We start from the raw sequence: 1123419 nt of genomic DNA on the forward strand, positions 1-1123419 counted from the left end.
ACTAATAACAACGAGTACTCATTCAGTCGTTGTCTACTACGTTTTAAACCGCAGCAATTAATTTTATTAAAAAGTTAGGATTAATTTGTACGATTGTTGCAGAGATTTAATCTTGAAGAAATTATGGTACCAGATTTTTTATATATTTAATTTTATTAAATAACTATATTTCTCCTTATAAGTAAAATTTAAAATTATATAGATTAAAGCGACAACGTGCAAAGAAGCCATTCAAAGATGGGAGGAAAAAACAGGACTGGTCGCGAGCGAACAAAAGGAGATAATTTTATCCTTTCAGTGGCCTCCAATCGAGAGAATGGATAACAGTTTAGCAGCGTTAATCAATGTCGAGTTCGTTTTCCTTTGACATATTAAAAATAACCATTTATTAAAATCCTATATAGATTAAATTATTTCTCTAAAATATTCCCAGAAAATTATCTTTATCGACAAATGTAATAGAAAAGATCAGCGGTATTAATTCTTTGAAATATCTGAGGATCTTATCTCTGAGCAGAAACAATATTAAAACGTTCTCGGGGTTAGAAGCAGTTGGGGATCATTTGGAGGAATTATGGATATCTTATAACTTGATTGAAAAGATCAAAGGTGTCAGTGCTCTCAAAACGCTCAAGGTCTTATATATGGGCAACAATTTGGTGAAAGATTGGGCGGAATTTAACCGACTGCAAGAAATACCTAATCTTCAAGAATTGTTATTCATTAACAATCCTCTATGCGAGAACATGGACGCGGAATCGTGGCGTGCGCAAGTCATAAGGCGGCTACCTATGTTGAGGAAACTTGACGCGATACCGATTGTGTATACTATACGTTCTCTAATATATTTTTTAAATTTATAGCTACGCTACTTTAAGTGAGTTACTTAACGAAAAATTTTCTCCCCTTTTCTAGACGCGCAAACGAAGATTAAACTATTAAAAGACTATTAAAACCAGATTATTTCAACGTCGGATTTGCGTATTAAAATATAAAATTTATATTCACAAGATAAGAGTATTTCAACAATACAATTGTTACGAAAACAACGATTTGTTATTTCAACAATAAAAGTGATACAAAAACAATGATCTAGAATGTTTTGTTAATTATAGCTATTTTTAGTTATTTTTACATATGATGACATTTGTGCAACAATGTTTGTTTCTCCATTATGGTGACACCTAATAATTTTCGACTTTTATGTCGTTAAGACCGAGCTCTTCGTTTTGCTCGAAGCTCCTGTCGTACTTTGTGATCTTTAATCTATCGTCAGGTCCGTTGTCAGAAAGACTTTGCACGTAGCTATTTCCAGCTGGATCATTCAAAACCAAGGTCACTTTTCTTTGACCATTCAAAATTTCCTCTAACTGTCCAATAAACCGATTCATCCTGTTCACGGTTTCCGAATCACCACTGTCACCAGTGAAAGCTGTAGAGGAAGACAACTGTTCTTTCATTGCCGATATAATTCCTTCGACGGTCGTGAATCGGCCACCCAAAATAGCTGGACCGACTTCCAGCTCCAGCTCAGGTATCTCCATGTTGCAAGTGTCAGATTTCAGCAGATCTCGACTGAAATCTTCTCTGCCTGTTACCGTCACTTCAATTTTAACTCCTTGAGATTCGATTCCACCGCCACTTTTCACCTCGTTAGTTCTGTGACCACAAGATTCACATAGTGTTGCCATTATAACAACCTCTTTAAAGTGTGGTATGTCTTAATATTTTATTAAGGAAAAAAATTCGTATGTAATATTTTTATAATTATATAAAAATATTTCTAATTACTATTTAGCAATAAATCATAAAATATTTATTTTAATAACATAATATATTAAATAGATAATTAAAAAATAGACTGATGAAAGCATAACCAATTAAAAGGTGAATAAAATCACACAACTAAATATCAGCACTCTGTTAGTTGTAATATATTAAGATTAATTTTTTATCCTAGTTTTGATGTGTTTTTAATATTTTACTTAAAAAAATATTGTTAATATTATAATAAAATTACAAATATTAACAATATTATAAATATTATTCAAAATTATTAAAAAATATAATCTGATTATGTGTAATTAAAGGATACTTGTCAGTTTCATATTAGTCTCGCAAGGACTGTTGCAATCTGGACAATTGGTAGGAAAGGACAAAACTTCGCCTTCAATTTGTTCCAAAGGATACTCTTCTGCCTGTACGGGTTTAAGCAAAACATCTTCATTGTCAGAATAAATCCCTAACATGTGATTCTGTTCTTCCGTTCGTTTGAAATATGTTATAGCGCACTGGCTATCTTTGATAGGTGCTTTTGGATTCTCCACATGTGTGTTTCCTGAAACATCCTGAAAGACAATAGTAAATGGTTCATCCAATATCTTCAATGCATGTAATTTACTGATAAACAGATCTATTTCAGCTGCGGTATCCGGGAATTCTTCTCGACGCCTAGACTGATCTTGCTCCAACGCGCTGATGCTCCTGTCGATTATCCCTTCCACAGTCGTAATCTCTCCCTTTTGGGACTGTGAAGGAATCTCGAAATCTAAGTGGGGTATGTGAACGCTGGTGTAATCAGATTTGACTACTTGGCGATTTAGATCCTGCGACGTTGCCACTCGCAGAGTTATCTTGATACCCTTATCCGCTATCTTCCCACCGCTCTGTATCTCGTTGTTCTGATAGCCACAGTGCTCGCACTCGAAGGACATGAGCACCACATCCTTGTAGTGTGGGATTTTCGTCAACAGCAATCGGGTAATCCCCTTGCAGGAATAAATCATACATATTTATATAACAATTTAATAAATTTATATATAAAACAAATAAATAAATGAATAAATGTAAAATAAATATTCAGAGAATGTGTATTTCTAATAGTGACCGTTTCTAGGTTTAATATTAACGTAAAGTTAGCTCACGTTCTTGCCGCACTCCATGCAAAGACTTTCGATCTCCGTAATCTCCGACTCCAAGTCGCTAATGGTTAGCTCGCAAAAAACCGGCTTGTTTTTCCCATTTTCCGTCAGTTTTTCGGCAGCTGCCATGTCTCACTTTGAGGTTATGTGTCGCAGCCATGCGACGGAGGATATCAGCTCGCAGCTGACGGTTGTCGCGTTATCGACCAGAGGTACTGCGAGAGTTCGATAATCGTTATTATCGATTCGCGGTCACCTATGTAATTTGCAGTTTCTCGCGTGTGAAATTGTCACCTGTCGTCACCGTGGCACACGCGAACAACGCGGATGATAGACGACCTTAGCTGGACAAAGCGGGCGAAATTGTTTTCTTTTCTTTTTCGCGTTCATGGCGCGTTATCGTCGCCGCCGACGCATCGACGATGAGCGTCGATAAGCTCGAATAAAATCTCGTCGTCGAAGGTAGCGTGAAGGTTGCTCCGACTGTCCGACTTGTCACATCGCGCTGGAGGTAGTGCATCTCGGCGACCTCGGCGTGCCGTTACAGCTGAGAACTGGATCGTGAGATCGTTAACCCGCCTAACGTTCCCGTCTTGAGGCGAGGAGTCAGATCCTCTTGATGCGGATCGAGTCGCCCGCCGGGATGGAGCAGAGGTGAGTCACGCTTTTTTTTCTCTGTTCGTTCGCTCGAGGGGTTATGTTTTGGTTGTAAACAACAAGACGGCTGACGTGCAGGTTGCCAATGAACCCGTCGAGACCGCCGCATCAGACGCCGCCGAGTCACTCGAGGAAGCACAAGAGACGATCCGGCCGTAGGACCAATCCGTTGGAGACGGTACTGGACGACACATGGTCGAACATGGTTCCGCCGAGCGGCAACCAGGACGGTGGCCTAGTGGCCGGTGTTGAGTACTCGCCGCAGATGCTGTGGCAGCCGACGGACGTGCAGCCGCAGAGCGTGCCGGGTAACGGGCAACGTCTGTTTACCGCGATGTCGGATCCGAGCGTCTGTGGTTACTCGCCGATGCCGATGACGTACACTATGCAGCCAGTCTCACTGCCAACGATGTACAGGATGTACCAGCCGATGCCGGTGCCAAATGTCAGAACTGTCCACAGTAGACACAGGCATCACTATAACAAGCATCTGGCGAACGTTCGTCCTAACAATGCTAACAGTAATGTTAATGGTTACGGAAGTCCACAAGAGAACGGAGCTGTGGAACCTGCTGTACATATCGCTCTTCAAAATGGAGATTTTGCCAGTCTACCGCCTACCGCCAACAAAGACAGCGGAGTGAACGGCGACGAGCTTAACTCGGAGCATAGAAGATACTCTGATCCTGGACTGGGCCCTGCTGGGAACTCTGGCTGCATGGACAGTGATGATTCTGAGTCAAGTGTCGAGAGTGGAAGTTCCATTACAACAATTAGCCGTAGCAATAAACTTGTCCTGTCGCTTATTGAACAGGTTTGTATACTTATTTAAGTTTTATTTGGAAGTATATTAGATTAAACATAAATATAATTAATAAGTGCATTAGATTAAACATATTCTATTATTATGATTGTTTGAAGTGACCTTTCTTAGTACTTTAGACACAAAATGTATTTTATTATTTATATTTATTAATATATCTCTTTAAAATATTATATTGCAGATGACAGAGTTAAAAAAGTGTAATGGCCAATTGTTTAAAGAGCTTAGTGAAACTAAGTCGAATTTAGAGAATGTAAAAGCAAAATTGGCACAGTGTAAACATAGTACTCCTGCGGATTATCAACCTGGAATGTTATCAGGTAAAGGGAATAATTCTAAAATATCATTCTAAAACATTCATAATTTTTGTGTTATTTGTTTCATACAATTTTATATAGAGCTATAGTTACATTAATGGATAATTGTTTTATTTGTTTTAGAACTTATACGTGAAGTTAGAGAAGCTAATAGGAATTGTGAAGAAAGTTTAGTTACAAAAGTTAAATCTATGTTGGAACAGAGATGTAATCGACAAACAAAAGAGGTGGACGAGCTGAAGGTATGTATATAAAATTTATTACTTTATTTTTTATATTCTTTTTGTACTAATACATTTTTTGTATATACTTTATATATTATTATATATTTTTCATGTACTAATTTATACATTTAATATTTATTTCTAACACATTTAAATATTATAATAATTATTTAAGATTTTCCAAATTTTGTAACTTTTATCTATGAATACATAACTTGTTGAAATAAGAAATAATTAAAAAAATATATAAATTTTTATTGTATTTAATAATTATCTTATATATTGGTTAAATAATTTACCATTTTATCTCGAATATTAATTGAGATTGTCTTTGAGACTCTATGTAACACTAAATATTATTGTCGGTTTAATTTTCTTGAGCAAATTGTATTATTGTTAGCCTGATTTTTTAATATCATTATGTTTAATATCATTAGTTTATAAAAGACAATGGATCGATTTTGGATCCTGGAGGAACAAGTAAAAAAAGTAGGGTAAAACGTTTTTTCTTTTTTAATTGGTGAATCAGATTGTGATCTTCAAAATATTTTAGTTTGTTGAAGAAATATTAAAATCAGGATATACAGCTATTAGTATCATAATTACAATTTACCTTGTACTATAAATTATAATTTGAGCTTTTTGAACATTTCGAAATTTATTCGTGTTTTTTTTGCAAGTAAAACATGATGATCTATTTCTCTCTATTAGATTATATCCTGTGCTTCATAAAAAAAGATATTATTCTAGAAACAAAGGCATTATCATTGGAAACTATATCAAGTCTTAACTACATATTTTCATCAGTACTATTTATTTTATTAATTTTACGCTTTTATTATACTTTTCTTATAAAAGAATTGCTTCTTATATATTTAATTTTAATAAAACTTTACTATATATTTCGAAAAAAAATGGTTTTTATATTCAAAGACTAGACTTGATGGATATATAATATTTTGATTTGGCAGGTTCACAAATTATCCTATAGAAGTTTTTCATCTACTCTTGCACAAAACCTTCGATAATGCAATTAAAAATTTTGAACAAAACAAAAATTTTTAATTTTACGCTTTTATCATACTTTTCTTATAAAAGAATTGCTTCTTATATATTTAATTTTAATAAAACTTTATTATATATTTCGAAAAAAATGTTTTTTATATTCAAAGACTAGACTTGATGGATATATAATATTTTGATTTGGCAGGTTCACAAATTATCCTATAGAAGTTTTTCATCTACTCTTGCACAAAACCTTCGATAATGCAATTAAAATTTTTGAACAAAACAAAAATTTTTGAAAGACTGAAATTAAAAAAAAATATATACATATATATGCGCGCGCGCGTGTGTGTGTGTGTGTGTGTGTGTGTGTAAGTTCATATATGGAAGAATATGGGAATAGAAAACAAAAGTAGTAGACCCCTTTTTTCTCGTGCCACTCGTGTCGTTATGCGATTGAGATACGGTAATATGAGCACTCCGTTCAATATTTTCGGCATTCGCTCCTTCCGGGTCACGATCATGGATGTAATGTTTGCGCAGACATTCCTACGTTCTATTTGATTAGGACAGCCAGGTGATCGTGGTACCTATCGGTCTTTTTTCAACTTTCTCTTCTTCTCTCTCGGCTACCGTATATATGCGAAATCCTATACAATTGATTTTGCTTCCTCTCGTTCATGCACTTCTACTTATTCATTTATTTCGTTAATAATTTTCTCAGAGAGCAAATTATTGGCTGCTAGTAAATTGTCGAACGTGGATTTTGCTCTGTTTCTGCCATCAATCTGTAGCAAGTGTGTCAACTGAATTGAATTCTGTCATCACGACAGCAATAAATAAATATGAAATTGAAAGAGAGAGAGAAAGAGAAAGAGAGTCAGTCAATAAACAAATTTAAACAACTAAATATAATTACATTTTAAAATAAAAAGTATTTTAATGAAATCTGTATGAAAATTAGATCTAAAAAATATCAATTAATATGCTAGATCAAATTTGTAGCCTTTGTGCTCTTGAGATTTATAGAAAACACTTTACAAAATTTATTTTATTTAAATTAATCTTACATTGATTTAGCACTAAAATTGTCAATTTGATAATCTTATATTATTAGAATAATTTATATTATGTATCTTAAATTCAAATAAATTCATATACTTTAAAAATATTCTGTATAATACAACTTTTTTAAAAATTAAAATAATTTGCCGAGTTAAAAGCAATTTCAACAATTTTAATATTAAACTATTTTTGTTTTTTTATACCATATTTTTTCAGTTGCTAAAAAATGGACAATAATCGTAAAATTGATTAATTTTCATTATTAAATAATAATATGTTGTTTTGATGACACGAAATTGCGATACGCGTTATGAATAGTATACATTAGTACAAATATGTAAATATGTTATTATTACATACTTTCGTATATGCGTATTGATTAACAACATAGAAGGAAAGATGTTGCATTATCCAATACAATTTGTATCTCTCTTGCATTGACAAGTTACAACTCCAAACTTATAATCATGCATTATAGAGTTTAATTTTTGATCATACATATCATTACTAACAGCATTGTGATGAATATAAAACTAAATGTGAAAATATAATACTTGAATATATATACAATCACATTGTTAAAAAAATATAATAAAAAAACGATCAAAGACGAGCAAATATAAAATAAGTATCATATTATTATTATACATATTTTATTCTCTAACAGTGCTCTAAACATTTTCTATGGATAAAAGCATTTAAGAAACATTTAATGAGCCTTATATTTATTTTTTATAAAAAACATTTGAAATTAAAGAGATCACAAGCGTTTTTCGATGCTTCTCGAAAAAAATTGGCTCCACGATCTATTCTTGAGAAACGCATCAACCGATTAGGGCTTGCTGCACGCGCGACTCGACTCCGTGAAGGATGGGCACAAGGGGCGACGAGGGGAGAGGATCGAACCATAGAGAGACGGCTGATAAAGTCGGCCGATACCGGAGAACGCAATGTAGACATAATACGAAATATCCGTGACGCGCTAAAAGTGATTAGGTTTCACATAAGGGCATCCGCGCAGCGGGCAGAGTGTTGCAGAGGCGAGAGAGAACACAGGGCTGGGACCGAAGGGACGGGAATGGAAGTGGGAGGGAGGGGGATTGGGGAAGGGTGGAGAAGGACGGAGCGCACTTAGTGGCTGTCAGGGGCCTCTCCCTTGGCCTCTTTTTCCTCTTTGCCGTTCTTCTCAGGTTTCAACCATCCATTAGCCTCATCAGCCGAAGCGATGGCCGCCACCGCCATGTCGCTTGCATATTGGCAATCTCGTAATTGAACCTCCGGGACCCTCCATCTCCACGTCCATGTAAATTTTGCTGCACGTGAGAGTCGATCAAGGTTGCCTCACTCCTTTCTCTCTCTTTTTTTTAATATACATTTTCCAGCGTGCTGCGTTTACCTTTAAACATCGAGATAAAATGGTTAAAACGGATAAGAAAAAAATTCAATTACATTCAGTTTAAGCTAATTTTGTGTAAAAAACGGAGAAATTTGGAAATAATTTAGAAAATATTGAAATAATTCCCTCGAGAATAATTCGTACTCCGTTTGCTCATACATTTTTATAGAACAAATATTTATTATAGCAATTTTTTAACACAAGTATAAAATAAAAATGTCCAGTCAAAGGTCCAGTCAAAGTTTGTGATAAAATAAAATAAATATATTACAATTTCATAAAAACAAAAGGATTCTAAGATCTTATTTGCTTTGTTAAAAAATTTCTCCAAATATATGTGAACTTACTTAATCTGATATTTCAATAGAATATAAATATTGTTTTATGATTTTTTTTCTAACAATAAGGCTTTTTCGCAAGGCTTTGGTCGATGGTGAGTTTGTAGTTCTAGTTCCAGTAATACCAATATCTGTTAATTTTTATCTTACTTGAAGATTAATGTTTCTCTCTGTTTTTCTGTTGCAGAATCAATTGGCAAAGCTTATAAAAGAGAAAGAAGAAAGTGACCAGCGTGTCGCGAAACTGGAGGAGGAAATGACGGTGTTGAAGCTGAGCGCAACGTAAGTAAGCTTTTTAGCATTTGTAAATATTTAGAAGCTTACTTTAGGTTCTAGTATTTGTTTTGTTTTTTTCCAACACCGCTCTGGCGGTATGTAATTTGAAAAGGCGCGATAAAATACGATAGAGTATCTGATAAAGCTCGGAAAGTTGATTCCAATTATGCATTATTTCTTCGATATAATCGGCCATGATTTGTCACAACAATTTGTTCCTATTTTTAGTTCTATTTTCCGCTCATAACTTCCCTACGCATAGGGATACACGCATCAATTTTTTTTCACACGTATATTTGTGACAAAAAGGAACATTGTTGCCCAATAAATCGCGTATATTTTGATGTCGTCTCTGTAGTTCCGTTTATGATTATTAAACGTTGCTTAGACTCGAACTCCACGATCAAACTCTGTCATCTGGAGTCCGGCAGTAGCTTCAGAATAGTCCAACGCTTTCTACGATAAAGTCACGTGGCTAAAATAGAAGGCAAGTGAAAGCCGTCACGAATGATGGAATCAGCATTTGAATCGGCACTTTTGGATGAACAGTCCAGATATCATTTCATGTCACAATGATCTTCTTTCGTTCTATTTTTAACTGTATGTCATTTCAATCATCTTACGCTTCATTTCTCGATGAACGCGATTCTCGAAAGTACTTTACGTTATGCAATGCATCGGTTCGCCTGTTTTCCTGCAACCAACGTCTAAGCTCGCTTTTGACGAAAAATAAAGAAAAGAAACGGAAAGAAAAATCAATTCTATTCGCACTAGCAACGAGGGCCGCGAGATCGCAGTCTTCGAGGAGGAGAATTTGGCGCTGCGACGGGAGCTCCAGGAGGCGCGGGCATCCAGGACCCTGGCCGAGAATCACGCGGCAAAGTGCGTAAACTTGGCGATATCCAGATCTGTCACGCCTGTAACTTTTGATACGCCCTGTGTAACCAGCACCCCCGTGCGTACCGCTCTTGCCAGTTGCTTCCTGCTCCCCGCTATCCCACCCGCATCGCACACATTCTCCTCCGATTCTTCCACTTCACGTCCCCGTTCCGCGGAGGTGACTCTTCGACTCATCTCCGATGCGTCGAATCGATGTGAAAATTCCGCGACGGATTCCGGACCCGTGTCCCGCGAGGACTCGCCGACGGACGAGAACGCGCGGTCAGAAATGTCTTCGGCGTCCCGTCAAACCGTCGCTGTAACTTGCACGAACGACGATGCCGCGAATACGGTTGACATCGGACTTTGGAACAAAATGGAAACCCAGAGTTCGGGATTCGTCGATACTAAGGCTATTTGCGAAATTATGTCCATGTTGGAATTGAACGATTACTTTGTGCCGTTCGATCAGGAGGAAGCGCGCAACGTTGGCACTACGAACGATAGTAAAGTGAAAACCGAGGAGAAAACCGAGGAGGAACCAAGAACTAAGAAGCATTTGATATCGACTGATGGCCTGGAACCTGGCAATCAGGTATTGGTATCGCGCGAAATGAAGATGTCATCGATAATGGAAAAGGATGAGGCCAAGGATCTCGAATCATCTAAAGTCCTCGAGGAACAGAACGATTTGCCGGACAAGCTGAACGATGCTGCGAGCAAAGCGGAGAAATTCATCAGTCACTCGGATAATCACAGCTTCTGGCAGAAATTGCGCAAGTTTAACAATCAGCGTGGAAGCTTTAAGAAATCCCGACGAAAGAAGGCAAGCTTGAGGAGGCTGTTCAGCGAGGGCGACAAAGATTTGCGCGAGGACACTAAGAACCCGGTCGGCACGGTCTCACCGTGCTCCTCCGAGAGCAATCGCGACACGGCGAACGAGGACGAGGACGATTGTTTTTCTAATGACAGTCGCACGGATCGAACCATCACCGACGTGCCGGACGTCGTAGTGATCAACGGCGGCTCCATCGTTCCGAATAACCTCTGCTCAACGAGAACCCTGACTTCCAGAACCCAAACAGCACCTTCACGTGCCACCTACACCACCGCCTATATCTAGGTTGCGCGCGTACGCGCGGGGCCCCGAGTAAAAAGACAAAAAGAACGCCATATACACCACGCTGCTCGTCGCCAATATCCGCGAAAGGGGGCTTCAAGGGGCTTTTTACTAGAGGCTACTACTATGTACATATCGAATAGCACGTAGGTCTATTATTCACTCGTCATGCATGCTTTTTCGTACACGCTCGTCGCACACTCGTGCCCCCGGCACTTCGGGGGAATTACGTCATTCCTGCTGTCTAAAGGAGATTCGTATTTTTGAACATGTATACATAAATTGTATGCATCAGCTGAAAATGTTTGTGTAAGTTAAGAAAAAAAAATTGGCCTTTTTTAAAAAAGAAATTTTGTTTTCGATGAATTACATATATGTGTATAGTTGATTAATATCGAGTTCTCCTTTTATAATATAACTTGTTATAACTTGTTAACATAAGGATTTAAACTTTAGAGCAATATATAGTTATTTATGATGTCTTACGATATAACTCTTTCCTACTGGAATAACGTAATTCATCTGCGCCATATTCGCGACATTTCGCAGCACTGTTTCTGTAGCGTTGCATCTTAAAAGGAAATTGGAGAAAGACGGCTTCTTGCTAACCAGAAGTAAAAATCTTTAATTTAATGATTTATATATTCGTATTTTCATTTTTTTTTTTACATAAGCGAGGTGTTTTCTATCATTGTAAGGAACTTTTCATGGAAAGGAAGGTAAAGAGTAGTAATTGATTAGCATTAATGACCAAAGGGGTTTGCATAAATCGACGTGGCAATTACTCCAGTTGCTATTTAAGTATGCAGACACTTTAATACATTATCATTATTCGCTACGCTTATAGAAATGTTGTATATTGTTATTTTATAATGAATATCTGTTTCTTTCATGTAGAGATATTCGCGTAAATATATATCATATGTATGTAAAATGCCAAATATGCACAATAAATACATTTTTTTCGTAAATTCTTATATTTTATGATGTAATATATGTATTAATTAAATGTTTGTTTATTTATTCGTGGTATGCATCAGCTTTACTAGCATGCTTTAATTTGTACTTTTTTACTACATGTTGCATATATATTTTTTACACACCTGTTATTGTACTTGTATTGTTGCATTATGTTTTAGTTACATTGCATATTCCTATTACATGCTATTCCTATTAATATATAATTTAAAAAATTTAATGAAATAATTGTTATCATATTTTTCGCATGATTCAGAAATTTTATGAAATTTTATTGAAGGTTTTAATATAATTCTCTAAAAAGTAAAGATTGTAAATGTTTAAAGTAAATGTTGTAAAAGTTTAATCCGAATATATTTTTGCCCAAAAGTAAGCTTTCTTTTCTCACTTATGCTTTTTAAATTCGATTTAATAAAATGCTTTGTAACATTGAATAATATAATAATTTACATTTTCGCAGAAATATTTTTTTCCAAAATAATTTTTCAAAATATAAACTGTCGTGAATGCAATCCTGCTTGCATGATTCTCTCTTTTGACGATCTGTTGATTTTTTTTCTCTCCCTCGGAGAAATCTCCTAGTGCATGCTTCGTCTGGACGGCAAGCACCGAATCGCACCGTTTTCTTCTGTTTTCTAGCCGGCAGCATGGCTTTCCGCTGAAACTTTCGCTTTACTCTCTGCTAAAGAATTTGTTGGGCAAGTCTTTGGATGCATTAGTGAATGTTTGGATGCATTAACGGTGGCAAAACGGCACGTTCTCAAGCGGGCACGAATGAATGTAACGTGACACGAAACGTAATTTGTCAGACTGGAGAAGCTGGTGGAGATACTACATAAAAAGGTGAACGATGCCACGGCCATGGAAACCATAAGCAGGATTTGCGACGTCTTGACTTCCGGCATGTGTGCCGTTCCCGAGGGCCAAGCCAAGGAGCCGACGAATCAGGTACCGCTGTCATCCTTATCGTCGGAAGGCGAGCAGAACGAGGGAGGGAATGATGGCGACGATGACACTGACGATAACAGACCGGACACGTCTAGAAGTGACAAGAATTCGTCGATTGCGAGCGATTCCAAAATTACCCTCGTATTAGACAATAGCGTAAATTTATCTGGACCCGTGACCGATCTCTGAGCACGTGCATGTGTTGGAAGTACGATTTGTTGCCTTATAGATTATAGATAGATACTACGATGAGAGCATTTGATTCGAAGACTACTTCATGAAATTCCAGGCGATCATGTGGAATACGCTCTGGCTAATAAATTGGATGAACATAAGCGATTTGTAATGTCTTTCGAAATATTTCTTGTTTTGTAGAGTCACCGCGATGATTTTATAAAAAGAAACACATTATACTCTTGGTTTTATAAAATCGTCGCATTAATTATTTGGATTTTATAGTATGTACTTAATTTTGAATTGTTTCAGCACATGATTTGACAAGAATACCGAATTATTTTCACCATAATATATTAATTATACATCGCTTTTCAACAACTCATTCCCGCGCGTTATTTAAATACTAGAGCATACTCGTAAATATATTATTGATAAAAGCTTTATGCACATCATCAGTCTTCATATAAAATCGTTTTATTCGATCGTTGTTCATAAACGGTTGTTATGCACCTTCGTTAAAGAAAGAGCAATCATTAGTAGATCGCCGACTGTTATTAAGACTTGTTCATAATTCGTATGCATTTTCGAAATAATTATTTATTACTATTAAGCTATATATTCTAATTAAGCGCGTGTAATTTTGTTGGATATATTGTTACGCGAAATATTTCTGCATAATTAACAATATTGAAATCGACTAGAATGAGATTGCAGGTTAAAATGATATTTGCTTTGCATTTTGATGCGGTTAGAATCATTGAAACGCATGATTGAATATATAATAATTTTTCAAGATATATGACTTTAAAAAATATTGTTTTTTTAGATTATTTTGCGCAGCTGCGTATGTGACGCTTCAATTTGCTTGTTACATGACAAATGTTATACTTTCAATCTATAACACTGTCTTTTTTTGGCTACACAGCTTTTTCCTTTCTTGCACTTTCCCTTTTCTTTGTTGTTTGCTAGTTTAAATCTTTAGTAGTTCCATAGCTCGACATAGTGCTTTGTCAATTTGAACAATCTCCAGAAATAGTTTTCTCAACGTTCGCATGTACGATTACAATTTGCAAATTATATTTTTATATTATCCATTTTTTCAAGTAATATAAATAATATAAATTCCATCAAGTAAGTTAAGCCAAGTGTTAATCTCTTGAGTTATATTATTCGATTAACACTTGGAAACGAGGCAGGGAACGGTGATGACGACACTGACGATAACAAACCGAACACGTGAAGAAGTGACAAGAACTCGTCGAGTGCGATTCCAAAATTATTCCTGCGATAGACTGAAGCGTAAATTTATCTGGATCCGTGACCGATCTCTGAGCACGTGCAAATGTTGTCGGAAGTGCAATTTGTTGCCTTATAGATTATAGATATTATAATGGAAACGTTTGATTCGAAGAATGAACAATTTGCTTATTACATGACAAATGTTATTTTCCACTTAAAACACTATTTTTTTTATCGCCTTTTCCTTTCTTGCACTTTTCATTTTTCTCTTTTCTCTGTTTTTGGCTTAGTTTAATTCTTCGTAGTTCTATAGTCGATCAATAATTCATTAATCGACTTGTGACAATTTCCAGAAATTGAATAGTTTTTCCAACATTCGCATGTACGATTACAATTTGCAAATAATATTATTATATTATTAAGTGTTAAATTAAACTCATCATTCTGAGAAATATTTGAGATCGCGAAGGGTTAACATTAATTTCTCTCATATACACCTCATATGTTATCTTACCACAATGCATCTTATCTTATCCACTGGTCATTAGTACAGATAAGCTGGTACGACAATCATCGTTGTGTGAAAATATCATTTTCGGGGCAAAACTTGAAAAGCATAACGTGAGTCTAGAATTATTTTCCGTTTATGCTTTATAATTAAACAAAGTTCAACGCGTAGATATATAAGTTTTAGGATAATTATTAATTGATTACATGTCGACATGAAAATATTTCTTTTAATATTTTTTCTTATAGCTTTTCACATATATCTTTAATTATGTATATGTATTAATATATTATTTTAATCATTTATTTTAAAAATATGCTCGATATTTTATAAATTAAACGTAAACTAAAATATTCTATTAATATAAATATATAAATATATATATATATATATATATAAATATATATATATATATATATATATATATATATATATATATATATATTATCTCTGTGTAGATCTATTTTGCATTTAATAGCAACTACATTATTTTTTCTTAATCGTCTTTGTATATTTATTATAAATTATATGTCTTTTGACGATTTTGCGTCCAAAATCCCCACAAATTTTTAAAGGTGTTTATAAATTTTATTATCATCAATGTGCGAGAGAGATAAGGTTATGCTATAAATGACTAACGATTGGCATAATTATCTCATTACTGTACGATTTTACCAAAATATGAGTTTCGTACCTCAAAGAGCAATAAAACGATGCGCTATGAAAACGCAAGAATTAAAATCTTGGGCGAGACTGCCGAGATATCAAGAATTATACGAATTTTATTAGTCTGGTTAGAAGAGTCTATTCTGCAATGTTTTATCTTTGAATCACACTTAGACTATCACACACAGTTGCAAGTTTGTACATGCAAGTTTATTTATTCACCTATATCGTGTCTTCGCCGGTACTATTTACACATAGATATTTTTATGGATATTCTGCAGTTTATTATGGCAGAGATATCTCCCTACCAATATATCTCCCAGCTGGCAATAAATACGTAGATGTATAATAGTTTTACGAGTGACGCACTCTAAACGCATATCGTAAGCAGATATCGTGTCATATTTTGTACAACTTTTTGTAGAAGTCGATCGAGTAAATTTTGCAATATTCTTCGTGGGCTGATTGAGATTTTACGTCGTAACGGAGTAAGGTTTAGACTGTATAAGATATAGCATTATGGCTCCATAATCCACTCGTTATCCGTTTTATTTCACGCAAAATATTAGTTAAATTGTGCTAAACTTGCTCCGAACTTGAGATAATAAGTTATTATGCGATAAGGTAAATCTATACGAACTTGTTCGGTAAGTATCAGATCGTATCGCAAGTTTCACATGTGCCTCCATGTAAGATGTAATAATGTCCATTTGTAATCTCGCCGCCGATACGTTTGTTGAAATATTACTGCGATCTTTTAAAAATAATTGGATAATAAGGAAGGATTGATAACTTATGCTGTCATATTTTATCTTTATAGTCGAGGATAACATTGAAATATACTGAGATTGCATCCAAACTTTCTTTTTATTCTGTAATAACATAATTTAGTTTCTTTTTAATGTGGGATTAAACATTCATTGTGTAATCTATTTTAATTAAAAGAAAAAAATTTTAATTTATTAATATTGGGAAAAGTAAAAAAAAAAGAAAGAAATAAACAAAATTTTAAACCTTTGAAGATCGATATCGAAGAAAATTAATTTTACAGCATAAATTCCTATCAATTCTTTTCAATTTATCAAAAATGATTTACAGGGTAAATTTATTGAAAATCTTTAAAAATCATGTAAAATTTCATATAAACCTCGATTATTTTATCAATCAATTTACTTATATTACGTGAGAAAGGGGAAAAAGCGTTTTTCATCCTAAGCGACTTATTAATCGAGGCATTAATCTAAAACATTCGCAATACTATGTAACGTATACGATTTAACATTCCTTAGCGAACTCGAAGTGCCATTAGAATCGAGCGTAGCTCAAGTTGTTCTATTTTCGATTATATTGCGAACAGCGTTGTAGAGCAGCGTGGAATGTATCAAAATAATCTGAATAAAATTACATATTTATGAAACGATTCCATTAGTTCAATCGTTTATGAGAATCCTGATTATTAATAATATTGATAAAATAATTTTATTAGCGCTAACTTCTGAAAATACTTCATGAAATAAACAATTTTACTGCGGTACCTAAAAGCTAGATACAGATTAGAAAATAATTTTACGTTGAATCATCGAAATAATTATGTAAGACATTCAAGTAGAATAATATTGCCACAAAGTTTTTTTACTATGCATTTTAGCAAGCAGTTCACACACACACAAATGTATAATATAATTTTTTAATAATTCCACACTTATTTTTAGATCTATATTTCAGCAAAATGTTTTTTTTTATGTATACATTTGGCAATTTTTTATAATTGTTTTCAATATAATTATTTATCTAGTTAATAATAAGAAGTTGCTCTACTCTTCTTTCTTTATATTTATTTTCCCTTACTAATGTTTAATTATTATACCGTACAATTTTACGAAAATCACCTAATTTATTCTTATTAGATTTTTCACAAGAAAAAATTTTATTTAATTTTCAAATAATGCCCGCATTTCTTATTTTATTTTCCGAAAGTTACGAATTGCTCACCGATTGTTATATGCGCGATACAGTTTTCTCTGTTATCGCGAATAATGACCTTGATGAATTGCCAGGCTGCTCTCTCATTTTTCCGATGGCTCTATCAAAAGTGTTTTCATACCCGTGTTCTTCGCTTATGTACGGGGTATCCTTCGAGTGTTGTGATTAGAGGGATCTGGAAGATGTTATTCTTGCGTATGGATGTTTATCTTTACGCGCTGCACAGCCTCCCACGAAGATCGAACTGGAACAATAAAAGGTCCAATATATCGATAGTGTCGATGTCGCTTAGATCCGGTCTGAGGATAAACGGACGAAGGTAAATAATGCGGAAACGTGTTGCAATTCCTTTTCGTAATTTTTTTCTCATCTATTTCAAGGTTTAGTCCTTTTCAAATCTTAATATTGAGAGCTTTTAATAGAGAAATTCTTAATTTTATTAAGAATTACTAGATGTTAAAATGTTAGATATTAAAAGAATACATGATAAAGAGTAGATTTCCGTTCATTCAAATTTCAGAATGTATTTCCCATCTCTAAAATATTACCAAAAATTAAAAAATTTTATTAATTAAATTGTTTTATTATTACGTTTGAATATCTGTAAATTGAATCTAATTATCGTTTAATAGCAAAAAAATAAACCTAAGAAGCCTGTAATTTTCAAATTTTAAATTTTTAATTGTATTATTAAGCTAAAATAACTTTAAGAACTCATTTATTGGAGAAAGAAAATTAAAGTGTCAATAATTCAAGTTTTTTTATTATTTCTGTTGCTTTCTTTTTTAAAGAGAAGCTTATAAATTAATTATACCTGCCGTTTTTATTTTATTGACTCATATAAAATTTAAATAACGCATTACGAATTTATTGTGTTTTCAGTGCAGTTTAATAAAATTGAATCGGCACAACAGAATGTAAAATTAGAGCAGATGGTAAAATTAGACAGATTTAGTTTCGAAAAAAATTTGCAACTATTTTTGAATTTTTTAAATTATGTTTTATGCTTTTATTATCGTTGCATTATGTTACATTATAATACTTAATTGCACGGCAGGATTTTGCGTCTTTCCTCAGAATAATTTAGAACCCTTGAAATTTTAGAGAAGGAACCCAGCAAAAAGCACCGCCCTTATAAATCGATTATGATTTTACAACCACACTCTTTTCACGGTTTTTTCTTTCTTTCAGCCGACCGATTGAGGTTTTCCGCAAAGGGTATATTAGCGAGTGCCTGGCAGTTCGTATATACTCGGTTTTACTGCGCATTATTCGTGTCGATGTAATTTTTTTTTTGGTCTTTGGTTCTCTAAAGAATTCACACAACTTTGTGTCGTGGAATGACGTAGAATGAACTCTTTGTTAAGAAATAGAGATACGTTGAAGCAAATTGTGTGTGCAAATTTAAAGTCTATTAAAACAAAGTATATTCGAAATTAATAGCATAATACGGAAAAAATGTAGATGTTTTTCAAAAACCTCTTTATATTCAATCATTAACATGTCAAGAATTATAGCTTATCGTTAAGCTTATCGTCAAGACATTATCATCAGAGACAAATTCTTCGTGAGGAAGACTCCCGTGTACGCGATAATTTAAGGACACCCCATGTAATAGTCATCCAATTAACTGACGGGCGACTCGGACATTTTTTCAAAGCACGACGTAAGACTCGTAATTGCGGGCAACGATAACGCGCCTTCTCGTTACTACAACTCGTAATTTCTCGTTACGCCCACTTCCGGTACGGGTGCCTACGCCCGCTAACGCGACGATTTCCTAGAAGGGGAGAGAAAGAGAGAAAATGACGAGCGATCGATATTTCGTGAAGCAGCGTTCGCTCGTGGGAGTGCGGGTCCTCGGATAATTGAAAGCTGCCGGAAAAATCGTGCGAGTCATCGCGGTACGAAGGTGAATCGTGAGTGGGGAGGGAAGGGGTGGAATTATTAAAATTGACTCGACGGAAGTGGCGACTGACCGACGAAAGGGAGGAAGGGAGGGGGAGTTGGCCGCGGCCGCTGGTCGAGAAATCGCTGCCAATTCGAGGCATTTGATCGGCCGCGACTCATCCACCACCTGCCTGTCTTTCAATGCCCTCTCATCGATCGACTTTGACCAGTACGCCGCGCGGCACGGCTCGTTAAAAATGACCGAGGCTCGTGTCCATTTCCCCGCACTTAACGCTAAATGCGCTTATTGAATTCTCGGCTCGCAACAACATTCTATGTACATGAGGGAAATAAAGCTGTAAATCATACGAACGCTAGGTTCGCTCCTTTCAGGATCTATATGCCGAGAATTGTCACGTTTTTCTTGTAGCTAGGATTATTACTTTCTGTACCTGAAACCTAAATATTATTCGAAGATATAACGAAAAGAAACATTAGATTCATTTGTTTCGATTATCTTTATTGTATGGTTTCAAAAAGATATATAATGATGTAAATATAATATGACAAAGCAGCTTGTTTTTCCTTTTTTTCAAAACTAAATATTGTACTGTATTAATAGTAGTGAAAACATGATCGGTTTAAATAATTGAAAAAAATACAAACTCATATAATTCATACATTCATGTTGCATCTTGCAGAAGAGCATAAGGCATTTGCATAATCGACAAAAAATACTTCATATTGAAGTAAAAGACTCTTAGGAATCTTCACATTAACTTGTAAATATTTTGTACAAATGACTCATGTTGAAGGAAAGGAAAATGTAGCCTATGCTAATTTTGGGGCCCAATTTATGATACATTGATTTTTTATTCTTTGTAAGGAAAAGATTATTACACAATATGAAACTGCATATGGTAAAAGGCACTTCCTAATTTACGTTTATGTTTTTAAAGTTTTATTTTTAGCTTTTGTTTAAGAAAAACTATCCAAAAACAACGTGGTACTTTGATGATTATACTCAATGCTTCTAAAAATAATACATGCAGTTAGCGATTCTCTGATTTCAGAAGTTTCATAGAATTATACTGTAAGTAGTGTAAATACTACGGTAATTTGATGATAAACGTAGTAAAAATTTTCACAATTATTTCCTTAATTCGCGCTTATTCTTTACCACAGTAATTTTTACTGTAAATTTTTTTCCGTGTATACAAAAACATCTCGCTTTCATAACCTCGCCATTTTATTGAAATTGCATATATCTTATAGACATGTTTCCCAGAACTCAAACTTAAAAAAATGTAAAAATAAATGAAAATTTCGTTTAACACCAGAATTTACCTCTTTAATATAACATAAAATTTAATTATCATAATATTTCACAGTCAACATTATCGAGATATCTAAAGTCGAATACCTTTAATAATCGTAAAAAATGGTACCCTTTAAATTTTACTAGAAAAAAATTTTTTCAAGTTTCAATATGAGATATCACCTTGTACATCGAATATCCCGATAGGTGAAAATATTGAACAATGTACAAATAGAGACCTATTTGCATTTATTATACGTTATTAATAAGTTAGGCGCGTCGAGCAAATAGAGCAAAACTTCTCGGATTGGCCTGATGGCCTGCTTGCAACTTTTATATCATGCAACGTTTGCATTGAAACGGTGAAACAGAAATTTAACGAGAGGACGATAGACGGGGGCGCTTTTGTTTGCACAATCGATTCGCCACATACGTGCTTTTACGCGCGCGCTGCAGGAACGTCCTATACCCGCTTGGAAAATATCAAAAATCTTTCCGGGTTCGCTTCTCAGACAATTATCAAAATGTTGTGTATTCTTTCTAATGTTTTATATTCATTGTTTTAACTGGAATGTTCAAAATAAGTAAAAATCTGGGAGAAAGTAGAAAATACGAAGTATCTCTTTCTGCATTGTTTCGAGCTATTCTCTCGAGTTCATTAACAGACAGAAGGATACAGTGTTATGAACATTTGGTTGTCTTCTTCGACTTTACGCCACAGGATGGCATTGAACTCTAAACCGTTTTACGTTTACTGCCAAAGTTCAGAACACAAAAACAAATGGCGATATTGAAAATCTCAGCATTCCGTTTATGCTTCTAAAGAACCATTTTGTGTTATATTACAAAACTGTTGTCGTAGATAAACGCGTAGGTTTTATAACTAACAGGCCTCTAATCAAAAGAATTCCCATGTCAAAATAAGCGTCTTTAATAATTGACTAAGAATTAAAAGAATGATCTAATTTTACTTTTCTATCGAGTCACAAACTGACACTAGAGATCAATACGGTTCGTTTAACAATTTAACGACAGATCATTGCAATGTTTTTGGATACAGAATAGAATATTCGTCTCTTAATACCGTGAAAGGAGTCTAATAGATAAACAACATATTATTTATATAAATAATTATTTAAATGCAAATATATATAAGTAAGAATAAAAGTAGCATAACAAATATATAAGCAGTGTAATATAAAAATAATATCGGTGGATAAAAATGTAGGATTGATCGATGGCGGCAGATTTGAGCCAGGATGCCGTCGCCGTCGTCTTTGCGCAAAGATGTTTAGAGTAGCTTTCGCGTGGAATTTTCGTGATTACGCCTATCCCCGAAGAGCTTTCCCGTAGGATAAGGGCGCAGTCGATAGCGGCCGCCGTCACGCCGCCCGGTCGGGAGGGGTGGAATGAAAACGTGCGACGAGTCTATTATTTTTGCCTTGGGCCGATCGAGGGTGCGCCGCGGTGCCCGGGTTTTCGTCGGAGATAGGACGGCCGGCGAGATTCGGGGATCGCAAATCTGGGAAATCTACGGCGAGGCACGTACAGCACGTGACTATCCGGTCTGCGCCACGTTCGTGCCCGATAAAGCACACACATCGAAAATATCGTTTTTTAAGTGGCTCAATATGCCCCGCGGCGCTCCTGCGGATCTTTCCCCCCCTCCCTCCGCCCGCAATTCGCCCACTCAATCCTTTCGGTAGCCAAAATTCGTAACCTTAAGATTTTTCCGCTTAATCTCGCGCGCGGTCAGTCGCGAAATGTAAAGTTAAAAGCGACGTTCTGCTTCGTTTTAATAAGCTTTTACGAAGTTCGCCTCTTTCACCTTCGTTCAGATCTAAATGCATTATCTAAACCTGTTTATTTTAATCTTGAAGTGGAGACGTTAAATATTATATAATTATATATAATTATAAATAGTTTCGTAATAATGCGAGATAAAAGATAAGACTTTTTCTCAAATATTGATTGTTTTGCCATAACGATTTTATAACAATGTTCAATTTTTTTGTGCGTAATAGAGCACAATATGAAACATATAAGATAAGAGCGAAAATGATCGAAAACTACAACACGTTATTGTACTTTGCTTTTAACGGGATATTTTATCGGCACGATTTATCATATTTTTATTAAATATAACAAATAAGACAATTACGTAAATACCCTTTTTTTCCGAAAACGCATCCTAAAAATATCCGATAAATCTTGAAGCGTTTATGATATCTAATATACACTTTTCTACTGATTTGTACATTTGAATTTGCAAATATTACTCTTTGCAGATGAATATCCTATTTTCGAATGCAAATTATATTGTTCACAATACGAATGGATCGCAAATATCCAACGGCTATTATCGGATAATTGCCGTTTAGAATTAATTAACATTTAGAAGCTATCGATGCTTTACTATTTGCCGACTTTTCAAACAATATGATATACCTATATATATTGATATGCAATTCGCTTCACGTCATTCCTCGTTATTTTCATATTAATTGATATGCAAGTATTATGTTCGAACGTATGTGTGTGGTCTTATAAAATTTATTGTATTTACAGTGCAAGAATAAATAATAAATTAAAAATTGTCCAAGTACTTATTTGTTTATGTTCATTTTTTTTTCATTTAAACTGACTTTGAAAACTTGACTTTTTATTTATTATTTTGTTTTTTCCTTGCCGGACGTACGCGTGCTTACACTTAGCATTGGAAGGGATAAAGGATTACCATAACCGTAAAAAGATTTTTTGCAATAATTTATGATAATAAATTCTGCTCCATTTTTCATTTTTAAAAAGTATACTTAAAAAAGGTGAGATTAAGTATGAACGTTAGGATCAAGACTAAAAAAAAAACTATACTCGTGTTAATTCGAAATTTCTTATGTTTTTTTCCATAAATCGTTATCACAACATTCGCCTGTTCAAAATCTGTAAGTTTATTTGACGACTTAAGTCTTTACTTTAGACTAGTCACATTTGTTCGAATTCTTGACGTTATGGATTAACTGAGAGAAATATTTTTGTTAAATTAACAAGACAGAAGCTACTGTAGCAAATGATTTGTTGATGTGGGGCAGCAAATAACTCTGTTGTAAGAACAAATAATTTGTTACGTTTGATTTGCTGTTATAGCCATTGAACTCTAAGTGATTAAATGTGATTTGTAACCATTGAACTCTAAGTGAACAAATGTGATTTGTATTTCAGACAATATGTTTCTTAAAATAACAAATAATTTGCAATAATAACTGTTTTCTTTTAACTATCCCTTCTTTTGTTTTAGCAACAAAAAGTTTTTCCTCGGTGAGATTGATCCTAATTTATTTCGATATCTAAAAGGAAATTTTATTACATTATTTAATAAAAAAGTATGTATAAAAACAAAGTTTCCCGTTTCTTAGCCATTAAATATAATTCAGTTTTCTAAATTGTTCTGCCACGTCAATTCGGAGATTTATGATTGAAAATGTAAGAAAGATATTTTAGTAAATTTTGATATTGTAACTATATGCGACGTGTTTTATTGCAATGTTTTTAGTAAACTTTTATATCTTACAAGAAATTTGTTGTGTCGATTATAATTAAAAAGATATACCTATATTTATGAATAATATGAATAATGTAATATGAATGGCATGAGCTAAAAATTCTAATTTACTTTTGTCTGGATTATTCTCTAGTGAGATTATCTTTTTTATATAAAAAAATCATTATTGTTATGTGCGTATAAGTGAATTAAACAAAATAATCGATATTCAAGTTCTAACTGATAAACAATGTCTTAATTAACATGAAATGATAATCACCTTTGAGACTTATTTGTCACTTTATGCCTTTACATGCTCTCTTTTTTATACTTCCTCGATTAAAAATTTTCCAGTCGAAAAATTGACCTACATCATACTACGTTATGTTTTGAGGACGTGATAGATGATCTCGAAGATAGATGCAACTGTTTTTCTTCTCACTATATAAGGTGCTGTGTGATTTCTTGACACAGTCACCAGACACCACATCTGACTTTCCCTTTTTTTTGCGCGAAATATCGTATCCTCGAGCACAAGTGAATGCTTAGAACAACAAATCCGTTGATGTTATGCTTTCCGCAATCAAGCACGACAGGTACTGCGTACAATCTTCTGTCCATCCAAAATGTCCTCCAGAAATATTTTTCTAGGGCAAACGAGAATTTGCCATATTCCTCAAGGAAATGCAGAGTCAGATAAAATTGGAAACATCCGGTGTATCCTAAATTTAAAAGGACTTTGTCCCGTAAACACTAGTGCAAAATACTGATAGATTTTTGTTCAAAATTCTCTAAATATTCATTTCTAGAATTAAAAACTTTTATTGTTCAAAGTTGTTTATAAATTCGACAAATTATTGTTAAATAAAAATAAAAAAAATTAAATTTTACTATTAAATAATTATCGGATAAGGTTAATATTATCCTCCATATGTAAACAGAAAGATATACAGATACATTACCGTAGAAATGAAAATAAAATTTATCTTCTAATGTCGAAAAATAATTTGGTGTTGAAAAGCATTAATAAAAATGAATGGATAAGTAAATAGATACAGAAGAATGAAATCTAACGTGAAAGATCTTCGTCTCTATGAATACATAATCGTCCTTTTCGCGGATGTATGAGGCGAGCGTCATTCAGCCAGCAATATAACACATACAGAAAAAAAAAAAAAGTAGAAACGAACGAAGGTCCGAGAGAAGGAAGGGCGGTATAACGTCCTTGTGTGCCTACGAGTTATCACTGGTGTTAATAATACGAGAAGGGCGAGAGAGAAAGAGAGAGAGGTGAAAGAGGACCACCCACGTGGATCCAGGTAGGATCCTTTAGGAACTCCACAAAGTCGCGTCAGTCCAGCCGGCCGTTCTGTCACCCTCTTTGTCCTCCTTATAAAAATGACAAAACACTTTTTATTAAGCTGCCCCGAGACCCCGGACTTGCACCTTTTCCGGCTCACCAAAGTTAAACAATCCCAGGCACACATCAACTCGATCGTCAAATAATATACTCCAATGATTGAGCACAAGTACATTATGTGGTTTACATTAATGTTTAATGCGTCACGAGATTCGATCGTCTAAAATTTAAGCTTCTCGGTTTATTTAGCTATTTCACGCTTCTCCAGTTTGAAAAGTACGAAAAACGAAAGAACCATTTATTTGTAGATAATAATTACCTATCGTTCTTTGAATTACGTAAGAGAGAGTAAACTGTTATAATTATTTGATATCTGCAGAGATACGTGCATATTTAAAATTAGAATTGGAAGATTTTTTTACTCTTATTATTTAAAAATAATTTTTAATTAAATCAATAAAATATGGGTTAACAATTTTTTAAATTAATTGTTGATATATCGAATTTACTTTACAAATATATTTAAGTTTAATTCTCAATATTAGTTATTGTCTACATGAAAGTTTAAAAAAAATGTTTTCTGAAATTGATTCAATTCTCTATTTGAAAAATTGTTAAATATTCTCTTATACGAATTTATTGTTTATTACTGATAATGAACTGAAAAACTAGTATCCTTATTAGTTACTAATTCTAAAAAGAATTCTTTCAATTTGAGACATAAAGATCTTAAACTGACTCAGATTAATAATATAACAATATTAATTGATGATCAAATTTAACAATACTATTATTACATATGCACGCATGAGCGGAAATTGTGTACAAATAATTTCAAAAACAAAAAGAGCAATTATTAAATACAATACAAGAGAGTAATTATTAAATTCGTTTTTATGAAAAAAAATAACACCATTAAAAAAATAATGATAATTGCGTTACTTCCCAATTCTTAAAATAAAGGTAGCTTGTCAATTTGTCACGTAGCAATAAAACAAATAATTATTTTTTATTTTACGCAATATGTTCTTCTATTTCCATGTTATTAGCATCGATTATCCACATTTTAAAATGTTATCGAGTATAAAATGTAATACTTGATTGATATAATATTGCTGAATGAGCACTAACATATTTGCGACATACGATTACGTTATAATCCATTCGTGAATAATAAATGAATCTTTAATCAACCGCTGCAAGTAAAAATTAAACGGGATAATTTCAAGCAGATAAAATTTTGAAATAAATCGCTCTAGGGGTGATGCACCACGAGTTTACGTAATCACGCAATATAACACATTTGCCCTATTGGGATAGTAATGGAAACGCAGTTAAAAAATTTTACCTCGATTGTGCCGATCACCTCGCAATAAAAATTATATAAATAATATTAAACCATTTTTTTAATAGTTATGAATTTATTTCAAAAAACATCTCTTTCAAAACTTTCATGTAGATTGGGCATTGAGAATTAAATTTAAGTAATAATAAATCCGATATCAAATAATTAAAAAATTAATTCACATTTCATTAGTTCAAGTTATGATAATTAAATTATTTTAAAACAATATTTAAATTTAAATACCTCGTGCAACGCGTGGATTCAATCTTAATTCAAAATTTTTAATTGAAGAACTCGTGCGGTAAAATTCTATAATTAATCATTCGTTTGAATTGTCGCAGAGAAAAAAATATTCTCGAAATATTGCCTTTATCTGTGCAAAATTATCTACTTGTTTTTATCTATAAAATATATCTGTGCATTCAATTAATCGCTGCGTTTACGCACAATCGTTGAGTACTCGATTGGGCCGATGAAGACCTGCGATACGTGATAATCTAGGTCAAATAGCAAATCGTTGTTTAATCGTAGATTAAGGATTTGTACTAACCGAAACAAACAGCTCTCTCTCTCTCTCTCTCTCTCTCTTCCTCTCTCCCTCCCTCCCTCCCTCTCTCAATTGCGTGTGCTTGTGTTCCAAGGGGCCAAGCGGCGCGGAGGGAGCGATTTGTTATAACGAAGAGAACGGCGCGCCCGGCACAATGTAGTCACTTGTTTACAGGGACAATATTTTCATTCCGCAAACAATTCGTGGCTCGATAAAGACACGGTGTACAGGTGGGTGCTCGGCGAGGATCTAACGTTGTAACGAACGCGCCGCTGCTCGTTTGTGAACGCGCCTGTATGTACGTATATACACACACTGTGTATACGTGTGTGTTTACGAATCTCTCAAGTAAAGTATTAGCCGTCTCTAAACGCTTGAATCATCGAGTTGTATGCCGTCGATTCCACGACGTCGCGGCGTCGACGGAACGATATCCCGCGATTTTCTTTTCGCGCTTCGGGCCGGATCAGATCGTAAAACTATATGAACGAGCCGCGGCTGCTCACGGGATTTCGCTTTTTACGCAAACTCACGTGAAAGTTATTTAAACAGCATTCCCCGTGAATAAATAAAGAGCACACAAGGCGAGGAAAGCCTCCAAATCATGGTTATCACGCTTGTGAGATATGATTTATAGCTCCGAAACTACTATGTATATGATTTTATGAGACATTCAAAGTAAGTTTCTCATATTGTTTAAATTATATTATATATAAAAAGTTTCGGATTATTTTGAAACACAATCTGATGCACATTTTTAGAAATCAAGTTATCGCGGAGATAGTATTTCGGAAATTGTAGAGTGTATTTAAATTGAAAAAATATTATAAATTTATTAAATGAAATGTTTGCTTGTTATGCTTTAAATAGCCGAATTTAATAAAAGCTATGTAGCTATACAAATAATTTTAAGAGCGCGAAAAACATTGCGTAATATAAAGTATGTATCTTTTAGAGCTATGTTTGTTCTATCTTTATATAGTTATTTTTCCTTCTCTCTCTTTACAATTGTCTTTTCAGAAGTTATCAGGTTACAATAGGAAAAAGGAAACGTAGTCGGGAACACGTCCCGTGAGATAGTCTTACATTTACAACATTTACGATCGACCGCAAGAATGGACGACGACGTTTTCGGATGTTTGTAGGTAATAATATGAAGTAGTAATAAAAGGTATTGCTACCTGCTGATTCATACTTGCTGTGTGTTGAAATCGAATTACGGAATTAGTAAATTAATGCTCTCATTAGATTTCATTAAAACTATTGACACAAAATTATGATTTTTTGATGACATTTTTAAAAGGGCGTTTTTTTCTATAATTTATATAAATAACTGAATACATTAAAGATACGTTATATGCTCTCTAAATTTCCTAGATTGAAAATACTGTTACTACAATTTTTCGAGTAATTTTCCACTCCATAAGAGTTAAAATTCGCTCTAATAGATTAAATTTTCCACCCCAATAAAAGTTAAAAATTCACTCTATTTTAACTTTTATTGAGTGGAAAATTACTCGAAAAATTGTAGTGGCAGTATTTTCACTCCAAGAAATTTAGAGAGTGCTAATGCGAAAAAGATGGTCCGTAATGAAGAGTTTACATTGAGATCATCGATAAAGATTTCGCTGGCAGTGGTTTCATTGACACTATCTCATCGTGTTTGGCTGGTAGTCTGTACATTCATTGATACAAACATTGACCCACATACACATACCAATCACGATGTGTATCGCTAACATTGTTAACATAGCATACACAAAGTGGCTTTAATATTTTTCAAATATTTCTATTCAATAAACGTAAGTATTATTTACTATCTACACGTAATTGTATCTTCGTTGCACATTCAATTAGGCGCGCAATCAATTTTCATCCCTTTTACGATGATAGAAGCTCACCTGTTTTGCAAAAATTTTGTTCTCAATAACCAATCGAGAATGTCCGATAGAAACAAAATGCACGCGTCGATAAATACATATTGCCACTCAAATTCGGTATTAAAGTGGTTTCGACGAGCATATTGTCGGCAATTCTTTGTCGGTACCTTTAATGTAACGGGTTTATTCAGAAAAAAAGCAGACAGGTATACGCATAAGGTATAGATACCGTCAGGTATACGATCGTAAAACCCGAAAGTTATCGAGATCCATTAAGATAATTTTCCAAACTATTATATTTGGAGGAAAACATAATTAGTTCTATAAAAATTTTCTACAGTATTGTATTCCATCTTGAGAATGAATGAATTTTCGCATTTTTCTCATCTTAATTTAAATTCTCTTCCGAAACATTGTAAGTTAACATCGACTCAATTCTGTAATGTATCGAAATTATTTTTCATGCGTACTGCAGTTTTTACAATTGTAACAATTGTAGGAACACGGACAGTAAAAACAAATGTGTACGTTGTCTAACGCGGTCGTTGCGTGCTGTCGGCTACTCCCCGTCGGCTAATGGACGCCATGTCGGAGGACGCCGACGGGATCGATCAGCAAAATGACGCGACTGTTCAGTATATTGTCATAAACGTTTTTAGCAGCTCTTAATATGATGTATGCAGTATAAATTTTTGACGTTTCTGTGTCCTTTTACAAGAGATGGATACACACATCGTTATAAAATTCTGTCATTTTCCCTTCTTTTTATACTTACAGAAGATAGACAAAATAATATATTAATACTTGGGAAATACATTAATTATTTCATTAATAAAAAAATTGTTTATTATTTGTCTTTTATAAATATAAATTCTTAATATAGATATAAATTTTACCCTGGAAAAAATAAGTATGATCATAATTTACTTTGGCACGATTAAGTGGTAATAAAACCCTATTGTGGGAACACTTAAGTAGAAATTATCTTTGCGTAACTAGATATTGATGGAACTAATTGAGAGATTTGATTAGTATAAGTTAAAAATCTTTGAAATAGATAGAATACCTAATTGCAATTTTGTTAGTTACACAGAATTAATTTGAAAAAATAAACGTAAAATTAGAGTTAGGGTTAATTGTAGGCCCAAAAATGAATTATAACCGTACTTATTTTTCCCAGAGTATCCTTGTGATAAAGAGAATATTTAAGCATTGTATGTTCTCTTTATCCTTTGGGATAAAGAGAACATACAATGTTTAAATATTCAACAGTGCGATGTTATATTAATTTTTTAACAGAACCTTATAAAAGATTGGAGGATGCTTAAAAAATATTAAAAGAGAAAATCAGTTTTTCTTCTGCCCTTTAAAATTATTCTTCAACTCACAATGATTTGATTATATTTAAGTTAAGAAGTTACGGGAAATAAAATACAAACCGGGAGAAATGTTGGGGTTTTGAAAAACAGCAATTTTACAAAATAATGTGAGAAGCACATTTCTTCTTCTAACATCACTTGTATAATCAAATAATTAAAAGATATTCTGTTAAAAGAAGTACAATATTCTATTGGTATGTGTGATTATTCCAGCATTGTATAACTTTATTCTACCAAGAATCCTTATTAATAGAATTTCGATTAAAAACAAATGATAGATTAATCTCTTTTTAAAAAAGTAATATATTTTTTATATGGGTACTTAGATTATTTTATCAATACTCTATATAACTACAATTCATTGACATCGATTTTTCATTTGTTTAATAGCGAAAAACAAATGATAGATTAATCTCTTTTTAAAAAAGTAATATATTTTTTATACGGATATTTAGATTATTTTATCAATATCCTATATAACTACAATTCATTGACATTGATTTTTTATTTGTTTAATAGCGAATTTATCAAGAATCTTTCTCTCTCTTTCTCTCTTTTTAGAATTTCGATATTAGAATTAGCTACATTAAGAAAAAGATGAATGGACTCTTGACAAGCACTTTTATCTTTTGTGTTTTGTTTGAACTGATGTAAATTCAACAATAGTAAGATTCGTAGTGGAACTCTTAAACCTGATAAGTTTTAAAACTAACACTTAAAAGAATAAATATAGTTTTTAAATACTGATTGTATTTAATTTTATCAAAAGCATTGAAATTATACTTTTACGACGTAACGTATTTTTTAATTTACTTTCTAAATAGCATATGTAGCATTGGTAGGTTTTATATATATGTTTCTAAATTATAAAATACATTTTGTCGTATTCACTTTAAGGATTTAGAAATTTTTAATCATTAGATAATCTTAATGATAAACTTCATGATTAATGAATTTTAGTTTTCTGTCAAATAAAATAAAGTTTTAGTTAGAGAGAGTATAATGTAGAATTTACGTCTTTGTAAATTATTTTTAAAGATCTGTTACTTATCAAGGTATACCTATATAATAGTGTCATAATAATTATAGAATTATTATGATACTATTCATATCGATTGACGTAATCTTTATTTATGGGAAAAGGGCAGGGAAATACTCACGGAAAATTACATAAAACAGCTGCCACGTCTAATTAGTTTCTAGTGCTTCAAAATATTGGTTGTGGACAAAAAATCATTGGATCAATAAATGACACGCGACAGCATTTACGCAAAGTAAAAGGTACCTCGAATAATGCACGAAGAAAATTTCAATATTTTCAATGACGTCAATGAGAATTCAAATGAGATCGTGGGTGGAGAACGTGGGCAGATATATGTATAGCTTAGTATAGCGCTTTTTTGTTTCACTATCTTATAAAAAACTTGGACATCTTGTAGTTTTTGTCTATAAGAAAATATATGCAGTATGCTTCACAAAACATGACAGAGAAATTGAAAGCGTCCTCTCGAAATAAACGCAGGTAAAATTTCAAACTTATATAATATTAATTGGCAAAAAGGCCTTTTATATGCAAAAGAAACATTTGACAATAATGTCAAATGGCGTAAACGAATGAACGAACTTAGAGTAAGCGAGTAAAGCAAGTCATAATGTGTGTAATGCATTTAAGTTTCTAGATTGAGAATCATTATTCCAACTAGTATATAATCTGCGTGAATGATACATTCAATTTTAGAGATTCACTTACGAAGGCTTATGGTTTACTATACACTTATCACAGTGCGCAATCGAATAAGCGAGCAAGCAAGAGAGTGAGCGAGTGAGTGAGTGAGTGAGTAAGTGAGTGAGTGAATGAGTAAGAGAGAGAGAGAGAGAGAGAGAGAGAGAGAGGGGGGGGGGGAGGGGGGGGAAAGAGAGAGAGAGAGAGATTTAGTTATTATTAAATGAGATGAAAATGGAGAACGATCAAAGTTTTAATTTATGAACTTTACACGCGCGAACAAAGAATAAATTTGCATACTATTTTTTAATATAATATATGAATAATGATTACTTATGCGAGTCATTGATGCAAAATGCGAAAAGCTTTATAGTTAATGTATATAAATATTTATATTGGAAAAATTTTGATTATATTATTATTAAGAAAGGTATTCAAATACCAAAATTTTTCTTACGTACCTTCTGAAATTTGTTATATCTCTTCTAATTATATATATAGGGTATTTAGTAAAGATTTATGAAATCTTTATAAACAGGTAGAGCGCATTAAACTGAAAAAAAAGTCCTTTACCATTTTGCAATTTTCGCAATAGTTAATAAGTTGTTGATTACACAGACGCACAAAAAAGTGGTTGGTTTGGCGGATTAAACTAATTAATCCTTATGTATTTTGACTGGCTGAATTCATATCCAAGATCAGAATTGCTAAATTGGCTTATTTTTTCCTAATTAAAAAAAAAACACCCCTTTTTCTGTGTACCTGTGTAATCGATAACTCGTTAACTATTGCGAGAATGGAAAAACAGTAAAGGACTTTTCTGTTCAGTTTAATGCGCTCTACCTGTTTATAAAGATTGCATAAATCTTTACCAAACACCCTGTATATATATATATATATATATATATATATATATAAGATATTCAAAGATGTCGGATAGTATTTGATTACTTGATATATAATACATAAAGTCCATAAGTATATAAATAAATGCGATGACATAAAATTAATAATATAAGAACATAGTCAAAGATCCGAATAAACAAGAATACGTAAAGCAATTTTCAATAGCAATATGCAATTCATATAGTATTTATGTCCTTACATTGTATTCCAAACTTTTGAACGTGATTTACTTACTGGCGATTCATGTGGATTAACATATGTCTTCTTCGCGGTTTCCATTTGACACTGTCGCGAATAGTTCACCTAATTCACGTCGGATTCACTTGTGGGTTAAATGAAACAATATTAGAGGGTTATTCGATTCGGGCTCCAATTCGTGCATTGTTATAAGATAATCCCAATTCGATAAGTCGGAAGAAAGAGGACAGAACGCGATTGATCGGACGCAGTGAAAGCACGCGTCGGCGAAAATCGTTGACGAGATCGTTCGCGAGAGGAGACGCATAAGGGCGCGTCACGTACGCACGCACGGACGGAGATGCCGGTTATCAAACGCGTGGCAGACGATAACATGACATGGGAGAGAAGCTGGCCGAGCCATACCGCGGCGCGGCGGCGCGGCTGTCGCGGCGATCGGCTTGATTCAGCACGGCGCGCGGCGTGGCGCGCCACGGCACGACACGGCAACGTCGTGGAGCCGGGCGTCTCGCGTGGAATTGCGCAAGCCGGTTTCGTTTCGTGGGCTCGATCTCACGCGCGCGGGCCACGGTGCATGCGCGTATCACGCTTCGCTCCGCAGTGCGCGTACGGCGAACGGAGGGTCGGAGGGGAAGTGGCTGCGGCGCGCCACGCACGATCTGACGATGTGCGATTCATAGAATGATCGGGAGGCCTGTCGGCCGCGTTGAACCCAACGTCAGATTGGTCAGACGAGATACGAGCGGAGGTAGGGCCGCGCCGCGATTGGCCGGCGCGGCGATGTCGGGCGCGGCTCTCACGCGGCTGGTGGTGGGGTGTATTTGAACAAGAGCCGCCGACTCAAGAGTAGCGGAGTACACTCGCTAACCGGCCTCCATCCACAACACGGCACACAGAGAGAGGAGAGAGAGACCCGTCGGTACGCGAGGCGGAGTGTGTGGTGAGAGGTGGTGAGGCGGCTCAAACAGCGGCCCCGCTCGATCAAATAATCGACCGCGCGCGCGACCGACGAGCGCGGCCGTCACCGTATAGTGGTTCGTGTTGTTTCGCGCACTCGTCCACGTCTCGTACAACACGCGAACGAGAGCTTGGGCTCTTTCCCTGTCATCGGCTTTGCATTCGCCGTGCCCTCCATGGTGTTGGGGTAACAATTACCCCCTATCTCTCCCGCGGGGGTATTCACTTTCGCGCTCGCGTCCGCTCCTGTCTGCTTCGTGCGCATCAAATGCGCATCTTTCCGTGAACAAACTGGACTGTTGCATTGTGTTTCTAGGAAGAACAGGAACAAGGAGTGAACAAATTATCCAGTTATCCTCATCGCTCCGCTGACGCGCCCTTCGGAGGTAAAGATACGCTCGTAATTTTTTCTTCTCGCGCGGAAAGAAATAGCGTACTCGCGATTCTGCTCCGGTTGTGACAGAAGAGAGTTCCGACGATACAGTGTACCGTTCAGTGGATTCTTGCTCTGAGGAAGAATATTTGGTGAAATTCTTCTTTTTGGTGAAGTTCTTTGAGCGTGAGGCGATTCCTCCCAGGCAGTCGTCGCGCGTCTCCAGGCGTACTCTGTGCGTATGACTTGAGGATCACTTCTTGTGACTTGTGACTCAGCAACAATAGAAGACTTAGAATTAGGGAGAGAGAAAGAGAGAGAGAGAAACTCTCGATTATAGCGAGTTGAACTCGTGGATTGACTTCGGATTCATCCGGTAAAAAAATTAAGGGAATACCCGACTGCCAGCAGCCGTGGTACCGCGGATTTCATGATTCCCGCTTGACAACGACAACGCGACAGCAGGCCACCCCTGCATCGGTGAGCTCTATGACCATGCTTCAGTCGCAAAAGCTGTACGGCGATGCGGGTGCCATGACCAGCGCCACGATGTCCAGTATGGGCAGCATGGCGCCCACGTACAGCTCGATAAACTCGATGAGCTGCGTGCCGATGGGCATGTCGATGGGAGTCGGAGTCGGGCCCAGCTGTAGTCCCCAGGGCGCTGGCGGCTTTAACATGAGTACCATGAGCTCGGCGATGGGAATGGCATCAATGGGTGGCGGCGGTATGACCGGTTACAGCGGCGCTTCCATGGGCGCCGGCGGCGCCTGCATGAGCGCCGTCGGATACGGTCCGCTAACTCCCGGCGGGGGTACAGGCGTCAGTCGGGATCCCCTCGCCCTGACGGAACCAGATTCGCCGAATTCCGCACTCCAGCGCGCCCGCAACGAGAAATCCTATCGACGCAGTTACACTCATGCGAAGCCGCCGTACTCCTACATCAGCCTGATCACTATGGCGATACAAAATGCACCTCACAAGATGTTGACCCTCTCGGAGATCTATCAGTTCATCATGGATCTGTTCCCATTTTACAGACAGAACCAGCAACGTTGGCAAAATTCTATCAGGCATTCTCTGAGCTTTAATGATTGTTTTGTCAAGGTGCCGCGTACGCCGGACAAGCCCGGCAAAGGATCATTTTGGACGCTACATCCTGACAGCGGTAATATGTTTGAAAATGGTTGTTATCTGCGACGCCAAAAGAGGTTCAAGGACGAAAAAAAGGAAATGACCAGACAGACCAACAAACATCAGCAACATCAGCAGCATCCGACAGCAACTGCGGTAGCAGTGGCGGCTGGCGCGACCATCGCCGGTCAGCACAGTCCACCCACTCATGAAGTCGCGCCCGGTTCTAAGAAGACCGGATCGTCCATTCATCATGGCGGTCCTCAGCAGCAGGACGACAAGGACTTACACTCCCTTGTGTCTTCGCACCATCATCATCACACGAGTCTGCATCAGCATCATGCTTTGAAGAGCGACAGTACGGATCTCGGCGGTCTTCTTGGGCCTGATCTCAGCGCTGCGCACGACGAACTCACCGCAATGGTCAGCCGCACCATCCATCCAAATGCACTGTTGTCCGAAACCGCGAGCTTGCACCACGGCATGGCGGGCAGCTTGAAGCAAGAGCCTCTTTATGGAACGGCGGCCAATCATCCGTTTAGCATCAACAGGTTATTGCCGCGCGACACGACCGGCACTTCTCCCGGCGCTCAGGACACCAAACCGCCCGAGATGAAGATGTATGAGCAGTTGCATCAGAGCTACGCCAACTTTGGCTCGCCGCATCATCCGCACGCGCACTCGGCGCCACCCAGTCATCATCATCACAATGGCATGCACGCTGGCACGAACGCTGCCGGACCAATGCACATGACGAATCATCATCACCAGGAATACTATCAGAGCCCGCTTTATCATCACGCGACGAGTGTGGCCACCACGAGCGCTCCCCCGCCGCCCGCTGTCGCTACCGCGGCGCCGGGCTTGTGACATCACGCTACCCACCCTTACGCTTTGGCCTGAGTCGCTGCTGCCGCGGCTTACGTCGCGTCCGCTGCCGCACCGATGCCATCACCGATGCCGGATCTGCCCGCGATCACGGCGCCAGCGACGAACGCGGCGCCGACGTCGCCTGCAACCTCGTCGACCTTTTCATCGTCGCCACGAGCACAGCCACGTCGACGTGCGCGTCGTCTCGACAACAATGATGACGACGTCGTCGACGCCGTCGTCTGTTGGCCGCCCGACGAGGACGACGAGTACGACGACGAGAACGAGGACGAGGAAGAGGAGAACGTCGTCTACAGACGGTAAACGTCGAGAGGTTGTCGGGAGGTAGGCTTCGGAGTATTTCGTTTCGCTGAGAATTACGGTTCATCGTCGCGAGGATCAATTTTCCTTTTATGTTACGTTATTGCGCGATGCTGGGCAAACACGAATATTATTCTAGAGATTATTCTCTCTAATATATTGCTATTATATATACAATATATGTAATGTAATAGCGCTATTACTTTGACGTATACACATTGTGTATATCGTTTATCAGAATCTTAAAATATTTTTTAAATTATTCTCGTTATGAACTTTTTTATATTCAATTATTCCATTGCTTTATATTCTGTTCTACGCACCTTTTTCCTCTTTATGTGTATTCTCCGTTTATAGCTCGACTTTCAATGTTCCGATTATTGTTTATAATACATTGTTTATAATACATACGAATAAACTCTCACATAAAATTACAGTATTAACGGTAACAAAAGTTTAAGAGGCGATAGGGAATAGAATAATGTATTTATTATTTTGCCTTTCATAAAAAGAGAAAATTATATTCTCTATGTTATAGAATAACTGACGAATATAGGTTCTTTATAAAAATTAATTTCTTTACATAAATATGTATAGATATGTGAGAGAAAATAAATTTGCATTTTACGTAAACTCATATTTTTATACATTTATATTGACTAATGTGTTATTCATAAAATAAGATTTATTATTATTTATTCAAGTTCATCATTTTTTAAATTGCATTCTCTAAAAAGTTACTTTTGAAATTAATTTAATAATAAAAGAAAATATGTGAATCGCGAGTTTAAATAAATATTTGTAATAATAGGAACAATGTTCTCTTAGATATACTCGAAACTTTAAGGAGGTCGTATACGTGTGTTATGTTGAGAAAGAAAAGGAAACAGATAGGAAAATAATATTTACATGCGTACGATCTATTACACTTGCTCATCTTAAACTTATGTCCGTTAACTGTATGTTGTACTTAAACTGACAATCAGTTCGTAAGCATCGTTTCAAGTACAATTGCAAACAACAGTCGTGATAGAGGAGATTAAAACCCACTTTAGACGGCATCTTTAATTCGTATGATAGAGTTTCATTCATCATTTTTTAACATACAATATGAGAACGTTTGTGAGATCGAAATGCATGACGTAAAAAATTGTAAGTTAAATTTCACTATTTGCTGGAGCATTCCATGAGTACGTGGGAAAGCAATTTGATTTTTATCTCTTATTTATGAATATCCTTTCGTTTCTTCGTTTCGTCAGAACTTATTCGTTGAATTTGTCTATTGAGGAAGTATAGGTGTACGGAAAGTATTTGGTAGAAATATTTGAATGATCGAGGAGACAAGATGAATCATCTTTTACATTCCGTATTCCCGTCTTTATCATAGCAGTTTGATAAAATCGTGTGATTTCGCTGTATCGCGTGAGACTTTTTCATGATATGCTCGAGTGACATCGACATACTCTTATGCGATGTACGCCGCAGTGCATATCTCGTCAGTATGCTTTATTTCTTATATATCATCATACTGAAAGATTTACGCAATAATCTGGTATACATACTATACATATAGTATACACATAAATATTACGGATGATCGTCTTTGAGTTAAATTCGCAATATATCTCGTTCAATAAAATTAATAAAAAGAAAACAAAAGAATGAAAAAAGCACGTCAAAAGAAGATATAAGATATCTTCAAAGAAGATATCTTATAAAATTACATTAATTAAAATTTTATTGCCTTTTAATTTTATTTGGTTGTCTCTATTACAATGTCTATTACAATCGTTCCATTATGACCCGAAGTAATAGTTTTAAAATTCATATTTGTTTTTTCTTCTCACACGTGCGCGCTTTCTTATTCCTTATAAATAATTTTATTAAAATTTTTTAATATAGAATTATATATATCTAAATATATATAAATCAGGCTCTCCCTTTTCAAAGAGATTATATACATATACCTCTAATACATATATCCGTACATATTTGTATTAAATTAACGATGTGTGTGTGTATATATGTATGGCAGCTCATATAAGAAAAGTGAGATTTTATATGTGCAAGGTAAGAAGACGTGAAGTGTGAAAAGAAACAAACAAGTCTTTTAATTAACACAATGACACAATCAATAATTTGCAATATAGCGTTATATAAACATTAATATTTCGTGTTGCCGAATTAAAATGCAAATTAAAACACATTTTCTGCGCTCACGTTGAATTTTTTTTTCGTCTTTATCTTTTATTCCAAGTTTATTCAATCATTAATTTCTGTAATGAATAATTTTGAATTTTTGCTATAAATAATACAAATTTTTGCATGATTCTTAAAATATATATTTTAGAAAATATAAAATATATCGCATACAAAGCTGTGACTCCAGTATCATTTATCGTTAACGACATTTAGTAGCTCTTATATAAACACACATTTCCAAATGAAATTAATAAGTCTATATCTGCAAATTATTTATTTTTCTTCGTACAATTATTAATATAACTGGATAGACTATAAATAACGTTAATTTTTTGTTATTAGCTGTCATTTGTTTTTCTTTACTACGAAAGATATTTTATATCTCAATGAATCATGAAATCGCTGATAATTATTATCAACTATCAGTTACGAAATAGCATTAATTTATAAATTTACAAATTTGTTATACCATTACGTCGGCATATCTATTTCAAAACGAAGATAATACATAATATATGTATTATGGATTTCTCCAAAATTATTATTTATATTGATATGATATTTTTAGTAAATCAGTTAATGATTTTGATTCTTTTGTACTTAATACTCTGTAATTATTTTCATATTTCGTACAGCATGTACAGTTCAAATGATCGATAATATCGAGATCTTATCTCTCTCGCGAGATATAAATAAAATTATAAAATAAAATAATTTTTTAAAAATCAATGATAAGCTTGATTATCAGCTTATAAAAATCTCACGTGTTACACGGTTATTTATCAATCTATTAGATCTGTCTTATAATCTTTTCTTTTTAATTTCACATTTTTTATGAAATTTTAAACAATCAAATTAAATAAAGAAATACTTTGCATAAGAGAATAATAAAGTGATAATATCGTGTATAAATAACGATGTTCTCCCTGAAATTTGGTTCAAATGTAGAAAGAGTTTTCGATATATTTAGCACTGACGTGGATCTTGTATTTAATAATATCAAGAGAATCGTCAAGGGTAATAAACAATCGCAAGCGATTCACTGCGATGCTCGTTACGGATGCACGAACTCCGCGACGATGAACCGATCAGTACTTGAAAATCCTCGATTAATATTAAAGGCAAGCGCGCCCCTTTGAAAGGGGCGTGTTGTTGCGGCAACGGAGCGGCATAAGCTTCGAAAAGCAGTGCCAGCGAAAAAGTGGGAGCGGTGTCGAATGAGCAAAACTTGTGATACTATAAGTGAAAATAAATATAAATTAATGAAACGTACGCGTCGCGCATCGCGCGCAAAAAAGAAAGCATATATATAACATATTCGAGGACCCCTGCGCGTGGCCCACGCATTTTACGCATTCCCGATGTACAATCGTGCATATACACGAACACGGGCATGCATTTATTCACAGGAGGTATACGAACGCGCGTGTGCATCGCAAGCTGAACGTTGATAAATAGTTAATTCCCGAGAGCGGAGAGGAAAAAAATGCCCCGGGTTTTTTGTATAATATCTGTAGATATCCGTATATATCGTAATGCGCACGATGTACAATATTACATGTTAAAGAGAGGTATATATATACATATAATTATGTATAGGTATATATAAATGGAATCTTTATCAGTACACTATATTAAGTTCACTTTGGGCGATCTATTTAATACAAGTGACAAAGTTCGAGACAGGATTTCCTATTCTATAATTGCATTTAATGTGCCATGCGTTCCGATATGTATTCTTTACACGTGTATATTTTGACTCTTCAAACATATTTTCTGTATTGCACGGCACGAAAAGCTTTCTGTCTTAAATTTTGTCACAAGATGTAGATCGCTTAAGGAGCGCTTTAAGTATATATATAAAATAGAGCGTAAGGGAGTGAATGAGAGAGAAGTGACCGAAGAGATCGAGAGAGAACGGAAAGAGAGAGAGAGAGAGAGAGAGAGAGAGAGAGAGAGAGAGAGAGAGAGAGAGAGAGAGAGAGAGAGAAAGAAAAGAAAAGCAAACTAGGCAAACGTGATATTTCGCATTACGTATTTCGAAAGCATACTTTTATACTGTCGCATACGTATTCGCTTTGCACAGGCGATAAAGGACTGCTCATAAAATATTCTGCTTTCCCGCGAAGGGATTTATTTAGGTTTGCGGCTACGATGATACGATATTGCATTATTTGTAAAAGGGTGTAATCATTCTCGAAAGTATAATGCAATCTAAAGTTGGATAATTTTGTTCAGAGTTGTATTAATTTTTGACACAAATATTTCGAATATCTTGAACGCATTATAATTCTAGAACAAAATATAATTATCCATCCATAGTGTGATTTTCGAATTCATCATCTATATTGAAGTAATTGAAATGCTTATTAGATCATTAAATCGAATAATGAATTTGAAATCTTCTATATGATTGTATAGATGATCTACATATTCTAATAACAAACAAAATTGATTTTAATAGAAATTATATATTTATTGCCAGTCCAAAGAAGATCGGCACAATTTTACGCTTACTGTTCTATTATGTCAGTATGCAAAAATAGAGCAAATCAATTGCTTCCTTACTCACAATGTAACAGCTGAAATACAGAATAAGCGACACAGAATTCGCTCAGTAATGTTGAACATACGAGTATGTGTCGGTGCAATTTCTGCAAATCAACATTCAAGTACAAAGGGCTAAGACAGTCGAGCAGTTCAAGTTGTTGAATGAAAAAAGACTCCATAATTAACGCAATGTGTGAACACAAGCAAGCGTGTGTGACAGGAATCTTGCGACGACTCCATGTGAAACGGCGTATTTTATTGGTCACGTAATTCACTAGGACATTTGCAGCGCTACTTCAGCTATGAATATGAAATTCACGAAAGACTTTTACCGTCGTTGTCGCGGTATAGTCTTACTAATGTCCTGATCGAAGAGAGAAAGTGAGATCTTGTCCGCTTTCATTGGCGGATCATTGAAAATCGAATGTCACTTTGGAAATTTAGATAATAGTCAATAATTTCGCTGATCTTCTTACGTGCTAATCTATCTAACTTTCTTTTTACGAATTTTTATTGAATTGGTATCGAGCAGATATCGCTTAGAAGTATGCGCTGCAAGATCAAAAGAAAAAATAACGGAAAGAATGGTTTTGTTAAATTATCTAAAACTTTAGCTTTAGAGATACAGATGTAGAAAATAATTTTGTTAGATCAAAATGATTGTACAGGACTGGCACTAAAGTATAACTACTAGAATATCAAAACTTTTTGCAACGCCAACTTTTTACTCATTATTATCCTATGGAATTATTTTGAAAGTCCAATAACATTATTTTCAATATCTGCACCTAGTTAAATTTTTAGATACTTTAGCAACCATTTCCATATACATATTACGATGCATCTGTAACAAAACGTTGACCAAAGAACGTCGTCATTTTTTGCAAAAGCAATGAGATTAGAATTAAAAAATTTTTAATAAAACTAAAAATTGATGGATGCTTTTGAAATACGCACCTATACCTATGTAAATCTGTAAATAATGAATTGCGCGTCACGGAAGATCGCTAATTATTGTTATCATTATATTACTGTCATCGCTGCGATTATATTACGAATTTATTAGGTTAATTTCATGCTGTAATTTTTTCGTTCTTTATTTGATATTCAAATTCTGTATTATTTTATGTATATGATATTTAGTGGAGAAAATTACTCTTTTTGTTTAAAATTAATTTTTTTCGTTCTTCTTTCATAAATATCGAATCAATAATTTCATAAGAAAATCACAATAAAATAAAGTTCAAATTTACAATCGAATTCTCTTCGTTAATCATGTTTTTGTGCACAGAAATCTGGGTTCGATTGTAATGAAAAATGACAACATTCGCAAGAGAATGTTTCAAATATAATAAGATTTAAATTTTTTGTAAAGTAATGCGAGTTGAATCTCTCACAAAGATATCAAGATCTCAATATGATTGGGTGACGTATTAAATATTCGGAATTTTTTAATGAAATCGTTATGATCGATCCCAGGCTTTTCTATTGTTGAGAGTGCGTCGATTAAAGAAGAAACGAGATAAGAGACGAACCTCTCAAAAAGGTGAGGCAGCGCGCGAAATGCAAATCACAAAATTATGAAATCTCATATTTAACACGTTTTCACTATGTTTTGAGTCGCTCTGTCGCCTTTCTGAGAGAGAGAGAGAGAGAAAGAAAGAGAGAGAGAGAGAGAGAGAGAGAGAGAGAGAGAGAGAGAGAGAGAGAGAGAGAGAGAGAGAGAGAGAGAGAGAGAGAGAGAGAGAGAGAGTGTGTGTGTGTGTGTGTGTGTATCTTTTATCCATTGTTGCGACATATATCCTATTGAGACAAAAATTGAAATTTATAATTAATTAGTAATTTCAATAAGTTCAGGCTTCAATGATACAGATACATAAAAATAATGATCTCTATATTATCCGCGAAAACTGGCGCGTGATAGATTTCTCGAAAATTGTGTTATGAATTATGCCGATTTCAATTTTTAATTGTACTTTCGATCTTTTGGTGTCTTTCTCAATCAAATCTGTCCATGTCTGATAAATATACATCGCCCATCTCGAGAGATTAAATGAAAAGGGAGTGAATGGACGAATGAAAGAAATAAATGTGAAAGGAAAGAATGCGCTGTGTTAGAGGGAAAGGCGGAGAGATACATATTATATGTGTATATGAAAAAGAGTGAAAAGAGCGACGAATCGATGAGAAGGCTGTAAATGTTTCAATAAATTTACGTATTTCTACGAAAACTGAACTACTACTGTCTTTTTTAGTAAATTATTTTTCCTCTGCGAATTTATAACAATTTTCCTCCATCTCCTTTTCCCTCTTCTTACATTTATCTTCTTATACTTATTATATTTGGTCATAATTTAAAGCAGAGAGAGAAAATATTGTATATAGAGAAAGAGAGAGAATCGCATAATTATATTTTTATCCAACATTGATCTTGCGGTGAAATTAATTAAAATACATTGAATACCGAATGTTCCATATGCAAATGATATGTAAACAGTTGTATTAATTGTTACTTTTGTCAAAACAAACGATATTACACTGTTTATACTGTATATTCAATTCATTAAATTCATTTCTTCAAATGACGAATATCTCGGCATTCCGGTCGGATAATCCGGCGAGTAAATTGCGATCATTATAATATTTATTTGCGATTAGCAATGGCATGTCTTTGGCTGTCTTTATCATACTATATATCCAGTGAAATATGTTCAATATAATTTACGATGTCGCATTAAATTAAAAATTCTTATCGTAATTTGCTCCTGTGTTACACGTAATTTTCATTTGATTATTTTACATTTTACAAAACGTTTATTTCACGTTTTTCGTGGGCATTGCAGCTTCGGAATAAATAAAACAAAGGGAAAATAGCAAACTTTTGAGTTTACCTCATCTCTTCAATATATTATAACTTTTTAAACACTACGTCCAATCTTGGAATTAAAAATCTTTAAGTTTTTGAATTATATTAAACTAAATAATACCGATTAGTTACGTTAGCTAATCAATTAACTATTATATTGATTATCCTTTATCTCTAATTTCTGTTGTATCATTTCTTACACGGAGAAAATTTTATAGTGAAAATTACTATGTACGATGCTAGTCACATGGACCATAGGAAGAAATTTCAGAGAATTATACCATAAAATCCATAAATAGTGTAAATACTATGATAATTTGATGAAAAACATAATAAAATTTTTTGAATTACTTCCTTGGTCCGCACTTACGATTTATCATGTAGTAATTTTTACTATAAAATTTTCTCCGTGTACGTATGCCTACCTCACAGTTCATTCAAGATAACAATAGCTACTGCAAAAAGCAACATCGAGAAGCTTTGGACAACGTCGTGCCAACGGCAAACAAACCTTCAGCTAGGTTATCAACAGCGATCGATGGATTTTGGGCGTGATAACGCGAAGACATGTATGTGGAAGGCTCGAAGAGGATAAGTGGACAGATTAAAAACGAGATAGGCGCGCCGGCACGTGTACCGGCGGCATCTTTTCTGGCCAAGCAAGTGACAAAAATCTGTTACGATAACTGGACTAATAACTGTCTTTATTCACGAAATCTTTAACGAATAGTGAATGAATTAGACGAGATATAATACTGAGCAGTATTAAATTGACCTTATAAAAATATAATACTGAAGAGTATTAAATTGATCAGCAATTAATACTTATTTTAAGTAATAAAAGCATTGCTGTTAGTACTTTTTAATACTCAAAATAAGTAATATTACTCTCTAAATTTCCTAGAGTGAAACATTACTCTAAAAGAGTGAAAATCGAACATCTCTAAGTTTGATTGATTTGTCACTCTAATTAGAGTGAAAATGCATTCTATAAGAGTAAATTTTTACTCTAATTAGAAGAAAAATCACTCTTATAACATGTATTTTCACTCTTATTAGAGTGACAAATCACTCGAACTTAGATATGTTCGATTTTCACTCTTTTAGAGTTATGTTTCACTCTAGGAAATTTAGAGAGTATAATTGCTAATTTAATATTGTCCAGTGTTATATTTCTATAAAAGAAAGAAAAGACCTGTACGTCAAATAAATTTAAAGACGCTCCCATGTTTTAATTTATATTTTATTGAACGAAAAGTTAATGTAGAGTAGACATAATTTTCAAAGAGTGACTAATGTAAATTTTAAAGAAAAAATTTGGTAATCTTTAATAATTCACAAATAGTTTGCAGAGAAAGTTTTCATTACAGTTATTCGGATGAGATGAGCAAGCTGGGATGGGAGCTCTGTTCTGACGTACAGAAAACTTAGATTAATCCTTCGGTCATCTTTTTCCGCAAGTATCAATATTATCCAGATTCACGCATTTATTAAAGCGCCGCGGTGCGTTTCGCCGTCAGTGTAATAATATTTAACTACGATTCTGGGACATTTGCGTGTGAGCACATTCAATTCGTATTCATTGACCTTAAGCTTTTTGTTGGCCAAGTGCGATCGAGTATCTTGTGTAAATTTTCTAATCTGTATATGCAGCTCATTCAATGCCGATTTACCGCGCGGCTCGACAAGCTGTAATCCGGAGTGAAAGCCGGAAATGCTGATCCGGCGTTTGAGGAGATTAATTGATTGCCGAGCGATCAAGAAATACGTTTGAAAAGAATTAAAAACTTTGAATTTTATTAAATCTTTAATATTTCCTGCGTAATACTTTGAAATCAGACTTTATTACGGAAATTAAAATATTAAAATTAAATAAAATTTCACTCAATAAGTATTGATAAAAACTAGCTTTATTTTTATACGAAGAAAATTGTTTTTTATGTACGAATTTATTTAAGACAAAATTAAATAAATACTTATTGGTAAAATTAAACAAATAACATGCAAGGAAGAGTAAATATTAATATGCTTTCTTTTTGTGTATTTTCAAATCGATATTGGCAAAATTAGTTATATAAATTTACCAGTGTACGTATCTCTTTTATTCTTATATTTACGATCGATTAATATAACATCTATTTGTATAATAAATTATTAACTTTAATCTCGATTTAACTTATTCTTTATCTTTTTCAATTTTTTTCTTAAAATTGGAGAAAAAGATAAAAGTTAAACCAAAGTTAATAAAAAAAAGATTGCCAATATTGATGTAGATGTTTTAAAGTAATCCTTTATTTTTTGGAAACTAAACATTGCACTATAAATGATAAAAACATGATCTATTTGAATAATTAAAAAAATAAAAATTTATAATTTATACATTTATAGTTTTCTTTTTTATATAAAATTTGCTAAAAATGAATTCTTTGAAAGTGAGAATGAAAGAACTCCGCACGGTTCTTATGGAAAAGTGAAATAAAAGTAGAAATAAAATTGGAGTATAAACCAATACCTTTCTGAGAACAGATAGAATATGTGTGGTCTATTCTTTTCTCAACATAATTTTATTTCACATAAATTGTTCATTTCTTATATAAATTGTTTATTTTCATTTTTTAGTTCTTAATAGCTTTTATTTTTAAAATGTTCAATTCTAGTCTTTTTATTTAATGAACTTTGTAGTTTAATGCATAGAAATATATTTTATTACTTATACAGTTCATCAATTTATTTTCTAATTAACTCTTCCACTACGGAACCGTATTTGAATTCTACTTTTAGCTTTTGTTTAAGAAACTATCCGAAAACAAAGTAAATGATAATATTAATAACCTTCTTTTATTAACCTACATTGGTGAAAATAAATATAAAATAAAAAATTGCTCATTTTTAACAAAGAACTCCGCATAAAGAACATAAAAATGAAAGTATTGCATAAAAAATAGGCTATGTTTTTGACGTCCTGAATATAAATTTCCTTTATATTACGGCAAAGATCTTTTTAAATGGATTATTTTTTACTAGATGTGTTCGAAGAAAGCAATAGGTCTACGTACAATGGAACTTTTTCTTCATGTGTTTTGTGCAGTGTTCTCTACCTTGACATAAAATATGAATACGTTTTTTGATTAAAAATTATTTTATTACACATTCTAGTGATTGATTTATTGTATTTCTTTTTACTTTTTGGATTCAAAAGGGATTGATGTTTAAAATTAAACTATTTAAGATATTTTTTCTTTACCTTTTTTTAAATAAGAGATCGAAACACGTGGATTTTTTCTCAAAATACTTTTGATTCGTAGATAAATAAATCTTCCAAAATGACATTTCTTGAATTACTTCCGTTCGATTTTGCTTTCTATAAAAGGTAATCGAATTTCGAGGTGTCGTCATTATCTTATCTTTAACTCATTCCGTGCGTCACTCGACGAAAATTTCAATTCATTTTAAAGCAAGCCATTTTATTTATTCCAGCAAGCCCTTAAAAATAACGCGTCTAATGTAAAGTTCTATATATTGTAGCGGTGTTAAAAATCTTTTAAATTTCGAAAACCTTTCTTTGTGTGTGTGTGTAATATTTATATCGCTAATAAATGTATAGTTATAGCGTATAAAATAATATTTCAATAAATATATTTTCTGATATTTATTTATTCTCTTATTTTTTTGGATTCAAAATCGATTGATATTCAAAACATTCAAGATATACATTTGAATGAATGAGTGATATCCTTAATTTCTCTTCTCTTTCTAAATAAAGGTAGAACGGAACGCGAAACTCCTCAATTTCTCTTAGTTTAGATATATAAGTTATAGATCCCGATCTAGGAAAGGAAAATACTGTTCTGAGAGATCGTCAGCTATGCATCTCATGGCCGCGGCAACCATATGTGCGTTCATGCTAATATCGTCCGAGCACAGCCGCGGGAACGCATGTAATGCGTTAGCGAGCGTTAGGATTATCGTGGGCGATAAGGTGACGCTGCGGCGATCGTGCCCACCTATATCTCCCGGTCCTGTGTCCCGAGCGTTATCGCGCTCGCGTATGAGCACCGTAAACGAGTCTTAGTTAACGGGCGGCTATGCGGAGGTGCAATCTCCCGCGGATTATTCGACATGATACATGGGCAGATATACACGGAGAGGCACTACAAACCTGTGTATCCGGCCAATATTTGACTAAATCATGAACAATGTTTGTACACACGCGCGCACATGCGCTGGAGAACGCAGCGCGCGCGCGCGCACACACGGCGCATAACGAAAATGCCATGCTACGTCGCGTTAGTACAGCAACGCGTTGATTCGCAGCCTCGGGGATTATCGGCGACCATGTTATGCGCCGGAATATTGACGGCGAAGGTGTCCATTAGGAGCGGCACTTCGTCAGAGAAGTGTACATCGCATATTGCACTATTACAAAACAATATTAATAGCTTTCGAAACACTTTTCATGCGGAAAGGGAAAAGGCGCCTCAGAATATAATGTCATTGCGTAAGGAGCAACAATTTGCATCCCTTATTATTGTTATTTTTTGGAACTGATGAGTTTACCGAAAAATTCTCTAATCCTAATTAATGTTATTTAAGATTTTTAGAGTTGTTTTTTTGTTAGGACAGTTTAACTTGTGATGTTTAAAAGTAATTTTAAATACTGCGATTTATTGCTGTTCAATTACTTCCTTTATTTCTTTTATCAAAAAATAATTAAAACTGTGCAACATAAGTTTTATTTCTTCTTGGGGTTAAATCGAAAGAGGTTAAAATTTGAATATTTATGTTAAGTTTTATGCAAACTGACAAACATAGATGCTTGACAAATAGGCACACTTTGCTTTGTATGCGATTGCTCAGGATTTGCGAGAGACAATTTTTAGCTTATGTTATCTATATGTATATACATCGTACGTCTGATGCACCATCTGATGAACGAGAACATATTGACGTAAACACATCGTGCATATATTTTGGGCAGCTAATATAGCGGCAAAACATTATGCGAACACCCCGTTTGTATTATGTTTCAAGTCTCGGGGAATCAATGTGAAATGCAACGTAATCATTAGAGACTCTTAAAGCGGGAATTGAAGATATACCTATATATTCCCGGAAGGAACGGGTGTTTCTTCTTTGAGCTATCAAGCAGAAGCTCTTTGAAAATATTGACCTCGACTCGTTTCGATCTTCCATCAGTAAATTGAATATAGTTATATAGGAAGAAGCTGATTCCGCGAAAGGTAAAAAAAAAAAAATACTCGTACTTTCTCGTAGTACTGTGAACCATACTTGAACTATTCTTGAAAGCGAAGCTTTAAAGGCTAACGGATAGTGCGAATTTAATCTTCAGACAATCTCAAGTGACGGTTAACAACGAAACATCTAATGAAACCTTAGTTTAACATTTAACCTACCGAGATATCGTTAGCATTGCAGATTTGAAAATTTATCTTAATTCAATAAGTCAAAATTGAATCAACAACATTTCTTGAAAATCCTGTTCTGTACGTGGGCTTTATTTTTTCACCGGCGCATGAAACAGGTCCGGTATCACACGAGGCCCAAATGCACGAGAGGCTTAATGAACGGGAGGGTTAATTTCACTGCGCACGGGGTTGCATCGGCCGCGAGTGCATGTATGGCGACCGGCGCGCCATACGTTCGATATATTCTCGCGCTGAAAACCCGGGGTGAGCATAAAGGGGGTGCAGGGAAAGAGAGAGAGAGAGAGAGAGAGAGAGAGAGAGAGAGAGAGAGAGAGAGAGAGAGAGAGAGAGAGAGAGAGAGAGAGAGAGAGAGAGAGAGAGAGAGAGAGAGAGAGAGAGAGAAAGAGAGGAGGGGAGGAAGGGAGTGACAGACCATCATGGAGAGGGAGAGTGCAGGGAACTGCAGGGAAAGCTAGCTGGAGGGAAGAAGAGGATGCAAGAGTTGACTGAAAGCGGCTGGGAGCCAGTCAGGAGGGGCAAGGAGAAGAACACTCCGACGGCCCGCACTATCGACAAGGAGGAAAATCATCCGATCATGTGCGCGTGTTCTACCGTCATCTACTTACTCGGTGTTCTGCACCTGGTGATGTACAAAGCGAGCGAACATTAATCGAAAATTCAGAAGTAAAAGTTGATTATGCCCGCGTGCAAAAAGTTCAAGTAAATGACTTAATCTTTTCGATTCGCGTTTTACTGCATCAAAAGAAAAATACATTTTTCAGGCTAACGTATCTATTTGCCGTTTGTCGCGCATCACGATTGCGATGCAGTGCCCTACATAGCACAAAAATTACAGTTACATTACAGCAATGTTGCAACAACATTGTAATCTTGCAGCAATTAATATTGCTACAATGTAATTGCAATTTTTGTGTTATGTGCGCGCAGTTGGAAGTTTTAACCTACAATAGACCGCAAGTGTTAAAAATGTAAACTTCCGGAATAGCTCTTTTAAATAAAATTTACACACTCGCAAATATTTGCGAATTATAAATTTTCTAAAAAAATAGCAATCGTATTTTTTTATGGTACTGCTGTTTCACTGAGAAAAAATGTGATATTTGTAATTATAATTGACTAATAAACTAATTATAGCAAGGAATATCATTTTTCTAGTAATTATTACTATAATATTGTGATAATAATTATGATATATAGTGATTTTGTTTTATGGTACAACTTATTATATTAAAATTTTTATTTTGGTTACGGCAATCACATCATAAATTATATAGACTAATATTACGACTCTAAGAACTTGAATACAGTTTAAACAAACTATAATTTATATTGTTAAACATCTATAAAAATACAGTTGGGTCCAAAAATTATATGACTATAAATTATAGTGATATTATGGTTACTGCATCTATTTTTTTCTCTATAGCTGAGTGAAAAATAACTGTTTTAATGTTGTTTTCGTAGTAAATTGTTAATTTTAATTAATTGCTACGTTGACGTCAGTTTCATGAAACAAGATCCTAAACAGTAGAACTGTGCTTATGAATGCGATTATTTTCTTAGCGGTTCTTGTTATAAACGTTTATGTTTCGTCACGAGTAAAGGTGAACTTTCTAGTAGCCTTCGTTCGGCTTTCCTTCACGAATCTGGGAAATCCTGTACGCGATCAGAGGATTTATTCTTGCGCGACGATTAATTCACCGCCGCAATAATTCCAGTATGAATTTCGGCGAAAGACAAAGTCTGACCGTCGTTTGCACTTTCGGCACGTGATCGTCGAGCTACGGTACGGACGACGAGGAATCGTTGCGGCTTAAGGACGGGATCTGGTTTACTTAGGTGCGCCGGCGAGAAATTGAAATTTTCGTAAACGGATTAGGGGAGCGGTCACACGACAAACTCCTTGTTAATTAGAATATAATCCTGGTCTTAATGGGACACCTGCTACGTAATAAAATCAGGTGCAGCACAGGTCGATCGTTAAGTTACATGTGTGCCGCGGCCGTTGTACGTGCCGACGTAAGGTTGGACGAATGATTTTGCATTTAACAGACACGAACAATATTTCTATAAATAACGCCGACATCGTTACATGCGATGCTGACACAAATACGTAGTGCGTTAATTTATTTAACATTGCAATTTTTGTATCGTATTGTTATACTAGACGCGAATTAAATTTCTCTCTGAAAATAATTAAAATACACGTGGTGATAAATTGTATGTTTTTAGAAATCTTCATAAGTACGTGTTCCTGGAAAACACACGTGTACACATTGATTTTTTAAGACCATCTTAGATATCATTTTACATTGACTAACGTGTGTTGTGAAACGAAACAGTAACGGGCGACAAGTATCGGGGAAAAAACATTTCGCAAACATTGAATGGTTAAATCGATTAAAGTTACGGTCAACCAATTCAATTCCACTCTCTATACTCATACTATTGATACGACGATTAAAGTGCATACATTATTAGCGAATTTTATAGGACATACCAAGGAAATAAAACGTGAAGCGTTTTTGCGCTGGAATGGTTGCTTGAATAAAACTTTATTTGAATAACGCTCCGCTCTGGTTTTAACTCAACCATTTTGTCCTTAATTTCGATCAGCTTGTCCGTTATCTGGCCCCTCGCCCGTCCTTCCTCTTTTCTTTCTCGTCGTTTTACCCTCCCTTTCCCATCACAGAAGGGCAGACCTTATTGCCAGGGGCGTACTCGAATCGACGAAATCTGATCGTTGATGTTACGCGATGTAGTATCGGATTTTTGCCGGAAATCAAGCGAAACGTTAACAGCTATTTTTACTTATTCCCATATTTTTAAATAGAAATTGTTAAACAAGTAAATATTTTAAAAACAATTTATTCAATAAATAAAAATTCAAAATTTATTAACATTATTATGATATTAAATATATTATTTGTATTTGTATAATGGACAGTGCAGCATTCTAAACTCAGTAAAAGACAAAAGTGGGCGATGACGTAATTCTTTTTTTTATCGAAAATTAAATTATTTTCAAAGATATAATTCTCTTTCTTTCCCTACATTTTCACATTCTTTTCACACATTTTTTATACATATTATTAATTTAATAAGTAATATTTGATATGTTCGTAAATAATATTAACTATTTCCACATAATTATAATATCTTTGAAATAGATAAAAGTATTTCAAAAACATAACAAGAATTAAACATAAATTTACCACCTTCGATAAATCAATGCGTTGTTTTTTCGTTACTTATTTAATCTGTAACTTCAGTCTCGTCATCGAACAACTCTCTTTTCTCCGCCAAAGTCGTTTCGCCTTCTTTCTGTTTTACGATAGGCAGGGGGAGGGACTTATTACCGTTGGTAATAATCGGAACGACAATATTTGGTTATCGCGACGATGGAGTCGTTTCGCCGAGGGTATCAGCTTCGAGTTGTGTTAACATTCGAGAAAGAAACACTATGTATATAGGAAGCCATTTGCCCTCGCATTATGTAATTCCCACTCGAATCTTTTTAAACAGATGCTCATTTGACGATTAATTTAGGACGATGGTTTGTTTTAATGAAATTTGACATCGATAAGGATGCTATAAATATCAGGACAAATAATTATACTTTCGAATTTTTCACATTAATTGCGAAAGTGATTACATGTTCAACTTTTACAGGGCTACTTTTAGAGAATACATTTTTTTTTTAATTAGTTAGCTGTACCTTTTTTAAAATTATGCCAAATAATAATTATTACCAATGGAAATCATTAATATTTGTATTGACGATAGTTTTTTTGCGTATTAATTTTTATACACCAGAAAATTTGCAATTCCTTATTTAACAATTGTAATAATATTAATTTTTTATTTCTCATTTTTAAAGCATTAGAATATAATTTTCAGAGCATTTACTTTTTCGAAAAGTTTATATTATAAAAAATTATATAAAAAATATTATTCAGAAAATTTCTAAAATTTTGAACACGTATTTCACATGTATAGTTTGCAAAGGAAGGATATTTTATAACTAACAGCGGGTGTATTCAATGTAACGGAGAATTAGATGTAATTATGCAAGCTGAAATCAAATATTAAATTAAGGCGCAAAGTCCTTTTTCACACGATTTTCATTTTCTTCTTAAAAATCTTTCATTTTAAAAGTAAATTTAAATTAAAAACACAAATATAATACGTTCCTATAATTACGTCGTAACAAATAATTATGAAATCAAATACATGTTAAGACTTTTAAATTGTGACTACGCTCTCAAGACAATAATCTGGCGTCTCCGTCTGAAATAAATGCGCCTGGTTAATTTTTTCGGTCGCAATCCGGCCTTCATGACGCCTCTTCCATCGTCGTCGTCGCCAGCCACGTCATCGACTATCTGGCCGGCTCTTCTTCTTTTGCCGGTGCTTTTTCGTCGTTTTCCTCCTTTTCTTCGTCGTCGCGTCGGCGGGAAGCCTCGTTGTCGACGAGCGCGCCACGTAACGTTGCCATCGCTACAGCGGGGTATCAGCTTGCCTTCTGGTTGGCTGAAAGCGAAGGCTGCCCTCCTGAGAGCGGTGCGGAGTGCAGGGTACCCTGGGTCGAGGTATTGACGCGCCGCGGTTCGACCGAGAGAGGGAGAGAGAGAGAGAGAGAAGGAGAGAACGAGACAGAATAAGAGAGAAAGAGAGAGAGAGAGAGAGAGAGAGCTGGTGAACTGGTGTGTCTGTGTGAGAGAGACGTTGGTAGAGAGGCAAAGAGGGCGGATGGTGGAAAAGGGAGGGAGGCAAAGAGAGAGGGAGAGGCAACGCTGGAGAACTCAACACGCAAGCTCGTGCAACATGGCCGACGCACATCGCACCCACACGCTTCCTCTCGCTCGCTGATAACTGGACTATCTCGCTCCATTCCCTCGTCTCCTCTCTTCTCTCCCCCTTAGCGCACTGCACGTACGCTCTCTTCTCCACGAGTTTCCCCCCGGCGATCCGCGCGATCTCGTCTACCCTCCTCGTCCGACTCGTTGAGTCCTCCTCCCAGGCATCTTTCTCACTTGCACGTGGTCTCCCGTCATCGTCCTGCTTCTTGTACTCTGCTTCCGCTTCGTATACATATAACGTGGTGGTATCCTGTGGCATCCTTCGTTTGTGTCTCTCTCTTTCTAGCTTTCTATCTTTTCCCCGCACACTCTACTTCATACACTTGCGCCCGTAATCCCTGTACGTTTTCTCTCTCTGTCTCGCACATTTGTATCCGTAAGCTTCCCGTCAGTGGGAAGCCTCGTTGTCGACGAGCGCGTTTCTTCGTCTCCCTTGCTCTTGGCCGCTTCCACCATAGATTCACGCGGATGCACTTTGTCCCGGTTCCTCTTCTCTTCTCCGAGTCTTTCTTCTTCGCGCGCACGAAGAGATAAGGCATCATACTCTTTTCATCGAGGACTTCGTTTCGGTTCGCTTTTTATTCCTGTATCTGTACACCGTCCTCGTTTGTCTCATTACGCGAAACCATGGTGTATCGAAGTGTAAAAAAACAACGTCTGCTATTGACTTTCATCTATCCAGCAAACACCGAATATAACGTATTGTAGATGTAATGTCATATATCTATTATGTATATAGCATTATATCACAAGAGAAATTATATTTTTCTCTTATTATAGCATAAAGAGAAAAACGATATACAACGCTGATGATTGAATTCGATTACTGAACATTATGAGCCATTTTGTACTGATTATTCATACAAAATTAAATTCACTTATTTTGAAAATATTCCACAACAATTTGACGGCAAGTCTATTCAGAAACTATTTATGAATTTATAAATTTCAAATTCTTTAAACAGAAAAATTTCAATTATATATTTAAGTACAAGCCCATCAATATAATAATCGATAGTTGAATAATAGAATATATACATTAAAGACACGCAATAAATCGGACCATCCACTTGTTTATTTTCTTAGATTCTACATAATTTAATATGAAATTTAATTAAACTTTAATTATTTTTTACTTAATAGTAGTAATTGTAGACATTATGATGCACCAGTATCACAATCCTTACGGTATAGTAAGTCAAATAATAGAAATTGACAATAGAAAGGTGACGCACAATCGAAGTTTTATTATATTTACAAATAATTGTCATTCATTTTTATAGATTCTCTATTTGTAAATCGAACGGCAAACTGACTGTCGCGCTTACACACAAGAATGCATATGGATATTCATCGTTTATCCGTACACCTTGCTCGCGATGGCCGATTGTGCTGCAATCGTCACATAAAATATCTAATCGAGTCTGCCAAATACGGAATGTTAAAGCGAGACTCCCAAATTCGCGTCCAATATTACGCGCGTTCGTGCCATATTTTTAAAATGAATTCGACACACGTAGAACCTAATTTAGACGGGACGCGGATTTATTGCGAGCAGCCTGTCGCGCGCCAGAGCGCTCAAAAATCCTGTCGGCCCGATAACACGCAGATAAATCTCAATATCCCCCGATCCCGTCATTAATGCCGTTTTAATGGCGCCGCGTTTTCAATTTCACGCACGGCCGGCGTACCGCCACCACCATGCCTGCCTTCCCGCGCTTTTCCGCACGATTCCAATTGTTATTCGGTCGTTGGTTAATTTCGCGAGGCGGGCCTCATTCGTTTTCATCCGACGCCGAACGGAAAAACCAGTTGCGAATGCGCTGCTTCCGCTGCCGATGAATGCCGTTTGTATTTAAAACGCGTATTTTACTTTACAAATATCTATATTACAAATATCTATATCTGTACAAATATATATGTATATCTTTATGGCTTTAAACTTTTTTATTGAAAGAAGACTCATAAAGATAAAGAGATTTTTGATATATTAACGCATACAGAATACAATTCTATATATTTCTAAAAGAAAGCAAATTCTTAAAAATATGTATAACAGTATACATGTTTTTAATACAGATTTATTATAGTGCAACTTCTTCTTCATGTGTTTTTTTTTTAGAACATTCACAATCGAAAGAGCTGCACTTTTTCTACAGCTTTCCATAAAGATGTTTTATTTTGTCCAACCCATTTTTTGTTGCCACAGGTAATAGAGTGATCCGGACCACGTTTTCCTTCAATCTTCCTTTGAGTAAAAATTTGTAAATTCTTACAAGTAATCTTCGTCAAGTGACAAACGTTGATTGTTTTCTTTAGGGATCTGATTCAGCAACTCAAAAGAAAATAATTTATGAAAAAAAATAGTTCACTTTTGTTTACGTCACTCATACAAAATGTTTAATTTGAAGTGATATAAAAAAGATAAAATATCTCGTAAATAATGCGTTTTTGGCCGATTTACGTGTTCTTTGAAACTATAAGTAACTTTTATTTTAAAAGTTTTTTTTTCAAAGATTATTTACGAGATATTAGTTGTTATTATAATGTAACATATGAACTTTGACAGTGGTGATAAATTAGTTCTTCCTATTTTAAGGACACGTTAAGCCTCTACGGTTGTATTTTAACTTCGTTGATGGCTAATTTTTTCTCTGCGCGTATGCTGAACATCGCAATAGTATTCTTAGGAAAACTTTCAAGCATCTGGTGGTGAATATTTTCTGTATTTTTCTTCTGGCTATTTAATTCTTATCTTTTATATCACACTCCATTTTTCATTGATTTATTTGCTAAGATGGTTATAAAATCTCTTAATGTTTACGTTTACAACTTTTATTGGAGGTATGTTTGGAGTTTATGGGGAAGATAATTAGATAACCAATTATTTTGGTTTCTTGATATTTAATTGTAAATTTATTAATTTACTTTGATCTGTTACTGAGTTTATGCAAATCTTTCAGACTTGTAGTTTTAGCAGTACGATATATCACTTGTGAATCTTATAAATTATTATTACGTATAATATATCTAGTCTTTCTATTAAACAATCTAATTTTTTTTATTATCAAAAATTTGGCGAGTTATTTGATACATCGGGCTGTTTGTATACTTAATTTTATATATTTATTAAATGCTTTTTATTTAAAAAAAAGTTACTTCAATATTTTTGATAATTAAGTAATTTTTAGATAAAAGATAAACAGCTCTTTTATCAAAGAAAAAAATTTATATTTTTTATATTCAGTGTAATTCTATCAATGACTTTTCCATTTTGTCTAATTTGTACCTTTGTATGTGTGTGTGTGTGCGTGTGTGTGTGCAACAAATTATTAAAATGATTTTGAGATTAATCTGAAATTGCCGTGAATGCAATGCGGCTTTCGACGGGCTTGTAGTTGGGGAATCGCCGGTTTTGATCCTATTAGGGAAATAATAGCGTATAATTAAGGCCGGTGCACCACCATGCAGGTTTTATCGTTAGGGTCCGTTAGGCGTCAAACTTGGGGTTCGTCGCGCGAGAATGCAACATGTGCGGTTGCTTTTGATCCGTCACACCTGATTTCACCCTCCCGCTGATTTTTACGCCTAACGAATTGAAGTTGTCTGTTTAACCTGCATTTAATCGGGAGGGCCGTGAAAGGCGCCAGCTTAAAAATAATCTCGTTGCTGGCGAACGTGTTTATGCGCCATATGTGCATTAGCGATGATCGACAAGTGCATTACGGCAACGGTTTCAAGCGAAAATCGCATCATGCTTTATCACGAGTGAGTTCTGATAGGAATTTATTTTATGGCACCAACATTCTGACTCGTTTTTGTTCTCTCTTCAAGATAGAATGTGTTTTACATTGTGATTGTATCAACAACAGCATCGGTTGCATTTATAAATTACACTTAAATTGTTACATCATCATAATTATTGTTTTATAAATGTTGTAAAATCAGAACAAAAATTATATCTTGTAAAGACTCGAGGAGCTGAATCTTTTTCAATAACTCTATAAATTCGACTGAAAAGTAAAGAGAACATTTTTACTACTTATTAAAATCCTATTTCGTGAAAGTGAAGAAAAAGTTAATATATTTACAGCAATTTGCAAAAATTATTTAACTCGTAAAATCAGAGATAAAGGTCGAAATGTTCGTGCAAATTCCATAACATTGCATCAGCTTGATCTTGCCAAGGCATCGAGTTAGTGGGTAAGTTATTCTCATTCCGCGCAATCCTACAGATTCTTGCCGATTAATTCGCGCTATCCCTTACTGTGATTTTCTAGAGCGAGTATCCGTGCGCATGGTCGTCCCTATGGCTGGTCATTGTCCAGCAAATCCACTGACCGTACAGATCGGCACGTCGCCGAAGGCTGCGGTTAAACTAGAAGCGCATTAGTACGGCTAAATAATCGCGCGCACTTGTGCTATTGGCCCTACGTCTGTGGATTAGATGCATTATGCTCTGAGTATTCCGTACCACGGAGCGTCGCCAATTTCGTCGACGATCGGGAAACCCGCCATTTCCAGATAACGTTATGCATCGGGTTATTACGCATCGTTGGCCTTGCTCGCGGAGGATTTCTGTGAAAATTCTGCAGAATTTCGCGTTTAACGGAAGGCTCGATAACTCGGTGCCGCGGGAGCGAGAAACCGGTGATTTTCGATGATTGATACGACCGTTCGCCATCGATCTCTCGCACGGCTGATAACTCAGTGAATTTAAAATTCATTTAAAATCCAGCGCGGTTATTTCGCGATTTGTAAATTAATTCGGTAGGATTTGGCTCTCGACGCCAATAAATAATCGTTTTCAACGTGTACGCCGCGTTGATTTTAAATGAGAAACATGCATGTTAAAATCGTAAAACTGAAAGTAGAATAATAAAGTAAATGGCATTAAGGGATGACCCACTGCATCAGAAAATAAATAATCAAGTTTATTACTGTATATATGTAACAGAACTATATAAACGTTAATTTGTACAATAATTACAAGTATTGCAATTAAATTTCTAAAAAAAATTGATTATTTTATATAAGCTTCCTTTTTAATTAAGAGTTCCAAATAAAAAATTAGTTCTCGCTTTTCTATTCCATTTTATACTACATAAGTTTAACTTTTGTTCTTATTTTTCTCATTATTTTTATATTAAAGGTTGTCTTGCTTTTTTTTTTCAAATGTTTATTACACTATCTCACAAAATCAACTGTACATGAAGTAAATGTATATATTGAGTTTAGATTTGTGGATTTGTAAAATCAAAACGATTGTGCGAATAAGCCATTTCTGCGGAAATTTTATATGAACAGAGAAATAAATATTATCGCGGCATTTCTACCTCAAACATAATAATCGTATAAGATTCGAATAATTTGCCGAATTGATGATCTTGTTAATGAAACTTTGGTATTCTTGCGAGAGAAGAAGAGAGAAGGACAGGGATGCAGTTTCCCTGAAACGCTGCGCGTCGCAACGTGGACGGCTACTCTGGGAAATTAATATGTCAAGCTCGCTCGGCCAGCCGGACGGACGCCACTGACGGGAAACTCGAAGAAGAGCCATGCTGGACGAGAAAGCGGCGTGGATCGTAACCACGTCGTGTATTTACCGATAGGGAGGCCGTGAGTTGGGAAGAGGGGGGGGGGGGGTGGACACCGTATAATTAATCACCGCTCATCCATCACGTGCTTCTGACGCACTCCCCGGTCATTCCTTAGATAATAATACATTCGGTCGCGCTGGATAAGCTCCTCCTCGAGCATAGCCGAGTTTATATATATTTTAAACGGGCTTTAAAAAATGTCGGAATTGTCTGCTGAAGGCATGATTAGGTGAAGAGTAACGATTTCATGACCGAATGCGAAAAACGTGATAAAACAGAACACTGAATACTTAAGCGAAATCTCCTTTCCGAAATGAAATATAAAGAGAAGAAATATTACACATGCTTTAATTAGTGGTCGAATTGATAAAATACCAGCACGGAATGTAAGTCCAAGTGCGAATCCTTGACTGATTGAGGTATTATCTTTCACAATAAATTGTTTAAAGTTTTTCCGAGAAATGGGGTTCTTATAAAAATACTTCTTATAGTATTAATACTATTAAATTGTCCGTCAATTTAATTTATGACATTATTTATTGTGGCTTTATTTTGTAAGAATTGTGTTTTAAGACAAAATTTTATTGATACATTTCATCTTCTTGTTTGAAGAAATATTAGTTTTGTTATTTTCATTAATTTCTATTAATCTCTATTAATATATATTACACATGTTAATCTCTAAATATATTAATCTTGAGAAGAATTGTGATATTTTTCATTTTCTTTTAAGAAATATGACATTAAGAATGTATGTTTAAGTATGCACTGAGAAAAAAAGTTGTTAACTTGCTTACATCTTTCAATTTAATTAAATTTCTTCAGTTAAAATATTTATGTATTTCAATTGAATATATAAATACTTGAATTTATTTTTCAAGTTCAACTACCTTATGTATTTAAATTAAATACATAAATGGTTCAACTGAAAGAAATTTAATCAAGTTGAAAAATTTATTTATATTAACTAGATATTTTTTCTGTGTGTTAAAAATAGAATATATAAATATTTCATAGTTTTAGATTTTTCTTCATGAATGATATAATCAAGTACGATATTAAATATTTATTCAATAATAATACTGCTATTGTCGACGACACGATAAAGATCTGGCAATATATTTTTCATGAAATTCACAAATTACTGTAAAATCATATGCAAGTTTAAAACGAGCTTTGAGCTCATCGGTCATCGACATGTCTCATGTATTTTAATTTTATTAAAAATAAACCCGATATTTCGACGATTATAATCGAGGAATTTTAATCTCGCGTACGCGAGGCACATAAATATAGAGATCCGAAAGAAAGAAGTTAAAAGGTTTAACGCTATTGGATTCGAATAGGCCGCACGAGCGATGTCGATCGATGACAATTAATTCAAAAGTCGTACTTACTAATTATCGCACGCGGGCACAATGTGATTCATTTCGTCAAATTTGCGGCCGATACGTCAAATCTGAATAAAGCAACTGGAATTTACTTGCGCTCGATAATTTGTGTGCACGGAGTAAATACCGACTCTACATTTTGGTCGGTTAAAATAATCGCGATGCGAAATGCACGATGATTATTTTGAGGCACATAACGCGCGATCGCCGATTTCAAATTCATCGAGATCGACGAAATCAACGTCGCCCGCTCACACTTGTTAAAAATATTCATTGTTTACGTTTAATAACAATTATTTCCATATTTCCGTTTCCGGCTTTTAATCCGACGCCGATGCGATAATTATTCCTATTTACTGAAAGGCTAGATGATCGAACGAACCGCGACGCTCTCGCGGAATTTGCATTCTTCATTATACACCGTTGTATTTGTACGGCAAACAGAAAATATTTCTGCATTAATTACATAGCACTTACATGTCTGGATAAGATAAATTCTTGTGTTTCTAAAATTGTACAAGAAAAATTAAAATCTAAAATGTTTCCCGACATTTCCTATGTTAGCTCAGTAATAAAAACTAATGTCTGCCACAAGACTGTGCCATTAACTACATATATATCTACGTATATTTTGAAAATAGAAATTTTCAAAAAGAAATTTTTTTTCCTAATTCCACCGATATTTACATGTAAATTTACGTGCAGAGGTTGAACCCGTTCGCACGCAAAATAGAATATTATATGCGGCACATGTCCGATTCATCGATTCACCAGAGCCTAAAGAGACTACACATCCTTCCTGCCGAGGAAACAAACAGCGAGATCATCGCTCGTGTGGAAAAACGCCTGCGTATGGCCCGACAAACGACGGCCGGTCGGCCGGTAGATTCAACCGGCGCGTTCGCTCAGTTAAATGCTGCTATATTCCTGCTAATTCTTCGGACAATCCTCACCGATCCCTTCTGTCGTGTACCTTTCATCCCCTTCTTTTTCACCGCACCCCATCTCATTCGATTCGGCAACGTCTGCTATGCGACGGTTCAAATGCATTTCAATTATTTTGAGGTTCCCATAACATCAAATCAATATTTATCGCAAATCGGAGAATGTTTCTTAACGTATACTACACAAGGAAAAAGAGAAAGAGAGAGAGAGAGAGAGAGAGAGAGAGAGAGAGAGAGAGAGAGAGAGAGAGAGAGAGATATTATTAATAATTATTAAGAGGGAAAAGAGAGAATAGAAACATGTTGATATAAATCTTATGTTACATGAGAGAAAAGAACACGTATAAATCTTTAATATTTAAATAATATTTTATATCATTAATATTAAAACAAAGTTTTTATATTATGTAAATTATAAATTATATGTATTGAAAAAAATTTGATTTTAAGGTATTGAGGATCGCACATTCAAACTAATCTAATTAACACTAACATGTTTTAATAATAATTTCATGAAGGAAAAGTAATAAATAAAAAGTAAAGAGAAAATAATTCAGAGAAAATTGAGAATGAGAGAAAGGTTAATATTAATATTAATATTTCTGCTGATATAATTTTAAATAATTTTTTATAATTATATATATATAAGAAATTAAAAAAAATATTAAAACTTTTTATTCTGTTGTTGAAATTGCCGATATACTTAATTGTTATTTTAATTAAATTCACATTAATATTAAATACATTTTATTTTATATTATTTAGGGTAATACTTTCTGGAAACTCTAAGTATATAACATGTGGAGGGGTAGGGTGCAGCCGCGGCGCTTGCAGTTGGGGTTTTATGGGGTGTTTTATACGCTTGTGTGTCGAGGATCATTCTATGCTAACCCTGTCGGTGTTAAACGGTATGATCTTAAGCCTTGAATGCTCAGAATCGACCATGGGGGTGCTTCGTGACGTGACAAACAGCTATATTAGTTCCTATTGTCCCGCGGCACTTTTCATAGCTCAATTATTTCACAGAAACAACTGCTGCAACCATAACATATAAATATTGCGTACATAAAATATAATTTTTGCGTACAAGATATTATGAGTTTTTCCTTAGCGATAGGTTGTAAGTATTGTGCAATCTCTTTCAATTAACCAAACTGTTATACAATGTAATTTGTATTCTAACGGCAAAGCTTAAAAAATATCATTTACGTTACTGTTTCATATTTAATTGTCAATTCTCAAAAATTAATTGTCGATTCTCTCTTTCTCTTTTTATTTGTATGACCTAACTTTAATAATTTTTTATTAAAATAAAAATAATTTGTACCTGTAGATAAGTATTATTAATAATTAAAAATAACGATTTAATAAAGTATATCGATTTAACAATCTATTAAGCATAAAAATAATATTTGCTATAATGTATTTAAATCTTATTCTAGAATTTTTAAATATATCCTTAGATGTATCGAAGGAGACAAAGGAGATTTTATTCGAATCGTAAGAAATGCGACACTATATATCGAACACGCGCTTAGAGTTGCAAGGGAATACAAGAATTATTTTTCTCCGCGAGTAATGGTACGTTATCACACAACTTGATAACGATTTCTCACGGTATGAAGTTTTTATCTTCTTCGAATTGAACGTCGAGTCGATGAATTGCATCTTTTGTTACTTTTTAGAAATACAACATAAAAATCTTCCAAATATCTTATTTTTTAACAATTTTATTTCCCTAAACGGGAAGAAGAGAGATGTAAAGCTTTATGTTTCTCACATAATATAAAATGACTGTACACAAAGCATGATTTACAACTCTATAAAAAATATGTAATCCCTTTGAGATAAGAACGCTCGTGTATCTGTTTCGATAAAAAAGATATTTCAGCTTAAAACAGGAATATTTCAGGAAAATTTGATAAAGTTTCTATTTGTACATTTAATAAAATAAATAAATCTCTCCTCCTTTTCTCTGTATCTTCCTATCTCCTTACTTCTTTCCGTTCTCATTCCATAACGATACAGGACCGAGTTTGCATCACGATAACGTATGTTTGCACAGTGATAACTTGCCTGGAACCTGGCGCCCGTCTTCTGAGACATTCCGCCGTATGTCTGCATCAGAAATAATGCACTCATTGTTTTTTTGCTAATGAAGGACATCCGCCGGATGACGATGTTGCCGATAAACTCCGTTGTTTCGACAGCTATAATAACTATGTTGTCTTAAGATATAATTGCGTTAAAATCAATTAAAGGTTTTGTCACAAACATTGACCATGGCCATTAAGCTATGACAATTTCGTTGTATTATATTATAGCTTCGCAATTTCGTACGGTTGTCTCAAAATTAGCGTTTCGTACGGTGTGTGCACATCTCGATAGATTTAAGTAGCGGGCGATAAAAGAAATCGGTAAGTTCTCGTCGGATGTCTTTGTTGAAGCCGCTCGCTCCTTGCGCCGTAATATTTTCAGGTAAACGGCTGAAGTCGCAAGAGAGTGCGGGCGTATCCTCCTGATCCGGGTACCTCGCCTCAGGTACGCTGAAGTACCTCCGGGAACGACGAAATGGGCACGATCCGGTGTTTGATCTTCATTGCTGGGCAAATAGCGGCACGTTCGGCGTTTCGTCGAAAGGGCCCGATATGCGCGCGGCCTTTCGAGTGGGGCCCACTTCTGTCGACTCTTCGTCGCGCCGCGCGCCGCTTCGCTACGCCACCCCGCGCTTTCACGTCTTTCCATTTCTTCGAAAATACATCCGTGACCGTGTAAAACGCGTTCTCGCGTCGGAAAAACAGATCCAGAAAGTCTTTTTCGTAATTTCAAGATACCAAAGGTCGCTTGGTTTCCTTCGAGAAGATATTAAAAGAAATCACCAATACTAACTTTGTCTTTGATTAATAATTCCTAAATAAGAGCAAGATGAAACTTTGAAAACATGAATGTAAAGCATCTCTTATAAGTGTAGCAGTTTTTATAATGCTGTTCTATATTTTGTGATAATAAATATTTTCACAATCAAAAATAAACGTCTCAGAAATTGGACATAAAACTGGCATAGGCAATGAGAATAGAATTCTGGCATGATTCCATTGGAGGAGTAATTATAAAATAAATTGCTGAACTATTAAATCATAAAGTTTATAAAAACTTGCATTGGTTTATACTTCACGACGATTTTATGTTCATACTCAATTATGAGAAAAATACGAAAGAAAGAAATAATTAAAACAATTTTAGAAAGTTATATTAGGTAAAATGATTTAATATATTATCAACAGTATAACTTACTATTGTTTAAACAACGCAAAAAATCATGCAAATTTTATTTTCGCTTTTAAAGAATTCCCTTTTAGCAGATTTTATATTGAAAAAGTCGTAATTGAACTATGGGTTTTTATTTCTTTAATTACCTGAACAAATCATGTTTTATGCAGTATATACGATGTTTCCAAGAAATAAGGAAATACTGTTTTAGAAGGTCTACTCTTGGCGACTTTTTTCTGTTTAAATATATGAATTTCTTTGAATATTCTTTAAACAATGCCACATCACATTTGATTAATACAGTTAAGTTTAATATTATTTTCATTTAATATACATATACATTCATTTCCCCAAATTTTTTAAATGTAAATCGTAATTGATTTTATGTACGGCAAAATGTTTTTCGCCGATAAATGTTTGCGTATTCTAATCCTAATTATCCGTGTGCTCGGACAATCCTAACGGACTTAGGTGTGCGATAATATTGAACAAATAGCGGTTTAATCGCGTCGGTGAGAATGCTGTTTGTATAACCGATAGTAGATCATTGACCGCGTTAATAATAAACTACTATTAACTTGTTATTCAATGAATCGATAATGTCTGATATTCATGTTGTTTAACGTAATTAGTTGGCCTTTGTCAAGATCATTTCGCGCATTGATCTAAAATGTTTACCCGGTAGACATAGATATATTTGAACTTGGCGTAACCTACAGATACGTATCCCAGGCTACAGAGTAATTCGATTTACGTTGCGCTATGTAATTTGCAGTCCTGCGCCATAAATTCCAAGTATTGACTTTCAAAGCAATCCTCCATATTTCATGTAAACATAATTTATGCGAATAACCAGAAATGCGTTTTACTTATTCGTGTTCACATGTCCCACTAAATATTGTTAATTAGCAGCGATTTTAATTATTTAATGCGGAACGCGCCGCAATTCAATGAGAAATTTCGCATTATCATCCCACGTCGACACACACATTTGAGGAGTACATTGTTATAATTCACATTTACTGTAACACTTTGTTATAAATCATCATTACATATTTACAGTGCATCAGATTTCCCGATAGTTCAATTCCATTGTTATTACGTCGATTAACCTTTTACTTTTTTTCTCACTAAATTTCTTTCCATATATTTTTCTCACCATTAACTTATCTAACATTCAAATATCCTTAAAAATAAATGAGAAACGGTTATTTGATTAATTTTTCCTTCAACGGAAAGGATTGTTTGATCGAAGAACGGTACGTGCGTGCGAACAAGGGTCGCAACATCCCGGATCTTCTTTCCCGTTGTCGAAGAGATCGATCGGCAGATTTGTCGAAAGACGTATAGTTCCGGCATTCCTGCTTCCTTTCGTTTTATGTAATTTCCGTGCCAATATTAACACGCTACGTTCCATCGCGCCGTCGCGTTCCACTCTCGACTCGGCTCCGTGTATTGGCTTGTATGTCCTTCGCAAACAGACCAATCAATACCAATCTCTTAAGTTCCCGTGGCTGCACCGGGACGTTCCATTTTAAATGAGACGGGCGTCCGTCGTGCTTGACGATTAAAAAGGAAAAGGCAGAATTATCGCGCGATAACACATACCGCGATGAGCAAATGTTCATGCGTAACACATGCGCGTCAACTTTTTTCCACTCTCCAATTAATAGCGGAATTTCCCGATCTATTTTGCGCTATCTATTTTTATCTGCCGTGACAATCAATGTCCGTGACGCATTTTTTGCATTGTGATTTTTAAAAAGGCGAGACTTTGAATTATTTTAATAATTTTAATAAAGTTAATAGGATTAGATTGTAAAAATATTTGTTTAAGTTGCGCAAATAAAACTTGAAAAAAAGTTTACAAATGTAGGATATATCATTACGTAAACATGTATTAAGTGTAATATATATAGGACATTCTACATGTTGATATGGAACGACGAGCACGTGGCTAAATAGAAGTACATTGATAGTAACAATGGCGCGGGAAGCTAAGAGGATCACGCAAGACAATGTTTCGACCGAGAGTTGATGGCCTAAGAAAAGAGGGTTGATGACAAAATGAAAGCACCCTTGTTCCACACATTCGTTCGTCTAATCGATCATAACGACAAAAGGGGATACACAATAGAATAACAATCAAGGATAATAACAATATAATCTAATATGATAATACTCTTCCGGTAAATGAAAATGAGTATCATACTAGCTTTTTATAATAGATAAAATTTAAATGTTTCAATATAATTTTCTAATATCCTTTAAAAACTTTATCGAGGACTGCAAATGTATGCCGAGATGCTTTATCCTGGCTGCACGGACGACGGTATTAACGATAAATGAGATCTTGCGAAATGGCGGCAGTCGAGAAGACGCGGTAAAGAAGAGGAAGATGCGAGGAAAGGGAGAGTGAACGAAAGAGGAAGACGAGAGTGCGCAAGCCACCCACAGTGCCCGGCGGTGTCCGACAAAGGCACCACCGCGCCACTTGTCCGATCTCTCCGATCTACGCAAATAGACACCCCCGCGGCTGGCTTTTAACGGTCTCTCCAGTTTCTGTGCTCTCCGTTTCTTTCCGACTTGTGTTTGCTACCCCCCTTTTCTCTCCTTCCTCCGTTTCACCCTCTTTGCTTATCCGCTGCCGATACACCTGCGCCAACGACGATGCAGCATCGTCATCGTCGTCGTCGTCGTTTCCAAAGCTGCGGAAACCGCAAAACTCAACGTCATTGTTTATCCCGACGCTAACGTACCCTCTCCCGTCTCTCCTATTCTCGTTCAGGAGGGAGATGCATCCGTCGCTTGCGTGTTTGATTCGAGCTCGAATCAAGTTCGTTCTATCTGGCGAAAGTTCATCGGATCGCTGTCCGTCAATATCCGTGAGGACTACTTTTTTTTTTCCTCTGGCACAGAGACGCCGGAGATGAAGAAAAGAGGTATTCGCTCGCAAACGTTTACGTGTGCCTGTGCAGTGCAGTCAAGTCGAGTCGAGAGCAGCCGGTATTGTCTCAGCTTGCTCTCGCGTAAATCGATATCGAGAGTTTTTCCCGATTATTGGCACGGACTCCGCAAGTAAGGACGGACTTCGTTCATTCAGGACGATCACGATGTTGGCACCGCTGATACTCGGGTATATTTAGAAAGGATTCAGTTTTATTTGTCGGTATTAAAGTCGCGGCTCTCTCGCGAGAAGGAAGCATCTCATTTGCAGATTTGTCTGACTATCGAAATGATTTTCTCGCGCAACAGTTTCCAGACGTCCATATGCGAGAGTTTATTCGCGATGTTTGATACACGTGATATTAATTTTGTACACGGAGAAAATTTTATTGCAAAAATTACCATGTACAGTAGTACACACGAACCATAAGAAAAAAATTCTGAGAATTATATCATAAGTAGTGTAAATACTAGAGTAATTTAAATAATAAAAATTGTTATAATTTTTTTCTTGATCCGCGCTTACTATTTAGTAATTTTTATATAAAATTTTCTTCGTGTATATGCATCAATTAACGCACAATGTGATTTTAGAACGTATAACATGTAAAAAAAGCTTTGAAAATTTTGAGATAGCACGCCGAGAGAATTTATAGTCACTTTTTGATCCAACCATATTTTTCTAGTGTTTTGATATAAATTATAGTTTGTATAAGCTATATTAAAATTGTCAATATATCATTGTATAAACCAATCATAATATTGGTCTATACATCTTGTTATTGGAATAACCAAAATTTTAATATAGTAAGTTGTACCCTAAAACAATCATTATAAGAATTCGAGAGAATAATTTATTAGTTATTATTACCAATATTATAGTACTAATTACTATAAAAATAATATTTCTGACTATAATTATTTTACTATCCAATTATACGCACAAATATCACACATTTTTTCTTAGTGCAGATATGTATTTTTGTTGCTGATTCAAAGTATAGTTTTTAATGGAAATTGATGATAATAACGTTATCACAATGATATTAGAATAATTCCTCGGATATGTGTAATAGAAAATATAAGCAGAAAATATAAAAATTATATTTTACATAAAAACAAAAAATAAAATCTAATAAAATGCAAAATGTTATTATTTCTACAAAATTATTAAAGAAATATTGTTATTTACGTAACAATTTGGAAACATTCCAAATAGTGCAAAATATTTTATCAAATTATTCACAATAATTGCCAATTGTTAGATTAATCCTATTAACGAATGAAAACGGGCAAAGTAGTGAAGGTATAGTTATAAACGCGAATATGCTGCATAACAAAAATTGGTTTGTATTTTTGTCACACGTCCGGTATTTTACCGCAGAAACTCACAGAAAGAACGTAATCCTTTTCAGAGTAAAAAGCAAATTTAAATTAGGAATAATATTTTGACTGTATATAGCGTATGATGTGAATATGCACATATATTTCTTTTTAGGTTAATTCATCGTTTACAAAGTGAAATTGTTGTCGGGTATTGAAAAGCACGAACGCGTGTGTTGGTATGAAAGACAAAAAATGCAGATGGGAAAGAGAGGTCGCGATTTTCGACACTAATCTATTTTAATAACGTCCTATGTGTGTTCCTGCGCCATGGAAACGTAGTCGTAGCGAACTGCAAACTTCCTTGAGCGGACGTAGAGAGTCGATATTTACGTACCAACGAAAGCGTATGGAATCCAGGAAGCGAGGCGAAAATTTCCGGGGAAACACTCGCAAATCGTCGAACGCGTTTATTCGCCGTTCCGGAAACGTGATTTCGCCAGTAATCGTGATGTATGTGTTATCGCGGGGCACGTATACGCGCGGTTCCAAGCCGCGCCTCCTCGCCATTTCAGCTTCGTAGAGGCGTTCCCGACTTTATTGGAAGTCCTTGGATTAAATGTAAGTTATTAATTTCGCGCCGCTTCGTACCGCCGGACAGCGTTTGTAGTTAAAATTTCATCATGTTTAAATTATCTGCACGTCTTTACGGTGTTTCAATTACGTACTCGTATTATCGTTTTTTTATTCTTTTTTTCATATGTTTTTTTTAACTATAAAATTTACCTGCAAGTATAAAAAGTATAGAAAAGATAAAGCGTTTCTGTTCTCTTCAACGAAGCGTGAGATCCGTTTAATTGGTATCAGTTCGCGTCGCCTGCGTTTGCGATTTGAAAAGTCCACTACATGCTGCTGTATTTACGGATTTTCCCAGACATGCAGATAATGGGTTTCCGACCCCTTTTAGATAAAAACGTTGACGACACCGTTGCTTGTTCGCACACCGGGACGCAGTCACCGTCGAGCGAGACGAACGGTTTTATGGCGCCTTGGGGGTAATCGGCGAGATTACCGCCTTGTACAGTCTTCATTGATAATTAATCGATAAACAGAGTTTTGTTTGCGCCCGACCTACATTACTTTGCGATAATATCATTATACTATATACTAGTGATTACTTTCTCCGATTAGGTCGACGTGCGTAGCCGTCTCATCCAATAATCGGTAGCCATACGACAAAATATTTAAGATAAATTCATAATGTACATGCATATAGATATCGGCTTATGTTATGCCTTTTGTACCTGCGGAATTATCACGATATCACAATGTCAACAGGTGTAACATTGTCTCTTAATTCAATATTGCAAACATTTTCCACGGAATAAAATTTTTTTGTAGAGCACTACTACATACTTTAAGTCCACATGCTCTGTGTATTGACATGCTGACGGTGATTAAAAATAAATATTTCTTATCGTTACGTGAAGATACTGCCAGAAATGATTTAAATAAATAAATTAATTTGAACGCATAAACAATAGAAGGATTAATATTCAGGCACTTCTGTATTCTTCGTTACAATTCGTATTGGACCACCAAAATTTATTTCGCAATCAGCGATTGGCGATTTTCTGATAAAATTGAAGAGAAACCCAGCTGATTTGCTGATGGAGCGCGGAAACATATGTAGCGTCGCAGTGATTGAGAGATACTCCCGGCGTATGTCAAGCAGCCGAAGTTACAATATCGCCAAACAAAATTCAATAAACCCTTCGGCAGAACGAAGCGTCACTCCAAATATTTCCAACTCAAACAGCCGTTCCAGTAATTCCCTCCACTTATACCGCTTCGTATCAAAGGTAAAGATTGGTTCAGCCAAATAATGGTATAGCAGTGAACTGCAGCCGGTAACGCGATCAAAACGTATATATATAGATATATATATATCGAGGATTTCCGAGTCCGGGAAAGACGCGGAGAAAAGTAAATGGCCGGAATATCGTATACCCGTTGTTGATTAATATATATATATATATATATATACATACACACACACGTTTAATTGCAAATATAGTATATACATTTTGCAGCATTGTTGCCAATGCGATGATTGTCTGTTTGCATCAATTAGAATTTTCATACTTATTTCGCGACACATGTCTGCCAGTAGATGACAAGATAAAAAAACGTGGAAAACTGTCGGCTAATACATTTTTTGACTATATATATATATATATATATATATATATATATATATATATATATAATATATTCTAAACTATGATTTCATTAATGTTATGTTCTATAAAAGCCGACTGTTAATATTTTTTCAAATAAAACATAAATACTCTTATTTTTAAATCTCTTCTTTGTTTTAATGTTGCAATTATTTCGTTAAAAACTATAACTGTACAAACTCGAGCTAAATCCTCCTACTGTGTACGTCGTTCTATGACATTCGATATAAAGTAACATTTTTCTTATAAAGTAACACTGTACTGAATATGGTTTAATATAGCCTACTTATTATTTTAACGCAGCAGTGACAGGCCGAAAAACAGTTATGATTTCAAGATTTTATTGTGGGTGTATAAAAAAATATATTGAAGCTTCAAATAACTGTTTTGTGTTTTTTTTGCGATTGTCTCAAGCTAAATTACCTGTAGCATATCATTTTTAAAGATTTAAACTATAATTTAAGTAAAAAAATTTTTTTTCGATGTCCCAATTTCACAGTGGCGTTATTCCTTAAAAAAATTACATGGTGAATCTAGTCTTTTATTTTTCAATTTTAGACTCAACAAAAAAAGAAGAAATATCGTAAAGATAGACCATGTACAGACCAGGATACAACTATCTTAATTCTAAAATTGGTAAATCTACCTGTCTGGCCACTCTAAAAAAAGTAGGCACTAAAGAAAAAAAGTGTACAGTAAAGTAGGTAATAAAAGAATAAAAATGTACAATAAAAACACTAAGTTCTTTATTATTCTCATATAATTTTGTAACTCTTTAGATCTTGCAATTTTTGAAATATAAAAAGTTCAAGTATTATTTTTTTAAGTACTTTTATTGAGAAATAAAATACTTTAGAAATAAGATTTAAATTTATATTTAAAAGGGGATTACATTTGGCAATTTTCAACAACGTTTCAGCTATTTCAGTAACTTTTTGGTTACTTACTGTGAAAGGTTGTAAATTTTAAAAAACTTGCTATATAGAATGTTTTGAACCTAAACGAGGATATATTAATACGTTTGAGAAACATAAAATATGAATAATTGCTGCCTATATAGGTAGATTTCTTTTGAAAAAGACAAAAAATAAAGAAGAGTTTTTGTTTAGGCGACCTTCAATACTGAGACAAATTGGTTCAAATAATGAGATGGCCCGCCAGAGGAAAATTCTCACGTGCTGAGAACACAGTATCTCTCACGTGTGTGATTGGGGGCGACAGGTAAGTACGATATGAGTGCGATAAGTGCGATAAGTGGCCGCGGGCGGCTGCCAATTAGTCGCGCGCGCGTTGCGGCGGGTCGACGAAATTTGCGAGGGAAATCTGAATGAACGTGCCTCGAATCGCGCGCTACGCGGTTAATACAAATGTGTATTACCGAGCAAATAAATAAATATTTGGTCATGAGCGGAGCAACTCAAATATGTTCAAGCAATGTCAGCAGCATCTCTGCCGTTTCTCTCTTTCCAGTCTTCCTCGCTCTCCCGGGATATCTCCCTTCTCTCGCCCGCGCTTTCTCTCTCTCTCTCTCTCTCTCTTTCTCTCCTTTCCACTTCTTCCCTCTTTACAGAGTATTGCTGTCTCTTTCTTTTCTCCTGCCTTCTTCTCACTCTTACAACTCTCTCTTTCTCTTTCTCTCTTTCACTGCTCTCACCATTAAGAACGTCCCTTCTGCCTCCCTGCCGTTCCCTCTTATTCTCTCTCTTTCTCCGTTTCCCTCTTGGGGTGGTGTATATGTGTAACTACTATTATGTCGTCGTCATACACGCGACGCTGCGCCACGTACAAACTCACTTGGCTCGTGTAGGCAAGATGGTAGTATTCGAGTACAATATGTACCCAGTCTACCCCACGGGTTGACTCTCGGTATTTGATTCTTGAATCATTCTGTGTACGGGAGGAGCGGTTAATCGCAGGTTAAATATTTTGGCCGATCGCGGTGTTTTCGACGCCTGACGTTCCGACGACGATCGTTCACCCGTACGTGAGTGTCAAGAATGAGGAGAAATCACGTTTGAGATAATCGTAGGCTTAAGGGTTGCGCGATGATGTAATGACAGATGAATACTTTTACATCGTAATTTGAAATGTCATGACACAAGTCTTCTCTTATATTTTTTTCTATTTTTATTGTTATTGATCTTGTCCAAGTCTTACATTGTCTAAAAGATTATGGCATTTTGTAGTTAAGTGTTATTTATAATTACATATAAAATATTTACATATAAAACGAGAGAATTATTATAGAGAATAGATTAAAAGAGTTAAACTTTTTTACGTTGGATGTTACTGCTAGAGCAATTGCGTGGCAATTGGTGAAACGGTTGAAATAAATTTTATCGGTTTTGACTCTTGAAATCGAAGACCAATTAATGCCATGCGAGACACTTGTGTAAATTCAACGCCGCTGGCATGCACTTGATCCCGTGACGACGCGTGGACAAAGCTACCCGAATTTGAATTTTTGGTCGTACCGCGCGACTGTATAAATAATTTTGATGTAAAGCCACGGGCTGCCCCACTTTTTAAAGCGCGAATGGCTATGTCGTAAACGTCGCACTTGTAAAAAATCGGTTTCTTCTTAGTAATCTCTCGATTACTCATCATCATACACGAATAAGTCTTTATTTTCTCAAATATATAAGTGATTGATTGACGATACCGCAATATATATACTATATATTTCTACATTCTAGAAGCCTTCGAAATAAAGACTTGTTCATATAAAGCAATAAGCAATTAAACAAAAAAATTATTTTTATGTGTGCTGTTAGATTTATAGAAATATACAAGCTATTAGAGATGTGCGAATAGTTTGAATTGAATCGAATCACAATAGAGATTCGATTTGATTCGTTTTCGAATTTTGATTTATTTATCTAGGAAATTTGGTTTTAGTATATTTTATTTGACAAATTTAGTTTGCGCGTTGGATTAGGTTCAAATACAGGTTTTAGAGTATGTCGGATTCGGCATACTAAATTCAATATTTTGAGCCCTTTTCATATGAAGAATAAAAACAAAAAAAAATTAATTGTAAAGAATAAAAACTAAATTTTATAAGTTAATGAATTTTATAAAAAGTATAAATATAAAGATACAATATATATTTTTATTTTTTAGACAGTATATAACTTTTTATTTATATCCTAAATTAGTACCGAATTTAATTTACTTGGCAAGCGTAGATCCAGATTTAATACAGCTGACTCTGATCCGGTAAATACCCAAAAGTTAGCACTAAAAGATGTAACGCATTTTACAGATTTCGCCCAAATCATGTATGAATTGTATGTCATATCTGATATTGATTATTATTCAATCAAGTTTTATTTGACATACAAAAGAAAGTCGAATAATTACTGGATCTGACTAATAAGAACAAAATTTGCCATATAATTTATTGTAATATAAAAATTATTTATATTATTTTTAATTAAAATTTCAATATTAAAATTAAAATTATGTATATATTTCTAAATTTAAATGTTTAAAATTGTATAACATAAACTGAAAGAAAAATTTACTAGATTGAAAAAATATTTATTTCAATCTAGTAAATTTTTCTTTCAGTTTATGTTATACAATTTTAAACATTTAAATTTAGAAATATATACATAATTTTAATTTTAATATTGAAATTTTAATTAAAAATAATATAAATAATTTTTATATTACAATAAATTATATGGCAAATTTTGTTCTTATTAGTCAGATCCAGTAATTATTCGACTTTCTTTTGTATGTCAAATAAAACTTGATTGAATAATAATCAATATCAGATATGACATACAATTCATACATGATTTGAGCGAAATCTGTAAAATGCGTTACATCTTTTAGTGCTAACTTTTGGGTATTTACCGGATCAGAGTCAGCTCATGCTCATTTATCAGAATAATACCTTCATTTATTATCTTGTATCTATAAATAAATTTTTATCTAGAGCATTTTACTTTTTTTATAATAATTTTCTAAAATTTCTTTTTTTTTCGTATATTAAAAAAATCTGCAAGGTCATTAAAAACACTTTATTTTTAAATTAGCATGTAAATTCAGAAAAATTTGATTCGAATTAAATTCGTATTAAAAAAAAAATCGATTTGATTCAATCTCACAAATGCTTCGCACACTTCTACAAGTTATTTTTCTTAAAACACGTCGTATGAAAAATAACTCGTAGGATACACTTAAAATATCAAATTATACTAATCTGTTACTAATACTTTCGTTACTCAATTCTTTTATGAGTCTTTTTTACCATTATGTACTTATCCTCATTTATTACGTCTGTCCATAAATACCTTCCTTCGGGAGACAGATATTTTTTCGTATATTTGTCAACAGATTATTCATCATATCGCCATGTGAATTACAGCGTAATAAAACATTACGTAAGCACGTACATTTGGTAAGGTACTTCTCTGTGTGTGCTGTTTTATATCTCTAACACGTTTAACACTACCTTGTTACAGAACATGAAGTCGGCATAACGTCATCTCAATGTTCTTAAAAGGGCGTAGCTTTCGTTTCCATAAATAACATACGTATAACGTGCAATGATATTACGCTTATCCCGTAGATTTCATTATCGTACATACAGAGTACTCATAAAGTACGAAATATTTAATATTAGAAGATATAAAATTTAATATTAGAAATTGTCAAATAAAATTGCTACAAGAAATAAGAGAAGTGCCATTTCTCAAAGCAATTTTTAATATCTAATAATTTTTACGTGAATTTCTACAATCTCCAGCTCATGTAAAAACTGCATGCGTCGATCTTAAAACATAATCTTTACACATACGAAGCCGGAATAATTAATTCATAAATTAAATTAAATTGACGAGGTATTTAATAGTTTTGATGCCAACCTCTCTCCCCCCCAAAAATTGTATTGCATTATATAATTCTACGAGAAGAGGTGTCGTTATCAGACATATTTGCTCGTATCTGCGATTGACTATCTGCATTTAAATAAAAACAGTGTTCGCTACCGAATCTACTTGCGCAATTTGTTTAATGTAGATTGGAGGGAATGATGAAGATCCACACCGCGAGCAAAGAATTTAAAAGAAACCGCTGTTTTCGCTCCAAATAAATTACCGTCGACGCTGCTCATTTTCAGTCCACCCTGTACACTTTGTCGGCGCGTACAACGCCGTTGTCGCTAAACGTATCAGCCTTACGAACTCATGATATCTATCCTCTAGGTTCATATCCCACCCCATAAATACGTTACCTGATAACGCACGTTGCGCCGCGCCGACGATAAGATATCCAGCGACGAAACGTTCGTGCCGTTCCGTTCCGAAGTGCCGTTTCACGGCGAGAGGCCACGAATTTACATCGCGGCGGCGGCGTTGCGCTCGAGTGGCGCGGACGCGCCCGGGATTTATTACTTCGCGAGATTGTTTTTCTTCTTTCCATAATAACAGCGCGCGACGCTTCGCGCAGGATTTCGTTGTCGGACGAGAATTTATACTGTCACGATAGATCCCTCTACGCGCGGAATTTATTACTTCGGAAAACAATCCCTGGGACTTTTTGTTTTTTTGCACTTCCTACTGGCCCCCGAAGGACAGTGTGCATTGCACTTTGCAAGGGATTTCCCGCTATCGCGATCGAACTTTATTTCAGAGAGCGAAATTGATTTTTGGAGAATCCCCATAATTCGGCCGTCCGAATGTTCTCAATAAAACTCGGATTAACGAACAGTGGACTTTTGTAATCCTGAATTAAATTTGGATATGGAGTAAATTTAATCCCGTCCTATTCATTTTATACCAAATATATAATCATCCCCTTTGTATGCTGTAGTGCATATAAAAAAATATAAATATATGAATTATTTTCCATTTACTTACTCTTAATCGGTGTAAAGCATCATGTTTAATCAACATCAGCAAATAATAGGAAATTAAGAAGTAAACCGAGTGTAAATCAATTCTAATTAAATAATCAGGAATAAGAACCAATGGATGCGGAAAAGCGGCTAATAGAAAAGACGAGGAGACATTAAAAGAGGGGATTGGAAGTTCACGGTTTCAGAGAGAGCCGGGGTAGTTTCTTCGTTAATTTAAGAATTTGCCTCGTTAGTCAAATCACATCCACCTCGTTGCCTCGACGGCAGTTGATACAATTAATTAAAAGCAGCCTCTCGGTGGGCGCCAGTAGAAGAGTCTTGCAAAATTGGATTAGAGAACAGCTCGAAAACTTCTTTTCACCCGTGGACATCGTTTCTTCCGGATATCGATGACAATTAATTAGCGTGGTGATTACCGGACATTTAATTGAGACCTTACAAATTTATTCCGATTTTGTTTAATTTATACGTGAAGTTAGAAAAATGTGCAACACACACGATAGGGTAAAGATTCTTATTATAAAACACTTTTTTTAAAAGCCTTTATATTTTGGAATAGTAATGTGTAACTTAGTTTTATGCAGTTTTATAGCTAATACATTTAAGTTTTATTACTAAAATATATTAATAGCTTAAATGTGTATTTTATTCGTTATGATTTATTTTAGACTTGAAATATTCGTCCGTTTTAAAGAAATAATCTAATATTAAGAAATTAAAAGAATATATTTTTAAAATTGAAAACCTCTTTTATTATAATTACGTTAATGTAACAAATTATAAATAGTTTTAGATATCCAGCGACGAAACGTTTGTGCTGTTCCGTTCCAAAGTGAAATCCGTTTCACGGCAAGAGGCCATGAATTTATATCTAATTATATAGATAGATCAATAAAACATAAAAAATGAAAAATAAATATTAAAAAATAAGATCTTTGGATTTTGTAAAAATATTAACTTGTATGAACAATCATCCCTCCCAATAAAGAATGCACAAAAACTTCTCCAGATTTTCTATCCTCGTATTGTACTTCATATTAGGAACTTTCTACTATCTCATATTAGGATCTACACAAATCAAAATGTTGAAATTATGTGTTTATCTAAAATATTTAAGTTATTAACTAAATACCAAAACACAATGGTTATACTTGTTAGTATTATGTTAAAAATAAATATCAATCCGTATTGCATTGAATTACATTATTTACAGACCTTAAAAAGCACATTGAAAAATTTTGCTAACGACGGAAACAAAATCTCTGTACACATGGCCATACAAATGCGCTATACTTACATGGTTACAACGAAATTTCATGTTATTAGTTATATGAGACAGTAATATTTATAAACAAAGTGTTCACGTTTGTAAAATAATTGAGTGTTTTAGGCATTCTTACCCCATTTTCTAAACCCTTATGTCGTTTGAAAAAGTAAAATGTTTCCATTTACATGTAAAGAATTTCCCAGATATTAAAAACTATTTAACAGTTTTATTTTTTTATATTATTATGAGATAGCATTCACATAACATTCTCATCAACTACGATATTTAAGGCATTTCTCGTATAACTTGAAATTCTTGGAAATCAGGTGATAAATAATATAAAAGTTGATTCAATTATGAGAACAAGATCTGTGAGCAAAAATTTAATGTCTTTATTAATTTCACGAGAAGATATTTTTATTTGTAAAATAAAGTGTTTTCAAAATTAAACGATAATTTGATCTCTTTGATTTTTCCGTAACGGATGATAACGGCAGTATGTGAAATATACTTAGGTTTTAGATGAGAAACTGATAGGCAAGGAGCTGCGTAGTGATATTACAATCTCTCGTCATGGCGTAATCTGTTGTGAATCACTCTGGAGAATCGTGGCACGATGATTCTCTTTTTTCTTGTGCACACAAACCGTGCAATAACACTTTCAAAGTTTTTTTTTCAAAAAAGCTATTTAACTGCGAACATTTAACGTATCTGCTTGCACGTTCGCATAATAATTCGAAATATACATTATACATACATTACATATATGCACATTCATAGTTGATATGAAAATTATCTGGATGCAAGCAGTTAATAGAACAAATAGGATTGGAAAATCCAATACAGCTTGCGAAAAAATTGATATATTTTCCGATTTTTTTTTTTTTTGTTTCCGTCGACACTGCGCGTTCTCGTGTTTCGCAGGCACACCAACATGCACACATTTCTCATACGAATTACGAGCTGAAGGGTATAAATCGTGGAACGCACTGCAAAATTAACGATTTGTTCCGGATTGAAATAATGGCAGCAGCATATTCGAGAATGCACATTCCTGATGTAAAACGTGCCTCGTGCGGGTTGTCAGACCTTCGACCTTTCCGCCTCCATCCCCATTTAAATGTCAATATATTGAAATATATTCCGCTAATTTAATAATCAATGATAATAAACAAAAGAAATAAAAAGCTTAGACAGATAGACGCTTCTCTAATAATTTTTAAATAACAAAATTTGCGATAATTAAAGTAAAATTAAGCTTATTAATTAAATATGAAAGCAAGAAATTAATATAACTGCACTTTATAAATTGGAATCAATGTATTATTTACAATGTGCAAAGAGACAATGTCTAATGATAATAGCCTGTTTTCAGATATTCTTAAAATTATATTAATAAGTAATATATGCATCGTCTTTCAGTAATAATATATTGAGTGAAAGTACTTCCTTCTTTTTAAATCGGAATCATTGAAACTCAATAAACAATCACTGATGATGACGACTGATGCAGCAAATGAGATTTCACTGTTTCAGATTTAGAGAGCTTATCGCTGCTAATGATTTCATTAATTCAGCAAATTTATTCATTAAGTTTTTGTTTAACTGAATTTCCTTTATCAAGTTCGTGCAATCGCTTTTTTTTTTGTTGCACGTTAGCCGACTATACAACGTGGACGAAGACAGAGGAGCCCGATCGCGCCTCGTTGTCGACTTTTTTTCACGTTCTCATTACGTCCGGTCTTCGAGGGAGCGGGCGCGTGGTATGGTGTAAAGAGCACGTAATTACACGGGGCTCGGGGATCGATTCCTCGGATGGGTAATGAATTTTTTACGACGTTACCCTCCGCAATACAGAGGAAGATTCATCCGTCCGTTCATCCGCGGACGATGAGGGCCGTAGCCGATCGGGCAAAGTATCGGTCCGAATTGAAACGACGTTACATACGTGAATCCACCTCTCGTCCAAAGCAACGAGAACGTTTCTCCTGCTCGCCGGTCTTCTTCGTTCGCCCGTTTGAAACGAATTCACGTTTCGTTCTTAAGAGACACGTAAAGTGAAATGTCTGTCAAAGACTGGTTAAGGAAGGAATAGCAGAATCTTTAATAAAGTGTGTACGAAATGCAACACACGTGATTAATTTGCAGGGAAATAATCTGTTTTCCCTAATATGAATAAATCTTTCAATTGGAATATATTTTAAATAATCTAATTTTAAACATATTATCTAATTTAAAAACATATTAATGTTTTATCTGCCATAACTTTTCCAACTAGATATTCCATTCCCTTCTTCATTGCTTTATTAGAATTATTCATTCAGACATCTTATGTAATAAAATTAAATAAATAAGAAGGATTTTTCACTATAAAAATAGCGTTTGCACAATTTTATAAAAATTATTTGAATTATTCAAATGATGGAATATTTTTCTTGTTTTTCTGTAAATCTTATTTTCATTCTATATGATTAATATAATTAACCGCAAAATCGCAGAATCATAATAATCTCGTTAACAGTTAATCAAAATAAAATTAAGGGGGAGGAGACCGAGCAGGAATCTTTTCAAGCGTAATGGAACCGTTTGTAGGTGTACGCGTCTAATTTTACAACCATTAGAATCTTACGCTTCTTCACATAGGCCCGTGCGAAAACGATGCTCATCGGCAAGCAATCGATAACCTAGCTGATGTACTCGATAATCGAGAAGACTCTTTCTCTCTCTTTCAAGTACCGCATCGCTGCTTGCCGCCACGATCGGTTCGTGTCGAGGAAATTCAGAGGAGTCCCTTCTACGCTATAAACGCGCTGTTTGCTCAATCTATACCACCTACCTACCTACCCCTTACTCGGTCTTATTCGCCCTTATACAGGGTGAACCAATCGAACGAAGAGGGACGGAGCGACGAGGGGTGATTTGAACGGAGAGACGGAGAGTAAGTAAGAGGGAGACATCTTATGTATATATGTGTATATATATATATATATATATATATATATATATGTACGTATATAATATATGTATATGCTCGACCAACCAACCAGTCAGTCATCCAGCCAACCGAGCGACTATTATCGATTGGACCTTATCGAGCTATCGGTCTACTCTAATATGCGTTCATCGTTTCGTCGACGAGCGGCCAAGGAGAGTTTGGTCCGGAAGAAGAATCAAGAAGGAAAAACGAAACTCCGCACTTGATATATTCTTTCCGAAATATTAGAAGGCTCTTTTGTTTGTAACAAAAGTAATATTTTCTCTAATAAGTATCTTAGTTTTCGAAATAAAAGTTATTCCTCATATTTATACGTATAAAAATAAATTGTTATAAATTTTTTAGAATTTGAATAGTTCACGTATTAAACAAAAACTAAGATTTAATAACATTGTTTCATAAAATTTTCGTATAAAAAATACAAAATTTTTCACCCAAAAAATTCGAATAGAACAATAAGTAATTTTTGTAGAAGAAAAAAATAAATTTAATGAATAAGCTCTTTTGTCATTGCGGCCCTTAGAACCGGCATTCTTACTTATTTATGTATAATCTTTGATTTTTTTATTATACATATTATAATACTCAAAATATGCAAAGTTAACAAAATAAATATTGCTTTTATTTCTTACATATACTAAATAGATAAATATTTCTTATACTCTCCGTAATACACCATTTAAAAATAAAGATAACTGTAATATAATTTGTAAATTAAGTATTCTGTTATTCTAAAAATATTATGCATGATAGTTAAAAAATATAAAAATAGTTAAATAGTTAAAAGTTATACTAAACTTACAGAAAATTTTACTAATAAAATTTTCTGTTTGAGTACATATCATAAATGACGAAAAATTGATTTACATTTTTTATTTTGTGTATAACAGATTAAAGATGAAATAAAATATTTAAGTTTTATTTACTTTGAGAATTAATTCTCTCTCTTCATTTTTTAAATAATAAAACTAAAAAAAATATTTGTTAAAACATATCGATTTTTAAAATGGTATAATATTTACTTATAATAATAAATATTATTTATTATTACTATTCACAATGGTATGGTAATAAATACATAAAATCGCAACTATATCATTATCTTAAAATTTTGTTTAGATTTTTAAAACAATAATCTTTCTCTGTAAAGTGTAAAAAAAATTTTTTAACTATAAAATAATAAAATTTGTTAATTATTTTATAAAAATTAAAATATTCTGCTTCATATATAATCTCCTAAAAAATAACTTTTTCAGATTTTGTAAGTTACGTGCTTATTCTTAATTATTAAAATATTTTTGAAATTTAATTTTAAGCGTTACGTTAATAAGAGCGCTCAAAGAAAAGTTGCTTCCTTTAATATTAAGAATCTTGTACTGCGCATGTGGGAATTTTTACATACACGCTATATATATATAGATATATATTTGAATATTTATAACATATTATTAAAGCCTTTTTGTGTTTGCCTTTTATGTATTTGCCATTACATTTTTATTGCAACAAGTCCTACGTTAAAAGATCTCTATAAAAACATCTTGTTTTTCATTACTGTTAATTTGATCTTACTTTCGTCATTATTTTGTGATTTTCGCAAGCTATGTACTAACTCCTTCGTATCTTGAGCGTCTAGATGTAAATGCAAGTATATTTGACAATTAATCGATCACATATTAAATGCTAGAGGAGCAACAAGAGCATGAACGGCAGTTCTCAGAAGCGCTCGCTGTTTTATAATGTAAACTCCGATGTCGTTTCGTGACCCGTTTCAACCCTTCACTTTGTTGGCATCTCGTTTGTGTACCCGCGTTACATACGGCGCTGTCCTGCACCCTACGAATAATCAAAACGCGGACAGCTCTCAGATTGGTGCACCTCGCCTCGCGGGCTACTAAAAGCGAGGCATATGGTGCGACGCGATGTTGGCGTTCGCCAAGTTGACACGCCAAGGTGTGTACCTGTCAGCTTTTTTTACGACCTTACGTGGCGCACGAAAGCTCGTCACGTTGTGCATACGTTAGGTAGGCGTCCACGACGACGGGACACGCCGGATTATTTAACCCCGTGGACGGCATATGTTGTTACAACCCCTCCACCGACAGGCCAGGTTATCGCAATTAACCCACGTCGGAATCGAGCCCGCGCGATACCGATCGCGTATGAAAGGCCCATTTTATTTGTCTCTATCCGGCCGAATTATATCGGCGAGCTGCCGGCGTCGAGGCGTCGAGCGTAACCCGTTGTGTTCCGTGAAAGCAGTAATTTCCGGCTGCAGCGCGAAATATTTGTTATAAACAAAAACGCGTTGGCTCGAAATATCCGGTCTCGAGCAGCGCGTTGGTGATCGCGGATGGAAAAAAAAAAAGAACCCACGGTTTCACGTGAATCGTTAATGTTCGATTGTTCGCGTTTTGATCGACCTGATTTGCCAATATTCGGCGATAACAAACAAACGCGTGAAGCGCAAAAATACTTGGTTAAAAAAAAGTTTAACAACGATATCGAGCATTGAATAATTATTCGTGCGAAGTAGTTCAAGGCACGTAACTCCCGCTTAAATAGCACGTTTAACGGCAAAGCAGAGAATGTTTGTTAAAATGTTTGTACGCGGTACGGAGCTCGATCAATTCGGAGCTCTTGATGTAATATTGACCATCGCTCCTGGCGCAAGTAACAAAAAACCGTATTTGCGCACGCGGTACTTACATACCTCCTCTTGCGGAAGGTATCGATTTACGTTCATTAAGCCAACTGCACTGGCAATCGTTGAAATAAGACGGCAAAGATTTCGTTGACTCAATCCTTTTGCCCCGAATTCTCCTTTAATACGCTACATTTTTTTTTTGCGAATTTACTCGCGAAACATTGGACAACACGCTTGTCGTTTTATTTTTTGTGAGACAAGGTGCAAAAAAGCGTGGTTGTATATTCGAAGAAACTTTACCTTCCAGATCAATGTTTTCTTGAACGTTATCTTTCAATATCTTTCAATATTAATCAATAAACGATAACATTTCGATCTCGTCGGATCAAAACTGCTTAAAAGAGAAAAATAATTTATTAAACGAGGATTTATTAAATAAAATTTAACACTATCGATCCCTAGTCACGCCAGTTTATCTTGTCTAGTTAGGGTTGTTATGCTAACAGCATGCACTTACTAAACGAGCACCTTCATCTTGTTCCGGATAAACTTCAAAGTTCGTTCATTTCTGCCGTGGCTCAGCTCGAAGTTCATATCATAAAACTTGGTTAAAACGATACTGTGCTTATGTTATATACGCTATCATGTTATATATTTGCATAATCAATAAATTACAACAATTATAATGTATAATAAAAAGAAAACATAAGTTGGAAAGTGCTGAAGGATAAAATTTTCGTATATTTAAAGATTCGATATCTAAAAGTTCTAAATTTATAAGGTTACTTGCGATGATAAGATGAACGTAAGAAGAGAACGTAAAAGAAGAGAAGCACAGATGTATTTTATTGAAATTGAAAGAGAAATCTCTCGTTTGTTAACACAAATAAAAATTCAAATACCATTAACCGAGAGATTTCTCTTTTATTCGTATTTATACCATTTACCTAACTAAATCTCGCGTACTTGGTCCATTCGCCCACGTCGCTATTACCTTCCTAATACCGAAGAATTGATTCACACCCGGGGCTCGCGCGTATATTCGCGTCGCCTTCGCAAATGGTCCTCCCCCGTGAGGAAGAACGGAAAATCCCGTAGCTCGGTAGCCTGGCGTTGCACGCAAGTTTCAGTGCTTACGAGCAGTTATGGAGGGCGCATGCCTGCATATTTCATGAGCAAACAGACTTCAGTCCCCGTGGCATGCGCTGCAACCAACCCCGTTCGCCGTGACTAGCCAAGCTTGCGCGAGTACCTGGGACCGGCTACGAAAAAGATTTTGCCGTCACGCGGATATTCCGCGAGTAACGCCATTTATTCCCGAAGCAATAAATTATGCAAAAAAATTTCTGATCGTTTGAGAAAATGATAGCTTTTAATAGATTGCTTTTCAACAGTTCATATATCTTTTGCAGCACGTTCTACATGTGTGTGTGTGTGTGTGTGTGTGTGTATAATTAATTCATATGGGGAGATTACAGGAAAATATAAAATATTTTGGATTCATGTATAAAACGTATGTAGTATACGTAGACCACAAAATGATAACATTAGAATTTGAAGGCATAGATTTTCTCTTCTTGCGAGTTTTCTCTTCCTACAAATTTTCTCTTTCTTCGAACTCTATTTTTTATTTGATAAAGAGATGATAAGAGAGAAAGGAACTTTCCATCATGCAGAGGAATTTACTTCCAGTTAGAGCAATGAGCAATTATTTGCTTTATAATGTTGGTCCATTATCATCGAGATTGCACGCAGGAATGACCGATAACATTACGATTTGCCGATTAAACATTACGATATTTAGGTTATATATGCAGACGTTTTATTTCTGTATTTTTTAAATAAATTTTTTCAGCACTTTCTTCACTTTCCCGATGGCATTTAGTAAAAAGTTATTACCGAAAAATTCACGTTATTAGAAACTCTAATCAATTAATTGTTCATAAGTAAAATAATGCAAAATAAAAGCAATTTTCCTTAAAAATAATTTTTCCAAATAAATTTTTGATTCGTGTTCTCATCCGGAAATCGGTAGCCATAATATTTTGAATGCAATCACAAGGAAGTATATATACATCGGTAAAAAATCTACACGAATAATTTTTCAATAACGGATTTATGTACATATGGACGTATTTTTTTACAGTAGATGATTTATTAACTGAATATTACGTCAATATGCCTAGTGTATATTTTATGGACGATAAATTTGCGCGACTTCGGTGGATTTTGCGTAGATCCGGCAGCGGATATTCGTAGATTGGAGATAAAATAAAATTTGATTCACATTTGTGAATATTCCCTTACGGGAAAAGGTTATATTGGCAAACATTAACGAATAAATGCCGCTAATATTCCTCAAATGTTCCTATAAAGCTGTCGATAAAGCCATCAACGTTTATGATCGATTGTAAACTAACGATACCTCCTTATAATTTAATCCCTTTTTTTTTCTCTTTTTTCCAATAATAATAATAATAATTTATTATTATGTTTAATTCTAAATATTATTTTTCCATTTTTTAAATAAATATAAATAATTTTCTTTGCGTGCAAAATCTGATAAGTAATCTTCATGTGCTATATGTAAAATGTAAAGTTAATACAAATAATCAATAATGCAACAACGTGATGATATAATCGAATATGTAGCATAATAAAATAAAACTTTAACATTAATATAATATTCTTTCTTGTAGTTACAGTTGTGGAACATGTAGCTTTGGTATGTCTTTAAAGATATACAACATAAATGTCCAAAGTTTTATATACAATCCAAGAAAAACTTGTGATTTGATAATAGGAATTATCTCGTGTAAATATATTCCTCAAACATTTTTATTGTAACAGATCTTTCGGTTCCTACCCGAGCAGAAAAAAAATCATGATATCCAAATAGCGTCAATATAACTTCAAAAAGATTATTGAAATGCCGATCGTTTCGATCAATAATTTATTTTAACGTCATTATTGCGATCTATTATTCTGCTTGGGTAGTTTACACCGTGATTGGAATTCGAAGTCGATGAATGTATTTCTCATTCTCGTTTCCTATTGAAATTATCGGCTAATTGTCGTCGCAAGACTCTTGCACGGTGCTCGCGGTGAGCCGCGCGGCAATTCCTTGTTTGCCTATTTGTCTCGTGTAAATAAGCGCTCCGCGGGTCCCTACTTTCGTTGCGCAAACAATACGGACGCATAGCCGTCACGTTTTCGCGTTTCCACCCTGTCGGGGGACACCATCTACCCTCCTCCTCGCGTGACGATTCGCGATACCCCCGTGAGCGACGTATACCGTGGACCACGAAAATTACCACTTCGGCTCGCGCAAATAATAAATCGCGCGCTGATTACGCGTCGCGAGCGTTATCATCCCGTTTACAGGATCCTGAAATTCGCGACGTTGTCCTGCTGCTTTGTGCGAGTGATAACATTTCGTATCGCTTCTTTTTTTTTGTAGAAGACGAGATAACATAAAATGTATTTTACCAACGCATGTATCAGTTTATTTTATACAAACATCAATCTGGAAACTAATTGTTAAAAATGAAAAATTCAGTGTAAATTGATAACAAGTTTAATTATATTATACAAAAAAAAATCTGCATTTTGAAGATTTAGTTTTTCTTCCGTATCAAAATTTGAATACAATGCGTAGAACGAAAATTGTCTCTCATCTAAAATTCTCGAAAATCTGCGTTTAAAATCGCAAAATCTATTGGACATCGTTGCGCCGATCGAGATTTAAGACGTCAGGTATTATCTCGATTTAACTGCGTGGATTTCGCTAATTTTATTCCTGCAATTACGTCAGTTGCATACCGGCCGATCTGCAGCCTCTAACCCTCGTGACGGGACACGGGGAGGGTGGAGTTATCATTGCCGTCTCGGTTACCGGGGGGGATTTATTTTCAATTAGATTATCGCGGACGCGGGATACAGGGAAATCACGACGGCGCCTCGCTTCGCCGACAATGCCCACCCCTACGCCCACCCCTCGTATAACATCGCCGCCCTTTCTCCTCGGCAATCGAGCCGCGACAATGCGAACAATGGCCGAGGCGGTCCGGCGTGACCCACGCGCCGCTTAATATCGTCGCCGATAAAGGAGCCGGCGATGTTTTACAAACAGCTATGCGCCACGCGCCGCACACCCACCCCCCTGTCAAAACATTCCGAACGGCCGCGCTGCGCCGGTGTTCCGCCGATGATGGGGTAAGTCACGTGCCGCCCTTCGTCTTCCCCGAGACGGCACTGGGAAATTACGAAGTGTGCAACCAGACGCAGTTTTTTGGGAACGAAGGATCGACGGGGTTACTCGGTTTCGCGGGATATTACGGAAATTGCGGGGAATTTAATCGGACATCGTGCAAGCCTACCACTCGTATTTTTGAAATATTCCTCTCTTTCTGATATGTACTCATGACAATTTCATCTAGATAAATTTTCATTTAACAATTGTACATGACAGATGGAAGATGGATCTGTGAAATGTTACATTAATCTTATGTGCAGTGAAATTTCATATACGCATTTGTGAATCCTTTATATTTACATATTCATTTTTCTGTATTTTTCAACAGATTCATCTCTTTCAATTAAAAAAAAAAAGTATTTGTTACTCACAGAGACGATGTGTAGCGACGGATTTGTGTCTACGTTGAAATTACGTTAAGCTGTAAAATATAAATATATTCATATTATATGGTAATGTTCCAAATAATTGAGTATTTTAGAAAAAAAATATACAAATATATCTCCAAGTTATAATAATGTCCAAAATAATAAGTATTTCAGAAAACAGATTAATTTTTAATTAATAGATAAAATAATAAATAATGCTCACCTCAGGATTATTCCGATGTCTTCCAGGCTTCTTCCTTCTTTCAAATTGAGTTCCTTTTGCAAGCACATACATATGTACACACCTACGAATAATACCACGGCAGAAGAACGATGCGAAATAGATTGGTGCGAAGCTTTGATATTAATTAATATAACACAGGGAGAATTTCGAATAGCGAAAGATTACAGCAAATCTACATACACGAATGTCAAATTCACGCGGTTATGCACACAGGGGATCGATTACGACTGTTGCCCGTTCAATTAAAGTCTCATATTATTTGCAAAAAAATAATACCTGGCCAAATAGAAAAGAGTTACTGAATGCGTACTGGTCATTAAATAATATTTCATCAATATTTTAAATTTTTACTTAATATAAGCAATATTTAGAGCTAGTTGTTCTTTTTAGTAAACTTATCTATCAAGTAAATATGTGTGTTTTATCTATTTAGAAAAAAATGAAGATAGACACATGTTTACCTGATAGGTAAGTTTACGAAAAAGTTGAAACAACCGGACCTTGGTGACAATATTAAAAAAATGAGAAATGAGTAATATAGATAACATGAGTAATATAGAAAAATTTAATAAATTACATTTTGTTGTGCTAACAATATTTTAAAAAAAGCAGGTACAACTAATGTTAATTTTTCATCACTTTATGTAGCTGATGATATAAAATAATCATGCAATTTTTTATACTAAATTTTACGTTTTCATAAAAAGAATATTAAATATAATATTTTATATTTATTGCATATAATGTAAAATTACATGTAAACTATATAGATATATATATAAATTAAATATATCTGTAAAATCTATTTTTTTTCTAAATCGCACAACAATTAGATTACAACAATAAGAAATTGATAAGATATAATAAAGTGTAAAACTAATAATTAAAATGAAAAAAATGTTAGTTGCAAAAATAAATACAAGTTACTTTTATTTCAACATTTTCACTTTCATTATTGTCATCTTTTAATAATTAAATCCTTTTTCGATAAGTTAATAAAATAAATATATATCAATTAATCATTTCTTATATTTTTTTATTATTTAAAAATTTGATATTCGCGAAGATGATTTTTAACAAACTCACAGGTACGATTTAGGTAAACTAATTTTAAAAATCGTATTTTTTTTACAAAATATTGTAAAAAGATTTATAACAAATAAATTTGTTGTTACAATATTAAATCATTATAATAGATACTTGCAATATCAAGCTATCATTTCAAATGTTTATTTGCAATTACAAATTAGTACCAAGTGGGAAATATAATAAAAACAATTTGTGTGTGTACGTGTGTGTAGCGCATTCGGCAACTTTCTTTTCTACCATACCATGAGAGAATAATAAATAACATACTCGCGTATGTACCTCTCGTCTCGTCTCGTCGTCTCGTCTCCTCTTGTCCTGTCTCCTGCTCTAAATATTAATCGTGCAGGATATCTAAAGTAGTCGCCTCGATGCTGCCAACTCGCGGGAGTCATACAACCGCTAGGGAACGCGTCTTTTTCGCGCATATTTGTCGCGAACGTACATCTCGAGACTTTAGGTTAGGACGACGTCGTCGTCCGTCCGCGTCCACCTGTAGACTCGTCGCGCGATCGACAAGGCTCGTGTTAAACAATATGCCCTGTTGTACGCCGCGAGAAAGGAAACAAACATCAGCCGATAGCCAGCCGAACGAAATATCCTGTCACAGTAAAATATTCGGCCTACTGTGGCGCGCGACGCACTCATTAGGACGCACCAGATGCCTCGCTCCAATCTATCGATGAATATATCGTTCGATCAGTTGTTCGATATGGCGTTTCGCTCCTCACTTCACGTTCTCGAGTCGCGCTCACGTACTCGCGATGTCCGATCGCGTTCGAGTGTTCGGGGGACAGTTTTCTCAAGTGATACGAAGTATAATATGTATACATATACAATTATTTACAATCTCCATCGCTTTCTTTCGTCGTTCGACGTCTGCAACGAGGCATCGAGCGAATCAGCCAAACGAGACGAGATATCTGTCGCGACAAGTATTCGTACAGTCTCGCGGACCGTGATTGTCGTGCAAGTCGAGGTGTCGCACGGGAAGTGTAAGTCGCAATAGTAATTAATTGCTCGTAGAAAACCGTCGCCCTTCCTCGGTACCCGGCCGCGATCGCGTCTCTAGTAATAATGCGACACCACAACAGTCGGAGCGTACGTCCGAGTCACGGTCGCGCGGCATAACAAGGTGACGCGCACGTACACACACATACACACGTTGCGAGCGACGAAAGACGGGCGCCGCGAGTGACGATGCCAGCGAAATATGATGTGATGCGATTTAAAATGGACGCTCGCCGAATGTGTTCCCTCAACTTAATTCCGGTGAGTGTTACCGTGTACCTCTACACGTACATATTCAGGGTGAGTTAATATTTTGCTTAAACCGAACTAGAACATAACACTGCGCGAGCTACTTAACCTTAAAATTGTTAAATCTAATATTATAATAGATATACTTCAACACACATAAACCCCGCGTGAAATAAGTTTACATTTCTTTTACGCAAGAAGCTGAATATAAATATAATGCGCTGTGATGCACATTAAAACCATAATGTGCTCGACATAAAAAAAATGTGTTTAATTTTTAGAATGCCGAAAATCGGACGTCGGCATTTTATTCATAAAGTTCTAACGTGTTGTTTTTCCATCTACATAAGAATTAAAAAAGAACATGATAATTTTCTACTTTTAATTTTGTGTTAAATTATTAGAAATAATTATTCTTTATGTTGAAATTGTTATTTAGTCTTTATAAATCTTTTTCTGTCTCAATGAAAGGATTGATATGAATATTAAATGGAATAAACCGCGAAATTTTCGATGTAACTTTATATTGCGCTATTTGACAAAATATGTATTTTATTATTCGAGGTATTTGTAATACATTTACATTTAGATTAGATCAGTATATGACAGCTTTAATGTGAACCAGTGCGCACTAATGCGCTCCAATCAAATTCGCTATAAAACAATCGTTCATTCATGATCAAACAAAATGTTAACAGTATACTAGCAGTTCGCCAACAGATTCAAACAATACTGTGGCAGATTGACATCAATTGTGCCCGTATTAACCCTTTCATTGTCTCATGTTTTACATGTAATACACTGATATAACATGTACATCTATACATCATGTGTGATATGATCACATATGTGATACACATGTGAGTTCTATTTTTAGGTCGCAAGTGCATCAGGTGTGACGCATTGATCCTGTGTTTTTATATATTTAAGACTTTTTTAAGTATTTTGTATCATTTTAAAATCTTTTAGGAAATACTGACGTTACAAAGCCAATATTTATTTCAACGTAAATTTATTGTTTAAGAAATGTTTGAATTTTATCTTCAAATTTTATCTAGCAAAAAAAAAACAGTGGACAACGAATTCAGCTGGACAATAAGAAAAAATGAACACATATTCTTCTACGATTTGATGACAATGACAATATATTGCTAATAAAAAAGCGGAATGGTAGATTTTGTTCAACTTCTCTATCAATCTGTTATATTTTGTTAAAAAATTCGATTAAATTTCTAGCAATATTTTGTTAATGAAATTTGTAAGAGACACTGTAAAAAAAATCTGTTTTTGACATATTTGATTTACTTTAGATATTTTATAACGCAGTTTAAATTACATAACATTTACTAAAGCAATGATATATATATATATATATATATATATATATATATATATATACACATTTAAATATATCTTTTAGTCTTAAATTACAATTTTAAAATATACTAAAAAAACATTAAATTCTATAAAGCTATAAAAATCTTGTTTAAAATAACTTATATATAATATTGTAAACAAATAAAAAAATATTTTATTTATTTATTTATGAATAAATTTGAATAAGATTTAGTTGAATTTTTCTGATCCGCGATAAGAGAAAAGATGCGCAGGGAATAAATGCGTAATTGATTTGCGGGCAAGAACCGCAAGCTCAAGATATAATTTTATCGATCACCGTGTTCCATTCCAACCCCAGAGAGAACCCCCATGAAGGACCGCGCCGGCATAAAGCGTATGGGAAATTGTGGGAATGATGGGGGACAGGTCGGTCGCCTCGGGGAATTGATTCGCAATATCGCAGGACTTAGAGAAGTATCATCGAAGGATAGTTTACATCGGCTAGTGCCGTGTCGCGATTAACTTTGCTCTACTCGACGGCGATTGCTTTTTCGGGCATGAGCGATACGTGAGAGTGACTTGTTTAAGCGCACGGATTGCGCGTGGGAACATTTCCTGCTCCTAAATGCATTGCGCGAGCTCTCAAAGTGTGATATCATTTTATTTTAAAATTGCACATTGAGCTAAAAGTAAAATTAATTAGATCTTCTTTAGGGCGTTATTATGATAATCATCAGAATTAACACATTTGTACGGTGTAATTGCTGTAGATGTTTCTCCTTATGTTTGCGCGTTTATTAAGAAAGTTGCAATTAAAGTAACCCCCATGTCAATATTCGAATGTAGGTATGTTCCATTCAACAGGCGCGTAAAACATCATCTTATATTTATAATGATTTTATGTTTTTGACTTTTTATGACAATTTTCATGTTTTGTGAATCGATAGCGAAAAGTTGACGGTCGGTTTATTGAACGTCGTTTTTCTGTTACGCCGTCGCTATGACGTAGAACATTGTTGTTTGCAGGATAATAGTTGATAAACGATCAACATTTCGGTGATCACAAGATTTGTTAAGTACACAGGCTGACTCGCCGCAACGCGTCGCCAAACAAATGTGGCGCCATGTCAAAACGACATCACCCGATTCTGATAATGCCGATTTACGATGCGCTTAACGGCCGCTAATTATCTGATTTATCGTGCAACGTTGCACTAATGCGATTAACGTTGTAGCCGGGCGTCACCTATTTCGCGGCGGTATCGATTTGAAATCTTTTAAAGGTACGATTATCGGTGATTGCGCTAATGCGAAATGGCGTTTAGAGTATGGTACAGGTGCGATTCATAATCATACATTTAACACCGCAAACTCGGCATTACGTAACGAGAACATTTACAAAATATTTATCTTAGATCTCGCTTTTTCTGTATTTCTATTGCTCATAAATTGAATTTTTTTTTCAAATAATGTTCGAATTTTCGATAACTTTTGCAATATGAAAGAATTGAAGAACTGTTGCATAGTCTTTTTAACAAATGATATATAACACTAATAGAACAGAGATAGAATATTCTTCGTCTAAATTATACGATGCAAGGTTAACTTTAATGTAAATCAACATATTAAGAGAATGAGAAATGTACGATGAAAGATTATATTTAAAGTGGTAAAGAAATGAAAACTTCAAAATAAATAGGATTAAATAGTGTAAGACAATATTTTATTTTTATCCGCAACACTTTTTCATTGAAAAATGTTGCGCTAAGAAAACTTTAAATTTGCTGCAACACACATGCAGTATAAATATTTGCACGGTATCCTCTTTATTTGCATGTGCGCAAATAAATTCATAATACTTTCAGGGAATATTCCCAGGAACTAAAAAATTCTCAGTTCCATAATACATGTAAATGCGTAAATAAATTCGTAAATATTAATCCAGGCAACAGCATTATCAAACAGAGGGACACATATCGAAAAGGTTAATCTCGCGATCAACTTTTAATCCGACGTTACGTCCCGATTATATTGATAATTTTCCAACTACATGTTTCTCGGTATTTCTATGGCAATATTACATTTAACCTTGCACACCGCAAGTACACACGTAAGCACGCCATTATCGTTCTACATTGTGTATATTTGCATGTGCGTCGACTACGATTTCGCACATCCACGCTCTGTTGATTCAAAATATTGTCGCTATATGTGTTCAACAATCTTCATTTAACAGTTCGAATTATTAAGATTGCACTGCATTACGCACAATGATTTATCAGCATTTGCCCGGCAAATATTCTTTTAATGTTTAAAGACCCCTCCTCGCGCCCGGCGGCCGCCCAGCGTGGTGAGTAATTACAATGTAAATGTGTAAATATGTACAAAACATGTATCTACAGAGAGAGAGAGAGCGTGGAAATGCGAAACAATTACACAGTTTCCGAAAATATATACCGCGCAAATAATATCGCGCGTGTTTGCACATTGCGTACATTCAGATTTAAATTGCGGGTCAGGCAAAAGACGATTGCAGCATCAAAAGTGACGCCCCGATCTTTGACAGTCAAATATTTTATGTAACTTTATCCCACGATATACTGATATTTACCTGAATAATATCCGTAATCTTCTCTCTAAAGTTTAAGATTAATTATCGCGCATTGTACGGTACATATATATAAACAAAAATATTTTTTATCGTACATATAGATAAATGTTTTGTTCTAGTAATTGATATTTTGTTAATAACATTATATATTATTCGTGATTCCTACATACTTCGATATATCACGTTATTTGGTAGAGAACAATTTTCCCGAAAATTAACTCGTATTCTTTCTGTAATCAGATCTTCAAATAACCATGAGACGTCAACTGCCCAGCACACCTCAGGCCGGTAACACCATGGAGCCCCATAAACCCTAGCCAGCGCGTCAAGATCCCACAAAGGCCTTCCGGCAGCATCCCGAGGCCGTGCACGCCGCGGGGGTTGCGTGTCTTTTTTTCGAGTGTGCCCATACAGGGGATGCAGTTGAGAAGCCTCGAAGGGTGAGTAACCGAGCATTTACACGGTGCCCAGCTGTGGCCCCATAGTGCCCCGGTGGTGTGTGTACGCCGCGGTTCTCTTAGAGGGGTCACGGCTTTGGGCGCGTGCTTACCCCACGCTGCGCGCTTGCCACCTGTTCCTCGGCGGAGCCGCCGCGGGTGGCAAAGGGGGTAGATTTGCCCCGTTGTTCCTATTATCTAATATACACCCGCCGATAGACAGATAGGACAATAGAGACGATCTGATAAACTGAGTTGCCGGACGAGGGTGACGGCAATCAGACGTGTTACTTCCGGTCCCAAAATCGATGTCAATATGCAAGTTTATATAAGATGTCTCTATCAAGATACGTAGAAGATTGAAATGATAGATTAATTGGAGTGTGTATGATTGATTTTAAAAGAATGGACAAAAGTGACGGAATAAAAATGTATAGGTATAATAAATTAATTCTTGAAGATACGACTGTAGGGAATCTTTTTTTAATATTTTTTAAAATACATATTTTTTAAATATTCTAATATCTAAGAAAAAATACACTAATTACGTTTATGTTTTTATTTTTTATCATTCTAATTATAATTATTGTTTGAAAAATTAAATAAAAAAGTTATTTAAGCTTAAATGAATTAGAGTTTTTTATATAGAGAGAGAAAGAGGGAAAAAGGAAGAGAAAAATGAAGAGGAAAATTAAAAATAAATTTAAAAAATGTAAACGTGTGTCCGCTTAATGATAAGAGGTGATGAGAGCGTAATATCGTTTATCGTTTCATTAACTGTTTGACATATTTTGAGGGTTAAAATGACCCTATTCGCAATCGGATATTTTATCATGCATGTAACCCGAGAGAGAGAGAGAGAGAGAGAGAGAGAAAAGAGTCATTACGTTATTAAGATTTTTATTTTACTCAACATTTAAATAAAATTACACCTCACAAAATATAAACATAGTTAATGTGATATATAAAGCTGGATTTAATTTTTTTAGGTCAAAAATAAAAATGTACATTTCAACTATAAATTAATTATAATTGCAGAATTATGTAACTAAAGTAGCTAATTAAATTTTGATACAATAAACAGGACAATAAAACCATAAAACATAGATGTGAACAATAAAAAGATGTAACCAAAAAGATCTGACAAATTAAAACTTTTATATTTAGAAATATTTATGGTGGACATTATTACTTAATGTGGACTAAAAGGAGGAAGTATATAAAATTGAAGAGTTTATCAGGCGGTCGGTCAATAATGCTCTCTAGAATTACACATGTGCGATAACGTCGTTATTCAAATTAAAAAAAAAAAAAAAATTATCCGACACATCCCACGATGCGTCAATTATAATTTTAGTATTACTTCGACCGTTTTCGCGCTTGTTCCTACTTCAAGCCGACTTCAAAGCGACACAGGCCTCGTTCCAAAGTCACGCTCCGCGCCATCTTCCGCGACGTCGCGGACATTTTATTCCCGTTCGGTGGAATTTTTCGTCACGGCGACACCTCGATCAATATTTGCGCAGCCGGGACTGGGGATCACGTCACTCGACCTTCCGCGACCATATGCGAACGCGACCACGTACGCCACAGCAGGCTCACGCGTGTTCGCGCGCACAATGTTGGAGATACTCGAGACCCAGGGTCTGGCCTATGTGGCACATGATTTTTGTTCTGCCTGTGATTGTCAGTTCTGCATTCGACAAGAAAGATAGACGGAATTAGCGTTAATCATAATTCTGTCAATTATGAAAACCTCAATGATAATCATAATCCTTTCTTTTCCAATTTGCGAATATATAAGTTCATTATTATGTAATTATTTATTAACAAATTGTTTTAAATGGATCTCTTTTAGGTTTAGAACACAATGTTTACTGACGTTATCAATTTTCATTGTTAAGACAATTAATATGGTGTATTTGCTATTACAATATTATTAATATAACTTGATCGAAAATAGAACTAGGTAGACTAAAAATAGATTGAACTCATTAGTATCTTTAGAGCTTTCTGAAGTACACATTTTTTAATAATATATTTTTAATAAATAGATAACATTAAAAAAAAATTTTATCAGAAATTTTAAATTTAATCTTTTAATATATTAAGTAATATTACATTGAAAAATTGATTAAGAAATACTTTCTTTATTTTTTGTTAATATTTACAAAAATCATAAGTTTATGAATGAGTAAATAAAATAATTATTGTAGGGAATATAAAAGGCTTAATTATTATTTTACGATACATAAATATAGACAAATAATAAAATATAGAATATAATAAAATACCTGTGCTTTTCTACTTTTTATTTAACATATATCCCACCTGTTTGGGATATATCATGATGTAAGAATGCTTTGTGTAAAATTCCAGTGGAATCGTTCAAAGTAATGGCCGTTCTTGAACTAATAAAAAATTTGCCCCAAATTTTAAAGACCCATATGCAGCTATCATTATGCACAATGTTACATCTTACATCTTGCATCTTACGTTATAAAATATACGGCATTTTTAGCAATTAAGATTTATACCATAGTATAGATGCACTTTTTCAAATATAAAAACATAAATATTTTTAATTGTTTTGTAGCAGTAGATTATATAGTAGTTTTATAGTAGTAGAACAAAGTTTTTATTGGTACAGTTTATTTCTCTTAAACATCATAAATAGTACTTGATAAATTAAGTTTTCGATAGGTGTGGCGTATATACCAGATAGTTACGCTATATAATTATTTAAAATTGAATTTTTTTTATCTAATATATTTCAACAGAAGGAACAATTATTTTACAGTCTTCGTTTAGCTGTTTCGATCATGTAGTAGCACGTCTTTCTCTCGATTCACCGATGATTCAATCGAGAGTGAACGATAATTCGACTGATTGCTCTGTAGTCTCGCAATTTCCAGCATTACGTCCTAATTTTTAAAGTTCGTTTGCGCTTGATAGGCGATTACGCGAAATCGATAGTACGACATCAAATATACGATTGAAATACGCGATAGATTTAACGAGTTGTTAATGATCACCGTAGATAATCCCGTCGAACAATTAATAACGGATCAATAGGGCTTAACGACGTGGCGGCCGAGCGTTGCGTTTAGATGTTTGACTGATACAGATTTGCAAATGTTTATCAATGTATGAAGATCGTATTTGTCTATTTTTTTTATTGTAAATCCCTTTGAAGGGATATATTCAAACGCTTAGATCAGGACAGAGTAATAAGTCTTTTACTTATAAGACTAAGCAAGTTTTAAATAAATAAAACGAGGATTACGAAATTAGATTCCTTTTAATTTCTTTAATACTTGTGTAATCAAAATTCGCGATAGTTTAAAAAGATATTTCCATCTTTTTAATAAAATGATATGAAAATTCAGGACTAAATAATATACTAATAGAAGATTATTTGATTCAAATAAATATGTTATTAGTACTATTTGAATAACTTATTTACATCAAACAAAAATTACTTGTTTGAAGTGAATATTACTAATTTGATATAAAATAGTTATTTAAATAGTGTTAATATTTATTTAAATTGAATACTCTTTTTTTGTATATAAAGTATATTATTTCTTTTATAATTCTTTCTTTGTGGATCCTCGTAAATTTTAAGTGGTGTAAGAAAAGATAACGTTAATTATTTTAATTACGTTAATTTCATAGGTCTTTGCTTATTCATGTGAGCACGCTGTTAATTAGTAATTAGTAATTAGGCAAGACATAGCATGCGATTCCCTATCTCTACATGTATTAAGTAAATAGATAGACATCCATGGACAAATTTGACGTAATAGCTGAGCAATACTGCAAGAAATATTGCCACCAATTAGATCGTTGATAAATCATTAATCGTCTTTAAATCAAGTTTTAGTTTTGTTTGAATGAAACAAGGATACTTAAAATATTTTTTCTTAAAGTTCCAACAGCAATTGTCAAATTGTGAAGAAATTATAGCTGATATATCTAGAATTTTTAATTTAATAATTTTATTATAACAATGTTTTAATGAAATTAAAAGTACCGCTAGGAGCCAACACAATCGTGTGTGCATACAAATTTATTATATTAAAAGAAATAAAAAATGGGGATAAACGTTTTAATTCTAATTTTGTCATCTTTAAGAAAGATATAAATATTAATATTGAAGTTTAGATCTATTGTTAGAAACAATAAAAACTGAAAATAATTATGTATCAAGGATATTAGATATCCGCAACACAAAACGACAGACTTGAAATTACCATTATCGAATAAAAGAAAGTTAATTTATGTGTATTAAATACTTTATTAATTATTATTATTATTATTATTTTTGATACCTCTTTTTTTCACCAAAACGAAACGTTTTACCGCAAATCGTCACAGTTTGTAGTACCACTTTGATCTCACTGATTCTCTTCCGTATGGAATGTACGGGGATTCATGATGGAAGAGCAGATGCAATTTCCTCCTTGACGCGAAAAAGGAAAGAACGAAATAGATCGCGGTACTAACCAGAACGACCGTTCGCGTGTTTGCGGTACGCGTTACTTCCACGTTACCGGCGACCAATGGGAAAACCAGCCGTGCCAAGATCGGCGACGCTAGACCTCGGTACCCGGCCATGCTAAACGCTCGTAATGAGTGATTATCTCGGTTAGCCTGGTTAACACGTGGTACCAAGGTAGCGGTAAGTGCACACCGTCTATTTGCTCGCGACGACACGTGCCCGCGTACGGATAGGACGCACTTACGCAATTGCGCGACGGCGAGTTATCTTCGTTTTCGCAATAACATCGCGCCATTAGGCTATGTCGAAAATATTATCTGGCGAAATCGACTGTTTTGCTATTTTAGACCATTGTGAGGACTTGAGGGAATTTTACTGTGTGTCCTACGCATTTGTTTTTTTTTTTTTTTCCGTTGAAAAGAGGAACGTAATTGTGCAAAATATATTTTTTTTAAGGAAAAAAAGAACGCGATTTTGATACGTTAAGACTCCAATATAATCTCAAGTAACGATCGTTACGTAACGATCTTGTGACGGGTTAATATCTGAGCGTTGGAAGCGAGCTATATATATATATATATATATATATATATATATATATATATATATACAGTTAAAACGGCGCGAAGATAAGGCGAGAGGAGGAAAATCATAAATGGATTTGAACAGATTGTTTGAGAGAAGGAATATCAAAATTATGTGTTCATTGAAAACTTGAATGGATTAATAATAATTTTCGAAAGAATAATATCGGCAATAAGAATAATATCGGTAATAAGAATAACGGTAGAACATGTGGAGAACAAAATATTTTTCCATCGGAAAAACGGAGGTAATGAGAAAGACGCGAGTGTATACGTAGAATGTGAATTAGGCGTTTCAGAATGACGGGCGTTTCTGCGCGCTTTATCTTAAATGCCAGTTAATGATATGCTATGTCGCGCTTTAAATTAAAAGCAGTTGTGTCGTCTGGTGTCGTCAACGTTTTACACACTTCTCGTCATACAATAATCTCTCCTGCGCTATACCGTCACGAATATCCCAAGTTCTTTATGGTGCCGTTTTCCGAATACATTCCGGTTCGATGTTTACCTTTCGCGTGCGACATAATGCCACACTATATTTGCAACAAATCCATTTGCAAAAGCTGCTAAAAATTATTTGCATCTTAACATTTCTCTGGCGAAAGAATCTTTAAATTGGCAAAAGAGTTTCAGTAAGTACGGAATATGTTTGCGAATTTACGGCTGCTCTATAAATGTTCGGCAAATTGTTGAGAACCTTACGCCAATCGTCAGGTACAAGCACTCTGGGCTCACACTTTGGTGAAATCGCCGCGCGGTTTCAATCTCCGGGTATCAAGTCAGGGGCGGCGGCGTTGCGTTTAATTTCGCGGCATTGTTGTCATTCGCGTTGTGGAGAGAGTGAGAGAGAGAGAGAGTGATGAGGAAAGGGGGGCAAAGGGGGGGATACTTGCCGAAATCCGCGTCGCGGCGCTGAATGTAGCATAGGGGACTTCCAGGACCCGGGTGCTGTTTGAACGACAAATATTTTGTCGTCAAACTTCTGTCGCGCGGAATGAACGTGTCTATATGTGCAGGGCTAATACAAAGCGTTTCGCGGGCGTCTGCTAAAACCAGATTACATGCTCGACCTCCGGATAAGCGATCTCGATCTTCCGTACGAATCGCGCGAACAGTCGGGCTGCGCTGCGCCACCGAGGTCTCGCGCCGTCTCGAACTCCTTTAACTCTCTGATGCTTGTCTCTCGTGATTTTTATGCAAAATCCAAGCCTCTCGTCCACGATGCTGGGAAATTGTCAGGATAGTCTTACCGACAAGGAAAAGGGTTTCTGTGGTAGTCGTTGATCTTCTTCTCTTCAGTTTTTGGTACTTGATATTCAGAATAACTTGAAAGTTGTTGAACGAGAAATATGAATGTTTCTGCAAATGAGATGCCTTTGAGGAAAAGTGGGATAGTAATATTTTAGATAAAGCCGATAATTTTGTCCATTTTCTAAATAACTTATCTCGTAGGCGGCTTATTGTTTGTCACTTTTGCTGAATTTCCCGCGGACGCATCGACGTTCGTTTGATTATGCATGAATATGTAGGTTGAGAGAACGCTAGTTTGCACGTGGATCGTGTGCGTACGCCATGTATCGTCGACTATCTCAGCGACGCAGGAGAAAAAAAAGCTGAAGTGATAAATAAAGACACGCTGCTAATTTCAAAGCCGAGAAAACGGTAAATCAATTCACATCTAGTCTCGCGCCGCGCAAGATCTACAAAACCGTCGTCGATGCCATAAAATCGACGTGCATCGCCGGATTCTTTTTAACAATCTTATGTTTTACATTTTTGTTCTTTACTTTACATATTGCAGTTATTTAATATATCGTAATAAAATAATTAATATAAATTAATATAAATTAAACTAATATTATAATTAAATATAATTTAATACAATTTAATATTTCTATTTATTATATTAAATATAATTTAATATAATAATTAAAAAATAATGTTATAAACATTAATTATTTAAAAGTGTTTATTAAAATCATATCCTAAGAAAAATAAGTTGTTGATTTAATTAAATTCTACAACTTGATTAAGTTTATTTAATTCAAATATTTATGAACTTCAGTCAAATATAAAGATTTGATTTATTATTCAAATATTTTATGTATTTAAGTTAAATGAATAAATACTTAAACTAAAGAAATTTAATTGAGTTGAAAAATTTAATTAAATTAACAACATTTTTTTCTCAGTAGAAGGGCGAGGGCAATGATCCTCTCAGCAGCTGCGAATTTTGTAGCTGCAATTTAAAGTTATTTTGTGAATGAAAGTTTTATTTTACGTGAAGATAGAAAGCGACTACTAGCAACATCTCAGTTATCAAGAACTTTATAAATTTCTTGGCCGTTTTACGTAGCCGTTAGTTGACAATACAAACGAAACAAAATCTGCTACCGCTACAGTACTATCGGGCAATACGTTGTCGCGTGCAAGTTACGTGTGATATTAATGTTCGCAAATCGCGCGCTATAATGATACAAATAGTGACGCTAGTGCAAGTACGCATCGTAACGCATTACAAATACGAATTAGCTCGGCTGGCATTGTTAGCGCCAAAATGTAATCCGTATTTGCGGTGTTATGGCCGTCACCGATTTATGTTATCACAGCCAACAGTCGTATTCCTCCAGTTTTGTCGGGAATGAAGAACGCCTGTATGTACGTCCTGTCAACAAAGAGCTGGCGAGTGTCTATATAAGTAAAATTTCGAAGCTGTTGACACGCGCCGTTTTGTTTATTGCTAATTACGCGTGATATCTTGCGAAAACAATGTATTTGTTGATAATACATACGAGCCGCTGTGAATCATTACACTATTCGCCGTTATATGCGCTTCACGGAAAGAGACGTATTTAATTATTGAGGTAGTTATTGATTCTGCGTTTACATGTAGCCAATCAAATGAGATTAATAAGAAGCCATCGAAACAGAATTTATTTAAATATACACACAGCGAGACGAAAATAAATGGGAAGAGAGGTTTCGCGCGAATAATTTCCATCTTTCTTTTTTATTACACCGAACGCGATTAGATTGCGGGACGAAGATGAGTACTATACTAACAAATCCATTTAACTATTTCATTATCGCGTCACCTTCAAAATACCTGCACCAACTACGTCATTTACTATTCTTCGGAATATTTTTATCTCGCATTCTAGTACGCAAAGACCCACAATTCTACTCTGTTCGACGATACCATGCACGTGTCTTTTTTTTCCTCTATTTTTCGCGTCGGCACTAATGGCGCGAAGTGTCGACATTAATATTTCATTAATATTTCTCTGGCATTCCTGGAAAAGCGCGACTCGGTACTGCGTTTTATTGATGCTGCGCCGTGTGCGTAGGATGTTTTTTTTCGAGGCTCGTCACTCGAGTGACGAGGAGTACGAGCGAGAGGAAATTTCTCGTCTCATCTCCGGAGACTGGTCAGGCCGGTGGTAAGTTAATTAAGTGCTAACAAGGAGAGAACCACGCAGTCCTCGCCAAGACGGAGTAAAATCGTATGGCAGACTGGCTAAAAACTCGGACGCGCTGTATTCATTCGATCGTCGTCGCCTCGTTTTAATCCTCGAAAGGTGTCTTCGCCTCGCGAGACTCTCGTAACGCTTTTATTCTCGTAAAATCATCCTCTAAAATAACGCTTGCCGATTCTGAAGTAATTTTTATCGTATATATTTCTATATAGCATTTTAACGCCTATCATTATATCTTGTAAGGTAAAATCTTATATGTATAGTAGTATCATAGGTATAATAAGTTTATTTATGAAGATTATTTGTCTGCTTTGACGTATTTAATTTTTCTGTAACAGTAGACATTATTTTCGTTTTATACACATATGATAATTGACTTTATGCGCCGCCTGGCCTTCTGCAAATGTAGCGAAACTAATTCATCAAATGAGCACACTCTTGTAGTTGTATAATGATAAATAAGACAACACGTACGTGTCAACCGCGAGTTTACACAGATCTATTTTCTTGTATGCGCGGACGTATCAGATTCTAGTAGGTACATGAACCATCTCGAGATAGCGATGATTATTTTACTCGAGATTCCGCCAATATTTATTATTTATCTAAGATCCAACGCCGGGCACGTACGGAGAAAAAGAGGCGGAGAGTAACGCCGTTCTCTTCGTTGAACGACACTCGACCTCTCATGGCCTCCCATCTCGTACCTGTCTGCGAGATTTCACGAATACCTCGAGTGCACGAGTTCCGGTCTCATCGGTCCTCGAAAGCAGTTCACGCTGTTTTACAGTAATATAATTGGCGAGGGATATATACTCCCTTAATTATAACGCGGTTGCAATTACAGAAAATGAAAAGTGCTCTCTTCCGTCAGTCGCGAAAGAGATAGCCTTAATATTAGAAGAAGTACCAACACTTTTTACCCCCTGAAAGAACCAGCGCGAATAAATTATTATGAAAATAAAGAAAGTGAGGAAAAATCAAATATTTTATTAGAATAATGGAAATAATTTTATGAAAAGTAAGAAAATTTCAGAATCATATCTTTTACACAAAAATATTAATTTAAAAAATACAAGCGGTCAGTAATGATTACTCAGTGCTTTTAGCGTTAAAAAAGCTCAAGAAAGACTGGCCACGTGTAGAATATCCATAATGATATTAGTTTAATTAAATAAGGTTTAAAAAAGATTGAGGTACTTTAATTGCAAGTGTAAAAATTTATCTAGATTTATTTTAGGTATGTATGAAGAATTATTCTTCTCCAGTAAAAATTACATAAAAGCGGCACATAAAGTCTCTCCACTAATTGGAACGTTTCAGGACTTTTATCTTGATAAAAGAATGATTTTAATAACTATTTGTATAATTTTTATACGAAGAATGTTTTATTCAATATGAATCCATGTGAAAAGGTAACCTAAAGACAATAGTAAGTTAAGCAATGGCACTTAATTAATGGTGAACACGACAGACGGAAGCACTTTGAGCTGTTCCTTGGCGATAGCAGTAGCGAGGTACCGTAGGCCACGGCATAGATCGAGCTAACCGGTTTTCGGATGGTAATGAAGTGGCCTCTGGACCAGAGAGCCTCGTGTTCTCATGCGCAAGACAGCACAATTCTCGTCTGGTAGGTCATTCAAGGATCAAGCCAAGTCGTTGTTCACGGACCGAGTGGGCGAAGAGAGGATTTTCGAAATGATAAGACACTAGGATGTAGGAGAACGACAAGAAAAGCAGACCAAAGGTAAAACGAAAGTTAGATGCGGGACATAAAAGGTTTTATTACATAAGCTTCCCGCACGTATGGGAAGCCATGAGCGGACGGAGCCAATGGAAAGAAAGTCAGTTCGCGACCGCGAAGCTCTCTCTCTCCGTGAATGACTCGCGAGTACGCGTATCTAACCCGACTCGCGCGCGCACGCCTTTGTTTTCGAGGGGCCGGCGATAATTCCGCCATGAATTTTAATTCGACGCCGCTCGAAGCGTTCATGAATTTTAATTTCCTCTTTGCTCTCGGATTCTCCACCGACTATTTTCACCGACTAGCTCTTACCTTTTACGGAACGACGTACGACGTTCTTTTTCCTTCTTTTCCTCGCATTTTTCCGGTGCGCCTTTTTCCCGGCTATCGTAAATCGTGTGAGAGGGAAAGAAAGATCGAGCTAGAGGGCCTAGCTGAAGATGTCTTTTCAAAAATGTGTAAATGTTGTTGACAACTTCTGGAGTTTCGAAATGAATTGGCTGTGATAATTTCGCGACAACGATTTAGGTGTTCGCTCAATTATTATTAAAAAATAGGTAATTGTAAACAAATTAAATTGTACAAAATAGAATACAAAAATAAATTGTTAATAAATTGTGAAAAGATCGAATCTGATTGAAGAATGAAAAGTTATAGTGCTAACATTAGAAATGAGTAATCACATTCTAGAGATACCCGTCAACCGTTCTACCGGTTGTTATTGAGTTTTATCTTCTTTATTCGCTCACTTCCCTCGAAACAAAGTTCAATCCCCTGGCAATGAAGATCGTACCAAGCGAATGAAAAAAAAACGCCTATCACGATTGCCTGTCCGCGGGAAAACAATCGTCCAGATTGGCGGTCTTCGAGACGGGTCGCGTGCTGTCCCCGGGGGCCGCAGCGGTTTCGGGGGTCTCGGTTGGCAGAGGCAACGCGAACTCGCCACGATATTCGACGAGCAAATCAGAGCCGGTAATCCTGAGCGACAGCGAGGCTTAGCACCCCTCCTGGAAATGGTACCGTCGTGGAAGAGGGGACGAAACGGAGGGTGGCGGAGGGCGGGGTGATGGACGAACGCGTTAAATGCACACCGACGACGTAGGGTGCTTCATACCCCGTTGTATCTCTCATTGTACTCGCTTCGGTACCGAATCATTGTGGTGAGAAAGAGAACGAGACATCCCGTAGAGGAGGGTAAGTTGGTTATTCCATCCTCGGCGTCGGTACCCCCGATGCCGATCAAGGGTCACGAATAATGCCAGCTAAACGCTACATATTGCTCGGTTTACCCCCAATTTATCCGAGGATTTGAATAACGATTTGTCGTCGGTTTCCCTCAGCACGATATAGATACCCAGATGTAGGCGTTCTGGCATGGATATATGACCGATAAACGATTGATTATTAAACGCATATAAATAATTTGATATGGTTTCTGCAAGATTTCTGAGGTAAAAGAGAGCTGCAAGTTATAGCAAAAATATTACGCATCGTTTTTTATTTTAAACGTATTTTATATTTGTATATTTTTATTAAATTCAACAACTCTTACCGTCGCTAATTAATATGAGATTGATATCAATGCCGGAAACTTTACGGCATGTTGAATACTGTCAGTCATTTTTTTAAACGTATAAATGCAATTTTTTTCATTATATCAGAAAATAAAACAGTTAGGTACATTTATTTACATTAGATTTTCCGATTATTATAAAGTTACGTATTGTTACGTGCACATATACATATCCATCGCGCATACATACAAGCCGTAATTAAATTAAAATATTCGTCGTTTTTACAAAATTACGATATACGAGATGTGTGGTAGGTAATACACGGGTGCAGGAGTAGTATTAATATTGCAAAGTACGTGGAATTGCGTGCAACGGCGGAAGATGCAGGAACGCTCGTCGCGCGGCATAATGACGGCCGAAGTGTATCAATGGGACACTCCAGTTTCGATGTAAAACCGCAGCTTGGCGTGACACCGAATTACTTCCAGGGCTCTCGAGTGCCGAACTCCGGCGGGTCGTGTATGCGCGCGTTGTGCGTGACCTAGAGTGCAGTGAAGAACGGAAGGAGGCGGACGTCCCACGTGGCGGGTTGAGGACCCTCGACGTCATCGCTACAGAGGCGTTACTTCGTTTTTCGATCACTCGAAACATTTCGAAAAGAGAGACGCGAATCTCACACCTAAGCGTCAATGAACGATTTTCGGAAGAGGGTGGTTTTACCGAGCGTCTTCACAGATCTTTCTAACAAAACGGTTGTAAGTCGATTTCTATATTCGTTGTACCTTTGACTTGCCAGCTCTCTAAAGCCGAATTATTCACAAAATGTGGTAAATAATCTTTCTTTAGAGAAATTATATATATATATATATATATATATATATATATATATATATATAATATATTAAAAAATTTTATATATAATATATATATATAAAATATTAAAAAATTTTATAGATTGTTCCATTATCACATTTAATTATCTGTAAAAAATTTGAGCATGATTATTTTATTGATTTAAACATTATTTGATTTTTTGTTTGCTTTTAATTTTTACGTATAATCCCGTATTATAATACTTATTTGCAAATTTAATGAACATAGCATTATAAATTAAAAATTTTATATACACTAATAAAACTAAATATTCGTGCAAAAATTTACTTAAATTCATTGATTTATTTAAAAATTATGTATCTAAAACTGCAAAATAGAAGCGTTTTCGCTGGATAAACCGTTATAAGTTAAATTTTTTATTATTGTGGGTTTCAGAGTTTTAAAATTTAGATATTTATTTATCAAAATTTTGTGCTACTGAGTAAAAAAAATCCAAAAAGCGCGCAATTCTTACATTTCGGTAACTTTTAACTGATTTTATAGAATTAAAACATTCTTAAAGTTATTTCTTTATATCAAGATTTATTTTACTCGTAAATTGATAGTACAATTTAGTTTTGTTTCCCAAAATTATTAAAGAAAAAGCTTTGTTTATTTATAATGTAGTTTTCTCTTTAAATAGAATTTTCAATAACGCAGGCAGGCTTTCGATAATATTAAACTCACTTAATATGATAATTTTTAGAATACATAATGGCTACTTTGATATACATACATTTTTTAAAGTGGCCCGAGTCCAAAAGTATTTTACCATCTTGACTGGGATGTAGTATAGCAAATAACAAGATTCCATAATTCTGATGCAAGCACACCTCGAAAACTTCTTTTCCAAAGAGATTCATGGGGAGAGTCGCATTAGACTGGTAAATTCTGAATCTGCCTGCTCCTCTTTTTCACGTTCTTCGCGGATCCTCCCCTTTCAGTCAAAAGGATCCCCACTAACTCCCGTGAAATTTCCAGCCGTCCCTTTAACCTACCCTTTACGTTCATCCTTCCCTCCGGAGCAGCCCCTTCGCCAATCTTCTTCCGTCGTTCTCTACGGTTTCTTCCTTGAACCCTCCGCTCTAAGGATGTCGGTTTTACTTCCAAGAGTAATATAACAGGAGCGTCTAAGGGCAGGGTGGGTAGAACGGAGCACAGACGAAGTTTTATTAATTTCGAAAGTTCCCAAACTGATAATTAGATCCCCGTGGACTCGGGCGCCAAAGGCGAAGGAACTTAATTTCCGAAACGACCGGCGGGGCCGTTTTCTGTTTGGCTTTTACGGCGTTCCAGCGAAACGATCTTGTCATCGGAGCAAGAATTATCATATTGTTGATTGAATCAAATTAGTGATATTTACTTTTTTTTTAAACAAATTGTTATTGGTCGTTTTTATTAGTTTTTTTTTTCCTGAGGATTATCAATTATGTTCACGAATCATTTTTCAAATAATTGGAATAAAGAAATATATAAATATAATGATGGATTTTTAGAGATTTTAAAGGCAAAATTTGATTTTTTATATTAATTTATTGATTAATAGCTTCGGATTTAAATGGTCTGTATATAAAATTATTTTATACATTATTCTCATGTGGAGAGAGAAAAGGAAGCTAAATAATTATCTGTAAATAAGACAAAATATTATTTGTTCAAATAATTGTTCTAAAAAGTTAAAATTGAAATTTATATATTAAGATAAATAATCAACGACGTGAAAATACAACAGTTTGTTGTACCAGAGGAAATTACAATTATTGCAAGTACGAAGTATTAAAAAGCTCTAATAAATATAAAAAATTGAAAAATAATTTAGAAAATTAACATTTAATTTTATCTCTTAATTTGGACGGGAATCTCGTCGCCTCTAATTCTCATTACACACACTCTTTGAGCTGAGACATCCGTCGTTGTCGCGGATTCGACGACGCGCGGCGGACGAGCATAATGCCGCGCGAGCACACGACGGGGCGTCTGTCTTTCTTTCACCCCCGTCCCGGCAGAGAACACAATCAGACGTAGCTGTATTTGGTACTGTGAATGTTGACTCGAAGCATATTTGTCTAGCAATGGAGGAGCGTAGCCTGCAGGGGGTCGGGGACGGGACGCGCGCGCGCGCGCGCTCGCTGACGGGGTGGTTCAAATATTGTGTCGTTTCATTGAGCACACCGTGGCGATCAGAGTCGCATTATTTTGACTCCGTAAAAAAAGAGAAAAATAGCGGCGGTATCGATGTCAAAATGAATTGTCCTTTTAACTCTCCCCTACCCCCTCACCCGCTTCGTCGCTTTCCGCTTGCATTCGTTTGCGGTTTTCGACGTTATTAGCATCGAATCTTCGCTCTCTCCCGGACGATTTTTTCCCCCGGTATTGTCCACGAGGCGAATTTATTTTGTTATTTCCAACATTTACATTTTTCCAGAAAAATAATATGGGAAAAATATAACTATCGCGCCGCGATAATCGTGGCGAATAACACCGACGGCATGAACCAATCACGTGAGTAAATTACTTGCAGAAAAATGAATGTGTACAAATATTTAAGCGGGATGTGTATATAAAATGAAACCTATTGCAGTCGCGTTCGTAAATACATTTGATAAAAATAATCGCGTGATGTTATATGTATCGTGCGAAAAGTTATCGTCTGATGGCTTGGAAAATTGTGATTTCAAAATTGCGACGCGACGTAATTTAAGTCAAGCGCATTTTTAACTCATGATGCGTAAGTAATGTGCGAGCTACGTTAATCCCTACGGGAAGTAACAAATCGAACAGTAAACTGGATTTCGTTTACATTAGATTTTGACCGTAAACTTAATAAAAGTATTTTTTTACTCTGAATAAATTAAAATTAAATTAAAAGTTTAATATCTCTGACTTGTTCTCCAAAGTCAATAAAATTTTTATATATTAGAAAAATATGTCTTCTTATATCTAAAAATTAGAATCTGAACTATTTTGATAGTAGATCTGAACTCAGCGTTGAAAATTATTTTTCATACACTGAGAAAAATGGTTTGATTTTCAATAGAACATATGTGATTGATGCGTTTATGTGAAATTAAGCAGAATTTCTGGTTATTAAAATAAGATTTTATTATTAGAATGTTTGATAGATTTTGTTATATTCAATCATTTTTACAAGATCTGATTCGTCCGTTTTTAAACAGACATACTGGTTGAATTAAAATTTCCAATTAATACAACGAGACTCTTATTTCAGTGTATGCATTTGCATAAAATCTTGTCAACTATTGTAATTAATTATAATATTTATGTACAATTTTTTAAACAAGTATTTGCTACATATATTAAGGTGCAAATCACTTCATTATTCTTAAAAGTGATGAAAATTAATAATGGTCATGAATTGTGTATGTCATAAAGACTTGGAAAACAAAAAAGTATATACGTTAAACGTTCAATTTTAATTGTATTTAATACTTTTTTTCATTTCTATGTCTCTTGCCAACTCTGATATGTTAGTCGTTATTGAATTTATAGAAGGATTAAAAGCCATAGATGTCCGAGATTTTTCGCGGTCCGTGGATTCAAGATAGAGTCGTTAGACTCCGTTGTAGAGCCACAGCCGAAGCTCGAATTAAGTCCCGCGAATAGGTACATACCGATTCGTTTCGGGTCCTCGGCCGCGTGTAATCCTGGCGTTACGAACTTACGAGACGCGGATTACACACCGCTACGCAAACCCATAACGCAAACCTGAATTCCGGGGGCGCTACCAAAACGGCGAAGAGGACGACGCCGCGGGAGAAAGGGGGAGTGGGGGGATGGGAGGGGGAACCCCCGGCTATAATAGGGTCCCGCGATTCTCAGCGACAGTAACATGCCGCTAGTAGGTATACGTATCTGCTTAAACACCACGTAGAGCGTAACACACGTAGTTCGTCCCGGGGAAAGGCGGAGCCAGACCTAGCCAACCAGCGACGAGAATTTCCATTTTAGCTCCTCTCGCAGGACCAAATGCACGCCGGGCACGCTTCCTGTGCTCTCCTCTCTGTAAAAGTCCTGCAGCTACCATAAATCCGTCACGGCTGCTTGCGCATTACGCCGCATTTCCCTGGATGCCGCGAGAGAATTTAGCCGGCAACTTTAAAGAAGAAGCATAGCTCTCCGCGAAGTATGTATATGAATTTTGATCGATAGTTTAGAAAAATAATTGTGTCTCCCTTTGTGCGAAATATCCTCTCGTTTTAGAGTGAGCGTTTTAAATTAAATGAAGTAAATTATAGCTGTGTACCAATGAACTGCGTACTTGTATAAACTATTTTATGTAAATTACGTATACACGTTAATATTATAATTTACGTTACTCATAATTTATCGTTACATATAATCAGATTTAAAATTATAAACATTCTAGTATATGCAATATTGTTTAAAACGTTTTTTTAATTTATTTTTAATTTTTAAAGCACTTACAGTACCGTTAACTTATGCTAAAAGCATTTATACTAAAGATTTATACTAAATAGCAATACAGCTTCACTCAAATGATTTCAGTTCGTACTGTGCGCAAAACGTCCACGTGGAAAATAAAATTCGCGATGACATCGAATTTTCGCAATTATGTAATGTTTGAAGGCTATGTCGCAAATTTACGCTCGATGAAGCAAACGCTTGCCTTCGCTTTCTGGAATCCACTTCTTGGAATTTACTTGCGCTACCTTTTCCGATAAGAATCACTGACACAGATCTGATAATTTGCTTGATGCGTTGATACTGAGTTTTTGCACTTTCCGAGACTTCTGACATTTTATGCAACTATGAGTGAGATGCAAGAAAAAAAGTATTTTCATAGAATCGATCTTTTCATAAATTAAATATGGCAAATGACAGAAAATTTCAAAGGAAGCAGTAAAACGTTAATTAGTTAAATAATTACTTTAAATTTGATAATAAATTAATTAATATTTATTTATTTATTTAGAAGAATCAATATTAATATATTAAATATTTTAAATAGGGTGAACTCGGGTAAGATGGCCATAGTTTTTTTTAATGCAAAGACATACTTTTATTTTTATTATTTTTTTAATAGCGTTTGGTATACGAGTATTACTTTACTGAAGCTTTAAGTATTTAAAACTATCAATATTAAAGAGAAAATACTTAATAAAACTTTTTTATTATCAAAATATTGAAATATGAACATTGGCCATCTTTCACAACTTTTAGGGAAAAGATGGCCATAGTATTATAGAACAGTCGGCTATATATTTTTTATGTACATTTATAGAATAATAAAAAAAACTAATAATTTTATATATTTAGTAATTTTATTGCCACATATTATCACATATTTAATTTTATTTTTAAACATTTTTAATATTAAGTGTTCACACATACAAGTTTAGAATCAATTTAACTCATTGTCATTACTAAAAAAACATATATAATGGCAAATTAAAATATTGGGTGCACAACTTAATTCTTGTCTCCTTTAATAAAATATATACATAAACACTTATCTCGAAATGTCATGGGCTATCTTGCCCAAACTACGAGAGAAAGATAATAATAATATTTATTTAAAAAACAGAAAAGGAATTAAAAAATATAATTACACATTACAATTTACATACTTTTGTTACGTGGGTAATGTTCATTGCGATAGCACAACTGTAATTTATTCGACAGTGTGGCAATTTCTAATGAACACGTGAAAAACTTTGCAGGCAGTCAAAAGTAAAAACGTAATATGACATCCACAATATCGTTATTTCGAATAGTATGAATCGAATAGTAGAATGTATACGCACATAAACTACAGTAAATATTAATTATTTGAAAATAATTACGAGAATTATTTAGCAATTATTGGAGAAATTATAGCCGTTGGCCATCTTTTCCGTATGGTTATTATACCCTAACTTACCCTAATTCTTTCTTAATCTGTGTTTACGACAAAAAAATTTATAATATTTATGGAGAATTTTAATCTTTATTTTTTCAGCAAAATTAAAATTTATATATTTTCTTTACCTTTCATATTCTTATGTCATTGCACGTAAATATTTTCCTGCATTTTTCTTTATGTTAAATTTTTTATTATATTTCAATTTACGACACAATTTATAAAAATTCGTGAAACATAAATAAAAATATTAATAAAAACTAAAATACCTCAAAAGTAAAATACAGACTGTTGTAATGAGAATTGTTTTAAAAAAATGATGCTTACGACGTCTAATATATATTTGAATAAAATTTACAATTGTGTGTGCCAAAATTTCTGTTCTAACAAGGAGGAAATAAATTAGTAAACAATCGACACAAATTTCCTAAATGTTAAAAATGGAATCACACATCCAAAATTTTCTTTCCTTATATTTAATATGGCTACAATTTTTTATTGTTTCGTGTGTTTGAGTTAATTCCTGTTTTATTGAGTCCGAGCTATTAATATACCGGATATTTTCGAGAAAAATCCAATTGTGTGCGTTTTCCGAAAGGCATACGACTGCATTATCACCCGGCACACAGACCCGGAGTTCTTAACATTAGGATTCGTGGATGAGAGGGGGGGGGGACCCAATCTCGCGCAAAAACCCACCGGCAGCTGAGTGTACACAGGGGCCCGTCGTGGCGTTCTGCCTCCCTTTTGCTCCCCGGACGATTCGGGTTCTAACCCGGACTCGTCGTCGGCGTCGTTCTCGTATCCCTGTACATATGTCGGCGTACACCTCGGACCTATGCAAACAGTCGGTATTCATCGGCCAGCACGTATATATCTGATGCGCATGGTCGTCGTGCCGAGAGCACGCGATTTAATGGAAGACACTGAAGCTGCGCTGTGAATAATCGCCGCCGCGTCTTTTGTACCGATTGTCTTCCGCGAGAGCCTCCTTTCAAGCCTGGCGTATTCTGTTCTCTACTAGATCGACATCAACACAATGTTTTGTTTACTGAATAGTTTGATTTCAATGCTATACTTATAAATGTATTAATTAGTGATATGCACTTTTTCAGTGACAGTACACTGATTCCATTTAACACATTTCCTTCTTAATTGGGATTTGAAAGACTGCGAATGATGATCACAGTTATAAGTACAGCACTGCAAATCAGTAAGATTTCGTTGATTTAAATTTAAAATAGACATATCAGATAACTTGGAGCCCTAACATATTAATAATGCATATAGAAATCTAGATTAGAAGTTAATTATATGGCGTATTTAATTATGTTATTAATAACATAAAGTTATATAAAAAAATTGCCCGTAAAAAGTCAACTTTTGTGTTGTGATATTTAGTTAAGTTTCTTTAAATTAATTTATAGTAAAGATTTTTTAAGTTATCATTGAGATACACTATACAGCAGCTACAAGATGTGAAATGTACAGCTAGTTATATCTCTTGTAATAGGATAAAGCAAAATGTTAAATGAAATTTAACACGTCTCTCGATTTAAATTAATTTAAATAATTTTCTTACTAAAAATATCTTTCATACACTTATCAAATTAATCCCTAAAATGCATCATTTTCACTGCAGTACGCTGATCTATACAAGCTCTAATAAACCGAAGCACAAAAATTGTTGGAAGTGAGCACGTTATAAACCTACATTCTGATCAACCCTCTCACGAACGCGCGGAGCGGACGTAAATTTCGGTTGGGAACTCAACAGCAATATTTCATGGCGCTTTGCTGCGATGCGGGATAAAGCTCCGCTTTTCGGGGTTGTAGGGACAGAGGAGCGTGGAGTGGAGCCGGGATATGGGAGGGTGACGGGGAACCCTGCGCGCGGCTATAGCTTGTAAGTGAATTTTATTGCGCGATTATATTGAATCCCTCCGAGCCACCAGCCACTGTCAGGCCACCCCCTCACTTTTGCAACCCCTGGAGAGGTTCCTGGTACGGTGCTCAAACATCCAGCACGTTAATTCGAAATTCGTCTGCGTCACTTCCTCGCACCGCCGTAAGACGATGTTTTACTTCTTCCCTGTGTTACGCGGTCGCTCGAAGATGCGTTTCGTAGACTTCGCCGGGCTGAAGTGGAGATAAAGTGATGACGCGTCGAAGGAGAACGCGAAGTTAGTTAATTAAATCGTCAGATATTAGTTGACGGAATGGAGTCGTAGTAATATTGCAGTGTTACATTAACATTATTGCCATACAAGATTGCACTAGTGCTTGTTATTGTTATATTATTTTGTTCTACTTGTTAAAAAGAATTCGATATTTAAATTTCTTCCTGAAGTACATTAGCGATATGGCTTTCATCAATATTTTTATTTAAAAAATAAAAATATCGAAAGAACTGTTATATCGACTGCAGAATGATATTTGTTGTTATGTAACCGTTTTAGAAAAATATACAATAATTTCGGCGAAAACGTAAACTATAGCCGAAAACACCGTTATGAAAGCAACTGCGGCATGTTGTTTTGAGCATCATACCTCGGGACTTTATTTCGATGGTGAGCAGTGCTTTTGCGCCTCGGGGGACGTACGGTAGTCGACATCAGTGGATACCAAAATCGAAATCTCTGCCCATAGGGTTGTTTGCACGTTGGATCACGACCTCCATGGCAAAATTCACCATGGCCAAACCCCCGGCATTCCCAGCGGCACATGGCTCCTTATCGTCACAGAGATTTCTCCTTCACGACCGAGCGCACTTCTTGCGATTCGCCTTACCACCCGGCAAACACGCCGCACAATTTCCGCGCACGTTGTAATTTAGTAAAGAAGCAGGCTATGTAATATACTGTGTACACATCTAATATTAATACTTCAGCGGATGCAGAGTGAATCAAAATTTGTACGAACTTTGTACGGAATTCTTCGATCAGTTTGGAATCTATTTCAATGAAATTTTTTTAGCAAGCATTTTTTCTCGTAATTTTCTAACTCTTAATATTCGATATCTTAATTTTAATTAATTTCAAAATTCAAGTTTCTCCGTAAATTTTACTTACAATAAATGGAGAAATAAATTTTTATTATTTTCTGGTAACTATATAAATTAATAGAAAAAGCTTTCCTTAATGCTTTGACATTTTTGACAAGGAAAAATTATTTTTCTTTCGACACGTGAAAAATATTCATGTAAAAGATGAAATCGCGTTATATTGTGATTATCTCGAAGGCTGGATTTGTCATATCGAAATTAAAACTCGGGAAGGGGTAGTCAGAGAATTAGCTCATCCCGGCTGTCTCCCGTTTCGCTTTGTGCTATCCCATCTTTCTAGGCAGTAACCGGCTGCTGGTGCTGCCTCTTTCAAGAAAGACCAATGAAATTGTCGCAGATAAAACTTGTTTCTTCCATACTTCGAAAGGAAGCGACATTTCTTGCTGAATTTTTAGCCCTCTTGTCGGATAGCTCCACCAAAGTGAAGTGATATATCTCGTTTGTCATTCGTGATTAGCTTTTTGTTTTATTTTATGTTTATGACATTTACGTATTCATTTTCTCGTATCGCAATTGTTAGATAAACTATCGCCCGCCATTTGTTTTAAGTGTGCGTGGTTGTGGTTTATATCTTTTTTATGTTGATTTATGTAGACTAAATCTTTAGTAAAAACAATTTTTTACTGAATTTTTGCAAGTTACAATTTTCAACTTTCTCTCTCTTTCTCTCAGTATTTCTTTTCGTACATTTTTAAATAAAATTTACAGTTTAATGTTGTTAGTATTGGCAGCAATGATTATTAATAAAAATTCATTTTGTATGATGTATGTGTGTGTGTGCGCGCACCGTATGCATTTATCGCAATACTTGCGTTCTTGACGTCAAGTTCGCATTCTCCGTACCGTGGAGATTGACGGCTGTATTTTAAACGCAGTAGATCGGATGTACGGGCGATTATAGTTCCGTATGATTTTTAATAAACACCGATCAGACAGCCAGATGTATCGTACGGTGCTTGACTCGACCCGATACGAAGGACCACTCGTTCGGCTTATAACGGTGCCACTCGTGACGCACAAAACTGACGGATGGACAGACGTGCACTGTGCGTCGAACACATATTACGCGCGGGAGCGCACCGAACAAAGCTACGCCATTGTTTCGTGCCGTCAATAATCCACTTGCCGTGACTTGGAGGACCCGGGCGCACGGTACGGGGGCGGCACAATTGGAAAAAGGCGCGGAGGAACCCGGGAAACCGGGAGGCCCACCCTCCGCGAAGAAGAAAAGGGAAGACAAATCGTCGGGGTTTTGCAGCCAACCGTTCGTTTAAGGATCGAGTTACTCCTCGAATATCGTTGTCGCATTTTTATCGCCGACCTAGTCTGTAATATACTTTTGAATGAATGTCAAAGCAGTTCCACATCATGCCAATTACTGATGTAAAACGATTCAAGATGAAATACTCAAAACATAAATATATATTATTAATTTATTGCGTTTACTTTTGTAACTGAGCCTTATTTTTACTTGTATTATGCATATAAGACCTTTCTTTTTTAATAACAAAAAGTAATAATTACATTTTTTAAGGACCAGTGAGCATGCGTTTATTTTTATTTTTTTTCTAAATAAATAAACACATATTTATCTGATAAGTAAGTTTACCAAGAAGTTGAACAATCGGCCCTTAGATAAATAAGTTTTTATGATAGAGAGATTTGTAATTGAAACAATAATGTGCATGATGTGGAATAAAAATTAAAATTGAGCTACATATTTTACAAATTTTTTGATTTTACATTCTCTAAAGTATTTTCTAGACGCTTTAAAAAATTCAAGTTACTTCGCTTGACACTGCCAGCGTTCGTAATTATGAAAATAGAGTGTAGTTATAGTACTCTTTTAAAGGAGTCGATGTTTCCGCACCAATTTTCTTGGAAAGAACTTCTCGGAAAAATTGAGAGAAATCCTCGATCTTCCAGTTCCATGCAGAAAACTTCACGGACTACTCAACGGGACGGAAAGTAGTAATTTAGACCTAATATTTAACAATCTGCGCAAATATATTTTACTAGTTCTGTTAATACAATAAGGTCATCGTTTCCTTTTGTTCTCAATGCTGCTATGTAACATTCAGTCGACAGAACTAAAGAACGAAAATTGGAAACAGTGATCTTTGGCACAGAAAAATGTTTTTATATCTTATAATTGTTTTTTATAATTATTTGCAATTAGGAGTAGAGGAGAGTTGCCGATTTACGATAATGATAAGTTTAATGATAAAAATATTAAATAAATGAGAAATGAATAATATAGGAAAAATTTAACAGATTACGTCTTGTTGTGCGTGCTAACATTACGTACTTTAAAAGTCAAGTGTAACTGATATTAATTTTTAATCAATTTATGTAACTATAATATTAAGTGATATTTTTATCAAGTTTATCGAGTTTTTTAAATTGAATCTTTTGCAGTATCTTTTGCAAAACAGTTTATAATAATTTATTATTGATAAAAGGTTAAATAAAAATTTAAACATTATATTAATATAGATACCTTGAATTAACGTTTGTCATACAAATTAGTACCAAATAAAAAATATAACAAAAAATAAGTTAAGTGGTACACATTCAGAACACTCTCCTCTCTCTCTCTCCACACTTTACATCTAGTCTTATTTGCGATTTATATTATACACTTAATCATAATATTAACTATTCGTTAAGTAAAAATACACATAGGAAAAAAACCGCTACTAAGCTTCTTACTAAGCTTGTAGAATCTGTAACTCGAAGTTATATTCGACTAATTTGGAATACTCTCTGTAGAAATCACCAGGTACCGTAGATAATTGGCTCACTGATAACGGGAGATCTCTGCTTTCACGGCAAAACGCCGCGAATTAATCCGTCGTTTGTTTTTCGAGACGTCCAATCGTCAAAATGATAAGCAAACAGCCAGAGCGCGCGTCGGAACCCGCCGCATCCTGGGATATCGGCATCGCCACCGCGGCAGGAAGCAGGATCTCGGAGCGTTGGCAATCGAATGATTAAAGGCGGCTCCGCTTCGGTTACTTCGCCTCAGTGTAGGGCGAAACTCCCGACGGAAATCAGAATCGTTGGCCATCCAGGCGGATTCCCTCTTTCTAGATACCAAGGCTTCACTTCGTTTTCATCCATCTCTCCTCTCGTGCCTCTTCTTTCCCGCTCCGACTTAAGCCTCAACTCCCCCCTTATCCTAGAATTACCCCTCGAAGTCGTCCAGCCATCCAACCCCGAGCTCCTTCTAAACTCTCTGCATTCCTCTCGACAAACAGCGGGTTGCTCCAAGTATCGGAACAGAGCTTTGGAACACGTTTCTCTCTCTATTTCTCTCTCTCTCTCTCTCTCTCTCTCTCTCTCTCTTTTTGTTGTGTAATATATGTATATAGAAAAAACACACACACACATATATATATATATATATTTTTTTAAATATAAAACATGTGTGAGTATGTTGGGGATGAGCGCTACGACGAAAGGGAATATCGATTTATATATAAAAGCTCACTAGCAAGAGTATGCAAATCGTTACATTCTCTCATCTCTTGGATATTACGTACGCGACCGAGATGGTAATGATAATTAATAGCAATTATATATATATATATACATCACCAATGATATGCGACGCTTAATGTGAGGTCTTTTAATTTAGCATAGAATTTCAAAGATCAACCGTAATATTATGGAACAATGAAAGGTGAAATGTTCTCTCGGAAAATTAAACGTCGTTTGTATAATTTTAAATATTATTTTATATAACATTGCGCTTTTCGCGTATATGCACAAAAGAAACAGTTTTGTTGAAATATTTAAAAATTTAGCTACAGGACTGGAAAAAATAATTTTGTCGGACCATCAAAATAATTGTAAAAGAAGTGCAAGCATGATGAGTGACGCTGCAAAAAATTTTTGACGTTCTAGCAATCAATTTGACTTTGATGGTTCAACAAAATTATATTCAGATCTCTGTCCAGGTTAAATTAAAAAATTTTTTAGCATAGTCGTACTTTCTGTGTGTGTGTATGTGGATATATACGAAGCTTGCCACTTGTGATAGATACGTCAAACTTCAGCGAGCTTTGGCATTTCACATTTGTTGGCATTATGAATGATACGTCCAGTAACAACGAATATCTCGTAATAATTTTCGTAACAAATCAAAAATAATGGTACGCCGATCCACCCTCGTTTACGACCTGCTCCGTACTGAGCAGCCACCCGATGGCTTTTCCAAGAATGAGATACTGACGCACATCAGTGACAAATATGACATTGCGGTCAGTAAAACTCTTCGGAGAGACGTCGCCGTTGCTTTGCGTCGCGGTCTGGACTTCGGTATACTCGCTAAGAAGAGAAACAAATTCAGGTGCCTTTTCCTCGGAAAGCTCTTTTAGCAAATAACACACTTAAGATTCTTGAGAAAAATCTCCGGGCAAAACTTAGATAACTGCGTCTGCGAAAGGAACTCTTTTTCAATAACTTCCCTCTTGATAAATTCTCAACAGTTTTTATTTATTTTAATAAGCTACATTTTCTAATGTTGCAAAAAAATATTGTATCATTATGACTTACACTAAAAATGATTAGAAATTATTAAAAAAAAATAATTTAAGGAAAATAATGTATAAAGTGTCGTTGTAAACGCATTACTAAAATTCTTGTTGTACGTAAATTATTACAAATAGGCATTTTGTTTAACAGATATCTTAATATCTATAGAAGTTTATTATTCTAATGATTTATCTTCACTTTCCAGTATTTCATACATACATATATTATTTTGACAGGTATAATCCTGACTTTTTTTCAACTACAAGTTCGAGAGGCAATGTCACCAGAAGGAATACAAAGCCACGGAAGAGAGAGAGGAGCAGCAAGAAAAAGACAACCGGCAGATCGAATGCAAGTAAGGGACGACGACGGCAACGGAAACGATCTCCGACTCCCAGCAAAGGTAGAGATCGCAAACAATCGAGCTCGGTACCACCTAAATTGCCCAGACCGCCTTCGTGGTCGCCGAAAAGACGGCTCCTCATCGACGAGCCTATACCGAAAGTTAAACATTCCTAAATTGGAACACGATCTCTTCATTTATAATTTTTACCAAATTATTTAATATCCGTTATAAGACAAATATGAATCTCACAATCATAAAATGAAACATAAAAAGTATATTGATATAATTGTATTAAATATTATATATTGTATAACACAACATTTTATATACTATTTTTATTTGTAACGCTATGTATTTGTGAGTACATTTACACGCGTTGTAAATCGTGTGAAAATTATATCTTTTGATATAAATAAATTCTCTTTCTGTCTATATTCTTATAGATCTCTGTTAAAAAAAAAAAAAAAAAAAAAAAAAAAAAAATATATATATATATATATATATATATCACTTTTATTATCGTTAGCTTTGAATTTCTTTATATCGATGCATGGAAGATAAAGGAAGAATGAAGACGAATGAAAAAAAATGCAGTTGAGACATAACGATGCGGTAACACCTGCATTACGAAATAGCTTTTAGTCCCACGTAATTAGTCACGCCGACTTTGTAGCCTTTGGTGAATTCGGTAAGGTATTGCGAAAGTGACCAGATCGAAGACGTCGGTGTGAACAACCCCGTGAATCCTGCCGAGGGGGCTTCGGCCAGTTTGCGTCTTTTAAAGGCGGTTCGATGCACCGGCCGTGACTAATCAACGGACAAATCGGTCCACCATAGCTCTGAAGAACTTCGCGGTACGCGGGTGCAGTTTTTCCCCCGGATCATCCCACGAGATTATGAGAATCCGGGATCTTGGATTAGTCGCATCGTTTGAAGCAGTCTCGCTTAACAGGATCGCGATCTCGACCGACGGAAGGTTAATTTCATGGGAAACAGATTTGTCGACCTCGAAAGTATCGTGATATATGATTTCCCGTTAATTGTATCAAACATTTCGAGATCGTTTGCGGAAAGCCCGACAAGATTTTCTGCCAACATCCGGTCGGTCATCGATTTCTCGTTCCGGTTACGTGTCTGGTATAAGAAATTTACAATAATACGCGAGGATCATTTGTCTTCGTTAATTGTTATTTTAAATAATATAGCTCGATAATATCGATAACATCGCATAATTATAGTCTTACGATTCCTAGCAACTAGAGGTCTCATTTTCTGGATTAGCGGCGTTCTTAATTATTCCAGAAAGCTTCATATTGATTGTTTCCAATGTAACCGGCTCACGCTTCGATTTCTGTTTGTTTCAGCACACCCGTGAATGCAGCCCGCTCGTTTATGGTGTCCGCGACTTGTGAGTAAGTAATCAGCCACTGTAATTTCTCGCGTTCGCCTAATGCCGTCGGCTCATAGTATAGCAACCCCCCCGATGGCGATGAATATTTCACCTAGCGCACACCGGTTTCTACCTCGTAAAGAGCCGCCGCATTGTTGTGGCGCAACAATGAACGGGTATCGTAAGCATCGACAGCAACGCGCTCTTTTGTCCCCAAATTACACGTTGCGTAATATACACAACGGTAGGCGCGGGCCACTCGGGCCTCCTCCACCGTTCGGACCCCTGTCGGATTAACGGCGGCCGGGCTCGTAGAATCGTAAAGATGACCAACATATGTTCGACGACTGTCCTAACTAATCAATTAGCGACCGGATAATCACACGGTCCGACGTGCGTCGCTCTCGGTCAGGCGGTATCGGCGGAAAGGAAACGGTTTTCCGATCTGTTCCGTCGCGTCGTTCTGGCCTTACGTGTGGTTCTGATTTTTCCCAGGATTAATTTCGTAATCTTTTATGAGGATTACGAGACTCTCCGAGAATTAAATTGAATTCTGAGCGAATTATTAACACCTTTCGCTTAAGAGGAAATGTAATCCGCGCCTTTTCATTTTAGCGAAAAGGGAACAGCGTGAAGAATACGCTTGAAATAATTAATTTACAATAATTATTTGCAATAATAAATTTATAGTAATTAAGTTCAATAAGTAACACATTACAGATTTGATTCTTACATCAGAAGTTTTCGTAGCACTGCATTGTTCGAGGGTGCCGTCCATAAGTTCCTAACGTTGCACGTACTACCTATACAAATAGGCAAATAAAATTCAATAGCGGAAATATGAGATGGAAATAAACAGAATTCGATGCGACAATGAGGTCCGAGGTTAACAACCCCGTATCTCATAATCTCGCGATCGATGTGAGGAAAGGTGTCCACACAGTTAGGCACAAAGAACGTCGAAGCCTCGCGTCACATCTGCTTTCTATTATTTCTCTCACCGTCGGCCTGTTATAAATATTTCAATGAACAAGTGCATCTTGAATGCGGAGGAGCGGTGAGGGGGAGGGGAGGGGAGGGATCGAACACGAGAAACGATGGAATGCGGTCTCTACATCGCGGTTGTACATTGTCCACCAATCAGTCGTCATTTAGTCCACTTTCCGCCGTTCTCTCTGGAGACAGGCCCGTGTCATGCGAGACCTCCCTCGTGCGTAGGAATAATCGTCGTTGTCCTCCTTCGGCGTTCGCGTTGCATTTTCAACCTCGTTACAGCTCGGAGGAATGGTGCACGCACTGAGGTGCGTTTCGTGTGTCCGGGCGCGTGCCGCAGGTGTTCTCGATTCTTATCGAGGTACTTGCGGCTGTTCTTCATCGCGGCACTCGCGTAGGACGACTTCCGACACGTGTCACGAAACAGTGTCCATTTCCGGTGTGCACGATGACGAGCGATCATCGCGAGAGCCCGTTATTTTTAGCTACTTTTTATTTTATTACGTTTAACATTGAAATGAAGTGATTATAGTGAAACAGGAAAAGAGACATGTAAAGTTTGAAAAAAAAAAGAGGAATTATATTGATTTCAAGTAGTATTGCCTAATAAACTAATTTGTGAAAATTTTAATTTAACATTTTCACAAATTAGTTTATTAGGCAATACTAGTGAAAGAATGTTTTTACTAAAGTCTTAAAAAATTTAACTGGATACAGATCTAAAAATATTTCCTGTCAGATTGTAAAATAATTCATGTAGAACTTTCAGGCTGGTTGTTGTTAAAATATAAAAATTTTTTTGCAGCATGCTTGAGTATTCTATACATGATTATTTAACAAAGTTATTTTTAGATTTAGCTCAAAAGATTTTTAGATACTTCAGCAAAAATATTTTTTACGTGCAGTTAAGTAAAATAAAAAAAGATTTAAGTAGAGGGTTAATTTAAGATTTACACGCATCGCAAAGTTATCGTAAAATTCTTAAAATTCTTCTATCGTTCCACGTTAACACCTATTTAATGGGAAACAACGGATAAAAAAGGTTGTCGATCGTGAAGGCTGATAATTGCCGTACTAAAGTTCTTATACACTATACGTGTCGCAGTAGGTCAGTCGAGGGTGGAATGAACGTTGGGTCGCGCAACAAAGAACAGGCCCATGTCGTTTCAAACGTCGTACCAATTAGGAGGTCCATTGTTACGTGGGGCCGGTTTCAACCTATTGGCGTCAACACGTGATATATATCGCGAGATATATATTGCCGCCCTCGTTTTTGGGACCTATGTGCACGCGCGTGTCACGTCCCGTGTGAGTCATCTCACGGCTTTTAATCGGGCCTCGTTAACGTGAATAAACGCCACGCGGATCTACGCAAACCCATCGGCATCGTTAGCATCCACGACGGGTAAATATCGAAGCGCCAGCCTGAAATCGGAATCAGAATGTGCGAATCGCTGCCCGCGAGTTAAGAGCTCCGGCGTACGTTACAAATTCTGACGGTTGATATCTTGAAACCGATGTACAATCGGTTATTCAATGAATGATCATTAAGCTTGTGCTAATTTTTCATATAACAGGGTGAGGCAACGGAAGAATTGAAATATTATTATTATTTATAGTGGGAAATGGATATAACTGATAGTTATGTTTTAGCATTGAAAGGAAAGTTGGAAATTGTATGAGATTTCTGAAGCTTTTATAATCATGGGAAAAAATATAGTATAATCGAAAACTGTATAAATGAAGGCAATAAAATTGTTTGATATCTTTTCAATAGAAAGATACGTTGACATAGCTGCGATAACTGTCATATTTATTAATGTTTGTCTGATGGTCAATATAATTTTGGTAACAACGTGTTTTTTGTGGCATGTTTCTTTCAAAGTCTTATCTTTGCATTTTTGTACCCAAGATTTATAGCTTTGATATCCGCTGTTTGTTTTCCATGTGCACCATGGTACATTCTTCTCTTCACTTTCTCCTCAATTTCCTATTTTTTCTTTCCTTGAAGAACTTTCACAATAATTTCTCGTGGAAACATGAAACGCGAAAAGCTATACGCTAGACTATACGCTAGACAATTTTTTATCTTTAACTCTTATATATTTCACTAATATTTTTGTAACAAATTCTTGCGCTAATTGTTTATTAGAATCAAAGGAATTAAAAGAAATTTTTATTTTTTGATTTGTTTTTATTTATGAGAAATGCGATCAAAAGGATATAAGCACATTGTTTAACAAAATTATTTGCAATTTAAATAACAGCATTTAATAATAATATTTAAATATTTAAATTGTACTTTCTTGTCGATAAATATCAGATAGTCTTGATAAATTGTTGTTGGAGACACTATAGAGTACTATAATATTGTTAGAGCTATTGTTAAAGACCGACTGAAGTGTGAGGAGATGTATAATAGAAGAGAGACCACAATGTTGCGTAGCTGTAACCGAAACCAAGGCTGAAGAAGGTTATCTAGAAGATTTCTCAGTGCTGAGAAGGCGATAACGTGGGCCTGAATAAACAGTAACGCCTTTACTTACCTTAGGATGTGGTATAACACCAATTGGTGGTGAGTGGAACATATATCTCTGGGATATTAGCTACGTGTTAGCAATATTAACCGCTTCAATAAATCATGTATTCAGCCAGTTATACACGGTGGCAGGCGTTATATAATGTACCATTCAATGATAACTATATAATTAGGGGTTTATATAATTATGTTATTACATGAGGGTGTGTTAAGGAATTTTTTAATAATATCAATGAATAAAAAAATAGTTTTATTTTTTACTTTTAATTTAAAAATTTCGAAGAATAGAGCAATATAAATACAATAATGTTCTATATTGTTTCTCTAAAAAAGACATCCGAGATTTGAATATCGGTGGGCAGACTGAAGGGCAGACTTTATGAATTTTTTCTTTATTATGTACATTTCTATTTTTTTCCTTCCATGTCAGAATTAATTAGGTTGCTGACATACAATTCTCCACCTTTCCAATTAGAGATAAATAATCGTCCCTGTTAAAGAAGGGATGTTTTCGTGTAACTGTGTAAAACTATGAAGCGCGTGGAGCAGGGTCGCGGAATGATGGTATTTGGCTGGCGTCTCATTCTCAGTTATATTGGCGAGAATGATACGCGGTGTGCGCGATGGAAGATGGTGAAGTATCCAATGTTGGAGTGTGAGAGAAAGAGAATGTACGCGCGCCCAGAAGAGCGAGATGACAAGGAGGTGTAGAGAAAGAGAAAGAGCGACACGGATCAAGGATAGTCTTTGCCAAATACCAATATTTGCGACCGCCCTGTTGGTACCCCTGCTCGACTCGACCTAACCCGACTTAACTCAACCGATCCGGCCGCAACTCACCTCCCGTTTACCCCCTTCTGCCACCCCCTCTTCTTCCCTCCTCCACCTCCTCCTCATCGCCTGTTCACAAGCCGCCTGTGGAATTGGGAACCGCCTGATGCGCCGCGACCTTCAAAAATTGCTCAGTCTTTGTGACTATGAGGCTAACTCAAGAGTACTAAAACGGTCACAACGTTTTTATGAAGAACTTGCCTTTAACCCTCCCTTGTTCTCGTATGAGGCTAACGCTCAGTTTGCATTTGATTTTCTTAATTGCACAAATATAAGGTAAAAGTTGAATTCGATACTTCCAAACTTTTCAGAAAACTTTTAAAATCAACTTTTATATCACATTTGTGCAATAAATAAATCAAATGTAAATTGAACATTTGCCTCATACGAGCGCAATGGAGGATTAATAATTTTATTTTTTATACTTTATTCATTTATTTCGTATTCTCTTTTAGTTCTTCAGCCATTGTTCTTTTTAATTCATGCAACTCAAACTTAATGCTATGATCTCGAACAGGTGAGACATAGAAATTTAAAAATTCGAACAATTATTAGAAGTATTACACCTACTTAATAATGTGGACTGAAAAGAACTGACGTTCTCTTTGCTGCTACGGTTATATAATGATGATGTTTTTCGACTCGAATCAGAAAAAAGTACCCAGCGGATGGATAAGTTAGAGGTATATAAATAAGTCGTCATATGATCGCGCGTATTTATCCCAATCGGTTTTCCATCTAAACATCATATGGCGTCTACTAACTGCAAAATTGTCCGCTCGTTCGACGGTGACAACCCAGATTGATTTCGGGCGTGTGCCGAATCGTACCCTGGCCTCGATTGGCTTTTTGCCCGCGGGCAACCAGGCGGAGAGTAGTGCCGGTCATATTACGTGGTGTGTCGCGACGGTCGGCGGTGCGGGCATTGAGCGCGGGTCGCGTCCGATGCAATAAATAATAATTAGGCGCTAATTAGCGGCGGCCATGTTGGCCGCCGGCAGTTGTTGGCGAGCCGTGGCAAGCGAAGCGCCGCCGGGAGGGATAGGAGGAGGTTGGGGCGAGAGGAAGGCAGAGAGGAAACGGGACGGCTGATGCGGTGAGGGTGGGCGAGGGTGGTTGCTCCCTGCGAGCGGAGGTAGGAAGGGCGGGAAGGGGGTTGGAAACGGGCGGTTTAATCACGTCACACACCGACGCGGTACATTGCCGGGGCGATAGCGCTCTCGCGTACCCCGAAGCACACGCCGACATTCATGCGCGCCTGTGTCCGCGCGCGTACGTTGGGGGTGTGTGCGTGTGAGGGTGTGCGCGAGCGCGCTTGCTTGTTCCGGACATGTTGACGATGTAGGGGCTAGCCTGTGCGGCCGTACGATAATACAACGAGCACGAGGGCGGATAGTGGAATTGGGGGTAGCGGCAGAAGGGAAGCGAAAAAGAGAGAGAGAGAGAGAGAGAGAGAGAGAGAGAGAGAGAGAGAGAGGGAGGGAGGGAGGGAGGGAGGAAGAGCGAAAGGGAGGGAGGGAATCTCGTAGGACGGTGGTATGCGGAGGAAGAGAGAGCGACGGGAGAGTGAACGGGTGGAGGAGTAGTGCGAGGTGGTCGATTTCACGCGGTCGATTGCTGGACCTGCAGCTCCACCCCCATGGAGGCCGCTTTTGGCCATTCGCCGGCATACGCTTCCAGCATCGTCTTGCCGCCTCGCAAAGATTGTCCGACGAACCTATGCGCGCGCGCGATGCCGATGCACTTACAAGGTAAGATAGACATATGTATACACTAATAAAAAGGTACATTAATCCAGCTATGGAGGTGCAAAAAATCATAATTTCTAAGTGTCAATTTTGAGATACTAGTTTGTAGTTGGTAAAAAAAAGTAAAACATTTGAAGTTTAAGAAATATAAAACTTAATACAAGAGTAGAAATATAAGACATAAATGTATACATATATGTTAAGTATAAAAGCTACTATCACGATTAACAAATCTGAAGCTTCAATTTAAGATTAAACATGAATGTAAAATAAGAAATCTCTTTCCTGCACACTTCTTTGCAAAAAAAAAACAACTTCAAAGAATTGAACGGATCTTCTCAATAAGAAATCCGTGGCAATTAGAAATCTGAGGATTCAGATTTATTACCATCTTTATATTGTTCTTGTAAACAAAGCATTACGCCAACAAGATGATTGAATGTTAGGCATTGTTTGTCACTTGCTACGCGCGGTGCCTATCCTCATGCAACGCTGAAAGAATTGTTAAACCAACGCGGACGTTTCTGCTTTTACCTGTGAATCGTGTGAAACTTTCGTCTCGCCAGAGTTTCTGCAAATATTGAAATTGGCCGCGGTACCCGATGCGTGCTGCATTCCCCTTGGAGGAAAGACTCGAGGTCTCACGTACGACGCCATTTGCGCGAATCCGTTTCCTTGCCATTTGCGTCATCGCCGTGAAACGCCGACAACTCTGCAGAACTACATAAAAATCACGAAACCCTAAAATCAATTGTCGATATATATATATATATATTTATATGGTTGATAAAAAATTACTATTAATATTAGCAATAATATATGATGGCATGTAACATGATTAGTCAATTAAATATTGATAAAATCTCATACATTTTTGAAGAAATTATTATCTCTCATGCGTTATCGCATATAAAGTGATTACTCGTCGTAAATCTAACTTCAAATAACCAAGCTCATTATGAATTTAAAACTCATCACACGCGCCGAAAGCCGACAGGCGAGTTTACATTTTTACGGGCGGAAAACGTTTGTTAACGCGTCGACGATGAGAAAGGAAGAGGGGAGCGAAGAGAGGTGGCGAGTGAATCGGTGGACTGAAAGGGACCCGGGAGTGGCTATGGCCGCGTATCGTAATTCCGTCGCACATTACCATTTAGATTAGTTAGATTTGCAGGTAAACAGGACGCGCGCGGCGATCGCGGAGCACAAACACGAGCGCGCTTGCCGCCCCCGTTGACATTTTAATTTCATCGCGATAATTACTTTCAAACGGATGGCTTTTTAAGTAGATTAAAATATTCCCGTACCGCGCGCACGTCCACATTCGTATAATTAATGCACTTTTGGGCCGCGAGCGCGGGGCGGCGGGGTGCGGATTGGCCGACAGAGGTTGAGGAAGCGGGGGCGGCGGATGGGGATTCGGGGTCAAACCAGGACCGGACGATATATTCGTCTGGCGATATATCACCATTTGTTGGACGAGTTTTAACGGGCGCCACGTTCATACGCGCGAGTGATTTTAACTCGATTTTAATTCGGCGTCATACAGCCAGTTGCGCGAATTTCATTATCGTCGTTGCACTCGCGAAATAAAGTTGTCGGAGCACACCGATGAAACAATGACACCTCCATCGTCCGTTATCATTGGCAGATCTTATTTGCGAATTTCCGAATCTTAATTCGACGCGAAGATTAGTAGAATGTCATTCATGTTAGATTGTAAATATATAAAAATATTAATTTTTTTAAAATAAAATTATATATTATTATGTTGCATATATATAGGAAAAAATTTTACTAATATAATTTATAATTAAGTTATCCTAAATAACTGTAAAAAAATGTACAGTTTAAATTTCTTTTGGTGTAGTATTTTTTGTTCTTTTGAAACTAGCAAAAAGAGAGATCCTTTAAGCTTTTGTTAATAAATATTTTGTTTTTATAAAGTACTTGGTTAAAGTAGTACTCGTAGCGGATATTAGACACCGAATCATGCGTGAAAAGGCCGATAGAAAATATGAGACAATTATTGCGTTTACCAATAAACAGTTTTGTTTATCCAATCGGTGCTGTTTCTGCACTCCAACGATCTCCATGCTCATCCACCGGGATTTGTATCTCCGATTTTTTCATCACTACTTTTTTTTGCTTCGATAACCATGCGATAAAACGAGCTATTGGAAGCGAAAAAGGGAGAAGGGCAGGGAGAGAGAGAGGAAAGGAGGGAGGGTTATAGGGGAAGGGAGAGACGGAGGGAAAGAGTTTTGTTTGATAAATATTTGTTTTTGTCATATTATTCTGTTAAAGAAGATCATTCAGTCAGCATTGCGGAAAACTATTTAGATTTCTATTGTATTTTAAAAGATGAATAATATTTCTTTTAATTTATTAATATCGACCATCAATTATAAATATTATACCATTAATAATTATTTTGAGTCATACCATTTTTAACATTTTGATTATTAATAGAAAATCGAAAGATGGATAAACGTATAGATATTATATTAATTAATATTCTAGTAATCTAATTGATATGAAGCGATTTAGTTTATCGCGAAAAATGGTTTGCATACAGCCTTGACAATTATTATTGTCGGCAATCAATTCTTATGATTCAAATCCAACAAATTGATGTCGTCGGTCGTGTGGCGGTCGTTGTAGGGGGATGGTTTAAAGCCAGGACCCTTTTCCTAAGGGATATGGCGGAAGAGGTTTTGCGACAGACGGGCTGCAGCTCGTGTAAACAATGGCACCACCTTCTTCGGGGAGGCTAGGCGTAGGTGGACGGGCACGCGTGTGCACGTACGCGCGCCTGTGTGCGTGAGGTGCTTATTGGGTCCGTCGGGGGTGGGGTGTGCAGAAACAACCCTCTGGCCAAACATCGCAACATCAATCAGCACCAGTCACTCGAGCGCGGACCATTGGCGCCAACATTGCGATATTGCCTGCATTTACATTCGACGAGGAAAAAGATAATGGCAGACGCGATAGTATTGCACGACGGTTGACCGACGAGCGGCCAGATTAGATTTAAAGTTGTGCAGGAAGCTGGAACCTATCGGTGCCGACCGCGGAAGCTAATTATCGCTATGTTACCAGCCCGTCTGATTGCGTACGCGTAACGCGGTGGCAGAATACGCGGGGAAATTTCATTAAAAAATTCGCGCAATTACGAATTCTGTAATCGATTTTGCAAAATCGCGGAAAACGCGACAAACTTGCGTGCGGGAATGTAATTGTGCAATTTTCCGTTCCGCTTAATCGTTACGGGAGGATAAATTGAAATACGATGAGGAATGTAAATAATGTATATTTATCAAACGCTGGGAAAATCATATAACAACTAATTACGAGTCGCCTGACGTAAAGGATATGTCGTTGTATATAACGGCAACAAATTGATATTACGCGACACGTCTGTGTTGAATTGACATTTACGAGTGGAGACGTACTAACCGCGCCCCAGTTACGCCACTGGCATTTCAAATAGCCTAAGGACATCCTCTGGGTGCCGTACAGATATCCTCTGAGGAATATCCCCGGAACATTAAAAGAGCGAACAATAGCGCGTATCCTCTACGCTCTCGGGTAAACTAAATGAGATGTCTTAGAATTGCTCTTAATATTTTGGAGCACTTTATATTGAGAAGATATTACAAATGTTGGAAGACTAAAAGCTTTATAAATATTTCTACGAATTTCGAAAAAATTTATTATTTTTTATAAGAAAAGTGTATAATTATATATACAATATATATATAATTGCATTATTTGTCGGTGTTTTTTAAATTAAAGGATCTATGATAGCTCGTATCGGGTGGGAAGTAACCGGCATTGTTTTGCATAGCATTAGCCCATATTATTGTAAGCCGACACACTTAATTCTCACCCTAACACGCGCCCTAACGATTTAAGCTCCTGCGCGCCCCTTCGCTTCGAGGATTTAACATGCCACTCGATATATGACACATTCTACGATCTTTGGAGAATCTTTAAGACGCTTTGGACCATGCGGAAATATTACTAAAAATTTTGTCATTAAGAACGCTGATTTAAAAAACAAATGGCTAGAAAATATTTATTTATAAATAAATCGTCAATGATATACCGTTATCCCGTTATTTATGTTACACGGCACTATCATTTGATTATTTAAAAAATAATCGGTATAGAAAATAACACGTACGTGATGCATCAGTCGATGCATCGCTTCACCCCGCACGTGACACTAAACAACTGACTGCTTCGTCCCCACGGGTGATACCAGGCAATCAGCTGAGCTTTCGAGCCCCTGCTCGCCGTTATGACGTAGATGAAGATGGTAGATCCACTGTTGTCATAGTGAGTCAGTATTTGGACAAGAGCCCCATGTTCCTTGCCAACGTGCGATTCAACTTTCAACAGCTTACACCCCAGGATGTTTCATTTTTGCAAGCAGCGCGCGCTAGGGAATGCCTGCTGCATACATCAGTTATATTCAGCTGAAGATGCTGGTAATACTGTAGAAATACTCATAATACGGAGAGCAATTGACACAAATACGTGATGAGGGTTCAAAGCGACGAACCTCTAAGTCGCATGATGGAGAACACCCTGAGACTCTTGGTAGACGTTTATTCACATGTGATTGCAATCAAAAGCTCTTCTACCAGACAGAGGGTATAAAAGAGATAAATAGGAAAGGATCGCTTGTCATTTGCAGTTTATTTAAATTGAAACAAACTCGATGAAAGATGGTGAAATCTCTTTACTCTTTGAGAGGACGCGTCGAGGAGACTACATGGGATAAGAATTGCAAAAGTCTGATCCCAAGTTAATGCACCATCCACTTATTATGCTATGTTACGGACGATCGAGACGCGTCGAACGAGTTAACTCTACTCCTATGCAGCTACTTCCTCGCAAACTTACATCCAATGCGCGCCGGCGGTCTCCTTCGACCTCTCACTCCCGGCCGGGTTGGATATCCCCTTCTCAGCAAAACCCCTCGGGCCCTCCGGTGTAGACGTTGCAAGCCGTGAGTGAGCTCACGCGCGCGCAACGATGCACACTCACACGGATGTGCGCAGACAGAGAGAGAGAGAGAGAGAGATGCAGCGCACATCCACCGTCTCGCCATATACCTGCCGGGAATAGATTAGGCGTGTGTTGGCGCATTGTCGTAGGGATACATGTAGGCTCTAAGTAGGTTGCGTGTGTTAGTTGCGCAAACATGTCTGCAGCGTTGTCAGGCGGGCAGGAAATTACGTCCGCCTTTAGCCGCTCTCTATATTACGCCACCCCCCCGAGTACACCCGCTCTCTCACGTGCGCGCACACACGCACACATACACACGTGGTCGCACACAGACGCACACGTGTTCCTAACTCTTACACTGTCGAGGTTTACGTGTTATATGTGCATGGGTCCCCATGCGCGCGCGCGCGTGTGTGTGTGTGTGTGTGAGTGAGTGCACAATCCACCCGATCTCAGGACGAGGCGGCTTCGTACATGGGTACCTACCTATCTACCTGCCTGAACCGGAGATACGTATGTACACAGGCGGCGTGTGTACCGCGCGCGCGGTATGGCAGAGATACCTCGGGCTAACAATAATGCGACTAGTTGCAAATGGGACGGATACCCGTATACCTGCCGACGTGACGACGTGTAAGATGGCAGTGGCACATGACGCCGCATCAAGATCCCGCGAGATCGGCGCGTGGACGTGGAGCGTCATTAGTGTTCAGAAATGCCGCGATACAGCTCGCCGTCATGACATCGGCGCGACGTGTAATCGCAAGAAAGATGAATAATGGGAAAATTAATGGTATTGCACTATTACACATATTATAGTGTAGCCCTCTGAGATATTTTTGATCAATATTCGGATTCGTGTTTAAAATTTATGATATTAATGATATTTATTTATGATATTTTTATATGATAGTTTATTCGTTATTATGAATCAGGTAAAAAATTATAATAACATAAACGTATGAATAATAATAAAAAAGTGTAATATTCAAATTTAGAATTATCAGCAAAAGTATTATCATTATAAATTATTTAAAAAATGAGTGTAAAGTAATAAAAAAGTTTTAATTAAATATTGTCGATTTTTATATAAAAGCTGCAAGTTTTCGCAACTTTTGTAATTTGCAAATTAAACTACACTGCACAAAAAATTTTATAGATACAAGTTAAAAGATTTCTCTAAGGAAACATTTGACGGTATAGTAAATATATTAATAGTAACAGTTCGATTTAAATAGCTCAAGTCAATCAATATGTATATATAAATTTAATTTTTGACCAAGTTTTTCTGAGATTCCTACACTGTTGTGATGACTACAAGCATTCATTATTAAGCAGAAAGCAAATGGAGAACGCAGTAATATGTAGAACGTGTTCAGTTTGTGAACAATGTATGAGATAGTGTAAAAAAATTGCGTTATTTTTTGTATACATCCAATTTGATATCAAGATTTACTTTTTTTATTTCTTCAAATTACATTACGATTCCGAGCATTTAACTCTCTCTACGAAGTTAATCCTTCATATGACTGCAGATCTCCATTTGATGCATACTCATGCATGTTGCATGCATGGTGACTGTGTTGGCAAAGGTACTCTCGGTGGTTTGCCTTTCAGTGATGATCAATTAAAAATCTGATTGTTTTGGATGGATATGCAGGTGGATTTTTGATACAGAGAACGGACGCACAATTCTTAGGGTAATGCACAAAATGCATAGTATAGTATAAGTATAGCATAAGATCACTGGATTAACGAATCTCTTATCTAAATCAATACGATTTATGTTTTTTATGTTTTTGGATGCTCATTGTTTTAGTCGTCTTATGCTTACGTATTTTGTGTGTTTAGGTTATGTCACGATTCATACATCATATGTTTATTAGATAATAATGTCGAAAAATAAAAATGTCAATATTAGTTGTTTGAAGTAATCAATATGAGGAATGACAATTTTGTAATGCTGTTAAATATCGTAAGAAAATGTCTCTGTGATTATTGGTTTTAATTGCCGCGATATCGATTTACAACCTTTTTTTAAGACGATCGATTGATTCGGAGTCTGGTTACATACATACACTTCGGTCAGGACATCGAACCAGTTCACAGTTCGCGTTGGCGGCGACGAATCACGACAGATTTCCGCAGGTGCTCTAAAAAGATGAACGTTCTTCTTGTGATCCTTTATCCGCGCCGACTTTGGTGTCTACCATTGAATCATTGAACACTTATGCGGGCACGCATGGGCCCGTCCAAACATTTTGGACAGCCTAAGGAAACACATTTGCCTGCGGGCAAACACGGCGCGGCGCGGTTGCGTCTTGTCGCGCAGCCTCTGGCTCCAAAGTGGAACGCAGAATGTGTCTGGGACTGTTTGCACTGCAGGACAATATTCCGAGTCTTTTAAAGGACGGGCAGAGAGAGAGAGAGAGAAAGAGAGAGAACGCTGTTATTGCGTTTCTCTACGCGCACGACCCCCTTTCTTCCTTCCATCGTATTATCACTATCTTCCACTTTGCAGATCTAAATGCGTTAGATGACTCTTCTCTTGGTATATATACATGCGGAGTGCCAAATTAGACGCTGTTATTTTTCATCTACAATTTAGAGGCGATATCTCTTGCAACTTGAAAATAGAAGAAAGACAACTCTATCGAACATTTCTTCTCTTTTGATGTAAAGTCACGAAGTAAAATTGGTTTTTTTTTTTTTTTTGATAATTAAAGAAAGAATTATTTGTCAATCTTCTGTTGTATTACATAGGTCAAGTTGTCGATGTTTGACGCTTCAGAAGGTTGAAGATTTCGTAATGCCTTATCAACAGTATCTTAATGTCCTGCGAAGTGGCGTGCGTTTCCATTATCTAATTTATTCTCGTACAACGTGTGTGTATTGTTTAGGCGGTAAGTGCGAGGTGAAGAGAAGAAGTGAAAGAAGAAACGTATGCAAAATTAAAGAGGCAGAGAGAGAGAAAGAGAGAGAGAGAGAGAGAGAGAGAGAGAGAGAGAGAGAGGCGAGGGGCACCGACGACGAGTTAACGTGACCTCTCTTCGTGCTCGCCGGGGATTCCCCTTCTGTTCCCCGTTGGTTCACCGGCGACACCGAAATCCTCTGGTGCGGCGGGAAGTCGTTAGGCGTTTTCCGACGCGAGATAAAATTCCGGGAAGCACGTCGGAACGACTCTCCGCGCGCGCTCTACGGGGCTACGGGTATTGTTTTAACGTGTTTGAGTCAAATATTGACGTAAGTTGGGCTCGCGAGGCGGCCCGGAACGAAACGCTCGCGGAACAAGATGAGACGGAACGACCCACATAGCGTCCACGTCTCGGAGAACTGAGAACGGGGAACGTCGTGCCGTGCCGCCTTCTTCGTGGTAACGAAGGAGAGGCGGAGACGTAACGAGGGAAAGAAAAATAGTCCTTTGCATCTTCCTTTCTTTTCTCTCTTTTTTTTTTCCTCGTCTTTCTCTTTCGCTTTCTTCAGGCGTTTTCTACTCCATCACCGTTGCCTGCTATCGGAGTGTGGCGTAACGCACAGGTTTTCTCGATATCGCTTACAATCGTGTTTGACTTTCTACAAGAGGGTAGGGTTAAAGCCGGAGACTTGAGAAAAGAGAGATTATTTTTAGCTCTTATCGACGTCGCTGGCTTCGTCTCGTTATACCGAAGGCACCATGCTCGATCACGTTCGATTATCGTGTTCCATGAAAAGGCGCTTTGGATCACTCAATTATTTCACATCCTTCCTCGCTCATATCCTGTCAAACAATCGTGACCGAGAACGCGCTGGACGGGAAATTACCACGCCTAGATCATTAAATCCCATGTACGTACGTTGCACAATGTAGAAATTCCAACTGCAAGTTGAATAGTGAGATCTTTGACGATTTCCTAAATTGTGCGACTTGATTTTAATTAATTGGAATCTTAAATTAGTAGAATATAACAATTATATATATATATTTTTTTTCCTTATATTTTCATCGAAGAATTATTTTTAATTACACTTCTACACACGCGCGTTTCTTAGTATTAGTATTCACAGTCTCGAAATGTTAAGACTGTTTTGTAAAGTACTGTTATTACATTCACACCCTCTTTCAAAGCGAACCTCTGAATTGACGTCGCGACGTTATTGCTATTTGAAGTCGCGCGAGTACTCGTGCGGCAGCCATTGCCGTTGGAACACGAGAAGAGAAAAGCAGATCGGAGGAGATCCAGGGCGCGTAAACCGCTTTGGCTCTCATAAAATCTCATAACCCCGGGGCGAGCGGCGGCATGTAGCTTCGGATTCGAAATAGAAGAGGGGTCGATAGATACGATGGGGTATCTTCCTGAGAAGAAAGCGAGAGACGGCGAAAGAGGACTTCTATGGCGACGAAAGGGCAGCAGTGCCGACATTGCTGTAGCCTGCGGTGAATCTTCAATGGGGCACCGTAGGACCCCCATTGATGGCGAGAGGGGAGAGGGGACGAAACATTTGTTTGGACTTCGGATTGCGTCTTTTTGTCGGGATTCGCGTGTACACTTGCATATAACTGTACGCTGTTGGCGGGGGTGTGCTCCTGCGACGTCTCGTTCGCATTATAATTATGTAACAAAAAATAATTAATAAGAAAAAAGATTACACGAAAAAGAGTATTTTAATTTAATGCTGTAATTTGATGAATTTTAAAACATTTCGTGATGTGTCCGAAAATTAGAAGTTAGATCGATTTCCATTCAGATAGGAAAGCAAAATATTTTTTTATCAAATAATATTCTGTATTTAAGATTTACTTATTATATTATTTTAAATTGTAATATGTAATGTTTTTATGATATAATGAATCGCAACGTGTGATAAGGCTGATATCTGCTTTTTTCCTTATTTTTTTTCTTTATTTAACGATTAACTCTACAATAATGTTGCGACACAGTCAGTATCGCCGTACCTTTATATTCTTCTAAAAAATGAGCAGTTTTATAATCTCTGTGCCACGAGTGGCACGACAGAAAACTTTTGTGAATGAGATCCGTCCATAAAGAATCCGGGCGCCAACGAAATTTCGATTCACCGGGCAAAGAGTGTGACACCAGTCACAGTGGTCATTCTCCTCGACTATTTCTTGACCATTGCACGGCATTTAGGCACCGTTTACTCCGAACGTTTTCCGGGGTTTGAATGCCCGTGTAACGCACTGTAAACATTTTGCCGTTGGCGGCACACAGCCGAACACAACGAAGAGGGGAAAGGGGAAGGGGCAAAGGTACAAGCGGGTACCAGGGGTGGTGAGACTTTCGATGCAATTCTAAACCGGTGGAGGATATTGTGTCTAATGTTTGGACATGTGTTCCGCCTCGGTCACGCCTTTTGTTATCATTTTCCATGCACGTTTGTCCGCTTAAAATGTTGTTTTAGCGCTCGCGCCATCGTAGTCATCAGGGTTGCTCGCAAACGGCTTGACACGAGCCGACGTCATCAATGGGAATTCCTGTCTTGTTACTTCTTACATCAAAAGATGTCTTATCTGACTTTGACTTTCTTACAAAATTTATTTCGGAATATAGAGATTTTTTTTATGATACGATTCTGCTTACACAAGATTCTGTTAAACATTTTTTTTAATTTGTTTTTTTTTTCCAGAAAAATGACAAAATTTAATTGAATATGTTACAAATTATAATAGTAATATATGTATATATAATACTGTTATTTGTATAAGTATTTTATATAGATAAAAAGTAACGCGCTATTACTTGATATTATCGTTATAGTTGTTTTTTTTATTAGTGATAGATTAATAATAGTGTTACTTTTTCTTAGTAATTATAGCGTTAACATAGTTATATTTTTCTCCAGTAACAGTAAATAAATTTAACAATTATTTTAATTATTATCTTTCATCTATTTGACATAACTCTATAAGTATTCAGTCGTCAATTGATATTTATAATCCGTTGTTACATTTAAGGCTGTCTTTAATAGAATTTTATTATTTAATGGAAAAGTAACAAATAGTTATTTTTTAAATAATGATAACGGTAACGTTATTTTTCAGAATCGGTAATGGTAATGTTTTTTTTCTACTTGGTAACGAATAACTTTGCAAAAGTAATTTTTCCAATTTTGATTTTTTAAATATATCATTCTGAATTAGCTGATGCTAATCTAAAAACATTTTTTGAATGAAATTAAATTGAAACATTTTTGCAGTTGCTTAGTTAAAAAGAAATCTAGAAAGCTAATTTAAAGTTTTACTTTCTGACATAGCTTTTAGGTGTATTAAACTTTCTTCGATGATCGGAAGTGGCGGACAGAATTCTCACAGGTTTGCTCATTTTCTGCGTGCCATTGCCGTCTGACGTCGATATATCATTCTGTAACGTATACATCCTTTCAGGCACCACGCCCCAACGATATACGATCGACATTAGTCTTGTAAGAGCGCTAGCGACGAAATTGCACGATCAGAGGGGCTGGTAGAGGCGTTATGCTTTGAATACTGACATTTCCTAGGGGCGGTTTGGGCGGCGTAGGGGTATTCACTGAATAACAGACAACCTCGACAGATTGGCTGGGGAAGACTTTATAAATTGATTTTCGGTAACGTAATTTTTTTATCGGACAACAAAGCCTTTTTATTTGAGTTATAGATAATTTTATGTCGAAATACTTTAGTAATCTTTTAATCAATTGTAAATTACTCTAATTTGTTCTCTGATGATATTGATAAACGTTAAAATTAGAATGTGAATATGTTTTATTATTAATTACTAAAGTGACATTCATTAATTATAATTTAATATAATTAATTTTTTTGAACAAAAATGTATATTCTTTAGATAAGGGCTTATTAATTTAATTTGTAAATCTTATGATTTTTAACAATTGTTATTATCACATTTGAAATGATGTCCGATCTTTTGCGGAAGGGAATTACTTTTTATGTATTTTTTGTACTTAACGCCCTCTTTCGTCACGAGAATTCTAATTGCCGGTTAAATTTGTTTAGGGGATGCTTTCGTAGTCTCAAGTCCCTTAGATAAGCCGCGGCATTCTTTGCTGGAAATAAATATTTTCAGCGCAGGTACGAACACGTGGTTTCTCACAATCGATCACCGATCCATTACAAATCTCGTATAAGACCTCGTTGTCATCCCCCTCCTCGTCAAAAGACACCTTCCTGCTTCGCTACCGTTTATCTCGCGAAGAAGATCCGAGTCCGAGGAGGCGCGTCTGGCCACGTTTATTGAAAGAAAATATGTCAAAGAAATCTACGATAAAGGCAGAACTGAATTTCACGATAGTTCAGTCGTGGACAATACGGTCCTGCATCCGGACATTTGACTTTTGTCCAGGTTTTGACTATTAGGGTTTTCTCCTCTTTTCTCGTAGATCTTATGTTCAGGATGTTCACATCACTGGACGTTTGTAATTCTGATCCCAAAGACGCTTCCTCTTGTCACTCATGACGCAAAATTGACCGTAAAATTTAACGTGTTTTATGAACTTTATGAACTTTGTAAATGTAACTGTTATCAAGTGGCGTGTGATTAAGACAATTACACATGACCGGGTTTTTAAAATAAATAATTTTCACAATTAAGATTTCATAATTTATATTGTTGAATATTATTTGGGATACTAAGTGTACAATTTTATTACAATGTAATAATTTAAAATGAACATTGTATTTTAATTATATTTTAATTTTGAATTTTTTATGACGATTTTAGCAAAACGGATTAATAACTAACATTTAATTTTACATGTACACGTAAATAAAAACACAATTTAATTAGTTATTATTATATATTTATATATAGTATATGCATGAGATAAATTGTATAGTATGAAACAGCGAAATATTGACTGCATTACTAATATGTAATATCGTTATATTCAGAATTATATGTTAAGACACGTTATTTTGTAAAAGTAATGTGTTACTTCTCCTTGAATTCTTTTGAATGCGTTTGATCGCATCTGAGTTGTATGTATAGATGAATAATTCTAACGTTTAGTTCAGACATAGTTAAAGGGTTAATCTTTAATTGAAATATATCGTAACATAATCTTGTGGAAATTTAATATTTTTTTTAATTCTCGGAAGGTAAATATTAAAAAATATGATAAATAATATAATAAATAAATTTATATTTCTTAATTTATTAGAGATGTATATTATCTATCTAATATACATTAGATTTAACGTGCAAAATTAGTTTAAAGTTTTAATGTATTTTATAAACCATGCAAGGATTCAAAAAGTTTGACGTGTGATTATTTTACAGTATCTTAACTCTATTATTCTAGTTCGACAAACGAATATTTTTTCAAAAGTTTTAATAAAAAATGTGCGAAATAAAATTAAGAAAACAACGATACAAATATACTCTAGAAGTTGTAAATGAAAAATCAGAAATTTCAGAATCAACTTTCATATGACTTATGTTTGTGCAATAAAAATTAAATATGAACTGAACGTTCATCTCATCACGAGAGCAATAAAGGGTTAAATATTTCGAGATGATAATAATTTGGGTGGTGTTTTTTATTATGACATGCAAAGTATCGTTATGTACGCAAGATCACCGCTATCAACCATACGGTGATACTCGAGCAAACAGGTAATACGAGATTTACTCCATGCTCATTTTGTTATCAATTTTCGAAACTTTATTATACTCTATGAACCATTAACAACTATCAGTTTGATAATTTAATTTATATTAACGATTTCTGAGGACCATCAATTGTTCATTAGACTTACTCGCGTGATTTATTCTTTCTTAAAATTAATTTTAAACCGATTACGTGTTCTAATATTACTACTTTTAATATTTATAAAAATATTAATATATTTATTTTATTATATCACATTTTTTTGGAAAAAATGTAAAAATTCAGCAGTAATAATAATATAATAATATATAAAAGTACTTTTCTGATTGAAGCAAAGGGAATTTACATTTTACAAAAATTTGTCAAATATTATTTGCGAAAATGGCTCTTTTAATTGATGTTAAAAAAACACAGTATTCTAAATAAATTTCTCTCATAAAGTATTAAATATTCAAAGTAATGGGGAAACAAGTTTGCTAGTATGTGTAGACCTTCATTTATGTAATGCGTGATGTTTCATATTCAAGGCCGCATTGTTATTCGAGCGAAGAGACTCGAGCAGACAGGTATTACACATTATTAGACATTACGCCTCGGTATGTCGTCGCGGCAAATACTAGGAAATGTCACACGTGATTGTTCTCTAATTAATGATTATCAGTAGAAATTATAAAACAATTCTTACAATTGATAATCCGTAACAATGTTATCGAGACAAGTGCTACTTCTATTAGCAGATGTTATCTATTAGTCTCGCGTGTCTTACTTATTTGAAGTATTGTACAATTCAAGACATCAGCGACTAAAAATTATAATTTTATTATGACATGAGCGATGATTTATTTAATCAATGATTATTCAAATTTGATTACATGTCATGAACTTTTTACAATTAAATTTGTTTATATATCTTTGATAGCACAACATGAGCACGGAATATATCTGTATATTAATCGCCTGATCGATGATTAAGTAAAATTGATACATGTTAATTTATTATTTATTACATATACAAAAACATATTAAATTTGTTGAATATACGCGATCGAATTTTGCGTATAACACTCAACTTTCTGTTGTGTATTTTCGGACAATTTCGCGTTTAATTATCTATTCAATTTTATCAATCGTATCATGCGATCGTTCTGCTGAAGCTATCAATTTTATTTTCCAAATTTCTGATTATTAATGGCACGTTATTGGTAAGGAATGAATTGACTTTAAATTTAAATTAATAACATGTTTAATTAGTAAGTTGTTAATTAACTTCGTAATTTTATATTTTAATCGCGTGGCATACATCGATAATTGCTCTGTTCGAGATTCGCTGTTGTTGACTGATAAGATATGATGAGTCAGCGAACAATAGTTTCACTTGAACTTATTTTTTCGCATTATTCTTTCGTCGCAATACAATAAAGTGCGTGTCGCGTCGGGAATGATGCTCAAGGTATATCATGCGTGTAATTAATGTCAGTAGTGTAAACTTTACACTGTAAAGTATCGCGTCTTTCGTGATTAATACACAAGTGGTCGTAATTAACTGTGTTTTTGTGAATAATTGTTTGAGTAGCATGTGAAGGAACAAAGGAGAAGGTCTATGCAATAACACCGCTGCACGTCAGTATCCGTGAGTAACAGATTATATTTTATTTTAATTTAAGGAAATAAATCTATGAAGTTTTTATGTTTGATGTACATAAGATACATAAATGTACAGATATATATTAATGTATACACAGACAAAAAGTAATATAGTCAAGAACATATGTATATGCGGGCTGCCAACTACAGATATATTCAATATAATAATATATGCTATTGCAGCATCAACATATGTTGACTACATATCTTATTGGATATATAATTTTTTTTTTTAGTGTATTAATACTTAGAAATATGTATAATATATGAATTATAGATATAGATAAAAATGAATAAGAATGAAATATATAGATAAGTATAATATCTCATGGTATTTTAAATGTATAGGCAAAAGAAGGATAACTTGCGAGTAAAAAGAAACAAATAAACTAAAAAAAGGAAACAGAATTTTTAAACATAGAGAGAAGCTTGAATATAAAGAGATAAATAATAGAATCATGTTTACAAAATTGTGTCACATAATATATTTTTATATCTAATAAAGAAAGAGATAAAGTGGGTTGAAAGAATAGATGTTATAGTTAAGCTTGCAAACCATATAAATTCTACTTCTGAATATTTTTCAAAATTTGCTTTTCGAGGCTTCTCTACTGAATTGCGTGATTGTGGTCAAACTTGCGGGATGTGAGTAAGTCGATCTAGTGCACAAGAATCTCGATTTCTAATCCTATCGTTAAATGTACCCCATAGCCTTAAGTTCGTTTGTGCCTGTACGTGTATCGAGATGTACGAGCGTTTTCACCCTAAAGTTTTTGGCTCCGCCAGAAAGGGCAGAAAAGGGGCCGCTTGCCTTGGAGCACGGATTGGATTGGATCAGCTTAACGTTGATTTAAGCCAATCAGCAAACAACCGGTCACCAGTGCCGAATCTCAGCATTGATCTCGTTAGCTCTTACAACTTCAATGTTGCGTTCAACGCAACGATAGACATCGCCATTCAGTTCACACGCTGCGCACCGGTTCTCCTCGGTCCTTTAATCGTTTCCTCCGAACGGTTATACTTTAATTGTACAGGATTTAGAACTATCAATCCTTTATACTCGAAGTTACTTTTGCAAAATTGAAAAGTGTAGAAAATTAGTAGTCGAACAAAACTTCTTTTTTTTTAACGATACGAAATTTATGAATAATTATAAATTGACATAACGCTCAAGTAATTTTATAAATTAAGAAATATGATAAAAATAGTTTTTTTCTATAACCAGACAATAATTAGAGCGAGTAACAATAACGAGTAATCTTAAAAATTAAGTATTTTATTTAATTACGTTAAAAATTGAAATTATTTCTATTTATATGACAGATATTTTTGAAACAAAGCTACACATAGATTTATATTTGTATCGATTTATTTAAATGTGTGTTACTATTCTTTGATCGGACGAAACTGGCTGTATAACCGACTAAGTGGTCGCATTATTCGGGAAAGCATTTCCGCGCCGGCGACATAACGACATGGCTAAACGCACTTCTATAAAGTCGCACACATCGCGCGCGGATAATTCACACAGCGGCGGAGGACGCGAGGTGGATGTTAGTATTTTAAGCCTATTTAAGTGTGTTTGTCGTATAATATTGACATCGTACACACAAGCAAAGAGAGCACGCGTACACCCTTGTTCGCGCGCGAGCGCTGTTTCTATCCGTCTTTCTCTCTCTCTCTGTGTGCGTCTGTTCTCTCACCCTCCCTTCTCTCTCTCTCTCTCTCTCTCTCTCTCTCTCTCTCTCTCTCTCTCTTTCTTCTTTCGTATGCTTGTGACACTATGATCTGTACCACCTTCTTTCCCTCAATATACCGGTAGATGTGTATGCGTAGAGTTCCGTACATATACACTCACGCAAAAAACGGAAAGAAGCCGAGGAAGCAAGTGAATCAAGTCGCGTTGTGTGCTCGGCAAACGACGCTCGGCGTCGCGACGATTTTCTTTCAGGAACGAAGAATGAACGCGAAAGTTTCTTACTCGTGGACTCCCTGACTCCTTGACTGACATATCGTGATTGCGGATTTACATGCAACACTATTTTACTAGGCAATGCGAATACTAAAAAAAAAGTTTTCTAAAAATAAAAATTATTATAACTTCTACTGCAATACGGGTTACATAATATATTATATGTTCAAGTTTGTAAACAATATATGGTTTAGATTTATTTTTTTATATTTCTTATTTTTAACAATATAAATTTTAGATTTAACAATTTATTTTTTTACAAAAATGATTAGTATATGTATAATAAGATAACGTTAATGTAATTTATAAACATATTCAAAAAATGTGTATCTTTTATGTTTAAATTATGTATATTATACAAATTATTTGAATGTTTATTGCAAGTATAAATTATTAGCTAATACATCATTTTTTAAATCTAACTAATCACTAAATTTTGAATCTTATTAATAGCACATTTTAAAATTAAAATAATCTATCGAACAGTGCATGACTTGCATTGCATATTCCTAACGAAAAGCTATTAATATTAGTTTTTTAAATTAATAACTAGTTAAAATCCAATAGTTTGGAATATAATTACAAAATTCAAGACGATTATTTTTCTTCTTTTAAATAATTTTTTTAAATTTACCAGGATTTTAGATGTAATAAATGTAATCTGTTGTTTGTTAAGCTTACTAATTAAAATGTGAGTTATTGAATACATTCAATCCCTTGATCTTTCGCGATGACTTTCGAGTTTCCAGTTCTTCGTCGTCTCGCGATGAGAGATGATCGGTATGACATTTCTTTAATCCGTCGCATGATCATGATTCTTCTTAGGAGGGAGGAGCAACAGTCCCGCGCGTGTAAACGGTAGCCGAAAGGTTGTCAGCGAGACCGATAATCTCCTGGTAGTCATGACAAATTGCGGATGAAATTATGGGCCCGGCACGGTTCTGCGTCAGGACTCGCCAGGATAAATGAGCGACCTGGTGCCAGGTGGGGCGTGCCAGTCCCATGCTGTGAGGCGAACAATTACGTAACACCATAAAACGTACCACGAACGCAGCGGGGATTCCCTTGGAAGAGCCTCGAATCGATTCGCACGGGGGGATTCTCTGCTGTCGACATGTCGCGATCGTTTTGTACACGTACAATCGTAGGTACAATTGTATGTCAAGAATTATTATATGAGAATAAAAACAAAGGCAACTGGAAACTCAAGGGACACAATTTGTTTAATTTTTGTTAGTAACTGAACGCAGTTTTTGATGGTATCGTGTTGCTGGTATTTTTGTAACCGAAGAAGGTTACAAAAATACAATACAAACGAATTCATGAAAGCATGACGACATTTTTATTTTTTTCTTTATAACAATGCATACATTTACATACAATGACAATAATAAAATCGGAATTAAAGTTTCGTTTTATTCGGCCGAGTGGCGTACACGCATACATACTTCGCGTAATGTTTTAAATAAATTCCTGAGTGAAATTTTTGAACCATGCTGATGCGATTTGATACGTCGAACTTGTTTTTGTTTGTCACAAATATTTGCGCGTTGCAAAATCACACGGGGAAAAATCGGGGACCGATTTCTCCAGTACGATCGGATCGGCCGGTGCATTCAGAAATCGGATTCGTTTGCGCTCGGGGTCTGTAGTTAAGCGCGGCGGTCGCAAACTACCGCCGCCCGTCGCCGTGCCGATGTTTAGGTAAGATATTCGTCCTCGCAAATATTTGGAGATTGTCTACAGCCTCTAACCACCACTCCATCGGCTCTTACATTTAATTAATGACGTGCACTAACGTCCGGGGCGTTAATGCGCCTTAACGCAAATGTCACTTTATCCTCACTGTTTGCGCCCCACGGGCATCGCTGACTTTATTACTATTATTATTCAAATTATTCGCGAAGCAAAACGTCGATTTGTCCTACATAAATCGCATGGTTCAATATTGTGACAATCTGTGGTTTGCACGTTGCACGGAAAATTATTATTAAATTGCTGATAAAGTAGAAACATCAGATATGTATTATAAATAGGTAAATTTATTATTGAAATTTTTTGGAGACAAAATGTTGAAATATATATGATATTGAGAACGAAAAATACTTTATAAATCTACTGGTACACTGACTCATGTTAAAACATGAAAATAAAATAGCATGTAACCACAATGCAAGTAACACTTTTATATATTAAAAATGTGTTAAACTATTGCTAAAAAACATATAAACACAATATCGAGTTTAATAAATATTTCTTTGTTATTTTAATAATATCCTTTATTAATTTTTGTAAAACTAACAAATAGTGATTTTTTTCAATGAATAACATTGATATATCAAGAATGTTATAATTTCAATTTTATGGTTAAAAACAACAGCGGATGTTCTAAAATTTTTCGATAGATATATATATATATATATGTGTGTGTGTAGAACAACAAATGTGGAAAGGAGATTTAGTGTTCGGGTTAATCATGCGTGATCGTAAACCGCAATCCTTCGGGGTGGATAGAGGTTTCGTAAAAAACCGCAAGTCCTTCTGAATAATGTGGTTGACCATTAATCGGTTGTTAGGGCTGTCGAGGGCTGCTGTAATATACTTCAACGCCGGTTATCTGTAATCTAATTACGTAATAGCGCAGGCACACAATATATTAATTAATTTTAGTGCGTGTAGCCAGTGATATTTAATTAATTAATTATTAGAAACCCATCGGCGACAAAATCAACAGAAAGGAATGTATAATTAAAAAAAAGAGAGAAATTGAGAGAAGGAAAAAAAAAGCAGTGCACACGTCGACTCTCCAATCCATCGGGGTTGTTTTGATTTATCCTTCCAATATTCCGTAGCCAATTCCGCTACGAGCCGTTCCTTTCATTTATAAAATGGTTTTTGGCCACGCACACATACGTATATTCGGATTTCCACTGCGGGATATCGCAGTCGACCGATTTCGGTCATAGCTCTTTGAGACATATGTGGGAATTGGTACGCGTCCGCGAAATCGCGATTAATCCGAATTCACGCGCGGTCGCACGGCACGTCGCGAAACGCAAATCGAAATCGCGGCGTGTAGGTGGATATATACGGTTTTTCATTTCGGCGCGACTGCTCACGGTTTTTGCTGGAATCGTTGGATGGAGATAGACGATTGCACAAAGGTAAACGCGATGCATGGCAAATGAACACGGTAGGGAAGCGGAATCAGTTACGTGTTAATCCTTAGCTGTTATTAACATAGTAACGAAGAGGGGAAAGGCAGAAACATGATGTAGAAAGTCGCAAACAAATAATTCCTTAACTTTGAAAAACAGGAAGAGAAAATAGAAAAATTATCATTTTTTGATACAAGATAGACATGAAATGCGCATTCAACTTGGATGCTTTATGCACGTGACGAAATTAAAGGGCAAGTCGTTGGTTAAAACAGATTTTTTGTTTTCACTTGTTTTCGGTGGTGTCTGCGCATTGGGCCGTTATTGCAATCGAGCGACTGCGCCAAGAGGCAACGACAGAAATGAATAGTTGATTAGCACGCTATGTAGTACGTGGTCGCGAGAGCGCCGAGCGGACCGCGGTCGCTCCGCCGCGCCGGTATCTGGCCGCTTATAATGTATGGCCTAGTCAGTTCGCGGCGCGGTCCAGCAGGGGTGGTTCGGTTGACAAATCATTAACTATGCATCGAGCCGGCCTGCAAATACACGTTACTAGTGCTTCTCCGTACTGGTACCCGGCCCCTACCTCGCACCCTCCATGGTGCACCCTCACCTATTCCTGCCCACGTCAACCTCTTGTTTCCTCTGGCCGTTTCGCGTTCGCCACCATCATTGACCTCCGGGTGCAATACTCGGCCTCTGCGTCTCCGAAATTCGGCAACCCTAATCTAGGTTGAGCATTATGTGTGACGTCGCGAAAAATGTGTGAAAGAATCGTTTAGCCGTTTCTTTCACGGTAAAGTCATTTCTTATCTAAACCATTAATCATAGATTGTACGTGATGATAAGAGAAGAGTTATAAAAATAATATGTTCTGTATCTGAAAGACTATATACAAGAAATTCTCTTTTATGCATGTGTATATCAACTTATTTATTTTCTAGAAAAATGCAAATTAATGTTTAACAATTATCATAATTATGAATCTTTCTATAATTAACTTAAAGTTGAATATGTTAAAAAATTTGTAGATATATAATTTGTAAATAATAGATAAATGATGCATCCTGATTATGGAACTAATTTTACAGACTTTAAGGTGTATTAAAATTCTTTTTTATTTATTAAGAAAGAACTCAGCTGAAATCTTTTGTACATGTATACGAAGTGTTTTCCTTTCTTTCACTTTTCAAATTAGTTCATGCATCATACGTGAGCGGAAAATTAGCGTCGCGACGGTTACGATTAATGGGGATGCACCGCGGGCTTTCATCTCGCTAATGATTCGCTGCAATTTGTCGGCCAAAAGCACAATCGCGGTCGGGCCTCGCGAAAAAAATTCGTTAAAAGCACGCTGTTTGACTGCGATCGGCATAGGTCGGTCAACGCGGCGGGGATAAACGCGGGGATAAACAGGGATAAAATAGAATCCGCGAGATGCGACGGGGGTGGGAAGCGAAGCCGCGGGGGTTGCACGGGGCTGGCTGATGATGCGGTTTGAAGCCACGCGTACACGGGAATTTGTTGTACGTTATGCGGCCTTCCAGGTACGCGACGGCCTGGGGGGTTAAAGAGCCGGGGTGGTGGAAGGAAGAATCGGTGGAGGACCAGATCGGACCGGGGTTAGGGTCGGTATCAGGGTTGCTCTGCACGCTCGGAGGGAGCACCGCGGGGACGAGGGTGGCGAACCCTCTCGGCGAGGGTGAGAGCGAATTCGTGGCATTAAACATGGTGGACTCGCGCATTGGTTGCGCAGTAGCTGGGCGTTACGGACCGCACCATCGACCAGCACGGCGCACTATACCGATCCGCTGTATACCAACCATCTAGCAGCGTGTTCATCCCCTCTCATTGAAGAGAGAGAGGGAGGGAGGGAGGGAGAGGGAGAGAGAAAGAAAGGGAGAGAGAGAGAGAGAGAGAGAGCAGGAGAGAGAGAAGTAGAAAGTGAGAGAGTCACAGTTCCCTCGCTTTCTCTGTAACTTCTAAGGCGAATTTGCATGGTACACTTTTAATGATCAGCCAGGATGCATGTTTGAGAGATACAGCGTAATGCGATAAAGTGCACGTATAGATTTTATTTTTTAGACAAAGCAAGGTTACATTTAAAATTGTAAGAATACTTACAAATTAGGTTATAAAAAAGTAATTATGTGTCAGAAGTATATGTAAACTATGTTACATATAATATATTGCAAATTAAATTGAATGTATATTGAGGATCATTTTTTATTTTTAAAAAGGAATTTATAAAAAAGTACATAACATGTATTAATCATATAATTTTTATTTTTACTTTTTAATTTCTATCGTTATATAAACTTAACTTTTAATCTACTTTCTATCACTATTTAAATTTTTAGTAAGTAATATATTATTAATATAAATATTACACATAAGTAGCATTTATAAATATTATTATTGAATTGGCACATTATCTGTTTTATATTTAATTTTTTAAATAGCTATTGAAATGTATTTAATAATTGATTTAATCTGATACCGAAAACACAAGTAATTGCTTGAATCAAATATAGAAGGCATTTTGTGCGAATAATATTTTGTGTCATTCGTGCTTGAACGAATGTGTATAAATCTTCCCTCAGATGTGTCTCTTGACAAATTTGCCTGAGTCTCATCAACCCAGCCTAGAAACATCGATCGTGTAACTTAACTTGATTCGATAATGTTCGGGATCGATTGTAATCGGTTCTGGAGGACGCTTGATTGTACGATACATATTAATGCGATTGCGTGCTTGGAATAGGGCAAACCGTACAGTTATTGGCCACTTAAGTATTCATTTACTGTTAAAAAATAATTGCTAAACATTCAATGGAAAATAATGTACGCGTACGTAATTCTCTTCTATCATTAACTTTATAGGAGTAATAAACGAGGCTTACCCAATTACTGAAATTGGAATTTATGTATGTATGTGAGCGTGTATTTCCTCGTCAAAAGGCGTCGTAGGCAACGCCCGTGTTGCAGTACGTTTTAAACGTAATTCAAACAATATTCGCATACAATTGATATAGCCAAGTGCGATATTCAATAAAACGCGTAACCGGAAATATTTATTTTAAAAAGAGTTAGGAAATCGAATAAACGGCCAAAAATTAACTTGCAAATTTGCTTTAGAGTCTAGATATCCGCACCGTAGATATTCGCGTATTACTAATTAAAAAGACATCATTACAGAATGTAATATTTAAAAAGATGCGATCACAGTAAAAAGTAAGTTTATTATTTAATTTTAGCGATATCCAATTTTAATGTTAGTTTAATAAAAAAAAAAATAGATTAAGTATTATTACATATGCATATTTGTTATATGTATATATTATTTCAATTTTATATTTAAATTAATAAAAATATGAGCAAAATAGTTTGCTCCTTTTATAAATTTAATTTATTAAAAGAAAGTTAAAACATTTTGTATCTAAAAAATATTAGCTTACAAGGTTTGGCCATCTGAAAAAATTTTTTTACAGATGCAGCTTTAGTAATAAAAGGATTGTGATAACAAAATACACCATGGTTTATTTTTACACGTGAAAAATATTATTTACATTATAAAAACTATGAACGGAAAAGAAATGAAATATGCGTATAAAAAAATTATTTTAAGTGCGAGAGAGAGAGAGAGAGAGAGAGAGAGAGAGAGAGAGAGAGAGAGAGAGAGAGATTGATTGATTGATTGAAGTTTATTTAGCTTTCTCAGCTATTATGTTTTACATAGATTTACATACATGCTTCTTTAACATCCGTTTAAATACATCAATTCTTTCACAACTTCTAATTTCTGCTGGCAAGGTATTGTATAATTTTACGCCCTCCTAACACACGCTTTTTTGCGCACCTTTAGTTCTAACGAATTTTATTGCGATAGTCTCTTCCTGTCTTGTTTTTCTTCCATTTTCATTATTAATTACTTCTAGTCTATCCCTTAAGTAATTTGGCGCCAAGTTATGTAAAATCTTAAACATAAATATACATACATTATAGTGTAGTCTCTGTTTTATAGACATAAATTGCAACGCTTGTAACGTATGTTCTATTTTGGTGTATCTATTACATTGTAATATTACTCGCATAGCCCGATTCTGTGTGCTACTTGTAATTTATTCAATTGCGTTTCTCCCATATCTACCAATAGAGATCAGGAGAGACCGGGAGAGACCGGGAGAGACCGGGAGAGACGGGGAGAGATCGGGAGAGACGGGGAGAGACGGCAGAGACGGGGAAAGACCGGGAGAAACCGGGAGAGACGGGGAGAGACCGGGAGAGACGGGAGAGACCGGGAGAGACCGGGAGAGACGGGGAGAGACCGGGAGAGATGGGGAGGGACGGAAGAGAGCGGGAGAGACCGGGAGAGACCGGGAGAGACGGGGAGAGACGAGGAGAGACGGGGAGAGACGGGGAGAGACCGGGAGAGACGGGAGAGACCGGGAGAGACGCGGAGAGACGGGGAGAGACGGGGAGAGTTCGGGAGAGACCAGGAGAGACCGGGAGAGACCGGAATTGATTGATTGAAGTTTATTTAGCTTTCTCAGCTATTGTGTTTTACATAGACTTACATACATGCTTCTTTAACATCCGTTTAAATACATCAATTCTTTCACAATTTCTAATTTCTGCTGGCAAGGTATTGTACTATATAATTTTACGCCCTCGTAACACATGCTTTTTTCCGCACTTTTAGTTCTAACGAATTTTATTGCGATAATACTTTCTTGTCTTGTTTTTCTTCCATTTTTATTACTAATTACTTCTAGTCTATCCCTTAAGTAATTTGGCGCCAAGTTATGTAGAATCTTAAATATAAATATGCATACATTATAGTGTAGTCTCTGTTTTATAGACATAAATTGCAACGCTTGTAACATTATGTTCTATTTTGGTGTATCTATTACATTGTAATTGTAATATTACTCGCATAGCCCGATTCTGTGCCTCTTGCAATTTATTCAATTGCGTTTCTCCCATATCTATCAGTAATGTTGCAATATTGAAAATGGGGTGCTATTATCGACTTATATATAATACACCTCGTGTATGCCGATATGTAATTTCCTATCCTATTTAAGAAACCCGTTTTTTCTCCAATTTTCTTTAACATATAATCACAGTGGTCCTTAAATCTAATCTTATCATCAATAATTATACTTAAATACTTTATTACGTCTACATATTTCCGTTCCGTCTAGGCATTTCAGTACAATATTTCTCTTTAATTCCTTTCTTATACTTCTCAAAACCATTATGAGGGTTTTGAGAAGTATAAGTCTCTTTCACCAGAGAGAGAGAGAGAGAGAGAGAGGGGGGGGAGAGGGGGAGGAAGGGAGGAAAAAAGGGAGGTAGGAAGCAGCAAAGATAATTTGGTAGGTCTGATAGCTCGATAGAAGAGAACGAAGAGAGAGAAGAGCGAGGACTAAGAGAGAAGATGCGCGAGTATAATAAAGGGTAAACACATTCACCGGAGCGGCGGAGGGTCCTTCGCGATTTCGTGAGATTTTCAGTTAATTTTCTGGTTCCTCTCACGGACCACTCCATCAGGCGCTCCTTCCAGGTTCCCTGGGCTATCTCCCGTTCACCATTTGGGTCCTCGGCCCTACCCTTCCGTAAGAGTTTCCAACCCTTCCAGCGAGGTAGCCTGGTATAATATTCAATTACATAGCTGCAAGTAAAGTCAAACAAGCCCACAGGGCCTGCAAATCTTTCTCTCTCTTGCTCTTTCTCTTTCTGTCTCCTTCCCTCGTCCTCCCTCGCCCTCTTTCCGGGTTGGACGAGTGAGCCCGCGGGGAGTGGGAGGAAGTATACACCCACCCGGTGTATATACACACCGCGTTACTCCACGTTACTTTATCGCAGCGTTCGCGCAGTTTGCAGAGACGCCTGGCCATCGTAACGAAGAGAGTGCAAATTCTTGTTTGGAAAAGGAGGGACTGCAGGCTACTCTAAAACGTAAACGCTCATCTCATCCAGCCGCGGAGGAGAGACGTATGTCGCTTGTGAGGGTTGGCCGTCTTGAATTCCTCTTTGTTATGCTATGCAGAAATGATATACTTCTTTCCTTATATGCGTGACTAGATAATATTTGGTGTAATTAGATAACAATTAACGTGAAAAAACTAGTTGGGAGAACCGAAACTATAGTTTACATTATCTAACATCACGTAAGCGTAATTGTTATAAACGTTGAAACACATATAACTATTTTTTTATTCTTTAGAAATAGTAGTTGTTATTTTTGCAAATTTGTACATCATGTATTGATTAAACTATTCTTCAATAGCTATAAATTTAACTTCAGTGGTGCCATCTGTAGAAATCTTGTGGAATGAACAAATCCTAAATTTATCTAGATTATCTAAGACTAGGTAAAAAAATATTGTTATATTTTTGAAATAATTAAAAATAAATTAGTTTTAAATGCATTGATGCTCTGATGGCATTTGATAAAATTAAAGTTTTTTTGTTTAAAATGATTAGTTCATTAATTTTTGTTTATGTTATTATTTAATAAAAATTGTTTAACATTATTAAAATAAATTACACATAAAAAACTGAATTTTAATAAGAAACCGAAGAGAAATTATTATAGAAGTAAAAATTTAAAAATCAACAAGATTAAATAAAAGTGACACATTTAAACGAAATGTGAACTAACACGATTAAATAATAGCACGTTTTGAATAATATTAATTCGCAAACGAGGAGGGATGATTTACTTCTCTTCTGCCCCTCAATTATCGACGATGATGCGTCGACAATAGACCCAAGTCGTCCGGAAGTCGCGGTACAATCTCACGTTTAACCGTGGCGAACCCCTACGATCTATGCTCGTAACTACCCCTTGACATACCGGGTGAATTAAATATGAATAAGCAGAATGCCGATCAACCGAGCAGTTCTCATGGCTCGCTCAGTCGATGAAACAAATGGTTATTTAATAGCGCTCGTATATTAGGGTAATTGAAAGAGTGGGTTATGGGATCCGAATTATTCCTCGGCATAATGTATTTTCGCAAAATCTAGTCAAGGTTGTAATTTAATCTTGCGATTAAATGGATACAACAACTGTTTGTCGACCAATACGTAATACGTTAAATAGAAATATATAAATATATTTTATGTACATACTTGTAAAATCTATTTAAAAACGCTGGTTGATATTACATAATATTTTCTTTATAGATAGGTGCATATCGCTATAAAGTTATAAAGATGAAAACATATGTCACATACACTTGTCTTTATTAATTATCAATGTGTAATAGTATAATAGTTAATTTTTGCTCAAACAAAATAAAGTCATTTTGGTGGAAATTTTATGCGCGCTTTTTAGTAATCCTCTATCGCACATTCTTATTCTGTCTCGACAAACCGAATCGCAATTATATTGAGGATTACATCGAGACGGTCGATTAGTCGGTCTGAGATTATCAGCGAGGAATAAAGGTTGTCTCCCATCTCGATTTCTTGCTTTTGCGTTCCTCCTCCCTCCTTCTTTCGCCTTGATGAGGAATTCTCGCCGGCTCTCACGAACATCGGGCCAGCCGCCGCTTAATTCCAGCTAATTAATAAACTTTTACCATCTTCGTGTTTGTACTCATCCCCCGCGTACTCGTTCACCTTCCTCCTCGTCCCCTTTTGTATACTCCTTTCTAAAGAGAGAGAGAGAGAGAGAGAGAGAAAGAGAGAAAGAGAGGGGAGAAGGAGAGGCAAAATGATAGAGGGAGAGAGAAAGAAAGGGGAGAGAGAAAGAGAGAGAGAGAGGGGGAGAGAGAGCATTCGAATTCATCTACTAACCAGTTCGCTTCAAAGGGTGGCTTTACTCGTTCGCTCGGCCCTTTCTCTCACCGTTCTACCATCCTTTCCTCTCTCTTCCTCCCCTTCTCCGCCTGCTCCTTTTACTCCGCTTCCCCCTCAACTTTACCCTTTCGAGAGCGAATTCAATCCGCTTCAAAGACACCGTACAATCATCCGCCTTCTGGTATCCGACGTTCCACCTCGAGATTTTCCACTGCTTCCTCTCTTCCACTCCCTCCCGCGCTCTCCGCCACCCCGTGAAAGAACCGGCCATTGTAGCCGCAACATTTCCAACCCGTTCGTCGAATGTTTCTAACTACACGTGGATGATCTTGCACAGACGCACACAATATATGTACATCCGTAATACAATGTAATTATTTTCTGATATGGTGAGATAGGCTGTAAGATTGTAAGAAATATTGTTTGCGAAAACAAGCATAAATATTACATCATTCAAATTTGGAATTGTAATTAAAATTTTTTTTCAAATATTAAAATGTTATTTTGCTACTTGAACGATTTGTAAATTTCTTAATTAAAATTTGAAACATTTATGACTTTTATTTCATTATTCATACAAGTATTTTAATGCAGAAAGCAAATCGACATTATTTATTTAACATATAAAAACTGTGATTTTATCTTAAATGAATTATCTTTAAAGAAAACTGTGAGCTTTGAGCTAATTTCATTAGTTTTGGCAATAGAAGTAAGACTAATCGAAAATAAAATAAAACGGGGATGAAACGTATTCGCGTGCAGATTCGCGGTGTCTTTCATCGGCACTCATTAGGCGGAGAGCGAGCGGGCGAATCCTGTGGTAAACGTGCTTTATCTGTCGACGGAGCACAACGAGGACCCCCGCCCTCCTTCCGAGGCCTTTATTGGGGCATAATTCCGCTTAACACACAGCGCAATAGTTATTGCGGACGGGACTTTCAGGGGTGGAGGGGATAAAAGATCTTTAAGCCGCCGTTTCCGCCATGTGCTCTCCTTTCCCCTCCTCCTTCATACATCGTTCTATTGTAGAACAAACATTGCTAGTCGCCGTGTCGCTAATAAACCCGGCTTCGGGGGACGTGATTTACACCGCCGTTGTCGCTGCGAGAGAGAGAGAGAGAGAGAGAGAGAGAGAGAGAGAGAAAGACCGAGAAAGGGGGTTGAGGGAAAAAGAGAAGATTGCGCACGGTTTACACGCGCGTGTATATTTACGATCAGCTCCGACTACCGCCATGTATGCACGTCCGTATGTACGTATGTCATATGTAGATACGCAGATATGCCTCGCGGTTGCGCGCGCGGAGAGAGCGGCTCGAAAAAGTGCTGCGCAGCCGCTATTTGTTTTTCGGTTCACTCGAGCCGCCGGTTATGATCATCGGCGCGATGTAATTATCCGCGCGTTAGCTTTGAGCTTGTGTACCGGGTTCCATCCTGCACAGATGATAAAGATCGTCTGTGATATCGCGCGCAAGTTTGCAATGTGAGTACGAGATACGATCAACGGTTCTCTTAGTTGATTATTTAGATAATCTAATAGTATATAATTTAATTTTTTGCTTATACATGTACGAAAGTAGTCCTTTTTGTGGCTTTCTACCAGCCGCAAAGTCGTTAATTGTACACAAACACTTTTTTCGCACAAGTAACTCATTCCTCCACTAATCAAGTCGTGCAGAAGTCATTTCCGCACGAATATTCTCTCAAATTCCGCATGTTTAATTACTTTTTTATACCTTCCTCTTTATTCTGACACTAGCGTCGTATCACAGACACGTCACCTCGAGTTGACGTTCGTTGCTATCACGAACTTTATTCTAGTAATAATTTGTCAATTCACACTCAAAGACCACATTGCAGCGCGTAGGTAACAAAATATATTGTGTGTTACACGTCAGATCGGTTATTCCTCACTTGGAACACAAATATCTATTGTATGTTTCCAATCGAGGCAAGTTCTAATTGAAATATTTCAGTAGAAGCTTAATTTCAGATCTGATAAATCCTAAGTTTCGCACAATTTGCGTTATTTATTCATAAACGGAAGAAATATTGTAGTCGCCGACTACCCTTTCGTGACTATTATCTTCCTCACCTCTCGTTCACTTGGCAGCGCATCGTCTGATACGATTAATTGTTATTACACAGCGTTGGCGTGTGTCGTTACACGTGAATGTTAGAACGATGTTCTCGATGTTTCGTCGTTCCGCTTCCGGTCGCGTGGCCATCACGGGGGAAAAAAAAGAGGGTCAACTGTGAAGGGCCACCCTCATTAGGCACCGTATATCAGGACATTGGCGCGTGGCGGTGACGCGTAATTGCGCGTCCTCACCTGAAGCCAACCCGTGTGGCGTGTCACCCGTGTGTTACACATTCGTTACATGTCGGCCGCGCGTACTTACGCGAACGTGCTGGTGAACATTAATTGCATAGAACCGGCCGTCTAATTTATTTGCTTCTTCGTTGTCCCTCCTCCCAAACGTGTGTAAACCACCCTCGCGACGGAATCTTTTGAGTTCCCACGCGACACGAGCACCTCGGTCCTGTTTCATTTGCCCAGCACAAATATTTTGCTCGGTCGGCATCTCCCAGGTTACGCCGCGACGCCCTTATGAGAATACGCCGTGGAAAAAAAGAGTAAAAGCCACCGAGGGGGTGGAAGCGCGAAAGCTCCGGATTGTTGGCCCGTGCGGTAAATGTAATTTTCCATTTTCTCTTTCTCGCTCGATCAAATTATGAATTTCATAATATTAATTTGTAATGTATAAATTATGATAGTTTATAAATGAAATATTATATATCATTTAAATAGAAAGCAAAAATTGAAATAGAGATACATCTCACTCACAATGACTTAATAACTATAAGTGCCTATAACGATAAGCGTTAACAAAATTTTCCTTCTAACAGGAAACACATTTTTTTTTACCTAGCTATATCCTTAATGTCTTTCGCGATGTCTATATATTGAGTGCCGCAAACTACGGTCTCATAGTTATCGTCGTCGTTCTGGCAAATGCCAGGAGTCTTTTTCCTGGAAAATTTGCCAACTTTATCGGCCGATACATTATTCACAATCCCATCCCCAAACACTACAATTAACCAGAGTATCTTTGCGGAGTAACGATGACGGAGGGGCACTGGGGGAGGGTCGGACTGGTTACAAGCGGAAAAACGACGAGCGGAAAGTGGAGCTCGCTCGCTCGCCGGTGTCTCGCTTTAAATCGACACGCGGATGTCTATGTATCTAACGCGAACAACTATGTATATTTGCCAGACATAAACGGAATGGCACAGTGGAGGCACCATGGGGTTGCTGCGCCGGGTATCTATGCCGCGCCACTACCCTGTAATAATAGGCACTCAAATATTTCCCGATTAAATATTTGATCTCGTTTTTATGCCATTTATTAAAAGCCACAAGTGAAAACGCGAGTGCGCGCGCGGGCGCGATTGAAATTCGCAACTGTGACAATTCTTTTTTCGTTAAATGATATCTGGCTGTTGGAATTTAGATCGGCGCCGTCATTGGCATAACGTTTAGGGGGTGTCTAGAGATTTAATATCAAATAATTTTATTCTTCATTTCGTCACGATTCCATCCTGCGCATTGCGTCTCCCGATATTTCATCGTAATCACTGTAAAGCGTAGAACGTATGCGCTCGGAACGGTGAATCGAACGTGAAAAATTATATATATGCACGATTAATACGTAGTCAAATTCTATTTGCCGAACTTTAAAAACTGCCGCTGGTAGAGGACGCGATTGGCATCTCCCGTCAGCGTAATTTCTTTTGCGACAAAGTCAAACGTTTCTATCGTGTCTCTCATCTCTCTTTTTACCCTCACTTTCTTCCTCTGCGCCCCGCCTCGTCCGTTTCTCTTTACAGCTTTTTGCCGTCGACGGCGTATACCGTCCAATATCAACATTTTCATCATCGATGCGCATTTTGCATATATCCCGATAATTTGTGATTAATAAAAATTACGATCGGTTAACCGTCGTTTTTTTTTTCTCTCTCCTTTTCTTCCGTGCTATTCCGCGTGCGGAGATTCTTTATGGTCAGAGTCAGTCAATATATTCGGGACGACGAGGAAGGGAATGCGGGATTCTTCGAGAGCAGAGGGGCGGCAGAGAGGGTGCAAAACGTTCGCAAGGGGAACGGACGGGCGAAGGGAATAGAAAGTGGCGGCTAGAGACACGAAGGTGGAGAAGTAGGAAGAACAGGAGAGAGAGATGGGTTGTACGATCGAGGGGGAGTGGCGCAAACATTTGCCTGCCGCCCGGTAAATTAAAAGCACACAGAGAGGAGAGAGAATAGAAACGAGAGAGGAGAGTGAGTAAGTGAATGAACGGGCGAGCGAGGAACGGATCGTAGGTGGCCATCGTTTTCTCTGTCCTCCCTCCTTCCCATCCCTGCTCCACCCAACATCCTCTCTTTCCTTTCTCTTTCTCTCTCTCTCTCTCTCTCTCTCTCTCTCTCGCTCCCTTCGTCCGTGTCATTCGCTCTTCTCTTTGCCCAAAAAGGTCTACGTGAATGAAGAGACTCGCTTCCTACGCGGATACTTTCCTTTCTCTCCAAACCAAAGCGTGAGCGCGCGGTTGTTTTCGGAAACCGAGTTTGTACCTTCGCCGAAGAATCCTTCCGTGTTATTATAATTTTTACATTAATAGCGAGACATGACAATCGTTGACAAGCAGTAGTATAAACAAGGTAGCGTCACTTAACACGTCGTAAATTTCTGCAGGTATTTCTGGACAAGATAAAAATAAAAGGCTAATGAGTGCGAATTAATTGAAGAGCGTACACAAAAATACAATACACGGAAAGAATTTTCTCTTAAAATTTTACTAAAAGTATAGTAAATTTTACTAAAAAGTATAGTAAAATTCCTCAAAGTCACACATTGTCCCACAATTAGCAGATTTTGAGGGGAAATTCTCTCCGTGTAATGCGATATTTTTGTTAATATAAATTTTTAAGTGATTTGAAGGATATCTTTGATAATTATGATTATTCACTCATTTTTCCCATTTATATTCTACGGAATTGTATTATTCTAACGGTACATGACGATTGCATTCGTAACAATGCAAACTTTCGTATTCTTTCAGCGACGTTCAGTTCTTGCCACTCAGCAGCAGCGTGCAAACACCTTCGATCATTATCCCGTTCATCGCGGCGCGTTAGTATGCTGACAAACTGTCATGATCGGGTCGGAATCGAGTTCTCCGTGTTCTTATCGCGCATCGTTACCCACCTCGTTCCACTTTGTCTCTCAATCGGGCCCTTTTATGATTCGTTTGGCTGGCGTCCTCCTGCACCTCCCGTCAAACGTTCCTCCCTCGGCTATGCATGTCGTTTGCGGCGCGCATAGGGATAGAACAGGATGGTAGCGCGAGCCTCTCTGTGTTGACAGGCAAATATTTGTCACGGCATACACCACCACCGTCAACCACCTCCGCCGCCGCCGTCGCCGATGGCTCCGTCTTCGTCTCGTCAACGCGTCCATCGCATTTGCCAACCCTTTTCCGCTCGTCCCGCCTCAAGTCGCGTTTTCGCGCGACGAACCTGAGGACGTTACGCTTTGAAAGACGCGCTGAAAATTCCCCGGTAATGCAATGATGACGTTCCGCTTCGAGAACCCTGCCTTCGTCCTCAGCCCCTTCGTACAGTCGGGTCGCACCACGTATTTCAGAACTTGCATATCTCGGGACCTACATACTTTGAGACTTCCAAAAGGAAAAGGAAGCTCCATAAAATGAGTCCTTTGCTGAAAACGTTGATAATAAAAGTATAAAGATGTTTTATACTATTTTTTCATTTAATTTTTTAAACATTGAAAAATTAGATATTTATTATTCACAGAAATAAAATCTTTATATACAAATAAAAGTTTAATTATAAGATTAATATCTTTAGTGTCTATTTTTATACAGAAAATTATTTGCAAATCTGAAATATGTCGAAGCAATTTAAAAATGATGTCTATTCGCACGAGACGTGTAGCATAATGAATATTGAGTATACGGAACCTTCCTCACAATGAAATACAATGAATAAGGTCAGAGTGACCAGGCGTAACCACTTTAAGCAGAAGGTTAAGCATCATTTTAAGTTTCCAGGTGCGCTCGTATGCTTACATCTACCTATACTTGAAGTAAGAAAGACTGGCGCCACTTGTGTAAATTCCGTCGCATTATAAGATATTTTTTGTCGAAAAATATTTTTATGATAAGTCAGTATGTAAAGATAATAACGGTTTAAATTTTCACGTTACAAAGAATATCTAAACATGAAAAATTACTTTGTGTATTTTTACTTTTGCAAAAAATTTTATAACAAAAACTTAAAGAATATGAAAAGAGAGAGGCTAGGCAGACAAAGAGATCCAATTTTCGTATGTATTTAGTAATGTTTTAGAAGTGTAATTATGTTTTTATTAGAAAACTTTTTCTAACGGTTTTTACAAAGAATTTCTCCGTCTTATGTGACTATTATAAAAAAATGATGAAGATTTTAATATAAGATCGTTATATGTACTATTCTATTATTTTATTTAATTTTATCTAATATTTCGCAGAATGTTGTATGATTTACAAAGTATTTTAGGACAACATGTACAACGTTGATCGAGATGAGAAATCGAGTGTTTGAGATCCATTATGATACTCCCGCGCAGCCGATAACAATATTGTGACAACGTGAAGCATGTTTGACGAAAGGGTAAGCAATCGAATTAAGAACCAACAGAATGACTTTTCGATAATCGCCTATTGAAGTCTCTTTTTGTTTCTTCTTTTCTCTATAATTATATATAAATAACTAATTATTTAATGAAACAAAGAAATTGCAAATCTTAATAGAGCTGACAGCTAAAACAGCTAACATTGTGAACGAGCACTGTATAATTTAATGATTTTATTTTTAATAAAATGTAAGAATAAAGTATTTTCTTAAGTAAATTTTTATTAGAATTGTATGTGTATAGTGCATAAAATAAACATTAACATATTAAATTAACAAAATTACTTTGTTTATTATGTGAACATATTTATGTGATGTTTAATGTCGGAATCAAGTTATCAATTCAGAATCTGATCTAATTTTTCATGGCACACACATCTCACACAGATCTTCGAGATTCGGAAACTGAATTCGGTTTGATCGGTCGGCGACGTTCGACGGCGCTTTATCATTCGATTAGCGACCGTGTGACGGAAAGTGGGGTAGAAAAAAGAGAATTCTACGGGTGGGAACGAAATGCAATTGAGTCTTTGTTGCGCTTTTGACCCCGAAGTCGACTAAACCGGCTAGTGTCTGCCGGTGTTTGTCCCGCGCAAACTTTGTTTTTGCAAATAGAACCACGTGTTCCTCCGTTCACCCTCTATCCCTCCCTGCTCTCTGTGCACTTCTACCCCTCTTCGCTTCGTTCTCTGTGTCTCTCTTCTCTCTTTTCTCTCTCTCTCTCTCTCTCTTTCCTTCTTCTCTTTCTCCCTCTCTCTCTCTCTCTCTCTTCTTCCCTTTCACATCCTCCATCTCTGAATCCACACCCCTTTGCGCACACATGCGACAGGTGCCCGACTGGTAAACTATAACAAAAAAGCAAGCTCATTCAGACGATTTGCGCACGATTGGCTTCGCTGTTTGATTAAGGAGTTTATCCGGCATCGGAATCCACGGCGATTTCGCCGCCTCGATGTTCGTTCTCGTTCCCGGGCTATTCTCGCGTGCGAAGCGGCTAATAAAATTCTCTCCTAATGTACACAGTGCTGACTATTAATTTATGAATGTTTATAAAGGATCAAGTTGTCGGTAAAAAGATATCACTGTAACTAGCGCGATCGATCTTTGCATACCCAAAATTGCGGTAACGTTATTAGTGCACGTGTTTGCGGTAAAATTGCAAATGCAATAAAACTTACTTTCTAAATAATTATAAAACGATAAAGCATTAAGATAATCAGTACGATTCAATAAAATTTAATAGATATGACAAAATTTTGAGTTTACCGGAAGTGTTGTGTATTTTTCGAACAAACGGATATTTTGTTCCCTCAAAATTCATTGTGAGCAACGTGTCCGATCAGACCGAGACGCTACATTCGAAACATGTGTGGCACATACTAATTGAAGGGCCGGTCAGAAGCAACACGGTAGCGAGCCAGGCGATTAACACTTCCCGAAGACCACACGCATTTCGGGTTCCACGTATTAGAAAGCCGTTTTTGTTTGAGAGGAAGAGTTGGAATTCGAGTGTACAAATTGAATGAAACATGATATACGGTATATTATTAGATAATCATTTATTAATGAGATCATGTGCGCACGGAACGCGACACAAATGATGTAACGATGATATACAGCTAAAGTAATATATTCAAAGTTTTATTTTTTTTAAGTCACAGCTCACAGACGTATGACTTTGTCATTAATTTTTTATTTCAAAAATTTTGAAAAACTATTTTGTTCGAGAATTTCTTGAATTAAATTACAACCTCGGCTGTAAGGTCCCTTCGTTTACTGCCCACGCGAATTTATAAACTTCGGTTAGTATTGTTATTTGTACAAACTATACACACCTCGCGAGCGCGCAAAAGAATCATGCCGAGGATGGCAACGACAGGGAAGATGTGAAAAAGCGACGACTTTCGGAAGTTCATGAAAGTTCGTTTACACAACTCTTTCCCTCGCTGCAATGCATTATGCTCTCGAGACGTAGTGACCTGAAATCTTCGACCTCTGCCGCTCTTCTCGAAGGAACAGCAACGCGTCTCGTTATTCAGGTGTGCTGTCTGTGGGTTTGCGTTATACAACGTGTTTCAAAAATCGTGTATAGAGAACGGCGGGATTTTCTACGTTCCCGAAGATTTCAGAAAGCGTTTCTGTTCCTCGGCGAAAATATCGCTTTCGACGCACTAAAAGATTTGTACTTATTTATCGACTATCGTAGCAATTGCCCGAATTTAGCATGAATTTAATGTTCCGTAATTATCATTATTATGACAATATATCTATAATAATAGCATCTATAATAATAATAATAATAATAACAATAATATTGAAACTTAGACGCAGAATATTTAAAATATACTAAGATACTAGATTGCATACAAAGAAAGAAACTGTATATTTCAATGTCGAAAGTTTTTGAAATATAAGTAAAAATTTCTTTAAAAATTATATCAAACTAATGTGAGGTACGTAAATAGAAAAGCTTATGCAATTTAATTATAACTTAGATATAAGAAAACCAATTTACACATTTACTTTTTTTACCACTGTACTATAATATTTATTTTTTTAAAGAACTTATTTCCAAATAATTTTAGCGTGCTTGCTCATTGTCTGTTTTATCATGAATTGTATTGTAAATAGAATCTTTGCCTAAAAAGTAGGTAAAAGAAGCAAACTTTGTTCGTGAAATTCGTGTTGCTATATATTCGGTCGTTTTCCAATTTCGCGAAAACGCGAAAAGAGAAAATGCTGTTTGAGAGTTCGATTTGACTGTGATACGAAACTTGCATCTCGAGACTGGTGTCATTTTCTACCCGGTATGCTGTCCGGCCGACTACTTCTTCTGATGGAGTGCTTCGTCCGCGCGCGCAATCCCGAAGTGCACTCGAGGCCGAGTCGAGAGAGACCTCTCTACATGGGTGGTCCATTCTTCTTACGCATGCATTATATAAGTCTTGTAAAGTTCACACTAAGGACAACAGAAGCCGGCCAGACGATAGGATTTTCGTTAATTGTACCCGGTGACCGACCCGGGAAGAATGCGGGAATGAGTTCGATCCAGAAATGTAGTAAAAATTGAGGTCTTGTTGCTCCGTTTTGCATACTGCGTCTGTGATACATCAAATGTCACATACGATGTATTTAATGAAGAAGGAAAATGATTAAAGAATTGTTTTGCTTTGAAATAAATTGCTATAATTATATTTAAAAAAATCTAAATTGCAAATATAAGAAATTGTTTCAAGAAAATATGATTAATTTCCTTTAACAATAAAATAAAAATTAATACTTTTGGAACACTCTATATATAGCGCATTTGGACGAATATAGAATCCGTTAGTTGTGATCGTAACTGATGCTCTAAAGCATGATTTGAAAATATAAAACATATATATGTTCAAGAATCGATTATTGTGCAGGTTTGTCACGTTGCTACTGATAAGGTAAGGTTTTCATCTTTTCACGTTGAGGTCATTATAATTACATACATACACATATATTTTACAAATCTGTTTCTCCTTCTTTTCCATAATTTTTGCGAAAAAAAAAGTTAAAAAAGATACGTTAACCGCGACAATTTATAATAAGATCAACACTTATAATTAATCTTTCTTAAATTTTATTTTAAATTTTATTTATATACAAGCTGTTGACAGTTTATTTTATTTCGTAAATTGACATTTTTAGAAAAAAACATTTATTATGTATATAAAATTTAATTTATAAAGAAAAAAATAAGTTTAAAAATTACCTGAAGAATTATAATATCTCAAATTTTCTCATATTATGCTACAAAAATAAAAAAAGATTACATTTATGTAATATTTAGCTACATTTTAAAAAATTTATATTTTCCATAGTTTCTAATTTACTATGCGAAAATCTGTGACTAGAGGTGAAACAATTGATAAGTAGGATTAATCCTCTTTCAAGAGTAATCCAGAACAATATGGCCGATTCATCATGGTGTGTCCTGTTCACTTTCCTCTTCTGGACTTTGGACAATGTACACTTGGGACTAGAATATTATGAGAGAGTGGGGCGGTATTGCCTGTATTTTGCAGATAAGAACAGACCCTATATCGTAACGCTGACAACCCCGACCCTTTCGGTACGATCAGATTTGTCCCACTTCACCTTTCGCTTCGTCTTTGCCCTTCCGTTGGAACTTCACACGGCCACAGTCCATTCCTGTACAAATGTGAAATATGAAACTCTTATGTGATCGAAAATAAATCTTAATTTAATTATTAGATAATTTAGAATTTACCTTAGAAAATTTTAGGAATTGATTTTATTTTTAATTTTATATATGATGTATTTTGACATATAACATATATTCTATTATGATATATTTTGATTATTTAAACATTTTATACATATATATATATATATATATTATAGAATACATAAAATTATAAAAATAGAACTTTGATTTAAATCGTAAAACAAGATTTTATTTATAACATATTTGATTAATTCAAAATCCATAATTAATTTTGAAAAATGTGGCCATCATATATTGATTATTAATTTGCAAATAAGAGCAATTAATACTTTGATCAATAAATTGATATAAAAATTAATTTTTCTAAATATTTACCTAAAATTAAAAAATTTTAAATTAAAATAAAATATTTAATGTACAAATATCAGCTTATATGGATTGATTTTGATCAAAATTTGGATTTATTATAATTGTTTATAAACTAACAATTATTGTAATACATAAAATAGTATACAACACATGCAATGAATACTCCATCTCATTTATTAAACAGTAGAGCCATCTGGTTGATTTTATGAAGAATAGTTGATCATACAGCGTATAAATTTGTGCACCAAAGTTAACAATTAATGATAATTATAAAATAAAGGAATTTTTCTCAATTAATTAATATATTGCGAATATGTAGAAATTATATAATATATAAAAATTTAGTTTATAACAAGAAATGTCGATAAAACAGACGACTTTAGAATCCCCGTAAACGTACGTGTTCCAGACGACACAATTTTCAAAATCAGGACACAAGACGTCTCAAAGATGAATTTAAGATGTCTTTTAATCATCTTTTTAAAAAATGTCTAAAAGACGTTTTTTGCCCCGATTTTAGACATTGTGTGCTGTTTGAGGTGTGTCTATCTCTAATATGAGATAAATTATCGACTGCCACATATAAGGGAGTAAATCTTTGAAATCTCAAAAAATTGGAAACAAAAAATTATGTATTTTTATTTTAATATATTTTAAAAAAGATTGCATTAATTCGGAATAGTTATGACAAGTTTTTTGTAAATCGATTTGATGTGCAATAGATAATTTATCTCGTAAGGTAATAAAAAGCTATTAGTTTCTCAACCTACCTAATTCACTTATTGTGTTACAATAAAAGACTTATACATCAAAGACTCAAAATATCAGGGATATAATCAGATATCTTTGTGCTTACAATTTTAAATCAATTTTAAGATATCTTATTGTCAGATATTTATAAAATTCTGCAGGGTGTCATTATTTGATATTACGTATTGCTTGTAAAATTTTTATAAAACTGTAATACTGGTAGTACTAAATTGACCAGTAATTATTTTGAGTATTAAAAGTACTAATTGCAATGCTCTTAATACTTAAAATAAGTTTTAATTTTTGACCAATTTAATACTACATAGTATTACATTTTTATAAGGGCTATCTTAAATATGAGAATCAAAGATAAGAATAAACATAAAAATTAAATGTCACATTTGAGATAAAATTATCATGATTTTTTTTAGTATCTTGGAGATATCTCAGAAACATTCTTAAGATATCTTGACAGTACTATTATGCAATAGATCAATATTCTGACATATAGATAACTTTAAAATATCTAGGTGATATATTTTACTGTGGGTAAATAATGATTTTTCAATGAAATTTATCAATTACTTATTTTATTTAAATCTCAATGAGTAAATATTGTCATTACAATTTTTTGTAAAGCTAGATTTTCTTTAATTTTCTTCTTTTTTTATTTTTCCCGTCCAGTATGCCAATATTTCCAAGCAAGAAATGTTACAGAGAGTAATATTGTTAAGAAATATCAATTAACGCAGAAGCAGTCGTTAAAAAATTGTTGTTCTATATATTCATGTGTTCGCGGATATCTTAGAGAATACGGAGACTTTCTGGATCACTATTGTTAATAAATTATTTTTTTCTCGAAAATCATTTGTCTGAGATGTTGTTCTCGCACTTGTATATTTTGACATAAAACGCGTGAACAATCGTTAGAAATCTTTCATTTTATATATCAGTTTGCGTTGTACTTTGGAGTAAGCAGATTTCCCGAGCATCGCGCTGTTATTATTCCTATGTCATTGATTTCAGGAATTGTCCTCGTCTTTGTATATTTTAAGACAGAACTCAGAACACTCGTTAGAAATATTTGATCTTACATATTTGATAAAGGACGACGCAAAGATGCTTTCGAAATATTTTTAAGTACTATTATGAATATAATTACAACGGCAGACTTATACTAATAGATATCGAGAACCGTTATATGAGAGACGTTATCGGGCATATTGAATTTCAATTATTGTCACAATTAATCTCTATTATCTGTTAGCTATTAATTTGCTTTTTTTCGCATTTCCTATCCGCATGCATCGTTATACAATTTTTTGCGTGCAGGATAATGATGTATTGCATATATGACATTATAGCGTCGTTAGCCCTTATAAAAATGTAGTAGGCAGTATTATATTGGCCAGTAATTAATACTTATTGTAAAGTATTAAAAGCTGTTAATACTTTCAATACTCAAAATAATTACTGACTAATTTAATATTGTACTTTTGTAGTATTTTTGTAAGTGCTAACGACACTACAATGTCCAGTATTATATTATTTTTATAAAGGAGTATTATCGATCAACGCTAAGTATATAAAAAAACATTTTATGTGTTTGATTAACATTTGCCAACACTTGAATTTCATCGGACTATCGATGAAATGAGTTTTATTGCTAGTCGACAAATTCATTATGTTTGAACACTGACGAGCTAAAGACTATCAACCGTTGGCAAAGAGGGATATGAAAAATCGACGATTTGCCGACCGCAAGGTGAATGCAAAATTTCCATGTTTTCTAGTATATTTTTTCCTTATCGAATTCGAACATAACTCTTAAAATTATGCTAAGTAAAAGGAATAAAAAGTTGCTTAAGGGATATAAAGCTAGTTAAACTCTGGCTACACATTTTTATTGATACTAACGTGCTTTTATCAATTCCTATCAACTCCTATAACCAGCTATCAACTCCCTCTCTATCGAAGCCAGGATCAGAACGGGGACGTAGAGAGGAATCGGTTTCATTCTTTGTCTTTTTATTTTTTTACTTTTTTAAAAATTTTTACATTAATTTTATATTTTAAAAATTAGTTTTTGTTTTTATTATACTTTTTAAGGAATTTTTATGGATGAATGTTTTAATTAGTCTTTATTTTCTTCATCACTTTCTTCTATCGATAATCCGTTAGTTAAATAAGGCTTTGCAATCGCTAAGTATTATAAGTTAAATTTTTTAAGTACCACTTCTACTACATGCCTATACAATTTTTTACTTTAGTCACAATTCTGTCAGACCGATCACTTTCTTCTGTTTGATTTTTCAAAATATAATTTTTGAATAAAAGAATCTTAATTTTTTAAAATTTTAGTGTTTGATTTTTTAATTTTTAAAAGAAACATAGAAATTTTGCGCTTATCTCACGGTTGGGAAAATCGTCGATTTTTCACATCTCCCTTTTCGTCCTTATTCAAGGGGCGCCGAGGGCGCGAAGATAACTGAAGAGTGGTGACGTTATCGACTATGAATAGTGATTGTTAAATTAATATAAATATTTAAATAATACAATATTAAATTAATAACTTTTTAATATGTAAATGCTTTGTATAAACACGTATACATACTTATAAGGCTATAACTTAAAAAATATTACTGTAAACTTTATTACTATTTTTCTTGTACATACAGTTATCATCTCTGTGGATAATCAAACTTAGATGATAATATTAAAATTATAGTTTTTAATAAAAATCGAGTATTATTTCTAATTCGAGTATTACTTAATTCTAGATGTATATATATATATACGAAAATCAGGCTAATAATAAATAGTATTACATTATCAATGTCTTACTCTTAATCATTTAAATTTTAATAGAAACGTGAACTTGCGTGAGGCTGTCAGTCTTAACTATAATATAGTATCTCGTCGATGGTTTGAATTACTATATGTATTTTATTATAGATATAAATATATATAGTGTATTTTTAAATTTTATTTTTTGTACCTTGAACCAGTAATAGATGCGTTGTTAACGTTGTTATCCTTCGTCGATCACTTATCCATCTTCATGATTGATAATTCTTTTTTCGTTTTATAATTATAAAGTTGATAAGATAATTGATAATTATAACCTGCAAATGAAACAAAATTGTTAAAGAACTTTATTTAGCCATAATTTAATTTGCAAATCCATTATAAGATTATACGTAGTAAATATTGCATAATATTTTAATAAGTTTTAATTTACTTTTTACAAATTTAAAGTTATTATAAACTTGTTGATAATTAATTCAACACAATGCGTTTCATTTCATACTTTAATAGGTGCGGCGTATAATTATGTCATGCATTACACTTTGTGTTTGATACTTTATGTGTCATACGTTTTAATAAACATTTTTGCATTTTAACATATACGATTTTAACTGTAAACAGAAAATTTCTTTTTAAATAATTTTTAAAATAATGTATAAATGTAAATGAAGACTATGGGAGCTTTCCAGCAAGTGACACAAATTGACACAGCAGTATTTCTGTCTTTGTTTGATATTCAGTGAGAGACAAGGACTGCTGTGGAAATTACTGCTGTGTCAATTTGTGTCTTTTGCTGGAAAAAAAAATGTTTTTAAACTGTGTATTTCTTCCAACTATGTTTTAACAAAAGCAACTGATTCGCCAATTCAATCAATAAACGTTGAGATAAAACGTTCAACCGTACTTTGTGAAAGCAATAAATTAAATATGATTTAAGCTACATCAAGATTTCATGTGGCTAAGCCATAATTGATAGCTTGCTGATATTGTACTGTATGTGATAGAAAGCTACAGTTTTACATAAAAGAGATAGTACACGACTTCATGTATAAGATATGCATTTTAAAACTGATGTCTATGTGAAAACATTGTGAAAACATTTGGCGTGGGAATGTAAAATTACAAGTTCTACGTTACGATAATAACATAGTTATTGAATGCATAGACAGAAATTGCAGATGAAAAATTAAATTATGAACCTATAGACTCTTTTATCATTGTTAAATCTTCTTTTCGTCGTGTTGCAAGGAACGTCATATAAAAGAATATTTGTTATATTATTGCAGTGTTTAATATGTGTATTTTTTAACGAGTAAGGGGCGCTGAATTGAAAACAATTACTGTTTTTTATTTTATTTTTAATCAGTTTCTTTTTAACAAAAATCTAGTTACACATAATTACTTAATATAAACATATAATTTATGAAGCACTAATTTTTTATTTGTAAATTATAATAAATGTTAAAGTAAAATAATTAGTTTTTCTACAATACAAAAGTCACATTTATAAAAAAAACAAAAATTATAAAATTTAAATAATACAAAACACATTATTTTGTATAATAAAATTTTGTATTACAACGTTACGGGAAACAATAAATAAAAAAGAAATGAGCATTTTGATATTTACGTTTCAAATTCTTACTATTTGTGGGTGTTGGCCACCGAATTCATGGACGTCGCGATATAAACGTATCATATATGATGTATATACAATTATCATAGTTTTGTTAATACATACATTTACATTGTCACAACTAATGGATTTAATTCTGACTGTGGATAATGCCGATGACTTCGCTGAGAATTTTTATGTGACTCTGGCCAATTTTGTAGCATGTTGTAAAATGTTTAGTTTATTGAGAAATCGTAACAACATTGCGATGCTGATTGACATTCTGATGAAGAAGCCATGCAAGCCTACTGAACACGATGAAATAGAGGTTCGAAAAAAGTTCGACAAACTCGTACAGCAAGTATCATAAAATAATTATCTAGTAATTATAAAAAGTAATAATTACATAATGTAAAGAATTGAACTTTATCATTATATTACAAATATTATAAAAAGATAGAAACATTTATATTGTCCACACAATATATGTTATATTAGGTGCGATATAGTGGATAAATATTTTCTTTTTAAAAAAAGTTTATTCGGATATTAATTTTACATGACGTTAAATTCAAGTATTGCGATTGAATGGTAAGGTGTCTGATGAAATATTAAGAGAAACTCAAAAATTATACTTTACAGAACAAATACGCTTTGTTATGCAATTTTGATCGAAATGACATGTGCATTTGCATTAGCAACATCTGTGTTTAAAGACTACAGGAAACATAGATTAGCTTTTCGAGCGTGGTTACCATTCAACTATACTTCTCCGGCGTTATTTCGAATCGCTTATGTTCATCAATCGATAAGCTTAACAATGGGATCAATCCTTCATATCGCATGCGACAGCCTTATTTGCGGATTATTGATGCACGTTTGTTCTCAGCTGGAAATATTGGAGTGTCATTTGAAAAAGATTATAGACAAGCCATACTTTCTTCGTGAATGCGTCGTACAGCATGCATCCATTTTCCAGTTAGTTTTTTAAATTATTATTGTTTTATAAATATAATAACTTTTTAAAATTCACAATTTAATATTTAAAAGATGAAATTTGACTTATTTTAGATTTGCATTCATGGTGAATGAAAAGTTTAGATTAACAATTACCATCCAGTTCTTAGTGAGTATGCTAGTAGTGTGCTTCAATTTGTATCAACTGGTACAAACAAGTGCGTCAAGTGCGAAATTTATTCAAATAATATTATATATGTTTTGTATGCTGACACAAATCTCATTTTATTGCTGGTATGGAAATGAAGTTAAGTTAAAGGTGCGTTAAAATAAAGATATATTTTATACTTAATTTTTTATTTTTTTGTGTTTTTCTCTGTTTTATTTTATAATTACAATTAAAAAATTAATAAATAAAAACTTTTTGCATATATTTTTTAATATAGAGTCGGCAACTGATCAGTGATGTGTTTCAAACGAAATGGTTTGGGTTGGATTATCACTTGCAAAAAAGTTTATTAATAATCATGACACGTTGTACAATACCTATCGAGTTTACCAGTGCCTACGTTATCTCTATGAATCTTGAATCGTTTGTCAGTGTCAGTATAAAAAGTTATTTTTGATCTAAAATTAATAATCGATTTTAAATTAGTAATCAAATTTATAAATAATTTTGTGTTTAATTGTATTTTAACATTCTTATTTCTTTATTATATCTAATAAATTATTTAAACTAGAATCTATAATTAAATTAAAATTAACTTTTTTAAACAACTTCATATCTTTTTATATTTATATTTTTTGTAATTTTATAAAGGTTATTTAAAAATAATTTATAAAATAAAAAATGATTTTTTATATGTTGTGTGTATTAGAAAAAATTAGTTCTTAATTTATAAATACAAAGCAATAACTTTATTTATTACAGTTGCTCAAGACATCGTATTCTGCTTACAATATACTTCAAAAAATGTGATAATGAAATTAGGTATATGAAAGTAGAAGAAAATTAATATTTATATTTTTTATTTATATAAAAATGTTAATTTTTATGAGATAAATGTGTAAGTAAAAATAAAGCATTAAGTTTAATTGTTGTGATCAACAATGTTTGTGTGTTAAGTAAGATTACTAGATAAAGAGATATTTCAAATGTGCAATACTTTCTTCTGTGGATATCACTTATAGGTAACATTTTTATTTTTTAAATTTACATTTAATTAGTCATTAGTATGATTATCTTAAGATACGTCTTAAGTTTATATATAAAAACTGTTAAAGTTTCCAAAAAATTAATAGTTTACGAGATATTTCATATATTATATTTTGGCATATTTTTCTACTTAAATTATATAACAACTTGTGAAATGTTTATTTTTTAAAACTTACAACTTATTTTTATATACGAAATTATAATTTTATGTATATAAAATAATAAGATAATTAACTGCTGTAAAAAAAACGAAATAGTTGCTTTTCTCAAATAAAGCATTTATTTCCGTTTTAAAGTTGAATAATTTTTTAAAATAATAATTATGTGTTTTTTTATTTTAATTGATTAACCACAGCCATGATTACACAAAGACTGCGGTTCACGTGACACTACAAACGCTTCAAAGCATTTTATTGACCAATCGGTACAAAAATTTTACGAATTGACCAATCAAAAAATGCTTCAAAGCAATTGTAGCGATAGCTTCAAGACCAAAATAAAGAATAGAACTGGATAGATCAAATTCTTTAAATTTCATCACTATGCAGGTAATATGCAGAAATATGTCTACTTGGATCTTTTTTTACAACTGTTATGAATAAGTAAATAAACATTATTGATAATTATCATCTTATTACAATTCTTTTATTATAATTATTATATAATTTAATAGGAAATGAGCTTTATGTTTTAATTATTTTTCTATTTTTTTTATTATCAAAATTGGAAAATTGCAGAAGATGATGAATCGGACTATTGACACGACCCGTTTATTATGAAAATGTGATACAGAAAAGGTGCTTGTTTTGTAAGTAACTACAAAGTGCTTATGAACATAACGAAAGCACACGTAGATCATATAAGTTATACGTGAAAGATTGCACATTGTGCAGTTTCTATATGCGTATTTGACTATTGACTAATGATGTCTCCAATAATTATTTTTGCACGTTTTTGCACATTAATAAATTATAAAGAGAGTATAATGTTTTAAGCAATTGAAAAAAAAACAATTGAGATTATTATAAACATTAAAAAATTTAATATTTGTAAAAAATGTATCAATGATAATGAAACATTAATGATTTACATAAGCAAAGAGTAACGGCAAGTATATGGAGTATGATTTAAGAAAATTAGGGATTAATGTGTAAATGTTTCTTTACTGACTGCTGCAAAGGAATCTAAATTCACAGTGATAATATATGCTGTGGTAATTTCAATAGGTGGCTTTGCTCGTTTCATAATTATTAATAAATTCTTCTCGACATCATTTTCCACGACTAGCCAGTTCATATGAAAGATGTTATCAGTTAATTGGAGACTCTATAAAATAATATGCATACACACAAAATCATATTTCTAACTTCTACTAGTCTATTTTATTGTATACCTTTACTTTGACTTTGTTTCCAAACCAACAATAAACAAATATTTGCACTAATATGCAGGATGTATACATAATTAACCAAATATTATCTGTAGTCAAAGTTGATATAGTCATAGAACTTATTTGATACAAATTGCAGTAAATTATTATTGCACTTGCTACAAATTGAAGTTCAATTATTTTTGTAAATACTACATTTATTATTTGTACAAACCTGCAATCAAAATTTTACTTGTAGAAAACAGTTATCCCTTAACATACATACTGAGGTGTGCGACAGAAGTACTTCAATACAATTCTTCCATCATAGTTTCGTCAAATAACACATAATAATAATGCTCAATTATACATAATCTTTCAGCGTTAAAATTATAACTTACTAAAAAATTTGATTATGATGGCGTATGCAGTAACCCACACTAAATTCTTTACATAGCATTTTCTTGAAACGATATTCTAATATTTCAATCTGACAACATATGTGCATTAAGAATTTACACATGAGATTATCTGTTGCAACGGTTACAATAACGCAATGCCATGCGCTTAACATTTGTCGAACAAATACAAAACAAAATCTTATATCAGATGAATAATCAAATGGTAACCATTCTCTAAATTTTAGCTTTTTGTACCTAAAGTCAGTCAGTATTGCAAACAAAGTGCCGCATAAACCCGATATTATCATTAACGTTGTGTATTGTTTCTGTTTTATCGGGGTGGTGAAATTACTCCTCACTCCGTGGTTTCGCGTCGGTATATGATAGTTTATTTGAGTTTATTAATACACCTCTTTTATATACACTTGTTCGCATTTGGGGGCGCGTTTGCTTCCCAATTAAATGTTTTGAAATAATCGGTTGAGTGCGTCGCCCTTATGGCCACGTGGTGACGGAGCCTGTGAAATCCGGATCACTTATACACAGGCACTGCGCGTTCTCGACTATCGTAAGCTGCACGTGGAGCTCACCGTACGATACTTTGGTGCTACCTGCTCGAATATTTCGACGGAATAGGACGATTGGCCCAACAGTCGCCCTTTATTACTTTTAAGAAGGGTTTCTAGAAAATTTTGGTATATTCTCGTGACCGGAACTTTCTTCTTTTTTGTGTTAAAATCAAATTTTTACGTTTGCTATTAGATAATATTTTAGCTCAATGTTTCAAATTTATTCATATTTTTTGGTCAAAATAATGAAAATTGTCAATATGGCAAGTAAAAACGTGGTCTGGAGTTTGATATATCCCAATGTGACTAGCATGGAATTTTTCGGAAGTGTGACGAATTAATAGTAATAATGTTTAAAGCATAATTTATTACTATTAATACGCTCTTCTATATTTTTGCTTTCTTAACTCCAATCTTACACCTGGGATAAAATAAACCTCACTGGTTTTTGACTTTAGTTTTAGACTTAGTTTTCTGTTTAGCTTCATGATTTTTTTTTTAATTGTAATTTAAAACTTAAATTATGTTAAAATAAATTTTAAATGTTATTTTTAGAAGTTTGGAAAATGTTAAAAAATTTGTTGAGCCAAAATGTTTGATAATATACGAGTAATTATTTATAAAAGTTGGGGTGTATTACATCCCTTGTGTGTAGAATACTGAATTATTTGATAGTGTGTAGGATTAGGGTTAATCAGGTTATAATATATTATGTTCGCTCTTGCAGATTTGCAAGAGGGACAACAGGATTAATAGAAGTATTAATTCTATTATTAATTTTAAACACAACATTTTTGTCATACTTATATATTTTATACTTACAAAAATGATTTAAACTATATGAAGTTATTGCTTCAACTATATTTTTTCTACAGCACTTTTACTTACAATATATGTTCATATTTTTCTACATTATTTTATATTATACACTGCACACACTTATACACATAGGATTGTGTTTATAATGTAACAGAATGTTAAAGCATTTGACTGGAATACAACTGATACGATACATCTCTAAATTTTATATTTTTTAATATAATTTAATAAAGAACATGTATTATAATTTTTATAATCATTCGTAATTTTCAAGAATTTCTGTTTCTTATTTTTCGATTTATATCTCTTAACAAATTCTTTTTCTTATGAAATATTATTATGTCGTGATATCATATGCAATATTAGATGTCTGTTTAATGATTGAATTGTGTTTGCATGAAAATATTATTACGCATAGAGCATATTCACAGTTTAAATAATAAAAGTCCTTGTGCATATGTAGAGGAAAGTTGAACATCGTATTATTACCTGAAGATTGCCAGAGACTATAGACATTTAAATGATCGTCAGTCTCTTAATATTTCGGTCTTCAATGTCTGCATCGTTATAAAGTTCTATCGCTATCAATTCTATCAGTACTAAACTACAGCTATGTTACAGTGTATCTATTTCTAACAATTATTTTGAAAAATAATATTGGACAAATAATTTTTCTGATAAATTAATTAATAATAAATAATTGCATAACTACAATCTTGAAGTTGTTGGAAATCAGAAACAAAGAATGCAACACGTTTGTTAAGTTACTTTTCAACATGAGAGATAATTCAAATTTTTGATGTGAAAAGATGGGTGGAATTAAAGTTAAAATGTGCTTACTAGGATTTACATTTAAAATTTTATCAAGTTGCGGTTGCTGGATACCGGATTCCTGCACATCTCCACAGAGACGTTTAATGTATCATGTATATACTATTTTTATACTTTTACTGATAAATACGTTTATGTTGTCGCAATTGCTGGATATAATTTTGATTGTCGACAATTCGGATGATTTCACGGATAATTTTTACATGCTGCTTGCCATGATTGTTTCTTGCTTCAAAATGTTTAGCTTATTAATAAATCGTAGTAATATTGCCATGCTAACAGACATTCTCATGAATAAACCATGTAGAGCGTGTAATCCGATTGAAGTTGAAATACAACAGAAATACGATAAGCTAATTGAGTAAGTATAAATTGCGGGATAATTATCTCTAAATTATATTTTACTTTTAATAATATTTAAGAATTTATATTCTTTTAAGAGAAAAATTAAGATGTATGAAATTTTATTAGAATTTGTAATAACTTTTGAATTTTTTATGTTAAAATTTTTTAATTAATTATTTAATTTTTTGAATAGTATTACTTTTCAAATTTGGTTAGAAATTATATAATATACTTTTTTGTTTACTATGTTATGTAACATACCATTCTTCTTTGAACAGAAAGTTGATATTAATATACATTGTTTCTTATTTATTATTCATGTATTAAAATTATGTATAATTAAAATAATTAAAATTTTGTGTTACTAATTTTCTAACTCTGTAATACACATAAATTTGATTAGTAATACAAATTAAATGAAATAAGTTTATTAATTTTTTAATTTGGAAAAGAGGAAGTTAATGTTAAAGAAGGTATGAGTAAAATGCATGCAGCCACTTTACAGGACAAACACTCTGTATTACATGATCCTGGTTGAATTATCATGTGCATTTACGGCAGTTGTATCATTGCTCACGGATTATAGGAACGAAAAATTAACATTCAGAGCGTGGCTGCCATTCGATTACTCCTCTTCGTCAACGCTTTTCCAGTTTACGTATTTTCATCAATTAATAAGTCTGACAGTTGGATCTGTCCTACATATAGCTTGTGACAGTCTTATTTGTGGATTATTATTGCATATATGCTGTCAACTAGAGATATTAAGTTGTCGTTTGAAAAATATCGTACATAATCCAAAAATACTTCGCGACTGCGTTATTCAACATAATCTTCTATTTAAGTTCGTTTAATAATTAATATCATAATAAAATTTATCTTCTTTTATAATTTTCTTATTTTGCATTATAGTTTTTTAATCTTTTACGTAAACATATAACAAATATTTTTTTGTCTAAAAAAGATATTTGTATTTAATATACTTTGTACTTCTTTTTAACTTTTAATTTATATATGCAATTCAAAGATATTTATTACGTCATAACTTTTTTACTATTTTATAGTATATGGGTTATTATTAAAATACGTTAAAATATATTCAATTAATTTCAGGTTTGCTTTTCTACTGAATAAAAAATTCAGATTTACTATTGTCTTTCAATTTATAGTAAGTACATTAGTGGTGTGCTTTACTTTATATCAAATAACCAAAACAAACAGTGGAAAATTCATTGAATTAGTAATGTACATGTCGTGCATGTTAATACAAATTTTTTTATATTGCTGGTACGGAAATGAAGTCAAATTGAAGGTATGGGCTGTTTAAGAATTAGTACCTCTATGCTGTTCGATCTAATTTAGTAATTTTTTATTTTTCTACATTCACCAAATAAAATATTGATAAATGTGTACATTTCATATTTATACTGAAACACAAATTTTATAATGTGCAGAAAAATAATACATATGTAACGTTAATATCATTAATCTCTTTGTGGGCACTCGCAATTTCACTATTTGTACCTATCTGGGCAAGAAAAAGTCAAAAGAGATTATATTCGAATGACTGACTAGGGGTTATTCAAGTTGCTAAATACAAATTTGAAATAAAAAATATGAATGGTGAATCTTACCATATGGCAGCCTTCACGTGGCATTCTCTGGAGGACATGAATATAAATTCACCAGCGAATGCCGGCGGAATAGAAGAATTGCTAATGTATATTTTTCTTATTCTTTTTCTTTTATTTAAAGAAGAAACTAAATCGAAAAGTTAATGCTTATATCTTTTAAAATATAAATTTAAAACGTCCCTAAAAACTACAAATAAAAAAATGTTATTAATAAAGTTTTTATCTGTTGCCTGCTATATTAAGTTTTAAATTTTACAATTTTGATTCCGAATTCATGTTCAGAAAAAGGATTCTTAGATACTATGTTTTATAATAATCCAATAATTTTGAAACTTAATATTTTATCATATTGGAGTTCATCATTTTGAATTTTTTCCATAATACGTATTTAGCAAAAAAACTATATGCAACAAGTTTTATCAAAATCAAATCAGCTAATCAACAAATAAACGACGTCAAATGACGTCAATGCCTGCTGGGAAATAAAGATTTTTTGCGCCATATGGCGTTAATGCCCACGAAGAGGTTAATATTATTCAGTTATTTTATTTTATAATTAAAATCTCGAGTGATAAACAAATGTCTCACTCAAAACAGAGTCTACAAATAATTAGTGATTTGTTTGAAATGGAATGGTTTACGTTAGACCAAAATACAAGAAAGGACTTATTAATAATTGCACTACGCGGTAGAATGCCAATCGAATTTAGTAGTGCCTATGTTATACCTATGAATCTGAATTCGTTTGTGGGTGTAAGTATAATTTCTTTTAAGTTTAATCTTTTTATATCACGATATTATTTTACGTTAATTAAAGTGTGTCTTTTAATTTGCTTCTGAAGTATAAGGGTAAAGTTCCATGGAGCGGATTATGCGAAAGAGGAACGTGCGGATCACCAATCACAGGACCGTTTCGACGGAATCTTTGAAAGAGTTCTATTAGAATGATCCGCGTGATTGATGATCCGCTCGTTCCGCGTCCGCATAATTCTCTCTGGGAGACTCCACCCTCAGTCTTCAATTATCTAATAAATTTTAAACTTATTGAAACAAAATAACTTTGCATGTTGTAGTTACTTAAGACATCGTATTCGACTTATAACATACTTCAACAAACTCAGAATGACAAAGTGAACTAAGAAAACAATATTGTTATATATTATAATTTTAATTATATCATGTTATACTGATTTTTTCTAAATATGTATTAAGTTATGAATTAAAATAAATTGTTTCATTCAATAATGATAATTTATTTACATATAATTAATTTTGGGATATTAATATTATTATATGAAACAAAAACGAGTTAAATTTTGTATTATTATTCATATTATATACATATATTTTTTAATAAGTATATTGCACACTAATTATTTTTTACTTACGATTTGCATTGCACATTTTTTATACGTATAATTTATACATAATAGTACACGTATGTGGTACTATTATATATAAATAATACTATATGGTTGCAAGGTACATAATGTTTCGATTGGTAACTGATGCTATCGCAAAGATCAATACAAAGCAATAAAATTTATTATCACTCATATTCCGATTTAGAAATAAATTAAATATCTTCTGCTATACAATATTGGATTATTTAGAAACTTTTAAACATTAGTTTTTTGTAGCTTTACTTCCTAATATTTTATTTCTCAGGAAGTATATTAGTATGTTAAAATGAAATATTGAATCTATATTTATCAACTAGAAAAAATTGTGTATAGGGGAACTGCGATGCATGAAAATATTATTATCTGAAGGACGTAGCAATCTGAATAATAAAAATTGTCGCATATGAAGGGGAAGTTGAGCAAAGCATATTATTATTGGGAAGATCGTAAGGCTATAGACGTTCTATGATCGTTAGTCTCCTTCAAGAGCTTACTGTGTATCACAATATTTTCTAAGAAAATATTTTTAATATAATATTATTTGAAATTGTAAATGGTGAAAATTGTTAAACAAGTTATAATTCTTATTTATCACTTCATTGTTATATGTATATTTTTGTGCATATTTCTAAGTATTTCTTATATATTATAAGATAGATATTTGAGATTTTATAATTTAAAATAAAAAATAATATTATAATCTTTAAAAAATGATTTACGTGCTTTATTTGGAAAACGAACATTGAAATTTTCGACAGAAGTAAATTAGAAATTAACGATGCAAATATTAGATCTTACATTTAGAATATTAATGATTTGTGGATGCTGGATGCCAGATACTTGGACGACACCGTATAAACGGTTAGTTTATTATGTATACACTATTTTCATAATGCTGCTTGTACATTCGTTTATGCTATCACAATTGATGGATCTAATTTTGACCGTGGATAATACCGACGATTTTACTGATAATTTCTATATGCTACTTGCAATGTTTGTTTCTTGCTGTAAGATGCTCACTCTGTTGATAAATCGCAGTAACATTGCGATGTTAATTGATATTCTTGTAAGAAAACCATGTAAACCGGTTCAGTCTGACGAAATTGAAATTCAGCAGAAATTTGATAAACATGTGCAGTGAGTATTATAATATAATAATTCTTGACATATTAAATGTATGATAACTATATGTACAATAACGTTTAAATTATTATACTTATGTTTAAGTTTTAAATATTAAATTTGCACATTTTGGTTGAGCCATAACAAATTAATCTTTTAAATTAAATAAAAAATTTTTTTAACATTTGAATATTTAACAAAAAATCTGTATTACGATTTTTTATTTAATCCCAACTGGTAATTTATTATAATAAGTTTAAACGTGTATTTACAATGTTTTGACTTATCAGGTCGATATATTAGGTTCTTTTCGAGTAAAGCTGATAGTATTAAAAAATACATAATAATAATACAATTAATAAGAATTCTTTGTTAGTTCTCATTGGCGACTAAAAGAATGTTTTTTGTTGTTGAATATTTAAGTTATTTAAATAATTTACACGTTATGCATGCATAAGATTATAATTGTTTCCATATAATAATTATATAGAACTTTTTATTAAGATTATATGGTTATGACTTTAAAATTATTATAATCATAATAATTTTTTACTAAATAATTATGTTTATTTGGCTTCTAAATATGATATTATATTATATGATCTTATGTTATATATAAATACATATTAATCTAAAATAAATTATTTATTAAAACTATGATGGCTAGCCACATTATGGCTAGCTTTTATATATAAAACAAATATATTATTGAATCGAAATATTATAAATTGCAAAATTAACAAGTAAAAGTTGGATTAAAAGTGAAACAAAAAACTCTCTACAGTCATCTTATAGGACAAACACGCTTTGGTACGCCTTTTTTGTTGAAACAACGTGTCTATGCATTGCCGTAACGTCATTACTGACAGAATTCAGAAAAAAAAGATTAACATTTAGGGCATGGTTGCCATTTGACTATTCCTCATCGTCATTGTTTCGCATTGTATACGTGCATCAATTAATAAGTCTGACAGCCGGATCTATTCTCCATATTGCTTGTGACGGTCTCATATGTGGATTCTTAGTGCACATTTGCTGTCAGATAGAAATAATCGAATGCCGTTTGCGAAAAGTCGCACACGATCGGAATATTCTTCGCCAATCCGTTTTGCAACATGATAATATATTCAAGTTGGTATTATACAATTAAATTTTTTTACGTAAACTTTAATTATAATTTGATTTTTTTACACACATTATAAATTAAACAAAAATAATTCTTATAGTTCTAGAAATTTTTATGTTATATTTAATTATTTAAGAAAGTGAAATATTTAATTTGAATTTTAGATTTGCCAATTTAGTAAATGAAAAATTTAGATTTACTATTATTATACAGTTTATTGTGAGTACATTGGTAGTATGTTTTAATCTTTTCCAATTTACTAAGTCAACCGGATTAAAAGCACAGTACATGCAATTAATAATGTATACGGGTTGCATGTTAACACAAATTTTTTTTTATTGCTGGTATGGTAACGAAGTTATGTTGAAGGTATGTATATTTCTCCATTATTTAAACATTAAGGGGATCCTAAAGTCGTTTGTTTTACTGATATTCTATAAACTAATCTTTATAGAATCGCAAAATTGTTGTATAGAATTAAAATACGCACCAAAATCTAGAGGAATACGGTCGATTTAATATCAAAAACGAAAAAAATTTCATTTTTGATACGTAGAGCTGTCACTTGATGACAATATTTGCTTAGTATACAAAATCTACGATATAATATATGAGCAAAATAAAACCGTATTTCTTTAGGGATAACATATACGAACAATATCGTACAATTCAAACTAAGATTAAAAGTCTAGAAAAAAATATTAGTGTTATGAACTCTTTATAACTGCAAATTTAGATATAGGTTAGAAAAAGAGCAGTCTGAAAAACATTTTGTTTATTTTCGGTATAAAATTCATGTGATGATATTAATACGCATACTTTAATTGTGGAAAAGAATTTCCGAATCTGTAAAAAAAATACATACGAAATCTTGTTAATGGTACGTATGAATGACTCTACATTATCGATCCCGATCGAATTTGACGTGACGGGCACTTTAAGATCTCCTTAATATTGAATAGTATTCATAAACTAAATAAATAATACTTTAAATTTTTTAATACAGAGCCGTTATCTGGTTAATTGCATATTTGAAATGGAGTGGTTTGGATTAAATAAACATACTAAACAATCTTTATTAATGATTATGAGACGAAGTTCAAAACCAATCGAACTTACCAGTGCTTACGTTATCTCGATGAATCTTGATTCATTTGTGGGTGTTAGTATCAAAACTTATTCTATAAATAGATAAAATTATAAGTAAATGGTTTAATGTAAAATTTATTTAAATTAATTCCTTTTATTAAAATGTTATTTAATCAAAAATGTAATTAAATATTATACTCATATAAAAAACTATTTTAATTTAAAGAGGAAAATCGCTAATACTGTGACATCACTATGTTTTTTAATTATATTTTTTAAATAAAAACTAAATAAATAATACTTTAACAGTTTTTATTACTATTATAGTTTTAATGTGGTTTCATATTTTGCAATAATAAATTTTTTCTTAAATTAATTAAAAATGAGTTTTTGAAAAATTGGCTTTCAAAATTGACATAGGCAGTAATGGCAAAATTTAGAACGTGGTTCTGTGGAAAAATTAATTGATTTAAATTAATAAGCTATGTAGTAATAGTATATTGTGTTACAAGTGCGGTGAGCTATTATTTGTAAGTGCGGGAAATACATACACGAGCCAAAGGCGAGTAACAGTTTATGTTGCATAATGAGTTTATGTTTAAAATTACACTGACAATAAGAAAAAAATAGAAAAGAAATATCTAAAGAAACTAGTTTTAGGAAACTATAAAATAATCTAATATTTGAAATAATATACTTACTATTGTTTAAAATATTCAATTTGCAATATTATTCTAGCTTTTTGGAGAATTTATTTTTATAGATTTTACACAAAAATAGACTATGGATATATAAACTATAGATTTTAAATTATTTTTTTATTTAAGCAAATAACATTTTTGTCAGTATTAATATAATGTTTGACTTTTGAAAAAATAAGGGAATGTTGTTTTAGGAAGCCTATGCTAATATTAACGATTTTCCTCTACTCCTAACATATAACTATATTTAAAATAATCGTGCTAATTGAAAGACGAAACATAAAAAGTCATTTTACAGATATTTGGATTTGTAAACTAATTTTGAGTATATGAGCTAATGTCATATCCATATTTATTTTGGTTTAATAATCTTAATTACAGTTACTCAAAACGTCATATTCAGCTTACAACATATTGAAGCAAATATAAGAACGGCAGAAATACAGAGAAAGTAAAAGAAAAAATATTTTTTATTTGAAATTTATTAAAATAATTGCAGTAATATGGGTTTGTATGATTAGTATATACGTATTCAGAAATATTAAACAATTGTAGTAGATAATTTTGTTCAATAATTATACATGATTCTTGTAATATTATTATAACAAATGAATAGATTTTAAAGAAAAATTACAAAATTATATTATTGATTATAGAATCTTAAAACCTGTATTTTTACTACAATTAATTATTAAGATTATTAATTTTTAAATAACATTTTTAAAATTTTTATTTATACACTAAAAAAATGAAAAATATATTTGTATGGATTTGAATATTACTTTACCATATGTTACCATATGAACATACATATGTCAAATCATATAGACTATCAGAAACCAGAAAGCAACAGAGAAATCAATATAAGGAAGAAAATTTTGTCATCCATATTGCAATATGACAAATTTACGTGTTTATGAATTAAATATCTTTTGGTTGAAGCATACGAATGAAGTATGAATATTTTATGAAGAGTAAGTATACAGAGCTCAGTTCGATATTCGAGAGTTATTATTTTTTATTCCTCGCTGTTTTCTAGTATGTAATATTACAAAACGCAATTCTCATAAAGTATTATTATGTCATAATAACGTAATATTGTAAAGTATGTATTTGGTTGACTGTATGAAAACGGTATTATGTGAAGAGCGCGAGTGCAATCTGAATAATAAAAGTTGTCGAAGGGACGTTGGATAAACTGTGTTATCGCCGAAACAGCGTAAAGCTATAGACCGATATTTGATACTTGACAGTTTATCGTAAGCTTTTATTGCGTGGATCAAATTTTATTACGATAATTTTTCTTATAATATAAACATTCTCATGTTATTATATAATATCACATAATACAAAAATTATCGTACAAAATGTAATTCAGTTATAAATTTACGTATAATTTTGTGTATGTATAATAGATTTGTGGGCGGTTATGCTTTGGAACGGTTAACATTTTTGATTAATTAGAATAAAAAATTATTCTATATATCTAAATTTTTCAAGAGTTTGAGAATACTGAAAAGTATATGTGTTCTGTATATTTGTGTAAAAAGATAAAGAGTAAATAATTTACCATATTTCTTCTTGTAAAGGAAGGATATTAATAGATAATACATCGAAAAAAAATTATATTAAAGATGTTTATACTGACATTTACGTTTAAAATATTAACGTTTTGCGGTTGCGGACGAATGGATTCCTGGCCAGTCTCGTCTAAACGGTTAGTTTATCATGTGTATACTATTATCATAATGTTATTAATACATTCGTTTATGCTGTCGCAATTGTTGGATCTTATTATGGTCGTGGATAATTCTGATGATTTCACGGATAATTTCTATGTGCTACTTGCTATGATCGTTTCTTGCTGTAAGATGATCGCTCTATTGATAAATCGCAGTAACATTGAGAAATTAATCAAGACTCTTACGAATAAACCGTTTCGACCAGTTGAACCTGACGAGGTGAAGATTCAGCAGAAATTTGAAAAACTCATACAGTAAGTATTATGAGCTAGTATTATCTATTATTATACTGTAGGAACATACAGCAATATATAAAATGTAATTAAAAGGATCACTTGCATTTTCTCATAATAATCTTGGAGTGCAACTTATATATTTTCCATTAATACTATTCCAAGTGAAAATTTATTGACAGAATCAATATTTTTTTTAAACTTTTAAGATTTCTTTTTTACCTCATGTTATAAGATGTTCGAGTAACTAACACTATTCTAATATAAATACAATATTAAATATTTTATTAAATACATTATTTAGAACATTTTTAAGGATTTTAAAGATGCTTCTCAGCATCGACTAGCTACTAACCGTCTTTCAAGACTGACGAAATTATCGATTTATATGGTTTAAGATTATTAAATTAAGAGATAGAAAAAAATTATATTTAGCATCAAAAGATTCGTTATAGACTGAATAGGCAATTTTAACTTTATCTTTATGTTTAAAATATTTACTAATGGAAGCATTAACTTATTAATATCATTAAATTTTACTTTAAGATATCAAAATCATAACAGAAACTGTACCAACTTGAATTAACACTTGAATAAAGAATTCTTTCAGTAGCACACACTCTCTCTTTCTCTTTCTCTCTCTTTCTCTCTCTAATCGCAAAGTTTCTTGTTTCTTATTTAAATGAACAAATTCAAAATCAAATTCAACGCTTTAGCAATTGAAGAAAATATTGAATGAAAAGTGAAACGCGAAAACGTCTATAGTCGTTTTTCAGGTCTAACACGCTTCATTATACCATTCTGGTCGAGACAACGTGTCTGTCCGTTGCTGTCACATCATTACTAACGGAATTCAGAAAAGGAAATCTGACGTTTCGAGGATGGCTACCATTCAATTATTCATCGCCGCTACTTTTTCCAATTGTATACGCTCATCAATTGATAAGTTTTACAATGGGATCTGTACACCATGTGGCTTGTGACAGTCTCATATGCGGATTTCTGGTGCACATTTGCTGTCAGATAGAGATACTGGAACACCGTCTGAGAAAAAGTGCACATAATCCTAAATCTCTTCGCGAATGTGTTCTTCAACACAACCACATATTCAAGTTTGTTTGCAATTATGCTATAAACATATGCATTGTTATTATTTATCAAGTAATCAAGATTATCACGATAAAGTCAAGAAGACGTCAACATGATTAAAACTTGATGTCAAGACTCAAATTGATATCATCTCGACTTTATTATGTCAATTATGTATTATTTGAGTGCAGAGAAAGATGATTTTGGATACTTTAGATTTCTTTAAGACTTTTTTTTCTTGAATAAAAATTAAGTATACACAATAGGAAATAATATTTTTATGTCAAAACACTAATCTTTACGTCTTAGAAACTTAAGACATAAAATAGCATAACTTTTATTAATATTTTTACAAAAAATTAAAAAGATAGTTTGACCTTGTTCTAGCATTAAGAAGATAACGGAAAAAGTAGTAAATTAATTTGTTGTAATTGAATTATTTTTTAGGTAACAATAACGTTAACAACTTTTAGAATGACTTTTAGCGGTAACGAGTTACTTTTAAAAAGAAACTTTCCTAATCATAATGTTTTCTACACTAATTAAAATTTTGTAATTTTTTCATAATTTTATATTTGTGTCTACTTTTTTTGTTTAGATCTATAATAATTAAAAGTTACTTATTAATTTTAGGTTTGCTAGTAGAGTAAATCAAAAATTTAGAATAACAATATTTATTCAGTTTGTTGTGAGTACATTGGTCATGTGTTTTAATTTGTATCAATTTACTAAACCAACAGCATTAAAAACAAAGTATATGCAATTAATATTATACACATGCTCCATGTTGTCACAAATCTTCTTCTATTGCTGGTATGGAAACGAAGTTAAATTGAAAGTATGTGGATTTGCAAAATAGATATAACTCTTTCTGTTCAAATTATTTAGTATAAGCTACAGAAATAAAATAATACATTTTTGTTGCATATAGAGTCGACATTTGATAAATAATGTTTTCGAAATGGAATGGTTTAACTTTAGTGAAAACGACCAGAAAACTTTATTAATGATTGTGAGACGTGCTGCAATACCAATAGAATTTACTAGTGCCTGTGTTATTTCTATGAATTTGGATTCATTCGTAGGCGTCAGTATCAAAATTTGTCATTTCACAATTATAAAGCTTTTAAATAAAGTTTCGATATCAAACACATTTCCTTCTCTTTTAATGAAAAATATTAATAAACTAAATTTTGATTAATGTTAGTAGTAATTTAAATTTTAGTTTAATATATTTGATTGAGAAATTCACGTAATAATTAATAATTTGTTATACAAATGTGCTCTAAAAAGTGGTTAAATATTTTCATACATGTCAATTTCTTTAAATGATGTTAGTAATAATTGTGTTGTAGTTGCTGAAGATGTCGTATTCAGCTTATAATATACTTAAGCAAACGTAAGGATTATAATGTCGGACGCATTCAGTAGCAAAAATATCACATTGGACATTTGTAGGAACAAAAATATTGATGACATATTATGCAATGTAAATCTATGTCACAATCACAAATATGTGTATACAAATATCTTATATATAAAAAATATATTGATTACCGATAATTAATTCTTGCATTGTTGAAATCATAAATGAAAAAATTATAATATTTATATTATAATTTTTATAACAATTAATTTTAACACGTGTTTTATTTACATGACCACAGTTATATTTTTTGAGGTTGTATATACATGTGTTAATGTAGAAATTATATTGTAGATTAATATATATAAATATATGTAGAAAACAAATAGGAAACAAATAAAGAATGAAAATCTCTCTGTGGATTTAATGCAATTAAAATTTTTATTATTTTTGTGCTTATAATTTTATTTATTTGCAATTTGGTTATAATTTTATTATTTATAATTTTATTGCTAATTTTTTTGCTTATAATTTTATTATTTATAATTTCATCTACCTTTATTGCTCTTTAATTATACTACAGTTTTTTAACCTAACAATTTATTTTATATAAATATATAATTTTGTAACAAAATATTGTGACTTTTTTAAACAAAACTATTTTTTAATTTTTATTTTTGTGATAGCCATAGAGATGTCACTTGTTGACAATATTTGCTTAGTATACAAAATCTACGATATATATGTGCAAAATGAAACCGTATTCCTTTAGGGATAACATATACGAATAATATCGTGCAATTCAAACTAAGATTAAAAGTTAAAAAAAAAAGATTAATTTAATGAACTCTTTATAACTGCAAATTTAGATATAGGTTAGAAAAAGAGAAGTCTGAAAAACATTTCGTTTATTATCGGTATAAAATCCAGTTTATATGATGATATTAATACGTATACTTTAATTATGGAAAAGGATTTCCGAAAGAAATGTTCTGTAAAAGAAATATAAAATCTTGTTAATGATATGTACGAATGACTCTATATTATCGACCCCGATCAAGTTTGACGGCCACTTTAGGATCTCCTTAATATTGAATAGTATTCATAAACTAAATAAATAATACTCTAAATTTTTTAATACAGAGCCGATATCTGGTTAATTGCATATTTGAAATGGAGTAGTTTGGATTAAATAAACAGACTAAACAATTTTTATTAATGATTATGAGAAGAAACCAATTAAACTTATCAGTGCTTACGTTATCTCGATGAATCTTGATTCATTTGTGGGTGTTAGTACCAAAACTTATTCTATAAATAGATAAAATTATAAGTAAATGGTTTAATGTAAAATTTATTTAAATTAATTCCTTTTATTAAAATGTTATTTAATCACAAATGTAATTAAATGTTATACTCATATAAAAAACTATTTTAATTTAAAGAGGAAAATCGCTAATACTGTGACATCACTATGTTTTTTAATTATATTTTTTAAATAAAAACTAAAACTTTGAAAATATAAATACACAAATTGGAAAGTGCCTTTTATGAGAAGGTATAACAGTTTTTATTACTATTATAGTTTTAATGTTGTTTCATATTTTGCAATAATAAATTTTTTTGTAAGTTAATTAAAAATGAGTTTTTGAAAAATTGGCCCTCAGAACTGACATAGGCAGTAATGGTAGAATTTAGACGTGGTTCTGTGGAAGAATTAATTGAATTAAATTAATAAGTTATGTAGTAATAGTATATTGTGTCACGAGTGCGGTGAGCTATTATTCGTAAGTGCGGGAAATACATGCACGAGCCAAAGGCGAGTAACGGTTTATGTTGCATGATGAGTTTATGTTTAAAATTACACTGATAATAAGAAAAAAGTAGAAAAGAAATATCTAAAGAAACTAGTTTTAAAGAAACTATAAAATAATCTAATATTTTAAATAATATACTTACTATTGTTTAAAATATTCAATTTGCAATTTGCAAATATTATTCTAGCTTTTTGGAGAATTTATTTTTATAGATTTTACAAAAAAAAAAAAAAACTATGGATGTATAAACTATAGATTTTAATTTATTTTATTATTTAAGCAAATAACATTTTTGACAGTATTAATATAATGTTTGACTCTTGAAAAATAAGGGAATGTTGTTTTAGAAGCCTGTGCTAATATTAACGACTTTCCTCTACTCCTAACATATAACTATATATAAAATAATCGTGCTAATTGAAAGACGAAACGTAAAAAGTCATTTTACAGATATTTGGATGTAAACTAATTTTGAGTATATGAGCTAATGTCGTATCCATATTTATTTTGGTTTAATAATCTTACAGTTACTTAAAACGTCATATTCAGCTTACAACATACTGAAGCAAATATAAGAATGGCAAAAAGACAGAGAAAGTAAAAGAAAAATTATTTTTTATTCGAAATTTATTAAAATAATTGCAGTAATGTGGGTTTGTATATGATAAGTATATACGTATTCAGAAATATTAAACAATTGTAGCAGATAATTTTGTTTAATAATTATACATGATTTTTGTAACATTATTATAACAAATGAATAGATATTTTAAAGAAAAATTACAAAATTATATTATTGATTATAGAATCTTAAAACCTGTATTTTTACTACAATTAATTATTAAGATTATTAATTTTTAAATAACATTTCTAAAATTTTTATTTATGCACTAAAAAAATGAAAAATATATTTGTATGGATTTGAATATTACTTTACCATATGTTACCATATGAACATACATATGTCAAATCATACAGACTATCAGAAACCAGAAAACAACAGAGAAATCAATATAAGGAAGAACATTTTGTCATCCGTATTGCAATATGACAAATTTACATGTTTATTTTATTTAATATTAAATTAATATCTTATAATATTAAATAAATATCTTTTGGTTGAAGTATACGAATGAAGTATGAATATTTTATGGAGAGTAAGTATGCAGAGCTCAGTTCGATATTCGAGAGTTATTTTTTATTTCTTGCTCTGTTTTCTAGTATGTAATATTACAAAACGCAATTCTCATAAAGTATTATTATGTGATAATAACGTAATATTGTAAAGTCTGTATTTGGCTGACAGTATGAAAACTGTATTATGCGAAGAGCGCGAGTGCAATCTGAATAATAAAAGTTGTCGAAGGGACGTTGAATAAACTGTATTATGGCCGAAACAGCGTAAAGCTATAGACCGATATTTTATACTTGACAGTTTGTCGTAAGCTTTTATTGCGTGGATCAAATTTTATTACGATAATTTTTCTTATAATATAAACTTTCTCATGTTATTATATAATATTACATAATACAAAAAATTATCGTACAAAATGTGATTCAGTTATAAATTTACGTATAATTTTGTGTATGTATAATAGATTTGTGGGCGGTTATGCTTTGGAACGGTTAAAATTTCTGACTAATTAGAATAAAAAATTATTCTATATATCTAAATTTTTCAAAATTTTAAAATACTGAAAGATATATGTGTTCTGTATATTTGTGTAAAAAGATAAAGAGTAAATAATTTACTATATTCCTTCTTGTAAAGGAAGGATATTAATAGATAATACATCGAAAAAAAATTATATTAAAGATGTTTATACTGACATTTACGTTTAAAATATTAACGTTTTGCGGTTGCGGACGAATGGATTCCTGGCCAGCCTCGTCTAAACGGTTAGTTTATCATGTGTATACTATTATCATAATGTTATTAATACATTCGTTTATGCTGTCGCAATTGTTGGATCTTATTATGGTCGTCGATAATTCTGATGATTTCACGGATAATTTCTATGTGCTACTTGCTATGATCGTTTCTTGCTGTAAGATGATCGCTCTATTGATAAATCGCAGTAACATTGAGAAATTAATCAAGACTCTTACGAGTAAACCGTTTCGACCAGTTGAACCTGACGAGGTGAAGATTCAACAGAAATTTGAAAAACTCATACAGTAAGTATTATAAGCTAGTATTATCTATTATTATACTGTAGGAACATATAGCAATATATAAAATCTAATTAAAAGGATCATTTGCATTTTCTCATAATAATCTTGGAGTGCTACTCATGTATTTTCCATTAATACTACTCCAAGTGAAAATTTATTGACAAAATCAATATTTTTTTTAAACTTTTAAGATTTCTTTTTTACCTCATATGTTATAAGATGTTCGAATAACTAACACTATTCTAATATAAACACAATATTAAATATTTTATTAAATACATTATTTACAACATTTTTAAGGATTTTAAAGATGCTTCTCAGCATCGACATCTAGCTACTAACCGTCTTTCAAGACTGACGAAATTGTCGATTTATATGGTTTAAGATTATTAAATTAAGAGATAGAAAAAAATTATATTTAGCATCAAAAGATTTGTTATAGACTGAATAGGCAATTTTAACTTTATCTTTATGTTTAAAACATTTATTAATGGAAGCATTAACTGTTAATATCATTAAATTTTATTTTAAGACATCAAAATCAACAGAAACTATACCAACTTGAATTAGCACTTGAATAAAAAATTCCTTTAGTAGCTCTCTCTCTCTCTCTCTCTCTCTCTCTCTCTCTCTCTCTCTCTCTCTCTCTCTCTCTCTCTCTCTCTCTCTCTCTTTCTCTCTCTCTCTCTCTCTAATCGCAAAGTCTCTTGTTTCTTATTTAAATGAACAAATTCAAAATCAAATTCAACGCTTCAGCAATTGAAGAAAATATTGAATGAAAAGTGAAACGCGAAAACATCTATAGTCGTTTTTCAGGTCAAACACGCTTCATTATACCATCCTGGTCGAGACATCGTGTCTGTCCGTTACTGTCACATCATTACTAACGGAATTCAGAAAAGGAAATCTGACGTTTCGAGGATGGCTACCATTCAATTATTCTTCGCCGCTACTTTTTCCAATTGTATACGCTCATCAATTGATAAGTTTTACAATGGGATCTGTACACCATGTGGCTTGTGACAGTCTCATATGCGGATTTCTGGTGCACATTTGCTGTCAGATAGAGATACTGGAACACCGTCTGAGAAAAAGTGCACATAATCCTAAATCTCTTCGCGAATGTGTTCTTCAACACAACCACATATTCAAGTTTGTTTGCAATTATGCTATAAACATATGCATTGTTATTATTTATCAAGTAATCAAGATTATCACGATAAAGTCAAGAAGACGTCAACATGATTAAAACTTGATGTCGAGACTCAAATTGATATCATCTCGACTTTATTATGTCAATTATGTATTACTTGAGTGCAGAGAAAGATGATTTTGGATACTTTAGATTTCTTTAAGACTTTTTTTTCTTGAATAAAAATTAAGTATACACAATAGGAAATAATATTTTTATGTCAAAACACTAATCTTTACGTCTTAGAAATTTAAGACATAAAATAGCATAATTTTTATTAATATTTTTACAAAAAATTAAAAAGATAGTTTGACCTTGTTTTAGCATTAAGAAGATAACGGAAAAAGTAGTAAATTAATTTGTTGTAAGTGAATTATTTTTTAAGTAACAATAACGTTAACAACTTTTAGAATGACTTTTAGCGGTAACGAGTTACTTTTAAAAAGAAACTTTCCTAATCATAATGTTTTCTACACTAATTAAAATTTTGTAATTTTTTCATAATTCTTTATTTGTGTCTACTTTTTTTGTTTAGATCTATAATAATTAAAAGTTACTTATTAATTTTAGGTTTGCTAGTAGAGTAAATAAAAAATTTAGGATAACAATATTTATTCAGTTTGTTGTGAGTACATTGGTCATGTGTTTTAATTTGTATCAATTTACTAAACCAACAGCATTAAAAACAAGGTATATGCATTTAATATTATACACATGCTCCATGTTGTCACAAATCTTCTTGTACTGCTGGTATGGAAACGAAGTTGAATTGAAAGTACGTGAATTTGCAAAATAGATAACTCTTTCTATTCAAATTATTTATTATAAGTTATAGAAATAAAATAATACATTTTTGTTGCATATAGAGTCGACATTTGATAAATAATGTTTTCGAAATGGAATGGTTTAACTTTAGTGAAAACGACCAGAAAACTTTATTAATGATTGTGAGACGTGCTGCAATACCAATAGAATTTACTAGTGCCTGTGTTATTTCTATGAATTTGGATTCATTCGTAGGCGTCAGTATCAAAATTTGTCATTTCATAATTATTAAGCTTTTAAATAAAGTTTCGATATCAAACACATTTCCTTCTCTTTTAATGAAAAATATTATTAAACTAAATTTTGATTAATGTTACTAGTAATTTAAATTTTAGTTTAGTATATTTGATTGAGAAATTTATGTAATAATTAATAATCTGTTATACACATGCGTTCTAAAAAATGGTTAAATATTTTATACATGTCAATTTCTTTAAATGATGTTTGTAACAATTGTGTTGTAGTTGCTCAAGATGTCGTATTCAGCTTATAATATACTTAAGCAAACGTAAGGATCATGATGTCGGACGCATTCAGTAGCAAAAATATCACATTCGACATTTGTAGGAACAAAAATATTGATGACATATTATGCAATGTAAATCTATGTCACAATCACAAATATGTGCATACAAATATATAAAAAATATTGATTACCGATAATTAATTCTTGCATTGTTGAAATCATAAGTGAAAAAATTGTAATATTTATATTATAATTTTTATGACAATTAATTTTAACACGTGTTTTATTTACATGACCACAGTTATATTTTTTGAGGTTGTATATGCTTGTGTTAATGTAGAAATTATAGGTTTATATATATATATAGAGAAAACAAATAGGAAACAAATAAAAAAAGAAAATCTCTCTGTAAATTTGATGCGATTAAAATTTTTATTATTTTTATGCTTATAATTTTATTTATTTGCAATTTGGTTATAATTTTATTATTTATAATTTTATTGTTAATTTTTTTGTTTATAATTTTATTATTTATAATTTTATTTACCTTTATCGCTCTTCAATTATACTACAGTTTTTTAACCTAACAATTTCTTTTATATAAATATATAATTTTGTAACAAAATATTGTGACTTTTTTAAACAAAACTATTTTTTAATTTTTATTTTTGTGCTGGCCATATTATCATTCCTCTTTTTCTTCGATTCATTACGCAGTGTCGCTACATTTTTATGAATAACATGTAACATAGTAAGTAGTTTATAACTTTAATTTTAAAATTGAATAAACAACATTTTGAAAAATATAATCGTTAAATTTTAAATTAAAATACTGTTTATTAACAAGATTATTGTGTAAAATGTATATGGATGGCGATATTACACTTTGTCTTTATAAATGTGTAATCTACTATGCGAACATTCTTCATGCTTGTGTTAATAAATATGTTTATCAGTTATTGAATGTTCTTACCATAGGTAGTACGGCAACAGATGACTTTATTATTAATTTTCGCATATTACTTGTAATGATTGTTTCTTGTTACAAAATGGTTAATATGTTAATAAATTACAAAAATATTGCAACGTTAATTAATCTTTTTACAAAAAGATGGTGTAGACCATTGAAGAAAGTAAAAACTTATCACAAATTTCATAAGAAAGTGCAGTATCCTGAAAATGCAAAAAATTGTACAATAATTATTAAAATTAACTGTTTAATTACATAAAAAATATAGAATAATTTTAAAATAAATTTTGAGATTGAAATATTTGACAGTTCGTACTTTTTGAAATTATTATGTACTAAAATGATAGTATATAACATTATATGACATATTATTACTTATTAATATTATACTAATAAGTAATATTATATTATTATAATTATTATTAAAAACGCATATGAAAAAAATATCAAATAAATATAAAGTAAAAAATGAAACTGAATTACAAATAAAATGTGACAATATTAATTATTTTACAGACCAAACACGATGTTATGCAATTTTGATTCAGACAACTTGCGCATGCATTACGGGGATGCTAGAGTGACCGTCAAACTTTATTGGAGTCGATAATGTAGAATCATTAGGGCATATTCTTAAGAAGGTTTTGTATAGATTTCTTTTCGTTGTCGGTGTGTGTGTGTGTGTGTGTGTGTGTGTGTGTGTGTGTGTGTGTGTGTGTGTGTGTGTGTGTGTGTGTGTAAACTTTAGATTCCAGATTAATAATAATACGTAAATTTTTCTGGAAAAGAATTTGTAAATCTATAAAAGACATACGTACAAAATTGCGTTACAAAATTTTCGTAACGCAATTTGTGAGTGGTCCAGTTCATATAAAAAATAAAAAAACTTATTTTTAGTACGTTACGATTGCTATCACTTTACGATAATATTTGCTTACTATTAATAAAAAATCTACAACATGTATGTACAAAATGATATTAAGCGTATCCCCCGTAGGGATAATATATACAAACAATATCGTACATCTAGAACTTAAAAATCTAAAAAAAGGATATTCTTCTTCAAAAAGCAAATTTTTTATTATAAAATATCTTTGAAATAGTTTTACAGAATTAAAATTTTTTTATATATAATTGAAGCGCACAAAAATAAATGAAACAAAGAATGATGTTATGTTTAATAACAAAAAAAATTTTAACACTTTTTTAAAAATTAATAAAAATTTTTCCATTATTAACATAATATTGCTTTTTGCTTTCTTCATTTTTGTGCATATTTTAATTGTACAAAAGAATTTGGAATTTTGTAAACCTAATTTAAAGATAAATTTTAATAAAAAATGTTGGTGATTGGCTTTAGAATGTCCTTAACATCGTTATTTATTTTGGAAGAAGGATTTTGACATTTAGAGATTGATTACCACATTATTCATCACCAGTGATATTCTTTATAAACGCATTCTGTAATATAATCGTGTTGTTAAGTTGTGTGTTGTGTGTGTGTGTGTGTGTGTGAATGAGACATTGCAATGGATTTTATTATAAGTAAAATAAAATAAATAAAAGGAACAAACATTTGAATGCACTGCAAGTATATCTTAATCATATCAATAACGTTTTCCATAATTACAAAAAAAGATAAGATTTTCAAAAAATTTGAATGCAGCATGAAATTAAATATTCTAGATTTTCTAGAAGTATAATACGTCAACACTAGTATTTCGTGCAGATAGCTTATAACTAATCAATATTTAGCTATGTGACTTGCATCGTATTTTCCCCACCTTGGAAATGTGGACACTGGAAAGCATTAGATATTGCTTAGGAAATTCGATCAGGAAAGCTATAGACAGTTGACATTTGTCAGTCACCATAAAGATTTTGTAGCGTGCTGTATTTATCAGTTAAAATGTTTGAATGTTCCTTTGTTATAATTTTATTCTTGTCTTGTTGCATAAATATATAATTATTCTATGTCGTCGTGTATAGTGCATGTTATTTTATTATTGTGTACATGCGTGTGGATTCATGAAATAATTATTTAACGAGGGTTACATTGTGAGGGGCAGGTTATAAAGTGAATAATTAAATTAAATTATGTGGTGGAAAAGTTATCCGGATAGTAATATCTTCACTGGATAGTAAGAAATTCCGCAATACTATAGACAGTCAATATTCGTCAGTTACCCTAAAGTTTTGTTGCGTGCTATATTTATCAGTTATGATCGTTTAAAATATTTCATTGTTGTAATTTTATTTTTTAAATTTGAATCTTTTATGGTAAACGTATAATATTTATAATTGTTAAGGAGCTTCTTTAGTTTTAAGTATTTACAATATACATATATAAATAACATTTGCAAATAATAAAAAATAAAATAGCTAACAAATTTCTGTATTAATAAAAATATAAACTTTTTTAATTGATAAAATTACAATTTATTTTTAAGATTTATATTTGATATAATTAATAATTTTGTAATTATAAGTCAAAACTTTGCAGTAATTATTGTGTTGTGTGTTTGTAGATTGTAATATTAAGGGACACAATTAAAAACAAGATGTACATTCTTAAATATACTTTTAATGTTTTAACGATATCTGGGTGCTGGCGTCCAAATTCTTGGTCGTCGCTACATAAACGCATAGCGTACTACATATATACAAGTATAACAATTTTTTTAGTATATACTTTTACGTTATCTCAATTAATTGATGTAATTCTGACCATTGGTAATGTTGATGCTTTCTTTGATAATATCTTTATTCTAATTTCCTTCTTTAATATTTGTTCTAAAATATTTATTTTACTTATAAATCGTAAAAATATTCTCATCCTTAATGACATATTGATGGAGAAAGCATGTAGACCGTCAAGATCAACTGAAATGAAGATTAAATCTAAATTCGAAAAAAATTTGCAGTAAGTATTAAGAGAAATCATAATTTTGTTGTTTCTTACACACACACACACACACACACACACACACACACACACACACACACACACACACACACACACACACACACACACACACACACACACACACACACACACACACACACACACACATTTTTATATTATTTAAATTTTTATTATTTAAACAGACTTAATTTCTTTGCATTTTTTTATCATGCAAATAATAGAAAATTGAAAAAAAGATTGTAACAACAGAATATGTTTAAAAAGGATAAAATATAAATTGTTTTTTGACATATGATAATTATAAATATAAATAAATATAAAAAAATATGATAATTATAAATGTAAATAAATATTAAAAAAACAAAAAAATTATAATAAGTTTTGCAAGATTATTTTACTTTTCAGAATTATTCTATACTCATTTCAGAAATAATACTAAATATAGTCTATATATGGGAACGATAATAATCCTGTATATTGCATTATCTTCTTTATCAATAAACTTCAGAAATAGAAAATTAATATACAGAGCATGGATGCCATTTGATTATACGTCAACGGTATCTTTTTGTCTAACGTATATTTATCAATTCATAAGCCTGATTGTTGCAACTTTTGTTACCATTGGTTGCGATACACTCATCTGTGGATTGTTGATCCATATCTGTTGTCAATTTGAGATCTTGACTTATCGTTTGAGAGAAATTATATCTTATTCAGACGTTCTTCGCGATTGTATACTTCAACATTATCATATCTTCAGGTTACCTTATAATTTTGCAAATTCTGTCTTTTATACATATGTTATGTAACATTTATATATTGGTTATTTTATAATTTGTGGCATAACTTCAGAAATGTATTCAGGACATAAAAATAAGACAAAATATTCATATACACTGTAAGTCAATTCAGTTTAATTATTAAGAAATAGTATTTGATTTTGTTAATATTTCAACAAGCATTAATATCAAATATTTATTTTTTTTGTTAATTTATTACATTATAGTTTAATTAAATGAATATTATTTTCTGAAAGAAGCAACTTTTAATAAGAAATTTGTGTCTTCCGACGCAGTTTTGTGAAGCTATGCATTTGATTGCACATGATATCTGACAATAATAATCCCCTTTTTGCTGTTTTCATTATTTTTTACATGAAAAAATGAAATAAAAAAACGTAAAGTAGTATTGTCAAACGCTACACGTGATCAGACGCATAGGTTTCTAAAAATGTATTAAAAGATACAAAAGTCACTTTTTTATAAAAATGCATTTATAAATTTTTATTTTTAACAAGTTTATTTTAATAAAATATATTTTTATTCAAACAAAAATTATTAAATTATAGATTTGCTTTTATCATAAAAACGAAGTTAAGTGTGATTATTGCTAATCAATTTATAATGACTACAGTGATACTATCCTTCAGTCTTTATCAAATAGATAAAACGACAACAATAGCTAAATATTTTGAAATGATATTATGTATATTATTCATATTAACGGAAATCTTTCTCTATTGCTGGTGTGGCAACGAAGTAAAGATAAAGGTATGTAAAGAAAGGCAATTTACCGTATAAGTGCAAAAAAAGTAATATGAAAAAGGATGTGAAATTTAAATATCCATGCTTTTGTTTTATTAAGAAATATAATAATTCTAGTACTAATAGTTATATTTTTTAATATAAATAATATAATCAATCTATTTTTAATTTCAACATGTTAACACTACATATTGTTAAGGTATATCACTAAGTAAGGTATGAATAACGTAAGTATCTTTTGTTTTGTATTACAAATATAATCCATATATATATTTTAGTAGAGTTATCAAATGGTAGATAATATTTTTCAAATGGAATGGATGACATTAGATAAAAATAGAAAAAAATCTTTAATGATAATAATGACGCGAGCACTTGTGCCTATTCAGATTACCTGTGCTTACCTTATTCCTGTAAATCTTAATTCCTTTATGGGTGTAAGTAGTTATTATTAAAATTAATATTGCAATAAATTTTATTTTAAATGACAAATAATTTGTGTTATATTGATTTATTCTTTTAAAGATTATAAATATATATTTACATACTAATTTTAGTTTCTTAAAATGTCGTATTCTACTTATAATTTATTTCAACAAATGCGGCAATAATTGAGTAAAGGCTGATGGAATTAATGTTACCGATATCAAATCTGAGCAGAGAGTAGAAAAAAGAAGAAAGATGATATTAGTTATTATAATTAGTATTTATATTACCTACTATTATAAAAAAGTAATGTAGATTATTTAAATACATAATGTATTCTATTATATATCTTATTATTTTATATTCACTGATATCTATTTGTGTATCTTTGTCTACGTTACTTTTTGTTACTATGTTACTTTTTGTTACATTACTTTTTGAGTAATGTAATCAAAGGTCAACACGGACATTTACTATAATATATTAATATAAAATATTAAATTAACGTTGAATAAGTGTTTTAATAAATATAGTGAAGTCAGGACTCACGCGATAAATAAACAAAGTAAAATAATGAAATTAAAAGCTTTAGGAGTTGATATAACAAGTCAATTGATCATGAAATAAAAACTAATGATTCAAATTACAACATACAATTATAAATCGTTCTTTTTACAAAAAACATTTTCAATTGAATTTGAGCTATCTTTAACGGTCAAAGTAATTTAAGTGTCCATTTATTTTATATTCATGTGTACATTGCTACGACAAAACTGAATGAGAAATGAAATAACTCTATTCATCTTATTCCACACATAGTTGTATAGTTAGAAGTGGAAATATGTAGATAGCTTGCCTTTCACTAGTTGTAAAAAAAGAAATTTTTTCTTTAAATCTATAGGTATTATTCATTATTATTTCTATCAATTAAATTGTGTGTGTTAAAACGATTGTGCAAGGTGATACTCACCTTATGTCCAAACAATAAGTGTATAATACCGTGACTATACAGAAAAGCAGAATTATTGCAGCGTCTAAGTTGTAATTAGTATCTTTTTAGCACGCTGCTCTATTCTAGAGTTATAAAAATGCGTTCAACTCATGTCATACGTTTTTATATACATATAGAGTATCTATAAGAAAAAAGTTTTTATTACGTCCTTTCCTCTGCTCCATTCTTCCTCCTCCCCCCCTCTCTCTCTCTCTCTAAATCTTGAAACAAAGATTTTCTCAAAGATGTGCAATTAATCTTTATAATTAACACTCAAATCACGTATTATTATAACAAAATATATGTAGATATTTAAATGTACATATATATAATTTATATTTTTATATATTTTCCTTATTTTATGTTTATTAAGGGAGTTTCTCTGCTCAGGTCCGGCACAAAAAGTGGCACAGATGTCCAAATAAAAAAAACCCAATTAACCATTTTGTTACCTTTTTTGCTGTATATGGTCTAAAGTTGATATTAGTGAATATGAGAAAAAAATCGCCTATAAAATATTACTTTTAGTACTGAAATAATTTTTTTTAAATTGAGAGTAAACATTTTTCACTATCAATAATAGTGTTTTTAATATTAAAAATAAATAATTAATAAGTGACAAATAAAAGTAAATAATAATTATTGCCAAATTGAATACTGTCCAGTATAACATTTTTATAAGGGATTATTAGTTCCTATATATGTTGAAAATAGTTTAAATTGCTAAAAAAACCCACGAAATTTGTGTTCAATTACTTTGAACTATTCTACTGTTCAACCTTCTTAACATTTAAGCATATAAGGATTAAATATAACAAAAGAATATGAGAAACCTATACTAACATTACATAAAGATAGATATATAATTATCTGTTCAATATTTAACTCTATCTTCTTATATAACCATCTTATTTTGTATTCCCTCTCTATCCCGTTTTAAACCTTTGCATTTAAAGATTAATTATCCTATGTTGTCGCTCATACTGTATGTAATTTTGTTATTGTGTATGTGCATGTAAAGTCATAAAAAAATTATTTCACGAAAGATACATTGCAAGGGATACGTTGGAAAATGAATAATTAAGTAACCGATTGTTGTGGGGTGGAAGTGTAGATACTAGGTACCTAGACATCTAAGAAATTCGATCTACAGATATAGACAGTCGACGTTCGTCAGTCATTCAAACTTTTTTATTTTGGACTATTTTTACCAGTTACGATTATTTAAAATATGTTCATATTATAAGGCCGGTATTCATAGCCGAATCTGATATTTAAAACCTTTTTAAATACTGTCTTACAATGTTACCAATCAATCACAAAGCCGTATTAGTATTTTAAGACATTGTTTAAGACAATCTTGAAATAAGTATCGACTATGAGTACCTTAAGATTTTTATTTGAATCATTTGTGGCAAAAGTTATAATAAGTTATAAAAAGTTATAATTATATTATATTTAACTTATAACAGTTAGGAAGTTTTCTTAATTATAAATATAATATAGACATAATATTTGTGAATATTAAAAAATAAAATATTTGTGAAATTTTTGCAATAATAAAAATAGAAACAAATTTTTTATTGACAATATTGCAAATTATATTTTAGACATTTTATATAATTAATAATATTGTAAGTTACATAAAGTTTGAAAGAATTGATTATATGTGTTGTGTATCTTCCTAGATAATATCAAAAAATATAATTTAAAACAATGTGCATCCTTAAGTTTAATTTTAAACTTTTAACAATATTTGGTTGCTGGCGTCCGGATTCTTGGTCATCGTTATATAAATGCATAGCATATCACATATATACAAGTATAATAATTTTCTTAGTAAATACCTTTATGTTATCGCAATTGATTGATGTAATCCTGAGCATGAACAATGTCGATGATTTTTTCGATAACATCTTTATGCTAATTGCCGTGTTTAACGCCTGTTGTAAATTATTTATGTTGCTTATAAATCGTAAAAGTATTCTTAACCTTCTCAATATATTAATGGAAAAACCGTGTAGACCGTTGAGATTGACTGAAACTAAAATTCTGTATAAATTTGATAAAAATATACAGTAAGTATTATAAGAAACAATGTATTCTTGTTTTGTTATTGCACTTAATATTGTTTAAAATATTTAACTTTATTTAATGTGTCACTTTTTATAATCCTTTTTATAATATTTTTTATGTAATTTATAAATTTTTTCTTTATTATTTAAATAGAAAATTATTATCTTTGCATTTTTAATGCATTGTTTAAATACGTTTTTTATCATGTATAGAAATGTGAAACAAATTATATTCAAAAATTATTATAAATTTTTTTTTTAGTTAAGTATAAACATAGAAATTAGTATAAAATCTCGCAAGATTTTATAATTAAAAATTATTTTGCACTTATTTCAGGATTTTAACTAAGTGTTATGCATATCTAGGAATGATCACAATCTCATGTATCATACTATCTTCTTTATCTATAAACTTCAGGAATAGAAGATTAACATATAGAGCTTGGTTGCCATTTAATTATTCGTCGACAGCACTTTTTTGTGTAATGTACACACATCAACTGATAGGCTTTGCTATCGCAGGATTCGTACATGTTGGCTGTGATGCCATCATTTGTGGCTTATTGGTCCATATTTGTTGTCAAATTGAAATCTTGACTTATCGTTTAAAAAATATTGCATGTTATTCAAATCTCCGCGATTGCGTACATCAACATTACCATATCTTCAGGTTAAATCTTATAATTATGCACATTTTGGAAATTTTGCAAATTATAACATTTTATTAGATATAAAATTTTTCGTTAAATTTTGTATATGGATATATACTTTTATGTACACAGAATTATTAAATTCATTAAAATTTTTAACTTTAGATTTGCCTTTATTGTAAATACAAGATTTCGAATAACTATTGCTATTCAATTCATGATTAGTATAATGATAATATCCTTCTGCCTTTATCAATTAAATAGGACAACAACAAAATCTAATTATTTTGAAATGGCATTATATATATCTTGCATGTTAACACAAATCTTTTTATATTGTTGGTATGGAAACGAAGTAAAAGTAAAGGTATGGTATACATGCTATAAATGCATATATAATATATAAACACAGGTATGAAATGTCTAAATTAAAATATCTAAGCTTTGATTAAGAAGTACATTAATTATAATTAAATAGTTATAGTTTTAAATAATATGTCAAATATAATTAGTCTATCTTTATCGCAAAATGTTAACATTTTATATTGTTAAGTTAAAGTTTATTATTAATTAGAATGTTATACATTGATAATGTAAGTATTTAAGTATTTTTTATTTAAATGCTGTTTGTACAGATATATTTTATAATTTTCAATAGAGTTCTGAAATGGTTGACAACATTTTCAAAATGGAGTGGATGACATTGGATGAAAATAGAAAGAAATCTTTGATGATAATAATGAGGCGATCACTTGTACCTATTCAAATTAGTTGTGCTTATATTATTCCTATGAATCTTGAATCCTTCATGAGCGTTAGTATTGATAACATTAAAACTAATTTCGTTTAATTTTATTATTAGATTTTTTCATTTGAGTTAAATTTTACATATATAATATGTTGATATTACATTACTAATATGTATAACAAATTTTAAATAATTTTGATTTAATTAATTAAAGTTAGTGTACATTATTTATGAAATAAATTTAAAAATTAATATACTATAAATAAATCAAATTGTGTGTGTGTGTATGTGTGTGTGTGTGTTTGTTTGTTTGTGCGTGCGTGTGTGTGTGTGTGTAACATTTAATTCAAATCTAGAGGAAGGTCGTCAATATTATCTCTCTTATTTCTCGAAAGTTAAATATTGCCCTGTATTAATACTGATGTGTATGAAAACTCTGTATGAAAACATATTTAGATGATAATTAACCAATAAAGGATGGGGGGGGGTTTAAATAAAAATTCCTGAAATTTTAGTTACAAGGATTTTGGGTCACTGATTATCTACTATCAGAATTCCAAAATTTAAAACGGCGAGTCCAATATAGCAAAAATGATAAATTGTGATATATTTTAATAAGTGTGAAATTTTATTCATAACTTTTTTATTTAGGTCGTATGATTCAAATTTGCAATTATTATTTTAAAATTCAAAATTAAGAAATAAAAAAAAAACAAAAATAGAATCAAATATTGCCACGTTTTTTTGTTACGAAATGATGAAGGCCCATTTCTACCAATGTAGATTAACTTTAATCTCGGTTCAACTTGACCTTTATCTTTTTTTAATTTTTGGAACTAGAATGAGATAACAAGTAAGTTAAATCGAGATTAAAGTTAATCTACGTTGGTGGAAACGAGCTAAAAGCGCGTGGAAAGATGTAGTTTTTTAATTTACTATTTTTATTTGCAACATTAAATCTGAAATTATGTAAAATTTTGAAATTATAATTTTAGATTTGTAATGAACAATCTCAAAAACCCATAAGGACAATGTTTTAAAAGCAATTAAAAAAAATCAACGTTTTTCCATTTTTCTCCCCCACATTAAGTCTGCCGTTTTGAACATGTGACAACAAATTTACAATCAGCGGCCTAAAAACTAAAAAAACAACGTTTTAAAAGTAATTAATTAAAAAACATACAGTATTCTACTTTTATCGATCATATTGGATCCGCTATTATGTATTCAAAAAATCCACTAGATTTGTGACCTTAAAAACTCCTGGATGGTATTCGCTGTTAACTTTTAATGGTTTTCTTCTCAAATAGCAAAAAGTTTATGTTAAATAAAAAAAAATATAGTCTAATATATCAATTTGATGTCCAATTTCTCGTTTATTTTTTTTATGTTATAAAAACATTAATTATTACAAGACATAAAACAGTTATACATATTATACATTACGAAAACTGTTATACATATTATACATGTTAAACATTTATAGAAGACATTTTTTTTTAGTTTACATTATGTTCTTAAAGTTTTATTTTTAGATTTTAGAAGTATTATTCAGAAATAAAATGGGTTGCCATTATTGATGACTTTCGTTTAATATTATTATTGACAAAATAAGCTCTAAATTTATTAATTACTAAACATATTTAAATCAAGATTAAGTTTGTATATTAATTTTAGATTCTTAAGATATCGTATTCTACATATAACTTACTTCAACAAATATAGGAATGATTTTGTAGAGCGTCAATAGTAGCCTCGTCCTGTTTATGTCACGAGATCAAATCTGAAAAGAGACTAAAAGAAAAGGGAAATGATATATTTGTAATTAGACATTATAATTAACATTCGCATAATTATATACATTTATTATAAATAATAAATGTAGATTATTGAAACGCATAATTTAATGTAATGTACATTTTTTATTATTTTATGCTCATTATTATCCATTTTAAAATCAAGAAATGGTCGACAATGGTCACAACAAAATCTTAGTATTTAAATAATATTTCTTATATACATTTTCTGATTCTTTGAACTGCATGCCGTTACTTTTGATTTTAACTATGTTGCCTCGCATTTATTGTTAATAAATATCGATTCATTTATTTAAAAAATAATAAACACAACAATTACAACTATGAGCAACAATTACGTTATTGTTATCTTTGTAATGTTGGCTTATGCATATGCCCGTTTTGAAAATTTTACATTGAACTTTATTGTAAAATAATTTCAAAAATTTAAACTTTACATATGTGTATTACTTTAAATTTATATTTACTAAACACCATAGATGCGCGCTTCGTGCGCGCTATTTATCTTTTAATTTTTTACTTTTTAAAATTAAACTACAATGATAATTGTATAGATAACTATCTATATAAATTTGACAGCTATCAAAATTCATTTGCAATGACAATTACTCTCGTTATTAATTGACAAATTTATTAAATTAATTAAAAAAATAGTTATTTAAACACAAGTGTAAAAATACTTTTTATTCTATTGTATTTTTTATTTTACTATTATTATATTTTACTGTTTAGTTGTACCGATTTTTCTTCTTATCTATAAAAATATCTTTGTAGAATGAATATTATGATTTCGACAATATGAGTTTATATAAATATAGAAAGACTAAAAAAGCGAGGTAAAAGTACTACTAAAAGTATCAGCGATGTCTATAGTTAGAGAAAGATCTAAGTCACACACATGAAAAATTTAAATATCTAGAGTTTATTACAGGACATGTTCACATTAATATTACATAACGCTAGATATCATATAATTATCCGTTAAATATTTTACTATTATGTGTCGTATTTTTTTATTCCTCTGGAATACATTGTTGCATTTAAAGATGAAATTATATGTGAATTTTGTTACTATGTATATACATATCAACCTATGAAAGAATTATTTCACGGGGGATATATTGCAAGGGATACGTTGGAAAATAAATAATGGAGTTGCCAACTACGAAGAATGGGAAGGTATTCAATCTATATTTAAGAGATTCGATTAGTAAAGCTATAGACTGTCGATGTTTATCAGTCATTCTACAGATTTTGTTGTATTCAATACTTACAGTTTTAATCGTTTAAAGTATTTTTTTCTTATCAATGATTTCAATTATCTTTCACTCAGATATACAATGTTTACTTTTAATTGTTAAATTAATTAGAACGTTTATTTATAAATATATACTTACAAATGTTATTAGATAAGAATAACATTTGTAAATATTAAATATAAAATATTATCTCTTATTAATCTGTCATAATAATAAAAGTAGAAGAATTCTTAATTGATAAAATTTTAAATTATTTTAATGTAAAATTACTAATATTGTAAGTTGGATAAAATTTGTAGTAATTAATTACATGTATACTTCACAGATGACATCAAAGGATATAATCTTTTAAAATGTACATTCTCAAGATCACTTTTAATCTTTTAACGATATTTGGATGCTGGCGACCATATTCTTGGTCATCGTTATATAAACGCTTAGTCTACGACATATATACAGGCATAATATTTTTAATACTAAATACTTTTATGCTATCGCAATTGATAGATATAATCATAACTTTGAGTAATGCTGAAGATATTTCTGATAATTTTTTTGTTCTAATTGCTATGTGCATTACTTGCTGTAAATTATTTATTTTGTTGATAAATCGTAAAAATATTATTATGCTAATTAACATATTGATGGAAAAGCCATGTAGGCCATCAAGATCAATTGAAATGAAGATTTTACATAAATTCGATAACAGCATACAGTGAGTATTAAGAGACGATATCATAATAACATAATAATGTGTTTTTGCAATTAATAATACTATAACTATAATTGTAACTTAATTTATATTATTTTGTATATCTCTAGATTTTTATTTAATTTTTTTTTTAGTCAAACAGTTTAGATAAATAAATTTTTTATTGCAAATAAAAATATGAAATAGAATACAGCCTTTGTTATTGCCTACGTTATTGAAAGTTAATAATTAAACTTTCAAGATTTTAAATAAATAAAATTATATTAAATTTTTTATTTGCATTTTTGTTTTTATTAATTTATATATACATACATATATATATATATATATATAAAATATATTTTATTTTAGAATTAATACTTGGCGCTATGTACAGCTGGGAATAGGAACAATATTATGTGTTTCATTGGCTTCTTTTCATATAAACTTCAGAAATAAAAAATTAATATACAAAACATGGGTGCCATTTGATTATTCATCGACAGTACTTTTTCGTATAACATATATTCATCAAGTAATAAGTTTTATTGCTGCAATGTTTGTAAATATTGGTTGTGATACTCTCATATGTGGATTATTGGTCCATATTTGTTGCCAACTAGAGATTTTAACTTATCGCTTGAGAAAAATGATATTATATTCAAATGTTATTCGTGATTGCGTGTATCAACATTATTATATTTTCAGGTTAAATCTTATAAGTTTTGTAAATTTCTATATAAAGTTATTGAAATTATTAACGTTTATTATAACATAATATTTTGTTTTTAATAAATTTATTCTGTTAAAAATATATTTCTCTAACAAAAATTGTTACATTTTAGGTTTGCTGTTATTGTAAATGCAAAGTTTAAGTGGACTATTGCTATACAATTTATAATGAGTACAATGATGATATGTTTTAGTCTTTATCATTTAAGTAAAACAACATCAAAATTTAAATATATTGAAACAACACTATATATGTCTTGCATGTTAACGCAAATCTTTTTATACTGTTGGTACGGGAATGAAGTACGAGTAAAGGTATGATAATTTGTATACTTATAAATGTGTAATATAACATAAAACAGAAATATCTAAGTTTTTTAAATCAAGGAATACAAAATTCGAACATACTAATATATTCAAATGTAAAACTTGCACATTTTAAATGGAGCATGTTATTATTTTTTGATGGCGTAGCAGGATTTGCGGTTTTTTCTCAAATTCTACTGTCAATCTATCGTAAAGGTTATCGGCGCAGATCCTGCACCATTTCTATCATCAATTTGCTGGCATAGCATATTAGCAAGTTTTTGTTGACAGACTGTTGACATTATATCAGTAATGATAAAGCAAACTGATCAAACAAATAACTATAAATTGAAAATATGATCGATTTATTGCCAATCTGCTAGTGAATTGCCAACAGTTTGTTATTTGGGATATAACAGATAGTTATAATTTTATATATACTGTATTAGATTTAATCAATTTTTAGTTACAAGATATTATTTATACAAAATGGTTTCAAAACATTATAAATTGATAAAAATTTTAAAATATATTATAATAGATCCTATTGATCGCTCTTACTCTTTTGAATGGATTTCCATGAGCATTATTACACTTTAATCCGGAAATTTATTGATGCTATATTATACAATAAAAGTATATAAATAATTAAGATATATTAACACACACACACACATTTATGTACCCATTTTTTTCATACAAATATTGTGTATTTTATATTTCAGTAGAGTTATGAGATAATTGATAAAATTTTTGAAATGGAGTGGCTAACATTGAACAAAAATAATAAGAAATCTCTAATTATGATAATGAGGCGAGCACTTGTGCCTATTCAGATTAACTGTGCTTATATTATTCCTATAAATCTTAATTCTTTCATGAATGTTAGTATAGGTGTTATTGAATTTTGTCAATAAATTTTATTGTGAGATATACTTAAATTTATTTTGTACCGTTAAGCAAAGATTTATATATAATACATTTTGATATATTATATTAGTCTAAAATACTTCGAATAAAATTTAAATAAATTTTGAATTATTAGTAAAGTATGTTGATTATTAAATAAATTGAAAATAGTACAAATAAATTTAGTATTATATGTTGTTTTATATGTAATTATGTAATGTTAATATCATTATTGACCAATAATGAGTTGTAAATTTATTAATTACTAAATTTATTTAAAGACAGATTATAATGTCCATACATTAATTTTAGATACTTAAGATGTCATATTCTACTTTCAACTTACTTCAACAAATGAGCAAATGATCGTATGAAGAGACGAATAAAATTAATGTGTTACTACTCGTATATATATATATATATATATATGAGATCATATGAAATCAATTTTATGAAGAAGAAAAATAAAAAAAGGATATATTGATAATTAATAATTAATAATTCAGAGTTAACATAAAAATACATAAAAATTCAGTCTTAACATTATGTTGTTATTGAAAATATAAATATATAGATTTTCAAAATGCATAATTTATTCTATTGCATGTCTTTTTTATTGTTTTACGCAAATTAATATCTATTTTGTAATTTTTCTGTTATGGATGCTACATGTGAATAATGTGCTGATGATTTTAAAAATAATTTTTTGGTATTGTTATGTTTATTTCGTATTTATTGTTATGTTTATTTTTTCTAAATTTATTATTTTGCTGCTGAATCGCAGATATTCTGGGCAAATCATGAAGAAATCATATAGATGACTAAAGTGAAGGTTTTATACAAATTCAATAAAGACATAGAGTAAGTAGCATTAATAAATAGCATTTTAACATCTATAGGTTAGTACATGTTTCTTTTGTTTTTTGCATAAATATTTTTGATTACATTTTTCATTTTTTTTATCATTAATTAATAATATTTTTGAAATAATGTGATTAACATTATATGAAAATATATGAAGTCTTTAATGATAGTACGATGATGCTTATTTAGATTATTTATGGCACATATGCTTATATTACTTCTATGAATTTTAATTCATGTGTGTTAATATTAATATTATTAAAACTTATTAAACTAAACTTATTTTCAGTTATACTTAAATATATTTTGTACTTAAGAAAGAATTCATAACATATTTAACACACTATATTTAAATAATAAAAGACACCGTGCAAAACTTATGAAAAAACAGGATCTGTCAATTTCACTTATCTTGCAATATAATATTCCTTAGATCATGCCGATCAAAAGTGTCAATGTGTACAAGTCCCAAAAACCAAAAGTTTTTGAGATACAGAACGTCGACTATATCCGAATATAGCCATGTGCAGACTCCGCTTATTTTACTGCATGTTTTACTTATTCTACGTTTAACATCTATTTCGTGTCTACATGTTGTATTTTACTTTCTTATTTATTTCTTCTCTATGACATACTCCGCAAATGTAATATAATTTAAAATTTTTCATTCTGTAACAAGTCTGCTATTAGGGTGCCTGAAATCAATACGCAGATAGAATGTATGGTACTATTCAATAACATATAAAATGAATTTGCTAATGAATAAATTATTTTTAGGCTGAAGAAACGTAATATAGTTGAATTACCTACATTAAAATTCATAATAAAATAGTCGACTATTTATATATTCTTTTTTTCTTATATAGTGTATTTGTAATTAACAATAATATTATTTAGAAAATGTTAGCATATGAAAGTTGTGTTTCAGAGATCAATAATATCAATACAGCAGAAATGTATTTATAGAATCAATAATTCAAAACCGACATTATGATAATAGTGTAATAATATAGGCTATAGAATCTCTTAGAAGAAATATAGTATGGCATAAATATTCCGTGCGTGTCAGTCGTTTAAAAAATGTTTTACTTGTCGTTTCTCAGATTATTTTAAAGATGGTTGTAGCTCTAGGAGGATTGATATAAATAAAACTTTTGGGCAAATTATTTTGTAAATAATTTTACAAGCATTTTGCAAATAATTTTATCTGTACTATTAATTGTACAAATACAGAGAAAAAATTTAGGTGAAGTTCAGATATAAATAAGAGATATAACGTGAAATTAACGATGCACGTCTTGCAATTAACTTTTAAGATTTTAACAATTGTTGGATGTTGGCGACCAAAATCATGCTCGTCATTTTATTTACGTTTCATGTATGATGCATATACAGTTTTTATGATTATATTATTATACACATTTTTGGTATCGCAATTTTTGGACATTATTTGGAATGTCGACAATGCTGAAGATTTTACGGAAAATTTCTACGCCACCTTGGCATCGGTTGTTTCGTGCTCTAAAATGCTTAGCTTATTAGTAAATCGAAAGAATATTAATAAGTTAACCAACGTATTTCTCGAGAGGCCGTACAGACCGTCGGAGACGGACGAAATGAAGATTCGATATAAATTTGATAGACACACGTAGTAAGTTTTATAACATAATAATAAAAAAGATTATTTTTCAAAGAATTAGTTACTAAAAAAATTTTAAAGTATTATAAGACTTTTATTTTGTTTTTTTTATATAAAAATGTCAAATATGTATTATTAATACTGATATCTAATTATTATAAGTACATGTTAATGTAATGCATCATTAAATTATTAGAAGATGAATTGTACAAACAAGCGTAACTGTCTCCCCTTACAGAAATTGAATACTGGCAGTATTAAATTGAATAATAATTGATTACTTATTTTAATAATAAAAGGCACTAATAATAGCGCATTTAATACTTAAAATAAGTAATTACTAATCAATTTAATATCGTCAGTTTCAAATTTCTGTAAGGATCTGCAGCCATTTTGCAGTATCAACACGCTCTATTACACGATTTTGGTGGAAACAACTTGCGCGTGTATTACCGTAACGTCTTTATTCACGGTGTTCAGAAAAGGAAATCTAACATATAGAGCATGGCTGCCGTATAACTATTATTCGTCCACTATCGTGTATTGTCTTACGTATGCTCATCAACTTATTAGCCTGACGGCTGGATCGCTGGTCAATGTGGCTTGTGACAGTCTTATTTGCGGACTGTTGGCACACATTTGCTGTCAGATCGAGATTTTAGAATGCCGACTGAGTAAAATATCGAATCATGATACTCTTCGCGACTGTGTACGTCACCACAACAGTATATTGGAGTTAGTTGTTTATCTGAAAATATTTTATATATTCATTGAAAAAGTAAAAAATAACTGAATACACATCAATAAAAAATAATTTTTTTACACACACATACATTGCATATACCGCTTTGATTCGAAGTATTTTTGATATAACGTTTGTCTACATATTTTCGTCGAGACTAACAAAGACAAATAACAATTTTACAATTTCACATTTAACAATGTAAATGCCAATAATATAACATCTTCTGATATCATAATTGTTATATTATAACAGTTACATTGTTAAGTAAACTTATGACATTGATGTTAAGTTATTATTAATTGGTGTTTACTAGATTGTTTTTTCAAGAATTAAAAAAAACGATTAATATTGTTTGTGTGACATATATAGGTATGCACTTCGATTAAACAATAAATTCAAAATGACTATCGCTATGCAATTTGTAGTGAGTACGTTAGTGGTATGTTCTAATTTGTATCAAATGACTAAATCAACGAATATAAATGCAAGTTATCTTCCCTTATTATTATATATGTCCTGTATGTTGACACAAATTTTTATCTATTGTTGGTACGGAAATGAAGTGAAGTTAAAGGTGCGCGTAAACAAGTTGATTTATACTTTTTTATTTTTGAAAACAAAATGTACATAATTTTATATAGTAAAATTTATGTATTTATTTAATAAGGCATGATTTTTATAATTAAATTTGTTAAACCTGAAAGATTAATAATATCTTTTATGGTTCGAAATATAGAGTACTCAACTGCTCAACAACGTTTTTGCAATGGATTGGGTAACAATGAATAAAAATTTTAAAAAAAGTTTAATAATAATTATGAATCGTGCAATAGTACCTATAGAATTTACCAGCGCTTATGTTCTGTCAATGAATCTCGATTCTTTTGTTGGGGTTAGTAAAAAAATTAATCTGCAAAAGAAGAATTAATTTCTTAATTTATTATTGACGCAAGTGATAATCAATTTTTATTTCTGATTGAAGTACATTGTGTTTAATTCTAAAAAATAATAAAAACTATTTATAAAGAAATTAATTTAAAAATAATAGAAAATAGCACTAACTATTATATAATATAATAGTAACGTTTAGCAAATATGTTTGACAAATTCCATACAGCATCGAAAGATTGCAACAAATATTTCACTGCAAGATTGCAATATTGCAAATGCATTGCAAAATCTTGCAATGCAAAACAACAATATTATATTATAATATGTTTGGCAATTTTATAAATATTTGAGATTCTATTATGTTAATACATTTTGGTACATTTTAGTACATATTACAACAAAAATGTTCTAAATTAACAAATATGTTCTTAAATGAATTTTTACATAGTAAGATTAAGAAAATTATTCTTAAAATATTTATTATATGTATATGTATACATACATAACAGATATGTATGTACATATATGTGTATATACTTTTGTCTTTAAAATCAATTGTAAAAACTTGCGGCTTGAAATAATTTTTTTATTTAAAGTGACTGAAAGATTTTACAATATCTGGTGTGGTATCTTTTCTCTTTTATGTGATACTTTAATCACAACAAGTAAAATTTTGCCGCATTTATCTGATGGCGTGTAATGCTGGCTTGCGACGGGAGAAACATAAGATGCAACATTGGATTGTAGTATACAGTATTTGAAGATTGTTGTAATTGTCTGTGCTGTATAGAATGTAAAAGATAAGAGAGTATTTTAAAATAAATTATAAAATTTAAATATATATATTTGTTGCAGTTACTTAAGACATCGTATTCAGCTTATAACATACTAAAACAAGTGTAGGAGTCATGAGTAAAAAATAGAAATAAAATTGACATTATTAAAATGTTTTCCAGCATACAATTTTATTGATAGATATTTGTAGAAATTTGCATTATAGCTAATGTTATATGTCTGTGGACAAATAAATGGCAATTACTTATAATATGTGTTATTATAATATATTTAATAAATTGTTATCTAATATATTGGGAAAAGTAGAGATTTAAAAATAGGCATATTTTAACACATAAGATGACAGTTTTAATTATTTATTACTTATTAAAATAATTTTTATTAATTTATGTAAATTTAACAAACATTTTAAAAAGTTATTAATGTCAATGTAAGGAGTAAATAGTATAATTTTAAAGAGAAATTATTGTATATTTAATAAATCAATTGTGAATTTTGAAAGAAAAAAAAAGTTTATGTATAAATTCCAATTATGGAACTTATACATTATAATTAAATGTAGATGAATCTATATTAATATTTTTTTTGTTAATTTATATTTAATATGAGTTATTATATGTGTTTATTGTTATTAAATATAATTTATAAAGAATATTATTCAATCAAAATTATTTTTTTAAAAAGGCAAGGAAAGAGCAAGTGTGTGTGCTCCTCTAAAAAAACAACATATAAATCTGAGATAAAATTTTCATCTAATTCAACCTAAGCGATATATATCAAGGGCCTTCTTATTCCAACCGAAATGTAACTTTAATTATTAAAATAACAATTATTTTAAATAAAGAATTACTCTTCGCTATACTGGCAACGTAAATGGTGATGCATAAATAGTGGAGCGGTGAATGGAGAGAGAGTAAGGCGAGAGAGAGAGAGAGAGAGAGAGAGAGAGAGAGAGAGAGAGAGAGAGAGAGAGAGAGAGAGAGAGAGAGAGAGAGAGAGGGACTCTTGTGTATTTGTTTTAATTAACATTTAATAACAACAATAAATATGTTCATACTTTAAATATTTTTATGATAAATATACTTAAATATTAATATCACACACATATATCTCGTCGGTGACGTATTTTATAAATAAACGGTGCACTATCGGATCATGAAATGCAATGCATCATAAGATTTGTTTCTTTTTTTTTTGTTGCACTGTTATACTGAAGTAATAGAAATAATAAGTTAGATTGGTATTCGCAGTAAAATCTTATTTTTAAGATTATTGCAAGTACTGTTTTAAGATGCCATCAACCAATCACAGAACCATATTAGTATCTTAACACGTTTATGCCCACGTAGGTCACAATTAATTTTAAATTTTTGGATAAATAATTTTTAATTTTGAAATGACGGTATCCTGTAGCTTTTAAGTCTGTTTTTTTCCAAATCTAATGTCAGTTTTTTTCTTTAACGAATCAAAATGTTATTATAATTACTTTTTTTAGAAAAAAAATTTTGAAAAAAATTAAAATTTTGTTTTGTTTAAATCTTATTTTCTTTTATGAAGTTGCTGTACAAAGTGGGGAGACAGGAGGCAATGCATATGTAACAAAAGAAATACACATTTACAATTAGTATAAATAATTAGTAATTTTTTAATTATTATTTTTAAGTAATAATGTATTGTTATAAAAGAATTTTAAAAAATTATCAAAATGCGTCACTTATCTTATTGTATGTTTTACTTATTATTCTACTTTTAACATCTGTTTTGTGTCTATATATTATATTCTTCTTTCTTGTTTATTCTTTCTTCTATAAAATACTTCGCACATGTAATTTAAACATTCAATCTGTAACAAAAATCAACTATTAGTGGTGGCTAAAATCAATACGGAGAAAGAGAGTATAGCAACTGTTCAATAACACGCACAATGACTCTATGATGAATAAATTATTTTTAGGCTAAAGAAACGTAATACAGATGAATCACCTACATTAAAATTTATGATAAAACAGTCGACCGTTCATATATATTTTTTCTTTATATAGTGTTTGTAACTAATAATAATATTATGTAGAAAATGTTAGCATATAAAATTTGTATTTCAAAGATCAATAATGTCAATACAACAGAAATGTATTTATATGATCAATAATTCAAGTCCGACATTATGATAATAATATGGTATCTTTTAGAAGAAATATAGTATAGCATAAACGTTTCATATTGTCAATCGTTTAAAATATGTCTTATTTGTCGTTCGTCAGTTTATTTTAAAGATGTTGCAGCTCTAGAAGTATTGCAAAAAATAAAACATTTGGGCAAATTATTTTGCAAATAATTTTATCTGTACAGTTAATTGTGCACATACAGTGAAAAAATTTTAGTAAAGTTGATATAAATAAGAGATATAACGTGAAATAAACAATGCACGTCTTGCAATTAACTTTTAAGATTCTAACAATCGTTGGATGTTGGCGACCGAAATCATGCTCGTCATTTTATTTACGCTTAATATATGATGCATATACAGTTTTTATGATTATATTATTATACACATTTTTGGTGTCGCAATTTTTGGACATTATTTGGAATGTTGACAATGCCAAAGACTTTACGGAAAATTTCTACGCCACCCTGGCATCGGTTGTTTCGTGCTCTAAAATGCTTAGTTTGTTAATAAATCGAAAAAATATTAATAAGTTAACCAACGTATTTCTTGAGAGGCCGTACAGACCGTCAGAGATGGACGAAATGAAGATTCGATATAAATTTGATAGACACATATAGTAAGTTTTATAACACATAATAATGAAAAGATTATTTTTAAGAATTAATTACTCAATAATTGAAAAAAAGATATAACTTTTGTTTTGTCTTTTTTAAATATATATAAAAATGGCAAACATGTATTATTACTAATAATTATTAATATCTAATTATTATAAGTAAATGTTGTTAATGTAATGTATCATTGAATTATTAAAAGCTGTATTATACAAATAAGTGTAACTGTCTCTCCTTACAGAAATTGAATACTGACAGTATTAAATTGAATAATAATTAATTACTTATTTGATAAATAAAAGGCACTAATTATGGCGCCTTTAATATTCAAGATAAGTAATTCACGATCAATTTAATATCGTTAGTTCAAATTTTTGTAAGGATTTGCTGTTATTTTGCAGTATCAACACGCTCTATTACACGATTTTGGTGCAAACAACTGGCGCGTGTTATATCATAACATCCTTATTGACGGTGTTCAGAAAAGGAAATCTAACATATAGAGCATGGCTACCGTATGACTATTATTCGTCTACTATTGTATATTGTCTTACGTATGCTCATCAACTTATTAGCCTGGCGATTGGATCGCTGGTCAATGTGGCTTGTGACAGTCTGATTTGCGGACTGTTGGTGCACGTTTGCTGTCAGATCGAGATTTTAGAATGCCGACTAAGCAAAATATCGAACAATTATGATACTCTTTGCGATTGTATACGTCATCACATCAGTATATTGGAGTTAGTTGTTTATCTGAAAATATTTTATATATTTATTAAAAAAGTACAATGTAACTGAACGCACATTAATAAGAAAATAGTTTTTTCTTTTGTGTGTGTGTGTGTGTGTGTGTGTGTGTGTGTGTGTGTGTGTGTGTGTGTGTGTGTGTGTGTGTGCGTGTGTGTGTGCGTGCGCGCGCGCGCGCGCGCGCGTGCATGCGTATGTTGCATGTACCGTTTTGATTTGAAGTATTTTTGATATAACGTTCGTCTACATATTTTTATTCAAATTAAGTAATGACATAACAATCTTATAACTTAACACTTCACATCGTAAATTCCGATAATGTAACATGTATATTTTCTGATATTGCAACTATTATATTATAACAATTACATTGTTAAGTAAAATGATAACATTAATATTAAATTACTGTTAGTTAGTGTTTATTAGATTGTTACATATCTTTTATTTTATATTGCAATTTTTTTTGAAAAATTTTAAAATTATAATTAATATTGTTTATGTAACATATATTTTATAGGTATGCACTGAAATTAAACAATAATTTCAAAATGACTATCGCTATGCAATTTGTAGTAAGTACATTGGTGGTATGTTCTAATTTGTATCAAATGACTAAATCAAAGAATATAAATGCAAGCTATCTTCCCTTACTTTTGTATATGTCTTGTATGTTGACACAAATTTTTATCTATTGTTGGTACGGAAACGAAGTAAAGTTAAAGGTACGCGTAATCAAATTTATTCGAATTTTTTATTTTTAAAAATATGAAATATATATATAATCTTTTATATATTAAAGTTTGTATATTTATTTAATAATACCTGATTTTTATAATAAAATTTGTTAAATCTAAAAATTTAATATCTTTTATGGTTCAAATTATAGAGTACTCAATTGCTCAGCAACGTTTTTGCAATGGATTGGGTAACAATGAATAAAAGTCTTAAAGAAAGTTTATTAATGATTATGAATCGTGCAGTAGTACCTATAGAATTTACCAGCGCTTATGTTCTGTCAATGAATCTTGACTCCTTTGTTGGGGTTAGTAGAAAAATTAATTTGCGAGGAAAAATTAATTTTATAATATATTATTGACGCAAGTGATAATAGATTTTTAATTCTGATTAAGAGACATTTCATTTAATTCCAAAAAATAAGAAATAAAACAATTTATAAAGAACAGTATTAAATAGTTTATCAAATATTTTAGATAAATTTCATACAGCATCGAAAGATTTCAGCAAATATTTCACTCCGAGGCAATATTGTAAAAGCATTCCAAAATATTGTAATACAATGCAATATTGTTATTATTGCAATACAATTACAACAATGTTATATTAAAATATGTTTTGGCATTTCTAGAAATATTTCAGATATTATATCAACACATTTTGGTACATATAGCTTTTAATATACATATTACGACTAACATGTCCTAAATTAACAAACATGTTTTAAAGTTTTATATAATAAAACTAAGAAAATTATTTTAATAATTTTTATTATATATTTTTTTTGTTTTTGAAATCAATTGTAAGAACTTATATCTTGAAAGAATTATTTTATTAAAAATGAGTGAAAAATTTCATAATGTCTGGTTTTGTATCTTCTATCCTATTTTATGTGACTTTAATCCCGACAAATAAAATTTGGTCGTATTTATCTGATGGCATATAGTGCCGGCACGCGACGGGAAAAGCATAAGACATTTTTTAAAAATATTATATTTTTTTTAAAACGTGGCTGCAACACTGCTGAAGCAATACTACAAGGTTTTTTACAACGTTCTCGTAACATTGTATTACAATATATATTTCAATGTTGCAACTATGTTGTTGTAATTTTCTGTGTTGTATAGAAATGTAAAAAATAGGAGCGTATTTTAAAATGAATTATAAAATTTGAATATATATATTTGTTGCAGTTACTTAAGACATCATATTCAGCTTATAACATACTAAAACGAATGTAGGAGTTATGAGTAAAAGATAGAAATAAAATTGAGATTATTAAATTTCCTAACATATTATTTTGATTTCTGATCCCAAAAATCCTTCCTCGTGTCAGAATTTTGTTGATCGATATTTGTAGAAGTTTACATCATAATTAGTATTGTAGGAACTGTTGAAAATTATGTCTCTTCCCGCGATCTAGCTTATTTTGTAAGCTGCGCCCATGCTACAAGGACGCTTTGTTCCTAGCTCGCGTCAGGGATCTCCCGAGAGATGGAGATGGCAATTGGTTTGATCTTTTTCGCTGCACTGCTGCACAGGTTAAAGTAAGATAAAAATATTTTTTCTCACTCTAACTTATTGCACCAGTGCAGCAGTGTAGCGAAAAAGAACAGGCCAAATACGTGCCGGATGGCTGAGGGACGAGCGAGAATGAAAGAAGAAGGTGTGTGTGCAACGCTGTATGAGTTTGGCGCGAGAAGATCCTTGGCGCAAAGAGACAACGGAGAGTTCCTCCCTCGTGCTATTCGTTTTATAATATTCAGTGTATTTCGCTTTATCAACAAATAAACCAACATCTGTTTTATTATCCTATAGTATTATATCTGAACAAATAAATGGCAATTGCTTATATTAATATATTTAATGAATTGTTATCTAATATAATAAAAAGAATGATACAATCGAATATTAAATTAAATTGTATGTATGTAACAAGATAAGTTTAAAATGTACACATAGATGTATGTATTCCTATAAAGAATTCTTTTATATTTTGTCCGAGTTTATGGCTATTTAAATCAATATCAGAAACGGAATTGGATTAAAATTTGAAAAAAAAAAAAGTAAATGCATATTACTAGCGACAGTAATAAATATTTACTAAGTAAATTGATGGGATATTTATATTAAAATTTTATAAAGAGAAAATGCACTTTATAGTCTATTAAATTTCTATGATTTTCTTACATGGTCTTTTACATTTTCCCCATATTTTAATGTAGTATTATATTACATGTTATATAGAGTTTTCAAATGCGACTGTGCACGCAAACCGTAGCGGGAAAGTAGGGAGTGATATTGCGAGTTTAGTATTACGATAATTATATAGTTGCCGAACACGGAGGGGAAGCTAGAAAAGCAGTATTGTCATTGAAAACTTTTATCGTATAGCTATAGACGTTCTGAGGTTTACCATATGGAATTTCGCGAGTTGATTTGTGGTGCTGTTGATAGAGAAGAAGACGTTTGTATTTTACATATGTGAAGAAACTTTGAACTTTTTAATCTTCGTATTCGGCTTATCGGGGGATTGAGCAAAATTAAATATATTCATATATGTACAACAGGCGTAGAATTTTATCTATATACTGTAGTATTATTTATATATTAAACAAATATCTACATTGAAAAGAAACGTGCTATGTATAATAAACAGTTAATAATTAATATTTTGTGAGACCAGTTTAACTTATTTGCATTATATTAATTAATGTTATTAATTAAGAAAAGAAATGTTATATAGACTTAATATATTTTATTATACAATATATTTACAATAACAAGAATATTTTAATATATTAACGTGTTGGTATATCTTCAAGAGTGATATTAAAAATAGAACATGCAGGTTCTTGAATTAACATTAAATATTCTTACGGTTGTGGGATGTTGGCCACCGAATTCTTGGACGTCACTGTGTAAACGTACCATATATAACATATATACGGTTTCCTTAATATTACTGCTGTTTCCCTACTCGCTATCTCAATTCATGGATGTCATTCTGAACGTCGACAATACCGATGATTTTACAGATACTTTCTACGTCATGCTCGCAACGATTATTTCTTGTTGCAAAATGATTAGTATTTTGATAAATCGCAAGAATATAGGAATATTTACCAATATTCTTACTCAGAAACCATTTATCCCATTGGAGGCTGACGAAATAGAAATTCGCCACAAATTCGACAAAACAATACAGTGAGTATAACAAATTCTTTCTCTTTCTCTTTCTCTAAAAATGTATAAAAATATCTAAAAAAGTCTGTAAAAGTAATTAAGTTATACAGTAAGTATAATTAAGTAACTGTATTATACAATAGTGTAAAAAAAGAATATTTAAAGTGCAAAATATAAATGTTGAAAAATATGAAGACTAAACCGCTTAGTTATTTTATAGAACTAATACTTTATGGTACACAATTTTGGTTGAGTCGACATGTGCATGCATCGTGTTGACATCATTATTTACGAATTTTCGGAAAGGTAATTTAACGTACAGAGAGTGGACACCGTATAACTACACATCCGAAGTACTATTCTGTTTCATATATTCTCGTCAGTTAATAAGCGCGACTGTTGGTTCTATAGTGAACATAGGGTGTGACAGTTTAATTTGCGGCTTATTATTGCACATATGTTGTCAGATCGAAATACTGGAGTGTCGATTGAAAAAAATCTCCAATGACCAAAATAATCTGCGTGAATGTGTACGTCAACACAACTGTATATTTAAGTTAGTTTCTTTGACAAATTTTTGGAGATCATGAATTGGAAAAATAATATTGGAAAAATTAAAATTCAGCTATTGTTTTCTTTAATTTTGCTTATGAGCATTTAGCGTTAATAAAAGTTATATTATTTATATTTATATATTTTTTAAATAGTTATATAAAACATTAAAAAATATTTTTAAAATAAAATTTATACAAGCATTTTTAGATACATTTTTTAAATAATATTCTATTTTGTAGATTTGCAATAATGGTGAACGAAAAATTCAAGATAATTATCGTTATTCAGTTTGTAGTGAGCACATTAGTAGTATGCTCCAACTTATATCAATTGACGAGAATAACATTGAATGCACAATGCTTTCCACTGATATTATACACATGCTCCATGTTAGCACAGATTCTTATATATTGCTGGTTTGGAAATGAAGTGAAACTAAAGGTATGAAATATTACATTGTATATTAAATGCAAATATTTTGGAAACCTCAAACATGCAGTATTACGTAATTTATTAAATACTTACGCAATATTAAATACTTACTGGATATAATTTTTGTCTATTACAAATAGTTATAACTCAGCAACAAATTATATACAATGAAAATAGAAAAACATAAGTGAAAAGGTTCTTATAAAACTAAACAAATTCAGACGTTATTATTTTTTTAAAATAAATTCTCCAAAATATTAATTAAAACATAAACACGATCTTTGTTCTTATATTTATTATATGTTTATTATATGTATAGGAGAAAAATTGTCACATTTATACAATCAACAGTTTAAAAATAAGAAATTTTGTGAAAATTTTTATTCTTTTAAATTTGTTTTATTTTTGTAATTAAAGCTCTTCAATTGCAATTTTTTTTAGAAATTTATTTTAATTTATATGCATGTTATACTTTTTATACAGAGTGTTCAACTCACCACAAATATCTTTGGAATGGAATGGCTGATGATGAAACAAAGCAGAAAGAAGAATTTATTAATAATTATGAATCGTTCATTAACACCCATTGAATTTTCTAGCGCATACATTCTCACACTAAATCTCGATTCTTTCGTGAGTGTGAGTATAGTTATTATTACTAAAAAAATATTAATATTATTTTATTATAAATAGCATACATTGACTTTTGTAATTTATATATTAAAAAGTTGATGATTATTATAAATATTATATATTTTTAAATTCATCTTATGTATGTAGAAAAAATTGCATTTTCATATAAATTCTTTAGAGATTGTATATTAATATTATCGCAGTAATAATGAATTACATACATTTTTTAATTATCAGTTATATTATTTAATATTTTATGAAATTAATAATTATAAAATAAATTTTAAAAAATTTATATTTTGTTACAGTTACTTAAAACATCATACTCGGCTTATAACATATTACAACAAATGCAAACGTAATTTAAATGGAAGATAATATAGAAATTAGGAAGCCAAAATATTTTCCATTAAGCTATCTGTATCTTTAATATCAGTAATTAAAATTTCCTGTTACAGCGTTAATAGGTTCTCGATAAATAAATAATAATTAATTACTACAAGTTTTTTTTTCTTATATGCACAATCTTTACTTTAAATTTTTTGTAAATAATTCAAACATGTCAACTTCTAAGAAAATCTTATTTCATTAACAATACGCAATACACTCTAATAAATAATAATCAGTTTATTATTACTGATTTGCAGTAGTACTTATAAATGTAATAATTTGTGAGTATTCACTGCATATCTTTTAGTAATTTTGATTTTAGAATTAGTGTATTATTATTAAAATATTAGTATTTTTTACTATTTAATAAGTTACAAGTATACCAATAAAAATTAATGGATTTTTATTTATTTTACTAATTTTTCACTGATTATAATTTAGAAAGTGCTTTTTAAAAAATGTTTGATGTTTTATTTAAGAATTCCAACATTTTTTTTGCGTATATATAATTTAAATGTTATCTGAAGTCAAACTGCAGTTCTGCACAATATGTTAGATATTTCACTAGCTCACTAGCAACCAAATGTATTAAAATGTTAAAGTGTATATTTGTATATATGTACATATAATGAGCTCTTTGAATCACTTGTAACTTGCCAGAATTATAAACAAATCAATATAAGTAGTAAAAATATTGACAACAGCTGAATGTAATACGGAGATGACAACAATAACGAATTTCATATTCTTCGTAAGTAACTGTAGATCATGTGCATTAAAATTTCATGGCAATACACCATAATTTATGATCTAAGACTTTGTTGTCTATAAGGTCTTTTTAAATTATTTCCCTTTATTTTACTTCAGTATAAGATCAGTATAAGATCACATACATAAGCGGTCATATGAAGCTGTTTTTTTTTACAGTTAGACATATTATTTTACAAAAGTATTATTACCGATCGAAATATATTACAAATTTAAAAGGATATACATATAATTATTATAATGACATATGTAGTTCTCCAAAGATCTAGAAAGAGAAGAACACGAACGCAATGTATTCATAGAAAGTAATGTTGCGTGTCTATTCGTAAGATTCGTCGAAGTAATGTAAAATTGCTTTAAACAATCAATGTGAAAAACTTATATAAAACTGCTTCATATTTTTTATTTAAGTAAGTTATTTACATTAAATTTAAACATTATTCTTTAAATTTAATAGATAAAATACATGTTGTTTGTATATTTAACTTACTAAATATGATTGAATACATTAGCTTATTGTAGAGGTAACTGAACACCTTGTTGTTGCTAATTTAATATTATGGTTTATATTATAAAACATCTTAGGATTATTGACACTATTTATTTAAAAAAAATTTTATTAAAAATAAATGCAAAAGTAAATTCTTAAAAATAATACTAGAAAATCTAAATTGTACATTACAGTAATTTTTCTATATAAGATAACACTGATATTTACGTCGACATTATAAAAAAAAAATAAAGTAAAAAGAATGATAATAGTTTAAACGTAACCATTCTGTGCATATTACATTAGTTGTTTGTGTTATAATTTCAGTTATAATTGTGTTATAACTTCAGTTTTGTATTGTTAATATTAATGAAATCTGAGTCAAATCGATTTTTCAATGTAGTAATTAAGTTGCGCGATCATATACAATTTATGTAAAATGTTTACTATGGCAAAAATGCAAAAATCTTTCTGTAAAGTCTTTTTTTAAATAAAAAAAAACTTTTTTTTAGTTTATTATAATTGTAAGTATTATGAAGTTTTTATTTGTAGAGTTCTTTTTTCTTAAATAATAATAGTAAATATACATAAATTATTTGAGAAATTAAATTTTATTAAGTGAGACGTATACATTAAAGTTGTCCTATGTTTGAAACTATAATTAGAAACATAAATTTTTATCGTAATTTTGTATTATACAATTGTTTCATATATAAATTATAAGAAATATACAATAATGAATAATAGTGTAAAATTTAATAACTGTTTTATTTTAAGCTGGAGTGTAAAAAATATTTCTCAAAATGCAAGTTATGCAATTTCCACTAAAAATTCTCACGGTGGCGGGATGCCGGCCACCAATTTCTTGGTCCTCATTATGCAAACGGACGGTGTATAATGCATACACAATTTTGATGTGTTTACTAATGCTTACCTTATTGCTCCCGCAACTTATCGATATTATCGTAAATGTCGATAATGCTGAAGATTTCGCGGAAACTTTTTATGTAATGATAGCCCTGATCAACGCTTGTAACAAGATGATCAGTCTATTATTGAATCGTAAAAATATCGAAATATTAACCAAAGCGTTGGTTGAGAAGCCGTTTAGACCTTTGGAACCAGATGAAATTGACATTCGAGAAAAATACAATAATATGGTGCGGTAAGGAGTGGGATATAAGAAATAAAATAATTTTTTTTATTTGATTTCTCAGTGACTCTCTCTATATTAGTTTCATAGTATTATCTTTACATGTTGAGTAACTATTTCAAATTACAGTATATTTAAACTTAAGTGATAAAAATGATATTGCTGTTATTAAAAATAAATAAAAATTTTTCGGCAACCGAAAATAGAAAATACACATTCTTTTTTTCTAATTAAAAGAAAGAAACACAAAATAAAAATCGTCGTGAATTAGTTCAGCCTGCATAGTCATTTTACAGGACCTTTTCAATATTCTATACAATTTTGATTGTGACGACAATTGGATACATGAGTTTGACATCATTGTTAACGGACTTTCGGAGAGGAGATTTAGCATATAGAGAATGGGTACCCTATGCATGGTCTGATACGATGTATTATATTACGTATTTTCGTCAATTAATAAGCTCGGTAGTTGGATCTATTTTGAATCTTGCTGGTGATGTATTAATTTGTGGATTGTTGCTCCATATTTATTGTCAAATCGAGATCTTAGAATGTCGTCTGAAGAAATCGTTGCGCAATCAAAACGACTTGGGAGAATGTGTACGTCTACACGATCATATCTATAAGTTAGTCTTTGTACAAAATTTAATGCGTTAAAAAATTATTTTAAATTACAAAATAAGCATAAAAAGTTTTTTATATTTTGTAAACATGTACTTGTCAAATTTTTTGTATATTATTTAGATAAAAATGGTTTAATTCAATCGAGTTTTTGTTAATATTCAATAATACTAATAGTAATTCAAAATTTAAACTAACTTTGGGTTGTTCTTTTCTAGGTACGCACGCACAATGAATGAAAATTTTAAAATTACAATTGGCGTTCAATTCATAGCAAGCATGTTAGTAGTATGCTTCAACCTTTATCGATTAGCAAAAACTACATTGAGTGTTAAATATATTCCGCTGATATCGTACACAATTTGCATGTGTATGGAAATTCTTATCTATTGTTGGCATGGAAACGAAGTAAAATTAAAGGTAGTAATTAGATGCATAATTATATATACATTGAGCAGTCAATAACATTAAAGATGACAGTAAAGTTCCAACATTAATAAATTAATAAATCAATAGAATATTATTAACTAATAAATTATATATATATGTATAATTTATTATAGTAAATACAATAAAACAAAATAGTTTTTTAATTTAATTTTAATATTGAAACGTGATACATTTAAAAGGATGTTGAAGACGTCTGTTTTACCGACAAAAGAACAATAATTTTTTATTACATGCAATAACACAAAAGTGGTTTTTTTTCGTGTTACTTTTTCATGTATAAAGTCGTCGATTTTAATACTTTAACATTATTATACAGTTTTTCTCCTCTAATGGATAGTACAAATTGTGACGAAAAACTAGCACTTTTTCTACAATTTTTCTAATGTTTAATCATTTTTCATATATTTGTCTTTGTTATCACACTCGAATGTTCATTATCTTGTGATACACATTTAATAACTTTTATAGAATTATCGACACTTTGTCACTTTCGCAAAAATAACCTCGGCTACCTGAATTATGTTATTCAAGAATCATTTTTAAAGTCCTTTTCTTTTATGGAATAAATACTCTAAATTATTTGGAGTAAAATATGTTACTCTTTGCTACAATAAATAGCATATCACTCCAAATAGAGTGATTTTTCACTCTTATGGAGTGAACAAACTCACTCCTACTGTAAGAGTGATTTAGATGGCCTATCAACATTTACTTCTAAAAAGTGACATTTCAGTCTAATAAAGGCCATCACACAATGCCAGGCAACAGGCAATAGGAATAGGAAATAAAGAAAGAGAGAAAGAGAGAAGAAGATCCTTTCTCTTTTTTTCTCTTTCCTTATTTCTGTTCCTATTGCCTGTTGCCTGGCATTGTGTTTAGGCCTTTAGAGTGACTGATCCCGCGTAAAAGACTCGGGAAACAACGGCAGGGGCGCTCTTCGCGGTCTGTTTCCATTGATTCTTCATCACCACGTAACATCGGCATCAATTTGTGGTGTTATATTTGAGATCTTAAACGGACTTTTCTCTCGTGTTTCTCTATATAGCTTTTCTATGTACGAACCATCAATACGAGGTTTCGATTTTATACGAAACAGTTGTACATCATACATTTGTTGTAACTGCATTTGTATGGAAGTATGAATTTTCCAGATAAATACAATTTACCAGCGGTAAGTATATATCTATATCGCATTTAAGCTGGGTTCGAGAAGACGCTATTAGCGCTAAAAGTATCATTCTATTCTTGTTGCTCAGTGAATGTCGAAAAAAGATAGAGCACGCTCATAGCGCCAAAAGCGTGCTCTCCGAACCCATCCTTAGTATGCAGTGGGTTTTAATTGTATTGTTTTTTTACAGAAAAATCGATCAAAGTAGAACATTTAGATAGCAAAAGAATATGTTGTATTTTATATACAACATAATTTTATATACAACATACTTATATACAACCTATAAATCTATTGAATAAAATTTATATATTTTTAAGGGGATGCTGGACTGCCTCAAACTTGATTGGGGTTATAATGTAGAGTCATTCGTGCACATTATTAATGAGATTTTGTATATATTTCTTTTATAGATTTCGGAATTCTTTTTCAGAGTTAAAGTACACATATTAATATCAATCTGTGAATTAGATTTTATATCGACAATGAAAAAAATTTTTTTTATATTACTCTACTTATCGACTTTTTCTAAATCCGCGCATATAAGCAATAAAAAGGTTTGGCGTTATAAACATTGTCTTTTATCGGTAAAATAGACGTCTCCAGTATCTTTTTTAAACTGCAATAAAAATGTTCAAATAATGTAATTATCTGTCTTTTATTACAGAGTATTCAATTTTGTGATGAAATATTTGCGATGGATTGGGTAATAGCAGACAATAAAGCAAGAAAGAATCTTATATTAATTATGAATCGCTCTCTAATTCCCATTGAATTTTCTAGTGCACATATTGTTACAGTAAATCTAGATTCCTTTGTGAAGGTTAGAGATATATGTATTAGATTTTCATAACTGTAACAATAATTAAGTTAAAAAATGTTATTTACATGAATTAATGTATTCTTCAGTTACTTCAGATGTCATATTCAATATTTAATTTACTTAAACAAACAAGAGAAGAATAGTAATAGTGGTGGTGCTAAAAGAAGAAGAGCAAATGGCATGTCAAACGAGCGCGTTGATCAACAGGTCTAAAAGTATTTGCGATGGTAATCGTAATATAATTGTATATCGCATATATAATATTACATATATCAATAAAAAATTATTATTTATTTGTATATTTTATACGTTACGCCCTTTTCTAATATTTATCAAATAAAAGTCAAAGATTAAATAAAATCAACATGTACTTAATACAACTAGATATTATTAGTATTTACAAAAATTAATACGCATATATCAAAAATTGTATTAAACATTTAAATAATGACAATCTCACCTTTATCAAAATTGCACAAATTATCAGTGGCAGTCTATACGTGTAGTGAAGAGCTCGCATCTATCTTAATATATGGATTTTTTGCACGAAATCAATGTCGACACATCCACAAAAGTTTTCTGGACCTAATACTATTATTCTCCGATCTATCATAAAATAAAATCGATAGAGCGCCAATCATATTTATTATCAAAGTAGGAATATTTTATTCTTAAATGGAAAGTTTTTGAATCTAGAATAAAATTATTTTTGATACTATCTTATTAATTTTCTTAGAATGATTTAGGAAATTTGTGATAGTCTTACGACATTCTAGATTTAAGAATAGACCGATTTGAAGATTAAAATGTCTAATATAATCTTAATCCCATTTTAATTTTTATACTGCATTATTTTTTATACTGCATTTGGAATCATTGATGAATCATGCTGTATATGTATATAGTTCAAATGGAAGATAGATATATGTATAAAGATAGATATAAACTTAAAAATTACAATACTTTTTAATTAAATTGTGGAATTAATTTTAGGCACTTAAATTTATTTTTATCTACACAGTGTTAAAAAATAAATAAATAATAATTGATTAATATACTTATAAGCATTCTTTTTTTTATTAAATCGAATTTATAATTTTTATTTAAAATCTTCCGTAAATACTTTAACATAATAATCAAATAAAAAGGCTAATTTTTTTGAATATCTAAATGTAGATTTAAAATAAACTAGATTTAGGTCTAATATTACATATATAATTTATTCAATATGAATGGAAAGAACAATATATGAATATACGAAACTTTTTTCATTTATATTAAATAAATTATATTTTAAATATTAGACCCAAATCAAACTCGTTTTAAACTTATATTTATATATTTATTACTTTGCATATTCGAGCTTATAAAACTATTATTTTTTAAATTAATTTAGACTAACTTTAATTACCTAAAACAATCTTTCCAAGATATATCAATTTTTATTTGGGAATACCGATACTTTTCTCACTTTATATATATAGTACATAACACTTGAATGTTGTCCTTTGAAGTTAATGAATAAAATGCATTTCTGGATAAAATGATTCTACTAGTTCAGCAGCGTGTATTAAAATGTTAAAGTGTACATTTGCGTCCTCTATATATGTATATATAATGAGTTCTTTGAATCAATTGTACTTTGTAAGAATTATAAACAAATCAATATGAGCAATAGAAATAATGATGACATCTAAATGTGGAAACGGAGATGACAATAACGAATTTTATATTTCTTGTATGTAACTATAGATTACGTGCATTAAAATTTCATGTTCATACACCATAATTTATGATCTAAGACTTTTGTTGTCTACAGGGTTTTTAAAAATATTATTTTCCTTTATTTTACTTCAGTATAAGACCCCATGCATAAGCTGTTAGATAAACCTTTTTTTTTACGATAGCTATGCATACTATTTTATAAAAGTATTATTACCGATCGGAATATATTACAAATTTAAAAGGATATACATATAATTATTATAATGACATACGTAGTTCTCCAAAGATGTAGAAAGAGGAGAACACGAACGCAATGTATTCATAGAAAGTAATGTTGCGTGTCTATTCGTAAGATTCGTCGAAGTAATGTAAAATTGCTTTAAACAATCAATGAGAAAAACTTATATAAAATTGCTTCATATTTTTTATTTAAGTAAGTTATTTACATTAAATTTAAACATTATTCTTTAAATTTAATAGGTAAAATACCTGCTGCTTGTATATTTAACTTACTAAATATGATTGAATATATTAGCTTATTGTAGAGGTAATTGAATACTTTGTTGTTACTAATTTAATATTATGGCTTATATTATAAATCTTAGGATTACTGACACTATTTATTTAAAAAAATATTTTATTAAAAATAAATATAAAAGTAAATTCCTAAAAATAATACTAGAAAATCTAAATTGTACGTTATTGTAATTTTTCTATATAGGATAACAGTGATATTTACGATATTTATAAAAAGAAAAAAAGTAGAAAATATGAAAATAGTTTAAACGTAATCATTCTGTGCATATCATATTATTTGTTTGTGTTATAATTTCAATTTGGTATTGTTAATATTACTGAAATCTAAGTCAAATCGATTTTTCAATGTAGTAAGTAGCGCGATCATATACAATTTATGTAAAATGTTTACTATGGCAAAAATGCAAAATTCCTTCTGTAAAATCTGTTTTTAAATAAGAAAAATTTTTTGTAATTTATTATAATAGTAAGTATTATGAAGTTCTTATTTATAGAGTTTTTTTTTTCTTAAATAATAATAGTAAATATACATAAAATATTTGAGAAATTTAATTTTATTAAATGAGATGTTTACACTAAAGTTGTCCTATGTTTGAAACTATAACTAGAAACATAAATTTTTATCGTAATTTTGTATCATACAATGGTTTCGTATATAAAATATAAGAAATATACAATAGTGAATAAAAGTGTAAAATTTAATAACTGTTTTATCTTAAGCTGGAGTGTAAAAAATATTTCCCAAAATGCAAGTTATGCAATTTCCATTAAAAATTCTCACGGTGGCAGGATGCCGGCCACCAATCTCTTGGTCCTCATTATGCAAACGGACGGTGTATAATGCATACACAATTTTGATGTGTTTACTAATGTTTACCTTCTTGCTCCCGCAACTTATCGATATTATCATAAATGTCGATAATGCTGATGATTTCGCGGATACCTTTTATCTAATGATTGCCATGGTCAACTCTTGTTACAAGATGATCAGTCTATTATTGAATCGTAAAAATATCGAAATGTTAACCGAAGCGTTGGTTGAGAAGCCGTTTAGACCTTTGGAACCAGATGAAATTAAGATTCGAGAAAAATATAATAATATTGTGCGGTAAGGAGTGGAACATAAGAAATAAAATAATTGTTTTGATTTGATTTCTCAATGACTCTCTCTATATTAGTTTCACAGTATTATCTTTACATGTTGAATAACTATTTCAAATTACAGTATATTTAAACTTAAATGATAAAAATGATAAATACTACTCTTAGTAAAAATAAATAAATAAAAATTTTTTTGGCAACCGAAAATAGAAAATACACATTCTTTTTTTTTTAATTAAAGGAAAGAAACACAAAGTAAAAGTCGTCGTGAATTAGTTCAGCCTTCATAGTCATTTTACAGGACCTATTCAATATTCTATACAATTTTGGTTGAGATGACATGCGGATGCATGAATTTGACTTCATTGTTAACGGACTTTCGGAGAGGAGATTTAGCATATAGAGAATGGGTACCCTATGCATGGTCCGATACGATGTATTATTTTACGTATTTTCGCCAATTAATAAGCTCGACGTTTGGATCTATTATAAATGTCGCTTGTGATATATTAATTTGTGGATTGCTGCTCCATATTTATTGTCAGATCGAGATTTTAGAGTGTCGTCTGAAGAAATCCTTGCGCAATCAAAACGACTTGGGAGAATGTGTACGTCTGCACGATCATATCTATAAGTTAGTCTTTGTACAAAATTTAATGCGTTAAAAAAATATTTTTAATTACAAAACAAGCATAAAAAGTTTTTTATATTTTGTAAACATGTACGCGTCAAATTTTTTGTATATTATTAAGATAAAAATGGTTTAATTCAATCGTTTTTGTTAATATTTAATAATAATAATAGTAATTTAAAATTTATACTAACAGTGTGTTCTTCTTTTCCAGGTACGCACGCACAATGAATGAAAATTTCAAGATTACGATTGGCGTTCAATTCACAGCGAGCATGTTAGTGGTATGTTCCAACCTTTATCGATTAGCAAAAACTACATTGAGTGCTAAATATATTCCGCTGATGTCGTACACAATTTGCATGTGTATGCAAATTCTTATCTATTGTTGGCATGGAAACGAAGTAAAATTAAAGGTAGTAATTAGATGCATAATTATACATACATTGAGCAGTCAATAACATATTAAAGATAACAGTAAAGTTCCAACATTAATAAATTAATAAATCAATAGAATATTATTAACTAATTATACATATATGTATAAATTATTATAGTTAATATAATAAATCAAAATAGTCTTTTAATTTAATTTTAATATTGAAACGTGATACATTGAAGAGGATGCTTAAGACATCTGTTTTACCGATAAAATAACAATATTTTATATTAAAATTATAATGTTTTTTTACATGCAGTAACACGACAGTTTTTTTTTGTGTTACTTTTTCATGTACAGTCGTCGATTTTAATACTTTAACATTATTATATAGTTTTTGTCCTCTAATATATAGCGCAAATTGTGACGAAAAACTTTTTAACACTTTTTCTACATGTTTAATCATTTTTCATATATTTGCTTTTATTATCACATTTGAATGTACATTATCTTGTGACACGTATTCAATAACTCTTATAGAATTATCGATCCTTCGTCACAAATATAACCTTGGCTACCTCAATTATATTATTCAAGAATCATTTCAAAGCCCTTTCCTTTTATGGAATTAAAGCATATGTATTACTACCAATCTCTGATAGATTATGGAGTTTATATCGAAAACATTGTTAAATCGCGGTATTTTTATTGTTACGACGTGATAGCTTTCAAACATCACTCTCGACTAAAGATATTATAAATCAATAACTTTTTATAGTTTTTGATATGAGCTTCATGATCTAGATTAGTAATAACGCGTATGCTTTAACTCTACATTTTATATAGATTAAAAAAAAAATTAAATTTATATAAGAAATAAAAAAGTTTGCCGTTATAAACATTGTCTTTTTATTGGTAAAATAGACGTCTCCAGTATCTTCTTTAAACTGCAATAAAAATGTTCAAATATTATAATTGTCTGTCTTTTATTACAGAGTATTAAATTTTGCGATGAAATATTTGCGATGGATTGGGTAACAGCAGACAAGAAAGCAAGAAAGAATCTTATATTAATTATGAATCGCTCTCTGATTCCCATTGAATTTTCTAGTGCACATATTGTTACAGTAAATCTAGATTCCTTCGTGAAGGTTAGAGATATATTTATTAGATTTCATAACTGTAAAAATAATTAAGTGAAAAAAATGTTATTTACATGAATTAATGTATTCTTCAGTTACTTAAGATGTCATATTCAATATTTAACTTACTTAAACAAACAAGGGAAGAATAGTAATAGTGGTAGTGCTAAAAGAAGAAGAGCAAATGGCATGTCAAACGAGACGCGTTGATCAACAGGTCAAAAATATTTGCGATGGTAATCGTAATATAATTGTATATCGCATATATAATATTACGTATATCAATAAAAAATTATTATTTATTTGTATATTTTACGTTACGCCCTTTTCTAATATTTATCAAATAAAAGTCAAAGACTAAATAAAGTCAACATGTACTTAATTAGATATTATTAGTATTTACAAAAATTAATACGCATATATAAAAAATTGCATTAAACATTTAAATAATGACAATCTCACTTTTATCAAAATTGCATAAATCATCAATGGCAGTCTATACGTGTAGTGAAGATCTCGCATCTATCTCAATATCTAGATTTTTTGCACGAAATCAATGTCGACACAACCACAAAAGTTTTCTGAACCTAATACTATTACTCTTCGATCTATCATCAAATAAAATCGATATAGCGCCAATCATATTTATTATCAAAGAAGGAATATTTTATTCTTAAATTATTTTTGATACTATCTTATTAGTTTTCTTAGAATGATTTAGTAAATTTGTGACAGTCTTATGACATTCTAGATTTAAGAATAGACCGATTTGAAGATAGAAATGTTTAATTTAATCTTAATCTCATTTTAATTTTTATACTGCATTAATTTTTATATTGCATTCAGAATCATTGATGAATCATGTTGCATTTATACATATACATGGACTGATTCCATATCTTTCATCAGATTTCTGATGATGTGGCTTAGATATTTTAAAGATTTAAAATCAAGTGTTGCATATACATATATACAGACTGTATTGCAATCATAGAATTTATATTTGAAAAAATTCCCGCCGATAATTCTACTGAAATAAAAATATCTGTTAATGTAACATCCCTTATTTAAATATTATATTATAACACTTATGATAAATTTCGAATAAGGATTAAAAAATGGAAAATATATTCTGTTGAAAAGTTTATAAAATTCTAAAGTTGCTAATATTATATATTTCTCTCTCTCTCTCTCTCTCATAAAAAATATTGCTCGTTATTATCCACTATGCGATTAGAATTGTTACCCTATTCTACTGAGTTCTTACAAATTTATTTTAAGTTTAATATAAATTTTTATTTCTTACAATAAAAATTTATTTTTTAATCTTAAAATTTATATTATTTAACTTTATGTTATTCTGATGCAAATAGAGAATGTTTTTTTTTTTAATTTTTTTCTCGTTTTGTGCCGTTATCAAAGTTTAATAATTACTATAAGGAAATGTTAATTTCTGAAAATTCTGGAAACATTTGAAAGTATCATATTTGGCATGATAAAACGGAAGACAAAGCGGGCATGTTAAAGACACGCATTAATGGTTGTGAAGATAGAAAGATAGATATATAAAGATGGATATAAACTTAAAAATTGAAATAATTTTGAATTAAATTATGGAATTCATTTTAGGCACTTAAATTTATTCTTATCTACACAGTGTTAAAAAATAAATAAATAATAATTGATTAATATACTTACAAGCATTCTTTTTTTTTATTAGATACAATTTACAATTTTTATTTAAAATCTTCCGTAAATACTTTAACATAATAGTCAAATAAAAAAAGCTAATTTATTTGTGTAGGTTTAGAATAAACTGGATTTAGGTCTAATATTACAAAATATAATTTATTCAATATGAATGAAAAGAACAATATATGAATATACGAAATTTTTTTCATTTATATTGAATAAATTATATTTTTAAATGTTAAACCCAAATCAAACTCGTTTTAAACCTATATTTACATATTTATTATTTTGCATATTTGAGCTTAGAAACTATTATTTTTTAAATTAATTTAGACTAACTTTGATTACTTAAAACAATGTTTCTAAAATATATCATTTTTTATTTGGGAATATCGATACTTTTCTCACTTTATATATATAGTACAACACTTGAGTGTTGGCCTTTGAAGTTAATGAATAAAATGCAATTCTGGATAATATGGTTCTACTAGTTCAACAGCGACTAAATGTATTAAAATGTTAAAGTGTATATCTGCATCCTCTATATACTATATGTGTATGTATAATGAGTTCTTTGAATCAGTTGTACTCTGCCAGAATTATAAACAAATCAATATGAGCAATAGAAATAATGATGACACTTGAATGTAGGACGGAGATGACGGCAATAACGAATTTCATATTTCTTGTATGTAACTATAGACCGCGTGTATTAAAATTTCATGGTTATACACCACTTATGATCTAAGACTTTTGTTGTCTACAGGGTTTTTAAAAATATTATTTTCCTTTATTTTACTTCAGTATAAGACCCCATGCATAAGCTGTTAGATAAACCTTTTTTTTACGATAGCTATGCATACTATTTTATAAAAGTATTATTACCGATCGGAATATATTACAAATTTAGAAGGATATACATATAATTATTATGATGACATATGTGCAGTTCTTCAAAGATCTAGAAAGAGGAGAACACGAATGCAATGTATTCATAGAAAGTAATGTTGCGTGTCTATAGACATTCGTACGATCCGTCGAAGTTATGTAAAATTGTTTTAAAAAATCAATGTGCAAAATTTATATAAAATTGCTTAATATTTTTTATTTGAGTAAGTTATTAAATTTAAATATTATTCTTTAAATTATAAGGATAAAATACAATGTAGCATGTATATTTCACTTATTAAGTATTGATTGAATATACCGGCTCATTGTAACTGAAAACTTAGTTGTTATTAACCTATAATATTATAGTTTACATTATAACGTATTAGGATTACTAATACTATTTATTAAAAAATGTTTTACTAAAAATAAAAGTAAAAATAATTTCCTAAAAATAATAGTAAGAATCTAAATTATGTTACTGCAATTTTTTTCTATAGGATAACTCTGATATTTACGCCGACATTTAAAAAAGTAGAAAAAAATGAGAATAGTTCATATGTAACCATTCTGTGGATGTCATGTTAGTTTTTTGTGTTACAATTTCAGTTTTGTATTGTTAATATTAATGAAATCTGAGTCAAATCGATTTCTCAATGTAGTAAGTTGCTCGATCATGTACAATTTACGTAAAAATGTTTACTGTGGGATATATAGTACACAAAAGTGTAAAAATTTTTTCGCAGACTTTAAAAAAAAAATTAGTAAATGTTATAAAGTTTTTATGCGTAGAGTTCTATTTTCTTAAATAATAATAAATAAATTACTTGATAAATTAAATTTTTGTTAGGTGAGGTATATACATATACTAGAGTTATCCTAGGTTTAAAACTATAATTAAAAACATAAATTTTTTAGTAAAAATATGTTAATGCATATCTAGAAGCTTTGTTTTTTATGTTAAAGTTTTCTGCATAGTTTTTATCACAATTTTTAATTTTTATTGTAATTTTGTACTATACTATCATGTTTCTTATATAAATTATAAGAAGTATTCAATGGTGAATAATAGTATGGAATTTATTAATTGTTTTATCTTAAACTAGAAAGTAAAAAATATTTCTCAAAATGCAAGTTATGCAATTTCCATTAAAAATTCTCACGGTGGCGGGATGCCGACCACCAATCTCCTGGTCCTCATTATGCAAACGGACGGTGTATAATGCATATACAATTTTTATGTGTTTACTAATGTTTACCTTCATGTTGCCACAACTTATGGATATTATCTTGAATGTTAATAATGCCGATGACTTCACGGACACCTTTTATGTAATGGTAGCCATGGTTATCGGTTCCTATAAGATGATCAGTCTATTATTGAACCGTAAAAATATCGAAAAGTTAACTGAAGCGTTGGTTGAAAAACCATTTAGACCTTTGGAACCAGATGAAATTAAGATTCGAGAAAAATATAATAATATAGTGCGGTAAGGAGTGGAACATATATAAGATGTAAAATAATTGTTTTCAATTAGATTTCTCAGTGATTCCCCTTGTATGAGTCTTATAATAATATCTTTACATATAAAATAATTATTTTAAATTACAGCATTTTTTAATTTAACTGATAAAAATGGTAAATACTGTTATTAATAAAAGAATAAATACAAATTCATTGACAACAGAAAATAGAGGATGCATTTTTTTCAAATTATAAGAAAGAAATACAACAAAAGTCGTCGTGAATTAGTTCAGTCTGCATAGTCATTTTACAGGACCAATTCAATATTCTATACAATTATGGTTGAGATGACATGCGGATGCATGAATTTGACATCTTTGTTAACGGATTTTCGAAGGGGAGATTTAACATATAGAGAATGGATACCCTATGCATGGTCCGATACAGTGTATTATTTTACGTACTTTCGCCAATTAATATGCTTGACGATTGGATCTATTTTGAATGTTGCTTGCGATATATTAATTTGTGGATTGCTGCTACATATTTATTGTCAGATCGAGATTTTAGAGTGTCGTCTGAAGAAATCCTTGCGCAATCAAAACGACTTGGGAGAATGTGTACGTCTGCACGATCATATCTATAAGTTAGTTTTGTACAAAATTTAAAAGTTGTTTTAAATTACAAAACACGCATAAAATTTTTATTTTTTTTAAATATGTACACGTCAAATTTTTTATATAATATTAAAATAAAGATGGTTTAATTCGATCATTGTATATTCAATAATAATGTATTGTATATTCAATAATAATAATAATAATAATTTAAAATTTAAACTGACAGTGCGTTGTTCTTTTTTAGATACGCACGCACGATGAATAAAAATTTCAGGTATACAATTGCCGTTCAATTCACAGGAAGTATGTTAGTGGTATGCTCCAATCTTTATCGACTAGCAAAAACTTCATTGAGTGCGAAATATATTCCTTTGATGTCGTACACAATTTGCATGTGTATACAAATTCTTATCTATTGTTGGCATGGGAACGAAGTAAAATTAAAGGTAGTAATTATATTATGCATAATTATATTATGCATAATTATATACATATTCAGTAGTCAATATCATTAAAAATGACAGTAAAATTCCAAAATTAATAAAATCAGAGCATTAAATATTCTTAATTAATAAATTATACACACACATATATGTATATGTATTATTAGTTAAAATAAAATTTCTACAAAATAATTTCTAAAACAAGACAGTTTATAAATTCAATTTTAATACTATTGACATATAATATATTTAAGAAGATGATAGAGACTTTTAATTTACGGACAAAAAGACAATAATTTTTGTTACATGTGCGTCGAAAGTGGTCTTGTGTTTTTTTCTCATGCGTAGAATTACTGATTTTAATACTTTAATTCTTTAATATTATTACACAGTTTTTATCCTCTAATAGACGGCGTAAATCATGTTGAAAAACTTTTTGTTAACTTTGTCACTTTCGCAAATCTAACCTTGGCTACCTCAATTTGTATCACTTAAAGATTATTTTCAACAAAATTCAGCACTTGTAACGAAAAATATGAGGTGCGACACGTGCGGATCGGCTTTTTCCAACTCATTCTACTTTTCTCGGCTCGCGTGTGCATTCCCTGCACTTGTGTTGAAAAAGCTAACTTTCCGTCCATGTTACACGCTCTACTACTGTATTGTGATATCTTATTATTTCTTTTATAGTTTTGAAAATTCTTTTATGGAATTAAAGCGTATGCATTACTAGATTATGGAGTTTATATAAAAAAAATTGTTATATCGCGATATTTTTATTTTTACAACATGATAGCTTCAGACATTACACTCGATTAAAATTATTATAGATTAACAATGTTTTAACGTTTTTAATATGAACTCTATAATCTAAATTATTAATAACGCGTATGCTTTAATTCTAGAAAGGAATTTTTTAACTTATACAAAAGATAAAAAGGTTTGATGTAATAAAAATATTGTCTTTTTGTCGGTAAAATAGACTCCAACATCCTTTTAAAACTGCAATAAAAATGTTGAATTATTGTAATTATGTGTGTTTATTACAGAGTATTCAATTTTGTGATGAAATATTTGCGATGGATTGGGTAATAGCAGACAAGAAAGCAAGAAAGAATCTTATACTAATTATGAATCGCTCTCTGATTCCTATTGAATTTTCTAGTGCACATATTGTTACAGTAAATCTAGATTCTTTCGTAAAGGTTAGAGATATATTTATTATATTTTTTTATTAACTGTAATAATAATTAAGTGAAAAAATGTTATTTATATGAATTAATATATTCTTTAGTTACTTAAAATGTCATATTCAATATATAATATACTTAAACAAACAAGGGAAGAATAGTGATAATGATAATGGTAAAAGAAGAAGAACAAATGGCATTTCAAATTTGGACAGTTAATGGCATGTCAAGCTATTGAACAACAGGTGTGAAAGTACCTGCGATGGTAATTTTAATATAATTGTATATCGCATATATTACGTATATAAATAAAAAAATTATTATTTATTTGTATATTTTATACGTTAACCCTCTTTTCTCATATTTTTCAAATAAAAGTCAAAGACTGCGTATGTACTTAATACAGTTAAATTTTATTAGCATTAAAAAAAAATAACATGCATATATAAAAAATTGCATTTTCTAAACACATTTAAATGATGACAATTTTACCTTCACCAAAATTACACAAAACATTAATGGCAGTCTATAAATATGTACCGAAGATTTTGCATCATATCTCAATATTTTGATTTTTTGCATGAAATCAATGTCGACATGTATACTGTGCTATTGTTGCGCCAAATTATATTCGAAGAAATTCCTGCCGGTAACTCTATTAAAATAAAAATATCCGTTAATGTAACATTACTAATTTAAATTATAACACTTATAAAATTATTTTGATCATTGTTTTGAATATTATTAATCCTCCCAGGGGGAAATGGCAAGTCGGATCGACATTGATCAGACGTCGATGGTGTCTACAGCTTTCCCAGGTAGAAATAGTAAATCAGATCGACGTCGATTAGACGTCGATCAAGAGGCACGGTAGTGCCTCGCGCCAAGTGTACGCGCAGCGAGGCACCACCGCTGCTTCTTTTACGCGAGACGCCGTTTGCGATTTTCTGTAATTATCGGATTTTCAATAATACCATTTACGTGGCTCCATGAAATAGAGATAGAGGGTGTATCGATATATGTGGTGCAACTATATATGTTTCTGCATAATGGGCCGAAGAGAAATAGGGAGGGTAATATAACCACTACAAAAATAAATTTAGAAAATTGGTTTTGTTTAAAAAGGTCACAGTATTTTGTTAGAAATATATATATTTATATAATATAAGTTGTTATATCAAAAAGATGATTTTTATTTACATTTAATTGAAGTTAAATAAAAATAACCTTAAATCTAAAGAACCTTATTCATTTAAAAAATTTAAAAAAATTAACAGTCTTAAATTAAGCTTTTCGATTTATCGAGGAATTTTGTCGATATGGAGATCTCGAAAGTGATCATATTACTAGCACACGTAGATGGCTATATTGACAACATCCTTTATCATCGTTTAATTTTGTATAACTCGAAATATATACGGCCGAATAAAGAGTTAAATAATAAGAAAGTACTCAAGTGTACATACAGTTGGGTGATAATGCGGTTAAGTTATAAAAAAATGAGGAAGTATGTGTAATTAAATCTTAAAATGTACCTTAAAAAATTTTCGAAATTCTTAAAAGTAAAAATGCCTTATAACAAATATTGACTGTTGTGTTTTGTTATATTAGCATCATTATATAACAGTAGGCTACTAAACAAATGATATCATAAATAATTACTAGAATTTGTTAGCTATAATAACGGAGATAATATGGGTGGCCTTATTATCCGCACTGGCCATATTACCACCTTCTCCTCTATATACATATATATATAGTATAATACTGTTCTTTGAATGCTGAATGTTGTCCTCTAAAGTTAATAAATAAAATGCAATTCTTGACAATATGATTTCACTAGCTTAGTAGCGACTGAACGTATTACATTCATAACTCATATACTTGCTTCATTTGTATATTTTATGAGTTCTTTGAACCGCTTGCATCCTGCCAGAATTACTGACAGAGATCAATACGAATAGAAAAATTAACGATGGCAGTCGGATATGAGACGGATGTGGCAATAATAACAAATTCCATATTTTTTGTATGTAAGTATAGATCATGTGCATTAAAATTTCATGGTGACACATCATAATTTATAGTCTAAGGTTTTCGTTGTCCACAGGTTTTTCCTATATTATTTCCTTTTATTTCGTTTCGTTTAGTTTTGTACTATATTTATACGCTATTGTGTAAAAGTCACAAAAAGACATAGCTATGCATATTATAAATTTACAAAAGTATTATTATCGATCAAAGTATTGTATAACACACACATATACACACACATATACACACACAACACACATGCACAAGAAGAGGTATACACATAATTTATGGTGATGATATATGTATGTTCTTCTAAGGTCTACAAAGAGTCGAACACGAGTGCAGAATGTATGTTACGTGTGTATAGACATTGTACGATTCGTCAAAGTTTTGTAAAAGTGTAAAATAAACATGAAATTGCTTGATATCTTTTATTTGAATAAGTTATTTATATTATTAATCATTATTTTCTAAATTTCATAAAATACAATTTTTTGCAATATATATTTTACTTGTTAAATATCAATCGAATATTAGCTAGTATAAATAAATAGAAATTTTTGTCATTATTAATCTAACATTGTTGCGTACAACATAAAACATTTTAAACGTTCATTAAAAATCAAAGTAAAAATAAAATCAAAGAAATAGTAAAATCTAAATTGCTCGGTGTTATTGAAATCTTTCTATGTACATTTGAAATTGCAATTATAAAACTTTTTAAATAAAAGTAAGTTTATATCTAAAAACTTTATCTTTTATATATAATGTTTTCTGGATAATTTTTAAATATCATGCAAAATTTTTTTTACTTTTATTGTTATTGTTACATTATACAATTATGCTTTTTGTGTATGAATTATGCAATAGTAAATAACAGAGTGCGATATAATAAGTGTTTTACCTTAAATTAGAGATCGACGAAAAGATATTTCGCGATATGCAAGTTATGCAATTTTCACTCAAAATCCTTACGGTGGCAGGATGTCGGCCACCAACTTCCTGGTCTTCACTATGTAAACGAACAGTGTACAATGTATATACAATCTTGATGTGCTCACTATTGTTTAGTTTTATGTTTCCACAAGTTATGGATATTATCTTGAATGTCAATAACGCCGACGATTTTACAAATACTTTTTATATAATGCTTGCTATGATTATCGGTTGCTGTAAGATTCTCGGTCTATTACTAAATCGCAAGAATATCGAGATGTTAATCAAAGTGTTGATTGAGAAACCGTTTAAACCTTTGGAACCAGATGAAATTAAAATTCGAGAAAAATATAATAAAATAATTAGGTAAGAATTGGCATTATTTGAGATATAAGGAGATCTGTATACATCAGTTTTAATGTCCCATGATTCTCTCTACATTAATTTTATAATAACATTTAACATATTTAATAAATATTTTGTATTATTACATTTTTTAATTTTTTAATATCATCTTTAATATTACATAAAGAATAATTTAATTATTTTATATATTACAGTATTTTTTTTAATTTTATTGATAAAATTTTATTAATAATAAACAATATAACATTTTTATTAATAAAAAATAATAAAATAAATGTTTTTTTGCTATCTGAAAGTAAGAAATATATACATTTTCTTTTTTTTTTTAATTAAAGGAGAAAAATACAAAACATTAAGTCATCGCGAATTATTCCAGCCTGCATAGTCATTTTGCAGGACCAATTCTATATTCTACACGGTTTTGATTGAGACGGTATGCGGATTCATGAACTTGATGTCTTTGTTAACGGACTTTCGGAGAGGAAATTTAGCGTACAGGGAATGGATACCCTATGCATGGTCCGATACAGTGTATTATTTCACGTATTTTCGCCAATTAATAAGCTTGACTGTTGCATCCATCGTGAATGTTGCTTGTGATATACTGATTTGGGGTTTGCTAATGCATATTTATTGCCAAATCGAGATCTTAGAGTGCCGTGTGAAAAAATCTTTGCGCGACGATCGACGCGACTTGGGTGAATGTGTACGTCAACACAATGATATCTATAAGTTAGTTTTTGTACAAAATTTTGTATGTTTAAATGTTACTTAATTAATCTAAAAAAAATGCAAAGCATGCAATTTTAGTTAGTTTTATATTTTTTTTTAATAATAATTTTGCATACAAAAACGACAAATTTCATTTATTAATTCACTGAGTTCCAGGAAAACTGAGTTCCATCTCCATGTCTTTTTCTGTTTTGAATTCTGGATATAATCCATGTTCTATCTGGATTTTAATAAAATTTAAAAATCAGTTAGTATTTAGAGGAAAAAATTATTCTTTCCAAAAATCTAATCAATAAAGCGTTAGAATATTTGAAAAAAAAGATGTAAAGATAAAAGCGGATGTAAAAAAAGAGAACTCTATCCTCTTACAAATATATAATGTGGCCTGTCTTTTTTTTCAATACACGGAGAGAATTTTCTTAAAATTTACCCTCAAAATCTGATAATTGTAAGATAATGTGTGACTTTGAGAAATTTTACTATACTTTTTAGTAAAATTTACTAAAAGTATAGTGAAATTTACTATGTTTTTAGTACAATTTACTGAAAGTATAGTAAATTTTACTAAAAAGTATAGTAAAATTCCTCGAGGTCATACATTATCTCACAGTTACCAGATTTTGAGAGTAAATTTTAAGAGAAAATTCTCTCCGTGTAGAATAATTTAGTAAAACTAAATTTAGTAAACTAAAAAAAAAGTAATATATTCAATAAGATATGTTATTGCGGGCTGCCAATTACAGATATACTTAATACAATAACATATGCTATTGCAGTATCAACATTGTACTTGCATTAATAGCAAATATTATTGTATTGAGTATTTTATGTAGTTGGCAGCCCGCAATCACATATGTTATTAGCTATATTACATTTTTTTTCTGTGTATAATTATAATTTGAGACATATATTACAAAAATTATGAATTCAAACAGGTAAAATCTTAAATTTTTTTGTTTCTATATTTATTTTCATGTTACTTTAATAAAGAATTTAATGTCAAATTTGTACAGTTATTTAAAGTACAGAAATTGAAAGAAATAAAATACAAAATTATCCACTTTTTCCCTCTCTCTTTCTCTCCAGATTTTTAATTATTAAAACGCAATAATAATTCTACTCAAAATAAAGGGCGATAATAAAAAGTAATAAGCAAAATCATTTTTCGTTAAATATTTGTCAGAAAAGAGTTATACTTATTTTACCTTTACTTTCAATTTTTATATCTACCTTTTTTAGATATTTTTTTTTATTACTTTGATTGTAAAAGAAAGAGTAATTCTTTTTACCTCTTATCTATTAATTACAAGCTAATAATTTTGATTAGAGCTTATATGCAAGAATTTGAAGTAAAAAAACGCATAGGAGTCTTTTAAGACATAATGGGTTAATTAAGTAAAGTTTAATTCAATTTATTATGTTAAAATAACAAATAATTTAATAATATGTAATAATTATAAAAGAAAACTGAGAATATTATTCTTTTCTAGATACGCGCGTAGAATAAATGAAAAATTCAAGATTATTATTACTGTTCAATTCATAGCTAGCATGCTAGTGATATGCTCCGGTTTGTATCGACTAGCAAAAACTACATTTAGTCCGAAATATATTCCACTTATGCTATATACAATTTGTATGTGTTTGCAAATTCTTATTTATTGTTGGTTTGGAAACGAAGTAAAGTTAAAGGTAATTAAATGTATAATTATATATACAGATGTATATGTATATGTATATATATATATATATATATATATATATATATATATATATATCAAATATCTTTTATCAATATTTAAAAAAATAGTGATAGTAAAATTACAGTTAATAATAAGCCAAAACAAAATAATATTTTAATTTAAGCCTAATGTTGTATTGACGTAATACACTCATACACTACGACAATCTCTATTACAGAGTATCCAATTTTCTGATAACATTTTTGGGATGGATTGGGTAACAACAGACAAGAAAACAACGCAGAATCTTATACTAATTATGAATCGCTCTCTGGTTCCTATCGAATTTTCTAGTGCACACATTATTACAGTGAATCTAGATTCTTTTGTGAAGGTTAGAAGTAAATTTATTATACTTTTATAAGGGTATATAAGTTAAAAAATATTATATATATACATATATTGATACTCTTATATATAAATTAATTTTCTTTAGTTGCTTAAGATGTCGTATTCAGTATATAATATACTTAAACAAACAAGGGAAGAATAATAATAGTGATAATGCCACTAAAAAAAGAACACATAGTATACGTATGTTTAAGATATGAGCAGTCATGCGTGTCAATGTTGAACAACAAGTATGAAAGTATTTGCAATTGTAATGTTTTGCGCAATTGCATATCGCTAATATTACATACATGTATAAATAAAGTGTTATTTATCTGTATATTTTGTATTATGCTTTTTACTTATATTCTTCACTAAATATTTGTTATAAAAGTCAAAGACTAAATGTATTCAAATATGTAAATAGATTTTATATAGACAGATATTATTAGTATTTAGAAAAATAAAATACCAAGAGTCATATCAAAACTTGTAAAATTAAAACAAAAATTATCAGATGAATTAAGATAACATTCATGCACCAGAAATAATTTTTCACGTGACGAAAAAGATAAAAGAAAAGTACTTTTAGTACAAGTAATCAGCACAGTGCATAAATTTATCTAAAGATTGATTATATTTGACAATAATGTACTAACAATAGGTGTAAATAGACATAATTCCATTTACACTTATCTTCATTCAGGACATGCAAATGTGGAAATCGATAAGCGGAACAATAGACTTACAACTGGGAGCAACACGAGACGATATAATACAGAACAAATTATTGATAGAATAAAGAAACTAAAGAAACATTTAGGTTGATAACTTTACCTTCATTAAAATTGCATAGGAAAAAAATTATCGATGGCAGTCTATAAACGAACAACGGAGTCCTCACACATTCATTATTTATTTCAATATTTCAATTTTTCATTTTATTGTCGCATAAAGTTTACATTTGAAAACATTCCTACCGGCAATTCAACCTGAAATAAAAATATCTTGTCAGTAAATACAACGTCGCTAATTTCAATATGATGATATTGACATAAATATTGAATAGAAGTTCATAGAACGGGAAACATATGTTTTATAGACAAGTCTACAGATATTCTAAGATTGTCTCAGTTTTGTAGAAAATCGTGCCTATTATTGTCCATTACGCGATTGAACCTTATTATCTTATTTTCTTAGAATATTTATGAAATTCTTTTAAAAAATTTAATACAATTTTCAGCTTTTCACAAATTACAATAGAAAGTTTTATTCAGTATTCCTTCAGCTTTTAAAATTATATTATTCAAATTTATATTAGTGATGTGAACAGAGAATTAAATTCTTGTAACTTTAAAGAAAGCTTTCTATTTATTGTAATTAAATTGAGTAATAATTATTGTAGAAATATGTTAATTTCCGATGATTCCAGTGTTCAGGAAAATCACGTTCGGCATGATAAAAAGAAAGATAAATTAGCTCTGTTTAAGCATACATTCACGACAATGACGGTTGTTGGATGCTGGCAACCGTTGTCGTGGTTGTCCCCAATCAAATATAAACTTTACAGCATTTACACGTTATTTCTGACTCTCATGTTGCTTATTTTCGCAATTTCTCAATTTATGATCATCGTTTTGAATGCCGCTAATCCTGAGGACTTTACTAGCGTTTTGTACATGATGACAGCCATGTGCATGGGAATCTTTAAGATATCTAATATGTGGCTAAATCGTAAAAATTATGCAGATATTATTAATACTCTTATTGATGAACCATTTAGACCAGTGATAGCCGATGAAATCAAGATCCGTCAAAATTTTGACAGAATGATATGGTAAATATTATATTGAATATTATATTTTATTAAACATATTTTCTATGAATTTCTATGAATTTCTATAAATTAGAAGCAAAAGGTATTTTATTAGTGGAAATAATGTAAAGAGCAAAGCAGCAATAATAGTATTTGAATAAAATTCATAGGGACTAACAATGTCGGAGCTAGTGGCTTAAACTACCGAAATAAATATTAATTACATAGATTAGAATATGAATAACAAAAGATGAAGAAGAGATTTTGTAATAAATTTAAATTAAAATTATTTTGCAGGAACAATACGTTATTTTGCTTAGTCTTGGTTGGATCGACGTGCGGTATCATCGTCTTAACTTCTTTATTCACGAACTTCAGAACGGGAGAGCTAACATATAAAGCTTGGTTACCATTTAATTACTCATCTCCAGCGTTATTCTTTTTCGTGTACACTCATCAGTTAATAAGTATAATAACTGGTGCCCTAGTCAATCTTGCCTGTGATTGCTTCATCTGTGGTCTTTTGTTACACATTTGTTGTCAGATCGAAATATTAGACTATCGGCTTAACAAATCACATACCTGGGAAAATTTGCGTAACTGCGTACGTCACCATGATCTTATATTTAAGTTAGTCTCGTAAACGATTCTATTATTGCAATTCTCGTCGGATTTATGAAAAATTTAATCTGCAGTTTTTCATCTTTAAAATTTTTTCATAGTAATTATTACGTACTAATATATTATTCAACTAATCAACTAATATAAATTCAATTTTTTAATGCACATTATTTAATGCAGTTGTGTAAATGTAATTAATATTTGCATAATTGTTACTCAAAATTAATTCCTTTGGAATTGAAACTGTTTATTATCGTATCGGAAAGATCATAATCTAACAGAAATGAACAATATCATAATCCATCGATTAAATATAAATTTTTTAAATAAAAAAAATATAATTATCTGAAAATAATTAAATATAAACTATTTCTTTAATTATAAAATTATATATTAAATTGCAGTTTTGCTTCCGTAGTGAATAAAAGTTTCACACAGATAATTGCTGTTCAATTTATAAGTAGCATGTTAGTGGTGTGTTCCAATTTGTATCAACTAGCCCAAACAACATTAAATGCAGAATATTTTTCATTAATATTATATACATTTTGCATGTTGATAGAAATTTTTATTTACTGTTGGTTTGGAAATGAAGTCAAATTGAAGGTAAGCGCAATTCATATTTTAATAAAATTTAACATTTTATTATTTTGAGCATTATTATATAGTACACAATAACAATTTTAATATTTTATCATCTATTTATAGAGCCTTCAAGTGATCGATCGTGTTTTTGAAATGGATTGGACGGAATTAAACAACAGCTTTAAAAAAGCTTTTCTAATGATGACGAATAGAGCAACAATACCTATTGAATTTAGTAGTGCATATATCTTTTCCATGAATCTTGAATCTTTTGTAGGGGTTAATATTAATAAATTTATTATTATATATTTATAACATATTTCCTCAATAAAATGGCATCCAGCATGTATTCTTTTTTTCCTTTAACTTTACACTTTTAGAAACTCATTGCACATATACCTGCACCTAACAATAATAATTTAATTTAGCATAAAAAGTAAATAAAAAATTTTTATCATTGCACTATTGTTAAATTATTTATTGTTACTTCTTTTTAAATTATTAATTGTATTTTTTTTAATGTTAATTACTTCTACATATTTTGCAGGTACTTAGATTGTCATATTCAGCATACACTTTACTACAACGATTATAAAATCAATGTAAAGAAAATAGCGTATGTGGAATGCATTAATTTTATAAGTAATATTCAAAATATAATTGGCAAGTTAAAATGTATAATAATGTACTTTAAAAGAATTAATAATTCATTGTAAGAATGTACAGAAAATAATCATTTATATTAGAAATGATAACGTTTTTCCAAATATTATTTATATTACTACAATACATTATAAGATTAGAAAATCTCACAGAAATGGTGAGTGGGTTTCAGTTGCCTACATTCCTAGTTGCCTACAGCTTCGTTTGCACACACGAAAATAAGGCACAAAAGTACGATTGCACACATGATATTATTTCACGCATACATATTAATTGCACACATGATATTAATACGTTTATACACATTGCACGCATGACATTATTGTACACATAAGCTAAAGAAACAATATTAACATATTGCACACATGATATTATTACGCTCATACACATTGTACACATGACATTATTGCGCATATGCACATTGTACACATGACATTATTACACTCATACACATTGCACACATGATATTATTGCGCTCATACACATTGCACACATGATATTATTTCGCACATGCACAAAATTTGTGTGCAAACGAAGTTGTAGGCAACTGGGAATGTTATAAGCAAATGAGATTCCCCCAAAATGGTTAGCCTACAAAATACCATTACTCCAATTATCATCCCTATCCAAACATTATTTGTTGTGAGATGCTCACATTAGAAAAATAATAAAGCAAAAGTATTTTGCTTTCCACGTTTGTACTTAATAAAAAACGCATATACATTATTCAAAAAAAGATAGGGAATAGCAGACTGAGAAAAACTGAAGTCGCAAACAGCGACAATAATGAATATTTTATAATGAATGTGTAACGTATCAAGATTTCAAACATCTGTATCCCTGTCGACTATTTACATATTATACAGACATGAGATTGGAATTCTTGTGAAATCATTATTTCACGAGAAAGCTTCAGGTTTGTTATTACAATAATAATGTTACCTGTATTCAAAGGGAAAATTCAGTAGAAAGCAGTTGCACAAGCAAGCTATAGACTTCATAAAACTATAAACCCTTCCCTCGGCTGAATTATGATTACTACATGACAGCAAAATTATCACGCAACGTATATCAACAACAAAAAAGCACTTCAAATTGTTACAATACAAATTACATAGTTAATCATGTTGATGTATTCGATTAATATAATTGTTAAAACTTTTTTGAATAAGAAAAAGACGTTATCAGTTACTAAGGAATTTAAAGAATTTTATTTAGAGAACATAAGTGTATTAAAATTTACACTCGTAATTCTCGCAACTGCTGTATGCTGGCAACCGTTTTTGTAGACATCACTAATCAAACATATGTTATATAATGCCTATACTTTATTAATAATTAGTCTAATGTTTTACATTGACGCATTTTAGAAACCTTTTCTTGAACGTTGATAATCTGGATGACTTCACCGACATTGGATACATCATGTTTAACTATGTTCGCTGCGTGCTACAAAATATTGAATCTGTGGGTGAATCTGTGGGTGAATCACGAGAATTTTGCACAGTTAATTCAAAATCTTATGGAAGGAACTTCTGCTTAAACTACTAGCATCCATTGAAATCAAAATTCGACGTAAATTTGACAAAATGATACAGTAAGTATAGAATTATATTTTGATTGATTTGTAAAAATCATGTAAATAATAATTCAGTTCTTAATTTAAAAAAAACTTATTATTCTATTTAGTCTTGCAAATATAATAATTATGATATTAATTTAAATGTGGAATTTAAATTAAAAAATAAGAAATATTTAAAATATCATCAAAGCATTTTTGCCGAAAATTTTTTTTGTAAGTTGCATTCTTCATATTATTAACGAAACATTAATAATATTATATTATACACACTTAAATTATTTATATTCTATTATTATGTGTTTTAGTTTGTATATTTTTAATTAATTTTATCGGTTTAGAGATTAGAGAATATTTTTGTACTATAATAAAAATTCTATTTTGCGAGAAAAAGGCAAAATTATTTTTAGTGTCTTTTTCTAGAAATAATTCAATGGGTTACATTGTGGGATATGCACTAGTGCAGGCCACGTCTTAGTATTATTATTATTGACAGATTTTAGAAAGAGATAGTTAACATTCAAAGGATAGGTACTATATTACTCGTTGTTCATGCTTTTTTGTCTCACGTACACTCATCATTACTTAGCGTGTCTCATTAATATTGCTTGTGACAGTCTCATTGTCGGTCTGTTATTGCATTTGTGTTGCAAATTACGATCTTATAATATTGTTTAAAAGGTCTCATTAATGGCCAGAACAGTGTGCATGATTGAGTCAACATCGTTACATAATCAAGTTAGTTATGAAAAAATCTTGTTAAACTTAATCTTAGAATTGATTATCCTATTTTTAAAAGACAGAATCTTTATTCGCTTCAGCGTTACATTGTCAAAAAGAGGACTTGGGTCATAATCTCTCCTAGCAAAGTCATTCCTCCATCCATCCGTTTAGCTATCCTTCTATTCTAACCGGCCTGTCGCATAGCTTTATTTAGTATCATATAATATAACATATCTTATTGCTTCGCTATAATTGCAAAAATCCTACATATAATAATAATAATAATCTTTAGTCTCTTCAGCATGCAATAGTCAAGAAAGAATCCTACATAGAATACAATAATCTTATCTAAACATTTTTCTCGCTACTATCTTTCAGTTCTTACTCTGTTTACAATCCTTTTTTTAACTTATAACTATATTCCCTTACTATATCGTCTAACCTTTTTATATTTAAATCTTTCCCTTTACTTTCTATTACTTCTACTCTTCCTCTCTTTCCTCTCTCCTTTCTTTCTCTAATCTTTTCTTCCATCTTTCCCTAAAATTATTTTTACCCATTTTTTCTCTTAGACCCCATTCCTTGTTAGGTGCCACTTTTTCTTTTTCCTAGCTCCTTTATGTGCTCTTTATAATCTTCTATCTTACTAACGTAACGCCAAGATAATTGAATCTCTTTACCTCTTCTATCCCCTTATCTTCCTATTTCGATTTTCCTAACTTTTCTTCCTATTCCTATTAAATACGTCACCTTTACTTTCTTTCTCCATATTTACTTTTAACTCTTTTCTCTTTTTCTTCGCGCGCATATGTTATATATAATATTCTGGCAATTGATAATAATTGTTTTATTTTAATATCTTATTTTAAATTATAATATATTAAAAATGTAAAAATAATACACTCACTATGCAATTTATTTTCAAAATTTTATATAGAAAAAAGTCATGGATATATGAATCGTAGATGCTTACTTTTGCACTTATATTAGATCATATTTTTATCAACGTTAGTAAAATTTAATAAGTATTTAGAATTTTTATTCCTTTACGTAATTTTATTGTATTTTGATGTAACTGAGAAAATATTATATTTTCTGTATAGTATAAATTTCATATAGAATAAATAATTTATTTATCAAATTATTTACGTAAATATCCGTCAATTATGAAAAAATTATAATTAAAATAACTTCTCTTTTAGACTGGCAATGACATCTTTGTTGCTTATTTTGACTTATTTTGACATAATAAAATATGTTTATGAAATATAATAAATATGTACATTAATGTGAGAAATGTTTAACAAGATATCGTCAAGATTAGTACTTTATTGATAAATCTTTGAAAAACTTTCTCTTTTTTTTTTGCAATATATTATTTTGTTCTTTACCTTGACGTAGCAATGGAAAATGTTACACCTTTTTTTACATAATTAAAACTGTGTGTTTGACTATCTCGCGCAAATCTTTAATATGATCCTTTCGCTGCATTATATATTGCGCTTAGAAATCAATAGTAGAACGTTGCAAACCATTTTCTTATAAGAATAGAAGATAATATAATGTCGTACATTGATGTAAAAGTATATCATACAGGTATTGTCGAGGTTTGTATGTTATATTTTATTAATGCAACCCCTGAAGAATTTTTTCTTTTCTTTTCTGATATGTTATTTTATTCTCTACCTTGATGTAGCAAATATTACATCTGCTATATAATAAAAATTGCATGTAGAAACAGTTTATCTGATTATCTTGAGGAAACATGTACTGAAGACAATTATTGTAAATTAGATATTATGCAGGCACAGCTAATAAATATGTAGAAGCTAGTAGGAAATATCGACGATGGAAAATATTGTTGCCATCGAGATATAGCTTTGAATAGTCAGTAAGTGAGTTAGTAAGAGAAGTTTATAGACATTCTCTACAGTGTACTTTTCAAAAATTATGTTTTCTAATTTCTTTTCGCACAATAAAGATTCTGTCAGACTAAAATAATTTTGCAAGCAACAAAAACTGATTATAAATAGCTCCATAATTACTAACAAACTTAATAATTGTATTATATACCCGATTTCTGTTGTACATATTTTCTTCATTTTCTTTTTTTTCACAAAATTAAACTAGCTCTGATACAATGCAGCATGTTCTTAAATTGCCACGTACAATTTTTATGGTATCTGGATGTTTTCGACCACAGTCATGGACATCTTTATTTAAACGAACAATTTATAATATCTACAAATTATACATAATTACCATGTTATACACGTTTACAATATTGCAAATTATGGACATTGTTCTGTATGTCGATAATACCGATGACTTTACAAGTAATTTGAATGTAATGATAAATGCATTAGTTGCATGCTATAAAATGTTTGTTATGTCTGTAAATTATGAGAACATTATAGCGTTAATTAAATGCCTAACCGAAGAGCCATTTAAACCATTAGATTCGGAAGAGATAAAAATTCGACGACAATTTGACAGAATAATACGGTAAATATGATTTTTAAATTAAATAATTTCCAAACCATTAATAAACATTATTTTCTTTTAATGTTTATTTCTTTTATAAGATATTTTACACGTGTAAATGTATTTTTGTTTGATATAGTTGAGAGAAATCTAGATTTTTTGAAAATTTATTGTTAATAAGTAGAATTATTTAAATTGTAAATAAAAATTTATAAATTATTTAAATATTAAATAATTTAATAACAATTTGTATTTTAACTTATAATAAAATAAGATTTAATTAACATTTTTATTACAAAATAAAAAATATTTTTATTACAAAATATTAATATATTCTAGAAATTAAATAAATGTAACTTATTAATCACTTTTTAGGAACAACACGTTACTGTATACCGTTTCGGTAGTGATATCCGTCACATTCGTCATTTTATCTTCACTATTTACTGACTTTAGATACAAAAAGTTAAAATTTAGAGAATGGATACCATACGATTATTCATCTACTACAATGTATTGTTTTACCTACTTTCAACAAATGTTAGGTGCATGTCATAGTGTTGTTGTAACCATTGCAACAGATAATCTTATGTGTGGATTCTTAATGCACATATGTTGTCAAATTGAGATCTTGGAATATCGCCTGAAAAAAATTTTGAACAATCGACTTACTCTGGGTTACTGCATACGCCATCATAATCAAATTTTTGAGTTAGTTATTATTTTAACGTCGGAAAATTATGTATCATTCAACATTGCTACTCTGTGTGAGTTATTTAGCAAAACTGCGGTAAAATATTTATTTTTATATATTTTCTTTAATTATAAAGAATAAAATATAAATTCTATGCAATATCGAAATTATTAAACGTATTGAAAAATTTTCAAAATCAAGTATTTTTATATTAATTTTTATAAATATAATTATTAATTATTTAAATATTTCTAATTCTATTTTTAATATCTCTTATTTTACTATTATTGTTCAAATATAATTGTCTATAATATGCTAACTTTTACTACAAGTTTCTATCTATTATTAAAGTATAATATTTACTAAAAATATTTTTGCTAGTGTTTAATTATTGTACTAGTGCGTTAATCTATTAAGTTTTAATATAATCAAATCATAAATTTTTTCACAATTTTGGTATTATACATATATAAAAATAATTCTTATTTATAAGCTAATTAGCTCATATTATTACTTTTTAAGAGCAAAATCTTGATTGCAGGTTTGCACAGATAATAAATTTAAAATTTACAAAAATAATTGGATTTCAGTTTTTGGCAAGTACAATGGTAATGTGCTGCAATTTGTATCAAGTGACTAAATCAAGTTTGAACGCAAATAATTTGTGGCTAATCATGTTCACAAACTGCATATTAACGCAGATATTTATTTATTGCTGGTTTGGGAATAAAGTAAAATTAAAGGTATATCTAATAAAACAAGCTAGTAGAAATAATAAATATAACGATTATGAATATAAATATAACAATTATATATATAATTGCATATTATTCTGTAGAGTCTCCAATTGATAGACAGCATTTTTCAAATGAATTGGCCAATTCTGGACAATAGTGTTAAGAAGAGCTTAGTGATAATTATGAAACGTGCAATGATACCAATTGAAATATCTACTATATTTATCCTCACATTAAATTTGGATTCCTTTGTAGCGGTTAATATAAAAACATTTTTAAATAAAAAAGCATTTATAATAAAATTTTATAATAAATAAATACCTAATAAACTTTATTATTTCTGACATTCCAAAAATATTAAGTATATTTAATTGTCTATACACTGCTGATTAAAAATTTCAGGACATATTAATATCCGACTTTAATTATCTTAACTTCGCAAATTTATACAAATATTTTATATATTTTTTTTATATTTTTATTTTTATATTTTTACATTTTTTATATTTTTAAAGTTTTATCTTAAGTATTATTATTAAAAAATTGTGCTAAAAAGAGAAGAAAATATTCGGAGAAATTAAAATTATATAATGACCATTATAATCTTCTGACTTGTATATCTGATACTTGTATATGTTAAATTAATATGGGAAAAAGTGAATTGCCAAGTAAGCTAACACCAATTAATGTTAGATGCATATTTATGGAAAACGTTAGAAACAGTTTAAAAATGATAATTCTAACTAAAGTTGGAAAAAAAACGTAGAGAGAAGATACAATTTGGAATGTAGTGCCATTAAAAAAAGGAGAAGTTAAATCTTATAAAAAAACGTCACTGATTAAATGTATTTTATAACAAAAGATAATTTTTTCACGAGAAAAAGCCCAAGTTTGACCAATAAATTAACTGTTATTTTATTAATTTTTATTAGAATTACTAGATTAAGATTTTTTAAATTTGTATTTTTTAAAGTTAATTGTCTATTTTACTTAATATAGATATTGAATTAGTAATTTTGATGATGACCAGAAACTTTGAACTAGCAGTGTAAATAAATTTAAAATTTTTGTAAATTTGCTTATCATTGATTCATTTCTAAATATTATTATGTTTATAATAATTTTAAGTATCTTTATTTTTTCAGTTGCTTAAAACATCATACTCAATTTATAATTTATTAGTGAGAGTGCAAGAGTAATTATTACATCATTTGGCAATGGTACGTAAAAACAGCGTTATGGCGCCTCCAGTCTTTCATTTAATCTACGATGCTTTTATTTTTATCTCACAAATCGCCATTATATTCAAGATTCTTTTCTGTATAGTATTTGCATAATAAACGTGTCGTATTAATAGTCCGGTATATTGTTTTGTTATTTACTTCTTTCAACTCTGACTTTTTCTGAATTTTTTCTGGGGGTCTCATTTGCCTACATTTCCAGTTGCCTACAGCTTCGTTTGCACACAAATTTTTCAGAGGTGCCCCGATTGCCTACGTGCCCGATTGCCCACATCTCGACTACCTACAGCTTCGTTTGCACACACGAAAATAATTAATGTACAAAAGTACGATTGCACACATGATATTATTTTTCTCATACACATTGCACATATGATATTATTACGCTCATACACATTGTACACATGACATTATTGCGCATATGCACATTGCACACATGATATTAATACGTTTATATACATACATTGCACACATGACATTATTGCACAATACACATTGCACTTATGACATTATTGCGCATATGCACATTGCATACGTGATATCATTGCGCTCATACACTCTGTAAGCAAGAGCAAGGGAGTAAATCCCAGATGCGCACAGTGTAAAACGGACATCACCAATCAAATTCTATAAATTTATCTTAACATTAACTAAAACAGTAATCTGATTGAAACGACGTCCACGCTTGTACTATGCCATATGGGTTTGTAACTTTCCAGGGCACCTCTACCGACGGGGTGGGGCACGAAAGAAGGGGGCAAAGGCCCCCCCTTGGACCGTATGTGTGTGTGTGTGTGTGCGTGCGTGTGTGTGTGGTCACAGCAAAGAAGTGTCCACGCTTCATACTGTTCCACATGAGTTTGCAACTTTCCATGCAAAGCGAGGTCTACCTACTTTTCTTCTTATTTTTAATCTACTTTTACTTTTATTTTTAAAATGGTGTATCTCAAAAACTAAACTAACAGTTAGCCCTATAAGATCTATACAATTTTTTGTTTAACATAAAAAATATTATCAGAAATCATCGTCAAATTAAGGCGCCCAAGTTATTGGAATTGTGCCTCCAGAATGTATGAGCGCAATAATATCATGTGTGCAATGTGTATAAGCGTAATAATATCATGTGTGCAATGTGTATAAATGTAATAATGTAATGTGTGCAATGTGTATAAGCGAAATAATATCATGTGTGAAATCGTATTTTTGTACCTTAATTATTTTCGTGTGAGCAAACGAAGCTGTAGGCAATCGAGATGTAGGCAATCGGGCACGTAAGCAATCGGGCACCTTTGCAAAATTTGTGTGCAAACGAAGCTGTAGGCAACTGGGAATGTAGGCAACTGAAACCCACTCTTTTCAATACAATACGTCATTTTATTCTCCATCCTGATATAACAATAAAAATAATAAATCTTTTATTTTATACAATTAAGATTGTATGTGACTATAGTCTTATAAATGCATACTTTTAACATAATCTCGTCTCCTGATTATATGTTGCGCGTAGAAATCAATATTAGAACGTCTCGAACTCTCTTCTCGTAAGAATAAAAAATAATATAATGAAATGTTGCGTATCAATGTGAGAGACGTATATCAAGATATTGTCGTCTACATCTTATACTTTATTCAATAATCTGTATAGACAATTTTTTCTGGTATGTTATTTTGTTCTCTATCTTGATACAGTAATTAAATATTATCAATGTTACTATTAAGAAGTACCGTTAGTACATAAGTTAGTATGTCGATAGACATTCTACAGTATACGCTTTTGAAATTATATTTTCTCATCATATTTTTTGTACATATACGTACACATACGTAAAAAAGATACTTTAGGTTTAAATTATCTTGAAAGCAATGAGTATTGCTGATCAAAGATCTTTATAATTATTAACAAAGTTAATAAATTGAATCGCATAACTAACTTCTCTTACATATTTTACCTTCGTTTTCTTCTTTTTTTTACACAATTAAATTAGTCTTGATATAATGCATATTCTGAAATTGACCTATACAATAGTTATAATATCTGGATGTTTTCGACCGCAATCGTGGACATCTTTATTTAAACGGACAGTTTATAATATCTACAGATTATATATAATTACTATGATATGCACGTTCACAATATTGCAAGTTATGGATATCATCTTATACGCCAACGATATTGATGACGTTACAAATAATTTGTATATGATATTGAACGTAGCATCTTCATGTTACAAAATAATTATAATGACTTTAAATTATGAGAAAATTGTAGCATTAATTAGCTATCTAATCGAAGAACCATTTAAACCATTAGATTCGGATGAAATAAAAATTCGACAACAATATGATCAAACTATACGGTAAATATGTTTCTTAAAGTTAAGAAAATTTTTATTTTTTGATTAATATTATTTTCTTCTAAAAATGTGATAAATATTATTATTTAAATATACACGTATACATATATATGTATATACGTGTGTATGTGTCTGAAAATATATTTAAGATCTAATTTGATTGCAAAATTCATTTTTATGAAAAGAATTATTGAAAAAACTGAAAATAAAAATGTAAAAATAATGATTTAACATATATAATATATTTTTTTAAATAAAATAAGATTTAATTAGAAATCATATTACTAAATAACATCATACTTGTTATAATATATAAGTATATAATTTTCTCAAGTATTTTGTTTTATAACTTCTATTAGAAATAACATAAACATAATACGTTACTTTTAGGAACAACACATTACGGTACACAACCTTAGTGGTAGCAGCAACCATATTCGGCGTTTTGTTTTCGCTATTCACTGATTTTAGACACAAACAGCTCAAATTTAAAGAATGGGAACCATTTAATTCTTCTTCTTACATGATATTTTGTTTTCAATATGTTCGACAAATATTGAGTGGATGTCATAGCGTTGTTGTAAGCGTTGCAACAGATAACCTCATTTGTGGATTTTTAATGCACATATGTTGTCAAATTGAAATATTGGAATATCGTTTGAAGAAAATTTTGAGCAATCAAGTTACTGTGGGTTACTGCGTAGATCATCATAATCGAATTTTTGAGTAAGTTATTATCATAATGTTAAAAAATTATATGTTGCGTATAGAAATCGTATATATATATATAAAATCAATAATATTAAAGCATTATAGATGCATTTGGCATTGTGTTAGTGCTCGAGATCGTGGCGTGACGTCGGCATACATACATGACCATATTTGGAGTTGTTTAAAGGCCGTCGTCAACGATCGTTCTTTTGTCTAAAATAACGCAAATGAAAATTATAAAAAAAGGGGAATTGAAAGTCGGAAAATAGTATGTCTTTTGGGAAAAGGATCTTCACTTTTGGTTCGGCCCCCGAATAATAAAGACGGTTTCTCTCTCTCTCCCGGTCACGCAGTTATCGCTACGATCTCGAAGTCGCGACGCACTGCCATTAGTGATTGTGAGATCCACGGATCTTCAACGAATTATTAATACGGTCGTTACGCATCATATTGATATTTGCAGCGACTCAGTTCGCGTGTGCTCCTAGGCGTTGTCGCCGCCTAATCACAATCATAATCCGGCGACTCAGGGCATACGTGTTCCTAGGCGTTGTCGCTGTGAAATAGTGCGTGCGCGATCGAAAGCTTCTATAATATAAAATAAAACTGTCAAATAAAAACGATCGATATCGCGGAGTGTTTTTCAATAAACTCACCATATAAAGTGACTATAAATTAATAAGAGACTTTTTCTTTATAATCCTAAACGTGGTGTGGATGGCAAAACATTCATTCTGTTATACGCAAAAACATTATATGTCATATTATTATTTGTAAATTATTTGGAAAAGATATTTTGAAAATCATACTTTATTTCTATACATATTTCTTTTATTAAAGAAAAGGATAAGAAAGGACAAAACAGTTCTGTATAACTGAAAGTTATTGTACAATCTACAAAATCAAATATTTTACCAATATTATTTAAATATAATTATCAGAATGCAATTTATATTTATATATATAAATATATATGTACATGTATACATGTATACAATATTTTATTACTTAGTTTGTAATTAACTATAAAGCTATGTAGAAATTCTGCCATACTAGCCATTGAGCCATTCTATAGTATGTGGAGCGAGCCTTTCCTAAACTGCAGTCCACCGTTGTAAAGATTTGATTGGGTCTCTAACTCTTTTCTGTGTACTAATATTTTAGCTAAAATGGACACACTATAGAGTGGGTTATACACCAGTTGTAAAAGTATATGTTTTGTGCTTGCGTGCGTGCATGCGTGCGTACGTGTATGCGTGTGTGCGTACGTGCGTGCGTGCGCGTGCACAATAGCATTAACCAATTAGAGAACTGCTGACAAAAAAGTGAGGGAAATGTATGTCAATAGCTCCCCATTTATGGCTTGCTGTAGTTATACTACTTATACTATAAATCTCAATGGTACTACTACCTACTATGCCAGTTTTAGAGACCAATTTTTCCGACGTTTATTTTTGGTTATATTAAGAAAAAATAAATTATTACGAAATGAGAAACAATATTACAAAAATTTCTATACCATCTGATAAAAGATGCTTTTTAGTTTATAATTACGTTTTCGAAATTTTAATTTTAGGTTCGTTTAAGAAATATTATCCCCAAAAAGTATTTAAAGTAGCAAGTCAGTATTAATGACTTTTTTTAACTTATTAATTAATTATTAGAAATTTTACTTTTTTAAATTAATTATTAGTAAAATAAGTATTAGTTAATAATTTTAATTATTTTAATTTGTAATATTTTTAAAGACGATTGTTTAAGAGATTCACAGATACACGATCAGTTGCTTAAATCATAATCATAAATCAGCTTGTTGTAGCATCTTATAGAAAGCTTTATAATAAGTTAATTTGTTATTAAAAAGTTGGAAATTGTTACAATAGCTATTTGAATCATCACGCTACAATTTCCAATATTTATTTTTAAAAAATCAAAATAAGAAACATATCAAAATATAGCTTAGATGATACAAATTTGGTAACTCCTTTTTATGTCAAAAGTTACCTCCTTTCTTTAACATATAACTTGTACAAATAGTCGACTTCCTAAATGCAAATCTCATTTACAGGTTTGCACAGATAATGAATGTAGAATTTACAAAAGTAATCGGATTTCAATTTGTGGCAAGTGCAATAGTAATTTGCTGCAATTTGTATAAACTGAGTGTTATGTCAACTTTAAATGCAGATAATATTTGGTTAATTATGTATACAAGTTGCATATTAACTCAGATATTTATTTATTGCTGGTTTGGAAACAAAGTCAAATTAAAAGTATATAATGAAACAAATTAGTAGAAGTTATAAACATAATACGATAAATATAATTGCATGTTATTTTACAGAGCCTTCAATTAATTGACAGCATTTTTCATATGGAATGGCCAATGGACAATAGTGTTAAGAAGAACTTATTAATGATTATGAAACGTGTAATGACACCTATTGAAATTTCTACCGTATATATTATTAACATGAACTTGAATTCTTTTGTAACGGTAGGTATAGAAACATTTAAAATACATATAAAAATTTAATATAATTTAAAGAAATATCTAATAAAACCTTATTGCTGCTTACTCCAGAATTATATTCAATTATCAATAAAATATCTATCATTTATGTATGTGTAAATTTGCTTATATAAATATATATTTCATTAATTCAATATATATATTTTATTAATTTATTCATATGTGTTGTTATGTTTATAATAATTTTAATCTGTCTTTTATCTTTTTAGTTGCTTAAAACATCATACTCTGTTTATAATTTATTAGTAAGTACAAATGGATAAAAGTAATTATTGGGCATCAATTATTGTTACTTCATTGCTATATGAGCAATTCGCTTGTATATGAAAAGTGTAATGCGCCCATAAATCCTTCACTTATATGATCTACGTTGTTTTGTCTCACAAGTGTCATTGCATTCAGTTACAAAATACTTTTCCTGTATCGCTTTTGAATAATACATGTGTCGTGTCAAGTTTGATGCATTATTTCGTTATTTCAATGTCTCAACTCTGACAGTGATAAAAAAGAGTAAAAAGATTTTCTTCCATCATTATCTAAAAAGAAAATGGAATAACCAATTAAAAATTGTAACATTTGTGTTTCTCTCTAAATCTAGAATATTAGAATGAATGACTTTGCATTTCACAATTGCTTGCGATCGTAGCCTTAAAACACCAAATAAAAAAGATAATTTTTATCTCTTTTTTTTAAATATGCTTAACTGTAGTTATGTAAACGGTTACCTTTAGTATCCTTTCATCTATATATGTTGCATACTTGAGAATCAAGACTAAACGAAACACCGACTTCTAAGTAAAGATAATATAAAATAAAGTATTTTCGATGTGTCGATATATTGAGGTATATTGATTCAAACATTATTTTTGTCTAATATTTTATTAATATACTATTATTCTCTTTTCTTCGCTAGAAAATTTTATTCCTGTATTGAGAGAGAAATATAATATATAGTTAATTCTTTGCATAAAAAAAATTACTTATAGGAATAATTCTCTTTACTACTATGCGTAAATATCACTTTGAAAAAGAGAATTGTTATACTACAAATTTAGTTTACGGAGATACAGTTATCAAATATGCAAGACGATAGAAGATATCACATATTGTCGCGTCATAAATCTACAAACATTCTTTAGGTACGATATCTTGTGTTTTTGTCTTTACTCCCTGTATAATAGCGCATACGTCAGGTGGAAGTTATTTTAAAAATGATAAATATAATTTAAAAATTTTCAAAGTTACTAAAACAATATAATATTAGAGTTTATAACATACGTCAAGCAAATGCAGTCAATTTTTTTTAATTTAAACAAAATATAAAAATGCATGTTTTAAAGTTTACATTTTTAATTGTTACGTTTGTTGGGTGTTTTCGACCGTTATCGTGGACGTCGCTATTCAAACGTGTTATTTACAATCTCTACAGAATATTTATAATTATCATTTTATATATTTTTGCCTTTTTACAATTTATGGACATTACGTTGAATGTTGATAATCCCGATGATTTTACGAATATTTTATATATGGCTTTAAATGTGTCCGTCTCCGGTTATAAACTACTCATAATGTGGTTAAATTATAAGAGTGTTACAACATTAATTATCAAGCTTAATGAAGAACCATTTAAACCAATGAATACAGATGAGTTAAAAATTCGCCAAAAATTTGATAAAATAATACGGTAAGTATATATATATATATATATATATATATATATATATATATATATATAAATACGCACACGTGCGCGCGCGCGCGTATATATAATTTTATTTAATAATGATTCCTTTTTAAATATTAATGTCTAGGTGTAACACATTACGCTACTCGATTTTAATTGCATCATCATGGACGTTTATGAGTTTGATGTCGTTACTCACTGACTTTAAAAACAGAAAGTTAACATACAGAGAATGGGTACCATACGATTATTCGTCCTACATGGTGTTTTGCATTACATATGCTCACCAGTTTCTGAGCACGTTTTATTGTGCTAGTGTAAACGTCGCTTGCGATACCCTTATATGTGGATTCCTAATGCACGTGTATTGTCAGATCGAGATTTTGGAATACCGGTTGAAAAAGATTTTAGATGATGAAAATATTCTAGCCTACTGTATACATCATCATAATAGTATCTTTAAGTTAGTTATCCTAATAATGTCAATAAAAATGTTATAATTTATGACTTTAATAATATATATTTGTATATATGATAGACATTTTTCGCAATAGTTAATGGGTTATTAATTACACAGGTACACAAAAAAGTGGTGTTTCTTTTTGAAATTAGGAAAAAATGAGTCAATTCAGCAATTCTGACCTTGGATTTGAATTCAGAGAGTCAAAATACTAGGATTGACTAATCTGGTCCGCCAGACCAACTACTTTATTTACCTGTGTAATCGACAACTCATTAATTATTACAAAAATTGCAAAACGGTAAAGGACTTTTCTGTTCAGTTTAATGCGCTGTACCTGCTTGTAAACGGAAGGTTTACACTACATCCTGTATAATTTATTATTAGCTTTTCTGTCGTACCTAAACGATATTTATTTTTTTATTATTGTGCGTTTATAATCAATTATTTATTTAAATTCTAATTATTATTATCATTAAATTAAACTTTCAAAATAATATCTCATACTTTTGAATTGATATGTAATTACATCAGCATATGATAAAATTAAAAATTTAATTCCAGATTTGCATGTTCAATAAATGCAAAATTCTCGCAAATAATCGGATTACAATTTATAACAAGTACATTAATAATATGTTCTAATCTGTATCAATTGAGCCAATCGTCACTGAATACAGACAGTATTGGGTTAATTGGATTCACATGTTGTATGTTAACAGAAATATTTATTTATTGTTGGTTCGGGCACAAAATCAAATCAAAGGTATGCATAAATTATCAAATATAAATTTTGATACAATTCTATGTAATTTAAAACATTTTAAAACTCGAATCTGAAACTGAATCTGAATATCATATTTTAAATTAACAAGTAATTTAATAATTTTGATGTTAATGTGCCTCTTAGAGAGAATAATGTCAAAATGTATTTCCTCTATGTTTGATATTCAATTTTTAATTAGTTTACATTAGAAAGATTTTACAAAAAATATTTTGCATAAAAAATTTGAAATTAATTATCTTATGTAAGAGGTCATTGTTATGCATACAAAATTATATTAAATTGTACATTATTAGTTATGTCTAATATAATATTATAAACAGTAACATATTTATCTTTAAATATATTTAATAATAGTATCATAAAATAATTCTCAAAAAAATATTATTTTGTATATTAATTTACAGAGCATTCAACTAGTTGACAGTATTTTTCAAATAAAGTGGCCAATGTTAAATAACAGCGTCAAAAAAAGTCTATTAATAATTATGAAACGCACATTAGTGCCTATCGAATTTACTACTGCACACATCATCAGTTTGAATTTGGATTCTTTTGTGACGGTTAGTATTGTAAATTTCATAATTGTATAATATTGATTATCGATATTTGAATACAATGTTACTTTGTTACTCTTCTTCATTTCAGCTGCTTAAAACCTCATACTCTGCTTATAATTTATTAGTAAGAGTGCAAGAAAAGTAATATAAATGTAATGTGTTCTGTTTTACAATAAAGATAATTGCAAATAGTAATAAAAATAAATTATTATATTGATAGCAGTCTGCTATCCAATATCAGACAAATATCCAGTATTCTAGTTATATTTAGTATTTATAAATTTAGTATTTTAAATTTCATGTCTCCATATAAAACATATATTCGTTAATCTCATAATATTAAATCATAATCTTTATTAGTGTCACTTTAAATATAATACAATGTAATAAAAAATATTATCATTAATTCAATCACTAATTAATTCAATAATTATAAGAACATTAACATTTATAAAAAATATCATTTTTATAATAAAGTTAATATCTACTTATAAATAATAATTACAAAAAAATAAATTTAATCTTTGTTAAACTTTTTTGTCGTATTTTTATATTACTGAAAATTAAATATAAAAGTATTAATTAACTCAAACAGACTTAATATCAGACAGACAAAAAACCCTACCCTGATGTATGTATATGTACACAAATACTTGCTTGACACTATAGATTTACAGATGCATATATTATATGCATTTAGCAAAACAATATTATTACAACTTTTTCTTTAATTTTCGTTATCATTAGTATTTTTAAAATAATTACCATTATAATATAATTATTTCCTTTTATCTGTTATCTGCATAAGACATTATTTATGGAAGCCAATGTAAAATAAATTAATATAATGATATTTTAAAAAAGTTTTTCTTATTGACTTGCAAATATTTAACTTCGCAAATTAATCTTTAAAAATAGAGATATAGATAGATAATTTGTAGCAAAAATTTGTATTTTTCAAGAATTACATTTATGTAAGTATTATAACAGCCTGATTAAAGAAAAAAATGTTTACCTAACATTGTAAAGTTTTATAGCAGTTTTCTCGAAAAATCAATGTATTTCTCATGAATTAAAATAATATCTATTGAAATACATAAGCAAATATACATATTTTAAAATCAATTAAAAATATTTCTAAATTAAATGTAAATTATATATCAAAATATTTTGTTTTATAATATATCACAAGAGTATATATATATATACATATTATTGCAATAAAGTAATTGTAATAAAATTTAATACACTTTTATTGTTACAGTGTTTTACACATTCATAGTAATTTTTGATGTCATAAATAAATTATTTTTTATCAAACTTTATTACCTATTCCTTAAAACAATAAGAATATTAATAATCCTCCCAAAAAGTATTAAGTATTACTTGAAATTATTATTATATTGTACGTTTTAATATTTATAACATTTTTTCAAATTATATTACAAATTATATTTACTGTATAAAATTTGTATAACAATTTTTAAAAAATAATTGATGTATTTTTAATATGTTCCTTATATTTAAAAAATAGTAAAATCAAAAAATTTATCCCAAAGATTTTATATATCATAAAATATTATAAATAGTATGGTAGAAAATAGGATGATAACTGTTTGTATTTAGGTCTGTGGATGGACCATCCAGGATGATATACCTTTCATACAAGTAAGCTATAGTCGTTGCTTGACTAATATTTGAAGAATTTATTTTTTCGTATATCTCTATTCTACTGTATAACAATGTTGCCGATAATTATAAATAAAATATTTTATAATAGAGACGTATGACAGAAAAATTGTATCAAGTATTTTCGAGATAGTTCACGGAGCTACTATTCTATTGATGAATTTGAAGTATTTATTTTTCTATATATCTGCCTGGATGCCTGGTTTTTTTCATCTTACAATCGTCTCTGCGAAAATAACGGTATATTACGCAATTTTGTAATAAAAGTATTATTTTAAAAGAATCCCACTTCTCAATTTACGAGAATACCATTTCACGAAAGAAATATCGTTGCCAGTCTGTTATTATGATAATAACATAGATATTTTATGCAAAGAAGGAAGATAGGCCAAACATTGTTATTGAATTGAGAGGCTATAGATATTATGGAAGTCTTGTTCCCTTGCAACATTATTTAACTCGTCCTACACAACGTAGAGCGCATATTCGATTGAAACTTTTGAAGTATTCTGCAAACTGTTCAAACAATTCGGTTGAAATTTTCGTAAGTTTAATATGTATAAAAAATTGAATATTTTAAATAAATGTTATAATACCGTTCTATAATACAAATATGCTTTAGCACTTTTTAGTCTTATTATTTTTATTCTTATTACTGTAAATTGTCACACACATACACACATACACAGACACACTTACGTGTGATTATTAACATGTATAAAAACAGTTAGAAATTATTTAAAAAGATAAACGCTCAAACGTCTTTAATCTACTGTATGTAGTAATTTAATACATTCATAAGCATCATGAAATTGGAAAGATTAGTCTTAGTCTATATTATTGCTGTATCAGTACATTTTCATAATAAATGAAACATGTAGTAAATAAGTGCATGCATTAATCAAAACAGTGATTGATGTTGGACAAGTGGATGTTGAAAAGTGATGTTGAGAAGAAAAGCGAAACACCCGTCTTGAAATTTACACTCACGGTTTTAGCGGTCGCAGGATGTTGGCGACCAATTTCGTGGACGTCGCTGTTTAAATACATAATATATGACGCTTATACAGCGTTAATAATTCTAATATTATACACATTTGCAATAACCCAAGTTATGGGGCTGATCTTGAATCCTGACTCTGAAACATTTGGCGACGCCTTGTTCAACAGTGTGATTTCGCTCCTGGCGTGCTACAAGGCAATTATTTTACGGAGAAATCACGATAGTATTACAATATTAATTGATAATCTTGTCGAGAAGCCATTCAAACCAATAGATCTAAATGAAAGCATAATTCGAGAGAAATTTGACAAGAGAATAACGTAAGTTATTTTTAACATTTATAATTTAAATTAATTAAATTATATTGAAACTAATAAGTTAATTATTAAATTATATTACAAATTTCATGTGCAATTAATTTTATAGGAACAATACGTTATGTTATCTAGTCCTCGTTTTTGTAACTGCGTTGTACATGATTATAATATCATTATTCACGGATTTCAAAAATGGAATTTTAATGTACAAAGCATGGTTACCATTCGATTACTCAATATCTGTTTTATTTTATTTCGCATACATTCATCAGATATTAACTTTAATATGTATCGGTCTTGTCCATCCAACATGTGACAACTTAATTTGCGGATTATTGCTCCACATTTGCTGCCAGATCGAGATTTTGGAGTATCGTTTGTCAAACATCGCGAATGGTCAACAAAATCTGCGTGACTGTGTACGTCACCATATACGTATATACGAGTAAGCTTTTTAAATCTTAAATACTATGTGTTTATTTAAAGCAAAATATGTCATTATTAAAATTGTTCGTTCCTCCGATAACAACACAAAAAACTTTTCATTTTCACTTTCCTATAATTCAAATTTCGATTAATATAAAGATCAATATAAAGAGCTATAACTTATTTATAAATTTAAATTAAGTAGTAAATTTATGTTTTATATATTTTTCGCAACTTCTTTTCATTCTTAGATATATATTATCACTGAAAAGTTTTAGCGCACCTTATGCTTTTGCTAATAATTATATTTTTTACATAAATATATAATAAAATATATAATAAAGTAATAATATACTCTTACTTTCAATCATAGAAACATTTAATAAAAATGCCAACTGCCGCAAAAATGATTATAAACAAAAATTTTAAGTAAATTTTTTAAGTAAACGAATATCATTTGTATCAGTTGAAACAATCGTTATTTATATTAGTTTTAACTACAATTAGCACATTCTGCACTTCTAATGTTAATTAAAGATGCGTATTAAATTCGGTACTTGATTTCTTTAAAAATATTGTTCATATATCGTTCTTTTACTATCTTATTATTATCTATATGTTATGATATTCAACTTGTTCTTTTTCTAATCCATATACATAATGTTGTCTATTTAATAAATTTACTTATAAATTTTGCTTATAATTATTTATTTACTTTATTAAATATTTTTGTAATAGAAAGTAATAAAATGTATTATAACTTTATATTTTATGTATAAAAAATAGATATTTTTAAAAATTTATAAAATTTTTTTTAAGTTATAAATTTTTAAATATACATTTTATTGTTAAAAATTTAAAAAATAAAGAAATATAGAAAAAAACCTTATTGTTATACATAGTGTGTTTCCAAATTCCAAACAATTTTATTATGTATTACGCAAATATAATATATTATATTATAATATATTATAATATATTATGCAATTATAATATGTTACGCAAAAATATGTTAGAAATGAATGTAAAAACTTTATAAACTTATTTCATCGTCTATGATAAAAATAATGAAAAATATGATTACTATCCGCGCGGACTAATCCTTTTTGAGAATTATAAAAGACAACAGTTCTAAAATATTTATTAAACAATAAAGTAGAAAATATTTTTTATGTTCGGATATTAAATTCGTTAATGTCAAATTAATTAAACATCTTAGAAAAAATCGAAAAATAAATTTAAAATGTTCTCTGTGTAATTTTAGATATGCATATATACTAAACGATACTTTTTCCAAAATAGTTCCTAGTGAGTTTGCAATGATTGTAATAGTAATGAGCTACAATTTAATTAATATGGCTTTTAAATCATCCAGTACTGCTTCATACATACAGGATGTTATGGTTGTGGCTAGCACACTGTTTCCAATTTTTTATTACTGCTGGTTCGGTAACGAAATAAAACTAAAGGTATTTTTACTGACTAATTTTAATTTTAGTTATTAATCAGTTATTTGAAAATAAATTGCAAAATCATTATATTACTATACAAAGAAAAAAGTGTATACACGAACACATCATGTCATACATAATGTAACAGGGGATAAAATATATATTATATTTTATTATACAATTTTTTATAGAGTCTCCAATTATCAGACAGTATTTATAACATAGAATGGACAATATTCAACAATAATATAAAAAAGGGTCTCTTAATGATTATGAATCGTGCTACGATACCAATCGAATTTACCAGCGCAGATATTATATCGGTGAATCTCGATTCTTTTGTAAAGGTTTGTATTCTTTTATAACTTATTTTTTCCATGTAATAAATAAATTATTTATTTAATAAACATATCATTAATTTAAAAATTATTTAGGTGCTCAAAACGTCATATTCGCTTTTTAATGTATTGATACGTTCGCAGAAAATAAAATAGTACAATATAAAAAATTATTATTTATAACTTATACACTTTTTCAATTTATATTACTAATACATTTACTAATACATTTACATATTACTAATACTCGAGAACAATAGCAATTAATTAATTAATGTTGTTAACAAGTTTTCAATGAAAAATATCATAAAATTATCTAGATACGTTAAATAATAATTAGTAAGCTAGTAGAAACAAACATACGTGCCTAATCAAATAAGCCAAAATATAGATAAATTACGAAAAATGATTATCCACAATAAAAATACAATTATAATATTTTTATGTGTGTATGTGTGTATGATAATTTATTTTTATCTTGTGTTATGCATAATTGATCAATGTGTAGCGTAATGCCATATTAATTACTATTATTTTATTTAATTATTTATTGTGAAAAAAATAGTTCGGGTGGAATCATAAAATATTTCTTTTAATATAAACTATCTGCAATATTTATTTCCAATTCTTATTAAAATTAGACAAATATTACAGCTAAAAGAAAAAAAACTGATGAAAACAGTCGAGTTAAGTTTTAGACGTCTCAAAATTTTCTCTTAACATTTTATATTGCAAATAAATGAATTAAGTAATGTAATATTAGTTAGAATGAAGTTTTTTTGCAGATATGTGATACGTTGTTTTGTATAAAAGTAAACTCTATTCTTAAAATTATTAAAATCCCAGAAATAAATAGATGGGATAGAATTGCTCATTTTTCTCTGATAACATTGATAAACTGGTGCGCATTTTACGTTACTCAATATTAAATTATTCTCACCGCATTTTATTAATGGATTTTTCAATAGAAATCATTAATTTGAACAAATATGCATATAAATTATATTTACTTTAATTGCAATGTTTAAATGCAAATGTTTCGTTTTTATATCGAATGATTTATATGTATATAACTTAAACAGATTCGTGCTTAAGGAAATAATATTTTGTCTCATATTCTTATTTATGTGAGACATAATAGATAAATATAACAAGGTACTTAAAGACGTTTCAAGACTGCAAATAAATGATAGAATAATAAAAGTACATTGTCTAATACAAGAGTAAAATTCCATACAAGTACACCTGATTAATTAGTAAACCTGATACACTCATATTACATAAAGAACTTTTTGTACAATAATAAATAAAATATTTAATAAAAGTTAATGCATATAATGAGCAGTATGTAAGTATTTATAATTAGAAGAATAAATCGTAGCATATTGCTTTGCTAATAAGAATATAAAGATTTAATTTGTGTTTCTTCTCGTTACCCCTATTCTGCGCAATTGTTTTACATTACGCAGTTTTATATAAAATTATGTATTCACAAAAATGACGGTATGTATAGAAATTATAAAGAAATATTATTGCGCAGAAAACGCGCCAACGCAATATATTCTAAAAATAAATACATTATGAATAAGATAAAGAAGAAGATTGATTGATTGATTGATTGAAGTCTATTTAGCTTTCTCAGCTATTATGTTTTACATAGATTTACATACATGCTTCTTTAACATCCGTTTAAATTGTACATCAATTCTTTCACAACTTCTAATTTCTGTTGGCAAGGTATTGTATAATTTTACGCCCTCGTAATACACGCTTTTTTGCGCACTTTTAGTTCTAACGAATTTTATTGCGATAGTCCCTTCTTGTCTTGTTTTTCTTCCATTTTCATTACTAATTACTTCTAGTCTATCCCTTAAGTAATTTGGCGCCAAGTTATGTAAAATCTTAAATATAAATATACATACATTATAGTGTAGTCTCTATTTTATAGACATAAATTGCAACGCTTGTAACGTATGTTCTATTTTGGTGTATCTATTACATTGTAATATTACTCGCATAGCCCGATTCTGTGCTACTTGCAATTTATACAATTGCGTTTCTCCCATATCATCACGACCGGCAGAGACGGGGAGAGACGGGGAGAGATGGGGAGAGACCGGGAAAGACGGGGAGAGACGGGGAGAGATGGGAGAGACGGGGAGAGACCGGGAGAGACGGGGAGAGACGGGGAAAGACCGGGAGAGATGGGGAGAGACAGAGAGAGACCGGGAGAGACCGGGAGAGAGGAAGAAAGAGAGGAAGAAAGAGAGAAAGAGAGAGAGAGAGAGAGAAAAAATTCATTAAAAAGTGAACATGTTTGAAGGTAAAATAATGCAAAATTTTTAAGCTACATTAAACACAAGGCCTACACATAGATTAGAATCTATAGTATAAACAATTTTATTAAAGTAAAGTAGTTTAGTAAAAAATAATCTTATTATTTCAGTATTCATAAAACAAAAATTTATTCAAGTAAATCAATATTTTCAGTAAATCATAATCATATAAATTGGAACACTTCTTCTCATTCCGTGATTACCGAACATAAATCATGAACATAAATTTGACTAAACAACATTGAGATTTTGGATACTGAAAAAGATCTTAACAAGACTAATATAAAAATAATAAAATTATATACATATCAAAAGACATATTTAATTTATAATTTTGACCATGTTTTATTTTTCACAGTTAATTAGTTTTTTATTTATCAAGTATTTAATTTATTTATTAACTATTTTAACATCAAAACTTATAGTCGGTATTACTTGGAAACCTAATGGTAAGTCAATTAATTTTTTAAATTGAAAACACAAAAAAATAATATAATAAAATTAAGGATAGACATGACAGTAGATATCGGTTGTAAACCAGTTTGTAACTGCATGGATTTCCTTATATCTTGGACTTGAATCTTACCACGTCAAAATAAAACGGATACAATTGTTATCAATGTTTGAAAAAAAATTCATATTTGTTCGTTTTTTTTTCGGAGGGTGACTAATAATGGTAAAATCTTGAACCGAAACGTTTTATTTTACAAATTGAAAGAATCATGATTTAATAAATTATTATGTGCACTTATAACAGCTCTTAATTGCCTTTATACTTATTACTTAATTGATTGCACTACTAATGTTATTTGCTGTCAATATATCTACAAATTAAATTTGTTGCAAATATTAGTGCCTTGTAAAATTAGAAAAGGAAGTGTTTTCCTCAGTGCATCTTTTTATTATGGTTATCATTGTTTCTTGTGTAAAATAGCATGTAAATAGCAAATAAAATTTACATAATTTACGTATTTTTAAATAGTTTTTCTGATATTGCTGGATAAATTCATAAAAAATTGCATTTAATGCTCGGCATATAACAATACTTACGCTTTTTTGCACGTAAATTAACAAAAATCTTTGTATAATATTGTTTTTATCGTTACAATAAAACTATAAACATATAACTATAAACACAATGTAGAAAAAGCTTGACTTGGTATCAAATATAGAATAGTATAAAAAAATTTATATCATCGCTAGACTAGTTTCTTCGATTCATTTTTCCCCTATATTTATGTTATACCGGTAATCGCAAATAGAAATCGATATGTAAAACGTAGTACGTGATGACATGTCAAGCACTAGGTAGTAATAAAGAAAACATTTTTTGATCAATGTATGTATAACTAATTTGTATGAATACTTCATATATAGGGGTAACTGACACTTGGCTATTCTATATTGATAAAACTTTGAAAGTACATCCACCTTTTGTCTTCTACTTATTATGAAAATGTTATTTACCCCATTGCGACTAAATCATATTCGTGCGTCAAATAACAATGGAAAAATTTTACAAAACAGTGAGTTACATCTAGAATACCTATAGCCTCGCAGACACGACTTTCTGACAATGCAGTATCCATTTGCCGAACCTCTTCTTATCTGTCTCTATTATTATTGTAATACTGATCTTGCGTCGGCGCGGAATATTACATCTATATGTTGACTTATAAAAATAATATTCCGCGCCGACGCAAGATCGGTATTACAATAATAATAGAGACAGATAAGAAGGAGTTTGGCAAACGGATACTGCATTGTCAGAAAGTGGTATTTACGAGGTTATAGACATTCTAGATGTATCTCACTACTTTGTAAAATTTTTCCATTGCTATTTGACGTACGAATATGATTTAGTCGCAATTTTTCCACGAAATGTTCAAATATAAATTACTTTTTAAGATATTTGTGACAGATTGTCACTTTTAATGTAAAATTAAGTAATTAACTCTGGCAATTAATTATTTTGTAAGTACAACAAATATATTTAAAGTTTTATGTATTAAAAAATAGAATTATATGATTATTTTAAAATCACGATTCTCTTGTATTTTATATAACAAGATTTTTTAGTATATATATTTAGAGACAATTTATCAAAGTTTTTATATTTGTCTAATATTAAAAGTTTTAATCACTCAATTTAAAGTAATTTTAATTAAAGTTTAAAATCTATTAAAATTAAGCTTTATATTATAAATATGTAATATATTGTAAAAAAACTTTCTTATTTAATATACATATAATATTTTTTGCTATTACAAAATGTTTATTTACTTTTCTCTACTTTATGACATAAGATATATGATATAAGTAGATGTAATATGAGTAATTCATGCGTAGGCAAGATTAAATTAGAAAGAACTAGAATGATTGTACTACAGTTTACACTTATACTCTGCGCGGCCGGCGGATGCTGGCAGCCGCTTACATGGACATCAATATCTAAACGTATAATGTATAACAGTTATAGAATAATGTTAATTTACTTAATAAGTGTATGTATGATATCGCAAATTATGAATATTGCACTGAACATTAACAATTTGAACGAAATGAGTGACAATATATATATGACATTGACGGTATTCATTGGAACCTATAAAATAATTACTATGTGGACAATGAAGGAACATGTCAGAATGATAATCAATTTTCTTACAAAAGAGCCTTTTAAACCATTGGAATCAGCTGAAGTAACCATTCGACAAAAATATGACAAAATGATAAGGCAAGTAACATTTTCGTGTAACACTAGTAAGTACATCAAGTCATGATTCAATAATTAATTTCTTAATATTTAAAACGGAATATGTTGGCGCTATCATTTTTCAGAATGTAACCATACCTTATGTTTTATTTATTTAGTTTAACATCACACACATAGTATATTGTGTTTGGCACAATTTGATAATTTTCTGAATATAATTATTTTACATTTATCCATGCTTGTAAATCATCAATATCTCACAAACAACATACATGCAAATAGAATTACATAATTCGGAAAAAATATACAATGTGAGTAATATACAAGCAAACACTGTAAAAACAAATAGATATAACAATCTTTTATAGTTTTCAAAATATTTTCATAAGAAACATATTTTTTTAGGAAGTACGCGTTTTTGTATTACAGTCTTGTCCAAATAACGATTATATGTGTATTTATAAACTCCATCTTTACGGATTTTATGAAAGGAAACTTGACATACAAAGCGTGGGTACCATTTGATTACACACCAACCATTATATTTTATTTCGTTTACACTCACCAAATGGTAGGTGTGTCGATGACTGGGGTTGTAAACGTTGCCTGTGACAGCCTGATATGTGGACTCCTACAGGAGATTTGCTGTCAGCTCGAGATTCTAGAATACCGATTGACGAAAATCTCTCACGATCAACATGTTCTCCATGATTGTATACGTCACCACGACCATATATATGAGTTAGTTTCTAAAACAATTTTGTTATTTTAAAAATTTGAAATGTAATCACTATGTGTAAAATTATTTATTTAAAACACGAAAAGAAAAATAAACATTTGCTGAGGTATCTAAAAATTTTAGCAAAATAATTACATTTAAGGATATTTAAACGTGATAAAAATACTGCAAAAAATTTCAATATTCTAGCAATCAATTTAAATGTTGTACATAATTATTTTGATAGTCCAACAAAAAATTATTTCCAGATCTGTATCTAATTAATTTTTTTAATACTTTAATAAAAATTATTCTTTCGTATACGCGCGTTTTCTTCTTTGTTTAAAATTCTTACTTTAACATAATTCGAAAATTATTAAATTGTCTGTCTAAAAAAATGTTATAAAAAATGCTGGATAAAATTAATAAATTATTTTATAAGTTATGCACAAAAAACTAAAATCCTTTATTTAATCGTAGGTACGCGAGAATAGTAAATCGCAAATTTGCAAAGATAATTGCTCTTCAATTCGCAGTGAGCATGTTAGTAGTGTGTGCTAACTTATACAAACTGGCTTCTATCTCTCTGACGATCAATGGAGACCTTATTACATTGTTGATGTATACGGTTTGCATGTTATCACAGATCTTCCTCTATTGCTGGTTTGGAAATGAACTCAAATTAAAAGTACATAATATATCTACGTACATATTGTTTTCTCGCAAAAAATGACACAAGTCAAAAATACAAAATTGTTCAGAAGAGAAAAGACAAAATTATGTATATTTTAAAATTAATTAAAATATTAAAACGTAAGTTAACTGACAACTAATAAAAAATTATTTGTTTTAAGTTTTCTAAATGTAGTGTAGATGTGATGTAAATAACTATTTTATTATACTGGTGTTAGATCTTTAACAAACTATTATCCCTATTTTAATTTGCGTCATTTTATTTTTTTCTTATTTGAATTTAGTTCATAAATTTTTTATTGAAAACTAGTGTATGTACAATACAATCCAGATAATACAAAATTGCGACTTGTGTCACTTTACTTATAAGAATGCGAGTTTATGTTTAAGTCAAAAATAAATTAAATTTTTCTTGTGTTTACTAAAATTAAAAAATAAAAAGAAAAAAGTATCACACAATATATATTTTTTAAATAACGCATTATTATATTAAATATTTACTTACAGAGCGTTGGAGTAACAAATAGCATATATAATATGCAGTGGCAGATGCTTGATAATAAAAGCAAAAAAGATCTTCTGTTACTCATGAAGCGATCAATGGTTCCCATTGAATTTAATAGTGCGGTGATTATCACATTGAATCTTGATTCATTTGTGTCTGTCAGTATTATTCGATTATAAAAATACGTTTACTTTTTCCTATAAATGTTCAGCAATATTAAATGCATCTTAAACTTTTCCTTTACAGTTACTTAAAGCATCATATTCAGCCTACAATCTATTAAAACGCTCGCAAGAGGAACGTAATTAATAAATAAAAATTGTTAGATACACACACACATAAATGATAAACTTAAATTATATATATATATATATATATATATATATATATATACATATATACACATACATATTGTATATCATTTATGTCACAAAGCGATATACAAGGTGGGTATATTAAAGAGTAAAAATAAATACATTAACGTTCATTGATGCTAGCTTATTTTTAAATAATATGTAAAATGTTTGTGGAAGTCTTATATTAAAACTTGTTTCAAATTTATGTAAGAAGAGATATCAAGTATGTGTTTATGAGAATTACACAAAATTACACAAAATTACAAATTAAGATAATATTGTAAGAAATTTTCATTAACAGACATATTCCAAGTAAAATTGTTATAAAAACATTTCCGATATATTTCTATTATTTCTCTTTAAGTTAGAAATATTTATGGTCCGCGCTAAAACGCGTTAATAAAAAAATCAATACAAAGAAAAACGCGTATAACTAAATATTATAATACAAAAATTTTTATTATAACTGCTGTGAATATCTACTAATATCTTAAATTCTTCAACAAAGAGTTACAGCTATTTCTTACCCACATTTATTTGTTAAATAAAGAATAAACGTAAAAATCAATATTTAACAAAATACATGCTTTGACAAGTGACAGCGGATGTTAGAGCGGATAAACAATACGCTACAATAAAAGTGTGTTATACCTAACCGATCTATAGTATCTAACCGAGCAGAACTTACAGACTATCAACATTAATATTTCATTACTATCGAATCATAGATAACAATTTCCTACGCAATGACCAAGGTAATAATTTTGCAAACAGGCATAGAGAATATTTTGTAATATATCAAAAGTGAAGGAAACGTAATCGAGGAAATAGAGTACAAATAATACATCTCATTGAACAATTCAAAAAAATTATTTTCCCATATATCAGTCTGTCTCTTGATTGTCCCGTTGTCTTCATAAAAATAATCGTAGATATACATTATATATAATTTTCTAATAAAATAAACATCTTAAAACAATCTTGTGCAATCTTCATTTATAAAAATATTATTTCTCAAGAACGTTGTTCCGTAGTATAACAATAAGGATATGAATACGTGGGACGAATAGAAATATCACAATTAGAAAATTGAAAGATACAAAACATATCTTTTCCATTCTCACTTGAGAAGATGGAAAACAAAGATTTAATCAAATTTGAGTAATTTAAATTAATTTTGAGTATGTGATAGACTGAAACAGACATTAGACAAATAAAGCAAACGGAACATCTTTGTAAGTGCATTATAAATAAAAAAATCAACATTATAAAGAATTAAAATTAGTTTTAAATTAAGGTATGCTTTATATATCTCTTACATAATAAAATTCTTTAATTAATTAACAAATTTTTACAATTTTTCAGTTAGTAATATTAAATATTTAAATTACATTTTTATAAATAAAAAAATACTACGTAAATAAATTTTTTTAATTGCATAAAAGATATATATAGTTCAAAAATAGATTTTTGGAAAAGTACACTATCTTTTCTTTAAATTACTATAATCCTCATTAACACATTTTCTTCGTTCTTAAAAGAGAAGTATTTCAAATCACGATAAACAATAATGTAATGTTAATAGTATATTATATAAGCTAATTTGCATAAAAAAAGCTCAAATGCACTTGATGAAATTTACACTCATAATTTGCGCGCTTGCTGGATGTTGGCAGCCGCTTATGTGGACATCGCTGTTTAAACATATAATTTATAAGGCTTATGCAATGTTTTTAATCTCCTCATTATATATATTTCTGTTTTCTCAATTTGTACATGTCATATTAAACGTCGGCAGTTCTGATGAATTTACCGATGCCTTGTATATGATGTTGACAGTATTCGTAGCAGGTTACAAACAGATTTATTTGTGGGTAGATCACAAGAATATCATGGCAACAATAAATGTCCTTCTTGAGAAACCTTTTGCACCATATGAAGCACACGAACTAATGATTCAGGAAAAATTTGAAAAAAGGATACGGTAAGTGTCATTATTATATTGTGCAATTAAATGCATTAGTTACTCCTTGATAATAAATGTTTTAAGCTTAATAAAATGCTATAGTTTTTAAATATTTTATAATAATTATAAATACTTTGTTAACAATGTATCAATTATAACTTAATATAAATAGTAAATTATATTTTATCCTATTCAATATTTTCGAAACTTCTGCACTTTTTTTTATTTATTGTAAATTTTTTGTGGAACTGTGAATATTTTTATAAATATTTACAGTTCCATATTCATACAAAAAAGAAATTAAAAACTATTGTAAATAATAGTAAAAAATGTTAATAAAGATTTCTCGCAAAAAAAACTAGTAAATTTTATAATTATTTTTTAGGAACAATACGCGTAGATATTTAATCATCGTTATGATATCGATCATATCGATAATATCAATGTCTATCTCCATAGATTTTATGAGAAGAAACTTGACATATAAAGCATGGATACCATTTGACTACTCGTCTCCTGCTATCTATTTTGTTGTATACATTCACCAATTAATAGCTATGTCAACCTCTGGTATAGTAAATGTAGCTTGCGAGAGCTTACTTTGTGGATTCATGCTACACATTTGCTGCCAATTTGAAATTCTGGGGTATCGATTGACAAAACTCACGCATGACCAAAATAATATACGCAACTATGTTTGTCATCACAACCGCATTTTTGAGTTAGTCTATTTGAGTAGTTTTGTATTTAAGACAAAATTCTTAATTTTTTCTTCCAATTAATAAACAAAAACATTGCGCGCAAAAAATATATTTTAATTGTTACATATTTCCCTCCCAAAAGGAACAAAACAATAAACAAATATAAGTCCTGAACTCTAATTTTTCTATAACAGTTGTAAAAAAAAGTAAAATAGCAAGTTTTTGATTTATAAGAAATTTAAAAATTTTTTGCTTAGAAATAAAATAAATATATAAATACAACGAAAACAGCTTTTTATAATCTTTACTAAATTTTAAATTGAATTATGTAGCGTATATAATAAACAATAAAAATATAATAATGTAATATAGAGCGCTAATATCTTTATAAGAGCGTTGGGAACCAGCTTTGATGACTTTAATTTTGATATATATTATAAAATGTTATGTTTTCAATATGTAAATATATAATATACTATCTTGAAATAAGTAAAAACAAATAAATAAGTTTAATAATGCGTAAAAAACATGTAAAGATATAAATTAAGAATTTTTAATTTCTAATCGCAGATACGCATATACAGTGAATAATATGTTCGCGAAGATAATTGCTATCCAGTTTGCTGTGAGCATGTTAGTAGTGTGTTCGAATTTATATAAATTAGCTATGACGACCGATTACATGAATTTTATTCCACTGATGATGTATACGAGTGCTATATTAATGCAAATTTTCATTTTATGCTGGTTTGGAAATGAAGTTAAATTAAAAGTACATCTTATTTAAACATTTGATGTTATTTATATATTAAACATATTTTAAAATGGAATTAATTGCATATTGTTACATAAAAACTAAAAGAATGTATTACATATAGAGTAACTTCGGTATTTACTCCGCGCGTGAATTTACGTCGCAGAAGATAAAAAAGAAAGAGTGAAGGCAATTTGCAATCTCTCTGTTATATATTTTAATGTTATAGTATTGTACTGTAATTTCAATTTTTACTGTTAATATTATTGTTAAAATCAATTTAATTTAAATCTATTTGTCAATGTTGTGAGTAATGCGAACATGTGTATTGTGATCTAAAATGATTATTAAAGAATTCAAACAACTCAATGGTTATTTCATTATATAAAAGTGCAATATATAAGTACTAAGGATAGAATGTAAACTAGTAAAATAAATATATAACAAAATACAAGTGCTTAATACTTGTATTCTTTATTCAGCTTGATTTTTTCACTAGAAATAACCAAATCTCACTTCTTTTATGTGGCAAAAAATGCAAGAGTGGTAAAAAATTTATTTAAATATAAAAATCATTATTTGTTCTTACATTTTTTTATTATAGTAGTAGATGGTATAAAGTTTCTACTTTACTTATCTTAAATATATACTAGTGTAAGGGAGAGTAATATTTGAAAATTGAGAGAATACATTAAATTGATAAATTAACTTTTTGATAGATGCGGCGCATATACTGGAGTTACTCTAATCAAGAGAAATATAATATTTTTTTACCAATCATGTATAAAACATATGATATTTCTATTTGTAGAGTCTTCAATTGATGAATAACATTTTTGACATAGAATGGTCGGCGCTTAGTAGTAGCAACAAGAAACATCTCTTATTAATTATGAAGCGTACGATGATCCCCGTTGAATTTACTAGTGCGCACATAGTTTCGATGAATCTTGAATCATTCGTAGCTGTCAGTATCAATTAAGATAAATATCATTACTAAATATTACAATTATTTTAAATAACTTTTAATGTATCTCTAATTTTTTACAGTTGCTTAAGATGTCATATTCGATTTTCAATTTGTTACATCAAACAAATGAAAAATAGAATTAACTGATAAAAATTGTCGTTCACATTTACTTCATTTCAACATTTAAAAGAAATGTTAAAATGTAGAAATAAATATTAATATCTCTCATATCAACAAAATAATCTTCAAATTTGTAACATTTTTCTAAGAGTTTTTACTTAAGCATTTTAAAAACTTAGCATATAAAGTTTTATGTATTTTTATAGAGAATAAAAATATTAATTAAAGTGTTTCACAAGTACTTAAAAAATTTGTGTTAATACTGATTTTATAAATAAAATAATTATAAACATACATTTTAGTACATATGTGCGTATAATACATGTGGTATTTTTTATTCGGTATTTTTTTACATTATAAATGTATTTTATATTAAAACTATTATTTACTTTGAATTATTATATTAAATTCAAAATTCGATTTCACAATAATAAATAATATAACACGTGTATATAAATTATGTACACATGCAAATACATTAATAAAAAAAATTTTAATTCACTTTATATTATTTATCTGTGTATGTACGTGTACATGTAACAGATTTATATTCAAAAGTTAAATTTTTTTCTTACCTTATTTACATATGTTTGTGATACGAAAGACAGAAAAAAGTAAATGTATGAATCAATATGGAAATAACATGCTCCGATATATATCAAGCCACATGCGACAAGATAACAAAACGGAATGTATAAGTTACCGGCATTAAGATTTTATAGAAAGAAAATAATGCTTCATTATCTAACATTCAAAAACATACGTCTGATAAAATTGTGAACAATGCAACAGAATATAACTAATATAATATTTTGACATATAATGACAACAAAAAACTCATATTTTTAAAGTATTCTGCAAATAAATGATGACCAATAATTTATCGAGAATTCAAAGAACTTGCCATATGTCTGTCTACTTTCTGTCCTACTGTCATTATAAAAATAATAGTACATTATATAACTTTTTAATAGAGCATATATACTAAAACAATTTTGCATTTTATTTTGTAAAGATATTCTGAGAGAATGTCATTGTAAGTTCCGTATGGATATTAAAATAACAGAGGTAGATATAAAGAGTATGTAGCGAATAGTATCATTATCAGAAAGTTCTGATATATTCTGAAGATATTCAGTCTTCCTTCAAATCTTCATCATTTTCACTTGAGACGCGACAAGAGTTCAAACAATACTTTTAAAAATTTTATGAACAATTTAATTTAAAAGTGACAGTAGATTAGAAGTTAAATGTAGATCTAAGTAATGCAAAGAGATCAGAAGTGCTTTGTGAGTGCATTGTACAAGTATTATTTGCAAATAAAAAGCTTAACATCAAAAAATATAATCTCATAAAGTAATTTCGAAATTAATACTTTCAACTTATTCACATAATAAGTTATATCCGTAAATATAAATTTATTTCAACGTAATTTTAGTTAACTTTGAAAATTCAATAATACAATTTAATAATATATATTAAACATAATTATTTGATATTCAATATTTATAGTTATAAAGTTATATTGTATTCTACAAAGGAAAAAAATATTTATAAAATATCTTAATAAAACATTAAAATTGTAAAAAATATTTATAAAATAAATAAAATGTATTTCACGTTTTAATGGCAAACAGGATTTTATTAAACAAATTAAGAAGTAGAATTTTAATTTCTATAACACATCTTTTTATAATGTTTTTTCAGTAAATTTATTTTATTTTATTTCTAAAATATGATCTTTATTTTTAAACAAAATGTTTTTATAAAATGTTAAAAAAATAATATTAATAAATATTAATAATAATTGTGTATAGTATATACTCGCAAAATTAAAAAGGATTAAATGGGAGTGCTAAAATTTACGCTTCAAGTATGCACATTTGCTGGATGCTGGCAACCGAATTCATGGACATCGTTATTTAAACATTTAATATATAAAACATATGCAATGTTTCTTCTTTCTGCATTATTTATATTTTCGATATCTCAATTTATGAACATCATAATAAATGTCGAAAATTCTGATGAATTCACCGATTCTTTATATATGATGTTGACCGTATCCGTCGCAGGCTATAAACAATTTTATGTGTGGATAAAGCGTAAAAATGTTATGATGATAATCAATATTCTTAACAAAAAACCTTTTGCAGTACGTGAATCACACGAACTAATGATTCGACAAAAATTTGACAGAATAGCACAGTAAGTATCATTAATTTCACGCATAAATAAATTTTTTATTTTTTAAATATTTTAAAGTAATACTATAATACAACGTATATGTATTTTGCATAGCAATTTATACAAATAGATATGCAACATATAAATTTAATTTTCTTACTTAAGGAAATTAACTACTCTACTATATTTCTCTTTAGAATAAACGAGATGTTTTTTAAGTAAAAATATACTTAAAAGAAAATATTATAATTTAATAAAATAAAAATAAAGTTTAATAAACTGTATAATTAAAAAGAATTAATTAAAATAATTTTTTAAATTATTTTATAGGAATAACACGTTGCGATATTTAAGTCTTATTACGGTGACAGTCATAATAGTAGTTGTGACGTCTGTTTTTACAGTATTCACGAATAGAAATTTGACATATAAGGCATGGGTGCCGTTTAACTATTCGTATCCTGCTTTATACGTTCTTGTTTATACTCATCAATTGATAGGCATGGGAACCTCCGGTTTTGTAAACGTTGCTTGCGACAGCATAATTTGCGGTCTTTTATTACACATTTGCTGCCAGCTTGAAATTTTGGAGTATCGATTGACAAAAGTAGTACATGGTGAAGATATTTTGCGTGACTGTATTTGTCATCACAACCGTATCTTTGAGTTGGTTCCTTATGTAATTTTGTTACTTTAATAAAAATAAATTACGTAAGAAAACATGGGGACATTTGATCGTTTTCCTTTTAATTTGATAAAATAATTAAAATAAATCACCAAATGCCCCTTCTGGGAGATTCAAAGTTGAAGACTTGATAAATTTACGTCCCCTTATGTTCTAATTTGTACAATAAAAGATATAAAATAATCAAACTATATTAAAAATTTTTTATAAAATAAAACAAGTTACAAAATATAACTTTAAACATTAATCATAAATTATATTTATCTTGATAATACTTATCAGAGTCAAAAGGATTATACAATAAATAATTAAATAAATAGGTAACATTGCATACACATAATCAACTTGAATATTTTATTGTATAATTTTAATCTAATTTAAACATTTTTGTAAAATTTTTTTTAATTTTTAATTTCTTACAAACATAAATAAATAATGAAACTAATTACATTCATTAAGAAAATAACATTGTATGTATAATTTTACAATCTTAATAAAATTAAACTTTTAACAAAGATTTTAATTATCTTAAGAATATACAGGGTGTCCCAAAACATGCAGGTCAACACTCGTAAAAAGGTAGAAGGGATCGAGATGAACATAAAAGTCCAATATTGTCTTGGGTTAAGTCTTGGGTTAGGTCCACTAACAATCGAGGTATTAATTTTTCAAATTATGCGAATGAGAGCGCGCCGAGGGAAAAGCTCGAGCCATAACACAGAAGAAAAAATCTATCGTGAATGTAGATAAGCTTTCATTAATTTACTATTCACAATTACGATAGAAATTAATTAGATTATTTGCAGATTCCATACGTCAATATCTCGATTATTGGTGGACCTAACCCAAAACAATATTGGACTTTTATGTTCATCTCAATCCCTTCTACCTTTTTACGAGCGTTGATCCACATGTTTTTGGACACCCTGATCAAATATAATCAAAATAATTACAGAATAATTATGTGTATGTAATGATGTTTCCAAAATCAAATTAATAAAAATTAAGATCAAGTAGACCTTAATTTCTTATCACATTTTAGTCTTCCGTAAAGAATTCTTAAATTCGAAACAACTAATATTTTGTACGTTTAACTAATTAATTTAAAAATTGTAGGTGAAATAATTTTCTAAAGATAGTATAGCAGGCATATTATAACTTACAAGAAACACTTATAAGTAATACGCAAATCTAGAATTGATGAATAAAAAAGAAAAGAAATATGTGTGACAAGAAACAATTATTGATAAAATAGTGCAGAAAAAGGCAATAAGCAATAGGCAAAAAATAAGAAATATAAAGCAAAAAGCATATTGTAGCATAGCCTTTAAAAATAAAAGTAATTTGTTCAAAAATTACTTTTTTATAAAGTTACTATTTATCAAAATTTGGATTTATTTTGCTATAGACAAAAATTTAAGTTCTGCATTGCTGATCATGTGTTTTCTTTGAAAAAAATTCTTAAAAATAATCTTGAAAACAGCTTTCGGCAAACAACTCTCCCTTTGAAGAATAATCCTCGAAAGTAAAATACATCCACACAAATTCTATTGTTGTTGGTACTCAACCGTTAAAATAATATTTAAAGTTATCTGCCATTAAAAATAAATATCGTTAGCAACGTAAAAAAATACAATCCTTCTATTGTTAAAATAACAAATATACAGATCAAGTCTCCCAAAAGATCAAGTGTTTCCAGGTTTCCACAAAGTTTTTAGCAATTGTCCTTTAAGTAATTCAAAAGTGATTAAAATATATGTATAATAAGTTTCATCTTAATTTTTATTTACAAATTTTTTTCAATTTTAAACTAATTCTTTATTTACTAAAAATTTCAAGAAATATAAAAAATTATTTTATTGTTTAATTTTGTAACAAAAACCCAATTTACGTATAAATTTAAAAGTCAGTCACAGAATACTGAGCCTATCTTATTTTTCATCGTAGATATGCGTACATGGTGAATAATATGTTCACGAAAATAATTGGTATACAATTCTCTGCAAGCATGTTGGTGATATGCTCGAATTTATATCGAATAGCAATGGCGAAGGATTCTGTGATTTTTATTTCATTGGTGATGTATACAGGATGTATATTAGCGCAAATTTTTATCTATTGTTGGTTCGGAAACGAAGTCAGAGTAAAAGTATACTTTCTTACGATAAATTTTGTAATATAATAATGTTTTATATATACATATGCATGTATAAATGCGCGTCATTAAACATAAATAATAAAAATAATATGTTGTTAAAAGCACTGAGATAAATATTTCGATTTTATAATGCAATATTTCTTTTTATCTCGTAGAGTCTTCAATTTATGAATAATATTTATTATGATATAGAGTGGTCGGTACTTAGCAATAGCAACAAAAAAGGTCTCTTAATAATTATGAAGCGCGCAATGATTCCTATCGAATTCAGTAGCGCGTACATAATTACGATGAATCTCGACTCATTCGTAGCTGTTAGTATCAAACAATTAAGATCGATATTATTATTAAATATAATAATTAATAAAAATCAATCTTAATCTGCAATTTTTTACAGTTACTTAAGATGTCATACTCGGCTTTCAACTTGTTGCATCAAACGCAAGAATAATAATGTGATTAATAAAACACAAGTCATTATTTATATTTAATATGTTATAAAATATAACGTATAATCTATATTAGAACATAAGATCCGGGTTTCATTAGTATCAACTAGATAATTTTCACATAACTTGTATAATATTTATAAAAATTTTCATTGACATTAATTTCAGCATTTACAAAGCACCATGTTAATACTTAAAACTTTCTTTTACTAATACTAAAAATAAAATTCTTACGAGCATTTTATGATTTTTTTTTCAGTAATTCTTTGTATTCCTAACGTAATGTTACATTATTTACATTAGCATTAAAATTATTTAATTTTTATTTAAACAGTAAGTAATAAAATTCGATCTATTATCTGGTATCTTGAATAAACATTATGGATTAGGCCAAATGTTAAACACGAAAAAGTTACATATAAACAAAAACATTAAAAAATGTTTTGTAATAAATAATTATAGTATTTTTCTTACCTCATTTATCTTCGTTGAAAAACAAGCTGCAAATTACAAAGTATAGTTTTATAACATAATAATTATATGTTTCTTTTATTTGCATCTCATCTCGATGCATAATTATGTAAATATTATAAGATAATAGTATATAACCATCAATAAAAAATATATTATCATATATTCGAGTGTTTGGTTCATATTAAATATTCATAAAACTCTTTCATTAATCAATATAATTATTATAAATTCCTTGATATACATATAGCTAATATGTATGTTTATATATATATATATATATATATATATATATAAATGTATATTTTTTGTATTAAAAACAAAATTTAGAAAATATATGTGTCAAAATTTAATATCAAATTTACTTTTCATAACCACAAATTTATTTTTCGTCAGTTCACAACAATTCTCGATCATTTCATCAAATACATATAGCATGATGTACAAAAGATAAAGTTTTTTTTAATATTACATTATTTCAGTAATCCTTTGAGGTATTCTAGATTCACATTTATAAATCTTAATCTAAGTAAGTTAAAAGTCTTTATTTATTTCCGCAAACTTCTTTCACATTAAAAGACAACCGCACTAGCAGACACATGCACACATAAATACACACATTATGTTTAAACAAATACTGAGCCTCCACGTAATACAAAAGTGAGCGTTAATTAACGAGCCATAAAATATTGGTCCATTATGTAGTCCGTACATATATCATATTTTAATGATATAATCATTATAATATCTTTATTATAAAAAATTATATAACTATTAATAATAAGTATACTTGTACTTTTAATTCTTCTTTTTAAATAAAATTGTAATTGTCATACTAGGATAATTCCAGCTCGTCAATTAAAATTTTTCTGTTCATACTTTGCAAAAATTACATCTTTTTTGCTTGTATGTTAAAGTGTGTTTAATTCTTGAATTTATTATTTATCAGAATAATTTTACTTATTAACTGTTAAATTAATAGAAAATAAAATTTATATATAATGGTTCGTATTTTTTTACATATTTATAATTAATTGATCACAATGATACGGAAGTGATCATTATACAAAAGATATTGATAGATCACAAGAAAATGGAAGCGTTTTAATTATTATAACATATGCGAATGTCATCGTTCCTCTAGGTTCAATTTGTAGATTGGTCTACTGTTGAATTTATTATTCATGGAAATGGTATTGGTCCTGACCTTCGTGTACTTTGGTCTCTTGTATCGCGTGCTCCAATGGAGATAGCTATACCATCCCGCTACCAAAACGCCTAATCCATTGCAAGTACAAGAAAAGATGAGGAGGATCGTCAGAATGCTTTCTACTTCGGGGCAATTAAGGTCCATATACCTAAAATGTACAGAATATCACTTTTACATATATTGCACATCACGCGATGCATAACTACATTCATTACGTCTGTAACGCTGCGTAATACAGATTTGAAAAAAGTACAACTAAAATGCTTTTTTCAAAAGTTCCCTAAAAAATGTAATATACATATACACATTTAAACTTCTACAATTTTTTAGGTAAATTTTAAAACATATAGTGTAATTTTACCAATCCGTGCACAATTTTTTGGCATACCTGACTGCACCTTCGAGCGAATCAGACGGTTCGCCGCGTGGTCTGCATACGCACGTGGCATTTAATACTCGCGCCGGAGTGCATTCCAGTCCCATGAGACGTGACAAGTGTATCGCAGAGAATATGCATGCGCTCACACATGCGATGGTGGCTAGAACTGCCAAAAATACACTGACTACCTGTTCGTCGTAAAGAAAATGACAAAAATTATAAAGATTAAGAAATATTAAGAAATATTAAGAACAAAATTATACAATATTTTTATAGGTAAGTTTATATTAATTATTTTATTTATATCAATAGTAAGACAAAATATTCACACACACACACACACACACACACACACACACACACACACACACACACACACACACACACACACACACACACACACACACACACACACACACACACAAACACACACACAAACACACAAATAAATAAATAAATAAATAAAAAATATATAAATAAATAAAAATAAAATTTCAATTTCTTAATCAAATTTTCTAATCTAATATTCTTTTGTATTAAAATATTTTTAATTAATTGTCAATGCAGGAATATGTACTATTATAATACGATGTATGATATATTATATAAATAAAATACAAATATTGCATTACTTTAATAAAGCAAAAAATTATCGTTGAGGAGTTGAATAATAACCAGTATAGCCTTGAGAGTTTTTCTGAAAAATCTATAATTAATTACAATGAGTCAGAATTCTTACGAACCTTCGTGGCGGAAAGACAAAATCCAGAAGTCAAAGCCGGATATTCCTTTTTAAAACAGCATAGAAGGCAAATTCCGAAGCTTCCAGACATCAAGAGCTGAAGAGATTAAAATAAAAAATGATAAATAATTAAACGCAAAAAATATTGTAAAGAAATATAATAAAGTGATAATATGCATACTTACGCGTTAGAAATTATGTACATAATTTTAGTGGTTATTATAAATGATATTGTGAATAATATAAATAATAAAAAATATTGTTAGTATAATATTCTTATTAAAAAGATAATAGAATATTAATTTTTATTCCATACTTACCTTTAGTTAGTTAAGGGTTAAGCTTTATATAAGCATATGTTAATTTATATTAAAAATGTACGAAAAAATATCCAAAACTATTAAACTCTGATGCAGTCGCCAAAAACCATAAATAACCATCCACTCCATAAAATCACTTTGACTTAAAATTATTATGTACGAGTGTATCAAAAGCGATAATACCCACATCCTTCTTGTTTAAAAGCATGATTACATTATTTTAAAATACATATATAAATCTAATTACATATCCTGCCAGTGCGCCTATTCTAGCAAACTCAGCTTGTTAAATAAGCGAAGATTGTCATTCCGTATTATTCTTACATCATCATGGTAATAAAATACAAATCTAATCGTCGTATAAAATTATTGCACTTACAGGCATGCCGCTCCAATACGGATTGTCCGTGACCGGCAGGTGTCGTGCCCAAAGCAACAACCATAATGACAGGGAAATTACTGCGACGCCGATGATAGTCTGCAATGCCGCCAGGCATCGAGCTAATCGTCGATGGTAGATCAAAGGAGGTAAAATCTTCTCTGGGCCTAAAAATACAAACCTACTTTTTAACTCTCGTACTACGTACCGTATCGTTTTCGTAATACCGCGGATACGATTAGAATAATGATCGCTAATTTATTATAAATTTATTAAAAAATCGTTTCGTGGATGATTACATTTTAAATAATTTTTAATAGTCACCGTATTGTGTACTTAAATTTATTCATTCTAAAAATATGAGGTAATATCTAAAATAGTCATTTTCTAAAAAAAATAGATTAAATTAAATTAAATTAGATTAAGTTAGATAAAACTGAATTTAAACATAAAGGGAATAAACCGTCGTATCGCTGTCTTCTATCGTGATTCATATCCTTTCTTAGTCATCGTAGGATTATTCCGCGGAGGAAAAGTCGGTAATTTGGTAATATAATTCGCCACATTGCATTCGTTACAAATGTATGCTCACGTAGATCTCTTAGAGAGTCAAAATATACAGTCACCTATTAGGTTATTAGGTAATTAGACGTTGCGAAGACAGGCCATTTTTATCTTTCACTGTGACACACATTTCCTCACAGTGTAAACGTAAACGGCTGATTGTCGACCGATATCTCATGGTACCGAGAAACTTAAGTGTGCGAAAGAAAGGAGAATTCCTGACACAGGGTAGCCTCGCCGCCGTCCCTCCTTACAAGGTATCCCAACCGGTTGATGAACGATCGAACGTAGCGTCCTTGCCATATCGAATTGCCAGGAAACTCGCCTACTACCATCGTTTACGCAAGATTTGTGAGCGTTTCTCACCAGGATATCGAATAAAAACGGGATCGATTGCCTACCACATTATTTCGCAACGGTATATGAATGGCAATTCTTCGTCAAATTTCGTAGGAATAAACATTTTAAATTAGGCTATTGATTTAAGAAAAACTTCTCAAAAAGAGAAAAACAATTTTATTACAAACTATAATGCTACTAAATAAGCAAAATTTGTTTGCTATGTTTCTTGATATAAATTTTTTTTATTCTTAAAAGGAAAATTTATATATTATATATATATATATATATACACACACACACACACACAATAAAAAGATATATACATATAATATGTATGTTTTATTTTAGATAATTTAGAAAACTTATGTACAGCAATATAATCATTAAAAAAATGCTTTATAATTATAAAATAAATAATTTTTTTCTGAACATTTTCTGCAAAATGCTTAAGAATAATAATATAATTAAAAATAAGCAAAAAATACATGAATGTAAAAAATAGTTAAACGAGTTACTTTCAATTTTTTAATCGTTATACAACTATTAAATGAAATTACTCAAGATATTATTTTTTCTTTTCAAATCATAGAACTTGTAATATAAAAAATATCTAGGATTAACTAACTCAAAATTACAATCAAAACAGATTGAAGAATTAGTATTTATGAGTTTCATTAAACATTATAAATTCTCTATCATAATGAAAGCAGATTTCTCTTAAACTTTAAGACTTAAAGTATAACTCTGTTAATATTTACAGATCAAGCAAGAGAGACAGCGATTAACGTAATGTATTTACACCAATAGGAAAATGGATTATTAAACGATGGTATAAGGAAGAAGTGAGTACTTTGACCGCCTTGAAAAACCGCAAGAGTGAAGGGACGAATGCACCATGTTTGTTGAATGTGCTGCGTTGAAGAAGCACAGTATGCAAACTTGTACCTCGGTCAGACATAAACTGATTAACATTTTGCTCGAAACAAAATTGCAGCAATTCGGTAAAAATAAAAAAAGAAGAAAAAATGATTGATTCTGTCAAAAATTAAAAAAAATGTCGTTAACTTTGTTGTTAGGACTTTTCTTATTGTTATTATTCCGTTTAATAATTTATAACTAAATAAGAATAGATAATAAAATAACAAATATAAATAATATTAAATAAACAATTTTTTTTGAAAGTTTACTAACGTATATTCAAATACATTATACGTATCTGAGATAATCACTGTCTATAATCTCAGTGTTTCTCAACTATTTTGGTGTCGGTGGCATACTTTGAAATAAGAAAGGTAATGACAAAGGGGATTGGTAAACCGCGACGCGCGGGCGACATATCTATATAGCATGATTGTTTAATAGAAATCCAAATCTTATTTTTTACGTTTAAAAAACAAATTTTTATGGATTTTCAAAAGATAAAAATTAATTTTAATAACCCTAGTAACATTTATTAATTGCCATATTTATTAAAAAATTTATGCTCTAATAATAATAGATAATAATATTTTGTATCCTGACTGAGTGTAATCATTTTTTTACAATTTTTAAGAGGAAGGAGGGGGATTTTTATAGATGCTTGTTAGTATCAAAACTATTAAATTATCTGTCAATTTAATTTGTGAATTGATTATTCCGGCTTTATGTAAGAATTTCCAAAGCACAAAATCGAGTCATAAGACGTCTTGAAAATTCACTCTTAGACTTCTATTAGACATTTTTTATAAACTGACTAAAACATGACTAAAAGACATCTTAAAGACGTCTTATGTCCTAATTTTAAACATTCTGTGCTGTCTGAATTGTTCTTCAAGATTGTCAAATATGCGGCGCACAGTTTGCGTTAGAGGTGTGCATTAGTTAATATTAAACATTTAAAACTACCGAAAAATAGCACTTCTTGAGTTAATTACATATTAATCCAATATTCAAATTATTATTACTACAAATACCTTGTCGTTATCGTAATATTGCAACAATTTGTTATATAATTGTACAGTGTTTTATTTCAAAAATTTGATGTAAATTTTCATTTGTTATTACAATATCAATTGTTTCAAGCTCCTCAAAAGTTGTAATATAATAAAAAATATATTGAAGGATGGAAGAATGTATAAAAAATTTAAATTATCACACACACACACACACACACACACACACACACACACACACACACACACACACACACACACACACACACACACACACACACACACACTCAAAAGAGACTACATAAACCTACTAGCCTTTATAATTATTAAATTAAAACAATTTCTATTATTGTAATTCAAAGTTTGTCAAACTTTTGTCTATTAATTTATCTTGCAGAAAAGAAACTGATTGCATTTGACGTATATTATAGAAAAGACATTTCTTTGCAGCGTGACACCCATATGGAATTTTAATATCTCTGTATTATCGCGAGAGGCCAATTCGTAGAAGATACGTGCTTTCTATGTCGGAAGAGAAAAACAATTTTCACTCGCGGAAATGCAATGCGCGCACCTGCCACGTGAGGATTACGTTTCTAACTGTATCGCAGGTACGCACTGTAACTGACAAGCTGCAATTGCAGAATGTGAATGTCCGCACACAATTAAAACAAATCGCAAATCAATAAAAATGAAAGTCAAAGATAATTCTAATTCGCACACATAGTTATCTTGAGGTAAGATAAAATTTCATACTTTTTCTCCCGTAAAAAACCTCATCGGTCCGTTTTCGACGTAACGGGCAACCACCGCAGCCGTTGATAGCGGATATTGTTACTCCTTTGAGAAACGATTCGCATGGTGCGGGAATGCAGGACATGAATACGTGTTGTTCGTATTGTATTACCTCGCCATATGTACGCCGCATTTATTGCACAGTGCGAGGTGCGGACATAAAGGTAGAAAGGACCGTACCGAGAGGTCAAACAGTGACAACAATGAGACGAGGTACTTATTATCTTTAATTTAATATCAATTTGTCGTTGACATATCGCCAGTGCAAAAATACAATCAGCAGCTCAGATGAGATTCGCATATGTCTTGATATAATCTACAGTACCAATAGATAAACGTGCGTTGTGAAAATAAATTATCAAACTTACAAGTTAAAAGTATGCATTAAAATTATAAAAGTTAAGAATTAGAATTTACTGTATTATAAAAGAAATTAAAGAAAATAATCTAAACTTGATATTATTTAATCAACTCGTATGCTGCATTTGCTGTGTAAATTCTCAACTACCTGTAATTTGTCTTCGTCGCATTGGGCACGTCGACAACGCAAATGGTTTATGTGAATGTAATATAAACGTACGTTATATATACGAGATAACAATGAGCAAGTTGGTCCTCGTTTATACGTCACATCGTCACGGCCGGTAAATTCGCCGCAAAATGTGCGGCCCACGTACACGCATACATACGCGTACCGGGTGGTACGTTTTCATCATCCGTTGTCCCCGATGCATGAATAATGCTAACGACGTAGCTTGCGTAAGAAGGAACAACCGCAGGTTAATTGAGTAATTGCACTGTAATTTGGATAGCTAACAGCTGTTCGTAACTCAAGCAATTTACTTTCAGTGTAACGAAAAAAATAGCGTGATCGTTTGACTGTACAATGCTTCTAGATGAAAATTAAACGCGGATTACGCGTGTAAGGGCACCGAAATTGAACGTGGAAGAAAAGTGAGTCGGTTTGTAAGTCTGCCCGCCGGTCCCGAAATAGAATTAGGACCAAGTATACTGAGCCCTTGAACAGAGCAGAACGGAATCATGGTACGTGTGCACTTCATCAATTTCGACCCTTCGCCACTCGCACGTGTCGCTATCTCACAAAGGCACGGAAACGGTACTTATTGTTCACGTAACAAACCATTTCTTCGCTTTAATTAATATTTAAATATTATTCAATGCAAGATTGAATAATATTGGTACATAAATTAGCAGTTTATATTTGTTAAGATTTTTAAAATAACGGAAATTTGTAGATTTTATCTAATATACTTTTTTATAAAAAAAAAAAAAAAAAAAGGTTTAGCTTTTTATTTTATTTCAAAATTGTATCTCGGGTAAGCAGAAATAATTTTTATCTGCTCAAAATCAAAATCAAGAAGTTGTAAAATGTTGCAATTTTGCAATTATAATAAAATTATGTTACGGTAATTAATTGCGGTGCGTACAAAGTGAGACGATTAAAAAGTACAATGAAATTCTTTGCATTCGCTTGGCAAGATGAGACTGCGTATTTCAAACGCGCACCAAAAAGATCACGCGATATATTTCCGGCCCAGTACTTCCGCTATCTGCGCGAAGAACCATGTGCATCCATTTTAAAATGCGTTCTGTGGCCAGCGGAGCAAGACACGTTTAAGACTCAGTGAAATACTTACGCAAGAATAATTGAAGAAGGAAAGAATGAATCTTTTCCTAAATGAATGAGACGATATACGAATAGTTAGCAAGATATATAATAAAGTCTAACATTCCGTGTTTCTTCAACCGTGTCTCTTCAAAGAAATCGTATTTCCTTCATTAATTTCTCTTTTGAACTAAAATTGCACAGCGCTACAATAATTTCAATAGACTAATTTTATATATCTTCTCTCAAAATTGTATGTAAAATTTTACTTAAAGTTTTAACATGCAAACAGCAATATACATACATGTACGTACTTATACATACGTAATATAATTTTATTTTTTATTTATTCTAAAAAAGGGTTATACAAGAATTATGTTTCTAATATAGTATATTCAGTAAATATTGAAAATCTATAACATACTTGAATTGTAAGATTTTCATTATAGGGTAAGTTTGAGGATCCCATGTATTGGGTAAAATGCCACTTTTTTATCATTTCCACGTTTATGCATTAATCCGTAAGTACTCGCGCGGTTTTTTAATTTGAATTAATTTGAAACGATTTTCATAAGTATTGCATTTTGCAACAGACTATCCTTCTGACGTGAAATATTAGCACATAAAGCAATTACGGTCGAGATTCCATTTTCAGTTTTTTTCCATTTTTTTATCGTTAATTATTTTATGATTATTGAATAAGTGTACGTTTGTTCTTGTTGACTAGAGATCACGATAAAGTTTAATATAATCACTTAAATTTTTAACCTTATTTATTTTTTATTACAATAATGCGCTAAACTCAATTATAAAGTTATATCGTAATATTATTACTTTCGCATAGTATTATAAGATGTGCATTACTGAACATTTTATATGAACTATAAAACACACAGAGAGAAATATTCGACAAAAGTCGAAGAAAGATATGTTAATATATTCTAAAACGTAAATATAAGTAAAATATAAATCAAAATAATCTAATAGTTAAATTATACTTCAAACAAAGATTGTTTGGCATCTTTCACATGTATTCTCGAAACTATTCTTAGCAATGGGAAAGATTATCTTGCAGAAAATAATGATATTATAGAAAGAAGTAAAACGTTTTATAATATTAATAACTACTAAGCACTTACGTCATTTTGCATTTAAACTTTGTTAAAAAAAAAGAGAACTATATGATTCCATTCAATATATTAAATGCTCTATTTTATACCTTAAATATTCTTCTCATGTTATAAATAAATTTTATCCAAAATTTTATGTCCATTGTCTTTAAAAGTTGCTATTCATTCGCGAGTTACACTTTCATCACTTTAACTCCTTCCATTAACTACCGTTTTCCCTGTGCATTTTACTCTATCTAATTACCACGGCGATAAAAAGCCACTGCACTTTCCTGCAGTTTGCGGCGACGCTAATTATAATCTTCCTGCCTACCTTGGCATCAACCTCGATCCAGCTGGCCGACCGACGACGATAGACATTGAGAGCGACAGTCGCGTGTTCGTTAGCGCGGAATTATATGATAGCATTAATGTGTCGCGCAAAGCAACTAGACGGTTATCGAAAAAAATCGACAAAATCGATTAATACCGGACTGGTCGCATTCCGCGACCAAAGAAGCGATTCGCGAGCGTGCTATTTCACCTTCGGGAGAAATCAATCGCATCAGCCACCGATCGTAAGAAGCTGATAATCGTACACGCATGATTTCATCGGGTCAATCGAGAAGAGCGCCGAGAATGCCACTGCCTCTCCTTGCTTTGCGGTACTTCGCTGATTGCACGCGTGTTCTTCAATACGAAATATTTCAAAACGCTCGCCTAAGATTTTTAAATTCTTATAAAAATCTTTCACCCTTGTATTCGTAATAATAAACGGGTAAATTACCGCGTTGTTCTAATTAACCGGTGAACATTCGCGTGATTTTTTGACGTGTTTTATTTTTCTTTATAAGTAATTATAACCTGAGATATGTTTCAAATATTATTATAAATATAGAAATAATAATTTTCAAACATTTGAAATTAAAATAAATCCATATTTTTCAAAATACTTCACGTAACATTTAATTAGTGCATTTATAGCTTGTGTGTGAGTCAGTAAGCATTTACGAATTAAAACCTGCTACTAAATCACTTGGTGCATAGGTGCACAAAAACATGTATAAATTACTCGTAACATCAATTATTCATAGTATTTTTTAAAGAACGTTTAAAAAAAAGAAATCGGTTGTTATGCAAGAAGTAGAAATAAAAATATGAGTTTAAAAAGTTAAAAATATATTTCTGACGTATTATGTGGACACGTAGAAAAATATGACACGCTTAATTAAGAAGTTATTGTATACTCACGGTGGCCCGATCGATGCATCACGATCATCCGGCTATGCCTCAAAGAATTTCTCGTGGGCGTATGTCGACCGGCTATCTGTGAAGCTGCCAAATTGACGGGAACCGTAGTTGATAAGCAGTTGGCCATCGATGGGGCCCTACCGAGTTCTTTCTCTTTGTCGCCACGGCAAATACGCCCGATGTTTCCGGTTGACACCGCACCTGTTGACAGTGAAACATTCAGTAAAATTGCCAGGTGCAAGTATCTTTTCCGCACCTTTCTCCATCAAGTTTCGACGTTAATATTTCAGAGATATACTTCAATGTAGGCAGGAAGGTATTTCGCAAGCAAAATGAATCAGTTCCTGCACGTGGCAATTATATATGATATCATAAAACTCGACTTTGCTTTCACATTTCAAATCCGGGATTACTTAATTATTATTTACGCGCGTGTATTACGTTTTTTTTTTCCCCCCAGAAAACTACAATATTCCAGTAAAAAGTTTAAAGAAATACAGTGGCCATGGACTGCATTTGCAGAATTTTTAATATGTAATGCTTTTTTTTAATATTAAAAAAAACTTGTAAAAGTTCATGCAATTTTATTGCATATTCACTGTTCTATTTCAAAATACATAATTTTCTTAGTACGCACTATCTTGGCACGATCTTAGTTACGAACATAGCTGTCGAGAAAAACAACTACCGCGACGCATATGAGAATTCAGGACGATAAGATTTCGCGCACTGGTAACATCTGAAGTAGAACAAACAGGTCAAGCTGGCAAAGATTAGCACACGGTACATTATGCGAATGTTGTAATTTAGTCCCAGTTATCATTATCGCTTTCTATTTTATGATTTTTTAAATTTTATTACTTTCAGATTAATTGAGTTTATAAATTCAAAGTTTATTTATATTATTATTCCCATTGTTCTAATTCTAAAAAATAAAGCCTGATTAATTTCTCAACTACATCTATAGATTTTCCGACACGAAAAAAATTTAATTCGTTGACATTTCTGCTAGTTTTAGAAGATTTTTAATTAGAAATAAAATTGCTTTAAACTTTTCTTTATTAATCGCCGTATAACGATTGTTTAATTTCACTATATGTTCAAATAAAACGTTTAAAAATTTAGTTTAAATCATTGGGATCTGGACACACAATTGAATTCTATTACACAGTTTAATGTTTCGTTAAAAAAATAATTCATTAAAATCGGATAAAAAGAAACAGTCAAAAAGAAAAAGTCTCGGATAAAAATATAAAGTATATTGAGTTAATTTTTCATAAATATAGTTGAATGTTAAACAAATATAATTAATTAAATGTTAAGTAACAAAAAAGCTTTCGTAAAATGTAAGCGAAAGTGCTTGACGCGAATCACTTTACATTCACAAGAATTATAAATTATAAATCGATCATCTTGCGTTTAAAAAGTAGATACATATGTTTTACATGTATGCATCGGCATTGTAGCGATATCGCAGAAAGTACATTCAACTTACCCGTCACTTTGGCAGTGTGAATCTTTGATACGTTGCCCGCACTAACGGCATTACTGACCCTGTTGTTGTTATTATTGTTACTACTGTTAATGCTGTTATTGTTGTTGCTCTGAGATACGGTAGTTGTGTCATTGCCATCACGAACCTGGCTCAAATTGCCCACACTCATGGCGGAAGTGACGCACGGCGGCATCACCGACACGTCCTGCGAGATCAAAAAACCAATCGTGTTAATTTTGACAAATGATACTTGCTACTTTACTTAAGAAAAAGCTGAATTTCTACGAGGTAATTATTCAAAAAAGTACTTAATAGTTGAAAGAAACAGTAATAAAATGTAATATTTAATATTAAAATTACTATATGTGAGATTTTTTGAAATAGTAAATTGTGCGCTCTCTCTTCAGTTTAGAATTAGAATTACTTATTTCAAGTTGAAAATAATTGGTCACAGTAATTGTAATACAAGTTTGTTTCAAATTTTTAATCACAATTAACTACAGATAAAATAAATTATACACTATAAATTATAGAACAAATAAATTAGAAGCTTTCTTATTATAAAAACTTCATTTTTAGATAGAAAAAAAAAGTCATATCTCTGCAAAAATGCAAAATAACATATAAAATACATTGTACGGAAAACAGATAGCATCAATGTTATAGAACGTAAATTCATGATAATTTGCATATAGCAAGCATACCTAACTAATTAACATTAATCAAAAACTTAATTATACTAAAACGTTACGGTTATAAAACTCTGGTATTTTTAACACATTTTCCTTACATGTTTTCTAGATATTTTGTAGCAAGATATTTAGTTTATAGATTTATAAGGAGCAAAATAAATATTTGTTAATTTTACGTATGTAACAATTTTGTTCTTTATTAAGTAATTAAGTAGTGTATTTTCACTCGCATTTATAATCGTAAAATTTGTTAAAATTTTTATTTACAAAAGAATCGATAACCGATTAATTACAGAATATAAAGATATGACAATTCTATGACATTTTATATGTTCTTATTTCCCATTTATAGAGAATATCCGTGTATGATTTTCGCTACTTCACAAGATACGAAAGTCATCGAATCAACGATTAATGCCAGTCACGTTGTAGTGGTAGCACGCAAAGCTTTTTTTATAATACACGTGTAAAACAATGACTCACCTTATAATTATCATAAAAGCTCACCGGCCGGCTCCTGGGCGCGTACTGAATCTCTTCTTCGGTCTGCATCGTACGTATGCCGTGTGACAATATTCCTAAGGGATGCGCGCGCAACTTGTAGGACGTCCTCCGTAGGTCACTCTCCCTTCTTCCTCCACTTCCGGCGGATCTGCTAAGGTGAACACAGACAGTATGACGACACGTAAAGAGACCGCGGTTAAGTATAGCACGGTAATTAACGCGGTAATGCGCAGTTACGTGATAATCTCACGTAAAACAGAATTGTAAATAATAATTATATCACGCGTTGCCTAACAATAATAATGAAAGATGATTACTAAACCGCCGCAATATAAAAATATTGTGCTACTTTAACTTTATTTTTGTTATCAAGGCAACATCTGATTCATTGGAAGAATACCTATTTTTTAAACAAATTCATATAGTTTATATTGATTTCAGAGAATCATACACGGAGAGAATTTTCTCTTAAAATTTACTCTCAAAATCTGGTAATTGTAAGATAATGTGTGACTTCGAAGAATTTTACTATACTTTTTAGTAAAATTTACTAAAAGTACAGTAAAACATACTATACCTTCAATAAAATTTACTAAAAATATAGTAAATTTTACTAAAAAGTGTGTGTATAATAAAATTTCTCGAGGTCACACATTGTCCCACAATTACCAGATTTTAAGGGTAAATTTTAAGAGAAAATTCTCTCCGTAATTTCTTTTATAATTCCTTATTAAAATATATATGCTAATGTATATACAGCTCTGGTCTATTTTTTACCAACCATGGAAAAAAAATTTTCTTCGACTTTTTATCTTAATGTATGGCGACAAAAGCTGTTAGTTCACCAACATTTACTTTGTGGAAAAATTATACGGATTATATACGCAAAAAGCAGGTGTAAAATCATTAAATAAATTATATTAAAAATCGTTAGAATTAAATTTAGAAGCCTAATTTAAAAGAAAATAATATTGTGTACATGTATATGTAAGAGAGGAAGGCAAAAAGAGATAGAGAGAGAGAGAGAGAGAGAGAGAGAGAGAGAGAGATCTTGATGTAGTAGAATGTAGAGATCTCTCGATATATCTCAGAAATCATATGTGTATAAGTGATGTTTAATCGATAAAACTGATGTTAACATTTTCTTAATCATTTTTCTTAATCAATTTATTATTAGTTTATTTTTTCTATTATTAATCCATTTATTATTCTAATCTATTTATTATTAATTAATCTGTTAAATGTCAAATGAAAATCATCATTTATAGTAATTCTTAAAATATTGTTAAAAATTTTCTTTAGTCATATATGTAAATATATACATATATATGTAGATTAATAACAAAAATAAAAGTATCAATACTTATATTTCGTGATTTAAACAATAAAAATAGCTTTCGAAATTATAAAACATCATTTGTTATACACAAATGTTTATATTCAAATAATTTTATTAGCAAAAAGATGGTTTGTGACGAATATTATTTTCCTATTACGTTCAAATCTTTCAATTCTTTCGCAAAAGCGGATCTGAATTTAGTATATCCTTCACATCAGATGTGATCGATGACTCATAAATTACCAATTGCAAGTAATTTCGGAAAGGAACTTTCTTCTAATCCGGCCCGACACATCATAAGTCACGCGCCAGTGTCGCAAAAGATGTGCTTGTGCATAAAACAGAGATGATCAGACATCTGAGAAATATCTATAGAGTCTACGATTTTCTCCGCTCCCGTCCACGTGCCGTAACACGTGCGTGGCGCATCCAGCACTCTATAAATGTCCGGAAAATTGAAAAAGATTACTCGCGTGAGAGTAGCTTTGATGGGTGCTGTTTGTTTGAATAGATAGTTTAGCTGAAGAATGACAACTCTAAAAATATCTAAAGATTTTCTTTGAAGATACGTGTAATTCTGTAATAAGCCGATTTAAATGCTAATTCTAAAACATAGAACTATTTTATTTAATAAAAATGATAATATTTTGCAAAAATTCATTTATTTAGTTGTAAATAAGAGGTTAGTCATTTAATTGTAAGAAATAAACTGTTCCATATTTTGAAACTGTTTCTCAGGAATCAGAAAACATGACTCATATCTTATTTTTCCTATTCTTAATTACTGGCATATTTGTTATCTTACGATAAATATATAAAACATAAAGAAATAGACATAAAAACAAAATGACATGAAATTTAACATGATGAAATTTATAAGAATTAAACGTCTTTTTGTAAATAATTTTCCAAGGCGTTACACTCGATGGCGTAGAGGCTCTCAATCTTATATGGAAGTTACTTTACTTTTGTTATTCCATGAGCAATGCTGCTGCTAACAAAAAAAGACGATATTTCTTCTGGGAATTCCGACGCAAATTATGTTAAGGCAGTCTCGACGTTATAGCTTCTTCGGTCTCACGAGACCTTTAAGTGCTGATGAAACTTTGATTCCAACTTTAGCCGCATGATTTCCCCAAGCCATTAGCGCGAGTAACACTTCATATCTGGTTAATGCACTTCTGAAGACTATCGTTTGAATTTAAGAACTTGCTTCTTGGACAATTATATGTAGAAAAAGCGTGTCCACAAATTTTTTGATAAATATAATAGAAGGTCCCGAGTGAGCGAAAACTATTTTAGAATTTGTTTCATGTTCATTCTTTAAGATATTTAAACCTTTAAACAATATTTAACATACTTTATTTATTTACTGAAAATTAATAAGAAAAAAACAACTTCCATTATCAATTATATCGCGATAAATCTGAATATATTTTTTACAAGAATATTTTTAAAAAGTAAAATGATAATAATATTAGTTATTAGTAAATAATAATAAAACATTTTTTTCCTAGAAATATTAAGTTTGCAACTAATAAATATGAAAATTGATATTTTAATTTTTATAATTATTTTGATAAACACACAGCATAAAATATTACATTCACTCAATGTAAAATCTTTAATTCCATATATGATTGTGAAAAACAAATAAGTACAAAAAAATTACTTGTTATATCACTTTCACGAATTTTACGTTTCTATAGATCACGAGAAACTTTTAACATTTTCCAAATGTTACACGTCGTCGTGAAAGTAAAAAAGCAAAGGTATGATGCTCTTAAACCTCTTATGAACAAACTCTAGATTATGGTGCGACGCATTTTAGAATGCAACTCATCGACACTCGATTATGTTCTACGTCTGTTCCAAGTCCACTCGACACGTTTTCTTATAATTATATGCGAAGCATAACCTTTGAGGGAAACAGTAAAAGTAACGCTCAATAAAAGTCTAAGGTTTTATTTTTGTGCAAAGGAAATTGAAAGTAAAGAAATCCCGCAATCACATCGAAAACTTAGTATTCTGGCGTAACTCTTTGTTATGCAGTTAAAGAAAGAAGACGTTAATTATTTCCAGTACAAAGTAAATTATTCTTACCATTGTAGATTTACATGAGAATGTATAAATAGATGAGCGAAGTAATGCGATGTCTCTATGTTTTTTAATGTGTTACCCTCGGTACTTATCGAGTCAGCCGAAGCTTATTACGGTGCAAAAATAATGTATTTACATTTTTACGCATTTGCTGGTATTCTTTTATGCATACAGTCAGAGCAAAAGAGATACAATTCAAGATTGTCTTAAGAAATACATGTCTAATTAGTTACAAGTGGGATAAAGATTATTCTACATAAAAAAAAGTAAATGGAAAACGTAGAATAAATTTTTTAACACAACGCGTCATTTCTGAGACAATTGTCTTCAAAAATTGTCATTTTTTTACATAACATACAAAATATCTCGTAAACTATTCATATTTTGATAACTATACCTTAATATTTTCATGCACATAACAAGATGATTCAATTAATGTAAGAAAAAAAAATATAATCGTCTTTTTAAAAAATATGTACCTTTTTAAAAAGCAGCTATATGTCTATTGTACCAATTGATTTTTTCATTATTCTGTGCATAAAAATATTATAATTATAAAAAAATTGTTTTTGCGTGTTCTATAAACATATATAGAAATATAAAAGAAATTTTTAACACATTCCTTCAAAATCAAAAATTCGAAAAAATAATTGTCTAATTTATTAATAAATTAATTATTTCTTTTATTACTTAATATTAGTTATTTACTTCTTATTTACTATTTCTGTAAAAAATTATATTGTTTTTTGATCGTATTGTATATAAATTATAAAAGAATTATAAAGAAGAGAATTATAAAATCTGATTATCAATATTTTGTTTCAAAAGAAAGAACTTGTAAAGTATGTTAATTGTAGCCACAAAGAAATAGAAGAGAAGAAACTAGATTAAAGGACAAAAAGCAGGGAGTATCGTATAAGCGAAGCTTAATGAAGAAATGACTTATTTTTAGCTGTATAATCCTAACGCACACATGTCTGTCGTAGATAGATCGTACTATTGAACAGGGACCTAGAGAATCTCTCGTGCTGCTAGTAATTATCGTCGACATATCTAGTCATGATCTGTTGCCGTATTGTACGGATTTTATTGACGATACAAAAAATTGACGCTGATGACAGTATTTACACGGTTCTTAATAGCGATCATGCGAGAGCTCAGTAACCTCCGCGGCTTTATTGCCTTGCGTATATTACGCAATAGCGCAATAGCTTGGGATCTTACGTTGTGAAAGTAAAATCCTGTGCTAGCAGAGCTTCGATAAGTACGACACAATGTCGCACTCTAATGAGCAAAGTAGAAAAAAAGACTTGATCACCTGTTGCCATGTTTTGAGTGTCACTTGTCTATTGTGATGTGTAAAAATATAATACAAAAGTATAACCATTATAATAATAAATCTAATCATAAAGCTCATGTTAAAAACAATGCATATAAATGGTAAATAATTATTATTAATAATACTATAAATTCTAATAAGACAAGTTAAAATTAAAATCCAGTTTCATATAAAAAGAAAATGGAGATTTTCTCTTTAATGGAAACTTAATTTTTTCATATAACCTTTTATAAAAAATAAGAAAGAATAAGTTATAGTAACATATTACATTTTACGAAAAAAAAGTAGTTTTTAATTTAATTTTTAATTATATATGTAAATTATATATTAAAATTTTTTTCCGCGTATATAAAAATTTATTTATTTACATTGATAATTGTTTTGCTGCACATGTCGGTTTTATATTTTAAGACTCTATTTTCGTATTACCTTGGTACCATAAATCTCAGTGCCAAAAACACAAAATTTATCACAATATCAAATTCGGAAAATTATATAACAAAGTTTCGTTTTTTTTTTATTTTAAAGATAGCAAAAAATCCAGTAAATATCAAGTAAAATATAAAAATGTATAATTCATTTTAATATATACGCAACTTTTTAGAAGACTTATATATTAAAAATTCATAATTCTATCGACTGTCTTAATTTTTATTTTTAAATATGTGTTTATTTGTGTGTTGGTAATTTTATTTTACTTAGGGTTATAAAAAGAAAAATTTTGTATTATTTCCATAAAATTATCTTTCTTTATATTTTTATCGCATTTAAAACGGAATTATGAATTAATCATTTTCTAACGCTTCAAGCTTTAAAAGTATTCAATGCCTTATGATTCCTATGTAAAGTAGGTATGTAGGCGCCTGACGTAATGACAGCGATAGCATGCGATTGCTACAAACGCAAGTTTCCCATGACGAGAGACTCGTAAAGAAAATGATTATGCAAAAACCTTAAATAATCGAACTAAACAAACGAACAAAAAGGATGCTCTTCTTCATGCACGAGAATAATGATCAATAATACGTGATCATGTTAACAACAGTCATTAAGGCGATTGATTATCATTTTCTTCTGAAGAATGATATTCTTTATATATGTACAAATTCTAAAGACGTGTATGTAATAAAACTATTATGTTTTCAACATCATTAATTTAACAATTACATATACCTCGTGACTTTATTATTAATTTTGCTTCCAGAAAACAAGAGACTTGTAATTAATACAATTTCATTGATACAAATTGATCACATGCGACTATAATACAAATATTTAGTTGATGGAATAAAATTAATTTTTTACTTTAAGAAACAAGAGAGAAAGAAACAGTTATTTAAATTTCAACTATTTTAATTTCTCACTCTTATAGGTTTACAAGAAATTTACAATTTTTATGCTAAGATAAAAGGATTAAAATTTAATTACAATTTACTTTACATTTAAATATATTTTAGTTTCTTTTGTACTCTCTATTTGTTTATTTTTATTGCTTCCTCTAAATAGCTTGTATATATCTTTCTCTCATTTTTTTATAATATTGAATCAACACGTGGCGTCAATAAATTGCAGGAAGTATGGCCCTGAAATCATTTGCCTCCAGTCTTACTTATAATTTACATTTATATGCAAATATTAATAATTTACATTAACATTTTGTATTTGTCAAAGTAATTTGTATGTGAAACAACTTATAATACCCGGAAGCATCGCGATAAGATTTATTGAAAGCCATTTGAAATATTGGTCTCATTGCATCGAGTATAGAAATTAATAATGTAAAATCTAGAAAATGCAATCACATTGATTTGAATCGGTCCATATAATGCAGTTTATGTGTGTTTCTTTTAATCATTTTAAATATTAAATTTTGATTATAAATATTTGCAATCAAAACCAAAAAATTGAATTAAAATTAATATTTCTCTCTCTCTCTCTCTTTCTCTATCTCCCTCTCTCCGTCTTTGTTTTTTTATATAATAATATATAGTATATAATATATATTAATTTATGAAAACATTATTAGATTAATGTAAACACATGCAACTGCAAATAATTAAAAAATATTTTGTTAACTAAATTTATATGTATCTCTTGTCAATTATTTATAAACATGATGTGTTAAAACTGTAATATTTAAAAACAGATGTTTCAGGAAAATTTTATTTTATCAATGACACTTTAAATATGTTTTATCTCTGGACACATATTAACGATAAACCAACTACAATTAACAACTGTGCAGAAGTGATTATGAAATCTAGAAAATATTATATCGCAAAAGTTTCTTTTTCATTGGTAATAAAGAAATTACTTGACATGGATGCCACAGTTACACCTTTTGGTCTTATAAGCAACTCATTTTGTTATCACGCTATCACATTGTAAATACATAATTGTTATCTGCCTTATTATACATTTCACTAAGCTTCGCTAATTTGTTTACTTTGAAAATAACACTTGAAACAGCAAGTACGGACGAGTAACTTCAATTTTTATAAAATTCGATTCGTTTATGTCACAAAACTTTTTATGCAGATGCGATCTGCTAGTAATAAAGATTAATATATCATAATCGTGTTTTTTATGTGGCCCGTAATCATGTTTATAAACAACAGTATTACACATATACATTAATTATAAAAAAGAATTAAAAAGTTTAAACTATATCTAAGAGTTAATCAAATAAAAATAAGTGCATTTTCTTAAAGTTTAAATAAAAAATATACAGTAATTGTTGCAATATTTGTTTACGGAAAGATATTCATTCTAATAATTTTTTTCATATAATTATATCTTCACATGTTTTAGTTAAGTTCGATTTTTAACACAATGTAATTCTTTTATATCATAGACAACAATGAATTAATACTTGCAAATATTAAAAAATAAAGTATTATAATACCATAATCATTATAATAACATAAATTATGTGTAGCGTCACACTAGTTTTCATCATGTTATCACTGTTTTTCGAAATCCTGTCACATCCGTTCAAAATCGTTTAGTTTCAAGATATGAAATGAAGTTATGAAGGCAAACTAACTTACGACAGCATTTTAAAATATATTCAAAATATTTCAAAATTGATCAACGTACATGTGCACCGATCGATCCTGAACAAAAGTGGTACCACATGAGACCAAAATTAGATTTCAGGCTGATGCAGTTTTAGTTTTAAGACACATTCCTCCCACTATTTTCATTGAGACACGTTTTGGCTGGACACAAATATTCTCGCGAATCGAATCAGCACCACTACTATAATAATAATCAGTTTTCCCGATCGTAAGTTTTCCCGGTAGAGCCGGCCAAACGGGAAGCGTGACGCACAATGCGACTCCGTCGATGTCGCGGTGACAACTGAATGCCCACGTATATAATACACCGAGGAGAAGCTGAAGAGGCCCCACCAGACTATGTCCAAGTCGAAGTTAGGAACGCCAGGTGTGTCAGAGCGTCTCAAACTGGGGGGAATCCTACCGCCAGGTGAGAACAACCATCTGATCTCTGGCCAAGGATGATCATTCGACCGGCAAGGGTAGCCGGTATGGATCTGTTTGCATTTCTCACTCGAATAAACACTTATTGTAAAAACAAAAAAATAGGCAAAACCGACAATTGTTCGAATATATTTACCTGTAAGACTGAGTTTAAATTAAAAAAAAAGATAGAAAGCTACTTTTTAAAATGTTTGTTCATTTTAAATAAGTATAAACAATACTTTTCAAGTTCAGATATTACAATTGCTTTTTTATACGAACAGTACTTTTAACATTTACGCTCCTCTTTTTAATAAGAATTATTTATAAATATATAATGCTAACAGTCCTTTCTTATCATCAGATCTTATAAATGTGTATTTTCAAAGTAAAATAAAATTGTTTCTTAAGAAGACAATAAACAAAGGTTTGGAATTCTTGACAATTTAAATGATTTGCTCTGAAAATTTAAATCTATAATCTGCACAATAATACTATACATTTAAACGTGTTTAAGCGTAATATATATTTTTGTGACCCTTTGTGTGACCCCTCCCTCTTCATAGAATTTTAATAAAAATTTTAATTGAATTTTTAATAAAAATTTTTTTAGAACTGAGCACCACTGTTGGTACTTTCACGTCACTTGACGACTCAAGTCTGATGAAAGAACTTATGAAAAGTAGTAAAAAGGTCAAGAAAAAAAGGAGGGGATATATCCACTGATTCCTGTCTACCTTGAGCAGTGCTCCATCATTCTATCTTGTCTTTTTCCAAATATATTTTGCTCTACTGTTGCTCAATCTTTCACTTGTAACCATTTTCATATCCTTATAAATATAATATCAGTAAAGATATTAATCAATGTATACAAGATTCTCTCCATACATATTTTTTTCTCTATTACTTTTTTGTTCAATTTAGAATTTAGAATTTAGAATTTAGAATTTAATTTATCTTTTAGTGTATACAGTCGGTAAATTTATGTTAAATTTAAGATATATAGGGCAACTCCGGTATATATGCCGCACCTATAAAAAATTTAACTTATCAGACATTATTTACTATATTTAGAATAAATTATAGATAAAGGAAGATCGCAAACACATGTCTTCTAAAGTGGCATCCTCTTATTTCTCATAAACTAAAAGCATTATATTGTATTAATACAAACATCTACTTACATTATAATTAAATATATAAAAAGCTATAGCTTACACATTCTTAACTTTTTTTCTCTATAAACTAAAATCTACTACGAATGTAGTAGATATCTGATGTAGCCTAATTTAATATCTTTATATATTGTATAATAATTTGTTAAATATCAAGTTGATGCTAAAGTAATAAAAATTTTTGCTATTTTTGAAATAATCATTGTAAAAAAATGTTAATATTTATTTATTATTTACTAAATTACAATAATAAATCACAATAATGAACGCGTTCAGTAAACGGAGCGGATAATGCCTTTTTATTAGGATTCGAACCTGAATGTAAAGAAATCCAGGTTTGAATCCTGATTAAGGTATTATTTTTCGTAATAAATTATTTACAGTTTCCTAGAAAAATCAATATTCAGGATAAAGATTCATTGCAGACTAATAACAATCTTCCCACACAGCACACACCTTTTAGCAAGCTATCTGAAAGATACTTAAAATATAACTTCTGCCAAATATTTTTTAGAAAGCTTTCTGAAAGATGTTGTGCTATATGGGTTATCTTTATTATGTTTAACATTTTAAATATTTATCATTTATAATCTTTTTTTTTCACGATATTGCTGTAAAATAATTTTTTTCTTTTCCCTTTTTGTTTTTTTTTTGCACTAAATGCATAATATGACAGAGCTTTGTCGTATATCGTGCAGTTTTCCCATGCAGTGTTATTTCGCAATGAGAGGTCACTGACAAGAGCAAGAATTTTTTTGCGCGCCTCATTAGCGTAGGGAATTAGTAACTCCGGTTCAATGAGCTTTCTGGGACAAATAGATAACTCGAGATGCGGAACAAAAAGAATATGAGTCAAATAAGCACGCGCAGACAGGAAGATTTCTTTATGTTATTCGTACAAATAATAGACTTTTCTGTATCTTTTGTTTTATTATTAATTTAAATTATTTATTTAAATATACATTATATGTATTTGTTTTTATATATTCTCTCTCTCTCTCTCTCTCTCTCTCTCTCTCTCTCTCTCTCTCTCTCTCTCTCTCTCTCTCTCTCTCCTTTTATATGAAAAAGAATAATGGAGATTATATAAATCAAAAATAATAATTTGTTTTGAAGTTATTATTATATAAAAGATTATAATAATTAAATTAGATACAAAAAGAAAATAAATTGTGATAATAAAAACAATTTTATATATATTTTTATACAATCCCTACAATAAAAATATTCTAACAATAAAATATTTTAATCGTTTTTAAACAGTTGAATATAAACTATTATACGCTTTTGCGAAAAAGATGTATAAAGGATTAAAAAATATTAATATAAATATAGTAACATTAATCTAAGAAAATTAGAAAACGACAAAATATTAGGCCTGTTCTTTTTCGCTGTACTGCTGCACTGGTGCAATAAGTTAAAATAAGAAAAAAATATATTTGTCTTACTCTACCCTATTGCACTAGTGCAGCAGTGTAGCGAAAAAGAACAAGCCATTTGTATCTAGAGAAGCAGATACATATTTTGTTGGTAGCATTGTAAAATACATAGGAATATAGGATACCATGAAGATTGATGAAAATGTGTGGCCGGATTTGTTGGTAAATAGTTTTATCACTATTTTGTTATTAATTATCTTAATTACTGCGTGATATACTTATAATCGATGAACAATGAATATTTTGTAACATTAAAAAAAATTATCTTTTGCTTGATATGTCTTTGTTTCGTAACCAATTTTTCCTGTAATTTTAAATTATATTGTTTTGTTACTGAAAGTAATCACTTTTTATAAAGGAGAGATATGAATAAAAAATATTTTAGTTATATATGTATACACACCCGCGCGTATAACAATAATATATATTATATTTTAATGAGAAGTGTTTATTCACTAATAAAAATGTTATTTAGTAATAAAAAATATAATAATAAGAAAGACATGTATCATTCGTATGTTCTATTAATAGAAATTCATTAATATTACTGTAGACTGTATTTGTTTCATATAGAACCTAATAATTTTATTTTTATAACAATAAGTTTAATAATTCATGAAATGTCATTTATATTAGATTTATATTAGATGAAAGATAAGACTTAATTTTACACGATTTTGCTTATATGCATTTAAGAATGTTATACAACTTAATGTAAGAGTAATGTAAATGTACTTTATTTTGTTGGTTTTAGTTTATTAAATTTAAAATTAAATTTTTTGAATTTACTAGAGCTTGTCTACTGATATTGATCTCAAAGGTTTTTCAAATTATATCTTACATAAATATCTTATATTAAATATGATTTATAGCTCATTAAATGCAGACACTTTGTGTTGTGCATGTGGCTATAAGGATGCTAGTGGCAAACAACGTAAATTGACATGGGTTAAAACAGAATTAAAATATGATCCGTCATATAATATGTGTCCACGAGATGTTCTACCTTGTATAGCATCAGGTTTACATTTTGAAGGAGAAAAAGAGGAACGAGTACTTTGTGCCATGACATGGGGAGTGATTCCACCTTGGTATCAAGTGAGTTGCAGCAACAAAGCAATAAATATATGACATTTGTCATTTGCAAGCTTATTTGACATTTAAGTAGGATTAAAATTAATTGTAAGAAAAAACTGTCAGTATTATACATATATTGAAAGATCCTAAAGTATTTAAATTATTTTTATATTAATTAATTCTGCAGGGGGATTATAAAAAATGTTCAAATAAGATATCTACCCACAACAGCCGTTTGGAAAGCATACAGACCTCAACAATATATTCTCCATCATTGCAAAAGCAACAGAGATGTATTGTAGTTTGTGAAGGTTTCTATGAGTGGAAGCCCAATACAAATAGCAAACTTCAAAAGCAACCATACTATATATATGCGACTCAGGACAAAGATGTAAAAGCAGATGATCCAACAACATGGGTTAATGAATTTTGTGAAACGGATGGATGGAAAGGTTTCAAGGTATTGAAACTGGCTGGAATATTTGGAACACACAAAACTGAGGAGGTAAATAAGCTTCTCTTCTGTTTTATCACTATAATGATTTTATCAGAACATAGAAGATATTTATCAAATATTATTTTAGGGAAATATTATACATAGTTGTTCCATTATTACAAGAGAGAGTAATCAGGTATTGTCTTGGTTGCATCATCGTATGCCAATATGTCTGAGCAATGAGGAAGAATGCCAAGTAAGTGATTATGTAATATATGTCATTAGGAGCAGTATTCAGAGTCCAGTTTTAAAACTAGTCTCTTTCAAGACTGTCTTAGGTACAAGATAATGTTAAAAAATATAAGAGTAAACTATGAATATCGGTCTACATTTTCAAATTTATTGTAAGAGATTAAAAATTTTTTTATTATATTATGATTTTGGAAACAATTCTGTTGTAACATTTTATAAGATTTTTTGCAGAATTTTTTTTAGAAATATAAGAGATTGAAAATTTTCTAAAAACTTTCGTGACAATCAATGCTGTATGAGTAGTTTGTGAAAAGGCATAAATTTATTATTAATATTTGTATAAATTTTTCTAGATATGGTTAAGTAAAGCTTTATCGACAGATGTGGCTGTTAAAACGTTGAATGATATTATATTAAAAGAAACTGTTCTAAATTGGCATCCAGTATCTACGGTTGTCAATAATGGATTCAACAAAGCTGTTGATTGTAGAAAAAAGATAAAATCAAAGTAAGTAGAAACTTAATTAAAAATAAATAAATTATTGTTTTGTAAAATTATATATCATTAAATCCTATTGTATAGTTCTATTGTAATATATATTAAATAAATTATTGATTTATTATAATTAAACAGAGAGATCAGTCAAGCATCTTTTATGACTTCTTGGCTGCAAAAAGGATCAACTACTTCAAATAAAAGAAAAAGTGATGATAAAGATACAATTACCAATGAGGACAAAAATATTTCAAAACTTCAGAAAAATTAAGATTTTGCAAAAAACCACCGATTAGATATTTACATATATGTAACAATTTGTTTTTCTTTCAATATCCAAAATTCATAAGATGTACGTATAAGGTGTACTATAAATAGTATATCTTATAAAATTTGTACATATTGATTAATTTATCTAATTTTAATAAATTGATTTAATATATTATCATAGAAACTCAGAAAACAAAACTACCTCTTAGAATTACATTTTTTATAGCATATATTTTTATAATTGTATTTCAATAATAAAATATCTCATTCTTAATAAAACATTCCATTTAAAAGCATATTTGCATAATGTGTCGTTATTTTTTTCTTTATTCTGAATTTTCAAAAAACAGCTATAGCATTGTATTTCCTGATAAAAATATAAATTAGAGCGTAAGTTGAATATAAGGTGAGGATAGTAGAAGTGTGAATGAAACTTCTAAGAAGCATAAATTGGAAGAATAGCACATAAAAAGTTTCATAAAAGCTAAATGTTTCTCTTATATATCACTGTTCTAACTTACTTTTTGTAGAAGTTTTGCTTCCTACATTTCCATCACCTTTTCTTTATATTCGTATTATGTTTTGATTTTTATTTTCACCAAAGTGTGATTTATCTAGAATTTAATAGAAGATCTAATATAGATTACAATGTCTTATAGATTTATATAAGTCTTTATATTCTACTAAATATTAGCATGAGAAACATTTAGTTCCAGTAAGTATTTTTTACATCAAATAATTTTAGTTTTGTTTTTTACTTTTAAAACTAAAAATTTTCAATTCTTTGCAACAATAACAGTAGAAAATGTTGCTCCCACCTTTGATCTGCTATATGAAACCAGGAATCTTTCAAATCGTTCATTCACAAACAAATGTTTAATTATGAACTTATACCATTACTCTTCTTACATTATTTTATGTACGTAAATAATACAAATAATATTAATAAATTAATGAAGTCAATTTGGAGTCTGGCCGAAATCACCTCTAATAAGTAACACGCAAAGCAGCAAAGTAAAATGAATGGTTCGCGGGCTCACCGAGAAGCACCGAGAAGTGATGTCGTCCAATATCGTCGTCCAATGGTAACAATTTCCAAGCTAGGGATGGCAGCCAGGACCCGGTTGGCAGCTCGAGAAGACCAGAGATCTGCAGATGAACGACGAAAGGGGAAGGAAAGTCTTCGCCATAGACCTTATAGATATGGACTGGCAATTGCTTACAGTTTGTGTATAGAAAACGGTGTCGAGAAGAGGTGCGAAGGATGACGCGACGCGTAACGTGCTCAGTGGGGACGCACCTTAATACTTAAGGGTGCGTTCGGGGAGACGCTATTAGCGCTACCAGCATCAGTCCATCTTCATTACGCATTAAAAGTAGAACAAGGATAAACTGATGCTGATAGCGCTAATAGCGTCTCCCCGAACGCACCCTAAATATACTTCCCCATCTTCCACTTTTACTACTACTCACCATTCACTCTTCTCATACACACTCACACATACACTTCGTAGCCCCAAAATGGCGTTCATGCGAAGACCTTCCTTCCTCTTCCCGCTACCGTCATTTATGAACAGACCTTGTGGGTTCCATGCCATGCGCGCGCGCTGCCGCTGCCGCCGCCATCCGCCGCGAGTTCGCGCTGTGTGCGCGTCTGGCTGGCCGCACAAGTGAAAACCATAGGTTACGTGCGTAAGTGCGTGCCTCTTGCGGAATCGTGTTTGCGCGTTGCGTCGTGTTGCGTTTCGCCGTCGTCTCCGTGGTGCGACCGCGAAGGCCGCTTTTACTCGCCGACGAGGGACAGAATCGTCACATGGCACGTTAATTCCCCCAGGTGACGGGGGAGCCGAGCGGCAAGAAAGAGATTCGGAAGATACGCGCGCGATCCTGCTCGCGAGTGCGTGCAAGTGCGTGCGTGCATTCGTTCGTCCGTCCGTCTGTCCGTTCGTTCGTTTACTCGCTCGCTTTCTCGCGTCGTGCGCGTATCTCTATTTCTGAGTCTCTATCTCTAGGACTCTTACGAGATCGGCGAGCCAACGACGCCAGGATGACTAGCGGCGAGGAGACGAGCAATAACGTGATGAACGTCGAGACTGTCTATCACGAGGTCAACTCCAGGAACGGTTGGGCGTCCTTCTATCAGGTGAGAAAGAACGAGTGTGAAGGAAGGAAGAAAAATAATACGAAAAGAAAGAGAGAAAGAGAGACGGTTCGCTCTCTTCCGCTCGATGATGGCTCTTTCGTTCGCCGCGTTTCCGTAATTTTAACGTGTCGGTGTACCTGCACGGCTGACACGTCGTGTGCCGGCTCCTCGTCTCTCGCGTGCTTTTTCTCATTCTCTCTCTCGCGCCTCGAAGCCTCGCATCCCGCGTTTATCACTTCCCCGAGATCGGTCTTTTCCGCGGCCGCCGCGTCCTCTCGTGAAACGCGGCGTCGCCGCGTGTCGACGTCTGTCATGGATCTGTCAAGAAAGGGTCTCTGCTGAAAAATTGAGCGTCGCCGAGGATCTGTTCGACACAGTTCACGTTTTTCCTCTTTTACGTGAAAAAAGGGGGATAAGATGAATCGCGCGAGAGGCTGAAAGAGGAACCGGCCTCGAAATCCGACGAGCATCGGCGCACCGGATTCTTTATTTACGCACGAGCGATGATAACGCCCGATAACATCGGGAACGCCGTGCGCGCACGCAGGGATACGCATAACAATTTTTTTCATAACAAATTCAATTCAGATTCGCGAACCGTCTCTTTCTCTCTTTCTCTCGAGGACATGTCTGAAGCATTTCTTTCTTTATGCGTCTGCGGTCGATAGCGGCCTATGGATGTTCATGCGTCGAACACGAACAATAGACGGTAATAATACCGTTCGATGCCGACACGCGGATTCGCAGAACGTGATACGGCTTCCGCGTTACTTGCGCTCTCTGATGCTGTCGGAAGATTTGCCTTGAGAGACTCGCACGCGGATTTAAGCTGGCGACACCGCTCGATTAAAAAAAAAAAAAAAATAAAAGTAAAACCACGAAAGGGAACAGTGATATTTCGCGCAACCCGGGCCGCCGAGAATCACGGACGATGTAACGTGCGATTGTACTCGTCAAGGTCATAGGTTTCCAACTTGGAAATACGTATTTAATGATCACATAATTTCTCCGAAGCGCAACACGAGAAACTCGACGACTCGAACGTTAAAATTTTTTTCTGATAAGATCTCGTATCCTTGTTAATTGATGCCTCTTCGCGCTACTTGGATCAAATTCTATTTTATATATATATACAATTTTTTATGTAAACACTGCTAATCATGTACTTGAATATAGCAAAAATGCAACAATATGCAAAATGTAACAAAATGTAAAATGTAAAAAGAGCTACAAAAATGTTAATGTTTATAAAGTAAATATCATTTATTTCCTACTGGTAAAAGAAATTGACTTTTGAGTTTATTGAATCTTTCTCAATTGTATTATAATATAATTAATAAGTAATAATATAATTAATATGTAATAAGTAATAAATAAATAAGTTTTGTAAATCAGAAATAAATATATAAAACATACAAATAAGTGGATTACAGAAAATCTACAAAATTTTTGGCAATTGTTGCTCACTTAAAAAATACAATAAATAACTAATTTATGTAATCTTTACATTAAGGTCTTATTTACAAATGTACAGGGTGTCTGGAAAGATCAGAACCAATTTTATACAACATTAATAATAGTTGATTAAGTGAAAAAAGTTCATAAACTTATGTCCAAAAATATCTTATTAATAAGTTATAAATGTTTGAAGATTTTTATCAATTGTCATAATAATTGTAATAAATGTTTGAGGAATATTTGAAGGAATTTGACAATTATTAGTTTCATTAGTAAGTTAACTTTTCAGATCTCTGTACAAATAAGGATTGTATTGTGAATTTACATTAGTCTTGATTTGTAACTGTACACATTCTAAAGCAACAACAAAATTTGAAATTAAAATATATAACTTCTATTTTAATTTACATGAATCTATTATATGTGCTCTGGATATATTCTTTAACTGTAAGATAATGTTCCTCTTTTTGTATTCTTACAATTCTATCATTAATTTTACAGGACATACGTAGCGAGTGCGAATCTTTTCAGTATACATGCAATGAATCAAAAAAACCACAGAATAAAAACTTGAATCGCTACAGAGATGTGGCACCTTACGATCACACTAGGATTATACTTAAGAGAGGTGTATGTGATTATATTCATGCTAATCTTATACGGGTAAATATGTTATAAATAATGTGCATGATATGAGTAACTGATGATGGTAATTCAAATATATTGTATCACATTTGTATATGTATATTAGGTGGATCATGCTGAGAGGCAATATATCCTGACGCAAGGACCCTTGCCAAATACTATTAGTCACTTTTGGCTAATGATATGGGAGCAAAATAGTAGAGCTATATTGATGTTAAACAAGATAATCGAGAAAAACCAAATCAAATGCCATCAATATTTTCCACAGGACGATATAAAACCTAATTTGACATTCGAAGATGTCAGTATAAAGGTAGATTATATCAGCAAGAAAGAATCGTCAGATTATACTATTAGAACATTACGGTAAGAAAATACATGTATTATTTTAACTATGTTATACATGCTTATCAAGATTTGTTTTATAATTGGCAATTTTTTATAACTTGCTTGTAAATATTATTATAATAGATATGTTTTTAACTTATCTACAGTATAACGGACTTGGAAAGTAACGATAGTAGGGAAATATTACATTTTCATTATACTACTTGGCCAGACTTTGGAGTACCACAACGTCCAACAGCTTTTTTACGTTTCTTGGCAGATGTTAGGAAATCAGGAGCATTAGATCAAAATGTTGGCCCATCTGTAGTACATTGTTCTGCAGGAATAGGAAGATCGGGAACATTTTGCTTGGTCGATGTGTGCCTAGTATTGGTACGTAGAAAGCAATAAATAATTTCTGTAGAAAACCACTTTAGTAATTATTAATTATTTACTACATTGATTACAGATTGAAAAATATGGTTTAAACGCTTTAGATGTGCGGCATGAATTGTTGGAAATGAGACGATCTCGTATGGGTCTTATACAAACGCCCGAACAACTTTGTTTTTCATATGCTGCTATCATTCAAGGAGCAAAACAATTGCCACTTGATAACATGGTAGGTAATTAATAGTCGCATAGTGGTATTGTCTATCGAGTAGATTATAATAATTAGTTTTTTCTTAAATCTTTTTAATAGCCTTCGATAATTGTTTTTTTATATCTATACACAATATTTTAATTAGCCTTTTCTTTTAAGTCTTTTCAATAATTTTCAACAATTTTTTTTATTTTTGTATACACAATATTTTTATATTCACATAATATCTTTGTGTTCTTTCTGTGCAAAGCATAGCTGATTTATTAAATTTTTTTTTGAAAATTTTATAAACAATTTTAGTAGCAATAAATTACTTTAATCAAGTTAAATAAACAGATTAATTGTATTTTATAATTTATTTTACAGGATATTAATAACGAAACAACTCATGATGAAATAATAATGACTTATGATGAGATGAATAATAAGAGTAACCATCCATTAGAAAAGGACGACGAACCTCCTCCTCTGCCACCTCCAAGAGGAGAATCCTTAACGCGTAGTATGATGGCAGATCTAAGCCCAGATGATTCGAGTTCGACCGATAATGGTACTATTTTTCTATCATAAAAAAATCGTTTTATAATGTGTTTAATATCAGAAGAAAACCTGTAATTTTCAGAGAATTAATGTTTTACTCTTGAAAATTATAAATTTTTATAAGATATTACTCAAGAAAAATTTTTTGTAATTTTTTAAGTTTAAAATCTATTTTTTTGAAAGAAATGTTTTATTGATTATTTTTTCTTAATAATTTTTTCTTAAAAATGTCGCCAATCGATTATAAGTAATAAATATGGCATATATATTCATGTACAATATAATTCAAGTTTTTATTAAAAAATTAATGACGGTAGAAAACAATACATCGTTTGAAATTGGCGTACAACTAAATAAAAAGTTGAAATAATTTTTTATTTCTGGTTGTACGAATAAAGAATATTAAAAGGTAAGACGAATTTATCTTAGCTGTATTTAAAAATTTTCTTAGTTTGTCTGAAATTTTGAATAAAATATTGGAAATTCTATTTTTTAATAAAATTTGAATGAACTGTTGTATTAAAACAAAGTGATTTTGTTTGATATAATAGAAGACATTAATAAATAATATATTTAATGTTAGTTACAGATGAATATGGTGGACCTCCTGATAAACCATTGCCAAGTGAACCACCGAATCATATAGATTTATCTACAGATACAATTCTGTCTACATCTAATACAAATTGTATAGGTGAACAAAATTCAGACGATGGTGTGATACTAGACGAGGCTCTCTGTAATGATGCTGAAAACTCTGTTCTACTAAACAACTCTCCGTCCCATTCAGACGCGTGAGTAACGCTTCTTAGTAAAAAGTGTGAATTTAATATTTATGTTCATAATTTATAAACATTGTTCTCTTAAAACAGGAAAGAGGAAGTACGTCGACGCAAGATGGAAAAGAATGAGCGACTAGCGACACAAGTACGCGAGATGAAACGCAAGCAGAAGAAGACTGAAGAATGGCAGAATTTCAAGAGGTCATTATTTAACCCCATTACAATAAGCTTAGGCATTGGGCTCGGTGGGGGTATCATAGCGATCTGTTACTACCTGTACATGCGTAGTTAGATCTATCGCAATAAGGATTTCGTACGTACGTATATATACGCGCATCACCTTTTATATTGTCAACATAATAATTCAGGAAAGTTACTCTTAATATGAGATAATTTTCTATTGTGAGGTTTTAATAACCTTAATTTTGGCTGAAACATTGTCGTGAAAGTAACTAAACAAAAGGTTTTGTATCACATGATCGGTAGTAAAATTACATCGTCAACGATACCGCAAACGATACTGTCTCCATTACAAAAAGAAATAAGCAAAGGGAGAGAAAAAAGAAACAGTAGAAGAGAATGAAACAATGCTAGAAAAGTATAGTACATTCTTGGACTGTTATAAGATCTAGTAATAAGAATGAGAATGAAAACACTGATAAAGGAAGACGGACTTTCAATTTGTATTTTTATATTGTGATTTATTCTACGAATATCTAGAATGTTAGAATAAGTTCTTTTCACAATTCTTTTATTGCTATCAAGAAACAAGTAGTCTATTCCGCGTATGTGCTTACGAAAACGTTAATGAAGAAAAGTAAATTTTATTATACAATTCTTGTGGATAAAATATAAACGTGTTATCTACAAGAATTAATTAGCCAGGCAAATTACTCTTATAGATAAAGTATTTACACAAGACTACTTACGCAATACTATATCACAACATAATCATATAACTTTATAAATATATGATTGTGTGAATTTGCGTAAATTTTGGTTATCTGATCTTTCTACTTACTTACAGCGTTGATGACACGCTCATATAGTGATATGTGTAAACACAGAACAAAAATCATGGATATATAAAGCTTTAAGTTAAAAGCTCACCGTTAAGTAGCTTTAACTTTGTCAAGCATTTCTGTACAGATCCACATTTCTGTTTCACAGATTTTGATTTTGTTATTCAGTTAATATAAACAAAAAACTTATATTTCTGTGATTTTCGACTGTTTCTAAATAAATTAAACTTAATGTTAATATTTCATCAAAATATTTGAATGAAAAGTCCAGATGAAAGACTTATTTCCAAATCACTTTCGTAATTTATAATTTAAATTCATATTTTCAAATAATGCAGTTTATGTGTTTACAAAACTAACAAAGTTTAGAGTGTTGAGCACATGAGCACATAATTTTCATTTTATATGAAAATATGAATTTGATGATCTGGAAATAATCTGTTTAATTTCTTTAGCATTAAATGGGTTAAACACTAGTAATAGATCTAGAAAGAACTTGTTAAACAATTTTATTATATTTTCATAGGTAAATGTTTTTTAAAAATTGCTGATTAGAGTAGATTCTACTGTCTTCTGTCAAAATCATTCATAAAAATTTAGTTTATGTGCATATTGTATACATTAATATTTCACAAAACAATTTAAAAGTGTTTTTTTATTTATGATAATTTTGTTTACATTTTTTATTATTTGGCTACGAGTAAGATATACTTTTTTCTTATTTGCTTTATCTTTTTTTTTGCTATAATGGAATGTTATATTTCATGCAAATCGTCATCTAGAATAATACTTGCAGTTATCGATAAACTCGTACAATTTGCTATTGTTTATTATGAATCTTGTTAATTTTTACGATAGATCGTAGAATCATTTATTTTACTTTACAACAAGACATTCCCGATGTACGGATATTATCTTCAAATTTCTTACATAAAAATAAAATTATCTTAGATACGATCATACAAAAAGATTGAATTCGCCACATTTATCACAAGAAAATTTTTAATAACACATTTTTTCTTTCCGTTATTAAATAATTTATTTTAAAAATGTCATAAGTTTTTAATTTGATACGGAAATTATTGATAAAAAAAAAAACACAAGAATATACTATAAAGTAAGGTGTTGTTTCCAAGAGTTACTAGTGATCTCTTCGCGATAATTTCTCACTTTTAATCTTTCTTAAAATTGAATCTTATTTGTGCATTTATGTCAATATCTTTATTAAACTTTGGAAATTTAGTAATAAAGTTACGTTAATCGTTAGAGAGAAGTTGGAAAAAGGTTTAAAAACGAAATTTTAGAAAATTTGAATTCCAGCTCATTGCTCAACAGCGTATGTATGTTGCAAATTGTGCATTGAGCATTGCGGACAAAGACTGAGTATGTCTAATGAGAAGAACGGAGTGAGAGGGAGAAAGAGATAAACGAGCGATAAAATAACGAAAGTTAAGCCCGCGTGTATTTCTTAAGTCGAGCTTTTATATAAGCCACTTTGAGAGAAAGACTTGTCAGATCGTGTTCCAATCCAAAGATATGAAACGTGATGAAGAATATGTGTCGTAACAAGATGCGTTTTGAGAAGATGCGTGGAATCACTAAAGCATATTTTTTACTCTTGTATCATTAATCACCGCTGGAGCACGATCTCCCAATGAGATGTTTTCAGACACGTCGTACTTGCGCATGTCGACGTGTTCGTTTTCGCGTGATTTGTTTCGCGCGATTATATACACGTTAGAACACATTGCAAAAAATTAATTAGAAGAATGGAAAGGGAGGCAAGAGCACTCCCCATGCAAAGCACGATGTCAAGGGGATATGCAGTATTCTATTGTCAACAACACGTTTTAACTTTACGCACTAATATACTATTGTTATCTAATTTTTATCAAGATATTATTTATGTAAGTATAAAACCGCAGTCTGCGACAATTCGATTAAAAGGAGAACGAAGCGATTAATCTCGTGACGATCGTTATATATCATTGGCGAAAACATACTATGGTGGCGTGGAGATTCTTCAATTATTCCATGCGTATTGAAAATTAACCCGAAAAACGTGTTGAAGTTTCGAGGACGGCATATGGTTAAAAAAATAATTTTTGCAGTTATTCATTTGTCGTTTTACGCACGAGACAAACGATCGCAGACGCTCATCTCTCCTGTTGTTGGCGATCGCGCGAAGCTTCCGGAAGTGAGACATACGCTCATGAAAGTTCATAGGTCACGAGGACACGGTGCTAATTAAAAGTTCCGAAAACCGATGTGCGCTCCGACGTGCGTACGTTCATGCGTGCATGTGTAGACACGAGACGCGCGTGTATGAAAGAGTAAATGCGAAGGAATAATGAGAACGATTACCGATGTTGATCGTGCAACTCGCTCATCGAAATACTGTTCAGAAAAAAGCGCACACGGTTTGCAATGCCACTAGAAAAATTAAGTTCTCCACACTATGATATATAAAATAATATCTTTCATTTTTATTGTAACATTTTACATTAAAAAAAATTTGTTTCTCTTATCGATTGTATTAGTTGTGGCAATTTCTTTTTATACGTGATATAATTATAAGCTTTCGAAAAAAAGCATCTATGGACTTCACATTCAACATCGGAAGGCACGAAAAAGCAGAGATTCGGCGACGCATTCTTTTATACTACTCGTGTGTGCATACAATAGATATAACGTTATACAAACAGAAACACAGAAACATAGCTAAGTGCCTATTCGTACAAACAAGGGGAGGGAAGGGAAACCACAGCGATCGATGAATAGTATAACTGTAGCGACTTCTCCCCTTTTTGGAAGAGTATAGTCACCGTGGAAGCGAGCCATTTTTATTACCCGACAATATATAAATAGATAGTTATCTAGTAAATCTCTAACATTGATTTACTCGAAATGGCACTTTCGAAGGTACTCCCACCGTATTTAAGATAATAGTAGATATCGCTTTTCTCTTTGTTTTTTTTTTTTTTTTTGTGCATAAAGTTTTTGTGAATGACGCATAGTCTTTAATCAAGATTTTCTTCAATAAAATCGTCTTTTAATCATAATAATTAAAATAACACGTTTTGACATGGAATAAATGTAATGAAAATTCAGATCTTGCTAGACTGCAATTTCTCTCATCTGTCTTATAACAATTTTTCTTGAGATAAAGATCCTATAGAGAAAGGCCATTTCGAATCAATCGATTATAATCTCCGGATTGCCGAGCGATCGTACATCAGGGTACCGACGGAACGTGAGCGATAATGTTGAGCTTATTCTCGAGTAGAAATCTCGATTTTATATCATTAACTAGGCGCACTTGATCTTGCGCAAGGAAATTTTGAGCTGCCGCAGGAACTTGCGTCTTCAATTCTAAAGCAATATACGTGGATTTTCATCGCGATATCGAACGTTTTACGATTCGATCGATACGCTTGGCACCGGATTAATAATCATAAGAATCGAGTGTACGAATTAGGCAGATGTAAGAATGGTGAGATCGAATGAGATCGAAAAAAATTGACGATTCTTGATTCTTAGAAGCGCACCAGCTAGAACATACATTTTATAAATCACGATGTCACATTTAATCACATAATGCATTTTTTATATACGACGGGGCCTTTTTACAATTAATGACGATTATTCAATCGTTGATTGTCGACGTGAAAAAAATGAATTTATTTCAATACGAAAGAAAATAGATAATTGTGAGCGTGCTTTTCAAAGGATTAAGACAAAGATATGTGAAGGTAGAAGAAACTGTATGCTTGTCCGATTAATCGATTATAAATTATAATTATAAATGGATGTATTACAAGATAAATAATTGTTTTTTTTTAAATTTTTTTTTTTACTTTTATAAACTATATGTAATAGAAGAGATTTTTGTAGAAAACAATTACAAAAAGAAAAATCTAAAGAATAAAACTCGCTAATAGATTAAAAATTCTGGTCTTTTATGCTTAGATAATTATGTATAATTATATAGAACATTTTTTCCATTTTACAACACAAGAACAATTTTATATAGTTTTTATTGATGTTTATATAAATATTACATTCGTGTACATTAAAAGTTTATTATTAAAATTTTGAAAGAAATTTTGAAGACATGAAAAAATTAATCGATTAATCGCACAGCGTCAATAAGGATAATATCTCTCCCTAATCCATTCTGCATCCTGCACAACTCTCGAACTGTAATTAATTACATTTATATATGATGTATCGTTGTAGAACTAGCGTCGAATGGTATTTTAATGTATAGAAAAGTGAATGCACAGTAAAAGAAGGGAAACTGAAATTGGAAGCGTGTGTGAAAGAAAAAATTGGATAAAGAAAAAATTAGGTGAAGAGAGGAGCGAAACGCGTAACGGGGGATTGTTTCAATTTACCGCGAAAATTATCAGCAAAATTTTACAAATTATTTAAACTATTAATTATTAAATTTTTCTTTATCTTATTAATTTCTTGAACAATACATAATTTTTTTATAAAAATGTTTCTTTGGTTATAGAAAATCATTTTTTATTATTTATTATAAGCGAATTGTATATCAAGATCTAATTATCGGATATATCAGAGATTAGATATTAACTATTTATTTACATACCGTTAGTTAATACGATCGCAATGTTAAATTGTTCTGGTTCCTCTCCTCTACCTGAATTTCATGACTGGACAAATTACACGGAGATTACTGGAAGACACGTGAAATATTTGCATACAATAAAATTATTTATACGAAAGTAATGAAACGGCAAGATCAATGGTCTTGCATCGTATATCAGGCCGATTCATTTGAAAAAGTTCTCTTATGAGAACACTCTCATAGAGGCTGCATGTTGGCAGATATTTTACACAACTAAGGAAGAGTAGTGTGAGAGTAGAATCTTTCGCATTGTAGGTTTCGTACACCATGAATTTAAAACGCGTAATTCTTACAATTGTGCATTTTTTACCGCGAATTTATTTTCGCAAAATACATTTCTGTGGAGAATCCGGATTCATGTACTATGGATTCAGGTAATACAGATGTTTTTTTACGAATCATCAGCAAGATGTAGTAGATCCCAGACAATCATGATGAAGGCATCTCAAATTGTTTAACCTTTTGTTTATATTTTTGTATTAGAAAGACTTGATTAGGATTAGTGCAGTAGATTATTAGTTACTCGTTAAATTGGATAGAAACATTTTGTTCAATACGTTTCGTTCATTCCCGTAGTGCCCTTCAAAAAATTCGGTCTCTACCAGGAGTTTCGTAAGATCTTAATAAAAATCAAATCCTTCGCTTCTATTTACATCTATATTTATTTATAATTAGCATATTTAATTTTGATTTGTAAGTAATGTTGAAAATTGATGACTCTTGATACGTATACTTTCCTATTAGATTAGTTTTTTGGCAATAATAACGGCTGTACTAGTATCAGTGTAATTAATTGAACATGTTCAAATATGTCATGAGTTTTATTTTTGAAAATGTGTGTATACGAATTGTCGACAGCTAATGATAATAGTACATCAGTTATTGATATGTTTTTTTACCCTAGAGTTGATTAAATCGTTTATTTCGAAAATTGTATAAATATAACGTTAAAAATTGCATTACATAATAATCTCGATAACTTTTTAATATTGCGGAATTCACAATATTTTTGAAATAAACGACTTGAATTACTACTTCGACATTCCGTCTTGTCTTGAAATCTGAATTCGAGATTTTCAAATTATATAAACTTCGAGATATTTACTTGTATATTCGTGAGCAATGCGAATACAGACCCTCCCTCGTGTTATTACCTAGCGCAAATTATTTTATCTTCGTTTGCCGTCTCATACTTAGTCTTTCACATCTAACTCAAGCTCGTAGAGATCCTTATCTAATGATTTCTTTCAGATCAAAAAGCGAAACTACCGAAAGCAGCGAATCTGTGGAGGAGGCTGAGTCCACCATCTAAATTGAATGAAAAAAAAAAACCGTCCTTCCATAGAATAATTCTCCGTTGTGTGCCTTGCCACATTTTCAAGGGATTCAATAGAATCATGAGAATCTGTTTTAGTACAATAAAAATATTTGATAAAAAATAAATCACAATTTTTTGCTACACAAAAACACGGTGTATGCATATTTGCTTTCGTGAGTTCTCGAGTCCAGTAGACCTCTTTTGTAACTCTTAATGACGATTCGATATCGTTAATAGTGCACATATTATATATGACAAAAAGCTGCACAATGACAATGTAACGATACCAAAGGCTTTGTCGTTAAAAGTTATAGAACAGGCCTAATGGATTATATTTGGACGAACCGCTCGCGATTTTCGTCCTCTTCTAGTTTTTGATGACTTTGCAGGCAGAAAGAAACAAGAATTTTTAATTCACTATTTATCTCCTACGGATATATTAAATATTAAATGTACTGTAAAAGGAGCACAAAATATAAACGAAATAAAAATTAATTAAGCAACAGCTGAAATTTGATATAACTTGGTTATTTTCTCTATTTAATTTGTCGATAATTTATTTCTCAAACAAATTTATTTTATCGTGAAATAAGAGATTTGATAAAAATGTATAAATTAAAATTTTTACATCGTTATTCTATCAAGGGTCCAAAACTTGCATTTTTATTATATATTAACGAATAAAAAGAGAATGTTTTTCCAACTATGAATTATGCAATATTGATAAAAACAAGATCAAATTGTCACATTCTGTGATGTAACAATGTGTAACATTGTGGCGTCCTAGAGACGGCTCTCTCTTATGTCATACATCACGTGAAAGCTTAATGACTGCATCTTAGATAATAAAACACAAATATTCTGTGTAACACATTAAAAATAAAATTATATTATAAAATTTATTTTAATATTTTGATTATGAAATTGATATTAAAATCGGCAATAAGTGTTATATTTAATATTGCGATATTTTGACATGGAAGCAATCACATCAGTATATTAGATATATTTTATAATTATTTTCAATAATTTTTTTATGTATATAAAAAGTATGTAACTAACAAAATCTAATTAAAACATTTTTTAAGAATGTATTATTTTTAATATTAAACTTGATAAAACATTTATAATTATATTGTAATAAAAGATATAAAGAAAAAGTAATACAATTTGCGATAATATTTAAATATTTTAGTCTATATTATAGATATTAGATATATAGATTTTAAGAACATGGAAAAAACTACATTAAACTTAAAAATCATATTTTATTAGTTGGAAAATGTATCTAGGATACACAAGCAAGAAACTATTATTTAAATAATAAAGTTATATTTTGCGCACACAGAACATAGTAGCAATTACTGCAAAATGCTTTAAATTTTGTCGCCTTGTTTTGATAGGCGTATATTTGCTTCCTTAATTTTGGGAGATCTCAAGTACATGCGCGAATCAACGTATTAAATTATCAATATTTTACGCGTAAACAGCCAAGCATCGAGGGGGACGTTCCCTTGTAGCTAAGTTAACACCTGCGAGGCCGACAAAACAAGAAGCAGCGTAGTATATCCAGGATAGATCAGCGGTGTGTCATGTCTACCTAGTTTACCAGGTCAGTTATCACTCGCCGTAGAACGTCATTGTATAATTAGCGTGCTCTGGTTTGACGTCATTGTTTCATATAAATACCGAATACCCGATCCTGATCACCATAAACTCGCGAGAGAGCTGACTGGGACGTGCTATTACACTCTTAACAAACGTTTTGTATTGAAACGTTACTTCCTCTTTTGAATAACATAATCTTGAACGTGCGAGAGCGATCATTATTTTCTTGCAAAGTATCATCAACACAATTCGATATTTTTAAACACGTAATGGTAAGTATACCTTTCTTGAATTTAATCAGATTATGCGTTATTGTTATTAAACGGCGAATAATTTTTGTATTAAAAATTCAAAAATCTTTTGTACAATTCATGAAAAAAGTTTCTTAAAACATTTTTTGTAAATAATTGAAATAGAAATTTAATTCCAGAATTTATTTGCACTATTTATGAAAATTGGAAGCAAGATTTCTTTTTAAAAACAATCACTTTCCCATTTTATTTTAACGAGAATACATTTCTCGAGATATCTCATATTTGTGTATTGAGATTAAAAAAAAATACCTTAAATTTTATTTACAATTTGATATTATATTCTTCAAATTATTGATTATTCACAAATCTTTAAATCTTTTAATGTCTATCAATGTAGAAACTATAAATGCGTAATCTCTTTTTTTCTAGATGGCTGTCACATTCATTGCCTTTGCATTGCTGTTCGTTGCCTGTTCTTATGCATCACCTCTTAGAATGACGAGCATATACGGTTCTCCCTTACTTATTCTGCCTGTAGTCGTTCAAGAACTCGACGATCCTCAAACTTCAATGAACGAGGAATCAATGTACACGTTAAACAGTGATTCTAAGGTTGCTGATGGTGTCACAAATTTCAACATCGAAAAACGAAGCGCAGAAGAAACAGATAATGACGATCTCGAGACTGCAGCCGGTACCAATGTTCTTCGACCTCTCTTCGTCTATCGTCAGCAGGTTGCATATCGACAACGTGCCAGAGATGCGGTTCGAAGAGGTAGGCGAATATAAGTGGAGGAAGGAAAAAAATTTGGAGATTTCAACAATTGCAACTGATTGTTATCTCATTTTTGTATTATTGGGAAGATAATACATTTGAGATACTTGGAGACCTCCATATAAATAGCCTCAATGACTCTAAATATCTTCAAAATCCTAAAAAAGGATTGAAAAAGAATCGAGCTTGTGTAATGAGAAAAAAATCTTTATCAAATTCAAACAAAGGTCAAAGAAGAATGGGCGAATTAAAGGGAAACAAAGATGGCTTTGCATAAAGACGATTCGATTAAACGAAGTACAAATATCCGTTTTAAAAAAATATTTGATAATGATAAGATGGCTTTTTTATAGCGAAATATCGGAAGCTTTCTCGGGAGCTTGAAATGAGCTACGAAATAAAGTTTACCGCTCGCTGATATTTATAGAATTGTTTATGAGCGCAGAAGTGCAATAAGAACTTATGGTATAAACAGTGAAGCGGAAGACTCGCGCCAGGGTGAAAATTTCGAGCGCAAATAAAACCGTTCTCTTGTCGACGCAGCTTACTGCTGAGATGAAAAAATGTAAGATGTAGAAAGAGAAAGAGAGAGTCGGTAAAGCGAAAGAAGACGAAGCTTTGTTAAGAAATGAGCAAACTTCGAACAACAGCAAGAGGGTACTGAACTCGTATAATATAATTACTCTAAAAGGTTGTGAACCTCGTTATTTCAACGAAGATTAACGGTGCTTATTAACAAGCACGGACTAAGCTTGCTGATTCAGGAAGATCTTTCTTTTAACGGCCAACGGGATTACAGGAGCGACCGAATAACTTGGAAAAGCATTTAGTTATTTTACGATCACGTATGATCTCTTACAAAAATCCTGTAGGTTTAAGTTTAATTAAGTCTATAAGATTAAAAGATTAGTAAAAAGCTGATTAAAATTATAAATAGAATAACAGAAGAGAATTAGGAGAAGCGCACAGTATATGTATTTCTTTATTATGTAATTAAATAGCAATAACTACTGTTTCCTTCTAATTGTAAGTTAATAGTTAAAAATAGCATTACTCGAAAGCTATTTACCAAAGTTGCGTTATGCAAGCAAACAGATTAATGAATATTGTGGATACTCAAGTGTATATGAGAGCGTTATATTGTGATACGATTTCTTCGAGGAAATATTGCGTGTGTAATAAATTAAACATATATAACATTTTATATAAATAAATGTTAAATATTAATCAATTATAGGTTTACTTTTTACTCCTTCATTCATAATTTACAAATAATGTATAAATGCGTTTAATATATGTAACAATGTATTAATACGATAGATACATTTTTTATTGTTTAACTGATACTTGCTTCCAGCATAAATTTCTTATTAATACAAAGCAAAAAATATTTATTAGAACAAAAATTAATAAAATATCGCAATAATTTATTATTTAATTTTAAAAATATTATAATTATTATTTAATAATAAATATATTATTATTTATTTTAAAATATAAGACTTAAACTATCAGCTTTATTGACGTAAAAGCAATTACAGAGCATTGCTAAAATTATTTTAGGAACAATCTTAAAAAATACACTCTGGAATTTAATCACATTCACTTCAAAATTATTTATTTATATTTATTAAAATATTATATAACAATATATATTTCTCTATTTTTTTCGAGAATATATTTTATCATTACTATTTTCTAAGATCTACTTACAGAAATCTGGCTATGCAAAACTAATTTCCTTTTTAAAACGGAAAGAAAGAAAAAGCTTTCAGAAACGTTTCCAGATTTATTTTCCCGGAAATACAGGATATCTCCAATAGTTATGATAAGGCTCCCTCCGGTCGTTTATTCGATATCTTTGATTTGGAAACTGTCTTTGGTAATACGGATTCCAATACGGATATGGAGGCGGATACCTATCTTCAGCTACACCGAGATCATCCTCGAAATTCGAACTCCGTTTCAATGGAACGACATTTTTCCTACTTTCGTCGTGATTGTTAGGCTCAATGCCGCTAGAGATGTTCTCGATCGATGCAAGATTCGAGTAATCCACATCAATCTTTTCAGCTTGGCGACTTAGACGAGCTGGTATCAAACTAGGATCCAATAAAATATCGTGTGATGATAAGATTCCTGCAGGTCCTTCTTTGTGATATGCATCGTCTTTGTGATCTTCGTTGTGTTTTGAGTGTTGCGTATCCTTGGCATAGCTGTTTGAAAAGTCGCTACTTAAAGTTGTCGATACATTTGCTGCCTTTAAGTGTGACGAATCCTTCGCATATTCCCCAATCTCGGTAGTGTTCCTCACGGGATCTTCATCAATCAAAAACTGCTTAGTACTGTTTTGCACGTTCTGCGATTTCAGCAGGACTGCTTCATGATTCTCGGCATCGCTTACGTTACGTGTGTTGTCCCACAAAGTTTCAATCGTTGACAACCCTGCGGGTGTTGAGCCTGCTTGGATTGCGAGAGAGCAGAGGGTAAAGAGAATGACGCTGAAGCGTTCCATTTGGATTTTTCGAATGATGCAAAGAGTATAGTTTCCAATTGACGACTAATGGCTCAGAAAGTTGAAGCAAGTCTTTTATAGCTTGTTACTCAGGATTTGTTGCTAAGTCACTTGTTAAACACCATCGAGTCTCGATATCGTCAAGAGCGCGTTAATGATAAGTACAATATTTCTTCATGTTAGGTCAAACATTCGAAACGTTTTCGTATTACATTATTTTATATCGTTTTATAAATTCACAAAATAAAAAGTTATATTTAAAACGTTAAATAAAATGAACATTCAATCTTGTGCAATTTTTTCTTTAGTTTTAAACTTTTATTTAAGTTAAAATGTAAGAAATAAAATATTGCACACGTGTGTATTAATAAAAACAGAAAAAAACAGTATTTTGTGCAATATAAAAATATGAAAGATGCAAGATTATAATCAGTCAGAAGTAATTATTATATTATGATTGGCGTTTGTGATCTGTTTGTATGCAATGCATGATCTTTCTGATGCAGCATCCGCACAACGAAGTTTACCGCAAGGTTGGTACTCACGTTTATTAACAGAGTAATGATAATTCTTTCAGCACGTCGTATAAAACCAGTACGATCCGTTATACCTTGACAGAGCTGGAAAATCCTTGGCGCTTAAGCAGTCTTGTCGAAGCAACAAGAAGAACATCGCACAATTTCGTCATTGTGATGAAAAACGACTCACTGGTACGTTCTTAGATCAATCGTTTGAAAAGTCCAATTTTCACATAGCAATTAACACACCATATATAAATGTACGAAGAGTATACACTAAATTTTGCGTCATAGACAATCAATACAATAAAATCTTCTATTTTAAAAAGATTATAAAGTTGTATGAAATACGAAAAATATGTTAATTTATTAAATTGAAATTATTTAATCATTTCAATTATTAAATTCAAATTAACATCTAATAATATGATGAGAAACATTTAGTTTTAGTTTTTAATAACAAATTTATTAATATTTACATTAGATATTCTCACTTATTAAATGTATCAAATTAAAAGTTTTTTAAGAAAATAAAGTCTACTTAAACTTTAATAAATCATAAAGCTATTGCTTTTTAATTGTATTTACATCGTAGATTAGAATTTAAACATTTTATTTAAAAGACTTTATTAATTGCATTTTATAGCTTGGAAGTATCATGTATTTTGCGATCTTTCTATTATTCGTGGGGATATCAAATGCGAAACCCCTTGATTATAAAGACGTTGAAAATCTTTTACCAACGGAACCTCAAACCACAAATGATACTTTAGCCGCCATTGTACGGGATCCAGTAGTACAAGATGCTGTGCAAAACGCGGTTGGCAATGGATCCTTAGAAGGCTTAGTAGTAAAGAAGAAAGTACTTGTTATGCCTGCCACTGAACCTACTAAGGTTTCCTTACACTTTATATTTTTATATATACAATTATAAATATTTATTCAATTCATATTATTTTTAAACAGATTAAAAGATTTTGATTTTTGATAGCATATACCTCCTTAAAATATTGTTATTAATGATACTTGTTAATTACTAGTGTGATTATGACTGTTAGCTTTTATTAACAGGTCACTTTAAAGCATGACTAATCTTTTATATAACAGTTCTTTGGAAATAATTAATTAAAAGAAATTGTGTAATTTTGCTATTGCAACATTAATTCTTACTTTATTCAAATTAATTCGTCGATTTGTTTTCAGTGTAAAGATAAATAATTTTTGTTTAAGAAAATAGAAAAAATTTGACACATGATATATATTTTCAGATTTACTACGTTGATATTAAAAAATATAATTTCTTTAAGGTGGTGTCACAGCGTGAGCAGATTCTTGTGGTTCCTATGACGCATTTAGAGGATGTACGAAAAAATATCACAGAAACAGTGAATGCAGCAACTGACGTTGACGGTTTGACATCTACAGATGTCCAATCTTTCACCGAAAATGATGAGGATGGATACACGAACTCGGTAAAATGTCGTAATATCTTATCATCGTAATATATATTTTTTAATATGTATGTACATATATTTATACATATTACCTTTGTGGTTTTCATAACAGTTTGTTTTGTTTTACTTTTTATGTAATTATTATAATTAGTTCTTATAATCTCTAATTATCTTATATTTAATTATATTTTTTAATTATATTTTATAATTACATTTTACAAATTTATTAACGTTAATTTTATGCATTTGTTATCCTAATTATATTTTTTATTTATCGAATTTTTAATTTTTTAATTATAACTGATATTTAAAAAAAAGTATTATAAACTATATTTACATTTATAATATTAGTTTATTTTAAAAATACATAAAAACTTTTTCTTCCTCTTTTAAGGTGCAATATCACGTAACATTTTTGTATAAACAAACAATTTATTCTTGTTAATTCTTAACGAGTTAATATTGTAATATATTGAATTGATAACACGGAAAATTTATCGCAGTGTTCCATATAATTTACGAAGATGTAATCAAAGAACATGTGGATCGATCGTAATATTATCGAACATATAATCTTCTAGGAAGGAAAAGATATTTCGTCTTATACATCGCAGCGTGATGATTTTTACGAAGTATTAACTGAGACATTTAAAACTACGCAGAAGCCATTCGGTATCGATAACATACCGCAAGAAATTCCATATCTTATGCCAAACCCGAGCCAGGGAATAGCATCCCCGGAACATTCACCATCCACAATATCGGTACCAATCATTGCGTTCTTCGATCCCGCAAAAATTTCTGATGATAAAATTGACGTGCCGATCGCGGCAGCATTATCAAGACAAGATGAAGTTTTAAAAAATCACTTAGAGAATGGACGTGACGTGATTCAACGAAATGTTCAAAATTACGTCGATGAAAGCTCGTGGACAATGAATCCAAATAATTGGCAACTTCCGTCTTCTTCGGAGGTAAATCATTTTTTTTCCAATATTTAAGACAATTATTCTTTAAGTTTTTCATTTTTTAGGAACTATGACATTTCGGTTAATTGGTGGAGTGGCAAAAATGTAACGGTAGAAAAATATTGTTACTGTAGTTTTTACACTTTAATAATACATACGTAGCATTACGTTATGTATTACTAGGCGTTCAGAAATAGGCTGCAGAAAAAATTAAATCAAAATAAATTAAACTATAAAAAGATATCAGCTAGAATATCTTTTACGTAACATCTCAAAACTACAGTAAATCATAATTGTTAGCGTTGAATTTTTACAACTGATTCAATTAATATTAGTTAAAATAGTTTAGATTTAAAGATGTACAAACAAGAGAAGATTAAAAGATGTTTCTTTATCATAGATGGAAGTATCATCTTCGCTGTACGAGCCGAGTACGAAACAAACCAAGTACATAAATGATATTAATACTGAAAATTCGTTGCCAGTTACAATATCTCGTGTTGATATTGTACGACCACTCTTTTGGACTTCGGATGCGGACATTAACTATTCCACAGATCCACACGACATGGAAGTCGCCGCAGATATTGTCTTCCGGCCACTTTTCAGATACCGACAAGAGGTACAGCGGAGAACTTACAGAAAACCGACTTATCAAAGATATAATCGTTATAATTCTTACCCGAGACGTAATTATCGATATAGACCTCGATATTCCGACGATTATTATTAATATTTATAATAAAAATAAATGAATGTTGTCATTAAAAAAATATAATAAAAATAAATATTTATCTTTTATAATATTGATAACAATATAAAACATAAAACTACAAATTATTAATAAATTTACCGTTTATAACAATTTTTATATTTCTAATAAAATTGTTATAGAGCTGTTAAACTTAAATGTTAAAAATAAAATGTGTCAATGTTTGAGTTAATAAATAATTATATAATGGTATATTTACGTATAACTATAATTAAGCAATTGTCAGATAAAAAATTTACGAAAACAAACTATTTAATTTTAAGCTTTGGTTAATCCTATTTTTTTTCCAAATACCTTTATAATGAACGGTACGATATTTAAATAACCAATCGCATATAATTATCTGTTATCATTGATTTTAATTGACTCGTAACTAGCAAGTTATGCGTCATAGTCAGAGTTAAACTTGACAGCCTCGAAGAATATTCCCAGTCTTCCGATAAACACGTTTTCTCACATTACATATGGATTCCTTAGGATAGAAAGTGTTTATAGTTATAAATTTATCGCTAAAAACAGAAGATTTGGAATTAATTTAACATTTACCGGATCGTATCTCGAAATATTTAGAGATCATTTATCTCCGGAGCGTCTACATATATGAAGCGTGTGTTTGTATACGTATATATACAAAGGCGTAAGCTGCGTACAGAAAATACTGTCATGAGAAAAATATATGAATTCGTGAATGCAGGTTAACATCTTTCAACTGTTTTCATAAGAAAAATGAAGAAAGCTGGTATATGTGCTCTTTTTGAAAGTAGCACTGTATATAAAATGTAGGACATGTGTGTATAATTATAACATTTTGATCTTTCTAGATAGCAAGTTGATGACATTTTGGCGTCACAAGCTATTTAATAAACAATTTTAACTTATTAAAGCCTTTTATTATTTATAACTGTTGGAATTAATTTAATAATAAATAAAATGTTGCTTTACACACACACACATATGATAATAACAAGTTATTATTGTTATAAAAGTATTTATAATTAGTTATAACTCCATTAAATTAAAGAAATTTGTTATTTATTTATCATTTATTCCGTTTAATGGACTATTTAATATAAAATAAATGATGTCAAAGGAAATATTTGAAACAGGAAAATTATGTGTGTGCAATATATATCAGTAAGTTTCTAACATTAGATAACAATAAAATTGCCAGCATTAGTTTGCTCATCTGTCTCGGTCTCATTAGGTGAATCGTTTAAACAATAATTAGCGTACTTACTAGGAATACGGTAGGAATTACTGTAGTCTATAGTAAACGTGTCATAGTTAATGGCCTCGGGGCGAACAGTTAGTCACTTGCTCTTTCATCTATCCATTCATGCAACGTAAGACAGCGGTTGTCCGTCTTTTCGTGACGTTCTTAATTACTGGATTAGCGTAATAAATGTAAATATCTGGTAAATAGTCCGATAATAATTTTAATTAAAATTTTTTACGAATTCACCGATTTATTAACGTTTCTCTAATGATTATTTTAATGTATTACTCAAATTCTTCTACTTGATAAAGACCAAAAGCACTGATCGAAACGTGATAATTATATGTAAATAAAGAGATCTGATTTGTGAAAAATTAATCTTCCTTAAATTTACAATTTAAAACAACACTTTAACTTTCTGATAGCGAAAAGTTCAAAAAAGATTTAATTATTTTTATCTTGAAAAAGAGAACATTTATACAAAATTAAGTATTTATAAATATTTTTTAGTCTTTTATTAAATAGTTTGCAATAAATTAAAATTCTAATATTTAACAATAATTAAAATAAAAAATATATTATACATTTTTGTATTTTTTTAAGTACAATTTTTATATCTTTTTATTTGAATTTTAATGATTTTCAAATGAGAAACACTGTCACTAAAAGAGTGGGAAAACCGTCTGCATGTGCAACACGTGTGAGTCGTACGTGCAAATGTTTAGCGGTCAATGAATAGGTGTTTAACACCAGTAGAATTCATTGTGACCCATCAAGGACAGAAATGTAAAATTCTAAATTTACGTTAAGATTAGTAATAGTTCCGGTATCACTACAAATGATTAATCAAATTTCTGGCAATAATTAATTTAATTTAGTAATTTATTTTTTATTCAAATTTATTAATTACTCGTAACAAATTAAAGACATGTCTTGAGTTTCAAATAATATAACATCTAATAGTTTAAATAAAAAACTTAAAAATCTAAGGGTAATTCTAATACAGTATCGCATACAGCACATATGTTTCAGAAAGCTTTCTAAAATATATCTGAAAGATATCTTCTGCCAGATATCTTTCAGAAAGCTTTTTGAAAGATGTGCTGTACGGGATATAATATAATATGGTAATATACTAATTTGTAGTATAAGGTTATTGTTTTCTTTGTTCATTGTTATTATTATTACCACATATATAATTTACAATATACAATTTATTGAATTATTTTGAATTCAATGGAGTCACACTAACTATAAATATTATTATAAAAGAATACAATAATAAATTGATATTATTACGTGTATAAAGCAACGTTGTATTTATTACAAAATTAATTGCAATAATTATAATTAATAAAAAAAAAATACTTTAATGAATTAAAATTTTTTGTCAAGTAGTTTATGACGCCAAAATATCATTAGCTTGTTTTATAGAAAGATTTAAATATTATAATTATACAAACGTATAATTTATTAAATAACTTTTCAAAAACGTAATTTAATTAAGATATAAAATAACACCTAAATAAATTACGTATTAGCAATACTATACAGTGCACCAGTTTTCCTTATCTATGTAATTCCCATAAAATATACAACATTTTGAAACTGTTACTTTGCAGGAATAACCGAAAGTCTGCTCTCCTTTCTTCTTACTTCAATACTTTTTTTTCATCGAGACCTTTTACCCATCTCCATCTCGGTTTGTAAAAGAAGCATTATACATTTTTGAGTCTCTTCACCCGTTCGAGTTCGTTTACGAAGATGACTCACTGCAGTCCCGTAGTGGTGGGATTTTTACCGAGAACAAGACTGCTCTCGCTCTACAACGAATCTGCATATCGCAGACTTCTGTATGTGAGACTAACTTAATTGCGTTCTTCGCAGACAGCTTACCGATAGTATATAACCGATGCGCGGTCGATCTTTCTCTTCAAACGTTGATTAAGAGAGCGAGCAAGAACTGGAAAGCCAGCTGCAATCAGGACATTCGCGTGACAGGAAGAAAAGAACTGCTATACGATGAGATTGACATTGACGGTAAGAAACAAAAAGGATCATTTATTTGATAATTAATTTAATTTTTAAAACTCTGTTAATATTAAAAAAAATTTTTTTGCATATTATTCAGAAACATTTATGATTTTGTATATAGTACATTAGGTGTAATTATTCTAACATTCAGTTTTTTACTTTATCGCTTAACACAATATAATTTAAATAATTACTTACTATGTCAAAAGATAAAATTAAATTATAATAAAAATACAATAAATATATAATAAAACTTAAAATAATAATATAATAATATATAAAAATCAGTTATATAAAACTTTTTAAAAGAACTATTATTTGAAAAAATAACTATAATGTTGTCTTTTAAAAATATAATAAATTTATGTAATGTGATCAATTGTTTTAATTTAAATATATAATAATTACATAAAATATATGAAAATATAATAATATAATGAGAAATGTGATATTAATTTTAATATTTTTTAACAATATCTTTTTTTGTATTTAACTTATTTAATTATTTATGTTAAATTACTTTTATTAAAGCTTGATTTTAATTTCTTGTTTGCTTAAGCGTGTAACATTTTTTTTTATTCGCTTTAATTGATAACACTAACTAACTTTAAGAAATATTATTGTTAATTACAATTAAAAATGGATATTGCAAAAATTGATAAAATTTTATTTTCCTATCTTCATTATTAACAGATATAAAAACATGGAATAATAAAACTAGGAAAATTATGATTGAATCTCATTAATGAGATTTTCTCTGAGCTCATATAAATGACTTTTTTCATTCAAATTGTACTAAATGACATTGGAACATATCCGCTTAAGGAAATATGTGTTTTTTTTTTAAGCGTAATTAAAACCATCGTAAATGACCGCAGAATATAACATTTGTATGTTTCGTTCATCTAGCCGAGATTATGTCAAGTTCGAGGAAATTGACAAAAGTTTTACTTTTTAATTTAACATATATGTATTTTTCATACAAATACACAACAAAAACTTTATATTGAAAATTACTATGATATAATAGTAAGTGGGTATCAAGTAGAAGAAATTTTAAGCATTTTTATTAAATTTTTCAAATTGCCATAATAGATACACTACTTATTGTATATATAATTCTCTGAAATTTTCATACATATTTAAAAGCAACTTATGTGTGTGTAAATATGTAACTCTAATATTAACTATCTATCTTTTAGCTTGTTTTATTGGCTGCCTTGCTGAGTTTGAGCAACGCGCGAGCTCGACAGCACGCAAATGTTATATTAAATTCCACCGTTCAACCAATTAATCAACCTGATTACACGCAATCGCACAAATCCCCGGATAACGAGTGGGACATCAAGCGAGTGCAGATTCACAATCAAATTGGATTAGATGGTAAAGTGCGAAAAATTCAGCTGGATTCCGGTGAGGAGGATAAACCGGGCATTCGGGCATACGGTTTACCGAAAAAAAATCTGCAAGACAATGGTGCTATCGAGAGATTGCATCTCGGAGAGGATCACATTGATGACACTTTGAAAAGTGGTCGATTGGTAAATATTATCCTTGATTCATTAATGCAATATATTTCTTAGAATGTAGTTCAAAATTTTCAAAGCTTTATCTTAATATTACATTAGTATTTAAAATATAAATTTATAACAATATAAGAAATATAAATTTTATAAAACAATTATTAATTATTACAATAATATTTTATTTAATAAAATAATAAAAGAGTGGAATTTAAGTTAAATAATTTCCATAATTATTTTATTATTATTATGTGTATTATAATAATATATAATTACAATTACGTTACATTGTTAATTTACATCATCAAATAAGTTTTATGTTTATAAAAAAATTATAAAATAACGTATCCTAATCTATATACAATATATATGTATAATATATATTACGTATAAGTATGAACATAAAATTCTAAAGACATAGGATAAAAACTGTATTATTTGTAGGTGGAAGCCTACGGAATACCGAAAAACAATATGGAGACCAACGGCTTTATAGAAAGACTGCCATTGTCAAACACACGTCGCCAATCGGCTAAGTTAGGATCAGAAAATGAAAGTATTAGGATAAATAGATCTGTTCGTATGGGTTCCGAAAACAAAGTCGAAGAGAAGGTTGCTAGCGAGGCAGAAGATATGGTGGCACAAGATTCCAAAGTCTTCAGACCACTCTTCGTTTACAGACAGCAAGTAGCTGCCAGGGAAAGACGGAAGCATGCGAGAAACATAGCACATAGAAATCACCGACAAGCAACACAACGACCTTGTTATCATCGACAAGTGACCTACTGATTTTATTGAGGAAAACGTGAATATTGACATATTCTTCATTCTCTGCTAAAGCAAAATTGATTAGATTCATAGATTTAAACAACACATTCTTATTTCTTAGACAATACGTAAAAAATATCTTAAAAATATTTAAAAAAATTTTATTTTTTTAGATTTCCTTAAACTGTCTTTATACTCTTTTAGACGTTTTATTTTTATATAAAATAAAATTTTGGTTTTATAAGAAATTTATATTTTACAAAATCTATTATGAATTGTTTAAATTTGATTTTATGTATTGTTGAATTTTTTATATCCTCAATTATGCTTAAATAATTGCATTTAACTATAAATGTAGTAATATAACCCAACGCTTATTACACATTACTAGAAGTAAAATTGCATTAGACACGATAAATTTTAGAAGTAATATTTCGCATTTATGTAGAATAAAATTATGACCTTTTGCACTAAGCCAAAAAGTATTATATAAATAAGTATATATATTTTTTAATAGTTGATAATATTCTAAACTTGCGTTAAATTAATTATTGTGTTATTTTAAACTTTGTATATTTGCATGTATTAAATGTTACTGCATTTAAAGTGCTATTAAATAAATTTTGAATATTATGTAACCATTTTCTTATTTATGGATATATCATTTTTATAATTACGTAAAAATTATCAAGTAAATGTTTCATTTAATTAGAGTAAAGACACAGATTATATAATTTGTTAGAAAAGATCAATAAATGTTATTAAAATCAATGGTCAATTAAAACCATGTGAAGTTGTAAGTTATGATGTTTAACCTTTAACCATTAATGATAAGTTTGGTAATTGACACAGCTGCAAATAGACTATAAATTACACGTGATATAATTTTTGTTTAATAATACACGGAATAATATTCGTTTTGATAAAAAATTTAGAGTAGATAAAAATTAATTACGCCATTAAAAAAAAAAACAAAATGTTTTAAGAAATTACATCTAATATTTTGAACATTATTTGACACAATATAGGCTAGATTCTATAAATCATATATAAACTCAAAAAGCAAACATCTTGAGTATAAAAGTAGTAGACAATTTATAATTTAAGAGATGTAAAATTAAGAAAGCATTAATCACGTAAGTAAAACATTTGTTTAATTATTCGTTTAATTCCTGTATTAACTTCTTTCTGTGCTTTTATGTATATAAAGCGCAAATGTAAATTCAACCTACATATTTACTAAACTAAAACATTAACTTGTTAAACTTGTTGCTAGCTATTAAGCTTAAATATTAACATTATCTTATTTCATACATACATTATTTTTTACATAAGGTATAATTAACTTATAAATTTTATCAGCATGTATAAAAGGTTATGGACTGTGCCTGAACTAAGCAAAATTGTTACTGTAATTGTTGTACAAGTACTTGATCTGTTATTATTTCTCATATTATTGCCATTTATGATTTGGGAATGGTTCTCTGAAAGGCCATATATAATAAAAATCTTGAGAACAATTATTGAGGTAAGATAATAAATATTTAATATTTTAAACCTAAAAGTATACCTAATTTGTTTATTTAAATTTTTTTTCAATTATTTATTTATATCTATTACGTATATGTTTTCTATTTTAATTGAAACTTACTATGTATGTTTTCTGCAGGTCACGTTAGAGCTGTTTATGTTAATTATTTTTGCTGGTGTATCAATACTTACGACTGTGATTTTTATATTTGGCGATGGATCTTGCAGTAAAACGCAAAGTGACGATCAGAAAAAAAATTTATTTCCGTTATACAATAATGATAAAAGCTCTCATATCATAAAGTCTTCAAATTTTACAAAAGAAAAACGTTAAAATATGTTAAATAAAAATCTAAATTATTTTAATTTTGAATAAAAATAAAGATCTTCATTTAAAGATGGAAATTTCCTTTTTGAATGCAGTTTTAGTTATCGCTTTCTACTATTAAACAATTGTGGTAATCTTTTCAATAATCAATTTATACCAGGTTATTAAATATAAGTGAATTGTTTTACACACACACACACACACACACACACACACACACACACACACACACAATTTTTTGATCAGCTAAGATTAGGTGCACTGGCGTATTTTAGGGAGGGCAGAGGATTAACCGCTCTCCAAATTAAAAAAATTAGTCTTACTAGATTTGTTTAAAAAATTTAAGTAAAATGACGCAGGCCGATTAACGTGGGCGTCTGTAGATCAAATTTCTTATGCATAAGATTCACTGTGTTCAAACTGTCCGATATCTGATATGTAATGTTCAGCGAAAAATTTTATTGACCTTCCCCACCCATTATCGACGTCAGAATCCCCTAGTGATTAGGTGTATTAGGTGTGTTAAGTGGTATTAGATGTTATACATTGTAAGATAAGACCATATGTACTCTCAATTTTTTCCGATAATCTATCTGATATGATCTATTTTTAGGAACTTTCTAAAAAGATAAGATATCTTTTTCCAGCTTTATAAAAAGAGAGCATTCAGACTGCAACGGCAGTTCTTTAAAATCTCAGTGTTATGCACACAATATTCGGTCAGTTTTAAGTTTGAAAAATGAAGAATCAATAATTGTTAGTGTATATGTATAAGAATATATGTATGTATACATATATAATATATATGTATACTAATACCTTGATTTATGCGGAGTATTCGTTCAAAGGTTTCTTACACGATTAAGACTTAAATAAGTTGAGTAGGCCAATATAAAAAAGTAATTAAGAAGAAAAATCATATATGTTGTAAAAATATTTATTTTACATATTTACGCGTAAATAATAATAATAGTAATAATTAAGAAAAACAAAAGACTTCGCACAAAATCTAGGTAAAATGGCTTTCGATGGATTTAATTCTAATTTTGCTATCGTGTAGTTCAAGTAGTGCTGATCGATAGTTATCATTGTCGCATCAATTCTATAAGCCGTTCTTTTTTGCAGAAAAGGTTAAAGGTTGATATAATAATGCCCTGCGCTAAGTACAACTCGGTTAATTCAAACAATTCATAATTTTTTAAGCAATGAGTTTATAAGTAAGGCCGATCTAACCAATAAAGGTAAAATTGTAATAATAAAATAATATTTTTTTAAAATAAGTTATTATTATTTAACGGAAACAAATTATTTTTATTAGTTGGACAAAAATTATTTCTGGACGCAAATAAATTTCTTTTTTCTTTTTTTTTAGAATAATAGCTCTCACAAATGGTAAAAAGTGTGAAAATTTGAAAGTATTAAAATATTCTAACTTTGAAATAATCAAAAGAAAAACTGGAAAGTCCTTAAAAAAACTATAAAACTTCTACCAAACTTCAGTAAATCACATTGTACAATACAAATTATATACAGAAATAACAAAAATTATCTCCGATACCGCTACTGAATCACAAATAGATATTAATATCTTAGAATCCGAAATTTTGTAACTTTTCCAATGTCAAGCATACAAGGCTTTTCTCGGGAACAAACACCCGTTCTGAGAACATTAACAGAAACACTCTCTCAATTGACGGAAGAGATACGAGACTTGAGTTACCATATGAACCAACTTCAGTATACGATATCAAATATTGAACACAAATGTTCAATAGATTTTACGTTTGATAAGGCATTACTTTTAATTCCGGAATTTGACGGATCTACTGATGTCGAAGTCTTTATTAAACATATCAAAGTAGCAGAAAATCAGCTGGATATAGATAATTGCGATTTACTTCTTTATGCCATAATCGCACAAAAACTCAAAGAAAGAGCAAAGAATATAGTAAAAATCGATGATGAGACAAAGTTTCCACAGTTTTATGAAAAATTGAGATCTTTGTTTGAACAATCCTAAAATTGCTTTAAAAAGTTAAATTGGAAATCCAGAAAGGTATTCACATTCAATGAAATTGCTGCAATCATAAATCGTTTTCTTCAAATTAATTGACGAGATCATCATTGTAACTCGCAAAGCACTATAGGATTATACAATTTACATTCAAGAGAAATTTTATCAACAAAAAATGAGATTTTCCATTGCAACGTAAAATTAATAATTGAAGATTACCTTTACTTTTTTAAGCGTAGACCTATTAAATTAAACATTCGCCAAAGCGAGAATATTCGAAAAAAAACTCCAATTAAAAAGATGTGAACATAACGCAACGAAACATTACACATTCGGGTATTTGTATATGTTTTCTCTACGCTGATTATTATTTTTTTGTAATTGTTATTGCAAATTAGATATGTAAGTTAAAATAATTAAGATTTGTAAAATACGTATTGTAAATATGTAACAAAAAATTGTCTATGTATTGCCAAGTACATGGGGCCGCCTCGTGTATTTATGTGGGACCAGCCAACAACGAGAATTCGATATTACAGAATATCTTATTATAAAAAATGGCTGAATTAATTGAACTGTTAATAATCGATAACTTAAGTTTTATTTTATGTAACAAAATTATAATTGTTTTTGTAACTCTAAGATCAATCAATAAAGATTTCACAATTTAAATTCTAATTTGGCAAAATTTTCATTAAAAAATAGCAACGTCGTCACATTTTACTTTTCTCTCTTTTTTACATGTCACTGTTTTTCATTAAACCATATCAGTTATTATGAACGATAATGGTTTCCATATGTCACATCACTCGTAAAATTATATTTCGCCAACATTATTAATATAATAATATACAATTAATATACAAATGATTGGCAACAATAATTTTCTAATATTTAGTTATGTCGTTCGTAATCTAATTTTTTAAAATTACTCTAGCAGAAGAAACTACTTATTGCGATAATGACATCGAGGTTTAATAATAAATAGAACAAATATAATTCAAATTAACATTATAATTTTATTTATATTGTGTGATAACAGGTAACCGTTTAAACAGGAATAGAATATTTTTAAAGAGTTCTGCATCTTTACAACATTTTCTCGTAAATTAAAATTGTTATCCACGATTATGACATCCTTGACGGTTCATCAAAGGATAGTCACAAGTGCCTATAGACGGATTAAATTCTGTTCCTTTACCGCAGCTCATGATATGACAACCACCCGCACGGCAATGTAGGTACTTGCTGCAATCGCCCGCGTACTCACGCAACTCCTGTAAGTAAAAATAAAATATTTAATTTTATTTCTCAATTAATAGATAAAGAGGAAAGAATACATAGGTCATGTAAAAAAAGGAAAAATTTTTTTTATAAAATGCTATGGTAAAAATTATGAAAATAGAAAAAATGTAAATATATAAATAAATACGTATTATTTTCAATAAATTTTCTGTTAATTTTATATATAATCACAAATATAATTTATTATACATGTATTATATGTATATCTTCATTTATTTTGTAATCTATTATACATGTATAATCTATTTTATATACTATATAAAGTCTATGAAAAACACTACGAATTATATTTAATAATTAATTTTATGCATGATTACGTAATTAGTTATTATTTAAATATGACTGTTAATATTTTTCACAGTAACAATAAAATTAGAAACATTTATATTAATACTTTAAAATATAAATTTACCGTAACATAAAAAAATTTGAATAAATATGTATAAAATGCACAAGCTAATTTGTACATATTTTAAATCAAAAGTTTATTACTTTCTCTAAAAGACATTTGTTCTCTAAAAGACATTTGAATAAAACTTTTGTTTTGTTCTTATTTATATGATTAATTAATTCACTGAGATTAAATTTTCAGAACTTTATATTTGCAACTGTTTACATATAATACTTACTTGTGATTGTGTCACTGAAAACAGTGCTATACACAGTACCAGACATAATAAAACTGCACAAGATTTCATCTTGAAGACCTTTCTTTGATCGCGTTAATCGTCGTTTGATTTAACTCAATTTTGTCTTGTTTGGCCAAGAAATCGGTCTTATATACAAAATGTTCGATAGATAAAATAAGGAAAGAAATGTTACTATTACATCGCAAATACGGTTTTCCCTAATACGTTTTTTAATTTTGTTTTCTATTACATTTCGTATGTTCTTATCTTTAGTTCATGCAGAAAGTAACAAATATAACAAATAATCTAGTTATGTCACTTTTTTCATGAACTAAATAAAGATAAGAACATTTGAAACGTAATAGAAAACAAAAATAAGAAACGTATTAAAGAAAACTGCTGCATTTGCAATGTGATAGTAACATTTTTTTTAATATCAAACACATCAACAGCAATATTTAAAAGAAAGAAATGCACAATACCTGCTGTAGCAATAAAATTATTTTTATTTTGATAAAAAAGTATAAATTTAAATAAGAAATACAGTAAAAACTGTTCATTTTTAATAAAAAGTGAAAGTTCTTTTTAATCATTTAATTTAAATGTAATATTAATAGCTATCGCTGAGAGAGAGAGGTGCGAGAAGAGAGAGAAAGAGAGGAGAGAGAGAGAGAGAGAGAGAGAGAGAGAGAGAGAGAGAGAGAGAGAGAGAGAAGAGAGAGAGAAGAGAGAGAGGAGAGAGAGAGGAGAGAGAGAGAGAGAGAGAGAGAGAGCGAGAGAGAGAGACTAGGTCTCTCTCTCTCGTATCGCTCTCTCTCCTCGCTACCTCTCTCTCTCTCTCTCTCTAGCTCTCTCTCCTCTCTCTCTCTCTTCTCGAGAGATCTCTTTCTCGTCTCTCTCTCTCTTCTCTTCTCCTCTCTCTCCTCTCTCTCTCTCTCCTCTCCTCTCTCTCGCTCTCCTCTCTCTCTCTCTCTCTCTCCTCTCTCTCTCTCTCTCTCTTCCCCTCTGCTTTCTTCCTGTCTCTCTCGTAGATCCTTCCTTTCTCCTTGTCTTTGTTATTCTTTTTCCTCCTACTCTTACTAGCTATTGGCCCTGTAAATAATTTCTAACATTTTAAGACTGCTTAACTCTTCTTATATATATAGCATTTTTATTTAAATTCAAAATAGAAAGTAAAAAAATAAGAACAATTTTGGAAGAGGAAAATTTTAGACCAAATAAGACTTCTCTGGTAAAAGTATTATTTGTTGCAATATTACTATTAAGAATCTAATATTTAGTACATAATTATTTCAAGCAATTAATACAATAAACTATAAACTATTGAATTTTATATATCCCGTCTCTCCCCGTCTCTCCCCGTCTCTCCTGGTCTCTCCCTATCTCTCCTGGTCTCTCCCCGTCTCTCCCGGTCTCTTCCCGTCTCTCCCGGTCTCTACCCGTTTCTCCCTGTCTCTCCCCGTCTCTCCCCGTCTCTCCCGGTCTCTCCCCGTCTCTCCCCATCTCTACCCGTCTGAGCAGACGGATAGAGATGGGGAGAAACGGGGAGAGATGGGGAGAGACCGGGAGAGACGAGGAGTGACGGGGAGAGACTGGGAGAGACGGAGAGAGACCGGGAGAGACCGAGAGAGACGGGGAGAGACCGGGAGAGACGGGGAGAGACTGGGAGAGACCGGGAGAGACGGGGAGAGACTAGGAGAGACGGGGAGAGACGGGAGAGACCGGAGAGGCGAAGAATGTTTCTATTGTGTTTAAATTAAGGTAATAAGAAAAATAAAGATGGCTGTTATTTTATTGGAAAAAAAAAAGAACTTATTTAAAACAGTCTTTTGAATGGATTTCTAAATCAATGGCAGCTTTAAAAAAAAAGTTAGAAGTACGTGAATAAATGAATATTAGATTTATTAAAGATAGATAAATGCTTATTTAAAAATAAAATGAAAAGAGCAACAGTAAAGCAAGGCTCTTGAAAGTTAAACAACGAAAGTAAAGAAAATTTGAAAGAAACGTAGCATAAAAATAGAGAGCCACAGCAACGCGTGGCAGGGAATAGCTAGTTTTATATAATAATTAAAATAAAATATAAAAACTTTTTTGTTTCAAAAAATTTGAAGACTTTTGTTTTATCTTAGTTGTAGTTTTATAGTTTTTGTTATTTCAGTATTGTGTAAATATTTCATCTTTGCTGTTTTTATTTCTAATATAAAAATTTTTGGATATTTCGTTTGACAAAAATGTAATTTTAGCGTAATTTTGATATTATTGAAAATTCCTCTTTTGATAATAAACATATAATACATATGTATAATGAAATACAATATCATTGTTTATATTATGTTTATAATTTTTTTAATTATCTATTTTTTCAAAATTTTTTTAAACAAATAAGATTATTTTATTTGTAGCAATTTATAGCAATTTTGGAGAAATTATTCAAATATTCTTACCATTTTTCCTACACTTATTCTACAAGTTATCTGCTAGAATATAAAATTAGAATTACATGAATATCTGAAATATAATTAATTTTTTAAATTTGTTAGTAATATTCATAAATCATTTAAAAATTGTATTAAAAACTTACTTCTATGATAACTAAATAAGCTAATAGTTCTAGAAAATATAAACAAATCTACAATAATTAAATTAAACATAACAAAATCAATTAATTCCCGACAATCATCTGATGGAACAAATATATGAGATAATTAATCTTTTTTATTTTATTCAAATATTGTATATTATTTTCATATACTATTTTCATATATTGTATTAAATGCAATTACCATTATATACTATTTTTCATTATAAAAACATTTTATGTAGATATAATACGAAAATACGGTTTTTCCTATTACATTTGTTGTATTTTCATTATCATTGGTTTACGCAAAAGAGTAAAGGTGATTTAAATTAAAATTTCTCAACCACATTAATGAGATAACATTTAAACGAAGAAAATCTACATTAGACATAATAATCAAATTTTATTTATTGCATTACTAAAAACATTACCCTTTAACATACATACTGGGGTGTGCAAAATTTCATTTAATTTTATTTTCTACAATTAGGCGTAGTTTTAGACTGTCCAAAGAATACACATAAATTGTTCTAGATCTCCAGATACAATGCTTTAAACGCAAAAACCGTTTTAAGTGGTTAGGGTATCGTTTACCCTGTTTGTGTGTGTATGTTATGTAATTTTTTCATTGTGTGTATGTTAAAGGTTAAAATATTTATTAGTCAAAAGAATATCATTCTAAGAAGTTTATATTAAGTAATAATTTAGATTTTGTTATAAGGAATATAAATACAAAATCAATATAAATTTAGCTTTATTTAATTAATAAAGTTACAATTAGTTCCGAACTCGATCCGTCGCATGTCACCGATCCGTTGCAATGTCACATTAATAATAACAAAATATTCAAAGATGCAGGTAACTTTCGCTCTACTATTCGCGATATTTATAATATTACGCGAATCAAGTGGGTAACTAGAGAATGAGAATATATAATCTGTGAACCATAAAATACGTTATAATTTAATATTATTCTAAGTAAAAAAGTATGTTCATAATCCGCGATTAAGATCAAATTATTTGGACTGTAATCTTAATTTTACGTTTACTTTTTCAAATTAATCCTACATAATTAAAAATTGCAATTAGCTATTTTAGCTATTTAAAACATTTTTATACTAGTCAAATTATACTAATCAATAAATTATATTAGTGAAATTTCAATTACTTCCGTCTAGTTGCGCAAAGATAATTTTTACTTAAGTGATAATTACTAACCAAAATATTAAATTGCTTATAAGCAATTTAATATTTGTAGCTATAACTACAAAAAAATCATCTAAATTTTTCCCATATTATACATATAATAACAGTCGAACACATTAACTTCGAGAAAACATATTATATAAAACTATTATTAATAAATAATTAACATATATCTGTCTTTTATTTCATTTACTTTTGCAAATTGCATTTTATTGTCCTTAATATTAACTTTTAAATTGTAAATATTTAAGAAAATTGATACAAAGGTAAAAGATAAAATTTTTTATATTTATTTTTATCATTTAAATACTGTTTTTATTATTGTTCATTGCAAAAATTTTTTTAATTTCCGCAAAAATCCTAGAATTTCTTGTAAAATACTAAAACTTTTGCAAATTGCGCATATTTGACTTTACATTCGAAATTTTTTGATAAAAACAGGAAAATCAATATTAATTAGTATTATAAAGTAAAAAGATCATTGAGTTATCATTAAGTAAAGCAATATGTTTATAGAAATGTATATCAAAATAAGACTCGGGCACTTTAAGTTTGTATGCGCAATTTGTTGCTTGATTTTATAATCAATTTTTGAATGCACTGTCAATTTACATGTGAATGTGAACGCAAATGAATGAGGGAATGTGCGAACGTGCATGTGTTCTCGTTCTCTCGCTCGTTCACTTTTCTCACTTTCTCTTTTTCTCCATATCTTCCTCTTTCTCTTCCTTTCCCTTTCTCTCCCTTTCTTTCAGTCTGTTTCGTTTATATCATCAAAAATTATCACGCGCGCACGTATGCGTGTGTGTGTGTGTGCGCGCGTGTGCGCGTGCGTGCGTGTTAATGTTTTCTTACTTTACCTAATTTTAATAATATTGCATCTAGACATTGAGAAAGTTTGTCACGAAAGTTTCTTTACAAACAAAATTGCTGTAAAAATATATGGAAGGCGGGGCTCGTTGGTACAATTTTTACAATTTTGGTATTCAAAATTTTTTAATTTTAAATAATCTTTAAATTTTAAATAATTAATTATTATCATTATATTAATGTGATAAAATCTTTTTCTATATTTTCATGTTTGGAATAATTCTGTTTGATATAGTTTTCTTGAATAATTCTTTTTTTCTAAAATATACGAAATGTGTGCATGTGGCAAACTTGTTTTAATAGCAGAATTAATTAATATATAATATATTACAATGTAAGATACCTATACAACAAACTCCATATTAAATTAATGAAAACCTAATAGAAATAAAAAGACGGATTGCACAGATACGTACTTCTTGTAAAGACTATAACTTTTAAAATTATTTTATGTTGATTAATAATAGCAAAATGTTGTTTGACAGAAAAATAAATGTATACTATTTTAAATGTACATAGCTCGCTTTTTAATATAAAAATATTAAATATAGAGCGTTTCGTTAAAGTTAAGGTGTAATTGAATTCACACTTTTCTCACTTGCGCATGAGCAACGTCTTAAAGAAACAACGTTCCTAATCTCTATATACATTGATTGTATAAATTATTTTATTATAACAAATTACTTATTATTAATCAAAATAACACACACAATTGTAAGAACTTTTCCATTGTTTCATTTGTTATAAATACGTCAATGAAACGTATTGTCAACTTGCTTCTTGTGCTATCGAGCCTCGGTCTTTTTTTTCTATGTATGACAGAAAATATTATTTCTTGCATAATATATCTTAAGATCTCGGAATTGGTTACATTTATTTTATTCGTACTAATCATAAAATCAAAAGTTTATAAACATTGTACAAGAAAAGTGTTCTTAGATTTTTCAATGGAAATTTAATTCGTTAAATATTTTACTTAAAAACTCACTTGACATAAAAATTTCAGACAAGCTTGGTAATGTCACATTTATATGTAACATAGCAGTGGCTATTTTTATATACTTAACCGCTGATAATAACTACCTATTTTATTATTTTATCATTCAAAATATCAAGTCCAATACTTTCCTTATCTTATTGCATATTAATCTTAATATATATATAGTTCGTGATAAAAAAATAATATAGATAAAATTTTATTATGTTATTCAGAAGCATCTTGTTTAAAATTATCAAACAATCAAACAAAAATTAAAAATAAGATATTACATAATCATGAATAAAATCTTCAAAATTTCTTAAATTTTGTGCACACAAAAAGTATTCTGAATTTATTCCGTCAATTATAGGTAACATTCATGTGACATAATGTATCATTTTACATCTCTCGTGCGAATGACAGACATGCGATGATTAAAGCTCAAGTAATCAAATAACAAATTAAACTCGTTACTGCGTAGATAATATTTTTAAATGAAAACGCAATAGCTATTAGTACTGTCATAAAATGTCACTGGTTCTCATATCTTCTTTCAAATTTTTCTTCTATTTCAAAACAAATTTTCAGCGTTTGTTTTTAAATGTCACTGCTGATCATTCAAAGTGAGTTAAAACGTTTGCACTAATACTGTATTATTTTTAATATAATTTGTTAATTCCAATAGTGTATCTTATTAATTGCAGCGTATCTCACTAGCCAGATTATTTTATTTCGTTTTTAAATATGTTTAAAATAATCAGAATTATTCTTAGATTTAAAATTAATTCTACAAAAAGATTTTATTATTATTTAAAACTACAAATAAAATTAAAAATAAAGATTGTGCAAAATATATAGCGAGTTTTAGATATTAAGTGCAGTTATACTTTCCCAATTTCAGATTAATTATTTCAATATAGAAAAAACTGTATAAAATGAAGTTTGTAAGAAATATTTTTAAATGTCGTTTAATTATAGAATAGCTTTCTTTGAGTGATACATTCTTCGTGACTGTAACGAATACTATGGCTGCAATACCTGTGGCTCTACAATACCTCTACAGTAATCAGATTATTGATTAGATTCACGTGGAAGAGAACATTAGCAAGTAAATGAATTTAAAGACATTCTAACAGCGTGTTTCAGCCATAATGAGCAAGAAGCAAACCCGATGCGGTACACTCGTTCCGATAATCTGTTATGTGCCCCACTCGCTCTGCACTGCCGGCGAGTACGAGCCGGGAGTTCATCGCATCATATTGTATGACGCGCCATGTAGTGCCGATAAAACTTCCTACCAGGCCACGCGTGGAAACAGCCAAGTCACGATAAGCAAACAAGCAAGCCTCGATTTAAGTCGATTAATAGTCAAATAATTAATTTTTTCTTATTGCACGTAGCGTATTCTTCTCCTTCTTCTTGTAACACTTAAGGTAAAAGTTGCATAGCGAACGTTGATCGATACCAGTCGGTACTAGGCGCCACAATCCAACAGTTCAAGATCACAATCAGGTTGAGTGCGAATGTGTGTGAATGCGTAAATAAATCAACGTAGAATTTTCTAATTTATTTAGAGAAGAGCAAAGTGTTATCATGAAATATGTTGCTGCACTCGATGTTGGTACTACTACGGTGCGTTTTCATATCCTGAATGAAAAGGCGGTCACAGTAGCTTCTTCAATTGAGAAGGTTTGTTGCGACACCTGTAAAAAAATCGATCAGTTCCTATTAATTTCCTATAATAATTTAATTAATAACTTATAAGTTAAATTGGAATTGGAGTTAGCATTTAAATTTAAAATTTAAATATTATTCAATTGAAATTAAATTTGATATTAATATATTTCAATCTTATGAAAGATTAAGAAAGATAAGAAAAAAGATATATAGGAGATATTACTAAAAAAATCTGATATCACATTTATTAACTGTATTTCACGTTTACTGTTTCAAGTAACATACTTTGTAAAATATAATATTTTATATTGACGAAATAAATTAACAAATAATTATATCTCACTGTTTTAGTAACACACTTATAAATAAGATAAATTAGAAATAAGTATTATTAAATACTTATGTTAACATATTATTTTTTGTTTAATTAATTCTGTAATTTTTTAAGTAGTAAAAAATAAACAAGTATACTTTATTTTTATCTTTTTATCTTTAATCTCTATTTTTGTATTACACATTTAAGTTGCTTAATAAATAACTAATCTTACAAAAAATTACACACATGTTTCTTTTTAATCACAGAATAATAACAATGTCTTTTGTGATGAGTTTGCAAAAAATTATGTAATGGCGTGAACTCAAGTAATAACAGAATTCATTTCCTTGCCAGAGAAGTCTTGTTATTTATGTTTAAATTATCATGAGGTGTGATAATTCAGAGATAATTCCATACAATGTAAATATAAATATCAGAAAGATGGATATATATCGGAAAAAAGATATACTTTTTTTGGAGTAAACTGATTACAATTTCTCTCGAGAAACGCGAAAAATATTACTTAACATAAGCAGGTACAGAAAGAAGCGGAAAGAGATATAATACTTTTCAAGGCTATACATTTACTATACACAGCATAAAGATTTTCTGCGGAACTCTTTAATTCCACGAATTAATAAAGTCAGATATAACAGAACTACAGTACATAGTAGAACTTCATAGCAGACTGTACTTGCTTATAAATGCTAAACATCGATTTCAGCATCAACGAGACGAAGGTTACCATTGAGAATAGAATACTTTCTATTTCACACTCAAGGAACCCCTTCAGAATCTTTAATCATAATTATTCAAACATAGTACATTTACAAATAACTATTTTTATTATTAAAAAGTAAAAAATAATAATTTGCAGCAGTGTGCCTTTGTGAAAAAATATTAAACACATATATTAATATACATGCAACATTATAATATGCATGCAACTGTTTAATACTCTTCTGCGAGTGCACATATATGCACAATACATATTAATTTTATATAATTAATAATTCAGTGTGGTAGCATATATATATATACTTTGATTAGTGGAAAATTTATATTTTTTTATTTAAGATTAATAAAAGATATCACATTATTTACGCTTTTTTGAAAATAACATGATGGAATTAAAGTATAATAAATTAACTTTTTTTTTAATACAAATAATGTAATTAAAATTACGATATTTTTGGAAAAAAAATAGTTAAGTTCTACAAAATTGATATTCTTAATATAAGTACATAAGTAGGACTACTTTTTTTTAGAAAAGATTCTCCAAGCATTTAAATAGCATAACGTAATAGAAGTTGCATATTTTGATAAAACATAAATCGGTAATTTCAGAAGCAATTTCTTATATACTTTTATAAAACTAAATAGCATTTCAAATTTGAAATGGTTAGAATTAAATATATAAAGTTCTTAAAATTTAAATTTATAATATCATTTTAATAAAAAAATTAAAAAACTATGTCATCTATAAACTGTAATCTTATACCTAAATTAGAAGAAGATATTGTATAATAGTTTGTACATATATATAATAATAATTTTACAAAATATAATCTATACCAACCATGTGATTGCCATGAAACATGATTTAAAAATGTATAACGGTTATTCTACTATTTTAAAATAGGCATCAAATTGCAGCTCTTAGCTATTACAATATTATAAAGAACATATTTCAAATCTCAGTCAATCTTTATTAATGTCAGATTTTCTTTTAATAGCTACAGCTTCTTAATAATAAGTGCACAGTTGCGCAATCAAAACAGCTTCTTCTAATTTATGAAAAAATTATAATCAAAGTGGCTTCTTCTCCAACCAACGGCTTCTTTCCCGACTCATTTTATTATTATTTTGTTTTTGATGTGTGCAGCGTACAATAATATTTCTTCATTTACTTATTTGAAAATAATGACATATAAATCAATTTTTTAATGTTTCCTAAAAAACCGACAGTTAATTTTTTTGTTAACTTTTTCAAACTTCGTACGGAATGTTTTATTATTTTATGATATAATGATATTTATAATTCAAAATTTAAAGGAAACATTTACAATAAAAAATTGTTCCTGATATTTTTCTCCAAAAAAATACGAATCGAAATAAATATTACTTTGCAATTTTAAAATTATTAAATTAAAACAATGATTAAACAAAATAAATAAAATAAGAACATACAAAGTAAAATGAAAATAAAACTTGTTCCAATTTAGGTAAATCTTATTTATCCAGAGCCTGGCTTTGTAGAGATAGATCCCGATCATCTATGGCAGATTATAGTAAAAGTAATCAAGGATACATTGAATCGTAAGTTACTAATAGCATCATCTTTCGAGAATTAAATTGATAAACACATTCTTAATCATTTTTTCAATAGAAAGCAAAGCTTATAGCTTCCACGCGCACGTATTTATTTTGTGATATATTTTTCTCCCAATGAAGGTGATATAATAAAAAGAGATATAAAAAACTTGAAAATATAAATGGTATTTAAAACGCTGATCTTCTCGAAACTCTACGAACCATAATCTGGAATAGATGAACACAGAAAAGTTTGGTTTCACGCATTTTCAGTAGATGCATAAAGCTTCAATTTAAGCCGTGATTGATTTTAATTTCTTATTAATTATAAATAAATAGGATAAAGCTCATAAAAGACGACATACTGTTTGTCATTTTCAAATTTTTAGATTTAGTAAAAAATTACATACAATATTATTTTTTTATAGTTAATTAAAAATAAGATTATAAATAATCATTATATGCATATTGATTAATATTTATTAATTTTTACATAATAGCATCAACTGTAATTAGCGTCGGCTTGAGTTGAATCTTTGGCTACACATCGAAAGTGTGGCAAACCTGATTTCTGTATTTCGATCTGTTCTAGAGATATCCACCGTAAACCGAGATGACGCCAATCGGATCGCATTGAAAGTAAGAAATAATGAATGCTTGACATTCATATACGACTTCGCTATCAATATTTTTACGTTTTATTGAAGTCACACCTCTTTTGAGTTTATGTCACATCAAATACCAAAAAAATTGTACTCTCAACTTAAGAATTTTTTTATTTTTAAAGTACTTTTAAAAAGATAAGCACATTCTAAAGAAAAATTTAAAAGAATTTTTTTGAAATAACTTTTAAACAATATATTAATATCAAATATTCTTAATTTTTGTAAAAATTTATAATTAAAAGATAAAATATTATAGACTGTACTATATATATATATTTTATAATTATTTTTTCATTAATACAAAAGAAAACATACATTTAAAATATAAAATCTTATTAAAACATGTACACTATTTTCTGCTGATCATAAAAATTAACTATTAGAAGTAAAAAATTAATAAATACAAATCTTTAAAGCATATACGTTGTTTAGATAATTAAATTACATTCTTTGAGTAATTTTTTATTACAATACTATCTTACTTATTATTTAAATATCACGACATTCAAGGTTATGCTCCAAAATGTATTGTGTGTAATGCATTGATACAGATTAAATTATAAATTATAAATTATAAATTATAACAATATAAACAGTTGCAAAAACTAATAAATAGACTGTATAAAATTGTTTAAAAGTTCCATAAAAAGAAATATATTCTTACAGTTTGAAATAATATTTAAAAAAAAAAAGAATATATTTTCATCTATTAAGTATTTGTTAAAAGGATTTGTAAAGTATATATAAGTAATCTTCTTACTTCGAGAATGCAATTTTTTTGGTTAACTAAAATAAACAATCTTTTCTGAAAAATATCGACCTAATAAATAATGGATTAGTTTTTCTTCTTTTTAAATTAAAATTCATGTAAGTATCCCTCTATAGGTACCTCATATTCCAAATATTTAGTTATATTATCTTTAATTTCTCATTTTTATTTGTAAAGAGAAAGAATAGATCTAAAGAAAAAATTAGAAATATCTTTAGCCTTGGTTTTTGTCTCCGTAATCAACGAAATATTCTTCACATATTTAGCTTGTTTTTTGTTTTATCATACGTTTTATATATATGTATATATATATATGTATATATTATTTGCAGCAGTAATTATAATAGATTAGTTCATTTTATTTGTGATTGCAGATAGCGGAATCGATCCGAAAAATATTGCTTGCATTGGAATTTCATCGCAACGTGCTAGTTTTATTACTTGGAACTTAAAAACTGGAAAATATTATCACAGGTAAAAATGCCAAACGTTTCGACAGTCAAATCTGAAGAGACAGATTATGCGCAAAATCTGATGCCAGGAAGACAACAAATTTCAAATAGATTTAGTAATATCTGACGATGTTAACAAACTGCTGTCAGAAATGATTGACTTTCTATACGGCAGACTGATAGCCGAAATCGAGTAAAACCTGCTGATAGAATCTGACGTAAGCAGGATCGTAAGCAGGATCTATGCACAATAGTAATCTGTCAGAATTAGCAGCAGAAAATCAGCAGGTTGTTTTGTAACAAAGTTTGCTTTCTGCAGATGTAAAATTTCTGCTGATGTAAAATGTCAACAAGTTCTGTTAACGGAATGAGACCTCAGATGAGTTAAGTCTGCTAACATTTTTTGATATTCTGCTGCTAGTCTGCTGACATTCTGTTATTCTGATTAAACGCGCGACGACGAATGTCTCAGAAAAATTTCACTTTGAATAAAATTTCACAATTATACTAGTTTACAAAATTATTTTGAACTAGACAAAGTGTTTCTCAAAGATTCTTAGATAATAAAAACAATGCTGTAAATCAAATTTCTATACACATATAAAAAACATTGTTGTTTAAAATAGTTTTAAAAGATACTTTTTATGCACTATCATTGTTTCAGGTTTATAACATGGAAGGATCAACGAGCGGCCGCCTTAGTCGACGAATGGAATCGATCATTAACAATGAAAGGTTTAAGAATAGGCGCAAGTTTCTTGTACACAATTACAAGGAAAAAACGATTTCTAGCTGGCAGCGTGCTGAAATTTATGAATATGCAGGTTAAAATGATTTACCAATTGATTTTCTTGTTCTTATTTTATCAAATTTAAATTAAAACTTTAGATCGTCTTATTTCATTAAATTTTAACAATTATTAATATAATTTGCAACAGAACACTCTTAGATTTTTATAATAATTATTAATCTAAAATGATTATTAATCTTAATTTACTTTACTTTAATTTGAAGGTTACTTTAAAATTAGTATGGGTTCTCGAGAATATACCAGGTCTCCGAGAAGCTGCGCAAGCTGATGAGGTGGCATATGGAGGTGTAGATTGTTGGTTGTTATATAAATTGACAGGTAAAATATTCTATACTTATGGCTTTTAAATTTATACTTATTAATTTATTATAATATTTCATATTTTTTTATAATACTGTAGTATATAATTTCTCTCATAAAATGAAAAAAAATTTCCCAACTCTACTGCATAGTGATATTAGTGATAATTGCTTAATCCGATTAATAATCAGAAGTTTATTGTAGGAAATCATATAATGGATGTTTCAAGTGCCTCAGCTACTGGTATTTTCGATCCATTTATGATGGAATGGGCAGACTGGGCGTTAAATATTTTAAAACTACCACGAAATATTTTTCCGAAGGTGACTGATACAGCAGGCAATTTCGGAGTTATGCCCGAAAACATATTCGGAGCTGAAATTCCCATTTGTTGCTTAGTAAGGAATTCAATATAAGCCATAAAATTTTTTAATATTTTTAAAAAATTAATTTTAAATCTTTGTTGAATTCAATTAGTTAATTATTGAATATGTTACCTTTTAATATATTAAATATATGTACGATGCCTCCCAATTTAGGACTTAACGAGTTCCTTTAATTTTATTCATATCGATAAAATTAGATGGCCGACCAAGCAGCATCTTTATTTGGTTCAGGATGCTTTAAGCCTGGCGATCTCAAGGTTACTATGGGGACAGGCACTTTTGTAAATGTTAATACAGGACAAGAACCACACGCATCTGTCGCTGGTAATTTGGCAAATTTGTATTACACATCACTAACAATATATTCATTAATTGAAAGAAAAACATAAAGTTAAAATAAAAACTATTTATAGGACTTTATCCAGTTGTCGGGTGGAAAATCGGAAAAGAATTAATATATATTGCAGAAGGATCTTCAAGTGACACCGGTATACTAATTGAATGGGCTAAATCAATAGGTATTATTCACTTTTATACAATTATGAAAAATTTATATAATTATAATATCATATATTAAATTATATATCAAATTTGTAAATTTACATATTAAATTAAATCATGTATTAATTAACATTTCAAATTTTCAATAATTAACCAAATATAATATCAATATTCTTATTATACAACATAATGTTTGGATGAATATTTTATATGTCTGTTTTATATGTCTACAAAATACTGTACACGCAAATTTTTTAAGCAAAAAGTAATATTTTAGTTATCTGGGAGTATTATATATATATACTGTTATATATTGCTTTTTATCTACATTTGCAGGAATTATAGATAATATTTCGGAAACATCTAATGCAGCAAATTCGGTTAATAATACTGATGGAGTTTATTTCGTTCCAGCATTCAGTGGATTGCAAGTATGTAAATATATTATTATAGTAAATTATATTTTCTGATATCAATTTATATATCAAAATCTTTTTTCAAAAAAATTAACGTTTTTTAAGAGTTAAATTAAGAAAATTGTTTTTTAAATTTTCTTAATATACACAAATAATTTATATCTGTATATTTTATATATACTATACATATATGTGTGTGTGTGTGTGTGTGTGTGTGTGTGTGTGTGTGTGTACATATATATTTATTTATTACGTTTATTTCATAAAATTCAGATAAAAAAGACCATTGATATATATGAAAATATAATAAAGCTGAAAATGGCAATGCATCCGCACGAAAAATCTCACTATACTACTAATTTTACTGCTTTAGGCGCCTATAAATGATTATACAGCTGCAACTGGTTTCTTTGGATTGAAGCCAACCACAAAGAAAGAGCATATTATTCGATCTTTATTAGAAAGTCTCGTTTTCAGAATACAGCTACTTTACGAATGCTTATGCAAGGAAACTTCTTTCACGTTTCGAAGAATAAAGTAAAAATCATATTATAATATAATTAAAAATGTATATTCATAATTTGTTCAGTTAATAATGGTGAAAAATTTATTACGTATAATATTATAAAAGTTATGCTTTTTTTACGTAAACACAACGTTTATGTGTGTACATATATATGTATATATGTATATACATATATAACGCACTTATTCATACTAATATGTCATTTTCTAGAGTTGACGGTGGAGTTTCCCAGAATGATTTTGTTATGCAATCGTTGGCTGATTCGACGGGGTTGGAAGTCGAACGCCCAATATCTGTCGAGATGGCCATTTTAGGGGTAGCTTTCTTGGCTGGTTTACAACGTGGTACAAAAAATCTTATTCATTATTAAGTTTAATTTATTAATATAATATTACATAAAATTTATATTTGTAAATTTTATTTTTTATCGCTTTATAACTTTTAATTACTTTTATTTGAAAACTAATTGCAATTTTATCATAGAAGAAAACATTGCTTCTTCTGACACAAAGAATCACATTGTACATTTCACGCAAATTCTTGGATGCCCTGTATACGCTTAAATAGACAAAAAAAATTTATAAGAATCAATTACTTATTAATATATTTTTTTATTATTTATGCTTTATTTAATTTAATATTAAGATATACAATGAAATATAGAAAAATCGTTTATTAATTACTACAAAGAAAATTATTTATTACTTGTTATATAATAATCAAACGTTAAAAATTACACAATCAAACACGTATAAATGCATTTTTATAATAATCTTTAATGCGTTATTTAATTTTAGGAGTATGGAAAAACAGAGAAGAACTGTTAGAACTTCGTCAAACAGACAAGATATTCAAACCAAATAAAGAATCGCAAAAATCTTATCAACATGAGTTAAGACAATGGAAACGTGCAGTAGAGCGCTTTAAAAATTGGTACTGACGACAATGTTCAGTTAACAATTTTTTAACAATTATATATATGTAAAAAATTACTAATTGATATGTATGCAAAAAATATATTTTTGATATTATATGAATAAATATAAGGAAACATGGGGCAAGACGAAGTACAACTTTTATTTTTGTCACGAAATAATAAAATATACAGAAATTTCTTTTAATTAAGTCACTGTCATATATTATTATATATTATTATATAACATAACCATTTGTACACAGAAATTATTTACAAGTAAAATTGTTTTTACTTACATGAGATGAGAAATATCAATTATTGTAAAAACGCAACAAATGACTGTGTAATACTGAAATAATATACAGAAAGGCATATCAGTCATTTATCATGCTTTCAATACACATATAATATTATTTAGGCAGCCTGCGCGAAGGTAGGTGCACAAAAATTAAAAATAAATAAGATATTTACAGTCACCAGATCTTTCATCAGATTTCTGATAAAATGAGTTTACGGGGTACGTATCAGACTTCTGATGAAACTGACCCTTCTATCAAAAATCTGATAAAACTCATTTTTAACAGTATATAGAAATATGAAAAATATTGTTTACAGCATGCGAGACGAAAGTATTTATATTTGATGTGCCATAAATCAAATAAAATTTATAATTTGTTATAGTTAATTATAGACAAATAAATAAAAAATATATTGAACTAAAAAATGTAACGACAATTAAATGTAAGTGGCAACTAGTGTATTATCCATGATTTACAGTGCTACATTTATAATTGTGACAATTACTGAGTATTCACTTTTAATAATTTCGGTTTCGACATTAGAGTATTATCATTGAAAGATTAATATATTTTATTGATTGATAAGTTACAAGTCTATCACGGGGAAATCAATGTATTTTTACTGACTTTATTAATTTTTCACTAATCGTACTTTAGAAAGTAAAGACATATAATAGTGATTTTTTGTTAATAAATTTTTATTTTAAAAGTCAAACTTCTTGTTACTCATTTAAAGACGAATTAATTCTCGCACTGTAACAAATGTAAGAGTTTTTTCAGACTTTTTTTAAATATAAAGAATAAGTATTATGTATTTCTAATTTTTCAAAGTTGTAAATATTGTAGTATGAAATTATTTCTTATTAATATAATTTGTTTAAATATTAAAATCTTTGTTCATTTAGTTAAAATTAAAGGCACAGGATCATATAATTATAGATTTTATCCCAAGAAATAATTACAACAAAGTGTCGAGGTAGAGATGATTTTAGATTACAATTACTGCACCTATATAGTTAAATATGCTTCTCAGTAGCAAGATAAAGCAATTAGAATATTAGATTAACTAAACCAAGTAATCGAAAACATTGTACCTTACTGATATAAAATTAACGTTTAATAATAAAATAGCGTACACTACGTAAGCTGCTTGTATCATATCAACACGCGAGATCGTTTATTAACTGTTAATTACATGCCAGTAACGTTTACTAAAGATAAAAAGCTAGACAAGTATTCAAGTCAAAATTTTTTAGTTCTTACAAACGTAAAGTAGATAAAACACGTATTTTATCTGCACTTTAAAATTAAAACAATTTGGTCACGCTCGCAATTGCAATAAGTGACATTAAGTTATTAAAGACTTATTTTTTAAACAATTTATCGTTCAAACAATTTTCTGCATATAATATTTCAAAATCCAACACAAATTTATTTACAATAAGTTAATTTAGTAGAACTTAGCACAAATATATACTTATTGTTCATAGGTTGATAGTAAATTTAAAAAGATGTCGAGTATAAAAAGTTTGAAGCAAGCTTTTATGCCTATCATATGGCTCAACTGTATATTTTGCATGGGAGTATTTGAAATACCAATAAATCGTCCACGATTTTTTCTAAGTGCTTTTTATGTTATCATTATGCTGGCAGGATATTTAATTTTGTTTTACAAAGGAATTTTCAGTTTCCAAAAAATTTTCTATGATTTTGCGACATTTGAGTTGACTGTCATGGCAATTAATATCTTAATTGCAGTCTTGGCTATAATTTTGTTTTGGAGAAAATCACAGGTATGTAACAATATCTTTGTAAAATGAGATCTAGCAAATGGTTAATTATGTAAAATTGCATTAATAGATTACAGAAACATTTAAGTTCAACTAATTTTAAAATATGTACAATAATCCTTTTCTCTTTTTCAAATATTCTTCTTGTGATGTAAAGTATTGCAGCAATATTACGTATTGCGTGTGTGTATTTTTTTGTATATTTGCGTTTATTTATAACGTTTTATGTCCCTAAATAATTCAATAATAGAATAAATTTAATAATTTATTAATAAATTTCAATGTTTAAGGCTATAAATAGTATAATAAAGAGGAATGATATAGTGGACAATACTTTGGAGGTATTGGGAATAAAAAAAGAATACGAGAAAATCTATCACAATATTTTGTTTCATATGGCTATCTGGATAGTAACCATAATAATAATGTTGACTACGTTTACGCTATGGGGATATAGCAATACTAACTATAGACTCTGGTTTTCTCTTTACCAAACCATATGCTTTTGTTTTCCGGTTATAATAAGTTCTGTAGTAGACTTCACTTTCGCCTCATTTGTCAGGCAAGTAATATATTAAAAAAAAAAAATAATACTTAAATAATATTTTGTAAGAAGCTTGTCCAAAGAATTAAAATTGTTAAAATTTTTTTGAATCCTAAAATATTTATCAGAGTAATGTCTCTTTAAAAATTGTTTACAATAAACAAGTAAAAGTATAATGCCTATGTTTATGTACTCGAATACTGATTGAGTTTAAAATGTGGCAGATGTGTTCGTCAAAAATTTCAGAAAACAAACAATTTAATTAAAAATAAAGTACTCTGTGTAAATAAATTAAATGACGAGATTGTTAATCAACACTATGATACATCTGATGCACTTATCATAGCAAATTATAAAAATTACAAAAGCAAGATGGTGCATGACGTTCAGACTCTAAGGTAAGATAAATACTATTACTTAAGTACTGTTAATATTATCCAAACAGTTGAGTATTTGAACAAGCTACAGAATCCTGGACGTGTGTTGTATGTGTGTAATTGTGTATAAATTAAATTAATTTATTTCTCACGTATAACAGACATTAGGAAAATATAAAACCATTTCTTAATGTAGTCGTACAATTTTAGAAAAAATGAATAACGATTGAAACAAGTTTTCAAATTCGGTCTGTAAAAAAGATTTTGGGCTATGAATCCTTGAATCTATGTATACATTGTTCTTTATTTCGTCACGTATCTCTGCATACTGATCCCGTACAGTTTTACGATTCAAACAAATTAAAAAGAACAAAGTCACATAAGAACATAATCACTACAAGCTAGTTGTGGAAGAAGTTGTAATTATCATAAAGTTTCAACCGTTACTATATACTACCGGAAATAGATGAATATTATCGCTAAGTAATGCGCTAATATGTACAGGGTGTTGCACTTGAATACAGTGCAGTCTAACGGGTTGCCTATCCGTGCGGGTTGTTATTCCGTCGATAAAAACGCGTGCCGATTTTATCGATGAATGCGTGCGCGGAGAGAGCAGGCTAAGCAGGCATGCTGTATATGACCCGCAGCCTGCACTTCGTCAACGCGCTTGTGCTAAATCCCTTTTTTAATGTAGTAATGACGAGTTGAGAGAATAGCGCTTGAAAGTGTTTTGAATCTGGCACAGTTTGAAAGAAAATAATACCACATGCAAATAAGATAATCAATTTGAATACTCGCCGCAGCAATATAATTGAATGATAATGTCAGAAGCGAGAAGTTACATGGATTTTTCTTCTTATTTTGTACGCCTGCAGAGATTAATTAATTTTTTCATAGGTCAAACTGCACTTAAGTAATAACAAAATAGATAGCATAATAAGTATTAGCAAAATACCAGAGTTCAATTATTATATTTTTTTAACTAAATAAAATTAAAATTAATGGTTTATAAAATTAATTTAGTTAAGTTAATAGTTACATGAATAAAAACTTGGTTAAAGTTACTCAGTTAAAATTGAATTAACTCAAGTTAAATTAAAAGTTAATTTTGAAAAGCATCATTAATATTAAATTAAATAGTTATAATTTATTTAAATTAAAATTTCAAAACAATTATTGCAGAGTCAAAAAGTAAAAAGTATAAAATGTAAAAAAGTATAAAATTTAGTCACATTGAGAACTGAATTAATAAATATTAAGAAATATAAATAAATATAATAAATATAATACACATGATCTTGATCGTCAAAAAAATAAAACAAAACCAAGAACGTTACATTCGATATGACAAAGTCGTAAGATAAAAACAATTAAATATGCATGTCAATTACAAATCTTTTATTGCTCTCAAGTTTTTACAAATCGTCCTAAAGAAGAAGATAAAATTTTACAAAGAGAAATAGATTTATGGATTTCATTTACAGATTAAATATATTTAATAATCTATATTATAATTGTAATAATGTTTTAATTTAAATAACTTATAACCATTTAATTTAATATTAATGATGCTTTTTAAAATTAACTTTTAATTTAACTTGAGTTAATTCACTCTTAATTGAATAACTTTAACTGAGTTTCTGTTTATGTAACTATTAACTTAACTAAATTAATTTTATAAACCATTAATTTTAATTTTATTTAAAAAGTTAAAAAAATATAATAATTGAACCCTGGTATTTTGCTAATACTTATTATGCTATCTATTTTGTTATTACTTACGTGCAGTTTGACCTATGAAAAAATTAATTAATCTCTGCAGGCGTACAAAATAAGAAGAAAAATTCATGTAACTTCTCGCTTCTGACATTATCATTCAATATTGCTGCGGCGAGTATTCAAATTGATTATCTTATTTGCATGTGGTATTATTTTCTTTCAAACTGTGCCAGATTCAAAACACTTTCAAGCGCTATTCTCTCAACTCGTCATTATTACATTAAAAAAGGGATTTAGCACAAGCGCGTTGACGAAGTGCAGGCTGCGGGTCGTATACAGCATGTCTGCTTAACCTGCTCTCTCCGTGCACGCATTCATCGATAAAATCGGCACGCGTTTTTATCGACGGAATAGCAACCCGCACGGATAGGCAACCCGTTAGACTGCACTGTATTCAAGTGCAACACCCTGTACATGTCAATAATTCTGATTCTCCAAATAAATATGTGTATTGCACATAGATATTATACGATTTATTCATAATTTTACAGATTACAATAGATATTAATTATTTCGGGCATAAAAGCGGTGAAATTATTCAATCTTTTAAAAAATCTGTTATTGACGATTCGAAAAAAAAGTAAGTTCTTTCACATACTATTAATAATTGTACCAGTCATGTTAGAGCTTTCTCCATAATTTAAAACATTAATAAAAAATGAATTCTTTTAACACATTTATATACTTTTACTATCACACTACACATAAAATGAATTCTATAGCTTATTCATATAATTAGATATTGAGGAAAATTTTAATATTACTTAAACACAGAATAATTAATATTTTTTTGTTAAAGACATGTGCATTTGGAAATTACAAAAATAGCACGACAAATTAATTGTGTTTATTCCATGCAACTTCTACTGCAATTGGTAGTCCATTTTACGATAATAACATCGATTATTTATTATCTTTATGGTGTAATTTTTGGCAACTTACGCATAATTATCAACGATAAAGATATTGTTGCGATGGTATTATGGGCAAGCATTTATTCGTTTAAAACTGTATTAGTAAATTGGCTTTGCACGAGTGTATCAACCGAGGTATAAATGATTACTTTTCAAACATATTTTCTTATTATATTATTCACTTTTGGACCGATTAAAACCAAACTACAACAAATAATCTAAAGTCTTTAATGAGTTCAATATCGAGTCAAAATTTGTTATTAGCTTAGAAAAATTATTCGTCATCTTACCCACTTCGTCATCTTACCCATCTTTCTCCTATATAAATTTTATTTTTCTATCTATTTAGATTATCTTTTAAATTATATGTGTGCTAGTATATAATAATTTTAATTCTTTACACATGAATGTATGCACTGAAAAAAAAGGAACAAAAATCCATTCAAAAAGTAACAACAAACTTTATCAATCTCTTTAATCGAAAGGGAAAAAAAAAGATAAGGGCTTAAATGACCGATCAAAAACATTCGAACAGAAAGTTTCAGTTAGAAAATATCCGATCGAAACTTTCTAATCGAATAACTTTTAATCGGTCATTTTGGTTTTTATCCGTTTTTTCCGATTAAAGAGATCAGTATTCGTATTAGAAAATATGTCCGTTTGTTACTTTTTGAACGAATTACTTTTCTCAGTGTGCGTATTGCTTATGTGTATTATGCAATTCATTTGTAAAAAATTCCAATATTTATTAACAATTATTTTAGGCATATAAAACGGGTGAAATTATACAATCTTTTAAAGGATCTGTTATTGATGATAATTTGAAAGAAGAAGTAAGTTCCTTTCTGTATTATTCCTATAAAATTCTCTCAAAATACTATAAAAAACTAGTTGCAAAAAATTTAATTTATAAATACGCACACACACACACACACACACACACACACATGTACTAAATAGAAAGTTCATGTCTATTTACATATATAAGAATATAAATGTGTTTACAGATTCATCAGTTTACACAACAAATAATTCTTCAATCATTAAATTTCACTGCTTTTGGTTTCTTTTCAATTAATGATTCCCTCACTGGCAAGGTACGTTACTTATTTATTTGCTTAACTCAAATAAATAAAATTTTGAAGAATTTTTTATAAAAACCAAACAAGTCGAAAATATAAATTTTAAAATTTAAATTTTTGAGAAACAAAAATATTTTTATCTTTAAACCGTTTATATTATGCAAGTGGTAATTTTTATCTGCACATATAATAGGCGTAAGCACAAAAATTAAATTCTAATTAATATTTTAACTCTTAAAGAAATCACATGTCGGCAAAATTTCATAAAACATAGGGTGGAATACACTCTAATGTTTTTAAATGCTTATTGTGACAGTATTTAATTTTTAATGCAAAAAAATTATTAAGTAAAATTCAAATACTTAAAAATAAGGCTAAGTTTTATTATAAAATTATAATTTGCAAATAATAAAAAGATAGAAGAAGCAAAACAATTAAAAAATGACATTTTTTGCTTAAAAACGTTTAATTGGGATCCTAAAGCTTATTTTACTGATATTTTTTATTTTAACTACAATTTTTAATTAGCTTTATAGAATGTAAAATTCTTTTATAAAATTAAAATATAAAAAATGTAGGGATAAATGATCAAGTTATGTTTTTAATCATATTTTTATGTACAAAAGAAAATTAAACTATAAAATAACATTATTTAAAATAATTGTATGCATTGATTTTTTTCAGTTTTTTGCCACAATCACAACGTACATTGTTATTCTAATACAGATGAATGTACAGGTGTTAAAAACGTAAGATAAGAAATTAAACATACCATAAATAAATGTTTTATTATTAATACACGGAAAGAATTTTCTCTTAAAATTTATCCTCAAAATCTGATAATTGTGGGATAATGTGTGATCTCGAGAAATTTTATTATACTTTTTAGTAAAATTGACTACATTTTTAGTAAATTTTACTAAAAGTCTAGTAAATTTTATTATACCTTTAGTAATTTTACTAAAAAATATACTAAAATTCCTCCAGGTTACGCATTATCCCAGATTTTAAGGGTAAATTTTAAGAGAAAATTTTCTCCGTGTATTATAGATAACTGTTTTTCTCAAGAAACAAGTTTTTACAGAGAGGTTTAATAAGAACTTAAATTAGAGAAACAGTTTCACGACACAAATTTATCTTTAGTAAAGAATATTTTAATAAACAATTGCTTCCCGATGAATTTAATCGACAAGGTCGTAAACAAACGTACTAAAGAAATAAAAAGCCGCACCACTGACGAAATTAACAATATGACAACGAAAAACGTTGGTTTTGATACCAGAAGATGTATAACTTTGCCGTATACTAAAGGCATTAGTGATGGTATCAGTCATCATTTTAACAAGTTTGACCCTAATACATTATTTACTGTATCAAAAAAATTGAACTGCATTATTAAAAAAGGCAAAGATAGAACGAATCGTTCAAAAAGAACGGAAGTAGTTTACAGCATAAAATGCACAACATGTAATGCTTCCTACATTGGGCAAACGAAACGTCATCTCGAAACGCGTTTAAAAGAGCATAGGAATGATGTGAAAAAACACGAGAGTTATCATTCAGTGGTGAGCAAACACAGGTTGATAAAAAATCACGAATTTGATTGGCAATCACCTTGTATTTTACATTACGAAAAGAATAAAAGAAAACGCGAGATTGCCGAAATGTTCTTCATAAAAAAAAAATCCGAATACCGTCAACCTAATGAAAGACACCGAGAATTTAAACGTTATTTATAACCGAGTAATAAAAGCCACTTAATGTTTACTCTCTCGCACACGTATTGTTCTCGCGACAAAAATATATTTAGTCTCCTTGTGGCTCTTACATGTACTTGACGGAAGATTTAAATGTTTTTGTGACGTCTCCGGTTTAAACCATTCTGACTAAGACATTATTTCGAATTCTTGATTGATAATGAGACACGTAAGTCTATACCCATGTGGAAATTGTGTTAGGGCTTTGACAAGACCCCTGTTAATTTTCTCTAACTTTGAGTTCTAATGTGGAAGCCCAATAAGAATCCTTTAAGGCCGGTCACACTTTTTTACTGAGGGCCCTTAGAGGCTAAATAATCAAGGCTCTTAGAGCCCAAATAATCAAGGCCTTGATAATTGTCTTATGAAATCCCTGGAAAAGCCAGGAAAACAAACACTGATGTATTTACTTATCCGACACAGTCACGTAAAGTTCATGTATGGAAAATTGATACAAAAACTTTCGTGGATGTTGTTTGCCCAATAATAAATATCTAACAAAAAATTAATTGCATTAAAACTCTCAAATCAACCTAATGGAAGAGTTTACACATACGTACTGGCATTACTTCATGTATAGTAGAATATAATAATAATGTTATATCAAATCAGTGTATTATCAATAATTTGCAGTGTTATACTCATAACTATGACAATTAGTAAGTATTCCATTGTCTTTTAGTGATTTCGATTTCAATATTAATGTACTTTGGAAGTACAATGTAGTTGGAAGTAAGATATCAATAAACTTGAATTTCTTCGTATATACTTTAAGTTGGTATATTTTAGGTGTACAAAATATTGAGCTCAGAATAATAATCGGTTATAATATAAAATGTGTTACTGCAGTATGAAGGATCGAGACGGAATTGTACTATATGTTCTGTGTGATATCGCATGCGTATATCCCCTTCCTTACTGTTTCTCGTAGCTCCCTCTTACACTATCGATATTATAGATTATCGACGTATGAACATTGTTCTCAGATTTCGACTTCGACATTAGAGTACTATCATTAAAAGATCAATGTATTTTACTGATTGATAAGTTATAAGTCTATATAAGTATTTTCATTGACATTATTAATTTTTCACTAATCGTACTTTAGAAAGTAATGACATATAATGGCAATTTTTTTGTTAATAAACTTTTATTTTAAAGACCAAACTTCTTCTTACTCAATTAAAGATGAATAATTCTCGCATTGTAACAAATGTAAGAGCTTCTTCAGACTTTTTTCAAATATAAAAAATAAGTATTATGTATTTCAAAGTTGTAAATAGTATAAAATTATTTTTTATTGGTATAATTTGTTTAAACATTAAAATCTTCGTTTATTTAATAAAAATTAAAAACACAGGATCACATAGTTATAGAATTTATAAGAAATAATTACAACGAAGTATCGAGACAGAGATGATTTTAAATTATAATTATTTACTGCACCTATTAAATATGCTTCTAAGTAGCAAAATAAAGCAATTAGATTAACCAAATCAAGTAATCGAAAACATCATATCCTACTGATATAAAATTGATGTTTAATAGTGAAATAGCGTGACCTACATAAGCTGCTGGTATCAAATCAACACGCGAGATCGTTCGTTAACTGTTAATTACTTGCCATGTGTAATGTTCATTAAAGATAAAACGCTAGACAAGTATTCAGATCAAACATTTTAATTCTTACAAACGTGGAGTAGATAAAAGACGTCTTTTTTTCACACTTTAAAACAATTTGGTGACGCTCGCAATTGCAGTAGGTGACATTGAGTTATCAAAAACTTATTTTATAATTTATCAAAATTAAAAAATATTTCTGCATATAATATTTTAAAATCCAACACATATTTATTTACAATAAGTTAATTTAGTACAACTTAGCACAAATATGTACTTATTTTTCATAGGTTGATAATAAATGGTTTAAAAAGATGTCGAGTATAAAAAGTTTGAAGCAAGCTTTTATGCCTATCATATGGCTCAACTGTATATTTTGCATGGGAGTATTTGAAATACCAATAAATCGTCCACGATTTTTTCTAAGTGTTTTTTATGTTATCATTATGCTGATAGGATATTTCATTCTGTTTTACCAAGGAATGTTCATCTTCCAGAAAATTTCCTATGACTTTTCGACGTTTGATTTGATTGTCAATGCAATTAACATCTTTGTTGCAGTCTTGGCTATAATTTTGTTTTGGAGGAAATCACAGGTATGTAACAATATTTTCTGTAAAACGAGATCTAGCAAATAGTTAATTATATTATGTAAAACTGCATTAATAAATTACAGAAACATTATGTTTAACTAATTTTAAAATATGTACAATAATCTTTTCTTCCTTTTTTAAATATTTTTCTTGTGATGTAAAATATTGCGTGTGTGTATTTCTTTGATATAACGTTTTGTGTCTCTAAATAATTCAATGACAAAAAAAATTTACTAATCTATTAATAAATTTCAATGTTTAAGGCTATAAATAGTATAATAAAGAAAAGTAGTATAGTGGACAATACTTTGGAGGTATTGGGAATAAAAAAAAAGTACGAGAAAACCTATCACAATATTTTGTTTCATATGGTTATTTGGATAGTAAGCATAATAATAATGTGGACCACGTTTATGCTATTGGGATGTTACAATATTGGTTATGGATACTGGTTTTCTCTTTACCGAACCATATGCTTTTGTTTTCCGGTTATAATAAATTCTGTAGTAGACCTCACTTTCGCCTCATTTGTCAGGCAAGTAATATATTTAAAAAAAAAAAAAAAAAATACTCAAATAATATCTCGTAAAAAGATTGCCCAAAGAATTGAAATTGTTAAAATTTTTTTGAATCCTAAAATATTTATCAGAGTAATGTCTCTTTAAAAATTGTTTATAATGGACAAATAAACGTATAATGCCTATGTTTATGTACTCAAATACTGATTTAATTTAAAATGCGGCAGATGTGTTCGTCAAAAATTTCAAAAGACAAACAATTTAATTAAAAAAATAGTACTCTGCGTAAATGAATTAAATGACAAAATTGTTAATCAACACTATGATACATCTGTTGCACTTATCATGGCAGATTATAAAAACTACAAAAATAAGATAACACATGACGTTCAGACTCTAAGGTAAGATAAATACTATTACTTAAGTACTATTAATATTATCCAAACACTTGAGTATTTGAACAAGCTATAGAATCCTGGACGTGTGTTATATGTGTGTAATTGTGTGTAAATTAAATTTATTTATTTCTCACGTATAACAGATTAGGAAAATATAAAACCATTTCTTAATGTAGTCGTACAATTTTAGAAAGAATAAATAACGATTGAAACAAGTTTTCAAATTCGGTCTGTAAAAAAGATTTTGGGCTATGAATCCTTGAATCTGTGTATACATTGTTCTTTATTTTATCACGTATCTCTGCATACTGATCCCGTAGTTTTACAATTCAAACAAATTAAAAAGAACAAAGTCTCATAAAAACATAGTCACTATAGGCTAGTTGTGTAAGAAGTTGTAGTTATCATAAAGTTTCAACCGTTACTATATACTACCGGAAATAGATGAATATTATCGCTTAGAAGCGCGCTAATATGTACACATGTTAATAATTCTGATTCTCCACAAATAAGTATGTGTATTGCACATAGATGCTACACGATTTATTCATAATTTTACAAATTACAATAGACATTAATTATTTCAGGCATAAAACCGGTGAAATTATTCAATTTTTTAAAAAGTCAGTTTTTGACGATTCAAAAGAAAAAATAAGTTCTTTCACGTATTATTAAAATAATTGTACCGTCATGTTTTGTACATGTTAGAGCTTTCTCCATAATTTAAAACATTAATAAGAAATGAATTTATTTTACACATTTATACATTTGTACTATCACACCACACACAAAATGAATTCTGTAGCTTATTCAAATAGTTAGATATTGAGGAAAATTTTAATATTACTTAAATTCAGATTAATTAATATTTTTCTGTTAAAGACATGTTCATTTGGAAATTACAAAAATAGCACGACAAATTAATTGTGTTTATTCTGTGCAACTTCTACTAGAATTGGTAGTCCATTTTACGATCGTAACATCGACTGTTTATTATCTGTATTACATATTTTTTGGCAATTTACGCATAATTATCGACGATAAAAATATTATTGGGATGGCATTATGGGCAGGCATTTATTCAATTAAAATTATATTAGTAAATTGGCTTTGCACGAGTGTGTCAACCGAGGTATAAATAATTACTTTTCAAACACATTTCTTATTATATTATCCACTTTTCCACACTAATTTAAACCAAATTACAACAGATAATCTAATATTAATAAAACTTTTTAATGAGTTTAATATCGAGTATTATCTGTTATTAGCTTAGAAAAATTAACGATTTGTCATCTTACCCACTTCGTCATCTTACCGACCTTTTTCCTATATAAACTTTATTTTTTTGTCTATTTAGATTATTTTGTAAATGCTCATATGTGTGCTAGTATATAATAATTTTAATTTTTTACACATAAATATATGTGTATTGCTTGTATGTATTATGCAATTTATTTGTGACAAATTCCAATATTTAATAACAATTATTTTAGGCATATAAAACGGGTGAAATTATACAATCTTTTAAGGGATCTGTTATTGATGAAAATTTGAAAGAAGAAGTAAGTTTCTTTCTGTATTATTCCTATAAAATTCTCTCAAAATACTATAAAAAACTAGTTGCAAAAAATTTAATTTATAAATACGCACACACACACACATATACTAAATAGAAAGTTTATGTCTATTTACATACATAAGAATATAAATGTGTTTACAGATTCATCAGTTTACACAACAAATAATTCTTCAGTCATTAAATTTCACCGCTTTTGGTTTCTTTTCAATTAATAATTCCCTCACTGGCAAGGTATGTTACTTATTTATTTGCTTAATTCAAATAAATAAAATTTTGAAGGATTTTTTATAAAAACTAAATAAGTCAAAAATATAAATTTTAAAATTCAAATTTTTGAGAAACAAAAATATTTTTATCTTTAAACCGTTTATATTGTACAAGTGGTAATTTTTATCCGAAGATATAATAGGCGTAAGCACAAAGATTATATTCTAATTAATATTTTAACTGTTAAAGGGGTCACAGAATTTCATGACATTTTTTACTTTATTTATTTTACTGACATTTTTTATTTTAACTATATTTTTAATTAGCCTTATGTAAAATTCTTTTACAAAATTAAAGTACAAAAAATGTAGGGATAAATAGTTAATTTATATTTTTAATCATGTATTTTTAGCATGTACAAAAGAAAATTAAATTATAAAATTACATTATTTAAAATAATTGTATGCATTGATTTTTTCAGTTTTTTGCCACAGTCACAACGTACATTGTTATTCTAATACAAATGAACGTACATGTGTAAAACACGTAACATGAGAAATTAAACACTATAGATAAATGTTTTTTTATTAATACACGGAGAGAATTTTCTCTTAGCATTCATCCTCAAAATCTGATAATTGTGGTTAATGTGTGACCTCGAGGAATTGTATTATACTTTTTAGTAAAATTGATTATATATTTAGTAAATTTTACTAAAAAGTATGGTAAATTCTATTATACTCTTAGTAAATTTTACTAAAAAGTATAATAAAATTCTTCGAAGTCGCACTATATCCCACAATTATCAGATTTTGAGGGTAAATTTTAAGAGAAAATTCTCTCCGTGTATTATAGATAATTGTTTTTTCAAGAAACACATTTTCATAGAGAAGTTTAGTAAGAACTTAAATTATGTTTGTGAAAGTCATGTAATTAATAATTAAAGGGATCCTAAGGTCGTCTGTTTTATCAACATTTTTTAATTAAATTAATTTTTTAATTGGTTTGGCTTTATAGAATCGCAAAACTCTTTTACAGAATTCCGATTCTTCACTTCCCGATAAAGTTATCCGGAGGATAAATCTCAAGTTTAACCAATCACGTATACATGGATCTGGTAGTTTATCTCCTGGATAATTTTAACTGCAAGATAACTCGACATGAAGAAATCGGACATTAAAGTACGAACCAAAATCTAGGAGAATACGGTCGATTTAATATCAAAAACGAAAACAAATTTCATTTTTGGTACGTGGAACTATCACTTGACGACAATATTTTCTTATTTTCGGTATAAAATCCAATTCGTATAATGATATTATTATGTATACTTTAATTCTGGAAAAGAATTTTCGAATCTATAAAAGAAATACATACGAAATCTTGTTAATCTTATGAATAAATGGCTCTACATTATCGACTCCAATCAACTTTGACGGGCACTTTAGGATTCCCTTAAGTTAAAATTTTTTTAATATATTGATATGTATATACATTAAATTAATTTAAAGAATGTTTAATATTATACTAATTTAATGAATAAAATTTTGTTAATTTTATTAATTTTATTATTTTCTATAATTTTGTCCTCTTTTATAAGTTGAAAATTTTGTACACTAGCAATTGATCAAAAAGGTAAGCTTAGCAGTACAATAATAAGTTAACGAGTAATTATATTCTCATGGAAATAATATAAATTATTTGTGAATATAATTTTAATTTAAAAAATTGGCATAATAAATACATTCAACAGACTCAACAGCTAAATAGTAATCAAACATAATTGGCTATAATTTTTAATACCATCAAATCAACATTATTTAGCGGAAAATCTAGTAACGTTGCTCAACTGTTGCTCAACTGAGCCTGCTGACTGCAGTTAATGTTATTCAAGGAAAATAATAGAAAAATATGCTTTGTTTATAATTCAGTGAATATAACTGCTGTACAATTGAAAAAATGTTCGCTGAACGCACTTGATCAGTGAGAGAATTCTCTACATGTTTAGTGAGCAAAAATACCATTTTACTAAGTAAAATTTTAATACGTTTAGTGATCATAATGTGTTATAAAGACCCGAAGAATATAAGATGAAAAATATTTGGACTAACAATAAATTATAAGAGTAAAAAATTTTGTTACATATATTTTTGATTTTTTGTGTGACACTATATACATATTGATACTTTTGTAATACTGATGGACAAAATCCGACAAAAAGCGCTAATTTTTCATTCTTTAGAAATAAAAATAATTTTGAGAATATTTGTTGGTAATGTTCTATATCCTCTTACAGGTCACGAAAATTAAATACCCTCTAAATGTCAATCAGTATATTATCACTCATTTGCAGTGCTATATTCATAACTATGACAATTAATGAGTATTTCACTTTTAGTGATTTCGATTTCACTATTAGTGTATTATCACTAAAAGATCAGTATATTTTTCTAATTGATGAGTTATAAATCTAATTACTGGAAATCAATATATTTTTACTGACTTTATTAATTTTTTATTAATTATACTTTAAAAAGTAATAGCAATGTTTTTGTTAATAAATTTCTATTCTGAAGGCCAAACTTCTTACTACTCATTTAAAGATCAATTAATTCTCGCATTGTAACAAATGTAAGAGCTTTTTAAGACTTTTTCAAATATAAAGAATAAGTATTTTATATTTCTAATTTTCTATATAACAGTAAATAGTATAACATTATTTTTCATTGGTATAATTTACTTTTTTTAAACATAGTAAATAATACTTAATAAAAAATAGAAATCAAATAATAAAACTTATTAAAAATGCATGGAATTAAAAAGCAAATAATGAGCAATGAGAAATCCGTGCTGTAAACCTTATGCAAAAAAAGGAATCCTTTTTTTTTATCTAAAAATAATCAATGTTTATTAATTATACGTTTCAATTTACATTATCTTAACTATACTTCTCGTAATCGCAATGTCACAAAGTAGAAAGTTTATTGTTTGTTGCCCATCCCACAATCAGTAGTCTTAACAGTTCCCCACAATTAATACAACACCCCACAAACAATACAAAAAATAGCATATTTAACATTTCTACAATACAGTAATACGAGTCACACACAAATGTAATCATTCTATAAAATTAAATAAATTAATTAGAAATGTTGTCAGAGTGATAAAAAGAATTATATTTTCTAAAATCTAAATAATAAAGGAAAGGTTAAATAATCAATCTACTTACACATAATCAATTTATATTTGCATCGCTTGTCATGTTATTTTTAATTTATACTTGTGTACACAGAGAATCAATAAAAATTTAGTACATATAAAATAATTTAAATAGTAATATTAAAGTATTTGTTCATTTAGTTAAAATTAAAAACGCAAGGTCATAGTTATAGATTTTATCAGAAATAATGACAACAAAGTACCGGGACAGAAATGATTCTAGATTACAATTATTTACTGCACTTATAACGTTAAATACGCTTCTCAGTAGCAAGATAAAAAAAGATTAGATTAACAAAACCAAGTAATCGAAAACATTATACCTTACTGAAATAAAATTGTCGTTTAATAGTGAAATAGCATGACCTACGTAAGCTGCTGGTATTATATCAACACGCGAGATCGTTTATTAACTGTTAGTTACTTGCCAGATATAACGTTCATTAAAGATAAAACGCAAGATAAGTATTCAAGTTAAAGGTTTTTAGTACTTACAAACGTTGAGGAGACGAAACACATCTTTTTCCGCATTTTAAAACAATTTGGTCACATTCGCAATTGTAATAGGTGATTTTAAGTTATCAAAGACTTATTTTTTATATAATTTATCGTTTCAATAAAATATAATATTTCTGCTCATAATATTTCAAAATTAAACGCAAGTTTATTTACAATATGTTAATTTAGCATAAATATGTACTTATTGTTCATAGGTTGATAGTAATCAAAAAAATGTCGAGTATAAAAAATTTGAAGCAAGTGTTTATGCCCATCATATGGCTCAACTGTATATTTTGCATGGGAGTATTTGAAATACCAATAAATCGCCCACGATTTTTTCTGAGTGCTTTTTATGTTATCATTATGCTGATAGGATATTTCATTTTCTTTTACAAAGGAATTTTCATCTTTCCGAATTTTTTTTATGACTTTTCGACGCTCGATTTGATTGTCATGGCAATTAACATCTTAGTTGCAGTCTTGGCTATAATTTTGTTTTGGAGGAAATCCCGGGTATGTAACAATATTTTTTGTAAAATGAAATCTAGCAAATGGTTAATTATGTAAAACTGTATTAATAAATTACAGAAACATTTATATGTTTAGCTAATTTTAAAATATATACAATAATCTTTTTTCCCTTTTTTTTAATATTCTTCTTGCAATGTTAAGTATTGCAACAATATTAAGTATTGCGTGCATGCAATTTTTTTATATGACGTATTTTATGTCTCCAAATAATTCTATAACAGAAAAAGTTTACTAATTTATTAATTAAATGTTTAAAGTGTATCAATAGTATAATTAAGAGACACAGTATAGTGGACAGTACTTTGGAGGTATTGGGAATAAAAAAACAGTACGAGAAAACCTATCACAATATTTTGTTTCATACGGCTATCTGGATAGTAAGCGTAATAATAATGTTGATTACATATACGCTATGGGGATATTTCACTAATGAATACTGGTTTTGTCTTTACCGAAGCATATGCTATTGTTTTCCGGTTATAATAAATTCTGTAGTAGATCTCACTTTTATTTCATTTGTCAGGCAAGTTATATAATCCTTAAAAAATGATACTAAAGTAATATATCGTAAGGAGCTTGTCCAAAGAGAATTAAAATTGTTAAAATTTCTTTAAATCCTAAAATATTTATTATAATAATGTTTCTTTAAAAATTGTTCATAATGGACAAGTAAACGTATAGTATAATATGCCTATGTTTATGTACTCAAATATTGATTAAGTTTGAAATGCGACAGATGTGTTCGTCGAGAATTTCAGAAGACAAATACTTTAATTAAAAATATAGTACTCCATGTAAATAAATTAAGTGACAAAATTCTTAATCAGCACTATGATACATCTGTTGCATTTGTAATGGCAGACAAAAACTACAAAAGCAAGATAATGCATCTCATTCAGACTTTAAGGTAAGTAAATAGTGCTATTACTAAGTACTATTAATAATATTCAATCACTTAATTATTCGAACAAGATACAGAATCCTGGACGTGTGTGAGTGTGTGTAAATTGAATTAATTTATTTTTTACATATAACACACGTTAGCAAAATATAAAATTATTTAAAAAATAGTCGTTCAGTTTCAGAAAAAATTTTAACGATCAAGACAAGTTTTCTAATTCTGTCTGTAAAAAAAATTTTTGGCTATTCTTGAATTTATGTATACATCTTTCCTTATTTCATCACGTACCTTAGCAAAGTTTCAACCGTTGCTATATACTGCCAAATATAGATAAAGATTATCGCTAAGTAACGCGCTATTACGTACATGTTATTAATTTTAATTCTTCACACATAAATATGTATATATTGCACAAAGATATTATACAATTTATTTATAATTTTACAGATATAACAATAAACATTAATAATTATTTCAGGTATAAACTATGGTGTATGTCTGAAAAGGTATAAATGTGTAAAATAAATTCATTTTACACATTTATACATTTTTACTATCACACCACACACAAAATGAATTTTGTAGCTTATTCAAATAGTTAGATATTGAGAAAAATATTAATATTACTTACATTCAGATTAATTAATATTTTTCTGTTTAAGACATGTGCATTTGGAAATTACAAAAATAGCAAGACATATTAATTGTGTTTATTCTGTGCAACTTTTACTAGAATTGGTAGTCCATTTTACGATGGTAACATTGAGTGTTTATTATCTATATGGTATAATTTTTGGCAACTTACGCGTAATTGTCCATAACGAAAATATTGTTGGAACGGTACTATGGGCAAGCATTTATTTGATTAAAATTATATTAGTAAATTGGCTTTGCACAAGTGTATCAACCGAGGTATAAATAATCATTTTTCTTGTTAAATAAAATACACAATAAAAAATTAGATTTGAGTTAAAATTGAATATATAAAGCTTATATTAGAAATATGATAAAATTTTGTTTATTATACGATATAAACTTTGTTTATTTTATTTATTTAGATTATCTTTTAAATAATTATATGTGTGCTAGTATATAATTATTTTAATTTTTTACACATGAGTATATGTGTATTGCTCATATGTATTATGCGATTTATTCATAATTTTACAGATAACGATAGGCATTTAATTATTTCAGGCATATAAAACCGGTGGAATTATACAATCTTTTGATAGATCTGTTTTTGATGATAATTTAAAAGAAGAGGTAAGTTTCTTTCTGTATTATTGATAATTGTATATAATTGTGTATAATTGATATTGTATTATTAATAAATAAATAAATATATATATATTAATAATACAATATCAATTATACACAATTATATATATATATATATATATATATATATATATATATATAAACATGTTTACAGATTCATCAGTTTACACAACAAATAATTCTTCAATCATTAAATTTCACTGCTTGTGGTTTCTTTTCAATTGATAATTCTCTCACTGGCAAGGTATGTTATTTATTTATTTGCTTACTTCAATCAAAGAAATAAAATTTTGAAGGATTTTTTACAAAAACCAAACAAGTCTAAAACTAAATTTTAAAATTTAACTTTTTGGAAAACAAAAAAATATTTATAAAATCCTAAAGTTTATTTTACTGATATTTTTTATTATAACTATATTTTTAATTAGCTTTATAGAATGTATTTTTAATTAGCTTTATAGAATTAGCTTTCTAGAATTAAAATATAAAAAATTTAGGGATGAGTAATTGAATCTGTATAAAAAATAAAAAAATTTTGTTTTAGTACGTCAGGTTTGATAATTATTGTCACTTTATAATAATATTTGCTTAAAATACAAAATTTACAATATATATACATATGTGCATATATGTACAAAATAAGAACAGGCCTTCCTAGGAATAACAAATACAAACAATATCGTATAAGTGGAACTAAGAATAACAATCTAGAAGAAAATAATATTTCTTTTTAAAAAGCAAAATTTTTATTATAAAATATTTTTGAAATAACATTATAGAATTAAAAATTCTTGTACACAATTAAAGTTTGCATAAAAATAAAGAAAGCAAAAAGTGATTTCATATCAATAACAAAAAGTTTCTTACATTTAAAAATTAATAAACATAATTGTAAAATTTGAGAATGAAGAAAATAAGAGTTGTATGCATTGATTTTTTCAGTTTTTTGTGACAGTTACAACGTACATTGTTATTCTAATACAAATGAATGTATCTGTGTTAAACACATAAGATAAAAAATTAAACATGTTATAGATAAAGGCTTTTTTTATTAATATTATAGATAACTGTTTTTTCAAAAAACAAGTTTTTACAGAGAAGTTTAGTAAGAATGTACTTATTTAAATTATTCCGATAAATGTCATGTAATTAATATTTAAATTAAAAAATTTTTAAATATATTAAAATGTATATACATTAGATCAATTTAAAGAATGTTTAATAGTATACAAATTTGATTAATAAAATTTTGTTAACTTTATTAATTTTTTTTATAATTTTGTCCTCTCTTGCAATTTAAAAGTTCTAAATACGTACAATTGCAATTAAACAAAAAGGTAACCTTAGCAGTATAATAATAAATTAACGAATAATTATGTGCTTCTGAAAGTGTAAATTATTTGTTAGATAAAAATCAACTTCTTGTAAATATAATTTTAATTAAAAAATTGACATAACGGGCGCATTCAGCAGATTCAACGGTTAAATAGCAATCGTATATGACTGGCTCTAATTTTTAAACAAAAAAAAAAACAAATCAACATTATTTAGCAGAAAATCTCGTAATGTTGCTTAACTGTTGAGCCTGCTGAATGCAGTCCATATTATTTGAGGAAGATGATAAAAAAAAGTCGCTTTAATTATAATTCAGCAAATATAACTGTTGTATAATTGTTGGAAAAATATTCGGTGAACGCACTTGATCAGCGGATTCTCAACATATTTAGTAAGTAAACGCCAATTTACTGAGCAAATTTCTAATATGCTCAGTGATCATAATGTGTTGTAAAGACCCATAGAATATAAAATGGAAGAATATTTTAACAATAAGTCGAAAGAACCAAATATTTTTTATTTTTTTACGTGACACCATGTACAAAATATTAATACTTTTGTGTAATGCAAGATCCGCCAAAGAGCGCTAATTTTTCATTCTTCAGAAATAATAACAATTATGAGAATATTTACTGGTAATGTTCCATATTCCCCTATAAGTTTCATAACTGCAATTCTTTTCCCTCTTCAATAAATGTTAATTATGCTCGTTATGTATATTCAAAAAAATACTTCTGCTTATAACATGATTGGTAGAATTCCATGGATAATAAACTTATACCAACAAGAATTGTGTCATAAATATTTACCAAGTTGTTTTTAAAAAATGATAGTTTATAACTCCCTTTTCTTCTTTATAATGTATAAATATTGTATAAATGTATAAATGTATAAATAAAAATGAATAATGTATATAAATGTATAAATAAAAAACGTAATAATAATATTAAACATAATATATTTCGTCGTATATTCTATCCTTATATGCGTTGTATAGAAATATAAAAGTTTTACAAGGTTTTTTAAATATAAAAAATTAGTATTTAATATTTCTGATTTTTCTAATAGTAGTAAATAGTATAAATTTTTTATTGGTATAATTAATTTTCCTTAAACATAGTAAATAATATTTAATAGATTAAGTTTTTGTTAGGTGCAATATATTTATTGGAGTTACCATTTACGATCCAATGCTTTATATAGATAGTATCATCTACGACAAAATGTGCAGACATATCTATTTATCTGAGTAATGTAAGTATTGTGACTGTACACTGTTTAAGTTAAAATTGCGTAGACAATTTTCCTTTATAAAACTTAGCATGATATTTAAATAGATTAAACAGAAATGCATCATGTAATTATATGTGTTGAATATGTTTTTTACACATACATTTTTTTACACAACAATTATATTAGCTCTTCTACATCTAAATAACTAAACATCTAAATAAAAAAAAAAAGAAAGATTATAATCAATTTACTGCACGTCGTTAATTTGTATTTTTATTGCCTATAAAATAATTCAAACAATAATCTCAAAATCTTTATACTTTATATAGTTAAAATTAAGATGCAAAGTCATAATATATAGTCATAATATAATAATAGATTTTATCAGAAATAATGTTACAACGAAGTATCAAGACCGAGATGATTCTAGATTACAATTATGTCTCCAGCTCAAATATATTTCTTAGTAGTAAGGTCAAGCAAGATTAAATTAATCAAACCAAGTAATCGAAAGCATTGTACCCTACTGATACAAAATTGATATTTAATAGTGAAATTGCGTGACCTACATAAATTGCTAATAATGTATCATACCAACACGCGAGATAGTTTATGAGTCGTTAGTTGCTAGAACACCAGGTGTAGTGTTCGTTAAAGACGCAGAACAAGTATTCAAGTCAAAGTTTTTAGTTCTTACAACTTTGAACAAGTGAAAAACATCTTCTTCCCACACTTTGAGATAATTTGATCACATTTGCAATAAGTAACTTTTAGTTATCAAACACTTATTTTTTATATGATTTACCATTTCAACGAAAAAATTGCATATTATATTTTAAAAATTCAACGTTAAGTTTATTTATAATTTAGCATAATTTAACAGCAAATATATATTTATTTATTGTCCATAGGTTGATGGTAAATAATTTAAAAAGATGTCAAGTGTAAAAAATTTGAAGCAGGCGTTTATGCCTATCATATGGCTCAATTGTATATTTTGCGTCGGAGTATTTGAAATACCTATAAATCGTCCACGATTTTTCCTAAGTGTTTTTTATGTCATCGTAATATTAACAGGATATTCTATTTTCTTTTACAAAGGAATATTCATCTCTCAGAAAATAACTCAGCATGAGTTTCTGATGCTTGACATTGTATTGGCAATCAACATCTTAGTTGCAATCTTGGCTATAATTCTGTTTTGGAGGAAATCAGAGGTACGTAGCAATATTTCTTGTGTTATTATAGTAAATGAGATGTAGCAAATGACAGTTATGAAAAACTACATTAATAAGTTACAGAAACATTAATGTTCAGTTAATTTTAAAATATATATATAAAAAATCTTTTTCCTTCTTTTACATTCTTTTTGAGACGGTAATATTAAATATTACGTGCGTGTATATTTTTTCCTTGGACATGATGTTTTGTGTTTTTCTAAAATGACTCTATCTCTTCACTGATCTAAAAATTTACTGATCTATTAATAAATTTCATTGTTTGAAGTGTACGAATACTATAATTAAGAGGAATAATATAACGGACAATACTTTGGAAGCATTGGGAATAAAAAAAGAATACGAGAAAATCTATCGCAATGTTTGGTTTCTTGTGACTATTTGGACAGTATGCATAATAATAATAATGATCACATGTATGTTATGGGGATATCACGAGATTGGATACTGGTATGCTTTTTGCCGCGCCATATGCATCTGTTTTCCGGTGACAGTAAATTCTATAATAGATCTCACTTTCGTCTCGTTTATCAGGCAAGTAATATGTGTGTTTGTGTGTGTGTGTGTGTGTGTGTGTGTGTGTGTGTTTCTAAAAGAAATAATTCTTAAATAATATCTTGTAAAAAACATGTCCAAAGAATTAAAATTGTTAGAATTTCTTTAAATCTTAAAATATTTTGTTGAAAATATTGTTTCTTTAGAAACTATTTATAATGGACAAATAATATGTAACACGCTTGTTTATGTTGATTAAATTTGACTGATTAAGTTTGAAATGCGGCAGATGTGTTCATGGAAAATTTCAAAAGACAAATACTTTAATCAACAATATAGTACTCTGTGTAAACGAATCAAAGAGCAAGATTCTTAAGCGCGATGATATGTTTATTACACTTGTCATGGCAGACTATAAAAATTACAAAAGCAAGATAATACACCTAATTCGGACTCTAAGGTAAGATTAACAATAATTATCACTTCTGTCAAAAATCTAAATTAAATTGTTATATTTATTAACTATCAAAGAGAACCTTGTAATAATAAAATAATATATAATACTTTAAACAATATTTATTTTTTATCTTACGCATTTTTTAACAATAATGTATTAAATTAATGTAAAGTATATAACGATTTTTATTAAAATTAAATCTATTTTATACAGAAGAGAAAATTAGAAAGTGAAGTAAATTGACTTAATTTTCTTCACGTATAATAGACGTCAGCAAAATGTATATAAAAGTCTTTCTCAAGTCTTTCTCATTGTCGCCCAACTTTGGAAAAAATTTTGTGTAACGTTCCATATATTTTTTAATTCCATCTGTAAAAAAGATTTTTGGCTGTTCTCAAATCTATGCATATCCTTCTTTAATTCGCCACGTAGGTATGTCTGCATATTGGCCACAGCTTCTTTTATGGTTCAAACAAATTAAAAGAAATAAAATACATAGAAACATAGTTATTATAGGCTTGATGTAGGTAAAGTGAAAATTTAATTTGTCATAAAGTTTGAATCTCTATTACTGCCAAATATTGCGTTATTGTGACGCACTGATATGTACTGTACATGAGGAATACATAAATTAATTCTATACACACTTGTAAACTTATACACTTATACAACATACGCACTAAATTCTGCAGTTTGTTCAAATAATTAAGTATTTAAAAGATATTAATATTATTTGAACTATCACTAAAATACTAAATAATTCATATTTTTCTGTTAAAGACATGTGCATTTGGAAATTACGAAAACGGCACGACAAATTAATTGTGTTTATTGTTTGCAACTTCTACTCGAATTAGCAGTCCATTTTACAATAGTAGCATCGTCCATTTATTGTTTATATGGTGTACTTTTTGGCAAGTTACGCTTAATTGTCGACGACAAAAAAATTGTTGCGTTAATATTATGGGCATGCATTTATTCAACTAAAATTATATTAGTAAATTGGCTTTGCACGTGTGTATCAACTGAGGTATAAACAATTATTTTTTTATTATAAAAGTAAAATACATAATAAAAATTTAGAATTAAAAGGTTTAAAGTTTAATTATATAAAGCTTATATCAGGAACATTATATAACTTAATTAATTATTATATGTATAAATTACATAAATTCGGACTATTTTTTAAATATGTATGATAATAATTTTAATTCTCTATATACTCACAAATATATGTATTGCACATATGTATTATGCGATTTATTCATAATTTTACATATTACATAGGCATAAATAATTATTTCAGGCATGTAAAACCGGTGAAATTATACAATCCTTCGAAGGATCTGTTATTGATGATGATTTGAGAGAAGAAGTAAGTTTCTTTATGTGTTATTAATAATTATATTTCTATTAATCAAAATATTTCTATCAATCATATTGGAACTTTCTCGATAATATAAAACACTAATCAAGAGACACGATAATATCTAGTACCAAGTAAATATGATGCGCAGACCGTCTTGTATATACATATACATATACGTGATAATATTCACAGCACTTAACTTCTTCAAACTATAAATTAAAAATTGATCCATTAATCAGTATGTCTTTTGTCAAAGTTTGAGCCAATTCCTATGAAACTCATTTTTTCCCACAAAAACTGCGGGGTCCTTTAATGATTAAATTATACTGATTAATGGATCAATTTTTAATTTATAGTTTGAAGAAGTTAAGTGCTGTATTTAATATTGTATGTATTTAATATTTATATATTTAACTTAAAAGTATATAAAATTTATAAACAATAACACAGATCAATATTGAATGCAATATGGACAAGATGTGTTTAAATTGACACTTTATTTATTAAATATATAAACTGCAATATATTGTAAAATTTGCAATATAACATAATTAAAATAAAAAAATAACAACAGTCACAGCAATTTTTAGTGTTCAAATAAATATTTCACATGTAATTTCATATACATTTTCCAAAATTCTTTTACGCTCCATTACTTTCAATCTTAACATGTATGATAATATCATATTATAATATCACAATGTTAAACCAATATCTTTACATTGATTATCAAGTGATAATATTAATGCTAACAAATATCTATAAGAACTTCAGTCTTAAAATATAAAATACTATAAAAAATTCGTTGCAAAAAATTATAAAAATATAATTTATAAATATAACTATGAATGCCAAATATAAACTGTGTATGTTTGTATTTATCTGTATAAAAATATATAAATGTGTTTACAGATTCTTCAGTTTACACAACAAATAATACTTCAACCATTAAACTTTACTGCTTTTGATTTCTTTTCAATTGATAATTCTCTTACTGGCAAGGTATGTTAATACTTACTTATTTGCTTAATATAATCAAATAAACAAAATTTTAAAGAATTTTTTACGAAAACCAAACAAGTCCAAAAGTGTATTTCTTAAAATTAAATTGTCAAGAAACCAAAAAATTTATCTTTAAACTGTTTAAACTGTATAAACATTGTAATTTTTATCTGAACATATAATTATAATAGATATAAGCACAAGAGTGCTTATATTTTGATTAATATTAAAAAAACCCATTTATAAAAAAACTCTAAATTTTTTATTCTTAGGAAAAAATTTTACACTATTTATTCTATAATATTTTATATTCAACACTTATAACATCAACAATAATATAAGTAAAAAAGAAAACATTATTTAAAAGTACAAAACAGTATTCTTTATTCTTTATTAACTTAATTCTATAAATTTAATAAAAACATTTTATATTTCTCTTTGTGTTAAAATGGAAATTTTTCTTTGAACATATAAAAAGTATAAGCATAAGTTTTAATTAATATTTTGCGAATTTTATTTAGAAGTTAATTAAAAACCTTCTAAATTCTTGTTTAATTCTTGTAAAAATTTTATATTTATTACCAATTTATGTTTATCTTTATTTCCTATTTTCTGTTTTATTCTTATTAGAACAAAATAATCACAATGTGATAATTCTCTATAAAGAATGATTTAACGTTATAATCTAGATTTTTTGTTAAATGACTTACTTAGTATCTATTTATAGAAAACTTCTCAGTTGTTTATTTATTTCTCAGTTATTTATTTTTTAGTAATAATGTTTTTAGCTAATTGTATACAAAAAACTAAAATGTAAAATTTAAAATAATTGTACAATAAAATATTTAAAATAAATGTAGAATTTAGAAATAAAGAGAATATAAACTAAGTTTTTTTTTTCAGTTTTTTGCTACGGTTACGACGTATGTTGTTATTCTAATACAAATGAATGTACCTGCATAACATGTAAGATGAGAAATAAAATATATAAAGAATTCCTCTACTAATACTATTTTTCCAAAAAATAGTATCGAGAGCGAGAGAGCAAGAAAGAGAGAAAAAGAGGAGAGAGAGAGAGAGGAGAGAGAAAGAGAGAGAGAGAGAGAGAGAGAGAGTTTACAAAGAAATTTAACAAGAAAAACTCATTTAAAAAACCTTGATAAATGTCATGTAATAAATAATTGAATTAATAACATTTCTAAAATATAATATACATAAAATTAATTTAACAAATGTTTCATATAAACTTAATTATTTAATTAAATTTTGCTAATTTTGCTTTTTAATAATTTTGTTCTCTCTTGCAATTAAAAAATTTTGAATCTGTATAATTACAAAGGCGACGAGCGTTGATCAATTCTGCGAGAATTACCATATGCGTATTGCGAGATAACGCGCATGCGAGTGCTACAATGATCAAACGTGCTGAAATATTTTTTGCCATGATTGACGTCATCTGTTAGAAAACGGAACTGTGCAACAATATTAAAATTAGCGATTTTACTCACAGAAAGTAGCACAAAAGGATCATTTTTAACGTACATGTAACAAAAAATACTTTTTACAATTACATGTAAATAATAAGTTTTTTTTAATATTTACATATTATATTTATATTAAACTCTGTAAATAAAAAAAAATTTCAATAAATCTATTTACATGTAGCCAATTTGTACTACTTTTTATTGCTTATCATGTTATTCACTTTATACTCGTATAGTAAAATCAATAGAAGTTCTGTGTATATATCACAAACAATAATAGCCTTATTTGTACTTTATTTAATCAAAATTAAATTTAAAGAGTGTACAATCATAGATTTTATTAGAAATAACGTTACAATAAAATGTCGAAACAAAAATAAGCCTAGATTACAATTATTTAGTAAAATTAGTTAAATGTACGTGTTTCTTGGTATCAAGGTCAGATAAGAACCAAAACAATTAATCGAAAGTGTTCTGCCCTGGTATAAAATTGACGTTTAATAAGTGAAATTGCGTGACTTGAACTGCCGACAATGTATCATACCAGCGAGATCGTTTATCAGCTGTTACAGTTACTCGCCAAGTATAGAGTTTAATAAAGATAATAGGCAAGACTAGTATCCAAGTCAATTTTACCTCTTACAAACATTAAGCAGGTAAAAAACATTTTCTTCTCACACTTTACAACAATTTGATCATGCACGCAATTGTAATAGATAATTTTTAGTTGTCGAAAACTTACTATTCCTATGATTTATGGTTTCAACCAAGAAACTGCATATAATATTTAGAAAATGCCATATAAATTTATTTACAATGCGTTAATTTTAATATAATTTAACTCAAGTATGTATTTATTGTCCATAGGTTGATAGTGAATAATTTAAAAAGATGTCGAGTGTGAAAAATTTGAAACAGGCTCTTATGCCTGTCATTTGGCTCAACTGTATATTTTGCATTGGAATATTCGAAATACCCAAAAATCGTCCACGATATTATCTAAGTGCTTTCTATGTCATCGCAATATTAATTGGATATTCCATTTTCTTTTACAATGGATCTGACATTTTACAGAAAACACTTGTATTTAACCATGTGATGTTTTATGTTATTTTGGGAATCAATGCCTTAGTTGCCGTCTTAGCTATAATTTTATTTTGGAAGAAATCAGAGGTATGTAACAATGTTTCTTGTAAAATTAGTAGATTTAATAAGTATTAGTTATGAAAAAACTTCATTAATGAATTGCAGATACATTAATGTTTAGCTAATTCAAAAAAAATGTGCAACAAATTTTTTTCTTTTTATATATGTGTTTGAATATACAGCAACACATGTATAAATCTGCGTGCGTGTACATTTTCTGACATTTTGTATCTCTACTATAACTTTGTACTGTGTGTGTGTGTGTGTGTGTGTGTGTGCGTGCGTGCGTGCGCGTGTGCGCAAAAGTTTATTGCTATATTAATAAATTTCAATGTTTAAAGGGTATGAATAGTATAATTAAGAAGAATGAAATAGTGGATGATACTTTGGAGGCATTGGGAATAAAAAAAGAATATGAGAAAATCTTTCGAAATATTTTGTTTCTTGTGGCTATCTGGACAGTAACCATAATAGTAATATTCAACATGAGTATATTATGGACATATCGTGAGATTGGATATTGGTATTCCTTTTACGGTGCTGTATGTGTTGGTTTTCCACTTACAATTAATTTTGTAATAGACCTCACTTTCGCTTCGCTTATCAGGCAAGTAAATATATTCTCAAGGAAATACTCAAATAATAAAAAAGTTTATCCAAAGAATTATAATTGTTAAGATTTCTTTGTATCCTAAAATATTTGTCGATCATAGTAATGGCTCTTTATAAATTGTATAGTTTTCAATGTATAAATATTATAAGTAAATGTATAATACGTCTGTGTTTATATGCACTTGAATACTGATTAAGATTGTGATGTGGCAGATGTGTTTATCTAAAATTTCAGAAAATAAATATTTTAATCAAGAATATAGTGCTTTGTGCAAATGAATTAAAAGACAAGATTCATAATCAATACAATAATACATCTATTGTCATGACAGACTATAAAAATCATAAAAACAACATAATACATAGCATTCAAACGCTGAGGTAAGATCAGTAATAATTTCTATTTCTATTAAAGTTTCATACTGATTCCGTCTGTAAAGAAATTTTTGGCTTTTCTCGAATCTGCGTGTAAAAGGAGCATAGCAAATTGAAAAAAATTTGTGGTACAAAATTATTTCTCACGAAACTTGACATAGACGTAGTATGAAGTTAAGTATAAAGAAACCAAAATTGACTAATTAAATTCTGGTCAAAATAAATCCTGGTCAAAAATTAGAAAACAGTTCCGGCGAGTTGTGCGATGGCAATACCTATTTACTCATTTATACAATCATATTTTAGCATATAATCAGTTTCCTCAGTGTCTTTGCACTTTTTATCGCTCTCCAAGACCTTCTCAGAACTAACTAAGTTACAAGAGTTGCTAAAATAGACACCGCCATCACATGACCCGCCGGATTTATTTTCTAATTTTTGACCAGAATCTATTTATTTAGCCGGTTAATTTTGGTTAGATTTCTTTATATTTCACCTCATACTATATCTATATCAAGTTAAATGACAATAAAATTTTGCACATATCACAACATTTACTCTTTAATTTTTTCATCACTCGCGTATCACTGACCACGTAAAATACTAACCACCTTTTATAGTTCTACAAATAAAATAATAAATAAAAATTGAAAGAAGCAGAGTCAGGTTCATTATCTGTTGAGTGACTAAATTCCATAATAATTTAACGTTCCTTCGGCAATGGCGAGAATGGTGAATGGCAATGATTAAAAGATTTTTTGTTATAAACAACTGAAATTTGAATATTTCCCACATTCAGTATACAGACCTATATATATACATATACATAATACATATACGTATACATATACATATATATGTATACACACAATTATATAATGTATATATATTGTATATTTATATTGTATAATTGTGTATATGGTATCCAGATTGTAAAATGTATTATTAATGTTTTTTAATAAAACGTCTAGTCGTTTTATAATGACTTCGGATATAATAACAAATTTTATTCGTAGATGGAATCGAAAGATTTAAACACAAGATTTGAACACAAAATTTTTTGCAAAATTAAGCTATAATATTGAGAAATAATATTATATATATTTTGTTAACGTGTAAGAAATTAATTCAATTTGCACGCATTCACACGTACACAACACACATCCAGGATTTTGTAGCATATTTAAACAATCAAGTTTGAAAGATATTATGTTCCTTACATATCAATAATTAATTTTATTTTTCTGTTAAAGGCATTTGCATTTGAATGTTACGAAAATAGCACGACAAATTAATTGCGCTTATTATCTGCAACTTCTGCTCGAACTAGTAGTCCAGTTTACATTAGTAACAATAAATATTTATTATCTATATGGTATATTTTTGGGGCCTAGACCCTTGGACCTAGACAACGAAAAAATTATATCGATAATAATATGGACATGCGTTCATTCAATAAAAGTCATATTAATAAATTGGCTTTGCACAAATATCACAACCGAGGTACAATTATTATTTGTGATAAAAATAAAATATATAATTATATATGTAATTAATATCACAGTCTGGGGGCAAGGCCATAAGTTTTAAAAAAATTTTTTAATAGTGATCTTTTTGGAAAAAAGTTCAATACTATAAAGTAACTAAAAATAGCTAAAAATATTACCTTAACAGGACCTAATAACAAAATAAGGTTACTATAGGGCCACTGGAAAAATTTTTAGTCAAGTATATATTCAGTGTCTTTTAAATACTTATATGTATATGTAATAATAATTTAAATTCTGTACTAACACAAATACTTATACAATAATTAAGTATTGAATACATATTATGCGATATATAATTTTACAGACTTTACAAATCGCATTGCATGCATTAATATTTATTTCAGGCATATAAAACCGGCGAAATTGTACAATCTTTTGAATGGTCTGTTATTAATAATGATTTGAGAGAAGAAGTAAGTCTTTTTATGTATTATAGATAATTATATTAATCAAAATCTTTCTTTATAACATACAACATTAATCAAAAGTATGGCAGTATTTTCTGTAAATGTGTAACACAAAACCGTAAGATTGTAAGGTGCGTCATTTTAATTGTCTCAAGCAAATATTTTGAAAAAAAATAAAAGATACAAAAATATGTTTCAGATATAATGTAATTGTAAGGTTTCAAGGGAGATATAAAATGCCCTTTTTTTGTTTAATGTTGGATAATCAATGGATTTGAAAGTCATAAAGCCACCTTTAATTTCTTAAATGAAACAAATAATAATCTTCTATTTTTCATTTCATTTTTGGCTGAATTCTGTATTCGATTCTTTTCCGGTTTTAGTGAAACTTTACAGGTACGTAGTATTTATTAAATGCAATTGAATGCCATAAGAGTAAATTTACAAAAACGTTTAAGTTTTCAAGATATTTAACTTTTAATTATATGCTGTTTGTATTTTTTCACGCAAAGTGAAGTTCATTTCTTTTTGCTTTAACAGTGAAATAATGTTGTATGGTGTATCATTTGTTTATTTTGATATTTTCAATGACATACGCACGCGGACAAATGTTAGAAAATATTGCAACATTGTCAGTCAGTCAGTTCGCGAAGCAAACTTCACTCCACACTCCTCGGTGCTTATGGCAGGTGACATTGTCAATAATTTCTCTGTTCCATATGAGTTTTCGTTTTTTCATGCAAAACGAAGTTTACCTCATACTACCACACAATAAACAATAGTTGCCGAGTAAAAATTTTGAAAGTTATTCAAAGTATCTTGATAAGATATATCTAAGTTAAAATTATAAGAAATATTTATCAATTAAAATAAGAATATTTTTAAATTATAAGTATATCTCAAAAACTATACATATGTACGAGACCGCCGATTAATTTATTAGGTATATGTATAACAATAAAATAAAATAATTCAATAAAATAGTCATTAATTTTAGTTCTTTGTACAAAAAATTCAAAAATTATTAACATAAGTTAAATAATAAATAGTTAAACTAGACGTTTTCATACGTTCGCTTTTATGGTATTTGACTACATTTATTGTAGTAAATACTACCTGTCTGTAAAAGTTTATTAAAATCGGAGGAGGAATGGATACAAAAATCATACCATATTTTCTTACAACTTATTTTAAAACCTTTCCAAATTATAATAAAATTTAAATAATTATAATAAAATATTTTTTATTAAATATTTTTTGAGCTATAAGAATTGACAATTATAATACCACCGTTATTATTCAAGGTATACGCGAAGCTTACCTGGTAAAATTTGTCCCTTTTCTGTTACTTTTGTTGTATGTATTATGGGTCCGTGCAGTTTTTTTAAATAGAAACTGTTCGAAAAATTGATTAGAGTCAATAATATTAATGCAACAAGTATTTAGAAAATACTCTCTATCTCTAAAATATTAAAAAAATTTTTATGAAAAATTATGTAAACATAGTTTATAAATATATAAACATATATATTATTTATACGTACATACTTATTTATATAGCAATATAAATATGTTCACAGATTCATCAATTTACACAACAAATAATGCTTAATTCATTACATATCACTGCTTTTGGGTTTTTTTCAATTGATAATTCTCTTACAGGCAAGGTATGTTACTTACGTTTTTGCTTAACGTTTAATCAAATAAGTAAAATTTAAAAGAATTTTTTACATAAACCAATATCTTAAATTTTATGTTAAATGGACTTATTTGATGTTTGTAAAAAACCTTGCAATTACTTACGTATTTTTTTAAATTAAATATGTATAACTAATATTTTTAGCACATAGTTGTATGTAAAATAATTAAAGTGTACATTTGCATTATTTATTTACATAATTATAAGATTTGAGAATGAAAAAATAAGAACCAAATTTATTAATTTTTTTCAGTTTTTTGCCACGGTGACGACGTACGTTGTTATTTTAATACAAATGAACATACCTACATAATATGTAAAATAAATTAAATATTTTATAGATAAACAATTTTTCAATTAATATTGCTTTTTCAAGAAATAAGAGCAAAATTTAAAAGTTTATTTAAATTACTTTGACGTTACGTAATTAATAATTAATATAAATTTTTTGAAAGATGTACATTAAAGCGTATATACGTTAAATTAATTTAAAAAATGTTTAATATTATGCAATCTCAATAAAATTTTGTTAGTTTTATTAATTTTATTTCTTTATTACACAATTTTGCTTGCCAAAAAAAATTTTGTTCAACCAGTTGTGAATTTATTATAATAATAAGAATTAAAGTTTCTATAAAATTAATTTAACTTAAATTTAATAAAATTGTACAAAACATTTAATTAAATATCAGAAATTTTATTGCATATGTATAATGCGTATCTTGTTATTGAAAAAAGGCCCGTTTTTCATTTTTGTCACTTACGTATCTTGTGCTTAAGTAAGCAAAATTTAGCCATTGCAATTAATATATTTAATTGTTTGTAATTTGGAAACTATTATAATCTTGTCATTTCAGAAATATGTTTTCAAGAAAAATTAAACAGTAGAACACAGCCTGTATATTACGCATATATGTGACAACGCAGTTTAAAAATTACTAATGCTTCGTAGAAATATTAATTCTCTTAACTACGTATACATATGCTACCGTTTAATGATTTAACGACTTTACAATGAGTTGATCTAATCAAATATTATCTCATCATCGTGATGAATGTGTCGGCCGCATAGTACTTGACTCTCAACTCGGGATCTAATAGTTAGTACATGAAATTGTAACAGTTACGATCATGGTTAATACTATAGAAAAAGCTTTAAGACCTCTCTCTTTAGTTGCTTTTTTCTTTGGTTTCGGAATTCTCAAACATTCTCTTAATTATTGGGAATTTCGTTTGAGTATCATTTACATATTAATTGTATGGAGTTTCTATGCCTGTGCGTTTCATTCTATGATATACATCTTTAACCCAAGACGTATATTCAATAACTATTTGGTTTTTATGACAGTAAATATGAATATATGTATAACAATAATATCTGTAACTCTCACCATTCTCAAATATCAGGTATATATTTTCTTTATAATTGTAGATATGTTTTTCTTTATAAATATTATTTGATCTATTATTTATAGTAAACCAGATATTATAGATATAATTATATTACCTGTGCCATTTTGAAATTATCTTATTTTTACTTATTTCAAAGTATTAAATTAAATTTAATTTAGACGAAGTCTATTTCTATATTGCACAACGGAGATTTTTCTACATGTAGAATAAATTCTTTTTAAATATTAAAAAAAAAATATTTATTTTAAAACATTGATTTCTTTATCTAAAACAGTTTCACAAAATGTTAAGTTAGAAATTGATGTTTAATCTATTTCATGATAGACAAATATGAATATTTCAACAAAATATTTATCAAAAGATATTGTTTTATTTAATGTACCGTAGTTACATATATGTTTTTTGTACATTTTTCCAAAAATAATACATAATTTATATAATTATTGATGTTATTCTCAGAAAATTCGCACATGTATAAAAAAACTTGGTCTTGTGGATGATACATTGGAAAAGCTTGGTACGCCCAAAGAATACTGTAGACTTCAAAACTCAATATTACGGATATTAATTATATATTTTGTAACAATTCTCATATTGTTTGGTGCTGATTCTATTTGGAATATAGAAAAGTTTAACACTTTAAAAGCCATAATAATTCCTCTTGTTTTGGCGTATCCTTTTCATGTTAACACTCTGGGAGATATAATGTTTGCATGTGTTATAAGGTTTGCAAAATGTATTTTATAAAATTATTATTTTATTAAAATTTAATTATAAAAATTATTGTCAAAATCTGATTAAAGCCAGCTAATTTAAATCTATACAAATTTCTAAATTTTAAGGTTAAGAATATTACATTAAATATTATGTCATAAATTAATAAGTTGCTATTTTATTAAAATACATTTTTTTAATTTATTATGTAAATTTGAAACTTTATGATTATTTTTACATATTTTTTAAATATAAATTTGTAAAATTTAAATTAAAAAAGTAATAAAAATAATTTACTTATTTTTAATTCTACTGCATATGTAAAAATATTTTTTTAAATGTTTTAAAACATATTTAAACAAAAAATTGTAGATATATTGGTAATAGATTGGATAAAATAAATAATTATATGGAACAACTATCAGATACTGAAGAATATGGACTCAGATGCAAGTGGGAAAAGTTTCCAGTCATTCGCTTCTATGTCCAAAGTGCAGAGAACCGCAAGCATGTATTATGGACCATAATGTAATTCAATGCTAAAGTAATATAAAAATACTGAAGAAAATATTTTGTTAAAAAAAAGAAGGAAATGACGTTATACTAACCAAACATATAAGTATACATTGATATAAAGTATTATCATTTAATGAATTGCAATTTTATGTACACAAACAGCATTTATTTAATTTTGTAAAATAATTAAAATCACAAACAAGGGAAGAATATTAAATTAGAAGTCCAGTATTGTTCAAATATTAAATAAACAACTTAATTTTCGGCCTTTCTAAAAAAATTATACTGTTTATTTTTAAACAAATAATCTTTTAACTTTAAAATAGTCTCCGTTACTTTCTACACACTTCTGCTAATTTTCGGGTAACTGACAAATCCGCTTTTGAAAAAGGATGGTAATTTCAAATTGATAAATTCATTAATGCTTTTGTCAAAAGACTTGATGTGGGAATCAACGAGGATGATGTTGTAGAGAAATGATAGTAATTTGAAGGGACGAGGTTTGGAGAATACGCCACGTAAAAGAGAATTTCTCAGCTAATGTCGAAAATGACTTCTAATGTTGTTTTCATGTGTACAATCGCATATTGATAGTAAAATCAGATCTTTCCTCCTTCCAGTGCTAATTAAAAGATCTTTTTTTCAAGTATGTTATTTAATTTAATTAATTATTGCTAGTAACGGTCAAAATTGACAGTTTCATCGAGTTTGAGCAACTTATAATAAATTATGTCTTGTTAGATCCATCAAATAGGATATCAAGGCATTCTTCATTTTGAACATTAAAATTGCCATCACAAAGCTACTTTTTACATATGCTATAAAATACAGTATCTTCAATTAAAGCCAAGCAAATCATTTTTTTAGTCTGTGAGACTTTTCTCAGTTAGAATGAAAAAAGGAAGTAGTGTCTTTCTCTCTCTCTCTCTCTCTCTCTCTCTCTCTCTCTCTCTCTCTCTCTCTCTCTCTCTCTCTCTCTCTCTCTCTCTCAAATTTCAATCAATCAATCCCGGTCTCTCCCCGTCTCTCCCGGTCTCTCCCGTCTCTCCCCGTCTCTCCCCGTCACTCCCCATCTCTCCCGGTCTCTCCCTGTCTCTCCCCGTCTCTCCCGTCTCTCCCGGTCTCTCTCCGTCTCTCCCGGTCTCTCCCCGTCTCTCCCCAATTCTCCCGGTCTCTCCCCGTCTCTCCCGGTCTCTCCCCGTCTCTCCCGGTCTCTCCCGTCTCTCCCCGTCACTCCCCATCTCTCCCGGTCTCTCCCTGTCTCTCCCCGTCTCTCCCGTCTCTCCCGGTCTCTCTCCGTCTCTCCCGGTCTCTCCCCGTCTCTCCCCGTCTCTCCCGGTCTCTATCCGTCTCTTCCCGTCTTTCCCAGTTTCTCCCGTCTCTCCCCGTCACTCCCGGTCTCTCCCCGTCTCTCCCGGTCTCTCTCCGTTTCTTCCGTCTCTCCCTAACTCTCCCGGTCTTTCCCGGTCTCTCTCAGTCTCTCCCGGTCTTTCCCCGTCTCTCTCAGTCTCTCCCGGTCTTTCCCCGTCTCTCCCGGTCTCTCCCGTCTCTCTCGGTTTCTCCCCGTCTCTCCCCGTCTCTCCCAATCTCTATCCATCTCTCCCCGTCTCTTCTGGTCTCTCCCGTCTCTCCCCGTCTCTCCCCGTCTCTCCCGTCTCTCTCCGTCTCTTCCCGTCTCTCCCGGTCTCTCCCCATCTCTCCCCATCTCTCCCCGTCTTTCCCTGTCTCTCTCCGTCTCTCCCGGTCTCTCCCGGTCTCTCCTGGTCTCTACTGGTAGATATGGAAGAAACGCAATTGAATAAATTACAAGTAGCACAGAATTGGGCTATGCGAGTAATATTACAATGTAATAGATACACCAAAATAGAACATATGTTACAAGCGTTGCAATTTATGTCTATAAAACAGAGACTACACTATAATGTATGTATATTTAAGATTTTACATAACTTGGCGCCAAATTATTTAAATAGACTAGAAGTAATTAGTAATGAAAATGGAAAAAAAACAAGACAGAAAGGGACTATCGCAATAAAATTCGTTAGAACTAAAAGTGCCCAAAAAAGCGTGTGTTACAAGGACATAAAATTATACAATACCTTGTCAACAGAAATTAGAAGTTGTGAAAGAATTGATGTATTTAAACGGATGTTAAAGAAGCATGTATGTAAGTCTATGTAAAACATAATAGTTGAGAAAGCTAAATAAACTTCAATCAATTCAAATTCTCTCTCTCTCTCTCTCTCTCTCTCTCTCTCTCTCTCTCTCTCTCTCTCTTTCTCTCAGATGTTTTTTGACATCGCTTTCATTACTGTTTCTTGAAATTATATCAGTCTATTAGCTATTATGTCTTGTTTTAAACTTACACTAAAAAAAAAATTTATTAGATTAAAATAAATATTTTTTCAAATAGTACCAAGCAGAAGTTTTATAAAAAATAAATAATATTTATTACAAATAAATTAATATTTTTTATAATTTATAAGATAGATTATACATTTTTTGAATTATAGAAAATATTATCTTATTTGAAATAAATATTATTTAGTTTTTACAAAACTTCTGCTTGGTACTATTTGAAAAAATATTTATTTCAATCTAGTAAATTTTTTTTAGTGTAAGGCGCATTAAAACAACTAACAATTGCGGAAAAAATTTAGATTTAAATAGGTGCTGTAATTGATTAAATTATAGAAATTGAGAATTAAGTTGTATATATAATATTAACAAAATTTTAATTTCATATAATATGTATATTACATATTTTTGCATTAATAATTCAAATCTAATTTGTTATTATTTATGTAAAAATTATCGATCTAACAAGTGAAAGAGCAGAAGTAAAAACGCACTTTTGAAATATGGTTTATTGCACAAAAGATATTGGTGCCTATATAAATTTCAAGTTTTAGCTTCAGATACATTTTAGTTTGCTTTTAAAATTAACAATAAATGTAAAATTTTTTAAATCATTGCCATTGATTAATCACTTGACTTTGATTCATCAGATCTCAAAAAGAAGAGAAAAAAGTTACATACTGCAATATTCCAGACTCAATCGACTTTCCTGATACATATAAATACAATTTGGATTCATTGACCGAGGCTGCTAAAAATTAATTAACGTTATTGTCCACTGAACTAATAAGGTAATATTAAAAATATTTTATTTTATTCGCATCAAGAAAAGCCATCTGAAATAAATCTGACATATTGTAATATTTAATTTTTTCTTTCTTCCTTGAGATTTATCATCCCCCAAGTAGGTAATTGAGAGCTCTGACGATTTTAAAATGTTTCTATTTATTATTAATTTCTGGAAAAAACTAAGAAGTGTTCCAAGTTAGAATTATTTTTTATACATATAAACACAAAGGACTATCTTTTGCAATAAATCACACTTTTGTTTAAAAAAGTTTTTTCACTTTTGCTCTTCACTTTGTAAATTAGAACTTTTGTAATTATATAATAATAATAATATATCTTTATATAATCAATATAAAGTTTATATCAATTTATAATACATATGTTTTTTAATTATGTTTCATTTTTCTCTTATCTATTCATCTTTTATATCTGGAACTATAATCACACAAGACAAATAATTACTAATTTGTTCTAAATAAAAGTTTAATATAAGACTAATATAATTCTTTACACGCGTATAATATACAGAATATACAATGTATATAAAAATAATAAGTTAATAAAAGTATATTGTAATTTTATAATAGATATATTTATTTGTTAATGTAATGTTTTAGGCATCTTCATTCGGAGCTTTGTCGAATAGCTCGTGATATAAATGACTTATTCGGGACGCAAGTGACATTACAAATAGTTTCTTATTTCATTATTTTTATCACATCATTTTATGTACAGTATCATATGTTATTATGCCTAAAACAAATGCATGGGAGCGATTCAGCTAAACTAAAACTTATATTTGTCACCGACTTGTGGTGCATACTGTTTTTGATAAAATTCATATCATTAAATTATATTTGCGAAAGTGTTAGTTCTAAGGTAAGTTGATTTTCATAAATTAAAAAATTGTTCTCACTATTAAAAAAGAATTGTTTTCATGAGTAAAAAGTTACATGACATACTTTTCAATTTCTCTGCAAGCTGCAATTATAATCTTTTTAGTAAAACTAAATAATAATTATGATAGTAATAAGAATACAAGAATAATCTTTATTCGCAAGAAAATATTAAGTAAATCCCTCCTTCATAAAGATTGTAATATTGTTTAATCTTATAAATATGTCTGTTTATAATTAAAAATCATACAATATATATTATATATTATTATAATCAAAATCGTAAATAACTTTATAATTAAACGTAATTAACTTTATACCATTTCAGGTGCAAAAAACGAAAGACTTGACACATAAATTAACAAATCTTTTACGTTTTACCGAAACGTATAGAGAGGTAAAATCAATTTTCTAATACTTTTTAAGTTTAGATAATTTTTAAGTATTTTTAAATGAGATATTTATCCTTAGATATAATATAATTATATTATAATATAGATTTATCAGTTTCTTTTGCAAATATCACTTCGGCCATTGGAGTTTATCGGAATGGGCATGATTCATTTTGGTTATAAGTTTATTCATAAGGTTAGTCTTATTCAATTGTATATGTATATGTATATATATGTATGTGTGTGTGTGTAAAATTTTAATTTAAATTAATATTTAAGTGTAATAATAATAATAATCTAGAATTTAAAAATCAATAGATATCTAAGAAAAATAAATATCGATATTTTTATTCATACATAATTGAGTTTTCTTTTTCTTTCTAGTTCTTTATCTGGATACTTACTGTTATTATTCTTATAATACAAATGGATACTTATCCAATTTTTCGAACGTCTAGGACTAATGAAACATGTTTCGATAGAGATGTGTAGAAAAAAAAAGAAATTATAATACTTCTGAATCATCTTTGCAATTTATTATTTAAGAAACCAATTATATAAAAATTAAATATAGATGTATAAATGTCGCAATATTTATTTATTCAAATTAATAAAAATTGGTCTCGGATATATTGAATCAGAAATACATATATGAAATCATTATTCAATATTTATTTTTTATTTATTTATTTAGTTTATCTATTCATTATTTGAATATTAATTGTTATTTACTTTAATTTATTTTGTAAATATACATATTCACTAATTATTCATATACATTTTAAATAAAAAAAGCACTTTTAATAACTATAAATAACGTTTTTATTAATCATGGAAAGATTTAAATGCTATAAAGCAAGATTTTGTTAAATAAAAAATTTAATTTCTTTTAACATGATTCGCAAAAATAAAAAAAAGTATTTTATACTCTAAATTTACAAGACTATAAAGAATGTAAACAGAAAAACTTTCAAATGCTCAAAATAAATAAAAAAATAATTTTATTAAATTTATAAGTAAAATTTTTATTTTTTTGCACTCACTGTCTTGTGTTTAAAAATTTTAACAATTTAAATTCAATATTATTCTTAAAATGTATGCGGCAATATGATATTTTCATGATATTTTCAAACTATACTTAAGCTAATTTAAACATAACATACTATACGTCAGTGAACAAAAAATGGAGATAAAACAAACATATACGCAACTAAAAATTATGTCACAAAAGAGATGAAAATGTAAAAAATAATAATAAATGTAACTATTAAATTTGTGATCATTATTAAAAAATGTATTGTCACAGTTGCAAAAAAAGAAAAGTAATGTTATCTGGTTTGTTATAAAAAAAATGATTGTTACGAGTAGAGGTGTTACAAATAACGCGTTATACCTCAACCCTGACAATGTCTATCTAATGTTTATCGATTATGTCATTACGTTTTTATAAAGGACGTTATACGTTTATTGATTTTATATAATTCATTATATTAATGCATTAAACCATTGTTATATCACTTTATTACTTCTACTTTATTATTTAATAAGTAAATTACGTGGATGCTAAATGAGGCTTATGTCAGTTTCAAATTGATATTTGACAAACGTTAGTTTACGATAGAAATTAAGATAGTGATAAATATGGAGTCTACCATAGAAGAGGCCATATATTCGCTAATCTTGACTTCTTCCTTTCTCGGTTTAGGCGCATTCTATAAAGAAACCTTACTTATATATAAGTGTTTTCTATAATATTACATTATGGATCATTTATATTTTATTATATTTACTTACTTAATATTTATTATATTATATTTATATTATGCTATATTTACCTTTTTCTACACTATATCGTGACTACACTTAAGGTGGACATATAATTTCAGACGGACTATGCTGTAGCCGATACGTATTTTGGTATTTTTACTATCATTACTTCTGTTAAATGTATGTCTGAACAAGATACGTATGTTCAATATTAAGATTAACTTCATACTCAGATTAAATAATTTAATACCACAAAGGTCAAAATATAACTACATATTCTGCTATAAATATAATAAAATTATTATACTTTAAATACTTTTTACGTTGTTAAATACTTTTTATGTTATTGAAAAATACACATATTAAATTATTGCCTTTCGGATATTAATGAAAAAACTTACTATTGTGGCTAAAACGTTAGAAAAATTAGATACACCAAAACAGTATCATAAGTTATATATATGTGCAAAATGGCTGTTAACTGAATGGTTAATGTGTCAAGTTGAAAATATGTGTGACATGATAATTTGGTTCCATACCAGAGAATCGTCAACATTTACTTATACTTACACCGCAAACTATTATTATCACGTTAATATATTCATAAATGTATTATTTTTAATTATTCTATTTGTTTGTATATTACTCAGATTATTCAAGTAATTTCTATAAGAAAGATTAAAGCTAATTAGACTAACTTTTCAGTTTTGAATTTACATTTTTACTAAGCAATTTATCAAGAATGTTATATCATTTATTAGGCGTATTAGGTTAATATTATATCTTAATAATAAATAAAAAATAATAATTAGTGCTAAAAATTATTTTTTAAATGTTTCTTAACATATATATGTATCAAATACCTTCAGTAAGTATCAAAATAAGTTTTACAACATTGTCGACTTAAAAAAAATTTATAATATATTAAAGTAATTTATTAATATATTTCTATTTACTTTAATATAATTTAATATAAATTTAAAATACAAATTATATACTCATATTTTATAACAATCAGTCTGTCAGTCAATCTATCAGTCAGTTAGTCAGTCAGTCATTCTGTCGGTCAGTCAGTCTGTCAGTTTATCGGTCGCGTGTGTCAAGCTAGTTTCCGTTCAATGAAACGGGAACTCATGTCAGAACTGTCAAATTTTAATAGGTCTGTTTTTTATTCCTGCACTGCTGCACTGATCATGCAATAAGTTAGAATAAGACAAATATATTTTTTCTCGTTCTAACTTATTGCACTAGTGCAGCAGTGCAGGAATAAAAAACAAACCTACTGTGTGGAGGCTAACTTAAACACACGCTAAGATATAAAGTAATATTTCTCATTTCTTAATTATCGTTCTTCTTTAAACATTACAAACTAAAATATTAATATATTAACATATACTATCTTTTTCAATTTTATATTAAATATTGTGATAAAAATATTATTTTTCAAATTGATAATAAAAATAGAGAAATGCATAAAAATTACTCATCATTAATGTTTTAATTTCTCAGTATATATTTAGTGACGAGTCACCTTCATTCATCAAGCCGAATCGATCATTTTAATATTTTCTTAAGTGCTCTACCGAACATTGCAATTATAAAGAAAAAACACATTCTTTTTAATGTAATTAACATAATTAACAATGAATAATATGATAAATAAGTTTAACACTCAATGTTAATTTATGTAATAGTCACGATCATAACTTGTACCATGATTCGACAAGCCTTCCTCTTTCTTTACATATTTTATTATAAATTTATGTGTCTATTAATGATTAAATAAATAAAAACGTGGCGTAAAATAAATCGTATATATGAACATTTTATATTCTGTTACAGTTTGTTTATCTCTTTTATTACAAGCTATTTTTTTCATTGACAGTAGCATTTTTTGCTACCATCTTATTAATTGTTGAAGATCTTTTTGTACATAAAAATTTTTTTATTTATAAATAAAAATTTTTTAATTTAGAAAAATGACGAAATTAATAATCTTACATTTAAAAAATCTTAAATTAAAAAATTTTAATATTAATTTTAAATTTAATATTGTTTTTAAAAACAGAAATTTGATTGGCTCATGATATTTTAAAGTTTAAAGATATATATCTAAAAATGATTTAAATTCAATGAACTACGATCAATCAAAGACCAGAGATAGAATATACATACACACAAACGCAACTATGTTACAAATAAGTTCAAAATATAAAAAATAACGATAAGAGTAACTATAATTAAATTCATTATTAAAGAAATAGAATTACGTTATTTTTACAGTTCTAAAAAAAGAAAAGTAATGCCGTTATCACAAATGGCTTACAGAAAATGTACTCTTACATGAAAGTGTGTTATATTTCTTAACGTCTAATTACATTTATCGATTATGTCATTATGTATGTTTATAAAGAATACATTTTGTAAAACCATTGTATAATTTTTTAGATTAATGTATTAAACCATTATTCCATCATTTTATTAACACAAGCAAATTACGCAGTGGCTAAATGAGGCTTATGACAGTTTTGAATTGATATTCGACATCAGTTTATATAGGAACAACAGTAGTGATAAATATGGCTTCTACCACTATAGAACAGGCCATATATCCCCTAATTTTAACTTCTTGCTTGCTTGGTTTAAGCGTATATCCCTCAAAAAAATTTTACTTTAGTGTTTTTTATAACATGACATTATGGACTTTTTATATTTGGCTTATTTATTATACTGTGACCGCGCTTAAGGTAGATACATGGTTTCAAACAGGTTATGCCATAGCCGATATGCATATTGGTATTTTTACAAGCATTATGTCTGTTATTATAAATATGTGTTCGAATAAGGTATAATGCATGCGCATTTTATATTAAAATTAATTTTATGTTGAAATTAATTCCATGTTAAAATTAATTGATTTAACAAAATAAAAATCAAAATGAAGCATTCTATATAAAAATATTACATTTTAAATAATTCTCATGTAATTATGTTATAAAAAAATACACGTATTAAATTATTAATGTGTTCAGAGATTGCAGATATTAACGAAAAGGCTCATTGTTGTGGATGATACTTTAGAAGAATTGGGTACACCAAAACTGTATCATAAGTTGCACATATGTGCAAAATGGTTGTTAATTGGATGGTCAATATTTTGTCAAATCGGAAATATGTGTGACGCGATATCTTGGATTTACATATCAGAGGATCGTCGGTGTTTACTTCTACCCTTCATCGCAAACTACTATTATCATGTTAATATATTTATGGACATATTATTTCTAATTATTCTGTGGTTTGTATATTACTCAAATTGTTTAAGTAATTTTTATTTAAAAATTGGGGATAATTTCTTTTTATACATAGCTCTCCAGTTTTTTATGACAATTTTTAAAAATGCATTTCTTACACCAAAAATAGGCCCTTATCTTAATTTTGCGAAGTTAGCACAATACTTCTAAAGTATTAAAACGTTATAAATATTACCACTTTTAACATCAGTGATAGTTAGTACTACTCAAGTTCTATTATGTATAATATAAACAAATTTTTAATAGTTTTACACTTTTAATTTTAAACACGGAACGATACACACACACACACACACATACAGAGAGAGGGGGGCTCTCTCTCTCTCTCTCTCTCTTTCTCTCTTGCTCGGAGAAAATGTGATGATTGCAATTTTAACAAGTTTTTACTAGGTTTAGCAGCTAGTCTAGCTTACTCAACGATATAACTGTTACGTACATATTACATATGTTATATTATTTTAAGTGGATCTATGAGAATTATAATATTAATGTTATAATATATGTTATTAATTATAAAAATGTTACTATTAATTACTAGGCAACAGTTATTTCTTTGAACAATATATTTTTATATTTTTTAGTATAAATAACGTAGAAAAGGACAGAAAAAAGAGAGAGAGAGAGAAAGAGAGAGAAATTATATAATTCATAAATTAAAACATGCCCTAAATTGCTATAAATACAGCAGAAGTGAAATATGTATAAGCTTAATTATTATGTATGTATTTATTACTTATTTATTACTTTATTGTTGTAGCTCCATAAATTTGAAAACTATAATTGATTTTTAATAAACAGGTATATTGGCACTAGGTTTGACAAAATAAACGAACACTTGAAATATCTGTTAATGAAAGAAGAACATAGTTTGAAACATATACAAAGAAAAACCGTGTTGACTGTGCATCAATATACGTATACAAACAGCTATAAGCACGTACTGTGGACTTTAATGTAAATCGAAACACGAACATTTTTTAACAAATTGATCATTAATTTGGATCTGATTTATTATTAAAAATAGTGCATTTAAGATTAGTAGAAATTAAAAATTTAATTACATAAAAAACAGAACTTTTTTTATTCACATGTTTATTATGCCCTCGGTAACAAATTATTTCTTAATAGGCATCTCCATTTAGAATTGTGTCAAATTGCTCGCCAATTAAATGTAATATTTGGAATACAAATAACTATGACACTAGGTGCCTATATGATTGTAATGATAAGAATATGTAACTATATTTTTATACATATAAAAACAAAAAGTCGTTTCATGGTCACATCGTTGAATTGGTTCAACCTTCCTTATTGGATATTCTTACATGTGGCAAAAATCTTTTTCTTAAATTATATCTGTGAAACTGTTAGTGTTAAGGTAAATTTCCATAGATTTTCCATAAATATTCCATATAATATTATGCATAATATGTAGACTGTATACACATTTTATTCAGATTTGATTATCAGGCTTATTAATAACAATAAAATAATTAATTTTAGTCTAAAATGGAAGGAATAATTCACCAGTTCACAAATCTTCGTCAATATGCTGATATTCGTGATGAGGTAAAATAAATTTCAGTAAAAAAAGCACCTCAAGTAAAGTTATTAAAATTTTGACAACTTTGCAGATTTATCAGTTTGTATTACATATGATGTATAATCCATTGAGATTCACAGGACTGGGCTTCTTTTATCTTGGCAATTGCTTTTTACGAAAAGTAAATACTATTAATTTTTTTAATAAGAAAACCCTAAAGGCATAATGAAAACTCTAAGCTTTAAACAAGTTTTCCACATATTAAAAATAAATAAATAGATTATATTTACCATTAAAATGTTCTTATCTAGATATACTTTTTATGCGAAGCATAATGGTATTATTTCACAACTTTGACACAATTATTTTTCTTTTTTTAAACATATTGGTCTAAAGTCATTTTGAGAACAAATTCAAATTTAATAGAAGTTGTATGATAACCCAGTTTTTCTCTCAACAACTACATATACCCAGCACTATTCTATTATACAGTATTATCTATTCTTTTTTCTAACTCTGCCTCTCGCTTTTTATGTATAATCTCAACATCTGTAAAAAATAATAGTATTCTAATATCAATTAATACAGTAAAAATCATATTATGCACCAATTGCAATATATTTTATTACATCTCTGTAAAGAGATTTTATTATGTTCCCATTATTTGGGCACTTCTTTTACTTTTTAAATTTTTATACATATTGTAAGTAGTAAATTATACAATAATAACATTAAACTATAGTATGATTTAATAAATTTTATAACATATTTTTATTGTCACATTTCGTATATAAAAATTATATTTTCACATTAAAAAATAGTAATTTAAAATATTTTTTATTTTTTATTAAAATCTTAACAAAAATTTAATTTGTATATTTTCTTTCAGATTGTTATGACAATTACAACATTTGTTATTATTATAATGCAGATGTCTTCCATTCCACATAAAGAATACTATGGTTTTTAAAAAAATCAAATTTTAGTAAAGAGATAGAATCATAGTAAACATTATAATTGTTATTTTTAAAAAAATATATAAAATATATACTCTGTTTCTATTAATAAATATTGTATAAACTGTAATAAATTAATTACTATTTTTTCTGTTCTAATTCTTTTCTTTATTTTTCTAGCAAATATTTAAACAATTTAGACATGTTTTGGTAATTCGTAATCATAAATAAATATTTATCATGAATTTAACAACAAGAAAAAATATATAATACTTTTAAATATAATTAAAGTAGTTTAATTATTAAATTATAAATAACAAAAATATTATCTTTATATTTTTTAATATTATATAATCTGAATATTATAATAAGGCTATTGTTCTTTAAATCAACGAAAAGAATAAGTAAAATTAAATTAATATAAATCAATATAAATTTTTTTAATGTAAGTGAAATTAAAAAAAAACAGTATTATTATTTATGTCTTATATGATATTTTGTTACATTAGGGTTATTTAACAAGCTTAATAATCCAATAATCGTATAAGAAATTTCTTTTACATATACATATATACGTATATGTATATACATATAGTATATGTAATACACATATATGTACATATATACAAAATCTTGTTAGATCATATATAATATTAAAACGTAATAATAAAAAATACATTATATAAAAAGTGTAAATAAAAATAAAAATAAATATCTATTTTACGTAAAAAAATATATCAATAATTAGTAAGCATTATTAATGTTTTAATAATTTTTAGCATATATAGTGACAAGTCATTATTTTTAATTCAAATTTAATCTATCTTTTCACATTTTCTTAAGTGCTATCGAACGTCGCAATTATCAAAGAAAAAAACACATTATTTTTAACATAATTGATAAGAAATGATATGCCAAATAAGTTCACAACTCAGTGTTAAGTCAGTAGTAAGAATCATGACTTATACCACGATTCAACAGGCCTTTCGACCTCTTTTCTTTACGTGTTTTATTATCGGTTTATGTATTTATCCATTAAATAAACCAACAACTCGGGAAAAATGGGTCCTATATTTAAGCATTTTATATTCTGTGACATTATGGTCTATTTATGGTTATATTTTTTATTGCATGGTGAGCTCTCTTTCATTGGCAGGAATATTTCCTGCTACTATTTCAATAGTTGTTTTGGAAAACAACATCATTATCACAATGACATCCACAATCTTTAATCTTTATTATAACAAGGTACAATTAACGTGTTTAATTATTTAACAAGCTATCTACATATATTTATCTACACTTAACATTATATTAAGCATGTAATCTAATTGTAACATTAAAATAATTAGATACATATAATAATATTTACACCAATGGCTAACACATAATGCTCTTAATATACATATATTAAAATAATACGTTTAAAAATATTGTTTAGAACAATTAGTAAACAATATTTTTAAAGCAATTTGTATATTTTTTATTATATGAAAATAGTCATATTTTTGTAATTTTATTTTTTAATAATATTTTAGAGACTTCAAATGTGTATAAAGAAACTTTCTATTGTGGATGATACTTTGAAGGAACTAGGTAGTTTAAAAATGTATCAAAAAATACATATGTGGTCAAGACGAGTGATAGCTGGATGGGTTGTATGCAGTTTTGGTCTGAATTTTCACGACACTTTATCATGGCAAAAATATCTAACAATAATAAGAAAAGAAACTACTTTCTGGAGATTCATTATAGCTCATATATATAATTATAGTTTTCACATTAATGCACTCGTGGATTTAGTATTTATGTTTTTCTTATGGTTAGTCTTTAATTTGTGTTTGTTTATTTATTAAACTAATTCTATTAATATAATCAAAAATATTTTCTATTTTAAAATAGTATTTTTTATAATTTTGATAATTATTAAAGTGCAATTATATCATATATAAATAGTTTTTGTATATTTGTAAAGATATTTTAAAGTAAAAAAATTCTATTTAATTGTCAAATTATTTAAAAGTTATTAAATCAAAGTTGTCGTATACTATACTATTTTGTAAGTCCTGCTAAATATTATAATTACATTAACAAAAAATTACTTGTACATATTTTTTAAAACTTAACTTTAAAACTTATCAAAAAATGGTGGTCAATAATTCTATCATGGATGTTATAATTTTTAAAACATTATAAAACAGGTACATTGGCACTAGATTTGATGAAATAAATAAGCATATACGAAATCTATTAATAAAAAAAGAGCATTGGTTAAAAAATACATGGAAGAAACCTCCAGTGACTGTACATCAATATACTTTGGATATTGATAATTACAAGCGAGTCTTGTGGAGTTTAATGTAAATCAATACACATTTATGTAGAATATTATTTTAACAGTCTAGTAAAAAGATACAAGACATTAATTTATGAAAATTATTTTCCATAAATTAAGTTTTTATTATTTTTTTGTACCTTACGGTATTGAAAAATTGTTTTTGACAGGCATCTTTATTTAGAACTATGTCGGATTGCTCGTGAATGGAATATGATATTTAGAATGCAGATGACTTTTGAAATGGTGTCCTATCCATTAACTGTAACATCAATATGCTACTATTTATACAAGTTGTTAATGAATAAATATGGATTGTTTATACCAACAATTGTATGGTGTCGAGTAGTTTCCTGGTTGTTTGTATTTGTAGGAAAATTTTACATTATAAATTACATCTGCGAAAATGTCAGTGTTAAGGTAAAATATTAAACAATATGTTTTCAATTTAGAATATACATATCGTCAATTAATTTTGTTAATAAATTCTAATTTTTAGGCTTATACAATTGAAAAAACAATTAATGAATTAACAAATATTCTTCGATACGCTGACGTTTGGAAAGAGGTAAAAAATGTTATAATAGCAAAATGTAAGTTAAAACAAATTATGATAAATAATCCTGTATGTTTAGATATATCAGTTCACTTTGCATGCAAGACAGTATCCATTGAAGTTTACTGGAATGGGACTTTTTAATTTTGGCAACAAATTCCTCATAAAGGTTTATTTTGTTATTTATTCTTAATAGAGGAAAGTCACTAATATTGAGATAAGCATCCTAAAATGACACCTTCTTAATATTTCTCAGAAACTAAACGTTACACTGATAAAAACATGAGCTGCTCTGATAGTTACAGAAATAAAAAACCAATAGTTTATACATTCATGGCTTTCTTACTTAAAATCTACTAAAAAACACAATTTTCAAAAATAAGAATTAAATTTGCATAATTTTCTTTTGCGTAATTTTTTTAAAATTAAATAATTTATTTAGAATATTAGAATATTTTACATGTTCGTAGATTTCTAAACTGTTTTGTTTATAATTTTCTCTTTCGTATTTTTTTCCTAATGTATAAAATATAAAATTATCATAGAATCTAAACCGATGTATTTCTATTATTCAGAACAAATTATAAATATTATACGTCATATTTTTTTTTTTATAACGTAAGTTTAAATTATAATATAAATTTCTATTTCTTTAATAAATTATTAATTTTTATTTTTTAATTCTTTTAAATTACTCTTGTTTTTAAAATTTTAATATTTTTATTTTATTTGTTATTTAATAAGATAAGTTTTGTACTCCTTTTACAATAGTCATAATACATCACATTACTTACTACGTTGATAAACCAATTCAATTCCCTATAGTGTGTCATTTATATATGTATGTACATGTATATATGTACATATATATTTACACTAAAATTTATAGTTTTATTTTTAGCTTTTGTTTAACAAATATTATTTAAAAACAGAATAATATGCCAATATTGGTGACTACCTCTATTTTTTTTTTGTATATTGCATTTTATATAAAACGTTACAGAAATTTATAATTACTTTTAAATTTATCATTAAAATTTTTATTAGTATTTCTTCTTACATATATAGGGTATCTCAAAACATGTGGGTCAACGCTCATAAAAAGGTAGAAGAGATCGAGATGAACATAAAAATATTGTCTTGGGTTAGGTCTAATAATCGAGATATTAACGTATAGAATCGGCAAATAATCTAATTAATTTCTATCGTAATTGTGAACAGTAAATTAATGAAAGCTATTCATACATTCACGATAGATTTTTTCTTCTGTGTTATGACTCGAGCGAATCGAGCTCTTCCCTCGGCGCGCTCTCATTGGCATAATTTAAAAAATTAATATCTCGATTATTGGTGAATCTAATCCAAGACCTAACCCAAGGCCTAATCCAAGACAATATTGGATTTTTATGTTTATTTCGACCCCCCTTCTACCTTTTTACGATCGTTGACCCACATGTTTTGGCACACCCTGCATATACATATACATATATGTATAATAGTTAGTATAATATATATATATATGTATGTATATTATACTATTTTTACTTTAAAATCTTTATCTTTATATTTAACCAAAATGCTATTTTTACAAGCAATGAGAATTAATTGAAAATTAATGCATTTTTTCCATAGTTCTGCATAACAATTTCAACATACGTGATCATCATGATACAAATGTCGGATGGTTGAAGAATTCCAGAAAAGGATTATCATTTTTAACACTTTATAAATTGTGTATCTTGTTTTTAATAATCTGCTAGTTTGACCAACATAAGAAACGTCACAGTTATTGAATTAGTATTTAATTAATAACAAAAAGTATGACAATACTATATGTAGCTCAAACAATAATTGTTTATTGGTTTTCTACTCCTTACATATCATTTTTTAATGATAAACTTGGGAATATTCTGACAGATACAAATTTAAGACTATTGTTTTTCAGTTTGAATAAGCTCAACAAATTTATTAAAATATACAAAGATTTACTGCCTAATTAAAAAAAAAGTTAAATATATAAATTAAATTGCAAAAATTGTGATGCTTCTTATGTTTGTCAAACTAGCAATTTATTAAAAACGAGAATTAATAAACACAAAAGTCACATAAGAACAAATACAACTGCTTTTTATTCTAGAATTTGTTTTAATTATAATTTTGATTGGGAGAATGCGAAAGTTTTGAATGTTGAAAAAAATTATAATAGATTAATTTCAGAAACGTTATTTATTAAAAAACATCAAGATAGCTCAACCAAAAGGATACAGAATTTCTATGAAATCTATTTATTTTTTGTTAAACATAAATTGTGATTATGTCTATCTGATGTTTAGCTCATTTCAAGTTTGAACACATGCTTGATATATTCAAATATTAAATCGTTTATAACAATATCTTTTACTTCTATGACATTAATATCGAATTGCGTACCAAAATTTATTATTTTATTGTTTAACCAACCTTTGCGATAATCCCGTTGCGAAGTATAACTCGTTGTCTTCGAAGTATATTTTATGCTATATTTAATTAATGGTTTATTACTACTGTTAACAATGATTATTTGTATACAGTCCCTCGATACGACTTGTAAACCATTGATAATTAGCGACTAACATTTTTCAGGATCATGATTCTCGAGATCAGGACTCCAACATACTCGACATACTCATAAAATAATTTTCATAAAATAATATTACACTAATGGTTTAAAGTAAGCCAAAACGTTTATAATTACTACTATCATTGTAATTATTTTAAATGTACACAGTAAATAACTGTTATATTTTAGTTGTACAAATAAATTTGTACAATAAGTAAATTTACACAATAAGTACCGTGCTGACACCTGTAGCCCTTTTTTATCATTTTGTTTTAGTCTTTAATAATTGGAATAAAACATTTTTCTTTTTTTCACGAAAAAAGTTACATTACAAGAACAATAGTAAACATATTTGCTTCAAAATAAAAAAGAAAACATAAAAAATTATTAGAATCAACCATCTTATATATTAGAAACCATTGGTTTTTAATATATAAAATTAGACTATCAATCATTTCTTTCGATTCAAAGTGAATCCGTAATTTTAATATGCTTAAGTGCTGTAAGGAACATATACTGCGATTACAAAGACGCGCTATAGTTCCAAGTAGGCACAATAGCATCACTTGATAAACAAGTTTGAACGGACAGTCAATGCAATAAACTTGCAATAGTGATGACCATCACAGTCCAACAAGCTTTGCGTCCTTTCTTTGTTATGTGCTTCATTGTGGGTTTAGGTTTTTATCCCACAAAACAAACAACAAGAATTTGGTGGACGTATTTAAATATTTTATATTTTTTGATAATATGGTTTACTTATGCTTATTTATTTTATTACATAATAAAACTCTTTACAATTAAAGTATTATTTACGACTCCAGTCGCCACAACTGTTACGTCAATTAATATCTTTACTTTAATTGTGTCCGTGATTATGAGCTTCTACCATCAAAAGGTATAATTAAACTATATTGTTATATAATACTATATATTTATCAGTAAATACTATATATTTATCAGATTAAATAACATTAAAATTATTTATTAAATTATATTTTTTATGTTTCTATGGTAGCTGTGTTTAAATGAAAAGTTCTTTATAAAACCTTTTTTTTTTAATTTTGTTTTTGTAATTGTATTTTTATTAAATAATTTAATTGTTTTATATACAACGCATGGAATTGTTTCAGAGATTTTCTACATGTTTAAAGAAACTTACTATTGTAGATGATACCTTAAAAGATTTAGGTAACATAAAAACACATGGAAAAGTGCAAATGTGGTCAAAAAGAATAGTAATTTTTTGGATTATATACAGTATTACTATAAATTGTTATGAATCATTACTATGGCAAAGCATAAAAAAAATTGTTCTTTGGGGTTTATGTTTACCTTACATATTAAATCATTCTCTTCATATTAGTATGCTCGTGGACTTGTTATTTATCTTTCTCTTATGGTTGGTATAATTGACAGTATTTATACTTATTTATTTAATAAAATTAATGTATAAAAGTAATAGGAATATATAAACTTTATTATATTACTATTAAAAACATTACCGATTGACATAAGCCTTCAAAAGCGGTACTTATTCTTTTATTTATCGAAAACTAAACATTGCATTATACATATCAAATACCGATAAAAACATAATCTACTAAGATAATTAAAGAAATAAAAATTCATAGTTTATACATTTACAATTTTTTTATTTAAAATCTACTAAAAACAAATTCTTCAAAATCAATAATTGTTTTGTAATCTATAACTTTTTTTTCACGATATTATTTCTCGCATTAAATTATTCAGTTTTCGGGAAAGGGAAGATCTTAAAGATACTTGTGAGCATAAATGTTTAGTTAGTAACTAGTTTTAAGATTGACTAAATCGTGCAGTTTATATCTCCTATAAAAATAGAATACTGGACGGTATTAAATCGCTTACAATACCAAATGTTTTAATTTTCCAAATATTTGACATTTTCTAAAATTTTTTTATACAGGTATATTGGCACCAGGTTTGATAAGATAAACGAGTACATACGGTATTTACTAGTAAAGAAAGAGCATAAGTTAAAATGTATGCAAAAGAAGCCTGTGATCCATTTTCATCATTACGCCTTCTATACTGATAACTACAAACGAATATTGTGGATTTCAATGTAAGTTAGTTACACATTCATACAGGATTGTTCTATTTTTTGCCGCAAGCAAATCACGAAAAATATAGAAGATATTAATATGACAATAAGTTATAAATTTTTACTAAAAAAATAATAACAGTAAAATTTACATATTATTTGGATTTTTAAGATTATATTATTATAATTTGTCATAATATATACATTTTTATCATAACAGAATATATTTTTTAACAGGCATCTTCATTTAGAATTATGTCACCTTGCTCGTGAACTGAATATGATATTTGGACCACAAATGACTTTCGAAATGGCATCTTATCTTTTATATTTAACAGCATTATGCTATTATTTGTGCATAAGGCTAATAAAAAGTTATTCAGAATTGTACACCGAAATGCACTTCTTGTTGAATATTGGTTTATGGATTTTCTTAATGTCATTTAAACTCTATATTATAAATTACATTTGTGAAACAGTTACGGTTAAGGTAAAATCACGCAATCTATGGATATACAAAGTGTTTCCTAAAATAAGAAAATAAATATAAATCCTTTATTAGACAATCGTTTCACTACTGAGCTACATTTTTTTATTGATATTTTCGTACTTTAGTTAAATATCCCATAAAAACAAGACAATTTGATAAAATATGTTTTACAGAAAAATTTTATAGTCTGTATCTGTGAAAGAGAACAAGTAATAAAATCAATTTTCGAAAATTTAGTTTTTTAAGGTTACGAGAAAATTATCACCATTAAAAAATAAAGTTATATTACTTTTACATGATTTTAATAATGATTCTTCTAATTATTTTCTGCATATAGAGGAGTTGTCATGTTGTAGAGTTATCAAAAAATCAAAATAAAAGATATTGTTTATATTATTTTCTTATATTTTGAATACAAAATATTTCATCAACTATTCATTCTTTGACTGTATGCAACTATATTTTAATATCTTTATGCACCGAAAAAATAATGAGATAAGTCGATTAATTTGTAAAAAAAAGTCTTAAGTCGGTCTTTTATAATTCAAAATTGTGATATCTTTTTGATGCGTGCTAATGCATTCTCCATGGTAACTGTTTTGGCAGAAATACTGTCAGCAATTTGCCATTGCACTTTTGAGAAGTGATTATTTAATGCAATTTGTAATATGCAGTTACATACAAATACAAAAATTTTTGTCTAAAACATTGATTTATAAAATTCTTTTACATTTTAAAATATTGATATTTATTTGCTTATTTGGGACATCCTGTATATTTTATATCAATAAATTTTATATTTCAGGCTAACAAAAATGATACAGTAATTCATCAGTTAACAAATGTACGTCAATATTTTGATATTTCGGAAGAGGTAAAAAGCATTTTAACATAAAAAGTAAATAAAATATATTGAGTAAAATTAAAGATCAAGAATAATGATTATTTTCGCAGATTTATCAATTTACTTTGCAAAGAATGCAGCATCCTTTGAAATTTACAGGAATGGGTCTTTTCTATTTTGGCAATGCATTTCTCCGAAAGGTTTATTTTTATGTTTACTTATCCTATTATTTTATTTTATTTTTTATACATTATTTTCGAAAATTAGTTATCGTTAAGATTGTTATTGTAAATATATAATATTTTTACTGAGACATTTATATACAATTTGTGATCTCCAATATACTGGAATTTTAATTGATATTTTTTTATATCGAAAGTGAGGAAGTTAATTGTGATTTTTCCTTCCAGTTTTATACGACGGTTATAATGTTTGTAATCATTATGATGCAATTAAAAATATCTTAACACCTTGTAAGTATGTTAATTGTTTTCAAAATACAAGAAGGAAAGACGAGAAGTGGGCAAAGAAAGTTAATCTAACCTGAGATGTTTTCTAGGAGACTCATTAGCAAAGAAACTATTGCGACAAGTCAGATTCTAGTAGTCACATTTAGAAATTGGGCACGTGAAAAATAGTATTCATGCTATTACAATCAAGAAAGTAACCAATTCGCAGAACAACAACAAATTATAGTCACTAATTGTTAACACTGTACCTTATATTGGAGTTTAAAGATAAAATTCGAAGAAAGAGTCTTATACCAAAGAAGGGGTCGACAGCATCACAGCGATATTACACCGGTTAAGTAAGGGCCATCACACAATACCAGGCAACAGGAACACAATAGAAACAAAAATAATGAAAGAGAGAAAGAGAGAAAGGATCTTCTTCTTTCTTTCTCTCTTTCTTTATTTCCTGTATTTATCGACATACAATCCTTAAATATAGTAATGCAAGTGTAATTTATATTTGAATCGTCTATTTAATTAGGCTCTATTAAATTAATTAACCAATCCATGACATTTGAATATCATTTTACATTCTATTTTCTATTTCTGTTTCTATTTTATATACTATCCGGCAACTATCCGAAACAATCGACCTATCCGGTCGTTTTTAAATTCCGGTCGGATTAACTGTAAAAAAGTTTTTTCATAATTCAATAGATAATAGTAACATTTAAACTTTGAATTTTGGAATATAATAAGTAATTAAGTTAATAACTTATATTATACGTTTAAATATACTAATAAAAATATTTAATTGAGTTAGTCAAATGTTTAATGAAATATAGATCCTCAAGATTTTATCGAATGTCTGACAAATTTAACTGTCAATGTCTTATTTAATTTAAAATTTGATTATATTGACAAACATATACAAGTATGTTAAAAGAGACAGAGAGAGAGAGAGAGAGAGAGAGAGAGATGTAATGTGTTAGAAAATATTTAGAATTTTTAAATACCCTAAATATTATATTTTAAATACAAATTTTATTCTAAGACACGCAATACTATATTTTTAAATGTTATTTTTATTTTAATGTGTTAAAAATATGCTTACAAAATTGAATAACAACACTATTCTATATTGCATCACAACATTTTAAAATAAATTCATATAAAAAATAATAGCATTAATTATGAAAATGATAAAAAAATTATTCTTTTCTATCGTCTTTGTTTTTTCTTTTTCATATACCTTTTTCTTTTTTATATATTTTACACTTCAGTTAATTAAAGTTTGGCATAAAATTTGAATTCAAAACGTTTTGCACAGTACTTTTTTTATGCTGCTTGGCTTTAGTAAATAACTACTAAGCATTTTAAAAAATTTAAATTTAATATATATTAAATATAGATATTATTAGGTTGTAATAAATTTTATAAAATATAATTTTATTACATTTAGTTTCAGTAGTAGTTGTATTACAAGTTAAAAAAATATTACAAAATTGTTCAATAATTACTAGTTATTAAAAATATTTATAGCATATTTATTATATAACGTATTTATAGTATTAGTTCATTTTATTTGAAAATTAGATCGATTACTTATTCATCAAAAATTTAAAAGAGTAAAGTAAAGATTACAATTTGATTAATTAGATTTTAATCCTAATCTATTTTATTGAAATTAGTCAAATTCTAATCTTTAATTCTCTACTTGATATTGTAAAAACAGTCAAATTTTTACACTTTAAATTTTTTTACTTGATTGCCGGATAATATCCGATTATTCGGTTATCTGGTAACAACCCAAGATTATCTGGCATCTGGTTATTCGGTATTTACTATTCGGCACATCCCACATATTATAATATAATAACAAGAACACTTATGCGATACAATAAACAATAGTGAACGATATAATGAAACAGTATTTGACAAGTCTAACATTATTTCGTAAAACAATTTTCTTGTTAATATTAAAAAAGTACGTCAAGTAGATGCAGCTGTTATAAAAAATAATATCCGCGTGTACTAGGCATCTTCTTTCAGTTATTAAATATCAGTTTATATTATAATATTTTAAAAAATAAATCTAGTATTATCATATTTCTTTTCAATTAATACAATTTATTTGTAACATGGAACATTAACACAAGAGATTCTAATATAAAAACCCCGAGAAGTCGTAACGTTGTAGAAAGTCATATAATTTTATTAAAAATTGTAATATAAAATTAACCATTTTAATTAAATAGCATCTGTAAATTAAAAATTATCTGTCATTATCTGTCAATATCTGTTATTAACATTAATGATGGTTGGAAGTCACAGATCGACTACATCATTGCGTATGTTTATAAAGAAATTAGAATAGAAAGATTAAAACGCATAACGCTAATGCATTGATCTATATATTATTCGTTTTTATGAACAAGTCATTTGTCGATGAGCGCAGTCCATCAGACATACGATCAGTTTATAATAGAAATTTTTACGATTGTGATAAACATGGTGATTACACTACAACAAGCTCTACATCCTTTCTTCCTGACCTTCCGCATTCTCGGTTTAGGCATTCAGAATCCAGAAAAACCTTATTTAAGTATTTTTTATAATATGATATTATGGATCGTTTATAGTTATCTTTTTTACTATGCTGTATTCGGATTTAAAGTAGAAAAGTGGTTTCAAGCAATTTTTACTCTAATTCATATTGAAATGAATTTACTCGTCAGCATTATATCTATTGTTTTGAGTTTTCGATACAAGGTATACATACATGTTCAAGTCAGAATCATTTAAAAAATATAACCATTATAAATTTTTAAGCATTATAATTTTTTTAACAAAAATACAATATCGAAATAATTTTTAAATAAATAAAAATACGATTTGCGCAAAATAAAGTATCTTATTTTTGTATTTTTATCTCATATTGTTTAGAGAATGAAGATGTTTATTACAAAACTTGCTACTGTAGATAATACATTGGAAGAATTGGGCACCTCTAAAATATATCAAAAGTTACACATATATGTAAAAAGAATATTAATTGTATGGTTAATATGTAGTCAAATAGCTAATATAAATGATATGATATGGTGGTTTTACACAACTGAGAATTATTGGTGCATGATTATACCTTACATTACAAACCATTATTTACATGTCAACATGCTTGTGGATTTATTATTTATAACTTTTCTATGGTTTGTATATTATTTCTATTAATATCTAAGAAATTTTTATTAATTTTTTAAAATATGTTTATTAATTTATTTATATATATTTAGTTTATACATATTTTAACTATCATAATCTATTTTATACAATATATTGCTACAATAAAAATTAATATTGTGTAACAAAATTCAATGTCTTTTTTTGTTATCAGTGCGTCGAAAGTGGTCTCCTTCATGTTATTTTTTCATGCGCAAAATCGTCGATTTCAACACTTTAATATTATTATACAGTTTTTTTCTAAAAAATGGCGTAAGTCGTAGTAAAAAAGACTTTCCAACATGACTTTTTCTACACGTTTAATCATTTTTCATACCTTTGCTTTTGTTACTACTTACATAACTTGCATGCACTTCACGACACGCATACAGTAATTTTCGCAAAATTACTGACGTCACTTTTGGGTACCTAATTTAATCTTGGCTAGCTTGTCAATTTGTAAAGCACTCAAAGCACTCAAGGACCATCTTCGATGTACTGATAAAAAATACGATGTGCAATACATACAGATCGGCTTTTTCTAACTTGTGCGGGTAAACGCACTCGTGCTTAAAAAACCAACTTTCTGCCCTTATTACACAATGTACTATTATAAAATTAGTTTAACAATATAATTAATAAAAATAATTTAATTTAATTTAAAACTAAGTCAGTATTTAATTTTTATAATTAAATAAAATAATTATAATAAATAGTTTAGACAAGACATATAGCTACGTACTGTTTAGTACATAAAGCTCTTCATAAATTGCAGATTTCAATTCTTCTTTTGCAGGTACATTGGTACCAGATTTGATGAATTAAATAAAAATATGGAATGTTTTCTACTGAAAGAGAAACCCGATGAACAATTTTCATGGAAAAAAGAAATACGGCTTACTCGTCAATATATCATGTATATTAACAATTACAAGCGCGTATTGTGGATTACAATAAATCGGTACATGAACGTATTTAAATAGATTACTGATTTTGGATAGATTCTAATCTAGTATGTGTAAATGTGTTTTGTTTGGACTTTAATAGAAATATGTAAGAACAAAAAAAATCTGAATTTATTCACAGTGGCGTAGCACAGTGTACAGTTAAGTGAATCAATACCTCAGACTTTTAAATGTCAAGCTGCCACGTAACATTGAGCTTTGCACATTAAAATATTTGCTACGCGCAATTTTATAATATTCTATATTAATATCGTACTGCGATTCAAAAACAGAACAAACAGCGAACATAAAATTTTACGTTTAACTTAAGAAATCTATCACAGAAAAATTTTTGAAATGTTTCGGGAAGCCTAATAAAGTCATAAGCCGATGATCAGTACAAATAAGTTGTCAAAGTTTTTTCAATATTTACTGAGAGTAAGCTGGTGTCCAAATTTTTCATTATCCTTTAACATCTGGTCGTTTTTATAACAAAAATTTCACTCAAAACGATCTTTCTCTCTCTCTCTCTCTCTCTCTCTCAAAGCAATTATCCCTGAAGATGGTCACTTAATATATATTTATGTGTGTTTCATGGAGTAAATTGACAAAAATACTCTCGACAGTTTTTCATTATCTTCTAAAGTAAATTATTATAAAAATTCAATATTTTGAGAATTTGGATTTAAAATCTTTGGCACAGAAAGTAGACACGTAATTCTTAACATCGCGATTATCATGAAACCACAGACCTCTTAAAGCATTTCAGTGATAAAATTCGGTTTCTTTTTTATTAGTCTATGTATAAGATTTATTGAGCTAATGTAGGACATTGAGCTAATGTAGTTACCAAAATCGAATCAGTTCTTAAATCACACCACCTTATCTAAAAATTTAATTACTAGTTTACACTTTAATTATAGTTTCTACAGAATTATTTGAGAACTATATAGTATTATTATGATTAATGCTTTAGTATAATAGATAGTTTATTTTACTCAAAATCTAGGCACAGTTAAATTTTATTATTAACATTAAAATAAAAATAGTAATATTATAGTTAATTTCCATTTTGTAGCTAAATTGAACGAGGAAAGATAAAATTAATAGCCTAGGTTTTAATAAGTTGTAATAATCTTATAATATTATAAAAATTAAATCAATAGGGTAAAAGTTTTCTTTTCACTCTTGTCCATAGATTAGATAAACAAAGTTTTACAAAATGTTCCAATTTTGTAAATCCACGATATTGTTTAGATTGCAATATAGAATGCATTATAAAGTAAGTAATTATTTCTTTTATAACGGAAAATAATCAGAGAATATGGAAAAATATTAGTATTCCAGAATCGTACTCCCAAAAAGTATAAGGACTAAAATAATATTAAATAAAATACGTAAAATATTGCATTTCTTAAAAAAAAATTTTGCGGCAGAACAAAGGTTTACGTAAAATGAAATGAGTTAGTGTAATATATAGACTCCGCGAATAGAAAATTACTGCGATTTTTATATAACCTGTACGATTTAAGAGATTCGTTTTCAAGAGATTTATGTCACTTGATGGAGAGTTACTAAAATTCCTTTTATATAAAATTATAATAATGCCAAGAAATTATTAAAAAAATTACTTTAAAAATTGTACTTTACTGTATATTATGTATGTATGTATGTATGTATATATATATATATATATATATATATATATATATATAATATAAGAACTTAAAAACATTCTTCATAATTTATGAGTTTTACATAAGCCTTTATATGTATAAAACGTGGTGCGATTTTTGCAACCTTTCCTATATTTTATTCAGATAAAAAATGTCTTTCTTATTTCATTACTTTTTCATGTTTTTATTGACAATTTATATGTTTTGACAGGCACCTCCATTTGGAATTGTGTCAAATTGCCCGTGAATTAAACTCCATGTTTCAAATACAGATAACTGTAGAAATGATAACTTATTTGGCATGCCTAATAAGACTACTTCGTTATATTTTCTTACATATAATGAAAGGAGATAATCTTTTATCGTCATTATGGAAATGCATTAATATCGTTTTCTGGATACTCTTATACGTGACAAGGCTCTTCTGTGTAAATTACGTTTGCGAAAGCGTTAGTGATAAAGTAAATCCACACATAATTTAAATATAACAGTATATAAAATATATAATATATAATATATAAAAATATATAATATACAAAGTATTCTGCAACAAGAACAAGAAATATTTAAAAAATGATATAATAAAATTAAAATCAAGAACAAAATAGCGATTAAATCTTTGTTCTTTAATAATATATAAATAGATAATAATATACAATATGTTTTATTATTTACGTTAAAATTACAAAAAAATGTATATTTAGACATTATAATTAGAAGTTAAATCCTTAATCGCAATTTTATTATTCTTGGTTTTCTTATATTATTATTCAGTATTGCTGTATAAATTTTTACTATCTAGGTATCACCCAATATTCTGTACATAGTATATATATATATATATATATATATATATATATATATATATATGTATATATTATTATGATAAACTATTGATTTTAGTCTAACAAAATGAATGCGATAATTCATCGAATAGATCCTCTTCAATATGCCGACCTTCGTGATGAGGTAAAATAATTACTAATATTATAAAACAACTAATGTAAATTATTCATTTAGAATTAAATAATAACATCATTTTATGCAGATTTACCAATTTACATCGCAAATAATACATCATCCACTTAAGTTTACTGGACTAGGCCTCTTCTATTTTGGCACTGGCTTTCTGCGAAAGGTTTTGTTTTTATGTAAATCATTTTATTTTTATGCACTAAATTATAAGATATCCATCACCAACTTTTATTATTTTTATTCATAACATTACTATTATTATTTTATAGTATAAAGTACAAATCATTATACAAAGAAGTAGTATATAATATTGTTTTTGTTTATTTTTTATTAAATTTTTTTCTATATTAATTCCTATATTAAAACTTAACCAAACACAATTTTTCTTCTAGTTCTTTATGACAATCGTGACATATGTTATTATTATAGTCCAAATGACTAAAATATCCAAGGATTCTATAATCTATTAAGAAGAGGTAATCAACGTACGATGATTCCGAAGGAATATAATATGATTCAATACACAAAACAAATTATATTTTTCTTTTCTGTCAATACTTTGCAAATAATACATTAATTACATTATAATGTTACTATTAATACATTAATACTGTTAATACTATTAATGTTATTAATACATATAATTGTAATTTATTAATTGTTTATTCCGTTCTTGAAGACGGATTATTTAGAAGATGGATTGATTATTTTACTGTATAAGTACTCTAAAAGAAATATATATTGTTGTTATAAAGATCTACTGTTGTTAAAATTAACGCAATTGGAATTCATAAATAAACCATCTAAACTTTCAATATTGTTAATCATAGTGATCCAACGCTATTACTTTACTTATAATTAATCAAAATTCAAGATACATCATTACCCCCATTTTTAACATAACTCTGTATATTATAAAATTATCCTTGATACTTAAATAATGTATCAAGGATAATTTCAAAACTAATTTAAATAGGTTTTAAACATTAAGTAAAAAATAGGTAATTAAATTTTAAAAAGATTACAATTAATTAAACAGATATTTGATACGTGTTTTACATTAACTGAAAACTAACTAAAATTGCATTAACTGAATTTGTAAAATTTACTTGAATCACATTAGTTTATAGTTAAAGGTCATTTAAAATTAAATAAAATATTCTCTTCAAATTTTTGAAATCTATAAGAAAAAAAAAGAATTTTAAAGAAATATTCAAATATTACATAAAATATTACATATAATCTTTTTTATACATTTAAACCTCAATTATTTCAGAAACTTGATGATGAGTATTAATTTGCATCAGTTTCATTTGTTGTTGTTTTTAGCATCCAGAATATTAAAAAATACTTTGTTTAATTTATAAAAAGTATCTATTTTAAAATAATTAAAAAAAAATATTTTGCTATAAACTATAAACTATAATATTATTACACTAAGATACACCAAGATACACCTTGACAAAAAATAACATTCTTTTTTATACATTTAATATTTTTTTTTAATACTTTTTTAACATTTTTATTGGTCAATTTTCATTTATTACGATATAAATATAATACATATAGGAAATATACAAAATGCAATTTGAAAGTAAGTGCAAACACTTGTGTATAGATCGATTATCTCAACTATCTTTTAATGATTTAATGAACTTTTACGGCGATATAATCAAATGTCATTTTATTTATTTTAGTGGTGAACATGACTTGCACAATGTAAATTTCTTTACTAAGAAATTCTAACAGTTTGCACGTGAAATTGCAAGAATCGTCACCATGGTCGATACTGTAGAAAAAGTTCTTAATCCTGTTCTTTTAACGACTTTTTTTTTAGGTTTCGGAATTCTTAGATATCCCTCAAACATATCAAGATATCGCTTGAGCATTTTCTATATATTAACTGTATGGAGTGTTTATGCTTACGCATTATATTATATAACGTCTTCCATAAAAAATGTATTCAATAGTCCATTAGTTTTCTTTATAATGATAGTAAATTTATTTGTGGCTATGATATCAATAATTATCGCCATTTGCGAACACAAGGTATATATTTTATTGATAAATATTATCACTTTAACATAGTGTAATATCTAAAAAATGTGTCATATTTAACATAATTAATTTATGTTAATTAATTTTAAATTTATTATTATTTATTTGAAAGTGTAATAAATTTCATATTATTTAAATTACATTTTGTATGTATATACATTAATTCCTATTTGCAGAATATAAAGTTTGTAATTAGATCATAAACCTTGTTCTAATTTTTATTGCATTAGTGTGTGCACACAATTTTGTGCGTGCGTGCGTGCGTGTGTGTGGGATTTAATACATGTATTATTACATATCTATAAATCTTATTTATATTGATTTAAGAAATAATCTCATAGTCTTATTCTTACTACATTATTCTTACTACTATGTTATTTTTAGAAACATCGACAGTGTATGAAAAAACTCAGCCTTGTAGATGATACATTGGAAAAACTTGGGACAGCAAAAGAATATCATAGAATGCAAAATTTGACAAGACAGATCTTAATTATGTGGTTTTTAATAACCTGCATATCATCGATTTTCGATTCTTTCCTATGCATGACAGTGCATGATGATATAAAAGCCATACTTATCCCTTACATTCTGAATTATTCTGTATACGCTAACACACTTACAGATATAAAGTTTGTACTTCTTCTACGGTTCGTAAAATTTATTATATTATTATAATATCATTTTATAGTGAATGTTATCAAAACTTATAAGATAATTTAGTTTAATAAATTTTTAATATTTTTTAATCAGTACATTAAACTATACAAAATAGATTATTTTATTTTAATATGATATTGTTAACATTATATTGTGTATATAAACATATATACAATAAACAACCATTTATCTACTACGACATATTAAATTATTTAAACCGTATTATATGTAAAAATTCAAAAATATTATATAGTATATGTATAATACGTTGTAATATCATGTATAATATTTTGTAAGAAACTTTAAGAGAAAAAAAATAGAAAAAAAGATTTTTGTATAGGTATAAAAATTTAATTACATTGTTCTAGATATTTTTTATATTGCAGATATATTGGTATTAGACTGGACAATATAAATGATCATATTCAACAATTATCAGAAACGGAAAATTTAAAATGCAAAAATCTAAAAACTGCTAAAAATCGTAAACATGTTTTATGGATCGCAATGTAAGTTACAAATTTTCTACATAATACAAAAACAAATATACTTTTATTTGTTTTATGAAATAATAAACTTTCTAATAGAGTTCATCGTGTTAATCTGATTAACTTACAATACAAATACGATGCACATAATACAGGGTAAAAACACGTAATAAAGAAAACTTGATTTTAAGATTGCTAAAAATAAAGATTTTTTTTTTTAATATATAAAACAAATGTCAAATTATGACAAAATTACTATTATATAATAATTATCATCAAAGGAAACTCATAAGTGTTCACGTTGAACTCGATATCTTCGGACATGTAAATTAATATTTACTTAAATTTTATTTTTTGACATGTAAACATGTAAATTGTATAATTTAGTTTTTTTGACGTAATTATGACGTAAAAGATTCCAGTTAATTTTAATAATTGGACTTACTACTTAGACTTCAAGCATTATGAAAATTGATTAATTCATATTTAGCTTGATTCTACTTACTTAAAATTGTAGTGAAGATGGTTTAAACATAGGACCAAAACACCTATATACATATATAGAGCACACGCGCGCGCGCGCGTGTGTAAATGTGTGTATTATATACGTGCCTTTACCCTCTGGATATATTCTAGAAGAAAGTAACAAATTAATAAATATATATGTAATAATTATATTTATTTGACATAATATGTTTCTAGACATCTTCATTTAGAAATATGCCGAATAGCTCGCAATGTAAATGGCTTTTTCGAAATTCAAATGACTCTGCAGATGATGTCCTATTTCATGATTTTAATTGGAATGTTTTATTTACAATACTACACAATGTTCAACAAAGAAGTATATAATGATGATACAGAATTAAAATTACTGCTTTCTAGTGACATGTGGTTAATTGTATTTTTAATTAAACTCATATTACTGAATCATATGTGCGATAGCGTTAGCATTAAGGTAAATACTTTTGGGAAAAATTTCAGGGAATTGGGAAAAATTATTTTTACAAACACAACGTTACATATTTAATGACGGAAAATCTTCAATTCTTCTAAAATAATTAATAATTACTAATAATCGTAAAACAAATATTAATAGAAAATGATAAATATCCCTTCAATCATAAAATTTTTTAAATTATAATTTTTTTGTTATATAAAAATGCGAATAACTTATTATTGAAATTACATATAATAATTATATGTAAAATAATTAATAATTTCAGGCACAAAAGACCATAAGCATTATTCATAAATTGACAAATCTTATTTATTTTGCCGAAATACGCGAAGAGGTAAGCTAAATATATCTTATACAATCAATTTCTATTATAATAATTTTTATTTAAGTATATTTATATTATTATTCATATATTATATGTATAATGTAGATTTTCCAGTTTGTTTTGCAAATATCACTACGGCCGTTGAAGTTTAGCGGATTGGGTCTATTTTATTTTGGATACGACTTTATTCGTAAGGTTAATTTTTAATATCATTCATATCTTTCTGTAATAACTTAACTTACTTGGTTAAAAAATTTTAACTACAATAATGGTTCTGTTTTATATTATTCTTCAGTTCTTCGTCTGGATCGTCACTACTATTATTTTCTTGACGCAAATAAATTTTACTCCTATATGGATCGATACTCGTAATAAAGACAATGTAACATATTACAATAAGTAATAAGAAACATAAAGAATTGTAAAATATCTTTTTAAAACATTTATTTTATATCTATTCACTTTTATTAATTTTACCATATTTTTTTAAAGTTATACATATACAAGACGTGTTAAAAAATAAAGATAACCATTAGTAGAACGCATTCTACAGATATTTTTTAATGTCATGTTGATGTATTCTATTCTTTACATCGCAAATTTTAGCTGTATATATTTATTACGTTTCTTTTTTAACTGCACTGTTTTGGTTGTTCAACAATTTTATGATGTCTAAGTTTCTAAAACATGCAACAAAGTATCAAACTTAACAAAATATGTTCCCCAAAATGATCAAAATGATGTGTGTAGCTTATGGAGATACTTGTCAAATTTACGAATGATTTAATCAGTTTAAAAGCAATCACGAGTAAACAAACATGACCAAATTTCTGATTGTCCCCCTCCATCCCTCCCCATAGACAAGAATTATCAAAATTTGCACACATTATTTTAATTATCTTGAATTATTTTTTGCTAAAATTGTGTATATTTGTCATATAATATTAATAAGAATTTTAATATAAAGTTATACAAATATTTGAATAAGAATGTATGATAAGGTTGAATGCCCGGAAATTAAAACCATTTCGTTCTTATTGACACTAATGTTAGAAGATATAGATCGATTGTCGTTGAGTATGTTTATAGAGAAATTAAATAGTGTTTAGTGCTAATGCATTCATTAATAAATTATTATGTCGCCTTGCTAAGATAGGAGTGTAATATGTCGTTTCAATAAAGTTTAACAGACATACGTTGTCAGTTTGTAGTAAGAACTATAATAATGATGAACACAGTTACTACCATGGAACAAGCTATACATCCTTTAGTCTTGACCTTTAATATTCTCGGTTTAGGTGTTCACATTCCAGAAAAACTTTATATAAGTATTTTCTATAATGTGACATTGTGGAGTGCTTACAGTTACCTTTTATATTATATAATAATTACATTTGAATTAGAAATGTTGTTTCTAGCAACTTTTACGGCAATTAATAATGTGATTAGTTTTCTAATCAGTATTATATCCATGATTATGAATTTATATCAACATAAGGTATATGTGTAATACATATTTGTGCAATACAATATTTGGATTTATAAAAGTCGGTTAAGTTGTCATAATTCTTTATAAAACACAATATTTAAATAATTTTACATAAATGCGATTACATTAAACAGATTGTATGTTTGTGTAATATTGTTCAGAGATTCCAGATGTTCAAGAAAAGACTTGCTGCTGTAGACGATACATTGGAAGAATTAGGCACTTGTAAAATATATCAAAAATTGCATATATTTATAAAAAGGGTATTAATTGGATGGCTAGTGTGTACCCAAATAATGAATATAAATGATATGATGTGGTGGTTACGTACACAGGATCACTGGTATTCAATTATACCTTACATTGTGAACCACTATATACATGTCAATATGCTTGTAGCTTTATTATTTATAACTTTTTTATGGTTTGTATTTTTATGTATATAATCTTATATGTGTTTCATATTTTATTATATATATACATATATATAAAATAAGTATATATATATAAAATATAATATTTTTAAAGAATATAATATTTCTCTATAAAAGCAATTTATTGATAGATGTAATTAACATAATTTAAAATAATGTTCAGTATGGTCTTTTTATAAATTTAAATTAATTATTTTTATATAAAAACTAGATAGACATAATAAATTTATGTATGCTCTTTTAAAATTATATGTAGCTTATTTTCTATAAATTTTAAAATTAAACAGGTTTTTTCTTTACAGGTATATTGGTACCAGATTTGACAAATTAAATGAACACATAAGAAATTTATTGTTGGGAAAGGAACACAATGTAAGATACACATGGAGGAAAGCAGTATGGACCAGTAATCAATACATTATGTGTATTAACAATTATAAGCATGTTTTGTGGACAACAATGTAAATTATTATACAAATATACTTAGATAGATTATTGATTTTTAGCTAGTTCGGTAGCATTGTATAAAAGTGCTGCATTTAAAATATATTTAGCAAAAATTTGAAATTAACTTATTAAATAACATGACCTATATATATACATATACATATATAATACATAGGGAGTAAAACTTTTTTAATAGTCAATTTTTTATACACATTATCAATTTATGTGTTTTAACAGGCATCTTCATTTGGAATTATGTCAACTCGTTCGTGAATTAAATGCTATGTTTGAAATACAGATGACTATGGAGATGGTAGCTCATTTGATATTTCTGACAAGATTATTTCGTTTCTTTATCGTACATATAACAATGGACGTTTTTATATTATCGCTAGCAGATTGGATTGATGTTTATTTATGGGTGTTTTTATATATAGCTAAGCTTTTCTGCTTAAATTATATTTGCGAAAGTGTTAGCGCTAAGGTAAATACATATGTAATTTATAATACTTATATAAGATATTTCAGTAATAGATCACCAAACTTTAAAAGCATATTTTACTCACTGTTAAAATAAAAAAAATTATAATATAAATATTGTGCTTAATTCTTTTCAAATTATAAACACTTCATTTATAACAGATATTTATAACAGATTTTGATTAAAAGCATTTCATAAAAAAAAATTTTATTAAAACTAATTTTGTCTTATCTATGCAAGCTTTGCATTGATAAATATTTTACTGTTGAAGATATTTTTGAAAACATTTTGTCACACAAAATAATAATATAATTTCGAAGTATTTCTATATACAACCATAGGAATATAAAACGATTAGAATTTTAAAACCTGTCTTTTTATAAGTAAAAATCGCAAGAACATGCAAAACATCCCATTTGCTTCGGCGATCGATATATCTATTGCTAAGAAATTTTTCTACAAAATTTATAGCTTAAAAAAAATGTATATTGTATATTGTATTACTCAGTAGCGTATTATAGCGTAAATAACAATTTTAATATAAAATTTCCGACTTTTATTAATTATTATAAAAGATAATTCTTTCTTTTTTCATGTTTTCGATATATTTGCATTATCTTATTATTATATATAAAATTGACATTAAAAAACGGGTTTTTTTTATTATTATCATTATTTATCATATTTTATAGTTCATACATGTGTATATGTAATTATAAATTTTCGGATCAATTTATATCTTTTTTTTATCCTTAGAATAGAATATGTTTTTAGAGTTCGGCAACCTATTTTTTAAAAACTTTATACATATATATGTATACATATATTTATATATACATATTTATTTACTTATTTATAGCAAATTATTAATTTTAGTCTAATGAAATGAATACAATAATTCAACGATTGACAGATTTCCTTCAATATGCCGACGTTCGTGACGAGGTAAAATAAGTTTCAGTAATTAGAGAAAATTAAAGTAAATCAGTTTAAATGTAAAGATTATTTTGTACAGATTTATCAATTTACGTTGCAAATAAGACGTCATCCATTGAAATTATCTGGACTGGGTCTCTTCTATTTTGGCAATGGTTTTCTTCGAAAAGTTTGTTAAACTTACACTTTATTAAATCTATCTGTTTTCATAACTTACATTAAATTATAAAACATAAATATTATAAATTTTACAAATATTATTATTTAAATAAAATTTGATTACCGTTTTACGTAATAAAAGAATAAATCAAACGTTAAAAAGTGTATACAAAATATTATTTTTATTTATGTTTTGTAAAAACTATGTATTACTCTAAAATTTAATCAACAAAATTTTTTTCAGTTTGTCATGTCAGTTTTGACATTTGTGATTATCATAATTCAAACACCTGGCGCATTTAAAGTATTTACATACATGGGATTTTAAGAATCTGTTCAACTTGATATTCCTCGAAGGTATGATATATTACAATATGATAAATTATATGGAAGCTGTTGTTTGCAAAAATGTATATTCTCATTATATTTATATTTCATCAACATTGTCTAAATTGAAATTTTATGATATCAATGCCCAAATGTCTCATGTTTTATTATGTAACGACTTCAAGATATGTATTTCTTTAACAACGGTAACATGAAAATAGAATCAAAACTTTGTTGAAATTAAAAAATTATATACACAGATAAAAATCATGGTAAATTATTTACTTCTTTATGCTCCACCTTAAAAATTTTGGTATTAAATAATCCAAATTTTAATAAATTTATATTCTAGTAATAATTTATAGTTTATATAAAAAATTATACAATATTGGACATATTACTTTGATCATTTCGGAGAATATTTTTTGTTAACTTTGATTTACGCTTTCTACTCTAAGAAGTCAAACATCGCAAATAAAACAATTAAAACAACATGTTAATAAACAAATGTTATAAACAAAGTATTAAACCATTATAAAGTTTAAAAGAAATAAATGAATTTATATATATAGAAAAAAGTATACTAATACGATATATAAGTTAATATTATCAAATAAAAAATCAAATATATTTGCAATATACAATATGTACGTAAATTATGAATATCGATTGAATTATTCACCGCATGCAATAATGATTCATCTCTTTTGAAAATGGATCGATCAATTTTAATATAAGTAAGTGGTGAATGAAGTATATTGCATTTACGAAGATCTGCTATTATTAAATTTTAATACAATCGTAATACTCTAAATGAACTTAACAGACAGTATGTACAGACAGTTAGTATGAACTTTCTATAGTGAATAGTCATGATGATTACTATCCAATAAGTATTGCATTTTTTTAAAATTATATGTTACATTATTGATTTAGACTTTTATCCAAAAACGCAGTCAAAAATTAGATAAAATATAAATGGACGTCTTTTGTATTGTTTGATGATTTGATTTTTTTACCCTCTTTATTATATAATAACTCTTATTACAATCAGAGTACTTTACGAACACAATCTTTGTATATACTCAGGAAATTAACATGCTTACGTCGATTATATCTGCATTATAAGTCATTATCATCGAAACGTATATTTGTATAATTCAGTGTATTTATCTAGAGTATCCCCCATAGATTTAAAAACACTGTTTTTAAAGTTGCAAAAAGAATTCATCTTACAACAAGACAATGTCTCAAAACATACATTACACCTTTCCAAAAATTATTTGCAATTATCAAAAATTTTACAAAATAAAGAATAACCCGCTCTATCCCTATATTATAATCCAAATAGAATTATTACGTGCTGAATTAAATAGGAAGAGAAATGATTATAGCCAAGATCATAACCCAATTTAATTATTAAGAATTCAATCAGAGAGGCAAATCACAAGTAAACTACAGAAGTTCTCCAGCAAGGACGAAAACGTATCCAAACTGAATTCTTGCAAAACTAAATTCTTGATCCGTCGTAGAATACACAAAGCAGTGATTAAGGCAAAAGACAGTTACTTCTCAGAAACATAAAAATTGATGAAAGTTCTTTCTTCTAAGAAATCATTCGAGAATGTATATAGAGTAAATACTTATTATGAAACACTTTTTATATTTCCGTGAATAGTAAATTTTAACTTCAAATTTGTACGCGTTTTTTATAGTTAGTATATTTAAATTTTAACACTAAAATGTAATAACGGTTTACAGGAATACTAGAGATTTCGAGATTTACGACAATAAATTTTGTAAAACAAAATCTTTTTATTCTTTTATAGATTTGAAAATTCTTTTCTAGAATTAAAGTATGCGCATTACTATCAGTTTAGATTATGGAGTTTAGCTTATTCGAAAACAAACAATTCAATTTAAAACTAAAAATTACTCTTCCTAATCAAAGACATATAAAAACTGATCAGATTTTGATATTCATTTTTAAGACAATAACATTTATTTAAAAAAATAGCGTTTATTAAATAATTGAATGTCTTTTATTAAGCACATGTCTTATTAGGCATCCTTACCCTATATGTAGCAATAAATGTAGCAAATTAAATGAACCTAAATAATGAACATTTTAATCATAGATTCACCAGTTTACTTTGCAAATAATGTATCTGTTTGCGGGAGTTTGATTTGCGCGGCTAAAGTATGGGAGTCGAGACTAGGGAATAGGTATCGAGACTAGGTAGTAGGAGTCGAAGTAGATATAACGGGAGAAAATGTAATAGCAGAAAAAAGGGGTAAGTGTACAATAAAAAAAATTTCACTGTGAGCATTGGAACATTGATTACCCAACGGTATCATTAATTAAAATTTACTAGAATAGATTTCTTCTACTTTGGGGCAATTCAATTTTTCAAAAAGTTAAATGCATTTTTAATCTTTTTTTTATTATTTGATGTTAAATCGTATTTATAATAGGGGTTTTAAAAACAATCAAATCATTGTTAATATTCCTTTCTTTACAAATTATTTATAACTTATATTTCAACATTTTACTCTTTTGAATATAATTTTTACACAATATAAACTACTTAATATTTTTTATTTTAGTTTTGCGTTTTGTTGTAACTTTTGTAATTATTTAAAGACAAATAAATATACCTTAACAATTTGTAAGTATAAGATAATTTTTCCTCAAGGAAATAGCAAAGTTGATATCTTGTTAAACCGAATATCTGACTTGTGAATTAATCAAAATTATTTTTCACAATTGTTTAAATAACACTCTTAAACTAATGTACGAATAATAATTAAACAGTATTATAAAACTTTATGAAAAAATCCGGCAAATACGCACACATAATTAGTGTTATATATGGGTATATACCTGTACATAAATTAAAAATTAAAAAATTAATCGCCTGGTATCTTCTATGCTTCATAATTTTTAACAAATAAAAATTATAAATATTCATAATAATATTAATAAATTACATTTTGTAATTACTTATAATAAATAAGTTTTCAATTTTTCTTATTTGTAGGTAATCCATATCATTGATCACAGAAGCTTATTAGTTCATAAATTAATTCTTCAAACAAAACATATATTGTTACTTAATTTTTGTATGTCATAAAATTTTAATAAAAATTTCAATAGAATATTAAATACTTTAATTTAGAAAAAAGACTATGTTTATATCGATAGTTGTTAGTGTAAGATAATTCAAATGGATGTCGTCTGGTATATTTACAAAAAAAAAAAAATAATATACAACGCTAATGTACTGACCTATATTATACTGTTGGCTTAATAAACTAGCTGTGTCGGCTGAATTAAATCCAATAAGCATACAATGTCAGTTTTCAATAAGAACTACGATAGTGATGACTGTGGTGACTACCATAGAACAGGCTATGCGTCCATTACTTTTGACATCTAACATTCTTGGTTTAGGGGTTTACACTCCGGAGAAACCTTATTTAAGTGTTCTCTATAATGTGATATTGTGGACCGCTTACAGTTATCTTTATTATTATATAATGATCACATTTCACATCAGAGTAGAAAAATGGTTTCTAGCAACCTCTACTGTAATCAACAATGCGATTAACTTTCTCATTAGCATTACATCCATGCTTATGAGTTTATATCATCATAAGGTACATGTGCATACATATTCAATGTACAGTTTAATTAATGAAAACTGGTTAAGCTATTAAAATTGTTTATATTAAAAACATAACTATCTGTATAAGAATAAGTTTTACATAAATACAATTACATTAAACAAATTATATTCCTGCCAAAAATTATCCAGAGATTCCGAATGTTTATAAAAAGACTTGCTGCTGTAGATGATACGTTGGAAGAGTTAGGTACTTTTAAAATGTATCAAAAATTACACGTATGTATAAAAAGAGTATTAATGGTATGGTTAATGTGTTGCCAAATGTTGAATACAAGTGATATGATGTGGTGGTTTCGGTTCACAAAGAATCGTTGGTGCATGATTGTACCTTATTTTGCAAACGTTTTCCAACATGTCAACATGTTTGTGGATTTCATATTTATAACTTACTTATGGTTTGTATATTATTTTTTAAATCTTTATCTAAACTATAATTTAATGTTTTAATTAATATCTATTTCAGAAATAGAGTTGCTTTATTGTATAGAAAATATTTTTTAGAGAATTTAATATTTCTGAAATAAAAGTAATTTAATTCAACAATAGAGCTATAATCCACACACACACACACACACACACACACACACACACACAATTCTGAAATTAAAATGTCGTGTAATAGGTATAATAATAAATATAAATTAATTATTCTCGTTTAAAAATAAGATACAAAATAAAATAACAAGATCATATATATATATATAGTATATATATAAGTAAAGAACTGTGTGTCGCTTTAGTTCTGTAACTGTAACTTAATTTTTTAGTAACTAGTAATTACATTAATAATTATTTTTATAATTATTTTATATATTTTAATTGTGTGTTGCGTCATCACGTTAGTCTGCGCCATAAACTCAGTTAAAATAATTTCTGTATCAACAATATGTGTTTCTTATATATTTTATTGAAGCTTTCAGAATAAAAAACTCTCACTAACTAATAAGCTTCAATAAACAGCGTCTCTATAAAAATATGTTCCATCATAATAAATAATTTGCAAATAAAATGGTTTAGTAAATTAGAAATATAAGATTCTAACTATTTGTAATAATAATGCATAAATATAGCAAAAAATTAACAAGAACTGAAAAGTAATAATTCGTTACTTTTGGGTAGCAGTAACTGTAACGAGTAACTTTTTAGTATCAGTAACTAGTAACAGTAACTACTTTTTAAGATACAAAAATTTTAACTTCAATTAGTTATTTCAACAAAGTAACTTTTCCACACAATTATAACTTATTTTCTGTAAATTGGTATGAGTTTTTCTTTGCAGGTACATTGGTACCAGATTTGACAAAATAAATAAACACATGAGATGTTTATTGTTGAGAGAAGAACAAAATGTAAGGTATAAAAATAGAAAAACAGTATGGATCACTCATCGACATATTATATGTATTAACAATTACAAACACGTGTTGTGGATTGCAATGTAAATTGTAACACAAATGTATTTAAATTGATTACTGATTTTGTAGTATAGCATTATATATATAAAAGTGCTGTAATTAGAAATTTAAGATTTCTTAAATAATAAAAACAGATTAAAAAAAAGAAAGTCATCAAATCGGCACACAATTTTAAACTATACTTCTTAAAAGTTAAAAATAAAAAACAAACATTGACTTTGTTTCGCCAATGGATGATTAACTATAACTTTCGGTTATTAAATGACGACCAAACTGGCAATATGTATGAAATTCCTTTATTGCAACGTTTCAGCCATGGGTTTTGGCCCTTATCAAGCAAAATCTGTAATATTTTAGATTTTTCTTGGTAAGGGTCAAAACCCATGGCCGAAACGTTGCAATAAAGGAATTTCATACAAATTGCCAGTTTGGTCGTCATTTAATAACTAAAAATAAAAACATAAAGTGTCAGCAATATTATAATAAATGTAAATTAAATAGTGTCTTCTATATTAGATGGTCATCTGATGGATATCTTTAGATAGCAGTTTTTATAATACTATTTCATATTTTGTAATAATTAATGTTTCTACAACATAACAAAAAATAAACATCTAAGAAATTAGGCCTCAAAACTAGCGTTGTTGGCTGCTTTTTTCTTTTTTTTTTAACATGAGTATTTGTACAAAATATTTATAAATTAATGTATATGATTTTTAAAAGCCTTTTACTTTGATGTAAAACGTCGATTTTTTGTTGATTACTTATATATTTTAAGCTGTTTCGCAAAATAAAACATGTAGCGCAACTATTATAAAGATTAGATTAGATTAGATTTGTTTTTGATGGATTTTATATAGAAAAGCATATTAAGAAATGTATAGAAATGTAAGGATAATGCATATAAAGAAATGTAAGAACTATAAATTTTTATTTCTTTCACGATCTAAATAGATCATATTTTTATCAATATTAATACAATGCAATGTTAGTTCTCAAGAAATAAAAAAGTGCCGCTTTTGGAGACTCTTTCCTAATCTGTTTATTAAAAAAATTCTTTTTTTATTGTTATTTTTAATGCTCTTATTAATAATTTATATGTTTCAATAGGCATCTCCATTTAGAATTGTGTCAACTTGCTCGCGAATTAAACACAATGTTTGATACACAGATGACTATGGAAATAGTAGCCTATTTAGTATTTCTAATAAGACTGTTTCGATATACTTTCATACATGTAACGAATGACAGATTTGTATCACCGCTAATAGAGTTGCTACATGTTTATTTATTTGTATTCCTTTATGCGGCTAGAATTTTTTGCTTAAATTACATTTGCGAAAATGTTAGTTCTAAGGTAAATTTCTATGTAATTTATTTTAAATATGTACATATATATATACATATAAGCATGTATTTATTTATTTATTTATAGCATGTTATTAATTTTAGTCTAATGAAATGAATACAATAATTAATCGATTAACAAATTTTCTTCGACATGTTGAGATTCGTAATGAGGTAAATAGATAATAAATTTTAATAATAAAAGGTAACAAAATAAATATTTTAAATTTAAATAACATAACTTTGTGCAGATTTACCAGTTTACATTACAAATAAAGCATCATCCATTGAAATTGTCTGGATTAGGTTTCTTCTACTTTGGCAATGACTTTCTTCGAAAAGTTTGTTTCTATAAACACTTTTTAAATTTTTCTATTTTAATATCTTGCACTAAAAGACATACGTTTCACAAGATTTTATTATTACCGTTCACATATAATTTTTTATTATTTTACTACGTAATGAAAATAACAAATCTGCAAAATCAAGGGTAGAATATCAGCTTTAATATGTTTGTCAAAATGTAGTCTGCATTAAAATTTAATAAATTCTTCCAGATTATTATAACAATTGTGACATTTGTGATTATCATAATTCAAATGCCTGGCGCACCTCACTATGGATTTTAAGAATGTGCATATGATCAAATTGATCCCGATGCAGGATTACAGAAAAACTATATTGTTTACAAATCAAAAACATTCTTCTATTCTGTCAATATCATGTAAACAATATACAATAAATTGCAATGTTATGATAACTTAAGACGTACTATTTCTTTAGCAATGATAACATAAAAAGTGAATTAAAACTTTATTGATATTTCTCTTTAAAATTATTTTTACTTCTCTTCATCTGAATCACCAAAGCTATTACTTTCACGTAAACAAATTTTACTTTTAGAAGTATGGAAACTCAAAATAAAGATAATATATGTGCTATGACAAGTAATAAAAAATAAGTACGAAAATGTGAAACAATTCATATTTTTTCTAACTTTTTATTTAATCCTAATTTATTTTATTTATTACCGTAAATTTTCTTTAATTATATAAAATATATTAATTGCTAAAGTTTCTGATAGTAAGTAAATAATAATTTAATTTTTATTATTTTTGTGTTAGGATACGCATAATTATATTCTACAATAAAAAATTTATTAATTTATGTCATTTATATATTGTACATATTTATATTAAAGTAAATTTCTGTAATATTTATAAAATATATCTCAATTTATTAATCCAATAATTAATTTTTGTATAACAATTTTTTTAATAATTACAATAACATATATGTTATTTGTTATTAAGATCCTTCTTGAGTATAATTTTATAAAAGATTTTAACTATCACTCGTTGTTTCTTAAAAAGTTATAAACAAAACAAATTTGAAAATTATATTATTTAAATTTAATATTTACTTTACATGTGATGGGGAATTAAAAATTTACGTCAAATATTATTTTTAAAATACTGAAAAGAAAACGCGTGGCCGAGATGCAGAAAGACAACAGAACCCCTCCTTCTACATGCCGCTCAAAAGATTATAACATACTTCAACTCCTCACGTCTGACAATATGGAAACAATATGGTGGGCCACGTCTATATTTTTAATTAAAAAATAATTAATTACATATCTCGACATACATACCTCTGTGGACAATTTTCGGCGTCTTGTGGAGTCATAAGCATGGGGCGATGTGAATGGATCTCGCATTGTGTGGAAAGTCAAAAACCCCTGCAGAACAGAAATTAGACTTTTCTTCATATACGTATTAAATACGGAATGAAATGGGCGGGAGGGAAGAAGTCGCTTCGCGTGGAAAACACAGGATCTATGCATAATTGTTTTGTTTCATATGGGTTTTCAACTTTCTACTTGAAGCGAAGTCTATCCTATCTCTCCATCTCTTACGACCCAAAACCAGATTTAATTATTTTGTTCAACATAAGTTTACGATTCTACTCTACATATATTTCATTCTAAAATATACTTTTATTTCTATTTATAAACTATTCTTCCTGTTTATGTAAATTATTTTTGTTAATATTTTTTAACAAACAACGAGCAAATAAAACCTTTAACATATTGTTCACAATCATGAACTTAAATCATTAATCTTGACATATCAAGATCAAAGTCAATGATTCGACATCATAATTAAGGCCAATTCCTCCATCGGAATATTTACCCTAGTTTCTTTTTGTTACAGTTCCGATATCGCATAATTAAAATTGTTTGTATAATATTTTTATTAATAAATTTTTAATAAACAATGGACGACAACTAAAATTTTTCTAAGGTTTTTCAGGAAGAGTTAATAAAAACTATGTTATTATTATTACCACTAATAGTGTTAGATGACACAAATCGATTAAGATAAAGCACTAATGTATTAATCTATGAATTATTCTGTCATTTTAACGAATAGCTATTTCGACTGAATAAAGATCAACATGCTGTCAGTTTGCAATAGAAACTACAATAATAATGAGTATAGTGACTACAATAGAACAAGCTATACGTCCATTATTTCTGACTTCTAATATTCTCGGTCTAGGTGTTTATACACCGGAAAAACTTTATTTAAGTATTTTTTATAATGTGACATTGTGGACCACTTGCAGTTATTTTTTCTATCATGTAGTAATTATATTTCAACTAGAATACTGGTATCTAGTAATTACTACTGTAATCAACAATGGAATTAACTATCTCGTTACTATTATATCCATGGTTATAAGTTTATGTCAACACAAGGTACATGTGTACACATATACGTTGCGCGAATTAATTTATAAAATTCAAATAATTTATTATAATACCTTCTAACAAAAATATAATTATCCGAATAATGTTTGCACAAATACAATTGCATTAAACAAACTGTATTTTTGTCGAATATCCAGAAATTGCAAATGTTCATAAAAAGACTTGCTGCAGTGGACGATACATTGGAAGACTTAGGTACTCCTAAAATATATCAAAAATTACATGTATGTATAAAAAGAATATTAATCGGATGGTTAGTATATAGTCTAATAATCAATATAAGTGATATAATGTGGTGGTTTCGTACAACAAATAATTTTTGGTGCATAATTATACCTTATGTTACGAATTGTTTTCCACATGCCAACTTGTTTGTGGATTTAATGTTTGCTACTTATCTATGGTTTGTATATTATTTAAGATACTTACATGTATTGCACAACATTTAAATCAATATATATTTAAAAAAATTTGTTAATGTGTGCAGCACATAATAATTTTTAGAGAATTTCATACTTTTTTTATCAAAATAATTTAGAAAAAGATTACCGATACTTACATACATACCGCTTTGTTTTCAAATAATATTTTTTAAATAAATGTTAAAAATATAACTTTGAAAACAAATTAAAAAATATCAAATAACAGTTTTTATAATAATGTTTCATATTTTCTAATAATTAATGCTTCCGCAACATAATTAAAATTTATGTCTGAGAACTTAGATCCTAAAACTAATATAATAATTTGCACTTTCTTTTTCTTTTCTTTTAACATGAGTCAAAATATTTGTACTAAATATTTACAAGTTAATGTTTAAAAATTTCTAGAAGAATTTTACTTCAATGTAAAGTGTTTTTTATGGATTATACGAAAACTTTAAGGCTTATGCTGTTCCGCAGTGTAGTACGATTATATACAATTTTCTATTTAAAAAACTTAAATGTAAAATCTATGAGTTTGTATTTCCTTAAGTATGTAACTCTTATTTAATATTGCAGAGCAGTAATCTGAAATTTAATTGGCTAATAATTAATATTTATTTTAAGTATTAAAATAACTGCTGTTAGTACCCTTAATGCTCAAAATAATTACTAGTAATAATTACTAGTCAATTTAATACTGCCCAGTATTATATTTTTATAAAAAAAAATAGATCATGTTTTTGTCAATACATTAAAAAATAGATGCAGCAACAAGAATTTTTGTATGTAGCAAAATTTCGGTATACAACAATATTTAACTATTGCATATAAATTGTTCCTGTTGCAACTAACTGCAACTAATATTTTTCGTGTATTAATATAGTGCAATATTCAGTTTCCAAAAAATAAGAGAATTGCAATAAAAGGCCTATGCTAGTAGCAAACTTGTTCTAACGATAAATGTTTCAGATAGTCAAATCTGTTGAGAGCATGCAAAGTGTCTGCTATCAATTGTTGTCAGCAAAAAGACTACAAATTGCACATATAGAATCTGTAAATATCAAAAATATGGCAATCATGTTAAATATTGATAATTATGTCATGATAACCAATTGACAGCAGTAATCGAGTAAAATTTACGATTTTCTGCTCGATTTTTGCTATCAATCTGCTATCAAATTTTGTGAGCAGATCCTGCAAGTAAACTGAAATTGCTGAAATAACAGATGTCAATTTGCTATCAAGTTTCGAGAAAATCCATTACTAATCTGCTAACATTGCGTGCGCATTTTGCTTGTTTCAGTACTCCATTTATAATAATTTTAAAACTATATAGTTGGTGTTTAATATAGCATTTTGACAAATGTTAATAAATCATTTTTGTTTAAAATTGAGATAACAAGATTATATAAGTTTTTAAAGTTCTATCTCTAGCTTATTCTTCTTTCCAGGTACATTGGCACCAGGTTTGACAAATTAAATAAACACATGAGAAGTTTATCGTTGAGAGAAGAATGCAATATAAGATATACACAAAGAAAAGCAGTATGGACCACTCGTCGATACATCATGTGTATTAACAATTATAAGCATATTTGGTGGACCACAATGTAAATTGTTGCACAAATGTATTTAAATAGATTACTAATTTTAGTCTTATCTAACAACGTCTATTAAGCTGGTACAGCCACTTTAGCACAATCGAATTAAACTTACAGAAAAATTTAGAGCTCTTTAACTTGTTACTCAAGTACCGATTTTTTTGCTCCAGCCAGGAGAAAATAGTGACTGTGCTAACTCAAAATTAAAGTTAGCATAGTCATAAAAAAAAATTTAACATGAAAGTTTTGCATTTAGAATTTGACATAAAATTTATTTTTTTACATAAAAATAGATATAAATCTATATTCATTAGATTTAATAAATTTAAAAATAATGTTTTTCATAAGTTTTTAAGTTCTTATTACCAGTTTTTATTTTTCAATAGGCACCTCTATTTAGAATTGTGTAAACTTGCTCGCGAATTAAATGCAATGTATGAAACGCAAATGACTATAGAAATGTTGGCTTGTTTGATATATTTAACAAGAATATTTCATTTCATTTTTATACGTATAACAGATAACTTAATGTTATCGCTAATAGAATGGATCAATATTTATTTATGGTTATCTGTATATGTAATTAAACTTTTTTGCTTAAATTACATTTGCGAGAGTATTAGTGCTAAGGTAAATTCCCACAAAATTTATTATATACACATACACACTCGCGCGTATGTACACACACACATACACACAAAATTAATTTTTTTATTTACTTATTTACACTTATTGGAAATAATTTATTTTAGAGTAACGAAATGAAAACAATAATTCAACGATTAACAAATTCTCTTCGATATACTGATATTCGTGACGAGGTAAAATAAATTTCAATAATTAAAAAAAGCTAAAGTAAATTGTTCAAATATAACGTTATTTAGATGTATCTAAATCATTTTGTGCAGATTTACCAGTTTACATTATATATAATACATCATCCATTGAAGTTTTCTGGATTAGGTCTCTTCTATTTTGGCTATAGCTTCCTTCGAAATGTACGTATCCATATAGAGTAACGGTCAAACTTGATCGAGATAATGTAGAATCATTAGTACACATTGTTGACAAGATTTTGTATATATTTCTTTTATACATTTGGAAATCCTTTTCCACAATTAAGGTATATGTTTTAATATCAGTTTGTAAATCGGACTTTATATCAAGAACGAAAAAACTTCTTGTTCTACTTATCATCTTTTCACGCGTACATACGCCTAAAATTTTATACAATTTCGTCTCAATTAGGCATCAAAGTCTAACTTTAAGACCTCCACATTATTTGTTCCTGTCATCTACTTGTCTAGAATTTCAAATTTTGTGAGTATAAATTGCAAATCTTTTACATTAAGCAAATATTGTTATGACGTGATTCATATATGATTCATTCATGACTAACAATAAGTATAAAAATACAGTAAATTATAAAATTTTTCTTGTTTTTCTGGATTTCAACAAATTCCACAATCTGGTAGTAATGCATATACTTTCATTCTGGAGAAGAATTTTAATTTCTAAAAACAATAACACGTAATCATTTTTTTACAAAAATTATTTCGTTTTATTGGTAAAACAGACCTGCCTTTAGCATCTCCTTAAATATAGCTACTAAATATTTTTAAATCTTACATTAAATTATAAAATATATGTTATCAAATTTTATTACCTATTTAATTAAAATATTGATAAATCAATATACAAAAAACCGAGCTAAAATATTATTTTTGTTTATGCATTGTCGAAACTATATCTATATTAAAATTTAATCAATTTTAATTCTTTCAGTCCGTCATGGCAATTTTAACTTTTGTGATTATTACAATGCAAATACCTCGCACATCTGAAGTATTTACTTACGTAGGGTTTTAGAAATATAACTAAATTGATTTTCCGAACAGATACAATAATATGAAGCACATATTTGATGTTGATGTTGTAAATCAACCAACTGCTAAATTAAAATTGTTATTTACATTACTTACATTTTATCGATATTTTGCAGCGAATATTGTGTAAATTGCAATGTTATAATATTATTAATGCACAAATTTCTCAAGTTTTCTGAAGTGTGCCTACATGGCATTTATGCATTATGTCTTCAACAATGGCAAATAAAAATGTATAAAATAAAACTTTATTAATAAAATTAAATAATAACATACATTAAAATAATTTTAATTCTCAGGACTATTTAAAGTCTTATTTTAAAGTCTTATTGTGAATTTTTAGCGAATTTTCGCGTTCTGTTTTATATATTCAATAATATATTCACTAATATAATTATTAAATCTATTCAACTAATATATTTAAATATAGCACAAAGAATAAACAAACTTAGTATTTCTTATGTGTATATATTTTCCAATTTATTTAAACTACGCATTATTATTTTTGGACTTTAAATGCGGTCACTTAAAGTGAGACAAGATTAGTAATACCATAATATTAAATTTATTATCAATTTAACTAACGATAAGATAACTCTTACCATTTAAAAATATTAAAGAATTTTTGCGAAAAATATTACCTCAGCCAACATACTAAATATAATTTTATAAAGGTTTAATATACTTTTTGCAAAAAGATAAAAAAAAATTATATTTCTTCCGTTAAGATGATTCATAGAATATAAAGATTAATATGTTCAGAGTGATATTTGTTACTTTATTGAACCTACAGAATGTGTAACCTTGCGCTCGTCATAATAAATAGCTATTGCGGCCATATTTTTTGCGACTATCTTCAACACTACTCAACGCTATACATTAATTTCTTTATTAGAAAGGGCCAGTCGCCACATGTCAATGGCTAACATATGTATAATGAATGAATGCTGGCAATTAAATAAAAAAATTAAATATAATATTCTAGTACTTTAGTAATCAAAACACCATATTTTTCCACTCTTCTTGCTATTATCACATTGTCATAAAAATTTTATATTATGATTAAAACGTAACACTATTACTTATGTCATTTTTACTGTACTCGTTTTTACTATACATACATATACATACATATATATATATATATATATAAATTGTATAGTTTATTACATTATTTATTTCCTATTTTATATGTGTTGTGCACAAGTACGATATTGTGGCGTAATAAAAGTTATACGAAATAGAACAATCGACAAAATGAGTTAACAACACCAGTTCAATTTCCGTAGAATAAAAAATTCAATGCTGAGTCATATTTTCTGTCCATCAAATAGAATCTATTATTTTAATAAACTTAAGTGCGAATACAAAGATATAATAAAGAACATAGTGTGTGAAAATCCACTATCATTACAAGTCCGCGTCGTATGACTAACGAGCAAATTTAAAATTGTTAAAAGTAAATAGTTACATAGTTTGTGATATTTATAATTATGGTGGACACACTTGAACAAACGTTGCATCCTTTCTTCTTTACGTGCTTTATTGTGGGTTTAGGCTTTTATTCCAGAAATAGCTCAAATATTCGATGGATCAAACACTTAAATATTTTATATTCTTTAATGATCTGGTTCGCTTATGCATATCTTTTTCTTAACCTGATAATTTATTTTAAAGAGCAAATATTTTACAATTCGGTCGTTCTGAAAATTGTTGAAATAACAAATTTTTTACTTGCAATTACGTTCACGATTATAAGTTTCTATTATCAAAAGGTATTTCTCTAATATAATCTGTATAAAATTCAAATCCTTTAACACCCTTTAAATCTCTTATTTCTTTCTGTAGTTATTTGTTGTAAAAACATAGTAGTTTCAAATCTGTTTTTAAATGTTGTTTTAGAGATTCGCGATAAGTATAAAAAAGCTTGCTGCTGTGGATGATACTTTGGAGAAGTTGGGTACCCCCAAGATGTATAAAAAGCTACATATGAAGACAAAACTAATAATAATTTGTTGGATTTTGTACAGTTTTATAGCAAATATTTTAGACGAAATATTGTGGTTGAGCAAGTTTGAAGAAATTACTCTTTATAATATATATATAACTTATATAATGAATCATTGTATTCATCTCAATGAGTTTATAGATATGTTATTTATCTTCTTCTTATGGTTTGTATAATATAATATCATATAGTAATGACAGAACAGTGCATATGTGCAACAAAAGTTAGCTCACACACATACTTATTTTATAATATATTCAAATATTCTTATATTTTTAAATTCAATTAAAACTGCAGTTTTCTCTCTCTCTCTCTCTCTCTCTCCCTCTCTCCCTTTCTTTTTCTCTTTCTTTATTTCTCTTTCTTTCTCATAATTAATAAAATACGTCAATCGTTAAATTGTTAGTTTTCTCTGTTTTTAGTAAATTTTTTAAAAATCTATTTCAAAAATTGATATTATTAAAGCATATAAAAATATTACATAATTTTTTTATATAAAGAAATCTATTATAATTTATATTTATTCAACAATATGTGATTTTCATATATAAATAAGAAATTCTAACATTATATCTTTTAAGTTTCTAAAAGATAATTTATATAGGTATATTGGCACCAGATTTGATAAAGTAAATGAATATATGCAATGGTTATTAGTGTTAAAAAATCATGAAATAATATGTGCATGGAAGAAGAAATCTGTAATCGTTCTTCATCAACGCATGACTTTACATACTGATTACAAGCAAACATTATGGACCTCAATGTAAATTTATATACACATATTTGATTAAATTATCAACTCGATGTTATTTGTAATAATAAAATTTAATAAACAGATATAAATATTTAATAATTATAAAAATAATAAATAATAATTATATTAATTTTGAAATCTCTGATTTGTCAGTACTTAATGTTTAATGTAATTTCTCTAAAAAAAATTCTTTTGGCAGGCATCTTCATTTAGAATTATGTCGACTTTCTCGAGAGTTAAACTTAATGTTTGCAATAAAAATAACTTTTGAAAGTGCATGTTATCTTTCACATATAACATCAATGCTCTATTATGTTTATTGTATAACAGTACAGAAACAAGAAAAAATGTATTTCTCTGATAATGGGTTTAGTACAATCATATGGCTTTCTATATTATTGATAAGAATCTACGTTGTAAACTATATCTGCGAGAATGTTATGCAGAAGGTAAGGTAAAATTCTCTATAAAGTTTAAATTTAGTATTCAGGTATATATCTTACAATAATAAGTTTTGACTTTCAGGCAAACAAAATTGATAAATTATTTCCTCAACTAACAAATATCCATCAATATGCAGTTGTTTGGAAAGAGGTAAAAATATTTTCTGCAGAAGCAGTAAAAAAATGTATGATTAAAACTACATACTTTTCATGCACAGATTTATCAGCAATTCACTTTGCAAAGAATACATCATCCGTTGAAGTTCACAGGAATGGGTCTTTTTAATTTTGGTTACGAACTTCTTCGACAGGTTAAAATCTTTTGCATTCATTATTTTTATACAAACTTGATAATTTAATGTCATGCTTATCCCAGAAATGCAATTGCTATCCAATAGCACTCTGTGTTATATCACATTTATATTGTGATTCGCAGGATTAATCGCATATGTATTTAAAAATTTAGAAAATTGCTTTTAAAAATATCAAAACTGTTGTAACATCACTCTCTTCAAGTACCGTGCATCCGATTTCATACTTATTTTTATTAAAACAGTTGCATTAAAACAAAATGCAATTTTTGTTCAAGAAGAAAATAAAATTAAACTGAATAAAAAAATTAACTAAACAAAAATTTTTTTTTCCCAGTTTTGCAGTACAGTTGTAATGTACGTAATCATCATGGTGCAGTTCAACATATCTATCTGGCAAGTTGAAGATTAGTTATTGTATACATACAACAAATTATACTTAATATACATATCTCTAAGATAAAATATGGTAACAATATGAGTTAAAGTATATAATATTTTTTTTGAATTATCAGTAATTTAGTATTTGTTTGTGGAATGTGCATTACACACACACTCACACACACACACACACACACACACACACACACACACACACACACACAATATGTATATTTATATACATATAAATAATATAAAATTCATAATATAAATTAAACACTATATGTATATATAAAATACATTAAAATTGTTGTAACATCTTTTTCATCACGTGTCGTGCATTTGATTTCAAACTTATTTTGCATAAAAACAAATGCATTTTTTTCTTATAAAAATAAAATTATGTTTATTCAAAAAAATAATTAATATTTTTTCCAGTTTTGCAGTGCAATTGTAATGTACATGATCATGGTGTAGTTCAAAATATCTATTTAAAATAATTGATAGTTATCACATAAGAGAAAAGCAAATCGTTATACTTTATATGTTTTTAGAACAAATATGACAATGCGATATAAAGAATATGATATTGTCTTGGAAATATTACACCAGCAATTCCGCAATTGTTTTTTGAATGTTGAATATATTATTCAAGATAATTAATATTTGTTATTTTCTATAGTAAAAAACAAAACAAAATATATTTTCTTTCATATTTCTAAATTTATCCGTTATACGTTACAATTTGTAATGTCTTTTAGAATTTTTATTTTATATTTTTTTTAACATACAAATTAATTGTTACAAGTGAGTTATTTCACTTATTGTTGATATCTTAAAATTTCTTAAAGGCCGTTACGCCGTGTTGCATGCCATATTTATTGTTACTTGTGCGTCGATGTGTGATCCTTTGAGTAGCTTAGATTCTCGCAAATTGACAGGTTAGCCAAAATTAGGTTCATAAAAGCGACAAGACGTCGATAAATTTTGCAAGAATTACAATATGCATATCGCAAGATGACACGTACGCAAGTGCTAATATAAACAAACATGCTGAAAAAGTCGTCCTGGAATGTTCTTCACTACGATTCACGTCATCTATATTAGAAGACAAGAACTGTACAATAATGTTAAATCCTAAAATCGGTGACTTTATCCACAAAAAAGTGACACAAAAGGAACTACTTTCAACGCACAAAAAAATTAATAATATTAAATGTCAATAAAAAGATTTGTTATATTTTTTAATCATATATATTGTACTTTTGATCTATTTTATATAGTATCGTTACAATATAATATTACTATTATATTCAATAAGAGATTGTGCAATTAATACTTTTTACAAATTATGTGAAAAATTGAATATTATTATATTATTCATATAATTTATTTACATAATATTAAATGTATATACGATTTCGTGATTTAATAAGAGCTATATGTTAAATAAAATAATTAATAAAATAAATTAATAATATCGATTAAATAATCCATAATATAAAAAACGCAATGCTAAGTCATGTCTTCATAAAATAGAATTCGTTATTTTAATAAGCGTAAGTGCTAAGCTCATACATATAAACACGTAATGAGTATATATATTTTCTACAGATCTACTGTCACATAAGACAACACAATCGCGATGTGTCTAGTTTATGAATGTCAACTTACTAGAAATAAGTGTGAATAGCTTGTGATACTAATAATTATGGTGAACACATTTCAACAAACCTTACGTCCTCTTTTTTTTATGTGCTTTGTTATGGGTTTAATCTTTTATCCTAGAAAACGACCAAAAATTCGGTGGATTACATATTTAAATATCCTATATACTTTAACAATCTGGTTCGCTTATACCTATATTTTTTTCTATGTACATATCCGTTTTACAAGCAAAACACTATTTGATTCAGTCGCTATTGAAGTCTGTATAAAGTCCAACTTTTTGCTCTCAATTATGTCTGCGATTATGAGTTTCTACCATCAAAAGGTATTTCTAATATAAAAACAATTGTAAAACAAATTTTTATAACTCAAATACCTTTTAAACGTTTTTTAAATGTCTGTTCCTTTAATTTTATCTTTATTATAAAAAATATAAAATTACGTTTGAAATATGCGTTTTAAATTATCGATTAATGTTGTTAGAGATTTGAGATAAGCATAAAGAAGCTTGATATTGTCGATAATACTTTGGAAAAATTGGGTACTCCAAAAATATATAAAAAACTACGTATAAAGATAAACCAAATGATAATTGGATGGATCATATACTATCTTGCAATAAATCTTTTTGACGCAATAGGATGGTTGAACTTTGAAGAAACTGCTTCTTGGGAATTATATTTGTCTTTCATATTAAATCATTGTATTCATATTAATGTGTTTGTGAATTTGTTATTTATCTTCTTCTTATGGTTTGTATAACATACTATAATATAATATATGTAGATACAGAGAGAATAATTATTATAAATATTTTTTCTATATTTGTGTGAATTTATTTATTTTATTCAATTAACATAATGTATGTTATATAATATAAAACATTATCTGTATTGAATAAAAAAAGTACTGTTTTATTGTATCAAACAGTATTATTAATAATCGTAGTTGTTTCTTTAAATAAATTTTGTCTATTCCAAAACATTTGTTTGTTTTTAATATATTTTGTTAAATCTAAAGAAAAATTTTCTCTCTGTGTATACATAAACACACACGCACACATGCTATATTTGCTTCGTGTTTTTTGTATTTTAATTCTTATATAAATCAAAAATAATTAGAATTATATTATGATAAAGTACTTTTATTGTAAAAATGCCAACTTTTAGCATTTCTAACAAATTTTTAACAAATTTTTAAAAAATTCTATCACAGACTGAAGTTATACTATTCAATAATCGTAATATAATGTTCCAATAAAGAAAACAAATTTTGTACATAAAGATTTATAACTTATATTTATTATACAAAATCTGCATTCACATATACAAATCAATAATGCTACCATATAATTTACAATTCTTAAAAAATTATTTAAACAGGTACATTGGCACTAGATTTGATCAAGTAAATGAACACATGCAATGCTTACTAGTGAGAAGAAATTATGGACTAAGATGTACATGGGAAAAATCTATACTCGACGTTCCTCAATATACTTTATTTATTAATTATAAGAAAACATTATGGACTTCAATGTAAATTAATACTTGTATATGTATACATGTTAAATAGGATTATTTATTCGATACTTTTTTAAATAATACATTTAATTAATAAATTCATATTTATATAATCCTTTGAGTACATACTTCCCGCCCGTATAATGAGAAAAATATTTGGTGAGATTAACCAGAATTCTGATTACACAATTATTCACTATACGGTTTAATAACCTGAATCTGAATTCTGGAGATTATCCAGAATTCTGTCTACACTAAAAAAAAAATCTGGTAAGATTAACCAGAAATTTAATTATACGATTATTCACCAGAATTCTAGTTAATTCCATCATATACCTTTTTCAATGTAACATTCAGTATATATAAGATCAAATTGACCCCAACTAATTGAGAAAGTACCGTAGCGATGCTATTGGTTCTTTTGGTTAAAAAAAATTCTGGTGCAAAGTTTACATATAAAAAAATGACATCTGAAAAAGAGAAAATTGTTATACGTAATCAGAAAAAATTGAAACGATGATGCTTTGGAACGTAACTTCAGCAATTGTTCGATAGTAAAGTAGAAATCTTAAATGAATAACAAATGCATAATCGAAATTTGCTTTAATATTCTAAGTTACAGATATTTCAAGACCAACTTTTATTGGAGTCATATTGATTTTTAGTGTACTCAAAGGGATAAAAATTGTAAAATAATTATAACAATTATGAAAACTAAAAATTATAATTTAGTCATAATTTCGATATGTTTTTCTAAAAATATATTTTTTTGCAGGCACCTTTATTTAGAATTATGTCGCCTAACTCGCGAGTTAAACTTAACATTTACAGTACAAATAACGCTTGAAATGGCGTGTTGTCTTCCATATTTAACATCAATGTTCTATTATTTGTATTGGATCACAACAGCACAATATCGAGGAAGAATTTACACATTATATGATTGGAGTTGTACTATCATATGGATTTTTACTTTTTCAATGAGGCTTTACGTCATAAATTATATTTGTGAAAATGTCACGCAAAAGGTAAAGAAAAATCTGTTATAAAATTTAAATTTTTATTAACATATTTAAATATCATGATATATATTTTATACTAATAATTCTGCTATATATATATTTTTTATAATAAGATTCAAATTTCAGGCAAACAAAGTTAGTAAATTATTTCATCAATTGACATATATCCACCGATATGCTAATGTGTGGAAAGAGGTAAAAAATATTTTAGCACAACAAAAATCAACAAAAAAATTTTTAAGACTAAATGACAGATTTATATACAGATTTATTGCTTCATCCTACAAACAATGCATCATCCGTTAAAATTCAGTGCAATGGGTTTCTTCTATCTTGGTTATGAGTGTTTTTGGCAGGTTAACAATTTCTGCATTTTTGCATTTATTTATTTTTCTATAAACATGTCAGTTAATTCGTACTTGGTACAATATTTGTATAATATACAAAAGTCTAGATATAATTTGTAAAATCATTTTCAATAACAAAATTATTACATTTTTTCTATATGTATTGCGTTGTGTATTCGATTTCATTCTTATTTCAGTAGGTACAATTTTTGTATTTAATAAAAAATTGATTAAATTTCTTTTCAGTTTTGCATGACGATTTTAATGTATGTAATTATTATGGCACAGTTCAAAGTGTTAATTGAATATTAAACATATTCAATTCTTGCCAATGGAAGTAATACAAGGAGCATCTGTAACAACTTGCCGTGTCAAGAATGCATTAAAGTTATTCTTCACATTATTCATAAACAATTTAACATAATATTAATTGTAATGTAAAATATTGCATAATAACCATATATTATTGCATATACATAAATTGATGAATTAAAAATTTTCGCGATAATTGCATTAGGATAATAGTCTAAAATGCTGCATTCTGCATATTATTATAGTGTATCATCTTAGCGCAGTTATTTTATTGTCGGAATGAAATTTCTATATAATGTAAAAAATTAGACAAATCTAAGTTTGAGGTATCAGTATTTTACAAGTATTTAAAAAACTTTTTAATTATTTATTTAAAATGTTGCTGTGCTAAATATATTATATTTTATGCAATATTTACATTATATTTCTAAAATAATGCAATTTTATAAACACGTATATGAATTAGTTATAAAATATTCATAAATATTTTATATATAATACAGTTAAAATATTTCTTCAAGTATTGAATAATTTCTTTATAAACTTAATTTTGCAAATACAATATACATATACAACCAAGATGATTTGCTATACACATTATAAGTCTGCTGAAAAACTTTCAAAATTAATTGCGTAAACAGTTATCAATATATATTTTACAAAAAATTTTTACACATCTATTTTTGTAAAGATATCTACATAATTGTAGATTATATTGATGCAAGATTTCGTAATATTTAATAAATGTTTTCTTATCGAGATATATGTATACTTCCAACAGCCAAACCTGAAAAGACAGACTATACGCATAGTTTGTTAAGATCTTATGTCAGAGAGACAATAGATTTCAATCAGACTTCGTAATATCAGGCAATGTAAGCAAATTACTGCAAAAAATATTACAGAACCTGCTAACGTTCTACATAGCAGAAATCGAATGGAATCCGTTGACAAGATATCACTGACGACAGAAAATTAGCAGAACCTGCGTGATAATAATATGACAACAGATTGGCAACAAAAATGCAGCAGACTTCGATCGATTTTTGTTGATGTAAAATATGTATGTTAACAAGTTTTATCAATAGAATGTTAGCAGGATAGGACTTCAGATGAGTTCAGTTTGCTAACACTTTCTGATATTCTATTGTCAGTCTGTTAATATTCTGTCAACATTTTTTCTAACCGAATAGAGATATCATTAAATTTTATATACGAAAAACAAAACCATTTAGCGGCAGTCTTGTAATTATTGTATTCAGTGAACATACCCGGTTCGATTTTAGAGTAAGAATTATGTTAAATAAAATAATTAATAAAATGAACTAATAACACCAAGTCAATAACCGTTTTGTAAAAAATTCAATGCTAAGACGTGTCTCTTGTTCATCAAATAGAGTCCATTATTTTAATAAGCGTGAGTGCAAATATCAAACGCATTGATACATAATAAGACATACGTTTTACTAAAATTTACTATCACAATTAGAAGACACAATTGCGATATGTGTAGCATATGAATTTCAACTTGCCACAAAGTGTGAATAGTTAGTTTGTTAGTTTTATTCATAATTATGGTGGATACACTTCAACGTATTTTGCATCCTCTTCTTTTTATGTGTTTTGTTGTGGGCTTAACCTTTTATCCAAAAAAGCGATTAAAGATTCAAGTTACATGTTTAAATATTCTATATTCTTTGACAATCTGGTTTGCTTATACCTGTATTTTTTCCTACATATATATTAATTTTACAAGAGAAATATTATTTGAGTCAATCGCTATGGAAATCGGTGTAGCATCAAACTTCTTGCTCTCAATTATATCTGTGATTATGAGTTTCTATCATCAAAAGGTACTTTTACAATAAGTATAAACTTCAAATTCTTTACAATAAAGTGACAGCTTTAAATTTTTTAAATGTCCTTTTCCATAGTTATACATATCGTACAAGCATAATTATTTTAAATGCTTGTTTTAAATTATTTAATGTTATTTTAGAGATTTGAAATAGGCATAAAAAAACTTGCTGCTGTGGATGACACTTTGGAGAAATTAGGTACTCCAAAAATGTATCAAAAGCTACATGTGAAGATTAAACAAATAATAATTGGATGGATTGTGTACTATCTGGCAATAAGTGTTTTTGATTCAATATGGTGGTTCAACTTCTATGATAGTACTTGGGGATTATATTTGCCTTACATATTAAATCATTGTATTCATATCAATGTGCTTGTGGATTTGTTATTTATCTTCTTCTTATGGTTTGTACAACACAATATAATAATACTAGCTCTTTTGCCCGCGCTTCGCGCGGGCTCGAAAGCTCTTGCTTCACACACAACACACACACACATAAAATACATTAATTTGCGCATTGTAATTTGGCAACCATTCCTGAAAAATTTAAATAATTTTTAGATTATTTGCAAGAAAATTAATCCACAAATGAGTAGTTCACACTGAAAATAGTTCATTTAAACATATCTTTCCAGATATGTATTATACATTTTTTTTTACTTTATAAAACTTGTCTATATATGATATTTTTTGTATAACATTTTTTACTTCTTTCAATAAGATGTCCTTGTTTGCTGGATTCATCAATCTTAATTTTTACATTTTCTCTTTTTTTGTTCCTCTAGAGAATGCTACATAAAGTTGACCATGAGCAAATACTGGTACAATAAAATGCTCTTATTATTAAAATGCCAATTTTTTGTATTTTTAACAAATTAAAAGAATTTATTACACAGACCGCCTACTTTCGGTACTCAAAATATAACGTTCCAATAAAAAAAATTTGTACATAAAGATTTTAAATTTATATTTATTATCTGTACACAGAATTCAATAATTTGCATTTATATTATAAATCAGAAATGCTATTATATGTTTTAAATTTATTAAAAGATTATTTTGCACAGGTATGTTGGTACCAGATTTGATAAAGTAAATGAGCATATACGATGTTTAATAATGAGAAGAAATTATGGGCTAAGATGTACATGGGAACCTCAACACACTTTACATAATAATTATAAGAAAACTTTATGGACTACAATGTAATATTTGTATATGTTTAAACTGCTCTATTAATTCGATATTAATTAAATAATAAAATTTAATTCTTCGATTGTATCTATAGATTCGACACGTCCAAGCTAAAATAATATTTATTCATAAAATATAAAATTTCAAGTCTGTTTGCTTTCTCTCTCAAAGAAAAGATTATGGAAAACAACTACAAAATTTGTCAACTATAATGTTGACAGATATTTTGTAAATTTTTCAGAATATTTTAAATAAAGAAAATGGTATTCAGCGCAATAAATCTATATGATACAATCAAAAAAGCTAATATACAATTGTTAATTAACAAATTGTTATGAAAACCGTGTGTATGTTGTGTGTATGTATGTGTGTGTCTGTATGTGCGTGTAAAAATAAATTATAAAAATTATTTTTATTTAAAAAATTAAAATGTAGTTTAATTGTAATTGCAATTTCTCTATGTTTCTTAAAATATATGTTCTTAAAATACATTTTTTGGCAGGCATCTTCATTTAGAATTATGTCATCTAACTCGCGAGATAAACTTGATATTTACAGTGCAAATGACTATTGAAATGGCATCTCTTCTTCCATATTTAACATCACTGTTTTATTATTTATATTGGATGATAATACAACAATATCGAGGAAGAATTTATACATTATTTGACTGGATTGGTATTTTTGTACGGGTTTTAATTTTTTTAATAAGGCTTTATGCCGTAAATTACATCTGTGAAAACGTCACGCAAAAGGTAAAGAAAAATCCGTTTGAAATCCATCATGATATAAATTATGATATTAAAATATTGTGATATATATTTTATAATAATAATTTAGCTACATATTGTATAATAATAAGTTCCGAATTTCAGGCGAACAAAGTTAGTAAATTATTTTATCAACTGACGTATATTCATCAATATGCTGATGTTTGGAAAGAGGTAAAAAATATTTAAATACATCAAAGAAAAAAGCTTTTAAAACTAATTGATATTTTCTATACAGATTTATTACTTTATTCTGCAAACAATGCATCATCCCTTGAAATTCAATGGAATGGGTCTCTTTTATTTTGGCTATGAGTGTCTCCGGCAGGTTAAATTTTTTTCATTTACTTATTTTTGTATAAAGAAAATAATGTAATGCTTAGTTCCATTTAAAATACATAAAATTTTAGTAACCGCTTTAAACATTTTCTTCAATATCAAAGTTATAACATTTTTTTCATATTATACTGTGTATTTCATTCGCTTTCAAAATTTATTTTGAAATTATTTAAGAAGCAATTTCTTTAATTAATAAAAAATTGATTAAATTTTTTCCAGTTTTGCATGACGGTTTTAATGTACTTAATTATTATGGTACAGTTTAAAGTATTAATTGAATATTAAACGCATTTAATCCCTGCCAATGGAAATAATACAAGAAGCATTTCACTCAACTTCACGTGACAAGACTGTATCAAGGTTTTTCTTTGTGATTATATTTACTTGTGATTGTATCACTCAGAAACAATTTAACATAATAAAGGAAAATCGATTAATATAAACTTTCTAAAGCGACATCTTCTTATTTCACAAAAACTCAACACTGCATAGTATTAGTATTGATAAAAACATTATTTGCTTAATTAATTAAAAAAGTAAAAACTTATGTAGTTCATAAATTTATAGTTTTTCTATATAAAATTAGTTAAAAACAAATTCTTCAAAAATAAGAATAGGATTTGTATAATTTTCTTTTGCAAATTGAATAGTTCAAACATTTGATAATATTCCTAAATAAGATTCATGTATTTTATATTAATTTTGCATACACCTTCATTGTGCGATGTGTCATAATAGTGTATAATAATAATATAAATTGGAGTACTTTGAATTGTCAAATTTAATTGCTAAATACTTATCATTTTAAAACTGTTGTAATTTAATTTGCTAAATTTATGTCTTTAAAAACTATTATAATTTGGACATTTTGGTAATTTAAATTTTTGTATAATTTCAGGAATCACCCTTTTAGCATATTGCAATTGTTAAGTATCTTTAAGAATCACCCTATTATATGTAATTTTAAACAATGCAATGAACGAAAACAATTGCATAAAAATCAATTATCTCAATTGTGTACATCTGTGTTACTGTTTAGCAATTTAACGACGCTAATAAAGTGATATTTGATTATTTAATGAAGTATAATCTAATTATCGCGATGAACATGATGTTTCTACAGACCATAAATTTTCAGTTGAAAACAATAGTTACGCGTGTGCATTCGGCAAATTTCAATTATAATAAACACTGAGTAGAACAAGTTATACAACGTTTTTTCATAATTATATTTATATTCGGTTTCGGAATTCTTAAATATCCCTTTGATTATCCAAAAATCCGCTTCAACATTTTTTATGTGTTAGCTATGTGGAGTGTTTATAAATATTATTTTAAAAAAAAGAGAGAAGGAGAAGAGAAAGAGAGAGAGAGAAAAAAGGAGAGAGTGAAATGGAGAGAGAGAAAGAGAGAGGAAAGGAGAGAGAGAAAGAGAGAGAGAGAGAGAGAGAGAGAGAGAGAAAGAGAGACCATATATAATTAATTTAATAATTATTTATTTTCTATATTTTTTAAATTATAGTTCCATAGGTACTAGATTAGATAAAATAAATGATCACATTAAAGAATTGTCAGAAATTGAACAATATAGGATAAGATGTACATGGAAAAAGTCTCTCATCGTCATTCGACCTTTTATGTGTAGCAAAAGATATCGCAAACGTGTATTGTGGACTGCAATGTAAATAAATATATGCTAAGATGACATAGAAAGTAAAGATTTTCTGTAATAAAAAAAGATAAATTTAAAAAATCAAATATTGTATTATAATTATAATTAATCATTGATTCTCGAAAATTTCGTTGCTTATGAATGTTGTATTTCTTCATCAAACTTATCTAATTCATAAATTTACAATGGTTGTACTTTATATTTTACATGGATAAACACTAATTAATTCTATACTGTTTTATAACAACACAAGTTTCCTTGTATTAAATAAATGTGTTTAATTTCATAGTTAATTTTGACTAAACACGAGATAAATGTTGCATGCATTTAGCTTACGTGTTGTTAGAAATAACAAGTTTATAATTATATATTATATATTATATATTATAACTTCTCTTGGTGCATATAACATCTCTTGGTTCTCTTATGCATATAAGCTTATACATATATCTATTAATATGTTGTATTTCTAGGCACCTCCATTCAGAACTTTGCCGGATAGCTTCTAATTTACATAGTTTTTTTGAAATACATATAACTCTGTAGAAGATATCTTCTTTCATTGTTCTAATTGCTATTTTTTACTTTGAATATCACAGTATGCTATGCTTAATACATTAGTAATTCAACGCAGCTAAAATTATTCCTTTGCTATGATATATGTATAGTTTGTTATATGTTTAATAAAAATCGTTTGTCTTAATCACATTTGTGAAAGCGTTAGCACTAAGGTAAGATAATTCTCGACAATATCTAAATTAAGAAATCTTTCTTCAAGAAGAAATTCTATGTAACATATAATTTTGTGTAACATACTGTGCAGTGCAAATGAAAATAACAGTTGAGTCAGAAAATAATTAATAATAGCAAAAATTATTTTTTTAAGAAACCACATATATTTTTAAAAATTATTTTGTTATCTAAATAACAAATGTTATACATATATATATTTGATTGTTTAAAATATGCAAATATATCAAGCAAGATATAATAATTTCATACTGTTTCAGGCAAAGAAAACTCAAAATGTAATCTATAAATTTTATCTGTTTTCGCGGAAACACGCGAGGAGGTGAAATAACATTTCCATTTATTTTACAATTTTAAAAATTTATATTAAGTTTTAAATAATTTTTTATGTATAACGCCGATTTTACAGTTTGTTTTACAAATATCAGTTCGCCCATTAAAGTTTAGTGCATTAGGTTTATTTTACTTTGGTTATAAATTTTTTTGTAAGGTTGATATTAAATGTTATTCATTATCTATATAAAAAATATAGCTTAATGAACAACTTCAAAATGCAATATTTATATTTTCAGTTTTTTGGTTAGATTCTTACTGCTATTGTCTTCTTGTTGCAAGTATAAGATACTTCTTCCCTATCTCAAATATTAATGCCTGATAGAAATAATATAACATGTTAAAAATAAAAGAAAGAACAAAAAATAGAAAAGACAAAATATGCAAACTGTGAAATTCTTTATGTTACTTCATTATTAATCATGTTAACTTATTTAATATATTGTTACGCGTATTTTTATAGCAAATATTTTTAAAAGAAGTCCACTTAAAAAATGTCATTACTTAAACTTCATCTGCTATGGAATTTTAATACTAAATATTTTGACAGCTGCCCGAAAGTAAAACTGTTTATCAATCATTGTTAGAGAAGCACGTATGATATATAGTACTTACATATTATGACTATTCATAATGTGATTGTTATTAGAATAGAGAAAGATAAATAAGAAAAATAAATGTACCAAATAGAATTTCTATTCGATGACCTTAATCTTGATATATATTATTATAACTCTGAACAATGTAGGTGAATTTATCCGTTGCTCGTTATTTGTTAAAATATTATAAATTGAATTTATTAACAAAGAATGGCTTAAAACGTATTCTCATGTTTTACGATTCAAAAGGTACAATTGTTACAATTTTACATAGGTTTTCAAATTTTCATTTATTCTTTATCTTACGCATGTATTTTTTTTTGTTAATAATTTTTTAACAACGCACACGCATGAACGCACATTGGCGAATAAAAATTTTCAATTTAAACTATTAACTATTAATAAAGTTATTGTACAAAATGGAGAGTCATAATATCACTTTCTCCTATATACAAATTTTGTTTGGCAATATCGATCGACTTTTTGTGTATGTTTATGAGAATTAAATGACGTTAATGTATTGACTTAATGACATATTATGTCACCCTGAAAAAATGCGCTACATATTAATAATATATATATTGATAAACGCGTTCTAATAGCAAGTGAAATTAGTTTGCAGAAACCGCGAGTGTAATAACTATGATAACCACGGTTCAACAAGCTGTGTATCCCTTACTTATAGTTTGTTCTGTTTTCGGCTTGGGTATTTACTCTCCAGAAAAATTTTATTTAAATATTCTCTATAATCTGACAATATGGATCAGTTACAGTTATCTTTATTATTATGTGGTAACCGCACTTAAGGTAGAAATATGGTTTCAATCAATAACTAATATAGTCCATACACGGATTGGCGCTCTCACTACCATTACTTCTATTATCATAAGTATATATCGAGATAAGGTATATATCTATTCCAAATTTATGTTAAAATGTAATGTTAAAAAAAGTATTTTATTTTTCTTTAAATTTACTTTTACGTAACTTTTATACATTATGTATTATAGAAAAAATATATTTTACTTTTATTCTATACTTTTAATTGTTGTCCAATATTTTTCAGAAATTTAAATTATTTATGAAAAGACTTGCTGCTGTAGACGACACGTTGGAAAAACTAGGCACTTCAAAGATTTATCAGAAAATGCACATGTATGCAAAAAGTGCTTTAATTGGATGGTTAATATGTGCCTACATAGGCAATGTATTTGATATGATATGGTGGTTTTACGCAATGAAGGATCATCGTTGTATGATTTTACCTTATATTACAAATCATTTTCATAACATCAACATATTGACGGATTTATTACTTATAACTTTTTTATGGTTTGTATGATATTTACAATATGTAAGTATAGTTTTCAATTTATCAAGTTGTATTTAATAAGAAAGAGAAAGGAAGAGAGAGAGAGAGAAAGAAAAAAAGAGGAAAAGTGCGCGCGGTGTGTGTGTGTGTGTGTGTGTGTGTGTGTGTGTGTGTGTGTGTGTGTGTGTGTGTGTGTGTGTGTGTGTGTGTGTGTGTGTGTGATAAAAATATGATAATAAATGTTCTACGGATTTACTAACAAATTACTTTACTATTTAAATAATTTTGTAAATATTAATAAAATAATTTTTATAAGTTTTGATAATTATTAATAATAATTATTAACTCTATGTATATGTATACTTTATATACACTTTATCACTGTACAATTATTATTTCTTTACAATATAGGTACATTGGTACCAGATTTGATAAAGTAAACGAATACATGACATATTTAATAATAAAAGAAGAATATGGATTAAGATATTTGTGGAAGAAAACACCAAATATTCGGCGATGTATCATATACACTGATCACAAACTAGTTCTGTGGATCTCAATGTAACTCAGTACATCAATTTGAATCATTAAATTTGATTTAATAATTAAAGTAGTTTATATGAGATTTGAAAAATTCGATTTATAAAATAAGTAATACAAAATAATTTCTTTCTTTCCCCTCGTATTTCCGATTCTTTCATTAATAAATTTTAATTTTTAAAAGGCATCTCCATTTAGAATTATGTCAAATTGCTCGTGAATTAAACACAATCTTTGGACCTCAAATGACTATGGAAATGGCAGCCTATCTGGTATACGTAGCAAGACTATGTGATTACATTTTTCAGCATATACAAACGAAAGGCCGGTATATGCCTTCATCGTTGGTTTGGTTTGGTATGTTTTTCTGGGTTTCCGTGCATTTGGTCAGACTCTTCAGCTTAAATTACATGTGCGAAAAAATAAGCGCTAAGGTAAATATCCATACAAATTTTCATGTTTGTAAGATTCGTGAACCGAGTAAGGCTCCACATTAAATAAGATCAATTTTTTAATTAAGTATTTGAAAAACTGTTTTACGCTTACAGTATATATTAAATTAAAGTATATATTAAAAACGGGTCAAAGAAAATACGTAAAAAGACTTAGAATTATACTACAAAGAAGAAATTAAAACACGTCTATTTAGTGCAACAGAAATTTGTGATAAAGTGAGTGTATAAACCGATTTTATAAAAATTTTTATCTCAAATTTATATTATTAAACAAAACGTAACTAAATAAAAAATATTTTATTGTTGATTACTAATAATTGACTAAAAATACATTACATACTTTTTTAAATATTAATTTTCATGCACAAATATAAGTAAATATGGTATACAGCATCAGGATTCAAATTTGGATCAACGGATTAATAAACAAATGTTTTATGATGTTACACACCGCTTCAACAGTCTTATTGCATTATTTTATAATATATAGTAAATTTTTTGTTAATTATTGTTAAATAGCTAGCTATATACACTTAATATTTTACGTATATACTCGGGAGATCTCTCTTCATCTACAAACTTTTAAAATTTGATTATTATTTGTATTTCCTATTTAGCAATTCTTGTTAATTTATTTCAAAATATCTCCATAAATAGGATTTTTTAAATAAAATTAATTAAATGTGTCTTATTCGGTTCAAGTATCTTATGTACATAAGTATATCCATACATTATAAATATGTATCAAAATTACAATAAATATGAAATATATTATACAGAAGACGTATATGTGTGTGTGTGTGTGTGTGTGTGTGTGTCTAACAATACGACACCACTCATAAAGAAATCGAATTAATCTGAATAAAAAAATATATTTTTTTATATTGTCACAATAATTACTAAAAAATTATTTTTAAAAACTCTGCACATATACGTACGTTAGCATTCAGCAGCCAGTGAAAGCACACTGTGAAGAAAAGAGAGATCAGTCTTACAATAATTGTGATACACACTGTGAGACAATGGCAAAAGAATGTTTATAATCATGATGCATTTATAATAATGGCTGTCCTTTATGATCACTAAATTACACGAATACACGCTAATAAAATTAATTTATTCAGTCTACTACTTATAAGCGAGATACTATATTTAAATAAGATACCCTATATTTTTATTAATTATATATTATAATATATTTATTAATAGTGCTATATTATTATATAATAATAAAATCAATTATAAATTTTAGGCTAATAAAATGGAAAAAATAATTCATCAAATAATAGATTCTCTTCGATATGCTGACGTTCGTGATGAGGTAAAAAGAAACACAGTAGAGAAACTGTGTGTGTGTGTGTGTGTGTGTGTGTGTGTGTGTGTGTGTGTGTGTGTGTGTGTGTGTGTGTGTGTGTGTGTGTGTGTGTGTGTGTGTTTAAAGAAAGATGTGAATAATGACAAATAAGTCATATAAATTATTTTAATTCGTAAATAGCAGTTCATAAATAACAATTCGTAACTAATAATTTGATATATGTATATGCAGATTTTTCAATTCTCATTGCAATTAATGCATCATCCACTTAAATTTACTGGAATGGGTCTTTTCAATTTTGGCAATGGCCTTATACGAAAGGTTGGTATTTACATTTATTTTTTATATTCTACTATTTGTACACATATCATACTATAAAATCAGAGACTATAATTTTTTTTAATAATATTAGTTTTATTTAGAATGTGTATTCTTATATATATTCGTATAATTTTTTAATCATTTTTATTTTAAGTCGAGATGAGTTAGCCAGTAAGGATTATAATGGAACTTAGTGTTTCTTGTGTAATTTACACTTTTTTCTAATACAATTAAACTGTGCACTTATTTCCGGGCTTAAAAAGCTATATAATATAAATCAAAACAGTTATGTTAAAACATTAAATCGATTATTAATTTAATAATACTAATGCTAACTAACATCTATATAACGTATTCTCAATCTTAAGACAGATTAATAATTTTTTACATTATTCTTAAAACTAAAAAAATGTATAAATTACACAAAAAGCACTAAATTTTATTATGACTGTAATTGGTCTATCTTAATTTAATAAGTACAAATAATTTAAAAAATTTCTCAAATTAAAATTAAAATTATTGCCACATAGGCATAACAGTCTGCCTTGTGGTATCGACAATTGGAATTCTGGATTATCATAATCAAATTTTAAATTTTTATAACTAGAATGTTTGATAGATTTAACAATAGTTGATTAGTACTTTTCTAGTTTTTATTAGTACTTTTCTAGTTTTTATTAGTACTTTTCTAGTTTTTCAATTTATACAACCAGATTCTTTTTTCCTTAGTATTTTTTAATTATTATTATATTCATTTGTATATGTGTTAAAAATAGATTATTGTACAGAAAAATTAATATTTAAAATAGTCAAGCTTATTTGATTATATTCTTTTTTCTAAATAAAAGGTTAATTTATATGCTTTCTTACAGTTTGTCGTTACAATTACGTCATTTATGATTATTTTAATACAGATGTCTATCACACCAAAAACGGCAGTGGATTTTTAAGAAAGAATAAATAAATTAGGACTTTTATAATAAATATTTATTATAAAATTTATAATAACATCATACATATTATATAATTTTTGTTTGTAACATAAAAAAATATTTTAAATGTACAAAACTGTAAATGCCTAATTTATTATTAAGTCTTATTTACTATAATTTTTCTTTTCGTTTTTCTTCAGATTACTAAAATAATCTAAGAAAATATATAAGAATAATGCATCAGTGCTTTTAAACTTTTAAAATTAATATAACTATTAGTATAGCATCATTTTTTTAAAATTAATTTAACTTCTAAATATAAAATATAAATGTTTATGTGAACTGTTTTTACTTCAAATAAGTAGATTAATTAACTAAATGAACGGTAAAATGTAATGAATCATCATATTAAAAATTACAAATACGAGAATGTATTCTATATTCTTAATAAAACTGATTTAAAATAATTTACACTTAAGAATCTAAGTTATACACTTTATCTTGTCTATAGCCTTAAATGTGTTTATTTTATTTTCTTAATTATTGGCGATTTTACCCACGCCTCATAAAACTTTAAATTGATGTCCTTGTTTAAAGTTAACACAATTAAACAAATTTTTAATTTCAAGGTTAAAATACAAGAAATAAGATGTAACTTAAAATTATATAAAATTTTTAAAATTTTTTAATTACTCCAGATAAGTTCTTTTCTGTTTAGTAAATTCAGATACTTATAGTTACTTATTAATTCTACTATTATCACACTTGGCTTTAATTTTATTTGTTGCACACATAAACCGTATAAATATATATACAGAACACTGCCAACAAATATTCTCAAAATTATCTTAATTTCTAAAAAATAAAAAATTAACGCAGATTTTGTTCATAATATCACAAAAAAGTATCAGAAATATGTACAAAGATCTTTGGCTCTTGCGACTTTCCGTATTGTAAAAGTATTATAACAAATGATATATTAGCTTATAAGTAAAATAAAAGTATAACCAAATTACATTCGAAGGGATTATGGGACATAGACTCGCGACACTCACAAATGGTCTATAACTCTAAAAGCAAATAATAGAACTTTACATGTTAAATGCGTGTACACATTACGTCAAACATTAAATTAAATTATATCATTTGAAAGTTATATTGAAAACCTTTAAATTACACTAAAATAAAAAAAAATTAATACTCGACATATTTCTCAAACTGACATAAAAAATATTCATGTAAAAATCTTTCAACTACTTATAATACTAAAATGCAGCTTTTATGACAACATAATAAACATTTGTATGTGACCATGTTATAACACCTAAACACTAAGTAAAAAAGTAATTTAGACAATTATCCTTAAAATTTAACACAAAGTATACGAAATATTGTGAATTTTATGACCTCACGTCTAATCCGCCATAACCGCCTTCTCTCCTGTATAATATTATAATTGACAAATGTTCTAAAAACAATTTGCCAGTCATTGTCACCAATTCCGTTTGAAAACATCGATTGACTTACTGTGTATGTTTATAAAAATTAAATAATATATGGTGTTAATACACTTATCTAGCGATCCAATATTATATCCCCTTGATAATTGGGCTATATGTTGATGGGATGGATTCAAATAGTAAGTGATATTAGTTTGTAAGAGGAATCGCGAGAATAATGACAATGATAACAACCGTACAACAGGCTTTATATCCTTTATTACTAATCTGTTGTATTTTTGGCTTAGGGATCTATTCTCCAAAAAAATTTTATTTAAATATTCTATATAATCTGGCAATATGGACTAGTTACAGTTGTCTTTGTTATTACGTGGTGACCACACTTGAGGCAGGAATATGGTATCGATCAATTTCTAATACAGCTCACATACGAATTGGCGCTCTCACTACCATTATTTCTATTATCATGAGTGTATATCGAGACAGGGTATATATTCCAAGTTTAATATAATAAAGCAAAAATATAGTTTTAAACTAAACAATTTTTTTTATAAATAGCTTTATTACACGATTATTTAAAAAATGAGTACATTTGAAGATACTCTTATTTAATACTTTGTTTTGTTGCTTATCTAATACTACTCAGAAATTTAGATTGTTTATGAAAAGACTTGCTGCTGTGGATGATACGTTAGAAGAGTTAGGTACTCCAAAAATATATCAAAAACTGCACGCATATATAAAAAGAATGTTATTTGGATGGTTAGTGTGTAGCTACGTGGGAAATGCATTTGATATGACGTGGTGGTTCTACACTGTGAAAAATCATTGGTGTGTGATTATTCCTTGCATCATAAATCATTTTCATCATATCAACTTGTTGATGGATTTATTACTTATGACATTTTTATGGTTTGTATAGTGTTTAGAGTATTTGTATGTATTATACTTTAAATCTCCTTTTTAGTTTTTATATAAAAGAAGAAAAGAGAGAAAAAGTAAATCTTTTAAAGAATGCGTGTCTTACGAAATGACAGTGTTATATTTTAAAAATATAATTTTTTTTAAAGTAAAAATTTATAGGTTTTTTAATAAAAATAATTTAGACAAAAATACAATATAAAAGTGTTATTTTCTCAGATCCACAATCTTACAAATTATTTTACTGTAATAAACAATTCCTATATAAACATACATGAAATATAAAACACTTATATATATATATATATATATAAGTCTTGAATATTAATGTTAATTAATAACTATATATTCTAAAATTGCTTATTTTTGTTTTGTTTCATAGGTACATTAACACTAGATTTGATAAGGTAAACGAACACATGAGGTATTTGATAGTGAAAAAAGAATATAATTTAAATTATTTTTCAAAAAAAACTATGCCAAGTACTCGCCAATATATCACGTGTATTAATTACAAACATCTTTTGTGGACAACAATGTAAATCTATATATCATTGTGTTAATAGATTACTAATTGGATCTGGTTTGCTAATAAATATAATGCAAGATATATAAAAAATTCGTTTATTAAAAAAAACATACAAAGTAATATCCTCCCATATCTCTGAGATTGTTTATGTCTTCATTAATAATTTTTTTATAGGCATCTTCATTTAGAATTATGTCAAATTGCTCGTGAATTGAACACAATATTTGGGCCGCAAATGACCATAGAAATGATAGCCTATATAGTATACGTGGCAAGATTATGCAATTATATTTACATGCATATACAAACAAAAGGTCGGTACATACGTTCGCTAATCTCTTGGTTCGGTATATCTTTTTGGGTCTCTATGCATTTAGCTAGGCTCTTCAGCTTAAACTACATATGTGAAAAAATTAGCGCTAAGGTAAATATGTAAGTTTTCTATGTAAACTTTCATATGTAACTATATGTGAACAAATAAATATTAAAATATTTCAATAAATATGTAATATGTATTATATAATATATATAATAATTACATATTTTATTATATATTTTTATGAATTGTGTGTATTATGTATAATATTTCTTATAAAATAATAAAATTAATTAAAAATCCACTGTAAATCAATTTTAGGCTAATGAAATAGAAAAAATAATTTATCAATTGACAAATTCTTTTCGATATACTGACTTTCGTGATGAGGTAAAAAAATTACACACACACACACACACACACACATTGTCAATAAAAATATAACCAAAATAAATTATTTTAATAAATAAGTAAAAGTAATTTGATATGTATTCAGATTTATCAATTTTCATTGCAAATAATACATCATCCGCTAAGATTCTCTGGACTGGGTCTCTTCTATTTTGGCAATAATTTCTTACGAAAAGTTAGTATTTAAATTTAATTTTTTATATATTTCATTATTTTACTTCATATACTCCTTCCTTCTTTTTTCCTGATATAAATTATAAGATACCCAATATTTTTAATACACCTTACACAAGACTTTCTTATTACATTTATTATTGTAAAATAGACATTTATATGTAATTATCTAAAAAATTATATTTAAAACAGTCATTTAAAACAGTATTTACCATACTAAACTTTTTTATTGACATACAAATTTAATTTATATGTTTTCTTACAGTTTGTCACTACAATTGCAGCATTCATGATTATCATAATACAGATATCTGACACAAATAAAACGGATAAAGAGTTTTAAAACAAAATAAACAAACTGCCAGGGTTGAAAAAGTTATTTTATAAAAATAACTAGTTACAATTACAGTTTTTGTCTTAAAAAGTAAGCTACCTTTACTAGCTATTTTAAGTTTACAATTGATTGAATAACATACTGACAAATGGAAATAGTAAGTTTCAATATAAAACGTTTATTATTAACGAAGTTTTTGTGCATAAATTTATGTAGTTTTTACAGATTTTTGTACAAAGTTTTCGCCTTTAGAATTTTTCTGCAGAATATTTTGTAGAACTTTATGTAATGTTTTTTGAAGCTTTTTGCCTTCAAAAAAAATTACATAAAATTCTGCAAAATTTTCTGCAGAAAAATTCTGAAGCTAAAAACTTTGTAAATCTATAAAATCTATAAAAATCTATAAAAACTGCAGAAATTAATGCACAAAAAGATGCAATTTTTTGTGCAGTAATTTTTGCATAATTTTTTCCTACGAAAATACTACCTTCTCCTCTATATAATAATTTCTTTTTCAATTTATTTTACAAGTTGCTGTTCAATAAAAAGTTGCTTTCATTTTTAATTAATTGATACATTTTTTGAGTAATAATTTTAACGTTTGTCATTATCATGGCGCAAACGGAAGTACATGTCGGTCCTAAAATGTCTAACAATTTGATGTCAAAATAAAAAGTAAACAATTAATCGACATTTTATTATAATATGAAAACCGCATCAAAAATATTATATTGATTAAATGTGATGTTAAAATTTGTAAAATAATAATAAAATGGCAAATTAAATAAATAAAACTGCAATAAGTCCTCAAGTCATAGTAAAGAAAGAGGTAACTATGTTTTAATAAAAGATTAAAAAATAAATATAGTAAATAAATTAAGTTTAAAAAAATAACATCTATTATCGATTCAACACTTTACTTTATAATGTACTATCCTTTAAAATTAATTGGAATTCTTCTTTCTTGACAATAAGTGTTTTCATTTATATTAAAATTCGTTTATATTAAAATTTATCATTTTTTATTATTTATATATCTTGTTTTAAATATTATATTAATTATATATACTATCACTAATAAAACTGCCAAAAACATTTTATATATTGTGTAAAATAAATTAATTAATGTTAATATTACTAACATTTATTAATTTTTATTCTTTAATATATTTTGCACGTCGTTTGAAATATAAATTAAAGTATAAAAGATAACAATTTTTATGCATCTACTGTGAGTGTTTCAAAAGATTGTAAGCCGTGTATGATGCTTTAAGTAACTGCAAAAAATGTTTGCATTTATTATTGCTGAAAATATTTATAGGCAAAAAAGCAAAAATATTTCATAATCAATCAATACTGACAGACATAAACGAATCAAGATTTAATGTGATGATCACCGCACTATTAAATTCAATGGGAATCATTGATCGTCTCATGATTAGCAAGAGATCTTTTTTGCTCTTGTTATCAAGCACCTGCCACTTCATATTGTATATACTATTTGCTATTCCTGTACTCTGCAAATAAACGTTTAATAAAATAGTACGTTATTTAAAAAATATGTGTTGTATAATAAAAATGTGTTTCTTTTCATTTTTTTATTTTTATAATTCTTTAAGTTTTAATAATTACACACACACACACACACACACACACACACACACACAGACACATACAGAAAAGAAATCTGATCTTTGACACTCAAATATAAGATCTTATCATATCCTACCTCCTCCAAAAATTGATACAAGCAAAATATTTTGTATTAAGAATTGAGTTGTAAATATATCACTTTTTCATTAAAAAATTAATAGAAGTCAAATTCAAATAAATGACACAAATCATAATAGGAAAAGTAGAAATTTAACATAACAATATAATAAAATAATGTTTTACATTACTTTTAGAGAACTTAAAACAAGCACTTTGCGAATAGCTTTAAATTAACTTATGTTTAATATTGACGTAAATAATCAAATAATTATAAAATACTTTTTTTTCTTCTGTCTTGAAACAATTTTATATTTTTGATTTGTGTAATTTTTTTACAAAGGCAGGATATGTACATATAATAAATATTACATACTTTTAACTTGAGTTCATTTCCAAACCAGCAGTAAAGGAAGATTTGTGACAACATGCAAGCTGTATACAACATCAGTGCAATAAGGTTTCCATTGATTACCAAAAGAGAAATAGAAACCAGTTTATATAAATTGGCACACACCACTAGCATGCTCACTGCAAACTGAAGAGCAATTATATTGGCAAATCTGCGATTTACCATGTATGCGTACCTGTGATTAAATGCAAGATTTCAATTCTCTATGTATAATGTTTAAATACATTTATCAGTCTTATTAAACAACTTCCACATTTTCAGCATTTTTAGATAGACGATTTAATAATTTTTGAATCACTTTGAGATAAAACTTTTTAGACAAAGAAAATAATGCTTGCACACAAAAGAACAATTTTGTTAAAGTATTTAAAAATTATTTTATTACATACATCAAAAAATAATTTTGTTAAACCATTAAAATAATTATAAGGAGCGGTCAAACTATTTGATAGAATATCAAGACTTTTACAGCATTATTATCATATATAAACGTCCAATGCAATTATTTTGCTAAACTTTTAGATGTTTTAGCAAAATTGTTCTTTTTGTATTGTATTTACCCAAACAAATATTTTGGCGTAATAATCATATTTTAAATTTTTTAAATAAAATTGTTTTAGAAACTAACTCATATATACGATCATGATGTCGTACACAATCATGGAGAACATTTTGATCATAAAAGATTTTTGTCAATCGATATTCTAGAATCTCGAGTTGACAGCAGATCTCTTGCAGGAGTCCAGATACCAGACTATCGCAGGCAACATTTACAGATGCAGTGATTGATATACCTATCATTTGGTGAGTGAAAACAAAACAAAATATAACGGGTAATTTGTAGTCAAATGGCATCCATGCTTTGTACGTCAACTTTTCTTTCATAAAATCCATAGTAATGGAGTTCAAAATTGTGCATATAACTGTTATCTGGACGAGGCCATAATACCATAATGCGTACTTCCTGTAAAATTTCTTATAATAAGTATTCTAATTATGCAAAATCTTATCTTTACTTATCTTTGAAGTGTTTGCTTCTATATTATTCACATTGCTATACTTTCTCGAATTATTTGACCCTATTTATCTCTATGTTTTGTAAGATATTGATCATTGACAAATATTAAATAAATGTGAAATAATTATGTTCAGAAAATGATTAAATTATGTCAAACACAATATACCACGTAATGTTAAATTAATTAAATAAAACATACAAGATACGGTTACATTGCTAAAATTGCTCCTTGAGAAAAGATAATGGAAATAATTTTATAGTTTTCTAATATAATTTTGTGAGTCGCTCTTTACGATTTTGGCATTAAAAATTTGAACTCTTACATTTATCATAACAAATTCAATACGGCGAACTATCCAAGTAACGCAATTTGCCTAAAACTTACTTTATATTGATTTTTAAAGTTACTGAATTTGAATATAACTTTAAAATTGTAAAATTCGAAATAGCAGATTTTACAATAAAATACTTCAATTTGTGTCGTATATACTCAAGCTAATACAAATAATATTAAAAATATTATTATACTTGCAATGTTGATTTGTACCTGAAACAATTGTTTTGTGTATGAAATTTATCATGCACAAACAAAAAACTACTAGCTTTTACCATTCGTACATTTTGTATAATTATTTGTATAAATTTTATATAAATATTTTGTACATATTGCATAAATATTTTTGTAAATATTTTGTGTATGTTTCATTCCGCTATGTTACTTAAATAAGTACCTAGTAAGTAAAGTATTTACCTAGTAAATTTTACTGATGATTCAAAAAAAGCAATAGTTTAAGTCTAATGTTTAAAAACCTAAGACATAATGTTTAAAAACCTTGCCCGCCAAATCAAATTAAAATTGGAATTAATTTGAATTATACAATTTTTAAAGTTATAACTGTAGCAATCATAAAAGTCTATATACATGTAATAAAAACATAATAAATTTTATGCAAATTATTTTATTTTTTAAAACTTCGATTCATCAAATTGACTTTGCATTTTGATTTTTAATAATTTGGTTTCAAATGCAAATATACCATAAAAACCTTTTTTGTATTAAATTTTATCAAAATCAATCCAATTTTCGAAATAAGTAGTCTGGTCCAAATTTGGATCAGCCCGTTCTTATTAAATTAATAACGCAATAATAAAGTTAAAATATTCCAATTATTAAAAAAATTGATTATTGAAGCATGACTTATTAGTATGCATTTATAATATTAGTATTGTCACTATACGAGAAAGATACTTGCCTTATTATTTTGTTATATTTTTGCCGAATCGTTACTTCAGCTGATTCTAACGGTTTAAAAGGTTCCTTCGTAAGAAAATTGATTATCATTTTAACATGTTTCTTAGTTATCCACATGGTAATTATTTTATAAGTAGCGATAAACACCGTCAACGTCATATATAAATTGTCACTTATTTCGCTAAAGTTGTTAATGTTCAATGCAATGTTCATAACTTGTGACATCATAAATGTACTTATTAAACAAATTAGCAATATTCTATAACTGTTATACATTATTTGTTTAGACATCGACGACCATGTAAGCGGCTGCCAGCATCCGCTGACCGCGCAAAGTATAAGCGTAAAATGCAATACAACCATTCAACCTTTTTTTAATTTTGCCTACGCATAAATTATTCACAATATTATATCTACTTATATATTAAATAGAATAAAAAATACAAATTTTTTAATAATATTAAAAAGTATTCTATATACATCAATTAAAAATTTTTTTATCTAATGTATTAGATATATTTATCTATGCATATATAATATAAAGCTTAACCTTAACAGTTTTTGAACTTTACTTAAAAAAAAATCAAAATTAGATAATCAAACACACTTAAGATAAATACAAAAAATTATATTAATAAATTAAATCTGAATATATCATAGAATCTTGTTATACAAAATATAAGATCTTTTTAAATTTAAATAAATGTAATTTTAAAATAAACATAACTGTATCATTGTATTTTTTATAAAACTTGTAAATTTACAATATCTATTATACTTACAAAATGATTAATTGTCACAGTCAATTACTTAACGTCATATTGTCATAAAAGTGTTTATCTTAAATATCTTGAAAAAATAATTTATACCATTTAAACAATTCGTGGAAAAATTGTACAATTAAATCACATATGTCAACGAAAAAATTTTATGAAAAAGTAACACAACCAGAGTGTCCAGAATCTCACGGACTTTCTTTTGTGACAACGCGGTACCCGTTTACCAAATCCCTTTGTCTCAATTATCGTAATACTGATCTTGCGACGACGCAGAATATTATTTTCATGAGTCCACATATATTAATAGATAAGCTACGATTTTTGTCACGCTATAAGATAAATAACCTTTCAACAACAGGTAATAGAAGGGAAAAGGTAGATGTACGTTAATGGTTCGTCAATATGAAACACCAGTTGTCCCTATGAAGTATTCAAGTTATACAGTAATCAAAGAATGTTTTTTTTATTACTGTCGCTCTTCAGTGCTTAACATGTCATCACGTACTACGTTTTACATATCGACTTCTATTCGCGATTGCCGATAGAATATAAACATAAAACAAAAAATAAATCGTAGACACTGGTCTAATAATAACATAAGAATTTCGACTTAATAAATTTTGCATACTTGTCCCACTTGACAGAGAACGTCCTATATATATACATGCACATAGTTTCAAAATCATATGTTTACATTATTACAATAAATTATGTTATTAAAAAAACTATATATATTTTACACATGTTAACTTATAAATAGCATTATATTGTATGCATTAACTTTTATGTATAAAATATTATCACCTTCAAACTGACGCGTTCAAAAATTATGTAAAGAAAAAGATTTATTTAGGTACGTTTTAATCTAGTAAAAACACAATATTGCAAGAATACGCGCATTTATAACCGTTTATGCTTTATAATACATATATAATTCTCTGAAAAGGGGAACAGAATAAGCATACAAATAATCTAATCAAGATTATCTGTATCTTTATTCACTCATTACTCGATAATTAAATTGCACTTTCATTTACTACTGTTCATGTATCTTACAATAGTATCATTCTAACAAAGCTTCAGAGAGAACCTGTAAAAAAGTATAAAACTGTTCTTCTAAACTGTTCTCTTTCTAGTAGAAAATATTCAAACAAAGTGTCTCACGCAAAACGTAATTGAAAAGTTTATAGTAAAGGACCCGCAAGTTATGATAAAGACAATTCAGACAGCACTAGCACCATTATTAATCATCGGCTCATTTTGCAGTTTGGGTTTGTTTGAATATCCTTTCGGACAACCAAGACCCATTGTAAACGGATCACAAATTTTGATTAAAGTTAAAATTGATTTATATGATAAAGACATTTCTTACTTAGAATTTTTTATGTGTATGTCATTGTTCAATTTAAACCATTACAGTTTAATTACAGGCACCTCCACTTACAATTATACCTCATATCGTGTGAATTAAACAAAGTATTTAGTGTACAAATGTCACTACAAATGACATCTTACTTTATATTTATCATAGAGACGAGAAATTTATACAATGTATACAAATAAAAATGCAAAAATAATGCTGGGACAGTTTGCAGATAATATATTTGATTATCTATGGGAAACTACACTCAGTCTAAAAAAAAGCGGTACACCTAAAATTTGTCAAAAAATCACTAAACTTCCAACAACGATAACTACGCGAGTAATAGAGATAGAAAGGTTTCTAAAAAAAGAAATTAAAGCTTCAAATGTCTACTTTAAGAATCGATTCATTAAAATTTTGCGTAATAATTTTTTTCAAAATGGCGTATGACAAAGCGAGAGCATGCGAAATTGAAAAATATTGGTCCGAGTTTGCGACGATCCATGGCGTGAGGCAAGTATCGCAACTTAATTGGATAAAAAGCATGCGATAGAACAGAGTTTCCCCTTCAAAATGCTTTTTTGCTCGTCTCGATGCGATGATTTTTCGCTGAGATATGCGCATTTAAAGTAAAAACTGCCTTTTTATTCAAATGCGCATATCTCAGCGAACATTATTATATTACATTATTATAACATTATTATTAGCAGCTCATTTATCTTTATTTTAAAAAATTGCTCTAGATATAAGGAAACAATAAAAACGTAATGGAAATTTAATATTAATTTAAAATAATAAATTTATATACGTCATTATGTTTAGCCATTTTATTATCACCTTCATTCAATTATAAATTAGTTTATATTTTTTTAATTCGTAAACATAATGCTTTCTAGCAAATCGATTCTTTTAATCCACATAAGTGTTCTGCACAATTATTGCTAAAATTATGGAGATTCTATCTCTTCAGTGTCAAGGTTATCTTCATCATCTTGCAGTGTCATAACAAACATTTAATACTTTAATACGGTGTCCCTACTTAAATCTTGCAAAGAAATATACAAACATGAATAATATTCAAATGGGAAGACCAGTTTCAATTGCATTCTGCTTATTCAGATATGGAATATTTAAATATCTTGAAGACCGATATCTCACTATCTTCTCTAATATTATAACTATCTTATATTTACATTATCTTCAAAATGTGAATACTTTTTTTTAAATTCAAGATTAACTTTTCTTTAGTTATTATATAGCTAATAATAACACTTTTGCTGTAATATACATATACATATACAAATTAATTTATATTGTTATAAAATACTAAAATTTTAAATAATGTTTCAAATATAAAAAATATAATACTTTTTATATACTATTGTTTATGTATTACTGCATGTTTATGTACTTTTGGCGTATCTTTTCTACTTTTGTAAAGTTTTTGATAAGTACAAGGACATTCATAAAAGTCTTGAATAATAAAAAGTATTATATTATGATGAATATAAAGAAATATATTAGAAAACGCTAATGTACTTTATATTTTATTCATTTCGTTTCTTTTCCTTTGTCATAATTTCATTCAAATTACTTTGCCTATTTCATTTGTAAAAAACGAGTTTTCTTTCTAATAGATCATTTTTTTAATTTGCATAATAATGCATTGTTGAAATTAGAGAAATTATTTTTTTCTAATCTTATTAGTATCAATGTAATTTTTATTAAGAGTAAAAAAACTGCAAACATAAAAATAAACAAATAAAATCGATTACCAATTATAGAAATATTTTTTCAAAGAATACTCCAATATTTGACTTTAAGCTACAATAAGTTAATCTTTATATATTATTAATGCAGACTATAATTTTAAACAAAATTCGGAGTTATCTGCCGCAACGCCGGACAATACCGAATCCCATATATTCATAATTATAACTTATATTTAATAATGTACTTGTACTTAATATTTTCAATACTGAGCCTTTAAGTACTATTTTATTTAGCTCTGTTCCTTCTGTTTAAGTGCTTCAATTTGTTTATTTGTTTAAAATTCCGAGCAATGCTTAGGCTTAAGACAAAAATGTTAACAATGTATTTGATAATTTAAACATTATTACTTACATTGATAATTGATTATAACTTTAATTTGATAACAATATAATTTTTGCACAGCAATTTTTGTAATTTGTAAATATACAAGTGTAAATATTTATAATTTTTTTTTTTAAACGTTGCAAAATTATGTAACGGAATTTATCTTTAACAGCGTGAGCATTTTACTGTCGTGTATAGTGAACCTATATTAGTTTAGCATACAAGAAATAAGAGAATATTACTATTCTAGCTTACTACCCAATAATATCGTTCGCATTAACTTAGTACTAGAAATTTTCCACTTACCTTTATGTCACATTATGTACAACACATTTAGAATGAGACATTTCATGTTCTGACAAAGTGAGAGTTCTTAAGTTAATCCTGCTGAAAGAAATCACCATGAAGAATATTCAAACGGCTATATCACCACTTTTGATTGTGTTGTGCTTATGCGGATTTAGAGTAGTTGAATACCCTCAAAATCAATCGAGATTATATCTCACCATTTTCTATATTCTGATATCGTGGTTATCTTATGGTTACATTGCCTTCAAAATGAGAATGTTTCTTCAGAAAAACAAACTTAACTTTCCTATGATTATTTATACTCATTTAATTTTTGCAGTAGTAAATATTTTGTCTACTTTATATTACCATAAGGTATGATAATTCAGCCTAATTTTGTAAGTATGGAAAAATTAAACTTTTCACATATCTTTGTACGTACATTAAAGACAAAATGTTCGAAAATTAAGTTATTACATTATATAAACTATTTATTTTAAAAACTATGCAAATTTATTCAAGAAAATTGAATAATAAATGCAATGTCTTCATAATTTTGCAGCACTTTCCATATAGAACATTCTAGCAATGTTGCAATAATTTCGCAATATTTCTGCAATATAAATAAAAATTTAAAAGTTATATAACATTTCTGAAACGTTATGTTGTATTTTGTGCTAAATTTATACGTGTAATAATAATAATAATAATATAATAAAATAAAATAGAATGCAAAATAACAAAAACATATATAGGTAAAGAAAGATTGCCGATACCGACAAGATAATTCGTTTTATAACAACATTATTTAAAGAAAAATAAAACTTAAAAATAAAACTTCTTAAATTAAAATAAAGCTTTGGAAATCTAAATACAAAGCAAAAAGTATTTTTTGTCAGATTAGCAGTTTTTATAATACTGTTTCATACTTTGAATTAATTAATCTGTTACAATATATGAAAATCGTAAATAAACGTCTAAAAAATTAATTCTTCTAACTCTGTAGGCAGTAATAAAAGAATTCAAATACAGCCTTATAATAGAAGAGTTAACTATAAAATAAGTTAATGAACTAAATAATAAAATACGTTTCCATCCATGTATTAAACAGTAAAGTTTATAAAATAAAAAACTAGAATAAAACATTTAAGAAATAAAAGCAATTTAAATACTAAAAGAAAAAGTAACAAATTATTTTTAAAAATTATTCAAGAAATAACAATTTATTTAAAATAAAATTATATTACCAAAAATAGACTACACATCTATGAAATCTGTTCTCAGTAACAAGAAATGTATCAATTTATATTCCACGATAATTCTATGTTTTATCCCACATTATAAAAAAATATGAAAGAGAAAAAGATACATAAAACAGTTTTAGTAAACTACAACGTATAAAATAATCTAATATTATCAATAACATACTCATTATTGTTTAAATTTATTGTTAGTAAATAGTATATTTATTATTATTTACTATGTAATTTGTAATTCACAAAAAAATCATGCAAATTTTATTTTGGCTTTTGGAGAATTCGTTTTTAACAGATTTTACATAGAAAAAAGCCATGCATGTATAAATTATCGGTTTTATTTCTTTAATTACTTAAATAGATTATATTTTATCAGTATTAATATGCAATATTTAATTTCCAAAAAATAAAAAATGTTTTAAAAGTCCTATGGTAGTGTATTGTCGACCTTTAATAATATATTCATTGTCATTTAAATTGTGCAATTTACAAAAGAAAAATTTGAGTTTTCGTAGAATTTATTTTAGCAAATTTTACATAGAAAAAAGATCACAGATGTATAAATTAGAAAATTTACTTCTTTAATCTAACCAGATGTATATTTTTATCAGTATTTATAAATTGCACTGTTCACTTTTTAATTTGATATCTTTCTCTTATAGATATATTCGTAATATAAATATTTGAGGGTGTTCTAATATTATCAATACATAAATATATTTTTATGTATCTTTTTAGACTTTAAAATATATACATCGCTTAATATACAATATTATAAATATATAATATTTTAATTCAATATAACATCTAATATTGTAACTATTCCTATTATTATTTTACAGCTTTTAAAATACATATTTCTTCATTTGTTTATAATATGTTTTCAGAAATTTAAAAAGTGTTTAGAGAAACTAAACATTGTAAATAACACATTAGAGAAGCTTGGAACGCCAAAAAATTATGCAAAATTGCGAATGCAAGTTATACGTTTAATTATTGGTTGGATTCTTTTGAAGTTTGTAATAGATATAACTGATTGTGTATGGTACAGTAAACATATTTCTAGATCTTATGTCATAATAGCTACATGCGTACCTTTTATTATAAACCATTCCGTTCATGTCAATACGCTAAATGATTTCACGTTCATGATGTTGATAAGGTTTGTATCAATAAATAATGTTGTAATGTAATAGATATTATATTTTAATATAGTAGTATTATGATAAATTAAATAGATTGTGTAGACAGATTTAATTAATTTATTCCGTAAATTAATTTTTTTGTGTCGCATTTAATATAGATACATAGGATCTCAATTTGAGTATGTTAACAAATATATTCAAAAGTTAGCAAAACAGAAGAAACAGAGAGTAAGATACGTAAGGGTAACTTCTATGTCGCTTTTAAATCATCGACACATAATTGATACTGAAACATCTCAACAAGATATATGGATCTTGATGTAAGAATAGCAGAAAGATATTATATAGTATAACGGTTCTTAAATAGTGTAGTTCTTTTACTAAAAAAAAATTAAATTATGTTATAAAAATTAAGAAAAGATTTGTTAATATGAAAAAAATATAATTTAGAATTTTTTTATTGTGTATATAAAAATAGATAAATATAATTATTTTTTATTTTAAGTAAACAAAAATTGATTTAAAAAATATATATGCTTTAAAACTTTTATAAAATTTGTTCTTATAACAAGGATTTTGCAATAAAAGTTTGAGAGCTGTGGAGGGACGTATAAAATAAATAAAATATTTATTGTGCTTTTTATATGATGCTCCAAAAAATTATCATTTATCAGTTACTTTTCACAGGCATATTCATCTCAAACTATGTTCAATATCACGTGAATTAAATACAATATTTGGATTGCAAATGGTAATGGAAGCAATTGCATTTTACGTTTTTACAGTGCAAATCATTTATGAATGTTACGCATTGATAAAAACGTTACATATTAAGTTCACGTATGAAAATCTGATTGATTCTTTTGGTATTTCCCTTTGGATTGTAGTTAACTCTATAAAGATGATTGTTCTTAATTCCATCTGCGAGAGAACTTGTATTAAGGTATATATACATTTACAAAAATGTATACAGATAAAAATGAAGATAAGGAGCAATCTCCAACAACTTTGACATTGATATATATAATCAAGATTAAGTCTCTGAGTGACATTAAAAAAATTTTAGCTCATTCTTTGTTAAAAAAATATAAACAAAAAAATTGCAAAGCCTCTTCTGCCTACGAAGTAAAATGAAATCTATACATATATTCCATATATGTATGATTTTCAACTATGTAAGCGAGCGTCTCCTTCTTTCTGCTTATAGAGCAAAACAAGGTCTGCAATTGTAATAATTATAGATTTACAACTTTACAACTTTTTACGCAAAGCAATTTTTGTTACAAGATTAGATCCAAAAAACTTTTGTCTCCTCCCCCACCTGTACCGCATTTATACATATCTTGACTATATATCAAGATCAAGATTATTGAAAATACTCCCTTCATTTTTATTTATATATTAACAATAAAGTTATATAATTTATTTATAATTGTTACGTGCATTAGTTATGTGCTATCATATATTTAAAAAGAAATGTCTTCTTTCATCTTTTCTATTTCTTTCATTATTTATATTTATATTAGATAAGATACTACAATATTATTAAAGATATTAAAATTCGTTACTTATACATTTGTCTAAATGTAGTTATTAATAAAATTTTGTTGACATTAGGCAAATAGAGCGAAGATGTTTTTGAATAGATTAACAAATCTTACTTTTGATGCGGAGACTCATAAAACTGTAAGCGATGATTTTTTTGTGTAAATATGTATTTATGCAAAATTAAGTGTTTTTACATAATTATTTACAGATTATGCAATTTCTGTTGCAAACATTACGAAATCCATTAAAAATGTCCGGGCTTGGATTATTTTATTTAGGTTTTCAATTTCTTCTTGAGGTTTGTAGCTACACGTATTTCTTTTAATAAATATACTAAATTTTAAATTTGTAAGTTAATTAAATTAAAACCAATGTATAAAAAAATTTAAACTATATAAAAAATATGATATTAATATTATATAATTTATTCATCACTCAAAATTTATAAAAATAAAAAATGGTAATTATTTAGTTTAGAGAACACCGCGCCGTGTGTGTGTGTGTGTGTGTGTGTGTGTGTGTGTGTGTGTGTGTGTGTGTGTGTGTGTGTGTGTGTGTGTGTGTGTGTGTGTGTGTGTGTGTGTGTGTGTGTGTGTGTGTGTGTGTGTGTGTGTGTGTGTGTGTGTGTGTGTGTAATATGTAGCTAATATATATAAGTGTCCCAAACATGTGGGTCAACGCTCGTAAAAAGGCAGAAGGAATCGAAATAAACAAAAAAATCCAATATTGTCTTAGGTTAGCTCCTCAAATAATTGAAGTATTAACGTATGGAATCTGCAAATAATCTAATTAATTTCTATCGTAATTGTGAACAGTAAATTAATGAAAACTTATTATACATTCACGATAGATTTTTTCTTCCATGTTTCGTGGCTCGAACGGATTGAGTTCTTCCCTCCGCGCGCTCTCATTCGCATAATTTGAAAAATGAATACCTCGATTATTGGTGAACCTAATCCAAGACCTAACCCAAGGCCTAACCCAAGACAATATTGGATTTTTATGTTTATTTCGATCCCTTCTACCTTTTTACGACCGTTGACCCACATGTTTTGGCACACCCTGCATATATATATTTTTTTTTCTAGTGTGCAAATTTCATTGCAATGATTATAATATTTATACTACAATCACCTCCACGAGAAAAGAGTTATATAGGCGCTGAAATAAACAAAATAATATAAATATAATTTGTATTAATTCATTAAACATTCATTAAAATTAAGTTATTGTCATTTTTAATGGATAAATCAACTCCCCGCAATTAATGTATGTAAGTAATGCAGCAAAAATTGTTAAAAAAACTTTGTTAAAAAATTTTATTAACCTAGACTTTTGACTCTTTTATAGTAAAAACTAATTTAATTCATATTTTATCTTGAAGAAGTCCTTAGATGTTTATTGATGGAAATAGAATTTAAAAACGGTAAGCTATTTCTGAGAAATCATTCAGACGGATTGATAACAAACAGATAAACGGACGACCAAATTAACATTGTTAAAAAATATTATATATATATTTATTTAATAGTTTACTACGCTGCACTACTTAATAAACGGAGAAATAATAGGTAATTTTTTTAATCTATACAATATTATTAATAGCAAATATTATTCATGTGAAAAATATAAGATAATAAAGATAAAAATATTAAGAATATATGTATAACATACATTTGTACTGTTTATTTTGTATAAAAACACAATGTGCATACACAAAACATATTTCTCAGGAATATCAATAAAAATGTTAAAAAAGATATCGAAAGTTTTGTCATAAATGCATTTACTTTACGCTGACAAATGTCATTAGGCCTTATCAGGTTTATACATACAGCTGGTGGCATATAAAATTTAACAGAGATCGATAATTCTAATATGCATAAGTGCTGCGATGACAATTATCGAAATCCATTGTAGTAGTCGTCTAATCAACAAAGAAACTATAGTTCGTAATTGCAACGATACCTGCCATGACCGAGAGCATTCAAAAGATTCTATTACCTCTTCTAATAATCAATTACATATTTGGTTTAAAAACTATCGAGTTTCCGGCAGGACATTCCAGACTATGGCTCAGTCTTTTATGCATACTACTATTGTGGTCAACTTATTATTATGTAACGTATTCTACTCTAATGTTTCATATAAAATTTTTTTATGTCCAGCATCATATTTGTCATTGGTTAAATCAATTCATAGCGTTACTATCAATTATAATTGGAATATATCATAACGAGGTAAAAAAATTAACACACTCTTTTATTATTAATTGTTATATATCTCGGCTATTATATATATTCGGGTGGTTTTAATATTTAATATTTAAGTAGTTTTAAAAATTGAAACAAGTTATTAGTATACATCAAATATGTGCATAAGTTCGTAAGGCTTTTTTTGATAAATTAAAACTCGTAGAAAATTAATAGTGCGAAATAAATTGCACAGCTGAGTTTTTGTCAAGCATGGTCTAAAGCTTTTCATCTCGTCGATTTTCTTCCGGAGTGACATGATTTCGGTCGATCATAAAAATCAAAATCATCGGTCCAGAAGCGTCTATATTATTTTTTATATAATATACTTACTGACACAACGTATTCTTCTGTCATGTATCGTACAAAATTCTTTGAGCGTCTGCTGCTATCTTTATTTTCGATTATAAAAGAAATATACAGTAACAAAAGTGAAACTTTGTCAGAATTTTTCTAAAAACAAGGATCAAATCATAAACAAAACTGAATTTTCCTGTACAGACTAAGTAAAGGTTGGATGAGTCACATTATACGTACAAATGCGCTCGCGTGTCGCGAAAGGAAAGCGTGTATAATTCTCCAAGTTATAGGTGCGCAAATTTGACTGTACAAACTTATGCACTTGATAAATAGTACTTATAATTTTTTGTAACATTAAATTATCCAGTAATAGTCAATAAAAATATTAGATATTAAAATAAATTATAAATTTTTTTCGATGATCTAATACAGTAACAATACTTTTTTAATAAAATAAGACATATATATTTTATAAAAAAATAATATTTATATGTACATATGCATTTTGTGCCAGAAATTTAGATACTGTTTGAAGAAAATTGCTATTGTGGACGTCACGTTAGAAAGATTGGGAACAACGATAAATAATCGACAGCTATGTACAAAAACAGTATGGCTTGTCTTAGGATGGTTTGCGTTAGTTGTATTAATAAATTGTGTGCATGCCCTACATGTACAATATACTTATCATTATAACATTTTAACCGGTATCTGTATTTCTATTATGATAAACTTTTGTTCTCATATTAATTTCATCGACGATTTGACTATTGCAAGTATTCTTGGGTTAGTATCTTATACATATATATATAAACATTACTATAAAAGAAAATAGTAGTAGAGAAAAATTATCAATACATACAATATGTATTTTCGAAAGAAACACTCCCTTTCGGAAACTAAACTAATTTATCCTTTATTAATACTGATAAAAACATAATCCACTAATTAAAAAAGTAAAAACTCATAATGCAGGTATTTATGTCTACTTCCTACAATCTGAAATTTGCAATAAACAAATTATTTAAAAGCAAAAATAAAATTTGCATGATTTTTTTGTAAATTACATAATTACATAAGTAGCATATTATTAATACGAGATTACTTTACATGTGTTTATAGAAACCTATAAATGTTTTATTTATATGTATTATTTTCTTTCGTTATTTTTCTCACATAATACGGTTTTAAATAATACAGTTTTAAAATTGGAGTACAACGTAAACTGATATATCTGTCAATAAGACAGACAATAAAAAATTATATAAATTGAAATAAAAACCACAATACAAGAAGATTTATTTATTTTATATAGTAACTTAATCTTTATATATTATCGTGTTGTATGTTGCGTCTTGCGAAGCAGCATAAAACACAAAAAACGTTTATATTATATGTACATGAATATAGGTAAATGATCGAGCAAGTTTTAGGTCTAATGTTACATGTGCTGATTTATTGTAAACAACAAAGAATAATTAATAAATTTATTCTTTGTTGTTTACAATAAATCAGCACATTAGACCTAAAATTTACTCGATCATTTACCTATATTCATGTACATATTGCTTTGCATAGTCGAGCTTTACACTGAACATTGTTTATATTATATATCGACGTAAAATAATTCACATCAAAGTAAAAAGCTTCTAAGAAACAATATCCTTATAAACAATATCTTTTAAGTCTTTTCTACAAATAATCACGTAAAAGAAAAAGAAAAAACGTAACATTATTGCCTGCTACAACAGTTTTGAGACTCATTTTATTAGACGCACATTTTTAATTCTGTTACAAAAAATTAAATTATTGCAAAATTCAAAATTAGAAACAATATCTAATATAAGAGCTATTACGTTATCTGATAAAAGACGTTTTCTAATTTGTATTTATGTTTTCAAAGTTTTATTTTTATTTAAAAAATGTAATTTAAAAACAAAGTAATATGTCTGTATTGGCAACTTTCCTCTATCTTACACACATAAACATTACATACAAACAAAATAATACATGTGTATATAAATTTTAGAAAATTATTATGTTATTATTTATCCAAAAGATTTAGAGATTTTGAAACTTTCTAAAGAAATTTTTCTACAAAGTATCTACATTCTACATATATATCAATAATTGTTTTATTACTTAATCTTTTTTATATAGATATATAGGATTAAAGTTCGACCAAATTAATATACATATTCAAAATTTACCTAGCAATAATAAGCAAGCAATAAAGCAAGCTTGGGATAATATCTTGTTGAATTCACCCCAATGCACACATTCAAAAACTCTTTGCAGTAAACGAGTAATATGGATTGTAATGTAAAAATAATTTTATAATTTTAATTTACATTAAAATCAAATAACAAAAACTAAAATGTCATCTTTATGCAGGCATCTTCATTTAGAATTATGTAAATTATCTCGTGAAATAAGTTCAATATTCGGAATACAAATGACTATCAAAATGGGATTATATTTTGGTTTTATGGCGATAAACCTGTCTGAACTTTTCAATGTAATATTTATTAAGAATTATGTTACAAGTCACAGCACTAAATTACAAACCATTGGATATATTTGTATTCAAATAACTTGGTTTTTTCATAATGTTTTAAAACTTTTTTTTATTAATTACGTATATGAAAAAATTAGCACAAAGGTATTTATTCTCCAAGTATCGATTCTTTTAATAAATGTTCAATAATGTTTAATTAAATAATATTTAAATAAATATTTAATGAAATAGTATTTAAATTTTACATCTTTAAATTTAAAAAAATTCTAATTTATTTTATCTTTTTAAGGCAAATGCAACAAAAATATTTGTGACAAGAATATTATATTCTACATGCGACGTCGAAATCAATAAACATGTAAGTGTTAATATAAACTTAATAAACATTTACTATATAAATTTAAATTTAAATTTAAAAATAAAAAATGTAATTATTAAATAATTTATCATGTATTCTTTCTAATGTATAACAGTTAACACAATTATTGCTACAAATAACTCAATCGCCACTTAAAATTTACGGACTTGGTTTATTTCAATTTGGCTACGAATTTCTTTACGGGGTATGTTAAATTTATTACATGTAAAATAATAATTCATTATAAATATCTAAACAAATTATTTTTCTTTCAGTTCATAACTTCTTTTACCACAGTTTTAGTTATATTAATACAGGCGCATACAGATAAATAAACATATATTAAGAAATAAAGTTAATGTACAGATGAAAATATATTTAATATAAGCACTAAGAAATAAATAATATATAATATATACATGATGCATCTTTTCTAAATACAATTTTGACTACTATACGTACTATTAACAATTGATACCTTTTTCAATAATTACAACAAAATAAAAGACTAAAACTTTTTACTTTTATATTAAATGTTTTATCAAACTCATCAACTCTATTCTCTTTTTATTCAATATTATACAAGTTTTGATACAAGTTATTCCTTTCATGAAACAATTATTTTTATTAACAATATAATTGTTTCATGTAACAATTGTTTCAATTATGTGTTACAACGAATAATGTTATTACTTCAATACTAGAGTAACATTTTGTAATAATTTTCTATAAATATATTTTTTTCATTTAGTATAACATTGTGCTAGAAACTAATTTTCCATTAATATTAATTAATATACATATACTTTCTCATAATTCTTGATAATATATTTTCAGGCGTGTATTATACATATATAGTATAAATGTTTTATGCGAACATAAAACATTAAAAATATAAGAAAATTATAAATAATATTAACATTTTTGTTATATATGTAAACAAAAATCGTCAATAGGTCTTTTAAATCGGCCCTTTATTTCTTGAAAACTAACATTACACTGTATTAATAATAATAAAAACATGATCTACTTAGAAAGTTAAAAAAATAAAACAATAAATAATAAAAAATGCTGTTTTTAGTCAAAGCAGATTTGGTGTTAATAATAATTTTACATAGGAAAGACACCAATACTGGCACACTACTTTGTTTTTTAATATTTCTTAGAAACTAAAAAATAAACTTTTAAAATATAAATGTAGACGAAAAAGTCTTATATAAGATTATATTAATAGTTTTTACACTGATTTATATTTTGTAATAATTAATATTTTTACAGCATAATAAAAAATGAACAAAGGAAAAATTAAAGCTGGCATAGTAGAAAATAATAATAGAATTCTAACATGGCTTTGTAGTAAAAAAGTTAAGTAAAAAATAACGAACTAACAGTAGGAAGTTAATTTCTTAAATATTTATTTTTGATTGTGTTTTTAATTAAATATTTATTAAACTGTATTATAAAATATTATTATAAAAACTATTATATCATTTGATAAGAGTCACTTACTAGTTTACATTTCTGTTTTCAAAATTTTATTTTTAATCTTTATTTAACAAATACTATCCAAAAACAAAGTGGCATGCCAATATTTGTGACCTTTTTCTATTTTTTTAGCAAAAATAAAGTATGTCAATTATCCGTCCGGTTTCAATTAATATTAACGCATAAATTATAGTGAATCAATTACTTTAATATCCATAAGAGCCAAATAGAAATTATAAAGATCCATTGTCGTTATCATTCTTGTATATATACATCAACTAGACAACAAAAGTACAGTTTGAAATAGAAATTGCATGTGCAATGACCAGAAGTATTAAAACGATTTTCAAACCATTTCTAATAACCAATTATGTGTTTGGCTTAAGAATTGCAAATTTATCTAGTCAATCAAAACTATGGTTTAACGTTTTGTATATGTTGCTAGTTTGGTCGGTTTATTATTTACTATGGACATCTTCATTAGTATCTTTTTATGATAAAATTTATCCTATTGAGGATCACATTTGCTACTGGTTAGAAAGTCTAGTGACTTTACTATCAATCATATTTGGTATATATTACAATAAGGTAAGAAAAACTATTATATTTATTTACACAAACATACATATAAATACAATATTGCAAATACATAAAATACGTATATAAAGTTAATAATTTATAGTTTATTTAATTGTACATCTATTTAGTAATAAAGACTGTTACAGAAGCACAGAATGGCATACAAATTGAAACGATAAACGTTGATAAATCTTTATATTTATCCTTATATTTAAATACCTAATAAAATAATAAAATTAATTCTATTATAAATAAAATGTAGAATAAAAATAGAAAAACGTTTTGCATTTTTTAAATAAAAACATACGCTATTACAAACACACACGCGCGCGCGCGCACACACACACACACACACACAACTTATTGAGCCTATTATGTATAGGCTCAACATTATTCTTGGATAAGTAATAATTACTTGTTTTTTTTTTGTTTACATTTTTATAATAGAAATTCCAGAACTGTCTGAAAAAGTTTAATTTTATCGACAACACACTACTTGAATTAGGAACAGTAACAAATTATAATAAGTTGTACAAGAAAACAGGATGGCTTGTTTTAGGATGGTTCATCATAGTTATACTAATAAATTGCAGTACAGCATTATTAATAAAAATTGAAAATAACTGTAATGTTGCAACAGCTATATATTACATCTTTATAAAAAATCATTGTTTTCATATTAACTTTCTCGGTGATTTAACTATTGCAAGTATTCTCAAGTTGGTACATTTTTTATGTATACTTATTAGTTTTATTAATACTAGTAAGTATTTTTTATGTATACTTACTAGTATAATTAATTGTATAAATTAATAAAACTTAATTATAATACATAAATATTATATAATGTAAAATATAAAAAATCTTTTTGAAAAGATTAAGATATAGCAGTATTGCGAGCAACTTCATTTTCTATTTTCTTTAAATTTAGATACATAGGATTAAAATTTGATCAAGTCAATGAACATCTTCAGAATTTGATAAAAAATAATAAACTCATAATAAGACAGGCTTGGAAAAATCCTATAATACATCCGTACCAATGCAAATTTTCAAAACCATTAAGCAAAAAGTGCATAATGTGGATCATTATGTAAGATAACTTAAATAAATTGTATTAATAATGACAATATATCAAAAATTATATATATACATATATTTACAACTAGAGAGTATAAATACTGATTAAAACTTTATATTTATGTCTATATTTATGTCCAGACATCTTCACTTGGAGTTGCGCAAAATATCCTGTGAAATAGACTCAATATTTGGAATACAAATGACTTTCAATATGGCATGCTACTTTGGTTGGATATCTAGTAACTTGCGCGAAATTCTTCGCATAATCCTTATCAACAATTATTCTAAATCTAGAATAATATCCACCATTCTTCATCTTATCTCGTTATTTCATAACATTTTTAAATTCCTACTCATTAATTATATGTGTGAATCAGTCACTATCAAGGTATTCATATTTAATTTTTAAAAAATATTATATTAATTTACAAATTAACTGCTAAATAATATCTAGTTTTAAAATAAATTTAGAAGTTTTAATTATGTATTATTTGCTTTAATTATATTGAATTATATTATATTAAATATATTATAATTTTAGGCAAGTGCAACAGGAGTTATATTAAATAAAATATTATATTTCACTTGTGACATTAAAATTCGTGAAATCGTAAGTTTTAAAATAAGAAACTTTATTAAAACGTTTAGTAAAAAATAATTAATAAACTACAAATATATAAATAAAAAAAACGCACATTAAAACTAATGCATTTTATAATACAAATTTTGTTAATACAGATTTCACAATTTTTATTACGAATAGTTTACGCACCACTTAGGTTCTGTGGAATCGGATTTTTCCAATTTGGCTATAAGTTTCTGCACAGGGTATGTTATATTTATTATACAATTACTACAAATAATTAAATTGTGACAAATATTTTAAAAAAAACTTACACATCTGCATTTTTTAGTTTATCATGTCTATAGCAACCGTCTTAGTTATATTAATTCAAGCTCAAGAAAATAAATAAGTACTATTATTAAATTATCATAAAATTAATAAAAAAAATAGTTTAAATTAAAAATCTATATATATTATATTTTACAAAATATATAATACGATATTGTCTAGATTTGGTTTAACATACACATGTATAAATATATTAGTATTGAGAAGAAAAATAACGTTTGACAAAAATTATTAAAAACACTTTATTCAATAAAAGATAAATGATAAATATCCTTTTTTATAATTTAATATCAATTTCAATAATACTCTATTTTTTTATTAAGTTAAATTAAAGTACCTTAAATTAAATATTTGTATAAATGTAGCAAACTTATAAAAAATTAATATCAATGTAAGCAATAAACGTTATAATTTAAAAAAGTATATTATAAACTTAAGAAAATGATTGTCGATTTTGCAGTCACGGTGAAGTTGGCACCGCAACTTTCTGCACCACAAGTTTTAATGACAATTCTACTTGCACCCCTAATAGTTCTAGAATTCCTGCTAAGTTTCAAAAATAGTTCCGATTGATTAGTTAAAAAAATGAAATTTGAAGGTATGAGGTGCTAATTTTTCCTGACACCTCACTACTAAAAAACAGAAGTTATATCAACAGTTCTACTTGAACCCGCAATAGTTCTACAGTTCCTGATAGATTTCAGCAATAGTTCCGTACATTAATATATTTAAATATATTTAAAATATATTTAAACAATTTTTTAATTTAACCACTAGCACCACAAAAGTAAACTACCACTTTTTATGACAAATTCCAACCGACTTTATGGCATTTTCTGCTAATTCTGCAATAATTCAAACGCTTTTTGTAAGTTTCGTCGACAATTCCGGCCTTTAAGCATTTTTTAACGATTTTTTAACTTGACCGCTGGCCACACCGTACCACAAGAGTAAACTACTACTTTATGGCGAGTTCCAGCCGTCTTTATGGTATTTTCTGATAGTTCCAACGCTTTTTGTACGTTTCGTCAACAGTTCCAGCCTTTAAGCATTTTTTAACAATTTTTTAATTTCACCGATGGCACCGCACCACGAGGGTAAACCACCACAATTTCTATAAATCAAAAAATTAAATCATAATACATTAATATTTCGATTTCTAAAGCGTTTTGCTGATATAATATAAACGTTATTTATATAAAACCCCACACTATTCTTATAATAAAATAAGGTAAATTAATTTGTTTAAATTTGTGATTAATTTTTAAAAAGTTAAGATTATAAAGTAAAAATTTTCGTATTTTTCAAAACAAAATAAAAAATTTTTATTATAAAAATAATTTCTTTAATTATTCTGCATATAAAATTATCCATTAAGATAGGGTTTAAAAAGTCGATAATTTATAAAATATTTACATTTTATGTCAAAATATGATAGTATAAAGTGCAAAATATCTCATAATAATACATTATGTAAAAAGACAGCTTTTTGTGCACGAATGGGGGAGTGAACACATGAGCTAAAGACAAGCCGAAGACACAAAAGAAACGTCTTTCAATGCGTAATTATTAAAAAATGGATTTTTTAATAGTATCTTAGTCCTTTAAAGCAGCAAGGTATGTTACGGATCGATTCTTAAATCGTAAAACTGTATTCTTTTGAGACTATTTTAAATATAAAATTAAAATTTTCAAATGCTTTTAATTCAATACATTATGGAAGAAATTTTTGCAAATAAAGATTTTTTTTCTCAAAAATATAAAAATTACAATATAATACAGATTTAAACAAATTTACTAACAACGGTTTTCCAATTCGCAAAATGTCATAAACTAAAATTGAAGTTCTTTTAATTATAATATGTGAAATATTTTAGATAAGTACAGTAACAAATTTATTAAAAAGATTATCATATTTCACTTATGTATAACATTGAAATTCGTGAAATCGTAAATTTTTAAATAAGTTCGTTGAAACATCGTTAAAATAAATATTTAATATTCGGACAGAATATTAAATATTCCAGCAATAATCCATGCTTTATATGCTCTGGATAATATGTAAATAAATATAAAAACTCAAAGAATTTAAAACCAATGCGTTTTATTAATACAGACTTTAATTCTTATTACGAACAATTCGTACATCTAGACTTTATAAAATCGGATTTCTCCAATTTGCTATAAAATTCTTCACAGAGTACGTTATATTTATTATATAGTATAACATTTTTGTAAAATTATAAAAGTTTATAAAAAATAATTTAAATTTATATCTAATATGTATTTTATAAAATCGATTACATATTATGTATCTTTTTAGTTTAACATACACGTATTAATATTGAGAGAAAAGTAATAATTGACAAAACGATTAAAAATGTTATGCAATAAAAGATAATAATAAAAAAGCTAATAAAAGTAACAAAAAGTAAATAATAAATATTTTTATTATTATTTCATATTGATTTAATCTGTTTACTGTTTTCGTCTAATTAAGAGAATTACTTTTTTGTTACATATGCGTCGTAAGTGATTTCTTTATTATTATTTAGTTTAGGGGAGGAAGCTCCGATGACCTCGATCTTAACATATGTTATCCAGGTCACCCTCCTGAGTGACCTTCAAAAGATTTTAGCCGTCGCTCATGATTCGTTAAAAAGTTATTAACAAAAAAAGTTTCATAAATACGACACATGATAATTATTCAGTATAGGAGTACGTCACATGGATTTCCACGCGTAGCAAGGTCTACCCGCGCTCTTCCCTCCCCCTGTTTACAAAGCAAAACGACGTCCACGCAATAAACAAATAAATTAATAGATTTTCTTATTTTAAAGCACGCAAAATTGCGTGGTTTATTTTAATAATACGTCACATAAATACAACACATGATAATTATTCAGTATAGGAGTACATGGGTTTGCGACTTTCCACGAGTAACGAGGTCCACCCATACCCCTCTCCTCCTGTTTACAGAGCGAAACAATGTCCACGCTTGTACTTTACCACAAGGGTTTGCGATTTTAGATTTGAAATTGTGACCAAATAACGACTTTAAAATGTTTGGGTTAGGTTAGGAAAAAATACAGAGGGAGTTACAGAGGGAGGGGCGGAGGGTCACTCAAGAGGGTGACTTGATAACATATGCCAAAGTCAAGGTCATCGGAGCTTCCCCTAAACTAAATAATTATCATTTCTTTTGTGCCACTTTTTTGTAGCTAAAGTCGCTGATTTCAGCACTTAAGCACAGTTCTTGTCCTTTTTCAGCACGTTTAATCTATTCACTACTTGCATGCGCATCATCTCGCGACATATGGTAACTTTTTCATAATTGACCGACGCTTTGGGTGCGTTCCACTTAACGCTCATGAGCGTTGCTTATCCTTGTTTAATATTTGATAACCAACAAGGATGAAATGATTCCACGGTTGTTGCGAGCTTTAAGTGGAACGCACCCTTTGTCGCTTTCGCGAACCTAACCTTGGCTAACCTGTCAATGAGCTAATTTACACCGCGCGACCAGATCTATGTCCTGACCTATACCCCGACTTAAGATAGGCTAATAACAAATTGTTTACACCGTGTAGACCTACATAAGTTTGGACTAATGTAAGTAAGTAGTTTATATGTGGACGCTATAAAGCAGATCCATCTATTAATATTTGCTAGTACACTTACACCGCTTTATAGTACCTTTTACACGCGTTACATTGTATGGCCTAAGATGAGTCAGGGTGAAAAAATGGCTTGACCAAACAAATTCGCGAGTGTTTACATCGTTGTGACCTATTGTGTTTGGATCGAATCTAGTGCATAGGTCGCGGACTAAACGTACGATGTAAACTAGTGTGAGTGAAACACACTGATATGTTCTTTCTCACACTAATGGACACTGTGTTACACTGTGTCTTGCTAGAAAGCACACTAGGTCAATGTGAAAAAACCTAAGACACTTAAGAGATCACACATCGACGCACGGGTAACAAAAGATATGCAACACGGTCTTTTATACTCGTGCACAAAAGACCGACTTTGTGCTCTCGTCACATAATGTACTATTGCATTGAGTTTTTCTATGTTTAATTATTCAAATCATATAATATCTACCAATAATAAGCAAAAACACTTCATAATTACATACAAATAATATTTTTATCTTATGTCTTTGTTACAGCTGTAATTATGAATAAAATGTATTTTTACTAAAAATTTTAATATATACTAAATATAAAAACCACGTTAAAAAATAAAAAATAGAACTAAATAGAAACATTATTCATATTTCAGTTATGTAAACTTCTGTTTGATATTAGAACATATTGGAATCGATCATGAGTCCCAATTTCATGAATTGTAGAGAATAAATTAGACTCATTACTTTAATAACAATAAGTACTTTAATTGAAATTACAAAAGTCCATTATTGTTATTACTCGAACTTATACAACTGGTCAATGAAAGTGCAGTTTGGAATAGAAACCCTGTGTGCAATGACCAAGAATATTCAAACGATTTTAACGCCGCTTCTAATAGTCAGTTATATATTTGGTTTAAGAATTGCATATTCATCTAGTCATGCAAAAATATGCTTCAATGTTTTATACATGCTATTAATTTGGTTGATTTATTATTTTCTTTTAACATCTCAATTAATATCTGCTTTTTATAAATTCTTTCCTATCGAACATCGCATGTGCTATTGGCTAGAATCATTTACAACTTTATTGACTATTGCATTTGGGATATATCATAATAAGGTAAAAAGAAGCGTTATAATACATGTAACAATTAACAATACTAATGTAAATAAAAGTAATAAATGATTTAAACAATTATGTAGATAAACGTATGGGAAAATTATATTATTATTAAATTATTAATAATTAAGTTTTAAGATCCGTTTAATACTAGAAACTATCAAAAATTACATAATACTGCACATATTACTACAATACGTTAATAAACTGTTTTTTCTAATTATTTAACAAAATAATTCAAAATAAGTAAATCAAATTCCGTGAAAATATATATATACAGATAACAAAATAAAGAATTCTTTCATATCCTCAAAATATAAAATAATTGCTAATAGACATACAAATTCAGTAAAAGCATCTACATAAATAATAAAAATATTTCTGTTTTATATTTATTTTGCTATTTTTCTATTTTTTATTTTTGCGACAGAAATATCAAAACTGTTTGAAGAAACTTGATATTATCGACAATACATTGTTTGAGTTAGGAACAATAACAGATTATGACAAACTACGTAAGAAAACCGTATGGCTTGTCATAGGATGGCTAATGCTATTTATGATAACAACATTCGGTTCAGCATTATACGCGAAAGATGAATATCACTGTAACATTGTAGTAGCTATATATTTCATGTTTCTACGAGACTACTCCTTCCATATTAACTTTATCGGTGACTTGATTACTGCAAGTATTCTCGAGTTAGTATATATTTTCTTACACATCATTATCTTATATATGTATATAGTTATTTGTACATAAATCAATAAAACTGAATTATAATATTGCTCATAAATATTTCTGAAAGACCTTTAATAATAATATAATATAGTTGCTGATAAAATATTTGCAAACAATTTCATTATATATTAACTTCTTTCCCATTTAGATACATAATATTAAAATTTAATCAAATCAATGAACATCTTCAGCACTTAATGAAAAATAATATACATAAAATAGAACGAGTTTGGGAAAATCCTATAATGCGTCCCTACCAACAAAGATTTTCAAATGCATTAAGCAAGAAATGCATAATGTGGATTGTTATGTAAGAAAATTGACATATATTTATTTTATTAACTGTGACAAGGAATAATTTCGTATTTATAAATAGTAGCATACCCTTAAGAAAAACTTTATTTATTTATATGTGGATGTTTAGACATCTTCATTTAGAATTGCGCAAAATATCTCATGAAATAGATTTAATATTTGGAACACAAATGACTTTCAAAATGGCATGCTATTTTAATTGGATAGTAATTGATTTGCGCAGAATTATGTACACAGTCTTAATTCAAAATTATGCGAGATCCAAAATAATAGTCATCATCATACACATTATCTGGTTCTTCCATAACGTTTTTAAATTTATATTAATTAATTATATGTGTGAAACACTCAATACTAAGGTATTTATAACTTTAATTTTTCATTAAAATTAAAAAAAAAACATCAATTAATAATTTGACATTTAACTATTAAATCTTTATCTAGTTTTTAAAATAAATTAAAAGTTGTTTTAATTATACTAAACATGTTACAATTTCAGGCAAGTGCAACTGCAGATTCATTACATAGATTACTGAATTATAATTGTGACGTTGAAATTCGTGAAATTGTAAGTTTTAAAATAAATGTGTTATAACATAATGTTAAAATTATTATTGAATAAGATATAAGAAATTCTAAAAAATCAGTAAAATACGCATTACATTGCTTTTTTTTATAGATTTTACAATTTGCTTTACGAATAACTTATGCACCACTTAGATTCTACGGAATCGGACTGTTCCAATTTGGTTACAAATTTCTTCACAAGGTACGTAACACTTACAATATAGTTACATACAGGATTGGGAAAGTTAATATATTTTTCAAATTAAATTAAACTAATAGCTAATAAAGTTAATTAAATTAAATTAATTGAATTAAAAATTACACAAACAAAAACGCTGATTAAAGTTACATTAAGATTAAATTAATTCAAATTAAAAGTTAATTTTGAAAAGCATTAATTATATGTATATAAAATTAGAAAATAATTTATTTATGTTACATTACCAAAACAATTATAAAAAAATATCATAAAATATATACAATATCTTATCTGTTAATTAAGTTTATATAAAATAACAATGAAAATTGTTTTTATGTGTTTCTTCTTTTATAATTTTTTTCTTTTGTACATATAAATTTTTAACTTAGAAAAAAAGTTAATATGTTAAAAATTACATATTAAAAAAATAACTAATTAAATTTAAAAATTTAATGAAAAATTTACTAAGTTTACGCACATACACACAGTTAAAAGTTAACTTTTTAATTTTTTATTAATTATATTACTAATTTTTTAACTAGTTACCCAACTCTGGTTACATGTAACAAATAAATAATTAAATTAGTGACAAGTATTTAAATAAAACTTACACGCTGCCTTTATTTTTAGTTTGTCATGTCTATTGCGACGGTTTTAGTTATACTAATCCAAGCGCACACAAATAAATAAACATTTCTATCAAGTTATGGTAGATTTTATAAAAAATAATTTTTTAAAAATCTATATTTGTTTAATATGTAATTAATTAATATGTAATTAATAAAATACATTAATATAATATTTCTTGATTTCGTTTTGATGTACCCTTAAATATTAGTATTCAGAAAAAGAATAACTGATTGAAGAAATAATTAAAATCTTTTAATGTAATATAAAGAATAAATAATGAATAGAGGAAAGATACCAAATTTGGAACAGTTTCCTAAATTAAAATTTCCTTTCTTGGAAATTAAACATCACACCGACAATACCGATAATACTGATAAAAATGATCTGCTTAGTTAATTAAAGAAATAAAAACCTATATTTCATATATTTATATCCTCTTCTATATAAAATCTGCTAAACACAAATTCGTCAAAAGTTATATTTGCACAATTATGTCTCTTAGGCAACCCTAACAGAATAACATTGAGTCTGCAGAAGTACATAATACATAATAAGATGTGTAAATCAATAAAATGTAACATTATATAATACTTCAATACAAATTTCAAATTATTAGGCGCCCATTTCATCAGATGCTCGTTTTGATATGTCTCACAAAAACATTAATTATTAAAAAAATACAAAACAGTATTATAAAAATTACTATACAATTTGATAAAAGATACTTTCTAATTTGTATTTATGTTCTTAATATTGTTTTTCTGACTATTATTTAAGAAATTTTATCCAAAAAGAAAGTGGTGTTCCAAATTCAGTGCCTTTCCCCTACTTTTTATTATCGTTCTGCATCAATTTCATCTGTCTACAATTATCATTATTGAGAGAATTGATTTCTCTATATAAGTTTTTTATAGAGTTATTAAAATATAATTTTTATCGTAATAGACAAAAATACTTCATTATGGCATATGTGTTTATGATATTTTTATGTACATACATTTATTATTAATATAATTTAGAATTAAAATTTATCTTGTTTAAAAAAACTTTCAAATATGTACTAACTATTCCATTAAATGTAATAAAACAAAACATAAAATAAAACATTACTCAAAAAAATAATCTTGCAGCTTTAACAAAAATTATATGTACGTAAAAATTAACTGAGATAAATAAATTATTAACAAATACTGTAATATGTGTATATATTGCACTTAATCTAATTGACAGAAACAAGATTTACAATTTCTATACATGACAGCCAAAATTCTAGCAAATACAAAAATTAGCGATACATTTTGGTTGTGACATCAAGAAATCTGTTCATATCAGTAAAAAAATTTTTTTAACAAAATTTTCAAGAACAACGTTCACATTTTTGTTATAAGAATATATCTGTTTTATATCAAAATGCAGACTTTATCATCAGATCTATTTCAAAAAATTGTATAGGATAAATTGAAGTAAGATAAATAGATTACTTTAATACCTTTAAGTGCTTGATAACTTTCAATATTGTTAATTGAAATTGCACATGTCTAGTGTCGTCACTCGATTCAACTTATAAGACCAACTAGTTAACAAAAGTGCTGTTTGGAACAGAAATCGTGTGTACAATGACTAAAAGTATAAATATGATTTTAATGCCGCTTCTAGTGGTCAGCTATATATTTGGTTTAAGAATTGTCAATTTATCTGGTCATACAAAACTATGGTTTAACATTTTATATATGTTATTAATTTGGTCGATTTATTATTTTTTCTCAACATCTGCATTAATGTTCTTTTTTGAAAAGTTTCATCCCATTGAAGACAAAATTTCCTTTCGACTGGAAATTGGTATAACTTTATTGACAATCGTATTTGGTGTATACTATGATAAGGTAAGAAAATACATATATGTATCATAATACATATACGTACCATAATAAGCAATTTCAGCAATCTTTATATTAAATAGTAAAAAATATATAAAGTGTATAAATTTTAATTTAATACATTCTACATCGCATTCCGTGTTAAATAATAAAAATTATCTAAAAACACTTTTGTGGAATCGTAAATTTGTTTTCGTATATCGCATGTATTGATTTAGTATAGGTGATGTTTTTCCTAAATATCTAATAAAATAATTTATTTAAAATTTTGTGAAAGTACATATAGTAATAAGAAAAAAATATACTTAAATCTTCTCTAAATATAAAATATGCACTGTTTTGTGTGCGTGTGTGTGTGTGTGTGTGTGCGTGTGTATGTGTGTGTATGTATACACATAAGTTCAATAAAATTGTTAAAGTTTGAATAAGCATTAACCTATTAAAATTATTTACTTATTTCGCATTCTATTTTTGTAACAGAAATTTCGGAACTGCTTACAAAAGCTCAATATTGTCGACAGCACCTTGCTTGAACTCGGAACAGTGACAGATTATAATAATTTACACATAAAAACATGGTGGATCGTCTTAGGATGGATCATGCTGATTTTATTTATGAATTTCAGTTCAACATTATATGTAAAAAATAAATATAACTGTAATGTTGAAATGGCCGTATTTTACATCTTTATACTAAATCATTGTTTTCATCTTAACTTTATTGGTGATTTGACTACTGCAAGTATTCTCAAGTTGGTAAAACTTTCTATATATTCTTACTATTGTCCTTTATAGATTATATATACATTTATTTTTATAAATAATTAAAATTAAACTATAATGCACTCTCTAAATTATAATCAGTGAAATCAATAGAAATACACTGGCTTCTCAAAATTAATTCAAATAAAATCAAAAATAATTTTAAAAATAAAAAATATAAAAAATTAAAAACAAAAAATTAAAAAAGCAAAAAATTTAAGAATTAGAAAAAAAGATTTGTAGTTAGTAAAAAAGTCTAAAAATTATTTTTACAAAAAAAGTAATATCTTTTCGTCTATCAGCTTTGTTATTTGAAACTTTGACTTCATATTCGTATTCACAAATTGAAAAAAACTGAATAATAATTTTTACAAAAATGAAAACATTTTTATTTTTAGTTTTCTCGTCCACCATATTGCAACCGCTTTTTTTATATTTAAAATTACCGTAGAAATTACTATATATAGTAGACCTCTAAAACATAATTTTTTATTTTATTTTATATAAAACATTTTCTTTTACACACACACGCGCGCGCGCGCTCACACACACAACACACACACATACACACGCACGCAAGTATGCACATGCACAAGTTTATGTCAAGTTACGTTTCTAAAATTGGAATCATTATTTTGAATATATATAAAATGTAAGATTTTTTTCAATATTTTCAATTTAAACAAAAGAGAAAGTAAAAGTTAAATACACAATTGGGTACATGACAACAATATATAAGCAGTTAGATATATACAAATAGTATCAAAGTATCAATTTTGAATTTAAATCGGCAATCTCAGGAAATCTCGTTGGCCTTTAAAATCTCTTGAATCATCGTTACAAAAACCAAGAGATACTTCGTAGAATCTCTGAAAAATGATTTCGCGGAGCACGTTCGACAACTCAGACAAAGTTAGATACAAACACCGCTCGCCACTGAATTTACAATAAACGATCGATAGTTAAAGTTAATCTTCAGCCTTTACTTTCGCGATTCATTATTTACCTACGTAGCAATCCAGCATAATCAACTGAGACTTGTGTCTCCATTCGCGTTTCCCGCGGAATTACTTTGGAATCTTTGGATAATCACGTGCAAATTCTCAATAAGATTAAAATTTAAATTTCTGATTTTTGGATTCAGCGTGTATTAATTATCAACAACCTAAGTAGCAAAGTGAGTTAAATGTCATCTTATTGACATCTTATTAATGTTAGAAATCTCATTAAAACGACATGTGATATCACTTAGGAGAATGACATTGTTGGTGCAATAGAACAAAGTTTTACATTTTTTATCAAATAATATGTCGCGCACTTCTAAATGTACGCCGTGCTTTAAAGAATTAATACTTTTATATTCAAAATAACTAAAGGAATATGTTATGTAAAAAAATCATGTAATTCCATTTTTTAAAACAATAACCTTGAATGGTTTTCAAAATTAATGAAAGAGATTCAGAAATGACTTCGAATACTTTTTTTCAAAAATTAATTTTTTGTTACATAAGAGTAACAAAAAATACATAACGGCTTTCGGCACTACATCAGTAACAAAAGGCCAATTTTACACCCTTATTACGTATACGTAATGTATTTTGTTATCAATGTTAAATAATCTCTTTCGTGTACTTTTTCGTACGCAGAGTCGCCAACTTCAGTATTTTAACATTATTACACAATTTTTGTCTTGTAACAGATGACGGAAGTCGTGAAAAACTTTCAAGCAATAACTTTTTCTACATGTTTAATCATTTTTTCACATCTTCGCCGTCGTTAACATACTCGCATGCATATCATCTCGCAACATGCATATGCTCTCGTATAGAATTTTCGATTTTGTTGCTTTCGCGAACCTAATTATATAAGCTAATCTGTCAATTTGTAAATATTCAAGACACTCAAGGAACTACACTTCGACGCACAAATTCCCCACGCTTTTTTTCCACGGAGTGTGAGTAAACGCACTCGTGTTAAAAACGCCGACCCTCCGCACTTGTTATACAATATATTATTATCCATCATTTATTTTATTCGGAAACATACAACTTTTGTGAAATATATTTTTCCAAATAAAAATAATTTAGAAAATAATTGTGTAGAGAAATTACATTAAACAATCTTTTATACTCTTATATTATGTGAAAATCGTATTTATTGATCTATGCAAGTACGAAAACATCTATGTAAGTAGATAAATGCAAATTCATATAAGCAAACATACAAATAGTTCTCATAAAAAAGATTTTCAAATGCTTTTGATTCGGAAATTAGAAGTTTTTGTAAATAAAAATTTTTGATAAAAGATATAAAAATTGCAATATATCAAAGATTTAAACAAATCAACTGACAACATTTTTATCATAAGAATTATGTAGGTACCTTATTATTTCACAATTCAATAACTTATTTCACATTTATTCTCAGTTACATAGGATTAAAGTTTGATCAAACCAATGAACATCTTCAGCATTTGATAAAAAATAATAAACATAAAAAAAAGCAGGATTGGAAAAATCCTATGATGTATCCAGATCAATGTAGATTTTCTAAAACACTAAACAGGAAATGCGTTATTTGGATCGTTATGTAAGAATATTTACACAAATTGTATAAACTGCTATATCAAGAAAAGATTTAATATTTCTAAATAATATTAACATATCAAATATATAAAATTTTAAATTTATATGTTTATATCCAGACATCTCCACTTAGAGTTGCGCAAAATATCAAATGAAATAGACTCAATATTTGGAACACAAATGACTTTTAAAATGGCTTGCTATTTTGGTTGGATGGTGACTGACTTGCGTGAAATTCTTTGTGCAATTCTTATCAACAATTATATACAACCCAGAATAATAGGTGTCATCATAAACATTATCTGGTTTTCTCATAACGTTTTTAAATTTCTGTTAATTAATTATATGTGTGAAACAATCAGTACTAAGGTATTTATAAATTTAATTTTACATTAAATTAAAAAAACATTAATTTTTAACTTAAATATTAAATCTTAGAACAACAATAATATAAGGTCAATGCAATGAAGATAATCTTAATATTGCGTGTTTCTTTTAAATCAAACAATTAATTTAATTCTTTCGTTCTGTGTTAAAAAATTATTACAATTAATACGTTTCAACCTAATTTTTCGGTCAATAAAATTATTACATTAAAGTTCATTAACAATGCGATTAAGTCGTGGATCAAAGTGTTCTTTTCTTCTCTTTTTCTTTTTTATTCTAATTTTTCTTTGTTTAAATCATTATTGCAGATCAAATATTCTTATTGTTAATAGTTAAAATGTAGATATTCAATTATTTTTTGTTTAAGAACGAGAAACAATTAAATAATATTATAAAATTTCGGTCAAAATTACCCAATAACAATTTAAAAAGTCATTACGTTAATGTCAATTTATGTCTTAAAATTAAAAAAATATTAGATTTTAACAACATTTTTAACTTACATACATAGATATCATTGGAAAAATATCAACTCTTTCTCACCTTACAATGAAAAATAATTGAATGTCTACGTTATAATTATTGATAAAAAAAATATTGAATTTACAATAAATGATAAAAATAAGAAAAAATCGGAATTTAAAAAAAAGAGAAAAGAACTTTGATCCATAACTCAACCGCGTTGTTAATTACCATATCGTTTTGGCGCTAATATTCAGTTTATCAATTATTTAACTTTATAACAATATAATAATTTTATTGACTGAAGATCATGATGAATCATAATGTATTACATAATTAAAATAATTTTTCGATATAGGACAAAAAAATTAAATAAATCGGTTGATTTAAAAGAATCCCCAATATTAAGTTCGTCATCATTGATCTTGTATTGTTATTATCCTATTAGAACAAGACGAGTTGTACATACTTGACTACCAAATCTTTATCTATTATTTAAAATAAATTAGAAGTTGCTTTAATTATATTCAATATGTTATAATTCAATATGTTCCAGGCAAGTGTAACAATAGATTCATTGAATAGATTACTTAATTTCAATTATGATGTTGAAATTCGTGAAATTGTAAGTTTAAAAATAAGTATATCAAAAAGTTAGTACAATTAATATTAAATAATGTGTAAGTATAAAAAAATATATATGCATTATATTTCATTTTTTTTACAGATATCACCATATTCTTTACGAATAACCTATGCACCACTTAGATTCTACGGAGTTGGATTGTTCCAATTTGGTTACAAATTTCTTCAGAAGGTACGTAATATTATATACTCATCATATACTTACATATAAGGTTGGGTAATTCATATATTTTTAAATTAAATTAAAGTTAATAGCTTAATAGCTTATAAAATTACTTAATTACACAAATTGAATTAAAAGTTACATGAATAAGGAACTCAGTTAAAAGTTACACGTTAAGATTACATTAACTAGAATTAAATTAAAACTTAATTTTGAAAAGCACATTATTTATATATAACATTAACTTTTTTTAAGTTTTACATTATCAAAATAATTATAATCATCATGATTATATATCATCATATATATATATATATATATATATATATATATATATATATATTTAATACTTTTTCTGTATTAAGTTTATATGAAATAACAAAGAAAATTATTTTTATGTGATAATATGTTTCTTCTTTTATGTATAATTTCTTTGAACATATAAATTTTCAACTTATGAAAAAAATTAATATATTATATTTAAAGAATAACAAATTAAACTTAACTCTCAGTACGCACACTGGATTATCGTAATCGGAACATTTTCGAAGTTGCGGCATTTCAATCAATCTACTTTTAGTTTTTGTAAAATACATTTTGTGCTATAACTTTTTTGGTCTTTTAATTAAAATATTGTTTTTCTTCAGAGTATCGATTTGAAAAAAGATTCAAAATTGGTGCATTTAAACCAGAAATTTACGCAAATAAAGATGCCGTATTAATAAAACGCGTGTATGTATAAATGGAAATTTTTTTAGGTGTGCATACTGATTAAAATATTTCAACAATTTAAAATTAAGTTTAGTTAAAAATCATTAACTCTTTAATTTTACTATTAACTTTATCTTCTTAACTAATTATTACCCAACCCTGGTTACATGTAAAAAATAAATAATTAAATAAGTGACAAATATTTAAATAAAACTTACACCTTGTCTTTATTTCTAGTTTATCATGTCTATTGCGACGGTTTTAGTTATAATAATACAAGCGCATGCAAATAAATAAACATTTCTATTAAGTTATAGTAGAATTTATAAAAAATAATTTAATAAAAAATCCTTATCTGTTTTATACGTATTTAATAAAATGCGTTACACAATATGTTTTTGATTTTGTTTTTATGTACCCATATACATCAGTATTAAAAACGGGAATTAATAATGATTGAAGAAATAATTATTAATTGAAGACCTTTTTATATAAGATAAGATTTTATATAAGAAAGAAACAATAAATACTTTTTATTATCATTATTTTATTATTTTGCATCAGTTCTATTTGTCTATAATCTTCATTATTAAGAGAATTAATTTTTCTTCTGATTTTGTGTAATTATTAAAATAATACAATTTCTATGGTAGACCTAAGCACTGACGGGTTCTAGGGGGAATGGGGTTGAACTTCCTTTCCAAATTAAAAAAAATCAGTCTAACTAGATCCGTTTAAAAAATTTAGGTAAAATGATACAGGCCGATTAACGCGGGCGTCCATGGATCAAGTACTTATGCATAAGATTCAATGTTTACAAACTGTCTGATGTCCAATATATAATGTTCAGCAAAATTTTATTACATCCCCCTCCTATTATCGACGTCAGGATCCATTAGTGGACCTAATCACTTAATAGTGGAACCACTTTAATCGCGTATACATATTTATGCTATTTTTATATTTTTATACATATACTTGTTACAACAGTAATTATGATTAAAACATCTCTTGTTTAATGAAACTTAAATATATTCAAATTATAACATTAAGTGAAGAAAACAAAATAAAAAATAAAATACAAATTTTTCAACAATAGTTTTCACATTTTTGTTATATAAATATTTCATATTAAAATGCAAAAAATTTTTCCTTAGGTGTTTTAAAATATTGTACTAAATAAACTGAATAGATATAGATTAGTTTAATATCTTTAAGTGCTTGATTACCTTAATTGAAATTGCGAAAGTCCAGTGTCCAGTGTTATTGAGTTCAACTTATAAAACCAACTAGTTGACAAAAGTAAAGTTTGAGATAGAAACCGTGTATACTATGACTAAAAATATTCGAACGATTTTAATGCCATTTCTAATGATCAGTTATATATTTGGTTTAAGAATTGTTAATTTATCTAATTATGCAAAACTATGGCTTAATATTTTATATATGCTATTTATTTGGTCGATTTATTATTATTTCTCAACATGTGCATTAATGTCTTCTTTTGAAAAGTTGCATCCCATTGAAGACTACATTTGCTTTCGACTAGAAATTTTTGTAACTTTGTTGTCAATCATATTTGGTATATACTACGATAAGGTAAGGAAATGTACATATAATATATAATAATAAGCAATTTCTACAAATTATTTATATTGAAATGTAAAAAGTACAAAATTCTATAAATTATAGTTAAATAAATTATATTGTTGTGTGTGTGTGTGTGTGTGTGTAAGTTAAATAAAATCGTTAAAACATTGAATAAATATTTATTTACCTATTTAGCATTCTATTTTTATAACAGAAATTCCGGAACTGCCTAGAAAAGCTCAATATTGTCGACAGCACTCTGCTTGAACTCGGAACAATAACTGATTATGACAATTTATGTATAAAAACACGGTGGGTCTTCTTCGGATGGATCATGATGATTTTATTTTTGAATTTCTGTACAGTAATATATGTAAAAAATGAATATAAATGCAGTGTTGCAATGGCTACATTTGTCATTTTTATACGGAACTACTGTTTTCATCTTAATTTTATTGGAGATTTGATTACTGCAAGTATTCTCAAGTTGGTAAATCTTTTTATATATTCTTTCTAATATTTTTTATAAATTATAGATTTATTTCTATAAATTAATAAAATTAAACTATAATACTCTCTAAATTACAATCAGTGAAATCAGTAGAAATAAGAAAAAATCAGTAAAATTACCCTAATTTTCAATATATTTATAACTTAATTATAGCAATCAATTGTTGAAATAAATATACTGATCTTTCAATAATAATACATTAGCTCTGAAGTCAGAATCACAAAAAGACAATGAACATTTACTAATTATCACAGTTAATTATATCACCTCAAATCAATAATAATACCTTAACTGTTTAAAAAAAATAAACATTTCACGATTTTTAAAGTATTTGTTATTGCAAATACAAAATAGGCATTGTTTACAATAAAATTTCAAACAATTCTTATGATAGGGCGTTATCAATTAATTTGTTTGAATTTGTAATTAATTATTAAAAATTAAAATCATTATACAAAGCTCCCACAGCATTTTTTAAAACAAAATTATAATTTTTTGCTATAATAATATAATTTCTTTAATTATTCTGCATGTAAAAGTATGCAATTAATAAAGTTACTGAAAAATGGATAATTTACAAAATATTTTGTGTCTCTTCTCTTCACTTCTCATACTTGTATATCAGATAGAAATTGTATTTATTAATCTGTGCAAGTACGAAAACATCTTAAATTATTAATGCACATTTAAATAGAAGAGCGAACTCATGTAACCTAACATATACAAATGATTCTTGTGAAAGAAACTTTCAAATGCTTTTAATTCAGAAATTATATACTATATAAAAGTTTTTTGCAAATAAAAATTATTAATCAAGGATATTAGAATTACAATATCACAGATTCAAATAAATCGATTAACAACATACCATATAACATACAACATAACACATAATTGACTTTACTATTTCACTATTCATTAACTTCCTTTACATTTACTGTTAGTTATATAGGATTGAAGTTTGATCAAACCAATGAACATCTTCAGAATTTAATAAAAAATAATGAACATACGATAAAGCAGGACCGGGAAAATTCTATGATGCTTCCATACCAGCGCAAATTTCCTAAAGCACTAAACAAGAAATACATAATGTGGATCGTTATGTAAAAAAATTAACACATATTATATAAACTACTCTGTATATACATAAAAAAATTAATATTTATAAATAATAATATATAGTAAATATATATAATTTTATATTGATATCCAGACATCTCCATTTAGAGTTGCGCAAAATATCAAATGAAGTAGATTCAATATTTGGAGCACAAATGACTTTCAAAATGGCATGCTACTTTGGTTGGATAGTGATTGATTTGCGTGAAATTCTTTACGCAATTCTTGTCAACAATTATGTGGAATTTACTATAATGTCCATTACATTCCACTTCTTCTGGTTTTTTTATAACGTCTTCAAATTTCTGCTGGTTAATTATATGTGTGAAACAATTAGTACTAAGGTAGTTATAAATTTAATTTTACATTAAATTTAAAAACCATTTATTTTAATTTAACTACTAAATCTTTATTTACCTTCACAGCATCGAAAATTGCAATAAGATTATAAATAAGTTACAATATTGTACATAATTACTAAATATATTGTTAGTATATCCCATTAATCTTATAATATAACTTTTCATCATAATATTGTTAATAAGTTAATAACATATTATTTTAATATTTTAGCAATCTTACCCGTAATTATATCATTTTTCTCGTATTTAATATGTAAATCTTTATATTTCTATAATGTCTTATTTATTACAAACGAAATTAAATTTAAATTAAGATATTAAATAAATATTTAACTATAATAAATATTAAGTACTAAAAATTAGTAAAAAAACATTAAATATAAAAAATATTGTTTTGTTATTCAGATAAATAGAATTCATCCATGTAAATATCGTTAAAGATGTACTTATAAAATATAATTTTGTGTGTGTGCGCGCGCGCGCGTGTATATAAATAAAAATATTAAAAACTATTAAAAGTTAATGATATTTCTCAAACAAACGAATAACTCAATATAATAGTAAATTATTCTGCATGCTATTTGTGCATATGTAAAAATCAATAAAAAATGTAAATTTATACTTATTTATTAAAAATATAATATAACTACATATATATTTCTGTTCTTTCTGACAACATCTACTGAGTTGGTCTATAACAAACACATCCATGAACATCAAATGTCCATGAATCATTACAAAGTATTAGTTTTCATTACAATTTTCGAAAAGTCGTACAAAATTATAACAGATAGATTGGTGACCGGTTTTCTAAGTACAGAAGTTTTATACAATGTTGTAATAAATGTGACTGAATCAGGTGACTACAAACGCACAGGGGAACAAATTTTTTTTAAACTTCTTAGCTTAGATACCTTATTACAAATAACATTCTCAGAATAACTCTCTAATAAATTATGTATTAATATTAATATCACTGACAAGATTGCTGTAATGTCAATGAAATGAGTTTAAACAAACAGTTTCATGTTATTGAGAAATTAGTAGCTAAATTAATTAATCTCTATAAAACATTACCATCTTACAATTTAAGATTATCATAAACTTATTGGAATGTTAATGTGCTGTGAAGGTAGTTTTTAAAATAAATTAGAAATTGTTCAAATTATATTCAACATGTTACAATTCTGCATGTTACAGGCAAGTATAACAGGAGATTCGTTAAACAGATTACTGAATTTCAATTATGGCGTTGAAATTCATAAAATGGTAAGTTTCAAAATAAGAATGTTAAAATGTTGTTAATATTGAATAATATACGAGTAACTGTAAGATATTAACAAGATACGCATCACATATAATGCATTTCTTTTATAGAATTCACAATTTTCTTTAAGAATAACTTATGCACCACTTAAATTCTACGGAATTGGATTGTTCCAATTTGGTTTTAAATTTCTTCACAAGGTACGTAACACTTATTATATGTATACTTATATACAGGGTTGAATAAGTTAATATATTTTTTAATTAAATTAAGTTAAAGAGTTAATAGCTTATAAAATTACTTGAATTAAATTAATTGAATTAAAACAAAGTTATACACATGGCTAAGAAAATTTAGACGTTACGTTAAGATTAAATTAAATCAAATTAAATTAAATGTTAATTTTGAAAAGTATTATTTATATATAAAATTCAAAAATAATAATTTATTTGTCACATTATCAGAACAATTATAATATAATATAGATAACACAAAAAAGTACCCTGTGCCGTAAACCAGACCAGGTTATTCCCTATATTTTATTTGTAAATTAAGTTTATATGAAATAACAATAAAAATTGTTTTTACGTAAAAAATGCATTTTTTTAAATTATTTTTTGTGCATATAAATTTTTAACTTAAAAAAAGTTAATATATTAAAAATTACATTAACTAAGTAGAGTTAAAAATTATTAGCTCTTAATTTTATTATTAACTTTGAACTAATTTTTAACTAGTTATTGTCTAACCCTAGTTACATATAATAAATAAATAGTTAAATAAATATTTTAATTAGTAATATATACAAATATTTAAAAAAAACTTACACGCTGCCTTTATTTCCAGTTTGTCATGTCCATTGTGACGGTTTTAGTTATAATAATACAAGCACATCCAAATAAATAAATTTATATCAAATCACAGTAGAATTAAAAAAATAATTTAAAAATTTAATTTATATAATAACCGACGTTTGTTTAACATTTGGTTTAATATAATACATTATCTTCTCGATTTTGTTTTCGTGTATCCTTAAATATTAATATTAAGGAAAAAAATTAAAAAAATAATTGAGAACTTTTTATGTAATATTAAAAATAAAAATTTAATAAATACTATCTATTATCGTTTTGCATCATTTCGTCTGTCTAAAATTATTATTATTGAGAAAATTAACTTAAGTTTTTATAGAATTATTAAAATATAATATTTATCGCAATAGCATAAACACTACATAATTGAAAATATATTTATGGTATTTATATATATATATATATATATTTATATAAATTTATAATAAATATAATTTAGAATTCATATCTATCATGTTTAAAAAAACTTTTAAATATGTGTTAACTATAACATTACATGCAGAAAACAACACATAAAATAAAATAGAAAATTTTCGGGAACAATATTCACGTTTCTATTACAAGAATATGTATTAATTTTATATCAAAATGTAGAATTTATTATCAGATCTCTTTAGAAAAAATGTACAGAATAAATTTAAGTAGATAGATTACTTTAATATTTTTAAGTGCTTGATAACGTTTAATATCTAAATGAAATTGTAAATGTCCAGTATCGTTATTCGATTCAACTTATAAAACCAACTAGATAATGAAAGTACAGTGTGAGACAGAAACCGTGTATACATTGCAATGACTAAAAACATTCAAACAATTTTAATGCCACTTCTAGTGGTCAGTTATATATTTGGCTTAAGAATTGTCAATTTATCTATTTATGCAAAACAATGGTTTAATATTTTATATATGCTATTAATTTGGTTAATTTATTATTTTCTCTCAACATGTGAATTAATGTCTTTTTTTGAAAAGTTTGGTGCCATTGAGGCATACATTTGCTTTCGATTAGAAATCGTTGTAACTTTATTATCAATCATATTTGGTGTATACTATGATAAGGTAAGAAAATGTATATTTAATATATAATAAACAATTTCTACAATCTGTTTATATTAAATAGCAAATACATAAAGTCTATAAATTATAGTTTATTACTTTCTACATCCTCGTTAAGTAATAAAAATTAGGCAAAAACACTTTTGTGGAATCGTAAAATTGTTTTCGTATATCGCTTGTATTGAACTAGTATGCATTGAACTATATGTGATGTATTTTTTTTAATATCTAATAAAGTAACTATTTTAAAATTTGATAAAAGTATATACATATATTAGTAAGAAAAATATGCACTGTTTTATATGTGCGTGTATGTGCGCGCGCGCGTGCGGGTGTGTAATTTCAATAAAAATCATCAAATTTTTGAATTTAATTATTTACCCATTTTATTTTTACAACAGAAATTTGGGAATTGCCTACAAAAGCTCAATATTGTTGACAGTACCTTACTTGAACTCGGAACAGTGACAGATTATAACAATTTGCGTATAAAAACATTATGGATTGTCTTAGGATGGATTATGATGATTTTATTTATAAATTTCAGTACAGCATTACATGTAAAAATGGAATATAACTGTAAAATTAAGATGGCCACATTTTTCATCTTTGTACTAAACCACTGTTGTCATGTTAACTTTATTGGTGATTTGACTACTGCAAGTATTCTCAAGTTGGTAAACCTTTCTATATATTCTTGCTATTCGACTTCTGTAGATTATAGATTTATTTCAACAAATCAATAAAATTAAATGCACTCCCTAAATTTAAACAATCATTGAAATAAGTTAAAATTCACTGACTTTTAATAACATAACAGTTATGTTATTACATATTATGTCATAACTTATAGCAATCAATCATTGAAGTAAATATTGTGGTCTTTCATCGATAATACATTTATGCTGAAGTCGAAATCACTAAAAGACCGTAAATACTCACCAATTATCACAGTTATAATTATACTACCTCAAATGAATAACATTACTGTAATTACCATTTAAAGAAATAAATATTTCACAATTTCTGAAGTATCTGTGATTTCAAATACACAATAGGCATTGTTTACAAAAAAATTCCGCACAATTCTTAGATGAAACGTTATAGATTAATTTGTTTGAATTTGTGATTAATTTTTAAAAATCATGATTATATAACGGAGTTATACTCAATTTTATAGCACTTTTTAGAACAAAATTATAATTTTTTATTGCAATAATATGATTCTCTCAATTCTACATATAAAAATATGCATTAATAAAGTTTCCAAAAAAATCAATCATTTACAAAGTATTTTACGTTTTATGTCAAAATATAATAGAATAAAGTATAAATATCTGGTAAAATTGATTTCTCGCCTGTGCCTCAATCCTTTGAAGCAGCAAAGTATGTATCGGACCTATTATTTTAAAAGTGTATTTAGAGATTCTTTTTGAGACGCTAATTACAAATTTGAAATCAAATTTTTTTAATTTAAAATAGCAAATCCAATATAATTTCTAAAAAATAAAAAATATAAAAAGTTAAAACGTAAAAAATAAAAAAACAGAAGACTTAAAATTAAAAATAAGATTTGTAGTCAACAAAAGTCTGAAAATGATTTTTACAACAATCATTGTTGTAAAAACACAATATTTTCTGTCCATATTATTTTCACCATTTTCGTCAAAATTAAAATTAAAAATCCTGACGTTAAATTCGGATTTAACGTATATTAATTACCTAATAATAACAGTTTAAATATCATGGTGACGTCAAATGTCATCTTAATGACATCTTATTGACGTTAAAAACATCATTAAAACGTCATTAAAATATTTGATGTCACCTTGCTATTTAACTATGTATTATAATTATATTTTTTATCAAATAATATGTCGCATATTTTCAGATGTACGCCATGCTTCAAAGAGTTAATACTTTTATATTCAGAATACTGCCACTACAACGTTTATTGGAATAAGAAATCACTCGAAAAATTGTAGTATAGCAATATTTTCACTTTATGAAATTTTGAGAGTAAAACTATCGTGTAATTTTATTTTTAAAAACAATAATAATCTTGAAAAGATTTCAAAATTAATAAGAGAGATTCGAAAATAACTTTAAAAATTTCTTTTTTTTTCAAAAATTAATTTTATCATCATTCATCTCCCTCTAAGACCATACAATTTTTGTCTAAAACGTTTTTCCAAATAACGAATAATTTAGAAAAAATATAATTTCATAAAAAGACATTGAACTACTTTTTATAATTATATCTCATGTAGAAATATTTATTAACCTGTGCAACTACGAAAACATCTATAATCATTATTGTACACATAAATAGATAAATGCAAACTCATGTAAACAAAGATACAAATGGTTCTCGTGAAAGAGACTTCCAAATGCTTTTAGTTCAAAAATTAGATATAAAAGTGTTTTGCAAATAATGATTATTGATTAAGGATATTCGAATTGTAATATCACAGATTCAAATAAATCGATTAACAACATACCATATAACATACAACATAACACATAATTGACCTTACTATTTCACTATTCATTAACTTCCTTTACATTTACTGTTAGTTATATAGGATTGAAGTTTGATCAAACCAATGAACATCTTCAGCATTTGATAAGAAATAATGAACATAAGATAAAGCAGGACCGGGAAAATTCTATGATGCTTCCATACCAGCGCAAATTTCCTAAAGCACTAAACAAGAAATACATAATGTGGATTCTTATGTAAAAAGATTTATACAAATTATATAAACTATTATATTGAGATAAAATTAAATATTAATAAATAATAATAATATATCAAATATATAAAATTTCATATTTACATGTTCATATCCAGACATCTCAACTTAGAATTGCGCAAAATATCAAATGAAATAGATTCAATATTTGGAACACAAATGACTTTCAAAATGGCATGCTACTTTGGTTGGATAGTGATTAATTTGCGTGAAATTCTTTACGCAATTCTTGTCAACAATTATGTGGAATTTAGTATAATGTCCATTACACTCCACTTCTTCTGGTTTTTTTATAACGTCTTCAAATTTTTGCTGATTAATTATATGTGTGAAATAATCAGTACCAAGGTACTTATAAATTTAATTTCACATTAAATTTAAAAAAACATTAATTTTTAATTTAATTGCTAAATCTTTATCTACCTTCACAGTACCGAAAATTGTAATAAGATTATAGATAGATTACAATCTTATTATGTTAATGAATGTATTTCTGGTATATTTTACCGCAAAATATAACTTTTCATTATAATATTGTCAAAAATTTAATAGAATATTATTTTAATATTTTAGCAATCTTACACGTAATTATATCATTTTTCTCGCATTTAATATGTACATATTTCTATAACGTTTTATCTATTAAAAATTAAATTAAACTTAAATTAAAATATTAAATAAACGGTAAACTAAATAAATATTAAATGTTAAATAAGTCAAAAATGTTACATAGAAAAAATATTTGTCTGTTATTCAAATAAATAAAATTAATCAATGTTTTGTAAATGTTGTTAAAGATGTATTTATAAAATGTAGTAATATCATATATGTATATACATATATATGTGTAATAAATGCATTATAAGTATAATAAATCAATTATAATAAATTAAAATATTAAAAGTTATGATAACTTTTAATATTTTAATTTATTATAATCGATAAAAACCTGATGATATTTCTCAAACAATCGAATATCTCAATATAATAGCTTGATTTTCAAAAACATACACACATTTTTTAATCATAAATGTTGCTTGTAATACAAATACTCTTAGAAATGTAATACTGGGCAGTATTAACTCTCTATCTGTACACTTATTTTCACTAACGGGGTCTGTACACTAGCCCCTTTTTGTCCTGTCCCTTTTTTTAAATGTTAAATACAAGCTAAAAATCTGAAAAAATTCCTAATTACTTTTGAGTGACTACATTTTAAATTTTAATAATTATTTTGATTATTTATTAAAGGGGAGCCAAGCTCCGTCTATCACCAGTCTTGTGGTTACACAAGTGAAAAATTTCACTTGTTTCCTTTTGGGGTCAGTGTACAGACGGAGAGTTAAATTGACCAAAAATTATTACTTATTTTGAACATTAAAAGTACTAACAACAGCGCTTTTAATACTTAAAATATGTATTAAAAATTTATAAATATTTTTACTTTTTCCCTAACAAAAATTAATCCATATGTTAATCCACATCCATATTTGTGTATATGTAAAAATCCATAAAATGTAAATTTATTCTAACAAGTTGGTGTAATGTTAATGAAATGAGTTGAGACGAATATTTTTATGTTATTGGTAAATTAATAAATGGTAGGTAATTAATCTGCGTAAAATATTATTATCTTACAATTTAACATCATCATAATCTTATTAGGATGTTAATATGCTGTGAGGGTAGTTTTTAAAATTAGAACTTGCTTTAAACATATTCAACATGTTACAATTCAGTATGTTACAGGCAAGTGTAACAGCAAATTCATTGAATAGATTACTAAATTTCAATTATGACGTTGAAATTCATGAAATCGTAAGTTTTAAAATAAGTATGTTAAAATGCTATTAAAATTAATATTGAATAATCAACAAGATGCGCATCGTATATAATACATTCTTTTTATAGATTTTACAATTTTCTTTACGAGTAACTTATACGCCACTTAAATTCTGCGGAATTGGTTTGTTTCAATTTGGTTTCAAATTTCTTCACAAGGTACGTAACACGTGTGTGTTATATATATATACTTACATACAGAGTTGGATAAATTAATAGATATATTAATTAATATATTAAATTAAATTGAATTAAATTAATATACATTTTCAACTTGTGAAAAAAGTTAATATGTTAAAACTTACATATTTAAAAAACTAGTTAAAATTAACAATTAAATCATTTAAGATGTTTCTTGCATTTAGGTCAAATGTAGATAGCTTAGAAAAAAAAGATATCGAATGAAAGGTTAACGTTCTTAGAGTGTGCAAAATTTCAGATTTTTTTTATTGTTTAGTTCCGGAGAAATATGTCCAAAAACTTTGCCAATTTTACATGGTAATAATAGGGAAAGGAGATTTAGATTACACATTTGTGGAATATGTGCATACTTCTTGACTATACTGATTTTTACATACTAAATCGTTCATCTTTTTTAATAATAACAATAGTTGCCTTTGTGACTTTAAAATACTGTAAGATCCACCTTAAAATTAACAGGTGCCCTTCCGAAAAGCCCATACCTCTGATTTTTTTTAAACTGTGTATACTCACGTATTTTGACGCGCTAATTACAAAAATAATAATAAAAATTGGCGCAAATTCGATTTTCATTGCGGAACCATAAAAAAACCATAAAAATCACGTTTTTTTTTGTTTTTTTTTTTTTTTTTTTTTTTCATTTATTTCTGTAAATAATAAAAATTTCTAAAAATACTTTAAATAAAAGTTATATATCTTATCAAAATACACATTTTATGTCTTATTGATTTTTACTATAAAGACAATAGTTTTTAAGAAATACGATGTTAAATGTTTAAAACCTCATATAATTCATCTAACACAATTTAAGTTTTATTCGGGCTTTTTGGAAGTTATTCAAATTAACTAAGCAAAGTTAAGTTATTAACTTTAAATTTTATTATTACCTTTTAACTTTTTAATTAGTTACTATCTAACTCTGGTTACATGTAATAAATAAGTAGTTAAATAAATAGTTAAATTAATAACAAATATTAAAAAAAAAACTTACACGTTGCTATTATTTCCAGTTTATCATGTCCATTGTAACCGTTTTAGTTATAATATTACAAGCGCACCCAAATAAATAAACATTCCTACGAAGTTATAACAAAACAAATATTTTAAAAATTAATTTATATAAAAATCTACATTTGTTTAATGTTTAATTTAATAAAACACATTATACAATATCTTCTCGATTTTGTTTTCATGTACCCTTAAATATTAATATTAAGAAAGAGAATTAATGGTTGAAGAAATTATAAAGAACTTTCTATGTAATATAAAAAATAAAAAATAAATACTCTTTCGTATTGCTTTAGATGAAATATACATAGTATATTGACATGACGCGTAAAAGTTCTATCTGTAACAAATAAGCATGTACACAGATACGACGCGTGTTCATCTCAACTCAGATTTTAGTTTCAAGACGAATTCAACTTAAAACAAATTCAGAAAGATTTCGTGAATTTCTGTGATCTCCACTATTATAATTTGAACGGATGCGATCTTGCTCGAGAATTTACACCGCTCACTCGCGCAAAGATAGTCGACTCAGTACGAAGCTCATCTGTCCGACCGATCTTAAATTTTGTTAAAATAAATTTCGAGATAATTACAAGTAAAACAACTTGATTATTTTCCTGTTCCGTGGTCAGCAATTGCTCTCAACATAAGTAACCTGAGATCAGTGCCTCTCATCGCGTCAACCGTGAAGCAATTACCCGGGACTTACACGCGAAAAAAGAAACAAATACTTTTTATTATTATATCGATAAAGTTGACCTATACGGTCTGCAAAAGATCTTAGTGCTGAATATAATTTTTCTATTAATTTTATATTCTCAGCTCATATAAATTGCGCGTTGACAATTTCATGCTTTTTCAGATAAGAGGGAATTTTAAGATGCTTCTGAGCATCAATATTTATGTACTTTTTTATAAATTTGAAAATCTTTTTTCAGAATTAAACTACGCGTATTAATATCTATAAATTAAACTTCATACAGAGAATTTAAAAAATTTTTTTAGATTGCTCTTCTTATCATCTTGTATCATCTTTGGATTTACTAATAACATCTGTTCAATCACTAATTCTTTTTTTTTTACTTTTAATCATAACTTGACAAATATAGTCTTATTCCTCAATCTATTCCCATGCCGGGGATACAATTCATTTGTATATATACATAACTTGTATATGAAACAAATATTTTCATAGACAAATATAATTTTAAAAGTTTTTTGTATTTTTGGTGTTGATCTAATTATCCCCGGCTCTATTTGTGAACGTATTTTAAACATGTAAAAGGATTTTCAATTCTGTAAATTTAATTCAAGAATTAATAATTGAACAGAATAGTGGGTAAAACAGACTACATTTTAGGATCCCCTTAAATGTAAAAAACAAAACATAAAATAAAATAAAAAATTTTCAAAAACAATATTCGCGTTACTGTTATAAGAATATACCTATTTTATATCAAAATGCAGAATTTATCATCAGACCTGTTTCAAAAAATTATACGGAATAAACTGAAATAGATAAATTACTTTAATATCTTTAAGTGCTTAATAACTTTTAATATCTTTAATTGAAATGGCGAATGTCCAGTGTCGTTACTCGATTCAACTTATAAAACCAACTAGTTAACAAAAGTGCAGTTTGGGACAAAAACCGTGTGTACAATGACTAAAAATATTGAAACGATTTTGATGCCACTTCTAGTGATCAGTTGTATATTTGGTTTAAGAATTGTCAATTTATCTAATCATGCAAAACTATGGCTTAATATTTTATATATGCTATTAATTTGGTCAATTTATTATTTTTTCGCAACATGTGGAGTAATGTCTTTTTTTGAAAATTTGGGTCCCATTGAAGACTACATTTGCTTTCGACTAGAAATCTTTGTAACTCTATTATCAATCATGTTTGGTGTATATTACGATAAGGTAAGAAAATGCATATATAAAACATAATAATAAGCAATTTCTGCAATGTGTGTGTACATTAAATAGTAAAAAATACATGGAGTATATAAATTATAGTTTATTGCTTTCCGCATTAAATAACACAAATTATCCGAAAAACTCTTTTGTGGAATTGTAAAATTATTTTCGTATATTGCATGCATTGATCTAATATATATGATACTTTTTTTTTCTTACACTGAGAAAAAAGTAATTGATTCAACAATATTTTATAGTTGCGGGCTGCCAACAAAAGATATATTCAATACAACAATATATGGTATTGCAATATAAATACATAGTCCAATCAACATTATTGCACTTGCGTTAACAGCAAATATTATTGTATTAAGTATATCTTTTGTTGGCAACTAAACGTTTTGTTAAATCAATTACTTTTTTTCTCAGTGTAATATCTAATAAAATATTTAATATAAATATTTAATATAAAATTCTGTGAAAGTACATTTGGTAATACAAAAAACAAAATATTCTTTAAAACGTTCTTTAAGTATAAAATATGCACTCTGTGTGAGTGTGTGTGTGTGTGTGTGTGTGTGTGTGTGTGTGTGTGTGTGTGTGTGTGTGTGTGTGTGTGTGTGTGTGTGTGTGTGTGTGTGTGTGTGTGTGTGTGTGTGTGTGTGTGTGTGTGTGTGTGTACATAATCCAATACAATTGTTAAAGTTTTGAATAAATATTAATTATTTACACATTTCACATTTTTTATAACAGAAATTCCGGAACTGCCTACATAAGCTCAATATTGTCGACAGCACCCTGCTTAAACTCGGAACAGTAACAGATTATGACAATTTATATATAAAAACTTGGTGGATTGTCTCAGGATGGATCATGATGTCTTTAAGTATAAATTGCAGTGCAGCATTATTTGTAAAAAATGAATATAACTGTAATATTGAAATAGCCACATTATACATCTTTACATTAAACTATTGTTATCATCTTAACTTTATTGGTGATCTGACTACTGCAAGTATTCTCAAGTTGGTAAATCTTTTTATATATCCTTGTTATTATCCTTTATAAATTATAAATTTATTTCTATAACTCAGTAAACTTAACCTATAATGCACTCTCTAAATCACAGTGAAATCAATGAAAATATGTTAGATTTCAATAACATCTACATATAACTTATCTTATAGCAATCAACCAGTGAAATAGATATACTGGTCTTTTAGTTATAATTATTGAGAATTTTATATTCAGCGCGCTTCATATTATATTCGTAACACGCGATACTAGAAGATTCTTTCTCTTTTATTATTCTAAGTTGGCTATACTGTCGCGCTTGCGGGTTACAGATGTGTGTGTCCCGCCGTTCAAGCGTGGCGTACTCGTTCTTTTGTTGCACCTTTATTATACACACACACTCGTCATATTTTGTACCACTACTACTCTTAATTGTTATTGTAACAATAAACTATTTGTTTGTGTACGCCAGTACGTAAATATATATTATTACTATCCATTCCGCTGGTGACACCACGAAACATAACCTCAACAGGTTATGGGCCCAGGCCCTGTGGGATAGTAATAACAAAGAAAAACGTACGTTGTTTTATTATTGTTGTTGACACAAAAAAAAAAAAAAAATTATACATCACGTCAACATGAGTGAAGTAGTGGATCTGAAGAACATTTCCAAGTTCAACGGCCAGAACTTTCAAGCATGGAAGTTTCAAATGAAGGCGATTTTAATCGCAAACGATATCTTGGGAATCGTCGATGGAACGGAACCGAAGCCAGAGCAAACGGATCAAGCTGCCATCAAATCATGGGTAAGACGCGATGCAAAAGCAATGTTCATACTATCGTCATCCATGGAGAGTGCGCAGCTAGAGTACCTGATAACATGTGAGTCATCAAAGGATATGTGGTCAAAGCTCAGTTCCATACACGAGCAACGCAGTGAGTCAAACTAATTCTTATGACAAAGTTCCATGACTATAAAATGTCACCAAGCGATTCAGTTGCACAGCATATCGCTAATGTAGAAAACATGGCTAGTAAGTTAAATGATCTTGGTGAAAAATTATCAGAAGTTACAATAATGGCAAAAATTTTAGGAAGTTTACCATCTAAATTCAATGCCTTGATCACCGCATGGGACAGCGTTGACTCAGACAAGCAAAAATTAGAAACGTTGACAGCAAGACTCATAAAAGAAGAAGGAAGAATGACAGCAGCAGATGAAACAGCCAGTGCACTAGCAGCAGTAAACATTAGCAAGTCACAACACAAGACGTCGCAAGAAAGAAAGAATCAAGACGCAAAGAAGCAAGTAGAATGTTTTTATTGTCACAAAAAGGGGCACGTTATTAAATATTGCCGCAAAAAGAAAAAGGAATCCATCGAAGACAAATCCAAGAGCAATGGAAATAATTCTACAAATGTCAGTGCTTTTTCAGCAGAAGTAAGGTCATCAGCTGAAGATCTTGAAGTCAATTCTAAGTACAAATGGTATTCTGACAGCGGTGCCACGAAACACATGTCACCGAATAAATCATGGTTTCATAATTTAATACCAGTCAGTAATGAATATGTCAAGATTGGAGATGGAACCCCCTGCGAAGTCAAAGGAAAAGGAACCATTTACATTAAAAGGAAAGTAAAAGATGAATGGCTCGATGGAAAGTTAGAAGAAGTCTTATATGTTCCCAAATTAAGTAAAAGTTTATTTTCAGTGGGAGCATGTGTTCAGAAGGACTACACCATTACTTTTGCATCCGACTCCATGGAAATAAAGAAGAAAAATATCTCAATGATAGTTGGAACCAAAGAACACAATAACTTGTTCAGAATGTTAATCCAAGTCGTCCAGAATCAAGAGGCGAACCTTACAACCACATCAAGCCTTCAGGTTATGCACGAACGTCTAGGTCACATCAGCCTGAAATCAATACGTGAAATGAACAAACAAGGTCTGATTCATGTAGATAACATTCCAGCAAAAGTTGAATTCGTATGCGAGGCATGCCAATATGGCAAACAGCATCGACTTCCCTTCAACAAAATCAGCACACCAAGGAATGCCAAGCCAGGTGAATTTATCCATACCGATGTTGGCGGTCCTATGGAACAGGAATCAATCGGCGGCTCAAAATTTTATGTGAACTTCATTGATGATGCGTCTGGTTATAGAAAAGTATACTTCATGAGACACAAATCCGATGTTTTTGAGAAACTCAAGGAATACCATGCTCTAGTTCAAAACAAGTTCCAGCGTTCAATAAAAGTAATGAGGATGGACAACGGAACGGAATACATAAACGAGAACATGAAGCGATTTTTCATAACACATGGAATCGAGGTAGAAAGGACGTCTCCCTATACACCAGAACAAAATGGGAAATCCGAAAGAGACAACAGAACGCTCATCGAAAGTGCAAGGTCAATGATATATGCAAAGAATCTTCCACTAGGCTTATGGGCCGAAGCCGTCAGCACTGCCGCATATATTCACAATCGGACACCAGCAAGCAAAAACAAAGGCACGACTCCATTTGAGATTTGGAATGGATATAAACCAGATTTAACACATCTGAGAATCTTTGGCTCTGAAGTTTTTGTACACATACCAAAACAACAAAGAAAGAAATGGGACAAAAAGTCAAGAAAATTGGTATTCGTGGGATACAACGATGAATCTTCCAATTATCGAGTCTACGATCCAAGAACTAACAAGATAACGGTATCCAGAGATGTGACTTTCACTGAAAGGGCTAACTATCAAGTCACATATACTGAAGAGAAAATAACTCTCCCCTTAAACGATGTCATGCAAGAAAACACCGATCAACATTCCGAAGATGACAACGTCAAAGAAACCGACAAGGACAAGGAAGTTCATGCAAAGCTCGAAAATGATGAGAATGACAAAGGCAAGTCAGACATGAAATTAAATACCAGTAAACGTGAATTGAGAGACAGGGCCTCTGTTAAGAAACCTGACAGATACGAAGCAAACCTAGCAGAATGGAGCGAACCTCAAACATATGAAGAGGCAATCTCAAGTCAAGAAGCTGAAAAATGGAAACAAGCTATACAAGAGGAATTAGAAGCTCATCAAAAGAATCGAACATGGACAATGGAACATCTACCACAAGGAAGAAAAACGATTGGCTATAAGTGGGTTTTTAAAATAAAAAATCCATCCGACAAAAATCCTAGATACAAGGCTCGCCTTTGCGCCAAAGGCTTCTCGCAGAAACCAGAGGTAGATTACGAAGAGATTTACGCCCCTGTAATCCGTTATGAGTCAATTCGGACGCTCTTGGGCATCGCAGCAGATCGAGATCTGGAGATGACACAATTCGACATCAAAACTGCGTTCCTACATGGTGAGCTGAACGAATCCATTTATATGGATGTACCTCTAGGTGTCGAAACAAAGCAGGGTAAGGTATGTAAATTAATGAAATCTTTGTATGGGCTTAAGCAAGCCTCTCGTCAATGGAATTCGAAATTTGATGAATTTTTAAAATCTTTTAATTTTACTCAAAGTACAGCCGATCCCTGTGTTTACAAGGGATATATTGACAATGTTAGTGTATTCTTAGGCCTCTATGTAGACGACGGTTTAGTATTAGCGGAAACAATGGAGGCGCTTAACAAAGTTCTTGCAGTACTCAGAAATTACTTTGAAATTACAGTAGGGCATCCAAGTTCATTTGTAGGCATACAAATAAGTCGTGATCGCCAAAACCATTCGATCTTCATTCACCAAGAAAACTATATAGAGCGTATTCTTGAGATTTTTAAAATGAAGGAAGCGAAATCTGTTAGCGTACCTGCAGATATAAACTCGATTAAGACATTAATGGAAAATAATTCTACTAATAACATTGATGTACCTTATCGTAGAGCGATAGGATGTCTCACATTCCTTTCACAAGTAACGCGTCCTGATATATCATATATTGTCAACTTTCTGAGTCGATATTTAACATGTTACACAGATCATCATTGGCGAGCTGTAAAAAGAGTAATTAGATATCTCGCAGGAACTCGGAAACTTGGCATTGTATACAAACGTAATGATAATGGCATAGCTTTAACAGGATATTCAGACGCAGATTATGCCGGTGACATTAACACTAGACGATCAACGAGTGGATATATATTTACGATCTCTGGTGGACCTGTGTCCTGGGCATCACAACGTCAAAAGATGGTATCACTAAGCACAACGGAGGCTGAGTATGTAGCAGCAAACTCAGCCACGAAAGAACTCGTGTGGCTTAGGCGATTGATCAGTGATCTCGAATATCAATGTGATAAACCAACGACCTTATACGTCGATAATCAAAGCACTATAAAGCTCATAAAGAATCCGGAATTTCATCAGAAGAGCAAGCACATTGATATTCGATTTCATTTTATAAGAGAAAAATATGCCGATGGAACTCTCAATATAGAGTATGTCGAATCAAAGAAACAATGTGCGGATTTTCTTACAAAAGCTCTTCCGAAACAGAATTTTGAAATACAATTGCGTCTACTTAATATGTATAACTATGACTGTAATATGAAAGCACTTGAACAGTGGGAGTATTGAGAATTTTATATTCAGCGCGCTTCATATTATATTCGTAACACGCGATACTAGAAGATTCTTTCTCTTTTATTATTCTAAGTTGGCTATACTGTCGCGCTTGCGGGTTACAGATGTGTGTGTCCCGCCGTTCAAGCGTGGCGTACTCGTTCTTTTGTTGCACCTTTATTATACACACACACTCGTCATATTTTGTACCACTACTACTCTTAATTGTTATTGTAACAATAAACTATTTGTTTGTGTACGCCAGTACGTAAATATATATTATTACTATCCATTCCGCTGGTGACACCACGAAACATAACCTCAACAATAATACGTACATTAATTCTGAAATCAAAATCACTGAAAAACAGTGAACGCACACTAATTATCAGAGTTATAATTACTACCTAAATTAAGTAATAATACTCTCATTATTATAGAAATAAATATAGAGATAAATATTATAGAGATAGATATGTCACGATTTCTATGTTTTGTAATAGATATAGAAGTGTTTTGTAAATAAAGAATATTGATCAAAGATTAAAATTACAATATCACAGATTTAAATAAATCGACTAACAATGTACTAACGGACCTTAAGGCCATTGCGCGTACATTTCCTTAATCGTAATCGTAAGAAATTGAGCAATACGATTGGTTAATTCGGTCGGTTACGACTAATTTGAGCAATATGATTAGTCAAAATCTTACAGTTACGATTAAGGAAATGTACGTGCAATGGCCTTTACTATTTCAATATCTACTAATATCTTTTACATTTATTGTTAGTTATATAGGATTAAAGTTTGATCAAACCAATGAACATCTTCAGCATTTGATAAAAAATAATAAACACAAAATAAAACAAGACTGGGAAAATTCTGTGATGCATCCATATCAACACAGATTTTCTAAAGCATTAAACAGAAAGTACATAATGTGGATCGTCATGTAAAAAAATTTACACATATTATATAAACTACTATATATGTCAAGAAAACGTAATATTTATAAATAATAATATACCAAATATATAAAATTTTATATTTATATGTTCATATCCAGACATCTCCACTTAGAATTGTGCAAAATATCAAATGAAGTAGACTCAATATTTGGAACACAAATAACTTTTAAAATGGCAAGCTATTTTGGTTGGATAATGGTTGATTTGCGTGAAATTCTTTACGCAATTCTTGTCAACAATTATGTGGAATTTAATATAACGTCTATTATATTGCACTTCTTCTGGTTTTGTTATAACGTTTTCAAATTTCTGCTGATCAATTATATGTGTGAAACAACTAGTACTAAGGTACTTATAAAATTTGATTTAAATATGTGTGTGTGTGTGTGTGTGTGTGTGTGTGTAATAAATGCATTATAAATATATAAAATCGAGTACAATAAATTAAAATACTCAAAACTTAAAAGCTAATAATATTTTTCAAACAATCCAATAACTCAATATAATAGCTTGATATCAAAAAACACATATGCACGCATTTTTATATAATAAATGTTGTTTATATTAAAAATGTACTTAAAAATGTAATACTAAGCAGTAATAAATTTAAAAAAATTATTATTTATTTTAAACATTGAAAGTATTAATAACAGTGCTTTTAATACTTAAAATATGTATTAATATTTATGAATTGTTTTACTCTTACCTCAGCAAAAATAAATCCATTTGTTAATTTACATTCATATTTGTGCATATGTAAAAATCAATTTAAAAAATTGTAAAATTAACAAAGTTGCTATAATGTTAATCAAATAAGTTTAGACAAACATTTTCATGTTATTAGTAAATTAATGGTAGATAATTAATTTCCATGAAATGTTACTATCTTACAATTTAACATTGTTATAACCATATTAAAATGTAAATGCGAGAGTAGTTTTTAAAATAAATTAAAAATTGCTTGAGTTATATTCAACATGTTACAGGCAAATGTAACAGCAGATTCATTGAATAAATTACTGAATTTCAAATATGATGTTGAAATTCGTGAAGTCGTAAGTTTTAAAATAAGTATGTTAAAATAAAATTAAAATTAATATTGATTAATATAGGAGTAAATATAAAAAATCAACAAGACATGCATCATATATAATGCATTCTTTTTATAGATTTTACAATTTTCTTTACGAGTAACTTATGCACCACTTAAATTCTGCGGAATTGGATTGTTCCAATTTGGTTTCAAATTCTTTTACAAGGTACGTAACACTTATATATATTTACATACAGAGTTGGATTACTTAATATATTTAATTAAGTTAAAGTTAATAGCTTATAAAAATACTTAAATTAAATTAATTGAATTAAAATTTGCATGAACAAGAAATTTAGTTAAAAGTTGCGTTATGATTGAATTAACTCAATTTTAATTAAAAGTAATTTTTTAAAAACTATTTTGTTTATATATAGAATTAGAAGATAATAATTTATTTATACCAGAATAATTAATATAGTATAGATCATTAAATATATTCTATATTTTATTTGTAAATTAAATTTATGTAAAATAACAACAAAAATTGGTTTTCATGTAAAAAATGATTTTTTCTTTTATAATTTTTTTCCTTTCGCATATAAATTTTTAACTTAGAAAATAATAATATGTTAAAAATTACGTATTTTAAAAACCAGTTAACAATTAAATCATTTAAAATTAACTAAGCGGAGTTGAAAGTTATTAACTTTTAATTTTATTAACTTTTAACTTTTTAACTAATTACTGCCTAATCCTGATTACATGTAATATATAGTAGTTAAATAAATATCTAAATTAGTACCTTTTTTTTAAATCTTACGTGCTACATTAATTTCTAGGTTATCATGTCCATTGTGACCGTTTTAGTTATAATAATACAAGCACACCCAAATAAATGAATATTTCTATCAAATCATAGTAAAATTTTAAAAATAATTTTTAAAATTAATTTATATAAAAATCCACATTTGTTTAACATTTAATTTAATAAAATGCGTTCTACAATATCTTTTTGATTTTGTTTTTATGTACCCATAAATATTAGATAATATACTAATTAATAGAAGATTACAGAAAAGATAGCGATTATAGACTTACAATTAGATATAGGGTTATAGTATTTACAATGTTTCGTGTACTTTGTATAAAATTTTGGGAATAACCGTCTAAGTTACTTCTTTATGTACTATTTAAACAATGACCATTGATCGTATTTATTGTGTTATCATAAGATCGAGCTGCATTTCAGTATTGCAGGTATCTGAAAGTTTCATAGATATGTATTCTTTATGTCATTTTGACAAATATATTGAGTATTAATTTTTTAACTTTAGTGTAACTTAAAAGACTTGAATATAGCTTTTAAATGACGTAATTAAATTTAACGTTTGCTGTAATGCATACATGCATTGGACGTGTAAAGTTATGTTTGTTAAAAATAGACTCAATATTCTAAGGCCGAATCAATAACTTTATTGTATTTCTCACATTTAAATAATGACAATCTTGATTACAAAAATGTTCCTTTTATACACAAAAGAAATATTTAAACAAACATCATTTCTTTATAAACTGAATTATAAGAGACGTTACATAGGGGAGATCAGAGATCGGCCATCGTAAAGGAAGGAGAATTAGTCGCGACATCGACACACCGAATTGACGAGAGATAAATCGATCTAATCGATAGATTAGCGCGTTGCGAAGGAGCACAAGTACGCCATCTTAGCCGTGAAATATAAATTTTTACATTATATCCAACAATATTGCTTGCATTCAATGTTATAAACCGTTTACAAATGTCGCGGAAGTCCGCCAACTGTCAGTCACTAATTCGAACCTGGTTATATACTTTTATTTTACTTATTAGTTAATATAATGTTTGTTATAATATTTTTATAAGTCACAAAAACCGAAGATTTTTTTACATACATTTTTTAAAATCTTCTGTTATACTATGTATACGATACTGATACTTATGTGCAAAATCTGCCAAAGAAAGTTTATTTTTTATCTTTTAAAAATAAAAATAATTTTGAAAATATTTGTTAATAGTATTCCATGTCCTCTTACAAATTCCATAACCGCAATCTTTTTTCTCTCTTCAAAAAATTGTTAATTATGTATATCCAAAGAACTTTTACTTATAAAATAAATTGGTAGGACTTCATGAGTAACAAACTTGTATGGACAAGAATTGATCACATAAACATTTACTGAGTTATTTAAATAAAACAAAATAGTGGTTCATAATCCTCTTATCTCCGCTAAGTTTTATGCAACATAAAAAATAAATAAAAAATACTTTTTATTATTGTATTGCATGAATTTCATATGTCTATAATCTTGCTTATTAAGAAAATTGCTTTTTTATAAAAAGTTATTCAAATAATACAATTTCTATAAGTAATAGACATAAGCACTTCATAATCACATATATTTATAATATTTTTATATTTTTATACATATACGTGTTACAACAGTAATTAAAATATAACTTGCTTAATAAAACTTTTAAATGTGTATAAACTCATTAAATGAAAAAAACAAAAAATAAAATATAAAATTTTCAACAATAATACTTACATTTCTGTTATATGAATATTTCATATCAAAATGCAGAAAATTTATCATCAGTTCTATGTTCCAATAAATTATAGAAACTGAATTATAGAAACTTTAATACTTTTAAAAGCTTAATTGTTTACTTTAATATCTTTAATTGAAATTGCAAAAGTTATCGTCGTTACTCGATTCAATTTACACAACCAAATGGTCAACGAAAGTGCAGTTTGGAATAAAAACCATGTGTGCAATGATCAAAAGTATTCGAACGATTTTAATGCCACTTTTAATAACGAGTTATGTATTCGGGTTAAGAATTGCCAATTTATCTAGTCATTCCAGACAATGGTTTAATATTTTATACGTGTTGCTAATTTGGTTAGTTGTCTATGTCTTATCGGTATTTATGGTACTATTTTCTTTTTACAATAAATATCCGGTCGAAAGACATATTTGCTTTTGTTTAGAAAACTTAACGACTTTATCGTCAATTCTGTTTAGTATATACTATGATAAGGTAAGAAAATATTACAATATAATATATGTAATTATAAATATAATAAATTATTGCTGCTATATACAGAATATTTCTAAATGCTATATATATAATAGATATATAATACGTACATAAAAATTAATTCATCGTTTATTTAATTTTATATCTACTTGTTAATAAAAGATAAAAACTATCTCGAAAATATAAACCTCGCACATATTTTAATATGCATTAATTAAATTTTTTTTCTAAATATTCTATAAAAATAAATAATTTCAATTCTGTAAATGTATGCTTAAAAAGTATTAAAAAAACTTTTATACTATATCTTCATATTTATATTATATTTTTAAAATATACAATATGTGCGTTATTAGATATTAGAGGTCAGTATAATCATTAAATTCTTTGATAAGTTATAATTATTTGTTTATTGTCATTCTGTATATTTTCAACAGAAATTTCAAAACTGTCTTAAAAAACTCGATTTTGTCGACACTACACTACTTGAACTAGGAACAGTGACAGATTATAACAAACTACGTAAGAAAACGAAATGGTTTATCTTAGGATGGTTCGTGATTGTTATATCAACGGATTGCATTTCAGTATTATTGCTAAGAGATGAATATGGTCATAATTATGCAACAGCTATGTTATTCAGTTTTATCAAAAACTATTGCTCTCATATTAACTTCATCAGTGATTTGACTACTATAATCATTCTCAAGTTGGTATATTTCACTGTGTGCTTATCATTACATTATATAGTCACATAAACTAATATACTTTGGTAAAAATTTATACAATTTAATTAATCCTCAGCCCGTTACTATCTAACATTACTGATTTTTCTATATACACAAAAATACTAGCAGTAACTTACAAATAACGTGGTATTGTTTAAACTACAAAGTTTTGTCTTTTTATAGTTAAATAACTAAATTTAGATATTATACAGTTTTGCATTATATTAACTGTGAGAAAAGCGTTACTTCTTGATTGGAATCCTAAAGAGTTACTGGTCAATTACGACACAAAAACCATTAATTAATCAAAAGCTACACTAAAGAATGACCCAAAATTCATCTGTTTTTCCCTTAATTTTTTAAGTAAACCGTATGTTTAATATTATCTTAGAATGAAATATGAATCCTCGCAAATTTTTATCTTGACTTCATCAGCTTGTTATTCAAACCACAGTGTTTTTGACACTTAAAAAATTCAAGATAACGTATTCTAAGATTTATTTTGTCGCTAATTACGAATTTAAAATCAAAGTAAAATTCAAAATGGCTGATCCAATATGGCACACTATTCGTAAAAAAATGGTTTTCTTATCTCGAGTGTAAAAGTTTCTTTTGTTAGTTTCTTTTATGTAAAAAAAAACTATATTGAATCAGCCATTTTTAATTTCTCTTTAAAAAAATATGACTTTAAATTCGTAACTAGCGACCCAAAAAATCTTAAGATACGTTATCTTGAGTTTTCAAGTGTTATAAACACTGTGCTTTGAAGAACATAACCTTTATCACTTGTAAACTTTGATCCTTTGTATCTTACAAGGGAGATTAGGCCGGAAATTCTGAAAATTCTGAAAATTTGTATGCAAATAGTATAGTTCATTTCTAACGCAAAACTATTTTTTATTTTTGCAAAGTTACACTTTAAGAGGATGCTAAAGCCATGTGTTTTACCGACATTCTGTATTTATCACTTAATTTCGAATTGAATTTACAGAATTGATAATCCTTTTACACTTTTAAAGTACGTACACAAATGAACCCGGGGACGATTAGATAAAGACCAAAAATGCAAAAAATTTTTTAAAGTTTATTTGTTCATAAAAATATTTGCTTCAAAATACAAGTTATGTAGCTTATACGTACAAATGAATGGTGTTCCCGGGTTTGGAATAGATTGAGGAATAAGATTATAATCGTCAAATTACGATTACAAGCCGTACAAAAAAGATATTTTAAAAATAAAAGCGCTTAAATGAATAAAATTTTTGATCACATAAATATGTTTTTTTACGGCTTGTAAACGTAATTTGACAAATATAGTCTTATTCCTTCTATTCCAAACTGCGAGACACCATTTATTTGTAAGTATAAGCTATATAACTTGTATTTTAAAGCAAATTTTTTCACGAACAAGGATAAATAATGACTCTGCATTATCGATCTCAATCAAGTTTGATGGGCAGTTTAGCATCCTCTTAAAGGGGGTAAACACTTCTGCGAAACAAATCGGTTCTTTCTTTTCCAGACAAACATCTTCGAAACTATAAAAAATTAAAAAAATTTTTTCAACAAAAGTCAAACGTTTTTAAAAGTACTTTAAAGTTATAGAGAAAACGTAATTTTTTTTGTTTAACAAAATATTGTTCCCTTTATTCCATTTTTTATAAGATTACTTTGAAGTAATCTTATTTTAAGATTACTTAATATTTTTTAAGATTACTTTGAAGTAATCTTAAAATCATTCAACTTGTGTTCAAAATTTTTTTCTATCTTTTATAGTTTCAAAAATATTTGCCTAAAAAGGAAAAAACTAATTTTTTCAAAAAAGTGTTTTACTCCCTCAAAATGTAGTTTTACAAAAATAAAAAATAGTTTCGTGTTAGAAAAAAACTACTCTACCTACACACAATTTTTCAGAATTTTCTAAATTTTCGAGATTTGCCTAATCTCCTTTGTTAGAAACCAATTTATTAATATTTGGTATATAATTTGCTTAAAAAATTGAGAGACCAAAAACGGGTTAAAAAGGTGGCTTTTTGGGATCATACCAAAGTAAAACTAAATTAAACGTACATCAAACTATAACTTTTTTAATAGTTTCTTAAATATTTTTAAAAGTATAGATGTAAACAGTATAATTATTTTACAAATAACAATTTCATTTTTTATTTTTTATTTTTATAAATAGATATACAGGAATGAAATTTGGTCAAGTCAATAAACATCTTCAGAACTTAATAAAAAATAATAAACTTGTAACAAGACGTGCTTTGAAAGATCCTGTGATATATCCCAAACACAAATTTTCCAAATCATTAAGCAATAAATATATGTGGATCATTATGTAAGAAAATTTACATAAGTTTTTATTAACTGCAGTAATATTAAAGAAAAGGCATCGAATTTGGAACACCACTTCATTTTTGGACTATATTTCTTAAATAATGGTCAGAAAAACATTTTTGAAAATACTGATTTAAATTAGAAAGTATTTTCTATCAAATAATATAGTAATTTTTATAATACTGTTTCGTATTTTTTAAATAATTATTATTTTTGTGATACATGTCAAAAAGGCATCTGACAAAATGGGCGCCTAATTTGAAAGCCGTATACGATCGAAGTATTAATGTTACATTTTATTTATACATTTTACCTAAATTACGTAGTTCTATAGACTCTATGTTACTCCGTTAGATTCCCTTAAGAAGCATTTTTAACAGGCACGCTTTTCTCAACTCGTCTATTGTCTTTCATAAAATCTCGTCTAAAAACATTTAGGTTATTATACATATAGATTATATATCAAAGTTACGGTCACGGCATAGTAACAGTTATCATTACTAGACTTCTGATCTCACGAAGTGTTCCAATTTACAACTTTATGTTTACAACTGCACTACAAAATAAATATAAAAGAAAAAAATAAAAAAAAATTTTTAGGAAACTACAAACATATGAAATAATGGTAATGTTATTGATAATACTCACTATTGTTTAAACTGTGCAATTTACAAGAGACAATTGTGCAAATAAAATTCTCGCTTCTGATGAATTCATTTGTAGCAGATTTTATGTAAAAAAGAGCATGAATGTATGAAATATGAGTTTTTATCTCTTTAATTGACAAAACGGATCATGTTTTTATCGGTATTCGTACGGTGCAATGTTTAGTTTTCGAGATATAAGGGGGTTCCAATTTAGAAAATTGTTCTAAATTTGATGCTTTTTCTCTATTAAAAAATTTAACTTATAGAAATAGAAACTCTTAATTGTCTATTACTTATACTTAATTATTAAGATTCTTAAATTGTAGTTAAGTAATTAAATTTGGAAAAAATCTTGAATATTTTTATTTACATTTTAAAAATATATAAAACTTCACGTTTAATATGTATATCTCTAGACATCTTCATTTAGAATTACGCAAAATATTTTGTGAAATAGACACAATATTTGGAAAACAAATGACTTTCAACATGGCATGCTATTTTGCTTGGACAGCAATTGATTTGCGCGAAATTCTTTATGCAATTCTTATAAATAATTATGTGAAATCCAGATTAATATACGCTATTCATTATTTTCTCTGGGTATCTCATAACATATTCAAATTCTTACTCATTAATTGCATGTGCGAAACAGTCACCACCAAGGTATTTTATTATCTATACTTTATTTTCAAAAATACTAATTTAAAATGTAACTATTAAGTAATATTAATTCTAAAATTATTTTAAAAGTTTTCAATTATATTCGATATATTATGATTTCAGGCAAATGCAACAGCAGATTTATTAAACAGATTATCGTATTTTACTTACGATGTTGAAATTCTTGAAATCGTAAGATTTAATATAAGTTCATTGAAATATGTTCATGTTATGTAAAAAATAAAAAATAATCTATAAATATATAAAATAAGTATGATATACATTAAAATTAAATTCTGTTAATATAGATTTCACAATTTTCATTACAAACAATCTATGCACCACTTAAATTCTACGGAATCGGATTTTTCCAATTTGGTTACAAATTTCTTTACGGAGTACGTAATATTTAGTATAATTTCATAATAACTATAATTAAATTTTTGACAAATATCTAGAAGAAAAACTTACACATTGTCTTTATTTTTAGATTGTTACGTCTATTGCGACTGTTTTAGTGATAATAATACAAGCATACACAAATAAATAAATACCTTTATCAAAAAGAGAGACTTCATACAATTAAATACGCAAGTTCATACACGAGTTAAATAAAAATCCATATATATGTTTCTTATAAAATGCAATACACATTGTTTTCTAGATTTAATGTTATATACATATTAATATTAAAAAAAAACAATCGACAAAAATTACTAAGTAGGTTTTATGCAATAAAATATAAATAATAAATGTTTCTTTATTGTAATTCTATGTCAATTTCACTTGTCTTTTTTATCTTCATTATTTTTTATATGTAATTTTTTAATTACGATACAAATTATAAAAAGTAATCGAAATATGTTATATATTAATGTTCTGATATAATAGTTTAATATACCTACAAATATTAAATATAGTAAATATAATTAAATATACATTCAGATCATTTTCATATTTTCATGATTAATTTTATTTTTAGAAAAATAATCTTTATATATATTTTTACATAATTAATCAAATATTATAATATCTCTGTCATAAAAAATGCTTTATAATTACATATATTTATAGAATATGTATATTATTATATTTATATTTACAGCTGTTATTGTGTAGTTACAAATATATCATATGCTGTTTAAAAATTTATTTATGTACTATACTACTGTATAAATATCCTGATCAAGAAAACAAAAAGATTAAGAATTTATTTTTTTTATACGAACATGTTTGCCACGTGTAAGATAAGATCGAAGTACTTATCATTTGTTCCATTTTGATAGATCAGGTAATATAAATTTTGTAAATGGCTTAATATCCATAAGTGTCCCATAATAACTTAAAAAGATAAATTAAAAAGACATATTACCATTTACAACCTATGCAATATCAAGTCAATAAAAGAAAAACAGTTTGAAACAGAAATGATGTGCGGGATGGCTCAAAGTATTCAAACAATTTTAACGCCACTCCTAATAATCAGTTATATTTCTGGTTTGAGAATCGTTAATTTACCCATAAGTCAAGCAAGGCTATTCAGTTTTTTATATATATTAATAATCTGGGCAGTTTATTATTTTCTATTGACGTCAGCAGTAACATCTTATTTTTTTATATTTTATAATATTAGCCATTACATTTGCTATTTATTAGAATTTTTTGCAACTTTATTAGCAGTCATGTTTGGGATATATCATGATAAGGTAAGAAGATATTAATATCTTTAATTAGTAATAATAAACAATTGCGTAAATGCATTTGAGTAATTATTACATTCAAAATAATTGTAAACTTTATTTTATAATTTTTGTTTTATATATTATCATAATTTAAAAATTGCATAAAATTATCAAATTACTACATTTAGCATATTTTTGCATCAAATTCTTTTCTGTATATACGTATTAATATAATTATACATTAATATTATATAAATTTTTTTATAGAGAATGTTCTGAAATTAAATGTCCAGAGTGTAGAGAATCAAAAATTGAAATAAAAAGGTTTTTAAAATTATTCGATCGATTTAGTTTCGTTTGTGATAAAATTACAAAAACAAAAAATTCTTTTAAAATTAAATTTTTTCTGAGCCATATTTTTCATCCAAAAAAGTTCAATAAAAGTTAATAAGGGTACTAAACATGACATGTTACGGTGACAGGTATCACTTAAAAAGTTTCAATAAACAATTCACGATTAAAGTAATAAATAAGTAAAAAAATACAACTTTTAATATATATTGCACTACTTTCAAATAAAAAATATTGCTCAGCTAAAAAATTTCAGATAAAAACACTCAATATTTTTTTGTTTCTTTATTTTCTCCAAAAAAAAACAAAAATAAATAAATCTTAAAAAACTTTTTGCCTTATATTAATTTCTTGATTCGCTACTTGCTTTTGAAACCTTTAATTTCAGGATGTATACATATACACATGCGCGTGCACGCGCACGCGCCCGCACACAACACAAACACAACACACAATATTATACAAAAGTAAATTGCATATAAGTGTGTAATAATTCAAAACTCAAATAAGCTATCAGATGCATGCTTCAATAAAATCATCAATTTTTAAGTACATATGTTTATATATTTGTTTCAATTTTATTTATTCATCTATATGTACATACATTCCCCAGAAATTCCAAAATTGCTTGAAAAAACTCGAAATTGTCGATAATACACTTCATAATCTCGGAACAGTGACAGAATATGGCAAGTTACGTACGAAAATGATATGGATTGTGTTAGGATGGTTCATAACAGTAATATTAATGAATTTAGGTTCAGCACTATTCCTGAAAGCTGAATTTGATTGTAACATTTTATCAACTATATTTTTCATCTTTCATATGAATTATATTTCTCACCTTAATGTTATCGATGATTTAATTTATGCAAATACCCTTGGGTTAGTATCCTTTTATGTATATACACAAATATTATACTTTATAGTCATGTGTATTAATTAATAAGATTTAATAAGATTATTATTAACAAATATCTTACAACACTAATAAGTTACACTTATTTAAATATTTTTTTATGTCACTACAATAACTCCTATTTACAAATAACGATTTTATATCCATCCCTCAATAATTTCTTTTAGATATATAAATTTAAAATTTGATCAAATCAATAAATTGCTTCAAAACTTAATCAAATATGACAAAAATCAAATTAAAGAAGTTTGGGAAAATCACATGATACATTTCTACCAATGTAAATTTTTAAAAAATGTAGAAAGTAAATACATCATATGGATAGTTATGTAAGAAAAATTACGTAAATTCTATTAATCGTCAATTTTACCTTAAAAAATTTAATAATAAAGTTCATTATTACAGACACCTTCATTTGGAATTACATAAAGTATCCCGAACTATAGATTCAATATTTGGAGCACAAATGACTTTTAAAATGGTATGTCATTTTAGTTGGATAGTGATTGATTTACATGTAATTTTCTTCACAATATTTATTGATGACTACATGAAGTCTTATAAAATAATGTGTTTTATCATATTTTGTCTCTGGTTTTCTCATAACGTTTCCAAATTTCTGCTCATTAATTATATGTGCGAAACAACCACCGTTAAGGTACTTATTTTGACAAAAAATTTTTTTAATTACTCTTAATATCACTACTAGTGAATGCTATCTAATTATCATACAAAATTATAAATAACTCTATTACATTCAACATATTCCAATTTCATAGGCAAAAATAACAGGAGATTTAATAAATAAATTATCATACTTCACTGTAGACATTGAAGTTCGTGAAATTGTAAGTTTTAAAATAAGGTAGTTAGAGATATAGTATGTGTGTGTGTGTATATATACACATCTATTATATATATAAAATATTTAAAATAATTTTTTAAATAAACATCAATAATCAACAACATACAAATTAATAGTAATTCATTGTATATATAGATTTCACAATTTTCATTACAAATGACTTATGCACCGCTGAAATTTTGTGGAATAGGATTGTTCCAATTTGGCTTCAAATTTCTTTATAGAGTACGTCAGATTGACAATTTAATTATATATTATAAGTAATTTATTAAGTTTTACATACCATCAGTGCTTCATAATAAATTTCACGATAGATATTTATAAGAAGAACTAATACACTATCTTTGTTTTTAGTTTGTCGCGTCTATTGCGACCGTCTTGATTATTATAATACAAACACACCTAAATAAATAAATAATTTTATAAAATTATAAAAAAACTAACAAATAAATTTAATTATAACTGTCCAGTTCATGAACCGTTATACGGTATCTTCTGGATATTTCAAGATTACAAGAAAAAATTAATTTTAAATTTAAAAAAATAACATTTTTTTACCAAAAAAATTATGTTAACAGAACAATAGTATTCAATAAAATGTATCGTAAGTAATTATGTATACTTAACTTTATATATGTATACATATCTAGACATCTTCATTTAGAATTATGAAAAATGTGAAATAGACTCAATATTTGGAAAACAAAGAACTTTTTAAATAGCAAACTATTTTATCTAGTTAGCGATGGACTTGCGTGAAATTCTATGCGCAAACAGTATTGTGATCATTTATCATTGTAATTATTTTTTCTTCAATTCAGCTACAAAATATATCCAAAAATAGCAACTTTACATTTTTTGTATAAATACAACAAAATTCCTACTATGTCTAATGTGTAATAAAGCAGTATGATGGTACTATAATTCTCAAATAATTCCATAGCTACTATATAATGGTTAAATTTTTAAGAGTAGTACAATTTGGAAACTACAATTTTTTGGTCACTTTCTTCTAATTATTACAATTTTATATAATTTAATTATTATAACTAAAAATCTATTGTAATCTTTTCAAAATATTTTAAAATCTACGTTACAACACCATAGAAATGTTTACATCAATAAATAAAAATGTTAAAAACAATATTTTGTTTTTAACAATATTTTTATTACATAAATATATCTATTTTATATAAGAACATGTAGCTGTACTGTGTAGTACTCACCATCAATCCTGTTTTGATCGATTGTGTCGCGTAAACCTTAGTAGTTTGATTCAATATCCATAAGTGCTATAACAAAAATTAAAAAGATCTACTATTACCATTATTATTCGAGGCTACATATAGATCTAGTCATCAGAAATGCACAGTGCGAAATAGAAACAATATGTGCAAAACTAAAAGTATTCGAACAATTTTAATACCATTCTTGATAACTAGTTATGTATTTGGTTTAAGAATTGCTGATTTATCTAAAAGTTACTTAAAACTTTGGTTTAGTCTTTTATACATATTGCTAGTTTGGTTGGTTTATTATTTTCTCTTGACTTCAGCATTAATATCTTCATTTAATAAATATTTTTCTATGGCATACTATATTTGCCATTCGCTGGAGGTGTTTGTAACTTTATTATCAATCGTGTTTGGTGTATATCATAATAAGGTAAGAAGATAGTAATATATATAATTATTAATAATAAACATTTTTTAATTTATCTAATTACAATAATCAAAATAATTATAAAATTTTCCACTCATTACTTTGTTTATTTATAATAGTAATAAAATCTTATATATACAGTAAAATTTCCATACGTTGACGTAATATACATTAATGATTTCTTTTTCTACATATATTTATAAATTCATTTATATCAAATAAAATAATGTATAAGAATAATTCTAAAAAACTGATATATGTTTTAAAAAAATAAGATGTCTTTAGATATATTCAAGTATTAGACATAAACTATTCTAAATAACAATCAGTGTATTTATTATTAATCTTTTAGTGATTTTACTTCAGAATTAGTTATAATCACTGAAAGATCAGTGCATTTATTTCACTGATTAAAAAGTTATAAGTATGCCACTAAAATACCACTAAAAATTAGTGTAATTTCATGGATTTTATTGATTTTTTATTAATTGTAATTTAGAAAATGTATATAAACCCTTATGGAGAATTATTATTGAACTTGCCAAAAAATTATTGGTATTAATAGTGAACAATATTGGGCAAATGGTTTTCCAATAATTTTCAATAGTTTTCTCACAAGTCCAATAGTATTTTTCCATAAGAAAAAAGCAATTAACTATTAATAATTTGTTCACTATGCATGATATTTCAACAGAAATTTTTAAAATGTCTAAAAAAGTTTGATATCATGGACGATACATTACTTAAACTTGGAATAATAACAGATTATGATAAGCTACATAAAAAAGCAATATGGGTTGTCTTGGGATGGTCTGTAACAATGATATCAATGAATTGCAGTACAGCATTATTCGTAAAACGTGAATATAATTGTGATATTTTAACAGCCATGCTTCTGGTCTTTATACGAAACTACTCTTTTCATGTTAATGCTATCGGTGACTTGACCACTGCAAGCATTCTTGCGTAAGTATATCTTTTTATAAATATAATCCTTAATTCAAAACAATTATATGCAATTAAATTACCAAAACTAAATTATTAAGCAAAAAAACATACATAGAGTAATCCGAGACGAATCAGATCACAACTAGAGCAAATCGAATCAAAATAAAAATTAAGATCATATTTGTTATATTCCAGTCAAAACTTATTATTTTAGCGCGCGAATTACTTCTCTCTCTCTCTCTCTCTCTCCCTCTCCCCCCTTTCTCTCTCTCCCCTCATGCCCAAAATAAATCTAAAATTGTGCTCATCAATTAATCTTTTGTTAATCTAATTTGCCCTGATCTACCTTAACCTTTTATACAAAATATTTTTTAATATATATATATTGTGTGTGTGTGTGTGTGTGTGTGTGTGTGTGTGCGCGCGCGTGCGTGCGCGTACGTGTGCGTATGTGTGTGTGTGTGTGTGTGTGTATAAAAGCACCTCTTTTGCTAATAATGATGTTATTATTCCTCATTTTAGATATATAAGATTAAAATTTGATCAAATCAATAACTACATCCAGGATTTGATAGAAAGTGGCACATATGACACACAACTAATTCCGAAAAATTCTGTCATACTTTCGGATCGACGCAAATTTTCGAAAGCTCTAAGCAATCAATGTACAATATGGACTATTGTGTAAGAAAATTTGCATAAATTTCGTTAAATAAAGCAATTTTATTTAATAAAATTTAATATTACATATATGCTAGACATCTTCATTTGGAGTTACGAAAAATATCTCACGAAATAGATATATTACTCGGAACGCAAATGTCTTTTAAAATGGCATGCTATTTTGGTTGGATAACGATTGATTTGCGCATAATTTTCTCTGCAATACTTCCCAACAGTTATCATATGAAATCTGATAAATATATCTGTATTCTCTTGCATTTCATCTGGTTTGCTCATAACTTTTTAAAATTTTTGCTTATTAATTACGTATGCGAAACTGTCAGCACCAAGGTATTTTAATATCTTAACATTTTTTAATCAAACTTTTATTTAAAATATGCTTTTTTAAAAAGTCTTAACTATTAAATCTTTTATTATTAAGTCAGAAACAATTTCAATTTTATTTAACATATTTTAATTTTAGGCAAATGCAACAGGAGATTTATTAAATAGATTATCTTATACTATTTGTGATGTTAAAGTTCGTGAAATTGTAAGTTTGAAAATAAACTTGTTAAATGTTGTTAAAATATTAAATTAATTTTACATAAAAAAATTAACAAGATGTATTTCAAAACTGATTCATTGTATTTATAGATTTCACAATTTTCATTGTATATAGTTTATGTTCCACTTAGATTTTGTGGGATTGGATTTTTCCAATTTGGCTTAAAATTTCTTCACAGAGTAAGTAATTTAACTGTAATTACAAACTAAAATAGTTAATCTCGTAGCAAATATTTAAAATAAAAAATTACACTGTTCTTATTTTTAGTTTATTGTGTCTGTTGCAACCGTTTCAATCATATTAATACAAGTAATACACAAATAAATAAATATTTAAAAGATATTATAAGAATTTATAAGAATAATTTTAATACCAATCGGTACGTAACAAATATGTTACATTATATATTACATAATATTTTCATATAATATTGTATAAGATTAATAATAAGATAATAATAAGATATAAATATAAACATATAAGTCATATTGATATCTTATGTATTACACTTTTAATTGTATTGATTAAAATCAACACTATCGTCATTTTATAACGTTTTTAGGTATAGCTATAAAGTCTTGTCAATCAAACAATAAAAGACAGAAGTGTCAAGAACAACATTAATATTTCCCTCTTATATATTTGTTCTGAATAAAAACAGACATATTCATCATCAATCCTATTTCAATATACTGCGAAATAAACTTAAATAAATTGATTATTCCAATATCTATAAGAGTGCTTCAATTGAAATTACACGCGCGCGCACGAAGATGTACTATTCTTATTTAGTGCAACTGATGCAACCATCCAAGTCAGTAAAAAAGTATAGTTCTTGGAAAGAAAAAATTACAAAAATCACAAGAGTATACGCAATGACAAAATATTCGAAAAATATTCTATCAGTTTTATCGCCGCTCTTGATAGTCAGTTATGTGTCCGGTTTAAAAATTATTGAGTTATCTTTATATCATCAAAATTATTTCAATTTCTTGTATATGCTGCTCTTCTGGTCGGTTTATTTTTTTGCCCTTGGATATACAATAGTGCCTTACCTTAATACTATTTACACCATTGTATATTGTATTTGTCTTTATATGGAGATTTTTATAGTATTATTATCAATTGTAATTGGAATTTATTATAATAAAGTAAGAAAAATTCATTGATTACACTTCTGTGTATGTGTGTACGTGTGTATATGTGTAAAATAAGGGTTTACGATTACGATTTAGTTGGTACCACTTTATCTGTATGCATTCTCTCTGTCAATACAGAAGTAGCAATAAAATTTTTTTATTTACAGCTTTTACATTATATGTATATATATATATATGTATGTATCTTATAATTTATCATTCTAAGTAATCATTAAAATTTATTATTTCTTATCTTATTTATTATATTTATGTGTAACAAATTTTTTATTTAAAAATATAACATTTTGGTATATAATAAAAAGTAAATTAATAAATATCTTTTTTCAATCAATTTATATATACAATATATATAATAACAAACTATTTACTTCATGCATAAAAGAAATGCCATCATTTGTATTCTATTACACCTCTATAAAGTTAAGATTAATATACATTATATGTACTTATTTTATATGTTATTAAATATATATAGTTAAGTTTTTAAGCATTAATTCTTTGTGCATCATCTATGTGTTCCTTTTTACATTAGAAATTTAAGGACTGTCTAAAAAAACTTACTAATGTGGATGACACGTTGAAAAACCTCGGAATAACAACAAATTATCACAAGTTATATATGAAGATAATATGGATTATCTTAAGTTGGATCGTGATTGTCATACTAACAACTTACATGGAAATATTATGGTTGCAAAATGAGTATGATTATGACGTTACAACAACTACCTATGTTGTCTGTATGATAAATTATTGCAGTCATATTAATTTTATTAGTAATCTTACTTTTACGAGTACTCTTGGGTTGGTATATAAAAAAATTACCTCAACAGCATTATATGTATATACAAATAATAAAGCTATAATAGTAATATACATGTACAAAAATTATATCTTTTTTAAACCTTTATCTAAATATTACTAACAGTAGTAAACAGTAACTGTCTAATAATCTTTTTTCTCTTTACCTGTTTTAGGTATATAAAATTGAAATTTGATCAAGTTAATGAATTTCTTTGGAATTTAACAGAAGAAAATAAATGCCAAATAATAATTTCGAACAATCCTATCTCACATTCGCATCAACGCAGATTTTCAAAAGTTGTAAACAATGAATGGCTAACTTATGTTTTAATGTAAAATAATTAATGTACATTTTTAAAATGACAGTAAATTTATATAATTTTTATAATCAAATTATATAATTAATTAAAAAATTTACATTTTTTATATAGGCATCTTCATTTAGAATTATGTAAAATATCTCGAGAAATGGACTTGATATTCGGAGTAGAAATGACTATGTCCATAGGATGTTATTTCTGCTGGTTAGCACAAACCTTCTGCGAAATACTCAACGTGATACTTATCAACGATTATGTGAAGAATAGAATATTATATGCAATTTTAGTTTCAACTTGGTGTCTCTACTATATCTTCAAACTCTTATTCATTAATTATGTATGTGAGAAGATCAGTGCTAAGGTATTATTCTATACATTCAATTTCAAAATTATTCATTTAGAAATTATTTTTAATAATATATTAGTGATAACTCTTGATAATAATTATTAATTAATAAATTATTAATGATAATGAAATAACAACCGTCTTTATTTTAAACATATAAATTTTAGGCAAATGCGACAGGAGATTTAATAAATAGAATACCTTATTGTAATGTTAACCATGAAAATGTAAGTCAACCTTTTAATCTTAAATTGAGTATGTTAAATATTGCTAAAATAAATACATGGTTTTAACCTTCAATACATGCACTGGATTAGCATAACTCGGATGAATTTTCGATGTTGTAGCACTTCAACCAATCTACTTTTAATTTGTGCAAAATATCTCTAATACTATTACGTTTATTGGCTTTTTAATCGGAATATTCTTTATCTTCGAACTTCAAGCTATAAATTTAAAAAAATGATTTAAAATTGGTACATTTGAACCAGAGATACATGCAAATAAAAACGCCGGGAAAAATCCGAGTATACGTAAATCGAGATTTTTATGTATGCGTATTGAAGATTTTATGTTGAATTAAAAATAGGGAACTAAAAATATGTATATTATGTAAATATAGATTTCACAGTTTTTACTGCAAATAGCTCAAGCACCTCTCAAATTCTGCGGACTTGGACTTTTCCAATTTGGTTATAAAGTTTTTCATGAGGTATGTTGTACTCTGCCATTTTTCTATAACTATAAAAGTGCTTATAATAAATATATAAAATATAATTTTTTTAGTTCTCCAAATACACTGCAACCATTTTAGTTATATTAGTGCAAATGCATATAAATAAGTAAGCAAACTCAACAATCATGAATAAAATAATGTATAAATGATTAACTTTAAATTATTTAAATATTAATAAATAAAATATTAAACGTTCAACAAAATGTTTTCTAAATATATATTGATTATTTATACGCTGCAAACTAATTTTTCGTTCCTCGTAAAACTAATATTTTGTATTTCATATGTAAAAAAACCTGTTCTTCCTACACTTATTTTCTATGTTTGTACATTTTTTAAAAATATATATTTCTATCATTATTTTAAAACGCAACAATTGTAAAGATTGTTTAACTCTTTAAAGCGTCATATACACGTACATAATACATATACATATATGTAATATACGTATACATATGTAATATATCTTATAAAAGTTAAAAGATATTATTTTTTTATTTACTCTAATGTTTTTGAATTTCGAATTGCTAAATCACAATCTAAATTAAGTCAAAAATTCAAAATTTACAACGGTTGATTTAATACGCGACTCAAAATCTAACAAATTTTGATTTTATATAATACTAGACCACAACATTGCGCGCGCTTCGCGCGCGCCACTTAGCATTTTTATATTGAACATTGCACTTTTTTTTCTTCTGTAATATTACTCTCACACACTTTATCATATTTAATGCCCTTCTCTATCTCACGCTCTTTCTCCCACTCTCTAAATTATTAATTATAATATTAATGATATTAATTATATTATTTTCATATTGTTCAATATTACTCTTACACTTTACTTTCTTATTTAATCCTCTTCTTTATCTCTCACGCTCTCCCACTCTCCTCCCTCCACCCCTCTCTCACTCACTAAACACAAATTAGTGATTATATTATATTTTCATGTTTCTTAATATCACTCTTACATACTTTATCTCCATACTTAATCCCCTTTAAATAAATTAAAAATTATAATATATTATATGTAATGTTACCTGTTAATTTTCAATCAATTTTCAAAACTTTCACTTTCTGGCGAACTCTTTAGAAAATTATTGTACACGTCCGGAACTATAGGCAAACTGTGTTAAAATAAATAGAATTCTCGATATTCGATTAGCATTTCCCGTCAACCCTCAAAATTCAAGTTTTCCGGAAAATATAATTGTTTACAAAATGTTTTAATTAATTATATCACCTGAATTCTATAGCAAATTATTGTACGCGTCCGGAACTATGTGAAAATTACGTTAAAATAAATAGATCAGTCGATATTTGATTAGCATTTTAAGTCTAGCTTTAAAAATTCAAGTTTTCCGGGCAAAATAATTGTTTAAAAAATGTTTTTATTAATTATAACACCGTAACTTTCCAAAAACTATTGTACGCGTCCAGAACTATATGAAAACTGCGTTAAAATAAATAGAACTGTTGATATTCGATTTGCATTTCACGTCTAGCCCTCAAAATTCAAGTTTTTCGGGCAAAATAATTGTTTAAAAGATGTTTTAATTAATTATATTACCAAAACTCTTTAGAAAATTATTGTACGCGTCTGAAACTATATGAGAACTGCGTTAAAATAAATAAAACTGTCGATATTCGATTAGCATTTCACGTCTAGTCTTCAAAAATCAAGTTTTCCGGGAAAAATAACTGTTTAAACAATGTTTTAATTAATTAAAACACCGTATCTTTTTAAAAAACTATTGTACGCGTCCAAAACTATATGAAAAATGCGTTTAAATAAATAGAACTGTTGATGTTCGATTAGCATTTCACGTCTAGCTCTCAAAATTCAAGTTTTTCGGGTGAAATAATTGTTTAAAAAATGTTTTAATTAATTACATTACCGGAACTCTTTAGAAACTTATTGTACGCGTCCGGAACTATATGAGAATTGCGTTAAAATAAATAGAACTGTCGATATTTGAACAGCATCTCACCTTTAGCCCTCAAAAGTCAAGTTTTTCGGGCAAAATAATTGTTTAAAAAATGTTCTAATTAATTATTTCACCTGAACTTTATAAAAACATATTGTACGCGTCCCGAACTATATGAGAATTACGTTCAAATAAATAGATCTGTCGATATTCGATTAGCACTTGTCGTGTAGCCTTAGAAATTCAAGTTTTTCGGTCAAAATAATTGTTTAAAAAATGTTTTAATTAATTATATTATCTGAACTTTATAGAAACATATTGTACGCGTCCCGAACTATATGAGAATTACGTTAAAATAAATAGATCTGTCGATATTCAAATAGCACTTGACGTGTAGCCTTAGAAATTCAAGTTTTCGGGCAAAATAATTGTTTAAAAAATGTTTTAATTAATTATATTATCTGAACTTTATAGAAACATATTGTACGCGTCCCGAACTATATGAGAATTACGTTAAAATAATTAGATCTGTCGATATTCGATTAGCACTTGTCGTGTAGCCTTAGAAATTCAAGTTTTTCAAGCAAAATAATTGTTTAAAAAATGTTTTAATTAATTATATCAACTGAACTTTATAGAAACATATTGTACTCGTCCCGAACTATATGAGAATTACGTTAAAATACATAGATCAGTCAATATTCGATTAACACTTGTCGTGTAGCCTCAAAAATTCAAGTTTTTTGGGCAAAATAATTGTTTAAAAAATGTTCTAATTAATTATAACACCTGAACTTTATAGAAACATATTGTACGCGTCCCGAACTATATAAGAATTACGTTAAAATAATTAGATCTGTCGATATTCGATTAGCACTTGTCGTGTAGCCTTAGAAATTCAAGTTTTTCAAGCATAATAATTGTTTAAAAAATGTTCTAATTAATTATATCACCGGAACTTTATAGAAACATATTGTACGCGTCCCGAACTATATGAGAATTACGTTAAAATAATTAGATCTGTCGATATTCGATTAGCACTTGTCGTGTAGCCTTAGAAATTCAAGTTTTTCAAGCATAATAATTGTTTAAAAAATGTTCTAATTAATTATATCACCGGAACTTTATAGAAACATATTGTACGCGTCCCGAACTATATGAGAATTACGTTAAAATAATTAGATCTGTCGATATTCGATTAGCACTTGTCGTGTAGCCTTAGAAATTCAAGTTTTTCAAGCAAAATAATTGTTTAAATAATGTTCTAATTAATTATATCACCGGAACTTTACAGAAACATATTGTACGCGTCCCGAACTATATGAGAATTACGTTCAAATAAATAGATCTGTCGATATTCAAATAGCACTTGACGTGTAGCCTTAGAAATTCAAGTTTTTCGGGCAAAATAATTGTTTAAAAAATGTTTTAATTAATTATATCACCTAAACTTTATAGAAACATATTGTACGCGTCCCGAACTATATGAGAATTACGTTAAAATACATAGATCTGTCGATATTCGATTAGCACTTGTCGTGTAGCCTCAAAAATTCAAGTTTTTTGGGCAAAATAATTGTTTAAAAAATGTTTTAATTAATTATATCAACTGAACTTTATAGAAACATATTGTACTCGTCCCGAACTATATGAGAATTACGTTAAAATACATAGATCAGTCAATATTCGATTAACACTTGTCGTGTAGCCTCAAAAATTCAAGTTTTTTGGGCAAAATAATTGTTTAAAAAATGTTCTAATTAATTATAACACCTGAACTTTATAGAAACATATTGTACGCGTCCCGAACTATATAAGAATTACGTTAAAATAATTAGATCTGTCGATATTCGATTAGCACTTGTCGTGTAGCCTTAGAAATTCAAGTTTTTCAAGCATAATAATTGTTTAAAAAATGTTCTAATTAATTATATCACCGGAACTTTATAGAAACATATTGTACGCGTCCCGAACTATATGAGAATTACGTTAAAATAATTAGATCTGTCGATATTCGATTAGCACTTGTCGTGTAGCCTTAGAAATTCAAGTTTTTCAAGCAAAATAATTGTTTAAATAATGTTCTAATTAATTATATCACCGGAACTTTACAGAAACATATTGTACGCGTCCCGAACTATATGAGAATTACGTTCAAATAAATAGATCTGTCGATATTCAAATAGCACTTGACGTGTAGCCTTAGAAATTCAAGTTTTTCGGGCAAAATAATTGTTTAAAAAATGTTTTAATTAATTATATCACCTAAACTTTATAGAAACATATTGTACGCGTCCCGAACTATATGAGAATTACGTTAAAATACATAGATCTGTCGATATTCGATTAGCACTTGTCGTGTAGCCTCAAAAATTCAAGTTTTTTGGGCAAAATAATTGTTTAAAAAATGTTTTAATTAATTATATCACCTGAACTTTATAGAAACATATTGTAAGCGTCCCGAACTATATGAGAATTACGTTAAAATAAATAGATCTGTCAATATTCGATTAGCACTTGTCGTGTAGCCTCAAAAATTCAAGTTTTTCAAGCATAATAATTGTTTAAAATATGTTCTAATTAATTATATCACCGGAACTTTACAGAAACATATTGTACGCGTCCCGAACTATATGAGAATTACGTTAAAATAAATGGATCTGTCGATATTCAAATAGCACTTGACGTGTAGCCTTAGAAATTCAAGTTTTTCGGGCAAAATAATTGTTTAAAAAATGTTTTAATTAATTATATCACCTAAACTTTATAGAAACATATTGTACGCGTCCCGAACTATATGAGAATTACGTTAAAATACATAGATCTGTCGATATTCGATTAGCACTTGTCGTGTAGCCTCAAAAATTCAAGTTTTTTGGGCAAAATAATTGTTTAAAAAATGTTTTAATTAATTATATCACCTGAACTTTATAGAAACATATTGTAAGCGTCCCGAACTATATGAGAATTACGTTAAAATAAATAGATCTGTCAATATTCGATTAGCACTTGTCGTGTAGCCTCAAAAATTCAAGTTTTTCAAGCATAATAATTGTTTAAAATATGTTCTAATTAATTATATCACCGGAACTTTACAGAAACATATTGTACGCGTCCCGAACTATATGAGAATTACGTTAAAATAAATGGATCTGTCGATATTCAAATAGCACTTGACGTGTAGCCTTAGAAATTCAAGTTTTTCGGGCAAAATAATTGTTTAAAAAATGTTCTAATTAATTATATCACCGGAACTTTATAGAAACATATTGTACGCGTCCCGAACTATGTGAGAATTACGTTAAAATAATTAGATCTGTCGATATTCGATTAGCACTTGTCGTGTAGCCTTAGAAATTCAAGTTTTTCGGGCAAAATAATTGTTTAAAAAATGTTCTAATTAATTATATCACCTGAACTTTATAGAAACATATTGTACGCGTCCCGAACTATATGAGAATTACGTTAAAATAATTAGATCTGTCGATATTTGAACAGCATCTCACCTTTAGCCCTCAAAAGTCAAGTTTTTCGGACAAAATAATTGTTAAAAAAATGTTTTAATTAATTATATCATTGGAACTCTTTAGAAAATTATTGGACGCGTCCGGAACTATATGAAAACTGCGTTAAAATAAATAAATCTGTCGATATTCAATTAGCACTTCACGTCCAGCTTTCAAAATTCAAGTTTTCCGGGCAAAATAATTTTTAAAAAAATGTTTTTATTAATTACAACACCATAACTTTTTTAAAAATTATTGACACACGTTTAATCGGCATCGCGGAAAAGCGACAACAATACTTCGAGAGATGCGAGTATTGATGCCATGCCCTTTTTTAGAAAGGATTCTTACTTCTCCCCCCCCCTTTCTCTCTTTCTCTCTCTCTCTCTTTCTCTTCCTCTCGTATATTTTTTATTTGGCTCTTTTTTCTTTTTCCCTGATTTCTTTTTTTCTGATTTTTTTCCTTTTTTAGATAGGATATTATAAAAAAATATTTACTTAAACATTAAATATTAAAACTTAATATCCAAAATGGATTCGTTGATTTCGAAATCCAAAAGAAATGTTTAAAATTTAAAATAATAGACAAAATTGTAAAAAAATGAATAGATTTTAAAGAACAATGTTAAAAATGCCGTTTTTTATCTAATAAAGAAATAGAAAAAAACCTATTTAATATATGTTTTTGTAATCCCCATGAATGATCAAAACATAGATTAAATCGTGGAAAATAGTGGAAAAAATATATGAGGCCCTGTCAAACGTTAAATAAGAGTAAATAAAATACAGTAATTTATACTTTTAGATATACGTTTGCATCAAGTAAGTATATACTAGTAAAGCGGCTGTAAATTTGGATTTCTTACTGGTTTAAAAATCTATCGTCAGACTTCAAAGATAAAGAATCCTTTAGATCAAAAGTTCAATTAAATGTTAGATTACGGTTCAATAATCCAGTTTTTGAAAGTGATGAAAATGTTTAAGACTCGTTCAACAGTTATTTTGATTACGCAAAACGACGTAAAGATCCTAAAGACTAAGACCGGGATATAGGGACTGTGTTTTTTTATCGACCATATTACGACGGAAACCTTTTATATTTCTAATTCGATATTTTGACGACATTAAAAATTAGTGACGTAAAAAACCCTATATAATATCTTCAATTTTATTTACTTTAGTATAATGTTTAATATGGACTCAAACATTTTTGCTATTGTTTTCCATGGTCTAAATGATCTTTTCATCATCTATGAACATCACGAACACATTATCCGTTTCTTTTCGTTTCCGTTATAAATAAAAAACTACGTTTTTAACATTATATTTTTTGGAGGATAACTAAATTTGAATACAAAGTAAAAGAAATAGATTAATTTGCATGAAAAATGGTAAGCTCGTAAGTTTTTGGAATTGCTGACTTTTGGAATCTAAACTTATCAAAATTAAAGTAACAGAATCAAAATACTATTGTATATCCAAAAGTCTCACTGAATAGAAGATTTTAGATTCATAGTTAGTACGTTTTAAAAAAACTTCTGAGAACTCTCTCTCTCAGTTTCATGTAACTAGATCTTTTTTATATATATTTAATACACTATATTGGATACGCTATTTTAAATTTTCCAAATTTCCAAAATGTTTATATTTGTAATCAGCGATCCCAAACAAAATTTTCGGAAATTCGTATGTGAGAAAAAAATATATGCCTCAAAGAGTTAAATTTATATATTGTTTTATCATTAAATTATCATTGAAACTAATTTTTACTGTCACGTTACGTATTATTAAGAAAAACATTCTTGCATACTTTAAAATTAGATTTCATAATTTTTTTAAACGTACATAATAGTATTATACATGTGTAAAAATAAAAAAAATAAACGTGTTAAGAATATAATCAATGTTGTGTAAATGTATTTGTTTCATATGACAACACAACGAATTCCAGTTCTATTTCGAAGATAGTATGTCATATATAAAATTCAGCATATCGATTATTTCATCACACTAACTTAAATAGATACAAGTATAATTACAAAGATGCGCCATCATTATCAGTCAGCAGAATTCATCAACAAAATTGTCGGCGAAGAAAGTGCAGTTCGTAATTGTAAAGGCATACGCTATGACAAAAAGCATTCAAGAAGTTTTATCGCCGTTACTAATCATCAGCTATATATGCGGTCTAAGAATAATCAAGTTTCCCGAAAATAACATAAGACAATGGTTCAGTTTTTTATATATATTGGTATTGTGGTCGTTTTGGACTTTTATTGCAATAAGTTCATTATCTTATATGAGGCAATATTCCATCGAATACTTTGTTTGCATTGGAATGCATACTATTACAGTGATGACATCAATTGCTCTTGGAATGTATTATGATAAGGTAAGAAACATATCAGGATAAACATTTATTTGACCACTTCAAATAAATTGTAAAACAAAAGTTGAGCAACTTACAATTCATTACGATAATACTTTTTTATCTAACAAAAAGAAGTTATTATAGTATGTAAAGTGTGTTTAGCATAATAATAAATAAGATGTCAGAAACAAAATTGTTAATTTTTGGCTACGCATTTGATAAAATTATTTACTTAAAAAATTAAAAAAATTAATTTAGAAAAATAATATTCGTATATCTTATAGATATTTTATTAAAATCGTCGATGAGTATAAATTATTTGTCTATTAAATCTTGTCTTTTTATGTCAGGTATTTAGAAATTGTATAAAGAACCTCATTATTGTGGATGATACATTAGAAGAACTTGGAACAACAACAAATTATTACAAGTTTAAAATGAAAGTAATATGGTACATTTTAGGATGTTTTGTGACAATCCTATTGTTATCTTCTTTGGAGACTTACTTTTTAAAAGCAAATATGAATACTACAGCAGCTGTATTGATTCCTTTTACGCGCAATTATTACGCTTACATTAATTTTATTGGTGATCTATTAAATGTAATTATTCTTAGGTTAGTTTATACTTTCGTTGAAACAAATATAATATTTGCTAATCTTCATGTTCAGACATTTCTTATATATTCAGATACATAGGATTAAAATTCAATCAAATTAACGAATACATTGAGGCATTGTTAAAAAGTAATAAACATAGAATAAAATTGACTTGGAAACATTCGTGTAAGTCCAGATTTCCAAAAGTCTTGAGAAACAAATGTCTAACAAAATTTAATGAAATATTGATTATAATGTAAGTGTATTTAAATAAAATTTATTTAATCGCAGTTTCATACGCGAACCAAAATAAATATCATACTTTTATACAGGCATCTTCATTTGGAATTATGTAAAATATCACGCAAAATAGATTCGATATTTGGCATACAAATGACTCTTGAAATAGGATGTTATTTCACTCTCATATTGTCAATTTCTAAAGAGATTTTTATTATAATATTTGATAAAAATCATGCAAACAATAATCAAATGCTTTACATCACCCTACTTTTAATTTGGCTTTTTATATATATCATAAGACTTTATTCTTTTATTTATGTATGTGAGAACATCAGCAACAAGGTATTAATACTATGAAAAAAATTTTTAGTGTACTTATTTAGAATTTAATAGTTTGGCTTATAAATAATAAATAATAATTTTAATAGATTTTAATTTTAATATTAATGCTTAAATTATAAACTGCAATTATATTTTGTAAATTATAATTTTAGGCAAATACAACAGGAAATTTTATAAATAGATTTTCATATATTACTTGCAATGTTGAAATTCGTGAAAACGTAAGTTAGTTTATATTTGAAAAATTTAGATTATTTTATTTGGATTATAATAAAAACAAGGAACATAATTGTAAAATTAAATAATTTCTTGCATTAATATAGATTTTACAGTCTATACTGCAAATAGCTCAATCGCCACTTAAATTCTACGGACTTGGACTTTTCCAGTTTGACTTTAAATTCCTTTATGGGGTATGTTTCAAATGTTACGTAACACTTAAAAATATCTAAAGTATAAACATCTTACAAATACTTAAAAAATAAATTTATTATCTTTTTTAGTTCTTCGCTTCTGTTTTGACCGTATTAGTAATATATACACAAGCGTTTACAAACAATAAACATTTAAATTAATAACTAATGTACAAACAACATTTAAATATCTCATAAACGGGAATATTCTATATATAATTTATAAACTTTTAATAAACATTTTTTAAACTTTTGACGATTATATACTGTACTTCAAATTAATTTTTAATTTTTTCAAACACATTGTTACATAAAAATTAACATTGTTATCTTTTTTAAATATATTAAGTTTTATCAGTCACTGTTACATTTTTTTATTAATAATATTTTCTATATATTTAATAATATTAATAATTATTTTCTCATAAATTTACTTTCGTACATTCAAGAAAATACTTTAATTGTTACCTGTGAAAAATACAGTAATTTGAATGTACATACGTATATAGTATCAAAAAAATATTATCCAAAATTATATTTAAATTTAATAAAACAATTTATTTAACAAAAATAAAACAGAATATTTTAAATATGTCTTATATTATTTTATATCATGCATTTCACTTATTACTTGATAACTGTTTATAAATATGCGTAATATCACTGTAAAATTTTAAAAATAAAAGAGTATAAATATATTTATAATAATAATACATAATAATAATAAGGTAATTTTTAATCAAATCAATTTTTTGTTATCAGCTTATTTATATATTTTTTATAAAAACAGTCAAAAAGCTTATTAACAATCGTTCTGTTCGCTTACAATGTAAAATTTAGTGGATCGATTACTCCAATTTACGTGAGTGCAGCAATTACATTTACGGAGATCGCTATCATCATCTGGCCAGTCGGTTAGTTGGCAAGAAAAAGTATAGTTTGTAATCCGCCATGGCAAAAAGCATTCGATCTATTTTATCGCCACTCCTGTTAATCAGTTCGGTTTGCGGTTTGAGGATTATCGAATTTTCTACAGGGCATCCAAAACTATGGTTCAGTTTTCTCTATATTCCACTATTGTGGTCGGTTTACTGTTTTTTCGTCATGTATAAAACAATATTTTATATACCTGAAGACTCCGCTGAGTACACTATTTACGTTTTATTGAATGTTTTTACAGTTTTATTATCAATATTTTTTGGAATATATCATGATAAGGTAAGAAAATGTTTAATGTAAATATGTACACTAATATACCCATCTTAATGTACCCAATTATTTTAATTGTATTATACTATTTTATGTAAATTGTTCTTATATCATGCAAATAATGTAATAAATATTAGTTTATATTTATACATTTTATAATACATTACATTATTAATTTTTAACAAGAGATTTTATAATAAAACACTATTGTACAAATAAATATATAGAAATTATTAATAAATTTCTTTTCGCAATATGCTCAAAATTATTACCTTTATTAACTTAATTTAATAACTTATATTAATGCATTTAATTTATTGCAGCTATTTTTTAAATAAAATGTAATTATATTAAAATTGTTGCGTTTCTCTAAAATGTAATAGAAATATGTATAATCATTTAAGCACATCAAATTTTTGAATAAATAATATTTATGAATTTGACTTTTTGTATAAGAAATTTAGAAAATGTCTACAGAAGCTTGTTGTTATCGATGACACATTAAAGATACTTGGAATAACGACAAATTACCAGAAATTAAGTAAAAGAACAATATGGATTATTTTTGGATGGTTTGTAATAGTTTCGTTATTAAACTATTGTGAATATGTACGGTGGCGAGATAGGGATGATGCTCTAAAGTCTATTTGTGCAACACTTATGTTCAATTATTGCGTCGATATCAACATTATTGACGACTTGATATTTGCAATTATTCTTGGGTTAGTACATTCTTTTGCAAATACAAAAATTATTATATATAAAAATTATTTTGACAATCTATACCTACAAATATTAATATTTTTAAAAATTAACTTTTTTAACCAGTAAACTATGAGAAGCTTTTTTTAATAAAAATCCATAAAATTTTGGTTTCAAGAGTTAATTTTAAAATCCTGATAGAAGATTCGTAATCAGCAACTCCCAAAACTCATAAAGACAAGATTTTGAAAGCAATTAAAAAATATCAATGCCACTTTTATACGCCACATTAATATTGGTATCGATCCTAAAAACTCTTAGAAAAACTTTAAAGATTTTGATGTAATTAATTACGAAAAATAAGTACGCTACTTTTGTCCGCCATTATTAAATCCGCCATTTTGTATTTAAAAAATTTGATAGCAGTTTCATGACTGATTAGCGATCTTAAAACCCTTTGAATAGTATTTACTGTTAATGTTTAATAGTTTCTTTCTCAAATAATGGCGCCATAAGAGGTCGCCCGTCTTTTACTGATTAAAAATTAGAACATATATTTGTATATATTTCTACACCGTTTACTAATCTCTTTTCGATTAGATATTTAGGATTGAAATTTGATCAAATCAACGAATATCTTCACAAATTAACAACAGAGAATGTGCATGGAATAAAGCGAGCTTGGGAAAGTCCTATACAACAATGCAAATTTTCGGTTGTTTCAAATAGTAAACATATGATATGGATAATAATGTAAGTATAACCGTGACCATAAATATAATACATCCTCTATTTATTGCATTCTCTTCAAAAAATAATAAAATTTTTAAAAAGATATTAAAATTGTTATTAAAAAATTATTATAAAATTATTTTTCAATAAAACAGTTTTCTAATATATTTCTATTACATATATAGAGAGAAGAGATTGTTTTTTATCATGAGGGTCAATTTGTCAATTTGTAAAGGTGCCTTAGATAGTGTTTTGCAAAAAAAACTGACAAACTCTTAAAGCGCGCATATTCTAGAGATTGTATTAAATATGAAAATTTATATACATTATAAAGCAATGTTTAGTTCAGTTATCAAAATATAAACAATATTATATTAATATTCTAACATACAAAAACTGAGATTTATAATTTATTACATAATTTTATTATTTTATTATTTCATTCAGTAAATATTATTCTCCTAATTGTATTATTTATTCAAAATATCTTCTATTTGCAAACATATTACTGCTTGTTGTACCCCATATAGAATAAAACTATCTTTTCTATCTATTTATTTAGAAATTTTGAACAAGTAATGAGTAATACAATGATGAGGAAAATAATAGATAATTATGCACAATAAGGGAGATCTCACCAATTTCAATGACCTTGATGTATGTCGTTAGAGATATTATTCTGAACAACTTTTCCCTATACATACATGTTACCGCTCGGCCTTAATTTCTGAGTTGTACACACTTATTAACAAAAACTTATTAACAAAAAAAGTTTAATAAATACGATATGACAAACGCTGTGGTCACACATACACACACACACACGGGGGAGAGGGCAAGAGGGCCTTCCCCCCTCCCGTCGGTAGAAGTGCCCTGGATAGAAGTACGCAAAAGTACGGTGCGCATATACATATAAACAATCCAATTATATAGTATAGAGAACGTGTGGGCAAGGGAGGGCCCCACCACCCCTCCGGCTGCACTCCCTCCCCGTAATTTTTCGTAACTCTACCCAACCAATTTTATGTTGCTATTTGATTAATGCGAAAACATTGGAAACGAACAGCGTGGATCTTGTTTGACGTAGAAAGTCGCAAACCCTTGTGGTACTGTACAAGCGTACTATACTGTAAAACCTATAAAGCAAGGTCTACCCTATTTGATTAAAGTTTCATAAATACGATACATAATATCGGTGCTTTACGTAAAGTAAATGACATCCACGCTTGCACAGTTATACCACATAGGTTTGCGACTTTCCATGCCAAACAAAATCCACGCTGTCCGTTTCCAATGTTTTTGCATTAACCAAATAATGACATAAAATTGGTTAGGTTAGAATTAGGAAAAATTACAGGGAGGGGGTGTAGGGAGAGAGGCTGCGCTTCTCCCCCGCCCACGCGTTCTCTATACCATATAACTTCACGAGTTTTCACAAATTTCATTCCATATTATTAATCAGAAAACAGTGGTACATTTTAAAATCTTTCTTATTCCTTTTTTACACTTCTCCCTTACTTACAGAGCAAAGCAGAGGAACGAAGCCTCTCCCCTGCACCCCGCCCACGCATTTTCTGCATCCTACTCTCCTCTCTGTTTCAAAACTAATAAAATCAAAGCAAGAAATTAAAAAAAAACTTTTGTGTATAACTCGGAAACTAAGGCCAAGCGGCGGTAACATGTATAGGGAAAAGTTATTCAGAATAATGACCCTGACAACATGTATCAAGATCATTAAAATCGGTAAAGTCGCCCTTATTGTACATAATTACCAAATAATATTTACTTAATTAAATTATAAAATAAAAAATTCATCTAACAAAAATTACGTGATATTTTTCTCCTGTTACAATTTAGTAAAATTATATCTAACTGGCAAGGGAACCTCGCGAACCCGAAAATTCTGATTTTAATGAAATTTGGCATAAATATAGAGGGGATTAATATATAAATTAAGAAATTTTTCGTTTGGGCTTATAAATGTTTTAAAGAGTTGGAATCACCCTTCAAAAGTTGAGTTTTTGATTTTTCTCGATGTAAATTCTGATTTATCTCGTAAACTAAACAAAATATCAAAAAATATTTTATACAAAAATTTTACAGCATAAATACCTTTATTTAACTATGCTATTTATTATTTGAAAAAAAAAATTTTTTTTTTCAAAAATAAATAGCGTAGTTAAATAAATTTATACTGTAAAACTTTTGTATAAAATATTTTTTAATATCTCGTTTGATTTACGAGATATGTCGAGAAAAAGCAAAAATGTCTTTACCTTTGAAGGGTGGTTGCAATCCTTTAAACTGTTTATAAGCCCAAACAAAAAATTTCTAAATTCATGTATTTATCTCCTCTACATTTATGCCAAGTTTCATTAAAATCAGAATTTTCGCGAGATTCCCTTATGAGTTAAAAATTGATCCAATATTATCCAAAGTTAAGTAATATATAGTATAAACTTCTTTGCTTAAAATGATCTCTAGAACATATTTTAAAAGTTTGCCGGTTTCATCGCGGAACACTCCGTATAAAGATTTTGCATAGTAAAGTTTATCATATTTACACAGGCATCTTCATCTAGAATTACAAAAAATATCTCACGAAATAAACTCAGCATTCGAAATACAAATGGCTTGGAAGATGATATGTTATTTCGGTTTTATAGCCGAGTTCTTCCGTGAACTTTTCACTGCGATATTCATCAGAAATTACGTCATTAATAAAAAAATCTTATTCATCTTTATAATAACATTATGGCTCCTTTGGTATATCATTAGAGTTTTTCTGATTAATTATATGTGCGAGAGAGTTAGTGCAAAGGTATCGAATTTGCATTTAAACTTAAAGTAAAGCTATTTTAATTTGCTTTCAATGATTGTATGACTGCTAATTGATGTTAAATTTTACAATATTCAAAATAAGACTAATTCGATGGTTTCCTATTTTAGGCAAATGCAACAGGCAAAATTATAAGTAAAATATTAAATTTCTCTCACGATGCAGAAATACGTGAAAATGTAAGTCTCAATATAAAATTAATAACATTAATATCTAAAGTGAACTTTAATTTTAAAGTAACAATGTATTATATTAAATTATGTTTATCTTATGCAGATCTTACAATGTTTATTGCGAGTAACACAAGCGCCACTCAGATTTTATGGACTTAGATTTTTTCAATTTGGATATAAATTCCTTTACAGGGTGCGTTTATTAATTAATTATTATCCACGAAATAGCTACATACACAATGACTATTTAAAACCCGATTATTAATCTTTTTTTTAGTACACCGAAGCTATTCTGACATTTATAATTATATTAATACAAGCAGACAGATTCAATTAAAAAGTTATAACTAATTATAATGTGTAAACAATTTTTGCAATGGACTATTAATGCATTAATTTAACATTCAATATATAATATACTTCTTTTAGATAATATTTTGATAATTTAAATAATTTTTCGATGTCTCCATGTTCTTATTACAAATTAATATTCCTTTATAAACATTGCAAAATAAGTACCTTCTACCTTATTTTATCTTTTTCATTTATTTTATCTTATTTATTCTTTCTTGCAATAGTTATTTTTTTCTTTATAAAAACAGTTTTATATATATTTTATTATATACGAAGGAAGTCTGTTACTGAAAAATAATGTCAGTAATAAAAAGAAAAACTCGCAATGTCTCTCATTAACATTGCAATAATTATTACCTGATATAATTTTATGCTAATTGGATGTTGAAACTGACAAAAGAAACAAACAGACGTAATTGACAAATTAATGAATGGATTGTGCATAGTCTGATGAGCTCATTAATGTACGCGTTTATGCGTGTTTATTATGTAATAAATATAATTATTGTTGTATCTATCTCTCAAAAACGTATTGTTCAAGAAAACATCGTTAACTCGCTTAAATTCAATTCGAATGTTACATAGTAATAATTATTACCTGAACATTGCATCAATTCACATAATAGTATGTAAATAAAAATTTTATAAATTTGGTTATGAATTTGTATCAAATAATATTATTGATAAAATTAATGTAAAAATATGAATATAAACTTATAATAAATATTAGTATAAACTTACAATAAAACTATTTTTAAAATTTCATAATATAAATTAAATTTTACGGAAATTTTATGTCATTATGAATAATAAAAAACGTAAGAAATCCCGTCATGTGCACGTTGTACCAAAAATCGATAACAAACCTCCGCATCTCGACGTATCTATTTATTTGAAAGCTCACGATTTACAACAAGATGCCATACGAGTTAAACAAATAGATAAAGAAAATATAAAACTATTGAAGAAGATAAACATAATTCATCGATTAGGGGTTAGTATGTTATATATGTTATTTTATTAAAAATAACATAATTTTATATGTATATAATATATATACATACATATATATGTGTATTATATATACATATATATACACATATTGTGTAAAAACTTAAAATTTATTTATTACATACTTCTTAATATTTTTTGCAATTAATTTTATTCACATTAAGATAATGTTAATTCAGATGTAATAAACACAAATAGAACATGGCAATAATACGTATAATTTTTTTAGGGAACTGTAAATTGCTGGGCACCGGATATCAAATATAAATCAAAATTTCAGGATCAAGATTATAAAAATAATATAATTATGCAGAAAAACAGAGTTATGTTAAAGAAAATCCATCAAGCAAAAAGTCAATATCCCGCTCGTAAATTTTTGGAAAAGTGGAAAAGTATGCATGAAACGGTAGAGCATCATGCAAGGTTGTCTAATTAATCTTTAGAAATAAAATTTCATAATAACTTCAGTCTACTTATTTATTTATAAAATTCGCAATATGCAATTAAACTTCAACGTTTTGATCTTTATTATACAGATACATTTCAGTGATAGAAAAAAGATCTGTTGCATTAGATGTAGTAAAACAATTATCAGAGAAAAGTCGGACAAGGTGTTTCTTCGACATTGGACTTAAAGAAGAAAATCAAAACTTAGGGCGTATAGTGTTCGAACTCTACGACTGTTTCGTACCACGCACATGCAAGAACTTTGCAGCTTTCTGCCGTGGAGTAAACGGATTGTCGTACAAGTGCATAAATTATGTGATATTACATTACGTGTAAAAAATCAATATAAAAATTTATACATAATATGCTTGAGATTGTTCCAAAGTTCAAATTCATTAAAAGTTTGTGTAAGAATGTATTATTAAGTCCATAGCTTTCCAAAATATTTCGTGTAAAATTTATAATTCGTAGGAACACTCCATTTCATCGTATTGTCTCTGGTTACTGGTGTCAAGGAGGGGATGTTACGAAGTTTGATGGGACCGGTGGCACCTCCATATATGGTGATTCATTCGATAAAGAAAAGTCTAATTTACGTCATACAGGACCCGGTATCCTTTCAACATGCGACAACGATGACGGAAAAAATGACTCCAAATTCAATCTTACATTTAAATGTTTGAGAACTATAGATGGAGATAAGACCGTTTTTGGCCGAGTAACAAGCGGAATGAACAATATCTATAAGGTAACATTAAACTTTGTTATAATAATTTTAACTTTACTTGAATAACATTTCCTATGTCGTAATGCAATATCACTAACCAGCATTAATTGCTCGATTATGTAGACCGACTTGCTGACAGAAAAGGCAATTGTTTGTCTCTTATTGTTCTTTTAGTACATATAAAATAACTTTAGTATTTATAATAAACTTTAGTATAAATAGTATTCTGTGTACTAGAAAAATTATATTTTAATAAAATTATACATATATTAAGTATCACATAACATATTCTGTTTTCTTTTTATTTCAGCTTTGTCGAAAGAACCTCCGCAAAAAGAGTGAATTTTTCGTCCGTTTTTTGATCCTTGATTTTAGAAATGATTTTTATGCCAAGAGACAGCTTATGCTAAGACATTAATTACAGAAAAGTTTTGTGTTGCATACGATTGGTTTCAGAGAAAGTTCAACAAAAATTCGTGCTATAAAGCATTGTTAGTGTTACTTTCTCAGTAGGTGTTAATTACTTTGACCCTCTACATTTCTGAAACTTCCCCAACTGTATAGTCAAGGTAAAACTTTTCTGTAAATATCTCATCATAAGCTATTATATAACGTAAAATTTCATTAAAAAATCGGGGATTAAAAACGGGCATTTTTTGCAGACTTTCTTTAAACAATTTACTCAATGTATTTTAAATCGAAAAATACATAAACAATTCTAAAATTGATATAAGTAATAATTTAATTTAATTGGTGAACTAACATGAAAAACTGCACATGAATCGAATTGAGAACTTGTTCTTTTTTTCTGAATTTGATTAATTATATTTCCTGTTAAATAAAAAAAGATAAAAAAGGTAAAAAGTGAGTTTTAATGTATAACTCCAATCTATATAAATATCAAAAAATAAATTTATTCAAATCTGTAAAAATCTTTCTACGTATAGTTATTTCAATTTCTATTATTAAATTTAACTAACAAAAATTGAGATCAATAAAATTAAAAAGATAACATTAAAAAGACATAAAACAATTTTAAGTGTTGAGTTTCTCCAATTCTACACTACTACCCCCAAAACTTTCCGCAGCATGTTAAACTCAAATTTTTTAAACTTAAATTACTTTGTGAAGTTAATCATTTCACAAAATAATTTATTTTTATTCTTTCTTAAACTTTACATATTTTAATATGTAACAATATGTATACTCTCTAAATCTTAATCAGTGGATATTCACTGATTCGCAGTAGCATACTTATAACTGTAATAATCAGTGAGTATTCACTGTCTTTCAGTAATTTTTACCTCAGAATTAGTATATATTGTCACTAAAAGATCAGTGTATTTATTTCACTTATTGATAATCAAGAAATAATTATAAGTATATCACTGAAAGTCAGTGTATTTCCACTGATTTTGTCAAGTTTTCACTAATTGTGATTTAGAGAGTACGACAGTAATGTAATCCAGCTTTAGTGATCAATTATACAATATATTTTTTAGAAATAAATACAAATTTTTTAAATTTTAAAATAAAAATACATAGCATAAAATTCTTATTTTCTTGAAGCATATAGATAAAAGATTTTTTATATTATTATTATTTAAATTATAAAATGTCTTTATTGATTAAATAATATCAGTGAAACATATGTCGCCATCTAACGAAGAACTTACAAGTTACATAGGAAGATAAGTTTGTTTTTTTCTTTTTCTTTTTTTTATAATATTCTACTACAAATTAAATTGTTTAAATTATTTTACTTTCTTGTATCATATTTAATGTAAAAAATATAATAAGATAATTATTTCGAATTGCGGCTTTATTTCCAAATGGGCTATAATTTTTTTTAAATAATTCCTATTAATTTTCTAATAACGTAACAATTAAGTATTGTTTACCTGGAGAAAGCTTTAAAAAAAGTTCAGTTATTTTTCATTGTTTTCTATGTAAAATAAGACTGTAACCATGTGGAATAGAACAATCATCGACCTCGTCGCGTATCATAAGCACCAGAGGGTGTGAGATGGATGTTGCTTCACATGAAAAGTCAAAAATCCATATGGTCATTAAGTCATTGTTCTGTTCCACATAATTTTTAATAAAATCTATATTTTCAAAAAAGAATTCACGTAAATAATAATATTAATATAAAAGAATGATATTATTGTAAATATAGATGTGTACAAATATAAGTAGGAGAGGGAGCGGAGCCATAGATTTGACCATAATTGACCACATTGCAATTTCAGATTTGAAATTGTGGCTAAATAGCGACTAAAATTGAATTGGTTAGTAACAATTTCAAAGTTAGGGTGCAGGAAGAAAGGTTCCTCTTCCGATCATATTCATACTTGTTTATGCAAAATAAAATTTATTTTTTTATTATTTTTTGTTTGTAATTTTTTTATGACTTTTTCTCTAAGTAAGTAATACTTATATCATTTTATTAGAAGACTGATAGAAATTGCTAAAAAAAATTTACAGCCTATTTAGAGATGATTCAGAATAATTACTTATAATAATTTGTATACAATTTATAATTTTATAATTTCTATCTATTACTTCGTGTAAGCTTAACTTGTACAGCAATAATAACCATACATAAAATTAAGAATTATTTTTAATGTTTATATAAAAAATTTGAGAATAAATTATCAAATTTATCTTTTTACATGTATTTTTCTATTTAAATATAATTTATCATATTTTACACTTTATAAAAGTTGCCAAATATCGAAAATATCTTGAATAGAATAAGAAAGAAATAATTATTCCGTACTTTACAGATAATGAAAAATTTCATGTCTAGCTTAATATAATTTTACGACAGTTTTAATTATCTATGCATTTAAATTTGACTGCAGATTAAGTGGTAAACTGATTTATGTCTGCCATGATTAAACAGATCGAGGAATTCGGTACGAAGACCGGAAAGCCAATAAAATCAGTGATTGTATTAAATTGCGGAGTTCTATCGTCGAAGTTGTCCAAGTTTCAAATATAAACAAATTGTATTAACTTCATACGTAAAAATATAAATTTAGTACAAATTCCAACTGTGTGTATGAATAATTATAACTTCAATATCGTTCTATCAGAAATCAGCAATTAGATAAATTTAAAAGATAATCTTATAAATTTTATAAAAACATATAAAGTAAAAAAAGCTACTGTGTCTCGTAGCGGATAATACCTAAAAAAAATTGTTTTTGCCCACTCTTCGCGATTATAACTAATCTAAATTTGAAATCTTACAAATAATATTAGTGTCCGGTATTAGATGCTGTCTGGACACTAAAAAAATTTCCTCTTTATTATTCCTCCTAATTATAAGTCTGCTCTGTTAAATACTATAATAGCGAATAATAAAGTAAAGATCAAATAAGACTTTTACTTAATTTATTTTTTATTTACACTAGATACCACAGATGCGCGTGCTAATAGCCTTTTTTACTTTTCCAAAATAAATTGTAATAATAATAGTATAGATAACTATTCATACAAATTATAATTTTTCTAACTCCGCGATGACATCTTCTCATGAAGTTAACACAACAGAAAACCAATCAGCGTTGCAAAAAAGCGGTGACAACGTTTCGACAGATTCGATTATCGATTTCATGTCTTATCATTAGCAAAACAAAATGTGAAGAAATTTCCTAAGATTAATATTAGAAAAAAAATTATTTTTTAACAATCAAAGCTCGGAAGCGCTCTGTTTAATCCAAAGTATTCAAACGCACATGAATAATTTGTAGTGATAACAAACACCTAGTATATATGAACATTTAATTAATTGTGAACAAACTTTGTTTGGAGGTTGTTGTTTGCTGGCTATTGGTTGGTAACGATTGGTTAATTAATGGTTATCGGTTAGTGGCGGTTAATTAATGGTTATCGGTTAGTGGCGGATGATTGGGTCCTGCTTTTTAAGAAAGTAAAATAAATAATTCTATCGGTGACTGCATCTGCAATTTGTTCCAAATTGTACAAATGCAACGATAATCAATAAAAGCAATGCCGTTAGAAAAGATATTATTTATAACAATCTAGGCGCACAAGCGCTTTGTTTACTTCAAAGTACAATCGCGTTCTTTAATTGTATATAACGAAAACCGTTAATAATTGACGTTAATAGTTGTCGGTTAGCGGTTGGTTGAAACCCGTTAGTGTTTGGGAAAGCAAAATGAATAATTCCTTCGGTAAATACTTCTGCGATTTATGTCAAAATGTACAAATGCGAAGACAATCCCAAAGTACTGCAATGACGTTAAAAAAGATATTGTAACAGGCGCGGAAACGCTTCGTTTACCACTCCAAAATACAATCGCGTTTTTTAATATATATATATATAGCTTGAAAATCATTAAATCTTAATATAATTGAACATAATCCCTACAATTTTAATCTTTTTTAATTTTTTTGTAATACAATCAATCACAGAAACTGTTAAAATTTAACCGTCAATTGTCAAATTTGATAGCAGCAGACTGCACAGAGTAGAACAATAAAACACAAACATGACAATCAATCAAGATCGCGGAAAAACAATGACAAAATCAATAATACACTTTTTTTCAATGTAAACTTATTTTGTATATTTATTTGTTTTAAAAATTGTATAGAGATATAAAATAAATTAAAAACAAAATTTTTATTTCAATTACTCATAAAAATAACATATATATTTTATAAAAAATATTTTTAACCCTCTGTAGTCACCTAAGTCCAGTAAACTCCCCAAATGGTCCAGTAGAATTAGACTTTTTTTGTAAAAAAAATTAATAACTCAGCTTTGACTTTGCGTAAAGTATAATTAATGTGCGTAAAGATAGGTACGTTTACCACTTGCAAAAAGTTGGGAGTCATTGCAAAATTACAAGTTGAAGTGAAGAAAAAGCAGTTTTTTGCTTACGACTCGTAAACTAAAAATGACCCCCAACTTTTTGCAAGTGGCAAACGTACCTATCTTTACGCACATTAATTGTGCTTTACGCAAAGTCAAACCTGAGTTATCAATTTTTTTACAAAACGACCCTTTTTGAAGCTAATTCTACTGGACTAAAAATTTAGCATTCTGTATCATTATTTAAACAAATTTCTTTTTCTCATAATAAAATCAACTAATCTTTTCATTTTTTGGAAACATTTAATAAAGTCTTAACTTCTCAAAGGTTAGCATTAAAAATCGACAATCTTCTAATGTAAATACATCTTATACATGACGAATAAATATACTGATGGTCATGACAATGATCATATAAATTGATTTCCTGCCTTATTTCCCGCCTTATCTTAAAAACGTTTGTAAATTGTAAAATTTAATTTATTTACTAAATATCAATCATTTAAATGCATTTTGTATGTATTCTATGCTTCATAAAAAAAATCGATTCGCAAACGCAATGAAATTCTATATAGTCATTATGAATGCACTCCCACGATCGTAATATAGAAATGCCTGTGATGAATGGCATTCATTTTAGTATTTGTTAATTAATTAAAATATTAGATAAAGAAATCTGAATAAAAAGCTTAATATTAAAATTATATTTTTATATATAAAACTTTCTACACATACCAATATTTTTCCAAATTTTTCTCCAGTTTTTAATCAAATATCTCTCATTAAAAGTTTCTCGCACTACGTTAAAGTATCCATTTTATAACACGGCCACGTACTCTACGGAAAACATAAAAATAAATAAAGTTGCGGAAACAAATATGCATTCAGTTAATAAAAAATATAAACAGACAAAAAACAAATAAACGAATATAAATTGAGACATAAATTAAATTGATAGTAGGTATATGCGCTGGTTGCTGCAATTTTAAAAACAGGTCATACGATTTAAAAATTGAGACTCGCGTTATAATCTGATCATAATCTTGATTGATAAACGGAATAGAATATTCATGAAAAAAACAAGTAAAAAAATCTTACGATTTCCGCTTTATTAAAATTTGCATTACAATTAAGATAAAAGTTTAGACAAGTTATCTGAGTTGTTCTAAAAATTTTGTATATATTTAAGAAAAAACTAAGTTTTTCTTAATTCATAATCCAATCACATTATTGCTATACATATATTAATTACACGTATTATGAAGGGTAAACAATGTGTACAACATAACGTGATATAATAAAACCACATACTTCTAAGCCACTTCGAGAGAGATTGACAAATATAAGTTTTATTCCATCTCATTTATTTCACGACTACTTGTAATAGAATCAGTGTAATCAACATAACAACAGAAGTTTTTCTTGGAGACATATTCAAGCTTATGTTTCTCGTTTTATGATCGCACGCGACCGTACTTGGTTTTTACGATTCCGAAAGATTTATCCGTTGTTTCCAACCGCAAGCGTATCGACCGCAGGATATTCCCGACATTCATTGAGATGTCAACTCCCCTCAGTTCCCCGGATGTTCCACATTCTGCGAAATGATGCATACCTCACATTCACACAATAATTTGACCATCATGCTTGTGAATATACCGTAATAATAGTAGATCATCCATCCTTCATTATTTATTCTCTTTCATTATTATATTTCTTTTTTCTTCTCTTACGATTATCATTATTTCTTAATTATGTCGCAATTACAAATACATTGAAAGTCAAGAAGAAATAAAATATAAAAGTTAAAATCTAAAGACAATAGAAAACATATTCTCACACGCGTAATTTCTTCTTTAACTAAAAATTACTTTTTTTCAATAATTACTACCTTTGTTTCCTTTTTTATCACAAAACATGTCGTTTTATACATCAATGATGTAATGTTTTATATTTATTATATATTCTATTAATTCTAATTTTATATATATTCTAATTCTCTTATTTAAAAACAAAATACTTGTACTGTGAAATACTTATACTTTACTATATTTTATCTTTGTTTCCCTTCCTTTTAATTTATATGTTTATTGAAATTTAACTGTGATACACACAGAATTATATCATAGTTATGAGACAAATTATTATTATCAATTTTTCCAACGTAATAATTAATTTCTCTTTGTATTTATTATGTTTCAGTTGCTATAATAATAATTATTGTAATATAGCAGTGATTATTTATTATCACGTAAATATTTACTTGGATTTATCGTCATTATTAAATTTACGATTGGTATTACGGAAAATGTGACTGCAATCGTCGTGACATTACGGTAGTTGCCTTGATAATTAATATCACAACCCTCTGATAATGACGATTATTATTACATTACGTAAAACAATTATTAGTGCAAAGATCAATGTTGCATGAAAATCTCTTCAACAGCTATAACAGTAATTACGACGCATTATTTATGGTCATTACCGATAGCGTTAATCATATTTATTTCAAGTTCAAAACAGTTTGTCTAATAAAATAATAATTTAGGAAATAATATGTTTTCCGCATCATTAAGCAAGAAGATGAAAAAATTATATAATGAATCAAAACTCTAAATAAAAAATTGAATTAACTAATTAGTGAGAATAAGATATAAGTATTATTGATCAAATTATACTTGTTATGTATAATATTGTTTTCTTTGCTTTCTTGTGTAGCAATCTTTTTATCGTTTCAATCATAATGCGATTATTTCTTTCGATCAAAAAGGTATTTTCCATTGATATGCTACAACATTAGAACACGAATAATAAACTCTTTCTTGTTAATTAATTAATTAGCAAAATTTTTTTTTTTACATTAAATTTGAGTAATCACATGTTATTACACATGTCTGAGACATTCAAAGATAATCATAATGTTATTGTCGTCGTATTCATTGCCATAAACTGTACTTTCTATCGAGCTTTTTGTTTAAATTTACACAAAACGTACATATCTATACTTCATCGCCATTGTGACATTTATATTTTTTATCATGTGTTAACTAGTCAATGCGTTATTGAAGTTTCAATTCTCATGCTTGTTTAAAGCACGTATCTTTTAACAAAGATATCTCCACGTGAATAAATAAGAAAACATTTTTACAATTCCCTGTTTTATGATCTTTTTTTATTGCTCCTCAATTATGCACGCGCTCTGATATTTATATGCAAAAGACGCTATTTATCGAGGGAAAGAGTTTTAATTCAATACTTTTCCGTACAAGCTCTCGTATCTATAGAACCTCATAAGATTCTGATTGCCGCAATTTTCAAGAAATGTTCAATTCTTTTGCATAAATTTTAAATTAATTTTTTAATACGATTTCTTATTCGATATACAGAGTTTTGAAATTGAAAAAGTATTAAAGAATTAATTCATATTAAATTTTAAACTAAAAAAATAATAATTTAAGCAAACATATATATATATACATATAATATATATTAAGTAAAAAAAATCTTTACCTATTTCTACAAAAACGGATAAGAAATAAATGAAAAATTTATCATTTTAATAATATGAATACTATTAATGTATGCATATTTATGTGTGTATATACATATATGTTTGTATGTATGCATAGCGTAAACCGTAACATTTTTTACACAATGTTTCATTGTATAATTTTATCAAGCATTGCAACGTCAAATAAAAGAAAAAAGATTGGCAAGCCGTATAACGTAATAAATCACTGCGTAAATGTCATGGCCTTACCAACCTTATTTAAGACTCATATGTCAAACGAACTTTCGATTGAAACATCAAAAACCATAATAAATTATCTAATATTTATATTTTTATAAATATTGTATATAAATCTTTTCATTAATTTTTACCATTAATTTCCATATTATAAAATATTGATAAATCATTGCGTTTTAATGCTATCTAGATAAGTTTGTGTGATAATCCTATTAGTCATTTTAATCACTTTAAATTCATTTTGTACATTTTTAGATTCGTTAAAATTTTGTTCCATATAATTTTTTAGTAATTACATTAATAATATATTCATTTAACACAAATAATTTTTAATATATTTTTATGTTTTCTAAGTTTCTTTTGTAATAATACATTAGATTAATTACACACACACACGCGCGCGCGCGCACACGCACACAAAGTTAAAAAAGTAAAAGCACAAACACACACATATATATATATATAATATAAGTTGTCACAATTAGATAAAAATTAATCTCAAAATGTAACAAATAGCAATAAAAATAAATTTTTATATATTTATTGCTAAAAAAATATAATGTTACAAAAAATTAATTTTTTTTTAAACTCAATTTTTTAAGATTATTTTTAAACACAACTATATAATTTTTTTATATAATTTCTTTGCTTACCCTGTATAAATATATTAAGGAAGAATTATCAAAAAATTAATTGTTTACGTTAAGATATTCTCAACTTTAGTCTGACATACTTAACATAAAGGATAAAATATCTCATAAACTATTCAGCTTTTCGCAATTGTACTTTAATATTTTTGGACATAGAATAAATCAATTAATGTAAAAATAACATATAGTTATTTTAAAAAGAAATATGTAATTGTATATTACAAATTGCATAATTTTTCTGTAAACCAGCTATCTTATAACTTTTACAATTAATTTATAACAAAGATATACATTATGCATCAAAGAAATACAAAATTGCTTTAAATTAGAGATTTGTTCTCATTCTGCAAAAATCATATTTAAGTATACAAATAATAAACCTACACTGACAAAAGAGTCGTTATCTAAATTATCCAGCAAAAATTCACAAAAGAATGAGAAAAAAGGTAAAAAAATGGATATGTCTCATACATTTAATTCGCCATTCAAAATTATCCCATCCAAATTGGCGCCGTCGGCCGTGGCGCCGGGAGGAAATTGAAATTGGTCTATCTACAATCAAGGAAAAAATGAGGAACTATTTGTTTGTCGCACACGAGTGATATTTTACAATTCTCGTTTAAAAAAAACTTAAAATTACACATAGATTTCGTGGAAATTTATTCACTCTTTATAAATGTTGCGAGAGATCCAATTGAATTGGATTCTATTATTTTGCAGTTTAACGAAACGTCAAGCACTATTATGGAATAGAAGAAAAATAATGTGTACAACGATATCATAATACTTAGAGCAGATGATAAAAACCAAAGTCTGAAGCAAAATTCTGAAACAGAGCGCTAAGAGATTTATTACACCCGCGATTATTATAAAGATCTCATTTATTACCTGATCTCGGTGCTTATAAGATAAAATAATTTTGAAATGAGTAAACATTTCGTAAATCCTATAAATAAACTGTTATATTCAAATAATTAAATAAGAAAGTATATAAAATAAACCAAAATAAAATAATTTAATAAAAAAAAATTATAAGAAATATATAATATTCCAAGGAAATTTTTGTTGAAAAAAAGAGAACTTAATGCTGGTCTAAAAAGTTTTCAATTTGTTGAAATGTTTTAGCACCCCGTACACGTTACTTAAAGCGTATCGGTCTACTGCGGTAATGAAGCGTGCACTGTTCAGTATTGACCGCTCATACCGCCAAATGAAATAATCGAAATACCTCTATGAGATTATCTAATCGCCGGATCCGTCGAAATGCGGTAAACTCCAAGCGGGCTCGCACGCTCGGAAAATTAGGTCGCTAATTCTATAGATTTCGCGTATTCGAATTGCTTCCGCGTGGAACGCAATTGGACGGCGCCGCGTTGGCTCGTTTTAATCATCGATTAAGCTCTTGGCGCGTTTCAATCTCGTCCCAAGAGCGCCTCTCTTAACTTTCGATTCGACAATATTAATCCGATCAACTTGATTATCGCTCAGCTGTGTGAGAGTTATTCTCTGCGAATTTCCTGTTACCGACGTTCGATGTTGAAAAGAAAAACGGCGAAAAAGCGAAATGCAGCTTTACCTACCTCTCGGACCTACAATACAATCCGCGTTGATTAATGAGCCTAGGCTTAGTACATACAATTAATCATTTGTATGCACTTCTACCACACATTGTGATACACTAGAGCGATGTGTAAGCAAGATAAACCAGTTTGTGCAAATGTATATAGTTCACAAAACCAAATGCATAAATTTCTTCATATATATTTATTTATATGTATTTAAATATTCTAATGAGAAATAGGGGACAGCTGCCAAATGCGTACTACTTAAATTATTTTTTATTATATTTTGTATTATTTATGATGCAAGTAATGGTTGAAAATTGCTTAATATTTAAGGCACCTATTATTATATATTAAGCTTTTCCCTAATAACAAATTAATGTTATAAACTTTTCTGTAACATGCTGTAAAAAGTATAATTTGGGAAATCAGTTACCTAAGTCGTATACCTCCTTTAAAAGTATTGAATTTATGAATAAAAAATAATAGAAATAATAGAAAAATATAAGATTAATAAAAGCATTAACTAATGCCTATTTTATTTATAATTTATCAAACAAAGGATTCAAATACTTAGCGCGACTCAATGACAGTTCTCTTGCCAAGAGGTTTGAGTTTTGATCATGTAAAATAAAGAATATAATATTGATTATGTCACGTAGCCTAAAAATAAGAGCATATAAATATATAACCATGTATTCCTAAATCATACCAGTACAACACAGGAATTCTTGTGGTGGTACGATTTAGAAAACTTGATAAATTTCATAAATTGATCTTTACATTATAATCTTTACATTAATCTTAAATTTATATGTACTATGTAAAATATTTTAAAATAACCGTCTTTTAGAATAACATTTAAAAATGTGACCTATTAATTGTTTGTTCATATTATTATTTATTTCTTACTAAATATTTTAATTACAAAATACTGCTTATATAAAGGCTTATTCTAAAACTGCTTATATTAAGTAAATATATAAAATATTGAAAAGATATTATGATCTAAGTATTCTAAGTGACTAGTACCCATTCAACAACTCTCCCCTATATGTAGTATGATATATAATTTTTAACAAAATTAGATATACATACAGAATAAAAGTCCGAAATTGAGTTCATTATAACAACCAATATAAATCATTTCAGCTACCATCATTCAATATTTTTGTTAAAAAAAGATAAATAAATTTTATACAAGACAAACTCTACGTAATCCTGTTTTGTCTGTACTGTCAGTGATGGGAGAATGGGAAAGCTTTTTAAATTGTTTAACGCTAATGTTTCAGAGAACTTTGCAGAATCAATTTTTCATTGACGGTTGTACTTTTCATGCAAATGCAAATATGTACTCGCGAATAATAGAAAGATATAGTTATTATATAAATATTTAATATCTAAATAAAGACAGCAAATTTCTGCTTTCATCTCTCTAAACTTCTGAATTTCTCTCGGGACATTTTCTCGTTTAACTTATTAAAGTTTTCTTTTCAAAAGGCGAAAAAAAGAAATGCTTTAAAAAGAAAGCATTGATGAGTTCTATATCATGTAAATATTATCTCGTTTTATTAACATAAACAAATTCATAAACAAGAACGAAGATAAACTGATTCCAAAATACCGACATAACAGGTGAAAAAAAACTCCACGCAATTCTCTTGCCATTATATTTATTTCTTTTAAGATCTTATCCTAATAAAAATTAGTACATCATTCTCTGAGCCTCACCAGAATACAATGTCTAAGTTAATTCAGAATTAAAGAGTTTAAGGAATTGTGTTGTCTTAAAAACACGAATTTTAATATACTTGTAAACACATTATGTCTTAACATATTGTCAACTGTAAAATATGTCTAAATTTAAAGATCTACGAAAACATTATTGATAATATTAACACTTTTATAATATAAATAAAAATTGCATTTATATACTATATATAAGAGTTTATTAAATTTACAATGTTTTAACTGGACTTTATTTGAAAGTTAAATTATCAATATTTATCAAACCAAAAAAATTACGTCGCACGCACATATTTAATAGAATATATTTATTAGTCATATATTTAATAGAAAAATTAGATAAAATTTACTCGTAAAATATATTGTGTTTCGAATTTATATTTGTAACCTGATATAACTTTTTCCAGTAATTGCTTCTAAGATTATTTAACTTTGAATGCTTTATTCATCGAGACGTAACGACTTTGGCCAATTCCACGTCGGAATGTATGCTTTGAACATGAAGAATGTATAACATTCGATGACACCGGCTGCGTAAAAGTTTAAAGGAGCAGCTTTGTATAGAAAGAGAAGCAAAAATCCACTCTGCAAATACATTCTACCAGAAGTAAAAAGGAAACAAAGAGTACCTCATACCTCATACCTTCATACCTTGCTCGCAAGAAAGAATGTCAATGAAAATTGAACCGATGTGAAAAGTGGTTGCAAAGCAACTATTTGTCGCATCTTTTGAATCGACACAAACGGGTAAAATAATCAAAAGCTCTTAAGAAAAATGTCACATCGCATAGCAGTGCGTTTGACAAATTATTTCTTTCAATCATAAATCTCCAATACATAACTTTTCTTTCAGTTTTATTGTCATATCAATTTTATTGTCATATCAATTTTATTTATATCACAATATAAATTTCAAATACTTCGTCACATTTATAAAAATAATTAATAAATATAATTATAAAATAAAATTAATTTTGAAATTTTAGATTAATTAACTAATCATATTCTGATTAATTCTAATTATCTCAATAAATATTGTAGATTACTGTAATCTCAATAAGTATTTAATATCTCTGTTTTTTATAATAAAAACTTATACACCAGAGAGAAAATAAGAAAAGATTTGAAATTTATAAAAATATATTTGTTATTTTATCCAGCATATCTATTGCAATAATATTAATTAATCTCACATAATAATAATTCATCAACTCTCTTCCAATCTTTTTTGTGTTTATGATTTTCTTAAAAAAATAGAATAACTACCGATTTGTGGAAAAACGTAATCGCAAAAACCTATTTCTAGAAATGTAGCTTAATTAAATAGTCAAATTTCTCTAATCTAAAGATACAGTAAGAACACTCAAAGAAGTTTCAGGATAAGCTTCAAACACTCCAGAGTATCATTACAGTCTCTATTTGCAAATGTCTCAAGTTTTAACTGTGAACTACGAACCTTAAACATCCTAGTACACAAAACTTTCCTTGATATATGCAACAATCTCATCATATCGTCCGTTTGCCAATTACATGTACTAGATAAAAAATATAAATAAATTTTCGATCTAAAATCTATATAAAATACATACACGTACATAAAAGAATATGGTACGTAAAAGAATAAAATTTTTATTATTTTTAAATATGTTAAATATTATTACCCATTCCCATTACCCATACCCATTCTTAATTTATATTTGTTGTATTATTTAAAAAAATAGAATAGAAAAAAACAAAAATAATAATTACAAGTTTTTAAACAAAATTTAAAAAATATTTTTTAAATTAAAAAAAATATAATTTACGACAAATTTAATTTTTGATTTAATAAAATTCAAAATAACCTTTCTATTTTCCCATATATGCGATAAATATATTGTTGCGCGCCTCCGCGCCGCCAGTTAGCTGTGGAATCGATCGATAATATCGATCGGCCGGTTACCGAGGAGTATTTATAAACAAAAATGTGATTGTCAGTTTTGTGCCGTAGAAAACGCTTTGTTTTGTTTCCGCTTTCGAAATAAAGTTGGTGTTCCTTCGAAATCTCGCCTAGCTTCCTTTCCGCGAGTAAATGCGCGTGTGAGTGTGACAAGAAGTGTCTCGACGCAACAATATTGAATCTTTATCTTATTTTACTATCTATGTTAATTAATAGGTATTTTAATAAACATATTAGAAAAGAGAATATGCGTGCATTTAATATATGTCGTCATTTTTATTTATAATTTTTATAAGAAGATACTTTTTAACTTATTCAGAAAATTATAAAAATATTTATCTTAATTTAATTTCATCGATTGTTTTAATATGTATAAATCTTTGTAATCAATATAATTGCCAATAAAGATAGATATAAAAGATTTCCTTAAAATCCTTAAAATATTTTATATAATAGTTTAATAAGAAATGGTTTACCTTTGTATGTTATTACCAAAATAATTATGCATATAAATTATTATGTAAATTCTGAAATATATACATAGTTAATTTTCTATCATAATAGCTTTTTAAATTAAATTAATCCTATCAAAATTTAAGTTTATATCCTACATGTCAATAACTTAATTTAAAAATCAATAGTTTAAAATCTAATTCTCTAAACTTTATATATTTCAAAGAAAAACTTTGAATACTATTAAGTAACATAATATATATTTAAAAATAGTTCAGAATTTTTAATTATAATTCAGACATAAATTAGAGATTACTTAATAAATACAGTTAATATGTATAATTTTTATTATAAAATATAAAGTTTTATTATTACTAATATTTCATAAATTTTAAAAATAAATTTTAAATTTTAAAATATTATAAATCTTTTTACATTCTTTTCAACTGCCAAATTGTCTTTCTATTCTTCCCTATTTCCACTTGCTTATCGATTCAATTCTTTCTTATCTACTTTTGTTACTCATCTTCCTATTCTATCTATTCTATTTATTTATCTATTCGTATTTCTACGTATCCGTATCTTTACCTAGTACATCAACCTATAGTTATAATTGCGATCATGAAATTAAAAAAGCATGCAATTTAAATTGCGTACGTGGATTTAAATTGTGAGCATTTGGAAATTTTATTAGGACTTTAATTTACGTGGAATTGAGATCTAATTCAAAATGGCATCTTTTCATCTCCAGTTATGTCTGATTGCATTAATATGCAAAAAAATTTTATTAATTTATCTTATTTTTTTATCTTGTCTCATGTTTTTATCCTCTTTATATATACATCCTTTTTGGCTAGATAATAGATTCACCTTTTTTGTTACTACTAGGTATCTGTTATGACTCTTTATAATCAGAAATAAGAAGAAGAAACATTATATCTATTGCTATTAGGTAACCACAGTCAGTAGAGAATAATAAAGATTTACGCTTTTTTATGAAACGCAATAGAGAAAGAGTCATTGGATTAATTAAATTAATTAATTATATTTGCAACAGCATGCTAATATAATAATTTTGCGTTTATTTTTTCGTACATATTTATTCTTAGTACTTTCAATTAAGAATTAAAATATATTTTAATTGGGAAAAGTTTCTTTAATTAATCATGTTTTATTTCGAAAAAATACTCGATAATTTCGCAAACGTTAACAATTTGGCATTAAAATTTACAATATAAATATGAAACTTTAATTTAGAAATAAATAAATAAAAATGACTAGACATAACGCAATAAAATTCACAGTCCACGGTATTTTTATCGATTTAAATGATCGTTATTCATTGCTGAATCTCATCTGAAAGGCATGCAGAGATGAGAAATTCAAAACGATATGAGATCTGAGAGGATTTTCAATAGATTTCCCTCACAATTAATCCATCGATAAAAGTATATCTTTATATTTTATTTATAAATCATAAAAATATAAAAGTCTAATATTTTTGACCAAGGCTACATTTTTTTGCTTTTATGTATTGATAAACATAAAATTATGTTATTATAATAAAATTGCATTTGGAAACATCACCTATTTCACATTTGACGAATAACAAAAATAAAATGATATATGTATGAGGGCTCGGGTGATGTTTCTGAACGCAACCTAAATAAAGGAAATAAAATAAAACCATGACATAAAATATAGCAACTCTTTTTTTTGTTGATTTATTACAAATCATGAATTTTATTTCTTTTAAAATGTAAAAATTTTTTTAAAAACAATCATAATAAATTATATAATTTCTATTTTTCTATTACACATGTGCAAGATAAAAAAGAAAAAAGGAGAAATAATAATTAATTGCAACACGCTTTTACAATACTAGAATTATTAACTGAAAATTTCTCTGGCACATGTGCCTTACGTATAATTATAGAAATAAATAATAAAACGGCTATAACATGAAAATAGAACATTTGAATTAAAGTTTAATAAAATCTTAAATAGACAATCATACAAGAATTTCTAAAATTTAATATTTAAAACTACGATTATAATACCTAATTAAAGTTTTTCAAAAAGAAATCAACTTACGTTAAAAGAGGAATATATATATAGAAAACAAATACATATATCTCCAAAATTCAGTATCTCCATCTAATTCGCTATCTAAAATGTGATATATATGTGTGTGTACCTACAATCACATAAATAACTCCGGATTACCGCTAAGCTTTCGCCAAACTTTCCTCTAGCTGCCACAAAACCTATTCAAAATTATTAACTAAATTTACAATAAACCTCAGGTCATGCCTCAAGCATTATAACAGATGCCTAAACCCTTCATGCTCTTCGGTATATTCGCCAAAATGTCAAGTTTAACTAGCTTTGCTGCGCGGATTAGTTTTGCAACAGTAGAAGTTCTCACGCGACTTTGCCTCCAATTAGTACAGAAGATTCTCAGTTAGAAATCTATCGCAAACAATAGACGGGTCTGCGTTCAGGAATTGATCGTAGATATTCTCGGAAGTTCTCACTACGTAAATTTCATTACTACCGATGTGGATATCACGTATCTGTATTATACTGTGGATATCATAGATTGTCATTCGCATCGGTATGGAAACAGTATTATCCGGTATTATTCGTAGGGAAATGAAATTGGAGCAAATTTCGTGACGGATAAATTGGCTGGGTTTCTAAAACGCTCTCGGAACATAACTCGCATAATATTGTCTTGCGCACAATACTACGAGCAAATATACAATAGCCGATGCATTGCACGAATTGATTATCACTTCTATGTCGATAGCAGTGCTAGTTTCTTAGAAAGAGAAAAACCAAATTGCATGACAGCAAATTCTATTACGCATTTCATCGTCTTAATAAAACTTTCCTTTTTTTTCCCCGAAAAATGGGAAAACTTTGAATCACAAAACTTTCCACAAACTAGATTTTCTAGACTGTATGTCGTCAATATGTTAATATTATTTTTATTAAACATACAAGAAAAATTTTAAGAACTTCCGAAATCAAATTTTAAAAGACAAAATATTCTATAAAAAGAAGTTTTATAGTATTTATTTTCTTTGAATTATCGCTTTTTCTAAGACCTAAATTGACATATTTTTCAAATTTTGTTAGATAAATTCGAAAAAAAATTATTCTTAAAAATTCAATATATAACTCTATAAGTTTAAAAAACAATTTAAAATAACACTGTTCGACAAAATTTGATTTTTTTTGTAACACGAATGCGAATAGTCATTTCCGGCGTATTTTTGCCTGCTGAACACGAATCCGTTGTCAAAAGTTGGCTATCGCGTCACAATGTTGAGAAAAATGGCGTAAAAACCCTCAAAATCGTCATTTTTAGCTCTGTAACGCCATTTTTTTTAATTGTAGCGCAATAGCCAACTTTTGACAACGGATTCGTGTTCAACAGGCAAAAATGACTATTCGCATTCGTGTTACAAAAAAAAATTAAATTTTGTCAGCGATTCGTCCGTAATCTTAATACACAAAAGTTCAGATATCTCGGCAATGAAAAATCATATTGAATCAAAGTGCATTCTAAAGCTAAAAGTTGATATTTTCAAAGGATATTAACAAAATTTGTTAAAAGAATTTAGTGCGGATATTGTAACTTCTTGAAAACTCTCGAAATCGTTATTTTTAGCTCCTTTGACTGCGTTTTTCTCAAAATTGTGACGGGATAGCCAACTTTTGACAACAAATTTGTGTTCAACAAGCAAAAATACGTCGGAAATAACTATTCGCATTTGTGTTACAAAAATAGTGTCGATGTAATTTAATGGCGAATTCGGTTGGGTACATCAGTGCGTACTAGTGCGCCCTCATTTAGTGTTTTGTATTTTGTTGGCTTGTATTCAGAATGAGAAAAACTAAACTGCACTAAACGAGGGCGCACTCAGTATGCATTAAAAGATATCTCTTAATTCTGTGTAATTTGATAATTAGGTGCATTGACAGGTGTCAACACATTTGTAAAAAGATTAGAGCAACACACAATATGATGATACATAGCTTTGTCACAGATTCCAGTGAGAAACTCACTTGTAAGATTCAATCACACTTAAGTATTTTTTTTTTTTTTTTTTTTTTGCTTAAGCTGTGCACAATCGAATAACCGATACGCTCGTTTGAGGAATGAAATAAAGCTACAGCTTAAATCCACCACCCAACATAATATTATTAGCTACTGCAATCCAACATGATCCTATCGTATTTAGAACCGCGGAATTCAGATTGGAATGTTAATCGATTATATACGATACTCGAATCACAATAAATGAAATATAGTATGTAAATTTATCTTGCTAATATTATTCATATGGCTAAAACTCTTTGCAGAGACACATTATGTAACAAATATTTCAAATTTAAAAATTTGGTGTGTTCACATTACGTACAAGCTTATTTCTTTATTTATAATTTTTGAAAATTTTTTATGTACAGATTAAATCAATATCACATCTTATGAGAGCAATAATTAACTACTTTTTGTAATTTATATATACTTTTTACCTATCATGATAATAATCATAGCATAATACAAAAATGTAATTATTTTTAATTCTAATATAATTGTGACTCACAAATATCATTTTAATAAAAGGAAAAGCGTTTCTTTATTTCAAAGAAGGTTAACAAGCAATTACGAATATTTTAATATTTCAATATAGTCACGAATCATTTGTTTTACGTAACAAAAAACAAAAAACACTATACATACCTATTGAAAGTTTATAAAACGCGTCTCTCTATTTTTAAATTTTTTGGTTGTACGATTTACATGCTTTTACATGAAAATACAATACATAAATGCTATGTACTTTAAATGCTTTCAACGATGAGAGATAGAAAGGGTTGCAACGTCAAACAAATTTTACAGAGTCAAGTCGAAAACAATTGACACGAACGGATCGTCTTGCACGCGATAAGATTGACATAAAAAAATTTTGGGGAAAATGGAACAAAAATACCTATTTTACGATTTGATGTCACTTTCCAGAAATTTTTTTCAAGTCTATTTCAATTAAGAACAAGAACAAAAAAGATATTGAAAAACATGATTTTCTCTGGACTAATCTATAACTACTTAATAAATCTTTTTTCAGATTTTTTCGTTCATTACGATAAACAAATTATCTATTATAATAAAAACCATATCTATCTATTATATATTTCAATGTGTAAATCCGTTTAATACTATTAGTTTAATAATACTAATATTATTAGTGTATTATTAATTTCTTTTTTATAAATAAATATATTATAAAACTACATGAATAAAATTGCTGCAGGAGAATTATTACAGAATTGCAATCAGTTGCTGAATGCGATATTATCATATGTGCATATCGTTTCAATGCAGGATTATTCGCATTACCTGTGTATAATTAGCATCACGAGTATCCGAGCTAAAGCCTTATTATTAACTAGATATCAAATGTGTATATATGCTGAGATATCCCTTCCTACTTTGTAGAGTACTCTCAACGAACAGCCGGTTTCATGATGAAAATCAATAGATGTAATTAAATTCTGCAGCAGCATTGAAAGGTTTGTTGAAATACGATTCCGCGGATCAAAAAATTAGATATCTCATTTAAAACTCATTTATTTTATTATAAATATAAAAAAATTCTTGTGATTAAAAAGCGCCGTATAAGAAAAGAAACAAAAAAATTAAGTGCAATGTTTGCTAATAAAAAACTAATTACGTAGTTAAAATGTGACATTTTATATTAGTATGTTACAGTAATATGGCAGACAGAAAAACTGTGTGACTAAAAAGTACAACCATCAAAAAGTAGGTATTCCACTAATAAAAAAATAATCAGTTACTTCATATTTACAGTAAATGGTAAAGTTAGCTTATAAATTATTTGAGGACGAACTCGGGAATTCAAGATGAGATAAAAGGCTCCTACGAAAGCGTAGTATAACACTTTTCTGACGAACTGAGAGAAAAACCGGCGCTCGCAACATAGTCTTTGATGTATTCGTGGTCTGATGCTCATCATGTAACAAACGACGCAAAGAGCGTAATGTTGCGTTTTATAAGGGTATAAAAGAGTCGTGAGGAGAGGGAGAAATGGAAAAATAAAAAAACGAAACTTTATGAGTTAAACATGCACATGCGCTAAATTTAAGTATTCGAATATACTTCTGTTAGCTTTAAATACATTATCCGTTAAAAAAATAAAGTACCATAATAAAACAATTTTACATTAATTAAGAGCTTGACAAAAGTACAAAATGTTCATAGGTTAATCGGCACTCCATAACAATAAAATATTTAAAACGCAAGTTATAGAAATTTAGAAGCTTTAGAAATTTTCAGTACATTTATTCCAACACATTTATCATCTGTTCATTGTTCATTTAAAAAAATGCGTGATAAATTTTTAAAAAGTTTAGTAATGTTACAATTATAATTATAATGTCAAACGACGCCAGGTACATAAAGAATCGTGCTGCATGATGCAAACTTTACTACGCAAATGTCACGCCACTATTAAGCTTTATCTGGAATTTAGCTGTTAAATTCACTTTCAGTTAAATATCTCAGAAACTAAAATCATAATCAAAAATCTAATGGCAATTTTATTATATAATATTGATGTGACCGGACTTTCGATTGCGACCAGTCCGATTAAAATTGGTACACTCAATTCTGAGATCTCGAGATCTTTTGCACAAAAAAGCTCACTTGAGTTATTTTCCACAGATTCACATGTACATGCACACACATACGCAAAGCCGGTTTGCCATTCAAGGGGCTTCACAATGGGCCTACATACAATTTTATAAAACTAAAATATATAAAAAATTATTTTGTAATGTAAGTGGTGAATATTAGTACGCGAAAAAGAGTCTAATAAGTTAATAAAAATGAAATAAATATATAACATAAACAAATACATGATATACGTGTAAACGTCAAAAATATTAATAATAAAATATTAAAAATTAAGTATGTATATAAACGCATTCAAAAATAATTCTATTCAAAAATTAATTGAAAAAATGAAAATATTAATAATAACAGATAATGAAGCAAAAACTGACAGATAGTAAAACAACACCCGAGTCACATTAATTGCATTCTTGTATATACATTTATCAATATATCAATAACATAGAGCCTTAGAAATTCAGAAAAAATATGAGCCCGGCACGTCAAGTTTTTGCTTCACTATAATCCCGTTGGTTGATTTTAATCATTTAATTATCAAGCCCGTTTAAACAATTTTTAAATACATGTTTAATAAATTTCTTTAAGTCTTTTTTAAAATATACTTAGCTAACCGTATTGATCTCAAATTTATTTTGGAAAGCACGCGTTTATGTACTTAGCGTATCTTTTTTACCTTTTTAAGGTTTTTTGATGAGATGCTTTTTTGTTCTAAATATTTTAAAGATTCACTAAATAATTTCAGCGGTTATCAAGAAGTAACTATAAAATTAAATGGTTTTTAAGCATTTTAAAATTTATTTTATAATTTAAAATTAGTTAAATATAAATAATTTTTTTTAATTTTTGGAAAAAGACGCTAAATTATATTAAAATAAATTTAAATATAATAATATATTGATATATTTCATTAATATATTTTTTTTCAACTCTTAGCAATATTATAGTCAACTTACTTTGATTCTATAGCTATTTAATACTTTAAAATGTATTTAAAAATCATTAATTTTTTATATTAAGTTATTAATTTTCACTTATTATTAAAATATTGTAAGATAATCTAACGTATCTAATAATTGACGCAGAATTTCTTTTTTAATCTTTCAATTTTAAGTATCTGTAAAAATATAAAAATTTTAAATTAAAAAGTTGGTCAACTAGCTCAGTTTTCCCTTATTTTATATTTTTATCATTAGTGATTTGTATTCAATAATGTGCAATGCTGTACAGCGCAATGGAAGCGCACGCGACTAGTATATTTAATAATAAGAAACAAATTAGTACAATTTAGGTGATCAGTAGTATTAAGCAACTCTTTCCTACATGATAACTACATCGCTACGCTGATGCCCTTCTATATTCTCTATGCAGTGTAATAATCGCATTAAACTGTCTACGTTAGTTTATGAGCTTTGCGTATTACAGTTTTAGACACGTATTTATAATTATAACGTTCTATACATCTCGGTATAATATTTTTTACTAATAAATTGAAAAGAAACATAAAAAGAACGTTTAAATATTTACATATATAAACATTAAAAATGAAAACGTCACAACTATATACATGTTTAATATAAAATAACCTCTCCTGAAAATTCGCTGCTCTTCAAATACCTCATCCAAATAAATCGTGTTCTCAGAAAACGTTTTCGTTGATACTTCAGCAAAAACTCGCCCACTATTCAAAATTTTGCTACTAATACTGATCATTTTTCTGTGTGATTGATATATTTAACATCGTAATAAGTTCAAAAATATATAATCAATATTAATATGTCACATGCAATGTTGCATTCTTTAAATAAATTTAAAATATGTATGTATTATTAATAATCACTATTTCACGTCTTTAAATTATTCTGACAACTCGTAAATTACTTCATGCAATGAATCCAAAAATAGAAGATAAATTACATTTAAATCATCAAAAGATTCAAAGCGATACCGACAGAATATCATTTGAAACTAAGCATTGTTGAAGAGATAATTATATTATACTTTTCATCCTCTATTATTGTAATTCCCTTTGAATAATTTATACAAAATATTTGCTTCAACAGAATTGTTACCTCAATGTACTAACGAATCGTTAATCGTTAATCATGAAAGTTAATTAATCGCGTTTTACAGCTATTAGCAATTTTATAATATTGTTGGTTATTCATAAGAAACCATTGTGATCGCGTTTCTAAAAATAATTATAAGGTAATTTTTCAAAGATATTAACGCGATAACTGACGAAGCGGCTCGCGTTACTGCTTATCAACTCAAGTACCACCGCGCGAACAACAAAGGAACAACGTGTATACAGTAACACGTTGTACGGTACAAAAAAACAAGTATCAAGTGCGGCTCTTTGTACTAGCTATTTCACACTCACAAAATATTTAATGTGTATACTGCGTATAAATTTTATTTTTTATTATGTAACATTAATATTGAAGCCTATTATCGCATATTAAATTTAAAACTAAAAAAAAAATCATATTATTCATATTACCTATATTAATATAAAAATAATTTATATCTATCAATTTATTATTAATTCTTTAAGTCGCTTTTTGTCTATAAAAAAAACAAAAAATATATATAATTCTAAAAATATGAATAACTACAAAAAATCTAACAATTTATTCTCTTGATTTAATAAAATTACACTATTTTATTATTTCATAATACATACAGAACTATAAAACGTAGGTAATAATAATAAATCAATCTTCCTTCCACATAAAATAAAAATAAATAATTAATCATTCAATCAACATTATTTAAAAAGATTGAATTATTTGTGTATTAAATTTTATCATTAGTAATCAATTTGCCAATATCAGTTGTAGAAATGTATAGAACCTACATATAAAAAATATATAAAATTCATAGAGTAAAAAATAAATATTATTTAAATTGTAAAAATCAATAACAAATGATAAAGTACTACAAAAGAGCAATTACTAAGCACCACATTAGTCTCAGATCGTTTATAATTTAAAAATCACCATGACTAGACGTCGGATTATATGCAAATTGCATATTTATTTTTTGCATATTCTATTAGAGCATTAGTAATGTGCACAAATTATATGTTTTTAACTAATTAACATTAATTAGTTAAAAACTTTATAATTTGTTCATATTATTAATGCTCTAATAGAACATGCAAAAAATAACAAACATGCAATTTGCATATAATCCGAAGTCTGACTTTAAAAACTTCGTATTAAAATTTTATCTATTGGTCTCAAAAATATTAAAATATTGCATAATGTTTATAGAACGTCTTGAACAAGCATCACTTATAAGTATTAAATACTTTGCAAAGTGACAACACGGATAGTCTTTCGGCACTAAAGTTCACTTTAGACTCTGGTACGTGTTGAAAGTCATTAAAATACGTACATATAGCTGGTAACCCACTCGCCGCAAGTTGCCACCTGTTCGAGAACTAATTAAACGAGCTACGCTCTCATAAAAGCAAATAACTGAAATTCATTCCTATGTACTAGTCTTTCCTGAAAACGATTGTAAACGAACGATAGAATTTGATTTTATTTCTGTTTAAAGAACATTTGACGGCTTAACTATTAATTAAATGTTAATTTTAGTAGCAAATAAAGATTTATTTGCCAAATTCCTCAAAAAAAAAAAGAGAAAAAAGAGAGAGAGAGAGAGAGAGAGAGAAAGAGGTATTTGCCTGTGGAAGACATATTTTACCATTATGTATTATATAAAATAAAAGTTTATCAATAAAAAATATTCAATTGTCATAATTACATATTTTGTGCAGATTATTGATTCTACATTAATATATATTTCGCTATATTAAGCAATCTCGCGAATATTGCTTAGATTACCATTTATCGATGTGGCAAATAATGTATCTTGAACAAGAAATCGATTCGACTACGTTATTTCGAGACATTTATTTCATTTCATTTAGGGCTTCAGTTTCATTGAAATTTCTCTTCTTTTCCTATTTTTAATTCTAACATGCCAAAGGCTCGTTAAATCAGACTTCTCTGGTTTCGTTTCACTTCTCTCACCTTTCTCACGAATGCCAGTATCAATTCACAGGAAATGAGCGCAGCGAGAGTTTCAATTTAAATGAAGAAACAGAAATGATGCAAAGATAAAATTGTATTAATGTAGAAAGATTAATCTTTTTTAGATAAATTATCTCTAATTTTAATTTTTATCATTTGTCTAAACTCTAAAACACCTACTTTTTGACATTTTATATTCAGATTTGAATTTTTGTCTCAAAGTTACAAACCTGTTCATTTACAACTATATTTTAAATTGTATTTTTAATTGTTCATTTACAATTAGACAGTTTGTTTTCTGTAATAGTCCATATAATTCTACAGATAACCTAATTTACATAAATGTAAAATTTTATTCAGACCTAAAGCTAGCTGCCCATGGGTGTAATATAGTAATAACACAAGGATCTTTTTCAACGCCATTCGAGGGCGTTGAAATTACTTGCTCGAGCGTTCGTGTACTTAATATGCGGAAAACTTGTGCGCGGTATTTCTGTCGCGAAAAATTCGCTGAAACAGCCGTAGCAGTCTCTGGAGAAAAAGAAAAAATTGCTTTCAATTCTACTCTCATTTAAATCGCAAGTCAAATGCAAATTACTGAGGAAGCTTGTGCGTGCATGGTTAAATGCAATCGTATTATCGCGTCTGAAAGTGCGTCAAATATTTCTCTTTAATTTGCGAATTTAAGCGAGCAAAATACGCGATGGAATCTCTAAACGCCTTGAACGGTTTAATAAAAATAAGAATATTATCGTAGAAGTAATAATTTTATTAAACGAATCATACAATTGAGATTAAAACAAAATTTATGATATTTTATATTTCAGATTTTTTAAAATATGCGCAAAAATTTAATCCTGCGAGTTAATAAATTTAATCAACTCAGCCAATGCTGCGTATAATGTTAATAATGAAATATAGATATATATAACGTACTCAAACCCGGATATATACGGAAGATAATACGGAATCAAACCCACATAAAAATTGTGTACTGTAATTTTCTCTTTTTTACTGTATTACATTACAATATATTTCATTGTATTATTAAAAAATTCCATTTAAATGCAATGCAATTATCGCTTACTTTATTTAAATATAATATAATATAAACTGTAATACAATAATCATAAAAAATTAATAACAATTTAAGTAAAAAACAATGAGTTTTAAATGTAAGCTAAAATAACATAGAAACAATTATTTAAAACAATTTTAAAATTCATGTAATTGAGCATTATAGCTATTTAGTAATATTTTTTATTAAATATATAAAAAAAATATTTTACTTAAAATATAATTACATTTATAAGAACGACAAAATTAACTTTAGTAATAAATAAAAGCACACAGTTTATTCTTAGACATTTTTCTAAGAAATCTGTGAAATTATTCTGCATCAATAACAAAGAAAAGAAACGAACGTACTAACGAGCAGCTCCGACTGATTGGCACCCTTTGATCCTGACAGATTGATAACTTGTAATTGGACCTTACGACCAAGTATGTACTTCGTGATAAACAAGGAACCACTTGCTTCGGAAACAACTCGAGTGTTACTTCATTTAAAATTTATCAAAAATGATGCAAAAATACTTAGATAGATAATAAATACTAACTACATAATATTTTGAACTTCTACACGTTCTATTTATAAATATTCAGGATGTCTTAAAATTCTTAACTTAAAAAATTATAGCAAGAAAATGATCGAAAAATTATTTATTCAATAAAAAATAATTATTTGCAAATTTTTATTTAAAATAGTAATTTTAAGATACAAGAGCTTAAAGCTGACCAATCACAAACTACGTTTAAACGATTACTTGTTCGTGAGTGGTGCAGGTAATATTAGTGCATGACAAGTAACAGACTAGAAACATAATCTGTGATTAACTAGCTTTAGGTTATCTTAAAAATTAAATATCCTAAAAACTGCTGTTAAAATTGATAAATAATTATTTTACTTAATTTTTCAACAACTTCTTGCTATATTATTTTGAGTCGCGAATTTAGGGACCTAATTTATACATATATTAATTATGTACTCGTAGAACATATACATTTGAAAATCTAATATAATTTATATATTATGTAAAATCTTTTTATACAATAAAGTAATGATTATAATAAATTTTTATGCTAATACTTTAAGAAATTAAAAGTGTAACAATTATTTATTATTGTATATTTGGAATATAATTTTAATTAGCATAGCATTTTTACAGTAACTCTGAGAATTGTAACAACCAGAAATTATTTAAAAAAAAAATTGTTGCTAAACAGTTTGAGAAAAATGCATAACAAAATTTAATTTGTTAAACAATGCATTGCTATTTCTCATTATTACTTCTGTTTAGTGTCATCCTTATATAGAAACCCATTATATTATTACGTATTATATGATATAACCTTGTGCAACACATCAATATTGTTAAATCACATCAGAGCCAGCAGTAATCTTAAGTCTTCGGTTTAATAATTAACTAGCTGGTCGGAGCACAAAGTCAAACGCTTAGTTTACGCTGCAGTTCTCAGTTTACTGTAGTTAAAGCACAAGGCTTCAATGTACGTTACACACAATATTATATATATATCGTAAATGCGCAACTTTCTACTTTCAATTTTTTTGTAACGTTTCACAATAAGGATTTATGGAACGATTCTGAAAAACGCACAATTTCTTATCCGCAAAACTGTCACCATCGTTTTTTTATGACAAAAATAACTCTTTTCTTGTTCCTTCATGCAACTCAATGGTATCGAAACATTTTATCTGTCGCACATTTTCCATCGCAAAATCGAAGTAACGGCACAATTGCTTGTCACTTTTAGCTCGTGATTCATCATTGATAAATTCTTTATCGCCATTGTTTCACTATTGTATATTTCAGATATAGATTTTTAAAAGTGCAACATCGCAATTAATATATAAAGTAAAATATATAAGTATACTCACATAGATATAATAATACACTATATTCACATAAGTAATTGCAACATAACTTAAAAAAAAATGTCTTATTGCTCAGTTTTAAAAAATTTGTCTTCTTTATGATTTAAATATGTGTATTTATCTTAGAGCTTAATATATAATTTTTTATTATATATGACACATGTAATGCAATACCTAATTAGTGCGGTTATTTCAAAATGTTTTATAATCCTAGAGATATCAAGTTCAATTTGACAATAATGTAAAACCAAAATTGCATGCGTCATATTTATTGCATAGCTTCATAACATGTCTGTGCACAAATAACATGTCTGTTTTCTCTTAATAACGTGGAAACGTGCGAGATAAACTTTATACATATATAGTGTAAAACTGTAAAACTAGTTCGTTTTACTTTGAACAATATAAATCAACAAGTTTCTGGATCATTAATTAATATAGCAGGACAAGTTTTAATAAAAAATAAAAATCTGCGAATACGATTTTGCAAACAAAGAAGATATACCTTCTATAAATCCTTAATACAACGCCATAATATATTTCATAAAAACTAAATTTTCTCTATTTATTTACCCTAATTTAAAAGAGAAGAACAATGAGTAAATTATGTCAAAAGCAAGATAAATCATTTAATTCAATTTGAAAACAAATTAGAGTAAAATTTAATATTATTATTATTATTATTATCGAGATATTTAAGCATTAAATGTAATTTTTAATTTTCAAAATTGATATCTATTTCCACTTATTCTTAAGGGTGAGAGAAAAAAAGAGAGGACAGAGAGAGTAAGAGGTGAGGAGAGTTAATAAAAAGTATGCGAGATTATCTTTTAAAGAAAACTTTCATGAAGATTATTACTTATATTTATATAAATAACACAGCCACACAAAAAAAGTGGTCTGGCCTGTAAACCAGACCCATGTATTCCTATGAATGCTTCGCTGTTTAGAGAAAAACATCAGCGAAAGTTCGTTTTGTGGATTTTCGAGCTTTTTTAAAATTTCCTCGAAACAGCAAACCAATCTACCAATTCTAACATCAGATTTGGATTCAGCAGGCCAAAATCCATAGGAATACATGGGTCTAGTACACAGGCCAGACCACTTTTTTGTGTGTGTGGCTATGTAATCGATAGTTGTCGTAAATCGTCAACTTTGTTATCATTTGGCATCAATTAAAAGTTGAAGAAATTCAAAGAAATTTATATTCTACTAACAAACTCATTTTATATAAATTAAAGTTTTCTTTCAAAGAATGCAGAACAACTTTTACACAATCTTATAAAAAATTATTAAAACAGTAAAAGATGTATGTAGTGTAATAAAAACAAGGTATAACTAAAATTTTAAATATTTTGATAAAGTTGTATCAAATTCAAAAATGCTTAATTATTAATGTTAATTAATGCTTTAAAAAAGCTAAATTAGTGATTAAAAATAAATGTACAACAATATACATGTATATACGTACATAAAACTTTGATGTTTATAAATATTAACAATAATATACTTTTTCTACGATATCACATATCGATGTTAAAAAATTAACACTTTACAAATTGCTTTTACTTCAAAGTCGACTTCTCAAAATAATTAACGTAAATTTTTTATTTTTTTGTTTAACATAAACAAAAGTTAAATTTTATTTATGCAATATATCAAGATTGATGCAGAGTAAATATACACAATGTTATTCGTCTTGTAAAATTTAAATGAAGGATTCTACGGTACTCTGTATAGATAGTTATTAATTCAGGAAAGTGATGCTGAATAATACGGCCATTTATAAATAAACATGTACCATGCAAACATTCAAACATACAAACGCCGTGCAAAACATTGATAACTCTTTCCAATATGTTATAAATCATTTACAGAAACAAGTTAAACATCACGAAAAGTTTCATCGTTCTGCAATTGCAGTTAGCAGTCTGCAATTACTGTTTCTGCTTAAAACATACATTTTCGGTGATTGGTCTGAGAAGAAAATCATCTGAAGGGAAACAAAAATAAAAGAAAAACATTAGAGATTCATGTCAAAAGGACGGTAAATAATTTCATTAAACATTAATCTTACGGCCAGAAAAGGAGAGTAAAAAATAAAAGTAGACCACAATACTACTTTTATTTTTCTTAAATTAACAAATAAATTTTATTTTGTATATAAATTTACATCATTCTTCTCTCTTATTTCTTCTCTCTCTCTCTCTCTCTCTCTCTCTCTCTCTCTCTCTCTCTCTCTCTCTCTCTCTCTCTCTCTCTCTCTCTCTCTCTCTCTCTCTCTCTCTCTCTCTCTCTCTCTCTCTCTCTCTCTCTCTCTCTCTCTCTCTCTCTCATTTTTCTATCCTTATATTTGAACCAGAATTGATCTTGCGTATTTTTCTCCGATGCGAATTTTAAAACGAAGCTCACTACGAAATGAAAATATTTCTCTCTCGTGAAATCTATCTGTGCGAATAACGAATAGGAAAACTTTCAGATAATGAAGACCTATATAGTAATTGCTTTGGCGGAATGAGAACTGTAATTCTTGATAATTATCAAACGCAAAGTATAACTTGCATACAACCACTGAAAATACTTCAATGATAATTATCAGTGAAATATTTTCAGTGGTTGTATGCAAGTTATACATTGTGTTTTATCTCAAATTAAACATTCCATAATAAAATTTTCTTCCTTAAAAAAAAGTCAAAGTTAAAGCGTATTCATATTGATTTAGTATCCTTCAATACATCGTACTTATTATTTTAGCATGAAAAAAGAACTTTTACACAACTTATTTCTCTTTACATTTTTCTTTTCAGATATATAAAATTTAATTCGTAGACATTATAGATTGAATTCACCAAGTCGTGACAATGATTAATGCGATCTTTCTATATTGTGTTGTCGTGTAGTGAATGGCATTAATGATAAAATATAATTAATTCATTAAATAACACGAAATTGCTCGTCAAATCTCTTTCGTCTTTCAATGCTACGGACGTGTCAGTAACGTTATACATGGTAGTAAAGGGGATTAAGAAATATTATTATACACGATCAATACAATACACGCACGTAAACTTTTATACTATATTCTAAAACTGCGTTTTAAATCTGATGTTATATTTAAAGAGATATCAAGAATAAAATATAACAATAAAATAAAAATCAAATTAATTTTAATGAGAAAAAAAAATAGCATCGGTAAAATTAAACTTTAAAACTTGTTTATATATTTAAAAATATATATTATAATTTTTTTATTTCAAAATAAAATATTCACTTATACTCACAAGGGAACCTCGCAAACTCGAAAATTCAGATTTTAATAAAACTTGGCATAAATGTAGAGGGGATGAATAAATTTAAAAATTTTTAGTTGAGGTGCCCAAAAACGGTTTGAAGGGGTGAAACCACCCTTCAAAGTTGAGACGATTTTTGCGGTTTTTTGATATATGTCGTAAATTAAACAAAATATAAAAAAATGTTTTATACGAAAGTTTTACAGTATAAATACCTTTATTTAACTATGCTATTTATTAAAAAAAATTTTTTTTATAACTTTTTTTTTGAAAAACGAATAACGTTTTTGGGCACCTAAAAATTTCTGAATTTATGTATTCACCCCCTCTACATTTATGCCAAGTTTTATTAAAATCTGAATCTTCGAGTTCGCGAGATTCCCTTGTCAGAAATGTTTTAATTTTCAAAACGTGGAAAGCCACTATAGTGATGTGGAACAGTATCGTATACTGGAACAGGAAATACAATAAACTATAAACCTTTTTCAAGAAAAAGCTGTAAAATATTTTAAAACTAGATCTTTTGTAACAAAACATAATTGCATATATTTAAATATTATATAATTATAATTTTATTGTCAATTTTAACTATTATTAATTTTTGAAATTGCCATATTTATTTTTTAGTCGCAAAACAAATCAAATTTTTACCAGTCGCATCATGTAACGGTATATTCAAGTTTAATATTCTAACAACTCATAACATTGTAGCTTTTAGCAGTCTACACCATTTGATTCCAGTATAATGTATTAAAAATGTTTAAGCTATTGTAGCTCTTACAATTTCGAGGTATAGCTAGAAGGATTGCATCTTTCAAAATACTTTTCAAAACACTCTAAACACAGAATCTATTTCCTTTTAAACCGATACTTTAATCTGTTAATAAATTATCACAGAATACCATCACTAAGTTTTTGATATCGTAGCTATTGTTCGTAAAAGTTACTAAATGGATTGTATCTCTCTCTAAAATCGTTATACATGGCAAATTTTAATAATGGAAGCAGTAACAAAAGAAGAGAAGCTTCTTTCATTATCTGAGTTATTATCTCGGGTATATACTTAATTTTTTAAATCAGGTTTTTTTCTACAAACACAAATCTGTTCTTTTTCTTGAAAAAGGTGCATTTTTAATCGTGCAAAATAATTTAATCTTAACCAAGTAATATATATATATATATATATATATATATATATATATATATATATATATATATATATATATATATAGAGAGAGAGAGAGAGAGAGAGAGAGAGAGAGAGAGAGAGAGAGAGAGAGAGAGAGAGAGAGAGAGAGAGAGAGAGATGTCACTAATTGTTGGTAAAAATGTGCATATTTAATATCTAAATATGGTATTTGTTTTTTAATCACATTTTATTCAAAATTAATGTAAATTAAATTCCACGTTATAACAATACTAGCCAAAAAAAAAAAAACAAATATAATAATTTAATAAATCAGATTATTATAGATTACTTAAAATTTTAAAATAAATTAAATCCAAATGGATTTAATTAAAAAACTTTTCCGGTTTTATCTAGTTAAATTTTTTAATTTAAATATCCTTTTAGTAAAGAGAAAGAGAATTATTCATTTTACTTTCTTCGATTTTTAAAGATTTCTGTCTTTATTTTTTAAAAACTCCATTTACAATTTTAAATTCTCCACACGAGAATCTATAGATTTAATTCGTGTTCTCACAGAAAGTGCTTCGTAAGCTTAATTTAGCAAGAAGAAGGTTAATTGAAATTTGCCCATTAAACAATAAACTGAGAGTTTTGTTGTACCCAATTCACTATTTAACCCCTATCTCCCACTTCTCTCATATTCGATTCACTCCTCACTACGCAACACTAGTAATTGGAAAACTTTCGTTGGATAAAGGACAGCTTTTCAAGGGAATTTTTTCCACCGATATCAATTGCAAAACTTTATTGAGTTCGGGAGCGAAGCAAAAAATGAATTCGTTTCAGCATTGTTTGAGCGCAAGCAAGCTTGAGTATCGCATTGCGTTATTTCTCTTTTTTTCGTATATGTGGCTGTGTATTTTAGGTCTCCATACTCTCCGTACTTTAGCGCTTGAATTTTGTTGACATTTACATATACCATTTTTAGTGGCTGCACGAGTACATTGCGCACGAAACGATCGAAAATAGCAGTTAGTATTGGAAACGCATTGAAACGCTTCATCAATTTCCTCTAAACATCTAATAAAATAAATGTGAAGACCATGTGCAAAAGCAGATTTTATCTCATATTTGAAAAGAAGAAAATGTTCTATTATAAACTTATATCTGTAACATAACTTAAATTTAAATGTTTATATTTGCTCAAAAAAATAATTATAAAATATTAAAGTGTTTTATTCGTTTCCGGTTTTTAATGCTTAACAATGTTTTAGTTTTAAACAATAATTAGCGTTATAACATTGAAACGTTTAAAACTAACATTTTTAACAGCTTTAAACGTTTAATGTTTTAAATTTAAACACCGTTAGAATTAAAATATTGTAAAATATTGTTAAAATTAAAAAATTGGAAACACACAGAAATAAAACGTTTTAAATTTTAAAATTAAATACTTCATCTAATTTTAATTTCTCTTTTAAGTGTAATTTTTTAATTAAAATGTTCATATACAATTTGTGTAATTTACAAATACATGTTTCACAAAATATGATTTTTTTGTATTTTTAAAGCAGGAAAAATATACTTTCTATTGACAAAATTTCTTAAGATATCTGTAATGAAATATTTTTTAAATAAACATAGTTTTAAAAGAAAATGTGTCCTAAACTAAATTTATGGTTTTTTGTTATATTTGATTCAATTGATCACTTTTAATCTTCAATAAATAATATATATCTCCAACTGTAGAACTGTATGCAATTAATAATAGAAGAATATTACATTTTGATTGAGATTTATAATAAGATATAACGCTTTGAAGTAAAAATGAAAGAGGACAAAAATGTCATAAAAACTATTATTTCATTAATATTTTAAATATAACACGGTTAACAAAACTAAGAATATAATTTTTCATAACATAATATAGTTGTATCGCGCTCGAAAAAAGGTATATAAAACACAAACTGTACTGGTCTTATTCCCGTGACTATCGGTTTTATTAATAAACAAAGAAATGAATTAATCGTGCAACCAAACAACGTACATATAGCTGTTTCCAAGCAATATTAGGCAGTCTAAATATATACGCCGACAATCTGTCATTTATTTATAACGGCATTTATTTTCAACTGCAGTGTTGATCAACAAAATTCGCAGCATATAGGGAATTATTTTCCCCAGTGGAAATTTATGCTGTTTGCAATAACCGCAGAAAGTAATATCTACACATCTTTTTCAAAACGCTCAATACTATTGAAGAAAATCCACTTTTGAGACTCAAATCCAAAATTTTTGACCAGCGATAAGCTGCGTGAAAAATTATGTTTCTAACAAGATACGTAAAAAATTTTCGCGATCCAGTCAACTCATCGGGTGCATAGAAATGAAATTCAATAAATGCACATATATCGCAGAACGAATTGTATTTTCACTGAAAGCGTTTGCACGTCACCGAAGGTTCTATCTCATGTTTCTACTCTCTCTATGACATTCCACATACTGCACAGCGTGTGGAAATTTCAGTGAAATGTCAGTAAACGATCAATAATAATCGTTACAAGAACTTAAATACGTATAAATATTTTATATTACGTCAGTAAATTCAAGTGTCTAATATCAAGAAAATATTAATGAATATACATATATTATACATATTAATAAATATATTATTATAGATGTTAATAAATATATTATACATTATTCTAACACCAAATTTTTTATTATTTTATACTTTTACATACTGAATAACTTCTAATAGAATAATAATGTTTTTCCAATATTAAATTAGAATAAGCAAACATGCATAAACACTACATGAACAGTACCTAGAGAGATTGAGTCGCGATGGAAAATTCAATCGGCGCAGCGTCGCGACGCAAGCATAAAACAATAATATTTATTTATTGATTGAATACATGCCATAATTAAAAATCGATAAGTATTTAAACAGTAGAGTAATAAGTAAATTATTCATTGCTCCAAAATGGAATATCAATACAAAATTACGATGCGCCGAGATATTTTCGACAACAACATAAATAGAAATTAATATGCAGTAATACGAATAGTTTTATCTATTGTAACTGCATTTCACTTTCCACTAACATCTTAAATAAACATTATACCCAAATCCTAGGCAAGAATGCAAAATTAAAACTTTTATTGCAAAAAGAGAAAAAAAGATATAAATAAAATATAACAAAATTAATGACGACAAAAACTAATTAAATAATTCATAATTTATTTTGTAAATTATTTTCTTGAAATATAACAGTTTACAATATCAAAAACATATATTAATAAATTAACAAAAATATAACTATATTTTTGATATTTTCTATCAAACAGTGATTGCAAGTAAATTTGAAAGAAAATGTGTCTCTTCGAGATTAATTTATTTCCTAGCAAGACGAAAAAAATAGTTATTTGCTGAAAAAGTTGTGAAGACAGATCTCACTCGTTAATCATAATCACGAACTCCGTATCTTTCTCTGCGCCAGTCAACTTGGTCAAAACATTTTATTAATACCCGTGTGCACCGTACCGCAACAACGTCTATCATACACGTCGCAAAGTTGCGAAAAGTTTAGTGAGAAAAAAAGCAGAAAAAATAAAATAAATTTTCATAAAAAATAGACTGTCCAAGTAAAACAAAATTTTGAGTTTCTATAAGAAGTCCGATTATCCAATATTTTCATATGAACACAACATCATAACTTTTATATATTAAGAACAAAAATTAATAAAAAACAAAAATTCTGTAAATAGTATAAACTTATATTCTACATATAATCACATTATTTAATTGCAAATTATTTTATAAAGTAATAAAAAATAATATACAATGTCAGGGTATCAGAAATATCCTACGTAAATCATGTAAGATTAATTAAAATAATTTTAAGAAAGAAAAAGTTTAAATTATTTTAAATTAATTTAATTAGCTCACAAACATAGAGAAACATAATAGTTTATAAATTATTTTTTCTAATGTTGATTAAGATATTACTTTATATTTGGATTAATTTATTATTTTATACATAATTAAAAACATTATTTTATAAAAAATGCTTATTATATATATATATTTATATAAATGTAATTTTGTTTTATCCAGTTTGTTATAGTAAAATAAGTCATACATATAATAAATCATATATCATAAAATAAATGTTCCAATGTTTTATCTTGCAGTCTCCAATCTACCTTTCTTACGAATCCATTTTCATGTTTTGTTTCAACAGAACGCGTTTACAGTTATTTAGCTTTCGTGGACTATAAATGTATACGAGCGGAAAACGCGTGTAGGCATTCGTTTTCTCGTATTTGCTTTCAGCGTCCTCGCGTTTACGATCAGCGGAAAGGTTTCCGCGGCAAAAAAAACCGATTGCTCCCGTGAGAAAATACTCGTGGGATTTTATCGATGGATCCATTTGCTAATAATTCCATGAAATATTGACCACGATTACATTTCGTTAAATGTTTACCAAATACTCGATTAATGTTTCCTAGGATCGTGTAAACAGATAGTTAGACACCCACAATTGATAAATCCTACAAACAGGAAACACGTTTATCGCCAGCTCAGAGAAATCGCTTCTCTCTTTCAATCTAACTCCGCCTACTCGAAACTGTATTATCCATTCAGGATGGTCAATAACATTTTTTCCGCGAATGTTTGGCTATTTAGACGAGTCTAAAAATAGCTAGTCTTTGGAGAGAGAGAGAGAGAAACTCGAAATAAAATGATAGATTTATATACTATATTTATATATAATGTATTAAGCGTTTCAAATCTCTCAATTATAATGTAACCAAGAGTACTTCAACAATTTATTTTTAAAAATCTTATTAAATACCTTTTTTAAAGTTTCTTATTTAATAATATATATAAAATACAATTTTTTCAACTAGTTCTATTATAACAATAATTTTATATGTTTCTACAACAATGTGTTATTGTTTTTGCAACAAATCTCGTTTTTAGTATATACTATATATTCTTGTAACAATATTTCTTTTATGACGGCATTTAATTCTGTATATTATTTCGAAACCATTACATTATAAGTAAAGTTATATTAGCATATTAAAAAATAATGTAAAATATTTTTTATTGTAGTTTATCACTTCTAAAAGTCATTTTATTATTACTTGGAAAAGAAGCAATTCTAAAATTAATATATTCCTAAAAATGTAGTGTAAGAGTATTATAATAAACTCCACTTCAAAGTTTACATAAAAATTCAAAGCATTTTACCTTTGCCTACATCACTCGTTTTATAGTTGAAGTAAAATATCATGCAAGTGACGTAAAATACACAGTTGCCAAAGACATTTGCTGTATTTGACTGCATGATAGCAGCGGGGCAGCCTAGATGCACTTACACAATCAACTGTAACTGCATGCGTCAATTGCATACTATGCGTAAGTATAGAAACTGTCTAGACCGCAATATATTTTATACATTACTATTAATTTTCTAAAAAGACAGTATATGATGAGTTTTACCATAAATAAAATAATTCAAACTATATATTTTTTCTTTAATTACAAACTTTCTAAAGAAATATAAAGTCAACTTCTTCTAATAAAAATTCTTAATAATATTATTTTCTATATTTTCACAGCTTTCAGCATTAATTATCAAATTATTAAATTATTAAATATTTAATAACAATATATTAAAATTTTATTTTAATTTAATACTTTATAATCTAAATATAATATTTATAATATTTACATTGGTTACATTATAAATATAAGGAATTTTTTTAAAACTTAATTTCATAACTTTTTTAAATTATTTTTAAAATTAATTTAAAAAAATACGTTTTAAAATACAATTAAACTATAAAGATTAAATATATAAACAATGATAATTATAAACATTCTGTAGTAAATTTGTGTGATAGCGTACAAAATGTATATAAATTTTGATTTTTAACAAATTCTTTATATCATTGTATTATTTAATGTCTATACAATATATTTATCACATTAAAGTTAAATTTAAATTTATTTATTATTTATAACAATTTTTCTAAAACTCGTGCATTTTTATTGAAATTTATAGATTTGTTTTTATTATATATTTTTCTTAATGTAAAAATATATTATATAATTAATAAATTTTTTTATTAATTATTAAAGTGCGTAATTTGTAAATAAGATACGTATATTTATTTATCAAAAAATGTTAAATTTTGTATATATTATTACAAAAATTATTTGGGATCTGGAATGCGCGCGAGTAATTACGTTATAAAAATCCACGCAAATACTTATGGTTTAATAATAATTAATGTGCTCAATATACACAAAATGCTAAAAATAAAAAATCCTATTTAAAAAATACATTTTTTAAGTATTATTTAAAAGTTTAAATATTATTTAAATTTTTTTTTATTAAAAAGCTATTTTCTGATTTTTGCATTTCAAAACAATTTCAACAATTTAACGTACGAAATGTACGAAGCAGCAAACTCATTTTTCCATTATAAAGGAATGTAAATTAATTTATCTTCATCATGTCGTGAATTTCAACAATATAAGCTCAATGCTGGAATTTGTTTTACAATTATATACTTTTCGTTTTGTTTCGAATGGATATCAAATATAGAAAGGAGTAATCAACGAACTATTCGTGATAAGTAGGTCGGTATCACAATATGTTTCTTTTTGAAGAATTACTTTTAGCTTAATGACAAAATCTTTAAAACGCTCTAAGTGGTACATGGATTATTTACAAAGAAGAGAGAGAGGAAGAGAGAAAGAGAGAGAGAGAGAGAGAGAGAGAGAGAGAGAGAGAGAGAGAGAAAGTGCTTAAGAGTTCTAAATTGAGATATAAACATGAATGCGGAGAGAATGTGAATAAAATTAGGTCAGAAAATCGCTACATAAAATATCTTTGTCAAAGAAAATTGAAACTTTATACTCGCTGTCAAACAATGTCAAACGGTGCACTAAACTAACGATAACTTAAAAAAGGTACCACGTCTATTGTAACTTAGACGGTAATAACGGTTGCGCCCAATTTATCATTTTAAAGTTTTATACCTTGTTGCACCGTGACAGTCTTTTAATAATTTTATAAGCATAGCCATGAAGCTCGATAGATTAAAAAAAGATTAATTAAAGTTCATTCATTTTTATGCCACGCTGTACAAAAAACAGTTTTTTAATGAAATTAAAAAATTATTACTCAAATACCACATTTTTATTTGATTGAAGTTATCTCTATATTTACTTATAGCATTAAAAAAATAAGACGTTACGTATGAAAGGTACTATTCAAAAATTAAATGCATGAAATAAATAGAAAATTGATCCCTGCGATAAAGTCTACAAAGATAATGACAAATTAGGTGTTACGTTACGCAATGATACTCTTGCATGACTAATAGAACATGGATCGCTACACGCGTGTCAATTCATCCCCTACGATCGATGATATCTATCGACCTCGAGTTGCTCATTATCGTCTCGTGAGTATCGATGCAATAACACGAGCGCACAAAGGAAACTATAATTGACGCTTGACTTACACTAAAATAAGGATAATACATACTAATTAAATGGACCCGCATAAACACTCTTTGTTGTGTTCAAATATTGTGTTAATGCTACATAAATTTTATGCAAGCTTCAAATGTACATATGTTACATCGTTAAAGTAATGTGTAAAAATACTTTTTATTTACTTTCCTTTCACATAATAAATTAACATTTACATAATAATATTTTGTTATCAGAATCGTTACTTCTCTGCTAAGACTAGTTAGCCACCAACATCTTGAACAAAAATCTAACGAATAAAAACATTAATCTAAAATATAGCTTTTAATGTAGCCACTCAATGTAGCGAATAAAACACACATACGTAACATACGTATATGTATAACGTAGCACTCGGTATGGCCTTAGAAATAAGGATAAAACATCCTAATTAAATGGACTCGCATAAGCAAACTTTCGTAAATGTTGCATTTATAGCGGTTACTGTAATGGATATAAACTATTGCAAACAAGTAATTTATATAACAAATAAATTTATGTTTTATGTTTTGTCCGAAAATTTTCACAACTTTCATTCGTATAAATTAAATTGTTTTTTACAAAAAAATGCAACACAAAATCAACATAATAGGTATAACGTTACGTGCAAAACAGATAATTTTAGTTATAATCTACGTATTTTAAAGAACAATTAAAATTAACAACCGTAGAATTTAACAAACACGTTTCGAGATTGTGAAATAAATACTGCTCTATCCTCTGATAAAGTGCGCGCGTCGCGTTTCCAGGATATATTGTATACAGATATATACAATATACACATACCCCCCTCCCCCCCCCCACACACACACACACGTAAGTACATATGTTTCTTCTTGAAAAGCGTGCTAGAATGTAAACTAAGCTTTCGTGACCGCAAGAGCTCAAATACTCGCAATAATTGTTTCCGTATCGTGACGATTCCCAGGATTTTGTACTGCAATGTCCATCGCAATAACAATCATGGTTCGTTCTCATACAGTAAATAGAACACATTGATCCAAAACTAATGTAAAACAAACATACGCCATTCTTCTAATTATATATACATATATATATATATATATATATAATGGTAAAATAACATATTTTACTCACATCGGAATGTATATATAAAAAAGCCTTTTATGTTGTTCAACAAACTTCTAAAAATCAAAATATGTAGTTTTTTTACATCTTTAACGTATCGGTAACATTTACATTAATTTGTAAATTTTTCTGATATTAAACATTTTCAAAATTTCTGTGCATAGAAAAACAATATCAAAAAAGTTACAATAAATATGTATTACTTTTATTATTGACACAATATGTTAACAATGTAAATTTATAAAATAAAAAAAAATATACGAGAGAATATTGGTTAATATGCAAAATTCAACTTTTCATGCTTGAAGAAATAAAAACGACCCAGTTAATAATAATATTATTCAAATTTTTAGTATTAATTATATTCCCTCCCCCCCCCTCTCTCTCTCTCTCTCTCTCTCTCTCTCTCTGTTAGTCATGATACCCTCCTACGATCTCACAGCTAATATTACAAATAAATAGATAGCCATTAATCGTAATTCGAGAAACCATCCTTATTATAGGGCATCTAATCAATAAAGCCTGTAATATTATGCCTCTAATACACAGAGTGATCTCCAATTTGTATTCGAGTGAAATGTCAAGCAATTGTTTGGAAATCAAGATATGGTAGAACCATTACGTTCCCTATCTACGAAAGGGAATGGCAATCAAATGCCTTCGACCTGACATTTCGGTCCTATTAGATCAGCCAAAGAGAGTAACGATGCGGATATCAAATTTCTACGCTACTATAAAAAAAACGAGTAACGACGAAACACGAGAGAAAAGAAGCCAATATGTCGAGTTTACGAGCGGCCAAACAAATTTTTAATGTAACGTACATTGTAACGCATATAGCTATTGAACATGACTGCCAATTACGTTGTTTTCTTTACATCCATTTTTTAATTTTCGCATGAGAGATTTTATTTTTTTTCTACAATAATTTTTTTTACACTATCCCTGTTATAATTCAATATCAAGGAAGTAAGAAAACAACAAATGTGAAATAAAAGAACTCAATTTTTAAAATAGCAGGATGAAATATTTAAAATAAATACAATACTAATAATAGTTTACTTCTATATTGAAGCAAGACATTATCCAGAGTAAAACAAATTTTTGCTACAATTTCATATAAATTAAATTTTAATAAATTTATCATTATAAAACATCATTATTATCATTAGTAAATATTTATCATTGTTAACACACTGTTAAAATTTGACGTATATCTTTATTAATCAAACTTTAACATATCTTGCGAATCCAGAAAAAAAGAAATAAAAAGAGAAGAAAAAAATCGAAAAATAGGAAAAAACTAAAGCAGATTAGATTACCCCAAGATACCTCAATAGATACCTTTCCCTCAACCAAAGTGTCCCCACGATACCTCGTATCAGTCCTTCTGATATATCGTACTTCTACATTGACTGATTGATAGTTCACCCTTGACGCACCCTTGGTAAAATAAATAAACATTTCTACGACATAAATTTTTATAAAGTTTTAAATAATCGTCTATATTACAGCATTATCGTTATTATCTTTACGTATATTATGTTATCTTTCCAAAATTTAGCAAATTGTATTACAGTGCAGAGCTTGTATACTAATAAAAAAAGTGTTGTATTTGTGACTACAATTGCATAATAAAATAATTATTGTCAAAAATATTATTTTTATAGTAATTAATACTATAATAATAAACATATGCTATATTTTAAAGCTGTATAATTTATAGTACAATTTTTTCATACTAACAATAGATATATGGATATTATTATTAATATTATAGTTACTATAAAAATAATATGCCTAATTATAATCGTCTATGTAAAGTTATAGCCACAAATATCACATATTTTTCTATCAATATACAAGTAGACTTCATTAAATAATATACTTGTTTCGGATTTTTAATAAAATCGCTGAAAATCTATTTTCGATATATTTTGTTATAGTTTCCATTGTGCAGATTAAATAAGATTTATTACCTATTAATAAATCAAGCAATAATTAATTTAAAAAATTATGGCATTCTTTTAGTCAGCATTAATTTTTATATTAAAAAACGTTCAATCAATCCGCAATTAATAAACTATTCCAATACATAATTTTGCTAATTATTTGGTTTGTATTTCTCATTATTCGTATCAACTTACTATTCCTTTAAATAATAGAAAATTCTGAAAGTTTTTGATATTTCAACTTGTTTCATTTTCTAATCCTTATTTTTTCGTCGCAACTCATCCAGCGTAACACATATTAAATACAATTTTACATTCTAATGTTATATCAAAGGGTTTACTGACTTCTCTTAAAATGGATTAGATTTACTTATTTTATCGGGCTCTAGATACTTGCGCGCGAGTTCAATTGACATTTACCGGCACTATTATCCTCTCGTTCGCAATTCACGACGATGTTGATGCAATTCACCATTATCCACGTTTCTGACGTCGTTTCCTCGAGACTAATTGTATCGAAGTCGATACACGAGCGATACAATTAAACGAACGACTTTTCTCGATAGCGCTATCGGTTTACACCTTTCTCTGTAATACGCATGATCGATAGATATAGCAATTAAAGAGGTAACTCAAATTAACCGCTGTGGACGAGAATCGTAATTACAGACACTCCTATCAAAGCCCGAAGATCTGTCGCAGGTTGAAATAAAAGACGCGATATAAATGGAACAGAATAGTCTCTGATTAACAACATCGTGCTAGAAAGTCATTAGCGGTTCTGGTAACATCGTTAGTCTTTTTGTATGATTTGAGAATTGGTCGATTAAGTCGTGTTGAACTTTAAAAAACGCATATGTTTATCATGCCAAAAATGCACTGCACATCCAAAAAGAACATTAAAAAAAATACTATAATAATAACAAGTACTAAACAAGGTTTATGCAAAAAGATCCCAAATTTTAACTCTATAATTTTTGGGGACTTATTTACAACTTATTTAGTCTAATCTTCTTTGAAGTACTTACTTCCTCAATTGATATACCTCTCTCAAAGTTGTTCTAACATTTTGAAGCAGCGCGATTTTTTAATCATAAGTCCGTCTGCAAATGTTTCTTGTAGTCTTCAATTTTTTAATTTTGGAAACAGTAAATCGATAGTATTACCTCAAAGTTTTGAAATGTTCGCGAGAAACAAGCCAGAATTGTAAAAACTTGTGGTTCCTCCCCTATATCACGACTCCACCAACGAGTCTCTCAACACAATTTGTCTAATCCAGATGACAAAAATATTTCTACTTATTTGTCGGTTGTATGCACACATTCATTACGTTTTAGTTTTATAATTATTTATGTCATACAATATACTTTGCGTTCAAAAATTCTTTTTTCTGCAACAATATAAACTTATATCTGTTATTAAACTATAATGACTCAAATTTTTTCGAATCTTCTTTAAATATTTAATACATTATTATAACAATTGATATATATCTTTAAACAATTATAACTTTTCAATACATAAAGCATTTTTTGGATATAATTTTATAAACATTTTTTTCATCTACTTGACCTCATACATTGTACAACTTGAACTCCAATTTTTTCAAATATCCTAAATGTTATATATAATAAATGTTATGTATTATTTTATAAATTTTTTTATATAAACATAAACGTTTTCCACAATTATATAAACATATGTACATTTACATATACAGGGTGTCCCAAAACACGTGGCTCAACGCTCGTAAAAAGGTAAAAGAGATCGAGATAAACATAAAAATTAAATATTATCTTGGGTTAGGTCCACCAATAATCAAGATATTAACGTATGGAATCTACAAATAATCTAATTGATTTCTATCATAATTGTGAACAGTAAATTAATAAAAGCTTATCGTACATTCACGATAGATTGTTTCTTTCGTGTTATGGTTCGAATGGATTAAACTCTTCCCTTGGCGTGCTCTCATTTGCATAATTTACAAAATTAATACCTTGATTATTAGTAGATCTAACCCAAGACCTAACCAAAGACCTAACCCAAGACAATATTAGACTTTTATGTTCATCTCGATTCTCCTTCTACCTTTTTACGAGCGTTGACCCACATGTTTTGGGACACCCTGTGTACACATATTCTACACATATTTAAAATCTACAGCTTAAATAACAATTAATATATATGTATGCTGATATAATCTTAAAACTAAATAACAATGCAAAATATTGGTATGCAACCAAGTGAAATACTTTTATCCCATCAGATTATTGATATGCGATAGATTTAAATACGAAATAAAACAAGGTTTCAATCATTTCTACATAAGCTTTTGTAAATGTAAAGATAAGAATTAATGATTTATTACAAAATAATAAAGTTTATTTTTTTTTAAACGAGAAATTTTAAAATTTATTTATAAATATTTGCTTATAAATATGAATTCACACATAAATTTTTATATTTTCTTATTATCCCCTAAATCTCTTTGTTTTTGTGTAAAAATGTTTTAAATACAAAAAATCAAAATAAAACTGCGTTATTCAGGTATTATAATAATAAACACAACTATTTTTAATATAATTATTAACAATTTTCTTTAGATAAAAATATGTATTTTTTACAAAATTATTCAAATTTGTATTTTAAAATACAAATAAGTAATTATAAATGTGAGAAATAATGCATAATATTTGAATATAACCAGTAATAAATAAAAATATTTTTGTCCAGCTGTGCAGAGGAAATAAAAAAGTGACTGTATCATTGATTCGTGATTTCCGCATAAAAACAAAATATGCTTACCTTTCTTGACCCTTTTCAGACTTTTTCTTTCCGAAATTAAATCTACGTTAAAAAAGTAAATATATTTACTATATATTTACTATTATATATTCACCACAATTAAAACTCAAGAAAAATTCAACTTACACACAATTTCAAAAAATAAATGCCAAAACTGTTTTCAGAAATAAAAACAACGTTGGAAGAGTATAAAACAAAAAGAAAATTGTAATTAATTCTAAAGTTATTTAACTTATGTTTAAAAAATAATGTTATAAATAATTAATTTTAAAATACGCAATCTTCCTTTTTCTCTCATTAATATTTTTAACTTCATTTTTCTTTCTTGCAAATAAAAAATGCACCAAAAAAAAGAGAAAAAGAGAGAGGAAGAACAAAAAAGATCGAATCAATAAAATATCTCAAAAATAAAACATTAGAATTATTTTTTTACATAATATGATTTCTCTCTAATTATTTTACGTATAAAAGTATTAAAGTACATTTATCGAAAAATAGATTTACGAGATATTTTATACTTTATATCGAGAATATATAAAGTATACCAGAATAAAGTACAAAATATCTCATAAAATATAGATCTTTTGATAATTGTACCTTAATGTGCTATGCAGAATAAAATAGCGAAATTATATTATTTAAAAAGGCATATAATTAAAAAGCATATAATTTTATTTTTTAGAATGGCAAACTTTTATAACTTTAAAAAACTAATATTTATCAAAAATTAATTTTACCATTATTTATCTTTTTTTGGACCATACAAATTTTCTATAAAACATTGTATAAAACATTTTTTAATATCATATTTTTGACATATTTTATTATATCTTTTCTTCTGTATATATATATATATATATATAGTATAATATTAAGTATCATAATAACAATAAGAAAAAGTAAACGCAACATTCAATGATAAAAAATATTGATTATTACGTAAGATGTCTGACAACACGCAAAATTGGTTCAAACACTTTATCCTCCCCTCAAGAGCGAAACGATCCTTAAACGCGTGAGTTGAATTTTGATTCTTAAACCTTAATAGAATGTAAAGAGAATCTCCACATTCTAAAAGAATATTAAGCTGACGCATCAATAGAAAATGTTAATATACGATTGACAATTTTTCATTGACATCCTAAGTTTAATTTCAAAAAATTTTCTAAATAAACTTGAAATTTACGTCATTTACGTTATTTATCATTATAAAATTTACAATTATGTTATAACGTCACTTTCTTTAAATTGTAATATAAAAGAATATATCTCATTTCTTTTCTAATGATCTCGAGACATTCTTAGCATTGTTGAGAAAAAATAAAAGTGAATACATATATAGGGCGTGCGAGCGGAAATAATAAGAAACAAAAGCTATTTCCGTATAAAGCAAAGTTTCAAAGCGTATGAAAGCTGCAAAGTGAGTAAGAATATGTCTAAAGAACACTCAAGAATTTTTCCCACGACTTTACGTTGACTATTTAACATTTAGGACGACGATACATCTTCTCATTGTTGGTCTTATGCAAAACGCTTCTAGGTGTTTGCCAACATGTTAACATAAGTACATAATCGGTTTAGTATATATATCATTAAATCAGTAGAACTGGTTTGCCCAACAATCAATAAATAAATATTTAATCCCCTTGAAACACGAGTCAAGTTCAAAAATGCAGCCAAACAATAATCAATCTCAATAAATTAGTATATAAGAAATTATTATAAATCTGTTAATTATGAACTTCATAAACAGCATAGATATTATACTGAATAATATAATAATTTAAAAGAGAACGCATAAGAATATATTATTACTAATTTATTACTATTTTACTAATACAATATAATTAATAAAAAAAAATATATGTTATAATTAGCGATTTTATCACAATTGTTAAAAAACGATAAAAGTTGTAATCAAAAGTTCAAAAAAATTGAAAAATTTACCATGTTTTATAATTGAGATTGATTTAACTGTAACTATTATTTGTTTAAGTATAAATATCATTCAAACAATTATTTAAACATTTAATAAAATCCTGTTTAATTAAATGTAGATGTATGTACGTATCCTATATATATACATGCTCATGTGTATCCGTGCATAGAAATACTAAACACAAATCGCAGCAAGAGAAGCCCTGCATTCTTTACGAAATCTATATTCAAAACCTATTTTAATATTGCTTTTATGTTCCTTTAAGGGAGACGTCTACATTAGAGGGTTAAAAAAATCGATTTTTTTTTATTCTTAAATCGATAGCATTTCATCCGTAGAACATGCTCCTGAAGTCCCAAGTATAGATTCACATTCATATCAGGCCGAAATAAGCACGTGCAGTGCGCATGTCCCGAGCGCTCCGAGTGGGACGGCAAGTAAGAATCCCTAACGATCTTTGAAAAGGTACATTGCCTGCTGGAAAATCTGTCGAGGAAAGAATTACTTGAGAGGTGTTTAGGTGAGTATACCCAAAATGTGCCAATGAAAGTTTTAATGCGACGATTTAGCGATTTGCCCCAAAACACCTCCATTGCGGCCGCAAAATCATTGAAATTGCCGTTTACATAGCTGCTGAAATTTTCAATGAAGGCTATTTGTCGGTTCTAAGAATCATGTCATGAATGGAAATACCGGACCAGAGATGTTGCGGATAGAATAATGAAAATCGCACGAGTAGCCAAAATTAAGTCATAGCAGATCTGTTGCACAGGAAACGCGTACTTATGACAAACAACGACTGTTGGAGAAGAATGAATTGTATGAGGACAGTGAGGACACTTTATATAGAGCAGGGATAGCAGATTAATCGGAAAGTATGGATAAACAATCATTAGCAAGCTTTTATCAAGCTTTTTCTTTGATCGAAAACTTTAAACGCGTTTTTCTCCTCTCGAAACCACTTTTTTCAAAACTGCATGCATGATTTAAAAAAAAACTAATCGACGGATCTACTTCTTTTTTTTTAATTAAAGGTTATTAAATTATCTTCTGTGTGAACCTAAAAAATATAAATTAAAAGTCATGTTTAAAAAAAGTTATTTTTAAAAAAATCTAAAATTTTTCACAAAAAACCGATTTTTTTTCAAAGCGCCATTTTATAAATTTTTTATAATAAATGTATGGCTTTCTTAGGTTTACTTAGAAGCTCATAAACTTTACAAAAAACTTTGGTTTTTTCTTTTCAGCCGATTCTACTAAATGTTATCATGCACGTAGTGTAGAAGGAATTTTTCAAGGCAGTTGTGCCTTTTTGCTTACAACTTATAATTAAATGAATAAAATTTTGTAATAAAAATTGTTTTAAGTACCTAAAGACATACACAATAAGTGATAAAAATCGCAAAAAGATCCACTGCTTAGTTTCATTAGAAAAAAATCATAAAAAAGTGTTTAATTTTGGCCTTTTAATGTAGACGCCCCGGTTAAAATTCCAAGATAAATTTGTGACAAAGGCAAAAAAGATATTCTTTTCATAAACATCATAAATGTCATAAACATTTTAAAAATTTAAAATATAAATTACACATTTTAATAAGACAAAAATAAAATATTTTTTATTACAATATAATAGAATTTGTATCATATATTAATGTTTATGGACATACAATGTTATCTTTCTACATGGCATCATTACCAATGGTATAAAATAGAACAGAGAATAAATGGAAAATGCATAACAATATATTAAGCTCGTATTTATTTTTGCCCGCGTCATGTTCATTAAATATAATCAATTATACTTAATAACTCATATGTTATCAAAAATTTTTCTGAGCAAGAAAAGAATGTTTCTTATGTAAATATATATTTGTTGACAAAACTGAAAAAAATATTTTACTTAGTAGTAGCAATGTATATCATTTTATATGTTTTTCATTTTTTAAATAATATTTTGTAGATAGATTTATCGTATAAATCTCTTATGTATCTCTTATTATATAAATCTCTTGCCTCTTTATCAATAGCATTATTCAACTACTTCAATCATTCACTACAATAGACAGATAAAATAACAAATACTGATTTCAAATCAACATTGTTATCTTTGACAAAACTTTAAGATCTAACACCATAAGCCAAAACAAAGAATATCTGTTTGCAGAACAAAATCCAAGAGAAAAAATCGCTCTAAGATTGCGACGAGATTGGATTTAACTTGCGTCAGACCAAAAGACTTGCTCCAAGATGAATATAAAAAAATGAATCGTCGGTTATATTCGCGTACTTGCATCATTAAACAAATCAAATAAAACGATTCCTTTAGTCGACACAATCAAATCAAAATGATAGCAGAGGAAAATGTAAAATCATTTTGATAAGAATTTATAAATGAAAAAGAGAGGAGAAAAAAAGAAATAAAAATTGCTGTCACAAAGAATGTCATAATTAAATTCTGTCAATTTCACATATTCCAACACAAAGATCCACCACAACAATACACAGTTAATTATAGTGGCAGTAATATTTTGGCATAAATATAATGCACCATAAAAGATACGTCTTATCTTGTTTCATTACATATGTACGAACTACAAATTAATTCCGTTTGATATATCGGTCCTAGAGACATCGATGCACTCATGCAGCAATTATTAGACCGTTTCGAGGATCATATTCGCATGATATCTGCAATATGTACAGAGTATGTATGAGACGTCATGAAACATCTGATATCGCCCATCAGGCATATCAGTCAACGAATGTCGGTTACCTGGGAGAGCAACCGAAAATGATACGGAAACATGACGTTTAGGTCCGGTTATCAAATATGAGACAGAATAATGTTTGCCATTAGGCTATCATTAGCGGCGTCAATTATCAGATCTCATTTCATCGAGTATCATCAATTTGTTGATTGTAATTGAAACATAATTTAATCAAAATTAATTGAATTTATTTACATTTGCAAATTTATTGTTTCGACATCAAAACATTATGCAAGTTGGTTAATTTAAAATTTAAGTTAAAATTAATAATTAGCAATTAGTTCAAATATACCTATTCATATTATTACATTTCTGTATGGTATTATTATTCGATATTAATAATAATTTTCTGTAATTAATATAACTTGTAGACAGATGTCGATCAACAAAGTCCGATATAATGTTAGTAAAATATGCTATTATTTATATATACCAAAGTTATACGCAGCATAAAATATCAGTAGACTCTATTATATTATTTTACTGTCTTAGATAAAATTATTTTATTAATTCAATTACGATTATTTTTAATTATTTTTTATTAATAATAATTACTTATTATTGCAATTAAAATTTAAAATAGTGAATTTTATATTAAAAAATGACAAATAAATATGGTGATTATTATAGTTATTTCAGTTCTTTATCGCATCGCATATGGATTTACGCAATCTTCTTTGATGAAATTTCGATTACTAACTTCATGCACGTGGAAAATTCTTATTAAGATGACAAATTCCTACAGTTGAGTCGATAAACCTCATTAAAAGAGAATGGCGAATTACGCAAGGACTTTTATAGCGCGGTATCGATCGATAAAATTGCGTAAGCATGTTAGACTTATAAATTGGCTTGGTAATATTAATAGACCTGCAGTAACACTATAAATACAATATTTATACAACCTGTACGTAAAATGTACATTTACGAAAAATTTTGATAAAATGTCATATATTACATTTTAAATACTTTAATGAGAAAAGTTTCTTTAAATAAAACAAGTACATTTAGTAATTTTAAATAAAACAAGTACTTAAAATTAATCAATTCTCAATACTCAATTGAGATCTATTTTTTATAATTACTACTTTTAGGCCATACATAAATTTTTTTTAATTTAGAACCTATATATTAACTTATATAAGTTAATTATTTATAAAACTAATCGACAAACATTCTAATTTCAAAAAATATGTGTGCAGTTAGTACCTTTGTATAATAGCAGAAACATTAAAAGAAAAATAAATATTTTAATGATAAATATTTGTCTCGTTGCTTTTATACGCATAATTAATCGCATTCAATATTACTTTTTTGACTACAACAAAATTGATGCAATGTTGTTCTAATTACAAATCGGTGAGCGAAAATAAGTAAAGACAACGTCGAAGCGCGTCGTACATTGCGCTGACAACCTCACATCGTTCTTTTCGCACAAGGGAAATTTTATTAGCTTCCACGAGACGCTCCCATTGGAACATAAAAGTGATTTATTCTTCAGACAAATGGTGAGAAGAAACTATGACGTCGACGATAGACAATGTACATATATATCAAGGTAAAGGAGACTCGCCGTTATATATGAGTTCAAGTGCATATACTTTGGTCTATTACCATTACCTCAGAGTATACATATAAAAATTTACAAATAGTATACAAATATACCGTTAATTCGTCATTCCCTTTCCGACTGTTTTTACATATTTTATTTTATAAAAGTAAAAAGAGTGCAAGTCAAATAAGAGAGAGAGAGAGAGAGAGAGAGAGAGAGAGAGAGAGAGAGAGAGGGAGAGAGAGAGAGAGAGAGAGAGAGAAAGAGAGAGAGAAAGAGAGTCAAAAAGCACAGTATACAAAAAAGTACTATTGTATTAATATATATTTTTTCTCTCAAGTCGGTCCTTCATAACTGAAGACAAGATCATATATACTTTCTATGCACCATAATAACTATCTTAACAAAAAATACTCTTGGTACTTTTCCATTTCCTTCTGAGAGATAGTGATCAATTAAAAATTTGATATGTTATGATGAAACTTACAAGGAACCCTACGAAGGTTCGCCGAAGGTTCTTTCTGTGCCCTCCAACTTTTGCGTTCAAAATTTTTTCCTAAAACCTCGAAATTTCTTCAAGATATTCTATTGTCCCGATACTTTTCGAACTTTCTGTATACATATACACACAGAAGGTGTATTCTATCCTTAAAAATGCACCATTAATTAATGGTATAAAAATGTACGTGTTTATATTATTTTTAATATCTTTATAAGTATAATGCAAAGTTCCATTAAGATCGGCGAATCACACCTCCGTAGCATTCCCCGTTGGATCTTTGACAAAGAAAGCAGATGTATAATTCCACGCCATAATCACCATATAATATATATCTTAATAAAGTAAAAATTAATTTTTCAAAAAATATTAAAATCTTTTTTATATTTTAGTTTTGTATTATTTTAAGGGATGTTCTAAAATATCGAAAATTATACATTTTTTTCAACTTTTTACATGGAAAGTATTTTTATATAACAGAATTTTGGAGCTGTGCACATCATGTCTGAAGAATTTTCGTAATTCTTTTTTCTTGTGATATATATAATATGTTTCTGCGGATGCAAGATCGCTGTACTATCACTCACGCGATACATTCAAGTAGACAGGCAATAACGCGAGTCGATCCGTGTATTATCTTGTGATTTTTCCTCAACGCTTTCTTTTTATTAACAGTTTGTAAATATTGATTCACCTAATGATTTAACTTTTACCATTCTCCATATACATTTTCCAAATCCTAAATATTTTACTATAATACAATATATTTTCTCACAGTCTTAAAGAATATTTTGTTTACCTTTATTACTAATAAATTCACAATTTACAAGAACTTTTATATTAAAAAATCTGATAACAAGTTGTGATAATTACCTCAAAACGTAATAAATTTCTTAATAGGAAAATTAGTAAAATGTCTTAGCATATTTTAAAATTTTATGAATAAAGAAAGCAAGATTAGATGCTATTTCCCTTGCCTAAATCATTTAAGGTATTTGCCATGTTATGCTGTGGTGACTGTCACAAAATTGCAAAAGGTAAGATGAGTTTATGCGTTGCTGTGGTTCCATTGAATCATAACCGGGGACACATCCAGGACATGGTGATGGGAATAAACTCTCAGAGGATTTTACGTATATATATCGCAATTGCACGAATGCAATAGACGACAACTGGCGTCGCCATGACGACCTCAATGTACAGACGAGATACTTCACCGTTTGTAATCCACCGAGATTAATCTGAATTTTTTGCTAGATGATCGCGCCCCGGATTGCAGTGCTCAACCATTTTTCACGGACCATTCGTTTGCACACTCCCAGATATGCTCCTCACCGCGATTTCGAAACACCGCGATTCATTAATAGGCGTCCCAATGCGCATGATTCGTCCACAATTCCCAGTTAGAATATTAACAAATCTACGATTGACCATAATTAAAAGAGATTAAAATTTAGGCACGATTGAAAAGAAACTTTTTATTATATAATAATGTAAGAAAATATTACAGAAGTCTTGATTTTATTTTTAATAACAAATGTTTTAATTAATTTTATAAGATTAGAAACTTTTAAACTAAAATATCAAAGAATATTATTGATCAAAACAAACAAAGATTAAATATTTTTTAATAAACAAATAATGTTTTTGTATTGTTGAACACCTAGGCACATACGCGCGCGCCACACATACACACACCCACACGAAACTTTTTCGAGTTATATTTCAAAAGTAAATATATGTAGAATATAGGTATTTCTCTCTCAACAGTTCTTGCACATTTACCGAACTGAATAAAAGCGCACAAAGGCGCATAGAAGCGTAACAAGTTCGAACGAACTTATACCAGTATACTCCGGACCGAAATTGCACATGTACTCGATTCAAGGTAAATATCCACAACCGCGATATTGCGACTATTTCTCGAACGCGCTTTTTCAGAAAAGATGACGATTCTAAGGATAACCAGCTATAATGATGTTCCTTTAGTTGAGCTCGCGCATAATTTTAGTTGCATATATAACAAAACATTGAGCGAAATTCAAAAATAACGTCAAGGAGGAGATTCCGTAACAAAGGAGTCTCCTTCCTAGTCTGTAAACTCCTTACAGCATAATATCAGAACAGTGGCCTCCTATGGAATTGCCACAAGGGTTCTTGATGAATACGCTTGTGTTTGTAACGCGTGTTTGTGGAACGTTATCGAGGAAACTGCTGCATTGCATGTCCGACGATCCCGTATGCTGCAGCAGATGCAAGTACTGTCACTTACAAAGCTCTCCGTTAACTGCTTTAAACTGCGATTCAGCACGTTCGCAAGTTGTATGCCGAGCTTTAAATCTCTCATCTCTTCTCGCAGGAAAAAAAAACGAAAGAAAGATAGGACACCCGAATAAAGAAATGCTTCTTTGGCGAGCGATCGCGTGCATTCTAATGGAAGTAAAAATTTCATTAATGCAACGAATTACTTCACTAGTTGTCGTTTTATTTTCTTTTTTGTTAGGACAAAAACTTTTATGTCATTACAGTTACAAGAACAGTACGATTTGAATGCAGTCCTTGATGCATCCGTTTAATTTCCTGATGTGCGAAGAGAAAGAAAGAAAAAAAAACATCAAGGTTTTATATTCTGAATATTGACAGCAGCTAATGCAGAGAATAATAAAACATCTAAAGATCAATGATAGAAATGTGTCTGACATTTTTTGCGTACTTTATCTCATTCATTCATTCTCTTCATTGTTCATTCATATTGCATTCATGTTTCATCAGCCGCCCCCTCTCGCGCCAACTCGTGTTTGTTATCTATATAGTTTAATTAAGCATTGCGACGCACTGTATTCACAGTTAGTTTTTCACGACTGCAGCTTCCATTTATCCCGCAATATATATTTTCATGCATATGCATGTACTCAAACACCTATGCAAATCCTTTCTGACCCTTAATATGGTCTGCCTTAGGGTGCAAATATGGTTACAGTATATGCATGATAAGTCACAATGTAGCATCGAGAAATAAACACTATTAATATTCCCTTTCATTAGCTCTATTATTATAAGAAATAGTACTTCTATCTATACACTTTATGTATATTGACATATGAGAGAATGATATATGAGAAAAACTTTACTATACTATATTCATTAATTTATAACATTTATAGTTAATACTCTTCTCCTATAATATATGAAATGCAAACCTCAGAAATCCTGACAATAAAATATAAATATATACAGGGTGTCCCAAAACATATGGGTCAACGCTTGTAAAAAGATAAAAGAGATCGAGATGAACATAAAAGTTCAATATATGTCTTGAGTTAGGTCTTGGGTTAGATCACCAATAATTGAGGTATTAATTTTTCAAATTATGCGAATGAGAGCGCGCCGAGGGAAGAGCTCGATTCGCTCGAGCCATAACACGGAAGAAAAAATCTATCATGAATGTATGATAAGCTTTCATTAATTTACTGTTCACAATTACGATAGAAATTAATTAGATTATTTGCAGATTCCATACGTTAATATCTCGATTATTGGTTGACCTAACCCAAGATAATAATTAACTTTTATGTTCATCTCAATCCTTCTACCTTTTTACGAGCGTTGACCCGCATGTTTTGGGACACCTTGTATAAAACACGATTTTTTTTATAAAAAATAATCTACATTTTATTGAGAAATAATGAAATATGGTATCCAAAGTAAGTAGCTGCTTAAATGTAAACAACTAAATGTAATAATAAATATGCAGTGAATATGCACATCGTTATTTTCATAAAACTGTTATATAACACAGGTACGAACTGTAAAGTTCATAATGTAACTTTATAATTCCAAAACTCGTACAAGCGAATATGTCAGTTGCGTTTTACGAGAAACTGTAATTTCATCGCGCGACAAAACGCAAATTTCGCAGATAGTGATATTCTGCAAATGTGTTATACACAAACAAATAAAATTCTTTAATATAATTTATGCTAGTTTTTTATTGTATGAGATTTTTTAATTCACACACACAAGTTAAATTATTATTGCAACTTTAATATTATGCATAAAATATTTTCATATTTGCATAAATAATTATATATGTTTAGAAATTTATTTTCTAAATTATAAATTTGTAAAAATTTGTTTTATTATTTGCGATGGCGTATTAATTGTAAACTGTAATATACTTACAGTTCAAATTTTACAGATATTCTAATACTCTTTATGTAATTTCTTTGCAATTATATGATAAAAATTTATATAATAAAAGTATAATTATTTTCTTCAGGTTTTTTAAACAAAAAAATCTCGGAGTTATCTGAATGCACAATTCAATTTTCGTATCCGATACAACAGAACCAACATCCCATTATGCTACAGCGTATTGTAAGGATAACGATATACAAACCTAGGGCTAACCAAATTGATGTTGAGAGAAATGAAGAGAAAAGATCGATTTCTCGTTTCCAATATCGAAACAAATTTCGAAACTAATAGAAGTTTGTGGTACTGATACTGTACAAGAGAATATTCGAGATAACTTTGAAAGTTTGCAATATTCACGTTTAATTTAAATATTACGAAAATTATGAAGTGCGTATACATACACACACACACACACACAGATACACACACACACACACACACACATATAAAATCATAAGAATATATATACTTACTCTCTAAATTGCAACCAGTGTATTTTCACTGATTTGCAGTGATATACTTATAACTGTGATAATTAATAATAATTCACTGACTTTTAGTAATTTTTACTCTAGAATTAGTGTATAATCACTAAAAGATCAGTGTATTTATTTTACTGATTGATAAGTTATAAGTATGCCATTTAAATCGGTATATTTTCACTGATTTCAATGATTTTTCACTGATTGTAATTTAGAGAGTACATAATAATATTATTTAAGTATGTTATAACGTAATCCGCAATTCATAACAGATGTTTATTAGCGTATAATTTACACTAATGTGATATATGTTAGCAAATGTGTATCAAAATAATAAAGTTATTGCCATATTAATTTGTAAACAGCATGGCACGTAATACATCGAAAATATAATAAATATTCTCTATTATGTGGGTAAAATAATTATTCTAATAATCTATATATTATCATCTGACAATGAGCTATTATGAGAAAAAAATAGAGAAAACGAGGGGTTTAATTATAATAACATAAAAAATATACTATAATCATGAAAATTAAAAATATTAAGACTCAATTCCACAATTTAGTTTATTGAAGTTTAGCTAACCATGTCCAATAGATCAATTTGTTTTATATATAACAAATTCGTCTATTGAATATGGTTAGCTAAACGTATATATAAAGTAATTGTTATATATAAAACAAATTGACCTATTGGACATGATTAGCTAAACCCCGGTTAAACTAACAAGAAACACTTCGCAATACGTACACTTTGATTTTGCCGAAACTTATATAATTGAAAATACTTGCAAAGTGATGAAAAGCAATGGCCCCATTTGAGCGGTAATCATGAACATCTGGAGTCTTAAAAAATTTTTCGGTGTTGATCCGAAGCGTGTTGATTTAAAGTACGTCACTCTCGTTCCGACATCGGTTATTTTCGACGCCTTGCTGAGCGATCTAAACGTTGATGACTGTCGATGAAATGGACATTGTTGTTCATCACTTCACAAGTATTTTATAATTTATAGTTTATATAGATTTAAGTTTCGTCAAAATTAGCGTGTACGTATTGAGTAGTTCCTTGTAAGTTATAAAACTGGGTCTAATCACTTTTTTAAGTCCACTTTTTAATGATTTATAATTCCTGTCAGAATTTAAAACAAATTCTTATTTATAATTTTATCATATAAAATAGTTAAAGAATCAGAATACATAAATAAAATATGTATATTAAAATACATTTACTTTTTATAAATACGCGTACATAATATATAAAATTATAGAATTCTATCCTCTTAAATTTTTTTAATACAATTTATAAATCGTCTAAAGTAGACGATTTTTAAATAGCCTTAAAACAAAATATGATTATATATTTCAAGAGATCAATAAAATTCACAAGAATAAAGTTTGCGACAGAATTCCGTTCCAAGTATTTTAAAAGTTTCAAGTAGGTTTAACTTCTAAAAGCTTCCAGTACTTATAATTTATTTAAACTAGGATACTTTCAAGTGTCTTGAAATTGAAAAATTGTCAAAATTATTTCCTAGAACCGATATGTTTTAATGGCAAAATACTAACAACTGTCTTCTTAAGCTTTCGGAACGATAAATTATCTAGCTTTTCAAAAATTTTAGACCTACAAGCTTTTAAGATACTTTAGTAGAATCGACAGTTTAATCAAGCACAGCTTAATAGAGTAATTAAAACGTCAAGACTTACAAAGATGCTCGAGACAGCGGAATAATCAGAATCTGCAAAGAGTAAGAAAAATTTGTAAATTAAAATTTATTAATTATCCTGTTAATATGATCTCAAGATATATTTAAATATCATATAATTTAAAAACTTGTAATTATGTAATATAAAAAAATCTAATTTAAAAAATCTAGGTAAACAAATTCATCAAATAACTAAATACTATTTTTTTTCTTTCTTTTAATATCTATGCAAATTAATTTAAAAGTTTATTATTAAACAAAGGGATAGTGAATATTAATTTTCTCTATGTAACGCTAAACAATACCGTATCATCCAGGATAAAAAAAAGTTCACGTCGTGCTGCAGCGCAAAAACGAGGTATTAATGAAACAAATTTATATAATATACAAATATATATATATATATATATATATATATATACAACAAATATTTTACAATTTTATCTCTCACACGCAATTTCTAATAAATTTCTAATAAAATATAATATTTTTTATTTAATTTTAAATATAAATATCATAATTTTATATATGCATAAACAAAAAATATTTTATCTTAAAAATATTATACCTACGGAATAATTTAAGCAAATAATATAAATCTGTTTCAAATTGCTGCAATTTTATATAATATCAATTCTTTAACCATCTGGTACAGAAGACACTCTTATCGTAAGATTATTATTGTTTGAAATCAAATATATACTTATTCTCTTATCTAACTTACTCTGAATTGATTTTTAATAATGAAAGTTAATTAATAAAGTTAATCGATGCTCGATAAATACAGGCGCAAAACTGAAAAAATCCAACTATATTTACATAGCGACAAGCCAAAGATTAAATTTCTTTAATCTCGACAATTGTTCTTTGCAATGAAACGCATTTAGTTGATCGATATTCGTTAATATAATTCGTTAGTATAATTCAAAGTATTTTATTTTCAAGAGCAATTATTATCGATGCTATGATTTCTCATTCTGTTAAAATTTATGCATCACGCTCATCAATAGTGAATGTAGATTTCATCCTAAATTATTTTAATCTCGCAAAACATATTAAAAATGATTTTGATTATGCTGTTAAATAAAGGTATCACAATTTAATTAATTCAATTTGTAAAAATGTGGGTACGATAAAATATGGCAAAAAACATCAGTTTCTAGTATAATTATTTTGTATTGCATTATTGAGAATTGTTTGATTTTATAATTTGATTATTCACCGAAAACATTTCTTCATAATTATAATAGAAAACGTTTAATAAAAAGTACGACTAATCCCTGCATACTTTTTCCTAATTTTTGAAGCACTATTTAAGAAACCTTTTATCTTTTATTAATTTTCCAACAAAAATATATATCTTTAAAAAATTCATCAAAGTTTCTGTTTCATTTTTTTTATTGTATTAATAAAGATACACATTGACTTGAAACCGTTTCTTTTAATATCTTGCATTTTGATTTAAAAAAGTCATAATAAAAGTTATTATAATAAAATTGTTTATTTCTTTAAAAGTTATAAACAACCAAAATTAAATTATGTGCCTAGTGTGTTGTTTCTGAGGCAAAGTAAAGAGAGTGTGTCTTCTAATAAAGTTAAAATACATTTGAAAAATTGAAATAAAAAATATAACATTTACATTCATTAGTTTCTTTTATATCTCCATATTAATGTACTTTTTTCATAAATTACGCCAAATAACTTATCATAAAATTCAATAATCGCCCTTCAATGAGAGAATATAATACTAACATATCGAAAATCAAAATACAGTTTTCTATTTTGGTTCAGCACGGAGAAATTCCTGAACAATTTATAACAATTTCGCGAACGTCAATCCATTATCTCAGCTAAGTCTCATATTATACCGTTTTCTTCGGACAAGTGAATAATTCATAGACGTATAATAGTCTAAGCATTTCCATTAAAATTCACATTAGTTAGAAAGGGTGATAGTTAGATATTCTTCTTGTTCAATTATACAGTTGATGAAATAAAAAAAAAGAAAAGAAACAAGCTTTCTTATTATTTTACCTCGCTCCTATCCAGTGCAATGTAACGCACACACCACGCATATTTCTGTCCTTTAATACTGTTGTCTTCAGTTGCCACATATAAATGTATAGTCTATTAAAACCATGTTTCGATATACATTTCCAGTAATAACTTATCACAGACCAACCTGGATCAGATCCACTCAGACAATTTTTTAATTTTAAATTATTCAATAAATGGAAATCGAAAGAGATCAGCTCCTTCCCTTAAAAAAGATTATTGATAGCGACAGCTTATCGGCCAAGTGATGCCGTCAGTCGTGTTTCGTACAACGACAGGTGAAAATCGAGCGTGTATCAATGACCCAATTGAGCTGATAAATTTTTCAAAATAAGTGAATCACGTCTTTAGGTTTTTTATTTCGGTATGTGAGTAAAAGGTTATTTTCATCATAAAAATTCATATTTAAGATAAAAAAAGCACTTTGCAGAAGAAGTTGTCCGTTCTTTACGCGAACAAATCGCAAGATTTATTTTACGGCAAACTTTCTGACAACAAAATTGACGATGAAGAGATCAAAGATGAATGAGATGACAAAAGAAAATGTCGACAAAAGTTTAACTCTTGCAAGTTCGTTTATATACGAGCAGTTTGCCTAAAATATTAAACTTGATCATGAAATCTTACAAGTAATTTGAAAAAAAAACTCGCATTAGATTAAAAAAAAGAAAATGTTTTCTGTAATTAAAAATACAATTAAAAAATTTTTGTTGCGTTTATATCAAAAGGCAATTTGTAAAATACATTTACGCATTTTTTGAAAAAAGTACATTATACATGTAATAACGTTATAAATATATTTATTTTTCAAATAACTTTTAAGTTATTTCTAAAATAAAAGTGTTGCACAAATTAATTTTTTCCTCTTTCTTACTATGTTTTTTGTTATTTTCTATAAAACTAAATTACTGAATTTCAAGTTATCAAATAATTATATTTTTTAAACAACCATTACTATTATATGCTATCTTTTCTCGTTATACAATATCTTTTGTGGTAAATATTAATCTTAGATTGTTAAAAAAAATTTTTTTTCTATGCATATAAAAAAGTTATAAATTTTTTATTGCAACAATGCAATTTGCTGATTCTGTCTTAAATTTCTATATGTACAAAAAAGTAAAAAACATTTTGAGTCATATAATTGCATAATCATATTCTTCAATGTTAAAAGAATATATCAAAAATTTTTTACATTTTTTAAAACTCAAAAATCCTTTGAAAAACAACTGTTCATCAATAATCCTATTGATCTAAAAAATAAAGTTAATCTGCAAAAAGCTAATTAAATGTATAATTTACATAACATGAACTATATAGATTTCCAGTATTGGCGGTATATCAACCTATACAAGTTTATGAAACCGCACCCCAAGTTTTTGGTGATTAGTCGCGAAGCAGCCGAGCATATAACACGTTATCGATCCCTAATAGAAGAGGAGGAGGCAATGCGACGTCACGGAAGTCGTCGACGAAGAGACACTATATAATATGAATAAACATAGTTGATTTATTTGCTTCCGTCGATCAAACGTCGACACGAAGTAGTGCCATTTTATGATCGCGTCAACCTCTATTCCGACTTGACATCTCAAGAATAGCTCTTCCACTTCAAAATAAAACACGAGAGTACATGGCAAAGTGTATATGTCATTTTCGCGATCAATCAGCTTCATCGAAAGTTTTCACACATTACGTTTCACTTTTTCTGCTATTCAAGAAAAAACATTTCAATTTCGACGTACTCTTATTGTCAATTATATTTTATCGTCATATTGACAGTTTTCGCTACTTTGAGAGCAAAAGAACATTTCATCGATGAATCGCGTTTGGAGTGCTTGATCCAACCGATATAATCATTAGGCAAAGACAAAATCGAATGCGCGTAAGATCCAAAAATCCTCTTCATCTCTCAAATTATTACAACTCCCGATTTCCTTGTTGTAGAATTTGATACAATCAAAAAAAAAAAACGGATGTGCGAAAACAAAATCGATTAAATGTATCAGCAACTTTTAAAAATTATTCAGGTTAAATCGCGACCGAACACAACCCGCGTTTACGCTGTTTAGACCAAGATGAAATGCGATTTCTATATATATATTTCGCTGGCATCCACATGTGCTAAACCAGTCAACGTTCTCGCATACATACAAAAATACTTGCTCCGACGAATGATCACGCCTCCTAAAGAAACTCCTAAAGAAATTTATAGATTGACGTTGTTGTTGCGACGCAAACATTCGATCATCGTGGCCTCGTCGTCAGAATTGGGCGTCAGATTCGATCACACCGACACGGTGTATTTGACAGCGACATGCTGAGTTAGAATAATCCGATGGCGGCGTCGCGAAATCGTTTCTCCAGGGATTTAAACATCTGACACCTCGTTCGAAGGGCGATACAACAGAATCTGTCCAATGTCACGATACTCGAGAACGTAGAACGTGATATCGTCGACCGTGACGGCAAACACGTCGTCTTTCAAATCGACGTGACGAAAGTCAACCAGTTGCGCTTAAAGTCAGACTGTTTTGTCGATTCTTCTGCGAATTCTGTCGCGAACCCACGACATCGTCATTTCAGATCGTTCTCGCTTTCATCCAGATCCACATGCGAAACGGAACGTTCTTCCGTCATGTGTCGTCGAGTATTTGTGACCAGAAGCACGTGATCTCGGTTTCGCGGTAACTAATGCGGTCTCACATGACAGTACGGTCGACGCTTGTGATCGCGGGTTCTAGCTTGCGATTGTACATACATGTCTCTCTCAGCACGTTCCTCGGAGATGGCTTGTGAAAACGATGTGTAATGTCGTCGGACCTTATCAGTTCGTGCAACTCGTCCCAATTTCCGCGACAGCATCTGCCACTACTTTGAATCCTTTGTTTATAACGTTCAACATGTCGCTATTAATTTGATCACTATTTTGTCGATTTCTGCATCTGTTCAATTTCGCGTTTTGTCGTTTCAGTTCCTCGATTTTGTATTGCTTCTTGTTTCTCTCCTCCACAATTAATTTAGCCAATTCAAGGTTTCTCTCATGCACTCGGGCCAACATTCGAACACTAATATCGGAGACGCGTTTTCACATCTTTTCGACAGCGTCGAACCCGCAAGTGGTCTCGTCGTGCTCGCCGACGGACGACGATCACGGATCGTCGACAGCTGCATCATTCAAGTTTTACAATCGCTTGATCGCCAATACGCCGCTCTCTAACAATCACTGTATTATTATTGATTTGCAATAATATACTTATATGTGATAATTTGAGAGTATTCACTATCCTTTAATGATTTTGACTTCAATATTAGTGTACTATCACTGAAGATTTAGTGTATTTATTTCACTGATTGATAAATTATAAGTCTATCTCTGAAAATCAGTGCATCACTGATTTTAATGATTTTTCACTGATTATACTTTAGAGAACGTCAATATGAAAACGGTATGTCATTTTGCGTCATCGTTATTCCCTCCGTGGCTGTCTACTCGTCATCGAATATTGTCCTCGATATTCATGGCGAGCAATCTCTTTCTCGAATATTGTTGTCCGTTCAGTACTTGTCGTAAATAGTGTGCAAATGGAATTGCTCATTCGTACAGCAAAGTTAGAATTTTATACCACACAAAGCAGTAAATACAAGGCTATCATGTTAACATATCGTCAAATTGAAAAGAAAAAAGCGATTAAGATTATACTTAAACGTTATTCTAATCCTAAGCTTTATTTGAGACTCTGCCTTTCCGGTTTTTTAATTGACCAGCTGATTAATTAAAACACTCTGATTAGTTATATACCTCCTTCCCCCATTCTTCATCCTATTATCAAAAAGGAATATTTAAGAATAATTCGAGAGATCTCAAAATTAAAGCTTTAAAGATGCAAAATGCAATGTTTGCGAAACGTCGGTATAACGCTATTCCAGTAATACGGTATCCATTCGACAACCTTTCCTGTTGATATCACTAGCTGTAAAAGTCTCAAAACTATAATATGACAAAGTCATAAAAAGTATAATTTACAGTTATATAAGTATATTTACAAAAATATAAGAAATATAAGTATTAACCTTTTATAAAATATTAATAATTGTTAATAATTGTTCTTTTGGCACAAATAGTGGTATATTTATTAAAATTAAATTTAGAAAAAAACTGTTCATTAATTAAAGATATTTTACTTGTATTTTAACTGTATAAAATATTTAGAAATATTTCTCTCCCCCCCCCTCCCTCTCTCTCTCTCTCTCTCTCTCTCGGTCTTCATGACTGGAGATCGTAATATCCATTTAATGCATAATGACTGTCTTGGCAAAGATACTCTTGGTTTGCCATTGCTTTCCGAGACATAGTGATCAATTATAAATGTAATATGTTCTAGATGGATTTTAATCTTTAATACGGAAAGCAGACGTCCAACTCTGACGCCTCATTATTTAGAAATTATATTATATAGAACAAATTATTTTAATGCAACTATTGTAAAATTTTCACCTATTTATGATGTGTCTATCAAACGCTCAAGATAAATAGTTAATCTAGTCTAACAATTACATATTCTATCAATTAATAATATAAGACAAAAATTTCAAACATTTTTTTATCGTATTGAAGTCTCGCCAATAGCAAAAACTAACATAATAAAGCAAATTGGCGATAAGAGTATTTCGAGCACCAAAACTTAAGTACTCTTTTTTTACTAATGAGAAAAACAGAAAAAGAGACACATGTATAATCAATAATAATGTTATTTCGTGTGCGTTTAAAAATATATGCCTACAAAAACTTTAATGAAGTTCACCGGCCGTGTACCCTCATGGAAATGATAGACATTACCATGACTCTCACGTCTTGTCTCTAAGTAAAAGCGTCAACCGTTCTTAAGATGCCAAGTCGGAATAGAAGGTGACACGATCACGAAATAGCACTGCTTCGCGTCGACGTTTGATCGACGGGAGCGCATAAATCAACCATGTTTATTCATACGAGGCTCTTCATCGACGACTTCCTCAAAGTCGCGTCGCACAACCTCCTTTTCTATAAGGGATCGATCGATAACTTGCTTCGGCTGCCTCTCGATTAATCACCAAAAATCCGCTATGCGGTTATTCGCTTGTCCAAAAGAAAAGATATAACGCGAGATTTCGCTGAAATGATGGATTGACACAAGCACGTTCGCAAGCACGATTGTTATGTGTACACTTTCTAGAAATCTCACATCTGGGGCAAAATGAAAAACTGTGCTTCGATTCTCAATGTGTCAATATTGTGTCCATCGATAATATTGACGGTGATATTGAAAGACAATTACCCAATTTTTTGAAAAATTTAGTATAATATACAATATACATCAATATAAATATACAAAAAACACATTAATAAATGTAAATAATTATATTATTCTGTTTTTCAAACGTACATTTTGTTGCAAATATTGCTCAATTGCTTTATTAATTTTTAATATTTTTATTACATATTTGTATGTTTATTTCTTTTGCTTAATTAATAATTATTATAAATTATATATTTTAAAAATAAATAAAATTTACTTTATATTTTTATATTACTGAAAAATAAAATTCAATTAAAATATTTAAATTAATAATACTTTCTATATGCTGCACATTATATCGCGATCATATTTAACGTAAAAAAAAACAAAAGTAAATTTTAAATGTAATCGATTAGTCATACATAAAAGTTCTTTGCACAAGAACGTCGACCTGGAACATCATCCACTCTTTCTCAAGAAAACTTTCTAATATATAAGGCGATATAAGCGTAAGTGTGTATTACATGTGTAAGTGAAACAACATATGTGTTTACATCCATGTGGGGTGAAGCAAAGTAAAACCTATAAAATCTAAATCACAGCGGAATGAAGGGATTCGGTTAGAAAGAGGGTACAGGATTATTTTGATCTTGGATTAAAGTAGATGCTCTCACGTTGCGCGAACGCTTATCACAGCGTATCAAAACTTTCTCGCCTGAATGGCATCTTGAAAAATTTCTTTTCGCATGCGGAATGTGCCACTAAGGATACACTTCTCCAGAAGTGCGATATCGGATATCTTCATTGAAATTTATTGAGCGTCTAATCCCTTCTTCGAAAAATATCACGTGACTGTTTAAACAAAAATTTCTCAATAAATGTATGTATTTGTAACATTATAAATTTACAATTATTTTTGTTTTGTACGTAGTGCACACTCTTCAATAACTTCATCAATATGACAAATCGATTACAGGCCCTGGCTATATTATTAAATGCATCACACTTTGTTACTGTCTTCCAATGATTAGATTTATATTAATGATCCCATCTACCATTATTGAAATTGAATAAAATGTATTTTAAAAAATTATCTATAAAATGGATATGTTTGTTTCTAAACACATCATTTATTTGTCATTTACAATGTTCATGAAAAAATATGAATTTGTTAGCAATTATTAACACAAAGCAAAGAAAGTGTGTATGTTTTTATTACAGAAATTTTATTTTATTTGTTCATTTGTTTTAGTGGTTTTTAATTTAAACATTTTATAACATTATTATTAGACTCTAAGGTTCATATTCTGAACTCACATTTATCGCTAAATGTACCTCTAAATGTGTCTAAGATGACATCTTATTGGCTGATTGACACATTTAGAAATGCATTTAACGATAAATGTGAGTTCAGAATATAAACCTATATTGCCAGTGGAATGTGTGTTTGTATAACTTAACCAAATATTTAAAAAATATGTATATATATCTTTTTATTTTACAAAAATAAATAAATATTTAATTAATACTACCAAAACTGCATTTTTTTATTCATTAAGAATGTTTAAACAAGAAAAAAATTTTACTTTCAACATGTTGCTATAAATAGTTGCATTTTCAGCCTCAAGACGAAGATATCAAAAAATTCGTACGTCCACTAACATGGCCAGGAATTGTAATTTACTTCTACAAGGATGACTGATCACAGTTATTTGAGCTTAATAAACTCACGGTTCCATATCCAATATTGCGTATACTCATGTATATTTACATAGTTTTGATAAATAAAATGAAATAACGATAGCTGATTTTTTATGAAATTATAATATTATTTTATTTATTTATTTTGCTTAATTTTTATTTAATTGTTCTGCATAACAAGCGCTCAAAGTGCCGGTTAGTTAACGAAATTTATAAGATAGCTAAATTGCACGAATTAGTTTCGTGAACAAATCCCAACCGAATAAATTTATTATTATACAAACTTAAAGGATAAGATTCTCTTATAAATTTTACTTTAAACAATAAATAATAAAAATTATCAAAAATCTACATCACCAATATTAACACTACCTTAAAACGTTTTGTAGCACACAGCATCGTAGCTTATTCGCTCTACGTTCTACGTATTATGTCACAAATTAGATACGTCTTTCCAACAAACAAAATTCCCGTGACAACATATCGCGCGAGATTAAAAGACATGAAGGATTAATTGAAAATCGTTTGTGACAAAGCGATCGTTAGGAAGCGACTACGTCCTGCGTGAAATAATGCCGCATCGTAAAAAGAATAGTGTCAGTTTCAAAACAACGAGACAAGCTATAGCGCATCCACGACGGGTACTTTAGTTCTCTTTTACGTTCTTTTAGCTTCTACTACCCGATATCAGTCGCCGTCATGGCGAGACGGAAAAGAGCTCTTTCCGAAGCAATATGGCAAACTATGGTTCAAGTGATGAAAAATTTTATACCAGTCACGGATATTTGCGATATTTTGTTTATACGGATATTAATGAACTTCTACCTATAACATATACTTAACAGCCTAATAATATTTAAATAGATCATTACTTTACAAGTAAATAAATTTAAAAACTATTAATAATAAGATATTAATCTTCTCTGATGTAGTCAAAATAATAACTTCACTTTCATTACAATTTCTTACACAATTTTTGTACAATTAAAGTGTCGCGTTCGTAAATTATTAATATTAATCTTAAAATTCATATATTACTTTAGAAAAAAATACGCCAAAATCTACATTTATAAAAATAAAAAAAATGTTAAAACATTTTTAATTGCCATTTAATAATGAAAATTAAAACATCTTATCAACAATAACTAAATATCCTACTTAACAATCATTAAAAGGTGCATCAATGCAATAAATCTGTTCCTATTAAATTTAACTCGCGATTACCTTGACCGACGTTAAAAATAAACGACCGTAACAAAGTGGAGCTTAACGAACTTACTCTTTTTTCTTTAAGCTAACATAATCCTTCAATGTACACAACGGTACATTCTGCACATATAGATGACATTCCAGAGTAAGCGCTTAATGCGATGTAGCTAACAGTCCGAACTACTGAATCCAATTATTGAGCAATCCGTTATCGCAAACTTTACTCAAAGACTTTTTCCCCAGATGCCGTTTTATCGTATACTCATTTAAACTTATCAAAGCCGTATGAAGTACAAGGCACATGTACACCCCCGTACGATGTTTACACGATAACTCGCACTATCTCGGCGCGGCTTTACAAGGCGTTATTCTTGAGAGGTTTTTTTCTTTCCGCGTCCGCAGAAATAAAGAGTAACTGTTTCCTGCATCTACCGAAAGTGCATCGCCGATGCAATTTAAACTTTTAACATTTTGCGTTAGAGCTTTATGCAGGAAAACTCGCTAGCAGTAACTTATTTCTCGCTATCCCGCGGGCACGACCTGCAAAGGGCGGGCGAACGTAATACGACGTAAGAAGTACGGAAGCTGTCGAACTTGCGACTCCGCCCTCACGCTTTCCTACTCACGAAAGATTTTTCAAAAATTCTCAGCAACAGATGCAAGCGATATTATAGTTTTATGACGGATATTGCCCGTGAAAAGTGTTGATGGATGTTTAAAAAATATATATTAATAACCTTTTCAGTAAGATGTCACGACTTAAATAATAAATTCTAAAAAATCAATCGCAATTTTTTAGGAAAAACCACCAAGTTATTCCTCACTCATGTCATATTTGAAATATCTACAGTGCAGCGCGTGATGTAGCTACCCGTGTATTAATGTTTCCATTAAATTACGGCTTTTACATTTACATCAGGGACCCGGACCGCACCGAAACCGAAACCGATAACCGGTTCATAACCGGTTTTTTAGCCGGACCGAAACCGTAAACCAGAACCAAATTCTGCTAAATTTACAGCACCGGAACCATAACTGGAACCGATTAAATATTTTTAGGTTTACGGTTTTTTCGGTATATTTTTCTGGTTTTTTAAATTTACTTTTACATAATATTTTTATATTTTTAATTTAAATTTTTTGTCGTTTCTATTATTTTTACTTAATACTACTTCGAGTCTAATTGAATATTACTGCTTCCTATATCTAATTGGTTCTTAATGTGACATCTTTGAACTGAGATTGCAATTATGAAATTGCAACAATCGTATGTGACATGAACATAATGTTTTTTTAAAACTTTTTTTAGTTTAAGATGTACATACTTTTTAAGATGTACATAGTTTTATTACCACTGCATTTAGTCTTATTACTACATAGTTGTATTTTTTATATATAGGGTATCCCGCATCAGATATGCAATATCTCATGGAAAGATAGACGGGATCAAAGTGAACATAAAAGTCCACTATAGTTTTTGGATATCTCCAATGATAGCCGAGATATAAATTTTTCAAATTGTACAAATGAGAACACGCCGAGGAAAGCGCTGAGTCGCTCGAACTGCCGCCGGCAGCTACTGATTGACACAGTAGTGCTATAGTTCGAGCGGCTCAGCACGCTCTCATTCGTACAATTTGAAAAATTAATATCTCGGCTATCATTGGAGATATCCAAAAACTATAGTGGACTTTTTATGTTCACCTTGATCCCGTCTATCTTTCCATAAAGTATTGCATACCTGATGTGGGACACCCTGTATATATTCTGAATTAAAAAAATTATTGTACACATTTTGCTTATTACTTTTTATTTGCAACTTTGCGGATTCTTGTCTATCTACTTATACTTTTTTTGCTTTTTCCTCTTATTTCTCTTATTTAATCTTTTTTTGAAGCAATAAATTTATTGGTAGCACAATTCAAATTGATTCCTTTTTTCATACGTAAATATTTTTTATAAATTATTATTAAACATTATTAAATGTTATTAAATATTATAATACTTAATAATATGTTAAATATTATATATTATTAAATATAAATAGGAATTATGTAATAATTACTATTACATAATAATTACTTCTTAAATAATAATATTAGAAGAACCGGAACCGTAACCGAAAAAAAACCGTAATTAAACGGTTTTGGGTTTTTGTATTTGCCAAGAAACCGAAACTGAAACCGTAACCGGTTTTCAAATCTTTTTATTAAACCGTAACCGTAACCGAACCTTAATTTCATTCGGTCCGGGTCCCTGATTTACATTAATTTAAACCGAACTTATTAAGCTTTTTAATTAAATTTTTAGTAAAAAAAAATTTAATTTTTCTTAAGTGTGATTTAAAAAATTAACATAATTAAATCAAAATAAAACAAAACAGTGATAGCTGGACCTTAGTGTTCAATAATATTTTTTAAGTACAAATTTTATTTTTTTTTAATTTATTAGTGTTTATTACCTATATATATTAACTGGCATATATGACAAAGTATTGACATATTTATTATATTAAAATTTATTAACTTTAAACACAATAAGTCACGTCCTTAAGAACAAACGTCGCACGTTGTGAGAAAACCGTGAAACGAGGCGTAGAAACGACTGGGACACATTTCAATTTCAAGTCCAAAACTAAAATCCTGGACAGCACTGACTTGAAATTAAAAAAAAAACACTGAATAATCCAGTAAAAAACATTTGACATATGGTAAAAATTCTTTTCGAGCTGTGTAACTTAAAACAGCGTTGATTATAACGCTGAAAAGCTACAGAGACAAAGGGGAAAAAAAAAGAAATAGGATACATGACATAACGATCAGATTGAAAAGTGGCAATGTCAAATGAAATAAGAATCCGGACACGCGCATTTCGGCATTCTCCATTTACAAATTTCTCTGGTGAATTAAACTTCTACCAACCAATTAAAGCCTGGATCTGCAACTGAAGCGACACCTAACTACAAATTACCGGAAATTAGATAAGGTTGCACGTGTTTGCTTTGCACCTGTGTGAGTGTTAATTAACACGTCGTCACGAAACTGATAGTTGTCGAAGTATTTCTAGATCACATCACGATATAGTGTTGCAATATGTCATTAAAATTAATATCAAAAGATTCTAGGTCACCATCTGGTATCGTGCAACTCCATTATTTCTCAAGGACGCCAATAATATTCATGTTGACATATATTTTTACTAATAATATCTGAGTACAGATCAGAAGATCAATATGGAAACTGCCGTAATTAAAAAAATTTGTTGATATCGCCGATACGCAACGGAAAAGACTTTGATAGAAAACAGCGAAAAGCTTTCAGCATGGAAAACGCGTTATGGTAACTGTATTAATAATCATCTCTAGGATTACTCTCCTTCTGTGCGGTTGTTTTAAGAGCTTCCGATAATTAATAAAACTTGGTGCAAATAAAAATCCTCGAAGTTAAGATAGCTAGTAACTACTTTCACGCTAATAGCAGTTTCAAAGCCATTCAAAACAAACGTGAACGCTTTTACTGAAATGTATAGTTATTTTACTTTTATCGAGAAAAATTAAAGTCTAATTGTATATGAAATAATTTTTGTAAATTTTGAGTTACATTTAACTCTAGACAAAGAACATGCATATGAGAGTATTGAGCAATTTTCCGAACAAAGAATAAAGAAATAAATTATGTTTAAACACCTTTTATAATTATTTTGATAATCCAACAAAATTATTTTCAGATCTGGATTCACAGTTAAGTTTTCAGATACTTTAGCAAAACCATCCATGCATTATTTACTCTATAACATTCTATCAAGTATTAAATTCGCAAAGAAATACGAAATACATAAAATATTTCATAAAATGTTTCATTAATGAAAAAAAAGTTTAACTCCTGTTATCGATTTCACCAGACACTCTAAAGTATGCTTCAACAAAATTTTCAAGCTAATTTTTATATGAATAAATTATAACATGATCACGTACTTTAAATATGTCCGCTTCTTCAATAAATTTTAGTCTACGGGTCTACAACTATGTGTTTCCTTTCTTTTATAATATAGAAAGTTATCGCAACACGTCCATGATAACATGAACAACTTTTTTAATAAAAGTAAAATGAAAATCATATAATATTACGTATCCTCTTATACCTTAAGCTTTTATCTATATATATATATATATATGTATGCATGTATATATGCGTGTAAAATAAAAATTAACTATATAATAAAAATACATGTATATATTGAGTCAGAACCATCTTATAAAACAAAATAAACATAAGATAAATGGAACGAAAGTTATCTTTTCTCATACGCGAGAAAGTGATCTTAATCTTCAAACAACACTGGTTGTTTTGTTTCAAACATTTTCTTGTCTTTCTTATTTTATTAATTGTAAAAAATCATAAAATACCTATTATAAAATATATAACAATGCGGACTGGCATAACATAGCATTAGAAATCACAACTAATTAGTAACGAAATATGGATGACGTAGAAATAAGAGCAATTTAAGCGCAAGTGCAGCTACGTTATCGGGAATTTATGCATCGTTTCGGTGTTGCGCGAAGCTCAGAGCGATGTTTCATAAATCTTCAATTCAGACCAGAGTTTCATGTTAAACGAGGTATTAAACAAACACCGCGTGAATTTCAAGTTTATATAAGACCCACGATGTATTGTACCAAGTATTCGAAGCGATGCTACGTGAAGTTTACATATTTAAACCTCCTTCGTTGTGGGATGTGTCTGTATAGCAGTCTATTCCGAGAAAGCAATTGATTGCTTCCTTCCCACGTTGTCATGCATTATTTCATCTATGTAATATTGAGAAAAGGACAGTACGGAAATAATCATATTTACTTTTGTATTTATACTGTATATATACTGTGTACGGCATCTGTAATTATACATATGTATATTCGGAAGCTTACAGTTAATATTTTTGGAACTATTTTTCATTTTCTTTATACTTATAATCTCTGCTATATTAAATAAGTTATGCTGTATTCGTTCATATATATTATATGTATATCAGTTTTTTTTACCAATATGAAGCGTTTACCTATAATATAAAAAAAATAAACCAAATAGCCAACAATAATAAATTTTCATAGCATTCACACAACGAAATTTCCAATAAATCCAATTTCCAATAATTGATCGATAAAACAATTTCTCTTAAACGGTTTAAGAACTGCTACTTTCGTGTCAACATTGCAGAATGCTATAATCTGAATAAAAAAAAAAATAAAAGCCGAAGAGTTAATTGAAAGTTCATAAAGATTTTGTGTAATCCATTTAAATCTCCGGGACTTACTTGAAAGTTTCTTTAAACCGTTGTTCGCTGTGGTTCGCTTTCATCACGTTATTTCTGTTCATTTTTATTTTCTCTCGAAACTTAAACTCGGTTTTATCGACAAATATCGATGTGTATCTTATTTCATCTATGAACAAAACGCGGTTTATTTTTGACAACAAAAACTTTTATAAATAAACTTAAAGTAATTAAAAGTTTCTTACTTTGCGAATTGGAGTTTGAACACTAAACTCTTAAAATTTTTTCTTTCAAAGAAAATTTCTTAAAGTAAATTCTCCGAGTTAAACCCGTAAGGTCAAGGGAGAAGACCAACGGACTAGAAATCATTAAAATAATCGAGCACATTTTGTTACTAAATTATTAAAACTCGCGTTTTTATCATTTTATCAAAAATAAACACAAAGATCATACTAATAAAGATTAATAAAATCAGTATTTTTTTATATAAACGCAAATTGTGTTATATTTACAGACACATATAACATAAAACTAAATAATAATTAGCATAATAATACAATTTAATAATGTAGTAATAATATAATATTATAATTAGCATAATTAAATTATAATCTTACGCGCGTGCACACACCTACACACGCACACACACGCACGCACGCACGCACGCACCTAACAAATTATAATTTACCATCAATATTAAATTATAAACCTCTTTATTTAGTATTTATAATTAATTCCAACCAAATTTATACATTTCATTCAATAAGTCAATATAAAAAAAGCTATAATAAATCGTACCTAATTTGTGATATTGTTTCTTCTAACATAACAGATGTAATTATTTAATGCTTGTTTAATACTTTCATTAATTAACTTCAGTTTCCTTCAAGTAAGATATATCGTTTACCGTACTAATAAAACTCAGAATAAATTTCGGTCGAATGCATCTAAAATCCCGTGAACGTATTAATTACCAGTAAGTTACATCAACGGTATTGCATTACACGCCAGTAGCTTGATAATTTTCTGTCCGCGCGAATGAAGATGACAATTATGAATTCGTCCGAAGGGTTGCATTAAGAGACCAACACGGCACTTCTAATTAATCACGGTAAGTTTCACCTAACGACTAACGAGCATTCTGCAATCTGACATCCGTTGTCTGCTTCTATATCTTCATGCGCCGATTTGTATCCCCAGAGGAAATTTCAAACAAAGGATTAATGCCATTAATTATCCTATGCGAAAACCCGTGCTTCCAAAACAGCTACTATTAACGGTAAAACATTCACCGAGTCTACATAATAGGGGCTTATAAAATAACAACTATTTGTAATAACTTTAGTAAAAAGTATTATAACACATATTCGAGCATGTACCATTTGGAACTTACACAATAATTTCAAGTTTAAATTTCTATAATACTAGACTATTATCACTCTATAAAGTATTATCACTAAAATAAAAATTAACGTCAAATTTTTATGTATTGTTTATCTTATAGAATCAATTAAAAAATTTTTTCAACTTCCAAAATTTAACAATTTTAACTACAATTTCTATATATATTTCTATTTAACAAACATAAATAAATTTGTTATTTATTTATGTTTGCTAAAATACATGTTAATTGATTGTTAGAAGAAATTAATTTATATTCAATTTATAAAATTTATTAATAAAAAATTGTTTAAAATCTAAAATATATTCAATGAAAAACCTAATTATTATATAATTATTATATCTCTCAACATATGATTAATCACTACATCACTACATTTTATTGTCAAATGTAATTACTATTCTTAATTTAATGTAATCTCTCGCAAACTGCTTACATGCTTTTCAGTTTTACTTGTTACATGCACAAACCGTGTTAAACAAGAAATCTAGTCTAAAAAAGTTGAATGCGTCACACTCATGATCGACACTAGCCACGTTTCTCCGCTAAACGTGGAATTTTTCTTCCATTATGGGTTGCACTTCCTCAGAATCGAAAACGTTGCACGACTTGTGAAGAATTTCAATTAGACACCGTACATATATTTCTAAAAAAGTCAGATTCATTTTGAAATCAAAAAAAGCTTCGTACATTCGACAAAGTACTTTCATACATATTTCAATTTATTATCCCTTTGCTGACATTTTTCTCATTAAGCTATCAAGCTTTCGTGTTCGGCATTTTTTATGTCACTAATATCTATTCTTCTCTCTCTCTCTCTCTCTCTCTCTCTCTCTCTCTCTCTCTCTCTCTCTCTCTCTCTCTCTCTCTCTCTCTATTCGTCTGTCTTAAAATTTTACACACGCATTTTGTTATTTAATAAAGTTGTTTTTGATTTTATACTAATTTTTCTCGGAACAAAAAGTTGTTAACATTAATAATTTAAATTTTTATTTGTACTTTAGTCCTAAACGTAATATATTAAATAAGATTTCACCATCAGCTCTGGTCAACTTAATTAGCTCGTCACATAATGCATCTCCGCGAAATTACGGTTTAAATAGAACCATCCATTAAGAGAGGCCGTCTCTTCGATCCAACCTCGGGGTGACATTTAATGACGACATAATTGATTTGTGTTACGATGGCTTATCAGGCGTGCCTCGATAGTGAGGTAGAACGATCCAGAGATTAGATGTAAAAGCACTCTCTCGGATCACTTTCTCAAGCGTCCTCGCGTAAGTGGAACCAGTACAACTGAATTACTCTCAGATTGTTTTATGAACCAACAAATAATTATTCTACAAACTTTGGATACCTTGCAAATAAATAGAAATTTTAAAATATTAAAATATAATACAATATATACAATAACACTTCATCAATTTATTGATGCATTATATGATCTTTTACAAAACAGTAAAGTTGCTACAATTCTTTGTCAAATTAATTCCTGTTTCTATCAATTGTCATTTTATTATGTAATTTGTAATTTAAACTATATGCACATTATAATTCTTGATTACATTTGCACAATTTGATTTAAAGAATAAATCACAAATATAATTCTTGAAAATAGATATAAACCCAACCCATACGCTGACAAGGTAAACGTTATTAAGAATGCATTTGATATTAATTATCGTTCGTCCATTCGAATACAATTGTAAAATTATACATTCGTATGAGTAATTACTTGTGACAAATGAAATTTTGCATCACAACGTAACGCTGACACTAATTCCATTTCAGATTACGATATTATCTGCCAGATGAAATTATGTCTTTCAGAAAAATTAACACAATTCAATTGTAACGCTCACATAATTTCCCAAACGCTACGTCGAAGGTCATGGAGGTCACGCTAATGAAGAAATTACGAGCCGATAATTACACGTGTCCATCGGAATCAATAGCACCCGTGTGTGCACCTCGGATATTTGCTACCGTCCACAAGGTATCGGTTAGCCATGTGTATTTATGTAAACCGTTGCTATTACAAATCGTTTCATCTCGCGAAACCTCAGGGCAGTATTATTTATCTCGATATCCTCTTTCAAAATCTGTTGTCGACAGAAACAAACAAAAATATGCCAATACAAATTCAGCTACACTCTGTGTGAATTTTTCCTAATCGACTCTGTTATTTCTCATGATATCATGCGTGTAGCGCGGCAAATGTCATTTACACAAAATATCTTCCATCGACTAAACGTGAAACATTAATTTTGTGTTGTTGACAATGTCATGTTTAATCCCTTCAAAAAAAAAAGTTTTTCGTCGATTGCATTACATGCGAGTAATATAAGAGAACGAAAATATATCGTAATATTAATATAAGTACATAATATATCAAGAAATATAATCAAAAAATTATTAAAAATATTTACTGCAAATTAAGTCACAACACTAAAACAAGCTATAAAAGCTAAAATTAGAACAGCCACATATGGTGTTTTTTTTTTTTTTTTTTTCATTTTTGTTTCTTAATTTAGAATAGAATTGAATACATATACATAGATGCGTCTTTTAATTTCAAAAATTATAATATAAAATTATAAAATCAGTATAAGTAATAATACCTAAAATAATTAATTCATCCGTTCACACATTTCTATTTTATAATGATATTCTTTCCTTAATATCAAGTTTGTAATGTATAAGAAAAGATATAACAGGAGTATATTAGAAATTTCAATAAAGAAATTTTATATTACATCCCTAGGTTGATTATATTCTATTATCGCCAATATCTTCCTAAGTCTGACACTTACTTCTAAATTGCAATTGAACTAAGTTCAACTCAAAGTCATATCATAACTGTTAAAGTAGTCGCTCTATTTCATTAACTAAATGAATAGTTCCTTCTTACTTTCGAGCTCGTTATTACGAGATTAACTTTTGCTGTAATTTTGACATTATATTAAGAGACAATTCTAGGAGATATTAACTACGTCGAGAGGATAATGATTAAAGAACTCGCACCTCTTTATAATAGAGGAAAATCATCTACACTGGCATAAACTTTATTAGCAGCACCTCCTTATTTCTTTATAGTAGAAACTAATTACTGTTGTACTCTATACTAATACTGATAAAAACTTTGATAAATAATTACCTACTTAGATAAATAAAAATAATTTATTCAGGGGCTTTTTCTATATAAAAACAAATCTAATCTAACTATTATATGTAGTTGCGCTAGTTCTTCTACTTTTACAATACTTTTTTCTTCATGTTGATAATAATCATATTCTTAACGACACTCTCAAGTTATTTAGAATATTAAAAATATTGACGAAATGCATTAAATCCTTTAAATTTTAAAATAATCTTGAATTGACTGTGTTAGAAAAAAAAAATTGCAAAAATATATACATATACATAAGAGTAATTCTTATTCAACTTTAAAATAGAAAACTTAAACATAATTATAAAAAATTTTCATATAATGCGATTATTAATTAGCGTCTCTCGTAACTTATTCTTTACGTCTGCCATCACAATATTTCAGATACCTAACGCAGAAAATATTAAATTAAAATAGAAATATTAAAGATTATTAAAATACCAATTAAATTTATACAATGCTCTTAGAAATACACCAACTGTACATTTTCTAAAAATTCTGCGGAATTTAAAATATATATCAACAATAGTATGTAAAGACAATTCGCTAAAATGAAAGAATAATCGTTTCTTGTATTATCAGAAAGATTCTGCACCAAAAATATTTTTTAATAAATTTTGAGTAATATATAAATTGTGCTTTAAAATCAATTTAAATAACTTTGCTTTTGTAAAGCTTCCTCCTTTAAGATGACAGTACTGCAAGAAGATGCACTTAATAACTGATACAAAATTCCTAAAAAACGACATTTTATTAGAGTTTTAAACGACACAAGCAAATTAATTTCAAAGCCAATATCGCAAAATTGCCTTGTTGTCGAATTCAGTTAACAATATATTAAAGGTTTTTGTCATTTTCTGGATCGTTAATTAAAAGCATTGTATAAGCCAATAATGCTAATTAATAAATAAAAGCCATAAATAAGATCCATAAATAAAGCCATTAATGCTAATCATAACAAAAGCCAATGCTAATCATAAATAAACCATTTTCCGACTATGCTATTAAAATATCAAATACAACGTTAATATATCAAATAAATTATTTTTATATAGGTAAGAATAAAGATTAATTGCTTATACATAATGTAAATTAAAAAGTTTTGCAAACATTTTACAAAAATAAAACAATTTTTTAACAATCTTTATAAATTAATATTGCATTTTTTCATAATTTCATAATTCTGCAATATTACAAAGTAAAATTAATAAAATGCTCTTGAGCATCGATATTTAGTTTAATAACTGTGTTGTAAATCTCACAAAACCTGTCGGCGCGCAGTTTAAATGAGCTAAGAATTTTAAATTAATAGAAAAATTATATTCATCACAAAGATCCGATGCAGACCGTTATAGACGATTTACTTAATTCATTCATATGTTTAAACATATACCGATCGGAAGAATTAATGTACTAATATTGTTATATAAAATTAATAAGTTAATTAACACAATCAGAAAAGAAAGTACCGTAATGATCACCATTAAATTTTAATACTTAATATTTTTTGTAAATTTATATACATTTTCTCATCTTTCAAACAACATACCACTTTTTTGAAACAGCTTTAAACTGAATCAATATAGTAGTAATGTCATAACATAATTAAATTGATGAATAACAATAATCAATTTAATACTATCTCTAACTGGAGCTCTAACTTATTTACATACTAATCTTATTTACTATTAAGTTAATCAAATGACAAAGATCTTATACTATTTTATACTTGTATATCGCTTTGCTCATAAATTAATGCAATATTTGTAATCTACCGACAATTAAATAACAAAATAATAATATGTAATTGTTTTAGTATCGATGCTACAGTTAATTATCGGCAAATTAACACTCACATCCAAAATATAAAGCTAGATATATGTAATTACTATTTTGCATTATGTGTAGCATAAGTCTGATATTCGTATGCACATTATACTTAAGCATCACAGAAATTAAATTATCTCACATGATTAAAAACTTTTTCGTAAAAAAATAAATTTTAAAAACAATAATTATTGATAAAACTGTCGAAAAACGATAAATGTTCGTCCAGTACTTACAACACAAAAATAAATTTTACTACCTACACACACACATAAACACACACACACACACACACACACACACACACACACACACACACACAAGCACGAGCGCGTGCGCACACACAAATATAAATATGCAAATATATGATCCACATTTATGTCTGAACATAAAGATGAAAGTCTGCAAATTTACTAAGTTTTTTAGTAAAAAGCATAACAAACAATATTGCGTGAAATATTATTTTGCGCTTGTGCTTCACTCAAGTTTTTATTAGATACTCGTGACAAACTTGTAAGATTCTGTGCGAGCGCCGCGTAAAATAGGCGTGTAAAATTTCTCTGCAATTTTCAGTCACGATAAACAAAATATTCCAACGTTCCGGAAATAATGTAGTAATGCCAGAAATGCGAAAAATTTGCGGGATTATCGCTCCATACATAAGCAATCTTCGTTATTAATCGTTCCTTTCTGGCATAGCACCTCGCTGTTTGTTTAAACAAAATTTTCAACGCGTTCAGAGAATACCTATCAAAGCAACGACACAATTGGCACAGCATGTGATTCACGAAATTGAAATTTTTTCATACAAGTTAAAAGCATGTTTTTTTAAAAATTGCCGATAAATTATAAGAGAGAGTTATCCATCGAGAGTGTATAATATTTATGCAAAAAAAATTGTATCGACATTTGGTCAAATTAATAACATACGTCATAATAATCACATTGTGAATGTAACTGTCATTATCAGTAAACAAACACATATATTTCTATTTCCACATATATAACTAAACGAGAAGTAACTTCTAATTAGAATGTAAATTTCGAGAGTAACGCTTTCCTTTGTGACGCTTTCTGTTAATTGTGTTACTCTTGTTTATCAATTTCACGTTATTCACAATGATCGTTAATGCAAAATTGTTAACATTAAATGTAATACGTACTTGCCACTAGCAGATAATTAAATGCAGTTTCTAGTTTAAAATTTTGTGATCATCACTATTAGCGGATGCAAAATATCCTTCATATATCTATTTCTAAAATTTGTTACATTTTCTTTAGTGTGTTAAATATTATATTTATCAGAATTCAATTATTTTTAATATTAAAAAAAAAATAAAATAAGAAAAAATGTTTGCGTAAATTTTGCGACATCAATAAATATTTCAATCGCATAATTGAAAGATGTTACTGATAATTATATCAATTAAGATAAGACATTATTCTCTCATTAAGTAAGTTTGTCTCTACTAGACGAAAGTTTTGGAACTGTTTCTCGGAAATCACTATAATTACATTTTATTACATTCCGTTAATTGAATTTTGGAAATGCGAATGATGCGTCATTGCAAATTACGCTCAAGACATTTTTTAATTAGACAAAATATCTGTTGTTAAAACTCAATAATTAAAAACTAAATTTTCAGGAATTCTTTATAATTATAAAATTTAATGCGCAAAAAATTGGGCCATGAGAAATTAACGGATATCGGTGCGCAAAAATAACGACAATTTAACGATTTCATGTTGTGCTTATTTAAAATTTAATTAAAATGAATACATATGTTAACCAACGTTTCAACCTTCCTTTAAGTTATCTTTAGTGCTTGACAACGAAATTGAGGTATAATATATAAATGTACGTCATTGTAAAATACAATTAGAGAGAGAAACATATAAGAAAAAAATGACTGTAATTCGGAGCAAAGCTGAATTCTCCTCAAGGATAATTAACTTTTTAATAATTTATATTTACAAATTTGTAAAACATTTAAATTTGTAATTATATTAAATTGTGATGCGATTTTTACTTTCTTTACAAAGCTACACAGTTTTTATATCTCTAATGTAACCTATACTTACAATGACTTACTATCATTCTTATAATCACGTACAGTCAATTACAATTCGCTTAGTGCATTTTTAACAACAGATCACTTGAATCAATTTTGTGTGCACTTACCTCCTTTCGCAGAGAGGCAAAAAGCGAAGCGTACAAAAGACTGGAACATATTGATCAATATAGTACGTGTGAGGTAAAACGAATACGCTGAGCTCGCAATCACATCCCACAATTTAACGGAGACTTCTGCACAGTTCCATTTTTCGACACATGTGCGACTTTACGATGATCTTCTATCTGCTTAGTGTAGAGGGAGAAGAAAATAATTTTAGAAAGATTTAAAGAAAATATTGGAAAAATATTTTACGCGTTTTTCTAAAATTTATATTACCATACGTGACATTCTAGTGTTTACCTTTGGAAACTTCAAAATCCCAAAAAAATAATTTTAAAAAATCTCGTTCAAAAAAATTCGAAGAAATCTAGAAAAACTCGGAGAAAACTCCAGTTCTGAATTTTAAATTTTCACAAAACTGTTTTTGTATTTAATAAAAGTATGTTGATACAAAGTAATTCATAATGACAAAACTGTGACATAGTTCAATATGCTTGTTTTATCTGACATATATTACGTCAGTCTACATATTCTTGTTCTTCATACGCTTCGTTTCTCGCTTCTATGCGAAGAGAAGATTTCGTAAAATTTTGATCAATACATTTCGTAGGATCACGTAGTGCAAACATAATGGAAGTGAACTCAAGTTTAAGATTTAACAGAAATATTTCTGCATTGCATAAGAAACTTCGCAAGAACTCATAGCTCTTTCGAATATATGTATATGCATATCATATATATATTAGAGAGAGAGAGAGAGAGAGAGAGAGAGAGAGAGAGAGAGAAAGTAAAATTATAATCTTTAGAAGTATAACCACTCATAAAATCTCCATTATTAGGTGAGAAATTTTAATAATTATTTATAGACTTATTTGTAACTTATATTTATGCAGTGACACTAATATACAACAATCTACATTTTTAATAAGATATTTTTATTTTAAACATTTTAAAATTCAAGATATATTTTGGCGTTAAATTATACATATTTCGTTATTCTTTTTAAACTTGGACGTATTATCATGCGTATTTTATTCAGCTATATACACATTTCAAGTTATACAAATTTTTAAAAATGTGGGATTTTATGAATGTAGTCTCCCAAGCCCGTTGACATCTTAATAGATCTAATGCAACCTCTTTTTCATAATTTTTATATCATAATAATTATTCAATAAGTTGATTTGCAATTATACTGCTACTGCTTACATTATAAATGTTTGCCGTAGTCTATATACCAAAAAGATGATGTGTACATACATATATTTGCATATTTCTGCAACATTTTCTCTTTATTTTGACTAAATTTCACTAAATATATAATATTATAACAAAACATTGTGTATTTTAAACAAAACCAATGTTTTCCTTATTTCTCTTCTACTGATTATGCAATACCGTCACATTTTTATAACTAACACTTTAAATAGTATTAGAAATGTAGAATATATTTTAAATGTAGAATCAATTGCACAACATAATAGAAATGTATATTCATGTGTTAAGTTTTCAATTTAAAGTATTGATTATGAACAAAGTTATTGCACAAAATAAGAGGCCATAATATTACCTTCTCCTTCGTGTACATATGTATACGTCTGTGTAAATGTAAAATATTTATTTTTTGTGCGATTCCAATTTAAATATATTTTATTCTAATTTTTAGAATAAAATGTATATATACATATATGTAGTATAAATGTGCAATTGCATGCTCCAAATATCGTTAAAGTAGTAAAATCTACATCTGCTACTATAAAATCGCGATATTTTCATGTATAATAATAGACATTGAGGAAGTGCTTCTGGATTTCAGCCAAAATTATTTCGGAAGTTATTGTCAACAAAGCACGTTTTGTTGCACTAAAATAATACCTCTCGTTTTATTTTAGATCTTAATTGTCACGTTTTATAAATTAAGGAAAATGATATCTTTCTCTTATGCAAATATACAAAAACATTTCGTTACTAATTCTCGTTAAATTATTTCTGCATTTCATTAAAAAAAAAAAACTTTTATTACAAACGATATTTGATGCAAACGAACTATTAATTGCTCCTGAAATGAGAAATAGAAACGGTATGTTCCTTTGTAGTTTTTTGTAAGCTGTTGAATCTGGTTCTGATCTTTAAAAAATTTTAATTTGTTGGAAAAGTATTAAAATTAGAACATATAAAGTCAAATATATATAAATATTATAATAAGAACAATATTTAATAAAAGTGTAAAATTGTATAAAATAAATGATATTATGTGAAAATTAAAAAATTTACAAAAAAAAAATATTTCTAAGCACCAAAATTTGCTTTGACTGAATAATCTCCATTTCCATCAACATAGATTAACTTCGATCTCGATTTAACTTACTATTTATCTTTCTCCAGTTTCAAGAATTAAGAAATAAAGAGTGCGTTAAATCAACATCAAAGTTACCGTTTACATTGACGGAAATGGAATCATTATTCGGTCAGAGCAAATTTTAATGCTTAAAAGTAAAATTTTTACGCAAATCTCATAATTTTCACAATGGTAAAATACTATAATAGAATGCAAAATATTTTGAGAAAAAAGATCTTAAAAAACGTAATAAACAATACTTTCAAATTGTTTAATAACTTCTATCCTGATTTTAATAATTTCCGACAAATTAAAATTTTTTTAAAGTTAGAATCAGATTTATCAACTCAAAAACTTAAAAAAAAACATACCGTTTTTATTTGCTATTCCGGAAGGCAAAAACAGTTCATTTTATCCGTCCATCGTCTTTTTTAATTTCATAGAATTGCGGAAAAGTTTAATCTATAATTATAAAAAAATAAGTTTTATATTTTAATATGTGTTTTTTATCTAAAATTATTTTTTAAAAACCTTTGCTTACTCTGACATGTAAAATTATATCGTTAAGCAAAAAATCTGAAATGTCTAGATAAAAGATCTTCTATATCAAGAAAATCATCCATTCTGTTATTCATGCTAACCGACGAACGGCGAAAATAGACGTGATGTGATTGACGGAATAACAATATATTCAATTACGATGAAGTATTTATATCTTCTACTTTAGCTCAATGTATAACGCACAAGAATTTCGTACCTCAAGTAGAATTACAAGCATGAAATATCTCTGTCAAATATAATATATTAACATAAATTCGTGTAAGATATTAATTACATCTCTTTTAAAAATTTGACAGCTAAACTTATTATGTTACTGATATTTAAATTAAATTCTATTTTAAAAAATAAATTACAATTTCCTTATACATATATAAAATAATTTTAATTTAATAAAATTCAAAAATTAATAGGAAGTCAAAAGTATACAATTAAAAGTATACAATTTTCCTTTTTGATAAAAAATGCGTATTTTAATATTATTAATAAAACTCGATTTATATATAAATACAAAAACACGGGTTCGAAATCTCAGGTAAAGGGATCGTACTACTGAGCTGCACTTGCAAATGGCATTACGTTAAACAGTTTAGTCGCTATTATCCTGGAAACGGGCATTAACTTTGTGCGACAGCTTTTTTTTTTTCAGGCCCGGTTACAATTATAAAAGCGTCGCTAATACGATCTATTCTGCTGCTGGCGCCGAGCGACGGTACCGTCTTTGCAATCCGTCTACGCACCTAACTCATTAGCGGCATTAACACTGGCAATCCACATCGACGAGGCAGTTAACAGAAGATGGTAATTATGCGCTTCGATGATTTCGCGCAAAGGTGGATATACACGAGTATTCGCGTTGCACGTGTATACACAGGGACACGTACAAAGCATATATGCAGAGGTACATATACAGTACTGGCGCACGACATGCGTAGGCACAGGGGGGAGATACACGAAAGCCCTGAAGTGCTTCATGCCTTATTCGCGCCTCGCGGAATATTTGTGCCCGCTATAGTGAGGACTGTGTGAACCTACCGTACCGAGATTTATGCATACGCATTCAGATCTGGACTAATGGGTTTCGGCGGTCCTATAATTAATACGCACACTCCTCTTTGTCTCCCTCTTTCGTTCTAGCTTTGATCCTTCGAAAGGCAAATCGCATTCGACGGCCCAGTTCGCGTCACGTTACTAGCAAGAGAACTCTCGCGTAACATGCAACACGGCGCTCATTTTCGGTTTTTGGAATGCCTGCAATTAGCGGACGCAATAACGCGTTTCTACCTTCACATCGTGGCATATACGAGCGCTTTTGCGATTTGCGGTAACCGACAACACGAAATTCCGGTTATACAACGCGACCAAAGAGATTCAATTGTGGAATGTGTATATAGATGATGTTTGTTTCACAGCGGCCTTTCATTTTTTCACTTATTGTTTTTTAACAAGAACTCGTAATATGTTTCTTCAATTGCGTATACAAATATTGCGCAATCAATTACACAATGACAAATATTGAGTTCTTATTTTAAATCATACACAAAACAAAAAAACCCGTACTTTGATCATATTTTAACTAAACATTATTTTAATTTAATTTAATTCGTAATATATAAAAGGATAAAATTAAAATAATAACATTACAGAATATTTAATTGAATAAATTTCGGGATTGTATTCGTGCATATACAAATTAGTCATAATGTGATAAAAGAGTTCAAAAAATTCAATCGAAAATTAGTTCACTAAAATATAATAGGTTTTTAATTTTCATTAAAAAAAACCTTTAAATAAATAAAAATCAAAGACATCAAAAACTTGTGTTTGCAGAATTATCGTTGCTTAAACAATTAAAAAATCTGAACGCAAGATTAAAAATAAATTTACGTTTGTCACAATACTATTGCGTTTTTATTATAAAGAAATTGATGCTAAAAATTTATAACACTGATTGCACACTTCACTAATCGACTATTGACCGACTAGCCATTTTTGTTTATTTTTTTGTAAACTTTATTTTCTCCATTTTTTTAACGATTTCAACCACGCTTGTTCTCTCCAAAACGTATTTTGAAAATACAATTTTGCTTCTTTACCTCTTCGAATGAGAAACTGTTCCTTTATACAATATATTTTTCATTTAAAATGTAAAAAAAAAGGCTAAGGGTGTATTGAAAGAATCAATTTACTAGACTACACTGTTCTAATGCACCAACATGTTCTACTATTGCGTAATAAAAATAGCGTAAAGGAAAGTTCTTCAATAACGAAAACAAGATTGGTTTAATGGCTGCATCGTGTAAATATTGGATAATGTAAAAATAGCAGACGTGCTACACCTACTTTACAAACGAATATAACACATCTCAATAATGTCAATCAGGCATGTTTCTTCTACAAGTAATCTACGAATAAAAGCAATTCCATTGTAATCATCTAATTACGTTAATATAAGTGTCAATTCATTTATTTCTTATTTACTGTATTTTAAAATAAAAATTAACTCCTGAAGAAAATTAACTTTTTTCTTTAAAAATTTTATAATCTTTATATGCTTTCTTTCTTTATACATTATGCAATACTTCACAGTTCTTTCGTTAGCTTTTCCGGAAGAAACTGTTGGCTCATAAATATAAAAAATGAATACAAGTACAAATATGTGGATAAAGGCTACGTGATATAAAACTCCTGTTATGCTCTTATTTTTCTTAACTTCAACAATAGTTTGCTGTTTAAATCTACGAATAATATATTTTCTTTAATTCCAACTCTTTTCACTTCTAAGACTGTAATAGCAACAAAAATCCCTCTTAAGTCCATTTTCAAACGACCGTTCGACAAAGTGAATGTAAACCGATTCTCACATCGTGATCACGAAAAACCTGAAAAAGGTATTACAACGAAGAAAAAACTTCATTTGCTTTTGTTGATGTACGATGAACTATGCAATAATGTAACTGTGCAGTAATGTAAATGGGAATGGAAAACACGAGAGCGCGCTATCTTAATGACAAATCACATATTTCTCTTTATATTTTTCTTCTATACAGACTGTAAAATAACAATCTTTGTAACTTTATTTATTTATTTATTAAACAGTTTTATTAATAGAAAAAAAACTTTTTCTTCGCTAAAACTTAATGAAGAGAGCGAAAACGTATGAGAGAGAGAAAAAAAACAAGAGTTAATTTCACGCAAACTTATCAATTTCACAATAAAATATCACAATATATTACAAGACTAGATTTATTAGCACGTTCATGTATTAGTCTGTTCCCGCTAAAAGTTGTACCATTATGATAATTACCGGTAGACAAACTAACGCGGCTGAACCAGGACAGTGGAAGGACATGCAAAATCTCCTTCTCCTTCCGTTATTCTAGTCGCGGTATATGAAATTTCACGCTTAATAAGCAATTTTTCTTATGCCAAAGATGATGATAAAGTACCGTAGGACTTACAATCCTGACACAGCATTGAATATGTATATTCTTCCTTTCATCCCTATCATCTTTTTAAAGAAAGTCGACAAGCTTACCCCGACATAAAAAGAAAAAGAAAGTTAATTAAAATTCCTTTCATGCTGCAAGAACTAATATGTGTAAAATATAGATTGCTATCTCATTGAGACTTTTTATACCAATCTAACAGTGCAATCTTAGTATTGAAAAATTTTGCGATAAAAAATTTTAATGGGTGTTTTTCAAACTGCGGTTATAAATCAGCCGATAAAATCACGATCCTTTTTTCCTCTTAGAAGAAACATCTCTGACAATCTGCATAATGCAAGAGCCACTTAATCAGTAAATTACGATCATTTGTCAATAATCCAGTAAGCGCATGCATCAATTTACGAAGTGTCACGACCACTCGCTCGTATTTAGTCGGATTCTATAGAATTGATTTCTCTTTCTTACAGCGGCTAATCTATTTCCGCAAGGCAGTCATGTAAAATACAAATTTGACATTTTTGCAAATATGTAATCTTTTTCGTCATCATCGGATCAGAACGACGATTTAAACTTTAGCATTTATATAAGTTTTATATATCGTTACACCTTTGCAATCTTCATTGTTCCAGATAATATTGTTTTGCATATACATTGCGAAGCAATATACATTGTGAAGCATGCTATAACATACTATCTAGCTGATAAAATAATTAAATATAGACGGAAATAAAGTTGAACGTGTGTCGAGGGAATTTTTCAACACGAACAAAACGCATTGAAAAATTAATTTCAAAGCGCCATCAAAAGACACGCAAGTCGCAACGGTACTCACTACATGGCTATTGGAGATATGCTAATACAATAGATAAGGTAAAGTTAATTATAAAGAATTCCGGAAAGACGTCGGATTGACATAAACAATATTGTGTCACGTACTCTAAGCTCTTGCGAGAGAGCACAGGTTACTTCGCAAATAGAACTCGTAACTCACTGCAAAAGATACAATAAAGTTCTTGAGCTTGAGATGTACCGACATGAGTCAACATGAATATAAGAGAAAATAACACATTTCAATATTAGATCAATATAAAAGAATGTATATGTAAAAGAATATACAAATAGAATATGAGTGAAAATAGAATAGAAAGAAAAGCTGTAGTTTTTGCACAAAATTATATATAAAACTTACGATCAAACTAATTTAATTTATAAAATAATAATTATCATAATTATGAATAATAAATTTAATATTCAAATTATGTATGCATATCGTGTATAAAACATACGTGTCAAGTTATTTCATAACATTGCCCAAAAATGAAAAAAACTACGATTTTTCTTCATTTCCATGCTTATGATTCAATACTACTCAAGTGTGTGAAACACGCTGTTATATTCTAGAACACTTTCGACTACGTAGGAAGCAAAATACCCTGTCGTGAAAGCACGACATATCAGGAACGCATAAGACATGCTCTCCGTTTATAAGCGGCGCGCAGCAGCAATAAAGTTCCACATTAATAAACGGCGGTAGATGTCGAGAAAATTATTCTCTCTCTGACACCTCCGTCAAGTTCTGAAAGAATATGCATAAACTTCATATGTACTTCATGCCGCACGGATGCAGTTAGAAGGGATTTTATCCTCATCATGTAATAAAGACACTTATTCAGTACATACAGTAAGAAAAATGAACATTTTACATTCAACCGTGGCACAATGTACTTAATTTTCTGTTTTTATTTTACTAAACATATTGCACTCAAAATATTTCATGAGACTTCATAAAACGCCTGAAACTTTATTAACTCTGATCCTATACCTGGAGTAAAATAAATCCCACTGGTTTTTGGATTTAGTTTTAGACTTAGCTTTTTGCTTAGCTCCATGAATTTTTTTTTACTGTTTTAAAATTTAAATTGCCCCAAAATAACTTTTAGACATTATTTTTAGAAGTTTAAAGAATGTTAAAATGTATTTTTTTAGCCAAAACGTTTGATAATATACAAGTAATGACTATTTAAAGAGGCTGAAATGTATTACACCCTTATGTAGAATACCAAATTATTGCATAGTGTGCAGTGTGTAGGATTAGGGTTAAAGGTCTGTTTTCTATTTTTTTAAATGAAAGCAAGCAAAATGTAAAATTAATATTGTTTCCAAATTGTTAATATATATTATAACACCATTTATGTACCAAATTCAAAAGCGCCCGTTATATTAATTACGTCAATACTTAACCATCATATTTAACTAGTAATCGGGTAAAATTATTCACATAAATAAAGCATTAGCTCAACACATGCATATTATGCACTGTGTTTATTGTAAATTCATAATTTTTATAAGTTTTTATAAATATAGCATAAATTATAAATCGTTAATTAATCGCAATATAAATTATAAACACCGCAAATTAATACACGCCTCTACGTAAAGATGGAAGAAAAAATAACATTTAAGATTATCGAGAATATATCGATATTGAGTGTATCAAATTGCGTGACTCCCCTTAAAAAAAGCAATAAAATTTAAACAAACGATCCAAGGGACCGACAAAAGTTCAATAACGACTGTCTGCCGAGGGTAATGACTTTTCGCGCACGATTCATCCATATCTGTCACAACCGGTGGTTGCCTGTCAAACTTCATACAACGGTGAATAATTTTAACAAGCTACACAATCCGTCGTGAAACGTCCAATTCGCGATCGTCGACGTCTATTCGACGCACTTTTTGATCGATCCCATGCTACTATTTTTAACAACGCACGGAGGGTTCGGGTAAGACCACACGTTACTAAATTAACGTAACAAGAGCGCCTTCGTTTTTTTGCAAGATTAAAATATCATCCGCCAACAGGACGAAATCACTTTTGTTCCATCACAATATTTCTTAAAATAATCTTCTCTCTTGTGCGATTAACAGGTATATATTTTTAAAGGAAAACAGAAAGATTAAATGAATAAACTTTTTCTCGTAAACTGTTATATATATATATATATATATACTTGTGTGTGTGTGTGTGTGTGTGTGTGTGTACATAAAGTCATTTGAAAAAAATAACTTTTTCTCTTTTTAAAAAAATACTAACAGTGTAGTTGCTATAATTAATAATGCGTAATATTAAACATATTAATTATTGCAAGATGCAGTAACACTAACTAACTACTTTTTTTTAAGGCTTAAAAATTAGCTCATTTTTTATGCACATATGAATGTAGATCTTAACTTTAATATTAATAAGATTTTCTTTTTAGACAGATTTAAAAAGATATATTTACGTATTCGTATGTTTTTTTAAGATGCGTGTGTTAGAAATAAAATGTTGACGTGTCAGTAGAGACTTCAATTCTTTAAATATACAAAAATACTTCAAAATATACTCTTTAAAAACCATACGTATACATCACATTTGCCAACTGCACCCTAATTTGTCGACCGGTGCCTTGATGAAGCCTCACCCTGTTTCCGATAAAAATAACTTTTTATGACGAAGAAAGAATGGAGACTTCTCTGTCTCTCTCGACTCTTGAACATCTTGCAAGCATAAATATTAAAATACGTACATCTTTCTAGTAAATGCTTTATATAAATCTATACACGTGCTTTATATAAATATATACACGAATTAATATTAGTGACAATAAACAACATATCAGTACAGGTAATACTTTACTGTTTCATAATTTTATATCAGTTGCCTAACTAATTTTTTAAATTTTATGATTAACTTTAGTAAGAGAAGAACTTCAACTATTTTGCTTAATTATTCATTAAACTATTTGTGATAAAGATTTTTATATATTTAAATTTTACATAAACATATGTAAATTCTATGTAACATAAAAACCCATGTAAATTTTTAATAAATAGGACATTACATTTGTTTGGCTTATCCTCCAATATGACATTTAAAATTGTATTTCTCATTCTTGCATAAGAACTGTTTCCCGTATAAAAACTGACCTGACTTCAATTTACCGTATAATCGCATTGTTGCACGTCAAGACTTAATCTAGAATGTCGGCCACGAACCGTGGATTTTATTTATGAATCTGAATACATGTGTGGCTTGTCGTGGTTCATAGCCGCTGGATGGATGTAACATAATTTAAGTACCGCAGAATGCATATTGTAAATTTGAAGCGATACGGCATAGAATGTGTGCGTGAATATGTGTACCTTGTTATGCACGCGATGCTACCGACGGTGATACGCAGTACAAACATTATCCAGCATTGTTACATACAGGGATTTGGCTGTACGCAATGTAATTTGGGAAGGGACCGTGCGTCTTGCGTTTGGAATGAAAGCTTGACAAGGGGAAGCGATGAGAATAACTATTAATCCTTCGGGATTGCTATAAATCCTCAATGGTATTTTGATCGCGTTCGAGTTTGAAATCGAATCCATTTAGCTTATACGGCTATCACATTCATTAATGTAACATAAACGAGAAAATTATTATTTCCATGCGTAATTATTCATTATATTCAAGTTTTACAAATTCATGCTCTGTGAAACTAATTTCCAAATCAATTTTTCCAAATGTCACATTTTATCGTAATTGTTTAGTATTTAAAATATAAAATTTCTATCTACTATAATTTCAAATAAATTACAATTAACTACAATTAAAAAAATATATATAAATAATAATAAAGCTATTTAAAATTATTCATAAAAATATCACTTTTTTATTTAAATTATAAATTGCATTTAATCTATCTATTATATCGTATTATTTAATTACAAGTAGTTTAACATTAACTAATTATAAGTATTGTAATTGCATTATTTTGGAAATTGCTATTGCATTAAAAAATTTAAAAATAACAAAATATTTCAAAAGGTTCTGACTAAAAGTAGATTAAGCAAATTTCTAATTAAATTGTAATGCTTATTTTTCAGTTCAAATCTCAGATGAAATACTAATCATTGATTAAAAGAAACGTATTCGTAATTACATTGCAATAAAAAACGAGAAATATCGTTTAACTTTAATGTACAGTTTCAAGATTGCTTTCAAGAAAAACATTTTTGACAACTTATTCAGTATTCAATTAAACCGCATGAAGTATCACCGGTAAAGGCAACAACGTTGTCTTGAATTTCCGGAGTTATTAGCTCGTGGACAACCGTACTTCCGTTCTGACGAGACACTTTCATTAACAACGTACATCAAAGACATTTCCAGTCTTTTCACAAATACAAGCAAGCAACGTACTTAGACGCTGAAAATGTACTTACCGTACGAACCAACAACAAATATTGTTGCTCGTAACAGTATATCTTGTAAGGTATGAATTTTAAATAACCAACTCTTATTTTCTGTTCAACATAGAGAGATGAAAGAGAAGTCAAATAATGTTTGGGGAAGTGCCCCTCATCTTGCGTAAGGAAGAAAAAGCACTACAAAAATAAATGTATAAAAAAGTAATTCTAGCCGTTACACGCTATTATAAAAAGACCAATATTTATACTCGTTTTTTCCTTCCGATCAATATACATAACACAGATATAAATATTTCCACAATCGCACAAAAAGTGTAATGTTACACAAAAGTGTAAAACCAACCACGTAAATACACGGCCATAAATAAAGAGTATATTCAATTCAAAAGTAATATTTCATATTGTGATAGGTTTTTAACAATCGGGCAATAAATGTCAGTACTGCCGGACTGCGTTATTTTTTTTTCATATATGCAAAAACCATCTACATTTTATACTACGTATGAATTTCAACAAAAAATTTTTTCCGATATGTTTATCATTATGAAACTAATAGTCAAATTTTTATGCAAACTTTTTCCTTTTTTTATATTCATTGCGTAAGCTTCAATTCACAGCTCAATGCCGTAAGTCAAATAAACAAAAGATAGCTTAAAGATTTATCTCTGAATTTGGAAATCCAGCAGCTGCTACATTCTTATTATTCTCAATCAATGATCTACAAAGTGATAATATAATATTTGACATAATTAAATAATCCAATTTCTGTTTCGAGACATCGGCTCAAAGATCGTTGTCTTTTTTTTTTTGCAAAATGGAATACCTATAATGATATTACTTGCATTAAGTAATAGCATTACAAATTATACTAATAAACATTCCCTGGTATATATTACAATATAATAACAAATTTAACACGATATAAATACTTGTAAACTGGTAAATGAATAAAAAGAAAGCGTTAAAATAATACGTTATAAAATAACCCCCGTTAAATAAGACGAGATTACGAAACGCTGATAATCTCACTAGCTGTTTATTGGAATACATTGAGTCCTGTTATTCACTTTGCCGTACTCCGTGGAAAACAATTGGCAAAAGCTAGTCTCCTCAATATTACTGCCGTCAATCGATTGAGAAATAGGAAAACAACGAGAAAAGAAAGAAAAACCGACATTGATCATCCGTGGAAAGGTGACAAGTAGATTTACGAAGAATGGCAAAAGTTGGAGACGTAATAATATAGGAAACATCCCAAGATGATTCACACATATTCTTCGTCTTTCTTGAATTTCACCGAAATATTGTCCAGATCACAGTTGTAGATAATCCCCAAAGATCATCTTAAGAAACAAAGAAATCTAATATATTCAACACATATGCTTCCAAAAATAAAGAAAACCAACATTTATTTTTTCAGAAATTCGCAAAAGTATATAGCTAAATTATTACAAGAAGCTAATCATATCAATGTATGTAAACGTTCAATGTTCTATTATATTTTTTTATTGTATATTAGCAAATTTCTTTTTTTTTCTTGTTTTTATTTTTTGCGCATATTCGTAATTATATAAATATTACCTATATTGTTATGATTTGTTCAAATAAGGTTCGTAAACTTTTTACAATAGATATTTAAATAAAGATTATAATGACATTTAGACATTTTTTCTTAGAACAACACAAAATTAAATATTTACTTATATCATATTATATGTTTCATCATATTTTGCGTCTAATTTTCCAAAATTAATACGTTCGTTTTTTTATATATAATATATAACACATCCCAAATCTATCACTTACAACGGAAAATTTGATACAGAAGAAAATAAGTTTCAAATCCTCGTTTTTTTTCTCAAGGACGACCAAAAAGAATCTCATTCGTGTCACGTCAGAAAAATAAGAAAGGTCTGATCGGAAACGATTGTACGAGCAACAATTTACATTTCACATCCAAGTTGCTCCTCGTGATAAATATAACTGTTAACCCTGCGACAATTTCTTATCATGATTGAGATGTCGTCAAAATCCCGTCAACAAATTTCAAATGTCGCATCGGCCAACAAAAAGTCATCAAATATACATGAACTAAAATGGTTAAACATTTATGCATGAACTTTGTCCGATCTTTTCATATCAAGAATGCTGTTTGTACGTACAATATCTAGTATAGGAAATATGTTTTTTACAAAATTATATACATCAGATCAAAATATCGCCTACAAATCTACAGAATACTAAATTAGAATAAAATATTATAAAATTAAGGGTACGGTCAATTTGCGCTACAATTTCGCTTCAAATTTGATTGGCGAAGCAGAAACGAGAAACGAGAACGAAGAATTGATCAAATTGATCAATCAAGAAATACTTCGAAACATTTGTAACTTGACCCCGTACTTGTAATAACATGTATAATAATTTATAAAATATTTTCTGCAATAATATAAGAACGAAAACTACAATTGTCTAATAGAAACAAGAAACATTTACCTGAAAATAGTTAGATACAATTTCAAGTTTTGTTTATAACAGAATACTCTAAAAAAGGTACTATCCTATAAAAGGATTATAAATCTCTTATGTAATACGATAGTTTAATAGTTTTATTGCGCTGTATGCAATTTTTTTATGCGTTATGCAATATCACTCAATTGTATCATCTTAAAAAATATATAATAACTTCTATAAGAAAATTGCATTTTGAGCTTTTCACTCTTACATTTTTCTGAGATTATATATCACAAAATGTATTATTGCATCTTCATTTCCATTCTAATCTAGAGTTACATGTATAGAGGACACCCCACAATTATTACATATGTACAATTATAGATATATGTTTATTAATTCGTGCCAATTTGTTATAGTGTGGATTAATAACTGGCATTCAATTTACTGCAAGAATAGGTAATGATTTATTTCAGATATATAACAATAATGCACGCAGGAACCGACGCGTATCACTAATATTGATACAAACAGAATTCACGCACTGTAAAATAATGATTTCCCTTGGGCATTTAAAGCCATTTAAATAATTATTATTGCGCAAGCTACCCCGTTAAATGTCCCATTTGCGGCAAAGTTATATTTCAGTTTTAAACCGGCTTTCTCACAGGTGACACTAAATACTCTTGTGAGCAAAACAACGTTGTTACAGTATGAGACGTAAAACAATACAAAGCTTTAATTCTAATTTGAAAGCTTTAATTCTAAAGTTTTTTCAAAAAAAAATACGCAATGAAAAATAAAATATCAGAATCACATAAATTCATTGAAAGTTTTTAATGCGATACCATTAAAAAAAGGCCTGCCCTCGGTCGCCCTAATGTAAAACATGCTCTCCGCGCTCAACTCGACGTAATAGCTTTCCAGTGTTAGGTATACAATATGCATGATGCCAGAAACCTCAAGGAGAAACGAAAATGAAGTAACAAGAAGCGAAAAAGTAGCCAAAAGAAGAAAAACGGAATCATGACATTCAAAACCTTCAAAATCAATAAGTTTATTTTTACCTAGATACTGAGAACATAAAATAATCACCTCTGTATCGTCGAAACCTTCCGGTAAGGATAAGTTCCGCTATTTCGATTTTTTGGTGGGAGGTTGAATAAATGAAACGTTTGATTGAGCTCAGGGACAAACCTTTATTGCTCGTAGGGGAAAAGCCTTACGGCATAAAAACCCCTCAGTGATTATACGAGTTAGTAATGCTTCGACTACTCGTATCGTTATAACGTTCGTATTATAATTCGTATTATACGCGGGTACGCGGGGCCCCGGTACGCGAGTCAGACTCGCTACACTGCAACTGCGGGATAACCCTGACAGTTGGTGAATTGTCTTATGATAAACGTTCGAAGGTTATATAAATGTATATACTAAAACAATTACACGAATAATCGCACTGACTTTAGACTAAATACGTGACCGTACTAGACGAGATCTCGCACAGAAGTGAGTATCCTTTTCGCTGACCCTACGTAACCCGCTACCCCTACCTTGTAAGGTAGGCGGTCATAGATTCACGGTCATTCGTTGTTTTACACCGTGGGCGGTCACAAGTTGCATCATCTTGTCTAACATCCCCACTTCACGCTACGGGAACTTCTCGCTTGTTCTGGAATTTTCTAAATCTGTTCTACGGAACAACCTCTATAGGAGATAAGGGTGTGGACACCCTTCTCGTGTTAAAAAAGTTTTATCTTTTTTAGAGTTATTTCGGTATAAATATAGAGAAAAAAACCAGTCTCGGATGTACTTTCTAACTGAAAGGGAATATTTTGTCATAAAACTTGATAAAATGAAAGAGTCATATCTCAAAGACAATATAAAATTCTAGCGTTCAAATTTGCACGGTCGTCGATATTGAATAACAATGAAATATATTAAAATTATATTAGATTCAATAGAAAGGATAAAACATCTATGATAAAAACGTCACATAAATGTCAAAATAGTTAATTACTTTTTTCCATCTTGTTTCGTAACGTTACTTAAACAAGACCCTTATTTAGTAACGGACAGCTCGGCACTGGTCACTGTAACCCCCTATCCACTTTAGCCCGTATCGCCCTTTAGAGATTACTATGGAAACGCGATCTAAGGCACTGTTTCAACGTGTCTATGTATAACGGGGAAAATGGAATTCATCGAAATTATACCAGTTTCTGTCCGGATCGACTTTGATGAAACGACGAGTTTCGAACAGAAATACGAAGCGCACGTTTTCAATCGAACACGAATTGCTACGCGTTTGCTATCTGCACTCATTGTAAACCTCACACGCTCAACGAGGTGACGTGCGAATATCTTTGAAGGTTTCCATGAGATGTAAAGCTCAATATAGCATGTATTAACGAAAGGAATTAACGCCGCGAAATGCTGTTACAAATTGTTTCGCATATGCAAAACGATTCTCGCTGTCACATATGTTAGGAGATATTGCGCAATGCCTGTGCACTTTGCGACAGAGAATAATAAGGAGGAAGATTCATCACTGAATTCCATTAAAATACGACCGCAATATAATATTACTAGAATACAAGGAAATATATCGGCAAAAATTTTAATAGTGCAATATGAAGTATAGTATCTGTCTCTCTCTCTTCTCTTGAACGTTATAAATTTTAAAGATATAATTAAAAAAAAACACACAGAATTGTTCTTACATAAAAATAGTAATGATAAAAACTCGTTTTTTTATTTCATTATTCTAAAAATATATATATTTAATAACAAGTTTAATTCCAACGCACTAATGCACATTTAGTACACATTAAAACTATTGTACATTAAACAAAGTAAAGGTATGTAATAATACATAATATGTCATTATTACATTTTAGTTAAATTAATGTACAGTTGCTTTTGTGTATCAGTGTGGAGTTTAATCGAATTCGCTATTACAAAATATTTAAAATAATTGCAACTATCCAGGTTTCTATGTTTTTTCCTCTACATTTTCGTGATCTATCAATTTAAAATGTTTAATGTTAAATACTATTTAACAGCATATAACTAACATGAGAATTGCGTTTACGTTAACGCGAAATAGATATCAGAATAGATTTAGTACCAAATCTGTAATGGTAATACGGAACTGAATGTATTCGTGAAACATTCGCCTATCTACGACCGCAGTATTTTCGTACATCACCTCCATCCGTTTAGAACCGCTCCAATTTTCGGCTAAATTACTCGATTAATTAACTAAACATACCAATCAATCGAACACTTCCACTGAACCGATTGCTCCGATTTACTAACGCAAATCCGCATTTGTAGGTGCTAATTACGTTAGCTATTCAAAGACACCGAAGCACGTACGTGGGTACCATTCGCGAAAGCGCCATTTCCATTAACACGAGACAAACGACAAATGTAGTTGCAAGAAAAAGCAATCCTCGCTGATGCGGAGATTGCTTCGCTACATCAAAGCAGAGTTGAGAATCATATCGTTGCAACCGGAAGCTGATATCGATGGACGCGTCAATGACAGGAGACAAACCCGAGCAAAGCACTTTGGCGAGCTAGAATGCACTTTAATGAGGATCACGAGTGAAAGGGTTGGTAAAAAGAAATGCGCAAAAGTAGCGACTAAAGAGATAAAAATAAAAGATAAAGATGAAGCGACCCCACCCTAATGCGAGAAAACTAAAAATCCGGATTTTCTTTCGACCTGGTAATTTATGCTGACATTTTAATGGTTCCTATTGTTGAATCAGATTCCTCCCAATCTCCTAATAACGAGATTAGACTATTTCTCTTTCTCTGCCGCAAAATCGTGTAGTACCCTGATTCGATTATGAACAAGTACCGCGGCTCTTATATTACGATTTGATTAAGATTAAGGCGAATCTTCCAAAGTATAATGACATTTCTTTTTTTCTTTCTTTGTAAAGGAAAAATATCATTTAAAATAAGGATACAATGGGAAAGAAAATTACATGACGAGGGAAGAAAAATAAGATTTAACAATTAAAGATTAAAACTTTTAATATCTAAAACTGTTGCGTTTTTTGTTCCTGAATATCTGGCGAAAACGACATCTCCGCGATGCTAATCAATAATCGTTACAACGTGTAATTTTATTCTTTCGGTTCCGTTAGAGTAATTACTGAAAATAATCGAATAGCTTGAAACATTTAAAATTGTTTAAACATACGGATTTAAAGTTTTGTTTATAATAGCACGGCAATCGAGCTTGATTCATTAGCTCTTGACATATTGCATTGTTTTTATAACTTCTTTACAATATTGTTTGGAATAAAATTTACACAATATATTACACAATTTTAAAATAAAACAAATAAGAATGTATATATAAAATTATATATAAATGGATCTTAACTCATGATAACAAATAATCTAATTAACATCGTTCTCGTGTAGGTCTACTGCAGAAAGAGATTTAAATTAAGATTAAATCTCCATTTGGTTTATAGATTGCCGTGTTCAAGATTCCTTGATCATTTTTAAAGAGATCCGACTTTATTCGTTACGAAGATGCAAGGAACTGCTTTGACAGACGAGAAAGGACATTGCGGAGAAGAAGAGAAAGAGACAGAAAAAAACAGAATGAAAGAGAGAAGGACATGGAAGGAGGCTAGAGAATGGAGAACTGGACGCAGGCGCAAAAGCTACCCCATTCCAGTGTACGAGGCGTCGCGACGCCTTTTCGCTTCATTCGGCGTCCGGACGTCAACTTGTCACATGTGCGGGAACGTGCGATTCTCCTCGCATTTCTGCCTAACGTGAAATAGCTGTGTTGTTCACGATAGAATCGCCCGCAAAACAAAAAGATCGCGGAACGATCGGTGCGAGTGTGACAAATATCACAAATAATTAAGACATGCTACATAAAAGGCGATAAGCGTAGCGAGATGAACGTAAAACGAACGTTCTCAAATTAGCGCCCAAAGTAATCTTAGCCGGCGGCAATCGAGAGCCCGCCTAGTGATCGGTTTAAGGTAGTGGGCGGATAATTCGATCCGCGAGCCGCGGGGGAAGTGGAAAATTGAAAGCGGAATGTTTGTGCATCTCTTCGGTCGGATTGACGATAATGCTCGTTTCGTGCTCAAACGGTTATTACGCTGCGCGTAGAAAAGTGTTCCTATGGTACTCGAGGATCATTTCGCACTGGAGGAGGGTGCGGCAGCCACGATTAGTAACTGAAGCGTCCTTCTTACACGTGTCACCGGCTGTACGTGTCACATGACGGTGTGATACTGCACGCGACACAAAAATCCAATTCGCTCGAAAATTAAATTCCACGAATCATCGTGCATCGTGGAAAAAACTGGTCCTCACGCTCACGAGCGATTTTGAAAAAAAAAAAAACATCATAATCATCATCCTTAATCGTAATCCTGTCTGCTAATTAGTTGTAATGTTGCTTGATATTGATGTTTATATTATATTTGAATTTAAATCTCTGTCAAGAAATCTATTATCTTTACTGTCACAAAGAGAGAAACGTAATCTTGACGTTTGTCGCATAAAAATTTGATATTGATGGTGGTGCACGGAATCAATTTTAAACGCTGAAACATATGCTTCAAAAATGGTAAATACAAAAGTTGAAGCCAACTGACTGCACTCGTATGCTCCGCTTGAAACATTAAATTGTCAAACGATAACAATAATAACAAAAGTTTTATTATTGCTATACTTCAGCGTTTCATCGTGCTTTCTTTGTCAGCGTAAAAGTTTGATCTGGACACATTCGATTATGATCGTTCGCGTTAAATCGAGAGAGCGAACCTTCCATCGCGTATCTTTAGTCTTCTCTTCATATCTGCACGTGTATGAGAGCAAATCGTCGCAAAGTTATCGCGCGATTTTCAGCTCGAAGAATGCAAAAAAATTACCACATTCTATCGCGGCGATCCAGTGAACAGCGACTTTTGCCTTCCAATCGAACTTAGTCAACTGAAATTGTAAAGTGAATCGAAGATGTGATGTATAAGTAGGCGGCGGAGTGATTCGATTATCCCGATCTCCCCGAAGTGATACCGAAAATGACAAAAACGTTTTCCCATTTGTTATAAAATATATGCCGATACTGATTAATAAACTTTTCTCTAATATAGAAATCAAGAATAATTAGCTAAATAAGGAACAATCTTTTTATTATATAAAACTGAATGTGATAATCGTCGTATGTTCGTTAATTCTGACAGGGAACTTTTAAATAACTTAATCGTAACTGTAATCTTAAATCGATCGTTAACAGTATTAAAATAAATGTAAGTTGTTATCAGCGTCGCAAAATAATTGTCAGATATCAATGTAATTTCAACGCGATAGTGATTACAGTAAATCGATATTTTTTATCGGAAACTTCAATTTCGATTAACTACGAGAGAGAAAGAAAGGTAGAAAGAGAAAGAGAGAGATTCACGGTATCCCATTTACGTAACGTTCTTCTTAAAAAAAAAAAAAACAACAAGAAAACCATTGTTGGTAATGATTGAACCGAAAGGAATTGAAACTCAAGAGCGCGCGAAACAAAAAGAATTGATCTTTCGTATCGCATAGTGGTAGTGAATTTTGCCCGTCAGCAGGACCACTTTACTTCCACAGAGATGAACGTCAACCTGAACTCCACGCTAGAATCCACGAAATACCAATGCGGCGCGCGCTTGGAATCCTTCTACTCTTGGTATAGAACTCAAATGCATGGCTGGGCTAGTCTATTGATATGCATATTCGGCTCAATCGCCAATGTGCTGAATATCGCCGTGCTAACGCGTCGCGAGATGCAATCGCCCACTAACATGATTCTCACCGGTCTCGCCGTAGCCGACCTCCTCGTGATGATCGAGTACATTCCTTATGCGATTCATATGTATCTTTATAAGCGGTCCCGCAGAGATACTTTCACTTACGGTTGGAGCATGTTTGTACTGTTCCACTCGAACTTCACTCAAGTATGTCATACGATCTCGATCTGCCTGACGGTGACTCTGGCGGTCTGGAGATACATCGCGGTGGCGCATCCACAGAGGAATCGCGAGTGGTGCAGCAACAAGCGCACTTTCCTGATGATTGCCTTCGCCTATCTGTCCTGCCCGATACTTTGCATACCACTTTATATCAACACTGAAGTAAGGCCGCAAGATGAATCGCTAGACAAATTGGGGAACAAAGTGAATCTAACAAAACTCCAGCAGATGGGCAACAGCACGTCTTACGAAGGCGTAACTAACAGCACGCTGTACTTCGTAAAACTCGTCGAGTCTCCAATGGGCGATGTTCTTAAGGATATCAACATCTGGATCTATAGTGTGGTGATCAAGCTGATACCGTGTATAGCGTTAACGGGATTAAGTATCAAGCTGGTCAGGGTGTTGTTAGAGGCAAAACGGAGGCGGAAAAAACTCACTACGAAAAACACTGTAATCAAGATGGGAAATGGTAAAGACCATGCCTGCGAAAGACAGAAGAAAAGAAGAAAAGGCAACGATAAAGAAAAACAGACTGACAGAACTACGATGATGTTGTTGGCGGTGCTTCTATTATTCCTCGTCACGGAGTTGCCGCAGGGCATTTTAGGACTGCTCGGCGTTATTTTGGGCCAGAGTTTCTTAAACACGTGCTACGCAATGTTGGGTAAGTTTGAAATATATCAACAAATAAAATTTAATTGTTGTTGTTTTAGAAAAGATTCAAGATGTATAATCTAACACCTTTTTAAATTTTTCTTTCATTTCTAATCTGATTTATTATGTACAATCGAGTGCTTATATTCAACTAAATCTGTACAAGCTTTAAAAAGTTTCTTCGTTTACATAATCAATTTTACATTTTTACAATTTAATTCCTTTTAAATACTGAAAAATAACAAAAACAGCAAATAATCCGTTATAATAAGGATATGTAATATTTGTATTCGCACATATCGCGGGAGCAGAGATTTAATTAATAAATTCTAGTGTAATTTAACAGATAAATATTTGATCACTAGTATTGTGACAATGACAAATGTGGGAGAATTAAATTCTGTATAATAACAATAGTTTTATGCTAGTATTCATTTTGTATATCATATATGTTTTAGATATTGCTTTATTTTCATTATTCTCTCAATTTTAATAAAATTTTTCATATCTAATAATAAGAAACTATAAACTGACATGTAAAAACGCAACTAATTAAACCTTATTTGGTTAGAGTTGAAGCTTCGTGTTAATGTTTCTGATAATGATTTTATATACCTCTTTTCAAGTTTACATCAAGAAAATTTTTGATAGTTTAACAATAAAAAAGTAAGATGATTTTAATAAAACTAAATAATAAACAATATCTATGCTATCAATCATTGATACATTGAACACATTATATACATTATATAAGTCTCTTATATTGTTTTACACTATCATTTACACGTAAAAGCTTTAATAACTGCTAACGTAATTCACGCGCAGGATATTACAACCGCGATTATTCACCACATTATATCCTTAATATAAGAGATAAATACATCATAAAAAATTTGTTGTAAATTTGATAAAAATTGATATTAATCAGCCGGCGGAAAAGTTATGATGACAGAAACTTGCTGATAAAATTGAGTTCGTGCGATTCAAGAACAAAAAGACAATTTGAATTTAAGTCACGAAGACTCGCACGAATCTCGAGTATTTGCTGTGAATTTCATGAATTTGTCTATGAGACGTCTCGTTTGCCGGAACATCGTAAATAGAAAAACATTCCACCACACTCGACATTTACGGTAAAGCATATAAAACTTCTACCGTAAAAGTTCTTCGAGAGTAAGAGGGCGTCGTAGCGTGAAATATGACAGTCCGATAGTTTGTGCAAAGGAGTTTTAATAAGTACGATCTACGTATCGAAAAGGATAACTACAATGGCAGATGCGTTTTATGTGCAGAGATATAAATCATTAATGTTCTTCTATTTAGTGACATAACACTTAAAAATTGTATGACACTTCAAAATAATGTCTAAAAAAATCACTAAAATAATATAACGGATCCAAAAAAATTTTTAATAAGATTTCACGTTCACTGCGAGTTTAACGCAAAATTCAATTTTGTTTTATTTTATTGGAATTATTGATTAATTCCAATAAGAATTTCTCAGAAAACATTTCCCAGAAAAAAGATTTTCTATAAAAAGAAAAGAGCACCGTCTGAATTATATATAACGGTCACTCTGACGAAAGATCATACGGCTTCATAATTGATGTGCTCAATATTACGATGTCTCATGCGTGAAATATGAAATTGAGGCGGAAACAGTGTTACGTAGATCAAATTATGCATTTCACGAACATTAAATATGTTTACTTTACGTCACCGGCATTTTCATCGTCGTCGCGTTTAATCTACATTTTACATCATCATATATTATATGTCGCTCTGAAATTGTTACGAGATGTGAGTGGTTGAAAGCATAGCAAATACTTTTAAAAGCAGTATATTAATATATTATGTCAATTATAACTTATTAACACAACTGTATTTTTACAGCATTTTATAATAACGCGATATTTCATCATACATCATATTATCTATTTTCATATAAAGTTACATCATATCATATATCATATCATTTTCATATAAAATTGATTTATAATAATATGTTTTGAAATTATCACAGATTACGCAAACGTATGACGTGATTTATTAAATTTATTAGATATCAAAAGATAAAAGAAATGTAATGATTTTGTTTACTTTACAGTATCGCACAAAATCACAACAAAATATTAAACAAATCAATATCTCTTTTCATGTACATAATCATGTCGTAAAATTATATCAACAAAAATAGAAAGAATGTTGCAGAATGCGACAAATCTTCCCCGCTATATAATCCAAGTGTGATATAATAAGGTCTTCTTGCCCCTTCGGAATATTGGATTGGGAAAAAAGGACCAAACATTTGCTGTTAGATGTCGAACTTCGAAAATATTTTATGTTATATGAAATTCCGTACGTCTGAATCTCTTAAAACTCGGATTCTTCACTGATATGTTATCGTAGTACATCAAATCAATCCATCAGGTATTTATAAAAAATGAAAAAAAGACACTTTATTCATCATATCTCAGAAAAACTGCAATACTTAAGAAATCATTTTTTCAATTTAGCAAAAATTATTACTATTATTCTCTTTTGATTTCACAATCCACTTATCAAGAGAATAAATAATCTTATAAGATAATTCAAATACTAAAATAATTACATATACATATATATGATATTTTCTTATGATTTAAAACCCCGCGCGATTCATGAATATCTTGAAGACCACAAACTTTTCCCTTTTTCTCCCGTGTTAGCAAAAAATAAATTGGGGGATTTACGGTAGAATGCAAATTTCATTTGGATTCTACAGATACAAGTATAAATCTTGGTTAATTTTATCAAAGAAATATTTTATATTTGACTATTTTTAATTTATTATTGTTTTTACATTTATAATTGTTTACACAAAAAGTAATGTTATTTAAAATTAAAAACCACCCAAATAATTATTTTAATATATGTATATTTTATAATATAAAGAAAACTACAATTAGAACACTATACAGTTCAGAATGATTGAAATGTATAAGTTAAAATCTTAGAACAAGATTTTAACTATTCAAGAATTGAATAATTTTAAGACACATATTTGAGATCAAAAAATTGCAAAAGTATAAAACTCGGATTTCCAAATATTTAAATTTTAAAAAGAGTTTCAACATATCTCACGATTGTGAATCCTGCGAATGACAGGCGATTTCATACATTTCCAGTTGAATTTATATCTCCTGTTTTTGATTTGCAACTATACTGAGAAAAAAGTTATTAATTCAACTAAATTTTTTAACTTGATAAAATTTCTTGACTTTAATTGTTTATCTTTCAATTAAATATTTATATATTTAAATTAAAGTTCAAATATTTTATGTATTTAAATTAAATGTATAAATACTTGATGAAAAAATTTAATCAAGTTTAAAAATGCATTAAGTAATTAATACAAGTTATTTGAAAACACCTAATTGTTCAACACAATAAAATAATATTACAACGGGCTAAGGAATCAGATGCGTTATTCGGAGCGCAGAAAGAATTATTAACATGTGTATGTTAAAAATTTGTTATAATCTGTCAAAACAAATTCTTCTTACATTTCGGTTTGAAAAATTCAAGTTAAATTACTAACTTTTTTCTCACTATAATAATCTCACATTTATCTTCTATATTAGAATGGCGTATTCTAATTAACACATGTACTTCCACCATTGTTGTAAGCGTGTACAAATGTAGCTTCTTCATGTGTAGCGAAAGCAGAGGCTAACAAGCATCATGTATGTGCATGATACGTCGATACATGCATCAACCCTGCTATTCACCCCTCGATTTAACCGCAGGGTTTCATGCAAAATACTCTTCTCTTTACATGCCGAAGGTTATACAAATATTACACGGATAAGGTTACAAAGACATTAATAAGATGTCAATAAAATAATTTCAAATCTTTTCTTCTATAATACATTTCTTACTGTTTACTTTTATGTCTTCGCAATTACTAATTTCCGACTAGTTATTCGTTAAATACATATTTTTTTTAAATCATTAAAATTTTTATTTTATTTTTAAGAAAAAGTAAAAAATAATTAAATTGACCCTAGTCTGTTTTTCTTCTATTATCTTTGCGTAAAAGGTCAAAGATTATATGTATCATTTCCGCGTAAAACAATTAAATTAAACTTTTGTACCCGAAAGCGGCGCAAGTAAGTTTATTGAAATTGATTTCAGGTGATCTGCACGAATGTGTTAAATTCAATATCTAATGAGCAAAAATATATTTCATATATTTTGCCAGTTCATTAGTAAATGGAATTTTCTTTCACCATAATACACATAGCATCAGATTCCTACGTTTTGAATTTCAGTACGTATATACCAATGTTGAATATAGGAAGAGAAGTTGATATGAAAATTTCACATCACGTACCGCTCAACTTTCTACCATGCCAATAGTAATTTTTTATGAATTTTCTTATAGAAGTCACTGTACGTGCGCGTATATTGATATTCAGCACATTTGACAAAGAAGGAAAATTTGCGCTGTACATATATAGTATATATTTTTTTATGTATTAGCTTGAAAATTTTAAACAAGACTCGTGTATGGAATTATTTTAAGGAATTATTTAAAAGGAATTATTTAAAAGAATTATTTTAGTTTGAGAAGCCAAAAGGGAAACGTGGTCACAAATAAGTTATTTTTTATATTTATCAAGAAAACTGCTCTCATGTATGATGGCGTTAATATGACGTTAATACGATGAAAATAAGAATCTAATGCACACACCTGTCCAATACACATATCAATCCTATGTAGAAAACACAAATAAAAATTCCGAGACAACTTTTGACGTTAATACATAATATACATTGTCCTAATAAAGTCACCTAATAAATTTTACTTGTGACATCGTGACGTACGCGATAGAAACTCGTAACATAATTTCCGTTGCTACGGCATTTGCTACTGTTAACTTTCTCGTACTCATAATGGCAGACTATGTGTTATCAGGCGTGCGAAGCACATTACGGCAGTTCGTATTGAATGATACTTCCATTTCTATTAGCACGACATTAATGGGTAGTTCGCGTTTCGCCACCAATGACAGATACAATGTAAGTTCTTTAACTCCCCTGACTATATTCTGCGTCAACAAAGCGCGTAATTTAAAAACAACAAATGCAAACGGCTTGCAACAACAAATGGAAACGGCTTTTCCGACGAGATCCTGTTATGTTAAATGTTGACGGATAATATATCGTTCTTCTTGTGCAACTTGTAATAAAATTATAAAACCTTGATCAACGTGGATAATTAATAATAAAAAATTAAAAAGCGAAAAAAATAGATATGAAGCTTTCTAACTTGTAATTCAAATTTTTCCAGACCATCTGGGATATCTGATATCATCTAACAAAGTTTCACAAAAAAAAAAACACAGAGAAAAATTTCTGAATAGAACTTATAATTTGATTCTGTAATCTAAAGAGAAAGGGTAAAATTTTAATTTAAAAATTTCATACTTTTTATAATGTTAGATCCATCCTTTCTCCTTGGATCAACAAAAACTAAAGATGGCACCTTATAGAAAGATTTCATGAATATATGAAAATAAATGCAATATCATTTTAATAAGGTAGTAGAATCTGCTAAATGTAGCAGAAGTAAATAGATGATATCCTTTTTTAATGGATCTGTGATCTCGGTAATGAGCATACGAAAAGTACATAATTTGACGCGGCGTGATACCATCAGCAGAAAAGTTAGACGCTAACGAGGAAGTTACTGATTCCGCAATAACTCCGAGTGACATAAACGCGACATCACGTCGCGCATTATCTCAGCATGCTGCTGGGAATAACGAGTACGACGTAGCATGAAGGATGGACACAAAAGAGAGAGTATAGCTCATGAATAATAACATTGTTCCTTCTCCTATATTCGTCAATAATAAAGACTGACAAAATTACGAGCTAGTCATGCTGGCGGTTGGCTCCATGATGCAATCACATGCTACGAAAATATACACTTCTATATATACATCACGTACATTTAGAATCATCGATATAATTGGCTTACGATGAAACAATTTCATTTGTTTTGTATATTCACTCTCTTTTTCTATCTTCTGATATCTTGTTATTTGATCTCTTGTATTTTATTAGACAACAAAGAAATAAAATCATTTAAAATAATGAATGAGTGCAAAAATTTTAATGGATTTTCAATAGTTGTAATCAACTTTTTCTGTACCATTGACAGACATGCCAATATATTATTTATTATTAAAAAGGCAACACTGTCAGTTGTTGTTTAGAAAAGAAATTGACTAAATTCAAGTAAATTATAGAGTTTTTAAATAAAAGTGCACAAAGTAAGCCTTCATGGTCCATATAATAATAATGTATAAATTTCGAAAAAAAATATTCGAAATATCGCAAAAAAACATTTGTGATGTATTCGGAGAAAATGTACCAATTCTAACCTACGAAAGATAGTTCGCTAAATTTAAACGAGATAATTTGATCCTCAAAGACAAACCATGTTCTAAACAATCTTCTAATAGTGACGATGACAACGTGCGCAATTTAATGGATGCAAACTCACGAATTTTAACAGAAAAAGTTGTATGTAATAAATATTATATTATGTATATGTATATAAAACATATCGACTGCTTCTCGGGATTAAAAAAGTTATATTTGTTAAAAATTTACTAATCTTTTGCACTGATATACAAAAATTAATAATAAATATGCTATATAAATATGCTATATAAATAAGCAATAAAAAATATGCTGTATTTTTATTCGTAATTAATAAAATTAAAATAATATAAAATAATTTGATATATAAAATTATTATAAATATACTGTTAAAAATTTATTTATAGAATATAAGTTTAATTCACTCATACTTGAATTTGACAAAATAAAATTTTATTTCTAGTAAGCCATTTAATTTTAAAAAATAAGATTTTAACAATGTCCATTACGTTATCACAGTCAATTTTTTTTACAATTAATAAATATTCAAGAGAATCTCACAAGTAACATTTACTTCTAAATACTTTTTTCTTAAAATTAAATAAATATATTCTTTTATATATATCACATGACTTTATTATTATTAATGTAATCCATAATTTTTTAATTCAATATTTTTAATTCAAATATATAAATAATTAAATTTAAAAAGAAAACGTTATGTTTTACGATTATAAACTTAAGCAAATTCTAATTCATCAGTTTTACAAGATTGTATTTAATGTGATGATGCGAATATGAATCGTCCGCTCATTAATCTCGCGAAACAATCTTGAAACAAATTCACTGTTGTGCAATGCACAGTTTCAATTAATGAAACTGTTCGCAGCAGAAGTTAATTAACAGAACTTCGCTTAAGAAGAGCTCGAGTCTACGAATTCGTTCTTGTAGTTTTGTAGACGCTAAGCAGCATCATAAGATTAATCAAAGTGGTACGTTATATAATTAGTACATTGTCTTGCTAAATTCTGTACAAGACTTCGAGACTTTGTAGATGACCAATAAATAAAAGATCGATGTTACCGTTGTTTCAACAAGTGATAATATAATAGAAAGTAAAAGGTTTTAACTTTGTCATCAACGATTTTGCATCAAAATACTAAATCACGTCATAATGTAATTACATAAAGATATATTTTTTATATAAAAAAATGTGAAATTAGATTGTTTTCCAAGAAAGTACCCAAACAGTTGACATCAACCGTAGTGCATCAATTTTTGATATAACCGTCATATATTATAATTGATATACTGATGTATTTTTATTCCGATAATTTCAAACAATTTCCATACGGCATTTATTTTGTATATTTTACTTCTAAATTAAATAAACGTAATCGGATCACGATACACGGAATGTTGCGCTAAATGGAGCCTACTAGTTTTACATACGCGTTTCTGCAGCAAAAGTTGAGCTATATCATAAAAACATTTTATAATGGAAAATGGTACAAATGTAAATTTTATAACATTACCATTAATGATGCAAAAATAAGGAAAATAAAATGTGCGTGAGATTTATAATATAATTATGTATGAATACATATAGCAATATACAAAACGCCCATTTTAGCTTGATATTTAACTTAGCTTTCATATATAAATTTTACTCCAAAATTATGTTAATAACTTTCTATTACAAAAATTACGCATGTATACGGATAAAACAAATTTTAAAACACAAAATTAAAAACTAATATTATTACTCAAAATTAAAAGCAAATACTTTTTAAAAAAGTACCTAATGAAAGTTTGATGTTACCATATCAAAAATTAATGCTCAAGATCTGTGTCGCTGAAAGCATATTGATTTTCAACAAATATCTGAATCGCTCGTGAACTAAAATCATAAAAACGCAGTCTTTGTAATATCATTTATGCTTAAAAGCAAAGATATAAAAAATATTTTTCTAAATTATTAATCACGTACAAATAAATTAAAGCAATAAAAGCGATAAAATAGATATTACTTTTTAAAATGTATCTATATCTTAAAAATACTTGTAAAAACTTTAATTTTAATCTTTTATTTGTTATGCTTTTACTTTTATATTACACTAAAATTTTTTAATTAAAAAAAATATATATATAAAAGTGACGACATACTATTCCACTTTTGGATTGTTATTTCATAAACAAAACTAAAAATAAAACTTTAAAAACTAATACATAAATTAAAAAATATTTTCTATTACAAAACATAGTAATTTTTATAATACTGTTAAAAATTTTACAGTAATTAAATTTTTCATAAAGTAAGCAAAAATAAGTGTCTGATAATATAAATTGTAAAACCAACATAAGCAATATAATGTCAAATTTTTTTTTCTTTTCTTTTTATGAGTCATCTGTACAAAATACAGTTAATGTATATGAGAATTCTTTGAAACTTTTCACTTCAATATAAAACGGTTTTTGTTAATTTATACAAAATATTTGATGCATATACAACGTGTGGCGCGCGCGCGATAATACATAAAAATTTAATTAGATTACTAATTTAACAGATAAATATTGTAATCTTTCTTATATCTATCTTTCATTTCATCTTATATAATTTTTATTATTTATATTTTTATTATTATTATAATCTGTTATCAATAAATGTACCGATTAAGCATTCTAATTTTATGTTCAAAACTTCATTTTAAAAATTTAAAAAAATATATATAAATAAAATAATTTTATAAAGATGGAAAATAATGTAATACTATCAATAATATACTTAGTATTATTTAAACTATGCAATTTGTAAAAAAATAATAAAAATTTTATTTTTAATTTTAAAAAATTTGTTTTCGGTTGATTTTATATAGAAAAACTTACTGATATATAAATTAAAGATACATGCATTTTTACTGTATTAATTATATCAAACCATATCATATCTTTATTAGTATATATTAAAGTATTAATAAAAAACCAGCACAGATCACTTATTGTCACCAGTAATTAAATCCAAAGAAAAAAAAACTATGTAGTCGACTGACTGGCTAAATTTATTTATTAAGTTAAATGATTACGACGTTTTGACAATGGGATTTGGTTTTTTTCAAGTAATTACAAATTAATTACTCATTCTTAATTAATTAATTTATTAGTATTAATAAAATTTTAATGTTATTTTATAATGTAATTTTAATTTTCGAAAAGTAAAGTTTTCTATCGCTGTAGAAGATCTACAGATGTTAGTGACTTCCCTTTTTATATTTTTTAGAATCTATAATTCAATCGCTTGCAACATGACTTCAATTCGAATCTAATTATTTTCAAAATGTTGACATTTTCTTCGAAAAAGGAAAAAGTTACAAATTATGGTCACAGCAGACGAAAGGAATGACGACATAATTCTGGAAGCCCACACACTCACATGCACAAATTGATATAAATTCGTCTCTGCTTTGTACTCTCATATACAAATTACATTTTATGCCAACTATTATCTAAACTATTTCCTATCAACCTCGTACTCACATCATCAAACTTCAATAAAACATTTTGATATTGTTGAACATATAAAATATTATTCTCGAAATTTATGATTTAATAAAAACATAAAAGTCATATTTTAACTTTTTTAATTATGCTCATTTTCAAAAAACTTTAAAAATATCTTGTTAATTAATATTTAAGAATTGTAATATCGTATATAGTACTATAAAATAAAAAAACTATTAACATAACAAATAATTCACATTCTTTTATTCTTAAATTTTTTTCGCTTTAAAAGAAAAGGATCTGTTAAACTCCTAAGAAGTTGTCGCCTATTTTATTTTCTAGTATGTTATATAGTCTATAGAGAGACAGAGAGAGAGAGAAAGAGGGAGAGAGAGAAGAAAAAACATATTTTGGAAGTTTTTATTATTAAATTTTTTAAAAATGTGGATTGATATGATTTATGTATTGCGTGTGCGTGCACGCGCACGCGTGTGTGTGTGCATATAATGTATATATACCAAATACCAATCCACATTTTTAAAAAATTTAATAATAAAAACTTCCAAAATATGTTGTATATGCGTCCATTACAATTTTTTCTCAAATATTTAATTATGTACATTTGCATAATGCTTCAATAAACAAATACAGTTTAAATATTTTTTATGTCTTTTCATATTTATTTTCTCTAAATCTTTTTAATTATTCGAATATGTAATAAATATATTTCTTATTATATGTAAAAGATAGTTATTATTAAACTAAATTACAACTTCTAAGAAGAAAGAGAATCTAAAAAAAACAAATTAACTTTTCAAAATCGTATAAATGCATCGACATTCACACCGAACTAATAGGAAATGGTTTTAAAAAGTTCCGCTATTGAAATTTGCACTATTCACACATTTTTTGAACATTGCATTGAAGATTATACGTGAAAAAGCGCAAAATTCAAAGCAAAATGTGCAAGTGCATAGGACGGCAACGTTTAACAAACGGTTTTGCAAACCCAGCTATAATGAGGTAAACGCGCCGGATTTTACGCTTGACATTTCGCATTCGCACCGTTATCGAGACATCGGAATTGGATCTTGAAACGACAGCAGTTAGACGCGTTGGCGAAAACGAGAGAACGAGGGAAAAGAGAATGAGCAATTTATCTTTCCAGTTCGGTTGATGGGAATCAGAGGAGGGTATTTTTGATCACAAGAAGAATACCTTGATAGATTTAACGCGATAAAGATCGCGTACAGAACCATTACTAAAGATTTTGTTCGTGGTCTTTGTTTTTGCGATTCTACCGCGCTGATTGAGGATCACTTGAAACGCGCTTGTCGAGCATCTCACGAATCTCATTGAAGGGGAAGAAGGCTCGTACTCGTTGTCTTTCTCTCTGTAGGAACAAGGACAATCGTATGAAATTGTAAGAACGTCACAACTTGATGAAGACGAGGAGCGTGCTACGGAACGCCGTGATAGTTTCCCAAGAAGTGGCACGCAATCCCATTAAAAGTTCATGAGCTATTTAATTGTTCATGAGCTATCTAAGAGTTCAGGAGCTATCTAATTACATAAAATATAGGATTATACTTGGTTTTATTTCAATTATTAAAAATTTTGCTCTAATGCACTTGAATTGATAAATTGAATGATACGATAAACTTGACAAAAGCCATGCAGCATTATGTTTTGGAAAATGTTATATAATTTCGTTAAGATATTACGGAACAAACTGATTATATAAAACGTGATTCTGTTTCTGTTTAACAGTTCAATATTAGTTGACATTTTATTACATTATACCCTTCTGGTGAATTTCAATTGGAAAATTCTAAAAGAAATAATAAAAGGCAAACAATTTTAACAAAACATCATTTACAAATTAAGTAAAAATTATAAAATAAAAACAGAAGTTATACATATAATTAAATTATCTCTAATGTAATTCATTTTTATGCGATTATACATCTTACAATATTTGGTTATAATTTTTTATCATTTTTAGACGTGTATATCTACATAATTTGTAGTTATATTGTTGAAATGCATACAAAATTTTTTGCTAAAACGCAATGGACGTAATCCATAAAAGTAAATGTTTGCTTTTACAGATAGCAAATGTGATGGACATCTCACATTTCTGCTTTCTTTTCTCTTATTGCAAGACAAATAAAAAAAATAACTGCCAAACAAAAAATTACAAATTTGTGTCTTGCTTCCATTATATTTAAAGACCACACTATGTTTATTGTTTGAATATCTATCATCTATCGAAAAACGATAAGAGATTTCAAATACTTAGCTGTTTCGATTTAAAAGTCTTCCTTGAGAGATCTCGCAAATAAAGACATGTCTGTATCGGCTAGTACGAAAGAGAGAGAGAGAGAGAGAGAGAAATTTCCCGTCCTATTTTCTTCTATTTTCACACTTTCAAAAACAACGGCGATGTTGCCGATTCTTGCTACGAGAATCCTCCAGAGTATTTACTTAACATGCGATACCGAGATGCAGCGCACTTATCACGCGGTACCAAAATGGAACGGTCAGGACAATGACAAAAAATACAAGTATTGCAAGTGAGGTCTTATTTGATGTGCACTCGCATTAAACTTGCTTCTATTATTCGTATTCCCATGTGGTTCTCGTTATACTGCAATAACAAGGGCTTTTTGTAAAGTAAACACTGATGTTGCGTCGAATTGTGTGTATAATGTGGAATAGCAAATACAGTTAGATTGTAGTATCGTAATCATAAAATTAAACGTGTGCACGAAAGAAGTGAGAGAAGAGTAAATTGTTATAAATCATACTTTTTGTAATTTTAGGAATATTGTTTTATATATTTTTGTATTATTTTTCTTATTATAAATACAAATCCAATTTGAATAAAGAATCTATTATTACAGAATAATGAAATAGAGATCTTTTCTTTATTAATCATTTATTAATTTTTGTAAATTTAATAGGAAGAATATGTGTATACGTATGTATGTATATGTATATACTAAAAGTATGTAAATGTATAAGATTTACTTTATTATATCTTATTGTTACAAGATATTTATATATCTGTAATCCTATATAATATATATATATATATATATATATATATATATATGTTATATACATGTTAAAATATGTTGAGCAAAAGATGTGAATTCAAGCGGAAATCATGTAAAAATTCCAAGATTGTAATATCATATCAAACACGGTAGTTTGGTATCTACGCTATTCAAAGGTGTGGTATTGCAAAAGTTCCCTATTATTTCCCTGACAACCGTAAAACGGCGCGTACGTTAAACGTCGCGTAAAACGGGGATCCGAGAAAACGGCACACAATTCACTGGAATTGTTTGCAGCTTGCGGTCGTGCGTTGAAATACACGCGGGGTAGCTGCGACGGAAGGACAAACATCATTTACGCAAACATCATTGTCAATAGCACGTCGAAGAGATCAGAAAGCATCGCTATTCGCATTCTTCCCGCGCATCAGGGCGAAAGTTGCGATGGGGATAGATTTTTTTGCTTACCAAACAAATAATCAATTTGTCAAGCAACGTTGATATATACATATATATACAACACCCATTGTGTACCGTGTAAACGATATTACATAAAATAGCAAACGACTTCAGCGTCATTGCAAAAATTATATCGCATAATACTATTGATATGCATCAGTGCCATTGATTTGACGACAACAAACAAGACTGGGTTTTTTATTAACGTAAAACATAGTGACACATGATGTGATTAAAGAAAAAAATTTTTTAAGGGATTATAAAACCCTAGCAAATCAAAAAATAAGATACTTTTAATATCTCAAACTTTTATGTACAGAAATAGATAATGTGTATTTCTGCTTTAAAATATGTATTTTTGTTAAAAAAAAACTAAGATGTAAAATATGAAAAATAGACCCCTAAATAAATGCGCGTACATAGTAGCTAAAAATTGATTTAGCTTCGATAAAGCATTTGAAATTTAAAAGTAAGCCATTTTTTTCTTTACATTCATCAATTTCGCATTACGGAGGAAAATTTTTACAATTTTATTTCTCGCAAAACTTTATATATTTAAATTTGAAAATTGTAATTCAAAAATTTCTTTCTTTCTTATAAATTTAAAAAATTAGAAATAAAAAAGGACTCCATAATCTGATGTCAAATATTGAAAAAAACTTCAATATTTTTCATTTTATTATTCATTTAATTGTATTATTTATTGGTTCATGTTTTTATTTATTATGACACATTTTGATACGAAACGCGCTGTTTTATGATCATCTTTTTTAACTGTTTAATTTTATTTTCGTGTCCATTATTTCATTTATGTTTAAGTTCATACATATTGGTAATTTATTATGACTGAAGAGGACTAATTATACTTCGAAACGTTTCGAAATTGAACATTTTTTAACACAGTGTTATTAGTCGCGTTTATAATTATATAATGTTTATTTAATAAATTATAATGTATTAGGAAAATTTGTTTTGGCTTGATATATTGAACTGGTTATCGTATTATTTTGCTTAAAAATATTGTTTAAAAATTTCAAATTAATCGAATAAATCATATTTAAATTATCGTAATTATCATGATAATGCAACACAATATAATTTTGCAAATATAATAACTTTTTTCAACAAATAAATTCTTAGAGAAAAAAATCAGCAACTACTCGTATAAATTTATCAATAAATAGCACCTCGACTATGTATTATAAGTTATAATAAAAATATTAATAAGTTACACATAAACTTTAAGAAAATATAGTAATGTTAACCATTTGTAATAAATTATTAAATCATAAAAAAATAGTAACTCAAATGTATGTGACGGAATAACTAAACCAATAAGGTTTGAATTCTTCGTTCTCACTCCTAGCACTTAGATTGCTACACTATACGATTGCTCCAATACTTATAATTATTCTGATCGTATATTTAATTAGCTGTACGTAAACCAGAAAAGAAAGAATATAATTGTTATACTTTATTTATTATAAAGTCTATTGAGAAAAAAATGCTAGATTCAAATAAATATTTCTTTGAATAGTGCTAATAACATATTTTATAGTTAAGATGCTATTTCACTCTAAATTAATAGTTGTGCAGATATTATTGCCCTGGTACAGGTATTAATAGAAATACTAGAGTCCGCTCAAGGCCTTCTCTTTATTAAAATAATTTAATGTACTTGCACGCAAATCAATACGCAAAAAGGTCGCACATTTACAATGTACATTAATTAACTAATAAAAAAATAAGTGGATTATATAGAACGTACAAATACTTTCATGAAAATCGTATTATGTCCAGATAAAATCCGATTAAATGTTACCAATAATCAGAAAAAAAACTTTATTATAAAATAAAATTATAATAACATTGAAATCAATTATATGAGCTTATGCAATCAAGTAATAAACAGTTTTAATATTAAGTCACTTAAATACTAATATTTAAATGCGACAAGTCATGCAATACACACTTAAAAAAAAATTATGTCACATTTTAAGTCAAACCACTAAAACCATCGTCGGAACTTGGAAATTAAGATTTAGCCCTTTGGTATTCATGACATTTTTTAAATGTAACATTCGCGATAAAATATTTTATTACAGTGAACATGAATTATAAAAATCCATGTACCGCATATAATGTTACGTAAAATTTAATAGTCAAAAAAGTCACTTTATTAAAATAAATATTATTAAATTCAATAAAATACTCCAAAATCTAAACAATTTAGGATAAAAGTATTATTATTTAACATAATCTGTTTAAAAAAAGCTATAATGTGTCCGAAATATTATATTTATATATTTCATCGTTCCGACAAAAGAATTCAAGATGGCATGTGGAGACTTTCATTCAATCTCAAAAGCGTGTCAGGAATGTATCTATCGAAGTGCATGCTTTCTCATGTATGAAGTGTTATAAAATACGTTATTTTATTTATAACATTCCTATATGTCAAGCGTCTTTCGTCACGCAAAAAATTCATGACCAGCCCTTTCGCCCATACCAAAATGCTAGCTCTGACTATTTTCGGCTTACGAGTCTGCAGAATTATTGTACATTCGAAGAAAAAAGAGGTCGTAATCTCTTTGAAATTAGAAGATGAGAATAAGAAGATAAAAAGAAAAGAATAAAGAAACGTCGAAATATATGAAAAAAATGTTTCGACAAAGTCGTCATGACAAAAAGGTTGCAGAAAGGATTTTAGCAAAGCCTGGTGAAGCCTCCATACCAAGTCTTTCCAAAATCTAATGCACATAGACATTTGGATGAAAATAAGAGAAATCCTCAGAAGATTCGGACTTAAATCTAATCCACTTTTGATTGTTCAATACAAAGATATTTCTCTTTGATGTAAAAAATAACTTTCTCAAATATTTCCGATAATTCTCTAAATTTATATTAAAAATTTTCGACTTTATAATAAAGCTAACAATAAACATCAAAGTAAAATTTAGTCGATAAACAGAAGACCATTAAAAGAGCGTCTTAATTTCCAGGTCGCTAAAGATCTCTTTAGAATTTTTCCCTTCTTTATCAACAAGAAACTTATGTACCAAATTCCAGAAGCAAACTTCTCAAAAATTTATTCAAAAGTTCAAAGAGTTGATGAGAAAGTTCCCGAAGCTAAATCATTCTCGGCAATTTTGAACTTTCTACTAATCAAGTTTGTTTCTTTTCTTGACAGGCGACGTGATAGACACTCTGACACTTATAAACTCGGCCATCAATTTCATCCTGTACTGCGCCATGAGCCGACAATTCCGCACAACCTTCAATCAGTTGTTCTGCAACCGATGGCGATTAGTCGGCAGGTGGATGGCAGTGCCGCATCAACCGATGTCGAACAACGGGCACACCGGGACCAATCATACGGTGACCCAGGTCACCCAGGTCTAGCGCCGAAGAAATCGACGGACCTTTTGCTATCCGGTGTAAAGAACTCGCTGATTAGCTTCCTTTTAGACACGTGTATTGCACGAGAACAGAAAGAGAATATTTCCTCCGTGATTCTCCATCCGCCAACATGGCGGCAAGCAAAGAGAGGTGAAATTTATTTGCTCGCTACTGCCACCGGTCTTAATTGCATCGTCGTTGCAAACTTTACAGCGCTCGAGGCGTCTTCAAGCGACGGCTTCACTATCCTGGACGTATAGCACACCAGATGTGTAATAAATATTTATTTAAGTTAGTTGGGGCGAGTCGTTTATGTTTTTCCAGCATGTTTCTTTTCAATTTTGCATGTTACTTAGTTACGCGTTACAACGCGTCCAACTGCCGTCGAATTGACGATACGCACAATTACACTAAAAACAAATGTGATAGATATGCGAACAAGAGTTTACAAAGAACTCTGTCAGATATTATTATCATTTGTAACATCGTCGTAACATCCATTCCCTCAATATCTTTATTTAAAAATTTATTAATCTTCAGTAAGAATAATAATTTTAAACTTATTACATAAATGGTGATAATTATTCACAAACACATTTTCTTATTCACAAATTTGTAAATTTTTATATAACAAAACGTGCAAAAACAAAAATTGTACATTATTTTGCAATGAGTCTCCTTTATACTCTTTTCATTATTATTTTAAATTTACATATAAAATTATCTCATAATAAATCATATCATGTTCACAATAAAATATTTATCAAAAAGTTTCTTTGTATTATTTTCAATTTCTATTAATTCTGTTTGCGCTCGAATTATATATGCTGTAAATATAATTAATCTGTACTTTTATTTATTGCATAATCTGACGGACTATTTTAGAAACTTGTATTATTAATAATTATATTGATCTAAGATTATCCAATTTACATTTTAAATCATAGTCAATAATAACGTACAGTAATAAAAAAAATTAAGATTGTTACGCTACAAGCAAATTAACAGCACAGCTTAGTTGAAACATAAAAAAGTACATCTATTAAACAGAGTTTAAATTGCTCAAAATTTGAAGACAAAGATCATTACGATGCATTGCGTAAGCAACAGTGCAGCATAATTTTCTACAGAAAATAGAGCATAACTAACTAAATTAACTACGTCGTAAACAGTTAACCAAGGCGTCATGCTTTCCTTCAGAAAATGCAACAACAGCGAGATGTTTAAATCGTTTAAACTCTCCTAATATAGATTAGAAGCGCAACATGATGGCGCTAGAATACCTTATTTTATTGTTGAAGATTTAAAAGATTTGTTCCATATTGCAAGATTAAGATGATGTGTGTAGCATGTTTATTTTTACGACAATTTATGTTATTAATATATGGAATAATTTTTTAAATTCCCATTGAAAATACTACAACTCATGTCGCATATTTATTATAAACGGGAAAATCTGTGTACAAGATAATAAGTATAAATAATAAATTAATTTTTCATACAAATTAAAATAATGATTAAGAGCTGTAAAAGTAGAATAATTGTTCATTTTAATTACATATGGATCAATGTAAAAGAGTTAGCATAATGTTTTTACCGACTCGTAGACCGGATAGACAACTTTATCATAGAATTATTCGAAAGCTGTGCCGTGAAAACGAGCACAGTGATTAACATAATTAACAATGCAATGCGAAATAAAATTTACGTCGCAAAGGACAGTCTTGCTATGCAATTCATGTTTATGCAGTTGAATATTAAAAAAAGTCTCCTCGATGCAACTTCTTCTCCTTTACCTCAAGTTAAATGCAAATTACATTCACAATTTGCATTTTACCTTTAACAGATAATAAAAAATCAAAGTATATCTCTCCGATATTTTTATGTCTCTTTTATATAAAAAATATTTTGCAGGAAATTTTATATCATAAATAAAATATTAATTTTTTATTCACACAATTAGCACACAGTCCTGTTATATTTTTTGTTACTGATTATTTGTATCTGTATTAATAACATAATCGTAAATTGTCGCAAAAATAAATCTGTTACACACATCTTAATACTTGTTATGAATTGCTAATATTATACATGTATTATTCTACATTTTCGATAAATATTCCAATATGTTGTAACATATTTTTATATTTAAGTTAATATCAATCAAAATAATAAGCAACATATTTCTTAAGTTGGTTTTCTTTTATCCTTTTATTCACGACTTTAAGAACGTTAAAACACAATCACGGAAAATATCGCTCGTTTTCACGTCTCCTTTTTTTTTTTAATTTCGAAATAGTTTTGTCTGAAAACGTTTAATGCACATTTCAATTTCAAACTCTTGCTGGACAATAATAAATCGGACTATTTGATCAAATTTTTCAAAGCGAAGTTTTCAAATCTCAGCGTGTTATTAAAATTCGAAATATAAAAGTTCCATTCGAAAAGTGTGAAAAAAGTGGCAAGCGTTCTTGATTACAAAAGCGATATACGCGCAATAATCGAATTGTCGCGTTTTCAATCTCACACTTACGTTTATTGCACGTTCAACACGCTCGATACCCTTATCGATCGAGAAAGGCCGCAAAAGCGACGGAATGTAAAATAAAAATCCGTGAACTGCGTCACCGCAATAAATTAGAGCTTCCTTAAATCACTCCACCTGTCCGATAAAGCACTCTTAGACCGAATCGCAACAATTACTACGCGACATGGGGAATTGCCGCGATTAATCGCTGCCTTCCATTTGCAGCAAAACTTTATCGCTTTGTATAAAATCGTTGTATAAGTTACGCGAACTCATAAAGTTTCTCACTGGAGATTTTTATTTATTTCCGTCCACCCACAAGCACGTTCAATAAATTGTCTCGACCACGAATTTTATCTCCGTGAGCCTTTCCCGTCCTTTCCCGACATTAATTCTTTATATTGCATTCACTTTCGCTTAGCATTGTTAAAAGGCAGTAGATTGCTTACGCAAATATCCTATTTTTACTTTTATTTTTAGTTCCATAATTATTGTAATATCTTGTTACGTATATCATACATTATCGTACACTTTCTAATTATACAACTTTTTAATACAACAAAAGTATATTTATTATGCTTGTAGAAATACATGAGCTATATCATTATTTCTTTAATATGTTCTAGCTTTTTAATCTTCATGATACATTTTCATGGTAATAAGAAAGAAAAAAATGATCTATATGATAATAAAATAAATAATCAAGTTTTTAATTGACACAGTTAAAAAACTGTATAAAAAAATTTGAACAAATGTTTTTTTAAAATTATGAAAAGGTAATATCACATAAAATTGTAGAAAAAAATACATGTATAAAGCTCAAAAACAAATCACGAATCAATAGTTTCAGATTTCTAGCAAAATTATGTACAATTTTTTATTTATAAGCTAATTTACCATACAAAATATAAGTGATTCTTTCATTTCAGTAAAAAAATAGCAGGATTAAGAAGTAATCTATTACATTCAGCAAAATGGTTGAAGCAAATCTTCTTACGAGATAAGTAATGTCCTCGTTTGGTCGAAATGAGTTATATGATAAGTATGATATCAAGCTAAACCCTCTTCGTGTTTCAATGGAACAGAAACATTATCTCTCTACGCAATCTTGTACTATTAGATAGCTTTAGGCGCTGCAAGTAATGTTTCACTTTCGTGATAGAGATTCATTAGAAAGAAACAGCAAATATCCTTGTTATACGAAAAGAAATCAGCGTTAATATCACCCTACGAATGTGTTATTTGTAGCGGATAGCAAAATGTTCGTTGATTCCTTCGCGAAGGAAATTGACAAAAAATAATTAATAAGATTGTGGTTCGTCGATTGATACGTTAAATGATCTTCATATCTGAAGTGTATTATAAACTATAGTTTTGGAAAATCTATAGGTGGGTTCGTTTATTTGAAGAAACATTTCGTACTAAGAGTCACGTTAAGTCGAAAGCCAATTACGAGGATCAATTGGGAGATTCGTGTTTCTCGAGGCCTTTTGATAACGCTAACAAAGGCAGGCGCTTCCCACTTTCAAAGACGCCGTTGATCTCTCAGTACTTCGTTTCGCGTTTCTCAAAAGCGAAACTATACCGTATATAATGTGTACCATAAATACAAAACGTGGAATTTCAAAGAAAATGCGAAACAATGTAAAATAAGCGAGAATGTATGTGTCAAAGGATTGACATTGTGAAAAATATTCATGTGAGTCTTTCTATCTTAGGATAAAATATTTGATAAAATATTTGTTAAATGTCTCTTGCCAAATTGGCCAAACTAACTAAATGTTTATTAAGTCCGAAAATGCACGTTTGAATTTTTTACAATGTATAATTTTAATATTTCATTTAACACTTATAAGCTATTTGTTCTCTTATATGGAACGTAATAATATCGAGTTTGTAATTTTATTTTATTAATTGTTTCATTAAATTCTTGTTATTATCAATATTGTGATATCGGGTGTATCTTGCTGTAAGATTAAATTATAGGAAATAATATTTTTATTGTGTTAATAATTGTTTAATTGTCTCGAATATGCCAATTTTTACGTTACATCTAAAGATAACGATATAAAAGAGTGATAAATAATTATTAATCATTAAATTATATTTAAGATTAAATCACACAAACAAAAATGGCGGTAGTTGGATAATAAGAATAACCGAGAATTCACATCTCGTCAATATTCTTATACTTGTGCAACGACCATATAAGTAAATAAATTTAAAAAAACTTTTTAATTTTTAATATTCCCTGTAAAATTATAACATATCGAATTTTTAAATAAAATGGCATTGTTTTCAAGAAAATGACATTACTTCCTTTACATTGATTACATTAAAACACTATATAAATTCTAAATTATATAAGGTAAGAAGCAACGATAAAACTGCTCCAAAGGAATTTTTTCGTTATTTTCTATCTGGAAATATTGTAATCTCTTTATATTTAATGAATAATGCACACGTTATTATGTCAGTGTAGAGTTTGTGTTATCTCTCAATATGTTCAAATAATTTTAAATACGGGCAAATATCGCTTTTATCAGTTATTTGTTTCCGATTGAGCTTACGAATGACGTTTAATTTTCGCGTGACCTGCTCATTTAAACAACACCATTGTTTTTTATCGACCGTAATATTTAATTAACAACGACGAAGTAAATTACATGAGGGCACGTGTCGCGGCTCGCGATGTCTCGTTATTTTAAAGCCATATGTTGCAACAGCTGATGCTTCGCGCGTGTATCAGTGTACTATAGAATAAACTACTGTTGCTTTCAACGATTAAGAACATACAAAAACTTAAATGCAATGCACTTTAGAGCTTTGCATCTTGAACGTTGAGCTTTAGATGTGTCTCTGAAGTTTTTCGTTCTTATTTCCATAAAAAAAATTCTTTGACCAAGTTAAAGTTTCCGAAAGAGGATTCATCTAATTGAATTGTCTTTCTCCGCAACTTTTTAACGCTTAATTTCCTATATCTTTTTTTAACCAATTCACAAATTAATAATCTTTGAATAAACTCAGCTTGATATTAAGTAAAAGATAAAAAGTTCTATTTTTTTTCTTGAAAATTTACTTCGTAACAATTCCTTAGATTTTTATATTATAGTATAAAAAAAAGAATGATGTCTAAAATCTATACAGACATAGATAAAATTATTATAAAATAAACACAAGACTAATAAAAAAATTTGTACAAATCTAAAAAAATGCAAAGAATCCTGCAAATAATAATATTGTATATTATCGAATAATTGGCCATAAGTAATAATAAACATTGATTTTTTATTATTATTAACAAGTCAATATTGCATATAAAAAATACTCTTATGAAAGAGTTGCGGCAGAATTTATCCATTAATTTTTCCACTCTTCTGTTTTTATTTAAACTTCCGACGGATTAAAATTCGAAATCAATATCTTTAAATCAAAAGTTACAGGTCTCGTAATTGCTTCGTTGCAACTTGTTCCTTAAATATGCATTTAAACCAAAAAGAGTTGAAACTGATTTCACAGAGTTTAACAGTGTTTAATTAGAAACTTTATACTTGAAAGTGGCTTAGGAGTAATTAAAAGTCTTAACGAATGCTTGATACCGTAAACGCAATTTGGATTACCTACATCTCGATCCAGCTTCCGAACAAACCATAACCATTCACGGAACAGCTGTGCAAGCTGTAATTATCTCACATCCTCATATAGGGAAACAATATCAAGGTAAAGCTACACGTACATACGTAGCAAATTCACATTACGCATTACGTGCATTAAGTAGTTACGTGTCATTAAAATAGATAAAATTTTATTCTACAAATTTTTTAATCACTAGAAAATATATTCAATAGAAAATGTAAAAAAGTTTTTCTTTATGAAAAACTACGTCTTGTTTATCAAATTAATCACTAGAGTTTTAAAAACTCGAGAAAAATTCTAATACATCCTATGCATAATAAGTATATTTGAAATATAATCTTATTATTATGAAATAAATATTACGTATGATATCTAAAATACATATTAATAAAACTCCGTACAAACGATAAACTCTTGACATTTTCTTATATAATTTATATTTATATGCAGAATATGTACGTAATATGTACATAATTTATTTGTACAATATATAGTGTGAACAAAATGTTTTCCAGAATATTTTTAAATTTATGGTTCGCATAATAAAGAATGCATATCCCTACATGTATAAGAGAGAATCATATGCATATATTTCATAATGAGATGTACTCCATAATGAAGCTACTAGAATATGAAAAACACAGTAAAAAAAAAACTTTCAAATTTGCAACGGTTCAGCATTAAATAAATTTTTTTAGCATTAAATAAAAAACTCAAATATTTTAAATTTATAAATAATTCATGTGAGTAGAAAATATTTATTTTTTCATCTCTTTGTAATTTAAAATTTATAATTTCATTAAAATTATGTACAGATCACTCAGATTTCTTCGAGAGAACGTAATAAAAATCATAACGACAATCTAAACGCGAACTACAATACCCCGTATATTAAATACATTTAACAATCGATACCGACAAACAATTCTTTATTCATGTATATGCTTGCGGCCGTTGTTTGCGTTTACAGCAGCTTCGATAGCACATTGTGTGTTAAAGGTTTGATCTTGATAATTTTATGTAGTACATACCTTTATCAGAAGTCCAGCATATTGATATTAAGATACGCAGTGATCCAAACATCCATCGGTTCCTTTTGACTATGGGTCCAATCCAAGTCTAAAAAAAACAATATTTTTCGTTTTAAAATCATCGACAATGTATTAGTTAAAGAAATTAAAATATCGCATTTGTGGACTTATTTACTATATACTTTTAAGCCTACTTGATTTTAATGAACAAAAAAATTTATTTAACGAGACCTTTAACATTAATCATTCGCAGACTGCAAAAATGCATGCAACTTCGCGAATCCAGATTTATCACAGGACTTTCAGCTACGCAAACGCGGAACATTCTAAGTCGTAAATGCTTTATTACTCGCAGTTTATCGGATTCCATGGTACATTGGATTTGAAATGTGACCGAACAAGGCAAATGTCGGTACTGGCTTTACATACAAATGCACTTAGGTATTGTACCATCGGCCATCGGATCGCCAATTATCCATTGCGTCGAGCCATATTCAGAGAATGCAGGTGCACGAGATACTGACAACGAGAACTCAACGTATCCCAATAAATTGCTGGAGGCGATGCATGCGCTCGGAGAAAGCAGCTACCTCCGCAAAAGGGACGAGCACATCTGTTTGCTCATTATTTATAAACGTTAGTACGTTACTATCAAAATAATTTATCATCCATAATCAAGAATGTAAGTCGCAGAGCCCTACACAGTTCGCCGCAATAAAAAATCCATCGTCGCACTACTATGTCGATTTGGCCACAAACATTAAAGAATAAATAGCAAAAAAGGGATCATCTCTTCATCCCCAATATGTCGATAACTGCAAAATCATCAATAATGAAAGAATCAACACGAAAAGAACGGCTAAGGTATCTAAAAATTCTATTAAATACAGAGCTAAAAATAATTTTGTTAGATCAGCAAACTAAATATATATAAAATGCTCAAGCTAGTTGTTAGAATATCAAAACTTTTTACAACATTGCCTCTTATGTTTAAACATTCTTCATAATCATTTTAATAATCCAACAAAATTATATTCAGCTATATATTTAGTTAAATTTTTAAGTACTTCGGCTAAATTATTCTTTTCATGAATTGAATTTCAAATTAACAACGCTATAAAAAGATCAAAGACTACAAAATAAAATTTAAACAATAAACATTACTCATTAGTTAATTTTATTCTATAATTAGTTTTTAAATATAAATGCAATTCGTAGAAACGAATAATAGTGAATCATTCTTTTCCATGAAATCACGTTCAATACTTATATTTATAATTTTTAATTCATAATTCAAAAATCGACAATGAGCTTAAACATGCACACGACATATGCACACGATGTCTTTTGCAGCAAAAGTGTGTTGCAAAATTTATACACTACCGTGTGTGCACTTAATTTCTCATATTTAGCGTACACTTTTTTCTGTCACGCTATACCTTTAACATTTTTTTTATCAAGAGGAAATCTTTGTTTCAATAATATTTTTATAAAATCTTCAGCTTTTGTTATGCAAGGATATAAATTTCACGCCGCGCATAAAACGAAGAATAAATGAACGCTGGGTAAACTGGCTTTGTTGTCAATGTTACTCGCTATCCATCATATTCACGAAAGTCGGTTTATTAGCATTATTATGAAAAGGTTCAAGTCAAATACGTCGAATATAATATAGAAAATTGATAGTATGTTTTGTGTGTGTGTGTGTGTGTTGCATAATAATAATAAAAACTTAAATAAAAAAATGTCTGTTTTATGAGTTTATTTCTAAAAATTTGATATTATATAAAATATATAAATAAATGATAGATTATAAGTTTAGATTATATGTAATATAATACACAATTTCAAATTCTTTTTATGTTAAATTTTTAAACATGTATTTGCCCAGCGTAATTTAATTAATTTAAGTTTATTCTCCTGTTAACTAACACACAGCACGCACACACCACACACACAAATTTCTAAACAGTGATACTAAGTAACAGAGATAAATAATTTTTATATAATATTAATTTATATAATATTTGAGTTATATAATATTATAACCTATGTTTTACGTATCAACTGTGTAAAACTATATAAAACTGTGTAAACACTAATCAATGGACCATAGAAAATTCAAATTTTATCAGAAATAGTAAAAATCAAATTCCATTGTTGTGCATATTTATTTTATCAACATTAAAATCAGAAATTGGAACAATTTTATAACTTAATTACTTTGTAATTATATTCAATTTATAATAATTTACATTGCTTGTATTAATGTCTCTACATGAAAAAGATTTGTATAAACATAATGTAAGTATAATATGTAAATAATCCATGTAATCTTGAAATTTACACAACCTAATTTAATTTAATTCTAAATTTAATTTTCTGCAAAATAATTGTACAACAAAACAATTATATCCATATTATTATTAATATAAATCCCTTTTTTATATTTCAAAAATCTTATCTGTATTAAAATCTTTATCAAAAATTAAATTTTATTTCAAGCTAAATTATAAAATAAATTAAATAACGTTCATTCGATTGGTTTACTCTATATTTACTATTATCGATAAACTAGCAAGCTTACGTATCATTCGATGATAAAATTAATCATATTTCATAACAATGGAGCTTGCGTTTCTTGTTATGCACGTGTAGTGTTGTGCAGCGTTCTCACATTGTTGTCTTTTGAATTCTTCAAAATTCATTTAAATAATATAAATTGTAACGACTCTGTACAAGGTAGTCACAATCTTTGTTATATATACATTATAAGAAAAATCAATTTTTCAAAGAATTAGCAGGTAAAGGTTAATAAATGATCGCAAATAGCGGGAGACTAAAGAGATTTGTATTTTACAGAATAACACTCAGTATGAATAATTCCGACGATGACAGTTCCGATAGCAGCAACGATTTCTCTGGTATCACATCGAAGGACGAGCTGACAGCGAGTTTCTTCACGATAAAACCGGTGGCAAAGCCTAACCTAGTTGACTTGAAGCACGACAGTGAGGACGAGAGCAGCGACGATGAAAATTTCGCCAGTGTATCCGAGACGAATGGCATCGAACTGTTCTCCGATGTGGTCAAGAATCTGGAATCCTCGCAGAAGATCAGTGTCAATGACGAAAAGCCTAAGCAGCACTTTCTCAAAAACGACAGTATGCAGGTCAACAAAGTCAAGACAGCGAATAAAAGAAAAAATATATCGGACGAGATAAATGCCGTTTTGCTTCAAGGGGAAAGCGGAGCACATGCGTTTAATGAGGATGATGAGGACACGAATGATGAAGACACGAATGATGAGGAGAAGCAGGAAGAGGATGTTAAACGACCCGAGGATTACACTATACCTAAGGAAGGTGTCAAGATAACTTTGCCAGGCACAAATATGATCTTCAAAAAGAAAACAGGCAGCAAAAAGGAATCAGATCTGGCCACACTTTTGCGAAGGAAATTAAAAGCCAATCAGATCATTATAGAAAAAGCAGCTAGACTTTGTTGGTTGGCATATGGATTTCACTTGAATCATCAGGCAAACGATCCTGAAATAATGGCAACAACACTGTCTCTTGTCTCTATGAAAAATTATCCAAAAGACAGTTTTAATTTGGAATATCTGACAAAATTTACGAAATGGTTTAGAAATACATTTATAGTAGAATCCTATGATAATGAGGTCATTATAAATAAGGAAACATTATTGAAAAGAATCACTGAGAAGAAAATTTACAATTACAGAGAATTAGTAATACTGTATGTGGCAGTACTAAGAGGTATTGGCTTACACTGTCGTTTGGTGGTGTCTCTCAATCCGCCGCTTGTAAAAGCTTACAATGAACTGCTGCCTAAAGCAAGCACAACAAAGAAAGATGACAAAATTAAAGAAGAAACAAAAGAAACAAAAACGAAGAGAACAGTTTCGTCTAAAAAAGCTAAAAATGTGGATTCAAAAAAAGATGTTAAAAATAAGACCATAATTCAGAATGACGAAAATGCCCGAAAAAACGCTAATGAAGAGGCAAAGAAAAAGGCAGCAGAAGTTCTTCGTTCAAAATATTCATATGATAAGAAGAACAAAGACAAGTTAAATAACAGTACATCCATACAAAGTAATGCTTCTACGTCCAAAAATATAGAGGCAGCTTCAACAAGTTCAAAAAAAGTAGAATCTGGTCCATCCCCAAGGCGCTTGAGATCTAGTAAAACACGCGATGCTGCATCTACTTCAACCAAACAACAGAATACTGCCGAGAACATTTCAGAAAATAATCAACCTAAAAGAAAAAATTCTAAGAAACGATCATGTAGTTCAAGTTCTGAAGAAGAAAAATCGTCCAGCGAGTCAAAAGGGAAATACAATAATAAAAGTAAAACGCTCGTTAAATCTAAAAAAAAGAATAACGAAAAAGTCCAAACGTCGACAGATGATGAGGAAACTGCTAATAAATTAAAAAAGAGACAAGATGTATGGGCTGAAGTATATGTGGAATCTAAAGCATGTTGGATATGTGTAAATGTTGTGGATGGAAATATAGATTGCGTGACTGAAATTTATGTAAGTAATTTGAGGAAGTAAGGTAACAAACAGTTTTGTAATTACAAAATAACTTATGATTGTCCCACGTATGAACAAAAGATTTTTATAAAATTCACCATGTGTACAATATTTCAGAAAAAAGCGAGCAAACCAGTATTATACGTGATAGCTTATAATTCAGAAAGATTAATAAAAGATGTCACAAGACGCTACTGTCCGCAGTGGCTCTCTGTCACACGTAAGCAGCGTGTCGATGAGAAATGGTGGACTCAGACTTTGAATTATTGGCGAGAAAGAGAAACGGCTATGTCTAAACAGGAAGATGAATTACTATTGCAAAAGTAATATTTCTTTTCTTCTCTTTTCTAATTATACCTTTTTTATTTTATTTATTCATTAAATTCTGCTCATTTTTTATTTTATTCCTATATTTAGACATAACTATGATGAATAACGAAGTTTTACTGTTTACATAGGGAATTGGAGCAACCATTACCTAAAACCGTTGGCGAATGTAAAGGGCATCCTCTATACGTTCTCGTCAGGCATTTGCTCAAATACGAAGCCCTGTACCCACCAGATTGCGTACCATTAGGACATTTGAAAACGGGCGAAGCTATTTACTCGCGGTATTGCGTACATACGCTGCGCTCACGAGAGACCTGGCTAAAGAAGGCACGAGTAGTTAAACCGAAACAGGACCCTTATAAAATAGTCAAAGCACTTCCGAAATATGACAAGGTAAAATTGATAAAAATATCTTAGAATTTTATGAAATCAATTAAAAAATGTGTTTCTTATTTTACAAAACCTTTGTATGAAAAATACAAGAAAAATTTTGTAGCTTTCAGGTATGAGACTTAAGGACTCTGCATTGGAACTGTTCGGCGAATGGCAAACTACAGAATACATTCCCCCAGAAGCTAAAAATGGAATCGTACCCCGCAATGAATATGGAAATGTGGATTTGTTTAAGAAATGTATGCTTCCAAAAGGCACAGTGCATATAAACCGTAAGTATTTTTCATATTAATATCTGTCTTTTACATTTTGTCTTTTACATTATTTTCATACTAAATAAAATGAAAACAGCAAAATGTAGAAAATTAGAAAAATGCTGAAACAATTTCCATTTTAATATGCAAAATCTAAAGACTGAATGTTGCAATATTACAATGTATATCCTCTAATGCATATTCAATGACGAATGAATCTTTACAGTTCCAGGATTAAATCGCATCGCGCGGAAATTGAACATAGACTGCGCGACTGCTGTAGTAGGTTTCAATTTCGGTTGCAGGGGTGCTTTGCCAGCCATGGAAGGTTACGTCGTGTGCGCCGAATACGAGGATACGTTACGAGAAGCTTGGGAAGAAGAGCAAGTCACAGCGGCTAAACGGGCCGCCGACAAGGCAAAGAAGAAAAATTATGCCAATTGGAGGAAGCTTATTAAGGGTTTACTCATTCGGGAAAAACTGTTGAAAAAATATGAGTTTAATGAGGAAACGAAGACGGATCAGTCGAACAAACGTTCAAAAACACAAAAGAACACCGTGAAGAAGTCCAAAGCTCAATAAATACATGTGTATGCATGTGGTACGCATATATACAATAGTATATACAAAATTTTCAAATTGATACTTATTGTTATAAAATGTGTTTGTCATCGATATACCTCAGGTTGTATAAAGCTCCATGTATACTTGATAATGTTACTTTGATATTTGTTCGTTCAGGTATTGCATATAATTTTATAGCGCGCTGTAAATCTTTTTACGTGAATTAAATTATTTTTACAGCATAATGCAAGCCGTACGTGATGTTTTTTCAAACTCAATATATATTGTAACAAAGAATGTGAAATATTATTTAAATACCTTCATATTTATATTCATATTGAGTTTTACAATACATTTGTGCAAAAGGAAAATATCCGAATGTTTAATTTTCTCGCTATGACATTTATTGTTAATATCATGATTGATATTATTTTACATTTATTATTTACCAACGGTTTAACAATATCACTGAAATATTGTGATTAATTTTACATTTTATTCATGTATTTTCCATCTCTCATATTGTTATCTTTAATGGATTGCAAACTGCGCAACTGATACATTATACATGGCCTAGATTACTCAGATTTTTCGCAAGACAGAAAAACAATTGCATTTAATTCCTCATTCCCAGCTAAATAACTAAATATGCTTTTGTCCACTCTTATTTAAATTAAACGCATTATTCGAATATCTTTTTGGATCTCTGAATTCTGTTGTCGGTTCTCCGCGGACGAAAAAAAACGATATTGTTTCGAAATTACTCACTTCCGCAAATATTAATTTTTTCAACTATTAAATATTAATTTTTATTTTGCTTTTCGGATGCAACAATTTCTCGGATCGCGTGACACTGATGAAATGCTGAAATGAGGGAAATTACCTGGATTTCAAATCTGCGTCCGAAAACTCCGGCGATCCTTTTTTTTTCTCCTTTTACGATACACTGCGGATTCACTCAATAACTGCTGACTCATTTCGCGCGCGAAAATATACCGATTAGGTTGCCATGTTTGAATCTTTTAGGACAATATCTTGAATCTTTTAGAACCTCTCGTCCCAAACGCATAAAAGGGACGATTCCCTCCCCGATTTTCACGAATATAACTCGTCCGTTTCGATTTATGCCGCGTCAGCCTTTCTCGTGTCCCGAATTTTATTTTAGTGGATATTGGCAGAGAATCGAAATCACGATACTACTACTAACCGCCAACGGAGCTAACCACGAATATCTATTTATTTCGGTCCCGTTCCTCTACCAGATGTTTACTCGACAGTGTTATACCGTACACTTTGAGATTAACGGCTTGACAGAATTACGATGAGGGAAAATTGCTTTGATTTCCGAATATCTGCGCACAGTCGAAAATTCACAGCTCATTACGCGAACGACTCAACGGCTACAATCCGCGGACGCGCCCGACAATTCGCGAATCGCATGCTTCGTTCGCGAAGCGATGAACGCTAGCGCGCCATATTCAAATTTTGGAAATAACAGATGACAATTTCTCGTAAAGCAAACACTGAAGAATTAAGGGGCTGGTATTTAGGACTGGTCTCACTAGCTTTGATTAACCTAATCGGCCGATTAAATTTATGACTTACCAAGTGTAAAATTAGAAACTAGTTAATTATAACTTATTCTTTTAATTATTTTAATTCAAAAATTACTTAAATTATCAATAATTAGATTGAAAGTATATTTTACTTATCCAGGCAACATGATATTTATGATAAATACTTATAAATATTGATTCCTGTTTTTTTCTTAATATTATTACATAAATATTTTATACATATTTATAATATAATAAATAAAAAATAAATATTTATAATATTATTTTATAGATATTTATAAATTTTTTATAATGTTTTTCATAAATCTTTATTATCTGCTACTTGTTAAATCTGAGACCATAAAAATGTTTATAAAATATAAACATTTCTAAAATATTTAAATAATTATAAAAAATATTTGTACATTTTATATAATTGCTGTTTGGATAAGTGCATTATAATTTGCAGCAAATAGATGAAAAAATATGTTTAATTTTAAGTTTTGCAATTAATTATTCTTAAATTTAATCGGCCGATTAAGCTAATACTGGAAATAATGAGACTGACTCTTGCACTTATATTTTAAATGCGCTTATAAGGATATTAACGCGCCTTTTTTATCGTTTTATCTTTATTATTTATCAGATATATAACAAGGATAGAATAATAAAGAAACATACCCTAATATCTTATAAATGCTTTAAATACGGACCGTATTCTCTAAATTGCAATCAGTAGATATTTACTGATTTACATAATTGTGATAATCAGATATTCACTGTCTTTCAGTGATTTTCACTTCAGAATTAGTATTATCACTGAAAGTATATTATCACTGAACAGACAGTGTATTATCACTGAAGGATTAGTGTATTTATTTCACAAATTAATAAGCGATAAATGTTCATGAGAATGTCACTGAAAGTCGATGTATTTTCACTGATTTTGTCAAATTTTTACTGATTGTAATTTAGAGAGTAATGTTTTAATGTCAGTAAATATAAATAAACATTTTAATGTAAATTCTCATTCACTGTGGTTTCTTTTTCTCTCAAAATTTTCTTTAAACTATCAACACGCTCAATAAGCAAATATTTACTAAAATCTACAAACTCGTTTCTCTTACGAAACTTGGAATCAAAATAACAAGTAGGATATTCTCTTAAATATTTAAATCTGGGTAGCAATCATGTAACACTTTTTCCCTAGAGCAAAAATATGAAAAGTGAAAAATTTCTCCATTAACTTTAATGATAAAATTTTTCACTTTACGCGTTTCCGCCCTAGGGAAAAAGTTACATGATCGCTATCCAGATTCGAATATTTAAGAGGATATCCTGATTTGAAAGGTTAAAATAAATGTACGTGTTTTTTGGAGTAGTTTTTAACATAAAAACACATTAAACTTTGTATTCTTTTACTAATATTTTAAAAAATAATGTTTTAATTTTTTTCAAATTAAAAGAAATATTACTTCTTCGCCTGTTATATGCTGATTATTAAGAATTAGCAAGAAAAATGCGCAAAAACAAGTGATAACTTTTTTATTCTAAAAAAAATTTTCTTGTTAGAAAAATAGTTATTATTGGATTATTTATAACTAAGTGAAAAAACTTAAATTTAACAAAATGGTAGCTTTTGTATAAATTTTTTTTATTTATTCTTAAAATCATAATTATTTTTTAACACAAAAATAAAATAAAGCATATTATAATTATTCCAATTTGAATGAAAGAGAAATATATGCTGTAGGTACATAAAAAATTTGTTAATATTATTATTGGTTTCCAAGAATTTGTCGCGTGAAACTAGGAAAAAAATAATTTCAAGAAAAATAGTTTTAAAGTTTAAATTTGTTTTTTTTTTAATGACAATTTCCTCAAGATCGCATCAATTTACCCTGTAAAATACAATTCGTTTAGATGCATACGTAATAAGACTGCGGGCTAGCAAAGGATTACTTATGCAATTTCCATGGAAGTGTGCCAAAGACAATGTTCTAAAGTAATTGGAGTATTTTTACTAGATAAGCATGCACTTGCCCTAGGTGGAGCTTCTATTAGCTCGAATCACGAAAGCTGTTCTAAAAACTGGCTCAGCTTGGATTCAGATTTCTTCCTTGTAATAAAGACCATCCTTTACGGCGGAAGTGCGATAATACGTAAACTGAAACTGTCGCACCGGTCTCGGTATTTACATCTCAATTGTATAATCATTGCATAATCAAGAATACCACGACTCAATGGGGTTCCTTGCATCTGTTTCCAGCCAGTAAAAGTTTGGAACAGGATGAAACAATCAATTATAAGGTAAAGGGTTTCCTTGACGTAGATTGAACTTGTTCTTCAGAATTCATTAAAGATAAAATTCTTCTCCCACCTCGATTTCGAATAAATTTATGTGCATAATTGCATTCCGTACGCAATTTAAACATACAATTATAAAAGATATATAGTGTTTTGAGAATTATATTAAATTATATTTCACAATTTGTCTATATATGCTTTTGTTTTATATATTAGCATGGTGCATTCTCATATTATTTAGTAATTAAATTTTAAAAAAATTAATTTGCCCTTAGACACATAATTAAAATAAAATATATAATTAAATTAATTGTTATTTTATTACATATAAAGAGCATAATTTTAGGTTAAAAAAGAGAATATTAAAAGAAATAGATTCATAATCATTTTTTATGTAATATAAAAGATTGCATAACGTATGCGAAAAAAAATTTAATATAATAATAAATAGGATTGCAATAACAAATTCCACATGTCTTCCTCTAATCGCGAAACATCAAAGAATCTGAAGTATAAAAACTTTTATCTTAAATTTGTGCAAAAGTAAGAATAAATTATCACAAAACTTTTCTTACATTTGATTACATTAACTTGTGTGATATAAAATACTTATTTTCTATTTTAATTTTATTCTACTTAAAAATAGATTTGTACGATTTATATTTTTCCTTGAAATTCTTTCTAAGGAATATTCGAATCCCAAGATTCGTAAAATAATCCATTACAAAACAAGGATTTCCAAAATAATATTACAATTAATCACACAAGACAGTATGTGTCACACTAATAAATGTCATAATTAGAGTTTCCATGCTATTCTATTTTGTACTACTGTTTTATAAAGTTTATATAAGGTTTAAGTAAGACCTACACTTCGAACTTCACGAGCTTCAAGCAACATTACACAAATTGAGAAAGAAGCATATGTTTCTCCTTCATACGATGAAAGTTTTCCATTTTCTCAGACGCGCCTCAACGATCGATCATCCGCGCGAGATATACGATCTTTGCCTCGCCTGGCGTAACCCGTGCAGAGCTGATCGATCATTAAGCTCGCCTCTCGTTCGTTCCGGTGCACTCGCACGTGTGCATGCATTGCACGGCTCCTGGTACTACGCCACACGGTTTTTCGCTGTCCAATTTCATATTCGCACCAGTATCACATATGTACGTATAGACACCGCACACAGGCAGACAGTTGCATCAGCACCTTGGTGCATTCTCGTGTATAAGGCACGCGGGGTGCACGTCTATTTCAGAACGCGAACTTGAACTTAGACTCGTTCAAAGCGCGGACTCGTAAAAGGATGATCAGGAAATTGGCAATTAGGGACAAGCAAGAAGTTCAATTCGTTTCGACCACGAGAATGGCGGGGAAATCAATTTTAAGGATACTTCGGTTTCCTTGTTATCCTCTGTGTATTATATTCCCGTCAACTGAATCAGTTAATTGAATCTTTTAATCGAACGAAAAATCGAAAGATGATAATCCGATTGATATCTTTCAGATCTTAAATGTCATACAGGTAATTCTGGAAGTATGGTTCTAATTACGTAATTCGACATTTCTCTAAAATAGTTTTAAATTAAAAATATTACATAAATAATATATTAATGTAATTATTTTTGTTATAAAATAGCTATAAGCTTTTTAAATAAAATTACTATTTTGTAACACATATTTTTATCGCAAGTCAACAATTTATTAAACCGTATTTGTGTATATCTTCACTATTCTTTTTTTTGTTACTTACACCATGAGAGAAAAATGTCGAAGTTTTGAGAATCAAATATTTTTTATAACGTCTTCTTCAATATTTATTTGTTATAAAAAAATTTATTTGTAAAAACAAATATATATTTCTAGGAAATGCATCTCATTTTTCTTATTAATTGGCTTATTTCTTAGGAATAAAGTTTTTGGAGTAAAATATATAATATTTCCCATTAAAAATTTTAATTATTTTTCTCTAGTAAATGGTTTATTTAAATAGGGTAAATTAAATGTTTTATTTTTAGTAAATAAATTATTTATTTTTACGCACAGTGAATGTTATCTCTTTAAATAAGGTATATTTTACAGAAATATATTTTAGAAGTACATAGAATATTTTACCGAAATGTATATTTTGTTTTTACAAATAAATTTTTTATAACAAATAAATATCGAAGAAAACGTCACAAGAAATATTTGATTCTTAATACTTTGACATTTTTCTCTCAGTGTATAATTCTGTAAAATTTTCGAACAATATTTTTAATTAAACTTTGATATCTCATTTGTTTTAGAATTTGATCAAAATTTCTTATTAAATTTTCTTTCACATGAGTGTTCAGATACATACATCTCCATTTCAAACAATCTGATTATAATTTGTAACGGAAACTTTGATGCGCGAAAGGATTAAATACACGCATTATGCGTTAGTCGCATATGGAGCGGAAGAATCATACAAGGAAATACGCACGCCATTCCAGTCAGTTATAAATAGTTTTTCTCGATGGTGAAGGTAACTGTTGCTCATGAATCAACGGCTTTCTTCGGCGCGTGATGGAAAAAGTTGCAAAAGTTCGAAATATTAAGTCGTACTAATAAACAAAAAATACAAATACTGAATCTTAAATACCACAATAATGAGCTTTGTTAAATTTTTTAAATTAATATTTTAAATTACATTTTAAAATAAATTAAAATATATCATATATCAATTAATATTTTGCCAAGTGATTAAATAACAGGATGTAATGATTGAAGATTATAAACGTCATCTTATTTTGCTTTAATGGAGTGAATTTCTAAGAAATATTATAATATTCAAGCAATTATATACTACACACACTTTTTTCTACCCTAACCCTGAAAAATGCAAGTGCTTCAATTTCTTTCTTATATCACGATTTGATTAAATTCATTTCTAAGCCCAACTTCATTTCCGATTGTCTATAAAACCGGCACGAGAATAGCACGAAACACATGCAAAGATGCGCAGCTCCGATAGATCTAGATAGATAAGACGATTCGTACTCTACACATCTGTGCCGAATACAATAGCTTTAGATGTAGAGCAGTACGTGCTAGGTGTTACGCAGGTATAAAAGCGTGATTCAGGCACGTCGAAGCTAGCAGTACACGTGTAACAATTAGACGAATAATTTCCTTTAACCGCGATTCATCCATTTTACAAGCCATCTCATTATAATCCATCAAATAATACCTTGATATATTGGTATATACATGGAATACCTTGGTTTTTTGTCGCACACATTTAAAATTTTTAGAAATTTAAATTGCCTTAACTTGTACATTGATAAATTTTTTTGCTATTTAAACAATTTAAAATATAATAAACTATTTAATAAAATAATTTTAAAAATTGTAAACTATTGAAACGTTTAAACTATAACAAATTTAAAATATAATTAAAAGCTGTAAACATATAAGAAAAGTATTAGATATTGATAACTTGATCGGAAATTACTTTCAAAGTAACAGCTTAAAAGAATATAGATTACTTTTAGCTTAAAAATTTTTAATGGTAATTAACAAGCATGATGCATAAGATGGGTCGATACATCAATTTAATTATCGGCGAAACTGTTGTGTTTTCCTTCTGAACCACCCTGTGTAGGGTGCTCGCGCGGCATGATCAGCTGAGTCAACTCGGGGGTGTTAGTTAGAGTTATTATTTCTCGCCGTACGTCTGACTGCACATCTGTCAGTTATCGCAAGTCAATGAAAGTACAAACAGCATTGTTATTCTCACCGACATACGTAGCACTCGATGTGATTAGATTAAATACCCGGCATGTATGCGAATGTTACACCCACATAAACAAGTATGTAATGTATAAATAAATGTAATTTGAATTTGTTAAAATATTAACTAAAGTTCTAAAAAACAAGTTTATAAAATACATTTAATACAAACTAATGTGCATGTATAATATTTTAATATAATATAATATATTAAATATAAAGAAAAATAAAAATATACAAAATAAAATAAATAATTTAAATCGACACTTTTAAAATTATTTTACAAAAGAGACAACATTTTTTAAATAATTATTCGAATTAATTACTAAGTAATACAAGAATACTAATTTTAAAATAAAGTAAAACAATTAATAATTATTACAACATAATAATTTTGCACAAATTAACCTTAAGATTAGTTATTCTTCTGACTAACACGTATGTACATATATGTATTTAAATCACTGACATCTCAAAGATTACCGAACGAACATACTACATAGAACTTCGCATTTCAACTTTTAAGCGCGAACGTTTTAAAGCCTAGCATTGATTACCAGAAAGCCACCGGGAGAAACTGCAGGCAAGGCACGTTATTTTTCCTACATTCCGTCTTCGGCGGGCAAAATGAGAAAACGCGAGATCACCGCAGCGAGTGAATCGACGCGTTTCTGCGGAAGTCATGTCGGTTAAGGAACTACCGCTGAATGGAAACGAATGGAATTTTATGAACCGTCGAGCTGAGTCAGGCTGTGGATCATAAATTTGACGCATGAAGCGGAAGAAGGTATATATCTTCCGGAACGAAGAAACGTATCGATGAATGATCTTAACATGTAATTGTTGACACAAAAAAATAACTGCAATAATGTCCAGCAGCAATATCTACGGTTATTGGTGGTTTAAAATTCTTTAAACTGTTGAGTGCTTTAATTTAAGTCTTGAAATAAAAATACAGCAAGAAATGACAGAACCTGTGATGGAAGAGAAAGAAGCCACTGTGGCAAACGCGACATCCACCTGCGATAAGCGACACTGTAAGGAGATGCGGAAGGAGAAGCTACCCCCATATCTTCGAGACAAAGGTATGAAATCTCTAAATATCAGAAAAATATTTAAGTTACAAAAAACAATTTTTTATTTATTATGATTGTTTTAATTTAATAACATGCAATCCGCGATTATACTCTAAAATTTAATTATAAATGCCAATTTAAATTATTTAAGAATATTTAATTAACTGTATTTAATAATTAGTACATATATAATTAGTATATATCAAAGATAACTTTTTATATTATTTTAAACTTAAAAGTTTTTCTTTGTTTAAGTTTTACTTTTTTTCTGCAATGAGACAAATGACATAATATTATATTGTAAAAACTATACTAAAAATATAAAGTTTTAATTACAATTTAATATTTAATAATTTATTTAAATTACAAAAATTACAATTTAAATTGCAAAGATTAAAATTGTTATATTTTTGAATTTAATCTCACATATATATTCAATTATATATGTAAATAAATTTAAGTGTTAAAGTAATCTTTCAATAGTAAGTTTATAAGCATTCTGCACTAAATTGAAGTATTAATTAACTAAAGCAACTTTCTCTTTCCACTACTATTGCAATAATCCTCATTTGTACAAACCAATCATGAACTCAAATTTAACGATGTATGAAAGAAGAGCAGCAATTGCTTGACGAAGTATTACTTGTGCATATTTTTGTACGTTAAACGTTTTATTGACTGTGAATAATATCAATGTGCTGAGCGATCTATATATTTAAAACGAATATGACAAAATGTTTCAAATATTAAAAAGACTACTTTTTTACAGCTTTATTATTTGTTTTTAAAACAAAAGAAAATATGAAATAAAAGAAAATGTATGTATATTTAAATATATAAAATTTATTTACTTTTTAAATACATCATTTTATTGTTTACTAATAAAATATTTTATTGGTTTAAAGTTAAACAAAAAAAAAAACATTTTTTTGCTTTTAAACTAAGTAGGTCATACAAAATTAATATATTAATAGCTCTATAAAAAATAAACCTTATCATTGATAAACCCAGCAAATGCTTCTTTGCTACTTTTTTATAACTATTTTGATTTTTTCTACATTAACAATCTGTATTATAAGTTCTTATAATCTTGTATTATAAGTTCTTACACTCTTTCTATTTTTCTGTTTTGTAGCAAAAGAGATTGTCTGTAAAAAAAGATGAAAGGCTAAAATAATATTATAATTTTATTTTATTTTTTAAAAAGCCTCCAATATAAATCCTTGTAACTATGTCTCATAATAAGAACATATAAAAAGAGTTTCATATTAAGAACATAATGCATATAAAATACTTACAAGATTATGTCAGAAAGAATGACTTAAAATGTTTTATTCAATAGTCTTAAATACAGTAAATATTTTATTAGATTTAAATGTAGTAATACATTTTATAAAATAATCATAAATTACAAAAACCTTGTTAATTTGTGTATTATGATACCTTTTTGACATACAAAATTATTAAAAATTTTTACAATCATAAGCAATTTACTTACTTATAGTTTTACTAGTTCAATTTTCTGTCATTACGCAAGCTCTGCTTTTAAGAGTTAAAATGGTAAACGTTATCGTTAAATTTTAACTCTTATAAACTAGGAGAAATTAGGTCTCATGTTAGGTACATACTAGGAACACTTACCTTATATCTCTTTACTTCTGATGTTAAATCTATTCTCTTCGCAAACTGCTTTAAAGTCATGATTCTTTTAGTTTTATAAAAATTTACTTACTTGCAAAATGCAAAAAATTTTATTTTAAATTTGGAAGAATATTTTATTTGCAAAAAGTTATTAATGTTTACCATATTTTGTATTTCTATGCGTATAAAATATAATCTTTTATGTGTAAAGATATTTTTGTATTGTAGTTTTTTTTAAAATAATTTTTTAAGTTTAATTTCTATTTATCTGGCTGTAAAACAAAATTTACTTTTAATTATATATATTTTAATTATATTTCAAAACATAAAAAATACTTATTTACTTATTATTTACTTTTTTGTATTGCCACAAATATAATTATTAAAAATTCTATGAAAGTATTGTATGCATAAATTATAAACATAAATGTTATAATAACATTTGTTATTAAAAAATATTAGAACATATTATTAATATTAAATATATTTTTTTCCATTTTACAATAACTTTACTAGAAAGTGTCAGTTGTAACAAAAAATGATAAAAATTCTATCAATCTCAGAATATTTATTTTTATAAAAAATAGCTTAGCTAAATATACAAAGATAAAGATTTTTATTAACATTATTTTTATCCACTGTATCCTAAAAAATTTCAAATGTGTATGTATATATGTGCGGGTGTAGTGCACGCGCACGTATGTATGTGTGTATGTAACATGCATCTTCATTATAACTTTACTTCTTCCTTTAATGTGAGCTCATTTGCCTCGTTAAGAAAATAGAACACAGAGTAAGGATGCGAACCAATGTAAAGTATAATTCTAGGGAACGTACGAACGTATACACTAGAACGTAAATGGTTGAATAGATCGATAAGTATGCTTCCTCGAGAGGCGCCTCACAAACGTAAATTAGGGGCGCGATATATCGGGGTGTGCAATCACCGAATGCAGATGGCCGTTCCGGCGCGAATTCGTAATCCGATATTTTGATTGCACGCGAACACGCGATCGCTTTCGAGCTACAAGGTAGTCGAAAGGCCGTACCAAATGATATATAAGTCTTCGCTATCCGAAAATGGCCGATTATAGCAGCTTCTGTTGCCACCCTCGTGATCTTCTCGATATCAGTCAGACTACACTTTACGACATCTATAAAAGACTGACAAAATAAAATCGGGAAATTTTTTTATTACACATATGCTAGCACGAAGAGAACTATTGTTATACTAACACTATTTTTAAAAATATAATTTTTAAAAGTCCTTTGAAATAATGCGATAATATTTTCTGATGTAAAATGATTTATAATAGTGTAAATCTTGAGAAGTGATAGATTAAGTAACATAGTATCAAGTATTATTTATTATGTTTAAGGATAATAATTATATAAAAATTAAAACTTTATACTATATTATTAAAAATTTTAAAATAAAAAATCTCTATGTCCTTATATTTAAAAAAACTTTTAAAAAATGTTTTTTAATTAAACATTTTTATACTCTGTTTCATCCTATGTTATAAATACTATCCCTCTACACTCAACACTTATGTATCGTGAAATAATCATTAAGCCTTTTATATTCTCTACAGTAATTATTTTATATAAGTTGTAATACATGGTTGCATTATTTACTGCATTTTAAAAAATCAATTCAATTTACTATATGTTGTTAATATCAATAATAAAAAAACTGAAATTACCATACAATACTAATATAACATAAAAGCACAACAGAATAGTTATGAACAAGTCGCCTTTATTCATTTTTTTCTGACTTCTACGGTGTAAATTCTCGCACTTAAATACTAGAGTTCCCTATCAAAACAGCAATTACGCTTTTATTTAAGCTTCAAGCTTAAGGTAATAAATATAGTGTATGCAGCTAATTTGATGGAAAACCTTGTACTACGATTGGCACATTCCCGTACATTATTTTATTAATTTTCTGTCAGATCCATCAAGGTCCATAACAATCGATCAGCTATCCAAACTGTTTTGAGGAAACAAGAAACTTGCTCCCCAAATTTACTTTATCTTACTCGCCTGTATGTTTGCCACTGTTATACCCAACGTACACGCGAGAAGTCTAAAGACCTGAGCGTATGTATGTATAAACAGAATCGTGTTAAACTTCTCCTAAAGCACTCGCCAGTCTAAACACGAGAAACACAGGAACTTGGATAACTTCGGCTACTGTTACGTCTAGCACTGTTACATGCAACAAAATAACTAATGTTTTAATTATCCCCAACTCACCCCAACAGAAAAACACACTTTAAACAATCCTTAAACTTTTGCCCAATCTTGATTTCATCTTTTATCGTTATAAACTTCGTAATTATTTTAATATTATTAACTTTAATATTGTATATAATGTATGTTAAGTTAAAAAATAGAAGATGACACATAAATGAAACAAACTTGTTTCGGTGCTACAGAAGTGCAAATTCTAGAATGTTTTCTTATTTTTCCTTTTTTTCTTTGCTATTTTACTTTTTGCTTCTTTTATTCTTTCTTTTATATTTTTATATCTTCTTTCTCTCCTTCTTTATTTTTCTTTTTATTTTTCTTATTTTTTACTTATTATTTCCTTCATCTTCTCTCATAAAATCCTTCTTTCTTTTCTAAACTTTTTAGCTCTTCTTTATTTTCTCTTTTTGTTTTTTTTTCTTTTGAAAATAAATCACCAGGTAATTCAATTATGCCAATGACTGCACTTACCTGCGCTCAAATTCTAGCTCGGAGTACGGCATGGTAAATAGACATTAGTAGGCCATGTCTATCGTTCCCACCTGGCGTGTCTCTTTTCGGACGTTTCGAATTGACACCTTAGCGTGCACGACCGGCCTAAACGTTCCGATGCGACGTATTTTCATGAGATACCTGCACGCATAAGTGCCGCATATCAGATCCTATATAAAGGAACGTGCGGATTCCGGCACGATCTCAATTGATATCCGATATTCTGCCAGCGTAGTACCAATGGGTGACATCTGGCTGCAAAATTACTCTTACCGGAGAAACCGTTTCTTACATTTTTAATACTCGAATCGTGCATATTGCACAAAATAAAAAAAATAATATCGTCAAATAACAAATTGAAGAAATTAAACAAAGTTATAAAATCATTAAATGCGTAAAGAGAAATATTCGTATTACTGTTACGTGTACCTAATGTTATTTAAAAACTAACAATAAAGAAAATAAAAACTAATTTATAAAACCAATTGTAGCAAACCAAATTAATGTTTATGCATATATTGTATAATAGAATTTTTCTTTATATATGTAATATAATATTATAAAATAATCAACACTCAACTGATACTTTCAATAGCGTCAATACTTTTAGTATTATATAAATTAAAAATATATTTGAAGAAGAGAATGTTGCTGTCGACTCGAGCAGCTCGATATGCTGCTCTTATGGCTGAACCCGACGAACTCTATCCAGGTGTACAAAAGCTTTAGTTATAAGCTCTGCTTTATTTTGTGAAAACTAATATCTTTTCGGGGTTGTATTTCAGAAAGGATACTCTACCCACGTAATACGAGAGCCCTACCAAAAACATCCGTTATCGGAGGACAACCTATCGAAGAAGAAACGTGCATGGTAATTTTGAAATATATAATTTTTTTTAAATATAATATAATAATAAAATACTTCTCTAATTCACATATAAACCTTTTAAAGTTTTTATTTAGTTAATAAAAATTAATTATTATATTAATAATTTTCTGCAATTGCAGACTTTAAGAACGCTGGTCTTTGGTTCTTGCGCAAGTCCACCTAAAGTTGAATGGGCAAGAACTGGATTGACTTTGCGACCATATGGTCAAAGTTTAGCATTTGGATTGAGAACGCCCAGAAACACAACAAGAGGCCTCGTCACCGCAGTTCAAGCTGTTATGCTAAAGCACTTTTTGTTCAAATGCGACAGGCAAGATCTACGTGCAAATCCCGAGACGTAAGTGCCTTTAGACTAATTTATACCTTTATATTTAAAAAAATGTTCAGATATTATTTTATTACTGTGTGTGCAAATAAAGTCTTTCTCGACCAGAAAGTGGCAATAAGTAATGAGTAATAAAATGACAATATATAAATAATATTTAAGAATATCAAATAATAAATAACAATATTTACTATAAAAATTTTTATAATTTATATATTTTGTATACAATAAAATATTTATAATAATACAATTTTATATTAAATCTAACTGTAAAGTAATTTTATTTTTTAATTTTTTAAATATATATTCTAAATATATTTATAAATTTAAAAATTATAAGAAAGTTTAAATATCTTTTAATAACATTAATAAAAAGCGGTAATTAAAATATTAGATAAATGAAATTATTGTACGGAATATACATCATAATATAATCAAGAAAATTCCTTTTAATTGCAGCTTGTTGAAACCTTCATACGATCGACAGATCGAAGTGTTGACTTCTGCGATATCGGAGATTATTTGGCGTTGTGCAGGTGGCTTCTCTGTGTCTACATGTCCAAATGTCGTCAACAACATTGTGCCAAAGGCCATAGTAGCTTTACCACAGGATACACCATATCTTCAACATAGTGTACACTATTTTCAAGATGGTTTAACAGAAACGGTACATTTTCCCTTTTCTAATCTTTCGTACTAATAATCCAAATAGACATTTAAAAGACTCGCTTATTAGTAATTTCAATTTTTAATAATGTTCTTAATTATTTTTAATTTTAACACTATACATTTTTTATATTATAAATAAAATTAAAATTAAAATCGAGTAAAAAATTTTAATCTTGATCAAAAAAATAAATTATAACAAATCCTCGTTCAAAAAAACGATTTAGTTATGCACTGATGCATCCACTTTATATCTATCACATTAACGAGTAGCGCGGTGAAATCTAAGCTTTCTCGTTTAATTAATTTACGACGAAACAGAATATGTCTGAAATAATAGCGTCGGTATTCTGCCAAGTGTGTTAGAGAATTGTTTCAAGATTGCGCCATATATCTTTGTCCGTACGGTTGACAATCCATTTTCTACGACGTTATCAGATTCAAGTGCACTCCTTGTGAAAGGTTGCTTTGTACTTTAGCTGCATCTTTTTGAGTTCAATTCCTTGGAGGATCTTGAGATATTTGTCAAGAGATACTTGTACTTGGTAAGTATTTGCGTGAAGAAACTAAAGTACTTGACGAATTGAATATCAGACATTGCACAAGACATTATCGGAGCAAATTTAAAACTTTTTTTGATAGAAGAAAAGATTTCATCAATTTTATTATTACATAAAAAAACTTACATTAATATAAATTAAATACTTTATAACTTAAAATGTGTCTTTATTTCTGATATTGTGTAGAAAAAATTAAATTCTATAAAGCATAATCATAAAGCATATTTTTCTTGAAGAAAATATAGACAAAATACAGTTAAAACAAAATATGTGAGCTTTTTATTGCTATTATTATTATTATTATACATTTATTTTCGTATCTACAGTTTCACGACGAAGGTGGACCTGGAGCAAAGTTACTTTTATATAGTGCAGTACTTTCAAGAGGCCTTTCAAAGTAAGATATTTTTTCCTGCAAGTTTTTTAAATAAAATATTCTATTTTAAGTTGAAAAATAAATAAAGGATTGCTTCAATTAAAAGTTAAATACTAATCAAATACAAATTACTTTAATTAATATTTTTAAATTTGTATTTCAGAATTCGAGCCGATTTAGAAGATCCAAAGACATCGATCCTTGGAGGATGTTCGGAAGAGGGCCCGATCAGTGTTATCATTTTGGTTTTAACTGGTCGTGCTTCACCACATCTTCACAACGGAGTGGTTCATGTTGGTGACGAAAATACATACGTAAGTTTACAATAATGTAGCTCGTTAATATTTTACGTCTTTATTATACATATTATAATTACGTTTGTGTAAGATATTATACTATATTTTCTATAGAAATTAATATAAAATTTCTATATGTATCATAATTTAAAGTTTTCACGACCATTGACGTTGCTTCCAATAGAAAGGGCTTCCGGATTTGTGGCGCAACGCTATACTAGAACGCGACATATATTCGGAAACCCTTTTCTATTAAAAAAAAAAAGCTTGTTCATTTAATATTGATTTAACGTAATTAATTTAAAATAAGGCTGTACCGCAATGGGGCGTTCTTATAAGAAGCGAAGTGGGATTCTTAGTGCACGAAGGCGATATAAGCAATATAAGCAAACAACCCGGTTCTCGATTAAAGACTCCCAGTCTTCCAATATGGGTGACTCTTTGTCTCGGTCATCACGGCGTACTCTTCAATACGAATCGAGAATTATTAAGGAATTATCATGCAGAACGACGGTATAATTAAAAATTAATATTAATTTTTTAATTTTTATTATCAGTATTATTACTATCACAATAATTATCTTATTAATTATATTTTATATATGTATAATATATGAAACTTCTTAAGTAGAATTAATCAAGTATATGCAATTTATAAATAAAAAAGAAAGCTGTTATATTGATTATATGAAATATAAAGTATAAAAAGAATATATATGTAACTATATATAGAATTTTCTAAACACAAAAATAGTTTTAAATATAAAAAGCGCAACTTTTTCTTAAACTGTCTCAAAGAAATATTGTCTATTACTCTATTCTATACATGTTAAAAGGTTCGAAGTACAATATTTCACCTGCGGTGGCAGTCACGCTACGTTGACGGTGGATACCAGGGCAAATGAAGCTTCCGGGGGATCAGATGCTGCTGCAACAATGGAAACCGCGGATATCGCTGCGACACCGTTAGAGAAACTCATTCGATCCAAGTTAGTATTATTTAATAAATAATAATAAAATACTAAAACTTTAAGTAAATTTTACTTTTCCTAATTTTACAAGAATTTCACATTTGGTTCTATGCTTAAAAACATTCATCCTTTAATGATTGAACTTAATTACTTTAATAAATAATCTTAGAAAACTTATATACATATACTTTATGGTTAATATAATACAGCAATTTTATTTGAAAATTGTATTTACTTTTTCTATTAATTATAGAAGTTTTTTAGTGCGAAGAAAAGAAATCGCTATTGTCTTCTCGATTACAAAATGATCATGCTATATCCGCGAAATCGCTCGAGCGTTACTCGTAAACAGTGCAGAATTCAAGGTATCACTTCTTCTACTTATTGTTCCACGCTGCTCCAAAGGTGGCAGGATGCCCTCATACAATGGAACGGAACGCCAGTGATGTGAAGGATACGAAAGGATGACAATCAGACCTGCTCTTCCATGTTAGGTCATGTATCCGTGGTTCCGCGTGATGCTAATCGATCAGTGCTTATCGATCACGCGCTTATTCCAGCAAAGGCTTCTAATTATCATTAATGATATAAGTCTCCGTAGAAATTATATATGTCGCAATGTCTAACGTATTTCACAATTTTTAATGTGTAATAAAATTCTCCTTTCTTAGTAGAGATAGCAGTTCTTTGTAGATATTTGTGTAACGATTAAGAAGCTTTGAAATATTTCAATTATCAATAAATGCAGGCTGTGTTAATAAATCTCATGTCTGATATAAACAATATATTATAAGAAAAATATCTTTCTGTAATTGTTACGTTTAATATCGTACTTACAATAAATACTATGCTTCTTTTGTAAAATTGCAATGTCTTTATTTTATTTAAAAAATCAAGATTTATCTTTTATGATTTTACACATACCTATACTCAATCGTAAACGTATGCGTGGAATGAATTAAAACCTTCTCTAATAAAAAGTCAAGTTTTATTTCTTATTAAAACATAAAATCCACACATAAAATAAATAAAAAATTAAGCCTAAATTTAATACTAACAATAAATTATTCTTGGAAAAAAGTGGATACTCAGATATACCGTTAGTTAATGATGAACAAACTTCCCGCGATCGCGTGAGAAACGATGTTTTCTTTGACTCATGTGCATATAATCACAATGCATTTAATCAACTAGAGGGATATAAAAGGTTTTAATTTATTCACTATTACTATTAATAATTTCGCTCAAAACATTTTTTTAATATCAAAATTTTTACAGTATTCTTTTATGACAGTATTCTTTACAGAATACTTTTAGTATTCTAATAAAAGTAATTAACATAAATAGAAACAATTTTAAAAAATGACAATTAAAAAATTATAAAAGCGAAAACATTATTTTTCAAACGTAGGTAGTAACAAAGTCACCAAGAGCAATGAGAACATTTTCAACAATCAAATAGCATGACTAACTTTATAAAATCAAATGAAAAGTGATCACAAATCTCCATTTATATTGAAACGGACAGACGTTTGAGAACGTTTATGATAATTGAGCACTTTCGAAGATACTTGATAAATTGCGTGTCTAAATTGTGTCGGCTAGTGGACGCACCGTTAGCGAGTCATTCTGCATAAATCGCGGACAATAGCAGAAACTGGTTCAAAGTGGAAAGGACTTAAGATCGCGGGCCGATGTTTATTAACTGCAAGAACCGTGCATAATAAACGTCATCTTTCCCATGGGGGTAGGAGGGGATACGAGGAGGGATGAGAAGGTACGCCCGCAATTTCACAGACCGATGATCCGCGAGGGACGTCGGCGTCGTCGTCGCGATAGCATAACCGAGTCCCGCGGCGTTCCACTTGCCCTCGGTCACTTCTCACGACATTAAGTCGCAAGTCGCCATGGGGAACGAGACGCTACGAGCATTGCCGAAAATAATTGCTTGCTTACGCAATTGTTAGTCATTTCTCGATTATGTGATTCGTTACTTGTTATTACAGTTCGCTGTTCTGACAATCTCGCATTCGTTACGTATTAAAGTTAAGAAGAAGAGATGTTGGTATAAACGTTGTAAACGATGCGCCGGGTCAGCAAACCGCAATTTGGATTATTATTCAGTATAAAGTACCGCTAACCTCTGTTAGACGCGATTTGGTCAAAATTACCAACTTCAGCTTTTATTTTATTTCTTAAAAATTAAGATTGATATTTTGTCAGATATTTTTAAGGTAAGTGTAAATCGAAGAATTATTATCATTATACTGCTTACTCTTTTTCTTCCCCCTTCCCCTCTTCCTCCAACAAATACATGTAAGCGAATTGCTACTTTTAATTATTCTTACATTGTTTTGTTATTACTTGTTTAGCTGCAATTCTTGCAGCTCTCTACGTTTTGTTTCTAAGAAAGTTTTCTTCAAGGGGACTCGAAGACCGGAAATCCACACACTCCCGTCTTCGGTAAGGTCGACGCAGGTTCCCGAAGGGCCTCGGAGATAGGGGTCAGTTATGTGCGCACCCATTCGAGCTCACGCATATGCATCGCGTCCGTTCCCCCATCATGTATGAAAGCAAACACCTGTTCGCGGTGCGGCTCAGGTATACGTTCTGTTGGTCGTCGCGGTGTTCTCCCCCCCCTCCCCTCCTTCTTCCTGACAATGGGGAACCAACCGAGTGCCACTCCAGCCGCTTTGTACGACGGCTCCGTTTTGTAGTAAAGAGTTCTACAGCCCTACAGCGCGGTAGTCATAGCTGAGTTTGATCCAGGTCGATCACGTTAGTGCACGTAGTGTAAAGTGCGACATATACGGTGCATACCAAAACTAGAGTAGAAAAATAAAAGAGTACAAAAATTAATGAAGCAATATAAATTATTTAAGATAATACTAAAATATAAATTCTTAAAGAAAGATAATGTCGGGATCTTTGAGAAATAAAAAGATTTTGTGAAATAATTGTTTAAAAACTAAATCATCATATAAAAATGTAAAGTTTAAGAAACATGCAGTTGTGTATATACATAAAAAATACAAATAAAATGAATTTTATTTAAAATATGGCAAAAAGTGTTGAGTTTTTATTAAAGAAATTTAGGTTAATAAGTTGACTAATATATTTGTAACATAGAAAGTTTGGATATTTTTGCTTATATGTTTATTATGTGAGAAAAGAAGTGAATTATAAGACCGTCTAGCCACGCCGATCGATAAATACTACTGAGGGTGTATATAATTTGTAAGCCCTTGGTGCTTTTTTGTAAAGGGCGGTGACTAAGTGCATGGTGGGTCAAGAGATAATAATCTGTGAGGTTTACGTTATCAATAGAACTAGTGCTATGAGAGAGATCTTCTCAAACAATGGAGTTATAAACACATGGACTTGCGCACATTTTCTAAACACATTTTGTAAGTATCTATTACCCCTCAATCTCTAATTTTATTTTTTTAACCTATTATTTAAAAGTATTTAATAAAAAGTTGCATTATATACTTAATTAAAAATAATTTATAATAATAAACAAAATAAAACGTGATTTGTTATAATTATAAATTGTATTTATAAAATATAAATAGTAATTAATAATAATAAAAATAATAAAAGAATTAATATCATTGATAACTAATTATGACTTATATATTAACAATAACAGAAGTACACTTTTAGGTTGACATATTTTCACATCAAAATTATTTTTCTTTTTTATTGAATAAACACCAAATCCAATTTTTTCTCTAAAAATTTGATTATTAAATAAAAAATGTATGCTTTTTTGAAAGTAAGAAATCTTATATAACTTTTACTTTCATACTTATTGCACGCTTTAATTAAACACAAATGTGACGTAATATGATTGAACACGATCGTGCAATCATTGATAATTCAACGTTTAAATATTATTGTTAAGTTATAAATGGCTTGAGTATTGTTATATAAACATTGCACACGTATGACTGTTAATTTCATAATGCAATAACAGAATAATTAATCACGAACGTTGATAAAGAATGAAGTAATCAATATGAAGATCATTTGAGCTATCAATTTCCGCAATACAGATACCAGTGATATTCTTATACAGTTATCCACTGGAGCAGAGACCGGAGGCCTTTACGCCAGTTGCCCATCGCGTTGCGTTTCAATTTACGGTTCGTGAATTTAAGCAGTACTGCGCCCCATATAACCGAGATATCCGGCTATTTTCCGTATAAATTTCCTCGTTCGCAAGGCATTTTTAGAAAAACTTATTTTGTTACATTTGTTTCTTTGTTGTAAATTTTTTATATTTTTTAATTGTTTCTATCTCTTTCTTATACTAAAATACAACAAAATTAATATCTTACAAAATGCAACAAAATTAAAAAGCAATTATGCAAAGCATTTTAGACATAAATAAAAAGCAATTTAGAAATAAAATCAAATATGTAAATGCAAATTTATAAATGTATAAATGTAGAAAAAAATATATTATAAAAATTGTACTTTACTTGTATGTATACAACATTTAATATTATTATTATATCATTATGTTAAAAACTTTATAATATTATTAAAAATCAAAAATTATATTTCTTAAATTGAATTATATTTTAAATAGATTATTCAACTATATATTTCTTTATTATTTATTATTAAATTATAATATTAAAAATTAAACATTATTAAACTAAACTATATATGTATAAGATATAAACAAACAATAATTTTTTATATAAAATTAATTAAATCGATAACAGACTATTGTTATATATTCTATATTTTTTGTCTTTCTAATATTATTACATTTTATTTTTTATATTTTACATTATATTTTATGACTACCTGATACATATAAAATTAAAACATTTGCATCTAACATAAATAACGAGTGTTACTCTACTGCCAATCCATTCAACCACCAAGTATTATGAATGAGAAAACGCAAAGGCAAACTTTCTCGCATTAATAAGCTTAAAGAAATCTGCTTCCATTCTTACCACTCGTAAGAAAGGACATGCGTTGAAACTTCCAGTATTCCAGACACATAAGGCAATCATCAACTTCTCGATATGACATCATGAAAGAAATGTGCTATTTGCACGAAAGGCGAGAGTGCAAGGTGTTAAGAATTGCCTTCGGCGATAATTTGCTCGAGTCATCCTAGCCCTGATGAGACGCGCAGTCCTACATAGCCATAGTTCCACGTAATAAAAGAGTTTCTCTGCATGCTTTCTAACCACGCGTTATGCTAGCTATTGCAGACGCGTTTCGTCGTCGGACGAGATAGTTCGTCCAGTGCTTATGTTCTTACATTTGTCTGCTAATACAATGACGAACTCAATTGCACGTTATTAGTAAAATTATTACATATATTTTTTAATGGCACGTTTTTGCGTTATCTTGTTGAAGATTGGAATATATTCCAACCTTCGGTTAGTGGAAGATTTCGCGCTTACTCTTTTATTTATAAAATACATTTTTTAAAACAAATAATTATAATTTTTACATTTTTTTGTAAATAATTTTAAAAAATTTAAAAACTATCTAAAACTAGGTCAATGTTTTCAATTTAAATGTGTACTTTTAATTTTACAAATTTTAATTTAGACAAAATTGCATCTATAATTTTATAATTATTTCTCAATTTGAAATTATTTATTACAATAATTTTATAATTATTTATCTTTTATTTTGAATAAAACACGATCTTCTCCAAATATTTTTTAAATTTACGTTATTTTTTTAAATTATAGCAGAATTAAATATAGTTATCTAATAATAAAATAGCAAAAAATCTATATGTACATTAAAAAAAATAAGATTGAAAAATCATATAAAAAATTAAAAATGACACAAAGTTAGCCCTACGTTATGTAAAATTCTTGCACTTTCGTATTATTATGTCACATGTAATTTGCTATTGCAACATTAAGAGAAAATTAATATGGATGTTATCAGCAAACTGGATAAGCTCATTAAAAACAATTTAACTATACTAAACAATTATTTTAATCTAATTAAATTAAAAATTATGTTACTAGTTATTTGACATACATTTGATATATCTATAATTAAAAAATAATAATTAACAAATTATTTAAAAACTAAAAAATCTTTACAAAAGTCAATAACACAAATCTCGCGCAAAATCTCGTAAGATGAAATACACTTTAACGAAAACCAATAAAATCTCCGTAATAATTTCCGAGAAGCTGGGTAAGACGTTCCAAATGCAGGAAATGTTATTTCCGCGAATGCCATAAATTGAAACATCTTCTGAGAAATTTTCCTCTCACAACCCGCGAAAAGATTAAAGAAAACTTAAAATTACGTTAAAAAACGCGCCGCATATCTTATCATCCCTCATCCTTTGTTTACACTAATTTTTGTCCTATTTTCTTGCAGATGCATCTGTCAACGGAATCAATGGACAATGATCTTGAACTGCCATGGGACGAAACGTATTGAGGATCTTGCTGCTCCTCTGCTGCATGCTGCAACCGCACGTCGGGCAACGTAAGTCTTCCTGCATCAATATATACTCGTTTTTCATATATCTTCTTCTGTCAGTATCTTTTTTATAAAAAATTTATTGTAAATTCTTATCTCTCTCATCAAATAAAATATAAAATTTCCAGGATATATATGTAAAATAAGGTCTTATTATATGTATAAACATAATTTTAAACAAGATACATATAATTAAAGAGTAATCGGTTCAATAATCGTTATTATTCATTTTTATTTCTTAAAGAAATCCTAACTCAGTAATTTGGCAAGGGAATAAATTGAGATGAAAAGTAGACAAGTTTGTAACTTGTAAATTTTTTTCAAGTATGTAGCCATTTAAAACGGACTTTACACATTGCAATACTTATTTTATTTTTCTATCAAAACTCATATTTTTATCTGAACTCGCGCGAATTGCACGGAAAAATCCGCTTACTTCTGAATTACCTCATGAGACGAGCTCATATAAATCTCCGCGGATATTTTCGCGCACGATCGAACGGCGCTCGCTTTTGCTAGAGTCCTCGTCTAGCTAGGAAAAAGGAGTTTGCGAAAGGCCAGCGCCGTAACGCTGCGCCGCCGACGATACGCCATGAGTCCGCCGCGACCGGAACTCCGCTCCAGGGAAGCGCGCATATCTACCCCCTCGCATACGCGTTAAACAGCCCACGCATATTCGTCTACGCATCCGATTCGCGTCCTTCCAACGTCCAAATTCCCGTCGATCAACCGGGAAGGACCAGTCAATGACACAACGTCCAGTCTGATCTTTGTCAAACAGATCATTCGAAGTTAAATTTTAATAGAATTATCTTCTTCCTTATTACGACACGCGATCTCATTATCGTGTAATAATGATATGATAATATTACGGGTTTAATGTCCAATTAAGCCCGTAATATTAGCACATATATACATGTGGAACCGCTATTTTGAAAACCGCTATAAAACAAATTTCGCGTTCTTTTTGATTTTATCTCATTTTTACACTCGTTATTTGCTCGTTATTGGAATAAAAATAATAGCAAACGGTAGCTTTTGAAGCAAAATGTTAAACCGTGGTGTTTTGCTAATACTACTGTTTTACCTATCAAACGATTACGTTTAATTGTATATAGCAATTGTCGATATGCATAAAGCGAACCCGGGAATTCCAAACAGCGGCAGCAATGGAAGTCAAACGAGGCGCAAAAGCGGCTATCGTGATTTATGCTGGCATTAGAACAGCTAAAGTACTGTTGTTAGATAAATGGCTTTGCCGTCCCTTGTGTACTTTATGCATCATAATTTATCCATCTATTACATGTAAGAGAGTAATAATAGTATACACATAAACTTTACTCCGTTACGTGTCACATATGTCAATTTTTGTATTCTCTATTTTATTAACTTTTCTGTAAAAATACATTCTTTCTAAAAATGAATAATAGGCATATATATTTATAAAAATATTAAATAAATTTACACGTACAAAATATATTGTGTTTTGATAAAAGTATACAAAAATAAATAAAATATTTTGAAAAGTATTAGGCATACTTTTATATCTACGTATCAATTATTTTATTTATAATTGTTCTATATATTTTTTTAAACTTTTCGAGAAAAATTCATTTTATACTCTTACAGAAAAATTGCAATTCTATGTAAGCTGAAGAAGTATTCTCACAAATATTCCTGCTACGCTCTAGATTATAAAATTACATTACGTTATGTTTACGGTAAATTTAATTACGTTACGTTATAACGCTTCTGGAATGTATGAATATTTGCGCAAGATCGTTTGAAGTCATTAGAACAGATCCAATTAATAACTGGACAGTGAGTATTACGAGGTACTAATAGCATAAGTATTACTTAAGTCTGCGTGCATAAAGCAGTCATCTATTGTTTCCAGAAACAAATAGAATAAAGATATCCCCTTGCATGTCATTTATGGTTAAAAGCACAAAAGTGCATGCTTTCTTGCTGTTAAGGATATCATAAAACAGACATTACTGTACAGTAATGCGATATCTACTTTATAAGATGGTCTCTTAAAAGAAAGTAATAAAATCCATTTATATTGCCCAAATGTAAAAAAAGGTCTAGAAACATTCGTCATTTTGTGTGTGCATGGAAAAAACAATTTTGCTAAAGTATCTAAAAAAATTGTCAGACTACAGATCTAAAAATAATTTGATTAAACTATTAAAATAATTACATAGAACGCTCAAATTTGAATGTGTGAAAACTTTTTAATATATTTTATAACATTGCTCATCATCTTTGAACATCTTTCATAATTATTTTGATGGCTCAAGAAAATAATTTTTATTCTATATCTAACTAGCTATACCCTGCCACGCATTGCTGTGGCTCTCTATTCTTATGCTACGTTTTTTTCAAATTTTCTTTGCTTTTGTTATTTAACTTTCAAGAGCCTCGCTTTACTGTTGCTCTTTTTATTTTATTTTTGAATAAGCATTTATCTATCTTTAATAAATCTAATATTCATTCATTCACGTACTTCTAACTTTTTTTTCTAAAAGCTGCCATGGATTTAGAAATCCATTCAAAAGACTGTTTTAAATAAGTTCCTTTTTTTTCAATAAAATAACAGCCATCTTTATTTTTCTTATTACCTTAATTTAAACACAATAGAAACATTCTTCGCCTCTCCCGGTCTCTCCCGTCTCTCCCCGTCTCTCCTGGTCTCTCCCCGTCTCTCACGGTCTCTCCCCGTCTCTCCCGGTCTCTCCCCGTCTCTCACGGTCTCTATCCGTCTTTCCCCGTCTCTCCCGGTCTCTCCCCGTCTCAATGTGTCAAAATTTCAATAATATTAATGAAAAACTATTTTTTACACTTAAATTATGGCCATCATTTTTGAAACACACGGTATTTCCATAATCAGACCCCATAAGAACACTCCCGGTTACGAATGCAACGTTGTGTCAAAATTTCAAAGCAATTGGTGAATAACTTACGGAGATCTTAGATGAGTAACAAATATTTTACATTTTTATTTATATAGATTAAATTGTTAGATACTTGGCTCAACAAAATTCTTTCTATGTGTTTAATATTTTAATTTTTTTAAGAAACTATTTTATTCCTTTGTTAGATAAAATTAAAGTTTTGAAACAAATAGCTTACAAAATTTTTTATTTTTGCTATTTTCTTTTTTAAACGTTTGTTATAAATTAATTAATTTATGTGTTTTTTTAAATCTTGAAGTGTAATTCTTAAATTAAACTAAAAAAAATTGTATAACTCTTCTAAAAAAAATATACATTTATTAATGGTGCAAGTTTAATTTCATATCGATCTCTTAACCGTTACACTCGAACAGAGTTCCTTACAAAAAATTATTGTCCCACGGTCCTTCCATCATCATGAAACTCTTTCATGCAGCCCACTAAAAACCGGTTGTGCGATTTCGACCGGAAACTCCAGTAACCTCAACGGTACTAATTCAATAGCGATCACTTTTTTGGGCTCTAGTGTGAGTTTTTATTCAAGACTCAGCACATGTATTTCAAACAATAATATGTTCTATAAGATATAAGCATTATTTTATTAATTTTTATCTCTTTCCAAAAAAATGTTTTGCTCTCTCTTTAAAAAAATTAAGAGAAAGTGTAGAAGCATAATGATATATGTATATGTTTTATGTTATATATCAATAAAATTGAAATACATATTATGTATAAATAACGTCCAAAGACTGCTTTCTCTAATATATAAAATTAAATTTTGAATTTAAATGTGCGATAGAATTCTATTGATAACTTTCTTTCTTCTCGCTTCAGGAAACTGTTTTTACTTAAATGTTATAAGACAATTCTTGATTCAACAATAAATCACGCTTCATTATGCATGTTAACGATCGCTCGACTTTTCCAGTGACTCGAGACACGCGATGCTTTCTGGAAAACGGAGCCACCGCGGCGCATCTCTTTGTCAGCGAAGATTTGCCCGTCGGCGATACCGTGGGAATCCTCGGAGTGCTAGGTGATCCTGGCTCGCAGGGTGACATCGAGCTGAGCCTGCAGGAGCATGACAGCCCCGTCGCATTTTCGCCATACTCGAAAAATTTAACTCTTATCAGTCCGCTTGACAAGGAAGGTGTCGAGGGACCAGCTAGCGTCTACATCAACGTTATCTGTGAGAGAAAACATACCTTGGACCCGGTAAGACAATTTCTAAAAGCAATTATGTTATATTAAATATCAAAATAATAAAATAAATATCTTTAAATATGATATCAGCTCTTCTAAATTTTAGAAATAATTTTATAGAAAATGTATACTATAAAGTAAAAATTTCGCACACTTTCTTCTTTGTTTTTAAATTTTTTGACAAATTTGATAAAATCGCAAAACAAATATTTCTTTAATAGAAACACTGAAATAATATTTAAGATTGGTTAAATTAACATTTAACATTAACTTTTTTTTTGTCTAATTATATTAAGTAAAAAATTTTCCGATTCTTAAAGGGATTCATCATACCGGTGAACATCCGGGTAACTGACGCAAATGATAATTCACCACAATTCGTGAATGCACCTTACGTGCTAAATATTTCTGAGGTAAGTAGATATTTTAATGTAAATTCTTAATATTTTAATATATACATTTATATAATTTTTTTAATTTTAATATGATTTAAATGTTTTAGGTTACTGTCATTAACACAAGAGTCCTACAAGGAATCCGAGCTGTCGATGCTGATCAGCCAGGACCATACTCCACTGTACAATATGCGATCCTACCAGGAGCTCATTCGGTGAGTTTCATTAACACAACTAAAATATTTTTCCACTAATAGTCGATTATTCCTCTATTTGTCAGACAACTATACTGCTAATCATTTTTTAATTAATAATAACTTTTTAGAATATTGCAATACAAAATATAGTTTATTTAAAGAATTGAATGAATAATTATCTTTTTGTGTACACAGGATTATTTTGCTTTTCTAAACGCTCTGGAAGGCACACTTGTGCTGAAAAAATCGCTAGATTATGAAATTCTCACCAATTTCTCCGTTGATATTCGTGCTCAAGTAAGTTTAATCTTATATTTAAAATATTTAATATTTTAACTCATAAAAAAATAAAGTGTTAAAACTCAACAAAATATTATGCAGTTTTTCAGTTTTATAATTATTTCTGACACATATACATTATATAAGTATAAAATAATTATTTGTATTTTTTTTTTCTTAAATGCAAAAATATGCATTAAGTCCGATTAAATGTGACAATCAAGCTAAGAAATTTTCTAAAAATAAATTTTTTGTAACCAATAAACCAATAACGGGATTCATAAAAAATACAATAGATTATAACGGTCTTGAATAAATTGATTCGAATAAATTGATTTGAACGATCGATGCGTATCGACACGCAACAGTGAACAAGTAAAGATGACAGAGAATTGATCGAACAAGGCTTTCTCACGCTTACAATTATATTCTAACAATAGAAAATCAAATGTATTTTCCTCCCTAATGCAAATTTATGTTTTTTAATAATAAATATTAACTGTTAATGATAATTTAATAGTAAAGACTTGTTTTTTTTTCACAGGATCAAGGCAATCCACCGCGTTCGTCAACGACAACGTTATACGTTAACGTTATCGATGCCGACGATCAGAATCCAACTTTTTTGAATGAAGAGTATAAAGTCATCATACCTCGACACATAAAAGGGGTAAGAGAGATTTATTTTCTTAATAAAACCTGACTTTGATTAGATTTTCTCTGCAATTTAGAATACAATAAATTGAGAATATAATAAAAATTAATTTATTGATATTTTTAGAGAAAACCATTAAAAATGGTACCTGCCGCAATAAAAGCCATAGATCAAGACGTCGGCATAAATGCGCCAGTCCGATATACAATACAAGGTGCAATCTTACCCTTTCTGGATTTGAATCCTGAGACTGCTGAAATCGTCATGATACGCTCGCTGCAGGATCACGAGCTAATGACACCAGCAACTATCGTTATTAAGGTAAAAATATTAACACATTTTCGTTTTTTTAACAGATTTAAAATATATAATAATGATAATATACCGTTCATAAAATATAGGCTACTCAAGTGAATAATGCGGATAGATATGCTCTAGCCACAGTTGTTGTGTCGCGAGAAGATATGGTTGGTCCAACAGCAGGTACAAGTTTAAGTTAACGAATATATATATTTTTTTATAGAAAATTATTAATTTTAATCTAAACTAATTTATAAATGCGTTTTCTAATTTTATTATTTTGTACATATTAATTATTTTCTGTGTATATGTTGTATATATTTCTACCGTAACAAAATCTGTTATTATTGGGAAATATATAATATGTATTCAGTTACTAATTAAATTTAATATTATTACACATTTATTAGACATTTATATATAATTATTTACTTATTAATTATCATTGATAATTGATATATCTGTTTATTAAAACAATTAAAACGATTGATTTATAACCGTACATGTCATTATGGTAAAGATTCGTTAACAATATACTCTTCATCAAGCAAATTAAAATTTAATTAATTAAAATTTATTACTAATACATCGTTTGGTATGCAAATGTCAAAATAATGTTTAAAACATAAATCAAATCGTTATCGATTTGAAAACAAATCTTATATCAAACTGCTTTATTTTATAAATGCTAGGTGGTCGATTGCCCGTGAAATTTATGCTGAAGAATCATCAAACAAGTGTACCAGAGAACACACCGTCTGAGAGTGTTCTTCTAACAGCAGGGGTTAATAAAGCCGAGCCTGTAAGTAAAAATTTGTTTCGACGATAAGCATGTAAATAAATCATAAATATAGTAGCGTAATGTAGTTTCTGCTCTTAGAATTTAAAATTCTGGCTAGTGGGTCCGGAGGAGGATCTAGAGAGATTCTCTATTACTAACTCTGGCGAGTTAATCCTTAAAGGGAATTTGGATTACGAACGACGGGTCCAGCACAGCTTCCTGGTTCATGTCACAGACGGATACCATGTACGTATCTCATTAATGTTATTTAATACTTCTTTTTTTACATTTTATAACATATGTAATATATATGCAAAACGTATACTATATTATCTAATATGTAATGTACATATATACTTTTTTTTAGAACGATACATCACGTGTGAACGTTTTGGTCGAAGACGTGAACGAATGGGAACCTCGATTTCAATATTCCCGATACGAATTTCACGCTCATTCCGCAAGAGAAGGCTCCGTTATAGGTAAATCATCTCCTTTTATTAAATGAAATTTGTATCCAATTTCAATTACACTCGATATCCAATGAAACATGTAACTTTTCAGGAAAATTAGAAGCAGCGGACGGCGATCGAGGGGACAAAGTCAATTTATCTCTTAGAGGACAAGATGCGAGGTATAAAATTATAATTAAACTAAATAGTTTAGTAATAAAATTACATATACAAGATAACACTGTACAAGATATAAACAAATAATTAAATATCAAGTATTTTAGGAATATTTTTATCGATTAAACACTAAAAAAAGTTCATATATAAGTATAAGTGAAGAAATGTTTAAGCTCATATTCAAAATTTAGTTTCTAAAATACAAAGAATTTTATTGTTAAATGGAATAGTTTAAAAACATAACAATTAATTTTATATTAAAATGTGCTTAAAAATGTCAAATATAAAATATCTCGTAAATTAATATTAATTTTTAACAATACTAATCTAATACTTTTATATACAAAATAACTAAACAAATTATATTATTTAAAAGTGTTAAATTTTTTATTACATTACTGTATACAAATTTATACATATAATTCTATTTTTTAAAATAGAATCATATAATTGAAGAATCGATTCTTTCGAAAGTTAATAACTGTATTTGTCTTTTTATAATAAGCACACATGCACGCGCGCGCGCGCGCGCGCACACACACACACACGCACACGCACACACGCACACACACGCACGCACACACACACACACAGGGAGAGAGAGAGAGAGAGAGAGAGAGATTATACAATTTTTGTCTAAACATTTTTATCAATTATTTTTTCAAGTTATTTCTTGTTTCACAATAAAATTTCTCAAAAATTAAGCGTTTCTACCCTTAGGAAAAAACTTAAATTACTTTAGATGAACTTTTTACTTACCTTAAATTACTTAAAAATTATCTAAAAATTTTTTCAGTAAACTTTTAGATTTGTAAGGTAATTTTGAAAACTTTAACCTTATTTAAAGTAAATTTTCCTAAGGGTAAACTCATGTTTATACAAATTTCTCTTAATGTTAATTTTAATTAATAAAAATATGTACCTGAAATATTTGACACATACTTACTCTCTTACATTCTACATATAATAAAAAGATCTACTTGATCTTAATTCCAAACAAAACCAAATTAAACCTTTTAATTAAAAGAAAAATATATTGCATAAACATACATTTTTCACAAAATAATTATAATTATTTTTAACATAATAATATAAATTATTTCCAGATCTTTCGACATTAGAGATAATGGAGAATTAGTATTGAAATCGTTAGGTTCACTTAACGGATCTTTGGCCCGATTCATAGCGGTAGCTACCGATACCGGAAAACCGCCCAGGTATTTATAAGTGCACGGTTATTTCTCTTACCGTTAATAATAATCATTACAGATGTTAATTAACTTGAGTTTATCTGCAATTTCTTTAGATCCAGCATGATCCCGGTAATCGTTCACATACCAAACGGCGGTTCGTTGCCGATAGCAGCAAGAGCTGCACCTGCTTGGCTTGGTAGCAGCGTGCTACTAGTTGCAATTTTTGGCGCAGTTTTAGGTCTTCTTGGAGTCGTCATCCTCGTTCTCATCCTTTACATTTACAAGCAGTGAGTAAATACAACAAATATAATATGTATATAATTACATATAACGATAACGAAATGTTAATAGCTTTTTAAAGATACTTACTATTAAATTTTTTTTTACGCGTGTCTTTAAGTCTTTAATCTCTAGTGTCAAGAAATATGTAACGAAGTATTAAATACTTGAAAATATTCAAGTAATTTTTATTAGATTAAGAAAGACATCAATAATGCACATTTGATTTTTCTTTTGTTTAAGTAAAAAGCCAAAAAGCGGTGGCTCGGTCAGTTCTGTGGGGACAGGATATCGTGAGAAATCACCAGTTCCCTCGGCTCTAAGTCCAACTCCGCAGGTGCTAGGTGCCAACGCTCTTCAGGACGCCTTGGAAGGCCCGCGGAATCGGCGTCACGATATCGATGGCAACGAGAATGATAACATCGACAACCGTAACGAAATCGATAATCCCGTCTTCGGGGAAACCAATGAAAGCTCGTACAGCGCTACAATCAAAAGTACGATTCTATAGACAGCAAGCGGTGCTGCACAAGCTTTCTATTCTTCGCACTCGACATACTTTCGATTCTCTAGTTTTACATATCTTTCTATTCAGGCAATTATTAACTGATTATCAAAAACTACTCGATACAATTAAATAAGATGTCTTCTTTATATGTCATTGGTTATTTTTCTTCTTTTTGTAATTTGAAATTTTAGAGTTTTTATAAAATATTAATCTTGTTAAAGATTCGCGACTTAAGACACATTTTTCTCTCGTTTTCTGTTAGGCATAGCATCGGCAAAACAATTACCATTATACGCTCGACATAAAGTGGCGCCCGCCCCGCACCCACCAGCTTTATCAGCCACCTCAAATATTCCCAATATCGGCGGACTAGTACAGAATATGAACGATTTAAGTGCTAGAACCAATCTGGATTCTGGATCTCACGATTCTTCCAATTATTCCGGAGATCCTCCAGACTCTCTAGTTCCAACGTGGCCTGCCAGTTCGGCCTTGCCGAGGATCAAAAAGTTGTCCTGGGACGACGACGATAGGGTAATTATCTTGTGACAAATTTATTTGCAATCTAGGAAATAAATAAATCCATAGATTTTTTACTTAAATTCTACAGCAAATGTAAAAAAGGATTTTGTAATATTTTATAAGTTGATTTTACATGAACAGAGGTGTTTCAGAAATTTTATAAATTGTTAAACAAATTTAACTTAAACTTAAAAAGTAACCATTTATAAAGCTAGAATTGTATTAAAACTGCAATATTTTTTATTTTGTTCAATTATATTGAATGTTTAATATTTAAAGAATACCATCTTATATCACAATACTGAACGTTTCCTGAAGACTACAATTGTCTTATGCAAGAGAAATAATTAAATTTAAGTTTACTTGCGAAAACCAACTTTATGCAATCAAGAAAAGTAGATAGATGAAGAACACAATGGAGACAAAAGTATTTATTGCTTTCCAGACCGTAGATAGCGTGGAGGTCGCGGCGGAAACGCGAACCGGAGACAATCAAACTGGCAACGAGAGGCTCAATCTCACCGTGTACTTCTAACGATCTATTATTTTGTAAATGGAACGAATGGGTCCAATAACGACGGCGGAGGCTGTTGTAAGCGCTGTTTGGCGCAGTTCAGTTAAATAAAGTCTCGTTGATGTCGAAATTCTGTGAATAAACCTCGAAGCATCGCAACGACCTCACCTGCGTATTCGGTCCACAGAGTATCTGTGTTATTTGCGCAGGATAGCGTTAATTCACATCATCCTGAATGGATTACGTCCATTATCTGCACGATGCGACATCGATCTCTGATATTATATAAAATACAAATACTCATTAGAAATTGTTAGAAATTGAACAATGGGGCAGTCAAATGATGCAAAGAATATGAAAAACATTTATATTAAGTAGATATTAAAATGAAAAAATGAAAAAAATAGTAAATTAAAACGGTAGATCTGATAAATATCCTAATTATTAATATGTAAAAAAGAATATTTTTTATAATTATATTTTTTATTATTAATGTACAAAAAATATTACGATTTTTGTCAGCGTTGGGAAGTAACGTATTACTTGTAATCCCATAACTATTATTTTTTTATAGTAACAAACTAACAACTTATTTTTCTTTTTTCTTCCTTACAAATAGTTTAATATACATACCATTTTTTCAATAAAGGATTTAACAGTTAGTTTTATGTTATCAATCAATTAATATATTGTGGCATTTCAAGAAAAATTTTTAATTTATTATATTAAAATTTTTTAACACACAATTGAAAATGCAAAAAGTATGCATTTTGTTATATATTCATAAAAATAAAAACTAAAATTTTTTACATTTTGCAATCTTTCTTTTTTTAAATTTATTGTAATCTTGCGAAATTATGCATTTAAAACACTTTTTAATATTTTTCTTTTAATTTGTTGTAATTTTGCAAATAATATTGCTTTTGTTAACATTTTAACAAAAAATCAAGAAAATTAAATTTTTTTAATTTAATCTTGTTTTAGCACTAAAAAAGTAATTAATCGTAATTTTTAAGTATCAATGATCAATCAAATTAAACAAAAACTGTGCTTTTCCAATGCTTTTAAAATAAAAACAATATTATTTTCTATCTTTTTAAAAAATACGTTACTTTTAAAAATTAGTAACTAGTAACGATAAACAATTATTTTTAGAAAGAAACTTTCTCAATCCTAATTCTTATATTCACCGCATTCTTGTAGTTACCGCATTTGTTAATCACTTTGTTAATAAAATTGAAAAGTTATATTTAATTTTTACTTGTAAAACATTGTTCTCATGCTATTTTATTACCTTAAATTATTACGGATTTCTAAACCGCTAATTTTATTTTGATGGAATTATTCAAGATAATGCTTTTGCGGTGTACACACAAAATGAAAGTTTAATGCATAAGAATACAAATTACAAGTTGAACTGTGTTATCGCGAGAAAGTATAATAACTGATCACACGCTTCTGTCATTAAGAGATAGATTGTGAAGTTTCCGCATTTGCTTTGTTGAAGCCACCGATATTCGAATGCATTCTAGGAAACTATGTCAGTAGGCCAATCTTCGCAAATAATTATACAACAAGTAAATGAGCGAACATTTACATTTACATTTGAAATTCATGAAAACGCAGCTTTCGTTGGAGATAACAAAACACAATGTCAGACGTAAAATTGCTACAAAAATGTGTCTCAGTGCATACAAAACGATTTAAGAAACAAAATTTGATCTTTAACATTTTCTAATAATATAAACATTTTTTAAATATTTCTCTTAATGCAGAAATTAATAATAATTTCTGCAATAATAACTGCAAACAAAAAAAATAAATTTATATTTAAACATTTTTTATATAATTTATATTTATGCCCATGATAAAAATGATCAAAACATCACAAATTTCTCTTTTCGAGAAATATATCACTTTTTTTATTTTAGATCACTTTTAAAACACTTTTTTTGGACCATTTTTTTCTTGGCTTAGATCACTTTCATAATTATCGATAAATATACAATTTTTTTAAACGTTTTTTTAAACGTTTATAAAAATTTTAATAATTAATCTACTATTATAAAAGCCATATACATTTTATATTTGTTACTATTCTACTATTGAAGAAAAATAATGCAATTATTCAAATGTTAAATGAGAGGATAAATGACTAAGCTATCCTTACATTTCTCTCTATTATATTTCTCATATTTTCTTATTTAAAAAATATATTTATATCTTTTTAATATCCAGTTAAATACTGAATATATAATTATTATAATTATTAACTTATCAAATCCCATCTGAAGTGGGCTTACCGAAGAAAGTGACTTGACTTCTAAGGAGGGGAGAAAGTGACCTAGAGAGGTCTGGGCTACGACATCGTCCTCGAATCTTTTCTTCTCAGTCTTCCGTATGATTGGGTGTGGAATACTCGTGATATCAAGTAAAAATATTTCGTGAGAAGTTAATTATTACGTACAAACCACGTGAGTGAAGGCATTTACATTTTCGACGTGTAAATCTACAATTATATTTTTACATAAAATAACGATTAAAAATTTGTTTCATTTATTTAAATTACTTCAATGTCTTTGTATATAAATTATTAAAATTGTAAAAATTGTGAATTTATAATATGTATTAATAATATAAACCTTTACAAATACAAAATTCAATTAGCTTATTAAATTTTAATCTAAAAGTTAATTTAAAATTAATTTTAAAATAGAAATTAAAATATTCATTTCTAATTTAAAATATTTAATATTTATTATTTTATTTTAATCTTTCAATATCTGATTGCATGTTGATTTTAAAATATTTTTATATAATTTCTGCAAATATTTAATTAAAGCACTCAATATATTGGATGTCACAATACATTGCTCTTTAACACAAATATCTTTAATGCATCTACATTTTAAAATTCCAAGATTAAATGTTGCCAATTATTTCTGTAAATAAGGCTCATAAAAGAGAATTGTCAATCATTTATCGTTTCCGGTTTATTCTAACTAGCTTCCTTCATTTTATTTGTTACGCAATACTGTTACGAAAACGGAAATATACATTCCAAAGCATTAATCTTTTCAAAAAAAAAGGTCTTGGAATATTAATATATGTAAATTTATCCCAAATATATTATGCTAATAAAATATATTATAAAAATATATTATAAAATATATATTATATTTTTTTGTATAAATTAGCAACTGTACAAAAAAAGTGTTTAATTTTAAGATATTAAACATGTTATTTTTATTTTTGTTTCTTTTTAAATACTTTAAATTATTTTAATTTTAAACAGCATTTAAGTTTATAACACTAAAACGTTTAAAACTGAAATCTTTAACAACTTTAAACATATTAGTGTTTTTAAATCTAAACATTGTTTAAAACTAAAATATTTTTAAATATTTAAAAACAAAGATAAAAGTAAAATGTTTTAATATTTTAAAATTAAACATTTTTTTTAGTGTAATAATGACAGTCAATTAGAATAATCGAATAATCAATTGCAACAAACAAAGAATAGTGTATTTTGTGAAATAATTATTGCAATTTTTGAGTTAAAATCGGAGAATTTGTTATTTGTTACAATACTATATTTCTTATTTTAAAACATTTTATTTCTTTATTTATATAATATTGAGATATTAGTATTCAAATTTTTTTAAAAAGCAAATATTCGTATTTTTAAATATAGTATAGTTTTATGTCATATATTCTTTTACATATATTACCAAAATTTTTTTATAAATGACGTCATTACATCACGTATATGAGTGTTTAATGAAATTTTCTAACGTACTTGCTCGCATCCGGGTATTCGCTATTTCAACATGCCACCGTAAACTTTCCTGGAGAAAGTCAGAAATACCACGAACATTGATTCAGGCGAAAAACGGAACGTCTTTATTTCGTTTACTTTTATACATTTCGCGAAAGGTTGATGCTGGCCTTTCAGTTCCTGTAGCCAAGATTATATCTACACTACATTTCTTCTTCGGTCTCAAAACCATGACGAGAAAGATAGCCATGCAATTATATTCTTCAATTATGCTTGTCACGGTGATAACAATCGTTAGTACGATATCCGGTACGTATATTTTAAAATTTGTATATATAATATTTTAACATTTAAATAAGATATATACTACAAAAAATAAGATATATACTTTTATATATACATATTGTAAAAATAATTTTTATAATTATTTTATTATTAAAATTTTATAAATTAGCAAGATCAATGAAAAAAAGTATAAATCATGTATTCACACTTATAATAATATACTTTTTCTTTTAATGCTTCTATAGTTATTATAGTTATTACTAGCTAATATGTTATTATGTTATTACATTCTTATTATTAAATTATTTAAAGTAATGTAAGATATAACATTTTAATCTGATTATGTGTGATTAGATTTTTTGATACATTATCTTATTAGTTGTATCATCGTCGTCTTCCCAACCAAATTTAGCAACTGTTACAATAAATCATGGTCCATGGGCAGAGGTTCTCGAAAATTGGATCACTCTTCAATCTAACAACTCTCGGACCGGACGAGTGATGAAGGTTGATGATAAGCTTGTGACAGTGACGACTAAAATCCAAAATACATCAAATAAAAGAGAAGTTACTGAAACCGATCTTTATCTACTTGGTATGACTCATAAAAACGTTTTTAAAATTTATAATTATTTCAATTGTCAATATAATTTATGAATAATTATAACATTTATATATATAAGAGAAATTTCATTATTAAGAAAATAAGATTTAAGAATTTCTTAAATAAAAATTTATTTAGGTGCCATTGAAAAATTGGTATATAGAGTAGATCATCTAGAAAAACGAGTAAGAAGAGCGGAAGAACTATTATACTACGTTATTGCTGGGAACAATAAAATGAAAGGTAAAACTGTTTCTATATTAAAAAATTGATTTCAATATATTATAGTAAATAATTTTGATCAAGATATTTTATTCCCATATTATGTTTAAAAGAAATTAAATGTTAAAGAAAAAAAATTATTTACGAGCTTAATGCATTTAATCTATATTGTTATTTATTATTTATTTCTTCAGAGCCTTGTCCTGCCAATTACACGAGAATGGGCCAAAACTGTTATCACTTCAGCAATCGTGAATTTAACTGGAAATCATCGGCAAGCCTTTGCCGCGGTATGGGTGGACACTTGGTTGAATTTGACACGATCGAAGAGAGCCAAGATGTAATCGCGGGTTTGACGTCGGACGCTAAGTTGAAGGGCAAAAATTTCTGGACAGGTGGCTTGAATCCAGGACTATTATGGATCTGGGCCAGCAGTGCTAGACCAGTTCATCAAGATACTAAACAGCCCGTCATTGGTGACGGCAGGTCGGTATCGTTCTTAAGTAGAACATTTTTAAATAGATAAAGTAAAATATTAATTAATCTAAAACACAAAAAAGCTTGTTTATTTTAGGAAAATTTTTAATGAAAACTACTGCACATAATTTTTTATGTGTTTACATATCTATTTATATATTATTTAGAAAATAACTATAAATTTTGAAATGGTAAAATGTTTATTAATTTTTATATGCAATATGTAAAATAAGGCATATATAACATACATATTAATTTACTATAGATACATATTAAAATAAAAATTTTATATAGTATAACATTTAATTCTCAACAATGCAAAGCACTTATAAAAATAGAATTTATTACGTTCTGTTATGTTGAGCATTAATATTTGTATTATAAATATTATAAATTGCAGATGCTTGAAATTAACTTTCAACGCGTCGTCGAAAATTTACTCGTACAGAGGTGAAGATTGCGGCTCGAGACAAAGATACCTCTGTGAATTGACAGTCGATGATGAATCAACAAACAGAATCGAAAGAACCGCACGGTTATTAATTGATAAGAATAATTAGAAGCATTTTAATGGCAGATAAAAATAGGATAACAAAACAAACACAAAGAATTGTATTTATCTGTAAATATATATTTTTAATAATTTATATCCCAAAAGTTCCATATTAAAATTGTATAAATAATTTCTTAATCATAATTATACTGTATTCTCAGATTCTTCCTAGTATCATGCGGATAACATTTGTACTAATATTATGTATATTTAAATAAATTATAAACTAAATTACAGCATAAAATGAAAATTGGAATATTTGTATAAGAATAAAACTAAATTAAATCTAACTCGACAAACATATAACTAATACCAGAAATAAAACAGTTTAAAATTCATAAAATAATTATATTTTTTTAATTATAACTCAAATCTTTTTCTTACTCTAGTTTCTTGATCTAATCCTCAAGTTCGACTAAATTCAAAAAATTATTATTTAATTCATTATTTTTAAAAAAACAAGTTATTATTTTTTTAAAGAAACATTTCTACATCATCGTATGCAAAAGATTCTCTCCTCAGCTTATAAATTTCGCGGCGTGATGTGCCATTGTCAGGCTATACTTGCTTTCGTTCACTAAGGACAGAATGCGATCGGAATCCGCCACGAGACCACCATTTTCAATAATTAAATTTTTTGCGGTTGTTACATCATCTGGTTTTACACCACGACAGCAATCATTAATCACGGCCACCCGATAACCCAACTGTAATCCATTTAAACACGTTTCCTTCACGCATACGTCATAGGCGATACCGCAAATGTATAAGTGTGTGGCGCCAATGGCCTTCAAAATTTTTTCGAGCTCTGAGGGACCATTCGTATTTTTCTCAAAACCTGAATAAGCCTCTTTGTCTGGATCCTGACCCTTATATACCTTAAGTACAGAAAAATGAAAAATATTCTGATCAAATTTCTTTATAACAGATGCACATAATGCAATGTTAACAATAAAGTAATTCATAAATAAAGAAAATAAGATTTAAAAAATTACAGAAATTCCAACAAACATGATGATGTCAATTAATATAATTATAATAACTAAACGTGAATTTCACGTCATTAGTTATATCATTAGTGATCAACATCAACCATTAACATTATGTTTTGTAAATAGAAGTGTATTTTTTTTAATAATTTTTTCTTGATATAAAACAATTTTTAACTTAGAAAAAGGTTAATAAATTAAAGCTTATGTATTTTAAAAATAAACTATTTTATATTTTAAATAATTTAAAGTTAAAATTAAATTGTTTAAAATTGACTAAGCTAAAAGTGATTAATTTTTTAATTTTATTATTTAATATTTTGCTTTTTACTATACAATTCTGATAATAAGTTGCATTATATTATACAAATTATATCTCTACACGCACAGCATATTTAAAACATTATAATATATTTTGTATATATTATAATATATACAAAAATTATAATATATAAATGTATATATATATATATATATATAATCTACACGCACAGCATATTTAAAACATTATAATATATTTTGTATATATTATAATATATACAAAAATTATAATATATAAATGTAATAATAAAATATAATTATTAAAGCAACATTAAAATCATATTAAAAAAGACGTAATATAGGTCACTTGATAGTGGTTATAGAAATATATATAACTGATGGCAGGAATTTATATGATAAATATAATCACAATTGCTTTATGTGTAAGTTAATCTCAGTTATTCAGTGATTCTAAAGAATTGAAGAATTTTTAGTCAAATATTATAACAAAGATACACCTCTGCATTATCTTTAACACGTGAAATTAATGTATTACCCGTTCGGAAGAAGGCAATATCAGCAAATCTTTATGCAACTGGGCACCCCAGGTGTTCATAACGCAATGCCTTGGCCAAAGTACTTGCGTTAAATAAGATTGCAAGAAAACGACGGTGTCGAAGGGCTTCGCTATTTCTTTAGTAATCTAGTTCAAATTACAAAATTATAGCCTTAAATAAAATTATTAAACACTAATATTTTTTATTCAGTTTAAATTTTTTTACCTATTGTTTCCTACTGATTATCGGTATTATATATAAATTTAAAAATAATTTGAAATAAAAGGTAATTTATATTATAATTTTTATTTAAATCCTCTTCCTCTAGCTAAAAATATTACTTAAAATATTGATGCCATCCCCCCCCCCAATATTTTTAGTCAAGGTTGTATTTTAAATTTCTCATTGTCAAATTTTAGGATTACAAAGATTTATTGCACATACAAATAAAATTTATTGTTTAAATTTATTTTAAAAAATCAAGAATACCTGTAAACCAAACGACACAAAAATCCAAAAGTAATATAATATCTAAAGAAAACTGAAAAAGAAGCCTTTAAGAATTTTTTAGACATCTCTATTTGTATTATTTATTTATTTATGTATATAAGTAACTAAAATATTTTATGTAAGACTAAGATTTAATATGGAGAAATAATGCGATGCAATTTCTTAAAAGAAATAAGAGTAAAACATTTCTTTTTTTTTTCTATATCTGAATTATTTTATTAAATTATTATTATTTAATCAGGCAGGCACATTATTTAAATACCTTGGATTTTGGATGAAGCTCGCGTAATGCCAAATTTTCAAAAAAGCTGATGTGATTCTCGGGATGCCAATCCTGAGTATATATCACTTTATCCCAGTGGCCATCCTTCAAAATGCGATTTATCGGTTCCACAACTTCCGATCCCTCCTGCCCGTAGCCGCATTTTCTAAGTGCCAACGTGCCATCAATAAAATCATTTTGTACATCAACGACTAGCAAAACATTGATGGGATTTATAGTCGCATGTATCCAATCGCAGCATCTACAGTAGGAATTTGTTCATTATAAAAAACAATCTAAACTTTATCTCGAAGCAATTAAAAGAAACCGGTCAGATACTGATGATGATGCGGACAGCGACATTAACTAAAACCCCCACGATATATATATATATATAGGTATATATATATAAATGTCATACGCAGTTTGACGTTGACAAATATGACTATGACCATTTCATGTCTTGTGCCCATCGAATAACTATGATCTTATTCTTGACTACATGCAGCTCAAAATAATGCCAACTCCAATTAGTCATTATATAAACTATCTAATTAACATAATAAACAATACTCAAAATAAAGTATACATAAAATCTATAATTTAGACAATTCTTCCGAAAACCATCATATTCCGATTTAAGAAAATTTTAAAAATAGATTTCTTTTAGATAAATATATAATATTTATGAAGAAAATTTTTGGCAACAATTTTCCTTTTAAAATAAACATGGTCAAATTATTTGTTTTCATTTATTGATGAGTCTATTAAGTAAAATAAAGAAATTATTCACATCAGGCTCAAGTCTTTTGTCTTCATTCATTAATAAATCTATCACATATTAAAAAAGTGAATTTAGATTAACAAATGCTAATAAAGATTACCAAAGACCTCTATACAAGGTAAAAAAATTAAAAATTAAATTAAATTAGATTTGAGGGAATATAGTTGTACAGAAATGATTCCAAAAATAGTAAAAACGATATAGTCAGAGCGTTAAAACAATTATGTTGTACTCTTTAAACTATTATTATATTAAAATAGAAATATAATATTTTGCTAAAATTCAAAGTTATCAAATTTTCTAAAGAAGATTAAATTATATATAAGCAAGATCATTTTTGCTTCCTTGTAATTGATTTGATAATAATAGTATTAAATTGATATTGTTATTTTCTATTCAATATTTTTTTTCTTAACTTATAAAAATATATTTTCCTTGATAAAACTGTGTACAAAATCCTTACATGTAAGCAAGTTACATCCAACACTTTATAATCTCATTTCAATATTTAAATAAGCAAAAATATATTTCTTTTTTCTGTTTTCTGTTTCTGCTAACAACTTCTTTCCTCTTTTAATCATTTTAACCATTTTAATGGAACTCAATCAATTTCTGTGGAAGAGTTTGCGCACGCATCACCTATATAATTCCTGATCATTCAGCGCGCCGTCCGCGTTTGCGTCGAACAACTCGAAGACTTCTCGTGCCCTCCACTCGTGCTGGTCAACCTCGTCCGCGCCGAACAGTCGAACGCAAAGCGTTCGGAATTTCTTATAGTCGAACGTCCCCTTAACGTCAACGTCGAATTTCGACAGTACCGTTATCTTAGACTTAGACGACAAAGGATCATCGTTATTCGCCGGCTGCGCCATGTGACCACACGTCCAGCCTCGCGCGTCACGATTACGTTACTTACGTCGGCACGACAAACGCACGACTGTCGCTCCGATTTTAGTATAGACCTATTGTTATTTGTTTTGTCTGTATGTGGAGCGGAAGTGTGAGTAGCCAATCGGAAAATGACCTGCACTACGAACCTACGAAGTGTTTGTTACATCACATGGACCGCATCATTCAGGTAGCCAAGGAAATAACGCCGATCGATATGGCCGCCGCAATGTCGCCGACACGGCACACAATGGGCTACGAGCGAAAAAAACTTTTTCTTCGTAATATTTCTTGCAAATTTTATTTCTATATTCAAGACTGAAAGCAGCTTCATTATTTTACAAAAATAATTGTGCACGTTTAATATATTAATGCCCTATCGCACTCTAATTTAATAATAAAATATCGTAGATTTTTAAACTCAGATATTGGCAAAAGTTTACTGTATATGTAAAATAAATTAATATAATGTTTTAATAATTTGATTGATTTCAAAGTATCAATCTGTAGTATTATTATTAACTATAGCAATTGAATATTGTCTAATAACACACGTACAGTACAGAAGAATCCAGAACATAATAAAAACTTTCACTTAAACAAGTTTTCAATATATTAAAAATGAATATATTAATTCTATGCCGTTAAAATATTTTTTTTTATATCCATTATAAGAAAAAAGTTTTGTTGCGAAATAATAGTTTAAACGAGATTACTGATTTAATAAAAGAATAAATTAATTGTTTATCTCCGCTATCTCATTAATCTGAATACGCTTTCTATATGCGGAACATAATGGGATTATCTCATAACTTCGTCACAACTGTTCTTTTTTTCTTTATCATTCTAGTAGTTTTGGAGACAAATTCAAATTTAATAGAAGGTGTATGGTAACCCATTTTGTCGACGACTGCATATTTTCAGCACTATTAACTTTTATTCCAACTTTGAATTTCACTTTATATTTAGGTTGATTTATATAATTTCAGCATCTTTAAAAAATAGTATTTCAAAACTATCTAATGCAGTAAAAAAATTAGAATTTCCTATGTACTCATTATGTACTAATTGCAACACATTTCATAGCAGCCTCTCTGTAAAGAGATCCCATTATACCCCGTGTTTCCCTACATTTCTTTTCAAAGACATAACAATGTGGCTAATGAAATATTTATTTAGTTTTTTACATTACTTTATTTACTTATTTCTCTTTTCTAAAATATTTTTGTATCTTCACAAAAAACGTGAAAGCAAACTTTAACTGCGCTTATTTGCTTACTGTATTTTAAAAGGATAAGTTAGCATAAATAAGCGCATTCATCCTTTAAAGATGAATCTAAAGACAGGCTTTACATTTTTTGTATAAATGTAAGAAATACCTAGAAAAAAATTGTCACAAATGAACGAAACTAAATTAATTTTTTAAACTTAAAGATTTAAATTATTATACTAACAATTTTAAAAATAATACCATTACAGGAAAAAGATGTAGATGTATATTTTTTATATTTAAATAAAATTTGTAGTTGTTTGAGCAAAGACCATTCGTCGAAAAAAAGTATTTAAAATTAAATATTAAATCAATAATAGTATATATTAATAAAATTTATTAAATTAATTTTTTCAAATGTTGATTAGCTGGAAAATAGAAAATTTCTTGAATTTCTAAATGCAAAAATGCTGCAATTAGTTAATATATAAAACAAATTCGTTACATGAATGAAATAGTTATTTTTATTCGCATACTTTAAAAAGATTTAAAGTAAAAATTGTTTAACATATAAATATTGTTTATTGTCCATATAACAACGTTTCATGCATAAAATGCAAGTAAAATGCATGTAAATTTTTCCAGATCCTACAAATATAAATCGCAGACGTTGTTAAGAAGTTTCAAAAATATAATTTAATAATCAAAGAGCTTCAGTAATATTTTTAATAAATGTTTAAAATATCTTTCTTTTGTGTAGATCTAAGATTCTGCTGTAATATTATCTAACACATAAAATACACATATATGCAAGACACCTTAATATTTTAATATTCTTTTATAAAAATATTTAAAATACTGAAAAGGCACTTAAGCTTAATTCAGTAACAGAAAGTTCAGGCTTAAATCAGTAACAGAAAAGTGACTACAACAGCAATAGAAAAACGATTATTTCTTCAACGTATGACAAGTGTGTCCTTGAGTGAATATAATTATAGCTTGCATTTTGCAATTTAAAAATGACCTCTAATGTTCACTTTATCTGATTACGATTCTTTGTGTGCGCGCGCGCGCGCGCGCGCGTGTGTGTGTGTGTGTGTGTGTGTGTGTGTGTGTGTGTGTGTGTGTGTGTGTGTGTGTGTGTGTGTGTGTGTGTGTGTGTGTGTGTGTGTGTGTGTGTGTGTGTGTTCATCCAACGACATGTAATATTTAAAAGATGTCAAAAAGATATCTTAAAGTGTTTTTACATACAAAACTATATCCATCTGAGCACATACGAATGATTGTATTATATAAAAATTATTATATTCGATTCACTAATACATTTATAATATATTTAGAAATAATACATTTTACATTTCAATTACTTTCTTTATAATTGCATCGTCTTTACTATTGATATTTAAATAGTATAACGTATCAATACGTATCAATACGATACAAATGATACAGATGGATTCAATAACAATGTTTTCATGTATATTTTTTATAAACAGATCTTACTATTGATATATATCATACATTGTGTAAAAAATACAATATTATAATTATTTAATATTATATTTTTTAACATTATAATCACATAAAACTAACAAAAAAATGGAAATAAAAATTGTATGTATTGATATTAAATAACTATTTAAGGCTGGTAATTCTTTGCTAATAAGCAAAAAGTAAAAACATAAAAAACATTGCAAATTAGCCTTTAGAAACACGATTTCATCAATACTTGCTTAAAAATTTAATAAATGTTATAAATGTTTATTAATTTATTTTACATTAATTTATTACATTAATTTGAAAAATAAAAGGTACAATATAATAAAATACAGTTTTGCACAAAAAACGTATATTATAATACATTATTACATTCGTAAAACAAAATAACTTTTAAAAATTATCTAATTGCATCAAAGTAACACAAAAAGAAGCAAAATGTGAACGAATTAATGGAAATTCTTTGTATACACATTAAAAAAAAATAGATACATTTCTTAGTTTCCTTTAAACTGCACATAAAAGTGCTAGTATCCACTGTTAGACTAATATCAACATCTCTTCTATTATCTTTCCTAAATTAAACTTTCTTCTCTTTGTAAAATAATGTCTAGAAAGTAATATTTGGTAACTTTACTGCATCGAAAATTAACTGCAATAAATATTATTGAGATATGTAAAATACACATTTTACACTCCGCAATACTTTAAATAAGAAAATAATAACTATTAATTTAATGTTTAGAAAGTAAAATATAAAATACATAATGTTAAAAAACAAACATAAATAAACACCTTACACGATTCAATTCTGTGCAACGAATGGTCAAACAACTTAGATAATTAGAATTTTATATATGCTTATTTTATATATTATGTGTTCATATATATATATTTTTATACTATCTACAAACCTATATCAAAATCTTAAAATTAAGTGCAACATTAATAGTCGTTGTCTAAGCGCGACATAGTAACCGATCTAATGTTTAAAATATCATTTGAGCTATCTGGAAACTTCTTCCAATTTTTTATTCTTAGATTGACTTTTGTTATTTCGAGATATTCATACTACGACATAACTTGTCTCTCTCTTCATTTATGTCAATGGCGATTTTATTGATAAAGGGATGTCTAATTTTGCCATTAATCGCGACGAAGAACTCATCCAGCTTTCCCGGAATGTTGTCCCTTTTCTCGTATTCATACGCTTGCATCAGTAAATCTAATCTATCTAGGTCTTTTACATACTGTGCTTCAGGAGATTCCTGCTTTTCATATTCCTAAATATTAAAGAATTCAAATATCAATAAAAATATTAACAACAGATTAAAAGAAAATAACGCAAGATATGCTTACACGAAATATTTGTAATATCTCAGGTCCTTTATCACCCAGCAGCTTACAAATGTTCTCCATAGCTTCATCTTCTCGTCTGTGTTTTTCATCTGGTGGTACACCACAGTAAGGTGTTATGTCTCCCACAATACATTCAGCTAAATCATGGATTAACGTCATTTGCATTATTCTGCAAATCAGAAAATTATATTTTGTTAATCTCTTACCATATCTTGTGATATATGTACATAGTGAGCAAACAGTGACTGAATAATATAAATCAAATATTTCAAAGACATTTTTACAAAATTTCATAAAAATTGTATTTTGGAAAAGAACAAATAATAATGAAATTAATTTCCCCTCCAAAAATTAATCTTTTAAATCATATAAAAATCGTCATTTTTATTAAAATTTTTAAATAAAATTTCATAAAATAAAATTATAATATTAAAAAATGCACAGTTTTATGTACAAGATATAATGTTTAAAAAATCCTATAAATTCTAATATTTTATTTTCAAAATATTGTACCAATAAATATTAATCAAAATGTCATTCAAAATGTCAATATCATAATTAAATTACTCAACTTTATAATTTTTATAAATTATTTTAATTATATTTTAATTATAAATTTTATTAATTATAATATTATATATATATAAGATATACATATACTATATATATATTGTATATATATATATATAATAATAGTAATGTCATACTTAGTTTTATCTAAATTTTCTTTTCCATCCACCAGGAACGATAACATCGCCATTCGATACATGTGTCCAGCAATTGTTTCAGGATCAGGTATATTCCGTTTCACCCATCCCGTCCTTTTCATGTGCTGAAAACACAAAATTGGAATACATATTTAAATAAAACTGTATTGTGTATATATTTTGTTCAATTTTAAGAAAATAAATCTTAAAAGAAAAAATAATACAAAGAAAAGCATTTCTTTAGAAAATTAGTTTATAAAATATTACATATTATCAAAATTCTTTTCTTTAAGGTAAAAATAAAAAAGAAGCCAAGATTTTAATCAAATAACTTTTTTCTTTATTTTTATGCATTATTTTATTATCTTTTTTTACAAATATTTAAACATAAAATTTAAAACCTGAAATGGAACGTCACAGTCAGATAAGTAGAAGATATACCAAATATGAATGAAATGATCAAACAAAAGATATACCAAATATGAATAAAATGATCAAACAAAAGATGTTGCTGTAGAGCTATATTGTTCAGTAGCAACGTATCTTATCTGACAATTCAATGTAATCCATAATAATTATCGCAATACAAAATAACAAAAATTGCATTATTGCAGATAATTTATAAAGATTATAAAAGAACTTATTCATCAAGGTAACTACAAGCATGTAAATAAATAAGCTAAAAAAATAAAAATCTTATGCTTAGCAATTCTAATAAATTTTCTATGTTTCCGTTTTCTTATTTTATTATTTCATATTTTTATACATCAGCATATTTGTTAGATTAATTCTTAAACTTAAGGATGTATTACATCCATCTTTAAAAATATATTAATATTTATATTAATAAATATTAATATTATAAATATAATTATAGTATACTTAAATAAATTATAGTATACATGTAAAAATTGTATTTAAATTGTACTCTATTTTTATTAAACAATACATTTGTATAGCTTAATTACTTTAATCATTGTTTTTTATCGTTATAATATTAAAATTTAAAAAATAATCTCCATTGTTTTCATAAAAGTACTTTAAATATTCAAGATAATAATTTATGCAAAATCTTATTGTAATTTTGAATTTAGTTATAAACTTAAATAATAAAATTTAAAGAAATTTTACATAAATTATCTTAAATACATCTTAAAATATTTAAAAAATTTTCATTAAAAAATTCAAGATTGTTGTCCTCTTACTTTTTAAAAAACTTCCATTAGACATTTTTACTTCTTATTAAAATCATTTTTGATCCAGATAAAAAATTGCCTCCAAATTTTTTGTATTGCTTTCAAATGCAATATAAAACAAGCTAGAATTTTTTCATTATTTTAAAAATAGATATAATACATCCTTAATACATTGACAACTGAATACACGACTTCATTTAGCCAACAGTTATCAGCCTACAAGACATGATTTTACTCACTCATTCATGATCTTGTTCATCTTTTAAATGTAAATGTATAAATTTCAATTTTTTTTAAGCTAGTGGCAGGTGACATTTGCCTGTGTGAAATGTGCAATTCGCATGTGGCCATCACAGGCCACAACCGTAAAGGCTGTATTTAGCAGTCACAGTATTTTAAGCATCACTTTCATTCTTATTGTTCATCAATATTAAGCAAGGACAAATAATATTTGTAAGCAGTAAATGCCAAAGCAAACGCGACCAAGGTGTTTTGAAACTCAATAGTGATTTGTTTAAAAGATGTTCCTGATATACTTTTATCATCAAAAGGATATAAAACAAAGGATATAAAATAAAAATATATTTGTTAACACCAAACTTGTAGCAAATAAAGAATAGTATCTATCACAAATGACCACTTAGCTTTGAAACTTTGTTCAAAAATCAAACATTAAAAATTTACATATATCTAACATTAAACAGCAATTGTTTCTTTATCTTTTTCTTGTAATTATTTCTGCATTTTTTCTTGCTGTGACAATTTAAATCAAAAATAGTTCTTAACACATCAAGATATAAAATGTTATTGCTACCAACCCCTGACAATTAATAATTTTGCAATGGAAAAAAATTATATATATTTCATCATAATTTCAAATTTTTATCAAAAACTTCTTTATACAATCATTAACCTTCACGAAACAATGTTGACATATTAAAATTACGTGAAAAAAGGGAGAGGAAAATCAAACAGCAATATGAGACATCTTACATAAGTATCTATTTTCTTTTGGGGGAGAGAGAAGGAGAATATAATATCATATATTTCTTTTTTCTTTTCTTCCTTTTTTCCTTAAGATATTCTATCTCCAAAACTCCAAAAATAACTGTTCTAGCTAACAATATTGTACACGGTGTCCTTTTGTCTGGTGGCCAGAGATCACTTACGAAACGTTAAATGTAAATGCCACGATTTGACAGCTGCGAATGCATTATTCCAGAGCTCACCTTTAGCCGGCCAACCAGCTCCATAAACTCTTGCAATCTCTTTGTATCCTGCATCACGATCGGTGGAAATTTCCGTAGTTTTATGTCACCGTCAACCGTACAATCGCTCTTGGTTACGCCTGGCTGCTACCAACAATTGCGATACTCACCTAACTCACCACTTACCACTACTTACACAACGAAGCGGACACGTCCCGAAGCCCGGAGTGGCGAAAAAATCAAGCGGGAAAGTCAATCACATCACTGCAGCCAACGGCGCTAAACAATTGTTTCCCTAGCAGCCTTCAGGATATCGATCATATGTAATTTTTCCCCTAGGGCGGAAACATACGTGTGAAAAGTTTCAAGTTATTTGGTCTGTTCTTTCTAGCTGGGGCTCGATTCTTGAATTCATTCGCAAGAGAAACGTATACGCAAATACTCGCTCTAACAGAAAGTTGTAAGTTTATTGGTTAATAGCCATACGATAGCCAATAAATTTCTAACTTTTCTGTAAGAACAGAATTTGCGAATACGTTTCTCTTGCGAATAAATTCAAGAATCGAGCCCCTGCACTGTTGCACCGGTGCAATAAGTTAAAGTAAGACAAGTATATTTTTTCTCATTCTAACTTATTGCAACCAGTGCAACCAAATCGTATTTGTTAATTTTGCTTAACGACAAATACGATTAGTCATTTCCAATGGAATAATCGGCCAGTTAATTTAACCGTGAGTTGTGGAACCGGGCCTAATAGGTTTTTGGCGTTAATTGGCGTCATCGGAATCAACCTATTAGAGTGCGTTGGTCTGCTTTTGGGTTAGCTCCGAGTAAACCCAGAACAGACAAAACGAACAAGGCTATAATATAACCGGAACGAGTGCGGCGATAGAATCCCTTTATGCCCAGTCTACAATGAGTCGTTGGTCGTTGGTCGTAAGAAATTTAACCAATTATGTTCGGTTATTCTTCTCTAAGATCAACTGTGATTGGTTAAATTTCTTACGACCAACGACCAACGACTCATTGTAGACTGGGCATTAGCCTTGTTCGTTTTGTCTGTTCTGGGTCTACTCGGAGCAAACCCAAGCAGACCAAAACGCACTCTAATAGATTGGCGTCATCGGAATCAACCTATTAGAGTGCGTTGGTCTGTTTGGGTTTGCTCCGAGTAGACGCAGAACAGACAAAACGAACAAGGCTTATAAGGACGGGATTCATAGACCGATCTTAAGCTCAAGCATTGTCTTAAGGTCGGTATTCATAGTCGAATCTTATTTTAAGATCGTCTCAAGTAATGTCTTAAGATGCTAATACGGCTCTGTGATTGGTTGATGTCATCTTAAGACTGTACTTAAGATGATCTTAAACATAAGAATTGACTATGAATACCGGCCTAAGTCTAGCTTCGAGCCGACTTGAGACTTACTTAACCAATGAAATAACAGCATTGACGTCTCAAGATCGTGCTTAAGCTGGAACTTGAATAAGATTCGACTATGAATTTCGGCCTAAGACTCTAGTCAGGGCATGTGACGCGAACAGACCCATAGAATTCGGGTATTCACCGCATTTTATAATAACGGATTTGGTACAGTATATATATATATATATATACCAGATCTTTTATTAGATAATTGTCGAATAAAGGCTTTCGATGAAAAGGTCATCTTTGAAATCACAGACAAGACCAACTATCATTTAGTAAGTAATTTTGGAATATTTGAGAAATCTAGACAAGCTTTATTTCGTAAATTAATAAACCTTTTCAATCGTTCCAAATTGATTTTGCTCTTATTGAAAATATAATTACACCGGACCGCATTAACTCCGCATTGCAGTTAAACGGCGCAATTAAATTACATTAAAAAAACGTCAGATTGATTTGTCATCTTCATTCATTAAAAACTAATCCCAAAATTTCTGCGGGTAATCGCAATTTTTATAAAACGCTGCGACACGACTTTTAATTTACTGTTCATATATACTTTCATGATTTATGAAGTAGTACAAAATTGTAATATGTTATTTTAAATGACGAAGATACGAAATCATAACTGTTAAGTGAGCTTTAATTATTATATACGTTGGAAAGTTTGACTCATATAATAGTTTTTATATATAATAATATTTAAATATTTTACATAGAAAAAATTTATTATGGAACTAACGTTATTAGAATTTAACTAAAATGTGAGGTTAAGATGTATCAAGAGAATAATGTCATGTAATTTTAGATAAGAACATACACAATATAATTAATATCGCAATAGATTTTTAATAGACACATTTTATCAGCAACTGTGAAATGATGTTTAATCGATAAGATAAATGATTTTACAATATTATTGATTTCATTGTTCAAGTTAACAAATATTACTTTGAAAGATAAAAGTATGTATCATATTTTAATATAATTTTTTTATTTACAGAAAAAAGTATAATTTATTATTGATTTCTAAAAGAATTTGTAAAAATAATGGATACAACAGGAGAAGAAATTACAGACTTACTTTGGGTGAGTTTTCTTTTAATACTCAATCTTGTAAATTCTCAAGTATCTAAATATTAATTAACTACACTTATAGTTTCCTGTCTCTATTACTTTAGAGGTAATCTAAAAGTTAAATTAACCTAATGATAAAAGAGTTAATTCTTTGATATTTTCCTTTAAATGATATTAACAATAGAACTGAAACTAAAATATGGTAAACAAAATACTTACTTTATAAACAAAATACTTACAAAAAGTATAAAGGCATGCAAAAACAGCAATATAAATTTAAAGCATGTAAATGAACTAATATTATACCTCTTTATTAAGTTTTACAGTCATTACAAAAAAGTTGTATATTAAGAGCTATATTTTTTGCCTCTTTTTTTTGCTTTTGTGAAATATCTAGTTCCAATTCTGTTTAACAAAATGTTTGAGTTTGATGTTAAGAATATATTTGTATATGTTTTTCAGGAAGAGATGAAGATATTTGCTATAGAACAACAGCAATGCTTCTACGAGTTTCTTGCCGATCCCGATTGGACAATATATAAAAGTGATGAATATAAATATTTAAAACAGAATATTGGATATGCGATTTATGGATCACCGGAGAGCACCAAGGACACCAAAAAAGAAGAAGACAATAGCTGTTATTATGAAACAGAAAATTCGAATGATATGGGTGATGTAGCTGACACAGTGAATTATAATAAAAAAGCTAAAAAAGTCATAGATAAAATTTATGAACAGATATGCAAGTGTACGATAGAAACTGATGATTCTCAACAAATTTATTATAGTATCATTTTTAATTTAATTTTTCGTCCAAAAACAAATGTAAAACCTAAGAAAGAAGTGAAAAAGGAAGTAAAGGAAGAGGCAAAAGCAGAAATAAAAGAAAAAGCAGAAGATAAAAAAGAACTAATTATAAATTCTGTTCCTATTTTTAAAATCCGAAAGAGTGTTCAGAACAATTCCAAAACTACAAAAAGCGCTGAACAAGAGAATACACCTGCTGATGAAATACAATATGAAACATGGTACATTGATACCAATGGCAGAGTATACAAAACTTGGGCAGACTATAAAGAAAATAATAATTTACCGCAGTGCACTATGGTTATTCCAAAGGATGGTTTTTATCAAGCAGATCCAGCTTATCCAATTACAGAGGAATATTCGACAGTTTGGCTAGAGATCATGGATTCCCCTGCGTGTACGTGGAAAGCAAAAATTTGCAATGGAATTGATATCGCTTCCAGTTTTATCGGAATTGGCATAACTGGCTTGAGTGTCGCATCAATGTTAACACCTCTTGCGCCAGTTGTTATTGTATCAGGTAAATTGTCTCTTAATATATCACTTATTTGCTATAATAATATACAATGACGTAGCTCAGAAATAATAATTTGTCTGCGAAAAAGAATTCTGAGGATAACTGAATATACTGAATGAAGAACTAATGATATTTAATATTATTTCTCTGCCCTCAGTAAACTAAATCGTGCTAATATCACACTTAAAAATTATATTTTAAAATTTTTATGATTCAAAACATTTTAACTGCAAAATTTTGTTTTGAGTTATGTGGTAACAAATAATTGATATAATTGATAAAAAATAAATTTATTATTAAATATTGATTCTACAAGTTATAATTTAATATTTTATGTTAGCATTTATGCACCACCACTGGATATAAAATCATGAGACACTGCTTATATTTTATTTTATCATATATATTAGGTATAGCTGCTGCTGGTGTAAGTGGTGCTTGGTCAGTTGGCCGAAATTCCCAACAATTAATAGATCGCAGTAGCCATGAAGAATCCATTCATCTTTTTGACAAAGAAGCATTTCCACATTATCTCGGCATAGCCGGTACCACATTTGGTTTAGGAGCAATTGGAGGATCAGCAATTATTTCTAACGTTGCTGCACGCGGTATAACAGTAAATACCTTTGCGAGAGTAGCATTCAATACTGTACAAGGTGGAAACCTGTTCTTGAACGGTGTTGGCATGCTATATCAGGGTTATTATATGATAGACAAATATATAACGGAGGACACAGTAAGTGTTGTAGATGCATTAAATTTGGCAACGCATATTATGTTTTTCTGCGGCTCCGTAGTAAAAATTCAATTTGCCAACGACATCATCGAGAGTACGCAAGGTAGAGTTATCAATGATTACAGGGAAAGTTTGAGCTCCAAACGTCTTCGTAAAAAATACAATCGCGTTGTAAGAAACGCCGCCGAAAATAATGTATCTAAAATATCCGAAAATGCAGAGGTGATACGTTATATAACAAAACGCCAAGAGCTATTATCTAATCAGCCTACAGCTAACAGCAGTAATCGGATATTAAACAATCGCAATATCGTATGGTCGTGCGAAGGTGGTAGACTAAGAGTCAATGGGATTGTATTGCTAGATCCTGTTGAGTATGTTACTCGCCTTATAAGATTAGGTATATTTATCGAAATCGACCAAAACAATTCATCTGGTCCACAAAATCATACTAATGACGCTGTCGTTGATCAGTTATTACAAGTATTCTGTAACTTATTATCGAAATACTATGATAGCGATGACTGTCCTAGGACTATGAATCTACCAGTGCTGCCAGATTTCGAACCGCTGATAAGGGAAATGAGTTCTATGCATATTAATGAAGATTATTTGAAGATGCTGTTCAAAATCACGGAAAAATTAATGAAGCGTTCTAGAAGTATGGACGACTTTCTATTTCAAACGTTTACTTTTGTTTGGCAATATTGTAAAGCAAACTTGAGACAGTGGGGCATGAGCTTATGCTATTATACGCAAAGCATTTCTAGCAGTAAGATCTTGCAAAAAATTATCATTGCAATTTTTGAAGCAATTGATATGGTGCTTAATAATTTGTTCTGTGCCTTTGGGATGTATATAGATTCCAATATGGATAGATAAATCAGGGATTAAAATTAAGAATAGATTCTATAATATATGAAAATATGACTAATATAAAAATTCGGGAATTAAAATTAAGAATAGATTCTATAATATATGAAAATATGACTAATATAAAAAATAGAAATTAGAAAAATGGCGCACACAATAACTCGTAATAATAAGTCACAATTTTGATAGATATATATGCTATATTTATAAGCATATAAATTATATTTAATCGAAGTTATTTAAATAATACGTTGAAAAAAAAATTCCCAATGAGAGCTGGTACTGGATATAAGCATGCAAGAAATTTATTTAGGCTGATGTTAAACGTGTTGCAACGCGAATACAAACGTTGAACTTATGTATACATCGAATACGCTAATATATCGAACGTATGAACTTATGTATACATCGAAACTACTAATTTTGACTCACATTTCGAATGTAGCAGAATAAGATTACAAAAATATCCATTCTATAATTTGTGTTAGCTTTGAATGATGTAAAAATGTATGTCAAAACTGTAAAAGATCTTCCTCATAGTAATAAGAATATAAGATAATCCAAGTAAAGAAAGGCGGAAAAGGAAGATAATTTGTCAGTTATAGTTAAAAATGTGGAGATACAATTTTGTTAATGTAAAACGAAAATTATTTGCTAATTTGCTCGACGTGATGAGCTCATTAAATGATGAAAGTACATTGTTTTTTTCTTTTTTATGTTTTAAAAAATTTGATACCATTATGTCATGATTGTATAGTAACATCCCAGTATTTTTTTATGCATAAGCTTTAAAATCTCTTGCGTTAATTGAATATAACGATCTTGAAAAATGTTATGTATATATATTTGTAAAATATCTTTTAATGCAATATCTGAAATGTATATCTTAAATGTGAATGTTATATATTTTCAAAAATTTGTAATATATCTTAATTATTATGGATATGAGCAATTTTTACAATTTGAAACAATTTTAAATTATTGAAAATGTATTGCATATCATTCTGTGCCTTATATTTCAATCTGTTATATGTATTTATTCAGATTATATGAATATTATTGAAATTGTTAAACAATAAATATTTTGCATTTCCTTATCTACATTTTATATTTTTAACATTTCCCTGATTTAGGGCCAGTTGTTCCAACTTCTTGGTAAACTTATCTACCAGATAAACATGTGTCTATCTTCATTTCTTTTCTTATATAATAATATACAAGAATTATTTATATAAGAATATTTCTTATATAAATAAATAAAGACAAACATATTTACCTGATAAGTAAGTTTACAAAAAAGTTGGAACAATCAAACCTTAAAATAAAGACTGCAAATCTAAACAGTTTAAGTATAATAGGAAAAATTGACGTAAAGTTATTTTTAATTTCGAAGCACTGGTAAATTTTCATAAATATAAAATACAAAAATATTTTGATCATTGATTTATTCCTGAATTATTGAATTAAACTTTTATTTGAAAAATCAATTTAGAAAACAATTCTATTAGAAAAATCAAAATAAAGAAAGAGAAAAGTGCAGTCTCGAAATTACTTTTTGGATTTCAAATCGGCGGCTAACAGATGTGAATACTTTGATGTCAAGGCCGATAAAAGATTTATATTGGCCACCTCTGTTATTAGGTGGCCAATATAATCGTCGGTTTGTCTCAAAGACTTAGGGTGCGTTCCCACTGAGCGCGTCATGCGTCGCGTCATCCTTCGTGTCCAATCAAAACTTAATTATGATAAAATATAATGGATATTTTGATTGGACGCGAAGGATGACGCGCTCGATGGAAACGCACCCTTACTTTAACTTGTTTTGCATCAGTGCAGCTGTGCAGCAGTGCAGCGAAAAAGAACAAGTCAATGACATCCGTGATTTGTCCCTCTCTGAAACCCTGAAACTAAATGCAGTTATGCAGTCTCCTGTGATTCTTTACTTCTTGGTTTATATATACTTTCATATGAAGTAGTTGGATGAGTTGGATTGGATTTATGGAGTAATACAGAATTGTAATATATATAAATGAGGAACATACGAAACCGTAACCATTAAGTGAGCTTTAATATATACATTGGAAATATTGACGCATATAATAGTTTTAATATAATAATATTTAAATATTTTGCATATAAAAAAATATTATGGAACTAATGTTATTAAAATTTAACTAAAATGTGAGGTTTAGATATATCAAGAGAATGATGTCATCTCCTTTTACAGAACATACATTATAGTTAATATCGCAATAGATTTTTAATATTTTATCAGCAATGGTGGAATGTTGTTTAATCGATAAATGATTTTATAATATAATTAATTTCATTGTTCAACAAATATTACTTTGAGAGATAAAAATATATATCATATTTTAATATAATTTGTTTATTTACTAAAAAAAGTAAATTATTTATAAATTTCCAAAAGAATTTGAGAAAATAATGGCTACAACAGAAAAAGAAATTACCGATTTACTTTGGGTGAGTTTTTTTTAATATTTAATCTTATAAAATAAATTCTCAATTTTTTAAATATTAATTAATTATACTAATAATTTCCTGTCTCTATTATTTTAGAGATAATCTAAAACTTAAATTAACCTAATGATAAAAGAGTTAATTCTTTAATATTTAAAAAAAATGATTCTAACAATAGAACTGAAACTAAAATGTAGCAAACAAGATATTTGCTTTATGTAAAAAGTTTGAAGTTGAGCAAAAATAGCAGTGTAAAACATGTAAATAAACTATTATTATACTTATTATAGCTCTTTATCGAATTTTACAGTCATTAAAAAAAAATTCTATATTAAGGGCTACATTTTTTGCCTCTTTTCTTTTTGCGAAATGTCTTCCGACTATTTAACAGAGATGTAAAAATGTTTGAGTTTGATGTTCAAAATATATTTGTTTTTCAGGAAGAGATGAAGATGTTTGCTACAGAACAACAGCAATGCTTCTATGAGCTTCTTGCCGATCCTGATTGGACAATATATAAAAGTGATAAACATAAATATTTAAAACAGAATATTGGATATGCGATTTATGGATCACCGGAAAGCACCAAGGACGCCAAAAAAGAGGAACCCAGTAGCTGTTATTATGAAACAAAAAATTCGAATGATATGGATGATGTAGCAGACACAGTGAAATATAATAACCAAGCTAAAAAAGTCATAGATAAAATTTATGAACAGATATGCAAGTGTACAATAGAAACTGATGATACTGAACAAATTTATTTTAGTATCATTTTTAATTTAATATTTCGTTCAAAAACAAATGTGAAACCTAAGAAAGAAGTGAAAAAGAAAGTAAAGAAAGAGGCAAAAGCAGAAATAAAAGAAAAAGCAAAAGAAGATAAAAAAGAACTACTTATTGTAAATCCTGTTCCTATTTTTAAAATTAGAAAGAGTGTTCAAAACAATTTTAAAACTACAAAGAGCATTGAACAAGAGAATACACCAATTGCTGATGAAATACAATACGAAACATGGTACATTGATACTAATGCCAGAGTATACAAAACTTGGGCAGACTATAAAAAAAATAATAATTTACCACAATGCACTATGGTTGTTCCAAAGGATGGTTTTTATCAAGCAGATCCAGATTATCCAATTACAGAGGAATATTCGACAGTTTGGCTAGAGATCATGGATTCCCCTGCGTGTACGTGGAAGGCAAAAATTTGCAATGGAATTGATATTGCTTCCAGTGTTATCGGAATTGGCACAGTTGGCTTGGGTGTCGCGTCACTGTTAACACCTCTCGCGCCAGTTGTTATTGTGTCAGGTAAATTGTCTCTTAATATATCACTTATTTGCTATAATAATATACAATGATATACCTCAGAAATTAATAATTTTTTGTCTGCAAAGAAAAAAGAATTCTGAGGCTAACTGAATACACTGAATGAAGCACTAATGATATTTAATATTATTTCTCTGCAATCAGTAAACCTAATTATCCTAATATCACTTAAAAATTATATTTCAAAATTTTTATGATTCAAAACATTTCAACTGGAAAATTTTGTTTTGAGTTATGTAGTAGCAAATAATTGATATAATTAATAAAATAAATTCATTATTAAATATTGATTCTACAAGTTATAATTTACTATTTTATGTTATCATTTATACATGAGACACTGTTTATATTTTATTTTATCATATATATTAGGTATTGCTGCTACTGGTGTAACTAGTGCTTGGACACTTGGCCGAAATTCCCAACATTTAGTAGATCGCAGTAGCCACAAAGAATCCGTTCATCTTTTCAACAAAGAAGCATTTCCCCATTATCTCGGCATAGCTGGTACCACATTTGGTTTAGGAGCAGTTGGAGGATCAGTGATTATTTCTAACGTTGCTGCACGCGGTATGACAGTAAATACCTTTGCAAAAGTGGCATTCGATACTGTACAACGTGGAAACCTGTTCTTGAACGGTGTTGGCATGCTATATCAAGGTTATTATATGATAGACAAATATATAACGGGGGAAACAGTAACTGTCGGAGATGCGTTAAATTTGGCAACGCATATTATGTTTTTCTGCGGCTCCATAGTAAAAGTTCAATTTGCCAACGAGATTATCGAGAGTACGCAAGGTAAAGTTATCAATGATTACAAAGAAAGTTTGAGCTCCAAACGTCTTCGTAAAAAATACAATCGCGTTGTGAGAAACGCTGCCGAAAATAATGTATCTAAAATATCCGAGAATGCAGACGTGATAAGTTATATAACAAAAAGCAAAGAGCTCTTATCTAATCAACCTGCAGCTAACAGCAGTAATCAGATATTAAACAATCGCAATATCGTATGGTCATGCAAAGGTGGTAGATTAAGAGTCAACGGCATTGTATTGCTAGATCCTGTTGAGTATGTTACTCGCCTTATAAAATTGGGTATATTCATCGAAGTCAACCAAAACAATTCATCTGGTCCGCAAAATCATACTAATGATGCTGTCGCTGATCAGTTACTACAAGTATTCTGTAACTTATTATCGAGATACTATGATAGCGATGACTGTCCTAGGACCAAAAATCTACCAATAGTGCCAGATTTTGAACCGCTGATAAGGGAAATGAGTTCTATGCATATTAATGAAGATTATTTGAAGATGCTGTTCAAAATCACGGAAAAATTAATGAAGCGTTCTAGAAGTATGGACGACTTTCTATTTCAAACGTTTACTTTTGTTTGGCAATATTGTAAAGCAAACTTGAGACAGTGGGGCATGAGCTTATGCTATTATACGCAAAGCATTTCTAGCAGTAAGATCTTGCAAAAAATTATCATTGCAATTTTTGAAGCAATTGATGTGGTGCTTAATAATTTGTTCTGTGCCTTTGGGATGTATATAGATTCCAATATGGATAGATAAATCAGGAATTAAAATTAAGAATAGATTCTATAATATATGAAAATATGACTAATATAAAAAATAGAAATTAGAAAAATGGCGCACACAATAACTCGTAACAATAAGTCACAATTTTGATAGATATATATGCTATATTTATAAGCACATAAATTATATTTAATTGAAATTATTTAAATAATACGTTGAAAAAAAAATTCCCAATGAGAGCTAGTACTGGATATAAGCATGCAAGAAATTATTTAGGCTGATGTTAAACGCGAATACAAACGTTGAACTTATGTATACATCGAATATGCTAATGTATCGAACGTATGAACTTATGTATACATCGAAACTACTAATTTTGACTCACATTTCGAATGTAGCAGAATAAGATTACAAAAATATCCGTTCTATAATTTGTGTTAGCTTTGAATGATGTAAAAATGTATGTCAAAATTGTAAAAGATCTTCCTCATAGTAATAAGAATATAAGATAATCCAAGTAAAGAAAGACGGAAAAGGAAGATAATTTGTCAGTTATAGTTAAAAATGTGGAGATACAATTTTGTTAATGTAAAACGAAAATTATTTGCTAATTTGCTCGACGTGATGAGCTCATTAAATGATGAAAGTATATTACTTTTTTCTTTTTTATGTTTTAAAGAATGTGATACTATTATGTCATGATTGTATAGTAACATCCCAGTATTTTTTTATGCATAAGCTTTAAAATCTCTTGCGTTAATTGAATATAACGATCTTGAAAAATGTCATGTATATATATTTGTAAAATATTTTTTAATGCAATATCTGAAATGTAATATCTTAAATGTGAATGTTATATATTTTCAAAAATTTGTAATATATCTTAATTATTATGGATATGAGCAATTTTTACAATATAAAACAATTTTAAATTATTGAAAATGTATTGCATATCATTCTGTGCCTTATATTTCAATATGTTATATTTTGTTCAGATGTATGTATTTGTTCAGATTGTATGAATATTATTGAAACATTACTGAATATTAAACAATAAATATTTTCTATTTTCTTATCTACATTTTATATGCTACAACTGCGAAAGACCTTCCCCCCTCTACGATTTGGCTCACACTTTGCAATATTATTAATTTTTATGTCTAAAACACGAATCCATATGAAAAAAACCTCGCTCTCAATTAGAAAAAGTTTTAAAATGTCAGTGACAGCTCAGTGGTTAGGAAATCTGTAATACTGATTAAATTCAGCGACACGAGCAGGCTCCGTTATATGCACATACATTTTACTTGTGTCAATTTGAGAATATATTCTCTTTCAATCAAAAGCACAAATAGTTCAATGCAAAATATTTTATCTGCTTGAACCAAAAGTACACTACTTATTTATATTTGGTTAAAACAGAAAATATACCATCTGATTAAATCAACTTTTTGTCACTATAACTTTTTTTCTATTTGAGAGCAACGTTTTTTTCTTATAGATTTGTGTTTTAAACATAAAAATTAACAATATTGCAAAGTGTGAGCAAATTTAGAGAGGACAAGGCCCTTTTATCTTTTATATTTTTAACAGTATTCTGATTTAAAATGTAAGTCTAAAAAGTTTAAGTATAATGGGCAAAAAATTGAAATATAGTTATTTTTAATTTCAAAACATATAATTGGCAAATGTTTATATGACATATGTTTATAAATACGAAATATATCTTGATTTTTGATTTATTCCTAAATTATTAAATTGAACTATTCTACTAAAAAAAAAGATTTATAAAACACTTCTACTAGCTCTGCATAAAACGTCGGATTGAAAAAAAATAAAAAATATTAACATTTTGTCAAAAAGCAGAATTCAGAAGAATTCAGAAGATATTCAATTGAATATCTTCTGAATATTGCGCACAGTGCTAAACGGACACCACCAATCAGATTGGTGAGTTAGTTAGGGTTAAGATGAATTTATAGAATTTGATTGGTGTGTTTATTTTACATTGTGCGCATCTGGGACTCATTCATGAATATTCTTAGGCCGGTATTCATAGTCAAATCTTATTTCAAGATCGTCTCAAGCAATGTCTTAAGATGCTAATACGGCTCTGTGATTGGTTGATGGCATCTTAAGACAGTACTTAAGATGATCTTAAATATAAGATCCGACTATGAATACCGGCCTTACTGTAGCTGATTCTCATGAGGATGCCATCTTAAAAACGCGCGTGCGCATCTGATAATTGAGAATCGGCACGCGACTCAGTCAGCTGACCTGTCTTGTGATAGCAGTTAGGCTGGACTCGTGAGACAGCTTGTTCTTGTCGTTCGCTGTACGCACGCTGGAAAACATCGCATTTTTCTTCCTGTGAGTATTCACGGCCGTGATCAATTGACGCGACTGCTAACATCTCTTCGCTCACGCGGGCGGCATCCCAGTCAACGTTTCCACCATCGAAAATCGGTGCGCGAGCGAGCGCGCTGTAGTATATCGATCCGGTGGCACTTTGCGTGCGCCACAGTCTTCCTCGACCGAGCGCGAATATGCGAAACTCCTGGCCGATTTTCGGCCGGAAGAGACGTGGCCCGTCAATCATGATGATCGTCGACGGCGACATTCCGCGCGATTGATTGCGACCATCCGCGATGGAAAAACGACGTCGCCTCTACTTAGCAGACGGCCTGCGGCTCCGCGAGGGATACGCCTATTTTTTTGAATGGTCTGCTCACGTGAATCGGCGCAGGCGGCGACAGCGTGTGTTTCCTTGACAATTCGTCTTACAGTCATACAGTAACGATTGACTGATCCGCCCCGTTTCACCCTTTGCATTTTCTCGCGTCTCTGATTTACTTTAACCACAGTGAAAGATATATTTATTGTAAGTTCTCTTGAGATACGGGTAGGAGCAAGAAAAATTATAGAAGCACGATTGAAGAAACACTTGTTAAATAAGATATATTTGTACTACATTCGTGTTTTTTATTGCCGAGTTTTCTTATACTTGACCCATTTAAATTAAAACAAATATTTAAATGCAGAATGGAAAATAATAAATAAAATGTAGTTGAAGAATTATTGACTGGTGCACATATGCGTTCATGTGATTTGAGCTACAGTAATTAGGATAATTATAAGATAGAGAAATATATGTTAGTTTACGCTTTAACACATTTTTTTTGTAATATTTTGTTCATAACAAGTAGATAGTAGATTGTAGTTTGAAAAAATGCTGGATAAAAATTGTGTTCTTATGCCAGAAGTAATCAGCTATAAGATATATTTTCTTAATATGTGCCACTGAAACATTCTTGTTAAAATAAAATTGTTTTTATGATAAAATTATTGTGTCACATATATTACTTATGGATTGAATTTCTCAGAGCAAAAAATATTTAATGTTTAGAATATAATTTGATTGAGAAAAAATTGACATTTATAATCTCAACTCAACAATTTTCAATTTAATTTTATTTTCTCTGAAACAAAACATTATACACAAAGTATTATGTATCAATTTTTTCAGGAAAAATTAAGTGTTCAAGATGACAAACCAGAGTTTGGCGAAGATTGCGCATGAGGAGCGGGAGGGCAAGTTTGGATATGTCTATGCAGTATCCGGACCTGGTTAGTTTTCTCACATAAATTTCTGTCGTCTTATATAATTTTTATTTGACATTTTCTTGTTGCAGTTGTTACCGCTGAAAAAATGTCTGGCTCAGCTATGTATGAACTGGTACGAGTCGGTTATTATGAGCTAGTAGGAGAGATTATCAGATTGGAAGGCGACATGGCTACAATACAGGTAAGAAGTGACAACCTTTATAGATCATATTTATAGATCATATGTTTATTTTTTTCAGCTGAATTTCTCGCACTATTTGTCTTTTTATTTTTTATTATTGAAAAAAATGTTAGGGTGTTTACTACCAGAAAAAACTCAAATTTTCAGGAAACTTATTTTTTATCGTTGAAAATCATGGATTTTATTTATACTTGGAGGGCAAATCTTAAAATTGTATTTCTAAATTTAAATTTTATCTTTTTGACAAAATTGTTTCTTTTATCATTTTTTAAAATAATGTCGCGAAATGTCAATAATTCAAATATTAAATCAATTAAAAATAAATACATTGATGTACATTTCCTATGTGTGGCTTATAAATTTTTATAAAAAAATCAATGATAAAGAACAAGACATTTTTCCAAAATGTTGTGTATGTTTAATCATGTTTCCAATTACATATTTCTAGGTGAGCTAAATCGTTTTGAACACATCATTATATACTATTTAGTTCATTATTTTTAGTACTTCATTCTTTTAATATTCAAAACTTAAGTGATTTTTTTGTAATTACATGTGATTAGATAACATTAGGTAAAAGATAATAAAAATATTTCAATGCTGCATTATGTAATCATATCTAAATAAAATTCCTGAAAAATTTGGGAAATCTCATTCTTTTACAAAATTTGAATAAATATAGCGTTACAAGCTCAACAAAAAAGAATTATATGTTTTAGCTTAGGATGTTGGAACAGTTTGATTAATTTTGTTAAATATGTTTAGGTATATGAAGAGACAAGTGGTGTGACAGTTGGTGATCCCGTGCTTCGCACCGGAAAACCACTGTCCGTCGAATTGGGTCCTGGCATTCTTGGCAGCATCTTCGACGGTATTCAACGGCCATTGAAAGACATCAACGAGCTGACGAGCTCGATTTACATCCCAAAAGGTGTCAACGTGCCCGCACTTTCGCGTACTGCTTCCTGGGAATTCAATCCACATAACGTGAAAAATGGTAGCCATATCACAGGCGGTGACTTATATGGTGTTGTACATGAGAATACTTTGGTAAAACATTGGATGATTCTGCCACCTAAGTGCAAAGGCACGGTCACGTACATCGCGCCCGTTGGCAACTACACCGTCGATGTAAGATCTCTATTATTATGTAATTTTATTCTATATTTTATATTGTAGGAATTTATATAACCACATTATATTCTCATAGGATGTTGTATTAGAGACCGAATTCGATGGTGAGAGACAAAAATATACCATGCTTCAGGTGTGAAATATATTTTCGTGACAAATATATATGAAATTTTTGTATATATTGTGTGTTGTGAATTAACGTTTGCATATATACAGGTATGGCCAGTCCGCCAACCTCGCCCGGTCACTGAAAAATTACCAGCTAATCATCCTCTACTCACTGGTCAGCGAGTTCTGGATTCTCTCTTTCCGTAAGAATATCCTCGAATACGTGCATAAAACATATCCAAAAATATTTAAAATGTGTGCGCAATGTATGTTACAGATGCGTCCAGGGTGGAACTACAGCTATTCCCGGTGCTTTCGGTTGCGGCAAAACTGTTATCTCGCAGGCCTTATCTAAATATTCCAACTCCGATGTAATCATTTATGTAGGTTGCGGAGAACGTGGTAACGAAATGTCTGAAGTATTGCGCGATTTTCCTGAATTGACTGTGGAGATTGAAGGTGTTACCGAGTCCATCATGAAACGTACTGCTCTGGTCGCTAATACGTCTAACATGCCAGTAGCCGCGCGTGAAGCGTCCATCTATACTGGTATGTGTAATATAGGAAATGCATTTTTTACTAATGTACAATTAAGAAAGTTCTCCAGTTTAAAAAAATGAAGGATAGTCAAGTAATTTTCACACGCACGCACGCACGCGCGCGCGCGCGCGCGCGCACACACACACACACACACACACACACACAGCAATAGCTTTTAGCATTGTCATCTTCAAAATAATAAATAATGAACAAAGTTTAAACACACACAATAAGAACGATAATTATTATTTAAAAATATTATCTTCATACATTTTATTTATCAATAAATACTGATGTAGAAAAAATTGAAAAAGAATTACTTATAATAATGATTGAAATGTAGTGAAACGTCATATGCGACGTTATCACGTTTTCACTAGTGTGTGACGCTGTAACGTCGTATTTTAAAAAGAATTATATAATTCATGAACATTTTTCATATTCTTATACGAAAATGATATGATAAAACTTTATTTTATTAATTGTAAAATATTTTGTAAATATTTAATTCTTATAAATACATTACTTACATTTTTCAAATATTTTTTTGTGATTAATTTACTTAAGGGGATGCTAAACTGCTAGTCAAACTTGATCGAGGTTGATAATGTAGAGTCATTTGTGCACATAATTAAATCTTAGGAATGATATATATTAATTATAAATATATTCTCAAAATTTAGTTAAGTTCCTATATATGAAAAAAATTGAAGAATTCTTAATATAAATATCCTTTACTCTCTTTTTAATATAAATAAAATTATTATTTGAGCTATTTTACATTTTAATAATCTTTCATGACGCAGGTATTACGCTGTCTGAATATTTCCGTGATATGGGTTACAACGTATCGATGATGGCGGACTCGACATCTCGTTGGGCTGAAGCTCTCCGAGAAATTTCGGGTCGTTTAGCTGAAATGCCTGCCGATTCTGGTTATCCTGCTTATCTCGGTGCTCGTTTAGCCAGCTTTTACGAACGCGCCGGCAGGTATGTTATTGTATTATAATATAAAATAGTCCAGTGATTAATAATGTGTTTTAAGTATCTCTCTCGAAATCATAATATTACAATAAACGTAATATCATATTGATTATGTGTACGATCTTGGAATAAAATTATATTAAAACAAATAATATTTAAATAAATTAATACTATCCAACATGTAATCAGTGTGATTAATATTGGATTTTAATTTTTATGCAGAGTAAAGTGTTTGGGTAACCCAGACCGTGAAGGATCTGTTAGTATCGTCGGTGCTGTATCACCACCAGGTGGTGACTTTTCCGATCCTGTGACCAGCGCTACACTGGGTATTGTGCAGGTACAAATAATATCAACATACAAGAAAGATACGATAAACTGAATAACTTTTTTTTTACAAATTGTTTGACTTATAGGTATTTTGGGGTTTGGATAAGAAACTTGCGCAACGTAAACATTTTCCATCTATTAATTGGCTCATATCATACAGCAAGTATTTACGAGCATTGGATGATTTCTACGACAAAAATTTCCCAGAGTTTGTTCCATTGAGAACGAAAGTAAAGGAGATCTTGCAAGAGGAGGAAGATCTGTCAGAAATCGTGCAACTAGTAGGCAAAGCTTCGCTCGCCGAAACAGATAAAATAACACTTGAAGTAGCGAAATTGCTGAAAGACGATTTCCTGCAACAAAACAGGTATGATACTATTCTTAAGTTTTATGAATATTACTTTATAGTAAATTTATAGGGATTAAACTCGAAATTGACACTCTATGTATGTTTCTACATTACTTTATAATGTTGCACGGTTAAATAATACTTTAGAACAATCTTTTTATTTTTCTCTTAATTTTTAAAAAATTTTGTCTAGCTACTCGCCGTACGATCGTTTCTGTCCATTTTACAAGACCGTAGGAATGTTGCGAAATATGATCGCATTCTACGATATGGCGAGACACGCGGTGGAATCGACAGCTCAATCAGATAACAAAATCACATGGAATGTCATCAGGGACAGTATGGGCAATATCCTGTATCAATTGAGCTCTATGAAGTTCAAGGTAACTTTAAACAAATGTCGGACCGATCTTTTCATAATTTTAATTTAAACGTATCTTTCTTTTTACTAAAAAAAATTTGTCTAAAATTTTAGGACCCTGTTAAGGACGGCGAGGCAAAAATCAGGGCAGACTTTGATCAGTTGCATGAAGATATTCAACAAGCGTTCAGGAATTTAGAAGACTAAGTTCCTGACTTGTCACTTGTTATAAGCAATTTTAAGATATTGATCGTTCTTGTAACTTGGCTCTAACATTTAAGGATGTCCCAGTCCAACTAGTGAATTGCAGATAGCCTGCTAAAAATACGACCACAAATAGCACTATCGATTATGTCATGTATTATTCGTCAAATATATATTCTTGAAAGCGTTTGAATGAATTGTAAATAGAGAAAAGCGCTACGTTTTGAAGCTTACTACCATACAATGAAATGAATTTTGAAAGATATGTCATGTCGTGTACGTGACGATTGTGACAATAAAGCGGGACATTCTTAAATGCGTTCGAAGTGTACGTTTAAAGATTATACTTTGCTTTCTCGAGAGTTAATCCGCTTGACTCGAGAGCAGAGTTACCTGTAATTAATCAGATATTATCAGAGAAAGTAATTTTACTCTTCGTGCAGAAATATATCTTCGTTTTTTTCCGCTTTGTTAAAGGTGCAAATAATCGGAAAGTTAATATTCCTATATGTTTTCCTTATATGTAAAATATGAACGAAAGTATAAAAGGGGCTCTCCCTGTTTCATCGTGACGCGCGCAGATTAGAATTATGGCATAAGGAGATACTCTTAATTACCAATAATATATGTGGATAACAGGCAGTTCTTATCTTGCAGAGATTGTGAATCGTGGAGTATTAAATATTGTAACATATAAATGTACTATTTAAGTGCGATGGTAATCGCAACTGTTATGCATAATGAAGCATAATTAAGTATACTATACTTTAACATTACATGATTTAAAAGTTTAGAAGACATACATATATACATATACACAATACAAAGATTAGACAACCGATTAAGGTGCAGGTATCATGAAGATAAAATATAAAAGGAAAAAGAACGTATATACAAACGATGACTAGTGTTCCATTGACTTCGATATCATTTCCATTGTATGATATGTAAAAAAGTATAATAAAATTATGCACAAGAGGATCATGGACTTGCTGGATATGGATATGGCGTTGCCAAATAAGATTGCATAGACCGTTCTTAATAGATCTTGTTTTAATTATTTATGTAACAATAACCTCACGGTATATACATCAACGGTATATTACATTCCGATGTCTAACGTTTGATGGATTTAAAATTTTGACTTTTTTCCTCAAAATGTCTTATATTGACAAAAATATGTTATTACCACATGTATGTCGCTTTAAGTTTCATGTACTCTATCTGTACACATACATGTGCAAATACATATACGTCCATATGTGTATAATTGATCATATTTTACAGTTTAAATCCTAACTCATCCTATCAAATACTCTATTCTCTATTAATATTATGAAAACAGTATTAAAAATAAAAAATATTCAACGAACTCTGCGCAGTTCCTATATGCGTTTGTCATCTACACTCTTAATATGAACAAAAATTGCTTCCTTCCTCAGAATAAACTTCGACTGCACTGTCAAAAAATGTCAATGTTTTGAGACTCACAGCCATGTTTCAACATATGCCAGTTACATTGACGTGTTGGCTGGGTTCCAAAATTCACTGCCAGTACTAAAAATCTATAGTATATGTAATATAAGACTATAGATTTTCAGTACGTGAATTTGGAGCACAGTCGTTATATCTATATGATGCTCAGGTTTTATACAGTCATAACTACACAGCTATTATTGATATTACAGTATTTTTTATTTTATCTCGTTCATTATTAGACAATAGAAATATATTTTCAAATATGTCTAAAAAATTGAAAAGATCTTTTAGTATATATAACAATTATATATAAAACTATACAGAATAATTATAAAATTTTGTGATTGATATGAAGAATCAATCCCTAAGAACTTTTTTTTTATAAGTTTATAATACATATTGTACATATAATTCTGTATTTATATGGAATTTTCATCTATACTCTTTAAAAAAAATAGTATTCTCTATTATAAAAAACTGAAAATTAAAATTCTTTTATTTGCTATCATTGTTATATCTTTTATTTGCTAAGTAAAAATTAATATTTGAAATTAATAAATTCAGTTATATGAAAATATAGAATGTTGATACCAATTATAAATGTGTGTAGTTATGACTATGCCATTAGAAGTACTCGACTTGATTTTTGAAATTAACATATCTTAAATTTTGTTAAAACCGATAATAGCCAGAGAAGAAAAACAAAACATTAGATTTCCTTGACAATTCATAGATTTTAATATTTACAGAAAGAACCACTCACGAAAGAAGCTTTAAGGACTCAAATGTATAACATCGGTACTGCCGGTTGATGATGAAGACGATGCCTGCGATCTAAGTTGGAGATTTTCACGTTTTAATTGATTAACTAATAGTTTCAGCGCCGTAATCTCTTGTCGTAGTTTTTCATTATCTCGCAAGCATTGACCCAGGGTTTGATTAGCTGTACGCAATTCAGTTATATAATCGCAGGCTCTCGCCAAGATGCCTCCTTTACTCTGTTATAGAAAAATAATTGCGTTAAATATTGTAGAATGTTGTACAATATTACCAAACAAGATTGTTTAAATGACAAGAATTTTACTCAGCTCTACCTGAGTTTCGTAGTTGGTTTTTCCTTCTCCACTACTATTGCCGCCAGTGGTATTAGTTCCGGTATTGCAATCAGGGATGATCTTGCCCAACTTTGTAATCCAATTATTTATTTTATCTCTACGGCGGCGCTCGACTTCATTGTGCGTTGCCCTTCGCCTGTCATCTCTCTGAGAGAAAAAAATAAATAAAATAAAATAAAGAAAAAAACTTTTTTACACAAATAATATAAAATATATTTAAATCACACAACCATAAGAAAAGTAATACAAATTAAATTTTCAAATCTTATTTTTTATGGATTATATTCTAAATACAAGTCTTCAATTTAAAAATATGACATGTTGAATTCAAATTAAAAAGTGGGGAAAAATGACAAATCAAAAGTAGTTAGATAAGTAATTTTTAAGAGTTTAACATAATATTATAATCTGTTACTTCTAGAGAACTTGAAATAATCAATTTATGATGAATACAACTGTTACAAGTACTGTTAACAATTAATACAAAAATATGCAAATTTTTTTCCTCTTTCAAGAACATTTCAATTTATAACACATCATGATTGTTTCAAGATTACATCTACGTAGATTGTTTACATATTTTTTATATTGTGTTTATATGAACTTTTTCTTGTAGTATAAGTAAGATAAATTATTATAATTTCAATAACAAAATAGACAAAAAAGAATTAAGTTATAAATTATTATGTCTGACTTTAGTTTTCCTATTTTGTTTAATATTTTGATAAAATAAGAATATATAATATTAAAAATACAGAGAAGAGTCATGTGGCTTCATGTGAAATCATGATCTTTTTTGCAGATATAATGTATAACAACATAGTAACGTATCAAACCTTTTTCAAACTAGTGGTGCAATTCCTTGGGGTTTCTATCTGCAACGTGGCTGTTCTTGGCACCAAAGATCTCGATGCCTGAGTTGTAGTAAAAACATCATTGGCATTCCCAATGACATAAAACTGGCCATTCAGTGGTGAAGTTAGAACCTGTACAGTATTATTTCCCTGTTGGGACACAGGAAGTTCTATCTCATTGGCCGACTGTATTGCCGCTGTACCATTCACCTGGACAACTCGGTACGCTAAAGCTTCTGGATAACGCATCTCATCCTCTCCGACAGGTTCACCTGAGAATAACAAAATTATAAAAGTTGACAATGTCGTCATGCTAAATCTGAATGTTGACGCAGATACAAGTAAACAGAAAAATACAAAAAGATCTCATAAAAATATGCCCTTACCTTCGCAATCCACAATTTCCGCCTCCTCTATAACGATCCCTGTAGCGTCACCGCCGTCATCCTTCACGCTGCAAAATTAAAACAAGACATTCTGAAGCGCGATACTCGACTTATCTTAACGCGACTGCATGCTGTGCGTATTACTTCGAAGTCTGTGTTTGATTCGTCCTACGGCGTAAGCAAGTGCGCACTGTGCACTAAGTGATGATGACCTTGAGGAGACCTCGGGCGAGATGGAAAGGATAGGTGTTTCGCAATATCAGGCAATCGATATTTAAGCGCAAACGCTACCTGACATCCTGTTGCTCGAGCTGCTGTTCCAAAATGTCCATTCCTCAGCGTCGAAAAAAAAAAACGTTTGAATTTGTCGAAATTCACGTGAGCTGGTCACGGGACACGGCAACGAGGTCATGTGGTGTATAAGATGGCGTCATACGTCATGCGCACCATCTAACGGCGCTCCAACAAAACGATAACCCGTCTCAACTCCGTCAATTATTACTATCGATAATAGCGTTCATTTAGTAGGAGCAAGGTTGGTATATCATGTACAAAAAACATGTTTTATAGTTATAAGACTTATGTTTTATAACTATATTTTATAAATAATTTTTTAATAATATTTTACAAGAAAAAATTATATTAAAAAAAATAAAAAATAATAATTCATGGATATTATTCGCCTAAAATTCATGAAAATTGAATATTAATTGTTTATAAAACATAGTATTGCATTTAAAATATGTTTAAATCTTTATTTTATTCGCTGCCCGGATTTTCATCGGATGGACAGCGACAGCGGCACTGAGAGGCACCGTCATTTCCTCCTACTACTGACTTCGGCGCGCGAGGGTTTATCCGCGCGCGCGTGCGTGTGTGTCTCGTTATGTTTTCGGCCGCCGAAATTTCGCGCGGAAACGTTGTATACAAGTAGCCGACAAGTCACGCGATACGTTTTGTTTTGCTTCCCAAGACCCACACGAAGAGGCAGTCGCAATCCACTCCCGCCGAGATTGCGAGAATTCCTCAGCGCCTGTCAAGATGACCAGGTGAGCGGGCGCGATCTTTTGGAGGTTAAGTCTGCTCGCGCGGTACAATTTCCTGTGAGTTTGCTACTTTTGGTATGCGTTCCATTCACTCAATGCCGTTGGAATCATTTCAGTCTTGTTGTTTATCAAGTTATTAAACAAGAACAAATGAGCCTCGTGAGCATTGGGTGAGCGTTAAGTGAACGCGCCCTTGGTCAACTTTTCCTCAACGGAGAACGCATTATCGTATTCCCTCGTCTTTGAAATTTGTCAGAGCTGCATGATCGTTCCGCCCCTAATACCGTGTATTCAATTTTTTAGGTCGAAAATAGAACTGGGCGATGTGACACCACACAACATAAAGCAGCTGAAATTGCTCAATCAAGTTGTGTTTCCAGTCTCATACAACGAAAAGTTTTACAAAGACGTATTGGAAGCTGGAGAACTTGCCAAGCTAGCATATTACAATGATATAGTGGTAAATAGATCCTAAATGATTTTTGATTAGTATTACAAACCTAAAATTTTGCTTTAGTTCCAATCTATAATAAATCTATAATAAGCTTTTTGTTTCAAACTGAATTTTGTGACATTAATTTGTTGTAAGCTCTAAACTTTACAGTTGAGATCAAATCCACTTGCCTAAAACTTAATTTTAAAATGGTAATGCTATTAAATGATATACATAGTTGATATAGATTTTGTTTTAAGGAAATAGAGCAAATTATTATATATTACATTATGTGATATTACATATTACATAAAATTTACATCTATTTTACACATTTTATTGACAAAATATTTATAGTTTGGATCAAAGTTTTCCAAATTTGTATGGAAAAAATGTCAGAACTTAAAACAAATGTTTGAAGGCTTATATCTGTTGTTGTAGGATGTTATAAGTATTATGGTCCAAGAGATAATGACATTATCTCCGTAATTCTGTGAAAGTTAATTGATTCAGACAGAAATTAATTGAGAAAAATGTATATCATTACAGATATTATTTGAAGTATTTTTTACAAATTATGAAATTCTGAGGATCATTGATATTGTTATATCTTTTGATTTTATCTCATACTGGTCAGCTATTTCCAATTAATATCACTAGGCTGATTGATATGAAAAAAGCTGATCAACAGGGATGAAATCAAAGAGTTTAACATTATAATATCAATAATAATATTTTAATTTGAGGGAAATATAGATTGTTTTAATTTGTATCGGAAACATGATTTCTTAGGTTGGAGCAGTTTGTTGCCGTGTAGATACTTCAGAAAATTCTAGACGTTTATATATAATGACATTGGGTTGTCTCTATCCTTATAGAAGATTAGGAATTGGCACTGTTATGGTCCAGCATGTTTTAAACTACGTTAATAAGGATGGCAATTTCGATTCTATCTTCCTGTAAGTTCTTGCAGTTTTATTATAACATACTATCTTGAAAGAAAATACAGTTTTTAAATTAATATAATTATCCGACATTCGCAGACATGTTCAAATAAGTAACGAGGGTGCGATTGACTTTTATAAGAAATTCGGATTTGAGATTGTCGAAACTAAAGAACATTACTATAAAAGAATAGAACCAGCGGACGCGCACGTGCTGCAGAAAACGCTGCGTCCACAAACGAATCAAACGAATCATCAAACGGTCAACTAAGTAGCATTGTTTACATTTAATTTATCTTTTTCATAATTTAGAATCTACATATGTTTCCATGTTCTGTCAATAAAGTCATTTTATATTATATATTGTGTGATAAAACTAAATTAATCACTCCTATGCGGTACATTATATATACAAAAAAACTTAATTGAATTAAAGAGATTCTTCAGTCTTTTTACTTAAGAACTTAGTCAAATTTTGAAAATAAAGTAATAATACATAGATATTCCTGAATACATCTTTAAACCATATTTTTTTAACTTCAATAATTTTCTAAAATAATATTGAAAGAGAATTTCATGGAAAGAAAACTTAAATAATTTAATCTTACAAATAAAATATAAGAATTTTGAAAGATTATATTCATATAAAGTATAAATATAAAGCAAAAGGAATTTAAAGAACATTTTAGGATTAAAAAAATAAAGTTTTCCATTTTCATGTAAATATCATTTTTGTATACATGTATAAATGTCAATGAATTATATTATTCTTTTATTATATGACGCCAAATTAATGAAAACGTTTGTTAATAAAAGCATATGTAAATTAAATTATTTATTATTTAGAAAATAACAAAAGTTGTGTTTAAAAAATACAAAAAATCACTTTTTTTTAAATATGAAAGAAAAAGAATATGAAAGTCATTCTTTTCCTTTGGAAGCAAGAAGCATGGCTGCAGTTTCTTTATATGTCGTTTTTATTGTCCCTATTAATCCCTTTCTACTCAGATAAACTTAAAAATGTGTACACAACATTTAAACCATTTTCTCTCAGACAATTGTGGCATTAAAATAATTGCATTACATATATTTTAAAAAATATATATTTGTAAGAAACAAGTATATTGCACATTGGACATTACGTATGAAAAATTGTCACATGTAAAATGAATATTACAATGAATAAAGTGTACGTGGGCGCAGAGAAAACTTGTAAAGAAAAATTGTTATTTGCTAACATAATAATATAGTATGGTGCCTCATAAATATATCTGTAGAAATACACGCTTTTTTTTACAAGAAAACAGAATAAATTAATACTAAATATCTATTTTCGTGTATGTACAGGACGTTTTTTGTTAATAATATCAGATTCGAAACATCCTAATTCTAATCATTTTAGATAATACCATTAATAATAATATACATTATCATATGACATCAATGTGACAACAGTAATAACTAATGCAATTAATACAGTAGAAAATCTCTAGTGTAAAGCATTGTCTGTCATATGCCTAACTCCTGAAATGTTACAAAATATAGTTAGCCGCAGAAAACAACGACATGTATTTATGTCCTATCGAGACAATTCGCTGTATAAATATGTGTTGCAATAGACAGAAGTACATCTGCTCCTTCTGGATATATATAAACAGTAATAATTTTTTTAAATATTGGACAGTTATAATTCTAACAGTTCTTTTATCCTTCTGGCACAGATCTCTGAGCCTTCCATCGCTTCTTTTGAAGTCTACAAATAACAAAGTAATAAAACGTTGCAAATAATTAATTCATGTGATAAAAACAAAGTTTTACCTGCAAAAGATTGAGAAATCCGTGTGGCAAACCCTGCAAAATGTCCAGAGTGACTTTATTGCCAAGCGAGCGAAGTTTCCTCGCAAACATGATGCAATCATCAAGACAAGGATCAAGGTGTACCGTCTAAAAGCAAATTATCGTGTACAAGAACGTCTTTAAATTTTCGATTTTAATAACAGTCAAAATACACTACGTTTTACATTTTACATTATTATTGTAACAAAAATCCAAACAAGTACCAATATCTTTATGGGCGGTATATTAGCTAACATATTATCCGACGCTAGAAGAGGGCTCAGGATGGGATCCCTCGGTATTGTAAAGGCAAAATCCTCAGAAGAAATAGCGTTGTCCATATTAAGTTCTCTGCTATCCTTACTACTTCTTCTACCGAAGGACCATCCAAACAAAGACCACGATTTGTTACTGTGTCCTGAACTGTTACCATTTCTACTAATACTGCCGTTCCTCGCAGCAGGCGACGATGTTGATGCAAGACCAGAATTTCTATACATGTTTAAAAATTTGCTAATATATTCTTGAGATTTTGCCTGTGCTTTCGGACACTCAGTACCTGTTGCATTAAAAGATTTTTCATAATGTATATCTACGAGAAACAGATATAATATTAACGGTAATGAACACTGTGAACATATACTGATTAATTTATATGTACCGTCAACTTCTGTCAAGCTGACAGAATTTAATGTCGAATCAGATGGAAGGGATACTAATTTCTGATCATCGTTCGCGCCATCTTCATTTGGACTGAGAGCTAATGCTATAAGGTCACTTTCGCTCACTTCCGCAAAAGATTCTGTATCCGACTTGATGGTTTCTTCATTCTCGTATTCCCTGTTGTGTCAAAATTAATTGTATGCAATATGTAACGATTTTTATTATATTATATATAAAATATTTACACAGAGACAAGAAACAGTTGACTTATGTTGTGCACATTTCTAAAAATACGTTAATTAAAATAAAACAGTTGTCGAGATCTTACTTGGATTTCTTGTAGTCAGTTACTGCATAAGCCTTCAAGCATCGTAACATAAAGCCGAACGGTAGTAATGGATCCGTGAGACAAAGCATGCGAGAAGGCGATGGTACGAATTCGATGCGTAGTGGTGCATACGCCATAAATATACCGTCTGGTATTCTTATATTTAATTGCATACATTTCAAAGTAACTCCCAAGTTCAAATTTCCTCCTGCGGAATCGCCTGCCAGGACATTTGATCATAAGACGCTCGAATTTGCACAATCAACAGAGGAGATTCATGAAAAAATAAATTTTATTTTTGTCTCACCGACAAGTATCACTTTCTTCGCTGTACTTCCGAGTAAGGTATTTGCATGCTTTAACGCCCATGCGTAAGCGTACAGTATTTCTTCTAGCGCACGGGGATAGGGTGCTTCTGGAGCTAGACTGTAATCTATACTCAAAATTGGCACACCAAGCGTCATAGCCCAATTTCGTAGATATATTTCGTGCGATCGTGAAGTTTGCGACACGAATCCGCCCCCGTGAGTATGAATAATTAGTTCGTCGCACAGACCACATAATTCTCCTCCTATACCACCAGATCCAACCTAGGTAGAGTATTGTTAATGAAAAATGTTCACCAGTGTTAGCTATATTCTCTATATAAGTCTGTTCTAAGTTTTATAACTTATACTTCAGATATAATAAGAAGGATATAATTAAATGATTATACAGTACTTTGGACAATCTATAAGCATATTAATATTTTACTTACCATTCCTAGACGCCGTTTGGAACTTAACAACCTAACGTGAATAGGTTTCTTCCCGATGTGACTATTTGGTATTGGAATGGAAACTGTTCCACCATCCACTCTAGGTAGGACTAATTCTTCGGGCGGAATAGATATTACCTGATTGATTGATAAATTCGAAACGTTTATCATGTTCATTATCGCTGAAATATAAATCGGAGAAATTTCATTAGTTCATTAAACAAGAGAGAAATTTAAATATCTGAATATTTTTATTATCACATATAAAACTTTTCAGATACGATAGCTACACATGTATTTAATATATATCTTTTAACACAGAAGCTTTTGACACTGCTACTTTCAAAATAACAAATAATGAACAAACATTAAATAATAAAAAATTTAATTTGTTATTTAAAAATATTTTTTATAATGCTAAAAATATAATAATTGAAAAATATAATGATTTAAATGTAACAACAAACCACATTTTCACTAATATAAAATGTATTTAAAAAGAATCGTAATTTATATTCTTGCATGAAAATGATACAATAAAACTTTATTTTTCTTTACATGTTTTCTAAGTTTTATTCTTACTGGATACAATTGATCAAAATTCTTGTATTTTGTTTGAAATTATTTAAAACTCATTCTTATAAAATTTTTTAAGTGTTACTATTTTAGATGGTTATTTAAAGTATGGTTAAAATTTTTTTTAATTCAGGAATTATATATTAGTCATAAACTTCTTAAAATTTGATCTAGTTCTTATATTATGAGAAAAGAATGGAGAAGCTTCTGAATGTTTTTAGATAGTAATTTCCTATTTCTTACCAGATTCGCTCAGAAACCAGAATGCCTGGCAGAAGGAAATGTCAGCATGCTGAGATACATTAACTATACGGCGTGCTCTTGCCTCAGGATCCAATAAATATTTGACGGAATTGGTGCAGCGTCCTAGTAGTGTACCATTGCTGTAGTACATCTCGCTAAAGGATGCCATAAAGAATGACAATGTTTTTAAGACATGTCTTAAACTATCGCAAAACTGAAAGAGAGAAACATTTCAGATAGATAATCACTTTGGATGCACTTTGGACTGTCATCTATTATCCGCAACAAGTATACCTGAAATCCTAAGCACCTGCCATAAAAACAGTACTGATTAATGTTTTCTGCATTATTGAGGAGGTCCTGAATACTGTATTGCTCCAGTGGAAACAGTGACAGCTTTCCGTCATTCATCACTTCCGTGCTCCACGAGTACATCATTTTTAACTGCTGCAAACACGTATAGAGCGACGCCAGTAGCTGGGAGCATGCTTCCATTTCCCTGAAAACGTAGATCAAATGTGCAGGCCACCGCTTTCAAAAGTGAATGTGCGTGGAACGCGGAATCTTTATGATGTATAATTACTTCATGTAGTAGCTCTTGCGGAAAAACACGGAGTCCTTCTGATGGTACATCTGCCGGCAGACCAAACCAGAGTACATGATGCACTTATCGACCAACGAGAGGAAACTCCGATACCCGTTCCCCGGGGTGTCTTCGTCGAAGTCGAAGTGAGGCGCGAACCTGGCGATCTCCCTGTATAGCGGTTGCAGCTCGGTCAGGTAATCCAGGATCGCCAGAAGGGCGGCCTTGATCCGCACGCCGTTCTTGTCCTGGTGAGCGGCGAAATACTCCACGTTGGCGCGGCACATCTCGCGCAACGCGCCCCATTGCAGGGGCTCGAAATCCTCGAACGGCCTCTCGAAGTCATCGTTGCACGTCGACATTTGGAACGATGATTGCAGCGATTTTCTCTCTCTCTCTCTCTCTCTCTCTCTCTTTCTCTGTCTTTCTCTCTACTCCCGTCGATCAACTGTCAACAATGGTCTAATGGTTAGAACGAACCTTGTCGATCCTGCCGCGCATCTTAGATGTGGCTGTCGACTACGTGAACCTTCGCCGTGTCATCACGGCGAACTGTAATCCTCGCGGTTACTGTTGATGGAACGCACGACGCGTACATCGCGTGAGGTTAATCCGACCGCGACCTGCTTTCTCGGGAAATCTCAACCGCCGCCCGGTGAATCGTACTCGCGAGAGAGTCGACGATGCGATGATGCATCCGCGACGCTACGCTCTCTGCCGCGACGACGACGCTGCCGATCGATCCAGTTCGCGGCGCAAAAGATCGCTCCGCTTAATAGTTGACCGCTTGACAGCGTGCGTCACACTCTTGACAAATTCGCCGGAACGCGACGCGCTGACTCGCGCCGGACCGGAGAACGGGACCGCGCTCCAATTTCCTCCCACCGGGAGAGACTGCGTCGTGCCGGACGGTCTCCGGGGTGTGGGATGCGCAGAAAAGTTTTCTCGGTCGAGTGAGAGAAAAATCTGACGAGTGACGTTAGATAAGAGCGTGGCTCGCGCTCGCGCGCGCGTTTTCTTTGTGCGTTTGAAAAGCGTTGGAGTTGGGGATTATATTAACGATTCTATGAAATCGGTCTATTTTCCGCGTAATAAACTACCTCGCTGCTTTTAATCGAACGATAATTCATGAATAAATAAACGTATATATGACTAATAAATGAACAATAACGTACATATATGTAAATAATATAATAGTAAACAGGATAATAGTAAACAAGAAATGATGCACAGGTATCGCAATATAACGAGTAGATTTATTCGACAAAACATTCGTGGTCTTTTACACAGCTCTCTTACCGCGCAGCTTTTGTTTTGAGTTGAATTTAATGATATAACGAAACAAGACATATATAAATGTGTGAAGGTAACTTCACGGAGTTTATGTGGCTAAAAAGGTCGACACGAAATATATATATTATATATACATAATATATAGAAGGTGTAGTGTAAAACTTTCATCAACGTTAACAAGCAGATAGAGCGCATTAAACTGAACAGAAAAGTCCTTTACCGTTTTTCAATTTTCGCAATAGTTATGAGTTGTTGATTATACAGGCATATAAAAAAAGTGGTTGGTCCGGCGAACCAGACTAGTCAATCCTTATGTATTTTGATTCGCTGAATTCAAATCCAAGGTTAGAATTGCTGAATTGACTCATTTTTTCTTAATTTTAAAAAGAAACACTTTTTTATGTATCTGTGTAATCAATAACTCATTAACTATTGCGAAAATTGCAAAACGGTAACGGACTTTTTTGTTCAGTTTAAGTGCACTCTACCTGCTTGTAAACGTTGACGGAAGGTTTACATTACACATATATAGATATATATACATATATATTGTATATATAAGAAATGACATACAGGAAACAATTACAGTAATATATGTAGAATAATTACAGTATATATATATATATATATATACATACTGTTATTATTTCCTGTATATCATTTCCTGTTTACTCTACTCGCTATTATTAACAGGTATCCTCTACTTATTATCTTAATTGACTTACGAGTTTTTGGATCTACGACCGGCAGTCCATTAACTAAAAATTAACTAGCAGATAGTGAAGCTATTAAATCATTATTCAATTACCTAAATATATTCAATATTAATGTTATTATGTGTATTACAAATATTAGATTTTTACGACCAATTTAATTTCCAAAATCTCGAAACGTATGTATACATATATTGCAAGTAGAGGAATATCTGTAACATGTTGTGTCACTTATAAGAATAAATAATGTAATAATCCTAAGCGTGATAGTATTTTACAGTAAATATAAATCGATTTTAAATTCACGTCAGAATTCTGAATTCCATCCGGTAAAAATTTTTTCATATAAAAATATATTTAAATATATACAAAATATATCCATATTTCTTTATACTAGTTTAAATTTGAATCCGAATATTTACTGCAAGAAAGTTTTTGAAAAATTAAATAAGTTATTTGTAAATTTTTACTTTAAAATATATAAAATATCTATCTAAATGCAGGACATATAAGATTGCAAATAGAACTCTACCTTTAAATTTGAATGTAGACATAAAAGAGACGATGAGTCGGCTTGGTTTAAAGTCCTCCAAATATGATTTCTATGATCACTGCTTATTCATTATAAAAATTTAATTAATTTAATATAAAATTAATTTATGTAATTATTAATATTTAAATTTTGAATATTAGGTTTTGTAATTTTTGATAAATAAATTTAATAATTAAATGTTTTAATCAAATTGATTAATATAAATTATTTATAAGTATATTTTTAACATTAAATATATCTGAGAGCTATGTTAAATAAAAATTTGCTTCAATCGATTCATAGGAGCGAATATATAAGTTCTCTGGACAAACAACAACGATGACACATCGAGTCTGATTGCGAAATAGCTCATTAATAAGAGAGATAAGAGAGACGCGCGGCGATAATATGGACTTAAAAGAATTCAGTTCAACAGCACACCTGCTCGATTTCAATTAGAGCCGAAACTTATCACATTATGTTATCCTTACCTCTCACCTGTGCGATAAAATTTTGCACGGCTGAAGCACAATGATGCGTAAACGTGAGATTTGCGTAGATTAATTCCAAATGCCCGTTGTGACGCTGCTGCTAATGCCATCGACCTTAGGAGGAGCTATCACCGATTGTCGATCAAGATTATCGCGCCGAGAGATTGGTGAAAATATATATGACACAGAAGCGGAAGATGGACCGATGATATGTCTGCGTAAAACGAGAGTGGCTCAATTGCGGAGCCGCATTCGTCGCGATGCGGACGATTGTAGTTTTGACACGAAACTATTCCGTGAATCTCGCAACGCACAGACGCGCGAGACGCGCGAGACGCGCGTCATCACCGCTCCACATCTGCGGTATGTCGCCTCGTTATCGCGCGCGCAAAAAAAAACTTCTTACGGTTTCATCAATCAATTGCGGAAATGTAGATAATGGAACAAGCGCGCAAAGATTGAAGAACGAATATATGCATTTCGAAATGGGAAAAAACGAAAAAAAAATAGCAAAGAACGACACACACATGTGGCTTATCTTATTTATCCTGCTTCTTATTAGTACTTAAGCATGCAACAATTATCTTTTTCCCTATGTCATTGTGGAAAAATACTCTTGGATCAATGAAAAAAATATTAGAACAATTATTGTGATGTATAATATTGGATTTGAATGTATTTTTCAATTATTTCCAATCTTTTTTTGGAAGTGCAATAATATTTTTTCATAAAGTCTGCTCTATACTAGCGTTAATTTTAAGTAGTCGTAAAGCTATATTTTTTGTCTATTTTTATTAATAAATTAATTTTAATTTTGGTTTTTCTTATTCTTTCACGGAGAGAATTTTTTGTTATATTTTATTACAAAAGTCGCAAAATTTTATTATATATGGTAATAAACTTGGAATCATTTGGCAATTTATCAAATCTTATAAGTAACAATAGGAATTTTTTTGAAATATGTACAAGACATTTTATAAATTTTACTGCTATGCAACATAAAAATTACGATACAGTATTGTAAAATATTTTAAGGCAAACGTTTTACAATTCAAGACAAAATTTTCTAATACAGCTAAGGATATATAATCATATAAATTTGTCTTTATATATAATTATTTGATGTTAGATATAGGTTTTCTTTTAAAAAATATGCTATTTAAATATGTCTAATAGGATTCTGAATTCGGAACTTCAGGCTTATGATTCTCTTATAAGCCTTACTTCTTGTGATAATAGTATGTATTTTCCTATTTAATGATATAAATAGTGTGTTGATTTTATTAATTACTAAGCTGCATGATAAAATTATAATGACCGACTAATTGTAAGTCAGATTGAAAATATCTCCGCAAACAAGATGATTTATTTCAATAACTTCTTAATGACGTTATAGTTGTAAGCTATCTATTGTATTTCATGTTCTTGTTTTATTTTGACGCTGTATCTTAAACGCGCATCTTCTTCATTCTGTATTAAGTCTTTTGCGATTATGAGAGTTTCCCAAAATTTGTACGTGTTTTTATGAATTAAATTTTTCGCATAACCGCATAAATTTCATCACCATTATTTTCAAGAATAAATTTTATGAAAATATTTTCTCTGTGTAGAACTAGAAAGAGATATACAATCGAGATTAAACTTAATTAAAGCGTTAGACACATAAATGTGCCTTAGGATGCATTACGATTTATGATGTTGACGCTATTGTAGAATAACCCTAAAGGCTCTGTGTATAATTCGTGTGCAAGCTGATTTGTAAAATAGCGATCTTGCTGTTTTGCAACCATGTAATTGGCAGACTAATAAAAAATTTATGATTGCTTTAATGACTATGAGATTACAAAATTATTCAAATATTCAATGGTTGAAGATGTCAGATAAAAATACTCAGTCATATCTATTAAGAACAAATTTTGTAAGGAACTTGTGTTTGTTACAAATTTTATCGGCAAAATATTAGATAATACTAAAAATGTGACAGAATCTTTTAGTGAAACATAACGGCAGATTGGCTGCAAAAACCAAAAAATCTGTTATTTCGTAACTATTTAAATGATAAATGAGTTTGTTTAAAAATTACAAAATGATAGATTTTGCTCATATTGATGATTTTAAATTATACCAGAAAGTTCTGCTGATAAAGTTCACACATGACAAATGAGAACGCAGTTGACACCATTTCATCCTGTAATCTTGCTTGAATGAATTTGTTAACAATTGACAAGTTTTTTTAAATTCATTAATCAATCAATGAACTAAAACATTCTCATTTATTTATTATACTTACTGAATAAATAAATATATGTATGTATGTATGTGTATAACTGCGAGTGATAAATAATAAAAACAAATGTAAAGTGTCTATAAAATTTGTCCCTATTCTCTATTTTGAAATGGATTCAAAATCGATTCTGCAATATGAATTATATGAAGTTTCTCAGTGGAAACATATTTTTCTTTTTCTTTTTGTTGCAATCATAGTCATTAAAGATGTTTTGGCTTTACAATATCAATCAAAAAATTAAAGTTATCGAAATTTAAAACCTGAAACTTTTTTTAGATTTATTGTTTTTCAACGACTAACAATTTTGATCACAAATGCTTAAATTTTGGCCTTGAAACCAGTTGAAAAAAGGAACAAGTAAAAATTTTTATAATATGCAACAAAAATAATCCTATTTTGCAATTTTAAATAGATAACTTTTAAACGAGTAAGTTTTGTGAACCCAAATGAATCTTTACAAGAGTTTATTAGAATGTTATTAATATATGTAAGAAATTTTATTTAATACTATCTACTTCATTAAATTTGTCTATAAATATAAAACGTGTTATAAGAATTAAAAGCAAACAAAAGATTAAATAATTTTTAAATGATTATGCTTCAATTGAATTGAATATAAATACTTAATGAAATAATAATCTATAAAATTAAAAAATTTTTCACGAGATATGACACATATCCTTAATGTATGAAATAGATTAGCAACATATTTAATAGATATTGAAGTTGTATAAAAGTTATATAAGAAACTTGTTTTAATCAAGTTACGCTTCTTCGTCGTGAGGCCATGACAAGACTGCAATGAAACACGTGGTCGAAAGATTCTTTATAATTTATTTATTGATAAGTAAAATTACATATATCCACAAACACAATACGTTCTTTTCACGGGGTGTAATAATGCGTTAAAACTTGTGAGCGGCGAGGAGAAATACCTGCGAAGGAGAAAGAGGGACGAGGAGAGCTTGCTTTTTTTTCTCGAGTCTTTCGACACTGCCCCTTTTGTGTCTCTCGTGAACAACAGCAAACCATGGCTCTCGAACGCAATTGTCAATGATAAAAAGGGAAGAATCTCAAAGAGTTCGCGATGCAGAAACGAATTAAGCTTAGAATTTGCGAGAGACGTATTGCGGTGTAAAACCGTGTCCAAAAATAACAAATTATCACTTTTTTGAGCGCTTCAATTCCTGAAAATCTTTTCAGAAATTAAAAGATTTGTTCGCTCCGTACGTGCTCAATCAGTCTACATGCAGGTACATACGAAATATATACTATATACATACCTGAAAACAAATGTTTCTTACATATATATGTGTATATATGCGTCATTTATTCTGTGCATTTAAAAGAAATACAAAATTGTTTTTTTGTACATGATAAGATTTCTCAGAATGATAATACGATTAAGATTCCAATAACATGCTGCTGAGATATTCTCACAAACGATTTTTGATTGATTACGATTTAGTCTAATCAAACGTTCTCACTACGGTTTGCCATTGTTCACAGAAAGAGAAAGCGAAACCTTTTGCGCGTAGTGATCTATTCGTCAGAGTTTAGAATTTTCAATACGCTACACGATAAGAACATAACGGGGGCAATTAGTTGCCCTTGCGCCACGCACTGTCTTCGACCGTGTCATATTATCATTTGATGATTACACGAATGAACGTAACGAATTTCATTCCGCTGTTAACTTATCTTTCGATAACGGAGGCTAAATCGGATTTCCGATTCGTGGTGGTGAGTTCGGATTCTAATTGGGCCGTTATCACGTTGCGCAAAGGTCAACGAATATGAATTTTTTTTCAGAATCGAGGATTAATAGTGGACACGTAATCGTGCTGCTCGATAAACCGCCCGAAGACGAGAGGATGACGCGAGGAGACACCGAAAAAACTGTAAAAATAAAGTCCAGTTTTTAGTCTCATTATTATTACTCTTTCTCCGTTCTCTGGACTCGCTAATCTCTGGACTGCGACTTGAAGGACGTATATTTCTTTTTATATCTTCTTCTCCTTCACGTCTCACATGGCTTTTAAGCTAAGTTTCAGTTATCTCGATATAATTAATATATATATATAATATATATATATATATATATATATATATATATATACATACATACTTGTTACCTCTTTACAAAAATCAATTCTTAAACTTATACGTACGGAGGTGGCCCGATGCAAATTCACAGTATCTTGAAGCGCACATGCCGACCTTCTTTTCTCCTCTCTCTTCTCTCTCTCCTTCTATCTTTTCCCGCTACAATCGAATCACCGAAACATGATATGCTCCGACTATTGGCTAATACTGATACCTCCCCGATGCTTTCTACAAAAGTTATCGAGAGAGCATTGGACCGTTGTTGCTTGCGTTATTGGCGCAATCGCGCGTTTTCACTTCGGGTAAAAATCGGCGAATCGACTTGCATGCTTTTACACGCGAAATATAGTGTATCAAACCTCTGCTTGCTTTGCACTTAATCGTCAGATTAAATTTAACGAATGATATATATACATATACGTACACACGCGTATATATATATATATATATATATATATATATATACGCACGTCACAAATCATCCTCAATACAGGCCAATCGTAATGATCGCAAACTATCTTTCTGCAAGAGCAGCTCTAGCTTTGTGTGAGCCTTAGAAAAATAATAAGTCCCTTTACAATCGCTCAAGGTCTTCAGCATCTGTGAATCCGTATCAAGGTCAAATCTTTCTTTCATATGCGATGTTTTCTCCATGTTTGTTTAACGACTATATACGCTAATAGGTACATAATGTTTAATTTAATATGTATACATGTATATGCATGTGTATATCTATATATGTATATATATATATATATATATATATTTGTATATATATATCTTTATATATTATTCTCGTACGTTGTACACACACACACACATATACATATATAATAGACATTTTATATCATTATGTTAACGCATTGATGCTATCTGCTGTTATTCATATAATCATAATACATTTACTGGTATAATTGCTATCGTCTTACAATATATCTAAAATAATATTTTTAACATTCAGCGATGTGTTGTTTAATGTATGTGTCTGTCTTGCTTCCTCTTTTTTGTTGCCTATCGTCGCCGGTTGTACACACTCTTTTTTCCACCGGAGTTGCGTGAAGACAAAACGATCGGTGTGTGTGTGGGAGAGAGAGATAGATATTCGCACTAGACAGGAAAGGCAGCTGCTTCACGTGCGCTTAGGAATACAATATCTAAAAGAATCTTCTTTTTCTTTTCTTTCAATCGCTCTAATTTGACGGTGGTTATCGGTGTTGATGCAATCTTAGCAAAGTGAGCGTAATTCGAAGAGGACCACCTTAGCACGTAACTGGGAATGTAATGTATTCATGCATGGACAGTGTGAAGCGTTATTTCACACAAGAGACAGAATAAGCGACTCTTTAGCGTTAAATTGTAATCTATAATAATAGTAACCATCGCGCGCCGCCGAGAGCTAAAAATCCCGTCTCTTTCAAACATATATTACCGGCTGTATCGATACGTTGGGCTGATCGACCGATCCGAGCGTGTCAAGGTGCATTAACGGTGCACCAACGATAGCGATGACTGCGCTCTTATCACACCGCTGCCATAGATAGACGTCGTAAAGACGATTTAAAGAAGAAAAAAACGTACTAATCTCTTAGACACCTAAAAAGCGCTTTTTCTGCTAAAGACGTCGCAGAGATATGCTAATCTTTCAGACGTAAAGACGTCGCGCGGATCTTTAATGTCTTCTTTTTTTATGGGGTGAGGTGTCTTTAAGGTCTTTGTAGTAGTTAAAAATGCTACCACCGATGGCCGTAGGGACGGTAAATGGTTCTATGGACCGCGGCAACGTATTCGCAGACGGCGACATGCGTCGCGCCGCATCGCATCGCGAGCGTCACCAAAACCTCTTTATAGTTTAAATAAGTTTGACAAAAGCGCGTAAAACGTGTATTCCAAGATAAGTAAGAAAAGAACTGTGCTTCCCCACGCGACCCTGGCGCTAAAGTGCTGGCTACTACCTTTTTTTTTTCGTTTGACCATATACAAATATATAAGCATTAAACGTGTAATATATTATATCATCATCGTCGTCATCGTATATAATTAGTAATATCCTAAGATAGTTATTGTATGAACGATCTTTTTTCCCCCTTTTCCCCCGAGAACGCAAAACGCGGAAACGAAAAAGAAATGCTTATTTCAACAGCTACCGCTTCGTTCTTTTTCTTTCTTCCGTTCTTTCTCGACACAGTCGGAGGTACTAATGCCACTCGAAAATAATCTCCGGTTAAACTGTTCCTCTTGTTCGACAGTATCGACGTGACCTGTTCGATGCGTCGCAGGCGCCATTCCTCGGCGAGATCGAACGAAGCTGCCGAACATTTTCCATGCTAGCGTTCTCAGCACCTCGACAAAATGGACTTTCGCGTGGAATGATAGAGACATCTTACTTCCTCATTGTCATTAACTCCGAAAGATACGTCAATAATTCTTAATTTTCTTACGTTTTAAGGTTCTTTATCATCTAAGAGTAGACGTTAAGTACTGAAAAAGATCACCGAGAGAAACCAGGCAGTGGGAATCGAACGGAGACGGAGGGAATAAAACAGCTGCATCACGAAGATAGAGGAAGTGAAAACGTGCAACGATGAGATGGCGCGATGTACTTGTGTGCGTGTATGTTCTGATATTTTAAGAGTGCCGCGTAGCTCGCTCGCGCGCTCGGTTATTTTAGCATAACGTTAACGATTACGCCATTAATCGGAGTATTTTATTTTTATATGCTGCCCTCAGTGACAAGCTCTACTACGCTATCGCATTTTTTTTTCTTTGTGTTTAGTACTTAAGCTGCATTACGTCTTATTGCCATTGATTACCTCCGAAAATATCAGAACCTAAAAATACAGCAAAGAGCGCAACGATAACGCATTCACTGGACGCTTATATCGTCCGTAAACACATTCTAGCAACGTTCGAACGTTCGACCCCGTGGAGTGAGAGCGACCAGTCATCGAATGCCGGTCGTTAATCGATCCGCGGCGCTTTCGGTTCGAGTGCATAACGTGTAGAGGCGGAGGAACATCGAGGTACGTCTAAAAACGGCGTTTTCTACTTTTACAATACGAGCGCTCCTTCCTGCGTTTTTATATCGACATGTATGACAACGTAATAAAAACGATGTGTATATGAGATACTTCCGAAGATAGCGTGTATAACACTCGTGTTCGTATGGCACATAGGTATATATGCTGAATTCTACGTCATTTTATCTCCCGTAGAATCCGTTTCGTTTCCCATCCAGCGTGTCCCTGCTACAAACTGTATTTTACATATATATTGTCAATTCTTCGCGCGAAATCGATTTACACCGCGATTACACGTGACCGTGGTGTCTACAAGCGGACGCTATGTGTACGGCGGTAGTCTCGTCGCAAATGCGATTTTGCCGATAGGAAACGCGTTTTCTGAATTTGCGCATTTCCGGGATGTACGTGGTCCGGATCTTCGGAAGAATCTCGGGGGTTAGAGATATACATACTATTTATATATATCTTACTCTAACAAAATACTATGAGATTCTTGAAGAAAATACGCGAGAACGAATACGCGGTTGCGACCAGCTTCAGAAATTAAAATATCTGTGATAACTCTCTCGAGGCGGCGGCCGAATTATTCCTTCACCTCAAAATATTTGTATGTAGGATTCTCGTAACCATTAATCTGCATATTCGCGACGTGTCGTTCCTCGGGCGTGGCCGCTTGATCGACCTCGATAAAGCCCTGCCAAGAAAACGGGAAATGCCAGTTATCACATTATATTGTCAATTAGCGTGTCAATTAGCATATTATAACTCATTATTCTTCATCAATTACATGCATTTTCGTTTGGAACACACACATTAAAATATCACATGATATCAATCACTGCGCAATAACTACCGATTAATGATAGTGCATGATGACACTGACACGTTTTTCAATATAGCGTACCTGACTGTGCGGGCTTCTTGCGCTGCGCCTCTTGAATACCGCAACGCCAACAACTGCTGCCGCCATGAGTGCTATGCCAGCGAACGCGAGTGTGAAGTAAACAGATCGACTTTCTCTGTGATTCAACTCTCGTCTTACAGAATAACCCTGCGGAATTATATTGATTTAGATTTGCGAGTTTCAACAAGATAGAATTCATAAAGATATTTTTCTTTTATTTTTATCGTAACGTTATATAATAACTTTTATAAATAATAAGAAGATACCAAAATTTCGTATACAATGACTCATAAATAGGCTTTATAGATAGGGTAAATTTTCTTACTGGCTCGGAGTGAGAGACATCGTGAGTCATGCTGTGGGCTGCCCTAACCACTCCCTCATTATGCATAGCGGCGACCGCAGCGGGTTGCTCGGATTGCTGAGGAATATCCTTGGTATCGATTGCTGAGTCGCTCTCCTCGTGTTGTTCTTGTTCTGTGCGTAACTCGCCGCGTTCTGCCTTACGTTGTTCCTTGCGCGCTCGCTCGAGCTGCTTCTGATGTTCCTTTTCTGTAAATTTTACAAAGTAAAGTAAAATATCGTTTGCACTTGTTTGTACAAATTTTATAGACGATTTTCCATAAATACCTTGCTGTTTGCTAGCGACATCGGCTTGATACTTGTCTAGAATAGCTGCCTCCGCTTCGCGCGTCATCGCCAGCAGCAATCCCGGAGTTTCATCTTTACTCCTGAGGGCCAAAACGTAATCGTCCATAAGACGGCCAATCTTCGCGCTTAGGTCTGGATATCTGAACACAAGAAAAGAAAAAATGAGTCTCTAACGTTTTTGCGGTATCGCGTGTAACGTATCGCGTGACCCCCGTCTCCGCGTGTTTAAGGTATCAAAAGTGAAAAATGTACGTATGAAATATACGTTACCGTTCTAACATCAAGAGGCTCTGATTGGTAATCCTATCAATTTCCGCCAGATGCTCCAGAGTGGCTGGCTTCTCCCGCTGTGCTTGTTCCAAGCTGCTGTCGAGGAGATGCTTGTAATGGGCTATTGTATGGTGCCTGTCTTTGTGAAGGGCTCTGAGCAGCTTTTGCAGGCATTTTTGAATGCGGTGCATCTAGAGAACATATAGATCGATCGTTAGGCAAAAAAAATAAAAAGCGTTCTTTATACAAAAATATATTACACAAAACTAACATTCGGCGGTGTCTCGTTAAGAGCCGCAGTGTAGCACGACATAGCTTCCTCGTTCCTTTGTTTAACCGCCTCCTGCAAAAAAAAGATTATTGGATATAATTATTGGAAATAATTCATTCAATGAACATTGGAGATTATTCATCGCGCCATAAAAAATAGTAAAATTATTAACAATAATAATAATTATGTTATTAATAGATTCTTAAAAAAAAATTTTTTTTGTATATATTTATTATTTTATTATATAAATATAAAGATAAAAATATCAAATCGCCACGTATTTATTACTACATATTTGGTAAAAGTAAATAATAATTATAGAAAGTAATATCGATTATTCTCATAAATAGATTTATCTTTCAAGTATCTTTTTAAATGTTCGGTTAAATTATTTTGAAAATAACATAAAACTCCAATTTGGAAACCGTTGTTAAAATACGATTTACGTCCTCTTAACAAAAAGAAGAGTTAAAATTCATAATGTTTCAAAGATGAGCGACTTTCGAGAAAAGGACGATTCGTATCATATCACGCGTACCTGCACTCTCTGCTGGTGCATCGCGCTTAACTGATGCTTCTCTGCCGCGCCGCTCTCCTCAAGCGCAGCGACCGTCTCCTGGAATCGCGCCGTCATCCAGCGTTTAAAAGCGTCCGCGGCGACGGGATCATGAGCCCTGATGTCCTGATATCTTTCCTCGAGATCACTCCAATCCTTCATCACCTGAAAGCGTTGTAGCACAAAGATTTCGACACCAATGTCCCGCGCCATAATACTTGTCTTCCAAAAGCTCCATTTCTCTCTCAAATACATATTTCATTATATCTCGACTCGACATAAATACAATCATACCTTTGTTTCCTCCTAAATGGGTGAGAATATGTGATATGCTAAATAGGTAAAGATATACGGTGCGATATGCGCTAATGCTATCTTGCTACGTTTCCCTTTCAACTACGATTAATCGAACTTACTTTCGTAACTTTCTCCTTGTGCACCTCCTCAAGTCGCATCTGAGCCTGCTTGTAACTCTGATGCTCGGACCGTGGATCGAAATGCGTCAGATAAGGATCGGGTGTACCCTGCGGTTGAGAGGGCTGCTGTGTGCTCGTGCTAATCGGCAGCGGCATCGCTGTCGCGTCCTGTTTGGCTTTCTCCGTCGTGGAAACGGTCGTCGATGGTCGACTGAAATTCATTAACAAGTTTACAATAAATATTTAACTTCTGTGTCTAAAATACGCGTGGGTCTTACATTAATTAATTTTATAAACGTAGCAATTTTAGATTTAATTAATTTATTATTATTAAAATTTTCAATTATTGGCTTTCTCCGTCGCGGAGACGGTCGTCGCGTCGATGGTCGATTGAATTTCGTTAACAAGTTTCCAATAAATATTTAATTCCTGTGTCTAGAATACATGGACCTTATACGTTGATTAATTCTATAACCGTAGCTATTTTAGATTTAATTAATTTTTAATTGTCGTTAATTTAATAAAAACAAAGTCTCAGTGAAGTTTCATTGATATTCATTAAGTATGGACTAGTAAGGTCTCAAAGATGCTTGTACTATTTATAACTACCTGGTAGTTGTGTCGTAATCATCGAGATCGTCATACTCCTCCTCGCTTTCCTCCTCATCCGGTTGATTGCTAAGCACGTCTTCAAGATCGCCGTCAGAGTTGTCTTCGTCCTCAGCATCACCGTCCAGGTCATCTTCATCATCGATATCGTCCTCGTCCTCATCGAGATCGTCATCCACGCTCTTCGGTATGGGCAGATCGATCGGCTTCTTTACCTTCACGTTCTCTGCAAAGTACCAATAATTTCGCGCGTTATTTCTTCGCTGCACTACGTTCGATATGATTCATCGTTACATAAAGTGCATAAAAAGCGCGTAATGATGACGATTGGTTCTGAAAATAAGCTTCCCAGCGTGCACCGCTTGCGCCTGTTGCGACATTATGCGGAAACCTGCATAAAGAAAAAGAAAACAAAACTCGTTTAATTAATACTGCTGCATACTGCGTTCATCCTTGATTATACGAAAGCGCCTTCTTTTTCTCTCTCACGTAGTTCGTACGATAAGGACGTCGCGTACGTGCGTGTACGTATCGCGGTAGGTGCAATTATTGGAATTCCTGTCTGCGCGCACATTCCAGTATATCGACTGCCATTGTTTGAATAGTAAATGGACGGGATTGGGCTAGCCGCAGATAGCTCCGCGGAATTCTGGCCCATAATCTAAATCAATGCGCGCCAGTGATACACTGCCAGTGTCACCGATCACTTGATTATTTATCGACATACTCGAAAAAGGACGGCGATACGGCGGCATAATTGCAATTTGACAATTTTATGGATATAATTCACGACGACGAAGACAGTATCTCGACTCCTCCTCAAATGTAAAGGGACATCGAGCTAAACAGCAAAAACGGTGTCTACGGACGAATATTTATCCTGTAAAAGATAATTAGGAAGAATTAAGATGAGAATTTATTTAGCAAGAGACATAGATCACAACATTTTAAAATTAAATCAACGTGCAAATGATCAGGGAAGAGGATTGCCACTCAAATTCGAATGTGTTTTAACTACGTAAAATTAATTTTGTTCTCATCCCGGTGTTTCGCATCTTTCCAGCTTAGAAATTCTAATTTGGCCGAGTTACTTCGAAGAAGCAGGGGAAGGGATCTAGCATCTTGGCTAACTAGGTTCTCGAGAGTGTCTCATTCGCTGAGAATAGATGCTCTGATGAGACGACTTCTCGACTTCTGCAAAGGCAGACAAAAGCTTTACCTGACCATATCTTCCTGTGTCGTCCTTTTATCTGGGTCACACAGCAGATACGCGATAACTGCACGCGTTGGCAGTTTCTCCGGGGATGCCTTATGTCACGATTGTTCGTCATAAAGAGTTATGAATTCCTCGCGAGAATGCGGTTTATCCAGGATCGATTGGGGAAATACCGAGTAGAAAGGAATGCACGATGACGGAAATTCAATGTTATCAGTGTCAATAATGAAAGTTCAGAGATATCAGCATACTCCATGAACTTAAAGCACATTTCTGAAATATTCGCATCCGAGGCTCTTCCTAAGATGTAAATATTTATTTGTCTAGACCGTTCATTTCAACAAATAAGCTCGTTGGCATCTAATTTTGGCAAATTAAATATTGATTGTAAGACGCTTGACTGTGAGCACATTTAGAACGCAGAAAATATCTTTTTTGGGAAAGACACAGATAATACTTTAGCAAACAATAACGGTTTTTAAATTAAATAACGTAAAAAAGAAAAAAAATTTAGTGCAATTTAATATTAAAATATTAATTTTATACAATCAGATTCGAATATACATTATCTATGAAGTATAAATAACATTCTCTAATAAAATAATATTCAAATATTATAAAATATACTATGTATATTATATAAAAAAATACATCTATATTCTCATCTATAAAGCATTTTTATATAAATCAAACTTTTTAAAATATTTCATGTATTATTATCATCATATTATACAAAAAACATTTTCTAATTAGGTAAAATATATAATTTTCTAATTGTAATAACACACTTGGTCTTCACTAGCACTATGTTTAGGAAAAAATTTTGAGAATTATTAGACTGTTAAAACAAGATCTTGATATTAAAAATTAAAGTTTTTGAGGATAAGTGAGTATGCATTTTTCTTTGAAATTTTTAAATCTAATAGAAATTTATGTTTGTTCCAATTCATCGGTGGAGAATTATCCACCTTCCAAAAATTATTTGCAGTTAAAAAATGTATTGATGGAAGTGATACGTTAATATATAACTATACGTTTATATACATACATAATATACTAATTATATATATAATAAATGTAATAATATAATTACATATTAATATATGATTATATACATATATATAATAATAATGCTAATAACATAATTACAAATTATCATATACATAAATAGTAATTAGATCAATAATAGCTAATAAAACTAGACAGTCATTTCACACACACACACCACACACACACACACACACACACACACACACACACACACACACACACACACACACACACACACACACACACAAAATTATTTGTGTATTTTTGAATACGAGAAAATATGTCTTTGGTCTCCATTTAGAGAACAGTAATGGAATCAATGTTATCAGTATTGATAGCAATAGTTACAAGATCAGTATATTCTATGAACTGAAAGCATGTTTCCAAGATATTCACATCCGGGATTTTTTCGAATGTAAACATTTATTTGTCAAGACCCATCCACCTTAATAAGCCTGATATTTAATTTTTGTAGAATAGACATTCTACATTCTGTTCAAGTACATCAATTATCGAACTGGTCTACATGACTAGTGATCATATCCTAAACGTGTATCCCGGTTTTATTTAGCTTACGTCGCGTATCCCATTTTTCATTCCCTGGACGACACGTCAGCCTCCAAAGTTACCTATGCTGAAAGTAATGGAGTATAGGATTCGAGCGGACGGTACATAGCAGACAAAACAGACAGTCCGGTGTGTGCTAATCGAGTTCATTATATACGTGGTGTATAGGAAAGAAAAGTTGCGCAGCGACGCCGAAAGCTACGGCGTGTTACGTTGCGCAGTCGTCGGGAACGTCGGCGGCGAACATTATTGATTGCACGAGGGAGAGAGAAGACAAGAGAGCTTGCGATGAGAGGAAGAGAAAGAGAGGTATATATGTATATATAGAAAGAGGAGGAGAGAGGAAGAGAGAGGAAGAGAGAGAGAGAGAGAGAGAGAGAGAGAGAGAGAGAGAGAGAGAGAGAGAGAGAGAGAGAGAGAGAGAGAGAGAGAGAGAGAGAGAAAGAGTGAGAGAGAGCTTGCGAAGGGTGGCACGAGCCACCCGGGGTACTGGAAGGAAACGAGGAAGGAGACAAGGCGAAGTAGGTGGCACCCCTCGTTTAATACACCCTCTTTGCGCCTTTCTATAGTCGTTCCTTCTCTTTCTCTGTCTCACTCTATCTCTATTTCTCTTTGTTCTTTGCGACAGTCGATTGGAAACGAATAGCGTAAATGCCGAGTATTTCCACTGTGCAATAAATTCACCACGAATTCGTTGTAAATATTCATGCCTCGCCGTCTTCTCTCTTCCGATATGCTTTTTGATAGACACGCGTTCCATTAATCGTACCGCCCTACAAAATGAAAAATAACAGAAAGGCAAAGAAATAATAGCGTGACATAGTATCAAAACGAAAGTCGAGTGTAGAGCGTTGATAAGCTCGGTGCAAGCGTGAGAGAAGGAGCTTGGTAATAGGCATCATCGAAGATATCATCAAACAAAAGCAAGTACGAAAATTACTGGATTTTGTGAATCGACGAATTTGTCAATTAGATTCCAACATTGTTAACATTCCATTGTTCATTTACACACACAATAAACTAGAATTAATTAAAGATGACAATATGATGATCTTATTTCGAAGAGTAAACGCCATTCTTCAATTTTTTCTTCGAGTTGAGTAAAAATAGATTAAAAAATAAATTTTCCGTAAAAATGTTTGTTAAAAGCAGGCACTTTATGTAGTAAACTCGTCGAAGTGCAATTTAATTTTCTTACATCGAAATCTCAAGGTATCCAAGGGAGACGGGCCGGGATCCGCGCGTTAAATCTCGAAATAAGATCGTCACAAGTATTTCTACTTTACAGTAAAATGACCTCGCGCCAAGAAGACACACGAGCTCGCGTCTGGAAAGGGTGTCACGGTATGCGGAGATGCGGACGCAGCGAAACGTTCGCACCGATAGAATATGCATGAACATCTGAACGTGAGTTGCCGGCGCAGTTCTCGCGAAATGCGAAAATACGCGACGCGAGCGGCTCGCTCGCTTCATCCGCGCGCTCGCGCGCGTATCCGCCCTTCCGTCCCTTCACGTCCGCGCGAGAGATCCGCGCCGCGACTCGGTGTGCCTTCCGAAAATGAAAACACGAATGAATGGTGATAAGGCATGAGCGTACGTACGTTACGTACCTTTCAGGTGTTTCGGGCAGCATACAAACTCGACGCCGGAGAACAGAGATATGCCGCACGGCAGCAGCATCGCGAAGCTACGCAGATTCATGTTTCGCTCCCGGCAGGTCTCCGCCGCCGTGGCATTCCATCTGGAAACGTGAATCCCCTTGATGCAGTCACGTGTACTCGGCGAGACGATCCTGATAAACGGATCGTCCCTGATCCGCGAGCCGCCAACGTAAAATACGCGCGCAGACAGCCAGTGACTTGCGTCACTCATTAGCGAAGTAATTAAATGTAGCTCTTAGTTACACGGTGAGATAATAAAATAATAATAATAATGATAATAATAATAATAATAATAATAATAATAATAATGGACCAAGCAAATATATGACGACGTGTATAATGCGAAGAAAATAAAAACAAAAGAAATTTGTTTTGTTAAAAAAAAATCATTAATACAATTAAGTAAATAAGCAATATATAATAAATAAGTAATATATTAAGTCGTTAATCTTCGTTTCGGGCAGATCATATTGAGGTGAGTGGATGAAACGTCGAGAGTGTCTTTTCGCAGAAAAACGGAAGGAAGACTGTGTTTAAGCTATTCTTTCGAATCGCTCGATCACTTTGACGCGACATTGTGAATCCAAACTCAGTCTCTCGAGAATTAATTCCGTTTGGCGCAAAACGATATTCGCGCACGTATACGCTCGTTACCTGTGAGACTCCCAGCATTTTGTTTGATTATGAAGATGATCAAAGAGACAGCCCTCCGGCACGAGAAGTGCGTCGCTCTGGAAGGGTCCCTCTGAAAGTAGCAAACGGTACATATTGCAGTGCAGGCACGAATTCGAGAAAAGGCTCGATTAAATTGCTAAAGGTCGCCGCATCGCCGGTATTTATTCTTATTCGCTATTTCCGACCGACGGCACGCAATATCTCTATCTATTTATCTATCCATCTCTCTCTCTCAAAAGAGGGAAGTCTACGAATTACATTGCGACGAATTATATTGGCAGTCGAAGCACGAATCTGTCGATGACTATTTATACACCTGTGCGCATATATATCGAGATCTGAAACGCCCGAAATCAATAGCGAATTCACGTACAAGGGAGTCCCTCCAACCGTGGTATTTTATGCACGCTCATCTAAAATAAATCTTATACATTCGGTACTTAAATTTTACATTACTGCATTTTTAAACTCTACATTAAAGATGTAAATACGTATCACATCTCGAAACAATGATGTAAAAATTTAAATAAATTGTTAAATAGATTCTATTATTAAGTTTAAATCTCTGTATAAAATTTTAACAGGATTCTCATATTACTTTAAAAATTATTAATTGTTAGATTTCTTGATTCTTATATAAGAAAAATAAATATTACAATATTTATTTGCGAATTTAAGATAGTAGCATTACAAATTAAATAATATGTTTTACATATACTAATAAAATTTTAATAAAAGTTTATTTGAATTCATTTATGTTCATTTTCATCAATGTAGATATTGTAGATGATCACTTTAATCTCAGTTACTTCTCTTTTATCTGTTTTCAATCCTACAACTAGTTGAGAAGATAAAGAAAAAGTTAAATTGAGATCAAAGTTAATCTACATTGATGCAAATGGATATTACTCGTTTAAAAGTTTATTAAAAACTGCAGTAAAATATTGTCATTTTTATTGCATAAACCATTAGGTTGTTCCTGTAGCTTGCAGTTGGAATTTTCGTTTTCTCTCTTTCTAATGTCCGAATGTATATTTATTTCGTTTAAAGTACAAAAAATTTCAAACAACATGAACAAATCTTTTATAAGCTAAACTTTGCGTTGTTCTTTGCAGCTAGTTTTAAAACCAAAATTCGAGTATTTACGGCCAAATTTTTGATGTCGTTGATTACAAAAAAAAAATAAATTCAAAGAGTTTACAGTTTATAAATTTCGATAACTTTCAACGATTGTACAGCCAAAACGTCTTAAATTATTTCGGTGTTTTTTTCCAGAATTTTTAGCTACTATTTTAACGACAAGTTAATTTCTTTGTCTAAAAAAGAGATTTTTCCTAAATCAAAAAAGTATATAGCCTTCAAATAATAAACATTTTAAGATGAAAAAAATGTTTTCGAACTATGCTTCAAGGTATAAACAAATAACGAGATTTTATTGTTCATTTAAATTCAAGAGTACTTTCTAAGAATTTTAATGCCGGGTTTAATTATCAAGTCGTTTAATGTTGAATATTAAAAAGTTTCAGCATAGTAATGGTCTCTCTTAAAAGTTTTTCTTCCTAAGGATTTATCAGAGAATCTGCTCCTAAAATATTTACATTCAAGACACTCTTTATGGACACGTATACACAAGTGATTATGTAAAAATATACACGCGATATCTGCATTTGCGGGCGTCTCATGTACAATGTAGAGGCACGGGCTTCGCAAACAGCAAAAGTAACAATTTTTCAGTGGTATATTTGTCTAGATGTCTGTTACATTCATGATAGAACGTGACGGAGATGCGCGCGGCAAGAAGAGAGAAAGAGACGAGACGGTGGAATGAACACGCGTCTAGCGGATGACGCATAGGTACATTCACCGGTGCTGATCGATAGAACTAGTCACGCAGACTCCTCGAGGGTATTAACCATTCGCCTGATTTGTCCGGCTTATATTCGCGTATCATTCTCCTCGCACAAAGGAGCAGCGGCGGAAGTTACGTAAGGTAAAATAAACACGGAACAGCATATTTTCGTAAGAAGCGTTTCAAGTGTTATTTCGAAACGAGATAATTATATAAAATATAGATAATTATATAAAAATACAGTTTTAAAAAAATCCGATGCTTCACGGTCGGTTTTTATTTTTCTTTTTTGCGAGACCGCTCGACGGAGGAAGTGGTTAATGGACCTTTGCAGGACGTGAGACATACAATCGAGGACGTTAAGAGAACGGCCGTGACCATCTACACGTGGCCGGCATACTGGAATAATGGCATTTATCTAACACGATTAGAAAATGAGACATGGATCTCGACGCGCTCTAACGGCGCGTTCGCGATAATACGGAATAGGATTCGGAGGATTCTCGTCCTCCTGTTAACTGCTGAGTGTGCACGAATAAACGTCTGCCGTCTCGTCTGGTTATGGGATCTCACTCGAGGGAATGTATTACCGGCGATAGACGTGTTTTGTGCTATTCACGTTTCGGTTCAATTATTCATCCTGATGGTACTTGAAAGCGGATAAAGAGGCACTTTAGAACGGGAAAAGAAGTGGATGGTAAATCATGTTGCCCGTAAGGTGCGTTATGCGTATCGGAATCGAGATTTAATGGCGACATGCAAGGCAAATTTGAACTGGATTTTCGAAGGAAAAGTCTTAGGGAAAGAGAAAATTACCCCATCGTTATTTCCGCGGCCTCTCCCGGCCCTCTAATTAAATACATTCGCGGTTACCGCTGTAATTAAAATTATGTTAAAGCTCGTTTAAAATAAAACAAAGTATAGTACATTCCATAATGGCGAGATACTGCCTGCACGAATACATTCTTCCTGCCTCGTCTTAATGAATGTCTCATGTTTCTCCTTTCTGGTTTCTTCAAACTTCCCGCGTTATTTGATTTAGAATATTTCGCAATTAAGTATTCCACCGGCAAATTGAAGAGTTCCGCGCAAGAACGAGGTAAGTTTATAATTTATAAGGTCCGCTTTAATTAACGTCGTGTATAAAATAGACTTAATATAAATTGCGAGTCCACTTCTTCTAACCCCTTTCCCCCGGGCTTACGCTGAATCGTTCGATCGCATGAAGGCGAGCTCGCGAGTCGCAATAAAGATATACCGTCGCCCACGGGAAGACGCCTGTCAAAGTCGCCCCGAGAGAACCGAGTGCTCATACGCTGCGAGGAGGGCAGGCAGGGGGTGGGGGAGAAAAAAAAAAGAAAAGCAAGCTTGGATCCCGCTGCTGCGCGACGTCACGTTCGCGATAGTTCTTCCGTTCTTCGGCGCGCGCGATAAAAAGGGCTGATCAGGAAGGCAGACAATCCGACAGCCAGATATCACGTTGTCCGTTACGCAGCGTATTGACTCTACAAATTGAATTCTTTCGTCCGGGGCAGATCGAGCGTCCTGCTAAATTTATAACTAAATCCCCGTCGCCAGAGAGATCGATCTCTCTTTCGGTCCCACCCGGCGCTCTCCTTGCAATTTTCAAGTACACCAACAGGAATCGAACGTTACGCGCGGGAGTCTCGCGAGAACTTTTACCGTCAAGCTGATGTTATACACACGGTGGCTACGCCATGAGTCCCGGCGAACATGAAATCGGGATCCACGCTGACGTGCCACGCTGTCGTAAACAGGAGTCCACGGTCTGCCGTTGGTATTGACGTATATGCCGACGGTTACATTATTATATTGATTTCGATATCCCGTTTAGACAGTTCGCGGTTTTACGTGTCTCGCGCGGACTATCCGTGACAGATTACCGCGCGCGGTTTATTCCGGGACCCCGAAAAAGAGATTGATCGCGCGCGATATACAGGTATATATACGCGAAAATTGGCGTGACCTTCTTTCTCGCGCCTACACGCGGCGAAAATATAATTTACCTCGCTGAAATTATAGAGATTCGATCTTTAGTCTCGCGGAAAGCTGTGGGAGAAGGGAGGGAGAACGGACATTTTCACCCACCGACGACAGGGACTCACGGAAGACCGCGGCACGCGACGTCAGTCGGGTTTTCCGATATATACCTGCGGCGTTATAGAAATATCAGGAAAGTTGTACTGATAGCACTCACCCAAACATCTGTAGGGCTTGACCCATCGGGAGAGCTTGCACTTGGTCCTCCCGGGCTTGCACCATCCGTTCACCCGAACGTAGTGCGAAGACTCGACGATGTTGGTGATGTCTCTCTTCGGGTAAGCCTAGGGGGGGAAAAACAGAAAACGAAAATCAGGATCGAGGGACTCGCTGTAAGTACCGCATTAGCAGGTGGTTCGACCAACCTGCAATCGCGCGCCCAGAGCATAATTATCGGGCATGCACGCACGCTCGCTGTGAACCTATTATTATCGCGAACGAGCGACTGCTTAATCTCCGTTTAAGAGACCGCGCAAAAAAAAAAAACGCACGTCCTTACTCGGCGAGCTGTTCTCGCGGCGCAGTAGCGTTCGCGTAATGTGCTAATTAAATCTAATAAAACTTGAGCTATGTGCGACGTTAGTTTCACGACGAGATCGATATAACGCGATTCAGCTGTGTAAAATATTTTTTTTTTCTTGTAATCTCGAGTTTGAAATGGAAATCAACGTTGGGACTTTAATCTTATTAAATTTACTCACTAACAATTTTATAATTTACATAAGGATAAAGAAAAAAATAAAAGCACTTGCAAAACGAGTCTTCAGTGTTTTGCTCGTAATTTTTAGACTTAATTTAAATTTGCGAGAGCTTCCCTTGAAACTTATTTTGTATATAGTGATTAATTTGAAGGAGGATTGAAATAACCGGATCTTTGGAAATTCCTCTCTTTTAATCTCTCTGCGAGGGATTAAACGGAGGCATTCGCGAGCTTCCGGGCGGGGAAAGATTAGGCAACACGCGAATACCGTACTTAGCGAGCTTCCACGTATTAACGCGAAGAAATGCGATTTAAGCGAAACACGACGCGTAATGTGCGACGCGACGATTGTGCAACCGGGGCAATAAAGTCATCGGCGGAGATTAACGTTATTTTCACGGTGGAACGGCGGCGGGAAGGGTAACGAACTGCGTAATTCTGTGTTTTGTCGCGACTGAGGCGCGTCAGCGAAGGGATGAAAATTCGATTTACGTGGCTCCGGAAGATTATAAACGACTTAATCCCGCCTGCAGGGCAGCGGCGGCGGCGGCGCCCTGCCTTGGGCGCAATGTTAAATAACACGCCCAACCCTTAATTAATAATTCGTTCGTGAGCGCGGCCCGATTTTCTCTCCAAATAGTCGCCGAGTCGAGAACGAACACCAGAGTTTGATCTCGATCTCCTTTGACTAATAATTCAAATACCAATTTGAATAATTTACATTTCAACGTTTCCCGAAACGGGCGCGAGAAGCTGAGATTTTTGTCGATCAGCACGAGAGGCGACAACAGCTTGTCTTTTCGTGCTCGTGCATGAGCAAGCACGGGCACGTACGCATATGCAAACTGCTCGCAATGCTCGTCTCCGTCTTACGTGCACGGTGGATCGCGTGAACGTGCCGCACGAAGCGGGATGGAGAACGTTATTATTCAGTAATCCATAAGCTAAGTCCCGCCTTTCACCATGCTCTACTTGTGAAAGATTCCCAATGTAAATGGCGTACGATCTCGTTATTACCCGTCATTAATCCGCACTGTCAATCCTTTTTAATAAGCTACAAACAAGCTGCTCATTCTTGTTTAACGCTTGAAAAAAACGTGACGTGACTGAGATTTCTCATGCGTGCACGGAGAGAGCAACAATAATTGTTAAAAACTGAAAATAATTATGTTGGGCACTTAAAATATTTACATTATATGTTTAAGCTGGCTGCTAAGATGTCAAATTTTTTTGCAATAATATTATCACCCGTGCTCCATAACATATTTTGATGGTCCAACATAAAATTATTTTCGGATCTGGAGCCAGATAAATTTTTAGCGGTAACATTATTCTCTCTGTGTGCATCGATATTTAAAAATGAGATTTTGCCAGTTTCGGAAAGCACAAAATTTTCCGGGTGCAATCATAATTGAAGTCAACCGTACGATTTTCTAATTTATAAGTTTATATAATAAATTTATAGACTATGGCGCAACATTGGATCGTTAATGTTTCTTTTATCAACCTCGAATAATCTCTCTCCAGCAAAACATTTACGCGCGTTCCTCGTAGACTGGAGGAGAGCTAGAAAGTTTGATGATAATAGAAAAATGTCAGAGATCTATTTTTAATGTCTATATATAACTCAATCGACTACATACATGTCTAGCGCCGATCTCCGACATTATACGTAAAAGTGTGAAAGAATTTAATGGTCGCGTGATCTTATAGACTTTTTTCCTACCTTCTTACAATACTCCAGGATCTCCAGCTTGTCCGTCATGCAGCTCTTCTTGTCGGTCGAGGAGACCCATCGACCCTGCTCTCCCATATGTTGTGCAAGATACACCTCACCAGGTTCACATAAGGTAGCGACCTTTGTTGAGAAAAGATATGGTCATTAAAGGCACGTGTTAGTCTCCAAGTCAAAAACACATTTGGCTCGGTCAACAGCTTCATCAAAGTGTCTTGGGAAGCCAATTGTCTGAATTAACGACGGATCAGTCTATTTGTTTTTTGACAAATGGTGATTAATAAACATTTTTATTGCTTTTTTTATCTTTATGACTATATATATCAAGAGTCGTCGGTCAAGAGACGACAATATGCACGCATGTACATGCTTAATTACTTCACTTCGAAATATATTTTTTTCTCTGGCGCATACTTTTACAATAAAAGAAAATTTTAAATGTTATCCTTTACTTTTTATATTATTAAACATTATTTACATCACACGTGTTGCGTTATATTTAAATCTTTAATAAACATCCAATAAATCTTGTTAGATTTGTATATTACATAATTTAATAAAATAGATAAGAAGCTGTTCCCTTTGAGCGAAAGGACGAAAGATAACAACGATGAATTTTCACGAAGTGTATAATTCTGCGGTGTTTCCGTCGAAACGGGAATAAGATTAGACCAGAGTCTCTCACGGTACTCACCTGAGGCTCTGATCTTCCGCCAGCTGGTGCCAATTCAAGCCTCTCCGACACCGCCTGCAACACAAAGTGAGAGAGAATATTTGAAAGCGACTGTATGTAAACGGGAGGAGCGGAAACGGGGTGGTTAAAACGTTTTCCGCCCGGATAACCGTGTACCTACTCGCGTGAATTTAAATCTTTGACAGGCAAAATGCGCCAAGTAGTTTATTCACTTTATGGTGCTGCCTGATTTAAGAGAAAGAAAAAAAAAAGATCCAAAAGAATCTCGGCTAGTTTACGAAAAGGAAATGTATTTAGCGAATAAAAGCGGCTAAAAAAAGAGGCTGCAAAGAGACGATCGAGTATATTATTCCGACATGACTAGAGCGCACACAAAGTATGTATTTTCCTTTGATTATAGTAAGCGTATATTTTCCTCTTTCCCATTAAACGTAAACTTTCCTGCCAGGCAATATAGCGAACTTATCGACCAATATACAGTAAATATTTATTTATAAGACAAGCTACGTACTTATTTGTTATATGTATTTTGTAAAACTTTGAATTATTTTTCGTGAAAAGGAAGATAAGAAAGCAAAGAAATTTATCCGAATGATTAACAAAAGAATTAATGAGTATCCTTCAATTAACTGTTGTAACTTTTACAGACTTGCCAGCGTATTTTTCATAGTACTTTACTTTTATCTCGCATTTATTTAATATATAATGAACTACTTTGAATTTCGCGCGATTCACGACTATTTCCGCAAGACTAATTCGACTTTGCAGATAAATCTGTTATTTTGAAGAGAAAAAACCCTAATGGAAACGAATGCTGACTCGGTTAAAATATGTTAAAGATGATGACATAAACTCACTCGTTTTATCCGATCGATAGTAACCTGTAATCTCGTCCAATCGTTTAAACGTCAACGTTTTCGCAGCGAAATCCTCGTAATGGGACATTTTATTTCGCCATGCTAAGTAAGCAAAATTATATTTTAATATAGGGCTCGCTTATATAGAAATATGACACATTTCATCCTATAAATTTTAAATATATTTCTCCGATTATATGAGTTTGTATATAAAATGTCTCTAAATCCCAATGTTAATTTTCAAGATATTTTAATAACTTCGGTCTTTTTTTTCTTATTTCTCATTTTCAATCTCATTTCTAATTAAAACATTTTTCGCGCAATAATAATTTTATATTAAAAAGAAAAGTACACACCTCACATATCACGTAAAGAAACTCGATACTAAACCCGAGATTCGATATGTTTGGGTTTCCATATACATGTGTCACTTAAAAAGAGACACCGATCGAGTTGAAGAATCTCTCGTATTTGCTTGTTTAGGGAGATGAGATGCGTTAACGTCAGTTACGGTTAACTTTTGCGCGCAAACAGGAAATCGTCGGAGCAGTAGCAACACAATTACGTCGTTCCATAATACACGAGTGACTAATTATATCGCTCGATAATGCCCGATAATTATGGACGATCGTCGATTAATACATTAGGGCGTCAAGGAGGCCATGGTACTTGCGGACAGTTAGCCGTTCGTTTACCGCCGCCGCGGAGAACATATTAATTTCGGTCGTATCGGGTGTCGGCGATATACATATTGTTCCGCAGCAGTCGCCCGAGCGGAGCGATTATTATACATGTATAAGATTGAGTAACAAAATCCTATTGGAAGGAAACTGCGACTTCGTGCCGCCGCCGCCGCCGCGGCGGGGCATAAAAATTGCAGTATCATTCAAGGCTCGCGCAATCGCGGCCCGTGCAACAGCGAATTGCTTCGTTGCAACAGCAATATTTGCTAGAGATAGACCTCTACCTCCGCTTTAGCGGCAAATTAAATTTGCTTTAGCGGCGGGTTCGTTCTACGAGAGAATTTGCTCGGCAAGATTTTTCAATATAAAGCGCGCGTTCCGCTGTAATATCAAATAATTTGCTATGGTAGGGAAGTTCGATTACTTTCACATCGGATATGCAGCAGCGGCCGCGGCAATAAACCTCTCATTTTTCGCGGAAGTAATTTCTACGCGATACTCCCTGACCGTTTTCAATTTCTCCGATTTTCCCCCCCGTACCCAGGATCTTTCCCAGGAATCCTTTTCGGAGACTCACGTGATGACGAACCGAGCGACGTTCGACCGCATACAATCATCTCGCTAAAATCACCTACGTGCCCCGCATTGCCGATCTATATTTCCGTTCGACAAGGTCGAGTCGTATCGAGTATCTTGGGACAGATATTGAATTTCGCGAGGAAACGCGAAGGAATACGTCTCTCGCGTTCCCCCGCCATCGACGTATCCTATATTTGTTTTGATCACGCGACGACGTCTCCTCATGCGGATGTGCGGTTGCAGATGTGCACCTGGTAAATATCGGCATGCACCGTGCGCGCCGCAGCCATAAGCGAGAACATGGCTTCGAGCTACACGGGGTTTCGAGACTGTCGGCGGCGTGTCGTCGTGGAAAAATATCCGCCCGAATAAAAATCGCGCGTTCGCTTCGCGTGCCGGATTCACGACGGCACGAGGGAACGAGAGCTGACAACGTCAAGTTCGAAAGTGACAAATCGTGAAGAGTTAAGTATCAATTTCACGGAAAGCCGCGGAATACATACAAGAGATATTATCTCGAGATGTTTTTTTTTTTTTTTTTTTTCAAGTGAGCAGGGACAAAGAAATTAACTATATAACGTATTACATATTATTTAAGAAAAATTATATAAACAATTAGTACAAATTGTTACGAATGCATGAATAATGTTCTACCAAGATAAATAGAAAGTTTTTACATGTTAGAATTGCATTTCTGTAAAGTTGCAAAGAAAATGTAAGAGATTTAAAAAAGGAATTTTATTAGAAGATGTAGATAAAATATTATATTTAGAGATATTAAGAGCAATATTTTTAACATTTTTCTTCAACTTCCATTTATTTCTACTTGACTGACTGTGTTTCAAATGCGTCTTGTATCAATTTTTAACGTAACAAATGAAAGAAAAGGGTTGTCATACACATTTTTATTTCTCTTTACTTTGTCGCTCTAATTCCAGTGACGTCTCCAGAGACTGCGCAGCCAGTTCGTATCTTAACTCCCATATTTCCGAACCTGTTTTGCGATTTAAACGCATCCAAAGTATTACATAGTACTTTTACATGACCATTCACTTCCTGTCTACACAATTGGTTTCGTGAGTCATCTCTGTGATATTGTGAGTGTACTCGAGAACTCTTGGGAGAAGAAATCAGTCTGAAAACGCGACACTTATGTATTAGGTGATTAGTTTGTTGCGCTTGGTGCTAAATACAGCCGTTCAATTTTATAAATTCGATTTTTATTTCACATAAAAATTTCGCATACAACATCGAGACTGATTGTCCGGTGATCACGTTAAACATCAAATGTAAAGCAGAGCATGATATTTTATATTTTTAACATATCTTTAAAAACACGTAGATGTGTGCCTATGCACATTCAACACTGCATCGCGACGTCATTATTGACTGTGGCATCAGATATGCGCGAGCGACGCACGGACTGTTGCTATCATCATGATCATTATAATGGAGCGATACATTTCGAAAATTCGCGCTAACGTAATTACGCGTCTGCGAACGGTGGCAGTAAAGGGCAGAAGAGCGGCGCCCGCCGGTTCGGCCGATAATTTCGTTTACGTTCGCAAATTGCGAATCGCGACACCGGCCGGCCGGCCATTCGCGATAGAGACCGGGGCGTCGCGACGCCGTCGGCGCTTTGCATTTCATCGATCCGCATTGCTGTGTCAGGGACAGATCCGCGACATGGCGTGCCATTATGTATGGAAGCGATTCGGGTACCCTCGGCACAGGTTTCAACCCCAGCGTAGGTTTGCCCCGCGGCAGAGACGCGGATGGAAAATTTCCCGGGCTTGAAGCTAACAACCGAGAAACGGAATTTCAAACCACGCTCAAAACTCAATAATATTTCTTATTTTTGTTCATTTCACTGTACTATTTGAACACATATAGATTATTAAAAAATATTCTCTATGTTTTACCTTTTGTTTTATATGTGTATATAAAAAACCGATAACTTTCGATGGCTACATAAATTTGTTTGTTTGATATCCTCTAGAGCAACATTTTTACATTAACTATTTTTAAAATGTAAGTCTAAAATAACCACTTTATGCAAACAGTTTATATTTCATTTATAATTTACATCGTTCTCAAGTAAAAAAATATTCAAATATTGTGTAAATAAGTGTCAAATGTATTTAAAAATACAATTTATCACACAATTTCCATATCTCTCGATCTCTTTCAAATATTATTTTATGAATCTAATTTTTAAAATATTTTATGCATATCTATATACATGTATAAATTGTATTTAAAAAATGCTATAACATTTTCCAACCAAATAAATATAAAAATCTCTAATTGTAAATTACTCAGTACTTATTCGTTGTACAGGTTTGGAAAAAAGACGTTGACACGAGAATTGCCATAGATCGCTAAAACAAAAGCTAATATTGATATTAGAAAAACAAACTAAAGATGCGAAAATGAGTGATCGTACATTTCTTCAATGTTTCTTTGCCTAATAATAATTTATATTTGTTCCAATTTATTAGTAAAACAATTGCCCATCTTTCAAAAAAATAAAATAAAACTGTTACACATAATATAATAATATATTAATTACGTGCTAATAATATAAATATTATAATTAAAAACTAATATATGGTTATATATGTATATGTACAACATAGTAGATATTGCAATAGATTAAACATTAGACAAAACACTTGAGAGTTCTTATACATCTCATACATATACAATTGTTTGTATATCTCTGAACACGAGAAACTATTTATGTTCGATTCCAGGGCACAATAATGAAAACTCAATGTTAGTGTCGATAACGATATATGCTTACAATTTGTTATGAAATCAGTACATTCTATGAATTTAAAGAATTTTTTAAAAATATTTGCATCTAAAGCTTTATTTAAATGTAAATATTTATTTGTTAAGATTTATTCACTTTAATGAACAAGTTAAATTAAACATTGATTGCAAGGATATTGAAAGTACAAAAACCTATCTTTCTTGAATCTTTTCTTGATATTTTTTATCAAAAACATAGATAACATTTGAAGAAACAGTGAGAGTTTTTAAATTGTATCGCGTTTAAGAAAGAAAATTTTGGTACAATTTAATATTAAAATATTGGCTTTATACAGTTAATTTACTTACAGTTCATTTATTATAGTTAATTGACTTTATCGTTCTCAAGTAAAACAATATTCAAATATTACAAAACATATGTTATTAATAAAAAAATACATCTATCAGCATCCATCTATAAAGTATTTTTATATAAATCAAACATTTTTAAATAGTTCATGTTTATATATTGTATACAAAGATATTATAACAACTTACAAGTAGATAAAATAATGTTCTCAATGTAAATCACAAACTTGTTTTTTACTTATATACGTTTGGAACAAAAGCATCGAAAATTATCATAAATTGCTACACAAAAGCTAATTTTCACAATAAAAAAATAAGTTAAAGTTTTTGAGTGCGTGTGCATTTCTCTTCAAAGTTTTTCAATCTGATAACAATTTATGTTTGTTTTAATTTATGGTGGTGCAGTTGCCCACCTTCCAAAAAATACATAACGCAAAATGCAAGTAAATTACATATTTTATTTAGTATTATAAATAATATACTAATTTCATACTAATAATATGCATACAATAATTAGAAACAAACAAATATAAAGAGCTCGTTAATGCTTAGCAAAAATAATATTATAAACAGGTCACTACATCGACCCAAGACAAATTATCCTAATACAATATAATTTATTAAATAAAAAATATATATAATTATAAACGCGACTAAAAATCAACTGTGCTAAAAAAGTTAAATAAATTTCGAAACGTTTCGATTATACATAGTCCTCTTCAGTCGTAACAAATTGCCAATATTTATGAACTTAAACACTCATTTTTTCACTCATGTTTAAGTTCATAAATATTGGCAATTTGTTACGACTGAAGAGGACTATGTATAATCGAAACGTTTCGAAATTTGTTTAACTTTTTTAGCACAGTTGATTTTTAGTCGCGTTTATAATTATATATATTTTTTATTTAATAAATTATATTGTATTAGGATAATTTGTTTTGGCTCAATATATTGACCTGTTTATCGTACTATAATTAGATACTAATATTATTAAATGTCTCATATTAATATATTATTATATACATATATACAATAGACTATATAAAAGACTTGATATTCATTTGACAGATATAATTGTTGATGTATTTTTAAGATGAGAAACTACTTATTTCTCCATCTAGAGAATAATAATAGAATCAATTTTATCAATAGTAACAACAATCGTTACGAAATTAGTACATTCTATGGAACTAAAGCATGGTTCAAAAATATTCATACACATCCGAGACTTAAAAACATTTATTTGTCAAGATTTAGCCACTTTAATGAACAAGTTTATTTCTAATTTCAGCAAATTAAACATTGACTGCAAGTTAGGCTTGATTGTAAGCACATTTAAAACACAGAAACCGATATCTTTTATGAAAAACATAGATAATATTTGAAAACAAACAATAAAAGTTTTTAAATTATCGCGTTTAAAAAAGAAAATTTTTATGCAAATTAATATTAATATTGCTTTTATATCAATTGCATGTACACTATCTATGAAATATATAAATATCATCCTTAAATAAGATAATATTCAAATGTTATGAAACATGCTATTATGTATATTATTAATATAAAAAATACATCTATCAGTTTCCACCTATAAAGCATTTTTATATAAATAAAATTTTTTTAAATATTATATATATATATTGTATTTAAAAATATAGCATTTAAGGGTGAGATTGCACATATTTCAAAAATTGCTATTATTATCTTGTTCAAATTATATATAATATACATAAAAAAGAGTATTCTTGTTTTAAGAATATTTTTATTTTTTAAATATTAAATTAAATTCGAATTTTTATGTTATATTCTTATATTTATCTATAGTAAAATTTGACAAGTATATATATAGCTATACGTAATATTAAATACACTGTAAATAAATATTGCATATAATTATATATTTTTATGGCTATTTTAGATAAAGTCAGATATGTATATTTTCTTTCAAAATTATAGAAATTAAATTATTTATATAGTTAATGGAATAAATGTATTTTTCAAATTTTTGAAATTTGAGACTCTTTTCTATTCGATTACATTATGCGTTTACACTTTATCAACAGTATGCAACAGTTTTATCACAGCATTTTTTAACAGCAAGGTATCACAAGAGTGAGTGCGATTCTATAATCGTGAACTATTAGCGCCGTGGCTTTGTATTTCTCCGGTAGATCGATACGTTGCAATAGCATTTTCGGAGTTCGGCATGATCACGCCACAGATTGCGGCCGGCTTATCGACTAGCCCAAACGTGGTGTGTGTCCAGTGTACTCCGGACTTGTTGTCCGTGATACGCGCATCCTGCGGTTTACATTCGCTTTTACGTGAGAGGAGGTGGTATCCAAAAAGCTCGTAACCTTGAACATACCTGCGGCACAAGCTGTTCGATAAACCGACCTTCATTATTGTACATAGTTTCTTTATCGTTTAGCGATATTAAGTACTAATATTCTAATCTAATAATCTCTCACAGTCCACACGTAAAAACGAATGTAAAATATTCAATTTGAAAACTCGTATAGTTGCATAATTAAGGGCAAATTTTAAAGAAAACTCTAAATATAATTTCTGGGGCAATTACCTTCGCCTGTTTATTAATTATAATTTATTAATTTGTTTATTTGCTGCGCACCAACATTTCAAAGTTCTATTATTCAAATATTAATGCAGAAATATATTTATATTTCTCTGCTTTCGTCAATTATAATTATTTATATTCGTAAATACGAGAAATCATGTCTAATTGAAATACAAAGTTAACACAATCAAGAAAATATCATTGAATACGAATGTGACAAAACTGTAAGCATATAAATAAAGTCAAACGGAAAATTATTCACGCATATTCATGCGCAGTTACCATAAAGTTGTAAGAAAAATTTCGAAAAATAGAAAATAAATCGAGTTCATCAATTCAGTTACTTTTGTCTGATAACAATTTATGTTTGTTTCAATTTATTGATGGAATAAATCACACACTCGTGTGAGCTCCACTTTTCAAAAATTGGAGCGAATGCAATATGTTTATATTTCTGTCAACTATATGTACCTGTTTGTATGTTTTTGAATACAAGTAATCATTTATACCATCGAGAATGCAAGCTGACATAACAGTATACACTTATATGTATATTCTGTTCTCTAAATCTCGCAACACAATTTTTACTCTATAGAAATAAATTTTTATTCTATAGGAGAAACTATTTTTTATTAAGATGATAAATCAAACATAAATTGTTAGATTAAAAATTTTTTTTTAATTCATTTATTTATTCTCAGAAATTTTTAGTCTGAATTGACCTCAACATCATTTTAGTGCGTTTCTTTGTGGTTTTTTCCATATAATATATATTATATATGTATAAATGTTTCCTATGTCATCATATTTATTTTATGTATTTTCTTTTGACACACACACACACACACACACACACACACACAATATTTTGCAAATAAATACCTGAAATAAATTGAAGCAAGTCTCTGAGAATAAATAATTGTGTATTTTTTCGAATTTAGAATTAATATAAATTTTATATCATAAAACATTAGAATTAATTTAAATATTTCTTTTTAAATCAATTTATACCAACATTTTTTAAATATTGCAAATACAATAATATATTTTGCGCTAGCTAAAATCTAGATAATATTTTTTCGAGTAAATTTTAAAATAGATAGTATTTTTTCATTTTTAAAGAAAAAATATAATAATAATTTAACTTCTATTTTAAAGTAGCTGTTATTGTTGTGCTTCATCAAGCTAAGTTTGTAATATTTCCATAATCTATTTTACATATATTTTTTAAATTCCGATATAATTGATAATATTCTGGCTCATTCTTAAAAAGATTTTGAATTTCTCTTGTTATGTAATTTTTCCTGATATATTAAAAAAAAGTTCTTATTTGTTTTATACATATAGATATTTTCTCTCAACAAATAAAATCCATTATTCTTATCCATTGTTTTTATTTGACTGACAATGAAATAACAGTTTTTAAAATGTATCTTTCCTCCAGAGTTAGCGTATACTTTAAGAGATTTAAGTTGAGGGAATGTTCTCCTGTAATGGAAATCACGGTTGCAAAAAGTAAAATACATCGCTGTACTCATTACGTATCTGTCTACAGCATGTGACATGCAAGATTCAATTAAAATAACATCTCGTTGCTTAGCTATGTCAATATTCGCACCATCTCCTCCCCTCTCCATGCCTCCCTCCCTCTCTCTCTCTCTCTCTCTCTCTCTCTTCCTCGAAAACACGACTTTCCGTTCGGAATGGTTTCCTCGTTAGCGGAAATTACTTGGAGATATCAGCGACGGAATCTCCTGGGACGTGTGCGGTCGGCATCGTGGCTTGCTCAACACCACCTCAGAGCCGCACATTTAGGGGGCTGGTGACGTTGCACACTGCACTAACTGTAATACGGGCTAACTATTCCCATGAGAAAGCGCACATTAAGCTGCATATACACCCGGAACTTCCGCGTGGCTCAGTTCCGATATGATGAAATAATAATAAAAAATTGATGAAAAAGAAAACGAAAAATGTACACGCGACATTCGAGGATATCTAATATTTTGAACGAAGCGATCTTTTATTAAAAATTAAGATCAATTTTCTTGGAAAGAAATATCTAAACTTCACGAGCTATAAATAACATAAAAAGAAAGGATCGAATTAAAAGGACATTCTAGTACATCATTTTCTACAAGTTATTCGAGAACCTATCTCTCCACTGCAATATATCTTATTTTAATAATAAAATTTTAGAGACATAATAATGAAATAGCATAAAGTAACTAGATATATTGATATTAACACAAATTAATTTGAATTTCAAATAAACAAAAAATACTTCAGTATTTTGAAGAACGGTATATTAAAAAATGTATGCATTTACGCATTTTAGAGGGTTAGAAAAAGAATACATGATCGCGTATATATAAATTCTTCAGAAGAAAGAGATGACTCGTAGCTCCACGACCGGCTCAGAAGAAAGGCACCGGTGCATAAACAACGGCGTTTGATTTCATCGCGCGTCGCTGACATGCACCTCGCAGAAGCGTGCATGAACCGACGTTACAGAGACTTTGCTGAATAAACAAAATCTCCTTGTTATCTCCCGGTTATTAGCGAGACGGCGGCGGTAAGTCGTTTCACAAAGCGCCTTCCAATCTCCGGCATCGAATTTTTCCTCGGTGCAAAAAGTCGGAAAGCCACTTTTCAACGAGGAGGAAGCCGCGCGCCAAAGGAACGGATAAAATATCGCACACGTATACGTTGTGCGTCGAGTCGTGCAATTACTAACATAAGAGGGACGAGATGAGAGCACGTGGTTTTCCCATCTTTCTTTACTTACGAAAGAAGATTATTTTGGAGTAAATTTTTATAATACTCCTTAAAAAATTGATCTTTTTGACGAACTGACAAAAAAATATGACATAAAATATTAATAATGTACCGCATGAAATATTTTAGAAAGTGAACGAAATTATCTATTAATATTAATAAAAGAATAATGAATCGAACTCGCATATATATAACCTGTCATTTATAATGGAATTAAATATGCCATTTTGTAGTGAAAAAAATCCGTGTAATTTTCAAAAAACGATACAAAGCTCTGTTATTGAATTTTACAATATCGGGGATCAATAAACGACCTGTTCCACGAATATTTATTTTCATGAAAGGAATTTTGCTGTCGCGGAGCGTATTACACAATATCCGCTGCTAGTCGATTTGTTTCCCGCTTAACATGCATGTAAATGGGCGCTAAAGGCTCAATAAACGCCTCAGTCGGCGCAATTCTAAATTTCCACGCGCGCATTTGACATTCAACTTTCACGTCGCGTGAACACCTAATTAGTTGCTGCACTATTCAACGGCTTATTATTTCATTAAATGCCACTCGCGCGCACGGGCGCATTAATTAGTAGTCGCGAGTAGACGCACTCTTGATCGGTTCACTTCTCGCGCGATCCACTCAATGTATCCAATCGCGCGCGACTCGTTATTATTGTTTTGTACGCCCGTTGTTTTTGTATTGTACCTACATATACAGGGAGAAAATTTTACAATAGAAATTACTATGGTAAGCAGCAAGAGCGGAAAGAGTTCAAGAGTAATCAACTCCATCGATAAATTCAAAGAAATATTTAAAGAAATGCACGATCACTTATTCGCGGAGACCGTGCAGCAACCTATAGTATAATTTTCGTAGACGGAAATGCACAGCGATTTTACAACTTTAAAACTCAATAATTTTCTGAGTCAAAAGCTTAATCCTTATTGGTTTCTACGTAAATAACGACTTTGATCTCGAGAAAAAACGAGATTTTTCTTGGGAAAAAAGCTATAAACGTCAGCATTATTTGCCTGAGGGCCTGCTAAAGCAGGGTTCATCTTTCGTTTATTTTTAAGTATAATTATGTTCATAAAAGCTCTATTCTTTCTCATAATATTGTAATATTATATTCTTTACTTTCTAAATAATATTTTCCAAGTACCATTCTATCTGAGAATTATTCAGTACTATGAATTGTTTATTTTAAGTTGAGCTTTTCTTTAAAAAATAGAAAAAAAGCTTTGAGAGACACATTTCGTATTTTGTCTTATTTTTCTTTGAAAGTTTTAAAATTTAGTTTATGTATTTTAAAATATTTTCATTATATTATTCTATATAAGAGATCTCGCGAGCGTACGAATTGATTTAAATTTTAAAACTATATATATTATATATAAATTTTAATATTCACGCGAGCATACGTTTGCAATTCAGCAATATGAGAAATGATTGTTTTATAGCAATTCACGTATTTCGATAATCTCATATTTTCAGAATACGCTGTAATATCCGAGGGAATGAAAATTAGACGTCACTATGTTAACGAGGAGATGTAATTCTACAGAACAGCGGAAAATAAATACGCTTCGTGGAAAGCAAACAGAATAGGATTTATCGATTTGGTCGATTTTAGTGCGCGTGAATTTGGCATTGGGTTAAATAAATACGAGAAACAATGGCGCTTGATTGAACCGGATGCAATTTCGAAATTAATCATAGCGACACGGAAACTGAGCACATTTTAATCAAGGCCATTATTCTATGGCTATTTTATCCGTGAATTATTTTTTGATATTTCAACATTTATGCGATTATGCAATTTAAGGATTGTATGATTCAAAGATCCAAAAATACAAAAACTCCGAGGTTCGAAAGTTTTGCAGACTGTTAGTGTAGATTCGAAAAACTAAAAGTTGAGAAATTTAAGTTCCAAAAGCTTAAGAAAACTCGGAATCAAAAAATTCAAAGATCTGAAACTTCAAACACACTAGAAAAGATATCCCGAAATCCTTTTGACTCGTGATTCCTCGGTATTCCAAGATCCAAGAGTAATCTGATTGATCACAGTTTCCAATCGATGTAATCCGAAATATAGGATGTGGTAAAATTTTCCCATTTGATTTGCGCAATTTGGTTTTTCGTCCAAATATTTTCCACCAGCACAAATCTTACAATTACACTGAACGGTTTACGTAATTATACTGCGGTTTCCTCGTAATTATACTGACCATTTAAACCAAATTCCTGAATTTTCCCGCGGACTTAATTCGCCGTTAAAATTTATCGAGACTACCGGTAAATGTTCACATGGAGTTTTTTTTGTTCTCTGCATAGAAAAAGAGTCTCCGGAAGTGCCTCAATTTAAATAACCCTGGCGTATAGCATTAAACGTCTCGAGGAGCAAAGCAGAGTCAGAATAGCCTAACGATTAATTCAATTCCCGTCGGGAGAGCTGGCTGAAATTAATTTTCTAAAATTAAAATCCATCTCGCGCGCGCGCGCGGATGCTTAACGAGCTCGTGGCGATTTCCTCTTCTGCACGCAGGTTTAATATTCACTTTCTCACTGTCCGTGACACGACAGACAAGAGGGCAGAGCCCCGGACGCGGAGTGTGGGCGTATGTTCACGATCGTTGCACGCTTCACGATCATTCATGATCGTCATCCCTAAGGTTCCCAACATTCGCGACACTTTGAGATTATTAATTACCGTAAAGCAAAAGTTCAAATTGCAATAAAACGTGCAGATTTATCTAAATAAAGGTAAAATAAAGGTGAATCATAGAGATATTTCCCCTAACACAACCAAAATTGTTATCTATATAAAAATCAATAAAAGTTAAGCTTTTGACTCAGAAAATTATTGAGTTTTGAAGTAAAGTTGTTGTGCATTCTCGAAAATTACACATAAATTGCATTCTCTCCGAGAAAGAATGATCGCGCATTTTCTCCAAGTTCTTTCGTCTAATAACAATTTATGTTTGCCTCCAATTTATTGGTGAAGTGCAAACATTCTCGCTATCTTCAAAAAAATTGCAGTTATTTTTATATCATATTTCTAGATATATGGTAAGTAATATTTATGTTAGCTCTCCTTTCCACACGTTTATGCATCCGTCAGCTGTATAAGTAATTGGTACATTTTTAAAAAAAAGAAAAGTTATGTCCATTTGAAATGTGACAGTTACGTAATGCTTATTCGACACAGACACATGTCAAATAAAATATATTGAGAAATATGTAGATTTTTTAAAAAGTCAACGTATTATATAATCCAAAATTTCTACAAAGTATCTTATTTTGACACTATTTCTATTAGGAGCAACTTGCATATACACAGAAAGAAAGATTTCTTTTAATATTTTTTCTTCCATTTATTTAGATTTATTTATTTAAATTAATTTATTCAAACAACAATTAATGCTATACAAAATATTATCTTCATTGACTGAAAAAAGTATTGATTCATTGAATCAAATAACATTATTGATAAATAATCAAATAATCGTATTAGTTTCTTCAAATAGTTTGGTTCGACTATTCCAAAAAGTATATTTCTTTGCTTTTATTAAACTTTATTAAATCTAATGGAATCTTTCTCTCTGAGTACTTCTCGATTGGTGCAGCAAAGTTTACCGATTTACACGGTATATAATCTGTTATTCTTGAGCTATTGTACTTTTTGCTGTGACTACGATGTGATTTTCCAGAAAGTCAATGTTCTTGACTTTCGAAATAAACTGTCCCCTTACTAATCTTTCTGATAATTGTAATAATAATTATTTAAGAATCCCCTGAGAATTTTGTCATATGGTTAAAACGGTTTGGGAACCGCTGGTTCGTACGGCGTATACTCATCACGACGATATGTACGAGGCACACCCTAGCGCACACTCCTGCAGAAAGACACGGAGACCTAGCACGTGGTGCGTCAGCCACGGTGGTAGTGGTTATCGGCACTCGGAGCTGGTGCTTCGCTCGAGCGGGCCGCGTTATTAAATCAACCGACCCTCTCGTCGCACAACCCCCGGCGCGCGACCCTGCGTAGCGCGTCATCCTCCACTCGGACCTCGGCGCGCTGGACGGAGCCCTTTTACCTCCGCGCTCGTACAACGCCATATTTTTAATACCTCAATAATCGCCGACAAACCGCGTGGCAACCTTGATCCCGCCGACAATAGCCCACGACGACGACGACGTCGCCAGGAAAAATAATGGAATCGCGCGAGGCGTGCAAGATGTGATCGATTCGCCTCATTTTTTATTCATTACCTCGAAACACGAGACACTCAAGCAGAATATTACGTTCCGTTCTCATTGTAATACTGAGTACCGCGGAATTGGCGGAAAATACAACGGCGCGCGCTCGCATGTGAAATCTGCTTGTGTTGGCTGAAATGTCGGGGCACTCCAATAATTTTCGAATTATAATGCCACTGTAAATGAAGAGCCGTCCGCGAATTCATAAGCTTCGTAGAGGAAAAAAATTAATAATGAAACGACTAATTCGTTATTCTATTTACGGAAAACTTCATTTTAATGGAATTTTAAATTAAACTTATTTTTATTAAAAGCAAATGTTAAAGCTACATTGAAATATTGAATATTTAAAAAATATCAATTTTCTCAATATGCTCGCTAAAGAGAAAAAGTAAAAAGGTTGTATTTTTGTTCGAATAATAATAAATAGAAACATATTTTTATTGTGGCTGTGGTCTCTGGAAATAAAAAAGAAATCAGAATTCGAGAGAGTTCACTTGAATTATTCATCGTAAAATTTATACGTACTTGTAAAAATTCATTTTCAATTCTCTTTTTTTCTTTCTCTCCCTTTCCCCCTTTCTCTTTCTTTTTCTCTTTGCACGACCGCAAAAATATTAAGATTCTTTAAACAATCCATTTTGCTATCTTCCATAGTTTGTAAAGAATTAATTATCTGATTACCTGGTATTTTTAATCGATCACTCTCCTTTAAAAACTAACATTTTTACCAAAAAAAAAACTCCGAACGAAGAAAAACCCGAAAGTGAAAAAAAAAACGTTTGGAAAATTCTGGGACAGGAGGTACAAGTCCTCGTTATAGTTACGTAGCTGAAAGTGTTGAACCGCGCTGCAAACTTTCAGCCTGCTTTAATTCAATTCACCGCCTACGTGGAACACGCTCGTGAATTAGTAGCCGCCACCCTGGCTACACGACCCTGCCGCAACTACGGGACAAGCGATCAAGCACAACGCAGCCAACGTTCCCTCGGCGATATTGCAGGGTGGTCTTCCCTCGTGCTCTCTCTCTCGCAAGTGCCGCAATGTGCAATCGCTTCATCGACTCGCTCGTAGCGCAGGATCGCCGCGGCTGTCGATCGATAACGTCTTATTTTTAGTCCCGGCGCGTCACACGACAAAACCGTCTCGTGCTTCCTCGGCGGTGACGCTCCTTCCGATCCTGCTTTCACGAAAAGGACGAGGGACGCGGCGAGGGGGACAGGGATACAGGGACGTCGCCCCGCGCCTGGGGTTATTAAAAAACGTGTGCGGAATGCGACGACGAGAGATTCCGGCGCGTCCGCTGAATTGATATAACACGAATTTTCTTACCCTCCGAACCGCAGCCACGACCATTGTGACTGGTCACCGCCCGCCTGTAAAATCGATAATCCTCCTCCTCCCCGGAAAAGTACAGGAGGACGGAGAGAGTGGTGGAGGAGGGAGTTTAATAAATCGAGTCGCAGAATGAGAGCAGAGCTGTTGACTCGTCTCGGCTTCGTCTAAAATACTTCGTCGATATTTCGAATAACTTATTCATACGTACATTTTCTGTGCGCTCGCGTCATCGACAAAAAACGAATAAATATAATCACTAGGAATTATATCATAAAATTATCCCGCGTGGCTAACGTATAATTTTAAAGCTACAAAGATCCGTGTATTTTAATCCGCGAATAAATTCGCTCATTATATTTGTACATATATACTCTTTCAAATAATCAATGGTATTATATGACGCTCGTATTTTCTCTCAATCCCGTAGAATGAAAAAGCACTTAAAAAAAAATCGAGTTTGATAACGGCTAGCTAAATATAACATGGAGTAACTTTACTTTTTTAAATATTCAGCAGGTGTAATTAAATTGAACAATACTTGTTAAATATTTAGAAAAGTAAAATTGCTTTTTGTTATATTAACCAAATATTTAATTTATTTCACTCAACATTAGGTAGCTATTACCACACTTTTTTCACTTTTCCTCAGAGAGATATTTTTCTCTACGAGATTTAGATAGTAAGTACAAATATACCATTAATCAATTTCGGTTAATCTTAATTAATTTTGTAATTCAATGAAATAAAAAAAGACATACATTTAAAAGATTCACATTCTCAACACAGTTTCGAATAATTTCGGAGAAACGTTATTCTTGGCGTGAATCACGTTCATGTTACTCCTGATTTTCAACGAAAACGTTTAGACGTGTCGCTTTTAATATAACAAGTCGCGTTGTATGCCAGAAAAAGACTCGGATTACAGATTCCGGTTCGACTTTGAAGTCGAGACGTGAATACATTTTTCAGGAGCCTGCACTGATACGATTACCGTTGAGTACCGAGGATTTGCGCGGGTCTGCCTAAATAATGCAGCCGGAGCGGCAATAATCTAAATAATAGCGATGTATACCCGAGTATCACAAGACAAGGCTGAATCACGCACGAGACGAATCCTCAGACGGTAAGCTGATGTCAGAGGTCGGCCGTCTATTTTTTAACCGTTAGAGAAATCTCCGGCGGCTACTCACACCTTCCTCGCAGCACTTTCCTCCACCGTTACTTCCCTTGCGATCCGCGACACGGGGGGGGGGGAGAGGGAGAGAAAGGATTCCTGTCTCGCGTATCTTTGATTTTTCCGCGAGGCGGACCGAGGAGGAAAAAAGGAAAATAAAAAGGAAAAACGAAGAAACCACGCCACGACCCACTTCGTCGAAGAATACGCCACGGCGAGGTGTTTGACCTCATCGAGGTGGCTGCACCGCGTGCACCTCGCGATTTCCACGACCGGTAATCGCCGCTGTTATTAACCCTGAGGGTAATCTCACAGAATGACTGCCCTTTTCTTAAACAGAAAATAGAGAAAACAGTTTCAAGTTTCAGAATGAGAGGAAAAAAATCCCACATTCCTTCTTCGTTGTTCATGAAATACAGATTTATGTACAAAAAACGTAGTGCAAGAAAGAGTCAGTAATACCAGTACTTAGGTCAGTGCAAATGACGTAAGTACTACTAGAGGATTAAAACGTTTACTCTACCATGAGTTAACAGAGTGTTCCGCTCATGAAGAATGACAGTGATAATAACGTATATTCTCGAAAAATACGTCGGGATCGAATATAGTTCAATTACTCACAGCGCGAATCAGTACCATAATTTATCCTACACTCTGTGTTAACGAAGAAAGAGAATAAAAACGGATTTACGATTATTTCAGAATTCATTTGTCGGATCTCTCTCTTTTTTCAAAATTAGTTAATCTTTCTATCTGAGAAGAATTTTCTCAGAAAAATTTATGTAATTTTTAAAATATAAATCACATTAATTTATAAAATATATAAGAGAATGGAATATAGTTTCGAATTATATATGTCGTAGAATTATTCTCCAAAAATAAACAAGTATAAATCATATCATATGAATAAATTATACGTAGCAAATTAAAGACAAAATTTCATGCAATGTACATACATCTTTATAGAAAATATATATCTCTTCAAAAGTAACACTCAAAATGTTTAGTTTCCAAGAAAAACTATTTTTCAACCTAACAGAAAATTATTGATTAATCAAATATAGTAATATCCACAAAAAATATGATTATTTTTAGCGATATTATTTAATTAGTCAGTAATTTTCTATCTATAGTTGAACAATAGTTTTTATCTCCTTTATAAAAACTTAATATTGTAAATAATTTAAAAAACATAAAAACTGCGTTTTAAGACCAAAAGTTGTAGCGTACAGTTAAAAAAAAAAAAAAAAATTAAAAAATATATAGAAATCACATACGAAATATGTTATTGAGCACTAAGATCTATAACTGTTCGTTGGCCTTATCTAGATTTTGTGTTAATATTTTGAGTTGTGTTTCTCTTGAAGACAAGATGCAACATCATGAAAAAATATAATCAAAAGAAAATACAAACAGAAATGCTAAAGAACAGGCAAAAGAAAAATAAATAAAAAGTATACAAGAATTAACAATATTAAATCAAGAATTAATTACTGAGTTTGAAAATACTCAAACGGAAAAAGATATAGGCGATTCTAATATTCTCTATTTAAAAACATCCTGAAAAATCCAAGTGCTCAGAATACTTTGAGTATGCGGTGTACTGCGTTATCTAATATAATCTATGTATCTCCGAAGGATCAATGATACTATTATTACGCCGTATTCATGTTTACATGGCGCTGCTGACGAAGTTGAAGGCGTAGGTGCGCCGATCATCGATGACCCCCATGACGTGTTAACAGGCGTTGCCGCGCGCGCGGTTTCCCCATGACGTAATGAACGTTATAAAAGTTGGCAGCGACGATCCCGCCTCGAAGAATCATACAGCGACTATATTGTTCTGAGGAGATACGAGTTAGACGAAGATCGTGACACAGATCTGACGTGATGTGTGTTGCAATTGCGAGCAAACTGCGCCTCCGGTGCACTTCTCCACCGACACATTATTTCGCGTTCCGCGAGCAGATATATCGTGTACTAGCTCCTGTTTTTATAAAATCATCTGAGTTTAGTAGTATTAACACTCTACGTCTACATCGCTAGTATTATTATAATTGATACATAAATAAAAGAACGATCGAAAGAGTATACATATTATATTTTTTAAATAACATTATATTAGATGACATTTTTCATGATGTGGCGTCTTCGAAAGTAAAAAAAATTATCTTTATTTTTAATTAGTTACTCGGTATAAAATCGATGCGCATAAAAATTCTTATTTACTTTAAAATATACGTAATATAAATATTGCGCACATACTTGCTACTTATATCAACGGAACAACGGAAATGTAATCGATCTCTCTGTCGTGGCGTGCTTTGTTTTGCTCTAGTTATTCATCGATCATGGCAAATATAGTATGCACGTTTCGTGCGTTGAGAGGAACTACAACTGTTGTTGGCTGTATACACTGACTGCAAATAATTGAAAAACAGAACTGGACATTTACTGAGTACAGGTTACCATTGCGAGTTTCGACATTTGCTCTGTGCTCAGAAATTACAAATTATTCCGACTCATAGATTTTTTATAACAGTATACGTAGAAACGTATTCATATCACAATTGGCCCGATGCTAACGTTTGATGTATCAGCGGTTAGGAATTCTGAAGATTTCGTGGAAACTTAAATGCTACGATTCGTATCTAATCGCGACGTCAAGACGAAGACATATTACCGATCTAAATACCGGATGACATCTTCCTTTCGAAGGCACAGTTCGCCATTTCGTTAACGTCGTACAATGAGTTGCAGTGGCGTGGTATGCGGTAATTACAGCGACATTGTCTACGTGGCGTAATAATACGACGCGAAAAAAGGAAGACAGTTCGCGTGTCACCCCGTCAGTTTCCGCTCCTCTTTCGCGACTTTGAACCTGCGGCATGCCGACTGCATACCGGAAGGAAGTACGCAATTTTCTTTCTCGTTCGAGACCTTTAACGGAAAAGGTGAAAAGAGAGGAATGCCGGCGAAATCCTGAGAAACGCTTCCATGACTCTCGAGCGTACGCGCGGAAAAGAAAAAGTTATACGAAACATCGTGCTGCATAGCCGCAGGTAATCTTCAGCGAATCCCATATAATCGGTTATTTAAAACCAAAGCTTTGTTGCCCGCGACGCAAACAATGGATATTTCTTTACGATGTTAACAGTGGCGGGATTAACGTGCGCGATTTACGTTACGGTGAATGGCTCTCATTAAGGTGTTCCTTCGCCGAACACAATGGCCGCGACATCGCGAACAGCTGCTTATGCGTGTTTTATGTAATATACTATGTATGTAAGTAAGAGGATTTGTTTTTTAAATGCACTTACGATTTAATACATCTGACCACAGATGAGGACTTTAGGAGCTTTTGATAGACGCAACATTGCAACATACGACAGACTTTCGGAGCCAAGCACCGAAAGTAGAAAGGTGCTGAGAGAGTACAAAGCGGAAGCCATAAAAGCGTTTTCTAACAAAAAGGAAAGAAAAACGGTAAATAGAGAGGTGGCGATAACAAAGGAGAAAGAGATACAGAAAGCAGTAAGAAGAAAGATAGTTCAGGAACGGTAATGCCAAAGGTAGAAGTAGGCGTATGTATATATATATATCCTATGTATTTTTATTTATGTATATATATATATATATATATATATATATATATATAAAGTTAGGGAGAAAAGTACAGAATGCACGAAGCAGAAAGGAGGTGAAAGTAATTACAGCGTGGTCTTTTAGTTTTATGAATAAATTATGTATTCTTCGTGCAGTTTAACGAAATTAGCATACAACACAGCGCTTTTCATTTTTGAGTAAAATCAGATCGAAAGAATAATGACGTGTGATACGGTAAATTATTCAAACAGAATTAAACTACAATTAAAATCAAAGTGTAGTTGGGTTAATTAAGAATTAAATATTATCGTAGGAATAAATATCACACGTATGTTTCGATTTTTATATAATTATTAATTAATGTTTAATAATTATAATAATAATTTAATATTTCACAATGGATATGAAATTTCATAATCAGTCTACTGTCGGGCTCGATCGAAGACGAATTTGTACGTCAGACCTGATTTAAATTAAATTGGAAGAGAAAGCGTTAAAAAATTGTTCAAACACAATTGTTAGTTCTTAAACACGCGCCAGGAAATCAAATCTGATGAGGTATAATTGGGTCAACTTGAAACAATCGACAAGTTGAAGTCAATAGTTCTCAGAGAAAAGTTCGCATTCTTAAATTACTGACTTTCTTAATACGGTTCAAAAAAGACACAAGTTAATGACTAAATTAAGGGATATTTACTTTAGAAATAGAATAAAAATATAAAAAAAGAAGTTAACGTGGAAAATAAAAAACATAAGCGGAGAATAAAAAGGAGATTCTCTCTCCTTCTCTCTCAAATTCATCTCGTCCGCTTTACAGCCGATCTTTTTCAAGGACCGTCGAAGCTCCAAGCTTCGCGACAAATGAAAGGACCAAATTGGCTTCCACGTCTTAGGATTTGATCAATCCGTGCCCGTCTCTCTCTCGAGAGAGAGAGTATCGATTCCGGTTCCTTTAAATAAATGATACGCCGTCGTTTCTACTTACAGAATTGGCTCACCGGCGCGGCGGCGGCGCGACCGTTTCTACGATTTATTAGCGCAGCTTCGTTAATGGCCTTAAAGAATTAGCCGGCGACAGCTAACCGGGCCGTGCAACGAGTCGCCGCCTGCACTGCGCGAATGGTTTAAACCGACAGGAGGACGAGAGAAAGAGAGAGAGGGACGTTAAAAGGATTAAGCAAACTTCGTCGAGCAGATAACGATGCACGCCGGTCGACGCATTACGCGGCGCGACGCGCGTAGATGAACCTTGAAATCTACTTAAAACTGTATGGAACGCCGGGCATCAAGCGCAAGTGTATTTCGTCCCTTTTTAGGGATTTCGACGAAGTTACGCGACGGATATCGCGCGACGGATCAGCTGCGATCCGATCGTGTTTATCATCGCCGAGTAAAATTACGACTTTATACGTCATCCTTTCCATCACTGATGCACCGATACACCTTTGCATCTCTTTCGCACTTACGAGCCACACATCTTCTAGTCACGACTTCAAAAACGCGCTCTTTTCGTGGTCTCTGAAGTCTTCTTTTCAATACCTATCCTTTTGCGATTCCTCATGGGAATTTTTTTTTCGTTTTTTTTTCCCCCTATCGCATGTCAACTTTTTAATTCTGTTTATATCCTCGAAGTCGCTCTGAGAGATTCAATTTAATATAAGTCGCGGAATTTTTTAGAAAAATGTGACGTATCTATTAGGGTCCAACAACAATGCGCTCGCCGAAGAATCTGTTGTGAAAATACTTTCCAGTGACGCGAGATCCGCATAAATATCTTCCTCGACAAAGTATGACGTGAAGAATGCGTGTGTTCGTAAATTTTCCATGTGTATACATCCGGAAAGTTACCGCAATCTATTTCTCGTTAGCGATGCTCTGGCATAAACATCTCGCGGAGACATGTTTGATTTGCTATAAAGAAACGTAGGAAATAGAAAGAAAGAGGGAAAGAGCGAAGGAAAGCTCTCTTCTCCGACGCTCGTAAATATCCGCGTCGATTTCGCGTTTTTGGCAGAAATATATTTTTATAAGGCTTTATAAAAACATCTCTCATTTAACCGCGCATCGCTCGTAGCGATTCCATAAATAATTCTTTATGCGAGATATGTTTTTTTTTCCTCTCTCTCTCCCCGTAATCCGGCACGATTAATCACGGTTGCACGCGCAAAGGTTTCGGTCAAAGAAAACGTATTAAAAGCTATTTCAGCTGATTTCAAGGACTCGTTGCGGCACGCTTAACGCGGATTTGCCGTCTCCCTTTGGCGGCCACCCCCTTTGGTTCTGTAACGCGCAGAAATTACATCGCTACACCTATAGACGTGCGAAGGCCCGTAAAACGTTTGCGTCGCGGATTACGAGTCCGCGATTGCGAGTAGTATTAATAGTTCTGCGCTTTCTCGCGCTGGCTCGAATAATGTGGGGCAGTGCGGACGAGGCTTTGAAATTTAAATCGCCGATGGCAGACGGTGGAACCCATATATTCCGCCCTATCGTATGGACCGCAGAAACAGTCGCAAATAAAAAGATCGAGCGCGCGATAACATATTTATTAATCGAATGCTGATACACGCCGGCGGCCACTCTCATACATTTTAATGAAACACATTCACATCCATTCAAAAAAAGGGTCTTGCAACTTTAAGAAAAATTGTATGTCTGTAAAATCTACCTAAGGTAGATAAATATTTAGCATTATGTATTGCATTTACTCGATCTAATAAGAAGCGGAATTTACAAATTCTATACGTGATAGCCAAAATTGCAGCAGATATAAAAATTGACAAGAAATTTGATTGTAACATCTAGAGATCAATATTAACCAAAAAATTTTTGGTTTGTTGTTTCCGTAACAATATTTTTATAAGTTTTCTATATTATTTCTAAAAGCTTCTTCTCAAAAGCCTTAAGCTTAAGGTTTCAAGGTTCTGCTTCGGTAAATTGTATACATGGGAAGAACAGTTTTGTGAAAAATTTAGCTGGGTATAGATCTGAAAATATAATTATGAAGGACGCTTAAGCATCATGCTGTGTAAAAGTTGTAAAAAGTTTTGACATTTTAACAACTAGCTTGACCGTTCCACGTAATTATTACGATGGCATAATAAAATTATTTTCACATCTGCATCCGGCTAAATGTTTAAACACTTTAACCTAACTGGTTTTTCCATGTAGAATTATTAATAAATTATAATATATTCACACACAAAGAAAATTTCATAGTAAAAATTACTATGTACGATAGTAGATACGGACCATAAAAAGAAATTTTAGAGAATTATACCATAAATAGTGTAAATACTATGGTAATTTGATGAATAACAATAAAAATTTTCATAATTACTTTCTTGGTCCGCGTTTACTATTTATATAGTAATTTTTACTATAAAATTTTCTCCGTGCATTATCGATTTAACACTTTAAAGACATTTTATTAACAGCATAAGCCTACTCTAATTTTTATTAATATTTTAAAGTTCCGATTCAATAAATAGTAAAAAATCCTCAATAAATTATAATATATTCAATTACAGTTTATTAACTAGATAAATTTAAAGAAATTTTAATCAAAGTAGATATAATTCAACTTTAATTTGTGCCTTTGTTATCGAAGAATTTAATTATCTTTCAATTATCTCCTCTGCCCACACAATTTCCAACTTTACTCATCATAAATTACTCAAAAAAAGAATATGTATATATTTATTTGTAACTGTATTTTGCTCTACTTTTTCAAAATCACGCTCGGATTACACAGCATTTAAGTATACGCTTCAAAAAGATTTCGTGGCTGTATTTTGTTGTATTTTTTAATAATCACGCTTGAATTACGCGGTATTCGCTTAATCGTGAGCCCTAGATTTTTCGACGGGTCCACTTTCAATCTTCAGATATCACGACAATAATTTAGGCTACGGATATTGGATCTCGAAATAGATTGCTAACGGACTAAGCAATTATGGTTTCCACTCTGCTTTCACCGGTCGACTGATCGCGCGGATAGATATCCTATTTTTCGTCCGGTTTCCGTCGTCGCGGCCCATAACGCGAGTTAGTTGTCATTAAATTTGCGCGAGATTAACGAGAAAATGTAGAACGTACACACTACAAATCACGGTAAATGCGGTGACGCGCGTGACGCATCGCAAATAATTAATAAATCGGCGGGCGCAATCACTGCGCCGATGAATAAATTACGGTGCAATCAGTGCCGATTCCCGTTGTTCAGTGCATCCGTTCTTCGTTACTTTCACGACCGCGGGGAGTCGTCGATTTTTTCGACGTTGGATGTTCCGCAAGTTCGGCAATGGAACAAACGTCGTCTCCCCGGAATTAAAGCGCTCGCTCGCGCCGAAGGTAATTTCCAGCTTCCAGAGATGAAATTGTACGTTGGAATAAATTATGCGGCATGCAGAAAGCACCGAGTCGAAATAAATTATACGTGTATAGAATCGCGCGAATGCGGCGTGAGTAGTATCTCGTTTCTCCTTCTCTCTCTTTCTCCCTTCTTGGCTGAGGCTAGAAAAATTACATGGGAACAAGTTAAGCGGCTTGATGAAGTTTGACTCCGCCTAACCCCGGATTTCCTCCGTATATAATATTTTCCATAAAAATTACCACAGAGTCTTCTTATCTTCACAGAATCGCCAGAGAATATCAATTTATTATGTATTCAACGTATTCAGTAAACAGGAACATCTGAATCTCTGCATGTAAATAATTAAAAATCACGCGAAAACGGAATCGTAATTTCTCTCGTATTTCGTACTGCAAAAGTATTGACTTTTTATGTTACATTCGTGATGGAAATTAAAAATGAAAATGGATCTGACAATCCCCCCCCCCCTCTTCCTGAAACTGGAAAATAATTCGAAGAGAGAGGACCCGATCCGTGATCAATGTCGCGAGTGCCACGCGCGTGTACACACGCACTTTATCTGTCACGCGACGTAGCTTTGTAGGCAGAGATTAAGCGCATATTTTTCGTGTATACAAAATTCATCATCCGTACGCTTACGATCTTGCATCTCGTTTCCGCCTGTCGATAGAGAGCCGCGTATTTACGATTTTGCGCGATTTTTTTTCCCCGCCATTCGGTCCGCATTGTTTTTTCTTCTCCGTCCCTGTCTTCCGTACGGCGTGCAAGCGAAAAGCTGTCAAAAGCGGTTGCGAGGTCGCTTTGAAAAGCACATGCTCGCGGATATTTTCGGCGAATTCTACCCTCTCGCCGGAGTTTTCCCCTTAATTCCGTGTGCCCTAGTAATCATTTATATGTTAATTCCACTTGAAATAAAAAAGACGGTGGTTGACATATTCGCGGAGAATAATTTTTCCTTGGAAAAGCTCCGCACACGTGACGCGCTCAACTAAAAATCTAACGTTTGTGAGAAACGTTTATGCGATGTAAAATGAATGCAAATGACTTGTTTGTCTTTTCCCGAGTTGATAAAATATAATTTAGAAAGCCAGCTCCTCTCTCTTTCTAGATTTTTGCGGCATTTTAGCGGTGTTTTAACATTTCGTGTTTTAATAAAAGTCAACTTTATTTTTAATATCTTAGTCTTTTAAAAATATTAATATTTTATTGCCTTTCATATTACAGCTCGTGGGCCCAGGAACAACATGACGTCTTCAATACCCCCCCTCCGTCTCTCTCTTTTTCTCTCTCAAAATCGGCTCCTTAGAAAATAATTAACCGCGACAAACGCTCGTGATTAGTATCGCTCTCGGAAACCGTAATGTTCATATACGCGTAATTTTTTTGTAATATAATGTACAACTACAAATAAATTCGCGTTTAATTATCTTTCTTAGTGAGATTTCATTGACTTGACTCTAATAAAAGCGGGCGACTTGCTTTCGTTTACTTTCGTTGCAAAGTGTAGAGAAAATGAAATACGGACCGCACTACTGTGCGCGCCATTATCCGGCTGTTTTCGTTTTCGAGAGACTGATTTTTCCTGGTGGAATGAAACTGTTCGTATCGGCAGCTCGAATACACGTACCGTAAATCGAGGCAATTTTGTGATAAATTACTTACTTTAATTGCATAGCGCATTAGTTCTATAACTGACGCTATATTAATATCGACCAAGATATCGACTATCAATTTCCGATTGGTATTTGAGAATAACTGATAAAAAGATTCTTCAAATAATTAAATAAGTGGAATGTATCTCATAAAGTTATCTACCTCCTCGTCGCAATATCTCTAGTGATAAAGTTTAAACATCTTATTCACATATTTGTATCAACTACATTTTAAAAATATTGTCTTACATTCCTGTACGCTAAAAATCGAACAAAAATTTTTATGTTATACACGCATTTTATATTAAAGCTCGCATATTTTTTCAGAATTATTTGGTATTTATTCAATCAATATATATTTTCATAGAGTATATATTTTTCTAGAATTTTCTTTGCTTTAAAAAAATTTTTTGGATTTCTTGTTGAAAGAGTAGTTTGTGGTTCCGCACTTGTTTTCATGCAAATAATCACCTTGATAGTAATCTGAGGTTTTACCATCTCTCTAATTCGAGTCAAAGGGACGGAGCTTCTGACGTTTCTCTTTTAGCACACACAGTAGCTTTGTAGGATAGACTTACACATGTAATTAGACGCTAAACGTTGCGAGAATAGATTTAGAATGAATGAATTTAAGTGCAATGTTACATTGAATCCTGACGTGGAATTATGTAAATTAATCGCTGCGACGCTTTTGCACGCCTCGTCCTGTTATGTTACGTCATTAATAACGAGTAAATTGGATATCGCGTTAATTTGTGCATGTAGAAGGAATAGATGGACTCGATTTAGTTCGAAAAAGTAAATTTATACCGCATAAAACAACAAACTATAAGCGTAACAAAAGTAAATTATTATACAATAACGATATCAATCGGAGAAAGAAAAAAATTACGTAATGTAATAACGATATACAATTGGTACATCATAATTTAATAATTCGCGAATTTCTATTTCACAAAATAATGCAAGTTTCAACATCGGAAAAAGCATAACGTTCAATGATGATTGTAAATTCCAAATTGGGTCAATTATATGAAACATTACACTACACGCGCTAATTAGTGCAATTAAAAATATGTTACTTTCAAAATTTTCCAGCAATAATTGACGCTATTAAATAATCACAACTATATAATAATAACGAGGACCGCGAGGAATAAGAAAAATTAATATCATCCTCCAATTTCCATCTTATGAAGTCGCCTTCGTGATGTAAAATTAAATCTTTCTTTTTCGTAGGGTTATTCCGAAGTTAGTAGAAGGTGATACTAAAATGCTAATCATACGCGACACATGGTTCATCCGCTGTTATGCACTTCCTTAAAAAACCTCTTTTACATGACATGACATAAATCACACACTACACACACACACGCGCGCGCGCGCGCACTCCGGAGCGAAGCGCACCATAGTTCCCGCCCGCGATCCATGCTAATAACTCGACGTTACACAGAATTTTTCATCGCCGCGCGTATTCAGATTAAAATAATATTTGCCCTCCTTTGAAAAAGCGCGTGTCAGTCACGAAAAATTTTGTATAAAACTTTCCGGAAATTTTCATCGAGAAAACACTCAGTCTGCGACGATTGAAAATTCGTCGCTCGGATATATATCCTTCGGGTTATTTTCGAATGCCTCGCGGACACTTGAGTAAAATAAGAGTGATCTAAATTTGTCGCATTAAACGCTGATAATTTAATATAAGAAAAATTGTCTACGACAGTCTCTGTCAATTTTTAAAAGATTATAATCGTGCGTTTGTAGAGATCTACGAAACACGGAAATATCAAACTGCAGATATACCCGAAAGCGATTCGGAATCACGCATTGCTTTTAAACGCGTTCCTCTCTCTTTTTTTTTTGTTAACAAAAGGCCTGTTTACGGCGATAGAGCATATGCATTAATATATAATAAGTTGCATGCACGCATGACCGCGTGCGTGAAACGGGCGTTCTCTTCCCCCACCCCCTTCCCTCCAGATATAAGCGAGACATTAATGCGATGACGATCACTTTTACCTCGTGACAGATTTAAATGACGCTTTTAAATGGCCGGGGTAGATTTAAATGGCGATGGCGGCCGCGGCGGCGGAGCCGCTGGACTGGAAACATTGGAAAATTAACGATCGCACTCCACAGCTGGAGTGATAAAACCGAAGAGAGAATGGATTTTTATGCTCGTGATTAAATCAAGGAAGCGTCGATAATATCATCAACGTACACGGGCAGATTATTTATCGCACGACGCGGAAGAGATATATACGCCTCTCGAATGACAAAGCCTCGCGACCCTAAATTTTCGTGAGTTAATATCGCTAATGCGCGTCATCGGAACGCCCACGCGCGAATTATATACGGCACGACGAAACCCCAAATTTCCGTAAGCGCAAATTAATTTTCAGTTTCCGCCGCGAGCGGGGGCAGCCTCCGTTAATTTATAGCGCGCAACACGCGGAACCCGAATTTTCTTTTCGGACTTCAGTACTATCTGTACTGCTCTACTGGAAAATCTCACGTTGTTAAACTAATACACGGCAAGGGGGTGGACCGCCCCCGTCGAAATGCGCAAAGTTAAAAATTCACGCACTCTGATATCGCTCTATTATTAATTTAATAACTATTATTATATTATCGCCGTTATTGAAACGCCCGCTATTGAATTCTGCATCGCGTGATAAACCCTCCGGACCTCCATGAACGCGCGATAAAATGCCATTTCCGAAATGCACCCGTTAATTTATGGCGCAACGTTGCGGGGGCAAATTCGCCAGTCGCTGTAACAGGACTAACTTCATTCACAGAGTACACCGAGAGAAAAAAATAGTTAAAGTAACCATAATATTATTTTAATAGTCATTTTTGGACCTAATCATATTTTTATAGTTATTCAATAATATAAATTATCGTTTGTTCAAAGTGCAATGTATTAAAGCTCTCATAATCGTAATATTGGTCTATACAATCTTCTGATGGTTGCCATAACCATAATGGAGATTTTAGTGTAGAAAGTTGTACCATAAAACAATCACTATAACTATATATAACATGTTAACTATAAATAAATTGTACTATAAATTATAGTTTTAAATTATATAACATATGGTTATTATTTCTAATATTATAGCAATAATTGCTATAAAAATGATATCCCTGACTGTAATTATTTTACAATGCAATTACATATTACAGTTACAAATACAACACATTTTTCTATCAATGCGCACACTCACACCAGATCGGGTATGCGGTACGACGAATGTTGTGCAGTTAAAAACGCACCTCTCCCGCATTACGAATCGCGGTTTCATTATGCTAGACGCGCAATTAACGCCTCCCGGCCGCGCGTGCCCGCCGACATAATGGTCGTCGACCGCGACGAGCGTGGATGCAGATCATTTTCGAATTATAAGGGAATCGATCGGCGGGATGCGGCGATACGGGTCTCGTCGCGATGCGCAAATTGTTTGTAACATTGCCGTTTATAGGATGTTTTATCGCGCGTTACACAGAAGTGGCCGCTTTCAAAACTGCATCATCGTTATATGAAGCACTGTTAATTATTACCGGGGAAGGGTAATGGGTCGTTATTAATAGAGAGACTCGTTGCTATCGCTAGACGGCCGCAACAGGGGGTGGCAGATCGAAAAAAAGAAAAAAAACACGGAGTAAATGCCGCCACGCCGCCGGTGAGAATCGAATATCCCCCGATTTCGGAGTACGAGAACGGAAAAAAAAATCCTCGACGTACGGCCGACGAAAAAATATTCCGAGGCCAATTCAGATTACAAGTATTCTCCTCTTAACTGCATTTAAGTACAGAAAGAAGTGCCAATTAACTCTCTACTAGTAGTTGCCTTCACGTAACGAGTCAAATGTATACATAAAAAAACAATTCATGCCTCTTTTACAATATTTCTCTCTCTCTCTCTTATAATACGCGATTTTTATGAAACGCAATATTGCTACGAAAACCGTATAATTGAAACGCGTTTTTACATTCGTAATAAAAGCTCCAGTCACGAATAGATCATTCTGAAATAATGATAAAAAAAAGACGTACAACACACACACACACGAGAGAGAAAGTCAAATAGATCGGTATCGAGGACTACGAGTCGCTTCTTTACGGCCCACGGTCTCTTGCCACCCACGCTGGATGCCCACACATACATATGAGGACACGGACGTGTTAAAATTTCCATGGACGATGAACGTCGAGCGACGCGTCGTTTCAAGAATCTACGGGACTTACGAACACGGAACACGGAAAATAAGTTGTTCGAAACTACGAGCGTGAAACTTGTACGTTTTGTCTTGTATTTTACATCGCGCTTTTTCTTACAGAAAAATGTACACGAAGAAAAATTTGTATAGTAAAAATTACTATGGTGATTAGTAAGTGCGGACCAAGGAAGGAATGATAAAAACTTTTTTTATGTTTTTCGTCACATTAGTATTTACTTTACTTATAATTTCCTGAAATTTTTTCTTATGATCCGTAGTTACTATTGTACATAGTAATTTTTACTATAAAATTTTCTCCATGTATAAATAAATGGTAGTCGATACATAAATTGCGATCATATTGTTTGGTCCTTCGTTTTATATTGCGATTTTATATTAATACAGAGCCATCTCATTGATACGTTCGATTATTTCTCATGCCGAAAAATATTCTTAAAAAATATGATGTTTTACGATATTGCTTCATCTAATATATCAGATTAATAATGTACTAGTATTTGATAGAGATGTGCGAATCAAGCATTTGTGAAGTTGAATCGAATATCTTTGAATCAATTTTTCACGCATTTACATACTAACATAAACGTAAAGTATTTTCAATGACGTGTTGCAGATCCTTTTTAATCAACGAGAAAATTAATTGCAAGAATTTGAGAAAACAATTAAAACACTGTGCCAAGCAAAAATTTATAATCAATTTATAAATGTAATTAATACACCAATTTTTAATTTCGTTCTAAATTGTAATAAAAATCATGATACGCGATCCTACAAAATGTTGTAACGAATTTTCGAGAACGATTGTGTACACAAATTTTTAAATAGTTTATGAGATTTAAAAAACAATGGGAAAAAAAAGTTTTGGAAATTATTACGTCACGAGAATTGATACGCGCCGATACGCAAGATTGGTAGCGCAGGAGACGTAAATGAAACAATCGCGATAGACAATTGACTCGAAATCGAATCATCGACGATTCGAAATTCTCGAATCACTCGAATTCGCAGCTATGTTCGCACGCACCTCTAAAAGACCCGAATATCGTCCATAATTTCTTTACGTCAAGCCCTCCGCCGCTGCAGCTGAGTGATCGCGGAGCGAGGGGCGGGTACGGAGTAACGCGTGTTATACTCCTATTACGCAGTTTCGCGAAACGGCCGAAACGCCGGGGATTAAAAAGGCAGGTGCGCGATACCGCCGATCAGTATCGCGGTCATTGATCGCGCCGTTTGACAGCCGCCATGGCAGCGGAGTATATCTGTATATCGGCTCCACACGTTGATTTCGGGGGGCGAAGGAAAAAGCCGGAGTTCGCGGAAACACTACATCGATCCGCGGTCAGAGCCGCCTTGCTCTGCGCCTGACATTTCTCTGGCTCAAGGGTGAAAGCGTCGCGTGAACGAACGAACGTATCGCCGATACGTCGTCGTTCGCTCCTCACTTCACCTCGCTCGCGCCGCCGCCGGTGAAAAGGGACACGGTGGGAAAGGAAGGTGCGGAAATGCGAAGAATCGAGTTTCTTACCTGCACCCGGCAGACCGACAGGACGCCGAGCAGCGCGGCCAGCGCCAGCATCCCCTTCATCCTCTTCTACCTCTTCCCGGCCGCCCACCTACGATCCCACGATTCTTCACGTCGACGAGAGAGCGCCCGCTCCGAGGATACCTCGCGGCGAATCCCTCCGCGGCCAGGGTCCTCCCGCTCTACGTGCGCGTCGTAAAACTCGTCGGCCCGACAGCGAAACGGGAACTCCGGCTGACGTAACTTTGTCGTCGTACCTGCGTACTTATGCCGTACTGTACTGCGGTTCCGATATGTATGAAACACGCGTAATAATCACACTTGCCGTGATGCCACCGAGAGCACAGCGTACTACTGCCGCCGCCGCCGCTGGGTGGGTCGCTCGTCGGCCGCGAGAGCAAGATGGCGGCGCGCGCGGCGGCCGGTGCGCCGCGCCGTCCGCCATCCCGCGCGGCCAATCGCCGTGCGGCCGACGCGTGCGCGTGCGCGCCGCCGCCAGTCGATAATCTGGCGGGAACGCCGCGGGTTCAAACGCTCCTAAACTCGCTGCGCGGATTCGATTAGGCGATTGACGCGCGGACTCGCGCCGCGCGAGGATTTCAATTAACTCGGCCGGCGCGGCGACGTTGCGGCTGAATAAACACGCTTCGTGACAAACACTCGCACCTGATTTCGATTTCTCCTCTTTTCTCCTCCGGCGGATACAATCGATACTTCGATCGTTCGATTCTCCGCTCGATCCGGAGCGAGAAAGTACGTCACTTCGTTTCTTAAACGTAGATTACGACGAAAGAAAGTAATTGTGCTAGAGGCTAATTTAATTATTAAGAACTCTCTAGCGATAAAGATGTCGACAATGTAATGTAATGTAATATAATAATTTTGTGTATTTTGATGAATTGAATGACGCTTAAGGGATGATGCTTGTCATGTTTTATCGATTATTTTGATTATTTCCAATTCATTAATCTTTTAATTGTATTTACAGAATTATAATCCTTCTCCACAATCAAAGTACAGACGGTAACATAATGCGCAAGAATTTTGTACAAAAAACAAAAAAAAAATTAATTTGTAAATAAAATTAAAAAATTCTTTTTGTATAAAATTTTTATGTGCGTATTATGTTACCGTTTGTACTTTGATTGCAGAGAAGGATTTTCAATTTTGTAAATACAATTAAAAGATTAATGAATTGGAAATAATCAAAATAATCGATAAAACAGGACAGCTTTAGCATCCCCTTAATTGCATCAGTTTGTTATCGTTGTTATCGTTTTCAATGAAACTAATAAATGTCCGTGTCCTTAATTGAAGGATTCGATTTCGCACGAGAATATATGCTAGCGATAGAGAAATTTTATATAAGTATTAATTATACAATTTTATATTCAATCTTTCCTATCTTTTTCTTTTATTTCAACAGAATTATTTTTCCAGATTATACTTCTGTATATACAGTTTCGTATTTTTTTTTGTGCAATATTGTGAAAATATCGAAAATTGATACTGAAAATTGACGTTAAATTCATTCGTGCGGTATTAAACGTAAATTTTAATATACAATTTACCGGTTTGTACGTTAATATCTTTGATTTATTCGGACTTTGGAACACATTATCGGTGTCTCGTGTTTACTGTTGAATTATTCGACGTTTAAGCAACGCGACGTCGCATACGTTTAATGAGTTTGTTTGCGGTTCTGAATTACAGATGCGTAAGAGACCGCAAACGTTATTGTCAGGATTACGGAAAATATCTGAATTTTCGTAGGTCTGGCACACGCGCCAGCGAAATATTTCCGAATAGAATTATTACCAACTTTGTTCACGGCATAATTGAAGCGGTTCCCGGAATAACGTTGTTGCCTCTGCGTCATGTTACTTTTCGAACTTTACCAGGAACTAATAAAAGCATTTGTTTGATAGAATATTCAACGAAGTAGTACTATTGCATTTGATAACATTTTAGTAAACGATGTTAACGACGCGTTCGGTAGAAACAAATCGCCATTTAAATTTACTTCAAAATTTAGATAAACGAAAAGACTCTTTTGACAGATCGAGGGATTTTATTACATAAAAATGTGTAATACTAATTATCTTCCCGGAAAAGAACCGTGATTAACGCTGTGCCGTTCATTTGCACCCCGACAAAGAGAATGAAACATTCACGATTTTTATGTAATTCGAGAAACGAGCGCGCGCCGATCGTAAAAATGCGAGATGCGACTCCTTTTGCCAATTAAAGAGTCTCCCTTTTACGCCGGAGGACGTCGGGAGAACCGACCTCTTCCCTTCCCCTTTCCTTTTCCCTTAACCAGACGCAGACGATGAAGAAGTGAGAGTCCGCTGCAGTAAATTGATCCTCCGCATCCACGCAAGGAAATCGAAAACGCGATTCGACGAAGGAGACCCAGGTGAAAGAAGAGGGAGAGGGCGAGAACGGATGAGGACCCAAAGGGGAGATTGAGAGCGCGGATGACGATAGAGGAGGAGGGAAGGGGGAGAAGGGTTGCAGTGGAGCAGAAGTTGAAATGTCTGCATCCATGGCAAAATCAACAACCTGTAGATACTCCCGGCTGCCGCTATCGCGACGGCAATAAGGTAACAAAGAAATCATGTTACCGCTCCTGAGCACCACTCGAGGGGAGCAAGAGCGACAAGGCGCACCCGCGCAAATATTCCTCCGCTCCGAGGGAGATCCTGGCGGATCACGTGTGCGCGAACATTCGCAGGATACGGCCTCTCGAGGAGAGACATGCTTTGTTCGGCGCGACCGTTGGAGGAGGAAAGCTCCTTGATTCCCGTCACATCTCCTTAAACTCATGCTTTTTGTACGTCGTTCTCGTTTGCTATCAACCAGCTACCTTAACAAAACTTTTTCTCCACCCTCCCCCTCATCCCCGTAGAGGTTGCGGGATCGCGAAAAGAGATTTTCTCTTCGTGAAAATGTTGCGCGTTTCCAAGTTGAAACGATTACAGAAGCGAATTAAAGCTGCGGCAGAAGTCCAAATTGATTAAAACATTTGGTTATTATTTTTGTAAAACATCACCTTGTAACTTAATAACGAAATGTTTAATTCCGCGAGAGGGAAGAGAACAGAGGATTACAAATTTAGGACGGAAATTTCGAACTCATTCCGGATTATCAAATGTGTCTGCGATGTAGCAACCGTGATAACCTGATAGAAAAAGAGCGACATCAAGAGCATATCGTTAGAGAATTGTTAGATGTACTTTATCTCGGAGAATTATTAAATCTCTCCACCGCAATGAAATACAAATCGCGGAGCGGCGCTCGGAAATGAAGGAATTACAATAGCGGCACACTCTCTATTTCCGCTAATTTATATTAAAACGTAATTTAACATTTCGGTCACGTCGGTCGGCTTTGAGCGTTAACGGAAAGTGCACTCCGTCAAAGAATAATAATTTTTTAAATGTAAGCCCGCGGATTTTTTCACAACTTCCTTTTTACAAGGTAAAAATGACATTCGTACGGAAGTATGCATGCATGCCCGCATGAAAAATACGTATATGTTAATTCCGAGAGCGCTTGAATTTAAAGTCTAAATTTTTAATACAATTTTATAGCTTTTTTCCATATCCCCCCGTGTATTATGCATTCATACGGTTTTCCATATGTTCCGCGATTACGCGAACGGTCATTAATTAAATGACCGCATTTGTTGCGAAAAACGGCTGACAATTGTTCGACCGCGACCTATCTCTCCTAAAATTTTTGCAAAACGCGGTTAAATAAACATAACGTTATTTACAGCAGTCGTAACCGAAAAAAAAAAACGATGTTTGTAGTCGATTCCCTCATGCGTAACTACATGCAATCGTTACAACACATCGTTGGTTACGGTAATTGGCTCCGCGTGTCGAAATAGTAATTTTGCCATTCGATGTATCGCATTCGCGCGGGGGCTGCGTCGCGATACGCGGCGCTGAAATAATACGCTAACGCGGCCGCGGGGATTCCCTGTGCGTTTCAGAATCAATTACGAGCTCGCGAATTGTAGCACGGTTTTATTTTTTACCTTTTTTCCTCTCCCATCCTCTCTCTCTCCCTCTCTTTCTTTCTCTCTCTCTCTCTTTCCCTTTCCGTATGTTATCTCTCACTAATGGAAAGCATAATGGAAGGAAAGCGAGATAGAGAGAACGAAAGAGAGAACTCTAATACCCTCGTTCCCTCGGCGATAATTATCGAGTCGTGAAGACAGCCGCGGGTCTTCAAAAGCCGCGGCATTTCGAAATTGCGGTTTCTTGAAGGGGGAGACCCCGAACTTCGTGATGAAAGCGGGAAAGGTAACGAAATGAGAGTAGAAAGGATGCCGCGGCCGCAGCGCAAAGTAACGCATTAAGTTCCGAACCCGGGTGGTCCGTTCGCCTCTCGCAGCAGCGCGGCCATTTTTCAGTGATAACACCGTGAGGGCCGTCCTTGCGATAAAATGCGGCGAACAATCCGCGGTATCTTCCAACACGGACAAATGGGGCAGGTGCCGTCCGGATCCGCCCCAGATAACGAAGGCCCCATCACAAACGACGTAAAGAAATATTGTTGCTTGTTCCTTTGGCTGCTCGCTATCTGCCTAATATCTCGTTTATTTTAATTGCGGAACTAAAATCTTATTTGATTAATCATTACATAACTAAATTAATCACATCAATTAGATTGGAGGTAAAGGAAAACGGTGTGAAATAATGCGGAAACATAGATATGCTACATGAAAGAAGTACAGTTTTACTTAAATATCTATAAAATTTAGATAAGCAACATTCAATCATCTTCAACGTCCTACACAATTATTTTAATGCTCCTAAAAAATTATTTTCATATATGTATCTAGTTAAATTTTTAAATACTTTAACAAAACTGTTCTTCCCTAAATGGAACAGATCACGGTAACATTAAAATAGTATTAAAATAAATTATGATTGAATGAAAAAGTCTTTTAATTATCAATTAAAATAACTTTGATGTTATAATGACTTCTGTTCTACTTGGATTTCTTATATATTTTGTATACGTTAAACTTAGAATTAAATTTTAATCTTCTAGATGAGCTTTTGCAGTTATACTTCTTTTCTATTTCTTCACGTGTAAACTACTCAAAAGTAACGTAATAAATAACATAATGTGTAAATTAATATCCCCTGGAGATACCAAGTAACTTAATATTAATTAAGACACACAATTCTATTAACACATTTCAACCATAAGCGAGAAATTACGAATGCAAGCAAGAACAGATATGTCTTATAAGAGATTAAAAGTGTAGGACTAGGCATAAAAATCAAGTAAATTCAATTATTAATTAAGAGATAGGTTTACTAATTTCAACCGTGAGCGAAAAGTCATAAATCCAAGCAAGAGCGGGATATCTATTATAATATAAGAAATTACAAAAACACGGGATTACACATAGAAGTCAAATAAAGATGAGTTCAGATATACTATAAACACACGAAAATAGCTTCTCGTTTTAACCCTGGCAATGAAAACGTGACAGATCTGTAAGGTATATATTTTTTTTCTCACCTCTACATAATCGAAAAATAAATCCAAACACCGAAGTTATACAGTTTCAATATTTGGCTCAAAAATTCACTGTGAAACGAATTCATTGATTCCGAACAAAAAAATAGTCCAAAAGGAAAACTATTTTCGTTTTGCCGTGCTTCATTATCGTTGTAATCAATCCCGCGATACGAAAGAGCGTAAGACAAGTCTGAGTGAGAAAAGAAAGAGAAGGTTGTAATATTTCAAATAAAATTAATGGATGTGTGTGTGTGTGTTTGTGTGCGCGTGTGTGTATGTGTGTAAAGAGTATATAAAATTATATTTTTTTATGGGAAGTTCAGGCGAGCGAAAAGAGCGTGCTTCTGGAAAACTGAATTCTTTTGAAATTTTTGCCAGGATCAGAGGATTCCGCGTCACTCGATCGCACGACTCGCCCGGCTCGCTCGCGCGAGCGGGCCGACATCAAGCGAGCCAACAACGCTCTTGTCTTTGGCCTTTTTCGGCGAACACATGAAAATGCATGAGTAGGTAGCCTTGGCCCGTGTGCCTTCGCCCGTGTGTCGGGCACCGTAGCCGTACCGGTTACCCTGGAAACGGTATCGATTTCAACCCTCAGCTATGCAGTAGGAAACCAGCACCAGCACCATGGGGGTCTCTTCACCCTGAGTTTCGACGAGGCGCACGGAGCCCGTTTCGACAACCCGATTACAAGGACCTCTCTCTCTCTCCCTCTCTCTCTCTCTCTCTCCCCCCCTCTCCTCCCCCGCTCGCACGACGCCACCCCTTTCTCCTCTTGTCCTGGTCCTTCAAGGGTTTGTCTTAGGACAAAACCAGCAGTAAACGCTTTTCACTCTCCTCTTTCTCTCTCTCTCTTTCTCTTTCTCTCTTCCCATCTCCAGCCTCTCGATCGTCTCTGTTTCGCTAACGAAGCCGTACGCACCTCTCGCCCCGATTGCTCGGTTCAAAAGTTATTATTAGCACACCGCAAACTGCAAATAGACCCTCGATCCTCGTAGTAGATGATGGATTTGCGGATCTTCCTAATTACATGTGGATTGCATTATCGTGATACGAGAACGTTGGCACTATGCGAGTATAATTGGAATATTCAGTCGAGATTATCGGGCCCATCGCGATTGTGTGCGATAATAGTGCGCAGAGTGGCAAAGGTGATCATTCGAAGATTTAAAGTAAACACAGTTCACGCAAATGGCGAGATAATGGCTTCAATCGTTATATGATCTTGAAAAGGTCTGACAGTTTGACAGATTGAATGGAAAATCTGACAATTCACACTTCAAGTATCATCTGATCTGCGAGCCTGTATGCGAGTTTGAAGGAATTCTCGTAATAAATCTATCGATGTATAAAAAGCAAATAATATAAAAAGACTCCTCAAACGACAACCGTATTAAGGAAGCACGTCGTGGCAAGATACACGCGACGAGTACGTTGTCGAGTACTACAAAGTAAGTGATAACTCAAGGCGGATCTAATTCGCAAAATTGAGCTGTTACGAGGAACTCGGTAGAATTCAAGAGAGAGAGAAAGAGAGAGAGAGAGAGAGAGAGAGAGAGAGAGAGAGAGAGAGAGAGAGAGAGAGAGAGAGAGAGAGAGAGAGAGAGAGAGAGAGAGAGAAAGAGAGAGAGAAAGAGACTTCGAGCAAGCGTCGCGACGTCGCGACGCGGTTAAAGGGACAATCTTAAATGCATAGAATATCTTAACGCGGGTTGCCCCGAGCTTAGTGAAAAATATTTCCGTCAATTGTTTTACTTCGTCCGGCGACCGTCGTTCACGTTTTCTGGCATTCTTCTCTCTCAGGCCGGGCAGGCCTGAAATAAAGTTTTAAAGTCAAAACAAAGCCCACATCCGAAAATCGTATCACGAAGTTCGTCGTTCACTTAAGTTTCTGAAATTAAATTCGCGAAATATCCCGGTATAATTAACCCTAGTGGAAAATTTTCCATTAAGGAAAAATCTACCCGAGAGCCCACGGAGAGACCGTCCATAAAATATTACGTCGTAAACTCCGAGACACCGTATATATACTGCTAGAGAGAAAGAAAGTATCCGCGTGTAAATTTCGTGATAAATTTTCGAACTGGGAATGCGAGCATTTGTCCAAAAAAATATTTCCCAACAACCGTGTCACGCATGTATCGGACGCGGAGCAGCGGCTGACGATGGCGTAATATAATTTTATTTCTATCGTAAACAAAATTACGTCCATTAAGAACGCTGTATGTACACCGCGCCGTCAGTCGTACTTTTTTATATACGTCGTATCCCTCAAAGAGGTACAAAATAAATACGCATAAAAACGTGTATTTTAACACATTAAGGCGCGCACATGAAATAAAGCGCTCATTTGATACGCGCGTTATCGGCTGCATTACTGTTACAATAAATAAAACACAAGTTCATGAAAGCCCGCACAAAGTGTCGCAATTAAATAACATTTTTAGTGTGTAAAAAAAAAAGACGGCACATACGCATCTCGTTTAATCGTTCATAAATTTTTAAGTGGGCTCTAATGCGTTAAAATAGCGCGTTAAAATAAATAAATAAACAGCTTGTACGACGTGCTGGTACATGCAAAGCAGAGTGGAGAAGAATAATTCAACGATATTAATGCTGTATGTAAATTATACATATATTAAAGTATCACTATATACCATAATATCATATGCCTTTGTATCACTCTCGAATACTTTCCGTTGATTAAAACTGACAAGACGTTCAGTGATTATCCCTCACTTAATGTTAATAATATCGATAACGAGATATAACGTTAGAATTGGGAGTAATCACGCTATTCGTGACGTTACACGTGAACGTTAACTATCGGGATCATGTATTATTAATAGAGCGAGCGGAATTACAATACTAGCGTGCGGCTAGTGCATCGGCTGCAACGCTGTCAATAATTTTCATTGTCCCTTTTCTTCTTCCACCTCGTATAGACCGCAAACTCGGTTGGCCGGTACAGCTTTATCTGGAACAACGTCGTATTACGTTTGAGCTCTTTGTTGCAAAAATGGCACATGTCAAATGCGAACAATAATCTAATATTTCTCTATCGATCTCTCTATTTCCAAGTCGACTAACAATTTATACAGGCAGCTCCCGTCGCTCTCGCACGCGACAATTGTTTTTTTTTTTTCTCACAACGTGCAGTAGTCATAACTTTTATAATTCACATTCTGCTACTTCGAAGGAATTTTCAAAAATTTGTCTCGAGCCATCCGCGAGAGATAAGGGCTTATTTGTGCAATATACGGCGGTATGCAAACCGGCAATTTTATCGATTTCCTTTCGCTCCACCGACAGGATGTAACGGCGTCTCCGTTCACATTTAATATTTAGACGCGACGCGAAGAAGAGTTACGCGAAGGCGACACAGTAGCTGCAAATATTCCTCCCCATAAACATATAAGCGAAACTTCCTTTAATTTAAGATCGCATGACGTCAAAAGAGATGGAAATGAGAAAAAGATGTAATAAGAGAAATTCAATATCTTAAAACCGATTCCTGATATCGAACATTAGGGATTCGAAAGCCTCGCAAAATGGATTCGTGCGAAATCCTATTTTAATTCGCTCATTCTCCACAAGAGATCTTCTTTTTTTTTATATCATTTCCTACCCTACGTCAATCACATATAACTGTCAGCGAAGTTTTTCGCTTAACTTGCGCTTTGCGTCGCATCACGTCTCATTCAATCGGTCCAAGCGGCGGAAAAAGTTACGCGTCTTCAGCCACTTCCGCAAATTTGCGCAGAATTCCAGAGTTTTCACTTTTTACCCGTGAGAAGAAGCTACGTGATCAGACGCCTCGTTCGATCGACGTGATCTTCTCGCGGATTCAGCATTCGCTTCTCAGACTGTACCATACTGATAGGACGACGCCGTAACGCCCCAAAGACGGCTATTAGCTTATCAGCGAATCGAGCTGATAGCGGCGGAGCGCGCGCAACCCCAAAAATAGAATGCGAATCCCGATGGGGCTCGTCAGGGTAACCGCCTGGCTTCTTCGAAGGATCTATTCGAGGGATAACGCTTCGTAGATAACATAACAGCTCCGTTCCATCAATACATTAATTATTTCCGATCGCTATCAAGGGCATTGTACCGCCTCAGCCTATAACGTCTAAGATCTAGAATAGAACAAATTGTGAGAAAAAATTTTACCCCAGCGCGATTGACGATGACAGATCACGCGACTTAATAATCTAGGTTTTTTTTTATATTAATACTTTTAGGGTAAAAGACCAAATTACTGACAGTACTCCAAATACTAAAAATCTGTAAAAATATTATCATATTTTATAGTATCAATTTTAGTCATTTATTCAATATTAATTATCCATTCACAAAAAATCATAAAATTGACTTTTTAGTATTTCGGATATTGTGTTACTAATTAGACCATTTACTTTATATTCTTATGAGAATACTTACATCGGATCATTCAATGTAAATTTACGTTAATAATTACGTTGACAAAATATAAAGACGGTAATGGGGAAAGATGTGGCCGCACAAGGTGAATTAAATGTTTAAAACTTACCGATCATCTTGGGATAAGGCAGGTTGAGGTTGTTCATAATTTTGACGAACTCCTCGAGCGACTTGGACAATCTGGGATTAAGAGCTTTCTCCTCGGCCACGCTGGTGACGGTTCTGCCGTTGTAATCGTGTGCGGGATACAGCCGGTAATTTTGCGGCAGACTGAAGATCTTCTCGTGAACGGATTTGTATAGGGTCACGGCGGATCCGCCCTGCGCACAGGTGGCACGATAATTCGAGCAGACGGCAATTATGTCACAAAGCTGCAAGGGGACTTGTAATACACGATAACTGAGGGTCAAAGGCGGGAAAATAATTAACAAGATGAATAATAATTTAAAAAAACTAAAGTACAATTGACAAGTAAAAGTAAGGGGAATAAAAAATTCAATTTCGCATTAATTTGATCGATGAAAATTGTTGGACTGTTGAGAAAAAAATGTAACAATCTCAATAAAATTTTTTGTAGGCACGGAGATTCTTTTCGAGTGTTGATATTGGTATTCATCGAAATTAAATCAATGTCGGTCCAGCTGTTACTGTCCACCAATAAAGCGAAATTTGAAGCTTGAAGTTTAAACCACGCGACGGACGGCCGAAAAATAATGATTCCGTTCGTTCTCTCGTGTGTTAAAACGTCGCTTTGAGCCGAGCTTTCGAGGGAAGAAAAGGTCGCGGCACGTTTATAAAATGCACCGACGCGCGGCCGGGCACGATGACGGACGGCTATTCATCACGCGAGAGAGTTGCGGGGAAGAAGTCTTTTATATTCCCTCGATGATATATCGACGTTTACTTGCGACACGTAGGGAAAATGTTATTGCGCGTGTCCGTCGAACGTTTCGACGAGAATTCAGGATGCTGCCGCGCCGTCCGCGTCTGTTCCAGGTCGGGCATCGATCGTCTCGATTAGTTATGACGTACCAAATAAACCATTTATCGACATTCGACAATTATATCGGCGACAAGTTCCGAACGGCATTTCCGGTTCGGAGGAAAGAGCCACTCGCGTTTTTCTCTTTTTTTTTTGCTTATTATTATTAAGCGATAGCTGAAGAGGCGCACCGGAAGAGACGCAATGGTAGCTTGCCGGCTGAAATTAATACCTAGGTCAGTGAACTCGGGAGTGCGAGTCGATCAATCTAGGAAGATTTTCATGAGCCACTTGTGCAATCTGTCGTCTACACGGTGTGCCTTGAATTATCGCGCTTTTTCACGCTTCGATTTTTTTTGACAAATTTGCCGGTCGATCTCGTTGAAAGAAATGTCGATTGCGCAACCATTAACTTTCAATGTTGCGATTTATAATTAAATTTCAAAACCTTGAGTTAAGTTTATCTAAAATTAATATAATTAATGTATACTGTAAAATTTCATGTCGAATTGAATACTCAATTTGAGTCATTTTTTGATAATCAATTTTATGTCACTACCAGTCCTGTTTGTTAATTTAACAATGGAGTTAAACAATTCAAGAATTAGTCAAGAAAAGTATTTTATACACGCTTAAATTTAATAAACATATATATTAATGTAGAGAAACTAAGCAATTCAATCGTAGAAATGAGTTGATTAAATTTAATTGTTTTCTTTAACTATGTGTTTTGTGTTGAAATAAATGTTGATATGCACAATGAAGGTTACAAATAATAAAGTAATATTTCACTCAAGAAATCGATTTAAATTTGATTCTTTTATATGCATAGAAGTGCATATTATTTGTTCGTATTTGCATACTAAGAAAAGAATATTTTTGAAGTTCAAAGTTTGAAGTCTGCAGTCTAATTACTTACAATTCTAATTCTGTACATTTGCATATTCAAATGTCACCGGTTAAAAATTGCAGGCAAAACAAGAGCAATGCGATATTAACCGCGTGTGCAGGAGAGATCGCATATCCTCCGTAGAAAAGCACGAGTGCGGTTACGAACTTTATGAGGAAACTTCGCGTGGCTCCGTTTCTCACCGCACATTTAATGCCGAACACGGTCGCCTAATTGTGAGTTTCGTTTGCTGGCCAGCTTTTATTTACGGTCAGGTCTCGAGCTGGATAAATCAGCCGTCGAATGGGAGGACAACCGGTTGCATTAATAATGCAGAATCGATATTTCCGGGAAGCGAACGAGGTGCTCGGATTTTCCTTTATACACGGCATAAAAGATTCAGATTTTTCCTCTCTTCACAATTCTTCCCTTTACGATCGTGTAAGGTATCGTAACAAGGTAAACGGACCTTAACGTTAAATATTATCGCAACGTTCTCGCTCCTCGGGACGAGGAGATACGACGATCGACGTTGTTTCATTTCATCGCGCATGTGTGCTAACCACGCGTACAGACGCGAAAAGACGCCAAAGGCTTTTTCGGGCGAGTTTCTTAGCCGGGCTTACCTGGAAATCAGTTCTGCCGCATCCCCGTATCAAGAGCGCATCACCCGTGAACGCGATTGCCTGCTCATCGCAAACGTACGTGACGCAACCTGCACAGATATCAGATGGAATATTTACGATATCGTGCTTCACTTCACCCGGCCGCCATCCGGCAAGCATCGCGTCGTTTTTCTCTTTTCCCCAAGCCAAATATATATTTATCTCTTCGCGGCGATTCGCCATGTAATCGGCCGGCACGATAAACTGAGCTCTCGCTCATTGGCTCGTTCATTCCATTTCGATATCGCTTTTCGGCGAAAAAGAAGAAAAAGGAAAGGTGGAAAAAGAAAGAAACTCCAAACAGATATATTACACTCGCTCGAGAAATACCGATGCATGCTGCAAATAGCTGTATCCGACGTGGAGAACATGATTCGTATTTTTCCCCCGCCGCCGTATAAAAAATGAGTTGGAATCAAGTGGGATGATTGCGTAAACGCGGGCAACGACCTGCCCATAATCGAATTATGATGACTGTTTTCTTAACAATTTGACAAAGATCAAATATATGATTATGAAACATATTCTCAATTCATCTTCACTGACAAAAATACCGTCAAAAGTATGGGCTTTATAAAAAATGTAATAGTATATAGGTAATATTCACTATATAGGTTCTGGAATTATTTATATGTTTTCCACATGTATGTGATGTATGCTTTACACAAAATATTTACCGATTTCCCTTTCTCGCGAAATATACACGCGCATGCATTTGCCACTGAAAGAGAACTAAAATACCTAGGAATTTAATCAGCATCGTTGGAGTTTTACGGCGTATAGGAATGAAGCTGATATCGAATATCTAACCCACAAGTATTTAATGCACGCCATTCGCGTATTCGATACGAAAAATCGAGCCTATCGGACGAGTTCGATATTGAGATAGCTCAATAGACGCTTTTAGGATTTTCCACAAACAAACGATTGAGTTGCGACGAGTAGCGAATTCGGCACGATCGATAAGAATAATATTCTCTTTTTTTCGTTCCGCCGTATAAACTCTAATACCGCAGTACGTGTATTACACACACACACACACACACACACACGTATGCGCTCCTAAACTACTAAATATTACAAACACCCGAGCTAAAAAGATAGCTATTTATGTCGACGCCAAAAATTAATAATTTAAACGAATTTAAATTCCGACAAATTTAAATCTTTCCTTTTAACCCGTAAATTAGATAAAGTAATTATACAGATTTTGACAGTAAACCTACTAATAAGTAGCAAGGTGATATTTTTGAGTATTTTTTTATCTAAAACCAGATACGACAATTTTACAAACGGATTTGTTTTCTACGCTAAAAGATCTATAATAGTCACGTATTGAATTTCACTGTTTTGTGTGAAAAAAAATACAGTTATAAATAAATATAAAAATGGAGCTTAAATCTAATAAGTAAATAACTTTTTAAAAACAATAATGATACGATCATACAAAATTTAATTTAATTTGAAAATTAATTACAAAATTTAATGTTAATAAATGATCAGACAAAATAAAAATCTATCAATTTTTTTTGTTAAAGTTTAGCAAAAAGATTCAACTTTAATGGACAAGTTTGTGAGTCTTAATAATGACAGTTAATTTCTCAGACATTTTGCGCGCGCGCGTGTGTGTGTACGCACATATATGCATAAAAGAAAACTTCGACTCAAGTAAGATTTCCTCAATGATAAAAAAAGATATTAAAATAAAAGCATGTGTGTGAAAAAAACTACAGTTGAAAGTTACGATATATTCTAGATAGAGAACAGCTCAAGTTAATCACTCTAGGGACTGTATTTCACACGTAACATGCGTGTAAAATTCAAAACACAATGCTCCTCTTCTTCTGAAGATGATGAAAAAGAATGAAGAAGAGCATAAAAGGATAAACAAAGCCGAGATAAATTTTAATTCTTTTTAGAAAAACATTTGAAATATTAGAATATAAAAAAAACTATAAAGAATTGAAAAATTATAGAGATCTTTGAATCCGTCTCTAATTTAATAAAAAAAATAATGCATGGCCTTAAAAGTTGAGTCTTTATGTCATTCAAACATACATAAAGTTTCATCAAAATAATGTATCTTTAAAATTAAGCCATCTTGAAGATATATAAAAAAATTATGTTAAATTTTGTTCTTGAATTAGTGTGAGAAATTATCCCTTAAAATCTTTTAATAACTATCCTTTGTATATAATAATATTATAAATTATAGTGTAATAATATACATAAGATATTAAATAAAAGTAAAACAAAAAATTCTGTAGCAGTATTTGTCAGATATTATAAATAATATCTTCCAATGTACAAAAATTTAAATTGTTTTATGAATGGTTTTATGATGTAGTGTAGAAGTCAACCGTGTTTACGTAATGTACTGCAATTACGTATTATTCTGCTCACTGATAAATTTGTATTAATTGGCCAGGCTTTCTTTGTGCTGTTCGGGTGAGCTTTATAGCAGCAATAATGCTGTCGTTTCATCTCTTGTGTACATTTGTATATGTTTTTAGACATATATGCTTTCATACTCTGTAATTAACTATGCACAATAAATTAAATTGAAATTAAAATATTTAATTTATTGTATTTCTATTTTCTTTTTTCTTCGAATCTTCAATAAGTAATCTGCCTGTCAGAGATTATTAAATCTACCATGAGCGTATCTAGAGAGGAGAATTAAAAAATTATTTGCACAATATAATAGCGAAAGATAAATGATTCTTATGTCGAATCAGACAGACGTTACTGTTTTATTCTAAAGATATGTCAAATTTGGGTAAAAAAAGTCGCATAATTCTTTATATTTCTAATTTTATTGAATAATCTTTGCCTTATTCTTCTTTTTATTTAACTTTAGTTTAATGTCATATTTTTAATAATATTTAGTGACATTTTTCAGGGATTCTTCGCTCCCCCACATTCTTTTCTAAATTTTTTAAATTTTTTTCTAGAAAAATAATGGTAAATATTTTATATATAATAATAAAAATATTAAAAAACTAAACATTTCATCTTTGATCGCTATGCATTTTTCCTGTATCTTCTTCAAGAAAAAAAATTAAAATTATAATTTATAAAACCTAATATTTATCCCATTCAAAATGAGGAGATACATTTTAAGATATCTTTAAAATATCTAACAAATTAAGAAAAGCAATTTATTAAAAAATTGCTGTGATAACAAAATTGATAAAAATTACTCGTCTCCCTAGTGAAAAATAATTCTAAATAATACGTTCCTGGAATGTACGATGTATTTTTAAATGTAGTGCTTAACAATTCGCACGCGTACGCTTTCTAACAGAAACTGCAATTGATCTCGCGTTCGAGAGATATTAGACACGTTATATTTTTAATCTTTTCAATCCACGTGTAAAATAGCGCCGTCCCTCATCGCCCTTGCACAAGAAAGTATTTCGCCACTTTTTCTCGGCGCCTCAATTAATAAAATAATAGACCGGGCGAAAATGCTCGCGGATCGATCGCGCAAGAAACGCGTCCCGATATCCCAGAGGTGTGCAGAACGTGTTCCGCAACTTTTCCGCAATGTTATTAGCCTCGAAACTTTCGTTACGCTACTCGAAAATCGTGTTTCGTATTCATCGTGCGAGCGCATTAAAAATCGCGTTAAACCGGATTACCGAATGCGTTACGAAGATTTACAGAATGCGACTACGTTGCACACCGGCATTCACGTCGAAGAGAAAAGCTCGGGAAAAAAAGGAACGTACGGCTTCAATGGAATTCGGAGTAACTTCTTTCAAGTAAACCGAGACTTAAAGCAGTCGTTCCATTAAAAATAAACGTTAAAGAGCAAAATAATTCTTGAAAACGATAAAGGTAAGAACACGGAGAAAAATACGAAGACTCATTTTTCACTCGTAGATTCAACAAGACAATATATCATATACCTACATTGTAACGCGAAATAGCTCACAGAACATGTCGAGAAAACGCTGAAATCCACATATGTATCAAATATGATACACTATGCACTTAGCCCCTTATAGGACGGCGTTGTGCTCTATTTTACCACTCCATGTAGCTGACACATAGGCGATGTGGTAGGATGCTAGCTAAATGGACAATGGTGTAATATTTTATCGCAGAAAAAAATAGGCAAAAGCAAAAGCTACGCTTCAAAAACAACTAAAAAAAAATCGTTTTATATATTTCGCCGGTAATATGTATAGCTTTAATCGCGTCGATTAAGCGTGTATCGATTTTCAAAATTATTCTCGACTTTCTGTCTTAAAGATTGATAAGTTGCAAAGTGGAACAATATATAGTATATATATATATATATATATATATATATATACATACACATATACATATATGTTCAAGTATACATCGGAAAAATATTTAAAAACGTCTAATGCCGAAATAAGAACGTCGAATGAGAACACTTAAGTCGTTAAGAGAAAAACAAACGATAAAGAAGTATATTAATTCGTAAGCGCTCAGATTGCAATTTTTAGAGAGAGAAAAATCTTTAAATATTATATAAAATTATAAATATTAAAAATCATGATCATATAATTTCCATACGTCTCGATATAGTTAACTGAAATATCGATTTATTCCAAAATTTCCACGTATAATTTCGGCGAACATCTAAGCACAAGTTCTCCGAAGTACTGACAGAGCAGAGTCTATAACAAAGAGAGAGAGAGAGAGAGAGAGAGAGAGAGAGAGAGACTGACCTTCGGTGTGACCTGGGGTGGGCAGCACTCTCAATTGATGTCTGCCAAATTGGACTTGATCGTACGGCTCCAGAAGTACATCAGCCTTAGCACCGCTGCTGCCCGATATCACGGACTTGCAGCCAGGCAACAGAGACTTCAGTCGGCCCGTCCCGGTAATGTGGTCCGCATGCATATGCGTGTTCACTGCAACACAATGCGAAATATTGTCCCAGAGCAAAGACACCAGTCATTGTTACCGGCAAATGCATAATCGATAAGCACAGCCGAGTCCCGCGCGAGATCGCGATCGCGTCGCAGCATCATGTTTCCATAATGCACTATACAGAACCGAGAAAAATGGCATACGATTGTCTCGATGTAGAGACACAGTACGGAATTATTTAAACACCGGAAATTTTTGCGAGGGATCCCGACAGCGATGCAAAAAAAACGATAATCTAATAATAAATTCTTTCGTAAGGAGCTGCGACGGAATTAATTTTTTACAGACATTTAATATTGACGTTTGCGGCGAGCAGATGGGGGGGCTTCGACATTGATTAAAAAGTCTGAAATTAATGTCGAAAGTTTCTGGAAAAGCTTGTATTCTACGGCGCTTTTTAAAAATATCTTGCGCGCACAATGCACGCGGATGTAATTCAGCTTTAATAGATAATTAAATTACATTAAATCTATATTTGATCTAATTAGCGGCCTCGCTCTCTTTGTATATAACTGAGTTACGAATAATGCGAACAGTTTTACAGGAGTGGGACGGCATTAATAGCATTTACATTATCGGAAAACAGAGAGAAGCGTATTATGGAAATGTCCATTTGTGTGTTCGGGACAGAATTGGCACACGCAGAGTTCCGCATAAACAAGTGCATACGTTCCACTTAGTCAAAGTGATCCCTCGCAAAAACCACTTCGCGGTCTAATAACGCAATAAGGTAATCCCATCAACCCTTTTTCACTATGATATACGGCGTGGTAAACTTTCTCCCTTCTTGACAAATCGAAAATCCCTTCGCTATTAGGGACGCAGATTTCGAAAGGGCTAATGCCGTCTGCGCGAATAGGACATTGATATATTTCGACCTTTAAACGATTTTATAACTTCAATAACAATTTTATATCTTTAATAACAATTTTATATCTTTAATATTAACAATTTTATATCTTTAATAACAATTAGAACACCTTTAGGATGCCTTTAGGAAAGAAAGTAGCACATAAAAGTCTTTTTATTATAAATTTGAAAATTTATCTTCTACATTTAAATTTTAATAATGCATTTTTATTTTTTAGAGACACTTAATATATAATAAATTGGATATTAATTGAATCAATATGAATAACACACTAAAAATAAGAAATACTCTTTTCTGGTCAAAGCAAATTTTCCCGTTTAATAATATTTTCATATCAATCATATTAAATATATTTTTCAATAAATTTCTTTACTTAATATGTATAAATGAATGGTTTTGCTACAGTACATATTAAAAAATTAAGCTGAAGAGAAAATAATTTTTTGTTGGACTATCAAAATAATTACATATCTTATCATGCTTAAGTATAATAAGAGCAATGTTACAAAAAGTTTTGACAGCAATTAATGCAATTAAAATATTATTATCTTGATGCATATAAAAAATTATTTTCTAAGTCTGTATCTAACTAAATTTTGAGATATTTTAGCACAAAACCGTTAATGTGTATAATAAACTTATATATATTTAATAGCGTATCATATTATCCGTTTCCTGTTCCAGAGACAATCTAATATTTAGGTACATCACACTTCACAATTTTAATTCTTGCATCTCTAATCAGTAATTCGAACTGACTTCTCTACTTCCCATCTTATTATTAGTTTGAATAACCGACGTTGCTCCAACGATCGTACCGCCGGTTAGTCAAACTTTCAATCAAGGGTTAAACTTAATTAATTTCCATGGAGATCCATCGCCGCGCGCGATAAGCACGATTTGTCGAAATAACTCTGTCGTCGTCGTCGTCGGCCGATACACCCGGGGTATTATGCGGCAGCCGCGAAATCGTATCGGCTCGTGCCCAGAGAAGTCCAAGTTCTTTATCGAAATTGGCGAAGTTCGACAATATGCCCGGGCGCACTCTCACCGGGTTTATGGTCCACGGGCGTGTTAACCCCCGGGACAATAGCGAAACTATGCGGGGTCCACGACCGGTCCTTAGCGGCGGCGGGATTGCATGCTAATTCATTACGAAGTTCGGCAAATATTGGGTCGGTTAGTAGGATAGTTCGCGATATAACTCCGCGCGCCCTCGGCTCGTAAATCACGGCGCGGGGCATCGCGTAATTGCCGACAAGTACATTTCCGACGATATCGAGTAACGGCGCCGGCAAGATAATACGTTTTGTTGTTAATTAGCGTACGTAATTAATTAGTTATCGATTCGAGGGCGTTTTACGGGCGGAGTACGTCAATAAACGTTAGGTTTCCGCAGCCGCGAAATGATTAATTTCAGGCAACGTTAATGTTTACTGCTAAATTCCGGCCTAATAATCGCCCATCGTATTGAGACCAAGTAACCACCATCCTGTCAACCTGCATGCCCGCCAGTCGATACCGGCTGAGAAATCTTTCTAAACGTTTGAGTCACGTCAAACCTTGGGAAATAAATAAGGGGCAGGAAATTGGAAAAAAAATCTATTACACATAACGTTGTGGAAGTTGCCTATCGATATTGATTTGGCACTTTGCGAGTTGTAAAAGCTAAAAGAGCAATAAACCTCGATATGTAAAGCTTAAACATCCGGTAAATAGAAAATCCGGAAAGTTTCGTTCCTTATACGCGCGGTCGGGAGCAACGCCGCTTTCCAGTTTGAATTCCGATATTTCTTACACACTAGTTTAATAATAGCTCTTCAGTAGAACTTTCCAAAAAGTCCCGTGTGCATTATATCATGAAACTAGCACAAGTTGAACCTCGAAGGGAAACGAGGATATTACCGCGATATTTTATAATATAAAATTGTACGTCAGTATGATGGACGTATCAATGCGGCAGCTTTATCTCTCTCTCTCCCTCTTTCTAACGGATTCAACAACACAATCGGGCTTTCTGTATTCGACGATATGTCAAGTTTCAATGTTCAAGCAAGCAAGCGATTATAAACGTGATATAACTATTTTATACGCTACTACCTCGCAAAAATTCGAATTTGGTTTTAAAATGTACCTACCTACCCCATGTTAAACTCCATGCGCGCGATCTAGCTGGTGTTACACGCAGAGACATACAAATCCCGACTAAATAATATCAAATGATACGGAAAAAAACTGCACCGCATGCCCACGCGTTTTTCTCCCGCGCGTTGATTTTCCGCTATTTTATTTCGCGAACCGCGATATTTACGGGCAAGATAATGATCTACGCTCGGTTAGCAACTCACGTGCGTATTTCAACTTTAATCCCAGCTCCTCGACGATTGTTTTGTCACGATCGGCCCATTCGATGACCGGATCGATCAGAATCGCTTCCTTATCGTTGATATCGGCCAGCAGATACGTGTACGTACTGGATATTGGATCGAAGAACTAAAGAGAAATTTAAACAATCGTTCATTATTTCCTGGTAATTAAGTGGATATAAAGTGTTACATTATCCATAATTATTATTATACATAAATAATATATTCTTATTTTAACATTTTCTGCTAATAATTGTGTCTGTAATAATTATATTATTACAATAAGGCTATAATTAAATACATGCATTAAAACGTTGAAAACAAACATAATGAAACAAAGAGATGATGTAAACGTTACATGTACGTATTACGTCATACGCGATAATAAAGTCACAAAGAGGAAACTCTGAAGCTCCATACTTTTAGATAATATTTACTGTACATACTGTATTTTCAATTCTGTACAAATCAAATAAACATATGATAGATAAGATAATCAATTGCAGACAAATACAAGCGCATTGACATTTTGCAACGTTTAACAACGATTTGTATATTTTGATTCCCGTCGCTTGTTTAACTGTACCGACCCTCTGATTCACGTGTGTACGTGCAGGAAACAAGGGGGAGAGGAGGGACGACAGAAAATATAATTCTTTGAAAATACACGAGGGGCTGCGCGCGAAACTATTTGCGAAGCGCAAGCGAAAAACAGAATTTTTTTTGCATTTTCCCCCCATGTTAACGTGCAACATTCAGTAATCCTGTCAGTACTGACCCGTTTTTAGGGATAATTCATCGGATGTGTATTATTTTTGCTTTTAGTCAGACTTCATCTGCACGCTTTTATTCGATTCTGACTTGAACCCTATCGAAAAACGACACGCGCGCTTTGCTTTGAGTGTATGTAAACCCAAATATGAACGAAAATATAACGACGCAATATTTTTTTTCATCACGGTTTCTTTGTACGTTACATTGATCCGATCTGTTAATATTCGTTGTGGAAACTGGAAACAAATTTGGATTAAATTCACTCGATCGGCCATTTTTAGTATTTCAAGCGAGTGATTCTTGCATTTATTGCAAGAATCACTTATCACTTTAATGTTATATTTTGCTGCAAAAATGATAAGATGATAAAGACAGAAATAAAAAGCCCTAGATTTTTAAGTAAAAAGAAATTAGATACAATGACTTTCCTCTATAAATCTTTATTTCTGAAAAACAAGAGTTGTTCAAATAATTTAATCAAATTAAAAAATGCTCTTTTTTCATTTAGATTAATACATAAATACAACTTAAAATAGAAGAAATATATAACTTGTACTAAAATGTCTGATAAAGTTTCTTGTAAGTTTTCGAACCACTTAGTTTTAGGACAACTTTTACAACGCGCTATTATATTTTTTGTATATTTTTTTGAAGTTAAATAACGGTATTTAACTTCAAAAAGTGTTTTCGTTGAGATAAATGGTAACTTCAAGATTAAAATTAAGGACAATACATCATATTATAATTATTGTTCACATTGATTTGAATAATTTGAAAAACACTTCTTTTATCTATGATGCATATAAAAAATAGAAATACATATAAATTCTAATAAAAAATTATCTTTTATCTCAATACTTATCTAGATAATTGTGTGTGTGTGTGTGTGTGTGTGTGTGTGTGTGTGTGTGTGTGTAACGGCAAACATTATTAAGTAATAATGTAAATTAAGTCCCCTTCTTACAGAAATCTGAAGGAAATAAATTACATTTTTATTCTATTCTATTTTACTGCGATATAATCGTTGCCCTACATTCAACAGCTAATAGACGTAAAAGTCGTAAAAACAGTGGCAGATATTTCACATTCCATACGTCAAGATAAATTCAAAACCGATTACTTTTCGACTGGTAAATCAAATTTCCGTTGAAACCGTTTCAAAGGTTTGTTGAAATTGTAGACGGAAAAAGCCCTATGTAAAAAAATACATTTAGTTACGGTTCATAAGAATATAAAAAAGATTCAGATTCAAAACACTGCATCGAAAGGCGATTGTAATAAATTTAAAAAAAGATTAATAATTAAAATAATTTGCTTAAAACAAATTCGTTGACATTGCACGACATGTAAGACGTGTAACAAAATTATGAAAAAATCTATATTTTTGTAAAAAAAAATTGTTTTATATATTTGTAAAAAATCTTTTCTTTAGATATTTTAGTTAGTCAAGAAGGTATTGCATTTTCTACATAAAAATTTTTACAATTTTGATAAACTCTTAGATGTGAAGTTCGTCATTTTCAAGGTTACTCCGAATATCCTCTCAAATGCGAACTCAAATGCGAATGTTCTTCCTGACCGCGATTTTCTCCATTTTCCTGCAATCCTTTCTTTTATCCCTCAAAATCCTGGAATCGTTTTGTTTTATATGCAGCAAATACAGAGAAGAGAGAACAAAGGTACTTTTTTTAGTAACATTTTTCTATACCATTTTTCAATGTTTTCTTTCGTTGTGTCTTTTGTTTTTTTTCTCTGTTGAGATATTGAATATGTATTAAATAATACATTTTATTTAAAGAGATTTTACTACGCTACTTCTTAGTCAATACAGTTTATTCTTAAAATTATATTAAATAATTAAAATAATAATATAAAAATATTATCAATAATATCTATAATTTATTAATGTCATTATGTATAATCACTATTAATTTCATGTTATAAAATATTTATATTATTAAGTAATAATAATATAATCTTAATATTATATATATAAGTTATATAATAAATTAACTTAGAAAGTTTAGATTTGAAACTTTGAAGGAAGCTTTTGGAGCTTTAAAGATTCAAATATATTTAAAGTTGATAAAATTAATAATAACCTATAAGTAGTAAAAAAATACGGTCAATGCCAATATTAATAATCTTATCTCTTATTAATAATCCAATCCTGTATTTAAAATTGTTTTAAATATAATTTTGAGATCATCTTCTGATCATTCCATTGGCTAATGGACCAAAGAATTATGCTGTAAATTTTCAAGATTACTTCTACATAGAGTATAGGTTATGTACATATCGTTTATGTTATATTTATACGAATCTTTTTCATGTAGACAATTATAAGAAATGTAAATTATTATAAATTGGATAACAATACAAAAAAAGGAATTAAATTACAAGATTATTATCTAACTTTAACACCTATATTAATAAAATCAAAATATTAAAAATTACAAAATGGAATATAATTCTCACTATTTCTGATGAAATCTGAATCTTCTCTGATCCATTGATTATTGTTTACAAGCTGTGTTGTGTGCAGAGTGTATAGATTACATATAAAACATATATTTACATAGTTCATATTATATACACGTAATGTAGATTATTTATATATTTTACGCGTAATCCAACTCGAGATGTCTATAATAAAATTTAACTTGAATTACAGTACGATCGAGTACTAAATACACTTTAAAAAGGTGGACAAAGGTCGTCACTATTGACCGCTAGATGACGTTGGCGATCGAACCTATCCCCTTGGATATGCGTTTCTGTTACCCTTGGTGTAAACCAGCGTAAACGTTACCTGGCGAAACAGGAAATCCCTTGAGAAGGGCACATGCTCCGTCAAAACGTCGGTCATTGCGTGTCTCACGCGGGTCCTGTTTGCCCACGTAACTAACGGCGATGCTGCTCGATAGAAATTTCGTATCATAATTCACTTACACCCATTTATATAGCCAGCACTACGCACCTCTCGTCCCGTCACGTAGCGCCGTGCATGACTGTCGACGGAAACAACATGCAACCGGTCTTCGTTGACTTACCGCGTATTCCGCAACATTGCGCAACACATTGGTTATCTCTTGCTATCTTTTTCGTCGTATTTGCATCGATTGCTGAATCATGACAATTATTTTTGTTAATGGGCCTAATGCGAGTTACATACGTGTTATCGAGCGATAAATGGGTGTATCGTGTAGGCATTCGTTTTCGAGATAAATACGCCCATCCAGAAAGCATGATATAATCGTATTATCATTGCTATCTCGATTGCTATTTCCGTCGTATAAACAGAAAAGAAGCATTTAAGCATTATTTAAATTAAATGACCAAAATCTATTAAGGAAGACAAAACTCGCTTATCAAATGCTCTATGTAGTTATGACAGATTTCTGACAAATTTAATTGGTTTTAGAAAATTATTATAGATGATTCATATAAAAAATTATATAATCGATTTAAAGATTTTTTATCAATATGGTAATTAGTTTTTTAGACTTAAGCATATAATAATATGGGAATCATTTTATTATGGAAGAAAATGTTATATTTGACTGCTTTGATAAATTATACTATTTTGTTTCAGGTATCATCCATAACGCTTAATGAGGTGATCAGTAACAATTTGTAAAGGTCTTTCTCAAAAAGTGAGTTGAAAATACAATTTTAATCTGGATATCTCAATACGTGCCGTGATAAACATTGGAGTGACATTTAAACATACACCTCATTATAATTTTATATTGACATACTTTGTAAAATTTTTAGAATTGACGAGATGCATGTTCTAAAATGGATGAAATTCATTGTGAAGAAAGAGAAATTCAAAGAACTCCATAGGAGCCAGGTTGACTGCATCAGGTGTGTAGCCTTGAATATCATCTGTATTCATATTCTGATCAGGAACAGTATGGTTATCAAGACTTAGCAGATGTAACAGAACATATCTCTATCATATCTGCAAAAGGTAATTGGTCTTGCATACAAGATAGCTTGGTATGGTTGAACTGAAGATACACCTGATGCAAACTAGTCAAGAATTAGAGATTTTTGAATAGCTATAGGTTTGTGTTTTTCACTCCAGGAATGAACTTCTTGCATGATTCATCTTTCCTCCTCTTTTCACATTGGAGAAAAAAAAAAAGAAAAAAGTTCAATCCTAGAGTGTAAAAAGAAAAACTTTTAATAAATTAAATTTAAAAATAGCTTGGACTTCAAAAAACATAATTTAATATATTTTTTAACATGTTTCTATAAAATAAAATAAAATATACAATCTCTAAAAATTTTATCTTGTGTACTCTCAATTGTATTATTGATTGTACTAATTAAATTAATTGATTATTTTGAATCTGAGAATTGGTAAATATTTATTATAGAATTGACACGATAATTTTGAGATTTTAATAAATTTACATTTTTAGGCTCAGATAATTATTTAATCTTTTCACTTGATAATTGAAGTATATACATTTTTATTGAAATATATATAATTTACCAACGAAAGAATATCTAATATAGAAATATTTGTTTAATTTAGATATGAACATTTTTAAACAAATTACATTTTATCAAATTTTTCGTACATGTTTATAATAAATCCGATAAGTTTTATAAATTATGATAATAAACGCAGAATTTAAATGTCTATATCTATTAATTAAATATACTGTTACTAATTTTTCTTTGCAACATTATTGTGCAATCCAATGGCGACCAAAAAAACGATCTTTCCCAAGAGAATAGCTTACAATTAGTAGTATACATAATTTTTTAACATAATTAGGATATTAAAAAAAACTAATGCCAGAATTACCTGATTATTTATGATATTGCTTTATCTCGATTGCATTGCGTAAATTTATGTCAATATCACGATACTGTGAAACAGTGGATCGAATTCTTGATTTTCCCGCCTTGTTGGGTAGTGCCATCTGGTGCCATCTCTATCATTTTATAATCTAGCTGCTCTCCTGCACCGGAGGTCTCGCTCTTTCCGGCTTGTATTCTCGCAAGCAAAGGTATGTTATGTTGACAGTTTTCTGAGGATTTAACTTTTTTTTTTATAAACAATGTATGAAAATTTATAATGATAGAAATATAACGATTTAGCAGTTTCTACGATTTTTACTGATTATTGAGATCGGAGATTTAGAGCGATAATTTATATTTTACATGCGTGACTAGTGTACATACACACTCACGTGTAAACTTTTTTAAATCTTATTTATTAAACTTTCTTTTTAGATGCCGTCTGTAACGTTAAAGGATGTCGATCAGCAAAAGTTTGTGAAGGCCTTCGCAGCCTTCCTCAAAAAGTAAGTAAGAAATATATTTTAGGCTTGTTCTAACCTATAACTATTCGTATGTAATGTTTAGAACTCTTAACGAACTCTCTTTAGAACTCTTTTATCATTTAATATTATTTTTTTTTTTATTATTATTAAAAAATTTATTTTTATACATTAATTTAGACATTTATTTCCGATTTATACTGCATGTTATAATTCTATGATTCCATTTAGTAAGCTAACTTATATTTGGCAAAATGTTAGGACTGGCAAGATGCGCGTACCAGAGTGGGTAGATATTGTGAAGACGGCAAAGTTTAAGGAACTGGCACCTTATGATCCCGACTGGTACTACATAAGATGTGCTGCCTTGGTGCGTCACATCTATATTCGCAGCCCAATTGGAGTGGGTGCTGTTACTAAGATCTTTGGTGGACGTAAACGTAACGGCACTCATCCCAGTCATTTCTGCCGATCGGCGAGTGGTGTCGCACGTAAGGCATTACAAAGCTTGGAGCAGCTGAAACTGATTGAGAAAGCACCTGTTGGGGGACGTAAACTGACCAGTCAAGGACGCAGGGACTTGGATCGAATTGCCGCACAAGTTAAAGCTAAGAACAAAAAACTTAAGCTTCAAGAACTTGTAATGTAATATTCTTTTATGTTTTTGTAATAAAACACATTTAAATATTTGAATGTGTTATTTTTTCAGATTTATCCATTTGTATACATACCTAATTTTTATAATTAAATTTGCTTTTAATAATATCTAAAAATTAGAAGTTAAGTTTCTAGTTATTAAATTTGGGTGTTTTATTTAGACATTCTTAATAATATTTAATATTCTTCAATGTAATTAAAAACACTAGTGTTGAATACTTACACATAAAATATGTATAAATGAATTAAGTGTACATAATGTAAAATGTTTAATGTTCACGCTAATAATCTATGGATCACCAAAGATTAAATTTCATCAGAAATAGTGGAACTTATATGCTGTTATTGAATTTTCATATTATATACTTTACTTTTTCATATTTACAAATTTTTCATTATTAAAATTTAACTACGGAGAATATATTAATAAAGCTTTTCTGTATTGCGCTATTTAATGTATAAATTACATTGTTTGTATCGTCTATATGAAAAAGATTCGTGTAAAATAATGTAAACAATACGTAAATAATTCATTTAGACGCATAATCTTGAAATATATTGTACAATCGTGAGAAATATTGTATTTTTAAATCACATACTATAGTATTCTATAAAATAAAAAGTATTGGAGTAAAAGTATGTTAGAAACATGCGTTAGAAGGTTAATTTATATATATATATATATATATATATAATATATATAATTCCTCTATTCTGCATATAAAAATATTAAGGTAGAACTATCGAAAAATCGATGGCTCATGTCGAAATATTTCACAATAAAGTATAAAATATTTCATAAATCATTGATCTTTTGATAACTAGCCCTTTATGGGTATTCATGGTCGATTCTTATTTCGAGATTGTAATGTTTTGAAATGCTACTACAGTTCTGCAATTATTAGATGATCTTAAAACAGTATTTAAGATGTAAATGACAATGTAATTGTTAGGAATTACCGAGTATATATTATAAGTAGGTTTGCCACGTAACTTCAGAGTCGTAAAACTGTCATTCGTCCTTTTCAATTTCCGCCATTTCTCACATTCCGCCGTTCGACGTTGTCGTCGCCACTGTCGTCCGGCGAGTGACCACTCTGAATTATGCCTCGCTCCGCGGCGAGCGCGCGGTCACCGCGCCGCGCATCGGCAGCGCCGCCTCAGTGGAACTTCGGCCGCAGTCGCGAGTGTTTCGGCGGTACTCGGCACCGACCGGGGCGGTCACAGGGTGCGCGATTAGGTGCGAGATTCGAGTGCGAAGGAGCATCCCCGTGCGCGCGGGCGCGCGCGCCCACCCACCCAACCTTCCGCTCGCGGTGTGTTGTTTTTATGTGTTCGTGCGCGTCGCTCCGTCCGTCTGTCCGCGGTGTGCATGCGCGCATGCACGTATATGCGTGGTGACCCGCGCGCTCCTCGCTGACGAAGAGAAGAGCGAGCTGTTGCCGTTGTTGCTGCTGCTGTTATGCGTTCTCACGACCGCTGGTAGCTCGTCGCGATCATGTCGCGAAAATAATCGCGAGTGTGTAATCTCTCTCTCTCTCTCTCTCTCTGGAGAGGTAGCAGCCGTCGGACTCTGCTGCTCCTCGAACCTGCCACTCTGTCACTCCGTCTTGCTCCCTCGTTTTCTCGTCATTCATTTTCCTCTCTGTCATTCTCTCTTTCTCTCTCGCGCCCTCTTTATTCAACGCGCTCTTTCCATCTCTCTCTCTCTCTCTCGCTCCCTGTCACTCTCCGTACGTACCGGAACGACGACGACGACGACGACGTTCGTATACTTCGCGTACCGCGCGTCGAAGCAGAAAAGCAGCGTACGGGCGAAGAGGAGAGACGAAAAAAGTACGTGATCGGGGTGGCGTTTCCCCGCGGAATTCATGGTGAGACTGGTGAGAGACAAGTGAAGTGAACGGTGAAACTCGCGGAGTGTGAGAGAAGTGCCGCGCGTTCGCCGGCAACGACTACGACGACGACGACAACGACGACGACGACGACGACGTGCGACGGCGACGGCGACGGCGACGACGAGCGAGGGCGAGTCGCGACGGTGGCGAGAAGCGATTCGCCGACAGCGGGACAACCTCGCTTGCAGCTGGGCGCTGGGTAGAGGAGGAGGGTGGGGGGTGGAGGACGGAACAACTGACGGAAAGGGAGAACGTGAAGCGGAAAGATGCCGGGCCTGATCGCTGTGAGCGAGTTCGTCGAGGAGACGAGGGAGGACTACAACTCGCCCACCACGTCCACCTTCGTCTCGCGGATGCCACAGTGCAGGCAGACCATCACGTCCCTCGAGGAGGTGAGTCTATGCGTATGTGTATACGCGCGCGTGTGTGTGTGTGCGTGTGTGCGTGTCACGACTCGTGCGTAACAGTAACAACCGTTTTCGTGACACACGACCGTTCCCGGTAAACATTGATTGAAGTTGACCGGTCCTCCTTCCCTCCCCCTTTCTTTCTCCCCGGGAGAGTCGAGAGTAAACTACGATCGGCGCCAATTAAACGGTTACGGGCACCGTAACCGCTGACGCGGCCCGGGTAGATTTTTATCAACATTTTCGTTCATTTTTCTAATACAATTTCGTGCTCCACTTTTTCACGCGTCTTTGTTCCGATTTTTTCCGTGCGCCTTTGCACCAATTTTTTTCTGCGTTATCTCATTTCCGACTCGCGCTCCGCTCTCGAAATTTTCTCGACCCTTTTTACTCCTCCCCACCCCTCCCCTTATCGTCCTTCCTTTGTTAATCGTACCGGGTCGCGATCGGTGCTCGCGCGCGTGTTCCTTGCGCGTGGGCGTGTACGTATATCGCGTACTCCCGCGGGACGTCGACGATTCGGTCTATACAAGTGAATGTCAGAATGATACTCCTGATATTCTCCTGGCGGCTTTCACATACAGAAAAATGTCAATCTCTAAAGCTAAGAAAAGCAATCGCCCACACTGAGAGAAGAAAGTAATTGATTTAGCTAAATTTTTCAACTTGACTTTTCAACTTTTACATTTACTCCAAATATATTCTGAATTCTTTTAATTTAGTATTTTAATTAAAAATAACAATTTTTATTTTAATTTAATGTTTTTGATTGAAATGTTAAATTAAGCAGGAAAAGCAGTTTTTCATTTTTTAAATTTTCTCCTTTTAAATAATAGTTATATTTGCAAAGAATATCTCCTTAATAAATAGTTTTAAATACTCATTGTTTATTTGAAACAAGACTTTAAAAAAATCTGTATACACAAAAATTAAAAATAAGTAATATTACTTAGGTTAAAAATAATTCATAAGTTTATATATCTAGAGATCTATTGGAAGTTTGTTATATAAGTAAGAAATTTATTTAAAATCTATTCTAAACCCTAGTAATTTATTACTTCAACTAATAATAAATTAAGTTAAAATAAAAACTCGTATGTGTATACGTGTGTGTTTTACATATTATTTTGACTTTTTAAAAATTTAGTTTTATAATATTCTTCGAGAAAGAGTATAAACTCTTATTCTTCTAAAATTTGTAAGTATATTTTAATATTATTACCGAGAATTATTATTCTTTGTTGTAGATAATCGTTACATTTTTTAGAAGAGAAAAGAATTAAATTGTTTAATCGCTTTTCTTGTGGCAGTAGATTAACTGTCACTGATATATTTTTCCACAAGTATGATGAATTTCTTCGCGAGCCGAAGATAATTTGTCCGCCAGGCTTCGACTGCCGGCATGGATGAATACACTTAGCGCGATTAGTACGTTTGATTAGTATGTGCTTTGCGAACTTTTATTTTACTTTTTACGGAAGCTCGCCGAACGAAAGGCATCCCAGCTTCCGATTATTTGTATATCGACAAGAGCCTGTCACTTCTCGGTTTTCGTTTAATTGAATCCTAATTTTGATTTACACATTTACACGCGAGAGAATTTTAAGACTCGAGCGGGACAGGGGTGGAGAGGAGAGACTCGCTTATCGCGTCGCCGATTGATCGTTAACACTTCAAATGCGGAGATGATGCTAATGCCGTGGCATTTAAAGCCGCGTCGTAGCCGCCGCGATGACGCTATTATTATCGTCGCACGTGCTTTGAAATCCGATTTCCTCGCCAGGAAACTGGCCGCATTATCGGTTTATATTCCACCGTCGTTCAATGGCTCGTTTCTCGCGTTGCGGTATCTGATAGCGCGCGCTCATTCTGACGCGGCTGCGGAATGTCGAGGGAGATAAAGAAGGAAGTGTGACGGAGGAGCGCTAACAGGACAGGTCGACAGCTCAGATATGTAAATAGGCAAATACCGGATACGTGCACGCATCCCTCTCCCCCCCCCCCTCCGTGAAAAACATCAGTCCTCTATGAAACCGACTGTCGTTTTGCCAGCGCTCCTAATTTGCGGCCGCGTGAATGACCGTAATACGTAATATCTTTGTCGAGTGGAATCCGCGCGCGTAAAATGTCTATTCCCCCTGTGCTAGCGTGTAACAGGAGTATCAGTCCCGACAAAATCATATCTCACTTTTTCCCGGCAGAACAGAGCTCTTCCCCGACTCTTCCAATTGGATTTTTAATCGAATTCTTTAAAATGTAGAACGAGGTTCCGGGAAACACAAAAGATACGAGATTGGATGAATTTCGTAGGAAATTTATGTAAATGTTACCGTTATTCAAATATTTGTTTGTCAATTGTTGAAATAAGTTAATAAAATATTTACATTTGAGTATGAATGGTTATTTTAAGTTACACATGATATTGGGAAATGTTTGACATATTACGTAATGCGAAAATGTCATGTTATTACATTTGACATTAGCAAAAATACTTGGACGATGTATCGATAAGGTTGGCAGTGGGGATACGCACAGAAAAATTTATTCTTATGCTAAGAAAGATGGTTTCTTATTTTTTAGTTTTACACACAAAAAAATATGTATTGGATTAAATAAGTGTTACTTATTTTAAATAATTTATAAGTTTATCCGCGCAAATCTATTGCAAGTTTGTCATAAGTAACAAATTTATTCAAAATATATTCTGAATCCTAGTAATTTAATACTTTAATTAATTAGTATTTTAATTAAGAATTTTAAGTTAAAATAAACATTTGCTTTACTTATTACTTTGACTTTTCTTTAATTCAATTTATAAATTCTTTTTTCAAGTATATGATAATGAATTTTTATAAAATTTATAGCACACTTTAAGACTGTTAACAAGAAAATATTCTTTATTAAAGACAACCATCACTTATTAGAAGGAAAAATTAAATTATCGCTTTTCTTTGTAGTAAAACAAATATATTTTTTGTGTATATTATTATTTTTGTCACGAATATTTTTACTTACGTGTATTTTAAAATGTATTGAAGATTGGGGTTAATTAAATTTTTAATGAAAAATATATAAAAGAAAGTTTCTCAAGAACAAAAATAATGGGAATTTTTTATCGCATCTTTCATTCCGCAATTTTTCACATAATTGCCAACCACATAGAAAAACGTTTACATAACTCGTGCAAAAGCAGCAATGAAAAATTGCTTTCTGTTACGCGTCCACTATCCATTATTTCAAAAATTCCTCTCGTTTTTAGATACACGTTCAAGATCGTATAAATATTTCCTTAAAAAAGATTCAGCAAACGCAATTCTTCGTCAGCTACCAAATTTGAATAACCTTGCACTAACAAATTCTCCTGAAATATTGATTGAATCGATAGAATCAAGGACGATTTGCGCAGTTCCAGCAGGACCGTAATAATATGATGGAGGTTAATTTTCGACAATTTCGTGGCCGTTCTTACGTGATCGGGCAAGAATTGGTATAATTGTGTATATGTTCTACCAACTTTGATATTCCAAAATTGCGAGGACTAGTTCGTATATTGTCTGGAAACTATCCATTTACTTGAAATAAATGTTTTTTGCGCAACCGTGCAGAAGCGTGCTTGTAGAGCATAAAATCCGAACTGTGGTTTTTCGAGCAGACAAATAATATATTATATATATATATATATATATATATATATATATATATATATATATAAATTCCCAACGAAGATAATAAGAAATAATGAATGTGAGGAAGCGAACTTCAAGAGTTGAGTGTGTCGGAACTTGAAAGTAATTTAATCCGACGTAATGCAACTCCCCAACTTATTTTCTCGAGCGCTGTTTCATCGCTGTTTCTTTTTTCATGCATCCTTACTTTAAATACAAATTTACTACCTGAGAGAAAGAGAGAAAGGGAGTGATCCTATATATGAATCACATATTGTTATATGAAAAATCTCGATATGAAAAATTTTTCACTGATCTCCGCGACAAGGTTCGCTCCGGCTCGCCTTGGAAGAGATATATCCAATATTCACATCGCCGTGTCGGAATTTCCGGGTCACTCGTTCCCTCCTTACTCCGGAGGAGGCGAGGACAGAGAGGAGAAGATGCACGCCGATCGTTCCCGTCTCCTTTAACGATCCGGAGAATTTTTGCGAGAAGGAAATTCCGGAGCCAGGAGCATGCCCGTGGTGAGAGTCGGCTCCTCCGCGTCTCACCACGCTCTCTTCCTCTCATTTCTCTCTTTCTCTCGCCGAGAATATTCCTTCTTCATTTCGCGGTGACGATTATAACGCGGTAGGAAGAGTATTTCGCCGTTGAGGCGACACGCTGACAGACGGTGACGAGTATAACCGTCGTGGCAAAGTTTATTTAGCGACGCGCGGCGACAACATCCCCCACGCTTTTAATACGTGCCAATTCGTATACCGGATCATCTTCTCTTCTCGCTATCACGTCTTGCACTCAACGTTTAACGCTAAACAATTGACAAAATCATTGTCAACGTCCGTGTTTTCGACTTTCGACACTCGACTCAACCTTGGCGCTTCAATGATGAACATGCAGCACTTACTCTCTCAATGCCTTAAACTTTTTTACTCCAATCATTGCCATTGTACATATGATTAATACACGATTAATAATAAAATATATAAACACTACATGATTTGCAGTTTCAGATTAATTTAAGAACAATATTAATTTTTATGTGACTTACAATTAGAAAAAAATAATGATGACAAATACACTAAGAAAAAAGTTGTTTGATTAAATTTCTTCAATTCGTGTATTTATGTATTTCAGTCAAATATTGAAATTTAATGTATTTAATGTATTTAAGTTAAGTTCATAAATACTTGAACTGAAGAAATTTAATCAAGTTAAGAAATTTAGTCAAATTAACTTTTTTTTTCAGTGTATAACATTTTTATGTAGAATTAATGTTGGAACTATTTATTTTATTTGTCGTGATTGCAGTTTAATTGCAATATTTATAAAATAATTTATTTAATTATATATATTTATTTTACATATTACATATATGTATACAGACATACTTATAGTTGTCACCATTACGTATTTTTCTTTGAGTGTGTGTGAACACCTTATGTGACACATATGTACGAGTATAAATCAAGTTTCAAAAATCTCATTTTAAGATAAGTGTATTTTATTTTTGTACTCTTTCAGTCTCTTTCATTCTCTCTTTCTCCTGCTTTCTTTCTCTCCGTTTCGCCGCTGACAAAAATAGATCGCGACGGATTCGAAAATAGTATACAGCGACGCTCGAATTTCGTATAGACTGGTGTCGTAAGTCCTAAGTGCGCTAAAGTGGGAAAGTGGGTGACTCGAAGACAGTCAGGGTCAAGAGTAGACGGGAGTGACGTTACTCGGGCTTGCTCTCTAAATTACGTTGTTAATTTATGAAAGTAAAAGCCCGATATACAGAGAAGTTTTCGTTGCTTTCACTCGCCGAACATAAAAAAAATACGCGCCGCTATTTACTATCTAGTTAAAAGTATCATGTAAATCACTTTGTTCTCATACATAACACGTTACGGAACAATTATTTTTTTGTAGGAAAAGTTGGTATATCTACACGAGAAGTTATTTATTATAATTTTAAGAAATCTTTAATAATAGTCTTCAATATATCTTGACTACACAGATAATTTTTTTTCGAATAAAAGATAAGCCAAAGGCTTTTACTGGGTCTATAAATACGAATAAAAAAACGAGTAGTAAAGAGGCGGGGATTCTAAGATGTCAGTAAGCATCGATATTTAACTTATAACTGTGTTTTAAGACGAATTTGTCGACGTGTAGTTTATATGAGCTGAGCTTATTAAATTAATATATTTTTAAAAAATTATAATTAGCACCAAGGTCTAGCTGCGACCGTTTAGGCCTTCTCAACTTATCGATATGTTTAAACATTTATAGGTCTAAGAATTTATCATGAATAAAAAATATTTATGATAAAAAAAACACGTACATGTATATTTTGTTCAATTTTGTTACGAGGAGTCAAAAATGTATCGTGCCATTTCGAGTGTGTAAGGAACTTAAAGTCAACCATTGTACGTGCAAAATTAACATTCTCCCGAGGCGAAGTATTGCCGGCGGGACGCGGGGTGTTCGGCTGCGTGGCAGTTTCGCAATTTTTTCTCAATGATTGACGAAAGCAGCAAAGTTGCCTGCATCGCAAATGAGCGCATTCTATTAACGCGGCATGATGTAAGAGTCGTCTCGGAGCGCGCTCGGAGGCGTCGAGGAGCCTCGACAGGATCTATTACCTCGCATGCATTTGATTATCGGGCGAATGTTAACCGCCCCGTAAGGACGACATTTTACGTTCGCAGAAGCCACCGGAGGCCCTCGGGATCGTACTTTGGCGAATGATTTAACCTGATGGCGATATAATCAATTTCGGTGAAGCGTGAGTCGCGCGCGGGTTAAATAGTGGAACCGGATCGATTTCTGTGACTAAAAGCAAATCTATTATTAATCCAAACTGTATTAAACGTGTAATCGAGAACGCAGTAGTAACAATAATTGAAGTATTAATTATTACGTTTCCTATTATAATTGATTAATTAATAACTGACGATATAAACTTTCCCAAAGACTTGCTGAGCATCATTAGAAGTAATAATAACAATATGAGTTTAATAATGACAATAATAATTATAATCGTTATTCATTTTGCGTAGATACAGATGGAGGGGTTTTTTATGCTCATGCGATCTCTTTTTTATGAGTTAAGGAGCGGAAAGATACGTTCAATAAAGCAGAACGATCAGGGCCGTGACCTCCAAAAGGAATATGAAAGCATAACTAAATAAGAATTAAATAAAATTAATTGCATTGAATTCAACGAATTGAGATAGATCGGGCTTTATTAAGTTGTAGATAGGGGCACATTGACCTAACGAAAAAATTACGATGATTATAATTGTGTTTAAGTGACATCATTGAGATTTGACAGTTAAATACGATATAATTTTTTGTATATAATTTTTCATTAAAAATATGAAGCTTTTAAATATAAATATACAGTTTTTTTTTTAAGTCGAAATTTTTAAGGAAATGTACTTAGAAAAATTGAAAATATAAAATACTTGATTAGAGTATATTTTTTAAAGAATACAAGATCTCTGTTAATTTTATTTTAAATGTAAAATTTTATATAGTTTTAATAATTCGATGAATTATCACATGAGATTAGTACGTTGTGGATAATGTGCGAATATCTTAAAAAGTAATAGTGTGGAGAACAGTCATTTACGGGGGTTTTCAGACATGGCGTTATTATTAATTTGGGTCGACCATCATCGGCGCGACTGCGTTACTTGTTTCCTGCCAAAGATCTCCGGGCGACCCAGTTCGTTGCCTGACTTCCGAACGGGGAATTTTAAGGGCCGTGTGTAATTATACGGTACCCGTGAGATTTTGGTACGTTTACCTAGCCGTTGCGAATCGGAGCAGGTCGGATTTACGATTCAAAGCCGCAGAGTGGATCTGGATTACAGAGAAAGCTCGATATGAATTAAACATAGATTTATAATAACGTAATTATATAATTGTTGCATATGTAAAATATCTTTTAATATGCAACGTGCGCGCTAATTGAATTTTATTTCTCTGAAAAGGGAAAATGTTTTCTTAAAAGTTTCGCCAGCTTCAAGAAAAGGACACTTGGGCGGCCGATTCCTCTTTCTGTCTTACGACTCGAACTGCGGTCAGAAATTAATCGCGTGCTGCATTATGATGCTGGTGATGAAAAATCTTCCTTTCTCTCCACGACTTTCACTCGAACTGTTGCATCTCCTTGCAACGTCGAGCGTTTCCTGTGCGCGAATTCCGAAGTGAGATGCGTGCGTTTAGAAATCGCCTTCGAGTATCACGATATTATCTGATAATAATTTAAAAAATTAAACATTTACTTATCATGCGAGAGACATTCACCCGGAAGAACGATCGTGTAACGATAAATAAAACAACACGAAACGCATTGTCAATTAATGAAGGCAGGATTGTTTAACTTTCTCTTAGAAATGCGAAAAACGTGCAATGTGAAAAAAAGGTATTTGCTAAAAACAAATAATCGCGACCATAGATCAATTTTCTTTTTCTACGTTAGTAAGGGCCGGCTGTTCCAACTCTTGGCAAACTTACCTATCAGGTAAGCATGTGTCTATCTTCATTTTTTTTTCTTAAATAAATAAAGATAAGCACATATTTACTTGATAGGTAAGTTTACCAAGAAGTTGGAACAACCGGTCCTAGATCCCTTTCTAAGTCTCGGTTTTTATTTTTTAAGACCCATGTCAATTCCTGCGTGTTTTATATTAATTCAAAGAATCGTATTTCTCTCACATAAAGAGAATTATAACGAAATATTAATGTAAAAACAATTAAAAATATGTGGTTGTTTTATGTTAGATAAGGAAAAATTGAAATTCGTTAAAAGATCTATGACTGAAAATGTTTTTCAGCTTTGCTTTGCCCGATCGTGTCGTTCTCCTAATAGCGGTGAAAAAAAAACTCGTGCAGAACGAATGTTTGCGTAATATTCGATGTCTCATGCCGGTACCAATATATCGTGACGACAAAAAGAGACTATCGAGATCAAATTCAATAGTTGCACAATAATCGCCGGAGTAATCCAATAAGCATGAACGCTATATAGGGTGTTCTCCAAGTCATTGGCGGTGGAGCGTTCTTAGCAATCGAAACAAGTACCTTGATAATGGCCGGCGACGGGCCGGCTTTCTTCATCGAGGATACCGATTAAAGTGCACGTCTCTTCCGCTGGAAATTATGTACTTTAGAGGACCTTAGCTAGAGATCGATCTTGGCTAACCATATACAAATTTTATTTTTATTGCGACAGACGAACAACCTCGAACAAAATTACGTTTCGTTGCGCGTTATAATTTGCTTGCGTTACACTGAAAGAAAAGCTTGGTTATTATAACCATCGAGTCTTGATCAAATCTAGTGCTTTGATGAAGAAATAATTTCAACTTAACCTAGTTTATCTAGGATTTTTTTTTTTTTGGTATATACGTTGTATTCTTGTACCACAAATATCGATATACTTCTATTATTACCCTTAGCATACGTGTACGTAGTTGCTAGAAACAGAGACATCTGATATTTATATTTCATTCTCCGTGTAAGTACACGTTTCGACGGTAAAAAATTCAACGGATGCAGAATGCATTCCTGCGCCGGTGTGAGTGCATTATTATTTCCTCATACGTGACAAGAGACGCGACCTTCCATTCTTGATAACGCGGAGATACGCGCATCGTCAAGGAGACGCAACATTGCAATTTCATGCAAATCGCACTCGCGCGCGCCCGCGGGCGAAAGCGACCGACTTCTTCTTAATTACCGGTGTCTGGGCTGCTCTCGTTGTCTTATAATCGCTCTTACGCCATCGCGGCGTTATTTCTTCCTCTTTTTTTCCCTCCCCTTTCGTCCTCTCTTTTACGAGCATTTACGAAACACGCCTAGGCGTTGAGTTACGGCTAGATTGCGACGCGCGGCGTCGTTTAGAGAGCGATTTCGCGATTTCGCGCGGCACATAAACGCTCGCAAATCGCGGCGCGTAAATGTCGACGATACGAACGAACGGCCTGTCAAGGCCGGCTCTCTCGGTCGGGAATTCCTTTCATTCTCTCTTCGCCGAGAGAGCTCTCGCCGGCGTGGAGCACCTGCGTCTGCTCGCGCGGAAATCGTATCGCGATGATGCGAGCTTCAATACCGAGGTATTGTTCCGTAAATCAACATTTTTTAATGCGATCATTAACACGTGGAAACACACGCAATAATTGCTAAATGCCCGATTTGTTGACCGATTTAAAGTCCATCTTTTATCGTAGCGAGATTATCGAGGAAAATCTTTTTTATTGAATTATGAATGTAATATTTGATACATTTGGTGGAGCAAATTAAGAATTTTTTTTTTAATTTCGTTTTATTTAATTGTCGAAACCAATTATCTGATTTTATCGCGTGTATTTTCTCTTATAAAATTTAATTTACTAGGCTGTTACTTTCGAGTGTTAATTGTGATTGATGGAAGAATAGTAATAAAAAACAAGTATGGAAATGAAAACGTAGACGTCTTATGTAATGATAAATAAAAATTTATCCGAAATTGAGGACTCTGTAAAATAGTAATACGATAGAAATGGGAGACCGCGTATGAATTGGTGATTCACTAGCTAGGATATCAGATGTATCAGAATAATTTCACGCTTTAAGTATTCAATTATTTCTGTGCCCATTGAGATGGAGATGTCTATTCATACACGGCAATCTATGAAGGTGATTGAACTTGTCTCGTGTCGATTTCTGGAATGATAATTCAATCCGCTACGCTTTCTTGAGGTTGTGTTTAGCCATTTACGTTGGAATGCAATGAGCACTCTCGCTCGCTTAACTTCCAGGTTGCAGCTTGCAATTCAACGGACACAATGTTGTAGCGAAAAAGGCTCTGCGGTTCTAAGGTCGACATAGAAAAAGATTTACGATACAAAGCGCTGAATTCTGTTGAGTTGTTACACGTAATTTAGTCACATTAAATAGTGCATAAAGTGGTCGGAAAAAAATATCGGATTCGTTGAATGAAGTTTAACGTTATAATTAATGAAAATTAGTGAAGATATTTATAACTTGTCAATCAGTGAAATAATACACTGATCTTTTAATGATTACACAAATTCTGAAGTGAAAATCAATAGAAGATAGTGAATACTCGCTAATTATTACTTATACTCGAAAATTAGCGATAATTGATTGCAATTTAGAGAGAAGAGATTTGAATAAACTTTTGTTACAAAATTGAATTCCGTGGTGAAAATGATTGAAACAGTTTTAATTAGTAACTAGAACACAATACTAATTTAATATAATTTATAATAGTTTTTGTTAACATATATAATCATAAATAAAACACAAATATCGAAGTATGACTAAACGCTCTTACTATTTATACGTTTCTAAAGAACGAGTGATAATTATAAATGACGCAAAATGATTTTTCTTATCTCTGAAAAACATTTTTCGGAATATGTGCTTCTTTCATAATAACCGTTTCGAAAGATCGCGAGGTTCGTTTCAAATGTAATTCCGGGGGGGAGATAGCGAGCCTGTGTCAACGAGTATAGTTACAGGATAACCAGCTTGCGGTTATCGGAACGGAAGACGATACACATATGGCCTTGCATTCAAAACAGTTCGTCAGCTGTAAACGCCCCCTTACTCCTTAAATGGCGAACGTCGGGCAACGAGTCGGGAATACCGAAATCCAAGGATGAGGCGTGAAATCGACGAATGTTAGATAGTATGCGCTCGACGTTTTCGGAAGGCTGCGCGTTTTATACGCCCAGTTCATATCGTCACTTAACCACTTAAACACTCTCGATGAAAATACATTTAAATAAAGAATATCGAGATAATGAAATTTCATTGTAAAATTAAATGCTTGAATTTATTATACTAATTAAAATTTAATACTTTGCGTAAGATTTCGATATCCGATGTAATCAAATTTTGTTTTGAAATATGGTCGGAAATTTTTACTATTGCAGTACATTACAGAGATATTTTACTGTTCTCCGTGATAAATGTCCTATCATTAAAATACGTACAATATATTCCAGATTCCAGGCGACCTACTTTGGCGCTTATTTTTAGCGGCGAGCTATTATGACATCGCATTATGCTTTACAGATATTTTCTTTCAACCGTGTAGTGGATATTGCGCAATATCCACTACTTTAATTATGAACATTAATTTTTCAAACCTTTTCCCTGGAAAATAAGAATGCAAATTAAAGTCGCACGTGAGAGGTTTTCTTTCTTTTTCTGTCACGTGGAAACCACACACATGTCAGAAGTGTGTCCGTGCGGAAACACGAAAGATATCGTTCGACAGCGAGAGAAGTACGAAAAGAAACTTACGTGGAACGTGGACCGTGGCGGGGAAGAATGAGCGCGATGGTGCATCTTCTTCGTGCAGCTGCAATCTAATTCTGGCCTTATTGTGTGCGCCGTTTCCTGACAATAGAGCACCAAGTATACTTTGAAGAACGATGAAATCTAATCTCGAAGAGGCAGAGAGACTAAATTCGTTTCCCTTGCTGTAGTTTTCCAGGTTCGTGGCGCGCCGTATTGATCTCTCCACTCATTTCCCTTTTGAAGAGAAATTGATCGATTAAATGAAGTAAATGAGTAAATAATTAAAAAAAGGAGTAAATAATTAACCGTTTCAACGTTATCTACAACCGTTAGTTTAATAATATTTACATAAGCAGAACTTTATTGTTATTTTTAACTAACTCTTTAGCTAACTCTTGCGACGTCGAACACGAGTAATCGCGCAAACGTGAGAGAACCTGGGGATAACGCCCTGGCCGCCGTGAATGCGTTATTATATAGATTTATAGGAAATCGATGTCATCTCTTGCATCCATATCGCCGGAACAGCGTGGGTTCCGGATAGACCCAGGCAGCAGCAGCAGCAGCCTGCCTGCCTGCCTGCTAGCACAGAGCAACCACTTTGCTAGAGCCAGACGTCGTTCCTTTCCGGCGCGTTCCCGGAAGTCATGTGATCTTTGCGAGGCTCGACATCTGTCACTTTACAAAAGAAATTTTGTCTACTTGCCAATTACAAGTTGCGGTATTGTGCTTTGGTGAAAGAAAACTGGGCCGTAAAAAATGTACGATAATGTGCTTTGAAATGTTGTGTTTGTATGTAAAAAAAATTCGATTATTTTTAGTGTAGATGTACTTTTAAATATGAAGAAATATTTAATAAGATTTTGTTTACATTAAAGTAATGTTAGTTTAGTTATTGATAATCGAGCAAGTCAAAATTTAATTAAAACAAATTGCGCAATATATTACACAAATTTTTAATATTGTTTTTAGATGATCGTTAATATTGTACAATAGCAAATTTAATTGACACAATATATTGTATAATATATAGTACAAATATTTAATTAATATAGCTTAATTAATATAGCTTTCAGATCGGTTGATATAATATTGTTTAATAATATTAAGCGTTTAGGGATCGCTCTCCTCCGAGGAGGTAACACGTAATTTGACATAATTCAATTTCTGGTTCGATTGTCTTGCCGCACAAAGCTCACGCATATTCAACCACATTAAAAGAAAGCGTCATTTAAGATTTAGCCGTTATAACTGAGCGGCATTTATTTTTCCGTGAGAAGCTAAAAGAAGGAGAAAGAGGAAAAAGGAAAAGAATACATGAAAACCATGCGATTGTTCGTCGTATTATCTTGTGGTTTATTATTAGTATAGTCGTTTCCCTTCCATCGAAGACAGCCGATAACAGTTACGAACAACGATCCGAATAAACCGTTGAAAACCACTAAAGAAGCAGACTTAATTTGACCGAAGAAAAAGTTCCAAGCTTATACATTGAAAATTTCTTAGGAAATGGAAATTCTAAATTTCCTTAATCTATAATTTACATTCATAATTATTGATTATTATATACATATATACTCCGGTATGCATATATGTTGCACCTATTGGAATTTTAATTTGTCAAGTATTATTTATTAAATATTTACGTAGTAATGTTGTAATACATTGCTGCTCACAATATAACATGAAGGCATATAATAGAGTGGTTGCGAGCAAATTATCTTTATTTTATATTTTTTTCTTATTACAATGTGAATATTGAAGTTACTCTAAAGAAATTATATTTATATTACACAAACTGTAGTACATAACACAGATACTTATACATTAGTTACGATGTTAAAAACATAAACGTAAATGTTAAAAACATAAATGAAAACAATAATTCTCAAATTATGAAGTATGTTTACCTAATTTTAACGAAGTATTCGATCGTGACGATACATTCTGTCTTGTCTACACTGATGTAGACAAATATATAGCTAATCGATAAACGGCGAATGGCTCTTGGTCGAATATACCCGGCAATAAAAGAGCGTAATTCGCTTGCAGTGTCGAAATCGATTTGGATATATCGCGTAATTGAATGTTAAATTAGGCGTTAACTGGATGATCCAGTCCGATGTACACGGGAATGGGAGTGGGAGAGAAACACATTCGGCTGTGCCAACACGAAATCGATTTAATTTGCATAGATCTACAATGAAGTACTTCTCCATTTTGGCCATGAAATCGTATGAATTATTTCGTAATAATATCTGCAACATAGCATTTTGTACGGATGAAAACAGGTTATCGCGCCTTAATATTGAGGCGTGATTTCTAACAATAAGCTACAAATTAAAAGCTTTGCTCGCATTCAACGGCTTTATACTCAAATGTATAGAAGCACATATTAAAATAACGAAAGGTATTCGCATGTGTAAATAACTAACGAGTTTTAATTTTCAGCGAAATTCTGCGATTCACGGTTCCAAGTGGCCTATAAATACTGAACTAGTTGATTTAACTTTTGGATGTGTTAGTGAGTTTTATCTCAGAGATTGCGGTAGATATGTTTGCACAGAGCATATGGGAAATGCTTATCATTCAGTATATCAGTATTGCAGTTGATTTTATTCTCGTTTTTCTTTCATCGTTAAGCGTAATGCCAAATGATATTTGCACGTAATTATTACAATAAATTTTTCTACAATAAGTAAAATCGAAGATATATTTGAACAGAATGTATGACAAACACAAATACTCGATACCTAAGTTCTAATTATAGATTCTTTGTTTTTGGAACTTATCTTCTCTAAACAATTTTTTTATGCTGAAAAAATTTTGTTACTCTTAGTAAATATAGTGTCATGTCCTTGATTGAAAGAAATATTTCGTTAAAGAAATTTTTTTTATACTTGTTAATTATTATTAAATATAGGAAAAATATATAATACTAAACTAAAATATATTTCATATAAAAAAACTTCAGTATACATTGATTTAAATATTTTCTGAAATTTTGCAATTTGAATTATTTCTATTTACCTTTTTTATTTCGTAATATTTTTTTGCTTTTTCTTTATTGTGATATCGTATGCTATTTTAAGTATATATTTTTGATTTCATCTTCATATTTTTGATACTAATGAAAAGTTCAGAGTTGAACATTGTGATTAATATTTGTATTGATGAGTGATATTAATATTAATGAAATTATAGTGTTAATAGCTCCAGAAATTGCCGTAATGAAAATACTCTAGGTTGTTCGAGATACCGCCATTTCCTGTTATTATACGTTGTTATCGCATTCTCTGCATAATGATGCAATTTACTCGTAAATTTCCGCTTTCCGACATTTTCAGCTTTCGTCTAGGAACATGAATATGTCAAATGTACTTATTAACGTAAACAGTAACTCTCTCTCCGACATGTGTCCACGTGCCAAGAATGTGTCTAACATTTTGCCAAAACTAATCTGTATATTTATTTGTGTGTAATCTAGAAAGCAAAAAATACTTTCCATGTAATTACAATAATTTAAAAAAGAAATAATTTATAGTCTTAGAAAAATTGATTAGAGAATATCTTTTTGAAAAATTATATTTTTGCAAAATTGTAAAATTACAATTTTTAATTTTTAATTATTTTTATAAAAAACTTTTACATTGGATTTTTTCATTAGTTTTTATTCAACAATGTAAAGCACGTTTGTGACATTCTTTTTAATTTCTATATATAAAACGGTATTATATAAAATGGTATTTTTGTTGAACCCCTTCTTATATCTAAAAAAAATGTGTTTTTTAATACGTTTATATATTCGATTTTTTACGCGTTCGTGTTGCATTTTTTGTCTTTGGCTTTACGCGTTGAATTTTGGTTCCAATACAATGGCCTCTCACAACCATCCCTGCGGCATTTTTCCCCCGAGACCGCACGCTTTCCCGACAGATTAACCCTTTAATGGAGTGGAAACGTGAATGCGCGCTTTGACATCGACGATTTTTTTACGCGAAACAGCGCGAGTGAATTCTTTGAGCGTGTGACTGGAAAATCTAACGTACGCCAACGTCTAATAAGCTGTAAAAATTCGAAACGTGCTTAAGATGACTTCAGGAATAAACCGCTGCACAAACGTGACGTATTTATTTACAGTTACAAGAAGAAATGTAGAAAACCGTTTTGATGATTTCTTAGGTAACACAAAATGTTTGTTAACTTTTTTAAAGCTGTTTAAAGCTGAATATTTTTTGTTACATATAATATACATATGTACCTACATACTATTATACATATATTTTAAAAGTTTTTAAAAGTACACTATAAATAAAAATTGCATCATTTTATAGATTATACATTTTTTCTATTTTACCATTAATTTTTTTCTTAAACAGTTAATACACCCACAAAAAACTATTAAATTTTAATAAAAAAAATCTTCTCTAAATGGTAATCAGTGTGTATTCACTGATTTGCAGAGTGACATACTTAATAACTGAGATAACATAAGTGAGTATATAATACATTGTTTTTTCAGTGATTTTAATTAAAAAATTAATGTATTATTACTGAAATATCAGTGAATATATTTTACTGATTGATAATCTGATAATTGATTATAAATATGTCACCAAAAGTTTGTTTTTTTCACTGATTTCAATTTTTCACTGATTGTAATTTAGAAAATATTAATTTCACGTGTATCTTGACTTTGTCCCAAGCACATAGAGAAAAAGACACCTAGAAACAAAAAAACAAATCGTATAACTGGAACTGGTCGTTTTACATCAGCGAAACGCTAGCCGAGAAATTCGATCTTTTTTTTTTCTGCTGGCGTGAAACTTACAGCGTGGAAAGGTGGCGTCGGTGCACGGTGCGTGCAAACGCGTCGCAAACGTGCGTGTGCGTGTAGCTACGCTTCTCCGCTCCGCCTTCGTTCCTCTCTGGAATTCGCGGACGCGACGTTTCTCGCGAGGAGCTATCCGCCAGGCAGGCCGCATTCCGGCCGGCCGGCCGGCGCGGCGATCGGCCCGAGCACGTTCCTCGCAAGCGAGAAAACCGCCGCAGGAATCGTTTTCAGGTCGTACCGCAGGTTTATCTACCCGGCAGCGAATACCCGTGGAATACGAGGAGAGTGTCTCGTCACCGCGCGTCATTTCTGCGACGGCGCGCCAGATACACGTGACTCGCCGTAGGCGGCGTCGTTAAGGATTTTTAACGCTCGCGTAATCTCGCGGACGATGATGGTGGTGGTGATAATGATGATGATGATGATGATGATGCTGATGATAATGATAATGATGGTGATGATGATGATGATCCTGCCGCTCCTCTCTCCGCGTCGTCGCGAGACACCCTTTCCGATTGTACTTCCGCTCAGGTGATGCGACTCTCGCGAAATGTCACTTCAACGTTCGCCACGGTCTCGCCATCATCACGGTGATTCTTTTCCGTTACGTAATATCGCGTTAACATCGCCTTCTTATTATACGCGATCAACTCGGAATATAACGCGCGCCGGCCGATAAATCAAATCCGCAGGTGAAATTTATCGTAACTGTACCGCGGCGCCTTCGAAACGTGTTCCCCTTCGATAAATTCCAGTCTCCCAGGGTGGCAAAAACGCGAGTTTCATTATACGCGTGATATTTCCGCGTCGCGCCTGCACGGCGAAGAAAAACTTTTCTCTCGCGAAGCAAGTAGCGGGAAACGATCGTTTAGCACCTACCATCAAGGGGTACACGCGCGTCGTTGCACGTGCGTAGAACGTGGGGCGGGCACGCGACACGATGGGAACGAGTGGCTGGATCATTAATTGCGCTTTGTAAGGGCCCGCATAGAGCGGGATCGCGCGCAATTTATCGCTTAATGTACACAACGTGAGCCGCGTCGCTGGCGTTACCGCGGCAACCGGGGTTTAGCTCTCGAGTGATCCGCAAGAAAAACGCTTTTCATGACGCGTCGCGCACGCTGCAGTTCTTGTAGCGGACGTATAACCCGCGACGAGCGGATAGGAAACACATAGCGCGAGAGAATTATGGGTGTAACGCGCGAGGGAAAGTTTTCCCTTCCCGGTCGGAACTTTGCGTAACTTGCAGTATCGCCCTCGACTGCACAATACGTTTTATATTGTGTCGCAACGGAAGGATAATTTCCAAGTTGCGCCTTAATCTCACCGGCGATTACACGCGCAGGTTGGATACTGTCAGCAAACGGTTTTACAGCTGTTAACTTGATTACGGAAGCACATAGCAAAGTCTGAGACTTATTCATAGAATACACATAGGATATTTCGTGTTTTAACTAGAAACTTTACTTTTGCTTTTTTTTAGAAGAACGTATATTGAAATGCCTCGTTTTGTTAATAATAACATACAGAATGTTTACGTCTCGTTACAAATATCTTTTCATACTTTATTTGTCTGTGTTCAAAATGTTGCTAGTCTTATATGATAAGATATTAAACAAATTTTGTGAAAATACATAAAAATTATTTTTAAAGAAATCTTAAAGCAATTTGAGAATGAGAATTAATCGCAGATTTTAAGGAAACGAAACTTAAGTGCCTGCGACTTTGATATAAAAAGGGAGAAATTTCATACAGGCAACATCTAATTTTAACATATAATAAATGGTACATGGTATCGGCCGGATATTTTACCGGGACACATTCACTAAAGATCTTTAATTTGACTTTAAAACAAACCTTTATCCTGTCTTCGATTCGGGGAGAAAAATTTATATTCAGGGTCGAAAGTAAGTATAGTTAAAGTTCTTCGAACAAGTGCCAATCGCTAATTACTGGCTGGCAAGACGCGTGCTAGTCTTTTATTCGCATAAGAAGGCATTCGATTTGCTCAACACAAGGCCAAATCGATTTCGACAGTATTGACGACAGTTCACTCGGAGAATTTTAAATGAAAGAGACACAACAACGTGTGGTCACTTCCGGAATACTTTCCTGCCACAATCACGTAACACTCTCTGCGCAGGCTATCGATTCTCGAGACGTCCAATGTGCCGACCATATGTGTTGTTGTCGGCTTTGCTGCCAGCGGCGTAACCTTTGCGCGTATGTTCGTGCTCATAGTGCGCATTAATTAGCGAGAGAGTCAATTAGAGCCGGACGCGAGGTTACGCAGTAGGTGCCATCGTGGTTAATTACTAGCTGGCGAGACGCGTGCCTGTCTTTGATTCGCATGAGAAGGTACTCGATGTACTGAATACAAGGTCAAATCGATTTTGATAATACATATTGGGTTGAGTTCCATTTACAAAATCTCCTTGAGGAAATTGAACTTTTATATTTAAAAAAAATGTTACAATAAATTTTTATCTGTTATCTATTCTATGCATTATTATTTCTTTACATGAAATAGATAAGATATAATAATAATGTTAATTCACAAGATTTGTGCGAGAGCATATGAAAACTGTTTCTGAGATAATTTTCGAATAAGCCCGAATTTACTGTTAAAATTACTCTACTTATTTCTATTAGGTTTGAGATTTATTAAATATAAGATTGATATTTTATATAAATTATTATATTTTTCAGTTTTATAAACTGCGTGTCGATGTGATTATCGAACTTAAAACGCAATCGTAAAAAAACAAACTAGAATATCTAAAATTTATTTGAACATAAAATTTAATAACTATGAACTATAAACATTTTAAAAACGCGTTTAAAAACTGTAAAGAATTTATTGCGAAAAATAATATTATCACAGTTAAAATTTAAATTTAATGGAATTTTTCTATCGGTATGAATTCAGTGCTCTAAAATATATTTAAAAAATACTATTTTTTTCTTGCATTAATTAATTTAAAATTAATATAAAATTTATAAACTAAGTAGATATCGTTGGTAATATTGATTTCTCAAAAAATACGTTTGACTAATCATTTGTAGAATTTACACTTCATAGAATCTACTCAATAATATTCAAAAATGAAAAATTTACTCGCAATTTTAGATTTACAAATAGTGATATGTTAATTACTGTTATGCGACAAGATTTATTATAACATTTTTATGAAATGTGTTATTTAATTGTTATTATGATGTTACGCTATTCTTTTTATTTAAAATTTTACTATCTCGCACAATGTTCCCAAAGATGATTAAGCAAGAAATTCTGATTAAAAAGTTCTTGACCGTCTGTGAATCATTTATTACGTTTGTAAAATAGTATTGAGATGACTAACCGAAAGAGAAATGTCAAGTCTCATTCCTCTATTAGGAATGAATCATTTTCTAAAGTGTCTTTTGATATTAATCAAATTTTTCGTTAGATGTATGATAGCTTATAAGTAATACATTTTTATTTATTATTTGCATTGTACGTCTCATCGCATTATTATAAAAAATAATTTTCTTTCTTTTCAGTAAAATAATTCTATTTCGTAAACCTATAGTTTCGTAAACCTGGTCAGTATTTATAGACTGTTTTTATTTTAAGACCGTTTTGAATAATGTCTTGAAAATGCTGTTGCGACTCTATGGCCGATATTCATAGTTCGTTCTTATATTTATGATCGTCTTAAGTTTCTTTAGATACTATACGCATCATTTCATTGGCTACAGAGTATCTGAAAATAAACTTAAAATAGCTTATTATTTAACCCTTGGCTGTCACATTGGATACAGTGTACCAATGCGTCGACTTAACAGTAACCACAGTAATCACATAAATTTTTAACTTAAAATATTTGAAATAAAAAAAGACATAATTTTTTGTAAAAACTGATTTTTTCTGTAAATTAAAATTTTCAAGACCGTTTTTTAACATGAACCTTTTCGAATTTTAACATTGTAATAATCAAATAATATTCTAAAAGGATTGTTGAAGTTAATTCTCAATTTGTTTGGTTACCATATCTCTGATAGTATTAAAATAGTGACCGTTTGAAAATCGAAATGGGTACCTATGGGAAACGCTGTACCTATGTGACAACGATGCGACTGGAGATAAGTGTCACAACCGAGGGCTAAGATCGGACTATGAATACCGGCCCATGGATTAATTTATGAAATCTTAAGACTATACTTAGGGCGGTCCGAAATAACATAAGAATATATTATGAATGCCGGTCTATAAGAATTTTTGGGGGACAAATGTTTGGGTATGGGAACCTCTCTTGTTAAATTCACAGGCATTCCTCGACAATATACTTGCGTGCGAGCGCGTGCACGGCGCGAGTAACGTAAGGCCCATATCCTAGGGGCACATACGCAATTATCTTCCCGGTTCTCTTGTCCGGTTCCGGGGGGGGGGGGGCAGGAAGGGACGAAAGGGGAAGGGAAAGAAGGGAAAGAGGTCGCGGGCGTGGTAGAGGCGAGAATCCCGATCTCGACGAAGCCGAAAGTCGTTTTGCTCTGCGGGCTCGTGCGCGCAGCGGCCTTCTCTGAGATCCTCAAGGACGGCGAAACGCATCGCCGGCTGCTCCGGCCCGAATGCCGTCGACACGAGGGGGAGAATCCGGCAAGGCCGACCGGCAACGTATTCTATTTCTTCTCAGCTCGGATTTTTTTTTCGATCGCGCTTGTGCCGACGAAAATAATTGCGTCGGACGCGGCGATACGCGTCACGCGCGCGTCACTCTCCGGATGCAAGTTTCTTACTCAAATGCGGGAAAATTGTTAACTACGAGCAGCGATTATTATGTATTATTATTATTTTAGATCTGTTAGAATAATGCATGATACGAAAAGATTCAATTTCTCGAGAAATTTTAATTGGAAATGTTATTCGCGTATCCTCTTAAAATTATAGTTCAGAAACTTGTTTTAGTTTAACAATATTCGCAATATTATCTCATTTTCGTCGTAATAGTTTTGTAATAGGAAAGCACGCAGGGATTGTTGAGTTTTTTCTTTAATTTTACCTGTTAAAAATCGTAATTAAAATATTTTTAGTAAGAAAACAACGGTTGATTTTATTGAGTTAGAAAAATGAATTTTTCTCAATCTAATTATTATTCTTGTGATATTATTTTTGTTTAACTTATAACTGTGTTTTAAGACTGAAATTCAGTGTATCATTTAATTAACTTAAAAAGATATATAAATTACACAAGAAAGTTTGTCTTTAATTGGTTGTGTTTCCACATATCAATCTATATTCTTTTATTATTATTTTTTTTATTTTAATTATTTTCTTATTTTCTTAATTTTTATTAAAATTGTGGAGATTTGGATTTGCACTAAAGAATATGATTTTGTAGTGAAAAGTATAGAGTATAACAGAATACTATATATCAAAGTAGAATCCAACAATGAGGGTTTCTAACAGAGATTAACGGATCTGACTTTGAAGTCATATAATTATGGCTAATTGTATGCTTTCATATGTTTTTCTACGTTTTGATTTTATCTAAACCCTCATCCTTTCTCATGAAGGCTTGAGATCTGCAAAGGTGGAGTTACCAGACTATGTATATTTACATATATTTACAATTATGCATATTTGTATTTTTATTTACATTCTGACAGACATTTTACTCACTCATTTAATCTTGAACATTATTTTTATATTCATTGTTTTTAAGAAATATACCTATTTGTTGGAAAATTATGATAAAAAATGTGCAATTTTTATATATCTGTAAACATATAATTAGTTATATGAATATACGATTTTACACAAAGTTAAATCCGTATAGGAAGAGAACGGTTTTGCTCTAACGTAATTATCTAACAATTTATCTAGGAAGATATAGATCTGAAAGTAATTTTGTTGAACTTGTAAAATAATTATGTAGGGCGCTCAAACTATAGTTGTTAAGTATTTCAAAACTTTGAAGCATTTGTTGAGCATCTTTGTTGAACATCGTACATAATTATCTTGATGTGATCCAACGAAATTATCTTCTATCACATTTTGCACACAAAACTATCATTTCCGTGTGACGTATATTATTTTAATAACTCTCTCTGGGTTCTCCAGGCGCGATTTCAAAAAATGGGAAAACATATATATATATCACAGCCGCGTATTTCCGAGGAATTTGCATGGAAAATAGGAACGTCCGCTGTGGTGGGCATTCGGGAATAATTGCGCCAGCAAATGGATGCGTCAATAATTTCGTGCGTTTCGTTGAAAACGTGTTCTGTTCATTACACCACTGGCGTGTTGAATTTGTTCACCGCGCTGCGCCGTGCCGTATCGTGCGTTAATCACCCTCGCTTTCCTTGCTCGCCCGCTTATTAAACTCTTATCTACTCTTATCGGTATATGTCGTCGTCGCGGTCGTCGACGCTATTTTAGTACAGCATCCCTCGTCATCGTTCTTATTGGTCGCCGCTCACACGAATTCCCGGCATGTCCAGACGCCCTCGATCATCGCACGGCTCGATCCCTTTTCTTCTCCTTTGCTTCTTTTCCTCCTTTATCTCCTTCTCTATATCGTTTCTCCCTTATATACTTCGTGCTTTTGCTTTCTACGCGCGATTAGTTTCGCGCACTAAAGAGAAATGGTCGATGCTCGTACGGTTAATAAATGCGCTCGATGCTATTTTCCACCTTGAAATTATATTGTGCTTTCTCGATGGGGAGTTCTGTACTCGAGGGTTAATCGACGCGTCGATATTTCATATATGGATTCTTTTTATTTCATATTTTGATTTTTATTAAATAACTCTGTGTGATTTATTTCACAGAGAACGCAATGTCCATCTATTAGCTTACGCTATGGGGAAAAAAAAAAAAACATGTGCGTATATATGCGTGTGTCGAAGGATTTATTTTTAACATCTCTATTTCGCGCGCCTCACTTTGTTTCTATTTTTTTTTTTATTCGTAAGTGACAATGAAATAAAGTGCGACGCGACCATGAGCGTGCGGATTTGGCTCACGAAGATGTAACACACGACAAGTGATGCGTCACACGTGAATGCGAGGCAGGTGTGATTCTCAAACACATCGCAGCCGAGATAAAAGGCTAAATATATACCGTCAGCACATCTTCTCGCTGTCGCATGAAGTAAATAAATGAACGGTGGCACTTCCGGATAAACGTATCGCTTTAGGGCCACACTTTACCGCTTGAACGTGCAATGAAATTATGTCTGGTAATCTTTTACTCGTATCTTTAGTGCTGCCTCTATTAGCAAAGTTGGTAGAGCAGGAGGGAAGGCGAGAGAGGGGCTTAAAACTAACCGGATGTCCGGATTCACGAATCCGTGACGGATTTGGGTGAAAGAGACACATCCGGATTTATGACTCCCGTAGAGCGTATATTGTCTGAAACTGAAATGTCTGAATATGATATTTGCAGAATTATTTTCTCGAAAGCCCTGCGAAAGAGCACGCGTTTGAAAGATACATATTTGAAAAACGGCATCAACTAACGTAATCAAAGTTTCAAGAAAGAGATGTTACGTGATTAAAGTTTATTAAATTTGCTTTATCATTTGCATATACAAAGTCTCCGTGATATAATTTCATTATCAGTTTAAATTTAAATATAATATACTTGACTACGATATTTTTACTGTATGAAAATTTTTTAAAATTTTGTGATATTTTTTAAACATATTCGAAAAAACGTAGTTTTTACATTTTTAATGAATGAAAAAAATTGAAGCTGTGGAATATTCTTTATAATAATATTCCCAGAAAAAATATATATAACTTTTATATATATACGTTTATATATTTTGCTCGTACAATGTTATTGACGCCGATAGCTCATTAAAATGTAAGACTGAATGCATTAATATGCGATCTGACTCGTAATATTTTATAGACATGATTAAAGAAATTATTACATTTTAGCTAGCATTTTGCTAGCTAGTATTTTATTATTATTTTTTCTCTTTCAGACTCTGGACTTCGACAGGGATGGTCTTACGAAGCTGAAGAAGGCTATCAAGGCTATTCACAACTCTGGAAACGGTGAGTCGAGTATCATATAAATTTTCATTATACTTGCGACTTGATTTTACGATTGCGAGAATATAACAATCAGTTATCTCTTAGAAGTCCAAATTGATTTACGCCACAGAACGTAAAATAAACTGTCGTCTCGGTAACAGATAGAAATAAAATAAGTAAAGTTATATTTCCTGTGACATGTATAACATTCGGTGTTAAGTTTTAAGGACAGATTCTTTGACCAGATTTGATCTTTTCTTAATTTAACAAATTCTATTATTCTTTCTTTATATATATTCTATTTGTTTTATGGAAATATGGAATTATACGTAAATGATTACTATATTAAATGTTCCTTAAGAAATCTTAGAGAGTATGGACATTGTTAACTTTGATTGCTCTGATGACTTCGTCTCTTTGAGAGAAAAATCCTACTGTATACGTAGATCGTGGGCATTTAAATTATTAGTCACGCTAGACTCATGCGTATTGGATGAATAGACGATATTAATATTGATGATAGCGGCTGAATGTTATATTAAACATATCAGCAACGCCTACTACAAGCTGCGATAAAAATCGATAGTTGATACGGACTACCTACTCTTTATCTTTTGTATGTATAATACAAGAGTATTTTAATATCTCATCCGAAAGAGATTCGATCCATGTAAAATTAGAATCTAAAAAAAGCTCTGTTATAAAAATACGTTAACATTCTATCAAATTTGAGTCATACATCATATATATCAAACTTTTTTTTTTAAATGCGATTATTTAGAAACAATCTGAACATTTGCTTTAATGAAACTTATCAATTTATGGAGAATTGGAGATTAAATAAATCAGTGAAAGGAGAGGAGGAAAGACGGAGAGGAGACACTTTGGGGTTTATGAAATATATTATAGAAGTACTTACGCGCGGCGTCTCGAGACAAACGCGAAATTCACTTGCCGCGTACGTATTTCCGGGCCACGTAATACCTGCCCGTACGTGCTCTAAATTTTACGGGCGTCAGAGTCCGGATTTTTATTGTACTCGAATGGGGGAGGGGGAGGGGGCAAGACGCGTCGGGTTCAACATCCTAGAGGGTCTATAGACTCGGGGACCCGAGAAATACCCCGAGAGAGCACCGTGCCGCTGACTTTTACGGGTCGGGGCTCGCAGTCGTCGCCGGGTTTTCGCCGCTTCTCCATCGGGGCAGACAGATCGATTTCTCCGGCGCCCCCTTTGTTCCCTCGGCCAAGCGTAGGAGAGTCTGGCCTGCCGGGGGCTCGTATACCGCGAATGTCCTCGCGTTCTGGAGTCTGCGATCGGCATCTTTACGACCGAATGGTTATACGGTTCGCGCCCGCGAGTCTATGAACGAGCGGGCGATCAATAACGCGTCGTTGTCAGCGCTGTCGATATATCGCGCGCGCCGTAACGCTCGCGAAGAAACGCAAGAGCACGGCTGTTATTAGGCCTGCCTTCATTATTCATGTGCGGCACGACATATATACGCGCCGGGCGCGTAAAATATCGTCACAGTTGCCTTAGAATGTTCATATTTCCTGATAAAACTCGCGAACATCCTGCACGGCATCGACGTCCTCTCACGTGGATGTTGGAAATCGCATTGCTCCTTCCGCGTAAACTTTTAACATACCTCCGCTCGCCGGGGCAAATAAATGCGCCGTCGAATCATTATTTTATAAAGTCGCGAGTGTACCGCGAAAGTTACGTGACTTTATCGCCGAACTCAATAAGTTATCATTTATCATGCACGCGTTTAGTTTTCCGCGCGCCTGTGCGCTCAATACGTGTATTATACTTATTTATAAATCTCATAGTTACGAAAGGGCTACAACGTGGGTTGTATAATCTCATCCCCTCACAGCCCAGTAGTCCGCAAGAATAGCAATAAGCAGCACGCACGTCGCACGCACGTACTCAATAACATTTTATCGGCGTGACGTTATATCGCGCGAGTGATCGTAAATTAAAGATCATAAATATATTACATTTGTATTTATATCCGTATCACATGTATCAATGTTTACGACGCAAAGTCGTCGTACTTAATATATCGCATATCTCTCGCAAAATTATAGCTTTAATTAAACCGCAATGAAAATGTGACTCGCACATTGCACGGAAAATGGCGGATCGCGGCGAGATATCGCGCCGGCTTGGATATCCCTATAGCAGGAATAAAACGGCAGCGCGTGCCGGGCCGCGCGGTTCTCGCGTTAGCCGCGAGACTAATGAGAGATTAAAGCGCCGTTTCCTTTCCACATCGGATCGATAACGCTCGCATTATTCCGCGAAAGTTGCGTGTTCAAGCCGTTCCTTCGCTTTCCACGGCGAGGCGTCTTCCGTTATATCTGTGGTTTCTGTTCTCAAGCGAATCCTTTCACGCGAATTCTTTTCTTTTGAGAATCGCTTTGAAGAAATATTCTGATACAGAAAAATGTATTTTTAAGAAATATTTATACATATATGCACTGAAAAAAAAGAATGTTGTTTTAATTAAATTTTAGCTTGATTAAATTTCTCTTTAGTTCAAGTATTCTGTATTTAACTTGAATACATAAAATACTTGAACTTTAATTCAAATACTTATATATTTGACTGAAATAAAAGACTTGAATTTAAACAATTTAATCAAGTTAACAACTCTTTTCCTCAGTGTATATATATATTTTTCTTTATTATAACAAAATTCATATATTTCTTAAAGCAGTAAAATCAAATATGTATGCTTGTATAAGAAATAATAATGTTGCCGGTGCTTCTCATTTTACGCTCTCAGTATTCTCTTATAAATTTTATGCAAAAAATGACTTTTTGTTAATAATAAAAACATACATTAATTATAGTTTGTGCGATAAAAAAAACATTTATTTTATACGTATATTCACATCTGATAAAAAATGATTTATTAGCAATGAAAATTTTATAGTTAAAAGTAATTTCGAAAAAAGCGATTTTAAAGTTTTACACAATATTATTTATTACACAATAATTTTCACACATTATTTTCACCTAATATATTTATACAGATATTCTTCAGAGATTTTGTACTTAAAAAATGCAAAAAAATTCAAGAGTCGCAGACAGGAATAGCCTCTTGAAGAGTCCTATTGCGAATTTCGCGTTGTACTTCCGTGTCCTATCATCTTGTAGCGATTGTCCACACCTAGATTGCGGCAAGGTGCTCATTCGGGACCGCCCGTTCGCAAATATTATCCCAAGCGCGAGGCAAGCCTGAGCAAACATGCCGAAGATGTTGTTCCTTCTGAATTGAACTTCGAGTTACGGATCTCTCATGACGCAACGAGCAGGTAGCCGTGGCGCGAAATTGCTTCCTTAGGTCGCGAAACGCCGTTGACGACCTTACAACCACGTGGTAGGATACTGCTGTAATTGTCGAGAGGTCTGTGGACAGTCTGCAATTATATCACGTAATGGGAAGACACCCCGTGGGAGCCTAGCATTATAAAACTGTCTCTTTTGACGAGGTAGCATTTATTTCTGTCATGCACTTCAAACGAGCCGCGCCGACACATGTGTGCAATATTTTATCAAAATATTTTAGATAATAAGCGATAATCATCATGTACATTTATTTAATATAATTGGTTGGTGTTTAAAATCTTATTAATCTAGCTAAGATTAGCATTTATATATTTTATATAATGTAAATGTCATTATCATATTGCCGATTGAAAAATTGAAAAGAGTGATATGTACGAGTGATTTTAATAAAAAAAATTTATTTCTTACATTTCTTATAGTTTCATATTATTTTTGTAAAATTTCTTATAACAAAACATAGTAATTTTCCGGGAAAGATAAAAAGTGAAATTTATTTGTCAGGGCGTATCATAAATATCCCTAAATGTCTTTGTTGGCAAAGATGACTGAAATTGCATAACTTGTTTTCCATTCAATAGAATTCGAGAAATAACACACAATGACGTTGAATTTTAAATTACAAGAAGTTTCGTAAAATCTAATGACTGATTTTAAATAGTTCTTTCGAAATACTCCATTCTCTCTCCAGGTTTATAGTTTACTTGTCACTCACTTTACTGATTTTACTCGTTTATCCTTGTGCTCAGTGTAATCCTTTCCTTACCGCAACCTCTTCATCGCCCACGAAGGTTCTCGTCTTCGTCGTTATGCTTCATTAGTTCGTAATCGCGGGAAATCTACCCTACGTTAATTGTCACCTTATCTACCTCATATCACATTGCTTATCTCTATTAAGACTGTTATTATGATCCTCTAAAAATAAATATCGCATTACCAACATGTTCAATTAATATAAAAGAAAATGAATCGAACAGTTAATAACTGTATGATGAATCCTGTATGATGAAACTGTAGGATGTTTGTGACTTTACGTATGCGGGATATTCCAAAATTAGTGATTCAAAATAGTTTTCTAAAAATAAAATAAAAAAGTTATTTTGGTAAATTTTTATCTCAAAAAACTGTTTGAAATAAAAATAACTATTTTGCTTAACTTTCGAGAACATTTTTGCCGTAGTATCTTAAACGTGAGTTACGGGACACTGCATAATGTAACATATGTAATTATATATAATATATATATATATTTTTTTTATATATTACATGATTACTATTGTGTTTTTGATTATTATAGTGTAATATATTGTTTAAATTTGTAATCATTTAGCGAAATTATCTCGTTATATTAATGTTCTTTTATTGTTTATCTTATAAATGTTAGATTTTAAATATTGCTCTACTTACACAAACATTAATAACGTTCACAAAAAAACTTTGATATTTCAAAATTAAATAATAATGTGAGAGCAAAAAAGATTCCAACAAAAGGTCTTATCCAATAAAGGAAATCAATTACTTAGCGGTATTTTCACAGGATTAACGAAACATTGAAAACGTTCCTCGCAGCACTTTCCAAGAATAATAATCACTGCGATAGAACAACGAATCGCTGATCGAAACGCGATATACTAAACGCTCGTGTTTGTTTATCCGCGGCGCGTTGAATTTTTTTACGAGTCCGGACGATCTCTCGGGCCATTTTTCACCCGTCAATCGACCCCTGGAAATCGCAACTCCATCCGTATCGGACCGGTCAGCATTATTTCCGCGTCGGGTCACAATGGACCACTTTTCTCTCGATATGCCATTAATTCCTCGCCTCTCGCCCGCGATTTTTTCTCTACTTGTCCATCCTTTCTCTCTCTCTTTCTCTCTCTCTTTGCGTTTCTTTCTCTTGTCTTCGGTCGCTATACCTGACGATAGACAGGATGTATCGCTCCGAGTACCCCGGGCGCGAATCGCATGCCGTGACGCGTGTGTTGTCCGTCCCTTGGAGACAATGGGCCCGCGGGAGCACTCGTGCGCTCCGATATTCTCGGAACTTTCGAGCGGAAGTTCTCCGACACAACAGACAGCGGGAACGCTGGTATTCAATCGTTTTGCGGGAACAGGTTACAAAAACAAATTTTTGACAATGAAATAAATATATATAAATACGGTTTTACTGAAATATCTAAAATAGCCAGATAGGAGTATAAAACGCAATTTTTTTTATTGAAACGTCAAAATAATTAGATATGTATGCCGCTCAAAACTTTTTGTAGCATTGTTTATTATACTTCAGCGTCCTGCATAATTATTTTGATGATCCGATAAAATTATTATCAGATTTGCATCTCGTTAAATCTGCAGCTACTTTAGCAAAAACGTTTAATAAAAAAAAGATCAAACGGATCAAACTGTATAATTTGTATGATATGCACTGCTCATAAATGTCTCTCGCTGAAATATTATTTTTGACGAGTGCATGTGTAACTTGTGCAACGATTTTATGCTCGCACGTCTCTCTTTCTCTCTCTCTCTCTCTCTCTCTCTCTCTCTCTCTCTCTCTCTCTCTCTCTCTCTCTCAGAGAGCTGATGCGCGCTCGTGAAAGATGCAATTCCAGATGTATCCGGTGATAATATCGCTCATGCGATGCGCGCACGATTGAAATATTTAGGGGCAATGCATTAGCGTTTTCCAGAGCCGCGAAAAAGTACGCCGCCAGACCAGCTAGATCCCGCGCGGGCTTTCCGAGGACTTCCGCATAATTTTCCGGCGACAAGTGGAAACGATGCGGGATGACGATGCGGAGAGCAACGAGGCGCGAGGCCCCGATAAATTTCTCTCGGGGAGACAAGAATGGAGGAAAACGGATGTCGCTCCCTTAGAATAAAAGTCTGCACGGTGTTATTCCCCTTCTGATAAATTTACTCGTATAAGACATTACTCTCGCGTGCGCGCTGAAAAGAACAGGGAGGAAAATTAGTGGTCACAAATCTACAATCATATTGTCACATATATAAGGGAGAATATAAAATCTTCTGTAAAGAATTTGTTAACAGATATCCTAACTTACATGAGGAATTTTGTAGTTATCAATTGAGAAAAATATATTCTTACTATTCAATAAGGTTTATTGAATTAAGAGGAGAAAATGTTTGGTAAAAAATTCCTTTGAACAAAGAATTAAAATTTTTTAACAATTTTTTTGTATACCGTGACGTTGCATTTCCACTTAAAACGGCGTCTTAAAACGGTTCTCTCTGATCGGGAAAAACGTTTGAATATATATTGTTCTTCAGGTAACTATTATAATATTGAAATAAAAATATATGTTGAAATTCAAGATTATCAAATAACTCTTGCTAAAATATAAAACGATGGTTGTTGAATTAATACGAATTTCTTTTCTATGAAAAAACATACGGAGGGCAAACGGAGTCAACGCGCGGGAAGTCGTTTGGAGGAAGAAATGGCGGAATGCGCAATTAGAAGTTTAATCCATAGAATCGCAATGACACGGTACATTATCGCGTTTAGCGCGAACGAGAGACCTCTCGTAGTTTCCCTCTCCGTTGTACGTTGACTCCATTTTACTCGGTCAGTGTTTGACGGACCGGACCGGTATCTATCGGTGTTGCTGTAACTGCATTTCACGCGGGGATTTTAAAACAGGCGCGGCACAGAGCGCTTTCGAGGTGTTTCCGATGAAAGGGGGCCCTTTTTACCATATAATGTAATTGAAAGTTTCATCAACCAGAGGCGTGAGCGAGTTTCCGCCGCGGCTCATCTGCTCTGCTGTTGGCATGGACCCCACGATTATATTCATCGCATCCCAGCCGCGAGGCTGAATTGAACATCACTTCGCGACACACAGGGACAATACCTTTTATTCCCTCCCTATACTCTCCCCCCCCCCTCTCCTCCTCGTCCTTTGGTGCATCCCGTTGAGAAGTTTCTCTCGACTAATGAAATTTCTGCCGGGAGGAAGGATGCGCGCCCCCTTCGGCCGAGCGATAAACGCTTTTCGACGTTGCTCAGAGTCAATCAGATTGCAGTCTCCTCCAATGGGGAAAGAGCGCGGTCGGTTATTGAATGGAAGAAAGTTTTGGAGTACAAGCTGGAAGGGAATTGAAGCATCGCAGACACGGAAGGAACAAAGGATCTGACGACTTTGAATACGGGCAATGACATATTGTTCTTATTGCGGATGTAGAAGAGCATCGGGACTTATCTCGGAACATCGCGATTGATAAAATAAAATCAGAGATTAAAAAAAAATTTTTTTTGCTTTTCGTGTTTGTTACAAATGAAGAAAAAAAAAACTATTGTGTGAGTCTAATTTACAAGAAGCAAGGTGTGAGAAATGATTTTACCGCGCAAACTTGTAGAGTGTTAAATTATAAAACTCCTGAGTGCGCAAATCTCCGATAAAAGTAAATGATATCCTTATTGAGGGGAAAAAAACGGAAGCCATTCTCTTTCGAACCGGACGCGAAACGTTTTTCTTTTCACTTCGCCTCGCAGTCGAGCGAGATTCCATGCTCTCGGTCGTGTACTTACATGCGATATCGGTCGAGAAACTTTGCAGGAAGAGGAAAGACATGAAAAGAGTGGGCAACCGACGACCAAAAGAAGCAAAGAAAGAGAGAGAGAGAGAGAGAGAGAGAGAGAGAGAGAGATTATTGGAATATATATTGGAAAGGGTCTCTCTCTCTCTCTCTGTGCCCCGAGATTGCGGTCGGGGGATTCGGGAAGCGGAAGAGAGGAGATAGGGAAGAAAGAGGAGCCGCCTCGACGTCTTGCGGAGCGTAAAACGAGAGATCACGGCGTTTATCGTAGAGGATGCATTCCACGTTAGCCTAGCGCGCAGCCTTGCCAAGGCTGCGCTTCGTAATTCGAGGCGTACAGGCGAGGGGAACGCGGGAATCCGCGCGGTATGTAATGTCTTACGGTATAGGAAGGGGTTAAATTACTCCGTCCCTCCTTCGTTCCTTCTCCCTTTTTCTTTCGTGGTTGCCGGTACTCGCGGAGATGACGCTCGCGGTCGTTGCGGGGAAAAAGTGCGGGCCGGCCAAGGAATTAATTGCGATTGCGGGCGTTTAACAATCTAAGAGCGCGTCGGCTTTAATGGTAACCACGCTCGTACAAATACCGCTATTAATATTCGCGTGATGACCGTGTAGGAAATTTACGAGCCGCGCGATTCTGAATGAAGAACAGCGTTGCGCGTTTCAATAATGTAATATAATTACACGTGAGGGAGGAAAATTTGTCCGTCTTGCAGAAAGGTGAAAAAAACGATCGCAATCATTTAAATTTCCAGAATTTTAAGGTTGCATATCTATATTCTATGCAAAAACACTGAAACATGAATCTGAAAGTAAGGGAATATTCTGATAAAACTTTAAAATTTTCGTTTTTTTGTTTAGGTCTTGATAAATATGTTTAAAATATTATATTTATTTAAAATAAAAATATTGTAGAATATACAATGTATATACACTCAACTTATCAAATGATCATTTTAATATGAAATTTTAATATGAAAATTTCGAAAAAGAATGATGGCGTGCTTTAAGTGATTATGTTATTAAAATCTTATGCTACGTTCATCTTTGTGTAACTCGAAATGAGTATAGTTAATAAAATATTAAATAACAAAAAGACACTGAAGTATACATACATCCGTGTGATAATATATCTACGTTTAAAAAGAATAAGGAAGTATGTGTAATTTAAATACAAACCTTGAGACAAAGTTTTAAAATATTTTAAAAATGTCGATTGTTGCACATTGGCATATTTGCGTTGCATAACTAAACAAAAACAAATGTTCTAGACCAGAAGAATGTGCTTTCCCTTTAAGAATACAAGTAAACGTGATTAAAAAGGAATCTGTTATTCGCGATACTTATATGCTATATATGCTATTCATTTAATTAAATGGGACCATATGGTTTTTTTTTCGCAGCTCATGTGGACAACGAGGTGTACTTAGGAAGAGCGTTAGAGAGACTCGGTGATGCCGCTCTCAAGGAACAGGAACCGGACATAGGTGCGGCTTTTCTCAAATTCGCGGTGGTCACGAAGGAACTGAGCGCCCTCATGAAGACCCTGGTACGTGCAAAACCCTACAAGCAGAATTTGTGTCAACATATGCGGAACATTCCGTGCTTTCATTCTTGATGATTTCACGCGACGCACGGAATATTCCATCTCTCGTCGTTTTTAACTTTTTTTTTCCGTGGCACTGAATAAATTCTATGTATAGTCGTAATTAATTAGAATAAATTTTATAAAAAGAGAGGAGAGTGTGTCGGAAGCGTAACGCGGTTAAATAATCGACTCGTTGGCATAATGAAACATATGAGAAACCTCTAAGTTAGGCATGTTAGAGCGCATTGTCCATACTGAGGAAAAAATGTTGTTAATCTGACTAAATTTTTCAACAGGATTAAATTTCTTCAGTTCAAGCATTTATACAATTAACTTAAATACATAGAATACTTGTACTTCAATTTAAGTATTTATATATTTGACTGAAATACACAAGTAGGTGAACGGAAGAAATTTAATCAAGTTGAAAAATTTAGTCAAATCAACGACTTTTTTCTCAGTGCAAGGATAAATTCTTTAAAATAATAAATAAATATTCAAAAACTCTCGAGATTTAAATACAAAATGAAGGCTAATGAAAGTAAACGGCGCGATTAAGCAGAGCGCAGATATAGAGTTACAAGTATAAATTTATTAACTAATCCATAATACGCGCGCGCGAACGTTTCGACTCATTTTGAGTTATTCTCAGCGTATCAGAATTAAATTGTTGCGTGATTTCTAGCTCTTAGTCTCTTTAAATTATTTAAAATCGCAAGCGTACCACGTCGGTACCTTCCCTTAATTCATCCACACGGCCGTAAATAATGCGTCCCCGTGTTGTACGCGTTATTGGAAAAATCTCTTCACGGTCCACCGTCACGTCGGTGGCAACGACCGTTGGCGACGTATCCCCGCGCGTAGAGTACGCTCTTCACGTACGTGCGCGAGAATAGAATTTCTAAACCGATCAATATGAAATCGCGTGCACCGGCGTGCGCGACGAAACGAAATTTCGCGCCCACGGAGACTTTCGCGATTAGCGCTGTTCGATCGCACGCTCGCGAGGAAAAGCCGCCGCGCTTCCTCGTGGACATATGGCACCCGTCCTGTCAGAGAGGCAAGCGAAATATTGTTGTTCCGCTGGAATAATTTTCCGTTCTCGTTGTCGTCGTCGTCTTCGTTGGGATGACATCTCCGCACCGCAATTGAACATCGTAACAGCGTGTATCGGGTATCTGGGTCACGATGAATAATGAATATTAGATGAATGTAAATTCACGCGAGTAGATAGACTCTCAACTCTCTACGTTTAATCTTCGTTCAACGCTCGAGTGACTTTCAGCGCTGTCGAACGCTGAACGTATATGAATCTTCATGTCTCGTGAGTCTGAATTTTTTTGCCCAACCGTTACCTTGTAATTAGCTCGATTAACTGGCCCCGTTGAACCACGTGGAATTTACGATGAGCATCTCGCCTGAAATATAATATAATATATATGTATTATTCAGGGATCATCTCCGGTTTTAAACAATATTCGAATCTTTTTGAGTTGTTCGAGAACTTTCAGGAGAGAAATGTGCGATTTGCATCGCGATTGCATGGCGAAGTACGCGCAAGTACGATTGCGAAACGAATCACGAAGAAACCATTTCGCGACCCGCAAGTTACTTGCTATTACTATTATTACGCGCATACATCATATACGGCGCGCGGTGAATATTTCCTCGGCGTTTCTTTTTTGTTATTTAGATAAGTACGGTCAACTCATTACGAATATTCCGACTCGCTCTTTTCTAAATACAGCTAAGTCAATTATTGCTGCGTAGAAGAAATATCGTTATCACGTGGCGTTTTTTTTATTCGCACCGCTCAATACATTATGTCATCACTTCGTAAAGCATGCTGAAAGTCTCCTCGCCACGCTCATATATTTTCACTTTTCTGACGTCTAAGTGCACGTCCGTTACGCTGCTGCACGTTGATGATTGTGCTCCACGAGGGAAATCCTCTGCGCTCGCTCGTAATTTTTTTGCCGCATAGTGGACTTCTCTCGTCTTCCTCTTCTTCAGACTGCTCCTGATGTTGCTCGTCAAATTAAGAAACTTGATATATGTCTACGTTAACAAGATATCTTCGCGCAGGATAATCCGGAAGAGGTGTATATTAGAAGAGATTAAATTGAAGAAATAATATTGCATCGAGTATATATAGCAACATAAACATTGCTCGCTTTCTTTGATTATTTTATCTCTTAAACCGACTCAGTGAAAATTTTGTCAGAAAACAGTAACACAGATTTGGTTTATATTATTTTTAATGCCAATACTTACGGTAAACTTAGGTATGATGGCCATAGCTTTTTAACATGCAAAAAATATACTTTTAATTTTATTATTTTTTAATAGCGTTTAGTATATTACTTTATACTGAAACTTAAAGTATGTAACACTATCGACGTTAATATTTATAAAATTAAAAAAAATTGTAATCTTACATATTTAGTTTTATTGTTACATATTTAATTTTATTTGTAAACATTTCTAATAATAAATGTTTATATGTATAAGTTTAGCATTTATTCAACTCATTGTCAGTACAAAAAAATATCTATGATATATCAAATTTAAAATATTAAGTGCGCAGTTTGACTCTCGTCTTTTTTATATAATACATACATAAACACTTACTCCGAAGAAAGTCATGGGCCATCTTATCCAAACTGTGAGAGAAAGATAGTCACAGTATTTATTAAAAAATAGAAAAGGAAATAAAAGATATAATCATACTTTACCTTCATTATGTGTCTAACGTTAATTGTGACAGCTCAACTGTAATTTATTCGACACAGCAAAATTAAAAAAAAAACTTTGATGCTTACATTGCCGTCATTTTGTTAAATTTTAGTACAACTTTTTTACTTTAGTATGAACGATAACGATATTTATATAGTTTAAAACAATCGTTTATTTGTCTCAGATTGATAGAAGTTTTCCAATTATATCTATTTTAACAACGTCTAAATTAACGGACCAAAACGAGCAGAACCAATTCTAACTAGTATTTTTACCTGTTGCTCATTCATTAAAACATTATTTAGAATTGATTTCGCTTATTTTATTCCTCTTTGTTCCGTCAACTTATAAAATATATTTTAACAAGATTAAACAGACAGTTCATAGTTTGAAGAATATTGAGTTTAGAAACCTTTGAAATTGTTATAAATATTATTCAAACGCAAGTAAATATATATAAATAAGCATTACATTATGTTTAGCTGCCTTCACAGTTGCCTTTGAAAAAAATGAATGAAATTCCATCTCGAACATCATTCTAGATCATCTAGAAAATCTTTCTAGATCAGAATCCTTATCCTCTCCCTCTTTTGATTGATTTCGTTCAGCGAGACTGAATTCAGTGATATACTCACAATTGCCGTTATACTCTATCGCTTCTCATAATACACTGATTCCGTTTAAGAAAATATATATTTGATACGCGAAAAGTGCTCGATACCTAAATACATATCAATTAGAAATGGTATCGACGCCTCATTAAATTCTAAGGAATTGCTACCGAGAGGGAAGAAGCGCAAATGAAAATGTGGCTGTCTCTGCAAAGTACTCTCTCAGTGGCAATAAATCGGCCAAAAGTAAGAGAGCCGGGAGAGAGAGAGAGAGAGAGAGAGAGAAGGAAGGAGAGATAGAAAGATAAAGAGAGGACGTAATCGTCCGGGCGTGGATTTAGCGGTGGATTCAAACTGGTTCTGCCTGTGTTCCGACGTGTTTCTCCTAAGCTCGCGCGATTTAGCCTGCGCGGCACAAATCGGGACGTCGTCTCACGGCGGCTGCGGGATAATTACGTTTACTGAAGCGTGCACGGACGGTTATAAGCCACGGGAGCGAGCGGCCGGCTAGTGCCTAGGCTCTCCTAGATTCTATCACGCACGAACGGCCACGCGAATTCATATTTATATATATCGAAGACTCTTTTAAACACATCACAGTCGCACACACATACACACACACACAGTCGCCGCGATCGAATTTAAATTCCGGGTGTGTTTCGAGGCGCGCGACTTTTATTTTATTCTATTTTATATTTTTTCTTTCCCTCACCGCCGCGATCCGTTTTCCCCGATCCGAGCCATTACGTCCGATGACGTCACACGTGGCGTCGGTTAAAATTGTATCTGCATTCGATATTGGCTTCAATTCAAATGGCGCGCGATGCATTCCAGCAAGAGCCGGAAGCAATATCCGACGCGCTCGAGCCTAAGAGCCTCTACTCGATCGTATTCGAATCGAGTACTCGGGATTAGCATATCCGATCAATTAACCGTTAATTGGGATCGGCAATAATTTTTCCTTATCGTTCACGGTTCGAGATAATTTCGTATGGAGAGAATGTATAGAGTTTATCTTTATCTTAATGTTGAAAGCTTGATGTTCATGAAGGAATAACGTTTAGGAAGAAATAACTCGAATCACTCGAAAATTTTCTGTAGGAAAAGGCAGGATGGGGAATCCACGTGTTTACTGCAATCCCTCCTCTCCCTATTTACCGTATTCGGGTATTTGCAAAGATCATACTTTCCTCCCCGCGAGTGCGTTTTTTCAACAACGAATGTTAAAAAAATCGAAATTAATGTATTCCTAATTGCACAATAACATCATTTGATTCACAGCGAACATAATTGAACCGAAGATTAAATCGATCGATTATATATCATTTCCCGTGGTAATATAAATCTCCACTTAAGAGAAGATCAGACGATAGTAGTTCGATGGGGGAACGATTGAAACTAATTACGATTGAAATTAATTACGCTTCCTTATTACATTCCGAACGACTTGGTCTAATAAGTCGGCTTGCCCTTTCCATTCGTGATTCTCGCCTCTCTCGCGCGGAGGAGTGTCGTCTTTACGGAGTCGCGGTTGCGCATCGGACTTGCGGGTACCGCATTATACTTTTCAGCTTCGAGTTGCCACGCGAGAGCCAAATTCCGAGAGGAAGCCGCGGTTCTATTCAGGGCGAGGGCTAAAGCAAAGCGCTGGCTGACGCGGGTCGACGCGCGACGGTGATTCACTATTTAGCGGTCGGATAGAGCCGGGCGCGATGCTCGATCCCGAAGACTCCGCATTTTTCATCGCCGTTTTCCACTCGAGTCCTGCCAGACCGGTTATTCCGATAAACAGATAAAATATTGGCGTTTCGGTCAATCTGAAAGAACTCGTGCTGTTCCGCGGAGATAGGGAAGGCTAATATTTTCACGTCTGTATCTAATAGATACCGAGAGCGTGTACGCCATCGGTATTTTTATCGAGATGTTGACCGTTATTGAGCGATGTGCGGCGTGCACAATGTAACTCGCATGTGTCCTGATTGTTATTGTGAAAATAATAATTTATATTATATTGTTTAAACGCGTAGATATACGTTTTTTATTTATATTTGTATTATAATAAATAAATATTTAAGAAAATGTGTTTTTCTTTCTTTAAAGTATTTTTCTACTCTTCCTTCCTAAAATGTTTTTTCTGACTTTTTTATAATTTAAAAGTTTAGTTAGTCTTAGCGTGTCACTCAATGAAGAAATAGTATATATTGTGTTTGTATATATGATGTTTGTATATATAATAATATATATCAGTAATAATTATAATCGTCAGATTATTAGAATTGTGTGCCACATATTTGATCTTGAAACACAATTTTTTACATGAAACCAGTATACGCAACGTCACGGATTAAATGACGAGCAATTTAGTTATATTGATGCGTATCTATAAAATGTTTCCTTTCCCCCAAAAAATTTGTTGACCATCGATCTTATGATTCCAGATGCAAAATATCAACAACATCGTGATGTTTCCATTGGATTCGGTGCTGAAGGGTGATCTGAGGGGCGTGAAAGGGGATCTAAAGAGGCCCTTTGAGAAAGCCTGGAAGGACTATGAGGCAAAGTATGCGAAAATCGAAAAGGAGAAGAAGCAGCACGCGAAAGAAGCCGGTCTGATTCGTACGGAGATCACTCCCGCCGAGGTCGCAGACGAGATGGAGAAGGAGAGACGGTTGTTTCAGTTGCAAATGTGCGAGGTGGGTGATGTAGATCCGAAGCTATGAAATATAAATGGTGTAACATCACGCCAACGAGAGACGTATTGCAATGCTACCGATGCATGTTATCGATGCGCGTGTACCGATCGGTTTATTGTCATGCGTCAACTGAAAAATGTACACCTTCTAACTCGCAAACTCTTCATTTACATTTTACATTCCAGCCTGCAGTTTTGGCTTTTCGCGGTTTACATTTTTTTTGTGCACACGACAATCGACACGAGGTGTTCGAGTAACTACATTCTAATCTTGAAAAAGGTTGAAATCCCATCTCAAATTTAATATAAATATAATAATATATAATGTGGAAAATTTTAAGTTAAATTTATATGGTATAACTAGCTATGCCCTGCCACTTAATTTAAATACAATAGAAACATTCTTCGCCTCTTCCGGTCTCTCCCCGTCTCTCCTGGTCTCTCCCCGTCTCTTCCCGTCTCTACTCGTCTCTCCCGGTCTCTCCCCGTCTCTCCCTATCTCTACCCGCCTCTCCCGGTCACTCCTCGTTTCTCCCGGTCTTTTCCCGTCTCTCCCGGTCTTTCTCCGTCTCTCACGGTCTCTCACGGTCTCTCCCGGTCTCTCCCTGTCTCTCCCGGTCTCTCCCCGTTTCTCCCCGTCTCTCCCGGTCTCTCCCCGTCTCTCCCGGTCTCTCCCCGTCTCTCACGGTCTCTATCCGTCTCTCCCCGTCTCTCCCGGTCTCTCCCCGTCTCTCTCCGTCTTAATGTGTCAAAATTTCAATAATATTAATGAAAAACTATTTTTTACACTTAAATTATGGCCATCATTTTTGAAACACCCGGTATATCCAAAATCAGACCCCATAAGAACACTCCCGGTTACGAATGCAACGTTGTGTCAAAATTTCAAAGCAATCGGTGAATAACTTACGGAGCTCTTAGATGAAGAACAAACGTTTTACATTTTTATTTATATAGATAAAGTGTAACAATAAAGTATAAATATATATAACTATAACTCTACTAAGTATACAAATTTTATTCAATAAAATAAATTTAAATCTATTTAACTTTTTAATATTATTTTCACAATTAAAGTATTGGGGATTATTTTGAGTTACTCGTAGCATTAAATATAAATATTAAAAAAAAACAATCGTTTTTTTACATGAACTTGATTGTAATCGGATCTAGTCAACAAAGTGTTCAATGCTAAAATTCGTCCGTTAAAAATGGGTGGAGCCCAATCAAACTTCTTAGGAAGATCCATAGATTAAGGGAGTGGCAATAGTTTCTGAACATCGTGTGTGTTTGCGAATTGCTTTTACGATACGCTCGATAAAAACATTTGGGCAAGCGGGGATAGAAACGCAGAACTGCCGATCATTAAATGTCTGTGTTTGCTTACAGTATCTGATCAAAGTGAACGAGATCAAAACGAAGAAGGGTATCGAGCTGTTACAGCATCTAGTCGAATATTACCACGCGCAAACAAAGTGAGTATACATAATGCAGTTAATTCTTCGTGTGATGCGTTATTTAGATCGCGGATTATTTTTATTTGTTACGACATCAAATCGATCTTAAGTTATCACAGTAGTTTTCTCAAAATATTTATCTTTCTGAAATCTCATTTATTAACTGTAATGGAGGTTGAGGAACGATCGAAGTGGCCAACTCAATTTTCTAACGTTCTTACGTTCGGGATTTTAGTTACTTTCAGGACGGCTTAAAGACCATTGAACACTTCGGCTCGTACGTGGCCGACCTAAGCGTGAAATTGCAAAAAATCAGACAGACGCAGGATGAGGAACGAAGACGACTAACGGAACTTAGGAGTCTTCTTAGAAGCTCCGGATGTGACAAAGAGGTAAGACTGTCGATGAGAAGTCTTTTTTTTTTTTTTTTAATTAATTTGTCACGAAAAGCGCGTTGAGAGTAAATTTAATAAGTGCAAATCTAATTGATACCACTGTTTCTTTCGTTTGATATTGCACATGATATAGAGTTTCTTTTTAAAATTTATCTTGTGTTAGTTTATTTAAAAGGAAATATCATAATCACTGATTTCGAAAACATTCTTTCGAGACAGACACCTTTAAAAAGTATTTGTAAAAAAATATTATTTATCAATTGGAACGGAATTTATTTCTATTTTATCTAATCGATTAACTATTACAAATAATAAACAAATGATAAACTATAACTTAGTATGATAAGAGTTTATGGTATTTCAAGAAATGGAAAACACTTTAAAACGTTTTCAAATATTATTTAAAGCTATATATTAGCGTACCATAGCAAAACTCCTATAACATTAAAAATTCTGTAACTTCGTTAATTTTAATTTTTATTTTGAATAAAATTTGATTTACACATTCCAGACTTAATACTTTAAGAACATGTCAAAGACAAAAAATCTTTTTTATATTTTTAAATTTATCTCTTAATAAAAATAAAATACTAAACTTTATTATTTTTTTAATTTTAGTTTTGCCGCTTTGTACTTAAGAATCTTTTCGGATTTTTGGATTATCTCATTTAGTCATTCCACTGTAGCATTTTATATTGCACTTAAATTTTAAGTTCTTAATTTTATGCGCAGCTGAACGCGAATGCAAACGCGGGTTATTCGCTGCATCAGCTGCAGGGCGACAAGCAGCACGGCGTCACGCGCTCCGGCCACCTGCTGAAGAAGAGCGAAGGCAAGATGAGGCGAGTCTGGCAGAAGAGGCGATGCGCCGTGCAGGCGGAGGGCTACCTCGATATTTGCCACGCGGACGAGAACAAGCCGCCCACCAGGGTGAACCTATTGACCTGCCAGATTAAGTTAGTACCAGACGACAAGCGAGGCTTCGATCTCATAAGCTGTAAGTGTTGCGCTTGATATACGAGCAAGCTTTCCAAGAGACGCCGTCCTGCCGTCCATCATTTCTTCACAGTGAACGGTGGTCGCGTAATACTGTTTCATTGTTTCGATTCCAGACAATAGGACGTACCACTTTCAAGCGGAGGACGAGGCGGACCAGCGCGCGTGGATGTCGGTTCTCGTGAATTGTAAGGAGCGTGCCCTGTTGCGAGCATTCGACGCGAGCGGCAAGGCGGAGGCCGGTAGCGGCAATCCTAGTCTCGTAGAGCTGCAGCAGGCTGTTATACGATGCGTTATGCGATTACCCGGAAACGATCAGTGCTGTGATTGCTCCTCGCAGAACGGTAACATGAATATTGTGCATCATTTAGTGGCTGGCCGGCCGGCCGACCTCTTTCTCCGACGCGTGCCAAGTCTGCCCGTTACATTTGACGCATAGCTAAAACGATTTCTCCGTCATATCAGCACATCTTGGAAATAAAGAATTTATATAAAAAATTAGCATATTACTGGGATCAACTTATTTATATTAAATAATTTCTATCAAGTTCTTTTAAACGTGGAAATTTATTATTATTATAGTTATTAAACAGTCTACTAAATACTCGTTACTTTTAACATTATATAGCAATATGTGATAATTTATTTGTTAAATTAATAAAGTTTTTATCAAATATTAAACTAATATATACACCTAAAGCTTCCGAAAAACGTTTATACTGCAAACATGTATGTATATGTCATCAAGTGGCATGAATACCTGCCGGTTTGCTGGCCTTAAGGATGTAGACGGGCATTGTCGTAGACGTTTCCGCGTGACAAAACCAGACGAAATGGCAACTTTGCTCGCGCTTCAGTTCTCGCGGGGGAAAGGATGTTTTGTTATCGTTGAATGACGATTGTTTCTCCTTTCAGACGCCACGTGGCTGTCGACGAACTTCGGCATAATAGTATGCATAGAGTGCAGTGGCATCCACCGGGACCTAGGCGTGCACATATCGCGAATACAATCTCTGACGTTGGATAACGTCGGCACCGCTCAGCTGTTGCTCGCGCGACACATGACGAATCAGGCATTCAACGAGGTGATGGAGGCGACGTTGCGTCACAATCTCAAGCCGTCGCCGACGTCGACAATGTGAGCGAACTTGTGGTTTCCTACACATAATTCATCCACATACTCGCACCCGGCATTTACTAACTAAACACTCTTGTACTTTTACCTTGTGTATGCTCGGCGTTTTTACATTTGTTTCCTGGCACTTAGGGAAGAGAGGTATGAGTTCATACGCGCCAAGTACGTGGACAAGAGATACGTGATGAATACGTGCGCAGACGAGCGCGATTTACTTTCCGATTTGGAACATGCTGTTAATAATCGCGATCTGCAGCAACTTCTGCAAGTTTATGCCGAAAACGTGGATCTGGCTGCGCCATTGCCGACATCGGTAAGGATTGTAGTGATTTTTTACAAACCTATATTTTCAGAAGATAATTGAGAGAAATGCTCTCTCATGATTATGTTAATAGAAGAAATAGATTCTAAGAAATCAACGTCTATTTCAGGACGTAGGCGAAACTGCGTTACACTTGGCCATTCTGCGCGAGATGGGTAGCAGTTTGCACATCGTGGACTTCCTAGTGCAAAATATGCCGAGCGGCGGTATCGACAGGGCGACCATCGATGGCGAAACGGCGCTACATCTTTCCGCGCGACACGACAGAGCGGAAGCAATGAAGCTGCTTTTACGAGCTGGCGCGGATCCCTCGCAGCGAAACAAACAGGATAAGACACCGCTGGACATCGCCCAGGAAATGGGACACCACACGTGCAAGGAACTGGTAATTTAACAAATTGTATTTAATATATTTTTTGTTAATTAGTATTTTCTTCGCGTATGATTTTTTAAATAAACATATATTTTTTATTCAATATTAATCCTGATATAAGTTTTCTTATAATTTTCTGTAATTTTTGTTTAAATAAGACTTAAAGTAATTCCTCATACTTATAAGAGTCGCATTAAAAAATCAACGAATTACTTTCAGCTCAGTCACGCTCTTCAGAGACAGAAAACGTTATTTGATAATGTCAATATTGACTGGAATCTTTCTCACGATGAAGGTTCCACGGATTTCTCTGACGACGAGACGATAATAGAAGACAGAGTGAGTATATTAATACATCGATATATTTCTCAGCTTTATATTTTCATGTAATCATTTAGATTCACGTTTTTTAATATTTATATTTATATTTATGAATAATCATTCCTCTTGTAGAATGGATGTTTAACGCCTGAGAAAAAATCACGTAGCAGACCGCCGTCATATGCCGGAGGTGGTGGTACGGGTTCGGGTGATTCGCCAGTAACATTACGCAGTCGGAGCAGCACTTGCGACAGTTTACAAAGCGGATCTTCTCCGAGCGCCTCGACAAACCGTCAGCAAATGCCTCCGCCACCGCCACCACAAGCTAGAAAACCCGTAGCTGGTAAGCTGAACTTATATTTTTATACTTTTCTTTTATACTTCACGTTGCATAGGAGCGAGCGTGCAACGCGTGCATAGTACGCAGGTGAAACCAGAAGCGGCCAAGATTTATTTGAATTATACTTGGGACATACTGCAAATGCAGTGAAAGTATAGTTTCCTGAATTAACGGCGTCTTTATTAAAATTTTTTTTTGTCTATTGATACATATCTAGTACAATTCTTTTTTTATTTTCTTTATTTTAGTTGATCCCTGATATTAATAATTAATTTGCATATTTTTAGAGGCGATAAAATTATTTTTGCATGGTCAACATTATTTGTACGCCTCTGTTTCATGATAAGTCTGCCAAGTATATTGATTCAAATAACTGATTTTTTGATAATTATTTTTTACTGCCGGTAATCTTGATTATGCGAATCCTTTCGCGCAGTGCCCACTCCCATGGTGCCGGACATTTCAGTGAACATTCATGGCTCGCTGAAGAAGCGGGTTGCGCCGCCGCCGCCGCCCGGTGGGAACCCCGTCGCGAGCGGTGTTGTCTTGCCGTCGTCGCACTACGGTACGCTACCTACGTTGGCTACGTCGACGCATAGTCGTACGACCAGCGAGCCGATTTTAGCTGGCCACACTTTACACACTCTACCGCATACGTTGAATACACTAAATAGCCATCATAAGAGATCACCGAGCAGCGACTCGTCGACCGGACACGGTACATTCGATAAATAAATCTCGCAGGAGAAGCTCCGACACCAATTGTCACTTTGATGTTTACATCCCTCTTTCTGTATACAGGTATGGACAAGACGAACAGCTCGACGTTACAGAGACCGCGGAATCCACCACCTCCGGCTCCATCTAGCATCACGACCAGGCTAAGCAACGGACGTAGCAGCGAGTCCTTGAGTTCTATGTGTTCGGATCACAGTCTCGGCAATCCTATTCCGCCGCCACGAAAGGTAAGCCACAGTTGAAATTAATTGCTTTAATAGAAATTTGAGATTTCGTAGATATTGGGGAAGATATTGTTTTTATTTCTGTAGAACAAAAGTACTTTCTTTTGCTGAAAATGTAGTTTTATTTTCTTAGATTTGTAATACAAATATTATTTTGGGGAAGGGAGAGATTTTAGAGCTGAGGATGTTTTGGGTAGAAATTTATTTAAAGATCTTAAAAAGTAAGCGCTATATATAATTTGAAAAGAGATTAAGCAAGCGCTTTGGATTAATCCTTATTTACGAAATTATATAAATTATACAAATTACAATTACAAATTATATAAATTATACAATTTCTAATAAATTATAATGGTTCCGCAAATAAAAGAAAAGGAAATATATCTTGATAAAAATAAAATTCTAGGAAATAATTTTAACAACTGTAATACTTTGGTACATTATCTTAAAAAAAATCTAACAAGCTTAATCCTGGAATACTACTGTGTATAAATATTTTCATCCAAATATTAATTTAAATTTATTCTAACATCTTGTAATTTATGAAGTAGACATTTACAAAAAATGTAAAAAAAAATTAAATATGTAAATAATTTATCATTTAAAGTAGTTTTAAAATGAGTGGTATTTTAGGATTAAATATAATAATAAAAACAAAGTTTCAAATGAAGTATTTTGACAGAACTATTCGAAAGAAAAAGAATCTTTTATCCACATAAGATTCATAAAAGTATTTATAGAACTCATATTAAATCCTAAATCACATTCTCTAGCTTACATTCGAACGGGAAGCCATTACCGGCATAATTATATACTGAAATCGATATTACATTATCTCTGCATTGCCTAACGAGTGACGTCGATAATTATCCCATTGTTTCACATCTTACCTATTTGCACACAGGCACACGTACATTCGATCGGATGATTGTTGTTATACTAATCCAGTAGAGGAAAAGGTGTAACTAACCAGATTGTGTCATTATGTTCTTCTTCATAGTATAGTTTTTATTCGATTTATTTCGGGCTTGAGCATTCTGCATTATTATACTAACTATACGTCACGCACATCAATATATTTGTACCCTTTCACATTTTATCATACTATCATATATATAGTGGATATATTATTGTTGTACCTTTAAATCTTATCTGTTAATTATCAACATAATGATACATTATTAAATTTCATTATCATTGTATTATTTCAGCCATTTCGTTCATTGTCATTTCATGCCACAACGAATAATCATCTTTAGCAAATTTTATGAAAAATAATATTCTAAAGGTAACGTCATATAAAAACGCGCTAATGTTTTCAATATATAATTAATTTTTATATGTTCAAAAAAATTTATTTAAATATTTGAAATATTATATGAAATATTTGTCAAGATAAAATCGCTCGATAAAGCATAATTTACAATTGATCGTGGATTAAATAGCGGCTGGTTCGCTACGATCCAGAATTAAAGATAACCGTGTATATCTACGGTGTGTGGATATGTAGAGAATGCATGAGTTTCAAAGTCAGTGCTTTATGGTTTGTCATTAACCATTGTTGGTACAGCGAAGGGACCGGTCCAGGCTAGAGAGCTACGCCGAAGAGCCTTCATCTTTGCTCCCAAATCTGAATCTGGTAAAGATCAGCCATCCCACATTACAGCATGTTACACTTGAAATCATTTGTAAACGAATATTATAATTGTAAACGTTTCATGTTGTACATATTGTCATATTTGTATCTAGGATGATTCCGTGTATTATAAATCGTAACATGAAGCATGATATCTGTATATAACTATAACTTATTAATAACTTATTAATTAACATTATACTTTATAACAGAAAAATAGAACCTTTTGAAGAAAAGAAGGTTGCAATCATCATAATTCATAATAAATCAGAATCATAAGAATCTATTCTTCTCGTTTCATTTACCCACATACTTTCAAGTGTAACAAATGCTTTGCATGATCAGACGTGCTGTTCGTATCATCATTTATACAGCTCGTGTCAAGGCTTTAAGTATATTATTTTCATGTATGCCAAATAATCATTTTAGACTTCATTATCATCAGACACTCTTTATCGGTTGAAATACTCGATCATAATAATAATATAAATCTTTCGTAAGATACGACTCCATAATGGGTCTCCTCGGTTGAATTAGCTCGAACTAACAGTGACATTCTTGAATCAATATTATTAATCTTTAGATCATTACTCCACGCGTTTTTTAATGAAACAAAGTTCTTTCAACGAATCATTTTTATGATTAATATTTTAAAAACTGTGATAAAAACTATAACTGTAAATACTGAATCTCGCATGGGTTTCTCTGAGTGGTTTTATGTTTGGCAGTACTTGATCACATTATGCTACTACCTCCGATTCACAAAATACTTTTCCTTTAAAATTTTTTTACTCTAAGCTCTAAGCTATTCAGATATTAAAAGGCATATAACTAGCATGATATCAATGTTTTATATTGGAAATTCTAGTTTCAGCACTATTAGGCATATTAAAATATACCTACAAAAAAATTTTTTAATAAAATTAATATACTTTGAATAAAATTAAATTTTTTTGATACATTTCTATTTATTATAATCTGCTTTCATAATAATATTAGTTTTAATATTAATAATAATAGTAATTTCTTCTTTTTTCTTTTATATATAAACCAATGTGCATGTGAACGATATTAGTTAAATAAAGAATAAAAAAAATAAATTATTAATTAATGAATTAATGTCTTACACCACTCATTAAATTTGAAATAATTTCTCTAGAATTTCCAATGTTTTCTTAACTTCTGGAGAACATTCGCTTGTCGTCTCGTGACAAAGATACTTGAGTAATAAAAGTGCTTGCTTCTGCCGAATGGTCGAAACATGCACGTTACATATTTTGTTTCGTGAATGAGTGTTTTTTTTTTATTCCATCTCCAGCCCACATCATCGACTTTGAGTGGCCTGCGACGTTGCCGGGCACTGTACGATTGTGAGGCAGACAACGAGGACGAGCTGTCGTTCCGCGAGGGTGAGGTCATCATCGTGACGAACGAGCAGACTGACGATGACAACTGGATGGAAGGCGCGTTAGAACGGGCGCCCGAGCGACGGGGTATGTTTCCGATTAGTTTCGTGCACATGCTGCAGGATTAACATTCGGTAAGCCTGAACTCGTTGGCGAGCGTCACCAGCACTGCCAGTTCGATGAGTATCGCCAGTCTCGGCCGCAGAAATTGGCTGAGGAAACCAAAGGAGTGAAGCACTCAAGCCATTTTTCCGTCGTATCTTCAGAAAGTTTGAAGTGGAAAATCCAAAAGAAGAAGAAACGTTTGGATATTGACGAACGTTCGTTGTCGAATAAAGGATTTAATCCGCATCTTGATTCTCTCATTTTTCATGTTTTCCTAGGAAAATTGACATATGGATGTAAAGTACATCAACGTAGACAATTTTGCACCTGTACATGGAGCAAATGCTTAAAAAATCGAGAAGAATACGACATAAATATATTTTTTGTTTTGAAAAGCACGACACAAGTTTATATATTTATTCTGAAATTAAATGCTTGGTTTTTTTTCAAGATGAACAAAAACTTTTTCACTTCAAATCACTTTTATGTAATTATCTATTAAAAAATCAAATTAAGGCTGATTCACTTGATATACACTAAATGCTTAGAATAAACTGATCAATCGAAACAAAAAATTTTTAATTGGGAATATATATATTTAATATCGCCTTTACGTTTGTGTATATAACTAATTATTTAAATTTACAATCACCAGCAAAAAATTTTACTAATTGATCAACCAGAAAATGCTTTGAACCTTTTGTAGCATCAAGTGAACTGTAGCCTATGTTATATATCAAAATATATAACTGAACATAAAAAAAAAACATACATTGAAGTATTTTTGTTACTGTAAATTATATTACTATTTTATTTTAATAATTTAATTATATAATTATTTAAGTTTTATCGTTAACTTGTTAAACACTAAAAGATTAAAAAATTTTTCTCTTCTACGGTGCAAAATTATTTCTGCTGATGTTCTGGTATTCAATCCTACAATACGAATGATTCTTTTAAATCGATTGAATGCCTTAATATCAATTTTAATTCACTCTTTTGTGTGTAATGTAACATGAATGCGTACTAATATCTTTATGTTTCAAGAAAATTAGAGAAAATATATTTCAATTTGCTTTTTTGGCTCGAAAATCAACAGACATTTCGAAAACTTTACACTGGGCTATAATCAACATGTATGGGTTGTGTTAACTGCGTAATTATTAAGAAATGACCGACCATTTAGCCGAGTATTAGTGTCTTACGTTGGATGACAATCATATTGAGACTCTCGAAGAAATATGAATATTATGGTCGATGATGGATACTCGGAATTTTGTTTCGTCATCCAGGCATGATTACGCAGTGGAATTTACCTTTTCTTGAAAACTTTTTTTAAAAATATGCGATAGAGGAGTACAAACGCCGTGATGTGACATTCACGGATTTCTGGTGTTTGTCGCAAAGAATGTTGTATCTGAAGAGTTTATATGTAGAGAGATCTATATGATATGTATTCGTCTAACTCATATATATTATATTATATACGGTAAGCAATTGTTTGCATGTAGTCTAGTTGCAAAATAATCCGGCTGACAAAGTATGACGTCGAGAATAACGTTGACAAAAAGCACGTCGCACGATTGACATTAAAATCGAAATTGAGTATGATTCTCGCGTTAAAAAATGTGATATAAATAAATATTATATTTCAGAGTAAATTATTAATATATTATGAAGTAACGCATCTACGAACAAAATGTGAGACGAACATTTTCCATACCAAATGATTGCTGTAGAAATAATGTAGATTTTATCCGATGCAAAACACTAAAAAGAAACATAAACAAAGTATCTATCAACAGAGAAAATATAATAATAAATATTTAACAATATAAAATAAAATATAGTAGTTTCTAAGAAAGTATAAAAGAGACTCTCAAAATGCGGATTAGAGGAGCATGAGCTTTCAATGATTATGCCATTGTTTTGAAAAAGTCCTATATAATACACTGATGATTGCGCTGGACAGAGAAAAAGACGTGCACGTGTTTTCGTGTCTCATCGTTTGTACGTTTTATTGATCTGGCGCACACTTCTTTTTTCTGTACTGCCAATAACCGATCGATTTAACATAGGGATAGATAAACTTACGTATATAGAATCGTATTTATATTTCGCATTTAGCGCGAAATATTGATTCTAAAGCTAAGGATAATGTTAAATCGTGGATCTCTTTTCGTACAAGAGACAAATAAATTTCTGAATCAAACGACCACGTTTGGCGTTAAATGTGAGAATGTACGGATGCAAACTATAGCCTTTAGGGTGCGTGGAATGTGTTGCGGAGATGATTAAATTTAGCGTATAGAGAAAAGAACAGGAGGTAAAGTTTAGCGGTCGTCGAGATGTTACACCAATATATTGCATGACAAGTATTATTAGTTTACTCGATTTAAGAACGTCATTACGTACGACTGTATATATATATATATATTTTTTTTTTCTTTCCGTAATGCCATACTACATATTAGTCGATCCTCAAATAGAATGCGGGACTTGGAACCAGTTTACTAGCCGCCAAGCGTGCTACGAAACATGATGGAAACACGTGATGTAACGCGACAAGTGGAATTCTTCACACTTCGCGTTATATTATCAATATTCTATTTGAATGTATGAGACCAAAGAGGATTATTTTGCGAATGGCGAGAAGAGAGCCGTTTCGAGAACGGTGTGTTTGCGGAATTATTTAGTCTAAATGGCGTTTACCAATAAAATTTGTTTCTTGGATGGAACGGAGAAAGCTGCAGCGAAAGCGATACACTTATTATGTTAATGACGGTATAGCATTGCCGATCGGTAAAATGATTCCGCAAGTCACCACAATTCGGTAACAATTCCATCAATGTGTGTTCGGCTCGTGTAATGTTATACGGATCTTATGCCGATATTCGGACAGTATGAATTACTGAAAACTGTACTGTTTTCCTTATGATTATTATAAGGCTTTGTACATACGAAAACTAGAGTATACCGCTGCAAGCTATTAGCTGTGACATTATCTCCTAAACATAACTGTTTGATTTAAAGATCCAAAAAATGTTGCTTTACTAGGAGTTTCGAATATTTTCCGATTTTATTCGTAGAAATAAAAGTATATTCAAATTATTTTATTTATATATGTAGATATATTCAAATTACCTTATATATATATATATATATATATATATATATATATATATATATGTGTGTGTGTGTGTGTGTGTGTGTGTGTGTGTTTCTTTCCGAAATTAAACGTTTTCTTTTTTATTGTGTTTTATCATTTTCGCATTAAAAAAAGTAATTTTTTTATTGATAATTAAAAAAATTAATTAACTCATAGTTCGCAGTCTTTGTAGAATTCAGAAGAGAAAATGGAGAAAGCTAAAGGTGCCGTTACCAAACAATTTTTCCACAAAGACAGATTCACTTTTATGAAAATTGTTCCGCTTTAAAAAGAGAAATATATTACCTGTTATTACTTGAAGATAATATAAAATACGATATAGATGATATAATGCAGAATTTTTAATTCAAAAAATACTGAATTGAAAACTTATATTGAAAATTCTTCAGCGAGGGCACACTCTTAGCATTTTCTGTTCCCTCTTAATCATTCTCGAAAAAATCTTTTTTTAATGATACTTACGATAGAAGTAATATGAAACACCAATACTCAGTCATGTCGTTATCACGTTTAGACAAGATTAGATTGTTGTCCTGGAAATCCTGTTTGATAGAAATTTCTATAGAAATCTTAAATATACAACTGATTAGAGAAACAAGTTTCGGTTTGATACAATTGTTTTTAAGTCGAAGCGATAAAATAGATAGAAACTTGCCTAACGGACACAATGCTGTATTGAGGTTGTATCTCATCTACAACTTCAATATGCAGTATATGTAATAAAAGAAGATATGATTAGTTGAACTAATGTGTTAGATTAAGCGGTCTTTCATCTCGTTCCACGTTATTCTGAAATTCGTGGATTTTATCGCAAATGTATCAACAATGTCATGTTGATTTACGTTTGTAAACGATAAAATTTATCGTACCGATCTATGTAAATACATGTATAGACAAAAAATAGAATTTACGCGCCCGTGTTATGTGTATGCGTGAAATAAAGTGAGGAAACGAGGTAAATTGATGTTTATATTATACCGAACATATATATCAAATTACGATCTAACTTTAAGTATGTGGATATTGTCTATTTAACTGTACGATTAAGCGACGATTGATCCTTTGCATTTCAAACTTAAGTAGTCGTTAGATAGACTAAGTATTTATTATTATTTTTATTAAGTAGCTACACTTCGTACTAGGAACGCGTGAGTGTATAGAAACGAGACGAGGTTCTTTAAATGTTAGGTACGAATAGCAAAGTGCATCAATTGAAATGTTGTACTGTCAGCAATTGATTAATTAAAATCTCTTTTTCTAGATTTATTTACAGCTGGAATTCTACATATATTATGCGAATGAAAAATCTTTACTCATAGCAATATTTTCTGTAACATTTAATTAATTCTCAATACATACATAAAAGTTCAAACTAAAATTTCGAGAAGATCTTTCTGATCTATCATCTCTCATGTAGTACGAATGATCTAGAGCTTGACAAAAGCGCAACAAGATTTTAATTTATCAAGGCTCTCGGTGCAACTTGTGAAGGAAGATAAATTTATGGATATTGGGTATAAAATCATTACCCGTTGTCAGGAGATTCGCCGCGAATTGTTTTGTACTCGTATCCGATATTTTAATAACCTTACATCGATTGTAAGAAGATACATTAATATATTGAATCCCTGCGTGTGTAGCCATTTCCGTTAGAGATGGTGAGTAGGAAAACCAGAAAGAAACGATGGTGACGCAAGTCCGATCGAACAAAATCACATGATTCTAGATTCGGCGAATGCATTTGTCGCCGATACAGGTCTAAATATTTATATATTACACAAAAAGATGACATTGTATCGACGTTTAATATTATCTTTCACCGTTAAAACTGTGCACAACGTCTTCGGACGGGACGCGATTTCAGAAATGTAACAAAAGAGAAAAATAAATGCTGTTTAGAGAACTATAAAATCAATTTCAAGTCTCTTTCATTTTTATACACCGTCTCATCTGAAAATATTACAATCCGAACACAGATATTTAGAATAATAAATAGCTAAAACTATATTCTCAACTACATTTGCGTAATTGCGCGGAAAGTAATCAGATATCAATTTTTGTTAAATAAATATTACTATCTTACGATTGAAATATTTAATTATTTTTATAGTCTACGATGCTTGAAAAATGTAATAACAGAATAAATTCCAAAATTTTTGAAGTTTTTCGTAATATTTTGAGAGGTGACACATACTTAAGTTCTTAAAATAGACATGATTTCTTATAATAAGATAATGAAATGGGAGATAACGTTTTGAAACCGGTTTCTACTTGCAAAGTGGAAGCCGACTCTCTCGTTCAATTTCTCTCACAGAATTATTAAGAATAAGTCGCGATATATGCGTATGAAAAATCTTTTATTGAAAAATGTTCTTTCACGCTACAACGTCAGTGTACCTTCGTCTATGTAACTTTTTATAACAGTACAAAAATTGCATTTTTTACAAGTTGCCCCAGCTTACTTATGACTAAGGTATCCCGGCTAGCAATCTGACGAAGGGTCTTATTACGACTTATCTAATATTATCCGGAAAAGCTGCGGCAAAACGTGAACACTAGTACTCCAGCGGGACGAGAGCACCCCGCGTACAAGAAAAAAAGCGTCTCGCGGCGTGCTTTCCGGTCGCGCGACGCGCTTTCTTTAAAGTAAAATCAGTCGCTATGACGTACCGGTTCTATACTTATCCACATTGGATCTAATTACCATTTGCTATCCGGGTCTCGTCGTGAATATCTTTAGCCGGAAACTCGCATCGTCTTGTCCTCGAAATCATAATCGAGGAAAATCATTCCAACAATCTATTATTACTACTACTGCAATCCATCAGCAGCACAATTCCTAAACAGTCGATAATTACTGCAAGTCTACTCCGGCCAAAGAATAATCCGCGAAGGTTTTACCCAAGTACATATCTACTTTCGTACCTACTATCCTGAACCGAGGTCAACGAGCGGATAACAGAACGCGACGAGCGTGGTACATTTTATCGCTATCCAAATTAGAATAGCCAGAGAAACTCGATATGAATGTAACGAGTCAAGCAAATAAAATGTTCACACATGTGCAAATAATCGGCAAACTGGAAAATCGCAAGGAGTTACAAATATAAATCGTTAGTAGTTTACATACTAATAGAATTGATATTGCATTAAGAGAGGCGAAGTAATAGGTCCATTACTTCTCCATTACTACTTCATTAATATGCAAGTACAGATTTTTTTAAATGGAAAAATTTCGTGTTTTAGTTCATTTTTTGGTGGACTTTGTTATCATTGTGGTCATTACTTCGATGACTGTCAAATTTTTGCATTTTTTAATAACCAAAATGCAAAACGTGCATTTTATATTTATTATTAACATCTATCTTATACTGAGAGACAACGCTTCTTTTACAATTACTCGAAGTGTTTGTTTCCTATACATAGGATGCATATTAGTCTCCTTGTGATTCTCTACTTTGCGATCAAACGTTTCAGTCAAATATCTCGCCGATTTGTTTATCCGTTCGTCTTCGCTCGTTCGCGCGCGTAATCAGTCATCTTCGCGCTTTCACAAAATCACGTAACAAACCGCCGCCGACAGTTAATTTTGAGCAAGACAGGCGTCCATCGATCCTGACAGAGATTGTGCAAAGTACTAAGTACATACGTTTATACTAGTCTGTAAAGCTCACACAAACAACAATGATGATGATGATGGATTAATAATCGATCGGCAGAAAATTAACATAACGGCGGCTTCCTCGGCAGGATTGATTATATCATTGTTTCTCTTCCTTTTTCCGTTTTCTCTTTTTTCCTTTCCTTAGCTCAGATCGCTATATGTATATGCGGATAAAATCTCTTCGCATCCTTTATTATAATTCAGGTCCTGCCTTTGTCAGTTGAAGATTAGATGCTGCGCTTTCGATTAGATGAAATATATAAGTAGTAATTCTACGATGAATGAAATTCCTGATGTCGCTTAGGAGCAGTCTTTGAGCTTTTTCACTTGCGTTCTCGCTCGAATCGCTTTGCTTATTGCGTGTGTGACGTGGCGAATATAAAAATGGATATGTGTATGTGTAAAATATGTGTGTATCTGCGAGTGTGTACGTGTCTCTGTGTACAAGATGTGAATTGTATACGAGTGTGTCGCCCCATATAATTCTGATAATGTGTGTATGTGTGTAGATTTAATGTACAATTAATTAACTATACTGGTAGAAATTAGAAACTTATCGTTTGACTAGCTTTTGATCGTTTCTCTTGGAATTCGTGGAGTGACCTCGCAATATATATGTATATAACCGATCGGATACAGTTTTAGTGCTATTGCCGCTGATCGAGTAAAAGATACTGCGTGTATGAAACGAAATGATGATTAAGTATGGTAATCCCCCTTCAGTGTGTTTACGATTATCACTAAATATAGACAATTCTTATAGTTTTTACGTAGCAGGATACTCCTGGATTCGAGAAATCACCGCGCGATCTTACACATATTATCCTCTAGCAGAATATAATTGTTACAATAATCACTAATATAATATATACTAATTAACTAATTTTCACCTTGTTCCGTTTTTCATTCGCCTTTTTTTTAAATCTCTTTAATCCTAGTATTCTGTCTCGCGGGTTCGCTAATTCTTAATTATTTTGACAAGTTTTTCCTTTTCTTCGCAGTCTTCTCCAATTATTCTATTCACGCGCGCACAAGATCCATGCGAACGGAAGGGACAGTGAAGCATTCCAAGATAATCTAAATATCGACGGATCGTGGCGCGTGAATTATTCAGTCTTTCATTATATATATATTTTTTCCTTACTTCACGATTAATTGGTTATTATTCGCTAGTGTTATGCAATTTAATAAATTTAATTTTCTGCTTGCACGAAAAAATATTATGCTACGTTACTCGCGACGCTACTTTTACACATGCTAAATAGATTAGATACGATGTATGCTTATAATTTAAAGCCACAGATTTCGATGTCGCGCCGTAACGTACAGCGCCAGTCTACCTCCTCGAAATTTCGCTGCTACTTTATAATATCAAATTTCTACACTTCATACGTTTACTCATTCCCTCTTCACGATGTGAAGACTTCACGTAAGGCCTTTAATATCCATTATTGAATATTTACTTGCTTACAGCTTGTTTACAGCTTACAAAAACAAGAAAACAGAAAAAATGTATAAAATCCGTCAATCAAATTGAAAAATTCACGAGATCTGTGCGCCAACTACAAAGCATACACGCCGCCGCACGTTGGCCGTACGTTCTCGGTACAGATTGAGATTAAGTTTCAAAAGTATGCGCAGATTAACTTATGCGACAAAGCGGCAATCCTTTAAGTATGCTCATTCTCTAGACGGAGTATAGTAATAGTAAAGAGCGACAGTAACGGTAATGAGTGATAGTAGCGATGATAGTAATGGAAATAGTGATAGTGATAGAATAGTAATAATAGTGTAGCGATAATAGTAGTAGGAGCAATAGTAGCGCTAGTAATAGTGATGTTGATAGTAATAATAATAAAAATATAGTAATAATAATATAGTAATAATAATAAAAAGAAGTAAAATCAGTCAAGTTATTAAAAGGGAATTATAATTACGTTACTATAACGTTTCTTCGCAGCGCTTAAAATCAGACGAATTCCATTTTATCATAAAATGGATAACACAAAAAATAATATTGCAGAACATCGCATGGTGATGTAAATGTTATTATTTTTTTCACCTTTCTTCCCTCGTATTTTATATTGATTTAAAATTTCTTTCTCTCTTTCTGACTCATAAAATTCTATTATACGCGCGCGTGTATATGCGTGTTGTGTATACATATATATACTTTTTCTTATATAATATCTTTATATACGGTTGCAGCAAATAATCGAGGAAAGAATCTATCTTTCTAATAACATTTGGCTTGCCAAATTCTGTCAATTAAATAATACAATTGCATTTCTCTCAAATGTAATAAAAAATGTGTGTACATGTAAAGTGTTTCGAGCGTCAAAGAAAAACTTATCTTTATCTCTCCCTCCCAGAATGTCGCACATTTCGGACATTTTTCTTTTTTCCATTTGGTTGGACATTAAAGCGTAAGTGTGTGTACACGCGAATATTTGCATACAAAAAAAATATGCGTCGTCTCCATTGCAGAGTATCACTTTAAAACGATGACTCAAATACGTTTGCCAAAACACGAGCGAGCGCGAGATAGATGACTCGCGCTTTGGCAAACAGAATTTTCCTTCCGATTTTCAGAGGTCAAAAATCCGAAAAGGGTTTTACGAGACTTACTCGAAAATCCCGAAGCACGAATATGGAAGATTAGGCTTCGCCGAATCCACCGAGCGCTTGTTCAGTCATTCTCAAGCAAAGAGATTCCAGGCGAGAATTTATTTCCGGTTCCGTCGTCTCGTTTGTCCCATTGGCAGAGTGTCCTACGAAATGATCACGCGGTGCACTGTACGCGCGTTGTAACGTTTTTTGTAATTGCTGTAACGGACAAAATCGAAGCCGTGTTAATAAACGGAATGTATCGTTGGTCTTAAAAATTTTTTAAAAACAGATTCTTTTCTTTACCTCCATGCTAGTCTCTTGCAAACTCTGTCTCTTCTCGGTCGTATGTACCGTGCGCAAGTTACTCGTATTCACATTACTCATATTCTGACTCTGATTCTGATTATTTTGCAAATACGGTGTAGATATACTGTTTCTATGCGAAGCAATCATAAACTGGTTATGTGAATGGGTATTGTGAATGTGGTTCAGATTCAAACTCGGCTTCCTGTTGTGTTGCTGTGGATTTCCATATCTCCTGTTATTATACCCATAATTATGCTGCCACCTAAAAAATTTCATGTTTATGTCGATCATGTAATTTACTCATATTTATAAACACGATATTTTCTATTAAGAATGATCTATGTTTTGACTTACTTCGGAGTCGGTCGCGGATTGCCAAGTCGACTGCGCCATTGTTGCACTTTCTCCTTCTGATTCGAGGTGAAACAATCATGTTGCAACACCTTTTCCAAAATGTTGACATATGCACACAAAATACCGTCCTCGACGCTTTCCAAAGCCAGTCTACTACACACTAAAAGGAGAAACCATACAATAACGGTATGTCTTTCAATTTTTTCGCGCTTTATTCGAATTTTGACAATGAAATTAGAAAATTCAGTCTGTGTGTACGTACATTTCCCAAGCACTTTTGTGAACTGTGCAGGAATATCTTGCGGATCGCTCTCTTGACTCGGCTTCATAGGTGTGGCCAGAATAGTTTTAAGTTCCTCCATCGTGTTAATGAGCAGCGATGGGCTCTGTGGGAATGAATTGTTTTGCATACCGTCGCGGGCACTAGGTTGTACCAAACCTTTTTCCAGATTTACAAGCGTGTTGTATCGCTGTTGCAGTTTAGCGATAGAGAGAGCTAGCTTGTGCCTAGCACCTTTCGTAACCCCTTGCTCCGCTAATTGATCCTCCGTTAATTGCAGCATATCTTCATAACTCATGTTAGCAAACAAATAACTGTATTTATGAAGTCGTAATGTTTTAAGCCATAATTGTACATCTAAAATAAAAAAACGATTTATAATTAGATCCCGATCTTATTCATGAAAATGAAAGTATAATTAGTTACAAATAGCTAAAAAAAGAATATAATTAAGACTCTAGTTTAAAAAATATACTCTCATACAAAACACAAAGAGATACTTCAAAACATCACATACTGGAAAATGTAACCTTTTCTTGCTATCTCACATACACTATTGATCAATAAAATAATGAAAATAGTATTTAAACCAACCTCTCATGCCACTCGCGAGCGAACGATTCGAAGCATCATCCAAACGACCCTCGCTACCACTACTTGCACAGGAACTCTGCGGGCTTAGTGGACCCAAACCAATAATATTGCCTGTATATAAACATAAGTTATTTAAAGTGCGCTAATACACATAACGTACATTTTATTTAAATATGAAATATAAATGAAAATTACTGGCGTGATCTCCAGAGACACTAAAGCTCCGTGGCTTATGTCTACATGAAGTATTCGTGTTATTGGTACGGTCGACAACTTCGAGGTGATGCGGCGGCACTACCGGTGGGGTCAAGCTATTCGAACGACGTTGACGGTTAGCGGATACAGGAAAATGGAAAGTAAATGTCCCGCCTGGTTGCGTATTGAACAGATTTGACTGTTCATTGTGCTGTTTGGAGTTCCTCTGCCATGGGGTGTCCCATCTTATGATACAGAAAAATCAAATTTAGGAACATTTTGCAGATAAGAGAATATTGTCACCATTGATATTTAGAGATGAGCAAACAAGATTTTTTTGACGTCGAATCAAATTAATGAAACAAATTTTAATCAACAATGTAATTGTTATTAAATAATTGTAATATATAAATAATAGAAGATTTCTATATAATAAAAAATAATATTAATTATATATAATATAAATAATATAAATAATTTTGATTCAAATCCTAAAGATTCAAATTCGAATAAAATATTATTTAATTTGTACTCAAAATAGTTCACACATCTCTATTGATATCACACTGTGCCAGTTTGATTTACCTCATTGAAGCATTTGGATAATCTTCAAAACTGGTAACTGGTGGTGTACTGCTAATACGATCCTCCAGATCTCTGAGCCATTGAGTTAAAAGTCGTCTGTCTTGACCAGTTATGGCTGGGTGTATCAGAGTGTAGCTTAAAAGTTGCTGTGTCTGTTCCGTGTATTGTCCCGTGCTCACACAATGGTTTACTAATTCTGGTATCGCTACCAGATAGCTGTTCTTGCACTCAATATTCCCAGGTTTCAACAGGGGCAAATGCGTCAAGAGCTGATTGATTGCGATCTCCGTCGACTCCATTGACAATGAGTTGATGTAATCTGCAATACAAAATATCTTATCACTGACTTGTCTGCTATATAAATATGATATATCAAATTACACCTCCTTAAGTTCTTAAACACAAGAACGTAAACAATGTAATTACTTGGATTATTGGCGTTTATCTCCTTGGTGTCCAATTCTGCCACAGAGTGCAGAGAGTGTTCTATAGCCTGTGAGAGAAACCTTGCCTGTACCGCGGGTATGATACGCAGCAATGCATAAAGAACAACTGTCTGTTCGCATTCGTTCCATTGGGAAAACACGCGAGTGAGCTCGCCGACCTGTTCATTAAAGGGAGTTGCGGATGTCCACTTCATCTTGGATCACGTTAGAAATTTTCTCTAATGCGATGTCTCGACTGCTCAAACTGGACGCACAGCAGTCGTGCTCACAGCCTTCAAGTAGCTGACAAATGCCAGTATTCTGCTGATAAAAACAAAAGAAATCGAAACTTTGTTTGTTTTATTTAAACTCCCTTTGTTTTATTTAAAGCCTGTTCTTTGTCGCTGCTGCACTGGTGCAATAAGTTAGAATAAGACAAATATTTTTTCTCATTCTAACTTATTGCACCGATACAGCAGTGCAGATGTCAAGAACAAACCTTTAAATCACTTACTTATGAGTTATGTTTTCATAAGAAATACAAAAAGAACATAAACAGAAGTATAAACAGCAAAAATTGTTCTGATATCTAAATGGAATTTCATGTATTGTAATATTTTTTATGTAAACTCTAATACTACTTTCTAATTTTAAAAGCCATGTGTGTAAATAATTGATTTTACACTTTTTTATCTAGCAACTGAAAATTGTGGCAACTTCGAATTAAAATTACGATTTACCATTAACTTTTTTTCAGGTAAATCAAATCCGCTTTATCTATTAAAATAAAGCCTATATGGCTAATAAAAAGAAGTAGCTTTGAAAATCTCACAAGAAACCGCGATTACGTATGCTCACGAAAGTTCGTGTTTTAAAGCTGAATTGATCTTAAAATAAATTTGACAAATAAAAGTTTTCTTTGTCAATGCGACGCGAAAATTCGGAAACGTCGACGCGTCATTTGCAATGAGATATGTGCGTTGCCATGCCGCTTCTCCCTCGAATCTCGTCCCGGAAATTCATCGGAGTCTCCGTCGCGAACGACCTTCGTCGCGCGCGCGCGCGCGCGAGGGAGATAACACGTCGGTGAAGGCGAACGCTCGTTCCGTCGTCGCGTCGAGAAATCATCGGCCGGGGATCATTATCTTGTCATCTCGTCAACGCGCTGATATGCGGAATCCGAGGTATCGCACCTACGTCGCGACACCTAACCTCAAAGCCGCATCGCGGTGCACGTACTCCGATAAGAGAATTCCGCGCTGAGGTCAAGTTTGTTTACCCCGCGCGCGATGCGCGTGTGTATTTATAGCCGCCTTTCCTGCTGCGATTCGTTCGGCGGTGCAATGGCATCGCGCGCGCGCGCGCGCGCGCGCGCGAGAGAGAGAGAGAGAGAGAGAGAGAGAGAGAGAGAGAGAGAGAGAGAGAGAGAGAGAGAGAGAGAGAGAGAGAGAAAGAGAAGCGATGTGGTGGGTGGCAGTGGGGGATGGGAACGGACGGCGCCTCACGAGAGAGAAAGCCGATAAGATGTCTCCGCTTCCTTTTTTTTTTCCTTCTTGCCGCCGAAAAAGCATCGGCGTCGGCGTCGCGCCGCCGGAAATCTCGACGATCAGAAACTTGACCTGCTCGTGGTCAGAAAATCCGCAACCCCGGCGTCAGGGACCGACATCGGGTTTGCCCTTGTCAACGCCGCCGTGTGCCTGCTTGCTTATTTGCCTGCCTGCCTGCGTGCGTGCGTGCGTGCGTGCGTCGCACGCGTCGACGTCACGAACGAGAAAGAGAGAAACAGCAAAAGAGCGAGCGAGAGAGAGGGGGGAAGAGAGAGACACGGCGATGCGAAACGTACACACGTTTCGATGGGGGTGGGGACGGGAAACGAAGGGACGAAAACATGGGAGGACGGAAGAGATCCCCCGCCGGGAGAAAAAAGATCGAGAGAGATCGATTGTCGAAATGGATCCCGAAATAAACGAACGATGATAACAGCGACGGCGACGGCGACGGCGACGGCGACGACGCGAGACAAGGACTGTCGCCACCGCGGAGCTGCTCCGTCGCCGAGGAATGCACCGTGGCGGCGATACATCCCTCGATGACGGAGCGGATAGAGCAGTACGCCGCTCACTTCGCACGGTTCGGGCAAGCACACGATCTTTTCCCTCCTCTCCTCCTCATCCACTTCCTCCGCCTCCTCATCGCGATCCTTCCCGCGGTCAAGTGCACTCGATAATTACCGCGAAAGTGGGTCCAACAAGAGACAAGTGTCCGCGCTCCTTCCTCTCCGGTGCGACGGCGACGACGCACACTTTACAGCATTTTACTCCGGTGTCCCGAACGGGAGAGAAACATCCATCCACCATGCGGAGCGATGGGACTACGTGACCACACTGTTCCGCCGCAGTGATGCCAGGCCGATCAAGTGCTCCGCCGTCCGCTCGGCCTCGCTCAGCGGCGTTACGCGACCGTGGATTGGTAGCCGCCCGGCGCGTCACGTCACGCAGCCCGCCGGCCAATCGCGACTCGCTCACGGGCGCGGTTCGTTTGTCGCGCGACGTGAGTGCGTCGACCCGCGCGCAGCTTCACTCCGAATGGTTCGCTATTATCGCAGCCAGTCGCGTTGGCATCGCGATAATCGAATTCCATTGAATTCGTCTTGAAAAGCTGTGCTTCTCGTCTCGGACGGCAGAGAGATTCGGAATTCCTCGCATTTTTGAAAAGAGCGTTGCAAATTATGTGCAAACAATGTATAATTTGTAAAAAAATAATTTAAAGTCATAAACATTTTTGTTATATAATTAAAAATAAATTTTATATTCTATAACATTAAAGAAATGTGCTCTTATACATATATATAGTTTCACCTCGATCATCTTTATCGATGTCTCGATTTTTTTGTTTAAAAGTTGGGCATTAAAGGTATTATTAAATATAAGATAGTGACAAATTCGTGTATCTTGTTTGTGTGATAAAGTAACGATAAGCATAGATTAAAATAAAACTCAATAAATATAGAAAATCGAGTTTATGAGAGGAAAATTATACAAAACTTATATATAAAGCGTTAGAAATTACTTCATTAAAATGCACCAGAAGAGTGTGGAGGCAAACGTGCGGATTCGCATTATAATCATGTTGAGTTAACGATGATAAATTGGTACAAAAATCGTTTGCTCTTCGGCTAATTATCTGTTAATTGGAAAGACAAGATCAGCAAATAATTTGTCAATTTGAAAACAATTTTGTATAATTGCTATTTATCATAGTTTTTTATCGTTCGACTCTAAAGTCTTTCAAGGCTGAGAATAACTTTTTTATATTATACTACGTTTCTATGACTATTATCCGGTTATCTAAAGGATAAAGTAAACGTTTCCATAATGTTATTAAGTTTGTATCAGCCAAATCCAAACGGCATTCGCCTCCTTTTATGTTTACGTTTGAACGTGACCTTTACTTGGAAAGCGTTCAAAATTCCCAAAACGTGACTTTTACGAGATTTCTTTATGTATCTTTTTAATTTGCCTCTGTACTATACGTAGGTATATATACTTGGGATATTATAACTCGATACTTCACTCTGCTATTTTGCTCAAATCTATTTTACACGAAATATATTTTATTATACTTTCTCACTAATATTTTATTTAAGAATTTTACTTCTGACATGCACATATTCATTTTAACGACTTTTTAATTTCTATAAATATAGATTAACTTTAATTTCGATCTAATTTATTTCTTTATTTTGAAATCTTTAAAAATTATAAAAAGATAAATAAGAAAAAGCAAGTTAAATCAATAAAAAATAATATACATTGGTAAAAAGGAGCATCTGTAAGGATTCTTCTCTAAGAAAATTTTTTAGAACTTTTTTATCATATTGACCTTTAAATAAGTATGTAGCAAATTCGAACAGAATAGCATGACTAAAGGCTGGTTGTTCCAAATATGTGTCTATGTATTTAAGAAAAAAAAATGAAGATAGACCCATACTTATTTGATAGGTAAGTTTACCAAAAGGTTGGAACCGATCCTAAAAGATTTATTTTAATACTTTCATCAAAAAATAAATTAAATGTAAATATCTCAGGTTTTGTTTAGTGTAACTGCACACAAATCTATGTTATTGTTGCTCTCAAATTTATTAAAAGGGTACAAATAAAGAGCTAAGAATGGTTCACATATGCTGCTTCAGTTAACTTATATTGCACTTGTCGATACACATTTACTAAATTATGCATACATACTCACATTCTCTTAATTTTCTTGACAAATATATTTGCCACTGAGGTCAATTTATTAACGTTCCATCTACAAGAAAAATTATGTGTACAAAATGATGTTTATGATTTACACTTATGTAAACTCAACAATTGTCGTGAATAAGATTTAATGCAAAATATGTGGACTAAATAATCAGAGAGGGTGACGTAAATATGAAATAAAATCTGAAATTTTTTTCCTTTTGCAAAATAGGAACCGTACCATATTCACGAAATGTTGACGGTCACTTATCACAAAATGGATCAGCGTCAACGGTGCTTGCCTACAGCGCAAACAAGTCGGGCACTAATCAAGAATCTCTTGTAATTGACAACAAGTTAAAAAATTATAATAATTTATAAGAGATCCTATGTGTTAGATTGTTTCCTTAATGTATTAAACGCTACTTGGTGTTAATTATTTGAACATTATTGTTGAACATTGTGCTCCGTCAATCCATCGCTCTCGGTGACAAGAGCTCGTTCCAGAATAACACGACCCTCCTTGTAACGTTGTTGCTCGTCCGTCGCAAATTCGTACACCCACCCGAGCTTAGCATCACAGTTTTTGCAGCTGACATCTCGTACCATGTGGCGACCTGTCAGCATCACTCTATCCTGAACCTCACTGTATATCACAACAAAGAGTTGAATTTTAAAAAGTATAAACATTGTGCAAATATGAATTTAATATTTATGATGTACATATTTTAATTTTAAGATAGTTTTAATCTTTATCAGACAATTTATTTATAATGCAAACAGGCAAGCATGATCCATCAAATCTCCTAATTATTCCAACTAGTTTTATATATATTTTAATTAATATGCATTAAATTAATAATATTTAAATAAATACAATTAATGTGTATTTGATTATATTTTAAAAGCTTTTAAGTTTGACAGACTTTGCTTGCCTAGATAAGGGTTAAGTAGATAGTGATTTGACTCTATCATAGAACATAAAGAGACTATAAACCGTACAGAGAAAGAATAGTCGAAAAGACTGCGATTCAACATAAATGTTTTATAAATAGATAAGGTCTGAAAAGATGCAAATACAATGACGCAAACCGTTTGGCGAAAACTCTTGTCGAAAATTTATCTTACGCGAACGTTTTTTGCAACAAGGCAAAAGGGACAAAGGATTGTACCTGTAATTCAGGTTGACGACTTTGTTGAAGAGGAAAGCGCGTCCCGTGGCACCCGTGAAGCGTGTGCTCACGAGCTGCGACCTGTTAGTGAGATTTGTGTCGCAGGAAGCGCAAGAGAACAGGCGACTGCCACCGATGTGCTCAAGGAATATCACTCCCATCTCGAAAAGCCAAGCACTTGAACTATCTATTATGAATCGAGCGTTCCGTGTGATCGAGCGTCGTTTATTTTATCTCTGGTGAATCGATACGTCAAGGGAAAACAAGAGTCACACAACTGTCAATGCTGCCATACTGCTCGTCTATCTCTTTTCCTCCCTGTCGCTTGCATGTGTGTGCATGCTGCGTACGCCTGCCCGCCTGGCCAAGTGGCCAAATGTGTATACCAACAGTCGGGACTAGAGTGGGGAGAAGTGTTGTTTTGATGGTATACCGTGGATCGTCGGAGTGTGATAGAGGCGAAACTCACAGCGCGAGATATGACGAGCGAACAAAACGAGATACTTGACTCACGACAAAGACGACAAAGCTGCGACAATTTAATACAAATATAAGTATAAATTAATCAACGAAACTGTAATTTTTTAACTGACAGTGTGTAAATGTTTATACACGCAAAATATTGACATTCAATCCGGAAGTACCCGACTTTGGAACCGCGGGAACAACTTCAGGTAGGTATCCGTAAAACTGTGAGATTTGAATTATAAACTCGGAAATAAGTATAAATAATCATGAAGTGTACATAATTGATAAATGTTTGGTAAATTACGTTTTTGATTCTACTCGCCTCTATTATGTATATTTTTATATAAATATATTAACTATATCTAAAAATATAATTATATATAATTTTAACGTATTGTCATCCGAAAAAATTTATAAATAGAAATTAATGCTTATAATTTATCTATATTTATTTTATTAATATAATTAAAAATACATACATATAAATTACCAAGCATGCATATTTAATAATTGTATTTTTAATCACACAGAAATGTGATTAAAAATTATAGATCTGATATTATAGATCTTATTTATATTTCAATTTATATTATTTATAAAAAAGAAGTAAACAAATCCTTACAAATAATAAAATAATGCATGTTGTATCATTACATATTTTGGATAAAATTTTGGAAAAAAATCTAACAATTAAAAAAAATTAATTATGTCATTTATGTTATATAAATTGTAACATTATATACATTGCTGCAAAAATATTTAATATTTTTTTAATTATAAATAAAATAATCATCAAGTGTGTGACACATTAAAACCATTACAAATAACAAAAATATTACATCAAAATATCATATCTTTATTATTCATATATAAATGTGGTATATAATATGTACACGTATATAGATTCATGTAAATTATACATTCTTTTAAAGCTAGGTACATAGATGTTTTGTGCAGTAAAATTCGACATTCTCCCCTGAATTCGTGAAATGATTGATCTTTATACATTGGCAACTAAGCCTGATTATAAAGTTCTGCAGCAAGACAGTGTCTCAAACTGCCATAGGTACAAATGTAAAAGCCAAAATACGGTCAGAAGAGCGAAACGAATCGAAAATATATTGTTGGTCGGTTGTTTAATCACTTATATTCATATTTCTTCAAGGCACATTTGAAATATAATCAGTACATTCTTTTGCAAACTACGGAGAAACTTATTAACATTACATAATGTTACATAACGTTACAAAACGTTACATTCTTCCTACCATTTCACAAAGAGCTCACAAAGTTAAATCGTTAATAAAATTACAGTTTTATATACATAAGTATATAGAAAAAGAGAAAAATAGAAAATGTTTATATATATGTTACAGAGAGAAAGAGAATATGAGAGAAAAAGAGAAAAGAAAAATCATTAGAAAAATATAAAATATTAAAAACTCCTTTTTAGCCGAAATCACAGACAGGTCTCTTACTTTCTCAAATAGAGCACAAAGTCGCATCCTCTGGTCTTAAGCTAAATGTACATATATATATATATATAAGATATATATATATAAATATTATAAATATACATTCACATATGTAGGTAGTCTTATGATTCTATTACATGCATACACGAATACACGCGTATTTCAATACATAGAGATAATCATCTAACATGCACTCGTGTATATATCTGAAAACCTATAAACATTTAAACTTACACGTGTAACTACGCGTCTATTAGCGTGTATGCATGTATAATATATAAACAGTGGTCGCATATATATCCATATTTTGATTATACCCTTTTTTTATGTTCAAGTCGCGTAACGTAAAGGATATTCCACACATCTCGTATCTGTATATAATACTGCACCTATACCTATGTACACCGAATGCTGATCAAATATAATAAAAAGTAAAGTAAAATATATTTTCACTCGTATGTATTATCAGAAATAATAATAAAAGTTCTTCTCGAATGTTATACACTTTACGTCTAATAAAATCACTCGATCATGCCAATTCACATATGCGACTTTGTATACAAAAAAAGCAACAAGTTAAGAAAATAAGATGCATATAAATATTCTATAAAAAATAGAATAATGTACAAATCCTTGAGTGTTTATATCCTGTTCTACTCATTTAACTCAATCCATCTTCGTATAGTCGTAAACGTCACAGCTTCACGTTATCTAATCAGATTTATTGTTGGCATTATTATGATTTATAGAATTTCTATAAAGATTTTAACAAGGAATAGATAAAAGAAAAGCATGAAGAATTAAACTATGAAATTAAAGGTCTTAATTATCGTGAACTTAGTAACACAATAAAATAAGAACTATTTAAATTAAAATAATGAATTACGCTAGTTAACTATTTTATGTACAATTAAGATAAACGTAAATAAAATATCTTTTCCAAACCGTAATATTAGAGATTGACTTTTGACAAAATAAACTGTAATAAAAAGATATCCTTTACCTTTGTATCTTTTGATAAAACTGTTATTTTAAATTAAAAAACACATCCCTCATATACTGATTAATGGAATAATCTATAGCAGTCATAATATTAATATTTGTAATAGTAAATATTAACAATAAAGATATTAACAATAATTCATTATGTTATTGACCGTAGTATCATTAATAACAGCACTTGAAAAAGTATGTTTTAATAGTCCCCGATAATAGGAAACTATATGGAGAAAACTTAATAAAGTTTTGGTTTTTATAGGACAACCTTACATAATTAAGCGTTATTTTTGGTAAGTTTTGTTCTATTGGCGGCAACCGTTGCAAGACATGCTAGAGCTTCAAGATCTGGAGATGCGCACCAAGCTATCAATATGCAAAATATTAAATTCTTATCAATGGAATTTCGACAGTTACAGAAAAAGAAAGTATATTTTGTATATTTACTGCGACTATAATAAAATTACCATTCATATAAATAAATTATATATTAATACGTAAATAACATTACCTTATTTAAAAAATTTATAACTTACATTTATTTTGTTCTTGATCCTCCGAGTGTTTGGTGATATTTATTGCCGCAGTATTTCGCGTGATGCTTTGCTTTCGCGCTTTCCGTTTCTGACTTCCAACAAGATGGGCTTTCTCTAATTCCTCGCAATTCTCATTTATTATACTAACTTTTTGAGTTTGACCATTTGTCTGACCAGCAGAAGATGAATTATTTTGATGTTTTTTATTAGTTGAAGAATTAAACTTTTGCAAAATTTTCTTTTTTTTCGTACGCTGTTGTTTCTTTTTTTCTTGAAATTCCTCTAAACTCAGAGACGGTAATGCCTCAATCTTTTTTTCTAAATTAAAGTCTCTGTAAAAATATGTATATAATGGATAAAAATAAAAGTAAGATATAAAAAAGAGATATTATATTATTTATTCATGAATGTTTCCAAAGAACATACTCAGCTCGAAATCTTTTATGTGCCGTCCAAGGTCCATAATCCACTTGATCTTCAGCTCCTTCAGTTTCTGTGTCTTCAGGTTTAGAAGCTTCCATTTTTCCTTCAGCACTGAATATATTTTCGAATTATTTTTATGTGTAAAAGATAATTGTATGACTTAAAAAACCCTAAAATATTAATAAATAAGTTACCTCTCTACGAGATGTTCTAAATCTCCGCGAGAACTGTTTCCTCCCTCACTACTTAAGGAATCTGTTTTTTCACTAACATTTGAAGAAATAGAGTTTCTTCTTTCATTTGAATGTTCATCATGTCTAGAACAATAAAGGATGCATATCTTAATAATATAGGAGAGTTAGCTAATGTATTTTTTAAATTAAGTTAAAGTTAATGGCTACGTTCAACAGAAAAAGTATTGGAAATGTTATAAAATACGATTGTTTCTTGTTATTTGATCTAAATGTATAAACCAATCATAAATGTTATAACAGTTGTAAACCTGCTTTAAAAATAGAAATGTTAAAAATTGCATTAACAAAAAACTAACTCGGTTAAGTTAGGTTATGATTAAACTAACTTTCATTATAAAAATATTGAAAAGTTTTATATTAAATTAGAAATCGTAATTGCCGTAATTTTTAAAAACTAGATTACTCTAAATATTATAGCAACAATTACAATCATGGATCATAGAATAAATTTAATATTATTCGTATATTAGATTTACAAGAAATAACAAAGAAATATTGATTTTTTTAATGAGAATGCATTTTAGATAAAGTTTTAATTTAGGAAAACATTAATTAAATAAAGTTTATTTTAATATTTTAAAATTGTGTAGTTAAAATTAAAAATTAACTTTTTAAAAAATATTAAAAATTATTTTAAAAGTTAATGATTTTTTAACTTTGATTTTTAAATGTTTTATTTGTTATCCTCTGCATAGAATAATGGTAATACAGACTACAAAATTGTGTGTTGTATATATTTTATAATATCTTAAGATAAAACTTTTAATTACCTACCCATGATTTCCAATTGTTCGTCTTCGTTTGGTCTGTTGGCCCGAGGGACCAATGTTTTGTTCGGCAAGGAATTTTTGGTAACGTAAACCTTTACATGTTCTCTCACTACGAAAATTATTCTCCTCTTGTTGTGTATGCGTTGTCATAAAATTATTTATTGTATGTTTCTCATCTTCTATGATCTAAAATAAATTTTTAATCAATTACTGTATACACATATCAACAAATATAACATTGCATTATTTCAATATTTTATATTTTCATAAACAAATTGAATCTTACCGTTTCGTGCTGTTCGTTGTTATTTGATTCAGCTCTTTTTCTTTTCTTTTCGCCAAAGAGATCTGTCTTGCAATCCCTTTTCTGATCATCTTGGAAAGGTGATTCTGTATACCTCTTTTTAGGTGGCTTCGGTGGAACAGAATCATTTTCAATACCATTAACAATCTCGTCAGATGTCTCTGACTTTTGAGGAGTAAAAAGAGAACTGAGCCCACCGATCTGCGACTCGTCTGCTAATTTGCCTGGCTGAATTGATTGTCCGTCCCGTCTGTCTGATTTTGTATAATCGGAAGACTCATATTCAGATTTGACACTATCTGTGGATTGCACACCGCTACTCAACTCTTGTTTCTTGTTGGTAGGCCTAGTATTTAAAGTACGTAGCGGAGGTGCTGGTAATTTGTACCATTTGAAGTCAGGATTTGCATTTAAAAATGCATCTTTGTACTGAAAAAAAATTATGCTGTGATATCCATGTCCAATACAGGTTTAGTTAAAACAGTTTTATTCTTGATGGTACAACTTTGTTCAAGATAATTAACTCCTTAATTTTTCATGTAATTGTCCTTACTTCCTGTGCAAGATTTGTGTAGGAACGTTTCTGATCAGGATGAAGGGTTGCCCACCATTCACCCAAGACCCTGGTGACTGCCCTATTCTCCAAGTGTGGAAAGCCAGATCGTACAGAACCACGGTGTCTCTTGCAAAAAATCAGGAATGCGTTCATGGGACGTCTCGCATGATGGGCTGGTTCCCTGGTTTCACGTGATTCCTATTCATTTACATAACACATACATATTATTATATAATAATAAATATATAAAAACACTATAAACATATAATAAAAAATGTGTAATAAATTCATGTCATTTTTTTATTTAAATAGATTTAAATTTGTGAACATATATTTATAGTATGTTCAAATAAACTTTGCAATAACTGTAAGAAAAACATTTAACATAAATTGCATGCGCCTTACAATGGCTTTTTAAATAAAAAAAAAAATTTTATACGACTTATTTCACTCAGAAATAAAGGGAAAGAGGCCACAGAAAAAATAAATACAGTTCATTTTTAATGAGAATTGTTAAAACAAGAAATCGGTCTTCACGCAGTTCAGATTCAACTTTATTTGTTTCAACGAAATATTTACGTCATAAACGTATCCTAAATCTTTGTCGATCAATGACTACCAATATTCTCAATGCATTAATTATTTGCACGATCAAACCAGAATATTCTATCCAACACGTTTGACAAGTGTCCAGACAAAAATGCGCCGTTCCCTGCATAAGGAAACATCTATGATGTGTATCATCAAGTTTTGCATCATAGCCGTAAGTAATAGCCATGTTGCTGTGTGTAGGTGAAGCCTTTAAAGTGATACAGCCTTAAAGTGACACAGTTTGTCAGTATCTCGGAATATGTTGCATATCTCCGCCCGCTCGACATTGATCCAGTCGCGCGCGCGGATCCATGTTGGCCGATCGCGACACGAGAGGAGAAAAAGAAAGGACACGAAGCCGGGAGAGAACCAGACCCGATCCCCCCGATCGGCCGAAAATAAACGAGAAAGTTCTCTCGTGCACGCGAAATGGATCGTAATGCATGTAGAATCGCATAGACACGTCCCGCAGCGCGCGACCGTGTGAATGGGAAGCGAGCGAGTGAGGTAGATCCTCGTCCGCTCGGCCAATTATTTATCCGTGATTGCGAGCGCCCCGCGGTCGAAAATCCCCTGGTGCTTCCTCGCTTCCACGGCACGGAGCTCCTGCTCCTCCTCCTCCTCCTCCTCCTCCTCCTCCCTCTCTCTCTCTCTCTCTTTCCCAAGTGCAAATCATGCCGTCGCCGCGCCGTCGTCGTCGCGCTTATCCGCGCGATGACACGATGTTTTGTGTAACAGGGACAAACAGCGCTGCACGAACGGCATGCGTCGATGATGTAGCGTTAACGGCAATTAACGGCTCGAGAAAGAAAACGCGATCGCCCCGCAATAGATTCGACGAAGTGTTAAAAGGAGGTATCACTCGACGAGGCGAGGCGAGGCGAGGCGAAGTGAGGCGAGGTTCCCGATGATCAAACGGGACTTCCGGGGCGAGAAAGTGAATCGCGAGCCCTCGGCTAGAGATTTCTCGCGCAGAAAATTCCTCTCTCTCTCTCTCTCTCTCCTATCTCGGATCGTCGATCTCGCAACGTTCTCGCTGAAACGTCTGTCCCTCCCTTGGCGGACTGTCGCATATGTTGTGCAAAATCGCATGTAACAAAATTGCGACGCGACCGCCCCGGAAACGGCTCATCTCTGTCTCTCTCTCTTTTTTTTTTCTTTCCGTCTCTCTCGTTTCCCTCGTGCCAGATTTCTCGCACGAGCGTCCACGAGGAATTCCCGCGGGGCGAAAAACTGTAAAGAAAGAGGGAAAGAGACAAATGGAACCCGTTCGACGGGAATTCGAGCTGTCACACACGTCGAACGGGAGACTCGCGTCGAAACGAAAGCACTATTGTGAGCGCTGCACCGCTGCGCTGCTCCGTGTTGCGCTCGGCTTCGATTGCAACCGTCAGCAGAGATTCGCGTTTTTCCGAGTGTGGCCGATTGTCGCGCGGATAAGGGGAAAAAAAAAAAGAAAAAACGACGGCTCTCGAAGACCGTCGTCGGCTGGGACACCTTATCGGACACTCACGTCGCGCATCTTGGGACGCGATCGCGCACTGACAGCTGCTCGGCTGGCCGATGTAAATACGGCGAACCGACTGCGCGATCTCTTGAATGAAGATTGCGTGCGATCATACGGGAATGCGCGGCGCGGCGAAGGGGGAGACGTTATCCTGGGGATATACGATCGTCGTCGCCTCGCCGACGATGTGACGAGTCACGGCGACGTCACGTCGCTTCCGTCCTCGCTCCTCCTTCTTCGTCGTCGTTGTTGTCTCGCGGTCGCAATCGCATCCGCCGATATCGCCGCGACGACGATGACGACGATGACGACGACGACGTTGAACGGTAGAAAGGCGAATCGTATTTGTCAACTTTTTGACACAAAAGCGACGCGCCGCGACGCCCCCGCGCCCGTCCCGTCCCGCGGGAACGACGACACCCCGCAGTCGGGAGGAAATCCGCGCCGTTCGTATACACGCTCACCTTGCGCTGTTGCTCGTTGGCAGCCATTGCTGATTTCACTTGACAATTCACTCAGCGGCGCATGATACGGCGGACAAGACGAGGAACAGATAAAGGCCCGTTCTACACTGACGTTACCGAGCCGCACAACAGTCACGACTGGTCGCGCGCTCTCTCTCTCTCTCTCTTTTTTCTCTCTCTCCCTCTCGCCCACCGGCGCTCGCTGCTTCTCTTCGTCCTTCTCGCACTACCCTGCATGCGCCAGCGCTGCCACCCTCCCCCACCCTCCTCCAACCGTTCTCGTCACACGCTCGCAACACCGACGCGCACGCTTGATACACGGCGGCCGCACTCAGCCCACGTGAGAGAGAAAATTCTCCTTGGGATACAGCGTGTGACGTTCACTCGATCGCCGTTTCCCTCTCTCTCTCTCCCTCTCTCTCTTTACTCGTTTCTCTCTCGCTTCGCGTTATTATCACCTTCGAGCTGCGTTTCTCGCAGCGTAAAACGAAAACGTCACGCGCATCGGATGGATGATGATCTTCGCCGACGGGCTCTTCAATGAAACGTCGCGCGACCGGCGACGTCACGGGCGCGTCTCGCCGCAGCGGATTCTCGCGCACCATCGTCCTCGTCGTCCGAGCGATTCGGCGATTTCGCGGATTCACGTCCGCGTTCAAATGTCGACCGCGCGCGCGGAGGTGCCTTCGAATCGTCGCGCGCCCCCGCGGCCACGCGAAACTCCCTAGATCGAGCGCGTGCGCGCGCGCGCGCCGCATCAGCTGATCGCCATGCGCAACGTCGTCGACGCACAGCTGTCGCGTTCGGATGAGATTGTCAAATTTAGAGTCGCCGTTCGCCCGACTCCCCCTCGGTAAATTTAGTCGTCGGGCGCGGTAGGGCGAGGGGCGAAGGGAGCGGATGAATCATTTTTTCGGACGCTCTTGAGAAAAAATAAATTACAATGGAATATATTGCGTTTTTTTTACCTCTCTGTCTATTACTTTGTCTTCTCGATTGAAATATCAGTTCCCCCAGTAAGGGGAGGAGGGGTACAGCTGGGAAAATTGGCTTCGGGCGAAACAGATTAACAAGACGTGTTTATTATGTGGTTTAATCGCGTTGACTCGAAATATTGATGATAGATCAATAATCTCGTGTGACGAAAGAATTGTGTTATACATACAAAATATACGTCACGCGCTGTATATGTATACGCATCTCTATTGTCTCGGGAAAGAGCAAGGTTCGAGATTAATGGAGGTCGGTTGGCGATTTCACGGCGACGTCGAAACCGCCGACCGTAGTGCGCGCTGGGCGTAATATTTAAAAATAAAAGGTTAAAAATAGTGTTGTTCACGAAAAAAAACATGGTATTCTTATGCTTTTTAACACAGGTCAGTGACGATAATGACGATAACGACGGAATAATTCGGCATGCAACTTGTTTTTCTTTCTTTAAGCTTTACTTTACGTTAGAGCTCCTTTAATTCATGCTTCGATCTCAACAGAACACTTAGATATTTCACAAAAAAATATATCTCCGCACTTGTGCGGATGCTCAACGGTTTACATTTACAACTCTGAGATAATATTATCACGATAACGCACGTGCTGAAATAAAGAAATCCCCGATAATCGGGCAAAATTGAAATTATCGTGCATTTATTTCAGCTATAAATAAAGGAATATTTATCAGTTGGTCCATAATATGTGTCTATGTATTTGTTCTCTATATGTATAGAGAATCATAGCCCGCACGTGCGGCTATGAATATAATATATAAGTAATATGGCACGTATTTTTTTTTTCTTGGACATCTTCCTTCGAGCGCGCGATATAATTCTTTTCGTACATATTTACATTCTGTTCGCCACATATGTATAGATAGCGAGGCACGAACGGTACGATAAATATTTAAGCTTGTTTCTGCTCAGGCGATTACGCTCGTCCGATTGTCATTTGTGATAATACACTTATGTCTACCTATATATGCCTTCTTTGTTGATTATATTCGTTTCATAATTGTGTTTTGAGCTGACAATGAAACAATAATATGCAGACGAATGTGCAAGCGTACATGCAAAAGAATAATTTGTTTTGATGTGGTGGAAAATAATTTTTTGTACTGAAAATATTTGATGTGCGTGAGAAAATAAATTTTAATTTGTTATTTTTTGTAATATTTTTTGTAATATTAGTACTTTTGAGAGAATATTTATTGAAGTGACGCTAGAAATTTATAATGGCAGTCGATAACGTAGGAATTTTTTGCTCATTTATTGATCGACTGCGTTCGAATAGGAATTTACCCGTAAATTATACCCATACGGTAAAATATAATGAGATATAATCAGGTATCTTTGTGCTTACAATTTTAAATTAATTTAAATTAACTATCTTATTGTGAGATTTATAGAATTCTATAGGACATGATTAATCTTTGGAATATTTGCATATAATATGGTCGGTATTACAGGTTTTTTACTTTATGATAAACGTTTTTTATTGTAAAATGTTTTTAATTCACGGATATAGGACATCCATTTACATTATTCTAAAAATTTAAGATTTTGGTTTTTTTAATTTTTATATTTTTATATAGGTTATTTGATAAATTATTTATATCGAAGTATAATGCTTTCTGTTGATCAATATTTTTTAAAATAAAATATTTTTAATAAATTCTTTGTTATGAATTTAAATAAATAACTCAGTAAAAAATTGTTGCAATTAGAAAAACTTTGTTAATTTATTTTATTTTATTATAAGACTAATTAAATATCTGAAAAAGTCCTGCGGTATTCATATTTATTATTTATGGTAAGTAGAGGAATATAAAAGGAACTACGGATGTAAAGGACGGATTTATTCTTATTCTTGTTAATTTTCTTTCGAGATTTCTTGTTCACAAAAGAATATTTTGTCGCCAGTCGTTGTATAACTTTTTTGTAATAAGCCTCTCCTTTTTAGTAACTTATATATATTATTGTAGATAATTTATTAAATCTCTTACGAGCTATGCAAATAAAGATGTTGTTAGATAGCAATGTGACAGGTAATTTATTCGGCTTAAGGAATCTCGATAAAGATGTCTTATTACAAGACACGATCGGTTCTTCGAAGAAATGTACAAACTATCCATAAAATGATTATAAGACGATGGCTTCGCTGGATCGAGACGTACTTCGTAAACTCATTATCAGACTGTAGTAAAAGTTTCAACCGTAGCTATTTAAAGTTGCAAATTTTATAGTTTTGCAGAAAGTAAATGAAAGAGAAAGAGAAAGAGAGAGAGAGAGAGAGAGAGAGAGAGAGAGAGAGAGAGAGAGAGAGAGAGAGAGAGAGAGAAATACAAAGTTTTGAAATGGTAGAAGTGGAACAGTAATAAAAGATTATTCTTTATGAAATTTGACAAAATCCTAATTTGCGAATAATAATAATAATACATTTAGCGTGAAAAATTAAATAAAGAATGGCGAGAAAAATATTTGGATCTTCTTAAGAAAATGCTAGGGTCGTCCTGTTTGACCAATTAATGTGGTTATTCTAATTCATTAACTTTTTAATTGCTTTTACAAAATTAAAAATTTCTTCTTTACAATTAAAGTACAGAGAGTAATACAATGTGTACATAATGATTTTGTAAAAAAAAAGTAAATTTATAAATATTTTTTTGTTTTTTTTTATATAAAATTATTACGTGCGTATTGTATTATTGCTGCACTTTAATTGTAAAAAAAGATTTTGAGAATATTGTAAAGACAATTAAAAGATTATTAAATTGGAATTACAATGACCGGCAAAACAGTTAAAGTTGTTTAACATTCTTAAAGAGAGAGCAAATTTTAAAAAAGAAAAATAGATCTTTTCACTAAATTTATTCAGTGATTTATTACATGCTTGGAATTATAAAATTATTGTCTTATTCATCATTAAATTTATTAATAATTCAAATAATTTAAAATAAAATCATTCATGCGCAAATTTTTTGTGAAAATGTAAACAACAATTGTGAAATTGGATAAAATCAATATGATAATAACTAAGTATGTGAGTTTTCGAGAACAGAATAATTAGCGTAGAAATCTATAGATAACAAATGTAAATTTAATGTTGGTTTTAGAGATGAGAATCAATAAAATGGATGGTGTAATTTCTTTTTAACATTATTAGCATATTTAAAAAATATGAAAGATTCTCAAAGAGTGCCTGTGCGGTAAAATAAAAGTACATCGATAATCAATATTAAGATTTCAAATAATGAAATTATTATTAGCAAATGTAAGAAATTAATACAAGTTAATGTGATGCAATTTCTTTCATAAATTTATGAATAATAACCATAAAATTCTATTTGTATGTAAAGTATATGCATTTTTGAGTTAAATATTATTCACAAAGACTTCGTATCAAGAGAACACAGCGCAATTGCACAGTACTATCACTCTCAGTGGTTGTTTCGTCTTTTTAACTTTCCGCTTTATGTTCCTTTTGGTTCTCTAGTTAGAAGTCATGTTCACTCATCCTTGCTCTTTTCTTCACTCACGTAGTCATACTGAATCGCCTTTGTGCGGTACTCTCATTGTCCCCGCACTCGTTTAATTTGCTGTCCAGCAGGGTTGCAATTATCGTTTACGACAGAGGCAAGTTTTAATTTATGACCGGAAATGACACGACTTTCCTCTCGCGCAGGAATGTCTTAAAGTATTAACAAAAGGAACAATACTAGTGTTTATGTGTTGAGATAAATTTTTAAAATAGAATATGAGAGTGAAAAAAATAATTTTTATTAAATGTGCATAAAAGTTGCAGAAATTAATATTTAACAAGTAATAAATAAGAAGACTAATTTATTTTTTAAATTAGAAAAATACATAAATAACATTTTAATTTTTATTATATTTATCTAATTTTTTATTAATTTTTTTAAATTAACGTAATTTTGAAAAATAATCATGTAAATAACTAAATAACATGTATAGAAATTTAATGTAACGTTTAAAATTACAAAAAATATTTCTGATAGTATAATTTAATTACTATATACTTTTTTTATAGACTAACAGAAATTACAAAGTAATAGTTCAGTTATTATGAAATTAGTATAATTATAATTTCTTATTCTCAATAATATTTGCTTTTTAATATTGCTTTTCATAAGTATTGTCTTATTCTACCTTAATGATATTACATATTTTCTTCCATTTTTATTTTATCTTACATTTGAACGACAATAAAAATGTAATTGAATGAACTATATATATGCTTTTGTATCTACAATACAGATATTGAAATGTTATCTGCATAATAGTGTCGCTAAATCTCAATCTGTTATTTAATAAAGAAATTTATTAATACTAGCATAGGCTTTCTAAAACAGCACTTCTTATTTACCGAAAATGAAATATTGCATTGTATTAATGCTGATAAAAGCATGATTTGTTTAGATAATTAAAAAAGTAAAGAGTTAATTTATGCATTTATATTATTCATATTATATACGGTCTTTTTATATAAAATCTACTAAAAACAAATTTAATCTAAAATCTTTATAGTCGCGCTACATGTGTTTTGCAAACAACAGCGAAATGTAATAGTATTTGTGTAATCGATAAAAAATGTTTTACGTTAAAGTGAAAAACTTTCTAAGAAACTTTTATACATTAACTTGTAAATATTTTGTGCAATCAAGTCATGTTAAAGGAGAATTAGAAAGAAAAATGTAGCTACTGTGTGTCAGTTTATATTAATATTTTCAAAGTTTTATTTTTAGATTTTATTTGATAAATGCTGTCCAAAAATAAAGTGGTATATGTAAGTACTATTTTCTATTATATTATCATATAATGTTATGATAAAGATTAATGTGTTACAATTTATAACGCGATACTCTAGTATTTTTTTCTATTCGGATAGTATCAATATAATACTCTATATAAGAAATATGCTTGGTTTTGTTAGAAACAACAATAATATTAATAATAATAACAATGATAATTTTTGCATTTTACTTTTTTATTTGTAATTTAAATGTTACTTTACTAAAATTGAATTGGCAGTTCTTTCATATTTTGCTTAAATGCACGTATTTATATCCTTTGCATATTTAACACAGCGCGCTTTGTTTAATTAAAACATAAATTAAAGTTGAATATTTTAAATCGACTTCAAAAAATTAATAATTTATACATGTTAATTAAGTTTAATCTATTAAACTTGAGGCAAGATATACATATAATAAATGATCTATATTGAATCTTGTTTTTCTTATAATTATTTATTACTAGCAGCTCAATATTTCATACATTAAAAAAGAATTTTGTTGAATTAATTTTGCAAAGAAATTTAGCAGATTCAACCAGATTCTAGTTCCTCTTTTTCAGTGTAGTCTTTTCCTTTTTCTATAACAAGATAGTTACAAACAGCGAGCGAAGCAGTATAAAGAATAGAAAGATGATTATTAAATCCTGAAAATTAATATTTTCGTAATTAAAATCAGTGTTTCGCTCTACGTTATTTTTCGCCGCGTTTACATCGAATAAATTTATGTCGCGTCAAAAAGATGCGTCAGAGAAATTTATCTATTGATGTTTATCGCTTATTTTTGCATTATTTTGCATTCCATCTCGCTTTTTGTTTTTTGCAATTTTTCGGTACCGATTTATTAAATTGTATTATTAAATTAATTCATATGCTTGTCTTCGTCTACAATTAGTTTTATCTTATTAAGAAATCCATTTAATCCATACTTCTAAAATAACAACGTCAAATAATTTTAATTTACGTAGGAAGTGTTAATTCACTTATTAGCACGCTGATCAATAAGATTAAATTATTGTTTTACGAAATGGCGTACTATTTTAGTTTATTAAAGGGAAGTATACGGTTTATTTAAATTATATGTCGGCAACTGTCTCTTTAATCAATTGTAATCAATAATTAATATGATAATAAACGTCTGTTCATTTTGCTTATTGACAATCAGTAAATAATTGTCTCTCAATTACTGAAATTAATATAGTATAATTATGCCACTTTGGTGAACCACGTATCATGATTTCTACACATTGCATCCACTATCGACAATAATAGACTACAAAGTCTTTGTAATCTAGCTGTAGTATTTAGAGTCAATAGCTGGAGAATTTGTGTTGGTGAAATTATATTTTATATATATATATATATATATATATATATATATATATATATGCTATATTTATTTATACACAAAATAAAAATTATATAAAATTTTATATGTATATGTATGTATGCATATATGTAATAAATACAAACAAAAACTTGTAGTTTTAATAACAATAATATAAGAAAAATTCATTTTATAAGGATTATTTAAAAGATAAAGCTGATTTTAGTCGTTCGCACAAATTCAATAAACAAGAACATAGTGTACGACTTCTCCCTTACGTTTTGTTCTGTATAATAATTTATATTCGTTAATATGTTTAATCGATCTTAGACTAAAAATTATGAAATATTTATTACTTAACATATCACTTATAAAAATATAACAACGCTGAGTAACAAATTTATGAAAAACAAAGATAGGTCAGTATTCATTATGACTTAGATTTGATTAATATAAACTATTTAATTTAAACTATTAATTGATTATATGACATCAATAATATTATAATAAAGCTTGTAATACACATATGTATTTATTTATATGTAGCTTTCTATTTTTCAATTTTTCTGTAAAATTTTAGTTATATAAAAAATGTGGATTTAAAAAAATTTTTGGTTTTCTTATTTTATAACCATGGATAAAGATTTTTACTCAAATTACTATTTTATACTATAACAATTTGCAATTTTGAATATGCATCCGTAATTTCATTTAAAGCCAATAATGCAATTCTCGAGCGATCGTAACTAATTATTAAAGTAAAATCAACATGCAATTATTATACGTAGCAATAAAGCTTTGCGAGAACGCTGACATTCATAATTTTCATCATAATTATAATTATAATTTTACGCTTTATTTCATTAACTTCCGAAGCGGGATAATAACTCAACTGCCGACCTAATTTAATAAAAAAGATTGTCAAAAATGTCGAAATGTATCTGGCATCACGTGTAAAAAGTCATTTTATCTAATTTTATAATCGCGACTAAAAATTCACAAGCTCTAGGAATCAGAACTATAAAAAATTTATAATCGTATTGAGAAAATAATTTTGGAAATCACACGAAACGAATCCATCACTAGATACATAAAAATTCTCTAGAAATATAACTAGTGGACCAGCAGATAATATTAATTAAATGATAGTAGTCTTTTGCTATCTACTTTGAGTGAAATTATTATTCATTATATAATGAATAAATATATCTCCACATTGTTATTACATTTATTATAGCAAATTATTTTTAGTTTTATCCTCCAAAAGGTAGCGGTATTTACAATGATTACTAAAAAATATGTAATATTAATATTAATAAATACCATATTTATTAGTCAATTAACTACTTATCATGTTTACATAAGATTGTGTGTGTAATGTAGTGTATCGATAATATAGTAAAATTAAAAGTTTATGTAGAGAATAGATAAATTGTTATAGCAGTAGAATATCATTGTACTTTTCTTAAATAATTAAAACTGGAAACGTTTACGCACAATCGAAATAACTAAAGAACGTGTGAGCGTTTTTTTCATAAGTGAGCTTTATTTTTCATAACCTTTATTATGTTTCACAAAAAGGCGATGTAATATTAAATATGTAATATAGAAAAGTGAAGTCTTCCACTTGTGGATTCATAAATTGTATATATATCAGTAAGAACATCAAGGTATGTAATAAGAAAAGTAGAGAAGTGCTTGACGATACTACGATGATGACATCATAAAGTTTGATGAAATTTTAAGTTTATCTTAAGTTGGATAGAATTACGTTGGATAATATTACAGACTGATACGTACGCAATAACTTTAACACGACGACCAAATATATAAAATAATTATAAGACTAACAACTAAATTAGTTCATTATAAAAAAGATGTAAAAAGAAGTTAAATTACAATTAAAAATATAAAAAAGGGAACAAAGTTAAAACTTACAGTTATTGAAAAAAGTACTTCTGCGTCTCTAACTTTGTTACGATCTGCAGCCGCGTAACCACCGGAATTTACACATAACGTGGATGATATTCTCGGAGAAAGTGGCACTTTTCTTCCACGTTCTGGAGAGCTTCATCTCAATGACGTTGGCACTCGCAGGCATCCCAAATTTCCGACACCAGTATGGTGATATATTGACGTTTACTCCGTCACGGATTACGGCGCCTTTTTACTCTCCGCCTAGCGGAAAGGCGACGTGATTGACGATGCTTGTAGTACCGGCCTCCCGCTTTTCCGGTGCGGTCGCGCACGTGCCCAGACTTTTATGTACGCCGTTTCTGCACGTTTTCAAGCTCACCGTGAGACCGCCGCAGTGGCGTTATTACAACCTCACGGGGGCGTGTTACCTTCATAACGATTCAATTTTGGTGAGTTAACAACATCGAGTCACGTTCGGCCGACCAATAAAACGATTACACCGGCGCGGAATGACGACCGGCCGCGTTTCGTTTTAGCGCATATCGCCTGTGAAATAACGTTGGATTAGAGAGGGCACAGATTACCTTTTTATTTAGAATTTTATTTTGACTGTTATGCTTACTGTTATGCGTTTTCGCTCATTGTTAGCGACTTAATATGCAAAAAATTAATACGTTATTCGGGTATAACAGTCTAAATTTCGCATTTACATATGTATATATATAATAAAAAATGTTTTGATAAATTTTTTTTATACGAAAACATATGTAAATATGTATAATTATATTTATATACATTTATATGTATTTGTGTATAAAAATTTTTTTACTGAGATATATACCTTGTAATTTTAATCGTTCGTAAGAAGTAATTCTTGGAGTTATTAGAGGTGCAGAAAATATAAGATTGACTTTAAAACCAGAATCTTCTTATTCTAGAAAATTATTTTTTATACGTTAAGAGTGTAACATGATACAAATAAAATTCGTTAATTTTATTATTTATTTAAGCTTGAAAGTTGTTGTAATATTTGTTATGAGAAATTTTCCGTTGGTAATCTAAACTTAAATATAGCTAATAAATTCAACTTATTGTATGTGTAATAATTCTCTCACGTGCCTGACGAAATAACTTAAAGGGAAGTTCCGTTTCAGTTTCATGTTCAAAAGTTTTAACAGTAACTGTAGTTACAAAAGAGAAACGATATTCTATATCCTTCTAAATTAAAGAGAGAATTAATATTGAAAATGTTTTGACATAAAATACCAGCTAAAAGTTATCGAAATTTAAAAACTGCATGCTTTTTAGATTTATTTTTCTTTCCTAATCAAGGACAAAAAATTTGATCGTAAAATCAACTGTAAAAAAAGAAAACATTAAAAAATTTGGTTTATAACGTCTTGTGCAACGAAAATGGCTCTATTTTGCTGTAGTAATTTTTAAGTAAATAATTTTTAAATAAAGTAAGTGGATTCAAATAAACTTGCATAAATATTTATTAAAGTTTTATTAGTATATATAAATAATTTGATTTAATTTATAAAGCTCCGCCTTAAATTTACAAGTACAAAATACAATTTTATACAAGAATCAAGAGCAAATAAAAAATTAAATAATTTTTCAACCAATAATAGAATCATATTCAAATTTTGCTCACAATCCAGGCAGATATATTCAAATGTAAATAGTAGAATAATATATAAAATTAAAAAATTTTTGTTAATTTGAAGTGTGACACATATCTTTAAAAATCAGTTTTAAACTAATTAATTGGTTTTTTCTTTATTGGTTTATATTTTTTTTCTTCTATCTCGATTGTTTTAATTAAATATACTTTTCACCAGGGGAAAATTAATCTATAAGAAATTGGCCGCCTACTTTTAACGTTAATTTATTTTGAGACTGATGAGTAATATTGAAATTATAATATAAAAAAATGTAAAAAGAGAGAAAAAATATTTTTAAATATCAGTCCTACTTTTTGTTTGTTTGTTTCTCAATTTTCTCAATTGTGTTAGATTGTGCTAAGTTGTACTAACATTGTTAAAGTATTACTTTAAATAATGAGACACACACACACATATGTAACGTACATATAAAATAAGTTAATAATAATAATTATTATTTTGGACAATTCTGCACTTAATTAATATTTACATTTACATCAATTATTTCCGTAGTATAAAGTGGAAACTCTAAGTTGTGTTAGCCTAATACAAGTTACCACAATCGAATTTTACAGCAATATTTACTTTACTCTCGCGTGCAATCTTTAATATTCGAATTTTTTAATTTATAATTTGAGTTTATATTTCTTCGATATAGACGATGTATATGTTTGCCATATCGAAAGCTAGTAGATACTAATACATCAAAATCGTGATATACGACGCAGCCTGTGAAAAGACAACCATCTAGACGATCCTGCAAGAGAGTATTAATTAAACACCGTTACGGGTTAACATGAAGTCCGTACCTTTTGATCAGAACGCTGCGCCAATGGGTTGATAAATAAGGGACATGTCCATAGGAAGCGGCAATCCTGAGATAGCACACCTGAGATAACAGATGTGACACATACATCCTTCATTCTTCATTGCTTCTGTATGAGGCAAACGTTCAGTTCACATACGATTTTTTAATTACACAGATGTATATGACATAAAAGTTGATTCTGAAACTCTCTGATTTTTTATTTATAATCTTCCAGAGTATGATTGTTTTCTTAATTTTGTTTTATACAATTTTTAAAAACTTTGAAAATTTAACAAGTATGGAACGGCGCAATGAAAGGTTAATAACATATGTCATATTAAGAAAAACATAGTACACGTGTGCGATAAAAGTATTAAATTGAAAATGTATTAAATACGAGAAGGGATAGTTCTCGGTTTTCAACTTTGCCCGAAGTTCTGAATAAAGCTGCAAATGTCGCAATTGGAAATTAGGACGAATAAGTCCAGATTAAAGGGACCATATCAGAATCTCAGGATGAAATCGGAAATTCGCCTACGACGATCTCACGTTGTTGCGCAGACACTGTCTCGCAATGTTCTCATTAAGTTAGTCATTGTATAAGCTGCTGACGGCGTTTCATCTTAGCTGAATATTTGTAATGGAGTTGCGGGTTTCAAAACGTAGCTAGGTAGGTAGAGTTCGTCAAGAAGTTCGTGACAAACTTACATGCCGGGAGGAACGGACAAATTGTCAGTGCTCGAAACCACGAACAAAGTGGTAATGAAGCTACATAACTATAATACAATGCAATGTTTTAGGCGTAATTACTGCAATTATATTATGTGTGTAACGAATATCTTCGTTATTACGACATAAGTTTCAAGGAAATTAGTTATTCAACTTAATCATGTGATAACTCTTTAATGTATATTTATTAACCTTTAGTAATAAATTTTTTGTAACTGCTATAAAAATCTTTCTCTTGTACTTTTGAGCATAATAAAAAATAAATCTACGTCATAATTAAAGGTTGTCTTTCTATAAGAAACAATGCGCAGGAGGAAAGAAAGAAGAAAAGAAAACATTGCCGTGGTTTTAATGAAACTTTCATGTGTTCCAAATCGAACAACTTGTAAGGAAGCGTGCCTTTCTTACAGAAAGATAAGAGCAAAATTTAATCATTGAATAGATCGCACTAACGTAAAATTCTACAAAATGAAAGAATCCTGGACGATTGTTATTGTAAAAGCCAATCAGAAATCAGTGTGATAAAATAAAAAATAACGGACTACAAAATCGCATCAACGAACTAAAGACATCTCGCGTTCTTTCGTGCTCCACGAGCTCTCATGCTCGTATTACTGAATCCATCGGAGAACCTTTATTTCGTTATAAGCATATATGGCGAAATGCTATTAAACAAAAGAATGTTCTTTCTTCTATTTCTTTATTTTAAAATAAGATTTAATCTGCACGGAAAGAACGACTAAAATATTTATATGGCTAAGTACGACTTACAACTTTGCTAAAGTATTCATAAAAAATTAGTTGTGAATATAGATCTGAAAATAATTCTGTCAGATCATAAATTAATTATGTAAGACACCAAAGTTGATAGTTGTCATAACTTTTTGCAGCAATGCTCATCATGTTTCAGTGTCTTAAATAATATTTTAATCAACAAATTATTTTTAGATCTATATTCAGTTAAATTTTAAGATAGTAAAACCAATATTTAGTTCAATAAAACAATTTAAGATTGGAAGAAACGTTAAGTTACATAATGTATATAGATATTAATATAATAATATAATAATAATAATAAATATAAAAAAGCATCTCTCTCCGTCTCTCCCCGTTTCTCCCCGTCTCTCCCGGTCTCTCCCGGTCTCTCCCCGTTACTCCCCGTCTCTCCTGGTCTCTCCCGGTCTCTCCCCATCTCTCCCGGTCTCTCCCGGTCTCTCCCCGCCTCTTCCGGTCTTGGAAGACCGGGAGAGACCGGGAGAGACGGGGAGAGACCGGAAGAGACGGGTAAAGACCGGGAGAGACGGGGAGAGACCGGGAGAGACGGATAGAAACCATGAGAGACGGGGAGTGACGGGGAGAGACCGGGAGAGACGGGGAGAGACCGGGAGAGACGGGGAGAGATCGGGAGAGACGGGTAGAGATAGGGAGAGACGAGTAGAGACGGGAAGAGACGGCGAGAGACCAGGAGAGACGGGGAGAGACAGAGAGAGACGGAGAGAGACCGGAAGAGACGGGGAGAGACCGGGAGAGACGGGGAGAGACCGGGAGAGACGGGGAGTGACGAGGAGAGACCGGGAGAGACCGGGAGAGACCGGGAGAGGCGGGGAGAGACGGGGAGAGACGGGGAGAGACGGGGAGAGACCGGGAGAGACGGGTAGAGACCGGGAGAGACGGGGAGAGACCGGGAGAGACGGGGAGTGACGAGGAGAGACCGGGAGAGACCGGGAGAGACCGGGAGAGACCGGGAGAGACCGGGAAAGACCGGAAGAGGCGAAGAATATTTCTATTGTGTTTAAATTAAGGTAATAAGAAAAATAAGGATGGTTGTTATTTTATTGAAAAAAGTAACTTATTTAAAACAGTCTTTTGAATGGATTTCTAAATTCATGGCAGCTTTTAGAAAAAAATAACAAAATATTGATTTATAAAATTAATTAATAATAAATTAAATACATACACTTTAATTCAAAATACTTAATTTTAAAAAATGGGTATTTTAAAAAGAATTCGGTTTTTTTAATTAAAAATTATTTCAAAGTTTTAATAAAATAAGATTTATATTACATTATAATAAAAATACAAAACAAAAAGAAACAAATTAATTGAATACAGTGCCGAAGGCAATAAATAAATGAAGCAAGTTAGAAGTACGTGAATAAATGAATATTAGATTTATTAAAGATAGATAAATGCTTATTCAAAAATAAAATAAAAAGAGCAACAGTAAAGCAAGGCTCTTGAAAGTTAAACAACAAAAGCAAAGAAAATTTGAAAAAAACGAAGCATAAGAATAGAGAGCCACAGCAACGCGTGGCAGGGCATAGCTAGTAATAAATATAAAAAAGCATGTATGTTGAGTATGTATGTGTTATAATTAAAATATATATTTGGATAATATTTGAATCAAATCATATAACACATACATTGAGTGTAAAATAATAAAAGTGTTAATTAAAATTTTTACGCTTTGTAAAATATTACACAGAGCACAAAACAATGCTTTTCTTATGTTTGGCAACAAATTTTTCGAAAAGTTCGAGATACAGTGCCAAAGATCGCAATTATGTGATCGAAACATTCATAACTCACGTTAGAAATCGTAAAATTGCAACAAATGCTTTTCACTTTAACTAATGGCATGAAAGAATTAATATTCTCGTATAACAAGAAAAACGCATTGTTATACTAAAAGTATGTAGTTTTTCTAGATATGAGCATTGTTTGTGTCGTGAGACGTCATTACCGTTTTTTAAACGGATTTTTTTTCTTTTTTTCTTTCTTTTTTGTCTTTCTCATTTTGTGAGATGGTCACGTTCATTTTTCTATCTCTTTGTACTCTGCACAAACACGGAAAAAAATCAAGAATAACGTGAATGCTATATTTTATGCCCTTCGGTAAAATGCTGTCAGCAAAATTTTCAGGAGCTTTTGAATCATCAACGAGCATGCTTTTATCTTAATAAATACATATATAGAATTATACATGGAAATTCATTCTTTTCAATTTATTATAAAATTGCTAATTAATAATTGCGAAAGATTAAATAGTCATCAAATACTTTCTTATATCCATTGTTTACGTAAGGACTATAAATTAAGACCAAAATAGAGAATTAAAAACTTTTATTAACATTTTCTCATTCTGTGTGTATTAAAATTTTATTTTTATATACAAAGATTATTTTTATTTATTTTAAAATTTTATTACGTTCACGGAGTTACTGAAGAAAGTTTTGATAATTAATTTCCTTTGCTTACATTCATTTTACATGAATATTTTCTTTCTAATTGTATTAATATAAATGTATAAATGTAAAACAACAGAGTGCTCTCTCTCTCTCTCTTTCCATATATATATATAAGTATACACTAATATACTATTTTATACTTATTTTGCGGAAAAATCTGGAAAATGTATTTACTCTAATCGAAAGTTTAATGTGATATTGTTGTACTTGTTCAGGAAATTTCCTTACTCAGTTGACTTAATCAAGACAAACTTGATTCAAGAATAAGAATTACAAAATTGATTCAAGAATAAGATTCTGCAGTTGGTATTACTTTTCTACGCAGTATGCCAATATAAAGGTGCGATCAATTTAAATTTATATTAGTCGTCAGTTGCACCATTCAATTACATCACACTCGAAGCAAAAATCTATATCATTAAAAGACCTCGTTCGTAAAAGAATCCTTTGTATAAAAGAGCTCGTTTAAGAGAAATGAGGAATAATCTCGATTGCAAAGCATCAATGGATTGCAAAAAAGATTGATCGCGTTTATTCAACGCATTGAACATTTTGCACCATCTCAATACACCACCAAGATAGTGGAAAATGCGGAATCTGATCATGTTTCAATTTGAAAGCTGCAAATAACTATTAAACCGCAATGCCATAGTTCCGATAAGCACATCGCGATATACAGAATAATCAGTTTTAGGCACATTTCGATTTCGTACTCGTGAACTCACAATAATACTCGTAAATCCTTTTCAAGTGATAAATTTTTTTCACGGGCATCACGGACAGTTAAACGTGATATCATTTTGTGCACTTGTTACAGCTAGGCGGTCCGTATTTCCGCCATGTGTACACTTTTTAAAATTGAGTAAAACGCGCAATCGAATGATGCTGTGCTTTTTGTAAGGGCAATTTAAGCTTTTCAAAAAACAATAAATATTGTCCAACAATAAAACGAATCACCAATTCTTTCACTCTTGAGTACAACGAAAGATCGTGCGTCAATCATGTTGATGGTTCGTTGCAGATAACTCTCATTTATCGGGCTACATTTCATTTTTACTACAATTTTATCAATACAACATTTAATACGATAAAATAGAAGATTAAGCGATATTCTATATTTGTGCGCCGCATATAAAACGTTAAAATGAAATTTATTCATGTGTGCATAACTTCCATACATATTTCTGAGAAGTTTCAAAACAAAATAAAATTATTTGGTAATTGTTAAAATGTTATTGATACTCACAATTTACTTAGTATTTTACAACAATTTTTTTTTTATGTCTTTATATGATACATTATTTTATATCCAATCTTTGTCAGAAATGAATAAATTAGTAAACGAATTAGTATGAGTTGTACATGATAAATATGCACAAATTTATGGATACCCATTTAATACTGAAATATTAATTTCATCTCTTGAGACGCCAATGCTTTCATTATGTTTCCCATTAAATACTCTCTCGATATTATGGGCGCTTATCCGGTTTATGTCGATGCTCGAATTTTGCTGGACAGACATTAATTTCTTGGGAGAACGCACAAGAAAACGGGTCAAACAATTTTTTAATAAAAAAAGATTGTTTATTGTGTTACTTGTAGTATTAAAAATAATATTAAAGAAATAGTCAATTATTATATTTTATTAATGAGTGTCTTATACATGTATAAACAAATATATGAATGTGACTTAAGAAAGGATTGAAACATGAACAACTCAGCAATAAAAATTGCATTTTTAATTGTATTTTTATATAAATTGAGAGAGAGAGAGAGAGAGAGAGAGAGAGAGAGAGAGAGAGAGAGAAAGAGAGAGAGAGAGAGAGAGAGAGAGAGAGAGAGTGAGTAATCACTAGTGACGTACCTGTGATCTCGATATATCTCGATTTTTCGAAGGATTTTTCGATAGGTTTTTCCCCCTCATTAAACACGTCAATCAATACTTACTCTCTTTGGCTATTTCTTTTAAATAAGCAAGGTAAATGCATCATTAAATAGTCAGTTACTAAATAATTATTTTAATTTATGATACAAATATTTGTACCATAATTCAACCTGTATTTTATTTAGAAAAAATTCTAACTTTTTCTAAAATTTTTAAGAGTAAAATTTGGGTTTTTTTAAATAAATAAATATTATAATTTCAAATGTGTGATAAATATGTAAATAATTTTTGTAATTAATATCATAAAAACATATAAATAAAATGTTTAATGTTTTAAACATACTTATACATAGAAGCTTATCATAATAAACACAATGGATTATATCCCCTTATTTATTTATTTTATGAATAATAAAATTTGCGGTATGTTCATCGAATGAATGGGATTAACAGCGCGTTAGAAATTTAAATGTCGAGTTTCAACGGTCACCACACTTTTAGAGAAAATTCTTTCCACAACTTCCGACAATGATGCAGTCAATTTTAGTTTTTGTTGCTCGTTTTTCTGGCTGTTCGTTATTCTAACCGTTATATATCTCGAGTAGCAGCTCCCTGTTCCATTTGCGATTGTAGCTGCACACCGCATTACTCGCTTTTTCCCGTTTGCGCGCTTTGTATGCGTTTACAAAGTCGAAATTCTAATTTCCATGAGCTAGCACGAGCCTTGCATTCGTCATCCTACGCTATTAGCCGCATTTCATTTTTCTTGTTATTATCCCGCACGCTTCGTCGAATTTACCCGTTCTCTCGAGTATAATGTTATCGTGTCATCAATCAAAGATTAGATGCTTATCTTGCGTGCAAAGCACACTTGCCGGAGCGTCGATTCCAGCATAAATAATACGGTACGTTCTTGCACACCAAAAGCAACAATATATTCATCTTATAGAATATTTAATACTGACATGGTCGTCTGATCCATAAAGTATTCTCCAGTATCCCAAGTTTTCTCGACCATAAAGCTAAAAGCAGATGGCCGCGTAATACATGACGAGTACATTCGGGATTCACTGTCCAAAATTTCAATTTTTTAGAAAGAGTGTTCGCTCATTTATTTTCTGCTGGCAGGCAACCATCCGCGCTTTCAAGAAATTAGAGACTAACAATGAAATATCGTGCTTTGTCAACAAGTATAAAATAAGAGAATTGCTAAGTTGTTCTAGACTTATCTTGTCAAATAACATGACCATCAAAGAGCTTGCTGCGAAGACTAGATAGCAGATTAGCGCTCGAAAAGCACGAAATTGAAATAAACGTGTAAACTGCAAATAGTATTTCTTCTTAGGCGAGAAGCTCTATTAAGAGCTCAGACACAAAGTGCTGAAAAAACAACATGCATATTTGCCACACTAAGTCTTATGATTGTTGCTAACAAAAATTATAAAAGACCAAATTAAGAATAAAATTCAAAGAAGCGTTATAACGGAATACTGTTGTTCTTTATACTGAATGGAATGTACATGTATTAAAAATAGATTAAAAATTTTATAACGCTTAAAATAAACAATAATTAGCAAAAATAATTAGCTAATAAGGACATACATATGCGCATTTACAATATAACTTATCTTTTAAAAATTCGTGAACAAAAATAATTATAGAATTATAGACATCTTTTTAAATATTTTTATGTTATTGTTTATGTTATAGTTAATATTGAAGTTTTCGACAATTACATTTCTTCAAAATTAGTTGTACATGTTTAGTCGACATAATAGAGAAAACCATCAAGATGTTTTTGGCATTTAATCAATTTCATGAGTCACCGTATACGAAGACTTAAACAATTGCATGGATTTAAAAAATGTTTTTTTTTTGCAACATTATATTTTCTACCATAATACTGAAAAAAATAACTATTACTATTATTATCTATCATTTTCGAAAAAAATTTAAATTATTTTTATAAATAAAATTATTTGATTTTTTATAAATTATAATTTTTTATGCAATATTGGCTGCTTAAAATTTTATACCTATCTTGTAGCAACCTCTAAAGCTCTTGATCCGATTCATTTCTTCCGTAATCTGATAATATTATATTTTATAGCTGTGCATAGAAACAAGTAGCAGAAGTAAAGATATAAAAATATAACAAGAACTAGAACGATTTGCATGTATATTTTCATCGTTATTGTTAAGTCTATGTAAAAAAACAATGTTGAATTTCAACTAGTTATAAGATGTGCCATTTATTCGCGCGAAAAAAGATAAGCAAGTAATGTTGCACTTTAGAATTATAATATATTAATTTACATTCAAGATAAAATATTCAAGATTATATTTTATTCTCAAATACATTATGTGTTTAAATTAACTGATAAAAAATTTCAAATTAATTTGATCATTAAACGTCAAGAAATTAATGTAAAGCTCTTTTGGCATTTTAAATTAGACATATCCGAAACAAAATTTTCGATATATTTATGTATAATAAAACGTTGTATGCGCGGAAAACGAATAAATTGGGTCAGCATGCATGTAAAGGGGAGAAACTTTTCCGTGTAAAACTGTCGATACCAGTTTACCAAGCGTCGCTTAACACATGAGTTCTCCCAACAAACGAGCAACTTAATTTGAAACTTAAGTGTGGGAAAATTTATGGGCAACTCTCTCTCTCTCTCTTTCTCTCTCTCTATTACTTTCTTTTTCGAATTGCCTGTATCACGTCCCGAGTCATTTCGTTTCCTACGTCAAGGGAAGTGAGATCAAAAAGTTCTTCATTGGATAATTTTTGTACCTTGATCGCACCTGGTATGTACTGCTAGTAACCGCATGACGCGAAATTGAGATAACACATCAATCAGCATGCCATAAATTACAATAATTATTTCAGTTTGTTAAGTTTTCAATGGTTTTCAAATTTCACATCCCTTCAACGAATAATTAACTTTTCCAATTTCTATGCAGACCAACCTCTCATTTCATGATTATCTTTAGAGAACAGAATTTTAATTACCTTTTGAGATGTAATGGAAGCTCTCTGGATCTGTTGTTGTGACGTTCACTAGTCTTTGTTTACTATTTTAACTCAAATTGTGATATTAAGGTTCTATATACTAGAATAGATACAAAAATAAGAATAAAGGCTACCACACACAAAATGACATAAGCTGCATAAGCATAGCTCTAGGTCAATAAGCATCTTATGTATATCAATATGGCGACTTTATGCTGAGAACTGATTGGTTCATCAGTCTTATGCTATGCTTATGCAGCTTATGTCATTTTATGTATGATAACCCTAACTATTTAACATAATATTTAAAAAATAAGTTTTTCATTATCTGTAAAAAATTCTTATAAATTAATGTATATGACAATTTTTTAGAAATCTTTCACTTTGATATTTTAACATTTTTAATCAACTAGATACCACAGACGCGCGCTTTGCAAACGCTACTTAACTTTTTATCGTTCAAAAATAAATTACATTACTAATTATATAGATAACCATCTATACAAATTTGACAGCTGTCAAAATTAAATCGCAATGATTACTCTCGCAACACGAAGTAAGCGCAGCGAGAGAATCAAAAGGAAAGATACGTTTCAAGACTTTCGAGTATTGATTTAACATCTTTTTAAGATAGGATTTATACAAACACTTGGTGCTATTCTGCAAACATAACACACATGTAGAGCAACGATATGTAAAAATGTATAATTATATAAAAGAAGAAAGAGAAAGATTTAAATAAAAGTTTTATGAAGCTACAAAGATGTAAAAATATTGTCATATTATTAATAATTCATAATTATTATTTTTAATATTGTTTAAACAATGCAATTTGCAAAAAAATCAAGCAAATTTATTCTCGTTTAAAAAAAAATTATTTTTAGCAAATTTTGTAAAAAAAAATGTATAAATTAATTTTATTATTAAAATTCTCTAAGCGGTTTGTGTTTTTATTAGAATTAATACAGTGCAATGTTTAGTTTCCAAAAAATAAGTGAGTGCTACTTTAAGAGAAAGTACTTTTATAATGATAAGTATTAGAAAAATTTTAATGGAGACGTCTTAAAAAATAAACCTGTTGAGATCTTGGTGTACGCATTGATCGTGATATGGGAATATAGACAAACGACTGAGAAAGTAGTAATGAGAGATTGAGTTCAGTTTGATGCAAATTTCTTGAAACGCTGTATAAAATAATTTATACATCTGTTTAATAATTGTCAAGATAAAATCAAATTTCGCAAATAATTAAAGAAAACTTTGCGGTTTTTTTTAGTTGAGGATCTACTTTTTGTACTGTGTAAGTAAAAAGTTTTTTTATGCCAACCATCATCTAGACTCTTTTTTTAAAGATTTCTTAGTTGGAAGCAATTTTTGCGTATAACTGATCGCCAGCCATATACCACTAATGTCCCCAAAATGTCACGATATCAAAATAGAAAATTGTTCACGTGTATTGTGTAATATTATGACCCAAAAAATTTCGTCCTCGGCGATGTCCAAATTTTTCATCTCTCTGGTGAATAATCAACTTTTTCAATTTTTGTTTCTATTCAGGCCAATTTCCCATTTCACGAATATTTGCTAGATAGAACAAAGGTTTAATGGGCTTCTGTGATCTGGTTTTTTAGCGTATGACTTAATTGAGTTTGAATATTATTTTTCAATCTGCATATGAGAAATTCTTCAAAAATTGTAACCGCTATCTCATCATCTCTATCAAACCGTTATTTTTGACTTTGATGTCCGCGTCTTGTCTCAGCATATCATTTTAAAATGGATTCGCAATTATTCTCAACTGTAATAAGAAATAATTGCGGAAAATATGCAAAACCGCGTCGAAAGAGATATACCTCCTTCCTCAATGGAGATTTCTTTTTTTGCTTATAAAATCGGATTTTCTATATTAAGTCATTTATATAAAGTATCATGCGCATCATGCAAAAAAAAAATTAAAAAAAGATACACTCGTTTTAATCATGTATACATTTCTAGAGTGATAAGCAAATATATTAATATGTAACATGCTATAATTATATGTTTGTACAAAATAATAAATGTTTTATAGTTTTATACTTACCTATTTTAATATCAATTAAAAGTAATTAAATATAAATTATAATAACAGAAATAAAGAATAATATTTTAATAACAATACTTTATTAAATAATTGTAATAGTTAAGCATTACATAATTGACTATTAATTAATTTAAATAATAATGTTTTGGATATTTTACTTACTTTGTGAGAAAGTGTATTTTAAAATTTTACTTTTTTATTATAATAATTTTTAATAAAAAAATATTAAAAAATTATGTTTTGCAATTTCATTCTGATCTCAATTTTTTACGTAAACATTCTCTTATTATTTTAAGCAAAGATTCCAATGTGTGATAAAGATCATGCAAGAACTACTGAAGAACGATTTCATTCAATCAGAGTAGCCATTTGTATACAAGAACTTAGCAAATGTTACAAATCAGTACGCAACTTTGCAAGTCGACGACAAGAAGTCTTTAAAACTTTACTTTACATAGGTACTTGCAAGTACAACGAACGCGAGTTTATTAAGTGCAGAATTTCTTTTTGCACTTAATAACAACTACGCCGTTAGTTTATTTAAAGAACCTATATCAGTTTATAGCGGATCTCGATGGCTAATAATAATTTTACATGGTGTATTTTTCTTACAACAATAGACATTACTGCACACACTGGCTGTTTATGTTTCGGTTCTGCTTCAGTGAGAAATATCAATCACGGATTTATAATACGGATAGTATAGAATTTATACAAAGCTGCGCAAGTCAAGTTCTAATTACTTCCCATTTTACATGAAATCCACAATCCGTGACTGTATCGCGGAAATGTGTTCGCTCCATACAAAATCCCCCTCTATCCCGTCTACTCTGAAAAGCTTAAGCACACTAAAATCTCATAATAGAGTGTGGTTCGCGGGACTTTGAGTGACGTATATGCCTAATAACAGGATTACCTCTATTTCATTCTCAAACTGTAAAATTCAGAACTGTAGCGGTATTATTTTGTCCACAGATTATTGTATTTACATTTACGTTAATTTTCTAAATAAAAAATTATAATTACATAAACATTAATACTTTTTATATTATAAAAATACAATTTTTAGAGAATTTTGTTAGGATTAATTTTTCAATCAAATAAATTAATAAATTATTTAAAAAATTGTTACTAAGCAATAATGAAAGATAGTTTTATGAAAAAATTATAGATAAATAAGTGAGAATGCTTACACGTTTACAACTCCGAATACATATAAAAATGCGTGAAGGTTAATAAATTTGATTAAAAGAATTAATAAATAATTTTTTATTTTATATATAAATGTTTATTAATATTTACAATTAAAGCAAATAGTAATTTAAACTGGAAAATATACAAACACAGAACGTTTTTATTTAAAATAAGAAGTTTTATCATAAGTTTAGAATATATCTACGTGTTTTTATTGGTATTTTTTAAAATCTAATTAACTAAATACATAAATGTAAGACATATTGAAGAATTATATATTAATAAAATTATATTATAAATAATTATAAAATTATTAATAAAAATTTCTTAATAAAAAATAATTTACATTATTAGTTTTTAATTTATAATTGTAGATCTTAAATTAGTTAAAAGTCATATTTTTTATATTAATTAGATTACATTATATAATTATTCTAAACGCTCACGAAAAATTTCTCTAGACATACCTAAACGCTTTAAAAAAAGTAAAACGTTAGGAAAAATGTGGACGAATGATAAATCTATTTACACCTCTTATTCTACTGTTATAACTATCTTATTTTAACTTAATTGTTCTCCGTTCCTTTCCGCTCACATCAGAACTTCCGTTTTCGTTTACAATATTTTCTGTCTCATTTCATCATTCTTCATTCATTTTTTTCTTTTTCTCTTCAATTCTAGCTTTCTCAACCAATTTTATCGAGAACCAGCCCCTTAGCCATTACTCTTTATATCCCTTTTATCTTTTATATCCCTTCATCCCTTCCTTTCAATTCTTTTGCACTCTTATAATCTCTACAACTTGTTCTGCTCTTCGTTCCAATATAATTTCTCTCTCTCACCTTATTCCCTAGTTTAAATTTTACTATTCTTTTTCACTTACCCTCTCTCCATCCCTTTTGTACTTTATTATAATAATTGACTCACTTGCGTAGTAAAGATAACGTTAATCGTTGCACGTTAATAAATTGACAAAAATATCGAAGCTCTGATTTACAAAATGCGCTATTTTTGCATAAGATGAGTTGTGACATAAGTAAAAATAATATTACAAATAGGGAAGAGAGTATTGCATCTAAGATTGGAAATTTCAAAATTACTTATCTCGTCTCAAATAAAATTAAAATTGTTTTCTAAATATTAATTTGTATTTTATTTTCTATCCTTAGATATAATTACTTTTGTATTTAGTAACTGTTGATGAATGGAACGTTATTATTAAAAACAATTAAAATATGTTAAAGCATATAATAATACATTAAAAAAAATATTACAGAATTAAAAACAAAACTTGAGTAAATTTTAATTAGATTTAGAATTATCTTATCGATATTTTGTGATCTCAAGAACAAAATTTGCAGAATAATTAATTTATATAAATTACATGTCAGTAGGATTTGTTGTGACCGAGTTGTGTCAGACAAGTCTTAGACTCAAGAATCTAGTAAGAAACTGGAAAGTTTTTGAACCTTCCTCGGAACACAGATATCTACTCTTAAACGTCTTGAGGAAAAGAATTGGTCTCAATCCCAGACACAAATGTCAAAATTATCATTAGAATCAAAAGTCCAAATTATTGAAGATAACAGAATATACTTTTTCCAAAGTATATGACAATAAATACAATACAGATAATTAACAAAGGTAACATGCAAAATTATAATAATAGTATATAATTCGATTTTTTATTAAATTTAATTATTAACGTATTTAGATAATTTAAGCAAAATCACAGATAAGGTAGCTATAGTGATTAGGGGCATCTTCCTTGCAATCCTCAAGGAACAAATGGCTTGAGAATAATACAAAAGCCTTGATGCATAGGGCCAAGGATCTAATAATTAATTAATCCGATCAAGATCAAGGCCATCTTTGCTCTGGGCAGTGTTTTGAATTGCCTTAAATTCTTTTTTACTTTTGCTTTGGACATTTTTTTATTATGTTTGCCTACACCTCCCTTTTTTGTTAAGAACAAATATCAACAAATTTCAACAAATGTCAAATATTTTAACAAATATTGGTCAACAAATACTGCAATTTTTCTTAAAGCGTAAAAAAAAGTCGTGACACAAGTCGTGATGGGAGATTGTCCTTCTTCGCTGTGACGAGAGCTACTTTAATGTACATATACAAGGCTGAACGCAAATCAGCCGTCTAATGTCCGTCTGCTGCCTTATCTGTCGCATTTATCTCCGTGGTCGGATGTGCGGGAGTGACATTTAAGCGCCGCCGCGCCGTTGGCTAAATGAGATGGAAATTATGTAGCGCGTAATGGCGAGCGACGAAAGTACGAGGTTCTCGTTCCTCATCCGGGGAGAATGCAAACGAGGAAACCCGATGAAGGTCTACATCATGAAAAATAGGTCGTATTCTTCCGTACCGGCGCGACGAACGGAAAAACAACAGGCGGGACGATTATTAATGAGTTAAGCTAACGGCAACCGATATTGCGCGTATCGTGAGAGGCAATAGCCCGTCCTCTATTGTCGCAGACAGCGACGGAAATTGACCGCTTCTTAATTACCGCCGGTCGCTTTTTCAGCGCCGTGAACGATGTGAATAAATTGTTCGCTTCGTGATGGAGCGTACTTCATTTCATGGCGGTAGTACAATATTGCGATATTACGTATGGCGTAACGCCGCGGCGATTTCATGTTTATAAGAAAATCTGTACTTGACATATTGAAGAAGAGCATTCATTGTTATTGTAAGAAACGACTTTAATCCACTTGACGTCTTTTTGCAAGCCCTCCGAAAACAATTTGCAAACGCGGTTCATATCTGTATGAATAATTGAGTTGAAATAAAATTAAGATGAAAATAATTGTAAATTATAATCTTTCAAAATCATGCATATTTAATGAGAATAATTTGAATTTAATGCATTTTCATGAATCTAGGATACTGTATATCAAATTGATAATTATACAATGGCTTGTGACTTCATTAAATTATTTAATACATTATAATAATTAATATTCTTTTATGTGTATCATATTTCAATTTATGCATTAGGATTAGATGGAATCTGAGGTGAATAAGTTGTGTAGGTTCCTTTCTCTCTCGTAAAAAAAACCAATTGCTGTGCAAAAGAATTAAACGCGTTTTTCCTTTCAATAATTTTAAGTAAATATTGCATTTATGAAATATTTATTGTACTTTAATAATAAAAATTTTTAAGATGCAAATTAAAAACCTATAAAAATGACAACTATAAAATTATAAAAAGCAAAACAAGCTGGCCAAAAAGTCATATTATATAATTATTCACTTGATAATTTTTTACTGCTATTATCAATATATTATAAAATTGTTGGTTAATTATACATATATTAAACACGGTGTTATTAACTATCTAAATAATAATCAAAGACAAAACAATCGTGTAACAGTGACATATCGGACTGCATTTCGTAAGTAAAATATTACCTTCAAAAAGTGAACTTTGTGTGGAAATAATAATTTAAAATCATATAGCAATTTAGTTACGTTTACTGTAAAAGAAACTGAACATCAATTTTATCAGAAAATCATGTTGTATATTTATTTATAAGATACAACTTCTCTCCACCTCGGTAAAAGAAACACGTTTTTGTTAAGACAATTTTATGTATACATATAAAAATTACTATTGTATATGTATAACAAACCGTAAAAGGTTTTTACTATTTTCTCTTAATTCATTATAATTTGTAAACGTTAAACAATTAAAATAATATGTTTATTAATTATGATTAAAAACACTTTTTGCGTGCAGTTAAATGTTTCTGAAAAAAGAAGGAAAACCTTTTTTAATCAATTTTTTAAGAGATATTGTCAAAGTAGAATTATTAGAAGAGGCAAAAAATGAAAAGCCATCAATCTGAAAAAGATCGATTAAACTATTACGCAAATTCAATCGGCGAGAAAAGCTCGTCTTGATAACACAACATCGATGATAAGAAACGAGATGATAAGAACGAAAGTGAAAAGTAAAGAACGCTGATAGTCATTAATGAAAGCTATCGTTGTAATAGATGATAAGTATCAACTTTCATACTCCACGCGACTTCTTTAATTAACTTTCATGATAGATTGTAAATAAGTAGAACATTTCATGCATTGCTTGTTTTCTAGAGTTAATTATGTTGTTATAAATCAATGTACTGCATAATAGTTTTTGCAATTATAATTTGACAAATCTAAAATTTAAGTATCCATCACTAGTTTTATGAAATAATAAGAGAAATAATAAAGTAAATAAAGTATAAAATTAATCATATTGTATAAAATACTAATAAAGTACACTTAATAATATTTAATAATGCTAAATACTAAAAACTAAATATTAATAATATATAGTTACTACTACAATTTATATTCACTATTAATTGAATAACTACTAATAAAATAGCGACTCAAACTACATTAAACAATAGAGACTTTATGCAAATAAGATGTGATAGTTGTTTTTCCAGTTTGAACAACGTTTAGACAACTTTTTAAAATAAAATATAATACCATAATAACAAATTATCATTTATTATAAAAAAAATTTTGCATTAACAATATTTTTTTAAAATAATTTTGTGTAAATATATATAAGATCATGAAATCGATTAAGTATTCCTATACAATCGGAATAATATGAGAACAATAAAACAGAAAACGTGGTATAGCATTCTAGCTTCCTGAATGCTTAAGGAATTAAGGATAAAGAATCCTAAATTCGAATCGCAATTAGCTAAATTTTTTTCACTTTTGTGTTACCATTTTTTGGTTACTATTTGTAATTATTCAACGAATATTCAATATGTTTTTTTAGTTCGTATAATTTATTTATTGTTCTTGTTAATATACATAGTTAAGGCGCTACTTGTTTTCAACTATGCTAACATAATTTTTTTCTCTAAGTAAAGCACATTTTTTTTGCATTTCGATAGAAAATGCAAAACTACCGATAGAAATTCCTTTAGGCATTACTGCAAAATGTTATAATTTAAATATTACAATATTAAATAGTACAATATAAAATCTGATATTAATATCCATAGAAAAGTAAAACAATAAATTATTAATTAATATTTCACCGAATATTTTCATCACTTATTTGTGTAAATAATTATCGTAAAGAAATATCTGTTACTTTAAATTAAATTGAATTATTAATGTTTGTTATATTAAGTTTTATTTGCAAGATTATTTGAACAAAGAATATTATTTTTTTATTCTTTGTATTTTAAATGTATTATTATTACACTATAAAATTGTGTATTCAATCAAGAAGTGATATATTTCAATTTTTAACAGATTAAATTAAATTTAAAAGTAAATGTCCAAATATAATTATCTGTTTAAATAATCATTTTATACACGGTAATTACCGCACACAATAACAATCTAATTTGAGAAAAATTAAATCATATAAAATAAAATATTTACATACGTAACGTGAACCACTTCGGCTAGTAATTAATTTTCCGTTTTAAGCTTACGAAGTCCTGTATTATATAATTTATGTGTCTACAACATTTGTATTGTATATGTGTATATGTGTGCCATATTACTTAAGTCCGCTGTGTGTGAGCTCGAGTTTGTGGAACAGTTAATCCTTAATATTACGTGGGATAACTTCCTCTGCGGGAAGAAAGGACGAGATGGTTTATGAACGTGATTATAAGCAACCATGCACCAATCCATGTTGACGAAACGTTAGACTATGTTGTAGACAATATCGTTAATGGCATACTGCATGATCAGGCACATATACAATGTTTCATCAATAGAATTGTTAGAAGCATTCGAAATAATATTACGAGACTGCAAGATTATCGTATAAATTTAAATCGCTCGAATAAACGATGGATTGGCGATGAACGAGCAAGACGGTAGAACAAACTGGATCGAAAAGAAAAGCAACAATAATGGCAGCATTGAAAAGATGAAGACAACACTACAGTGATGTTTTAACTGCGATATTTGTGACTATGTTATCGATAATTGTGCATCAAAAAATTAAATATTAAATGTTTTGAATGCAAGGAATTCAAATATGTTACGTTAAAATATGCAAAAAAACATAATGTAGCCAAAAATTAGTCGTGGTGCATTTCTCGGGCAGAAAATATGTACAAAACATATGCGATAGATAAAACAAGAAAATTTCGATTGAATCAGCAATATCTCCATGATACAAGATAAATACATTAAAATTAGTTCATTTCATTTTTTGGGCAAGATTAAGCCCTTGTTGAGTTTTGTTGCAAATTTTGTTGACTAGAAGAATACAAATTTAATAAAGAATTTAATTCAAATCAAATAATGTCAATAAAATGCTGGCAGATGTATAACAGCATGCTGATAATTTGACAAAAGCAAAGTACAGGCAAATATATTTTATAGCAAGATAGCAAATTAACGGCAGAAACTGAGCAAAAATACAATACTATTTGATGGCAGATTGGCAACAACCAAACATTAATATCGATTTGTCGGTAGGAAGAGAGCAAGAATATGACAACTGTCGTCAGGTGATTTTATCTCTCACATATAAAAATTATCGAGTTGTATACAATTAAAGTCTAGATATATAATTGAAACTAAGACATGTGATGTTTTTATATTGTCTATGCCGATTGCAGGTTATATGGAGAAGAAGAGAACACGTAATTTTCATATCCTTGAGTATTGCCCGGCGTTAGTCAGACCAAGATCACGCCTGCTAGGTTTAGTTATTTTGGAACCGGATCAGGTAGGGCAGGTGCCTGTGAAAAATGTGCTCAGTTTTTTGGAAGAAGATGGAGCTCTCTTGATGGCAGCTGATAAAGAGGGGAGGCACGATGGACTTAGTTTGTATTGATGGAGTTTCACTTGAGGATCATCCCCTGATTTATTATTATTATTATTATTTAATTACTTATATTGTCTATGTGCTTAGTTCAAAATATGATTAAACGCAAAGCTTACTCGATTTTTATCTCCTTAGATAATGGTACATAAAGCTTGTTTAATTGTCAATTTGCTATCTGGTTATGTGCGTAAGCTTTGTCAGCAAATCACGACAACCCCAGTAGCACAATTTATTGCCGCAATATTGGTCCAATATTACGCCAATGTATTTACATTGGCGATATATTGAGCTAATATAACGCCAATGAATTTGTCAATATTGTGTTACTAGGGGAGCTGACAAAGATAACAGTAAATCTGTCACCAATCTTTGAGCGAATTTAATGTCAATGGCGACAACTTGCTAACAATTTGTTTATTGGATAAGTCTACACTCTATTGAATGTCCTTAGATCTTCAAATAAAACTCATCGAGTTTATCAAGCTCAAAATATTTTATACATAGATTTTTTAAATGTTTTTAGAGCACTGAGTTCGAATCATTAAAAAATTCATCAAATCAAATTTTTAAAATATTATAATATAAAGTATGTAGGTAGTACCGTTTGACTGACAGTGATTACAAGGTATCTGTTTGTTATACCAAAATAATATAACACTAGTTAATATAAACAAAATTGTAATGTTTACAAAGTAATATCAAAATGGTTGTTTTAATTTATATATAGAAAAAAGGCAGTAAAATTTGTTTAAGTTTAATTTATTTCTTTTACTTTTGTAAGCAATATATTATTGAAAAGAAAAACTGCATAATTAGAGAATCACTGAAATTTGCTTTCTTACATTATTTTCTTCATATAAAAAATACAGATAAAAGCTTGATTTACTTTGTTTATTTTTATAAAACTTTATATTAGAAAAAATTTTCTTATACCTCAAAAATTAGAATGATGAAAATATGTCGATGATAGATTCGGACTCAGCGTCAAAAATTACACTAGAAACAGTCTTCATATCTTGTACAAAATGTTATAAATTAATGTAATTATTATAATAAGATTAATAATATACATAAGTCGTAAAAATTTTTAGCGTTAGTATAATGGACATATGTATACATATGTGTACATATGAAAGAATGTGATTCTATAGAGCTGTCATTTCTTCGTCGTTATATGAACTATTCTTTTTCTATATAAACTACTTTTTCTCATTAAAAAATGTTCTTACAGCTTCTTTTCTGCTCGTCTTTTATCCGTTCATCTTTTTATCGCAATAAAGGAAACAACATCGTTCTATCGCATTTCCGGAGCTCCTGGAAAATAAGAACAATAAAAATTAAATTATATTTAAATTTTAGCAAAAAATTGTATAAGAATTTATCACATATTCCATATTTAATCAGAAATACATTGTTAATCATAATTAATAAGAAAAATTCTTTTTGATGATTGAAAACTTTCACAATATACTTAATTTTTATTGTATTAAAACTTCCTTAGCATATCATATATTGTAGTTGTATGGCAAAGTATAAAAATAGTTATATTGTGTATTTGTGTTGTAAATGCAAGAAGTTTGACTATTTCTTTCGAATGCGTTCATCCACACGGAAATGATTCCTGCACTATTTCGCATGCTTGATCGGGGGAATGAGTTACTTGTGCGAGAAAACTGTCCGTGCACAATCGGCGACTTTGCGGCCGGTAAAGAACTACAAACAGGATTATTTTCGACGTACATGTAATAAAATAGTCCTTTTTCCAATTTAAAATACAAATTTTGCAAAATTGTAGCGTGATGGAGCAATTTAGAAACTGAATTTGTATTTGGCGTACAAAAACTGTAGAAAATGACTAGTCCCGTTCTAGTATTTGTTAATTAAACTATATATAAGTATAATAATAACTATTTGTACTAGTCAATAAACAAATAAAAAGTTTATATGTAATAATCAGTAAAATGCATATCTTCTTTTTTTACTTTTTTCTCTACAAAAATTAAATCTAAGATATAAATTAATTTGTAATTTATTATTTTTAAGTTAAATTATTTTAATATTTTTTTTAAATAGTTTATTAATAACTGTTCAACAATTGGTAACCTATAATTTTTATCTTATTGTATACCATTTTTTGGATAAGTATCTTATACAAAGAATTCAAATTGAGCTTAATTGTGAGAACTTTCGATCTTCCAACCGTAAAGTAAATTTTCTTTTGGCTCAACCGTGCTCACAACTACATCGTATGGAAAATTAAGTATTTCTACGTTGGGAAAAAAATATAACGTTAATTAATCGGCAAATGGCGTAGGTGTGTTAAACCTCTTTACTTATGAGAAGTTTAATCGAGGCGAGTTAACGATATGTTCTATTGATTTTGCCTTTTATTCTCAGAGGGAGAGAGAGGGAGAGAGAGAGAGAGAGAGGGAGGGAGGGAGGGGGATGCACTGTATGCACAGCTTGCAATCTATACTGCTAATGCGTTTACACGTAAAACTTGGTTGAATTAAATGTATAATATTTTGATTAAGCTTAATAAATAGTTTCAGAGTATTCTATTTTATTTCTGTTGATTCTTGTATAAAATGACAGACGAGAAAAGAACCACTTTCGGTACACAGGTAGCAAAAAGAGCCATTTTTAATAATTATCACCCTATTATCTTTCAGAAAAATTATTTTATTTGTTTGCGAAAACAGCGGCAATTCGACGGTGTTCAATGATACTTTAGTTATATTTAATATAAATTAATACAGAGCGTCAAGAATATAATTTTTACCTCCTTGCCGTATTAAAGATTGGTAATCACGCCATTCATAGATATCTTACCGTATCGTGCCATTAAAATATCAAGAACTCTTCATTGTTACATCTTCGGATCGTTCTTATGATGAATAAAATTTATGGTTTTCATAGTAATATTCAGTCTGACTTAAAACTGATTTCTTTTCTAATGTGACCTGTATGGTAAAACGGAAAAGAACTAGAACGTGTATTAGATTTTTTACAAAAAATTAAAATGTTTTATTGTCTACAATTTATATAATTTCGTAGTATCAAATAAGTATAGTTTAATATTACAATAATTAAGTATAATGTATCTTTCCGACTAATATAATATATACATGATTTAATGCAGATTTAATATAGGACCAATAATAAAACACTTATTCTTTAGGTTTCACCTCATAAAATCAATACAAAAATTTCGTCAATACTTAATTTAGACATTTAGAAGAATGCCAGAGTGACCGGCAAACTTGATCAGGGTCGATAATTTAGACTCATTTATGTATACTATTAATACAATTTTTTTTGTTTTTTTTTTCCATTCTTCGTACAAAAGTTACACAGATATGTATATTTTAATTCTGGATAAAGATTTCCAAAATCTGTAAAAAAAAATACATATAAAATATAAGATCTTGTTATAAAAATTTGGATTTTATACAAAGAACAAAATATGTAAAAAAACAGAATTTACTTGATTATTCTGTATTTTTAAAGCAATTTTTAAAAAAAACAATAAAATGTTAGAAGAATAAACTATTTCTGATAATCAAAATTATTGTACAAAAAAATAAAAATTGCACAAGTTTGACACATTCCAAGGAGTAGAAATAAATTTTTTTCGCAAATGTCATCACAATCATCGTACAACTTGTACTTTTCCTTGCAAATTAAAAGAAAGTTGAAGTCCGTACGATTTTTCTTTGCGGAGTTGAAAAATATCAAAGTTCCATGTGTTTATTGCTCATTTACCAGCATTAGTATTAGCGTTACCCGATGTGCACTATGAAGAGCTTGCCGGATTTTGCACATCATGTGTGTGTGTGTGCGCGCGTACAATTGTGTGAGCAAGTGTGGATGAGTGTTAATGGAAGAAGGCCGCAATCAGAGCTTGTATCAATAGCGTGTGAACGTTCGCAAGAGATCATTCAAAAACAAAACGAAAATACGCGTTTTTAAGTGCGGACATTTCCACATTTTCTTGCGTTAACACCCATTCATTGTAACCATACACACAACTATGTATAATAAACAATAAGTAGAAAAGAAAAATATAATTATACACAATTATACATACTACGCAATAGATGTGCCGTACATGCGTTTCCCAGTTGTACTTTCCCTTCGTTCCATGGTTCATCGTTTAACGTTTCTCGTGTGTCTTTGGTACTCCTTTTACTTGTACGCATAAGCAAAACAAGAGAGAATGGTACAGTACCATGATGTCTTTTTCTTTCTGAACTTCCACTTTCAGAATGCCCGCTCTATGGCAACTACGAGTAAAAGTTTCAATATACTAAAGTTTATTGCATATGATATTAAAATGTCAATATATTTTCATAGATTTATTATCCAGTTAAAAATACATACTTTGTGTACGCATGAAAAGCACACATGCATATACGTACCAGTCTTTTTTCTTCCAAAAAGCAAGAGAAAAGCATCGATAACATTCTGAGATTTTTTTTATTCGTTTATCATATCTATTTATTTTTTATCAATGTTTTCCAATGTTTGCTTTTTTTTATCTTTTAAATCATTAAGCTTATTTTGTAAGCTAAATTATTTTTCTTGTAAGATTTCTCTTACACGTCCATTTGTTGTAACTGTACTTTTAATGTTTTGATGCCACAGCATCAATACTAGCTTTAAGATGATTCGAATCACGTGTAATGAGGAATGCATCCTAAAAAACAAATATATTTAGAATGTAATATAAATTAATACTTTATTATAGTAAAATATTTAAATTTGTTATAGAAACAAGATACAAGCAGAAATTGTAACAAATCGATGTTAACTGCATGTGTTAAGTTGTTTATTAAATTCACTTATGTCTGTTAAAATTTTTTTTTAACAGACACGATTATTTGAAGATTAATGTATATGAGCCAAATTTTGTTATAAACTTACAGTATCAGCTATACGGGTAGTGAGAGACAGCTGCCTACATAAAATATATAAATAATTTCTTTTATTTATATTTTTGTCAGTAATTATGAACCAAAAATATTTTTCTGTTAGGTCCTGAGAACTTCGTACAATGAGCCCAAATACATTATGACATTCTGAAAAAAATTGCACAATAATTAGTAATAATTCTATTTTATAAAGAGCGTAGATATTTTGTATATAAATAAAAATATTTACGATCAGTTACATCCACGACTTTGTTTATAGTACTTAGCGATAACATTTCAACATGCTTATACGGCTTTTCTTGGCACAGCTTATTTTTTTTTAAACCAATTATATTTTTAAGACTATTTAACGACCCAGTTTTCGATCTTCTCTTGCATATTTCAAGAGTGTCATTAAATAGGAATAACGATAAACGGTCTCCTTGTTTACAAAGATCACCACTAATTATCGTTACGTCACATTGATTGATAAACAATCTATGCAAAGAAATTATTTGTAGCGGACAATTATTAATTTTATAAAAAATATTGAATATTATTGACTGGTCTTCGGTTATCCATTTGATATCTTTTGTATACGTCAATACTTTTATAATGTGGCAAATAGAATTCTTCAGCACATTATAATCCGGATCATTTTTCTCCATACGCTCAAAAAGAACTAGAAGAAATAAAAACATTTTGTTAGCGTTAAATTTTTACATAAACAAAAGTAGAACATTAACATTTTAAAAATATTCTTACTGTTTAGGAATAAATTATAACTACATAATCTTAGTATTGGCATAATTAACAGGTCCCTTAAGCTTTCTTTACCGTAATTTGTTATTATCTTGCAAATATTTAATAAAGTGTAAAACTGCGAAATTCTTTTAATAGATCTTTACAAATTATGCACGAAAGAAACCCTATGTCCTTAGACATCACCGTTCGCACGCCATGAATAATTTCACGTGGATAAATTCGTACTTACTTTTGATCGCAGTATGTACATCGTTTATATTATTGCGAACGCTACACTTTTCCATCTTAGTAACCTGATATATTATAACGTGCAAATCTTGCCAAATATATCTTCCGTACGAACTATATATCTTGTCCGTGCGTTACCACGATCAAAATTGCTAAATTTTTTCCGAAATTCTGTGAGCATGGAACAACCAGCTAGCACTGAAGACAACCACAGACTGACCATCAACTGCGTTCAGGCTGCGTTCCAATTTTCACTACCTGAAAATCTATAGTTTATGTCTCATATAATATAGCAAATGCAATTTAAGCATTAGTCGCCGCCCTCCTCTCCCTGTACGTTTGCATGTATTGCCGATGGTTAGTAGCATTTATTCTGTTTTTCGACTCCGAATTTATGAAACGACTAGTAAGAAAGTTTCACTAACTGTACTTCGAAATACTGGTTCTTTTGTACGAAGGACCACTTTTGGTGCACAGGTAGCAAAGATGTCTCTTTTCTACAATACGGATCGAACATTGCTCGCCCGTGCGAGTGAGTCACTTTCGGTGCAGGTTACGAAACGAGACATTACCTGTGCACCGAAAGTGATCCTTCACACAAAGAAAACCAGTATTTCGAAGCACAGGTAGCGAAAAATATTGTGTGCGACATGTTACGGATCGGCTATTTCCCGCTCCTGCGGATAGATACACGTACTAGTTGCACAAATATTTATTTCTCGTTTATTTATAAAATACAAATATCATTATTTCCCATAAATTATTGTATAAGATTATTTGTACAAATATCATTATTTCCCATAAATTATTGTATGAGTTTCATCGTTCATCATATATTATGTATCGAAATTGTAATGTTAAATTTTTATGTTTACTTTTTACATGTTGATTTATATATATATATATATATATATATATATATATATATATATATATATGTATAAAACTCATACAATAATTTATAAAAAATAATAATATTTTATAAATAAACGAGAAATAAATATTTGTGCAACTAGTACGTGTATCCATCCGCAGGAGCAGGAAATAGCCGATCCGCAACATGTCGCACGTAATATTTTTCGCTACCTGTGCTTCAAAATACTGGTTTTCTTTATGTGAAGGATCACTTTCGGTGCACAGGTAATGTCTCTTTTCATAACCTGCACCGAAAGTGACTCACTCGTACGGGCGGGCAATATTCGATCCGTACGTGTGTAGAAAAGAGACATCTTTGCTACCTGTACACCAAAAGTGGTCCTTCGTACAAAAGAACCAGTATTTCGGAGTATAGATAGTGAAACTTTGTTACTAGTCGTTTCATGAATTCGGAGTCGAAGAACAGAATAAATGCTACTAACCATCGGCAATACATGCAAACGTACAGGGAGAGGAGGGCAGCGACTAATGCTTAGATTGCAGTTGCTATATTGTATGGGACATAAACTATAGATTTTCAGGTAGTGAAAATCGAAACGCAGCCTAAACGCAGATGATGGTCACTCCATGCTTGCCTTTAGTGTTCGCTGGTTGTAAGACAAAAATTTTGTGTAAGTTGCACGTGTGTAAGGGATGAAGAGACCGACGCTATAACATATCAGGTTGCTAAGATGGAAGAGTGCAGCGTCCGCAATAGTATAAACGATATACATGTTACAATCAAAAGTAAGTACAAATTTATCAACGTGAAATTATTCATAGTGTGCGACGGTGGTGTCTAAGAACATAGGGTTTCTTTCGTGTATAATCGATAATTTATAAATACCTATTAAAAGAATTCTTTTCACTATTCCATGATGTTGGAGTATCAGTAGAACTTGATCTTTGAGCACGTAACAATGCATAATTAACCCGTTGTGATCACTGAGGGTCCAATCGATCTCGTGTGACCATTATGAAATTAATCGAAGGTGTAACCACAACGCGGGTTAATATCATTTGCAGCATAACGTTATTTTTCCGCATATTTTGTATAATGTAATCAAAACATCATATTTTTTTTTATAACATAATTTCACAACTTAATCGCAGTTGATTTGATGTACATTCAAATTTTGCTTCTATCGGTGGGCTCTTTGATAGAAAGTAGAGCAATCTCGTATATATGCATATTTAATAAAACAAATCTTTAAATTTAAAACTATTTTATTTAAACTGTCTCTATAAATATATTAATTTCGACAAGAGACGCCGCTCGAGATAGACGAGTTTTCGTCCGGTTCGCGCAGAAGTAACCCCCACTACACCGTTTTACTTGGGCTGAACGTTATGTCCTCTCCACTCTGATCTTCTTAGTCGCCATTGTGCGCACTCCGAGCGAGGTCTCTCGTTGAAATTAGTATAGATGTTGTATCTGATTTTTATTTTTAATTTTCCTCAGTGTACTCACTAAATTCTATTTTTATTGCTAGAAAATAAAAACAAAAGCCCCGTGTACACGCTCGTCTAATAGAACAAGAGCCATCATTTCTCCTGCGCTTTTAAACTTTACGAAATTATGACTTACGATTCGTCACCCCAATCACGGTATTCTTTCGGAATTTTCTCAAATAAACAAAATGTAATTTTTTTGACGAAACGAAAAGAAATAGGGCAGGAGAGAGAAGAAAACGAAAGTTTTTTGTAATCTTTTGTAAAAGCCTATGTACTTTGTATCACAATGTTTAAATTTTATAGAAACGTCTGGCACGATTAAAAATATAATTTTCGCTACCAGTACACCAAAAATAATCCTTTTTTCACTTTACACAAAAGGACCAAATTTCGAAGCACAGATAGCAAAAAATAATGTGGGACAGGTACGAATTAGCGGGTTATTGCCCGCTCTCGCGGATAAACGTATGTCGCCTTCGGCTCGTGCATTTATATCCCGCACTTATGGGCAATTAGTCGATTTATCACTAATTGCACAAATACCTATTTTTATCAAGTTTTCCTACCAACTGGTTAAAAGGCCAGTATTCGATAATAAATTATCAATGAATAAGAACATTTTATTTTTTTAGTAGTTCATTAAATACAACGAGTAATATATTTTTGTGTTTTATAAATATTTTAACTTTTTGTCTTAACAAAATAAGTTTGTTTTTTAGTGTAACACATAAAATGTTTAATGTTAAGCTATTACTAATTTAATACATAATAGCAGTATTATTTATGGCCAACTATTAAATATTCCAGAGGCTGTTGATAGAAAACATTTACCGATGGCTAAAGAAAAATTATCGCAACGCCATCAAATGTTTCTTATATTAATAAAAACTGAAGAAGATTACGTAGAAATCCTCCATATAATTATAGAGAGTAAGTATTTACTATCCATTGAAACGAGTTTTACATTTTTTTATTGCTTTTTTAATCATCGATTTATGCACATTTTTTATGATTACAGTTTAAATTGAAACTGGAATCTCTCATAGGCAAAAGTGGGGAAGAATTGCTAAATAGCACGGAAGTGAACATTATATTAGGTAATTTTCCACTTATCTATAACATTCATGAACAGTTGTTGGAGGCACTGTATCGTAATGCTGCTCATTGGACAGAAGATATCAGCATCGGCGAAATATTTTTCAAGTTTACACCATATTTGGTTAACGCATATTTTCCATACGTCAACTTCTTCAAAAATACAAAACAAATTTAGTGCGATCAAAATAAGCCGCAATTTCACACTTTGTTAAACATTCGTGAAATAATAACAAATTACGGTAAAGAAAGCTTAAGGGACCTGTTAATTATGCCAATACTAAGATTATGTAGTTATAATTTATTCCTAAACAGTAAGAATATTTTCAAAATGTTAATGTTCTACTTTTGTTTATGTAAAAATTTAACGCTAACAAAATGTTTTTATTTCCTCTAGCTTTTTGAGCATACGAAAAAAAATGATCCGGATTATAATGTGTTGAAGAATTCTATTAGCCACATTATAAAAGTATTGATGTATACAAAAAATATCAAATGGAAAACTGAACGTCTGTTAACAATATTAAATATTTTTTATAAAATTAATAATTGTCCGCCACAAATAATTTCCTTGCATAGATTGTTTATCAATCAATGTGACGTAACGGTGATTAGTGGTGATCTTAGTAAACGAGGAGACCGTTTATCGTTATTCCTATTTAATGACACTCTTAAAATATGCAAGAGAAGATCGAAATCTGGGTCATTAAATAGTCTTAAAAATGTAATCGGTTGAAAAAAAAGCTGTGCCAAGGAAAGCCGTATGAGGATATTGAAATGTAGTCGCTAAGTACTATAAACAAAATCGTGGATGTAACTGATCGTAAATATTCTTATTTATATACAAAATACCTACGCTCTTTATAAAATAGAATTTATAACTAATTATTATGCAATTTTTTTCAGAATGTCACAATGTATTATATATGGGCTCATTGTACGAAGCCTTCAGGACCTAAGAAAAAAATATTTTTGGTTCATAATTACTAAAAAAATATAAATAAAAGAAATTATTTATATATTTTATGTATGCAATTGTATTTCACTATCCGTATAACTGATACTGTAAGTTTATGATAATGTTTAGCTCATATACAATAATCTTCAAATAATCGTGTCTGTTAAAAAACATTTTTAACAGACATAAGTAAATTTAATAAACAACTTAATAAACAAATGCAGTTAACATCGATTTGCTGCAATTTCTGCTTGTATCGTGTGGCTGTTAAAAATTTAAATATTTTACTGTAATATAGTATTAATTTATATTACATTCTATATATATTTGTTTTTTAGGATGCATTCCTCATTACACGTGATTCGAATCATCTTAAAGCTAGTATTGATGCTGTGGCATCAAAACATTAAAAGTACAGTTACAATAAATGGACGTGTAAAAGAAATCTTACAAGAAAAATAATTTAGCCTACAAAATAAGTTTAATAACCTAAAAGATAAAAAAAGCAACAATGGAAAACATTAATGACAAATAAATATATATGATAAACGAATAAAAAAAATCTCAAAATTTTATCGATGCTATTCTCTTGTTCTTTGGAAGAAAAAAGACAGGTATGTTATACGCATGTGTACATGTGTGCTTCACGCGCACACAAAGATATGTATTTTTAACTAGATAATAAATATATGAAAATATATTAACATTTTAATATGATACACAATAAACTTTAGTATATTGAAACTTTTATTCGTAGTCGCCATAGAGCGAGCATTCTGAAAATAGAGGTTCAGAAAGAAAAAGACATAGTACTGTACCGTTCTCCCTTGTTTCGCTTATGCGTACAAGTAAAAGGAGCACTAAGAAGAAACGAGAAACGTTGAACGATGAACTGTGAAACGAAAGGGAAGTACAATTGGGAAACACGGCACGTCTATTGTATAGTATGTATAATTTTGTATAATTATATTTTTCTTTTCTACTTATTATTTATTATACATCATAATTGTGGATATCGTTATGGTGAATGGGTGTTAATGCAAGAAAATATGCAAGGAAATGTAACGCGTATTTCCGCCTCGTTTTTGGATGACCTATTGCAAACGCTCACGCATTTTGATACAAGCTTCAATTGTGGCTTTCTTCCATTAACACTCACACACACTTGCCCACACAATTGCGAGCGCGAGGGCGCGCGCGCACACACACACACACAATGTGCAAAATCCGACCAGCAATCTCTTTGTAGTGAACATCGAGAGTAACGTTAATATTAATGCTGGTAAATGAGCAAAATGCACATGTAACTTTGATTCTCTTCAATTCCGCAAAGAAAAATCGTACGAATTTTAACTTTGTTTTAATTTGCGAGAAAAAGTTCAACTTGTACGACGATTGTGATGACATTTGCGGAAAAAGTTTATTCTACTCCGTGGAATGTGTCAAACTTGTGCAATTCTGATTTCTCTGTAAAATAACTTTGATTATCAGAAACAGTTTATTCTTCTAACATTTCATTGTTTTTTTCAAAAGTTGCTTTAAAAATACAGAATAATCAAGTAAATTCAGTTTTTTTAAATATTTCATGTTCTTTGTATGAAATCCAATATTTCGTAACGAGATCTCATATTTTATATGTATTTTTTTTACAGATTTGGAAATTCTTTTCCAGAATTAAAATATACATATCTGTTTGGACTTTCTACCAAGAATAAAGAAAATAAGAAAAAAATGTATTAATAATATATATTAATGAATTTTAATTATGAACCCCAATTAAGTTTGCCGGTCATTTTGGCATTCTTCCTCTAACTCTAAATTAAGTATTGACGAAATTTTTGTAGTTTTAAGTTTCTTTAAAAGTTGAGTGCGTCTTTCCTGTATCGAAAAATACTCCGACGCAATTGTTTCTCTCATTCAAGTTTTTTCGCATTACTCGTGCAAAGCCACGAACTCATCTCGGGAAAGTTCCACTCCTGTTCATATTCTCGTGGATTGTTCGTTCGAATCCTCGACGCATTTTCATTAAGAAATCAACGTGTGTGAAATTAGCATTTCAAAGTTTAGCATCTCATAAAAATACTGTATCCAGCATAGTTCTACAGTTCTTGATAGGTTTCAACAATAGTTCCGTTGAATTACGTATTTTAATTAAATTTTTATAAATGAGATGCTAACTTCCAAAATCACATAATAGCATCTCACCGTATTTCGAATATACGACCATAGAGAAGACTAAATCTATAGAGTTCTATCGTTTAAAGACGTCCTGTCAATAGTTCTAATGATTAAATTAATTTAAAAAAATTTTTTGTTACAAAACATACGTATATATGCGTATACGTCTGCGCACGTGGATTTGGTGTAACTAGCATCTCAGATAGACAAAATTAATTAATTTAAAAAATTTAGAAAGTATTTTTCAACAACTATCTTGATGGAAAACTTGTATTTATAGGTCTAGACGTGAGATGCTGGTCGAATATCGACAGTTCTATTTCTTTTAACGCAGTTCCCATATAGATACGGACGCGTACAATAATTTTCTAAAGAGTTCCGGTGATATAAATAATTAAACATTTTTTTAAACAATTATTTTGCCCGAAAAATTTGAATTTTGATGGCTAGACGTGAGATGCTGGTCGAATATCGACAGTTCTATTTCTTTTAACGCAGTTCCCATATAGATACGGACGCGTACAATAATTTTCTAAAAAGTTCCGGTGATATAATTAATTAAAACATTTTTTAAAAAATTATTTTGCCCGAAAAATTTGAATTTTGAGGGCTAGACGTGAGATGCTGGTCGAATATCGACAATTCTATTTCTTTTAACGCAGTTCCCATATAGATACGGACGCGTACATTAATTTTCTAAAAAGTTCCGGTGATATAATTAATTAAAACATTTTTTTAAAAATTATTTTGCCCGAAAAATTTGAATTTTGAGGGCTAGACGTGAGATGCTGGTCGAATATCGACAGTTTTATTTATTTTAATGCGGTTCTCATATAGTCCCGGACACGTAGAATAATTTTCTAAAAAGTTCCGGTGATATAAATAATTAAAACATTTTTTAAAGAATTATTTTGCCCGAAAAACTTGAATTTTGAGGACTAGACGTGAGATGCTGTCTCTCCCGGTCTCTTCCCGTCTCTCCAGGTCTCTCTCCGTCTCTCCCAGTCTTTACCCGTCTCTCCCGGTCTCTTTCCGTCTCTCCCGGTCTCTCCCGGTCTCTCCCCGTCTTTACCCGTCTCTCCCGGTCTCTCCCCGTCTCTCCCCGTCTCTCCCGGTCTCTCCCCGTCTTTACCCGTCTCTCCCGGTCTCTCCCCGTCTCTCCCGGTCTCTTTCCGTCTCTCCCGGTCTCTCCCGGTCTCTCCCCGTCTTTACCCGTCTCTCCCGGTTTCTCCCCGTCTCTCCCGGTCTCTCCCCGTCTCTCCCGGTCTCACCCGGAAAATTTGAATTTTGAGGGCAAAATAAATGTTTAAAAAATGTTTTAATTATTTATATCACCGGAACTCTTTAGAAAATTATTGTACGCGTCCGTATCTATATGGGAACTGCGTTAAAAGAAATAGAACTGTCGATATTCGACCAGCATCTCACGTCTAGACCTATAAATACAAGTTTTCCATCAAGATAGTTGTTGAAAAATACTGTCTAAATTTTTTAAATTAATTAATTTTGTCTATCTGAGATGCCAGTTACACCAAATTCACGTGCGCAGACGTATACGCATATATACGTATGTTTTGTAACAAAAAAATTTTTTTTTATTAATTTAATCATCAGAACTATTGATAGGACGTCTCTAAACAATAGAACTCTATAGATTTAGTCTTCTCTGTGGTCGTATATTCGAAATACGGTGAGATGCTATTATGTGATTTTGGAAGTTAGCATCTCATTTATAAAAATTTAATTAAAATAGGTAATTCAACGGAACTATTGTTAAAGCCTATCAAGAACTGTAGAACTATGCTAGATGCAAGTAATTCTGCAGTATTTTTATGAGATGCTAAACTTTGAGATGCTAACTTCATACACATAAGAAATCACAGGCGATTAGATAAAATTCGACAATATCGCCTTTCCAATAAAAGAACCGTATTATCTTAATGTGTGTAAATTATTATATACTATTTTCTAGAATAGAAAAAATATATTTATCTATATTACATTCATTAATTATTCATTAATTATGAGTACAATAAATTGATATTATCGTAGTGTTTATTATTTCTTTCAATTAAATCTTAATTGCTGTTAAAAATAATACAACTGCGGCAAAATAATATATATGCAGAATCATACATGAACGGTGCAATTGTCTGCATTAATATATTAATGAGTAAGTAATAATAAATTCTTAAATGTTTAATGCAAACGATGCTTTTCTTCAAATAATGGTATCTTATGTAGATTGTCTTGACAAACTTAACTTGATAATTTTGAAAAAAATTATAATACGCGTGCATAAAAACTTTTAAAAATATTGCATTAAAAATTAATACACATACGCACACAAAACTACGTTAAAATATTCTTTATTTCGACGATAAAATTGATGATTGCTGGACTGAGTTTTCTCTCTGTAGTGAAACTCGATCGATGCTATCTTAAAAGCTTTGTCTGTATGTAAATAAGCGTTTCTTTGCCGACGCGATCAGCGCGATGTCGATTGCAACACGAGGAACATCTATTTGAGAGCTTTTTTATCGCGGCTTTTTTTTCCAGCGCGAGACGAAAGAACACGCGGGCGGTCAAGACGATAAAACGAATAGTCGCGTGATATAGCATCAGTAGTGTTCGAGAGTCTGTCATCGCCAAGTGGTATGAATGCTCGACAGAATGGGAATTTCTTGGGTATTGGGATACGGAATGACGCATCGCGGTGCCATTTGTCAGTACTGCTGAAATCCTTCCATTCCAGATAGCGTATATAAATTTCAGATACAAATAAGCGCATCTGTTCCTTTCTTCACGAAAGCCAAGAAACATTAAAAAGAGTATTTTATTAATGATATTAAAGAAATATATATACGTAAAAAAAATAATACCAATAATATGAAAAGTAAGAGGATATAAATAAAAAACAAAAAATATATAAATAAAATAATTGGGATGCGATCATTTCCAGGTTAACAATATTGTCAATATTTCTTGGTACCGACAATGTTATTGACCGTACATACGTGGGGTTTCTCTAATAGATAATGTACATAAAACTGAAATAAAGTCAATAATACTAATTGTAAAGTTGTAAAATATTATTGCATACTATCAGTAATTATTGATCTTTTTTTACAAAAAGTAGTTTTTCCTCTTTTCTATATCTATTCTATCTTACTTTTTTCTATTTTCCATAAATCAAAATTACTAATTTTCAACTTCTCAAATAATTATACTTTTTTAACTTTTTACTTTTTCCGATGACGCGAATAATCTGACTACACAGAAAAGAAGATTAATTACAAGAATAAAAAGTCTGTATGTGGTAGTTAAATTTTAGTTGTATGCGGCTAAAGTTTAACTATCATAAACAGATTTTTGCTGCTGCAACTAACTGCAACTAATCTCTTCTTTCCATGTAAGCAGTGAAAAACGGTTCGGTCCGCAGAGGGTTAAAATTGCATTACACTCAAAAGTTTTATCGATGGCTATTGTGTCACGTGCTTAATACACGTGCCGACCATCGAGCGGGTTCATTATTGAAAGAGAGAGGAAAGGAAGATATGCTTTCTTATCTTAGATACTGCAGTTCACGCCTTATCCTTTTCGACGTGCAAATTGAACAAATAGTCACATATGCAGATTCTATATTTTGCCGCTCATCGAGTAGAATCTCGAGATTGTACACGTTATATTCGTGAATATATATAGAAAGAACAGAGCTAGAATAGAAATTAGTGGAAAGCTAGTCCGAAGCAAACTACGTGTAATATTGCAAATAATATCGCGCCACAATCATTGTAGGTATTAGAAGAACACAGCATGATAACGGGTAACGAGAAGTAAAATGAAACGAAATATATAATTTGAAGATCGCTTTAGACGATCCGCGCATAATAATTTGCAGCAAAGAGTTTGAAGGTGGAACAGAGTTTAAATTAAAATTTTACGCATGCCACATGCTGCGACGGATTATGTTTGCAACATATAATATTTTTCAATATTTTATTTACATATGCATGCGTATACTTTTGGTTTTTAAATGTTTTTTTTTTTTATGTAAATATATACATGAAATCATAAATAAGATTTTACATAGATTTTAGTGTAAGAATTTTAATAATTGCGATTAGATTGTTTTGTTTATTTATATATATTTACATGTCACACTACATATTAAATTTCATAAGTGAGAGTTATCTTTGCAGATGTATTATTTAAACATTGCATATAATTTAACACTACTTGTATTTTCATAGTTGCAGTTCATCTCTTCAAAATAATGGCATTGCAGCACAAATTGCGTTTGTATAATAAATAGTACCTATATTGCATCTACGTTACATGTTGTAAATTTAATTATTTACCGAAATGACTAACAAGAGAAGTGCACCAAGTGCTAATCGCGAATGGATGTTATATATCGTTCGAAAGATCTTGTCAAATAGAATTTATGTGTACAATATTTTGCTTGAATGGCGCCTTTAGAGGGCACTATGCGCAATGTAAGTTATAGATCTAGGTTGGCTCCCCCACGCCGAAACTGTGTTTCGACCGCCAGCAACATCTTTTTTTCTTTATTTTTGTTTTTAACAATAAAATAAAATAAAAAGTGCAATTTATGTTATATTAAAGTATCTTATTAGTGTAATAAATTTTTGACTTTTTCGTTTTTATTTTACTTTCAAAACTCTAATATTAGTTTCTTGATTTTCCTTTTTTTTACTTTATTTTTGTTTTCAAGATAATGAAAAGAGCAATTTATGTTATATTAAAGTATCTTATTGCAAATAACTTTTTGGTTTTTTGTACTTTTAAAATAAAATAGAAAATGCAATTTATCTTGAATTAAATAAAATATCCTAAATAAAACTTGTGCAACTAATTATACTAGTAGACACCTTTTATTTGATACTATTTTTGAAGCAAAAACTCCAATTAGCTTTTATAGAAACCCAAATAGTTATGTAAATTACATTACGCATAGCGTCTTCTAAAGGCGCCATTCAAGCGAAATATTGCACACATAAGTTTTACTTGACAAGACTTTTCGAACATTTTATAACACATATTTATTCGCGATTAGCACTTGGTGCACTTCCCTTGTAAGAAGAGAAAATTTATAAAGACGATAGTAAACTTAAAAAAAATAAATAATACAATTTTCGCTTACGTTTTATAATGTGATGCAACAATCACGATCAAAATTTTATTGTTTCTTTATTATTAAATTTAAAAAACTTTTTAAAGCATAAAACTAACAAAATATATACATATGACACCTTTCATAATAAAAAATTTTTTTTTATTCCAGTTTCTTGGCAATTTTATATCTAAAATTTTGAATTCAAATCTGAAATCAAAATTTATAATAACTCACTTGATATAGCGGTTTAAAGTTAAAATTTTGCGTAATATAGTAAAAAGTTTCTCCAAAATTATAATATTAAAACTTAGTATCCTAATTTTTAGAAGTACTTATTTCAAATTTAAAGTTCATATAAACTTTCAAAATACAAGATAGCAGATCAAAATTATATTTTACCAATTTATTTTTTTCTTCTTAATATTCTTGCAACAATATTACGCAATTGCAAGTTAATTTCTTATAATGTTGTAACAAAGAAAAGAGTAAAGTGATCGACAAAAATAATAGTTTTTGACCAAGCTAAGACTTTCTTATTACATTGTTCGTTTAGAAAAACACAATTAAAAAATTCTTCAATCATACTATTCTATTTTATTACGTTAAAAAAAATCTTATTTAATTTTTTCAATATTGAAAGGAAAAACATATAAGACTGTTAAAAATAACCATGTAGATACTTTAAAACAACAGAAAATTAACAATTTTCAAACAAAAATTATACAGAAAAGCGGAAGCAAATATTGTTGATAGCTAAAATAAAAGTATAATAGGATTGTTACTCTCTTTATACATTAAATCTGTCATTGTTAAAAGATTTCAAATTTTTACTTCATATTCATAATCAATGATCCCAAATGTAGACTAAATTTCAAGAAATTCATGTAAAGAAAAACACAATATATTAACTTAAAAAAGTTAAAAAAAATAAAGATGAACAATACAGAAAGTAAAAGTCAGTTATAGCAGAGAAATTAAATTCTTTGTAATTAAAAATAAAGAATTACATCCATTCTCTTCGATTTCTTTAGTAACGCAATATAAAATAAATTTAAGAGCAAGATGCAATAGATCAAATTAAGGATTGCCAACTTTTGAAGCTAAATTAAAAAGTTCAAAAATTTTAAAATTTTATAGAATATATATTTTTTTAAATTAATACTTTTAATATATTTATAACAAATCTGTTCATAAATACATCTCTAAAAAATTTAATTTGTGTTTCTACTATAATCCATCAGCACATATAAATTTTTATGTGCAAATTCTTTTAAATGAAATAAATTTACGTATAATTTTAATAATGATTTTAGCTCTTTCAGTAAAATTTATTCAGCCTTACTGATTATTAATTCATTTTCTTGCAATGACTAACACATTTTAATGGATGATAAACTTTAATAGACAATTTATGTGTTAGAATGTCTTACGTGCGTAAATATAAATGCACAGAAGAGTTGGTGCAAGCTAATTGCCATATTTATACAGTAGATGTTCTCCCTGTAGGTACTGCGAAACTCATCGGTTGGATGCGGAAGCGTCTGCTTGCTAATCGCTATGAAACTTCTTTATGCGCAACTCAATTGTTTCCGCTTCGAAGGACTTGAAATCATGAATGTAGATGGGAAAGTTGCGAGAAAGTTCATCGAAATTGCACGCGCAACGGCTGGCGCGAGATTACAAGGGGTAGTTCGGGAGACGAAATGGGAAATCGCATTAAATCCTCTCGTGATTTTTTACATGAATGTTAAATAATACCTCGTTCATTGTTTTTACTTAACTTATTGCGGGTATTTTGACGCGTCATCAAAAGTTAGTTGTGTTTTCGACGCTTATAACGAGGCTTAGCCAATTTTTACTTAATTTACGGACTTTCTTGAAAGAAAACGGTTAAATCTTTTAATTTTCTTCACAGTTCTATGTTTAATCAGATTTAATCAGATATAATCTTACATATCATACAAGATGACTTAACAGAGATAAATTAAAAGCTTAGCATGTGAGCAGCTTATGTTTAATACAGAAAGATCGATTAATCTCGTTTTTCAAGGTTGTTTCAATAAGCAGTATTGATTACCTTAATCTGACATCCTGAAAACATTAATCTATTGATAAAAATAATAAAGAAGACGTCTTTGATTAATGACCACCTTCAGTTTAATAACTGATTCTAACAAAAATCAATAGGTTATATCTAAAATCTAAGCCAATAAGTGAATAATATATTCAATACTTTTATTCATAATATCTTAAGATTGCATAAATTATTATATTTAATGATTTACAAAAAATTCCGTAAAATGTGCAAACGATTGAGTAATTTTAGACATAATTTGCAAGCTAATTATGCCTAAAACCATTTCTCGAAATAATTTCTATTAAAATTGTATATACATATATTTAAAATTCTCAACTCTCCACTAAAATATTCAACTTTGCAGAAATATGATACTGTTTCTTCGAACATTCAATTTTTATAGCGCGATAACCATAAAATGTGATACGATTTGAAAGCAAAATATCGGTAAAATTAAGATAATACCTTATTGAAAGCCGTTTCATCGAATGGACAGTACAATCAATGACTTTGTTTCCCGGTTCCCTTTTAACGACCCTGGCTGTTTTTCCGAGGGCCGGCAGCTCTTCCGTTTATCATCCATTAAAATGCATTAGTTATTGTAGGAAAAGGGATTTAAGTCAGCTAAATAAAGGCTAAATTGTGCAAAAAGAATCAAAGCTATTATCAAAATTATACATAAATTTATTCCAATTGCACAAAGAAATTTATATGTACTGATGTAACATGATACTATCTTTTTGTTAATTTTATCCTTATTAAGTAGAACGGATTTGAGTTTCTGATTTGAGTTACTGATTTCATAGATTGCTGGATGTGTTTTCGTGATAGAATTGCACAGTGGTTTAAACATTACAAAGCGATTGATAACGGATGCACGAAATGATGATAGCTATCTATTGAAAAGCTTGTTATGCGAGCCACACAACACTGCGATTCGAAACGTCATAAAGGAACTCTCTCTCAATCACGCCTTCAATTACATAAGTCTTTACGGTGTAACTTGTTCAAGGAGTAATCGATAGCAGAGGGAATTAAAGCGTATTGCGTACCAGCCGACCAGGCGCTAAAGAGAAAAAAAGGATGATAAAAGTAAATGAGGAAAATCAGTGGATTCGATCAAACGCAAACAATATTTTGTTTGCAAAAAATAAAAATGTTATAATTATGATAAATAGAATGTGTAGTTTGACTTATAACTTTTACAGAATGAAGAAGTTAGAAATTGCATACTTTCATTAAAATATAATTAATAAATTACATCATCGGTCAAAAGATATTTGCATATTTATTTTGAGATTGATATACAAGTAAAATTATCACTGCAAAAAATACATTTGTTAATTGTTATTATTTCTATTGTATTATTAATATAGTAAACGGAGCAACTTGTTTCTTCTCTCTTTTTTTTATAAAATTATTATATAAGAATGGAATATTCAATATCTTTTCTTATGTAACAGTTATAACATTGTATATTACAAACTTTATACAGTTATAATAAGCAATAAACAGTTATTTTTCAGAGTTTCTACTGATCAAATTAATATCGATTTTCTGCTCTATTCTAGTAGTCGAACGTATTTTCCAGTGTTAGAAGGTTTTAATTGCATGTTTAATCTCAATCGCGCGGCAAAAGCTAACACTTCCACAGCATACGCGTACATGCAAGTATACTCGTTGAAACATCGAACCCTTTGAAACCTGAAACGAGCGAGGCTCGACGTTGTAAACAGTTTAAACCTCATTTACTTGAAAATTTTATCGACACGCGCCACCATTTGCGTATCTTTTCAGTCGTTTTAGAACATTTTTTTATCGAAAAATAAAGAAACATCCGAAATCCATTTCATATCCCGATTGCGTGCGCGCAAAGATACTTCGATACTCCGATAAATTGTTTTAAATGAGAAATTTGCAGCGTTTTTGACTGCAATGGATTTGAATTTTAATTCGACCCGAGGTGAGTTAATAACGTCATATGTTTTATTTTATATTTTAATTGGATGGTTCTATCACGTGACGTCATTAATCTAATTTAAGCTCAAACTAACTGCAATTAAAAACGGTATATTAGTTTTCTATTGTGCACTCGCATACATACAATTACCTCGCATCCATACAATATATGAATTAACCTGAATTATTAAGTACCAACTACGAATACTCCGAATAATTTACAAACGATGCAAATGATCTTTTTTTGCGGAGTATCGAAAACAGACATTAGATGCCAACCAAGATCGTTTACATGCCATAATACAAATGTAATCAGTAAATGTTTCGTTTTTATATAATCTACACGTGTATCTTCTATGTATACTTATATTACTATGTATACTATGATTTCTGTGTTATGCGAGTTTGCATTAAGAAGATGAAAAGTAACAGAAACTGAAACAGAGTATATATTTTGTATGTTCTGACAAATAGTGTTTTATTACTATTTTATTCACTTTCTGAACAATCTTGAACTTACTTCAAATTTTGGGATAGAATTTCACATTTACAATTTTATTAGAAATTCTAATGCAAGCTATAAATCATCTAAAATAAACTTTAGGTGATTAGAATCATAATGACTTTTAGATTATAAACTTCTCTCATTTTTTACGAATTAGTTGCATTTAAAATAAATCACATAAAATTATTTTTAATTAAGCCTTTTGTTTCATTTATTGCAATTAAATTGTGTTTATTCCTGTTTATTATGAGATAATAGTATTAAGGATTGTATTTAAAATATTTTTCAGCAATCAATGAAATTGACATATTCAAAAAGTTTTATTGAATTCAGTGACACGTAATTACGGATTTATTTTCGGTACGTTTTTTTTCCTCACAATATTCGTCAATATACCGGGCAAAATACAAGTGCCAAGGGCTGAGTGACTAAACTTTCAGCTGCACGGGCTGATAACCAGATGATAACCGTCTCTTACCCGTTAAATCCATTAACTCCACTGGCGATTAATTGGTTTCCGTGACGCCGCACTGCCAGCGAACTGGTCAAATTTGCAGTAGAAGATTGCAATTGTCCAGACCAATGTTTATATAACCCTAGAATTCTCAGTATTCCAATTATCTAATTAAATCAAATCTTCAACAGATATTGAGTCGGTTTATTTTTTGCAAAAATATCGAGCGTGAATAACATTCAAATTATATTTTAATGGGAATAGATAAAGAGTTGAAAAAATTACATTTTGAATTAATTTCTTTATTATTATTAAATTTCAATTTTAATAATCAAGAATAAAATTAAAAATAAAAAATTAAGAAAAGATGGAATTTAACTGATTTGTACGAGAAAGTTATTTGTGCAACAAGTGGTAATAAATTGCCCACATACAAGTACATTTAAATGAATGTATTAATTTTTATAAACACCAAAGCTGTGTACTTTCTCTTTGTTGTAGTTACTTTAAATTACTTTTAGTTTTAGTTACTTTACTTACTTTAAATGTGTAATAATACATAAAAAATATTTATTATTAATAAGACATTTAAAAAAGAATTCTAAGATTCTTATTTTTAGCGCTCGCATTCTCCATTATATTAGGCCCTTGATTACAACATACAAACATCCCTGCCCTTATATTTCATTACCCATTATCGGCCTGTCGCAAGGGAAATACAACAGGTAAGGAGGTAAAAACGAATCAGTGAGCTAGTTTACACCGCGCGACCTGAACTATGTCCTGATCTATACCCCGACCTAAGATAGGCTAGTAACAAATTGTTTACACCATGTAGACCTATACATAAGTTTGGACTAATATAGGTAAGTAGTTTATATGTGGACGCCACTGAAATATAATATATATCTGAAATGAATGCGAGCGCTAGCTGAATCAACGCACAAAGAAACTTTTAACGTAAGTTTTTAAGTTCTTATGTTAAAGATTTCTTTGTGCGTTGATTTAAGTTAATTTTTTAATACAAACTTAGATTCATATGGAGTACTTAACGTAACGTAACGCGCTTGTGTGGTGGCCCTTCGCATTTGCTGGTACACTTACACACCTCCGTTTACACGCGTTAGGTTGTATGGTCTAGATGGGTCAGGGGTTGTAAAAAAGTGGTCTGACCCAAACAAGTGTTCACATCGTTGTGACCTATTGTGTTTGGGTCGAATATAGTGTATAGGTCGCAGACTAAACATACGGTGTAAACTAGGTCAATAACTGTCTCCGACGTTTCGCGGTAAAGCTCGTCATATACCTATGAGTAGCGGTGTGATCAGCACGAGATACGCACATGCGTTATCACTCATACACGGAAAAAAGTAATCGTCAACAGATACGCCTTCTGGGTATCGATCATGTAATTTTCTCCCTAGGGCGAAAACGTGAAAAGTAAAAAGTTTCAAGTTATTGTCTCTTTCTATTCAATATCAATAGAAAGAGATAGTTACATGAAACTTTTCACTTTTCACGTTTCCGCCTTAAGGAAAAAGTTACATGATCGCTGCCCTGATTGGTCAAGAGATAATCGTAGACGCGAAAGCAGACGCAATCGCCAATCGCTAGTGTGATTCGAGCATACAACTGTACACTATGCGTCAACGATTCATTTCATTCCCCTAGCGAGTTTATATAAGATATGTTACATATCCTATGTAAACTCGGTAGAGAAATGGAACAAATCATTGAAGCGCGGTGTACATTTCTGTAATCGTACCGTAAGAAATTGAGCAATACGATTGGTTAATTTGGTCGGTTATGGCTGATTTGAGCAATATGATTGGTCGAAATCTTATGATTATGATTACAGAAATGTACGTGCAATTGGCCTTTACAGTCCTAAATGCGAAGTGGCGCTGTACTACCACCTATAATATAGCAGTGATGCCAAACTTGTGTACTTTCCAGCAAGACACAGTGTAACACAGTGTCCACTAGTGTGAGTGAGACACACTGATATGTTCTTTCTCACACTAATGGGCATCGTGTTACACTGTGTCTAGCTAGAAAGCACACCTTTTTTCCGTGTATCAGTGTACGACTCGCGCAACTGTATAAGAACAGCGACGTATAATAATGCTTGATTAGTTGGATTGGAACGCTATAAGTTTGTAGGTTACAGGCGAGAACACAAAGCTTCGAGTAGTCTCTATCGTTAAAATTGGATAGGTGGTGTAGCTTCCACGAACATCGAAATACGCGATACGCACTGCCGCGCTGCGCGCCGTGTCGACAAAATATGAACGGAAATAGAAACTATGGACAGTGTCCGAGAAGTAAGTATACTAATGATAACAAAACATGCACGCGCGATACTATCGAAGATGACCGAATGTCAAATGTAAACGCAGGTTTCAAAGAGATCGACAAACGTCCCGAACATAAACTGGCTAAATCGAGGTGTCACGTGTGCAGAACGGAGATGCCCCGTGTGTATCTCTGGAAGCACGTTCAACGATGCGTGATGAAGAACGCGAGTAAATCGGAGTAAACCACGCAGAAGACGATGGAAACAGTACAATAACGTCCCGACGGTATCAGGAGGGGATAAACTAGAAATGTCGCCAAAATTGACAATTTTGTAGCGAGAGATAACATGACTTGTATTCTACAAAGTTTGTACTCTTTATCTCATTTCCTTCTTCCTCCCCCCGCCCCCGCCATCCACGCAAACGACCTCCGCAGAGTCGGAAATGACGCATTACGGATCGAAAGTTTTATGAGACTAAAGGCGAGATTAGATCTTTCCGGAAAACTTCCATATATTGAATCTCAAAGCATTTTTCGGTAACTTATCCATTTGCAAAACTAAATGTGTTTCTGTTTAAAAGTCAAGTGCAAATCATTGAGGATGAAGATTCGTGTGGCAATATTGAATTGTCCTTTTATAGTCCTTTTATAGTGATGAAATAGGTTATATAATATTTCATTATATAGCGCTGCATCTTCAATGGCTTCTGTGGATGTATTGAGCTATACACTCGATGGTACCATGTAAATATTACTTATTCTGCAGGTCATACCGATTGTGAGCTATGTTTGATTTTGATCGTATTCTATAAATATCGTTCGCGAATGAGTGTACTGATACGCAAGCATCGTAAAATAAATAGATGATAAAAGTGACAGATACTATTCGTTTCAATCGCATTAAAGAATATTTATAAAAACAAAAACAGTAAAAAATTAAAAAATTGTTTAAAAAAGAAAAATAGCTTTGTTGATCTTTTTTGTGAATTATATTTTCAGTTATCATCTGAAGTTGAATTTCATTCATTTTTAAATCTTTACACAAAGATATTTGTCTCTTTTAAATCTTACAACTTTATTCCAATAAATATTTTATATTTTAAAGTGGGAACTAATCACATACGAAAAAAATATTTTAATAATTTTTTAAATTCGATATATATGTAATACTTTTCTAAATAAAAAATTAAAATTTTCTTTTACATATCTTATAAAATGTGTATAAAATTCTAATTAATTTAAATATATAGTTAAAATATTTTGACTGAAAAATCACTCATTTTCTATCGTTATTTAAAAGTTAATTTCTAAAAATAAAAATAATATATATGTTAATCTATTATCAGAAAATTAATAATTTATTGCAATAACAATAAGCTTATCTATAGATAAATTGACGTTGAATCGAAAAAAATAGTAATAAACATAAATACGAGTTGAGTAATGAAGATAATGTAACATCTTTTTTTGTAATTTTTATTCAATTCGGTAATGAATTAATGTAGATTACACAACGATATAACAACAACCTCATAAGCTAGTCATGAATATTCTAAGACCAGAGGTAATATCGATCAAAATACAGTTGATTATGCTTTTGGATATTAAACAGATCGATCGATTGTTATACAACGCTGACATATTCCAACGATCAAGTTACTATCAAACTGATATTGGGTTCTAAGGTGATATTATATAATATGTTTTGTTAGTGATAATATATATGTATATTACTGGTTAATGTATTTTGAAAGCTGTAATTACACGCCAATATTAGATATATTTATATGATACCCTATTTACAATATTCGGATCAAAGGGAAATATATAGTGAAATATATGCTCTTATGTTAACGAACATAAGAATTTTTTCAAAATCAGAAATATCGAAGATGCAAATAACGTACTGTTATTAGCATTATAGCTAATAAAACATAAGAAAAAAAATTTTGAAGAAAAAACAAGCATTATTAAAATAAAAATATAATTACATTAAAAACTGTACATATCAAAAAGTATTGCAGTAGATACCCTCAAAAATTATATGTATTTCTACAGAAACAATATAAAATTGTTAAAAAATATAGGAAAATTATTCTTAATATAATAATTATATTCAAATATAAAAATAAAAATTCTGTCACGAAATTATTATAAGAAAAGTATACAACTTCGATATTGTGTAATATTTTGAATAATTAAATAACAAATCCTTAATTCTATCATACAATATGAAGCAAATTCCTACCTAAATTCAATGATTATATTTATAAAAATCAATGTTTTGTACATTCAAAATGTGCTCAATATTTGCATAAAACCGAAAAAACTGTTGTTGTGCGGTACTAAGAAAATTACAATGCATAATATATAAAATCATTCTATAATCCAATGCTTTTGAATGATCGTTAAATAACTCACCAAGCAAGCACAGCAGGATGGAAAGTTATTAACAGCATAGATCTAATACTCAATACATCTTCATTCATTAATAGCTTTTAACTGACTCAAGAAGAGGGAAAACTTATCATGTTTCATAAGACTTTGATTTGATTAGATGAATACCGTAGGCAATTAGATGAATACCGTAAGTAATTGCTCAATCAATCAATAATAAAGAGGTACTGACGTAAAGTAGTACTCGATACCTGGATAGATCTCTCCTATCTCCTTCAATTCATACATGAAAATCAGCCGAAGAAATATGTTTGCCAGAATGTATGTACAGTGTTAATCTTTGAGTAACTTTAATTAGATCTTGTTTCAGATTCGAGGAGCTATCATTTCCCTTGCCAATCTGCTACCTTTTGATGTTACCCCGACGATTAAACTTTAAATTAAAAATCTCATAAAGTAGTACATCGAATTTTAAACTATCGATTGATTTGGCGGCTAATGAAAGTTTAAATAAAATTGAAATTTATTTTGATAATTTATACATCGTATTAGATATAATCTGTCAATATTTATAATTATTTCTTTATAATATCTATCTTATATTTGCCTATACTCTTATATTAATTTAATTTCTCTCATGAATTTTATGTTGAGTTTCCAAATTTTCTCCGCTACTTTATAAGTAGCGACTGGGAAAACTGATGTTTCGTTTAAGAGAAAATAAAATTGTGAAATCGTGACAATCAATTAACGTTAAACTAGATGTTTTTTTCATATAAACGTCAAAAGCATGTAAAAAATGTAGATTTTATGAGATGTACCACTCTTCTGTCGATTTTGACGCTGTAATTCGAGCGTCGTTCGATATGTCCCAACAAATTCTCATTATTGAATAGGACAGCAACGTCGAGGAAAAACTTCGTAATGAAGCCACTCTACGTATTATCGAAGTTTTTGTTAAAGGGATTTGAATATAAAATAATTACAAAAGAATGATGGACTTTTTATTGGCAGAATTGCATTAAACAACAAATATTCAATAAAAGCGTTATTTTTAATATGAGAATGAGATTGATATTAAATTGTAAACTCCATAAATTTCCATTTTTATTAAATTCGACGGATTTGTGAAATGTTAATGAGCTCTTTTATACTAAGAAGTCAAATCGAATTATCTTTAAAAGATAAAGCTATTAAAAAAAACGTTTTATTTTCTAATAAAAACTGATGTTATAAGTAAAGTTCTTAACCTTCTTATAAAATAATAAACTTTGTTTTATTTCTTTTTATATAATTCTTTAAAATATCAATTTAAACAATCCTTCTTTTCCTTTCTCTAATTTGAATATTTAATTAAAATTTAATATCTTTAAATAATCCATTTTCGTATATAATATATATTCATTTTAAGAAATTATAAATAACTTTTCACTTGCGCGAATTTATATCAATTTTATTTCACAAACGTTACCTGAATATCATGCTGGGTTTTGTAAATCCATCAATAGAAATCACATTATTGCGTTAATGAACTAACGATTTTCCTCTCCCAAAGAGACTTGCGCTTCCGAGCGCAATTGTAGGTATGGTTTAATTATCGGCGGAAAAAGAAAGCTCTAACAATACGTATTCGCCAAAACTCGGTTTTATTCTTGTTAAAAAGAGCGATAATGAATCCAATTTCCTGAAACGCATCGAACAGGTAAAACGTGTGAATTGCGCCACCGACTCGTTTCTCTGCGTTAAAATACAGTTCGTCGGAACTATCAATGTCGGTCAATTGCTAAATCAATGTAACAACAAACGTTGGATCAGCGCGGTTTCGTTCACGGAGAAATTATCATAATCTCACTAATTAGAATGCTTGACTAAAATCGCAGATTACACTGACGTAAACGCGCTTGCAGATTACATCGTATAATAGAGAAAATCTAAATACTTATTTGTAATTCAATATCCACATCTTGCGGTTAAAAAGCTCAAATTTATACAGCAACAGAAATACAGTTAAATTATGGAAGAAATTGTAATTAAATAAAGAAACACAAATTAAATATGTCAATTTTTAAAACATATTACAATGTACAATATAGTTTAAAGAAATTTATCTTTGCGTACATATATGTAAATAATTAAACATATCAGGCGTCAATGCATAATAACATAAGATAAAATAATTCGCGAATTTAAAAAGATTAATATCTGTTACATTATTTATTTGTTCATATTATCGAAAGTTATAGAAGTGTTGATGACTTATTCTTCTTAACATTTAAATCTTGATGTGTTTCTTTATATTAATACTTTTAAAGAGATATTTTGAGATGTTTATTCTGTTATTAAATAATTAATGAATCGATTGATAATATATATATATATATATATATATATATATATATATATATATATATCTTTATCAATCAGTTTAATACTAAATTTTATCAATGACTGCTTTTCAATTTACTGGACCAAGTTTATTGCGTTTTAGCAGTAATCGCGCGCTCGTTAGCTGATTAAACTCTTACTGTGCTACATATCATCATGCAAACGTAAATCGGGAATATGCTGTTACTACGCCACGGTAATGGTCCTGTATTAGTCATTTCCGCAACGTTATTATGTCAAACAAGTCAATCTGAATTAAAATAAACCATTTATCGTACTTCGAAAAGGACATAGCGTCCATTCTCCTGTTCTGTCCGCTTAATTTTTATTCCGTAATCAAAGCATTATTCAATGACTGTTAAATTCAATTCGCATAGTCACTCACATTTTCGTCAACACGAACAAACATTTTATTTGCGATATTTGTATTAGAATTAAATAATTAGAAATTAATAACTCAACATAATAAATTATTATTTAAAATATTTAACAACAGTAATTTTGACAATTATTGAATACTTATAGTATATCAAATAAAGGCTGTTTCTCAAATAGAAAAAAATAGAGAAGTGAAAAGGTAAAATGAAAAAAAGAAAAAATAAATAAATAAAAACGTTATCGTTAAGATGGAAATTAACGAAGGGGAATTGTTAGAAGGGAAAATGTAAATGAGAAAAAGAAATATGCTGAAAGAAGCTTCGTATTATTCTGTTTAATTAAGCTTAAATGCTGTTACTTAAATACCGTTTTCAAATAAAAACCATTATTAAAACCATTTTTTACAGTTCAATATTTAAGATTTCACATGTTTCCAATTATAATAAATTTATAACTTGTCTATATGATGATTTGAAATGACTAAAAGAGATCCATTTTCTTTTACTAATGTTCAAACTAATGATATTCGTGAATGTTAAATTGTTTTTTCTATATACTGGCATCAAAATCAATATGATTAATTTCACTTAAAAATGTTATAATTCAAAAAATTAATAATTTGTAATATAATACATATATGTAAATAAATTTAATTATGTCTTGTTTTACATATGATCTCTAAGTTTAAAAAATTGGAAAAGGATTATTTTAGGGAGAAAATCTTATTGCTTATATCCTAAATTGTTTTATCTTTAAGACTACTTAAGATGATTATCCATACGCATGCCCCTGGTGAAAGTAAAGTCCAGTAAAATCCAGTGTCTTATCGATACTGGAAAATAATTCTTAATATTACATGTAATTTCAATAAAATATCTCTAAGAGTTTTCCCAGACTAAAAAATTTTATTTTTTTTTTTTGAAACTTGTCACTGAAGTTTGAAAATAAAGCAGCTTAAGATGCATATATTTATAGAACATTTTCTTCTTAAGAATCATATATATTTCATATAATTTTTTCTCCTTAAAGTAAGAAATATTTCCTTTAATAAATAAATTATATATATATATTTTTTGTACTTAAGAATCACCGTGTACAGTCATTTTACGTACGTTCACGTTGGTAATAAAATATAAAAAATTATAGATATATATTGCAAATGCTCCCTAAAGCTCTCCGTAACACAAGTTTAATGTGTTCATTCAATCTCAACTATTTCGGACTTGTATTTTTCCGACTCGCCCTCGAAAACCAAACGAAACCCGAGCATCATTACACCAGCTGTAATTTCACGTTAACTGAAGTATTGTCGAATGAGAGGCAATTCGTGGTTTTCTCTGCAAAACGAAGTACCGTTTATTTAGTGAACGAAGAAACGTATGTAGCTCGTTGCCAATAAATCGGACAAAGAAAACACCGGTGGAAGACGTTGTAAGTAATTCTACAAATTTATTCTGAGATTATTATTTACAGAAAACAAGAAAAATAAGTATACCTTATGATCATTATCTTATCTTTCTTTGCAGGAAGAAATAATTAAAACACTGAAAATTAAATTTAATTACTTGTCATTTTTTATTTTCTTAAAAATATTTCGATTCTTCTCTAACCCAAATGATCCATTAAGTACGTCACATTGGCAATATTTTACAAACACCATTTGCAGCTAAAGTTAATATAGTAAAACAAAAATACGATAAAGTTACATTACCTATATTATGTCCATTTTGCAGCAGCTAAAGGTGTTGAGTTAAAAGTCTCAAAGTAGGGAATAGTGTACCTTTAATCGTTTTACGGATTGAAAGCCGCCGGTACAAATGCAGCTGTGCATTTTAATCCAGTATAACAAAAATGTAACGACTTCACCGTATTTTGCAGCGAAGCAGCAAGAAAGAGCAATAAACGCTTCACGAAACAAGAAACGCTAGAATTAATACACTCCTCGATGCAGTTTTCCAAGGAAACATCGTGACCCAATTTTTCCCATTGTAATGCGAAAGTCGATATGCTAAATTCGACGAAAAAATAGCGTTGCCAAATCTCTTGATGGAACATTTATATTATATGCAAGAAGACATCTCTCGGATTTCGCGCGACTTTCCATAAATAGAAGAATAAGTATTGTTATACGTATATATTATACATATATTACATATAAAAGAATTTTTTTTCATCTCTTACAACTGACATTAAGACAAATTTATTTTGCATCATAATAAGTGCTTTCCCTTAATGTCGTTTCTTCAAACTCCAGAAAGATATTATTTTCTCGATTTTATTCCATTTTTTTGTGCTTTGACCATCTTATTATTTAGCGGACAAAGTCAGTTTCGTAGAAGTCATATTTTAGCCGCATAAAATTTATCACTGTCTCGACATATCGCACTCCACGTACCATCACATCGACACGGCGGGCTAGGTCGGAAAATGTTCGTCGTCGTTGCACGTGTCGTCGTTTCGCCGTACTGGAATTGTGCCATTACGTGTCGGTACGCGTGGCAACTTTACGCAAACTATTTCATCGCGAGGAGTACCGCGGGTACTTACCTCCTGTCTCACGTAGTTCCACTGGAGAATACGTGGGCGAACCAATGGCCGATTATTTCCGGGCAATTTATACGCACGGCGACGGAAATCACTTTTGAAATCGCTCATGTCGAATTTTCAGCTCAAATCAATTTACTATTTTTGACAATGCGAACGAAACTCTCCCGTGAATTTGTAGTAGCAAATAGCGCTATGCTACGACGCGTATTTTATGGGCGGAAATGGTAGTTGCGGAAACGTACGGATATTCATTGGTTAAAGTGATCAACAGCACTTGGCGACGGAGAGTCTATTAACTCTCGTAATGCGAAAACCGCATTTACGGAAATTCATCATCTGTGTTCGCATATACCACTATCGCACGGTGAATTATCTCATATGTGAATCGCACAATCTGTGTCGGAAATCGCAACACTTCATTAACTGTGCACTTCACCATTGTACAAACGCGTTTACACGGAGAGAATTTTCTCTTAAAATTTATCCTCAAAATTTAATAATTGTGGGATAATGTGTGACCTCAAGGAATTTTACTATACTTTTTAGTAAAATTTATTAAAAGTATAGTAAAGTTCATTATACTTTTAGTAAAATTATCTCACAATTAGCAGATTTTGAGAGTAAATTTTAAGAGAAAATTCTCTCCGTGTGCGAGTTTAAAAAACAGATTCGAGGGAATCAAGAGAACCTTTGTAACCTTTAAACTTATGCAATAAAAACAATCGACACAAATCGCCATTTATTCCTTCGTATTTTTTCGCTTTAGAAGTAATGGATAAAACTCTTAAAATGAACAGAAAATAATACAGAAAAATATGCTTTGAATTCGCCGTCACGTTGCCCCCATCATTTTGGCAACATCTTCTAAAGAATTAAGCTTAGCGAGCCGTGTATCGCATTCCCGGACAATGATCCGGCCTTGAATCGCGCGCGTCTACGTGCCCGGACGCGCGAAGTAGTGCGAGGCAGCCATTAGATTATTCCATTATCTTATATATAGACCACTCTCTCCTGCACGGCAGAAGTTGGAGTTTCAAAAGCGTCCCCCCGAACACATTGATTTCCAAGATGCCGCTATTAATTCTTTTACGAGTCGGCAGCAACTCGAGAGGAATACAGAGCTATTTCGCTTCACCAGAAATTTTTTTTAGCAACGAAATTAGGTCAGCACGACTTTCAAGAGGGAAAACTTCGGACCGAAGGATTTGTCAACGAAACCTTTAAGTTGAATCGAGTTCCGTGAGAGTTTCACGGCCGATCGTGTCGACCCCTCGAGAAAAACTTTGCCGGGAATAAAACCTCCGGAACGAAATAAAATAAAGAACTGACTGCGGCGTCTAACTTTTCTTCTTCTGTATAATTTACTTAGGTGACGTTGAATTATATCAACTGTGTTACTACTAGATACAACATAATATTGTATCTACACGCAAAAAAATCGTCCGAAAAGTTATTATTAAATAGATTAGATGACTATAACTGTCGGTACGTTCTTATCTTCTTTTCATCATTTTACAAGTTCTTACTTTCAAATTCTATGTTATGCAGTAAAGTTGGGCGACTTCAGCATACAAATTTTTTAAGTAATATTTAAAGTTTTATGTAGTTTTACATACCTAGTTTTAACGTAGTTTAATCTTCTTCATTTATACATAGGAAGTTATATTAGAATCTTTGAAATGAAAATTTTTGAACAAGTTTGTGAAAAAATTTGTGTTTTCAATATAAAGTTAATTTAGAGAGAATTCTTTTAATCGTTAATTTTCATTTTTTGGTGAAAATTTCTACATGATAAATAAAGGAATTGTTTATCTTCATTTTAAAAAGAACGTTACATTAATTCTGAGTCTTATTTTGATATCAATATTAAAACTACATTTATTTATGTTTATGTATAATTCTCTTCCCCCCTCTCTCTTTCTCTCTCTTTATGCGATATATCAAGCGCTCCAAAATCGATCCATTATTATATCTACGAAAGGTTCCATTAATCCTAAATTTTGAAACTTCCGTAGACAATAACAATATATATCGCTATTATAACAATAATTTATGAGGAATTAAATAATGGGATTAAATATAAGATCACGCAGATGTTGGCGGCAGTCATATCTCTTGAAATGAAATCACGAAAAGTATAATCTCAACGTTTGCATAGCATCGTGCAACATTGTTATCTTTCACAAAGGATTAATGATGTTCGTGATTTGAACGCTGTCACATTAAGTTACGTGAGCTGTATTTAAAATTGTAAGAATTATGTTTGCACGGATCAATCTTTTATCTCGATTCAGAGCCAGTCTCACTATGGTATATTACTTAAAAGTATCGTATATGTATGGACGATAATCTTAACGAGATCGTGACAAGAGTTAAAATGTTATCATAATTTAAAATATGAAAAGAGGATAATAGATTTAATCAGTCTCTGGATATGGTAACTCCTCTCGATAGCTAAATTACCATTCTTACTTGGATTATTTTATGTGTGTACATACACTAAATTAATCTGTAAATATAAGAACAAGATGATGTCCAACAATTTTCGAAAGTGTCAAGTGGCATTTTTTTTCTTTAAGAATGTTTATACTCCTCTGAAATTAATTAGACTCGCAAACGGATAACAACGTCAAAAATCTTTAGTTACCAGTAAAGTGTCGAACCACTGTCATCGGACAATTTTACGAACAAAATGTCAAAGGGCAGATTATGGCGGATTATAGCACGATACGGATCCTCTTTCAATTAGAGACCACGATATCAACCCTCGTCAATGTTCCGAGATTTAATTTTATAATACACAATATTTCGCACGCAACGCGCAGTTTATGTTCTAATATCTACGCTAAAGATATATAAAATTATATTGCCTAAAATTCCATTTCTTGTTCTTCTCCACTTCCATATAATTTCAAAGAATTTGAGTAATTCATGAATACTTTATTATTATAGAAACGTTCTGTATTTTAGCATCAAATTTGTGATATCAAAGTTTGAAAGTTAAGATTTAATTTAAACTATTTAAACTCTTAAACATTTAAACTCGCTTAAATAATCTATAATTGACGTCAGATTTAAGCAACAGCAATTTTCTTCAATGTAAGTAATTATTTTGCTGCTTCTATAAATATCACTGCAAATTATCGTAACAGTGTTCCTACAAACTCAAAGTAAATTCTGTAATAATATAATTATATATCTTTTAAATTTTTAATATTTTAAATTTATTTTTTCTGTACATAATAATTTTTACTTTGTATAAACTGTCTTTATGTTAGATTCAGGTACAAAAATATAAACGTTTTCGCTCTTGTTGTAAATAACATTATTTATTTTAAATAATAATTTTATTTTACTTTTTTGTTAATATTACATTTTGTTAGAATTAAATTTTGAAGACTTTTAATTAATTGAATTTTATAATTAACATATTTCTTTTAAGAGTTTCGTATAAGTTAAAATTTTAATATGCGTTTATATTGGAGAAATGTAATTGGAGAAATGTAATAAAGTATTCCGTATTACCTGCCTTTACGTTGCGTATATGTGTAAGGTCAGTTTGATAAAAAGTTTATCACGTTTTTCTTGAAAATGTTAGAGAAGCCATTGACGGCTCAATACTTTTTCTATCAACAAATCGACTCCAAATTTGTTACAAAAGCTATTGAAAGCAAAGTGGTAAGTTAGAGTCTCTTTCATGGTAACTTTTACATCTCACATCTATCTGCTTTTGCGAGGGTTTAGCAACACTCCGTTGTCGTCGTCCTCCACTTTCACTGCGAGGGCCGATGTCGAATAAAATCTCGGGTAACGCTCACCTTTCCGAACCTGACCAATCCCTTGGGAGGTTTCACAACATATTAATGGTATATAGGAATATCTAATGTCCTCACAATCCCTTGCGTCAGATAACTTTTGTCAACGCGTTTGTCTTTGTTGCCGAATTTAGTGAAAATTTGAATTTTTTATTCATTCGAGACTCTAACTTGTCATGGACTAACTTGAGTTTTTTATTACGATGTATGGGGGACACAATAGTCTTTGTGAAACCTTTCAATCACTCAGTAGCGTAGCAGGGATTTGTGGATCTTTATACAAATATTATTTATACAAATCCTTTGTTATATTTGAATCGAGATGCTTTCACAGTAAACGAAAACTTTATTTTTCCGCTGAAATATAAAATTTATTTTATTCTTTTTATATTGTATAAAAAAATATAATCTAGGGAGCTAATTAATTTTTAAATTATTAAACATACAGCTGCATGATATGTTTAAAGTATAATTAGAAACTCGCGTATTTAAAAACCTTTGAAAAAAATATTAATATTTAAACAGAGTTTCATCTCTAACATTGCATTTGATACATTTATTATTTCTTTTCCAGAAAAAAGAGAAAAATATTGTATTCGTTATATTGCTTACGTACTTGCAATCATTATCAAGTTGCCTACAGATACTAGAATCTTCAGAGAAGGTCGAAATCTTACACAAGATTCTGCGGGTTTCGAGTGAACTAACTAGTTGTTAACTAGTTTCCATGTACCTTCGTAACAACGTGGTCAAGATAACTATATAACATAAGACACTAATGAAAATTAGGTACAATTATATCATTTCTTAATTAATAGGATAAGGTCACCGATAATGGCACAGGCCTAAAACAATATCTTTTTATGTCTTGAAAACTAAACATTACATCGTATTAATACTGATGAAAACACGATCTGCTTAAATAATAAAATAAATCAAAGCCTAATTCATATATTTGTGACTTTCTATAAAATTTAAAAACAAATCTTAACTTTTATAGTCACGCTACATGCATAAGATATTTGTATAATTGTCAAAAGAAATGTTTTACATTATAGAAACGAAAGACTTCTAGAAATTCTTTAGGCATTTTACATTGAAATAAAAAACTTTTAGGAATACACATTAACTTGTAAATATTTTGTACAAATAATTCATGTTAAAGAACAAAAAATATATTAATTGTAGTAGACCAGTTGAAATTCAATTTCTCAGTTCATTTATATTGTAAAAACATTATTTATTATAAATATATAAAACAGCATTGCACAGAGAGAAAGAATTCTTTAAATTTAATAAAAAATATTAAAAAGAAATATATGCTTCGAAATAGTCAAACAAAACTGTTTAGTTAAAAAATCAAATACGATTATTTAATTATTTAAATATTATTCGATTTAGCAAAATCACTTTTTTCAATTATGTTGTTTTATAATTATGTTATTTAAATAAAATAAATAAAATAAGTAAATTCAAAGAAATCGTTCTCTCTGTGTACAAAAACTGATTCTGTGATAAAAAACACTTCCTAATTTATATTTATATTTTCCAACCTTATTTTTAAATTTTGTTTAAAAAATATTACCTAAAAATAAAATAGTATGCCACTATTGGTGATCTTCTATCTAACAGTAGGTATTAATCATTTGATAGATATGTTGCCTTTTATTTTTACAATTAATCTATAAATTTTTGGATTATTAGTATTTTCACATTATAATAAAGATATGGTCCACTGATGTACTGCTTAATTGTGTTTTTATATTTATCGTGATTCTATTAATATACTTATATTATTTTTTAAGCTTACAATATGCACAGTTGAATAACATCCCTTTTTAAATCCAATTTATTAAATTTAACTTCTATTAAATGTATAAAAGAGACTATTACATTTCACTTCCAAAGCTATAAAATAATGATAGATGATGAAATTTATGCGCGATAAATTTATCCCACATACATTTTAATTAAAATGTAATACATATACATTTTTAGAACAGTTATTTAATTTTCTTATACGTTCTTTGCCTTGAACAGAAATCATTAGAAGTTAATATTAATTTCTATACTTTATTTTAGCTGATATTTACTTTCTATTTCGGCGAACTGATTTATAGGGGATTTTATCCGTAATGGTTTGATATGTCCAAAATAAAATTTTTATTCACAAGCTATGTCGCGTTTAATTTCAAAATTTCAAATAATGTCGCATCCTTTTATCAATACGACAAAAAAATTAAAAATTGCCTAGTATTCATTCGATTATTAAGTAATTTGCGACAATTTGTCATTACTTGACAATTTTTAAGTAATTGTGTATACGGTAATAATATCATTAAGATTACATTTTCTTGTAATTAGATATCAAATACAAAAATACTTTGCAAGCAAACAGGATTTTTGTTTGACGAGAAAACGATAAATCGATACCGTGATATAGACGTTACAAATAACGTTACAGATAGACACGGGATTTTTGTTTGTTTATTTGTTTGCACTGTTTGCAGGATAGCAAATACGCGACTAATAGCACTATTTGTCGCATATCGTTGCGCACACCGAACGATACAGCGCAGAGATCTTCTTAAGAGATTTTTTCTAAAACGGAAAAATTTCTTTTTTGTGTAGGCATATTTCGCTGTTTATCTATCGTGAGTTCAAAATAATCTACGCGAAAGGATCTATGAGTATGTCTATAATCATCAACTATGTTTCATATAACTTTTATATGCAGAATCTCTGTTGCTTTTGTGTAGAGAAACCTAACATTTTATATCGCTATGTCATCAATTTCCGAGGGTTATTTTATTTTTCTGTAATAGGAATATTGAAGTCTTAATAATAGTCTTCAAAATAATATTAAAATAGTTATTTTTTGCATTGAGTTTTAAATACATGTACACACACACACACACACACACACACACACACACACACACACACACACACACACACACACACACACACACACACACACACACACACACACACACACACACAAAATCAAAAATAAAAATAAGTCATCGTGAAAGATGAGCACACTATATTCAGATGTGTATATTATTTTATATTAAATTAAAGAAAATATACAAACTATTTATCTAAAATATATTATATAAATTATATGCCTTAATTTTGGTAACAAATATTAAAAGAAAAAATTTTTAAATAAATAAAAAACATAAATGTGTATATAAATATATATAAAATAAAGTAAATATATATATAATATCTACTTCATTAACTTTTAACTAGAAAGTAAAATATAATAAAATATAGTTTATATATATTTAAATTATATAATTTTGTAAATCACAAATAATAGCTTCTCTCATTATTCAGAATAATTATGAAATTAATACAAAACTGCAATTTATCTTTTTTTTTAATTATTAACGTTTTAAATATAATTTCACAATAATTGTAAAATAAATATTGCTGTTTTTTTTTTGTAATAACTAATAATTTCAAAAATATTACGAGGTTGCATTTAACTTTTTATCATAAATATATTATAATTGGTATTATAACTAATAATGTGATATCCCATGAAGCTAAGTAAAATTACTTTGATTAATGAATCTCTTTTATCTTTATGAACTTTGTGGGAAACGTACTAAAATAAAAGTTCTTTTTTGATAGAGTCATTCAACTATTACTTCTCATCACGTGAAACGTAGGAACGTATCAAAGAGAGCTTTTATCCGTTACCGGTGTTTCGCTCGTTTTTCTCAAGTTTTGCGTTATCCCTCGAGAACGCGTCCATTCAACGCGATCGCAATGATGTGGAAAAACAAAGTTTCGCAAATGGATATTACGTTCACAGACAATTTTCCACTTCGCTACCATATGACAAAACGTGAAACAGATGCGCAAATGAATAAAATCACGAACAATGGAAAATGAAATCCCTTGTCGTTTTACTTGAATGAGCTCTCATAAGGAATAAGTGATATGTATACGAACGATATGGCTTTATTATTTATCCGAGAAACACTATTAGCTCCCTCGTCATAATTGCACATCACAACTGAAACTGTTTTAATATGACATGCAGCACTATATTGCAATATTGTTTAATGTTTTCATCAGTAAAGGAAATCTGATTTTGTGTAAATAAATGAAACGTGTTAAATAAAACACGTAAATTCAATATAAATAAATATTACAATAAAAAGATTAAAAAATTTGATAAAATCAGTACTGATTTCTCACGCAGTATCTTTATAAAATCTTGTTCCAAATCAATAAACCATCGCTTGCAGTTGATGATAGGATTATTTTTCGCGCACAGGTTCCGCATGCGATTGTAAAACGCAGCTAGTCAGATTAATTATATGAAAATGCCACATTCACTTGCAACGAAAACCAATAACATTGTTGCACATTTGTAATTACAAATGCTATTGTGCTGAATCATAAACACTCATACTCACTCAGTCGTAATATTATCATTTTATATTTAAATTTTAACAAGAAAGCAATTATTAAACTCAACAATCTATGATATAATACAATAAATAAATAAAAATATATTAAGAAACTTTTTCCTCGATTATTCTAGTTATATTCAAAGTTAATGTCCCTTTTTTCTTTTCTATGTTAAATATATAAAATTTGCTTTATATAAAATTCTAAATTGATTATAATTGATTATAATTTTTGTATGCTAGAATTTTGTTTTTACAAACACTTAATACATTGTTTGAAATCAAAGTTTTTTCTTAGTTTTCAATCAGTGATGAATTTAATTTTCTGCGAATAGCAGAACCGCCATGGCATATAGAGGATGCAAATAAATGCTAACGTAATTTTCTTAAATGCAAAATAGTATTAACGCTTTTTTTTCGATACGTGCTTTTAAGTGATTGATACACATCGCGAATTGTCCGCGCATGGTGCTGCATGCACAAATGGAATATTATTTTCTCTAGTCACGACTTCTATAAAAGAAGTTCACAGTCTCGAAAATCCATATCCAGCGAAAATAACAAGACTCATTTGCATTTAGAGTGTCTGCGGAAATTGGCCCAGTTGCTTTGACGCGTGCCTCTATTTCAACTATCTGTCCAAATCTGCTTTTTTCTGGTAATCGCACCTCGCACGGAGTGCTGTGTCAACGGAAATATAGTCGTGTATGTTACGGCTAGCTATCGAAACTTTCTGAATGTATCCAAGCCTGTTGCGTGTTTACCAACAATGTTAAATAAAAGAGTTTTTAAATATTCTATATTAATCTTATATAATCTTATAATATTTATATTGACGTTATAATATATGATATGTATTACAATATAAAATATTGTTACGCGCGCCCGGTACATCTCTCGAGCGCGAGTCAGCTGTTGGACCGTTCGGAATTATCGATCGGCTCATGAATTCCGTTAGCAAATAAATTTTGTAAATAAACAAGAATATCTATCAGTTGCCGGGTTAATTTCGTTAGCGATAGATGATTGTAAATAAATAAGAAATGATAGTTCAGTGACAGACTCCTGCCGAGGAGGACGTCTCGGGAAACTGTTCTGTTCTTTCTTGTTTCAATAAAGTTAGTGTTAATTCGCAAAGCTCATCTTGCTTATTTCCCGCGAGTGAGTGCGTGAGTGCGTACGTGTGCTCGACGTAACAATATTATTAATTATTTAATGGTAATTATATTATTTTATATTATAATATCATATATTATAATATCATATATTATAATATCATATATTATAATATCATATATTATAATATCATATATTATAATATCATATATTATAATATCATATATTATAATATCATATATTATAATGTCAATAGATACTGTAAGATTAGATAAGATTAATATAAAATAATTTATATAATATATACCAAAACAAAAAAATATTCTCAACATATTTAATCTTATTACAACCTCATATAGTATAAAAATAAAACAAAATTAAGATTAAATCAGAAATTTCTATCTTCAGATCGGTTTATTCTGAAATCTAGAATGTCATAAAATTGTCACAAATTTACTAAATTATTCTAAGAAAATTAATAAGAGAGCATCAAAAGTCATTTTATTCTAGATTTAAGAACTTTCCATTTAAAAATAAAATATTCCTTCTTTGATAATAAATATGATTGGCGCTATATCGATCCTATTTTATGATAGATCGAAGAATAATAGCATTAGGTTCAGAAATCTTTTCTGTGGATGTACAAAAATAGAATCCTTAGAGAACTAATTTTTTATTCTTATTACAGCAAATTCATTTAAATATTTGCACAAGTTCAATTTTTATTCTTTAGAGTTTATCCTACAATATTTAAGAAACATTGTAACGAATTGATATTTACGAGTGTGAGTCATCGTTCAAATGTGTGTGTGTGTGTGTGTGTGTGTGTGTGTGTGTGTGTGTGTGCGCGCGCGCGCGCGCGCGCGTGCGTGCGTGTATGTCTGTATAAAGTTATTCATATATCCAGTTGCTATATTTCTGTTGATTAAAATTAGATCGAGAGCCGGCAGAAAAAGCGCAATTGCATTTTATCGTAAGTATTGGAGAATGACAAAATCGTTCATGATTATACACAACAAAATCGATGTCATACAATCCGATATCGTTATATCTGAAAACGAACGATGTGAGAGTCATTGGTCGGGAGATGGGTAGTTTTATAAAATCGATATTTGATTTACAATGATCGGCGAATGAAATTTTCCGAGGGAGAAATACTATGTCAAAACATCGAAACGACGAATGGAATTTTACCTTTATCTGAAATTTGAAAAATAAACGCAGAACGCAAATTATTTTAACTAACTATTCAACGGCGATTTATAATATTCCATTCGCTCTTGATAACATGGATCGCAATTATTTGGATTTTTATAAGCTCGCTTATAGAGAGAAAAATGTCAATAACAGAAAATATGATACATCTAAATTCGGAAATAATCCTGCCGTATTTACAATTATTGCAGTTAAAATATTACGGTATTCGTATGTTCTATTATCAAATGTATATTCATCATTAAAGCTAAATTTTTCGAATGTAAAGAAATAAAAAAAAAAAAAAAAATAAATAAATTTTTAAATGTAAAAACTTTTAAATTAAAAATTCCCTTTCTCTTTTTCTTTAATAAATTATTCGATGGATATTAATCATTGATGCATTTCTTAACTCATAAAATTGTAATTTTCAACGTACGATTTTTCATGTAGCTTTTACGCATATGTTTTAGAGAAGAATTCCTGCGCGGCTCGGCAGCTGCATCATGAGAATTTTTAATTACGTGCGAGCATTGTTATCATCACGACATAATAACGTCGAGCAAGACATTTTATTAAACGCCGATCACGTCAATCATGTTACTGACTGCATTTACACGTCAATGTCGCGAATTTTCTCTCACGAAATATGTACATACATCGATGCGCATATTATATATATATATATATATATATATATATATATATATATATATATATATACAAAGCGTATCGTGCGCGAACAGTACAGTACACGTGCTTATGCAGTTAGTAGTCGCAGCTGCTCTTTCGCGCGACAAAACCTTCCGATGAAAATTCCCTCTGAAATTTCGCTTAGATTCGGGGAACGCGCGCGCATCCAATCGATACGATGTCCGTCGTCAAACTTCCCGCTTTATCGCGTTATCGCAAACCATCGAATGTCATATCGATTTGACAACAAGATTCAATCAATTCGCGCGGTACGCAGGACCGCGAGGACAGCACGCCGGTGCGGAAAATGTCTACGTTTTATGCGGTACAAACGGCCAGCGGGCATATGTAAAAAAAAAAAAGAAGTAGAAAAGAAAAAAATTGCCAGACCGAGCATACGAGCATCCGGCTTAAAATGGATACGGCTGTTGCATACAAAAGTGAAAGAGCATTTTCGATTCGAGCGCGCTTTTATCCCAATCGAAGCATCCCTTTCCGGCCGCTCGTGTTCCGCCCGTTGAACTCTTCTCCTGACCGACTTTTGCACCCGACATGCACATGCGAAAATTGCGTTTCATTTTCACTGCAACGGCGTTGCAGCATATCAGGAAGACGTAATAGTCAATGCCTTTTGGTCCTTTGTCAATCCCTCTTGCACTACATACATCTAATCAAACGTATTTAAACGAGATCTCATATAGTACAGAGGCTAAAGAAAATTTTGTCAAACGCTATACATTGTTCTTATATTGTAAAAATTAAACTGTTAGCTTTTTAAAAGGTATACAAAAGTTTCGTAAATTCTTTTCCTTTTTTAAAGAAATATAATGCATTTTAATGCAAAATTAGGGTAAAATCTAAATACGAGTAATTTTAGAAACGACAAATGTAAATTCTCTTTAAATATAGTTACTCAACACACTGTTCTTTAAATTTCTAAAAACATTGTACATGTTCTTATTCTTTGCGTGTGTTTTTTAAAATAAAGTAGATTATTATGTAAACCAAGACGTAAAGATCAAAATTCACAACATAATCAAGATATTACGCAATTTTAGATATACCCGATCTGCAGCGTTATTCTAGATTCTCAGACGAGTGTAGCAACTCGAGGCATTGAATCACCCACTCGACGTACGCTTTCCACACGTGACTATGGTCACGTGGTATGACACCTTTGTTTCAGACACGCTGACAGATATCCAAACAGAAAAGCAGTGTCAAAACCCGTGTATCGTGTCGATCATCTCGATGGCGTCGATCACGCGTATACTCGCACCGCGATGAAATCAGAGCATCAGGCAATCTATAAACAATTAGCATTATTGCACATGTGTGTACACATTCGCGGAAAACGCACACGACTTCTCCGCATGCGGTGAGACTGCGGGATTGTGTTATCGCGACCGATAATGCGATGCCAAATCGGGAGAACAAATGCCAACACGAACAATAGTCGCAAATTAAAGGCGTAGGCGTTAATTGCGTCATTCGCAATGCGGTCGCGCGATCAAAAAAAAAACCTCGCAATTAGTTCTTAAATGCACAACCCGCGACTCACATCCGAATGTGTTCATTTGACACGATCTCTCGCTATCCTCTCTTTCTTTTCGCGTTGGTCGAAGTATTTTTAAAGACGAGCTTCAGAGATAAATGTGCTATTCTGAGAAAACCATAAATCGTGAAATTAAAATTAATAAAGCACGATACTCCACGAAGATACGAAAATGTTTTAGCAATTTTAAAAGTTACAAATATTTTAGAGATTTCTATAGATTCCGCGGTGCACAGAATCGAGCTTCTCCTAGTCAAGAGATGTCATTATCTTTCCGAAACTTGTTCGTTACAGCAAATATACCGTAATACCATATAGATCTCAAATAAAATTTCTGTTAAAGTAAACTTGATTAAGCTTTCGAGTCGAAGTTAATCAAGTTTAAATCCTTTCATTTCCAACGCGAAATATTGACGTAATTTAACTTTCCCGGGAAGGTGCATGCTCGGCTGCGAAGAAGTCGCCTGCGAATTACACATGCAATTTCGCCCGCGCTCCATCCAGTTAATCCGCCGCTAATCCACCGCGAATGAATTTAAAACATTCTCGACGTAATTACGAGTATACCCGTATCTGCGCGGCGCAATTGCAGCGCGTGCGTGCTTGAAATTCAAATATTCTCGTCGCGCTGGAAACATTCGTCGAGCTCGCTCGTGAGAAGGGAGGCGTGTACGTTCGCCAAGTATAATGATATCGACAGTATCGTCGCGTCGTAGATCACGAAAGGCCCTGGAAGTGCACTCGACACGTCGTCGTAACGTTAAGCCCTCGTTCGTCGCGCCATCCACACACGATACATTATTCACTACTAAGCTCACTTGCACTTGCGAGACGTCAAACGAAATTTGTAGGATCGTAACGAGGCCTGGAAACTGCAAGCTTGCACCTTGGGATCCGTCGTTATTCCGTAAACGTCAATCGATTCCCGTCTACTATGAAAAATGGTACCAGTTTCTCGCGGAACGCGCGGAGAGTTAATTTGATGCAAAACTCTTCTTAATTTTATCCTTGCGTTGTCGCTTTAAGACCATATATAACGCACATCCCCGGCGTTTCCGTTTCCGCTTATTAATTTACGAGCACCGATAAAATGTTCTACCTTAATCTCTTCTATGCGTCGGATTTTATTGGAGCGAGCAGGTGCGGAGTAAACGAGTGGATGGCGGCGAGTTGAAGGCGAGGAACAGAAATTTCTATGAGAGATTTGGATTATCATTGAGCTTAAAAAGTAATGTCTCACAAGTATGTAAAATATAGAAGCTTGATAGGCAATTGTTAGGAGCAGGTTTGCATCAATTTGTATCAATTAACATTTTAATTTAATTATTCTCGTAACATAATCCCTTCTGTTTTCATTATGTTATTTTAATCAAACTAATGTAACTTGTAGTTTTTCAGTTTTAATCTCTTTATCATATTTTTCCAGGGTCGTATCGTATCTCCTCTATATCTCTCATTCCAATGTAATTTTAAACTCGGATCTCTCCTTACTCAGGGATAATCAAGTAGATTATGCAATAAAATTATTCCTAAGTAAATAGAGACGTCACGGGCGAGAATAAACTTTAACCAAGAAATTTAGTTCTTGATATCGTAGCCTCTCTGTGCGAAATGTTATTTCCTCCAGTTCTCCTTTTAGCGATTCGATCATCTTTCGTATCGATCATCATGTAATCCGTTCGTACAAGAGATTTCCCCCTGCAAGAGAGACGCGAAAGAGCAGTCGAATATATTGCGAATGAAAGAGGAGGCTGCTATCGCGGCAGTGATCTACGTACTGCTGTGTGTTAATGCCACGCGATCACTTAATGCCTCACGATAAGGGCGCACGTGAATACACTGGATAAAAATCAAATTAAAACGTTCATGTGTTTTTCTTAAATTAAACGCTTTGATAGTGATGCCTGAAAAAGCAAACTCTCACTGATGTAAATATATAATGTTACATCCACAATATTCTTGACTTAGAAGCGATTCAATCACACAGTGTAATCTAATATAAAAGATATCTGCTTGTTGTGCAAGTTTAAACTTTATTAAAAATTGCTATCGGTAAATTGATTCAGGTTACATATTGTATATAGGGTATTCTACACAGAAACTTTTTTCTTAGAATTATCCTCAAAGTCATGGTACTCGTAGAACAATATGGTATTTCGGAGAATTTCACTATAATTTTAATAAAATTCAGTAAAATTTAACCAAGCTATTTTAGAGAGGAAGGTCACCAATATACTGGCTTATTCTTTTTGAATAATATTTTTTACATAAAAGCTAAAAATAAACCTTTGAAGACAAATGTAAATTGGAAAGTGTTTTCTATTATATAATATAGTAATTTTTATAATACTGTTTCATATTTTGTAATAATTAATGTTTTCGCAACATAACCAAAAATAAACGTTCGAAAAATTGAATACCAAAACTGGCATAGCAGATCATATTTTCCTCTTCTTTTACTTTAACATAAGTGTATGTACGTCCCGAAATCAATGAAAAATTCACAATTGGATAACATGCGGATTTAGAGAAGAAAATCACGTAATTAAAAAAAAGAGAATATTCAACAAATATCTTGTGTGATAACAGAATAAAGAATTTCAATTAAAATATTTTTATCGAAGAAATAAAACAAATCCGATAGTAAATTATTTTTCACTAACTTTCGCTTTTAGTTCTCACAGATACTTTCTTCATTTATAATGAAAAAATATAGTTTTCGGTAAAATTATTTTATTAACAATTTTTAAAAAAAATAATTTTCATAATAAATTTAAAAAAGGTGTAATTTAAATAAAGTTAAAAAAAGCAACACACATACACACGCGAAAATCTATTCCTTTGTTTTCTTACAATTGTTTCAAACATTAAAAGTGAGAATAAAAATTGATTGTGTGTGCACCATAGAAATATAAGAATAGAGTACGTAAGAGAGCCGAAAAAGCGATAGAGGAATAAAAAGAGAGAACCGAATAAAGGCCCCTTTCATTCTTGTTCAATCGTGCATGCTAGTGCACTGTTTTGAAGTTAGACAAAGACAAAGAGGGCCTTTAAAGTCTAGCATTCTCTTTCTATCTCTCTATTGCAGCCACTCATATGCTAGTATACAACTCACGCGCTCTATTCTTTTATCCTCTATGGTGTGCACACATAAAACAGTTTACAAATATATAAAAGTATTTAATAAGGATATTCAAATTTTTTCTCAAAATTTACTTTTAAAAGTATTAATTAGGATTTTACTTAAGTAGTTTGATTCATTCAATTAACGTTAGCATCAGCTTTTAATAGAATGACTTTATTGGAAATCGCAACAGCCTTAGTGAATACTGTACTTCCGTAGATTGACAGTCCATTTGTGGTCCATTTGTGAATTAAACGAATACCATGTATCTTTTGTAGTTGAGATTTCGCGTTGACGAGCGTATAATTTGTGTAATTTTCAGCTCTCGTGTCATCATTGCCGTCACTGCCGTTTTATTTATGCCGTATTATTGATGCACAGTAAATTATGGATCCTTGGTACGTGCATCTACATCACATGTAATATTGTCTGCCTGCCTGCCTGGGAAGTTGCTTTATTAATGTGTAGCACGTATGCTGGAGTAACACCCCAGCTACCAGCTTTTGAAGCGCCACATGGGCACACGTAGCCTTTAATAACAAAGTAGCAGGCGGGACAGTATATGAAATTTACCGCGACAAGCCGGTTAGTCCCAAATTCGACAATCTATAATCCACCGATTAATCAAAGATGCGTGCAACGGTGAGATAACGCGACGCACCGGTCATTTACAATTCGCATGTGAGATTCCTTTAGAAAAATTTAAATTTTATAAAAATGATTCGCGAGAAACATGTTTTCCTAAAGAATATGTACTTTTTTCCTTGAGTTTTATGGAAATAATGTTGCAGAAAAAAACTGAATTATAAGTTAATAATAAAAAGATTATAGATACTTGAACTTGGTTCATTGTCATGACATATTTTATCGTCAGGATTCTCGATTGCGTAGGCACTATTTGTGATTCTCATCTAAATGTAAATATACGTCCATATTCATAGTCAAACCTCCTTAAATTTATCTTTGGATGCTTTTCGGCCAATAAATGATCCATAGAACATCTAAAGATAAACTTAAGGAGGCCTTGAATTAAGGAACGACTATGAATACGGGCAATAGGGTAATTCTCTCTTTCTCACTCGTCGAACGCGTTTAAGCGGAAAAAATACAATCGCAAACGCGCCTGTCAATAAAACGCAGAAAATTGAAATTTAATTCCAAGAAAGTCTAGTAGGTCAATCCGATTCTTACTTGACGGATCGGAATTCTTGCCGTTTGCTCGATCACTCGAATCGAAATCCAAATATATGCGGAAATCGTAAAACAGTAACCTAACCCGTTTTCTTGCATTGCGACGTGTTTCACGTATTCCGGGCAAACGTGGCATATCCGTTCAACTTAATCTCGGTAATGTACTTCGTATGAGACGCAATTTCTCAGAACATTTTAAACTCACATCAGTTTAAAAAAAAAAAAACAATTTCCTATATCTTTGACAAAATACATTGTTAAATTCGAGATATCTCGTTAAATTGCACTTGCGAAATATTACTGGAAAGATTACACTTTACAGTATGGTCAAACAAATGTGCAATCTACCATTTTATTCTAGATTCGTCGCCGGTAAAACTCTTAAGCTGGTACATACAAGAGCCTGTACAGTTACAGCGTTTTAACAGCGGTCAGCGGTCAGTATCCACGTAATATCGTTACTAATGTCTACTAAAAGTTCTATAACTTCGTTAAATCTTTAACGTTGTGCTTTTTATCGGAATGCAACATTTCTTCCGACATAAAAAGATGTACTTCTCGAGACATTGCAATGCTTATTCTTGTGAACCACTGATTAGAAATTGCGACAATGTATCAAACTGAAACATTCGTGTATTTTTCTCATTTGCTATTCCGCGACTTTTAAAGTTTTCGTAAAGTTTTGTTTCAATTTAGATAATCCTCAATTTGCTTTATTCGAGATTTGATTTAAAAAAGGAAGAATTTTAATAATTTAAGAACCAAAGTTTTGTTTCAAAAATAAAATAAGTATTCGCTTTTTGCTGGTCAAGGAAAATTATTAATAAAATAAAATTTCATTAAAAACAATCGTGAATGCATGAAACAGCGCGCGAACAATTTTTAAAGGTTGCGTTAAATCCCACACTTATAATACTTCATAGCATCAGATAAACTTCAAAACGTTTTTCTTGTAATATCGTTAAACGTTTACAGGCTTTGTTGTCCCCCGTGCCATATGCCGTATTAAGGCTGATCGAATAGGATCATGGCTTTATTTTGTACCGTAAAAAATGTACATATCAATGAAGTATCCGTTCTATACGCGCATTTACCTGACGGCATTAGCATTAATCTAACTTGTCCGAGTATCCTCCAGCCGGTTCGATGAATTCATCACGCATCGTCGAACACAGCCGGATTTAATCGCTGACGGGATTAATTAGCAAGCCAATAGCTGAAAAGCCGAAGCTCGGGTCGTTGCATGAAAGAGCCTTGAGAACGAGGGTCGAGAAATTAAATTCTTGTTCTCCACTAAGATAACTTGCGACACAGTTTAATTAAGCCTTATCAAAACAATCTACTTTTCAATCTAAAAATAACAGATGGATAATGGAATAATTAGTTAATTCTTTCAAATCTTATATTAAAATCAAATCTTATATTTAATACGCAAAATATTTTATCAAAGTTCTTTAGTTTTATATTTAAGATAACTGTTTTATGTATACATATATGTTTGTTTCTTTGATTTGTAAAATAATTTCTAGCAACTAAAGATCTAGAGTAAAAGAAAATATTAAACCGATTTGAATTAAATTTGTGTCATTGTATCGATTGATTCTGCACGTGAGGAATGCTGGTTACATGGGTTCACAATTGCTCGGATGAAGGTTAATTAACATAACCATATCAAAGCGAAGCGAGGTTGCCATCATGAACCCTTCCACGTCGGTGGCAAGCTTAGGAACACCCACAGCCGCCGATAAATTTACGCGAGTTTATCCCACGTAGTAGAGAGAATGCATTTTACGCATTTTCTGAGATATTACCGTGAAAAGAGGCTTGTACCTTATTTTGCACTGAGCAGCGCATTAGCCATTCGTGCAACTACCGAAAAAAGTTTACTTTCACAAAAGGAGATAATGCGTAGACTGCACAATTCAAAGGAAACCAGGTACCCGCCACTAATATTACGAATTATCAACACTAATATTTTTGTACATTATTTTCTATCTTAAAAGTCATTTTTGAATAAGCGAAACAGTAAAAAAAACTCAGAGAAAAAGTTATAGGTTATCTTAATCGAGTCTTCCATTCTGCTGAATTTTTAATCTTAAAGAATTGCAAGTTACGTTGCAGTTTTCCCTAATAAAATTTATTTGTATCTTCTGGATAAATATTTTAAACGATGTCAAAGAGAAATGCGATAAAAAATTTGTTATCTTCCGGTAGGAAAAATTTAAACAAAAAATAATTACGACACAAAATATGCACTAAAAGAGCAACAAATATGTACGTAACAGAGATTATTTACATTGTATGATTAACTGTGTGATACAAATAAACTTATTCAATACGTTAATCAAAATAAGAGATGTATACAAAAAAATATTTACATAATAACGGCAATAAAAACAGTCTCTTGCAGTAAACAGAAAAAATCTGTTTACTGCAAGAGAAAAAAATTTCAGTGAAATAATATATTTGCAAAACTGTAAATGTATAAGTTTTTCTTTTATTTGTAACAATTCAAGAAAACGCGGTTTTAAGGAATTCAAGTCAACACAAAAGTCGAATTTCTAAGACTTAGAACATAATTAAATTTATTTTAGAATCATCATCAATCTAAATAATATTCCGTACATAGAGAAAATTTTATAATAAAAATTATTATAAATAGTAAATAGTAAACGCGGATTATATTATAAATAATAAATAGTAAACCAAATAAGAAATTATGAAAATTTTTACTATGTTTCTCATCAATTACGATGGAGATTTATACTTATGGTATAATTCTCTGAAATTTCTTCTTATAGTCCGTAGCTACTATTATATCATATATAGTAAATTTTACAGCTATAAAATGTTCTCCATGTACAATTACCGACATTCACGTTTGTTTCTTATTGCGATCCGAGACATATGAAATAACAAACAATCAAAAGAGACAAATCCGATAAGAACCATGTGCCAGTTAGACACAACCGTCGCACATATATCTAAGCAATGTCACGTGATAAAGTAAGATACATCGCCATTTTGTAAAATTCGACATATTCTATCTAATCTAAACGATTATGCTAATCGAGAACATTATTTCCGGCCATGCTAATATGGCATGCGTGTTCGATCCCGACGGAAATGCATTTGGAAATGTTCTACACGCAAAATGACGTCCACGACGAGTCGGCAATTACGTCCATCAAACTTCAGACTTGATAAACTTTAGTTGATCGAAGTAATTAGTGTATGCATTACGACTGATAGACAAAAGTTAATAATTCACTTTTGTTCTATATTTCAGAAACCTTCTTAAATTCTAATTAAATATTTCGGCAATCTAATATCCATGTGTTTTATTTATATAATTGTTATTGTTTCTTATTGCTTCTTAAATTAATTTCGTATACAATAAAAACATATCTATGTAATAATATAATGAAAACTAATTCGTTTGGTATTCATTAAATCTGCTGCAAAATCAAATAAGATATATTTATTTCTCGTAAAAACACTAGCGTGTTAGTTTACGTGAATATTTTCAAAATAAACTGATTCATTGTTAGAACAACCTGACGAGAAAAGGTATACGGTCGCACGACGCAGAATGATAGAGAATCCGAACCGATATATATTCAACGAGTGAACGGTTGTTAAAACAAAGTTATCTCTTGCCAGAGAGAGTGACGAGAATATTCTCGCATATCTGTAGCCTGTTAACGAAGTCCGCGTATAATACTTTTTATTGCTTTGGACTGCGTTTACAGATTGCAGTTTCCAGTTGCACGCGTTTTGTTTTCCCATGGCGCGTCAATATCACAAATACATTAATGCAATCCCATTAAACCGATAAATTTGACGAGTTGAATCGTCGAGAGTTTTTGAAAAATTTTCGCTATGCAAATATCAGTGAGGAGTAAAACGCTAATGGGAATTTTTAAGCGGAATGTTAATTCGACAGCGATCGCGCGAATTAACGGTGAAGGTGAGTGACTTTCTTATTCTCTATTTAACGCATTACTCAGGCTGGGATTAAGCAAACTGTGCAATATGAATATGCGGGGATTATGCGCAATTTATGAACACGCAGCTTATGGGGATTAAGCGAACACGTTTGTCGAGTAACTATGCCCGATATCTGAGGCAGACCGTGGCTTTGCAAACACGCAAATGCTTATCCATGATGAAAAAACCACTTGACGTACTTAAGAAACTAGGTGTTATGCAATAACAACGGAGTTTGTTTGTGATGCGTTTTAATCGTGTTTGAGATTAGTTGGAAAAATATGCTCTGAGAAATGCATATATAAATTCTCTTAAAATTCTGTGATAAACTCCGCAATACGTGTCCGGAGGATTTTATCCCTTTTTACATGGATTATTTTACATGGAATACGAGATGAAAGTATTACGGAAAAAATATGGAGAACCAATAAAAAAGGGGGAAAAAAAAGAGAGTGAGAAACGACATGACTTAATCCGAACTAATTGGAATAAAAGGATAAGATTGCACGACGGTAACTGGATCATCGATCACCCAAACAGAAATTTTTCGGCAACTGATCCAATCCGAGCACTTGATCCAAGCCGGATCAAACCGGCTCTAAGAGGTGACATGATGCGTTTGCGACCATTGACGTCGCGCTTTGTAATTTGCGAGGGGCGCGATAGATACGGACGTCGATCGATGCAGGGATGGAAGACGAAAAAGCAAGCACATATAACAGGCAGAGCCATTGATAGCGACAGTACTGTTTGCGTATCGGTAAAAGTGGCACGGGATCACAGTGATGGCGAACGCAATGCTCGCTCGATAGTTTTAATTAATACCGCTCTCGTGTTCTGTTCTTCAACCCCGAGGCACAGCTGCACAGAATGTGCGCCAAATAAGAAAAGAGAATTCAAGAATATACATTCATTAGATAAATAAAAAGTAAATTCAGCATTAAAAAATGTTTCTTGAGTTATAATTTTCTAAAATTATTAAAAAAGTTCGAAAAAAGATAAACGTATAAAAAGCAATATAAAAATGAACAAATATTCGAATAAATTACTATTTTTAATGCTTTAAGCATATAACTGTTTATGAAAATTTTATAAATAGTACATATTGCAAAACATTAAAAAGAGTAATTTATTTAATACATTTTATAAGAAATACATCTATTTCTCTGAATAGTCTTGTCTATCTTTTATTTGACTAAACTTCTCGTCTGAAAGCTTTTGTTTGTAAGACACTTTCAGACAGTTTTGTTCTTCCTTCTAACTCGATAAAAGTCAACCGAAAGCAAGCAGTGGTTTTGTAAGGATTTCCACCATTATGTAGTTTCGTAAAATTTTCTTAGTGTTAACCGGATCAGAAAAGTTAAAAGAGTTTGTTTAATTTGTTAATACTATAATACTTTTTGTACATTCTTACATTGTATTTTATTAAGTAATATTAAATCTTATGAAAGAAATTTTGGAGCTAACTTCTCAAAAATTTTAATTAAATTAAGATGTCGATTCGCAATATTCCCTTTCACTTGACAGCTATTCTTTGTCTGACTGGAAAATAATAGCAAGATTTCCAACGCGCTAATAAATATGAATAGAAATTTAATATTCGATCGATTTAATAATCGATCATCTACTCGTCGACTTTCGAAATACAACCTCGTTATAGACGAGGCATAAAAGATAATCGAGAAGATAAAATGTAAAACTAAAAACACAAAATATAAAACTAAATTACTCCCAAAAACGAAATTAAATAATATTTCTCTTAATTTTATATACTTAACTTTTATACTCTGCATGCTTTGTTTTTTTTCCTTTCTAATTAAAAATAATATTTTTGGATGTGTCTTAATAAATTTTATGCAAAACGCAAATTACAATTGCTTGCTTGGAAGCAATCAACCTTTACAATTCGCCGGAATTTAATTACGCGAAATATCAAGAAAGGTCTTTGTAGTGTGTACATATTGAAACTCGTGAGTAATTACATCTGTCTTCAAAGCTATTCTCATCGCTGTCGCTATCGTTCGTATTAAGGAAAATTTCAAACACGCTTGCATAAGGGCACAGCAATGAAATAAGTCAACCACTGTTTCCTACGTCGCAACAGCCAATGATAATAGCTATGTTATTATTTTATAATAATTATTTATAGATGTTGTTTTCTTCTCGTAACATGTACCTATTGTAAAAAATTCACGATACAAAACAAAATTGAACAGTTTGTCAATTATGTCATAATAAAATAGAGTAGCCTACTAGCATAGAAATTGAGAACTTGCCAAGAAGAGCATAACGTTATTTTTTAAATAATTGCGTGACAAAAAAGTTGAATAAAAGATATGGGTAAGTATAAAACACGTCAAACATTTCGATGTTATCGATCGATTCGAATAATTCCTTCAAGGTTCATTGAATTAAATTCAAATAAGAAAAATATGCAAAATATTAAAGTCCTGATATCTTAATCTGTATAAAATTAATAAATAATTTTATTATACAACTTTCACGATTATATTGGAGTGAATTCTTTTTTTAATTAAAACGTCAAAATACCAGTATTTTTTAAATGATAAAGTGAAACATTTTTACGAATAATTTCAAATTCTTATCTAATTAAATAAATTTAACTTTATTGTTCATTTAAATGTGAATATTTTTAAAACTTATTAAAAATTCATTCTACTACTGCTTTTCTCCACATTGAATTAATATTTCAGCTTTCAAATCTTTATTTATATTTTCTGATATATTGCACTAACATCCGTAAAAAGCTATTTATAAAAAAAAGTTTTTATTGTCGCTGTGTAAAAGGAAAATAATTTTTAATTTGAGCGACGTAATGCAGCTGTTTAAAGAATGAAATAAATTAAAATTTAATAAATTTGTGATCGGTATCCGAATCACAAAGAATACACTGTGGCTGACTTGATTGTGAATGATTGAGTTGTTCTCCTGCCGCGGTATCTCCGACATTGTAGTAGTTGATATTTATCTCGTGTAACGTGTTTAGCAGCTTTACTTAACGAAGAAACATATTTGCGTACCTTTTGCGCTTTCCCTTAGAGAATGTTGAAATCCTTCGAACCCGAGGGCTAATTTAGTTGCTTCCTGGTGTTTGTCATCTCTTTCAGTAATCTCACCTCCTCTGGGAGTCTGCGCTTTCTGCCTAGTAAAATCTCTTGCACGATATTACTGTCATGTATCTTGTCGCCTCTGCGAACCTCCTTGGTCTTTGGAATGCCATTTTTTGCACGGAAGAACTTAAAATAAAAATAAAAATGACGATGTAAATTTTATTTAATACTTTCTATCGACGAATTTAATAAACAATACAAATTTCAGCATTTATTAATAATTTTTCTAAAATTTATAACTTGTTACTTTTGTATAAATTGTCTTTTTTCATAACTGTGATGATAGTGTAATTACATGTTTTCAGTAATAGCAACAAACGAAACAGTTACTTTTTATTTTTACTGTTATTTTTTGTATTTTTTTTAACTTTAACTAATCTTATTCCCGGTAGGTTTTCCATCAAATGTTCATTACCGATTTAAATTAATTAAAAGTAATCACGACTTTAAAACTGCAAACTGTCATAAATTAAATAAGATTCATAACTCATACATTTACTTATTTAGTCATAGAGTCTCGTGAGTAAAAATTGTATAAAATAAATACTATTTTGTTTCTTTATAGCAGCAAAATGAATAAAACAAATTTTTGTAAATTAAGTTTCATAATATTTAAAATTAAATAAAATATATACTATTTAAAAGTATTTGCTCATTTTGTCTTTGTTAATTAAATAAGAGCTTTCAAGAAGAATAGATGTCAATCTTCCTTCCGATTTTATATTATATAAAATAATCGTATAAATCAATAAAAGACAATTTACATTAAAATGAAGAACTTTTAGAAATTCTCATGCACATTAATTTGTAAATATTTTTATACAGATAATTCATGTTAAAGAAAAAAAGAAAACATGCCCTTAAATATTATATCATTATATATCGGTTTTTTATTTTTGTCTCATGATTACTTTTGTCAGATAATCATATCATATAGCCATCATTTAATTCTTTCTAGTTTATATTTATATTTCTAAAATTTTATTTTTAGTTTTCGTTCAAGAAATACAAAAACAGCCGTGTCAATTTTAGCGATTTTCTTCTATATATATTTCGATATGTATAGGTATGCATGCATGTTTGCGCATTTCGATTACCTTCAAACGTTTCTCATATTGCAATCGCATTAGATTATAAATAGAATTCTGTCAGACAATTTACAAATCATACAAAAGTGGATTTTATGCAAGCGTCGAATATTTACTCACAGGGGTAATCAATCGATCTTGTTCTAATCGAAGTTTCCTACTTACACAATCTGTATAAATCAGACTCGTATAAACAGACGAGGGATATCTATAGCAATTTTCTCTCGACGCATCTCCTATTTCATTTTGTTTCGTGCGTTGCGGCGAGATGAGGGATGAGACGGTAACTCTTCGTGTAGCTGGCCGTTACGTAAGTCGATCTAGCTGTTTTTGGGGCAAGCGTGTTTTATCGGCGTATCAGAGGAAAGTACACAAAAGGACGAGCTCTACACAACTACTAGACCGTAGATGGCGGAATTCTCAATAATGGCGTTGTGTCAACGATCAAAAAATTTCTTCGCCGTGAGAAAGTATTGACTACGACATTCCGTGAGTTTCTGGTGTTTCACTTTCTGAAACGTAACTCGACTAGAGATGGAAATGGTGCGCAACTATTCGAACGGTTCTTCTCACTCTCGCGGATCTCGTAAAGCTCGGGCATTCCTTTTCTCAATGTGTTTCACTGTATATGCTCGTACACACGTAAGTGTGTGCGCACTATGTTAGCTAGTTGGCATTTGTCGTTTCGTCCACAGAATTCCGTAAAGTACACGTACGGAGAAATAGAAAAAGCGATGGAGATGGACGTTCTTGCGAAATCAAAGCGTCTCGCCAGGAAATATCGAAAAATTGAGTTTCTTTGACAAACAAGAAGTGAAAGGGCGAAAAGACGCTACATAAAACGAAGAACTTTTTTTTATTTCTTCGGCAAACGAGAAACAAGAAAGTAGTGATGAAAAACTGGTGGGAGAAACCGCGCGTGACATAAAGACAGTATATGTATATAACAAGGTGTAAATAACAAATAGGGAAGAGTTGACGAATGTGTGTCACTTAAGTTATTTTTAATTATATTTCCTATTTGCTACTGATTTACACGCAAATAAACATTGAAAATTGTACCTGTTCTACAATTTTTAATCTTTCACATAATAACAAATTAATTTATTATACATATGTATATATAAATTTTCTTTTATAAAAATATAAAAATTTAGTATAAAATTAAGTATAAAAAATTGCATGATTATTCATCTACAATTGATAAAAAATAACAATAATTGTACCCGATTTTTTTAAATATTAACGCACATAAAATGCAATCTATTATAAATATTACTCATTTCTCACTTATTTTCATATTTGTAGGTTTATAACTAAATTGTTTCTATTATGTAAAAATATAAAATATTAATACGGCACTATTTAAGCGACCAGTATGCATTCAATTACTCTTTTTTTATGGTTAATTGATATATTTGCGTTTTCAAAGATTTATATATATTTTATGGTATACCGGAAATGAACACGTGAGTAAAGAACTATTTATAAAAATATAAAAACTTTTTTTATTACTGTATAAAAAAAAGTGATTTCGAATTTAACCGCGGTAACGGAGTTTATCTATAAAGAATGGAATGAAAAACAAAGAATAAACCTTGGCCGGTATCCGAAACATAAGAATGCACTATCACTGACTTGACACTTGACAGTGATTGAGTTGCTTTCTTGTGGCGGTATCTCCAATATTGTAATAGTTGATATATGTTTATCTCATCTAACCTGTCTAGCAGCTTTTCGTAATGAAGAAATGTATTTGCGTACCTTTTGCGCTTTTCCTTACAAAACGTCATCTAAATTCTGCGAGCACGAGGCCTGATTTAGCTTCCTGGCGTTTGTCAGTTTCTCTAGTATAATCGTCTCGCATCCGTCGGGATTCTGCGCTTTCTGCGTATTACTGCCCAGTAAAGTCTCTTGCATGGTATTATTGCCGTTATCTATCTTGTCACTTCTGCGAGCTTCCATCGTCTTTGGAATATTACCATTGACATTTCTTGCATAACATGGAAGGACCTAAAATAAAAATAAAAATGACGGTATAAATATTTCATTTAACAATAACGACTGACTTTTTAACATTGGCAATTAAAAATAGTAAATAATTATTTTTTCGACTTGGTGAGAAGTAACGGTAACCAATTACTTTTAAAAATTACTTTCTCAACCTGCAGATTTTTTTCAGCAACATTGCTCAACTTAAGGCAAAACGCATTTAAATTAATTTAACATACCCAAAATTATTAATAAATTTCTCTCATAAATTATGTATAATCTCAAGTTGTTATGGGATAATCGTCAAGCATATCTTATTATTGCAAAACTTTAAGTCAGAAATTGATAAGAGGGGGTAATCAAGTCATAGCAGATATGGATAATGAAAAATTATTCAATGCAGGTCGAGAAAAATTAATCAAACGTTATAAGCGCAAAGAAAATGCTCGTTACTCAACTCTCGCGTGAGATTTATTTGCACAACTCTCATTAATCTCACTATAAAAGTACTTTTCCTGAAGTAGTATTACGTTGTAAAATCAAATTCTTTAATATTAATTCTTTTCAATTACTAACAAGATATCCTAATGTATTACAACAGAAAACTGTGAAACACATCGAGTGATGTTATTTTCCTCGCGTCTCGATTTCTAACAAAATAAATATGTAGAGAAAAATAAATGAAAAGAGAAGTATAATGAAAATATAGAGAGAAAGAAAAGAGGAGAAATAATAGAAACGAAATGCGCGATGTAAAATCCGACACATATTTTCTGATAGAACAAATAACAGGTAACCAGAAAATACAGAAACAGAAAAAGAAAGAGAGAGAGAGAGAGAGAGAGAGAGAGAGAGAGAGAGAATGTAAAGTATAAAACATTTTCTTATTGCACATAATTTTTTTCTATTTCAGATTTGTAAGTATAAAAAATGTCTTTTTTCAAGAAAAGTAAAGAACTATCTTTCTATTATATTCTTGCATAGGCAAATGCAATCATATTCGAAATCATCAATCTATCTATATTTTTTATTTAATATTCATATCTATATTTTTGACTGAATATTCTGATTCAAATAGCATTCAATAAGCAAAATACATTGATACATACATTTATGCGTTTATATGCGATTATCTTACTGGCACATTGCCTTAAATACGTTTCATCATTTCGCGGCCATTATATTCTGGAGAGAAGAAATATCTCCGCTACAAATTAATTTCAGCGCAATGGAATTCCAACCGCGCTAGTTTCTCCTTGTATTGCAATGTAATATACAACACGTTAGATTCTCGCTCCTTCAATAGTTTCAAACAGTTCTCTCCCAATTATTTAAAGCATCCTTCCACCTTAGAAATTGCATGCAGCTAATTCTAAATGCAGTGGCCGTATCGTGATGTAAAATTATATTATGCATACTAAAAGAAAAGATATATATATATACTATTGAAAAATTTGTATTTTTGTAAAAAAATTCTGCTAATTAAAGTTATTAAGTCAAGTTATTAACATACACATATGTAAATTTAACATACATATATCTATTAACTTAACAAATGTAAACTTCAAGTACAGAATTAAGATTTAAGATTGCTTTCTTATTAAGCTTTTTTATATATACGTTTCAAAATTTTGTTTTCCTCGTAGTTTTGATTCAATACAATTCAATCAAATACAATTAAAGAGATAAATATAAGAAATAACACTAGTGATGATGACTGTAAATGCAAGAAATATACATTACAATTTTTTTATTCATATGCTGTATCTGTGCAATCTATGCAAATGTTATCTATATCTATGCAATTTTAGTTCCGTTTTCGCAGCAATCTCACAGATGATAATCTGTTAGAAATACAGGAAAAGATATGCAGTCTATTGAAACTGAAAACTGCGGGCTTAAATTCAAAACGCAATCATTTGCAAACTATTATGTCTTAAAATCAATACAGCCTTTAAAATAAATTTAATAAATCATCGAATAGTGATGATAATAAAGAAATGCTCAGTCTTTCTTCAAATTATATATCTTCGGCATTGTTATCGGATCGCAATGCAAATAATACACCGAATTTCGAGATGGACAACAGTAGTACAATACAAATCATTAAATGATAGTAACGTATCATTTATCATACTTTATATATTTTATAAATATTTGATAATAGCAGGTTGTATTTTTTATCTATTGATAAAAAATTTCCAATTTAATTTAAAACTGATACAAATTAGACAAAAAGACTACTTACAATTAGTTAAAATTCATTTGAACAGCAAGGTGGATATTTATTGATATAAATTTATATATATATTTAAAAATAAATTCTCAAAAACTGTAACACCTAATCCCCGATTTGCTTTATTCCTCTACTTATGAAAATGTAATACTGGGCAATATTAAAATATTAATTGGTCAATAATTATTACTTATTTTAAGTATTAAAAGTATTAATACCAGTATTTTAAATATTTTAAATAAATGTTAACTACTGACCAATTCAATACTGCCTAGTGTTACATTTTTATAAGAATTCTCTGTTTAATAAGGATAATTCACTTGTTCGTGTATGCGCGATGTGACAATAAAATTGAATGTTTTTATATCTTTAAATGCACACAACAAGTTGACATTGCATGCCTATTATAAATTAATGTATATCAACTGATTTCAAGCCAGGACATGCAAGAAACCATGCACATGTGTCACACATCATGGCTCTTTTTAGTATGCATGTTTTCTCTACCTGTCTTGTGATAATGACTTGAATCTGGTATATCTGGTCCCAACATATTGCGCGCCTGCTCTTAACGAACGCTTCATGAGCAAGCGCAGATCTGTCCTGTAAAAAGGATCAATGTGGCCTACTCTTAAGGAATATAGAATGCGCAAGCGTCGACAGATTACGAAGGCGCACACGTCAGTAAACGAAAATGAAGTGAAGAGCTAACATCAAGCTCTGTTACAAATTGAAAAAAAATGAGAAAAATCAACATCGGAAACGCACAGAATATTGCAACAGATTTATGAATAACTGTATTAATCAAGAAGAAACGATTTCGTATCATCCTGCGTAAAGATTTAAGTAAGCAAAAAATCTATTCATGTGTTTGTGTTACACAGCCGGATGAAGACGTCAGAAAGCGCGAAAAATCGCAACCTATGACAACTTACTGCATTACAATTCTTATAAATCTCGTTCAATATTTTATTCAACGTGTCCAATTTTTGTTCAATTTGTAATAAAACTTGATGTTAAGTTTTTTGCATTTTCATTCACTGATGTGTGCTCTTATGTAATCAGTTTACGCTTGCGCATAGCTGTACGTCAAGAGTAGACAAACTTGGTTATGTTGATCCTCGATAGAACAGTTATCATACTGAAAGAAGAAAAGGAAGAAAAAGAATATGTATCCCCGCAAGAAGGATTAATCCGCTCAATCCTTTGAGTTTAGCAAACCGACGGATTCGAGCACACTGCGGACACTCACATTCAAATACACATTTTCACTCACACACATACATTACTTATTTTGTTTTTCACAAGTTGATTTTATTCTTTAATACCCAACTATTGGTTAACCCTGGCCGAATTAATTATTGCTATATGAAGCTATATGAACAGTATTCATTTATCATCTTTGAAAAAATTAATCTGGCGTAAATTTTGATGTAGTATTCAAAGAGACCAGTTTAATATGTACGTACCTGTTTAAATTCCTTCCGGAAATTGTCGTTGAGCCAAGCATAGAGGAATGGATTGTAGCAGGTGCTGCTCATTGCGATGCAGTGCGATATGAAGAAGTAGAACCGAAAGTAGGGCCAAACGTAGTAAACATCCGTATAGAAGTCAGCAATAATGAGGGCAATGTTGAGCGGCAACCAGCATGCACCAAATATAGAAACCATCGCGATCAGCATCCGGTTTGTTCGGCGTTTCCTCTCGCGATCCTCTTCCTCGCGCCTGTTGGACTTGCTACCGGGTTTAGCGCGCGCCCGATCGTTCAACTTGATCGACACACATATGTAGCAGAAAGCAATCACGAAGAATGGCACGATGAATTGTAGTATCGAAGTCAACAAACTGAAGATCTTGCGAAATGACTCACTAGGCCAATTCTCCGCGCACCAGAAGGTGTGCTTTCTATCCTGCACCATGTGCATATAAAGGCCAAATGGCAGGGTAATCAATGATGCGATCAACCAGATACCCATGATAATCACCAGGCATGTCTTGATTCTCATTCGTGCATGGAACGGATAGATGATCACCAGAAACCGATCAACTGCTATGCTGGTTAATGTAAGCGTGCTGATATACACACTCACGGCCTGAGCGTAGGGTACCAAATGGCAGAGAGTTTTACCGAAAATCCAACCGCCTAGGAAAGTGTACAAAGGAGTAAAAGGCACAGCCAAAAAGCACAGCAACATATCACTGAGCGCAAGATTCGCGATAAAAAGATTGGTAACTGTGTGCATTCGACGATTTCGCCCGACAACGAAGATCACGAACACATTACCTAATATTCCAAGTACGAAGATAATACTGTAGATCACATAAAACACTATTTGTACCATTAGATTTGACATCATGTCCTCGGATAAGTTATTTACTGCAGTCGTATTTTGGTTATCCATTTTTATCTTGCTTTCTTCAAGAAAGAGGAAAACTTCTTTACTCCCTGATTGTCTCTACCTTGTCGATAATGCGATTCAGTAGAGAATTATTCGGAATTGCAAAGCAAAAATATATGCCAGCAACGTTGATCCACAGGCCATGAATTAAAGGATCAGCGCATTCTGGAAATAAAAAAAATTAATTTAAAATATTGTGCATTTTCTTAAAGTTTTAAATCTCAAAAAAATTTAAATTAAATATTAAAATTTAAAAAAATTGGTCAAGTTATGTAAATCCATAAAAAATAAATTAAATTAACGCGAGTAAGTCACGGATCTTAATTAAGAAGCACATTTGTCCGGCTTTTGCGTTTTTACACGTCATTTATTCAGAATTATTGAAAGATCTTTGAAAGTTCTGATACAAAAATTGTAAATTCAAATTCAAGGGCAGCTATTTGTAAGTTGACAGTAACTCGAGTTGGAATGATTACGAAACTGTAGGCTAAATGTTAAAGATTCGATTGAAGCAAAAAGACAATTCTATGTTAATGTAGTGCATTCCATTATTTTATACGGAGCATCAAATTGTATTAATGGTATTATAGATAAGAAAATTAATCCCATTTACTAAGATGCAAAACAGAGTTGCAACACAATTAATCAGTGCTTATGGGACTATTTTTTATAACGGTTGATTATAATTTTTTATAATCAACCTTTTAAACAAAAATTCCTCCTATTAAACTATTAATTAAAAATAAAGAATAAGTAGTTCTGTGAGAAAATTATGTAGGAAAATTCTTTTCAAAAATGTGTGATATGGTAAGAAGGGAAAAGGTTTTAGCAGGTAGGTCTCACACTCCCTTGAGGTAAGAGCCTGTAATGTAGTCCTTTTAAAAGATTTCCTTCTATCTCATTAAAAGAAAAGTCCTAATTCCGGATCAAATACGTAAAATTAATTGTTTTACAGATATACAAAATCACTTCTTGCAATCTATCATTGCAAATATTTAAAATTTTTTAAATTTTTAATGATCAAACATTTAAAAACAATTGTTAATATCACAAATTAATAAAAATTACTTTAACCTTACATGATCCATAATTCGAACTATCATTTTATATGTATTTAGTTTTTCGCAGAAAAATATTCATTAAAAAGGCAAAAAAAAAAAATATTAAAGCAACGAAATCTACGAAAGCAACTACAAAAGAAACTTAACAATGCCGCCAAGAGCTTAAAAAGCAAAAAACAAGTTTAATGCTGGAATAGCAGATTAGAGGTATGATAAAAAATTCCAATTATATTAAAAATTATTTCTTTTTTCTTCATTCTTTTCCTTTTGCAAAATTGTTCTGTTTAGATGACAATTTTTCTTTGTATAATCTGACTGATTAGTATGAATATTCCTAAGAAAATTATCTCGAATAGCGTAGGATCTTTTTGATGTATTAATTTATTTAGACTAAAACTTTTACTTTCTTTTTTAAAGCAAAAAGAGTTGTTAATAAATCAAGTCCCTTTTAACAATTCTTTCGATAAAAAAACTTTACGCTACTTTTTAGTTATTGTATGTTAATTTATAACGAAATATTTTACTTTTTGATTTCAGATTACCTTCGGCAATTGAACGTTTAAACGATGAAAGCTTTTAGATGAGCGAATTATAGCTTCAGATAATTAAATTAGATAAAGTTCCGCATCGCGGTATCCTCGCAGGGCCAACTGTCTGAAAGCATCGATTACGCTTGACGCGTATGCAAGCGTTGCATCTCTTACCCGACTTCCACCAAGTTTATCCTTTAAACGCGATTTAATTCAAGTTTATTGACTCTGACAGTTTATCCGAGATAAATAATATCCAATCCGATAAATAGGTTGCTAAAGGCATCATTATACTTTCTCAAATTATGATATAATCTTTACGCTAATCTTCGTTAATTTATAAAATATAAATATGTAATCATCTAGAGACATTTGTATCAAGAATTTTTTTGATAATTTAAAAGTATGATATGCTTGATTATTATATGCTTCGATGTTGATAACGAAAACGATTTTGCTCATAATTTTGTTTAATCGTGGCAATGACAGGCAATTAACATGTTTCGCGGCGGAACTTTTGAACCCTGATCAAACGACGTTCGTTCCTCTTGTTGAAACAAGACATGGGAGAGCAATTAGGAGCACCGATTATGACGTCGTCTCGACGTGGAAAACTGTCAGCAAACTTTGGCGGTGTCGTCGCCATCAACCAAACGTTTTGGAAAGTTTTGAGCGGTTAACAATTCCGACTATATCGCACTTCATGGATCTTAAAAATCAAGAAAAAGAGACGGAAAGAGAAAGAGAGTGGAAGAGAGAAAAAGAGAAAATTATTATAGAATAAGGCTATTTCAAAAGTTCGACAAAATCTTTAGTTTAATTAATTTCTATAATTTTAAAAGTTGGCTAATCTATTTGACAGACGTAAACAAGTTCAGGTAATTTTTTAGCATAAAGCGTAAAAATTAATTAGCGAATTTTTAAATAATAACAATCGTAAGTTCGTACACCATATCCAAAAGAATCGTTTATATATACCTTTTTCCGTTTTATAGAATTGTAAATAATTATAAAATATTTATTTAATTTCTGTTTAAAGTATTTTGGAGTAACGTAAAAAATTTATTCCCGTATACGAAAAACATTGTTATAATTGTTGCAACAATATCTTTTATATTTAAAAAAGAACTGTATGTAAATTCAATTCAATTCATATATTGGTATATGTTGTATTGAATGCAACTGTTAGGATGTTCGTTTGTACGTATGGTCTATACCTCACTATATTCTTATAATAAGTAATATGTGATTAGTATACATATATGGTTAACCCAACTAAAAGATTATTTGTTATTTAGTTAAGACAAAATTTTAAGACAAGACAAAATCAGCAAAATCGAATGCGACCTAACGGAATATTTAGTACTTTTTTTGTACTACCAAAATTAATTTTCCTGAATTTCCTGCCAGCTTCATAGAGTTTTCTTATTTCTGTGATCTGCAGAACAACTAGTATAACTAAGAGATCTTTAAAATATAATTGTACAGCACAGCACTCAAAATTGAGTTTTATTGCAGTATTAGAATAAAAAACGATAATATTATAATCGGCTCACAATAAATTTTTATATAAAATAAATGTGTATTATTGTGATCCTTCTTATACATATACAGAGTGTCCCAAAACATATGGGTCAACGATCGTAAAAAAGTAGAAAAGATCAAGATAAACATAAAAGTCCAATATTGTCTTGGGTCAGGTCTTGGGTTAGGTCCATCAATAATCGAGGTATTAATTTTTCAAATTATGCGAATGAAAGCGCGCCGAAGAAAGAGCTCGATCCGCTCGAGCCATAACACGGAAGAAAAAAATCTATCGTGAATGTATGATAAGCTTTTATTAATTTACTGTTCACAATTACGATAGAAATTAATTAGATTATTTGTAGATTCCGTAGATACGTTAATATCTCGATTATTGGTGGACCTAACCCAAGACAATATTGGACTTTTATGTTCATCTCGATCCCTTCTACCTTTTTACGAGCGTTGACCCACATGTTTTGGGATACCCTCTATATTATTTATTTATATTCCAATTAGCAAAATGTCTATGCCAGTAGATTAGCAGTTATTAAATTCGTATTCTAGTGGCGTATTCTAGATTAATTGGCGACAGATTTTGCTCGATTTTTATTGCCAATTATATCAAACTGTTAAGCTGCGTGTAGAACTATTGTATTTATATCATCAATTTACTGCATCTGAACTGATTCTATTTTTAGAATTTTATTGTATCTTTCTAGTAATACAATTACATTACGATTAGTTTACGCTTGTTAAAGCCATATAACAGCTACGCTTGCTGAAATTGGAGTAATCATAAACCACTTCCAGATTGTTATGGCTCCTATAACTCTTTTGCGGTTAGACAAGCGAAAAATAACATCATTATTCTGTTGTAAAAATCTTAATTTTTTTCTCCATATATAAAAATGCATTTCACACATAATAATGTTAATATAGTGTAATAATTTCTATTTTTATTAATAAATAGTGTCTTGTTTTACAAAAAATAAATTTTTAATCAGTAAATTATTTATTATTAAAATCCAAATATTTTCTTTTATTTTTATTTCTTCAAATAATTATATTTTTTGAAATGTTCGAAATTATGGCATTAAAAAAAATTATTTTTTAATTTATTTCCAAATTTCGAAACGCTATTTGAGGAATATTTTACCTTAAGCTTTTCCCAAAATTCAAATTTCTGAAAAAAAATTTTTTTTTCAAATTTTTGTATTTTAATGAGATACGTACATCTATTGTTCTTTTATTTGCTATCATTGTATTATTTAACTAGAAATACTAACATTTTGTAACTGCATGAAAAGATTATAACTACATTCTTGTTTGGAGAATATCTTTATTTTCAAAATATTAAATATTAAAATAAAAATTTATAGCATCAAACAGGCTTATTTACATAAAAAATTTTGTATAAGTTTTATCAAGAAAATATATTCGCATTACTCAATAATTTTCACAATATAATAAAAGAAAAAATATTGAATTATAAAATAGGAATATCTTTAAACCAAGACTTAAAATTTGTAATGCTATTATTAGTGTATTATATATATGTAAAACAAATGTTATATAAAAATTGATAGATGCTTAAGTCGCGTTTTAGCGCTCATAATCAGAAAAGACAAATAGGTAGAATGTACCTACTACTTAAAAAAAATACATATGTAACATATATCGGAATGATTTCTTGAATTCTCATTTCATCAGTACTCTTTAGGAAATAAAATACATTGACAATAAAAATGAGATCATCAACGATAGGTTATTATACAAGACTGTAATAATATTACAAAAATTAAGATAAAATCGTAGAATCACATAATAAACTTGTAAACATTATAAAATTGAAAGCGATTACAAGGCAATATGTTTGGTGGCTTTGTATCAATTTAAGGAAGTAGGCGAAAAATTGTGCAAATTGTAATTTAATACATAATAAACCGAGAAACAAAAATATATAAATAAGAATCTACGAAAAATATTCACCATTTTTAAAATTTCAAAAAATACTAATTTTTCTAATAATGTAATAATATTACATATAAAATAATAGCACTCTTTTACTTAGCTATAAATGAGCAAAGCAGGTTATACAAACTTTTAAAATGGCATTAGGAAAGGATATTTCAGAACGACAAATTACATACTATGGTATTATAAAAATACAACAAATACTGTTTCATTACTGTACCACGTTACATTTAATATTAGAAATGTCAAGAGTTAAATAAACGTTTAATAGGAAATTACATATGCATTTAATTATAAAAGCATCGGATATAATTAAATTGAATATAAACAATAATAATTTAAAAAATTGTAATTTGCGCAAATTTCAAGATAGAGTAAAGGATAGAATTAAAAGCAGCAATAATTATACCCAAATTAAATGCGCGTTTAAAAAAATTAAAAAATACACAGAATTATTATATTATATAACTGAATAACAGAAACAAATGTTAGAAGCAATATATCGATTAAATATAAAGGAATATTGCGCCTCGGAATTGGAGAAAACAAAGTTTAAACTCATTAGAAACTACTAATAGCGGGGTACAAAAGACATTAGAGAATTCTAATAATCAAAACGATAAAACCTTGCAGAAGCAAGGGAATTTATTTTCAAAGAAAAAAAAGATACTCCAAACAAAAATTTATAAAGGTAGAGAAGATGGAAATGAACGGAAGGGCCAGAACAGGCAACACCATGTATGTCGTCATAAAAAAGATTATGCCCACAACGTTGTTAAGATAATTATAACGCACATTGAATTTTTTATGATCGACTTGTGAGAGGAAAACATATGTTATAATAAAAGACATATTGTATTAATAAAATTAGAGGGCACGGATATCTCATTTGGCAAAAATGGATGTCTACTAAAGCTACATTATTAAAAAAATACGTGTACAGCATATAAAATCAGAATGATTTGTCAAACCCATATTCTACTCATATTCATTGAACCCGTAATATACATATATAACATACAATGTAGTCAGAAAATAAATATGTACAAAAACTAAAAAGAGTAATAAAACAAGCAAGTTCGAATATTAAGTCGAAAAGCGTGAAATTAAAGTAATAATCAAGATCTACGGATCAGTAGACGCGAAGCAACAGGATTCATTTGTTAAGCGCGGTTCGGATAGTCGAGGAGTCAGTCGTACGACAACGAAAGCGTAAGGAGTACTTTAGCGTAAAGTTGCAAAAGTTTATAAGACCAACAGTATGTGGCTATAACAGTGACTTAATAATTGTTAAATTTTCTTAAAGTGCTCTTTAGCTTTTAAATTTTAACTATATCAGAATTGATGGTTGACAATTCATAGTTCCAATCCAAATATCACGTGATTAAAAATAAAATCAAATAAAGTTTATGCTTGTCAGTGTACACATATGCTTTACTACTTTAATCTAAATAAAACTGTTGCAGTAATTTAAAAACTAACTTTTGTGAAAAGTAATTTAAAAAATTTAGAAATAATGATTATGATATAAACTACAACAAACTATGTTCTCCAAACGAGATGAAGAATAACAGAATCGACAAAAACTGGGCTCAAATTAAAAAGAGCTTGCAGAACAGTTTAAAATTGATGAATTAATAGTATCTTGTCAAAACTTTAATAAAAATGACTTTAATATTATACAAACTTTTGTAAGCGCTATATTTTTTTATCCTTAATACAAAAACTTACATTTATCTTCTACATTTGCCGTTTAGTTCTTTTTATTTTATCGTCCACACTTAATAATAATTTACGAAGATTGTTTTCACGCACACTCATAAATTGTATAAGTCTACACTTTGTTCGTAATTACGAACTTGATATTTTTATCTCGGATATCAACGTAACTATCACTACAGAGTATCAGCTCGCGGAGTCAGCTTTCTGACCTATGTCAGCGACGGAAGCAGACTGAGGACTGAGACGCGAGAAAATCGGTTTCGACTACTTTGAGGGAGACCGACAGCGAATACGCGCGCAGGCGTATGATCGCACGTGATCGCGATGTGCGCCTACCTGTACACCTACACGCGGAGATGTATTTATAAAGAAATAGTGTCAATGTTTTACACTCTACTAAATTTTTAAGAAAATATTAAGTAAGTCAATATACATTATAATTACAAAATAAATTATAAAACAACATACAATAAATAATTAATGAGAACGACTTCTTTGTGTAAAATCATCTAAGTGGTCATTTACGCAATAAAAACTATAGGTGACTATTAAAAGCGAAACATATGTCGCACGTTATTAAGAGCGTCGCACAGGTTTCTTTCCTCGTGTAACATTCGGGTCTCCCACGGAAAAATAATAAAACTGCACATTCGAGAAATATATCCTCGTAAATAATATTTTTTCAAAGGCTTTTTTATTTTTAAAAGTTTTCAAATTATTTATGACTTTATTCAAATAAAATAATAGGTTTCTATTGTATTTATTTATAAATAACTTTTATTTAAGTAAATATCTTTACTTTATTAAAACTAGATTTACTCTATTTTATTTCAGACAAAATTCTCAAATAACGCAGGGATAATCACATTACAAACTAAACAAATTTGAAATAAATTCAAGAAGAATTATTTTTGTAGATCTAAAAAAAGATTCAAAATTAATGACATAAAAGTGAATTCTTCTTACAAACTCTTAAAATTGTTTATAGAATAAAAATGAAGAATAAAAAGAGAATTAATTTCATAATTAGAAAATTATTTGTTTTAGATTTCCTTGCTATTTGGCCAAATTATCTTTCGGTTTTTGTATACACACACACACTCACGCACCCACTCACAGAGTATCTCAGTAAAAGAGACTTTGAAGCGTCTACATAGAGTAAGAGTAGGAGTGATGACTTTGTCGTAAAATGCTTACAACAGTCTTGTCTAGAACGATAAAATAAGCGTAGAAATACGACCAATTAGCAATGTCAAAGATAGGAAACAAACTGCTCTGATTGGCTGAGCGTAACAGTGTAAGAGTAAGAGTTAGAGTAAGAGTAGAAAATAAAATTACTCATTCCTATGTTTACCGGTATTACCATAATGTATAAATAAACCGTCTTTTTATTTATTTAGAATTGCGATTGAAGAAACGAGACGCGCGCGAAAGTACAAAAATTTTATCTACATAATGCAACTTCTTTAACCGCTATTAATTTAAGCGTACCGCAAAATAACATAGCTAAGCTTCGAATGTATCTTTTTTCCGTGCATTACTATTTTCCTGTCGCTGTTTTAATTTACACACTAATTTTAATAAGTAAATCACGGTCAGGTGAGCTGAGAACAAAATCCTTCCGAATCACTATACATATTTCGTGGTTTATCACGATCCGTCTCACATAAGGTCGGGAGCTACGTCAAGGCGGCGACCAGGAATATTTGAGATTTCCGCGAGTCAGAGAATATTCTCCTGAATCTAATAATTGAAATGAATATATCCTTTGCACATAGTTCAATTTCGGGGCAAAAAGGGAATAAAGAGCGGCAAGTTTGCGAGTGGGAAGTTTTCCCGTTTGCATATTATTGCGCAAAATTCTTCGATCTGAGTCTCGGATATCCGAATAATACTCGGATTTCGGCTGCGAGATATGTTAACTATTTCACGTTCAAAAGCGAAATACAGGGTACCGCGTCCAACGCAAAGGAATGCTGATCAAATGTCGGGAATGTCGGGAATAAGAAGTCGATGAGAAATCATACGTCGGTATTTCGTATGAATCCGAAATTTATAATCAGGATTCTCCGGAATTATTTACATTTCAATGCCCATCGAAAATCGGTCGAAAATTCGCAGATAATCTATTAGAGCGCAGCATGTGGCGGAACAATAAAATTGTACGCTTTATCATTGGGTTAACTACTTGGACCTTGCGTCGATAATTGATGCAAGATAAAGTAGGTATATTTTTTTAAGTGAATCAATTTTTTATTGATTTATCTTAAAAAAAGATAACAACGCTATACTTCTAAGCTCATTAAACAAATACTAAAAGTATAAATATTAATAAAACAAGATATTTGTATATGCAAGAGTAGAGAAAAATCGCCAGTACTGATATAGGTGTTTACTAAAGCAACATGTCTTTATTTCTTAAAAATTAAACATTGTATTAAGAGCCCGAAATTTATAATGTTATAATTATCCTATTTTACTGAATGCAATTTTTTCAGCACACTATTTATTAAATTAATAGTCTTAAAAATCAGTTTTTACAATTACAGTATAAGAAACAATGTAATTCAAGACGGTCAATTTTATACCAAAAACAGAAAAAATTTTTTTAATTTATATCTGCTTTAGCATTCTTAAACCAGATTGGTGTCTCTCAAGAGGCTAAAATAATAGAATTAATAACATTACATTTAATTTTTTTTTCAAATTGACTTTACAGAATTGAAAACTTTTTTACACATTTAAAATACACACAAGTAAATATTGAAATGGATGGACGAATTATATAAACATTTAAATAAGTTATAAACGAAGGTCATAACAAAATAATGTGATTTGTTAATTCAATTCATGTATGTTGATACATTCACTCACCAATTCATCCACTTGAAATGACCAAACCTATCATTTCCTATTTTTTAGTATTTTAAATACTAAAGATGTATATCATTATTCACATATGTACATATACATATATGTATATGCAACGTTATTAGTTTTTAATAAATAATGTGGTGTTAAAAAAAGGATTATAAAAAATAGTTTGTACTCCTAGGCCATGTGATTTCTTTATAGTGTTTAGAATCACGTGATAACATTCGTTTCTTATCATATAAGAAAAATGGATAAATACTTAAAAAATGGACTATTCATAACCATCAATTTTTTATTCTTATTTTTATTTCTTTTTTAGTTTTTTTATAAAATTGCGTAATAAAATTCATTTACTTATTGTTAAAATAAGTAAAAAGCTTCCCTCAAAAGTCTAACAATCTTCATCCTATTTTTCTCTATAAGAAAACAAGGCGTCATGTTTTAATTAAAAATTAATTTGCAATAACTTTACATCAAACCTACTTCCTCAATACATTTTAATTATATTGCATATATTTTTAGTTTCTCTAAAAATGTATTCGCGCATCTTATATATTAAACTTTTATCTGAATTATGTAATGTTATATTACGCTTTTCATCTTTGTTATATCTAGTACATCGTACTTCTTACTTACGAATTAAATGAGTTTTTTAGTTCGTCTAATTATTTAAGAAGACATTTAAGATGAACATGATGACAAATCGTTCATCTTAATCGAAATCCTTTTCACTCAATTCGTCTTCATTTGTGATACGACAAAAAAGCGAAATGAGATCGAAAAAGATTTAAGATTAAAAGATCATGGAAAAAAAATACGTATGTGACTAATGTGTGAACAATATTATAAATTATTTACACGTGTTTGATTGACTCGAGACACGCGACTATTCTTTTGAGATTTATCTCGCTACAACGATTTGGGCCTCAATAACTAAATGCATTGCATTTTTACTCGTGAGATATATAAGATATATGAAATTTCCCACATCTATTCAAAGATATTCCTTAATAAAAATTTCATTCAAATTTAAAAAGAGCAAACAGATAAAAAAATTTTAATTCTTAATTGTAAATAAAATATTCTTTATTCTAAAAGTTTCGTAATAAGTCTCGCTTTTAGAACTTTAATTCAAGAGAGACAAGGCCTTAGTTATACACATATTTAAAAATATAAGAAAAAATTAACTTCTTCAGTTAAATTTTTATCGAGAAAAATTTATTTCGTTGTTCTCATATTTATATATAAAAACGTACGGTAAAACTGAAGGATATGCAGTATAAGTAATATAGTTTGAAATAAGGGACAAAAAAGAATAATAAATTATAATCATGACTTTGTCAGATTTCCCGAGAAAAGTTTGCCACAAAAATTGATTTTGCTGTCTTGAACTTTCCTCTTCATTTCAAAAGTAATTCGATGTCGGAGGGAAGAATATAGAGAAACTTACTTTAATATTAAAAATATTTTCATACAACTTTTACTGGTTTGTAAATTAAAATTTTTAATAAATGTTACGTGTACATATATTTAATGCCTTTATATCAAATTATCATATTATATTTTATGCGCTTGAGAATTTGATAGAAATTTATTAGTATATTGTAACAAAATAATTTAATAGAATGTAATAGAGTGTGAAATAAAAAATGTGTTTGTCATTTAAAAAAAAAACGTCTTTGATAACCAGATCTAATTAAAAGCGATCTCTTACATGATATTTAATCATAACATGCGTAAAATGATATCGATTCAATTATTCGACGATATTAAACTTTAACCATCAATAAATTGTGATTTAAATGTCATATAATTCAATTATAAATGTTAATGTTTTGTTTAAACTTTAATTTTTAAGTAGTTTAAATCAAAACAATCATTTGAAATATCGCATGTTGAAATATACTCGGTATACAAAATTATAAATAAAATTACAAATAAAATTCTATTGTCAGGTTTGATGTAAAAATAAATTACAAATCGTTTAGAGCAGACTTTACAGTTCCTCGTTTTCACATTACACTTTTTTCTCGAAGAAAAATGATTTACATGGATTTCGTGAGATGTCGAAACAAGAGCGTGCAAATTTAACACAATCTGACGGAGATTTTAACATTAATCAAATTTTCCTGCCGTCCTCATGAACTAATAAAGTCACTCTGGACCGCAAGCACGAGCGGCGCGTTCTTTGTACTTATCTCGAAAACGACGGAACTTTCCAAGACGCGGTAGTGCACTCATGTCGAGAATGCGCGCTTCCGTGTCGCGTCGCCGTATAATGCCCGTTTTGACACATCCCTTCAGCGATCTCTTAAATAGGAAGCGACGACTTCCTCGGAAATCTAATTATTTTTGCTCGTAACTTCGCGCAAGGTTTTCAACATGGTTGAATCTGAATTTCATGGAAAGTCTCTTTCACGATAAATTATCGCGCACAGATTGAAATTGCACTTTATAAAGTAGTAAGAGATCTGTCGATCTGAACAAATGTTTACAGCCGCGATGGATACAATCGTTGAACAAACATAATGCACGTTTAAAGTCAGTTACTTGACATTTATACGTTTAACTAGTACGAATTATACTTTGTCTTGGTGTATTTACATGACTCTCATTTAAGAAATATTGCATTTAATTTCAACATTTAATTTCTTATTACATTCTTAAAAACCAAAAAAATTATCTAACAAAATAAACATATAGAAAATAGATTTTTTTTAGTTATAAAGAAAGAGTAATACTGTTAAAGTAATTCTCATATAACTTGTTAACAATAGACTTTGTAAAATTTTAAATTTATCACGGTTATAAAACATAGCGCCTAATTGTTTTCTCAATTCTAAAGATATTTTGGCAAATATAGAGACATATGCATGAAGTAGAAATATCTTTAATCTTTAAAATATCTTTTTTCTCCGTATATGATGCACAAAGTGAGAGATTTGGCACGAGGTCACGATAAGAAATTTATTAAACATCTCTTTGACGAACCTCTATGCCTCGTAAAAGAGTCGGCACAAATCAAACATGAATATTCTGTTCGCCATTTCGCTATGACGTAAAATTATCCATCTTTGAAATTTTAAGGGCAAAAATTCACGTTTATTTATGTTATACAGTCTCATTTACGAAAGCTTTTACCTAAGATCCCGCTACCTTTTAAAAGTTAAATAATAAATCTCCGAATTTCATATTCTTTATATTTTCACATTCCTTTTAGAAAAGTATTCGTCCAATTAGAGTTCATAAACGGTCCTCTCTACTCGCAGAGAAATTCAACATTTGTCACAAAAATGTTACATACAAATGTCTTAATTAATTCGTTAATGCAAAGTATTCTTTCTTACATCATCCTAAAAATGTTATAATTCTGAATCTTTTAATTTTCATACATAAGTCATCAGATTATTTGTCACCAAATTATTTACGCCAAATCACACGCTCTCACGGTTGATAATATCTTTACAAATAAGTATCTCGAATAAATTCAATAAATGTAAGTAAATAGTGCAGCGAAAAATCCTTATAATTGAAAAATTCAATAAACATTTTTGTAAAACGTAAACATGTGATTCGGTTCGCATATGTATCAATGAGTATCACGTTACTTCTATAATTAAGTTACACGATTGTTTTTATGGGTTATTACGTATCTGGAGATAATACGCTAATGTGTATAAAATGGAACAATGAAAATGTCCCGTTACTCATTTTCTTATAATTTGAAAAATAATATGTTCTATATATATTTATAAATATATATGCATAAATTATATTTAAAGTATCAATTGCGCAATTTTATGTAAAACAGACTCTTCGCATTAAAATTAATAAATTAATTTTAAAAATGTTTCCATATACAAGCTAATATGATAGTATGAGAATAATTTCCGGAAAACAATATACGGTAGTAATACGTTTAAATCTAATTAGCAAAGCTTTATTGAAAATGGAAAATTATAATTTATAAATATAACATTTAAATTTATATTTATATTCTCCTTTTCTAATATAAAAAATTGGTCCAGATTACAAAATGTTAAAATATGAATTGTAACGTTCTTAAGACTGATATTTTTTCTTTGTGTTTCTTATTTTTTTCTGATAATCAAGATGAAAAATCAGTACTGTCGTGTTGGATCCACTCACACGTTCGCAAGCTCTTGCAGACACTTGTACGTTCCGAAAGGATCGTCTCTCACAAATAATAAACAACATTGTTTAGAAAATACAACGCTTAGATTTGTTATATTACGTTACAATATCGGAAAGAGTAAAAGATACAAGAGTTTTACTGCTCGAAACGACACGACATGCGAATTCAATGAACAATGACGCATCGATAGAGATCGATGTACTTTTCATTTTTAATAAACGAAGGACTTTTAATAAGAGCGTTCGTCGTAACAAAATATTTACGCACAAGGATTAAAACGATAATAATCTGAAGCGATATATTCTGTGCCGATCACTTTGATATATTCCCTTTTTTCCACTTTTATTTCACAAGTTAATTCTGTTCTTGTTTCGAATTAATATCAATTTATGCTAATAATAATATACTTTATTTTATGACACACTTTAACTTCACATTAATTTATATAATCATATAAAGTAAAAATAGAAACTATCGTTTTTAAAACATCAAAATATTTTCAAATATCAAACGCATTAATTGTTGTGTATGAATAAGCACATCTTATTCGAGGTATAATTTTATCATCGAGAATAAGAAAATTTATTAATAAAGCTAACTACTGCAAAAAAATTGTACAACATTCATAAGCACGGATTAGACTTATTCTTGGCAAGTTCTTACAAAATGTTTTTCTCATAATAGAATATTTGGCCACGTCGATCGTGTGCATAAACTTTTCCTATGCGATAAATGTCTCCTTTGTCACTTATACGATTGATAATCTATTGAATTTGCGAGCGATATGCATATAAAGGTGTTGTCAAGGACAGCAACGTTGCTGGCTAATTTACTCAGCAAAAAACCTCGATAAACGTCACATGATTGGTTTTTCAAATATTATATGTAGTAAGAGATATACACTGGAACCCCGTGTTAGCGGACTGTTCGGGGCTTTAGTCCGCTAACGCGGGGTTATCTCCTATTGCTTGGTTTCACTCCCACTCCGTGAAATACGCGACTGCATTGCTCATTGCTATCCCCCACACACGCTACTCATGTGGGCCGAGTGCATATGGAGGGGATAGTTTCCGCTAACGCGGAGTACGCTAACGCGGGGTTCCAGTGTATAGACCGTTTATAAAATGATAAAATATGATCTTAATCGAATCGAGAGATAATTTCGTTCAAACTTAAACTAGGTTTCGACTGTGTTAATTTAAAGTTAAAAATTTTATATTTCAACAAACTAAATTTTGAGATAGATAGTAAAAGATTATTCTTTATATAATTTAATTAATTTATACAACTTTCATTTACTATTATAAACATATTTAGTGTAAAAAATAGTGACGAGAAAAATATCTGCTACTTATGCAAAAATTTTCGATCAAAATGCAAACTATTGTGAAATTGATTAGAACTAAATACAATAATAATAAGTATACTTGTTTTCAAAGAGAAAATATCTAATGTTGTAAATAGAAATTGCGATAGAAACAAATTAATAGCATATTTAAAAAATATGTAACCTTATTAAAAAGTTACTATGAAATAAATTAAAAGTACGTAGATCAATAAGAAATGAAAAGAATTTAATTAAAATTATTAAACGTAGTAAAAGCAGAAGCTATTAATTATGCAAATTAATGTTATACAATTTCTTTTGTAAGTTATAAATAATTTATAAATAATATTTGTAAAATTACCTCACAAGTATGTAAATATATTTGCATTTTCAAATAAAATATTAATTATTATAATATCAACAAATATTACAAAGAATGAGGGTTTAAATATGTAAAAATTTCAGTATTTTGTTTCAATATTTTCAATATTTAAATTTGACATATTGTACTCAATTATAATTTATTTAATTAGTGATTGACATCATATGCTATATTCAAGTTTGAATTTCACAAGTAATTTTGATCTCAAAATGTAAAGTAAAAACTATGTATAATTTCATAGAAGAAATAACTAATCTCTCTCAATCTCCATCATAATTCTAATTTCACAAAATTTAGAGATACTCGTAATGTTAATGATACTCTTATGCAGCACTTCAAATCTTAATTAGTAGATATCAAGAGCATACTAAATTTTGCTGAACCGTCGCAAGTTAGGTTAACAAGATTGTTGATTTACAATTTGTGTAGCAATATGTGAAAATTTCCTACAAATTTATTGCAATTAATAAAAAAACAAACAGTTTATCTTTCAAAAAATGTTATAATTTATGTCTTTCAAAAAAATATTATTATTATTTTTTAACTTAAAATTACGTTCAAAAGAAATATTTTTGATAATTACTTTCAAAAGAAATATTTTTGATCATAAAATAAATTTATTATTTGTATAGATTAGATTAGCTTCTTGCAATTTTATAATATCTCTTTGTATTCCCTCACTTTCGTCACATGATGAAGAAACGTGACCATATTTTCTGCATATATTTTTTGCACGTCACATTTTTTCTCTTCTATTTTATCAAGGAAAGGGACTTTGCATCAAGAGAACTTTTACGGTACAATTGTGAATTGCGCGATAGTGCTGGCCACTCTCGGCGGTTGTTTCGCCTTTTTAACCTTTCACTTTATGTTCCTTTTCTTCCTCTAGTTAGAAGTCACGTTCGTTGTTGCTTTTTTCACGACGGTCGTTCTAAGTCGCCTTTGTGCACCATTCTCATTGTCTTCACACTCGTTTAATTTGCTGTTTAACAGAGTTGCAATCATCGTTTAAGACTTTAATTTATGACCAAAAATGACTTTCTTCTCGCGCAAAAATGTCTTAAAGTATTAGCCTAAAAAAAATTGAATATATCAAACCATCATTTATATTAGAGATAAGCTTTAAGATAAAATATAAGAGTTAAAGAAATAAATTAAATGTGGATAATAATTGTAATAATTAATCTGTTTTAGTAAGTAATTAAAAAACTTAATTTTTATTTTTATTACAACATTTATATTTATCCGATTGTCTATCCATTTTTTTCTAAATTAAACTAAGATTTAATTTTCAAAAAACAATCATGTAAATATTGTAAATAAATTAGTGGTGTAACACATAGCACACTGATTTATTATGCTAAAGATCTTCGCAGAAATGGAAAAATTTTATACACTATTTTTTTTCTTTGAATGAAATGGCAGGTTATCAAGAGTATTCTATATCTTGAAATATCTCTATCTTTGCCACATTCAGAATCGACGTTAAAACTGTCAATCTTGTATAGCTATATAAAATTTACATACTCATCAGGTATGTACACATAAAGAACATTGAACAACGTCGCAAGCATTCAAAAATTCATTTATACATACTCACACGCACACACACACATGCCTTAAAAAAAAAAAGATTAAAAAAAGCGTCAAGTGTTTCTCTATGAAAAAACTCATCAAATGAAATTAATAATATCTTTAATTTTTTAATAATCCAAGTAATTCGTATTATCTGCTGTAATTCAAACAAAGTAATATATATTTTTTCAAAAAATATTTCTTTAATACCGTATATAAATACGCGTATTTCAATGTAAGATTTAATTTCAAAGAATTAAAGAGGTAACAGTATAAAAATTAAATACAAGTACAATTACAATTTGTTATCGTCTATAATATATGCTTTCTAATTGCTTTTTCCAATTACACAGGTACACAAAAAAAGTTGTCTGGTACTGGGATCCCCTCTCTATGTATTTGACGTGCTGAACACGAATTTGGTGTCAGAATTGCTGTATTACACCTTTTTTGTGTAAATTCCAGCATGTCAAAATACATAGAGATTGACTAGAATCCCAGTACCAGACCACTTTTTTGTGTGCCTGTGTTATTATCTTATATTATTTTACATTACTTAAAAATATTATATATTTTCCTTTAACTGTTATCTTATCTTGCATATGTTATGTGAAATGTAACTGAGCGACCTATTATGCTTTCGTATCTACAATGTACTGAAACATTATCTGATGTAATAATTAGTACTGCTAATGCTCTCTTGTTCAGAACTAGAATAAGACAATCGATTTCTGTCATATTATATGACATTAATGACACTGCTATCATAACATCATAAATGTATAATCGTTAATACAATTATGTATATATAAATTTTCTACTGGGATAAAATAATATGTATTGCTATAATATTATCAAAACAATGTATAATAATTTATCATAATATTCTTTTTTTTCTATTTTAATATAATAGCGCCATAATTTTAAGAAATGTTTTATTAGAAAAACTAATAATATTAATAATACCGGCAATAATATTTATACTTTATAATACTTTTACTTCAATATTGCTTTATTAAAATTAAACTCAACTGTATATGTGTGTGTGTAAATATGTGTGTGTGTGTGTGTGTGTGTGTGTGTGTGTATTCTTTCATATTTTTTGTACATGCCTATTTTACTCTGTTCATTTAATTACAAATCAAATTAAAGTTAAGTATTTTTAAATTCAATTTAAAAAATTAATAATTTATACAAATTAATTTAAATTGTTAAATATAGTTCTATAATATGTAGTATTATATACATATACATTTAATATTATATATATTTACAAGTTAATTTACATTAAAACATAATATTTACGTTTTTAATTACAATAATTTTCCTATCTAAATTATAATAAAATTATATACTATTTGCCTGTATTATATATATATATATATATATATATATATATGATAATGTTCTACTTTTAGTATTCTAATATTTATCATTACTTAACAATAATACTAACAAGGAATAATTAATTAAATTGACGGACATGTTTATCTATTACACCGATCAATCATTGAACCGTGAACGTCCAATCTCTAAACCTTACATTATGTTATAATTATTGTTTCAATTTTCACTATTCCAAAAGAAATGTTTCCCATCATTACTTAATGAAACAGATTCAATCGTTAGAATACAATAGAATTCTTATATTAATTTATTGTTCTTTATTATTTTAACTGGAATTTATCATAAATTAATAAAACTTTCACAATTAAAACTTTATCACACACACACACACACACACACACACAATTGTGTTAGTTTCTATTTCATAATTACAATTAAAAACGATCAAACATTTCCTATCATTTTCTATTGTTTTTTACAAGGATGTGCCCATCATCCCATACTGATTAATTACTGAACCATTAACGTATCCAATCTTTGACGGACCCTCGTTACGTTCTAGTAATCCAACAGGATTACCTACCTAAAATCATGAGTGCGAAGACCGAAGATAAAAGAAAACCCACCCGAAATAAAGAAATCTGAAATTAGAAAACTTAATTTAAGAAAAAAAAACAAATTACAGTTATTATATTACATGCAAACACACAGATTTTTTTAAAAATTAGGTTGCATATATATAATAAAAATATTTTTAAATTTTCATTTTTTTTATATCTTTTTTTTTATACATTAAGACAAAACATTAAGTGTTACAATATCTAGAATTTAGAATATCTATTGAAAGATTAATTAAATAATAATTAAAATTTAAGTGAGTAAAATTTTCCATCTTATACAAGTACACATAAGTAGTATAGGATTAGTAATAAATAGGATTAGTAAAAAATTTCTAATTGCTTTTGTGCTATAATGTATATGTACAAGAATTATATTTAAGAGCAATAATGTTAAAAAAAAACTTATTCAAAATCGAATCCTGAAAGAATTTTGTACGAAAAGAAAGATTTTTTTAAATATTCCAAACCATATATTTCTTTATTTTTAATAAATTTTATACATTTCTTTATATTTAATAAAATTAATAAAATTTATTAAAAACAGAAATATATGCTTTAGAATAAAATCGAGCAAAATTATTTATTCTAAAGAAATCATTTCCCTCTGTGCATTTAATTTGAAATACTCATACGCATGAATATACATGAATAAATATGAGTTTTTATAATTATTCATGTAAAAAAACGTGTAAAATTATTTCAAGTAGTATTCATGTATTGAATTTACATTTAAATATGATTTAAGACTAAATGACGAAGTACGTGCAATGTTATGTTCTAGTATGTAAAAAAATATATGTATAGTATAAATTTGTACCTTATATATCTTTTATGTACATTGACAGAGAAGGATATTTGAAATAAATAGTTATTTAAATAGTACTATGTAATAACACATTTTATAAAAAATCAATAATACTTATTTCAAAAAAAATTTCCTAAATATTACTAATGCGAAACAAATTCTACAAATAATATTAATGTAGATACCTAATCATGCAATAAATTTTAATTCAGAAAGGGTTTTTTAAAAAGAAATTCCGAAATAATGTTTTAATAGAATTTTATTATTATATTATTTATTACTCACCGATATAATAATCATCCGGCACACGTGCACAAGCAGAGTATGAAGAGCGATGCGATGCAGGCGAGACGATCAGCGGCAAAATCTTTGATGTCAGCTGAGATGCACATGTAATAGTTGACGTGCTGAGAATATTTAAATATCACTTTAAGTATTTCACTTCACAAAATAAGAAACTTTATTAGAAAATAACCACGAGATAATTCGTATGAAAACGCTAAATAGAAATACACTGGTAAGAACGTTAACGTTAGGTTAGGTTAGGTAATCGAATCGTACAATAAACTCTAGTTTAGAAAAAAGAAAATAAGAGAAAAAAGGTTTTGGTAATACTTAAGGAGAGCTCACTGTTCACTGAATTGGTTAAAACTTAACAATATTGTGTGTTTTTGTGCTCAAGTCATTACATTTCGTCGGTATGACAGGTTTTATAACCTAATAGTTGTCAACTTTTACTGTTAATGACTTCCTTCGCGGGGCAGAGCGACACTTTGTTTTCTGCCAGATTCGTATTCTACGCACAAAAACACACAATATTGTTAAGTTTTAACCAATTCGGTGAACAGTGAGCTCTCTTAAAGTATTACCAAGGTTTTTAAATAAAAATTGTTTATCCCGCGAAAGATCCTTTCAATAGAGAATTTTATTATTAATCACTGATAATCACTCGGCGTGCATACGTAAGCTTAGTAAGTAGTATGAGTTTTAAATTACCTGTACGGCGCAGGCAGGTTGAATCAATGGAACGGTCGTTGACCGAGCACGCTCTCAATGGATGGGTCATCGACTGTGTAGCGCCATGCGCCACACAAGGCACAAAGCTCCCCCACCACGCCGTCGAAACCGAGTAGCAGTGCGCCGGCGCTGCGTACGGCCGCTCGGCCGCCTTCGCCGCTAGTCGGCCACGGCCGTCTATACGCGGCCCTAACCGTCGCCACTGTTGACTTACTGCCGCCGCCATGATTGCTTCTACTCCGACCGCTCTGCGGTTGTGGTATCGGATGATTCATACCGCTCACGCTCGTGCGTTCTAACCTTTAATTGTACGCGGAATGTAATCAGGAATGCCGAATGTGCCGCACGATCGTATCGATACGCGGATGACGATGTCGTTTGCGGATATGGAAAATCGTATTCGTTCGCAAAGCGCGGAATGTACTCGTCACGTCGTCGTTCGCAAGATACGTCGCCTTCATGCTTGTCGTGTCGGTGCTTGTTGTTTCGCGACAAATCGAACTTCCACACGCGTTTTACTCGCGCGTTCTTATGCGATATTTGTATTATTCGTGCAACGGAAGTGTCCTCGCTTATGCGAACGTCGGACGAAGTAAATTTCGCGGTGAAGTCGCACGTACCTTCGCGTAGTTCTGCCGTCTCAACACGGAACGTGACGGAAACGGAAGTGACGGAACGCCTTAGTGAGAAACGATTCATCGAATCGATATCTTTTGTATCGAGAAGATAGCAATCAGTTATCGAGATCGATTCGATAATAGACGTGTCATCAGGACCATTATCGGAAATGTCGTACAAAGTATTGCGCGATCCTATCTTTTAGTTATTAATTATATTAGTACTGCACAAGAGAAAACGTGTGTGTATAGTGTATGATGAATCTTACGCGAGTACCATGAAGGAGTAACACAGTGACGAAATTTGAAAGCAAAAAGGAGAAGGAGAAGGAGGAGGAGGCCCGGAGGCATCAGGCGCCAGTGGAACAACCACAGGTAAATAATTTATTATTGATTTTGATTTTAAAAATTAGCTGTTTATTAAATGTATTTATTATTCATGAGAGTGCATACCTAAACGAAAATTTCTGTAAATGTAACTTTTTAATCAAATATCTGTTTGAATATGAATCAGTAAATAAAAACTGAAAAATATATATACATTATATGTTACAGGTTAATGCAGTTTCAACTCCACTGTTGCGCATCAGTGTCGATAAGTCTGAAACAATTTTTATATTACATTTTAAATCGATAATCGATAATTAGAATAAATTAGATCTAGAAAAACTATGTCATATTGAAAAGACGCTTGAGAGTGGCTGTGATTTAAGCTGATTTTATTTTTAACTACCTCTACATAAAATATAGACGTATACATATAATCAATGTCTGTATATCTATAAATCTCATAGGTAATTTATGCAATTTAGGAAATGAATTAAATAGACAAAGATTAATTTGTCAGATTGATTGTTATGGTATATCTATCTAATCCCGTTTTACTTCTAATCAAAGTTGTGTAAATTTTAAAAGAATGTCTATAAGGATTATTTACATCATGTTTATACAAATTTTTCATATAGATAATTCAAGTAATGTAAAATATTATATGGATAATACAACACAGAAAAAGTAATTAAGTTCTAAAATTATTATTGACTTTAGTGTTGATAAAATACAAATAAAATAATATTTAGAAAAATAATATAATTTTAAATATTTCTGATATAAAATTTAAATCTATGATTCAGATTATTGTTTACAAAGATGATGTAAAACATAGTTTACATATTTACATTTGTACATATATGTAATATACATATAATTTAGATTATTTATATTTTATGTCTAAATGTCCAACTCTGATCCTGATTAATACAAAAGAGAACCACAAGATTATTATGGACATTATCTATAGACATTGACTAGTAGTTTAATATCTACATTTTATATAGAATAGTTTTAAAATAAAATCGCAGCTAAATCGCCACCTTGCTTTTAGGCCCAGTTTCACAATTTAGTTTAAAACAATCAGAGTTTAATTAACCATGTTTAACAAAAAATTAGTTTTATATATAAAACAAATTCATCTATTGTACATATATTATTTATTTAGTTAAACTCCGATTACATTAAGTTATTGAACTGGGTCTTAGACTTTAAATTTAACTTCTTTCTGGTCAAACTAAGCGAAACTCTTGGCCATTTACTTTGGCATACTAATTAACTATTATCCGATTGCACGTATTTGCAGCTTTATGTTTTTGTTTATATTTCACTCAATAAATTCTTCTCTCATTTCTTGATAACAATTCGTGGCTCACAAAATAAATAATATCAACACATTGAATCGTACAAACTTTTTTAAAGTGATTACTAATGAGAGAGTTTCAAGGAGAAATTTTGTAGCATTATTATAAATTTTGCAGAAATATTACCAACGTTTTTTTTGTTGGCAAAAAATTATTCATACCTAGGGCTTAGTTTAAGCGGTGACTTAATATTTCAATTAAGTGTGAAAGGAAAAATACGTCAAAAATTTTCATATCTTAGCAACATACTCAAGATGTAATCAAGATGTGATTTTACATTTGAGTGTATAGAAAAATAAAAATTATGCAATCAATCTTTTGCATTCTAATGTTGTTATATTATGACATAAACATATTTTAATAATGAATACAAAATGGTAAATAAAAATTGAGAAATTTGAGCTTAACAGAAGCTTGCATTTTTGCTGAAAGCAAAATTTTCGAACATTTATTAAAATTATTACGACAATTGATGAAAATCTTTATAACTTTTCAATAAAGCATTTTTGGACATAAGTTTATATGAACTTTTCACTATATATATTTAATCTCATTAACATATCGTAAGTTTTACTTTGATCGTTCCGCGGACATTCTGTATTATGAAAGTAATAATAAACATGTTTGGTTGTCATTAAAAAAATACAGTAAAAGAAATACAATATCTTTATTTTCTTTACAAAGCCACCAAGTTTTATTAAAATTGGTGTGAACATACAGAGTAATGTTTTTTATTAAACTGTTAGATTAAATTCAGATCATTAGCGCAATTTTTCCGAAATTTTCATCAAATAAAACGAGAAGAACTCGAAGTGTAAGACTAAAGAAGATATTATACCATCGTGCTTTTTCGCCACCGCGTAACTATCGCAAGAGATTTTCACATAACGCGGATAATCCTCGCGAAGGAAGAGAGGCTCTTTTCTTCGCGCGTCGACTTGAAGAGTTTTATTTCGATGACGTGCTCGCAAGCATCCGAAATTTCCGACACCGGTATATAGGAATGGTAATATTGACGCCGTCACGAGGAGTTTATGGCGTCTTTACTTTTCTTCTGCCTGGCGGAAAGTCAACGTGATTGACGATGCTCGTAGCACCACCGACGAGTTCTCGGCTTCTCGATGCGATCGCGCACGTGCCGGGACCTTTTATGGACGCAGTTATGCGCCGCGTTTTCCGGTTCACCGCGGGGCTGTCGCGACGGCAACGCGTTATTACGATCTCACGGGGGCGTGTCACCTTCATAACGATTCAATTTCGGCGGGTGAGGAGCATCGGATCACGCTCGGTAGACCAGTAAGACGATTACACCGCGCGCAACGTGACCGCCACGTCGTCGTCATTTCGCTCTAGCTCGATGCATCTCACCATAAAATAACGCGGGATTAAAGTGGGCAGATGACTTTTTTATTTAGGATTTCGTCCTGCGTGTAGAGTACCGCTTGGCAATTCTGTCCGTGGAAACGTTGGCGACTTTTTATATAGATATGTTATGCAGGTACATATGAGATTTTAAGCTTAGCGTTTGAGATTAAAAAAAATGTCTCGCAATTTTAACCATGCGTTCGTAACGTGAAGCTATTGGCAACACGGTGTGTAGAAAATATAAAATCCACAGTATGGACTTAAATCCACAATCTTTTTTAAATCCACAATCTTCGTGTTAAGTCCACAGAATCTTTGTTTTTATTTTGGAAAATTGTTTTCTTCGTATCGTATCGCTAAAAATTTAACACTATTATTTGTTTAGCTTAGAAATTTCAATTTTATTTCGATTATATTACAATAGAGTCTGCGCACAAGACATTCGTAGCGCATTACATCATGTTAAAGTTTAAAGATAGAAAACTTATATTAAGTACAAAGAAAATCATAATGTTACATTATAATTTTCTTTATGTAGTTAGCATAAGTTTACTGTTACGTGCAGACTTAAGTTTAAAATCATTATTTATCGTAACATAAGAAAGCTTTACTCATGTACTGTTAGAATTTTGCTGTTGGCAATCTAAACTTAAATATATAACTAGCAGATTTAGTTTATTATATATACAGGGTGTCTGGTATTTTTTTATGGGATGTTTATGAGCAGGTAGAGCGCACGAAACTGAACAGAAAAGTCCTTACCGTTTTTCCATTTTCGCAATAGTTAACAAGTTAGTGACTTGTAAAATTTTTTGTATTAGCCCGGCCTACCGGCAAATGCAAGCGTGCTGAGCGCCCGGCCGCGGCGGCCGCCCCTCCCCAGCGCTTGAACCTTGAGATTGCTAGGCGCACGGGGGGAGTTGTTACAACAAGCGACAATGGCTACGCACAAGCGACGCGTAACGCTAAATTCTCCATTTGAGTTATGATAGTTCCTTACGTTTTTTAATGAAAATAAAATGTTCTAACGACAAAAAGTATGTGTGTACGTGTACATGCATGTGTACAAAAAATATCAGTTTTAATGCTTAAAGAAGTGATTACTAAATTTATTTTTTTAATAAATAACAATTATTTTTAATAAAAAATATTTTTTTGATGATAGTCTTAAACGTCGTAAACGGTCATTATAAATTTTAAAAGAAGCTGTTATCATATGCTCGAAACAAAATTTATGCTTCTTCAAAAAACATTAGAAAATTTTATCGATTAAAATGGAAATGACAACCAAATAAAATGTTTGTTTCAACTTTATATTCTTAATTAAAAATTGAATAACTAGGATATTTATATTTTTAATAAAATTAATCCTTGTACATACATACGCGAGCTAAAGAATAATCACTTCGTGACAGGAAAATGATTATGCCTTAGTTCCGCGATTTTATATCACTATTACTATTTACGCTGATTACTATACACATACACGTAAAAAAATATGATTCTAGTTTAAAAAAAATCAATTATTTACTTTTAATTGTATTTTTTTAAATAATTATTTTATCTTTAATGACTGAAAAGAGTATTCTGTTGATAATAAACACCACACTTTACATAAAACAAATAATGTTTAACATTTTTGCGTATGTACACACACATACACACACACACACAAATTACAAACCAATTCTTGAATTAAGGAATAATCATTTTCCTGTCACAAAGTGATTATTCTTTAGCTCGTGTATGTATGTATCCCCCTCTCCACACACACACACACACACACACACACACACACACACACACACACACACACACACACACACACACACACACACACACACACACACACACACACACACACACACACACACACACACACATACACACACACATACACACACATTACAAACTAAAATTTTCTTAAATTAAATAAATATTGTTTATAAGTTTTCAAACATTTAATAAATTCATATATTCGTAAATTTATACGGAGAAAATTTTATAGTAAATTTATGTATGATTTTATTATTTATGATAGTAACCACGAATTGTAAGAAGAAATTTCAGAAAATTATATCATATAAGTAGTGTAAATATTGTCGTAATTTGATGAAAAACATAATAAAAATTTTTATAATTCCTCCTTGGCCCGCGTTTATTATTTACCATAGTAATTTTTACCATAAAGTTTTTTCCGTGTATTATAAATCTATCACAAGGATTAATTTTATTAAAAATATAAATATCTTAGTTATTTAATTTTTAATTAAGAATATAAAGTTGAAACAAATTTTATTTGCTTGTCATTTCTATTTTAATCGATAAAATTTTCTAATATTTTTTGAAGAAGCATAAATTTTGTTTTGAGCATATGATAACAACTTCTTTTAAAATTTATAATGACAGTTTACGGCGTTTAAGACTATCATCAAAAAAATATTTTTTATTAAAAATAATCGTTATTTATTAAAAAAATAAATTTAGTAATCACTTCTTTAAGCATTAGTACTGATATTTTTTGTACACATGTATGTACACGTACACATACTTTTTGTCGTTAAAAAATTTTATTTTCATTAAAAAAGGTAAGAAACTATCATAACTCGAAGGGAGAATTTAGCGTTATGCGTCGCTTGTGCGTAGTCATTGTCGCTTGTTGTAACAATTCCCCCGCGCGCCTAGCAATCTCAAGGTTCAAGCGCTGGGGAGGGGCAGCCGCCGCGGTCGGGCGCTCAGCGCGCTTGCATTTGCCGGTAGGCCGAGCTAATACAGAAAATTTTACAAGTCACTAACTTGTTAACTATTGCAAAAAGGGAAAAACGGTAAGGATCTTTCTGTTCAGTTTCATGCGCTCTACCTGCTCATAAAAATCCCATAAAAAAATACCAGACACCCTGTATAATAAAGCTCTCACGCGCATGTCAAAACTTGGAGGAAAGTTTCAATTTCATGTTTAAAAGTCTTGCCGGTAACTGTAGTTCTGGATAACGATGCAACGATATTCTACGTTCTCTTACAATTAGAGAGGATTAATGTTAATAACATTATTTTAAGAAATGTACACTCATAATTCACCTGCAACGAAATTTAATAGTTTTAAAGAAATTTTACGTGGTACGCGCAACGAAACTATTAAATTTCATTGCGGGTAAATTGCGAGATGGGAGTTCTCGGTTTTCGACTTTGCCCGAAGTTCTGAATAAAGCCGCGATGTCGCAATTAGGAATTAGGATTCCAGGAATAGAACTCGATTAAAAGGACCGTATCAGGATTGATGGATTTATCGGAAGTTTGTTTACGACGACCCCAGATTGCCACGCCGACACTCTCGCTTCGTGTCCTCGTTAGATTATCCATTATATGTAAGCCGCCGACGGCGTTTCACTCTAGCCGAATATTTGTAATGAAGTCACGGACTCAAAGCACAGCCACGCCGTGCTGGCAAAGTTCATCAAGAAGTTCGTTCGTTCGCAAACTTACGCGCCTCGGAGAATATGTCATGTTCAATCGATTGCGACCGCGAACGAAACTACTTAAACTTTTCAGGGTCGGGATAGCAGAGGATTTTGTTTGAACCGAGTGTGTATCCACCAACCACGGATTCTAAATTTCGCGTAAAATGGGGGATAATTAGAGCTTGATGTACGCATGCAGTTTTGCATGATTTACATCAGCGTTGTACAAATCGATTATTTCTTACCAGTGAAATAAGAAAAATATATAATGCAGCTAGTTTGTGCGATAATATCCGTCGTTTAAACGAGAATACATTGCGTAAGTGCAGTATCTCTTTTGCAGCTTGTATCTCTCCTGGACTACAATTACTATTACGAAAGTACACTAGATAATTAGTTATTATCGTATAAAAATGTATATCAATTTATAGATCGGTATTGATATCTAATTTTAAAATCGTCTTAAGTAATGTTTTAAAATATTAATATTAATTTTAAGACAGTATTTAAGATAATCTTAAATAGAATTGTTTTATGAATATCAGCCACAAATCTTGTTTCTCAATAGACTTTGTTTAACGTTGCAAAAACTGGTAATAGCATTTTGCAATTGCGGCATAATTTATCTAACAATAAGATGCAACGAGATATTGCACAATAAAAATATTTCACGTTTAACAAATGATTATTTCAATTATTTTAATATTTAATTATTTCAAGACACTTTTCAAAAGAATTGTACTTTGTTCTTTAAAGAAACTTATGGATGACGTAATCGTTTTGAAATAAATTCACATAATAAGACGCGTTTGTTCTACTTGCGAGTATCTTCACGTAACATGAAATTTTAAAGAATTCTTTTAATCGACTTACAAAGTTGAGTATCAAGATTTGATGAGTTCTTGTCTACAAATGGTCTCTCCAATCTGGGAACAAAAACGTCTTTTGATAGTTCTTCAAACTGCAAGTCGTCACAACGTTGCTTTCTACTTTGAACAATAAGAGATTATTTACGCAAGAAATTGAAATTAGATGAGATTACGAAGTCAGATTTTGAATACTCTTTTTCTTATTGAAAATGTTGATAAACGTTAAAATTAAAAATTCACTTTTTTACGCTGTAAATAAAAGACTCAAGATGTTATTTAATTAATTGTCATTTATGCAATATCTAAGTATTATTATTTAATAAAGTCTTTTCGAAAGACGTAACAGTATTATTATTAAAATAATTACTGTCGTAATAATATTACTTTGACTACTAGTATCACAATAAATATAGGTAGATTCAATGTATATTTATTATTTAAAATTATAAATGTTAATCTTTTCATTAAAATGTTTCTTTGACTTTATGATCGTAATATAGTTTCAAATTTGATTTAATTATCTAATTCTTTTAATTATAAAAAAGTAAATTTAATGAACACACTAAATTTTTCAAATTAAAAATATATTTTATCTGAAATTTATTATGTCGTATTTTTGGTTTTTAATTACTCTCTTATTTTATATTATTAAACTTTATCAATTTTGAATACGAGTAAATAAATTTAATATAATAAATTTTGTAATCACTTTATTAAGAATATCATCTTATATTATAAACAATAATCCTGCGTTTCAAACGCATGCTTATATATGTATTCATGCATCATCGTACGAAATGCAATCTGGTTTACGCTAACACGAAGGGAATTAAATTACGATAAAGCAACGACGAGATGCGCGTAATGCTTTACGTAACGGTCGGAGTAACGACTTAATACGGAAAATCCAATTTTATAACCGGCAAGACGAGAAATTTTCACTAAGGCAGAAGACGGGTATACCTCTTTCGGCGTGGCTCCGATTTCCTATAATTATTCCTCATTATAGTCGAGAACGATTGCGGTAATCCGAGTTCGTGTCAAGAAGATATGCTGGGACAATGCGTGGAAATGAAGCGAAGGCGAAAGAGTGACGGTTTGATAGAGATGATGAGATAGCTAACTGTCACGATTTACACCACCAAGGTGAAACAGCTCGGTATTCTATCCGCGCGATCTTTGTGCTGGATTAATAAAAAAACCAAGGAAAAATCTACTGTTAGTCTTAATACGAAACAAGGACATATATATTAATTTAGCAGTGAGAGAATATTGGTAAATATTTTGGGGAAAAGAAATTGGACTTTTAAGATATTCTTTTATGAAGAATTTTGAAACATTAGTTTAATAGTTAATGAGAAAAGATTTCTTCCAGAATAATAAATGCATCAAATCAATGCATATTAAGCGGAATGTTCGTTTTTGTGATCTATTCATGTTACTATTATAAGACATATTTTGTTCCTGACATATTGCAAGCAGTAACTGCGGTAACGTAATGCGATATTGTAATTGGTAATAAGGTTCAATATTGCAACTAGTAATATGGTTTGATATTTATAATTGATATACATGATACCGTTATTGATTGCATTTTGTATGAGTGGGGTAACTATTATTGCCAATAAAGTGTCCGTTTCGTTATTGGTCACAAAGCAATAAAGGAAAAATTTCTCGCGTCTTGCATCCGAAGAAAATTTACTGCAATAAGGATGTTTGCAAAAAATAGAAATGCTCTATTTTTTCGAATCTCTCTTCCCTTTCTTTTGAGATCTCTTCGATGTCTTTACTTCAAAAATGGCAATAAAGTTTATAAAGTTTTTGAAAACAGATAGAAAAATGATATTCAAATTCAATAGTAAATCGAGTCATTCACTGAAAACCCGCAAAAGGCCATTGAAGCTCTGTTCTATCAAACTAATATTTAGTGAATGGAAAATCGATCTGCAACAAAATTGAAAAAGTTGATTGTTTGCTAGAGAGAGACAGAAAAATTCGAATATTACTGAAAGCAATTTTTATGGATTGTAATAAAGACATAGCACAGAGTGCAAGTGAATAATTGCCTATTCATGCACCATAGAATATACAGTGTAGAGTAAGCTTTGCAACTCTCAACAAAAAAGAAGTGCACAATTTTATTAATTTACGAAATTTTATTTTATCGTTATAATAATTGCTGAAATGAGTAATTATCATAAAGATACAAGCAATCTTATCCTTTTATGTAGTGTTCCAACACATTCATAATCAAATTTCTATTACATGGAATTACATACGAGGGAAAAGAAATGGTTACGATCATAATTTACATATAATATACAGTCACTTTAGATTTTAATTATATATTTTTAATTATTTTAACCATGCAAATTATAGCTGCTAGTTATAATTATTGCGTAAGTAATAACAGAATTAAATAATAAGCAATTATTTCTAATAATTATTTTTCGTGAAATGTAATAAAAAAATTTTTTAGCAGTTATGTTATACAAATTTTTGAAATATGTTTAATATTAAATAAATACAAATTAAGAACAAGGTAAAATATATTGTTTAAGAAATTTTAATATTGCGATAACTGGCAATATTTCTTAGTACCAAATATTCTGATATAATTTTTATAATGTATTTGCAACTTTTTGTAATATTAAATATATCAAGTTTTAAGCGGACATTAAATTTAATCGAGAAGTTAATATTTATTTATTTATTTATTATTTAATCGCATGTCAAGTTAGCTTCCACACATTAAAATTCGGAAATTCTGATATGAATTCCCTTTTCATTTTAAAGAGATAAAGAGTTCTCTGTAGTTTAGAAAAAAAGTTCTGTTGATTAACGGTTTGGAGTTTCGAATAATTCTGACTGCATTTCTAGTTCTCAATGAGTTTTAGCGAAGTCTTACAAGTAAGCAATCAGATCAACGATTTGTAAGGTAGTGTCATATATTAGAACGGTTATCGCAAAATTTTCTAAGTTCCGTGGTCGAAAAATTTCTTGGAGTTCCGAATAGTTCTGATTACATTCTTGGCTAGTTTTTGATACGTTTTGACGAAAAGTCTTACAAATCAAAGCGATTGGATGAAATGATAAACAGATACATGTTTTTTTTACTGATTTTGAAATTTCGTTTATGGTCTATAATTCTTTAATTTTTTTATCTAAATTTTTTTTATTCGTTGAGAACTCTTTGAAATAAGTAAAATGACAATAAAAACATCTCAGAATATGTATCTTAAAATAGTATGTATCTTAAAATCAAAATTTTAATAGTTTTTAATGTTTTTTAATTAATCGAAATTTTTTTATACTTCAGGAACTCTAGATAATCGCAATATGAAGATATTGAGCCATTCAGAACTATTTGATCTGAAATTTTGATAAGATGTTAGCACCCCGTTTTTTTAATTTTAATTTCCGACTGTTAATTAACAGAACTCTTTTTTTTAACTACAGAGAACTTTTTATCTCTTCAAAATAAAACGGGGGCTCATATCAGGAATTTTAATTTGTGGGGACTAACACACGGTTAATTAGGTATTTTTATACAAAACATTGTTACTATGCTTTGAATTTAAAATAGTATAGAAGTTATTAAAGTGTTGGTAACAGTAACGGATCCAGAGAATTTCCATACTTCAAAAGCTAATTTAAACAGTGTTCTGTGGAGATAATCATGAATTGAGAGATTAATCTACGTAGAAATTGGAAAAGTTAATTATTCAGCGAGATGCGGAATTTGAGAATTATTGAAAATTTTACGAATTGAAATAATCATTACAATTAATCCCGATGGGATGTCGATGTGCCATCTTAATTTTATGTCATGTTAGCGGCATGTGATTAGATACGATCAACTGTGCGGAAATTATCCGGTGAAGAACTTTTTGACCTCACTTCCTCTGGCGTAGAAAACGAAACGACTCAGGACGCGATAATGGGGGCAATCTGAAAAAGAAAAGAGAGGGAGAGAGAGTTGCCCGTATAAATTTTCCCTCACTTAAGCTTCAGATTAAGTTCTTCGTTCGCCGGGAGAACTCGTGCGTTAAGCGACGTTTAGCAAACTGATATCGACAGTTTTTCATGGTAAAGTTTCTTAACGTCTTTTACATGTACGCTGATTCAATTTGTCGATTTTCCACGCTTACAACATTATAAACAACAAATGTCTCAAATTTTGCTTTTGGATTTATCCAATTTAGAATCCCAAAGAAGCTATGCATTAATTTTTCTGATATGATTAATTTCCTAATCAAATTAACTTGAAATTTTATATCAATTAATTTAAAGTTCGAGATACTTTGGAGTAAACGGAGCGCTTCCGGATTTTATTTGTTAATAAATAATTTTTTCTAACGTTATAAAAGTCATTATTTAAAATCCAAGGTTTTAGAAGTATAGAACAATTGAGTGAAAGGCTTTCATTTAAACTTAAAAAAATGTTATACAAATAATATTAGTATCGATATTCAGTTGTAGTGTTAGTTTAAAAATTCTGTCATTATTAAGAGAAAGCTTTTATTTTTACAGCAAAGCCGTGATACCTAAGGTATATTAAGCTAACTGAGCCATATCATCATAACACATTGATTTCTACACTGGAATTATTTGTTAATTATTTGCTATTTTTTGCTGAAAAAAAAAATTTTTTTTTACTTCAGCCAAAAAAAACCAGTGGTTAGATAGCTTAATATTAAGCAATCTAGCCACTGGTATTTTTTTGGCTGGAGAAAAAAAAAATTTTTTTTTTTTTAACAAAAAATAACAATTCGCAAATAATTCCAATGTAGAAATTGATGTGTTATGATGATATGGCTCAGCCAGCTTAATATACCTTGATATCTATTTCATTGTTATTTCTAATTTTTTGAAAGCGCGAATAACTGCCTGCCAGCGAAAAACAAAGTGTACATGAACATGAATGCTAAAAAATTGAATTTTTTGATAGGGAACGTACATATATACTTGTTGTGCATTATGGTTCACTATCTTGAGTTTTATGATCGAGAAAACTTGGAACATTGGCGAATATTTTATGGAACACACGGCCGTGTCAACACTAAATATTCCATGACCAATATATCGACACTTTTGGCGTGCAAGAAACGTATTATTTATGCCGAAGTCGAGGCTTCGGCAAGTGTGGTTTGGACGCGCGACAAGCACGTAATCTCTGATCGATGACAGAGGATAACACAGCTCAGAGAATGAATTAATACTGAATAACGAAGCACACGCGATAATAAAGGAAGAATGGCGCGTGGCTGATGTAGAATAGCGGATACAGGCTTCATGAACGTTTATAGAAATTAGAATTTCCACTTTGTAAACACATACAAAGCGTGTCCGTGAACGCGGAAGCAAGTAATGCGGCGTGCAGTGTTACAATCGCAAACGGAACAAAGAGTCGTTGGTCGACATATATGACCGTCAGAATAAACGAGCAATCAGAGAACGAATAATGAAGACTAAAATTGACCGCACGTCCACCGTCGGAAGTTGTAAAAAGAATTTTCTCTGAGAATGGATGGTGATACCGGACATTTTAATTGAACCAATATGCCGCTCATCCATTTTATTTGATAAATGCACTGCGAAATTTATCACCATATATGTATATTCAAAAAATTAAACATTTTATATAAATTTTTTGTATGATTAAATTATAAAAATTATTACATATATTTGAAGTTGTAACATTAATCGAAAAAGAATTTTACTACTTTAATGTCAAAGTTGTTGTTACGAATATTAAAGAATCTAAATCATTTAGTGGTTGGAAGGGCTTTTTATCTTGCTTATTTAGTACAAAGAGCTAAAAGGGATAAAGTATTGATTAACGCGTTTTAATGCAGAGGAAAAGAATGCTACCTCGAAAAATCGAGATATATTGTTGCGATCATACATGCTCCCTAAAGCAAGTGATTATTACTAGTGATGAATGGTTTTTCCCTGTGTAACATATCCCCACAGCGAAATGAGTTACAGGCGTCCTATGGACTTCAATGCGACCTAAATCGTGTGCTTTAATTATTTTTTGGTCAGTATTCATGATTTAATTTTATAATAATTGTCTTAAATTTATCTTTAAAGATGGATCTGTGAAGCTGACACAACATTTTGTTAACATAAAAATAAATAATTAGAGTTCAAGTAGCACTTTCCATAGTTCTCGAGTTTTTTTATAAAAATAAAATAATTCTGCAATCCTTAAATGAAAAAATGTTATGCTACCTTAGCGAATTAACACACCTTTTTTCTAAAATACAAAAAAGCAATACAAATTTTTATTTTTAATAACAGTTATAGATGGTACTGCTAAAATTCTACAATTATGTGATGTAATAACAAAAAAATTTTAACAATAATTTTCTTTTTTTGTATACTTTTAATATTAAACTATAACAAAAAGTGTCGTGCTGAGTATTTATGATAATTCTAGCGACAATTCTCGATAGTTCTTGTATAGTTTTATGCTTTGATATCGTTTTTAAAGAGTTCTGGCGACAAAATATTTGTGAATATTTTTTTTAATATAAAATTTTGCTTAATTTTTTCTGTTTTATTTTCTATTATCTATATCTATTTTTAACGTTTTAAACTTTATATTGTATTGATGAAATTATAGTAAAAATGAAATGTAGCTGTCAATAAATGAAAGAAGCTATCTACAGCAAACAATCAATACATACAATTTTTCATTATTTTACTCAAGAGCGAAAAATCTGTAAATCATTCAATTAACAGTATTTATTTTCTAGAAAGCTTAAATTGGAAAGCACAGTATTGTTTGATTGCGTATCACGCACGCATGATTTTATTTGATTTTAAAATGAGTGCACAGTATGCATGTGGGCCATATTGCTGTAACAATATTTAAATTGATAACATGTTTAATCATGACGCATGTGAAAAATAATTTGTTATATATACGGTTTAGAAAAGGTTTACGTGTATTACTGTCAGTTTTTGTATGAAATATGTCTGAAATTGGTATTCTGTACATCACGTTATATCAGAACTACGACATTGTGGTTTAGCAGATATTTGTACGTGTCAAATTGAAGTTACGGTCGCATTTCGCATTTTGCCCTATCACATTCGTAGCATCGGAATACGGATGCTACGAAATACGGAATGCGACGACGAACGAACGATTAATTTTTTCTGCATTCCATCGATATTTTGCAGCCGAGTTCATTTCTTATTTCTCTCCAGCTCTTTTATTAAAAACTTTTTCCGTCCAAGGTCTTTTGATAATATAGATTTTTGCTTCGAGTGTGATGTAATTGAATGGCACAGCTGATGTCCAATATAAATTTAAATCAATCACATCTTTATGTTTGCATACGAACCGTTTATCCGATAGAAAAATAGTATCAATTACCATCAGGATTTTCTTGAAGCAATTTTGTATGCTTGATTAAATTGAAAATTTTTTTGCCACAATGTACATTAAATTTTCGATTAGAATGAATACATTTTCCAGACTTTTCTTCAAGACAATTAAACAAAAAATAGTTGTATGTTTTAGCTGCCATATTTAAAATAAAAAAATAAACACTAAAAGATTTAACTTTTTTCGACAGTGAAACGATCGTGGTTATAAGATTTTAACTTGTTGACATACAATGATATGGATAACATTCAATGGCTGTGTTTAGCAGGAAAATCAGCTTTACAACTGTTGTAAAATTATTCTTTAACACAATTAGTTCTTGCTCTTAGTTCGTGTTGGATCTAAATGTTTAAACCAATTATATATATAAAAGAATTTTACAACAGTTGCAAAGCTGCTTTTTCTGCTGAACGCAGTCAATATTGAAAATTTTAATCATTAAATTTGTTTTTTTTGCGATGGGAGGGAGAAACTTTAAAAGACATCTCAGACTAATAGAATTTATACTCATTTTTCTCATATAATATTTTGCAGAACCACCCTGAAGTACAATTTCTCATCGGTATTCCATAAGAGACTGTGTCATTGCGAGTTTCTTATCTTTCTTACATTAGTAACAATTAGTATCCTTTTTGAAGATTTTATTACACAAGTGTGAACTAAAACTAAAGATTGTGATTAATTCAATCATTAAGCTTAGTGGAAAATTATTGCTATACTATTATCGCGTAAAGAACGTTGCGTTTCTTTTTTTGCTTTTTACTTGCGGATTCTACCAGTATATAGTGTATACATATATATATATATATATATATATATATATATATATATATATATATATAATCATACAAGAGCCATCACATATCATTTTATCCTTGTTCGACATTCAGTGAACAGGAGAGATAAAATAATACATAGGCATTTGGGTGATGTATTTCCAAACGTAGCCTATAAGAACTTCACTAATAATAATGAACACAATTGAGATCATTGAATTTATTTTTTATTTAAAGTATTATGATTGAATCTTGTAATTGATGTTAAATCTTCTTACGTTTTTATTTACGTTAAAATCTTCAATTATATTTATTTGTAAAAATTATAGTAAAGTAAAATAAAATTTTTAAATAAATAAAATAAGCTATAAATAAAAATACAATTTTAACACAAATAAATTTTAAAAAATATTTTTAAATTATTTTTTTATTAATCTGAAGTGCTTGCACAAGCAAACAATGAATTTAAGAAAAATTTGATAATTAACGTTTATCTTATTTAATATTTTGAGTATTATAATTTCCATATATATTCTATATGTATTTAATAAGATAAATGCATGCTCGTTGATAATTTAAAAGCTACTAAGAGCTCTACTTATATGATTTTATGGCATGGTATGAAGTACAGCATTATTCTTAATTTTTTATATTGTACAGAATACAGAGAGACAAATAAAGAGAGAAAAATAAACGTGAAAACAATCTCACAGGATGAGAAAGCTAAAAGAAAAAAGAAAAAAAAAGAAAGATTTAAAAACACGAGATGCAGTAATAACGCGTCACGACACAAGCACCGCTTATATATCTAAAGAAAAAACTGCATTTTACTTTTGACATAACAATTTTTTCTTTTTTTTATGAAAAATGAAAAGCATATATTGCGCTTTATTTTACTATTTCAAACATGAATTACAATTATTTTACTTAAATGGTTGCAATCTTTAACTCTTTATAACTTTACAGAAAATTTGTTGTAAAGCTTAAGAAAGATGTTTAATTGTTGTTCTAGCTCCTGTGAAAACATACCCTGCCATGCCTTAATTGCCTACTGATCATATTGCACTCTTAAAGCTCTACGCAGTCTATTCGTCAAGGGTATTTTCCTTCTCCTTTTAATTCCCTAAAGTGCTAAAATAATAATTTGGGATAGTCTACAAATCCGAATATCAATAGGCATAATCCTAACAAGATAGCTGCTTTGATATCAAGTAACTTAATATCTGTTATTATATATCATTTTCCAATTATAATCTGAATCTATTTTTATTATAGAAGAAGGTCACCAATACTAGCATACCATTTTGATTTTGGATAATATTTCTTAAACACCGCGATAGTTCTGAGTACCGGTACTTTGATAACCGTTCAATATTTTTTATATCTCTTCACAGTTTCTTAACGCAGAAAATGAGCAGAAAATTCTGGTATATTTGTTTTTTGTTTATGCTTTTTTTATTTGTGCAGGTGCTAGCGTCACGTAAACTTAGCACTCCCACTTTTGACTTTAATTGTCTGTGAACGGGTAGGAACAAAAAATTCAGGACTAAGGCAGAAAATTAGCAGGTAACTAGCAGAAAATTGCGATATGTCCAAACATTTTTTTAATGATGGGGATGCTAGGTTCATTAACATTAAAAAATAAACGTTTGAAAAATTGGGCCTTAAAATGAATAGTAGGCTACATTTTTTAGCATAAATATTTATTTAAAATATTTTCAAATTAATGTATATGAATTCTAGAAGTTTTCTTTTACGTGTGTTTCTTTTACTTTACTAATGTAAAACATTTCTTTTGACGATTATACAAACACTTTATGCTGTTTCATATGACGCAATATGTAGTGCATATATGTAAAAATTAGATTATGTTAGATTCATTTTTAATAGATTTTATATTTAAAAAAGCAATGAATGTATGTGGATTTGTATTTTTTAATTATCTAATCTATCTATAATAAGCAAATCATGTTTTTATCAATATTAATACAGTGTAATGTTAGTTTTTCAAAAATAAGGGAGTGCCACTTTTAGGAGGTCTATATCAGTATTGGCATACCTCCTATCATCGGTGATTAAATTCTTTTCTTATATTTCTTTGTTGTAGGGAAAACACGTTTCCTTATAGTTATTCTACCTGAGACACATGGTAGTTCCATTAAAACCACAGCGTGTCAATGTCCCCCCTCCCGCCCCGTTATCTCTTATATGAAGGACGACCCTTATTTTGACGTAGATTTATTTTTCATTACCCAAGAGTACACCATTTGGGGGATGAAGGTTTTTATAGCAGTTACAAAAAATTAATCAGTAAAAGTCAACAGATATAGAAATTGATTAAGTTAAAAAATAATTGATATGTAATTCGATAATGATTACTTTAACAAAACTTATAATAATGACAATATTTGTTACAGATATTGATATATTGATGTAATTACATACATAAAACATTATACCACATATTATAATACAGTTAATATATATAATTGTCTTATTTTTATTTGTAGCAAACTTGTTTTTTGTTGCACATTATTGATCTGGCAAAAACATTAAAGCTCTACCTGATAAAGTGTTTTTTTACACAAAATCTAATACGAATATAGCAAATGTTTTTATTTTAATTTGTTTATGCAGAGTAATTCTTGTGAAATAAAAAGACTGATTTTATCTTGTGGAGATTTTAATTTTGTTATTTGGAATTTAAAAAGGACGCATTTTCTAAGAACTAAGACAATAGATATTATTTATACAAAAGTTTGTACTTTGACACAGATCCACTTAAATTTTAAAGATAAATTCTTACATATCACAAGTATCTTGCAAACAAGTATCTTGAACGTCATCGACTTGGAAATTGTAAAGAATTGCTTGATTATACGAATTTATTAGAGACTTGTTCTGCGACTATACTAAGCTATAACTGTAATTTACTAATTTGACGCGAGAAATTTATAAGTAGTTTGATAAGAAGTAGTTTTATTATATAAAGTGTAATTCTTAATAAAACTTTCCACACGTTACTTATGCAGGGTGTCCTGCGTAAGGTATGAAAGTCTTCATGGAAAGATAGACGGGATATTTCACTTAATTAAATTTTGATAAAATTTTATGTTATTGTATGCAAATGTTTTTGACTGGTTTACAAAATCAATATAAAAAAAACCAATATAAAATAAAATACATAGAGAAGCTTAGACATTAGACGTAAGCAGTAAGGAAATCAGTATGTTTGATTTGTTACTACTTACGTTCTTGTAATTAATATATTATTGATATATTAATTTATTGTTAGTATAATTGATTGATTCACTTATTGCTTACTATATACTGCTTACTATTTTTTTATTAAAAGTGCTCTCTGCAATGTTCAAGTAATTAGATTTATTAATTTTTATAAAATAATTTTCTTAACAGACAAATATATTTTTGTTTGGTATAATACTATCTGTATATTAAGAAAGAATTATTTAAAGAAATAATTATATATAATTATATATACGTAACATACTTTAAATATTATATAAGCTGAATTTAAAGCAATTTGTTAAAATTTAAAGCGATATTTTTTCACAATATTTACTTGCACAAGTGATGAAAAGGTTCGGGATGACAATTTACGTTTCATTGTTTTACTTTTTTATATGGATATTAATATGATAATATTTTACATTGTATTAATTAATATTATAATATTTGAACTATAACATTTTGCAGTCATATTTACTGTACAAAGAAATGTACCTATATATAGATTCTGCATTCTGTCTATCAAAACGCGATTGCCATCGATTCATTATAACGTAATTACATAAAAAAGCAAACAACACGTAGAATATTTCTTTCCATTTACCTTCTATCGTGTTAATTGGAAGGCACGTGGAGTATAAGGGTTGATATATACTTACCATCATCTCCTACTCACCTCCTACAACGACGATGGCTTCCATTAATGACTCTGTCTGCGTTTCTTTGTTTTCCGCTTCCATTCTTATCGTCGATGTAGCATTACCAAAGTGGGATGGGCTTTTCTCGTCGATTAAATTCGCGTAACAGCATGATCGGCCTTTTTCTGGCCGATAACTTCTCACTTTTTGTCCTCCTTCTCATAATTTTACTTTGATAATGTCATTCTTCTTAATTGAAAAATGTTTTCGTCTACTTTTTTTTTAAACCAACACTTGATTGCATGCAATGTCTTTAATTATTTTTGATAAACGTACATACGATATTACATTAATGCTTACAAATTAATGTTAATAAATATAAGTTTTTTTGCAAGTTTTTATTATTTAAAATATATTTTTTTTTATAATTTCTTTACTTCAACATTTTTTGTCATAAAAAAACTATTTTTATTAGGTGATATTTAACAAAAAATTTATTATAACACAACGATACAAAAATTATTGTGATTTATATACACTGCTTATACGTTTATTATAGATTTACAATAGAAGAATCTATAATAAAGATTCCATATTTCGAAATAATACATCGTATTCCGTTCTAATAGGGTGCATTAGAAAGTATTAATAATTAGTGGCTGTAAACTGCGTTTTCCGAAAACAAATCCAATTACCATCGTCTCAATGTGCTGCAGCATCAATTAGGTAACAGTAATGACGGCGAGGTGGAGAGATGTCGTATAAATAAATGATGTAACATTGATTCTCTGATAAAATTGGAATCCATTCATATTCTACATTAAACTTATAGGCCTATTCTGTAACAGTGTAACTTTTAACGACAGTGTCGATATCGTTACATTGTCGTTGCGCACATATTATATATAACAAATTAAAATGAACTGTCGTTAAGAGTTACAGAATAGGCCTATTAGGTTTGTTATGTGATTTAACTGTCATTTGCAAAGTTTATTCTTTCTAAAAAATAATATTTATTTATAAAATGCATTCCAACATGCTACTATTATAGGTTTGTTCTGCTTTTGCTTATTATTTAGAAAATTAATAATGTATTTTTTTCTTCAATATTATACAGAAAGAAATTTAATTTAAATACATTTGTTTGAATTACAATTTTTTAATTAAAAGAAGTTAAATTAATTACTTTTAACAATAAATATGTATTTGTTTTAATGAGAAATATTTTAAAAGCAAATAATTTATCAATAAAAAATATGTTTTGCTAAAATAAATATACAATTTGTCAATAGATTTTTTTTTAAATAAATATAAGACAATTAAAAGCAAATAATTGATCAATAAAAATGTTTTATTGAAACATATATACAATTTAACAGTAAAATTTATTTTTAATAAATATAAGGAGATTAAAAGCAAATAATTTATCAGAAAAAATGTTTTATTGAAACAAAAATACAATTTTTTAGTAAAATTGTATTTCAAATAAACATAAAAAAAATTTGTTTTAAAATAAAGTTACTTCTTCTGAGAAATATTTTCTTTATTTAAAACATGAGTGCGTTTACCCGCACTCGTGCACAAAAGGCCATTATGCTCGTGTTGCATACCGTATTTTTTGTTACCCGCGCATCGATGTGTGATGTTGATTATCTTAGCTTCTATTTCTTAAGTCTCTTAATTGACAGGTCAAGATTAGATCCGCGATAGCGACAAAGCGTCGGTAAATGTCGGTAAATGTTGGGTAGTGTCTGCGAGAGTTATATGCTTGTCGCGAGATGACGGGCCTGTGCGTGCTTAAATGTGGCTAAAATGATCAAACTTACTGAAAAAGTTGTGCTGAAAAGGTTTTTTGTCATAATTCATTTATTAGAGGACAAGAATTGTGCAAGAATGTTAAAATCTGCGACTTTATACCCACAAAAAAGTGATACGAAAGAAATCTCTTTCAACACGCATATAGCAAAAAATATATATTTCCTAAAGATAACATTTTCTTAATTTTCTATACGTTTTTATTTTTTTTTTAAATATATAATTTTTATTATAAAAGAATTGTTTAGTTTTGGAAAATATTTACTAGTAACAAAAAAGTTTTTATGTCAATTAAATGTCTGCGGAAAGGAATTTAAAAAAAAAAAGTTTTTTAATAAAGAAATTTTACTTAAAACAGGTGTTTTCGTATATAATTTAAGCATATAATCTTATAATAATACATTGATAATATATATATAACAAAATTATCGAGCGAATAGTAATGTAATATATAATTCTTTAATCAATTTGTTTTTCTTATTGTAATTTTATTGATATAAGCAGTGTTGCGGCATTACATGCATACAACATTGTGATATTAACAATATATCACGCCACAAAATAAAGCACGCTTCGTCATAAAACGCACAATTCATTTACATCGTTCATAACGATGAAAAAACAAACGGTAATTAAGAAGCAATTTTTGTCGTCATCTGTGACAATAGAAAACGGGAATCAATTATTGCCTCTTGTGGTACGCGCGCAATATCGATCATTGGCTTAACACGCTCATTAATAATCGTCGTGACTATTGTTTTTCACCGGCACGGCGCGGACGGACGGACGGAAAAGTACGTACCTGTTTTTCACGATGTTCTGCCGGTTTTCCTCGTTTGCATTCTCACCGAATAGGAGAAGACACTTCGTACTTTCGTCACTCGGCATTGCGCGTCTCGTAATTTCCATCTCATTTCACCTAACAATGGTAGTTAAATGCCGCTTTTGACCGCGGAGATAAATGCGACAGATAACGCAAAGGAATGGACATTACACGGTTGATTTGCGTTCATTCCTGCAAAGTTTTTTAAAGACCTTCGTCACACCAATATAGCAGATAAAATCAACGATCATATGTTCGGAATGCATAGATTTATTAAATACGTTTACAATTTAGTTACATTTAATTATTATTTACATTCATATTCCTTTTTTTTTCGTAAAAGAAAATCGTGGAAATTGGAGCTGGTAAAGTAAATAGTCACAGACTAAATTTCGAAATGTGTAAGCATAGTGGCTTACCTATTTGACGATTCACAATTCGGATGTTATTTACTGAAAAAAAAGATAATAAAAAATTTATTTGTGAGATATAAATTTACTATTTATGCATTAGAATAAATTTTCATTTAAATATAATATAATAAAAATTTATTCCAACTAAATAAACCAATTAATAAGAAACATTTCATGGAAATAAAATATTCACAGAATCGTATTTCATAGAATTGTATTTTGTCATCACACTCAAGTTTTATTTATTTATATAATTAATAAATATCGAAGAAAACGTCACAAATAACGTTTGCATACATATTTCGACTTTTATTTAAAGTATATAAAAATTAAATTGATATTTTTATAACATTTATAAAATGTTTGTATTTTTTACAATCTTTAATTCATGCGAATTGCGCGTATATTCGTCGATCTTGAAACACAATCTTCACAAGAAGTCGAAATAATTAATTCACAAATTAGTAACTGTTAATTTTTGATCTTTGTTAAGCTTTATCAGTAATTCTATGTAGATTATATGTGCTAAAATTTATATAAAAATGTCCATGACTTTGTAGGAACATGCATAGCGCCAAAAAGTATGATAAATTACACGCTTTTAAATAAGATAATATATTATTATCTGAGTCTTTTGGTTTGTAATTAAATTTAATTTAGAATAGCAACATGATTTATGGCAACGCATAAATGCAAATCTACTCTTGAGTCTAGATTATATTAACTTCATAAATCATAAATCATAATTCATAAATTCTATCTTAAAAATACTATTTTAAAATAAAATAAGAAATTCTATTCTTATTCTGAATTCCTCGAACAATATTATGTTTGAAAAGAGAATACATAATATTTATAGTGTCATATTAAAAGAATGAAAGACAATCAATCATGGAATCAATCAAACTATATAGTATAATCCACCATAACAAGTTTTGTCCTTTGGCAAGGTAGAGAAAACAGAGAGCATTGATTACGTCACGTCGAATTCGGCAGTTCCTTTGGCATAGTGCCTTACACAAAGCATTCTACCTTTCCATAGGTAGACGGACGTCAGAAGTTAAGTTGCGGATCGCAATAATCGACGATCCGAGCGCAATGCAATTTCTCAGATATTAACACTTTAGAACGATGTCAGTTGGTCTGTTATTGTGATGCGCACGTTTCTATCATTCTGTATTTCATTATTTCTATAACGCGACTGAAATTTGAATGTCTCTAATTTATTTATCGAATACTGTTTCATTTACACGTCACTGCATAAATGGTGAGTTACTAAACGAATAATTCTATAACTAATCAAAATTTATCACCCAATAACGGAAATATTACAAATGGCCATAATACTTACAAGGAATAAAAATAATACTTTCTTTTCTATAATATACTAATCAAAGTTAGAATTTATTTTAATACGGGAAATATGAATTAATGAAATATAATTCTTTTATTTCTTTTTGTGAAAAGGATTTCGTTTACCGCGCAAACATTTAATTTCTTTGCTTCACAGAATTTTCTGAAAATAGTCTGAAAGCACGTCTTTTGTATATTCGACGAAATAGCTATGTCAAATATCCAAAGATCAAAATGCAGGCACATCAGCATTGGACGGCAAATGCAATATGCAGAGTTTATTGAACATATGTTGTTTGATTATCATCGAATTCATCGAAGATGAGTAAATGTTCGGCATCTACAGAATCAATTGAAGATTGTTGATCTTGAAGCCAAATAATTCAAGGAAATCTCTACGTTTATACAACGTTTATGTAAGAATCTGCGATAGACCAAACATTTGTCATTTAATTGAATTGACGTCTGACATTTAACGATAATGAAGGTTTTAACGTTTCCTTAGCGTTTCTTACATTTATTTTAATTTGCAATTTTTCCGATTTATTAATACAGAATTATATCAATTTGTAACAAAATTTGTATTTAATTCATAAATACAAGCAATATAGATGCAAATCTGAACTCTATTCCGTGTTATAATACAGATTGCATAATATTATATAATATATAATATCAGAAGCAATAGTATCGCTGTAATATTAATTTTAATTTGAAAATAAAACTTGATTAGATGTTGAACTTTATTCGCTTCATATTTTTAGAGAGATGCAGAAAATGCTTACGATAAAATCGTTCTCTGCGAATCAATTTTCTTCATAGTCCTCGTTTCTCTCTTTTATCTTGAAAATCTCGGAATCAGTAGACCTGAGATATCACTTACGCTTGTGCACTTTAACTTAACTCACTTTTCGAAGTTTCCTCTCCTCTCGCCCCCCACACACAAAAGCTATTGCAATGATCGTTATCGACATTTTTGTGTCTAAATACCTGACGTTTCTAATTTTTCATGACATATTTACGCTAACTGAAAAAATTTGATTAATCAGATATGTAAATTTTATTTTGTTTTTTGCATTATTATATTTAGAAAATTAGTTAACAAAATAAAGAATTTCTCACAAATATATTAATACGTATAAAAAGAGGAACAAAAAATTATTACATTTATATATTAAAATATACACAAAAGATTAAGATATGTTAAAAGAGTTTTAATTCTTAAAACTCAGTTTCGAGATTATTCGCTTAATATACGCAAACGTGGGAAGCATTTATAGAATACGTAGAAGATTGTTTGTGTACGTTCAACAGACTGGTTAAATTTCCGTCAAAACACCAACTGTAGGAAGTTCATAGGACTTGCGCGGAAAAATTTGATTACCGTAGAACTGCATCGGGTGCATCGAATATTGAAATATAACTCCCTGGTGGTTGCCGTGTGGTTAATTCTGTATCACTATTTCGAGAGAAGTACGTCCGCATGATTCCAAACTACTCAAACGATAATATACCAATTCCATTAGTACTTCGTTTTTCACGTTCAATAATGTCATCAATAAATTAAAAGCACACTTTTAGTGAGAATCGCACGTGACGTTATTCGACAATCCGCAATTAAACACTTTCCACGAGATATGAGATACGTAGAAAACATTGATTGATGTACTATACCAAGCATTGTATTTTATGTTTTTATTTTTTTTTTTTTATATAGTTGATGCTTATTTAAAATTAGATTATGCATTGCTTCCATGTGTCTTTTAATTTTTTGTCATGCACGATACAATTGCAATTTCTTTGTGTTCAAAATAAGTCACGTGACTTTTACAGGCTAAGTGTATAGTATCACGTCTGGAATATTTGCTCGTAATATACACTTTATTAAGTTTACAAAGTAAATTGCATTCATTATATAATGTGAATCAGAAAATTTCTTTGTGTCGCGAAGAATGCGAATTTTTACATCTCTCCAGAGACAAAAAGAGAGAGAAAAAGAGAAGGAGTGTGCTTGTGGGGGTCATAAATATTTATGAACTCTTTATATATTTATATTTAAAACTAGAATATAAGTTTAAATACATAATATATTAATTAAGTATATTCTTTAAAACGGTATTTGAACAAATAAATTATTTAATTCAAATTGAGTGTAGTTAAAATCGGAATTTAAATTATACAAGGAAATTGATTGATAATGAGAGCTGTACAGTTTTAATCACATGCTCGATAATACGCAATCAGCATTTTCGATATAATTTAATTAATATTTTTCGGACAATTTAAATTATAATAGCAAGATATTAATATGTATAATAGTTAAACAAACTTAATTCAAATAAATGCATTTAATTAAAGGGTGTGTTGTTTTATTTGTCAAACTATTGCGCAATTTTTCTCTTTCTCTTTTGTTCTTTATTTGATTGTTGATAGGAATTTTTTAAAGGTTTTTAAATATTTAAATTTATTGCAGACTCATATATCCTCTCTCGAAAATATTTTATATCGTGATATATTTTGTACATAACACTTTTATCTATTGGTTTATCTATTGGTTTCTATATTAGTCTATTTTAATAAATATTGATTTTTAAACAATTTTCAATATAAAATGGATGCAAATTAAATTGATGTAAATAGATTTTTAGATTTTTTTTATATATGTCCATATTATATACGTCTTTTGTATTCTTATGTGATATACAAATTATATTTTTTATTATATTAATTTTTAATATTACCTTGTTATTTCTGCCAATGATTTATTTATAATTATATTTTTAATTGGGCGAAACTTTAAAAATATTTTGAATATAATTCAAAATTTATTAGGATCTATAGTAATTTTTTCTACGTATAATAAGTAAATAATAAATAAACAAAATATGATAAAGGCAGGGAGATAACAGGCAACCTGAGTCAATCGGTTGAAAAGATCTGGCAGACACCTAAAGAAACATTTTTTATAGCTTTCACGAAAACGGATACCGCGCGCAATACAAACACCCATTCTTCGTATATCCGTAAGAATATACGAGCTCTTTATCTTGGTTTTTGCTGAAACATCGGGATTTCTTCGATACATCATACCTATTATTCTAGCTTCTTGTTGAGGAAACCAAGGTAACTTGCTGATATTTTGTCATTTATTTGATATTGATTCCAAAATATAAAAAGTAAATAAATTGGATATATATCACCATTTTAAAGCTTGACAAATTCATTCTGCTTTAATTATTTTTGTGTTCTAACTAAACTATATATCTTTGAATCTAGATAAAAGACTAACATGTTGTATATAACCAAAAATATATTTTTTTATTAAAATATAGATTTTAAATATTTTAAATGGAAATAGCTTATCAGAAAAAGGCGATATGCAAAATTAAACTCGAACTATGATTATTTGATATAAAATTATTTTGATCACACACACAGAGAATAAAATATCATAATCTTTTTAAAAAAATGCAACACGCGTTATATTTATTTACCATGCAAGTACTGAAAAAAGAAAATAATCATCTTAAATTAGACTAAATATTATTGTAAAAACCATAACTTTTATGGGTCGTAAAAACGATCTAAAGATATAATAAAGAAGAGACCTTGATATTTTAACGGTGCGATGTAGTCACAAGACTTCTATGAATAGCATGAATACTGACATTGATACGACATGGCAATGAGGCAAAAATATTATATATATATATATATATATATATATATATATATTCTCGTACTTTCTTAATACACCTAAAGACATAATCATGTCAAGCGCCGTCGAATCATTGTTGTCTTCACATACGAATATCAGCATTCCGAAAGAAAATTACCTTGCATAATTTAAAAATGAAATTAATTACCTTTTTAATTTCTTCACGAGATTAATCCCTTAGAGAATATATAATATTGGCAGTGTTTATTAATAATTAATTGCTTACTTTTAGTATTAAATTCATTAACAATAGTGCTTTTAAAAACTGCCAGTACTAAATTTCTCTAATGGTTGAATGAAGCCTTTGCATCCGAAAGCATTCGTATAGTCATTTCTTTCCTCTCACTCGAGTTTTTCACGTGACTCGTACAAAAGTCACGAACTCATCTCAGGAACGTTCCATTCATATTTATGTGTTCTCGTAGATTGCTCGTTCGAGTCTCCGATGCATTTTCATTATGGAATAGTTAAGATAAAATTTGACTACTTTGAATGAAAATAAAACCTTAATATACAAATTAATATTATAGAAAAGTTATATATATTAATCTTTATTACGTTCGTTAGTTGCTTTTACCATGAATACAATAGATTATTATATTATTATGATATTTATTATCTCTTTTAATTAAATCTTAATTGCTGTGGTGAAATTTGAATTAATAACTGCTACGGAGGGATGATAAATAAACGATCGCATTAATAGATTAATGTATAATAATGATAAACTTTTTAAGTTATTAATGCAAACGATATTTTTCTTTGAATAATGTGCTTCACACAAATTATCTTAACAATCTCAATTTAAAATTTCTTTCAATTTAATTTCTTTAAAAAAAATTATAACGCGCATATATAAACTCTTGGAAAAAATACATTAATTTACATTAAGAAAACCACCTACGTCGAAACTATTAATTATTCCGACGATAAAATCATCGGATCGAGTTTTCTTGACCGACACTAGCGAAAGCTTTTGGCTACGTGCAAACGAGCGTTTCTCTGAGCTTTTCCGACACAGTCAGCGTGATGTCGACTGTAACGCGACACGAGAAGCGTCTATCTGAGAGCTTTTTTTATCGCGGCTTTTCTTCGGCGCGCAACAAAAAGAATGCGCAGGCGGTCGAGACAGTAAAACGAATAATCGCATGGCATCCCATCAGCGGCGTCGTTTCGAGAGTCCGTCGTCGCCAGGCGGTTTGAGTACTCAACGAAATGGGAATCTCTTGGTTGTTGGAATATGGTACGGCGCGGCGTGGAATCGCGGTGCCATTTGTGTGTAGCAATAAAATCTATCCACTCTGGGCAACGCGTCAAAAAAAAGAGCTCGTTCCGTGAGAAAAAAATTCACGAGAAGATTCGGGTGTCAGAAGTTAAGTCACGGGATGGTGTCGAGCATGAACACGTGTCCCGCATGCTGACTTTCGATAGCGAATTAAAAAATTACGTTATCCTCGAGAGCTTTATCTGTTGCGTCACGCGCATAGTACATATGTCGAGTATCGAATGAGTTCGCATATACATATATACATATATTATAATTGAGAATACACTCTTATCTCGAACCCTCCGCTTGCGCCTTTTCGCGTATTGCGCGAATTGCGTATTGCACGTTTACACTTCCTGTACTTCGCCGTTCGTCGAATAGATTCTCGAGATTGTAGGTACATACACTGCATTGGAGAACAAGGCAGGGTGGGAGGAAAATTGGCTCCCGCAGTAAGCAAACTCCCCGTAATATTGTTCCACAAATAATGCCGCGCGGCTATTGTAAGCAAAAGAGCAGCAGCTTGATGATGCGCAACGAGAAGTAAAGTGGAGAAATATGTAATTTAAGGATTGTTTTAGACGAATCTGCGCATAATAATTTGCGACAAAGAGCTCGAAAGTATATAGGTACAGAATTCATTTTAAAATTTTACACATGCCATATATTTCGATGTATTATGTTTTCAACATATTCAACATTTCTACATATAAAAAAATTAATTTATTTTTATAATGCTTTTGCAATTTATCTATGTAAAATTATAAATAAGATTTTAATCCAAAGTTTTATGATATTGATTGTATTGTTTATTATGTTGGTATTAATTTGTACATATAAGAATTTTTATTTGTATTACTTTAACATTCTGTACATATTTTTAAATGTGCGCACGATTAAGTTGTTAAAGTTTGAGTTAATTTTTATTACTTTTACAATATAATATACAAAATTTTTTCAGTCACTTTTACATATATTATAATATTTCTGAAAGGTATTTTTAATATAAGAAAATTGTATATAAATGTTATAACTAATTATAAAAAATATATAGGTCAGGTATTTATTTTCAAGAAAAAAAATGTGTGGATATTTTTGTTCAATCGTGTGTACAGTGTTAACGTTATGACAGTTTTACATTCTACTCGTCAACGTCATAATTCCTCGAGACATTGCAGCATAAATCGCATTTTTATATAATAATAGTATTTATATTATATCTGTGTTACGTATTGTAAATTCGATTACTTTCTGGAACGACCGAACGTAGGAGAGCTTACGGAATTTATAGGAATACGATAGTAACGTGTAAACTTCTCATAGAGAATAAACAACTTTTATTAATATTTTGCAGCACAATGAAGGAATTACGATAAAAAATGTATTATTACTTCTTCATTGTTTAATTACACTAGGTTAAAAATAATCGATATATTAAGATTAAAAAGTAAATATATCGAAGCCAATTATATTCTTTATTAGAAATGAGAAAATTAAATCAGACTTAGGCTTCCTAATTACTATAAAATATTTAATAAATTTAATATTAAAATATATATAAAATTAATGACAGTCAATTTTTAAACAGACATTTGACACTTCTTTGATTTTAATTTTACATCAAAGAAGTTCGAAGAATATTTTTTAATAAATTAGTGTTTTTTTTTTCATTTTTATAAAGATATTTTTCTATAAATCGAAAAAACTGAGTTTAAATTAATACTTTGATTCTTCATATAAATTCTCCTGTGCAAATTTCATTGTGCGCGAATTGGAATAAATTTACGTATATCTTCTAATAGGGCTTTAGCCCTTTCTGTAGAATTTATTTAACCTTGTTGGTGACTTTAAATCCCTTTTGCTGCGACTAATGCATTTTAATGGATAGTAAACGAACGATCTGTGTGCTAGAGAACGTTCAACGTGCTTAGATATATATACACGTTTTAGCATAGGAGATTTGGCACAAGTTGATTGCCAGATTTGTATGATAGCGCTTCCTCGGAATTATCCTCCCTTCGCGTGAATTAGGAAATTCATCGGCTGGACACGAAAACGGTTGCTCCCTAATCGTCATGAAATTCCTTTATGCGCGACCAATCGTTTCCGTGCCGGAGAACGTGGAATCATGTGGATGTAGATGGGATGTTGCGATGAAGGCGCAACATCCCTTCGAAATTGCGGGCGCGACAACTGGCGCGAGATTACGAGTAGTTCGGGCGGCGATAGAATATCACGTTAAATCGTAATCCTTGACACCGACGCTGAATTCTAATACCTTACGCGTTCGTCGTTCTCGTTTAACTTCTCGCGCGAAAGCGACTCAGTCCCTCGATTTCATTCATGTACATTCAAGCAGATGTAATCTTACATATAATACAGGATAACGTAAACTAAAGGCGGAGCAGCTTATGTTTCCAAGGATGTTTAGAAGGATTAATCTTGCTTCCCAATACTTTACGTCGGTGAGCAGTATTGATTGCTTTAATCTGACATGGCTATCGTAAGGACTTTAATCCATTGATAAAGATATATGGAGAACATCTTTGATCTACGACCAGCTTCCTTTTAAAGGTCTGATTCTAGCAGAGACCAATACATCAAACTAAGCTAAAACGTGAATTTGGTAAATCCAATAGGAATCAATATCCATGTTCGTGATATCTTAGAACTGCACGTACGATTAATTTGTCCGTTTAATAGATTGTCAAAAATACCTTAAAATATCTAAATGATTTAGCAATTTTAGGCACATTTTATAAGTGAACAATTTCTTGAAGTAAGAGAGCTTCTATTAAATAATTTGTTTTATTTTTTTTTCTCTATTAGAATATTCCTTTTCGAAAAAAATAAATTTTCTCTGATAACTTTTCTGTTCACTCATCTTTTGTAGCGCAATAACCATAAAATGTGAAGCAACTTGAAAGGAAAATATCGATATTAAGATAATATTTTATTGAAAACCATTTTGTCGAATGGACATGAAGGACAATCGATGACTTTATATCTCCCGATTCTCTCTTAACGACCGTGGCTGTTTTTTCCGAGGGACAGCTCAGTATCTTCATCGATTCCGCCGTTATTGAGCGGGTTCGGGTTCCATTGCTGATTTCACAGGTTACCGGATGCGTTTTCACGATACAGTGCGGCTTGAACGGTACAAAGCGATTGATAACAGACGTACGAAATGACGGTAACCTATTGAAAACCTGCTTGTGCGAGCCATACCACACTGCAACTCGAAACGTCATAAAGGAGCCTCGCTTCCTCGCCCGCGCCTTCAATTACATAAGTCCATGATGCAACATGGTCAAGGAGTATCAATCGATAGTTGAGGGAATTAATAGCGTATTGCGCATCAGCGCAAAAAAAAGAGGAAAATAGAAATAAGTGAGGAAGAGTAGAGAATTTATTCAGACAAAAACGTTTGTTTTTTTTTTCTTTTCAAAAATATCGACAATTAAGATCATTAAGATGTTAAATAAGACTTTTACAGATTGAAGAAAGACGAAATTGCATATTCTCATTAAAATATAACTGATAAATGCATCATCAATTAAAACATGTTTGCGTGTTATTATTTATTTTGAAACTGGCATATAGATAAAAAATATTGCTGCAGAAACGTTTGTAAATTGTTTTTATTAATTATAATATTATATTAATATATTTAATAATACTTCTTTCTTCTTTTCATGTAACATTATTACGTAAAGACAGAGACACGTACTTTTCTTATGTAATAATTATAAAATATATTGCTAAAATGTATCAATAACTTTATACGATTATTATAAGCAATAAATAATTATTTCTAAGAGTTTTAGTTGATCAAATTAATTGATTTTCCGCTCTGTTGTGGTAATCCAGCGTGTTTTCCAGTGTTAGAAGCTTAATTGCATGTTTAATCTCAATAGCGCGGCAAAAGCTAACAAACACTCCCGCAGCGTGCGGGTATATGCACACACGCAAGTATACTCATCAAAATATCGAGCCCTTTGAAGCTCGAAACGAGCGGGACTCAACGCTGTAAATAGTTTAAACCTTAGTTACTTGAAAATTTTATCGACGCGCACCACCGCGCATTTGCGTCGATCTTTCAGTCATGTTAAGAATAAGTTATACTAAGCGATTGTCGATTGGGTTGCAATTGCGATTGGCAATTTACAATTATCCGACAATAATAACACTTACTATTATGGCTAGCAATTGTGGCCGCTGTAACTTCCACATATTTCGTGTCTAGAACGAAACAACCAACAAAATATCAAATCAATATTGCAATGTCTCTAGAAGAGAAAATTGACTGATATTTGCTTCTAAAATATAAGAATTGGAAGTAATATATCAACAGACAAATTTGACTGCATCTGTCACATAATTAAATCGCAACCCTTTATTGACTACGATTGGTTGCTGATTGCGATTACAAACGTTGCGTTTTCTAAACGGCAGTCGTTAAACTGAATCGGTAACCGATTTGCTTTACTTGATTAAAAAACCGTTAGCGTGATTTATTCTTCAAAGACATTTTTTGTCAGGAGGTAAAGGACTACCGAAATCCATTTAACATCCCGACCATGCGTACGCGCGCGCGCGCAAAAGACATTCGATACTCCGATAAATCGTTTACGGTGAAACTTAGTTCCCCATCTAATGCACTCAATTACCATGAAACTATCCGGAACTATTAAACATCAACTACGAACATTCTGAGTAATTTAAAGATGATGCAAATGGTCTCCCTTTGCAGAATAGCCGGTGTTAATATCGAAAACATTTTACACACACACATACACACACACACACACACACACACACACACACACACACACACATGTATAGACGCTCGAGAAAACCAACTTTCGACTTTATATAAATCATATATTAACTATGTCATAAATGTAGCCGACAGATCCCATGTTCTTCTCGTATCTTCTATGTATAACTTCTATGTATAACTATATAATTCTTCACATATTTATGCACATATGCTGTCTGCATTAAGCAGATGAAAAATAGCACAATCGAAATAATACATGAAATAATTATCATAGCGATCAAAACGAGTTAACGAGTTAGGAGTTCATATGGTTATTTTAACTCTGAATGTATAAAATTTTAAACGGCACTCTCTAGATTAGGATTCTTTCCAGAAGAAACAGATATATTCAAAAAGTTGATTTTTTAAAATTGAATTTGTGTATCGAAAGCGATACGCAATTTTATTTTTAAAATTTTTTCGTGACAATATTCGTCAATGTCGGATGAAATATAAGTGTTAGGGATTGAGTGGCTAAACCCTCAGCCAGAGGGACTGATAACCATATGATAACCAGCTCTTACCCGTAAAATCCATTAACGCCGCTGGCGATTAATCGGTTTCCGTGGCGCCGTACTGACGACGAGCTGCTCAAATTTGCAGTGGAGGGTTACGATTGACTGAATCAGTTAATGCTCTTATACATATAACCCCATATAACTAAAATTCCCAGTATTTCTCTTATCTAGTAAAACGTTGCTGTCTCTTTCCTGTTTATTATGAGATAGGCAATAACATTAAAAATTAATTGTTTTTTAAATTATATTAAAAACATTTTTTAGGAATTATTGAAATTGACATATTCAAAAAGTTAATGTTTTATCGAATTTATTACGCGTAATTATGATTTTATTTTTGATACGCTTTTTTCCTAGCAAAATATTTATCAATGCCGGACGAAATACACGTGCCGAAGGGCTGAGTGACTAAACTCTCAGCCGCAGGGGCTGATAATCAGATGATAGCCGGCTCTTACCCGTTAAATCCATTAACACCACTGACGATTAATCGGTTTCCGTGGCACCATGCTGACGGAGAACTGATCAAATTTGTAATGGAGAGTTGCGATTGACCGAATCAGTCAATGTTACACAGCCTTAGAATTTTCAATATTCCATTCATCTATCAAATCTTCGATAGATTTTCAGTAGGTTTGTCCTTTACGAAAATATTGGATGTAAATAGCATTTGTATCATAATGAGATAAATTTATTATTAATAAGAAAAAATATAAAGTTAAAAAAAATATATTGCAAGTCTCTTTATTATTATTAAATTTAGATCTAAATAGCAAAAAACCATGTTAAAATTAAATAAGAATGAGAAAAGATGGAATTGTTTAATCAATTCGTATGTAGGCTTTAGATGAAACAATTTTATTTAGTAAATGATGAAATTAAACATGACATGTTTAATTTAACCAAATACATATTCAATGAATATGTCTTCTATTTTATTCAAAAAAATTTATTTATTATCTACAATATATACATAATCTATTTCATAAATTACGTGTTTATTAATTATATATACAATGTGCTATATATATCTATCGCGTTGTGCGGGGTAAAGAAGTTTGAACGTATTATAAGTATTATAAGCATATTGTAAGGAAACGCAATCAAGAATGTTTCATAAGCTGATTTTAACGATAATGATGGTAAAAACATTTTTTAATTTTTATTGAACAAATTATATGTATATATCATATATAGTAAACCATACGGTGAATTTATAGTCTTCAAACCATTCAAATTTTATTTAGAATTTTTTTCTTATAGTTTTGATGGTGTTTGCTTTGACATAAAGTAACTGATTTTTTCAAAAGAATGTTTCATCTTCGTGTGACTCATAAAAAATACGTGTTTTTATTTTTGTCTATATTTGAACATATTCAGAGATTTATTATTAAAATTGGAAGGGGCTATTTGATTATGTTTCTTCATCAAACATAAGAATAACGAGCTTAAGGAATGAACTTGACCAACATCACATGATCAAATGCGTCGCTACAAAATCTCGCTGAGTGAGACAACATGAAAATATATTATAGACCAAGCGAGGCAGCATAAGTGACAGTAATACTTGTACCGCGATAAATCTATGTGCTGAAACATATAAAATTCTGCAACTAAAGCAATGTTATTTTATTTGAAAAAGAAATAATTCTATTTTTAATTTTATAATGCATTAAAATTATTTTGTTGTAATAATGTTAATCATACTGGGTATTATTTACGACAATAATTAATATATAAATTATAATAATATTAATTTTCTGTATATTTCGTTGAAATAAACATGATGAATTTAAATTAATTTAAAAATCTATGTTACAAAACATAAAACATTAAACATAAAACTTACAGTATGTGTAATACAGAAATTATATTTTAACTATATTTGTATAAATATTAATTTATATACAAAATTTATGAAGCATTTAATTAAAATGAATACATCATATTTTGCGCGTAATTACATTCACAATAACTGTATTAATTTTTACTTGTAAATATATATAAAGACAATTTTACCTTGGTTTTATGCGTGTTGCATCATTTGTATTTATAATATAAATTGTGGTACTAGTATGTAGAAATTTGACATTTACATATCCTTACTTCAACACTTCTTTTACATTATTTTATAAATTTACTTGTATTTTATATTTTTTTAATGTACATTTTTGTTAATGAGATTTTATAAAATTTTTATATACAAGTTTTTATATTATAAATCTTGATACTTTTACATTTTTATATTTTTTGAATTTTATAATTCTAAATATATAGTCTCGACAGATTTAACTTGTGCACAAATTAGTTATATTATACATTTTACTGTTATAAAAAATAAAACATAATAATTTTTTAAATACAATTTTTAGTCATTTGAGAAATTTTAGAAACTTTATAATTTATGACAATTTGTGGAGTTCTAAAGTCGCGATTAATTTCAATTGATTCAGTTCGGTACTAAATGTTACAATGAAAAACTTACCGGAAATGATCCTGATAATACATGGTCCAGTATAGTTTATGATAAATCGTACATCGTTAACCTCATGACACCGAAAAACTCAATTTTCCTTCTTGGCTTATTTTCTTTCTTGACTCAGTTACTGTCGAAAGCTTACGCGTTACAATACGTCATTGTACAAAAACTATGCTTTTCTATAAAGTATGTCGTAAGATTTATATTATCTAACAACACGACTCTGTAGAATAATAATAACCTTCTCTGTAAAATTTTGAGAAAATCTTTGCCTGGCAAACATTTAATTGGACGTTAGCTTTTTTGCGATTTAAGTTTCTAAATAAATATCTTGATAATTAAATTTTAAGACAATTTTATTTTCGGTAGAAAAACCTCAAATTGTGAAGAAAGATAGGAGGCGTATTTTGTATAGTAAACTTTGCCTTGAAAAAAGCGCAAAAGTAATTATTGCGAGATATAAATCGAGAAGTCAGGACAAAATTTGTTACTTTATTGAGCAATAAAGAAGCAAGCGCGAAATTATTGCGCAAGAAAATAGTAAAATAGGAATATTTGATAATTCGCTGTAACTTTTTATAATGGGCCATTGCATAGACGTGGCATAAAAGTTGATTCTGAAAATTTCTGACTCTTCACAACCTTCTAGATTATATTTCTATAGTTATTTTCTCAATTTTACTTGTAATACATCTGAACACGGCATTGATACAAAAATTATTTAATGTTTATTTATTGAAGACAATGAAACAATAGAAGGTTAAGAATATATTTTGTTTTTTATTGTAACAACAAATGCGCTACTACTATGAAAAAAGAGAATAAAGAGAAGAGGAAAAAAGGAGGAAAAAGGATAGAAGAAATTCTGCGTCCTACGATGTAATAAGCGAAAAATTCTTGTCTAAGTAACCCTAGTAATCTTCTTAAGAAAAGTTCATTCCGTGACAAACTAACTGGAAGTTAAAATTATTCATTTGTCAGATAGCAACAGATTAAATCATGAATTTTATAACAATCTATGCAAAAGTCATTTATTTGCACTATGTAACTTTAATATTTTTAGCCATTCTATATCTTTTTAGATTTTATAAGAACATAAAATCTTATTTTAAATTAGTATTTCAGAAAAAAGAAATCAAGTTAATCTTGATAACTGACAAAGAGAGAGAGGAAGGGGAAGAGAGAGAGAATTTTTAATAAGTGAGAGCAATTACATTTAATTTATTTAGTTAGATAAGAAGTATAATTCTTTTAAAAAGTTTTTTATTTTATAATTCTAGAAATATTTGAATTTTAGCATTTTTAACTAAAGAAATTAATTTTAATATAATGGCGAAACCCATCATTAAAATTACTAATTTTATATGGATTTAGACATGTGAACTTGAATATCTTTTGCGTATGTTTCTTGTTTGAAATTCTGTTGAATAAATCATGAGGAAATGAAGTCTATCAATAACATCAGAATATTTGACGAGTTTTGCATCCATCCGACCATGTGTTTTTTCATTCAGCTTTTTCGTCGACGCGCAGATATTTAAAGAACAACGTCATGTTGTTTTTCTGTAGCGATTGCTTAATTACTATTCTAACAGGCTGCTCTTTTCTATCACGGCATAATTAACAAACTATTTGATTTTGTTCGTATTGTATAACAATACATAAACTCGAAAAGAAAAATAAATCATTGAGATACGTAGTTACTATAATGGGCTCTTTTGCAACAGGTTCTATTAAAACCACATAATTTATTATTATTTTAAAATATTTTAATAAAAACATATTCAATTTAAGCCATTTTGTTTGCAAAATAATAATTGAATCTTAAGAATTTTATGTAATTAATGTTTATTCACTCTATTAAAAATATAAATATGAATAAAATTGTGAAATTTAGAGTATTTTGTTTTTATTCTAATTTTAGCACTGTTGTATTTATATATATACATCTCTCTGATTTCCCTCTCATTATATCTTTCTTTCTTTCTCTTTTCTACTTTTCCATCAAAGAATTTATGTCATCTAATTATTATTTTTACACTGTAGCACCTTGTCTTGTACTTTCACCATTATTAAGTTGCGTCAACGAGCTTGCCCCTTATTTTAATTTCGAAGATATCGGGTAACAGTGTCGAAAGAGAGAATCTTTACCGTAAGACGTTCTACTCTGAATTATACAGTAGGAGAAATGCTTTCTCACGATGAGAAATTAAGCGGTGTAGAGGCTAATGAAATTAGTAGAATCTAATTAAGCGAGGCACCGAAGTAATAGTAGATCACTATGTGAGGCATTCGGGAAACCAGCTCATCAAATCAAATCGTCCTCCAACAGTTTCACTTCAAGTAACACTGCTATCGATACTACTGCGGTATTGGTCAGACTGATTCAGTAGAATTGTTGAAGACTTTGACCAATTTCTATAAGATTACCAATGGCACACTGGTCAAATTGAAATTCTCTGCTGTTTCTTGTACTCTTCAACATGTCTGCAATTGTTAACTGCATACAAGTTTTGGCTCAAATTTATTCTTCAATTGGACAGAGATAAATTGTTACTACACAATCTTATAAGTGAAAAAGATATCAAAATCTTAATTATTAAATAAAGTTTTTTTATTTTAATTTTATATGATATATTGAAATAAAAAATATAATAGCTTTAAAATTTTGATATGTTATGCAATTTTGTTTCCATATATTATATTTTAATATATTTTACTTTTTAAATATTATCGTAAATTACTGAAAGTAATAATACAGTTCATACTTTTTTTACATGGCATACATCTGCATTTGTGTTTAAAAAATTAACTGTATTGTAATATATTCTATCACTATTAGTATTATATTATAGAATAAGAGACACATTGTGTGTAGAATAAAACGCCTTCCTATCAAAATAAAGAATTCTAAGTATAGGATAAAGCAATTAAGCGATGGAAAATGTTTCTTTTATTATTAATAAAGTCAGTTTGCGTTTGTGTGATAATCTAGTCTCATAGATCTTCAACAAAAACCTGATCTCTAAACGATAGCAAATATACTGCACTTTTCGATTTCAAGTAATTTATATTTGGGGTGCACGTTCCACTTGACGCTCGTAACGCTTGCGAGCGTCATTTGTTTTTGTTTAATATTTGATAAAATAAAGGATAAAATGATTTCAAGAGCATTCTAAGTGCAAAGTAGAACACATCCTCTTAGGAGGTCAATTTTCCTTGCGTTATCGTATTAGTCGAAGCACAAATATCACCATTATTTCAGATAGCTTAACATCTCGCAATCGATCGAATCATATTAAATGCATCAATGTAACATTTCAATGAGAGTTTTTATTATAAATTATCGAACCTCGTGAAATTAAATATTGCGCGTCTATATATTTTCTATGAATAATATCGCGCGGTGAATAAAAAATCGGGTGAATAAAAGCCATCATCTCCGTACAAGTTTTTAAGAGACCGTGTTCGAAATTGCTCGTAAAAGATAAGAGCGATACAAAAGATAGAAGTCATGAAATAGCAATTCATATCATGGCCATTAAAGTTGTTCAGCATACGCGCCTGTTTAAATCTATTACGATATAAAATATACCTCAATTAATCTTTGATTAATTTCTTCTATGGAAAATATCAGCGGACATTAATTTGGTACTATAAATATTTAAGAATGTCTTTTAATTTCTTTCGTGGGAAATGATATCTCACCGACGTATTTTATTGCTGTGCGTTTATGCGAATGTGTTTGAAATTTTCCTTGATACAAAACAACGATAACGAACGATGAGAATAGCGTTAAAGAGATATAATGCTCGCGAGTTTTAATATGTCCATGCAAAGACTTTCCTTGATATTTCGCGTTAATTAATTTTAGCAAATTCCGAAAGTAAACAATTGCAATTTGCGCTTCGTGCAAAATTTATTAACTCTTATATAACATATATGGAAAACATATATGGAACATAAAAATCCTAAGAGTTCATAAAACTAGGAAGAAGAGATTGTTTAGTTTTGTTTCTGGGATATTTTTATTTTGTTATCTTTCCAATTATTTTTCATGCCTCGTGCACAAGGTTAAATTTCCGAAGTTGTTGAACAGGTATTTGAATATCTAAAACATTTAATTCATATTTATTGTCGCATTCCTATGTTTTACAATTAACAAAGGATAGCTGTGATTTTCGAATAAGAAAGGCAAAATTACAGATTATTATCTCAAAAAAGCATGTATTTATATAATTATAAAAGAACAAAATTTATACCAATAATATACAATATAATCAAGAAACAATTATAATAACTTTTTTATAAAATGTATATTTAAAAACGCATATAAGTATTTTTTATATTATGGGTGTGTTCGAGGAGACACTATTAGCGCTATCAGCATCAGTTTATCCTTGTTCTACCTTTAATGAGTAATGAAGATGGACTGATGCTGGTAGCGCTAATAGCGTCTCACCGAACGCACCCTGTGTGTAATGAAATGCGCGAAAAATCGATTTTACACATATTTTGATGAGATTTATAATAATCCGAAGACAGACGAACTTGTGATAGAAAATGTAATTTATCCATAAAAAGAACTAATTATTTATAAGGCTTGATAAACCTTGATAAACACATCTATTCTTTACATTTTTCTTAATTACTTTGTTTCACTGCTTTTAATTATTTTTTAATATTCGGTTTATTCATAATTCTACTGCACATGAAAAAGTAAATTAAATGTAGAATTTTGATATATTTACATGTTTTACCACACTTATTGTATTTGGCATTTGTTAAATTATTCTGTACTTTGTAATAGTACTATATCCAACTGACTTCATCACCCTTTATTTCTATTTCTGTTTATTTGTATATATGATATCCTTTTAAATAAAAAAGTAGATTTATGTGTCTTTTATTCATAGACAAATCAATTTGCATAAGACAAGAATTGCATTTTATATTTCCTTCTTTCTTTTTTGTAACGTCTTCGAATCCAGCGACGTACTAGGATTTGTTATATTTACGTCAAGTTCTATTACATTCTTAAAATAAATATGCTTTTAATTCTGTTATTCCTTTATACTTTTGAAGATTATTGTCTCACAATATTAATAGAATATAATCTCCTATAGCAATGTGTTGCAATACCTGGTTATTTCTTGCTTTTATCATGTAGGGGTAACTATTATGTTACGTATCGTTAACTACTAACAATGGAAACAGAAATGTAACGGAACGCTATTTTACAAAAAGTCAAAGAAAAAGTACAAATTATTTTCGAAATATAAATATTAATTGCATAATTTGAATTGACCTAATTATGAAATCGTGCGGCATTACTTTATATATTATTTAAAAAGTGTTACATTTTATTTTTAAATACTGATATTTAGAAATGATATATAATTTCTGTTTGCAAATTATTAATATAGATTTTTCTTGACATGAGACGAAAACTATTTTATTACTTATATCATATCTTTTTTAAATGGCAAATTACCGAAACTCACACATTACTACTTGCCGTATTTACGTTACTTCTTTTCTCTCAGATTTCACGTTATACATAAAATATTTATACAACATTCTGCTCAAAGCACATGTGTATTTCATGTTGTATAAAAAGAAATTTGCAATAAATGAAACACCGTGGCGCATTCGTAAATTTCACGTTATATACTCATGTACCTAATATTTCTTTCATTCGTTTGATGCCAGAGAATAGAATAATTTAGTAGAATATGTCTCTACAGCGAATTTAAACGGCTCTTATTTATCTCCTCGGTCATTTTATTCGTCAATAGTAGAGTCCCCTCGAGACGTAGAGGTGTTTGAACGATTGCATAATTTATTGTAACATGCATTTGACATTTCTTTTATATATATCTTGAGATTCTCAAAAAATAAATAGGGTAACTGCTGATAGGTAACTTTCAGATGATGATTATCTCTTTAAATATATAATGATATTTGAAATTATTTGTAATTTTATAAATATAATGAACTTTTTAAATTATTATTCAAGTAAAAAAACTTTATTATGCACACAATAAAAACAGCAAATTTAAAAACAGATTACTTACATGTATAATAAAAGAAATAAAAATATAAGGTCTAATCTAAATCACTTACATCAATTTCCGGAATACTGCTTTCTTCTGCTCTCTCGCCTCGATTATTCCTGCACGTATCTAATATTGTTTTCTTATTTATCGTAACGCATTTACTTATGTTTATATGATAGTCTTAATTTAACATTAAAACATTTTTCATACATATAGACTTATACTTTTTATTCTACACTGATTTTATACACTGTTAATTTCTTATAATATGTAATTATTATTACTTATTATTATTATTAACTATTTATTAACTGTTTATAGTCATTTTTAGAATCAATTATATATTTATAGTTATTTCAACCTTGCAAATTATAACTCTTAGTTATTACTACATAAATAATAAATAAATGTGTTAAAAAAGTAATTATGGGGTAACTATAATTATGATTACATATATATATTTATAAAATGTTTATTTTATTTTTATTACCTATCTTGACATTTTAGTATATTATTATTTGAAGTTAATAATTTATGGTAAAAATTTTTCATAGTGGATAGAATTATATTATAAACACATAAAGCTATTAGTCAATACTAATACTACAGCAGTAATAACAAAAAAATAGAGCGTCTAGCTATAATTATTTTGTCATGCAATTATAAATACCAAACGTCTTTCTCTTAATGTATAATAATACACTTGAAAAAAGTGAGAAGAATTTAGACGCTAGCAATAAGTAGGATAGTTACCTGCTATAATAATATAGCAGCAAAAGATCATCAATTAAAATTTCTATGCAACTTATTTGCATAGTAATGCAACGTAGTATATGCAACGTAATTAATTGTAGAAATTTAAGTGCAGTTTATTATATTTTGTTACGGTTTATTTATACAGTTTTTTACGCGTTTAGTTTTCAAAGAGTATTAACTTTTTCGACAACGCTTACACACAATTCATTGCGATCTTCGCGTATATGTATATAGTAACTGTCTTCCATCTAAAGCACACTCCAGAAAATCCGATCTCTTTTTTCACGGTAGGTTACTTCACGGTATTCGTGAGATGAAATGTCGTGATTTTGTATCAGAAGCTGAAACGGAAGGATCGTGTATCTCGCAACT

General features: G+C 30.3%; 82 protein-coding genes and 10 long non-coding RNA genes across 153 annotated transcripts in view; 73 read left to right on the forward strand and 19 right to left on the reverse strand.

The window, feature by feature from the left end:
* LOC105837044 (dynein light chain 1, axonemal) overlaps positions 1-1116 on the forward strand; it is a 1334-nt gene extending 218 nt beyond the window's left edge. Inside the window, 2 exon segments of the mRNA XM_028194520.2 lie at positions 203-403; positions 405-1116. Coding sequence (XP_028050321.1) covers positions 203-403; positions 405-863 — 660 coding nt within the window. The 3' untranslated portion in view covers positions 864-1116.
* Positions 1038-3110, reverse strand: LOC105837047 (zinc finger protein ZPR1). The gene is made up of 3 exons (XM_012681516.3): positions 2925-3110; positions 2096-2768; positions 1038-1720 (listed from the first exon to the last, which is right to left on the reverse strand). Exons 1-3 carry the CDS (start codon positions 3048-3050, stop codon positions 1185-1187), a joined length of 1335 nt encoding a protein of 444 aa, XP_012536970.1. The 5' UTR covers positions 3051-3110; the 3' UTR covers positions 1038-1184.
* A 99-nt stretch (positions 3111-3209) lies between these two features.
* On the forward strand, positions 3210-11992 carry LOC105837046. The gene is made up of 6 exons (XM_012681515.3): positions 3210-3575; positions 3657-4392; positions 4583-4721; positions 4842-4960; positions 8934-9028; positions 9797-11992. Exons 1-6 carry the CDS (start codon positions 3541-3543, stop codon positions 11022-11024), a joined length of 2352 nt encoding a protein of 783 aa, XP_012536969.1. The 5' UTR covers positions 3210-3540; the 3' UTR covers positions 11025-11992.
* LOC105837048 lies at positions 6976-90770 on the reverse strand. The gene is made up of 4 exons (XR_004962537.1): positions 90522-90770; positions 90302-90351; positions 17530-17764; positions 6976-8408 (listed from the first exon to the last, which is right to left on the reverse strand). It is a non-coding gene; the product is annotated as an uncharacterized LOC105837048 (long non-coding RNA).
* LOC114255466 lies at positions 11059-15092 on the forward strand. Its single transcript, XM_028194192.2, has 2 exons — positions 11059-11167; positions 12809-15092. Exons 1-2 carry the CDS (start codon positions 11148-11150, stop codon positions 13134-13136), a joined length of 348 nt encoding a protein of 115 aa, XP_028049993.1. The 5' UTR covers positions 11059-11147; the 3' UTR covers positions 13137-15092.
* On the forward strand, positions 34474-36958 carry LOC105837045 (silk gland factor 1). Its single transcript, XM_012681513.3, has one exon. It carries the CDS (start codon positions 35424-35426, stop codon positions 36936-36938), a length of 1515 nt encoding a protein of 504 aa, XP_012536967.1. The 5' UTR covers positions 34474-35423; the 3' UTR covers positions 36939-36958.
* Positions 90771-92284: 1514 nt separating the features above from the next.
* Positions 92285-124240, forward strand: LOC114254708 (pre-mRNA-splicing factor CWC22). 2 transcript variants are annotated; one of them, XM_028191667.2, is made up of 3 exons: positions 92285-92900; positions 97078-97277; positions 123690-124240. In XM_028191667.2, exons 2-3 carry the CDS (start codon positions 97255-97257, stop codon positions 123970-123972), a joined length of 306 nt encoding a protein of 101 aa, XP_028047468.1. In that variant the 5' UTR covers positions 92285-92900; positions 97078-97254; the 3' UTR covers positions 123973-124240. The 2 variants fall into 2 exon arrangements, with proteins under 2 accessions (XP_028047468.1, XP_036140062.1); XM_036284169.1 differs by lacking the exons at positions 92285-92900; positions 97078-97277 and adding an exon at positions 118940-123268.
* Positions 124241-176521: 52281 nt separating this feature from the next.
* On the forward strand, positions 176522-177512 carry LOC105833973 (odorant receptor Or1). Its single transcript, XM_036284168.1, has 2 exons — positions 176522-177001; positions 177095-177512. The coding sequence occupies exons 1-2, from the start codon at positions 176700-176702 to the stop codon at positions 177306-177308; spliced, it is 516 nt and encodes a 171-aa protein (XP_036140061.1). The 5' UTR covers positions 176522-176699; the 3' UTR covers positions 177309-177512.
* Positions 177513-178490: 978 nt separating this feature from the next.
* Positions 178491-183500, forward strand: LOC118644659. The gene is made up of 2 exons (XM_036283650.1): positions 178491-182546; positions 183012-183500. Exons 1-2 carry the CDS (start codon positions 182164-182166, stop codon positions 183382-183384), a joined length of 756 nt encoding a protein of 251 aa, XP_036139543.1. The 5' UTR covers positions 178491-182163; the 3' UTR covers positions 183385-183500.
* A 56-nt stretch (positions 183501-183556) lies between these two features.
* On the forward strand, positions 183557-185378 carry LOC114254845 (odorant receptor 49b). Its single transcript, XM_028192132.2, has 3 exons — positions 183557-183842; positions 184762-184917; positions 185238-185378. The coding sequence occupies exons 1-3, from the start codon at positions 183774-183776 to the stop codon at positions 185301-185303; spliced, it is 291 nt and encodes a 96-aa protein (XP_028047933.1). The 5' UTR covers positions 183557-183773; the 3' UTR covers positions 185304-185378.
* Positions 185379-186231: 853 nt separating this feature from the next.
* On the forward strand, positions 186232-190065 carry LOC118644125 (odorant receptor Or1-like). Its single transcript, XM_036284160.1, has 5 exons — positions 186232-186707; positions 187488-187823; positions 187983-188187; positions 188825-188980; positions 189990-190065. Exons 1-5 carry the CDS (start codon positions 186346-186348, stop codon positions 190035-190037), a joined length of 1107 nt encoding a protein of 368 aa, XP_036140053.1. The 5' UTR covers positions 186232-186345; the 3' UTR covers positions 190038-190065.
* An 889-nt stretch (positions 190066-190954) lies between these two features.
* LOC105833978 (odorant receptor Or1) lies at positions 190955-194232 on the forward strand. The gene is made up of 5 exons (XM_036284161.1): positions 190955-191604; positions 192360-192695; positions 193306-193510; positions 193604-193759; positions 194028-194232. Exons 1-5 carry the CDS (start codon positions 191243-191245, stop codon positions 194073-194075), a joined length of 1107 nt encoding a protein of 368 aa, XP_036140054.1. The 5' UTR covers positions 190955-191242; the 3' UTR covers positions 194076-194232.
* Positions 194233-194489: 257 nt separating this feature from the next.
* LOC118644765 (odorant receptor Or1-like) lies at positions 194490-200905 on the forward strand. 2 transcript variants are annotated; one of them, XM_036284152.1, is made up of 5 exons: positions 194490-198033; positions 198847-199182; positions 199793-199997; positions 200089-200244; positions 200512-200905. In XM_036284152.1, exons 1-5 carry the CDS (start codon positions 197672-197674, stop codon positions 200557-200559), a joined length of 1107 nt encoding a protein of 368 aa, XP_036140045.1. In that variant the 5' UTR covers positions 194490-197671; the 3' UTR covers positions 200560-200905. The 2 variants fall into 2 exon arrangements, with proteins under 2 accessions (XP_036140045.1, XP_036140044.1); XM_036284151.1 differs by having other exon boundaries at positions 200089-200905.
* A 3841-nt stretch (positions 200906-204746) lies between these two features.
* On the forward strand, positions 204747-207804 carry LOC105833977 (odorant receptor 94a). Its single transcript, XM_036284158.1, has 4 exons — positions 204747-205172; positions 205761-205962; positions 206238-206393; positions 206514-207804. The coding sequence occupies exons 1-4, from the start codon at positions 204862-204864 to the stop codon at positions 206565-206567; spliced, it is 723 nt and encodes a 240-aa protein (XP_036140051.1). The 5' UTR covers positions 204747-204861; the 3' UTR covers positions 206568-207804.
* A 1143-nt stretch (positions 207805-208947) lies between these two features.
* Positions 208948-210195, forward strand: LOC118644766. The gene is made up of 2 exons (XM_036284166.1): positions 208948-209451; positions 209786-210195. The coding sequence occupies exons 1-2, from the start codon at positions 209090-209092 to the stop codon at positions 210174-210176; spliced, it is 753 nt and encodes a 250-aa protein (XP_036140059.1). The 5' UTR covers positions 208948-209089; the 3' UTR covers positions 210177-210195.
* On the forward strand, positions 210192-212639 carry LOC105833974 (putative odorant receptor 92a). The gene is made up of 3 exons (XM_028192123.2): positions 210192-210465; positions 210757-210912; positions 212524-212639. Exons 1-3 carry the CDS (start codon positions 210205-210207, stop codon positions 212569-212571), a joined length of 465 nt encoding a protein of 154 aa, XP_028047924.1. The 5' UTR covers positions 210192-210204; the 3' UTR covers positions 212572-212639.
* Positions 212640-212655: 16 nt separating this feature from the next.
* LOC114254840 (odorant receptor 4) lies at positions 212656-216998 on the forward strand. 4 transcript variants are annotated; one of them, XM_036284163.1, is made up of 5 exons: positions 212656-213842; positions 214248-214637; positions 214986-215321; positions 215459-215660; positions 216873-216998. In XM_036284163.1, exons 2-5 carry the CDS (start codon positions 214276-214278, stop codon positions 216924-216926), a joined length of 954 nt encoding a protein of 317 aa, XP_036140056.1. In that variant the 5' UTR covers positions 212656-213842; positions 214248-214275; the 3' UTR covers positions 216927-216998. The 4 variants fall into 4 exon arrangements, 3 of the variants coding, with proteins under 3 accessions (XP_036140056.1, XP_036140055.1, XP_036140057.1); XR_004962536.1 differs by having other exon boundaries at positions 212656-214637; positions 215459-216535; positions 216873-216954; XM_036284162.1 differs by having other exon boundaries at positions 212656-214637.
* Positions 216999-217124: 126 nt separating this feature from the next.
* Positions 217125-221912, forward strand: LOC105833975 (odorant receptor 94b). Its single transcript, XM_028192130.2, has 4 exons — positions 217125-219075; positions 219637-219772; positions 220164-220382; positions 220545-221912. The coding sequence occupies exons 1-4, from the start codon at positions 218714-218716 to the stop codon at positions 220734-220736; spliced, it is 909 nt and encodes a 302-aa protein (XP_028047931.2). The 5' UTR covers positions 217125-218713; the 3' UTR covers positions 220737-221912.
* A 594-nt stretch (positions 221913-222506) lies between these two features.
* Positions 222507-268333, reverse strand: LOC114254848. The gene is made up of 7 exons (XR_004962538.1): positions 268294-268333; positions 265491-267618; positions 263383-263496; positions 259442-259544; positions 255220-255374; positions 224830-225028; positions 222507-223337 (listed from the first exon to the last, which is right to left on the reverse strand). It is a non-coding gene; the product is annotated as an uncharacterized LOC114254848 (long non-coding RNA).
* LOC105833976 (odorant receptor Or1) lies at positions 223344-225571 on the forward strand. The gene is made up of 2 exons (XM_028192117.2): positions 223344-224277; positions 224677-225571. Exons 1-2 carry the CDS (start codon positions 223916-223918, stop codon positions 225071-225073), a joined length of 759 nt encoding a protein of 252 aa, XP_028047918.1. The 5' UTR covers positions 223344-223915; the 3' UTR covers positions 225074-225571.
* Positions 225792-231352, forward strand: LOC105833979 (odorant receptor 46a). Its single transcript, XM_012676132.3, has 5 exons — positions 225792-228964; positions 229164-229499; positions 229738-229939; positions 230414-230569; positions 230872-231352. The coding sequence occupies exons 1-5, from the start codon at positions 228603-228605 to the stop codon at positions 230923-230925; spliced, it is 1110 nt and encodes a 369-aa protein (XP_012531586.1). The 5' UTR covers positions 225792-228602; the 3' UTR covers positions 230926-231352.
* LOC105840462 (odorant receptor Or1) lies at positions 232775-237368 on the forward strand. The gene is made up of 5 exons (XM_036284159.1): positions 232775-233376; positions 233661-233993; positions 234207-234408; positions 236274-236429; positions 236516-237368. Exons 1-5 carry the CDS (start codon positions 233015-233017, stop codon positions 236570-236572), a joined length of 1110 nt encoding a protein of 369 aa, XP_036140052.1. The 5' UTR covers positions 232775-233014; the 3' UTR covers positions 236573-237368.
* On the forward strand, positions 238838-242732 carry LOC105840469 (odorant receptor Or1). Its single transcript, XM_036284156.1, has 5 exons — positions 238838-239799; positions 240094-240426; positions 240638-240839; positions 241798-241953; positions 242040-242732. Exons 1-5 carry the CDS (start codon positions 239438-239440, stop codon positions 242094-242096), a joined length of 1110 nt encoding a protein of 369 aa, XP_036140049.1. The 5' UTR covers positions 238838-239437; the 3' UTR covers positions 242097-242732.
* On the forward strand, positions 245486-249376 carry LOC105830487 (odorant receptor Or1). Its single transcript, XM_036284157.1, has 5 exons — positions 245486-246014; positions 246303-246635; positions 246854-247055; positions 248102-248257; positions 248347-249376. Exons 1-5 carry the CDS (start codon positions 245653-245655, stop codon positions 248401-248403), a joined length of 1110 nt encoding a protein of 369 aa, XP_036140050.1. The 5' UTR covers positions 245486-245652; the 3' UTR covers positions 248404-249376.
* On the forward strand, positions 249450-255209 carry LOC105832036 (odorant receptor Or1). Its single transcript, XM_012672627.3, has 5 exons — positions 249450-251578; positions 251975-252310; positions 253801-254002; positions 254231-254386; positions 254489-255209. Exons 1-5 carry the CDS (start codon positions 251217-251219, stop codon positions 254543-254545), a joined length of 1113 nt encoding a protein of 370 aa, XP_012528081.1. The 5' UTR covers positions 249450-251216; the 3' UTR covers positions 254546-255209.
* On the forward strand, positions 255396-257304 carry LOC105832026 (putative odorant receptor 71a). Of its 2 annotated transcripts, XM_028192121.2 has the most exons (3): positions 255396-256219; positions 256496-256802; positions 257224-257304. In XM_028192121.2, the coding sequence occupies exons 1-3, from the start codon at positions 255792-255794 to the stop codon at positions 257242-257244; spliced, it is 756 nt and encodes a 251-aa protein (XP_028047922.1). In that variant the 5' UTR covers positions 255396-255791; the 3' UTR covers positions 257245-257304. The 2 variants fall into 2 exon arrangements, with proteins under 2 accessions (XP_028047922.1, XP_036140058.1); XM_036284165.1 differs by lacking the exon at positions 257224-257304 and having other exon boundaries at positions 256496-256862.
* LOC118644767 (odorant receptor 2a-like) lies at positions 257285-259447 on the forward strand. The gene is made up of 3 exons (XM_036284170.1): positions 257285-257425; positions 257528-257683; positions 257952-259447. Exons 1-3 carry the CDS (start codon positions 257285-257287, stop codon positions 257997-257999), a joined length of 345 nt encoding a protein of 114 aa, XP_036140063.1. The 3' UTR covers positions 258000-259447.
* LOC105832037 (odorant receptor 46a) lies at positions 262479-265503 on the forward strand. 2 transcript variants are annotated; one of them, XM_012672628.3, is made up of 5 exons: positions 262479-262874; positions 263229-263564; positions 264089-264290; positions 264386-264541; positions 265430-265503. In XM_012672628.3, the coding sequence occupies exons 1-5, from the start codon at positions 262510-262512 to the stop codon at positions 265481-265483; spliced, it is 1113 nt and encodes a 370-aa protein (XP_012528082.1). In that variant the 5' UTR covers positions 262479-262509; the 3' UTR covers positions 265484-265503. The 2 variants fall into 2 exon arrangements, with proteins under 2 accessions (XP_012528082.1, XP_028047896.1); XM_028192095.2 differs by lacking the exon at positions 265430-265503 and having other exon boundaries at positions 264386-264642.
* On the forward strand, positions 267485-271577 carry LOC105831794 (odorant receptor 46a). The gene is made up of 5 exons (XM_036284155.1): positions 267485-267882; positions 268270-268605; positions 270659-270863; positions 270935-271087; positions 271333-271577. Exons 1-5 carry the CDS (start codon positions 267521-267523, stop codon positions 271384-271386), a joined length of 1110 nt encoding a protein of 369 aa, XP_036140048.1. The 5' UTR covers positions 267485-267520; the 3' UTR covers positions 271387-271577.
* A 122-nt stretch (positions 271578-271699) lies between these two features.
* LOC105831792 (odorant receptor 46a) lies at positions 271700-274968 on the forward strand. The gene is made up of 5 exons (XM_012672193.3): positions 271700-272810; positions 272938-273273; positions 273835-274036; positions 274462-274617; positions 274703-274968. Exons 1-5 carry the CDS (start codon positions 272449-272451, stop codon positions 274757-274759), a joined length of 1113 nt encoding a protein of 370 aa, XP_012527647.2. The 5' UTR covers positions 271700-272448; the 3' UTR covers positions 274760-274968.
* Positions 274969-276899: 1931 nt separating this feature from the next.
* LOC105831793 (putative odorant receptor 71a) lies at positions 276900-287139 on the forward strand. The gene is made up of 8 exons (XM_036283651.1): positions 276900-277626; positions 277733-278068; positions 279314-279518; positions 279692-279847; positions 279935-279993; positions 286071-286296; positions 286809-286964; positions 287053-287139. Exons 1-8 carry the CDS (start codon positions 277220-277222, stop codon positions 287113-287115), a joined length of 1608 nt encoding a protein of 535 aa, XP_036139544.1. The 5' UTR covers positions 276900-277219; the 3' UTR covers positions 287116-287139.
* On the reverse strand, positions 285585-326060 carry LOC105832030. 5 transcript variants are annotated; one of them, XM_036284150.1, is made up of 11 exons: positions 325948-326060; positions 325409-325517; positions 310943-311111; positions 309768-309972; positions 308273-308473; positions 300654-300820; positions 299956-300051; positions 299222-299400; positions 298831-298981; positions 297627-297652; positions 285585-285639 (listed from the first exon to the last, which is right to left on the reverse strand). In XM_036284150.1, exons 1-10 carry the CDS (start codon positions 325964-325966, stop codon positions 297632-297634), a joined length of 1317 nt encoding a protein of 438 aa, XP_036140043.1. In that variant the 5' UTR covers positions 325967-326060; the 3' UTR covers positions 285585-285639; positions 297627-297631. The 5 variants fall into 5 exon arrangements, with proteins under 5 accessions (XP_036140043.1, XP_036140042.1, XP_012528074.2 ...); XM_036284149.1 differs by lacking the exon at positions 285585-285639 and having other exon boundaries at positions 297178-297652; XM_012672620.3 differs by lacking the exons at positions 285585-285639; positions 297627-297652 and having other exon boundaries at positions 297984-298981.
* On the forward strand, positions 288587-291770 carry LOC105832035 (odorant receptor 94a). Its single transcript, XM_012672626.3, has 5 exons — positions 288587-289146; positions 289514-289849; positions 290400-290601; positions 291395-291550; positions 291634-291770. Exons 1-5 carry the CDS (start codon positions 288785-288787, stop codon positions 291688-291690), a joined length of 1113 nt encoding a protein of 370 aa, XP_012528080.1. The 5' UTR covers positions 288587-288784; the 3' UTR covers positions 291691-291770.
* LOC105832034 (odorant receptor 46a) lies at positions 293453-297391 on the forward strand. Of its 2 annotated transcripts, XM_028192107.2 has the most exons (5): positions 293453-293881; positions 294191-294526; positions 296493-296694; positions 296859-297017; positions 297101-297391. In XM_028192107.2, the coding sequence occupies exons 1-5, from the start codon at positions 293520-293522 to the stop codon at positions 297152-297154; spliced, it is 1113 nt and encodes a 370-aa protein (XP_028047908.1). In that variant the 5' UTR covers positions 293453-293519; the 3' UTR covers positions 297155-297391. The 2 variants fall into 2 exon arrangements, with proteins under 2 accessions (XP_028047908.1, XP_036140047.1); XM_036284154.1 differs by having other exon boundaries at positions 296859-297391.
* Positions 321849-324666, forward strand: LOC105832031 (abasic site processing protein HMCES). Its single transcript, XM_012672621.3, has 6 exons — positions 321849-321999; positions 322710-322935; positions 323102-323419; positions 323499-323606; positions 323956-324110; positions 324237-324666. Exons 1-6 carry the CDS (start codon positions 321974-321976, stop codon positions 324367-324369), a joined length of 966 nt encoding a protein of 321 aa, XP_012528075.1. The 5' UTR covers positions 321849-321973; the 3' UTR covers positions 324370-324666.
* Positions 326052-338373, forward strand: LOC105832029 (tyrosine-protein phosphatase non-receptor type 1). 4 transcript variants are annotated; one of them, XM_012672617.3, is made up of 9 exons: positions 326053-326511; positions 328471-328632; positions 328721-328980; positions 329109-329334; positions 329411-329563; positions 329912-330095; positions 330675-330879; positions 330958-331068; positions 337795-338373. In XM_012672617.3, exons 1-9 carry the CDS (start codon positions 326416-326418, stop codon positions 337853-337855), a joined length of 1458 nt encoding a protein of 485 aa, XP_012528071.1. In that variant the 5' UTR covers positions 326053-326415; the 3' UTR covers positions 337856-338373. The 4 variants fall into 4 exon arrangements, with proteins under 4 accessions (XP_012528069.1, XP_012528071.1, XP_012528070.1 ...); XM_012672616.3 differs by having other exon boundaries at positions 326054-326511; positions 330669-330879; XM_012672615.3 differs by lacking the exon at positions 337795-338373 and having other exon boundaries at positions 326052-326511; positions 330958-334416.
* Positions 338374-339075: 702 nt separating this feature from the next.
* On the forward strand, positions 339076-341729 carry LOC105832028. Its single transcript, XM_012672611.3, has 2 exons — positions 339076-339741; positions 340153-341729. The coding sequence occupies exons 1-2, from the start codon at positions 339739-339741 to the stop codon at positions 340510-340512; spliced, it is 363 nt and encodes a 120-aa protein (XP_012528065.1). The 5' UTR covers positions 339076-339738; the 3' UTR covers positions 340513-341729.
* A 424-nt stretch (positions 341730-342153) lies between these two features.
* LOC105832027 lies at positions 342154-343075 on the reverse strand. The gene has a single exon (XM_012672610.3). The coding sequence runs from the start codon at positions 343011-343013 to the stop codon at positions 342288-342290; it is 726 nt and encodes a 241-aa protein (XP_012528064.1). The 5' UTR covers positions 343014-343075; the 3' UTR covers positions 342154-342287.
* Positions 343076-343585: 510 nt separating this feature from the next.
* On the forward strand, positions 343586-346779 carry LOC105832033. Its single transcript, XM_012672624.3, has 5 exons — positions 343586-343723; positions 344178-344426; positions 344839-345003; positions 345567-345959; positions 346354-346779. Exons 1-5 carry the CDS (start codon positions 343706-343708, stop codon positions 346684-346686), a joined length of 1158 nt encoding a protein of 385 aa, XP_012528078.1. The 5' UTR covers positions 343586-343705; the 3' UTR covers positions 346687-346779.
* Positions 346780-349780: 3001 nt separating this feature from the next.
* Positions 349781-352904, forward strand: LOC105832032. The gene is made up of 3 exons (XM_012672623.3): positions 349781-349981; positions 351178-351516; positions 351943-352904. Exons 1-3 carry the CDS (start codon positions 349964-349966, stop codon positions 352285-352287), a joined length of 702 nt encoding a protein of 233 aa, XP_012528077.1. The 5' UTR covers positions 349781-349963; the 3' UTR covers positions 352288-352904.
* A 2008-nt stretch (positions 352905-354912) lies between these two features.
* Positions 354913-356816, forward strand: LOC105832041. The gene is made up of 3 exons (XR_003625959.1): positions 354913-355137; positions 355250-355365; positions 355497-356816. It is a non-coding gene; the product is annotated as an uncharacterized LOC105832041 (long non-coding RNA).
* A 321-nt stretch (positions 356817-357137) lies between these two features.
* LOC105832040 lies at positions 357138-358213 on the reverse strand. Its single transcript, XM_012672631.3, has 2 exons — positions 358073-358213; positions 357138-357415 (listed from the first exon to the last, which is right to left on the reverse strand). Exons 1-2 carry the CDS (start codon positions 358139-358141, stop codon positions 357257-357259), a joined length of 228 nt encoding a protein of 75 aa, XP_012528085.1. The 5' UTR covers positions 358142-358213; the 3' UTR covers positions 357138-357256.
* Positions 358214-362575: 4362 nt separating this feature from the next.
* LOC118644945 lies at positions 362576-718694 on the reverse strand. Of its 2 annotated transcripts, XM_036284921.1 has the most exons (6): positions 717933-718666; positions 710948-711035; positions 641117-641148; positions 557888-557953; positions 455768-455854; positions 362576-365414 (listed from the first exon to the last, which is right to left on the reverse strand). In XM_036284921.1, exons 2-6 carry the CDS (start codon positions 710997-710999, stop codon positions 365352-365354), a joined length of 300 nt encoding a protein of 99 aa, XP_036140814.1. In that variant the 5' UTR covers positions 711000-711035; positions 717933-718666; the 3' UTR covers positions 362576-365351. The 2 variants fall into 2 exon arrangements, with proteins under 2 accessions (XP_036140814.1, XP_036140813.1); XM_036284920.1 differs by lacking the exon at positions 362576-365414 and having other exon boundaries at positions 455499-455854; positions 717933-718694.
* Positions 365305-373968, forward strand: LOC105832088 (putative glycerol kinase 5). The gene is made up of 12 exons (XM_012672724.2): positions 365305-365400; positions 367930-368023; positions 369826-369925; positions 370568-370727; positions 370918-371032; positions 371219-371412; positions 371598-371724; positions 371814-371918; positions 372238-372332; positions 372691-372854; positions 373054-373187; positions 373641-373968. Exons 1-12 carry the CDS (start codon positions 365305-365307, stop codon positions 373781-373783), a joined length of 1527 nt encoding a protein of 508 aa, XP_012528178.1. The 3' UTR covers positions 373784-373968.
* On the forward strand, positions 383677-387862 carry LOC105835885 (gustatory receptor 68a-like). Of its 3 annotated transcripts, XM_036284917.1 has the most exons (6): positions 383677-384520; positions 384781-385436; positions 386316-386565; positions 386930-386998; positions 387157-387246; positions 387704-387862. In XM_036284917.1, the coding sequence occupies exons 2-6, from the start codon at positions 385381-385383 to the stop codon at positions 387761-387763; spliced, it is 525 nt and encodes a 174-aa protein (XP_036140810.1). In that variant the 5' UTR covers positions 383677-384520; positions 384781-385380; the 3' UTR covers positions 387764-387862. The 3 variants fall into 3 exon arrangements, with proteins under 3 accessions (XP_036140810.1, XP_012534904.3, XP_028045802.2); XM_012679450.3 differs by lacking the exons at positions 386316-386565; positions 386930-386998; positions 387157-387246; positions 387704-387862 and having other exon boundaries at positions 383677-384063; positions 384215-384520; positions 384781-385316; XM_028190001.2 differs by lacking the exons at positions 386316-386565; positions 386930-386998; positions 387157-387246; positions 387704-387862 and having other exon boundaries at positions 384781-385316.
* Positions 388037-394818, forward strand: LOC105832093. Of its 2 annotated transcripts, XR_004962724.1 has the most exons (6): positions 388037-391455; positions 391731-392380; positions 393037-393286; positions 393572-393640; positions 393810-393899; positions 394598-394818. It is a non-coding gene; the product is annotated as a putative gustatory receptor 28b (long non-coding RNA). The 2 variants fall into 2 exon arrangements; XR_003626756.2 differs by lacking the exon at positions 388037-391455 and having other exon boundaries at positions 391581-392380.
* On the forward strand, positions 396566-401830 carry LOC105832089 (gustatory receptor 68a). The gene is made up of 8 exons (XM_028194411.2): positions 396566-396986; positions 397135-397440; positions 397730-397995; positions 398246-398416; positions 399194-399443; positions 399720-399788; positions 400695-400784; positions 401688-401830. Exons 2-8 carry the CDS (start codon positions 397159-397161, stop codon positions 401745-401747), a joined length of 1188 nt encoding a protein of 395 aa, XP_028050212.1. The 5' UTR covers positions 396566-396986; positions 397135-397158; the 3' UTR covers positions 401748-401830.
* Positions 401876-405030, forward strand: LOC114255498. Of its 2 annotated transcripts, XM_028194426.2 has the most exons (3): positions 401876-402924; positions 403136-403441; positions 403756-405030. In XM_028194426.2, the coding sequence occupies exons 2-3, from the start codon at positions 403160-403162 to the stop codon at positions 404089-404091; spliced, it is 618 nt and encodes a 205-aa protein (XP_028050227.1). In that variant the 5' UTR covers positions 401876-402924; positions 403136-403159; the 3' UTR covers positions 404092-405030. The 2 variants fall into 2 exon arrangements, with proteins under 2 accessions (XP_028050227.1, XP_028050225.1); XM_028194424.2 differs by having other exon boundaries at positions 401876-403441.
* Positions 414376-416134, forward strand: LOC114255500. The gene is made up of 4 exons (XM_028194432.2): positions 414376-414729; positions 415075-415143; positions 415245-415334; positions 415523-416134. The coding sequence occupies exons 1-4, from the start codon at positions 414592-414594 to the stop codon at positions 415628-415630; spliced, it is 405 nt and encodes a 134-aa protein (XP_028050233.2). The 5' UTR covers positions 414376-414591; the 3' UTR covers positions 415631-416134.
* Positions 421299-423355, forward strand: LOC118644944. The gene is made up of 4 exons (XM_036284919.1): positions 421299-421597; positions 421723-421788; positions 421854-421943; positions 422652-423355. The coding sequence occupies exons 1-4, from the start codon at positions 421415-421417 to the stop codon at positions 422730-422732; spliced, it is 420 nt and encodes a 139-aa protein (XP_036140812.1). The 5' UTR covers positions 421299-421414; the 3' UTR covers positions 422733-423355.
* On the forward strand, positions 423604-427605 carry LOC118644943 (putative gustatory receptor 28b). Its single transcript, XM_036284910.1, has 7 exons — positions 423604-423966; positions 424257-424540; positions 424920-425078; positions 425224-425473; positions 425553-425621; positions 425689-425778; positions 427242-427605. The coding sequence occupies exons 1-7, from the start codon at positions 423625-423627 to the stop codon at positions 427296-427298; spliced, it is 1251 nt and encodes a 416-aa protein (XP_036140803.1). The 5' UTR covers positions 423604-423624; the 3' UTR covers positions 427299-427605.
* LOC114255497 lies at positions 440458-442358 on the forward strand. Its single transcript, XM_028194422.2, has 3 exons — positions 440458-440946; positions 441340-441605; positions 442002-442358. Exons 1-3 carry the CDS (start codon positions 440677-440679, stop codon positions 442126-442128), a joined length of 663 nt encoding a protein of 220 aa, XP_028050223.1. The 5' UTR covers positions 440458-440676; the 3' UTR covers positions 442129-442358.
* Positions 444309-450926, forward strand: LOC105832090. The gene is made up of 7 exons (XM_036284912.1): positions 444309-444887; positions 445049-445302; positions 445615-445773; positions 445997-446243; positions 447117-447185; positions 447256-447345; positions 447580-450926. The coding sequence occupies exons 1-7, from the start codon at positions 444615-444617 to the stop codon at positions 447661-447663; spliced, it is 1176 nt and encodes a 391-aa protein (XP_036140805.1). The 5' UTR covers positions 444309-444614; the 3' UTR covers positions 447664-450926.
* LOC105832092 lies at positions 455866-461763 on the forward strand. Its single transcript, XM_012672728.3, has 7 exons — positions 455866-456877; positions 457027-457292; positions 458766-458924; positions 459302-459545; positions 459668-459736; positions 459824-459913; positions 460701-461763. Exons 1-7 carry the CDS (start codon positions 456608-456610, stop codon positions 460782-460784), a joined length of 1182 nt encoding a protein of 393 aa, XP_012528182.2. The 5' UTR covers positions 455866-456607; the 3' UTR covers positions 460785-461763.
* Positions 462218-465987, forward strand: LOC105832091 (putative gustatory receptor 28b). Of its 2 annotated transcripts, XM_012672727.3 has the most exons (6): positions 462218-462576; positions 462704-463575; positions 463766-464015; positions 464092-464160; positions 464228-464320; positions 464658-465987. In XM_012672727.3, the coding sequence occupies exons 2-6, from the start codon at positions 463451-463453 to the stop codon at positions 464730-464732; spliced, it is 612 nt and encodes a 203-aa protein (XP_012528181.2). In that variant the 5' UTR covers positions 462218-462576; positions 462704-463450; the 3' UTR covers positions 464733-465987. The 2 variants fall into 2 exon arrangements, with proteins under 2 accessions (XP_012528181.2, XP_036140811.1); XM_036284918.1 differs by having other exon boundaries at positions 462218-463575.
* LOC114255496 lies at positions 470120-474180 on the forward strand. The gene is made up of 7 exons (XM_036284914.1): positions 470120-471426; positions 471573-471838; positions 472502-472639; positions 473131-473383; positions 473504-473572; positions 473637-473726; positions 473957-474180. The coding sequence occupies exons 1-7, from the start codon at positions 471148-471150 to the stop codon at positions 474020-474022; spliced, it is 1161 nt and encodes a 386-aa protein (XP_036140807.1). The 5' UTR covers positions 470120-471147; the 3' UTR covers positions 474023-474180.
* On the forward strand, positions 482189-485399 carry LOC114255503. Its single transcript, XM_028194441.2, has 4 exons — positions 482189-483916; positions 484076-484341; positions 484733-484888; positions 485054-485399. The coding sequence occupies exons 1-4, from the start codon at positions 483647-483649 to the stop codon at positions 485313-485315; spliced, it is 954 nt and encodes a 317-aa protein (XP_028050242.2). The 5' UTR covers positions 482189-483646; the 3' UTR covers positions 485316-485399.
* Positions 501695-505632, forward strand: LOC105828990. Its single transcript, XM_012667598.3, has 6 exons — positions 501695-502320; positions 503695-503856; positions 503929-504196; positions 504342-504410; positions 504526-504615; positions 504686-505632. The coding sequence occupies exons 1-6, from the start codon at positions 502025-502027 to the stop codon at positions 504743-504745; spliced, it is 945 nt and encodes a 314-aa protein (XP_012523052.2). The 5' UTR covers positions 501695-502024; the 3' UTR covers positions 504746-505632.
* LOC105828989 lies at positions 513618-516770 on the forward strand. The gene is made up of 6 exons (XM_028188867.2): positions 513618-513932; positions 514121-514282; positions 514397-514646; positions 514787-514855; positions 514967-515056; positions 515684-516770. Exons 1-6 carry the CDS (start codon positions 513781-513783, stop codon positions 515741-515743), a joined length of 783 nt encoding a protein of 260 aa, XP_028044668.2. The 5' UTR covers positions 513618-513780; the 3' UTR covers positions 515744-516770.
* LOC114253850 lies at positions 516880-524283 on the forward strand. The gene is made up of 7 exons (XM_036284913.1): positions 516880-517566; positions 518041-518312; positions 520750-520911; positions 521027-521276; positions 522313-522381; positions 522484-522573; positions 523513-524283. The coding sequence occupies exons 1-7, from the start codon at positions 517300-517302 to the stop codon at positions 523570-523572; spliced, it is 1170 nt and encodes a 389-aa protein (XP_036140806.1). The 5' UTR covers positions 516880-517299; the 3' UTR covers positions 523573-524283.
* On the forward strand, positions 533792-537258 carry LOC114255287. The gene is made up of 3 exons (XM_028193581.2): positions 533792-534629; positions 534723-534812; positions 535865-537258. Exons 1-3 carry the CDS (start codon positions 534537-534539, stop codon positions 535922-535924), a joined length of 243 nt encoding a protein of 80 aa, XP_028049382.1. The 5' UTR covers positions 533792-534536; the 3' UTR covers positions 535925-537258.
* LOC118644947 lies at positions 546089-549109 on the forward strand. Its single transcript, XR_004962726.1, has 2 exons — positions 546089-548466; positions 548904-549109. It is a non-coding gene; the product is annotated as an uncharacterized LOC118644947 (long non-coding RNA).
* Positions 550567-553747, forward strand: LOC118644946. The gene is made up of 4 exons (XM_036284922.1): positions 550567-552847; positions 552968-553036; positions 553153-553242; positions 553335-553747. Exons 1-4 carry the CDS (start codon positions 552584-552586, stop codon positions 553392-553394), a joined length of 483 nt encoding a protein of 160 aa, XP_036140815.1. The 5' UTR covers positions 550567-552583; the 3' UTR covers positions 553395-553747.
* On the forward strand, positions 562637-564485 carry LOC114255506. 2 transcript variants are annotated; one of them, XR_004962725.1, is made up of 3 exons: positions 562637-563147; positions 563300-563844; positions 563919-563938. XR_004962725.1 is itself a non-coding variant. In XM_028194452.2 (2 exons), exons 1-2 carry the CDS (start codon positions 562935-562937, stop codon positions 563423-563425), a joined length of 339 nt encoding a protein of 112 aa, XP_028050253.1. In that variant the 5' UTR covers positions 562637-562934; the 3' UTR covers positions 563426-564485. The 2 variants fall into 2 exon arrangements, 1 of the variants encoding a protein (XP_028050253.1); XM_028194452.2 differs by having other exon boundaries at positions 563300-564485.
* Positions 574878-579241, forward strand: LOC105838282. Its single transcript, XM_036284916.1, has 5 exons — positions 574878-575201; positions 575782-575934; positions 578482-578734; positions 578863-578931; positions 579029-579241. Exons 1-5 carry the CDS (start codon positions 575140-575142, stop codon positions 579188-579190), a joined length of 699 nt encoding a protein of 232 aa, XP_036140809.1. The 5' UTR covers positions 574878-575139; the 3' UTR covers positions 579191-579241.
* LOC114255290 (peptidyl-prolyl cis-trans isomerase) lies at positions 580064-587725 on the forward strand. The gene is made up of 5 exons (XM_036284915.1): positions 580064-580273; positions 580520-580713; positions 580827-581039; positions 581209-581485; positions 584373-587725. The coding sequence occupies exons 1-5, from the start codon at positions 580082-580084 to the stop codon at positions 584469-584471; spliced, it is 975 nt and encodes a 324-aa protein (XP_036140808.1). The 5' UTR covers positions 580064-580081; the 3' UTR covers positions 584472-587725.
* Positions 678316-681936, reverse strand: LOC114254681. The gene is made up of 2 exons (XR_003626004.2): positions 680948-681936; positions 678316-680337 (listed from the first exon to the last, which is right to left on the reverse strand). It is a non-coding gene; the product is annotated as an uncharacterized LOC114254681 (long non-coding RNA).
* On the forward strand, positions 685856-703844 carry LOC105827760 (sex peptide receptor-like). Its single transcript, XM_036284911.1, has 2 exons — positions 685856-686910; positions 703545-703844. Exons 1-2 carry the CDS (start codon positions 685884-685886, stop codon positions 703754-703756), a joined length of 1239 nt encoding a protein of 412 aa, XP_036140804.1. The 5' UTR covers positions 685856-685883; the 3' UTR covers positions 703757-703844.
* Positions 713548-717346, forward strand: LOC105832087 (DNA repair protein complementing XP-C cells homolog). 3 transcript variants are annotated; one of them, XM_012672720.3, is made up of 6 exons: positions 713548-713689; positions 713810-715508; positions 715626-715831; positions 715967-716231; positions 716335-716503; positions 716712-717346. In XM_012672720.3, exons 2-6 carry the CDS (start codon positions 713823-713825, stop codon positions 717065-717067), a joined length of 2682 nt encoding a protein of 893 aa, XP_012528174.2. In that variant the 5' UTR covers positions 713548-713689; positions 713810-713822; the 3' UTR covers positions 717068-717346. The 3 variants fall into 3 exon arrangements, with proteins under 3 accessions (XP_012528174.2, XP_012528176.2, XP_028050209.2); XM_012672722.3 differs by having other exon boundaries at positions 713591-713751; XM_028194408.2 differs by having other exon boundaries at positions 713591-713751; positions 716791-717346.
* A 1721-nt stretch (positions 718695-720415) lies between the features above and the next one.
* On the forward strand, positions 720416-734979 carry LOC105832096 (inactive ubiquitin carboxyl-terminal hydrolase MINDY-4B). Of its 5 annotated transcripts, none has more exons than XM_012672734.3 (12): positions 720416-720915; positions 725230-725456; positions 725628-725754; positions 730920-731005; positions 731143-731360; positions 731808-732015; positions 732494-732559; positions 732901-732971; positions 733114-733264; positions 733557-733759; positions 734083-734235; positions 734623-734979. In XM_012672734.3, exons 2-12 carry the CDS (start codon positions 725442-725444, stop codon positions 734666-734668), a joined length of 1344 nt encoding a protein of 447 aa, XP_012528188.1. In that variant the 5' UTR covers positions 720416-720915; positions 725230-725441; the 3' UTR covers positions 734669-734979. The 5 variants fall into 5 exon arrangements, with proteins under 5 accessions (XP_012528188.1, XP_012528192.1, XP_012528187.1 ...); XM_012672733.3 differs by lacking the exon at positions 720416-720915 and adding an exon at positions 723604-724749; XM_012672732.3 differs by lacking the exon at positions 720416-720915 and adding an exon at positions 723604-724139.
* A 2331-nt stretch (positions 734980-737310) lies between these two features.
* On the forward strand, positions 737311-751248 carry LOC105832086 (protocadherin-like wing polarity protein stan). Its single transcript, XM_012672719.3, has 18 exons — positions 737311-737624; positions 740602-740712; positions 744592-744878; positions 745187-745279; positions 745369-745476; positions 745654-745755; positions 746282-746407; positions 746519-746713; positions 746794-746875; positions 747385-747494; positions 747573-747719; positions 747841-747955; positions 748038-748107; positions 749209-749319; positions 749409-749582; positions 749818-750071; positions 750345-750616; positions 751050-751248. The coding sequence occupies exons 2-18, from the start codon at positions 740646-740648 to the stop codon at positions 751137-751139; spliced, it is 2403 nt and encodes an 800-aa protein (XP_012528173.2). The 5' UTR covers positions 737311-737624; positions 740602-740645; the 3' UTR covers positions 751140-751248.
* Positions 751249-752163: 915 nt separating this feature from the next.
* LOC105832097 (C-type lectin domain family 12 member B) lies at positions 752164-757181 on the forward strand. Of its 4 annotated transcripts, none has more exons than XM_012672740.3 (6): positions 752164-753592; positions 754977-755205; positions 755561-755776; positions 755924-756028; positions 756202-756493; positions 756885-757181. In XM_012672740.3, exons 2-6 carry the CDS (start codon positions 755127-755129, stop codon positions 757042-757044), a joined length of 852 nt encoding a protein of 283 aa, XP_012528194.1. In that variant the 5' UTR covers positions 752164-753592; positions 754977-755126; the 3' UTR covers positions 757045-757181. The 4 variants fall into 4 exon arrangements, with proteins under 4 accessions (XP_012528194.1, XP_036139958.1, XP_036139957.1 ...); XM_036284065.1 differs by having other exon boundaries at positions 755055-755205; XM_036284064.1 differs by lacking the exon at positions 752164-753592 and having other exon boundaries at positions 754810-755205; positions 755594-755776.
* LOC105832098 (nicotinamidase) lies at positions 757096-762937 on the reverse strand. 2 transcript variants are annotated; one of them, XM_012672742.3, is made up of 4 exons: positions 761040-762937; positions 759617-759878; positions 758844-758990; positions 757096-757915 (listed from the first exon to the last, which is right to left on the reverse strand). In XM_012672742.3, exons 1-4 carry the CDS (start codon positions 761270-761272, stop codon positions 757556-757558), a joined length of 1002 nt encoding a protein of 333 aa, XP_012528196.1. In that variant the 5' UTR covers positions 761273-762937; the 3' UTR covers positions 757096-757555. The 2 variants fall into 2 exon arrangements, with proteins under 2 accessions (XP_012528196.1, XP_036139959.1); XM_036284066.1 differs by lacking the exon at positions 758844-758990.
* An 868-nt stretch (positions 762938-763805) lies between these two features.
* On the reverse strand, positions 763806-768695 carry LOC105832095 (5'-deoxynucleotidase HDDC2). The gene is made up of 4 exons (XM_012672730.3): positions 768487-768695; positions 766062-766186; positions 765355-765523; positions 763806-765278 (listed from the first exon to the last, which is right to left on the reverse strand). The coding sequence occupies exons 1-4, from the start codon at positions 768538-768540 to the stop codon at positions 765048-765050; spliced, it is 579 nt and encodes a 192-aa protein (XP_012528184.1). The 5' UTR covers positions 768541-768695; the 3' UTR covers positions 763806-765047.
* Positions 768696-769905: 1210 nt separating this feature from the next.
* On the forward strand, positions 769906-775004 carry LOC118644123. Of its 3 annotated transcripts, none has more exons than XM_036284060.1 (4): positions 769906-770169; positions 770898-770983; positions 771434-772301; positions 772709-775004. In XM_036284060.1, exons 2-4 carry the CDS (start codon positions 770945-770947, stop codon positions 773914-773916), a joined length of 2115 nt encoding a protein of 704 aa, XP_036139953.1. In that variant the 5' UTR covers positions 769906-770169; positions 770898-770944; the 3' UTR covers positions 773917-775004. The 3 variants fall into 3 exon arrangements, with proteins under 3 accessions (XP_036139953.1, XP_036139956.1, XP_036139954.1); XM_036284063.1 differs by lacking the exon at positions 769906-770169 and adding an exon at positions 770203-770394; XM_036284061.1 differs by lacking the exon at positions 769906-770169 and adding an exon at positions 770388-770524.
* Positions 775005-775719: 715 nt separating this feature from the next.
* LOC105832085 lies at positions 775720-780348 on the forward strand. Of its 2 annotated transcripts, XM_028192602.2 has the most exons (4): positions 775721-775966; positions 776339-776391; positions 776829-777705; positions 778096-780348. In XM_028192602.2, the coding sequence occupies exons 2-4, from the start codon at positions 776353-776355 to the stop codon at positions 779301-779303; spliced, it is 2124 nt and encodes a 707-aa protein (XP_028048403.2). In that variant the 5' UTR covers positions 775721-775966; positions 776339-776352; the 3' UTR covers positions 779304-780348. The 2 variants fall into 2 exon arrangements, with proteins under 2 accessions (XP_036140236.1, XP_028048403.2); XM_036284343.1 differs by lacking the exon at positions 776339-776391 and having other exon boundaries at positions 775720-775966.
* Positions 780349-781491: 1143 nt separating this feature from the next.
* Positions 781492-788069, forward strand: LOC105835098 (V-type proton ATPase catalytic subunit A). Of its 2 annotated transcripts, none has more exons than XM_012678073.3 (12): positions 781492-781643; positions 782800-782900; positions 782966-783078; positions 783844-784209; positions 784289-784345; positions 784429-784523; positions 784598-784869; positions 785667-785850; positions 786067-786184; positions 786261-786541; positions 786717-786906; positions 786999-788069. In XM_012678073.3, the coding sequence occupies exons 2-12, from the start codon at positions 782819-782821 to the stop codon at positions 787089-787091; spliced, it is 1851 nt and encodes a 616-aa protein (XP_012533527.1). In that variant the 5' UTR covers positions 781492-781643; positions 782800-782818; the 3' UTR covers positions 787092-788069. The 2 variants fall into 2 exon arrangements, with proteins under 2 accessions (XP_012533527.1, XP_036139789.1); XM_036283896.1 differs by lacking the exon at positions 781492-781643 and adding an exon at positions 782022-782154 and having other exon boundaries at positions 786999-787141.
* Positions 788070-788126: 57 nt separating this feature from the next.
* Positions 788127-791369, reverse strand: LOC105835100 (upstream stimulatory factor 2). Of its 2 annotated transcripts, none has more exons than XM_012678078.3 (5): positions 791214-791369; positions 790923-790990; positions 790519-790808; positions 789662-789829; positions 788127-789565 (listed from the first exon to the last, which is right to left on the reverse strand). In XM_012678078.3, the coding sequence occupies exons 1-5, from the start codon at positions 791252-791254 to the stop codon at positions 789341-789343; spliced, it is 792 nt and encodes a 263-aa protein (XP_012533532.1). In that variant the 5' UTR covers positions 791255-791369; the 3' UTR covers positions 788127-789340. The 2 variants fall into 2 exon arrangements, with proteins under 2 accessions (XP_012533532.1, XP_028048418.1); XM_028192617.2 differs by lacking the exon at positions 791214-791369 and adding an exon at positions 791067-791207.
* A 401-nt stretch (positions 791370-791770) lies between these two features.
* LOC105835096 (probable N-acetyltransferase san) lies at positions 791771-793706 on the forward strand. The gene is made up of 4 exons (XM_012678070.3): positions 791771-791971; positions 792272-792428; positions 793194-793360; positions 793445-793706. The coding sequence occupies exons 1-4, from the start codon at positions 791964-791966 to the stop codon at positions 793614-793616; spliced, it is 504 nt and encodes a 167-aa protein (XP_012533524.1). The 5' UTR covers positions 791771-791963; the 3' UTR covers positions 793617-793706.
* A 697-nt stretch (positions 793707-794403) lies between these two features.
* On the reverse strand, positions 794404-801474 carry LOC105835099 (hormone-sensitive lipase). Of its 3 annotated transcripts, XM_012678075.3 has the most exons (11): positions 801361-801474; positions 798332-798779; positions 798043-798247; positions 797749-797962; positions 796930-797111; positions 796480-796762; positions 796173-796392; positions 795843-796021; positions 795406-795773; positions 795164-795289; positions 794431-795098 (listed from the first exon to the last, which is right to left on the reverse strand). In XM_012678075.3, the coding sequence occupies exons 2-11, from the start codon at positions 798691-798693 to the stop codon at positions 795030-795032; spliced, it is 2208 nt and encodes a 735-aa protein (XP_012533529.1). In that variant the 5' UTR covers positions 798694-798779; positions 801361-801474; the 3' UTR covers positions 794431-795029. The 3 variants fall into 3 exon arrangements, with proteins under 3 accessions (XP_012533528.1, XP_012533531.1, XP_012533529.1); XM_012678074.3 differs by lacking the exon at positions 801361-801474 and having other exon boundaries at positions 794404-795098; positions 798332-799302; XM_012678077.3 differs by lacking the exon at positions 801361-801474 and having other exon boundaries at positions 794404-795098; positions 795406-795740; positions 798332-799299.
* Positions 801475-806927: 5453 nt separating this feature from the next.
* On the reverse strand, positions 806928-857805 carry LOC105832169 (amyloid-beta-like protein). 3 transcript variants are annotated; one of them, XM_036284783.1, is made up of 15 exons: positions 857439-857805; positions 824659-824712; positions 823956-824087; positions 821687-821813; positions 817599-817689; positions 816894-817024; positions 812451-812676; positions 811842-812052; positions 811408-811590; positions 810870-810941; positions 810599-810789; positions 810308-810408; positions 810003-810229; positions 809678-809824; positions 806928-809467 (listed from the first exon to the last, which is right to left on the reverse strand). In XM_036284783.1, exons 1-15 carry the CDS (start codon positions 857496-857498, stop codon positions 809357-809359), a joined length of 2064 nt encoding a protein of 687 aa, XP_036140676.1. In that variant the 5' UTR covers positions 857499-857805; the 3' UTR covers positions 806928-809356. The 3 variants fall into 3 exon arrangements, with proteins under 3 accessions (XP_036140676.1, XP_036140675.1, XP_036140674.1); XM_036284782.1 differs by having other exon boundaries at positions 810308-810468; positions 811408-811581; positions 857439-857804; XM_036284781.1 differs by having other exon boundaries at positions 810308-810468; positions 857439-857804.
* Positions 857806-865598: 7793 nt separating this feature from the next.
* LOC105837011 (persulfide dioxygenase ETHE1, mitochondrial) lies at positions 865599-881914 on the reverse strand. 3 transcript variants are annotated; one of them, XM_036284784.1, is made up of 6 exons: positions 881468-881491; positions 878098-878242; positions 874674-874859; positions 869926-870014; positions 867538-867748; positions 865599-865962 (listed from the first exon to the last, which is right to left on the reverse strand). In XM_036284784.1, the coding sequence occupies exons 1-6, from the start codon at positions 881474-881476 to the stop codon at positions 865898-865900; spliced, it is 705 nt and encodes a 234-aa protein (XP_036140677.1). In that variant the 5' UTR covers positions 881477-881491; the 3' UTR covers positions 865599-865897. The 3 variants fall into 3 exon arrangements, with proteins under 3 accessions (XP_036140677.1, XP_012536912.1, XP_012536910.1); XM_012681458.3 differs by lacking the exon at positions 881468-881491 and adding an exon at positions 881842-881914 and having other exon boundaries at positions 865600-865962; XM_012681456.3 differs by lacking the exon at positions 881468-881491 and adding an exon at positions 881702-881858 and having other exon boundaries at positions 865600-865962.
* Positions 881915-882242: 328 nt separating this feature from the next.
* Positions 882243-883247, forward strand: LOC105837013. The gene is made up of 3 exons (XR_001139113.3): positions 882243-882378; positions 882485-882545; positions 882667-883247. It is a non-coding gene; the product is annotated as an uncharacterized LOC105837013 (long non-coding RNA).
* A 602-nt stretch (positions 883248-883849) lies between these two features.
* On the forward strand, positions 883850-884881 carry LOC105837012 (40S ribosomal protein S19a). Its single transcript, XM_012681460.3, has 3 exons — positions 883850-883919; positions 884146-884216; positions 884454-884881. The coding sequence occupies exons 2-3, from the start codon at positions 884146-884148 to the stop codon at positions 884839-884841; spliced, it is 459 nt and encodes a 152-aa protein (XP_012536914.1). The 5' UTR covers positions 883850-883919; the 3' UTR covers positions 884842-884881.
* A 1122-nt stretch (positions 884882-886003) lies between these two features.
* On the forward strand, positions 886004-940031 carry LOC105836389 (arfGAP with SH3 domain, ANK repeat and PH domain-containing protein). Of its 5 annotated transcripts, none has more exons than XM_036284775.1 (17): positions 886004-887139; positions 911947-912019; positions 921317-921462; positions 927287-927541; positions 928930-929015; positions 929233-929389; positions 930125-930389; positions 930505-930732; positions 931304-931526; positions 931656-931836; positions 931955-932230; positions 932438-932557; positions 932672-932882; positions 933316-933597; positions 933681-933844; positions 935412-935480; positions 936796-940031. In XM_036284775.1, exons 1-17 carry the CDS (start codon positions 887014-887016, stop codon positions 937009-937011), a joined length of 3078 nt encoding a protein of 1025 aa, XP_036140668.1. In that variant the 5' UTR covers positions 886004-887013; the 3' UTR covers positions 937012-940031. The 5 variants fall into 5 exon arrangements, with proteins under 5 accessions (XP_036140668.1, XP_036140672.1, XP_036140669.1 ...); XM_036284779.1 differs by having other exon boundaries at positions 933316-933444; XM_036284776.1 differs by having other exon boundaries at positions 933346-933597.
* A 2464-nt stretch (positions 940032-942495) lies between these two features.
* LOC105829340 (protein Smaug homolog 1) lies at positions 942496-953151 on the reverse strand. Of its 2 annotated transcripts, none has more exons than XM_012668102.3 (9): positions 951402-953151; positions 949172-949491; positions 948746-949064; positions 948161-948405; positions 947966-948076; positions 947354-947728; positions 947092-947251; positions 946735-946999; positions 942496-946647 (listed from the first exon to the last, which is right to left on the reverse strand). In XM_012668102.3, the coding sequence occupies exons 2-9, from the start codon at positions 949383-949385 to the stop codon at positions 946480-946482; spliced, it is 1857 nt and encodes a 618-aa protein (XP_012523556.1). In that variant the 5' UTR covers positions 949386-949491; positions 951402-953151; the 3' UTR covers positions 942496-946479. The 2 variants fall into 2 exon arrangements, with proteins under 2 accessions (XP_012523556.1, XP_012523557.1); XM_012668103.3 differs by having other exon boundaries at positions 949172-949494.
* A 198-nt stretch (positions 953152-953349) lies between these two features.
* Positions 953350-954959, reverse strand: LOC105829342 (protein yippee-like 5). Its single transcript, XM_012668106.3, has 2 exons — positions 954584-954959; positions 953350-954057 (listed from the first exon to the last, which is right to left on the reverse strand). Exons 1-2 carry the CDS (start codon positions 954742-954744, stop codon positions 953859-953861), a joined length of 360 nt encoding a protein of 119 aa, XP_012523560.1. The 5' UTR covers positions 954745-954959; the 3' UTR covers positions 953350-953858.
* Positions 954960-955886: 927 nt separating this feature from the next.
* On the reverse strand, positions 955887-963159 carry LOC105829341 (HMG box transcription factor BBX). Of its 2 annotated transcripts, none has more exons than XM_012668105.3 (8): positions 962928-963159; positions 960363-960563; positions 959792-960238; positions 959510-959691; positions 958676-958798; positions 958485-958592; positions 958059-958390; positions 955887-957888 (listed from the first exon to the last, which is right to left on the reverse strand). In XM_012668105.3, the coding sequence occupies exons 1-8, from the start codon at positions 962952-962954 to the stop codon at positions 957800-957802; spliced, it is 1509 nt and encodes a 502-aa protein (XP_012523559.1). In that variant the 5' UTR covers positions 962955-963159; the 3' UTR covers positions 955887-957799. The 2 variants fall into 2 exon arrangements, with proteins under 2 accessions (XP_012523559.1, XP_036140246.1); XM_036284353.1 differs by lacking the exon at positions 962928-963159 and adding an exon at positions 962470-962911.
* Positions 963160-971362: 8203 nt separating this feature from the next.
* Positions 971363-976272, reverse strand: LOC118644912. The gene is made up of 2 exons (XR_004962690.1): positions 974450-976272; positions 971363-974397 (listed from the first exon to the last, which is right to left on the reverse strand). It is a non-coding gene; the product is annotated as an uncharacterized LOC118644912 (long non-coding RNA).
* Positions 976273-993106: 16834 nt separating this feature from the next.
* On the reverse strand, positions 993107-1065095 carry LOC105838822 (prolactin-releasing peptide receptor). 9 transcript variants are annotated; one of them, XR_004962470.1, is made up of 10 exons: positions 1064863-1065095; positions 1057110-1058204; positions 1056148-1056243; positions 1053177-1053425; positions 1050235-1050450; positions 998599-999030; positions 998362-998516; positions 997857-998134; positions 997526-997721; positions 996748-996830 (listed from the first exon to the last, which is right to left on the reverse strand). XR_004962470.1 is itself a non-coding variant. In XM_036283925.1 (4 exons), exons 1-3 carry the CDS (start codon positions 1058040-1058042, stop codon positions 1053192-1053194), a joined length of 1263 nt encoding a protein of 420 aa, XP_036139818.1. In that variant the 5' UTR covers positions 1058043-1059276; the 3' UTR covers positions 1048989-1050450; positions 1053177-1053191. The 9 variants fall into 9 exon arrangements, 2 of the variants coding, with proteins under 2 accessions (XP_036139818.1, XP_036139819.1); XR_004962467.1 differs by lacking the exon at positions 1064863-1065095 and adding an exon at positions 1051578-1051736 and having other exon boundaries at positions 1057110-1059276; XR_004962465.1 differs by lacking the exons at positions 996748-996830; positions 1064863-1065095 and adding an exon at positions 993107-994749 and having other exon boundaries at positions 1057110-1059276.
* Positions 1000701-1006149, forward strand: LOC114254502. Of its 5 annotated transcripts, none has more exons than XR_004962475.1 (6): positions 1000701-1001003; positions 1002519-1003120; positions 1003204-1003629; positions 1003713-1003871; positions 1004103-1004378; positions 1004522-1006149. It is a non-coding gene; the product is annotated as an uncharacterized LOC114254502 (long non-coding RNA). The 5 variants fall into 5 exon arrangements; XR_004962473.1 differs by lacking the exon at positions 1000701-1001003 and having other exon boundaries at positions 1001010-1002641; positions 1002730-1003120; XR_004962476.1 differs by lacking the exon at positions 1000701-1001003 and having other exon boundaries at positions 1001010-1002641; positions 1002730-1002808.
* On the forward strand, positions 1059172-1061205 carry LOC114254452. The gene is made up of 2 exons (XR_003625826.1): positions 1059172-1059307; positions 1059638-1061205. It is a non-coding gene; the product is annotated as an uncharacterized LOC114254452 (long non-coding RNA).
* Positions 1065096-1123419: the final 58324 nt, after the last annotated feature.

The sequence above is a fragment of the Monomorium pharaonis genome, chromosome 3, assembly GCF_013373865.1.
Source record: "Monomorium pharaonis isolate MP-MQ-018 chromosome 3, ASM1337386v2, whole genome shotgun sequence".
Lineage (NCBI taxonomy): Eukaryota > Metazoa > Arthropoda > Insecta > Hymenoptera > Formicidae > Monomorium > Monomorium pharaonis.

What these genes read in the sequence shown, in the direction of transcription:
- LOC105837047 (XM_012681516.3), bottom strand. Translation starts at nt 3,050, where the DNA reads ATGGCAGCTGCCGAAAAACTGACGGAAAATGGGAAAAACAAGCCGGTT. An exon ending in GCATGGAGTGCGGCAAGAAC is followed by an intron (nt 2,769 to 2,924) that starts GTGAGCTAACTT and finishes TATTCCTGCAAG; the next exon opens with GGGATTACCCGATTGCTGTT. An exon ending in GACTAATATGAAACTGACAA is followed by an intron (nt 1,721 to 2,095) that starts GTATCCTTTAAT and finishes TAAAATATTAAG; the next exon opens with ACATACCACACTTTAAAGAG.
- LOC105837046 (XM_012681515.3), top strand. Translation starts at nt 3,541, where the DNA reads ATGCGGATCGAGTCGCCCGCCGGGATGGAGCAGAG. An exon ending in CCCGCCGGGATGGAGCAGAG is followed by an intron (nt 3,576 to 3,656) that starts GTGAGTCACGCT and finishes GCTGACGTGCAG; the next exon opens with GTTGCCAATGAACCCGTCGA. An exon ending in TCAACCTGGAATGTTATCAG is followed by an intron (nt 4,722 to 4,841) that starts GTAAAGGGAATA and finishes TATTTGTTTTAG; the next exon opens with AACTTATACGTGAAGTTAGA.
- LOC114255466 (XM_028194192.2), top strand. Translation starts at nt 11,148, where the DNA reads ATGTACATATCGAATAGCAC. An exon ending in ATGTACATATCGAATAGCAC is followed by an intron (nt 11,168 to 12,808) that starts GTAGGTCTATTA and finishes GTAATTTGTCAG; the next exon opens with ACTGGAGAAGCTGGTGGAGA.
- LOC105837045 (XM_012681513.3), top strand. Translation starts at nt 35,424, where the DNA reads ATGACCATGCTTCAGTCGCAAAAGCTGTACGGCGATGCGGGTGCCATG.
- LOC114254708 (XM_036284169.1), top strand. Translation starts at nt 123,069, where the DNA reads ATGGTACGCCGATCCACCCTCGTTTACGACCTGCTCCGTACTGAGCAG. An exon ending in AAGAAGAGAAACAAATTCAG is followed by an intron (nt 123,269 to 123,689) that starts GTGCCTTTTCCT and finishes TTATTTTGACAG; the next exon opens with GTATAATCCTGACTTTTTTT.
- LOC105833973 (XM_036284168.1), top strand. Translation starts at nt 176,700, where the DNA reads ATGACATGTGCATTTGCATTAGCAACATCTGTGTTTAAAGACTACAGG. An exon ending in CAGCATGCATCCATTTTCCA is followed by an intron (nt 177,002 to 177,094) that starts GTTAGTTTTTTA and finishes GACTTATTTTAG; the next exon opens with ATTTGCATTCATGGTGAATG.
- LOC118644659 (XM_036283650.1), top strand. Translation starts at nt 182,164, where the DNA reads ATGGGTGGAATTAAAGTTAAAATGTGCTTACTAGGATTTACATTTAAA. An exon ending in AAATACGATAAGCTAATTGA is followed by an intron (nt 182,547 to 183,011) that starts GTAAGTATAAAT and finishes GAAGGTATGAGT; the next exon opens with AAAATGCATGCAGCCACTTT.
- LOC114254845 (XM_028192132.2), top strand. Translation starts at nt 183,774, where the DNA reads ATGTACATGTCGTGCATGTTAATACAAATTTTTTTATATTGCTGGTAC. An exon ending in GAAATGAAGTCAAATTGAAG is followed by an intron (nt 183,843 to 184,761) that starts GTATGGGCTGTT and finishes CACTCAAAACAG; the next exon opens with AGTCTACAAATAATTAGTGA. An exon ending in ATCTGAATTCGTTTGTGGGT is followed by an intron (nt 184,918 to 185,237) that starts GTAAGTATAATT and finishes TGCATGTTGTAG; the next exon opens with TTACTTAAGACATCGTATTC.
- LOC118644125 (XM_036284160.1), top strand. Translation starts at nt 186,346, where the DNA reads ATGCAAATATTAGATCTTACATTTAGAATATTAATGATTTGTGGATGC. An exon ending in CAACATGATAATATATTCAA is followed by an intron (nt 187,824 to 187,982) that starts GTTGGTATTATA and finishes TTTGAATTTTAG; the next exon opens with ATTTGCCAATTTAGTAAATG. An exon ending in GTAACGAAGTTATGTTGAAG is followed by an intron (nt 188,188 to 188,824) that starts GTATGTATATTT and finishes TTTTTAATACAG; the next exon opens with AGCCGTTATCTGGTTAATTG.
- LOC105833978 (XM_036284161.1), top strand. Translation starts at nt 191,243, where the DNA reads ATGTTTATACTGACATTTACGTTTAAAATATTAACGTTTTGCGGTTGC. An exon ending in CAACACAACCACATATTCAA is followed by an intron (nt 192,696 to 193,305) that starts GTTTGTTTGCAA and finishes TATTAATTTTAG; the next exon opens with GTTTGCTAGTAGAGTAAATC. An exon ending in ATTTGGATTCATTCGTAGGC is followed by an intron (nt 193,760 to 194,027) that starts GTCAGTATCAAA and finishes ATTGTGTTGTAG; the next exon opens with TTGCTGAAGATGTCGTATTC.
- LOC118644765 (XM_036284151.1), top strand. Translation starts at nt 197,672, where the DNA reads ATGTTTATACTGACATTTACGTTTAAAATATTAACGTTTTGCGGTTGC. An exon ending in AAATTTGAAAAACTCATACA is followed by an intron (nt 198,034 to 198,846) that starts GTAAGTATTATA and finishes GTCGTTTTTCAG; the next exon opens with GTCAAACACGCTTCATTATA. An exon ending in CAACACAACCACATATTCAA is followed by an intron (nt 199,183 to 199,792) that starts GTTTGTTTGCAA and finishes TATTAATTTTAG; the next exon opens with GTTTGCTAGTAGAGTAAATA.
- LOC105833977 (XM_036284158.1), top strand. Translation starts at nt 204,862, where the DNA reads ATGGGAACGATAATAATCCTGTATATTGCATTATCTTCTTTATCAATA. An exon ending in CAACATTATCATATCTTCAG is followed by an intron (nt 205,173 to 205,760) that starts GTTACCTTATAA and finishes ATTAAATTATAG; the next exon opens with ATTTGCTTTTATCATAAAAA. An exon ending in GCAACGAAGTAAAGATAAAG is followed by an intron (nt 205,963 to 206,237) that starts GTATGTAAAGAA and finishes ATATTTTAGTAG; the next exon opens with AGTTATCAAATGGTAGATAA.
- LOC118644766 (XM_036284166.1), top strand. Translation starts at nt 209,090, where the DNA reads ATGTGCATCCTTAAGTTTAATTTTAAACTTTTAACAATATTTGGTTGC. An exon ending in AAATTTGATAAAAATATACA is followed by an intron (nt 209,452 to 209,785) that starts GTAAGTATTATA and finishes CACTTATTTCAG; the next exon opens with GATTTTAACTAAGTGTTATG.
- LOC105833974 (XM_028192123.2), top strand. Translation starts at nt 210,205, where the DNA reads ATGGATATATACTTTTATGTACACAGAATTATTAAATTCATTAAAATT. An exon ending in GAAACGAAGTAAAAGTAAAG is followed by an intron (nt 210,466 to 210,756) that starts GTATGGTATACA and finishes AATTTTCAATAG; the next exon opens with AGTTCTGAAATGGTTGACAA. An exon ending in ATCTTGAATCCTTCATGAGC is followed by an intron (nt 210,913 to 212,523) that starts GTTAGTATTGAT and finishes TATTAATTTTAG; the next exon opens with ATTCTTAAGATATCGTATTC.
- LOC114254840 (XM_036284162.1), top strand. Translation starts at nt 214,276, where the DNA reads ATGTACATTCTCAAGATCACTTTTAATCTTTTAACGATATTTGGATGC. An exon ending in AAATTCGATAACAGCATACA is followed by an intron (nt 214,638 to 214,985) that starts GTGAGTATTAAG and finishes ATTTTATTTTAG; the next exon opens with AATTAATACTTGGCGCTATG. An exon ending in CAACATTATTATATTTTCAG is followed by an intron (nt 215,322 to 215,458) that starts GTTAAATCTTAT and finishes GTTACATTTTAG; the next exon opens with GTTTGCTGTTATTGTAAATG.
- LOC105833975 (XM_028192130.2), top strand. Translation starts at nt 218,714, where the DNA reads ATGCACGTCTTGCAATTAACTTTTAAGATTTTAACAATTGTTGGATGT. An exon ending in AAATTTGATAGACACACGTA is followed by an intron (nt 219,076 to 219,636) that starts GTAAGTTTTATA and finishes TCAACTTATTAG; the next exon opens with CCTGACGGCTGGATCGCTGG. An exon ending in GAAATGAAGTGAAGTTAAAG is followed by an intron (nt 220,383 to 220,544) that starts GTGCGCGTAAAC and finishes TTCGAAATATAG; the next exon opens with AGTACTCAACTGCTCAACAA.
- LOC105833976 (XM_028192117.2), top strand. Translation starts at nt 223,916, where the DNA reads ATGCACGTCTTGCAATTAACTTTTAAGATTCTAACAATCGTTGGATGT. An exon ending in AAATTTGATAGACACATATA is followed by an intron (nt 224,278 to 224,676) that starts GTAAGTTTTATA and finishes GTTATTTTGCAG; the next exon opens with TATCAACACGCTCTATTACA.
- LOC105833979 (XM_012676132.3), top strand. Translation starts at nt 228,603, where the DNA reads ATGCAGGTTCTTGAATTAACATTAAATATTCTTACGGTTGTGGGATGT. An exon ending in CAACACAACTGTATATTTAA is followed by an intron (nt 229,500 to 229,737) that starts GTTAGTTTCTTT and finishes TCTATTTTGTAG; the next exon opens with ATTTGCAATAATGGTGAACG. An exon ending in GAAATGAAGTGAAACTAAAG is followed by an intron (nt 229,940 to 230,413) that starts GTATGAAATATT and finishes CTTTTTATACAG; the next exon opens with AGTGTTCAACTCACCACAAA.
- LOC105840462 (XM_036284159.1), top strand. Translation starts at nt 233,015, where the DNA reads ATGCAAGTTATGCAATTTCCACTAAAAATTCTCACGGTGGCGGGATGC. An exon ending in CTACACGATCATATCTATAA is followed by an intron (nt 233,994 to 234,206) that starts GTTAGTCTTTGT and finishes GTTCTTTTCTAG; the next exon opens with GTACGCACGCACAATGAATG. An exon ending in GAAACGAAGTAAAATTAAAG is followed by an intron (nt 234,409 to 236,273) that starts GTAGTAATTAGA and finishes CTTTTATTACAG; the next exon opens with AGTATTCAATTTTGTGATGA.
- LOC105840469 (XM_036284156.1), top strand. Translation starts at nt 239,438, where the DNA reads ATGCAAGTTATGCAATTTCCATTAAAAATTCTCACGGTGGCAGGATGC. An exon ending in GAAACGAAGTAAAATTAAAG is followed by an intron (nt 240,840 to 241,797) that starts GTAGTAATTAGA and finishes CTTTTATTACAG; the next exon opens with AGTATTAAATTTTGCGATGA. An exon ending in ATCTAGATTCCTTCGTGAAG is followed by an intron (nt 241,954 to 242,039) that starts GTTAGAGATATA and finishes TGTATTCTTCAG; the next exon opens with TTACTTAAGATGTCATATTC.
- LOC105830487 (XM_036284157.1), top strand. Translation starts at nt 245,653, where the DNA reads ATGCAAGTTATGCAATTTCCATTAAAAATTCTCACGGTGGCGGGATGC. An exon ending in CTGCACGATCATATCTATAA is followed by an intron (nt 246,636 to 246,853) that starts GTTAGTTTTGTA and finishes GTTCTTTTTTAG; the next exon opens with ATACGCACGCACGATGAATA. An exon ending in GGAACGAAGTAAAATTAAAG is followed by an intron (nt 247,056 to 248,101) that starts GTAGTAATTATA and finishes TGTTTATTACAG; the next exon opens with AGTATTCAATTTTGTGATGA.
- LOC105832036 (XM_012672627.3), top strand. Translation starts at nt 251,217, where the DNA reads ATGCAAGTTATGCAATTTTCACTCAAAATCCTTACGGTGGCAGGATGT. An exon ending in CAACACAATGATATCTATAA is followed by an intron (nt 252,311 to 253,800) that starts GTTAGTTTTTGT and finishes ATTCTTTTCTAG; the next exon opens with ATACGCGCGTAGAATAAATG. An exon ending in ATCTAGATTCTTTTGTGAAG is followed by an intron (nt 254,387 to 254,488) that starts GTTAGAAGTAAA and finishes AATTTTCTTTAG; the next exon opens with TTGCTTAAGATGTCGTATTC.
- LOC105832026 (XM_036284165.1), top strand. Translation starts at nt 255,792, where the DNA reads ATGTTAATTTCCGATGATTCCAGTGTTCAGGAAAATCACGTTCGGCAT. An exon ending in AATTTTGACAGAATGATATG is followed by an intron (nt 256,220 to 256,495) that starts GTAAATATTATA and finishes ATTATTTTGCAG; the next exon opens with GAACAATACGTTATTTTGCT.
- LOC118644767 (XM_036284170.1), top strand. Translation starts at nt 257,285, where the DNA reads ATGTTAGTGGTGTGTTCCAATTTGTATCAACTAGCCCAAACAACATTA. An exon ending in GAAATGAAGTCAAATTGAAG is followed by an intron (nt 257,426 to 257,527) that starts GTAAGCGCAATT and finishes ATCTATTTATAG; the next exon opens with AGCCTTCAAGTGATCGATCG. An exon ending in ATCTTGAATCTTTTGTAGGG is followed by an intron (nt 257,684 to 257,951) that starts GTTAATATTAAT and finishes CATATTTTGCAG; the next exon opens with GTACTTAGATTGTCATATTC.
- LOC105832037 (XM_028192095.2), top strand. Translation starts at nt 262,510, where the DNA reads ATGCAGCATGTTCTTAAATTGCCACGTACAATTTTTATGGTATCTGGA. An exon ending in CATCATAATCAAATTTTTGA is followed by an intron (nt 263,565 to 264,088) that starts GTTAGTTATTAT and finishes TCTTGATTGCAG; the next exon opens with GTTTGCACAGATAATAAATT. An exon ending in GGAATAAAGTAAAATTAAAG is followed by an intron (nt 264,291 to 264,385) that starts GTATATCTAATA and finishes ATTATTCTGTAG; the next exon opens with AGTCTCCAATTGATAGACAG.
- LOC105831794 (XM_036284155.1), top strand. Translation starts at nt 267,521, where the DNA reads ATGCATATTCTGAAATTGACCTATACAATAGTTATAATATCTGGATGT. An exon ending in GAAACAAAGTCAAATTAAAA is followed by an intron (nt 270,864 to 270,934) that starts GTATATAATGAA and finishes GTTATTTTACAG; the next exon opens with AGCCTTCAATTAATTGACAG. An exon ending in ACTTGAATTCTTTTGTAACG is followed by an intron (nt 271,088 to 271,332) that starts GTAGGTATAGAA and finishes TTATCTTTTTAG; the next exon opens with TTGCTTAAAACATCATACTC.
- LOC105831792 (XM_012672193.3), top strand. Translation starts at nt 272,449, where the DNA reads ATGCATGTTTTAAAGTTTACATTTTTAATTGTTACGTTTGTTGGGTGT. An exon ending in AAATTTGATAAAATAATACG is followed by an intron (nt 272,811 to 272,937) that starts GTAAGTATATAT and finishes ATTAATGTCTAG; the next exon opens with GTGTAACACATTACGCTACT. An exon ending in CATCATAATAGTATCTTTAA is followed by an intron (nt 273,274 to 273,834) that starts GTTAGTTATCCT and finishes ATTTAATTCCAG; the next exon opens with ATTTGCATGTTCAATAAATG.
- LOC105831793 (XM_036283651.1), top strand. Translation starts at nt 277,220, where the DNA reads ATGTTGGACAAGTGGATGTTGAAAAGTGATGTTGAGAAGAAAAGCGAA. An exon ending in CGTTCGCAGAAAATAAAATA is followed by an intron (nt 279,994 to 286,070) that starts GTACAATATAAA and finishes AAAAAACTAAAA; the next exon opens with TCCTTTATTTAATCGTAGGT. An exon ending in GAAATGAACTCAAATTAAAA is followed by an intron (nt 286,297 to 286,808) that starts GTACATAATATA and finishes ATTTACTTACAG; the next exon opens with AGCGTTGGAGTAACAAATAG.
- LOC105832035 (XM_012672626.3), top strand. Translation starts at nt 288,785, where the DNA reads ATGCACTTGATGAAATTTACACTCATAATTTGCGCGCTTGCTGGATGT. An exon ending in AAATTTGAAAAAAGGATACG is followed by an intron (nt 289,147 to 289,513) that starts GTAAGTGTCATT and finishes ATTATTTTTTAG; the next exon opens with GAACAATACGCGTAGATATT. An exon ending in GAAATGAAGTTAAATTAAAA is followed by an intron (nt 290,602 to 291,394) that starts GTACATCTTATT and finishes TTCTATTTGTAG; the next exon opens with AGTCTTCAATTGATGAATAA.
- LOC105832034 (XM_036284154.1), top strand. Translation starts at nt 293,520, where the DNA reads ATGGGAGTGCTAAAATTTACGCTTCAAGTATGCACATTTGCTGGATGC. An exon ending in CATCACAACCGTATCTTTGA is followed by an intron (nt 294,527 to 296,492) that starts GTTGGTTCCTTA and finishes TTTTCATCGTAG; the next exon opens with ATATGCGTACATGGTGAATA. An exon ending in GAAACGAAGTCAGAGTAAAA is followed by an intron (nt 296,695 to 296,858) that starts GTATACTTTCTT and finishes TTTATCTCGTAG; the next exon opens with AGTCTTCAATTTATGAATAA.
- LOC105832031 (XM_012672621.3), top strand. Translation starts at nt 321,974, where the DNA reads ATGAAAATGTGTGGCCGGATTTGTTG. An exon ending in TGATTCCACCTTGGTATCAA is followed by an intron (nt 322,936 to 323,101) that starts GTGAGTTGCAGC and finishes TTAATTCTGCAG; the next exon opens with GGGGATTATAAAAAATGTTC. An exon ending in GAACACACAAAACTGAGGAG is followed by an intron (nt 323,420 to 323,498) that starts GTAAATAAGCTT and finishes ATATTATTTTAG; the next exon opens with GGAAATATTATACATAGTTG.
- LOC105832030 (XM_012672620.3), bottom strand. An exon ending in GCTTTTATGATAATTATAAG is followed by an intron (nt 309,973 to 310,942) that starts GTGAGTCATTGT and finishes TTGATCTCGCAG; the next exon opens with GACGTGTCGGTGATGCCGCC. An exon ending in TCGCTCGAAGGTGCAGTCAG is followed by an intron (nt 298,982 to 299,221) that starts GTATGCCAAAAA and finishes TGTACATTTTAG; the next exon opens with GTATATGGACCTTAATTGCC.
- LOC105832029 (XM_012672613.3), top strand. Translation starts at nt 326,416, where the DNA reads ATGACTAGCGGCGAGGAGACGAGCAATAACGTGATGAACGTCGAGACT. An exon ending in TTCATGCTAATCTTATACGG is followed by an intron (nt 328,633 to 328,720) that starts GTAAATATGTTA and finishes TATGTATATTAG; the next exon opens with GTGGATCATGCTGAGAGGCA. An exon ending in TTCGAGTTCGACCGATAATG is followed by an intron (nt 330,096 to 330,668) that starts GTACTATTTTTC and finishes ATTTAATGTTAG; the next exon opens with TTACAGATGAATATGGTGGA.
- LOC105832027 (XM_012672610.3), bottom strand. Translation starts at nt 343,013, where the DNA reads ATGGAACGCTTCAGCGTCATTCTCTTTACCCTCTGCTCTCTCGCAATC.
- LOC105832033 (XM_012672624.3), top strand. An exon ending in CTGCCACTGAACCTACTAAG is followed by an intron (nt 344,427 to 344,838) that starts GTTTCCTTACAC and finishes AATTTCTTTAAG; the next exon opens with GTGGTGTCACAGCGTGAGCA. An exon ending in AACTTCCGTCTTCTTCGGAG is followed by an intron (nt 345,960 to 346,353) that starts GTAAATCATTTT and finishes TCTTTATCATAG; the next exon opens with ATGGAAGTATCATCTTCGCT.
- LOC105832032 (XM_012672623.3), top strand. An exon ending in CTTTGAAAAGTGGTCGATTG is followed by an intron (nt 351,517 to 351,942) that starts GTAAATATTATC and finishes TATTATTTGTAG; the next exon opens with GTGGAAGCCTACGGAATACC.
- LOC105832040 (XM_012672631.3), bottom strand. Translation starts at nt 358,141, where the DNA reads ATGAAATCTTGTGCAGTTTTATTATGTCTGGTACTGTGTATAGCACTG. An exon ending in TTTCAGTGACACAATCACAA is followed by an intron (nt 357,416 to 358,072) that starts GTAAGTATTATA and finishes TTTTACTTACAG; the next exon opens with GAGTTGCGTGAGTACGCGGG.
- LOC105832088 (XM_012672724.2), top strand. Translation starts at nt 365,305, where the DNA reads ATGAAATATGTTGCTGCACTCGATGTTGGTACTACTACGGTGCGTTTT. An exon ending in AAATTCCCATTTGTTGCTTA is followed by an intron (nt 371,413 to 371,597) that starts GTAAGGAATTCA and finishes CGATAAAATTAG; the next exon opens with ATGGCCGACCAAGCAGCATC. An exon ending in CTTGGCTGGTTTACAACGTG is followed by an intron (nt 373,188 to 373,640) that starts GTACAAAAAATC and finishes ATTTAATTTTAG; the next exon opens with GAGTATGGAAAAACAGAGAA.
- LOC105835885 (XM_028190001.2), top strand. Translation starts at nt 384,239, where the DNA reads ATGTCGAGTATAAAAAGTTTGAAGCAAGCTTTTATGCCTATCATATGG. An exon ending in TGTTTTGGAGGAAATCACAG is followed by an intron (nt 384,521 to 384,780) that starts GTATGTAACAAT and finishes TCAATGTTTAAG; the next exon opens with GCTATAAATAGTATAATAAA.
- LOC105832089 (XM_028194411.2), top strand. Translation starts at nt 397,159, where the DNA reads ATGTCAAGTGTAAAAAATTTGAAGCAGGCGTTTATGCCTATCATATGG. An exon ending in ATGATGATTTGAGAGAAGAA is followed by an intron (nt 399,789 to 400,694) that starts GTAAGTTTCTTT and finishes ATGTGTTTACAG; the next exon opens with ATTCTTCAGTTTACACAACA. An exon ending in ATAATTCTCTTACTGGCAAG is followed by an intron (nt 400,785 to 401,687) that starts GTATGTTAATAC and finishes TTTTTTTTTCAG; the next exon opens with TTTTTTGCTACGGTTACGAC.
- LOC114255498 (XM_028194424.2), top strand. Translation starts at nt 403,160, where the DNA reads ATGTCGAGTGTGAAAAATTTGAAACAGGCTCTTATGCCTGTCATTTGG. An exon ending in TATTTTGGAAGAAATCAGAG is followed by an intron (nt 403,442 to 403,755) that starts GTATGTAACAAT and finishes CAATGTTTAAAG; the next exon opens with GGTATGAATAGTATAATTAA.
- LOC114255500 (XM_028194432.2), top strand. Translation starts at nt 414,592, where the DNA reads ATGTTATTATGCCTAAAACAAATGCATGGGAGCGATTCAGCTAAACTA. An exon ending in GCGAAAGTGTTAGTTCTAAG is followed by an intron (nt 414,730 to 415,074) that starts GTAAGTTGATTT and finishes ATACCATTTCAG; the next exon opens with GTGCAAAAAACGAAAGACTT. An exon ending in GTTATAAGTTTATTCATAAG is followed by an intron (nt 415,335 to 415,522) that starts GTTAGTCTTATT and finishes TTTTCTTTCTAG; the next exon opens with TTCTTTATCTGGATACTTAC.
- LOC118644944 (XM_036284919.1), top strand. Translation starts at nt 421,415, where the DNA reads ATGACACTAGGTGCCTATATGATTGTAATGATAAGAATATGTAACTAT. An exon ending in ATGCTGATATTCGTGATGAG is followed by an intron (nt 421,789 to 421,853) that starts GTAAAATAAATT and finishes ACAACTTTGCAG; the next exon opens with ATTTATCAGTTTGTATTACA. An exon ending in GCAATTGCTTTTTACGAAAA is followed by an intron (nt 421,944 to 422,651) that starts GTAAATACTATT and finishes ATTTTCTTTCAG; the next exon opens with ATTGTTATGACAATTACAAC.
- LOC118644943 (XM_036284910.1), top strand. Translation starts at nt 423,625, where the DNA reads ATGATATGCCAAATAAGTTCACAACTCAGTGTTAAGTCAGTAGTAAGA. An exon ending in GTATTTATGTTTTTCTTATG is followed by an intron (nt 424,541 to 424,919) that starts GTTAGTCTTTAA and finishes ATTATAAAACAG; the next exon opens with GTACATTGGCACTAGATTTG. An exon ending in GCGAAAATGTCAGTGTTAAG is followed by an intron (nt 425,474 to 425,552) that starts GTAAAATATTAA and finishes TCTAATTTTTAG; the next exon opens with GCTTATACAATTGAAAAAAC.
- LOC114255497 (XM_028194422.2), top strand. Translation starts at nt 440,677, where the DNA reads ATGGTCGATACTGTAGAAAAAGTTCTTAATCCTGTTCTTTTAACGACT. An exon ending in TCGCCATTTGCGAACACAAG is followed by an intron (nt 440,947 to 441,339) that starts GTATATATTTTA and finishes TGTTATTTTTAG; the next exon opens with AAACATCGACAGTGTATGAA. An exon ending in AAGTTTGTACTTCTTCTACG is followed by an intron (nt 441,606 to 442,001) that starts GTTCGTAAAATT and finishes TTTATATTGCAG; the next exon opens with ATATATTGGTATTAGACTGG.
- LOC105832090 (XM_036284912.1), top strand. Translation starts at nt 444,615, where the DNA reads ATGATGAACACAGTTACTACCATGGAACAAGCTATACATCCTTTAGTC. An exon ending in TGAATTTATATCAACATAAG is followed by an intron (nt 444,888 to 445,048) that starts GTATATGTGTAA and finishes CAGAGATTCCAG; the next exon opens with ATGTTCAAGAAAAGACTTGC. An exon ending in GCGAAAGTGTTAGCGCTAAG is followed by an intron (nt 446,244 to 447,116) that starts GTAAATACATAT and finishes TATTAATTTTAG; the next exon opens with TCTAATGAAATGAATACAAT.
- LOC105832092 (XM_012672728.3), top strand. Translation starts at nt 456,608, where the DNA reads ATGAGTATAGTGACTACAATAGAACAAGCTATACGTCCATTATTTCTG. An exon ending in TAAGTTTATGTCAACACAAG is followed by an intron (nt 456,878 to 457,026) that starts GTACATGTGTAC and finishes TCGAATATCCAG; the next exon opens with AAATTGCAAATGTTCATAAA. An exon ending in GCTATAGCTTCCTTCGAAAT is followed by an intron (nt 459,914 to 460,700) that starts GTACGTATCCAT and finishes TAATTCTTTCAG; the next exon opens with TCCGTCATGGCAATTTTAAC.
- LOC105832091 (XM_036284918.1), top strand. Translation starts at nt 463,451, where the DNA reads ATGCAATGGTTATTAGTGTTAAAAAATCATGAAATAATATGTGCATGG. An exon ending in CAAACATTATGGACCTCAAT is followed by an intron (nt 463,576 to 463,765) that starts GTAAATTTATAT and finishes TTCTTTTGGCAG; the next exon opens with GCATCTTCATTTAGAATTAT. An exon ending in GTTACGAACTTCTTCGACAG is followed by an intron (nt 464,321 to 464,657) that starts GTTAAAATCTTT and finishes TTTTTTTCCCAG; the next exon opens with TTTTGCAGTACAGTTGTAAT.
- LOC114255496 (XM_036284914.1), top strand. Translation starts at nt 471,148, where the DNA reads ATGGTGGATACACTTCAACGTATTTTGCATCCTCTTCTTTTTATGTGT. An exon ending in AAAACTTTATGGACTACAAT is followed by an intron (nt 472,640 to 473,130) that starts GTAATATTTGTA and finishes ATTTTTTGGCAG; the next exon opens with GCATCTTCATTTAGAATTAT. An exon ending in ATGCTGATGTTTGGAAAGAG is followed by an intron (nt 473,573 to 473,636) that starts GTAAAAAATATT and finishes TTTTCTATACAG; the next exon opens with ATTTATTACTTTATTCTGCA.
- LOC114255503 (XM_028194441.2), top strand. Translation starts at nt 483,647, where the DNA reads ATGACAATGATAACAACCGTACAACAGGCTTTATATCCTTTATTACTA. An exon ending in TGAGTGTATATCGAGACAGG is followed by an intron (nt 483,917 to 484,075) that starts GTATATATTCCA and finishes AATACTACTCAG; the next exon opens with AAATTTAGATTGTTTATGAA. An exon ending in CATCTTTTGTGGACAACAAT is followed by an intron (nt 484,889 to 485,053) that starts GTAAATCTATAT and finishes ATTTTTTTATAG; the next exon opens with GCATCTTCATTTAGAATTAT.
- LOC105828990 (XM_012667598.3), top strand. Translation starts at nt 502,025, where the DNA reads ATGTACATATGCATTTTGTGCCAGAAATTTAGATACTGTTTGAAGAAA. An exon ending in ACGTCGAAATCAATAAACAT is followed by an intron (nt 504,411 to 504,525) that starts GTAAGTGTTAAT and finishes AATGTATAACAG; the next exon opens with TTAACACAATTATTGCTACA. An exon ending in GCTACGAATTTCTTTACGGG is followed by an intron (nt 504,616 to 504,685) that starts GTATGTTAAATT and finishes TTTTTCTTTCAG; the next exon opens with TTCATAACTTCTTTTACCAC.
- LOC105828989 (XM_028188867.2), top strand. Translation starts at nt 513,781, where the DNA reads ATGCTATTTATGATAACAACATTCGGTTCAGCATTATACGCGAAAGAT. An exon ending in TGCATAATGTGGATTGTTAT is followed by an intron (nt 514,283 to 514,396) that starts GTAAGAAAATTG and finishes GTGGATGTTTAG; the next exon opens with ACATCTTCATTTAGAATTGC. An exon ending in GTGAAACACTCAATACTAAG is followed by an intron (nt 514,647 to 514,786) that starts GTATTTATAACT and finishes TTACAATTTCAG; the next exon opens with GCAAGTGCAACTGCAGATTC.
- LOC114253850 (XM_036284913.1), top strand. Translation starts at nt 517,300, where the DNA reads ATGACTAAAAGTATAAATATGATTTTAATGCCGCTTCTAGTGGTCAGC. An exon ending in TTGGTGTATACTATGATAAG is followed by an intron (nt 517,567 to 518,040) that starts GTAAGAAAATAC and finishes TTTTTGTAACAG; the next exon opens with AAATTTCGGAACTGCTTACA. An exon ending in TGCGTTATTTGGATCGTTAT is followed by an intron (nt 520,912 to 521,026) that starts GTAAGAATATTT and finishes GTTTATATCCAG; the next exon opens with ACATCTCCACTTAGAGTTGC.
- LOC114255287 (XM_028193581.2), top strand. Translation starts at nt 534,537, where the DNA reads ATGTTACAATTCAGTATGTTACAGGCAAGTGTAACAGCAAATTCATTG. An exon ending in ACGTTGAAATTCATGAAATC is followed by an intron (nt 534,630 to 534,722) that starts GTAAGTTTTAAA and finishes TTCTTTTTATAG; the next exon opens with ATTTTACAATTTTCTTTACG. An exon ending in GTTTCAAATTTCTTCACAAG is followed by an intron (nt 534,813 to 535,864) that starts GTACGTAACACG and finishes TATTATTTCCAG; the next exon opens with TTTATCATGTCCATTGTAAC.
- LOC118644946 (XM_036284922.1), top strand. Translation starts at nt 552,584, where the DNA reads ATGTATATCTCTAGACATCTTCATTTAGAATTACGCAAAATATTTTGT. An exon ending in GCGAAACAGTCACCACCAAG is followed by an intron (nt 552,848 to 552,967) that starts GTATTTTATTAT and finishes TTATGATTTCAG; the next exon opens with GCAAATGCAACAGCAGATTT. An exon ending in GTTACAAATTTCTTTACGGA is followed by an intron (nt 553,243 to 553,334) that starts GTACGTAATATT and finishes CTTTATTTTTAG; the next exon opens with ATTGTTACGTCTATTGCGAC.
- LOC114255506 (XM_028194452.2), top strand. Translation starts at nt 562,935, where the DNA reads ATGGACTTGATATTCGGAGTAGAAATGACTATGTCCATAGGATGTTAT. An exon ending in GTGAGAAGATCAGTGCTAAG is followed by an intron (nt 563,148 to 563,299) that starts GTATTATTCTAT and finishes TATAAATTTTAG; the next exon opens with GCAAATGCGACAGGAGATTT.
- LOC105838282 (XM_036284916.1), top strand. Translation starts at nt 575,140, where the DNA reads ATGTTCAATTATTGCGTCGATATCAACATTATTGACGACTTGATATTT. An exon ending in ATATTTGCAATTATTCTTGG is followed by an intron (nt 575,202 to 575,781) that starts GTTAGTACATTC and finishes CTTTTCGATTAG; the next exon opens with ATATTTAGGATTGAAATTTG. An exon ending in CATATGATATGGATAATAAT is followed by an intron (nt 575,935 to 578,481) that starts GTAAGTATAACC and finishes ATATTTACACAG; the next exon opens with GCATCTTCATCTAGAATTAC.
- LOC114255290 (XM_036284915.1), top strand. Translation starts at nt 580,082, where the DNA reads ATGAATAATAAAAAACGTAAGAAATCCCGTCATGTGCACGTTGTACCA. An exon ending in ACGGTAGAGCATCATGCAAG is followed by an intron (nt 580,714 to 580,826) that starts GTTGTCTAATTA and finishes TTTATTATACAG; the next exon opens with ATACATTTCAGTGATAGAAA. An exon ending in GAATGAACAATATCTATAAG is followed by an intron (nt 581,486 to 584,372) that starts GTAACATTAAAC and finishes ATGATTAAACAG; the next exon opens with ATCGAGGAATTCGGTACGAA.
- LOC105827760 (XM_036284911.1), top strand. Translation starts at nt 685,884, where the DNA reads ATGAACGTCAACCTGAACTCCACGCTAGAATCCACGAAATACCAATGC. An exon ending in CACGTGCTACGCAATGTTGG is followed by an intron (nt 686,911 to 703,544) that starts GTAAGTTTGAAA and finishes TTTTCTTGACAG; the next exon opens with GCGACGTGATAGACACTCTG.
- LOC118644945 (XM_036284920.1), bottom strand. Translation starts at nt 710,999, where the DNA reads ATGTTTGGATCACTGCGTATCTTAATATCAATATGCTGGACTTCTGAT. An exon ending in ATGCTGGACTTCTGATAAAG is followed by an intron (nt 641,149 to 710,947) that starts GTATGTACTACA and finishes TACTCTTTGCAG; the next exon opens with ATTCTGATTATTCCGCTGTC. An exon ending in CCGCTGTCTCGAGCATCTTT is followed by an intron (nt 557,954 to 641,116) that starts GTAAGTCTTGAC and finishes TTTTTGTTATAG; the next exon opens with CACTTATGGATATTGAATCA.
- LOC105832087 (XM_012672720.3), top strand. Translation starts at nt 713,823, where the DNA reads ATGAATAATTCCGACGATGACAGTTCCGATAGCAGCAACGATTTCTCT. An exon ending in ATTGCGTGACTGAAATTTAT is followed by an intron (nt 715,509 to 715,625) that starts GTAAGTAATTTG and finishes ACAATATTTCAG; the next exon opens with AAAAAAGCGAGCAAACCAGT. An exon ending in AGGCACAGTGCATATAAACC is followed by an intron (nt 716,504 to 716,711) that starts GTAAGTATTTTT and finishes GAATCTTTACAG; the next exon opens with TTCCAGGATTAAATCGCATC.
- LOC105832096 (XM_012672734.3), top strand. An exon ending in CTACGTGCAAATCCCGAGAC is followed by an intron (nt 731,361 to 731,807) that starts GTAAGTGCCTTT and finishes TTTTAATTGCAG; the next exon opens with CTTGTTGAAACCTTCATACG. An exon ending in AATTATCATGCAGAACGACG is followed by an intron (nt 733,760 to 734,082) that starts GTATAATTAAAA and finishes ACATGTTAAAAG; the next exon opens with GTTCGAAGTACAATATTTCA.
- LOC105832086 (XM_012672719.3), top strand. Translation starts at nt 740,646, where the DNA reads ATGGGACGAAACGTATTGAGGATCTTGCTGCTCCTCTGCTGCATGCTG. An exon ending in ACGTGCTAAATATTTCTGAG is followed by an intron (nt 745,280 to 745,368) that starts GTAAGTAGATAT and finishes TAAATGTTTTAG; the next exon opens with GTTACTGTCATTAACACAAG. An exon ending in CCGTTGATATTCGTGCTCAA is followed by an intron (nt 745,756 to 746,281) that starts GTAAGTTTAATC and finishes TTTTTTTCACAG; the next exon opens with GATCAAGGCAATCCACCGCG.
- LOC105832097 (XM_028192596.2), top strand. Translation starts at nt 754,866, where the DNA reads ATGACGTCATTACATCACGTATATGAGTGTTTAATGAAATTTTCTAAC. An exon ending in AACCGATCTTTATCTACTTG is followed by an intron (nt 755,777 to 755,923) that starts GTATGACTCATA and finishes AAATTTATTTAG; the next exon opens with GTGCCATTGAAAAATTGGTA. An exon ending in TGGGAACAATAAAATGAAAG is followed by an intron (nt 756,029 to 756,201) that starts GTAAAACTGTTT and finishes TTATTTCTTCAG; the next exon opens with AGCCTTGTCCTGCCAATTAC.
- LOC105832098 (XM_012672742.3), bottom strand. Translation starts at nt 761,272, where the DNA reads ATGGCGCAGCCGGCGAATAACGATGATCCTTTGTCGTCTAAGTCTAAG. An exon ending in AATGATCAGGAATTATATAG is followed by an intron (nt 759,879 to 761,039) that starts GTGATGCGTGCG and finishes TTCCTACTGTAG; the next exon opens with ATGCTGCGATTGGATACATG. An exon ending in AGCTTCATCCAAAATCCAAG is followed by an intron (nt 758,991 to 759,616) that starts GTATTTAAATAA and finishes AATTTGAACTAG; the next exon opens with ATTACTAAAGAAATAGCGAA.
- LOC105832095 (XM_012672730.3), bottom strand. Translation starts at nt 768,540, where the DNA reads ATGCAGGATACAAAGAGATTGCAAGAGTTTATGGAGCTGGTTGGCCGG. An exon ending in GAAAATTTAGATAAAACTAA is followed by an intron (nt 765,524 to 766,061) that starts GTATGACATTAC and finishes TCTGATTTGCAG; the next exon opens with AATAATGCAAATGACGTTAA. An exon ending in AGATATTACAAATATTTCGT is followed by an intron (nt 765,279 to 765,354) that starts GTAAGCATATCT and finishes TTTAATATTTAG; the next exon opens with GAATATGAAAAGCAGGAATC.
- LOC118644123 (XM_036284060.1), top strand. Translation starts at nt 770,945, where the DNA reads ATGGATACAACAGGAGAAGAAATTACAGACTTACTTTGG. An exon ending in AAATTACAGACTTACTTTGG is followed by an intron (nt 770,984 to 771,433) that starts GTGAGTTTTCTT and finishes TATGTTTTTCAG; the next exon opens with GAAGAGATGAAGATATTTGC. An exon ending in GCCAGTTGTTATTGTATCAG is followed by an intron (nt 772,302 to 772,708) that starts GTAAATTGTCTC and finishes CATATATATTAG; the next exon opens with GTATAGCTGCTGCTGGTGTA.
- LOC105832085 (XM_028192602.2), top strand. Translation starts at nt 776,353, where the DNA reads ATGGCTACAACAGAAAAAGAAATTACCGATTTACTTTGG. An exon ending in AAATTACCGATTTACTTTGG is followed by an intron (nt 776,392 to 776,828) that starts GTGAGTTTTTTT and finishes TTTGTTTTTCAG; the next exon opens with GAAGAGATGAAGATGTTTGC. An exon ending in GCCAGTTGTTATTGTGTCAG is followed by an intron (nt 777,706 to 778,095) that starts GTAAATTGTCTC and finishes CATATATATTAG; the next exon opens with GTATTGCTGCTACTGGTGTA.
- LOC105835098 (XM_012678073.3), top strand. Translation starts at nt 782,819, where the DNA reads ATGACAAACCAGAGTTTGGCGAAGATTGCGCATGAGGAGCGGGAGGGC. An exon ending in TTGGCAACTACACCGTCGAT is followed by an intron (nt 784,210 to 784,288) that starts GTAAGATCTCTA and finishes ATATTCTCATAG; the next exon opens with GATGTTGTATTAGAGACCGA. An exon ending in GATTTCCTGCAACAAAACAG is followed by an intron (nt 786,542 to 786,716) that starts GTATGATACTAT and finishes AATTTTGTCTAG; the next exon opens with CTACTCGCCGTACGATCGTT.
- LOC105835100 (XM_012678078.3), bottom strand. Translation starts at nt 791,254, where the DNA reads ATGGACATTTTGGAACAGCAGCTCGAGCAACAGGATGTCAG. An exon ending in CTCGAGCAACAGGATGTCAG is followed by an intron (nt 790,991 to 791,213) that starts GTAGCGTTTGCG and finishes TTAATTTTGCAG; the next exon opens with CGTGAAGGATGACGGCGGTG. An exon ending in AAACCAACTACGAAACTCAG is followed by an intron (nt 789,566 to 789,661) that starts GTAGAGCTGAGT and finishes TTTCTATAACAG; the next exon opens with AGTAAAGGAGGCATCTTGGC.
- LOC105835096 (XM_012678070.3), top strand. An exon ending in CATATTACAATGATATAGTG is followed by an intron (nt 792,429 to 793,193) that starts GTAAATAGATCC and finishes ATGATTTCTTAG; the next exon opens with GTTGGAGCAGTTTGTTGCCG. An exon ending in AATTTCGATTCTATCTTCCT is followed by an intron (nt 793,361 to 793,444) that starts GTAAGTTCTTGC and finishes CGACATTCGCAG; the next exon opens with ACATGTTCAAATAAGTAACG.
- LOC105835099 (XM_012678074.3), bottom strand. Translation starts at nt 798,693, where the DNA reads ATGTCGACGTGCAACGATGACTTCGAGAGGCCGTTCGAGGATTTCGAG. An exon ending in GCAGGTGCTTAGGATTTCAG is followed by an intron (nt 797,963 to 798,042) that starts GTATACTTGTTG and finishes TCTCTCTTTCAG; the next exon opens with TTTTGCGATAGTTTAAGACA. An exon ending in ACTGACTACAAGAAATCCAA is followed by an intron (nt 796,022 to 796,172) that starts GTAAGATCTCGA and finishes TTGACACAACAG; the next exon opens with GGAATACGAGAATGAAGAAA.
- LOC105832169 (XM_036284781.1), bottom strand. Translation starts at nt 857,498, where the DNA reads ATGAAGGGGATGCTGGCGCTGGCCGCGCTGCTCGGCGTCCTGTCGGTC. An exon ending in TGTCGGTCTGCCGGGTGCAG is followed by an intron (nt 824,713 to 857,438) that starts GTAAGAAACTCG and finishes TTTGTGTTGCAG; the next exon opens with GCGGTGTCGGAGAGGCTTGA. An exon ending in TTAACGAGACACCGCCGAAT is followed by an intron (nt 810,790 to 810,869) that starts GTTAGTTTTGTG and finishes TATGTTCTCTAG; the next exon opens with ATGCACCGCATTCAAAAATG.
- LOC105837011 (XM_012681456.3), bottom strand. Translation starts at nt 881,830, where the DNA reads ATGATACGAAATTTCTATCGAGCAGCATCGCCGTTAGTTACGTGGGCA. An exon ending in CACCCCAGGTCACACCGAAG is followed by an intron (nt 870,015 to 874,673) that starts GTCAGTCTCTCT and finishes ATATCTGTGCAG; the next exon opens with GTTGCGTCACGTACGTTTGC. An exon ending in GCCTTATCCCAAGATGATCG is followed by an intron (nt 865,963 to 867,537) that starts GTAAGTTTTAAA and finishes ACGTTGTTCCAG; the next exon opens with ATAAAGCTGTACCGGCCAAC.
- LOC105837012 (XM_012681460.3), top strand. Translation starts at nt 884,146, where the DNA reads ATGCCGTCTGTAACGTTAAAGGATGTCGATCAGCAAAAGTTTGTGAAG. An exon ending in TTCGCAGCCTTCCTCAAAAA is followed by an intron (nt 884,217 to 884,453) that starts GTAAGTAAGAAA and finishes GCAAAATGTTAG; the next exon opens with GACTGGCAAGATGCGCGTAC.
- LOC105836389 (XM_036284775.1), top strand. Translation starts at nt 887,014, where the DNA reads ATGCCGGGCCTGATCGCTGTGAGCGAGTTCGTCGAGGAGACGAGGGAG. An exon ending in CTATTCCGCCGCCACGAAAG is followed by an intron (nt 933,845 to 935,411) that starts GTAAGCCACAGT and finishes TTGTTGGTACAG; the next exon opens with CGAAGGGACCGGTCCAGGCT. An exon ending in TGCTCCCAAATCTGAATCTG is followed by an intron (nt 935,481 to 936,795) that starts GTAAAGATCAGC and finishes TTCCATCTCCAG; the next exon opens with CCCACATCATCGACTTTGAG.
- LOC105829340 (XM_012668102.3), bottom strand. Translation starts at nt 949,385, where the DNA reads ATGAAGTGGACATCCGCAACTCCCTTTAATGAACAGGTCGGCGAGCTC. An exon ending in TGTCTCTGGAGATCACGCCA is followed by an intron (nt 948,077 to 948,160) that starts GTAATTTTCATT and finishes GTTTATATACAG; the next exon opens with GCAATATTATTGGTTTGGGT. An exon ending in TGCAAGAGACTAGCATGGAG is followed by an intron (nt 946,648 to 946,734) that starts GTAAAGAAAAGA and finishes TGTCCGTTACAG; the next exon opens with CAATTACAAAAAACGTTACA.
- LOC105829342 (XM_012668106.3), bottom strand. Translation starts at nt 954,744, where the DNA reads ATGGGAGTGATATTCCTTGAGCACATCGGTGGCAGTCGCCTGTTCTCT. An exon ending in GTCGTCAACCTGAATTACAG is followed by an intron (nt 954,058 to 954,583) that starts GTACAATCCTTT and finishes TGTGATATACAG; the next exon opens with TGAGGTTCAGGATAGAGTGA.
- LOC105829341 (XM_012668105.3), bottom strand. Translation starts at nt 962,954, where the DNA reads ATGGCTGCCAACGAGCAACAGCGCAAG. An exon ending in ACAACGAACAGCACGAAACG is followed by an intron (nt 959,692 to 959,791) that starts GTAAGATTCAAT and finishes AATTTATTTTAG; the next exon opens with ATCATAGAAGATGAGAAACA. An exon ending in TTAGAACATCTCGTAGAGAG is followed by an intron (nt 958,593 to 958,675) that starts GTAACTTATTTA and finishes AAATATATTCAG; the next exon opens with TGCTGAAGGAAAAATGGAAG.
- LOC105838822 (XM_036283925.1), bottom strand. Translation starts at nt 1,058,042, where the DNA reads ATGGATAACCAAAATACGACTGCAGTAAATAACTTATCCGAGGACATG. An exon ending in TCCGGAAGGAATTTAAACAG is followed by an intron (nt 1,056,244 to 1,057,109) that starts GTACGTACATAT and finishes TCCTTTTTACAG; the next exon opens with GACAGATCTGCGCTTGCTCA. An exon ending in AAGTCATTATCACAAGACAG is followed by an intron (nt 1,053,426 to 1,056,147) that starts GTAGAGAAAACA and finishes TTTTTATTTTAG; the next exon opens with GTCCTTCCATGTTATGCAAG.